The sequence below is a fragment of the Lepidochelys kempii genome, chromosome 3 (genome assembly GCF_965140265.1).
Source record: "Lepidochelys kempii isolate rLepKem1 chromosome 3, rLepKem1.hap2, whole genome shotgun sequence".
NCBI lineage: Eukaryota > Metazoa > Chordata > Testudines > Cheloniidae > Lepidochelys > Lepidochelys kempii.
The window spans coordinates 76,024,429-77,177,861 of record NC_133258.1 but is presented as its reverse complement, the minus strand read 5'-3'; the positions used below and the strand labels follow the sequence as shown (position 1 = coordinate 77,177,861).

The following is a 1,153,433-nucleotide window of genomic DNA, read 5'->3' as shown; positions in this document are numbered from 1 at the left end:
TGAGTAAAGGTTTCAGAGTGGTAGCTCTGTTAATCTGTATCAGCAAAAAAAACTCAAAACAAACGAGGAGTACTTGTGGTACCTTAGAGATTAACAAATTTATTTGGGCATAAGCCTTTGTGGGCTAAAAGCCACTTCATCGGATGCATGCAGTGGAAAATACAGTAAAAAGTTTTTTTTTTCCCTCCTGCTGATAATAGCCCACCTTAATTAATTGGTCTCATTACAGTTGGTATGGCAACACCAATTTTTTTCATGGTCTCTGTGTATATATATCTTCCTACTGTATTTTCCACTACATGCATCTGATGAAGTGGCTTTTAGCCCATGAAAACTTGTGCCCAAATAAATTTGTTAGTCTCTAAAGTGCCACAAGTACTCCTCGTTTTTTTTAATTGAGTAAAGATTGCTGGATTTTGCCTGTAGTAACCTATCTTCTGGGTCAGATATAGATTCTCATGGTAACATTTTTTTTAAATGGCCAATAAATGCATATCCAATATTTTGTCATGGCTTGCTGTGGTAGTTTCTTCTTCTTTCTTGTTTTAGTAACGCCTACTGGCTGAATTCTAGCATGTTAGATGAAGAATTCAACTATAACCTTCAGCAGGCCTAGGAGGCATGAGCCAGGCCTTAATGGAGTATTAGTAGGGACCTATCAAAATCATGGTACATTTTGGTCATAGGATTTTAAAAATCGTAAATTTCATGATTTCAGATATTTAAATCTGAAATTTCATAGTGTTGTAATTGTAGGGGTCCTGACCCAAAAAGGAGTTGGGGGGGTTGCAAGGTTATTGTGGAGGGGGGTTTGTGGAACTGCTACTCCTACTTCTGTGCTGCTGCTGGCAGCAGCACTGCCTTCAGAGCTAAGCAGCTGGAGAGTGGTGGCTACTGGCCAGGAGCCCAGTCCTGAAGGCAAAGCCACCACCAGCAGCATTGTAGAAGTAATGATAGCATGGTATGGTATTGCCACCCTTACTTCTGCGCTGCTGCCTTCAGAACAGAGCCCTTGGTCAGCAGCCACCACTGTCCAGCTTGACAGCTCTAAAGGCAGCAGGCACAGAAATAACAATGGTGTGGTGTGGTACTGCTAACCTTTCTTCTGCACTGCTGCTGGCAGGGTACTGCCTTCAGAGCTGGGTACCCGGCCAACAGCCACCACTCTCTGGCTGCTCAGCTCTGAAGTCAACACAGAAGTAAGGGTGGCAACACTATGACCCCCCCTAAAATAACCTTGTAACCCCTCTGCAACTCCTTTTGGGTCAGGAACCCCAATTTGAGAAACCTTGGCTTCCCCCGTGAAATCTCTATTGTATAGGGTAAAAGCACACAAAAGACCAGATTTCACGGTCTATGATGTGTTTTTCATGGCTGTGAATTTGGTAGGGCCCTAAGTATTAGCTCTAACTGAAAGATCAAAACACTATGATCTAATGAGACCACACTGAAGTGGCATAAAAAGTATTTATAATACATTTAAATGAATTATTACTATTTCTGTAAGGTACAAACACAGCTATATATTTTCTACTGACAGTGCAGACAGACATTTGACTGCTACCTGGAAAAAAATAAATAAATAAATAAGGACTGTCTAGGTCTTTTGAAATTCATTCATAATTCATCAGTCACTTTACAGCCAAGACAGACCATTTTATTTCTTACAAAAGTGAAATTAAAAATACACAAAAGTCCATAATTAATTCATTTTTTCTAGGGCTTTCAAGCAAGTAAAAAATTAATCACAATTAATTGCACAATTTAAAAAATTAATCATGATTAATCACATGATTAATCATGTTAAACAATAGAATACCATTTATTTAAATATTTAGGATATTTTCTACATTTTCAAATATATTGACTTTAATTACAACACAAAATACAAAGTGTAATGTGCTCACTTTATATTTATTTTTTATTACAAACATTTGCAATGTAAAAAACAAAAGAAATACTATTTTTCAATTCACCTAATACAAGTACTGTAGTGCAATATCTTTATCATGAAAGTTGAAGTTACAAATGTAGAATTATGTACAAAAAATAACTGCATTCAAAAATAAAACTATGTAAAACTGTAGAGCCTACAAGTCCACGCAGCCCTACTTCTTGTTCAGCCACTCTCTCAGACAAACAAGTCTGGTTACAATTTGCAGGAGATAACGCTGCCCGCTTCTTGTTTACAATGTCACCTGAAAGTGAGAACAGGTGTTCACATGGCACTGTTGTAGCTGGTGTCGCAAGATATTTAGGTTTCAGACATGCTGAAGATTCGTGTCCCTTCATGCTTCAACCACCATTCCAGAGGACAGGTGTCCATGCTGATGACAGATTCTGCTCGATAACAATCCAAAGCAGAGTGAACTGACGCATGTTCATTTTCATCATCTGAGTCAGATGCCACTAGCAGAAGGTTGATTTTCTTTTTTGGTGCTTCTGTAATTTCCGCATCGGAGTGCTGCTCTTTTAAGACTTCTGGAAGCATGCTCCACCCCTCACCCCTCTCAGATTTTGGATGGCACTTCAGATGCTTAAACCTTGGGTCCAGTGCTGTAGCTATCTTTAGAAATCTCACATTGGTACCTTCTTTGCATTTGGTCAAATCTGCTGTGAAAGCGTTCTTAAATCAAACATGTACTGGGTCATCATCCAAGACAGCTATAAAATGAAATGCAGATAAAACAGAACAGGAGACATACAATTCTCCCCCAAAGAGTTCAGTCATAAATTTAATGAATACTATTTTTTAAATGAGGATCAGCAGCATGGAAGCATGTTCTCTGGAATAGTGGCCGAAGCAGGAAGGGGCATACGAATCTTTGGCATATCTGGCACATATATACCTTGCAATGCCAGCTACAAAAGTACCATGTGAACGCCTGTTCTCACTTTCCGGTGACATTGTAAATGAGAAGATGGCTGCATTATCTCCTGTAAAATGTAAACAAACCTGTTTCTCTTAGTGATTGGTTGAACAAGAAGTAGGACTGAGTGGACTTGTAGGCTCTAAAGTTTTATATTGTTTTGTTTTTGAGCGCAGTTATGTAATAAAAAAATCTACATTTGTAAGTTACTCTTTCACAATAAAGAGATTGCAGTACAGTATTGGTATCAGATTAACTGAAAAATACTATTTCTTTTGTTTATCATTTTTATAGTGCAAATATTTGTAATAAAAATATAAAGTTAGTACTGTACACTTCATATTCTGTGTTGTAATAGAAATCAATATATTTGAAAATGCAGAAAAACATCCAAAAATATTTAATACATTTTACTTGGTAGTCTATTGTTTAACAGTGCGATTAATCGTGATTAATATTTTAATCACAATTAATTTTTAGTTAATCGCATGAGTTAACTGCGATTAATCGACAGCCCTATTTTTTTCCAAAACAGTTCAATTTCAGTTTTGCTGAAGTCTAATTTGCTTCAACATTCATTGAAAGTTGTAAATAGACTTGCAGTTTCTATATAGTGGTATCCTTGAAAATTTACCCACTTGTCCCCTTCTGCCATTAAAGTTTTCCTTTTATGGCAAGACAAATTGGTCCACTGAACAGATAGCACTACAAAAACAAAATAATAAAAAAAAGTGTCATCATTTGAGTCCAGTAAGGAACAAATGTCTTAACTGATCGTACAAACTGAACATTGAGTCACTTTGAAAAATTAGGGCCTATTTCTGCTCCCACTGAGGCTGTTGGCAAAACTCCCATTGATTTCAATGGGATCAGAACTGAGCCTTTACCTAATAAATCACCTTCAGCTATTCTGGCACTCAGATACTATGGTGAAAAAGACTTGTATAAGTTCCCATGTAGATAGACAATGTTTTCCTTTGGAAAGACAAAATAGTATCAATTTTTGGCAAAACATTCTTCAAGGTCTTGGTTATGTCACCTGTGTAACAGCATCCTCTGGACTCCATAGATACTGATCCCTGTAATCAGATGGGAAATGATCATTTATAAACCTGTCATGTGTCTGGGTCCAATAAATAAAGTTTAGTCTCTTACCTGCACTTCATGCCTTCATTACACCAACTCACCTATTCCTGCAATCACTTAGGCATATGAGAATTACTCACATGAATATTTGCATTGTCTTTAATTATGTAAATTAAGAGAAACACCATTGAAACCAATGGAGTCATATCAGTTTAAGAGAGATCATAACACGACTGTTAAAATGTGAGATCGCTGATAAAATATGGTTTTATTTTCCCTAGTGTAATATATTGATGTTTTTGAATTGAACTTCTAAAGGTCAGAAACATAAATAAGGCTCCTGGGATTGAAGATGTTTTCAATGATAAAAATGAATTGGAAAAATAAATGATGAGCCATCCAAACACCCTTATAGAAACATCTGAATTTAGGACCAGCTATCTTCTCTTGCTTTGGTCTGGCAGGTACAGAGAAGGATGCGGAGGAAGCATGACCAGCCCCTGGGGAAAGAGCCATCCAAATTTTTATAAATTGGCAACTTCTTACTGACACATGGAATGGCTTTGATGCCTTCACAAGGGAGCAGCATCCCCCCAAAGGGAAGGCCACTGCAGTGTTGGTCTTTGTAGGACAAGCTGATGGGAGGTCATGAGGAATCCCAGAGGATTCCTCCTTGAAATAAAAGAAGAAAAGTAAATGGAATTTTTATAAATGAATGAAGAAGGGAATACATGAAGTCTCATAGAAACTAATATGCTGCTAAATTCATGACTGTATAAGCCATTAGTGAACTGTGCACTGTACTTATAAATGAGCAAGTGCACTGTAATTCTTTGTCTTTCTTACTGAAACTAAACAGGTTGCAAAGAGCCATGTCCTTTTTATTAGCAAAACAAGTACAGCAAAACCGGCTTTAAACAACAACCCAAGGGACTGGCAAATGTCAGTTGGCTAGCAGAGATGATATTTAACTGAAAATCAAACAAAACTGTACTAAAAACCTTAGGGATTCTTTCAAATGGATTATTACAATAAGGGCTTGTCTACTACAGGTAGTCTTTAGTGGTGGTTTGATTGCAATATGGTATTTGTGTACTTTACATTTATGGTAATATGCAGGCAGCTTTGTAATAGTAATTGCAAATATTCATTGCCCTTTCTCCTCTCCCACCTTTTAAGAACAGAACTCTCCTAAGCATTAAGAGGCACTTTAGACAATGTATCAAGGGAAGAATAAAATCACTGCTTCATAACATTTCTTTTATTGTAATCTGAAAATTCAGGTTTTATTTGGTGATCTACAAATACACCACACTTAACTGCCACTATTTGATTTCTCTAATCTTTTGCCTATCACCAATTATTATTCTTATTAGTATAACGTTATTTAGCATTTAACAAACAGCACAGCACATTTACCCACAGAATATTTTTACTGGATAAATATTAACTAATTAACCGCTCAAACACCCTCTGAGATAAGTACCAGTACCCCAACTTTAGAGAAGAACAATGTATGGCAGAAAAGAATAGTGACTTGTCCAGGGTCACTGAAAGCATCCTTGTCAGACCCAGAATCAGAAATGATGTGGCCCTAGCTCTCTGTCCTGTGCTTAGACCATTAGACCATGCCACTCACTAATGAAAACCTCTAAAAAGTCATTTAAAATTCAAAGCATATGATGTATTATAAAAGCTGTCTGTAGCTGTTTCTGAAGGAGATTTGGAGGGACAGTTGTACGGAGGGAAAAAAAGACAATGGTAGAAAACCAAAGCAATAAATTATCCTCAATGTTATCATACATATATACATACATATATATCATTCATGTATATAATGTCTTTCAGTGTGAATGATGCTAAAGCCTTTCACAAACAAAGGATACACCACAAGGCAAAGGGCTAAGAAAAGTAAAAAAATGCAGGGTCATGAAGGGAAAAACTTGCAGGGTCACTGCATGTGTGGGAAAAGTATTTACATAGGATATTCCCTCTCTTTATAACTGCCTTTAACCCCTTTGCAAAAAGTCCTTCCTTGAATCTGGCTATTGTGACAGGGTCAGGCGAGATGGCTACAGAAGAGTGATAGAAGGCAGATATATTAGCCCCAAGTTAAGCAGGTCCCTTTTCCATGGGTAAGTTAACAGGGGCAGTTCCAGAACAATCAGGAACTTTCTGGAACCAATTAAGACAGGCTAATTAAGACACCTGGAGCCAATTAAGAAGCTGCTAGACTCAATTAAGACAGGCAGGCTAATCAGGGCACCTGGATTAAAAAGGACCTCACTTCAGTCAGTGGGGGGTGTTCAAGGAGCTGAGACTGAGAGGGTGTGCTGCTGCAGGACTGAGGAGTACAAATGCTATATGGCATCAGGAGGAAGGTCCTGTGGTAAGGATAAAGGTAGTGGGAGGAGGCCATCAGCAAGTAGCCCAGGGAGTTGTAGCTGTCACACAGCTGTTACAAGAAACAGTAGACAGCTGTGATCCACAGGACCCTGGGATGGAACCTGGAGTAGAGGGCAGGCCCGGGTTACCCCTCCCCCACATTGGATATAAGAGGAGTTGACTGGAATGTGGGTCTCACCAGAGGGGAAGGCCCCTGGCCTGTCCCCTGACCCACTCGGTGGATCAGCAGAGACAGCGGGGTGTGTTCTCCTTCCTTTTCCCCATGCTGGCCAGTTATGAGGTTAGCTGAGTGAATGGCATGTTTGAGCCACTAGCAAAAATGACCAAACTGAGGGCTGCCATGAATCTCTAAGGCAAGCAAATCCACGAATGAGTGCAGGACCCACCATGGCAGAGGAGGAACTTTCTCACACCATGGTTCTGTGCAAGATTTCCTTAGTATTATTCTATTCTGTTTAGACCCTAACAATCTTTAAGGAGCTGGTGAGGAGGGATTGGGGATCGAGATTGTGGCCCTGGGTCCACACAGTCATACCTGCATGAAGTTTTACTGACTTGGTTTTCCTTCCAATTGTTCTCTATACTTATCTGTATAGATTTCTATGCACGTATAAATAATTTTTCCTACTTTTAAAATACTCTGGGGATGAATCTGGTAGCTCTAATAAATCGCTGTATCACTCCATGCCATTTCAAAACATGAAGTGAAGAATACTGTATTCACATTAAGTCTAAAGCTTACTGCAAAGAGTTACAAAGGGATCTCACCAGACTGGGTGACTGGGCAACAAAATAGCAGATGAAATACAATATCCATAAATACTAAGTAATGCACATTGGAAAACATAATCCCAACTATACATTGGGGCAGCGTAACCCCAGCATTCCAGGGCTGGGGTCACGCTGCCTGATGCTCCAGCACTATGGGTGCTCAGGCAGGCTGAGGTGGGGGGACAGTGTCCGCAGTGGGGGGTTCGGGGCAGTGCTGGAGGCTAACCTCCCCGAATGGGAAGATCACAAGTCGCCCATGCCTGCAGGACCCCACTCGATATGCTTTTCCAGCTCAATTGTGAGCCAATGATAACTATTCTGAGTATGATTCACAGGAGACAGTATCAAATGCTTTACTAAAGTCAAGGAATATGACACCTACTGCTTCTCCCCATACACAAGTTTTGTTACCCCGTCCAAGAAGGATATTAGGTTGGTTTGATATGATTTGTTCTTGACAAATCCATGTTGAGTGTTAATTAAATTATTTTTGCCTAGGTGCTTACAAATTGATTGTTTGATTATTTGCTCCATTATCTTTCCAAGTACCAAAGTTAAGATGGGTGGTCTATAATTTCCTGGGTTGTCCTTATTCCACTTTTTATAGATAGGTACTATTTTTACCCTTTTCCCAGTCCTCAGGTATCTCCCCCATCCTCCAAGAGTTCTCATAGAATCTCACAGATAATCGCTAATGGCTCTGAAATCTCTTCAGGCAGTTCCTTAAGTATTGTAGGGTGTATTTCATCAGGACCTGCCAACTTGAAGACATGTAACTTGTCCAAGTAATTCTTAACTTGTTCTTTTCCCATATTAGCCTCAGATCCTACCCCATTTATACTGTTGTGCTCTATATGAGTTATCAGATCACTGTAAACATTTTTGGTGAAAAATGAAACAAAAAAGGGCATTTAACACTTCAGCCATTGCTTCATTTTCTGTTGTTTTCTTTCCCTCTTTCTTTAGTAATGGGCTTACCCCATCCCTGGTCTTCCTCTCACTTCCCATGTATTTGTAAAATGCTTTCTTGTTACCCTTTATAGTCCTAGCTAGTTGAATCTCCTTTTGTGCTTTGGCCTTTCTAATTTTGTCCCTACCTGCTTCTATTATTTATATATTCATCCTCTGTAATCTGATCTAGTTTCCACTTGTATGAATCTTTTTTGTTTCAGGTCACTGAAGATCTCTTGCTAAACCAGTGTGGCCGCTTGCCCATACCATCTTTCCTATGCTTTGGGAGAGTTTGCTCTTGTATTCCCAATAATGTCTCTTTAAAAAACTGCAAACTCTTCTAAACAGTTTTTTCTCTTAGACTTGCTTGCATGGGATCTTACCTACCAATTCTCTGAGTTTGCTAAAGTCTGCCTTCTTGAAGTCTTTATTTAGCTGTTTTCCCTCCTATCATTCCTTATAATCATGAACTCTGTCATTTCACAATCACTTTCATCCCAGCTGCCTTCCACCTTCAGATGGCCAGCTAGTTCCTCCCTGTTTGTCAGATCAACTCAATAATAGCCTCTCCCTAGTCACTTCCTTTACCTTCTGTAATAAAAAGTTGTCTCCAATGCATTCCAAGAACTTGTGGATAATCTGTACCCTGCTGTATTATTTTCCCAACAGATGTCTGGGTAGTAGAAGTTCCCCATCACCACCCAGTCTTGTGTTTTGGATGATTTTGTTAGTTGTTTAAAAAAAAAAAACACACCTCATCCACCTCTTCTTCCTGGTTAGGTGGTCTATAATAGAGGCCTACCATGACATCACCTTGTTCTTTTAACCCTTTTATCCTTACCCAGAGTCTTTCAACAGCTCTGCCTCCCACTTCTATCTCAGCCTCAGTGCAAGTATATACCTCTTTGATACACAAGGCCACCAGACCTCTTCCCTTTTTTCTCAGCGTGTTCTTCCAGAAAAAGCTGTACCTTTCTATACGAATATTCCAGTCATGGATTATCCCACCAAGTTTCTGTGATGCCACCATTATTGTATTTGTGATTATTCATTATTATTTCTAGTTCTTCCTGTTTATTTCTTGTATGAGTGTATAGACATCTGAGTTGTTTATTAGATTTCCCTTCTATATTCCCTCTTGTCTTTCCTTTGACCATGCTGCGATTTCCCATGTTCCCCTCAGATTCCAATCCTTCACCCAGGTCTTAAAGTTTTGGACTTACCAGTGGCTTTTGTCTCCTGTCCGCATCAAACATAGTTTAAAGCCTCCCTCACTAAGTGATGTGGCTATGTGAGAATCATCAGAGCACGATGGGTAGAAGCTGTAGGGAGACCATGGGTGGTAAGGAGAAGAGGGATCCATGTGGGATATGTGCTAGAGTAGACAGCAGACGTTACTTTGCACAGGGCCTCATACCCAATATAGTACAGTATATCCTATTATTTTTCTTGTAAATCTGCAACATTAGCTGCTGGAGCCATAGAGGTGTTGCAGAATTCCACCAGGAACACACAGTACCATAGAAATTTAAAGGTACATATTAGACTATCCAAAATATTTAATACTGGAATAGGAATTATGAAGAATTCTTGTTTTCTCATTTTCTAAAGCCTGCTTCTCCTAAACTGCTTTTCATAAGGTCAAGCACACCATCAAGGCAATTGTTCCAAGATACAATTAAATTGTGTCTAGAAATCTGTTGATGGTTGCCATGGTGTTTAGTTTATGCAGAGACATTATCCTTCCTTGATAACTCACAATAGGTCTTTTCCCTAGATATCACACAAATTTGACATACATTTATAACTCAGTATTGTAATATTCAAATAGGCTACCACCCTATTCAGTATCTAAACTATTTTTGGTAAACAAATGATTATTAAGAGGCATGCAATTGTGTCAGATATGCAAGTTTCCTTAATACAAATACCAGCCCTAAAAGACTAGCAATATATTGAAAGGTTTGTTCTTTTAAAGAGCAGTGGAAGAATTTTTTTGTAAGTTTTATCATGACCAAAAAAGGTGTAATTCTTCAAGGTATTTTAAGTCAATAGGTGCCACACGAGAGCAATTACGAGAAGAGCAGAGCAAAATTTTTCAGCAAAACTCTTTCCTGGCAAAAAAAAAATTAAGATTCAGCACACCAAAACATGTCATAAATTCATGTTAGTTTTGCCAAATTCTTCATGTTGGGCCCCACCTTTCTCTCCCTCCTCCCCCAAAAATCAAAACATTTTGTTTTGTCATTTTCAAAATGAAACATTTTGATTTTCGGGTTTTGTTTCAAAATTTCTTTCAAGTAACTTTTTAATTTTTTAAATTAAATGTAAAAACCAATCAAACTCTAAGTAATTTTGTTCCAGGTCAAATTAAACATTTTGTTTGACCCGAATTTTTTTTTTCAATTTTTATGGGTTGCCAAAAAAATATTCAAAATTAATTTTAGGTTCAACCCCAAACAATTTTTTTCCTGGGAAGGCCAATGAACCAACTAATCCATTATTTAACCAGCTATACTCCTGGGTCTGCCAGAACAATTGCCATAGATTTGCGGGAAAGGGACAACTATGGGTAAAGGATTTGCTACCACAGAGCCATTGTGTCTATCCTTCTACCTCCTTTGGGTACTTTCCACCAGCGAGTTTGTACAGTGCCTAGCACAACATGGTTCTGTTCCTGATTGTGTCCTGTACTAATGTAATGTAAGGTACTAATATAATAAAAATACCATGGGATAGATTCGTCTTGATAATCAGATGGCGTTAGTGGTGCATTAATCAAAACTCAGATATTTAGAGCTTGCTAAATTCTACTTAGCACCTCCTCGGATTTTCAGGTGTTCAATCACACTGATGGCAACATTTATTGAGTATTGTGCTGCTCCACTTTTTTTTTTTTTTTTACACCAGTGCTTTTATATTTGGTTTCTTGATTACACAGCTCTCCAATAATACGATCAGTAAGGTATTTCCCATTTTGTACTGGATTGTAGAACAGCACACTTCAGTGACATCCTTAGCAACAAATACACTTTACTGAGTAAGTAGGGCACATTACAAACTACTTTTCCAAGTATGAACAAATTTAGCTTCAGTAGGTAACTCTGAAAAGCTCTGGATGACAAGATTTACTCTATAGCTCAGCTTCTAATATGTGATGCCCCAGTGTGTCGTCATCCTTTTACTTTTGTTTTTTATTATTCCATGTAATCCTGGCCGTTAGACCAGGCTTCCTTCCAAACAGCTTATATATTGGCTATTCATTTTAATGCCTTTGTGATTACTGACCTGCTACTTTGCTTTGAATCTTTGTTGCTATGACAATAAAATACTCAATGAACAGTAAGAATATATATGTTTCTAAGACTTGGCACAAAGAAAAATCCTGTATTTAAAAAGTATATGCGGTCTTTGTAATATAATGCTTTCTACAGTAAGTAATCCAGCACAGTAAAAAGTGCATTAAAATTGAAGAGCCACAGAGAGCGAATACACCCAATTCCATCTTTGGTAAAGTGTGTGAACCAAATTCATCCATTGACACTATCCCTTCACAACCAGCAATGAATTTGGTTTGTCCCATGGCATCAATACATTTTATATAGTCATGGTCTTATGTATTTCTCTCTGAACACTACATGCTTCCATCAGAAACACAAATCCAGCCTATAATCCTGACATCTATACTATACTAAATGACTACGAGGAATCTGTATGACAGAATACTTCATCAAAGAGCATCTCTTGACAACATGTAATTCCAAACCACCCTAGAGTTTCTGAACAGAGAGAAGTAACAATCTACGAAGCATTCTATTTTACTCAGGCACAAATTGTTCAGTCTTTCACTATAGGTCCTCCACCACACCTCCAGTGCTGCTGTCTTCCATTAATGTCAATGGAATGGCAAGGGACATACCTACTCGTACACAAAACAGGAAAGCAAGTGTTCGTGGATCATTCAGCAACAATTGAGTGGTTAAACTAATGAAATTTTATTTAATTCTTGGTTATGTTTGCAATTTTTGTACACAAATTTATAAATTAGAGCTGAAAAATAGCTGTATTTTTTCCCAATAAGAGGACAAAGGATTTCTCAACTCAAAAGACCATTTCGACAATAAAATCAAAGAATTATGCCTGGATACAAGTTTACTATTTCCACTGAAGTAAAATAGGAATTACAGGAGCGTACCAAAGGACAGAGTTTGGCAGAGTTTGACAGAGGTCCACAGTGCATTATTTTAGACCCAGCTACTTTCATAGTCGCTTTATCTTTCATTGTTCTCTCACCCATAATATGGTTTCTCTCTCTTAAAGACAGTTTTCGAGGTGCAAGCCTCTGCTCTAAGTCTGAATTTATTACTGCATTTAATGCTGACACTTGACCTGTTATGTACAAAAATAGACCATATTCTTCCCCATGTTACAACACTTTGAATACTGAATTAATTTTCTGACAGCTTACAAGTTAGTCTGTTGACTAGCTTATGAATTAAATTTTAAATTTAAAATAGATCCTTCAACAAAATTTAGCACATTGTGCCAGGCATATTATTTGCCTGACACAGCGGCCATTGTGAAAGAGGACATCTTAACTGACGTCAGCCTCTGGCCATGGTCCTACAGAGAATGGGAAATAGTGGCTATTTTGCAGAAGGAAAGTCTTCATAGATCTCTCTGAAGGAGAAAGTTTTTGTTGCCAGTCTCTGTTCACAAATAACTTTCAGTTATAGTATGACAGCATAAAATGATCATTAATACTAATTTCTTGTCAAACTATTTATTGTATCAGATTTACACAAAAGGGAGAGATGGAAGGAAGGAGAAGCTAGGGTTGAGTGTGTGCATGTGTGAGAGAGGGAGAGATGTGAAAGGCCAGAAAGTGGGGGCAGGAAGAAGGGCAAATCTGGGGGGAATGCGGAAGGGAGGGCAAAACCGGGTACGTGTGCAGTAAATTGGTGAATGAGGGAGGGGGCATTTGAGTTGTGTGTGTGCAGGGTAATGTGCAGGATAGCAGGGAAACTAGGGTATATCCTATGCTTTGTCCTGTTCTGGCAGTGTAAAGAAACTGTAAACCAAGCTTAACTAACTACTGTGATCTGGCTGCTTTGTGCTGCTCTAGCATGGTATAAAGCAGCCAGAACATACTAGGGAATCTAACCGTACAAATTAAAATGAAGACTTTTTAAAAATGTTTCTATTTCATATTTTCAGATCATTAGAAATATCAAATACTAACATTCATTTTGAGCTTACTGTTTAGTTTTCATGTATGAAGTTTTTAACAATTAACAAACAAACAAAACAACAATGAAAGAAATTCCCAGACTATATTGAGAATTTAAGGTGGATAGTATAAATGAGATAAACAACTTTACTATAGTATTGTTTTAATTACCCCAAAATTACACAAACTCAGGAAATTCAAAGTTAAGGATAAACTTAAAAGAAAATCCAAATATATTAAGATACGGAAATGCACAGTTAGGGCACCGACACAACCTTAATTCTGCTATTTTACTCTAAAGTACTCCCAACTGTAATTTCATTTTAATGTAGTATTTGTCTGGGAATAATATTTGCCTCAGCAATTTTTGCTTATTGTATGTTACTATCCTTTAAATTACAATATTTTGTTTTTGTCTTAAATTCCCCATTTACTTGAAATTTCCCAAGTTATCACTTGGTCCTTCTGATTTCTAAGGGTCTTCCCAAAGTGAACAATTAGTCCTTGCACTACATTAATATTATAGTATTTCACTTCGGTCACTTCCAAATCTTCTGCTCTCTGAAGTGACTAAAAGCTCATTCTTCAGCCTTTCAGTTATTGTGCGTATTTCTAAAACCTATAGTTGAAATTCTGGTTCCCCTATATTGGGGAGGCATACCGCTGTGCAAAAATATCCTTTATGAAAAGGTTACCAAAATGAAACACTGTTCTTGATGGTATTCTATCTATGACTTGAAGAGTGCAGTTTTACTTATTTTTGCTTTGTATTCTATGCTTTTGGAATATTTCAGTATCCTGATTCACCTCTTTTACTGAAAACACATGCTGGGCTGGTGGGTTGGGTTACAAACTCTTTCTACAATAACCCCTAAATATCTTTTCTGGGGAGTAATACTCTGCTCAACTCTTGCATGGTTTCTCATTATATTGGTTTTAGTGCCTTCCTCCCTACACTTATATGGCCTAACTAGAGTTGTGCTGCTTCCAGCTGAATTGAATTTGGTCCATTCACTTACACTGATCTACGTTTAAAATGTACTTTCATTTCTGGACCAAGACTCCTAAGACGACAAAATTTCTTCATTATTTCATATCCATGGAATTTATATTAACAGATTTTGAGATTTTATATTTGATAGTCTTACCAAAAACATATATACCTACCTCTCACACTCCAGTAAAATTCCCAAACCAGACCTTGGTTGCTAACATTCACATAACCCTATGTGATGGAGCAAAGGGAGGATCCTATTCAGCTTCTGGTTGGGAGGCAATGCTAAAAGTGCTGGGCGGGACGGGTAGGGCAGGGGGTGGAAGCTAACAAGGAGTTGCACAGAACCAAAAAAAAAAAAAAATAAAAGCAAGCTTTGGGTTGCTGAGGGGGATACTTTAAGCATTGTTTAACAAAAGTTCCCGTTCCCAGATTATGATAGATCCTTAACTTTTTTCAGACCACTTAAGCACTGTTGGAAAGGAGCTAAAACGGTTATCCGAACAAAAATGTTGGTAAGAGGGAGGAGTGGGTCTGCAGCAGCTCTGCACAGGAATTCTGATAATCCGCATTGGTAGCAGGTTTCCTCTGTGGCTATGAAACCAGCAGCTATGAAGGGAAAGAGGTTGAAACTACAGGAAGATTTGGGTACAGTCTCAGCCTGCATGACAGCTGAAGCAAGCCTTTTTATTCTGTTACTTCAGGGACTGTGGATGAAACAAGCCCTCTGTCTTATGTCTGAGCCTTGAAATGGCATCTCTGTTTTGCAATAACTTCAGTTCCAATCACCCACACTTCAAACACTTATGAATCTAACCAGACATGCAGAGTCCATTGATAGACCTACCTCTGCTCCAAACAGCCTGTCACACCACTTTAAAGCTAGAAAAAATAACATTTATAACAGACCCTTAGTTTCCTGGTTTGATGATCCAGTTTTCTCTTTAGCAAGCTCTTTTATCTCCATACCATGACTCCACACTTTGATCAAAAGTTTTTAATGCAAAATCCCATTAAAACCTAAGCAAAAACACCCACAGCATTTCTGTCACCTGTTATGGCATCAGGTATTCAGTGAGCCACTAGTCCACATTAATTTGACTGTTGAAAGAACAGTCTACTGAACTTGCTATAAGGACAAAATTGACATCACAAATGGAAAATCAGAGCTTTGTCTTGCACATTTAAAATACATGCTGGGTAGAATATAGTCTGCATAAACATTGTGAACTAAAACCTCACCTGTATTTTTATCAGCATAGCTCCATTGACTTCAATGTAGCTGTGCTAATTTACACTAGGTGAAGGATTTGACTCTATGTTTAGTTGTGAAGAGTACTGTTTGCTTATTACATGTAAAATAACTAGCTTATCAACAGCACACATCTGAAAGATGAGCCGCCTTTGAATCCAAGATCTCTGACAAAATTGTACTGTGATTGTTAGACTGTTATAAACAATCATTTCTTACTTTTCTAAAACAAATCACCACATCTAAAAACTTAAACACACATACCCTGAATGCTAAAATGAGTTCAACTAATCGTGTTCAAATTTAATTCCATAGATTTGTTATTACCATATACTGGTAATGAACACAAACTTTTTCTTTCATTCCATGGAGAAGAAAACTTCTAGCACAAGAAATGAATTAAAGCAGAACTTAGCTTTTGGTGTTTATCCTAAAAGGGAATGTCTTGTATCCACTTACTGTCCTTTGAAAATGTAATGAATTGTACATTACTCATAAATCTTTTCTCAAAGCTGGTATTTATTTTACTCTTAGGTCTATTTAAATACAGAGAAATAGCCTTAAAGAAATAGCCTTAAATGGACTCACAATACCCATACCTATCCCCTTGGTCAGGTCAGTAAACCCAAGAAAGTCTGTTTTGATGCCTCAAGCTGCCACCACCACAAAAAACCTAAGACAATAAAAATGCTCCATTCTTTCATTTTTCCTTCATGAAATCTGTCTGATTAGTGCCTCAACATTGCCAGATCAGCTATGTTCCATATTAGCAGATGAAAACTGAAAAAAACGTTTAACACACGTCTCACTATTATTAATGAAACTGAATGAAAAATCCCAGAGTAGTAAGTATTCTGTGTAATCCAATTAGCAATATGCTGCAATGGACTGATATTTTGAAACATAATACCAAAACCTCCCCCTTAAGAGCATCCCTACAGACTTGTTTTCTGAAATGCACAATTAATTGATTAACATGTTCTAAAGTAGAGCAAATCCAGACTAGTCAGTCTTAAGGGAATACTGTACTTAACTCTGGATTCAGGTTACATTCAATTACAAAAATATACTAAAATAAAACAAGTACATTAGCCCTTTTGGATGTAAATAACTATAGATATTTATAAAGATTTTAACATCTGCTATTAAATATTGTGGTGAATAATGTATTCAATGTCAAACTAGCATGATATGGACTTGGCAGTAAAGTCCATATTCCTAAAATTAACTGTTATTTTGGTGCTCTTCCTCTTTCTGATTCCAACCACTATATCCAAGGAATATCTGAAACAAATTAAGGCTATGTTAGCTTCAACCAAAAAGTTATAAAACTCTATTAAAACAAAGGTTACAAGCCAACACTGGTAATTTCCCTGGTGTAAAACATTACAAAATACTGTAGGTGGACCTCAAATCCACATCACAGGTAATTGAAAGTGATTAATTTTTACGTCAACACAGCATTTTTCACAGGTTAGCTGGGCTTTGTTGGGCCTTTATCATCTTATTACACTTCTAGAGCCTATTTTTCATTCATACTAAGGCCTCTTTTCACCACTCTGGCAGTGTGTAAAGGGACCTTAAAGTGGGTAAAAATTTCACCCGTTTTAAGGTCCCTTTATGCAGCCATAGAAGTGTAAAGGGACTTTAATATCAATAACAATCAGATCCTGAGAGTCTTGGCTGGGCTGCTGAAATGAAAAGATTAGGAACTATAGCTCACCTTTGATTTCTAGATACCAAACTCTGTAGCCCTTACTCAAGTACAGTTCCCATTTGGGGCAAAAAGCTATTTGATAATATGCACATATATTCAGTATGATCCTACCTTTGATCTTATTTGTTTCTAGTGATTATTTAATTGTCCTTTTTAATATTGAGAAATCAATTTTATTAAACCAATTACAATACATTATCATCACTAATTGTTTGTATCACATAGGGACCCCGCTGTGTTCCAGAAAAGCACTTTAGCACATACTTCAGTGCAATGTTCCCTCTAATTTTTGACAGGCGATGTGCACAAAAAATTTCTTCTGTGCAAATTGTTGTGCGTGCGGTGTTTCGCCATGTGCGCAGGGTTTAGGGTGTGTGTGTGCAGGCACACACACACACACACACACAACTTAGAGGGAAGTGTGCTTCAGTGGTCTTCTAAACCAAGGCCATATCTAAAGAGCGAGAGTGCGAGCGAGAATGTCCTTGCCCTAAATAAGTTAGGGTCTGAATAGTTTTTTAATCATTTTTCTTTAAATCTTCTTCAGACGTTCTATGGTTGTTTGTGTTGTCTTGTTTTTTCCGGTGTTTGTGGGGCAGATCCTTGCTTACTTCCCACATCACTTGCAGAAAAATGCAGAGAACTCACCACATATGGGACTTATCATTTTCTTTAGTATCCATCACCATAGTATCTAACCTCACATAGTTTTTGTAATGCATACTATGGTATTAACATGTAACAATTAAACCTTTAAGGAAGAGTTATGTGTTGGTATATTTGTAATGGAAATACCTCCTTAATAGCTGACTCCACTCCTTAATGAGATTCAGATCTGAATGTTTAAAAGAAGCATATAGATTTGAATCTTACCTGCAGGTTTCAAAGATCCTTCCTCAAGTCATAGCACCAATAGCTTACAACTTGTATTATATTTTCCCTAAAGGTGTATTGATGGTAAAAATATTTGCAGAAAGAAAAAGAGTACTTGTGGCACCTTAGAGACTAACCAATTTATTTGAGCATAAGCTTTTGTGAGCTACAGCTCACTTCATCGGATGCATACTGTAGCTCACAAAAGCTTATGCTCAAATAAATTGGTTAGTCTCTAAGGTGCCACAAGTACTCCTTTTCTTTTTTTGCAAATACAGACTAACATGGCTGTTACTCTGAAACCGGTAAAAATATTATCACTGTATGCACAGACTTCAGTAAACCACTCTATGCTTTGGGAAGAACAGAGAATGATGTGAACTTCAGGAGCAAAGAGATTTCATCCCATCTTCTTGCTAAAGAAAAAGGTTTCTAATTAAAAAGAGAATTAAAGATGCGCTCCCTTTACATTTAATGGCTATAATATCCAGATTTCTAGCACTATAAATATAGCTTGCAACTAAGACTCAAAATCCATCTGTTTAAACAAGTACTGTTTTCTAGTTTCCTGTCAGAAATTCACTAGCATGGCTCATACAGGTATGTCAAAATCCAAGGTTCATGTCAAACAATGTAGTAAAATTACATTAATATACTATTGAACATTTTCTCAGGAAATAAAAGTCTACACTGATGGACAGTGATTTGTACAAGATAGTGTATTCCATGCGACATTAAATGCAATCCCAGGGGCTTTGCTTGAACAGGGCTGGCTGAAACATCTGAGCCTTCTGCACTCATTCCAGATACTGGGTGGGGAAGGGTCAGGAAGCGGAGAGGAACATACCATAGGTGTAAACCTCAGGAGAAGCTCTTGCCTCTTAATATTCTACTGACCGTTTAATATGACTGAAGGGACTTGAATGATTGTTTCAGATGACCTTTGAAGAAAAAAAATGCACAAAGATATGGAAGGATATTGTCAAAAGAAATTTTAAAAGGCTATAAAACAAGAAGAATCTGGAACCAGGCTACAGCATAATTGTAATTGGAAGCATGCAAGTACAGTGATGATAATTTTCTGTCCTCTGATCTTGCTCATGCATTTTCTCTGCTGTATACTGTTGCCCATTTATTTATTTTATTCTTCAACAACAGTTTATTCTTTTGAAGAAAACTGAATACAGCAGGTTTTATTTTTAACTCAGAGGCTATGTCTGAGCAATATATTTGATTTTCTGAAGCCTGCAGTAAAAAGATGTAGCACTATCTGATTGTGTTGATTTATACTCTGGAAAGTAACTCTGTACTTTTTATTCAGTAGTCCCTCTTCTGTATTCAGAGTCATCTGCTCACTTGAGCAACAAAACTTTTCTTACTTCTGTTAGCCCTTGTAGTGGGGTGGTCACCCGCTCCTGCCCGTCAGGACTTAAAGCCAGCCCTTGGGGAGGGCTGTGGGCTAGAAGCTGGGCTGACTGGGGAAGTAGCTGCAGCTGGGCCATGGCCCTTATAAAGGCTGGGAGCCAGAAGCTTAGGCAGAGTCTTTCCACACCCTGCCCCAACCAACCAGAGTAAGGCAGGGCTGGGGAAAGGCCTCAGGAGCTGGGAAGCCCTAGGCCAGCAACTCCTGAGGCCCATATAGCTATTGGGGTTGCAGATGGGCAGCCTGAGGGTGGGTAAAGGCAGCTAATCCAAACCCCTTGTTGCCTGTCATGATTGGCTTTTACACTGCAGTCCGCCCTAGGGCACGGGGGCTAGACGGTGACTGGCAGTAGCCACGATTGAGGTGATGTGGGGATAGTGGGTGAGGGTTCCCCGGAGTGGGGAGACCCAGGGAGTGGGGGTACTGCCAGGAGGCAGCACCCAAGCCAAGGGCACCGAGTCCAGGAGGGACACGGGGGCCAGTGGTAAGGCAGATCACTGGCCTGCAGAGGGTGCTCTGGGCTGGAAATCAAGCTACTTCCCAAGAACGACCAGTAGGAGGTGCCGCAGGGGTGAGTCAAAACCTTTACAACCCTATAGATACAAGAGAGTTAAGAGTGAGCTGCTACTCCTTCTTGGGTATCAACTAAATTGCTTATTCTGTTCCCATCAGTTACATTTGTATAAATCAACTGCTGACATTAGGACTGGATAGGTGTCATTGAGGACAATGGAGATGGAACTCAAAGTATAAATGTAGCCTGCAGTAGCTTTTCCACTTGTGATAATACAAGAGTAAAACACAGCTTCTCAACTGCCAACCGAGCCTGAGAGCTAATAAAAACTTTTTTAATTTATAAACTAAGTATATTTGACATGGAACTCATTACAGTACAATAAACACAGAACCACACCATTTTGAAAGAGTCACTTTTCATAGCAGAACCACATCATGCTCTGTACAAATTTTACATCTCTCGAGACAGAAATCCTTGGCTTGACTAGTACTGAGTGGGAGCAGAGCCTAAACTGTGTGTGCTGTCTGTTACAGGAATGCTGCTAGAGCAGGATTTCACTGTAATGCAGGCTTTGTTACTCCTGTGAGCAGCAGCTCAGTGCACCCCAGGTTAGTGCTTGTTGATGACTGTAGTGTACATGCTGGCCAGATGTGGGATTAGCTTATCATGCTTTCCTAGGGTCACAGTGCTCGGGCCTCTCTGTTAGCCAACCTTCCCTTCCAACTCTTTCTTGAGAGCTATGCCTACTCAAGGGGGATGGATTGCCTAAGCCCTTTTCACACTTATATCCTACCCATTGTGCACCAGCTCAGGACAGGAAAATATTTAGCCTTTAGCATATACTGTAGGTTTATAAACCTGAACTCTTTTGCAGCTCCACAAACAAGAATTTGAATAATGTAACTGTGACATTGAGAGTCACCAGATGGTGCTATTGCAGATAGTCTCGTTAGTTCTGTTCAACTACATATGAAAGTAACTAGCTTGAGAGAAATCCTGATGGTTAGCAATGATGCACTTCTTTTCAAAGTACATTCTTCCTGAATCATTCTAAGAATGACTCTTAGGTGCATGAAATCAAACAAAAAACATTATATGGTGCCAAAACATGAAACCATTTTAGCATTAAAGAGTTATAGGAGGGACTGCCCACTTTTGGAGAAAGCCTGGACCCTGCCACTGACTCCAGTGATACTACAGTTAATCACTTTGCTGGATCAGGGACTGGGCACAATACCTTTAAAACTTTGGCTTCCCTGGGCTACTGCCTCTGGAGAAGAGAGGCAAAGACACGCTCCGTGAGTGACAACTGGCATCCTGTTCACAAAAGCCTGTTTCCCCCTAAACTCCCAGCACTGCTACCAACGGTGCAACTCAGGGATTGTGATAATGTATATGTTTATGCAATGGTGGCTCCAGCTTTTTAACCATCGTGTCTTCTAGACCTGCTCACTTCATTATTTGCTGAATTAATTTGTTATGACATAACTGTGTTTTTAATTTTAGTTTTTTAAACTTGTATTCCAGGGCAAAGTTTTGCAGTAGTAGTCACAAAACCAATGAGCTATTAAATGTCTATTTTGGTTGAGCCATTTGTGTACAGTTGAGAAGGTTTACACAAATATTTTAGGTGTAATTACTATGCCTTTTTCTATTTAGTGTCTTGTGATGGGGGTCATATACCCCATATTAGCGATGAGGAAAGGAATTAAAAGGACTCTGTGCACACAAAAGGATTTAAACCAGAATTAATTATAGCAGTTATAAAAGCATGCCCCTTAGAAGAAGAGAGAGGTTCTTCTGGAGAAGGCTGAAGGGGAGAGATTCTCTGGAGATCAAGGAGGAAGAGACCCTGTCTGGAACAGCTAGCTAGGATTGTAACTGTTACAATGCAAGCCTTGGAAAGAGGCTATATGATTAGAGCCTGAGCAGGCCACAGAGACCGGCTAAAGCCCACTGGCTCAGGCACTGATGACCGCTTTAAATAAAGCGGGGCTGGAGTAAAGCTCTTTGTTAGAGGCTTCCTTACTTTGGGCTCATATCAAAACAGCCAGCTTTTTCCTCTTAAAGGAAAAGTACCAATCAGGTAAATGGTCAGGTAATTTGGAACTTCCACTGAATGTAAATCTGTAGTAAATGAAGTTAGAATTCCAACTTCTGCAGGACTTTGGCCATCAAACTGGACAAAAAACAAGAAAACCCAGCTACTGACATTTGAGATAAAGAGCACCTGATAAGTCACAAACGCCCATTCTGACAAATCAAATCAAACATCAAGACAAAGAGTTAAACAAATTCAAGGTCTTCAACCCATCCAGCAGGTATGGTAATTCTTTTAGGAAAACTGAAAGGGGTTAGTCCTGATAGAGACAAGGAAGTAAGACATTGGGTATGTCTACAGTGTAAATGAAGGTATGATTGTAGCATGGGGAGGCACAGCAGTACTAGCTTTAATGTTGCTATCACAAGTAACAACAATAGTGAAGAAGTGGTGACAGGGCTTGTATTCAAGTTAGCCACCCGCTAGGGATCCTCGCTGAAGTTCATGCGGCCATGTCTCCATACTACTGTACCCATGCTAACTAGATTAAAGCTAGCGTGGATTTCCTTATCTAGGCTACAATCACACCTTCATTTGCAATGCAGACACATCCTTTGTTGAAATATAAATTTAGTGAGATGTTACGAGAGCCTAAAAGAGCTGCAATTGCAGGAATGGTGATGCCATTTTAAATATTCCCCTTGATCGTAAGATTAGAAGATGGCCAAAAAGTTGAATCCATGTTAGGACACTGAATATCAGTAAACATGGATTTAGAGTTTTGCAGCTATTGGGATGAAATGAATCTACCTCAACTTTTGGATCCACAAGTATCTGTATCAGTATTACAAGAAATTCTTGTTTCTTCTGCTACCAAACCATCAGCACAACAGAGTCTGTATTTTTATTTATTTTGTACTTTGTAACAATAGGAAGCAATTAATGGTATTGTTACTCATCCTACTGAGTGTCTTGAATGCCTTCACCTACCCACACTTCGATTGTCCCATTCTATCTACAGCTGATACATGACATCTCCCTGTACTGCTTAAGTCTGATGAATACATGATAAGTTTTATTAAAACTTAGAATTCCATAACTAATAACTGCAGAACAAATGCTTAAATATGATTTTATCATGACCAGAATGTCTGTAGATGAATAAAGAAGATTTTTAAAAGATATCCAACCATAAGATTCAGGTCTTATTTTGAAAGGCTACGCAACCTTGAATATAATTTTGAAAAAGCAGATGTTACTGTGTGTGTGTGTGTGTGTGTGTGTGTGTGTGTGTGTGTGTGTGTGTGTGTGTGTGTGTGTGTGTGTGAGAGAGAGAGAGAGAGCGCGCGCGCGCATGCACGGTCTTCAATTCCTCAGCTGCAACTGCATCTTTTAATCTCCTTCATTAGCGCGCAAACATTCTGGTAATGAATAGGTCATACTCAATCATTCATTCTGCAGTTATTAATTATGTATTGCATATAGTACATGCACTCTGAATAAATAAGCATAAGTGTTCTTTATAACCCACAGGACATGTGTACATTTCTTTGTACTATATTCTGGGGGGGGTAGGTGGGGAGCGAAGGGGAGATCACGATATACCATATCGTACTTTGCCACTTGAGAGATACAATTAAACTGTTATGAGAAAGATTGCAAATTTTAAACGATATTTTTGTTCAAACATTTCAGATCATATTTGTATAGATTAGTTTAAAATAATGGACCAAATCAAACCTGGTATAAGTGCAGCGCCAGTGAACTAAGATATTGAGTTGGCCATTAATTTTGCAAAAATTTTAGGAAGTACTCCTGAATGCTTGTGTATATGGGCATACTATATATAAGCAGATGTTACTAACTGTAAATAAAGGAAGGAAAGAGCACACTGTATTCCTTGCAAACTCATGAAGGCAGTATAAACAAACTGCTGCTTAAATATAGCTATAATTACAGAACAGCAAATCTGTTATGTAATTGAATTCCTGTGATCTGATAGGTGCTGAAATCAATTAGGGGCTTGCCTATTTGAAGTTCTTTCTGAAAGTGCCTGAGAATGAAAGACACTCTTCCTACTGTTGCTTATTTAAAATTGGCATTTCTATGTGGCAGACATGACCTTATCCTTGCAGTTTAGCTAAAATGATTTTTATTAAGCCTAAACAAGTGTGAACAGTACTAATTTCCTGCAGCAACAGAATCTGAATGAGTGTATATAAGTCCTGCCTCATCATATGAAACAGTGTAAATTGTGCCAAGATACTAGACTTCTGGACACAATAGACAGCTTCTAAGGATTTTATCTGAATTTGCATTTAATCATTAGTCACAAAGCTCGAGGACCAATTCATTTTAAGAAATCCTTCTAAGGGTTGCTGAGGGTCATTTGTGGTTAGTTCTGGTTCTGAACACTAAACAGGTTATCAAAAAAGAGACAGAGGAAAGCATACATGGGTTCTGGTGACTTGCTGATATAAGATGTCCAGTGTGGTGCAAACAGCTAGTTTTCACCAAGAAACAAATCTGTTCTCACTGCTATAATGAATGATTAGACACAATTACTCCTTGGACCAACCACTCCTCCTCAGCTAGTTTGGCAGTACTGTCATTCTGCTCTGACAATATAAAAGCACACACACGATATCCACACAAAGTTACTAGAAGTGATAGTGTACATGCTGACAGGCATCACTTGCATCTTCCGGGCATTCGCTGCAAGGGTGAAAGCATCATATGCTCTCCATCAGAGAAATGACTCACTGTAGGGCTCCTGACTCAATCTAATTGATCCTCCAACCAACTACTTCAAAGAAAGAATGGAATTTGGGGACAACTGCTTATGTTTTGAAAATCCTCCCTGCTCTGAAGCAGGTAAATGATTCTTCCCTGTTGAGACATTTATAGAACCTATTCCAAGTCTTACAATATTTATGTGAAGGAAACTTAAATGAAGCATGGTTACTATAGGTTAGATGCATGGCATTTTTCAATGACCCTAAAAGTAATGAAGTGATGACTGTAATATGAGCCCTTTTCCTGAAAAGAAGAATGATCTGAGTTTTATTACTGATACCAAGTGTAATTAAATGTGGTACAAAGATATTTGTTGGAAAGATAATGCTGAAGATTAATTATGCATAATGTTTTCAATTCCTTGGCTTTCAGAACAGCTTAAATCCTCAGCAGGAAGGAGAAGATGGTGCTCAATCTCCTCAAGTCAGAAGCACCTGGGTCACAAACAAAACAAAAAAACAAAACATCTCTATGCTAAAAGAAGCCAGATGCTCCTTGGCTCTCATCTCAATTCAGTATGCTGCCTGAGCTGCTTCCATCCATTTAGCAATCTGGTGAGTAGCTAAAGTAAAAAAATGTACTGATGTCAATTGTGCCGTAAATTCTGTCCGGTTGTGACCTCTTGTATGTGACTGTGGCATGTATTTTTTGATGAGGAAGTCAAGGACACTGAAAGAAGTTGTGGATTGAGCATAGGGCTAAAAGTCACCGTCAGACTGAGACAACATCAGTGTGGATGGAATGAAAGTTTCTTCAGGGAAGAGAAAGAAAGAGGCAGTGGTAGAAGGGAGGTGAGAGAAGAGTGGCTGGCCACATTACCCGAGAGACCACTTCACCTTGAGTAGTCATTATTATTATTTTGACTTCCCAAGACATCTACAGTACACTGGAACAGTGGAACTCTCAACCTCAGGAGTGAAAGTCCCATGTGCCAGAGACAGAGATCTCTTGTTGACTGACCCACACATCTGAAACTCAGTCCTGGAAGACATCAGCAAGACCATGTGCATCAGCATTTTCAGAGCAAACTATAAAACCTATATCTTCAGTCGCATCAGATTAAAAACAGAGAAACTAAACACCCTCGGTAAACAGTGTCCAATCCGTGCTGACTGGAGGGGGAGGACGAGAGAGAGAAAAAGGTGCCTTATGTGTACACTTTATAATTTTGGGAGGCATTCAGTTACTATGTGGGGGGGAAGAGGCCACATAAGAACCTAGCTTGATAGACGAAAGAAAGAAGGAGAGAGAGAGAGGTGGGCAAGTGGACCGGAGAAGGAAGCCAAGTATGTCTTGATGAATGAGTTTGAGCTCTCCTGTAGGGTTTGAGTTTGAGTCCTCATGTAGTTTGCCAAGGTAACCAAAGGGAAGCACTTTAATACAGGTACATTACTGTAATCAATTTTATAACCAGAAACTTGCCACTACTATATCAAGTTGCAACATTGCTGGAGTAACTCTTTTTGAGCAGCAGGTTGAGTACAGCAGCAATCTCTTCCTATAGCTTAGACATGCATAGATGTGCATTTCCTTCAATTAGTGTTATTATCAGAGTAAACATATTATAACAATATGGACAGCTAGCAGCACATATGGGGTTGTACAAACATTCTCAGCTTATTCTAAAAGGATATCAAAGGACATACTTCATAAACAGTACGCAGCCATATCTGGGTCAGAGGATGGTAGCTAAGCTGTGTACTTCACTTGGGGAAAGGGAATATACTCACTGGCAGTAAGTCAAACCCCACTTGTAAAAAATAGCAATGGGATGCTTAGTGTTCCAAGAATAACTCTTGGCTGTCTTGCTCTCTCACCATTGGGAAGAGAGAAGGGGTAGAAAGTCTCCACAGGTTTTCTTTGCAGCAATTTGTCCCTCAACTAACTGCACAGATCTTAGGAGAGAGGCATGTGAAGTCTCCCGCTGTATGTGCTGGCTCTATGTCCCTTCTTCCCACTCCCCCCACCTCCATAGCACTGCAGCTCTCATGGAACCACATTGCTTAGGCTTCTTCAGACACCAAATGCCTTGAGGACCACCACCATGCAGATTAGCCAACAGAAAGTTAATACAGCTGGGGCTGTTTTAACTTTCAGTGGGAGCTGTATTAACTTCCAGTGGGGAACTCCACCGGGGTCAGAGAGTGGGAAGGAAGAATGGTATGCATCTTCTTTGGTCACAGACTCAGGCCAACAACTCTCCACTTGCTCTTTACCATGCTTCTCCTGATCATGCCTAATAGGCTACCAACAAAACCAGTAGCTTTTTTAAAAAAAAGAAAACAGAACAAGTGCCACTAATCCAATGGAAAATTCAGTCTTCTAGTTTAAGACCCAAAGAATTCCTAAAACATAATGAGCGAGATCCTAAACTGATATAAATCAGCATAGCTCTGTTGACATCAATGGAGTTTCATTGATTTATACCAGATGAGAATCTAATTCCAAGCCATATCTAATATAATTACACACACAAAAACTATATAAAAAGAAAGTTAAGGTTGTAAAGTCAAGCATTCAAAAGTTATGAAATGCCAGAATTATGGTTGTCTGTGCAACCCTCAGCAGATCTATAGACCAGTTGTTAATAGTTAAGTGACCACTGTCCTCAGCCTGGAAAGGACACACATTCAGGCTTGGAGGACATGGGGATACACATATAGGGGAGTATTCATGATACAGCAGCTTTCATAAGAGCAACTCCATAATATTAACTAGAATTCATAAGTTGTAAAGTCAGATTCCCTCAAAATCACCACTCAGGATTGAATCCAGTTCTCCAGAATGGCATTCAGCTGACTTAACCGTGAGACCATCTCTTCTCCTCAGCCTGCAATCCCTTTCCTCATTCACGACACTCCTTCAAACTTCAGCAACAAATGAGGCAGAGTCCTACAGGCAACAGCCTCTTTTACTACATGTCCCTTATTCATGCCCAGAACAGGTCTGTGCACTGAATGAGGCAACCGCCCTGTGAAACTATTATAATACATATAGTCTGATCAGCATGAAAAGTTATGAGAGGCTCAAGCATGCTCAACAAAGATGGACTCTTCAGAGATTTTAGCTACTGAAATTGAAGTCTCTACTGAGTATGTGAGATCTGTGATTTTTCAAAGGCTTATGAGTCGGCCAAATTTGTGTGGATTTTCATAAGGACAGCAAAAGATACATGACCAACACAAAGGCAACCCCCTGTCACATTTCAAGTTGCTGGTCCAAAGCATGTGAGGCGCTAAAGCGCTTAAAAGTAAAGGTCACAAGAATTTTTCAACATTGGCAAAACAATCTATTTTTCCCCTACTCTCATTTGTGGAAACGGCTGAACAATTTTGGCTAAACTTTTCCAGCCTGACACAGACACCCAGCATGTAAACTTTCAGCCCAAACAACTAAAGTTTGGCAAAGTTATTAGTTAACTGAAAACAGGGTCTTGTAATAGGACATGTTGTACAACCTTAATAATAGGCAGCAATACCAGCCTGCCTATTATACAATTTCCCTTTTATCTGTATGCCAACCTTGCCCAAGGCCAAGTAGTGTGTGTCAGGGGAGAAGTGCATGATAAAGAGAATGAGAAGAGTGCACAATGAGCAAGAAAATACTCCAAAAGGTACTTTTAAGCACTTTTTAACAAAAGTAAATGAATAAATAAAAGAAACAGAAGCAATCAGAGCGAGAGGAGAGTATAAGAAGAACGGACCTTGAAACAGGACTTCTAATTGCTATTTAAGTAAAGGGGGGAAGAGTAAAGTGAGAGACAGAGGAAAATAGTACTGAGCAATAAACAATTCATTTAAAAAAAACTCTGCAGCAAAAACATGAATATTTTATATTTAACTGCTGGAGTTTTGTACAGCCCAAAAAGAACTCTTAAAGCCTTTTCATCCCTACACTGACTTTACTTAAGTGCTACTTATGCTCCAATTCCAAGCAAATTCAGAATTCCTTTAAAAAAAAACTAAAATGTGACTTACTCACTGAAGGGAGTCCCCCAAGCTTGCCTAGGTATGGAGGTTACAATATTCTAGTCCTTTAAAAATGGCATTGCATCTCCCGAGTATAATACTGCTATCCTAAACATGAGTCACCTTTGAGGTGCTTTATCATCAGTCATCAGGAGTAGCCAAGGAAGGCTGATAAAGGTTTCTTTCAGGCGGACTTTTTTTTAGAATGCCACAAAGAAAACTTGCTACTATAGATCAAGGCCAGGGTCACTCCTTTTGGTTATCTGGAAAGGACAAATGGCCCATATAATAAGGCACTCTGCAATCTGTAGTATAGGAGGTAACATTGATTTATCAAGATACCAGGCTAGATGTTCAATCTGGTGACAACCCAATGTCTTGAACATAAATAGTAACGACAATGCTGGTATAAGCAACGGGACTACACGTTGCCTTAAGAATCTTTAAAGAGAAGTGTGATTATTGGCATTTCAATTTTTAAATAAGAAATATAGTGCCCGTTTACAGATTGTTCTCATAGAATATTACTTTTTAAACAGATCTTGGAGTGTTAATCCTCAAAAAGGAGCTGTTTGCAAGAACAAAAACTACTTGTTCACTCTGCTGGAAAATTTGCCTTCCTTTTTTCTTCAAAGTGGATATTTTAAGTGTTATGACTATTTACCATAGAATTCTATAAGCCAGTCTCATATTAGCTGTTCGTATGGGACATTGTCTGTGCTAAATTTTCATTATTAACAACGGCTATTGATATAGAAGATTACAAAAGAGGAAGATTAAACAAAATTACATTATAACTTCATCAAGATTTTCACACCAGTAACGGAACTAATTCTTCTGTTTTACAAAAGCAGAGTTGGGCTAACAGTTTGGTGCTCATTCAAAAGATATAGAGCCCAATGCTTCAACACAGGTCTAGAGAAGTAAAATAATCTATCACACAGCTGGAGGGGCAGAAAGGGTTGTGGGAAAGAAAGCCTTTGCTGCATGCTTCCTATGGTTTACATGTAGCTTGTATGATATTTGATTTGTATACTCCACCTTTAAATATACAGAAATCCCTGGAGCTCAGAGACAGCTGCCATTTTGTGTTCAGATGGAGCCTGCTACAGAAGAAAGAACAAAAGTGAAGTGTGTCTTTCTTTTGCTCTTTTTCTCATAACCTATAAAATAATGGTCATCCTAATAGAAAGGTAAATGTTTGTTCTCTGTATATGAAAAAAAAACAAATAAGCCAAATACCCCTGGATCTAGCAAAGTAGCCCTTCTGTACTTGTACCTTGTTGTCAAGGTTCGGTGAGAATTATTAGATGGAACTGGGGTGCAGCCGCTCTTCATTTGAAAGAGCATTCATACATCCTCAATGCCTGCTAGCTGCTGAGAAGGAACAGTAAGGAAAAAGGGGAATGTGTCATGAAGACTGAGTGACAGCTCAGTAATGTCTTTGATTTCCCTGAAACTAAAATATGCAAACCCTCTTACATTTTTAAAAAGTGGCCATTAGACAGAGGAAATGCCAGCTTAGGAAGTCTGTCTGTCCTATCTCTTTCCTTAGCATAACTTTTACCTGGTTCCATCGAACTGAAGACTGCTGAAAGTAAACAAAAGTGATGTAACTACTCTAAAATTTAGAGAGATGGATGTTAAAATAAAAATAAGGCAAGCCAACATTGCACCCAAGCAATTTTTGTTCATTTTTGTTTTGTTTTTTAAGAGTATGAAGACTAAACAATTGATTTTCTTTATAGCTGAAGGACTAGAATATAAGATCTTAATTTAACTTTTGGAAAATAAAGCAAAATGGAAGATTTGGTAGCTATTACACCAGGTTTTTGTTTTCAATTTGGTGACTGATCACCAAACTTCCTTTCCTGAAGTCAAAGAACTAAGTGCTTTTCTTTAGAGCAGAGCTGATAAATATTGTATCTAACATATCCAAGGGCACAAAAGGTTTGTGAACATATCACTAGAACAAAGTGTATACCTGTAACTAATAATAGAATAATAGAGTTTGAGCTGCTTATTTGAGTGCTGCAAGGGCACTGAAAACAATCCAGAAAACCAATCCAAGTTACTTCATGTGTAGGTGACAAGTTATGGCTGAAGTATTACAAAATTAGTCATGGGTATGCTTTAAACGTTTCACTTTTTCTTCTCCTATAGCTCTTGAGAGCGGGGGGGTGGACTGACATTTTCTGAAATGCATGGGTGCAGCAACTGCATTATGCTAAAACTGGACTCAGAACTTGAGCAGTACTTTGAACCAAGTTGTCTGCCACTGTAAATGGACAATGTTCTACTGAAGTCAATGGAGTTGCACCCATTTATATCAGCAGATAATTTGGCCCCTAAAATGTGTATGACTTTTTATTTAGCAATAGAGTAACAGTCGATTAATACACAGTTCTGTACAAAATTAAAAGCAGAAAAACACTTTCCCAAAACGGTCTTCTTCCTCACAAAAGAATGTCAGTTATAAAAAGAAAGAAAGCTCGATCAAGGGGGACAGGGGGATTTGGCGGATTTTTCAGATCCAAAATGCTGATCGCAAAAAGAACAAGAAAACTAAAGTAGTGATTGGTTTAGTGAAGAAACAGGTTTGTCGTCAATTGCACAACCCGAAGCCTGCAGTCAGGCCATGTCTACGCTTACAGCTGTGACACTCTAAGAGTGCTCTTGTAGCTGTATTATGCTGACAAGAGAGCTCTCCCAAAGACATAATAAAACTAGTTCAACCAGCGGTGATGGCTATGTTGGCGGGAAAGTGTCTCTCACCGACATAGCACTGTGAACATGAGCGCTTATGCCGGCAAAACTTATGTCGCTCAGGAGTGTGAAAAAACACACATCCCGAGTGACAAAAGTTTTCCCAATATAAGTGCTAGTGTAGACATGGCCTAAATTATACAATCCTCACTTCGAAAGCAGGATTTCCAGGCTTTTGTTTCAATTAAATAAAACTGTACTTTTACATGTCAGATAATATCTCCTTTCTGCTCTCAGCTTTGTAACAGGGAGTCATCCAAATATTGTTCATACACAGAAATGAGGTTCAACAGACTGCAAAAATGTGTTCTTTGTAGAAGAAAATCCATTTCTCAGTACACATGGAAACTGCCTGGAATAGGCTGAATAAATGTGCCCAAATAGGACCATTAATAGATATATTCACAACCTCAGGTGTCAGGCTATTCAGCCTACTCAAAGAACACCATTAAGCTGAAAAACTGGAAAACAATATGGATGGTAACTATCCAACTCCCTAAAGTACAACATTTCTACAGATGAACCACATATTATTTAAAATTAGCAATCATGGAACTTTGGAAAGGAACAGTAGAACAAATTGTATAATGCTTTAAAAATGACCACGATGAAGGGCTGCCAATCAGCTAATTGTATTTACATACTGAGACTCTTAAAAAGAAACCCAAAATAGAAATCTCTCTTCATTCACACATTTTTTCTTCCCTCAACAACTTCATGAATTTTGAATGGATCTGTATGTACCTTTCTATGGTTCTCTCTACAAACAGTCCTTGGCTTTCTATCCTCTAAATACATATATTCAACTTAGGGAAGATAAGATACGTCTCCTAGGATTGTACATTGAATATTAAAGTGAACCCAAATAGCTTTGAATGAGTTGAAAAATGACAACAAAAACCTATCCTTGCTATTTTTGTTTTAAAGCAATGGTTTCTCTTCACAGGCAAAAACGTTTCAAACAGGAATGTGACACAAGAAGAAGACACCTTTGAGAGGACAAATTCTCAACAGTATTAAAATCTCCAAAGGAAAAAATTCTCAACATGAAGAGTTTTAGGAAAAAAAAGTAACCACTTTTATCGTCGAGCTTAACCTGCTGCAAGTGATCAGAGATAATTCATAGTCTCCTCCTTAGCAAGGGATCTCTCCAGGATAAACTTTCCTGATGAAGAGACGATCTCCAAGGAAATCCAGTTCCACATAGATGTTCTCAAGTAGTAAAAAACACATGCAAAATCTGGCAGAAGATAACCCAAAACACTAATGAAGTTTCAGAGGTGCTGAGCATGTTTAAATACCACAACGTAAATGGAAGAGGGTTATTTCTTCTGAAACATGAATTCTCAGAGGTTATTAAGACAAGGCAGAAGGAACAACTAAATTTTAGAATAAATTGTAAAAGGATGCCACTGAACTCCTGCTGGGTATCCCAAGGGAAAAAAAATTCCAATGAAGCAGGTCCTTGCTGCTCATCCGCTCAAAATTGGTATCCTCTGCCAAATAATGAACCAATTAGCAATTGCGGTGCTGCTGCTTTTAATTGTCAAAATATTATTGGGCCATTTCTGACATCCTTGTTTCCACAGAGTCATGCCTTCCTCTGGAAGTTGTCTCATAAAAGAGGTATTAGAATCTATCCCGGATGAATTTTCAAAAAGATCCCAAAGGTGTGAAATCAGAGAAACTAGAACTGTACAACTAATGAAAATAAATTAGTGACAGAAGAACAGCCACCTTTTAACACTGTCTATTAGTAGTCTATCATGTAGACTAAAGTTCTTCATAAAACAGGGGTTCTCAAATAAGTGAGGACCATGTTTTAAGAGAAAGATTGTTTCCTGGTTTACTTCCCATCTTATCGGCAATTGCATGGCCCAGCAGCTCTCCCAAGTATTTTGATCTTTTTGAATGAAAAATTAATCACACTGTTGACTTTTGCTTTCATTTCTTATCCTCCTCCTGGTCTGCTCTGTTTCTCTCAGCTGGAAACCAGGAAAAGAACCAGTGTCATGTTACCAATTAGCTCTGAATGGGCTACCAGCAAGTGTCCACAGCCCACAATTTAGGAACCTCTGCTCTAGAGGTTCTTCAAACATAATTTAGAAAACACATTAAACACGTAATGTCTTTCTGTATTGTCCAGCTTTTGTTTCAGAGAGTAATTTTAAGGAATACAAGAAGCATTGTATTCTCTTCGCTCCAAACCTTCCCCATTCCCCAAATCATAAAATCAAATCACAAGTGTTTATTCAGCTAGTTAGGTAATGAAATCTGGAGAAGTTCAAAAAGGAGAATCTTCAATATATAGGGACAAATGGGAAGAAATGCCCTCCTGCTGCACAATTCTGGTATGAAAGGGAGAGCAGGAATGGATTGTGTAAGCCCAAGGAATGGGTGTATATGTAACACATCTACTCAACTAGGTACTCTCCATTATCGCACCTCTAGTGGTGGCTGGGCCACAAGTGGGTTGATAAACCTGCTACAGGCTTGACTAACTCTGTACTAAGGAGGCCAGCTTGAACCACAGATGCGTGCAGTGACTCTTTGGAGGTAGGTGGAAAATAGGCTGGATACGTGCTGGCGAATCCACTACTATGTGCAGTCTCTGGTCTTTTCCCCAAGTAGGTGGAGGGGGAGGCAAAAGGGCAACAGAGACTGCTCAAGCTAAGAGGCTGCAATAATGGCTACAGCGCAACTCTGCTGCCACTCCACTGCATGGGGACAGGGAGAAAGGAACCCATTGGAAGAATTCCCCAGTGCCCATCTGTCATCACCTCTTGGTGTGGTCTTTCTGGGGTCTCAGCTTTCCTAATTTGCCCTCTTCAGTTTTTTTTGTTTTTTTTTTTTTTGGTAATCGGAGCAGCTCATGGATCCCCACTTTAAATGGAAGCTAAACAGCCCTTCAATTCTAGGGCTTGCAGTCTTTTTCTGTCTCCTGGTTGCTTTCTCAGAGGCAACCTGGTGTGGGACTGTAGCCCCTTTGCTATCTCAGGCCCTTCTATCTTCATCTGTTTCCTCCCTTCTACAGAAGGTCTTATTTTTGCTATTGGTCACAGCTGTGGGTGCCTGTCTCCATGACTGGCTGTTCTGGCAGCTGCATGGGAGTCTGTTCAAGATGCTTCCCTGTAAACAGGAGAGGCTCTCCTTTCCCTTCTGTCTATCGTCAGTAAAGGGTTTGTAAACCCCATTGCACCATCCTGGTTGTTTGTGATGGACAGAAGATTTGGACTAATATGCATAGCACAGAGCCCATGGAGTTCTCTCTGCTGCAAAATTCTTACTTTACCACCACCATTTTGTAACATTTTAAATTGACTGGTTCAAAAACTAGATTTGTTTTTATGCTGCGGACATTAGTATAACGTGCGGATCAAGGAAGTACAAACAAACATCTTAATTATTGATTTAACTGCATGTGCTAGTCTAATCTTTACATGTGAATTTTTGAGATGGAAGAAGAGAGCACTACCCCAGTGGACAAGTTTAGAGTCAAACTTCACAGCCAGTTATTTTGGTCCCCTGCCAGCACTTCTTCTAAAGGCTTGACAAGGAGAGTTACTCTGGAACGTGCACATTCAGCACAATGAGAGACAAGAGACTAGGGACATGCATAGATCCTGACATTTAGATTCACGTGTGTGCGTGACACTGGGATTTATTCTATCCATTACTTGCATTTGGAAATTAAGGGATGAGGAGCACTATTCAAAAGAATACTTATGAATAAGAAGTTAATTAATATTAAATTCATCCTAGAATATGCAAAGCCCAATTTCTATTAGCTGCATCAAGGGCAAGTGCAGGTTTTAACCAGCAGGTTTATTCAGTCAGTGATTGTAGGCAGGGGAAACGCTAGCATAGACATGCATAAGGAGTTCACTTCAGTGCATTCAGCGCTTCAAGGGGGATCTCGTCTCCTCTCTCCTAACGTGCGTGGGTCAGTCATCTTTTCTGTTATTTTTCCTTCCCATTTCTCAACCTCTATTTGGAAACAATGGCCATGCAGGGAATAGAAGTAGGTTATCCAGATTTGCAGGTCTCCCAAGTCCAGAGAGGTCTTTTGATACACATCCACTACCCTCTTTTCCCCTCACTGTTCTGCTTCTCTTATATCCTAACAATGGAAAAAGTGACAACTCAAAATAAGATCAGGTCTTTTTTAACTCCTTACCCTCAGCTGTCCATTATCACCCTGTCCTAGTCTTGGCCACTACTAGCGATCAGGGGCTTTTGCCATCATATACACACAATTTATTTCTGCATTTGTAGCAGTAACAATATGTTTTACCCAAACAATGATATTTTGGTTGTAAACAGGTCTGAACAGCAAGATGTCCATGCAATTTGGTAGTCATTAGTCATATTTATGTGCATCCTGACAGACCTGTGAAGAAGTGGTAAATTTACTATATTTGTACCATGTCGACAGCTAGTGAACCAGAAATTTGTCTCAGGCTTCATCCAGAAACTTCAAATGAATTTAGACAGGCTCAGAGTTCACACTCACACTGTCTTCATAAGGAAGGTGTTGATTTCAGAAGTGCATGTGGGGGCACTTGAGCCACATCAGACATGTGAAAAATAAACCGATATTTCTCCTAGTAATGTTCATATTACTGACATTAAACAGACCCAAAGGCATTGATTCGCCATACAAAGTACACCCACTTTGCGCTAATGGAATGGATGATGTGAGCTGCACAACAATGGAGCAGGCCCTTTCTAAGTAATGATAACAAAATATATCGGATTAAACCATCTGTTGCTTTAAGATGTGAACAAATCTGGCTCACTTGAAAAGAATTATACATTGTAATCTGATTCCCATGTTCACTAAATCTAGTGTTTAACCTTGTATGTATGTATTATTTAGCTCTTTTTTATTGTATTTATAAAATTACCACTACAATCCAAAACCTCCCTTTCAGAATGTTTTTGCTGACAGACATTAATACAGTTCTAAGATTTTTTGGTCTTTTATTCATATCAAAGATTGGAAGTGTTCCTGAATTTACATACTTAGCCTACTGAATAAAGACCCCCACAGATTATTTTGCATGATTCATTACAAGATGTCACCAGTTTTTCATGCAGAAAAAAGGCTAAAAATTGTCATTTTGTAAAACAAAATGCTCTTAAGAGAATAAACTAAAATTCCTGCAACTGGTTTGACATGTAAAGGTAATGAAAGACTCAACAATGATTTTAGAGAGAATGTTATCAGGAAATATTGATTCTCCTGTCATTAGTGACACACAAGATTTCTACTGGATATTTTAAACATAAGTATACAAGTATACTATCAGAGTATAAAGTTTGTGAGGCTTGCTGTCCCTATTCTCTTGCTTGAAGGTGTTTTATGGTTCCCTATTTGATACAGAACTTAAGCATTCCAGTCATTAACTTTTCATATAATAATGACTAACAGGTGCACTCACAGAAAAGCAGATGCTTCTATAACACAGGATAAAATAAGCAAAGCCAGTATCTTAAGCTGCTTGCTCAGTTGGTTTCCATTTCTCTGTTTGACAATGGGCTCTTCCATCTAGCAGAGAAAGGTATAACAAGATCCAATGGCTGGAAGTTGAAGCTAGACAAATTCAGACTGGAAATAAGGATAAATTTTGAACAGTGCGGGTAATAACCATTGAAACAACTTACCAAGGTGGATTCTCCATTACTGAACATTTTAAAGTCAATATTAGATGTTTTTCTAAAAGATAATGCTGTAGTTAAAACAGGAATTATTTCAGGGGAGTTCTATGGCCTGTGTTATACATGAGTTCAGACCAGATGATCGCAATCATCTGGCCTTAGAATCTATGAATCTCTTTAAAGTTTTAAGGTGGTTGAATCAACAATGCTGCTCAAAATATTCTTCTCCATGTTTTGAGGACACTGCTCGTAAAAAAAAAAAAAAAAAGATAGGCACTGATGCACATCTTTTGTTCCATAGCTGAAGTCAATGGCAGTTTGAGTGTTCAAGAAATAAAGCACTGGGCCCTAAATTATGCCAAGTTACTTATGTTCAAGGGCCTAACTCCAAACTGGGATTCTGCAGGGCAGAACATGCAAAATAAGGTTCTGATCCTGCAACCATTACAGCTATTACTAGCTCCACTCAATTCAATGAGTGTACTTATGAATATATGTGTTTACAGGATCAGGGTCTAAGGCTGGTATAGATCAAAGGTATAATGGGCAGATAATCTGAAAACCACATGGATACAAGCAGCCAAAGAGTACTACACCACTGCTTACATAGGTCAGTTTAGGGGCTGCAGTGAACAGGTTTTCATGTGCAAGGTGCTGAGCATCACCTCAGAGTAAGAGGTCGGTCGGCACCTAACTGGATCAGGCTCTCAGTTAGTAGCTTTGAGTCTACAGTAGGATATTGATACTCTTAGCCTCTCCATCACATTACTGTAGCTCAATCACTTAATATGTCTGGGATTTACACCTGTCTTATTTAATACTATAATGGTGAAATATCTTAATGCACTTACATCAATATTTTAATCCATAGATCTCAAGGTATTTTACAAATGAAAGCAAGTATCTTTATAGCTATTTGACAGATAGGATCACTGGGCTAGAGACCTTAAATGCTTCTGAACTTCAGAATCCCAACTTGGATTTATCCCATTGAAAACAAATTACACTCATGGGGTTCATTTAGGGCAGGGTCTCAAACTTCAATGACCACAAGGGCCACATGAGGACTAGTACATTGGCCGAGGGCCGGACCACTGACCACCACCCCCTGCTGCCCCAGCCCCACTCCACCCCTTCTGTGAGGCTCCGCCCCTGCCCCACCTCTTCCCACCCCTTCCCTGCCCCCATTCCAACCCCCTCCCTGAAATCCCCACCCCAACTCCGCCCCCAGGGGATGCAGGGTGTGGCAGGGGGCTCAGGGCATGGGGTTGGGGTGCAGGAAGGGTGCATGAGGGGGCTCAGGGTGCGGCAGGCAGCTCAGGGCAGGGGGTTCAGCTGCAGGAGGGGTTTGGGAGTAGGTCCGGCGCAGCATGCACAGGGGGCAGGGCACACTGCCCTGCCCGCCCCTGGTGAGCGCCAGGCCGGAGCCGCTCTAGGTAAATGTGGGAGTGCCATGGGGAGCTGGAAGGCCACAGAAAATAACCCTGAAGGCCTTGTGTTTGAGAACTCAAATATAATGTTCCTGTTGGTATATCCTTAGCTTGTCCTCCTTTTAATTAGCCATACCCCCATTTTTTACAGTGAGCACTCTTCTGATTCATGGTCGTAAGTAGAGTTACACTTCTTTTGACAACTACAGAATTCCAAATTGATGAAACCAGTTGTTCCAAATTGGTGTTTTACTTATCAAATTCTCACTAATTCGCATTCGTGTATAGTAATTTATGCCACCATTTTTATTGCCACAAAACTGAGCACAGTAATCTTCACTGAATCAGACTCTGATTGTAGATTTGAATCCTAATGCCAAAATCTGGATCAGGATTTTTTGGAACAGTGCAAAATTCAAGTACCTCACACTGCAGGGTGAGGGGGAAAGGAGAAGATATTTAAGTCCTGTCCAGGCTTCCCATCCAGCCTGCAATATAACTTGAAAGTAAAGCCTGATAAGGAAGGCAGCCAGCTTAGCAGGTATACTAGAGTATTTTGGAACAACTGCACAATGATAGCAATCAGTAAAAAAGTAACAGGAGGCCTCAAGAGGAAAAAATAGTATATAAAAGGTATTTTAAGTACCAGGAATCAGATAAAATAAAAAACTGAATAAATTTATTGAAATGTCAGGGAAAAAAGGAAAAAGCAAGTCAGTGATCTATACCCTTTAGGTTTAAACCATAGAAGTCAAACATTTCAAAAACTGTCAGTTAAGATTTATTGTCATAACTAATAGAACAGACAATCAAGGTCCTCAAAGAATCAATCCTGATGCACTTGCATGAGAGGAAAGTGATCAGGAACAGTCAGAATGGATTCACCAAGGGAAGGTCATGCCTGACTAATCTAATCGCCTTTTATGATGAGATTACTGGTTCTGTGGATGAAGGGAAAGCAGTGGATGTATTGTTTCTTGACTTTAGCAAAGCTTTTGACACGGTCTCCCACACTATTCTTGTCAGCAAGTTAAGGAAGTATGGGCTGGATAAATGCACTATAAGGTGGGTAGAAAGCTGGCTAGATTGTCGGGCTCAACGGGTAGTGATCAATGGCTCCATGTCTAGTTGGCAGCCGGTGTCAAGTGGAGTGCCCCAGGGGTCGGTCCTGGGGCCAGTTTTGTTCAATATCTTCATAAATGATCTGGAGGATGGTGTGGATTGCACCCTCAGCAAGTTTGCAGATGACACTAAACTGGGAGGAGAGGTAGATACGCTGGAGGGGAGGGATAGGATACAGAAGGACCTAGACAAATTGGAGGATTGGGCCAAAAGAAATTTGATGAGGTTCAATAAGGATAAGTGCAGGGTCCTGCACTTAGGATGGAAGAACCCAATGCACCGCTACAGACTAGGGACCGAATGGCTAGGCAGCAGTTCTGCGGAAAAGGACCTTGGACGAGAAGCTGGATATGAGTCAGCAGTGTGCCCTTGTTGCCAAGAAGGCCAATGGCATTTTGGGATGTATAAGTAGGGGCATAGCGAGCAGATCGAGGGACGTGATCGTTCCCCTCTATTCAACATTGGTGAGGCCTCATCTGGAGTACTGTGTCCAGTTTTGGGCCCCACACACTACAAGAAGGATGTGGATAAATTGGAGAGAGTCCAGCGAAGGGCAACAAAAATGATTCGGGGTCTGGAACACATGAGTTATGAGGAGAGGCTGAGGGAGCTGGGATTGTTTAGCCTGCAGAAGAGAAGAATGAGGGGGGATTTGATAGCTGCTTTCAACTACCTGAAAGGGGGTTCCAAAGAGGATGGCTCTAGACTGTTCTCAATGGTAGCAGATGACAGAACGAGGAGTAATGGTCTCAAGTTGCAGTGGGGGAGGTTTAGATTGGATATTAGGAAAACCTTTTTCACTAAGAGGGTGGTGAAACACTGGAATGCGTTACCTAGGGAGGTGGTAGAATCTCCTTCCTTAGGAGTTTTTAAGGTCAGGCTTGACAAAGCCCTGGCTGGGATGATTTAACTGGGAATTGGTCCTGCTTCGAGCAGGGGGTTGGACTAGATGACCTTCAGGGGTCCCTTCCAACCCTGATATTCTATGATTCTTTGATTCCTGGTAACAGAATGAATATTCCTAGGGAGGTACAGAGTATAATTACTATTACAAAGGCTAGTACCATAATTTTATCCCATAACCTCTTGTACAGTGTGTATTAAGATCTGTCTAAGGGCTACATTATGTATTGCTCTGAACTCCATGTGACCCACTGAATGCGCATATTTAAGGAGTTTAGTTTGCAGCTCACAGGCATTAGAAAGAACATTTTTGAAATAAATTATGCATTATTTTTAAATCTGCCAAGTGAGGTTGGTGATGGTATCCAATGCCATATTATATAAATCTAAGCATACAATAATGCTGCATAACATAATTTATTGCAATTTAAATTGGGTAGGAAAATACATACATATTAGAAATTCAGTTTCATTTCAGTAAGCGTTCAGTCTACATTGTGCACGAGAAACACAAGCTTACACGTGAATCTGTTTTCTCCACACCTGAATTAGTTTGGGCCTGATCTTGCGGTCATTAACTGTGAAGGTAAACTTGCTTTGACTTCAATGTAGAAGAATAGCGACCTCAATTACTTATGGTCTGATTCTGTTCCTATGGAGGTCAATGACAAAATTCTCCCTTATTTCAATTGAAGAACTGGTCCCTTTACTAGTTAAGTATATCTTCAGGTTTTTTAGAACCCATATATTTGATTTCATTGTGGCTATGTAAGTGCCAAGACCAGCGCTTTCAACTAGTTTATGTGAAGGAGTTTAAACCTATAACACAACCACATTTTAGTGATTACAACATCAATCATACAGATTGGGTTTAACAATGCACTAAAACATTAATACAGGCAATTTAAAAGTTGTGAGGATTTAGGCCTCTACGGTGATCCTGATGAAAGTATGACAGACTAGACACGTATGTGACCTGAGGCTACAAAGATCAGCATTTCACATAGAAAGCAGCAGTGAAAAGAACTTCAGCACAAAAAAGAACCTGAATGTGTCTTAACAACAGTGACTAAAATTCTGCCCTCCATTACATCACTGCAATACCACTGAGTGTCAAGGGGGTTACACTGAACGTAATTGATGGCTGAATATGGCACCATGAATTTTCATCTAGTGTCAAGTTGCATAGTGAATGTTCTGTGAAATGGGAGTAAGTCACTCTGAATCCACAAAAAAACCTTTTTAAAAAATAATTTGCTGTATTGTTATGATGTTCTATTGGATGACTTAGAAGACCACAATGTAAATTAATATGCTTTAGAAGGGACATTTGGGAATGAACTGTTCCTCCTGGAAAATTAAAGGGATTAAAACCTAGCCTAAAAGATCGAATAAGGTATTACATGAAACAGAGTATTACCAGAGAGATGAGCTAAAGACGCTGTTTTGATCTGAATGTGAACTAGGTTTAGGTTAGGGTTCAGGATTCAGACTCGAAATCAACTCCTGCAAGTTGTTGTCATGAAATTTCAGCCCCGACTATTTGTTTGTATTGTGGTATAGCACTCAAAGGCCTTGGAAGGCACAAATCTTGTGAGAGCAGTTAATCACATGAGATTCCCATTATCTTAAAATTAAATCTTGCAATTTTTGAATGATCATGTGAGATTTTCGCATCACCCAAACCAGAACTGGAGCATAGGTACTTTTCAGTCATGGATCTGATGTGGAAACAAAGTTGTAGTTGTATTCTGAATGAAACAATTCTCATCTAAATCTGAGGACATTTGGATTCATTCAGGTAGGTTGGGACAGTAGACTAAGAAGTACAAAAGGGAGGATAGTACTTGCAAGCTGTAGTGTAGAGAAAATATTAATAGCTCATAGTTGGCAAGCAACACAGAAAAGATGGAATTTGACCTGTGTTTCAAAAAAGAATGAGGAATTGTTGAAATGAACGGAAGGATACAGACTGTCCTATATAGCACAACAGAATTAGGACACTGAGAACAAACAAAGCAGAGGAAGCACAAAGGACCATAGAGAGAGATGCAAGTACAGAAGGTATAGCTACAAAAAACCTTGAGTATGAGGATTTTACATAAATGAAGAGCACAGTGAGTGATAATCAACCAACTGAGCAATCAGCTTCTCAGATCTCTGTTATAGAGAATTTAAATATGCATGTTTTCTAACAAGAAAACAACGGAAAAGAAACTATTAACTTTAAAAGTGCAGCTACTTAATTTACAATATTTATAGAATTCACTCAGCTGTCTAAATAGACCCTATAAACATCCCAAAAGCCATTATGTATACCTACTGCTACATCCTAGTTTCAAGACTTATATGTATAGTAGCTAGGCCAGGATGACTGAACCTTGTAACAGATTTCACTTGATTACTGAATAATTTAAGGGAAAGTATTGTAGCTGTCTTAATGAATCAAGAAAGATCCCTCTTGAAGTGTCTAGTACAATGCAAGAGAAAATTCTTTATCCCAACAGCTCACTACCACTAAGTTAAATATAAAGAGGGTTCTTTTTTAGCCACATCAAAATTTGTCTGCAGGAGGATTTGCTTGTTTGTTTTTAAAGATACAAGCACTATAGATGAACAGAATGAATGATGAATCACTTCTATTTTTCAAATTATTATCCTATACAGACCCAAATGTGTAGAGCTGTGTAAGAGTGACCGACCCACCAGGCATATACCCAGTTGGCAGACAGGTGATCACCTGCAGACGCAGGGCAGCTGAGAATATTCAATAAGCAGTTGTGGACCAACAAGCAACATCTTTCAGCTGAGAGACTAACCAATTTATTTGAGCATGAGCTTTCGTGAGCTACAGCTCACTTCATCGGATGCATGCCGTGGAAACTGCAGCAGACTTTATATACACAGAGAATATGAAAAAATACCTCCTCCTACCTCCTGGGGTGGGAGGAGGTAGTTTTTCATATTCTCTGTGTATATAAAGTCTGCTGCAGTTTCCACGGCATGCATCCGATGACGTGAGTTGTAGCTCACGAAAGCTCATGCTCAAATAAATTGGTTAGTCTCTAAGGTGCCACAAGTCCTCCTTTTCTTTTTGCGAATACAGACTAACACGGCTGTTCCTCTGAAATCTTTCAGCTGGGTGTGGTGGGATAGGTGGTGGCACGGTTACCTCTGTTAAAAGCCATGGAGGCCCTATGACAAGGATGCAGGGTGAATAAAGACCACCTAAAACAAGTTGTGCTGGGGCAGACGGGGTTTGGAAGCCTTGGCAGGTAGTTCACCTAGGAGAAGGAAAACTCTGACTTCAAACCAAATGTGTCAGGCGTGGACAGCTAACCTGTATAGTTTGTTCAGAAGATATGCTCATGTGAACTTATGTCCACGTCAAAGCTAGGGTGTTCCCCGTCATGATGTACAACAGCCCTGCCTAACTGTGGTAACTGGGAAATGGCTGTTAACATTAAGCAAAGTTAAACATGGGAGAAAACTACCGAAAAAGAATCTTAAAAAGAATCTTACATTTGGAAGGGTCAGTATGGATTCATGCCAGGAAGGAACACAATTGATGCCATATTTGTGCTATGAATCTTCATGGCAAAGTTCAAAGAAAAGAGAAGGTAACTGGATATGATCTTGGTGGACCTGGAGAAGGCATAGGATCATATAAGCAAGAAAACTAGTTTGGTGGAATTTGCAATGGACAGGTATGCCAGAAGAATATGTCCATCTTATCCAGGATCTGGATGATGGAGTGACTACTCAGAACTAAAAGGGGCTAGAGAAGACAATTTCCAGTAAATACTGGCCCACATCAGGGGTCAGGGTTGAGCTTCCTTTTGTTGGCATTGGTCATGAATGTGATACATGAGAATATACGAAGGGAGCAGCCTTGATATAGTCTGTTTGCTGATGACTTGGTGATGTATGCAGAGGATTGAGAGACCCTGCAAGCAAACTTTGAACAGTAGCAACATAGTTTGAGCAATCTGGGCTTAGAGTGAATGTCGGTAACACACAGGCAATGATAACTGAAGGAGGAACACTCACCATAAAGGATATGTGATTGTGCCATTCACCTCCTGAGCAACTCCTATCATCTGGGTTTTGTGCAGCAATCTTTTCTTCCCTGCTCTTGGTGCCCCCTGTATGTTGCCAACCTCATTAGGTGGATCTTTAGTCACTCAGCTCACTGGCCAGGTCACACTGTCCAAAAAAATTTACCTCTTCCAGGGTAGCTAACAGTTCAACAAACTGTCTGCCCTCACCATGGTCTTCATCCCCGTCTCTGGGCCATTTGAATCCAGCCATTCACTCAGGCATACAAAAGAGCCTTGTCCCCATCTCAGATCTTTGACCACTTTGCCAGCGAGCAGTGAGGGAACCTGGGCCGATCCCAGGGACCCTATAAAGAGCGGCCATATATTGCTCCCTTCAACTAGCTGTTGCTGCATTCCCTGGGCCTCTTGCTGCCTGGTCCCTTTACTTTCACCTCTTACCTCAGGGTTACAGTTCTCAGGTCCTCTCGCTCCCAGGGCCAGTAAATGTAGCCCATCAAGCTTCTCTGGCCAGAGTAGAGCACCCTTCCTTGCCCCTCTGGTCCCACCCAGGAACATTTATCTGAGATTGCTGGGCTGTGATTGACTGCCTTCATGAGGCCTCTCTAGATAGGCCTGGCGGACCCCACTCCAGTACTCCTTCCTGGGGTAGGACATAGTAGGGCTACAGGGCTTCCAGCAGGAAGCCACAAAGAGCTAGGTACAACCTATCACAGGATATCACAAGCAAAGAGTTTTGAAGATTGAAAGAAGAGATGTGAAAGGTAACAAGAAGAGTTTCTACAGGTATGTTAGCAACAAGAAAAAGGTCAGGGAAAGTGTGGGATGCTTCATGAATGCAGGAGGCAACCTACTGACAGGTGATGTGGAAAAACCTGAAGTACTCAATTTTTGCCTCAGTTTTCACAGACAAGGTCAGCTTCCACACTGCTGTCCTGGGGGCAACACAACATGGGGAGGAGGTGAGCAGCCCTCAGTGGTGAAAGAACAGGTTAAGGACTATTTAGAAAAGCTGGATGTGCACAAGTCAGTAAGTCCAGATCTAATGCATCCAAGGGTGCAGAGGGAATTGGCTGATGTGATTGCAGAGCCATTGGCCATTATCTTTGAAAACGCTTGGCGATCGGGGGAGGTCCTGGACAATTGGAAAAAGGCAAATACAGTGTCCATTTTTTAAAAAGGGAAGAAGGAGAACCCAGGGAACTACAGACTGGTCAGCCTCACTTCAGTCCCTAGAAAAATCATGAAGCAAGTCCTCAAGGAAACCATTTTGAAGCACTTGGAGGAGAGGAAGGTAATTAGGAACAGTCAACATGGATTCATCAAGGGCAAGTCATGCCTAACCAACCTGATTGCCTTCTATGATGAGATAAGTTTTGGGATTGGTGAGTATCCAGTGCGTGTTTGCTGAGTGAGTATCCGAGTGCGTGTTTGCTGGGAGAGCAGTGTGAGAGCCTGAGCGAGTGCCTGATTGGCTGGTAGCCTGCAGGGGGCGGGCACTGGGGCTGTCTGTTTCAGGGAAGCCTGGCTGTTCAAAAATAGCCAGAGCTTCGCGAACCAGCTGAGCAGCCAGGAACAGCAGAGCAGCACACAGCAGGAGTTTGCCTGGGAGTTCGCCTGCAGTGAGCCCAGTGAGGCTTACATCTTGCCAACTTCTCTGAGGAAGCTCATAGTAGGAAGGTGATATGGAAGGAGGGGCGGGGGGTTCAGCTGTTGTGACCTGCACTGGATGTGCCATGTTTGTCTTTCTTCCACAGGACAGAAGCGACTTTGTCTGTACAAAGTGCAAGCTGGTCTTCATACTGGAAGAGACGATTGAAGGTCTGGAGCAACAGATAACGACCCTGCATTGCATACGAGAAACGGAGGATTTTCTGGACAAAAGTCAGGATATGCTTCTACGGGCACAAAGCTCTAAAGATTTAGAGCAGGTTTCACAGCGGAGCCAAGAGGCCAGTGAAGAAGCTTGGCAACATGTGACCTCCAGAAGAAGAAGGGGGAATGTCCGGGTTCCAGCAACGCAGACACAGGTAACTAACCGCTTTCATGTTCTCTCCACAGGTACCATTGCGGAGAGTGGACCAGATGATATGTCTGGGGGGAGAAAGCACAAGGAGACTCCGCTGGTTGGAAGGCATGAGATGCACTGTCCTGAGATGGGGGGTTCCACGACAACCACCCTCAAGAGAAGGAGGCGGGTGGTGGTGGTCGGGGACTCTTTCCTCCGGGGGACTGAGTCATTTATCTGCCGCCCTGACCGGGAAAACCGAGATGTCTGCTGCTTGCCAGGGGCTAAGAATCGCAATGTGATGGAGAGACTGCTGAGACTCATCAAGCCCTCGGACCGCTACCCCTCCCTGCTTCTCCACGTGGGCACCAATGACACTGACAAGAATCATAGAATATCATGGTTGGAAGGGACCTCAGGAGATCATCTAGTCCAACCCCCATAAGGTCAAGAATGACCTTGAGCGGATCACTGCGGACTACGTGGATCTGGGAAGAAGGATAAAGGAGTTTGAGGCGCAAGTGGTGTTCTCGTCCATCCTCCCCGTAGAAGGAAAAGGTCTGGGTAGGGACCGTCGAATCGTGAAAGTCAACGAATGGCTACGCAGGTGGTGTCGGAGAGAAGGCTTTGGATTCTTTGACTATGGGATGGTGTTCCATGAAGGAGGAGTGCTGGGCAGAGACGGGCTCCACCTTACGAAGAGAGGGAAGAGCATCTTTGCGAGCAGGCTGGCTAACCTAGTGAGGAGGGCTTTAAACTAGGTTCACCGGGGGAAGAAGACCAAACCCCTGAGGTAAGTGGGAAAGCGGGATACCGGGAGGAAGCACAGGCAGGAATGTCTGTGAGGGGAGGGCTCCTGCCTCATACTGAGAATGAGGGGCGATCAGCAGGTTCTCTCCAGTGCTTATATACGAATGCACAAAGCCTTGGAAACAAGCAGGGAGAACTGGAGGTCCTGGTGATGTCAAGGAATTATGACCTGATTGGAATAACAGAGACTTGGTGGGATAACTCACATGACTGGAGTACTGTCATGGATGGTTATAAACTGTTCAGGAAGGACAAGCAGGGCAGAAAAGGTGGGGGAGTAGCACTGCATGTAAGGGAGCAGTATGACTGCTCAGAGCTCCAGTACGAAACTGCAGAAAAACCTGAGTGTCTCTGGATTAAGTTTAGAAGTGTGAGCAACAAGAGTGATGTAGTGGTGGGAGTCTGCTATAGGCCACCGGACCAGGGGGATGAGGCTTTCTTCTGGAAGCTCGCAAAAGCTACTAGGTCGCACGCCCTGGTTCTCATGGGTGACTTTAATTTTCTTGATATCTGCTGGGAGAGCAATACAGCGGTGCATAGACAATCCAGGAAGTTTTTGGAAAGCGTAGGGGACAATTTCCTGGCGCAAGTGCTAGAGGAGCCAACTGGGGGGAGCTTTTCTTGACCTGCTGCTCACAAACCGGGAAGAATTAGTGGGGGAAGCAAAAGTGGATGGGAACCTGGGAGGCAGTGACCATGAGTTGGTTGAGTTCAGGATCCTGACACAGGGAAGGAAGGTAAGCAGCAGGATACGGACCCTGGACTTCAGGAAAGCAGACTTCGACTCCCTCAGGGAACAGATGGGTAGGATCCCCTGGGGGACTAACATGAAGGGGAAAAGGAGTCCAGGAGAGCTGGATGTATTTCAAGGAATCCCTGTTGAGGTTACAGGGACAAACCATCCTGATGTGTCAAAGAATAGTAAATATGGCAGGCAACCAGCTTGGCTTAATGGTGAAATCCTAGCGGATCTTAAACATAAAAAAGAAGCTTACAAGAAGTGGAAGGTTGGACATATGACCAGGGAAGAGTATAAAAATATTGCTCAGGCATGTAGGAATGAAATCAGGAGGGCCAAATCGCACCTGGAGCTGCAGCTAGCGAGAGATGTCAAGAGTAACAAGAAGGGTTTCTTCAGGTATGTTGGCAACAAGAAGAAAGCCAAGGAAAGTGTGGATTAATGAATGAGGGAGCCAACCTAGTGACAGAGGATGTGGAAAAAGCTAATGTACTCAATGCTGTTTTCGCCTATGTCTTCACAAACAAGGTCAGCTCCCAGACTACTGCACTGGGCAGCACAACATAGGGAATAGATGGCCAGCCCTCTGTGGAGAAAGAGGTGGTTAGGGACTATTTAGAAAAGCTGGACGTGCACAAGTCCATGGGGCCGGACGAGTTGCATCCGAGAGTGCTAAAGGAATTGGCAGCTGCGATTGCAGAGCCAATGGCCATTATCTTTGAAAACTTGTGGCAAACGGGGGAAGTCCCGGATGACTGGAAAAAGGCTAATGTAGTGCCCATCTTTAAAAAAGGGAAGAAGGAGGATCCTGGGAACTACAGGCCAGTCAGCCTCACCTCAGTCCCTGGAAAAATCATGGAGCAGGTCCTCAAAGAATCAATCCTGAAGCACTTGCATGAGAGGAAAGTGATCAGGAACAGTCAGCATGGATTCACCAAGGTAAGGTCATGCCTGACTAATCTAATTGCCTTTTATTATGAGTTTAATGGTTCTGTGGATGAAGGGAAAGCAGTGGATATATTGTTTCTTGACTTTAGCAAAGTTTTTGACACGGTCTCCCACAGTATTCTTGTCAGCAAGTTAAAGAAGTATGGGCTGGATGAATGCACTATAAGGTGGGTAGAAAGTTGGCTAGATTGTCGGGCTCAACGGGTAGTGATCAATGGCTCCATGTCTAGTTGGCAGCCGGTGTCAAGTGGAGTGCCCCAGGGGTCGGTCCTGGGGCTGGTTTTGTTCAATATCTTCATAAATGATCTGGAGGATGGTATGGATTGCACTCTCAGCAAATTTGCAGATGATACTAAACTGGGAGGAGTGGTAGATACGCGGGAGGGCAGGGATAGGATACAGAGGGACCTAGACAAATTGGAGGATTGGGCCAAAAGAAATCTGATGAGGTTCAATAAGGATAAGTGCAGGGTCCTGCACTTAGGATGGAAGAACCCAATGCACAGCTACAGACTAGGGACCGAATGGCTCGGCAGCAGTTCTGCGGAAAAGGACCTAGGGGTGACAGTGGACAAGAAGCTGGATATGAGTCAGCAGTGTGCCCTTGTTGCCAAGAAGGCCAACGGCATTTTGGGATGTGTAAGTATGGGCATAGCGAGCAGATCGAGGGACGTGATCGTTCCCCTCTATTCGACATTGGTGAGGCCTCATCTGGAGTACTGTGTCCAGTTTTGGGCCCCACACTACAAGAAGGATGTGGATAAATTGGAGAGAGTCCAGCGAAGGGCAACAAAAATGATTAGGGGTCTGGAACACATGAGTTATGAGGAGAGGCTGAGGGAACTGGGATTGTTTAGCCTGCAGAAGAGAAGAATGAGGGGGGATTGGATAGCTCCTTTCAACTACCTGAGAGGTGGTTCCAGAGAGGATGGTTCTAGACTATTCTCAGTGGTAGAAGAGGACAGGACAAGGAGTAATGGTCTCAAGTTGCAGTGGGGGAGGTTTAGGTTGGATATTAGGAAAAACTTTTTCACTAGGAGGGTGGTGAAAAACTGGAATGCGTTACCTAGGGATGTGGTAGAATCTCCTTCCTTAGAAGTTTTTAAGGTCAGGCTTGACAAAGCCCTGGCTGGGATGATTTAATTGGGGATTGGTCCCGCTTTGAGTAGGGGGTTGGACTAGATGACCTCCTGAGGTCCCTTCCAACCCTGATATTCTATGATTCTTTTCTCCTTTGTCTACTCAGACCAATGAGTTATTAGGGTAGCACAAGGAGCAGCTTAGATTTGGCAGGTTTTCCCTCTAGCTTGGAAAGCCTCAGGCAAGAATGGGCAGTCCCAGTTTGCTCAACTCTGCTGCAGTTCATTATGCATTTAACCAGGTTATATCATTGAAAACATTTTCCTCTCTGATCCAGTTCCTAAAATCTGTGTTTCTTACAGCAAGATGTCTACTTATGTTTGGGACATGCACTTCATTATTGGCCTATCTAGTTTACTTCAGCTTCTGGCAGGTTTACAGACATGACTAAAATATATTCTTAAAGCCTTTCATAAATAAAAAATTAAGTTCGGCTGTACTAAAAAAAGCAAGTGTTTTCGTAGCTTTTCCTCTTGTACAGACTTCAATTATTTATTCTCTTTTTTGCTGGTTCAGTAACATATGTAATTTACATAAAATTTAAAATGGATGATGCTTCCAAAACTACATTACTAAGGATCAGTTGCTGTTATTAGAAAAAGGACCAGTGTAAAGTATCTGGTTTGATGTGAGCTGTTTAGACATCTAACAGTAAACTTTTACGTCACAACTCAAGGGATGGAGGCTTTCAGTAAAATTATCAGCATGTGATTCTAAAAGGAGTGAGTAGGTTTAACAAAGGTTATCTTCAAAAAGAAAAGGAGTACTTGTGGCACCTTAGAGACTAACCAATTTATTTGAGCATAAGCTTTCATGAGCTACAGCTTACTTCATCAGATGCATGTTACTTGTATTCTGAAGCAATAAGCTGAAGTGTTAGTGGTACTTAAGTAAAATATGTGTGTGATGAAAGAACCTCATTTCCATGAGTGTTTTGAAGGTGACAAGTGAATTACAACTTCATTTAAAATTACTTTCACCCACATACTGCAACCTTAATGAATATAAAACAGGAAAATATATTGCAATACAAAGACTTTCTCTTCCTTCATACACACTCAATTTACACGTTTGAGATTTCTCTTTTATGGTGCTTTACTACCCAAACTTGATTAAGTTCTAAATTGCAAAAATACAGCATGTTCACATATGTAAAAAATGTAACTGGTGAACAATAACCATTCCCAGTTCCTCAGACTTCATGTGTGGTCCCCCAATTTTTGAGTCAAAAACAATTGGACAGAAAAACAATACTGTTCCAAAAAGAGATAGTAATGTCTATAGCTGTTCCAAGGGGTAGAGAGAACCTTAGAATTTTTTTTCATTTTCGCAACCTGCAATTACTGGCATTCAAATTCTCCTGCTAAGGGCAGGAATGTGGATTATAGTATTCTCCTAACTCCTGCTGAACTGGAATAAGAGGATTTTCCCTGCACCTTCATCCTCTGCCCTGTTATTTATTTTTCATAAACTAAGTGGTTCCAATAGGTCTGAGTCATTGTTTACGCAACTAAAACCTAACTGGTATCAGAATCAACAATGACTTTGCCAACCAAAGCTATCTTTTCAAGTATTCTCAGTTGAGATGGTATTCTTCTACAGCATCATATTATATCATTGCAGTTGGTGATATAAGTAATTATGGTAATATAAAAAGCAAAACATTGCATCTGAACATAGTAACATTTCACAGTCAACTAACTAACAATCCTACTCATCTATTCACGAAATCAGAGGAGATCATCACAAGGCCCTTCGGGCCTTGCAATCTATGAATTCTATTAGGCAAGGGAAAGGTGTAATTTTTTGTAATCAGTGCCTCTCAGTGTATTTCCTGCACTTTTATTAAAGGTGATTATATAGAATTAAGCCCAGATCCTGAAAACACTTCTGCTCTTGCTTAATTCTCTGCACGAGAGTGGTCCCATTGAATTAAAAGGGACTACTCAAACACGACCAGGGCCCTATTCACTCATTACCTTTATTTGCTGTTTTGTAATAGCTATGATTGGGCCCTATCCTACCCTCACTATTCAGGAAAATGGAAGTTTTGCTTGAGTAAAGAGTGGAGGACCGAATCCTTTAAGCTGTGAAATGTATATTTCTCTTATCTCAAGATATGTCCACTATATATGCCAACAGGAAATTTCATTGCAGGTGATATACATGAGGCACTTAAATCAGTCACCTTTCTTACCTTACTACATGTGACAGACTATACCTGTGTCCACTATTGTAATAATTGTAACTCATAATAATAACTCAATTTGCTCGTCATTATTATCCTGGTACTATATGTGTGGCCACATTCTGTAAAGTTATAAGATTCCACTGTATGGTGTTACTAATACAAGTTACAAGCTGGAGAGTGGTCAAACCAGTTCCTCAGTAACAAAGGGGAAGCTGATGACTCAGCCAGATATAAACTAGGCCAATGGGCCATTACCTGCTAAGTGGCCATTCTTTGGCAAGAAAAAAATCTTAACAAAATAACAGCATGAGTTGCCTGTTGCACAGAGTCTGCCTGTCACCATGCTCTCAGCTGGAAATGCTTCTCAGAGGGGGTTAGAAGACTATAAAAGGGAAGGGGAGACCCCCAGAGATCTCCTCCTCCTCCTCCTCTCTGTTCATCAATTCACTGCACCAGAAGAAGCAAAGGAAGCAGCCATTAACTAGAAGAAGGGGCTCTGGCCTAAGAAGTTTGGTCAGTATGACTGTTGAGAGCAAGTGGTGAGAAAAAACTGCTTTGAATTGAGTTTGTTAAATTAGACATTAGTTGTGTTTTATCTTTATTTTTCTTGTAACCATTTCTGACTTATGCCTCATTACTTGTCTTCACTTAAAATCTATTTCTTTGTAGTTAACAAAGATGTTTTATTGTTTTATCTAACTCTTTGTGTTTAAATTGAAGTGATTAGGAAACCCCATTTGGGATAACAAAATGTGTGCATATTATTTCCATTGATGAAATACCAGACCTATATACATTTGTATTGTCCAGGAGAGGGCTGGGCAGTACAGGACATACATTTCTGAGGAGAAAATCTGGGAGTGTTTTGGGCTCACCCTGCAGTATAACTCAGGCTGTTAAGAGCCAAGGTGCAGCACACACAGAGACATAGCTGGGAGTGACTTACATGCTGGGGCTCTTTGTGGGCAGTCCAGACTGGAGGTTACAGCAACAAACCATTGTAAAGGGCACCCCAGCTTAGAGGGTAGGGGTGACACAGCTATTCATTAGTGTGGATTGTACCCTGGGTATGTCACACTATAGCAGATGTGAAGCAGATTTCAGTACGACATTATTTTTAATATGTTCTTGTTCCTATATTAAGAAATTCAATACATTATTTTCCTTCACATAGATTTACTGTTGTCCAGTGGATGATGAAAACTGAACTGAAGAATCTGGATACATTTATAGATCAAAGCCTTTTCCAACAAATAAAGGAGGTCCAATAGGCAATTCTAAGGACTATTATTTGGAGGAATCTGGGCAATAGTTGTCTATAATGCTTGTCACATTTCAGATGAAAAAAAGGAAATACTGTCTATCATTTCACAATGTCTCATCCCCTCTCCACCAACACAGGATTTTTCCTCAACACAAGCTATCTTAATGTTCAACAAGATGAAAGTTAATCACTGACACAAATTAAATTACAAATTAAAAGAAAAAAAATGAAGTAGGAATCTACAGAGAATGCCATAAAGAATTCAACTTTCTCTATCCTTGATACTTGCAATAACCATTGTGTCTTCCTGTCCTTAAGACAGGAGATACTATCTTACCACACACACAGTTGTTGAGCTCTTTAAGGTATGTACTGAATATAACTTTCTTCAACAGAGTCATGGAACACTGTATAATTTGGATGTCATCTTTCTTGCCCTGAGATTTCAATAAGACAAATGTATTTCTTGTTGGAGAGTCCATTATTAGTTCCTACAGATGATTTCTTTAAGGAAATTAAGCCATGAACAGTGAAAATTGAAGATTCACTACAGGCGGATAATACCTGCTGTTCATAGACTGCATGCAAATTCAGACAGTAGGAGGTTGCCTTATCTCTCAATATGATATTATCACAAAACAGGATATGTTCATCCAGTAGTAGGGACAGAAGGTCAAATCAAAAGTTCATTCTCTTTATTTGCAACACTACCCACAAGTGTTAAAGTTACGTATTGTTATGTGTAATATGTCACACACACAAAAAAAAAAATCATCTATCTAGTATCAACATGGTATACAACAGACTCAGTATGGAGTTTATTTGCCCATCAATAAGCTGTATAACTGTCTTTGACACTAATGGGAATTGTGCATGTATATCAAAAGAAGAATAGACCAACTTAAGTGAGTAGCAGCACCTGTTCTTTACACAGCTAAGAGTTCTCTGGTGCCAAAGCATCATCAAAGCCTAAACTTATGCTCATGATCTGAGCCGAATAGATACAGCGGTTTTTTTGGTCGTTAAAAAAAAAAAAAAAACCACACCTTTGCTATCATCCATATTTTGGAGTATCTTACATGTTAATGTGATACCATAAGTATTTCTACAGTACAATAGTTTGATAGTTTGACGTCAAACTGAAACGAAGTTCATGTACACCAATACATACAAAATAAATTAATTGAACTGTTAGTATAATAAAATTATTTTCAAGTTCAAAACCTGACATTCCCTGATATTGTAAAGATCATAGATTGACAGATCTCTCTGCAAATGTTTTGGTCTACCATTTTGAAGTACTAATGACATGGCACAAAATCAAAGCAACTGATTCAACATATACACACACTCACAAGACAGGTGATTTCACATTTGCATGCTAAATCAGGTGTATATCTTTATGCTGCTGAACTGGAAAGTATTTCCATATTATTTTCAAAGTGCCAGGTCAGGGTTGAGGAACATTCAGTGAACAGAAACTTGTATGTCGACTGCCTCCGGTAGGCCTGATATATGGAATAACTGAGGCCTTCAGTCTTCAGGGCTGTCACTAAGGTAACTTTCCCTAAGAGTACATTCAATTCACAAAAAAAATAAAAAAAAATAAAAAAAAAATAAAAAATAAAGTGTAATTGGATTCCTTTTTAGTTAATTCTTATTTTTATTTTTAACTAATTAGGTGCCATATAAATGTGTATATTATTAATCCATAACAAACAAAATCCAAGTTTAATCTAGCCACAGGCTTTTTGACAAGTCCATATATTACTAAATACAGAAGCTTTACTTCAGGCAGTATACGCTCAGCAAGAGATTCGAAATCCTGGGATTCACAACACCCTGCATCCAAACCAGAGTAAGCTCAAAGTGGAAAATATGTCCTACCAATGAAGGTGTAAAAACATCTCCCACCAAGTTCCCTCCCAGAACTTGTTTTAATGCTGGAAATGTTGATATATACACTCTAGTACATTCCCAATTATATTTTCTTGGGATTGTACATTATCTGCACTGAGTTTTATTAAATAGGAAAATGGAATCATACCCAGAATATATATACAAAAGTTGGAACAGTGACTTCGAAAAGATCAAAATAATTCCCCCGCCCCCTGCAAGGTCACTGGCAAATGTATTTAACTCTTAATAATGAAACAAATGACTTTTACCACATCAAAAACCATAGAAATGTATGCCTTGTACTTTACTTCTTCTATGGAATGAATCATCGGGAGTCAAAATGAGATACCCCTAAAACCTTTGAATAGTCCCATTGGATTTCATTACTTGTGAAATAATCAAACAATAAATGTAAGTAGACTATCACAATATGGCCTAGAGTTTTAGCCAAGTAGTCCAGTGATGGGAAAAATTCAAAAGGGAAAGATTTTGCATTATGTCTTTCTTTCAGGTGAGCAGAAAATGGAACAGCCTTCCTCACAATCAAGCAACACTTTCACTGTTCATCCCCATCCATAATTTAGAAGCACAGAGGAGTATGAAAATGTAGAGTAATCACACAAAAGTTAATTGGACATTAAATGTTTAGTTAGGAACAAAGATGTAATGAAGGCTTGGATGAAATAAGAGGGTCTTATTTTATCCACTTAACCATGGAGTGTACAATATCTTTTATAGTGATCATCATTCATCTAAAGTAATAGTGAAACATCTGCTACTAACATGCACTTTGTTTTTAGCTTACTTCTGCTACTGTTTGATTGATAGCACACCTTCCCACATTAATGCTTTTGTGATAAAAAGGGAGGAGGAAGACATTTATTTTATAGCTGTGTAAAAATATCACATATGTATTAATTGGGCAATTGCCAAATTAGCTAGAAGGTCTGTGTCTACATTTCATATTCCAAACCCAAGAAATATTTAGCACATATACTAGAAAGTGGCAATTAAACCGCAGGGCTGTCTTTTCTCACTTTAGCAGCGATATATCAAGCTAGCCTAAATCAGCAAGACTGATGTGATTTTGTGTGCCTTTAAAGAGGCCTGATTTTCAGAAGGCAAAAACTCACTTTCTCGTAAACAGTCCCCCTTTAAGGTGTCCCAAGTTGGAGACTCAATCACTAGTCACCTTAAAAATGTAGGTCACACATATTTATCTCTTTATACCCATATAAAACAAGCCAAGGACATGAGAAATGAGCAAAACAAAAAGTCAAACCTAATGGTAAAGTCATGTCTAATACTTCATTTCTCCCCTCTGAGCCTGAAATTATATATTTACTTACAGATAGCACATCAAATATACGAAAACAATGCTCTACAATTAATGGATAATAAATCTTGACTTTCTGTAACTAATGACAGCTGAATCCTGAAAACTTCTTAAGTTCTCTTTGGTTTGGATCCTTCACTAAATTCCCTAAATCTTTAAAGTCAGCAAAATTGGGATATAAATCTCGGCCTCCCTCAAGGTATTCAGATCAAAACACAAACATACCAAAGTACACAGTAAGAAATAGCACTTATAACTGCACACTGCACCATGCCAGGGCACTGCCTGAAAAGCGAGTAACAAAGAGCATCAGCTACTCAATCACTAGCCTCACTTCTACCCTATGTTTTCTTGGAAGTGTCCCCTTGTGGCTAGATGTGAGCATAGCAGGCATCCCCTGCTGACAGCCACTCTGGACCCACGATGGTCTGCTCGTGACTCAGCCCCTCAGCTAGGTCATGTTTTTATGTCCATCCCTTTCGAGAGATATAAAATTGACTGGCAAAGGATAGGCCTAAAGTCATGTGAAAGGCTCCAAGCCTCTCCTGAGCCAAGGTCTCAGGGTCTTGACCCTTCTGGCTGCAGGATCTTCTCTTGCCTAGATTCTCTATGTCAGTGGTAGGCTTTCCATCTTCTGTCTCACCTAGGCATTGGTAGGAGAATCTGGGCTCACACTCCCCACCAGTTTCCAATCCAAAATGCCCTGTGGTAGGCAGAGAAGGTCTAAAGCCAAAGCTGCAGTACCACTGCTTCCCTGAATTGCTTACCAGACTCCTTCTACCAAAGGAGAGTAAAAAGGCATTAAACTAAAAGAAATCAAAGATAAATCTCAGACGACCTTTTCTCCTCAGCAGATCTGGTTGAGTCCTACTTACCAGAGGTCCAACCACCTGGACCTCACACAATGCTCCCTCCAGTGAGCTAAGAATTCACCTCTATTGACTGGCTCCTCCTGCGTGCTTTGAGGGTGCAGCGGGAAGGGAGCTGCCTGGACACAAAGTAGCTCTTTAACCCCTTCCTTTCCAGTCCAGGGTTTGTACACCCCATCACTGTCTCTCATTTAAGTGCTGAGTAGTCCTGACCCCGCTTTGTTCATAAGATTTGAGAAGAACGCAGTACTTTGGAGCAATACAATGCAAATAGAAACTAAAACATCATGCAAACTATCTTCTCCGTACTTTAGGTAGGTTTTATAGTACTTTTGGGTATCAGAGTAGCCATAGAATATCAGGGTTGGAAGGGACCCCAGAAGGTCATCTAGTCCAAGCAGGACCAATTCCCAGTTAAATCATCCCAGCCAGGGCTTTGTCAAGCCTGACCTTAAAAACCTCTAAGGAAGGAGATTCTACCACCTCCCTAGGTAACGCATTCCAGTGTTTCACCACCCTCTTTGTGAAAAAGGTTTTCCTAATATCCAATCTAAACCTCCCCCACTGCAACTTGAGACCATTACTCCTCGTTCTGTCATCTGCTACCATTGAGAACAGTCTAGAGCCATCCTCTTTGGAACCCCCTTTCAGGTAGTTGAAAGCAGCTATCAAATCCCCCCTCATTCTTCTCTTCTGCAGGCTAAACAATCCCAGCTCCCTCAGCCTCTCCTCATAAGTCATGTGTTCCAGACCCCTAATCATTTTTGTTGCCCTTCACTGGACTCTCTCCAATTTATCCACATCCTTCTTGTAGTGTGGGGCCCAAAACTGGACACAGTACTCCAGATGAGGCCTCACCAATGTCGAATAGAGGGGAACAATCACATCCCTCGATCTGCTCGCTATGCCCCTACTTATACATCCCAAAATGCCATTGGCCTTCTTGGCAACAAGGGCACACTGCTGACTCATATCCAGCTTCTCGTCCACTGTCACCCCTAGGTCCTTTTCCGCAGAACTGCTGCCGAGCCATTCGGTCCCTAGTCTGTAGCTGTGCATTGGATTCTTCCATCCTAAGTGCAGGACCCTGCACTTATCCTTATTGAACCTCATCAGATTTCTTTTGGCCCAATCCTCCAATTTGTCTAGATCCTTCTGTATCCTATCCCTCCCCTCCCGCGTATCTACCACTCCTCCCAGTTTAGTATCATCCGCAAATTTGCTGAGGGTGCAATCCACACCATCCTCCAGATCATTTATGAAGATATTGAACAAAACCGGCCCCAGGACCGACCCTTGGGGCACTCCACTTGATACCGGCTGCCAACTAGACATGGAGCCATTGATCACTACCCGTTGAGCCCGACAATCTAGCCAGCTTTCTACCCACCTTATAGTGCATTCATCCAGCCCATACTTCCTTAACTTGCTGACAAGAATACTGTGGGAGACCGTGTCATCTTGTTCACTGACAACAAAAATATGAGTGGTGGTGGGGAGGATTGGATTTTTTTTTTTTAGTCAGGATTGTTCTTCACGTTTATGAAAAACAGTGTGTCTTTGTTTCCCACTAGTGATTGGTCCACCAAAAAGGATAAGAGATTACTTCAGTGGCCAGCTAGAGGAATTATTATTTTAGTACCAGTGGTATAGCTCATCCTTGAATGTCCTGAATACAAATCCTATTGATAACCCAAGCTGAGCAGTTATTACAGAAAGTGGTACCTGAACAGGTATTTGAATGCTGGCAGAGGTTCAGGATGAGCATCCTCCAAGAGAGTTTAGTGTATAAACCACAGGCAAAGTGTGCATCACTTCCTCTTATAAAGCCTGCTCCACTGAGGATAACAGACTTCTACTACTAACAGATAATACAATTACTCCTTTGATTTAAGTGGTAGATATGTGTGTTGTGGCATCTGGCTTCAAACCATGCTGATAAAACTCAGGTCAGGGGCCATTAAACAGAAAAGTCAAATTGCCTCTTACCTCATTTGCATATAAAAACCTTTTTGACAAACACACACCACAAAAAGGTCTCAAAATTTAGAAATGGCTAAAGAAGGAAAAGCTACTCACAAAAGACCAGTCTGCATTTAAATCTTATTACTTCTACATTTTATCACTCTCAAGTTTGCACAAAGAAAGTGAGATTTTCCCTTTGCTGTAAGATCAGCATTTGGTATTTTCAAGTCTTGTTTCCAATGACATTTTCTTTTAAAAATTGTATTTATGTTTTTTAAACAAACAACCGGATAGGCATAATTTTCCTTTAACATTGATGTAACTCCATTGATTTCAACAAAGTCATTCCTGGTTCACATCTGTGTAAATGAAAAAATCCAACCATATTATAAGCAGAAACGCTATAATATACAACTTCTAATTTTGGTTAGTTTAGAAGATCACTTCTCAGATCCCTTCCAAAAGAAAAAAAAAAAAAAAAAAAAAACCACATCTCTTCTCTCTGAACAACTTGTCATGGATGTTGGGTAAGTAGTTAAGGTGGGCAGGAAATTAGGGTGGAGAAATGCTAATATTACTAAGCAGCCCAAAATGTCCAGTACAAACATTTCAGTGGTAAAGCTTTAGAAATAAATCACTCAAAATAAAATATCGAGAAAGTAATGTTGCAAAATATATTTAAATATTTAATCCCACCTACATATAAAATGTTTATTATTTCACAGTCACTCTGACGACTGATCTAAGATCTTTGAAAAAAGATGTTAATTCCTAACTGGTACTGAGAAATTTAAAAACTATCATGCAATCAGTTTAATATTTGTTTCAGAAGATTAATTGCAGAGGACATGTTCAAGTCCTCTAAGAAACTAAAATTGGAATCTGAACTTGATAATTTTTTTTTCTAGTATTTGCAGATCAGGAATTTCATTTCTGTTTCAAAGATCACATAGACCTTTATGTCATTCTGGATTATTGTCAGCCTTAAATGTGTACATTGCAAACACTATAGCTATTCATTTGTATAGAACATTATAGAATGACCTTGTTGAGAGCAGTAAAAACTTCATGGATACTGGGAGGAAGCTTTTATTGTTAAAGAAATGCATATAATCTGGTCTGGACATCAGAAGGATGCTGGAAATTTTATTTCTTTTATAATTACAGGATGTGCAACACAGAACCTTATTGTCCGTAGGTTCCATTTTATATGGAAGTACATATCTAGAATGAAGTGCAAGATTTCCCAAAACGGCTTTCAAAATGGCAAAAGCAAAGGGAATGTGATACTTTTATCTAAGAATACAATACAGTGCATCTGAGGAGCTGATGTATATTTTACTATTTATTTAGTGCGTGCATAGTCATCTAGCCAAGCGATGGCATCTTGAGTGGCGTGAACCTAGTCAGCGGGCATTCATCGACAATGTGCGTCATTGTCTGTGTTGCACCACAGCTGCACAAAGGGCTGTCACGAAGGCCTCAGCGATACTGGTTGGCTGCACAGAGACCTTTCCCAGACCAGAACCTGTTCAACAGGGACCATTGGCGATGGGGCAGGTCAAAACCAGGCGAGCAAATTGTGGGGTTGGTAACAAGGGGCTGGTTGGGGATTATAACAGATATCCATTCCTCTTGCCAGAGTGTTTTCAACCTAACATCCTGGTGTGGCAGATTTTACTCATCCCTATAATCTAAAATTGGAATTTCTGTCTCCAAACATGGCATGAAATTGATTAGTATATTGTCAATGTTTAGTGTAACAAATCCCTTAAATAATAGTGTCAGAGATTTATGCTAAGTGGAAATCTTTAAGATTTTTCTGAACCCAAATATGAGCAACAACATAATTTTTCCTTAACTCCTTCATACATTTAGGTGCTGACCTGAGGAAGAGCTCTGTGTAAGCTTGTGTCTCTCACCAATAGAAGTTGTCCCAATAAAAGTATTACTTCTCCCACCTTCTTGCTCATGTGTTTATAAGTAAGTTTCACACTAGACGTGATTATACTTATTGCTTCCCGTTTTGGTTCCTCAACTTCTTTTCTTTGGATTTTGTGTTGTGCATAATTTTATAAGGTGTTTTTTATGTAGGTCAGATTCAGCTCAGTTGCTGAAATGGAAACCAGACATTCCTCGCACCAGTCACCCAAAGAATGGGCAATCTGGGCTAGGCCAGCTCAGTGCATCTCTGATTCTGTGCATCTCAGATGGAGTCTCTCCCGTAGACTTATGAAATATGCTTCCCCTAATGGAACCCCCAGTATAGTGGGGTGGCAGCACCACTGACTATTCTCCTCTGGGAATGAATTACATCTCCAATGCAGCTGGCCCATAGTAAAAGAAAGAATTCAACTTGTACATTCCCACCCTCACTGGCGCGAATCTTGCCCACTATACTAGTAATTTTAGCTACAGGCATTTGATCAAAATTCTGCTGTTGAATATTGAAAGAAACAAAGAATTTGCAATGACAGTCTAATATGTGGGTTTTGTCAAGGATTTCATCATTTTTAAAGACAGCATGATTCTGATTAATCTCTTTTTTACTTTGTGTGCCTATTGTACAGGGTGAAAAGTAGAGGAAAATGTGACTGCAGCTGCAAACATTCATCTTCAAGAAACAAGCTAATAAGACGAAAAGGAGACAAACAAATCATACCACACATACCTAACCCAACAGGAATTTCTTAAAAAAAAAAAAAAAAAAAAGCAGTAAAAACGGTGACTGTGCCATACTTGTGAACCGACACCAGTCATATTCAATTGCTGCCAACATTCTGGCATTCCTTACAGGAACACCACAAGTATAACTCTTCATGCCTGACAGTGACCCAACCATTGCTCAGCAATGCAACAAGAACAGAACCTTGAACTTGGCAATCAGATGAAATTTCAGAGACAGCCTGCATGGAACACAAACCTGCATGAACAGTTCAAAACATCTAACAGAAATAAAGATATGACACTAACAGCATGCATGTAATGTTCAATCAACTAACACATCCTGGATCTAATAAATGTAATTTTTTATTTCCTCTCGGTGACCTGTTAAGTTTCAATTTTTAGCACCAACCTATGAGATATGTTCCATGGGAGGCTAGAGAAGTATTTTACAAATACAATCCAACTTTAAATACTAAAAATTTTATACCTCCTCCACTAACTTCAATCTGCATGTTAATTTTGTAAAGTAGCTTGAAGAAATTGCCAAAACAGTGCCTTTCAATAAAGAAATTAAGGAAGAGCATGCTTATTTACATTCGATTTATGCTTTAACTTTTTTTTTTTACTTGTTCTTTCAGTTTAAAAGAAAAACCATGCCCTGGATTTTATTTGTTCAGCTTCCAAACACATTCTGTGAAGAATGTCTAGGTACCTAACATAACGGATGTATTCCCAAAGTAGAACCCCTCATTTCCCACCATTACCCTCATGCATCAAAAGTGGCACAGATACAAAATATATGCTTATAAAGTATTTTTAATACAAGATGAGGAATGTATCTTCTAGGAGGCTAGAAAGCTATTACAGAGCTATTCAGGAATGAGGAAGGCTTGAAGCAGGTATTTAAGAATTTAGAAGTACCATTTCCATTTTAAAGCAAACTTTCCCTTTAAAGACATAGATACAGCCTAAGTTCTCAGGTGGCTTAAATTTCTGTTGCAAAGCATCTGCCCATAAGTTGGTTCTGAGGCTCAGCATGGGGAATCCTGTCAATTGGCTCAGCCTGCATCCTGAAATCATGTGAATTTTGATGTTTTTGAGGAGGAGTCATAATCACAGAGTTTGAGATGCAAGCTGAACACTTGGGGACTGATCATCAGAACCCAAGAAGCCCAAGGGCATATGCAAACATGCGAGTGCAGCTACAAGTTTTATTTGAGCATGCAGTTATTGTGAGTAGATGTAAATCAGGAATTTTCATATACAAATGGTCAGTTACGTACAAATTTGACCATCTGTGCCCATTCATATCTTGCATATCTGATGTTCTGAAAGTCAAGTCCATAGGGACACATCCTGATGTTGACATCAGGAGGGTAGGGATGTTCTGATTAAGTAAGGATGGCAGGATTAAACACTAACAGAAGGGGGGGGGAGGTTGAGTTTGTAAAGGTAGCTTTCTGATCTGTGCTGGGAGCAAGGATCTCCCAAAATAGATCAGAGACTTGCAGCCAGGGAACTTCCACTGACATCACTGGAAGTGATTCATTCACCTGTCAAGGCAGAAATGGGAGCCTTGCTGGGAGCTGTGTTGGCTGCTAAAAACATTATTTGTCTTATTTCAAAATCAATATAGCTGCATAAATGTTTTAATTGTAAAGAAAAGTAGTTTAAGTCCATTTCTTTTTCATGGATCTGCTGCAAAACTCACTTTCTCTGACCCGCTCTGACTGGCAGGTACAGAGGGCTCTGTGAACTGCAATAGACCCACCACGGCTGTGCGCCACAAAGGGAGACAGAATGTGGATGCGCAGGGGGATGTGTTCCATGGAGCCCTGCTCTGGAGGGCTCAACAAGCGCTGTAGGCATAGTGGAGGGAAAAGGGATTACCAGTGACACACACCACTGCACGGATTCACAGACCTAACAGATTCCTCACACATTAGGGATGCTTTAGTCTATTAAAGTAGTAGTGGCTGCAGAGCTAGCTGCTCATCTGATCCACTCCAAACCATGAGAGTGAGGGAGCGTTGATTTTTTTTCCACATTAGTCCTCCTTAGATCTTCAGTATTTATTTGGGCTTAGCATAGCAAGAAAAAGAAGGCAGAATTTAGCATAAAAGAAATAGCCCCTACTCTAGGTCCCAGTGCAACCAGCCATTCAGTGCTGAGACAGTAATAGTGCACACTACTTCAACCAGGCTTGATAGCATAAAACACCTAATATGTAGTCGCAGAAAAAGGAAATAAGTGATTTGTCTCCAAAGAGTAGTTAAAGGGAAACATAATATGTATAGCTCAAAGTTTCCATTAAAAGATGCAGGGGCCAATTCTGCCCTCATTTCCAGGGGTGCTATTGCCATGTCTTCAATGAGATGGCATCAGCATAAATGAAGACAGAAATTTGACCGACTGAACATATGCATTCATTTCTGACTATAGAAAAGATTAATACTTTTCCTTATTTACTGGTAAATTGTAATTTTCTAATCAGGTGTTACAATTTACTTAGACATAGTGTGGAAAAGATCCATCCTCCCCACTTTGGTGGCTTGGAATGGGTCAAAAAAAATTGCGGTTAGCTCATCTGCAGCCAGTACTACTTTTAATGGAGACCCTCTGTACTGTGAACGTGTAGGGTATGTATGAGGTGTGTGCTTCCAGTCAGCAGTATGTGTCACTGGTAATCTGCTTTCCCTCCACCACAGAATGCACACAAATATTCGTTTAATTGATAATGAAACAAACCATGTTGATTTTAGAACTCTATAACAAAAATTACCTTAGCTCTCAGTCTATGTTCTTTGGTTCTACCTCGTTTCATTATATAATCATTTCAAAGAGGTAATTATAACTAAGTCATTTCCAGGCCTGTTTTCCTAAAAGATATTCATCAATGGTGTAAAGTATTCTTCATTTCTTTTCTCAATGTAGTAACAATGTTTAGAATATTGATTCAGAATATGTGTTTATGTTCCAAAGCTTTTATGCATTAAATTCAATATTTGACTTAATGATTCTAACTAAAACTCATTGGATCATATTATCTCATTTACAGCCATGCAGTACCATTGACAGGGACTTTCTCTATTAGCGTAAATGAAGACAGAATTTGGCCCACTGACCTTAGAAGACAGAGTCTTTTTTAAAAGGGAAACATTGATGTCTAGTTCTAAATGCTGAATACATTAAGGTTAGTGTACTATTTATAAGATTTCAAATCTTATGCTAGACTTCCTTGTGCATTATAAGTAGTGAAATGGTGTCCAACAACTATCAGAATTGGGATATTTTTAAAGATATGCATACTATCAATGTTGTAAGATCAAGAACGTATAAAGTAATTAATGTCATAGGTTAGGAATTACAAGGGACACACACCTTTTATAATAAACACTTCCGATCACTTTTTATTGCAATTAACAGCCACTTTGATAAACTTATTTTGCTGTTTTGATTGTATACAATAAAATTCCTGATTTTATTTTATAAAATCAAATATATGTTTGCAATAATGCATCTCATTTTAACATGCTGTAGACTTCCTATTCTAAACTCTAATTTGCACAGGTGCATTCTTAGCACTCAAATTAAATTTTACTCTCTCAGGATGCATTTATTTTAGTCCAGTATTTGTCATATCTGTAGGACGTAGGGCTTGATCCAAAGCTCACTGAAGTCAATATGAGTCTTTCCATTGACTTCAGTGAGCATTAGATCAGGATCATAATATGTAGTTATGTATGCCTCTGAATCTATAGACAGACTGAAATTTAGATACAAAATAATGGAAATGTATATACAAAATCTAAAATGAAAGGATATTAAGATTCTAGAATAAACAAAAAGTCAAAGACATTTGCATATTATGTTCCTTTTTACACCAGTACAAATCCAGACTAATAACTTCAGTGGAATACTGCATATATAAACCAGTGTAATTGTCAATAGAATGTGCCCCATAGTTATTTCTGCTGTTAACTAGTAACATGCACAATATATTTTGTCCATTACACAGGCATAACAATTATGTATTGCCTCCCCTCAAGGCATGTAATAAAAATTTTTAAGGCAGAGTTTGTATTTTTAAAATACTACAGATCAACTCCAGCCATAGAATTTGGACCCATATTTGGACCCAAGTACCTGGTATTTGGATTACAGTTTGACCCACTATGAACATTTGGCTTGAGGTCCAGAATTCAAACCCCTCCAAATTTGGGTCCATCTTTAATTAATCTGATTTGATTACACAAAGATGGATTATCCCGCAATAGAGGAAAGGAGAGTGAGCTGTAACTCAGTCACACTACCATACATTTTATCATCTTTTGAATCCATATAAACTTTGGTTACCAGTGTTAAGAGGCCTTCTCTTGTTCTTTTGTTTTGTTGTTTAATTCACAGTACATAAATTGGTGTTATTTTATACTGTAACATGATATGACGTCTCAGAAATTTAAGTAAAACCTTGTTCTCCCAAGTGAATACTCACTCTAAGTCAAATTCTGGAGCCTTTATTTAGTTTTTACTATGGTCATAGATGCATAAATTCAGAGGCCATTGTGATCATCTAGTCTGATCTCCTGTATAATACCAGCCTAGAACTTCCCCAAAATAATTCCTAGAATGTATATTTTAGAAAAACATCCAATCTTGATTTTGAAATTGCCCATGATGTAGAATCCATCATGTTAAATTGTTCCAGTGGTTAATTACTCTCACTATTAAAAATGTATATCTTATTTCCAGGCTGAATTTGTCTAGCTTCAACTTCCAGCTATTAGATAGTGTTATACCTTTCTCTTCTAGATTGAAGAGCCCATTATCAAGTACTCATTCCATATGTAGATACTTACAGACTATAATCAAGTCACCCATTGACTTTATCTTCTTTAATCTAAATACCTTGAGCTCCGGAATCTGCCACTATAAGGCCAGTTTTCTTATCCTTTAATCACCATTGTTATGGCTCTTCTCTGATCTCTCTCCAATTTAACACCATCTTTCTTAAATTGTACATACTAAAAGTGGACAAAGTATTCCAGCAGCAGTCACACCAGTGACAAATACCAAAGTAAAATAACCTCTGTACTCCTACTTGAGATTTTCCTGTTTAAGCATCCAAGGATCACATTCGCCCTTTTGGCTACGGTGGTGCACTAGAAACTCACATTCTGTTGATTATGCACCCCAGCCCCCAATTTTTTTCAGAATCACTCCTTCCTAGGATAGAGTCCCTCATCCTATAAGTACAGCCTACATTTGTTGTTCCTAGATTCACATGTAGGCATATGAAAACACATTATTTGCTTGAACCCAGCTTACCAAGCAATCCAGATCACTCTGTCACTGACCTCTTCTCTTAATTATTTACCACTCCCCCCAGTTTTTGGGCCATCTGGAAACTTTATCAGTAATGATTTTTTGTTTTCTTCCAGGTCATTGATAAAAATGGTAAACAACATATGACCAAGAAGTGATCCGTGCGGAAACTCATTAGAAACATACTCACTCAATGACGATTCTGCATTTACGATTACATTTTGCAACTCATCTGTGAGTCATCTTGTAATCCATTTAAAATGTGCCATGTTAATTTTATATTGTTCTAGATTTTTAATCAAAATGCTGTGTGGTACCAAGTCAAATGCCTTACAGAAGTCCAAATATATTATATCAACACTATTACCTTTATCAACCAAACTTGTAATCTCATCTATTTTTCATAAACCCATGCTAATTGTCTTTAATGATATTAACCTCCTTTAATTCTTTATTAATTGAGTCCCATATCAGTCATTCCATTATCTTGCCCACGATTGATGTCAGACTAACAGGCCTATAATTATCTGGGTCATCCTGTTTATCCTTACTAATATTGGCACAACATTATCTGTCTTCCAGTCTTCTGGAACTTCCCTTGTGTATCAATTATTAAAAAACAACATTAATGATCCAATGAGCACCTCAGTCAGTTCTTTTTAACTCTTGGATGCTGACTTTAAAATGTCTAACTTTTAGTAGCTGCTGTTTAACATCCTCCTGAGATACTACTGGAATTGAAATAGTATTATAGTCAGCATGTGATATTGCTACACCATCTGCTTTCTCCCCGTCCTCTCCCCAATACAGAATACAAATATTTATTGAACACTTCTGCCTTTTCTGCATTATTATCAACAATTCTGCCATTTCTATCTAGTAATGGACCAATACTATTCTTAGGATTCTTTTTGTTCTGAATATATTTTAAAAACTCTTTAGTATTGTCCTTAACTCCACTGGTCATAGATTTCTCCTTATGTCCCCTTGCTTCCCTTACAACTTTCTACATTTCATAGTTTTTTTATTTATATTCATTACTAATTCTACTCTTATCTAGGCAAATTCCTATTGCTTTCAATAGGAGATTATCTATACAAGGACTGGGTAAAAACTGAGGCTCTGATCTTAGCAATAGTTACATATACACTGGTTAATCTTCTGCCAAGTCAAATTGACTTTAATTGTAGCACTTACCCATTGGGGAACAGTTACTCATATACATGAGAGGGGCTGGAATAAGAATCTAACTTTCTACAGGTCCATCATAGCCATTTTGTAGGCAATACATATCCTTTTATTGCTGACAAAAAACATAGTGGCCTTAAACATTTTGTTTTAGAGATAAATGTTTTAAGGCATATGCTTCAGGGTTTCCTCACAAGAGTCTTGAAATGCCTGTTTTTTGGTTTTCATTATAGTAAGTGACCCATCTCCAAATCCCCTAAATATTTAGCTATGGCTACTTGAGAAATTTGTAAATATATTGATTTTTTTGCTAAACATATTGCTGACTATGAAATTCAAAGCTCCATGCAACAATTGTAATGCATAAAACAGATGTATTTCCCCTTTATCCATGATTATATCTATTCAAAATATACCTTTTCCCTGCACCATTTTCAATCAAAATGTTTAACTGTACCAATGTAAATAATGTGTTGTGGCAAATTGCTGGTACGATTATGATGGGTCCCATGCTTCCTCTTCTTGGGGGGATGGTGTTCAGGGCACAGTTTCCTGCCCCTGAACTAGGGTATCTACTATCCCACTAGTAACCCAGAAAAGGGTAGTGGAGAGGAAGGGACCCGGGCCCACCCTCTACTCTGGGTCCCAGCCCAGGGGCCCTAGGGATAGTGGTAAACCACTTGAACTAGTGCTTCCTTCCCCTGGGCTACTTCCCTCTCCTGTTCTTCAGCTTGTGGAGCTTCCTGCCACCCCCATCCCCCACTCTCTCTGCACAAGCCAGTTGTCTTTTTACCTAGGGTCTTGGTCTTCTAGCCAGCCACAGCACTTCTCCAAACTCTCCTCTACTTCAACTCCTCCAAACCACCCCTCCTGCTCCAACTCCAAACAACTCTGCTCTGACACCTTCCCCTGGCTGATTGAAGCAGGTGTTTTTTATCAGGTGACTAGCTTCAGGTGCTCTAATTGGCTTCAGGTGCTTTTAATCAATCTTTAGAAACCTTTCTTCCCTCTACAGAGAATAAGGCTTCTCCTCATCCTGGGACTTACATATCTCTTCTATATCACTCTCCTGCTGTCTTCTGGCCATGCTGTATCACAGTGTTTATAGCAGGCCACTGTGTAGCAAATTTCAAATGAATTAGACATTTGAAATGTATCATTGCTAATAAGACAATGAAACCATTTGCTATTAGACAAAGTTAATAGTGACTATCAATTTAGGCTATATGCCTGACAGTTCAAATATATTTTTTGGCCACATAACAGGTTTGCAAGTCATAAATGGTTTCACATTTCTCTAAACCATACTAAGAGCATCACATGAATATTTTAAGCAGCTTAACTTTGATTTAAATATATTTGCTCAGGATATGCTGGCAGAAACCCAAAATGCAGTGTAATACCCTCAAAGCTGGCAATCCCTGACTCAATTTAAGAAAGCAGATAATATGGACTGGCAGCATTAAAGCAAATAAAGTCAATTAACTTATTTTTTTTTCTTAATTTGTTTTCTCTAGCTTGAAATTGCAAAGGCTGGATAAAGCTGGGGGATTAATGAAGAAAGAAATTAATGGAAAGGGAATAAAAACAAGAACAACAATAAAAAGGAATAAGGAATTCTAACAGCTATTATTTATTACTCAGCTGTTACTAATGAGTTGCATAGTAATACTCATCTATTTAAGGTCACCCCAAGACAGAAAGGAAACAACTCTCATGGAAACTTGTAGATATGTCAGTACCATATTCTAAGAAGCAATATGCTAAACTGAAAATCTTCACTTTCTCTTTAAAAAAAAGAAAAGAAATACAGTAAACATGTAATGATTCAGAGTGTTATATTTACTGTAAATACCCAGTCTGCCAAATTATTTCTTCCCCACCTTCCCCTCATACAAAGCAGTTTAATCCAATTCATTGTTAAATCAATTATGCAGGCTGCTGTATTTTATGTACATTGAGATGTTGGCACTTAGGTGTTCCAAGATGGGATAACAGTGAAACAGCCAAAATGGGTTGCAGAATACTAACACACTTTGCAATGAAAACAAGTGGTTTGCATTATTCAGTTATTGCTGGAAGGTATTTCAATTTTTGATGCCTAGAATTCACTCAGCATAAGAGTTGAAAAAACAAGTACCTTTTATGTTACACTCACTACACTTCCACTGGAGATGTTCATGAAAAAGTACTATTGAGTGGATTTTTTTATTCTATTGGGATCTGGGAAGTGGGCGGGTGAAGTCCACTGCTAGAGGATCCCTCCTCCACCCCAGCCTAAGAGAGGGATCCACAGGACCTGGAAGCCAAATGAGTATGGGGGCCAACTAATGAAATAACAGGGACAGGAGTGTGGTTAGAGGGTCAAATGAAGGGAACCAGACGGGGTAGTAACTTAACAGTGTTTATTGATCTCATGTTTTGAAAGTAACCTTTTATTTTTAAATAACAGTAAGTATTACTGAATTCGATAACCTTTAATTTTTCTACCAGAGCATGTTATACTTCACTGTCAGTTACACACTGGGTTTTTTTTTTTCATTCTGAAGTATTTTAACATAAGGAGAACCATATATTTTGCTTCAACATCTATATGCTTTGATTTGATGTATATGCTTCAAAATAACATTTATTTTTAGCATAAATATTCATTTTGTAGGAAACAAAAGTCTACACATTATCTATTTTAGTTAACAGGGATTAATTTATATCTTTTTTTTTATATAAAATAAATTGTTTCAAACTTGTAATGAAAATTGTAAACTCTTTTCCCTTTCTGAAAGTGGTGAAATACTGTTAATCCATTATTATAGAATTCAAATTTAAAGCAAAATTGTCAAAAACTACAAAGACATTTTGTTAACTGAAGCCATCTCTCATGTGCTGTAGGCCAGGGATCGGCAACCTTTGGCATGCGGCCCGTCAGGGAAATCTGCTAGCGGGCCGAGACAGTTTGTTTACTAGTAACATGCACAGGTTCAGCCAATCGCAGCTCCCACTGGCTGTGGTTCGCTGTTCTAGGCCAATGCGGGCTGCGGGAAACGGCGGCCAGCACATCCCTCGACCCACGTCGCTTCCAGTAGCCCCCCATTGGCCTGGACCAGCAAACCGCAGCCAGTGAGAGCTGCGATCAGCCAAACCTGCAGACACTGCAGATAAACGAACCATCCTGGCCCGCCAGCAGATTTCCCTGACGGGCTGCATGCCAAAGGTTGCCGATCCCTGCTCTAGGCTCTCAGACACTATGGTGATAAGAGCCATATAAGTACTTACATAGCTTGCTAGCTGTCTGGATTGAAGCAGGGATATATAAGTCTTGCATCACAGTTTGATTTACAAGTGGAGTAAGTTCAGGTGACCAGCATAATATTGCAGTGCCAAGAATCTGTTTAAGCCTCAGTATCTGTATTCCTTTTTGCATTGTGTGGCTGAGCATCGGGAATGTAGTGCTTGCAGTTCTCACAATGGCATGCTTTGCAACAGGAACACTTTCTGTCCATTTAATGGTGTGAGATGATGTACCCTAAGGAAGGCTCATGTCTGGTCTCATGATTGTGGGAATGAACCAGGGGATGCTTATGTTAGAGGATCCGAATATTCTCCTGTTAGGCAACACAACTTCTTGAGAGAGGTTTGGAATAAGAAGCATCAGGTTTATGGTTATCATCCCAGCTGCCACAATTCCAGGACAGCAAACATAGACTAGTTCCGTCATATCAAGTCTATCCAGATATTAAAGAGAGACTCCAAAATTAAGGCTAATCCTCAGGGGAAACAGCTACCATTGGGGCTGGAAAAGCACAGAATTAGATAGTTATAGTCACTAAAAGCCAATGAAAATATTAATTACAGTGTATTTAAATGCTGTCAGACCTATGCATTTAGGATTAGATTGTCTCTCTGTGCAACAAAAAGCTAAGTAAGGGAGAGGGTACTGCAACTCCCACTGACTTCCTTTGTAGGGGTGTAAGTTTGACAACCAGCAGAATGCCTAACATCTTTATGCCACTACCAGTAACTGGAATGTCAGTTAATTTGCTCATTACTAAAAGCAGTTAAGCTAGCCAGTAGGCCGTTGCAGGAACTTTAGCATAATTAAGCAAAAGCCAGAGAGGATGGTGGGGGGGTCACAGAGCAATTGTGAGAAGTGAACATGACCCTGCGTCTTTCCTGATAAGCTCGCTTTTGAAATTTCCAGGATATGTGTCTTTGAAAAACAGAACGTCTGGCTATATCTTTAGGATTGTTGTTATGGGGAAATGCAGCTGCAAGACTAATGGCTCAGAATTGCTTGCCTAACATTTTTTTTAAGTGACATGAGGTTTTTTGTAACACCTGCTTCTTGCTCAATGGTTGGTTTTCTTTGCTCAGCTATGTAACACTTGTAAGGATAAAAGGGAAAAGGGGTGCTGGGTCAAGTGAACTCTGCTGTGAACCCACCTTAAGGTCCCCACCAGCAGCCGGAAGGCTCACCACTGAAAATATGTCATTGGCCACTTGAGACCACTCCAGACCTTTGGGGTAACTATTGATTGGGGGAGATCAATAACTACTGCATTTGTATCTGCTCAAGATGAAATGAAGTAGAAGCTTTAAGTAAAAGCACTCCTGTGGGGGTGCTAGAGACTAATAAAGTAGAGGCTTTAAGTGAAAGCACTTTTGTTTGTGTCGCCCATCTATCAGACGGACATGCTGTGTCTCCATTGATTTATTTCCTGACACTGCTTCGCAAAGAGTAAAGTTACCAAAAGCTTTGGGTTCAGAAAACCTCAGGTAACAACTTGGGCACTGCAGAGACTTAGCAGCCTTGACAATCAGGCCAAAGGCACACAATTCAGCAAAACACTTAATCACCTACTTAAGTCCTATTACTTCCTGTGACATCTTGCTCAGGTCTCTCAGCACTGTGAGACATTGTGTGACCACTCTGCCTCAGCAAGAGCGAACATTGCTGCTGCTCAGCTCTGTGTCATCTCCCTGTCTTACCAGTGTGTTGCCTGGCCAGCAAACTCTTCAGGACTCTGCCTTCAAGGTAACAATGAGTAAATCCCAATTCCCAAGTTCCCCAGAGTCATTTCCCTTTCACTGGACATTCACAGAAATTATTATGTTTGCTGCCTCCAAAGAGACAGAGCACACACCAACCTATGTTAACTGAAGACTCACATTTCATTTTAATATAACAGCACTGAGATGTTTTTGTAACAAAATAAGAATAAGTTTATCAGCAAAGAACAGACATTTAAGTGATTTTGAATAAGAGTAAAAGAGAAATGAAAGGTTACAAATAAAAAAAACCCACACTTTCTAGTGACTAAAACTTAAGTTCAGCAAGTTATAATCTTTGTCTAAGCAGGTTTCTCACCTACAGTCAGTGCCCAGAGATCTCAACCCCCTTTTCTGAAGGATCCACCTTTCTCAAATTTCAAGAGCTCTGACCTTCTGTGTCCCTCAGGTGATAGATGCCAAAATGGCTTTTTGCTTCCACTTATATTTCCCAAAACTCACTGTTTTGTTCCCAGAATCAGGATGGCTACCTGCTATTCTTTGCTTCCTGATGACTTCCTATCCCCCGAGGATAAATAAATGCTTAATTTATTTTGGAAATTACCTTCTTTCCTATCTGAGAGAAAACCTGCATCCCCCTTTGGTCACAGACTTTAAAAGCATAATATCACTGCGTATCCATAATTCCCAATGATATTAATCACCAATGTGTAACCAGCTTTCATAAAAGACATTACTCAATACATTTTATAATACATTAATACTGTATACAATCAGTTGATTCAACTGTATACAATTTATTATTTGGGGTTCAGACCCCCTGTTCTCCCCTAGGCATATCTGGACCCTGATTCTCACACCTCTTGTCTCCTGTAACACAATTCTCTCTCTTGTTGGGTGAGATTCAAACCTTATGCACCCCATTGACTTCACTTGAGCTGTACAAAGGATTGATTTGGCCCACTGTGTCTAGTGACTTTAAAGTGAGAGGAATAAGTCTAATTTATGCTCCAGTTTTCATAAAACAGTCATGTTGAGGGAGAACAGAATAAATATAACTGACTCAGAAGGAATAATTATGCCTATGGGCAAAATTCATTTCTATGGTAAAAGGGAGTAACTATAATTAAATTAATAGAAATAAACACATATACATCAGATCTGAATTTGTCCAGTTCTGATTTTATCCTGGCACCTTTTGGCTGATGTGCATTCCTCTCCCTGTGTACATATAATGCAGCTCATCATACAGACAAGCATTCCAGTGGCAGAATTCTGCACTTGTATTTTTAGGATTAGATATTTAGTGTGCTAATGTAGATAATCTTAGATATTAGTGTGCTAATGTAGATAATCTCAGCTACTTTAACATATTGATTTGCCAAAAGATTATTCATGACACAAACATAGGCTGATTGCTTATTCCTGTTTAAAACTAATTTTTGTTAAATTCCCTTAAAATGTTTAGAACTAATATTTACAGATCAAAAAGAATCACAAGAACAAATACTGGAAGGGATTTCAAATTACCCAGTTAAGTAAATCCATGACATCCAAGTAATGCATGTCATTACTTTTCCTGACTCCATAATACAAGGTGAAGAATTAATCCCTAAGCACTTCGGTACATTACTTAAAAGATATAATTGTTGCACAATTAAATCAAAATTCTACTGGCATTGACTCTCGGAGAAGATGTGTGCTGTGTGTTGACCTTTCTGTTTACTGCTACTTACTCAGTTATAAAATCCCCTGAGAGAAGACTGCCTGCCTTTGAGGTAATTCCAGCAAAAATATACTCAGAAGTGTGATAGAAACCTGGTCTACTGCCATTCAAAGATATAATATAATATCATATAAAAAAAGAAAGCATCACAGTAATAGCTTTGTTTCTGGTATGTTGGTGGAATGAGGGGTGCCAGTAAGTCAAAAATTCCAGTTAACTAAGAGAGAGGGAGTTTGGGTGCGGGAGGGGGCTCAGGGCTGTGGGTTGGGGCATGGAAGGGAGTGTGGGGCGTGGGCTCTGGGAGGGAGTTTGGGTGCAGGAGGGGATTCGAGGTGCCGGATCCAAGTGGTGCTCACCTTGGGCAGCTCCCTGAAAGCGGCAACATGTTCCTGCTGCTCCTACATGGAGGAGCGGCCACAGGGCTTTGTGCACTGCCTCCTCCTGCAGGCACCGCCCCCGCAGTCCCATTGGCTCTAGTTCCCAGCCAATGGGATCTGTGAAGCCAATGCTCAGGGTAGGGTGGGGGCAGCGCATGGAGCCTCCATGGCCAGTCTTCCATCTAGGAGCAGCAGTGACATATTGCTACTTCCGGAGAGCCACGCTCTGCCAGGTACGTAGCCTACCGGCCCCGGGCCAACTGGACTTTTAATGGATATCAGAAATGCTGGTTTCTAGAGCTTTCTGGTTGGTAAAGTGCCAGATAACACAGCTTTTACTCTATTTGTAACAGTCACTCCAATAACTTTTTCAGACTACTCTAAGACAACAGCAAGTTGGTCTAAATTGTGGCTGTGCCTGGGCAGGAATACTAGAGGCCAGGAAGATGCCTCAAAGAGCCTCCAAGCACATGCTCACAGGAGAGAGACACACAATAGACTCAGTGTTCCCTTCAGGGCTTAGGATATTTGGCCAGCCAATGGTCATGGAGAAGTATGGCCATTGAGGCAGGAGCCACTGCCCCATCCTACCCACCATGTTCCAACTGAAATAGAGCATCATGGGCTGAGGCAGCATTCATTGCTCCTCTTAAAAGCAGAAGTAGTAGAAGACAGGAATGAGGCTGCCTGTGACATTCTACCTGGATTTGTTCTGCTAAGGCAGATTCTGCCAGGTGCCAGCACTCAGTCATAATGGTGATAATTCTGATCTCAGCATAAACCAATGAAAATCAGGTAGCTCATTTTAAATCAGTGGCGTAACACTGGTGTAAAGCCACTGAGTTTACTCAGAATCAGGCCCCATCTCTGCACTTTCCTTGGCACACATGGCTGCAAAAGAGAGAAATTAACACATTGCATTTAGTTTCTCTAGACCAAAACAGACAGATATATCAATATTACCACCTTTACTACAATGCAGTAGTTAACACCTAGCTCTTATATAGCACTTGTTATCCATAGAGCCCAAAGCACTTTACGAAGAGGTCAGTATCACCATTTTACAGACATGAAATGGAGGCACAGTGATACAAGTGACTTACCCAGGGTCACGCAGCAAAGCAGCAACAGAGCCAGGAATAGAATGCAGGTTTTCTAGGTCCTGATGCATTGCGCTATACAGAGCCCTCGGTATCATTTTATTGTTTAGGCTCCAAAGCCTCAATCTTGCAAGGTGCTGAGCACCCTCAATTCCTATTGACTTCAAAAGGAAATGAAGGTGCTCAGTACTCCATAGGGTTGAGCCCCAGTTGGTCCAGGTACTTAAGCCTGTGCCTAACCAAGCATGTGCATAGTCCTATTGAAGTCTATATGAGCACTGGAATGGAGTGTGGAGACCTGGGCGCTATTCCTGGTTTTGCCATTGGCCTTCTGGATAACCTTGGCTAAGTCACTTCACCTCCCTATGCCACAGTTTCCCTATCTGTACAATGGAGATAATGATCTCTTTTGTTAAAGTGCTTTGAGATCTACTGGTGAAATATGCTATATAACATTAATACCTATTTTATATAGTGCTTTTCATCAGTGAGAGTTAGATATTATTATTAATGTGACTATTCATGCTCAGAGTTAGGCATGTGATTAATTACTCTGCAGAATCAAAGTCGGTGCATTACACACAAAATGCTCATGCTACATGCTCTTATCTGATTTATGGAAAATATATATTTCTTTCAGCCATGAAGTTTGGAGGGGAAAAAATCTTTAAAGTCAAAATATAACAGCACCACTTCCCTCCTGAAATGGTAAAGTATTATTTTAACTTTCCATCTTGGTTAAAGGTTAGAAGATTTATACAAGGCACCCAGTTATTACAAGGTAAATAGAATAGAATTAACTTATAAGGTGAAAAGAATAAAAACACAAATTCAATGTGTCAGCTTCTGAAACAAATGACTATTGTTGAATAATGAAAATAAGGAATGGTAGCCATTTCCTTTAAAATGGATGTATGAAGGCAGTAAACATGTTTTCATAATGGATACAGTGAAGCAGCAATTGCACGTGTGATTCAGAAATAAAATTTCAAGATCTCAAAAGATGCCTTGGTCATTTGAGCAGGAAGTAGGCAAATGTTCCTTGAATTTGCAAAGCAAATGTAGACTTCACTTGTTATCCAGATGGCTTGATTGTGTGGTAAAAGGCTAAAATGTATTGTGATTCATCAATAATAAATTATAAATACTTTCCATTTTGCTACATTCAGAGAATCTCAGTAAAATGGCTGTCCCTCTTTTCTCTAATGTAATCTTTCATTGTGTTATAAATTGTTAATTGGGAAGAGGAAGCAAAGCAAAGGGGGAGAAATACTTCATGACCTTCTTCAAAAGAAAAAATAGTTGAACCTTAAAACCTAGAAGCAATATGCCAGTTTATGAGTAGCTATAGTTTCCTCTTCAAATATTAATATAACTGCATGCAAAAGATAACCCATATTGTCCTATTATGAAGTACAAAGAAATCTGTTTAAACTATTCAAACAAAAAAAAGAACAATTCTGCTAAGAACTATTGCCTTCTTACTATGTTTTTAGCTAATCATATTATTTTGAAATTCTGAACAACAAATGATTAGACTAGATATATATATTCCCATCCTGTTATGCAATCTTAATAGCAGGATAGGTTATTTAAAATAGTCACTCTAATCACTGGGCTGATAGACATCTCTCTATTCTCTGACTCTTATGCAGTTAATGGCACACCTTTAACTGATACATAATATCACAAAATATAACTGTTTTTATTACAATTTTACACAATTAGCCTTAGGTCAGGAAGTTTCTTTCCTTCTTGATTTTTACTTTTAAAAATTGTGACAAACATGTTTAAATAAACAATCAAATCTACCTAGCCCTTAGTGTCGAACTCAGACCCTTAGATACTTAGAGATGTAGAAAAGTAATGGTGGAACATGATAATCACAAATTCAGGGTCCCCCAAATGAAGGTTGCTAGCTGGATTTCTACAGTCTGATTAAATACCATTTAACTCTGGTGTGCTTCATGGTTTGATTAAAACACAGAATTATCAGGGAAGAAGTAGGAATGGAATAATTTATTACATTCTTGCAGGTACTGAAGAAAAAGAGACTGGATTTTATTGAAAAGTGGCTTGATGTCACAGAAACCCACCCAAAGCCAATTCCTGGGAACCGCATCCAACAATGAAAGTATTATGGCTTTATAATGGCTGCAAGATGAAGAGAAGATTTTGAACACATCTAAAATAAAAAGAGACAATAAACATCAAGGATAAAAAGATACTGATCTTTCCAGACGCAAATCTTAAGACGCAAAATATAATAGAGGAATCAGTCGAACCTACAAAGTGATCTTGTATCAGCACTATACCCACAAAAGGTGTGAGTGCTTCATGAGAATAAAACATTCTTTGATTTGCTCTCTTGGCGAGATCTAGCAGGGTGTATCTACACAAAAATTAGAATACTGTTCCAGCATTAATCTGGGTTTGGGTATATATAAAAGAGCTACCAATCTTCCCCTCCCGCACTACAAATGATTGACAGACAACAATAGATGATAGTGGAGCACACTGCTAAGATTTTCTCTTTTCTAAATAAACTTCTTGCTCTCTTAGCTCATTACATGTGATATCATTAGACTGTCAAGGGTTAAAATGTGACAATAATCTTCAGCAAAGTGCATTCCTGAACATAAAAAATGACTAATAATTTCTGAAAATTAAACATTGTTTGTTACCTTATGGGTCAGCGCCAAGGCAGGCCTCAGACTGGTTACTAAAATAATCCAAAGCAGTGACTTCTGGTTCTGATGCAGAAATCTTTCCAGTTGTGATCCAACAATGGACTGTGTTGTAAAGGTGCACAAACTTCCTGTTGTTGCCCTTCCTTTACATACCTTTCGCATTTCTTGTACCATTTCTCAACACGTTTTTGACATCCTCAACAAGAGAAATACTCATATCATTTGTAGATTCCTAGGGGTCAATATTCTTATGATTGTGATGCAGATAAAGAACTTGCTTAAATATGTTGGCCCTCTAAACCTGATATTTTAGGATCACATTAGCTTCAATTTCTCTATCAACCATTTTAACAATTCTTGTTACATTTCTAGAGGCTTCCATCATGTCAGGTAGGTTTTAATTGTGGTTCCATGATCCAAGAAGTTCCATCTCCAAGAAATTTCAATCTGACAATAGCTAATGCCACAGGATATTTTTACTACACTTCTTGAAATTCACCTGTAATTAATCTTTGTAGAGTTGCATCATTCAGTTCACAAGCAGCTATACAGTCGTCATAAAGTTAATTGTACTTTTCCAGTTTATTAGGTCTGGAGAGAAATATTTCCAGAATTGGCACATGAAGAATTTTGGTATTCTGATAAAAATTATTTATCTTTCTTGCTAATGCAGTGTTTACAATCAGTGACTAAACACACTGTGCGTAATAAGGCACCGGCATCCCCATGAATTCCCCTGTGAAGATGCTAAATGATGAAATCATACTGTTTTACTTTGTGCAACCAGCGAGCCAATTGTCCTTCAGGGCTTTGGGGTTTCAATAGCTGCTGTAGAGCTGTGTGATCATTTTGAGTAATAAACTTTCTCCGATAGAGGTAATGATGAAAGTGATCTATTGATCTTACAATGGCCAGTAGTTCTTTTCTTGTGACACAATAATGTTTCTCAGCAGCAGAGAGAGTTTAATTATAATATAAAACTACTCTTTCTAGCTTCTGTGCTCCTAAAATAGTACTCTTCCCATTCCTAAATCACTAGCATTAGTGTCCAGAAGGAAAGCTGTCTTTTTAGGATGGGTAAGCTAAGATTAGTCCTATTAGTAGTGTCACTTCCAGCTGCTGGAAGCCCTTTTCACATTCTTCAATATAGTTAAATAGATGCCTCTTTTCAGGAAACTGGTGGAAGAAATAGACACTATTTGTGAAATTATGGAACAATTTGTAATGTTAGAAATATTTTGCCCCAATCCATGCAAATCCTTTAGACTGGTAAATGCACCATCGTGGGCTTTAATCTCAGATGATTTATCAAGTGAAATTGATCAGGCCTATTAAGTATTTTAATTGGAAACCTCCATCAAAACACCCAGATTTATTAGGCAACACTCTCCCTTTTGCAAAAACATTGAAATAATGTGCTAGCAAGACATTATGGGTTCACCGTGTTCCTAGGGGCTCACGGATGACATTTAAAACAGAGCTGTTGTGTTGACCATTGTGGTCACTGAAGATCTCATGTCAATCTTTTCAAAATTAGGCAGATTAACTCTGGTATCTTGTCCCTGTTCCAGATCTAAGTATCTGGTGCAAGGGAATTTCTTCCTATCCTATTCTTAGCTTGTTATTTTCTACATCTTCCATTGTATAATCAAGATCCCAAGTGCATTCACCTGTGATGTTGGCAACCAAAACCTCTGAGTGCTTTCTGCCATGCCAGCATTTATTTTTGCTTATAGTGGAGCCTATTCACCATTCATTTGTTTCTTGCATTATCTAATAGCATGCACTGTCTCTGGCATTTGACTTTTAAATTCTCTTTTTATATAGCATCTTTCATCCCAAAGGATCCCCAAATACATCACAGACTATACACAAGGATAATATTACATCTACTTCGCCTGCTTTCATAAGTCCCTAGTAAAAGCATAGTAGTTTCCTGACCCATTGGCACCGGGTATCATAGGCTGGAGGAGGCTGAGCCTCCCCAAACAGCCCCACCCATGCTCCAGCCCCAGGCGTGCCTGTGAGTTCCTGCTCTTTCTGGCCCAGGCTGGGGTTGGACATCCTGCCGCCAGGACCTGGGGAGGCCAGTGCTGGTGCCCGCCTGGCACGCCGCTCAGGGATGCTACAGCATCGCCGCCCACCCCGCACTCTGGGGCTGGGGAATGCTGCAGCGACGCCATCCACCTGGTTGGGGTTGAGGGCACTGTGGCCGCGCCAACTGCCCTGTGTTGGGAATGGGGTCAGGGAGGGAGGCTGGGGATGGGGGCTCTGGCCTGAGGCAGAGGGGCCAGTGGCTGCAGTGGGGCTCTGCTACTCTGGGCTCCTGCAGGGGAGGGGGCAGAAGGCGAGAAAGAATGGGGCCTCAGCGGGGAGGAGAAGGGCCTCGAATGGGAGGGGAGGGGCCTGCGGCAGAAGGGGAGGGGGCTAGACTCCCGCAACTGCCAGTTCACTCGCTGCCCATGCCCTGACCCATGTTTCTGCATTCACTGGTATTTTCTTCTACATACTTTGCTGAATAAAGGTGATGTTTGAACCTGTGCCCAGAACAGTCTCACACAGCATAACTTCTATTTTATAATCCTTTTGATATTTCACCCCTCATATTGTATTTACCATTTCTTATTATGCAAGCTGGGGCTACGTCTAAAGTTGAAACTGTTCAGAACAAGTTTCAGAGTAACCGCCGTGTTAGTCTGTATTCGCAAAAAGAAAAGGAGTACTTGTGGCACCTTAGAGACTAACCAATTTATTTGAGCATGAGCTTTCATGAGCTACAGCTCACTTCATTGGATGCATACCGTGGAAACTGCAGCAGACTTTATATACACACAGAGAATATGAAACAATACCTCCTCCCACCCCACTGTCCTGCTGGTAATAGCTTATCTAAAGTGATCATCAGGTTGGGCCATTTCCAGCACAAAACTGGCTTACTTGATTTCAGCACTTCGGGACAGATCCATGAAGTGATTTAGATCAGTGCTTCTCAAGCTATCTGATGAGGGGGACCGGATTTTTTTTTCTCCAATGTTCACGCAGACCGGCAGCCAATGGCTCGCGGACCAGCACCGGTCCACGGACCACCACTTTGAGTAGCACTGATTTAGATGCCTAAAACACAGGTTTAGGTGCCTATATCCCAGTTTTAGGCACTACTGTGATCCACAAAAACCCTACTCTGCTGCCACCTAACCTGTAGGCACCTAAATTCATTAGGCACCTACATTTTCTGTGTAAAAGTTAAGTTCCCAAGTGACTATGTTTCTGCCTCTGAGCACGTGCACCTCACTCTAGGTGCACAGACAACTAAGCCCCAGTGCAAACCAGAGGAAGATAGGTGGAGAAGCACCTATCTGGCCTGGGGGCCCAATCGGGACGCATGCACAGAGGCCACCTAACTCTATATGAAGTGACCAGAGAATGAAGGGCCTTCTCTTATTTAGGCCAGTGGGTAGATACCCACTTGGGATGTGAGGGACCCCAGTTTAATTCACCTCTCTACCTAATAAGGTGAAAGGATATCCCAGTTCTTGCGTGTGTGTATATATAGACTATAGAGTGAGTCTCTCATTTTCTCTGGCCTGAGTATTTAATTAAGAGGAATGTCTTCAACAAAAGAGACCCACATTGGAATATCCCATAGTCCAGTGGCTAAAGCACACCTGAGCTGTAGGAGAACCCCTGTTCAAATTCCTTCTCATCAAGCAAAAGGGGGAATTGTTCTGGGGTCTATTACTTGCCATGTGAGTAGCCTAACCACGAGGCTAGCATGTTGGCTTACCTAGAACCCATTCTTAGACATCTGACTCTCTCCATTCATTGCACCTAACCCAGGATTTGTGGATCCCACTGATTCTCCAGGCACCTAAAATTGCAAAATGTAAGTACCTTTGTGGGTCCATGACTTAGGACCCTAAGTCCTATTTTGTCTATGCGCAAGATCCAGATTTTAAAAGGCATTTCTTCTGCTCAGCATTGCAATGCCTAAGTCTCATTTTCAAAAGTGGCTTAAACACTTAGGAGACTACTGGCCTGATTTGCAAATGTATTTGGGCACCTAACTCCTATTGATTTCAGTAGTAATGCAGTGCCCAGCAGCTTTTGAAAATCCCACTCAATGCTTAAGTGCCTAAATTGCTTTTGAAAATGAGATGTAGGTACTTTCGACAATTTTACCCTCTAGCTCACTCACATCTACCTGTAGTCACTATAGTGCTAGCAAGAATAAGGAGCAGTAAAACCTTCTTTTTATTACTAAAGTGATCAGATACTATTCTGAATACAAACAAGGAACAGCTCAGTGGATTAAGGTGGTACCACTTGTGCCATTTTTAGAGTAGACTCACACTTTAAAAGAAATGGAAGCTTGGTTACTGTGAGTTTTCTGCCTTAATCCAATTTTAGTCATCTTTCCCTGGCTGTGAAATACTCTCTGATTTCAGATACTCTTCTTACCTGTTGTGGTAGTGACACCAAATTAACTTTCAAATATCTCAAAAGGTGACAGGCATCTAATTTTCAAGGAATGCAGATTTTTTGGAGGTGAAGGGAGGAGTTCAACTAACTCTTGCAGGAACATCATAATTTGCCTTAAATGTAACTGTCATTAATGATGGCTGCTTATTTATTCCACTTTGAATTTTCTGTCCATCTTATATCATGGAATATTTTCTCTTTTGGAGGGTTTGTTGGACAGGCATTTTTTAATTTCAAAGTTTATGCCAGAGCTACTAAATGATAAAGGTTTATTTACTTTTCTCTTCAGTTTCTAGTTCACAGCAAGTATGTATATGATATTGATATTGAGATAAGACATCTTAGAGCTCTTCTGAGACATCTGGAAATGCATGTAGTAATCTGTCACTGTCTTCAGACAGTTCTGGTAGAGAATCCACATGTTCACTAGCACAATACAGGAACTGCACTTCTAGTGAATTTCCTTTGATGCTCAACTCCAACAGAATTAGTTAATGCAGTGACTAGGCTTAACAGCTTTTTCTATTTTTCTAACAAGTTACTTAGGAAAAAAAGTTCAGCTTCCTTTAGACTGGCACCAAGACTGTTGTTGAAGGGTTTAATTTGGCTTCTTTCAAAAGCTTCTCAGGATGGATTTTTCTTCAAAACTGAATGGTCTCTAATGCATCGCCTAAACAACTAAATTGTGTAGGCACATTCCTCAGTTCTTATGCTTGAAAACTATTGCACTGATTCTGCAAATGCTTAAAACGTGTGATTACCTAAATTGAATGGTCACAGTGGTCCCGTATGGCCTTGAACCTATGAATCATGTCTATAAAGTTACTTGAGAGTAAGAAGTTGTAGAGTTTTGGCCTAACCCAGTAAGGATATAATGAGACTCCTCTACTTTGTCAGGACCTACCTTCATTTCTCAGTAAAGAATTGTGGGCTTGATTCTCCAGTGAACAAAGTGCAGTGGAGGGAGAAGCGGAGTTCTGGGAGTCAGTTGCAATTCCCTGATTCTGAGCTGCCCAGCGCCAGGACAAGTTAAAGTGGCAGAGGCTTTATGCCTATGGAAGGCGTAGGCCTCAATAGTGATATCTGTCTGCTTTGGATTCACCTTGTGCCACACATGTAAAGTAAAATTGGCAGACTTGAGAATTTGATCTTGTATATTGTAGCTCAGTCTCAAATGTGTCTCCTAGCTCTTCCCCAACACTGTTGATCCTCAAGATTTGAACGATTTTTTTTTTATGTGGGCTTTGGCCCTTGATTCATCTCTCCTCTAATCCTGGTGTGTTTTTGACAAGCTCCATCTCCCAAACATTTCTTAATAGTTTTTATGTGTGTTTGTGTGCTTCTTATTAACAGGACAACTATAATTAGCTTTTCTTTCTGTCAGCATTTGATTTAGAACTGTTCTCCTTTCTTTGTAATTTGCATTTATTCCCTCACTTGATTTCTGCTGACTTTCATATGACCCTGAATGGTTCTTTATTTCCACCAAGTCTGTGAAAATACTAATGAAGTCCTCACCATGCTGGAGCAGAACAGTTTCTGCTACCTTCACATCTTTTTTGTTATCCCATTTTCACACCAGTTGTCATGAAACAGATATATAGCCCATGAGTCCTTTCATGAAGACTAAAAGGTTTAGCCTTGGGCAGTTCTTCCTTTTCTTCCAACTTATATTTTAAAGACTACTCAGACAAAGGGGAGTTCTTTTTTTCCTGCATAAAGGTTGCAGGATCACGCACAGATATGTTCCTATGCATGCACATAGGTATGAGCATACATGACTATTGCCAACTAGTGCCTATCCTCAGGTAATAGAGATGCTATATCAGGGGTGGGTAAACTTTTTGGCCCGAGGGCCACATCTAGGTATGGAGGGGGTGAAGGCTCCCTCTGGGGGTGTGGGCTCTGGAATGGAGCCAGAAATGAGGAGTTCAGGGTGCTGGAGTGGGGGTGCAGGCTCCAGCTGGGTGATGCGGGCTCTGGGGTGCAGGAGGGTGCTTCGGGCTGGGACTGAGGGGTTCAGAGGGCAGGACAGGGATCAGGGCTGGGGCAGGCTCCAGGGGGTCCTTACCTCAAGCAGCTCCTGGAATTAGCAGCATGTCCCCCCTCTGGCTCCTACACAAAAGGCATGAGCAGGCAGCTCTGCAAGCTTTCCTGTCCGCAGGCGCTGCCCCTGCGCTCCCATTGGCTGTGTTGCCAGCCAATGGGAGCTGCGGGGGTGGCGCTTGGGGCAGGGGCAGCATGTGGAGCCCCTGGCTGCCCCTCCACATAAACCCCGGAGGGGGGGACATGCTGCTGCTTCCAGGAGCTGCACGGAGCCACAGCACGTGCAAAGCGGGGCAAGCTCCCGACCCTGCTTCTCAGCTGAAGCGCCGGAGCGGGGCAAGACCCAGACCCTGCTACCCGGCAGGGGCTCAAGCACTGGATTAAAACATCTGAAGGGCCAGATGCCGCCCCCGGGCTGTAGTTTACCCATCCCTGTGCTATGTTGCTCTGTCGTGGTTGCCTGCAGGCAACATTTAAAATAAAAAGCCCAACTAAAGCAAACACAAACTGTTAACGGAGTGTCTCCTTTATCTCAAGTGGTAGATACCTGTAGTTTTTGAAATAAATAGATCCAGCATTCTATTCATGTTTATAAGTGTACATTTTGTTGTTTAGGTCTATGGTATTTTTACACCAGGCTGAGTAGATGGTCAGAACTGGCAATATCTATGATTCAGATGGTCAACGTAGCTTTTAATTCTTTGTTGTTATAGCTGGTTCTTGCTGGCTATAGTAAAGCAATGAAGCGTATACAGAATGAAGGAGACACAGTGAAGTGATCTACAGTACTTAGCATGAAAACACAGTATATTTTTACCTTAACCTCCAATAAAAACATTTAACTAACAGTAAGGGTCTGCCTGAAGGTCACAAAAACCTAGACATTCATAACTAAGCATCAGATCTCCAGCATCTAGACACAAGAGGTCACAACTGGATGATGCTGGAGATGATATCCTGTTGTGACTAGATAATGTTGGTTTGATCCTTAAATGAAATTTTCCTTGCTTTGGTAGGTTTAAGACAGACCTTTTAATGTCTTTTTAATGCAGTTCTGTTGTATTATTTTTTATTATTATCCATAGCACAGACCTGATACTAAATTTGAATGGGCAGACTGAAGTTTACTGCCATGAATGATAGACACTGCCAGGATCTGAAAACAAACTTTATTAAGAGTAATATTTTACATTTTTGTAGTGCTTTTTAACCTCAAGGATCCCAAAGTAATATATAAACTATATGTATATCATTGAATATCATTGAAATCCAGCCACATGCATCTCCCAGAGTTCCCCAGCACACAGGGGTAGCACGTACAGTGCTGCATCCCTTTGTAAAGTGCAGTATACTCTCCTGTACACCAGTCCTGGCTCCTTCCATTCAGAAAATGCAATAATGCCTGTCCCTTACATGGACAAGGGTTAGAAAGACTATATATGGCCCTAATTATCAGTACTATGTACAATTATGTTCAAACTTTCAAAAGGCAGTTATGGAAAAATCTGACCAGTCGGAAAGATTCCTCCTAACTCCCAAAGGTTGTCCTAGGCTGAATAGCACAATCATTTATATCATCTCCAAAGCTCTCCATGTTTTAATTTTTAAAAGAACAACTCTGGATAGAAATAGAAATATTAAATCAATTTTGAATCCTGGTAAACCCCTGGTCTCAATGATATCTTGTGCCAATGAGTTCCACACTCTAGTGTGCATTAATTGTGTATTAAAAGCATTTCCTTTTTATCTCTTTTAAATTTGCCAGTCTTCAGTTTCACTGAATGTTCCCCATTTACCTTCTCTATACCATTCACTATTGTGTACTTTTATCATGTCTCCTCTTATTAATTTTCGTTCTGAGATAAAGCATTCCCTATCTTTATAATCTCTCTTCATAAAAGATTTTTTTATCACTAATCATTGTCAACCTTTTTATAAGTGATCATCATCATTAAGCTCTAAAAGCTGATCTATATTCTGTTATACCAGCAATGCTCTCAGATCATCATCAAATTGATTCCAGAATTTTTTGAAAACTTTGACCAGAGTGGGGTGACAAGTGGCCATTTTCAGGCACATTTAAGGATCTCAGTGGAAAATCAGGCACCAAAAAGTGTCTCAAATTATGTACCATATAACTGAGGTGTCCAAAATCAGGTCACTTTTTTAAATAGTTACTATTTTTTATTTGTACCAAAGAGAGGTTCCCCACATAATCTATCAGCCAAATTCTAATCTCAGTTACACCAGTGTAAATCAAGCATAATTTTATTGAAGTAGCTGGAATTACTTTGCTTACGTGGTGATATAAACGAAGAACAGAATTTGGCTGTACATGTCAGCTTAATTCAACTTGTAATATACAGTGATTTTTCAGGTGCCAATTTCAGGAGATGTGATACAAAGTATTTGAAGTTTAGTTTGATTTGTTTGAGTGACAGTGACAAGGTGACAGTAACTGACTAGCTTTTGTATTAAACAGGAATGCTTACATTATGTACTTCTTGACAGAAAGACAAATAAAAAGTGTTTATGGGTCCTCCTTGGCATGCCACCAAAAGTGATATGTATGGAGGGGAAGGGTTTTTTTCAGGCATCACAGAGAAAGGGGGACTTTTGTGAAGATACTAGGTTATGAAAACTCTAAACAACGTAGAACAGATAAAAATGAGAGCAGTAATAATGCTACAAATTAGCTTCCCTAAGGTGCTGAGTCCTGATATTGGTCCTCGTTAAGTGCTGTAACGTGCAGCAAAAAGAATGAATTATTTATATAACACTTAACTTATTCTATGAATTTCTTAAAGACTCCAGGAGAAGAATATGATTATCTTTCTATTGCTGAGATGAGCAGAATGTATCTGATAGCCAGTTGAATATGTGTGTTGCCGTTAAGAAATGCAAAGCCTAAATGTAACAGATATAAAAATGTTAATTACTTTTAAAGAACAAATAATCTTGCTGATTTTAGGTAAATAGATGCTTATATTCTAAAAAAAACATATTTCTTAACATTCTCACATATAGTTTTTGCTTTTCTCCTTGAGTTACAGACAATGTGGAATTCTGGAGCTGTAAAATTTTATGTAGAGATTTCCTGCCCTGTAGAATAAAGGTCATTGAACAACACAGAGTTCTTGCTTAAAAGACACTCTCTTGCTCCAGACAATGTGGAATCTTAAGGCTCCATGACTATATTAGTCACTTTTATTTTACATACTACAGGAAGTGTCTGATTGCATATGAGTTATTGTCAGTAAAACCAGTGGCATTTACTACTACTGAGAGACCAATTCTAAAGCAGCAGGCATAACCTTTCTAGTTAATGTAATAAAGATTCGATCACTAAGAACCAAACCATTACCAACCATTCTCTGAAGCTTTCCCACCCAATATTTTAAGGTCTCGCTGCATGACTTTAATGTTCTTTTTTATGGTATATTAGTTAACAATACCAATGGCTGGAAATTAAAGCCAGACAAATTCAAATTAGAAATCAGGTACTTTTTTTTTTAAAAAAAGGGAGGAGGATTAACCAATGAGATAAACTACCAAGGGAAGTGATGGATTCCACATCCCCCAAAATCTTTAGATCCAGACTGGATGCTTTTTTGGAAGAGATGCTTTAGTCAAACAGAAGCTATTGGGCTCAATACAGGGGTAACTGTATGAAATTTTATGGCTTGTGTTATACAGGTCACGCTAGATGATCTAATGGTCCCTCTGGCCTTAAAAAAAAAAATCTATAAAACTATTAATAAATTGTCATTTATTACAACAGAAACACTTAGCCAAAAAAAATTAAGTATCTGTTTTGGTTAATGCTCACTGAATGCCATTTACTTTTGTTTCACAAACTTTAGTGCACAAATGAACTACATACTGCTTAGACAGCTTTACAGAAAACATGAAAGCACAATCCAATCTTTTTCATTTTTGTTTCTTCATATATAAATAGGACCCACATTCAGATCTCATGATATTACAAACAAAAAGCCACATCCCTTTAGCCTCACAAATATATAAAATTAAATTCTACCAGTATAAGGTCTCACACTACTTTAAAATTCCATCTGATCCAAAGGGAAACCCCTGATCTGGGCTGGTGTGAGACCAGAATCAGGTCCGTAGTCATCTTCTTTGGCTGTATGGACTAACAAAGATAACTGGCAGAGTTAATTAGCAAATTTTGATCTCAGCTACACTGGCATAAATCCCATGACGCCTAAGGGTTCCCAAATCTGCACAAATATTTTGTTAAATCAGTAAGACAGAGATAAGATGAGAAAGAGACTAATTAAAAGGGATCAAAATTCATGTCCATACCTCCTACAATCTTCAGTGAAATAGTCCCTGTTGTAATACTGTTTCCTGAAAGGAAAGAATGTACCTTAAAGATAGCTGGCAAAGGAAAATGACCAGAGGAAATTGCCAGACTGATGACAGAGGAAATTGACCACATTTGGGGGTATTATTATTTGAAGTGGGAGCTGAGGGAAAGCCCACACATGCCAAAGAACAATCAGGTTGGACAAAGACATCTTTCTGCTTGGGTCGTTGAGAATAGCAAAGTTTCAATCTCTGTATCCAGTAAAAGGTAGGGCAGAAAATACAGTTGAACTGGAGGGACAGACGGATATCACACAGACTTTAATTCTGGAACAGGAATAGGGTATCACAATATGTAATTCAATTAAAAAAATGCCAAAAATAAAAAGTACAATTAAACTAGGATACAGCAAACCTTTTTTTCCAGGAGCTATAGACTTTTTGCACAAGGCCCAGTCTAACTCTTTTTTCACTCAGGCAAAACACTCAGTGAAATTAATGTGAGTTATTCCTTTGCAAAAAAAATGCACAAATCACAAACCAAACTGTTGATTAATTAGATCAGTAATAATAAGTTTGTATAATTCTTTCAAGATAAAAAGTGCTACATATTATTACATTACAGATGTTGGAAATTCTGAACACAGACACAGAGTTGCAAAGGGAAGCACACAGAAGTACACAGAAGTACACGCATACTGTTAAACATGTCTAATTATGTATATAAGTAACTGATGAGTAGTTACAAATGAAGTGCTTCTGTGCACACATGACCATTTATATGCCTAACTGGTCATGGAGCGGAGGGAGGCGCACACATATTATGTACATGCAAGCCAGATATTTGTGTTCAAAACTTTGGCCATGCAACTGTATAAATTTGGTTGTACATGCCTACCTTTAAAATTTGGATGTCTGTGCATGTGCACACACGTGCGTATACTATACATGTATTAAAAAGATATAAATGTACAGGAACAAATTCAGTAAACACAGCTGCTCAGTGGATGCTAAGTCCATGGAAGTCTGTGGACCAAATTCAGCAGTAATTTAGTCAGTGTTATAAATCACGTATCAGGAATAAATTGGTCATAAAACAGTTATAGTGGGGGTAGTGGCAAAGAAGTATAAACTTACACTGACTTAGCATTTAGTGACTGTGTAAAACATGCACAAAGGAGGCAGAAGGAGTATGCAGCAAGATAAACAACTGACAGGAGAATATAAAATAGAGCAACATACTCCCTGCTCCAAACACATAGTCCGATCCTCAGCTGGTGTAAACAAGCATAGCTCCATTGACTTCAAGGGAACTACATCAATCAGTTTACACTTATGCCTACACACTATCCCTAATATTTCTAGGCAAAGTTGAGACCTGGAGTGAACAGATGCAATTTTCATCGACTTTGGTCTCACGGTATAATGTGGTTTCTCACAATCATGAAGTGCCATAGCAGTGAATTTACACTCATTTTAAAACTCTCTTATAATTTGCAGGTCTGATTCCGATTTCATTTACTCTGATGTAAATCAGGAGTAACCCCACAAAACTAAATGCAGTTACACTTGTGTAAAAACAGTGAAAGTAAAATCAAAATCAGAGCCTACCTGTAATTTACACTGCAAATTAAGTTATTGCTAAATTTGGTACATAAAATGTAATTGTGAATAATGGCTAAATTAAAAGGTGCATGCAACTGATAGTTACACCTATGGCTATGGCATAAAAAATAAGACACACTAAAGTGACCCCAGCAGCACTGCGCTATTTCTATAATAATCTAGACAAGGTGCTTGTTGCTGATGGATGATGCAAAGTTAATTATGAATATAAATCAGTACTGTATCCCCCACCAATTAAAATAACCAGTTTTTTAGTCAATCTGAATAGTTCAGGTAGAAGTTAGAATTATCTTAACAATACGGTTGATTAGTTGCAAAAAAAAAAAAAAAAAAAAAAGATGAAGGCCTTAATAAATATGAACACAGTGGGCTGTGGACCTCACACATTTCTTGTTAAAATAATGTGGATACTTGATTATTTTTATTATGTTATGTTCTATAGCCATACCATAATTGTGTTACTTTAAACTAGCGGTATAAATATAGACATATCAGTTATAAACTATAGCAGAACCATAAAAGCCCAAATGGATGGCAACTTCAATTATAAGTATATCCTTAATAAATTTACTTGATTTTTTCCCTATTAGAGTGTATATACACATGAATGAATATTTTAACAACAGTATTTTGAATTCACCAGCAGTCAGTTTATTATAAAGACAGCTTTAAAGAAAGCATTGTTTTTGTATAAACACAGGATAATATTTTCTTTGAAAATCAAGATTACATGCTGTCCAAACATCATTTTCTCAGTATGAACTTAATCATTGACTTCAGTTGGAGCTTTGCCATAGAGTTAGGCCCCAGTTCATCAAGGCACTTAAATATATGCTAAATACTATTCTTATTCAGCACTTATGTATGTTTAAAGTTAGGCATATACTTAAGTGCTTTGCTGATTAGAGACAGCTTGCTGAACTGGGGCCTTAACCAAAACAGGACTGCATTTTATAGGGTGAGTTTGACAGCCCTTACTCAGCTGCATAGTCCTACTGACTTCAGGGGGACTCTCTTTCTCTGGGCTTCAGAATCAGGTCCTCACCCAGTAATCTCAATTAGTCCAGTAAATGGCAGGTTCTAATTTGCATGTCACATTCAAACGTGTTATGTTGAAAGTAATAAACATTTATTATATCACTGGGGAGTAGGGAAGAACAAGTTTATAAATCCAGGGCCTGATCCTGCAATCACTTACTACCAGGTGTAGTGCTTACTGCCATTAGTAGTCCTATTGGTATTTTTGCTACTTAAAGGTCTCAGCTCCAATTTTTTCAAGCCTTTAATTTAAAGACAAGGCTGTTGAATGTTTAAAAAAAAATCTTTTTCTTTAAAATATTTTCCCCCCCTTAGGGAGCTTGAGGTAAGTAGGTGTAACAAAAACAAATAGCTTTAAATAGTCTGATAAAAAAAAAAGTCACATTCTCTCATTCCGATTTCACTTTCTCCATATATCTGAGGTCATAAACTGATTAGTTTTCCAGTCATCCATGGAGTTTCCCCATCAAAGTTAGGAAGTCCAAGACCTTGCAAAAAAGAAGTAAAAAATATTTTTATTTTTTTGTAAACAAAGGATAGGGAAAAAAGGCAATCCCATTTTTCTTTCCTTTGCAGTTCATCTTTAAGATTATTTTGTGGCCAAGTAAGACATACTGCTGCTTACTGCTATAATCTGTGTAAAAGTATAAATCAGTCATCTGATCCTGTTAATCTTTATTCATATACGTTGAAGTCAGTTGCATTATTTGTGTAATAAATGATTGCAGAATGGGCCTAATAAATTGTTTCCATAACAGCAAAAAGGTGGGGGAGGGGGAACATGGCATATTTAATATTTATATTATATAATAAATGACAAACACATATATTTGGAAAATGTGTTATGCCCCCGATGTAAAGTGCATGTGTCCCTAAGTTGTTTTAGTAACCATAATAAGTAATAAAATCTTCCTTTAAGCAGGGGTTTTCATCCCAAAAAAATTAAAAACAAGTATGTAGGATTTGCTTCACCTACCTTTTAAATGCAATCATCTCTGTGGTGAAATGTAACAAGTTTAACAGAGTTCTGGAATGAACACGAAGAATATCAAATGTAGCAAACTGGAGGCAAATTGTCATGGGCAGAATGTGGATAACCAAAACTAGACAGCTGCTGCTTATAAAAATTTGCAATGTTGTTGACCCAATAAATGAAATGAGCTTCTGTTGTGTGGATGCTGACATGGTGTTTTCTACAAAGATCACAGTATAGTTACATGCTGAACTACCCCTCAACTTACTACAGACATCCAGTTATGGGTCTGACATTATGCAGTGGGAAATGCAGCTACTGTGTATTCATTTAAACAAAACTAACCAGGAAGAAAAAGCTCTGCACCTTTTGAAGAATCTGGAAATTTCTCTCCTAAGCCTATGAGATTCTCTTAGAACGGTCAGAATGGATTCCCAAAAATTACTATAGAAGAGTGAAGGCTCACCCAAGAAGAATTCTTAGGTAATACTTGGATGCAAAACTACCTTGCTATTTACTTGCAGATTTTGATCCAAGTGTGACTTTTGGATGAGATGTAAAAGTGCCTTTTGGCAACTTTAAGATCCATGAAACACATTGCATGGCAGGCCTGATGTCTTTGTCACGTTCAAATACGTGTATTCCAATTCCCGACTAAATAAAATCTCCCCATTAATTCAAGTGAATAAGATAGTCTTCATTTACTGCCCTGAACTGCTTTAGTGTTATTGTATGCTGTTAAAATATCAACTCAGTCAACGCAGGCTGCACTCCAGTGACATACAAAGTGATCACTACATACAATGTAATTTTTAAATACGATTGCAAAATGCTTTGAATCTTTTGAAATTAAAATTTGTTTTACAAACATAACACTATTATTAACATTATTATTACTATACATCATATCACAAAGGATCTAAAACAACAAAATAGTCAAAAAATAATAAAGTACAAAATAATGGGAATTTGCAAGCACTTTAACATCACGCTGACCTCCGATTCCTCAAGTTTCAGTTCAAATGTGACCTAATGTTATGTTGTGCATTGTTTAATCTAGTCTTCTAACATGCATTACAGCACATGTATAATAAGAATATTCAGCCAACATTAATTTGCCTTGCAGATTGGAGAGTATGAAAATAAGGTACTTACTAACTGAACATATATTAATAGCTTCAGTAGAAGATATTAAGGGAAGGAAAGATTAAAACTATGAAAAACAAGGTATGTAAATCTAAATATGAGACATAAGACTTGCAGTTGTTTGCATTGACTGCAAAACATGTTAGTTTCTGATGGGAGTGGGTTTTCTCCTTGTTAAAAGGAAAATCCTTAGTATTCACGTTTAGAAAAGACAAATAAATCTCTCTCTGGTTTCTTATCTCCAGTAACAGAAACCATTTCACTCATCAAGCACATTTACATTGAAAGCATTACTTGAACTTTCCATGACTTCCAAAGATCAGTAACAGTCAATAAAAAAGTAAGTTATACTTCTGATCACTTGATTCATAGCACAGTTGTGTGCAAATTCTTGTACCAGTGTGCTTGGTTCTAAACAGTGGGGTAAAGGGATCCAGGGATATTTCAAAAGCTCAACATCGAAGACAGCTTACTTCACCTGCATTCAATCTTGATAATGTAATAATGAGTCCTTTAAAAGGATCATTTTAATTCCCCTATCTACAGCAATAAAGACTGTGTACAGCTAATCTTGTTTGCCCTTTCAATTAAACTCGTTCAGGACATTCTATTTAGTCAGCACCCTGAATGGGTCATTAAAATTCTTGTTCTGTAAGAGTTGTGTGCAGTGCACTGTTGTTTTTAAATTCCATTAAATCCAAATGGTCTTTATCGCCCTGTGACCACTGTGACTTCAGCCAGCCAGTTTAATTACCTTACAAAATTGTCAGCAGAAGCAGCAAAGACAAACAGGAAGGGCTGTGACGTTATCAAATTGAAATCTTCCTCTGTGCTGTTTAATCTGGACCAGTCAATAACAATGCTTCTCACCTCCTTCCTTTCTTCCTGGGGCTCTTAACCTTACTCTTCCTCCAAAGATTGCTGCTGCTGCTGTTGTGTTTCAGACAGATTTTGAATACCTTGCTCTGAGGACTTTAATACACATTGAAGGCTCCTTGCCCTTGGCAAGTAAAATTTTCACTAGCTCCCAATAAGCAAAGAAATACAGCAGTCCTGAATCTTTAAGGGCTGCTGAACCCGACAGCTCTTTTCCAGATTTCACGGTTTCCCTGATCTGAAGGCAGATATCCCCTCTCTTCTCCCTCCCCCTCGCCCCCCACATGTGCACACGCATAGATTAAGTACATGTAGAAAGATGGGTAAATAGACTAGATCCTTCCACTTAAACTCAGTCTGACTTTACCTTCCCAGTTTGGGGATTGCAATGGCAATGTACAGTCATGTCGGTGGAAGAGGAACCAAATGGAAAGAAACTCCACACTTGAGATGCCTAACACAGAGTACAAAGTAATAAAACACTATTGCCCAAGAGGTATAAATGTATGTCTGGGGAGCCTGCAAACTATATGATCTCAGTGTCCAGAAAGCCAGCTTTCCCTGTATGCTACGTAGAGTCTTTGCTAGTTTTAATGATGGTCTGGCAAAATGGTCAGTAATACATAACTGGCCATCCGTGATGGCATTAGGAGTGAATTCCAGCTGCTGGCCATGTAGTGTCTTACTTATTCAGGCACATGCTAAAAGTTTCTATGAAAAGACTCATTTGGCTCAGTGGGAATGAACACAACAGAGCAACAACAGCGATGAAGCCCAAATGCCAAATCTTTATTGAAGAAGCCCCTGCTGTGCAGTCATTCCTGTCACTGGGAGCCATTAGAAGAGAGACCAAAAATAAGGTGAGTTTTCTTTTTTTTTTTTAAGACAATAAAACCACTTTCAGTTGTTTTCTGAACATATTTTCTCCAATTTGATGAAGGGCAAACAGGCATATGTAATACTTGAAGGAGCTGATAAGGGAACGGATCAATATTTCCTATGCTTTCCTTGAGATGGTCTCAGTTTAGTTGCTTTTCAGAGTTCAACCTGAAGTTCTTGCAGTTCTGACAGTTCCACCGCATTCCCCTAGAGAGTTGGACCTTCCTTTGCTATTGCACCCTCAGGGGAAAGAATCTGTGCAAGTAAGTTTAGAAGAGTAACTAACTCACAATATTCAGCTACCCCATAGGCTTGAAATCTTTTTTTATTGGAGACATCCACAACATCTGAGCAACAAAAGGTCACTTTCTATAGGGAGTTGTAGTCCCGATTCTCAGCCTTCCTTTCTTTTGTGTATGTTGAAGTGGCATTTTGTGATTTCATTTCCTTGTAGGATTGTTTTTACAGTGACATTGAAAATAAAGAGAAGAGAGGGAGTGACATAAGGTCAAGGGACCACTCACGGTTCAGAGCTTTGTGTCTTCAATATACATTCAAGGACAACACTTGTAATTACAGGAAACGTAAATTAATTCCTAGTGACCAAATTCTGTTCTCCTGATTCCAGCCAGTTGTCACGCTGATGATGTCCATGCACTACCAGGACAAAGAGAAAACGGGATCTGTCTGGCCTCAGATTCCTGCTGTTAAATATAGCAAGGGCCTAGCATGAATTAGAAATCCTGAAAGGTGCAATTTAAATAAGATGAGGCATTTTAAAATGCCCAAAACATCTAAAATAGGTTACTTGAAGTAGCCAAATGTTTTTAAATGCTCTATTGTCCCATACCACACTGGAGAGTGATGAATTGTCACTGTTATAAACTGTATGTAGTTGTCATCATTAACCTCTTAGTACTAACAGTACTTACTGGGTGCTGCTTTTACACCAGGATTCCTGCTACCTCCCAGCGCCTTTGTCCAGTTTTGTTTTGTTAGAACCAGAGGACTCCAGTTCTTAAACACTGCTTGCTTCTGATCAGCTTGTGGTGCTTTGAAGAGGAGACTGGAGAGGTGATTATGCACTAGGAAAATATCGTGGACATTTAAAAAAAAAATCCAAGAATCAGTAGTAGTGCATCTAAACTCAGCATTAGCCAAAGTTGCTTACCTTGGTCCTGAAATGCTTTGGTCTGGAGCTCTCACTAACACAGTAACCCCACTTTTGCGTGTCATTAGGCTGCTGTGGGCAAACAAAAATATAGTGATGGAAAGACCATCATGAGTGGTGGTGAGGGTGGACTGATTTATGGAGTGGCTTAATGATGTCTACAGAGATGTATTTGTTTCAGGTTATAGGGCCTGCTTTTCTTATAAGTCAACAGTAAATTTAAAAAGTGATCCATGGACCGACTTACCTAGGCATTTCTGCTTTTGTATAACTCCAAGAGCAAAAGTATGGATTTCTGCCAGAGTCTGACTTAACACAGCAGAGACAACAGTGATGCAAATGATAAGACACCATCCTGACCTTTCCTTTTATTCTAAATTTAGACCCTCCTGTTATAATCAGAATACTATTTTCAGTGCCTTGCCTTAATTCTCTTTCAAATTCATGACTATCATGGGTGCATGCCTCGTGCCTATTGTTTTCTGGGCTTGTGTATAGGAAAGTATTCAGGAACTGCAACGAGAGATTTGGCTGTATGCCATTTATAAGGGATCGCTTTATTGCGGTGCCAAAATATTAGCTGGTCCTGCTCCAGCAACAGGAGTCAGAAATCCACGCAGACATTTTTCCTGCAACTGGACTGGACGGGTGAAGGGTAGGTTGACTTAAGGCTACTAGAGAGTTAGTTATCAGCCATTCCTGGGTTCGATCCAAAGCGCGTGGATAAAAATAAGTCTGCCTATGACAAATAACCCGGGCATTCGGCTTTCCTGTGCTGTTGCTGAAAAGTAGCTTGAAGAGAGAGAGAGAGAGAGAGAGAGGCTGTCAGGACACGCCGGCTAGTCCCAACAGTGGCACAGCCGTGGGAAGGACAACGTGGGAAGGACAACCCCTATCGTGGGTTCATTTGCACAGGAAGAATGAGGGGGCTGGAGCTCTGGCAAGCTACGAGATCTCCCCTGTTGCCATAGCGCTGCCAGCGAAGAAGGAAACGCGGGGGCTGGCAGGCTGCCTTTTAAAGGGAATCTTCTGCGCTCCCGGCTAGACCCATGGAAAACTCCGATGGGCAACAAGAGACAACCCATCAGTTCAGTAGCAAGGGCATTTCGGAGTGGCATGTAGCACGGTGGGAACGGGGGGCGCGATAGGATTACCACTTACAATAATTCAAGGTTTTCATTACACAGTTGTTATTTCCAGCTTCCCCCAGCCAAATGATCTGACCCTCCTGGGAGCGCACAGCCCTTCTCTTACACATTGGGCATAAGGGCAGTTTTACTCCTGGACGAAATTAAAAGCTAAACTCGATCACAACGACAGACATGCAACAGGCCGCGCTGACAAGCAAAAAGAAGCCCTTTCCCTCACTCCCAGGACTCCACATGAGAAAAAAAAATAATAACTTTGCCGCCCCGCCCCCAACCCGCAGAGACCGAGAGAAAAGGTGACTTTTTAAGCACAGAAAGGCACCAAATGCTTCCAAAGTGTCTTTCTAGTTTGTTGCAGCAAACCAGTTTGAACACCAGCCATCGGAGTCTAACCCCAAAACCGAGATGTATGTCCGGGAGACAGATTGGGAAAGGAAGTTAGTCTAGAAAAAACACACTATATGCTGCCAAGAGGCAGCCCTTTGGAAAAGGCACCCTATAAAATCCCGCTGTGACCTTAAGATTGTTATTTTTCTAACATAAAAACACAGGTTGGTTGATCAATGATATTCTAATAAGTGTTCCAGCCTCACAATTCAACAAGGATGCGGCTACTGACGAGGACAGCTTCAATTACCCCTCAAATCAGCGTTTGCGATGGTGGGAGTGGAAGGGTGCTTGTTTTCATAGCTACCTCTGCAAGTAATTCAAACGCACAGATACCAACGCTCAGCAACAATTGTGAACCTGTTTCGGGTACAGACGGATAACTGGGCAGCGCCAGGCGACATTCAGCCCTTGCATGATTGCACTGCAATGCCAACGGAGCCGATTCAATGCAAAATAAACCCCGCGATGATATATGGACCTGTTTAGCCGTGTCCAAAGAAACAAGCATTCCTGAAGATGGTTGCTAAGAGCAACGTGCCTTAAGCACCACCTTTAGACCAGATGAAGGCAAAAGAAAGTACACTAGGAATTCAGCGCACGAGATCAATAGCAACCAGTCGCCTTCTTAATCATTACCAGCCTTCCATTCAACACGAAAATGATTTTTTTAAGAAGAACTGCAAGACATTCTACCTTTCCCAAGCAAACGAGAGCTATTTATGGCTCCTGCAGTTGCTACAGTGTAAAAATGAAGCTACAGAAAAGAAAAAGCAGTATTTTCTTTTGTATACATAACAAGCTGGCACACAGGATGGGCTTGTTTGGCACGGCAACTTTTCCAACGTGTGTACAATCTGAGAGAGTAAGTCACACACAAACACTAAGCTAGTACCACTTAGGCTGGCGATTGTTGAATGGATCAGTGCTCTTCGCAATTCTCACCACCTTAACTCTTACTTAACAGAACTTTTCATGCCCAGGTCTGCCCCAATGGCAAGAAACAACATGAGCTTCGAGCTGTTGTTGAACATTCCTCTTGCTTCTGCTCCCCTGAAGCAACCCTATATGTGGGAGGCTACCAGAAATGTCACTCCCGGTTTCTAATACTAGTTTCCACGAGACGCTGAGTATTTCTTTGATCTGGGACACCGCTACGCTTGCTTTCACTGATCTGCCTGTGACATCTCCCAGTCTCTTTGTCTTACAGGGGAAATAATGACCAAGTCATTTTCCCTGATGAGAGGAGCTTTTCTGAAATGTGTCATAGCCCTGCATCAATGCCCCTTTGGTATCCCACTAATTGTTGATAAAGAATCTGTTCTACTACAGCGGAACCCCCACTAAAGTAAACTAAAAGAACAACAGAACTGAAGGTCTCTTCCAGTGTCACATTAATATTGAATCTGCCCTGACGCTCCAACTCAGAGAGGGCCATGGAAAAGCTGGAGGTCGAAACTCACCAACTCGTTGTCAGATTGTTAACTAATCAACAGCTATTTTAGCCGCGTTTCCTACTGCTATGGAAACAAAAAAGGCACAGCACGAGGAAACCACACAAGCTCTGATCACCCCGCAGAGCTTCCGGAAAGCACGTTTGACAGTCATTTTTTTTCCTATGATTATTTATTACTATAATCGGCGACACAAAAACCAAACATTAATTTAGCCATGCGGACACAAAATAAAGAGGGTCTTCGGTAACTGACTCCAAAAGCATCCCCCGGAGCCTCGTATCTCTCCCTGCTCCCCACCTATTGACATAATCATGCATATAACTATTCAGCTTGAAATACACAATGTAAAGTGCAGGGGAAATCTTACCAAATCTTAACACATGTGTAGTTCCTTGCGAATATCCAATCCACAAAAAGCAAAGAAGGAGTCTAATGGTGCATCTGAAGACTGGATTAGTTAGAATCGGGGAAATAATCTTCATGGTGTTTCTATGCACACACGCGCTGCCTTACTTCCCCCTTCTAAGCGTCAGGTTCCCCGGTAGGGTAAGAATGAGGATACGTAGACTGTTAGCCCTCAGACACGATCACGGCATGGTCACAGAGAGAGGAGAGAGTCTACGCTTCCCAAACCCATTAGCAATCCCTGCATGTTCTTCATTCACTGCGCCAAGGAGCAACCTTCAACTGCAAGGAATGGTGGGACATCCATGTTAGTCAAGGGAGAATCCTCGCGAAATCCAAACACACACAATGTCCAGCCGGGTAAACCTGGGAAGCAAGAAAGGAGGGAAATCAATAAGTAATCCAGCTCGAGAAATCGCTGAGCTATCGCCACATACCGAGAGTCAACGAGCTCCAGGCGTTTTAGTAGCGAAGCTTTTGCTGTGCTCCCATTCTACTGCACTGCTGCACAGCTTCTGACGTGAAGCCAAGATTAAGTGAGAAAATTTGAGATAGCTCTTCGCTTCTTACGGCTGCCTGCCAGACAGCCTTCCCAATTTCTGCCATGCAACCGACCTGATCGCCTCGCTTTGTTGAAAAATCAGCTCCGTTTTACTGACGTGCGTACAATTATTATTTTTTGTTTATTTTCAACAATAGCTATTTTCCTGCAAAGGGGCAGCTATGGTGTACGTGCGCGCGCGGTTCTATAAAAATCAGTTCATGAATTTTAACAGCCGACTAGCTGGGTGGAAATCACTTAGCCTCAGAGTTCTGCAAGAGGAGGTATTACAAGGGGTGACCGTATGTCATGAAGGGTATCCGGCTAAGGCTTAGGCTAAAAAGGTCCCTATAGTTTAATTCACTTTCTAATACTTATGCACATTTAATGCTATTAATGTAAACGCCATGACTTGTATGCTGACTGTCTTTCGGCAACTTGTAGGGGACTCTGATCATTGAACATCCAAGCTTTAGCAAAGTACAGAACAATTTTGCAGTGTTAAAAAAATAAATAAATCTAATTCTGAATTGAAAGTCCTACATATTCATTTCGCTCAGTTTGCTTAAAACGACAATGTTATTTGAAAGAGGGGGTGTGTGGATTGACAGGTTTCATATGCTACAGTCCAAAATGCCTATCTTTGGTACTAAACTCTCTTTCACTGTGATTTTATTAAGGTTCTACTGTTTATACTTGCATAGCGAGACCTATGGTTAAAATGGGAGTGTAGTCTAAATACACATAATATTCCACTATCCTCAGTAAGTATAACAGTGCTTGCTAGTTTGCTTCTGGGACATTTAGTTTGCATCTTAAAACAGCTCTGGACTTTTTTTTCTTATTGTATTCCATATAAAGGTGCACTCATTTTCAGCAACATTCAGATTTTCCTTGGAAAAACAATTAAGATACTTTGAATTGTATATTCGCTCCTATGTGCATTCATTAAAAACACATTGGTCGAGAATGGACAGCAATTTAAAAAAAAATCTGAAAGTGAAGCTTTCACTGAAGCTATTTTAGGTTTTTATTATAGATATTAAGAGACCATTCCTAGTATCCCACAAGGAAAATGAAGGCAGATTAAACTGTAGTCTGCCTGGGCTCTGCCCTCTCTTTAGTGCTGAAGAAAATCTCAATGAGAGAGATTTTTATCACAGATAAAGACAGCATAGATTTGGCTTTACAGAACGTCAGACTGAAGAAACACATTCTTGGACCTATCAGGAGTGTAACAACACAGACATGAGTTATGATTAATTCTTAATAATTCTATGCATACTTTAGACATGCAGAATAAGTGATACTAAAATGAAATTACCTATGTTCTAGAAACCATGTGTCCCTAAAAGTGTTAACAATTCACAATAACTTTCTACCCTGATTTTATCTGCCCATATCTTCTTATATTGTAAAAATACTGATAAAATATTCTGCGAGGGGATTATTAAACATTACTGATTTCTTGTCTTTAAAATGGAGGCATAACTGCAGTGTCAAAAATAAGTATCATGAATGGCTAGTTCTGCAGTCTAGCAGGGAATTCAGTCAAATGATTTGACTATTGGAGTACTCTAAAAAGAACACCTAGTGCTAAAAGCAAGGATATCTAGCGACTCCTTCAGTTCCCATTTAGAATAACTCTCAGGAAAATGTACAGTTTGAGGTATTCTTTCATGTATTTGCTGTTTCATTTACTCTGATCTATCTGTTCATATCTTATCTTGGTCCAAGGAGGAATAAAACTGACCTGGGTGGTAACTGAGCATTCTTAATTTTGCTACAGTGATGAATTAGCGGAGGTTAGGTATCTTCAAATGCTCATTGTGTTGCGAATTATCAGAATGTAGCACTATTTATAGAATGAACTTTAAAAAAGCATGGGAAATTATAAGATTCATTGTCTTCTTTTGTAAATGCAGCGCATTAATCAAGAAATGAAAAACAAACAATTTTAACCATCTGTTATCCAAACTTATTTTCTAAACTACCTGGACAAATAGGCAGCTACCTGATATAAAAAAATCCTAACAAAATTCCCAACTTGCCAAGGATCTTATACAATCACTGAAACTTCAAAACCATCCATTATAAATGGCTTTTAAAATTAGATATTCAGTATTCTACATTCCAAAACCTGTGCACACGCATGACACTCAAATTAACTTTTCACTCTCAATAACCGTCCAACACTAACCTGACAGCACTCACCACCATGGACAGTGACTGGACCTGTCCTGCTGAAATACGGTGTCGATAGGAGGGCTGCATTCCCTTTTCAGCACCACGGAGAGCACCACTACTTAAGCCTTATTGCTGTTGAGCTATATTACCTAAGCCGTGTGTGATTTTAGGTGTCAAAATACATTTTCCCCCTCCAATAGTTTCCCAATACAGAAAGGGAATTAATGTATTTTATCTACACTTTTAAAGATACACTCTATTCTGTACTATGTTGGCTGGACTGTGTTTTTATTGGTATTTCACAGGGTTGCCTTGAATATCTCCTATGTCCTACCATACATTTCTCTAGTATCTTATGAAAATATCTTTTTCTCAAGGAAGATTGTGGTTAACTCAGAATTCTTACATGGCGTCCTTACTTTCTGGTAAGGAATGTCTTGCAAGCCACCGAATATTTAAAACTCAGTAAAAAAAAACAAAAAAAATTTGCCTACATTTGGTGGCTAAAACCCATTTATAAAATATATAATTAGCTAAAGCCTCAAACTCCACCACCTCCAGATTCCCATCTGTTAAGAGGATTTCAGTTTCATTTCCCCATTATTAAACACCTTTAAAAAACTCTCTCTTCTAAACTATTTTTAGTATGGAAACTGAAAAGCGCCATAGCACCCCTCATTGCATTTTCGTTCCCAGTACTGTACACATCTAAAGGATTAACACGGCTAATTATACAGTATTTTACTGAGGGAGCTGGTCTTTTCAATGCTTGTCAACCCCGCTATTCAATCCTTTTCTGATATAGGGCTAGCTGAAGCTGGTGTCCACTGGGATCCTATCCTCCACATACCAATAATCCGCCACAATAGGGTTGAAATATTCAGTTTCTTGTTATAAGTCTTGTTTTGTTCTTCAACTTCACCATACGGAGCCTGGTAGCTACATGTTTTTAGTATCCAGGGCCAGCGCACAGGGAAGCAGATATGAAAATACATGTTTCAGCTACAAAAAAAAAACTTAAGTAGACATTGCATAAGTTAATTAAAAACTATGCTGGGTATTAAAAGCCTACTAATTGTGTGTGTGTGTGTGTGTGCGCGCGCCCGCCCTGTGTATACAATGATCTTATGTAAATAATGTTTCCTTAGGAAAAGGGGGATTCGTTTAAATTGTGTATTTAAAGAATTACCTTAAGCGATTACATTTAAATGATTAACCTTTTACCTGATTACCAAGGTCTTTCTTCTTCAGAGCATATATTTATGTCCTTTTCTTATACTAAAAGTTAATCTAGTTCCATTTAGCTGCCACCTGCTGGGATATACATTTTTACCACAACAATTTAAGACAATTCTTTCCATTATCAGCTACAGAACTAAGAACTGACTACAGAGCTTGTATATCATGGGCCTTACGTCGCTTAACTTCCTGATCGCTTCCCTCACAAGGATAACAGAGAGAAATGTAGAATCGGCATGTGACATATGGTCCCTGACACTTTATTCCTTGGACATTTTTCGGTGAATCGTTGCTAACGCCTCAGACTTGTCGGCCACCAGAGTCGTCCTGCTGTTGCAATCTGGTGAGAGGAAAGCAGTAGCCTCCTGCAACACCTGACCAACCCCACCAGATCGGTACACAGAAGTATTGCAGATTTGCTGACAAATCAGTAACCCGGTCCACCCCTTTAAACGTTTGCCAAAGTACTAAAATTAATGTTGATGTTATCAGTTAAAGAAAACACAACGCGGCCCACTTGCACTCCACTCCCACAAGCTATAAAAACGGTAGGTCCCCCTTGTCTGTTATTAGCTTAGTCCAGATTTATAACCAAGTTTCTGCTGCGCCGATGATTAATGACATTTTAAGATGGTAATTAATTTTTTAGCTGCTGGAGAGACGTGCATCCTAATTAACGAACTGAGGATGTAATAGATTTACTTGTTCAGGCACTTTTGGACTTCACAGCAATGCACTCTTAGCATATTTTTAAGCAGCAAACGCAAACATGCATGGCTTTCCCCATACATCAGCTCCCCCCCCCCACACACACACACCCCCCCCCCAGTATCTGGGAAAGGTGGGGGAAAGATTTTTTTTATTCCACCACCAAGTTTTTAAGAAAAAATGAAGGGAGCGTTTTCATTTGAACGCATTCCTTCATTTTCACTGCACACGCTGTATTAGCAGTCACGACTACATGGAACAGAAAGGAAGGTTTCCCCTTGAATACAGAGAGCCACAGACACGAGCCAGGTTAACAATGGATGGCTTCTCAAAGAATGTGGAATTTCATCTTTGATCAATAACGACAGGACTGGCTATCATAGAGTAGACGGCTGGTTGTATAATGTAGTAAATGACTGGACGGAGGAAGGGAGGAGAGAAGGGGGGGGGGGGGACATCAGATGAAGTACAGACTATTGTCCACCAAGTTAGAGCACGTCTCATCCTTTCTCCTCACGTGGCTAATCTTCTAAGGAAGGCGACTTGATGCATTTTTAAGACAAAATCGTGACCCCGGAGAAGGAAGTAAGCAGGGTCCCAAGGGGGGATTACACCCCTCAAGCTTTTGAAGCTAACTCGGATTCTGCCCTGGCACATCGTGGCGATATAGCGCCGGAGAGCCAAAGCAACAGATATCTCCGGGATACTTTGGGGGAAGCTGGTGTTGCTTTTGTTGTTCTAACCTGGGGGACTGGGTTTGCCAGCTGGATGACTGATATCTAGACAGTCCCTAGGAATCTGGTAGGCAGCGGTGCCCAGCTCAGACAGCTGCAAGCCGGTCTGGATTTGTTCAAAGAAACCCCGACAATGCCACTTACAACAAACCACGCCCGGGGCAATCACCAGCCCGGCAGCTCCCGGGTGCCAGCTCTCCCGCCCGCCCCCTTCTTGCCCCCTTCCAAAGAGGGCAGGGCAAATAACCACGCACGGCTCTCAAAGAGGCAGCGAGCCCCTCGAGCGGCCGGGGTCCTGCCCCGGAGGGCAGTTCTTACCTTGCGCGGCGGACAGGTGCTCGGCGGGGCTGGCCGCGTGCGCGGGGCAGGCAGAGCCCGGGACGGATGCTGCCCTCAAAGTAGCGCAGCAGTTGGCGGGGGCTGGGGGGGCGAGGTGCGGCCGGCGCGCGGAGCGCGAGTGAAAGCAGCAGCAGCGGCGGCGGCGGCAGCTGCAGCCCGGCAAAGAGACACGCCTCCTGCCCGGAGCTCTGCACAGCGCCCTTTAAAGGCACAGAGCTCCTTTTCCCGCTCCACCACCGCCGGGCCCCCAAAGCGCCCCACACACCGCTCACACCCCCCAGCCCAGCCTGCCTCAAGCACAAGCCAGGCGGGTGGCTGCTTGTGACCCTGCTCTTTCGGCCCAGTCCCTCCCCCGCAGGCGTGGGCAAGCTCTGCTGCAGACACCTCCTGGCACAGAGCTCGGCTCTCGCAGCTGGGGCCAAAGGCGGCCGCGAGCCGGACGCCACATTTTGGCTTGGGGGCACCGCAGAACCATAAAGCCGACCCCGAGGGAGTCTATGACACACGTCGGGTTTGGAACCTCCCGCTGCCAATTGTATAGCAACCCTGAGTATTATTTTTTTAAAAAAGGGAGGGAGAAGGAGGGCAGAATCAGGGGTTGAAGAGCTAAGGAACTCAAGCTGTCCTTATGTGCAAAATACCATCAAGGAAGCTGAGTTCCCTATAGCCTGCTGTGGGAACAGGGTCTGCATTTATTCTTCAAGAGCAGCTGTCTTGGGGTTTAGGAAGGTATTAACATGTACAAATCTAGTTCCCTTTGGCTACATCCCCCTATTGCTTCCACATGAGGGATTCCTCTTGCCCTCCCTGCTTGAATACACAGTTCTAAAAGTGGGAAGGAGCTGAGTTCTGGCACTCTCCCCCCCCCCCTCCCGCCCCCACTAGGCAGGAGTGGAGTCCCAGCACCGTGAGAATGTAAGGGGTGGAGGCGAATTGCTCAGGTGGTGGGGGGGGGACAAAGATGCAGAGGTTAGAAGAGTGAACTGAGATGTTAAAGACCATAGTACTGAAAAGGAAGAAAGAAAAAGAACAGCTAATGGTAGATGTTTGATCAGACCTTCCCATCTCCCTCTCTGACTTGCTCCCTAACGCGACCTGATCCGCAACATTACTGGAGCTCGCTTCTGATAGGTCTAAAGCTCAGAAATTAACTGTAGAAGCAAAGGAGCCTGTCCCACTTGCCCAGCCAGCAAGCCCGAGCCCTGCCCTGCTTTAAAGCAGCGTTGCAGGAATTCCATGCATTCTGCTCTCCCCTGTTCAGGTCTCTATGCAGCATGACAGGAGTTTCCCATTCTCCCTCTGTTTTCTGCCTCCCACTTGAGACCTACGTGGAAGCATGACAGGAATTCTCCTGCTTTCCTAACTGTAGCTTCCCCCTGCGTTCTTGATTTCCAGCTCAGCTATGCCTGGAAGCTTTAGAGGAATTCCCCGGCTCTCCTATCTTCCCCAGGGTTCTGCTTCCTACCTGGGGTGCGACCTACAGTATTACAGATGTTGCCTCTCATGAAGTGCTGTTTACACTCCCCCCCCTCCCCAAAGGAGCTGCTTAAAAGTTACAGAAACAATCTCCAGCTGCAATCAATGAGCTGGTTTCCAGGGGGCGGTGGGGCGGAGGGACCTCAAAGAGTTAGTTTTTTTGGGAGCTGAAAAGCTCCTGTAATTAAGTAAACAGCAGACTTCTTGTGCAGAGTAAATAAATAGTCAATGATTCCATTGTGCAGCAAAAAGCCGGCAGTACAGACGCGCGACTGACTCGCTGCGATTGGGCTCGGGTTGCTGTGACTTGCAGCTTAATCGGCCCCACAGTACACAGCTTAATTACTTCCGTGGCCGACAGAAAATTCATTAGCCGCTTAATTTGCCCGAGGCTGTAATGGCGATCGCTTGTGCACAGACCAAATACACTCGCATAGGGAAACACTCGTATTAACCATACGAGGTTAAAAGTGGTTGGGGATGGGGGTTGAACAGAAGCGGGGAGATCAGGTTTGGCAGAGCTCCCTTGTGGGGTGGGTTAGCGGAGAAGCTGAACCCATTGGCACCCTGAGGTTAAAGAGAAAGGAATCCCGGGGACATTGACTAAGTCTATTAAAAGATCTCCACGACAATGCAAACTGCAGCAGAAGTGCCTGAGGGTCAAATCAACTTCAAATCAACTGGGGGAGGGGATGTCATGTTAAATCAATTAAAAAATTAATATTTTGATCTCAAATGACTTGATGGTTCAACCTACTTTGGTTTATTATTTATGATTAATTATAATTATGATCCAGACTCTTATCTCAAAATATTGGCATATATAGATGAGGCTCTGGTATATGTTTTTAGGAGGAGAAAAGGGGAGAGGGATAAAACTAGTGTGGCACTTCAGTCCTTAAAAGGACATAGCTATTCCAAGTTGACAATGGGTGGCGTATGGGTCAGTTTCACCTCTATTGTTTCTTTGGGGAGAGATCGGTTACTTCACATCTCCCTTTACTGCGCAGGATGAATTAATATGCCCAAGAGATCTATCTCCCGCTCTTTTCACAGCCCAGCAATACCTTTCCCTAAATCTGTCCCCTCATGAGACATGAAATATCAGATTCCCAAAAGCCTAGGTAATATTTTTAGCATTTATCATCCAGAGATCTTAAAGTACTTTACAAAGATTTCATTATCAGCATTTTCCAAATGGAGAAAGTTAAGTGACCTGCACAAAGTCACACATCAAGTCAGCGGCAGACTGGGCAGAGAACCGGGGTCTCCTTAGTTTCAAGTCTTCGCATACTCCGAAGTGGCATACCTTTCCATCTAGTTAAAACTCCAGTAGTTGTATTAGGAAAACAATGGGCACTGACAATATGGAAAGACTCGGAAGGGTCATCAGGAAACTGTAGCTCAAAGTTATCAAAGAAACCTAGATAATGGCATAAATCAGAGCATATAGAATCATGGGCAACAATTCATTAAGCAGAGCTCATTGAAACTTTTCAGAATTTGACTTCAGAATTTCAAATTCTGACACCGGACCCCCGTCCTCCCAAAAAAACAGGATGACTTTTTCAAACACTAAAATCTGATTTTTTTTTTTTTACTTGCTACAAAGTAGTCAAAATTGAGTTTTTGAAGTTTTGACTAAAATTACAGATTTAAACAAAATGGATGATTATTTGGCAAATATTTTCATAAAAATGTTTTCTATTGTTTGTTCAGTTCTGCTGTTAAGAAGTTTGAATGGAATTACATGGACTCCCACATAGCTATGTCCTATTGCATTAATGATAAAATAGTACTGCTCTCCTCACATAGAAAAGTACTCTTTGGTCACTCAATTACTGACCTAAAAGTGGCAATTCTTCAACAAAAAAACTGCAAAAATAGACTCCAATGAGAGACTGCTGAATTGGAATTAATTTGCAAACTGGACACAATTAACTTAGGCTTGAATAAAGACTGGGAGTGGATGGGTCACTACACAAAGTAAGGTTTCAGAGTAACAGCCGTGTTAGTCTGTATTCGCAAAAAGAAAAGGAGTACTTGTGGCACCTTAGAGACTAACCAATTTATTTGAGCATGAGCTTTCGTGAGCTACAGCTCACTTCATCGGATGCATATCGTGGAAACTGCAGCAGACTTTATATATACACAGAGAATATGAAACAATACCTCCTCCCACCCCACTGTCCTGCTGGTAATAGCTTATCTAAAGTGATCATCAGGTGGGCCATTTCCAGCACAAATCCAGGTTTTCTCACCCTCCACCCCCACACACAAATTCACTCTCCTGCTGGTGATAGCCCATCCAAAGTGACAACTCTTTACACAATGTGCATGATAATCAAGTCTGGCTATTTCCTGCACAAATCCAGGTTTTCTCACATCCCCCCCACCCCCATACACACACAAACTCACTCTCCTGCTGGTAATAGCTCATCCAAACTGACCACTCTCCAAGTTTAAATCCAAGTTAAACCAGAACATCTGGGGGGGGGGGGGGGGTTAGGAAAAAAACAAGAGGAAACAGGCTACCTTGCATAATGACTTAGCCACTCCCAGTCTCTATTTAAGCCTAAATTAATAGTATCCAATTTGCAAATGAATTCCAATTCAGCAGTTTCTCGCTGGAGTCTGGATTTGAAGTTTTTTTGTTTTAAGATAGTGACCTTCATGTCTGTGATTGCGTGACCAGAGAGATTGAAGTGTTCTCCGACTGGTTTATGAATGTTATAATTCTTGACATCTGATTTGTGTCCATTTATTCTTTTACGTAGAGACTGTCCAGTTTGACCAATGTACATGGCAGAGGGGCATTGCTGGCACATGATGGCATATATCACATTGGTGGATGTGCAGGTGAACGAGCCTCTGATAGTGTGGCTGATGTTATTAGGCCCTGTGATGGTGTCCCCTGAATAGATATGTGGGCACAATTGGCAACGGGCTTTGTTGCAAGGATAAGTTCCTGGGTTAGTGGTTCTGTTGTGTGGTATGTGGTTGTTGGTGAGTATTTGCTTCAGGTTGCGGGGCTGCCTGTAGGCAAGGACTGGCCTGTCTCCCAAGATTTGTGAGAGTGTTGGGTCATCCTTTAGGATAGGTTGTAGATCCTTAATAATGTGTTGGAGGGGTTTTAGTTGGGGGCTGAAGGTGACAGCTAGTGGCGTTCTGTTATTTTCTTTGTTAGGCCTGTCCTGTAGTAGGTAACTTCTGGGAACTCTTCTGGCTCTATCAATCTGTTTCTTTACTTCTGCAGGTGGGTACTGTAGTTGTAAGAAAGCTTGACAGAGATCTTGTAGGTGTTTGTCTCTGTCTGAGGGGTTGGAGCAAATGCGGTTGTATCGCAGAGCTTGGCTGTAGACGATGGATCGTGTGGTGTGGTCAGGGTGAAAGCTGGAGGCATGCAGGTAGGAATAGCGGTCAGTAGGTTTCCGGTATAGGGTGGTGTTTATGTGACCATTGTTTATTAGCACTGTAGTGTCCAGGAAGTGGATCTCTTGTGTGGACTGGACCAGGCTGAGGTTGGTGGTGGGATGGAAATTGTTGAAATCATGGTGGAATTCCTCAAGGGCTTCTTTTCCATGGGTCCAGATGATGAAGATGTCATCAATATAGCGCAAGTAGAGTAGGGGCTTTAGGGGACAAGAGCTGAGGAAGCGTTGTTCTAAATCAGCCATAAAAATGTTGGCATACTGTGGGGCCATGCGGGTACCCATAGCAGTGCCGCTGATCTGAAGGTATACATTGTCCCCAAATGTGAAATAGTTATGGGTAAGGACAAAGTCACAAAGTTCAGCCACCAGGTTAGCTGTGACATTATCGGGGATAGTGTTCTTGACGGCTTGTAGTCCATCAAGGTGCCACAAGTACTCCTTTTCTTTTTACACAAAGTAAGACTATTTCCCCATGTTTATTCCCGCTGTTTCTCAGACGTTCTTGTCAACTGCTGGAAATGGCCCACCTTGATTATCACTACAAAAGACCCCTTCCCCCCCGCCCCCCCCCGCTCTCCTGCTGGTAATAGCTCACCTTACCTGATCACTCTCCTTACAGTGTGTATGGTAACACCCATTGTTTCATGTTCTCTGAGTATATAAATCTCCCCACTGTATTTTCCACTGAAAATCCGATTAAGTGAGCTGTAGCTCACGAAAGCTTATGCTCAAATAAATTTGTTAGTCTCTAAGGGGCCACAAGTCCTCCTTTTCTTTTTGTGGACACAGACTAACACGGCTGCTAGTCTGAAACCTATAGAAAAGTACAGTAGTTACTCATCATACAGGACACAATGTATTGTATACCTTTTTATCTGCGATATACATTTTTAAAATATTACAATTCCCACCAACTTCATTTAGAGTTTGAAGGGTGCATTGGAAGCCAATGTGAAGAGTCTTGCTTGGTTGAATATTCAACACACTAATATCATTTTCCTTCTTTCTCCTTTAATGCCACTGTAAACCTTGAAAGGTTCATGATCCCTCAAATCGGTTTTCTTGGAAGTTTGTGGGCAGAGTTTAACCTAGTCAGGGAAAAGTCACAAGAGACTGACAAGAACAGCCATTTTGGTGGATTTCTGACTGTTCTCAGAGGGCTGACGGGGTGGTGAGGATTATAGATCCAGTGTAATGATTGCTGCATCAAATGCAGGGATTACATTCAGGACTTCTGAATGTAACAGTATAGGCCTCTACTTGAGCTAACGGACCAAGTCCATTAGCTCAGGACCAGTAGCAGACTCAAATCTCCATACTTGGTCTAGCTACTAGAGAGAACAAAGAGACACGCTGTGTTAGTGTCGCTACACACTCCATCTCAACACAGAAATTCCTCCCAAGCTTCAGAGACCTACAATTGTTCGAGTCACTGTATGAGCCACCACTTGTAATACATGAAATGGCACTCCTGGTCAGGTGGTATACAAGGACTAATCTCTGGGCCTTGGTACAAAATGTGTCTATACAGCTTCAGCTAACAAAGCAGGTCATTTAGCTTAGATTCAGTAGCAGTCTCATAAGTGTCCATACATGAGCTAGCCACTAGAAGGGGACAATAAGCCACATTGTGTTAGCATGGGTTACACCAGGAGGGTAGTAATGCAGAATTTAATTTGTCATTGATTTTGTTTATGTCCATGTGTTACAGGGTACTGTTAATTTAAAAAAAAAAAATCTGCCTGACCATCTGATATCTTGCTTCATTTATTGCTATAAATTAATTGTGAGAGATGGCATCAAAAGAGTTTTAGTAAAGCAGTAATATATTTACCATGTCCACAAGAGATTCATATGTTTGGGTCATGATATGATTTAGCTACTGGCTGTCTGGGAACATGCTTCTCATCCTTTGTACTGTCAAGGCAGATAAGTTCATCAGATAAGTTTACACTAAAGTTCCTATGTCTGAATGTCTGGGGCAGGACCTTTTCAGCAGAGGGCCCGTAACTCTAGAAAAAGAAACGCTTATTTACCATAACTGTGGTTCTTCTAGATGTGATGCAGATATGTATTCCAAATAGGTGTGGGCACACCCCGCATGCCAAAGTTGGAGACTCTTGCCTAGCAGTACCCACAGAGGGGCGGCACTCACTCCTCATTCCTGTAGCCCCTCCCCTGGCTATAGAAGGCAGTGTCGCCCCGTTCTCTTCAGTTCCTTCGCACTGAATGGCCAGGGGAAGACTCCAATGCAGAGGGGACAAAGGATGGGCTGTGGAATACACATCTGCATCACATTTAGAAGAACCACAGTTACAATAAGTAACCATTTCTTCTTCTTCAAGTAGATGCAGATGTGTATTCCAAATAGGTGACTCACAAGCAATACCCCCACCAGAAGCAGAGCTCAGAGTCTACATGAATAAGGATTGCAGGACCAATCTTTCGAGATTAGCATCTGCTCTGAAAGAAGCAGCAATTGCATAATGGCCCATAAATGTATGTATAAACAACCATGTGGCCAGCATACAAATGTCCAATATGGGAATATTGAGGAAGTCTACTGACATTGCCTGTGCTTTCATCAAATGAGACCGTATCTGCTGAGGAGGCATAACTGACACTATCTCATATGTAGTCTTGATACAAGATGTTATCCATCTAGAGATGGTCTGTGCAGAAACTGCTTGTCCCTTCATGGGGTCCACATATGATATGAACAGGTGAGGTGAAGCATAAAACCATTTACCCCTGTTCAGATAAAAGGCTAGACAGTATCTAACAGATGGAGGTGTTGCTCCTCTGGGGAAGAATGTGGCTTGGGGGAAAATAGAGGCTAATACATCGCCTGGTTCAGAGCCTACTTTGGAAATGAACTTCAGGTGTGTCCAGAATGCAATTTTATGAGACAGGAAGGGTAGCAGACAGGAAGCAAGGTGTTGAATGGAGGCCCCATAACAGCTGCTAAAACCGTGTTCAGTTTCCACAGAAGGATCAGCTCTCAGACCAGAGAATGCAGGCAGAGAAGTCCTTTCAGAGATTTCAGCAGCATGGCACTGGAAAAAAACAGTTTCCCTTGGATACAGGGATGAAATGTCAATATTGCTGCCAAGTGCACTTTCAGCAAACTAAGCACCAAGCTCAGTTCCTGAAGTTGTAGCAGGTACTTCAAGGTGTCCTGGATGGAAGTCCAGGGGCCAGCCCCAGGGGCCAATGACCGCACCAAAAACCTCTTCCACTTTGCCAAGAAGATTTCCTGCTCTTGAATAGGACCTGTTGGACAGCCTCCAAGCAACGCTCTTCCTCCTTATTTAGCCATGGAGCAGCCACCCCACAAGGTGTGTGCTTTCAACCCAAAGCTCTTGGTAACTCTTGGTGCAAGGTGGTGTCAGAAAATAAATTAGGGGAGACCGATAGATGGCTGGCACAAACAGGACAACACAAGAGTGCTTTCACTTAAAGCTAAACTTTACTTAGTCTCAAGCACTTACACACATCCACAACAGGTTAGTAAACCACCCCCAATCCTCGATAATTACCGAAGCTGAGTGTGGCTCTCGAGTGGCACAGTGGCAGCCCGTTTGCCGCTGGGGACTGCAAGATGTATCCAAAGGGAGAGTCCAGAAGAGTCCAACTACCTCAAACTTTCCCCCCTTATTTATACATTAGTAATAGAATGACATGTCCCTTAAAGAAAACTTGTTAAGCAAGCAGTTCCAATGGTCAAGCAAGAGGCTTCCTTCTGATTATTGATTAACCAGGTGTGGGTTTTTCCCAGAGTTTGCAGTCTTGAGACCCTGTCAGACACATTCCTGAGGGCACATCCTGCTCTTCTAAGATGCATGTATCAGCAACTTCAACACAATTCTTGTCACGAAGGATGTGGGGTCAAGCTGCCATTTCTGTGGCACCCAAAACCGCTTCCCCCCTGCCTTGGTGACACTGAGGCTGCTACATGGTCACTTTATGGCCTGCTGACTTGGCTGCTTTTAGCAATAAGCCATAGTGGTTTCAAGCACTTTACTGGTTTGCCAGAATCTCCCCGTACAGGTACAGGGAGCTGATCACCAGATGCAGGGTGTGGTTGCAGTCCTGTGTGAGGAGGCTGAGAAGGAGAACTGGCACGGAAGGCTGAACCAACAGAACAAGGAGGTCCCAGAAACAGCACTGTCTCGGCCATGCTGGGGTGATCAGGATGAGCCTGGCTCAATCCATCTTGAGTTTGGTGATGATCTGGGGAACGACTGGGATAGGAGGGAAGGCATACAGACAAATCAACTGCCAGCTGCAGTGGAAGGGGACAATGAGGAAGAAGAACAACTGGAAAAGTGCTCTGGACCAACAAATCAAAATGGATACTTAGCAGGTGCCAAAGGAGGGCAAACAGATGGTCTGGGCCTCGAGCTCAAATGCTTCCTCTTGTGAGACCTGTCCCTCTTCCAGGGGAAGTGTTATTGTCTCAAGGGAAAGGGTTGCACAAAAGGATGCTGTGGCCTGTACAGCTGTTGTTGCTGCACCCCGTAGTGGTACATCCACGTGGGCAGAGTATATGTCCACCAAGACCTTAAGTTAGCCCTCAAATCCTTAAAGGAATGCAAGGTTTTATCAGTCTTGTCTGAAAATAACATTCAGCCATCAAAAGGCAAGTCCTCAATCACTTGCTGGACAACCAGCACGATCCCTGAGTTTTGGAGCCAGGAAGCCCCCTTCATAGTAATTGTCAAGGCCACCACACTGGCCAAGGTGTCCTCAACATCAAAGGCATATAGCAAAGTCGTCTTGGCCACCAAGCAGCCCTTGGTGACAAATACCTGAAACTCATCTTGATAGGCCTAGGGCAACTGCTCCTCAAATTTGGCCATAGCCAACCAATTGAGAAAGTCCTATTTGGACAGCAAAGTTTGCTGGGTCACAATCCTCATCTGTAGTGATTAAGAGGTGTATATTTTTCTGCCCAAAAGGTCCAAATGTTTAGATTCTCTGTTGCTGGGGGTGGACTTGAACCTGATCTGCTGGGTTCTGTCATTCACTTCTGTGACCACCAGCGGGTTCAGGACCAGATGGGAATAGAACCCCTTGTATACCTATACAAGCACAAAATAGTGCTTCCCCAAGTGTTTGGCCACTGGCATTACTGAGGCCAGCATACTCCAAAAAGCTCTTGCAGGTTCAAGGTTCATTAATTGGGAGGGCCATTCTCCCTGGGACAGAGATCTGGAAAACGTTCACAAGTTTATGGGTATTCTCCTGGAGAAACTCTGCTTGAAAACTGAGGGATGTGTCCACCCAACATAAAGGATCCTGGTACACATTGAAGTCCTCTGGGATGGAAAGGGAGGATGACTCAGACAGCACTGCATCATCCGGGGACTAGGACAAGGCTGTTGGCTAAGGCTGTTGGCTGAAACATAGATGAGTCCTGTTCCTGCAGTAGCATCTCCAGACAAGGAAACTCCCGCAACTTCACAGGAAGGAGAACCGTGAGTGCCAGGGCTTGCAGCCAATCCACAGCTGCCAGTGCTCCATGAGCAGATGATCTTGCCTTTGACTTGGATGATGAGTAAGGGAGCGAGGAGTTTCCCATTGAGCCCAAGGGGGCCACTGGTATGAGTAAGGCATTAGTGGCAAGAAGGTGCCAGGCCAGGGGCCTCTGTCTCGGCCTCAGGGAACGTGCTTACCTTGGTAGCCATAGTGGTTTGCCAGTGGTCTTTGGACCTCCTCTGGAGAAGTGGAGCAGGAGAAGAAGGATCCCAACTCTGAAAAAGAGGAGGCCGTGACCTCGGAGACATGCGGGGGGAGAGGGCAACCCTAGATGGGGCCAGCAGACGATCCAACTCCCCTGTGGCCCACAACAAGGTTGGAATCAGCATTCCACATGTAGTCAGAGCCACTGGTGCTCAATATGTTGGTGCCACAGGCAGGATCAGTCCCGGTGCAGAAAGTGGCACCAGAGCACCTGAATGCCTTTACATTGAGGGTGGTGACAACTGCCATGAAAGCATCTGCAGCATCAATTGTGCCAATGCCAAGGAAGGGCCTGGTACCAAAGATCCCCTGTACTCGCTCCAGTGCTGTGTCCATGTCAACTACCAGGAAGGGTGCTTCCTGTTGTGGTGTGGAAGGGCCTGAAATTTTGGTGGTGTGCTCCAACTGGGGGCCACTGCAGATGCCAGCCATGCAAAGTCTTGGATCAGCGGTCAAGATGTAACCAAAAGGCAGATTAGGTCCACTGCAGCCTGATATACTGATGTCACAGACCTTATCAGTACCGGCATTGCTCCAGTTGATACTAGACTCAACAGATGCCCAAACTGGAGTCAACGGTATGGGATTTCTGCCCTCTCTACCCTGTACCAAGGGAGCGTCAGAGGTACCCTCACCATCCCACATGCCCAAACCAGTCCCATGCCAGTCAGCATTCTTCTTAGGGGAGGCAGAACAGCCACGCGGGGACCTGGAGCACTCACAATTTGGCTTGTGAGACCTCTTCTTTGGTGCCAACAATGGAGACTGGCTCCTGTGCCTCTCTGAAGAGGCCCCTGCTCCAGAATGAGAGGCAGCAGCACTTTCTGAGCCTGAGCACGATCTGTGGCTTGGGGAAGGCCTTGGTAACAGGTCAGGTCACGGTACCAGGTCAGGCCACGTGGCCTATTCAAGCAGGTGCTGCTTGTGGCAATGGTCCCCTGCCACCTGAGTCCTCTTCTTGAACAATCTACAAATCAAACAGTGCTTTTAAGAATGGCTTCATCAAGATAGAGTAAGCACCACATGTGGGGGGCACTGTTGGGAATTGCTACTCCACACAAAGGGCAATGCTGGAACCCCAGTGAAGGCATCACCGGAGAGCACTATATAACTTTTTTTAAAACTAACACTAGCTAACTAAAGTAGCTATTATCTATGTACAAGGAGCTAGGCTAAGAGAATGAATGCGAGGTTGTGAAACAACCATCACACAGAGCTCCTGCTCCAGTCGATGGGTGATGACAAGAAACTGAGGGGGGGTCAGGGCAGGATCTTGTTCAGACCCACACTTAAGTACCCTATAATCTATTTTTCAAGGAGCCTACATTTTAGTTATTGAATCATGACTATGTTTAATACCCTGGCTCCAATGAGGCTCCCTTCCCAGAAATTATTCTTTTTGAAAGACAGTGAAGAAAATCAGATACTTGGGAACATGGCTCTCTACAGATTTAAAGGATGTGTATTAACATAACTTGGCAACTGGCAAAGGTTAAGGAAGGCAACAACTTCCTGTCATCGTCTGTAATGCCCCAATCCTACAACCAGTCCTTTATGGATGGCCACATGAAGGCCCACAGAAGTGAATGGAGCAGTGAATCAGTGCCAGGATCAGGGCCTAAATTTATACCTGGCCCCAGAGACAACCATGATGGGCACATGTTTAATTTTTTTTTTTTAAATGAAATAAATAAGTCTTAAAAACACAACACTTGCAATCAATAATATAATGACTAGTGGGAACAGAGATTCTGGACATCAGACAAAAAACAGGAAAACTACCCTTTTACAGGACACTTGACAAAATTTAACAATACGTAGTAAAACATAAAACTGCAACTGGTGAGAAAATTATTTATCAAGTCTAAGGTTTTTCTTGGAATTTAATTTAATAAATTGGCAGTATGTAGATTAAAAATTATCTCCAAAGTAAGATGACGACAAACAGAGGAGGAAATCTGGATCCAAAATATTAGAATGCATTTTTAATAATGAACTGTCCCAAATACAGAATTTTGGCTTTAATTTGCCATTGGCATAGTGTTCCAAAAAATTCAAACTATAATAATAATTAATGTACAATTGTAACAGGTTTCTTGGATCACTGCTCAACTTTTGCCCATCTCACTCAGAATACCAGTACTAAAAGATTAATAAAGCATCAGTGAACTGCATCAATTGTTTATATAGTTGATCAGATTAAATTAGTTGTATATTTAACATAATCTCTCCAGATTTTGGGACTGTAGGTTTGTTGACCACATTTACAATGTGTAAAGGGTTTTTTTTAAGTAGATGGAAGTAATTTATGCTCTGAGAATTTATAGACATTATTTTCAGGGGGAAAAGACACTAGAGAGACAATTTATGTTATATATTGTTCCAGATGTCTAAACTTGAAGTAATAATATGAGCATGATTGATAGTTGATATGTTTGTGTTTAATGTAGTGGTAAGAATGGCAGTCTATGCCCACATTGTGACATCTTCAATATCCAGCCTTCTCAAGTAAGCCATTTGTTATATTTTCAGATCAATTACCATTCATCCCTCCTCTCTCCCTTGGATTTAGAAATCACCAAGGTGCAGTTGTCAGGATCCAGATATATGGTATCACACATTATATAGTAGTTACAGTGTTCAAAGTCAAGCACTAGATATTAGCTACTCACAAAGCACAACTGTCAAGAACAGGACCTTTCAACTTGACTTTTAGTTCTCAAAGTCAAAAGGTGAAATTCACCCTGTGCAGAGAGCTGGCACAAGTTCTATGTACCATTTAAGTCTCATTAAAGATTTTTAATCTAGACTGAAGTGAAATTCAAGTGGTGCACAGACCTTGTGTTGAATCTTTGCACAGGAATGAATTCCACCCAAGTGAGCATAAATTTCTAATCTACTTTGATAATTATTTTACTGAGGCTATATGAAGTAAAATTGGTTCATTTCAGTAGGGCAAGGAAATTGCAGAACTAATTGAACTTAAGCAGTTTATCAGTTATGTAAAGTTATTCCTAGTATGAGAAAATATTTATAAATCATGTTCCTCCTCAAAATGTTTTTTATTTATACAGAAAATCATATAACCTGACATTGCATTTTAAAAAAATAATTACTCTTTTTCTTAGTAAGTGATGCACAAGTAATACGGAAAAATAAAACATTTTAATTAGGTCATGCAAGCTTCTATTTATCCAATATGTTTTCACATTTTCTTAAGCATTTTTAAGTGCTCCTTGTCTTCCTTCATCTCTCTAATGTCTCACTTATTTGCTGGTTGAAGGCACAGAGAATTCTATTTTATTTGGATTTTTTGGTGCTCCAATAGAAAAGAAAACCCCAAATGTCTGAGCTTCAGGGGAAATATCTACACCACTGAAGTTAGACAACTATATGCTTAAAGTTAAGCGTGTATTTACATGCATTTCAGCTTAAGGCAATGTACGGACATTTTTATATGAAGAGTATTTCAATGCTCTAACAGAGGCTGGATGTGTGGACCACATTTCAAAGACAATGGTTGTCTGCTTATGTACCAGTTTTGGCAAGGCTTGAAAATGACCTAGTTATCTTGATTATTTATGTCCTCATATTGTGAAAGGTTTCATTTTTCAGGATAACTTTCTAAAGCAGCAGCATGGGCGAAGGGCCAAGGAAGACATTTTTTAATGGGTCAGTAGTAATGTAAATACTGCTGAACTTGAAGTTTTATCTTTGACAAAAACTGTTTCATTGTTTTAAACACACACACACACACTTAATACTGAGTGGCTTTTCGGCAGCTTGCCGGCAGGAGTTCCCTTCTCCAGCCTGTTTCCTTCTCTAACATCTGCCCACCCCTCTGCTTCCCAGCTCTTTTACCCTCCCTGCTGCTGTGAGACCGCCAATCAGCATTGACTGGCAGTACTTACATTTACCCATTAGTTGCTGGGTGAGCATGGGATATATACACCCCATGACAGACCTCCCAGCCTTTGGACAGAAGTGGGAACATTCTCTGCAGAAGCAGTAATCCCCCTTTTCTGTATAAGAAATCTGCATTTTTGGGGGGGCTGGGACAGTGTTCTACTGAGAAGGAGTACAGTTGTAGACTGATGTACCACTTCATTGTCCATGCATTTCTTCAGCTATTTTAGTGGAGCACAGTCGGTCACCAACAATAATGTGGTTGCCTAGTAGATAATAGCTTATTGTCCTGGTAGAGCAGTTCACCACAAGGCACTCCTTTTCAATTATTACATATGTTTTCTGAAGGGGGAGTCATTTACAGCTTAAGTATAATACCACATGTTCTTCACTGTCATGTTCTTGGGATTGTACTGTGTCTATGGTGACTTCACAGGCATCTGTCTGGAGTGTGAAGGGCCTCTCAAAGTGAGGGGTTCATAGTACTGGTTGGCCACACAGATACTCTTTAATCCTTTGGAAGGCGTCCTGGCTTTTGGAAGTCCATTTAACTTTCCAGGGTGCCACCAGCATTACGAACATAGCCTCAAATTTTCTGTAATAGTAGACTAGACCCAAAAAGGACCAGACTTATTTTTTGGTGTCAGGGGTCAGACTGTCCCTCAAACCTTGTACTTTGTCAACTAGGGGTTTGATTATTCAGCCCCTGTCATAAATATAAAGGGAAGCCCTCCTGGCCAGAGGAAAAACCCTTTCACCTGTAAAGGGTTAAGAAGCTAGGATAACCTCGCTGGCACCTGACCAAAATGACCAATGAGGAGACAAGATACATTCAAAACTGGAGGGGGGAGAAACAAAGGTTCTCTGACTGTCTGTGTGCTGTTTTTGCCAGGACCGGAGCAGGAATGCAGGACAGAACCCCTGTAAAGGGCTAATAAACAATCTAGTTAGATATGTGTTAGATTCTGTTTTGTTTAAATGGCTGATAAAATGAGTTGTGCTGAATGGAATGTATATTCCTGTTTTTGTGTCTTTTTGTAACTTAAGGTTTTGCCTAGAGGGATTCTCTATGTTTTGAATCTGATTACCCTGTAAGGTATTTACCATCCTGATTTTACAGAGGGGATTCTTTTACTTTTTCCTTCAATTAAAATTCTTCTTTTAAGAACCTGATTGCTTTTTCATTGTTCTTAAGATCCAAGGGTTTGGGTCTGTGTTCACCTATGCAAATTGGTGAGGATTTTTATCAAGCCTTCTCCAGGAAAGGGGGTGTAGGGTTTGGGGAGGATTTTGGGGGGAAAGACATTTCCAAGTGGGCTCTTTCCCTGTTATATATTTGTTAGCTGCTTGGTGGTGGCAGCAATAAAGTCCAGGGGCAAAAGGTAAAATAGTTTGTACCTTGGGGAAGTTTTAACCTAAGCTAGTAAAAATAAGCTGAGGGGGTTTTTCATGCAGGTTCCCACATCTGTACCCTAGAGTTCAGAGTGGGGAAGGAACCTTGACAGCCCCGCAGCAGGTCCCCTCGGTATCATGTCTCCTTTCTCTCTGATCGCAAACTTGGCAGGGCTTGCTGTTAACCCAGCAGCCTTTAAGGAATGTAGAACAACAATCACCTTCTGTACATGCATCTCCCAGTCCTGACTGAAAATCACCATGTCATCTAAATAAGCAGCCACAGGATCTTTCCCATTAGGTATTGAAAGGTGGCCATTGCACCCTGTAAACCGAAGCGCATGGCTCCGAACTCAAAGAGTCCCCACCGTGCAGAGAAAGCGACCTTTTCCCAAGATGCTCTTGTTAGGGGGGCATCTGCCAGTACCCATTGGTCAGATCTAAGGTTGTTATATACTGCACTTGTCCCAGACACTCAAGGAGGTCATCTACTCAAAGCACTGGGTAGGCATCAAACCTTGAGATTTCGTTGACCTTGCACAAACCTATGTAAAACCTGACTGAGCTATCGGACTTGGGAACCAGGACTATTGGTCTACGCCTTGCACTTTGAGACTCTAGAATGACCACTAGCTTCCACATCTTCTAACTCCTCTTTGACTATCGCTTTCATCTTCTTCAATATGGGCCATATGGCCTCTCTCACTACCTTCCCTGGCTCAGTTTTGATGTGGTGGAATATCAGTTTGATGTGGTGGCAATTTGGCCTGGCACTTCCAAGAGGACATCCTTGAACTTATGGATCAGGAAGTTGGCCCATCTCTTTTGCCTGGCGGGTCGAGTGTTCCCTCAGTTGTACTTTTGAATCAACAACTCACAATCCTATCTGTGATCCTAAGTCTGGTTCATAGGGGTATGGTGCTATTAGGAGTCCTTCTTTTGCTGTCCAAGGTTTTAACATGTTGACATAATAGTTCTGTTTTTCCTTTTTTCTGGTCTGACTGATGGACTTCATAATTCACTGGACTGACCCAGTGGATAAACTTGTATGGGCCCTGCCATTTGACCCTGTAGTGGGTAATAATATTAAAATGCAGTCGCCCGGTCCAAACTCTTTTAGTCTGGTCCCCTTATTGTAGTTCCACTCCTGGGCTGCTTGGAACCTTTGTAGGTTTTGTTTTGTGAATTCTCACAGAGACTCCAGGCAGTCCCCTAGCTGTAGAACACACTGCACCATGCTGGGCATTGTATTGGCTTGCTCTTCCCAGTCCTCCTCAATTGGGTTGAGTATTCCCCTTGGTTGCCATTCATACAGGAGTTTGAAACTTGAGAAGCCTGCCAAGGTTTGTGTGGCTTCTCATATTGCGAATAGAATCAGGGAAGGAGTGCCTCCCAGTGCCAGAGGTCAGTCTTCATGAATCATTTCAGCAATCTCTTCAGGGAACCAAGCTGTCTGTCTGTGGATGATATAAGGAGGTATGCAAGTTCTTGATTTGTAGTAAACTCCACAACTCCTTCATCAGCCTGGAGGTGAATTTTGCACTGTGGTCCATCAGGATCTCCTCGTGTAGTGCTACCCTTGCAAATATTTTTAACAATTCCGGTGCTATCACTGGGGCCATAGTGGTTTATAGGGGAACCACTCCAGGGTAGTGGATTGCATAGTCAATGACAACCAGTATGTACAGGTAGCTGGCAGAGCTCTTATCTGTGGATCCTATAAGGGCTACTCCTATCTGCTCAAATATAACTTCCACTAGTGGAAGGGGAACCAGTGGGGCTTTTTGAACTCCTTTTGGGGCTACCCACTGGCAATCAGGGTAGGAAGCACAATAATCTTTCACTTCTTTGTGAATTCCTGGCCAAAAGAAGAAGGGTATCAGACAGCCAAGGGTTTTCTTCCAACCCAGGTGGCCTGCCATCGGTACCTCATGGCCTAGCTTGAGTATTTGCTGTCTGAATATGTGGGGTACAAGGAGATGTGTATATTGTTCCCCCCTCAAGGGTACCTCGCACCTGGCGATAGAGCAGGTCTCCTCATAGCTCAAAATAAGCCTCACCACTTCCTCATCTCTGAGAGATGTGCCTTCTTCATAAACGCTCCAGAAAAAATCCTCCCTTTGCTGTTCAACCCGCAAGTTGGATGATCCCAACAGTGTCCCCACATCTACTGGGTCTTGTTCAGGGTTCAAATCACTAGGTGTGCCTATTCCAGTGGAGTTCTCTGATTCACCTAGGCAACAACTTCAGTTTCATTTATGTAAATCCCACCCCTCATGTCCAGTGGCACATGTCTTGTCTAATGTGCCTTTGTCTGGGATAGAAAGTGGTCTTCATCCTTGAAGGGAATGTTCAGCTGCTTTAGTCATCTGTGTTCAGCTCCTCAACATGGTTTGTAGCAGTGTCTGAAAGTGGGGCCAGTCTCATCCCAACAGAACTGGGTATGCCAGTTTAAGTGGTAGACCTACCATGGGATGGCTTGTTTGTCCACCTGCCATTAGACATACTAATACAGGGGTAATCCCTTATGTCCTTCTGGAGGCATGTCAGTGACACTGTGCCTTCTGAATAGACCTCAGCCTCCCCAGCAGTTCTTCTCTCACTAGGGTCTGCTCATAAGCTGAATCTACCAAGCTTGTGCCTCTAGGTTGTTGATGTGCACCTATAATGGTTAATTTCAGGCTGCCTGGTGTTTGGTCAAGGCCAGGGAAGGCCTAGCTGGCTCCATAATTACACTCCATGGTTGGGCAATCTTTTTTTGATATACCCTTCTTGGCCCCATTTAAAACAAATCACCCTCCCTAGTGAACCTTCAAATGGTGGGATACTCAGGGCTTCAGCATGGCATGGCCCCCAAGTTCTGGCCTTCAGAGAATGGGGTGGGGAGTAAGCTAAGACCAGCCTTCAGCATTAGGACTTATCTGTCAGAGGTGAGGCTGGTCTCCATCCTGTGGCCTCAAAACAGCCATTCTCCCTTTGGTTAGCCCTCATTGACTTAGAAGAAGCAAGCTCTGTCCTCCCAGGCTGGGTTGGTGGAACATCAGCCTCAAAATAGTTTTCGACTAACCTCACTGCTTCTTCCAGAGCCTCTGTTTGGTGTCTATACCCATTCACACAAAGGAGTGGGGAGAGGCCAGAGGAACTGCTCAAAGACATTCTACCTGCTCATCCTGGCCTCAGGCCTCATCCACTTCCAGCCAACATCCTTGAGACTCTGAGCCAGAGCTTGAGGCCAAATAGTTGCCCTTTGAAACAGCGATGCTAAATCTCTTCACTTAATTGCAGCTGATCAGATATCACCACCTTCACCATTGGATAGTCAAAGGCAGCCTCTGGGCCCTGTTAGCAGCTTGTGGTTCTCCGGCCAAAAGAGGTGCTAAGCAGATGGTCCACGTCTTGGGGTCCCAGCAGGCATAGGTGGCAAGACATTTGAAGGTCTCCAGAAAAGCTGCTGGGTTATCATCTGGTCCCGTCATGGACAACACAGGGCTTCTGGGCCAACTTGTCTGGTCCACCCTAGCTCCAGGTGGGGATATAGGGGGTGGAGTCATCTAGGTGGGTGACCAAATCAGTATGTCTAGCTGCTGTTGCTGGGTGGCTGTTATGTCCAACATCCGCTGGCTGTATTGTTGAGCCATGGCCTAGGCTTCCTGCTGTTGCCACTTGCAGCTTGTTTTGCCATTGCCGTGTCTGTAACAACTGTAGTGTCAAAGTCTCATCTGTGGTTGCTGCTCCTGTGCCACTGCTTGCTAGTCTAAGGCATCAGCCTGCTTTTGAGCTAGCAACTGGAGTGCTTCCTGCATCTTAAACCTTGCATATCTGTGCTATGGTTCTGTGGGAGCAAGGGCACAGCAAGATTCCCACTTCTGGTACCACATGTGACCTTCACTAACAAGGTCAGCTCCCAGACTGCTGCGCTGGGCATCACAACATGGGGAGTAGATGGCCAGCCCTCTGTGGAGAAAGAGGTGGTTAGGGACTACTTAGAAAAGCTGGACGTGCACAAGTCCATGGGGCTGGACGAGTTGCATCCGAGAGTGCTAAAGGAATTGGCGGCTGCGATTGCAGAGCCATTGGCCATTATCTTTGAAAACTTGTGGCGAATGGGGGAAGTCCCAGATGACTGGAAAAAGGCTAATGTAGTGCCAATCTTTAAAAAAGGGAAGAAGGAGGATCCTGGGAACTACAGACCAGTCAGCCTCACCTCAGTCCCCGGAAAAATCATGGAGCAGGTCCTCAAAGAATCAATCCTGAAGCACTTACATGAAAGGAAAGTGATCGGGAACAGTCAGCATGGATTCACCAAGGGAAGGTCAAGCCTGACTAATCTAATCGCCTTCTATACTGAGATTACTGGTTCTGTGGATGAAGGGAAAGCAGTGGATGTATTGTTTCTTGACTTTAGCAAAGCTTTTGACACGGTCTCCCACAGTATTCTTGTCAGCAAGTTAAAGAAGTATGGGCTGGATGAATGCACTATAAGGTGGGTAGAAAGTTGGCTAGATTGTCGGGCTCCACGGGTAGTGATCAATGGCTCCATGTCTAGTTGGCAGCCGGTGTCAAGTGGAGTGCCCCAGGGGTCAGTCCTGGGGCCGGTTTTGTTCAATATCCTCATAAATGATCTGGAGGATGGTGTGGATTGCACTCTCAGCAAATTTGTGGATGATACTAAACTGGGAGGAGTGGTAGATACGCTGGAGGGCAGGGATAGGATACAGAGGGACCTAGACAAATTGGAGGATTGGGCCAAAAGAAATATGATGAGGTTCAATAAGGATAAGTGCAGGGTCCTGCACTTAGGATGGAAGAACCCAATGCACAGCTACAGACTAGGGACCGAATGGCTAGGCAGCAGTTCTGCAGAAAAGGACCTAGGGGTGACAGTGGATGAGAAGCTGGATATGAGTCAGCAGTGTGCCCTTGTTGCCAAGAAGGCCAATGGCATTTTGGGATGTATAAGTAGGGGCATAGCGAGCAGATCGAGGGACGTGATCGTTCCCCTCTATTCGACATTGGTGAGGCCTCATCTGGAGTACTGTGTCCAGTTTTGGGCCCCACACTTCAAGAAGGATGTGGATAAATTGGAGAGAGTCCAGCGAAGGGCAACAAAAATGATTAGGGGACTGGAACACATGAGTTATGAGGAGAGGCTGAGGGAGCTGGGATTGTTTAGCCTGCAGAAGAGAAGAATGAGGGGGGATTTGATAGCTGCTTTCAACTACCTGAAAGGGGGTTCCAAAGAGGATGGCTCTAGACTGTTCTCAATGGTAGCAGATGACAGAACGAGGAGTAATGGTCTCAAGTTGCAGTGGGGGAGGTTTAGATTGGATATTAGGAAAACCTTTTTCACTAAGAGGGTGGTGAAACACTGGAATGCGTTACCTAGGGAGGTGGTAGAATCTCCTTCCTTAGAGGTTTTTAAGGTCAGGCTTGACAAAGCCCTGGCTGGGATGATTTAACTGGGAATTGGTCCTGCTTTGAGCAGGGGGTTGGACTAGATGACCTTCTCGGGTCCCTTCCAACCCTGATATTCTATGATTCTATGTATAAATAGGGGCATAGCGAGCAGATCGAGGGACGTGATCGTTCCCCTCTATTCGACATTGGTGAGGCCTCATCTGGAGTACTGTGTCCAGTTTTGGGCCCCACACTACAAGAAGGATGTGGATAAATTGGAGAGAGTCCAGCGAAGGGTAACAAAAATGATTAAGGGTCTGGAACACATGACTTATTAGGAGAGGCTGAGGGAACTGGGATTGTTTAGTCTGCAGAAGAGAAGAATGAGGGGGGATTTGATAGCTGCTTTCAACTACCTGAAAGGGGATTCCAAAGAGGATGGTTCTAGACTATTGTCAGTGGTAGAACAGGACAGGACAAGGAGTAATGGTCTCAAGTTGCAGTAGGGGAGCTTTAGGTTGGATATTAGGAAAAACTTTTTCACTAGGAGTGTGGTGAAACACTGGAATGCGTTACCTAGGGAGGTGGTAGAATCTCCTTCCTTAGAAGTTTTTAAGGTCAGGCTTGACAAAGCCCTGCCTGGGATGATTTAATTGGGGATTGGTCCTGCTTTGAGCAGGGGGTTGGACTAGATGACCTCCTGAGGTCCCTTCCAACCCTGATATTCTATGATTCTATGGTGTGTTGGTGCAACAGTGCCCCTTCTGGACATATAGAGTGTTGCACCTGAGTTCACTCAACCTGGCAGGTCTGTCAGTCAGTTCCTGGAACCCAGGGGGTCTAAAAAAAACCCTCTGTTCTTAAGTCTCTCAGGGGTTGGTAGCACAACCCAGGCCTGTCCACTCTACTGGCTTCCAGCTCACAGCCCTTAAGCTAACCAGGTAAAATCAGGATTCAATGACTCCGGCTATGCTCTGAACTCCTTCCTACCTCCCCTGGTTTCTGTAGGGTCTTCAGCCTCTTGATCCAGTCATCCCTTCTTAGGTGCTGTCTCTGAGTAGTTTTTCAGCAGCTTGCTGACAGGAGTTCCCTTCTCCAGCCTGCTCACTCCTCTAGCAGCTGCCCCACCTGTCTGGTTCCTAGCTCTTTTATCCTCCCAGCTGCTGTGAAGCTGCCAATCAGCAATGGCCATCCGGACTTGCATTAACCCCTTGGTTAGTGGGCCATCGTGGGGTATATACACTTCATGACAAGCATTCTATAAGTACAAACTGTTATATTGTTAATTACTATTAATTATTTCTGGTGTCCCACAGGCCACATCACATACATACTCCTTGCTACAAAGTTACCCACCTATCATCTGGGGTGAAGATAAGCAAAGGACATTAATCAGCCCTTTGCACAATCTTAATTTTCCCAAAGTATTTTACATATCCCTTTCCTTTGTATTTGCTCTGCAGTAAACAGAGAGCAATTCTGCAGGCTTCACATATGTCATAAATATAAAGGGAAGGGTAAACACCTTTAAAATCCCTCCTGGCCAGAGGAAAAACCCTTTCACCTGTAAAGGGTTAAGAAGCTAGGATAACCTCGCTGGCACCTGACCAAAATGACCAATGAGGAGACAAGATACTTTCAAAGCTGGAGGGGGGAGAAACAAAGGCTCTCTCTGTCTGTGTGTGATGCTTTTGCCAGGAACAGAACAGGAATGGAGTCTTAGAATTTAGTAAGTAATCTAGCTAGATATGCGTTAGATTCTGTTTGTTTAAATGGCTGAGAAAATAAGCTGTGCTGAATGGAATGTATATTCCTGTTTTGTTTTGTTTTGTTTTGTTTTTTGTCTTTTTGTAACTTAAGGTTTTGCCTAGAGGGAGTCTCTATGTTTTGAATCTGATTACCCTGTAAGGTATTTACCATCCTGATTTTACAGAGGGGATTGTTTTTACTTTTTCTTCTATTAAAATTCTTCTTTTAAGAACCTGATTGTTTTTTTCATTGTTCTTGAGATCCAAGGGTTTGGGTCTGTGTTCACGTATGCAAATTGGTGAGGATTTTTATCAAGCCTTCCCCAGAAAAGGGGGTGTAGGGTTTGGGGAGGATTTTGGGGGGAAAGACGTTTCCAAGCGGGCTCTTTCCCGGTTATATATCTGTTAGACACTTGGTGGTGGCAGCGATAAAGTACAAGGGCAAAAGGTAAAATAGTGTGTATCTTGGGGAAGTTTTAACCTAAGCTAGTAAAAATAAGCTTAGGGGGTTTTCATGCAGGTCCCCACATCTGTACCCTAGAATTCAGAGTGGGGAAGGAACCTTGACAACATATATGTTAAAACAGAAATTAACTAGCAACATGAAATGTATACTTGGAAAAAAACAGTGTAACTTAAAAAAGGTTAACTGAATGTTTCTTTGCTTTTCAAGCACCACTGTTTGCATCAAACTGGGTTTTATAGTTTTGGTTTGGTTTGGTTTGGTTAGGGCTGGGCGGGGGTTGAGGGGGAGACTGATAGGGCTTACTCTTAAATAGAAAAAGAATTTAACAAGATGACCCTGGAATGCCTATGTCCTGATTCACCATTGCACTACACGGTACGTATAGTAATTTATACCAATACAAAGTGCGAGGATAAAATGCTGTTTTGATTTACTAGCATTTTGTACCCACTTTGCACAGCTCTAAATAACTACGCGAAGTGCAAGACAAAGGAGAACCAACCCCCTGGAATCTGAGGACAACCCTCAGAAACAAAGTAATTCTTTATGAGAAACAACATCCAATCTAGACACATGCTGAAAAGCATGACGGCTTCCCAGATTTACCAGAAGCAACAGAGCATGGCCTCTCTCACATCCATTCTTTCTTCCAATATCCACTTGCTTTGTCTTAGTACCAAATGGCTGCATCTCGTGCTCAGGACTCAACATTCTCTTAAGTCCTTTGATAAGAGCACGCAATTCAGACATATGTAGAAACAAACCTGACAGCATGTATTTATAATAGGGATAGGGGAGGAGCCAGCATATCATATCCAGACTACTACTTAAAAGTTGGACACTTTCATTTCTGTCCATTCTTTCTTCCTGATCAAGCACACATCCAAGTAGGAAGAAGAGGAAATTATGATGTTCCACTCTTCAGATCTCTTATAATTAAATCTTTTGATTTATTGATTTGATTTATTCTTATGATTAAGATCAAAATGGAAAAAAAAGAGGAAAGAGGATGTACTGAGATGTTATTTGAGAGAGAATCAAGCCAATGCAGAAACAAAGTGGCATGAAAAAATGGCTTATATCTGCAATAATTTCTCAGTGATCACCATACATAAGCATGGCAATCAGTTAAAAAGTAGCAGGGGATCTTTTGAATGTTTACCCTAACTTTTTAGTCGCTTATTTATTTTCATTTGGAAATCTGCAAATTTCCATAAATAATCACAAACTTTCATGTAACTCCCTGCATTTTACAATAGATAACACTTTGAGTCAGATGGTTAGAGAAGGTTCAGGTTTTTAAGAATTCGGTTGTCCCCCAGGTCTTGCATATATAACAATGGAGATAATAGCTTCATGTAGATTTGCCTATGGCAGGGGAAAGCCAGAGAAGCCATTGCCTTATACTGTCTTAAAATGGCTGATCCATAATAAACAGAAGACTGGAACAGGTGGGGAATATATCACCTATATGGTACGGATATGAAACCGTGAGAAGCATCTGCTGAGGTTAATCACATCAAGTTTTTTTCAGTAGAAAAACCTGGTATGCAAAAATGAGATCAATTGCTACTCCCGCACCCTTCTATACAGCCCTTGCAAAGCAGGTAAACTGCAGTGAATATTTGCAAAGACAAAGTATTTATAATCTTTTACTTCAGGCAACTATCAGTTGAAATTTTCCAATTGTGTGTGTCTACAAATATGGAAGCCTCTTATTACATGTAAGTCGCTGGAAGTTTCAAAAGTACCTGATTGACCTGGGAGCATAAGTCCCATGGATCCAACCTATGATCATAAAATCATAGAAATGTAGATCTGGAAGAGATCTCAAGAAGTCATCAGGTCCAGCCACCTACACTGAGGCAGGATCAAGTAACCAAGACCATCCCTAACAGGTGTTTATCCAACCTATTCTTTAAAAAAGTCAATGACAGGGATTCCACAATCTCCTTTGGAAACCTGTTTCAGAGCTTAACCACCATTATAGTTAGAAAGTTTTTCTTAATATTCAACCTAAATCTCCCTTGCTTCAGATTAAGTCCATTACTTCTTGTTCTACCTTTAGTGGACATGGAGCACAACTGATCACTGTCCTTTTTATAACAGCTCTTAACCTATTTGAAGACTTTTATCAGGTCCCCCTCAGTAATCTTTTCTCAAGTCTAAATATGCCCAGGTGTTTAACATAATCTCGTAGGTCATTGTCATTTTTGTTTCTCTCCCCTGGACTCTCTCTAATTTGTCCACATCTTTCCTAAAGTCTGGTGCCCACAATTGGAAACACTACTCCAGGTGAGGCATTATCAGTGCCAAGTAGAGCAGGGCAATTATCGTCCAGGTCTTGTATACAACACTCCTGTTAATATACCCCAGAATGATATTACCCTTTTTGGAAATGCATCATATTGTGGACTCGTATTCAATTTGTGATCCATTATAACCCCCAGATTCTTTTCAGTCGTACTACCACCTAGCCAGTGAGAACCCATTTTGTAGTTGGGCATTTGATTTTTCCTTCCTCAGTGAAGTACTTTACACTTATCTTTATTGAATTTCACCTTGGTGAATTCAGACCAATTCTCCAATTTCCAAGGTCATTTTGAATTCTAATCTTGACTTCCAAAGTGTTAGGAACTCCTCCTATCTATATTGGTGCACATTTTATAAGTATACTCTCCACTCCATTATCCAAGTAGTTTAATGAAAATATTGAATAGTACCTGACCCAGGACTGACTCCTGTGGGTCCCCACTAGATATGCCCTCTCAGTTTGACAGCTGCCATAAGTGCAAAGAGAGTTTGACAGAAGACCATTGATCACTACTCTTTGAATGCAGTCTTTCAATAGTTGTTCACCCACCTTATAGTAATTTCATTAAGACTGCATTTCCCTACTTTGCTTATGAGATTATCATGTGGAACTGCATCAAAAGCCTTACTAAAATCAGGATCTATCAGGTCTACTGCTTCTCCCCATCCACTAAGTCAGCACCCCTTCAAAGACAGAAATTTGGTTGGTTTGGCAATATTTGTTCTTAACAAATTCATGCTGATTATTCCTTATCACACCATTATCCTATAAAAGTGTGTATGTGACTATTTAAATGAACAAATAAGGATATGTGACAAAGTGTGATATGGCTAAGAAAGTGTGAAAAATTCAGTGTGTGTATCTATGTCATTTCATCTGCTGCTATGCAAAGTTGCTTCTTGATCTCACTTTCACCTCCTAGATTTTGTATGCTTCTTGAAGGATGAATACTTTTGTAACTTCATGTGTTCAGTTATTTTTAGAGCTGTTTGGAACCTTTCTGGCTAAATTAAATTTTGCTGAAGTGTACTTTTTCATGTTTTGCAGAGATGTGTTGGTTTCGACTGAGTTTTGGTCAGGAAGATGTTTTGGGTCCAGTATTCTCTGGAACATTTCTGAGCAGAGAGAATATAAGATACCTGAATCAAAAAGCTCAGCTTTTCAATCTTGAAGTGGACATTTTGACACATTCCATTTTGTGAAAACATCCGAAAGGTTTTGATTTTTATTCCAATGCAGAATGAAAACAATTTTCAAAACATCAAAAGTTTCCACATAAAAAGATTGTCATCCTCTGGGCAGCTCTTTGTATTTCTCAGATACTCTTTTATTGGCCACCAAGATTCTACATTCAAGTTATTTCTTTATCTGTGAAAATTTAATCATTGTAAATGCTTTCTTAGGCTGCTTTCTGTTAGCATGTTTAGCATAACAGGTTGAGGTAATTTTCTACTTTTAAAGTTCTGATAAATGAAGGTGGGGTAGCTCCTTTTTATAGACACTCAGCCAGCCAGTTAGCTGTAAAATCCCTCTTGGTGTCTGTTCTCTTCTTGCTTTACCTGTAAAGGGTTAGCAAGCCCACAGGTAAAAGAAAAGGAGTGGGCACCTGACCAAAAGAGCTAATGGGAAGGCTAGAACTTTTTAAAATGGGGAAAAAAAACTTCCCCTTTGTCTGTTGTTCTCCAGAGAAGGAGACAAGGAGAAGCAATGCTATAAGTAGGAATGCTGTGTAAGGCTTGAACCAGGTATGAAAATTCTTCTTCCATACCTAGAAGAAATTATTGGACAGGGAATTTTTAAACAGATGCGATCAGGTTAATTTCTTTATTTTGGCTTGTGGAACTCCTCTGTGGTAACCCCAGATGCTTTTGTTTGTTTGTAACTTTTAAGCTGAACCCCAAGAAAGCTATTCTTGGTACTTGATTTTTGGAATTGCTCTTTTAAAAATCTAGCAAAAGCCTAAGTTCCAGATGTATTTTCTTCCTTTTTGTTTCTAATAAAATTTGCCTTTCTTAAGAATTTAAGGATTGGATTTTTGGTGTCCTAAGAGGTTTGTGAATGTTGTTTGATTATCTGGTAGCAACAGCTAATTTCCTTTGTTTCCTTTCTCAGCTCTTTCCCAGAGGGGGATGAAAGGGCTTAAGGGTACCCCACAGGGAGGAATTCCCGAGTGCTCCTTCTTGGATTGAAAGGGTTTCTTGCACATTTGGGTGGTGGCAGCATTTACCAAGCCAAGGTCAGAGAAAAGCTATAACCTTGGGAGTGTAATACAAGCCTGGAGTGGCAAGTATTAGTTTTTAAAATCCTTGCGGGCCTCCACCTTCTGCACTCGAAGTGCCAGAGTGGGGATTCAGCCTTGACAAAAGTGAAGTCAGGGATTTAACTACATAGGCCACATTTGTCAAATTTGGGTGCCTAAAGTTAGATTCCTGAATCCACACTTAGATACCTAAATAAAAGTGGTCTGATTTTCAGTGGTGATGAGCATTTAGAACTCTCAATGACTTCAGTAGGATTAGGAATCCCCAGCACTTCTGAAAATCAGGGCATCTATCTAATCTAATCTATCTATCTAAGGATCTTATATAGCCCCCATTATAGTAGTATCTGAGAACCTCACAATCTTTAATGTATTTACTCTCTCAAAATTCCAGTGAGATAGGAAACTATTATTATTATTATTCCTATTTCCAGATGGGGAACTGAAGCACAGAGAGACTAAGTGACTTTCCTATGGTCACATTGGAAGTCAGTGAGAGAGCAGGGAACTGAAACGGGTTTCCTGAATCCCAGGCTTCCACAGAAACCACTAGACTGTCCTTCCTCATATTTGGATGATAAATACAGATTTGTGAACTTATTCGTGTATCTGAAGAACAAGAAAGTTGCTATATTTTTGTCATGATTCTGGTTCATGTAAAACATGAAATATATTTGGAAACTGCAATTACCTAAACATACCAGAAAGTTACATAATGTCAGTTGTTTACACACAATTCAAAACTCTGTGTCATGTTATGGGTGTGATCATTACCCGGATGGGTGGAAGAATAAAGATCATAACTTCTTCATCTTTCATCCTGCAGGAGGAATTGATGGTTGGGAGAGAAAGAGAAAATCATAATTTTAATAATATAATTGAGGCCTGAGCCTCATCAATCGTAAACCAACATAGCTGCCTTGATTTCAGTGATTAGACTCTTGGAATATAGTGAAGCTTTATATTGTAATGTCATCTGTGTGTTCTTGAAAATATAATCCTTTACTAAACTTGTTATTTTAAAGAGATTCAGCTGCTTGTATCAATTAATGCTCTTATTTATTCACTCTAGCCATAGCTGAAGTGGAAAACATAAAATATCCTTATTGTTACAACCGTTTTAAAGAGACATCTATCCCCAACTTCTTTTCTGGAGAAGTCCTGGCACTCAATATATTCTCAGAACATTTTGTAGGTTTTTTGGAGAAATGTATACCAGAAAGTTGAACTAAGAATAAGGTCCCATATTGATGATTTTGATATGAACATGATACTCAATATTTTATATAACATGGATATTGGTAATCCATCTCCTCTACCATAAATGGTCTTGGGACTTAAAATATCTGGACTGCACAGCTGAAAAAATTGCCACATCATCAGTGAAAGCAATCCATCTCCCTCCGGTTTTCTCATAAAAATGTTGTTGATCTGCTGAGATGAATACATTGGTCAGCTTGATCTGTAGCTCTATCGAATTATGATTGTTAAACGGACAGAACATTTTAAATAAAGTGGTAAAGATATTATCATTTGCTTTAACACCAAGACTAAAATTCTGCACTTCAGCAAAATCTTTCCAAAAAAGTGGTGGTGGTTGGGTGATGAGGGATTTTTTTTAGTTGACATTCAGATGGCTTCAGACAGCTGTAGGCAGCCCATAAAGCAGAAAATGGCATTTTCCCTAATTCTATCATCAAAAGAAAAATGTCTGAACATATTCTCATTACTCTCTCTGCCTCCAATCTAAATTGCTCCAGATGTCAGATAAACATGACTAGAAAAGAAGGAGCAATGGGCTATGAGCATTTTGAAGCCTCTTGTGGTATACAGGTCTTGCGGCTGAGGCTGCACAAGGGCTGAGAGGCAGAACTGGAAGTCTCTCCTCCAGATGTTCTGGATTATGGTCCCTGATTCCACAGCACTTAGACTCACCCACACAAATCCTCCAAGGTAGGGAAGCCTCTTTCTATCTCACCGTTCTGCTCCTTAGTTAGAGATGAGTTAATCAAAATGGCTGTGAAACTGAAACCAATTTTAGCTCAAAGAAGCAAATCTCTGGCTTTGACTACATCTGCACTTTCAGAGGCCTGTCCCGTACAGGCACTGCACATGTAGCTACACAGCACAGTGAAAGGCTCTGACAGTGGGGATGCAGCAGGGAACATGGGCAATTTAGAAAAATTAATCCAAATTAACTAAAGGTGTGAATTTAAAGTGAATTAAACAAAACCAAATTAAGGGCACTTTAATTCTGAATAAGTGTGTCTACACAGGAATTTAATGCAGTTTAACTGATACACTTTAAATTCAAACCTTTAGTTAATTTTGATTAATTTTTCTGAATTCCCTGTGTAGCCAAGGCCTAAGAGAAGACTATAATCATCATAAAAATGTGTAGTTTTTGGACAGGTAATCTTGGGGGGGGAACATTATATATTACACACTAAAAACTATGTTAAAAGAACATTTTTAAAGTTACAAAGTCAAGCACTCAAAAGTTAGGAAATGCAACACATCTTTGATGCTTATGAATTATGATAGTCTTTAATTACATGATCACATTTTTTTCCCTTCCAGGATGCCTCCCTCATTCAGAGCACAGGATGGACCTGCTTTAGGGACGAATTACGGCTGTGTAGTAAAAGAGGCTGTGGTCTGTAGGACTGTACCTCATTTGCTGCTGAAGTTGGAAGCATGAGTGAAAGTGTGTCACAAATGAGGCAGGGGTTTGCCAGGAGAGAAGGGATGGTCTCATTGTTGAATGCGACCCTGGAGAACTGGATTCTACCCCTGCCCCAGAGTTCTTGTGTGATGCTGGGCAAGTCATTTAAACCAGACTTTTCACAGATGGCTTCTCTGTCCTCCTCATTTTCTGGGTGCCCAACTTGATACCCTGGGGCAGGGCCGACTTTATGATTTATGGGGCCCACCACCCTATGCAGTATTATTAAACTGGTGCCCCGATAGCATCCCGAGCTTGCATGTTTATTTTAGATAAGGGTGGTCTTTTGAAGGATTTATTTAAAAAACTATATGTCTGAAGATCCAAGCATTTAAGGCTAAAGATGAATATTCAGCTCGTGTACCTAAAAATCTATGCAAGGATTCTTTAGAGATGTGATTTTATAATCTTCAGCAACATACCAATGACATATTTTTAAAGCAAATTTTAAACTAAGGTCCTGTAGACTAACATGTTCTGAGTAAATATTACAGTAATGCCCAACTGTTTTTGTCAGTAAATTCAGAAACTGACAGTATATAGCTGGGGGTTGGCAAATGCCTGTTAAATGGCTTCATTACCACTTGAATGGCTCCTTAACAGTTTCAGTGTTGAGCTAATAGGTCTGGCAGGCTACTTTCACTTTTAAGTACTAGGTCTCCTCCAGAGGAAGACTCACCAGTCTCTAAGGTGCCACAAGTACTCCTTTTCTTTTTGCGAATACAGACTAACACGGCTGCTACTCTGAAACCAGGCTGCAGCAGCCAGCCATAGTGGGAGCCTGCAGGAAGGGTCAGAACAGGGATAGGCGCTAGACCAGAGTGCCCTACTCACTAGGAGTCTTTAAATGATGGAATGGAAGAAGTTTTCTCTCTGGTTTTGTGGTTGGTCATTGCATGGTATACACAGCCTATATAGCAAGAAAACCTACTGTTCTGAGATCCTTGCAATGCCTTCACCTAAGTAAGTAAATCAAGGCATCCTGCACTAGGAACCTCTTTGCTTGTATTATTTATAGTCTTTATTTTAAAAGTACAGTGTAATATCTTGTTACAGGGTTATGTCAAATTGTACATTAAAACAGAATGTTGGTGATGTCAGTTTTTATATGAACGTTGCAGTATAGTTAATTCTGTACCACATTTAATCTGTTTATATTCCATGTTTCCATTATCAACATGTCTGCTTGGCGTGTTTTTGTTGTACTGTATTTGTTTTCAGTGTAGTTAAATTGCTAATGACATTTTATTGCCTTGAAATTTATCAGGGTACCAGTGCTGTGACAGCTTTTGAGATAAATTCTGCAAGACTCAATTTATTCAAAAATATCACTAAAAAGTGGTTTATAATTAGAGAAGTGCTTTAAAAATCATAATAATGTAAAAACCCCTGTAAATTAAAAGTATCCTCATGCCTTTACTTGCAATAATTTTGCAATTTGAGGCACCATCACAAAGTATAGTAACTCCAAAACAAAAAAATCTTAAGCGCCCAGTGCTGCCGTCCTATATTAATACAATTGAATGGAAAACAAAATGACCCAAATAAGACTGCTGAAAGTTTTAGAAAATTGATGCTTTGTGTCCATTTAAACCTCTGCCTTATAATAGTGAACTATTGAAAATGTAGTACTGTGATACTCATAATGTGCATTCTTTCTGCAATGGCAGCTATTATGACTACCTATAATCCATGTGATGGGGTAGTAATTAGAACAATACAAAAAAAATAATGGATGTGCTCCAATGCTAGGTCAGAATAAGATATAGATGAATTAGTTTGACCACCAGGCAGTTTGGATCATTACTACTTATTTGACTTTTACCAGATGAGTTGTTTGCAGACTGCAACATCAGATATGGCAAGTCACTGTATCTTCACACTGAAGTGCTCTACACATTTTCAGAAAATAACACTCAAGAAAATAATCACAACATTTTATAACTTAAGCACAGTGTGTTCTATTTTCAGTTTATGTAGACCTGCCTCTGGGAGGGCTTGCAGGATTAGGTTTTATATTAGCAAACCCATCAGTCATGTTAACTATAGCTTCTATGGGGTATTTAGTTTTTAAAGGGTTGCTTGTAAAATCTTCCACGAGTTCTTGTGCTTTTCATAGGGAAAATCAAGATAAAATGTATTGCAGAGCAGCAGGCTTATGTATAATAAATTGGAGTTTCAGTACTGTTTCTATGGGAGATGTGTCCACATCACAAGAGCACAGTGGGAGAGTTGTGCCTTAGACACCTTTTAGTCGATCTTTAGTGCACCCCTCAGGTGACAGGCCTGGCTTCCTGAACCTCACCTCTGGGTGGAACCACATGGTCTAACAAGTCTTAGACTGTTTCTCTGGACTTCAGCCTCCTGGTTCCCAACCATGGTAACCCAAGAGGCCCACTGGTGTATGGCTCCTGTAAGCTCTTTACCTCTGGAAGCCTGTGACAGTGGCTGACTAGTGACTCAAAAACAGTTTCTTCAAAACAAAGCATTATTTATTCTTTAACCCAAAGGTACATAGCATGCAGAGCAAAGGGCTAACACAACAAAGTCCCATAGACATGTTTCTCCTTACATAGCTCTAAATCTTTCCTTGAAAGCATCTGTAAATTCCTCAGGGGGCAGGGGAATTGGGTTGTCAGACAGAGGTTGACACTCAGATTGACTGAAACACAGAGCCAGAGAGAGCATGCCATGAGCAAGGAAGGCTGCCTACGATGGTGGTTAGCTGGACTGAGAGGAATTTACAAATGCTTTCAAGGAAAGATTAAGATGTAGGTAAGGGGAAATATGTGTACAAGACTCCTATCATAGTGCCTTATCTTTGTCACTGTTTAGTTTCCTGTTGGTTTCTCCCTTATAGCCTCCTTTGATTTAACTCTGTATTCAGGTAGCATAATGTCACACAGGTAACCTGAGTAAAAATACTACACAGCTCTCTCCTGCTCCACATACAATGCATTTGTTAGCAGTCTCCACAGAGAGGCCAAATATTGCTGAGGCAATGGTGCTGGCCTATCTTTTACCCCCAGAAGCAGTTCCTCCACATCAGGAGTAAGACACACTGAAAGAGCGGTTTGAGGAGTCTTGGACTGCACCTGCCTCCGTTCTACTCTTATGTGCATAAATAGCAGAGAAGGCTCCAAACCAAAATACCAGGTTGAGGTTACATAGGCTTTATTCTTGTCTCATTTATACTAGTGTAATCAGGAGTAACTCCAAGGCAACCAGTGAAGTTTTACACTGATGTAAATTCAATGTGAGAGGAGAACAGGCCTCATCTCTCTGTAATTTACTAAATCCCTTAGATTTATTTTAATAGAGCTTCTTCTCCAAAGCTCTAAGCGCTTGAAAAACAACAAATTATATAACACTAAAATCAATAGCATAGTACACAAATTTACCCATCTTTTCCCAAACCATCCCCATTTTTCCAATAAAGCATCCATGAAATCCAATCATCATAAAATAACCGCCCCAAACCCAATACCACACCTCAACAGAAAACGTCTGAGAAAATAGACTAGCTTTCTAGCATGTCCCAAATGTCACCAAATCCAGGGTCTGTCAGACCAAGGAAAGAAAGTGAGTTGCAGAAGTAAGGACACCAGAGAGAGGATACATTGCCATCATCCCCCTCTTTCTTAAACTTCTGGAGTGAGTTTGAGCACCTCCACTGAAGATAATTGCATGATACCACATAGGCAGTGAAATGTGGTAGGTCCCAAGCCACTTAGGCTTTTTAAAAGGTCAAAACCAACACCTTAAATTCTTCTAAAAACTAATGGAATCAGGGGTAAGCTATGGCACACTTGTGAAACATGCTCATTGTGTGACTTTTCACAAACAGGCAGCCACATTTTGTATGAGCTTAAATTTTCTAAAACTCCCCAATGGTTTGCCTTCACTGCCAGTTAACTCAGGCTATAATTCAAGTGTTGCCCCTAATTCAAGTCTCATCCACACATAAAAACCCTTAACTTAAGGTGCTTTTAACTAGAGTTGGTTGGCCCTTTGGGAAACAGGCTACCCTCAAGTTAGTGCAACTTATCAGCTGGTCCCATGATCACTCTGTGCAGTTCCAGCGTTATTTTGCAGTGTGGCCGTTGTCACTTGAGCTAGACTAACTCTTCAAACAGGGCTACATTAATTCAAACTAAGAACTTTTTAGTTCATGCCCACAGCATCCGCACATGGAAGTTACAGTGCAGCACTTTGCTATAAACTGATATTCACATACCCTGGATTCCAAACTGTGGAGAAGTGCAGACAAGCCCATAGTCTATGTAGTGTAGACAAAACCATAGCCTAAAGTATTGCTTTGTGTAGTCTGATCTCAAGAGGTATATCTACACTGCATGGTTGATGCAGGAGCTTACATGGATTTTAGCTTTAACCCCTCTATTGTCCACACAAAAACCACCTGTCACCCAGCTTTGCAGATTGGCTTAGCTTTGTAGGTGTATGGGTTACAGCCTACATTCCACTTTAACTTGCAATGGAACCCACCACTTTGTAGTGAGGATGCAGGCTAAATCATTCAAGTGCTAATAGTCCTCCAAGACCATCCCACAATTCCCACCAAAATACAGACAAGTTCTCTCACATTTGATAGGGAAAGAATCCTAGATGGCTGAGCACAAAAAAGACATGGGATATGCCTCCAGACACACATTGGCAAGTGCAGAAAAAGTAGGACACAATAGCACGGATAGGGTTTTGAAGTGGGAGTACCTGGTAATCGCTGTAACTTTCCTTAATTCCAGAGGTAGCTGGTCTCTCCATTATACACCCTCATTTCTTGTTTCAGTCTATGAACCCCAGAAGCCACATCCATCTAGTTTCTCCCTAAGTTAAAAACTCCCGTACACATGATGTAAATAAACTCATCGTATCTTGTATTCAGATGCTGGTATTTTCTTATTTTATTAGTGTTAAAATCATGGGACCAGATCCTTAGATGGTGCAACTACACTAATCAAACTGCTGGAACTACACTGAACTAACATCAGCTAAAGGACTGACGGATGGCCCTCAAAGTGATCCTTATTTTCTTTAGTTATGTTTTTATCTGAGCTTAATGCAATTTCCTTTTTGCTGTAGTATTATCATGATCTGTGATCCCATTTTTGTCCAAACATATCAGATGACACCTTATATTTCTGTAATAATCCAGAAGGAGCATCAAAAACAGATTTCAAGATGATATCTTTCAGTCCTAACAGTATTATGTTAAATATAGTATGGTACAATGTCACACATAGAAATCAGCATACATGCTGAATATTTTAATTCTAGTAATATATGTATTAATCAATTACCAAAACAACCAAAAAAAAAAAACTCCCCCCAAGCCCTCCCCCACCATATTTAAAATGTCTGACTTAAACCCACAAAAGGAAGAACATCCAGCATTCAGAGCATTCCAATATTAGCTCATCACACTATGAACTGGAATTGAAGAACACATGGTACCATATGGGAAAGTATAGACTGTTCTGAGACTTCTGCAATACAATGAGTTTTGTTAAGTTTACAACAGCAAACTTAACCAAAAATGTACTTTCAGTCATCAGTTCACAAAATCAAATAATAGAGATGGAAGGGACCAAACATCATCATCTAGAGTAGACCATCTCTCTGTAAATGCAGAATTGGTCTCTATTGTACTTTTTTTTATAAATGCACATCTGATATGTTATGGAAAGAATAGCTGCAATAACTCATTGCATTTAAATAGCTCTAAAATCTTTGGCTGGAATTTTACTACCTAATTTCCATTAGCTGCAAAACCTGGCTTGAAACCATTAATATATAAAAGATACTATGCAAAGAACTGTGCTGGAACCACTCTGCTGAGCAGTAGAAAATGTCAAGGACCTGCAGGTTGGTTTCCCATTCGAGGAGAAATCAGTGACATAGACAGTAGTATATTCTTAGTGCAAATTTTTCATTTTACATTGTATTTGCTAGTTTTTGAACTGAGGTGGTCACAAATAACATGCAGGTAATCCTCTCTTTCAGGGGTCTCAGCCAAAATATCAATGCCCAGTACCCAAGGAGAAACTGCCTCAAGAATTGACTCTAGTTCGAGAGATTAAGCAGAAAGTAAACTCCCTTGCTGCTTGCCACAGCACGCCCCAAAATAAATTATATTACACAGTGAACAAGACGACAAGCATTTCTTTGAAGAATGAACAATGCTGACATGCTAACAAAAAGAACTTGTAAGACTATATGTCACAGCTCTATCTGGTGATAACTGCAAAACAGTATCAATGTGAAAGGTATTGAAGATAATATGGAAGAGTAATTTGGAGTAAAAGTAATGGAAATCATCAAAATTAACTAGTTCAGATTAAGAATTTAGGAACTAGTCCTGGCCTCAACGCTCCTTCAGACGCACAGCAGATTAAGAGTGAATGTAAAGAGCTACACACTGAAAGACATTTGCAATGCACAATAACTTTTATCGGTCTGACAAAAACTATGAATAATGCTGCATATTATTGAATGCCATCTACTGGAGCATTATCTACTAATTAACTAAAAATATATAGACAGAACACTCTTATTACATAGTTTCTATGTAATAATATGATGGGAAGAAAGAATCCAGATAGGCAAATTGAGGTCCATTTTCGGTAATAAGTCTCTGGAATTCAATACAGGGCAAACAGAGCATTTTGCAACAATCAATAACAGAGGTTCTGTTGATGTAGGTAAGAGAACTTTTTCCCAATAACCTGAATTATCATCAACCATAAGAAGATATACTTGATTTCTCACTATGTATAAATTCTTGCCCACCCTTCTTCCACAGTTGATCAGATATTTTGTGCCTCATGAGTTGATTTGTTAGGAATTCATTGCAAGTACTGCAGTGCCTTATAAAATCTTTGACCTCTCTGTTCATGTTTGGCCAGCATCAGACACTTCTGGCCTTGCATAGTCATGTTTCAGTACCAATGACTCTAGCCTATGCAGGCTAGCATGTCTTTGGGTAACATGAACCCATTGTCTTTATAAAGACCACCATTTTGTACTGTCAGTTGTTTCTCTTTATGTCCAGTACTCCTGAATACTAAGTGGCACCTTTTCCTTCCTCTCTGGCCATCCAGTCATAACAACTGTTTTGAGTGCTAGCAGCACAATGTCTGTTTGGGTAGGTCTCTGTATCTGCAAAAGCCACCTATGTGTCACAAAAAGTAATTCTGCTTGGTTGATGTGTTCAACATCTTGATGAAGCTTCTTCCCCTTTGGCATATGTTGAGGATTTCATAATCCAGGACCTCAGCAGTCATTTTTATTTATTTGGGCACTACTGCTCTGGACACACTATCTGCAATAAACGTCAGAGACTCTTTTGTACAATACATCCAAGCAATATTTTTGATTTTTGATTACGATTATTTGGAAATGTTTTGGAGCTGATAAAGACTTTTTGAAGATGGATTCCAGAAGTTTGTGGTCTGTGTCCACATGGATATGTTCCTATCCCAGGAGACGCTGTTCAAACTTGTTGCATGCAAAATCAATGACTAAATATTCTTCCTCTGTTTGAGCATAATTTTGCACTGTTGTACTGTTCTAGAGGCAAAATTCTACAGGCTGATTATGCCGCAATAAAGCTACTCCTAATCCAAATATGCTGACATTACATTGAATTATCACAGATCCCTTTCCACTGCAAGGGAATAGAGGTAAGGGGACAAGAGCTACAAGTACTAAGTGCCTGATCCAAATCCCCTCGTAGTCAACAGAAATAGTCTTTTGACTTCAATGGGCTTTGGAGCAGGCACCAGGTGAGGCTGCAATACAAGGCATATCTGCTGGGAGGCTGACCTGGGGGAGGATTCTTTCCCTGAAACCCTTTGAGTAGCACTTTGTGCATGGCCCATATTCTTGGCAGTGTGATGGTTCCAGGATTTACTCCCAAAGGAATTGTCAACATTCATTTAGTTAGTGCTTATGGGGTTTCTGTGCACTTGGTACATTTCTAAACTGAAAACAACACAGAATAAAATTAATCTAAAACAAAAAAAAGTTCAGTTGACAGATTTCATGCTGATAAGATTCAAACAGCTGATTAAACTTCTCAGACGCAGGATTTATGTTGAGTGACACAATCATTTCATACAGAAATGGAATGTACATTCAGTGCAATTTTCCTAACATGACCCAGGAGTGATTCTACCCAAGCTGAGAAGGGAGGCAGTTGGTTTAAGAACAACAGCATGAGTAGGCCAGTATTGGTTTGCTGCTCAGCGTCCTCCGCTAATAAATGTACAAAAGATCCACAGTAGAAAACCTGACTGTCTGGGCCCCCATATACAATATTCAAGTTATGGTTTTAAAAGAAGGTATCAGGAGAATTGAATGAAATTTTTTCAGCTAAATTTATTTGTCAAAAAATGCATTTTTTGGTCAGACAAAACTATTTGCAAACTCAGATTGAATTCAGCTAGTCGGTTCAGCTGAATAAAAATGGAGGAAAATAGATTTCTGAAATGCTGCAACTTTTTCAGTTCAATATTTTCAAAATGAAACATACTGACTTTTGGTTGTGAAATGATATTTCATTTTGAAATTTAAGTGATGCTTAAAAAAACTCACCAAAAAAAAGACCATCCCTCCAATCTGAAAATAGTTCATTCTGGGTCAAATGTAACATTTTATTTAACCTATTTCATTTCCTTAAAAAAAATGACTTTTCATTTTGCCAAGAAAAAAAGAATAGTTGTTCTTTTGGGTCAACCCAAATTTCAATTATTCACCCAGCTCTTAGTTGAACACATCAACCAAGCAGAATTCTTTTGCGTGACACACAGGCAGCTTTTGCAGATACAGAGACCTTCTCAAAGAGACACTGTGCTTATAGCACTCAAAATAGATATGTCTGGATGGCCAGAGAGGAAGGAAAATGTGCCACTCAGTATTAAGAAGGAGTGATAATTATGTCAATCAAATGGTCAAAGAATTAAAATAAAAGAAAGAAGAGGAAGTTATTTATCCTGTGGACTAACTAAGATATGAACAGCTTTTAAGAATCATGCTGAGTTTATCAAACCAAAGAAAATAAGAGTGTGGTAGAGCCATATATACAGTGGCAGGGTATTAATTCAGATCTTATAATTAAATTCAAAGAACAGCAGATCAAAGAACTGTGTAAACAAATCTGGTAGAGTTCTTCTCCTTCTACTATGTTTGTCTGGATTAGTTATTGGCAAACCTCAAAGGATTGGAAGTTCAGCTCCAATGTGCCTCCTGAATTTGTCCAAACACTTTGAGAACCCATAGTAAAAACAACGTGATATAGAGGTAATGGTAAGTGATTGCTCTTTATTTCCCAGCCCCACTCAAAGCGGACAGGCCTGAGTTACAAAAGGATTTCTCTCACGTAGAAGGAGCTACTGATTCAAATGACTACTGTTTCAGGAAACCTGTCCTTCCATCTCTTATAGTCTTCAGAGGGACCCAACTTCCTCCCTCTGTTGCCCTCATCAACATAGGTTTCATTTCCACCTTCCTAACTATCACTATCTCTCCTCTACTTTTCACAAGCTGAGACAAGTAAAAGTCAGCTTCAGTTCTATGATCCATATAGCATCTCTCTGTTCCAGTATCATGAGTCTGTAGAGAGATCAGCTCTCCTATTGCTGTAAGTAGGAATTTCATGCAAATATATAGTGGGATATTGCCGTCAGTATCTAGAATGTGGAGCTTAGAACAAAGTTTTGTTCTAGGAATTCACATTTTGGGCCATATCCTCAGTGGTGTCAATCAGTTTAATTTAAATCAGTTTAATGGTACTATGCCAGTTTACACTAGCTTATGGTCTGGCCTGTCATTTTCAGGACAGCATGCACCTAATGTACATTTGCCAGTAGTTATCACATTTATAACAGTAGTTATTTTAGCATACAAAAGAGGGAGCAATCCTGTAGCACTGTGTACTAACTTCTGGCAAATACTGACTTCTCCATGGCGACCTCAGCAAATAGCAGCAGGATTTAAATCCCTGACTAGAATAAAACATTCTGAACTTTGAGAAATAATTACATTCCTAGCCAGAAAAAAAAAAGCAAAGCAGGTTTGTTTAATCCAGTGATAAATCTATGGTTGAAAAAAATGGAAAGTTTCAAAGTGTGGCTAACACAGTATGTAGGCAGCCAAATGTGTGATGCTTAAGGCCAATTACAAATATATTCAGTACACTGTCTGTTTGGACTGACAAAAAATTAGATGAAGTAGAAAATGAACTGTTGGAACTGGGTATTTCATTTCTCAAAATTAACACTCTTGGAGGCATATGCATATCTCACTTTCACACTGATGGAATGCACCAGTAGCTTCCAGCAGCAAATGACAGAGTACATATCAAACAAAGGAACTGTACACTTCAGCTATTTCTGTAAAAGAAGAACCCTTTATAAATATTACACTATTGTAAATTTAACTGTTATTGAGACAGCACCAGATGTAGATTTATCCTAGAGGATTTTATGTGTTTTGCAGCAGCATGTCTCATAAAAACTGCAGTAAATATGCTAATTTTTAATGTCTTTATAGTTTAGTTTCATATTTTATCAATGTATAAAACAAAGATTAAATATATATGGTTATTATATTCTTGGCTATTGTTTTCCAAAGTGATATAATAAGGAGAATATCCAAATTAATATTTCAGTAAGGGGTGCGCAATTATTTATCATTTGTTATTTAGAATGCCCAAGTCTTTGGCCACTAGATGCTATTATCAAGGGACATTAGTGGAATTGATCTGATATGAGGTTTTCACCTTCACTTTAATCTTTTGGCACCAGTTGTTCTGGCTAATCTGTGAATAGCTTTGCATGAAGGCATTTAGCATTCGTGCTTAGTGCTGGGAAATCCTGAATCAATGTCAGAGGGTTAAGAAGTGACAGAATATTTAACAGAGGTGGAAGGGTGATGTACAGAAGTATTCTGTTTATCTTTCTAATTATCGGCCATCTGAGGAGGCAAATGCAACTTTGACCTTTCCAGTGAACCAAAATACAAAGTATTACCTGGATGTAATTAACACCCACCATGCAATTTCACAAACAGGTGGCAGGAAATGTCATGCACAGTGTGTTTGTAAACCTTACCTACCAAGGCCAGACTTCACCTTTGTGATGCACAAACTTTGTGATGCACAAACTTTGTGACAAAGTTCCTAATATGCATAGATATTTACCCATTACGCTAAAAAAGTAAACCTATACAACCATAATATTTGCTTGTCCCTTTATTTGCCTTGATCGTTGAATAGAAATCACTTGTTGGATGAGCTCATCAGTAATAAAATCAAAAGTCGAAGACATTCACATTGCTATTTTACAGAAGTAACAGTCATGAAGCCAAATTCAGGAATCATTATATATGGCAGCATAAATTATTCCTCTCAGTTTTGTTTCACCCCCGCTGGCAAAGGGACATGCATCTCCACACACCAGCAAAGGCTGCTGTGCCCCGCCCTCCTCAGGTGGTTCATAGCCAAGTTGGGAGGAAATTACTTGCACTGCCTTCTTCTCTGGTGATTCAGTCAGCTGAGGGCAGCTTTTAACTGCAGTCAGAGCTGCCTGAAATATTGGGGCCGAATTGACCAGTGCAGGGCAGCCTTAACTTGCTGCCAAGGCTTCACACAGCCTTGCCTACAGAGGCTGTCCTAAGTGGACACTAATCAACACATACCCCAGCCAGCCTAGCTATCTCCCATTCAAAAAACCATCACCCACTTTGGGGCACAGCTGATTAGTTGTAGGCCTTCCCCCACCTCTTTAGAGAAACACAGGTTGTGGGTTCCTTGTATCACCACAAACCCATCCAGGTGAACTTTCTGCTGTCAGGAGCATTAGGCCCTGGGATAACAACTGAACCCTGTCCTGCAGGATAGGCTTAATCCCACCACATATCTAAGGATCACGTACAATTCAGTACTGTGGATAAACCAAGATATGAATAGTCTAGCAAAGCAAAGAGTGTAACCCAGTTGCTGAAATGGGGAAGAAGGGTGTTCACAGGCAAGATTTTGATCAATGGGCATTCTGACCTGCACGTCAGTGTTTTCAGGGCTGGACCAATTTCCGGGATGTATTTTTCTGAGTACTCACATTTGTGTTTGTGATTACAATACACCTGGTTTAGAGGCATAACCCTTCAGCCAGGGGTCATTAGCAGTACTAAGGGCCAGGTTCAAAAAATGCAATTTATTTTAAATGCTAAATTTATTAATTTAAAATAAATAAAATGGTTGGCTCAAGTCCCCATCTAAAACCTTCTCTCGTCTCAGGTTTTAGGATCTTTAAATTTTAACTTCCTATCACCTTTAGTGGTAGTTATCTTCCCATTTCACGGGCACCCTTGGAGTCTCATTAACTTGAGAGAACAATCAGATGTTATTTAGAGTACACAAGTAAGCCCATCAACAAACTACTTGGCCAACTGGTTAGTGCCTAACTCCCTTAAAACAGCAGCTCCTGATTAAAACCTACCTAGGTCTCACCTTTCAGTCCAGTCCAAACCCTCTTCTGAAGGGTGGGAAAAGGGGTTCAACGTACCAATAACTTGTGTTTATCTAAAGCATAATTTGTGTTTGGCTAAAGCATAAAGGCACCCAGTCTTGATTTGAAGACATCAACAGATGAAGAATCCACCACTTCCCTTGGTAGTTTGTTCCAATGGATAATCATCCTCATTGGGTTTGTTAAAAATTTGTGTCTAACTTCTAATTTGAATTTGTCTGGCTTCAGCTTCCAGCCACTGGTTCTTGTTTATGCCTTCCTCCACTAGATTAAAGAGCTCTTTAGAACCCAGTATTTTCCCTCCATCAAAGTTTGGTGGGCATCTGCCAAAGTGTAATTCCCTGAGAAATCTGTTGTGGGGGTCATAGACCGAGGAGGGAGTGTACACATAACTCTAACCCTGACTTTCTGATCTCTACTATCCAGCTGTTATTGCTTTGTTGAGACCAGCCATCAGAAGTCTCAACCTAACATGTATGTGTTAGAAATTCATTTCTCAGCTGTTTGCAAAACTGCTGGACAGAGGCTACTGGATGTGCTGTGACTGCCTGACTCTGCTGCACCAGCCAACCACTGCCTCAAGGTGACAACAAGGCTAAAAAAATCCATATTTTGAAGACCATTTCTGCACATTTTACCTCTCTGAGGTTTATCACTCTTGGACACTCTGTGTCTGATGGAGTGGATATGGGCATACAGGAGCTTTGCAGCATTTGGCATATAATCTCTGCCTGATTTATGGCAACAGGAGCAGCCGGGTGGCAAACACTGTGTCAATTTATAGAAGCACTGAATCATTGTTATTTAGACCCTCCCCCTGACATGAAACCTTTGTTTAAGCCACATCCTTTCACCTCCCTCCCTCCTATTTCTGCATTCCACCCTCACTCACCATCCTCATCTAACTCCAGTTACACCTGCTTACACTGGCTCAGAATTCCATGTGGACAGATTTTTTCCCCTTAACCCCAAATACTTCACTTTACCCCGACACAATATTTCAATAAGAAATACATTCAAGATTGTGACCCACTTTGATACTATAGTAATGGGAGTCATGTATATACAAGGCCTGATCTACATACAAATTTTGTATTGGCAAAAAAAATCACACCCTCAACTGAAATAGTTATACTGATGCAACTCATAGTATGGATAAATTATAAAAGTACCTTATAGCAGTATAGCTTACTCCCCTTCCCATATGGGAATAAGCTACTCTGGTATAAGCACTTTTACACCCGTATAACTGCATCCACACTGAGAGGGGTGTACTGCTTAAACTACACCAATAGACTTAAAGTAGTTCAACTTTTGTTAGGTAAATAGTTAAAAGACGCTTAACACAAAATTGTGCCCTCTTCTGTGCTGAACCCTGAGTGTCAGTGGAGGTTCCCAATAACAACATGCTCAATGGGGAGTGGAGAAGATTGCTGCAGCACAAAAGGTGCATATGATGGAAGAAGCTAGGACAGACTCACTATAAATCTGAGCTCATTTTAGCCCTCCAATACCCAGCCACAACTGCCATTGATTGCATTCAATCCCCATGAACCAAAGTTAGAGAGAAAGAGTGTATGTACAACACACACACACACACACACAAACCTTGATTCATGGGGATTTAATGCTATGACTACGAAGTTTGGTTGCCAGACAGTAAAAGCTTCTATGTAGGAAGCATCTGTTAACATTTGCTACAAATAAAGCATTTTAAATTCAGGTACCTCTACCAATCATGGAACTCCACTTGGAAAAAATAAAAAAAAACATGGAACCCTACAATGAGATTATTTTTAATCAGTCTCCTTTCAGAGTACAAACACATTTTAAAGGGACAGACATTGTGAGGTAGAATCTTAAAGAAAAAACTAAAAAAAAATCTGAAAGAGAGACATATGAAAAGGGATTTGGGGATTTATATTTTTTAACTGACAGCTGATCACTAACTAAAAAAGTTTTAATGACTCCAGTGTAAGCAGCCTTTTCTTCCCCACCCTCTTCTTGTTGCCATGACATACCCATTACATTAGGATTTAAATGACACTTAAAATTGGTTTATTTTAACAATTCATTAGTTTATTGTGGTAATCGAAGGAATTAATTTTAACTGTTAATTGCTCCCCGGAGATTCCCATCTTAATTTAAATCTGGACCCATGATTAAGTTCTTATTAAGAATAAATATTCATTTAATGGATGTATATGTATGGGAAATAGTTTGAGGAAGAACAGGGGAAAGTTAGGAAAGTTAGGAAAAACCCTTCAACCTCATTTTTAAATTGTTTGGACTTTAAAGAAGCAACTGGTGGAGTTAAGGTGCTAGGCAGTGTTCCCTCTAAGATGCATGCCTGTGAGGCCACACAACAATCCGTCAAGTGCCGCACACTTGATTATTACAGTCGTGCATATCCTCAGCGATGGTGACTTGTGTTCATGTGCCCCTCCTCCTGATGCTCTGCTAATGCACTGCTCCTGTCCTCTGCCTTGGAGCCCCTGGCCAGCTGGTCCTGGGAGCCTCCTGCTTGCTGTGCAGAGCGGGGAAGACGGGGGGCGCTGATGTCAGGGTGTCCCCCTCTCCCCACGTACCTATGTATCTCTCTCTGCAGAGTGGTGGGGGGGCGGGGAAGAGGGGACAGAGCTCGGGAGTGAGATGGAGCTGCTGGTGGCTGCTGCTATGTCTGAACAAGCTTTCAGACTGGTGAGCGCTGCTCTGCTTAAAGTAACAATGCGCATTCTCTCATACACTTCCCCAGCACAAACACACTCTCTCTCTCTCTCTCTCTCACTCTCACACACACACACACACACACACTCTGTCTCTTTCACATTCACTTCCCAGCACATACTTCTATTATTGTTGTTCTTGTTACTTCTTGGTACTTCCTGCTATGCACATATATTTTCTGTAATTTTATTCTTTCAACATGCTGTTATTGGAGTTTTTTAACTGGTCTATACATTTCATAATTTTATTTCTCTCTTATGCTTAAATTTATTTTTTTGAGTAGTGAGTTCTAAAATGCCTAACCTGTCCTGGCTGGAGTAATTATCCCTATGGCAACTTTTAAAAAATATATATCAGGGATCAGCAACCTTTGGCACATGGCCCTCCAGGATAAGCTCCCTGGTGGGCCAGGCTGGTTTGTTTACCTGCCACGTCTGCAAGTTCGGCCGATCGCAGCTCCCACTGGCCGCAGTTCGCCGCTCCAGGCCAATGGGGGCGGTGGGAAGCGGCGGCCAGCACATCCCTCCGCCCACACCACTTCCCACAGCCCCCATTGGCCTGGAGCAGTGAACCGTGGCCAGTGGGAGCTGCGATCGGCCGAAACTGCGGACGCGGCAGGTAAACAAACCGGCCCGGCCTGCCAGGGACTTTACCCTGGCGGGCGGTGGCCCAAAGGTTGCTCATCCCTGATATATATTATATCTATGTTTTTTGTTTCTGCTGGTGGTGCACATCCACAAATTACCTCAATATTGGTATACATAACAAAATTCATTCCGCACATGAATCAGAAGGAAAATAAAATCAATACAAAATGTTTTTTAATCTCATGATTTTTATGTAAATACCATGATTCTTGGGGGCCCAACTACATATGAAGCACACTCGGGTGACCTCTCATTCTCCCTACTGCATACCCAAATACACCTTTTGTGCCTAACTGTGAACTGTGCTCTTTTGCAAATCAGGCCATGGAGAACAGATAATAAAGACAATATTTCATATGGACCAGAGAGAACCATCCAGCTTGATGTAATGGTTAGCTTAGCTTTAGAAAACATGCTGTAATTTCTCTTAGTTGCCTATTACCAAGCATTTTCTCCAAGAATATGTTTTGTTCCTACAAGCGGGAGTATTTCCAACACTAAATTCTCATGCTGATTCTTTTTTAGCTCCCAAAAATCTCCACAATGTTTCAAGTATGAAACTGGCAGGTAAGCCACAACAAGACACCACAAACTGAGAAAAGAACAAACAAATATTTGCGTACAGCATTGTCATTTACCAAATGTTTTAGACCCAGTTACAATGGACTAAATCATCCATTCCTGCAAAACACACACATACAAAACACAGCAAGAAATCTGGCCCTGTGCCCCTTTCCAATCCATAGATAATGGCTGTTTATGGGATAAGGAGTTCCTATATAATACTTCATTGTGCACATATCTATAAGATTATTGTTCTTATTTTCATTTTCTTTTTAAAATCACAAAACCATTGATGTAATTGTGTTTCTATTAAATGAAACCTCTGAAAAATAATCTTGTTATCAAATTCACTTTTGGGACACAATCTGCTTCAAGCCAAAGGAACAAAACACCAAGGAGAAGTGTATATTTTAACATGGAGTAATAATTGAATCCCCATGGACTAAAGAATATCACTTAGCAGCCTGCACAATATGAGAGGCTAAAAGCTTTTCATTAGACTCTTACTCAACAGTGGTGAAAATATAATTTAAAAGACCACAGCTAAAGCTAAATGGTTAGTTTTAACTTCTAACACAATGAAGTTACAATTAGACTAAATTAGTTTAACTGTTCATTAGCCTTCAATAGAAATGTGGATGCAAAATGACTCCAGGTTACTGTATTTTCAGCCACATCTTTAATTAGTGATTGGCAAGATGTTTATCTAGTTCAAAATACAGGCATATACAACAGTTTACATGACCACAGTGTATAAACTTTTGTATAATCTCAATTGGTTCTGCTAAGTTTTCATGTGATCAGAATACCCAAGCTGTATTAATAGAATTAGCTCTCTTCTATCTTGATCTTCAAAGTTTAACACAACAGTATTGCCACATTTTTATTTAGATAGATTAGTAATAGCTAACACGTAGTAGAGCTGTATGGACCACCCACTCTCATGAATGTTAGCTATTACAATATTAAGCAAACAACACTGTAATTGTGTGTTTCCACGCATCAAGAGAAATTATGTACTAGTCTAAATTTTCTGTTAGACTAAGACAAACTTCAATAATAAAAGGACAAAAATAAAGTCCCTATGAGAGATGAGTGTGTGGGCCACCACATTACAAGGCTACACTCATAATGAACAAAATCCACCTGCTGTTTTTGCAAGCAGAAAGGGTTCTCCAGAATGTAAAGGTACAGTATACAGAAAAAAAAAAACACATCACAGTCCCATGACTGTACCTATCACAGAGTCAGATACTTTGGCCTCATTGAATTCAATGGCAAAACTCCCATTAACTTCAAGGGATCCAAGATTTCACTCTGGGTATGCACAAAAGCCTAGTGAGTTCTTCAGTGCTGCTTCCTCCACTGGTTCCACCTACTTAACAGATTTCCTCAAAAATGTGGAAGAGGAGTCTGATCCAGCAAACAGCTGCAGTTTAGACATAGGTGCAGAACTCAAACTATGGAAAACCACTGGAGGCCTTACCCTGCATTCTTTCAACACCAAAGATCCCCAGTGGGGGCCTGCTCCTGTGATCATTGAATTCAATGGTGTTTGAGGCATGCAAGGAATGCAGATTTGGGCCACTGATGTTTCTAACTAGTAAGGAAATAAAAGAAAGCAAAAGTAGAAATAAAATCAGAAGCCAAATAGTGCCAAGATATTTTGGAAAAGTTCAGAAGTAAACCTAACCCATCAGGATTGGTTCTTTATGTTGGTGATTATTCAGAGCCAAATCCTGAGGGTTTTACTCAGGCTAAACTCACATTGGTCATCTTACCCGAGTAAGAATTACAGGATTTGGTCCATAGGTAGGTGTTGACTTTTAGCTTCTCTTTGCATATGCAGCCTCTCTCTTCATTTTGAATTGCTTAAGCCCCATCTTTTATTTCAATAGTATGAAGTTAATAAAGCAATAAGCATTTCAGAAATTATGATACACTTTAAAAATACACAAATGGATTTAAATAATGCATCCTGGGGATAGTGAGTCATACCAAACTACACCGTGATTTACACTAAAATGCTGGCTTGTAGAAAAGAACATACATTGTGTTTTAAAATATGACAAGTTGATTTCTCTTTCACTCATTCTGAAAGTGTTTTTAAGTGCTGGATAGGAGCAATCTCTCAGAGAAGAGCCCACAGAGTAATACTGAATGTATCAAAGAAGAAATCAGAATCCAACAGCATTTATTAGCTTCCCTTCCAGCATAGTGAATTAGAACCACCTACCTTGAAGTGTCCATGCAGTCCACAACCATCTCCAATACAACTCTATACCACTGTGCAAACTGCAGGCTTGAGGCCTGATCCAAGGCCTGTTGAGGTCAATGAGAGTTTTCCCACTGACTTTAAAGGGCTCTGTTTCAGGCATTTGATGCACGGTCAGTAGAGAAATTCAGTGACGTATAGCAAATGACGACTGCCAAAATGTATTAAATTATCAGAAAGCTTTAGGTTAAGCAGAAATATGCCCATGGCTCCTGTAATACCAGCTTATTATGGTAGCCTCCAAGGCTATGCTGTAGCAGAAACTGTTCCTTAAATAAAGTATACTTTATTCTTGTTTGATGGTAACCTTAATCTCAGTTATTACCACCACCATATCTGAGCGACTGCCACAGCATTTATTTCTTTGTGCACTAGTTCAGATTCAAAGCTTAACTCACTGCTGCCAAACTTGCCCCCCATTTATGTTCATTCTGTGCAAATATTCAAACAATTGGATTTCACTTGCATAAATACTTACAGGGCATGATGCAGTTGCCATTGAAGTCAGTTGGAATCTTTTACTTGACTTTATAGGAGTTGGATCAGTCCCATAGAGAGCTAATGCAAAGCTTGCTCACTCAAATATTTGCACCAAAAGTGATTTGTGATATGTGGTATAGGACAACGCTTAACACAGCAAGATTCCCCAAAGCGCCAATGAGAGCTATGCTGCAGAGGAAATTAAACAGATGAGGATCTAATACCTTTAGCTGTAGGACTGTGTATGCACATGCAACATTTTTGTGCCCCTGACTTTCATGAAGACAGAAAATTACTAACAGCACATTCAATCCACTTGGCATGTTATTCTATATAGGGTGTTTGAGATAGTGTTTAACAAAGCTGGAGGACATTGTTCCCAATACACTCCACCCCAAGACAGAGTCTGAGAAGGATCTGATTGGATACTTCACAACTCAGATTCAACATAAATTAAGTTAAACTGAATTTTAACTTTGCATCCAAGCAATAAATCTTACACTGGTCTAGTTTTCCTAGGAATAATGCCTCAGACAATGCCTGACTAAACCAGCAAGGAAAAAATGTTCTAAAATTCACTAACACTGATTATCAGCTACATCTCCCTAAGCAGCTGCCTCTCCCCAAGAAATTCAAAGCTCCAGTATTTTCATCAAGGCCTTCTCCTGATTGTAAGTTACTCTCATCCAATCAAGGTGTGATAGACAAATTTGCCTCTGGAAGATTAATCCTGGGAAAGCCACCATTGAAAGGTTAGCCCAGTAGAATGCACAACCTATAACAATTGCCTTCCCAGTTGTCTTATATGAAGCCCCATACAACAGCTAGAGAAGAAATCACTGCGGGAAGTGAACTGTTCACTTTAGAACTAGAATCACATTTCAATTTAGAACGAGTTTTTTCTATTCTGCGTCCATTGAAGTTACTGTCAAAATGTGGGCATCTTTACCTTAGGAGAGTACAAACTGGGCCTTCTCTTGATCCAGGAGTCCAGAATAAGTCACCAAACATTGCTGAAAGACGCCATCTTGGAATCACCTGTGGGCCTAGGAATGTTGCTGGTTTATAGACTCCTACAGCCCACAAGGTGGCAGAAATGCAGTATTGCAGCTTCCTATGCAGTTGAGTGGGGAAAACGCAAAACATTGACTCATGTCTGTTATTATTTTTCTATCTTTGAATTGCTGGTATTAACTCATGTTGGATAGTGGAGATTAGCTTAATTTGGCTAAAACCAACAATCACATGCACACAAATATGAAAAAACAGGTACTATTAGGGAAGTGAGGCATGGGAAATTGAATGGAAAAGGTAGAGAGGGTAGGCTGGCAAAAACCAAAAGGAGGTGGAGATCTAGTAAGAACTACTATCCATCGGCTATGTAAAGGCATTTGGGCCAGAACTCTCAACCAAACTTGGTCCTTGGAACCTGAACTGATGTGCAGTAGTAAAACTATATCATTTTTCAGATATAAAGGAGTCTCTGTCCTCTTTTCCCTTGCTGCACAAGTGATTCCAAAATCCACAGCTCTGACTTCTTGTGTGATCAATCACAACTAACCAGCACAACTCAAATTGAACATTAATACTAGATATTCAGAGTGAACTGATCACAATGCACAGTAAAAAAAATATTTTAAAGAAAATTTGAATCCACTGGGAGATGAGATTGCTCAGTACACATCAGAAGATACTCAATATTATGCAGGAGCTAGCTCATACAATCCAAGTAAACCTGAAGCTGAATAGATAGAGGTCAACAAAACACACACACACACAGAGGAAAATCTGAAAAGGGAGAGAGAATTTAAGTTAAGGGATGGAAGATGATATTACCTCATTGGATACCTGATGACTGGTCGCTCACTTCTCCCAGCCACAAAATGAATTCTGTGTTCATGCGGATCTTCTCAAGATGAAGAACAGGGTATTACTGAGGGAGAAAAAAAGAACAAAAAACAAAACAAACAGGCTAGAATGAAGCCTCTGGCCCCTACTTAGTTTCTGTTTTTGGATGATATGCACCCTTGTCTTACACCTAGATCAGAATTATAGGGCTTGTCTACACTTACTGTGGGATCAACAAGCGGCGATCGATGCATCAGTGGTCAATTTAGCAGGTCTAGTGAAGACCTTCTAAATCAACGGCAGATCACTCTCCCATCGACTCCTGTACTCCACCGGATCAAGAAGAGTAGGGGGAGTCAACAGCAGAGCATGTCCCGTCAATATCGCATAGTGTGGACCCCAAGGTAAGTAGGTCTAAGCTACGTTGATTTGAGATACGCTAGTCAGGTAACTCAAATTGTGTAGCTTAGATCGAATTTCCCCTGTAGTGTAGACAACATCACAGAAAGTGAAAAGATCTGATACCCTGATACAGTGAGCTGCGAACTGCAGAAATAATTGTTGTGAAAGTTGTTGTCTTGTAAATCAGAGGATTATGGAACTTCATTCATAGGTAACCCAATGTATCTTTCATTTACAACAGATGCATAGGCTAGACAGTCAAATATTTAACATTTTGAGGTCCTGATCTTTTCAAATCTCCTTAGTCCCACTGTTTCTTGAGATATTTTTAATGATTCTGGCAATCGATGAAGAAAAAGAATGTTCTTCCAGAAAATACTTCCTGTTACAAGCAAGAGGCCCAAAGGAAATGAAGTACCTTCCATTTGAAAATAAAATAAAATAATAAAAAATAATAAATAAATATTAATAATACAGTGTTGTGAAATTCCTAGTTTAGGTGAAACTTTTCCAGAAATTATCAAATGTGCTACTCCTGTTATTTACTTCAATATGAATGGTTTAAAAAAATAAAGATGGAAGCAGGAAAAGCAGCAGAAACTCTGACTTAAAATAAATTTTAAGAGTATCAAAATGTATATCTATTCTACTGTTGAAGCCTCCTGTGATGCTGACAGAGCAAGTGCCAGCTCATGCCAAGGCCACTGGGCTTCATTCAACACTTCCAAATGCATGGCTGGAAACCCATCTGGCTGTTAATCTGTTAATATTGTTAAAATAGATGTCAGAGTTATAAGAATGTGTTTAGTATTTAGACTTTATGGAATGCTTGTAGGATGCTGCATGTATTAATCTCACTTTTAATCTTTGCAGTCCATGTTATAAGGTAAAGTTTAAGTGTTTTTTCTGTAACTATAAAAATGTTTGCTAACACTTTAAACCCCCACAGTCAGGGAAGAAGCATTACCAAGTGTGAAATACTAGTTTACCACAATAAATGTTATCTCCTCCTAAACAATTGAAGGCCTAGAGACACCAGACAAGCCACTGTGGAACATCAGTAGACAAAAGACTTTGCCCTGGTCTATACTATGCATTTAGGTCGAATTTAGCAGCATTACATCCATTTAACCCTGCACCTGTCCACACGACGAAGCCATTTTTGTCTACTTAAAGGGCTCTTAAAATCAGTGTCTGTACTCCTCCCCAACAAGGGGATTAGCACTGAAATCGACATTGCCAGGTCAAATTTGGGGTAGTATGGACACAATTTGATGGTATTGGCCTCTGGAAGCTATCTCAGAGTGTTCCATTGTGACGCTCTGGACAGCACTTTCAGCTCAGATGCACTAGCCAGGAAAACAGGTAAAGCATCGGGAACTTTTGAATTTCATTTCCTGTTTGGCCAGCATGGCGAGCTCATCAGCAGAGGTGACCATGCAGAGCTCATCAGTACAGGTGACCATGCAGTACCAGAATTGCAAAAGAGCTCCAGCATGGTCCGAATGGGAGGTACTGGATCTGAACGCTGTATGGGGAGACAAATCCGTGCTATCAGAACTCTGTACTAAAAGATGAAATGCCAATATGTTTGAAAAAATCTCCAAGGGCATGATGGACAGAGGCTATAACAGTGACCCACAGCAGTGCCATGTGAAAATTAAGGAGCTCAGGCAAGCCTACCAAAAAACCAAAGAGGCAAACGGCCACTCTGGGTCAGAGCCTCAGACATGCCACTTCTATGATGAGCTGCATACAGTTCTAGGGGGTACCTCTACCACTACCCCACCCTGTCCATGGACACCTGCAAGAGGGGAGTCTCACGCAACAGGAATAAGGATTTTGGGGATGAGGAAGATGAGGAGGAGGAGGATAGCGCACAACAGGCAAGCGGAGAAACCATTCTCCCCGACAGCCAGGAACTGTTTATCACCCTGGAGCCAATACCCTCCTAACCCTCCCAAGGCAGGCTCCTGGACCATGCAGCTGAAGAAGGCACCTCTGGTGAGTACCTTTGTAAATATAATACATGGTTTAAAAGCAAGCGTGTTTAATGATTAATTTGCCCTGAAGACTTGGGATGCATTCACGGCCAGTACAGCTACTGGAAAAGTCTGTTAATGTATCTGGGGAGGAGCAGAAATCCTAAAGGGACATTATTAAGGGGACATTCAGAGGTGGCTGTTCCTGCTGGGCTGTTTGCCTGTGGCTGAAAAGAAATCATCCCCGCTTTTAGCCACGCAGTGGCAGGGAGAGGAGGCCTGTTCACGCTGAGCTGTTCGTGTTTGGCTGGCAGGGATCTTCCCTGATACTAGTCACACAGTGAGGAGGGGTGAAGCGATCATCCCAGAGAATGGGGATTAGTTGAGGGGGGTGTTAGTTGGGTTTGTGCTGTACGTTAACCCAAAAAACCGCAGCCCCTTCTTTTAAATGGCCAACCCAACAGATGCTTGGTATGGGAAAGGAGGGCGCTCCTGTTTGAAACCATTCCCACATGTTATGAAGGTTGAAGAAGCTGAAAGACTGTGGCTTACCATGGCTGCCTGCAAGCCGAATTCTGTTGCCTGGCCCTGCGAGTGTGATCTCTCACACCAAACCAGAAGGCCCTCAATATAAGAGGCAAAATGCGACCTTGTACTGAAAGCACATGTGCTATGTTAACAGCTTGGTTCACCGTGAAAGAGTCTACCCATTGTTCTCGAAAATGTGTCTTTTTAAATACTACTTTCCCTTTTTTCCTCCCACAGCTGCATCCTAGAGGCTAGTGCAGATAAGAAGGCGAAAAAAACACACTTATGATGAAATGCCCTCTGAGTTCATGCAGTCCTCCCGCACTGAAAGAGCTCAGCAGAATGTGTGGAGGCAAACAATGGCAGAGTCTAGGAAAGCAGAAAATGAACGTGAGGCCAGGAGGGACAAGCAAGATGAGAGGTTGCAGGAGCAAGAGGAGAGGTGGCAGCAGTGTGATGAAATGAGGCAGGATGCAATGCTGAGGCTACTGGAGGATCAAAATGATATGCTCCGGCGTCTGGTGGAGCTGCAGAAAAGGCAGCAGGAGCACAGACCACTGCTGCAGCCCCTCTGTAACCACCCCCCCTCCTCCCCAAGTTCCATAGCCTCCTCATCCAGAGGCCGGGAGTGGGGAGAGGCTCCAGGCACCCAACCACTCCACCCCAGAGGACTGCCCAAGCAACAGAAGGCTGGCATTCAATAAGTTTTGAAGTGCAGTGGGGCCTTGTCCTTCCCTCCTCCCCTCATCCACCACCCCACCTGGTGCTTCCATCCTCCCCCACCCCTCCTGGGTTACCTTGGCAGTTATCCCCCTATTTGTGTGATGAATTAATAAAGAATGCATGATTTTGAAACAACAATGACTTTATTGCCTCTCCAAGCAGTGATCGAAGGGGGGAGGGTGGTTGGCTTACACGGAAGTAGAGTGCACCAAGGGGGCAGGTTTTCATCAAGGAGAAACAAATAGAACTGTCACACCATAGCCTGGCCAGTCATGAAACTGGTTTTCAAAGCTTCTTTGATGCACAGCCCATCCTGCTGTGCTCTTCTAACTGCCATGGTGTCTGGCTGCGTGTAATCAGCAGCCAGGCCATTTGCCTTAACCTCCCACCCCACCATAAACATCTCCCCCTTACTCTCACAAATATTGTGGAGCACACAGCAAGCAGCAATAACAATGGGAATATTGCAAAAAGAAAAGGAGTACTAGTGGCACCTTAGAGACTAACCAATTTATTTGAGCGGTTTCGCTGAGGTCTAACTGAGTCAGTAAACTGCGCCAGTGTGCTTTTAAACATCCAAATGCACATTCTACCACCATTCTGCACTTGCTCAGCCTATACTTGAACAGCTCCTGACTACTGTCCAGGGTGCCTGTGTATGGCTTCATGAGCCATGGCATTAAGGGGTAGGCTGAGTCCCCAAGGATAACTATAGGCATTTCAACATTCCCAATGGTTATTTTCTGGTCTGGGAAGTAAGTCCCTTCCTGCAGCTGTTCAAACAGACCAGAGTTCCTGAAGATGCGAGCGTCATGTATCTTTCCCGGCCATCCCACGTTGATGTCAGTGAAACGTCCCTTGTGATCCACCAGTGCTTGCAGCACCATTGAAAAGTACCCCTTGCAGTTTACGTACTGGCTGCCAAGGTGATCCGGTCCCAAGATAGGGATATGTGTTCCGTCTATCACCCCACCACAGTTAGGGAATCCCATTACAGCAAAGCCATCCACTATGACCTGCACATTTCCCAGAGTCACTACCCTTGACAGCAGCAGCTCAGTGATTGCACTGGATACTTGGATTACAGCAGCCCCCACACTAGATTTGCCCACTCCAAATTGATTCCCAACTGACCGGTAGCTGTCTGGCGTTGCAAGCTTCCAGAGGGCTTTCGCCACTCACTTGTGAACTGTGAGGGCTGCTCTCATCTTGGTATTCCTGCGCTTCGGGGCAGGGAAAAGCAAGTCACAACGTTCCATGAAAGTGCCCTTACACATGCAAAAGTTTTGCAGCCACTGGGAATCATCCCAGACCTGCAACACTACATGGTCCCACCAGTCTGTGCTTGTTTCCTGAGCCCAGAATCGGTGTTCCACAGCATGAGCCTGCCCCATTGCCACCAGAATGTCCAAATTGCCAGGGCTCGTACTTTGAGAGAAGACTGTGTCCATGTCCTCATCACTCTTGTCACCGCACTGCCATTGCCTCCTCGCCTGCTTTTGCAGGTTCTGGTTCTGCACATACTGCAGGATAAAGCACAAGGTATTTACAATGCTCATAACTTACATGGTGATCTGAGCAGGCTCCATGCTTGCTGTGGTATGGCGCCTGCAGGAGAGCAGGTTTGCAGATGAAGCAGTGGCTGACGACAGATGCCACGAGAATAGATATTTATAGAGAACCACGAGAGGACCTGCGAGGTGGATTCATGAGAGCAGGAAAGCAAAGTTGCAGCGGAAGCAGTGGAGGACGCCAGTTAGCACCACACACATTTCCCAAGGAAGAACACACATACCCGGGAGCCCAAGACAGACAATATGGAGAAATTCGCTATTGAGACAATAGCAGCAGAGTAGAGTTGCAGCGGAAGCAGTGGATGACGATGGTTAGCAGTCTTACTGCACCGTCTGCTGAAAGCAGTATGGCGTCCGCACAGAAAAAAGGGGCAAAACGATTGTTTGCCATTGCTTTCACGGAGGGAGGGGCGACTGACAAGATGTACCCAAAACCACCCGTGACAATGTTTTTGCCCCATCAGGCATTGGGAGCTTAACCCAGAATTCCAATGGGCAGCGGAGACTGTGGGAACTGTGGGTTAGCTACCCACAGTGCGCCGCTCTATAAGTCAATGCTAGCCATCGTAGTGAGGATGCACTCGGCTGACTTAATGCGCTTAGTGTGGACATACGCAATCGACTGTATAAAATCGATTTCTAAAAATTGACTTGTATAATATCGACCTAATTTGATAGTGTAGACATACTGATTGCTTCCCCCACACTCGTGAAGAGGGTACCTGCACAAGTCGTTATCCCATCACAGCTTGAATGCTGGGAGATAGGTGTTAGGATATAGATATTCAGGCCTGTCTGTAAAGGCCTATACTCTAAGAATTTAGGTGTATTCTTATCACTTGGCTAGTTATAGAGGTACAAAAGAAAGAATCAAAATCACTGTCTGCCGGTGTAAGGGCCTTCTCTTACTGTGACAGTTTGTGGCCCTGTGCTTAGGCTAAGGCCTTTGGCTAAGCAGCAGAGGCAGCCATAAGCTGGGAAGCAAATGGTCACATCCTCACATTCCAAACTAGTCACACTGAAATAAGGTGCTATTCGGCTGTTAGGAATACAATCCTGGTCCTGATAGTGCCTATCACCTCCAGAGAAAGGGAAGTGCCTAGAAAATGTAAAAGAAAACTTAGTTTGATAGCATCCTGTCTGGCAAGAACTCACTTATCAATAGCTGGGATGTGAAATCCTCACTTCTGTATTGTTTTGTCATTATAGTTCCCACTTTGCTGTTGTTTGTCTGTATAATCTCTGTCTGGTTCTGTGATTGTTTCTGTCTGCTGTATAATTAATTTTGCTGGGTGTAAACTAATTAAGGTGGTGGGATATAATTGGGTACATAATCATGTTACAATATGTTAGGATTGGTTAGTTAAATTTCAGGAACATGATTGGTTAAGGTATAGCAAAGCAGAACTCAAGTTTTACTATATAGTCTGCAGTCAATCAGGAAGTAGGGGAGTGGGGGTGGGCATGTGGGTGAGGGAAATGGGAACAGGGAATGGGGGGGTGTGGAAATTGGAATCATGTTTTGCTAAAAGGGGAAATGGGAACAGGGAATGGGGCTGGGGAAATTGGAATCATGTTTGGCTAAGAGCAGGAATGGGAACAGGGACACAGGTGTAAGGCTCTGTGGTGTCAGAGCTGGGAAGGAGGATACTAAGGAAGGAAACTGGAATCATGCTTGCTGGAAGTTCACCCCAATAAACATCAAATTGTTTGCACCTTTGGACTTTGGGTATTGTTGCTCTCTGTTCATGTGAGAAGGACCAGGGAAGTAAGTGGGTGAAGGAATAAGCCCCCTAACAATAGGAATAAAAATGCCCGTTAAGGAGAAATTGTTATCCCTATGTTGCTTGAGGATTTCTAAGCATAAGGAAAGGGTCTCCCCTGCTGTTGAGCTTGGGTTAGCCCTGAATGACATATAGAACTTGCATATTATAGCAGCTACTATCATCTTTAGGAACCTAAGACGGTATCTATTTTTTGTGTGTATATTTACCTGCTTTAACCTTATGAATAACTCTTATTGCTTTTTTTTAGTTAATAAATCTTTAGTTAGTACTGTAGGTTTTGTTACAGGCATTGTGTTTAGTTTGAGATGTGAGGTACACTTGACTGGGGGTAAGTGACTGGTCCTTTGGGGCTCAGAGTAACCTGAATATTGTTGTGATGTTTGGTGTAAGGGACCATCTGTCGCAAAGATAGGTTTGCCTGAGTAGCAAGATAGACCAGAGTTCCCAAAGGGACTGTCTGTGACTCCCTGTTAAGCCTATTATAATGCTTTAGGAGGTCACAATTGTTACTTGATTGGTAAAATCAAATTATAGAACATACAAGAAGTCTGGGGTTTGTGCCCTGTTCCTTGACAATCTACCCTGAGGTTGGCACTCACACCTGTGAGCCACTCAAGACAACTTCACACTCCCCATGAGAAAAAATAAAATAAAGAGGAAAAGCTCAGTCAGTTGGATTCTCCTCTAACACTATCTTTATTCCACTATATGGGTATTGACTTCAGTGAGATTACTACTAATTCACAGCGATGTAATTGAGAGTTGGGAGCAGACTCAAGGCAAGGCTATATAAAAAGTAAGGCAGAGCGGGGGCTGGTGGTTATGAAAGATAATGCCTAGAAACAGGTACTGGTCTCTGCTTTACATAAAGCAACCTTTAAGTTGCCATAACTACAAATTGAGCTTCCCCAAGAGAAAAGGGCCAATGGCATGCTGACTGCTGATAATCCTTGTCTGCCAAAATGGTCCTTGGGGTCTGATGTACACCAGAGAAAGTTAGAGCAACCTTGAGACTGCTCTAAATTATACTAGGGGACATTTGGCCCTGGTAGCCCTAGGAATCAGGAGATCACAAAGCTGATGTACAGCTGAGTAAAACTGGGCCAGGCCCCAGGACAGAGACCATTGTCTTCATCCAGAATATCACTGTGATATGAGTTACATCAACTTTATTTAAAATAATCAGTAAATTGTCTGGAAAGCAAACAGACAACAAAAGTTATTTAGATTACCATGGGTAAACAAAGAAGTAAACAACCTAATTAGAGCAAGATATAATGCATTTAAAGTACTATTTTTCCATAGTTTTTATAAGTGAAAAACCTAGAATACTGCTACATGATACCTTTTAGTCATTACTTTGAAGCATTAAAATACAGCATGATTTAAAATATTTTCTGTGTTGTTAACTATAGTTTTACCACAGCCATAAAAATTAAAAGTTAATTGTTTATATAAATGTAGCACAATTTGCATTTTTCTGAAATGAAATTGCCAGCTACTCACAGCACAGGAACACTGTGAAACTACTGAATGATAACTATACACTGATTTCTTAGTCACACAATCCCCTACACTAACGAGCTAAGGGATCTGATTTGTACAATGACTGCATGATTATTAACCAATAACCAAAGAGAATGCAAAGGTATCTAATCAGAAAATTTGTGGGGGCTATTCTTAACCAATAACCCACTATCATTGTACAAATCCTCCTTCTTGATTGGCTACTGCCCTCAGCACTCCCCATCTACCTGCCCACAATAAAAATGGTCACCTCAGCTCTGCCACCCCTACTCTATCGCAGCAGCTGACCCTATGAAATGCACTTTAATTATAAAAAATGATAATTACTTTCTTATGGGGAGGGAGAAGAGCAGAAAGCCTTGTTCTAGAAACAAGGAAGAGTAGAGATTGAAATATTGAGAAGGATGGAAGGTGGGGAAAGAGGGTCAGAAGTTGAAGCATTCGTGTTTGCAGTAGGCATTTGCATGGGTCACTGTAAAAATAGTAGTCAGTCAGAACAGAGGGAATGATAGCAGACAATCAACGCTCAGGGAGATGGGGACAGAAATTAAGAATTTAAATATTATAATTATGACAAGTTGAAGAGGCTCTGTTAAGTGTAGCTCAGTTTATAGCCCAAGAACTTGTCTAGCTTAATGTAGCTTGTAAATTGGAAATAATCATAAGATACTTATATATTGATATGATTTACCAAGAGGGTATTATCTGAAATGATGGCACATAAGAAACCACTGTTCTCCTTAGTTTCAGTAGTGTGAGAGTAAGAAACTATGTAATTAAAATAAAATTGTAGTTTTTAATCAGTGAAACACAATGATATTGGAAAGTGTACTACAGTTAAAGGGAAGAGATAGAATGAGGAGGGGAGTAAAAGGAGAATCGTAAAAGGCAGTGGAGAAAGTAGCTTTTCCTTTATTACACTGTGGACTTTCTCCTACGGCATCCCAATGAAAAGCAAGTGGTATATGGCCTGATAGCATGTTGGAATCCTTAGGCAACACATGACATCTGGCATCTATGTGTTTGATTTTGTATTTGCCAGCTAGCCAGCAGACACATTTTTCTGAAGTGGATTCACAAACTAATTCTTCATCACAAGCTTGTTGCTTTATCTGCTTGGTTCATCATCGCACTTCTACTGTGAGTCATAAACAGATACTATACCCTGCCTTGCAGCTACATATAAGGTTGCTTTTGTTGAAGTTAGCTGACTACTCATCGCTGTGTTTCTCCAAATATAATTCCCTACAGTTTATTTAAGTTTTGCTCATAGAATGATTTATTGAGCAGAGGAGGGCTTTTTGGACTTTTGCACAATAAAGGTTCAAACCTATAGTCAGAGAGATCTTACTCAAGTCCCTATTTTATAACAAATCTCTAAACACTCATAGGATTGCTAGCTTTTACTAAATTCTTGCATACTACAAATATAGGAGGAAAAGGTGGTGATGCTGGTAGTTCAGGTTGCATAAGACTTCGCAACCTGGGGTGAGCCCACTGAGGCTTACACCCTAACGACTTCTCTGAGTAATTACTGCATCTCCTGAGGAAGCTCGTAGTAGGAAGGTAATATGGATGGGGAGTGTTCAGCTGTTGTGACCTGCACTGGATGTGCCATGTTTGTCTTTCTTCCACAGGACAGAAGCGACTCTGTGTCTCCATATTGGAAGAGAAGGTTCAAGGTCTGGAGCAACAGGTATCGTCCCTGTGTTGCATAAGAGAAACTGAAGATTTCCTGCACAGACGTCAGGATATGCTTCTACAGGCAAAAGGTTCTGAAGATCAGAGCAGGCTGCGCAGCGGGGACAGGAGGACAGTGAAGAAATTTGGCAACATGTGACCTCCAGAAGAAGAAGGGGGAACGTCCATGTACCAGCAACGCAGATACAGGTAAGTAACCATTTTCATGTTCTCTCCACAGGTACCATTGCGGGGAGTGGCCCAGATGATATGTCTGGGGGAAGGGAGCAGAAGGAGACTCCACCAGTTGAAAGACATGAGATGCACTGTCCTAAGGTTGGGGGTTCCACGACCACCACTCCCAAGAGAAGGAGGCGGGTGGTGGTGGTCGGGGACTCTCTCCTCAGGGGGACTGAGTCATCTATCTGCTGTCCTGACCGGGAAAACAGAGAAGTCTGCTGCTTGCCAGGGGCTAAGATTCGCGATGTGACGGAGAGTCTGCCAAGACTCATCAAGCCCTCGGACCACTACCCCTTCCTGCTTTTCCACGTGGGCACCAATGATACTGCCAAGAATGACCTTGAGCGGATCACTGCAGACTACGTGGCTCTGGGAAGGAGGATAAAGGAGTATGAGGTGCAAGTGGTGTTCCCGTGAAAGGAAAAGGCCGGGGTAGGGATCGTCGAATCGTGGAAGTCAATGAATGGCTACGCAGATGGTGTCGGAGAGAAGGCTTTGGATTCTTTGAGCATGGGATGGTGTTCCAAGAAGGAGAAGTGCTAGGCAGAAACGGGCTCCACTTAACGAAGAGAGGGAAGAGCATCTTCGCGAGCAGGCTGGCTAACCTACTGAGGAGGGCTTTAAACTAGGTTCACCGGGGGAAGGAGACCAAAAGAGACCCTGAGGTAAGTGGGAAAGCGGGATACCAGGAGGAAGCACAGGCAAGAATGTCTGTGAGGGGAGGGCTCCTGCCTCATACTGAGAATAAGGGGAGATCAGCAGGTTATCTCAAGTGCTTATATACGAATGCACAAAGCCTTGGAAATAAGATGGGAGAACTGGAGGTCCTGGTGATGTCAAGGAATTATGACGTGATTGGAATAACAGAGACTTGGTGGGATAACTCACATGACTGGAGTACTGTCATGGATGGGTATAAACTGTTCACGAAGGACAGGCAGGGCAGAAAAGGTGGGGGAGTTGCACTGTATGTAAGGGAGCAGTATGAGTGCTCAGAGCTCAAGTATGAAACTGCAGAAAAACCTGAGAGTCTCTGGATTAAGTTTAGAAGCGTGAGCAACAAGGGTGATGTCGTAGTGGGAGTCTGCTATAGACCACCGGACCAGGGGTATGAGGTGGACGAGGCTTTCTTCTGGCAAGTTGAAGAAGCTACTAGATCACACGCCCTGGTTCTCATGGGCGACTTCAATCATCCTGATATCTGCTAGGAGAGCAATACAGCGGTGCACAGACAATCCAGGACGTTTTTGGAAACTATAGGGGTCAATTTCCTGGTGCAAGTGCTGGAGGAACCAACTAGGGGCAGAGCTCTTCTTGACCTGCTGCTCACAAACCGGGAAGAATTAGTAGGGGAAGCAAAAGTGGATGGGAACCTGGAAGGCAGTGACCATGAGATGGTGAAGTTCAGGATCCTAACACAAGGAAGAAAGGAAAACAGCAGAATACGGACCCTGGACTTCAGAAAAGCAGACTCTGACACCCTCAGGGAACTGATGGGCAAGATCCCCTGACAGAATAACATGAGGGGGAAAGGAGTCCAGGAGAGCTGGCTGTATTTTAAAGAATCCTTATTGAGGTTACAGGGACAAACCATCCCGATGTGTAGAAAGAATAGTAAATATGGCAGGCGAGCAGCTTGCTTAACAGTGAAATCCTTGCTGATCTTAAACACAAAAAAGAGGCTTACAAGAAGTGGAAGACTGGACAAATGACCAGGGATGAGTATATAAATATTGCTCGGGCATGTAGGAATGAAATCAGGAAGGCTAAATCACACCTGGAGTTGCAGCTAGCGAGGGATGTTAAGAGTAACAAGAAGGGTTTCTTCAGGTATGTTGGCAATAAGAAGAAAGCCAAGGAAAGTGTGGGCCCCTTACTGAATGAGGGAGGCAACCTAGTGACAGAGGATGTGGAAAAAGCTAATGTACTCAATGCTTTTCTTGCCTCTGTCTTCACGAACAAGGTCAGCTCCCAGACTACTGCACTGGGCAGCACAGCATGGGGAGGAGGTGGCCAGCCCTCTGTGAAGGAAGAAGTGGTTCAGGACTATTTAGAAAAACTGGATGTGCACAAGTCCATGGGGCCGGATGCGTTGCATCCGAGAGTGCTAAAGGAATTGGCGGATGTGATTGCAGAGCCATTGGCCATTATCTTTGAAAACTCATGGCGATCAGGGGAAGTCCCGGACTACTGGAAAAAGGCTAATGTAGTGCCAATATTTAAAACAGGGAAGAAGGAGGATCCTAGGAACTACAGGCCAGTCAGCCTCACCTCAGTCCCCAGAAAAATCATGGAGCATGTCCTCAAGGAATCAATTCTGAAGCACTTAGAAATGAGGAAAGTGATCAGGAACGGTCAGCATGGATTCACCAAGGGCAAGTCATGCCTGACTAATCTAATTGCCTTCTATGATGAGATAACTGGCTCTGTGGATGAAGGGAAAGCAGTGGACGTGTTATTCCTCGACTTTAGCAAAGCTTTTGACATGGTCTCCCACAGTATTCTTGTCAGCAAGTTAAAGAAGTATGGGCTGGATGGATGCACTACAAGGTGGGTAGAAAGTTGGCTAGATTGTCAGGCTCAACGGGTAGTGATCAATGGCTCCATGTCTAGTTGGCAGCCGGTATCTAGCAGAGTGCCCCAAGGGTCGGTCCTGGGGCCAGTTTTGTTCAATATCTTCATTAATGATCTGGAGGATGGTGTGGATTGCACCCTCGGCAAGTTTGCGGATGACACTAAACTGGGAGGAGTGGTTGATAATGCTGGAGGGTAGGGATAGGATACAGGGGGATCTAGACAAATTGGAGGATTGGGCCAAAAGAAATCTGATGAGGTTCAACAAGGACAAGTGCAGAGTCCTGCACTTAGGACGGAAGAATCCAATGCACCGCTACAGACTAGGAACCAAATGGCTAGGCAGCAGTTCTGCAGAGAAGGACCTGGGGTGACAGTGGACGAGAAGCTGGATAGGAGTCAACAGTGTGCCCTTGTTGCCAAGAAGGCCAATGGCATTTTGGGATGTATAAGTAGGGACATTGCCAGCAGATCGAGGGACGTGATCGTTCCCCTCTATTCTACACTGGTGAGGCCTTATCTGGAGTACTGGGTCCAGTTTTGGGCCCCACACTACAAGAAGGATGTGGATAAATTGGAGAGAGTCCAGCGAAGGGCAACAAAAATGATTAGGGGTCTGGAACACATGACTTATTAGGAGAGGCTGAGGGAACTGGGATTGTTTAGTCTACGGAAGAGAAGAATGAGGGGGGATTTGATAGCTGCTTTTAACTACCTGAAAGGTGGAGCCAAAGAGGATGGATCTAGACTATTCTCAGTGATAGCAGATGACAGGACAAGGAGTAATGGTCTCAAATTGCAGTGGGGGAGATTTAGGTTGGATATTAGGTAAAACTTTTTCTCTAGGAGGGTGGTGAAGCACTGGAATGCGTTACCTAGGGAGGTGGTGGAATCCCCTTCCTTGGAAGTTTTTAAGGTCAGGCTTGACAAAGCCCTGGCTAGGATGATGTAGTTGGGATTGGTCCTGCTCTGGGCAGGAGTTTGGACTAGATGGCCTCCAGAGGTCCCTTCCAACTCTGTTATTCTATGATTCTATGATTCTATGATTCGCATTATAAGACCCTGCCAGAGTTCAATTGTTTGATGGCTTTCATGACCTCTTCAACTGATGGAGGAATGTCAAGATCCCTCTTTGATGGGTTCCTTGGGTAATTGATCAAGTACACACTAATGGACTGTAGATGGTCTATTAAGTAGACTACTGATGTGTTCAGCCCATCTCTAGATGATTCCCTCCTTGTATTTGATGAAAGTTATGCCATCTGTTGCTTATAAACTTAGCCAAACTCTAACTGTTTGGGCTGAAATTTTCCCTGGTGAGTGTCTGCTTTAGGATCATTATTATTATAAGTTTCAGCATAAGCAGTTCAGCCATTTTCATAGCAAGAGTAGGGGAAAATATTGTACTGCCATGTTAAAAAATGTCTTACCACAATCCATTCTGTGCACTGAATGTAGCAGGGGACTTGCAGAAAAAATAGTATGTGATCATGGAAATAAAGACTGTATCATAATGCATCTATATGTACAAAGGGAACAAATTAAGGCTGCACAGGCAATCTTAATATTGGCATTTCTTAACTTTTGAGTGCTTGAATTTACACGTTTAATGTTCTTTTAACATAGTCCTTTTATATTTTGTTTGCAATGTATTTATAAATCTAAAATTGCAGACCTTAAGTCTGCAGATTCAGTCCCATTAGCATATGGGTGATTTTTTAAAAATGTATGCATATGTTCTGTGAATCTTATTCAGTTTACTCATCTGATAGTGTAGGTGTTAATGTGTTGGCTTCTCCAGTGGAGCCAAGTTAAGTAACTAAGTGTATATCTATACTGCAAATAGATACCTACAGCTGGCCTATGCCAGCTGACTCGGGCTCACAGGGCTTGGACTAAGGGGCTGTTTAATTGCTGTATAGATGTTCAGGCTTTGGCTGGAGCCCGGGCTCTAAGACCCTACAAGATAATAAGGTGATAAGTAATAGCATGGATTTGTCAACAACAAATCATGTCAAACCAACCTAATAGCTTTCTTTGACAGGGTAAGAAGCCCTGTGAATAGGGGAGGAGTGATAGATTTAATTTACCTCGACTTTAGTAAAGCTTTTGATACTGTCTCACATGACCTTCTCGTAAACAAACTAGGGAAATACTACGTAGATGGAGTTACTATAATGTAGGTGCAAAACTGGTTGGAAAACCATTCCCAGAGAGTAGTTATCAGTGGTTCACAGTCAAGCTGGAAGGACATATCAAGTGGGGTCCCACAGGGATCAGTTCTGGGTCTGGTTCCATTCAATATCTTCATTAATGATTTAGATAATGTCAGAGAGAGTACACTTATAAAGTTTGCGCATAATGGATAAACTGGAGAAATGGTCTGAAGAAAATATGATCACATTCAATGAAGACAAATGCAAAGTACTCCAGTTAAGAAGGAACAATCAGTTGCACACATACAAAATGGGAAATGACTGCCTAGAAAGGAGTACTGCAGAAAAGGATCTGGGGGCCATAATGGATCACAAGCTAAATTTGAGTCAACAATGTAATGATGTTGCAAAAAAAGCAAACATCATTCTGGGATGTATTAGCAGGAGTGTTGTAAACAAGACACGAGAAGTAATTCTTCCTCTCTACTCCACGCTGATGAGGCTTCAACTAGAGTATTGTGTCCAGTTCCTGGCACCACGTTTTAGGAAAGATGTTGACATATTGGAGAAAGTCCAGAGAAGAGCAACAAAAATGATTAAAGGTCTAGAAACCATGACCTATGAGGGAAGATTGAAAAATATGGGTTTGTTTAGTCTGGAGAAGACTGAGAGGGGACATGATAACAGTTTCAAATACATAAAAGGTTGTTCAAAGGAGGAGGGAGAAAAATTGTTCTCCTTAACCTCTGAGGTTAGGACAAGAAGCAATGGGCTTAAATTACAGCTAGGGAGGTTTAGGTTGGACATTAGGAAAAACTTTCTAATTGTCAGGATGATTAAGCATTGGAATAAATTGCCTAGGAATGTTGTGGAATCTCAATTTTTTGAGATTTTTAAGAGCAGGTTAGACAAACACCTGTCAAGGATGGTTTAGATAATACTTAGTCCTGCCGTGAGTGTAAGCGACTGGACTAGATGACTTCTCAAGGTCCCTTCCAATCCTATGATTCTATGATTCTATAAGGTCCGGGGGTCCCAGAGCTTGGGATGCAGCCTGAGGCTGAAAGTCTACACAGCAATTAAAGAGCCTCGTGAGTCTGAGTCATCTGGCATGGGCTAGCCAGGGGTGTCTAATCACAGTGTAAACATAGGCTAATACAATGTCCACAAAGGAATAAAAGGAGTGCCTTCTGAAGCTAGAGGCTGCTTTAAGATCTTTAGAGACCCTCCCCTGTAGCTGATTCAGATGAATGAGAATAATTAACATGAATCTCCAGTGTCAGAGCAGGAGGCAAGTGGATGGTTAAACAGTTAAAAACTCTGACTTTATGTTACCAAGATTCCCTGTTTGGTTGAATTTGTTTCTATCTTTTTCCCTTGCATTGGGGCACTCTAAAATAGTATAAAGAATCTTACTCACAAAATCAGAACAAGCCAGTGAGCACCATGTTAGCTCTGTCATTACTTCAGTGACTCTATGAATAGTAAGTAAGCTTCAGCCAATCAAATAAAACGCAAAGGGTCAATACATTGACTTTAATTGAGTTGCTCCTGATTTACAGCAATTTAGGTGAGAGAAAAATCAGGCCTAGAGTGTGCTAGGTAGCACAACTGTTGGAGAACCTAAGAACCAGATTTACCAGTGTGATCCAGGTGCTTTCCACTTCTCCAGTGACACACAGAATGTGTAAACTCCACTTACTAGGAGAGTTGAACCATATATGGCTGCTTTGTGTTTCTGGAATGGTGCAGAGCAGCTGTAGCAGGCTCGTGAACCTGGTCCTACTTCTGTAAACAGCTATTATACTTAAATATGACAACCAATATTGTAGCTAGAGATGTTCACAGTGTGTCAGAAACAAAGTTATTAGCTCTGTAAACCTGAAATGTCACTTCTGCTCTGTAAGGAAAGGGTTATAGCTTTCTCATACTACAGCAATTGGATTTCACAATCTCTCTCATTCGTCAAGCTCTTCTCCTCTCTCTGTATCACCCTCCCACCTTGGATCATCTCTCCTGCTCATCATCTGCCTGACCTAAATCTTCTCCTCCTCTATTGATCTGCCTCTCCTGTCTCATAGGCAGTCTATGATCCTTGAACAGTCTTTGCTTTTCACTGAGCATTTATCAAGCTTCCTTAATAAGCAAATGTAAGGTGCTTCATCAAAAGCCTTTAACAAAAGCTTCAATAATTAGTTAATGTTAATGGAGCTCTCTGAAGATGAAAAGCATTGTTTGAATTGTAAGTAGTGTTAATATAAAATCTCCTTTATCTGCTACTTTTTGTTACCTCTTTCATTTTGTAAAATATTTATTTTTGTTTTATATTTTTGGATAAAATATCAACAGTCAATATTTCAGTATTATATTCCTTCTCTATAAGACAGAAATCAAACCAAGAAATCAATGATAGACTACAACTAAAACAATGTTTTAAAATGCAGAGAATTTCTTCTTTAGTCCTTTCTGGGGTGGAGGCCCCTGTGCACCTCATTTTCTTCCTCTTTTCCCCAGTTTTTGGTCCTAAACAAAAAATATTGGTCTATGCAAATAGGTAAGAATAATGATCAATCAAAAAGATTCAAGTATGGTCTGTATTTTAGATCATTTAGTTTATTTTCCAAACCTATAATTATCTTTTATTGTGTGAATATTACTCTCATGGGTTTGAAGTTGAATCTTCTTTCAGTGTTAGGTCTAAAACATTTTTCTATTGCTTGAATATATTTTTTTGCCATCTGTGAACAGGTGTCTCCCTTTCTTTAACATAGCACACAGACCTTGAGTTCATATCCAAACCCATCCCCTTCCTGAGGTTTTGCTTTCTCAGCGACTCAAAAGCAATAACACATCATGAACCTCAGTCTAAGCTTTCTCCCTAAACCTGGTTGTTCCTAGGTCTTCTTCGCAGGAGTTTTTTTGACTAATTGGAGAAATTCCAATCCCTTTATTTTTTGTTTGGAGCGATCCACCTTTCAGCATGCTTCTTCAGTAATTACCCTGAATCTTAATGCAGGATTTAAGCACCTTGGATAAGCCAACAGATACATAGAGTCTTACAATCTCCCATCCTATTGTGCTACCTTTAATTTAACACCAACTGGTGCTTATAAGATTGGTTTTTTTTAATGTTTTGAGTAATCATTTAACTTAGTGCATGAATAATGTAAAAACATCTTTAATAATATTCAATCACGTCATGACCATAAATGATTAGTGTTTGCATAATTGTCCTATGGCATAATATATTTTATTATTCAAATTACCATAGGATAAATTGTTGTCATTTAAATCTAATTTGTATAACTGCATAGGGGATGTCATTTAAACAGAGGTGAGGCAAAACAGAAGCTTTCGACTTGAGATACATGAAGGCAAAAGGTCTGCTGTAGCCAGAGTCTAGTAAATAAATTTAAATGGGCTTCTCACAGCAACCATCTCCCCTTATCCCAAAGTGAGTCTAGGACTCAACTCAAAACATACAGCGAGAGCAAGAGATGCCTAAGAGGTCCATTCAAAGACTTGGGCACATGTTTAACTTTATGCATGTGATGATTCATGTGTACAAAGTCAAGCACTTCTTTAGTCTTTGCAAGATTGGGGCCTTAGGCTATGACTACATTAGGTGGGTTTTTTTAGTAAAAAATTTCTACTGATGCAATTTCATGGGGGCACAGTCATACAAGTGAGTTGATGAAAAGCTCTTTACCAGTTTTCCCACACTTTCACCTTACTTGTGGAATATAAACCTTTTAGTGTTTTTAACAAGTTAGTTTCTGGGTAATTTGGCATTAGCCACAAGATTGTTAAATTCATGGGTAGAACTGGGTTTTCATATGGCTAACATAATAACTTTGTTTGTTTTTTACTGAAGTCTGTTTGGTAGAGTTTCAACGTAGGTGGGTATAAGCCACCATTACTCATAGAACCATCTCATTCTATAAAAAGGGAAATAAGGACAACCCAGGAAATTAACAGACCAGGCAGCTTAACTTCTGTACCTGGAAAGACAATGGAGCAAACAATTAAGAAATCAATTTGCAAACATCTAGAAGATAATAAGGTGATAAGTAACAGTCAGCATAAATTTGTCAAAAACAAATTGTGTCAAACCAACTTGATAGCTTTCTTTGATAGGGTAACAAGGCTTATGGATGGGGGCGGAGCAGTAGATGGGTATATCTTGATTTTAGTAAAGCTTTTGATACTGTCTTGCATGACCTTCTCATAAACAAACTAGGGAAATGCAACCCAGATGGCGCTACTATAAGGTGGGTGAAAAACTGGCTGGAAAACAGTTCCCAGAGAGTAGTTATCAGTGGTTCACAGTGAGGCTGGAAGGGCATAATGAGTGGGGTCCTGCAGGAATCAGTTCTGGGACTGGTTCTGTTCAATATCTTCATCAATGATTTAGATAATGGCATACAGAGTACACTTATAAAGTTTGCAGATGATACCAAGCTAGGAGGGGTTGCAAGTGCTTTGGAGGACAGGATTAAGATTCAAAATGATCTGGACAAACTGGAGAAATGGTCTGAAGAAATAGGATGAAATTCAATAAGGACAAATGCAAAGTACTCCACTTAGGAAGGAACAATCCGTTGCACACATACAAAATGGGAAATGACTGCCTAGGAAGGAGTACTACGTAAAGGAATCTGGGGGTCATAGTAGACCACAAGCTAAACAGGAGTCAACAGCGTAACGCTGTTGCAAAGAAAGCGAACATCCTTGTGGGATGTATTAGCAGGAGTGTTGTAAACAAGACATGAGAAGTAATTTTTCTGCTCTACTCCTCTCTGATTAGGCCTCAACTGGAGTATTGTGTCCAGTTCTGGGCGCCACATTTCAGGAAGGATGTGGACAAACTGGAGACAGTCCAGAAAAAGCATCAAAAATGATTAAAGGTCTAGAAAAGATGACCTATGAAAAAATGGGTTTGTCTAGTCTGGAAAAGAGAAGACTGAGAGGGGACATGATAACAGTTTTCAAGTATGTAAAAGGTTGTTACAAGAAGGAGGAAGAAAAATTGTTCTTCTTAACCTCTGAGGATAGGACAAGAAGCAATGGGCTTAAATTGCAGCAAGGGAGGTTTAGGTTGGACATTAGGAAAAACTTCCTGTCAGGGTGGTTAAGCACTGGAATAAATTGCCTAGGGAGGCTGTGGAATCTCCATCATTGGAGATTTTTAAGAGCAGGTTAGACAAACACCTGTCAGGAATGGTCTAGATAAGTGGTTCCCAAACTTGTTCTGCCACTTGTGCAGGGAAAGCCCCTGGCGGGCCAGGCCAGTTTGTTTAATTGGAGCGTCTGGAGGTTCGGCCTATCGCGGCTCCTTGTGGCCGGGGTTCGCTGCTCCAGGTCAATGGGAGCCGCAATTGGCCAAACCTGCAGACGCGGCCGGTAAACAAACCAGCCTGCCCCGCCAAGGGCTTTCCCTGCACAAGTGACGGAACAAGTTTGGGAACCACTGGTCTAGATAATTAGTCCTGCCATGAGTGCTGGGGACTGGACTAGATGACCTCCTGAGGTCCCTTCCAGTTCTATGATTCTATCATTTTCTTCATTGAATTTTAAGCCCCAGATCCATAAAGGGATTTAGGCGTTATGATGCTGACTATTGCAGCTTTCAAGTGACTTGAAAATCACTGGACTCCACAAAGCCTAGGCTCCTTGTAGAATACACGAGAGGTATCTGGATGCCTGCTTGAGACAGCAGTTCTCATGCTCAGAAGCAGAAACATGGGGAGCTGGCATCATCATGCTATCTTGGGAGGATGGTGGCAAGATGGTTTCTATGGTTTAGCTGGGTTGTTGACCCAAGATTCTAACTTTATAAAAGAAAACATTGTTGGGGAGATTATTATTTGAATATTTATTTTATGACTGTTTGGGGACTTTCCAAAGTCTTTTTTGTAAGCATTTCTTCAGTTCATCTACTCTGTTTAGAATAAAAGATAAATCATTTATCCACTTCTGTCAGTAAAAGCAATAGCTGGTCTTGTAAATTTAGCATGCTTGTACTTGACATAAAAATGCTCTAGGGCTGAGATATCTACTTCTGTAAAGTGTTTGGCCTTGATCCTGCTCTCATTAATCAATAACACAGGTGCCACTGACTCAGTGGTTAAAGAGCTAGGAGGAAGATATTGCTTATTTTGGACAGCTCTCAGTGTTAAGTGGTGATGATATGTAATTGCATCTTCATCTTGTGCTGGGCTACAGCAAGGGGAAGAGACTGAGGGACTACAGAAAAAACTATGTGGCCAAAAGGAGTTCATGTCCCCAAGCAGACTTCTAGTCAACCAAGCAAAAGTGTCTATATACGTACAGTGTGGACTTGCAGTGTGCAGTTCTGAGCAAGGGCCCAGCCCTACTATCTGCAACCATAATTTTGACTAGGATAGAGAATTTCTTTTAGGATAGAAGAAATCCGACGAAGTGAGTATTCACCCACGAAAGCTTATGCTCTGATACGTCTGTTAGTCTATAAGGTACCACAGGACTCTTTGCCGCTTTTACAGATCCAGACTAACATGGCTACCCCATGTTAAAGTCAGTGTAGGTAGTCTCATGTAAAACTAATGCAATCAAAAATAATCAAACCCAAAACCCATCAAAATCACATTTTAATCACTCTCTAGGGAGTAGTAAAATAATATGTATTATAATGGTCTAAGGACTATATATTAGTTTATGGAGATAATAGATTGTTTAAGTTTGGTTATCATATCTGAAGTTAGCTACTATCTATTTTCTCCCCTTTTCTAAGTTTCTGAGTTGTCAAACAGAAATGTCTATTGCTGAGCTTCATTCTTTACTCAGTCGGATGTTTGGTGAGGAAGGGTTGTTTCTGTCATCTCTGGGCCAGACACTCTGAACAGACTTTTCTAAATAGCCAGACTTAGCCTCCCAGTGCTATCGGCATGTGTGTGACATGTAAACTGCTTCCTTTTGTCTTGGCAATGAGTACACACCACACAAAGTTTGAGAGCTGAGAGGGTGTTTTTCTACTTTTCATCAAGCAGTTTCAATATAGAGAGATCCATTATGCAGCATGATGGAGACTGGACTGTGGGGAACTAGAGAAGTAATTTATCTGACTTTTGTAAGACCACATAAATAATGGTTCATTAAATCCTCAGCATGGGCTTAGTGTAGAAGGTCAGAGACACCACCCATACATCCTTCCCCTACTGGGATTTAAATACCATTTTAGCATGTATTTTTATAAGACAAAAGTTTCTGGGTGGTCGCATAATAAAGACAAGGATAAATGGCAAATTCTGCATGCACACACACCAAGGGGCAACATACTAAAGAGAAACAGACTTCTGGTGACTGTTGCTGTGAATTCTGACAGCACAATATTACGGTGCTTGTCTTAAGACTACAAGAATATTTAAATATCTTGTGGAAAAGGGTGGAGCAAGGTGGGTTTGTGGGTGAAAAGCTTTTGCTTCCTTAGCCTTCAGCTCCTAAAAACACCTTTTTGGAAATTGCAATTTTTGATCAAAACTGCAACTAACAATGTCTAAAAATAAAAAGTCCATCAATGCAAAACTTCTCTAGAAATCAGCAGCCTGGAGGGAAGGGACTACTTTTCATAATTGATGCAGAGGCCTGCATACCCCAGCACTCCTCAGACAGTGTCTGGTGATAACGTCCAATATTTGCTAGCAGAATTTAGTATTGGCAGAAAGTCATCATAACCTATTCAGGTGGCCAAAAACTCCCAAAGACGACTCTTAGACTTATTTCCTCAAATGTATTCAGGCACCTAACAGCCATTCAAATCAATTAGGCACCTAAATACCTTTGAGTATCTAAGCCCACATGTCACTACTCTAGAAAATTCCATGGACACATCAAAGCAGACATTAGCACAAGCTGCAAGTGATCTTAAGGAGCAAAGAGGACAAATAATTCAACTCAATATACTATATCAAAGCATTTGCTTTAGCGCTATGTTAGATCAGGGCTCTGGTGAGGGACTTCAGCTTTATGCATGGCTTATGAGATTTGTATCATTCTGTTTCTCTGAGAGCTACTCACTAGAAACTTTGAAAAATGCACGTTTACTGTGTATCATTTGAAGAGAACACAGTAGAAATAATAATTTTTCAGCAAACAAAACAAATGCTTATTACAGTATTGCTGCACAACTTGGAAAAGTAAAATTAAAAAGTATTAAAGATTTTCATTTCAAGTTCTGCTTATTATGTCAAAAGCTACTTTACTCACAATAGCCTCTTTTTGAATTAAATTTATTTTCATTCAGTATTTTTAGTTATGGAAAATCTATTTTACAATATAGTGTTATTATGGTGCAATTTAATAAAATGCTAATGTGATTAAACCAATTACATATATAATTTGTAATTTTAGAGGACAAAATAATTATGATTATTGTTCTTGGTAATTACAAATGTTAATTATATTTGAAGTTACCATAAAAACTTGAAGCTCATAAATCAACAACAAATAACTATGCAATTCTTCTGCTAGCATGCCAACAAAGTAGTTTCCTTATAGTAGCAGCCAATTTCAAAGCCGTTATTAAGTTCAGTATAGACAATATACTATATTTTACAAAGACATAAATGAGATTACATAGCACTCTTTATAAACCAGAAAAAAATAACTTGCTCAGGTTTGATTTATAAGTCAATTTTACTGTACAATTTCCCGGTTTTCTATGCTTTATATATGCAAAGGAACTAAAGCTTAGTAAATAGTCTCTAACATTGGTAATGTGAACTGAATATAGCATACAGGCAAAAGAAAATATTTTTATTCATTTTATTATAGAATATCACAGGATAAAAATATTTGAATTATGCAGATGATGGTAGAACATCAATTTTTCAGATATCTCACATATATATGATATCTTATTGAACATTTGCTTATGAATGGTGACTGTTGTTCTCAGGAGTATTACATCTGCAGTATGTATACTTCAAGAGTTGTCTTGGTAGGAATAACATGTCCTCAAGATGTAGATAATAATAAGATGTCCTCATGTTTGTTGGTAAAATACCAGCTGAAACAGAAAATGTAAATGTTCTTGAAAAAAAATGCATACACAACAGCACGAGAGAAGATTAAGTATTTAACAGATGGCTAGCTCTGTAGAGATGTTTTAACAGATGGTTGGCATGAAGGTCTGAAAAAATAAAGGGCATTAGCTAGAGTTTGGTAGTTAGATTCTTTCTGAGCAAGAGTTTTCTATGTTCCCGTGAAACCAGTAGATTGCATGGCTGCTGTACTGTTAGAATTTGAAAGTATGTCATTTGAATGACATAATTCTGGCACTGTGAATCCCAGTGAAAGAGTAAAAATTATCGGCAAAAAGAACAGGAGTACTTGTGGCACCTTACAGACTAGCAAATTTATTTGAGCATAAGCTTTCGTGGGCTACAGCCCACTTCATCAGATGCATCAGATGTAACCCATGAAAGCTTATGCTCAAATAAATTTGTTAGTCTCTAAGGTGCACAAGTACTCCTGTTCTTTTTGTGGATACAGGCTAACACGGCTGCTACTCTGAAACCAGTAAAAATTATGGTATCCTTTCTGTCTTCTGCTTTTGTGGCCAAAATGGAACCCATATCTGCATCTGCTTGCTGAGGGTGCCACCTCAAGAATATGTTCCTTTCTTCCTCAAGTCTCATAGAAGCTCTCTGTGGGCAAGAAGGAAACAAAATGCTGGAAGCCAAACACAATCCACCCAAACAGACAAACTCCACACTCTTTTGCGATATGTTCCCGGGGTACCATGACTGGGGTTGTTCATAGCAACTATGCTGTCCAAAGCCACATATGGATAGACTTCAGCATGAAAGCCTCTTGCCTCCGTAAGATCCTCTATGATCTGAAGGTTTGAGTGGGCCAAATCTTCTGCCACTGCCACACCCCCATCCAAAACACAGAAATGGGAAGAATTAGAGGGAAGCACTGAACAGTTAAAACACAATGAGTTTGTATTCTTCTATTCCTTCTGCAGAGCCTCAGGGAGGTTATTGCTGTGTACAACATAGAGCCCAATCCTTCACTCTTTACTTTGGCAAAATTCCCTTTGAAGTTGATGGAAGTTTTGTCTAAATAAAGTGGCATATTGTGCCTTTAACAACTGTCGGGTGACATAAGTAGAGTGGTGAGACTATTTCAGCATGGATAAATTTGATGACCAATGTAGCAGAAATGGAAAATTTCTCCAAAATGTAAAAACACCTATCAGTTAGCACTGAATCCTGCTATGTTGAAGGCAACAAGGGTTTTGCCATTAACTTCAATCAGAGAAGGACCAAGCCTTATTTACAGCTGTAGTTAAGAAGTTCAGTTACTAAACACTTGATCCACACAATTTTGATTACTTGCTGGTCTTGTTAACCAGTTATCCAAGGATATAGTAACAGTAACTTCAGGTAGTAGGTATTTCCAATCTGACCTTGCTCTCTCTAAGAAAAATCTGCATACTGACTTTGCTTCCCGGGGTTTTGAAAGTTATTGCTTTTTCATTTGTGTCTGAGACACAGGAAGTTTTCAGTAATCACTGCTTCATTCTTAAGGAAAATAGAAGCTTTACAGTTGTGGGAGGTTTAAGTAATTTTGACAGACAACTTAACCAAAGGAAAGGTAAAGAAACATTGTGTGGCAGGTGAAAGATTGATGAAGGTGATTAAGGAAAGCTTTTGTATACCTAATGTAATGGGCAAGATAACAAGGGCTCATTTCATTATATGATTTGAGTATGGAGATCCAGGTGGATCCACATGGACAATCCAATTCCAAATGATATTTCTTCATGAATGCTAATGTGTTCTCTCCAATGATTTATTGTTTACAATAGAGTCAGACAGTGAGGATGACATAATTGATGAGATCTTTGATTTTTATTTAGCCTACAATAAATTACCATTCAAATGGCAGAATGTGGTGACCTAGTAACACATCTTATACTTACACAATGAAATGTAATTATGGACCGTGATAATTAATGAGAGATAGGATCTTGCTATATGAAATGTACCAGAAATAGAATTACTGAGTGTTTGCACATACAATAAAATATTTGGTTTTGTTTGTAACATGATTTAAAATTACAGTAATGTATGGAATGTGAAATAAAAAATTATCCAATAATACATGTATTGTTTTTTAAATACATATGAAGAAGGAAGGGCACATTTTCACAACATATAACTTGAAAATGTTGCTTTCTGTTACTCAGGAAAGGACATCCTTTGCATACTTTTTAGTTAGCCATATGTCAAACTATGACAATCAATTTAAAAAACAGTAAAACAACAGACATGCAGTATATGGACAGCACAGAGTGAAAGTATAATGGCACTACAGTGGTTTTACAAATACTAAAGAAGCAGAGATTTGAAAAAGACCTGCAACCATGAGTCTTACACTCCCAGATATTGGTACTGTGGGTATGCAGGCTACAGAGAGAGAGAGAGAGATTACCCACAAAAGACTCAAACAAGAAATCAGAGAATGCTACAATAATATTGCATGTAAGAGATAAGGTTTAAGATGAAGCTCAAAACTACAAGCATGTGAAGAAAGATAAATACAATATTTTCCAAAGAAACTTCTGAGGAGGGTGTTACTCATCAAATTTTAAAAGTTTAAATCAAGATATTACCATTATTTCAGAACCATTATAATCCAAAATACATAGGACTAGATTCTGCTACCCTTACTCCCATTGATTCCAAGGCCAGAAGGAGAATTGTAATCATTTAGTCTGTATAATACAAGACATAGAACTTCATGAGTACTCCCACTGAAATGAACTCACTCTATGCCCATGCTTATGATTATGCATGTGAGTCGTTCCTTTGACTTTGATGGTTGAACATGTGCATAAGCATTTCCAGAATCATAGTCTAAAACAGTAGTTACTATGAGTAAGGGTACCAGGATGTGACCCATAGTGATATTTTTTAATACGTTAAATAGTCAAAGGGCTTGTGATCTTTGAGCACATTTTTACAATCAAAATTTAATAGTACCAATGTTAATTATAAAGCACTCCTTGCTGAGGCGCTGAGTACTCTGCTACCAAATAAAAACATTTTGGATGATGATCTCTAAGTGCTTTAGAAATAAGGAATGACGGAAGCCTAAAAAAACCCATGTAAGGAACAGAGGCCACTATCAAAGACTCCGCAAGTTACATACTCAGGTCCTTTTTTACTCACACCCTTCTAGTAAGGGGTATGCACAACATGCAGAGTACAGAGAAAAAGATATCTTCTGTTTTAGATTCACTACCTTTCCAAGCAAATACACAAAATGGTGTCATGAAAGTTGCAAGCAATGAGTTCTTCAACTCTCCTGAGCTTCTGGCACCATCAATGGATGAATAGCAAGGCATTAATCCCTTCCTCTCCCGCTTCTCTCTCCTGCTAGCTATGGCGCAGAGGCTCCACCTGATGACCCAGCACATGCATTGTGTGTCACTGTTGGTTCCCTCGCATGAATCTTTCCAAAGTAGCCCTAATACTTCAGCTTTGTAGTCAATGTGTTTTCTTGGGGTGGGAGGTTGGCATACATGATTTTAGATTTAGAGCCATGGAGAATTTTGACTCTTCAGTGGAAATTCAAATACCAATATATATTTTTTTTGGCCTAAAACCGAAATATTTTTATTTGAAAGTGATGTTGCAGTGCCTCATGGCAGTTGTAATTCAAGTGCCTCACATTTTCCTCCACAGGCCTGGCTCCCTGATTGGACTATGTATCCCATGCTGCAGTATAATCTCCCTTTTGGAGAGAAGTGGTGCATCATGGGAGTCCCGGCTATGGTACATCATGGAAAATATAGTTCATTTGTCATTTTGTCAATTAACCCAACTTTCTGTTGGTAAGCAGTTTTGGACAGCCCTATTTTATATCTGAGTGTAAATAGTTAACTAATAAGGTACCAGAAAATGTCACTCAAGAATAGGTAGCATGATTCCTGGACTTTGTAGGACCCATGAAACTTGTTGTACACTACAAATGGTTTCCTTTGTGTAGCTCTTTACATTAAGTTCTTTACCATTTTGTAATTTTGTAACTGGAACTTAAGTAGCCCTTGAAAACTACACGTCCAAAATGGAAAAAACAATGTTTTCCCAACACATTTCATTGTGTCTATTTCCCTGTCTTAGGAGAAGCTGGATTTGGGGTAGGCAATGTGTCTTAGTGTTTCATAAAAATAATCTTACTGTTACTTCATTCCACTGAAAATAAAAACAAGTTTATGTAACAATATTAATAATATATAATACTTCAACATTTTAAAGCACCTTGAATCTAAGAACCTTAGAGTGCTTTACAAATATTTACTACAAAGAGGGGGCTGAGGTAACAACTTGCCACTGTGATGACAGTGATTGTAAGTGAAGCACACTGAAGCAGGGATTTGTGTTCTTACTTCTTTAGCTAAAGGAAAGATTGCTCAAACAAAACTTTCCCTCTCTCTCTACCTAGGTTTCAAGACCATTAGAGATACTTTGTAATAATATTGAAGCTGAAAAAAATCTCACACACACACAAAATCAAAGGAATCAATTAAAAAGAATAGAATCATAGAAATGTATGTCTTGAAGGAACCTTGAGAGGTCATCTAGTCCATGCTCCCCCACTCAAAGTGGGACATTGTCATTGTCCTTGGAGATTTTAATGCTCATGTAGGAGCTAACTCTGAAACGTGGAAGAGGGTACTAAGCTATCACAGCATTGGAAGGTCAAACTCAAATGGCCAGCTGCTTGTCTCCAAGTATGCTGAGTTCAATCTCACTATTACTAACAAAGTCTTCCAAGCCAGTAAATATATAAAATATTTTCTAAGTACAGTCCTGAAAAATACTAAAGTGAAGAAGATAATTGTTGAAATGTAATATTGAATTTATTGTGCCTCTATGTAAAAAGAATGTCTGGTAGAATACATTTCCGGTGCTTGTCCACTGAACCATTCAATCTAGCTCCAAAAACTGTGTTAAACTACATGTTTGAACAATCATTTAAGTTACACAGCCTACAGATCTGAAATATTAAGGCACAAATTATCTGTGGAAATTTGCCCTATCTTATGTTCTTATCAAAGAGTGGACAGTTAATATGGTCAAGCAAGCTTCATTTAGTTATTTCAGAAAAAGAATCAAAGAACAATTTTGGTGATAGGGCACAAACTTTAAAGCAATAGTAGGAGGAGTTTTTTGTTACAAATTACAAAGCAAGCTAGTATCCAGCACATAAAATAAAATAAATAATTTATTAAAGCAGATTCCACTAGTGAGAAGACTTGTTCCAATGGCACTTCAGGACCAAGCTGCTTAGGTGGCACTTCAAAGAGCAGCTGCTGACACAGTGCTTTGGAACTAGCAATAATTTAAAGAGAGTAATGCAACAGGGGCATGGTTTATGATTTCAGAATCCCTTGCCAAAATCAAAATAACAAGCTAGTTTTGAACTATGCTATTATGTCATCTATATATTTGGGAGAAAAAAACATTTCAGATAAGGACATCATCATCCAATATATTATATGTAGTACACATCCACACACATGTAAAAATCAGAAACATGCACAAAATAGAAGGTGAACGTTTGTTACACTGTTTAGTGATCCATATCATTTTCAAAAAGGTAAGAAATTATGTGAGGCAGAAGAGATGCTTAAAAGAGACTGATATAAAAGTGTCAGGGATTTTCCTAATATACCTAAAGATATAAATGTAGATGGCTACCATTTGAATTATTATTCAACTCTGACTAGCAAAATCATGATGAATTACAATGGACCAACTAAAATACTTTTCATACTTTATATGAACCTCTGAATTTATGTGCTATGCATGTGGCTCTCCTCTGTAGTCTCCTCTGTAGCCTGTAAGCTAGCAGGGTTATCACTGTTATAAAAATTCAGAACACTTTAATTACTCTAAAGATTTACAATTAAAGTTCAAGGTTATGAATCTGCTTTGATGTTCCTAGCTGCGAGTTCTCTCTAAATGGCTGCATTATGCTAAAAGGAAAAATCCTACTTCCAGCATTATCAATTTATTTTCTGAAATTTTGGTTAATTTGGATTTCGTCTAGCTACAATTCAACAAATTCTTTGCATAATTAGTAATCTGCCCAGTAGAATTTCTGGAATTACACACTTATACCTCTGCCATAACCATTGTACAGAATAGACGCAATCCTCCTCCCATTGAAACTTTGCCATGAAAGTCAACTGAAACAGGAGTACGTCCTGTTGAAATATATATCCTAAAGCAACAATATGTTTGGCAAATGGCAAATACAATAGCAAAATTGAAAATGTTATTGACCAAAAAACCTGAACATCACTTAAAGGCTAAAGCAAGCATGACTAATTCGTGCTCTAAGTAGCAACAAGTGAACCAGCCTGATATAATAAGAACCTATAAACATAACCAGAGGAGTTTCTGAAACCTGAAGTTCAGTCCAGTTTATTTTGGAATGGAAGTGGATATACCGAAAGACTGCTCTTCAGGTATTTCTGGCTTGGGCCATATCAAAACCTTTGAAGATTGAAAAGTCTTGTGAGAACACCTGATCTTGAGAGATTTAAAGGCTAAATTTCCTGATCAAACTGGCTTGCATGCTTTTACTTCTCATCCTACAAATTTTCTATACAGAGTGATAAGGGAAATTTTTTTTTAATTCTTTAAACATAATTTCACTGATAAAAAAATAGGATATTTAATAGGATATTAAACTTGCTAGTAAGATAATTAGCCCCTTTTTACATCTTCAGTGTATATTCTCTAATCAGTACTCTGTAATTCACTTTAAAATACAAAGCCAGTTTCTGCTGGCCTTACTTACTAATTGCCACAAATTTTAGTCATATGATGTACTGTCCTCAGAGAAATCTTCAGTCCTGTGGAGGGTTAGCCACTTGGCCCCAATGGCAATATTCACATGAGTAAGTCCAGCAGAATTTGACATAGAATACAAATATTTTCTGTCCACCAAACAAACCAATCAGCTGTAGAATGACGGAAATCTTTAATCTAAAGCATAGTTATTTTAAATTAAGAAGTGAGTAGGATATGACAGTCTGGAAAATCTGTCCATATACAGCTTAGTAATTCTAAATGATTTTATGAATCTGTGTATAACTAACCCTCAGTGTGCACTGAATAAGCCATTTGCTGACAAGCACCAAGTTACATCTCACACATTCCATCAAAAAAGTCATTAACACAGAATGATTTTGCCTGGTAGAAAAATGAATATGTTAAATAGATTGGCCAAGATGAAGGAAACTAGTTATTCTAGGTCAGGGGTTCCCAAACTTTGTTCGTGGCTTGTTCAGGGTAAGCCCCTGGCGGGCCACGAGATGCTTTGTTTACCCGAGAGTCCCCAGGTATGGCCACTTGCAGCTCCCAGTGTCCACAGTTTGCCGATCCCAGCCAATGGGAGCTGTGAGAAGCAGCGTGGGCTGGGCCACTCCCTTCCTTCCATCACAGCCATCAGATTCAAGAGGTAGCAGATTCAAGAACTTCTTCTGTTGAGTCATTCTGAAGTCATGTGCTTGAAACCTGTATAGAGAAAGAGACATTTTTCATGTTCATGTTAGCAGATACAAGTTATCTTCAGCCATGAAGTGAGAAGGGCTGGAGACTCTTTGGGGCAGAGGGAAGTAGGAAGTTGGACATAGGGGTCCTACAACAAAAACTCTATGAATAGCTAAGACTGAGGGAAAATGTTTTGTTATTATTTGAATTACACCGAAGCCAAACCCCAGGAATGGGCTACATTTGGAGCACGATCAGGTTACCTATCCTTTGTGTGGGTGGGAGTACCCGGCTTACACCCACTTTTTGCTGATATGGAGAGAGTGATATGGTCGATTTATACTTTAAAAAAATAAATCAGTTAACACACACACTCAACAATCATTGCCCAAAAAGAATCTTGAAAATCCATCGAAGCCTGAGTGAACAGAAAGGCCTTCAAGCATGCCCTAACATTTAACAAATCCTGTTAGGCCAACAGGGGAATTAAGTTCTAGCAATGAGAGCCCCTCATCAAGAATGCTTTTACTTCTGTACCCAAACATATACATTTGGGAACCATTAGCTTTGAGCACCACAGATCATTTCAGGTGTCAGTTTAGAACACTAGGCTGTCATGGATGCCTCATCACCACCCCAGGGGTCTCCAGCCCCACCAATCATCTCTTGGGAGGATAGCCAGACTCAAAAAGTGCTGCTGCAAGTGTGAGAACACCCTCACTGTACAGGGGACAACTAGGAATGTAGGGTCTGCCAGCCCCTCACCCATTTGACCAAGCAGAAGTCTAAGAGCACCCTCAGGAGAGATGAGTGCTCACCCAACATGGCCTCTAGGTTCCCCCAATGCAAAACAAATGGAAATTACTCAATCTCTGTCAGGGTTTGGATCCATATCAACAAAAATGAGTGGTCAATAGTACCAAAGGAATTTGACAGACCTAAAAAACCAGCCTGGATAACCTGGAGCCAAATTCATCCTTAATGTATCTCATTTGACTGTAGTGGTTTTGCATCAGTAATAGAGTTGGCCCTTGTCTTGTCTTTTTCCTTTCCAGGAGAAATCATCAACCAATGAAACGTGTGTTGTGGCTGTATCATATACAGCTCTCTGTACTCCATCCAAGTCTAAAACTATTGCTTATTTTTATACATGTACATAGCACTACATCTTGAGTGAGATGTGTCTAACATAAAAGAGCTCCTGAATGAAAAGCCTACATTAACTCAACTTCTCCAGGTTGTTGAAATCAGAGTATACTTTCCATTCTTAACCAACACAAAGACATGTTGTATACATGCACTTAAGAAAACAAGCATCTTCCAAGAGGGTTTTACACAAAACCTCTTCACATGGATGAGAGAAGAAAAATACATACATATTCTCCTTCCAAGGCTGAGATTGAGATGAATTTATTTTTTACACTAAAGCTGTATCGAACTGCCAGCAACACAACAGTAATTCTTTCTAAATCTCATTCCATTCCAGACTCAGATTCAACACAAAGGGATTGCAGTTTGTACAGCAGTAGCAGGTGAGATATCCACAGAAACATAAGTTTGTCACAATACACAGTAAAAGGGCATGCTGACTTAAGATGCTTTGTCACTCAGAATTTTCCAGGCTGTGGCATGAGAGATGCTAAGGCAACCAAATGGATGATTCAGGCTTAGTTGATCTTGCAGAAAGTGTAGTTCTCAGATGAAAGTAAACAGTGAAGTAATACAGTACAACTATTAAGCTGCTGTACACAGCCCTTTATGAAGATTCTAGTGGTCTACTGGATGCGTCACATGTGGTGTTGACCTATACTAATTCTCCAGACTGGTGTTGGACTCTCTAATGGCTGATTCAATCTTTACTGTAGAATGTCAGCTACCCCATCTGCTATATTTCTTCAGTTTCACTTACCCTCTTTTGGTATATAAACAAATTAGTTTTTATAACCACAAAACGGCATATTCTGAGATTCTGACATTAATACTGTCCCAGGCATGTTGATTCTGCTTCCAGGTAAAATATATGTGTCAAATGCTTTTTGGTCTTTGTTATAATCTTGTTTTGCATTAGTGCTATACAAGATAATACATTAGCTTTTTGCTCTCAACAATCACAAAGTGATTTAAAAATACTAAATAAATCCAAAGCAAAACTCTAAGATAGAGCAAAGTTTGCATGTTTCTTAAACCAGAATAATCACATTAGAAAAGCTTTGTTAGCAAACAAACAGGTATTTGAAAGCCAGGAAATTTGGAGTTAAGATTCCATAAAGCTGTGATTCTATAAGCGGTAAAATATTTGAGACTTAGAACTGAGGCTGGGGAGAGCAGCTTTCTCAGCTCTTTTCTAGGTGGCATGTTTCCCAAAGTCATCTCTCAGGTTCTGTCTTCCTGAGGGTTTGAAAGGAGTAGAAGCAAGATGAAATGTCTCAGACCCTTTCTACATTGGGGTTTGACAACCAGCTATTTGGTGTAATCTGTTTTAAAATACACTAGTGCAGCATGTGTACACTGGGGTGAACTCTGATCCTCTTGAAATCAGTGATTCCATTGACTTCACTGGAGGCATGATTTCACCCTAGGGCTTTGCACTAATGCAGCCAAATTGGTGGATCAGAGGCTACAGTGCTAGTATAGACAAGGCTTTAGTTACTGCTGTGATTCTAACAATTTTCCCTGGTGTATCTAAACGAAAGTGCACAGAAGGTGAAGGTTTCTCCACCTGTCTCCTTGGTGCACGACTGGACGGGGGAGGAGCATTAGTCACAGACTAGAGTGAAGTTTCTGGTCTGAAGGCTGAAGACAAAGGGTTGTAACTCAAATTAACAAGATTGTGACTAACGCAATTGTAAATGCTAGTGTAGTGAGTCCATAAACGTGAGTGCTAGGACACAAATATTTGTTCCTGGCCATGGTGAAGAACCACAAATATGGCATATCTAGAGCCTTATGGTGAGCCATAACCAAGAACAAACATTTGTGTTGTGGAACAAATATTTGCAGAGCATCTACATTAACACTTACAATTATGTTAATTGATTCAAGTTAATTTTTTTAATCAATTAACTTGAATTACAAAACAACTGAAAATTCTCGACGAGACAGGACCCACGATTCTCATCAAAAGAAGCGAGAATTCAGGTTAGTAGGTCTGGTTACCAATGACTGGGACAAAAACAGCGGTCGGAGCTATTTTGCTGACACTCTTGGAAGGAATACAATCCTGGTATTCAGTTTACATTGTGTACAGCACCTTTGCAAAAAAACAGGTTTTTTTTTCTTTTTCTTTTTTCAGATGAAGGTTTAGTCCTCAGACCTTTGAAAGCATTTATAAACTCTGTTGGGACCTGATGGAGCAGCTGAGCATAGAAAAAACAGTAGTAAGTACAAAATTTTGCACCAAAATTTAGCAAACATAGTTCTCTGCACTAGATCTTATTTGAGACTAATATGGGAATAAACCAATTTGAAGTTTCTAGCCTAAACAGTTTCTTATTTTTCCCCCTTTGAAAATTGACAAACACCTCATTTTTCAAAGTCTGATATTTCAAAAAAGCATTATTCAATTACACTGAAACTTTGCTTGAAAAGTCTCTTATCACAGGAAATATTCCATATAAATTTTAGTGAGAATGGATTTTTTGCTTTTAAGGAAATCAAAATCATGTTTTTAATGGAAAATAGCTGAAACAATGGAATCACCACTGATTCTATAAATAAGTTTCACAATATACTGGTAAAGTAATTTAGCATTATTAAACCCAGGCTATGTCTACACTACAGCCAGGATCAACCCTAGGAGATCGATCGACCGGTGGTCGATTTAGCAAGTCTAGTGAAGACCCGGCAAATCAACAGCAGATCGTTCTCCAGTTGACCCCTGTACTCTACCCCCAATCAGAACAGTAAGGTAAGTCAACTGGAGATTTTCTCCAGTCAACCCTCCCCCCCCCCATGGTGTAGGCCCCGTGGTAACTCGACCTAAGGTACATTGACTCCAGCTACCTTATTCACGTAGCTGGAGTTGTGTATATACTGTGTATACCGGAGTAGTGTAGACATAGTCCCATTTTACAGATGGATAAATGCAGACACACAAGGAATAGATCTTTAGCTGGTGTAAATGGTATGACTTCATCTGACTCATTTCAATAGAACTATACTGATTTACACCAGCTGAGTATCTGGCCCTAAGGGCCAGTTTTAAGGTAGCTATACACCTAAATATACATATAGATACCTCATGAGACTTGAAACCAATCAAATTTAGAGACACAAGTGTTTGCTCTGTAACTATAAAAATGTCTACACAACCACCTGTGAATATTCTATCCCCCGAGGAACATAGTTACAGTGCACAGCACTATTTCTGCAGGAGAGCTTCTCCTGCCAACATAGCTTATGCCACTCACAGGGGTTGGTGTTTTTATGCTGACGGGAGAGCTCTCTCCTGTCGCCATAGAGTGTCTTCACCAGACACGCTGCAGTGGCACAGTTGTATCAGTACAGCTGCACCATTGAAGCACTGTATGTGTAGACATGGCCTATGACTGTAACCCCCTACCGTCAGGGGAGAAGCATTACCAAGTGTGAAATACTAGTTTGCCACAAGAGATGTTATCTTGTCACCCACAAAAGAAGGCCCATAGACACCAGCAAGCCATTGTGGGACATCTGTGGAGAAAAGACTTTGTTGATTTCCCCATGCCCCTGCACATGTCTTTGTCCCATCAAAGCTTGAATGCTAGGGAAAAGGAATAAAAGTGCCTGTTTAGGAGAAATTGTTATCCCTATGCTGTTTGAACTCTGAGGGGAGATTTCTAAGTATAATCAAGGAGTCCACAGCTGCTTAGCTTGGATAAGCCTTAAAGGACATTTAAAGCTTGATAACAGCCACTGTCATCTTTAGGAACCTAAAACTGTATCTCATGTGTATGTGTATGTTTATTTACTGTAACCTTGAGAAATGACTCCTTTCTTTTTCCTATTTAATAATCCTTTAGTTAGTTTATTATAGGATTGGCTACTAGCATTGTCTTTGGTGTGAGATCTAAAGTGCAATTGACCTCCGGTAAGTGATTGGTCCTTTGGGACTGGAAGTAACTTGAAAATTGATGTGATTGTTGGTGTAAGGGACCATCTATCACAAAGGCAAGCTTCCCTGGATGGCAAAATATCCCAGAGTGCCCAAGGGGACTGTCTGTGACTCCATGTTAAGACTGGTATAGTGCTTAAGGAGTTTACACACGATACTTGGTTGGTGAAATCCAGTGATGAGCTGCCAAAATCTTAACAACCGGTTCCCTCCTCACCCCACAAGGGGGTTGTGGCCCACCCCCGCCCCCCGGGGACTCCTGCACCATCCAACCCGCTGCATTCCTTGATGCAGCCCCGCCCGGACCCGTGCCCCATCCACCCCCCTCCCCGTCCCTTGACTTCCCCCAGAACTGGGCAGAAGTGTCTCATGGGCCACCGTAGTGGGTGCCCACCCCACCCCTAAGAGCCAGAGGGACCTGCCAGGGGGCGAGGTGGGGAGTCCCAGCAGTGCTTACTTGGGGCAGCTCCCAAGAAGCATCTGGCAGGTCCCTCTGGCTCCTAGGGATGGGGGAGAGTAGCTAGGGGGGAGCAGGGGGAGCAGCCACTCCCCCCACTGATCACATCAAAAGTGGCGCCTTAGACACCTACTCCGTGGGTGCTCCGGGGCTGGAGCACACACAGGGAAAATTTGTTGGGTGCAGAGCACCCACCGGCAGCTCCCCACCCCGCGCCCGGCCCCAGCTCACCTCACCTCCGTTCCACCTCCTCCGCTGAACGCACCACCCTGCTCTGCTTCTCAACTCCCCCGCCCTCCCCTGGCTTCCCGCAAATCAGCTGTTCACGTGGGAATCCTGGGAGCCTGAGAAGCAGGTGGCGGCTTCTCGCTCAGGCCCAGGGAGGCGGAGGCCAGCTGGGGCGGGGAGCAGTTCCCCGCGCCCCCCTGTTAGGATATAGATATTCAGGCCTGTCTGTAAAGGCCTATACTCTAATTTAGGTGTATTCTTATCACTGAGCTAGTTATAGAGGTATAAAAGAGAGAATCAAAATCACTGTCTGACTGTATAAGGCCTTTTCTCACTGTGACAGTCTGAGGCCCTGTTCTTAGGCTAAGGCCTCCGGCTAAGCAGCAGAGGCAGCCATAAGCTGGGAAGTGAATGGTCACCTGCTGTGGCACAGGCAGCCCCCGTCACGCCCCCCCGCCCCAGCTCACCTCCGCTCCTCCTCCGCCTCCCTGGGCCTGAGCGCGAAGCTGCTGCTTGCTTCTCAGCCCTCCCAGGCTTCCCGCGCGAAGTGTGGGGGGGAAGTGGGGTGGAGAAGCAGAGCGGGGTGGCGCATTCAGGGGAGGAGGCAGAGGCAGAGCAGAGGTGAGCTGGGGCCGGGTGCGGGGCAGGGCGGGAAGCTGCCGGTGTGTGCTCTGCACCCATCAAATTTTCCCCTTGGGTGCTCCAGCCCCAGAGCACCAACAGAGTCAGTGCCTAAGGCGCCACTTTTGGCCGGTTGTTAAATTTAGAAGCCCTTTTAGAACCAGTTGTCCCTCATGGGTTCTAAAAGGGCTTCTAAATTTAAGAACCGGTTCTAGCGAACCTGTGCGAACCAACTCCAACTCACCACTGGTAAAATCTAAGTATAGAACACACAACCAATTTGGGGGTTCTGCCCTGGTTTGTGGTAGTCTACCCTAAGGTTAGTACCCATGTTCATGAGTCGCTCCAGACAGCATGACACTAGTTTTCCTTCAGTAAGAGTGTTATGGCCAGATATGATGGGTCTGTCTGGGTTCCCTCATTTGTGTATTTTGGGAAGCATGTAGAAGGTCCCTGGGGTGGGTTTGTGAGGGACAAAGTTGTTGAGTTTCCCTTGGGGTTGTTTGGAGAAGGATTTGATGATATCCTTAAATTCCTGGGTGAACTGTGGTGTGGGATCATCTTTGAGCTCTTTATAGTAGGTGGTGTTGGAGAATTGTTGGTTGGCCTCACTGATGTTGTTATCGCAGTTGAGGACTACAATGGTTCCCCCTTTGTCTGCTGGTTTGATCACTACCTGGTGGTTGGATTTCAGGGACTGTACAGCTGTCTTCTCAGCAGTGGAGGGATTGTGGTGGATGTGATGTTTGTTAAGGATTTCACAAACAAGACATGAGTGGGCCACTACAAAAATAAAAACTTAAAGCATGAAAAAATACCAATTCATTGCATTGGAGTGAATATTGTCATTTGAAGAGAAGCAAAGTTCTATTGTGTTGTAAATATGATTAAACACTGCCAGCTCAAGCAAATCACTTGTTAATGGGGCTATTGTCCATTTTGTAAAGTAATGTGGGCAGTTACCACGTGCATCATCAAAGCTATTTACTAACTATTCATCAGCATTAACTGTCATTGTGGTTTTAGAAGCTATATATATATATAAGTGAAAGGCAGGAATTTCAAGCTCTGATCAGTTCACTTCAGATATTTATTGACTACACAGTTGCAACCACTGTATTGTTGCTTTGGAACTCAATTGAAATAATGGCCTGAAAGATGAACAGGACTATAATGATCCTACCACAGAAATTGAAGATCTTTAAAAGCTTGAATAATTATGCCACAAAGAAATATTATGTAGCTGCTACTTGAAACATCTGTACAATTGCGAAGGCCAAGGCCAAAATTCTACTTGAGTCTCAGTAAGGATGCTGTTATGAGAGTGTGTCAGGAGGGAGGGAGGAAGAGAAGAGGTTGAATAGAAGTGTGAGGGGAAAAAGAAGCCCTTCTGCTTGTATTTCATTGTGAAACAGAAAAAGGAGAATGTTCAGTATTAGTGAACAAGCTAAAATATTTGCTAAGATGTGCCTTGAAATTTACCTTTTTAAAAATTAAGCTTGAATTGTGAGTAGCAGTACTTGCTGGCCATGCTGAACAGGAATTCCTAGCAAGGACCTTTATTTTGGCTCCCTGTCGGGAGAGACCCCATAGTTTCCATCTGTGGGCTCAGATAATTTGGCAGTTTTCCACATATAGCTGCTTCATGGACCTCTGAAAGATACAGTGAGATCTAATATACACTCCTCACTCTGAAAAGAATTTATTGTGATTTACTAAGCAAATACCATCCTACATTATGCACTTAGTTTTTGTCAGTACAAATAATACAGAATTATAAGTGTAATCAGGAGCATTTCCAGTAGGCAGCCATAAGTATTTAATAAGGTTTTAACAATAAGAAAGACAATCATAATAGCTCCTCATGGTGAAAAGTAGTAAATAGTGACATATTTCATGTAGAGGTGGTCAACAAAGAAAAAAGCATTTTGACAAAAATATCAACAATTTTGAAATAGCTTTAATTCCATAGGTTTTTGAGAAGGCACACTATTCTTTTTCTCCTCATTTATCTTACTTTTCACCATTTCCCCCCCATTTTGTCTGTGAAAAAAATGAGAAAGAAAAAAACAAAGGGGTAAAAGGAAAAACTGAAAATTTTGAGTTTCATCAAAAGTGCAAAATATCTTAAAAATTATGATTTCTGATTTTTTTTCTATTTTCAAAAAGACGCCATTTCTGACCAAAATAATGTCATTAACATCTTTCAATTAGCTTTAGTCTCATCACTTATAAAAATGCTACATTCATAGTTGGAAACATTGTTACCATGACCCCCATGTACTCTCTGGCAAGATAGACATAAATTCACAGCAAGGTCCCAGGATTCTGCATTGCTCTAGCAAAAATTCTGCCTCAGTTGCAAATAGATTTTCAAAACTGAGGTTTCTTTTAATTAAACATGAAAACAGAAACTACAGTCAATAAAGTAGCTCCTGTGTTATTTATTTTAATATTAAATTCAATTTATTGTCAGCTGTGGCACATTCTCAGTTTTCAATATGCCACAGATTTTTGTACTGATGATATCTAAATTGATATCAAGTTTCAGAGTTAGCACAGTACTGAGATGAATGGGTAAGTTCATACCTCCTAGAGCGATTGAAGCTGTCTGCAGACTTGTGCAAATATCATTGTCAGCTGTCAACATTCTCAAGGTTATCTTTGCAAACATAAGGACTAGAAACATTTTATTTTAAATAAAAGGTTAAATTATGGAGCACGATTTTACAGAAAGAGGTGAATTCTACTGTTGCAGAATCCTGATTATTGCTTACTAGAGTGTTACTATAGTGTTTAGGAACATGACTAAACAATAGTGTGTATTATATGAAGAATGGTAATCAACGGGACCTCTGTTATTTATTAATGTCTAAAAGAAGGAAGTGGATAGGAAGATGCCAAAATTTGCAGGTGACAAACTTATTTTAGTGAACATATGAAGAAAGTTTGAGAAAATCCTGATGACTTTCAACACCATGAGGATTGAGCAGCAAGAGGACAAATTACATTTAACTTTGGTAATGGATAAATGTTTATATGGATGGGCTGTAAAGATAAGCAAAAATGAAGATGATGTGGGATTTGGTTTTGCAAAGCTGCGTTGATCCATGTAGACTGACGTTTCAAATAATTAGTTCTTGGTTTATCCCTTGTAGTCAAAACATTTTGGAAAAAATTGTTAGTTGAGATTTTGTTTTTCAAAACCAAGCATAATGGCAGCCCCAATCAAGATTATAGTTTCCAGGTACTACTACAATGCAAATACATAAAATTATTATTTATCTCCATAATACAGTTCTCATGAGTCTGTAAACAGACAACCTTAAACACTGGGATATTATCTATGATCTAACCAGATAGTTTATAAACTATTTTACCATATTTGATAATGCCCTTTTATTTCATTTGAAAATCTCAATAGGTACCCATCTGCATTTTTAAGCACCTTGTTGCCGGCACCCAGTGCCGAGAGGCTGAACAACAGCTGGAGTGGTTCGTTACCCGGTGTGCTACACCCAATAATCACAACGGGGTGGAGAAGCAGAAAAGTTTATTTGCAGCTGCAAAAAGGTACAGGGAGAATAAAATCTCAAATCCTGCACAACAGAGCAGGAAGTTACACAGGCTTTTATACATCCTTTTTCCCAGCATACTTATCCAATAGCAAGCTGCTCCAAGTATCCATATAGCCAGCCAATCCAGTTCCCAGCTAGTTCCCTGATTCTCTGTATCATTTGTTAAACTATACATAAAGCTGCTTTATTCAGCATTGTTCTTCCATATCTCCCCTGTTTGGCCTTGCTTAGTTTCAGGCAGTCTGACTCTGCAACATACTGTTGCAGATTCTCAGCATAACTGCTGTGTGTGCCTCCAGGCGGGGGGGCCAAGGACACTTGGGCCTAGCACACAGAGCTGCTGCGAGTGCCTCCAGGCAGGAGGGGGGGCAAGGACACAGGGGCCTAGTGCGAGGGGGCTTCATCGACACTCGTGGTCTTCCATCCCCTCGAGTTACCTAGTGGCCATGCCCCAGTGTTCCCAACAACCTGAATACCTTTAAAAGTCTGGTCCTGTGTCACTGAAAGTCAACATAATTTAGGCTCCTAAATCACTTAGGTCCAGGTTGTCAAAGGTATTTAGCTGCCTAAATATGCAGGTAAGGACCTACTAGGATTTTCAAGTATGGTTAATCAGGTTAGGTGCCTGCACAAAGCTCCTATCTCCATCTTTAAGTTCCTGAATACCTTTGAAAATCTGGCCTTTAGGTGCTTTTGAAAATGTCCAAGTTAAAACCTCAGGGTTAAAACCTCAGGGTAGTGTACAAAAGCACTCTGAAAATCAACACTATATTAGGCAGTAGAAGCAACTGAAAATTCTAAAAACATTATGCTAGTGTTATTCTTACTTTACTGCCACATTGTATCTGAAGTGTGTAAATAGCAAACCAGAGCTCCCACAATCAAATGGACTCAATTATCAATGGCACAGCCTTATGTGGAATATTATATACATTTCATTACCCTATGGACAACTTTTCGATTATTATCCACTTCAGGTTTCCTTGCACCTACCTCTGAAGCATCTGTCATTGGACACTGTCAGAGATGGAACATTGGACTAGATAAGTTCCTGGTGTGATCCCAAATGATAATTTCTATGTTCTTCAGTATTATAAATTTTGTATAATATAAATATTCTTATTACGCCTGTACTAGGAACTTGCTTCATTTCTCTTCCTAAACTTCTATTTCTCTTATTATTACAAATATATTTAATTTATATTTTTAAACTAATAAATATTTAGCAAGAGCTATACATTTGAGAGACCTATACTGACCAAATATGCTTTAACAGCCCCAGAGAAGCCATTGCTGTTTATCAAGTCACTATATGAACTTAAAGTTTCTAAGTAGGTCATGACACAAGAGACTGTGCTGGCTAAAGAGAGCTGTTATGATTTAATCAGATCTTGACTCCTCTGGAGTTGTTATAACCTATGAGAAGAATCTGAGGTTTTTTTCTAACACATATGTAACACATTTTTTAAAAAACCCTGAAATTGCAGTTGTTACCCATGAAGGTAATCGTGTATTCAGTTGGTAATTTGGAGGAATCAGTATGTGAAGTAAATATAACAAGGCATAGTTTTCAAAAATAAAGTCATATAAAATATTCTTTTTTGAATATTATTCTAGCTCAAATATTGTTGTATGCAATGTTGTTAAAGCAGAGATGGTCTCAGAATATTAGAGAGACAAGGGGGGTGAGGTAATATATTTTATGGGACCAACTTCTGTTGGTGAGAGAGACAAGTTTTTGAAAAAGCTCACCAACAGAAGTTGGTTCCAAAAATTATATTACCTCACCCATCTTGTCTCTCTAGCTCAAATAGACAGTCAGGTACATATAAATAATGCTAGTGGTTTGGTGGAAACTTGTAGGAAGTAAGGAAATTTGGAGCTAAGACAGCAAGAGTCAAGGGTGATACTGACCTTAATGCACCTCATTCTCCCCAGATACTGAATCATGCACTCATCTCAGGCAATAAGGCAAGAAAGCCTGATCTTGCATTTCTTACTTAGGCAAAACTCCCATTGACTGTAGGATTGTGGAATCAAGCCTAGAGAATTGGCCTGCATTTTTAGCCTTGCCTATGTTTCTTTGTTTTGTGATTTGCATTAGGACAGATCCTTTCTGTTTCCTCACTGCATTTTTTTCAGATTGCTGTACAGCTACTGTTTTCTGACAATCACTATGCCTAGAAGATTCTGTACACAGCTGGGATTAGATGAAGGTATTCTTTAAAACTAACTCTTAATAATAGTTTGGTTCCTTAAAGTGATGGAAGGAAAATCTAATGAACAAATCTGTATGCTGGACTGTATGACAGGTAGAGATAAAGCAAAGCTTTTGGTTATCAAAAAGTGAAGTAAAAAGCCCTAGTGCTTAAGAGAAATGAGCTGAAATTTGCTGTCTGTAGGCGCTACAGCAAATGCTACGGTATGGATAACAGGTTCCATTTTCACTTTCTGCTTGCAAAAGATTGATGACAAGTGCTACATGAAAGAAAGAAAAATTGCACCAATCCTAGATATATGCACAGTGTATCTGGATGGCTCCCTGAAAAAAGGTTTAACTTATTCTCCTGATACCTAACGATGCATTATGACTCTACCAGGTGATCAAAGAGCACAACTCCAATCAGCATTACAAAGGGTAAGAGATATTGAGGACCCAGTGTGACATGGACATCAGAAACAAACACAAGATGGTCAGAAACGACCACGGAATTCAACCATATATGTTTGGATGTAGGGTGAAAAACTGAAATCACTTCTATTCTACAGCATTTCCAAATTAGAAGGTGACCATATTTTCCATGTACTTTTACGAGTGTAATTGTAATATAATCCATGCAAGTATTCAGCTTTATGAATTCCATATATTTAAAAATCCTAATAAGGCACAGATCCCACCTCCATGTGAGCTCCTGGTGTGGCAGTATGAAGGACTCTGACAGGGGACGGGCCACAGGACCCACCACTCCCTAGAGGAGGCACACTAAGAATGCAGAACAGCTGATCTCAGGTGTTGGAAGGAGGAGTCATACTCCTTAGACACAAATACATGCCCTCCCCTGCCATTGATCCCTAGTGTCCAGCCCAGCTACTTTTATACAACTTAAATAATATAGTTTTCCTATCCCCATACAATTGCTAGTAACTTTAGCTTCAGGAAAATATTCTAATCCCACAATCTTTTCCAACTCCCTTTTGGATTGACTTGACTTTCACATCCAAAGGATTAAAGGTATCACTGGGCCACTTATGAGACCCTTGCACTTTAGAGGAAAAATAAGGAAAGAGCAAAGCTGTTAAACCTAAACTTTACAGTTGGCTGCCCTGTTCTGTAATGGGGCGAACTAAACTCCAGGATCTGAAAGCCCTGGATTTTGGATCCAGATTTTATATATATATTTGCATATATAATTACAGATTTTAATTATTAAACTTCTGGGTGCAACCCTCTGTTCCAGAGAACTATTACTTTACCTGCTTTGCACTCTTGATACTAGGAAGTATTTGAAAATGGCTGAGGCTCAATTTTTGGTCTGACTAATAATTTTAACCCCAAGAAGCCATTTTCTATAGAATCATTTTTTCTTCACTGGAACTACTCTAAAAATATTTTGATGGCATGCGTCACCAATGGCTCATTTTATCTCAGTTAAATGTTCTTCTCATTTTAGAGGAATGTAAGAGTATTTTCTCCTGTATAGCTGGTTTACATATATAGCTCATCACAACCTGGCCCAGTCCCCTTCTCTGAACAGACATCAGTGTGCTGTGCTTTGATACATTCACCAAATCCCATGTTCCTCTAAGCCCCCTGAGTCCGGTCACTCTTCCTAACTTTGGATCTCTCCCAAGGTGTCGACATTATGTCTGACGCCATCCTCTGTCAGTGGAATCCTGTAGTCCAGCTACCAGTGCCATATCTGCTCCCACCTCCCAACCCTGAGTTACTTGGACATGTTCTCCCCCAAAGTCCATTTGGCTGAAGGAGGTCTGGTTTCCTAGTTACTGCTTTGAGGGACAATGTGGCAGCAAAACAAGGAAAACACAGGCCTAGCAAAGAAATGTCTTAAGCACAAACAATTTTACTCTTAAACAAACGGTGGAGTTACAGGTCTATGGAAAACAAAAAATTCCTGTACTCAGCGCAATCTCCTTCAGTGTGTCCTCACCATCCCTGGGAGTCCTGGGTTTGGTTCAAGTACTCAGACCAGGCAGCTCTTCCTGTCTGCTTGACCTGGTCTTCTGCAAATGTTGTTGGACTAGCCTCCTGCTTAGAGAAGCAGCCACCTTTTAAGCCCATCTCTGTCCCTTTTCTGCCTATGTGCTGTTGCTGAGGAACTGCAGACCCTTTCCCCAGCCAGCCTTCTGTACAGAAAGACATTCAAAATCTAGAGCTCTGCTGGTGGAACATTGAATCACTCTTCCATACTGGAACAATGTTGATGGCCCTTAACTGCTTTGTCACAGCATCTCAGACATAGTCTGTTCACAAGGTGTCAAGCCACTACTATAAAAATGGATGCTCTATCCACAATGAAGGTTACAATTATAAATGGCATTCACAAGACAAAATGGAATTCATAATTTGACACAGATATATGCTCCAAACTATCACTGCCCTTTTCTGATCATTTTACCCAAAGTATCATCTGGACATGGCATTTAAAGAGAGTATCCAATCCCTAAAGCCTCATCGAAATATGGGTTGAACATTTTTCTTGAATATTTGCCATAACTTTGTCATAGGATTCAAAGGTTAGATTTTCAGAGCAATATTTTCACTACATCAGGGCCTTGTGTCATAAATACAAAGGGAAGTGTAAATCTTTAAATCCCTTTAAATCCCTCCTGGCCAGAGGCAAAACCCTTTCACCTGTAAAGGGTTAAGAAGCTAAGATAACCTCACTGGCACCTGACCAAAATGACCAATGAGGAGACAAGATACTTCCAGAGCTGGAGTGGGGGGAACAAAGAGTCTGTCTGTCTGTGTGATGCTTTTGCCGGGAACAGATCAGGAATGCATCTCAGAAATCCTATAAAAAGTTAGTAAGTAATCTAGCTAGAAATGTGTTAGATTTCCTTTTGTTTAATGGCTGGTAAAATAGGCTGTGCTGGATGGAATGTATATTCCTGTTTGTGTGTCTTTTTGTAACTTAAGGTTTTGCCTAAAGGGATTCTCTATGTTTTTAATCTGATTACCCTGTAAGGTATTTACCATCCTGATTTTACAGAGGTGATTCTTTCACCTTTTCTTTAATTAAAATTCTTCTTTTAAGAACCGGATTGCTTTTTCATTGTTCTTAAGATCCAAGGGTTTGGGTCTCTGTTCACCTATGCAAAATGGTGAGGATTTTTATCAAGCCTTCCCCAGGAAAGGGGGTGTAGGGCTTGGGGGGATTTTGGGGGGAAAGACATTTCCAAGTGGGCTCTTTCCCGGTTATATTTGTTAGACGCTTGGTGGTGGCAGCAATAAAATCCAGGGACAAAAGGTAAAATAGTTTGTACCTTGGGGAAGTTTTAACCTAAGCTGGTAAAAATAAGCGTAGGGGGGTTTTCATGCAGGTCCCCTCATCTGTACCCTAGAGTTCAGACTGGGGAAGGAACCTTGACATGGTGGCAGAGCGGTGAGATTAACTTGAAATCATTTTGAGATCAATTTGAGATTTTTTGAACCAGAAGCACAGATTTTAAAAAAGGAATTTTTTTTCCTTTGGGCTGCTGGAAAGCAGGTTTTAAACTGAAAGCAGTTAGAGTTTTTTTGTCTCTGCTTGAGGGCCAGAGCAGAGACAAAAGGGAATTGTCTTTTGTGAGCTTGAGTTTTCTCTAAAGTTCATCTGTGCGTGGCTACAGACCATTTCTCTAAAGGCAGGGTAGTTAACCTCCTGCAGGGAAATTCACAAGTCTTCACAGACCTGAAGAGGTATTTTTTAGCTAAGAGCAACTAGAGGCTTTTTCTGTCTATTTGCCTGGAGACAAAGGTGTTAGTTTTTGTTTTTGTTTTTTACGGATTTTTCTGTAGGCTGACAATCACTATCAGAGAACATAGGTATCCAGTTACAGCACAACCTATTTTTTTTGACATGCCAAGCTTTTTTGTTTCTTTGTTTGTTTTCTTTTGTTTTGTTGTTTTCTTTCTAACTCTCGGGCTAGTTAAAAACAGAGAGGCTAATATGACAGAAACCAAGGCACAACACAAATTGGAGTTAACCAGACTGGAGGCAGCGAAAGAGGCAGAAAAAGTCCAAGAGGCTGCCCACAGAAGAGCTATGGAGGCAAGGGAAAAAGAAATGAAGGCAAAGGAAAAAGAGTAGAAGCATGCACTGGAGATGGAGAAAGCAAAGGCTCAGCAGAATATACTGGATAACCCTAACAATCCTTCCCCAACAATCCACAAATGGGAGCAACTATGTCCACAGTATGATGAATCCAGTGATATTGCTGAATATTTTCTCACCTTTGAGAGACTGTGCACACTCCATAAAATTCCTGAAGCTCACAAGATGACCACATTGGTCGCAAAATTGACTGGAAGAGCTCTGGACATATTCAATATGTTGCCTATTGGTGAGGCTTCTGACTGTAATAAATTCAGGGATTTGGTTTTAAAGCAATTTCAAGTTACACCTGAAATTTACAGAGTAAAATTTAGAGCCCTTAAGAGAAAACTTGGACTAAGTAATGTGGCTTATGTAAACCAGATGAAGGATCTGTTAGATAAATGGGTCAAAGGAAGGGGTGTAACTAGCTTTGAGGGAATGTGTGATTTGATGGCTCAGGAGCAATTCCTGAATATGTCCAAGGAGGAAATAAAACAGTGTTTATGGGATAAGAAAATGGACTCAGCAGAAAGTGTTGATTCTTATGCTGATCAATACGAGCAGTCACAGACCTCCAAAGAGGTGGGGCAAACTGGAACAAAACGGGTGGAGGGAGGAGAGAGAAACAACCCTGGTTGCAGTTGGAGCGGATATCAGAAGGGACACCCTCAGACCACACCCTACTCTGAGGGCAGCCCAAGGCCCCAACTACACACCAAGGAACACTCCAGACACCTTATCATCCCGCCACACCATTCTCCAGCAACCCACCTCGCCCCAGTGACCCGTCAGATGGACGATGTTTTAAATGTAAAGAGCTGGGGCATATAAAGGCCAACTGCCCCAGAAACCCCAACACATTACAGTTCATTGCACCAGAATCACACCAGAGGTCCTCAGGCCCAGATACCTCCCAGATACCATCAGAGTAGAGGGAAACTGTGAGTGTGGGCGGGAAGAAGGTCACCGCGTGGAGGGACACCGGAGCACAAGTGTCAGCTATCCATGCTTCCTTAGTGGACCCCAATTTAATTGACCTGGAGATCCAAGTGATGATTCAACCCTTCAAATCAAACTCTTTTGACTTGCCTACAGCCAAGTTGCCTGTCCAGTACAAGGGCTGGTCAGGAACCTGGACCTTTGCAGTCTGTGATGATTATCCTATCCCCATGCTGTTGGGGGAAGATTTGGTCAATCATGTGAAGCTAGCCAAGAGGGTGAGAATGGTCACCTGCAACCAGGCTAAGCAAGCTGTCACACCTTGCTCTGTTCCGGAATCTTCTACCAGGCCCGGTCAGAGGTGATGGAATCGGACCCCATGCCAATGTCTGCAACAGCAGTAGTGGATCCAGTCTGAGAGACCCAGACAGAGCCAGTCCCAGAACCGGAACCGGCGGAACAACCAGCACCAGAACCATTGCCAGCACTGAATCCAGTACTTGCAACCCCAACACCAGAGGGCCCCACCGAACCTGCACCAGCAGCAACAGATAACCCTACACAAGAGGCTCAGCCGGAGCCTGAACCCCAACATAGTGCACCAGCAGAGAGCAGTTCACAGTCAATGGAAACAGCCCCATCACCTGCATCGCTTCCAGAGGGACCAAGCCTAGGTCCACAATCCAATGAGGAACTGATGTCTCCAGCATCAAGGGAACAGTTCCAGACCAAACAGGAAGCAGATGAAGACTGGCATCCTCAGAGACAGTTGGTAGTTCCAACTAACTACCAGGTAAAGCTATTAAACTTAGCCCACGATCATCCTAGTGGCCATGCTGAGGTGAACAGAACTAAAGACCATTTGGAATAGTCATTCCACTGGGAGGGAATGGGCAAGGATATTTCTATCTATGTCTGGTCTTGTGAAGTGTGCCAAAGAGTGGGAAAACCCCAAGACCAGGTCAAAGCCCCTCTACAGCCACTTCCCATCATTGTGGTTCTATTTCAGCGAGTAGCTGTGGATATTCTGGGTCCTTTTCCGAAAAAGACACCCAGAGGAAAGCAGTACATACTGACTTTCATGGATTTTGCCACCCGATGGCCGGAAGCAGTAGCTCTAAGCAACACCAGAGCTAAAAGTGTGTGTCAGGCACTAACGGACATTTTTCCAGGGTAGGTTGGCCCTCCGACATCCTCACAGATGCAGGACCTAATTTCCTGGCAGGAACTATGGAAAGCCTTTGGGAAGCTCATGGGGTGAATCACTTGGTTGCCACCCCTTACCATCATCAAACAAATGGCCTGGAGGAGAAGTTTAATGGAATTTTGGGGGCCATGATATGTAAATGCGTAAATGAGCACTCCAATGATTAGGACCTAGTGTTGCAGCAGTTGCTCTTTGCCTACAGAGCTGTACCACATCCCAGTTTAGGGTTTTCACCATTTGATCTTGTATATGGCCGTGAGGTTAAGGGGCCATTACAGTTGGTGAAGCAGCAGTGGGAAGGGTTTACACCTTCTCCAGGAACTAACATTCTGGACTTTGTAACCAACCTACAAAACACCCTCCAAACCTCTTTAGCCCTTGCTAAAGAAAACCTACAGGATGCTCAAAAAGAGCAAAAAGCCTGGTTTGATAAACATGCAAAACCCAATCCCATGAATACATGAATCTCTTTTCAGATGACTTTCCTCTCATTCTTTTCAGATGACTTTTCCCATGAATCTCTTTTCAGATGACTTTCCTTTCCAGAAGAAGGTATAGCCACCTCCATCTTCTCTCAGTTGGCCTTCATCTGCCTGATGGATCTCATTTAGGGCAGCAATATCAATGTCATATCTTGCAAGTTCTCTAGCTATTACTGCACTTCTTCTTTCAGGACAGATTAATGAAGTCTGCCACTTGGAATGTTCACATTTTGCTTCATATGTTCTGACCATGGGTAAAGTGATCCTGCTGGCCATGGCCATCCATCCATCTTCTCTTGTTGAAGACCTCCTTCTGGAATCCCTATGTGGTTTCAGACCATCTCGAGGCACCACTGGCATGATTTTTCTTGCATAACAGATCCAAGAGAAGTATTGAAAAGAACACCAGTCATTGTTTATGGCATATATTGACCTAACTGAGGCCTTTGGTTCTATCAATTCTGAAGCAGTATGAAATGTTCTGTCTAGGTTTGGTTGTCCATTGAAGTTCGTTCGCTTTCTCAGGCTACTTCATGATGGGATGGCCACAACTGTCCTCTGTAATGGGTTGAAGATGGACCTGTTCACCATCCGTACTGGTGTTAAGCAGGGCTGTGTTACTGCCCAACCCTTTTTGCCATCTATCTTGCTGTGATCCTGATTATTATTCGTGACAGCCTCTCTTTTGGAATTGAGATTGAGTATCATGCGGATGGCTAGCTCTTCAACCTACGGTGTCTTCATTCTAAAACTAAGATCACCAGGACTGCTATTACCAACCTTGAGTGTGCTGATGACTGTGCCACCCTCATGCACACCGAGGCTGACTTGCAATCCACCCTAGATCTTTTCTCAGTTGCCTATCATAGCCTGGGATTTTCCCTCAACGTTGGGAAAACTGCCCTGGGCTGCTTGGGGAAGGATTTGTGCTTCCTAAGGCATTCTGTACACAGCTCAGCTATCTGGACATGCTTTGCCTAGAAGAGCTGGTAAGATTCCTGATCTGTTGTATAAACAACATAGACTTGATACGTGATTATCCTCTGCTTGGGTGGTGGGGGGTTGACTCTAATACCCAGGCATAGGAAGACAAAGATCACAACTTTTGAGGTACTATACCCACCCCACAAATAAGGCAAAGTACCCACAGTGGAAGAGACACACACACAAAAAGATTATTTTTATGTGTTTTGTTGCATCCTCATGTATACAGAAGATAAAATGATCCCAAACACAAAATTATGCCTGCCATTAGAAATATGCCATACATACATAGATTGCAAGGCTAAAAGGGACCATTGATATCCAACTTAAATTTAAAAATAGCCAGTGATGGACAATCCACCACAAACTTTGGTAAATTGTTGCAATAGTTAATTACCCTCACTGCTAAACATTTACATTTTATTTCCAGTCTGAATTTATCTAGTTTCAGCTTCCAGCCATTGCACTGTTATACCTTTCTCTGCTAGATTAAATAGCCCATTATTAAATATTTGTTCCCCAAATATAGACTGTAATCAAGTCACCCTTTAACTTTCCCTTTGTAAAGCTAAATAGATAGGCTCAAGGAGTTCAATCACCATAAGTCATGTTTTCTTGTCCTCATTTCTCTTCTCTGACCCCTCTCCAATTATCAATAACCTTCCTCAATTGTCAACACCAAAACTGGACACCTATTCCAGTAGCAGTCACACCAGCGGCAAATACCAAGGGACCCTCACCCTCACCTCAGTCCCGGGAAAAATCATGGAGCAGGTCCTCAAGGAATCAATTCTGAAGCACTTAGAGGAGAGGAAAGTGATCAGGAACAGTCAGCATGGATTCACCAAGGGCAAGTCATGCCTGACTAATCTAATTGCCTTCTATGATGAGATAACTGGCTCTGTGGATGAAGGGAAAGCAGTGGACGTGTTGTTCCTTGACTTTAGCAAAGCTTTTGACACAGTCTCCCACAGTATTCTTGCCAGCAAGTTAAAGAAGTATGGGCTGGATAAATGGACTATAAGGTGGATAGAAAGCTGGTTAGATTGTCGGGCTCAATGGGTAGTGATCAATGGCTCCATGTCAAAGTTGGCAGCCAGTATCAAGTGGAGTGCCCCAAGGGTCGGTCCTGGGGCCGTTTTTGTTCAATATCTTCATAAATGATCTGGAGGATGGTGTGGATTGCACCCTCAGCAAGTTTGCAGATGACACTAAACTGGGAGGAGAGGTAGATATGCTGGAGGGTAGGGATAGGATACAGAGGGACCTAGACAAATTGGAGGATTGGGCCAAAAGAAATCTGATGAAGTTCAACAAGGACAAGTGCATAGTCCTGCACTTAGGACGGAAGAATCCAATGCACCGCTACAGACTAGGGACCGAATGGCTCGGCAGCAGTTCTGCAGAAAAGGACCTAGGGGTTACAGTGGACGAGAAGCTGGATATGAGTCAACAGTGTGCCCTTGTTGCCAAGAAGGCCAATGGCATTTTGGGATGTATAAGTAGCGGCATTGCCAGCAAATTGAGGGACGTGATCATTCCCCTCTATTCGACACTGGTGAGGCCTCATCTGGAGTACTGTGTCCAGTTTTGGGCCCCACACTACAAGAAGGATGTGAAAAAACTGGAAAGAGTCCAGCGGACGGCAACAAAAATTATTAGGGGACTGGAACACATGAGTTATGAGGAGAGGCTGAGGGAACTGGGGATGTTTAGTCTATGGAAGAGAAGAATGAGGGGGGATTTGATAGCTGCTTTCAACTACCTGAAAGGGGGTTCCAAAGAGGATGGCTCTAGACTGTTCTCAGTGGTAACAGATGACAGAACAAGGAGTAATGGTCTCAAGTTGCAGTGGGGGAGATTTAGGTTGGATATTAGGAAAAACTTTTTCACTAGGCGGCTGGTGAAACACTGGAATGCGTTACCTAGGGAGGTGGTGGAATGTCCTTCCTTAGAAGTTTTTAAGGTCAGGCTTGACAAAGCCCTGGCTGGGATGATTTAATTGGGGATCGGTCCTGCTTTGAGCAGGGGGTTGGACTAGATGACCTCCTGAAGTCCCTTCCAACCCGATATTCTATGATTCTATGAAAGCAATTGCTCCATTCTTACTTGAGATTTCCCTCTTTATGCATCCAAGGCTTGCATTAGCCCTTTTAGTTACAGCCTAACACTGAAAACTAAGGTTCAGCTGTTTATCCTCTGTGACCCCATATCTTATTCAGAATCAATACTTCTAGAATCTTGCATCTTATAAATATGTCTTATGGGAACTGCATGTGCATAAGTGTCTACAATAATTATTTAAGAAAGGGGGTGGGAAGAGAGGAGGCCCAGGGGGCAGGAAATGAATTCTCCATGATTGACTGGGACAGACTCATAGAATGTATTGATCATCTTGTCTAAGGCATGTGTGGAAATAAGGGGATAACATGTTGCATAAAGCAGAACTGGGGTTTGCATAAAGCAGAACTGGGGCCCTTTGAACTCTGCATCTTCTGCAAAAGTGTGAGAAGATAAAGAAGAATTAGCCAACATTTTAATTATAAATGTTTCCCAAAAAAGAGCACCTATTAAATTGATTTTTGTATGTGATTTTTGCATAAAAAAAGCTGTACTAAAAAGAACCAAGTTTTAATGCCTGGTAATTCCAGAACTTCCTATCAAGTTTGGTCAAACATAGATAACAAACAACAGATTTACTTTGCATATTTGGCTTAAGTCACTACCACAACTCTCAGTACAGGGTCTGCTTAGGCAACACACACCAGACTGTAATAACCTGCTCCAAAGAATGATAAAAATGTGAGTGGGGGCTGGGGGCGGGGGGAGAAATCAGTGAAATTCTGACATTTTAAAACATTTCTTTTAGTGAAAAGAAATTCTCAAACTAGAAACTTTCAGAAATATATTTATGTGATCAGAAGTAACTAAAACAGGAAACTCTAGATATTAATTTAACATGAGAAAAATCTTCAAAACTATTTCATAAGGAACTTTGCAGGACAACACCTGGAGAAGTACAGATTATGGATTGCAAAAATGGATTCTGCACGTGATTGTCATGCTTATCTAGCCTTTTGGAGCTATTTGACGATGTTACTGCTAAGAGATAAAGGGAATTTAGTGGACATAATATATGCAGATTTACAAAAGTATTTGACAAGGTTGCACACTAGGGATTAATGGGTAAGGTAAAGAGCCATGGAATAAGGGGTAAAATAGGATACTGGATAAAAAACTGGTTTGAGACTAAAGTTTAAAGTAGAGCTATAGATGGAAACTTTTTTAAGTTGGAAAGGGGTCTGCGATGAGTCAATTTTAGGACTGTGTGCGTAAATTTAGAACTACACAATTTTCATGTGATTTACAGTACCCTAACTGCCAAGGTTCTAGAGGATACTAAAGGCAGAAACAAAACAAATAATAAGAAAAAAATCACTAAGCTTTGAAAGAGTTGGACCAGAGTAGCAGATAAGCAAATGAAGTTCAATTGCGAAAAAAGCTCAATAATTTAAAAAGGAATCAGAAAGCAACATGAGAATATTCTAAATCATGCAGCACACTCATTGGGAAAATTTAACAAGGCAAAAGTAATTGAAAATATAAATAGATGCGGGTGGGGGGAGAAAAACAAACAAGATAATGCTACCACCACTGTAGATTTTATTACCAGTGGAATAGAATACAACATTACAGTGCTTATGTTGTTGCTGTATAAGGTACTTGCCAGTGTCCTTCTGGAGTTCTGTACATTGTCATTATAGTAGAAGAAGGATATCAGTACCTTGTAGGAGTTCATGTTTAAGACAACAACAATTACAGCAGGTCAGGAAAAATATGCAGGAAGGGAATTGGTTTTGTTCTTAGTGAAGAAATAAGGACTTTGAGGCTAATACTTGTTTTCAAATTTCAAGAAAGGATTGACAGAGATGGGGAGGTGAGAAGTACATTTTTACACCACCAAAGAGGTTAATAAACTAGGGCTTTTGAGCTTCCAGGATCCCTCACAGTTATGTCAGGGAGCCAAGCAGTATATTTGGCTTTGAGCATATTAAACTTATGTAGGAGGTGCCCTAAAAGAAATAGAAATATGTCTAGGGCATGACCTATAAAAATATAAAAAATAGCTGCTTAAGGTTTTTTTGTGCTTGTTATTTCACTCATTGGAGCCAATTACAAATGAAGAGAACTAAAACGACAAGAAATGAATATGTTTTGCAGATGCATAGGCTATTCTGACTGCAAAGAGCAAAACAAAATCATTGGTTTAAAAACAAAAAAAAGCATTACACAGCTAACCATCATATTGTCTTTATTGTTTAGCAGGCCAAAATGTTATGAGTTCTTGTAAGTATGTTAAGTTGGAAGCTTGAATCCTATGTTGTCCAGATCATGAAACATAAGGGTAACATTTGATGGTGATTGGATGGTGCCAATTATGAAATAACCGCAAGCTGTAGAAAGAGGTAGACAAGCAGTCTATAAAAACTGTATACTTGTAAACCACTCCAGACCAGTATGAGCTGACGGGCCTGGACCCTAGATTGGTGACTACCAACCTTCTGCATCCTGCAGTTCTATTTTTAGTTAGAGCAATCTGATTTAATAAACCCAATAGAGCTCGGGTAGCTGACATCTCATTGATTATTAATAATCCTACCTGAACCAATTATTACAGAACAATCTAAAAACTAGGAACCTGAAAGCACACAGGAAAAAGTAGACAGAACAAGTTGATGTTAAAAGGTACTACATGTAAAAAATTAGTCCCAGGGGAAAGTCATTGAAGAAAAAAAAAAGCGAGACTTTAAGAAACACCTAGTTTCTGGAGAAGAAAGGGATTGAAGGGGTATAATGATAGAGGAGAATGGTGATACTAAGGCCTTATGTACACTGGGGATTTTTGCCACTATATGTGTTACCTGGGGTTCTTTCAACCCAAAGCTCTTTGAGTCTCCTTTCATAAGACAGGTTTTCCATTCCTCGGATCATCCTAGTAGCCCTTCTCTGTACCTGTTCCAGTTTGAATTCATCCTTCTTAAACATGGGAGACCAGAACTGCACACAATATTCCAGATGAGGTCTCACCAGTGCCTTGTGTAATGGTACTAACACCTCCTTATCTCTACTGGAAATACCTCGCCTGATTGATCCCAAGACCGTGTTGCAGGCAAAACGGAGGAATTACCCCCATACTTTCCTGTGTTTTTGTTCTATAGGCAGGCTAGGTTTCAATGGCTCCTATCTTTTAAGGGTTTAGGGGAAATTATCCCACTGTTCAGTTATTAAATTCATGAGGTGATGTACCTCAGTTTTTCTTCTTATATAGCAGACCAAGTTTGCAATATTCTTTAAGTGTTAAAGAAGCTGTGCTAAGCTTTAAGTGTATTCACAGGTAATAACTGAGAAGTATCATTACCATATGACCTTTTAGGTTTTTTCAAAAATCATACACACTATCCATTGTTACAGGGGTATTTATTAACATTAAATTTATCCTAATGTTTAATATTAACATCAAATCTATTGAAAACTTCAGATTTCAGCACTGCATACACACACAAAAAGAATATTTTTCCTACTTAGGGTTAACCTGTCCCTCTCTTATTTTTAGATTTGACTTCTTTTCCCACCATGCTCTATCAGTAAGGTATTTTGAATTTCCACAGATGCTTTCTGGCTTGCTTTTGGATCCAAAGCCATCAGCAGGTCAGAGACCCTTTCTGAAAAGGGGACACAATCAACTTCCACCTGAGTTTTGATTTCTTTTCACTTTCAACTTCTACTTCCAAAACACACAGTGATCTGAAAAACAAAATACAACCTACTCTAGCTCCCTTTAGAGCCCTAATAGGATTTTAGTTAAGTAGCATGTTTTGTTTGCATTTCTTTTACCCCTTCTACAATATACACTGCACCTGTCCTGGGAAAAATGCACATTCCTTTCATAGTTTAACTTCTATAACATTATATTAGCCATATCAATTTTTACATAAGGTGTAACAGGTTTTTTTGTGCTCACACAGAGTTTTCATGTACCTTTATCAAAGTGACAGTTTGATTACTCAGAGCCACCTTAAGGCTCAGTGTTTCTAACCTTGCTTCTTTTTTTTTGTGCACCTCACCCCTGCTGTTGCTCCAGAGGGGCAGTGTCTTCTTTTTAACTTCTTATACTACAGCTCTTATCTGCTATTTTGTTACCAAAAAAAAAGGATCCAGAATTTCTCCCCATTCTCCTGGGTTTGACTGCCCTGCTGCAGCCAGGACTTTGGTCTTTAAAAGAAATATTGAACTGTATAAAGCATTGAGGCATCTTAAGGGTTAAATGCTAAATACCAAAGCCAAACAACACTAGTCACCTTTGTCTGGCAAACAAGTGTTTCTCAGTTTTGCAACTTTGAATGAAAGATTCAGATGGCTTTTTAGTGGTGTTATTTAAAACCAAACCAAACCAAAAAAACAATTTATCTTAAACCCACAAAACAGAGTTTCACGAGCCAGGAGTGCCAGCCTTGGTCCCAAACACTCCACACACTTACACAGTATATCTATACACACACACACAGAGATACAAGCATGCTCTTCTGCTTCACATCCCTTACACTGCTTTAATTTTTACACAGCTGTACATAGATTACATTGGTATATATTTGGGGTCAGGTAAATTCCAGTAGAAACCCCTTTATGTTCTTTTGGCAAATTTGACTAAATTGTTCAGTCAAATGATTCAAAGCAGATTGTCTTTTTGCCTGGCTTATTTACAAACATTCCTTTGGAAAAGGGCCCATTTTTCCTTCAGAATGGCTGCAAAGAAACCAAGAATTCTTTTTCTATAACTCTTTTTCTGTTAACATTTGTACAAGGTTCAACTGCTTAATTCCCTCCAGCCTCTGCAGAGTTAATTTCTCACTCTCTTTATCTGTTGCCTGCCTGCTTGTCTGGGCCTGATCCTGCTTTCCTCCCTGAACCGCCCCTTCCCTTGGGCACAGGCTTTGTCCCACTAACCATTTAGCAAGGAGGGTGGGTTCCTCAACTAGCCCCCACCCCTCCTGGTCCCTTTTCTTTGTTCCCTTTCTCTCTTGTTGCTCTGGGGTGGCTATTCTGCCAGATAGGTAGCGACCCTTTCTGACAGAAGGCACAGGTACTTTGCTATTGTTTACGGTGTTAGACTCTTATCAGTTCAGTCCAAAAGCCCTTAGGCTGCCTGCATTCTCTCCACCAAATTCGTTAGCCGCACAAAATTCTCTGTTACTCACACATTCAAGGGCACCCACCTTTTCCCCAGTTCCTAGGGCTCCAGGCAAAAAGCACCTAACCTTACCCCTCCATGGGCTCTGGGCTCTACTCCTCCATGGGCTAAGGGCAAGTACCCATTCCCTGTGGACTCTGAGCAAACTCCCTTTCCCTGTGGACTCAGGGCTTAATCTTTTGTGGGTTTATGGGGTCTTTTACCAGTGAAAGAGCCTTACACAGTAATATACTATATAACCTCTATTTCTTAACAATCCCTGTCATAAATTAAAGGGAAGGGTAAACCCCTTTAAAATCCCTCCTGGCCAGAGGAAAAATCCTCTCACCTGTAAAGGGTTAAGAAGCTAAAGGTAACCTTGCTGGCATCTGACCAAAATGACCAATGAGGAGACAAGATACTTTCAAAAGCTGGGAGGAGGGAGAGAAACAAAGGGTCTGTGGGTCTGTCTTTATGCTGCCTTTGCCGGGGATAGACCAGGAATGGAGTCTTAGAACTTTTAGTAAGTAATCTAGCTAGGTACGTGTTAGATCATGATTTCTTTAAATGGATGAGAAAAGAATTGTGCTGAATAGAATGACTATTCCTATCTGTGTGTCTTTTTCGTAACTTAAGGTTTTGCCTAGAGGGATTCTCTATGTTTTGAATCTAATTACCCTGTAAGGTATCTACCATCCTGATTTTACAGAGGGGATTTCTTTACTTCTATTAAAAGTCTTCTTGTAAGAAAATTGAATGCTTTTTCATTGTTCTCAGATCCAAGGGTTTAGGTCTGTGGTCACCTATGCAAATTGGTGGGGATTTTTACCAAACCTTTCCTAGGAAGTGGGGTGCAAGGGTTGGGAGGATTTGGGGGGGAAAGACGTGTCCAAACTACGTTTCCCAGTAAACCCAGTTAGAGTTTGGTGGTGGCAGTGGAGATCCAGGGACAAAGGATAAAATGTATTTGTACCTTGGGGAAGTTTTAACCTAAGCTGGTAAAAGTAAGCTGAGGAGGTTTTCATGCAGGTCACCACATCTGTACCCTAGAGTTCAGAGTGGGGGAGGAACCTTGACAATCCCAAAACAGAATTCACACACATACAGTGCTCACCACTCCCAATAAGACAGATGGACTTTTCCTGATGGCCAGTCAGAATCAGGTCCATCTGGGGGACTCCAGTTTCTGCACGGTGTCATTGGCAGAGTGTTAAGGTCTGGCAGCTCTGATCTTTGGGGCTGTGTCCTGGAGTTGGTTCCCTGTCTCTGGACATAATTTCTCCACTTGAGTAGGCAATCAGCCTGAGTTCTGAGTCCCAGTAATGGAATGTATCCATAAATGAACTCACGAACTGTGACACAGGAACTTATAGGGAGCAACCCCACCCTGCCATCTTTTACCTCCTATTACAATGGACAAACTACAAACTGTTTGTACCATCTGTCTCCTTCCTCTCTACCAATCCTCGCTGGGGCTTCCAAATTCTGTTACCCAGAGTTCTTTCAACCCAAAGCTCTTGGTAACTTTTACTCTGTGCAATGTGGTGTCAGGAAATAAATCAGGGGAAACACGGCAGTCTGACCGATAGATGGCTGGCACAAACAGGACAACACAAGCGTGCTTTCACTTAAAGCTAAACTTTACTTGGTCTCAAGCACTTATACACATATCTGCAACAGGTTAGCAAAACACCCCTTGATAATTACCAAAGCTGAGTGTGGCTCTCGAGTGGCACAGCGGCAGCCCGTTTGCCGGTGGGGAACACAAGATGCATCCAGAGGGAGAGTCCAGTCCTGAAGAGTCCCACCTCCTCAAACTTTTCCCCCTTATTTATACATTAGTAATAGAATGACATGTCCCTTAAAGAAAACTTGTTAAGCAAGCAGTTCCCCTGGGCAAGTAAGAGGCTCCTTCTGATTATCGATTAACCAGGTGTGGGTTTTTCCAGAGTTTACAGCCTTGAGGCCCCAATAGACATTCCTGAGGGCACATCCTCCTCTTCTAAGATGCATGTATCAGCAACTTCAACACAATTCTTATCAGGAAGGACGCAGGGTGGCACCCAAAAAACCTGCTCCCCTCCTGCCTTGGTTAAACTGAAACCGCTGAATGGCCAATTTACAGCTGACTTGGCTGCTTTTAGCAATAAGCCACAGTGGTTTCAGGCACTTTACTGGTTTGCCAAAGTCTCCCCGTACATATGCATAGTGTGCATGCAGTGTACCAGAGTAAACTATGACTTACGGGTGAAGCTTCCTCCAAAGTGTCTGAAAACCCAATTGTAGACAAGATAAACACACACACACACCACAAGCTGGGTCAGTTGGCTTGTAGCTGTTCTTAAATTTCTTGTGTTCCACTGCTTCTGCTTCTTTTTTTCCCTTCTGCATTTGCCAACCATTTCCCTGTTTCAGCTACAAGCTCTGTAAAGAAGCATTGATTGAGTTCTTTGATTCCAGGAGGCACAAGTTCCTGGCACAAATAACTTTACTTGTAATGGGACATGCTGATGCCAAAGTGCTAACTGCTGCAGAAAACCTGAAATAATTTTGCAAAAGTTAGGTTATAAATGGAAGGGAATGCTGGCAAATCTCTTCAAATTTTCCTTTGTACACAAAACTTGCATTGTAATTGTAAAATCAAGAATCATTTTGGCTTCCACCTATTGTACTTTTTCAGTTTCTCCTGTATCCTTTCAATGATCAGAATGGTCCAGAAGTATTGCAAATATGGTCGTAGTAGCATTTTATTAGCCAAGAAGTGTAAGCGAAAATAGAATTTATTCACACAACACATACAAAATCATCATTTGCTATTTTTACTTATGTCATAAATTCATTGTATGTTTCTGACTTAGTAGGTTTGAAATTCATTCAGCTCATACTTTGCTTCTATAACTAATATAAATATTGGTTTACACCCCAAATTGTAGAAATAAATGTTATGGCATTCTACACAGTGCATTCGGCTGCTATTTGTATAGAAATCGTTTATAGTCCAAAACACAAATTTTGAGTCAAAGTAAACTCTATGTCATAAAGTGCTTAGAAAAGTGACTCCATGTAAATAACATTTTAGGACTACTTATTTATTTCTCACAATGATTTCTATATCAAAATTTGTTTAGTTAACATGTGAAAGGTTTTTGTCTTTTAAATTGACGGTATAGAAACAACCTAGCATCTGAAAAAAGTCATCCTGTTCTTTCTGTCAGTTACAACGTCATTTCCAGAAATAATGATGTTCCAATTAGCATTTAGCTGATGATATATATGTGAGGCACAATAGAATCCAGGTCATTCATCTATAGGTCTGTTGACTAATGTGAACAAACATGCCTTTTCAGGCCACTGTGGCCAAATTGCTGAGTAAAGGGGAGTCATCTTTATACATGGTCACTTTTATAATCATAACTATAGTTCGGTATTATATCTCCAGTAGAAATTGATGAAATACACATTTTATTTTAACATTAACAGAGAATTTAGCATACTAGATTAGATAATTGTGCTGTCAAAAGTCTGGAATCCTGCAAACAATAGTGATTAATATACAATGCTTCAGAAGAAGAAAACAAATGGGGTGGGCTGTGCTCTGTAAAAGACAGATCTCAATGTCTGCCCATGGTTTGTCACTTGAGCAGGTGCCTGTAGAGTTGGCTGAAAGACAAGATTTGTGGTTGATGGGATATGTTGCCTTTTTTGAAGTTTGGGGTTCTTATGGATCAGAAAAAAATCCACTTTTTTCCCAAAATTTCCCATAAATTGGAAATCCTAAAGAAAAAGTGTTTCAGAAACACTAACTGTAATGGGGTTAGCACCCACCTCTCACAAGTGCCCCCTTTGGTTGGGCGTGTCTATAGTCTTCAAAACAGTCCGACCCTGGTATGGGGTTGTATCCCCAGGACTTCCTCCCTGGAGAGACTATCTTCCTATGGCCCTCCCAGGGCTCAGACCCTACTCAGTCCCTGCAGCCAACCAGGTGTCTCTTCATTGCTCCCCCAGTCCCTGCAAGCCAACTGTCTTTGGCTCATTCCTAGAAGGCAGCCAGGAACCTCTCACTCCCCCAGTCCCTGCCAGCAGTCTTAGCTGTCCGTAGTCCTGCTGCTTTTCCACCCAGGCACACAGTCCTTTCTTCTCCAGCTAAACTAATCTATGTGTTTCTGAAACCTATGCACCTGAAACCGGAACACACCATTTCCACTAATCCAGCTTCCCATCCCCTTGTGAAGGGCACACTCACAGTTGGTGGAATAGGGGTTGGAGAGTACTGGGGTGACTGCCTGACCGTATTTGAATAATTGGGAAAGTACTGACTGGAGTTCCTGCTCTTATATCTTCAAAACTACACTGGGCAAAACACTAGAAAATATAATAGAAACAATCCTGCATTGATCCCTGGGACAATAGCCTGGATGGGACCTAAAAAGTCTTTTTATATCATTGGCTTTTTTCATGAATACACTTTTTTCTTTTCTTCTTCCATTTGATGGTTGCATATTTTAAATAATGACATTTTGACTAAATTTGGATCTGTAAGGAATCCCATGTCCAACCTAAACCACCCTTGCTGCACTTTAAGCCCATTGCTTCTTGTCCTATCCTTAGAGGTTAAGAAGAACAATATTTCTCCCTCCTCCTTGTAAAAACCTTTCATGTACTTGAAAATTGTTATCATGTCCTCTCTAAGTCTTCTCCAGACTAAACAAACCCAGTTTTTTCAATCTTCCCTCATGGTTTCTAGAACTTTAATCATTTTTGTTGCTCTTCTCTGGACTCTCCAATTTGTCCACATCCTTCCTGAAATGTGGCTCCCAGAATAGGACACAATAATCCAGTTGAGGCCTAATCAGCGAGGAGTAGAGCGGAAGAATTACTTTTCGTGTCTTTCTTACAACACTCCTGCTAATACATCCCAGAAGGATGTTTGGGTTTTTTGCAGCAGCGTTATACTGTTAACTCATATTTATCTTGTGGTCCGCTATGACCCCCAGATCCCTTTCCGCAGTACTCCTGCCTTGGCAGTCATTTCCCATTTTGTGTATGTGCAACTGATTGTTCCTTCCTAAGTGGAGAACTTTTGCATTTGTCCTTATTGAATTTCATCCAATTTACTTTAGACCGTTTCTCCAGATTGTCCAGAGCATTTTGAATTTTAATCCTACCCTCCAAAGCACTTGCAACCCCTCCCAGCTTGGTATTGTCTGCAAACTTTATAAGTGTACTCTTTAGGGTGTGCAAGAACACGCAGCACTTTTCATTGGCTTTATAGAAACAGAAATATTCTTGTTTTTCACTGTAACTGGCTTCTTGTTGCAACTCTTTATATGCAACTGTCATAAATATAAAGGGAAGGGTAACCACCTTTCTGTATACAGAACTATAAAATCCCTCCTGGCCAGAGGCAAAACCCCTTCACCTGTAAAAGGTTAAGAAGCTAAGATAACCTCGCTGGCACCTGACCAAAATGACCAATGAGGAGACAAGATACTTTCAAAGCTGGAGGGGAGGGGAACAAAAGGGTGTGTCTGTCTGTGTGATGCTTTTGCCAGGAACAGAACAGGAATGGAGTATTAGAACTTGTGTAAGTAATCTAGCTAGAAATCCGTTAGATTTCCTTTTGTTTAAATGGCTGGTAAATAAGCTGTGCTGAATGGAATGTATATTCCTGTTTTTGTGTCTTTTTGTAACTTAATGTTTTGCCTAGAGGGATTCTCTATGTTTTGAATCTGATTACCCTGTAAGGTATTTAACATCCTGATTTTACAGCGGTGATTCTTTTACTTTTTCTTTAATTAAAATTCTTCTTTTAAGATCCTGATTGCTTTTTCATTGTTCTTAAGATCCAAGGGTTTGGGTCTGTGTTCACCTATGCAAATTGGTGAGGATTTTTATCAAGCCTTCCCCAGGAAAGGGGGTGTAGGCCTTGGAGGGGATATTTTGGGGGGAAGACATCTCCAAGTGGGCTCTTTCCCTGTTCTTTGTTTAACATGCTTGGTGGTGGCAGCATAGGGTTCAAGGACAAGGCAAAGTTTGTATCTTGAGGAAGTTTTTCACCTAAGGTGGTAAGAATAAGCTTAGGGGGTCTTTCATGCAGGTCCCCACATCTGTACCCTAGAGTTCAGAGTGGGGAAGGAACCTTGACAGCAGCTCTGAACAAAGAAAAGAGTCTTATTTTCACAACCAGTACATGGGTGTTCTGACCTTGGGATCAGAGTAGGAGTTGGCCTGGGTCAGGTTACCAGGAGATCAGACTCAGGCAGAAGGAGCAAATCATGCAGGGGAGGCAGTCCACCTATCAGATCCCAGGCTAGACTCCTCTATCAGAGTTTATTTTCTATCCACTGGGTGACAGGTTGGAACTGCTTAGCTCCTAAGAGCCCTGTGGACCAGCATTCAAGACCCACCATCCCTGACACTTATTCTCCAGGTTGCTGAGTGCTTTCAATCCCTAAGGGATGTGAATGGGTCCACTCTTGCAGGAGCAGAAGGTAGAGGCACCAGACTGTGTAACAGTGAGAAGAGAGCTACATGTGGAGACAGAGAGAGGGGCTACATGTGTGGACAGCCTGTCCCCATGCAGCTGGCATCCCCTATAGGGAACAGTTCTTAAACATTCCTTTAAAAAACCTAAGAAAATTCCCCAGGAAAATAACCGTTATGGCAGAGATGAAATTGAACAAAGATAATACTAATCTTTTAATAAAATGCCTTAAAAGAATATTATAGGTTTTTTTAAAAGTTACTTTAAAAATCCTGGAAATCCAAAGCTCAGTCTCCACTTAAAAATGTGAAAGCAGAAGACATTGGAATGTCTATACCAGAAACCTACTGACTGCTATGCCTACCTACATGCCTCCAGCTTTCATCCAGACCACACCACATGATCCATTGTCTACAGCCAAGCTCCACGGTACAACCGCATTTGCTCCAACCCCTCAGACAGAGACAAACATCTACAAGATCTCTATCAAGCGTTCTTACAACTACAATACCCACCTGCTGAAGTGAAGAAACAGATGGACAAAGCCAAAAGAGTACCCAGAACTTTCCTACTACAGGACAGGCCCAACAAGGAAAATAACAGAACGCCACTAGCCATCACCTTCAGCCCCCAACTAAAACCTCTCCAACGCATCATCAAGGATCTACAACCTATCCTGAAGGATGACCCATCACTCTCACAGATCTTGGGAGACAGGCCAGTCCTTGCTTACAGACAGCCCCCCAACCTGAAGCAAATCCTCACCAGCAACCACACACCACACAACAGAACCACTAACCCAGGAACCTATCCTTGCAACAAAGCCCCTTGCCAACTGTGTCCACATATCTATTCAGGGGACACCATCATAGGGCCTAATCACATCAGCCACACTATCAGAGGCTCATTCACCTGCACATCTACCATTATGATATATGCCATCATGTCCCTCTGCCATGTACATTGGCCAAACTGGACAGTCTCTACGTAAAAGAATAAATGGACACAAATCAGATGTCAAGAATTATAACATTCAAAACCCAGTCGGAGAACACTTCAATCTCTCTGGTCACGCGATTACAGACCAAAAAGTGGCAATTCTTCAACAAAAAAACGTCAAAAACAGACTCCAACGAGAGACTGCTGAATTGGAATTAATTTGCAAACTGGATACAATTAACTTAGGCTTGAATAAAGACTGGGAGTGGATGGGTCATTACACAAAGTAAAACTATTTCCCTATGTTTATTCTTCCCTCCCCCCGTTGTTCAGACGTTCTTGTCAACTGCCGGAAATGGCCCACCTTGATTATCACTACAAAAGGTTCTCCCCCATCCCCTCCGCAGTCCTGCTGGTAATAGCTCACCTTACCCTATCACTGTCATTACAGTGTGTATGGTAACACCCATTATTTCATGTTCTCTGTGGATATAAATCTCCCCACTGTATTTTCCACTGAATGCATCCGATGAAGAGAGCTGTAGCTCACAAAAGCTTATGCTCAAATAAATTTGTTAGTCTCTAAGGTGCCACAAGTCCTCCTCTTCTTTTTGCGGATACAGACTAACATGGCTGCTACTCTGAAACCTGTCATTGGAATGCATAGTTATCAGCAAAAATCTGTAATTTGGCCCCCATCTCACGTGAGAGCAACCAAAAAATTAGACAATCTGGTCCAGGTGGGACACACAGGTTCACTTAATCCAGACTCCAAAACAAACAAACATTTTACTGAACTCCCTTATCTTACCTTTACAAGGCCACAGTTCATAGAAGTGCTCAGAAAGGAGACTTCTGTCTCTCTTTTTCAGCTGGTTTTGTATTGCAGCTTCTCACCTTGCCACCCTGATCTCACTGCTCTCTGCCTAGGTCCTGGACAGTCTGTCAGAGGTCAATTCTACATCTAATTTAAACTTCCTAAAACTTGAGCCCTAAATAATGACATTTGCATGGTAAGAGTAAAGAGAGTGCGGTGGGCCAGGACCACATTTAGGCCCCAGCCTGAAAAGACTTGTGTCACACATAATTTTGACTTTAATTTGGACTACTCACATACTTTAAGTCTCAAGATGATAAAGGCCGGAGTATCAAAGGCAGACATATATAAACTCAGTATACTGCAGAACACATTTACTATACTCCATATGAAAACAGTACAAATACAATGGCTCTTTCAGATGTAAGAGACCCACAAGTTATTGCTGCAGAATTCTTGGAGCCTTTATGAAAAAAGAAAACATCTTTAATAAAAATGGTCAGACAAAATCCTTCAACAAAAAATATTATATCTGAAAAAGTGCTAGGTATGTTTTCAGGTCAGTGGTGGTACTGGAGAAATGTTAAGGGTTTGGGGGTAAGCTTAAATGTGCATCTCCAAACTCTCCAGTGTTTGGTGGGTATTTTGGTTTTAAGTGGAAACCTCACATTTTGGATTTCCCAGCTTTCCAGCTTTGTGTTCATTTTGCTGTTTAATCTGCTTTGTTTTTTAAACAGCAAAATTATTTTCTGGCATTTTTCAGAGAGGCTAGGGCTATGTCTTAATTTCATTTTAATGGCCTTTCTCTCCCCCCCCCCCCTCACCCCTTTTGGCCTGTTATATGTACTATTCTGCTCCCAGCCCTTTTCAGAAAAGATTTCAGAAAAAAGTTTTCACTTTGAGCACACAGTTATGCTTCCTGCATTTACCAACAGAGACATTATCATTAGTGCTCAAACAGTGAAGCTTTAAAAGCTATTAAGCCCCTACATGGGGAAAAAAACAACATTTATGAAACTTGCCTGCTGCATTTCAATTCTGCCTGCGCCCACTCAAGGAATGATTCATCTTGGCAGAACGGTTTTTGAGGAACATCAAATAACTGGCTGCAGGTGGTCCCCCAGATAACCTCTTCTTTAAGGGATGTGGATAAGACTGATCATTTTTGTTAATGAAAAAGAAAAATCATTTTTCTTTTGGGAAGATAGAGATCCACACACACCATTCCCTTCAATCATGGGCAACTTCCCTCCTGATTGAAGAAACTTGCTTAGATTTCACTTTAACTGATGGAGAGGTGTTTTGTTGCAAAGTCCTTTAGCTGCTCAGAAACTATTCAACATTTGTTTTGATCTCCCAGAAAAACAATCCTAACAAGTAAATTCTATGGAGCTTTCTCTTCCTGCTCAAAAATGGCTAGTTTTATTCAGTACCAATAGGGAGAACATTTAGGAACTGATTTTCTCTCGAAATTGGTCAGTTTTCAGTAACAGTCTTTTTGAAATAATGTTAAAAGTGTATCGGTTCAGGTGCAATAAAAATAATATTGCAGGCAGTGGCTACGGAAGTAGCTGTTTAAGGACACCACCCTGGTTGTCTTTTTTCGGTACAGAATCTATCTAAATTTCTTTTCTTTTTAATTTCAGCAAAATGATATTCACTTTTTTTTAAATGGAAAGTTCCGTTCCTTATTTTCCAATCTCCCGCATCAGTCCTGGTGGCAAAGGCAGAATATTAGCCAACCACTTCATAGTGTTCTGACATCTCTTATGCAGCAGGTGGGGTCAGTTTCAAGTTCAGAGAAAAAAGTACTATGATCATTTTGTACAAAAATGAAAGCCAACAATACTGGAGTTGGTATTTAATTCATTTTCAAGGAATGTCACAGGCTGCATGATGGAAAGAGATCTTCAAAAAGGTAGCTCAGAACAAAATGGGGTGAGATGCATAAATCAGAACAATAATTAGCAAAAATTAAAGAGTAATAAAAGTGGTAAAAATACCAAATGAAACACAGATTTATTGCTATCACTTGTGTTTTAGATAAAACCATAGCCCATAAATGGAGTTAATAGGCACTATAGATGAATCTAGCTTGGCATGGAGTTGGAATAATTGGAAAGGACAAAAGAAATTTTTAAAGGTGATGGGCTGATAACAAGAGACACTGAAGCCTTTGATCCTCTTCCTCAACCAAAGACTTGAAAGGGCTTCTTTAAAAAGTGTGCACGCACGCGCATCCTTCTTATTGTTCCCTATTCTTATACCTATTTGTCTCCTAGTTTCTGATCCCTGAACTCAGTGTTCCAGGTCCACAAATGGCATTCGGAGTATGCAGTTACTCAGGGCCTGCTGCAACATATCTGCCATTTGGATTGCTATTATGTTTTGTTGCTGACTTTACTGGTTCATGATTATTACATGTTTTGTTTGAGCACATACCTGCATGTCTTGCTTCAATTTTTTTGTGTTTTGGGATTGCTGTTTTGGGGAACATCAGAATGTAACATACCCCATATCCCCTGACACAGTACTTAAGGATTTAAGTATTGAAATAAGGAAATTCACCCCAGGCCTGAAGTTGGCCACAGGGATAACTCTTCAGTTCTATTCTTTGGTTGTTTGTGAGATTTTGGTGGTTCATTATATATTAATGTCTGTAAAGAGCTTGGAGAGATTCTTAGCTTGCCATTAAGTCTTCATCTACACTACAAGTATATCCATATTTCTCCAGTCAGATTATGATACTCTTTTCTGACCCAGTTACAACAAACATAGATGACTTGTGTGCATATGCCAGCTTTTTCACAACACAGTCATGTTGGTGTGTGAATACTACCATGCTGCCTAACCATGGCTGGGGAAGTCTGGATAGCTATTCCATGATGCCTTAGAGTGCTCAGAGAACTTGAATACAGAACAGCACCAGCAGCTAATGAAGCGATGCACTGTGCGATCTGAGACTCTCAGCAGAAGTTTCCATTGAGTTTCTCCACCTTCTGAAAAAATAAAAAATTGTCTCCAATACATTCCGAGAACTTTTTGGATAATCTGTGCACTTCTGTATTATTTTCCCAATAGATGTCTGGGTAGTTGAAGTCCCCCATCACCACCAAGTCCTGTGCTTTGGATGATTTTGTTAGTTGTTTAAAAAAAAGCCTCATCAACCTCTTCTTCCTGGCTAGGTAGTTTGTAGTAGATCCCTACCATGCCATTGCCCTTGTTTTTTACCCCTTTTATCCTTACCCAGAGATTTTCAACAAGTCTGTCTCCTATTTCCATCTTAACCTTGGTCCAAATGCATATATTTTTAATATACAAGGCAACACCACCGCCCTTTTTTCCCCTGCCTGTCCTTCCTGAGTAAGCTGTACCCTTCTGTACCAATATGCCACTCATGCATATTATCCCACCAAGTCTGTGATGCCAACAATGTCATAGTTGTGTTTATTAACTAGCATTTCAAGTTCTTCTTGCTTATTCCCCATACTTCTCGCATTAGTTTACAGACCCTTCTCCCAGGTCTCCATGTTTTGGACTTATCTGTAGGCTTTTGTCATCTGCCCTGTAGAACCTAGTTTAAAACCCTCGTCACTAGGTTAGCCAATCTGTATCCAAATATGCTCTTCCCTTTCCTCAATAGGTGAACCCCATCTCTGCTTAGCTGTCCTTCTTCCCAGAACAGCACCCCGTGATCAAGGAAACTGAAGCTGTCCTGGCAACACCATCCTTGCAGCCAGACATTCATCTCCAGGATGCATCTGTCTCTACCTGGGCCCCTACCCTTGACTGGAAGGATCCAAGAGAACACCACTTTCACCCACAATTCCTTCACCCTTACTCCCAGAGCCCTGTAGTCACTTCTGAACTGCTCAGGGTCACACCATTGGTGCCCACATGGATGAGTAGTATGGGGTAGTAGTCAGAGGGCCAGATGATCCTCGACGATCCCTATGTAAGGTCTCAAATACGGGCCCCTGGCAGGCAGCATACCTCCCAGGATACCATACAATACAAATATTAGTGTAAATTTTAATAAACTCATGAAAACTTACAGTCACAGATCCTTGTAGATAAATCATGTATCCATGATGTCCCAGGATATGTCTGCACTGCAGCTGGGACCGTGCATCCCTGCGCAAGTAAACAGACTTGTGCTAGGTTGAGCTAGCATGCTAAAAATAGCAGTGTGGACGTTAAAGCTCTGGTGAAGGCGCAGGCTACTCACCCAAGCTCAGATCTGAAAGATTGGGTGGAGTTGAAACCAATGCTGCCACCTGACCTACAATGTTCACAGTGCTATTTTTATATATATTTATATTTTTTATTAATTTTTCAAAATACAACATATATAGCAAAATACCAGATTCATCATAATACACAAAGTAAAGAAAAGTGAATTAGGATAAAGGGAAGGGAGAGGAAGCAACATATTTATTTTCAGGATCTACATTAATCATAGGTGTCTAAAAAGTCAGCCCAAATCGCTCTAAAGTTTTTGGATGTTCCCCTTCTGTGGAATGCCAGTCATTTGTTAGCTGCAAGTTCAGCCATATCCCTGAGCCAGGCATCAAGGACTGGTGGGGCTCAACACACTGCTATTTTTAGCATGCTAGCTCCAGTCTGTTTACCCAGACTCGAAGGCTCATTCCCAGCTCCAGTGTACACATACCCACAAGTTTTTCAGAGCTGTTTATCTTTTACTAAATTATTTGTATAACCAGCACATATTTCCAATATCTGGGTTGGACTGTGGGTAGAACTTGAAGAACTACAACCTTCTGCACATTGGCAGAATGGAACCAATATCTACCCCAATATATGTGGCTAAAATTAAGGATATTTTGTCATAGAATGGGTTGCATAGTTATTTCATTATTGTGCATGGCTTCTCAATGAAAGGGTATTCTCAAAATGAAAGATTCAGTCTACATTTTTAAATTTATGTACCTACATCCACATTTAAATGCCTAAATCCAAGTGGCCTGATTTTCAGAAGTGCTGAGCCCCCAGAACTCCCACTGAAGTCAGAGGGAAAAAAATCAATCCCCTTTTATCCAAGTACCTAAGAGTGAATTTAGATGCCAGAGTTTGAAAAAGTTGGCCACACACATTCATATTTAATGCAGAGTTGGGATTGTTTTTTTTCAAATTACAAGAACGTTTTGATACAGTTATAAACTTGTCCTGCTCTGTCATGTATATCACTATGTTGGACTAATAGAAAAGGAGCAACATTTTATTATTTAATTAAATTTACAACAAAGGGGGGAAAGCACCTATGCTGGATGCTAGGTGCCTTTGAGCTCATTTTGAAAAAAATGCAAGATCATAAAAAATAAATACAGAACACCAGCTGCTTCCTTAAAACCAGACATATACCAAACAGATTTCAAATCAAGCAATATTCCAACAACACCCTACCCAGTTATTATGCCTCTTCTTCCCCAAAAGCTTGCAAGACAAAAAAAAGGCCTTATGGTGTATCCTGAAGCTCAACAGATCTTAGTTATCTTGGAACAAGAAAGGGGACTGAATTTGAGAAGTTGAAGGTCCAAGCAGATCACACTATCTTATATCAAGGAGGGTCCAATTCAAATGACTCCACGGCCCTCGACTTTATAAATATGGCCTAGGGAGACAGATAAACTCTCAAATAGGTGGGCCCCGATCGACTTACAATTTTGTAGGTCAATGCTACCACCTTAAACTCCACCAAGATCAGAGCACTGGTGACATGTACTCCTGGAGAGATATACTGCTTACCAAGTAGGCTATCCCATTCTGCACCAGCTTTTTGAACAAACCAGCCTCATATTGGGAGTCGCCCATCCATCCTTTTGGAGCACTGCCAGCTGTAGCACCCCAGACACATGATGTTGTCCTTAAGCACATTTAGAGTTTCTGTAAATTCCTGATTAGTATCACTCAAGTGCTTCAGCCCATTTCCCCAAAGTTAAATGCAAATGGCTGTGGCTGTAAACTTTCACACTGTTTTTTGTTGCTAAGTTGAATATTTTATTTAAAACTTGATTATGAGCTACTGCTGAGATGCCAATCAGAAAGGCAATATACAAGGAGGACACACACAACAACCATGAAAACAAAAATGAATACCTACATTCTTTAATACCATTAGTTGGCTGTAAAACCATTTCTTAGATTTTTCCACTTCATTCCGGAGTGCTCATATCACCAGTATTCAGATATGCTATTTTATGACACCAATCCACAATTTTCTTTTTAAGCTTGCTGCTTTTACAGGTACAGTCTACAAACACATTCATAGAATCATAGAATATCAGGGTTGGAAGGGACCTCATGAGGTCATCTTGTCTAACTCCCTGCTCAAAGCAGGACCGATCCCCAATTAAATCATCCCAACCAGGGCTTTCTCAAGCCTGACCTTAAAAACTTCTAAGGAAGGAGATTCCACCACCTCCCGAGGTAACGCATTCCAGTGTTTCACCACCCTCCTAGTGAAAAAGTTTTTCCTAATATCCAACCTAAATCTCCCCCACTGCAACTTGAGACCATTACTCCTTGTTCTGTCATCTGCTACCACTGGGAACAGTCTAGAGCCATCCTCTTTGGAACCCCCTTTCAGGTAATTGAAAGCAGCTATCAAATCCCCTCTCATTCTTCTCTTCCGTAGACTAAACATCCCCAGTTCCCTCAGCCTCTCCTCATAACTCATGTGTTCCAGTCCCCTAATAATTTTTGTTGCCCTCCCCTAGACTCCTCCCAAATTTTCCACATCCTTCTTGTAGTGTGGGGCCCAAAACTGGACACAGTACTCCAGATGAGGCCTCACCAGTGTCGAATAGAGGGGAATGATCACGTCCCTCGATCTGCTGGCAATGCCCCTACTTATACATCCCAAAATGCCATTGGCCTTCTTCTCAACAAGGGCACACTGTTGACTCCTATCCAGCTTCTCGTCCACTGTAACCCCTACTTCCTTTTCTGCAGTACTGTTGCCGAGCCATTCGGTCCCTAGTCTGTAGCGGTGCATTGGATTCTTCCGTCCTAAGTGCAGGACTCTGCACTTGTCCTTGTTGAACCTCATCAGATTTCTTTTGGCCCAATCCTCCAATTTGTCTAGGTCCCTCTGTATCCTATCCCTACCCTCCAGCATATCTACCTCTCCTCCCAGTTTAGTGTCATTTGCAAACTTGCTGAGGGTGCAATCCACACCATCCTCCAGATCATTTATGAAGATATTGAACAAAACCGGCCCCAGGACCGACCCTTGGGGCACTCCACTTGATACCAGCTGCCAACTAGACATGGAGCCATTGATCACTACCCGTTGAGCCCGACAATCTAACCAGCTTTCTATCCACCTTATAGTCCATTCATCCAGCCCATACTTCTTTAACTTGCTGGCAAGAATACTGTGGGAGGCCGTGTCAAAAGCTTTGCTAAAGTCAAGGAACAACACGTCCACTACTTTCCCTTCATCCACAGAGCCAGTTATCTCATCATAGAAGGCAATTAGATTAGTCAGGCATGACTTGCCTTTGGTGAATCCATGCTGACTGTTCCTGATCACTTTCCTCTCCTCTAAGTGCTTCAGAATTGATTCCTTGAGGACCTGCTCCATGATTTTTCCAGGGACTGAGGTGAGGCTGACTGGCCTGTAGTTCTCAGGATCCCAGAAAAAAGGATTCATCCCTTTTTTAAAGATGGACACTACATTAGCCTTTTTCCAGTCATCTGGGACTTCCCCCGATCGCTATGAGTTTTCAAAGATAATGGCCAATGGCTCTGCAATCACATCCGCCAACTCCTTTAGCATTCTCAGATACAATGCATCCAGCCCCATGGACTTCATAGAATCATAGAATCATAGAATATCAGGGTTGGAAGGGACCCCAGAAGGTCATCTAGTCCAACCCCCTGCTCAAAGCAGGACCAATTCCCAGTTAAATCATCCCAGCCAGGGCTTTGTCAAGCCTGACCTTAAAAACCTCTAAGGAAGGAGATTCTACCACCTCCCTAGGTAACGCATTCCAGTGTTTCACCACCCTCTTAGTGAAAAAGTTTTTCCTAATATCCAATCTAAACCTCCCCCACTGCAACTTGAGACCATTACTCCTCGTTCTGTCATCTGCTACCATTGAGAACAGTCTAGAGCCATCCTCTTTGGAACCCCCTTTCAGGTAGTTGAAAGCAGCTATCAAATCCCCCCTCATTCTTCTCTTCTGCAGGCTAAACAATCCCAGCTCCCTCAGCCTCTCCTCATAAGTCATGTGTTCCAGTCCCCTAATCATTTTTGTTGCCCTTCGCTGGACTCTCTCCAATTTATCCACATCCTTCTTGAAGTGTGGGGCCCAAAACTGGACACAGTACTCCAGATGAGGCCTCACCAATGTTGAATAGAGGGGAACGATCACGTCCCTCGATCTGCTCGCTATGCCCCTACTTATACATCCCAAAATGCCATTGGCCTTCTTGGCAACAAGGGCACACTGCTGACTCATATCTTCTCGTCCACTGTCACCCCTAGGTCCTTTTCCGCAGAACTGCTGCCTAGCCATTCGGTCCCTAGTCTGTAGCTGTGCATTGGGTTCTTCCGTCCTAAGTGCATGACCCTGCACTTATCCTTATTGAACCTCATCAGATTCCTTTTGGCCCAATCTTCCAATAGGTCTAGGTCCTTCTGTATCCTATCCCTCCCCTCCAGCGTATCTACCACTCCTCCCAGTTTAGTATCATCCGCAAATTTGCTGAGAGTGCAATCCACACCATCCTCCAGATCATTTATGAAGATATTGAATAAAACCGGCCCCAGGACCGACCCTTGGGGCACTCCACTTGATACCGGCTGCCAACTAGACATGGAGCCATTGATCACTACCCGTTGAGCCCGACAATCTAGCCAACTTTCTACCCACCTTATAGTGCATTCATCCAGCCCGTACTTCCTTAACTTGCTGACAAGAATACTATGGGAGACCGTGTCAAAAGCTTTGCTAAAGTCAAGAAACAATACATCCACTGCTTTCCCTTCATCCACAGAACCAGTAATCTCATCATAAAAGGCGATTAGATTAGTCAGGCATGACCTTCCCTGGGTGAATATCTGCTGGGAGAGCAATACAGCGGTGCATAGACAATCCAGGAAGTTTTTGGAAAGCGTAGGGGACAATTTCCTGGCGCAAGTGCTAGAGGAGCCAACTAGGGGGGGCGCTTTTCTTGACCTGCTGCTCAGAAACCGGGTAGAATTAGTGGGGGAAGCAAATGTGGATGGGAATCTGGGAGGCAGTGACCATGAGTTGGTTGAGTTCAGGATCCTGACGCAGGGAAGAAAGGTAAGCAGCAGGATACGGACCCTGGACTTCAGGAAAGCAGACTTCGACTCCTTCAGGGAACGGATGGCCAGGATCCCCTGGGGGACTAACTTGAAGGGGAAAGGAGTCCAGGAGAGCTGGCTGTATTTCAAGGAATCCCTGTTGAGGTTACAGGGACAAACCATCCCGATGAGTCGAAAGAATAGTAAATATGGCAGGCGACCAGCTTGGCTTAATGGTGAAATCCTAGCGGATCTTAAACATAAAAAAGAAGCTTACAAGAAGTGGAAGGTTGGACATATGACCAGGGAAGAGTATAAAAATATTGCTCGGGCATGTAGGAATGTTATCAGGAGGGCCAAATCGCACCTGGAGCTGCAGCTAGCCAGAGATGTCAAGAGTAACAAGAAGGGTTTCTTCAGGTATGTTGGCAACAAGAAGAAAGCCAAGGAATGTGTGGGCCCCTTACTGAATGAGGGAGGCAACCTAGTGACAGAGGATGTGGAAAAAGCTAATGTACTCAATGCTTTTTTTGCCTCTGTTTTCACTAACAAGGTCAGCTCCCAGACTGCTGCGCTGGGCATCACAAAATGCGGAAGAGATGGCCAGCCCTCTGTGGAGATAGAGGCGGTTAGGGACTATTTAGAAAAGCTGGACGTGCACAAGTCCATGGGGCCGGACGAGTTTCATCCGAGAGTGCTGAAGGAATTGGCGGCTGTGATTGCAGAGCCACTGGCCATTATCTTTGAAAACTCGTGGCGAACCGGGGAAGTCCCGGATGACTGGAAAAAGGCTAATGTAGTGCCAATCTTTAAAAAAGGGAAGAAGGAAGATCCTGGGAACTACAGGCCAGTCAGCCTCACCTCAGTCCCTGGAAAAATCATGGAGCAGGTCCTCAAAGAATCAATCCTGAAGCACTTGCATGAGAGGAAAGTGATCAGGAACAGCCAGCATGGATTCACCAAGGGAAGGTCATGCCTGACTGAAGGTCATGCCTGAGGTCATGCCTGACTGAAGGTCATGCCTGAACTGAAGGTCATGCATGGACTTGTGCACGTCCAGCCTTTCTAAATAGTCCCGAACCACTTCTTTCTCTACAGAGGGCTGGTCACCTCCCGCCCGTGCTGTGCTGCCCAGTGCAGCAGTCTGGGAGCTGACCTTGTTCATGAAGACAGAGGCAAAAAAAGCATTGAGTACAAAAAAAGCATTGAGTACATTAGCTTTTTCCACATCCTCTGTCACTAGGTTGCCTCCCTCATTCAGTAAGGGGCCCACACTTTCCTTGACTTTCTTCTTGTTGCTAACATACCTGAAGAAACCCTTCTTGTTACTCTTAACATCACTTGCTAGCTGCAATTCCAGGTGTGATTTGGCCTTCCTGATTTCACTCCTGCTTGCCCAAGCAGTATTTTTATACTCATCCCTGGTCATTTGTCCAATCTTCCACTTCTTGTAAGCTTCTTTTTTGTATTTAAGATCAGCAAGGATTTCACTATTAAGCCAAGCTGGTCGCCTGCCATATTTACTATTCTTTCTACACATCGGGATGGTTTGTCCCTGTAACCTCAATAAGGATTCTTTAAAATACAGCAAGCTCTCCTGGACTCCTTTCCCCCCCCATGTTATTCTGCCAGGGGATCTTGCCCATCAGTTCCCTGAGGGAGTCAAAGTCTGCTTTTCTGAAGTACAGGGTTCGCATTCTCCTGCTTTCCTTTTTTCCTTGTGTCAGGATCCTGAACTCGACCATCTCATGGTCACTGCCTCCCAGGTTCCCATCTACTTTTGCTTCCCCTACTAATTCTTCCCGGTTTGTGAGCAGCAGGTCAAGAAGAGCTCTGCCCCTAGTTGGTTCCTCCAGCACTTGCACCAGGAAATTGTCCCCTACATTTTCTAAAAACTTCCTGGATTGTCTGTGCACCGCTGTATTGCTCTCCCAGCAGATATCAGGGTGATTGAAGTCTCCCATGAGAACCAGGGCATGCAATCTAGTAACTTCCGCGACTTGCCGGAAGAAAGCCTCGTCCACCTCTTCCGCCTGGTCCGGTGGTCTATAGTAGACTCCCACCATGACATCACCCTTGTTGCTCACACTTCTAAACTTAATCCAGAGACTCTCAGGTTTTTCTGCAGTTTCATACTTGAGCTCTGAGCAGTCATACTGCTCCCTTACATACAGTGCAACTCCCCCACCTTTTCTGCCCTGCCTGTCCTGCCTGAACAGCTTATATCCATCCATGACAGTACTCCAGTCATGTGAGTTATCCCACCAAATCTGTTATTCCAATCACATCATAATTCCTTGACTTTGCCAGGACTTCCAGTTCTCCCTGCTTGTTTCCAAGGCTTTGTGCATTTGTGCGTAGGCACTTGAGATAACCCGCTGATCGCCCCGCTTTCTCAGTATGAGGCAGGAGCCCTCCCCTCTCACGCGCTCCTGCTCGTGCTTCCTCCCGGTATCCCACTTCCCCACTTTGGTCTCAGGGCTTTGGTTTCCTTTCCCCCAGTGAACCTAGTTGAAAGCCCTCCTCACTAGGTTAGCCAGCCTGCTTGCGAAGATGCTCTTCCCTCTCTTCGTTAGGTGGAGCCCGTCTCTGCCTACCACTCCTCCTTCTTGGAACACCATCCCATGGTCAAAGAATCCAAAGCCTTCTCTCCGACACCACCTGCGTAGCCATTCGTTGACTTCCACGATTCGACGCTCCCTACCTAGGCCTTTTCCTTCCACAGGGAGGATGGACGAGAACACCACTGTGCTATGGTGGAATAGAATATGTATTAACAAATATTCTTCAATGAATGCTTAAGGAAAAGTACTGTTGTATATATACAGTTATAGGACTCTGATTTCCCCTTCTTTCTTGAAAATAACATTAATTGCTTTGAGGGAATGGGATCTCTAACTATAGTATTCAGGTTCTATGCAGCCGTCACCACTGATACATCTCAGCACTGTTCCAGAAGTGAATTAAAGCAAGATGCCTAGTACCTATCATGTGTTTGTGTGTGGGAGGGGGGTGAGTGTCTCTATTTCCCTCTCCAGGGGACATTTTTTTGGGGGGGGTTAATTATTAAAATATTTAATATATGTACATTATGTGATATCCACACACATTATTATACATGTAAATTACACTGAAACAGGGAAACAGACTAGAGCTCAGGTAGTGGAAATTTTGGGGTGAAGCTGATCAACTATACTCTAAAATAAGTGTGTAATTCTTATGATATACCCATGTGGGAGACACAAAAAATACCAATCTTTGATTCCATTGTAGCATCAATAAAATCTTGAACAAAAGATTTATTTTGAGTCATGGCTAGTTTTGGTCATACTGTGAGCAGTGTTGTTCAGTTGATAAAGCACTGGATCAGGACTCAGGATAGGAGATCTGTACTTGGCCCTGACACTGGTCTGCTATGAGATCTTGGGCAAGTCACTTCTCCTTTCAGGCCTCCATTTCCCCTTGTGCACTTCATATGCCTTGTCTATCATGATTATAAGCTCTTTGGGGCAGGAACCATCTCTTACTAAAATTTTGTACAATAGATAGCATAATGAAGCCAGATATCCCATTGGGAACTGTTGGTGCTACAATAATACAAATACTAAATAATAATTACTGGCTGTATCCATTCTGTGGCTGACTAGCTCCTCTTATTGTGAGGAAATTGATCATTTGCAGAGGGGAAAAATCACATGGATTTGACTCAAACTGTCTGCTACCATGGAAGCAAAACAATGATGTATGAGGACAAATGCTAGGTTGTCTCTATTTTTATTTCAGTCAACTGTGCTCTCTGAAATACCGAAGGTGCTGGAAAAGTTTCATACCATAAACTGAAAGGTATTCTGTGCCTCCTGTGAGGTGCTGAGTGTTCTCAAGTGCATTTGACTAAAAATCATTTACTGCAATGGGAGCTAAAAGAATTCAGCACCTTACAGGAAGCCATTCAACATCTTGTAGAACTGGACTATAAGATTGTGAAGTGTTTATGGCCAAGGAACATGCATGACACTTTGTAAAGCACCATATACAGTAAGTTTATAGCACTTCCATTAATATTAATCATACTGCATAATGAAATTACTTTAATCTGAAAACTTCATTTTCTTGGTCCAGGAACAGAAGAGAATTACTTTGGAAAGTTTGAAGAAAATTGGCTCAGCCATTTGTGAGGCATAAGGTAATGGAAATGTAACATTTCTGTCTTTCTGCAAAAAGTTAACCTTTTCTGATCACTCATAACTCAAAAAGGGCTGGTTTTGATTTCAGGCTAGACAAATCTAGTTTGTCTACAACAGCTAGGATGACCTTTTTTGCTCCCTCTCATTTAAAGAAAATATTGATTTGTTCAGCAGTGAAAATAGAACAGACATCTACTGCATATTATGCAAAGAATAAAGGACACAGCATGATGATGTCTGCATACAAAACACAGGAATCAAGTAAAAAAGTGCAAGTTCAAAAGAGTAGCAAAGACAACATAATGGTGACATATATCAGTTTCATTAGGGAGTGATCATAAAGTGGAAGAGAAACTTTCAAGTGTTCTCAATTAGCAACTGTAATGGCTGGGGTGTAGGCAGCCAGGCCAATAGTGTCCACTGGGCTGGGGTTGAAAGCAGGAGTGAAGACTAGTTACGAAGGTGAGTCAGGAGACAGGTACCAAGGTCAAACCAGGCTGGGGTCGAAGGCAGGAATCAGATGCAAGATAGGGCAAAAGATGAGGTCTGCAGTAGTAGCAAGCCAGAGTCTACGTTGTTGCTCAGATAGCTCTGTGGGGTAACTCCCTGGTTTAAATATTTGGTGTGGAGGGTTCTGTCGCTCTGGTCTGTTCAGACAGTACTTCCTACAGCGCCTAACCCTCCAGCAATAGTTGGATGCTGCTTTGCCAGGTCCATTGGTGTTATGAAGGCATCAATCACCCAAGCTGCCCCAACCCTGCATTCTAGACCTGCAGATCCTTACAGTGGCATGCTGTTATCCCATTAACATTTAAGTCAATAGACAGGATGGTTCCCAGCAAAATGTTTCTAAGTTGTTATAATCAGGATTGCTATTAAGCAGAATCTATTGTATTGTTATGGTTTCTTATACAGATAAAGAGTCATGAAGAAATCTTGTGCCAGGCCTTCTCCTTAATGATATTCTTTTTCTAATGAGACTACACTGAGAACATGAAATAATCCAAGTTTTGAAAGCTGGCCGGTTTGAAAAACTTCCAGTATTTTGTAACATTTCTTTTGGCTGACAATAAAACCAGATGTATAAAGCATGTGTTGTGTAGCAAGCTCATTTATACCTTGAAACAGGCACATAACACAGGGAGGAATGATGGTAGAACTCAGAATCTCATTGACCAAACGGGCAACAATTTTCAATAGGGGTCCAGTTCTGCTCCCATTAAAGTTATTGAGAATTTGGCTGTTGACTTTAATAAGCACAGGAATGGAGCCTAGATGAAGCCATACCACAGCTCATGAGAAAAGGGCCATTTTAAATTTTGAACATTTGGATGACAACTTATAGTGAAATGAGGTTGTTTTCACTGAATTAAAATATGTGCAGATAATAGTTTATCACATTGTGCCCCACACAGATAGACACATCATTCAATAGCTGAAACAAGTCGTCTCATTTCCTGCCTAAAGTGTTTACTGTATATAAGCGCCTCACAATATAGGTCAGGTCCCGTTCAATTACGCAAGTCTCTTTTTTCCTAGGCACTATTTTGATCTGGCAGCTAAACTTAACCCCCATCCTCTTCTCCACCTACACCCACTTTTGCTACATATGAAGCTACAGAAAAGACTTTTCAAACATTGACCTATTAGAATTATGTCCAGAGTTACAGCTAGTGTTTTGTCAAAGGTGGTGACCAAAATGTGTCACAATTGGTCATAAAGGGGTAGACACTTTGCAGAAAGACTAATCTTTACTTCCCTGTAAATTATTTGATCTTTGCTCCTTGTTTCATATATTTGCTGTTAAGATGCCAGGATGAACCTTGAGGGCCACCCAGTCTTCTTTCTTTTGTTTGTTTTTATTACAAGATTCGCCCATCACCCTGTCCCATATTTATACCCTCTCCCGCACAGCCCTTTGTCACCATGATCTAAATCCACCAAGGCAATCTCGGCATTTAGTTCTGAGTTATTCCCCTACTTCCAAGCCAATCACCTGAAGTTGAAGTGGCCTTGGATTTAGGACCCTCTCTCAGCTCCCCACTACTCCTCTCCCCTCTCCAGCCTGCTGATACCTCTGCACAATAAAACTTCATAATTTCACTCTCCCCTTGTGCTGTAGCTCTGGAGAAGAGAAAAGATTAGCTGGTTTTCCCTGAACTCTGGCTCCAAGGGATAGTGAGACATTAGTGATTAGTTTCATTTTGGAAAATGTGTTGTGTGAAGAGTACAGCAGTGAGGGACACAGACAGATTCAAAGTGGGAAAGAAGTCAAAAAGAAGAGGCAATGGAGGGGCTAGTTACCTTCAGTCTTCTCTCATCTTTCCAGCACTTCAGAAATGCCCTAGTTCTTCACGATAAAACCATGACTGGTGTAATAAAATCATGATTGTAAACTGCTGAAATGGCCCACCTTGATTATCACTACAAAAGGTTTTTTTTCTCTCTTGCTGGTAATAACTCACCTTACCTGATCACTCTCGTTACAGTGTATATGGTAACACCCATTGTTTCATGTTCTCTGTGTATATAAAATCTCCCCACTGTATTTTCCACTGCATGCATCTGATAAAGTGAGCTGTAGCTCATGAAAGCTTATGTTCAAATAAATTTGTTAGTCTCTAAGGCGCCACAAGTACTCCTTTTCTTTTTAAATAAGGAAGTGTTATTTACTCCTTCTCATAACACAAGAACTAAGAGTCACCAAATGAAATTAATAGGCAGCAGGTTTAAAACAAACAAAAGGAAGTATTTTTTCACACAACGCACAGTGAACCTGTGGAACTGCTTGCCAGAGGATGTTGTGAAGGCCAAGACTATAACGGAGCTCAAAAAAGAACTAGATCAGTTCATGAAGGCTAAATCCATCAGTGGCTATTAGCCAGGATGGGCAGAGATGGTGTCCCTAGCCTGTTTGCCAGAAGCTGGGAATGGACGACAGGGGATGGATCACTTGATGATTCTTTGTTCTGTTCATTCCCTCCGGGGCACCTGGCATTGGCCACTGTTGGAAGACAGGGTACTGAGCTAGATGGACCTTTGGTCTGACCCAGCATAACCATGCTTATGTTCTTATGTTCATTCACTTCTACCCTCAGTACTCTGCTTTGCCTGAAACATATGGCCAAAGCAAGGAGCCAAGCCCTCAGCAAGGGAGAGCTCTGCCTAACACACACACACACACAGAGCTATTTAGCTCTCAATTCTGACCATCTGTTCCAGATGGAGTGGTAAATGCTTATGAGGAGAGGGACTGGGAAAGAAAAGGGAAGGCAGTAAATGGCTCTCCCATAGCATTGTCAGGGTGAGGTGGGTGAGGAAAGGGAGATCTGGGCAGGACTGGAAGTGGGAGGCAAAGTAGAAAGCCAAATCCAAACTCTCCAGTATAGAGAAAGTCTCCTTCAGTTCTATGGCTGAAATTTAGGCCCTTTGAATTCCCTCCTGCAAAGGGCTCAGCACATTTTTTTTAAGCAGTGCTACCCTGGACCAAGCCCAGATCCAAATAGCTAAACCCAGATCTGATAAGATGGATCTTCTTTGAGTGTCAAACTTAGGGGCCAGACCTGAACCACTCCCGTCAATGAGAGATTTACTACTGACTTCACTGTGAGCAGGATCTCACATTTACTTTGTATTGAACCCCTCCTTCTGCACTCACTCCATCACATGTAATCTGTCCACTCATCCTCAATTATCTTCTCCACACAATCTTTCCATCCTGCTTTTTCCTCCCTGGCTCCCATCCTCCCACACTGGTTATCACTTCCATCTCTGCCTCCTCACTCCCACTTGTACATGGATGCTGCCCACCTCCAAGGATACCAATCTATCCCTACTAGCTAAGATTCCTATAGAGCACCTATCAGAGCACATAATCTTTTAGAGTATTTTTCCTCACAGCATCCCTCCTAGAATCATCTCCCGGGTGAGTGCCCTAATCTCTGGGCTACAGTATATTCTGAAAGGGGCCTCCCTCAATCTCTCCTGTTGAAGTCATTCTACTTTGTATTAAATAATTAAATATTAATTGGGCCAGAGACAGAGTGAGAATGACTCTTCAACCCACAGGTTAGAGAACTCTCCTGAGAGTTGGGAGATCTCTGTTCAAATCCCATCTCCTCATCAGACAGAGGGAGGAATTGAGCTGGGGTCTCCCACATCCTAGGTAAGTACCCTAACCCCTGAACTAAAAGTTATAAGAGGGAGGTTGCCGCCACCCCCTCCCTTGGCTGTTTTGTGTGGCTCGGTATGCTCTGACCACACCTACTGGATCAGACCTGTAGGCTAGATAGGTATGGCAACACCTATTTCCAGCTGGTTTGAGGATCACGCTGGGGCTTAGGTGTGAGGTAGGCGTCTGGATGTCTGTCTGAGACAGCAATGCACAGGCCCAGAGGCAGAAATTTAGGTGCCAAGGGACCTTCTTCAGTAAAAGGTTGGGCACCAGCTGAGTGTGTGGGGGGGTTCATGGGGGGGCATTGTGGATTTCAGTAACTCCGACCAGGGTTTAGGCATCTAAGTGACTTGCAAGAGGTCACCCAGGAAGTCTGTGGCAGAACAGACAGCTGAATCCCAGACTAATGTTCTAATCCCAGGACCATTCTCTCTCTCCTCTTTCTCTTTATTACTTAAGCCGGGCTGGACCAACCACCCCCTTTTTCTCCACACAAACCTGGTAGTTAGCATACTCGTGGCAGAGACAGCACAGCATGCATCCATGCATGCCTAAAATGTGTCACTCCTGCTGTAGGAGAGTTATTAAGCAAGGGAAGGAGTTCCTTTGGTTTGAAAGGTGGCGTTATTTTATATTTGCTTGCTATTGTACTTGAGGTTTTGATTGTTGGTTGCTGAGGTTCTGTAATTTGCATAAATAAAGTTCCTTTAACGTTTGCACAGCAGTTGTTTGATGTAAAATAGTAATAGTCAAAGGGCACGGATTTCCTGAAAGCTATATGTGCTTTCAGAGAATATTGCAGCAAAATTGTTATATTGCTACCTTAGCAGCTGCTGACCTTGAAAAATATTTTTAAGATCTGCATTTTAAATAGAGTTATATGTTGTTACCACAATTACTATTTTCCTTTCTTTACATTTATTGTCTTCCACAAATAAACATTCCCGTCTGATTTTTAGGTGCCATCTCATCAATCTATGTGCAGGAAGAATACCATACATTCATTATAGACTAGAAGGATCTCTCTACCTACTGCTTCCCAAATCCTGCTCTGTCAGCATGATGCACTGGAATAATCATGCCAAGATGTCACCGTGAAGCAAGGTAAAATCATGGTATGGACATGCACAGCCATCACATGGCTGATAGGATTGAAACGGATAGCAGTGACAACAGAAATTTTCCTGCAATAAGATATAATATTCAGGACACAACTGGAATCTGGGTTATATTTTGTTAACTATGTTCAATTTACTGGTCTTGATGATATGTCCCTTTTACAAATTCCATTTGTATTTTTAAGGATCCTGTGCCACTGTACTTGTTACCGTTGTGTATAACATAGTGTGTATGATTTATGGGACAGAATATTTATACAATCTCATTGTTGGTATGCAGAGCAGAGTACCAAAAGAAAAGAGGACTGAAGAATGTATGGCATATAAGAGAGACAAACAAAGAAAGGGAAAACACTAGTGACTGCCTAAAAAGAGAAGGTGGATGCTCCTGCACAGTTACTTTGTATTTTCTGATAGTACCAGTACAGACTTGCATATTTAGCTGTGTTCCTAAAGCAAATCGATCGAACTCCAGCTCTATAAAACTTACCTTGTCTATATAACGATAGTATATTAGTGCCCTATAATCATTACTTACACAGTGTCAGAAAGGTATATGCCCCTTTACTGTCAAATATAAGACACAGTCTCCATCCTGAATAGTTTACAACCGATGGCCCCAGTCCCATAACCTAATGAATGTAAATGAACCCTGCCTCTATGTGGAAACCCATTAACTTCAGTACAAATCCACGTGGAAATAAGGTTCCACACACTAGATTGCAGGTTCGAGGAAGAGAGTATGAGGGATACAGCAATAGGATCATGAGGCTGCTTCTATTAGTAATGCAGGCATCTTGAGAATTCCATAAGGGGTTAATGCTTTTTTACTGAGGTAAGACTAGGATTTACAGGTTTCACGGAAAACATGTGTTTTAATGAGAGATTAAAGCAGGAAGAAATTGAAGACAGGGAGGGACTGGGTCAGGCAGAGGGTTTTAAGCACAGCAGGTCAGCTAGAAGAAGGCACAGGGCTGGGCATGGGAGAAGGAAACAAAGAGATGGTTGGCTTGAGTGAAACAAAGCAAGTGAGAGGAAGTAGAAATATGTCAGAACACAGAAGCTGGTAAGAGCTATGTTGTAAAGACAAGAATGAAGAATATAAATAAGCATTTATTGAGTGCTGTATCTCTCTAACTTGCTAAATGTATGTTAAATGCACAGCTCTTGCAACTGGTCCAAAGAAGACATGGGGATTCATCTTGACAGTGCTTAAAGGTGACCGCTTCTGCTACAGTCAGAACAACCAGCAACCATTTGCTTCCAGAAAGAGGGGTATACTATAAGACTGAAGATATTGAAACCATAGGAAAGAAATAAATATCTACAGGATAATACCTCACAGAAAATATTCCAGAAGAGCTTGTTTCCCTTTTAACTATATGCTGTGTGGGACTGTATCCGAAAATTCACCTGATGACATCTCCCATATTCACTATCTGCACGTTACCAGGGACATATATTTGATTCTAAGAAAGAGTTTTACAATTTTTCATTTCATTAGTATTTTCATATATGAATTATATTACATATCCAAATGTTGAATATATTGAAAATGTTGCCAACTGCAGCCCAAGACATGAGGCCAGGGGTCAGAAGAAGATACCCCCTGCCACAACTGTTCCATCTGTCCCCTTATTTGCAATGAAGATTAAAGCTGAAATATTTTTGCGAATCCTCAGGCACACAACGCACAAGTTCTGTTGCATAAGTAGTTTACTTGTGACTAAGCTCTCAGGCTCTAATGTTTGATCACTTTCCAAGGATCCTGGGCCTGTTATGATACCCTAGGTTTATACTGCATGAGTACAGCATATCCTCTGGGAAGTCCCAGACCCCATGACTTCAGCACGGCCACAGATGTATTTCATGATTATTGGTTAGATGCTATCTGAAATGTCTGTCTAATGGACACACCAATATTTGTTGTACAGCTAGATTAGAGAATATTTATTTCAAGTTTACAAATGCTTGTTTAATCAGAACCCAAAATCATCATCATCTGAAATTTGGCTCAACTCTATTCTCTTTGATGACTGTAGGCCAGCTGGGGATCAGTGTCAATAAAGCATTTTGCCATATTAAAATCTCTTTAATAAGGAGGAGGAAGTGATTATTACACCATTCCAAGTGATGTGCCATTTTGCATCTGTTTCTTCTTGTTCAGATCATTCACCCCACAGTACTTAGTGTCAGTGGTTAAAAGAACAGATAGTTACAAATAGTTCAGTTTTTCTCATGATCTACCAAATGCAGTCTCCCATCATAAATTTTTCTGTTTATTTTAATCTCATACAGTTCTTCTTTAGTCTCTGATTATTCAAGATGACACAAGCTCCCCCAGTGGTCTCACATACATGCTGACTAGGAAAGGTGACATGGGTTTAGCCTTAGTGATGAGAACGAGTAGCTGCTTATCTTAACACTTAAAGCTTCACTGTATAACGGATGTCATTTGCTAGGGGGCAGTTCACCATGGCCAATTTTTCATAGGTCCATATGCTCCATTATGTCTTCCACTTTTTGTTCCTTACCCCCAGACTTAGCAGGATATAATTGTTGGAATCTCCCATTGTGGTCGATGTATGAGAGTCAATTTGTTTCAATGCATCTTCTTGTGTGAATGTAAATAGATGAGGGATCTGCAGATGCATCCACACGTCAGCAGATGTGGCTGCATGTTTTTGCCACAGCCTGGTTTCTTCACTCACGCTTCTTGTTGGCTATTTCTCTTCTGCTATTCTTGGTGATTTTAACTGCAGACAAACAGGTCTGCAAAAACCTGATCTGTCAGCAGCAGCAGCTTCCCTTGTGTTCAGGTCAACTTGGCAAGCATTTAGGTGAACTTTAAGAGTGTTTATATCATATTCATTGGCCTCCCTGCATATGTGCTCCCGTTTTCAACTGTCCATAAAATATGGCTTTGGGAGTCACATATCCATACATACAAGGTGACCTGCCCAGCAAAGTTGCACCTGTATGATTAGGGATTCAATGCTAGTCATACAGCACTGGTTCAGGACTTCAGTGTGGGATATCCTGTCTGACCATTTGATGTTTCATATGAGATGCAGACAGTGAATGTGAAAATGCTCCAGTTGCTTTAAGTGCCTGCTATAGAGAGTGTCCATGTTTCACAGCTGTAATGAAGAGTGCTTAACACAACTGAACAATAGACACTAATTTTGGTGGGAAGCAAAATGACTCTCACATTCCACAAGCAGTGACGGAGTAGACAATGGGCAGATCTAGCTTTAGAAATGTACTGCATGATTTCATCATCAAACACAGTATTATTAGATAAAGTGCTCTCAAGATAGCAAAATTTTTCTACTGCATTAAGCAGTATGTCATCAACTGTGATTTCAGGGGCAGAATTCACTTTTCCTGGGGAAGGTGGTAAACCATCTTGGTCTTCTTGAGGCTGATAGTTCAAATTACTTTGCAAATCTAGACAAGCAGTCAATTAGATGCTGCATGTCTTAGACAGTATGTGCCTCAAGTGCACATCAAAAAAGAAGAATTGCCTGATGAGCAAGTTGATCACTTGAGTGCAAGTATGAAGATGCTGGAGACTGAAGATGCTGCCATCTGTGCAGAACTGCATGTAAATACCCCAGTTGCAGTCTTTGAAGGAATCTAACACCATAGCTCCAAAAAGAATGGTAAATAGTGTCAGTGCAAGCACACTGCCCTGCTTAACACTATTTGTGAAAGAGAATTATGAAGCACAATTTTCTCTAGCCAGCATGACATCATGGAATGGGCACATGATGATGAATTCGTGTGGTCACCCAACTTTGTGCACGATCTGCCAGAGACCCTCATAACTAGTATCGTTGAAGGCCTTTCTCAGGTCTGCAAACACTATGTAGAGGTCCTGGTTTTGTTCCCAACACTTTTCCTATTTTTGGCGAGCAGCAACAGTCATATCCACTGTTCTGTGTTGCACATGAAAGGCACACTGACTCTCTGAGATGTTGCTATCAGTGATGGTAGAGAATCTATTGAGCAAGACATGCCAAAATCTTCTCGGTAATGGAAAGAAGCGAGATACCACAATGATTGCTGGAGACTATTCGGTCACCTTTGCATTTGTATATATGGATAACTGATGGCATCCATCTCCTGCTCCCAGATGATGTTGAACACCCGCATGAGCATTCAAGACATGCAATATCCGCCATATTTACAGACTTCTGGGGTATTCCATGTAAGCCAGATTGTGCGAGCATTTTAAACATTATATGTGCTTATATTATAGCAGGATATAATATAATCACATATAATATTTGATATGCTCAGACAATTTTCCCTCTCCTCCCCACAATTTTTTCTGAAATTATGCCCCTGCTGGATAAGAATAAGTGGACCCATCTAATAAAACCCTGGTGTAATAGGGTCCCTGGTGGACTGGATATCCTTGGGGTTAACACCCATCCAGTTGTGGGGGAAGTGGTAGGGGAACCCAGGCCCACCCACTCCACCAGGCTCCAAACCAGGGCCCTAGGAAGGTCAGCAGTGTTTGGTCTCCAAGGGGGCCCTCTGACCTACCCTCCTGGGGACACCTCCTTCCACTGCCTTCCTCCCTCAGCATCCAGTCCCCGATAAGTAAAAAATGAAAATGAAAAAGAAACCAAAGTGTCGGCCCCAGTCAGAATCAGCAGACAGTCCTGTTCCCTCAGGGAGGTTTCTCCAGCCCATTTTGTCAGCGGCCTTCAGAGTAGGTCTGTCCTCCTCCCTAGCCTCTGCCTTCTGAGCTAGGTTTTTCCCCTTTCAACCCTGTCTCCAGTTAGCACATGCTCTGCAGCATTGGAGAGGTGGGGCTACCTGGGCCCAGTACTCTTCTTTAATCCTTTCCACTGCAGTGTGGGGCTTGTATACAGCATCACACCTGGACACTCATGCTAAATCATACAGGCAGGCTAGCAGTACCTCACACTGAATGGTTTCAAAGACTGTTGGTACATCCAACAATGCTAGCATGGGCATTTGACCTCCTTCTATACCAATGAGAAGATCGTCCATCAGAATGACAGCCATACTTTCCATGCCAATTCCAGGCCTAAAGTCAGACTGGAAGTGATCCAAGATGTTGTAGGGTGTAAGGTGCTGCTGAAGTTGGCCCAAAGGAATTAGGGTGGAAGACAGTGGAAGATTCTAGGACCCTATATGTGGAGTCTGATATTGAACCCTGCTGCATCTGTCCCAGTTGGTTAGAAACAGGAACAGGTTGAATGAGCAGGAACAGTAAAGAGAAGCTCACATTCCCATGAGAAGAATCATTCTATTCAGGTTCTGACACCACACCCATCACCATGGCATCTGAGTGTCAAACTATTATTCATTAGCAGATGTCTGACAGGGTTGAAAGAACAAGACCAAGCCCCATATCTTCATCATGGTTGGGGCTACTATAAGGCAATTTAAAGTAAAAAAAAAATGATACTGAGCAAACACAGTCATGTTCGCTATTTGTTCTGTTCACTTCTACTGTCCATACACATCCATTTGATTTTCCACTACACTTCCCCTTTTGTCAAATGATTTGATATATATCAGCTGCTCCAATCACATCACAGTCACTTAATTTCACAATGCAACACAGCATGATGTAATGGAGCTTAAACAATTCTACTCTGTGTGGCCATACAAAGAAGTTCTATAGTAATTTTGAAAGTGGGGCTGAATGACTTCCAAAGTATCCATCTATCCTTTTTGTTTGTTTCTCTAAAGCCATCCATCAGAGAGATATCCTCCCCATCCCCAGAAGGAGAGGACAAGACACTCTTCTCCCGCCCCAAGCAGCTGTAATAGAGTGAAATAGTAGTGGTTTTCCACTGGACTGAATTATATAGTCATCTGAATCTAAACAAAGAGGTTCTAAAGAGTTTCAAAAATGTGTCTTGAATGACATACAAAGTGTTATTTAGCAAATGTATTTTTAAAATTGTTTTTCCAGACTCATTCCATCAATTGCTGGAGTTAGAGGGAGGGAAAGAGGAAAACAGCTATATTCACAGTACAGGCAGCTGTACAAGGCATGTGAACTAAGACTGTGTAACTGGGCTCAATTCTTTAATTGTTTGCTAGACACTGGACCAAATTCAGACCTGGTGTAAATAGGCAAACTGAAATGGATGGCAGTTTGGATCCTTTTACACACAGGTTGAATTTGACCCATTGTATGCGTTAGGTCTTTGGAGCTGTTCAATTCAAGAATGCTGTCATTGTGTTGAATGTAAATTTGTGGGTGTGTTTTGGATGAAATATTCCATGAGTCAATAGCATTATTCAGACAAAATAGTAATCAATCATGCCTGGGTGAAGGAATTTGAATGGCCAACATGGTCACCCCTTGAGAAATCTGTCAAAGACAACATTAATATGCAATTGTATTTTCAGTAACATATTCTTTCCTTTCTCTTACCACTGCAAAGCTTTTTTATTACAGATCCAAAGCTTAGCATCCCCCATAACATTAACCTAATTTTCTTTAAATGTACTTTTAATGTAATAGTTGCATAATAATTCCCTTCTTTCAGCAAAGCCAGCTTTGTTTTTAGCTAACACCACCCCTTCTACACATATCACTCTTCAAAACCACAGAAATGAGATTGAAACAGTTGCACATAAAGAGTGAAGGGCTCCTTAGGGAATGTAAGTGTATTCAAATATCACATACAATGGGTGGATTTTGAGTGTAAATGGTGTCTAAATGGTTTGTGAATCAACTCTTACTATATGAAGTCACCATGCTAGCTCTACTAAGGCAAAATTAATGGTTGACTGGTCTAAGCAGGTGTGTGTGTGAATATCTGTGTAGTTTCTGTACTGCTTTGTGCTGTTGTGGTTTCTGTACCATATTCCACTATTAATTTTATTTGCTTGCATTTTGAATGATACCTTTTTACTCTCCTTTAAAAGCCCAGTTTTTGCTTTCACCTCCTCATTAGCTGGAATAATATAAAAATGTATTTAAGGAAAATAAAACTTTGCAAAAAAGTCACTTTTTGAATTCTTTCCAATCTATTCACTTTTCAAGAGAAATGAAACCCATACATTTAAAGCATTTCCATTAAAATTCTACCCCACAAATTTTATATCACTTTTACAGGACTAAGAATATTTGTGCAGGATATTTCACAATGGTAGGGTTACTTGAACATAAATACATACAAATATATTTATATACAGTCTTGACCCACTGCTAAAACAGCACAGTAAAATGCAAAAAAATAAAAAAATAAAAAATAAAAATCTAACATTCCAGAGTGAAACCATGTTGGTTTTTGAATGGGTTCAATAAAGAAAAACATGGAAACTGATTACACTGAGCCCATGAAAAATTAAAGCATTGCAGGTGGGAATGCATAAAAGTTTTATGATGGTTCAGATTAAGGAAATATATGACAACTGCTCTCAGTAAGCTGATCAGAGATAAATGAAATAAAAGGTAAAAATAGGCAAACGTAGTTCTGTCAATGGAAAAAGCTATTTGCTAGCAGGGTACTGGATATGAGGTATTGTAGAAGTAAATGGAACGGTTGGTAGAACATTTGCATCCTCATATGCAGCAGGCTCTCTCACTGATCCATAGTGGTACTTAGAGCCAAATGCCTGGGGGGGAAAATTACAAAAAAATGGCTATGATTATTTGTGCATTGAAGCAAGAATTGTGGAAGGCTGTCTTTGTTTATAGGGGTAAATTTTGAGGATACATAGGGACTTATGCACAAAATTCCTATTTTCATACACAATACTAAATTGATATGCATCATGCGAATGAATTAAAAACTAGCTGGGTGAGGTAATAACTTTTATTGGACTAATTTCTGTTCATGAAAGAGACAAGCTTTTGAGCTCCTCCTCCTAGATTCCTTATCCAGGTCCTGAAGATGAACTCTGTGGATCTTGAAAGCTTGTCTCTTTCACCAGTAAATGTTGGTCCAATACAAGATTATCTCATTCACCTTGTCTCTCTCATATCCTGGGACCAAAAGGACTACAACACTTCATACAACAATAAATAAATAAAGTTGGGCAGCTGCTCCTCCCATTTAAAAAAAATGACAATTAGTATTACCTGTCTTCTGACAACCAAATTTGATCCTATCTTCTAAGTCTTTGAAGAGTCCAATTTAGAACAAAGTCAGCAGAAGCAGAGGTGTTGAGCTAGCATCTTCAGCCGAAAGATCACCAAAATAGACAGTAGACCAATCAGACCCACTGGCATAAGGATATGTCACCAAGCTGAAGAAATGCTGATTGAGGATTATGCGAATCAAACAAACAGGTGGAGAACCATCTGACCAGGAGGAGAGACCAAAGAATGTTGGGGAAAAGAAGTTTGTCAGTCAGAGAAAGAGAGAGAGAGAGAGACAAGAAACAAGCGTGTGAGAAGATGAAAGAAAACTAATAGAACAGGAAGGAGGAAAAAAACAAATGGGAAAGTGAAACAAAAAACAGAAGGGTGAAAATGAGGAGAAGGAAACAAATGGGGGCAAATATAAGGAAGATAAAACCCGGAGAAGCCCAGGGGGAAAACAAATGGACTAACCAAGGAAACAACAGTCATAAGAAAAGGGATAGATTACAGTAAAGTGGGAGACAGTAAAATGAGAAAAATACAATAGATCAGGGGGAAGCAATGGAAAAGAAAACAGAGTAGGGAGAGTGTACTGGAGAGACAGCAGATTCAAATGAGGATTTATTAAAAACAGAACCCAACATTTTAATTATATAAACCATGGTAATCATTTCCCAAAATTCTAAACTAATCTAGGCCTTTGTACTGTTTAAGGGTTCCCCCCCCTTTTTTTATGACTGAGACACTGGATACTTATGCTGTTATTAGTGTCCACTGTATTAAAACTTAGATAGTAAAACTATTGCCCAAACAACTACAAAAATCAAAGTCCATGAAACTAGTGCTCAGTTCCTCACAGAATCAGATCCTTAATCTCCTTGAAGGAAGTCTTATGTAGTTAGGTATGTGTAAACCAATCTGCTTTTTTAATTTGATTCACTGACAAGAGTTCAAGCTCGCTAGATTCCCTCACAAAATTATGTTTGATAGTGGAGATTGTTGTCATTGACAACCATCACAATCATAGAATATAACGGTTGGAAGGGACCTCAGGAGGTCATCTAGTCCAAACCCCTGCTCAAAGCAGGACCAATCCCCAACTAAATCATCCAATAATGCAGCAGCAGTAATCTCAAGATTTTATAGCATCCTGTAAATAGTACCTGAAATAGCAGGCCCAAAGTGCTCCATAGCCAGTTGAATAAAAATCTTCTGGTATATTACATACATGACTAAAACCAATTGGTTTTATATATTCCCTGAAATGTCACTTTAAGTCATGCAGTAATCATTCAGGATGTATCATTTAGACATGAACCATATCAATAGAAACCTAGATTCTTAATATAGGGTAACTTAGATGATGAGGGTCTATCAGACTTCTGTCCATCATGATAAGTACAAAATTCAATACAGAATGGTTGGACTTTTACCTAATTATTTACAGAAGTCCAATAGCACTGTCAATTGTATTTTAAAATAGAACGGTTCTGTGGGTGCTTGTCTGGGATAAAAATCAATTCTATAACCACATTGATATAATTTAGCTTGGTATGTCTGTCCCTCTGGTTAAAAGCAATGAGTCACCTCTTACAGCGTTGTGGATACTTGTTCTTGCTAATGAAGACACCATGCCTTACCAAGGTTTGAATCAACCAGTGTCCAAAGGTGTTCAATCCATGGTTAACAGTTTGTTTTCTCCTCATTCATCACCTTGAAGAATAACCAAAAATGAGGTTAGGACTGTTTCATCTAACCTTGACGTGACAAGGGCAGCACTAACAATTTATCTCCTTAAGAAGCGGAACCACTAATCATTTAGAATTTCCCATATATCAAGCTATCTCAAAGACAAAAAAAATCTCAGAGTTTTTATATTTATTGCCAAGTAACACTTTTAAAAAGAGAACTTTACCTGGTTGAATTAGCCATCCCGTTGGTGGAAAAGCTGGTTAGTCTAAATAAGAGAGTTTAAATTCCTCATAGTAGCTTTTCCTTATTAAAGAGGCATATTCTCCTCAGTTTCTCTATAAAAGAAGCTAATCTCAGACCCACTGAAATCTTTCACAGCTTTTAAGATACAGTAAATTGCAACTGGAATTAATATGTAACAAATCTTTAAGATAGGAAACACAAAGTCAACAGAATGTATAGCTTGGATTTTTCTCCACATTTAAAGGTTCCTTTGTATGAAAATACCAGGTATTCTTTTCATGATCATCTATTACTGGGTATTTGATGGAAATTTTCCTTAAATTATTATGGTCATGATGTATTTATGAGAGTGAAAAAACAGAACATAACAGATCTGTCATCAATCTGACCAACATTTTACGCCAGCCTCAACCCCCAACTCTTCCCACAGATATGCTAACACTTTTTTCCAAACCAGACAGGAATGCCATTCCTGAAACATTCTGAAGGCTACTTCCCACTTCTGCCTCTGAAATCTTTCACAAGATCCATTTCTACCATATGACAGAAGAAATTGGCCAACATTTAACAGCAGCAATGAATCTGGGACAGGTGGCTGAAGGGTCACTAGAGAAACAATATTTGTTTGTTTATGTAATTAATGAAAAACAAAAGTTAAAAATAGTAACTATATACTATGTATACAGGAATTGTATTAGAAGTGGGGCTGATAGCACCACTTAATACAGGTGTCAGCAACCTTCGGCACACAGCCCATCAGGGTAATCCGCAGGCGGGCTGCAAGACATTTTGTTTACATTGACCGTCCTCAGGCATGCCTCTCCCCCGCAGCTCCCAGTGACTGTGGTTCACTGTTCCAGCCATTGGGAGCTGCAGTAAGCAGTAGCCAGCACACCCCTGTGGCCCATGCCGCTTCCCACAGCTCCCATTGGCCAGGAACAGCGAACCACAGCCACTGGGAGCTGCGGGGGCCATGTTGCGGATGGTCCACGTAAACAAAACGTCTCACGGCCCACCAGTGGATTAACCTGATGGGCCGTGTGCTGAAGGTTGCCGACCCCGACCTAATATGAAAGTTGGCCAATGCTTCCCATTATAAGACCTGTTTCCATATGCTTATAACTTTACCAAACTTTTATTGTTTGAACTCAAATTTTCTAAGCCAGGTGTCTCCCTCAGGCTCATTTTTAATTTTTCTTTTGCAGGGTGGGAGGGATGGGGATAGGAGAGAATTTCAGCCAAAACAATTCAGCCATTTCCAAAAACAAGGCTAAGGAAAATAACATTTTTCAGAGTTAAAAAAAACTTGTAACCTTTTCTTTAGAAAACTCTAGTGCTCCTGTGCTTTGGAACAGGGACTTGAAATTTAGCAGGAGGGTGGCCTATGTGTCAGGAATGTGCACTTTGCTGTCCCCAAAAATCCAACCATATTTGGCCAAGTTATAAGCTGATGAAAAATTGCAATTCAGACATGCTTGATAGAGACTTGCGAGAGTTTAATAGCTAAATTCGCTGAAGATTCTATCCTCACTTAGCATGCTCAAGCCTCTCACAGCTCTAGTGCAGGCCCAACACCATCCCCACAGAGTGAATACTGGGGAGTTGGGGAGACTGGGACTGGTTTGAGACTAGTACTTACTAGGCAGAGAAACTGGGACTGAGGTGAGGAGCCAGTGGTGCAATAGAGACAGGGACAAGTTGGAAGGGCTGGGCTGGTGCAGCTTTGCTACCACCACTACCTCTTGCTGTCAGTGCATTGCTGTGTCCTTGGTCTGGTCAGATCCTGTCCAGTTTCACGGCACCACAACCACCTAACACAGCTATTAGTAATCACTCCGTTAGAACTTCCTGCATATGGGATCACCTTTGCTTCTCTCTCTCTCTCACCACACTGCCTTTAGCCACAACACCATGCTCTGAGGTTTCACCACCTAGTGATTTCATTAGGGGGTGGGGAATCTCACTGCAGCTGCTCTCTCTGTGCGGTCTTTCACCACAACACTGTCTCCACATCAGATCTAAGGCTCAGTGCATAGACCAGCTTTATCAGCGAGTCACTTCCAGTAGAAACTGAGAAGAGACTAGGACCCTCAACTGAATCATGTTAGCTGTGTCTTTAAACTCTGGAGGTGACATGTCACAACTGTCTCTCTCTTCTGCCCCGCTCCCCCATTTCACTTGCATTTGGATCACTACCCCATACTTAATTAATGAGGTTTATGTTATGGTGACTCCTCCATTAGGGTACATGAAGTACAGTTCTGTTGAGCTTTAGTCATAATAAGGATAACAACATTTCATTATCCCTGCATCCATGACTTAAGTCAATTTTAATCCAAAACAGCCAAAATTGACCACCTGGACAAAGTAGGTGTGTATCTATCCAAATAAGGTCTGCTCATGAGTGCTCAAAAGATGGAAGGCAAGAATCCATTCAAACTACTGGCTTACAAACATACCAAAAAACCCTAGGACGTTACATACAAAAAGAGCATTATTAAGGTTGTGAAGTCAAGAACTCAAAAGTTAGGAAATGCCCAAAAAAAAGGTTCCCTGTGAAACCTTAATTCATCCCTCTTGTGTGTATGTATTATGATGCAGTCTTTAATTACATCATCACATCCTATGTTTTCCACAGGACCCCTGCCTCATTCACTGCATATTAGGATGAGGATTAATGATCAGCCTTTCAATATTTTGTTTTCTCCTCATCTTTCAGTGTTACTGTTCACAATTTAAACCCTGCTCTGAAGACAGAATTCATAATTTCCCCATAGCCTTTTTTATGGAATCCATCATACAACTGTGGCTCCAGGAGGAAGCCACAGTTTGCTCTCAACTGGTGCATGTGTGTAGGATTTCCATCTTTTCCTCAATGCCAGGAGGGCTTTCTTAGGGGAAGGTAAATGGGTTGCACTCTAAGACAGTGGTTTTCAACCAGGTGTACATGTACCCCTGTGGGTACGCCGACGTCTTCCAGGGGGTACATCAATTCATCTAGATATTTGCCTAGCTTTACAACAGGCTACATAAAAAGCACTAGCAAACTAAAATTTCATACAATGACTTGTTGATACTGCTCTATATATTATACACTGAAATGTAAGTACAATCTTTATGTTCCAATTGATTTATTTTATAATTTTATTGTAACAATGAGAAATTAAGCCATATTTCAATAATAGTGTGCTGACACTTTTGTATTTTTATGTCTAATTTTGTAAGCAAGTAGTTTTTAAGTGAGGTGAAATTTGGGGTACACAAGACAAATCAGACTCCTGAAAGGGATATAGTAAGCTGGAAAAGTTGAGAGCCACTGCTCTAAGAAGTATCAGTATACCTGTAGCTTGGTTGAGGGAGCATGGGTTACTGTGTAGTCATGCTGGTGTGGGAGATCCCCCAACTACCAGGACCTTTATGAAGTGGCATGCCCTGATTCTAGTAGAGAGGAGGCTAAAGAGCTCTTCTGGGCTCAGCCAGCACTAACCAGGCACACCTGTAAGGCTTGCTCTGCCTGGAAGTGGGGGAGCTTAAAAAGGGAAAGCCTGTCTCAGGAAGGGGTGGTGAACAGGAAGAAGACCACTGTACCTCAGCTGATCACAGACTGATCACCAAAGAGGGAGACAGACACAGGCCTCCCACCCATTTCGGCTTCCATGGAACTGCTGCAACTTTCCAGCAGCTTATGAATAGGATACTTAGCCCACACCATCAGTATGCTGCATCCTACATAGATGACATTGTCATCTGCAGTCCTACTTGGGAAGATCACCTGCAGCACTTAAAGGCAGTGTTAAAGGCCCTCAAAGATGGAGGGCTTATGGCCAATCCGGCAAAATGTAGACTAGCTGTGACTGAAGTCACCTATTTTGGGTACTGCATAGGCAGTGGCCTCAGGAAACCAGTGGTCCACAAGTTACAGGCCCTAACATCATGCCCAATTCCCCAGATGAAGAGTCAAATGAGGCATTTTCTCAGCATAGCAGAGTATTACAGAAGGTTTATCCCCAGTTTTGCCTCAATTGCAGCCCCTCCCCTTCAAAGGCCTCATACAAGGTAACAACTTCAAAAAAGATCTGATGAGATGAGAAATGTGGGAAACCTTTAGTGAGCTGAAAGCATGACTGTGCCTGATGCCCATGCTCTTCAGCCCCTATTTTGCCTGTGAGTTCATACTTCACGCGGATGCCTTAGAAGTCTGATTCTGTGCCATGTTCTCACAAAAATTCATAGGAGAAAAACTCTGTACCTGAGTAGGAAGCTATTCCCGAGAGAAAAGGCCTACTCAATTATTGAAATGGAGGGACTAGTGAGCAAGTGGGCCATCAATTCCCTTGATCACAGATCATGCTCCCCTACACTGGATCCATACCCTGAAAGACATGAACCTATGTATAATGTGATGGTGCCTTGCACGAACAGCCCTATTGTTTCAGAGTGCAACACCGTGTGGGTAGGACCATACTACTGCCAATTTCTTTTCATGGGAAATCAGAGATGGAGACAACCTGCCCCAGGACTGTCTTGCCAACTTGAGGGTTGGGGTTTGTGAAGGGGCACACCCTGATTCTTGTAGAGAGCAGGCAAATGAGCTCTTCTGGGCTCAGCCAGCATTAACCAAGCCTACTTGTAAGGTTTGCTCTGCCCGGAGGGGAAAAGCTTAAAAAGCTTAAAAAGGAACAGCTTAGAATAGGAAGAAGACTGCTGACCACAGAGAGAGATCAGCCAAGAGAGAGACAGTTGCAGGCCTCACCACCCCTGAGACTGCATAGATGAGGTATAAAGGTGACCCAGGAGGAGAGGGCTAGAGGCAGACCCTAATTAAAGACACTATGCCAGCTCATAAGACAAGTCCCAAAGGGGTAACCCTAAAAAGACTGCCTACAAGACAGACCACCTTTGCCTTTCTTTTCTTCTACTCTGATTCCCCCCGCCCTCCCCTCAATGGAAAGAGAGAGAAAAGGACTTTTTTTTCCTTTGGCTTGGAGAACCCCTTGTATGTGACAAACAGAGGAAGGACACTGTAAACAACTTGAATCATGGTCTGGTGGGGACTCAGGAGTCCCCCAAGACTCCCACAATCCTAAGCCTCCCAATGAAGCCTCCCGCCATTTTAATTCTTAACATCAAGGGCTATAAAATGAACCTCCACAGGTGGCAGGTACACTACTACCTTTGGGCAGGATAACACTCCATAATCTTCCTGCAGGAGACTAACTCTGATCTGGCTACAGAAGCCAGGTGGTGGCTGGAGTAGGGAGGCCAAGGTGTAGTTCAGCCACATCATGATCATCACCCCATCCAATAACTCAGAGTTCCCCCTAAACCTATGGGCCAAGGTGCTGGAGGTTGCCAAGGTCATGACAAATTGCCAGCTGAACTTTTTGGTCCAGGTGGAGGGGCTGATCATCAACTTCATTAACATCTATGGCCCGATACCAGGCCCCCAGTCAGTGGCAGTGTTCATCCTGTGCAGGCCCCCCACCCACCCAAAGCTCAATTCCAAAGACCTTACCAGTGTTGCCAGTGTATTTGAAACACTTCTGAGTGGCAAATCCCAGGGAAGAAGGGGATTGCTCACCAAAGAACCCATCCTGTCCCCTGGCTGTGCCCAGCTCCTGCTCCCAGCCAAGGGCTCCACCATACAGATGACCCCACTACTCAACTCCAGCTCCATCTCTGGGTATATCCCACCCTGGGCTCCAAGCAGCTCCAAACCAGTCCAAGGCTGCAGGGTCCCTGAGATGACCTGCCTCTGAGCACCTTCCCACCCACCCCCCAACCCAGGTCCAGCACCTGTCAGCTTAGAGTTTGCTCTGCAGGAGAGAAAATGGGCCCACTGGGCAGGAGAGCACATGGGCCAGAGGCTATGAAGTTACTGCAAGGACCTTCCATTTTGCCCTCTGGGGCTTCAGCTGTTCCTTCCTGCTCCCTGCTGAGGGGTCCTGTGACAGGGTGTGCTGGCCCCGCACTGAAACAGAAGGGTTAAGGCAGTGCTCTTAGTGGCAGAAGCTATGCCTTCCCTCAACCCTGTTGGGCATGGAGCAGCCTAGCTCAGTCTGGGCTGACTGCCCAGGAGGGAAGGATGCAACCTGCTAGCTGAGGAGCAGCCAGGTACCTGAACCGAGGGAGTAGAAGATGCTGGGGCCCAGACAGGCACCCACAGATGCCCTAGAGAGACTACAATTGCCATCTGAGGCACCCCCAAAGCACAGTAGGAAGCAACCCAGGGAGGGACTAGCCAGTGTCCCGGCAGCCGGCAGCAAGTTGCGGGTGGATTCCACGCTGGCTTCGTGGTGAACTCCACTGCCACTACCAGGGCCCTGGGCTAGGACCCGGTGGAGCAGGGAGGGCCCAGATCTCCCTAACTAGTGCCCCCCCCTTTTTTTGGGGGGTGACCCACCAAACCCCCCTTCTATTGACTCTGGCCATTGGACTGTGCTTCCCTGCAGACAAGGGGAGTTCTATTGGCTCTGGCCATTGGACTACACAGCCCTGTGGCTAAGTGCAACCATATTGATTTAACCACAGTGCTACCTCACCCCTCCCCCAGGGTGATGGGGGAGGGGTTACTGGCCCCACAACAGGTCTGCTGTAAATGCAGCCCCACTACCCAACTCCAGCTGGCACCTGGCAGCTCAGGTCTTTGAGCTCCCTGGTTGCCAGGCATCCCCTTTCCCTCCCAGCCACAGAGGATCATCTGAGCCAGCGAGGGCGGAGAGGGGCACTCAGAGGCAGGTCAGGCTGGAAACACTGCAGCTGGGTCTGGGCAGAGAAGTTGCCAGAGCTGCCAAGATCCCAGGGTGGAGCTGGGTAACACAGTCGTCCTTACAGTGGAGCTCCCAGCAGGGAGCAGGCCAAACAGAAGACCAAGCAGAAGTCCTTCACAGGTCAAATCTGCATTTCAGGGGTCCCCCTCACTGCCCCTTGGGATTGCTTGTGTTGCAAGTGCCTAACATTTCCACTGTGTCACAATCAGGATGTTGGTGGTCTGACCTAGCAGTCGGAACAGGTGTTGGGAGTCAGGCAAGGTCAGATGCCCTGGAGGTCAGAGTCCGAGGCAGGCCAGAGGGCAAACCAAGAGTTAGGCATCAGGAGGCAGGCAAGGTAATGTTTCTCAGACAGATATTCCTAAATATATATTTGTTGCTTTTGTCTGAATCCCTCAAGTTTGTATGTGTCATATAGGGATGGTTTAGTCAGTCTGAAATAGTTAGACTTCCTGAAACCACAATATGACAAGTATATAAAGCTCATTGAAACTGATGCAGTTTAGGCCTTGCCTACACTTATGGACTGATTCTCCTTCACACTAAGGCCTCATCACACTGTTGCCGGCACGCAGTGCCGAGAGGCTGAACAACAGCTTGAGTTGGTTCGTTATCCGGTGTGCTACACCCAATAATCACAATGGGGTGGAGAAGCAGAAGAGTTTATTTGCAGCTGCAAAAAGGTACAAGGAGAATAAAATCTCAAATCCTGCACCCAGAGCAGGAAGTTACACAGGCTTTTATACATCCTTTTTCCCAGCATACTTATCCAATAGCAAGCTGCCCCAAGTATCCATATAGCCAGCCAATCCAGTTCCCAGCTAGTTCCCTGATTCTCTGTAACATTTGCTAAACTATACATAAAGCTGCTTTATTCAGCATTGTTCTTCCATATCTGCCCTGTTTGGCCTTGCTTAGTTTCAGGCAGTCTGACTCTGCAACATATTGTTGCAGATCCTCAGCATAACTGCTGTGTGTGCCTCCAGGCGGGGGGGCCAAGGACGCTTGGGCCTAGTACGCAGAGCTGCTGCGAGTGCCTCCAGGCGGGAGGGGGGGCCAAGGACACCTGGGCCTAGTGCAAGGGGGCTTCATCGACACTCGTGGTTTTCCATCCCCTCGAGTTACCTAGTGGCCATGCCCCAGTGTCCCCAACAACACCATCTGGCAACATAAAGGGATATTGAAGTGGATATAAAGTACATGCCCGTGTGATGTAAAGAGGCCTTGGTGTCAGTGAGAGTCAAGATCTGGATTTTTTTAAACTACTAGTTTAGTTGTTCTGGTGCAACCCCCTAGCATAGATGCAGTTTACACCAGTGCAATGCAGTTTGTACTGGTGCAGCTTAGAGCTTGTGCAGACAAGGCCTTGGAATAGTTCAGCAATATTATTTAATATGAAATATACAGCAAGAGGGAAAACTGCTACTAATCGATTACTTATTTGTAAAAATAATGAGGAAACTATAACATACTTTCTTGTTTTAATGAACAGTCATGTCATTCATTCCTTACTACTTATCTTGTTCAGTAATAAACTGATAATAGTTTACTAAAAAATTAAAACAGAAAACTTAATTAAGGAATTCAGATGAAAAATTGAAAATATCAAAGAGACTGGAGAATGAAAGAGGAGTAGTGAGTACTGATCAATCAGTTGTTTGTGCAGCACTTTGAAGATGTGATACTGTAAAAGTGCTAATTATTATAGAGAATATAATTAGTTATGTAGTAGTTGCACAGCCAACCATTTTGTACCAACCAGTAGATGTCACACCATTTTGTTAATAGCAGAAGTAGCATGTTGGGGTAATATGTTGCCAACGACCTGCACTTACTGCTGTTAGGATATAGATATTCACGCCTGTCTGTAAAGGCCTATACTCTAAGAATTTAGGTGTATTCTTATCACTTGGCTAGTTATAGAGGTACAAAAGAAAGAATCAAAATCACTGTCTGCCGGTGTAAGGGCCTTCTCTTACTGTGACAGTCTGAGGCCCTGTTCTTAGGCTAAGGCCTTTGGCTAAGCACCAGAGGCAGCCATAAGCTAGGAAGTCAACAGTCACATCCTCACATTCCAAACTAGTCACATTGAAATCAGGTGCTATTGGGCTGTTAGGAATACAATCCTGTCCTGATAGTGCCTATCCCATCCAGAGAAAGGGAAGTGCCTAGAAAATGTAAAAGGAAACTTAGTTTGATAGCATCATCCTGTCTGGCAAGAACTCACTTATCAATATCTGGGATGTGAAATCCTCACTTCTGTATTGTCTTGTCATTATAGTTCCCACTTTGCTATTGTTTGTCTGTATAATCTCTGTCTGGTTCTGTGATTGTTCCTGTCTGCTGTATAATTAATTTTACTGGGTGTAAACTAATTAAGGTGGTGGGATATAATTGGTTACATAATCATGTTACAATATGTTAGGATTGGTTAGTTAAATTTCAGGAAAATGATTGGTTAAGGTATAACAAAGCAGAACTCAAGTTTTACTATATAGTCTGCAGTCAATCAGGAAGTGAGGGGGTGGGGGTGGGAGATGGGAACAGGGAATGGGGGGTGTGGAAATTGGAATCATGTTTTGCTAAAGAGGGGAAATGAGAACAGGGAATGGGGGTAAGGAAATTGGAATAATGTTTTGCTAAGGGCAGGAATGGGAACAGGGACACAGGTGTAAGGCTCTGTGGTATCAGAGCTGGGAAGGAGGATACTAAGGAAGGAAACTGGAATCATGCTTGCTGGAAGTTCACCCCAATAAACATCGAATTGTTTGCACCTTCAGACTTCGGGTATTGTTGCTCTCTGTTCATGCGAGAAGGACCAGGGAAGTGAGTGGATGAAGGAATAAGCCCCCTAACAACTGCCACCATTCATTTACTGTGAAATATTCTCCAGGGTACAGGAGCTTTTCCTGAACACAAGGTAAAGTTTTGGAAGATGAATTAGCATGTATTGAGTTCCAGTATGTGTTGATATCAGTACTGGAAATCAAACATAACAGTCAACATACAACACAGCTCAGAATTTGTATTATTCAATGTAGCAAGGTGAATACAAGTAGTATTACATATAAAAAGTAATTATTTTAAGTTGTTAGGACTTCATTTTTCCTAGCTATTCACTAAATACATTTATACTGACAAATATAAATGTAGTCATCTTGGATGGAAAACGTATCGACTTCAATTTAACTACATTCTGTCATACCCCACTATCACTATGTAGTTTAAAACCATTTTTCATGGAACTCATTCATTCATAGTGTGTTTGCAGCGTATTATAATATTCACATTGCTCAGCCTTCTTTTAAACCGGCCTTCAACAAGAATTACACTGCTTTAAAATGTTATTTTTGGAATGTTCTAATCATTAGCTATATCTGTTGCAAAAATATACGACAGTATATGGCACCTTCTACTCACAATGCTCAGCTGAGATGATCATGTAAACATTTATGCATTCATATTTAAATTATAAAGTAAATTTAATTACAGTATGTCAGGTGGTATTTTTAAAGTAATAGATTATCTATTATTACAAAGTAATAAATGTCTATATACAAAATTTACAAAATTGCCTGAATTATTAAAAGTCTAATCTAGAAAATGAAACAGTAAATTTTAATAAGGGATTGCTGATATTATAACCACATGAAGTATATGAAAAGATCTAGCATAGCTTCAGTATATACTCAGTACCCATTCACAACCCTGTGCAAACACAATATAAAATAGAGGCTATCTTAGGTTACAATGTTATGAAATATTGCTATATCCTGGAATATCATTGGGCCAAGTTCAGAGGTAATGTAAGATACACATCAGTTAATCAGCGTGAATAAATTTTCAAATTGATGTAATATGTATACGGAGGATGGCAGGGAGTTAATTTGTTGTTCTGTCCTGCCCTATCCCCACCTCCTTGCATAATGTAATCTTACAGCAAAAAGCAAGTAGAGCCAGAACCACGGGCCTTGCCAACTCTTTGTGGACAATGAGTAAGGCTAAGATTTTGTCATGGATATTTTTTAATAAAAGTCACAGACAGGTTATGGCCAATAATGAAAAAATCATGGAAGCCCATGACTATCCCTGACTTTTATTAAAAATATCATCACAAAGTGGGGAGCCTGGGCATCTGCCAGTGGGCTGGGAGTTCCAAGCCCCCCCCCCAATCACCCGTGGGGGCTAGAAGCTCCATGGTCTCCCTCCACTGGCGACTCCACACAGCGGGGGTCCCCCAGCCACCTGTGGTGGCCAGGAGCTGTGGGCAGTCCACCTGCTGCCCACAGCTGGCCTGGAGCTGCAGGCAGCAGAGGACCCTGTAGCTCCCAGCCAGCTCTGGCTGAAGTCATGGATTCAGTGACCTCCGTGACTAAATTACAGCCTTAATCTTCAGCACATGCTCCATAGGCCACAGATTAGAACCCAATAAATAAAAAAAAAATCCTCCCAATGACAATTTACTTTATTCTACATACAGTACTAATTTCTTACATCTTTTGACTGCAAAAGAATGGATAGATGTCCCTGTACTCATCTTGGCAAATGATCATATTATCCCACTCAAGCCCCAAGAAAAGGTTTTCCTCAGTTTGACTCATTCTCAAGTTGCCATAACCGAACAGTCCACATAGTACAGTAAAAGTATTACAATAGGGTTGAGTGTAGTGGGGAGTTACAGTAGAGATGTTTTCCATAGGGCAGGCTTGCAAAGGAAGTAGATTTTTTTTAAGAGACTTTTCACTTGCAGTTTATGCCTCTTCTTCCCATGGCTGGTTTTGTGCAGTGACCTCAACTAGCAAACCACTGGATGGGCGAGAAAAATCTATTCAGCAATCTTGTCGATTTATTATGAACTCTGGTGTGGGGACTTTCTTTTATTGTGTGTATGTACAGTATCTAATACAATGGGGTTCTGATTTCAGGCAGGACTTCTGGGCAGTAATGTAATACAAATAACTGAAGTAAGCATATGGTCTGAATGAACTCTCTGCTGCCATCTGTTGAGGAACTGAAAGAAAAGACCTCATGAACAGAACGTGTTTGTCTTGACATATATGCTCTGCCAAGGTGACCAATTCTGGCTGTTTTGGGTTAAAATTCACTTAAGTCTTGGATACAGGCGTCATGAAATAGTTATCCTTACTGTATGACTAAAGGGCAACAGAACTGTACTTAATAGGTCCTAATTGAGTGGCCACCATAACATTAGTCTAACTTGCTAAGCATGGGGCAGTGATCCAAATCCAAGTGAAAGCCAAAGGAGATGGGAGACAAGAGTTTATATCTGGTGGGTAGGGTTGGATGGTAGCGGCTGGCAAAGCAGCAGTGGTAATAGTCTCACTTCCCTGAGAAGATGAAGATGAACCCATCTGATGTTCCCCTGGACTCTGGGACTTGTCTGACCTCCAACAACAAACCATTAGTGATATTCAGCAGAGAGAAAGGGGGCAAGATGTACTGAAGAGACATTTGTCTGTTGGACTTTCATACTGCCAGATGGAAAACCAAGGCAAAGGACACTGCCTAACATACGGTGGGGGAGAGTACGGGGTGGGGCTACTTATTGTTTGCATACTTTTGCATTATTGTTTCTGTTTTCCCAAATTAATGTTGTGCTCCCTTTCCCCTTAATAAAAGTTTTCTTTTTGTTATGCACAGACTCAGTGCTTACTAGCAGGGACATACTGCCTATTAGAGGTGCTCAGGGGAGGTATTCAGGTTTTGCAGGTTTCTGGGTTGAGGCTAGAGCAGGGTCTCTTTTGTAATTTTAAGAGAAACCCCTCGATATTGAATGCAGCCCTTACTGCTGCCAACACCATCTGGCAGAAAGGTTACATTAACAATAACTAGTGTGGATATATTTCTTGGTTCCTCCATTGTAAAATGGAAAACAGTGTTGCTACATAACTCGGGTGCTATCAGTCTATTGGTGAGACAATGAGTTGGCCCCTCATCTCACCTTTCCAATAAGGTGGGACTAGTATTCAGCAAGAAAGCCAGTTGTTCTCTCCTAGCTGGCTACATCCATTCTCAATGTAAAATGTTTAATTAATAGTTTATCTGGATTAATAGTTGTCACTAACTAAGGAAAGAGGGACTGTGAGATGTTAGTGAGTGAGCAAACAAAACGAATTAACATATTTCAGCAGGCGGGACTAGCTCCAGGCATCTGGTTACCATATAACCAGAAAAACACTGATCACCACCTCTCTAATTTCAGGATAACCCAAGCCCAGAATCGTGAATACATTTTGGACATGAGGCCCAAACCCCAGACTGATCAGATGGTAGCTATAGAAAAAACAATTCTTTCCAGAAAACAAACTGCTACTGAATGAGTGGACATATCATTGATGTGCCAAAGCATCCCTTTTCCTGGCACTTGGTCAACCAGTTAAGTAGCCCCTGAGTGTTCAGACCAGGCAGATCAGTGATTTTACTGCTTTTCCCTGGGGTTAGTTTTAAAGCATATAAAGTTGTTCTCCACACACACAAAAATCCAATGTGTTTCTTAAATCTGCCCAAACTCTTACATAGAATCATAGAATCATAGAATATCAGGGTTGGAAGGGACCCCAGAAGGTCATCTAGTCCAACCCCCTGCTCAAAGCAGGACCAATTCCCAGTTAAATCATCCCAGCCGGGGCTTTGTCAAGCCTGACCTTAAAAACCTCTAAGGAAGGAGATTCTACCACCTCCCTAGGTAACGCATTCCAGTGTTTCACCACCCTCTTAGTGAAAAAGTTTTTCCTAATATCCAATCTAAACCTCCCCCACTGCAACTTGAGACCATTACTCCTCGTTCTGTCATCTGCTACCATTGAGAACAGTCTAGAGCCATCCTCTTTGGAACCCCCTTTCAGGTAGTTGAAAGCAGCTATCAAATCCCCCCTCATTCTTCTCTTCTGCAGGCTAAACAATCCCAGCTCCCTCAGCCTCTCCTCATAACTCATGTGTTCCAGTCCCCTAATCATTTTTGTTGCCCTTCGCTGGACTCTCTCCAATTTATCCACATCCTTCTTGAAGTGTGGGGCCCAAAACTGGACACAGTACTCCAGATGAGGCCTCACCAATGTCGAATAGAGGGGAATGATCACGTCCCTCGATCTGCTCGCTATGCCCCTACTTATACATGAAATGGTCATGTTCTGCTCTCCACCCCGTACTCCCCAACAAAACAAGAGAAAATCACGCTAAAAGGTAAAATGGAACAGAACTCACTTGAAGCTCAGTGTAGATTCTGATCAACGTCCACATTAGCAAACGAAACAGGAGTTCATGGCTTACCTGTAATCCAGACATCTACTCCTCATGCCTGCCTTCTTCCATTCTGTGAGTAACAAAGCTTCTCACTGGATAAGAGTGAACAGTAACTGTTATATATTTATGAATTAGGCTGACATGGTGTTTTACAGAGTAAGACATGTTCCCTGCCTTGAAGCATTTATAAAAGACAGAGTGAAATGCCACCACATAAACTGTAATGGAAAAAGGAAACAAATTGTGTCACCAAAGCCACCACAAAGCTCTGGTTTTGGTCCTCCAGTATCAGCCAAATACACATGCCAATCTTCTCCTGGAAGAAGAGAAATGTATTATTTATTGCATCAGCCACATTCCATTTTCTCTGACCGATGGAATAACCTATCATATATCAGATCATTCATTTACCAAGGTCTCTGTGAAGCCAACAACATCTGCCTCAACCTTATCCTGAAGGTACTAGCAATATACCAATTAATAACAGATCCATGAACTCTGAAACAAATGTACTGTAATAAGCACTGCAGAACAAACATGCATAACAGATGCACAGCCTCTGGGGACTTAGACATGTGATGATAGTCAATATGTACAACATAAGGCTTATCTTTCCTCCCCCTCCCCCGCATTTCTCCCACCAAAAAAATCACTATTTTGTTCTTGAGATTAATGGTCTACACTGTATCATAACCAGAATGGGAAATAATTAAACAAGTATTTCCCATGTTGCTCATAGGATCGCACATGTAGTGATTTCCATTTGTAGCATACTCAGGAAAGACTGACTAGATTGCAGGTCACAGAGGGATAAATTCACTCACCACTAGATAACTCCTCTGATGTCACAGGAGCTACAGCAGGGATGGATTTTGTCCAGAATGTTTAAAATACGTGTTTTTGAAATTATGTGTCCTTTAAAAAAATAAAACAAATACATTAAGAGTGGTGTGATCAAAATTACTTGATAGCTGATTATATCTCAGGAATTTACATTATCATTAACAGAAATAATCACAGACAACTAACAACATTTAGGTGATTAACTATATTGCAAAGAAAAATAAAACATTCCACTAATTGCATGCACAATACAGCATGTATTGGATTTCAGTAATTTGGGGTTGTTTTTCTTATTTGTAATTCTTGTGATAAGATACACACATTTTTCATTAGTTGTAAGGTCCTTAAAATGCAACATTTGATGAAATACCCTTGCACAACTTTAGCAGGTTTTCTATTAGGAGAATCAAAGATATCAGTGAACTCATCAGGCTCGGAAAAATGAAGATTAAATGCTTATTTTTTGTGGATGAGTTAGACTCATGGATGATGAACCAAGAGTAGTAAAACCTTATGACAAAGAAAATCAAACAAGTCTCAAACCCTTCCTGAATTGTGTAGAATTATGGAAGTATGCATTATAAAAATTAAGATATCAGCATGCCCCTCAGCCTATTTCTGTAAAGCTCAGCATTTAATCATTTATTTTGATAGTGCTTTACCAGCAGAAAACAGTATAGACTCTCTTCTGTTCAGATTCTTATACCAGTGTCATCACTGTAGTATCTGAGCACCTCCCAGGAGCGTACTGAACAACGACTAACATCTGACAAGTGTGGTTCATCCTTTCTTACCTTCTATACCTGTCCCTACCCCAGGAAAAATTGTATGAGGTGTTTGTTTTTTTAATTTCCATTTTTTAAAATAGCTCCATATATTATATTTACACTATGCTCTGTGTACCTGCACCCTCACTTTACAGATACAAACACCCAGATATCACCTGGGTATGTATCACCTCATCAAGAATTTTAAATAGTTAATATCTTCGTGGTCCAGGGATGTCCTAACATCTGCATAGGTTGTGAATGGGCTGAGTCCCTACCCTACCCCCAGTACCACACATGCTGTATTAATGTCCAAAGCACACACACAAGCCTGGTCTCCACCTGGGTTTTTCCTCTACTCTTACTTGAACAACTAACACATTTTAGCCTGAGCTTCCTCATAAGCTGGATACTTCTCGGGTTATTCTTTACAAACCCTGCTCTCACACCTCTTACCCTCTCTCTTGTCTTGTACTGTCCACCTTTTATCATCCTGAGTTAGAGCTAATGAGACCCACCTGATCTGGCTGCCAAACAAACAGAAAAGACCTGCACCTCTGTGGAGGGTGCTAGAACCTGACATCCTGTCACAGACCACAATGGGCTTTGGGTGGCAATTCTAATACTCATGAGCACACAGGTACCTAGGTCCCCACTGCATGAGATGGGGCAGAGGAAATGGGAGCCAGATGGGCTAGATCTCCTCCCTCTGGAACAGGATCTGGACCCCTTCTTTCTCAGCATTAAAAGGGAGACAAAATTAAACCCATGGAGTCTACAAAACCACCATAAAAATGACAGGCGAACTCAAGAAAGAAAAACAGGAACCCAATCAAATATTAAATTTTAAAGAAAATAGAGTAATAGTAACAAACCCTCTATCTCCTTACCTCTTCAGGCACTGCCACCCAAAGATAGCGTTCCTCATTGCAACAGACTCTGGGCTTCCAGGCACAGATTCCATGTGGCACAAGCTTGGGGTGAAGTGGGTGACGCTGCACCATAGCACTTGCAATTTTAATGTGAAGTTACCTCTCTGTTCCTTGTGTAGGACAGAGACATTCACAGCATCCATCAGAATAAAGCAGAAGTGTGAACTAATGCAAACAAGAATTAGTTCTTATGCAATCTTTTCATCCTTGGATCTCAAAGCCCTATACAAAGGGAGGGAGGTGTCACTATTCCTTTCCTACCAATGGAAAAAACTGTAGGAACAGAGAGGTAAAGAAACATGCTCAAGATCATAGAGAGGCTAGTATCAGAGCCAAGAACAGAATCCAGTTCTATTAATTCCCAGTCCAGTGTCCTAGCCTAGACTAAGGTGGTCTGCCTATATAACAAATATTGTATATTGCAGATGTCATATACTGCTGCAGGAAACTCTACTGAAAATTTTGGGATAGATGCAACAACCTACAGAGCCTGCAAAGCTTTCAGGAAAGACAGTGTGTGAATACAGTGCATTGGATGCACCCAACACAAGATGGATAGCTTGGGCCATTACATTGGAATCTTGGCTGTGTCCATTATAGCAGCGCCAGCTGAAATATAGCAATTCTTTGGTGTAGCCAGGGCTTATCTGTCCAGGGACTTTTGAAAGTCACCCAAGTCCTTGCTCAGTTCCTTAGATATTAATACATTCCAATCAGATACCATACCACATCACCTACAGGTGTCAGCAAAGTTCTATTATTCTCAGCAAAGTCCCATTATCTCCATGACTATAATAAAGAAAGGCAGAACGGAGCTAGACTTTTTAAATTAGATTAAAGGAAGGAGACTAGGGGAAATGAACTTCATTTCTATTCTTATTGCCTTGTTTTCTGATGTACACATCTTCCAAGTTTGATACACAAATGCAATCCCATTAACAAAGTAACTTAATTAGCTTCAACTATAGCAAAGAAACAATTAAATATGTGTGCAGTGAAACATCTTGTTATATACATTTCAGTTTCAAATTTAACACAAAGGAGTTCCTCCCTTGAGTGTCAACTACGTCAAAGATTCTGGACCCGTGTTTTTTATTGAAAGAAATGTGACTTAGGTTTTCTTGGGGTTTTTTGTAAGTATTTTAATAAAATTGATACTATCTCCTATCTTAGCTACTATTAATAAACTAAACTAAGAACAAAGCTGTCAAGGTTCCTCCCCCACTCTGAACTCTAGGGTACAGATGTGGGGACCTGCATGAAAAACCTCCTAAGCTTATCTTTACCAGCTTAGGTCAAAACTTCCCCAAGGTACAAAATATTACTCCCGTTATCCTTGGACTGGCCGCTACCACCACCAAACTAATACTGGTTACTGGGGAAGAGCTGTTTGGACGCGTCCTTCCCCCCAAAATACTTCCCAAAACCTTGCACCCCACTTCCTGGACAAGGTTTGGTAAAAAGCCTCACCAATTTGCCTGGGTGACTACAGACCCAGACCCTTGGATCTTAAGAACAATGAACAATCCTCCCAACACTTGCACTCCCCCTTTCCTGGGAAATGTTGGATAAAAAGCCTCACCAATTTGCATAGGTGACCACAGACCCAAACCCTTGGATCTGAAAATAATGAAAAAGCATTCAGTGTTTTACAAGAAGACTTTTAATAAAAAATAGAAGTAAATAGAAATAAAGAAATCCCCCCTGTAAAATCAGGATGGTAGATATCTTACAGGGTAATTAGATTCAAAAACATAGAGAACTCCTCTAGGCAAAACCTTAAGTTACAAAAAAGATACACAGACAGAAATAGTTATTCTATTCAGCACAATTCTTTTCTCAGCCATTTAAAGAAATCATAATCTAACACATACCTAGCTAGATTACTTACTAAAAGTTCTAAGACTCCATTCCTGTTCTGTCCCTGGCAAGCGCAGCATACAGACAGACCGAGACCCTTTGTTTCTCTCCCTCCTCCCAGCTTTTGAAAGTATCTTGTCTCCTCATTGGTCATTTTGGTCAGGTGCCAGCGAGGTTACCTTTAGCTTCTTAACCCTTTACAGGTGAGAGGAGCTTTCCCCTGGCCAGGAGGGATTTCAAAGGGGTTTACCCTTCCCTTTATATTTATGACAAAAGCAATAGAACATTCAAATAGCCAAATCAAAATAAAAACAAATTAGTCTCAATATTGAATTGGAATTAAATCAAATTAGTTAAATCACCAAATTTATACCCACAAATAATGAATCCTTATGCATTCTAAAAATGGCAGACTGATCTTTAAATCCCAAAATTTTACCAGTCAGTCAATCAGATCTATAGTTTGAATGGTTAAATATTGAAACCAAATTATTATCTAATGTCTGGACCATAACCTCAGAGCCAATTATAAAACTTCCCTGTTAGATTCTGGTATGGTAGCTAATCCTTCCCTCCCACTCCACATCCAACCCTGCACAAAGATACTATAATACGGAGTTTTTCAGAAATCTCCTGATAAGTTTAACAGCTCTTATTTACCAGAAATTGCAGATGATAATTGCAAGCTTCTTAGGACTTTTTGACATAGAACACATTCTAATGAGTATCTTTATGAGACAATATTTAGAGCTGTTCAAAGCTGGGGAACTTCTTCAGGTGCCTTCCTAACGTGGAGTTGGAGTGTGCTCACATATAGATGCATGCACAAAGCTGCACTTTCACATCCGAAAAGTATCTGGGATATCTCCCACTTAATAAAAAACAAATGACAAAAAATAAACTCGGAGGAAATAAGATACTTACAATACCCAAAGTGTGGCAAACTCCTCACCTCTTGTAGTTTTCTGAACTCTCAGAGTCAGAGCTGGAACTTCAGTCAAAGAGCCTCTTAGTGATGTTCTGCTGCCACACAGCTTCTTGCTAGGGGGCCTCCCTCAGGTGCTGCTGGAAAAGACTGGTCAAAGACTGGAGTGGCCTGGATCCAGATCCTCAAACGTATTTAAGACTCCTAACTTTCATTGAAATCAATGGGTGTTAGGTGCCTAAATACTTTTGAGGCGCTCGACCCTGGTGGTTGATGTCATGACTTTCTCTCCCTATGGTGATCAGTCTTGTATATTCTGGAACATGAGTCTTCCCTCAGATGGCTTGTTGACCTGAAAGCCGAGACTTCTCAGCCTTATCCTTGATCCTCATGGTTTAGGAATTTTACTTGCTCCGCCTTACAGCACCTCCCTCCAAGGTCTTTGAACAAATCAGGTGTGAAGTCTGTCTTGGAATTATGCAACTTAGTCCAGTCAGGTTTGAACAATCATCATTAGCAGGTCAATTTGGAAAAGTCCCATTTAACCCAGAAATGTGAAAAATATCCAGTGTTGTGCATACCACAAAGATTGTTAAGTCTGTGACACCTCTCTACCTCCCCCCAAAATTATCAAAAATCTAGGTACATGAGACCACTTTTGAGGAAGCTGGCATGGTCTTATCTGGGTGAAATGTTTTAAAATGACACTAGGTCAGCAATTTATGGAAAATTCAGCATAAAAATCTTTCTAAAAATAGCTATTAGGAAAAACCTAGCACAACAAAAGCACTCACTCAACATTCATCCATCAGCAAAATTAAAATAAATTCATATTTAAGATACATTTAGTCATCTCCAGTCAACATTCTTATTCTTGTTGCAAACAAGAATTACAGTAATCTTTCTATTTTGGAACTGGACTATAGGTCAGACAGCTTTTCTTCTGCAATCTAAATTGTGATAGAGAAAAATGATTTTACAGCTCAAGATTAAACCCATTTGAAATATAAAATGTAATTGTTATATAAGGTCTGTATTTCCATATATGCTGTTCTCCTCACAAGAAACTCAATGGCTTGTGGGGATTTTCCACAAACCCATCAAATTCTCCAGTCATGAATGCACAAAGAAATTGCATGAGGAGAATTATGGAAAGGTCCCATTCCCTATATCTACAGTAAGAGATGGGAGAGTTAAGTGAAACACTGAGCAGGCGGCAAATAGCCATAAGGCCAGTCATATGTTCCTGAAGATGTGGACAACATAAGGTCTGTACTGCAAGGCAGACATGGAACTCCTGGTCTTTTTGAAGTCTATAGCAAAATTCCCATTGATTTAATGGCATCAGAATTTTACCCCTATTCCCTTGCATTAGCACATAATCAGCTCTGGTTATTATCCAGGGGCTAATGATGGAACTGGACCAGCTTCAATCCCAAAAGAGTCCCCCAGTGGCTTCAAATTGTACTGCACCCCATAGTTTAGCACCCCCACTACACACTATGTGATGTCTTCTACAGTGTGGTTGACAGCTGGGGCATTATTGGTGGGGTTTAGTTCCACCAGCCCATAGTGACCTGGCACTTCCAATAGTATGGATATCATCTTCACCAGAATAGTGCTGCACTGATTTGTGCATTTCAGCAATGCAGTGCCACTTTGCTCTGATGCTACCTGTCTCAACCTCAGAAGCAGTCAATCTACTCTCAACCACACCTTTAACTGCATCAAGACTATAACATGAAAACTGAAGCTCAGAAGTGCTCGGGCTTCATAGTGTGGCTTTGCACTGAAACTACTTACCTTAAACTCCAAGAGCTGAGGTGAAGGGCTGCCTTTGTGACAGGCTTTAGAGAGCAGTTTTGAAGGGCAGTTCTATGCCACTAGTCCATATCATTAGGCCTTCCACCATCAAATCTTCTCTACTGTAGAGAGATGAAAGGCTGGCATTTGGATACTGGGTCCACAACCTGCTCTGAGGCAGACACCTTCCAAGCACTCCAGACCCAGAATGGCTCAGAATTATTAGTCTCTCTTTTGGAGACCTCAGGGCATGGACCTCTCTGCCCAGGGAGCTTGAAGTGATGCCTCCACGACAGAGTGATACCCCAAAGTAATCCCTAAGGGCTCTTCACCTCACCCAATACATCTAGCAGACAAGAGATAAAAGCCATACAAAAATAATCTCCAGACAGTGAGAAAATGAGTCAAAAGTAATTACTTAGCTAGGGAATTCAGCATGTCAAGGGATGTGGCCAGACCACTGATCATCAGCAGAGCACTGAGGCTCCTGAAATGCTGTGCAAAGAAGGAATATCAACAACGAAGGAAAAAAAGGCCAGTGACCCATAATGTGCCAAGCACATCGAAGCATATGATCCATAGCAGCTGAAAAGTCCTCCCTTTCTTAGGATTCAGAGTAGCAGCCGTGTTAGTCTGTATCCGCAAAAAGAAAAGGAGGACTTGTGGCACCTTAGAGACTAACAAATTTATTTGAGCATAAGCTTTCATGAGCTCTCCTTTCTTAGGAGAGGCACTGACAACACAACTTCAGTTACTCAGTTAAAAGTTATATATATATAAGTTTTATATATATATAAAAGACAATCAGAACTGTGAAGAGCCACTCAAGAGCCCCAGGAAAATAAAGAACAGGAAAAATCAAGAGGATTTAGAAATGGCATCTAAACCTACATAAAAATCCAAGGAGGCAGCAATGACTGGAAGCAGATGTGACAGCCACAACTCTATGTTGTTATCCTCAGAGAGCTCAGTCAGAATGGGGGAAGATCTGATACACTAGCAGTTGATCTCAGGATAGTGCTGAACGAACGATGCCTCATTTGGCCAAAAATCTGAGAACTAGACAAATTCCATCTCGCAACTACACAGCTGATAAAAAAACAGTGGAAATCCAGTCAATATGATTTCTTTAGAGGACACTTAGCAATAATAGCATTTTCTTTTAACTGGACCAAGGCATTTCTGCTGGTCCTTTTTTAAAAAAATAAGAGAATATCTGACTAAAATTACAAAGAAAAATTATACAATGCAGTGAAATATGGTCTGAAACTCTATTGGCCAATGAATACCCAAGAAATTCACTTTTTGCATGTTAACATCTCTATCTGGCATTAGTTCAGTCACTGTGTCTTCCACTTATTCCCCCAAGATAAATAAAATAGTGTGTGTTTAAAAAGAATAGGAAATACTTGGCTTAGCACTAATATCTGTAACTTAAGGATGAGTCAATCTGCATTAGTGCTAAACAGAATGATGCCTGCTAGCAACTTCTCTGATTGTCTTTCATATTTTTGGCTTTTGCATGAAGCTGCACATAACAGGCGCACAACTTCCAATATCCTCTGCCACATCATATTCATTCACATTTTGAGTAATTTCACACATATCAGTGCCTATAATTGTGACAGGCAGTCCAATAGCACATGCTTCACTGATGTGTGCTAATCCAAGAGGATTGTTTTTAGTCAACACATCCACCACAAAGAATGTCTATCAGCTTTAGTAGTTAATTTTCACTGCTCTCTCTCTCTCTCTGTTGACAGTTTTTTTTAAGTGTCTTGGCATGTCAAGCTAAGCAGGATAGCTAGTGAGCCCACATCATTGTTTTCTGTAGAGTGTAATTCTCTCTAGTATACTGTGTTGCCATGGCTGTTGATACCCAAATTTCCCTGACCTGGTTTCTATCTTCAAGCATAACTGGGTGGTCTGCTCCTTTAAGGGTCAAGAGGTGATAAGCCAGTCAGCCCTGTTCAATTAAGCCCTGTCCTGTTACAACTGTGCAGGGTTGGACTTAAGAGGAAGGAAGCCCAGCAGTGAAGGATGGCTGGAGAGGAGAACAGAAGGTTCTGAGAAACCAGAGGAAAGCACAAGGTAGGTGGGTCTGTGGAAGACACCAGGCAGAAAAGCCTGGCATTAGCTGCCTGGGAAGGAGCCCAGAAGGGTCTGAAGGGAGAGACAAAGAGGAGCCTGGGAAGGGTGAAAGCCGAGGCTGGAGGGTGGTCAGAAGAGTGCTTGAATCAGAGGAAAGATGACAGACCTCCTTGGGAAGGAGGGGCTCGGCCCAGTTTGAGTCAGGGACAAAGACTTGGTGTTTTGTTTGTTTTGAATGTGGATACATCAGAAGGGGTTGGCTTTTGTTAATGGCTTGGCTGGAGGGCCAAGTCACTGAGGATAATCTGAGGCAGAGCTGCTGTAATGCCCCACTATGTCATGAAGGGGCATTCTGGGACAGTGAGATTTGTGACAGGAACCCTGCTGCGTTGTTTCCATTAGAAGGAGAAATTGATTATACAAGTTAGGTATATTTGGTACAATCTTGTTTCATTAAGAAGAATGTAACTGTCCTGTTTCCCTGAGCACATTAGAAACAAATGGGAGGAAGTTTCTTTGCTCACTGTTTCCAAGTCTGCACCTCCGACCCCCCGGTCAGTTTTGTGTCCCAAGAAGCTCTGTCTTGCTGTTCTGTCTCAGGGACACATTTGTAGCTACCTATCTTGCTGTCTGCTCACTTTCTCCACCTAACACACACATTGAGATTGCCAAACAATTCCCTAGCCCACTCAGAACCCCACAGCTTAGGTTCTGATCAGGCCTTGCCATGCAGCCCAGAGCTTTGGACAGTGGCTTCTACTGTTCCAGCTATCTCACTTAATAAAGAAGCTTAATTTTGCCTTCCATTTAGCCTGAAAGAGTGACGCTTAGCACACCCACCAGATTTACCAGGTCTTTAATAGCCTATAGATCAAGAACCTGCAGGATGGCAGCCATTCATTAACTTTTTCCAGTGGAACATTAACTTTAGTCAGTTCTGCCGTGGGGGAGGGGCATTAATATTATTTTCCCCAGAAACACTGCATTCTTGTCAGAGGTGACAATAACATAACAATCCTGTAGCTTAGTACCTCCTTATGTGTCTTGTGAGGCATCTCTTGCTAATCATCTAAAGGACTGTGAGTTCTTTTGTCAAAGCAAGTATGTTCAAACACTGATGAAATTTTGAATTTACTACAAAATATTTTTAAGATTTAATAATAAAAGGATAAAACCTGCAAGAGTTCAAGTCTAGAACATATGTGATTTTTTTTTTTGGCTTTCTTTAAAACCCCCGGTTTAGTCTTATCTTTTCACCTTAGTAACGTGGAATTTCACAGCCATCCATAGCAAGGGTAGGTTTCAGAGCAGCAGCCGTGTTAGTCTGTATCCGCAAAAAGAAAAGGAGTACTTGTGGCACCTTTAGAGACTAACGAAAGGGTAGTACCTTCAAATGCAGTTCATTCTATCCTGTGGAACAAAGGACATTTCATTAGTTCCTGGCAACCTCCTCTTCATCCCTTTCACTTTTCATTATTGGTCAGATTACAAAGAATTGTACAACTCCTACTACCACCATGCTACCAGCTGTGCATCCCTTTGAAGTCTTAATCCATCATCCCTACATTTCAAAGTTTCAGCAGGACTTTAGCAGCAGACACTTGGTCAGTTTATCTTGGTCACAGCACAGACATTAGTGGATCTGCATATATAGGGACAACTTCTGGGGTCTTACATTTAATGCAGTCTTGCCAATCTCAAACATTCAAAAAATCATGAGTCTGATTACCCTCCTCATAACATTTACTTAAAACATCTTTGGGGTTCTTTTTATTTATATATGGTGTCAGAGTCTTTACAGTTCATATTTTCAAGCTTTTTTTCCATAACCATCAGGGCTAGGGCCTCATGTAGTTACACGAATCCAGGAACTGGAGATCTAAGAAAAGCACCAAATATTAAGAGACTTGCACAAATAATGAGAGTTGGCAACACTATTAATAAAGGGGATGTAATAAAGGCACAGGGAGCCTTCTCATCTCTCTCTTTCTCCCCCCTGTTGGTTGTGAGACTGTGTATCTATGGTGCAATCAGAAATGAGATTGCAGCTCACGTAGGCATATATATGCTAGCTTTAACTTAGCCTACACAGCTAAAAATAGTGTAGTAGTGACAGCATAGTGGGTTCTGGGTAGGCTCGTGCAGCCAGAGCTGAAGCCCGCACTGTCACGTCTTCACTGCTGTTTTTAGCTGCACTAACGAGATTAAAGCTAGCAAAGGTATGCCTACACACGTGCTGCATTCACACCTCTGACTGCTGTGTAAATACACCCTTTGTGTTTGGTTCTCCTCGGGGCCTGTTCAAAGCTTGCTGCCAAAGCATGTGTTCAGAGCATGCTGCAGACATATGGGGATCCCCACCAATTCAAAGACACTGAAATGTTGGTGTGCCAAGAAGTAGGGTACAAGCTGAGTCAGATCTCCGTGCTGATAATTTGAGCCCCCTGGAGAGTCAGAGGGTCTCCATCTTTAATGAGACTGGTTTGAGGTCAAGGGGAACCCTACGCAGCATTTTGGAGCGAGTCTCCCAACCGGGGTGGACAGACTTGGGCTAGTGGTGCTCACACTACCACTGTGTAGACAGCACTGTGAAATTGCAGCTGGGGTTCTGCAGAGCTCCAGCTCCAGCCTGAACTGAAATTTCAAAGTGCTGTCTACACAGCTAGGTTTAGAGCCCTGGCATGAATCCCACTAACCCAAGTCTGTCCACCCAGGCTGGGAGGCTCACTACAAAATGCTGCGTAGACATAGCCAAGAGGTTGGACAATTAGCAAGGGGCCCTTTGTGTCCTAATGTAAACAAAATGTTTGTCCCATTGCAACACTTTCAAAAGCAGAAGCAGCTAGGGAACAGCTCACCAGCTCTGCGTATCCTTCTCTCGCCTTGAACAAGTAGTTCCTATTCCATCCACAAAGAGGCTAGGTAGCAGAGCAGCAGATGAGCAGCTGCAGACCATTGCCTTCATAGTTCTCTTTCTGCTGGTGCTCTAAAACTTTACTCCTCAATCTAGCACTCTCATCCCCTGGGAACAAAACAGGAGGCTGGTACCACAATCCCCAACTTTTTCCACTCTGCTGATACACATGGCACAAAAGAGGCCAGAAGTGACCTGGAAGATTTCTTCTACCCTGCTACCCCACTTATTCTGCCCCTTCTTGAATAAGCAGCTTAGCAGGACAGTACGAAGGAAGCAAAGTCATCTGCAGAGGCTTTGGAGAGAGGGAGAGGTTCTCCAACAGGAGAGAGATGTAACTGAGAGGAGCAATGGGAAGGAGGCACAGGCATGGGTGAGCAGGTATTCCCGAAGGCAGGGAGATGCATTTGAGAATCCTGAAGGCACTGGAAGTAAGAGGTAGAGTCTGCAGCGGGAGTTCCAGGGTCTATCAGATGGAGTGCAAACAGAAGGATTGCTTGCATTGCCCTCAACATTCTCAGAACACTTACAGCTCTGCAGTAAGATATTGATTATAATAAAATCTCATGCTTCATGGCTTCAACCAGTCATCTACAGAGGTCAGAGACTTTTTTTCCTCCAGTGTACAAGTGGCTAGAAGTAGTGAGGTGCGGAGAAAAGGATGGGGAGGTTCACGTTCCTCTGAAGCATCAGATTGACCACAGTGGGGACAAGACACTGGACAGGGTAGACAGGTGTTCTGAGATGGTACAGAGAAACTTCTTTCTAGATACCTGCCTGAGATGTCTTGTTCACATACACTGGGTCAAACTGATTGTCAGAGTTGGCATCAAGAAAGAATTTTCCCCAAGGTTAGATTGGCTGGGACCTTGGGGGAGCAAGTGTGGGGCAAGTGGGGTTGGCTTCCTCCACAGGATGGGGCATGCTTTGCCTGCTGTGATCAACTGGGTATATCTCACCTAAATCAATTCCCTGCCACGGTGAGGACCTCAGGCTTTGGTGGTGCCTTGGTTTCTCCTATTCTCTCCCTGTGGCACAGTTTACTTTCCTGATTATGGAAATGTTTTAGTCTCACTAAAGTATTTGTCTAAAAATGAATGGCCAGTGTTATACAGGAGGTCAGACTGGATGATCTCATGGTCCCTTCTAGCCTAAAGTTCTATGACACTTTAAGAGAAGGCATCAGCTTTTACCAGCATGAGCTCCTTTGCCTCTCCAGCTCCCTTTTCCTAAACTCCACATTGGTCCTTACCATTAGAACCCTCCAGTTCATTTACCCACTATGGAGTGATTATATAGTTCCAGGTCCTCTCCATTTTCCAGAGAGGACCTGGATGTGTTGCCAGGAGAGCTTAATAAACAGAGGGACTTCACACTCAGGGGGGTTTCTAAGACATAGCTCTTTGTGTGTCCTGCTTAAGACATAGCTCTTTTTGTGTGTCCTCACACTACATTGGGTGGTAAGTGAGTGACTCCACTCTTTAAAGAAGGAGTACAGGAAAGAAGGGAGACTCACAGACTGCTAGTGTGGAGAAAGTGGGAAATCGGGGAAGAGACCTATGAAAGCTGTAGAAGGACGGATGCAGTGTCCTGTGCCCGTACAGCAACAGAATCCATAGTGCAAATGGTTGAGCTAGAGAAATTTGATTGTGGAAACTTAAGCAGCTGGTCTTTCTGAATCTGGAGTTTGGGGTGAGTCCAGAAGGCTTCTGGTTAATAGAGAAACACAAGAACACCAACCAGGTAAATGGTCTGATATTTGCCATGGGTGATGATGATGATGACGATATCCTCTGTCCTTATCCTGATGAGAAAAAGAAAAAATACAGAGTGAAAGAGGCTTTTATGCCCATTTCACAGAAAGAATATCTTGTACAAGAGGGTCAAATTTAATAGGAGATGCCAGGAACAAGGGGAAACAGCTGAGGCTTTCATCGCTGCAGTTTATAGTCTTGTTGAACATTGCAAATATGGAATGCTAAAAGAAGAATTAATAAGAGACAGGATATTTGGTGGCATGGGCAGTGGCTGGAGCCCCACTTCAGGGAGGCTAGCCCCCGGCTCCACCCCTTCTGTCCTGTCCTCCCTCCCCCCGCAGCCTGAGCTGCCTTGCCCCCCCAATCCCTGTGGCCCAATCCCTAAGCCACCCTGCCTCCCCATGGCCCAAACCCCAAGACCCCAGGCCCACTATGCAGCCAGAGCCCTGAGACCCCCTCTGCGGCCAGAGCCCTAAGACCCTCTTTCCCCCCCATAGCCTGAGCCCCACTCCCACCTCTGCGGCTGGAGCCCCGAGACCCCTGTCCCCCGAGGCCAGTGGAGCCCCGGGCCAGCCGGAGCCCTGAGCCCCATCTCAACCTGCTCAGAAGAGCCCCGGGGCTGGCAGAAGGCCCTGCAGCTGCGCTTTTCCTCTCCAGACCCCAAGCCGCCCCACAAAAATTGAAAAGCTCTTCTCTTGTTCTGTCTTCCAGAAGAAGAACCTGAGCTTTTCCTATGCCCCATTCCGGGGCGGCTGAGGAGGTGGTATGTGTTACTCAGCATCCTGGGTTCATCAGAAATCTCCCTGGAGTCCAGGGCCATCACTGATGAACCCAGGAAGCTGAATAGCACATTCTGCCTCCTCAGCCGCCCCAGAAGCTGCATGGGGCATAATAAAAAGCAAACATTTCTCCCGCCAAATCCGCAACTGGGGGGCCTGCAGCAACAGCTGAGCTAGGGGAGGCAGAGCCTCCCCTGGCCTATTATACCCGCCACTGATGTTTGGTGGCATACAAGACACCAACTTATCACAGCTTCAGTTACACCCAGATCTCACATTAGCAAAAGCTATAGCAAAAGTGAGAATGGAAGAAACAAGGAACAGCAATGAGACCAAATCACCTTAATAGGGGGAAAGATTGGAAAAGCTGTATGCCAGGTCTACGCTTAAATGTTAGGTTGTCATAGCTACGGGCGCTCAGTGGTGTATGAAATTCACTAGGTTGATGAAAGTATGTTTCCATCAAACTAACTACCATCACTTGTGGATGTGGGTTACATGCAGTAACAGAAAATTCTCATCTATCGCTGTAGGAAACGTTTATACTACAGTGCTGTACGACATAGTAGCTTTACCACTGAAGTGCCTGTAGTGCAGACAAGGCTGTAGAAGATGTGGCAAGACACCAAGCCACAGCTGGCAACAATGTCCAGTAAAAGTAGGAGGTACCACAAATTCAGACCTTAGTAGAGGGCTGTGAGGTATGTAACAAGGGAAAAAAAATCAATCACCAGAGCCATTACTCTCTGCAAAGCTGCTTGGCAGACCTTGGAAGTGGGTAGCAACAGATTTGCTGTTTCTGGAAAGGATCCACATATTATTGTAGTTGTTTATTTCTCCTGTTCTACTGACTTGGCTATACTTACACAGACCTCATTGGCACTGGTCATCCAGAAACTAAAGTCAATATTTCCAAGGCATGGAATTACTGAAGACTTCATATTAGATAATAGGCCTCAATTTACCTCCAAAACATTCCTAGCATTTGCACAGGATGTACTAGTAGTCCACATTACCCACAGAACAATAGAGAGATGGAGAAGGTACTGCAGACTTTAAAAGTATGTCCGCAAAAATCAGAGGACCTGTATAAAGCACTCTGTCATATCGGTCAACACAGCTTCCATCTGGACTGTCGCCAGAAGAACTTCTGATGGGAAGACGAGTAAGGATGCCTCTACCTGTTATGCCTGCAGATACTGCTTAAACCGAAGTGGCCCATCTTGAAGGAATTTCAAAAATGGGATGCTGAAATAAAAAATTTGCAGCAACAAAACTTCAATATTCAGCACAGAAAAAAAGTGTTACCTGAACTGTGACCGGAGACCTATCTTTGGCTCAAAACATTTGGCTCACAGATATTGGGAATTTAGCAGAAACTCCCAGATCCTACCTAGTAGAGTGTCTGAAAGGACTTCTCTAGAAGAATTGGGTTCACTTTCAATATTCCCTAACACAACATTAGAAAGTGTATTTTTACTTTTGTTTGTTTGTAACCCTTTCTTTTACTTGGCATCCCTTAACCTATATCCTTTTGTTAATAAACTTGTTTTACTTTTAGACTAAACCAACCGTGTCCTGTGTTTGAATGGAAGTGATTGTTAACTCCAGTTACTGTGGCAAGCTGCTGGGTATTATCTCTTTAAAGGAGCAAACAAACCTTATTCCTCTGAAGGGACCATGAAAAGACTGGACATTGCAGAGCACACTATTTTGGAAAATTTGTGACTGGAGGTTGTTGGTGTCATCTTGCCAGGTGCATCCAAAGCTAGTGGAAACCAGACTGGGGCTGTGGTGCTGTAGGCAGGCTGCTCAGGTCAGAGCATTGAACCAGGGTTGCAGAGCACATAGACACTCAGGATACTGAATGCTTGTCTGCTGGCATCTGAGCTGTGAGCCTCAGCAGCAGAGCAGTTAAGGAACCCAGAGTTACAGGGCAAGTGGTGACACAACCCCGCACTGGTCTGGATTGCACCCCAGAATGTTATAGACTGACACCCAGAGTCACACACCCCCAGGAATCTCTGTAATGGGAAGTTAGGAAAAGATCTTCAGGAAGCTCTCCAGGAAACTCACCTTCTGAACATCAGCTGCCATCTCTAGTGAAATCACAGCCAGCAGGGATGGTAGTGTCATCAGCTGTCCCTTTTGAAGAGACATGCTATTTTGTGATTTAGTTTTGGGTCAGCTGATATTTAGAGGTACATTTTTAGTCACTTAAAGGAAACCAGGTTATTTATATGCTGATTATTCAAGGGCAGGATATGCTGTAAAGACCCAGGGCCCACACCTGTTTCTAAATGGCCGCTTTTCATGGGGACCCAGAGCTATGATCTAGGGGAGCCCAAATGCAGCGATGGAAGGGGTTTGGTAGTCTTACTTTCCCCTAATTTCTTTGGTGGCTCTACTAAGGCTTGTGAAAATCCATAAGTGCAAGTTTTAAGGGCATCCACTGTATAGATACACATTTAAAATCTTCTGTAAGAAATGCTGATTTACAAGAATGTTGAAATCTAATAGATTACTATCTCATGTGGTAAGGATCAAATACAGGGGCCATTTTTCTATTATGTGTTTGTTCAGTACCCAGCACAATGTCACTGATCCTTGACTGGGGTGACCCCTGTGCTATTTCTGGCTTAACTGAAATGATTCAATTTGTCAGTTGTATGGAGTTTTTATATGTTGTACATGGTCCCAAAATGGATGAGTGTGTTTTAAAATAATTAATAAACAAGTTCATCTCAAAGTGCTTTCCAAAGGTCAGCATTCACTTTTTACAGATGGGAAAACTGAGGCACGAGGAGTTGACGTGACTTACCCAAAACCGTAGCAGAGCCACGCATACAATCCAGATCTCCTGCCTCCCAGTATCTTGTCCTTGGGCCACACTGCCTCCTGGTCTGAGAAGATCATTGGTGATTGCATCAAAAGTGTCTCTGGATACCCAAGATTTAACATTTAAAATACTGGAAGGAGTAAACTAGCTGGTTCCTCTGTAAATATTTCAGTTTCAGTAAGTTGTAAAATAAATCATGGTTTGTCAGGTAAAGCACTGAGTAACTTATTGTTATTAGTTTCAGCTCACTGCTTGTAGCCTGCAGAAATAAAGGTACTACACTGTGTGTACACTTTAAAAGCAATTTCATAACCTTAAAATGCCACTGGTTTACCATCCATGTTGCTATAATTATTTCAAATCATTTTATAATTTTCGAGGAAAAACTGACTAAAAAGTAATTATGTTAGGTCCAAGTTCATTTTGCAGGAAACAATTGCCTGACCCTGAAGCTGTTTCTTTTTTATTCAGGCACCTATCTTACACCTCATATTTATTTTTAAAGTAACAGTCTTCCGGCCATTCAGCACAGATTTAGAAATTAAATGTTACCAAAAAAAATTGCTAATGCAATGAGGGTTACAAATTTCAAAGCAAGCAGGGAATGAGAAGTGAATGTTCTCAGAGTAACCTTAAGCTGTCCATACTGCCCTAAGTAATAGCCATGAATATGAGTTGGACTGTTGAATGTATGTATATAATAGACATGCATGTACCTCCCTCAACAAATTGACTAGATATAAATCTTATTTCTCATTCTGAGTGATTGGTGGTACACTATGGTACATCCCACTGTGACAGATTTTCATTACCAATCTGCCTGGGGCGTCAATTGGTCAGGCTGATGCCGCAGGATCTTTTGCGGGGAGATGATGTAACACACCAAGTGTCTAAGTATTAAAGCTTTATTGATAAAATAACAGCAGAGTGTGCTGGGAACACTCCCACATCACTCAGGGGAAGAAAGAAAGTGTTAACGCCCCAAACCCTAACCCACTTTCATACTCACACATGCACTACCCAAGACTGGCCAGGCCTCGTTGTAACATCAGAAGAAGAGGTGGGGGGGAGTGGTGTCCTGGGCCCAGGTCGTCCAAGGATCTGTTGATCTCCCAGTTGCTCCAGCTCTCAGGAGGGTTTTAAGTCCTGAGCTTCTCGTGGGGGATTCCACTCAGGACCTCTGCTTCTGGTGCTCTTTGTGCCAGTCCAAACTGGCTTGCTGTGGCCTCCTAAGTTTCCCAAAACATCCCGGCTCCGGAGACTTTGTTTTCCCTTCTATTGGCCTTTGCTGTTGCCGTCTCATTTGTTCTCACTGTTCTCTGCAGCTCCGCTCAACTTCGTTTACATGGCTGGGCAACTGCTGGTTTCTCGTCTAACCCATAACCTTGGGCCGGGGCCAGCGTCTTATCTTCACACGGAGCTAGCTGAAGTGTTGAGTTAACCTGTTCTCTGCTCTTCTTCTTTCTCTCTGCCGCCCCCCTGCGCAGCCTCTCGTATTCTGCAAAGGAACCTTCCATTCTCCACTCACACACCTTTGACCCTTCCCAAAATGCTTTGCAATGTTGCAACCGTGTTAGCCACATACAATGCTGATCTGCCTTCCCCGGAGACTCCCTGAGGGAGGGAGCCATTGGGATGGGACACCACCCATGGAGTGACCAGCTCATTATTTACTCAGAACCAGAGATCCACTGGAGGCCAGTTCTCTATAAAAAATATCCTGCTGTCTCTGCCAGCTCTGTGGTCTTCTGTAGCTTTTACAACAGAACCAATGTTTTCAGGCCTTCCCCACTAGTGGATGCCCCTAGAAAAACTGCCTCAAGGTTTAGGGCTTCCCCAGAGTGGAGGGATCTCCATGATATATTGCTGGTGTCCATGAGCTGACTGTGTCTTCCTGGACCCTCTCAAATACAAATTGCTAGATCCACAGTGGTTGGTGGAGATGGTAGTGTGGAAGATGCTGAGCCCCCTCTACATGCAAGAGTGGATATCAATTCACACTAACCTCAGGAGGAGCTAAAGTTTTTTAAATGGTGTCTGCAAAAAAAAAAAAATACAAGCTGCATTCATGTTGATGAGATTTTATGAGGACACTGTATTGACTAGACTTACAGTTGCAATTAGAGGTTACAAATTGCTATTGTCAGAGAGCCTCTGCCAGAAAAATGACAGACCTTTCAGTTATTGCATTAACATTACACTTTTTCATCAATGACTTTTTAAGAGTAGACCTGCAAATGAAATCAGTAAACCGTACAAACTTCATGAGAGTCCAAAAGTTGCAGAAGTTAAGTAATTCTTTTGGGGCTCTCCAGTCATGTACCGCTGATACTATAATAATTTTATTCTGCTAAATGAGTTAAATTACTATGCCCAATTCTATTCCATTATTAGGGGCTGATAAAGACCCAGACTGTTTTCCCAAGAAGTTGTGTTTATAATTTGATACATCCAGCTACCAGACAACACTAGAAAGAAATGTTGGCCCTTTATGAACAGACATGCTGCAACAAAATAAAAAGTTTCTTTTAAAAAGCCATAGATGTTTCTTTTTCCAAACAATATGGATTACCCTGTAGAACTGTGCACATAACTGATTTTTTTGGTTCACTGGCAGTGCTGGAAAATAAAAATTTTAAAAAGGGTTGACCCAAACAAATTTTTTCAGAACTTTAGGTGAATCACAAAGTCAGAAAAAAATTGTTTCATGTTGCTTTATTCTTGTGTCTGGCTCCAAGTGACTGTGCATAACAAGTGCAGAGTGCCCTGCCCAGACTGTCTGGGAAATTCAGCTTTTAAAGGCAAATATCCTCCTCTACAAAATGATGCAGTTTATCAGTGGTAAATGGCAGACACCAACAAACACTCTCATCAGGAACAAAGACACCTACTAACAACCGAAAAAGAACAAGAAATGCGCTGGACAGAGCATTTCAAAGAATTGCTGAACAGGGAGCCACCTATAGAGGAAGCAAACATCGAGGAGGCAGAAGATCTTGATATCAACCCAGACACCCCAATGAAGGAAGAGATCATTCAAGCCATCAAATCCTTAAAAAATGGGAACGCTCCTGGCAAGGATAATTTGAATGTAGAATTGTTCAAGTTAAATCCTAAATTTAGCAGCATCTATCCTGGCCCTCTATTTACATCAGTCTGGGAAAGGGAAAACGTGCCAGATGAGTGGACCTATGGGGTTATAGTGAAGATATCAAAGAAAGGAACTCTCCGTGATTGTAATAACTGGTGTGGTATAATACTTTTATCTGTGCCAAGCGAAGTATTGTGTAAGATCATAGTCCAGCATATATCAGAGGCAGTTGATAGTATTCTCAGAAAAGAGCAAGTTGAGTTTTGGAAAGGGCATGGATGCACAGACCAGATCTTCACTCTACGAAACATAATAGAACAGTGCTTATGGCAATGGCAACTCTACATAAATTTCATAGATTTTGAATCTTTTGATAGCATTCACAGGACCAGCCCATGAAGCATTCTGTGGGCATATGGAATTCCTTTCCGTATAATCAACGTCATCAAAAGATTCTATTTCAACTTTACATGCAGTGCTGATCGCAGTGAGCTCAGTTTTCAAGTCAAAACAGGAGTACTTCGGGGTGTGTCATGTCAGCAATCCTCTTCAACATTGCCATCAATTGGGTAATACGGCGTACAACAGAAAACATGCCAAGAGGCATTAAATGGACACTCTTCTCGTCCCTTGAAGACCTGGACTTTGCAGATGATGGCACTTTCCTATCACATACCCAACACCATATACAAGAAAAAATAACTCAATGCATTCAGCCAGCAAATTGGACTGAAAAATCAATTGCAATAAGATGGATATAGTGACCTTTAATATTGCCTCACCATCACCAATAGGGTTAGAGGATTATGTTCTCACCAATGTAGAAACATTCACTTACTTGGGAGCACCATCAGCCAGGACGGTGGAACAAGCCAGGACCTCCAGAACAAAATCTATAAAGCCAGGAACACTTTCAGGAGCTTAAATACAGTCTGGAAATCATCAAAATACAACACCAAAATGAAACTCAAGATTTATGAGAGCTGTGTACTTTCAACATTACTTTATAGTGCAGAATGCTGGGGAATGAGAAAGTATGACATGTCCAAACCATCTCCATACAACCCGCCCCAGAAAAATCCTCTGTATCTTTTGGCCCAGAACAATCTCAAAACAAAAATCTATTGACAAAGTGCAGCCAAGAGGAGCTGAGCACCATCATTGCCAGGAGGAGATGGATTGGCCATGTGCTTCAGATGGAAACTGATTCCATCACCAGATTCTATCACGCTGTACCTTCTCCTTGAATTCCCAGGAGTTCTGGAGGGACTGTGCCTCCCTAACACACCATCCCTCCCAACACTCCCTCAGAGCATTGACGCACCACAGCATTGAAGCACCATGCTGTTCCCAATGCAAGGCAGTATGTAAATTGCACACTCTAGCCCAGAGTGTTATTCTGTGCCACAGCAACAGAACCAGTGCCAGTTAGTGATCCCAGCCTCAAATTCTTCACTTCAGCTTTATGCTGGTGTAAATGCATTGATTTCAAGTGGACTTGAAGTGGATGTGAAGCTGGTGTTATGGAGTGGAGAAACAAGCCCAGAATCAGAACGGAATGCATTTGGCCCAGTGGTTACCTATTGTCCAAATCCAAATAAATAAATAAATATTTACTTCATCTAGATATGACATTGTCTTTCACCTCCTCTCCTGGTTTTTCTTTTATGTTTTTCTTTCTCCTTCGCTGACACTCTGCTCACACACCAGAGCAATGCAAACTGGGAGAACCTGCTCCTGTTGGTATGCTCCTCCAGGAGCAGGAAAGAGGCATTCCAGGCAGTCTCCCAACTTGTCTGACCAAACACCACCATGGGATCATGAAGAAAAGCCGGAACTATTATCTGCTCTCTTCCCAGCTTCATCCCCACCTAGAAAACACTATCCATAGATTCACAGTTTTTAAGCCAGAAGGAAACATTACAGTCATCTTGTCTGACATCCTGTGCATGACCTAGAACTTCACCCAGTAATTCCAGCATTGAACCCAATAACTTGTGGTTGAACTGGAGTATGCATTCTTGATTTAAGATCTTTATGTCATAGAGGATCCCTACATCCCTTACTATTCTGTTCCAACAGTTAATAACAGTAGAGGCAAGAGTGTAGAAGTTTCTTCATTCCCCACTGCTCCCTTTGTCATCTCTGTTGACATTTCCTACCACTTTGCCCACCTGCTCTTCCTCTTGTGGGCTACAGAGAGATGGGGGTGGACAAATGGGCCAAAACTTGGAGATCCTTTCATTTAACTTTCTCTACTGGTGTTGCAGTCTGAGTGGCACTGATGGTCATGTAGAGATGGACCTGCCACATCACTGAAGTATTCTTATGCCCCATCCCATTCCCCCAGAACCTCTAAAGTTCCCTGAGTCATACTCCTATAACATAGTCCTCCATGAGCTGACCTGTCACCTTGTTCCATTCTCTCCAGCAAAGATCCTGTGCATTGTTCCACTTCTCATTTTAGATATTCCCTACAAGAATGCCCTTGTGCCAAGTAAATTTCTGACTGTCTCATTAAGGCACAGAATTCCCCTAAGATACTCTACTCCATTTTACTGAGACTCCCTTTACACTGCCCCTACCTGAACTCCCAACACGATCTCCAGAAAGAGCACAAGTTCATTTCTCTTGGTTCTTTCCATTGCATGATGGATCTTTCCCCTCTATCAAGAGTGAGCTTCATTTTCCTATGAAGTAATGAAAAAACATTAATTGTATTTGTTGTAAATAGTAGTACAGTCTTAATTCTGTTGTCTGCTTCCCATTTTCAGGATATGACTAGCTTATGAAAATACTCTTATTGCTTTCTTTAAAAATTCTCCCCAAAGTAAAACACAAAGATAGAAAGGAATGCTCAGATTTACATGGTACAAATAGCTCTAACTGGAAGAATAATCAAAGCACTTTTTTTCCTATACACAAATGATAATTACCTCTAATAAGCTTACTAGATACAGTAAGTTCATAACACAAAATATCATACGACAGACTATTAAAAGATAAAGCTGACATTTCTTGTATTCTCACATAAGCAGTCCAGAATAAAAATCTGCCAGCCATAAATGCAAGGGGATTAGATTGTCAGGTTATATCACAAACTTGATTTTTTTGGTGCATTTCTTTTTGTAGCTTATTTAAAAAACACATTTCTTGCGGAAGGCTGTAAAATGCTCCCCAGTCACTTACCCAATACACTAGAATGGCTCCTCTGGTACCTGTAAATATATACTTCAGCAATTTTTAAAAGCAGCTGCTACTCAAATGAAAGAGATCACTCAAAGCTATTTTTTGGTCCACAGAGGGAAGCTGTCCCTATGTACATACACACTTTTATATACGTGTGTGTATGGATTATATAAAATCATAGATATTTTCTTAAATCATATATGATATTTAGCAATGAAATAGCATTAAGATATTTTAACGTACAAGGTAAGTATTCAATTAATTAGTATTTCTTTTAAACGTAATGTATATTACATATAGTACTGATAGGCTAAAGTCCAATGCCAATTCACTCCTGGGTTCGCACTAGTGGTTCAGAGGGCTAGAGTGGAGCATGGTAATCACAAACTCCCCTGTGCTGGGGGACCCACAACCAGCCAGTACAGAACCCAGTCTGAATGGTGCTACCTGGTGTGGAGTAAGCAATCATGAAATGTTATGATTAAGTACCTCAATGAGAGAAACAGCAAGGGAGAGACAGCAGGGATACTGGAGGAATCCTTCCTGGGGTTGAATTTGCATCTTGCTATAACAGCTGTGGGTTCTCACAACAAAATTTTTGGTGGCCTCAGAGTGCGGCCACCAACTCTTGCCGGTGGCTGCTCTGACAATTTTTCCTAAAATACTTAATTAACTTTAGGAAGAAGAAATAAATATGCACATAGACATGTGCAAAATATTGTAATTTATTTATGTAGGGTTTTGTTTTGTTTTTGCAGACTCAATAAAAATAATGTACAGTTGTTTCTATTCTTTACAGGACCCAAACAGAACCGAAACACAAATAAGGTGCTTTGTATGTTTTGCTTTTTCGGTTGCTTTTTCCGGGGGTGGGGGAAGGGGGTTAGACTTGATAACTAGTAAGTCTACTATTGTGAAAACTGATATTTGCATATTTGTTAATATCACTTTTCACAGCAAACTTACTAACTATCTGGAGGATGTGAAAAGTGATATTAACAAACATACAAATATCACAGCAGACTTACTCAGCCCTGGCAAGCTGGGGGACAAATTAAGGATGGGCGGGGAGGGGGGTAAGGTGGTCGGGGGGATCAGGGGTGATGAATAGGGGGCTGAAGGAGGTAGCGAGGCTCGGAGTGACGGGGAGTCGGGGGTGAGCCCAGGGCCAGAGCCTGAAGCCCTGTGGCTGGGGGACAGAGCCTGCCATCTCATAGCCAGAGCCTACTGCCCACCCCCCAGGACTGAAGCCCGAAGCCAAGCCCCACTGCCCCTGGGAACGTGGGGAACTCACACTGGCCACCTGCTCCTACAGCGTTTGTGGCTCCAGAATGGGGGAGGGACCACCCTGTGCTGGCAGCCGCCAGAGACGGACCGCTTCTTTGACTCCCCACCCCAATCACCTCCAGGAGGCTGTGGCCGCAAAAAAAAGCCCCTGGTTGCCACATGCAGCCACAGTGGCCACATTTGAAAAACGATGAGCACCTGTCATGAAGTATACATGCACCCAATTACATAGCTAATGGATTTACTCATGAGTAAGGTAAGCAGGACTTAGCCCAATATGAGTGATAAATCATAACCTAAATCCAAATTTTTACATATACTATATAGATGGTAAAATTTTGCTGCTCCTGAATTAGTTTTCCTCAATAGTAAGAGTAGAAGATAATATAGTGGTACAGGCAAACAGCATTCTGTAAGGTTATACAGAAGAATGAAGAACTTATTCTAAAGGTGCAGAGCACAGTATTTTTATGATACTAGAATTCATTTTTATTCTAGCCTATGTAAATTCTTTCATAAGATGGAAAAACAAACCACATGAACAGAACTTTAAAGGTGCAAAGGGAAAAAAAGGTCAAAGTTAAGGTTGCCTGTGAACTCATAATTATGTCTTTTGTGTATTTGCATTACGGTGCAATCTTTAAATGCATGACCCTATAAGTTTTGTCCCATGGATCCTTTGCCTCAAAGGCAGCATAAGTTGGGCAGCATGCAGAGAATGAAGCAATATTCAATATTTTTATCCTCATTATTCCATGAATCTTTGGCTCAATCGCTATACACCATCCATCCAGTCCAGTCAGGACATAAATATGCAATCAAAAACACTGATGTAAATCAGTATTTTCTGTACATTTACACTATGGTATTGCAAACAGAATTTCATCCCAATTCTGCAGGATCACTGTGTCATTCACTCTGTAAGCCTGCCTCATTCAACCTATGTAATGAATGAGACAGGAGTCTTGAGGAGAAAAAAACTGCATAAAATCATGTTATGAAACACTGCTGTCAGGCATATGCACAAGAAGGCAGAGCTAACTTTGGGGTGTTTTCTAACTTTGAAGTCCCTCATTTTGCATCTGTATTAGGGCTGTTGATTAATCGCAGTTTACTCACACACTTCACTCAAAAAATTAATCTTGATTAAAAAACTAATCATGATTCATCGCAGTTTTAATCACACTGTTAAACAATAGAATATCAATATAAATTAATTACATATGTTTTATGTTTTGCTATAGTTTCAAATATTTTATTTCAATTTACAACTCAGAATATAGAGTGTACAGTGCTCACTTTATATTTTTATTACAAAAATGACAAACAAAAGAAATCATATTTTTCAGTTCACTACATACAAGTACTGTAGCGCAATCTCTTTATCACGAAAGTGCAATTTACAAATGTAGATTTTTTTGTTACATAACTGCACTCAAAAACGAAATAATGTAAACCTTTACAGCCTACAAGTTCACTCAGTTCAGACAATTGCTAAGACAAACAAGTTTGTTTACATTTGCAGGAGATAATGCTCCCAATTCTTATTTACAATGTCACTTGAAAATGAGAACAGGTGTTCACATGGCACTGTTGTAGCTGACATTGCTAGGTATTTACATGCCAGGTATGCTAAATATTTGTATGCCCCTTCATGCTTCAGCCACCATTCCAGAGGACACGCTTCCATGCTGATACTCTCATTAAAAAAATAATGCATTAATTAAATTTGTGACTGAACTCCTTGGGGGAGAATTGTATGTCTCCTGCTCTGTTTTACCTGCATTTTGCCATATATTTCATGTTATAGCAGTCTCAGATGATGACCCAGCGCATGTTGTTCATTTTAAGAACACTTTCACTGCAGATTTGACAAAACACAAAGAAGGTACCAATGTGAGATTTCTAAAGATAGCTACAGCACTGGACCCAAGCTTTAAGAATCTGAAGTGCCTTCCAAAATCTGAGAGGTTCAAGGTGTGCAGCATGTTTTCAGAAGTCTTAAAAGAGGAACACACCAATGCAGAAACTACAGAACCTGAACCACCAAAAAAAAAAATCAACCTTTTGTTGGTGGCATCTGACTCAGATGATGAAAATGAACATGCGTCGGCCTGCACTGCTTTGGATAGTTATCTAGCAGAACCCGTCATCAGCACAGACATGTCCTCTGGAATGGCAGGCGAAGCATGAAGGAACATATGAATCTTTAGCACATCTGGCACATAAATATCTTGTGACGCCAGCTACAACAAACGTCTCTTCTCACAAATGCAAATGTCTCTTCTCACTTTCAGGTGACATGGTAAATAAGAAGTGGGTAGCTTTATCTTTGCAATTGTAAATAAACTTGTTTGTCTGAGTGATTGGCTGAACAAGAAGTAGGACTGAGTGGACTTGTAGGCTCTAAAGTTTTAGATTATTTTATTTTTGAATACAGGGGGTTTTTTGTATATAATTTTACCTTTGTAAGTTCAACTTTTATGATAAAGAGATCACACTACAGTACTTGTATTAGGTACTGAAAAATACTATTTCTTTTGTTTCTTTTTTACAGTGCTAATATTTGTAATAAAAATATAAAGTGAGCACTGTATACTTTATATTCTGAGATATAATTGCAATCAATATATTTGAAAATGTAGAAAACATCCAAAAATATTTAAATAAATGGTATTCTATTAGCAGAGTGATGTTATCGCAATTAATTTTTTAATTGTGCAATTAATCATGATTAATTTTTTTAATCACTTGACAGCCCTAATCTGTATGTTTATTGATAATTGTTTATATGGCATTTCCTTTTAAAAGAAAAATGATAAACCCAAGAATTTCTATCACATGAAGTGCTGTGCCCTGCAGAAGATGATCACTCAGGGAGGCAACTGGACCTTCAAGCATCAGATGGAATGAGATCTTTGGAATGATCCCCCATTCTGTATACACCTATGAATGCACCATTAAACGCTATAGAGACAAAATGCCATATTCACCTCAATGACTGAAAATCCCATTCCAGTTACACATGCACCCATGCGCAGTATTATCAGAATACTGGGAGATCATTAATGAAAAAACTCATGTGGTTAGTAAAACATGAATGCACTTGCACAAAGTCTGTTCTTTAAACCTTCTGACCTAGTCAAATCAAAGCAGATTTTCACTGGAATACAAAAAGGCACATACTTTTTGAGGCATTAGAACTGTTCAGAAATAGTGAAATACATAATTTTAAAATGACAAAAGTATATTTATTTATAGTCTTTTTTTTTGCTCAGACTTTTCCTAAAAAAATGTTACCTTGGGCAGAGACCTGGCCTGCAAAATTTCTGACCAAAAGATTAAACTTAGCAAGAAATAAGCAAACAAAAAAGCACTTTATAATGAAAATTAATGAAACCTTCACTACAGGGGTCAGACATTCTGCCTGTAGATACATACATGTGTGTGTATGTAAGAAATAGAAACTGAGCTTTTTTCTTGTTCACGGAAACAAATGGCATCAGTGTTTATCCTGGTTTTAGACTGTATTCCAAACACACAGCTCTCATTTTGAGTTTGCTATGCATTCCTTTGACTCAAATTTATTGGACCCAAGAGAGAACAGAAGCTCAGACACAATTGAGCTTTTCCACACACTAGATTGGGAATTCCTCATAACTTGTGTGTGAAGACAGTCAGAGTTGATTAGACAGATCACTATTCAGAGCAGTTCTATAGATCAAGACACAAAAGCTATAGCAGAAAAGGCTCTCATAGACTCTCTCACAACCATTGAACTGGATTGCATTAATTAGTTTAGCTGTACCCGATTGGTTTCAGAACACATTAAATACCTCTAATCCCCTGCATTTGTACATTATCTAATGTTCATCAACAGTAACCCAAGGAAATCTGTAGGGTCCATGCAGAAGGTGGGGGTACTTCAAGGCTACCATACCAGCAGTTTTATATTACAAGTGATTATAGTACCTAACAGGTATATGAATATACTGATCCCATGGTGAGACAGCTTTGTGCTGTAGACTCACTGAATCCATGAATCTTCATGGATAGACCAACACATTCTGTTTCACTACCCATAAATACTACACATATAAAATGATGGGGTCTAAATTAGCTGTTACCACTCACGAAAGATCTTGGAGTCATTGTGGATAGTTCTCTGAAAACATCCACACAATGTGCAGCAGCAGTCAAAAAAGCTAGCAGAATGTTGGGCATCATTAGGAAAGGGATAGATAACAAGCCAAAAAATATCATATTGTCTCTATATAAATCCATGGTACACCCACATCTTGAATACTATGTGCACATGTGGTCATCCCATCACAAAAAAGATATATTGGAATTGGAAAAGATTCAGAAAAGGGCAACAAAAATAATTAGGGGTATGAAACAGCTTCCATATGAGGAGTGATTAATCAGACTGGGCCTTTTCAGCTTGGAAAAGAGACGACTAAGGGGGGGATATGATAGAGGTCTATAAAATCATGACTGGTATGGAGAAAGTAAATAAGGAAGTGTTATTTACTCCTCATAACTCAAGAACTAGGGGGTCACCAAATGAAATTAATAGGCAGCAGTTTAAAACAAACAGAAGGAAGTATTTTTTCCACACAATGCACAGCCAACCTGTGGAACTCCTTGCCAGAGGATGTTGAGAAGACCAAGAGTATAACAGGATTCAAAAAAGAATTAGATGAATTCATGGAAGTTAGGTCCATCAATGGCTATTAGCCAGGATAGGCAGGGATGGTGTCCCTAGCCTCTGTTTGCCAGAAGCTGGGAAAGGGAGACAGGGGATGGATCACTTGATGATTACCTGTTCTGTTCATTTCTTCTGGGGCACCTGGATTGGCCCCTGTTGGAAGACAGGGTACTGGGCTAGGTGGACCTTTGGTCTGACCCCGTTTGGCCGGTCTTATGTTATGTAGCCATCAGGGAAAGGGGTTAGTTGGTTCAGGGCAAAGGCTTACTCCATTCTGCCATACCATACAGAGACACACATTGAGGCCAAAGATTAGATGCAGTGGGTGAGCATTGTGTGCAAGTCTAGAGACAACTTGGAAGAATCACAAGCTAGGCAAGACCACCCTGAGTCCATAAGCCACATGGGTATTGAAGTCTTTCAGGAAATTAATTGAGGAGGCTCCATTACCAAGGTGGAGAGCATCTTTGCTAGTGAAATAGTGCTAAGATTTCCCCAATGATAGACATTCACACACATCACAATTAAAGCTGGTCTGAAATTTTTCAAAGTATTTTTAATAGAAAATGCTGATTTATCAAAACCAAAACTTTCACATGAAAGGGTAGTTTTCTATGATCATTGGTGTCACAGGGTGACACTGGCCCTTTAAGAGGGAGCAGACCCAGTGCACCTGTGACTAGGCAGCTGATTCCAATTGAGCTTTAATAGAGGACACCTTGATTTAGAAAGAGAGAGAATGAATGACCTGCTGAGGGGAAGTCAGGCTATGTGCCAGTCAGGAAAGGGATGGAGAGAGTGGGCATGGGGCTGTCACAGTTTGCTCTCTGATAATAGGGTGCTTGGAGAGCTAGGCATTGCTTAATTTGTGCCAAGGCTGATCCCTGGAACTTCTAGGCTTAGCAGTTCATAGCCCTGGCACCTCTGGGCTTGTCACCTCAGTTTTGAAAGTATAAAAATTACTTGAGTCCCAGAACCTCTTTCATTACAAATTAAGCTCTAGAGCTAAACCAAGTTCTCTGGAAAAGGAGGCAGGAAAGCAGGACTGCTAGTGTCCCCTCAGAGGGGAGGTGGAAAGAATCTAAAGTGGGGAATTTTTGGGAGCTGTAGTCCAGGGCAAGCTGAGGAACTGTGTTTTTGTTGATTTGACCTAACTTTGGATAATAAAATTGCATAAAGGCAACTGTGGGTATGGCAGTGAGCCCTTAGCAAGCTGGGGAGAAGCTCTGCCTTGTTACAGTTAGGCAGGAAGATTTCTGTGGTCCAGGATGAAATTTCTGTTCAATACCAGAGAGAGACCGATACCCACCCTAGAATAACAGATAACCTGGTGTTTGGTACATGCCCCTGTGATATGTAAGGCCAAGAGTCAAATTCCTGCTCTGAATCTCCCACATCCTAGGGGAGTGCCCAAACCATGGCACTATATAGTCACTGTCTCTCATGGCTTCAAGCAATATTTAATTATATGAAGTGAAACTGCAACAACAAGAGAGACAGACTATATAGCCTAGCCTGCCTAATTTGGAGGAGGGACATGAACATGAGTCTTCCATATCCCCGGTGAGTTTCTAAAACACCAGGGGTAGTGCTTGTCTCTGGTTTAGACCAATTCAGAACAGGACATGTTTCAAACACTTGAAAGTTATCCTGGTACAGCAAAACCCTTTCCTAGCCAGCTCTAATCACCACCACCAAAAAAAAAAAAAAAAAAAAAAAGAGAGAGTTGTGGGAGGAATTTAAACATCACTTAAATGACCAGAAGGAAGAAGCCAAGGCTTTCTCTGTGTATAAGTACAGGTTCAAGTGACCCAATCATATTCAGATAAATAGTGTTTGTGTCTTTGTATCTCTGTATGTGTTTAGTTAAAATATGTTTGGTAGCTATGAGGGGGGCAGGGGCTCCCTCAAGTCCCCTCTAGACTCTGCTTCCACTCCTATAGAATATCTTCCTCCCCTCCACCACCACCACCACACACAGCAGACACCCCACAGCAGGGGAGGAGTTCTTCAAGCGAATAATGATTTTCTTCCTTCCCAGAGGGAAGTCCACAAGAAAACAAGGAGAGGCAAGGGTGACCTGAATCTCAGGCAGTCTTCATGGATCAGCCCTTTGGGCTTAATCTGAAATGGGGTCTACCTCCAACCCCTCCTCTTGGGGCATACTGCTCTGAGGCTGGGTCTTACAGCTTGGGGAGCTGTGAGGACCTGCTGCTGTCTCCCTCTCAGTGGGCCGGTCTCTGCTGTCTGAGGCAAGACAGCCTTCTTCTTGTGGCAGGTTTTCCCTTTTAAGCTCCCCCATCCTCCAGATAAGACAAACCTTGCAGGTGCGCCTCTTTGGTGTTCAACAGGCCCAGAAGAGCTCATTAGTCTCCTCTCTGGCAGAGTAAGGGTGTGTCCCATCACAGTTGGAAAACTTAAAGTAGCCATAAAGCAAATAGTCTTGAGATCCTTTGATCTAAAATAAAATTATTAAAAAGTATAATATATATACAACAAATGTAAAATGACCAAATGTTATTTAAAATCATTGAAGTATTCAAATGGATCAAAATAACATTGACTGATTCCAAAGGTGACTTGGGGTGTGACTTTTATTCCTGCTATGTCTACTCCTCACTCTTGAACATAAGAAATACAAACTCAGAATAATTCCCACTGATTAGCTGGTGAGAGACTGAAGTTTGCATTTGCAAGATTTCTCTGGTTTGAAGTCCAATGTTATCAGCACCTCCAGCCTCTGCATTTATCTTATACTAGAATTGCCTCAGGACTGTATTACAACTGTAGGCATCTGCCACACAGGAATAAAGTTAGTAGAGCCCACGTTTGCTTTCAAATCAGAGCCTCCTACTGTGCAAGCCTTGCAAATCTTAATGCTTTAGCTTAGTATCAGCTCACTGCAGAAAGAGCAGGAGGAACAAAGTTGTATATTTCATTCCATCTTAGAGAAAAATCAATCAAGTCACCTATAGGCATTAGAGATCCCGATGTAGAATTTGAGTAATAATTTTGACCCAGGCTCTTGGGAAACTAGTGCATATCTCCAATTCCCAGCAACCAAGCCTGTAGTGACTCCGGTATACAAAGCTGTTAATGAATTGTACGCTGTGAATAATCATTGCCAATATGCAACATGAAACACTCCACCGAAAAGGGTTCAATATAAAGGGTCTAGTCCAAAGGACATAGTGAAAGCTGGCTAAAGCAACTATATCGGAGGAATTGCATGGGTTAAGCATTCTCTTGTATCTAGACGGACATTAGCAAGTGAACTAGTTTCCATTGACATTTAGCCTTACCCAAGAGCCAATGGCAATAACAAGGGCTAGGTTCAATTTGTCAAGGGGGCTATTTTCTGAAATAAATAAAACTATGATCTACGTAGAGCTGAACTCTTATTTCTGGTTGTGAGAAATTAAAACCTCCCTCACTATTTTTGCAGGAGATTCTTCCCCACTCACAAGCACTCAGCTTGGGGAATATGGAATCACAAGTATCTTTTTATTTGGGGAAATGGAAAAACAATCAAAAGACATGAAAACCTAGTATATATTTACATACAGGAAAATGAGCAACCCAAATCAGTGTATTCAGGCATTTGGTCAACTCCATAGTTTCAGATACTTGTCTGGCTGATTGAGATCCAGAATTCTTAGCCCCACCACAGACCTCATATAAGACCCCACTCACAGAACCAGATCAACTCAATGGTAATTAAGTGGCATCAGTCTCCTCCAGTTCAGAATGAACTGCTCTGCCAGATCCTGCTCCAGTGTTCAGTTACCTGGTCCTTTGGCCACGTGTGCCAGGCAACAGTGAAGGTTGAACTCTGATCTGGCTCTGATCCAGTTGGGCCTCATTACAAAGTAAGCTCGGCCCAGCTACTGCTGGACTAGCCTTACAGATTCATTCCACAAAGAGGCACAGAAACTCCAGGTAGGGAACCCAAAGTAAAACAGAAGCCTTAGACAAGAGGAACAGACAGTGTGCTAAAAACTTCAATAGATTCAAGGAAGGGTGGCTACAATGCTACCAAATTATATTCACTCACATAGCTAAATTATGAGGTATGTTATGCTCCTGACATTGTGTGTGTGTGCGCATGAGTGTGTGTTTGTTTTTAGTATATAAAAATGAAAATTACGTAGAGACATGGAAAAGTGACTTATTACAGGTGGCCTAACTAACTCTTCAGCTGAGAATATAACAGTGTCACTTTTTCCTCCAAAAATTATTGTTCCTGATGCTGAATGCACTTTCAGAAGTCAGATACTGTCTCACTGCATGGATCCAAAGACCCAAACACTTGAAAAACAGCCACAGAGTGGGCCACAGTTGTTGCTACAATCCCATAATTGCAATAGCAAATACTTAGGGGCTGCACAAGTGTTCCATACCCTATCCCTCAACGAAAGAGAGAGATTTCCCTTCCACCCCCACCCCATATAGGCCATATATTTACCAGAATTTGTTTATATGTAAACTTTGGTTTTAAAGAAGGTACATACATTTGTGCAAAAAGTTCAGTCCCAGGAGTTAATCATTAATGCACAGAGTTTGGGTAGGTTGAATAGTTACTCAAGCACATTCTCCCACCAGTTTAAAAAAAAAACATAAAATCGTTTTCCTCCAGACTTCACTTTGAAGCAAGGCCAAGCTCCTAGCATGTTGGTGAGGGGGGGAGAGGTGGAATCCGTGAGGTGTGATACGTTTCTGCAATTTGTTTGTATGCTCCTATTAGGCTTCTCAGTGCATGTGAGATAAAAGGAAACACATTCATCCTCTGCACCTCCACTACTAACAGTATCTGAAAATTAAGGTAATAGGGGTCAGATCCTATAAGGTGCTGAGCACCCTTATTTCCCACTGCATAAATACCTCCCACAAGAGACATTCAGCACCTCAAGGTCAGACTCAGGTATATGTCATTTCTGTGGTAATTTGACAGAAGTTTAATACATTTTTCCAATGTAGTGGAATGTGCTTTTAAGGCTATGTCTACACTTGCATACATATTCAGCTAATTGACAATATACATATTTGCGCATGTTCCCCATACAGTGTCGGCATGTGCTGTGTACACTTGAATGCTCATGTCCACACTGCTGCATTTGTTACACATTGTCAGCACTACCATTTCAGGAGTGGTACCACAGGAGATGCTCTTAGGAACTGCTTTGCTGGGAGGTGTTGGTATTGTCCACATTTGCTGAAGCTAGTTCCTGCTAACATCTCCCTCCTGTCAAACTGTGTGGAAGACATGGAGCAAGTGAATGATGATGTGATTCTGCTCATGCTCCTTATTGAGGGACAAATGTTGATGGGGTGCAGTAGGTGATTGGCAAGACACTGGATGGAATTGAGGCAGAGCTTACTAACATGGAAGATGACTGACCATGAGAGTGATGACAAGCCATTTTGGTCCCATGGAACAGATACAGTGACTGCCAGTATTGCTATGGTATGTCCATGGATGGACCATCACTTCTGCTGTAGCAGATGGTGTTGTAGGATCATATCATTTTGGAAACAAGCAGTGGCTTCAGAACTTCTGAATGAGGAAATAGACCTTCATGGAGTTGTGAGAGCAGCTCACACCAACCATCCTGCATCATAACACTCAATTCATATCAGTGCAGAAGCAGGTAGCTATTACCCTGTGAAAACTGGCAACACTGGAGCTGTTTACCAGTTGCAAGCCTTTTTGGGGTTCGGAAGTCCACTGCTGGGCTCAGGTTTGCAAGGCAATTAATACGGTGATCTACCCATGGGTGGTTATCATAAGCAAAGGTCCAGAAATAATAGCTGGATGTGAAAGGACGGGGTTTCTGAACTTTGCAGAGGCCACTGATGGCACCCACATCCCAATACTTTGCTCACCAAAAGGGGAAAGTGGGTATGTGAACTGAAAAGATTACTTCCTTGTTCTGTGACACTTAGCCCTGGTCTACACTAGGAGTTTAGGTTGAATTTAGCAGAATTAAATCGATGTAAACCTGCACCCATCCACACGATGAAGCCCTTTTTTTCGACTTAAAGGGCTCTTAAAATCGATTTCCTTACTCCACCCCTGACAAGTGGATTAGCGCTTAAATCGGCCTTGCCGGGTCGAATTTGGGGTACTGTGGACACAATTCGACAGTATTGGCCTCTGGGAGCTATCCCAGAGTGCTCCATTGTGACCGCTCTGGACAGCACTCTCAACTCAGATGCACTGGCCAGGTAGACAGGAAAAGAACTGCGAATTTTTGAATCTCATTTCCGGAGACTGCGGGAACTGTGGGATAGATACCCACAGTGCAACACTCAAGAAGTTGACGCTTGCCTCGGTACTGTGGAAGCACTCCACCGAGTTAATGCACTTAATGCACTTAGAGCATTTTCTGTGGGGACACACACACTCGAATATATAAAAAACGATTTCTAAAAAAACGACTTCTATAAATTCGACCTAATTTCATAGTGTAGACATACCCTTAATGAACCACAGAATCAGGTTCATAAATACCAATGTTGGAAACACTAGAAAGGTTCATGACTGAGTGCTGAGGAGTTCGGGTTCATATATTCTTTCTCTTCACCACTCACTATCGGGGTCATAAGTGGACTTTGCAGAAGTTAAGCATCATGACACCCAAGGCTGAAAATGGTCAAGGTTGGCTGGAGGTGGGGGAGGAGGGACCATTTCATCATTGTTCAGTGGCGGATGTTTTTGATGTTACTTTAATTGTATTTCCTTGTTCCATACATGAACCAAGCCATAAAGATGTTTATGTACCCATTTTCTGTACTGAGACTTCCACTGCTTTTAAAGCTACCAGTTCTTTCTAAGCACATAACGATATACTTTCCCCATCCCTCTGGTGTATTTTTTGGAATTTGGATATTTATGGACCTAAGGGAGGCAGGGGGAGAAATGGATGTAGGAGGGACAGAAAAATATTTGCAATACGCTGGCACCAGAGTGTTATACTATTCAAAGACATGTGCTTTGAATCATTGGGCCCAATCCCAAACTGGAAAATATTTCATGTTCATCATACTCAAGAAGAATCCACACACAAGTCAAGGAATGAATAACATTTATTAAAAGTGGTACATGGACCATAAAATTGAAACTTTTTTTATAAGGAACTGTAAATGAAAGACAACAGGTCTATGTCCACAAAGAACACCCAAATGCTAACATCTCTGAACTCATCACCTTGCCCTTCCATTCTGCCTGGGGCAGGAAAGACTGCAGAAAATTGTTTGGGGACAACCCAAGACTTGTCCTGAATGGGGTTTAGAGACCACACACTGGTTGGGCTTCAGAGACTGCCCCAGGCTCATTGTTCCCCTCCTATATGCTCAGGGGGTCCCACTGGAGAGTATTATCCCGGGAGTCCTGCCAGCTCCTCCCAGTCACTCAGTGGAGCAGCCTCAGCAACACCCCAGCCTCAGTGGTCCTCGGCCTCAGCAACATCTTGGGTGGCAGCCAGAGGAGGAGGTGGTGCCACTTTGGAAGAGGAGCAGTGGCCACAGCAGCAGGCAGGCCCTGAACTCATTCAGCCCACCAATTGTGTCACTCTATTCGGTCACGCTCCCATGTCCTTTGGGCAAGCTCCCATTCCTTGTGGCATGTACCCTGCTCTAGAAACTGATTCATCAGTGCTTCTTCCTGTTGAAAAGCCCAATCCTCCCATGCCTGAGGAACTGCAATCGTTCCTGGTTCCTCCTGTCCATGCCAATGAGCAGGTCTTCCAGAGTCTCTCTCCATCTACCTCTGCTGTGGTGATGCTCCTGCCCTCCCAGCAGAATCGCTCACCTCTCAGGAGCTGAAGGTCCTGCCAATTCAAAGACAAGGGTAGCATTATATATTTTTTTTCCTTTGGAAGATGCTAAGAAATCTCCACACATAACATAATTTGCTGTAGAAGGCAACAATATTGATACTTTTTAGAGAAGAAGGAGGATCTGGGGAACTACAGGCCAGTCAGCCTCATCTCAGTCCCTGGAAAAATCATGGAGCAGGTTCTCAAGGAATCAATTCTGAAGCACTTAGAGGAGATGAAAGTGATCAGGAACAGTCAGCATGGATTCACCAAGGGCAAGTCATGCCTGACTAACCTAATTGCCTTCTATGACAAGATAACTGACTCTGTGGATGCAGGGAAAGCAGTGGACATGTTATTCCTTGCCTTAGCAAATCTTTTGATATGGTCTCCCACAGTATTCTTGCCAGCAAGTTAAAGAAGTATGAGCTGGATGAATGGACTATAAGGTGGATAAAAAGCTGGCTAAATCGTCGGGCTCAACACATAGGGATCAATGGATCTATGTCTAGTTGGCAAACGGTATCAAGCAGAGTGCCCCAAGGGTCGGTCCTGGGGCCGGTTTTGTTCAATATCTTCATAAATGATCTGGAGGATGGCATGTTTGCAGATGACACTAAACTGGGAGGAGTGGTAGTTACGCTGGAGGGTAGGGATAGGATACAGAGGGCCCTAGACAAATTGGAGGATTGGGCCAAAAGAAATGTGATGAGGTTCAACAAGGACAAGTGCAGAGTCCTGCACTTAGGACAGAAGAATCCCATGCACCGCTACAGACTAGGGACCGAGTGGCTCGGCAGCAGTTCTGCAGAAAAGGACCTAGGGGTTACAGTGGATGAGAAGCTAGATATGAGTCAACAGTGTGCCCTTGTTGCCAAGAAGGCCAATGGCATTTTGGGCTGTATAAGCAGGAGCATTATCAGAAGATCAAGGGACGTGATCATTCCCCTCTACTCAACATTGGTGAGGCCTCATCTGGAGTACTGTGTCCAGTTTTGGGCCCCACACTACAAGAAGGATTTGGAAAAATTGGAAAACGTCCAGAGGAGGGCAACAAATATAATTAGGGGTCTGGAGCACATGATTTATGAAGCGAGGCTGAGGGAACTGGGATTGTTTAGTCTGCGGAAGAGAAGAATAAGGGGGGATTTGATAGCTGCTTTCAACTACCTGAAAGGGAATTCCAAAGAGGATGGCTCTAGACTGTTCTCAGTGGTACCAGATGACAGAATAAGGAGTAATGGTCTCAAGTTGCAGTGGGGGAGGTTTAGGTTGGATATTAGGAAAAACGTTTTCACTCGGACGGTGGTGAAACACTGGAATGGGTTACCTAGGGAGGTCGTGGAATCTCCTTCCTTGGAGGTTTTTAAGGTCAGGCTTGACAAAGCCCTGGCTGGGATGATTTAGTTGGGGATTGGTCCTGCTTTGAGCAGGGGGTTGGACTAGATGACCTCCTGAGATCTCTTCCAATCCTGATATTTTATGATTCTATGATTTCAGGAATGTGACTGTTAGATTATCCTTGCTTCTTAGATAGCTTTTGCAGCCCCCAGAGAAGGAGTCCAGGCTAATAATGGTAATGTAGTGGTCCCTCAGTCTCAAGTGAGGAGGGAGGTCACTCTGCCTCACTGCCACAGTAGTTGGGCTTGGACATCACTGTCCGGGGCCAAGCAACAAGCAGTCTATAGCTTGCAGCTTCCTGAATGGAGCAGACCTCAATCAACAGTTTAAAGCCCACAGCCTCCTGGCTGGCACAACCAACAATCAAGGCACAGGCCTTCAGGCCAAGGGTGAGTGTGCCACCAATCCCCAGGTGCAGGGTGGCAGCAAAGAGGGTAGAGGGACCCAGGCCCACCCTACTCCACTGGGTCCCAGCCGAGGGCCCTATTACACACTGCCTCGCTTCCCATCACCACAGCCAGTCCAAAGTCTGCTTCCCCCAGGCTATTTCCTACCCCACTTAGTTGGTGTTGCCATCAAGCTGGGGCTCTGTCTCTCTGCCTCGCAGTCAGGCATTGGCCACTTCAGCCACTACTCAGAGCCTTCTTTCTCTTCGTTCTGTAGGGAGCTGGTCTGCTCGGTTGGTGGTCCACAGTCCTTCAACAGGCTTGACTCCTTGGTGCAGGTTCAAATGAGCTGTAGGGCCCTCCCTTTATACTTCCTACCCCACCCCAGTACTTCCAATGAGGGGGGTGGAGCGGGTTTGGTAGAAAGGTAGTAGTCCCTTGCTCTCAAGTCTGGGTGGAGGCCACTCCCCCTCACTACAGTAAGATACATGTAGTAATGTTTTTTAAAAAGTTGTGTTCATAGTGTCTTGGGGGGTTAGTTCTTTCTGGGGGCTATGTTACCAGTTTTCAATTTCTTCTTTAAAGGCTAGCCATCATTTGAGATCATAATGGTTTTCAAGGTACCAGAGAGGGAAAAGAGAGATGGCTTTCTAGTCCCGAGGAGGAGATCTGACAATGTATGCCAGAGAGATGTTTCTGCTAATGGTCACTGTAGAAAGAAGCAAGAAATTGAAGCATGGGGCATGGAATAAGGCCAAAGGATGGAGATGTTTTGTTGAAGATGTTTTGTTCAAGTAAACAGGTACAAGGTGTAGGATTGGTTACTATCCATGCGAAGATGTAATCTGTAACTTATTTGTATCACTGTATAAAAGAGATGGTATAGGATATAGGGGTCTCTGTCCAGCCTAAGGGGCAACAGAATGTCCTGCTGCTGACTGAAATGAGTGCTTGCCACTGGACACTCATGTGTTAGTGTACCTGTAGAACATTGATCTGGAAAGCTAGACTATGTCTTGAAGACTATAAACCTGGTCGAGCGCCTTCCCCACCAAACTGAGTCTGTAGTCTTTCTAAGTAATAATATCGAGGTCTGATGAGCCAGCTATCTGCACAGAGCTGGGATGGCACATGGAGAGGTCCCACATGCACACCAACTGAGAACACTGGTGATCCCAACCACTGATTTGGGAAGTGATGAACTATCCACTGTAGGAATCATGATCTAACATGGCACAAAACTACAAGATAGGGAACCCCCTTATCCCCTCCCTTCAAATCCCCAGATTTTAATAAAGTTTGGACACACTGAGTAATGAAAAAAAGCAGTCTATATGAGTTTTAAAAACAAAGTGGGGAAGAAATATGGAATGGAATTTGTACGGCTAGAGACGAGACTGTAGCCTTGAAAAATAATAAGGGTAATAAATATACAATATTACAAACTATGGCCATGACTGTTAAATGGTTAAGACATGTCACAAAATTGGTGGGGCAAGTAACAGAAACAAAGAAAATGTCAGAAGAAGCAACGGAAGCAACAAAGTACTAGAAAGCACAGGAACAGAATAGAAAATTGGAAACAGCGGTAGAGAATCTCAAACAAGAGAAGTGCTGTCCTCCATTATAAATCTTGTTGGGCAACAACAGACTTCAAGTACTTATATAGTGCCTGAAGAATGGGGACAGAAATGGAAAAAAGTGGCCCTAACAAAATTAAAAAATGGAACATTGGATGATTGGAATGGGTGTTGCAATGGGGACACGTGGAATGACTCAGACCAGCTACCTAACAGCCAAGGGCAAGGGCGACTGTATTGCAACCATCAGTGTACGATAAGAATCAGGTTCTGGTAAAACCTAAACCGAGACCTGGATTGTCAGTACAGGAGAAATCAGTGCAAAGGATGGAGAAGTAGCAAACAATACTTTCACTGGATTGGTAAATCAGATGAAGATAAAAATGGAACAGTTCGCAGACTACGTTAAGAAAGAGGAGCTGTGACTTGATTGCAGGGGAGTGGATAAAAAGAATTTCAAAGTTAAAAATTTAGAGTGAGTGGGTTAACACCTGGAATCGATGCAATAACATATGGAGTTGCCCAGAATCAGTTAACTGCAGCAGGCAAGGGCACTCCTGCAACCCATTTGGCATGCAGAGAAAAACAACAGACACTGGGGGAACAAATTCAGGTTTAGCAAGAGCAGGTAACAACCCCCACTCTCCTCTCAGAGCGAGGATAAAAACCAGGAGTATGGGTTCCCAACCATTTTAACCCACGGAGCCCCACTCCTTGATCTGACCTAATAATATAACCGTTCTCAAATATTTTTATGTACTAGTTAAGTTTTCCTTTACATCCTCTCTCAGTTTGCTAACCTTGCTGCTGCTGCCTGTACTTTAAGATTAATTAACTCTATAGAGCAGGGATCAGCAACTTTAGCATGCAATCCGCCAGGGTAAGGCCCCTGGCGGGCCAAGCCAGTTTGTTTATCTGCTGCGTCCACAGGTTCAGCTGATCGCAGCTCCCACTGGCTGCGGTTTGCCACTCCAGGCCAATGGGGGCTGTGGGAAGAAGCACGGGCTGAGGGATGTGCTGGCTGCTGCTTCCCACAGACCTATTTGGAATGAGAGTACTATGAAAAATTATATATATAAACAAAACATTAACTATTTTGACCACCAGGCAGCCGAAACTATCTCTGAACTTGTAATTTATGGTGTTAAGGGCCAGCTACTGAAGAAACAGTACACCATTTATAATGTGCATGACATTGCTAAACTGTTTAACCAAACACAAGTAAAAATTAACCAACTAATTGCAGCAAACAGTAAGAAGGCAAGGAAACAACAAATTGGTAAAGAAATTATTTGTACTGCTTATGGAAGTTACATATTTCAGAGTAACAGCCGTGTTAGTCTGTATTCGCAAAAAGAAAAGGAGGACTTGTGGCACCTTAGAGACTAACCAATTTATTAGAACATAAGCTTTCGTGAGCTACAGCTCACTTCTTCAGTTACATAGTAACTACAAATTGTGTAGACAAATTCCTTGTTAGTACCAGTCATAATTTGGGGTCAGTAACCATTACCAATCAAGCTGTATAATATTACCATGATACAAATCAGCTTCCCAGCAAAACACTGGCATATGACATTCAGAAAAAGGCTGAGGGTATTCTGCACCAAAAAAAAAAATTCTGTACACAATATTTTAAGATTCTGCAAATTTTATTTGTCAAATCAATGTGGAGTCTCCAGCACAGCAATGGGGAGCAAAAGCCACTGGCTGCACAGAAGTGGGAGATCACTGTGCTGTTCCTCCACCCCAGGACACAAACATGGACTCAGCAGTGAAGCTGCACCCAACCCTGACACAGCAGACCGGGCCTGCCCCAGAAACACCCCAGGGCTCTGCTCCTCTGTGCCTGGTGCACAGGCTGTGAGCAGGCAAGCTCAGCAAGGCAGGATCCAAGTGTGGAGGGGCTTTGTGTGGGGGGATCCAGGTGTGGGTTGAGAGGGTTCTGTGTGGGGCGATCTGAGTGCCGGCAGCACAGTGGAGGATCTAGGTGCCAGGGGATCTGTATTTACAGGGGCTTGTTGGGCGGGGGTGGGAGCGTAGTGTTCTGGTTGCAACAATAATGGGACTCTGCAGGGAGGTCCAGGTGAAGGTGATTGGGACTCAGCAGGAAGGGGTCTGGGTGTGCAGTGGCCCAGTGGGGGGTCCAGATGCTGGAGGAGTGGTGTGTAGTTGGGTGGGGATCCAGGTGCAGCTAGTTGGGGCTCACTGGGGTGGAGAACCGGGTGCAGGTGGCTTGTCAGGGTGGTTCAGGTGCAGGGGAAGTGAGGCTTATCGGGGTGGGGGGTTCTAAGTGCAGGGAGGTGAGGCTTGGTGGGAGAGTCTGGATATGAGGGAGTCTGAATGCATGAGGGTTGGGGGAGCAGCTCTCTGTACAGGGATCCCTCCGGCTGCAGCTGAGGAGCGATGGGTGCAGGAAGCACGGGTGGGGGCGTTTGCAGAGCTTCCTGTAGCTGGGGGAGAAATCTAGGGGTGGATCTGATCTAGCCCTGGATGCCGTGCAGGAGAAGAGGAAATCCCATCCTCCCCAGCCGGAACTAGCAACTGAGCCTGGCGCAGGGTAGGAGCCACCAGCCAGGTCTTCGTCTTTCCCGACCCTGCCCTACAGTGATTTACCTCTCTGCTGGCTGCTCTGAGTACCTGAAACATACTGCTGGGGAGGGTCACATGACTGCTTTTGTGGCTTCCCTTTGCTCCCCCATCAGAAAGTCATTTTTCTGGGGGGATGCAAAGAAATCTGCGGGGGGCATAAATTCTGCCCATGCACAGTGCTGCAGAATTCCCCCAGGAGTAACAAGGGTACAGCTAAGCTTTAAGCAATAGAGGGGTTGTACTAAAGGAAAAACAGCAAAACTGCACCCTCACTGGACACTTTAATGGTAACGTTATCAATATATTTTCACTATGTTATTACCACCAGTTATGGGGATTAATTATTTGTATCCCTTTCTAAAAATGTCAAAAATATGGCTAGGTATTTTCTATATCTAAAACCAATAAAGACTGCAAATGTGAACAGAACTGAGGGAAAATATATGCACTTTTAAATTATGAATGGTCACATCACTGATAAATCTCACTCATAGATTAAAAGATCCAAATTAATAGTGCATCCCACATCTAGAGTGGCCACATGAACCAGCAGGAACAACAAGCTGAGCACACGATGAGAAACGGTGCCTTCCTTCCCATAATTCAGCCCATTCACATTAAGAGTCATGAAAACACAAAAGAATCCTTCTTACTGTTGTGTCTCTGATTATCCCTGCACTTCCAGAATGAGAACAGAGAACATCTAAGACTCCTACTAACTGAATTATCAATACCTCCTGTAGCGGGGTGGTCACCTGCTCCTGCCCTTAAGGGCTTGAAATCAGCCCTGGGAGAGGGCTGCTGCTAGGGAAAGCAACAAGCCTCAGCTGATTAGAGAAACAGCCACAGTTGCAGCCACACCCCAATCAGGGCCCAGCTGGCCTTTATAAGAGGACAGTGGGCCAGGAGGACACAGTCTCTCTCTTGATGTTGAGAGAGAGGGGCTTGACTGCTGGGAGCTGAATAGGGTATCTATCAGTGGAGCAGGGCTGGGGCAAGGCCAGATGAGCTGGGGAGCTCCAGCCTGAGAAACCCCCAGGCTGCAGGCCTTGTAGAAGGCCTAGGAAAAGGGTACTGGGGTTGCAGAGGGCAGCTCAAGGGTAGGCAGAAGCAGCAGGTCCAGATGCTCCTTGCTGATGATGAGTGGCAATTATACTGCAGTCCACCCCAGGGAGCGGAGGCTAGATGGTGAATGGCAGTAGCCAAAGACTGAGGCGAGGTAGGGATAGCGGGTGGGGATTTCCGGCGGGGGAGACCCAGATCTGTGACGGTACTGCCAGGGAGCAGCACCCCGGCATGAAAGGGACACCGGGGTCCGGGAGGGACTTGGGACCCACAGCAAGTGGGACACCGGCCTGCAGAGGGAGCTCCGAAGGCTGGAAACACTAATTCCCTGGAGGACCAGCAGGAGGTGCCACAGGGATGAGTCCCGCCCTGCCACACCTCCTTTGACTAACAAAATTGATCATATATCCTAAAACATGCAATTGTCTGATTAGTACAAAATACATTTTCTCTTGATACTAGAGATTTCATGAGCCACTGCCAGTGTCTCATCTTTTGTAAGCAAGCGAATCAAGAAACTAGTAGAAAGCAGTGCCACTTGTCAACTGCCAGTATTCTGGATCACTGTCAGCCAGACTTCAGACCAGGTCACCGTACAGAAGCAGCACTTTTTGCTCTGGTAGATGCCCTCCTTTTGTCCAGAAACAAGGGGAAAAAATGGTTACTCGCCTTCTTGTAACTATCGTTCTTTGGGAGGTATTGTTCATAACTATTCAATTAGAATGGATAATTAGTTTGGAATGGATATGAGCAAAACTTCTCAAAGAACAACACTTACGAGAAGGTGAGTAACCGTTTTTTCTTCTTCAAGTGATTGCTAATATTGATTCCAATTAGGTGACTCTCAAGGCTTACCTAGGCAGTGGAGTCAGAGTTATGGAATTGCTGATTGGAGCACTGCTCTGCCAAAAGCTGCATCATCTCTGGCATGCTGGATGATGGTGTAATTAGAGGTGAACGTATGTACCGAGGACCAAGTTGCTGCCCTGCAGATTTCTTGTATCGGGATCTGGGCCAGGAAAGCCGCCGATGAAGCCTGAGCCCTCATGGAGTGTGCTGTAAGAGCCAGGGCCGGTATTTTGGCCAGCTCATAGCATGTGCGGATGCATGACGTGATCCAGCAAGATAGTCTTTGAGATGAGACTGGGAGTCCTTTTCATCCAGTCTGCCACCGCTATGCCACCAGTCTGGTTCGACTTCCAGAATGGCTTAGTGCACTCTAAGTAAAAGGCTAGTGCTTGCTGAACATCCAGGGAGCGCAGCCTCTGCTCATGGCTACTGGCATGAGGCTTAGGATAAAAAACAGGCAGGAAAATGTCCTAACTAGTGTGGAAGTGTGACATGACTTTAGGAAGAAAGGCCAGGGGAGGTATGAGTTGCACCTTATCCCTGTGGAAAACCATGTAAGGTGGGTCAGAGGTAAGGGCCTTTAACTCAGACACCCTCCTTGCTGATGTAATGGCGACCAGAAAGGCTACCTTCCACAACAGATAGAGAAGGGAGCAAGTCGCCAGCAGTTCAAATGTGGGCCCCATTAGCCTGGAGAGGACCCGTTAAGGTTCCACGCAGAGACAGGCTGTCTGATCTGGGGATGTAGGCATTCCAGACCCTTGAGGAACCGACCAACCATAGGGTTGATGAAGACAGAGCATCCAGATGCTCCTGGGTGGAAAGCCAAGATAGCAGCGAGGTCTACCTTTATGGAGGATGCTGCCAGGCCTTCCTGTTTCAGGTGCAGAAGGTACTCTAAGATGAGAGGTACAGGTGCCTGGAGAGGGGGTGTATGACACTGGTCATACCAACAAGTAAATCTTTGCCATATATATGGCTCTAGTAGAGGGCTTCGTGCTGCCAAGTAGGACCTCCCTTACTTGTTCTGAGCACAGAAGCTCCATAGGGTTCAGCCATGAAGTTTCCAAGATGTGATGGGGAGGGATTGCAGGTCAGGGTGATGAAGATGACCATGGTCCTGAGTGATCAGGTCAGGGAGAAGAGGCAACATGACCAGGACATCCACTGACAGTTCCAGGAGTGTGGTGTACCAATGTTGTCAAGGCCATGCTGGTGCTACCAGAATTGTCTCTGCCCCATCCCTGCGGACCTTGAGTAGGACCTGGTACATGGGAGGGAACGGGGAAAAGGCATAGAGCAGGTGGCCTCCCCAGGGAAGCAGGAATGCATCTGTGGTCGAGCCTGGACTGTATCTCTGGAAGGAGCAGAACATTGGGCACTTTCTGTTGCTCCGGGTGGTGAAGAGATCGACCAGGGGAAACCCCCACCTCTGGAAGATGGAATGTATGACATCCGGCCAGATGGACAACTTGTGATTGCGGAAGGACCTGCTGAGGTGGTCCACTAGTGTGTTCTGAACTCCTGGTAGATCAGATGCTTCCAGGTGAATGGAGTGGGCTATGCAGAACTCCCACAGCCGGACGGCTTCCCGACACAGGGGAAGCAGGCTCCACCCTGCTTGTTGATGTAAAACATGGCAGTGGTGGTGTCCATCAGAACTGCTACGCACTGACCTTATAGTCAGGCCTGAAAGGTCTGGCATGCTAGTCACACTGCCCTCTGCTCCTTGATATTGATATGGAGGTAGAGCTCATCCTGCGACCAGAGGCCCTGCATTTGGAGGTCTCCCAAATGCGCACTTCACCCCAGAGCTGACGTGTCCCATTACAAGGGACAAGGAGGGCTGGGGGTTGTTGAAGGGGACTCCTTCGCACACTGTGCGAGAGTTGAGCCACCATTGAAGGGACTCGGGCACCTGCCCTTGCACCATGACCACTGAATTTAGGCTGTTGCACCCCAGGTAATAGGCTGAAGCAAGCCACACCTCTAGAGGCCTGAGCCTCAGTTTGGCATGCTGGGTCGCATAAGTGCAGGCTGCCATGTGGCTGAGGAGACTCAGGCATCCCCTTGCTGTAGTAGTCAGGTATTGAGGAGGAGACCCAGTCTCTTGAATGTGGATCTAACCAATCGTACTTCAGACTCCACCTGCCCCCTGGTGCAGCCCCTGAGCAGCCAGTCATCGAGGTTGGGGTATACCTGCACCTGCCTCCAACAGAGAAAAGCCGCCATGACCGACATGTACTTGGTGACATTCAGGGGGCTGGTGAGAGGCTGAATGGAAGGACCATGAATTGATACTGTTTGTAATCAACCATGAAGCTTAGGAATCGCCTGTGTGCAGGCCAAATAGCTATATGGAAGTACACATCTTTCATGGCACGGCACACCAGTCTCCCAGATCCAGAGAGAGAATAATGGTTCCCAGGGAGACCATGCATAAGCTCAACTTTACCATGAATTTGTTGAGTGCTTACAGATCCAGAATAGGTCTAAGACACCCCTTGGCTTTGGGGATTAGGAAGTATTGGGAATAGAATCCCTTGCCCCTGAGCTCCCGAGGAACCTCCTCCACTGCTCCCATGGCGAGAAGCACCCACACCTCCTGGATGAGGAGTTGCTCATGAGAAGGTTCCCTGAAGAGGGATGGGGAAGGGGGGTGGGAGGGAGGGTACGAGCAGACTTGAAGAGAATATCCCACTTCCACCATATGGAGAACCCAGCGGTAGAAGTGGGACAGACGATTCAAGAAAGATGGGAAAAGAGCTGGAATTGAGGCTGGTGTGCCATCCTCGGGTGCATCTTCAAAAGGTCTGCTTTGAACCCAACGATGATTTTGGGCGGGGGGGTTGAAGGCTTTTGACTGCCATTCCTGCCCCTTCTCCTATAAAAGTCCTGCCCTGGCTAGGGAGGATAGGAACACTGCTGCTGCTGCTAGGGCTTGAATGTTTACATTGGGTTGCCGGGGTGGGCATACCCAAGGATTTCATGGTAGCCCTGGAGTCCTTTAGGCTATGCAGCCTAGAGTTAGTCTGCTCCGCAAACAGACCTGCCCCATCAAAAGGCAAGTGCTGCTGGGTCTGTTGAACCTTGGGCAGGAGTCCTGAGACCTGCAGCCATGAGCTAGGCCTCATGGTAATACCGGAGGACAAGGTGCACACCGCTGAGTCCGCAGCATCCAGTGAGGCCTGTAAAGAGGTCCATGCCACTGCCTTGTCCTCCTCCACTATCGTTCCAAACTCCTCCCTGAACTCTGTTGGCACCAGCTCATGGGCCTGCTGGTAGACCCATGGAGTCCAAAATGGCCGCTGCGCCAGTCCCTGCCACTGAAGACAGGGACCGTGATGGCCAGGGTGGAACTAAATGCAGCTGAACTGGGGAGCGGCACTGCGAGGAATGGTGTCACGATGCTGGGGAGTGGCGCTGTAAGGCTGGGAGAGGTGCCACGATCTGGAGCAGTACCGAGATCGGGATTTGTGCGGGGACGCTGACCAGTGCCGGGATGACTGGTGCTGAGAGCGGGACTTGCTGCACGACTGGGATTGGCATGAGGATCAGCATCGCAATCAGGAGCACTGGCGCAAGTCCAACTGGTGCTGCGATTGCGAGCAGCACCTGGACTCCGAGTGGCACCAGGACTATGAGCGGCGCCGTGATTCCACAGGCAGCATGAGGGACGGCACATAGCCAGTTTGCCTTGAGATTGTGCCACACGTTGTGGTACTGGAGGCTTGGCTCGAAGGACTGGGGACCGTGGTGCCATCATGGCGATGAGGTCCCTTGCAGTCTCAAAGGTGTCTGGGGCGGATGGCAATTCCACCTCCTCAGTGACCTGGCTCAGGGAGTCCAACAGCACCAGACTCAACAGTCCCCCTTGCAGGGCCGAAGTCAATGGTACTAGCTCCAAAGTCTTAGGCCCTGGGTGCTCCTCTCTGGGATGTGCCCCATTGGCCGGCTCCAAAAGGGTGGGTCTCTGAGTCAGAGATCCACTCCTCCCTTGCTTCTGTTGCCGCTTCTGTGCAGGGAATGGGACTGGTGCCGGGTTGAGCCCGCTGGTTTCGGCGCCAGGGAGCCGCAGTGTCACGGGTCTCTCCCAGAGTTCTTTCTCAGTGCCGCTTCTACCACTGCCGCTGGGATGCTGCCCACTGATGAGCTCCGTGTCATGTCTTGCCTTGCCGATGTAGGTTGTGGTCTAAGTCCCGCCTCCATAAGGAGCTGCTTGAGATGAAAGTCTTGCTCCTTTTTTTTTTCTGGGGCAAAACCCTTTACAAATCCTGCACTTGTCCACTTGGCGTGCTTCCCCCAGACACTTTAAACAAGTGTCGTGGGGGTCGCCTGTTGGCATGGGCTTGTTGCAGGGCTTGAACCCCTGGGACAAAGGCACGTAAGTCCACCAAGTAGAACGCAGTCGGGGTGGAGGGTAAACCCCCCCAACCCAACAGCTAATTAACTACTAACTAGAATAGGGGTGGCCAACCTGAGCCTGAGAAGGAGCCAGAATTTACCAATGTACATTGCCAAGGAGCCACAGTAATACGTCAGCAACCGCCATCAGTTCCCCGCCCCCACCGTTCCCAGCGCCTCCCACCCACCGGCAGCCCCTCCAATCAGTGCCTTCCTCTCCTTCCCCCACCTCCCCATCAGCTGTTTCATGGCATGCAGGAGGCTCGGGGAGGAGGGGAAGCAAGGGCACAGCAAACTCAGGGGAGGGGATGGGAAGGGATGGAGTGGTAGCAGGGCCTGTGGCAGAGCCAGGGGTTGAGCAGTGAGCACCCCCCTGCACACTGGAAAGTTGGCACCTGTAGCTCCAGCCCCAGAGTCGGTGCCTATAAAAGGAGCCGCATATTAACTTCTGAAGAGCCGCATGTGGCTCCGGAGCCACAGGTTGGCCACCCCTGAACTAGAACTACAATAACTAAGAACTAACCAGTTTGTACAAACAGTCTGAATAGAAGCTAGGGAAACGTGGAGAGCTTGCAGAGCAAGACACCACAGTTCCAATAACCATCACTGTTAGTAAGAAGGAACTGAGGAGGCGACAGGTTGGCAGGGTCATATATTGAGTGCCATGAAGGTGCCACTCCAGGGGGCTCCACAGCTGACCCGACAGGTGCTGCTAGGGGGAAAACTTTCCAATGACTGTGCACATGGTGCATGCACACCTTCTTGGACTGGATATGAGCAATCACTTGAAGAAGAATTATTCATATTTATTCTGCTGGGACTCTCCACATCATCCAATGCCATTGATCTTGAAGTAATGCTGATCCCACCTCCAAGAAGCTGCAAGGCAGAATGCAGATTCCCTGAAATGGTGTGGATCCTTCCTCTCAGACCTAACTTTATTTACCTATTTACTTAAAAGATAAACATTGCAAATATTTTAAACACCTCTCTCTTTTTACATTTTATCATTTCTTGTGGTCCTTTTTAGTTTCTAAGGGTGGTACTAATTATCCGCCATTGATTTAGGGTTTCCTGACCATACACCAAATGCAACAGGTTTTCCTCCTAGGTAGGAAGAGCCTTTCAGCTGGTCATGGGCGTGTAAGCAGAGGCCAGACATGGTATGGCAAGGCCCAAGAGGGGAGGAAGTTAGGGCTTGGACTGGTATTAAAAGTTATGGTGATTTGGGAGGAGCCAAAGGTGGCATAACTGTTCATGGGTCAAAAGAGGTGGGCTCAAGTGTGGTGATTGAAATCCAGGGACAGAATGGCAATGCCAAAGGTAGGCCAGGTTTCAGAAGGGAATAGATTTATGGGACTGACATCATGAGAACAAGCATAGCTCATCTGATCTGTCAATCTTGATTTGACACTTACTAAAATCAACATACTACTTTAGTTTTTTTCCAGTTAAACTTTAAAATGTTTCATGGGATGGGTCTTCCACCATGAAACTGTTATGAGGGAACATAAGAAAAGACATTCTTTTCAGTTTATAGGTTGTGAGAGACAACTTGGTTATATGTCTGAGAAGAGGACCAACAAACAGAAACTTCCTACTCAGAAGTTTGCAAACAAAAGAATTCAACAGAAACTTAATTATAAATACTTAGTACTTATGCAGTGAAAATAGATACTGTAAGAAACATCAGGACCATCTACTGAATGAATTGCAAATAGAAATTCGAATCAGGATTAAATAAGAGAAAATTCTTGAAAAGAGTAGATAACTCTATGAGGAAAGAGAGTACATTCTGCACTTTTTCCTGATTGTGACATTGGACTATGGCACATGTGGTATGCATCAGCAGTGTGGAAAGAATTTCTGAGCATCATAATCCAAAGTGAACACTGATTATCAAATTTTGCAGGAAAATGGATATTTACTAATGCAGGCAAGTGCTAAATATTTAAACCACAGATGTGTTGGTGACCCCCATAAGATAAATTGCATATATCAAGCTATATGAATTCCTTATTTGCACTCTACCCACCAATTCATCTATAGCCAAACTACTTCTAACATTACAAGCTTATAAGGCACTATGGTAATACAAATAATAAATCATATTATTAAGCACCTTCAAACCACCATATTTTAAACGCCATAGACGTATATCCTGCCTTTTTCCTACATGTAAAATTCTTCTCCCTAAATTACAATGTCCCACGGCCAAAGTTGGGCAATATTTAACTGTATACTAATGACAGGCTTGAAGCCTTACAAGCTTATATCTCATAGGGCGTACAAGTTTTATCCCATTGGAAAAGTATGATCTCCCACATTCTATTGACACACTAACCACTTCCCTCTAGTCTTTGAGGATTCCATAAGATTAGACCTTAAAATTGTGATATTATTAGGTAGCTGTTTTAGAATCTTTTTAAATATATTTTCTATCATTTTAAAACATATTGCCAATAATTCTTCACTCCCTCACGAGACTGCCTGGTTAGATGCACAGCAACAAAGAGATACTGGTGGAGGGATAAGAAATCCAGTGCCATTTACAGAACTGGCCTTTAAATTCAAGAAGCCTGTGACCACAGTCCCCCAACTCCTGTTTTAGGGAAGTTATAAATGTAAAGAGAATCATAGCTGTCTAACACATATCTAGTCCTGATCCTGGCAAAGAAAATCTGTAAAATGATATAAACCCAAGTAAACAAATTGCTAGTATTAAAAATGCAAGCAGTTGGACGCCAGCAGCAGGCTGGAAGGTACCTGAGGTAAACTCAATTTATTATGAAATTAAATAGTCGAAAGCATAATTTAATGACTTATATTTATATTTAATTCAATAAAAACCTTCATTTTAATTTTTTTTCCTGAAGTTGCCACAGCATCAGAAGTGTCATGGAATGCCATGTTCTTGCCGAAGAATGTAGGTCATAATTGCCATGGAATGCAAGGAGCTTTCTTTGTGTCTACAATCTGTTATTGATTGTGAAAAAGATATCACTCTACATTTCTAGGCCTTATCCCTCCCTTCACACGCAGCAAAAACTCCTGTCTAAAACAGAGGGCAATTTACTTTATCAAGGACTGCAGAAACAGGCTGTGACACTTTGGGGATTTACCCAGACTGGTAAAATGTTCTCTTACCACCTGCCTTGTAATCCTGGGAATCTCTGTGCTCCCAGATACCAGCAGCATGCTCACAGCACAGTGATTTCACCCAGGCTTCAGCCCAGTTATTCCTTTCAGGGTGACACCAACAACCCTTCTGGTTCCAAGTCTCCCCAAAACCATCTCCCCTGCAGAGTCCAGTCCTTCTTACTGGGCACACACAGAGGTAACACTAAGTTTCTTGCCTCCAAAGAGCCAGTCCATACAACAGCTTGTTAGTTCAGATGGGGTTATACACTCCACTTTAGCACACAAAGGGGGCAACTGAACCTGGTTCCCTACACAATGAATAGGGAGTGGCTTAAGCTCCTAAAATGCTTGTTATGGGCCTGTTTGGCACTTGCTTTACTCCACATGGAGGAGCAGTGGTGATGGCACTGTATACCCTATAATTTGTAGCCCTGTGATTTGAGCACTTGTTCAGGATGTGGGAGACCCAGATTCAATCCCCCTCTCCGCTGTAGAGGAAAAAAGAATTTGTAGAGGGTTTTTTTTCCCTCTCAGGAGCATGCTCAAACCACTAAACTATATAGAATATTCTGATATCAGGTCTCCCATTGAAGCATCTCCACTGTGGATAAATAAAGACTAATAGGAGCAGGGGGATTGGACACAGGGTCTTCCAGATGGATGCTATAACCAGTGCAGTTCTAAGTCACTCTCTAAAGACTGTTCCACTGAGTATAAATACTTAAATGGTTTTGTAGTCCAGAGAGGTTCTCCCTCAATGTCTGTCCTCTTTATAATGCTGTGGTAGCCTAAGGGGCTATGAAAGCCCTGTATCCACCCAGGGAACAATTTATCTGGCAGAAGAATTGAGTAAGATAGCCACAGAAGGCCTATGAGGCCTCTTCTGCAAGGCCTGGCACAGGGGTGTGCTGAGGGCAGGGTTATAGTGAAAACTGCTATGGTGATTTTGGGTGGTACTGTAACACAGAAGCAAATGAATTTGGGCTGCAGTAACTTAAGCAGCTGGGTGACATTTCAGTTTTCTCCAAGAGACACAGCACAAAGCCTCACCCATATTGCAAACTCTGCTACTTTAGTACAGTTACATAATCTAGCCACAGAATGCATTATAGGATTAAAATGATGACTCACACAGCACTTATAATGAATAAAGAAAAGGAGTACTTGTGGTACCTTAGAGACATGAATAGTGACTTTATATGATGAATACAATTTGAAGGCAACACATAGGCTGAATTTTGTTTCCATTAAACACTCAAACATTTACAAAAGGCAAACAAATTAGTAACAATCGAATTCTTTTTTGTAAGCAGGAAATATGGTCATTTTAAAAGAATGAATTGTTCACTAGAAATAGTCTGCCCAGCTCTATTCAGTTATATGAATCATATTAACCATTTGAGCAAGAAAACTTCAGAAAGACTTGTAGAGACTTGATTTTGTTGATAATGATGAAACACCTTGAAAAGGCACAGGTAGTAGAAGCAATGGCTTTCCTCAGGTTTATTTAGGCATTCAGATCACAAAAATCACTACACTTATTAAACCGGAAAGAATGTTGCCTGCAGTGTTTATTGTAGTTGTGTTAGTCCCAGGATATTACAGAGATAAGGTGGGTGAGGTAATATCTTTTATTGGACCAACTTCTGCTGGTGAAAGAGACAAGCGTTCAAGCTTACACAGAGCTCTTCTTCAGGACTGGGAAAGGTACTCAGAATGTCACAGATAACTACAAGATGGAACATAGCATAAGGAGTTAACATGAAAGAGACCATTCAGGGCAGTAGGCAATTAACACCTCAGCAGTCATAGGCCAAAGAAGGGTTAGTGGGTTATAGATTGTTGAAATGGGCCATGAATTCAGTGTCTTTATTAAGTCCATGATTGGGGATGTCTAGCAGAGTTATGAATTTAAGCACCCAGGCCCATCTTTTGAAAGTGTTATGCAGGTTTCCTTTGAGGACAAGAACTGAGAGGTCAGGTATGGAGTGATCATTTTGTGAAAAGTGTTCACCCCTGGGTTATATGGTGTTTCTGTCTTTTATCATTTTTCTGTGAGAGTTCATTCAAGAGCATAGTGATTGTTTGGTTTCACCCATATAGGTGGTACTGGGACATTTAGTGCACTGGATGAGGCACACCACATGTTGTGATAGGCATGTGTAGAACCCAGGGATCTTGAAGGGTGTGTGGTGGGGGCTATTTATCATCGTAGCAGTGTAGATATGTGTGCAGGTTTTGCATCTGTTGTTATGGCAAGGTCTGGTGCCACTTTAAGTTTGTGGGTCCTGGTCTGTGGGGACCAGCTTCTAACAGGCAAGGTCGGAGGGTGATTGCTGGCCAGAAGAGGGGGTTTGGGAAAGATTTATTTCAGGATGAGTACGGGTTGTAATTGTGTAATGATACCCCATAGGGATTCCAGAGTGGAGTGGTAGGAGACAACAAGGGGCGTGAGGTCATAGGGTTTTTGTTTTTCTATATTGAAGCAGGATATTTGGGTGGCCTGCTCCATGATGTGATCTGTTCCTCTGGTTGAGTGTCTTTAGCTGGTGAAGGCAGTTTTAATGTGTTGAGATGTGTATGCCAGATTTTCTCCTCAGAGCATATTCTGTGGTATCTGAGTGTCTGGCTGTAGATACCAGATTTCTTGTTAATGTTGCCTGCATTCTCTCAAAATTGGTGTTAAGTCAGAAGGGATGCTCAGCTTTCTTGTATACATATTGTATCATTTAATTACCTCGTAGTAGCTGGCATGGATGGGTTCAAGCAGTACTTACCTAACACCTAGAGCTTGTTGAAGTATTACTGCTTTGAAAGATAAGAAGTGTTCAGTAACCTCAATACATTTAGTTGTGTTTTGTTTGTTTGAAGCATCTGATAAAAATTTATTCACAATAGAGTTTAATGACTTAAATAGGGTAAATAGTGTGCTGGATAGCTAACCAGCAGAAAACATGCCAATTCCAAATGTGTGTCACCTGGGATATTTGAGTTAAGAGGCAGCCTTATGTCTGGGAAGAGAAACAGATTCCGGCTTCTGGGAGGATGGACCAGGTAGTGCACCCACACTACCTTCTCTACCAGTAAAGCCTTCCTCACCAAACCAGTTTTCTCAGTGTGACCTGCTTCCCCCTGCTCCCAGGTCATGATATATCTCAGAGATTGGAAAACAGCAAGCTGGTAGGCAGGTCATGTCAGGAGATCAGATTGCAATAAAGAGTGGACATCTTAGGCCTAAATCCACAAAGGCACTTAGGTGCCTAAACCCCAGATTTGGGCACATAAGTCCCAGTTTTAGGCACCACTGAGATCCACAAAATCCCTGCTTGGCTGCTGCATGGCCCTGTAGGTACCTAAAGTTACTCGGCACCAAAATTTTCACTGTACAAGTTCCCTGAGTGCCTAAGTTTCTGTCTCTGGGCATGCGCACTGTTGCTTCACTCTACACATCTGGATGCCTAAGCCCCAACATAATCCTCAAACCAAGGGACAGTCTCCCTTGCCTACGGTACTAGGGCCCATTCAAAATCCAGCTAGAGGAAGTGGTGGTAGTAGTGATATACTTTTCCTTGTAACTTTTAGTCCAGTGGTTAGATCACTCCCTCAGGGTGTGAAAGGCCTGGGTTCAATTCCTTCCTCTGCCTGATAAAGCAAAATGATCTGAAGAGATCTCCAACTGCCTCAGCAAGTGTTCTAACCATTGATCTCTGGGATACTGTAATGTAGGGACTCCCTCAAACTCTCTTGTTAAACCTGTTCCACTGACACTTAATAGCTATGTTTGTGAATCTTAGACTGCAAATTGCATAAGGTGTATCTTAGGGTAGATATTTACTCATTATGATTTCCAGACAGTGGGAGTTGCAATTGGCCAAACCTTCGGAAGCGGCTGGTAAACAAACCAGCCCAGCCCGCCAGGGGCTTTCCCTGAACAAGCAGCGTCCCAAGTTTGGGAAACACTGCTGTAGAGAAAGCATCCATGACAGTGTTTTGGAAAATGGATGTGTTGGAAAGAAGCATTCCATCCTGTGAAGGATGGTAGGTTCCATTTCTTCATTTTGGGGATCTTGAAAAACTTGCAATAGAACTTTTGATAAGTTGATTAAATCACCAAAGTTCATTACAAATACCATCCAGAGCCATAGTGGAGCACATGAAGTTATGCACTTTGTATTCAGAACACTGGGAAAATGAGGTCAAATGCATTGCTGGCACAAATAGGAATAATTTCATCCAAGTTAAATTAATGGAGTTGCGCCTGCTTATGTCAATAGTGAATATGCCTGCTGTTTCTAGGTTCATGGCCAAACTTGGCAGCTTGGCTAAACATTGTAGTTATTTTATTTCACTAAATGAATTGCTGAGAGCTTTTCTGGTACAGTATGAGGTACTGATGAGAACAACAATCAAAGCAAGCTGGTTTCAGAGTCTACACAGGATTCTACAAAAGCATTTGAGGTTGTTTGGTCTGTGGAGTCAGCAACAAGTGATGCATGTGAGGTAAAGGAAATGGCACCATCTCCAGTGCCTGTGAGGGAAATGCAGTAGCCCACAGGAGCGAAGTATATTGATTGGATGCTACCATTGCAGAGGGAGTCACTGAGTTGTAGCATTTTAAAGATTTCAGTGGCTTTCGTTCTTTTACCAAAAAAAATAAAAACTGCTTGTAGGAATGAAGAGAGAGAGAGAAAACAACAACAACAGCTGCAATGGTAGAAGTAGCCAAAGCTTAACCCTCCTCCCCAAAAATCAAGATGTGCTAACTTAGGTCTGGGAATCTGATGATGCCTATGCCACATGAATGACCTTAAAAACAAAAGCGCACAGAGGCAATTAATCATGTCTTGGATGATTACTGCAAGAGGTACAGATGACTGGATACTGGTGTCTCTCAGACACTGTTAATGAGGCAATTATGAGTAAACAAGAGCATCTCACAAGTAAAAATAAAGCAGCTACAACACTGCTTAACACAGACACTGGGGAAAACATTTCTGATTCAGGGAAAACAGTGTCCAATTTATCAAATTAAAGGGGATTTGTTTAAATTCACTAGCCAGGGCCAGCTTAGTGGAAAAATATTCAGACTTTTAAAGAATGGTAGTTCTCAGCATTTCTCCTGAACTTAAGTATTTTTCTGAGCAGTAAATGAGTCTGAATAAGCCAAGTAAGGGAAACATGCATTTGAGCCAGATCAGTTCTCATTGGCCATACCTATCACATCTATGGTGAAAAAGGAAGGAACTACTTACAGCAGTAGCAATAAAAACTCACAGTGAATAGAATCTGGATACATACCTAATAACAAGGAGAGGCAAGCTTCATTTCTTCATTACCAAATAGCTATATTAGTGAACTTGACAAAAATGATGTATATCAATGATGTTTCCTGACTAGAACTCCTGATAATATTTATTTACCACAGTCATAGTCACATTTGAGAAAATATGACTATCTCATGCTTTAGATACATGAACAAATTAGGTTTTTTGAAAAAAAAATACATAGAGATTCAAATTAAACTGATTTTAATTACAATCCTCCCCACCCTTTAAAACTGAGACCTTCTACTCACCCACTAAAAGCTCAGGAAGGTGGACAGACTTTGCAATTGGAGAGCTGTATAGAACCTTTCCTCCACAGAAAAACTCTGATTGGTTAAAGATGAGGTAGGCATTCATCTCCAAGTTTCCTGGTGCTGGCCCACCTCTCATTGTGAAGGTAGAGTAGCAGCAGGAGATTGGCTACAAACTGCCTAATTCTCATGAGAGAGGAGGAATGTCACTTCAGGACAAGGACAGGGAATTGGCAGTAGGCCACCTGGTTGGCTCTGGGCCAATCAGCAGACACAGAGGTGGAGCTGGCAAGAATGCTTCTGCGACTTGCTGTAGTTTTGGTTTGTACTAGACTCTGGTTCCCAAACTTTCACAACCTACGAACCCCTTTCACCAAAATGTCAAGTCTCGCAAACCCCTTCCTAAAAATGAATATTTCCAGGGATTTTCTCCTTTACCTGAGTATAAATTACAAAAGCAGTGATCTTGGAAATATAAATTATGTTTCATGACATGCTTATTACACACTATTTATTATTAATTATTATTTATATTACAGTATTTTTATTACATTATGAAAATGACAACACTCTTCCAAGATCTCACTTTCATAGCTTGTATCACTTTGAATAAGCTTGTTATAAGACAAGGCTCCTGTTATAAATATAAAGGGAAGGGTAAACCCCTTTGAAATCCCTCCTGGCCAGGGGAAAGCTCCTCTCACCTGTAAAGGGTTAAGAAGCTAAAGGTAACCTCGCTGGCACCTGACCAAAATGACCAATGAGGAGACAAGATACTTTCAAAAGCTGGGGGGAGGGAGAGAAACAAAGGGTCTGTGGCTGTCTATATCCTGGGTCTTTGCTGGGGATAGACCAGGAATGGAGTCTTAGAACTTTTAGTAAGTAATCTAGCTAGGTATGTGTTAGATTATGATTTCTTTAAATGGCTGAGAAAAGAATTGTGCTGAATAGAATAACTATTTCTGTCTGTGTATCTTTTTTGTAACTTAAGGTTTTGCCTAGAGGGGTTCTCTATGTTTTTGAATCTAATTACCCTGTAAGATATCTACCATCCTGATTTTACAGGGGGGATTTCTTTATTTCTATTTACTTCTATTTTTTATTAAAAGTCTTCTTGTAAAACACTGAATGCTTTTTCATTGTTCTCAGATCCAAGGGTTTGGGTCTGTGGTCACCTATGCAAATTGGTGAGGCTTTTTATCCAACATTTCCCAGGAAAGGGCGGGTGCAAGTGTTGGGAGGATTGTTCATTGTTCTTAAGATCCAAGGGTCTGGGTCTGTAGTTACCTAGGCAAATTGGTGAGGCTTTTTACCAAACCTTGTCCAGGAAGTGGGGTGCAAGGTTTTGGGAAGTATTTTGGGGGGAAGGACGCGTCCAAACAGCTCTTCCCCAGTAACCAGTATTAGTTTGGTGGTGGTAGCGGCCAGTCCAAGGACAACGGGTGGAATATTTTGTACCTTGGGGAAGTTTTGACCTAAGCTGGTAAAGATAAGCTTAGGAGGTTTTTCATGCAGGTCCCCACATCTGTACCCTAGAGTTCAGAGTGGGGGAGGAACCTTGACAGCTCCTATGTTTCATCAAGGAGTATCAGATGTGAAACAGCATGAAGGTATTTAAGAAGCCAACTCAAATCTTTCCTCCTACATGAGCGTTCAGGTCTTGAGCAGTCCAGGCAAACAATGCACATTACAACAAAGCTTAAACTTGTTCTTCATAATAATGTTAAAAACAATACTAACTGCCTATTTAATTTTAAAAACAGCAAAAAATATCCACCTCCCTTTCTATTTCTTATAAGGAGTCTTATAAGTTTAAATCTCCTCAGTGTGATAGATATGCTTGCTTTGATCTGCTTAGCTCTTGGAAGTCCAGGGGCTCCCAACTGCTGGCCCCATGCTGCCCGGGGTCCCTAGGGACAGCTCTGTCTGCATTAGGGAATATTTCTCCAAGAACCCTCGTAATATTTTGTGAACCCCCATGGGTTCACGAACCCCAGTTCGGGAACCACTGTACTAGAGGAGAGAATGAAAACATAATATGTGGCAGAGTGGTCTGACCCAGGGAGCAGCTAGAGCTACCTGGGAAGTCCAGCCCAGCAATGATGGAGACAGTCCTGGCAGCAGAAATCAGAACTTGGGACTCTGAGTTCTTATTGCACTCTAGCATACAGTGACAACAGCAAAGGGTTGGTTTGTACTATGTATGGGACAAAACAGGCTGGGCAGTGGATGTTGCAGCTCAATCAGTTGAGAGAGCATCAATTTGTATATTTAGGCTCTGAGGACTGGGCATGTTGTATTATTGCAGTCACTCCTGATACTCACTGAGAGCTTACTGTTCAGATAAATATTGCTTTATTGGGGAGAGTAGAGTCCATTCCTGGGGCCAACTTCTGCTTTTCCATGGGGAGAGGGGAGGCTGGTTCTTAGTCAAGGACAAGGGGGATTTGTCCTAGGCATACAGTCTAGGATTTGAGAGCCACCAAACCCAACCCAGCATACCCCCACTTGACAAAGACATATCTTAATATTCAACAAATTCAGGGTCGCTCAGACAAACAGGGGAAATTATTCCAGAGTCAAGGATCCTTCACTACAGATGTTCTGCCATCAGTCTCTCTTGTTTAAATCTGGGGTGCTGTTTCCTACACTAGAGCAACACTACTGCACAAAAGAAAGGAGGTGATTGCTGAGGTTAAGGACCCAAACAGATTGGAGCTTTAAAAGGTCAAAAACGCCTCAAGTTACAATTAAAATCAAACTCAGTGATCACAGAGACATATTTTGTTACAATCAGTTGATGTCTGGGTCTGTTACTTCCGGAATATCCAAATAATTGTAGCCCGCTGACTCAAAGACAGTTCACAGAAAAAGTCTGTTTAGGTGATTAAAAGTCCTGATGATAATTTGAGACAAGTTATTAGAATACAGCACTATTGTTTCTACCACTACAAATCATAAGAACATAAGAATGGCCATAATGGGTCAGACGAATGGTCCAGCTAGCCCAGTATCCTGTCTTCATATAGTAGCCAATGACAGGTGCTTCAGAGGGAACGAACAGAAAAGGTCATCATCAAGTGATCCATCCCCTGTCATCCATTCCTAGCTTCTGGCAAACAGAGGCAAAAGACACCATCCCTTTCCATCCTGGCTAACAGCCATTGGTGGACCTATCCTCCATGAAATTATCTAGCTCTGTTTTTAACCCTGTTATAGTCTTGGCCTTCACAACATCCTCTGGCAAAGAGTTCCACAGGGCGACTGTGTGTTGTGTGAAGAAATACTTCCTTTTGTTTGTTTTAAACATGCTGCATATTAATTTCATTTGGTGACCCCTAGTTCTTGTGTTATGAGAGGGAGTATTTATTTTCTCCTTATTTACTTTCTCCGCACCAGTCATGATTTTATAGACCTCTATCATATCCTCCCTTAGTAGTCTCTTTTCCAAGCTGAAAAGTCCCAATAAAGTCTAATTCTGATGGGGAATTTGTGGTGTGGCTTTGGCAATACCAGCCACTGAATTCCAGTCATTTTATGGGGTTTTGTTGTTTTTTGTTTTTTTGTTTTGTTTTGATGGTTAATTATTTATTTGCATACTTACTTATTTACAAAACCAATCAGTCCAATACAATGGATACAAAAAATAAATTTTCCTGGCTTATGTGAAGTGACTAGTTTATGAAAGTACCTGTATATTCATTGAATTGTTACTTAATTCACTGGAATAATATATAATTAGACTTATTCACATAGATCTGGATAGAACTTAAGGAAATTGTTTGAACATCAGCCCTAATATTGAATTGTAATTAACTTGCCTCCTTGAAATTTCAAATACTGTATTTTTCTGTTGTAAAATAAATTCCCCCAATTTTAATGAAAAAGACTGTATAACCTAGTGAATAAAGTTACTACCACATTTTGAAAAGACCATATATAGAAAACTGTGGCTATGCTGTTTTTATGAGAAAAAAAATATCAGATTGCTCATTTTTAAATAGATTGCTACAGTTTCAAAACTTAATTATCTTTACATTCCCCAAATTCTCTGCATTTAATAAAAAAAATAAATATTTCTCTCAGATGAAGAAAACTCTATTAAAATATAGTTTCAGGATTATTTAAGGCTAGAAAGAACAATCTGATCATCTTGCCAGATCTTCTGAATCTCACAGGCCATTAAATTTCACCCAGCTATACCTGTATTGACCCCAATGAAGAAAACATTACTTCCAGAAAGGCACCCAGTCTTGATCTGAATTCTCCTTCTCTTCATATTTTCATCATTTCTTTTGGTAGTTTGCTTCAATAGATAATCACCTTCACTGTTAAAAAATTGTGCACAATTTCTCATTTGAATTTGTCTGGCTTCAGTTTCCAGCCATTGGTTTTTGTTATGCCTTTTAAAGATATTTTTGGTATCCAGTCTCCCCATGAAGCTGCTTATACACTAATCAAGTAATTTCTCAATCTCATTTTTGATTAACTAAAATGATGGTACTCTTTATGGCACTGCAAGGCATTTTCTCCAGCCCTCAAATCCTTTTTATAGATCTTTCCTGCCCCTTCTCCAATTTTTCAACATCCTTTTAAAGTGTTGACATTAGAACTGGACTTAGAATGGTATTGTCAGTCTCACCAATGCTGTATACAGAGGTAAAACTTAGCTCCCTACTTTTTCATGCTACTCCCCTCTATATATATCTAAGCATTGCATTAGCTCTCTATATATCTAAAGATAGCACTGTAAATATATCTAAAGATTGCATTTGCTACAGTATTGCACTGGGAATTCATGCTGGGTTGCTTGTCTACTATGGCCCCTAAATCCTTTTTAGATTCACTGCTTTAGAATCATACAATATCGGGGTTGGAAGGGACCTCAGGAGGTCATCTAGTCCAACCTCCTGCTCAAAGCAGAACCAATCCCCAATTTTTGCCCCATCCCTAAATGGCCCCCTCAAGGATTGAACTCACAACCCTGGGTTTAGCAAGCCAGTGCTCAAACCACTGAGCTATCCCTCCCTCCACACTGAGCTATCCCTCCCCCAGTATAGAGTCCACATTCTGTTGGTATGGTCTGAGTTCCTTGATCCTATATGTATAACTTTGCATTTGACTGTATCAAAATGCATTTTGTTTGAATGAGCCCAGCTTACCAAGTGACCTAGATCATGCTGCCCTGTCTCCATCATTATTCACAATTTTGCCAGTCTGTGTCATCCACAGATTTTATTAGCAATATGTTTATGTCAAGATCATTGATGAAAATGTTGAATAGCGTCAGGCCTAGTGCCCATCCTTGCAGAACCCACTAGAAACACCCCCTTTCATTGATTACTACTTTTTGACATTGCTTTGATATTTCATAGTGCTAATTTTTAAATTAGAATATTGTATGGTATTAAGCCTTGTTGATTGGCATTAATTATATTCCTATCCTTTCATTCTTTATCGGTTGAATCCCCAAACAGCTTTTTCATTATTTTACCATCCTACAGTTACCCAGGTCTTTCTGCTTGCCCTTTCTAAATATTGGAACAACATTAGCATGCTTCTAGTCTTCTGGAACTTCTCTGGTATACCAATATTTATTACAAATTAAAAATCAGCAGACCAGAAAACTCCTCAGACAGCTCTTTTAGGACTCTTGAGTGGAAGCTATCTTGAACTACTGATATAAAAATGTTTACACCTAGTAGATGTTGATTTATCTCTTCCTTCATTATTAATGGAATGAAAAGTACTTCAGCATCCTCATAGAATCATAGAATATCAGGGTTGGAAGGGACCTCAGGAGGTCATCTAGTCCAACCCCCTGCTCAAAGCAGGACCAATCCCCAACTAAATCATCCTAGCCAGGGCTTTGTCAAGCCTGACCTTAAAAATACCTAAGGAAGGAGATTCCTCCCTAGGTAAAGTTTTTCCTAATATCCAACCTAAATCTCCCCCACTGCAACTTGAGACCATTGCTCCTTGTTCTGTCATCAGCTACCACTGAGAACAGTCTAGGTCCATCCTCTTTGGAACCCCCTTTCAGGTAATTGAAAGCAGCTATCAAATCCCCCCTCATTCTTCTTTTCCACAGACTAAACAATCCCAGTTCCCTCAGCCTCTCCTCATAACTCATGTGTACCAGTCCCCTAATCATTTTTGTTGCCCTCCGCTGGACTCTCTCCAATTTTTCCACATCCTTCTTGTAGTGTGGGGCCCAAAACTGGACACAGTACTCCAAATGAGGCCAAACCAATGTCGAATAGAGGGGAATGATCATGTCCCTCGATCTGCTGGCAATGCCACTACAAATACATCCCAAAATGCCATTGGCCTTCTTGGCAACAAGGGCACACTGCTGACTCATATCCAGCTTCTCATCCACTGTAACCCCTCGGTCTTTTTCTGCAGAACTGCTGCTGAGCCATTCAGTCCCTAGTCTGTAGCGTTGCATGGGATTCTTCCATCCTAAGTGCAGGACTCTGCACTTGTCCTTGTTGAATCTCATCAGATTTCTTTTGGCCCAATCCTCCAATTTGTCTAGGTCCCTCTGTATCCTATCCCTACCCTCCAGCGTATCTACCTCTCCTCCCAGTTTAGTGTCATCTGCAAACTTGCTGAGGGTGCAATCCACGCCATCTTCCAGATTATTAATGAGATATTGAACAAAACCGGTCCGAGGACCGACCCTTGGGGCACTCCACTTGATACCAGCTGCCAACTAGACATGGAGCCATTGATCACTACCCGTTGAGCCCGACAATCTAGCCAACTTTCTATCTGCCTTATAGTCCATCCATCCAGCCCATACTTCTTTAACTTGCTGGCAAGAATACTGTGGGAGACCATGTCAAAAGCTTTGCTAAAGTCAAGGAACAACACGTCCACTGCTTTCCCCTCATCCACAGAGCCAGTTATCTCATCATAGAAGGCAGTTAGATTAGTCAGGCATGACTTGCCCTTGGTGAATCCATGCTGACTGTTCCTGATCACTTTCCTCTAAGTGCTTCAGAATTTATTCTTTGAGGACCTGCTGCATGATTTTTCCAGGGACTGAGGTGAGGCTGACCGGCCTGTAGTTTCCAGGATCCTCCTTCTTCTCTCTTTTAAAGATGGGCACTACATTAGCCTTTTTCCAGTCGTCTGGGACTTCCCCCAACCGCCATGAATTTTCAAAGATAATGGCCAATGGCTCTGCAATCACATCCGCCAACTCCTTTAGCACTCTTGGATGCAACTCATCCAGCCCCATGGACTTGTGGTCGTCCAGCTTTCCTAAATATCCTCATGTGATACCAAACACCATCTTGCTTTTTCCAAATACCAAAAAGGAATATTTATTGAATACTTATATTTTCTGTATCATTATAAACAATTTTTCCATGTCCATCTAGTAATAAGCTTCTTTCATTGCTAGGTTCTCTTTTGTTCCTAAATATGCTTAGTCCTGTCAGCCATGGCTTTTCCCCGATGTCTATAGCTTCTCTTCTCAATTTTCTGCCTTTCATAACTTCTAGTTTATCTTGATGGCTATTTATTTGCCCCATTTTTCCATTTGTTATATACTGCTGCCTTCACTATACTAGCAAACCAGGATAGGCTGTTAGCCAAAGTTTTCCTCATTCTTGATTGTGGAATTGTGGCTTTTTGTATACCTAATAAAAATCTTCTTAAAGACCTCCCAATTTTCATTCATATTTTTCTGTCTAAATCTGTCTTCCCAGTTTTGCTCATAATTTTCCTCTGCTTTGGGAAATGAGCCATTCTGGAGCACCAAATGTATATTACTGCTTGAGACTGTTCTCTGTTTGCCTGTAATCAGGTTATGGTTAGGGAACCACCAACTTCCAGTCCAGTGATCATAATAGATCAAGATGAATTAATGAGGTCCAAAATAGAGTTACCTCATCCAGGTACAATACCTTTTATATTAAAATTATAGATCATTTTTAGAAACTCTGATGATATTTTACTACTGGCTGCATGACACCTCCAGCATGTGTCTCTCAAACTGAAGTCCCTTATAACACCACAATTCTTCTTTCTACACATAAGTCAGGCACTTAAGGAGGAACTCATCATGATTCTGGTTTAATTAAGTGGTTTATAATAGAACCCCCACCAGTACCCTCTCCTAGACTTTGTTAGTTAGCATATTGGTCCACATGCATCCAGTGGTTAGGACTTATTCATAATTCTAAGACAGGTAATGGTGTGCTGTGAACCAGGATGTGGACAACCCAGCCTAGTAATCAGAGCAGAGCAGTATGTTCACACCAGGCGGACAGCACCCCCGTCCTGAATCCTTTGCTGAATTCTCTGTCCATTCTCCTTAATATGGAGTTGCTGATGATGACTGCTTGCCTTCTTAAGATGGTTGAAGAACCTCTCTTGCTAACTCCTTGCTGAACACCACAAGAACCACCACCAGATATGTCCACTGTTGCTTTGTGTTCCATTCCTCCAGAGACATATTCTTTGTAGTTAACTTGCTGAGTATCTGATAAAGATTTCAAAAAAAGAAAAGGAGTACTTGTGGCACCTTAGAGACTAACAAATTTATTTGAGCATAAGCTTTCGTGAGCTACAGCTCACTTCATCAGATCTGAAAACAATTGATATTATTACGTTCATTGCTATTTTCAAGAGAAACATAGCAAGAAACATAAGAAAACCACATGGTACAAGAGTATACTTTAATTTTATGTTCACCAGTCAAATAAAAATAAGGTCGTAATACGCACATTCTTAAAAAGGAGCATTTTACCAAAGCATCTCTGTTATTCAGTTCACATGGTTATAGTCCTTTTCTTTAGGCTACTAACTGGTTCACTACACAGGCTTCAAATGATGAAAGAATCATGATGATCATACTAAAATTATAAACATGCTTATTTTGTATAGTAAGAAACATCTGAACAATTGTTGAGTACTTTATGGGACACCAAGAAACAGTCTTAGAAATGGACATGATTTATATTTTTGCACTAAAATATTCTTATAAAAATGTTTGGCTGGTGTTAGTTTCTAAAACTACACAATTATTGTTTCAAGCTGATATCTGCAACAGTGTTTGAGGAAGGGCACTCATATTTGGGACCCACGTTCAGGCCGTTTCCACTACTAACATATATCGGTATAACTGAAATTCTGTGGCCTGCGTTGTGCAGGAAGTCAGACTAGATGATCATAATGGTCCCTTCTGACCTAAATATCTATGAATCTATAAAACTGCATTGCTTAGGGATGTGAAAAATCCACACCCCTGAGTAAGGAAGTTATACTGACCTAACCCCCTGTGTAGATAGTACTACGTTGAAGGGAGAGCTTCCCCCATCAACAGCTACTGGGAGGTGGATTAACTATGCCGATGAGAGAAACTCTCCTGTCAGCGTAGCAGCGTTTTCACTAAAGCACTCCAGTGACACAGCTGCACTGATGCAGCTGCACCACTGTACTGCTGTGCGTGAGGACAAGCCCTCAAAATCTTGGAGGATTTTTTTTAGCTCAGTCAAGAGCTGCTTTAGAAAGACCCAACAGCAGCTGTAGCCAAAAAGAAATTTTGCCGTCTGCGTCTGACTAGAAGAGTCTGACCTTTTCTTTCTGGTACATACCTTGCTACTATACCATACATACCTTGCTACTGTTTTTGCCACTATAGGACTAAGGTAGGCTAACCTAATGTGCTCTAAAATAAAGACCACTTAAGTGAATACAGAATGCAGCCACCCAGGAAGGCATCACACAGGGAACATATAACACCAATACACTGAGATGGGCAGTGCTAAGGACTATGGCCCTGTTTCTCCAGTGAGCTCCCAATGGTGGACACCTGTGCTTGTTTTCAGCCCCCTGAAGTTACTGGAGATATGAGAGAGGGTCACCCACCTATAGCTCACTGCAGCACTGAACTTTGTATAGTACTGTACTATGGGTAACTTCATTGACACTGACCTAATATGGCAGACCACCTTGCTTTTCAAAAAAAAGTTATGACGTGTAAGTCAAAATCTGAATTTTTTTTTTGGCAACATCATGACCAGTCTCTGAAGATGAGATAGTGATACCTGTTTGTGATGAAGCAGAGAAATTGCCAGCCAGCAACAAAGGGATTAAAGAGCCTTGGGGACCAGCTAGCCCCGGCCCGCTATACCTGCACCCAGTGCCAGGCCTGGAAGGGGGAGAAAAGAAGGGAGCCTGGCTTAGTTTGTGGTTAACTGCAAAGAGGCAGGAGCTAGCTGTCTCCATGACTGAGCGGAAGGAGCATTAGCCTGCCAGCCAAGGCAGCCAACAGGAAGCAAGCACTGGCTCCCCAACCAAGGGAGACTGTGAAGGGGATCTAGGAGCTTCCAGCACTGGAGGTAACAGAGTGTGAATCCCAGAGACATTGTGGGGCTTACCCTCACCAACTTGTGGCTGCCTTGCCCGAAGGAGCCGGGGACTGTGGCAAGGTGCCATCCAAGGGAGGACCCTACGGGAAGCAAGCAACCCAGCAAATTGGACTAGAGGGGCCATGCCAGACTGAACAGAGTAGCAGGAAGTAGTCCAGGGCAGTGGATTTTTACTCCCTGCTAGAAGGGCTTCCCCCGTTAAGGGATTGATGTACACAGAGCCCTCGGCTGGGACCCAGTGAGAGGGAGAGCCTGGGTCCCCCGAGCCCACCTGACCTTAAAGACTGAGGCTCCTCAACCAAGCTGTGGGCTGAGAGCTAGGAGCTCTAGTCACTAGGTGGCCTGGCCATCCAAGCTGCCTGTCACACTGTTTCTGTACAGTTTGCATTACTTTGATAAACTTAAGGAAAAATTGCTAACAGTACTGTATGAATTTTGGCAATAACAGACCAGAGATAAAAAAGTAATTCTTGAAGACATACAAAAAGAGAGGAAAGAAACAAAAAGAACATGACAGTGATAGGTGAGGTCTACCCTGCAGGTTGAAAATCTGGTAGAACAACATCAGCAGTCTATATTGTTCACTCCACAAGGATACGAACTTCACCATAGTGACAACAATGAATCAAATGGCTAGATTTCTGGCTCCAAGATTTTTTTATGTATCTCAACTCAATCCTCCTCAAACACAGTGTTGAATATAAGTAAGGCCAGATTGTTATTCATGGAGCAGTCCTGCCAATTGTTTCAAAATTAGAGAGAGTGATAGAAAAAATGAGATGTCTGCAGAAAAGTGTATATTGGTAATGATCGCTACTTTCCAATTTATGTTTGTGAGCTGATGCCATTCTCAACCTATTCTTAAACACAGTCCACGCACTATGCATAGTTCAACCTCAGAAATTAACAGCACAACACTCCAGTTCAAATCTTCTCCCCTGGCTCAGTTCCTACTCAAGAACTCTTCAGCCTATATCTTAGATCCTCTTGCCACAGAGTGCTCCTTGTACAGCACCTGTATATTCAGATAGGGTAAAGAGACACCTACCTCAGTGGATCACCAGACCCCTCTTAACATTCCCCAGAAGGATTCACTTCTGCTAACAAGGGGCGGCATTTCAGGCAAATACTGATAGCTTATTACAAAGTTGTTTACTATCCATTATTAAGCATAGGAGTTGCAAATAGTGATTTTCTTAAAAGAAAATTATTTTTTGTTTTCAAAATGAGATGATGCTCCCATTTGTTTTGCTTTCCTTTTTCATTCCCCTCCGATACAGAAACTGGCAAAACATGTCATTGCAAAGTCAAGAAACATGACAGTGCACTCATCTTGAAAATATGCAAGCATAGTTCAAGCAAGAAACATGACTGAGATAAATAAGCACTACGGATCAAGGAAAGCTGTTAAGAATTCAGAGTGGAAGCCAACATTGGAGAAATGCCTTAAAACATTTTCTGGTGTTCACTTAGCCTGGTTTCCTGTTGGATATAACATCTAAGTTCCCATCAGAGGGTGTTGGGTGGGTTGTTTTTAGGGGACCAGTTAAAATGTCATGGTTCTGTGACAGAGGAGAGGAAAGAGAATAGAGTAACTATTGATGTGATCATTACATAAGGAAAAATACTCAAATGACATGATATTTTTCCCCATAAAAATAACAGTATAGCAAATAATCGCAGAAAACTTCAGTATTAGTCCTGAATTAAAGAAAATGACAAAGATTTGTCTAACATTGTTTATACTATTTCTGTCGTAGGTACCTAGCACACCGGCACTTTTGAAAAAATGTAAGGAAAGTCAAGGATATTGCACAATCATAAATGGACAATAAAATAATCAGATATATTATTTGTTGTGAGTTATTCACTCTACTCTAGTAACAATGATATTCACCCACTTCACAGGAGTACTGTGATGATTAATTTTTAGATCCTTTGACAAGATATATAATTGCTATGAAGGTGTATTCAAAGAGTTAAAGAGAGTGAGTGAAGAACAGTTAAAGGTAAATCTAAATATAGTTATACTCAGTGGAAGACAATATTAATAGATTGAAACTAGAGATCAATCTAGAGAATTAATAATTGAGATGATATATTATGTTTATTCTATCCAGTATAAGGATGAAAAAGAATCAAGTCCCTAATAACAAATTAGAATTGTGACTTGTTATGCAGTGGTGGATACAGCAATATACTATATCTCACAAGAAGATATTAAGTTTCAAGGCCTGCCAGCCACTTACAATCTCTCTGTGACTTTTCAACAAAATATTAAAATCCATGGGAACAAGAACACTAAAGAATTACAGCTGATTTGAATGACAGCAACTCAGTTAGACACAGGAGCTTTTGCAAGCATTGCAGTTGTTGCCATGATCAGCATGATTGCTTCATAATCATGGGCAATAGATGTTGGATGTTTTCTGAGGAAGTCGTATTATCTCTACATAATAACATTGATTTGGGATTCTTCTCACAATTTCTGTAACAGTGGCATCTGCAGAGAGGAGTTTTGTTTCCGTCACTTGATACTCTCAACAGAGATCAACAATGAGTCAAGTACGTCTGTCATGTTTAGCCTATAACTGCAGCTGAGGATGAAATTGAGTCTTCTTGACTACAGTGATTTAATAAATAAGTTTGCTGTGATTTAATAAGTTTGCTGCTATCAAAATAAAGAGAAATATTCTAATTAGTAGTCTTTCACTTTTCTGGATCTGAAGTACACTTTAGTTAACTGTAAAATGTATGGTACGTGTGTTAAACTTACTTTTTTTGTTTATAGTTTTGAAAAAGAAACCAAAGAGTCCATTTAGTACCTTGTTCTACTGTCATGGTACAACTGTCACCAGCTAGCTGTGGTCACAGTGGCTGAAACTAGACAGCAGCACTATTAGGGACCTATTGTTCCCTAACTTTCATGATGCTTTTCACATGAGAACTGTAAAAATCAACTGACTTGTATACGTTTCCTGAATGTGATATTACTTGGATAAATCTACATGGTGTATTGCAAACATGTTGATTGCCCCAATGAGTTTCCAATCTAAGGACCTGTTTTTGTTTTCTCTTACTCATATGCATAAGTGAGGACTTCTCACCTGACTAAGTGTTTGTAGACAAGAGGCCATTGGGGACCGTAAGCAGGACTATTTGAGGGGGTGGTCTCCCCACACACAACACGTACTAAAAAAGCAAAAAAGGGGGTTCCTTGAGTTGCTCTGGGCCTTAAGCAATTGCTTAGTCTGGTTATGCCTGGCACCAGTAGTCTTGTAGGCTCAGGCTGTAAGAGCATCCAGAGATAAGATGAGAATTTACAATTCCTTTCGACTTTGTCCTCAGCACCTCTCCGGAACAGGCTCTAAATAAAACACAACAAACACACACAGGACAAGACATGATGGTCAGTAGTTTTAGATAAGGAAGATTATTGATATACAGCTAATGAGGTCACACAAAAGGCAATAAAGGGGGAATGGGATTAAAGATCAACATCATCAGAAAAAACTGAAGGAAATGTTCCTGAGGAACAAGATCCTCATAGGCTTATCTCGGAATGTACATTATTTGGCTGTTTTAGCTTATCACTGCAGTTTCCCTTAATACAGAGTCCCCTTTCTCCTGCTGCTACTTGTCCATAACTACTTTATCCAAACACATTCAAACTTTAAAAAATAAAAACGGAAAAGGTTATATAAATAAATTAACCACTTCTTAAATGACCCAGTGTTCATTTAGAAATCTTTAGTTTTCAATTTGCAGGTTTCTGTACTTAATTTAACAATCATGCTGTTTGAAGCAACAGATTCAATATAACATGGCTCTCATCTGCTTATTCTAGAACATATGAAGAAAATTATTGCTGTTTCTGAAATACAGATCATAAAATTTACCTATAATACAGAGTCACTGAGAAGCAGCTTCAGCAAAAGTATTTTTGTGATTACTTTCAGGGTACACGACAATTTTTTTTTTTTGGAAAGCAAGAAGGTAATTGATCAAACCATTCCTAAATTAGGGATACATAAAAATGACTTTCTTGAAATTTTACTCAGTGTCTAGTGTTTTTGGTTCTACCTGGAGTCTAGCTGAAAAACAGCTTTATTGTAAAACTTGAAATTATACATATATATGAGTGATAATAATATATTTTAGGGTGTGGGCTAATTAATAAAAAATCAGTTACAAAAATGGACTTACAATTTGATAGAGTCAATGCTTCATAAAGTATGTGTGACCTACTGTTCACTTTAGATCTTTGAGTGACAGGGAGAAATGAGAGATCAGTAGCATGCTTCTAAGTTCTGCTGAGCAGTGCAAGGCAGGGGAAACTGAAGACAGAGCTTCAAAGCACAGCAAGATAAGAAGCAGGATGAAATAGAGTCTCTGTGAACTCATGACATCCAGAAAGCAGTGTGAGCTCAAGGGGAACAAGGGACGTTGCACAGCTCCTAAATCTTTTACATATATACACATGTAATGAGTAATTTATTATTGAATATTCCAAAAATAACCTTAACTCTGTCCCTGTATAGCTGTTTACTATCCCTCTAACAAGAAGAGCATTATATGATAACATAACCACAACTTTAGAACATTTTTGTATTATTGACTACAAAAGTAGAATACATTCTGCAGACATATGTACTTCATTCTTTCCTCTATGATAAATAAGCCTCATTTATGGCAATACTGGCCATAATAAGGTTTGATGAGTGACTTACTGAGGCCAGTGACTTGTATGCGCAGAATAGATTGGATGAAAGTAGACATATGGTATCTGTAGGGAGGTCTCTGATTCATAAGGAAAGGATGACATGAGAATGTGTAATGGAATTTCCAATCTAGTTAAGTAGGATAGATGAGGTGGTTTGGTTTTTCTGACTTATAAGCTGTTCATGACAGGAACCATGTTTCTTGTGTGTTTGTGCAAAAGCCTACCATAAGGCCCAGTCCTGATTAGGTCCTTGGATGCTATCACAACATAAACGAAAAAAAAAATTAACCATAGTGGATGCAGGGGTTATAAGAGCTTGCCTCTGGGCTTTGCATGGAGAATACAATGTAGTCAAGTCTATGATATATATAAAGACAGAAATAAGCAAGATGTTGGTGTTTCTAAAAATGAGTGGGTAAATTTAGGAGGGACTGTGGTTGGGTGTATGGATTGTGTATAATAGTTTGTAGCCCATATTGAAAATATGATTTAGGATGAATGAGGGGTAAGAATTTCAGGTCTATAGGATGAGGCTGGGTGGGAAATACAGGGACGGAGTTAAAATTGGTTTTGGAATAAGCAATATAATTGTCTTCATAACTACATTTTTAAGAGATTGTATAAACTATGATTGTATTTTAATATTTACCTACCTATCCCTAGATGATCATTCTTTTTCTTGTACAGTTTTATTATTTTTAAAACTGTATAATTTCTTTGCCTTTTTTAGGGCTAGTGCAATCCCCAGTAAAACATGCATCGGAAGTCACAATGAAAGGAAAATCTGTTATTTGACAGATTAAACTCATTTTACATTCAGTCAAAATCATATCTTGTTGTATAAATTAAAAAGTGATCATGTCAATATTTACAGCATACACTGTGCTGTAGAAACAGAATAGCTCATAGGAGGATAGTGAATATGCCTTATTTTCCAAGTGTTAGGGATGACATTTTATTTGTGGTTTATTCACACCATACTGTTGATATATAAATTATTCCATTTTTAGAACATACTTTTCTGTCTTGATCATTTGCTTGTTATGAAGTTACATGATAAAAAGTGAAGAGCCAGCTGTGTCCATCAAATGGTTATGGATCACTGATTTTGAGGCTCATTCTGTGCATACTTGGCATACTTTAAACCTACAAATTTTACAGTATGATGGTTGGATATAGGCTCCAAGGGATCATACACAAATTGCGGATTTCTAGTGATTGGTAGCCAGGGCTACAGGATGCGTAGACCAGAGTCAGTATAGCAAGCTCTATGATTATATTTGGCCCTACCAAATTCACGGCCATGAAAAACGTGTCGTGGACCTGGAATTTGGTCTCCCCCAATGAAATCTGGTCTTTTGTATGCTTTTACCCTACACTTTACAGATTTCATGGGAGAGACTAATGTTTCTCAAACTGGGGGTTCTGACCCAAAAGGGAGTTGCAGGGGGCGGGTGTCGCAAGGTTATTTTAGTGGGATCATGGTATTGCCACCCTTGCCCAGCTCTGAAGGCAGCGCCCCATTTGCAGCAGTGCAGAAGTCAGGACGATAATATCATACCATGCCACCCTTACTGGGCATCCAGAGAGTGGCAGCTGCTGACTGAGGGCCTAGCTCTGCAAGCAACAGTGCAGAAGTAAGGGTGGCAATACCGTACCATGCCATCCTTACGCTGCACTGCTGCTGGCGGTGGCTCTGCCTTCAGAGCTGGGCTCCTGGCCAGCAGCCACCATTCTCCAGCTGCTCAGTTCTGAAGGCAGCGCTGTCACTAGGAGCAGCTCAGAAGTAAGGGTAGCAGTACTGCAACCCCCCCTACGATAATCTTGTGACCCCACAGCAAATCCTTTTTGGGTCAACACCCCTGCAATTACAATACTGCAAAATTTCAGATTTAAATAGCTGACATCATTAAATTTAAGATTTTTTAAATCCTATGACTGTAAAATTAACCAAAATGGACCCTGAATTTGGTAGGGCCCTATCTATGATATTAGGGAATCTCCAGATAGAGATTTGGATGCTTTGGCACTTTGACTAGGTGTGGTTGTAAAGCTGAATGAAATATGGGAGACACTTTATGATATTGTTAATACCGATATTATAAAATTGCAAGGAATCTGACCAGTTATGCCATGTAAAGTATCTGTGAAAATGTTATGATTTTGCCAAGTATGATAATCTTGTTTATATGTTTCTATCACCTTTGTATTGTGAGTTATAAATATGTATGATGTATTTGTATTTCAAAACTTGTACTGTGCATCTGCCTGACACCCCCAGACAGATTGGCATCAGCACTACCTAGCTTGATCGATGGCCCATCAAGAGTCCTCAGCTGTACAAAGAACCCATTGAAGGAAGCCAGGGGCTATACCTTATGAGTCAGCAGGGCTTGTAGGGGCATCCCTATGGACAGGGAACTCCAAGACTTTTCCATGCCATGTGCTGTGACGCTTGTGTTTGGGACACAGGAAGTACAAGCCACACGGCAAAAGGAACGTAAAGGGCAGCTGCATCATCTCCATTTTGTCTTCATTCCTGCTTCTTACCTCTGGAGTAACTTTTCTACAAACGAAGTTCTGAACAAAGGACTGAATGACCCATCCAAGCTTTGGAGATGTTCCAGAGGGACTTTCAAGCCAGCAACTCACCAACCCTGCTAAGAACCTGATATATGGACTTCTGTATGTATCTGATTGCTTTACCATTTAACCACTCCACTCGCTTCTTGTTCTTTTTTCTTTATAATAAACCTTTAGTTTTAGTCACTAAAGGATTGTTTGGCAGCTTTGTATTTTGGGTAAGCTCCAAACTAATATTGACCTGTAACGTGGCTGACACTTTGGGGTCAGAAGAGCATTGTGTATAGTGAGCAGAGTTTCTGAATAACTTCTCACTATGCTGGATTTAGGTGTTGACTGGGAGCCAGAGAACTGGAATGCAATAAAGGGAGCTGTGTGATTTCTTTTTTTAGCTTCTTGATAACCAGTGTGGGGGATCAGAAGCACAGTTTGTGACTGGTTGGTGAGTTTAACTTCAGTGGTAACCACCAGTTTTGGGAATAGCTGCTCCCCCTTTAGCAGCCTGCCCTGACCTTGGCATTTTCAGTTTTTTCTCTCTGTATTCTGGTCATCTAGGTCCACTGGTGGCCAAGTCACCTTGTGACTCCGCCCTCCAGCCAGTCACATTTAGTCTCACTCCTTTTGGGGTAAACCAGGGTTTTAACTCAATAGTCCTAGGCCCTTACATCAGGTCAGCAGCCTAGGCCCACACCCAGTAGGCCTCCCAACGATTTTTGTCTGGGGTGTTCAAGCTGGTCTGCATACTGGGGCTGTAGAAGAACCTAGTCCATCACTCCCTCTGCCCTGGGTTCCAGCCCAGGGACTCTCATACCAAGCAGTTAAGGCCTATCTTCCCAGACCTCTTGATTCTTTCCCGGGGGCTCATCTCCTCAGAAGAGGTCTGCTCTGAGGTTAAGGCCCTGGTCTCAGTTCCCACATAGCAATGGAAAACAAAATTAATAGAAATAAACAGCAGCACCTGCCCTTCTGTCCTATCAGGATACTTCAGTTAGCTGTCCTACTGCTCTGTGCTCACAAACACCTAGGCTGCCTGCTGTGCTCCTCTCTGGGAACTGAGAATGATAAGTCTGTCCACCTCTCTAGGGCCCTCTGAGTTGGGGCTCCCTTTCAGGCTCCTCCTCCAACCCCAAGTACAAAGTAGCCACCTGACCCCAGAGCTGTTCTTTAACCTTTTTGTTGCTGGCACTGCTTTTTAGACTTCAAGACTGTCGATCAGTGTTCACTGACCATGTTGATGGCACTGGTCTTGCTCAAGCACTTACCAGGGAGAACCACATGAAGATTGCCATCTTCCTTCCCCAAAATAAAAAGAAGAGGAACAATATAATCCACAAAATTAGCTAGGGCCAGTTAGGGAGCCAATGCTCACAACTTGAAGACACCCACCTTGGCCCTTGTCTTCTCAGCAGCTGAATACTGTGTGTTAGTATGGGCAGGTAGCATACATATAAAACTTGTTTTCATGCAATTGAACACTGCTATGAGATTTGTCACATGAGTGCTGAAGTCAACTCTGACAGTCTGTCTGCCTGTCCTCACACATATTTTATCACCATTCCTTCAAAGAGAGGCAGCAATAATACAAGAATATAACTGCATGATAATGAACCCAAACTTGCCCATCTATGAAGATCTCCAACCCAAGCCTCCCAGCCCCACCAATCCCAAAGATGCCTCCTTAAATCCAGGAACCCCTTCTGCTTAGTGGCAAAAGCTCTCAAAACCTCAGGCCTGTCACCAAAAGACAAAAGTGGTGGAGGCTGTGAGAACATAGCGGGATCAAGAATCAACACTGGATCACAGATCCTGAGGACCAGGCCTCACCATGCCACTTAAGATATGGATGATGGTGAACTGCATAAAAACCTCACACAGGCATTACAATTATCTGGCTATACAAATGGAAAATGAAGGACAGCCCAATATGTGAATGTGGAGAAAGCATCCAGTTCATGGAACGTCTAGTGAACCACTGCCTTCTAAGTTCTTTCTTTGGAAGGATGGTCTTGGTTCATTTCATGTCAGTGGAAGCCACAGAGTCGATGACAAACTTGGACATAGTCCTTTAATGCTGTTTTTCAAGAAGAATCCCTCTTGTCTACTTTGTATAGCCCGTCACAAGCCCCTTGTGCTGATGGTTTGTAGAAGAGTCTAGTCCTTTAGATGTGTGCTTGGACTGTCTTTCTATATCTCTCATGTCTATACAAGCATATACATATAATACATCTGCATTTCAAGAACACAGTAACTGTCATAACAAAACAGACAGAAGATGCATCTTGTCCACTATCCTCTATCTGACAAGGGCAATGCTAAATGCTTCAGAGGATGATAAAACTGAAAACAGAAGTAACTAGTCTAACTCTGAGTGTTAATATTTATACAGGTTTCAGAGTAACAGCCGTGTTAGTCTGTATTCGCAAAAAGAAAAGGAGTACTTGTGGCACCTTAGAGACTAACCAATTTATTAGAGCATAAGCTTTCGTGAGCTACAGCTCACTTCCTCAGATGCATATCGTGGAAACTGCAGCAGGCTTTATATATACACAGAGAATATGAAACAATACCTACTCCCACCCCACTGTCCTGCTGGTAATAGCTTATCTAAAGTGATCATCAGGTGGGCCATTTCCAGCACAAATCCAGGTTTTCTCACCCTCCACCCCCCCACACAAATTCACTCTCCTGCTGGTGATAGCCCATCCAAAGTGACAACTCTTTACACAATGTGCATGACAATCAAGTTGGGCTATTTCCTGCACAAATCCAGGTTTTCTCACATCCCCCCCACCCCCATACACACACAAACTCACTCTCCTGCTGGTAATAGCTCATCCAAACTGACCACTCTTCAAGTTTAAATCCAAGTTAAACCAGAACATCTGGGGGGGGGTAGGAAAAAACAAGAGGAAACAGGCTACCTTGCATAATGACTTAGCCACTCCCAGTCTCTATTTAAGCCTAAATTAATAGTATCCAATTTGCAAATGAATTCCAATTCAGCAGTTTCTCGCTGGAGTCTGGATTTGAAGTTTTTTTGTTTTTAAGATAGCGACCTTCATGTCTGTGATTGCGTGGCCAGAGAGATTGAAGTGTTCTCCGACTGGTTTATGAATGTTATAATTCTTGACATCTGATTTGTGTCCATTTATTCTTTTACGTAGAGACTGTCCAGTTTGACCAATGTATATGGCAGAGGGGCATTGCTGGCACATGATGGCATATATCACATTGGTGGATGTGCAGGTGAACGAGCCTCTGATAGTGTGGCTGATGTTATTAGGCCCTGTGATGGTGTCCCCTGAATAGATATGTGGGCACAATTGGCAACGGGCTTTGTTGCAAGGATAAGTTCCTGGGTTAGTGGTTCTGTTGTGTGGTATGTGGTTGTTGGTGAGTATTTGCTTCAGGTTGCAGGGCTGTCTGTAGGCAAGGACTGGCCTGTCTCCCAAGATTTGTGAGAGTGTTGGGTCATCCTTTAGGATAGGTTGTAGATCCTTAATAATGCGTTGGAGGGGTTTTAGTTGGGGGCTGAAGGTGACGGCTAGCGGCGTTCTGTTATTTTCTTTGTTAGGCCTGTCCTGTAGTAGGTAACTTCTGGGAACTCTTCTGGCTCTATCAATCTGTTTCTTTACTTCTGCAGGTGGGTATTGTAGTTGTAAGAAAGCTTGACAGAGATCTTGTAGGTGTTTGTCTCTGTCTGAGGGGTTGGAGCAAATGCGGTTGTATCGCAGAGCTTGGCTGTAGACAATGGATCGTGTGGTGTGGTCAGGGTGAAAGCTGGAGGCATGCAGGTAGGAATAGCGGTCAGTAGGTTTCCGGTATAGGGTGGTGTTTATGTGACCATTGTTTATTAGCACTGTAGTGTCCAGGAAGTGGATCTCTTGTGTGGACTGGACCAGGCTGAGGTTGGTGGTGGGATGGAAATTGTTGAAATCATGGTGGAATTCCTCAAGGGCTTCTTTTCCATGGGTCCAGATGATGAAGATGTCATCAATATAGCGCAAGTAGAGTAGGGGCTTTAGGGGACGAGCTTCAGTTCATTTGTAAATTTGACACCATCAGCTCAGGATTAAACAAAAAGACTGTGAATGGCTCGTCAACTACAAAAGCAGTTTCTCCTCCCTTGGTGTTCACACCTCAACTGCTAGAAGAGGGCCTCATCCTCCCTGATTGAACTAACCTCGTTATCACTAGCCTGATTCTTGCTTGTATATTTATACCTGCCTCTGGAAATTTCCACTACATTCATTTGACGAAGTGAATATTCACCCACGAAAGCTTATGCTCCAATACGTCTGTCAGTCAATAAGGTGCCACAGGACTCTTTGCTGCTTCTAAATCAGGAGTCTCCTGTGCTCAACATCCTTATATCTTTTCTTCTCTACAGTTCCCCACGTCCTCCTAACAATTCCATAGATGACTTGAAATAGTGCCTGAATCCACCCACATTCCAATTTTCACTAGCATGTGAAGGGGTATAAAAAGGGGCAGGGAAGTTGTACTGGGTGTATGAGTGAATAACTGAGGCCTGAGGTTGGCTCAGATGTATGTAGATTTAAGTGGAGTAAGGGGAGGAGTGAGTAGGGGAAGTCAGAGTAGGGAGCAGTATATGGAAGAGAGGGACAATATGGGTGGGGCTAGGAAAAACAGTGTGTAGTGGGGACTAGGGGTAGGAATAAGAGGCAATAAATGCTATGTAAAATATGTGGATGAGAACTGTATATGAGTGGGAATGGAGCTGGGGATGGAGCAGCATGAGGGGTGGGACGTATGTGGGTGGAAACAGAGAATGGTATATCAGAGCAGTATGTGGGGTAGTATACATGTGGGTGGGGTGCAGAGAGCAGTCCATAGGATCAATATGCACGCTGATTTCTGTCTATGCGGGGTAGGGGAATAGCATCGGGTGAGATACAAGTGTGTGGCAGTAGGGGATAGCATGAGGGAAAGGGTACATGTGTGGCAGTAGAGGTAGGGCATAGCAGGAGGTAGGGTACTGGTACAGAGGGTCTAGATTAGCACAAGAGTGGCAGTGGGGGTAGCGGATGCCTGGGGTAGGGTACACACATGGCAGTAGGGGTGGGGACAGCAGGGTAGGGGACAGGTGTGGCAGTGGGGATGGGCTAGCGGGGGAAGGGGACAGGTGTGGCAGTGGGAACACAGGATAGCGAGGGGCAGGGGACAGGTGTGGCAGTAGGGATGGGCTAGTGGGGGAAGGGGACAGGTGTGGCAGTGGGGACAGGGGCTAGCAGGGGTTAGGGGACAGGTGTGGCAGTGGGGACAGGGGCTAGAGGGGGGCAAGGGACAGGTGTGGCAGTGGGGACAGGGGATAGCAGGGGCAAGGGACAGGTGGGGCCGTGGGGACGGGGGATAGCGGGGGGCAGGGGACAGGTGTGGCAGTGGGGAAAGGGGCTAGAGGGGGGCAAGGGACAGGTGTGGCAGTGGGGACAGGGGCTAGCTGGGGGCAGGGGACAGTGTTGCAGTGGGGACAGGGCCTAGCGGGGGGGCAGAGGACAGGTGTGGCCATGGAGAAAGGGGCTAGAAGGGGCAAGGGACAGGTGTGGCCGTGGGGACAGGGGCTAGTGGGGGGCAGGGGACAGGTGTGGCAGTGGGGACAGAGGCTAGCGGGGGGCAAGGGACAGGTGTTGCAGTGGGGACAGAGGCTAGCGGGGGGCAAGGGACAGGTGTGGCAGTGGGGACAGGGGATAGCAGGGGCAAGGGACAGGTGTGGCCGTGGGGACAGGGGCTATCGGGGGGCAGGGAACAGGTGTGGCAGTGGGGACGGGGCTAGCAGGGGGCAGGGGACAGGTGTGGCAGTGGGGAAAGGGGCTAGAGGGGGGCAAGGGACAGGTGTGGCAGTGGGGAAAGGGGATAGCAGGGGCAAGGGACAGGTGTGGCCATGGGGACAGGGGCTAGCGGGGGGTAGGGGATAGGTGTGGCAGTGGGACAGGGGCTAGCGGGGGGGCAGGGGATAGGTGTGGCAGTGGGACAGGGGCTAGCGGGGGGTAGGGGACAGGTGTGGCCGTGGGGACAGGGGCTAGCGGGGGGTAGGGGACAGGCGTGGCGGCGGGGCAGGGGCTAGCGGGGGGTAGGGGATAGGTGTGGCCGTGGGGACGGGGCTAGCGGGGGGCAGGGGACAGGTGTGGCAGTGGGGAAAGGGGCTAGAGGGGGGCAAGGGACAGGTGTGGCAGTGGGGACAGGGGATAGCAGGGACAAGGGACAGGTGTGGCCATGGGGACAGGGGCTAGCGGGGGGTAGGGGACAGGTGTGGCTGTGGGGACAGGGGCTAGCGGGGGGTAGGGGACAGGTGTGGCCGTGGGGACAGGGGCTAGCGGGGGGTAGGGGACAGGCGTGGCGGCGGGGCAGGAGCTAGCGGGGGGTAGGGGACAGGCGTGGCCGTGGGGACGGGGCTAGCGGGGGGTAGGGGACAGGCGTGGCCGTGGGGACAGGGGCTAGCGGGGGGTAGGGGACAGGCGTGGCCGTGGGGACAGGGGCTAGCGGGGGGTAGGGGATAGGCGTGGCCGTGGGGACGGGGCTAGCGGGGGGTAGGGGACAGGCGTGGCCGTGGGGACAGGGGCTAGCGGGGGGTAGGGGACAGGCGTGGCGGCGGGGCAGGGGCTAGCGGGGGGTAGGGGATAGGCGTGGCCGTGGGGACGGGGCTAGCGGGGGGCAGGGGACAGGTGTGGCAGTGGGGAAAGGGGCTAGAGGGGGGCAAGGGACAGGTGTGGCAGTGGGGACAGGGGATAGCAGGGACAAGGGACAGGTGTGGCCATGGGGACAGGGGATAGCGGGGGGTAGGGGACAGGTGTGGCCGTGGGGACAGGGGCTAGCGGGGGGTAGGGGACAGGCGTGGCCGTGGGGACGGGGCTAGCGGGGGGTAGGGGACAGGCGTGGCCGTGGGGACAGGGGCTAGCGGGGGGTAGGGGACAGGCGTGGCCGTGGGGACAGGGGCTAGCGGGGGGTAGGGGACAGGCGTGGCCGTGGGGACAGGGGCTAGCGGGGGGTAGGGGACAGGCGTGGCGGCGGGGCAGGGGCTAGCGGGGGGTAGGGGATAGGCGTGGCCGTGGGGACGGGGCTAGCGGGGGGCAGGGGACAGGTGTGGCAGTGGGGAAAGGGGCTAGAGGGGGGCAAGGGACAGGTGTGGCAGTGGGGACAGGGGATAGCAGGGACAAGGGACAGGTGTGGCCGTGGGGACAGGGGCTAGCGGGGGGTAGGGGACAGGCGTGGCGGCGGGGCAGGAGCTAGCGGGGGGTAGGGGACAGGCGTGGCCGTGGGGACGGGGCTAGCGGGGGGTAGGGGACAGGCGTGGCCGTGGGGACAGGGGCTAGCGGGGGGTAGGGGACAGGCGTGGCCGTGGGGACAGGGGCTAGCGGGGGGTAGGGGACAGGCGTGGCCGTGGGGACAGGGGCTAGCGGGGGGTAGGGGACAGGCGTGGCCGTGGGGACGGGGCTAGCGGGGGGCAGGGGACAGGCGTGGCCGTGGGGACGGGGCTAGCGGGGGGCAGGGGAGAGGCGTGGCCGTGGGGACGGGGCTAGCGGGGGGCAGGGGAGAGGCGTGGCCGTGGGGACGGGGCTAGCGGGGGGCAGGGGACAGGCGTGGCCGTGGGGACGGGGCTAGCGGGGGGCAGGGGAGAGGCGTGGCCGTGGGGACGGGGCTAGCGGGGGGTAGGGGACAGGTGTGGCCGTGGGGACGGGGCTAGCGGGGGGCAGGGGACAGGCGTGGCGGCGGGGCAGGGGCCAGCGGGGGGCAGGGACAGCGCGGTAGGGGACCGCGGGGCAGTGGGCTTTGGAGAACGCGGCACGCGGCAGGGAGTCCGTGCCTGCGAGTCGGGATCAGCAAGCGGGGCGCTGCGCGTGGGGCGGGGTCAATACGGGGTTAACGTCAGTGCGAAGGGATGAGCCACACCGGGGGGTGGGGGCGTGGCGTCCATCGGGATCTACCCACCGCTCTCCCGCAACTGGCCCCGCCCGCTCTCCCTCGCTTTACGGCCGTGTCACGCCCGGCGCTGTGCTCTTCGCGGCAGCCGGAAGGCAGGTGAGCGGTTGGGATCTCGTCGGCGGGCAGTGCCTACGTGGCCTTGGCTGCTGGGCCCCGCCATGGGTCTCCTCAGCTCGGAGCGGAGACGCGCTGGGGCCGGGTGCCCTGTTCTCCCGCGGGGGGGCGGGCTTTATTCTCCTGCCCAAGGGGGGGGCGCGGGGGCGCAGCTTTTCCCGGAGCTCGCCCTGCCCTGGGGCCGCCTGGCCGGTGGGGCGCGCTCCCTCCGCAGGGCTGAGTATAACCGGCGTCACCGCCCCTCCCCGTGCCTCAGTTTCCCTAACGGCGCTGTCTCCTCCCCACCCCCCACCGCGGGGGCAGCGGGGATGAGCTTGCCCGGCGTGCGCAGGGTCCGGGGCGCTCTTCGGTGACGCTCCCCGGAGCTTGGGGGCATCGGCATCGGCTCTGTAGCTCCGCAGAGCCGGCAGCGGAGCCCGGCCGCAGCTGTCCCACTGCGTCCGTGTGCCGGGCCCTTCCCGGCTGCTCCATGCCCAGCCGCCGGCACCGGGCTGTCAGTTTCATGTAGCCTGTGCTGGGGCCTTTGCTCTGGGTGTAGCCACGGGTGTCTCGACTGGCTGTTTTCTGTGTGCTTCCAGTGCACCTGGCTTCCAGATTGCTTGCTTGCTTCCCCAGCCGGCACATTTGTGGGGGGTAGGATGTATTGTAGGGACAGTGTCAACGGACAATCATTTGATAACAGTGTCCTTATTAAAATTGTTAACAAGTATGGATTATTGGCCATTAAACATTTTACAAATCCAGCTTACGCTACAGCTCTTACTGTTCTTGTTTCCTTTCTCTTGGCCATGATAAATCAATTAAGTCAGTTTCACTTTCGAAACTGTTGTAACACTTTGGAGTTCTTTGTGTTCTCCTGCTTGGATTTCAAACACTGCTGGGGAATATGCAGGTGGAATTTAAAACAAAATAAAGATAAAAAAAAACTTGGTCAGGTTTTACAAAAGTTCATGAATAAAATTTGTGTGTAATGGTGCTGAAGTCCTGTTGGTCCCAGGATATGAAAAAGAGAAAGTGAGTTTGATGTTCATGGAAGGGACAAATTTACTCAGAGCTCTTCTTCAGGTGTGGGAAAGGTATTTGGCTGTGACACTGAGCACAAGGTGGAACAGATTTTTAAGCATAAAGAGTTAACACATGTTGTTGGAGACTGTTCAAGACCAAGTTGTAATGAGACCTAAAACCAGTGTCTGTTGAGTCTGTGATGTTTAGTGTCCAGCAAAGTTTTTTGAAGGTGCTGGGCACATTTCTTTTGAGGCTGAGGACTGAGAGGTCAAATATGGAGTGATCATTCTATTAAAAGTGTTCATCTACAGGTGATACGGTGTATTTTGCCTTGTCATTGTTCTATATGAATTAATTTAAGAATGTATTGTTGTTGTTGGGGCACTTGCTGCATTGGATGAGGTATACCACGTGTTGTGATAGGCATGGGTAGGACCCTTGAAAGATGTGTAGGGGAAGGTGTTGGTTATTGCACCAGTGGAGATATGTGTGCAGCTTTCTTATCTATTATGGCAGGATTTTGTGCTGCTTTGAATTGGTGTATCCTATAATCTTTAAAGACTCATTGATCCTACATGTGACTATCACAACATGTGGTGGAAGTTAACACTTCTGGAGTTGGGCCATTTAAGTTAAGCTATTAACGTATACATGTTTATTACCTTTTGAATATGAGGGACCCTATGCTTGTTACTATTGCTTAAGAAGGTAAAACAAAACACATTAATTTTAATATTTAGGGCTTTTAGCACGTGTTCCTAATTGCTTTGTATGGAATAGAGGTGAGTTTGTAGTTCCTAGCAGATTAAATTGTAGTGGAAATATCACTTCTCTTAAAGCAATATTAGATGCTCTCTTCCTATCTATCTACTTTGATTAAAAAAGCAGTGGTGACATTCTGGAGGAACCTCATCCAGTTCTCAATCAATAGCAGGAGTGAGTCTGTAACATGGGACTTTAACTGTAGAGAATATAAGACAACTAAAAATGTTAGGAGACCAAGCCAAAGTTTTCAGGAGGAGATGGAGGGACCTCTTGGAGACATTAAAGCAGGGTACAGGAGACCCTCAAAGATATGAACACCAGAGTTATGGACTTACCGGTCAACTGGACACCCTGTGGAACCGGAAGTAATCAAGCAGCTGGGGAGACCGAAAAAAGCAAAACAAAACAGCAAATACTGTACTGCATTGGGGCTTTAGTCCTGGGGTTCAGGGCTGCAGCCATGGGGTTGGAGGGAGGGATTGGGGCTTCTGACCCTTAGTAGCAGTGGGGGATCAGGGCTTTAGACCGGGGCAAGCATCAGGACTCGGGGCTTCAGCCCCCCGGCTCTGTTCCCTGCTTGATCCCTGGTGCGCCCTCCACTGGCTGAAACCGGGAGCGAAGCCCTGAGTCCCAGCCCACGCTGTGGGGCAGAAGCCCTGAGCCCCAGTGCTCCCCGCGAGGCTGAAACCGGGAGTGGAGCCATGGGGCTGAAGCCTCAAGCTCCAGTGTTCCCCCAGCTCTAAACTCCAGAGCCCTGGTGTTCCCCCGGGGAAGACACCCTGAGGCCCCCACCTGGAGCCATGGCACCCTGGGGGTCAGAAACTCCACCCACCCACTCAGAGCCTTGACACCCACACACTTTGTGGCTGCAGCCCCAACTCCCTACGTGGCTGAAGTCCGTAACATCTTGTTCCAAGTTAAAGAACATTTCAGAGTTACGAACAATCTCCATTCCTGAAGTGTCCGTAACTCTGAGGTTCTACTGTACTTGCATGTTTTGGAAAGAATATATGGGTTACTGCCTTCTGTCTGAATCAGTTGAATATTGTCAACTGAACATCATGTTCTAATAATAATATTAAATATCATGGAATTTTCTTTCAAGGCAAACAACAAATGATGGTGCCTATTTGTGTTTTAAAATATCTCTGACTTAAGTGCAGAAAAGGGGAATGGACTTTTTCACAACCAACATTGTAGAGGTAATGGGAAACTACATGCAGGGCAATTCTGAAGATCTCGTCAGTGGTTTCAGAACAATCACCATTTATGTCAGCCTCTTATAAATTTTAAGGAGTTGTTCTTGGAATATAGATACCAGATTCCATTGTGCATTGAACCCCTTTCTAATTTGCTTTAAGTGCTCTAACTCTTTAAGGTTCATTGTTACATCATAAATTGCTGCCAGAGAAGTGCTTTTTGCGAGTAGGTGAACATTTGAAATAGTACATTTATTGATATTTAATTAAATTCCATGTAATTAGTAAAACGTCTGAATTAGCTAAAAGGAATGACAAAGAATGAAGAACACTTATAAACAGCTAAAAAAAATCCACTTGCACAGAACAAATAGAAGATTTTCCCTGGATGAGTGCCAACAACTGCAGATTTTAAGTTTTCATTTAAAAAAAAATTTTTTTAACCTTCTGAGGTTAAACTTGTCAACTGTTTTTCCTACACATTTGTACTCTTGAAATGTTAAAATAAGAGCCACCACTTTTGTTCTTCATACGGTATTGTCTGCTGAATAGTTGCAGTGTAAACTCGCATAAGGTAATCAATATTATTTCAGAGAAATATTGACTTCATTGTTGATGCTAATGCACTGTGCAGAGAGAAGGGCCGAGTAGTATTACGTTTTGACTTCAGTACATGTGTTTTTATTTAAAGAATACATTGGTTGATTAACATATCAAATTGCTGAGAACAACTTATTTTATTTCACCAATTGGGACTACATTTACCAAGCAATGTGCCCCAAATGTATGGATGTTTAGAAAGTTTCTGAAGTAGTAGTGACGTATTGTTAGAGAAGTACTGAACACAATTTAATGTAAAAACAATGAGGAGTCCTTGTGGCACCTTAGAGACTAACAAATTCCTGTGTAGCTGTACAATATGAAAAAAACGGCTTGGACTAACACATCATGGAAAATCCTAAAAATATTATAACCACTTCTTGTTTGGCAGATTGCCAGAAATAATACCGGAAAGAATGTTGTAACTGGAAATTGGAATTAATATCACTGAATACCAAAGTATTAACTGATAAATGCACTTCTTAATAAGCTTTTTTGGCTAGTAAGCTCCATAGAACTAAAGTTTACATGACATGCATCAAAATGCATTTTAGATTTCGGAATGCATACAATCTATTTCATGTAACACAACAAAAATACACAGTACTCAAATTTAATAAAATCTTAAATTGCATTTGTAATATTGAGGGACTACTGTCCTTTTGAGTACAGTTAATTCGTTGATTAATTGTACTTCCTAATATAATTTGAGTAGAAATGGAAATACTTTTTTAAAATTGCTGGAAAACTACATTACACCAAATAATAACATAGACATTCTCCTGGTAAATTGCTTTTGGTAAGTGTTCTGTTAAACACTTTTTAACCAGCATGTTTTCATTGAACATCAAAATGGCCTTTTAAGTCAGGCAAAGAAAAAAACCCCACTCCATTCCAGAGATATGTATCCTATTACAAAGCAATTTGAGATAACACCTACTAACGTACAGTGCAAGCTGGTTTGAAATGAGCTATTTGTGTAGTCTGATCAGTCCTCTTTGAACTGGTATCTGTCAGTTTGATTCAGCCATTTATTACAGTCTTGCAGGCCAAACCTCCCCATAGCAACTGCCATTGGAGCCACCCAGTCTGGTTGCCTTTCTGCTAGCCCCTGGCGTAGTCTTTCATGTTCTGTGGTGCAGTGTGTGAAACCTGCAATTCTGTCTTTTAGAGTAAATATTCCCTCTTGGTTTTCAGAGGTATAATGCCCTCTTAGGTGTACAGAGTAGAGGAAGGATGGGGTGGTGGTTGGGTGTTAGTTGGAGATGTGGAAGGTTCAATTTCCTGCTCTTCCACAGACTTCCGGTGTGACCTTGGGCAAGTGACTTGGGCCTGGTCTAAGCTATGAAGTTTAGCTGGCATACTCTGGCTAGGAGTGTGGAGAAAATTGCACCCTTAGATGAGGTAGCTCAGCTGGCAGAACCCCTATTGTAGATACACACATGCCAACAAAGAGGTTTCTATTGGCATTGTTAATGTTGTTAAGGGAGATGATGTAGCTATGCAGGTGGAGGAACTTCTGCTGGCTTATGTTGTGTCAACACTAGGGGGCTCTGCCAGCATAGTTATGTTGGCCAAGGCTCTATAGTGTAGACTAGTGGTTCTCATCCTTTCCAGACTACTGTACCTCTTTCAGGAGTCTGCTTTGTCTTGAGTACCCCAAGTTTCACCTCACAAAATCAGACATAAAAATACAAAATTGTCACAGCACACTATATAGCTGAAAAATTGATTACTTTCTCATTTTTACCATATAATTATATACGTATTATACTTGCATTTCAATGTGATACTTGAGTCTCTCTTTTATTGTGAGCTTTGTCTGAAGCCTGAGTACCAGACCGCTGGGCTGAAACGTGTAACTTAGCTTTTGTGGGGCACCCTGAGCAGTTGTCCTGCTTGCCACTCTTAATGTCAGCCCTGCACTTGCGACTCCCCTAAACCTGTCCTATGCTCCCCCTTGGAGCTGCAACCCCGAAGTTGAGAAACACTGATCTTGAATACCCCCGGAAGACCTCTGAGTACCCCAAGGGGCACATGTACCCCTGGTTGAGAATTACTGGTGTAGACAAGCCTTTAGTCTTTCTGTGCGTCAGTTCTGCAACTGTAACATGGGGATACAGGATTCCCTGCCTCACTGGGGTGTTGTGAAGATAAAGACACAAAAGACTTTGTGGTGGTCTCATACTACAGTAATGGGGGCTGAATAAGTACAGAAGATATTTCCTTGTACTGTGGTGCACTCATAAAAATATACCCCTACCTTTCTGAAAATTATTATATCTCGTATGGAGAGTAGTATTAAATTCTTGCTGGAATTTTTCTAATTGTGAAATAGGTAAGTGTTAAGGAAGGAGCATACATCAGTCAATGCAAAATACACTTTGACACACAGAAATAGCCTTTGGGCTTGAAAGTTGAAAGTACATGCATTCCAAGGGGGCATCAATAAATGTCTAACATGCACTTCAAACATTTACAACTGAAAATTATTGATCTGACTGAGATCCCAAGGGGCCATTTCTCCCTTAGTGTCTCAGCCATTCATAGTAAATCTAGACATTACCCTTTTCCTGGAATGACTTTATTTCCTACATTTAGCAACTGTGATCAAAATATAGTGAAACCTTTTTATATGAGAAATTATACAGGTATCTTTAAAATGTTCTCATGAGCATATTGCCAGTGACACAGGCAAACTGCCCAGGAGGAGAGTGCAACAGCTGGTGGATTTGTTTCCAGTTAGCACCCATTGGAATGTTTAAAAGAAAGCTGCACTTCCTTTCAGTACAAAGAACAGTAAATCAGTGCTAATTTTAAGTAGTCTTAAATATAATACAAAATAATGAAATAGGAAGTTGCCATTTTGCCAGTCAGCTGGCATGTTATGTGTTGAAGGTGCTGCTCAGCCTGTCAGTGCCATAAAACAAGAGGAGACAAGGGGACTTTAACTTAGTCTGTTTATAATTTTGGAAATCAGCATATATACAGCATGCTTGCAAATATTGTTTAAACCTATTTCCGATTAACAAGTGCTTCTGGTAAATAATTGCTTCTGGTCTTCAGCCTGTTGCGTGTCCATCTGTTAAGCAGCATTGCTAGTGGTTCCTTTGTCACAAACTGTCAGAATGGATTACTTGGTAGTATGTAACAGTAAAATAACAGTGTTGAGAGATATTAGAATCTCTGGGTCTTAGGGCACATGCACATGTTACAGCCCTTGGGCTTTTTAACACTGGGAGATGTCGTTTATGCAGGCAGTTGCATATAAGTAGGGCCCCACCAAATTCAGGGTCCATTCTGATCAATTTCATGGCCATAAAATTTGAAAATTTCACGTTTCAGATGTTTAAACCTGAAATTTCAGTGTGTTGTAACCGTGGTGGCCCTGACCCAAAAGGGGGCACAGAGGGGGTTGCAAACCTATTGTCGGGGGGTCATGGGATTGCCTTCTGTGCTGTCTTCAGAGCTTCCTGTAGCTGCAGGAGCTTCCCGGAGGTGGAGATGAGTCTGATCTCCCCTTTGCTGCTGGGAGTGCCCCAGTCAGGGAATCCTAGCTGCTGGGCCAGCAAGAGACCGGACTTGTCTTTCCCCTGCATGGCTGCTCTCGGGTGGGAGATCAGACCCACCTCCATGTACCTATTTGTGCTGCAGGAAGCTCAGAGGCTGTTCTCCTCCCCGAGAGCAGCCATGCAGGAGAAGAACAAGTCCTGTCGCTCCCCAGCCCAGCTGGGACTAGCAGCTAGGAGCCCCTGTTTGGGGCACTCCCAGCAGCAAGGGAGAGATTGGAGCACAAGCCTCCTCTGGCTGCAGGAACTTCTGGGGTTTCTGCCGAGCACCGGATATTCCTGCAGCAGGGGGAGGTACCCGGAGGTGGGTATGATCCTCCTACCCCTTCCGCCACTCAGAGTGGCCGTGCAGGGGAAGGACAAGTAACTCCTAGGAGCTTGGGGGAGATAAGATTTCAAGAGCTTATTTCACGTTCCGTGACACATTTTTCATGGCTGTGAAATTGGTAGGGCCCTAGATATAAGGCTTCCTGTTTCCTGAACAGTGGGTGATACAGGAGAGACACAGGTCAGTGAATGGATCTCTTTAACGTTCTCAGGCCTTCTGCCTGATAGGTATACCTTCCTGGAGCAGCCTGGGGAAGGCTATGAAGCTCTGGAATAAGGGCTGTAGGGATGATGCAGTCCTGGATATAAGGGTGAAAACGAGTCCCTGTGGGTTGGCAAGACTGTGTTCAGTTGCATTTGTTTTGAATCTGTTAGAGCCCTGAAACGGAAACTGGAGAAATGTACTACTGTGTGGACTGTGATTTCACCTCCCCCACCAGATGAAATGGTATTTCTTAACATCTTGAAGATTGTATGTAGGTTTGTTACAGTGTGCTAATTCTGAATGGCTTAACAACTTCAGCTAAAGCGAGCTGAAAATCATGCTATATTTAACTGGGAAGGTAAATTTCCCTAGATTTGCAACAAATTCTCTTGAATACCATGTGACCTTGATGACTTAATGTGTTCTTTGAGGGTTTGATCTAACTTTCAGTGAAATCAATGGAAGGAGTTACACCAGCATTTGTCTTGATATTTAGGGTATTGGAATCGTCTCTATCTAGCATTGCAAATACAGTTAGTAAGAAAGCTAAAATGAGATTAGTCCTTTCTGAGAAAAGCAACTCCATGCAAAGTCACAGAAAAAAGCGTCTGATCAGCTTTGTTTTCAAACATGCACCTGTGCTATTATACTGCTTTTAATGTTGGATGATTACTTCCCATTTCCATTTTCTCCCTTTTAAGCATTACAAGACACAAATGTTTTTTTTTGCTAATTTAAGACGACTAGTTGAAATACTCAGAAGAATAGTAATTTTGTTTATAATCTATTAAATAAATCATTAAGAGGAGGGATGTATGTTTTTCATTGTTGACATTTTGTCTTCTCACTGGTCATGGGTCAATGCTCAAAAACGTTTCCTAGTCCTGAAAGCATTTGTAATATGCTGTTGAGGTATTTCTGGTAATAGCAGTTTTTATAAAACATCACATCTTTTAAAAATAACACACCTTTCCTAACATACTTTGCTGCTTTCCCTATTTCAATTCTGACATTATTGTAGCAGCTGGCATATCATGAACTGAGATTACTGTCATATGCCATTCGAAACTGGTGTTTGAAGCGCTTAACAAATTACAGTGACATCATTGTTGTTTTAGCTCTAGCTGCTCTTGTTATGAGAGCCTTTGAAAAATCATTTTGGAATTGCTGGGTCTGGGTCAGGAGAAAGTAAGAGAGCAATCAGGATGTGCCTTTAAGGCCAGGCAACTTGCTGGGTACAGAAACAATTTCTATAAATTACTGTACTGAGAAGCAGAGATTTTATACGCAGTGGACCGAGAGGGCTGCAGTGAATAGAGCTCCAGATCTGGCGTTTTACTTTAGTCATCACCTTAGTTCGGTGGGGATATACTTGTGAATCTGGTGATTGATTTTAAGATGCCAGAATAAGATCTGGCTAGCTAAAGACTTTTGTTTCCTGTCTTTCAAAAGGTTTGGGGTGGGGCAGTAGACCCCCCGCCCCCAACCACTCAGTTTCCTTTTGGAGAGGTTTCAGAGGGGTAGCCATGTTAGTCTGTATCAGTAAAAACAATGAGGAGTCCCTGGGGCACCTTAGAGACTAACAGATTTATTTGAGCATATTAGACTAAATTTGTTAGTCTCTTAAGGTGCCACAAGGACTCCTTGTTGCTTTTCGAGAGGATTACAGATCTGATTGCAAAGACCAACCACAGCACTGGAGGAAAAAGTGCCCTTGAAGACACAAATGCCTAGAGAGGAAGGATGGCCAGTGGATATGGTATTAGCCTAAGACTTTGGAGATCTCTGCTCTACCTCAAACTCCTTGTGTGATTTTGAGCAAAACACTTGGGCTGTGTCTACACTAAGCACTACAGTGGCACTGCTGCAGCGATACCACTGCAGTGTAGACACTTGCTGCAGTGAAAGAAGGGGTTTTTTCATTGCTGTAGTAAATCCATCTCTGTGACAGTGGTAGCTAAGTCAACGGACAGATTCTTTTGTCGATCTGGCAGTGTCCTCTGGGGCTTACGTTAGCTTAACTACGTCTTTCAGGGGTTTGCATTTTTCATACTCCTGAGTGAAGTAGCTAGGTCGACCTAAGTTTTAGGCGTAGACCAGGCCTTATCCTTTTTGCGTGCCCATTTCCTCATCTGTAAGAATCGGGTTAATAGTACTTCTGTACTGCACAGGGTGTAGTGAGAATATATAATGTGAGGTGCTTAGATATGACAATGCCAAAGGCTATAAAAGTACCCAAGATAGGTAGAATGTGAATATAGTCGTTAAAATTAAAGGAGCGGATAAAAATTCAGTTGATGAATAATAAAACTTAAAAGAAGTGCAGCTTTGGAAGCTAAATAAAGTTTATTTAGCTGAACTACCCAACCTCAAGCGTAGGGTGTTGAGTGGGCTTGAGCTCAGGTGGTAAGCCTGAATCTCTGCTGGAGCCACAGCATCCACACAAGCTGTTTTTTGTATGCTAGCGTGAGTCTGTCTACCCAGGCTTGGGAGCTGTGCTCCCAGCTGCAGTGTAGACATACTCTAAGTGCTTTTGACACTGCTCCAGAATTGACTAGAGCAAGTCCTGGAACTCAGATCAGTGTAGCTATTTCTCATTCACCCACTTTCATGTTGCAGCACTAGAATTCCATGAAAAGATGAAAAGAGGAGGTAATTTATTCTTCCTTTAAAAAAAAAAAAAAAAAAAAAAAAGCTGGACTATTTCACTTGAAAATAAACTGGGTTGTGTGTGTTTGTCATGTGAGTTTACTGTTTTTAGATGGGATTGTTTTGGGAATATTGGTTTATGAAAGCAAAGATCCTGTATATATTTGTCAGATCTTTCTCTTTTTAGTCCTGAAGGCTTATGGCTATCAGTGTGGAGCATCAATTTGTCTTCCATGTGTGAAGAGAATCCTAAGAGAAGGCTATCACTCCTTTATCTTGAATTCAGTCATGGGTTTTCCCCATTCCACTCATCCCCATGCCAAATGGCAAGGCTTAGTGAGAGATGTCTTAGAAATATAGTTCTGTTCTGGGACCTCACAATTTTATCAGTTCTTTCCTGGAATCCTATCACAGTGCTCAAAGGACACATATTTGAGCCACTTTAAGTTATTCAGCGCTACTTAAAAATTCATATTCTGGAAAAAAGCTTTCTTTTAAACTTAAGTGATTATCTCTTGTGGCTTACAGGCCTACATGAGGATGAGACTGTTTTAAAAAATGAAAAAAAATTGAAAGGAGTAGTGAGTTTTGTGTTCGTGTTGTGTGTGTTTTAAAAAGGAGCACACACATAGTGGGAGTATTGTCAGTCATAGGATAGATACAGCCTGGGTAACGAGCACATACTTCCCCTCCCTCCTTTTTAGTGCAGAGCTGGAAATATTGCTGTAGCTTATTATAGTAATATGTTTGTGATATTCAGTGCTGTGATGGCGTTTTTAAAATCTGTGATGCTCTCCAAAAGTTTTAATTAATTCTTGGCTATTCCCATGGTACTGTCACAAAGATGTGTGTTTTGGTGGTGATTTTTTATTATCTGAACAACTGTTTACTATGAAGTAGACTGAGAAAACCAGTATTCTCTTTAAAAAGTGCTTGAGACTTTACAATAACCTGTTTTGATATATATACACACATAAAATTGTGCCTATTCCATGCCTTGGGCACACCTGAAGATCATCACTCAGAAGAAGTGGCCCCAAGACTGAACTCAAGTGGCAAACTGTGGGCACACACCACCTTGTTATTTTTGCCATCTCATCTGGTTGCTTTGTTCAGCCTATCAGTTATTTCAGGTTGTTTTCTGAACTGCCTTCGTTCCATGTATAGTAGTCCAATAGTAGTCACTGGCTGTAATACATAGTTTTGGACAGTGTGTCAAGTTCTGTTTCAGAATATACATATTTGCATAACCTCTTAATAGTGTGAGAAGTGAAATATCAAGGGCAGCAAGAGGACTGAATAGCTCAGGGTATGGGGGAGGGGAATACAAAGTAATTTTTCACTTCAAGGTTACAGGTTTCAGTCTGATTTATGGGAAATGACCAGATATTGCCCCATAAAGCAGGTGTTTGCTAGTTTATGTGAAATGTTTTGAGTGCCTATCATTTAAACAAGCTTATGATTGGCCTAATCTAAAAAACCCCATCGTAGTTAGGATATGTTTCCCACTCTCAGAAAGCCAGGCTGCGGGGGACCATCCAGTGTGGAAGATGCCTGCTGGTGGAATCTCTCAGAAAGCAGGTGGGAAAGCTACAGGAGGAGGTGGCTAGGCTGAGGAGCATCTGTGCCCATAAGGAATTCCTCGAGAGCAGTCACATGGAAACATCCAAGGCCGAGGAAGCTATCCAGCTACAGAGGACTGTTGTCACACCACCAGGGGAGAAGGATATGGCTCTGTCTCAAAGGGGACACTGGCTTCTGGTTACTTCTGGCAGCAGGCAGTGCTCCACCCCTACTCCCAACCCACCCACCATGGTGATGGAAAACAGATGTGCTGCCCTGGCAGTGAGTGATGAGGAATCACCCAGAAAAGTGGAGGAGGAGAAGCCATGTACCCCCACAGCTGGGAGGATCGCAGCCACCACACCCAGGAGGAAATATAGGGTAGTGGTGTTTGGTGACTCTCTTCTGAGTGGGACGGAGGCACCCATCTGTTGCCCTAATATGGCATCCTGGGAGGTATGTTTCCTGCCAGGGGCCTGTATCTGAGACATTACGGAGAGGTTGTCGAGGATCGTCTGGCCCTCTGAGTACTACCCAGTGATACTCATCCATTTGAGCACTAATGATACTGCAAGGTCTGATCCTCAGCAGATCAGAACTGACTACAGGGCTCTGGGAGTAAGGGTGAAGGAGATGGGAGTGCAGGTGGTGGTCTCTTCAATCCTTCCAGTAAAGGGTAGGGGCCCAGGCAGAGACAGATGTATCCTGGAGGTGAATGCCTGGCTGCGTGGATGGTGTTGCCAGGAGAGGTTTGGCTTTCTTGACCACAGGATGCTGTTCCAAGAAGGACTGCTAAGCAGAGATGGGGTTCACCTATCATGGAAGGGGAAGAATGTATTTGGATACAGACTGGCTAATCTAGTGAGGAGGGCTTTAAAACTAGGTTCGAAGGGGGCAGGTGACCAAAGCCCACAGATAAGCCAAAACATGGAGACCTGGGAGAAGGGTCAGAATTTGGGGGAACATGGGCTGTTATAGCAGGGATAAGGAAGACAGAACTAATGGGGGGAATCAAATCAGTATCTTAGATGTCTCTATAGTAATGCAAGATGTATGGGGAATAAGCAGGAAGAATTTGAAATGCCAGTAAACAAACACAACTATGACATAGTTGTCGTCACAGAACTTGATGGGATAATATGCATGATTGGAATATTGGTGTAGAAGGGTACAGCTTTCTCAGGAAGGACAGGCAGGGAAAAAAGGGAGGAGGTGTTGCTTTATATATTAAAGATGTATACACTTGAACTGACGTTGAGATGGAAATAGGAGACCGACTTGTTGAAAGTCTCTGGGTAAGGATAAAAGGGGTGAAAAACAAGGGTGATGTCATGATAGGGGTCTACTACAGATCACCTAACCAGGAAGAAGAGGTGGCTGAGACTTTTTAAAAACAACTAACAAAAGCATCCAGAGCACAGGACTCGATGGTGATGAGGGACTTCAACTACTCAGACATTGGTTGGGAAAATAACATAGCAGGGCACAGGATATCCAACAAGTTCTTGAAATGTATTGGAGACAGTTTGTTTTTATTTCAGAAGGTGGAGAAAGCTACTGGGGAGGGGCTGTACTAGATTTGATTTTGACTAATATGGAGGAACTGGTTGAGAATGTGAAAGTGGAAGGCAGCTTGGGTGAAAGTGATCATGAAATCTACATGATTTCAGGACAGGACTACAGGACAGGCCTAACAAAGAAAATAACAGAACGCCACTAGCCGTCACCTTCAGCCCCCAACTAAAACCCCTCCAACGCATTATTAAGGATCTACAACCTATCCTAAAGGATGACCCAACACTCTCACAAGTCTTGGGAGACAGGCCAGTCCTTGCCTACAGACAGCCCCGCAACCTGAAGCAAATACTCACCAACAACCACATACCACACAACAGAACCACTAACCCAGGAACTTATCCTTGCAACAAAGCCCGTTGCCAATTGTGCCCACATATCTATTCAGGGGACACCATCACAGGGCCTAATAACATCAGCCACACTATCAGAGGCTCGTTCACCTGCACATCCACCAATGTGATCTATGCCATCATGTGCCAGCAATGCCCCTCTGCCATGTACATTGGTCAAACTGGACAGTCTCTACGTAAAAGAATAAATGGACACAAATCAGATGTCAAGAATTATAACATTCATAAACCAGTCGGAGAACACTTCAATCTCTCTGGTCACGCAATCACAGACATGAAGGTCGCTATCTTAAAACAAAAAAACTTCAAATCCAGACTCCAGCGAGAAACTGCTGAATTGGAATTCATTTGCAAATTGGATACTATTAATTTAGGCTTAAATAGAGACTGGGAGTGGCTAAGTCATTATGCAAGGTAGCCTGTTTCCTCTTGTTTTTTCCTACCCCCCCCCCCCCCCCAGATGTTCTGGTTTAACTTGGATTTAAACCTGGAGAATGGTCAGTTTAGATGAGCTATTACCAGCAGGAGAGTGAGTTTGTGTGTGTATGGGGGTGGGGGGGATGTGAGAAAACCTTGATCTATGCAGGAAATAGCCCGACTTGATTATGTAAAGAGTTGTCACTTTGGATGGGTTAGCACCAGCAGGAGAGTGAATTTGTGTGGGGGGGTGGAGGGTGAGAAAACCTGGATTTGTGCTGGAAATGGCCCACCTGTTGATCACTTTAGATAAGCTATTACCAGCAGGACAGTGGGGTGGGAGGAGGTATTGTTTCATGATTTCTGTGTGTATATAAAGTCTGCTGCAGTTTCCACGGTAAACATCTGATGAAGTGAGCTGTAGCTCACGAAAGCTCATGCTCAAATAAATTGGTTAGTCTCTAAGGTGCCACAAGTACTCCTTTTCTTTTTGCGAATACAGACTAACACGGCTGTTCCTCTGAAACATGAAATGATCATGATTCTAAGGAATGGTAGGAGGGAGAACAGCAAAATAAAGACAGTGGATTTCAAAAAAGCAGACTTGAGCAAACTCAGGGAGTTGGTAGGTAAGATCCCATGGGAAGCAAGTCTAAGGGAAAAAACAATTGAAGACAGCTGGCAGTTTTTCAAAGAGACATTATTAAGGGCAGAAGAGCAAACTATCCCACTGTGTAGGAAAGATAGGAAGTATGGCAAGAGATCACCCTGGCTTACTAAGAGATCTTCTATGATCTAAAAATCAAGAGTCCTACAAAAAGTGCAAACTAGGTCAAATTACAAAGGATGAATATAAACAAATAACACAAGTATGTAGGGACAAAATTAGAAAGGCCAAGGCACAAAATTAGATTAGCTAGAGACATAAAGGGTAACAAGAAAATATTCTACAAATACATTAGAAGCAAGAGGAAGAGCAAGGACAGGGTAGGCTCATTACTCAATGAGAGGGGGAAGACAACAACAGAAAACGTGGAAATAGCAGAAGTGCTTATTTAGGGTTAAATCCTGGCCCCATTGAAATCAGTTTTAAAGCCTCTCTTCCTTAACTTCACTGGAGCCAGGCTTTCACCATTAGGCTAGGTCTACACTACAGACCTACACAGTAAAATTGGAAATTAAATATGTTTAGAATTATCACAAATAAGATAAACAAAAAGCTTGACTTGTAGCATAATCCTTGATTTTCTGTTCTTAACTCAAAATCACTTTAGGGTGCGTCATGTCATGTTTTGCAATAGCTAGGACAGTGGGACTGAGTTGACGTAGTCTAAACTCTACCTGTGAATTGCCTTGCTTTACACTTAATTTCATCTATTTGTGTTGTAATCTTAATATTTAGGAGAGGCTCATCATTTTCAAGTAAAGAAAGACTTGAATTTACCATAACTTACCTGCAAGTTTTTCACGCACTGAAATATAAATATGCATTTTTAATGTTTAAGAAATTGTTTCAATTTACACTGTATTAATTGTCTATACTGGTCAAATAGTTTGCCTTCTGTGGTTCAGAAATACACAAGAGTCAAAAATACAGTTTTCCATAGACTGAGACACACGAGTAGGGGCAAAGGAGGAAAGTGCTATTTGAGGAAAAGGCAGAAGTGGGAGGGAAATAAAGATGAAAATTTGATCCACTATAATGAAATCTACCTGAATTTCATTTTTCTTTAAGGATAATAGCCTGATAAAATTATGGTCCAGGCTTACCTTTAAATCAGCAAAGCCTGACAGGTTTCCTGCCTGGTGCTGATCGTAGTTAAGATTGTAATCTTCTGTTGTGGCTTCCCCCCTTCTTAAAAATTTTCAAAGGAAAAATCACATGTATTTTAAAAATAAGTATAGTAAAATTTAAAGTACTCAGACTTCATCTGTACATTTCACAGAGCTTTACAAAGCTCCCTGAATCCCTTGTTTTACAGATATAGAAAATCAAGTGTCGAGTAGGTAAGTGACTTTTTTGTGGTAACATAACAAATTAAGGAACAAGTTTCAGTTCCTTGTCATAAAGCATGCTGCCTCCAGTAACATTAAGATTTAAAATGTGTAACAGAATATGTAGTCAACTTCATGTCAAATGGTGACTTTTAAACAAAGTAATTGAAACCAGTTGTTTCTTCACTTAATATTATTATTTGTTACAGTAGCACCCAGAAGCCTCATTCAGCATGGGGTTCTCCGTGCTTGTCACTGTACAAACATAAAATAAAACAGTAACTGTCTGAAAGAGCTTAAAATTTAAAATGTGAATTTTACTCTTGCATCTTTATAAGTGAGTCCTCCAGAATAAGGTTAAATTACTGATACCTGCACAACACCTGACCAGTGACTAACTTGTCAATAAGCTTTGACTTGTTTTGGAGGCTGTCTGGAGGGAAACTTAACTATCCTTATAAGTCTATATGTTAGATGGTGTCAGAGAGACCGTAGAATTAAGACTGTTTCCCAAAGTCCTTGGGAGGGGAAGGACTGCATGATGAAGAGAGAGAGAATACATTCATCTATCAGTTGTTCTGCAGAATCTCAGCATTTATTTATTTTTTTAAGAAAGCTTTGTGCAGGAAATGGCCCAACTTTATTATCATGCACATTGTGTAAAGAGTTGTCACTTTGGATGGGCTATCACCAGCAGGAGAGTGAATCTGTGTGGGGGGGTGGAGGGTGAGAAAACCTGGATTTGTGCTGAAAATGGCCCACCTGATGATCACTTTAGATAAGCTATTACCAGCTGGACAGTGGGGTGGGAGGAGGTATTTTTTCATATTCTCTGTGTATATATAAAGTCTGCTACAGTTTCCACGGCATGCATCCGATGAAGTGAGCTGTAGCTCACGAAAGCTCATGCTCAAATAAATTGGTTAGTCTCTAAGGTGCCACAAGTACTCCTGACCTTTAACTGTTCATTATAGCATGTAAGAATAAGAAAGGAGAGAGAGCATCATATTGCAAAGATGGACAACTCCATTTTCCAAAGTGCGGAAGTAGTGTGAAGGACTAGTTAGGGATTTGTGTGTGGAAGGTGAAAATGTTAAGATGGCATCACCCAACTGTCAAGCTGTCCTGCAGTGGCTCAAGAGCAGGAGTACCATCCAAAGGGCAGACTGTCAAGAACCTTGGCACAAACCCCAAATTGGCTGAGCGCTCTATACTTAGATTTCATTAACCAATTATCAAGTGTAAACTCCTCAGGCACTAACAGCCTAAATAAGGAGTACCCTTGGGTAATCTGTCTTGCCACCCAGGTAAGCTTATGTTTGTGGTAGGTGGTCCCTTATACCAAGTATCACAGTAATATTCAGGTTACTCCCAGTCCCAAAGGACCAGTCACTTCCACAGGTTACAGAGTAGCAGCCGTGTTAGTCTGTATTTGCAAAAAGAAAAGGAATACTTGTGGCACCTTAGAGACTAACAAATTTATTTGAGCATAATTACAACTACAATACCCACCTACTGAAGCGAAGAAACAGATTGACAGAGCCAGAAGAGTACCCAGAAGTCACCTACTACAGGACAGGCCCAACAAAGAAAATAACAGAACGCCACTAGCCATCACCTTCAGCTCCCAACTAAAACCTTTCCAACTCATCATCAAGGATCTACAACCTATCCTGAAGGACGACCCATCATTCTCACAAATCTTGGGAGACAGGCCAGTCCTTGCTTACAGACGCCCCCCTCCCCCAACCTGAAGCAAATACTCACCAGCAGCCCCACACCACACAACAGAACCACTAACCCAGGAACCTATCCTTGCAACAAAGCCCGTTGCCAACTGTGTCCACATGTCTATTCTGCAGACACCATCATAGGGCCTAATCACATCAGCCACACTATCAGAGGCTCATTCACCTGCACATTTACCAATGTGATATATGCCATCATGTGCCAGCAATGCCCCCCTGCCATGTACATTGGTGAAACTGGACAGTCTCTACGTAAAAGAATAAATGGACACAAATCAGTCGTCAAGAATTACAACGTCCAAAAACCAGTTGGAGAACTCTTCAATCTCTCTGGTCACTCGATTAGAGACCTAAAAGTTGCAATTCTTCAAAAACTTTGAAAACAGACTCCAAGGAGAGACTGCTGAATTAGAATTAATTTGCAAACTGGATACAATTAACTTAGGCTTGAATAGAGACTGGGAGTGGATGGGTCATTGCACAAAGTAAAACTATTTCCCCATGTTTATTCTCTCCCCGCCCCCCCCGTTCTTCAGACGTTCTTGTCAACTGCCAGAAATGGCCCACCTTGATTATCACTACATTATTTCTCCCCCCCGCCCCCACTCTCCTGCTGGTAATAGCTCACCTTAAGTGATCACTCTGGTTACAGTGTGTATGGTAACATCCATTGTTTCATGTTCTCTATGTATATAAATCTCCTCACTGTATTTTCCACTGAATGCATCCGATGAAGTGAGCTGTAGCTCACAAAAGCTTATGCTCAAATAAATTTGTTAGTCTCTAAGGTGCCATAAGTACTCCTTTTCTTTTTTCCACAGGTAAGTAGCACTTTAGATCTACAGCAAAGCCAAATCCTATAGCCAATCCTTTAATAAACTATCTAGAGAGTGATTATATAGGAAAAGGAAATGAGTTATTTACAAAGTTCGCAGAGGTACACATACACAAATGAGTTCTAGTCTTAAATTTCAAAAGTAATAGAAACTTCTATAATAAGCAAGCTCTTTGTGTCCTTTAGGGCTAACCCGGGCTAAGCACTGGACATCTTTTGCTTATGCCTAGTGATCCTTGTCCCATAAAGTCCACACAGCATAAAGATCCAGTTCCTCCTGTTATTTCTTTTTCCCTTTCCACTTCAAATTGCAAACTCTGTTGATGGGTAAGTCTCATCACATCTCCATGGAGGTGAGGAGAGTAAACAACAAAGTATTTTGTCCCTTTTAATGTTTCACTCTATTCCTTCTGGTATGGTTGGGCCTTCCTTGTCAGACAGTAGCGTAACAACTTCTGTTGGAGACTAATATTTCACACTAATCATTCTCTCCTGTCTGGTGACTTACACAGTTATAAAGGCTTACAATACAAATGGTTAAATATTACAGTACAGTATGGGATACAGATGTTATATGTGAGATTAATGTATGCAAGAACTTAAAGCATTCAATAAAGTCTAAACACTAAGCACATTTTTATTCCTCTAATACCTATTTTAATAATACTAATACACAGGTGAGTCAGACTGGCTGACCAGCTAGGTATTTGTAAGTGTTCAGTGGAGACATGGGGATCTTGGCATGAGTTGGCACCTGGTCTGCCAGTGTCACACTAACACATGGTGAGGATGGGATGGGAGGCTGAGGGGTACAATGGGTTAATAGAATAATAGAATATCAGGATTGGAAGGGACCTCAGGAGGTCATCTAGTCCAACCCCTGCTCAAAGCAGGACCAATCCCCAATTAAATCATCCCAGCCAGGGCTTTGTCAAGCCTGACCTTAAAAATATCTAAGGAAGGACATTCCATCACCTCCCTAGGTAACGCATTCCAGTGTTTCACCCCCCTCCTAGTGAAAAAGTTTTTCCTAATATCCAACCTAAATCTCCCCCACTGCAACTTGAGACCATTACTCCTTATTCTGTCATCTGGTACCACTGAGAACAGTCTAGATCCATCCTCTTTGGAACCCCCTTTCAGGTAGTTGAAAGCAGCTATCAAATCCCCCCTCATTCTTCTCTTCCGTAGACTAAACATCCCCAGTTCCCTCAGCCTCTCCTCATGACTCATGTGTTCCAGACCCCTAATCATTTTTGTTGCCCTCCGCTGGACTCTTTCCAATTTTTCCAAATCCTTCTTGTAGTGTGGGGCCCAAAACTGGACACAGTACTCCAGATGAGGCCTCACCAGTGTCGAATAGAGGGGAATGATCACGTCCCTCAATTTGCTGGCAATGCCCCTACTTATGCATCCCAAAATGCCATTGGCCTTCTTGGCAACAAGGGCACATTGCTGACTCCTATCCAGCTTCTCGTCCACTGTAACCCCTAGGTCCTTTTCTGCAGAACTGCTGCCGAGCCATTCGGTCCCTAATCTGTAGTGGTGTATGGGATTCTTCCATCCTAAGTGCAGGACTCTGCACTTGTCCTTGTTGAACTTCATCAGAATTCTTTTGGCCCAATCCTCCAATTTGTCTAGGGCCCTCTGTATCCTATTCCTACCCTCCAGCGTATCTACCTCTCCTACCAGTTTAGTGTCATCTGCAAACTTGCTGAGGGTGCAATCCACACCATCCTCCAGATCATTTATGAAGATATTGAACAAGACCGGCCCCAGGACCGACCCTTGGGGCACTCCACTTGATACCGGCTGCCAACTAGACATGGAGCCATTGATCGCTATGTGTTGAACCCGACGATCTAGCCAGCTTTCTATCCACCTTATAGTCCATTCATCCAGCCCATACTTCTTTAACTTGCTGGCAAGAATACTGTGGGAGACCATGTCAAAAGCTTTGCTAAAGTCAAGGAACAACATGTCCACTGCTTTCCCTTCATCCACAGAGCTAGTTATCTTGTCATAGAAGGCAATTAGATTAATCAGGCATGACTTGCCCTTGGTGAATCCATGCTGACTGTTCCTGATCACTTCACTTTCCTCTTGTGTAAGTGCTTCAGAATTGATTCCTTGAGGACCTGCTGCCTGATTTTTCCAGGGACTGAGGTGAGGCTGACTGGCCTGTAGTTCCCACGATCCTCCTCCTTCCCTCTTTTAAAGATGGGCACTACATTAGCCTTTTTCCAGTCGTCTGGGACTTCCCCTGATCGCCATGAGTTTTCAAAGATAATGGCCAATGGCTCTGCAATCACATCCGCTAGCTCCTTTAGCACTTTCGGATGCAACAGGTTTATTTTTCTGAAGTGGGCACTCAGTTTTTTTTCAAAAGTTTGGGGAAACACTGGTTGTTAGCTAATGTATGGTATTTGTAATGATGGTTTTAGTGATGAGAATACCTTTTCACTAGGAGCTATGTTGAGATGACTAATTTATGTAAGTCACTAAACATCTAACAGATTATATCTTTTGGTGGCCTCGGCCAGGGTTTGAATTAGAGGTGAAAGGCTCTTCCTCATTTCCAGTGTCTTATGCTTTCATTGCTCTTAACTAATTTCATACTTGGAATTTGTGCAAGGTTGATGAGTTAGGGCACATCCCAAAATAGTGTTTTTCATCGAACTTGTTTGTTGCCTGAAATACTAGTTGGCCGAGGGAGGAGAGACCTTATAGTGAATTTGATGGCATTTCTCCTTTTGTCTGTAATGTGATAATTTTTGAACATTACACTTGGATTTACTTTCAGACTGAACTGTAAGACTGATGACAAAAATGTAGATGAAGCTGTAAAACATTGATGAATGTTAAGGAGACTTGGAAAACTACCAGTACCAAAAGAAAAGTACTATTTATTATTGCAAGATAATGCACGACTAATAAAAATAATGCAAATTCACTTTATCACTCTTGCTGCTCTGTTTCTAGACTATTTTTTAAATAAAGTTTTTTAAAAAAATCTGAATGGCTCTTTAAACATGTTTGGAAGGATTGTTGTGTGCAGACTATTAGATCAGTGGTAGCATTAATAGAATTTTAAAAGCAAATCTAAAACAATATCCATCTCTTATGACTAGTAATTGTGGTTGCAGGCATTGGATTGAAGGAGCTTGAAGATGGGATTATAAAATGGGGAATTTAAATATATAGATATGAATCCACACATCACATTGTAAATGCTCCTTCAATCCAATGCCTGCAACCACAATTACTAGTCATAAGAGATGGATATTGTTTTAGATTTGCTTTTAAAATTCTATTAATGCTACCACTGATCTAATATAAAAAATGGTGTTCCTGAGACACTGTGGAGACGGTGCTACAGAAAAACAGAGGTGTGTTTTCATGTGTGTAAGTGAATGTAGCTTGAGGCATTCTTTCTAGTTGTGCAGTAACATTTTGTTTTTCCTTTTTCTTAAGAGTTTGGAAGGGTGAATATTGTGAACCTCAGTTTGAGTAAAAATGACACTTTTTAAAATTACTTTGTGTGATCCCTTGATTGTCTGTTTAAAAATTGTGGAGTCATTTCCAAGGAAGAAGATACAAGAGAGCAACAGTTCAATGGTGAAGCTCTCTTTTACATTGCTGGAAACAGCTGAATGAACTGAAATCTGCCAGAACTTCCTGATTGAAAATGAATTCCTAAATAGATAGTAATTCTTTGTTTGTCACTATGTTAGTCACATAGATTTACTGTAATACCTTTTGTGGTGTTAGTGATAAAGAAATAATTTATGCTCTTATCCATTACTGGTAACTTTAGTTCATGTAGGTGCGGTGGGGGGGTCAGCCATCCAGAGTAACCCCATCATCTTATTTTATTATGGTCCTTGTAGTTCCCATCCCTTTATCTATTTTCCTGTTTCCTTCTCCATACTTCTTACTTTTGCCTGTTTGTGTATGTCAAGGAAAGGACCCTATTTTTGCTTGCTTGCATGAAGTCCCTAGCATAGTTTTCAGTGCTCAAAAATAGCGGTTCTCAAACTGTGGGTCAGGACCCTGTTTTAAATGGGTCGCCAGAGGTGGCGTTAAACTTGCTGGGGCCCGGGGTCAAAGTCAGAGCCCCACTGCCTGGTGCCTAAGCCCAAGGGCTTCAACCTTGGGTGGCAGGGCTCAGGTTACAGGCCCCTCACTGGGACTGAAGCCCTTGGGCTTTGGCTCCCCTGCCCGGGGTGGCGGGGCTCGGGCTGTGTCTTCAGTCCCCTCTTGTGGGGTTGTGTAGTAATTTTTGTTGTCAGAACGGGGGTCATGGTACAAAGAAGTTTGAGAACCCCTGCTCAAAAATAATGAATGTCTGTTTCTACCTGTTTGAAAGTAGGCTTATGTTAATTTGTTTTTAAAGTGTCAGCAAAGTTTCATTTGTTCTTTTTGTTCTCTTTTAGGTTTCTACAAGTTGGAGTGTGACTTAATTTCTCATCGTATGGATCACTGAATGAGTAACAGATGGCCTTACCTCGTCTTACGGGAGCTTTACGCTCCTTTTCAAATGTCACTAAACAAGATGATTATAGTGAAGAATTGGGTGACTTAATGGTAAAGATACTAAGTTTTATCTTTTTAGGTTTTTTTGTTTTAAATTCTAGTGGATGTTGTAAGAGTCTATTTATTCTGTTTCCTTAAGGTAAACTGCTATTTTTTTAATGGGAAGATCAGGAAGACTATTTAAGTATAGATTCCGTGTGCATTTCCTGCTTATCCCATTATGTTCATACAAGACTGAATTTACTTTGGCTAGAATGAGGGATGGTTTTGGTGGTGGGGGGTCTTCCCTTTCAGGAAAGCTTAAAAATACTGATATTCATGTATTTAGTTGGGAAAAGAGAAGATAGATAGGAAATAGAATTCATAAATAGGTGATGCAGGTAACAACACCTCTAGTGAGGGTTGCCCAATGCTTCCCGTTATAAAGATCCTGTTTTCAGTAGCTTATGAGTGGTACCAAACTTAAATCATTCAGGTTGAAATTTTTCATGATGGTTGTCTGCTGGTCACCCTAGCAGCATCCCAAAACAGCAAGAGGCTCACTAATACCTGGTGGTAAGTTTCAGTTGGCCTCACCAGTTTAGTGTGCCCCAACTCACTGATGTATCTAGAAGGTGTCATGTAAGATACCAATAGAAAGCTAATACCATGCTGAAAATTAATATTATTGTGCGGCATATGTACAGAGGACAAATTAAAACATTGAAAATTGTTATCAAATTATGACTGGCAGGCAGGACTAAAGCTATCCCACTCTAGACAAGAATGCCACCTTAAAGGTACTTCCAAAGTACATTAAGAGACAATGGAAATCTAATTTACATAGATGATAAACAGGATCATCAAGCCAACAAGCAGAGGAAATGACCTTTCAGCATCGTTGCGGGGGAAGGAGATTGAAGGAAACAGTCTGTATTTTAGCAAACTCCATCAGGGGAAGAAACCAGTCTGGAACTTCCTTTGCCACCAGACTCCATGTTGCTTTCCTCACAGCTTGAATGAACTTTACCTCCTCCCCCAAGTAGTCTTCAGAAGAATCCATTTCAGAGGTGCACTGGAGTATAAAAGAGAGACAAAGAACCCCAAGTGATCTTTTACCTAAGACAAAGGAACCCAGCACTCTTGACAGGGAAATCCTGACCGGAGGGGTGGTCAGCCATTTTGCTGGAAAGTAGATTGCTAAAGAAACTATGTTGAACAAAGGCTGTAGCTTGTTTTTTTAAGTCTTAGCCTCTAGAAAAGTTGTTTAATTATGTCTAGCGCTATCCGTTATACTTAAAACTCTCTTAAAATCTTACCTCTTTTTGAGACTAAACTTGTTTTACTTTCAGTATAAACCAGCCCAGTGCTGTGGTTGAAGAAAAGTGAGTGTTGGGTATTGTATCTTTAAAGGAACAAACAAACCTTAATATCTCTGAATGGTCAAGGAGAGGGTTGGACATTGCAGAGCACATGCTTTTGAGAAAATTTGGGACTAGGGGATTTTGGGTAATCAGGCAGTAGTGTAACAAGCAGGCTGCTGAAATTGGAGCGCTGAACCAGGACTGCTTATCAGACAGATACGCAGTGCATTCTTTTATGATGGCTGGAAGTGTCCAGTAAAGAGAGTAGCAGCAAAGCATTTTGAGGCACTTGGGGTTACAGGACAGGCAGTGACACACCCCCTCACTGATCTGCATTGCACCCCACAGTGTGACACTGCCTCATGCTGAATTTTTTTTTTTGCAAAGTTTTAGCAAAAATGGTTCAGTCCATTTGAAAATTGGGACTAAAGAAAAAGACATTGATTTGCTCATAATAATGATCTGGTTCGAAGAAGTTATTTTGAGAAGCTCTAACACCTCCAGGCTTTGGAGCAGGCACTTGACATTTGGAAGGGGGTTCGTTATGGTGTCAGGGATTTGCCTTCTACTGTTCTTGTGAAATTTGTCCAAGTTGTGGGCCTTCAAAAAAAAATCTTGATTTGCACATGCTTTTTAGAGACTTATTAGAGTTCAGCAACTATATTCTCCAAAGATTACATCTGCACTGAGCATGTTCTAGAGTGGGGCTGTGGGAGCTGAGCAAGGCTTTCCTTGGAATTGCTTCTCTGGGCTGCTGTGGGGCTGATCACAGGGGCTAGAGGGTAGAGACGAGACAGATTGGATGAGAAGCTGGGTGTGTGAGAGAAGTAGGGGACTGGGACAAGGAGCCAGGGTGGAGAAGGAATGAGGTCAGTTGAGGAGCCTGGGGTTGGGGGACTGGGACTGGATAGGGGTAAGGAGAAGACAGATTGGGAGAGGAACCAGCTTTGTGGAGTGGACTTGACGGACCGGATGTGGAGGTTGTGACAATGAACTTAGTGCAGGAGAATGGGGCTGGGAGGAGAGCTTGTGGTGTGTGTATGTATGTGTGGGGACAGGCAGAGGCTGATGTCTGGAAGGTGAATGAGGGTGCAGTGGGAAGATGTATCAGACAAAAAGCCTTATTTTGGTCCTGTAACAGGGTGGCCTGCCCCTTTAATGAACAGGGCTGGCTGGCTCCAAGCCTCTGGCCCTTAATTGAATGCTATTAAGAAGTGAATAGGTGTTCCTTTATAAAGAACCTGTTCTCATTAAGGAGAGGTGAACAGGAAGCAGGGTCAGTGGAATGGTTTTTGGGAGAGTGTCAAGGTTCCTCCCCCACTCTGAACTCTAGGGTACAGATGTGGGGACCTGCATGAAAACCTCCTCCTAAGCTTACTTTTACCAGCTTAGGTTAAAACTTCCCCAAGGTACAAATTAATTTTATCCTTTGTCCTTGGAATATCCACTGCCACCACCAAACTCTAACTGGGTTTACTGGGAAACGTAGTTTGGACACGTCTTTCCCCCCAAAATCTTCCCAACCCTTGCACCCCACTTCCTGGGAAAGGTTTGGTAAAAATCCTCACCAATTTGCATAGGTGACCACAGACCCAAACCCTTGGATCTGAGAACAATGAAAAAGCATTCAGTTTTCTTACAAGAAGACTTTTAATAGAAATAGAAGTAAATAGAGGTAAAGGAATCCCCCCTGTAAAATCAGGGTGGTAGATACCTTACAGGGTAATTAGATTCAAAACCATAGAGAATCCCTCTAGGCAAAACCTTAAGTCACAAAAAAGACACACAGACAGAAATAGTCATTCTATTCAGCACAGTTCTTTTTTCAGCCATTTAAAGAAATCATAATCTAACGCATACCTAGCTAGATTACTTACTAAAAGTTCTAAGACTCCATTCCTGTTTTATCCCCGGCAAAAGCAGCATACCGACAGACACAGACCCTTTGTTTCTCTCCCTCCTCCCAGCTTTTGAAAGTATCGTGTCTCCTCATTGGTCATTTTGGTCAGGTGCCAGCGAGGTTACCTTTAGCTTCTTAACCCTTTACAGGTGAGAGGATTTTTCCTCTGGCCAGGAGGGATTTTAAAGGGGTTTACACTTCCCTTTATATTTATGACAGAGAGGCTGCCAGAGTCCCCTGGGAGGGGAGGCAATGGGAACCTGCTGGCCAAAAGAGGCTCTAAGGAGAAAGCCCTGGAAGGTGGTGCTTGGTTAAAACATCAAGTAAGGACTCTGCAGAGCCTGGGAGTATTGGCAAAGAATGTGCAGAAGAGGTGCCCAGAAAGGGGGGCAAATCTATATTTTCTTGTGTTTAGTAAGAACTTACTCTGAACATTATTGAAGGTCAGCATGGGAGAGGAGCCTTGGTGTTGGCAGAGAGCCTACATTTCTGAGTCTGTTGGACATTGTCATCTTGGACTCTGAGGAGTTTATCTTTGGATTTGGAATATTTTGTGTTTTAATAAATGAGCTCAAACAAAGGTGTTACTGAAACAGAGACTTTGAAGTCCCTATTCAAGATTCAGAAGAGGGGGAAAACTGAGGCAGAGCAATGCAACGCCAGGTCTCGCTGCGAGAGGGTGTTCCAGGCAGTGCGTTTTGTAACAGGCCCATTTGTGTATTATGATACAGTCTTTAATTATGTGGTCACATAATCTCTCCCCTGACCCCCCAAGACCCTTGCTTCATTTAATGTACAGGATGGGTCTGCTCTGGGGGTGAATAAGGGTTGTAATGAAAGAGGCAGTTGTAGGATCCCACCTCATTGGTTGCAGAAGTTGGAAGATGTGTAGCAAATGAGGCAGGGAACTGCAGGAAGAGAAGGGATGGTCTCATGGTTAAGACAATTGAATGCTTCCCCTGAATTCCTATATGAAGCTAGGCAAGTCACTTAAGCCAAACTTTTCACAAGCGGTCACTGTGTTTTCTTCACGTTCTGGTTGGCAAATGTGAGATTCCAAGGATCTGATTTGTGGACGTGTGGAGCACTTACAGGTGCAACTGAAGTCAAAAGCAGCTGTGATTTGATTATATAAAATGCTTTATTATGCTAAGTACTCAGAAAAATCAGGTTCCAGGCATCTCAAATTGGAGACACAAAACTAATAGAAACTTTAGACCTTAATCTCACTGTGCCTCAGTCACCCATCTGTAAAATGGGGATATTAATAGCCCTTCTCATCACAAGAATACTGAGAAACTAAATTCAATAATACTGTGAAGAACTCTCATACTATAGTGATGAGTACTATAGAAGAGCTTATCTGTCTTCCGAGCAGAGTTTGAATAATGTGCATTAAAAAGGTCTTAGCACCACATATTGAACAAAGAGAATTAAAAAAAAAAAGGGGGGGGGCAGCTCATTAGGTGAGCACCATCCATCCTGGGCACTGAATAAGGAAAGTTCCTTTGGGAAATTATAAATAGTCTTTAATTACATGATCACATACTATCACCATATATGCGCACAAGGAGGCCAAATTAGTTTGGGACTTCCAAACTTTTTGAATGCTTGACTTTGCAACCGTAATGTTCTCTTAACATAGCTTTTTAATCGAAAAATATTAGTGAATGATGTAGAGAGGCTAATCTGGTGTTGCTCTTCATTTTCTCATTTTGTGTGTATGTGAGGGAGTGGGGTTCAGACCCAGTGTTGGTGGCTGGGTAGTAGGAACAACACAGCCAGTTTCTGACATGAGGCTGTTTGGGTTTAGAACAGGTAAGTATCACTCAAATAGGAAGGGAAAGGACTGAATATTTACACTTTGGGCCATTTCAATGGGAATACGTACCATGGGGAAAGTGGATACGTTAGGTTGCTTCATGTATGCAGTAAAGAACTGCATCCGCACTAACTGGAAAAATAGTTATAAGAATACAGGAAGAACGGCTAGTATTTACATTCAGAATCCCATCTTGTATCTTAAAATGTCAGATAAAACCTTTATCTACAACATATAATTAACCTTTGGAATTTACTGAACTTAGACATTTGAGGCAAATAATGTTAGTAAGATTTTAAAGCTTAGAACACTCTACTGGTATGAAGAAGTCTAAAAACTGCTGTAACAATATGGTCATTGATCCTTCTGCTTCAAGGTATAAACTGACCAGCTGGGGTCAGTAAGGAATTTCCTTTTACGGTATGAAATTGCATGATCAGGGGAATTATTTCATGCCCTCCTGAAGCGTTCGGCTTTGGTTATTGTTAGAAATTCAATAGATGAACCATGGTCTGTTTAGGTGTGTGTGTTCTTATGCCTATCATCCTCTTAAACAGCTTGGGGCTTTTTGGTAACATCTTACTATTCCCCCTTTGTCTGTTCTTTTTAAAAATATGTGGTGTATCAATGTGACTGCTTAATATGTGATGCATCCCATACTCCAGTAAGTACATCTTCAAGGATAAAAGCATAATTCTTGTAGGGAAGCTGTTTAAAACAAGGACAGGTTCCGCAGCTCCAATTAGCTTTTGTTTTTACGAACTGCATGTTAATTCCAAACAAAATGCACATTTCTAACATTTATTTTCTCTGATTAATCTATTCTTTTTCAGAATAAAAGATCAAAATTACATAAACAGTTAATGAGCTCCGAGCTTACATGGAAGAAGATAGTAAAATTTGTTGAAGACAGTTTGGACAAGAAAGAACAACAGTCTGTATCTGGAGATTTAAGAACTATATTACAGGCTGCAAAACAAATAGGTAAGTCTTAATTTGTTAGTAATCTAATACCATCAGCCTGAAAACCAAATTTTAAGTTGATATGTTTTGTACTCTTCAGTTCTTCCCTCAGATATACCCTGGAAACTAAAGCTAGTCTCAGTTACACATGCATATCTAACGTTGGAATTGGGGCCTCAGGATGTCTTTTAACTTTGATTTAATTTTCCATTTTCTGGAATTGTTGCTTCTCATATTGTTAGTGCTGTCTCTTACTTCTCTTTAATCAACCTCCAATAATTAAAAGTTGCTACAGTTACTTTTGGCACATCAACAAGGAGAAGAGAACAAGTCTGGTGGTATCTACTTCAGTGCAGAAATAGTTGTAATATTAGAGAATGGATTTTTTAACAACTTTGTCATTCTGAAACTAGGTACTTAGGAAACAAGAGACCGAGAAGAAGCCTCTAGCCTCTCCACCCCTTTTACCAGTATAGGGGACGGAGTGGAGTTACTGTTTTTAGTTTTTGTTGTGTTTTTTTTTTTTTTTTTTTTAAAAGCGGTGGGGTGGGGGAGAGGAATTTCCCAGTCTGTCAAAATGAAAATATTTCAAAAATTTTGAATATTTTTCAATAAACAAAACTTTGTGAGAAAAAATATGTGGGAAAAATTTGTTTTCAACAAAACCCTATTTTTTAAAAAAAAACTTTTTGTTGAAAAAATTTCAGTTAGCATTATTAGTGGAGTTGAGCCCCATTAGCTCCTAGTCACCCCTTATCAGCACGAGGGTCAAGGAGATGTTTTTGTAGGTTTGTTTCATTCATAGTTGATGCTTGGCTAAGGATTATCTCCCTGAGTTTGATGGGGGTAAGCTTAAATTTTCCTGTATTCTTCCCTCGTTACTGTTTCAGAAATCTCAAACAGCAGCCACAGGGTAAATATGACTGGTGGGGCTTAAGCTACGTAAATCTGTTATGTGTAAATATGGCAGCCTATCACCTTGGTAGTCCTATGGGATCCGAGTCGTACATCCTTGCACGTGACTGCCTGAATGACATCTGCAGAAAGAAACTGCTTTTCTGTGGTTTGAGACATTTTGCTCCAAAGAAGAAAACCCTTGGCCAGGCTGACATACAAAGTGACTTTCTGTCTGGGAAGCAATGTCAGTTTTTGCCAGTAACCTCTGAGTCCAGCTATACTGGGCTATTTACTTTATCAGAAATTGATGTCAGGTATCAGTGGCGTAGCGAGGATGGGAACACGGGTCGGCCCCGACTTGGAGTGGGCAGGCAATGGTGGGGGTAGGAGTGATCAGGGCCACTTTCCCCTCCTCCAGCCAGCCCTGTGAGGGGAGGAATGACACGCTGGCCAGGGCCCCCAGAAAATTGGGGGGGACCTGTAAAAATGTGCTCCCTGTGCCCCCACCTACTCCGCCCCCCTACCTGGTGCTTAAGGCTTGCTCCGCTTCACCTGCCTGGTGCTCCCGCTGGGGAATGGGGCTTGCCCTGCTCTGCCTGCCTGGTGCACCAGAGAGAGAGTGGGGGGTGGGGCCTTGCAAGCCTCCGCGCCCCGCTCTCTGACAGGAGCGCTTGGCGGGCAGTGGGAGCTGGGCAAGCCCCCGTGCCCCGCTCCGTGGCTGGAGCACTGGAGCTGGGCAAGCCCCCCTGCCACAACCCCACTCCCCAGCTGGAGCGCCGGGTCAGAGGAGTGGGGCGGGAGCAGAGCTGGGGCTGTGGGGTGGGTCTGGATGCTAAGTGGTGGGCTGCAGATATACCTTTATTAAACTAAGGGACAGAGCTCGTAGCTATTCCACGGTTCCCGCAGTCTCTGATGCCCATTGGAATTCGGGGTTCAGCTCCCAATTCCTGATGGGGCAAAAACATTGTCGCGGGTGGTTTTGGGTACATGTAATCAGACCCCTCCCTGCTCCGTGAAAGCAATGGCGGACAATCATTTTGCGCCTTTTTTCATGGGTTACGCATGCAGATGCCATACCACGATAAGCATGGAGCCCGCTCAGCTCACCATACATCTCCTGGCTGCTGCTGGCGGACGTGGTACTGCATTGCTACGCAGCAGCAGCTCCTTGCCTTCACGGCAGTCGGTGCAGTAGGACTGATAGCCGTCGTATGTCTCCGGGTGCTCCTGGCAGACCTCAGTGAGGTAGATTGGGGCTCCTGGACAGACATGGCTATCCTCATCTTCGAGCACCGAATGGGAGCCAGAGGTCATTCTTTTCTTTAAGTTTTGTCTCATGGAGATTCAGTCCTTCCTGGAATATCATGCGAGCTGGAGGCTTCTGCCTCAGGCTGCTCTCCCAGCTGGCAGCACCGTGCAGTCACACCTACCACAGCCTACCCCTTGCTCCCATGGCTCATGAAGCCTGGACAGTAGTAAGGAGCAGTTCAACTATAGGCTGAGCAAGTTCAGAATGGTGGTAGAATGTGCCTTTGGATGTTCAAAAGTTTGCTGGCGCTGTTTGCTGGCTAGGTCAGACCTCAGCGCAACCAACATTCCCATTGTTATTGCTACTTGCTGTGTGCTCCATAATATCTGTGAGAGTAAGGGGGAGACATTTATGGCAGGGTGGGAGGTTGAGGCAAATCCCCTGGTGTCCAATTTTGAGCAGCCAGACACCAGGGCAGTTAGGAGAGCACAGCAAGGTGCGCTGAATATCAGAGAAGCTTTGAAAACCAGTTTCATGACTGGCCAGGCTTCGGTGTGACAGTTGTGTGTGTTTCTCCTTGATGCAAACCCACCCTCTTTGTTGATTTTAATTCCCTGTAAGCCAACCACCCTCCCCCCTTCGAAATAAAGTAACTATTGTTTTGAAACCTTGCATTCTTTCTGTATTAATTTAAAAAAAAAAGAGAGAGATAAAGGACAAGTTAGCCTGGGTGGGGTGGGGGAGGAGGGAAGGACAAAACCACATTGCTTATTGTAGCCATGCTAAAAATCAAACTTTTTGAATGACAGCCTTCTGTTGCTTGGGCCATCCTCTGGAGTGGAGTGGCTGGGTGCCTGGAGCCTCCTCGACACCCCCCCATACGTTCTTGTGGATGCAGCGGGGGTCTGTGCTCTTGTTGGCTTTCCTGCAGCTCCAACAGATGCTTCATCATGTCCGTTTGCTCCCCCATTAGCCTCAGCGTCGTGTCCTGCCTCTGCTCTTCACGCTCACTTAATTCTTTCCTGGCCTCTGTCACTTAATGTCTCCATGTATTAAGCTGTGCCCTGTCAGTGCTGGAGGACTGCATGAGCTCGGAAAATGTCATCGCAAGTGTGGTTTTTTTTGCCTTCTAATCTGCGATAACCTCAGGGACGGAGATGATAGGGGGAGCATAGAAACATTCTATGCTCTACGATGCTGGGGGGACTGCATGGTCACCTGTGCTGCTGAGTTCGCCACGCTGACCAAACAGGATATTAAATTCAAAAGTTCCTGGGGCTTTTCCTGTGTACCTGGCTAGTGCATCAGAGTTCTAAGTGCTACCCAGAGTGGTCACAATGGAGCACTCTGGGATAGCTTCTGGAGGCCAATACTGTCGATTTGTGTCCACACTACCCCAAATTTGACCCAGCAAGGTCAATTTTAGCGCTACTCCCCTTGTTGGGGAGTAGTACAGAAGTCAATTTTAAGAGCCCTTTTGGTTGACGGAACAGGGTTGGTTTGTGGACGCTGTCATTTTTAAATCGACCTAACTCAGCTAAATTTGACCTAACCCCGTAGTGTAGACCAGGCCTTAGATAAAATAAATCAGAAACATGTTCCCCAATTTTTGCAACATAAATGAGTAGTGGAACTTGTTAAATCTAGCCATCTTATTGAATTAAATTTACCTTATCAAACAACAAGAATGATTTAAATAACTTTTTAAATTACTTTGAACATTAGTAATCTTGCTTGTTTTGAATATTCATTACTCAGTTGTGGCCTGATGTTTCCAAAGGCGCCGAGTACCATTGACTTCAAGGTTTCTTAGCATCTTCTAAAACTACTCCGTTAAATCCTTGTGCAGAAAATCAATTTATTTGTAATTACTTTCTTCTTATATATGATGAAGAATATTTTAAATCCTGGCTATTCAGCTCTATATACACTATAACAATTTCTTTGTGTGAACAGATGGTGACATCACAGAACTAGTTATTGAGTCGTCTTCATCATCCCAATTCTTGAGGTTTTTTGTCTTCATGTCCAGTGCTTTTCTGAGGAGGAAGTGAAGTTAAAAGTTGATATACTCAGATCTCAGAATTAATATGATTGAAACCTGTTGGAATTCCTAAGGATATTTTCTCAATATTTTGGTGCTGACTAGATTAACTCAAGTTTCATTGCTTAGAGAGCAAAGAGAGATCTAGTTTATTCTATCCTAGGTATAGAAACAAGTTCAGGCTGGCCTGCTACTGTGCTTTAAACTCAACACCAATGTCTTCAGTCAGGCACAGGTGCTATCACTTACAGTTAGCCAATCATCAGCATTCAGAGTTGTCTTAGAAATATTTAATCAGAACTAACTCGCACTGTGACTGACAGCATTATTTGTTCTACTGGGGTACAAAGAAGTAATTGCTCTCTAGCCTATGAACGAAAAAGCTGCTCTACATCTTTGAAAAGTTTCAGGATCATATTCTTGGTGACTTTAAGGAATATGATTTGTACTTAAGCATGAATATTTGAGGAGGTGTTTGTGGATGGATATTTTTTTGTCATTGGATTCCTGGGATATCTGTGTCTGGTAATGAAACACTTTAAAAAGGATTAAAAGTAACCAGGGAGCAGCTACATTAGAAACTATGTAATTAAATTCATTGTTTGCCCTTTTGCTTCCCAAAGCGCCTGATATATTAAAGCTAATTTAGTACAAAAGATTTTTTGGGTTTCTTTGTTTTTTGTTTTTATCCCAGAACAGCAGTAAGCAAATAAACAAAACTTAGGGGTATACAGTGTCTGTCAAAATTACATATTTCATAATTTCTCTATAAATGAGTATATTTACGTATTACTTGTAAAAAGAGACAAATCAAGAACAAGGCAAATGAAATAATCATCATCAGAACCAGCAACAACTAAGTTAAAGGTTCTCTTGGCATTTGGTTCCCAAGAAGCTCTTCTTGACTCTGATTTATAAATATAGATGGTAAAATTAATATTCTTTATGCTTTTGTTGATTTGAGCACACTGTAAATTTCTGTTTCTGTCCATAGAAAAATATCTGTATCCAGCATTAACTGATACAGATAAACATGATGTTGCATTAGTTCTAAAACTAGAATGTATGTATTGTACAGTATGCAGTAAATTCCTAATGGCTGAATCAAGCTAGGGTAGCAGAGAAGAGCTTTGTCTTTGTCTTGTGTTCTAAAGTAAATTAGAACATTCAGTCAGGTTACTTGATTTACATTCTCAACACTTCTCCAATTTTTAAAAAATGTTGGTTTGTACAAAGAATATTGATGGTGTGAAAATAGGTTTATTTTTTTTAAGTTCATATAGGACAGTGGTTCTCAAACTAGGGCCGCCGCTTGTTCAGGGAAAGCCCCTGATGGGCCGGGCCGGTTAGTTTACCTGCCGCGTCCTCAGGTTCGGCCGATAGCAGCTCCCACTGGCCACTGTTCGCCGTTGCAGGCCAATGAGGGCTTTCCCTGAACAAGCAGCGGCCCTAGTTCGAGAACCACTGATACAGGGTATCAAAATGATAGACCTAGAAATCCTTAATAAATAAAAGTACAACTAAAAAGAGTAAAATCTAGATGCTTTATTATTACAACACCTTTTCTAACTGTAAAACCCTGCAACAACTTACTCTTATTGTTTTATTCTTAGATTAAAGATTCATGTCACTCTAATTGCTCATATGGCACTATTTGGAGCAACAAATTGAATACATTTATGTGATAGGCAGTAAAAGAGAATTATTTTAGTTGTTAGAATTTAGGTAGTGAAGTTTCTTTTGTTTTTGTGCACAGTAGGAACTGAAAATGGACAAGAGGCAATTGAAAGTGGAGCTGTTTTTCTCTTTAAGACGTTTCACATGAAGGAGTGCGTTGGTCATGAAGAAACAAAGGCAATCAGGCAGACGTTTGGGCCCTTTCCATCATCGTCTGCTACTGCCGCCTGTAGTGCCACGTGCCGGATTGCTTCTTACTTCACTGAAGAACAGCTTACTGCACTTATACAGATTGCTGAAGAGCAAAATGGTGGTAACAGAGTATTCTTTGGTAAAAATATAGTATTTTCATTTGACATGCATGACCTGGATCACTCTGAAGAACTGCCAATAAATGGTGAGGCTGCTGAACAGAAAACTATAAGCTTAGATTACAACAAATTTCTGAATAACCATTTGGAACACTTCCAGAATTGCTATGGCGATAACTCTGATCACAAGTCCTTGGAAAAAGTGGATGATTCTTTTCTGTGGTATGAGGTTGGGAAGTTTCTAAATGAATCACTAAAAGGAACCCCTGGAGAACCAACAACAGATGATCTCTGCTGCACTTTATATGCGATGCTTGCGTCTAGTAAAAGTGGTGACGAACTTCAGAATGAGGTACAGTAGTTATATTCGTAATACTGTAGTAGAATTTATTTAAAGTGACACAGATATCAAACTTTCCTTTTTTACTCATTATTTCAAGTTTTCCACATACAAAAAAAAGATGTCCACTTGGCATTAACAGGCTAGAGACAAGTTTCTTCTTGAAGGTAAAAGGCAGTGACTATTCTGGTAGCTTTCGAGACTTGGCATATTGCTAAAGCTATAGTCACAGCTGTCAAGGGGCAATAGCTGAGTTGAGTGATATCAATGTTTTTGTCTTTGTGTTAATAAAAATGAAATCACAATATCTTAAATCACTATACATGAGTCTGTATAATGGTTTAAGATATTGCAGTGCACTGGAGCAGAAAAATCATTGTATAAATGTTTTTTCTGTTTATATAGGGAGACAGTTTTCTTTTGGTCACTGTTGTATTGACTTCGATGGAATATATGGGCAGATGGCATTAACATAACACAATGTCCAATGTTAAACCGTATTCAGGTCTGTGATTTGGTGTACAGAGACCTCAGACTGCTTAGTACCATGGCAAACACATCACTGAACATCCTTTTTAACTTTTATTAAAGATGGAAAAAAAGGAAAAAACTTAACACTTTTATTTTAAACATTTGAAATGTTTTATTTAATTCTTATAACATCTCTTGTTCCTTTCCCTTTAGCTGGAGAAAATGTTTAGAAGGAAAACCCCCTTGTCCAGTCTCTTAAATGGTACCAAATATGGCAATAACTGTCATTTTTTGGGGAAAATAGAACCTAGTTAAGAATGGGCTGGAGCTGTTCTTGTAGCTGTTGTTAAAGTCAGATCCCATGTGGTGGCTGAGATTTTAGCTGGAGCTGGTAGCAATGTTACCTGGGCCCCCCTTTTTGGCCCAGTCTGGTCAGGACATCTCAGGATTAGGATGATGTAGGCCTGGGGTCCCAAGAGACAGTGGGGGTGTAATGGTGAAGCTTTCTTCACTAGCCTATGTCTGTTTGTTTTTTATTTTTCCCCAACAGTCTTTTTCTTTAAGGACCTAAAAGAGGAGTGATGGGTGGAATAGCCCATTTTGTCATGTCCAGCAATTGGACCTAATATTCAACAAACCAATTTTGGTTCATTAATTTTTGGACCCACATTTTTTGTTTACAAAACATGATTTTAACTTTGGGTTATATTAACAGGCTTTTTTTTGTTTGGATTAATGTAGAGTTTTTGTCTGGCTTTTTTGCACCTATTCCCTTTACATTTGTTATAGGTTATTGTAACATTTTGTGCACTTGCACTTTTTACAGTTGAACTTACGATTAGGGTAAATCTGTAGGCCCTGATGTATCACCCTGTTTTTTTTATGGCGGATGCCGTACTGTTCCCCATGGCTGACGTGTCTACTTACACAGTCTTGTTAGGAAGCAACTGTTTGAGATGAGAGGTCGAATTTTTATTATCTTTAAAGATCTTGTTTAACTTCCAAATGTTCATTAATTTTAAAGTGCAGTTATACTTTCTAGCTACACTTTAAAAAAATCATTTGGTACTTTTAAATGTGGAAAAAATTACCTTTTAATTATTTTTCTGCATTAGTGGTCACACTTCCTGTTGCAGACCCTCTTTTTGCTGCTGATGCAGGAGAGAGATCTGCTTTGAGGTGGAAGTAGGGGCAGGTAGCTCTGCGGAAAGACCCATTATAAATCTGCTACCTATTTCCGCCTTTAGAAAGTGGTCCAGGAACTGGTGGAAGCTAGTAGGATGAAGGAGTGACTCTTTCAGAAGAAGGACAGGGGACCAGGGGCTGCCCTAGACTAGCTACCAGCAACTGGCGCCCTAGGCAAACCTTGCAATTGGCGGCCCCACCCCCAAACCTCAAGGGCAGATCTAGGCTGACACGAAATTTTCAGAATAGATTTGTACACGAGAGCTAGATGATGTATCAGTCAGATTTCAAATAAAAATGCATTAAAAATGTTTATAATCTTTTTATTACAAATCCCAAATCATCCATTACGCTAGTCTGCTTTAACTGCCATTACCGCCACATCCAATATAGAAAGAAATAAGAAAACTCTTCAGTGAACTTTAACCTGTATTTACAAAACATTCAGAATAAAAAAACATTTTGTGCTCTTAAAACATGACTTTTCTTGCTTTAAGTTTTGAAAATTCAGTCACTAGTTCTTTTAGATCCAGTTTTCCAGCTATTTCATGGTCTGTTGACATTGTGGCAAGTCCAACAAGTCTCTCTTGCACCGTTGTTGAACGCAGATATTTTTTATCAATTTTAACTTTAAGAGGCTACGTTTCCCACTAGCTATGGAAACTGGCAAAGTTAAAAGAATGTGTAGAGCTATAAAAATATTTGGAAAACTGTCAGTTCATTTTCACGAACAAACTTGAGTACTTCTTCAGGAGTGGAATGTTTCTTAAGTCGTCTTGAAAAAACCTGAAGCTTGCTACACAAATCTGTAGCATCAATGTCTTTTGAATTTTCATGAGTCAATGCCGACTCCAGTTTTATACAAAATTCTCTTATCTGTTTTGCTGTTTTCTTTTGCAAGCTGTGGATATTATATAGAAAGCCAAATACTGACTCTAGCTGCTGCGTTCGTTGAATTTTTTCGTCAACCGAGTGAATAGCAGTATCAACGACTGCAAAGTAGAAATTCACTTTGAACCTTTGTTTTGGGTTCTGAATGGGTGTGAAAAGTCATATGAAAAGTGATGATTCTTTTGCTGAATGTGAACTGGCCCTGGTTCAAATTCTGTTGGAAAGCCTATTTCTTCAGCAAGCCTGAGAAAATCTACCAGTGTTCTTTCGAACCCTTCATCACTTCTGAATTCCTCCAGAATATTTTTAGTTTGCTGTGTTTTTTGAATAGCAGAATATATGTTCAAGTTCTTTTCCTGAAGCTGCTTACTGGTGAGGTTAACCTTGAAAGGGATATTCTACCACAAAATGAGTGAAGTCACAAATTTAAACTTGGAAAGGCCATTTGCAGGAGCTTCTGCATCTGAGCGTGCCATATTGCCAGATGATCCAGTAAAGGTAGTATCAGAAATTTCAATTCAGGCATCATAAATATTTCCAAATTCATAGCGAAGAGGCTTCAAAGCATCAGTGCGATTCTCCCATCTTGTCTAAGTGGTTTCACAGAGAATTCACGTGGCAAGTCAGAATCTCCCAATGGCGTGTTGAGCCTGAGAAAAACACGTTGCACCAGGTCAAAGAAACTACTTGCCTCCAAACAGCATCTAGCAGCATCATTGACAACCAAATTCAGAGAATGCGCACTACAAGGAACGAAAAAGGCCCTAGGGTTGATTTCCATTATTCTCCTTTGCACACCATTGTCTTTGCTCTTCGTATTACTCTCATTATCATAGCCTTGACCACTTAAGTTTTCAACAGATAATGATGTTGTTTCAAGCTCTTGTAGAATAGTTTGTCATAAATGCTCCAGTCTCCTTCAGCAGTATGAAACCCCAAAAATGTTCCTTTATGAGCACTTCAACATTATCTTCATACTGCAGACTTTTCCATATCCACAAAATGAATGATCGTCATTTGTTCAACATGACTCACGTCTGGTGTACGGTCCAGTATTACTGAGCAGAGAATTTTCTTTTCTTTCCATCCTTAGGGAAGGGAAATCCATGAACTTATTCGGGTCCATGTTCCACGAGAATTTGCCGCACACTGTCATCACATCTGGACCATAAAGCTGGGTCCCCATACTGTAACTTGTTTGTAACTTCCTCATCCTTTCTTCCTTCTACTTCATTTACTTCAGTTTCTTCACGTGTCTCTGAAGGTGAATAAATTTTCTCCACTTCCATATCAGTCTGATTCTGTGAGCTGCCTTCATCTAGAAGGAAGATTCCATCATCTTGAGTTTCCAAACTGCTTTTCTGTGGATGTGAGCTACCCTCGTCTCCAAGTAATATACCTTCATCTTGATGTTCCAAACTGCTTCCATGTGGATGTAAGCTAACCTCCTCTCCAAGTAAAATTCCTTCATCTGAATGCTGTGAACTGCTTCCATCTTTATTTGGATTAAAGAGGAGATATTTCAGGATGGATCCCTGCTGTTTTGCTTGGTCCTTTTCCTTTTCAGCCTTTCATTTACGATACTCAGCTGCTGATCAACAGCAGACTTCTTTCATAGAATCATAGAATATCAGGGTTGGAAGGGACCTCAGGAGGTCATCTGCTCAAAGCAGGACCAATCCCCCAGTTTTTGCCCTAGATCCCTAAATGGCCCCCTCAAGGATTGAAATCACAACACTTGCTTTAGCAGGCCAATGCTCAAACCGCTGAGCTATCCCTCCCCCCCCAATTAATACTCTTTGAATGTGAGTAGTGGCTACTAACCTGGAAGAGGAAGGAGTGGGACGGGGACTAATAATGTGTCAGAAGAAAGATGAGTAGAGATGGAGAGTGGAAATGTGTCCTGTAATAGGACAGCGTTGGGTTGAGGAGACCTGGACCTGAGAAGGAGTCTGCTGAGCAAGAGAGAGCAGACACTTCAACTGGTGAAGGTGGCTTACCCATCAGAGAACACTGGTGTGGAGTACGGAGTGAATTTTGAAAGGAAAACTACCACCTCTTTTTTCCCTTTTCCAGCATAATTCTTCAGTACTTCGTTCAACTGAACCTTTTAACTTTCTTCTAGAAAATCGACATTTCAAACTACTTAAAGATCCCTCTGAAGCTTTTCTGAAAGGGAGTAGAAACACTGAAGTGGTGCCACAGAGTGTTACCTAATTTATCCATGTTTAATGCTTAAGATATTTAAGTAACGGGTTTAAAAATTCCCTTAAAACTAGCTACAGTGAAAGGGGATTGAGAAGAATAACCACCTTCCATAATAAGTCTTAATGATAATAAAGAAGTCTTGTAAATCAAGTATACAAACCAAAAGCATGCTGCTTATCTGTATGAAAATGCCATCCTCTAACTTGTTTTGCAGGGGAAAATGTTAAATTTCTTTTTCAGGAAATGTTCTTTGTCATTGTGGTTAAACTTGAATTTTGATTAGATAAGAAAAAAGACTGCTCCCTCCTTCCACGCCTCCCCGCTTCCTTCATGAAGGTTGTTGAGCAGGGAAGAGTGTCTTTCTTTAGAGTAGCATTTTGGGACTGTCATCAGGGGGAAAAAATGTGGCATTTCCTTTCATGGATTGCAAGCAATAACCTCAAGGAAGCTTTTAAAATGTTTAATCACCTGTCTTAATATATTTCTTAACTATTTTTAACTTCTCTCCTTGTTCTGTTCATTTCCTCCCCATTCACTCTCAAAAAACCCTTCCCTGCTTAATACAAATACTGGGTAGTTGGCATGTCACCTTTCATCACAACAGTCCCATTAATTCATTGCCCATTTTGTTGTGTTTATGTGGGGCCATTGAGACCGTTTGTAATTCAGCAGATTTTGCGAAAAGCTGGCTTACTTTGTTATATCCTCCATTAGGGCAATAATGCTTTGAAATTTATTGCTAGTTTTGGGTTGTGCTTTCATGCAGTTTTTTCATTGTAGTTGGTTGTGTTTTGATGTTTGTTTGCTACTGGCATAATCTAGTGTCTTCATGCAAATGAATCACTGTAACTTAAAATAGTCCTTTTCTAGAACAGAGTGTGCAATAGACTTGTAACTAGCATTATTGAGATGGTGTGACAAGTGGCTGTTTCCATGTGCATGCTCTGAGGATCTTGCATTGAGGTGGGTTGATACTTGTCTGCTGAAGTTGCTGTGCTTTGTAAAATTCTCTCATCATTTATACACTGGGAAATAAGGAGTATTTGTATGAATAGTCTGGAATCCCCCACCTAAGAACAGGTTAGACAAACATCTGTCAGGGATGGTCTAAGTATACTTAATCCTGCCTCAGAGCACGGGGCTGGACAAGGTGGCCTTCTGAGGTCCCTTCCAGCCCTACGTTTCTATAATTCTGTGAAATAAAATTGTGCTATTTTTTGGCTAGATTCTAATATGTCCTGTTTTCGGTGTAGTCCCTTAACAGTCGCTTACAAATATATCAAATGAAAGGCATGTTTACATATCAGTTTCAACCCATAACAAGGTTTCTCTCAGCTCATAACTGTAAGAAATCTGCTCTCATTAGGTATTGCCTCACTCTTACTCTTCGAATACATGCAGCAGTTATTTTCCACTATGAACAAATGTAGTCAAATTAGATTATATACATTACATTGCAGATAAATGATTTTAACATATTTCAGATTGTTGATAAGTTTGATAATGACATAACTGGTAGTGACATGTAAGAAGCCAATTACCTGTATATGCGAATAGAGAGCCATTGTTATTGACATGGTACATTTGGAGTTTAGCCATGATAGCTGTGTAAATGATTTTTCTCAAGATTTAGTGTATGGTATTTTATTCTTAAATCCCATTCACACACACAGCAGCCACCATAATGGCTCTTTCAAAACAATTAATTAAGTAATAGTGTTTTAACAAACCTAACTTTCTTAGGATAACTAGAGAATGCTTTGCTCCAGTTAGATTTTAAAACAGAAATCTTGCAAAATTACTGCATCCGCACGTGACTTACTGAATGTTATTCCCTCAGAGATTCTTTCTCCAATTAATACTTAGAAGTTATAAGTAAAATACTGATGCTTTTGAGATTTTTTTTTTTTTGTAAATAGTCACTTCTGTTGTAACACCATTAACTCGGGGACCATTACAAAATAATCTTAAAATAAAAAGACAACCATTATACTTCCTGCAATTAGTTACATGTTACAGGTACAGAGAGAAATTAAAGTGGACCCTGAAATTCAGGAGAAAAATGTGAAGAAGCAGCTTATATGAAAGTTCATTGTAAACGTTTATTGAATTCTGTTTTCCATGTTATAGCATGAAAAGAAACGCCTGAACAACTAAAACTAAGAAGCTGGAGTGTCATTCAGTATGACAGTAGACTATTCAGCATGTCACATGTATATCTAGACAAAATGTTAAACGTTATATAAAATATGAGTAGAAGGGAATTCAATGATTATGTGAAAATATCTATAATACAAAAGTATATTATCGCCACTTATTCACAATGTGTGATGTTCGTTTGTATCTAGATGAACACATGAAATTCTTACACTTTTGCCAGTCTACTAATTTTTGATTGTATGTGTATGTATAAAAATAGGTAGATACATATTTACAAGCACATAGACTTAGAATCCAAAAACTATATATATCTAATTTGCAACAGGCATATCTGTCATGAATAGACTGATTGGGCAAGTTTTTCAGTGTTATATAATGGAAAAGATAAATACGAAAAAAATGAAATGTCAGAAGAATGAAAGACTTATAAGAGAAACTTATCCTGATGTTACATATCATTAATCAGTAGATAAACAATCCCAAGGTACCTTGGTGTATTGCCTTTGAAGTTTATGGTTTTCTAACAAGATCAAAAGAAGGTTAGAGGATATACACAAGACGTGTTTTTGTTCTGTTTTTTAAAAATAACTTTTCAAGATTGCACTACTTTGCCACAGAAGACTGAGGACTGATTTATGAGCTATTTGCTGTTAGCAAATGCTTTTTAAAGTAACTTGTGTTTTTTTTCCTTTCCCTTTAACACTAATATTAAGTGTATTTTCTCAGAGTCCAGAAAACTTCCATGGAGCAAGTTTACCTGGGTCTGGTGTAGGGGGAAATGTGAGCTCCTCTTTGTTTTACTACTTCCCCCCCACCTGAGCTCCACCCCAGCCTACATTTCCTTTACATTACATTTGCAAATGATACTAAACTGGGAGGAGTGGTAGATACGCTGGAGGGCAGGGATAGGATACAGAGGGACCTAGACAAATTGGAGGATTGGGCCAAAAGAAATCTGATGAGGTTCAATAAGGATAAGTGCGGGGTCCTGCACTTAGGACGGAAGAACCCAATGCACAGCTACAGACTAGGGACCGAATGGCTAGGCAGCAGTTCTGTGGAAAAGGACCTAGAGGTGACAGTGGACGAGAAGCTGGATATGAGTCAGCAGTGTGCCCTTGTTGCCAAGAAAGCCAATGGCATTTTGGGATGTATAAGTAGGGGCATAGCGAGCAGATCGAGGGACGTGATCATGCCCCTCTATTCAACATTGGTGAGGCCTCATCTGGAGTACTGTGTCCAGTTTTGGGCCCCACACTACAAGAAGGATGTGGATAAATTGGAGAGAGTCCAGCGAAGGGCAACAAAAATGATTAGGGGTCTGGAACACATGAGTTATGAGGAGAGGCTGAGGGAACTGGGATTGTTTAGTCTGCAGAAGAGAAGAATGAGAGGGGATTTGATAGCTGCTTTCAACTACCTGAGAGGTGGTTCCAGAGAGGATGGTTCTAGACTATTCTCAGTGGTAGAAGAGGACAGGACAAGGAGTAATAGTCTCAAGTTGCAGTGGGGGAGGTTTAGGTTGGATATTAGGAAAAACTTTTTCACTAGGAGGGTGGTGAAACACTGGAATGCGTTACCTAGGGAGGTGGTAGAATCTCCTTCCTTAGAAGTTTTTAAGGTCAGGCTTGCAAAGCCCTGGCTGGGATGATTTAATTGGGGATTGGCCCTGCTTTGAGCAGGGGGTTGGACTGGATGACCTCCTGAGGTCCCTTCCAACCCTGATATTCTATGATTCTACCCTTGTTCACCATTCTTCCACATATAGTGTGTTTTTTTTTGGTCCCTACCTGTCAACAAGTCTCTGGACAGTGTTTATTTAGAAAAACACAAACAAACAAAACTCAGTACTCTGATAAACAGACCCAGCAGTTACCCCAGTTCAAATGAAATGAACCACTGACAAAACATTTATAGCCAAAATTAATCAATATTCCCCATTCAATCCCCAATAAACTTCCACAAAACCTCTCCCCATCCCTAGAGAAGCCTTGTAGTATGTTCAAACTTGGACAACTGTGGCCCTGAGGAGGAACTGAATTTCAAAAGCCCATGGTCCTGATGAAGAATGGCCGCCTCCCTTTCTATCTTCCCCCCCCCCAATCTTACACTGACTGGAGCTTCAGGTAAGATGCTTCTTCTGACAGTTTACACTGAGGTATGTCACAGGGAGAGGCAGGTAGGTCCCAAGTCAGTTAGGGCTTTTGAGGTCAAAACTACTGTCTCAAAATCAAAATGGAAACCACCAGGCAGCCAGTGTCTGTTGTAGAGCTGGTTTAGAATGGACCTATCTTCATTAACTTCAACGTGAAGGTTAAGTATGCTCACAAAAAGAAACACAGCTTAAGAAGCAGGCTGCAGAATTCAGCACCAGCTGCATTTTCTGAATAGCTTTAAGTATTAATTATAGGAGCTACTGGTTGCAGCTTGGTAGTTAAAGTTGTATTCTCAAATAAGCATAAAAAGGGGTCTAAATTACCATTTTTCTCTTCCTGTAGTTGGTCTTCGTGTATGAAATTTCAAATAGTATTAGTTTTAACGTCCTTTGAATTTTCTGTGTAGCAACTGGCTTCCTGACCGCCCTCTTTCCACATAGCTTTCAGACACAACTCACATGTGGTTGAAAATCTGAAGTCTGATTTTTTTTTTTTAATTCCTAAAAAAAGCTTTCGATTTTTAAGTCAGTTTGATTTTTGAATGCTTCAGTTTGGCAGTAGTGCTTCTGTTGGCTTCCTGTATTTCTCGTACCACAATCCCGATTTCTTTCTTTTCTTTGTATCCTAGCCCCTAAACTCTACAGAGGTAGGAGCAGAGGGAAACTGATGAGCAGAAACTCTAGACAAGTGGAATTCCAGGCTCCATTATTGAGCTGGGTCTGACAAACATCCTACGGTTAATCACAGGGGAAGCTCTGAGTCTGCTGTCAGCCATTCTGAGAATGGGGGAACAGAACGATGAAGTGAAGCAGAGATTGTGCGGCTTTGCATGTTGGTGCAATATCTCATGCTTTTAAATATTAAAAAAAAAAAATTAAATCACCCTAGGAAACTAATATACAAAAGAATAACAAAACTTTGGGGTGAAGCACACAAGCCTGTTAAGAACCCAGTATACCTGACACACAAGCAAGAAAACAAAAAGTTAAGCTAACTAGCAGTACATCTCTCTCTCATTCGGCCCATGCCCCTCACCACTGGTTGGAGGACGCAAGAGATGACTGCGGAAGCATGATATTAGTGTTATAATCTAATGTATTGGTCCAAAGGTTCATCCAATGTCTGCTGATATAAGGAGGCTGGGGAAGAGGGAGCACATGGGGAGTGGGTCCCTGGCCCTGGGAGAGTGGAGGAGGAGACCAGGTGAGGATTGCAGGGGCCAGATGGGGAATGGCCCCTGATCAAAATTAATCCCTTTTTGCTCTGTTAGAGTATGTTTCTCATAACTAGGCTAGTTTCAGTGGGGCAGTGTAGCTCCTATTTAACATTTTGACAATGGAAAGCCATTATAAAGCTGGTCTAATCAGGCAGTTAAATTGGGTGTATGGAGTGCCCCAAAATAGCTGGAGCGTACCAGAGACTCCTGCCCCATGTGCGGTAGGATCTAATCCTATCTGAATAGTGTGTAGCTTAAAGGTAATTAAATATTACAGATCTTGGTGCAGGATGGCATTTTACCTAGTCAGGTAACATTTCTATTATATGGAAGCAGACATACCATAAGTGCCTGACTTAAATAGTAATGTAAAATGGACTAAGTATCATGATCTTTGAAAACTGCTGAGGATGTAATTGTTTTAATAGTCTAATTGCATGGCAGTATGTATCCTTGTATTTGGTTTCTGTGATATATTTGTGACTGTCAATACTTGTTTGCATTTGGTATTCAGCCACATGATTGGTGAATCCAAAGCAAATACTGTTTATGATCAATTGCAAGCTTTTCCATGAGCAGAATTGTGGGTTGAGATATAAAGATTTATGGTTTGATTTCCCAGTTACAGCACTCCCCTTTTATGGCACTAGCTCATTTAATTCGGTTATAGTAGAGCAGTGATTTTCAACCTTTTCTCATTTGCAGACCCCTAAAAAACTTCAAATGTATGTGCAGACCCCTTTGGAAATCTTAGACACAGTCTGCAGAGGGGTTCCCAGGGGTCCGTGGACCACAGGTTGAAAACCATTGTTCTGTGGTAATGACAACCTTTCGCGGACCTCTTAAATGTAGTCTGCGGACCCCAGGTTGAAACTGGTGACTCCATCCATTGGGCTTTTTGACTTATTATATGGGTGCTTTGGATGTGCGTTGCTATTTAGTTTAAAGTTTGGAATATAAATGCTGAGTTATTTGTTTAAAAATATCAAAACAATTGAATGGACCTGCTAAGCACAAGAAACAAAAGGAGACTAGTGAGCAAATTGTGAAGTTTCCAAAAAATAATTTTTTTCTTAAGACTCTCACTACATCAGATACACCCACAATCTCTTCAGCAACCACTGACAAAATCTCAGAAAATTGGCAGTGTATGTTGAAAATGTTTCAATCTTGGTAGCCCGAAAATATTCAAGCAAGATAATGTTCAAAGAGCAGACTCTGTTCAGAATGGAAATATGAATACCTCTGCAAGAACCAGTAATACCTTACTGACTGATTCCAGTGACGTTCAAACTGAGTTGGTTAGAGACGATCCCAGTGAAAAGTAAAAATTTAATGTTGAAATTTTAAGTTCAGAACAGAAATATTTTATTGTAAAACACGGCCCTGGTCAAAGTGAGGGACTAGTCCCACAGTACTTGAAGACAAATCAATGCTCTTTGGCATCTTATTATGAAACAGTGTTGAAAGTCGGACTCAAATTTAAACTAACCTGATTGTGCTGTGGAGAAAAGTTACTGCCAACCCTTTTGGCTTTTTGGGGATTGGAAAAAAAATTCAGATGACATGGCATGTATAAGTGGAAAGAGAGACGGGCAGTATTTTTCTCAAAATATAGCAATACTCAAAACAGCTGATTCATTTTGGAGCTTGATTAATATGTGATCAGTGGCATTTGCATAGTATCATTAAAAATCTCAAATTGAAAATAAGGAAAAGAGTACAGTGACTACAGGCAGGTCCTCAATTGTGGTGTTAACAGCATATTCACTTGGGCTATATCTGATCTTGCATTTTGAGGTCATAGAGATTATTGGTGAAGGAAACAGTGGTAATTTTTTTTTTCTATTGAACTATTGGCCAAATATAATCCTATTCTTGAACTCATAGGGAAGCCAAAAGACTCGACAACCCGGTCCAGTAATTGAAAATGATGTCATACAGCTGCTTTCAGGACACATTACAGAAAGTATTGTTAATGACCTTAAGAACACACTTTGCTTTGTCATAATGGACATGATCCAGAACTTATCCAAAGTTGACCAGCTAAGTTTTTTTGGTAGGTTACCATAGAAAAAGATGAAAAGGCATCCTTCCAAAAATAAATATTAATTAGTTTTTTAGGATTTCATGAAGTAAGTGATCAATCAGGTGCTAATCTTGAAAGCTATAAAAAGCATATTGAAGACAAAGATCTAGAACCATTGAAAGGATGAGGATAGTTGAAAGTAAATTTCCAGTTTATTGATTCTCCCTCCGACCCCCCTAATTTTAAGTTATATACAAAATCAATCTAGGGAAGTGAGACAAGTATGAGGAAGTTTAGATTAAAAAAATAACTTGAGAAAAGGTTCAGTAATCTTCACTTTCCTTCACTTAGTACAAGAAATTCTGCATAAAAACAAGTTTTGTTTTGTAGATACATCTGCTGCATTAAAATGACTACAAATTAAAGGATATTACCTCACCTGCCTTGTCTCTTAATATCTTGAGACCAACATCTCTACAAAAACACTGCATACAAATTAAATGTCCCTCTGATTCACACAAAATCAAAATCAGCATATGTTCTTTAAGATCAGGAAACTTTTCAGGTTAGTAAGGTCACACAGTAAAGAAAATGTAGAGTTGGGTTTTAAATACACTAAAGTACCTAGATTTAACCTTACTTACAACACATCTAATTAATTATAGTATGCAGAAAATAAATAGTCCTCACATTTCAAGTCATCTTAATTAAGTTGTAAAGTGATCTTGGCTTCAGTTTTGTAAATTGGTCCACTAAAGTAAGTATGTGTAAATAATGGGCATTCGTTATTCAGAGAAGTCATTCATTTAGTTTGCTGCAATAAACAGGAATCTGGCGTGGACATATTTTTTAAGAGAAAATAAGTGCAGTCTTAATTTACATGGCCAAATTGTTAATGCTATTTAAGAATTTAATTTTATAAGTGTGAATATCGAAATTATTCTGTCTGCAAAATTAAGGCTAATGTGAGAAGTACAGTCTGAGTGACACTGTAGTTTATGAAATTACAATAAAATACTATTCCATGAGAGATGGTTTTAGAATTTCTATTTGCAAGTAATGGTTAAAACCAATTTTAATATTTCGAACACTCTGTACACTTTATGCGCATCTTGTCTGTTTCAAATAAAGCAGCACAAATGCAAATTTATTGCATAAAGCAGCATTTTTCCTTCAAAATATAATGGGAGAAAGTATATGTAGATTTTTACTAATTTCTTGTCATTACTGTAATCTGCAGACTCTCTTCTCACCCTAACATGTAGCTTTTCTGCCAATTAAACTATTTGATTCATGTAGTAGCCACAATATTACTGTGTGGTAGAGTGACCGCTCTTGAATGGTCTGTAATGACGTGGCACCATCTCCCATGAGCACCCGCTTCTGGCCAAGTGTGTCTACAGTCTTTTTAAACATACCTGGCCATGGTATCGAGCTGTACCTCCAGAGCTTTCTCCCTGGTGGCAGTGGTTTTTTCCCCTCTGCCCTTCTGGCCCGAGCTCTCCAGCTGCACCACTGAGTCGTTCAGATCCCCTTCTGGAGGGTTTATTGCTGTCCAATTGTAAGCCACTTCTCCAGTGGCCTATACGGGGGGTTGGGGAACCTGGGCCTGCCCACTACTCTGGGTCCCAACCCAGAGACCCTAAGAATAGCAGCCATGTGCTGCTGTATCCCTTTAATGAAACTGTCTTCAATTCCCTTTGCTACTTCTCCATGGCCTTCACCGATGCTTCACCTTTAGCTCAGGGCTCTTCTATGGTTAGGCCCAGCAGCCAGTCAGGAGCTCTTTTTCACTCCCCATGTCCCTGCCCGCACTGAGCTGTCCGTGGTGCTGCAGGTTCCTTTGGCCAGCCAGGAGAACCACCTGCACTCCTTAGGTAGTTTCTTCCTGAAGCCAGTCTTTGACTATGCGGTTTCATTTTATATGGCTCTCCTAGGCTCTGATTGGCTAGACCTTTGAAGCCTTTCTAGGCTTCTTGGAGGACTTAGCGTCACAGCTCCTTTCTTGGGACAGGTGTGGGCCTCTGGGCCTAGTCCATCCCATCACATGGTCCCTTACGATATAAGCTATATATTCCATCTTGCATTTTTCTGTGAATCTGCAAGTGCTTTTCCCAGACTTGAAGAAGAGCTCTGTGTGGTCAAAAGCTTATCTCTCTCACCAAAAGAAGTTGGTCCAATAAAAGATATTACCTCACCCACCTTGTCTCTCTTGTGCCCTGGGACGGACATGGCTATAACTACACTGCATGCAACTGTGTGGATTGATGGGTAATATATTTAATTATCATGCCCTTGCATTTAGGGTCTGATTTTTAGAAGTTTATGAGCACTTCCTGAGAAGTTTTAAGTGTTCTTAATTCTCACTGATTTAAGTGTTCAGTTTAGCACTTAGTTGGCCTTAACTAAGGATTATCATGGACAGTCTGAATGTTCCATTTGTGTTAAGTCTCTCCTGTGCCATTGCATTATAATATATAAAGCCCTCCTGGGCCATAGTATTACAGTGTTTGTCACCAAAGAATAGCTATAGCTATTAATATTTTCAACACTAGTACATTCATGGAACGTTCTTTTTCAAATGACATCTGTCATGCTTTCTCTATCCAAGGGTGGATTTTTTTGTAAGAGCTTGAGCAAAATCCTTCTAGCTGCTTTTGAATTAGTCAAAGACAGGGGTAAAAACATTTTCCCTATGTTTTAATATATATTTTTTAAAAATCTAGCCATACTTTTTCTGATAGGGTTACTTTAGGAAGTCTGATGCCTTAAATTCAGTACAGTTTGAGCCACTTCTTTAATAGTAATTTTGACAAAAAACTATTTAAAATGTACTATAATTATTATTCTGTTTGTAATTTCACTTAGGTCTTTCTTGTTTTTTGGAGGTTTGATTTAGGTTACCAGTTTTCTTTAAAAATTCATTCTTAGTGCACTTTTTTCTTTTTGCTGGCATGGAAGCCTAATATGTTTTTAATTTTCCATATGAATGATATTGAACATCCTTAGTTCTCAAGTTCCCTGTAAGTTTATATCTGAATCAGACACTCTCTCCCTCCAGATAGGTTGAGACACATTTCTGTTCGATAACTCTCAGGGCCATGAAGTTCTTCTTTTAAAGAGGCAGAGTTGAATTCCTGAGAATCATCTATTGTATTAATATTTTACAGATCCAAGTAATGGGAAGAAACCACATTTAAACTGTGTGTGTGTTATCTAAGTGGTCAGGTTGTGTATCTCTGAAGTATGTAATGTTCAGGGTCTGTCATGTCACAAAGGGATCCAGGTCTGTTCCATGAAGGGAACACATTCTGAACAGAATAGATCTTCAAAGCTACTTTGTTTTTCCCTGTTTGCTGTTCTGCTGGGCTTTATGAAGCAGACTTTTATACTTGCGATGCTTCTTGCTACTTCTAGTCTGTCTTCTTGAATGTCATCTCCCATAATTTATAGAGAGATCTCATCTAACTGAAGATGGAATTTGTGCATACTGACAAAATAATTCTTTTCTGTTAAATAGTATTTACATACAGGACAAAGTCAGTGTAATACTTTGCCCTTACTGTTGTGTTTTTAACAATAGTTAAAAGATGAAAACTCTGTTTCTGATATCCTGATTCTGAATTTTGTATCTATTTAGGGAAGTCTTTGCTAGATGACCTATCTATGGTACTTGATGGATAAGATACACTTTGAAGTTATGTGAGATTCCTTTAGTTTTCTAACTAGGTGTGTCTCAGCTTCTAGCTTGTAAATCTGTTTGGGTACTCCAAATGCTATTTGTCTCTTTGAGACTTTTTCATAATATGGACCTTAGAGAGAGTTTGTCTTGCAGATTATCTCTCCTTCCATTGATGAATGTGAGGAAAAGTGTACTGTGCATTTGTGACAGAGTGACATCTGTGTGGCAACAGTAGCAACTGCTAATGTGGCAAATTTAATGTTTGGAAAATATTTAATGTCTTTTCTGATGTCTTCGCATGTGATTTAGCAGAACGAAACAAGAAAGAATATAGAACCATATGATCAACTAGCTTTCCGCAGATCACAAGTAATTACAGACCATGCTTTGGAGCTACTGTGCTATAAGATTAGTACAGGGGGAGCTAACCTGAACTTTGAGAAGAACGTGGGTGGTGCTAAGAATAAATAAAAATCTGCAATATAATTGGTGTGTCATGCTGACTGCAGTGTGAGTTAAGCAAAGGCTCACCTAAGTTATAGGCTGGCCTTTTCCATAGGAGAAATGCCATGTGCAGACATGAGTGGGGGTGTTTGTTTTCTTTTATTCTAGATAAAACATCATATAAGACACCAGCACTTCACTGCTCTCTGGGATATTTAGTTTGAATTTTGAAGATATTGAGGATTTAAGAATATGGTATTTTGTAATGTTTTGTTTTTGATAGCTTTTATTAGTGCAATCTGTTCCACTAGTACTGGATGCTGGCAGTAATATAATGGACAAAATAAGTTTCCCAAACCAGAGTTGTGGAAAATAGCATGTGCTGTCATTTACATTAGCTAGAAAATCAGTTTTACTCATCACTAACCAGATGCGTCAGAGTCCCTCACACCTTCATCCTCTCCTGGCATGCTGCTCTCTAGCTGAATCCAGGGCTTAGTTTCTCAATATAAGCTGCTGCTCTTTCCATAGTGGAATCCACAGCCAAGATGCTTTCCAGCTGCTGCTTTTTTCCCGTTTGAAACAGAACCAAAGGTGCTCTCAGAGGTCCGTGTTCACAGCTGCTTTCCTCCCTGTCCTGCATAAAGCTGCTCATCCATTCTAATCAATCAAGCCATTAAGTGAAAGAAATGTCAGGTTAAAATTGGCCCCAAAATTAGGCTTTGTAAGTCCTAGATTTTTATCATAGTATTATAGAAATGTAGAACTGGAAGGGACCTTGATAGGTCATCTTGTCCAGTCCCCTGCACTCAACGGAGGACTAAGTAATAACTAGATCATTCCTGACAAGTGTTTGTCTAACCTTCACTTAAAACATCAAATGACAGAGATTCCATAACCTCCCTAGGCAACTTATTCCAGGGCTTAACTACCCTGACAGAAAGTTTTTCCTAATGTCCAACCTAAACCTCCCCTGCTGTAGTTTAAGCCCACTGCTTTTTATCCTATCCTCAGAGGTTAATGAGAACAATTTATTTCCCTCCTTCTTGTAGCAACTTTTTATGTACTTGACTTTAATAATTTTTGTTGCTCTCCTCTGCACTTTCTCCAATTTGTCCACATCTTTCCTGAAATGTGGCACCCAGAACTGGACACAATACTGCAGTTGAGGCCTTACCAGGAGAGTAGAGCGGAAGATTTACTTCTCGTGTCTTGTGTACAGCATTCCAGCGAGTACATCCCAGAATGATGTTTGCTTTTTTTTCAACAGTATTACACTGTTCATTCATATTTAGCTTGTGATCCCCTATGATCCACAGATTCCTTTTTGCAGTACTCCTTCCTAGGCAGTCCTTTCCCATTTTGTGTGTGCGCAACTGATTGTTCCTTCCTGAGTGGAGTGCTTTATATTTATGCTTAATGAATTTCATCCTATTTACTTCAGACCATTTCTCCAGTTTGTCCAGATCATTTTGAATTTTAATTCTATCCTCCAAAGCACTTGCAACCCCTCCCTGCTTGATATTGTTTGCAAACTTTGTAAGTGTATTCTCTATGCCATTATCCAAGTAATTCTTGAAGATATTGATCAGAACAAGACTCAGAACCGATTCCTGAAGAACCCCACTCAATGTGCCCTTCCAGCTTGACTGTGAACCACTGATGATTACGCTCTGGGAATGGTTTTCCAACCACTTATGCACCTGCCTTATGGTAACTCCATCTAGTTTGTATTTCCCTAATTTGTTTGAGAAGGTCATAAGAGACATTATCAAAAGCCTTAGTAAAGTCAAGATATACCACATCTACTGCTTCCTCCTTCCACAAGGCTTGTTATCCTGTCAAAGAAAGCAGTTCGGTTGGTTTGACACTATTTGTTCTTGACAAATCCATGCTGACTGTTACTTATCACCTTATTGTCTTCTAGGTCTTTGCAAATGGATTATTTGCTCCATTAGGTTTCTGGGTACTGAAATTAAGCTGACTGGTCTGTAAATCTCCAGGTTGTTGTTATCCCCTGTGTTATAGATTGGTACTGTATTTGCCCTTTTCCAGTGCTCTGGAATCTCTTCAGTCTTCTAGGGGTTTTCGAAGATAATTGCTAATGGCTCAGATATCTCCCCAGTTAGCTTCCTGAGTATTCAAGGATATATTTCATCAGGCCCTGGCAACTTGAAGACATATAACTTGTCTAAGTAATTTTTAACTTGCTCTTTCCCTATTTTAGCTTCAGATACTACTTCATTTTCACTGATGGTCGCTATGTTAGACATCCAATCATTACTAACCTTTCTGGTGTCAACTGAAACAAAGTCATTTAGCACATCTTCCATTTCCACATTTTCTGTTGTCTTTTCCTCCCTCATTGAGTAATGGGCCTACCCTGTCCTTGGTCTTCCTCTTGCTTCTAATATATTTGTAGAATGTATTCTTGTTACTCCTTATAACTCTAGCTAGTTTAATCTCACTTTGTGCCTTGACTTTTCTAATTTTGTACCTATATTCTTGTGGTGTTTTATATTCATCCCTTGTCATTCAATTTAGTTTCCATTTTTGTTGTAGGACTCTTTTTTTGCGTTTCAGATCACTGAAGGTCTCCTGGTTAAACCAGTTTGTCTAACCTGTTCTTAAAAACTTTCAGTGAGAGAGATTCCACAGCCTCCCTAGGTAATTTGTAACATAGTTTAATTACCTTTGAAATCTTTACCTTTAATTAAATTAGGTAAAGGTTTAATTACCTTTGAAACCTTAGAAATCTTTTCCTAATGTCTAAGCTAAATCTCCCTTGCTGCGTTTTAAGCTCACTACTTCTTGTCCTGTCTTCAGTGGTTAAGTACAACAATTCGTTACGTACTTGATGACCGATACCACGTTTTGCAGAATTTGAGGCCAATAAACAGTTTCCATAATCTTTTGAAAAAGTTTGTAGACTAGTTTAAGAAATAAAACCACCTGAAACTTTAAAGCATAATGTTAATGCATGAGAATTAGCAAATTGACTAGAAAACATAAACCGTAGTAAAACTGACTAGTCTTATTGTCCAGAGAAAGACAAATTCAAAAAAGTAATCTGAATACAAAGCAAAAACTAAGTACAATAAGTAAAGACGACTTGGGTGAAATCCTGGCCCCATTGATATCAATGGGAGTTTTGCCAGTGATTTCAATAGGGCCCTTTTTTTCATTCCTTTATGTATAAAATAAAATGAGTAAATTGACAGTGGCCATGTCACTTGTTCAGCAAATAAGGATTAGCTATCCAGTTGGATGAACTCAAACTCTGAAGATCCAGCCAAATAACTAACACAAGATCAATGTGCAAGGTGATTCTTATTATAAAATAGTTTTTAAAGAAAGTTGCACTATTCTTACATTTTTATGAAATCTCACCCATGGGAATACCTATATACCCACCTGGATCAGAAGTCTCACTAGCTAATCAGCCTTTATTTAATCCAGCCAAATTTACAGTGTTAATAAGGTAGTCTTTAAATAGCTGATGTAAACAGCTCTAGTAACTGATGCACTAAATATTTAACAGACAAATTAAATGATAGTGTTCACTAGTGCAGGGGAATCATGTTTTGGCTATTTTCCTCACTTTGTTTTTAAGGTGGAAAACTGAGTTAGGTTGCGTTCTGGTTGTTCCTTGGTAAAAACTATGAATACCTAAAAAGCTTACTCCAGGTGGGAAAGTTGTGTTCCTGCCTCAAATTGATAACAGGTACTAATATTCAGTACCACAATTATTGATCTAATGAGAGTGAGGGGATTATGAAGCAACTTTCTGATTTGCATGAAGCTAAACTCAGTGCAAAAAAGAAAATGCTTCTTATTTGATTAAAAATTTACTGGCAGGTATTCTGCATATGTATATATAGGCCTCTAAACTTATTTTTAATATTATCTTAATATAGTGCCATAGGTGTGCATACTGTTTTACAGAACAAATAAAGACCAATCTGTATCTCAACAATTTTACTTTATTATCTGGATATAATACTATGACAGACTGTACCCCTGTATTCACCCTTTGCACACTATTGTAATAATCTTTATACAAAGTATGCCTTGTGAGGTATCATTTGAAAATTCATAATTTGCTCATCATTATTGTCCTGATACAATGTGTGTGGCACCATTGTAATAGAAGTTATAAGATTCCACTGTATGGTGTTGTTTAACACATATTCCAAACTAAGGCTGACAAACAGATCTTTCTCAAACAAAGGAATGTGTGTTCTGCTCAATTTGCATTTAAACAGTAAACGGAGTCATTAAGCAAGAAGGGAAACAAAGGAAGCTCAAATAGATCACGGAAAAAGCAGCAAGAAACATCTTTCCCCATAGACTTTTTGTCTCCTGGTACCCAGCTGGGAATGTTTTTCAGGAGGAGGACTGACTCTATAAAAAGGAGGGACCAACACACAAAGGAAGCCCTCTTTCAAAGTTGTCCCCATCAGACGGCCTATCACATTCATGGTCTTTGAAATGACAAAGGGAGCATTTCTTGGATTCTGGAGGAAGAGGTCCTGACCTAAGAAGTTTAGTCAGTGAGACAGCTAAAAGCATGTGGTGAGAGAACTTTGCCTTGATTTTAACAGAATTTAAATTCGGCTATGTCTACACTTGCCAGTTTTTGCGTAAAAACCATGCTAGCGTCTTCACTGGGAATCCCCATTTTGCGCTGAAACTGCTAAGTTTCAGCGCAAAAATAAAACCACCGCAACAAGAGTCTTTTTGCTTTTTGCGCTGATGCTTTTGCATGGATGTGCCAGTGAAGACTCTTGATTGCTTTTGTCCTCCGGAGCCATCCCACAATGCAGAGCAGGAGTGGCCACTCTTTGAAACTCAGCAGTCCTGCCTGCAGGTGTGCACCCTTCCCCTTTAGCTCTATTCTGACAGCTGGCGATGTCACTGCCCCGGGACACACAACAAATCATTATTGTGGAATGCTCCTGCTGCCTCCATCAATGCAATAGAATGTGCTGAGCAGAGTCAGGGAGGGAGGCGGGGGCTGAGGTGGGGTCTCCCCCTTCCCCACCTCAGGACTGGTTGCTTCTGGTGGCTGTCACACACACACATCCACCCCTGCCACAATAATGATTTGCTTTGTGTCCTGGAGCAGTGCGTAGTGGGATAGTTATCACAGTGTGCTCCTCTCATCTGTGATGCAAGTGCTGCATATGTAAACACACTCTGATGTGTGTGGAAAACAATGTGAACACAAACCAGCGCTTTTAGTGCTTTTCTATCACTGACAAAACTGTCAATGTAGACATAGCCTTGGGTACCCGTTGTGTTTTATCTGTAATTTTCTTGTAACCATTTCTGACCCTGCTTTCAGTCACTTAGTCTCTCTTTATAGTTCATAAACTTGTTTTATTGTTTATTTAAATACACTGATTAGATAAAAGTGTTTGGGAAATGCCATTCAGGGTGGCAAGTTGTGGGCTTATTTCCATTAAAGAAATAACGGACTTTATGTAAACTTGTATTGTCAAGGAGAGGGCTAGGCAGTGCAGGACATACATTTCTGGGGGGAAGTTTAAGACTGGAGTGTGTTGGAATATAACCAAGGCTGGTGAGATCCAGAGTGTAATGAAGGTGTGGCTGGCATGTTGCACAAACATTAAGGGTGTGGCTTACATGCTGGAAGGCTGCTTTTGACAGCACAGGTGGGAACTCCTTCAGCAAGGCATTGTAAAACACCAAGATTGCAGGGCAAGGGGAGCACAGCTGCTCATTAGTCTAGATTGTATCTGGGAATGTCAGATACATATTTAATGAGAGAAGCCCTCAGCTGGTTATTGGGATTAGCTATGTGGAACCTCAAAGTAAGAATGGTAAAAAGAATATGAGATACACTTGTGTTACATAAATGTCCTATTTATTTTTTTTTCTTCTTAATATTAAGAGACTTTTTTAAAGATAAGAATTGAAGGTACCTGAGTCAAGTGGTATTCCCCTAGGAATTTAAAAGTTGAGTTTGAGATAGCAGGAAAGTCAGTGAGCTTCCTTTTATCTTCTAAGGGTGAATCTTAAGAAGCTGCAGCATATAAACATGCTATATGATGTGCTAACACGTAACCATTTTCAAAACAAAAACATAATATTCCGGGATGCTAGACAAACTGTTGTACTTTAAAGGTTGACGAAATGTTGCTGAAAGCACTTAAAAATGGACATGTACACAGTCATGCAGATACTTTTTTCTTAAATACAGCAACTTCATCTAGGCTGGAAGCAATCCAAAGTTAAATCAACTCTATTTATATCAACATATCCATCTATAAATAGTGGCATAAAGTGGTGACAAGTAATTAGATTATTAAAACCATATGCCAATGAATACTTTTAGCAATGATTATGCTTACAAAATTACATTGGTGTTCCATCAGATGTGAAGAACCTTTTGACACAGGCTGTCTAGTACAGGCAAGCCATTAACAAAAGGAATATTTTAACTCCGCCTTAACCATTCATAATGGTAGAGTGAGCTTTAAAAATTGCTAAAAGGTTTGCTAGGCCTTTGCTGTATAGGGAATAGAATGTAATGAGGATAGAATGTGAAATGAAGGGCAGAAAAACTGAAATAATGCATCAAAGTGCTAGTCTGTCCAGATGTAGATCTGTAATACAAAATAATAAGCAGTATGTGGCATACGTAGTGTGGGAGTGACACACCAACAGAATACAACTTTGGAAAAAAAGGTACACTAATAGAGGGGAAAATAGCAATAGAGTGTAATACAAATGTTTTGTAAATATTGGCAATTTTTGTTAGCCAAGAAAACATTGTTAACATCTTTCAGATTCTAGGCAATGGTTTTCTAGTTATATCATAGCCTTGCAATAACTGAGTTATTAATTACTAAAGTTAATGGTAATATGTGAAACTTCACTTCCCAGAACCCTAATGCATAGTTCAATTGGTCTGAAAGATCTTCACTATGTGGAAATGTGCTTGTTAGGACCTAAACAAGCGGTCTTCAGCCTTGAGGAGCTGGAAAGCTTATTGCATTAGTGTTAACATTGATTGTAAACATGCCTGAGAAGCATTATAGTCATACAACATCACTATGAACATATTGCAAAATAATTTCAGAATGATGTTCTACTTGTCCAGTGGCTATTCTCAGACATGTGGACTCACAGAGCTCAAAAGAGACATTGGGAATCACAGGTGGAGTACCACTGCTGGAGCCAGTCAAGTCAAACTACTTTTATACAATGCATGATTGAAAAGGTTCCCAGTGTTCTCCAGAAGTGGAAATTGGCACATTTTGTATTAGTATGGCTTCTGCATCTCTGTGCAATATATATTCATATACTGACAAGGATTTTCTTTTGAGATGTTCTGGTTCTGGCTGCAGGGAACGAGATTTGCCATTGAGTCGTTTAATTTAACATCTTTCTTTTAGTAGTGTCTAATGCCTGATGAATCAGGAAAAAAAAATATTAAAAACTGCACAGTGCACTTACAGAGTTGTATATGGTTTAATTCTGATGATGGGGGAGAGGAAAGGACAATACATTTCTGACCCCCTGAAGATGACAAACTCTTTTGCTGCAGCAGAACATTTGATCATGCTTTTAATTTCAGCTTTCATAGCTACAAATTTTAGTGGATGTAAAATTATCCAGCCCTTTATGAAATCTACATTCAGTATTTGTCTCAATGACCAACTATGTCAGTGAATTCCACACTTCAGCTCTACACCGTGTAAGTGTTTCTTTTTAAAAAAACAAACAAACATGAAAATGTATTTTTAAGAGTTCTTGTTCTTGTAGCTGAGACATGGTAAGGAGGAGGGATTGCTCATATTCATCATTTTAAAACACCTTAAATTCCTTCCAATGCCTTCTTTTCAGGATAAACTGTCTGTCTTTGCAATCTCTTATCTTCCAAAAATCCCATCATTACTACTAATTATCTTCAGAGACCTTTCTAGTGAATAAAATTGGCAAAGAACTCCAGAGACAGTTACATCATTATTCAACATAGTGTCCTAATGTTTTCTGTTTTTTCTATTGTTTTTTTTAGTGCTTATTATTTACTTTTTAAAAATTACTTCTGGGCACTGAGTTGACATTCGTATTCACATAATGCACAAATCTTTTCTCTTAGAGGATCTTGATAAATGGAGACACTTTAGGGCTTGAGAAATTTAGATAATTTTGCATGTCTCTTACTGTGTTTATTCAAGTTAAATTTTGTCTGCAACCCTATATATTTTAATTTCATTTGTGTTTCTCAAATTCTTGTCTTTCACAATTTTGTCAGCCCACTTCCTGTGTTAACTCATTAATCTTCTCACAACAAATGTTTTCAAGCGCTGATTCCCAGTGGAATATTAGTATTTCAAAGTTACCTATTTGCTATACCATATATGACAGTACTTGGAACATTTCTCTACATAACTGGTACATTTGTGAAGCAGTCTAATGACTAGTTAATATTTTAAATATTGTGTCCAGGATTGACATTCCTTGTACTTTTCCTTTCATTTTGAGACTATTTCCTGTTGCTTACCCTATTTTTAATTCATGCCAGACCTTTGCACCTCGTCATGGCTATTTTCTTCAATACTCTTAATACACTGAATGCATCCGATGAAGTGAGCTATAGCTCATGAAAGCTTATGCTCAGATAAATTTGTTAGTCTCTAGGGTGCCACAAGTACTCCTTTTCTTTTTGCGAATACAGACTAACACGGTTACTACACTGAAACCTATAAACATCAACTGGCAGGACTGTGTGCATGGGGTGTGAGAGTGTGTGAGAGAGAGAGAGATTGAAAAGCATATGAGAACTGTTGTATTCTCAATAAATACGGCATGCTGCCTCTCCCCTATAAAGAGCCTGTGTGCTTCTTATAAGTATAACATATGTATCTGTTATTTGTTTTGTCCCCAGTCAGGTTTGGAAACAATTGTTCATGCTCAGAAAAGGAGTCCAGGGAAAAAGGAGTCCAGCGAAATATCAATTATCTATCAACTATCTAGCGTGTCTCAACTCATTCTGGGGAAAAAGCGATAGAGTAAATACAAACTAGTATAAAATTTTGTTAAGTATATCCTGAAGGGGTCAAACTGTTACAACAGTTGTAACTGAAAATAAGCTCTCTCCTTTCTGATATACAATATTAAAATGATGCTGTCATTTGGGAAGAAGAGAAAGCTACCGGAAATAAAAGGAACCTGCTCTCACCACCAGCCCAAGATCTGTTTAGGTGAACACACTTTCTCTGCTCTCACTGTGGCTTCCTCACTCCTCGAGTTCTACCCTCAATACTTAGCACTCAAACGCCACTTAATTTGGTTTCTTAGGAGAGATGGAAGGACACTCTTGATGCTTGCAAAGCAAACTATCTGCTTAATAGCATGACTCTGCCAGTCAGTTGCCTAGCATGAGCCCTTCCTCGTACATCTTCAAAACAACACACGCAGCCCATGCCTTCAAATATGAAGAGAGAAGCAGGAAAAGAGAAAAGAATATATAAAATTAAACAAGTTAAAGTTTTGTTTTCTTTAAAAATTCAGGTTTACTATTTACAGATGTCTGATCATATAAATAGGCATTCTAGAGCCAAAATTAGTGAGACCCATACTTCAAAATGGTAGTAAAGCTTGTCGGTATTGCTTACTTAGACTTTCAAAAAGCTTTTTATAAAATGCCTCTAATAAGAGTTTCAGAGTAGCAGCCGTGTTAGTCTGTATTCGCAAAAAGAAAAGGAATACTTGTGGCACCTTAGAGAATAACCAATTTATTTGAGCATAAGCTTTCGTGAGCTGCATCTCACTTCATTGGATGCATTCAGTTAGTTACCATCCCAGAGTCTGAATCAATCTACTTGCCAGCCAGATTGGTCGCAGAGGGGAGCAGGGCTCTGTCGGTCACTATCTGATGTTTCTGGAGTGTGGCAGGACGAACCCAAAGTCCCATGGCCAAGCACCCTGTTCTTATAGTCCTTTTTTTTCCCCTCTGTTGATTTGTGACTGGTTACTTCTTAATTGGTGTATCTTTTTGATGTAAACATTCTAATACACCTCCAAGAGGGTCATCCTGTCCTAGTTCCCATTTAATCAATTGTCCTGTCTTTAGGGGTGCCAGCCTTCACCTCAGGGTCCTCAATCTGCCCTTCCTTCATTATGGATGCGTGTTGATGGTTCTCTGATGTCCTTAAGTCTCTTCACTCCTTCTTAACCATCTGGCTATAACAATGGCCTTCACACCTTATCTTTTCCTGATTCGTGCATTTCTCATTCACACAGTGTTCTACAGAGACCTTCAAAGGTATACAACACTTTTTATGTTGTGCAAGAAAGCCATTGTAAATTAAACCTTCCTCTAATCTCCTTAACAGTCTCTAAGGTGCCACAAGTACTCCTTTTCTTTTTGACAATACAAGACCTTGTCACTTACTAAACCTTAAAACAAAGAAATGTATATTTAACTAGAGTGCCTAATTTGTAATACATATGGGAAGTATTGTAATACATAGTAGACATAACTTATCCTAAAACAAAAGGGTGACCATAATCAGTCATAAGGATTGTTCTGGTCTGTCCCTGCCTTAACATCAGTACAGACACTGTCAGTCTGTCAGTTGCATTTCTACCAATGTCCCAGAGGGTTATTCCTTTCTGTTTTCCAATGGGGTGGCTGATAAAATGAAATCAAGACATACATTAATTCTTATAGTACAAATATAAAATCCTGCTCCTACACATACTTCAATCTTGTGATACCTTCTGGCAGCAAGATTCAAGTAAATATGCTGTAAAAAAACAAATAAAATTGGACTAAAAAAATCTCTACTTCATCTTATTCCATGATTTAAAAATTCAGTCTATCCATAACTAAAGTCCCATTTTAACCCTGATTTGTCCCCTTTTGCTAAAATCCACAAAGTTACATAAAATCAGTCTCAAAATTGTCAGGCTGCAGGTGGAATTGTAGAATATGTCTACAAAATTTAAAGTGATTTGGGCAAGAGGTTGTTGAATTAGAAACTTCCCAAATTATATTGGGTGACTACAATTTGATGATAATTAATCCTTATTTAGCACTTTGTATTTATTGAATTTAGCCTGAAAGAGAGGTATATAATGGAAGTTTTTCCATTGACTTCAATAGGTGCCAAGATTTCACCTTACTGCCTTGGATCCTAGTGAGCTGTAGCTCATGAAAGCTTATGCTCAAATAAATTTGTTAGTCTCTAAGGTGCCACAAGTACTCCTTTTCGAGTACTTATTTGCGAATATAGATTAACACGGCTGCTACTCTAAGACCTAATCTATGAAAAGTTATTACATTTGCTTTTTGAGAAAGAGCAAGGGAATATCTTCTCTGTCCATTTTAGGTGTGCTTATTAGGGAACTCCTTGAGTGCAGAGTTTCCAGGTAAACAAAACAAATAAAACCCTCAAATAAAAAAAAAAAATACAAAATGGAAATTTGTAGTCCTTTTCTCTGCAGATAGATATCAAAGTGTAACCTAATATCAAGAAGCTACGATAATGGCAAAAAGAGTGACTAGAACTGAATAGAACAAATTTGAGGCAATGTAATTTTCATTTCTTAGTAGTGTTCAGAGTGGTACAAATTGGGCTCTTTTCAAGGTGCCACATAGTTTATTGTAAGGCAGGAACACTTATTCTTGGTTACCTAGTAACATATTACTGTAAAATACAGGGACTCTTTCTTTTTTCTTCATTTTAGAATAACATTCCATTGGTACTTGTAATGTTCAAAATAGCAAATGCTACTGTCAAAGTTTGACTCAGACTCACAATTTATCAGACCACTCTGTTTTATTAGCAAAGCTGCTCTGCTAATACATTTAGAAGTGAGCCCCCCGAGTGGGGCTTGTGTCTTTTAATTTATATAGTTTTTTGGAGAACAAGTTACAGAGAAGTTACAGACAAAAGAAGAAAAAGATTTTAGTCACCACCCTTCGAGATCCCTGAGACCAGTCACGTATCTTCAATTACCTGCCACCCTTAACAATCTCCTTTAACAGCTTCCAGTTAACTTAACTAATTGCCCTTCGCACCTTCCATTCTGATGCCTGCTTCTTAGATGTGCTGGCTCTATCTTAATTGCTTCTCCATTCAAAAGCTAACTGTCCCTAGGTGTGCTCCCTCAGATACTTTGTAACATGTTTTGGCATGCCCTCTCATATACAATGTATCCAGCATGTCCCCTTATACAACGTTATACTTATACAATGTTATACTTCCACACTACATAGTGAATAATTTTGTAGCATTTAAAGCAAAAAGGAACAATTAGATCATAGTCTGACTGTATATTGCAGGCCATTATATTTCACCCAGTTTCCCTTCTGTTGAGCCCAATAGCTTGTTTGACCAAAGTGTAATTTGTGTTTTGACAAAAGCATATCTCCCAGAAATGCATCCAGTCTTGATCTGAAGACATGAGGAGATGGAGAAACCACCACTTCTCTTAGTAGTTTGTTCCAATGGGCTATCACCCTCACTCAGACATGAAAGTAATATAAAATTCTTACTGGTACGGGGTCGCAGAGCGGGCTCCTGGAAGGGGCAGGGCCTCAGGTGGAAGGGGCGGGGTTTGGGGGGTCAGCCTCCCCAAGCCAGTCCAGTCACGCTGGCCTCCTGGGGTTACGGCGGCGATTTTAAAAGGGCCCGGGGCTCTAGGCTGAAGGTACCATGGCAGCCACTGGAGCCCCAGGCCCTTTTAAATTGCTGGCCCCGAGGCAGCTGCCCCTTTTGCCCACCTGCTCCCAGTTGGAGGCCCGGGGGGCAAAAGGGGCAATGATGTTAAAGCGCTGCGTCAGCTACCGGCCCACTTTCACCCCTGCCCTCACTGTTAATATGTGCCTAACTTCTGATTTGAATTTGTCTAGTTTCAGTTTCCAGCCATTGATTCTTGTTGTGCCTTTTTCTGCTAGATTAAAAAGCCCTTTAGTACCTGTTATTTTCTCCCTGTGAAGGTATTTGTACGCTGTTATCAAGTCATCTCTGTTTTCAGTAAGGAAGGGTTTTCCATTCAAAACCTTTAAAAATAGTTTGTAGCCTTCTGAGAAATTAAGCTTTTTGGCTGAAATCATAACAATATAGATATTCTTATGCCAGCGGTGATTTTTATATGTATAAATGTTTTATTTTTCTCAGTTTTTGAGTTGAGTGGAGAAAATGGTTTTTTTAAAGAAAATTAACTTTGTGCCTAAGTCACTGAAAGAGAAGTGAAAACTTCAGATGTGGAATATGACCAAGCCTCTGTGAATACTGTTGCCCATGCTAAACTTAAGTAAAACAAATATTTGAGTATGCACAATCCATAACTCCTTGTTTTTTGTAGAGAGGAAATGGAACATTGTTCAATCGAAAAACCTGGAAAAAACAAAAGCAATTAAATGAGGGGGGAGGGGAAGCCTCCAAACTTTGCTAAAGTAACTGTAAGGTTGAACATTTAAATACACAACTCAGGAAGTTCCAAAAGTAGAATTAGGGCCATGTAAATGTGGTCTTTTTAGAGATTTCTTTGCAGAATCAGGATTTGAACTTGTTTTAATTGCAGCTTATAACTTGTCTGACATTCCAAATGTTTGTAATGTAACTAACAGAGCTATCAGTGTTAAAAATTAAGACCACAATCCTACAACTTACTCCATGCAATGGATCCTTGTGCCAGATTCACAGTTCAAAATTAATGCCAAAGGAATATATGTGCGATGTTGTGAGGCCTAGTTCAGCAAAGGCCTAATCACTGAACTGACAAATAAAATTCTTCAGAGGAGCCATGCCTCAGTTTGCTGTTACTGATGTCTTCTTTAAAATGTTACTTACAGAATATTTTTCTAATGATAGGTGTCTTTTATGAAGTGTCTTATGTCCTGTTTTTTTTGGTCCTAACCGTGTGTTTATTTGCTATGGCAAATAAAGCAATTTAAAAATAACTTTTAAGCTGTTAAATAAACTCTCCTGTTTTAGAGAGACCACTGATTTTTTTTTTTTACTATACACCTCTACCCCAATATAACACGGTCCGCGGGAGCCAAAAATTTTTTACCGTGTTATATGTGAAACAGCGTTATATAGAACTTGCTTTGGCCCCCCTGCTCCTTGTCCCCTGACCGCCCTCTCCAGAGACCCCAACCCCCTGTTCCCTGACTGCCCCGACCCCTATCCACTCCCCTGACAGGCACTCACCGGAAGCAGAGCAGCCCAGCTCCAGCCTGCTCCACTCCGCCAGCTCCCAGCCGTGGTGCTCCACTTCCTACTGCTGGTGAGTGCAGGGAGGTTGGGGAAAGGACACCCCGCACACTCACCGGTGGCAGGAAGCAGAGCGCCGTGGCTGGGAGCTGGTGGAGTGGAGTGAGCTGGGGCTGGGCTGCTCCGCTTCTGCCACTGCTGGTGAGTGCGGGGTGGGGGGGGAAATTCCTTTTCCCCCAAGCCCCCTCCCCTGAGCAACATGGCTGGGGTGAGGGAAGCGGAGCGGGCTGCTCACGGCCCCCCACCAATCACCCAGCCACTCTGGGCCTGTGGGGCCCCCAAAAGTGGCCCCCCATAGCTCCTGCCTCCCAGACCCAGGAGAGAAAGGGCCTGCTTTACCGTGTTGTATGCGAACCCATGTTATGTTGGGTCACATTATATCGGGGTAGAGCTGTATAAACTTCATTGCTTTAGCTAGACTCATAGACTTCAAGGTCAGAAGGGACCATCTTGATCATCTAGTCCAGTGGTTCTCAAACTGGGAGTCAGGACTCATTGGGGGTCGCAAGGTTATTACATGGGGGGTTGCGAGCTGTCAGCCTCCACCCCAAACCCCGCTTTGCATCCAGTATTTATAATGGTGTTAAATATATGAAAAAGTGTTTTTAAGTAAAAAGGGGACTCACTCAGAGGCTTGCTCTGTGAAATGGGTCACCAGTACAAAAGTTTGAGAGCCACTGATCTAGTCTGACCTCCTGCACGTTACAGGCCACAGAACCTCACCCGCTCCTGTAATAGACCCTAACCTCTGGCTGAGTTACTGAAGTCTTCAAATCATGGTTAAAGACTAAGTTAAGAGAATTCACCATTTACACTTGTTTAAACCTGCAAGTGCACTGTGCTGCAGAGGAAGGTGAAACTAGTTAGTTTTAAAACTGAAAGTTGTGTAAGATTGGGAGGAAGGGGAGAGATGGAGAGGATCTGATTAAAGGAAATTTGATTATGCAGAGACAATTTAACTATATCAGAATTTGATTTGCCAGCTAGTTTAATGTTCACAAGAGAGCTGATTTGAAAAAGGCTAACAAAATGTTTTAATTGTAATGTGCTGATTTGGCAAAATCAAGATGTTTTGCAGAGACAGTTTGATTTTACCAAAGCTCCAGTGGAATCCAGGCAGGTTTCCAGTGGAACTCTGCTTGATTTCCTGCCAGCTCATCTTTCCTAGGTCTGTGGACTACCCTGAGGCCAAGGGACTCCAGGGCTTCTAGAGTCTGCATCTCTGGAGCAGCCTTGGAGTCAGGGAACCCAGGGCTTCCAGGGGTTGTAGCTCTGGAACAACCCACCATGCAGATTGCCCCATTGATGAGATTCAATTCCCTTGAAGAGAATTTTGAAATTTGTGTTCCTAATCAGAACAAAACCAAACGTCAAAATATTGCAGCAAAATGCGATTACCTTTCCTCAGCCAGCTCTAATAAGCCGTGTGAATCAGATGCTTGACCTATTTAAATAGTTTTTCTAGGCACTTTCATTTCACCATGGAACAACTAAAATAAGTGTTCCACTCTAGTCAGCTAAATCTGTCTGTTAAAGTTGTATTTAGTACATAAGAACTGTCATGCTGGGTCAGACCAAAGGTCCATCAAGCCCAGTATCCTGTCCTCTGACAGTGGCCAATGGCAGATGCCCCAACGGGAATGAAGAGATGGTTATCAAGTGATCCATGCCCTGTCACTCAATCCCAGCTTCTGGCAAACAGAAGCTAGGGACACCATTCCTGCCCTTCCTGGCTAATAGCCATTGATGGACCTATCTTCCATGAATCTATCTAGCTCCCTTTTGAACCCCGTTATAGTATGGCCTTCACAACACCGTCTGGCAAGGAGTTCCACAAGTGGACAGTGCGTTGCTTGAAAAAATACTTTCTTGTGTTTGTTTTAAACCTGCTGCTAATTTCATTTGGTGGCTGTAAGGGACGGCGGAAGACTTTGTTATGGCCTAGCTAGGGAACTTCCGCTTTCTCGGAGCAGACCCGTCACTGTAGGACATGGATAACCAGCTATAACTGGCTTTAGGCCGGTTCTGTCTGCCCTGTATGGCCCTTTGCCAGTTTGCGGAAAGCCCCTTTAGGAAAGTACCTAATTTTATATTCATGAGCTGTTTGTGTGTACTGCTTATTATGGCTTGCTAGTCACTCCTTCTTTGGACTCCGTCCAAGGCAGCGCTCCGGTGCGCTGGGTTCCCCGCCTCCATGACAGCAACGCTTGGAGTCCCCATTGTGGGTGTGTCACTTACCTTCAATAAAGCCAATAACTTGTTGCTTTGCTGCGTGTGGGCCTCGTTCTTTCGGAGCACTCCTGATAGGCCTGCGGCCTAGCACAGAACAGTGGCCCTTTGTTCTTGTATTATAAGGAGTAAATAACACTTCCTTATTTACTTTCTCTATACCATTCATGATTTTATAGACCTCTATCATATCCCCCCTTAGTCATCTCTTTTCCAAGCAGAAAAGTCCCAATCTTATTAATTTCTCCTCATATGGAAACTGTTCTATACCCCTAATAATTTTTGTTGCCCTCTTCTGAACCTTTTCCAATTCCAGTATATATTTTTTGAGATGGGGTGACCACATCTGCATGCAGTATTCAAGCTGAGGGCGTACCATGGATTTATATAGAGGCAACAAGATATTTTCTATCTTATTATCTATCCCTTTCTTGATGATTCCCAACATTCTGTTTGCTTTTTTGACTGCCGCTGCACATTGAGTGGGTGATTTCAGAGAACTATCCACAATGATTCCAAGATCTTTTTCTTGAGTGGTAACAGCTAATTTAGACCCTATCATGTATGTATAGTTAGGATTATGTTTTTCCATGTGCATTACTTTGCATTTATCAACATTAAATTTCATCTGCCATTTTGTTGCCCAGTCACCCAGTTTTGTGAGATTCTTTTGGAGGTCTTCGCAGTCTGCCTGGGACTTAACTATCTTGGTAGTTTTGTATCATTCCATATTGTATTATTCCATAGTTGCCAGTGCTGTTAGTTTTGTAATGCTCTTGTCAAGGTGAACATCTGCATTTGTGACTTTCTGGAAAAATTGTTGCTATGCCTACTGTAGCTGTTTATAAATTTACTTATCCCAGGATACTAACAGTTATTATGGATGATTGGATTCTGACCACAGTCAAAAAATTACTTTCACCTTTTAATGGATGTTTTGCAAGAACTGTCACTTGCTTTCTTTCATTTCTAACTAAATATTTGTCCCTGCCACAAGATGAAATTGGTATTTGTCTCCTAGTAACAAAGTTTTTTGGTATCTCCATTTTTTTTTTCTTTGTGGGGATCTGGGATTTGTATTGCATAGTACTGATTCAGGCATCTGTGCAGTACCTTTATAGATAATCACTCAGTAGTGCCAAAATAGCTGGCAGCTTACGTTGGAACTGCACCTACTCTCAATGCTGGGAAAAATGGCAAGTGTGATGGCACACTAACTTTAGAGGTTTTTCAATGTTTATAATCCGCTGATCCCTAGGATAGTGCTGGGGATACTTCATGGTAGAACGAGTCACATTACTGATAACAGAACAACTTTTCCTCTAGTTTAAGTAGGTCTTTAGGGCTTTCTTTTTAAAAGGTCATTTGCACTTTGGCACTCTGCTTTTTCAGCTGAGTTTGAGAGATTTCTAATTCTGATGGTCTATAGGCTCAACATGCTGCTGGGTTAATCTTGTGCCTATATTATTTCTCGTACACATATATTCAGTACTCCTGGGGGAATTCTGTATCAAAAATTAAATTCTGCTCACAATGTTTTAAAATTCTGCATGTTTTATTTGTCAAAATAACACAATATAATCACTCTGGTTTCAATTATTTCGGTAATTTATTTAAACTACAATACAATGGATGGAGAATGAGTGGGGAGCATTGCAGGAAATCCCCAACCCCCCTTGCCTAATAGTAATGTGGCTAGGTTTGACCCTTTATTCTAGTTATTAATCAACAAATACATGCAGCCATATGCTCAGTGTTACATCACAGGCAACTGAAGAGCAAGTGAGGGCTGGGGAATCAAACTCACAATTTATATTGGCTACTGACCATCTCCAGAAAGGTCAGTAGCAAACTGTTCAATAGAGCACATTTTGATGGGAAATTTTCCAGTCAAAAAATTTAGACCAGATCTAATCACGAAAGCACCATAAGCATTTATAGGGCCATACTGTCCATTACACCCCTCTGGCAATGTGAAGGAGCTTTAAAACTTTAACACCTGTTTTATACTCCTGGAGGAATTAACAAAAGCAATGGGAACAATTCACTAAGCACGCAGGCTGCTACATTCTGCTCTGCCTGAGGGGATAGAGCCTATTCCATGCCTACCGCCTCAGAAACACCCTGAAGCCCTGCCCCTCCATGCTGAGCATGCTGCAATAGCAAGCAAGAAGGACAGTGTCTGTCTATCTGTGTCTCTCGCACGACTGCCCAGCGCCCTCCTGTCCCTCTCCCCTCCCCCCCGCCCTGTGGTGACTTACCTCTCTACTAGCTGCTCCAGGCGCCCAAGCCACCCTGCCTGTGCTTCCGGTGAGGGTCACATGATCACTCTTGCAGCTTCCCTTTGCTTTCCTTTCAGAAATAATTTTTCTGCAGGAAAGCAAAGAAATCTGCGGACAACATGAACTCTGCATACGCGCAGTGATGCAGAATTTCCCCAGGAGTGATTCAGATTTCTAATTTGTTTTATTGGTTAGTAGTTAATGTTAGAAGAATGTCTCCCTTTGCTTATCTTCAACAAGAATTCTAAGTATTAGAACTTTCTGTAGACTTTGATGGATCTGTTAGCATCTTATTGTCAAATACAGCAAGATATTTTCTTGTGGATTTGTTGAAGAAGCTGGAGACACCTTTGAAACAAATCTTTTAAAATTGTTCTGAGACACATTATTCCATTGGATGACTGTCAGAAGGACACTGAAAAAGGGTATTTATTGAGAGCAAAAGGTATTAGGAAATAAAATGTGTTACTTCTTTCTACTTATATTGGATAGTATCTCATATAAGTCTTGTACTGTAAGTCAAAACAGTCTGTCCAGTTTTTCTGTAACTGATTAATTTATGGTGGTTTCAGTTAAACTTACATCAATTTAGGGAAAGTTTCATATGCAAGGAAGTCTACAGAATGCAGCTTTGTCTAAATCATCTAAGAAACGTTATCACTGTATTTTTACCCAGGTTGTCATCCATTAAATTGCAAAGTGTTCCTTAAGTTCTTTTTTTATTTAAATTCTGTATTTGAGATAGTGTTAAGTGTGATGAGAGTAAAAGTTATTTGTTACAGGAGTATACCCTTCCCTTCACTTCAAATAACTCCAAAAAGAAAAGGAGTACTTGTGGCACCTTAGAGACTAACATTTATTTGAGCATAAGCTTTCGTGAGTGAGCTGTAGCTCATGAAAGCTTATGCTCAAATTAGTTAGTCTCTCTAAGGTGCCACAAGTACTCCTTTTCTTTTTGCGGATACAAACTAACACGGCTGCTACTCTGAAACCTTTAAATAATTTGTATTTTTTTGGGGGAAGGCATTATGTGCTTTATAAATTACATAATTACCTATGGATATGGAAATACAGACCAACCAAGGGGCAAAAGCTCCTGTGTTGAAGGGGCAATATTAAAAAAGAGAAAGGGGTTCTTAATAGGTTGGGTAAAAGATACTGCAGTCAGTTGATAAAATTTTCATAATCAAGCTCTGGTAGAGATACCAACATATATTTTTTTGTTCATTTCTTTATTCTGATATTTGTTTTTTAACAAAGTAGTGTTCTTCTACACCTCATCAACCCCAAATTTAGATTAGTTCCAGGTTACAGTCACTTTCCAGACTTAGGGCTTTCGATTAATGGCAGTTAACTCATGCGATTAACTCAAAAAATTAACTATGATTTAAAAAATTAATTGTGATTAATTGCACTTTTAAACAATAGAATACCAATTGAAATTTATTAAATTTTTTGGATGTTTTTCTACGTTTTCAAATATATTGATTTCTACTACAACACAGAATAAAAAGTGTACAGTGCTCACTTTATATTATTTTTATCACAAATATTTGCACTGTAAAAATAATAAACAAAAGGAATAGTATTTTTCAATTCACCTCATACAAGTACTGTAGTGCAATCTCTTTATCATGAAAGTGTAACTTAGAATTATAGAATCCTAGAGTATCAGGGTTGGAAGGGACCTCAGGAGGTCATCTAGTCCAACCCCCAGCTCAAAGCAGGACCAATGCCCAACTAAATTATCCCAGCCAGGGCTTTGTCAAGCCTCACATTAAAAACTTCCAAGGAAGAAGATTCCACCACCTCCTTAGGTAATGCATTCCAGTGCTTCACCATCCTCCTAGTGAAATTTTTTTTCCTAATATCCAACCTAAACCTCCCCCACTGTAACTTCAGACCATTACTCCTTGTTCTGTCATCTGCTACCGGGGAGAACTGTCTAGATCCATCCTCTTTGGAACCCCCTTTCAGGTAGTTGAAAGCAGCTATCAAATCCCCCCTCATTCTTCTCTTCCGCAGACTAAACAATCCCAGTTCCCTCAGGCTCTCCTCATAAGTCATGTTTTCCAGTCCCCTAATTATTTTTGTTGCCCTCCACTGGACGTTTTTCAATTTTTCCACATCCTTCTTGTAGTGTGGGGCCCAAAACTGGACACAGTACTCCAAATGAGGCCTCACAATGTCGAATAGAGGGGAGTGATCGCGTCCCTCGATCTGCTGGCAATGCCTCTACTTATACATCCCAAAATGCCATTGGCCTTCTTGGCAACAAGGGCACACTGTTGACTCCTATCCAGCTTCTCATCCACTGTAACCCCTAGGTCCTTTTCTGCAGAACTGCTGCCGAGCCATTCGGTCCCTAGTCTGTAGCGGTGCATGGGATTCTTCCGTACTAAGTGCAGGACTCTGCACTTGTCCTTGCTGAACCTCTTCAGATTTCTTTTGGCCCAATCCTCTAATTTGTCTAGGGCCCTCTGTTCCCTACCCTCCAGCGTATCTACCTCTCCTCCCAGTTTAGTGTTATTTGCAAACTTGCTGAGGGTGCAATTCACGCCATCCTCCAGATCCTTAATGAAGATATTGAACAAAACCGGCCTCAGGACCGATCCTTGGGGCACTCCCCTTGATACCAGCTGCCAACTAGACATGGAGCCATTGATCACTACCCGTTGAGCCTGACTATCTAGCCAGCTTTCTATCCACCTTATAGTCCATTCATCCAGCCCATACTTCTTTAACTTGCTGGCAAGAATACTGTGGGAGACCGTGTCAAAAGCTTTGCTAAAGTCAAGGAGCAACACGTCCACTGCTTTCCCCTCATCCACAGAGCCAGTTATCTTGTCACAGAAGGCAATTAGATTAGTCAGGCATGACTTGCCCTTGGTGAATCCATGCTGACTGTTCCTGATCATTTTCCTCTCCTCTAAGTGCTTCAGAATTGATTCCTTGAGGACCTGCTGCCTGATTTTTCCAGGGACTGAGGTGAGGCTGACTGGCCTGTAGTTCCCCGGATCCTCCTTCTTCCCTTTTTTAAAGATGGGCACTACATTAGCCTTTTTCCAGTCGTCCGGGACCTTCCCTGATCGCCATGAGCTTTCAAAGATAATGGTCAATGGCTCTGCAATCACATCCGCCAACTCCTTTAGCACTCTCGGATGCAGTGCATCCGGCCCCATGGACTTTTGCTTGTCCAGCTTTTCTAAATATTCCCAAACCACTTCTTTCTCCACAGAGGGCTGGTCACCTCCCCCCCATGCTGTGCTGCTCAGTGCAGCAGTCTGGGAGCTGATCTTGTTCATGAAGACAGAGGCAAAAAAAGCATTGAGTACATTAGCTTTTTCCACATCCTCTGTCGCTAGGTTGCCTCCCTCGTTCAGTAAGGGGCCCACACTTCCCTTGACTTTCTTCTTGTTGCTAACATACCTGAAGAAACCCTTCTTGTTACTTTTAACCTCTCTTGCTAGCTGCAACTCCAAGTGTGATTCGGCCTTCCTGATTTCACTCCTGCATGCCCGAGCAATATTTTTATACTCCTTCGTGGTCGTTTGTCCAATTTTCCACTTCTTGTAAGCTTCTTTTTTGTGTTTAAGATCAGCAAGGATTTCACTGTGGAGCCAAGCTGGTCACCTGCCATATTTACTATTCTTTCTACACATCAGGATGATTTGTCCCTGTAACCTCAATAAGGATTCTTTAAAATACAGCCAGCACTCCTGGCCTCCTTTTTCCCCTCATGTTGTTCTCCCAGGGGATTCTGCCCATCAGTTCCTGAGGGAATCAAAGTCCTGCTTTTCTGAAGTCCAGGGTCCGTATTCTGCTGCTCTTTCTTCCTTGTGTCAGGATCCTGAACTCGACCATCTCATGGTCACTGCCTCTCAGGTTCCCTTACAAATGCAGATTTTTTTTTTGTTACATAACTACACTCAAAAACAAAACAATGTAAAATTTAGTTCCTGCAATTCCATTCAGTCCTACTTCTTGTTCAACCAATTGCTAAGACAAACAAGTTTGTTTACATTTACGGGAGTGTCGTAAATATAAAGGGAAGGGTAAACCCCTTTGAAATCCCTCCTGGCCAGGGGAAAGCTCCTCTCACCTGTAAAGGGTTAAATAGCTAAAGGTAACCTCGCTGGCACCTAACCAAAATGACCAATGAGGAGACAAGATACTTTCAAAAGCTGGGAGGAGGGAGAGAAACAAAGGGTCTGTGTGTCTGTCTGTAGTCTGTCTATATTCTGTCTTGGCTAGGGATAGACCAGGAATGGAGTCTTAGAACTTTTAGTAAGTAATCTAGTTAGGTACATGTTAGCCATTTAAAAAAATCATAATCTGAGAAAAGAACTGTGCTGAATAGAATAACTATTTCTGTCTGTGTGTCTTTTTTGTAACTTAAGGTTTTGCCTCGAGGGGTTCTCTATGTTTTGAATCTAATTACCCTGTAAGGTATCTACCATCCTGATTTTACAGGGGGGATTTCTTTATTTCTATTTACTTCTATTTTTATTAAAAGTCTTCTTGTAAGAAAACTGAATGCTTTTTCATTGTTCTCAGATCCATGCTAATGGGCATGTTGATCTCCGTGATATCTTTTAATGCAATATGGAAAAACGTGGATACTTTCCTTGGGCCTGATAGAAAGCCCACTGAAGTAAGATTCTTTTCATTTACTTCAATGACATTTGGATCAGACCCAGAAGGCAACATGGCAGACAGCAAAAAAATCTGAGGCATTGCATATAAGACCCAATGACCAAAACAGAGAGATTGAGGAGAAACATAGGGCTTTTGTTACATTAGAAAAGTCAACACCAAGTAGAACTTGCTGTGCAGAAAAGAGAATACATAATTCATGACTTACTATTAGGGCCAGATCTGCCACCGTATCTCACATAGAGTAATACAGTACTCCACATTGTCCCATTGAAGAAAATTGGACAAACTGTGGTGTAAGATACTTCTTAGTGCAAGTGTGGCAGGGTCTAGTGTTCCTTTGATCAGGTGTCCTCTTTCCCCTGTGAATTTAAGTTGGCTCTATTTATCCCTGGCGAGGTAGGGGAATTTTGTGGCCAGAACAATTCCTAATCCTCTCTCCCTCTCTTTGGATTTATATTGCCACTCATCATAAAATGTGAGTGCTTTCTGTTCTAAAATTGACAGAAGTAGTGAAAGCACAGGATGAATACGAGGTGTGACCTATTTTGGACAATTACTTTTGTTTAAATCTCAAACAAATACAGTGTTACCCAGGGCAAAATTATTATAGACTCTTAGTTTATAAACTCTTGTTCTAATTTGTGGAAAAATGTTTTAGGAGCATGATCTTTTTGTTTTCTATTTTTCCTTAGTTATTTGAGCTGTTAGGCCCTGAGGGCTTTGAACTCATAGAGAAACTCCTACAGAATAGGACTATGATTGTGGAGAGATCTCTGTCCTGGCCAAATGATTACAAGCTGCAGTCTCTACAAGGTAAGAAACTGTTGAAATCTTTTCAAAATCAATAGAAGTCAGAGTTTTTGTTTTAAACTGTCTGATTAGATAAATCAAACAAGTTTTCTTTATCCCATTAAAAAGTTTTCACTATATGAATATATTGAAGAAGGGAGCATGCTTTGCTTGCCTCTAATTTTGAATTAAAAAAATAGTCTCTTTCGTTTTACTCTCTAGTGCTCATTTTTTACCATAGACATTGTGTTGGTCCTTCTTCACCAGATTGTCATTCAGCTGAGTCGATGTTTGGTTATTCTTCTTGTTGCTTTCACCGCATGCTCCTATTGCTCAAATACAAGTCACAGGAGAGTAGTACCTTTGCATTATAGCCACCATTCAAAAGAATGATGTGTGAAGAAAGGTCAAGGTGGCATACAGGGATTTGTTTTTATAAAGTACATTGCCTTGCATTATAAATAATTAATTTTAAATCAGTGTTATAAAGTAAAGAAAAAATGTCTGAGCACTCAGGAAAGGCAATAATCCAGGCTATGATACTGACTCCACCCAAACTTTCATGGGACAATTATGGTAGAAATGGCAGAAAAGCAAGAGACTGAGCCAGCCGGCTCCTGTAGAAGTTGCCCAACTGTACGGAGGTTCCAAGCCGCCACCTTACTTATCTTCCTTCAGCTCCTTCCTCACCTTTCACCTCTATTGCAAGGAGTACAGAAAATTGCTATCTGGTAAAGGCTAAGCAGCTGACATGCTTTGATTGCGGCTACTAATTGGCTAAGAACTGTGCACAGTGCTATGCTGTCCTAAAACATCTGATTGTTTTTGTTACCCTGTTTTCCCCCATCTTCCCACTTGTTTCTCACCCTCATGTCATATCTTTTTTTTAAATTGGAAACTATATAGAATGGAAACATTCATTTTGTATATGCCCACACGGTATACAGTAGAATGGGGGCCTAACCTGCTTGAGGCCTTCAGGTCCCCCGGCAATATAAAGTTAATGACTGTGCTGCTCAGTTGAGAACCCACCTAGTGATCTGCTGGTTAAAGACTTGGGAGCAGGAAAAGATATCTCAGCTGAAAAAAAGTAGAGCAATCTGCCAAGACATCAATGGTTTTTCCAATTCCCTGAAGGCATTATCAACAGCACAGACAGTGGAGACACTACTAACTGTCCTGCAGAACCTACATGTAGCAGCTCTCTCAGGCCACCAGGAGAAGCTGATGGTTAGATTGGTGAGAGAGAAGCTGCTTATGCCTGGGCTTCTTGCACACTACCTATATCAGTTCACTTGTTACCGAGTCAGTTACAACAGTCGGAAGCAGTACTTGTTTGACTGTACTGCAGATTATATTAATAAATGTGTGCCCAAAGTGTCCATCCAGAGATCCCAGTATGCCAGGAGTTGCCAAGAAATTTAAACTGAAGGATTTGGCAAGATGACCAGTTGGAGAAGGTGTTTTCACTCCTCTTTTTAGAATGGGAAACCCATGAATAGGATCATTACAATTAACTTAACCAGCGGTAAATTGCTTGTGGTTTCAGTTTTACAAATCCTAAATAGAAAGTTTTGCTAGCCTGTAAAACTTATGGCTGACAGTAGTAGACTGCAGAGCGGTGGTAGTTAGAGAAGAGTGGATTTATGTCACAATGTATGACAGCCTTGTGGAGTTGGTAACCCATGTGGACTCTCAAATGGTCAGGGGATACTGTGTTTTTCCTCAGTGTTCAATCTTTAGGTTGCGTGTTAGATTAAAGCCTGAGTGTGTAGAAAATATTTTTGTGCCAGTTAATTTAATTGTCTCCCAATACACTAATCGCAAATATGAAGGAATTTTTTGGCAATAGGGTGGGCGGCACATAGGGAATGTGTGCACAGCCTGTGGCAGCAAGCCTCTCAGTCTGGGTTGAGTGACTCGGGCTTGCGGGACTTGCCCTATTGCACTAAAAATAGCTGTGTAGATTTTGCAGCTCAGGCTGGAGATCAGGCTCTGAAGTTTAGGGAGGTGAGTGGGTTCTGAGCCCAAGATCCAGCCTGACCCTTAACTTCAATATGCTGTCTACACAGCTATTTTTAGCATGGTAGCGCAAGTCCTGGGAGCCTGAGTCGTCAACCTGAGCTGGGAGAAGGCATCTGCAGACTGGACCTTCTAGATCTTCCCAGAAAAAAGAATGGCAATAGGTGGAACATGTGAGAAGGGCCCATAAGGGTGGTCTACAGTTTTTCAATGTTAATATTAAATAACAGAATTTTAAACATTGTTTGGTGCAGAGAGCCACTCTGGATAAATATGGCATCACAGTCATGTTTGGAAACAAATTTTTTTTCCGTCTGCAGTATCCATTAGAATTCCTTTCTCTGCTTCTGAAACACAGCTATGCGTAGTATGAATACAGTTTATGGCAATGGAACGTGACAGTGAAGAGTGGGCTGTTCTGGGTTTTGCAAATGCATCGTGGGAATTTGTCTCAGATGAATTCCTAGTCCCGCCCCCAGTTTACCAAAATGCGTTTTTCAAAGGTTGGCCTTAGTTTTATATTTGCAGAATTTAAAATTTGAGGAGTCAGTTGTAAGTTGGAAAAATTGTTGAAAGCAAATATGAGATATGAGGAATTGTAATTGTATTTAATAATTTCAGACCTAATTTACCTAAAATCATTTTCCTTTTGAAAGTTACATTTTAAATGAAAACAACTCTAGCAGAACATTGATTAAAAAATGTATACCACTGTATTAAAAAAGCAACCATCAAAGAAACTAAATCCAATCTGTAGATCACTAAACACCTAACATGGATAGATTTTTTCCAGTCCAGGCATACCTAATATTTCCTGTTGATTAAATCTGTTGATGCCAAAATATTTCTTTACAGAAGAATAACCGTGTTAAATCAAGATGAGTCTATATTTTAACTGTACGTGTCTGATGTTTCTGTCAGAGTGGCATAGTCAATATTGCACTGGACTGTGACCTAGAACAGTGGTTTCCAACCTTTTCTCTGCCATGGCACGCCTTGAGACCTTGAATTATTTTGAGGCACAACACCATATTGTCTCTAAATGAACTCATGAATATTCACGAGCCAATCCAGAACAAGGCTGGCAGATTTAAAATCAAAACAACCATAACAGCTAACGTTAGATCACAATCTGTCTTTTTTGTGCCAGAATTAACATTTTCAACGGTGGAAACTAACTAACAAACATTAAAACTCAGCCTGTTTTCTTCCAGAGTTCTTATACTCACTGGAGAAAGTGACATCCAGCCCCCACCTTCCCAGTTCAACCCCACCCCTGACCTCTACTTCTCCTCCTGGGGTTCTTCCCTTCTCCCAACCCTGGGGGACTGCAGCGGAATACCCACTTCCCTTCCAGGCTGTGTGGGAGTGGTGGCTCCAGAGGCTCATGCATAATATTTGAAAGAGGCCTTGTCCCGGAGAGCAAAAGTACAGAATGCAATCTGGCGCCGACACTAATTCAAATACAAGGCAAAGGTTTTTTTGTTCTCATTCTCACATGTAGTTTTTCAAAATATTCTACAGCACGCCTGTTCAGGCCTGATGGCACACAGGTTGGGAAGTACTGAACTAGGAGACCTGGGTTCTATTCCTGACTCTGCCATTAACCAGCTGCTTGACTTTGGCCACGTCACATTACCTTTCTTGGATCAGTTTCCCTATTTGTTAAATGGGGATAATAATACTGACCTAATTTATATAAAAAAAAAATCTATAAAAATAAATAATAAATAAAAAATTTATGGTTTTATAGATTGTGGCCAACATTTCCAAACCTGGGTGTCTAAAGTTAAGCTCTTAAACTGATATTTACGCATCTAAATAAAACGGTCTGAATGTTTTTCAGAAGTGGTGAGCACTTGCAAATTTTACTGAAGTCCATGTAAACTGCAGGTGTTTTGGCAGCTTTCATTTACAGCAGGGCCAACGTTTTCAAAAGTGAGGGCCTACAGTTAGGAACCCAAGGCTATATTTAAGAGTTTAAATAGGTAGGTTGATTTTTCAAAAGTAATGACTGCTTAACAGCCTCTGTTCTCTTGAAAGAGAGCTATTAATCTATCTATTCTACAGTCTTTGAAATCAGGTAATTTTTTTAGGTGCTTAAATGTAGACTTAGGAACCTGAATTGTAGGCTCTCACTTTGAAAATAATAGCCCTCATGCCTAAATATTTATTCAGAAGTCTAACTGTAGGCACCTAGATTTGAAAACTCTGGCCTGCTTGTATCATAAAATAAGTTCCAGACTTCTATGCTAGGAACATCACCAGTTTTCTACCTACCGCTGGTCTGTATAACCTAATAGCTATGTTGGAAGAATCACCATTTTCCTTAGTGTATATATGTGAACTATGTAAGACTACTTTAAGTATCCCTCCCTTTGACTATACACAGCTAGCTGCCTCCTTTCTAATGTGATGTAAGTGGAGTATTTGAGCATGTTTTAGAGTAAAATGTCTGATATGATGTATTTGCACAGCACCAACATGTGCATGGTGCTTTATAGATAAGTCAAGTAACAGGCTCTGCCCTGAGGATTTCAGTCTGAATTAAACTTAATACAGTGAGAGATGGCAATAGATACAGGAAGGATGAGGATTACAACAGTAAGAGTTTGAGAAGTGATTAATATAATGTGTGTATCTTGACAGTTTCTGTTTAATGAATCATAACATCAGACTTATCTAATACAGATATTGAGAGAAGTTGGGGCTTAGTCTTTTGGATATCAGTGTAGGTGGAAGGTATATGCTGCAAAACTTTTACCCCATCAGAATTTAACTCCTGGGTTTAGTTGTTGAAGCTGAATAATCTTCTGCAGAGCCAGAATAACCCAACCCCCATGCTCGGAGACACAGACTGCTTAGGGAAATAATACATTGTGTTGGGTCTGTAACCAGTAGAACATCTATTATGCAGTGCAGCTACATTGGCTGGTACATTGGGAAGAGGCAGACAAAGGCGCCAACCAGTTTCCACTCCGATCTGCCCACTTCAGGCATTGGGTTGTGGGGGAGGAGTTGTTAGAAATTTTGAGGATCTTGCTTACTCTGATGGCATGGATATATGTCTTAGGGTAACAAGGGAGTAATTTTCAACCCTGTACACCCATTCACCATCATGCTAGGTGTTTCACAATTTGGCCCCAAGTGCTGTTGAATGAAGAATTATGTAGTTGAAGACATGAAGTGAAGCATAATATTTTCCTAATGATAATGTTTAAATTGTTTTCTCTCTGGGGCATGGGCTGTCTTTTTCATTGTGTTTTGAAAGAACCTAGCACATTTGCAAACTAAATAATGCTAAACAATTTTAAGCATTAGTAATCTGTCACAACTTGTGTTATATTTTCAAAAAAATTAACGCCTTTTTAAAATCATTTAGAAAAATAAGTCAGTCTCTAATGTTCACAGAGAGCCATATCTGTTTCCGTGTTGCAGAACAGTGTAAAAAACTCGTAGGGGACAACACTAAACCCAATTATGGTTGTCAAGTCACAATTCAGTCTGAACAAGAAAAGCTGTTAATGAAACAATATCGTCGGGAGGAAAAACGAATTGCCAGACGAGAAAAACGAGCTGGGGAAGATGGAGAAAGTTTTGGAGAAGGACTAATGTCCTTTGATCCCAAGGAGCTGCGGATGCAAAGGTAATAAATGCCAAAAGTTGAAAAATGCTTGTGCTGTAATTGCAACTTTAATGTATCATAATCACTTATTTTCTTTTAGTTCACCTTTGGCGATTAGATGATTCTCACTTCAAGTCACGCCTTATTACAAGTCTAGAATTTTTTTTATATGAAAACCTTATTTTCTGGGATAAGAAAGCAGTCATCTGCTTAATTAGAATCTTCTTGGTCTCACCCACATGGGTTAGAGATGTAGATTAGGGAGATAAGCCATCTTCCTTGAGTGCTGTGTACACACCACTAGCTTAAGATTTATGAAGTCTGTACCAAATGTTTCAAAACTCCTTCTCCCCCATCCCCCAGATTAATGGGTATTGTTTCCCATGTTGTCATGTAAAAGTGGAGTCGGGGGGAGGGAAGGCAAGCAAAAAAAGGCATTGCCTTTGGTATTGAGAAAAACAGCAGTTGGTGTTTTAAATATGGAGAATCCTAAATTTTGGTGCACATTATGTACCTGGGAGTGAGAAGAACAAAAACATCAATAAGAACATTCTGTTACTATGATATTAACATACTGTGTTTGTTTGTTTGGTTTTTTTTGGGCAAGGTAGGCCTATGATTGGCAGAATTACTTCAGTTATTTTTCTCCTTACAGAGAACAATCACTTCTGAATGCTCGAAGTGTGCCGGTCCTAAGCAGGCAGAGAGAGATGAACTTTGAAAAAATTCATTATCCACATGTTTATGATTCCCAGGCTGAAGCTATGAGAACATCAGCATTCATTGGGGGTGCAAAGGTATACCTTTGCTATATGACCTTTTCTCAACAATGCATTTATCCTAGTAAATAATATGCAGCTGGGTTTCTTTTGTTACGTCAGATGTTTTACTGCTAATTGAAGCACTGTACCAAATTTTGCTTCTGCAAATGGTTGAGTATTTTCAAATACTTTATTTTTACTTAGATAATAATCTTCCTCCTGATGGGTTCGTTTTCACTTCCATGGAGACTTACGTCTTTACGTATTTTTTTTTTCTTCCTTAGTTGAATTGATTCTTAAAAAACGTACACTTCCTGAAAATCCAGGCTTTTAATAATTTCCTCTCCTTAAATTTAATTAGACCTATCATTTTTAACAGGAAACAAGTATTGTCTAATTCATCTCAGTTTTATGAACCAACCTCTGGATAGTAAAATGCTTGTGGTTTTTTCCCCCCATTTTTGATTCTGTTGCCACCTGTACAAGTAATAAACATATAGAGATTTTTCTAACTTCAAGTTCAGTCACGTTAGTTGTTAACTATGTATATGGGAGGACAAGAGATAAATCATTGGTCACTCAATTCATTATTTCTAGCATATTTTAATGCCATTTTTTCTTTCTCCCAGTAACTTTTTTTTTTTCAAATTGTTACAGATGCTTCTACCGGAGGCGATCCAGAGAGAAAACAACAAAATGTATGAAGAAGTAAAGATCCCCCATAGTGAACCAATGCCTGTTGGCACTGAGGAAAAAATAGTTTATATCAAAGACTTAGATGAGGTGAGTAAACCACTTGAAAAGGTAATTAAATGATAGTTTTCTTATTTTTTATAATTACTTGTTTGAAGATATGTTAATACTGAATTTTGCAATGATCTGTGATCCTTTTAAAGTTTTATTTAATAGGTTGTATTTAAATGTTAATATTACAAGGAAGTACTACTCGTGAAAGCACAGGACTGAGTCAGTAATTTAGAGCTGTCATTCCATGCTAAAAAAAGCAACAAAACTACTGAATCAGGAGTACAATATAGTTGGTTACTGATTCAATTAAAATGTGGCTGTCACTTGTAGTGTCAATGGTAACATTAACAATGCTCCTGATTGGATTAAAGTCCTATTGAAATGTCCACTCACAGTTCTATGTGACTGTGAGTAAATCACTTAGCTTCTCTTTGCATCAGTATCCATGTTAGTTTAAAAAAATATTTAATTGAATCACAAGGATGTTGTGAGATGTTCCTCATAAACAGTGGAAGACTGTTCTGGAATCTCAGTGACAATACCTTCAGAATTCAAACTAACTATGAAAACAACAAGGATTCCGCTGGCACCTTAAAGACCAACAGATTTATTTGGGCATAAGCTTTCGTGGGTAAAAAAAACACTTCTTCAGATGCAGACATTATATACCGACACAGGAAGAGAAGGGAGTTATCTCATAAGTGGAGAACCAGTGTCCACAGGGCCAATTTGATCAGGATGGATGTAGTCCACTCCCAATAACTGAGGAGGTGGTGTCAATTCCAGGAGAGGCAAAACTGCTTTTGTAGTGAGTCAGCCACTCCCAGTCCCTATTCAAGCCCAAATTAATGGTGTTAAATTTGCAAATGAATTTTAGTTCTGCAGTTTCTCTTTGAAATCTGTTTCTGCAGTTTTTTTTGTTCAAGTATAGCTACTTTTAAATCTGTTATAGAATGTCCAGGAAGATTGAAGGGTTCTTGTCATAAATATAAAGGGAAGGGTAAACCCCTTTGAAATCCCTCCTGGCCAGGGGAAAGCTCCTCTCACCTGTAAAGGGTTAAGAAGCTAAAGGTAACCTCGCTGGCACCTGACCAAAATGACCAATGAGGAGACAAGATACTTTCAAAAGCTGGGAGGAGGGAGAGAAACAAAGGATCTGTGTCTGTATGTATGCTGGTTTCTGCCAGGGATAGACCAGGAATGGAGCCTTAGAACTTTTAGTAAGTAATCTAGCTAGGTATGTGTTAGATTATGATTTCTTTAAATGGCTGAGAAAAGAATTGTGCTGAATAGAATAACTATTTCTGTCTGTGTATCTTTTTTGTAACTTAAGGTTTTGCCTAGAGGGGTTCTCTATGTTTTTGAATCTAATTACCCTGTAAGATATCTACTATCCTGATTTTACAGGGGGGATTTCTTTATTTCTATTTACTTCTATTTTTTATAAAAAGTCTTCTTGTAAAAAACTGAATGCTTTTTCATTGTTCTCAGATCCAAGGGTTTGGGTCTGTGGTCACCTATGCAAATTGGTGAGGCTTTTTATCCAAACCTTGTCCAGGAAGTGGGGTGCAAGGTTTTGGGAAGTATTTTGGGGGGAAGGACGCGTCCAAACAGCTCTTCCCCAGTAACCAGTATTAGTTTGGTGGTGGTAGCGGCCAGTCCAAGGATAACGGGTGTAATATTTTGTACCTTGGGGAAGTTTTGACCTAAGCTGGTAAAGATAAGCTTAGGAGGTTTTTCATGCAGGTCCCCACATCTGTACCCTAGAGTTCAGAGTGGCGGAGGAACCTTGACAGTTCTCCTACTGGCTTTTGTATGTTACTATTCCTGATGTCCAATTTCTGTCCATTTATTCTTTTACGTAGGGACTGTCCGGTTTGGCCAATGTACATGGCAGAGGGGCATTGCTGGTACATGGTGGCATATATAACATTAGTAGACATGCTGGTGAATGAGCCCCTGATGGTGTGGCTGATGTGGCTGGGTCCTCTGGTGGTGTCGCTAGAGTAGATATGGGGACAGAGTAGGCAATAAGGTTTGCTACAGGGATTGGTTCCTGGGTTAGTGTTTCTGTGGTGTGATGTGTAGTTGCTGGTGAGTATTTGCTTCAGGTTGGGGGGCTGTCTGTAAGCGAAGACTGGCCTGCCTCCCAAGGTCTGTGAGAGTGAGGGATCATCTTCCAGGTTAGGTTGTAGTTCATTGATAATGTGAAAATATAACTGAAAAGATCTTCTTTGTTAATAGGATGCCAAAAAGTTGACCTTTCTGTATTATCAATTGGTAGAGTATATACAGTATTGGAAAAGTTACTGAAGTGGCATATTGTATATATCCTTTGGAAATAAAGTACTACAGTTTTTGAAAAGGATAACAAAATTGAGCTAATGGAACATGCAGCTTTATGCCCACTGCTAGCTGAGGGAATGGTGAATTATGTTAAACATAGTGTGAGGACCAAAAAAATGCCACCATGGCGAAACAACGAAGTAAAAGAAGTGGTTAGAGGCAAAAAGGCATCCTTAAATCCTATCGAGGAAAATAGAAAGAATCATAAACTCTGGAAAGTCAAGTGTAAAAGTATGATTAGGCAGACCAAAAAAGAATTTGAAGAGAAACTAGCTGAAGACTCAAACTAATCACAATTTTTTTTTAAGTACATCAGAAGCAGAAAGCCTGCCAAACAATCAGTGAGGCCACTGAAGATAAGGCCATTGCAGAGAAGCTAAATTAATTCTCTGCATCAGTCTTAACTGTAGAGGCTGTGAGGGAGATTCGCACACTTGAGACATTCTTTTTAGGTGACAAATCTGAAGAACTGTCCCAGAGTGAGATACTGATAGAGGAGGTTTTGGAACAAATTTATAAATGAAACAGTAATAGGTCACCAGGACCAGATGGTATTCATCTAAGAGTTCGGAAGGAACTCAGCTATGGAATTGCAGAACTACTGAGTGTGATATGTAAATTGTCACTTAAATCAGCTTTTGTACCAGATGATTGGATGATAGTTAATGTGTCCCCAACTTTTAAGAAGGCTCCAGAAGTGATGATGGCAGTTACAGGTTGGTAAGCATAACTTCAGTACCAGGCCAATTAGTTGAAACTATAGTAAAGAACAGAATTATCAGAGACCGAGATGAACATGATTTATTGGAGAAGAGTCACATGGCTTTTGTAAAGGAAAATCTTGCCTCACCAGTCTATTAGAATTCTTTGAGTGGGTCAACAAGTATGTGGACAAGAGTGATCCAGTGGCTATAGTGTACTTTCAGAAAGCTTTTGACAAGATCCCTTACCAAAGGCTCCTAAGCAATGTAAGCAGTCATGCAATAAGAGGGAAGGTCCTCTGATGGATCAGGAACAAGTTAAAAGACAGAAAACAAAGGGGTCGGAATTAAATGGTCAGTTTTCAGAATGGAGAGAGGTAAATAGTGGTGTTCCCCAAGAGTCTGTACTGGGACCAGTGCTGTTCAACATATTCAAAAATAATCTGGAAAAAGGGGTGAACAGTGAGGTGGCAAAATTTGCAGATGATACAAAACTACTTAAGATAGTTAAGTCCAAAGCGGATTGTGAAGAGTCACCATGAGATCTCTCAAAACTGGGTGACTCGGCAACAAAATGGCAGATGAAATTCACTGTTGATAAGTGCAAAGTAATGCACATTGTAAAATGTAATTCCCAACTATACATAAAAATTGATAGATTCTAAATTCGCTGTTACCATTCAAGAAAAATATCTTGAAGTCATTGTGGGTAATTTCTGGCTGTAAAAAGAAAGGTAACAAGGAGAAACACCTAAGTAAACCAAGTATATCTACTTCTCTGAATCCTAGTGCTGATAAATCTCATAAACCTGAGGCAAAGGGAGAGAAAATGATCTTGAGTGCGAATTTAGAAACGGTCCGATTTGTCTCTTGGCAGGAAAGAAATTGTTTTAGGGCACACCCCAGTGTAACAGATGTGGGACCCCCCCTACCCCCCCCCCCCAAAAAAAAAGTGCATCATCCCTCTCAATGGACAAACACGTCAAAGTATGTATTGGAAAAGTGGGATATTGTGGCCTTTTGGCTTTTCCTGTTTTTTAAATTGTTCTAGGTTGTACTTTTAATGTTTTGTAAATACATTTACCTATTCCATGATCTATCTTAAAGTATATTTCAAATCAAATTCATTAAATATGTAGCATTTAAATCTGCCACAATGCATACAGAACACTGCCATCTGATAATGGATGGAGAGGTTGTGAGTGATTAGTTTGCTGTTTATGTATTGTGCATGCAGCTATCTCTGCTAAAACATCCAGTTAATGTTAACTCCATCCTCCCTCCTCTCACTCAACTGTTTTATGTTGTCTCTTTAGACTGTCGCTTAATATATATGTGTACAATGGCTAGATCCCTGTCCTAGTAAGCCTGCTAGGTATTACAATAATAGATGATAACCTAGACAAGAGGAATTCTTGAGTGTTATTTTTGAGGCACAAGTACTTTAGCTTGAGAAAAAATTCTTTAACCAATCTTATTCTAGGACTAAAAGTGTATGTCCGAAATGGTATAAAGGGGCAAATACTCACACCCTTACTCAGTAGAATATGGGGCTTCTCACAGAGTGAGGTGCTGTTTAACTAGATGAAGGGTCATGAAAAATCTGCTAAAAGTTGGCAAGCAATGCAATGAAAACTTGATAAAGGGGGATGACTGTTCACAAATTACTCGAATGCTTTTGAAGTTGGACCCTAGAGGATTTTTTTTTTAAAACCTATTATAAAACTGGTTGTAGTTAAAAAGCTTTGTTTGATACGTTTTGGAATAAATGAGAGAGCATGTATGTGGAAACTTAAATTAGTTTCTTTCTTTATATATAAGGTAGAACTTTAATGTATACTTGAAAATACAAGTTCCCTAAAGATACGCACCTATTAAAAGGAAAAATTAAATGCTCTGAAATATTTGCATAATTGAATAATTTCAGGGCTCATTTATTTTAAATGTGTTATATGTTTTGAAATCCGGAAACAGTTTTCATTAGATAGTTAATTCTAGTTGAGCTCATTTATCTGAAATATTATGAACGTCTCTCAGAATTTTAGAACTTCTATTGGAGAATTACAAATTTGCAGAAAGGGTTTAGCTTTGTGCTTTGGATAAGATTTTTCACTGGAGAAAGTTTTATGCTGAATACTGATATTAAAAATGTCACATTTTATGGCTGCAGTAGCTCAATTTTTCTCTCCATTTATGCTGTCAGCCACTTGAAAAATATGGCAGTAGGTAGTATCAGCCAAGATTACAAAATAATATGGTGAGATTCTAATTTTAGCTGGCTTCTCTTGTAAAGAGGTTGTGTGTGTGTATGCATGCAAGAGTTTAAGATATTCCTGAAATGTTCTGAGTAAGAACACTAGATTAATTCTCTTCTCCTCTTAACCCTCAGAACAGAGGTGGGCAAACTGCAGCCCACAGGCCACATTCGGCCCGCAGGACCATCCTGTCCCTGAGCTCCTGGCCAGGGAGGCTAGTCCCCAGCCCCTCCCCAGCTCTTCTCTTCCCCCCCATGCCCCGCTGCAGCAACGCTGCCAGCGCTCTGGGTGGCGGGGCTCTGTGCTCATGCAGGGCAGCGTGGCAGCATGTCTGGCTCCGGCCGGGCGGCACAGCTGCCAGACATGCCGCTCTGAGTGGCATGGTAAGGGGGCAGGGGCCGAGGAGTTGGATATGGGGCAGGAGGTTCTGGGGAAGGGGAAGCCGTCAGGGGACAGGGAGCAGGGGGTGGTTGGATGGGGGTGAGGTTCGAGGTGGGGGTGGTCAGGGGATGGGGAACAGGGGGTCGTTGGATAGGGCAGAGTTTCTGGTGGGGGGACATAGGGGATGGGGTCCCAGGGGGCGGTTGGGGGGGGTCCTGGGAGGGGGCAGTCGGGGCAAGGAGTGGGGGGGGTTGTATGGGTGGCGGGTTCTGAGGGGGGCAGGCAGGGGCTGGGAAGTGGGAGGGGTCAGATAGGGGGCAGGGGCCAGGCTGTTTGGGGAGGCACAACCTTCCCTACCCGGCCCTCCGTACAGTTTTGCACCCCAGTGTGGCCCTTGGGCCAAAATATTTGCCCACCCCTGCTTTAGAAGATAACTGTACAATCTTTCCATGGTATACATTGGAGGAAAACCAAAAAAAATTCAAGACTTGCTATCTTCAAGTGTACGTGTGGTTTTCACTCATTATGGTGAATGAGTACTGCTCCTATTGAAGCGAATAGCAAAACTCCATTTATCTCAATTGTGCAGGATCAGTCTTTCTCTGTGTGTGTGTGTGTGTGTATTTGATTTTTATTTATTTAAGGAAAAACTCTCTTTTAAGATCACTATCATTTGTTACAGTAGTAATATACAAAATTCAGGACTTTCTATTTTCAAGCACATATACATGAATACCACTCATTTTTTTAATATATAAAATAGAAAGTCCTGGATTTAGTTTATTACTACTGTGATAAACTGTAGTGATCTTAATAAAGTTTTTCCTTAAATAAATAAAAATCAAATTTTAAATAACAAAACCAAACTAAAACACCTTTCTGTAGGGAAAAAAATGTTTTCACTTTTCCATATTCTCCTAGCAACCATTCAGAATATTCAAATTTACTTTTATTATTTTTTAACCTCTGAATTAGCTATAGTTTTAAGGGGAGATTATCTCTGGTTAAAGGGATAAGAAAGGAAGAAGTTGGCTAGAAGAACACACAGACATAGGCAGTCTATCATACTGTAAATACTAGAAATGTTATGCCCAAATCCCAAAGAGATCATTCAGTTAAGTATGGTTTTTACAGCCTTTATATTTCTCAATTTTCCCTGAAATATAGCATGTAAGAAAACTGAGCTTTGGCAGTTGCGTGGCCAGTCAGGAAAGGTCTGACAAGATCTCTGTTTTTGGATAAGGGAAGGGGAAGTTAGATCTTTTACATATATTTCTGGGACAGTTCACTCTGGGACCATGTCTCTGTGTCTAACTACCTTTTAAATATACTAGCTTGGGCCTTAGGTCTGTGGAAATAAAGTTAATTTTTCCTGACTTAATTACCAGTGATCTACAAAGATCTACAAAACCCAGAATGTTATCCATATCTTGGCTGGGAGACGCCAATTCCAATCCAGTCAATGAGCAAACTTTTGTTTGCCCCAAGTTCCATGATCTTTGAGTTATTGATTTGGTGTGCTTGCCTGGTGTGAAAAGACTGAAATTTATGTGCTGATGTGGGAAATTTGCAGTTGAATTTACTACTGAGCTTCCGTTATAATCTTCTGTAAGCGACTCCTTTCTACAATGGTAGCGACAGAGGAGTTGGAACTTGATGATCAGCACTGCTGCAACCAGACATGGTGGATTACTGGATGAAGTTTAAGATGTTGGAGTTAACCTATAAAGTCTAAATGGGCTGGGACTGGCCTGCCAGAGGCATCACCACGCTCCCTATGCTGCACTACTACAGCTGAGCTGGATCTCCTTGTAAAATAATGCCTGCCTGCCTGCCAGCCACCCAGAGTGTTCTCTGTGAGCTCTCTAGGACTCTGGAATGTGCTTTCTGTAGCCTTAGACTGGAATTGCCTGAATTTGGTGACCTGGGTGGCACGCTACAGAAGAAATCTGTTTGATAGGATTTTTGGTTAGGGCCCCAAAGAGGTTACAAAGAGGCTGTGTCTGTCTTACAAATAGATAAGACAGACACAGCAGAATGTACAGTGTGCTGGCAGCAAACATTATGTTAGTTCCACAGTTTTATTTGATCATTTTGACTATAGGATAAACTAAACAGAAAAAAGGGAGGAGTGGAGTGAAACTGGAATGAGGAGACTGAGGAAAAGGGAGGGAGAGGGTTGTAGCAATGGCCAATCGGCACAGAGCAGAGAAAGTCCAGCCAAAACTGTAGAAAGTTCTCTGAATGATTGAAGGTCCTTGCTCTTGTTGCTGGCACCCAGTGCCAGAGGCGAACAACGGGGGTGGGGGTTCGTTACCCGGTGTGCTTCACTCAATAATCACAACGGGGTGGAGAAAAGTTTATTTGCAGCTGCAAACAAGGTACAGGGAGAATAGAATCTCAAATCCTGCACATCAGAGCAGGTCATTACACACACTTTTATATTCCTTAATGCTACTGCACTACACATCAGCCAATTAAAACTTTGCACAAGTACTCTGCCTTCCTTATATGGGTTACAACAATATTTATTTCCTGCAACCTCTAACAAGCATTCCTAGCAACTTAAACAACCAGCACGTTCTGTCTGGCCTTGTAGCTGTCTCTCCTGTTATCTTTACCTTGGCGTCAGCAAACCTTACACTGTAAGGCATTATCTACAACTGCAACATTGTTTTAAGAGCAAAAGAGCTTACTCAAACCAGCCAGGCCTGAATTCTATTAAGGGGGGTTGAGAAGAAGCCCTTAGGCCTCAGCAGGGAGACCTCCTCGACCCTTATGGCCTTCCATCCCCTCAACTTAACTAATGGCCATGCCCTGGGGTCTCCAACACTCTGGCTGCTTCTGCCCTACAGATTGAATTTTCTGTCTGGCTCCTCTTTGATTCAAGACCACATAGCAGGAGGTTCAGCTTCATTGCATTGAAATTTACATTGCTCCCTGTCATATTTTTGGGGGTTGCTCAGGTTCTGTAGTGTAGTTACATCACTGTTTCATATGCATTCTTTTGATATGAAATGTAACCAGATGTCATCAATATGTCACCTGCCTCATCTGTCTATTAGGCTCCCCATTATTCTGTTCTCTGAACACCTTACAATCTTCAATGTATTTATCTTCCCTACCTCACAGAGGTGTTGTGAAGTGCTGTCATTTCCATTTTACAGGTAAGGATTTGAGGCACAAAGACAATGGGGGACTAAGGTCATACAGGAAGGCCATCTCCCATGGTACACACACGTTTATGTAATACTCATTCTTTCTGACTATATTTGATGCAACCTTGTGAACAGGTTTAACCCAATCTGCAAGGCTAGTGAATGCTCTGCACCTGGGAGGTGAGTAGCTAATTGGCTCCTGGGCAGAGGGGCAGATCTAAGCAATAATATGTAGACTGGAGGTGCTAAGTTGTTGGAGAGACTCCAGAGGAGACAGATCTCTTTGGCTGAGAAGCCCAGAGTTAAAGTAACAGACAGATATAACAGATTCCTGCCAGGGAAACCCCAAGACAAGGTTTTACAAGGAGAAGACTTCAGGAGCCCAAGGAAACAGGAAAATTATGCAGATTCATTTGGACTGGTTCATGATACCCCAGAAGAGGTTCAACTTTGTGACTTGACTGGAGGGCTGAGCCATAGGAGATTGCCAGCAGTAGGCACTGGAGCCAAGGGTCCTGTCGACATTATGCCTGGACACTAGGTGCTGCTCCAAAGATGACTGTACTCCTTACCCGCCGCCCCTCCCCCCAAAAATAGGAAGCTGCTTGAAGTAGCCTATCCATTTTGGCTCTGCTGATTTATGAAAAGATAAAGCTTCTAGCAGGGAACACAGGAAATATTAAGTCAATTTTTATTGAAAAATTACTTTTTTTAAAAAAATTGTATTCCTGTTGTCTGTACACTTAAGGCAGCTTGTACTTTTTTCATCTCGCGGCTCTGGTTGTGTTGGCCCCTTCTTCCGTTTCTGTTGCCCTGGGATCTCAGCTTAATTGGTACATCAGCTTTGGTTCTGGTTTTGAGCCCAGTTCTTCAGCTGTCTCTTAATGGGGTTTACTTTTCTCCATCCTGCCTGCGTGTCACTGAACTGTGGCTTTTCTTTGGCTCCACTGACCTTCTTAGACCCATACCTCTTTCTTCTCCCAGTTTTGTGTTGGCAGTGTGCAGCCTGTTTGGGTTGAGGACAGACCCTTCTCTCTTTATACAGGCACATTGCTTACATTACTCTTCCTGCTCCCTCTCTTTTCTCTTCCTTTTGGAAGTAGGATCCAGCTAGTTTTGGCACCATTTTGTGTTGTGTTGTGCTTTAAGTAGGTCTAATACCGACCATGGAAACCCCCCACTTTTTTTTTCCTTCCCCCTTTTGGTCTAACCTTTGCATATTCAGCCAGTCTTTCCCTGGGAAGCATAACCCTATTGTTATGCTTTAGGGAGATTTTCCACAGTGTCGCTTAACCTGCGCCCTGGTTAGGGCGATACTAACTGAGAAAGCCCAAGAAGCACAAACTCTGTCCTTTACTGGCTGCCAATAGCGTCCCTAACTTGTCTCATTGTAAACTGCATTCCTTAGTCTGAGGTTAGATAATGTTACTTTCCATATATCAGAGACACAAGGTAGGTCAGGTAGTATCTTTCATTAGACCAACTTCTGTTGGTGAAAGAGAACATTTTTTTTTTCTCTTTCACTAACAGAATTTGCTGCAGTAAAGGGTATTGCATCACCCACCTTGTCTCTCTAATAACCTGGGACCAATACGGCTACAGCAACACTGCAAACTTATCATATATGGCACATTAGCTAGGTGTGAAACACTGTTTCTAAGAGGACAGGTTAAAATGAGGCATGAGTTTGGATTTTTTTGCTTGATATACATCCTGAACATTACTTAAATATAGTTGTGTATTTATAGTAAAAGTGTTGCTTCCCCTTCCCCCGTTTTTTGGCAACTCTTTAACAAATGTATCTTTAAGGTAATGAAAATTATGTAAGAAGATGGAGAAAAAGTGGTTCTGTCTAACAAATCACTGTTGCTGATAAATGGCTCTAGCTTTTCACCTAAAGTGGATGCTCGGGATAGGATTTATTTATTCGTTTCATGCTATTTCCATTTCCTTTTACTTACAGTACTTACTGGTCCAAATAAAAAATAGTTTTTTTGTTGTTGTTGCTTAATGCTTAGGAATTATTACAAAATCAATACTCCCCTTTTCTTGCTGTAATGCTCTATTGTTTTTATAATTTTACCAAGTAAGCAAGGTGGGTGAAGGTAGAGGCATTAGTGTATAATTTATACTTTTCACATTATCCTTAAGAACGTTTAGCTATTTATTCCACTGTTGATATGGTGGTATATTTCATTTGTACTTTTTCAACTAATATTTGACAGTAGGGCTGCATTGATTAGTTTTTGAATTATTTTTGTTTGGTGGTCTTACCATCATCTAGTCAGTAAAAAATATAGTACAAACTTCTTTAAAAAGTTTACCAAGTACAAAATTGTTAATACAGTCTAAAATTGGAAAAATATGTTGGACTTGAGGTGCATTACCAGCAGCTTAGACTCTTTTACCAGTAATTGCAATTCACTCTTACATTTTATGTGCCAACCATGGAGGATAGGTCCATCAATGGCTATTAGCCAGGATGGTGAGGAACGCAACCCCATGCTTCGGGTGTCCTTAAACATGTTTCTGACTGTCAGAAACTGGGACTGGGGGACAGGTGATTTATTACTCGATAATTTCCCTGTTCTGTTCACTCTCTCTGAAGCATCTGATACCAGCCTATTGGAAGACCGGATACTAGGCTAGATGGACCACTGGTCTATTACACCAATGCAATGCCAAATTACAAAACAAACAAAAATTAAGTTGGTAAATGGATATCCAAGTTAAAAGAGCATTATGGAATATTGTAGTTATAACAAAAGCAATTTGAAAGTCAAGAAATTCAAAATGGAAATACCTTTGAAAGTTAGGAAACTTGAAAATTGAAGCTCAAAAAACCAAAACATCAACAAATGTGGAAATACTCTGGTTTCCAACTCAAAAGTACATTCTACTCCCTACGATTACTTCTAACTAAACACACACGCGCATAACTTCAGTAACTACTTGTGTAGTCCTACACATGTACTGACAAGTTTGCAGGATCATAGCCTAAATTTCATATGTAACAGAACCTCTGCTATTCCAGGCACACACCTACATGGTGTCATGCAAACTATAGAGCTACTCACTAATTAGAGGCTCATGTTCAAACCCTCCACCTTTCCAATGAGAGAGGTTTGTTATTCATACCATAGTGCTCCCCCCGCCCTCTTTTTTTTCCCCCCATTCAAACACACATTATCCTGTACCACATCGCTATGGGCTGGATATCCAGATCTCGCTATCCATTTCCCCTCCTGATACCTTCTGGAGACTCCATATGCAAGTTAGTTATGAACTTTTCCTGTGTAGATCCTGACCATGTAGGTCACAGATATCCCCCGTTTTGCAATATGGAATGTGCTTTCTTCCTGTACTTCACATAGATTATATTAGCATACAGTATAATACCATACTGAGTTCATTATAGTTGATAAATATTATTTATTTCATGTTTCTGGTAGCACCTAGCATGTACTAGAAATTGTACAAACACAAAAGCACATGGCTGTTTCCTGATGAGTTAGACTCTACATAACCATACTTTCTACTATAATTCAATAAGCAATATTAAAATTCCTATGAAGAGGCTGGTAGTTGCATTCTACGAAGACCTGGAGGACAATCAGGGTGAGATAGCAAAATTTAAAATGGAGTGAGAACCCTAACTGTGTGTTTTCTAGCATTTGTGTTTTTGACCTATAATGCATCCTTCTAATTTCTGGACTTTGAAAAATGTGTGATAGCAACAACATTCTAATATTTTTTTCTTTCTGAAAATAGAATGCATTTATGCATATGTATTTTTCATGTTTATTGATGTTCACTGTGGGAATATTAAAACTGTGATTTATATAGAATGTTTTTTGTAACTATGTTTTATGAAATGTAGATTTAATACTCTTTTCACTGATGTATTCTGATGAAATATTGTAATAGGTCTTTTTGTTTTAAAATAGCAATGTAATTGTGTGACTAGACACACTTAGGCCATATAGCTGAAACATTAATTTTTTTTATGTACCTTTGCAATCATGTTCGTTTTAGTATGCATATCTGCTAATCCAACCTCTGTGGTCATCCCATTAGTTGTTAGTAACCACTAAATTTAGGGTTGAGTAATTGCTTGTTTGTATTATTAACTACTGCTTTCATATACCCAGGCTATTTCTGTTTACTTCAATTTCTTTGTAATATATGTGATCGGAAGAGTATTTTGTTTTTACTCATTCAATACTAATGCAATATTTAAAACTTCTTTTTTCTGAAAGATCAAATCCTATGCAAATATTGTCTCGTTCAATTTTGTGCATTTGGATTTTGCACACAGGATAAGAGTCTGAACTGATGAGGATTTGCATGCAAGAATGTACTGTAGATATAAAGTGATATATTTTATCTCAAAACAGGACTTTTAGTGTAAAATTGTTAGTGTTTTCTGCATTAGCTACAAAATTTTCATGAAAGTGCCTCTACAAATGTCATACCAAATAGATCTGTTGCTGTTCTATAAAACCTGTGAATGCAGGTCATTAAACTATCTATACTTCAAAGTGGGAGAAATGGAAATGTGTATTACTGGATCATGAATGCTGAATTCATACAGTCAGCAATATTACAGAAGGCACCAGCTGCCAATACATAATTGGAGTAGGCTTATTGCTCTTTAATTTTTAGAGAACAGAAAGAATTTTCTCTTGTAGAGGCTGGAAGTATGCTAGAGATTTCTGAGTTTTCCTGTCAAGTTTTGTTTTTTAAATTGTCTGAGGACAATTTTGATGATCTTACTACCTTCAGCCTATTTTACTTACTATTTTCATGAACTATAATTCTTCATGAAAACTATAACTTTTTGCCAGCTGCTAAACTAATTGTTAAAATCCTGGGTTTGTTGTGATATATGCAAAAAAGACTCCTTCAGCGCTCTGGTCATGGTAAAGTTATGATCTTCACACAGCATTAGAGAAGGTAAATTCAAATACAGGTTGTGTCTTATTGTCAAACAAAGATAATAAAGACCGTATGGTACAATATAATCTCAGCTAATTATTATTTTAGGGGGTGGCTGGTAATTTTCTGTTCACTGTCATGTTAGAAGACTGGTCATCCCAAGGCCCTTAACCCTGGGCACATGGTCCATAACTGTTTCCTTAGGAAATACTACATCAGAGTCTCCGGGGTTTACATGACTTCATTAGCAGTGCATAATACAACACACGTTACAGTTATCCTCTCATCGTGTTTGCAGTTGTTTCCTTTTGAAGATAAGATACTATAGGTACCCGTTCATTGAGCAGTGACCTAATTTTATAAACATTCACCTCACCTATCTGTGTCTCTTCTGAATTCTCAGCACACCACTAATAATGGTATCCTCAATATGAATAAATGTTCTTCTCAAACAGTCAAGTAAAAAATACTTCTTATTGAGTAGCAATAATTTTGTGCTACTTTCACTTATGAATCAAACCACTAAAAAACACCCCTTAATTTTTTCTCACAAACTGAAAGTATTTTTTCATCATCGAAAGAAACAATGGAGCCTATAATTTAAATATCATACAGTATATTTACAATTCACAACAACCTTTTTCTAGATGAACTGCCAGTGTGCTTTTTTGCATATAAGAATTTTTCCTATAAATGTTCTTCATTTTGGGAAAGTTAGAGGCCTTTTGTGCAACACCGCTCTATGGCTATTCATTTTGTAGTTTCCCAAAACTGAGAAACAAATATTAATTCAAGTTCTCTGTAGTGTTTTTAATAGAAACTATATTTAAATAGTTTAGAACAAGGAAAAGAGGTAGATACAAGAACTCATAAAAAATACAGCAGAAGCAGTACAGGGTAGACTGGAGCAGAAAGCTTGTAATTCAAAAACAAAATACATTAAAGAGAGAAGGAAAGATTTTGTGAATGGGGTAAGGAAAGTATTTGTGGGAATTAATCAAGAGATGAAGCAATGAAGATTTTCATGTGAGATTCAAAAGGGGTAGTTGAGCGGCTCCTAGGGAAGGAAAGTGTGAAGGAAAGCTAGAGCTGGTGTTATAGGCAAAGAAATGAAGAGGAAAAGGTAAAATTGGCAATGGAGATTATTCCAAACTTTCTAGCTTTTCTGGCTTGGAACAGCCTTTGTATATTTAAGGAGTCTGACAAAAAATGTGAGGAAAAAATGGGATTGAACAGATTGTACACAGTGGAGGTAGGGTTTTCAGTGCTGAACAAGTATCAGACATTTATTTAAGTTGAGGAGATGTGGCTTGTAGCTGCTGCTTTCTCGTTGAAAAATGTGATTTTTTTTTATTAGTGTTTTGAGAAATCTGTTCTCCTTTGACCTCTTACCCAATATACCAAATTTACTGGTACACACATTTTGTTTTAGATTTTTACTATCTCTTTTTTTTTCTGCGTTCAGATTCCATGTATGTGCAGGATCATAGAAACTGGATATGACAGTGCCTTTTTCATACTGTTCATCCCTTTGCCAATGCACGATTATTTCGTCCAGTGTGAGTGCTTTGTTCAGTCCATTTTTAAATAGCTTTGTAATGCTGGGGCAGCCAGTAGTAAGGACTGTGGCACAAACATGGACTTTGAAGACTACTGTCTTTGTCATGGAGTGAAGAGGATGGGGCTAACACTAATTTAATTACAGGAAACATAAGAATGGCCATACTGGGTCAGACCAATGCTCCATCTAGCCCAGTATCCTGTCCTCTGACAGCAGCCAATCCCAGGAGCTTTAGAGGAAATGAATGGAACAGGCAATTGTTGAATGCTTCAGTCCCTTCTACTTCCAGCTTCTGGCAGTCAGAGACTAGGGACACCCAAAACATGGGGTTGCATCCTTATCCATCCTGGCTAACAGACATTGATGGACCTATCCTAAAGGAAGTTATCTAATGCCTTTTTGAGCCAAGTTATAGTTTTGGCCTTCACAACATCCCTGGCAAGTCCACAGGTTGACTATACATTTGTGTGAAGAAGTATTTCCTTTTGTTTTAAACCTACTGCCTGTTAATTTTATTTGGTGATGCCTAGTTCTTGTGTTATGAGAAGGAGTCAATAATACTTCCTTATTCATTTTCTCCTCACCATTCATGATTTCATGGAACTTTGATATCTGCCCCTTGATCCTCTTTTCCAAGCTGAAAAGTCCCAGTCGTCTTAAACTTTACTCAGATGGAAGCTGTCCCATACCCCTAATATGTTTTGTTACCTTTCTCTGTACCTTTTCCAATTCTAATATATCTTTTTTTGAGCTAGGGCAACCAGAACTGCATGTAGTATTCAAGGTGTGAGCATACCATGGACTTGTATAGTGGCATTATGGTATTTTCTGGCTTATTATCTATCCCTTTCGTAATGGTTCCTAACATTCATGAGACCTCTATATCTCATTGTAGGGAGCCAGGGTGGCTCCCCTCCGAACCAGAGGGTAAAGAGCCACCCTTTCTGCCTGGGTGGGTGGGGCCAGGCCAAGCTTCCGCCAATCCCTGGAAGGGGAAGGGTGGGACAGGAAGTACAAAGGGAAGGGCCCTCTGCCCAGTGAAGAGAGCACCAGGATGGGAGACAGACACAGGCTGCTGGCTGCTCCCTCGCGATCCTGCTGCTGACCCAGGCAAAGCCCTGGGCAAGGAGGAGCCTGACTGGGAGGAAGGCCTGTGGCAACCAGGGCTGCCAGCCGCCGAATACCCAGAGGACCTGGAGGGGCCCGACTGCAGCCCGGGCCAGCGTGAGTCCGATACCGAGGGGGAGCGGGAGTGGCCCGCAGCGGAATATGCGGACGAGATGGAGGGACTGGAGCTGCCTGCAGCGGAATACCTGGAGGAGATGGAGGGACCAGAGCGACCCGCCTGAGGGACTGAGTAGGAAGTAGCCCAGGGGCCGAACTACACCGTGGGGTGGGTGTGTTTGGTCAGCGGGTGTGGATTGCCCTGCTGACCCAGCGGCGGGACCTTCGCCTCCCGCCACTGTCAGGGCCCTGGGCTGGAACGTAGTGGAGTTGGGTGGGCCTGCGTTCTCCTACCCCGGCGCTCCCCTGCCTGAGGGGGGCGCGCCACTGACTCTGGCCGGCGCTCCCCTGCCTGAGGGGGGCGTGCCACTGACTCTGGCCGGCACACCTTCCCCGCTAATTTCCTAACTCCCGGAAGGTGTGGCTGAGGCCTGCCGCGGAGACCCTAGCTCTCCATCGCCCCTAGGGGCTCGGAGGACCGACCGACACCTGTCACACTCATTTAAAAGGGTCACTATCAATTTGAAACAAAGTCCATTTTAAAATAAAAAGGAATTTAAAAGTAGATTCAGGTATTCCTTGTCCTTGAAGTCCCTGTCCTTCTTTGAGGTTTTAGAGTTGCATGTTCCCAACTTCTGAAATAGGTTTTTTCTCCAGTGTTGCTGTATAAAAGATCTACCCAAACAGCAGAAATTTGGTTCTTATTAGATTTACAACTAAAATGGTAAGCTAAGCCATATCACTCAGAGTATGATTTCTAAGTTAAAGGTCCCTGTAACATATATTCTCCTAGCAATGACAGGTTTCAGAGTAGCAGCCATGTTAGTCTGTATTCGCAAAAAGAAAAGGAGTACTTGTGGCTCCTTAGAGACTAACCAATTTATTTGAGCATAAGCTTTCGTGAGGTACAGCTCACTTCATCGCTGTAGCTCACGAAAGCTTATGCTCAAATAAATTGGTTAGTCTCTAAGGTGCCACAAGTACTCCTTTTTTCCTAGCAATGGTGAGGGAGAATTGTTTCAAACCATTATTAAAGTAAATTAATTTCTGTTGGAGAAATTTTTGTAGTTAAAGTGGAAATAGATGACAAGGATTGTTAAATGCTCCTAATAGTAAAGTTTTTCACCAGTTGGCTGTTCAAGCAGCAAGGTGAGTCCAACTGCAAGAGTAGAACAATCAGTGATAGATATGGATCTGGAAGAGGTTTAGTGGAAATTATAAACAGGTTGCAGAATTTGTACTAGTTACTCCATCCCTTTAAAGATGTATACAAGTTGATTATATCCTGGCAGCCTGATTCCAAAGATTTTAACAGCTTAGATGTTGGCAGTTGTTTGATCAAACATACCTTCTTGTGTGTGTGTATACAGCAAAGATACAGCCTTTATTATCAGAATGATTTTGAAGACTGAGTTACGATACAGACTTGCTTGAAAACAAACTGCTCCTACAGGAAGCCAAATACTGGTAAATCTCAAACTCCTACTTGAGAAGGCTGGCTGAAGAACATATCCTTTTTTGGGTGAAGGGTAGGGTATAACACAAAATTGCCATTTTGGAGTTAACTTAGGGTTACAGGGAATACTGATGAAGCGTGTAAGCAGCCCAGTAGTATCCATATTCTCAGGTCACAAATGGACATGTCATACTCCCTGTCAAAGGACTTTCTAAATGACTTAAACAATCACTGACTCTTATTCCCCTTGCTATTTAGGATTCTGTCAGAACCACCATCATAGATCCATTTTTAAGGGGTTTAACAACAGGATTGTATGTTTGCTTTGAAACTAGACATAGAGGGAATTGCTCTGTTTCGTTTGTTTCTCTTAGAAACAGCTGGAGGGTACATTGTTTTGGTAAAGATCCATTTGTTGTGGATATTCTGAGAGAATTGTGCCACAGTTCTTTGCTAGCTCTTCTTATGGAAATACTACAGATTTCATCTGTTTTGTTTGGTGGTTTGAAATCACTTTTCCTTCTTTTAAACCCAACTCCTACTCAAATCTTACCTGTTTGTGTAAGTGTAGAATTTGAGCCTGTTTGTTTCTGAGATGTTTTGCTTTGTGGTTCCTTGGATTTTCTGTGGTTCTCCTTGGCTGTGCTTTTGAGTTTCAAAGTGTTCTGTATTGTATGGCATTGAAGTGCTCCATAAATGGGTTAATTAAAATGCTAACAAGAATTCTATGGACCCATGAACACATCCAAGCCCTTTGACTTTTTTACAGGCACCAGCCTTTGAACATTCTGAGAAGAGCATATTTGGTTGTATAGGGTAACCATGTGGGTTTCCAGCATAGGCTAATATTTTTGCATACTCTCTGAGCTCCCTATACAGCTGTCTGAGGGATATAATGTATGCATGAGCTGGATTTAAGACTCTGGAGATCTTGGGAGGTGGAGTGTCTCTGCAAAATTAATAGCTATGTTCTTTGTTGTATCAGCACTATATGTTTCCTCAAGTATATTAAAACAAGTGTTCATATTAATCAAAACAAGTGTTGATGTGTAGTGCTGAGCAGTGTAGTTATAGTAATAGAAAAAAACCCAAATTCAAAGAAAAGGACGTATTATACGTAAATATATTTTTAAAGAACATTTGCTACAGCTTTGCTATTAATTGAAAGTTACTGAACATGATTATTATTTCAGGTTTGTGGGACTGTTTTTATCCCTTACTTATGGCACAGATAGTGAACATGTAGAGAAAAGAATAATTATTGTAGTACCGGGGAAATATTTTAATACGTTGCCAACATTTCGTCATGCCGTTAAACTATATGCTATAGAGGGATGACCATTGAATAATTACGTAAAACCGTATTTGTTACTGTATCTTGCATTCTATATGTATTTTTAGACTCATTGAAAGCATGTTTATTGTGTGGCTGAGAATTACATGTTTCACAGATTTCTAGAAAACCTTTTTCAGTGCAAGTCGCAATATGAGATTCACATGTTTTTACTGTTTGGGAGCTTGCTGGTGACTACTGGCCTTGTAATGCAAAATTAATTATGAAAATGAAAGAACAAAACTTTTACCTCGCTTTAACATTAAAATTACATATATCTCACTTGATGCAAAATATTAGCTGTGCTTCTCTTTCTGAACAGCTACTAAGTGTGTCTGTCTGCTGTGTTGTCCTGTGCTTGTGAAATGGTTGACAGTCTGATGGGAACACTTACAAACAGCAAACCAGCAAAGGGCACCAGCTGCTGAAATAGACCTGCTGAGCCACTGTGGGAGGAGATGCATCTTCCTGTAGCTAGAAATAATTTAACCAAGTACCTATTTTACCTGCCAAAAGGATTTCAGTTCCTTGATGGCTCACATGCTTGTAAAACAGAATAAGGGGTATTAAATACTGAAGAAAAAAATATTTTGTGCAAAATGGCAATATATTCAAGTGATAAGATTCAAAATAGCTCAGCATACCTTTGGAGTATTTTTATAAACCTTAAGAAGGTGCGATGGCAAAAGTCTTGGTGACCACAACAAACTGAATATTAATCCTGTAATAAAAACAACAATGTGTAGGACTAGATAAATCTAGAGAGGGCACTCAAAAGCCTCAAGTGCATTATGGGTAGTGACGTATACCGAGAAACTGCAAGACACAGCAAGTATACAATAGATCCTGCTGTTCTAATGGCAGGACATCACATAACTGATTGGTTCCATTTGTTGAGAGATGTTTCTTAGGGTATGTCTACACTACGAAATTAGGTTGAATTTATAGAAGTCGGTTTTTTAGAAATCTGTTTTATATATTCGAGTGTGTGTGTCCCCACAGAAAATGCTCTAAGTGCATTAAGTGCATTAACTCGGTGGAGTGCTTTCACAGTACCGAGGCAAGCGTCAACTTCCGGAGTGTTGCACTGTGGGTAGCTATCCCACAGTTCCCACAGTCTCCGCTGCCCATTGGAATTCTGGGTTGAGATCCCAATGCCTGATGAGGCTAAAACATTGTCGCGGGTGGTTCTGGGTACATATCGTCAGGCCCCCGTTCCCTCCCTCCCTCCATGAAAGCAAGGGCAGACAATCGTTTCGTGCCTTTTTTCTTGAGTTACCTGTGCAGATGCCATACCACGGTCAGTTGGAAATCAATTTGGAGTGGGCAAATCTACTGTGGGGGCTGCTGTGATGCAAGTAGCCCACGCAATCAAAGATCTGCTGATATCAAGGGTAGTGACCCTGGGAAATGTGCAGGTCATAGTGGATGGCTTTGCTGCAATGGGATTTCCTAACTGTGGTGGGGCCATAGACGGAACCCATATCCCTGTCTTGGCACCGGAGCACCAAGCCGGTGAGTACATAAACCACAAGGGGTACTTTTCAATAGTGCTGCAAGCTCTGGTGTATCACAAGGGACATTTCACCAACATCAACGTGGGATGGCCGGGAAAGGTACATGAGGCTTGCGTCTTCAGGAACTCTGGTCTGTTTCAAAAGCTGCAGGGAGGGACTTTCTTCCCAGACCAGAAAATTACTGTTGGGGATGTTGAAATGCCTATGGTTATCCTTGGGGACCCAGCCTACCCCTTAATGCCATGGCTCATGAAGCCGTACAAAGGCAGCCTGGACAGTAGTCAGGAGCTGTTCAACTACAGGCTGAGCAAGTGCAGAATGGTGGTAGAATGTGCATTTGGATGTTTAAAGGCGTGCTGGCGCAGTTTACTGACTCGCTTAGACCTCAGCGAAACCAATATTCTCACTGTTATTACTGCTTGCTGTGCGCTCTACAATATCTGTGAGAGTAAGGGGGAGACATTTATGGAGGGGTGGGAAGTTGAGGCAAATCGCCTGGCTGCTGGTTACGTTCAGCCAGACACCAGGATGGTTAGAAGAGCACAGGAGGGCGCGGTACGCATCTCCCCTCAGCCTTCATTTGTTTAGGATAAACAAACCAAGCTCATTGAATCTCTTATAAGGTACGTTTTCCATTCCTCCGATCATCCTAGTAGCCCTTCTCTGCACCTGTTGCAGTTTTGAATTAATCTTTGTTAAACACGGGAGACCAGAATTGCACACAATATTCAGTATTCTTCATGAGGTCTCACCAGTGCCTTGTATAATGGTATTAACACTTCTCTGCCTCTACTGGAAATGCCTCGCCGGATGCATCCTATGGCTGCATTAGCCTTTTTCATGGATACATCAGGATGTTGGTTCATCCTGTGATCAACCAATAGACTCAGGTCTTTCTCCCTGTCACTTCCAACTGATAAGTCCCCAGCTTATAACAAAAATTCTTGTTGCTAGTTCCTAAATGCACGACCTCGCACTTTTCACTATTAAATTCCATCCCCTTTCTGACAGGTTTCAGAGTAGCAGCCGTGTTAGTCTGTATTCACAAAAAGAAAAGGAGTACTTGTGGCAACTTAGAGACTAACAAATTTATTTGAGCATTTCTATTATTCCAGTTTACAAGGTCATTCAGATAATCTTGTGTGATAGTCCAGGCCTCCTCCGTATTGGCCATACCTCCCAACTTTGTGTCATCTGCAAATTTTATTAATACACTCTCATTTTTTTGTGCCAAGGTCAGTACTAAAAATATTAAATAAAATTGGTCCCAAGACCGATCCCTGAGGAACTCCACTAGTAACCTGCATCCAGTGTGACAATTCGCCTTTCGGTATGACCCGTTATAGTCACCCCTTTAATCAGTTCCTTATCTACCTTTTAATTCTCATATTAATCCCCATTTTCTCCAATTCAGTTAATATTTTTCTATGTGGAACTATATCAAATGCTTTACTGAAATCCAGGTAGATTAGATCTTCTGCATTCCTTTGTGTAAAAAAATCAGTTATCTTCTCAAAGAGGTCAGGTTGGTCTGGCACAATCTACCTTTTGTGAAATCATGTTGTGTATTCTCCCAATTACCATTCACCTCTGTCCTTCACTACTTGCTCTTTCAAAATTTGATCCAATGCCTTGCATACAACTGAGGTCAAACTAACAGACTTGTTGTTCCTGGTTCACTTTTTTTCCCTTTCTGAAAAATAGGAACTATATTAGCAATTCTCCAGTCATAGGGTACAATCCCTGAGTTTACAGATTCATTAAAAATCATTGCTTCTGGGCGTGCAATTTCATGTGCCAGTTCCTTTAATATTCTTGGACGGAGATTATCCACCCCACCCCCCCACCCCCCGATTTAGTCTCATTTGTTTGAGTTTGACTTCCACCTTGGATGTGGAAATTTCTACCTCCATATCCTCATTGCCATTAGTCACCTTTCCACTACCCCTTAGCTCTTCATTAGACTCAATAAAAACTGAGGCAAAGTATTGGTTTTGGTGTTGGGCTATGCTTAGATAATCTTTAATCTCCATCCTCAGTGCTTAATGGTTCCCACTTCTTTCCTTTTTTTTCTTATTTATATGGCTATAGAACCTTTTACTCTTGGTTTTAGTTCCCTTTGGAAGGTCCAACTCTGCTTGGCTTTTGGCAGGTCTCAATTTATCCCTACGCTTTCTGACCTCTAAGAGGTAGCTTTCCTTGTTGATCCCTACCATCTTGAATTCATGGACTTTGTTTTCTCTTAATCACCTGTTTGAGATGCTTGCTCATCCAGCTTAGTCTGCAACCCTTCCCTATGAATTTTTTCCCCTTGCTTGGGATGTAGGCTTTAGATAGCTTCTGGAACTTTGACTTAATCATTCCAAGCCTCCTCCACATTCAGATCCTTGAGCTCTTCAGTCCAGTCCACTTCCATGACCTGGGATCTTATTGGTTCGGGGGAGAGGGGTGGTGGCATGCAGCTCAGGACTCTGCTGGCTCTTGGGTGCGGGGGTGTGTTGGTGGGGCTGGCAGGCTCCCTCGCGGCTCTGACTGGCATGTCCCTGCAGCTCCTAGGGGGAGAGGCAGCTAGGGGGGCTCCACGTGCTGCTCCTGCCACAAGCGCCAGGAACCATAGCCAATGGGCGCTGCAGGGCCGGTGCCTCCGGGTATGGCAATGCACAGAGCCCCCTGGCACCTCTGCCTAGGAGCTGCAGGGACATGTCAGTGTCAGGAGCAGGGAGCCCCTCTCCGGGGTAAGTGCCGGCTCCCACTCCAACCCCCTGCCTCCATAGCCAGCCACTGCAGAAGTCACGGAGCTCCTGGGGGAATCTTGTGCCAAAAATTAAAAATTCAGCTCACAATATTTTAGAATTCTGCATATTTTATTTGGTTAAAATAACACTGCATAATAATGCCAGTTTCAATTATTTTGGTAATTTATTTCAAAATACCTGTGAACAAGTATGTCTGTAACAATAGACACAACAAAAAAGATTCAGGAAATCTTTTTTGACAAATAGATTCCGTCTTAGGCATATTAATGCATAAATTTGACTAATTCATTTAAACTACAATACAGAAACATTTCTTGCACTACTCAAAAGCAATGCAAAGGCTTGGGGGAATCGGGGTAACGGAGGAGCTGAGGGAGAGAGACATATTTGCTGGGAAGGAGCTTGGGAGTGAACTTGTAGGGTTGTTGGGTGGGACAAGTATGGAACTTTTTTTCGGGGGGTGGGCGGGGGAGGGATTACTAGGGAGTTGAGGAGCCTCCCCCATGCAGACGCAGGCTGACCCCTAGCCTCTCCCATTTAGTCAGGCACATCTGCCCCAACCCGATGTGTCCCTGCATCCCCATTTAGCCACTCCCTGTCTCATCCCCATGTCTCTTCAACTCCCTGTCCCCATGTGTCCCTGTACCTCCACTCAGCCACCTCTGTCCCCATGTCTCTCTGTGCCTCTACTCCAGTCTGACCCCCACTAGCCCTTTTGAACTCTAGTCTTTGACTGCCCCCCGCATCCTGTGCCGCCTCACCTGGCCGCACAGGCAGGGTGCTGTGAAGAACGCAGTGTCTGCTGACTGCTACGGCTGGTGAGCCAGTTGCCTCTGTTCTGGCACCACAGCTGCTCCTAGTGAGAAAAAGGCATAACTGCAGAGCCTCTCCAGCAGAATATTTTCTGTGGAGGAAAAAAAACCTGTTAGACACATGTACATGAATTCTGCATGTGCGCAGTGGCGCAGAATTCCCCCAGGAGTAATCTGCTAGTTTTAATGCCTTACTGTGCACTGTGACAGGTATTTTGTGGATAATCCTAAAGCACACACTGCTTCTACAGCAGTCTTGTAGCTGTTAACACCCCATTTTGCTCTTTCCACACTTACACAGGCATAGATAAGATTGAACAGTGTCTTGTGGCTTTTTTTTTTAAATACTTGTGGATTTTGTGGTCTATATTTTGTACTGGTACGCTGGAGACAGCCAGTTAAAAGCTTCATTTACCAGTATGTAACAGTTCCAACATCATTGCACACTTGACCTTGAAAGCACTCCATACCTCATGTATAAATGTAACTAAGGAATGTGCTTAGGAGGGAAAGAATACTATTTAAAGTCTTGAGGAAAAATACTTGTGAATAGTAGAAGATATTTTAGAAGTTAGTGTCCATACTGTAAGGCTGATTAAAAGAAGAAGCAATGTAGTTGTGTAATAGCATGTGGTCTGGGGATTTAGGTTCATCTAGTTGAACATAAAATTATGCATTTTCTCTTAGAAATATGGATGATCATGCTTGCTCTCTTTTTTTTAAGTAAAATATGGTTAAATGCATTTTACATCTACCTTCAAAAATCACTTTACTTCTCTTTTATTTCATTTCATTTCATGTTGCTGCTAACCAGAAAGAAAATGAGTCAAAAAATTTCAGAAGATCATGACATCAGTGTTTATTCCTTCAGGAATTTTCTTTCCATTTGCAGATGTCTCATTTTTACTTGATGGGTTAACGTTATTACTACTGTCAGTTATTATTAACTTTAAAGTAGTCTGTTTGTTCTTCCCCCTTTTTGTTAAATAGACATTGTAACACCAAGCTTGAAGAGGTGGTTTATATTTTATATCATGGGATAAAATTTAAATACATACATTAAAAATTACTATTCTTTAGAGATTGAGAGATTTTCAGAGATAAGATTGTTGAAGATGTCTTTAACCATGACTCATACATGAGCAGTTAGAATTCATGCCATTAGCTGGTGTCCATAAGACAGGATTGGATTCACAAAGTTTTTCAAAACAAATAGAAGTTAAAAGGTTGTGGGTATTTAAATATAGCATTAAAACAACACAGAGAATTAACCTAAAGTTTAGCCCTATTGCAGCTTAAAAAAAGAGAGCACCAGTTTAATTCAAAGTTGTCTTTTAAAGAAAAAAAAATGCACATGTTTCAGGCCCACAGTACTGAGAGTCACTGTAGTGATTCAATGTAAATTTGGAAAAAGAGCACTGCTGCTATTGTCGCACAAATCAGGGGAAATCTATGTTGGCTTGATAGTAACAGTTAGTAACAGTTTGTTACACATTTATGTGAAATACAATTTTCAACAAGAAAGATCCCAAAGAGCTTCAGATATACGTATTCTACCACTGAAGTGTACACATTTCTGGCCTAGGGGGCTCCAGTCTCCAGTTTACAGCACTCTGTGATTTTTTTTTACACAGCCTTATTCATTCTGATATTTTAACAGGTGTCCGAAATGAATCTAGTAATAACTAGGTGACTTTGTTTGAAGCTGTTGTTTATTGGTATTGATAAAAAGAAAATTGTAAGTAAAATATTTTTGAAGATGAGATGCTCTCCTGGAATCCTTATTTTGTATGCTTTTAGAAAAAGTTTGTTTCATGTTACCTAAACGCAGAGTTGCTCTTCTAGCATATACCACATATCGGGGTCTGTAATGCCTTGTGTGTGTGTGGGGGAAACAGCTACCATGGAAACTAGTAAGCTTCATGATGCTTTAATCAGGACATCATTGTAAAACTTAAAGCCGTGTCCCCGTTGTTTTAATCATTAATATGGCAGTGATAGGAATAGTGTGAAGAGAACCTGTGCATACTCTCCACACACCCTGATTCCTAAAAATCAATGAAGTAAAACTAGTGGTATTGGAGACCAAGATCGATTTGTAACATAAGTCTTAGCTGCTGTGAGCCAGAATAACAGAAACTGACATCTTAGCTTTGGGCAACAGAATAGCTGGAGAGTTGCTAATTTGCTTCTGTTTCGTCCTGTCATGATCCAGAAGTGCAGCCAGTCAAGGTTTCACAGTGAAAATGTGAGGTTCTGTAGCTGCTAGTACCAATTGTGGAATGAAGAAAACCTCCCAATTCTGCAGGGCATGCCAGGTTGACTTTAATGACAACCCTGCACAATCATTTGAAAGGAGAATTTCGTCCATCGGAGTGTTTGGTCTTCAATTTAACTTGAAATGTAGATTGATGTTTTAAATTCTAATTAAAATTCTACTCAAGGATATAAAATAGTTTGGCCAAGTACCGTTTTTATTTTTGTTGGGTTTAATGTTCATGCAGGTGAGAGATTTTAGATGACTCAATGGGTAGTGATCAATGGCTCCATGTCTAGTTGGCAGCCGGTATCAAGTGGAGTGCCCCAAGGGTCGGTCCTGGGGCCGGTTTTGTTCAATATCTTCATAAGTGATCTGGAGGATGGTGTGGATTGCACCCTCAGCAAATTTGCGGATGATACTAAACTGGGAGGAGTGGTAGATACGCTGGAGGGGAGGGATAGGATACAGAAGGACCTAGACAAATTGGAGGATTGGGCCAAAAGAAATCTGATGAGGTTCAATAAGGATAAGTGCAGGGTCCTGCACTTAGGACGGAAGAACCCAATGCACCGCTGCAGACTAGGGACCGAATGGCTAGGCAGCAGTTCTGCGAAAAAGGACCTAGGGGTGACAGTGGACGAGAAGCTGGATATGAGTCAGCAGTGTGCCCTTGTTGCCAAGAAGGCCAATGGCATTTTGGGATGTATAAGTAGGGGCATAGCGAGCAGATCGAGGGACGTGATCGTTCCCCTCTATTCGACATTGGTGAGGCCTCATCTGGAGTACTGTGTTCAGTTTTGGGCCCCACACTACAAGAAGGATGTGGATACATTGGAGAGAGTCCAGCGAAGGGCAACAAAAATGATGAGGGGTCTAGAACACATGACTTATGAGGAGAGGCTGAGGGAGCTGGGATTGTTTAGCCTGCAGAAGAGAAGAATGAGGGGGGATTTGATAGCTGCTTTCAACTACCTGAAAGGGGGTTCCAAAGAATCATAGAATCATAGAATATCAGGGTTGGAAGGGACCCCAGAAGGTCATCTAGTCCAACCCCCTGCTCGAAGCAGGACCAATTCCCAGTTAAATCATCCCAGCCAGGGCTTTGTCAAGCCTGACCTTAAAAACCTCTCAGGAAGGAGATTCTACCACCTCCCTAGGTAACGCATTCCAGTGTTTCACCACCCTCTTAGTGAAAAAGTTTTTCCTAATATCCAATCTAAACCTCCCCCACTGCAACTTGAGACCATTACTCCTCGTTCTGTCATCTGCTACCATTGAGAACAGTCTAGAGCCATCCTTCTGTATCCTAGGCACTAGGATCTAGGATCCTTCTGTATCCTAGAAACACTGGAATGCGTTACCTAGGGAGGTGGTAGAATCTCCTTCCTTAGAGGTTTTTTAGGTCAGGCTTGACAAAGCCCTGGATGGGATGATTTAACTGGGAATTGGTCCTGCTTCGAGCAGGGGGTTGGACTAGATGACCTTCTGGGGTCCCTTCCAACCCTGATATTCTATGATTCTATGAGGGCAGAGCATACACTAAGTCTTGCACACTACTGCCTTTAAAAGCCTCAATCTTATTCGCAAATCTTATTTAACATTAACTTAAAGGGATTGTCCTTAACTAATACAGTTTAAGTGCATTATTTTGGAAACTGAACTTTGCTTTTGGGGCGCTGAGATTTCTTGTTCATTCCAGTGATAGAAATGGGGCTTGTTTTGGTTGCCATAGCCAAGAGATTAATTTAGAAGTCATCAGGCAGTTTTAATTTTTTTAAAAATTATGTGAGATAAAGAAAGTAAAGAGATGTGACTGGCAAAAAGGAATTGCTATCCACATGAGATTTATGGTCTTCATTCACCCCCAAATTACATAACTGCGAACAGTAGAAATTCTAAATTCTAGAAGATGAATAGTTATAGATTTTACCAAATCACAGAGAAGCATGTAGTACGTAGGCTGAAAGAGAATGGCATGTTGTTGATATCAGTAATTTTGCTTTCTTCTATATTCTGAAACCTTGTTAAACTAATAATCAAAAATGATCTGTCTATATTCATCTGATGATTAAAATGATTGATCAGTGAGTTTCATGAGTATTACAGGATTTACCTACCCTTTCATCCAAAACATATTTGGAATTAAACTAGAATGGGAAATCCTATAAACCTTTCCCCAACCCATCAAAGCAAAAATAAAGCAACTTTTGTTTATCGTCTATGCTATAAAATAGATACCACAGAACATAAAGTACTTGACATTTCTATACACTATCTTTCAAGTTACATTTTCAAATTCCACCACCACAGATTTTTGTTCATGTCCTCTGCCGTTATTTTTCAGTGGATCAAGTAGTGTGATATTTCTCCACTTCTTAGCAAACAAGTAATTACATAAGGGCCAGCATTTTCCCTTCCTACCTAGTCTTTTGTTGTTGCTGCCTTGCCTGGGAAGTGCAAAACCTGTATCTCAGCCTTCTGGTTTATTTTTCCTTCCCAGAAGCAGCCGCTCTCCTAGCTGTGCATGGCATAAAATTGTTTACAAATAGGAATTCACAAATTCTGTACTTTCTCCTCCCAGTGGTCTGACTTGAATTAAGTGTAAACTTCTTTATTTAAGCCCTATGCATCTTGATTGAATTCTGACTTTTGAAGTTAACTGTTAGGAGCTGCTTCAACTGCCATGCTGTTCCTCCTCACAAACTTGGTAGGTGTGTAATTCAGTGTAATTTTCTTGCATAAATTAGTGGGCTATGCCATAGAGTACAAGGAGCCATAATAACAGGCAATATGCTGATCTCAATTGCACTGATGTGCATCTGAAGTAATTCCACTGACATCAGTGGAGTTATTCTAGATCCACATTGATGCCACTGAGATCCGAACCTTGCCTAGTATGTCAAATTATATGCCTAAGCCTATGTGATGCAGTGGCACATAGTAGAAACAACTAATTTATTTTAAAATACTCGTTTTGAAATGCTTTGTTATCCTATTGCTACAAATCCAGTTACTGGGAGACAGTGACAAACTCACCATTTCACTCTGTCTGAAATCTGCTGTCTCAGTGTAGCTAGTATCAGGAGTGCTGAGCCCACTGTCCTTGACTTAACAATATGCCCTTTTATTCATTTAGGGGATGAGACTCTCTAAGCTCCTATTACATATTTCTCATCAAAATTATGGCCATGCATCACTTTTTGGATATTATAGATTAAACTAGAGAATATTGTTTAATAATACTTTAATATTATAAAAAGCAGATAAGAGGTAGAACAGTTCAGAAAGAGAATTATAGAAGTTAACAGTAGTAGACGTGTTATTGTGTTAGAATGTCTAAATCGTAACAAAAGCAAGAAACTGAAATATATAAATATATTTAGCTTTAAATAAACATTTAAATATGAGGGATGAAATCTTGGCCTCACTGAAGTCAATATTAAAACTTTCACTGACTTCAATAGGGCCAAGTTTTTGTCCAATATCATTTGTAGATGATGTGCCAATATGCATCTCATTGGATGACAGAACTCTTCTGTTGAAGTGAGCTGTAGCTCACGAAAGCTTACACTCAAATAAATTGGTTAGTCTCTAAGGTGTCACAAGTCCTCCTTTTCTTTTTGCGGATACAGACTAACACGGTTGCTACTCTGAGAACTCTCCTGAATATTTGCTAACAGCCCTTGCTGCTCATTGAACTTTCTTCCTACCCCTTTTTGGGGAGAAAGCATCAGCCCTAACATTCTTTTGTCTCTTATATTGATTTATTACTTTTGATCCTCTTCCTCTGTTTGTGGGGACTATTAGAAACAAAGTGCTATACTCTATACAAACCCAAAAGAAGGCCTGGTCCCTGTCTGGAAAAGCTTGTGTGAAAAAAAAAAAAACAGACAAAGGGTAGGGAAAAGAGGTGCGATATGCAAGTACACTTTGTTGTAATTTATTCTTTAATTAGGCTTCTTTGCATTCCCTCAGGGTGGAGAATGGCTCTATTGTAGTACAAAGTTCCTCTTTCTGGAAGAACACACATTATATGAGCCACTCAGTATTTTTCACTGCTCTGAGAACTGCTTAATTGCTTAGCAAATTGAGTACTTCAGAATTTTGACAATCATGAGTAGTGAGAAACTGGTGAGGACATTATGAATCGGTATGTAAAAGCAGTGGTCCAAAATTAAGTAAAACCTTGGCTCCTTCTTGAGGGGCAGATTGATTATAGTGATTTCTGATAACTTTTTTTTTTCTGATGGAAGCATAGACTATTCTTCAATATGCCGATCTACTGTAAGGACGCTCATCTTTTCATCTGTAAAGGCCACAATTTCTGGTAAAATGCTCTTTGTAGACTTTTTTCTTGTAACTATCCCATCAAACTCTAAATGAAGTATACAGTGCATGTTTTGATGTTAATGGCTGTAAAATATTACCTGGAAGTAAGGAATATTCCTGAGTTTGTAGTGGATACACTAATTAGTATCCTATTCTAGGACCAGCTTAAATGGTTCTCATTTGCAAGATCAACTATTCTGGCTTCAGCCCAGACAGCTAATTTTGCTCTGAACGCAAGTCTTTGGACTTTTGTTCCCTCCTGTTGTTGTTACTTAGCTGCCTTTTTATTCCGTAGTCACTTTGCAGCCAGTAGTTCTTCCAGATGCGCCCCTCCGACCCCGCCAACCAGGGTGGGGCATAATTTGTGGAGCAACTGCAATGCTGACTCTTAAATTTTAATCAACATCCATCCTTATAATTTCTGTATCTATACGTATCCTGCCAGTCCTCACAAAACAGTTGTCATTCTGTCTGGAGTGGCTCACAACTGTGATTGCCTACCTCAGGCAGACTGTCAGAAAACAGGGCAGACACCCCAAACTGGTGATGTGTTCTATAATTAGATTTCACCAAGCCGGTAACAAATGGGAACTCCTGAGTCACTATGCCAGTCTAACCATAGAGTCACAGACAGTCCCCTCAGGCTATGTCTACACTACAAAATTAGGTCAAATTTATAGAAGTCGATTTTTTAGAAATTGATTTTTATACAGTCGATAGTGTCCCCCCACTTAAGACCATTAAGTCAGCGGAGTGCATCCACGGTACCGATGCTAGCGTCTACTTCCGGAGCGTTGCACTGTGGATAGCTATCCCACAGTTCCTGCATTGAGATCCCAGTGCCTGATGGGGCAAAAAACATTGTCGCGGGTGGCTCTGGGTACATGTCGTCAGGCCCTCCTTCCCTCCCTCCCTCTGTGAAAGCAACAGCAGACAATCGTTCCGCGTCTTTTTTCTGTGCGGACGCCTTAGCACGGCAAGCATGGAGCCTGCTCAGCTCACTTTGGCAATTAGGAGCACATTAAACACCACACGCATTATCCAGCAGTATATGCAGCACCAGAACCTGGCAGAGCGATACCAAGCGAGTAGGCGATGTCAGTGTGGTGATGTGAGTGATGAGGACATGGACACAGACTTCTCTCAAAGCATGGGCCCTGCCAATGTGGGCATCATTGTGCTAATGGGGCAGGTTCATGCCGTGGAACGCCAATTCTGGGCCCGGGAAACAAGCACAGACTGGTGGGACCGCATAGTGTTGCAGGTCTGGGACGATTCCCAGTGGCTGCGAAACTTTTGCATGCGTAAGGGCACTTCCATGGAACTATGTGACTTGCTTGCCCCTGCCCTGAAGCGCATGAATACCAAGATGAATCATAGAATCATAGAATATCAGGGTTGGAAGGGACCTCAGGAGGTCTTCTAGTCCAACCCCCTGCTCAAAGCAGGACCAATCCCCAATTAAATCATCGGATCATGAGAGCTGCCCTGACAGTTGAGAAGTGAGTGGCAATAGCCCTGTGGAAGCTTGCAACGCCCGAGAGCTACCGGTCAGTCGGGAATCAATTTGGAGTGGGCAAATCTACGGTGGGGGCTGCTGTGAAAACAATGGCAGACAATTGTTTCGTGCCTTTTTCCTGGGTTACCCGTGCAGACGCCATACTGTGTCAAGCATGGAGCCCGCTCAGCTCACATCTCCTGGGTGCTCTTGGCTGGCCTTAGTGAGGTTGGTTGGGACGCCTGGGCAGACATGGGTGCTCCGGGCAGACCTCAGTGAAGTCTGTTAGGGGTGCCTGGACATAAATGGGAGTGACTCAGGTCATTCTCTTTAAGTTTTGTCGAATGGAGATTTAGTCCTGCCTGGAATATTGGTAGTGGTTTGAGCATTGGCCTGCGAAACCCAGGGTTGTGAGTTCAATCCTTGAGGAGGCCATTCTGCCTCAGGCTGCTCTCCCAGCCAGGAGCACTGCGAGCACCCAGGAGATGACTGTCATACTGTGCAGTCATACTGCACTGTCTGCTGCCAGCCTACCCCTTGATCCCCCCTCCCTCCCTCTGTGAAAGCAACGGCCAACAATCATTTTGCTCCTTTTTCCGTCCGGGCACCATATTGTTGTCAGCATCGTCATGCACCTGCTGCTTCCACTGCCGCTCTGCTCTCCTGCAGACGCCATACCACTGCAAGCGTGGAGCCCACTCAGATCACCGCAGCAGTTTATGACCATTCTAAACTGAATAGGCTGAGCAAATGCAGAATGGTGGTAGAATGTGCATTTGGACATTTAAAAGCATGCTGGCGCAGTTTACTGACTCGGGTACAGCTCAGTGAAACCAGTATTCACATTGTTATTGCTGCTTGCTGTGTGCTCCACAATATCTTTGAGAGTAGGGGGGAGACTTTTATGGAGGGGTGGGAGTTTGAGGCAAATCGCCTGGCCACTGATTACATGCAGCCAGACACCAGGGCAGTTAGAAGAGTGTAGGAGGGCGTGGTGCGCATCAGAGAAGCTTTGAAAACCAGTTTCATGACTGGCCAGGCTATGGTGTGAAAGTTCTGTTTGTTTTTCCTTGATGAAAACCCCTGCACCTTGGTTCACTCCTCTTCCCTGTAAGCTACTACCCTCCCCTCCCCACTTCGATCACCGCTTGCAGAGGCAATAAAGTCACTGTTGCTTCAAATTCATGGATTCTTTATTAATTCATCAAACAAATAGGGGGATAACTATTAAGGTAGCCCGGGAGGGGTGGGGGAGGAGGGAAGGACAAGGCCACACTGCACTTCAAAACTTCCTGAATGCCAGCTTTCTGGCAGTTGCTTGGGCAGTTCTCTGGGGTGGAGTGGTTGAGTGCCCGGAGACCGCCGCACTGCGTTCTGGGTGTCTGGGTGAGGAGGCTAAGGAACTTGGAGAGGAGGGTGATTGGTTACACAGGGGCTGTAGCAGGGGTCTGTGCTCCTGCTGCCTTTCCTGCTCCTCAACCATATGCCGGAGCATATCCGTTTGATCCTCCAGTAGCCTCAGCATTGACTCCTGCCTTCTGTTAGCAAGGTAATGGCACCTATCATCTTCAACCCGCCACCTGTCCTCATGTTCATATTGTGCTTTCCTGGACTCTAACATTGTCTGCCTCCATGCATTCTGCTGGGCTCTTTCAGTTTGGGAGGACTGCGTGAGCTCAGAGAACATTTAATTGCAAGTGCATTTTTTTCATCTTCTAATCTTCGCTAGCCTCTGGGAAGGAGATGATAGTGTGAGCGTTGAAACATTTGTGGCTGTAGGAGGGGAAAAAAAAAAAAGGGAGAGTAGTAGTTAAAAAGACACATTTTAGAGACCAATGGGTAGACTCTTTCAGGGTGAACCTTCCTATTAACGTTACATAGCACATGTGCATTCGGTACAAGGTCTCATTTTGCCTCTTATACTGAGGGTCTGCCGGTTTGGTGTGAGAGATCACAAATGCAGGGCTGGAAGGCAACAGAATTCATGGTAAGCCACAGTCTTTTGGCTTCTTTAACCTTCATCACATGTGGGAATGGTTTCAGACAGCAGCACCCTAATTTCACATACCAAGCACCCGTTGGGCTGGCCATTTAAAATGGGTTGGCAATTTAAAAGGGGCTGCGGTTTCCGGGTTAACATGCAACACAAATCCAACTAACCCCCCCGCCCCCAACACACACACACACACACACAATTCTCTGGGATGATCACTTCACCCCTCCCCACCACCGTGTGGCTAACAGCAGGGAAGATTTCTGTTCAGCCACAGGCAAACAGCCCAGCAGGAACGGCCACTCTAAATGTCCCCTTAATAAAATTCCCCTACTTCAACAGGTGACCATGAATGATATCACTCTCCTGAGGATAACACAAAGAGATAAAGAACGGATGTTGCTTTAATGCCAGCAAACACCGGGACCATACGCTGCCATGCTTTGTTATGCCATGACTCCAGCCTACATGCTGCTAGCTTGGCATGGTAAAGTGTCCTACCATGGAGGATGGAATAAGGCTGCCCTCCCCAAAAACCTTTTGCAAAGGCTTTGGGAGTACATCCAGGAGAGCTTTATGGAGATGGCCCTGGAGATGTTAACAGACTTTTCAAGTAGCTGTACTGGCCGCAAATTAATCATTAAATACACTTGCTTTTAAACCATGTATTCTATTTAGAAAGGTACACTCACCAGAGGTCCCTTCTCCACTGGGCGGGTCCAGGAGCCCACCTTGGGTGGGTTTGGGGGGTACTGGCTTCAGGACCAGGGTGAGAAACAGTTCCTGGCTCTCGGGGAAAACCATTTCTCCGCTTGCTTGATGTGCACTATCTTCAACCTCCTCCTCCTCATCTTCCTTGTCCCCAAAATGCGCATCCCTGTTGCATGATAATCCATTGACGGAATCAAAGCACAGGGGTGGGGTAGTGGTGGCTGCACCCCTTTCCCCCATCTCCCAATTTGAAAGTATCTTGTCTCCTCATTGGTCATTTTGGTCAGGTGCCAGCGAGGTTATCCCAGCTTCTTAACCCTTTACAGGTGAAAGGGTTTTGCCTCTGGCCAGGAGGGATTTTATAGCACTGTATACAGACAGGTGGTTATTACCCTTCCCTTTATTTTTATGACACTAGCACATTTTGGATACTACCATACTAAGTCAAATTATTAGGATACAATTTTAAAGCTAACAGTATAAAACAAAGAGACAGAATATTGTATATGTGATATTCAAATGAAGCTGTTATAGAAGTAACAGTAGGAAACAATGGCATATTTATAAAGAAATCCTTAGAAAGGTACAGTGTATATTCCATGTGTTTCCCCAACCTGCTCTGAAGCTTACAAATGGTGGGTCTTACAGAGAAAGAAGAAAAGAAGGTACTAGTAGTAGAAAATAATATACTGAGGAGAATGGCAGACAGAGCATGCATGGAAGAAAGTAAAGGGAAAATGAACTTAGGACTCAGCGGTAGACAGGCTGGAGAGTCCACATTTGTCGTGAACTGGACAGGTGATAAGAATGGAAGAACAGCTGGCAAAGAAAATGTGCAAGGAAGAGGCTAGCAAGAAGTGATGTGGAAGACTAAAGATACAATGGAAAAAGGCTGTCAGAAGTTTGCAAAGGACTGAAACTCCAAGACCTATGAGCTGGAAGGAGTGACAAAAAAATGTGGCCACCTCCAACCCAGTGTAAACAGGAAAAGGAGTTGAGAAGTAAAGTGAAATCATTAGAAAGGAGGTGTGTATGTATGAGAGAGAGAGAGAGCCATCTGTCAGAACTTGCATGAGAGACAGAAGTTTTGCAACTGCAATGAGATCTTAAAAAAATTTGTTCATTATTAAATATTATTTCCATAACAAATCTGGCATTAAAATTTCAATTTTCAAAGAAGCAGGGGATCGTGAGGCAAACAGTCCCCTGTACCATTTTAAAAAGTTTCTTCATATTATCCAAGCTAAATATATCCTTTATAATCTTTAGCCATTCTGAAATCCATTACTCCATCTTATATTTTTCTATAATCATGCAAATCTAATGCCTTCAGAGTCCCACAACAGATCATTTTTTCAAGAATTGTATCATTTCAATTGATCCTCTGAACAGGAGTAACCCAACATGAATCCTAAAATTACAACTAAAATATGGAAAAGAATAAAGCACTTAAATGAGAATTACTTACCTGATTATACTGTTTTAAGGAAAACCACCAGCATAGTGGGGACAAAAATTACAACTGTACAAACAAATGTATTGTGCAGTAATTTTATCTTTATCATCTTGTTTTGGTTGAGTGAATGTATTATTTGAATTGCATTTTCTACAGATGTATATGCCGCAAACTTCACCTTAAAAAAATTAGATTTTAAAACTTTTATAGGCATTTTAAGCAATAGATTACAACATGCAAAAGAACTGAACTGAAGGATGGCTGGATCTGTTATTTCTGGTATTACAATCCCATCAGTGAGTTTCTGATAGACTTTAAGGGACCAGGTTTGTGAGGACTGTCAGGATACATGCCAATATAGAAATTATAACAGTGGATGTCAATTAAAATTTAAGAATAACATGACACTGGCAGACGAGGTCATGCTACAGTGTATTCAGGTCAATTCACTTGTGTGTATTGGTATAGATCAAAGCGATTATTAAATGTTTAAGTGTAGCGGATGTTTAAACTTCATAAAACTAATGGGATGTTACGTGCACTGTTTTCTCTTATGTATAGCCTGTTATGATGCAGTAGCAAACAGTAACACTGTAAATACCCCTGTAACTAAATAACTCAACAGACATCAAAGAAGCCTTGTGAAATGCTAATGAAGGACTTTATCAAAAAAAGTGTTAATTCCAAAGAACATGGCCATGTGTGTGATGAACAGAGGTCAAAGACTCAAAGTGCTTCCTCACTCATAGTCATCAAAGCAAAAGCGCACATTGGTAGAGACTGTCAGCTTGTTTTCTGTGAGAAGAAGCTATAAAAAAGGATTCAAAGAAAGATCCTTCATATCTGGACTGTTTGGATTCTTACAGGGAAGGGTACCAGATGAAAAGCAGAAATCCCCAAACAGACAGACAATTTGGGCACCCTGAAAATACTTTTGGGAAACTGGCAGTTTACTACATCACTGCCACCATTTGAAGTTACAAACTGTGATTCACCTGTACATATATTTTACCTGCTTTAATCTCTCAATAACTCTCATTTCCTTTTCTTGGTAAACCTTTAGTTAGTTTACAGTAGAATCGGCTGCCAGCGTTGTCTTTGGTATAAGGTCTGGAGTAACAGTTGATCTGGAGCAAGTGACCAGTCTTTTGGGACTGGGAGTAACCTGATGTGGTGTGATTTTTGGTTTAAATGACTATAAGCACAAAATCCAGTATGTATGGGTGGCAAGATAGACTTGAGAGTCTGAGCCCTGATCTACACTACGAGTTTAGGTTAAATTTAGCAGCGTTAGATTGATTTAACCCTGCACCCATCCACACGATGAAGCCATTTACTTCGACTTAAAGGGCTCTTAAACATTGATTTCTGTACTCCTCCCCCGAGAGAGAATTAGTACTGAAATCGACCTCGCCGGGTTGAATTTGGGGTAGTGTGGTCGCAATTAGACGGTATTGGCCTCCGGCAGCTATCTCAGAGTGCTCCATTGTGACCGATTTGGACAGCACTCTCAACTCAGATGCACTGGCCAGGTAGACAGGAAAAGGCCCGCGAACTTTTGAATTTCATTTCCTGTTTGGCCAGCATGAGATCTGCGTTCACCTGCAGCTTGTCATCAGCAGAGGTGACCATGATGGAGTCCCAGAATCGCAAAAGAGCTCCAGCATGGACCGAACGGGAGGTACCGAACGGGATCTGATCACTGTATGGAGAGACGAATCTGTGCTATCAGAACTCCGTTCCAAAAGACGAAATGCCCAAACATTTGAAAAAAATCTCCGACGACATGAAGGACAGAGGCTATAACAGGGATCCGCAGAAGTGCCATGTGAAACTTAAGGAGCTCAGGCAAGCCTACCAAAAACCCAGAGAAGTAAACAGCCGCTCGGGGTCAGAGCCCCAGACATGCTGCTTCCAGGTTAGGTTATCCTGAGTGCATACCGAGCTGGTCCAGAGCTTGGTTCAATCAAGACTCTAGCAGGTTGAGAAACTTTGGAGATGGCTAGGACATCAGATAGGAAGATAGAGAGGCAGGAATAACCAGCAACCCGATTTGATTGGCAGTTTTTATTGAGAAATGATTGACTTTAGTGAATCTTCTGTGCAGTCTGGCTTTTTTCTTAAACACTTTTTATTTGAGCTCTTGCCAGTATGCTAACATTGCTAACGATTCATAATGGTAAAAAATCAAATAACAAAAATAAATTGTGTACAGCATATATTGCATAACCTAATGCTTAAGTGTTCAGAACTAATTAGTGTATAATTGCTGTTTGGACTAGGAACTGACACAAGTGGCTTTAAAAATATCCCAATTCTGAAGGGGTGTGGGTATTTCCCCAGGAAATCATTCTGATCTGGGATTTTCACACACACACTAGTGTTGCCAACTGTCTAATCACACAAACCCAAAAGCCCTTGCCCTATCCTGCCCCTTCCCCAAGTCCCTGCCCCTGCCGTGCCCCTTCTCTGAGGCCCCATCCTGCTCACTCCATCCTTCCTACCTCTGTTGCTCGCTCTTCCCCACCCTCACTCACTTTCACCGGGCTGGGACAGAGGGAGGGGGTGTGGGCTCTGGGCTGGGGCTGAGGGGTTCACAATGTTGGAGGGGGCTTTGGGCTGAGCCTGGGGCAGAGGGTTGGTGTGCAGCAGTGGGTGCATGGTGCAAGCTCTGGGAGGAAGTTTGGGTGCTGACGGAGGATCCGGGCTGGGGTACGGGGTTGGGGTGCAGGAGGGGGTGTGGAGTGCAGGCTCTGGGAAGGAGTATGAGTGCGGGAGGACGTTCAGGGCTGGGGCATGTGTTGGGGGTGAGAGGTGCAGGCTCCGGCCAGGAGATGCTTACCTTGGGTGGCTGGCATGTCCATGCGGTCCCTGGAGGGAGGGGGTAGGGGATTCTGCGCTCTGCCTGTGCCTGCAGGAACTGCCCCTGCAGCTCCCTTTGGCTGTAGTTCCTGGCCAATGGGAGCTGCAGAATTGGAGCTGGGGTGAGGGCAAAGCGTGGAGACGCCCTGCCCCTCCCCAGGGGGGTGCAGGGACATGTCGGCCTCTTCTGGGAGCAGTGCAGAACCAGGGCAGATAGGGAGCCTCCCTGTTTGGCCTCAGTAGTCTCCAGGAGATGGAGCCTGATTCCGGAAGGGCTGGCAACGCTAACACATGCACACACAATGCTTTATCAGAAATATATCTATGTATTACCATTTCTGATAAAACATCAGAGGATAGACTTTTTTCCAACACTCATGTCTACTTGTGTATGCTGAATAATGCATGAAGCCCTTACCTGCCTGTGCCCTAGGTAGGTGTAACACCTCTGTGTTAATGCTTGTCTGCACCCTTTGAGTAATCTAAAACCTGTGACTGTTCAAGTATTAGATTTTTTTTTTAAGAAGGCGCACGAGCACGTGCGCAGAGCATGTGAGAGTCTCAGCTATGTGCCAATTTTGTATGTGCAAAAGTGGAGTCCAGGTAGAGCACTGACTGAAAATTCCTATTAACCTAGTTTACTTTCGTGGATAAACCAACATGGGGGAGGAGGACACCATAGCGTAGAGATTACTTAATTACATGGCTGAGGAATATCCAGATCTTGCTGAGGTTCATAGACTTGCTGTAAGACTACATAGGTAAGTCATGCTATATTAGTGAGATTAATTATCTCCTACCTCAAAGTGCAGTAAGACAAGTGAATACAGCATGGGGCTTGTAATATGTAAAAGGTCCATTGAGTATGGCATTTATTCAAATCAAACCAATTAGCAAAAGCTGCATGTTTAAATTTGTGATCTGAGCTAAATGTATCACATTTATGATGTAGGGTGGCTAGGCGCCTGTTTTTTGACAGGAAAGTCTGCTCAAAAAGGGGACCTGACAATGTCCAGTCAGATCTACTGAGTGGACGCCTAAAGTCCAGTTACTGCAAGCGGGGGAGGCGCCGGGTCATCACATGTGCCATCCCCTACTTCCTTCATCAGGCAGCTGCAGCTCCCAGCCCTGGCTCCGCAGGCCAGTCCCTCTGGACCCGGGCGGGAGGGCAGGCAGAAGCAGTGAGCAAAGGGTGGGAGAGGGGCAGAGGAGTGGATGGAGGTGGGCCTCAGGGGAAGAGGTGGGGCATAGTTGGGGCTTTCGGGTAGAGGCAAGGCAGGGGAGGTTCCGGCACTCCTGCTGAAGTGTCCAGTTTTTAAATATTACCAGGGTGGCAACTCTATTATGATGAATGAGTAATAAACTCTTTAATTTGTTATATTAAAATAACAGATGTTAGCACTGTAGGACATTTATCTTAATTAAATTATTGTATGCTGTACAATTAAGACACAAGGACTAAATTTTTCATTTAAAATAGGAAATAATCTGAGTCTAGTATTGGTATTCCAGAGAAATGAAATTGATGAATGTCAAATACCTATTTTTAAATTAGAGCTGTTGAGTGTGTGCTATGAATAAATCAAAGTACTCACACATTTCAGAAAAATAGTACTCAAATCATTGGCTCTGGGAGATTAGTAAAGCAAGGGAGAAAGTGAAGAAATTTGGTCTGCCATTGTTGCTTCAGATGGCTGTGTGAAGACATGCTATCTTAACTCTGTGTCTGGAAGCATTAAAACTGTGAGCTGCTGCTAAAGTCCTAGCATAATAGCTTTAAGCAGACTTAGAAGCATACTGAGCCATCTAGTGAAATTTTGTGATATTGGAGTTGACTCTCTGTGACAAATGGTTTCTGCTAACTATGGTATTTATGCACTACATGTGGAATTTAGCAAACATGGAGAATGCACACAAGGCTCTCTGCTGCTAATGATTGTAGCAGTGGTGTTCTGCTCTGGGCAGGAAGGGGTCTATGCACAGACCTAAGAGGCCCGCATGAAAGAAGCTGTGCAGGCCTATTGGAACTATGCTTATGTGGATCCAGTAGCCCTGCGAGAAGGGAGGCTCAGGAAGCTTATGGATCCAGTGCCCTAAAACCACCTGTGTGGCAGGTACTGAGGAGCTTTGGCTTTTATTGCAATCTGTAGGCAGTAAATACTGACTGGTGGTATAGATGTTTTTCCACCCTGTAACTTGACCATTCACTGGAGGGTGGATTTCTCCAAATCACTGTAGACTTTTCCCATATGCAGCCCAGTTGTTCAGGTAGTTGTGAATGCCTGTGAATTTCACCTTAGATTATTGACTTGAAGATTTTCACACTTAGCAATTTCTGGTTTGTTGTTTATAATTAGCATAAAAGCACCAAAGTGAACATCTTTTGTAGTGAATTGACTATCCTGACTATCTTTACCTAATCTGTAACCTGGAAAGCAGTGATTCGTAAAAGGATGTAGGGGTCATAGTGGGCAAGCAACTCAATTTAAACTTCCAATACGACATTGTGGCAAAAATGTGTTCCTTGGATGTATAAACAGGAAGGTGTTTTTACCTTTTATATGGCATTAATGAGAATGATCTTGGAATACTTCATCAAGTTCTGGTGCCCACATTTTAAAACAGATATTGAAAAATTCAAGAGGATGCAGAAAAAAGCCACAAAAATGATTTCGAGTCTGGAGAAAATGCCTTACAGTAATAGACTTAAGGATCTCTGTCTGTTTAGCTTACCAGAAAGAAGATTGAGAGGTGATTTTTATTACAGTGTATGAGTGCCTTCGTGGGGAGAGAGTACTGTGTATTAAAGGGCTCTGTAATGTAACAAAGAAAAAGGCATAATAAAGACCAATGGTTGGAAGTGGAAGCCAGACAAACTCAAATTAGAAATTAGGAACCATTTTTTTTTATTTTTTTTTTTTAAACAGTGAAGACGATACTGTCAAGGGAAGTGATGTATTTCCCATTTCTTGGCATCTTCAAGTCAAGACCAGATACCTTTCTGAAGGTTATGCTTTAGCCAGACAGTTGTGCTTTAGTTAAACACAAATTATTGGGCTGAATACAGGGATAACTGGGTGAAAGTTCAGGGCCTTGAATATACAGGAGGTTAGACTAGATGATCTAATGAACCCTTCTGGCCTTAAACTCTATGAATACTGGAACCTCAGACCTCATGTTATGAGGAGCTCTTGCTTTATGCCTAAAGTAGAGTGTGCCTGACAGTGTCTGGTCAGATATACTGACTGGACATACAAAAGTCCTAAATGTCCTACAGCATTTGGGGAACACTGGATTCAAAATTGAAGTGGGAGATAGCTAGAGAGTCCCACTCTCAAACTGATTTCAAGCCCGTCTTGAAGATGGCTGTCTCTTGGCTGTGGAGAAAGTAGAAGTCACAGTGGTCTTTTATATTATGGATAATGACTATGTAAAAATTGTCTCTTCTTACAGCAAAGATCTGCTCCCTGTGTGCATTGAGAGTAAATTTTGTCGGATTCAGTGGCCACAATACTTTTTTTTTTTTACCACCCTGTATCTATTGCAGAGACAACACAATTGGACCCAGTTACTTCTCATGCACCTTCAGTCAAGAGCCAAATTTTGTCCGCATATGTCTTTGCAATCCCATTGAGCACAAATGGGTTGCCGAGGTGTAGCTGAGAACAGAATTTTTGGCTTGGAGAATTTTTTGCTGCAGATGATTTGCCGTAAGATAAGCACCCTGTTTGACTTTTAAACCAGTTTAGGTTTGCAGGGCTGGTGTCAGGGTTCGTTCCCCACTCTGAACTCTAGGGTACAGATGTGGGGACCTGCATGAAAAACCCTCTAAGCTTATTTTTACCAGCTTAGGTTAAAACTTCCCTAAGGTACAAACTATTTATTTTACCTTTTGTCCCTGGACTTTATTGCTGCCATCACCAAGCATCTAACAAATATAACAGGGAAAGAGCCCACTTGGAAATGTCTTTCCCCCCAAAAATCCCCCCAAGCCCTACACCCTCTTTCCTGGGAAAGGCTTGATAAAAAATCCTCACCAATTTACGTAGGTGAACACAGACCTTCATCAGCTACTCTACTCCCTGAGTTTCCCCCTCCACTCCTTCCTACTGTACTCTTCCAGTTCTCTCTCACAACACAAATAGTGTTTCAAACTAAAGTTGCAGTTGTTCAAGTTGTAGTGGGGGAGGTTTAGATTGGATATTAGGAAAAGCTTTTTCACTAAGAGGGTGGTGAAACACTGGAATGCGTTACCTAGGGAGGTGGTAGAATCTCCTTCCTTAGAGGTTTTTAAGGTCAGGCTTGACAAAGCCCTGGCTGGGATGATTTAACTGGGAATTGGTCCTGCTTTGAGCAGAGGGTTGGACTAGCTGACCTTCTGGGGTCCCTTCCAACCCTGATATTCTGTGATTCTATGATTCTATGAAAGTCTAGTATCTGGTTTATTAATATCATTAAATAAAAAGTATGCCTCCTTTTGCCTCTATATCTGGCTCCTATTTGATCTTCCCCTGTCATCCTTGTGTGAGACTTTGACTGCTCTGTTTAGCAAGGACTTCTGCTAATCTTGCTTCTGGGCTTGTGCCCCACCTCCCTCTGCGCTTGCTCCACTGGTTGCGTTCTGAACCCTTAGCTTTTGTTCTTTCACAGAGAGTCATCCTTCTACAGTTATCTGTGGAGAGATGCGCAAAAGCTCGCTCCTAGTCCACGATCTTTGTTTCTGCTGGTCCCAGCATCCAAAACAGGAAGCTTTGCATCTTGTTTCCTGTCAGTCACATGCCTGCTTCCAGTCACATGCCCTGGGTCTACAGCTGCCAGTCTTACAAGGTGCCGGGGTTCCCTCCCCACTCTGAACTCTAGGGTACAGATGTGGGGACCCGCATGAAAGACCCCCTAAGCATATTTCTACCAGCTTAGGATAAAACTTCCCCAAGGCACAAACTTTTTGCCCTTGGAGTATACGCTGCCAGCATGAAGTGATTTAACAAAGAATTAGGGAAAGGACCACTTGGAGTTCCTATTCCTCCAAAATATCCCCCCAAGACCTTACACCACCTTTCCTGGGGAGGCTTGAGAATAATATCCTAACCAATTGGTTACAAAGTGATCACAGACCCAAACGCCTGGGTCTTAGGACAATAGAGAAATCAGCCAGGCTCTTAAAAGAAACAGAACTTTATTAGAAACAAAGAAGGTAAAAGAAGCACCTCTGTAAAATTAGAAGGGAAGTTAATCTCACAGGGCAATCAGATTTAAAACACAGAGGATTTCCCTCTGGGCCAAAATTTAAAGTTACAAAAAGAAAACCAGGAATGCACCTTCCTCTCAGCACAGAGAAAATCACAAGCCAAAACAAAAATAAGCTAATGCATTTCCTTGCTAGTACTTACTAATTCTAATGGAGTTGGATTGCTTGCTGTCTTGATCTCTCTCTGGCAAGCACACAGAACAGACAGAGAAAAGCCTTCCCTTCTCCCCGCTAGATTTTAAAGTATCTTGTCCCCTTATTGGTCCTTTTGGTCAGGTGCCAGCCACGTTACCTGAACTTCTTAACCCTTTACAGGTAAAAGGATATTGTGTCTCTGGCCAGGAGGGATTTTATAGTACTGTATGCAGGAAGTTTGGTACCCTTCCCTTTATATTTATGACACAAGGCCAAAACCCCTAATAGATATGCTGGGTCACACATGCGCCCAAATGACTAACATTCTGTTAGACTCATTTGCCAATAGTTTATCTTCTAAACATCCTATTTAAAACCAGTCTATTTTTTCCCATATACCTCTCAAGGTTGCTAAATATAAACCTAATTTTTCATATAGGTGTCTAAAGTTACTTTCATTTGTGTGTGCTAGCAAATTCCTATTAAAGGTGTTTTTGTATTTCCATACAGCAGTGACGGTGATCATATACCTATTTAAATGAACCACGCATCGTGTATTAATATATATTATTTTTGTTTATTTGGATTTATAAACACATAAATAAGCACCAACTGCATACTATTGGGGAACCCTTATATATTTCACAATAAAATACATGAATATAAAGAACTGGCCTGCTTACCCTGTTAAGTAAAGGCAACTGAGTATACACCTTCCACAGAAAATATAAAAATCCCTCCCTGATTGCCAGGGGGAAAAAGGATAAACCTTTTGTTGTGTCCTGAATGGTTAACAGACTCAGACTTAATATAGTCTTACAGGCCCCGATTCAGCAAAATAGTAAGCACATACTTAATGTAAGCATGTGAATAGTCCTACTGATAACAGGTGTACTAATACACTTAAATACGTATTTAATTTATTTGCTTAATCGAGGCCATATTCCTTTTTTCACCATACTAAAGGCTATCTCCAGCTGAACTGTTACATTACTTATACCTTTTTAAAAAGACATTCTGGTAAAATCCCATAAGTTACTTGAATATTTTATTCAGCTTTATTATTTATTCATTACCTATGTATATGTTGTTCTCCAGTAATTCCTTCAGTATGACCTCCAAACAGTTTGCACAGAATTAAAAACCTAATTAAATGGAACTTTAAGAAACAAAGAAAAAAATACAACCATTTTCAAAGGTGTTTTAAGAATTCCTAAAATTAAACAGTGCACAAACGGGAAACTCAAGACAAATAAAAAGACTATAAAATACATTGATCGAACCCTGATATGGCTGTGCAATCATTGCCTCTGTAGGGAGCTCATTAACACTTTATTATAGCCCCATTGATGAAAATGAAGAGACACCGAGTAAATGTACATACGGTAGTAGATGGGAAACAAATGGCTTTCCATCTGCAGTTTCGCAAATAGAATAACCTATAAAAGGATATTACTAGTGAAGATTGCTTCAGTGTTGAAACACAACTTAAAGATATAAGGAGACCTCCTGAAAAGTTCTGGAAATACTTTAAAATAGATCAAGGCAGAAATAAACATTTTTCTGAATCACAAGATTCAGTGAACTATAGCAGACATTCAGATACACTTGGGATATGTATAGAAGCATGAATTCAAATGCTGTAAACAAAAGTACAGACTGAGTTTGAGTAGCACTGCTACTATTGTGCATAAGGGAAAACTAAGAATTTTCATACACAAATTCTTTGCTAATTAATTTGTGTTCTTGTCCCATATCACTACATTTATAAAAGCATATTTTATATTAAGCTTTTGTGGCATGTGATTTTCATTTACGATAGTATTATTGCTTAAATATTTATGGCTTATTGTGATGAAAAGGCCTTTTTGCCCTTTTGATTAATCAGGCACTCCGATACCAAAGAATATATTCTGAGGAGAAAGTCTGGGGTATACATCTTAAAACATTTAAACTGCCTTCACCAAACAAGGACACTCCACCAAAGAAGTAGATTGCATCATGGAATGGGCCACCCAAATACCCTGAGAGAACCAGCTTTCAGTATGGGGGCGGGGGGAATCCACTGACCTCACACCCCTACGAGTCATTTACCACCCCACACAGGAACCCAGTGGGGTATTATCAAACAATTATAACCTATATTTCACATCCTGAAAGAAATCTTTCCCAAACCCCCTTGTCTACCTTTCAAACTCCTGCCTCTGCCCCCAGCCTCTCCAAGCTCATCATCAGAAGCAAGCTGCCCACAGACCAGGACACACCAACTCAAAATAGCGCTGTACCCTGCGAGAACAGATGGAAAACCTGCAGATATATCCACACAACTACAATGACCTACACCCGCCACAACATGCCTTTCAAGATTCCTGGGTCCTACATATGCAGCATTGGTGTACCTTGTCCAGTTCATCAAATGCCACAATAACTATGTAGGTGAAACCAGATAATCACTACCTTCTCAAATGAACACTCACAGAAAAAATAAGACAAATTCCTGTTGACAAACACTTTTTTTACAAAAGGGCTGGGGGAGAGCCGACAGGTGTGGAGGAGCACATGGTTTGGACAGAGAGGATCTATTAATGGAGATTCTCTATGTCCTAATAAGGAGGAGAGGCTGGAAGATGATAAAATATGGGAAGGATCTGATGAGAAACAGTCAAATGAAAGAGTCCCATTCAATTACATCACGTAATGGAATATAGCTAAAAAGTGACAATTTCTTAAAGTGCTCATGTACAAATGTTAGAAGTCTAAATAATGGGTGAACTTGAGTGCCTCGTATTAAATGAGGATATTGATATAATAAGCATTACAGAAATTTGGTGGATTGATGATATTCCATGGGATACAGTAATACCTGGGTACAAAATATGTTGGAAGGACAGAATAGATGGAGTGGCACTATATGTGAAAGGAAGCGTAGAGTCAAATGAAGTAAAAATCTTAAATGAACCAAACTGTATCACAGAATCTCTATGGATAGTAATTCCATGCTTGATTGATAAGAATATAGGAGTAGGGATATATTACCAACCAACTGACCAGGAAGATGATAGTGACTCTGAAATGCTCAGGGAGATTAGAGAGGCTACAAAAATAAAAAACTCAGTAATAATGGGGGATTTCAATTATCTCTATATTGACTGGGTACATTTTACCTCAGGATGGGATGCAGAGATAAAGGGCATGGCTACACTTGCAAGTTAGAGCGCATTAAAGCAGCCCCGGGCTCCCTAACTCATGACCCGTCCACACTGGCAAGGCACTTAGAGTACCTGGACTCTGCAGCTGGAGTGGTCCTGGTAATCCACCTCCACGAGAAGCATAATGCTTGGTGCACCTCAGCTGAAACGCCCCAGGGTCAGTGTGAATAAGGTGTTGCATTACTGTGCTCTGATCAGCCTCCGGAAACATCCCATAATCCCCTTAAGTCAAGTGGCCAATCTTGTCATTGTTTGGAATCGCCTACAGGAATGCGGATATGCCCTTTGAAAGCTCCATTTCTGACATCTGACATGCTTATCTGCTCTGGGATGAAGCAACCATTAGTGTTGAATGTCGCTTGAGAGGCGGGGGAGGGAGGGGTCTGCTGTTGTCTGAACTTACAAGACAGCATGCTGACATGCTCTCAGCTCCTCCCCAAACCCTCTCTCTATCCCCACATACACACAACACGCTCCCTGTCACATTCCACCCCACTGAACCCCACTCCATTTGAAAAGCATGTTGCAGCCACTTGCATGCTGGGATAGCTACCACAATGCAGTGCTCTCTGTGGCCGTTGCAAGAGCTGCTAATGTGGCCACGCCAATGTGCTTGAATTTGACAATCTGGACACAGTGCAGCGCTTTCCCTACTGTGCTCTCCGAGGGCTGGTTTAACTTACAGCGCTCTACATCTGCAAGTGTAGCCATGCCCAAAGTTTCTTGACACCTTAAATGACTGCTTCTTCGAGCAGCTAGTCCCAGAACCCACCAGAGGAGAGGCAATTCTTGATTTAGTCCTAAGTGGAGCACAGGATCTGGTCCAAGAGGTGAATATAGCTGAACCGCTTGGTAATAGGGACCATAATATAATTGAATTTAACATCCCTGGGATGGGGAGGGGAGACACCATGGTAGCATTTAATTTCAGAAAGGGGTACTACACACAAAAAAGGAAATTAGTTAAATAGAAATTAAAAGGTACAATCCCAAAAGTGAAATCCCTGCAAGCTGCATGGAAACTTTTTAAAAAACACCGTAATAGAGGCTGAACTTAAATGTATACCCCAAATTAAAAAAAACATAAAGAACCAAAAAAGTGCCACTGTGGCTAAACAACAAAATAGAAGAAGCAGTGAGAGACAAAAAGGCATCCTTTTAAAAAGTGGAAGTTAAATCCTAGTGAGGAAAATAGAAAGGAGCATGAACTCTGGCAAATAAAGTGTAAACATATAATTAGGAAGGCCAAAAAAGAATTTGCAGAACAACTGGCTGAAGACTCAAAAAGTAATAACAATTTTTTTTTAAGTATATCAGAAGCAGGAAGTTTGCTAAACAATCAGTGTGGCCAGCTGCTGGATGATTGAGATGCCAGAGGAACACTCATGAAAGTAAATGAATTCTTTGCATCCGTGTTTATGGCTGAGGCTCTGAGGAAGATTTCCAAACTTGAGCCTTTTGAGGTGACAATCTGGTGGTTTTGGAACAAATTGATAATCTAAACAGTAATAAGTCACCAGAACAAGATGGTATTCACCCAAGAATTTTGAAGGAACTCAAGGACTGCACTTAGATTTTCAGAAAGCCTTTGACGAAGTCTCTCACCAAAGGCTCTTAAGCAAAGTAAGCTGTCATGGGATAAGAGGGAAAGTACTCTCATAGATTGATAACTGGTTAAAAGATAGGAAACAAAGGGTAAGAATAAATGGTCAGTTTTTAGAATGGAGAGATGTAAATAATGGTGTTGCCAAGGGCTCTGTACCAATGTTCCCTCTAATTTTTTACATCCATGTGTGGAATGAATTTTGCTATGTGCACCAATATGGAGGTGATGTGTGGCTGGGGCGGGGGGGAGTGAGGGGTTCAGAGTGTGGGAGGGAGCTTAGGGCTGGGGCAGAGGGTTGCACTGTGGGGGGGTTGGGGGTGAGGCCAGGGATGAGGGGTTTAGAGGGCAGGACGGGGCTCAGGGCTGGGTCAGAGGGTTGGGGTATGTGGAGGTGAGAGCTCTGGCTGGGGATGAGGAGTTTGGGGTGCAGGCTGCCCCTGGGCAGACTACCCCACCCCCCGCTCTCTCTCGCTGTGACAGCTCCAAGGCTGGAACCAGGGGAGAGGTGCCTCTCCTTGCCTGCGTGGCCCTTGATAGTCTGCTGCACGGCCGTGCAGCTTAGAGGGAACTTAGGTCTGTACGAGGACCAGTACTGTTCAACATATTCATAATTGATTTGGAAAAAGGGGTAAACAGTGAGGTGGCAAAATTTCCAGATGACACACAACTACTCAAGATAGTTAAATCCAAAGCAGACTGCGAAGAGTTACAAAGGGATGTCACAAAACTGGATGCCTTGGACAACAAAATGTCAGATGAAATTCAATTTCGATAAAAGCAAATTAATCCACATTGGAAAACATAATCCCAGCTATACATATAAAATGATGGTATATAACTATACATATACAATTAGGTGTTGCCGCTCAAGAAAGAGATCTTTGAGTTATTGTAGATAGTTCTCTGAAAACATCCACTTAATATGCAGTGGCAGTCAAAGTTAACAGAATGTTCGGTATGGATAGATAATAAGAGGGAAAATATCATATTGCCTCTATGTAAATCCAGGATGCCCATATCTTGAATACTGTGTTCAGATCTGGTTGTCCCATCTCAAAAAAGATGTATTGCAATTGGAAAAGGTACTGAAAAGGACAACAAAAATCATTAAGGGTATGGAACAGTTTTGATATGAGGAGAGATTAATAAGGTTGGGACTTTTCAGCTTGGAAAAGAGACAGCTAAAAGGGGACAAGTTAGAAGTCTAAAAAATCATGACTGGTGTGGAGAAAGTAAATAAGGAAGTGTTGTTTGCTCCTTCTCATAACACAAGAACTAGCGGTCACCATATGAAATTAATAGGCAGCAGGTTTAAAACAAACGGAAGTATTTCTTCACACAGTGCAGTCAACCTGTGGAACTCTTGCCAGAGGATGTTGTGAAGTCCAAGACTATTAACAGGGTTCAAAAAAGAACTAGATAAATTCGTGGAGGATAGGTCCCTTAATGGCTGTTAGCCAGGATGGACAGAGATGCAAAACCATTCTCTGAAGTGTCCCTAGCCTCTGTTTGCCAGAAGCTGGGAATGGGCAACGGGGGATGGATCAGTTGATGATTACTTGTTCTGTTCATTTCCTCTTAAGCACCTGGCATTGCCCAGTGTTGGAAGACAGGATACTGGGCGAGATGGATCATTGGTTTGACCCAGTATGACCATTCTTAGGAGATCATCCTTTCTCTTCCTGCACTCCTCTGCCTCATTGACTAGGCACCCTCCAACTTCTGCCATATACGAAGCAGGGGTCCTACAGAGTATATCTATATTGCACTTTAAACCTGCATCTGTAGGGATCTGGGCTTGTGGACTTGGTATTTCCAAATCAGTGCTTAAACATCCACACTGCATCATAAACCTGGGCTTGCAGTTGCTGGACCTGTGTCTCATAGCCGTGCTTACATGTCCATAGTGCACTACACAGACTTTTTAACTCCAATCTGCAGCTTGAGCTGCATCCACGCTGCAAAATGACAGGGCTTGGACCAGAGTCACAGCAGGGTCCTAGGACCTGAGCTTGCTCACTCAAGTCAAACTGATTTGTATGTCAACAGAAAGGGGTCTTGGGCTCGAACCTGAGTCAGAGTCTGGGTTTAGTGTGCAGTGTATATATACCCACAAACAACCATCTCCACTGCATAACCCTGACTGCTGTGCACTGAATAACACAAAGGTCCTGTGGGAAAAGTAGTAGTACTGTCTGTTTTTTTTTTAAAAAAAACCCCAAAGACCCAGGTTTTACAAAAAGTTTTGTTTGTTTTTTTTTCTAATTTTCACCCTACTTCTGTATCATTCAAATACATAAAAATAATTTGTTTTATTCGGAAAGTAGGAGATATTTCATGAGATATGTTCTGTGATAATACATTAGTGTGGGCGTATACGCAAAGCTGTCTGTTGAAGTAAGGCTATGTATTAGTCTAGAACAGTGATACTAAAAGTAGTGGTCTGCGGACTGCTGCTGGTCCGCGAGCCATCGGCTGTTGGTCTGCATGCACATTGGAAAAAAAAATTGCCGGTCCCCCACATCAGATAGCTTGAGAAGCACTGGTCTAGAAGATACACACAATAAACAGGTTCATGCTCAAGCTCTGAAGTCCATGCGCATCTTAATGTACTGATGAATCTCACTCCCACCATGTACATATTTCAAGCTGTTAACAGAGAATGGTTTAAATATCTGACACAATGGAAAAAACAAACATCTATCAGAATACTTTTCAGAACGCAAGGATGTATTGGAAAGTTTTTAAAAAACAAAACAGGCAAAAAGGATGAAGTTGAGTGTATGCGCTGCGAATGGTGTGGCCCAGTTATTAAATGTAAACATTTATAGGCTAATAGTTCTAAGTCAAAACAGTAAACTGTTTTTATTCAAATGAAAAGTTTTATTTGGGGACTAGAGATATATTGTTTTCTTAAACTCAGAGTGGCATTTTGTTTTTAGTTCTGCAGCAAACCACATAGAATTCCATTCATCAAAGCATTAATCTACTGAATACTTTTTTCCTTTGTCCTTCCGTCCAACAAAATAAACCCTGATTATTTACCTAGAAAAAGTAATAGTTTTTTCCACCAATTTTCACCTGCTTTTGTTGTTGTTGTAATAAACACTGATAAATTCCTGGGAAAAATTAAATACAATAAAAACAGAAAATGAAGGGCCCTAATCATATTGCATATGCTAAAGGGGGTCAGCATAAGGCAGAAAAGCAACCTTAGTTCTGGCATTTCCTAATTTTTGTGTGATTGACTTTGTAACTTTAATGTTCTCTTAATATTGTTTTTTAATGTAATAGGTTAGTTTATATTTTTGACTTTTCGTTTAGCTATGCAGTCTATATAGGTAGTGGCCTGACAATGCTCTGAAGGCCTCCCTTCCAATCAGAGAGGAGGAGGAGATTGTTTCCTCGTTATGCCTTAAAATAGCTTTAGGATGTCAACTTAGTACATCTTTCCTAATTTATAAAGTGCTATAAAGGTCTACATTTTTTCACTAATAATTATGTAATTATGTTTAAAATACAAAACAATCATATAATCTATTAATACTGTTTTTATGCTAATATTCATTAACTCTTAATGAAGTTTGGTCAGTGTGTTTTTGGTAAAAGTGAAAAACGTAACAGTGGTGTAGTTAAGATTAACTGATTATGTTAATGTTTTAAAAGTTATCCTACTTGGAATACATAAGAAAAGAAATTTGAAGTTTCCAGCATAGTAGATTTAGCCTTTGGGATTAAAGATTTGTGACTAATTTCTAAGAGGATCCAAAAATTACTCCTTTAATTTTGCTGTCCTTGTATTTTCATTGCAATACTTTGTTTTCTTTCAGATTGGGCAACTTGTTTTTAAAGGCATGAAAAGACTAAACCGAATCCAATCAATAGTTTTTGAGACTGCCTATAGTACAAATGAGAACATGCTGATCTGTGCACCCACCGGAGCTGGGAAAACTAACATTGCCATGCTAACTGTCCTGCATGAAATTCGCCAGCATGTTCAGCAAGGAGTTATCAAAAAGGATGAGTTTAAGGTAGGAATTCAATGAACCAAAACCAACTTTTTTAACTCATAAGATAAAACCCATTATACAGTTCTACCCATTATATGAAATCAAGAAATTTTCAAGGGTATTATACATCTCCAAGTCTCATAGAAAATGCTGGTGATTTACTTCATTACTATTAAACCAATTCCTATTTGTGCTCTGAAAATCTTATTACGTATGTGAAAAGCTATGAAAATACATTTTGCTTTGATGCAGATCCAATTCTCAAAGTAATGAGGCTGTATAAACAAAATCCATTGTCCTCTAAACAGTGGCACACTTATCTAACAAAGATAACTACTTTTCATATATCGCTATTAAGATTTTTCACTGTAAGTGGCTACAATCATATTTCACAATAAATTGTGATTTGTGTTGGTTGCCATGAAACAAATGACATTGTGCAGTTTGCTCATTTATCAAGCTCGTGTCCTTTTGGTGCAGATTGTGTATGTTGCTCCTATGAAGGCTTTGGCAGCTGAAATGACAAATTACTTCAGCAAGCGTCTGGAGCCACTAGGCATCACTGTGAAAGAGTTGACGGGTGATATGCAGTTGTCAAAAGGTGAAATTCTGCGAACACAGGTATGTTTTGTTTCAGATGAAGAGTGCCTGTGTGCACGCATGTGTGCACACTTTCATTTGTTAAAAAACTTCGTTGTCAAATGTTGTAGTAGTTGGGATGTAACGTGCTATTAATTATACTGCATATGTTTAAAATGGGACCAAAGTTTGGAACACATTCACAATGGAGAAAACTTTCAGATAGATCTGAAACACAAACCTAAAATGATCTATTTTTTCACTGAAATTTGAGGTTCAATCTACAATCCTATAATACACCCACAACTTTCCCGGTTTTATTAGGTCCCTGGATAGACCCATGGTCTCTTCATTGCTTATAACCATTAGTAGAACCAGGTCCCTTACTTCTGGATTACAGCTTTTTAATGGATTATTCCTACCTTTGAATGATTATGTCAGGGATTGTGGTACTAGGTATTCCATTTAAAAAAACAACAAGAAAAAACAACCCCATACCCCACATACACCCAAAAGTCAAGGAGCATCAGGTCCTTAAATGGAAAATGCAAAACAAGTTTGAAATATTACGACAATATTGTTGTGTAAATGAATATTTTGTCAGACGTCTTTTTAAAGTATACAGTGGTGTTGTAGCTGTGTTGGCCCCAGGCTATTAGAAAGACAAGTTGGGGAGGTCATGTCTCGTATTTGAAGTTGGTTCAATAAAAGATATTACCTCACCCACCTTGTTAATCATCTTTTTAAAGGGTTAATAACCTTGAAGATTCTGCTGATGACTAATCTCAGTATATTTCCTTGGATAAAGAGCGTTTAAGTGATGAAAAATATCAGGCATCATTAATGAAGTTCTTTTTGCCTTTTGAGAAATTCTAGACATTTTAATAACTGAATTTGCATACATGACTTCATCTGCAGGGTTGTGCAGCATGCACATTTTTCGTTAGCAGATACGACTATTTCCATATTGCCTTTTTTGTTTAGAAAAGAGGCTTTTATCAGGTGTATGTTTTGGGCAAGCAGTCTTTCAGCCAGTGATGTAATGCTTGTTTGTATTGTGGAAAAAAGTATTTGTGTTTTTATGCTTAAACTCCTTGTTGTTACCCTTTTGACTCCTAATTTCATGAATCCGAATAAGCTTTGGCTGTATTGATTATGTATTATGAACACTTATGTGTCATTAATCCTGTAGTAATTAACATTGATTCAATTGAGAGATACTCTTTTCTTTTTAGTTTTGATATGCTTTACATCTCCGTTATTAGACTGGAGAGTTCTTTTCCTATGTTAAAAAGAAAATATAGATGTATGGATTGTAAATCCAGAGGCGATGATTGTGATAATCTAGCCTGACCTCCTGTACAGTACAGACCATGGGATTTCCCTGAATTAATTCCTGTTTGAACGAGATTTTTTTAAAAAACATCCAGTCTTGATTTGAAAATTCCTCATGATGGAGGTTTCACCACAGCCCAGGTATGTTGTTCAATGATTAATTACTGTCACTGTTAAAAATATACACCTTACTTTTAGTTTGTCAAGCTTCAAGCTCCAGCAATAAGCTCTTGTTATACCTTTGCTGGACTGAAGAGCCTTCTCATCAAACTTTTATTCCTCATTTTCAGTGCAGACTGTGATTAAGTCACCCGTTAATCTTTTCTTTGTTATACTAAACAGATTGAGCTCCTAGAGTCTTTCACTATATGTAGGGCTCAGTGTCTGTTACGTAGGTCACGGAAAGTCACGGATTCCATGACTTTCCACAACCTCTGTGACTTCTGCAGCAGCCAGTGTGGCTGAATCCAGGCTGCCCAAGCAGCTGGCTCTAGGGCCAGTTGCTCAGGTGGCCCTGGGGACAGCCACACCGGCTGCTGCTGGAGCGGTCCTGCATCTGGCTTCTTGGGCAGACCCATAGCCAGCTGTGCTGGCCACTGCTGAAGCGGCCCTGGGACCAGCTACACCAGCTGCTGCTCAGGCGGCCCCGGGCAGCGGTCCTGGGGTAGCAAGAGCAGCTGCTGGCCCCGTCACGCCCCCCTGCAGTGGACCCTGGGCTTTCTCCTCCAGCAGCGGCCCTGCGTGGCGCACCCCCCTTACCCCCCCGCAAGATTTATTCAGGGGTATTTATAGTATAAAACATGGACAGGTCATGGGCCATGAATTTTTGTTTATTGCCCATGACCTGTCCATGACTTTTACTAAAAAAAATACCCATGGCTAAATCGTAGCCCTAACTATATGGCATGTTTTCCAATCCTTTGTTTATTCTTGTGGCTCTTTTTTGAACCCTCTTCAAATTTTCAGCATCCTTCTTGAATTGTGGACACCAGAACTTGACACAATATTCCAGTAGCAGTCACACTATTGCCAGGTACAGAGGTAATATAACTTATCTGGTCCCCCTAGGTATTCCCTCTTTATACATCCACAGATTGCATTAACCCTTTTGGCCATAACATCACATTGGGAGCTCATGTACAGCTGGTTATCATCAATGGTCAGAAAGTCTTTTCAGAATCATTGCTTCTCAGCTTAGAGCCTCACCATGCTGTACGTATGGACCACATATGTGATTCTTAGATATATGACCTTACATTGACCATATTGAAATATGTTTGCTTGCGTCCAGCTTACTAAGCGATCCAGCTAGCTCTATATCAATGTACTGTCCTATTAATTATTTACTAGAGCCCAATCTTTGTCATCTGCAAGCTTGATAAGTCATTTTTGTTTTCTTCCAAGTCATTGACAAAAATGTTAAATAGCATAGGCCGTTCCCCACCAGATCCCTTTACAAACACACCAGCTTGATGATGATTCCTTATTTACAATTACATTTTGAGAGCTATCGGTTAGCCAGCATTTAATCCATTTAATGTGGACCATGTTGATTTTATATCATTCTAGTTTCTTAATCAAAATATTTAGTGGTACCAAATGAAGTGTTGTATAGAAGCGTCTAAGTATATTACATCAACGCTATTACCTATATCAACCAAACTTGTCTTGTTAAAAAAAAATCAAGTTCGTACGACAAGATCTGTTTTCCATAAACTGATGTTGGATGGCATTAATTATATTACCTCATGGTTTTGCCCAAGGCGATAGAGTGCAGCGGGCTGCTGGTGTCTCCAGTTGATTCTCACTGCTGCATATTCCCGCCCAGTATCCAGATTTAGATACTGGATTATGCTGAAGTTGAAAATCTGTGCTTCCTGCCCCCTGCTTGTTTTCCATCAGTGACGAGCACCAGCACTGTTTAAACTCCTTGGGGGAATCCCATATTGTGATAAGGTGCAGTATCTGCCTCTCCTTCCATGCCCATGCGTTAGAAAACCAGGTTCTCTGCCTCAAGAAGCACCTCATGGAGGTTGCCATGGGACCAGTGTCAGATCCTGGCCAGGGAACCTCCCCTTATATCAGCCTGAGTAGGCGAAGAGCGCTCCCCCTACTGCAGAGCCTCCATTGGGTTCTGCTGGTACCAGCACTAAGGGCCCTGCTGCGGGGCCTAGCCATGAGGCAAGGGAGCATGCACATAAGCATGGCAATAAATTTTTCTCCATGCCTAAGAAGGATTTGGCACCATCCACAAGATCCGGCCATGGAGGAACCACACTTTCCAAGACTCACAAGAGCAAGAAAGCCTGCACCGATCACTGGATCCATAGGTACCGACCATGGATCCTGTGACTTCGCCAGCCCCTGGGAACCATTGGTCTCCAGACAAATGTAGTTACCAGTACTGGTCCCTCCAGTAGAACGACTACCATTGACCGCTAGGAGACTCTGAAGTGCTCTGGGTCTCCATGAGTTGTTTGCATTTGAAGGGCTGCTGTCATCATGAGCCCCGACCTGGTGACCTGCTCACAGGGATCCTTCCTCCTGCTATGTTCCTACCACCTCCCATTCTGGTGGTTCCAGCAGCACCACCATTTGGGGAGGTCTCTGATTCGGATGATACAGATGTGTACATTGGCCAAACCGGACAGTCTCTACGTAAAAGAATAAATGGACACAAATCAGACGTCAGGAATTATAACATTCAAAAACCAGTCGGAGAACACTTCAATCTCTCTGGTCGCTCGATTACAGACCTAAAAGTTGCAATTCTTCAAAAAAAAAATTCAAAAACAGACTCCAACGAGAGACTGCTGAATTGGAATTAATTTGCAAACTGGACACCATTACATTAGGTTTGAATAAAGACTGGGAGTGGATGTGTCATTACACAAAGTAAAACTATTTCCCCATGTTTAACCCCCCCCCCCCGCCACTGTTCCTCACACATTGTTGTCAACTGCTGGAAATGGCCCACCTTGATTATCACTAAAAAAGGTTTTTTTCCTCCCGCTCTCCTGCTGGTAATAGTTCACCTTACCTGATCACTCTCCTTACAGTGTGTATGGGAACATGCATTGTTTCATGTTCTCTGTGTATATAAAATCTCCCCACTGTATTTTCCACTGAATGCATCCGATGAAGTGAGCTGTAGCTCATGAAAGCTTATGCTCAAATAAATTTGTTAGTCTCTAAGGTGCCACAAGTACTCCTTTTCTTTTTGCGTTTACAGACTAACACTGCAGCTACTCTGAAACCTGAAAAACTAAAGTCACTGTGGCAAAATAAAACACGTGCATGCCCAAAGTATAGGGACAGTTCTGAAGAACTTGAATTTTAAAAAGTGGTGTTCTGCCGCTGTTGGCTGTACAGCAGCAATTTACAAACTCATCTTATTTCTAGAGCAGTGTGAATATCAAGCAAGGAAGTAAACAAAAAGTCTTATTAATTTTAAGCTTCATTAGAAATGGAGGGAGGGGGAGAAATCAATGCTTACCAGATGGAAAAGGGAAAAAATGGTCAGTGAAAGACATCTAATTCAGCTCCTTTTAAGGGGTTTACAGAACTGAAAGTCAAGTGTCTTTTTAATAGTAGTGAACAACTGAGAAGTAATGTTTAAAGTGCTCATTTAGAACAATTTAGTAACATAAAATATATGCAATAAAACTTTGATTCTTCTTGGTACCCTTGTTGCTCCAGTAACATCCTTTCTCCTACAAAGTTTGCTATCCAGTTTCTGTGGAAGAGATCAAGAGATAACAAAAATCTGCTAGTGATGTATATAAATGGGCAAAGAGGAACAAACTTCACTTGAGACATACTTGTTCTTTTTGTGCAGAGATTGGATTAGGATCCATTTCATCTCTTCATTGAAAGAACAATGAAAATGCAGACTGGTTAGATAGGCAGATAATGGTCCAATTGAACTATTGTCTAAGGCATCCAATTTCCAAGTAATATAAACATTTAGAATTCAACACGAGGCTTGGTTGCCCAACCGTCACCATACAAAAGCATTCAGCTATTTTTTTGAAGAGAGAAAGTGGTGAGAAAGGATGCCTTTTCTCACCACTAGCCACAATCCTCCCTGTATACATTCCATCTGAATGTTCAGTCTCCAAAGTACTCTGAAGGATGAAATCAGAAAGCACAAAGTAATCCTAAATATCCTAAATTTACTAATAAAACCATGTTATTCAGACCAATTAGAGATTCTGTAGTCCAAACCTGCCTCTACTTCACAGGCTAGATGCCCTGTTTCATGGTCTAGTTCTATATGCAAAATCAGCATACTGTGACGTTGCACTCCATATGCTTTATGAAAGTATGCTTATGAATGTGAATATGATGTAACTGGAATATGCTTTATGCAAAAGGTCTCTTGTAAGGTATCATTATAAAGCTTATAATCTACTGAGTGTGTTCATCCAATTTGTATGCATGTATCATCCTTGTATCTGAAGCTAGAAATACGAGGTATATCTCTGAGGTCCTATTGTAACTATGCAAAGTGTGGGCCATTAATGGTGGTTTAGAATCTTGATAGCTCCCATTGACTCGGACAGTTGGTTGTAAATGGTTTGTTTACCTGCAAGCCTTCCTGTGTATGTGTGGGCCAGCCCATGGGTAATGAAGAATGAGGTGTCACAGGGACATGTAACCATGTCACCTGATAATGAAATCCATCTTAAATCTGGTACTTTTCCATTCAGAAGGAGGGGTGGTGACCCAGAGAGACAAAAGATTCCAGCCTTGTGCCAAAGCTATAAAAGGGACTTGAGTAGGACAAAGGGGTTCTAGTCATAAGAAAACCCCTGCTTATCACCTAAGATGTCTGCTGGAACTAACAAGGACTGAACCAGGGAAAGGATTGGACCCAGACTAGGAAGGAGTCTAGTCTTTGAAAGAAGCTTATTGGAACATCTCTGAGGGTGAGATTACCTGTAAATCAGTTTCTTAATGTATTAGGTTTCGACTTGCGTGTTTTTCCTTATTTTGCTTGTGACTTACTTTGATCTGTCTGTTATTACTTGAAACCACTTAAATCCTACTTTTTATACGTAATAAAATCACTTCTGTTTATTAATGAACCCAGAGTAAGTGATTAATGCGTGAGGGAGCAAACAGCTGTGCATATCTGTCAGTGTTAGAGGGTGGACAATTTGAGTTTACCCTGTATAAGCTTTATACCGAGTAAAACAGATTTATTTGGGGTTTGGATCTCATTGGGAATTGGGTGTCTGGGTGCTGGAGCCAGGCAACCTGTTGAGCTGTTTTCAGTTAAGTCTGCAGCTTTGGGGGCTGTGTTGCAGCAGGCTAGCATATCTGGCTCAACAAGACAGGGTTCTGGAGTCCCAAGTTGGCAGCGAAAACAGGCTCGGAGGTAATTTAAGCACATCAGGTGACAGTCCCAAGCTGGTCTCTGTGACCAAACCAGTAACACGTATCTGAATCTGACTGCTTGGATCTAAGGGCTTGTCTACACTGGCACTTTACAGTGCTGCAACTTTCTTGCTCAGTGGTGTGAAACCCTCCCCCTTCCCCCCCACCCCCCTCAACCGAGTGCTGTAAGTTTCAGTGCTGTAAAATGCCAGTATAGACAGTGCACCAGAGCTGGGAGCCGCACCCCTTGTGGAGGTGGTTTTTTTAGAGCTCTGGAAGAGCTCTCTCCCAGCGCTGTGCCGTGGCTACACAAGCCACGTTAAACTGCTGAGGTGGCAGCGCTTTAATGTTGCCAGTGAAGACATGCCCTTAGACAGACAAGGTGGGTGAGGTAATATCTCTTTAGATGAACTTCTGTTGGTGGAAGAGAGAAGCTTTCAAGCCACACAGAGCTCTTTTTCAGGTCTGGGAAAGGAACTGCCAGTGTCGCAGCAAAATGCAAAGTGGAACAGATTGTTTAGCTTAAGTAGTTAGCATGTATTCTAAGGGACCATTCAAGGTAGAATGGCTCGCTTACACCTTTGCAGTCATAGGACAAAAAGAGGGGGTTAGTGAGTTAGTCTGTTGTGATAAGCCATAAATTCTGGTTTCACTACCCACATAGTTGTTGGGGCAGTTCACACACAGCTGATAGGGTGTTTTTGTCTTTTATCATTTCCCTGTGTGAACTCATTTGAGAACAGAGTGATTGTCTGACCCAATAAATATGTGGGTGAAACCAGGATTTATAGTTTTACTACAAACTATAACCCACTAATTCTCCTTTTTTGTCCTATGACTGAAGAGGTGTTAACAGGCCACTCTTCCTTGAATAGAATGAATATTCCTGTCTGTGTGTCTTTTTTGTAACTTAAGGTTTTGCCTAGAGGGATTCTCTGTGTTTTGAATCTAATTACCCTGTAAGGTATTTACCATCCTGATTTTACAGAGGTGATTCTTTTTTACTTCTATTAAAAGTCTTCTTGTAAGGAAACTGAATGCTTTTTCATTGTTCTAAGATCCAAGGGTTTGGGTCTGTGGTCACCTATGCAAATTGGTGAGGATTTTTACCAAACCTTCCCCAGGAAGTGGGGTGCAAGGGTTGGGAGGATTTTGGGGGGAAAGACGTTTCCAAACAACGTTTTCTCAGGAACCCAGATAAAGTTTGGTGGTGGCAGTGGAAGTCCAAGGGCAAAGGGTAAAATAGTTTGTACCTTGGTGAAGTTTTAACCTAAGCTGGTAAAAGTAAGCTTAGGAGGTTTTCATGCAGGTCCCCACATCTGTACCCTAGAGTTCAGAGTGGGGATGCATCCGATGAAGTGAGCTGTAGCTCACAAAAGCTTATGCTCAAATAAATTGGTTAGTCTCTAAGGTGCCACAAGTACTCCTTTTCTTCTTCCTTGAATAGTCCTTTATAATATGTGCTAAGTACTTCTGCTAAACCATCTGTTCCACCTTGCATTTTGCTGTGACACTGGGAGTTTCTTTCCCTGACCTGAAGAAGAGCTCTGTGTGGCTTGAAAGCTTGTCTCTCTCAGGAACAGAAGTTGGTTCAATAAAGGATATTACCTCCCCCACCTTCTCTCTCTCAGATCTTTGACTAACACGGCTACAACTTTGCTGCTTGGATCTTGTAAGAGAGTTAATAATAATTGAAGCAGTCTATTTTCAGGAGATGTTCCAAATTCTGTTTGCTTCTAGCAAAAGATCCTCCTCACTAGTGTCCTCCAAACAATGAAAAAGGTTACAAAGAAAGTATCAAGTTCAAGAACTCTGGGAGCCTGAACATCCTAAAGTTTCTACAGATGCCCTTTCCTTACACTTAATGTAAAGATTCCTAAAGGAACTTGGTACAAAGTCTTTGCATTCAGGGACTTTATCCTTATTCCCCCAAAACTTCACCTGGCTCCAATCCACCTGCAAAACTTCTGGTCTCCCTTCTCCCCAGTATAACTTCTGCAATGCAGTTGTATACTGTCAATGCAGAAATCTTTGCCACATTGGAAACTGACTGTGATGACTGTGAAAAATAAATAACAAACTACTGTGCTGTTTCTATTCCTCGTTTTTGTAATTATTTCAATTTTAAAAATCAGGGGTTTTAGTTGAAATAGAGCTTTGCAGTTTTTCCATTTTGCTTCTCCAGAGTACAGAATTTAGGGACCTTGCTGCAGAATTTAAATCCAGATTGCTATGGAGTACAAGTTCCTTTCTTGTGTACAGTTGACTGCTTTGAGTCTATTCTATTCTTTACAGGTTCCTTTATCACCATAGTATCTGAGTGGCTACCAGTAGTGCATTAAGTGACATAACTAACATCTGCTACATGTGATTTATTTCCTCATCCTCTCTCCAAGGGGAAATGGCAGTGTAGTAGGATTTTTTAACGTGTACATGCTGCTTAATATTTATATTACAGAATATATATGTAATGATGGTTTTGGGATATCAGCTATCATGGGGTGTTGTTCATTTGGGCTTTACAGTAGCCTCAAAATGCTTTTGTTTTATGTAATTGACAAGAATGTATGCTACAGCTTGAACAGGGTTTATCAAAACCCCCCGAAGAGAACTATCCTTTTATAGTTCTGCCCAGTGTCTTACAGTAAACAATTACAAATATCTTTGAAACCCCCTGTACCATGGAGAACACAAATGGGTTTGAACTAGTACAGATTTGTTTGTAAATCACTAGGCTAGGAGATATAACATGTTTTTGTGACGCTGGCGTATGCTGGCATTTTGTATTATAAACAGATGGCTCTGTTAGCATGATGTCTTAGCCTGTGGTAGACAGCTGTAACCTTTAGAGAATCACAGAAATAGCTTCCTGGCCCCCAAGCATATTAATGCCTAGAGGGAGATAGTATTAAATAATATGATTTGATACATGTGTGGGTTCCACTTTAATTGCATTTATGCTGAATTGTGCTTTTATTAAGGATTTATTGCTGTATATGCAAAGGAACTGGCTGTTTAAAGATAAGTAGGGAGATCTATGACATGGTAATAACAGGAAAACACATTTAAGATGGCTTCATGTTCACACAGTAGAAACATGGAATTTCTTTACTTTTCAAGAACCATCAAGTCATTTTGCTATTTTGAGTGTGAAGGCCACATTTGCCAAGGGAGGTGCAACTAGTGTATTCACAAAAATACACATGCCTCTGCTGGCTTTCCCTTGTATTTATGTATGCTGACAGATTTGGTGATGCATATCGGTGGTGGTGGTGGTTGTTGCAGAAAAAGGCTTGTTAGAGAATGGTTTATCAGTCTCTGAGTTGTTGGTGTCATCTTTTTATGGCTGCTGAATTAAAGTGTTAATTGTAGTTTGAGAGTTGTGAGGAAAGGAACTTTTGCTTGGTTATCACAGCCATACTTATAGAATTTATTTTAAACACAACAAAAAACAGAAAAGTAAAACATTTGGGGCTCAAAAGTGGAATGCAATAATTAATTTTGAGAAATTTCCCCTTTTTGTTTAGAATGTCTTTTACTAGTAGCAAAAGTTTCCCTTGGAAGAAGTCATTTTGCTGTTGGATTTCAACTTCAGTTCTTGTTAAGACATTTCTTGCCCCTTAGACACACATGACAAATGTATACAAGAGGGAGAATGAAATAATAAAAGGAAAGGAAAACTTCTGCCTGGCTCATTCTTGTTTCATTCAAGTGCTGTAGACACGATATGGGACACACAGTTCAGACTAGCACAGTTTCAGTTCAGCTGCTTGAACCCATGGTGCTTGCGCTTTCTGGGTTGAACTCTGGTGGGCAATGTCTAGTGTCCTTCCAGCACAGGGACTGCTTCATGCTGGGAGAAGGCTGCCTGTGCTTGTTATGTTGGTAAGATCATGCAGTTCAACTAATACAGAATCTGGCCAAGCTTGAAATCGTTTAGACAGAAGACAATAAGGATAGGAAGGAGAGAAAGCGGGGACAAAGAGACAGCAGAAAGCTTAAACCTTGCATCCTAGTTTAGGATTTAACCAATTTGATGGTGATTGACCAGTGTCCGTCTGTGGCCTGGATATATAGGAGAATTTCCCCAAAATATTGTCTTAGATGAGATAAGATAGCAAGGTTCCTCAAAACTGTTTGGTTACTTAGCCTCTTGTATGCTATTACTTTTCAGTCACATTTAATCTGAGAAATTAGAACACTCTTAAATTTCATTAAGACCTGTAAAAAGTGTGTGTTAGCTCTGCATATGGACTTCTGTGCTTTAAATCATAGAGTTCTCATACCCATATGTTTCCCAGTTTCATTTTAATCCCAAGAAATGGGGTTTCACCTCTTCAAAAGGATAAGACACTGGTGCAGTTGGATTTGTGCTGTTGCTACTGGTGGGAAATCATGGCTCTTGGAATGAGACTTCATATTTTCCAAGGACCTAAATCACCAATGTTTCTCTATGTATTGGTTTTTTTTTGTTTTTTTTTTTTTAAATTCTATGGCGGGGATCATCAACCTCTGGCAAGCAGCCAGTCAGGGAAAGCTGCTGGTGGGCCGAGACGGTTTGTTTACCTGCAGTGTCCACAGGTTGGGCTGATCGCAGCTCCCACTGGCTGTGGTTCGCTGTCCCTGGCCAATGAAGGATGCAGGAAGCGGCGCGGGCCGAGGAATGTGCTGGCCACCGCTTCCCACAGCCCCCATTGGCCTGGAGCGGCGAACCATGGCCAGTGGGAGCTGCGATCAGCTGAACCTGCGGACGCTGCAGGTAAACAAACCGTCCTGGCCCGCCAGCTGCTTTCCCTGACAGGCCGTGTGCCAAAGCTTGCCGATCCCCTGTTCTGTGGTGTGGGAATTTGCCGTGATATTTGCCTTGAACTTCCACTTCATCCTTCCACATCTATAAATGTCAGTAATCTTTCCTTAAAAGTGTGCAAGTGATGTGAAAATGGTCAGAAAAGAGGGAATTTAAATACCTTGATGTCACTGAGCAAGCAGTATTTCAGTTGCTTATAAGTTTACCAAACGTTAACAGGTTTCAGAGTAGCAGCCGTGTTAGTCTGTATCCGCAAAAAGAAAAGGAGGACTTGTGGCACCTTAGAGACTAACCAATTTATTTGAGCATAAGCTTTCGTGAGCTACAGCTCACTTCATTGGATGCATTCAGTGGAAAATACAGTGGAGACATTTATATACACAGAGAACACGAAACAGTGGGTGTTACCATACACACTGTAAGGAGAGTGATCAGGTAAGGTGAGCTATTACCAGCAGGGGGGTGGGGTGGGGGGGAACCTTTTGTAATGATAATCAAGGTGGGCTATTTCCAGCAGTCACCTTACCTGATCACTCTCCTTACAGTATGTATGGTAACACCCATTGTTTCATGTTCTCTGTGTATATAAATCTCCCCACTGTATTTTTCACTGAATGCATCCGATGAAGTGAGCTGTAGCTCATGAAAGCTTATGCTCAAATAAATTGGTTAGTCTCTAAGGTGCCACAAGTACTCCTTTTCTTTTTGCAAACATTAACAGTTAGGGGTAACATTTTCTATGCAATACATTAGGCTTGGCTTAATTTAGTTTAGTTTTAGTTTAGTTTCAGCAAAAGTAGTTCAGCCATTTTCTAGGACTAATTATGGAAAAAATACATTTTTGTTCCTGTTTTAAAAAAAAAAAAAGTTACCTCTGTTTCATTCAGCATGCTTTGAAGCAGGGACTCAAAGTTTGTCAGAGTGGGTTGCCCTTTTGTCAGGAATGAGCCTTTTGCTGTACTTTGTAAAATATCAGTTTGCACATGCTGCGTTCCTGTGGCGGGGGGGAGGGAGTCTTTAATTCCATGATCACATATTATTATGAAGGTGTTAAACTAATAACAGAAAGGGAGGGTAAAAAGAGGGAAGATATGAGCACTTAGCACAAAATCAAGATGCTGAGACAAAATTAATCAAGGAACCAAAGGACATGAGCACAAGAAATTCTTTAATTGCCTGTACACCAATGCTAGGAGCGTGGGTAACAAATAAGAGGAATTGGAATTGCTCACTTATGAACATAAATTCAATTTAGTTGGTATTATTGAAACCTGGTGGGTTGATTATCATATTTGGAATATTAAAATCAATGGTTATAACCTCTTTAGGAAGGGGAAGTGGCACTCTGTCAAAAGAAAAAGGTATTGCCTATTTCCAAGTCAATTATAATTCAGAAGAAAATGATTTTGAATATTTATGGATCAGCATCCTAGCAGATAAAGCACAATGTGGGGTACGAGTTGGTGGCCTGTATTATATATAGGAGATCTGACTAAATGATCACAAGGGTCACTTCTGGCCTTGGAATTTATGAATCTATCAAAATGCATATACACAAGGGGGACAAATTTATGTTGCGTAATTCTTCCATTTTCTAAGTTTGAGTGCTTGACTTCGCAACCTTAATTTTTTTTAATGTAGTTTTTTAATGTATGGTGTTTTCATTGTCTTTTGATCAATAAACAAAGCTTATAAGATGCAAGCTTTTTTATTTAAAATGATCTGTTTTACAGTTCTCTTCAGTGTCCAACACTTTAACTTCTCAGTACTTAAAAACTAACAGCTTTATGTGTTTCATTGTAGGACTAATTGCTTAAGGAGAGTATTGTCACATACCTGATGGGGGAAAAAAACTGCAGATCACAGCCTCCATAGTGACTGATAGGCTCTTCTTTCATGGGTAGACAGGGAAGTGACAGAGTGGTGAGTGGGTAAACCTCCCAATGTGCCAACCAGCAGAGCCTTGCTGGCATAGAGGTGGCAATAATTCACTATTGGCATGGATCCAGTAGCAGATTAATTCTTTCCTGGGAGTCAGTTCTTTCCTTGTGCTGTCCCATCCCAGGAGTAGAACAGGACTGACATAATTCCCTTTCTTCCTTCCCCCCCAATATAAAAATGCCATTTTTATGGAGTGTATTGGCAAATTTAACAGGGCAACATTGAATGTCATAAATACTTTCATGCTTGATATACAAATAATTTTAAGGATCCCTTACTCTGAAAAATTCCAAGAAATTTCAATACAATCAACTTAAATGTTTTTTTGTTTTGCAGCAGTCTGTGTTATAGGGAAATTCTTTGGTTTTATGCTCCTGCATATTTTGTTTCAGTGCAGCCTGCTGAAAAAAAAGTCATTTTAATCACTTTTATTGTTGACTAGCACACATAGACAACTGACTATCATGTTTGTTCTCTGCTTGCTTGCCAAAACTAAATGATGATGATACTTCGAGCTGATTTCTTAAATTTCCTAGGGTTATATTGTAAATTTTCCTTTGTGAAGATATTATCCTCAGTGGTTTTATTGCTGGAACAGAGCTGATCATCAGGAAATGCAAGGATAGGACACATTAAAGGATTTTAAAACTTCTTGTGCTTTGCAACTATCTGTTATAAAATAAAACAAACAAACCAACTCCCCAAGCATTCTACAATATAAAAATCATGTAGTTTCTGAGCATACTCTGCCAAAGCATTTTTTGTAACCCTGTGTTTAAGAAGCTTTCCTTGTGACTAACACCTTAAGGTAAAGTGTCAAGGACTTACATTACATCATTCAAGAATCTTTTTTTATGTGCTGTTCTCCAGAGGAATTATAATATGGATGCTGTAACAGCACTGGTTAGTTAAAGTCATCATTTTCACTGAAACTTTGACTTTGGTAGTTTGAAACTGCAGCATACAGTTTGCAATCTTGTCTATATGAATTTAAACTGCTCAAAGTTAAACAAAATGTGTTTAACTTTGAGCAGTGTGGAGCTTGAAAATCGCAGTACATATTTTAAAGAAAAGCATTTTCTTTAATTTTTTTTTTTTGACTGGGATAAACTGAAATCTATCCTCAGAACAGATGCAGCTGTGTCATTGCAATGCTTACATACAGTGTATACCGCTTCTTTATTTTTCTCAAAATAGTAGAAAAGATGAGTAGGTAAATATTAGGTTTATGTTGAAGTTAGTTTTAAAAGGATTAAGACATTTTTGGTCTAGCACTTTGCTTTTAAAGTTTTTATAGAAAGAGAAATATTTTTGTTGTGCAACTGTAAAATAGCCAAAACACACACAAATGACTTGGATAATTGCCATATTAAAACTATATATGAAAACGATTATGACTGTCAATGTATGCCACAAAGGTCAGTATTGTGTAGTTTGAAATAGAAGGGAGATTCTTCCTGAAAATTAGAAAAGAGAAGAACATTAATCGCCTCCTCGGAAGAGCATAGGTAATACAATACTGATATAAACAATTTGTTTTTCAAAAAGCCACTTTTGAAAAATAAAAACAGAATTTATGCAAGTGTGGTTTTTAGGGGCAAAGGTAATTGTCTGGTTATTGGTGCAGAGATGATTTTTCTTGAGCAGAGAAAATAGCTTAGAGGACTGAATAGAGTGACGTCTTAAAGATTAGTTGATTAATTGTACTTGTGATGACAAAGCAGAAGTGAGAAGTGAAGCAGAGACTATGACTGTCAGAGCTGATAGGGTGAGTGGTACTGAGGATGGCAAATGGCATCAGGATCTTTGAGAAATATGGATGATTACCCTGATGGGTTTTGTCAGCTGATGGACTCTAATATTGAGTCATGAAGGCTTTATTTCTCTTTGAAATCTGATTCTAATACAATGGAATAATGCCTTTTTCTTTTTAAATTCTCACCTGCTAAATAAAACTAATCAGCTCCAAAACTACTTGAAGTAACAGAGAGAGCTATAAGTCTGCAGTGTCAGTCTCTTTTGTCTGAGATCTGCAGTGTTTTACATATTATGTACAATTCTCATGATCTTAATAAAACAGATTTAGTAAGAATTTGAAACCTACTGTATTTTTCTCTGTGTAGGAGATGGAAAATGGAGACGGTACATTTGTTTCTGCAATGAGTTATGATGGCAGTGTACTGTGTTGAACACCCATGCTACTAACTACATGAATGGACTTACTATTAAAAGGGGTGTGTGTGTGTGGTATATTGATGCGATAGTGACACTCTAGTAGTTGAAATGGAAATTGCACTTTCTGATTATTTTTTGTCATATAAATTTCTCAAAACATTAACCATTGCATTCAGATTCTTCATGCTTCGTTTCAACCCACAAATAATGGGTTTCTTTAAAAAAAAATAAAATAAAAAACAATTAAAAAAATCCAGACTTCAGGAATTTGAATTTGAAATATAGCTTTTAAAAAAATATTTTATTAAACTTCAGAGGTGGCAAAAATTAATGACAGAATTGTTACTAAGCCATTCAACAGAAGGATACCCATTATTGATCTACTTCTGGACCTACTCAACTGTGTAACTACTCAAGCAGTCTCGATTGAGGACTAGTGTCTCTGCTTGATTGACTAATTTGTTTTTAAGTAACTTCTAGAGGTTTGAAAACAATAGTGTGCATTAGTAATACATTATTTTCCTTAACGTCAGAAAGATGTACTAAGCTACGGTACTCAAAATGTATGATTATTCTAGAAAAATTATGCAAGTGATGTGGATTATTTGGGGGTAGGGTGGAGGGTTTATATAGTGCAGTGCTTCCAATATATACTAATTTAGATACAGTACAAAAATAATAGTTTGGAGAATGATACTTTTATTCTGAGAAGGTTTGCTTGCCTTTTGTAGATCAGCTCCATCCTTTTGTAGATCATCTCAGAGCTTTGGTCATATCATGAAGCATGCAGAGGTTTCCTTTGCAGGAATCAAGCAGCAATAATGAGGAGGAGTGCACAGGTTTTCAGAGTTGCTGTATTACCACAGTATTAAGTAGCCCCATATAGTTGGTGTCCTAGGTGAGGTCAGTGAGTGTGAAATTCCACTTCCTGTTGGCCAGTAGGGAAACATCCATATTATAGAACTCAGATTTTTAAAAAGACATTAGATCAGTCATTTCTTTGCTAATGAATTTCCATCTCTGATATGATTCTATGTTTGAGAATACTTGATACACAATTCTTTTCTCAGGGTTTCTTTGTTAGGAATAAAAAGGGGAGAATCAAAATCATGTATTTATCAAATTGTATTCGGGATCTGTCTTGTCCAGGTTCCCTCACTGACTATCATGGTTGGTGGAAGCTTTGTACCCTATATCCTTTTGGCAACTACAGCACTTGTATACATTGAAAATATATTAGGTAAGATGTCATTTGTTGTTCTGTTGGCTCTTTAATACATTGGGTTGTACACTTCCGTTCTCTGTATGCTCCATTGCTGACTAGTCCATTTCTTCCCTACTTTTGCTGCCTAATTGTTAGGTATTTATTTAGCCCTCATCTCTGTGGGGTCGGAGTTTGCTGTTCCCCTTCTCCAATGGACATTCATTTCCTGATGGTGACTCCTTTATCTTCCAGCTGGTAAGTCTCAGGGTTTGTTGAAAGCACTAGTCTTGCTGCTGACACCAGGCTCTAAGGGTATGTCTACCCTTCAATTCAACAGCTGCTTCTGGCCTGTGTGAATTGACTCAAGCTTGGGCAACGGGGCTGTAAAATTCCAGTGTAGAAGTCCCATCCCCACTCCCTTACAAGGTCCCAGACCCTGGGCTTCAGCCCAAGCGTCTGACACATTTTTACAGTGCCACAGCCCAAACCCCATGAGCTTGAGTCAGCTGACACGGGTCAGCCATGGGCATTTAATTACAGTGTAGACATACCCTCAGAGTGACTCCCTTTTCCCCTTGTTTCCTCCTTATGTTACAGCATCCCCTAAAGGAGACATTTAGACAGGCTCCTCTTCCTTATTTCCCATGCTTTACATTTACTGGGCTCTCTACAGTGAAAACTTTAGACATCTGTAGAAGCAGCTGAAGCTAGGAAGACAATCCATTAGCTGATCCACCAGCTCTCTACAGACTACCAGAAATGGTTCTTGGGGCACAGGTGAGAACCACACAGTGGCTACCCTTCCACAGCTTTGCATTTGAAAAGAAGAGTTAAAGCCAGGTAACACTTCTAATATTTCTTCCATCGTGTCTAACGTGAATGCAACTGCACAGCCACAGAGCTCCAGAAGCAGAATCTCCTCTTTTGATCAACATTTGGACTGGGAGATGTAACTTTACCAAAGGGCATCACAGTCTAATGCTAATAAAAGTAGTAAGAATTTTTTCTTCTCCCACAACATTTCTCTGTGGCATAATTCTGCTGAAAGAAAACTTCCTTTATTCTGAATGTTAAAAGATACGATCTTTTTAAAACCAGATTTTTTTCCTCCCTTTAAATGAAGTACTAAAAACTTTTATCTTTCATATGAGACACAGTGTTCCAAAATGACAGGTTTCAGAGTAACAGCCGTGTTAGTCTGTATTCGCAAAAAGAAAAGGAGGACTTGTGGCACCTTAGAGACTAACCAATTTATTAGAGCATAAGCTTTCGTGAGCTACAGCTCACTTCCTCAGATGCATATCGTGGAAACTGCAGCAGGCTTTATATATACACAGAGAATATGAAACAATACCTATTCCCACCCCACTGTCCTGCTGGTAAAGATTGATGTGGTGGTCAGAGCTGTGAGCTACTTTTTAAAATGTATAGCTGTCCTTAAGGAGATCAAAATCTCTTTATACCATATCGTTTCTGTTATCCAAAGTCTTCCCCATCTCATGCTGTGTCATTTTCTTATGGATTTTGCTTTGTATCAGGTGGATTTACACTCCACAGAACAAAAACTTACTTCCCTGTTATTTCTTCATTCTGCCTTTAGGGCAGAACTATGCATTAGAAAAGCACACCATCTAGAATATCTTTTGAGACAGGTAAGACTTAAAAAATCTACAGATTCTGTATCAAATTCCTTTGCCTCCTTACTTATTAAAGCATCTTTTCTATAAAAAGATAAGGCAACTGCTTGGTCACTCTTGAGATCAGATATTAGGAGCCTGCTGCGCCTCCACCTAGGAGCAGCTGGGACAGGTAGCCGCTTGCAGGGAGCCATGTGAGGTGAGCACCCCCCGGATCCGGCACCCCACACCCCCTCCCATGCCCCAGCCTGCTGCCCTGAGTCTCCTCCCGCACCCAAACTCCCTCCCTGAGCTTGAGCCCTAGCCCCGCATCCCCTTCCACGCCCCAACCCCCTGCTGGCTCTGCGCCCACCAGACTATAAACCAGAATTTCAATGAAGATCAGAAATGCCAGTTTATAGAGCTTTCCGGTTGATGAAGTGCTGGATAAAGCAGCTTTTACTGTACCGATGCAAGATCAAAAGGCAATAATTTGAATCAGAAGCATTAGTCTCCACATTAGGAATTGGGGATACTTTCTGTGGCCTGTATTAATCTCTAACTTTATAAAAGCATGAATCAAATCCAGTACAAGTAGCTCCCTTGTTTGCTAACTGCTACTAAACATACATTTGAATTTTATATGTGAATTGATTTCTCTTTCAAACAGTGAGGTCATGGTTTATTAATATTACAGTGTGTGCTGTTTTGCCTAAGACTTCATGGAACATTCATATACAGTACACAAGTTATCTCCTTTGCCTTTAATAATAGATGTCCATAGTCTGAGAAAATACACTATTAAAATTGGTATTTAACATTCTGTGTTTGAGCTACTCAGATCTTTCTATCTGGATTTTCTCAATTTGCTCAGGAAGGGGAGGACAGAGTTAATTTATTGCTTCGTTTCTGAAGAAAAATTCAGTTGAAATGATGCCAAGTAAAATTATAGTAATTTTGTACAGCAACAAACTTCTTCCACTCAATTTCTATAGTTAAATTGTATAGGATTATCTTTAATTGCATACTTTGTTGTGCATTCTTGTTTATTGGAAGTAAATTTGTTCACACCTGACTATTCTTGTTTCCTGAAAGTTTTTCTAAACCTGTCTGAAAATGAAGTCTGAATCTAATTTTTATTAATAAATGTCTATAATCTCTGTCATGTATTTTATTTCAACACTAAAATCAAACTATGCATAAGTTCAGTTTGGGTGAATAACCACTGCTCTGAATATATATATATATTTTCTGAAATAAATATATATGTATTTTTCTACAGTGTGCACCTTTTTTCATTTATTTTAAACTTTATCTGAATAAATTCAGTTTTTAATATATCTAAACTTGAAGCCTTTATATTAGTCACTGTCTCTGCAGAGGCTGGATATTACCGTGGAACTTTAAAGAACTAATGTACAAATATAAAGAAAATAATTGTGTTTGGGATACATGATCGATCCAGACTGCAGTTGAATATATTGAGAGGAAATATTTACTGCTTGTGGCTTTTTGGTTGTGTGGATAAGCCCAACAGTGTCACCTGCAGGTGAAACAAAGAGCTTTCTTAATCCTTCAAATGGGAAATCTAAGATATACAAGATAAGGTATTTATTGAAAATCAGTGAATAATTTTATAATACATATTTTAATGATTCTTGCCTTTTATTCTTAGGGTCAACTGTGAACAGATGGTAATTTTCTCAAATTACTTTGCTATAAAAAACTGCAAAATAATTTCTTGAAACAATTTGTTATATTTAACTTGCTTGCAAAGAGTTCATTTTGAATATTCAACGAGCTTAACTGTTAGAGTCCAGGGTCTGATGAGAATATTGGCATTTTTCTATTCATATTCTGCAATATTTCTTTAAAATTCATTTTTAGTGAACACTCCTGTTAATAAATTAATGCTAGGATATTTGCAGAAAGGAAATAAAAATGGAATGCACACCACGAAAGTGTGTTGAATTTGTGTTGAAATTCAAATTAATATTCACACAACTTTTTTTTTAATATTCTCCCAACTGTAGAAATATCTTGGAGAATCAACTTTACTTAAGGAAAAAAAAATATTTAGAACAGATTTCTTTCAATAAGAACTGGGACAGCTTGCATTTGAATGAAAACTAATATTCATTGTGAGATTTTAGGAAGAAACCTAGTTTGAGCAAACTACAATGGGGTGTATTTCATTTGAGAAGTTATAGTATGTAATGAAGGCCCTTTTTCATTCTAAGAATGTAAAAATATATTGGTATTAGCTTAGTAAATCTGCAGTTTGAATATGACATGGTGTACCATGATTGCATAATGGCTTATACTTTAAATCCTTAATGCTAGGGTTAGAATTATGTTTTTGGTTATCTTTGGAGATTCTCTCAATCCTGAAAGGACTTTCCTTCCCTATTTTCAGATTTTACCTATGTCACAAAAACACTTGTTTAAATGTGTTGTGGGATTTTTTTTTTTTATTTTTCTTTTTTCGTTCCAAAGGTACTCAGTGTAGCTAGGAAATATATGTAGGCAAGCGTAAAGCTAAACAACAATAGACTATTCAAAGGCATGTTTAAGACAGGAATACTTGATCAAGGAAGTAGCAAGAACAGCAAAGCAGTGATGCATTTATCATCAATATGGCTTCAGTATAAAGAAATAAAGTTTAATTTTTTGGGGGGGTGTAATCATCTAAAATTCTTCTCTTCTTGAATAGCAGGTATGTAGTAAAAGGCAGCACTTAAGTTAGTTCGACCCAGCTACGTCGCTCAGGGGTGTTTTATGACTGTCTATTTGACCAAGTGTGGCCACACATGGTTCAATCCTGAACTCAAAATTTACATCCATTTATTGTTTTTTATTCGCATTGTGGTAGAAACTAGAGACTGCAGCTGCACTGTGCAGACATATAATGCAGAGACTGTCCCTGCCCTGAAGAGCTTACAATCTAACTGTAAGATGAGATAATAGGTGGACACAACAAACAGCGAATAGCACAAAGGTGACCAGTGAGATAAATAACATTCATAACACTTCACCTGCCTAATGAGCAGCGATCCATTATACTGAATACGGGTCTGGTCTATGTTTTATATAATGTTTCTAAAAGGAGATTATATGTTCTTTAAAAAGTTTAATGCTTTATTGAGAGGACTTGAAGACTGAATAGCCCCCATGAAATAGTGACAGACTAACCAGCTTCCTCACATTGCCCTCCCAATATGTCCCCACATTTATCTAGAGGGATCATTAAGCTGAGGTAGAAAGAGGGATAGTTAAATGCCTATGACCAACATTATCATCTTTGTCCTCTCATCTAAAACTGCAGGACACAGTGATTCCTAGCATGGTGGTGGTTTTCAGGAGGAAAATATTTGTCCATAGTGAGTCAGACTGAGGCGATCAATTCATTTCATATAGCTAATGAATAAGTTTTAAATCACTTTAGATCATTACTGACCTGGATTGTACTTTAGCGTCTTACCAATGGGTACAAAGCTAAATCGTCCATTCAGCCTATTCTTTGAACCTTCCCAAAGTCTGCTAACTTAGGCGACGTCTTCGTTAGAAACACTGTAGCAGTACAGCGACAGCACTTCAGTGTATACATTCACTACAGCAAAGGGAGAGGTTCTCCCATCAATGTATTTAATCCACCTTCCCAAGAGGTGGTAGCTAGGTTCCATCAATCTAGTGCTGTCCACACCAGGGGTTAGGTTGGCTTAACCACATCATTTGGGTGGGGTGGATTTTTCACACCCTTGAGTGAAGTAGTGGGGTTGACATAACTTCTTAAGGGGAGACCTGGACTTATTTAGTGCTGCTGTTTACTGCATATCTGCTATTCAAGAAGAGAAGAATTTTAGATGATTAACCCCCCCGCCCCAGAATTGAACTTTGTCAGGGGTAGCCAACCTGTGGCTCTTAAGAAGTTAATATGCAGCTCCTCGTATAGGCACCGACTCTGGGGCTGGAGCTACAGGCGCCAACTTTCCAATGTGCGGGGGGGTGCTCACTGTTCAACCCTGGCTCTGCCACAGGCTTTCCACCGCTCCATCCCTTCCCATCCCCTCCCCTGAGTTTTCCATGTCCTCGCTCTCCTCTCCCACCCCCGCCCCGAGCCTCCTGCGAAACAGCTGACCGGGAGATGGGGGAGGGAGAGGGAGGCGCTGATCGGTGCGACTGCCGGTGGGTGGGAAGAGCGGGGTGGGGGATTGATGAGGGGCTGATGACTTATTACTGTAGCTCTTTGGCAATGTACATTGGTAAATTCTGGTTCCTTCTGGAGGCTGGCCACCTCTGCTTTATATTGAAGCTGTACTGATGATAAACGCGTCACTGCTTTTCTGCTCTTGCTATTTTCTTGATCAAGTATTCCTATGTGAAACATGCCCTTGGCAATCTATTGTTGTTTGGCTTTACGCTTGTTTACATATATTTCCTAGCTGTGTTGCCCAAGGTGAATATAATTGGGAAATGCAAAAAAACCAAACATACATACATAAAAAAAACACCCACACCAAAAAAAATGGGTTGAACCCTCTCAAGGGAAGAACATTTAAAAAAGAAACCTTTATCATGGTATGGTTTCTAATATAATATTAAAAATTCTTATAACCTTATTGCTTTGTAGTATTTTCAGTAAATGGCTGTTGAGTTTTTAGCATTAGGTCTGTCTCAGTGACTTTCATTACTTTGTTTACTAGAAAATAATAGAAAATTACCCCTTAACCATGTACCTAAACATAAATATCATCGTCCCAATATTACACCTGTAATACTACAGTGTATATTTAAAAGTTTCTGCTGGTAGCTTCCTTAATATATTCCTTTTATGTATATAGAGTGGTTGTTAAAAGAATAGCCCATACCACACTATTTTGTTCAGACATTGGGAATGCCTTACTTGCCGCTTGCTTTGCTTCAGGAAATGACATTTATAAAGCATAAATGTATGTCTATAGCTTCCATGTGAAATAATCTGCAATTTAGTGGCCAGTAGTTCTCTGAGTCATTGGAAATTTAAACAAGTTACACATTATTTTAAACCAATTGTATTCTAAAGAATGACACAAGAAATATATCCGTATGGAAGGATGTATTTTACATTTCTGCATTTTGTGAAAATCTGCGTGGTCAGATTTGTGATTCAGGCATGCATTACTTAGGGCAACGAGAATAAAATACAGTTATACACCTCACTCTAGTGCTGTCCATATTGCTTCATAAATCAGTGAAGGATGATGTAATGCTAATCAATTCAATTACAGTTTAATACGTCACTTCAGTATTGTATTTATTTTAAATCTAGATGGAAAACACCAAAGCTTTTGGGTTTCAAGAAAACTCAACAATTCTGTCAACTATTATTGTTAATCATGTTGTTCAACATTGGTATTTATACCTGTCTTTCCAGTTTTAGATTTTTGCCTTCTCTAGTTAAATTGCATATGGTGTTGACTACTGTGTAGCAATAAATGATGAACAATACAAATTAATTTAGACACTGTCCTGCATGTGGAGAAGTTCCTTAATTTTGGGTCTGTTTTGTGTTTGCAGAAGACACTTTATGAAATACATTAAAAATTCTAGCCAAAACCAGTGATAGTGGAGAGGGTGTGGGGGAAAATACAGCTGTAATTTTATATTTTCTTATTTAAGATCAAGGCTGGAAATCCTAATGTTAAGCTTTTTTAAACGTTAATACAAAGCTACAGTAAGAGAAGTGAATAAGTAGTTCCTGAGTTTCTCAAAAGAAGACGATCTAAAAAGATTTAGAATTCTTATATAAAATGGTAATAGATCGAGGCTTGAATAAGTAGTCTTATGAAATGATGTTGCTCATAGGCATATAGTTAATGAGATCAAGCAACTTATTTAAAGTACCAAATATAACACAGATATTTTGATGCCAAAGAAAGCTGTTTGTCTGCATAGAAGGCATATTATTAAGAAAACTAATAAGAGAGTCCCCTTTTGAAGAATGTCTCATTACTTTTATTGATCGCTTAGTTAAAAAATAGTTGTAGCACTGTAGATCCCCTGGTGTTGGTTACTGATTATTTTTTTACTTTTGCAAGATTTAATGGTCTCTTATAAAATAACTTAAAATGTTCTGGGCAAAGAAGTCCACATATGTCTATAAAACTACTGTATAACTGTTTTGTGCTTCCTCACATACAAAAAAAGCACTATAAATTTTAAAGGATAAAAAAGCAGTCTTTATAGTTAATGCAAATGATGCATTAAGCTAGACCCTTTTCTCAGAGTACAATTTAAAGGTACTCACAAGTCCAATTATCCTTGATTTAGCTGTAAAAATTGCAGAATAACATCTGTGCCTGCTGAGTTAGAATATTCCTCTGAAGAAAGGAATTACTTGAATGGGGTGGAGAGGAAACATGTTCTGTTAGTATTTGCTTTTTCTGGCTCTTCACCAGATTTATTTAACATTTTATGACCTGTTATGTGTGTGGCCATCTTTCACAGACTTAAATTAAGAAATAATATTAAAGCAGTTTATAGGTTACATTCCCTAAGTTAGTTTGCTCTTTTCCACGATTAGTGTATTTTTTATTTAGCATTTAATATGATTATTTATGGAAAAGGAATAACTTTACCTAAATAAGACTACAGATAAATGTTTGTACATAATTCCAATTTATTTTGTAGATTATAGATATAAAGTGTATTCTGATTCCACAGCTGCATCACAGTGAAAGTCCTTAAGAATCATTTATAGAAATCACAATATTTACAGGCTAGTTCAGTAATTATATCTATGTAAAAATATAATCATGCATTAATGTTAATTTATTTCATGTTTGACTGAAATAAGCGTGCTTAGAATTTACATTTGAGAGGTTATTAGAAATAGTACCTTATTTTCAGAGAGATTTTAACCCAACCAAACAATAATTTGTGAGCAGTCATCGATTAAATGTTTAATTAATTGGTGGTCTTAATTGTGAATACTGCAATTAAATTGCAATTTAAGGTTGCAAAATAAATGTTTGCTATGGTCAGGTAGCAAATCCTGCAGGAATGCAAATTAATAATTCTCTGGTATGCAGTGGTGGTGTAGCCGTGTTGGTCTCCGGATACTTTCTAGTAACATTTAGGCTTATAGTCTCCGAGTTATGAGTTGTACTGTACTGTAGGTTCACTATTTCCCATTAGCAAGATGACTTGAATATATAACTTTCTCTAGAGTGCAGATTAATATATAGCTTGTATTGTGGTTTTGTGAATAAGTAGAATGATTAGGTCTCTTAATGTAATATCTGTTCTTCCCCTTCACTCCACACCTGTTCAACCTATGGGATAACAGCAGCCCTCCTTAGTTATAATTACAATGTGGCATTCCAAAGTAATTGTATTGTGAAACTAACTTAGAAAAAACGATGTTGTAGGACCCTATCCCAGGAGTATGGTTTGAAGGGCAGGACACAAGAGGAACAGCTAGCCAAAAACAGCCCTGTGTTCTAAGAGCAATTCCTGGATAACTGAGGAAAAAGTTGGATACTCCCATTCTAGAGAATGGGATCCCACTATATTTTGGGGTGGCATTGCAGTGTAGTGATGTCCTGAAGCAATTTGAGAGAGATTTTAAGCTTGTTTTAGTACCAACTTGCTCTGACTGAACCCACATTTCTTTCTGTCATAAATTTTAAAAAAATGGCAACTAATTAAGGATGCTTGGACTTAACATTAATGGCTAATTATAGATACTCAGGAACACAGGGTATCTCTATACTTTAGCTGGAAATGAGTCTCCCAGCCTAAGTAGACAGACTCAGACTAGCTGGACTCGAGCTAACATACTAAAAAGAGCAGTGTGGACGTAGAAACGCAAACTCTCAAGCCAACTCAACCTGCTGGGTTTGAGATCAGGTGGCTAGCCCCAGTCTCTGCAGCATCCACACTGGTACTTTAATGCACTAGCTCAAGCCCTGCTAGCCTGACTCTGTCTACCTGGGATGAGAGGATTGCTCCCAGACGCAGTGTAGACATACTCCCAGATGCTATTGTGATGAGTCCTGGAGAGATGCCCGTAAACAAATATTTAAAATTATGTAGCAAACTACATAATCTTCTAGTGGGACTTTTGTTTGTTTATTAAATTACACAGTTGAATAACTATTAGAAGTCATTGTTGGCCATTTTGTACCTTTTGAGACAGTCCCTATTGTCTCAAAAGGTACAAAAATTGCCATTCCACTTATATTCAATGAAGGAAAAAAGGCATTTTCAGAGTGCTTTTTCTCTTTTGCATTATTGCTAATTAAACAGCCCCTTATTATTGAATGTATAGGAAAGATAATTATAGGAAGGGAAAAATTACTCATATGACAGGATTGGGCCAGATGGCTACAGGAGAGTGATAGAAGGCAGATATATTAGCCCCAGGTTAAGTAGGTCCCTTTTCCCAGGTAAGATAACAGGGAAGGTTCCAGAACAATCAGGAACCTTCTGGAAACAATTAGGACAGACTGGCTGCAGGTGTTCTCATCAGCCTATCAAGCAGCTGCTAGAATCAATTAAGGCAGGCTAATCAGGGCTTTAAAAAGGGTTTAAAAAGGAGCTCACTTCAGTTTGTGGTGCACGTGTGAGGAGCTGGGAGCAAGAGGCACTAGGAGCTGAGTGAGAACGCGTACTGTTGGAGGACTGAGGAGTAGAAGCATTATCAGACACCAGGAGGAAGGTCCTATGGTGAGGATAAAGAAGTTGTTGGGAGGAGGCCATGGGGAAGTAGCCCAGGGAGTTGTAGCAGTCGCACAGCTGTTCCAGGAGGCATTCTAGACAGCTGCATTCCACAGGGTCCTGGGCTGGAACCCGGAGTAGAGGGCGGGCCCAGGTCCCCCCCAAACCTCCCAACTCCTGGTTAGACACAGGAGAAGTTGACCTGGACTGTGGGTTCACGAAAACAGCCAAACTGAGGGCTGCTGTGAATCTTCGAGGCGAGCAAATCCGCCAATAAGCGCAAGACCCACCAAGGTAGAGGAGGAACTTTGTCACATCTGAAACAACTTCTTTTTAACATGGTCCGAGATAAAGGGCAAATGATCATATTAGAAGTTTCGCACAAATGCCAGTAGATTTCCCAGCAAATAGCCTTGTACTTGAAATCTTTACTGTTAATAGTAAATGCTTATCCAGTAAATGGAAGTTGTCATTCTTGACCCAAATACAATCATGAACATGCTTCAAAGTGCATAATTACGTACATTAACATTTATTTATATATTTGAATGTTACTGCTATTGCAATATACATTTATTCTGTAGAAGAGGGGGCAGCAAAAGGGAGAAAAAAGGAGCATAGGGAAGACATTAAAGTGAACAGGTTGGTTGGTTGTACCCCAAGAGACAGACACTAGCTGAAAGTTGTCAGATCTGATTAAAGGGGTATTGGCATCAATCAGAGCTGACAGTGGTATATCTGAGCTTAGTATAACCATAATTATGAAGCAATTGACAGCAAAAAGAAAAAAAAAAGTAAGGTAGCATTTGGAATTCAAGCTCCTGTTTAAAACTTTTAAATCTTTATTTAAACTTACAGGTTGTGTAACTAATTATATATTTTACAATCTAAGAGCTGAACTTAATGAATCATGCAAGCTGTTCTCTTTCATCTGTAGCCCTGGCTGTTAACATGTGATTTGTACCGACTCCAAACAGACTGTTTTTACCCCAGAAAAATATATTGAGCAGGTGTGCTTATGATATTACTTTTCACAACAGTAAATATGACTCTAGTGCCTATTGCTCTGCATAGTTTCTCCTTAGAGTTCATGTAACTAGGTTGTATATACACCATTATGTTCTTCTATTAAGAAGCACAACTTTAATGCTTTCACTGCACGTGAGAAAAGGAATTATCCACCTGATTGCCTGCATTTGATTTAATTCCAGTTTATTATGATTGTCACAGTCCACTATATCAAGTTTTAAATGGAATACCTAGAATTTCTAGGGGAATTTTGTAATCCATTTTATCTGTCTCTTATCAGTATGAAATTGTGAATCCTCCTGTGTAGGATTGTGCTGTACTTTGTAAGTCATACCTTGGTTGTTTTTAATGTATGACTATCTGAAATGTTAAACATACAATTGACATAAAACATAAATTATCTAAATTAAAAAAATCTGTTGATTCAGAGTTTTGAATTGATCGTGTTATATATCTGTCATCTAGACATGATGGAATTCTTTACACATGGCCTGTACAGAACTGCAATTTATTTCAGTCAAATAGAGAAAATAATTTTATAGCCAGGACTATGGTGTTTTTCTGGTATCAAACAACTTCTCTATACATTCATGTTAATAGGAAATTCTACCCCCTGTGCCAAACTGTGCTAGCAAGGTTTAGTGTAGAGGGGTGGTTCTTCCACTCCCAACTATGAAGTGGTAGTGGAACTGCTCTACAGCTGCTATTACATCTTCATGTGTTCAGTACCTGTGTTTTCCCCTACACAGAGTGGACTGATTGGTGCATCTTCATGTTAATAGATCTACAGTCACATCTCTAATCCATCTGGAACTGGGTACATGAGATCCCTACGTAGCTATTGGGCTTTAGATCAACAGTCCAGGATTCCCAAGTTATGTCTCCTTGTGTAATGGAGCAACACCATTTTTATTATTTGGCAACTTTTCAACTGTAATGGAGGAGGCAGCATAGCCAATGAGAGCACCAGGTTTTCAAGAACAAGAAAACTTCACTCGTTTTTTTATTTTCGTTCATTACTTAGAAGAGAGAGGCTATCTTCCTTGTTTTGTCTCTATTACCGGTTGGTTTCTCTGAATAAATGGTCTAGACCGAATAAATATAAAGCTGAAGCCAATTAAGCCAAACATTTGTTTACCAACTCAAGGAAATGCTGCTTCTAAGTGTCTGGTGACTGTCACTAGTTTGCTGGACTAACTTCCTGGATAATGCAGTTCATCATTAGCTCTGCTACTGATTATGGTTGGCAGATTTAATGGGTTATTAGTAGATTCCCATGGTATAGTAATCTCCATCTCTGTTTGTTAAGGTTCCCTCCCCACTCTGAACTTTAGAGTACAGATGTGGGGACCCGCATGAAAGATCCCTTAAGCTTATTTCTACCATCTTAGGTTAAAACTTCCCCAAGGCACAAATTCTCCCTTGTACCTTGGATTAGGTAAATGCTGCCACCACATAATTTGACAAAGAATCAAGGAAAAGATAACTTGGAGTCCTATTCCCCCCAAATATCCCCCCAAGCCCTACACCCCCCCTTTCCTGGGGAGGCTTGAGAATAAACAAGATGAGCACAGACCAGCCTTGGATTTTTTAGGACACTAAAAAAACCCAGTCAGATTCTAAAAATACCCAGAACTTTATTAGAAAGGAAAAAGGTAAAAGAAGCATGTCTGTGAAATTTGAATGGGAGATAATCTCACAGGGCAATTAGACTCAAAACACAGAGAATTTCCCTCTAGGCAAAACCTTAAAGTTACAAAAAGAAAAACCAGGAACATATTTTCCTCTCAACACAGAGAAAATCACAAGCCAAAACAAAAGATAATTTAACACATTTCCTTGCTAAATACTTACTAAGGAGTTGGAGTGCTTGCTTTCTTGTTCTGTTTCTGGCAAAAGCCACACGGAACAGACAAAGCCTCCCGCCTCCCCTCTGCCCCCCGATTTGAAAGTGTCTTGTCCCCTTTTTGGTCCTTTTGGTCAGGTGCCTGCCAGGTGACTTGAGCTTCTTAACCCTTTACAGGTAAGAGGTTTTTGTGCCTCTGGCCAGGAGGGATTTTATAGTACTATATACAGACCGGTGGTTACCCTTCCCTTTATTTTTATGACACTGTTACATCAGGAATCTTCACAGTGGGTTGTTTACCCATCACTGAAAGTTAACTACTAACTCTGAGTCCTCAATCTTCCATCTAACTCCTCAGGTTAAGTGTAATATTCTGGTGAGGTGATAACTTGACAGCCTCAAAAGCATATGCCATTAAATCCTCTGTCATTACCATAACCTTGATCTTTACTTTGGCCTCAGTGTCATAAACTGCGGGTTAGCTGTTGATCCAAAATGTACGATTTCATTTCATGTCTCCCTGGTCTGTTTTTCTATATATTGTGAGATTTGCCCATCGATCTCCGTAATGATAGGATTTCACCCCATATATCTTAAAATATAGGACTCAGACCACTCTCTCTTGATTCTGGAAAGCAACACTATATGATTTCAACATCTGTTATGTTAATGCTTTCCTACCTATCACAAGTTCCTATTCAAAATTGCTGCTGTTTTTAGTCTTCATGTAGTTAATCTGCTCTCCCTCTTTGACTCCTGATCACGCAGAATTCAAAGGCAAACCTTCCATTGGTTTCCGTGGAAGGAAGATCAGGCCATAAATGTATGGCCATCAGTTTTCTCATTAGCCTATTGGCTCTTTCTGTGAATTTTTACCTAGCTGCATGGTTGTAGCTTGCACTTGACTTCTGTTAGGCCTTCCTGTTCATTCTGGCCTTTCAGTTGGCCTCATTAGTGCAATGAGCCTGCAAAATATATTTTTTGGTTAGTTAATTTTTTACATTTCTCCCTTTTCATTTATAGCCTTTGTATATGTCATAAATATAAAGGGAAGGGTAACCTCTTTTCTGTATACAGTGCTATAAAATCCCTCCTGGCCAGAGGCAACATCCTGTAACCTGTAAAGGGTTAAGAAGCTCAGCCAACCTGGCTGGTACCTGACCCAAAGGACCAATAAAGGGACAAGATACATTCAAATCTTGGAATGGGGAAAGGTTTTTGTTTGTGCTCTTTGTTTATGGGGTTGTTCTCTCTTGTGACTGAGAGAGCCCAGACAGAAATCCATCTCCTTCAACCCATCCTAATCCAAGTCTCCAATATTGCAACCAGTATAGGTAAGCCAGGCAAGGCGGATTAGTCTATCTTTTGTTTTTTGTGAATTTTCCCTGTGTTAAGAGGGAGATTTATTCCTGTTTTCTGTAACTTTAAGGTTTTGACCAGAGGGGGGGACTCTTCTGTGGTTTGAATCTGAATACCCTGTAAAGTATTTTCCATCCTGATTTTACAGAGATGATTTTTACCTTTCTTTAAAAAAAAAAAAAAAGAAGAAGAAAAGAAAAAAGAAAAAATCCTTCTTTTAAGATCCTGACTGATTTTTCCATTGTTCCAAGATCCAGGGGTTTGGGTCTTTTGATTTTGGAACCAATTGGTTAGGATATTATTCTCAAGCCTCCCTAGGAAAGGGGCTGTGTAGGGCTTGGGGGGATATTTTGGGGGAAGACGTCTCCAAGTGGTCTCTTTCCCTGTTCTTTGTTTAACACGCTTGGTGGTAGCAGCATACTGTTCAAGGACAAGGCAAAGTTTGTACCTTGGAAAGTTTTTAACCTAAGCTGGTAAGAATAAGCTTAGTGGGGGTCTTTCATGCAGGTCCCCACATCTGTCCCCTAGAGTTCAGAGTGGGGAAGGAACCCTGACAGTATATCATACTGTCCTTTCTGACTGTGATTTTTTTTTATTGAACTCAGCTCTGTACAGACTTTTTTGTCGCTATCTTTCCAGGGTATTCAGAGAAGGCATCCCAAAGTTGACAAGTGACCCCCCCCCCAGGTCTTTATTCAAGCCTAATTTGCAAACTGGCCCACCTTGATTATCACTACAAAAGATTTTTTGTTGCCCCCCCCCCCCCCCAACGGCATGCATCCGATGAAGTGAGCTGTAGCTCACAAAAACTTATGCTCTAATACATTTGTTAGTCTCTAAGGTGCCACAAGTACTCCTTTTCTTTTTGCGGATACAGACTATGGCTGCTACTCTGAAACTTCTCATGTCTTGCTTACAATACTCCTGCTCATGCATCCCAGAATGATGTTTGCTTTTTTTGTAACAATGACTCATATTTAGCTTGTGATCCACTATGACCACCGGATCCCTTTCCGCAGTACTCCTTTCTAGGCAATGATTTCCCATTTTGTATGTGTGCAAATGATTAATCCTTCCTAAGTGGAGTTCTTTGCATTTGTCCTTATTGAATTTCCTCCTGTTTCCTTTAGACCATTTCTCCAGATAATTTTGAATTTTAATCCTATCCTCCAAACCACTTGCACCCTCTCCCAGCTTGGTATCATCCGCAAACTTTATACGTGTACTCTCTATGCTATTATCTAAATCACTGATGAAGATGCTGAACAGAACAGGACCCAGAACCAATCCCTGCGGGACCCCACTCATTATGCCCTTCCAGCATGACTGTGAACCACTGATGATTACTCTCTGAGAATGATTTCACAACCAGTTATGCACCCACCTTGCAGTAGCTCCATCTAGGTTGTATTTCCCTAGTTTGATTATGAGAAGGTCACGCGAGACAGTATCAAAAGCCTCACTAAAGTCAAGATATTCATGTGCCAACTTTAAAGTGCAAAGAAAAGCAGATAGATACTATACCTCTTATGCTTGCACCGCTGCCTCTTCTAATACAAGTAAATGAATGAGAAGTCAAAAGATCGTGTCCTGCTACTTTGTAGGAGAGGGCATCTCTGTAATTGAAAATTTATCTATATTTATCTACATTTATGCTTCCCGTGCATCCGTGCTCAACTAACTGGACTGTGGTGGAGTCAAAGACAGGTCCCGACTCTCTGCGTAGCTGGATCCCTCTGTCACCTGTCCCCTGTACTTCTCCTTCTCCTTCCTCATCCACCATCCTTGCTGTTCATTGTAGACGCTTGTTACTTGGGCTCCTCGGTGATATCCAGGGTGCTCTTGGGGGTGGTGGTGGGGTCTCTGCTGAGGATGGCATGCAGCTCTTTGTAAAAACAACAGGTCTGCTGCTTTGCACAGGATCACTTGTGGGCTTCTCTGTCCTTCTGGTATACCTGCCGCTGCTTGTTCGCTTTCATGTGGTTCTGCTGCTGGTCCCTGTAATACCATTTCCCCTGAGCAATCAGCTCATATGTCGATGTTTTTATGGCTGGTTCGGAGCTGTGCCTGCACAGCTTCTTCTCACCACCAGCCCAGGAGATCCAGTATCTGATGTCCATTCCGGGCAGGTGTGCCTCTGGAGCGTGTCATGGGCATGGTCAGCATGGGCAGGTGCACTCAACAATGGAGAGCAACTTGGTGTGCTCGTCAAGCTGGGTAATCAGGAAAAGAGATTTTAAAAATTTGTGGGGCTTTAAAGGGCCATGGTGGCTTCCAGTCTCCGTGACCATTGGGCAGTGGAGTTCACGACAGCGATCAGTATGGGGCATTATGGGACAACTGCTGGAGGACAGGTAAGGTCAACATAACTAAGATTAAGATTCCGTCATGGTTTTTTTTAATAAAAGCCGTGGACAGGTCACGGACAATAAACAAAAACTCATGGGAGCCCATGACCTGTCTGTGAGTAAAAAAATAATTGGAGGGAGGGCTGAGTGGGGTGTGTGTGTGGGGGAGACTGACAGCTGGAACGCCACAGTCACAAGGGGATTGGGCAGGAGACGGTCCCGGCCGCAGCTGCTGACAGCTGAAGCCGAAGAAGTCACGTTAAAGTCACAGATTCTGTGACTTCTATGGTCTCGTTGACTAAATCCTGTCTTTAAGGATAACTGATGCAGTATCTACACTTGCACTGTGTTAACCTAAGTATATTGACTGTTTCTCTGTGCCACTCGGGGAGTTGGTGGTTACTTTTGTGTTGGCGTAGGGGGGTGCTTAGAAAGGTGGGAGACCAGTTGAGACGTAAACATGTGTAAAATTAGGTTGACGTTAGCTGCCTTGCATTGACCTAACTGTGTCATGTACACCAGTCCTAAGTCTTGCTGAAAGTCAAAGGGAGATAAGCTCCTAAATCCCTTTGGCACTCTTAAACATTTTGCTCTGTAATTTTGATATCTGTAAGTTATTTTACAGTATTCCAGATAGTTTCATTAAAGTAAAACTTATTTAATAATCATTTTCAGCAAGTGATGAAATAGTTTCCAATTATCTTATCTGACCAAGATTTTGTTTGTTAAATGTCTACTTTCTAAAGTATCTAATGTATATTTTGCACTAGGGCAACTGGATTTTATTTGTTTCTGACCTATGTTTCAGCTGTTGGCATTATCCCCACAACAAACACATATTTAGTTCCAGCTTCAGTATGTTCAGTCACAACTTTTTCCTTCATCAGCAATATGAACAGCCCCGACATCATCAATCATTGCACAGGAGGAGCACACTGGGTTAGCATTTAAAAGGCAGAAGCAGCAGGAGAGCACATGAGCACATATACAGTATTAAACATGAGGTGCCTCTAAAATTGTTTAAAACACAAATTCTCTGCAGTCTCAAGAAAGACGAGACAGTGAAGGCGGTTAAATAATGGAAAAGAGAAAGGAACACACAAGTAGTGATACAGAATGGAAAAAAACAATAGCAATTAATCAAGATAGTTGAAGGAAACAAAGGGAAAGAAAAGGAATAACATGCTGTGGAAAATATCTGTTGATTTAGTACATGTGGTTTTGCAAAATTATTAGTAATAATGTGAGCTTTATGTATAAAAAATATAAACGGAATACTTTTGTTTTGTTATCAGGTATTCAAATTATTCCATAATGAGTAGGATACAAGATTTTTCATATACCTATGTATAGATATGTTATATATGGGATCCCAACCCACATTGTAGATAAGACTTATGACCAGGAGGGTGTTCATGGAGGTCAGTCATGGATCAGAACCTCTAGTTCTGGAGAGAAATCCCACAAGGACGATACCTTTTTAACAGTGCCTGGTGGGGCATGTAATGGTCAGAGTCATGGCCAGCCTGTTTACCTCTTGCTTATTAGTAGACTTCATTAGATTGCTTGGTCCATTTGATGGAGGGCTACTGTTGAAGTGCAGTGTGAAGCTAGTTGCCTAAATAAAAGACATGGTCCTGTTTTCCTGACATTTTATTTATTCTGGTTCTGTCTGCTTAAATAGGTTCCGTTTGCCTTATCATTGTAAAAGCAGCATAAAGTAGTGGAGCTACAAGATGCATATTTTTATGTTGTAATCACTAAAGTAGTGCTGGACTACTGTGGTAGGATTTTCATAAATGCTCATTGTTGGCCTAATTCTGCCCCTGTTGAAGTTAATCCACCCTTATTCTAGTTTCCCCACTAGCTCTACCGCAAATAACTGAAGTCTTTTGGTGGTGTAAATACAATAATTAGGCCTTAATGTTCAAAAGTTCATATGTGCTCTTGCATGCACCCCAAATTTAAGATATTTTTGTACATGCATATTTGGGTGCGTTTACACAACTGATGTGCAAGTCAGGTGCACACACTCTTTAAGAGCTTGGAGATGGAACAATATGTTCTACAGTTAGTTAAGGTTAACAGAGACATTTGGGCTGCTCTTAGAGAAATTTAACAATCCCTACCACTCACAAAATGCCAGCTGCCCTCAGCGGGTGGTAGTTGGGCTTGATACTCAGGGGGAAAAAAACACCTTCCATTCCAAGTTCAAGGCACATTTCTTCAACCTTGCGTTTTCGAATATAAACATATGGAAAAGTATGTATTAGTATTATTTTATAACCAAAAACCCCCAAAACATTCTACTGCACACATACCTACCCTTGGGAAAAGAATGAGAAAACAAAGACATGACCAATGTTAGTTATGTTGCTTAATGCACTGTTGGAAGGTGCTCAGACACTATAATGATGAGTGTGATGTAAAACCTATATACAGTGCAGGACAATAAAACAGGATGTTAACAGTCTTTCAGGTTACTGATTTGTTTTAAACTTACCCATTTTAGGGGAGTTTGTCAGGAAAGGTGTGGTAAGGTTGTTCTATCAAAACTTGGAGGCTATATATTTCTAGAGTCCTCCTTCATCTGGTTTCAGACCGGGGTATGGACTAAGTCAGTTACTATTAATAGTGATTTCCTCCAGGTAATGGAGCAGGATAAGATGTTGATGTTGATTTTATTAATTATTAATTATTTTATTTTTTATACCTTTTGATTTATAAAAGATTACCAACCCATCGGTAGAGACTGATACAGTGATCCTTCTGTTTGGGTTTTTTCTTCCTTTGTGAGAGATCCCAGACAGCAGTGTTTTGGCTTACCCTTCATGAGGGATTGTACATAGTCACACAAGCGTCCATCTGTCACAAATTCTATTCAACATCTATATGAAGCTACTAGGAAAGATGTTTGGGGCTGACATACCACCAATGTGTTCCTGACACTCTGAGGAGTAAGTCAGCAATGACATTGTTTTAGTAGCAAAATGCGGCCCAAATTTACCAATATCCTTAGAAGAATAATGCATTGGCAGGGAAAAAATCTATATTTGCCTGAATAGATAGAACTTCAGAATCTTGATTTATACTGAAGAGCACAAGTTGATAATTAAAATCAAGCAAAAATGTCTTAGGGAATATTAGTTCATATTCCTTTATTAAGTTAATATATAGCTCTCAAGGCTCTTATAATTCACTTTAGAATATCTGAAGTCTAACCCTCTTAGCAAATTTAATAAATAAGCATTTACTTTTCAGTCATGCCAGTTTTAATTGAATTCTATTACATTTAAATAAAACATTTGGAATATCTCTAACAAGGAATGGAGTGCATTTTATTCCATTTTATGCATCATCAACAACACTGTTACTAAGTTCCAGTCAGTGATGCTGGTGCAATCCCAATAGGTTACATAGCTGTCACTAAGAGCATAATTTGGCCTGCAGAACTTCTCAACTGAGGATGATGGAAAGAACCCAGCTCAACTCCCAGAACCCAGGCTGTTTTCAGGGCTGTCATCAAAAAGGGGGAAAACATTCTTTTTTGCTTGTAAACTGAGTACATCCTTGTTGTGCTTTGTCCCCCAAGTCATGTGAATTAGGTATATGTTTTGGCTAACTAGCTTACATACCCATTGTTCCAGAAAGGCCTGAGCTGAATGTGAGTGAATATCATTTGCGGATGATACTAAACTGGGAGGAGTGGTAGATACGCTGGAGGGGAGGGATAGGATACAGAAGGACCTAGACAAATTGGAGGATTGGGCCAAAAGAAATCTGATGAGGTTAAATAAGGATAAGTGCAGGGTCCTGCACTTAGGACGGAAGAATCCAATGCACCGCTACAGACTAGGGACCGAATGGCTAGGCAGCAGTTCTGCGGAAAAGGACCTAGGGGTGACAGTGGATGAGAAGCTGGATAGGAGTCAGCAGTGTGCCCTTGTTGCCAAGAAGGCCAATGGCATTTTGGGATGTATAAGTAGGGGCATAGCGAGCAGATCGAGGGATGTGATCGTTCCCCTCTATTCGACATTGGTGAGGCCTCATCTGGAGTACTGTGTCCAGTTTTGGGCCCCACACTACAAGAAGGATGTGGATAAATTGGAGAGAGTCCAGCGAAGGGCAACAAAAATGATTAGGGGTCTAGAACACATGACTTATGAGGAGAGGCTGAGGGAGCTGGGATTGTTTAGTCTGCAGAAGAGAAGAATGAGGGGGGATTTGATAGCTGCTTTCAACTACATGAAAGGGGGTTCCAAAGAGGATGGCTCTAGACTGTTCTCAATGGTAGCAGATGACAGAACGAGGAGTAATGGTCTCAAGTTGCAGTGGGGGAGGTTTAGATTGGATATTAGGAAAAACTTTTTCACTAAGAGGGTGCTGAAACACTGGAATGCGTTACCTAGGGAGGTGGTAGAATCTCCTTCCTTAGAGGTTTTTAAGGTCAGGCTTGACAAAGCCCTGGCTGGGATGATTTAACTGGGAATTGGTCCTGCTTCGAGCAGGGGGTTGGACTAGATGACCTTCAGGGGTCCCTTCCAACCCTGATATTCTATGATTCTATGAGGTGAGTGATTAGTCCACTTTCTAAATCCAAGTAGATTATAGATTGAAATTTCATTTTTCAGGATGATCATTGTTTTCCTACTGTCCTAATGATTCACAACCTAAAAAAAAGAATATTTCTTTCTTTGTTGTTGTTGTTGCTGGAATGACAGTATTTATTATCAGTACTTTCAAGAGCCAGGCTTTGTATTATACTTTGGGATGGTAGTTACCTGAGCAGGTATCCGTTTCCTGCAGTATTGAGGAACATTTCAGCCTGCCTGGGGTGCAGTCCAGCAAGTGGTGTTACACAGTATCATAGAATCATAGAATATTAGGGTTGGAAGAGACCTCAGGAAGTCATTTAGTCCAATCCCCTGCTTAAAGCAGGGCCAACACCAACTAAATCAATTCAGGTGTGTTGGTGTGGTTACATTGCAGCTTTGGAGACATTTGATTCTCAGAGGGGTTCAAGCTTCGGGGCTCTGGCTATAGGAATGCCTTATGCCTACCCTATAATGTGGACGAGCAGGGCAGGGGGAGAATATGAGTTAAATCTTTTGTGCTTACAGTTTTCCAGAAATCTCAAAAACAATGTGGATATCTGGGTTTATAGGCATTAGAGTCTACCAATCCCTCAAAAGGGTAGGAGAACAGCAAGTAGGTCGCCACTCTGCTTCAGGTCTGAAGTTGTCCATCCTCAGGGGTTTGGGAGGAGAGCATCTTGTGGGACCAGTTCAGGCTGGTTCTGTGCCACCTGATGGGTGAATCGCATACCTGTATGTAAAAAGAAAAGGAGTACTTGTGGCACCTTAGAGACTAACAAATTTATTTGAGCATAAGCTTTCGTGCGAAAGCTTATGCTCAAATAAATTTGTTAGTCTCTAAGGTGCCACAAGTACTCTTTTTTTTTTCTTTTTGCGGATACAGATTAACACAGCTACTACTCTGATACCTGTATGTTATTCTTTTAGGGGAGAGCAATCTTAGAATTTGTGCTGGAGTGAATTTGAGAGTCAGAATTTAGCAGGAATGTATGTTGGATTACAGTTATGCCTGGGTACCAAATGTGCTTTGGTCTCAAATGATTATAAGGTCTTGATTGTGTGGATCAGGCCTGGAAGGTTGTGAACTAAAATGTCACCAGAGTCATCTTAGACACTGGCAGTGTGGTGATCGCATACTGGCAAATCTGGGATGATGATCCTGAGATTTACATGAAAGATGGGCTCATTTGTCAGACATGGGAACTGATATGTGGTTGGGAGATCTTAGAGATGGGATTAATGGGAGGCAGAAATTAGCTACTGAGGTGGAGGTTGTGACCAAGCTGTTTACTGACACCCTGTGTGACTGGTGTCAAAGGGGCCAGCTCCCACAGGTAGACATGAAACTCAGAAGGATAACTGGTTGACCCTAGTAGCCTGGAGGAGGAAGGAGAGTCCCTACATTTTTGCAAAATGAAGTACATTTCATATTTCTCATTCTCTGTCATAAGGGAAGGGTGAGAGGATTCAGAGGTGGGCAGAATGTTAGGGATTAGTCTGAAGAGGGTCAGACTATTTGGTATGGAGGCCATCTAACGCTAGACTGAACCAAAATAAAAATAAATGCCTGATTTTTTGGCAGGGAGATGGGGGGGAAGTGGGGTGTTAGTCCTTCACCCCCATTAAATTTAAAAGATCATTAAGTTGTGGTCTTCCACTTAGATATCTATCCGCTTGTCTGTGTTTCATTGTTTTGCATGTCCTGATCAAGTTTCAAACCCAGGTGTCTGAAACAGATAGGGAGCCATGGCACAAAAGATGATTTTGTCCAAAATGACAGTTGTCTGTGTGGTGCTTTTTCTTCTAATCTCTGGCACAACTAGAATCTAGGACCACTGGGATCCTAAGTATTTTCACACCTTCAGGTCTGTGACCATTTTTTCCTCCATGAATTTTATTAGCCCAAGTCTGCCAAAATTCTGAGGTGGTTCCTCTGGTTAGGACAGCAGATGAAAGACAGATGCCTGCCAAGAGGCTACAGTTTGTGGATTGACTATCAGGATATGACTGTTCTGAGTAGTTGTTGCTGTCTTGGAGCATGAGCATGTTAGATCTATGAACGCTGAGCTCCATCATCTTGTTTATCCAGAGACAAAAGGCTGATTTGGGTTCTGAGTATTTCATATTTCAGCTTTGCTTCTGAACTAAGTTTAACTGAAAGTTTTAAAACATTTCCATTTTATGATCATTGGTATAAATATCAAATTGCCACACACTCCTCTAAATTTGATAAGCAAGACCTTTTGTATAATTCTGATATCCATGTGTATCTGCTTTGTATGTTTCCCAGTGGGCAAGGTAAATCTGGAATGGTTCCTAATAATAATTGGAATACTGCTGGGAAAAAAAAAATTACATGGGCAGAGAGAAATGTAAGTTGACAGTAAAAATATTGACAGTTAACCCATTTCTATTCAGCCATGCCCTAATACGAAAGCCAGATTGAAATGTCTTGCATGAGTTCCAATTCATTAAGCAAATGTGACACTTTATTTTCTCGCCATTTCAGTGCTGAGAGAAATGAAGTGGTGAAATAGTGATATAAATGAATGCATTTCTCACTGTGCTGATAACTGAAGTCAAAGGATATCAGAGAATGCACAAGAAAGACATTTTAAGATTCAGTTGTAATTTTTGCAAAGGATAAGTAGCGCAGCTTTCTGATGACTCAAAATTTAGAGTTTATAATTTAATGGATGAAACATGTCATTGTCCCTGAAAGCTAATTATGAGAGAAATGCCGGTGCAGCATTTAAAACTAATTATGAGGTGAATAGTAAGAGTGCTTGTTTATTATTTTAATTGAAAAGAGTAATCTGTAGTTTTAACATTTGCTAGTTGACATTTTTATTTCCGCTTGTATTTTTAATTAGTGTTTAATATTTTTGAATTTAATTTAAAGTTTAGTAGACTTACTGTTTCAGAAACAGGCCACAGAAAGTTTGTTTTTCCGGAGGAATTTTTTTCATAACTCTGCTTGCTACTTTCAAAATAAATCTAAGAAATTATCACAATTGCTGGCAAGATATTTGCCAGAGGTCTCCAGCTTCCTTAAGTATGACTATATCTTATGTAGTTTTTTATTTGGGTCATTATTTAGAGCATCTTGAGCCATTATTTTAAAATAAGATTCAAAGACATAAAAGAGCATTCATTGTAGTGCATGGTGAATGTTTAGACATATTTCTAAAACAGGAAAAGAAAGAATATACATCTGTTTATAATTAAAATTTCTGATAGCAAGACTATGGCTTAAAAAATTAGTGTGATCTCAACAGTACTAATTTAGCTTTAGCAAATTAGTTAAGTAGCTTGCATTTGTAGTATTTCACACTTTAAATTCTTAATATGCATTGTTAAATATATTTCATCACAGTTTGCTAATTAATGTTCTATGTAAATACAGCTGCTAATTTTTGTGGTTGACATGGCTCATTTCAAAGTGATAACAGCTGCATCTGTAGTAGTGTCACAATTTAGTTAATAAATTACAGTGGTACGTTTCTCCACCTTGAATTACCGTGGAGGTCCTTAAAGTCCACATTTACCAACTGCTAGCACAAAGTAGTATCTGAATAATAAATAAATAATTCTAACATAATATCTATGCTTAGATATTATTGCATGGTAAATGTTGGGATAGCACAGACTTTCTTGTGATATGAGTCTTCTGAAGCAGTTTTAGAATTACTGGCAATTGATAAAACCTAGTGTATTCCAAAGGCAAATAACACTGCACTGGAACAATATCTGGAGGTGCTCTAGGGATAACTGTCTCTGGGAAACATGACTAAGTAGTATCAGGAGAGAGGGAGGGGAGGAGTGAAGATTTTCAAAAGCGGCTAGTGATTTTGGGTGCCTCAATTTTGGGGTGTCTTACTTGAGAAATCTTAAAGGGGCCTGATTTTCAGAGATGCTGAGTCCTTGCCCTGTTGAAACCCAGGCAACTTTAAAATGGCTCAAGTTAAGCAGTTATGGCAGAGGTGCTTAATGACTTCTTTGTTTCGGTTTTCACCAAGAAGGTTGGTGGCGATTGGATGTCTAACATAGTGAATGCCAGTGAAAATGAGGTAGGAGCAGAGTCTAAAATAGGGAAAGAACAAGTCAAAAATTACTTAGAAAAGTTAAAAGAAAAGGAGTACTTGTGGCACCTTAGAGATTAACAAATTTATTTGAGCATAAGCTTTCGTGAGCTACAGCTCACTTCATCGGATGCATTCAGTGGAAAAGTTAGATGTCTTCAAATCACCAGGGCCTGATGAAATGCATCCTAGAATACTTAAGGAGCTGACTGAGAAGATATCTGAGCCATTAGCAATTATCTTTGAAAAGTCATGGAAGATGGGAGACATTCCAGAAGACTGGAAACGGGCAAATACAGTGCCCATCTATAAAAGGGGAAATAAAGACAACCCGGGGAATTACAGACCAGTCAGCTTAACTTCTGTATCTGGAAAGATAATGGAACAAATAATTAAGCAATCAATTTGCAAAAACTAATGATTTTTGGTGCCTCGGTTTATCGTAGAATCATAGAACTGGAAGGGACCTTGAAAGGTCATCTAGTCCAGTCCCCTGCACTGAAGGCAGGACTAAGTATTATCTAGACCATCCCTGACAAGTGTTTGTCCAACCTGCTCTTAAAAATCCCTAATGATTGAGATTTGACAACCTCCCTAGGCAACTTATTCCAGTGCTTAACCACTCCGACGGTTAGGAAGTTTTTCCTAAAGTCCAACCTAAACCGCCCTTGCTGCAATTTAAGCCCATTGCTTCTTGTCCTATCCTCAGAGGTTAAGAACAATAATTTTTCTCCCTCCTCCTTGTAACAACCTTTTATGTATTTGAAAACTGTTGTCATGTCCCTCTCAGTCTTCTCTTCTCCAGATTAAACAAACCCAATTTGTTTCAATCTCCCATCATAGGTCATGTTTTCTAGGTCCATCTAGGTCATGTTTTTCTAATAATTTTTGTTGCTCTTCTCTGGACTCTCTCCAATTTGTCCACATCCTTCCTGAAATGTGGCTCCCAGAATAGGACACAATAATCCAGTTGAGGCCTCATCAGTGTGGAGTAGAGCGGAAGAATTACTTCTCGTGTCTTTCTTACAACACTCCTGCTAATACATCCCAGAAGGATGTTTGGTTTTTTTTCAGCAGCGTTATACTGTTAACTCATATTTAGTTGTGGTCTGCTATGAGCCCCAGATCCCTTTCCGCAGTACTCCTGCCTTGGCAATCATTTCCCATTTTGTGTGCGTGCAACTGATTTTTCCTTCCAAAGTGGAGAACTTTTGCATTTGTCCTTATTGAATTTCATCCTATTTACTTTAGACCATTTCTCCAGCTTGTCCAGAGCATTACGAATTTTAATCCTATCCTCCAAAGCACTTGCAATCCCTCCCTGCTTGGTATCATCTGCAAACTTTATAACTGTACTCTCTATGCCATTATCTAAATCATTGATGAAGATATTGAACAGAACCAGACCCACAACTGATCCTTGTGGGACCCCACTCGTTATACACTTCCAGTATGATTGTGAACCACTGATAACTACTCTCTGGGAACGGTTTTCCAGCCAGTTATGCACCCACCTTGAAGTAGCTCCATCTAGGTTATATTTCCCTAGTTTGTTTATGAGAAGGTCATGCGAGACAGTATTAAAAGCTTTATTAAAGTCAAGATATACCACGTCCACCGCTTCCTCCCATCCACAAGGCTTGTTACTCTGTTAAAGAAAGCTGTAAAGTTGGTTTGCCATGATTTGTTTTTGACAAACCCATGCTGACTATTACTTACCACGTTATTATCTTCTAGATGTTTTGTTGATTCAAATTAAATTTAATGGAAGGATAATCAAAAACAGGTCAGTAACCAAGGTTTTCAAAAGAGCAGACTTCGAAAATTTTAGGGAACTGGGCAGTGAGATCAGTTGGATTGACTTAAATGTAGAGGAGGCTTGGAATTTCTTTTACGTTAGCGCTGCAAGGACTATCCATATTTTGCATCCCAAGGAAGTGGGGGAAAAACATTTAGGGAAGGGCTCCTTCAAACTAGAAGAATAACTACTTCAAAAAGGATATTAGGAGTAAGCAGAGGGCCTACAAAAAATAGAAGAAGGTATTTATCTGCAAAGAAAGCTATATCTTGGAGACCAGAAATTGTTGGGATAAAGTGAGAATTGCCAAAAGTCAAGCTGAGTTGCATGTTACAAAGGATATTAAAAAAAAAAAAAGAAGAAGAAAAGAAGTGAGGATACTAAGCAGCAAGGATGGGGTAGAGATTTAGGATAATCTGAGTATGGTTGAGAAAGTAAATAAAGATTTCCCTCAGTTTTCAGTAGGGATGCTAATGTCGAACATGGGGGTAAAAATAGGAGAGCGTATGAGAATGAGTATATAAAAATGGAAATGGAGTGGAAATAAAATTCAGAGTTTAATGTGCTCAAATTGGGGGTACCAGATAATCTCCATCCCAAAATATTGAAAGAACTGGTACATGAAATTGCAAATATGGTAGAAAGGATTTTTAATATATTTATCAAATTGTGGATGGTACTGTATGATTGGGGAATAGCAAACATAATACTTATATTTAATAAAGGTGAAGGGAAAGGATCCAGGCAACTACAGACCCATAAGTATGACCTCAATAGTATGCAAAACTTAAGAACAATTCTGAAGGAAAGAATAATTAAGGGCATGGAGGTAATTGGAAAATGGGATAAAATGCAACATGGGTTTCCCAAAAACAGATTGTGCAAAACTAACCTGATGTCTGTCTTTGAGGGTTTTTTTTATATCCAAAGGACATGGAGTAGATCTATTCTATCTGAACTTCAGTAAAGCATTTGATATAGTACTATGTAGGAAATTATTAGGTAAACGGGAGAAGATGGGGATTAGTACAGGAATTGTAAAGTGGATAAGGAACTGAATAATGTGAAGACCATGGGTTGTGCTGAAAGGAGAACTGTTGGGTTGGAGGGAGGTTACTAATGGACTTCCTCAATGATCAGCCTTGAGACTGATATTATTTAATATTTTCATTAACAATCTTGGCAAAAAAAAGGTGTGTGCTAATAAAATATGCTAATGGCTTAAAGAGGCATCATCAATACAAAGAAGAATTGGAGTATAACCAGGAAGAACTGGATGACCTCGTGGACTGGAAAAATAGAAGTGGGATGAAATTTAATAATATAAATGCATTCCTAGCACACCATGGGCTCTTGGTTGTTGACGCAGTTTATGGATCTCCCATAGTCCTACACAATAACCCATGCTTTGAAGTTAACCTTCTCATCTGAAGTTCTAAGGCTTCAGTCCTGATGGGCCATCCAATTAGAGATATACATAATACATTTAGTTACAGGCATCAAGACAATTAGTTTTCATGAACAATGTGACAGCCAGGAACAATACTTCATTAGCTAATATGCAGTTTATACATCAAATAAATTCATATCTAAACTTTAAATATCCTTTGATCTAGGGTCAATAAAATAAAGATAGTAATCACAGGAAACAGGTGAAGACAATAACCTTATGTCACTAGCTTTCATGCATTTAAAGCAAATGTAATTACCTGGCACAAATGAATTGGTACACTTAACCCTTCCTTGAGGTGGTGATCTGAGCTGGCTAGCTGTCAGCGTCGCAAGTAGGATGTGCAACAGTTGAGAATGGCCTGTGATTATACTGGAGGTCAGGCTAGATGATTATAATGGTTCCTTCTAGTCTTAAAAGCTATGAATCTGTCATCTCTGTTACACCAATTCAGACAGAATATGACAAGGGAACTGAAGCTACATATACTTTTAGGTTATCACTGAGAGCTCTCTACTTCAGGGAGAAGCTCCACATCCTTTGCAAGGTACATTTTCCCAGCATTGTGGCTCACATTCGCGGAGAAGTAAACTTTCAGGTTGACTGGCTCTGCAGAAATAGAGTCCCAGATACTGTGATTTGATACTGTGGATAAACGTTGAGTTTTTTATGGTGTTATTGTAAAGGAAAATGCAATGCACACCAAATAAGAATACTGTATATGCTTTAGAATTCAGGGGATGATCACTTAAACCTCAGACTAGCAAATGAGAGGAATGACTTTTCAAGAGGAATGGTTTTTCACATTCTAAATTTAGGGAAATAGCTCAGTATCCCAGTTACCATTGTCTGTTAACTGTTGGAAGCTGAAATTTATTTTATTATCCGGCAGCTCGCAGAAGCTACTAGATCGCATACCCTGGTTCTCATGGGTGACTTTAATTTTCCTGATTTTCCTGGGAGAGCAATACAGTGGTGCATAGACAATCCAGGAAGTTTTTGGAAAGCGTAGGGGACAATTTCCTGGTGCAAGTGCTAGAGGAGCCAACTAGGGGGGGAGCTTTTCTTGACCTGCTGCTCACAAACTGGGAAGAATTAGTAGGGGAAGCAAAAGTGGATGGGAATCTGGGAGGCAGTGACCATGAGTTGGTTGAGTTCAGGATCCTGACACAGGGAAGAAAGGTAAGCAGCAGGATATGGACAGTGGACTTAGACTTCGACTCCCTCAGGGAACGGATGGGTAGGATCCCCTGGGGGACTAACATGAAGGGGAAAGGAGTCCAGAAGAGCTGGCTGTATTTCAAGGAATCCCTGTTGAGGACAAACCATCCCGATGTGTCAAAAGAATAGTAAATATGGCAGGCGACCAGCTTGGCTTAACGGTGAAATCCTAGCGGATCTTAAACATAAAAAAGAAGCTTACAAGAAGAGGAAGGCTGGACATCTGACCAGGGAAGAGTATAAAAATATTGCTCGGGCATGTAGGAATGAAATCAGGAGGGCCAAATCGCACCTGGAGCTGCAGCTAGTGAGAGATGTCAAGAGTAACAAGAAGGGTTTATTCAGGTATGTTGGCAACAAGAAGAAAGCCAAGGAAAGTGTGGGCCCCTTAATGAATGAGGGAGGCAACCTAGTGACAGAGGATGTGGAAAAAGCTAATGTACTCAATGCTTTTTTTGCCTCTGTCTTCACGAACAAGGTCAGGTCCCAGACTGCTGCGCTGGGCATCACAACATGGGGAATAGATGGCCAGCCCTCTGTGGAGAAAGAGGTGGTTAGGGACTATTTAGAAAAGCTGGACGTGCACAAGTCCAGGGGGCCGGACAAGTTGCATCCGAGGGTGTTAAAGGAATTGGCGGCTGTGATTGCAGAGCCATTGGCCATTATCTTTGAAAACTCGTGGCGAACAGGGGAAGTCCCGGATGACTGGAAAAAGGCTAATGTAGTGCCCATCTTTAAAAAAGGGAAGGAGGAGGATCCTGGGAACTACAGGCCAGTCAGCCTCACCTCAGTCCCCGGAAAAATCATGGAGCAGATCCTCAAAGAATCAATCCTGAAGCACTTTCATGAGAGGAAAGTGATTAGGAACAGTCAGCATGGATTCACCAAGGGAAGGTCATGCCTGACTAATCTAATTGCCTTTTATGATGAGATTACTGGTTCTGTGGATGAAGGGAAAGCAGTGGATGTATTGTTTCTGGACTTTAGCAAAGCTTTTGACACGGTCTCCCACAGTATTCTTGTCAGCAAGTTAAAGAAGTATGGGCTGGATGAATGCACTATAAGGTGGGTAGAAAGTTGGCTAGATTGTCGGGCTCAACGGGTAGTGATCAATGGCTCCATGTCTAGTTGGCAGCCGGTGTCAAGTGGAGTGCCCCAGGGGTTGGTCCTGGGGCCGGTTTTGTTCAGTATCTTCATAAATTATCTGGAGGATGGTGTGGATCGCACTCTCAGGAAATTTGCGGATGATACTAAACTGGGAGGAGTGGTAGATACTCTGGAAGGCAGGGATAGGATAGAGAGGGATCTAGACAAATTGGAGGAATGGGCCAAAAGAAATCTGATGAGGTTCAATAAGGGTAAGTGCAGGGTCCTGCACTTAGGATGGAAGAACCCAATGCACAGCTACAGACTAGGGACCGAATGGCTAGGCAGCAGCTCTGCGGAAAAGGACCTAGGGGTGACCGTGGACGAGAAGCTGGATATGAGTCAGCAGTGTGCCCTTGTTGCCAAGAAGGCCAATGGCATTTTGGGATGTATAAGTAGGGGCATAGCGAGCAGATCGAGGGACGTGATCGTCTCCCTCTATTCGACATTGGTGAGGCCTCATCTGGAGTACTGTGTCCAGTTTTGGGCCCCACACTGCAAGAAGGATGTGGATAAATTGGAGAGAATCCAGCGAAGGGCAACAAAAATGATTAGGGGTCTGGAACACATGATTTATGAGGAGAGGCTGAGGGAACTGGGATTGTTTAGTCTGCAGAAGAGAAGAATGAGGGGGGATTTGATAGCTGCTTTCAACTACCTGAGAGGTGGTTCCAGAGAGGATGGTTCTAGACTATTCTCAGAGGTAGAAGAGGACAGGACAAGGAGTAATGGTCTCAAGTTGCAGTGGGGGAGGTTTAGGTTGGATATTAGGAAAAACGTTTTCACTAGGAGGGTGGTGAAACACTGGAATGCGTTACCTAGGGAGGTGGTAGAATCTCCTTCCTTAGAAGTTTTTAAGGTCAGGCTTGACAAAGCCCTGGCTGGGATGATTTAATTGGGGATTGGTCCTGCTTTGAGCAGGGGGTTGGACTAGATGACCTCCTGAGGTCCCTTCCAACCCTGATATTCTATGATTCTATTAGAACTCACTTAAACAAAGACCAGTCTCTTTAACAAAGCTAACTCCACTTCCTGTAATTGCATGTTCTTCCAGCAATATTATTGATCTAGCTAAGGTTCCTGTGCCAATTATTCTGAAGATGTTTTGTGGTTTGTGAAGATGTTTTAAGGCAGGATCTTTGGAATCTGAGTCTAGTGATCTGAGAAGGCCTAGAAGAGTGAATTGGTGAAAAATCTATAATTTTTGTAGCTTTCCTAGCTGAGTTGAGCAGCTGAAAGGAAGAAGTTTTTATGGGAGCTGGGGAAAGATATTCAAGAAGCTATGGAAGAAAGAGGTTGAGGGGAAATTGAGAGGGAATTTCTCAATTTCTGAAGCAGACCCCAACATTTTGGGAAGAGGGAGCAAAATTATTGTGGATCCCAGCCCAATTTAATCTTAATCTACCCTTACAGGTCTTGCTGAAAAAACATTAGCGAGTAATGAGAATATTTGGTATATCTTCCTTGTTTGTATCTAGGAAGTGGAGTACTAATTTTTAATCATAGCAAGCAGGCTATTTCTTCTGTTACTGTAGGGTATTTCAATTATTATAAAAATGTGGCTAAGACTGAACCTGGCATTCTGTCACAGAATTTAGGAAATATCTTGCAGAAATGGATTGCTTGGAGTCTTACTGTAAAAACTTTTCTTAGATTACAGCAAAATTGTACAGAATGCAAGTAGCTGCTGTGTGAGCTTTTCTAGAGACTTGCTATTCGTACATTCAATCTGCAGACACTGGCATCTGCAGAGATGATTGTCAGTTTACTCTTCATGATGTTTTAGTTCTGAGCTTCTGAAAAGCTGAGATTCAAAAATGCATCCAGTTTTGAAAAGTAGGTTTTTGTTTTGTTTTGTTTTTTTTTAAGTTTACAAGAACCTGTAAGGAAATTGCAGAATGTTTTTTCTTGCAAGGCCTTAGGGTTAATTCTAATTTTTGGTGTGAAGCACTGATTGTTTAAACACGAAACATTAAAGTGAATGTGGCTTTTTTTCCCCAGTGCAAAGTTGAGAAGGATTGTTTAGCTATATGTACTGAAAAAAAAATCATATTTTTTTCATTTAGATGTAAATAAATGAAAGTGTCCTGAAAAGTTCATCTTCTGTTTTTAATATAGCTACATTTTATATCAACACTCAAACTAGAATGACTTGGTATCCACTCTCCAAACATACCTTTGAGAAAACCATGTATTCAAAGAGGATTCAGCTTTGAATCATAGATTGATTTTCATAACTTGCAGATAAATGTTTCACAAATATATGATGTATTCATAATATAGGTTACCCGTTTTTATGGCAAACTATTTTGCAAATTCTGGGTAGTTTGAGAATAGCGAAGGGGTATGGATTTTACCTTCTAGATCACTGGCTGAAATCTGGACCACATCAGTAGTAAGCAAAAGCAATCCCCAACTACTCAATGGCATATATAAAATGAATTAGTGGCGTCAGTCCAATTCTTAGATGACAAGTGTATACATTACTAAAAACTCATCAGAAATTGACAATCTTATAAACAGTCATAGCAAAGGGAGCAAATTTTCAAATTCACTGCAGAATGAATTATCCTCTGTTTGAGAGAATCCTTCCTGGTCAAGGGCAATATGGAAAAATGGTCACTTCTATCCATTTTCTATTATTAAATAGAAATACATTCACTAATAAAAAAAAAAAATCCTTAGCCTGTGTTAACACTATCAAGTTAATCAAAGAATCCTTATGCCCCATTGTTCATTAAAACAAGAAGAACAGTATTAATTTTGCTCTATAAATCATAAGAATATTCTGGTTTCTTAACTCTTGTAATACAGTCTCAATGAACTATCCAGGCCTGAACTGTAATTATTCTCTTTAGTTTACAAGTTGCTTTTCAGATATAATGGTATTATTGTAAGCTTTATTTCAATAGTTAAAAGTTGCTTTTCTACTGAGCCTAAAGAAAAAGAGGCAGGTAAGGTTTCTACATGTCCTTGAAGTCTGAGATTTATGACTATCAGGGCAGTGATTTATCACATTATTTATAAGGATGTAAATAAACAACAAATGACTGTCCTTAACTCTCAGTGGGGTGACGAGGTGTCTGGTTTTCGTCCGGAACACCTGGTTGAAAAGGGACCCTGGTGGCTCCAGTCAGCACAACTGACCGGGCCGTTAAAAGTCTGGTCAGCGGTGCTGCTCAGCTAAGACAGGCTAGTGCCTACCTATCTTGAGGCACCGTGCTGTGCCCCAGAAGTGACCAGCAGATCCGGGTACTAGGTGTGGGGGCCAGGAAGCTCCACGTGCTGCCCCTGCCCCGTGAACCAGCTCCGCACTCCCATTGGCAGGGAACCGGCCAATGGGAGCTAGGGGGGCAGTGCTTGCGGGTGAGAACACTCCACGGCACTTCCTGGCCCCCCCGCCTAGGACTCGGACCTGCTGGCTGCTTTTGGGGCACAGCGCGGTGCCCCAGGACAAGCAGGGAGCCTGCCTTAGCCCCCCTGCTGCGCCGCTGAGCATGAGCCCCCCAAGGTAAACCCATGCCCCAACCCTGAGCCCCAACCCCCTGTCCTGACCCCCCTCCAAACCTGGAGCCTCCTCCTGCACCCCCAACCCCTCATCCCTGTCCCCACTCCAGAGCCTGCACCCCCAGCCCAGAGCCCCCTCCCACATCTTGAACCCCTCATCCCCAGTCCCACCCCACAGTCCTTACCCCTTTGTGCACCCCAACCCCCTTCCTCAGCCCCACAGCCCCCTCCCATGTTCCGAATCTGACAGCTCCAGCCTGGAGCCCCCTCTTGCACCCTAAACCCCTTATCTCCAGCCCCACCCCAGAGGCCTCACCCCTTCCACAGCCCAGTGAAAGTGAGTGAGGGTGGGGGAGAGTGAGCCACTGAGGGAGGGGAAATGTACTGAGCAGGGACGGGGACTCAAACAAGGGTCAGGGCTAGGGTGTTGAATTTTGTGTGGTAGAAAGCGGTAATCCTAACTCTCAGCCATAAATGCCTGGCAGTAAACACCCAAAAAGTTACCATTTTTTGCCAGTGTTCAGTGTTGAGGGGTATATGAGACATCCATTTGCAGAGTATAGCTATAATATTGTTGGAAAATATCTTTAATCGTGGCCACTGTATCGGCAATTTGCAAATTAAAGATGTTGCTTCTTATAGCATAAAGCTGTAACCCGTAGTGTTTGACAGGGTTATCAGACGGTGTACAGTGCGGGGGAGATACCTGTACTGCTTTTTATGCATGTTATATATACATCCGCTTACCTGCTTGATATTATTCTGTCTGGCTACACAGAGTGAATTTAAAGGGGCAGTTAGGAAGAGCAAGCAGTAAAGGAATCAATGGTAGACATAAGACACCTGGGTTAAACAACTTCAAGGCAGTGAAGATAACAATAGCTGGGCCATTAATTGGGAAGATGCTGTTTCCAGACACCAGCGAAGTTACTCAGCTTTGGCCAGAGCTTAGAGATCAGAAGAGCCATAAACAATTAAAAGTATACCCTGGGCGAAAGATAGGGTTGGTGAGTCAGCAGCACCTCAGGAGGTGGGGATGGAGAGAGAAACAGGACATTGGCAGACACGCAGTAAGAGGCTGAGAATGCTGCAGGGCTGTCTTTCTCCCATCCCAAAGATTGAGGTATCTAGGCTAAGTAGAAATCACCAAAACTTGTAAGGAAAGGATAAGGTTTAGGTAAGATGGAGGAGAGGGGGGAGGATATGTGTGGAGAGGGAGAGAGAGAGAGAGACACGTACTACACTTCCATAATTTTAACTCGGGTTTTTTTTTGCTTATTATGTACCTTTGTATGAATAAACAATAAGCTGGTTTTGGAAAAACTGTCGTTAGCCACTGGTCACAGCTCCTGAAGGAAAATCTCCTGCAGGGGCCAAGATCAACTGGATCTGCTAGAGGAGCCACAGTTGGTGAATAGGGGAGCTGCAACCCAGAGATCAACCACTCAGACTGGAACAGTGGGGTTCTACTTTGGAGAGAAGTAAAGGAAGAAAATCTTGTCACCTGAGGAGTACCCTCAAGAGGGGCTGCAAGGGGGTCTGAAGTGCCCTGTAACTGACAGGTGGTGAAAATTGGAAACATGCTATTATTTTATTTATCACTGGTATCATTCAGTGAGACTTAGTGTATGTTTACAGTGCAGTTAGATGCCTGTGCTAGCTGACTTGGGCTTGTGCGGCTCAGGCGAAAGGGCTGGTTAATTGCAGTATAGATATTTGGGCTGGGACTGGAGCCTGGGCTCTGGGACCCTGTGAAAGGGGAGGGTCTTAGAGCTCGGGCTTCAGCCTGAGCCTGAGCATTTGCACCCCAATTAAACAGCCCATTAGCCCAAGCCCCGCAAACCTGAGTCAGCTGGCACAGGCCAGCCCCGGGTTCTTAATTGCAGTGTATGTCTACTCTTCGTCTCCTAAGTCACTTAAATGCTTTTGAAAATTTCACCTGTAGTGTTAGATTGAAAGAATTGTTGTTTTTTGATGTAGCTGGCATGAATTTTCCTTTGTGGATGCTTAGGATTCTTTTTCCTGTTTGACAGATGCTCGTGACCACTCCAGAGAAATGGGATGTAGTGACAAGAAAGAGTGTTGGGGATGTAGCACTCTCTCAACTTGTCAAGCTCCTGATTCTTGATGAAGTGCATCTGTTGCATGAAGACAGAGGACCAGTGCTAGAGAGTTTAGTGGCACGCACCTTACGTCAGGTAAGAGTAAAAATCTTGACATTGACTTTCAGAAATAATTCAAGAATAAATAGAATTTAGAGGTAAAAAATCAAGTATTTTAAAATATTACCTCATGGTACTTTGGCAGCATGTAATTCTTTTAGTTGTAATAAGTGCTACAATACAAAGGAAGGAGGTGTATATTTCATTTTTGTCTAGCAATCGGACTTCCCTTATCGTATCATATTAAATGACTGGGAAGGGATGTCAAAAATTATATAATGTAAATTTTATTTGTGCTACTTTTGGCTACCAGTCTAAGGGGAAAATCAAAGTGTTTTTCATCGTTAAATGAATATTATATGTGAATAAATTTTTTAGGATTAATGCTTCATTAATGAGTTATTAGTGTCTTAGGCAAAACTATGAATGGGAACTTACATTTTACTAGGATTTTTCAATACAAAGTGAAATCTGCTGATATGATACTGTTTGACAAAGCATGAATGCAGAGTAGTAGATTGAAACTAAGGAAGATTTATAGTGCTGCTGGAAAAGTATTATGTAAAGGAGTAGTAGAAGCATAATCTTGTTATGTGATACTCTGACTGGTATTTTCTAAATACCAGAGGGGTGTGTAGCAGAGGGGGGAAAGAGGGAATGGAGAGCATAGAAGAATACCAGATTCTCGTGATCCAGTACAAATAGAAGAAGTTCAGAGATCGACAATTAATATGATTAGAGCCATGGTGCAGGCTTCCATATGAAGAGAGATTTTAAGTGCAGGACTGTTCAAGTTAGAGAGGAAGTGAATAAGAAGGGACATGATAAAGTAATGAATGATATAAAGAAGATAAATGGAGTTCCTATTTATCCTTTTCATAATACAAGAACAAGGGTACCTACAATGAAATAAACAAAACAACATCTATTATAGAAATAGATAAAAGGAAATATTGTTGTGATCAACACATTGATCTGTGGGGTCAAAAAAGGGTTAGACATTTCTTTGAACAATTAGCGCACCCACAAGTACACTGTATAGGACAACTGTTTTAGAAGGACTTATAAACTCTCACGCTTTGTGGCTGAAGCCAACCATTAACAAGCAAGGGCTAAAAATAAACTTCCTTATAGGCAGGCTATTCCATAAGAGCCAACTGAAGGTTGCTTGCATGACAGGATACTGAACAAAATGGACCACTGGTTAGATCTACTATGATAATACTGATGTCCCCGTGTAAGTGCAATATAGGTGATAATTATTACCATTGCTACTGTTGCTTCAAAATGTTGGAAAACTCTACTTTGTGCTAAGATCCCTTGTCTTAGAATAAAGCTTTAAACCTTCCAGATCAGTGGATTTTTGGTAAGTTCTGTGCAATTTTGTGTACAGTGTTTTTTTTTTCTTTTGTGGGAGGTATTGTTTATCATCTCAGATGTCTTATAAAAAAGACCTGGTATTCTAGTGTTGATTTCTCTATTTCTAATATAGAAGAGCAGCATCTACATACTCTTTTGTTCCTATGAGACTTGCAGCATCATTTTTTCATAGCACAAAGATATTTTGTTTCAAATTGATATCACTGGAATTTTAAGACAATAAAAACTGAACTCTTGAATCACTGTTGGACTTCAGCTAATTTTGTGTCCAGTAAATATGTAATTAAATAACCCCTCCCTCACCCAAAAAACAAACAGGAAAAATCTTAAACCAAAAACAAACAGAAAAACACACTACCACCAACCATAGTTGAGCAGAAATTGTAGCATCAGAAACTGAGCCCTCATGAATTGCCACTTGCTTTCATAATGGCAAGAAGAAGAAGAAGTGGAGAGTACTGCATATCTTCATAACAGAATTTGCAAAATTGTGGGGAAGGGAAGAGAAATGAATATAAAAATACTGAGATAGAAGAAAACCTCACTATGATAGACACACATTCTAGAAGAGAAGGCTAATCAACAGAGAAAACAAAACTGTGTAAACAGAACTTTTTGTAAAAGATTAGAAGGTAAGCGGTAGAAACGAAAAAAGATCAAAATGTTTTAGAATAATGAGCCCTCCAGAGGTGAAGGACAAACAAGATGCATCTATTTTGAACAACAGCTGCCTAATATTCTTAAAATGGAAGCAAAAAATTTGTGAGTCTGCAATCTGCTTTTTATAAAATTAGAGTTCATTGCTGCATGAGGCGCTACAAAGGAAGAAATGCCTATTGTTTCCATTTATATTTTGCTTTAGACAGATTAAAGCAGGTTACTGCCATTGATTTCCTTTTGGACAGGATTTCACCCTAAAAAATGTAGAATAGTTCTCTCAATACAATCATATATCTTATGCCAAAACTCTGTTTTATTTCAAACAAACATTAAAAGTCTAGCCTTTTAAGACAGAGAGACTGATATGGACTTGAAAACAATGAGACAAGAATGCCAATATGGAACGTGCAACTTTATTAACTAACAGGGACTTTTCTCCTCCCCACAACACATGCACAAACACACACACTCTGTCGCTGTCTCTCTCAAATTACCAGCAGGGCCATTCCAGTGCAGGGCTCTACAAACTTGAGGATGATATGAGGGCACTGCCTTCTCTACACCTCCAGACCTGGGACCCAGAGTACCAATCCTACTTTCCTTCACTCAGGAAGTAAGAGAGATGAGATGACAGGAGCCGTGTGCTGTGTGACAGATGGATGCATGCCTCCTCACCATGTGATGTCATGCTCTGGACCCGTACCCACACAGCATATTGGAGAAATATAGTCTAGACAAACTGTAAACAGGGTTCTCGAGACAGCAGGGAGCGGAGATGGCAGGAGACCAAGAAAATTTTCATTTCGTCAAACAAAGGTGAGAAGAATGAACATGGAGCCTCCTTCTCTACCAGACTCCATTTCACCTTCTTTACTGTTGGAATAAACTTTGCTTTGAGCTGTAATTCTCTGAAGAATCCACTTCCAAATTAACTGGACTGTTAAAAAAAATAAAAAGGGGGGGGGGGCAGAAAATCCCAAATTCATGCTCTCTCTCTTTGACGTTAGAAGAAAAGGGAACCAGCCCTTTGACTTCAGCGGGAGATCCTGACCTGAGAATTTGGTCAACCATGTTGCTGGGTACATGTGGTAAGGATTTTACCTTGAACCAAATCTATCTTGTTAAGTTTTAGCTACTAGAAAACCATTTTATCTTCTTTTCTCATGTAATCATTTCTGACTTTAATTCTGATACTTGAATTCTCTTAAAATCCTATCTTCTTTTGTTATTAAAGTTGTGGCTCACAATTGAGTGGGAAGGGCACATCAAGTGGGGTCCTTCCGAGATCTGTCTTGGGTCCAGTTCTATTTGATATCCTCATGGATTATGAGATAGAGAATATGCTTATGAAGTTTGCAGATGATACCAAGGTGAGAGGGATTTCAAGTGTTTACAGGATTAAAATTTAATATGATCTTGACAAAACAGACAAATGGTCTGACAAATCCGAAGCACTACACTTAGGAAGAAATAATCAGTTGCACAAATACAAAATGGGAAATGACTGCCTAGGAAGGAGTACTGCAGAAAAGGACCTCGGGGTTATGATGGATTACAAACTAAATATGGGTCAACAGTATAATACTGTTTGGGGGAAGAACGCAAACATCATTCTGGGATGTATTAGCAATACACAAGAAGTAATTTCTTCACTCTACTCACCACTGGAGTATTGTGTCCAGTTCTGGGTAGTACACTTCAGGAAAGATATGGACAAATTGGAGAAAGCTCAGAAGAGAGTAATAAAAGAAATGATTAAAGATCTAGCAAACATGACCTAAGAGGAAAGATTGAAAAAAACTGGGTTTGTTTAGTCTGGAGAAGAGAAGACTAAGGTGGGACATAACAGTCTTCAAGTACATAAAAGTTTGTTATAAAGAAAAGGGTGATAAATTGTTCTCTTTAACCAATGGGGACAGGACAAGAAGTAATGGAATTAAATTGCAGCAAGGGAGATTTAGAATCCTAAATGTAAGGGTAATTAAGCACAGGAACAAATTACCAAATTAAAAAAATTAATTACCAAATTAAAAAAACAGGTTAGACAAACACCAGTCAGGATCTCCTAGATAATATTTAGTCCCACCTCAGAGCAGGGGACTGGGCTAGATAACCTACTGAGGTTCCTTCCAGTCCTACATTTGAATGGTTACAGGGCCCTCCAATTGGTTCCTTGCAACTGCACTGAAACCTGCCATAGAGGAGACAGTAATCAGCTTACACATCTACCTGAATCCTGCCAGGCAGCTAGAAAGGCATCCACCTGCTGCCTGAGGTCCTTCTTTTTTTAAAAAAAAAACAAAACCTCTCACCCCATGTTGGATAGCTGTACTCCATCCTGTCAAAACAGTTCATCTTCCTCATTCAAGGTTTGCAAGCATGGCAAACCATTCTGTGCTAATCTCTGTGAGTGAATTGTCCTTTTGATCCACCCAGGGTACCACATCATCCATCCATGATCTTCTTTTTCTGCCTCACGTTCTTCCATCAGTTTTCCCTTCTAGTGCTTGTGTTTAGGGGTTGCCTGCTGAACCTCTTAAATTGTATCCTATAAATAGTGTCTTGCATGTAATAAAATCTTTGACTAGTGTTTGAAGAGTTCCAGTCATTTCCAATACTTTTTCATTGAGAATATGACCTATCCATGATACTTTCGGAACTCCTCTCTATCACCATAATTTGAAGGGTTGTAATTTATTGATTGTTTGAATGTCCTTGTTTCACAGCCATCATTTAACACAGACCAAATGTAGGTTTTTTAAGAGCTGGACATTATTCTTCAGATTTACATGTCTTCTCATCAGATGTTTATTTTTTCAGACGGTCTCTTCAGCTCTTTCTGTTCTGGTGCAGACTTCAGTATCTGATCTTCCATCTTCTGTAATGATGCTTCCTGAGTAGCAGTAGTTTGTCACTTGATGTATGGCTGTGTCACTCACTGGAATCTTGCATGCCATCATAATTTGTCTTTTCCGCATTCAACTCTAGACCATATTCTTTGCCATATTCATGTATAATTTTCCACTAACTTCATTAGATTATCTTCTGAATCAGCCAACCACACTGTCATCTGCATAGTGAATGTTAATCTGTTTTCCATTTATCTTAATATCTTCTTCTGTTTCTTCAATTAATTTAATCAAACTATAAATGTTGAATAAAGTCGGTGGCAATATACAACCTTGTCTCACTCCTCTCTTGATCTCTTAGATTTTCGCTTCCATCTTTCATTTATAATTGCTTTCTGATTCCAGTATAACTGTGTTATTATTGGGAGTTTATAATAGCGTTTATCTTGACTTTCCACATTTGAAACCATATTGTTCTTCGCATATTTCCTTATCAAACTTTCCTTGTATTTGGTCTTGAACAACTCGCAAAACTACCTTAGAGGCCTGTGACACTAGGCTGAGTGTTCTGTAGTTGTTACAATCCATGACATTGTCTTTTGGAAAAATGTAGATACCCAATTAAGTTGTAAAGTTGTCTGGTGATTTGCTTGTCTCAAACATAATCTTTGTTACCTCTGATGGGCCTTTCAAGCCTTCATCCCCTATGGTTTTTAACAGTTCAGCTGGTATTCCAATGCAGCCTAGTACTTTTTCATTCAGAAGTCTTTTTTTTATTGTTGCCATGACTTCATCCATTATTGGAAGGCTTACTTTATTAATCTTTGGTTGAGAATTTTTCAGGGCTATCACCATAGTTCTTCGATGTTGTCTCACCATCTCTCATTCTTACCTTTCAGGGTCTTTAAAATACTGTCAGTTTTTGTCCTAATGTGTCATATGGTCACCTTTCTTCTGTAATTGAAAGCTCTTATCTTTTGATTCATCTCACTTGATTTGTTCTTTGTCCAGCTGTTCAACTTCTTTGCATTTCTAATTCAACCATTCAGACTTCACAAATCTCCAGTTATTCTTAATCATTTTATTAATCTTTAGTATTCCTCTTTTTCTGTTCTCAATCTGTGCTTTTACTTTGTGTTATATCCATAAGAGCAATGATTTCATTTGTCATCCATAGGCTTTTCTTAGTTATTTATTTCTTCCTTACATATTTATCTGAGGTTTCTTTGGTAGCATCTTTCAGACGTTTCAAAGTCAATTTATCTTTATTGTCATTAATGATCCACAACACTTCTTGTGAGTGAGTTTGTATCTCATGATTTCTCAGAGCTTTAGTGTTCCATCTGAGTAGCATTTGGCTTTCTGTAACTTTGTCAGTTTGATATTCAGTCTTATTAATACCAGTCTATTTTCTGATCCACAATGTGCACTTGGCATAACTTCAAGTTTCCTAACACCTTTTCTGTACCCATGGTAGATTGATTTACAAAAAAATTTTTGCTTTTTACATCCATCTTGCTGATTTTCATGTATGCCTGTTGCTTTTTTGTTGAAAATAAATATTGCAAATAATGCAGTTGTATTTCTTACGAAATTATATGAATATTTCTCCTCTGTCATTTCTTTCACCAAGGCCAAATGGGCCAATTGCCACAGTTAGTTTTTACCTTTCTACTTTTGTGTTCCAGTCTCCCATAAGGTTTACCACTCTCTTTCTTTTCACCACTGATTTCCATTACTACTTCAGTGTTTTCATAGAATTTGTCAGCAGTTCTGGGGAGATAAGTTTACTCTCTGTATGGGAAACCACTGTATCCCCTTTTGTTGTAATATACTTAGCAGTTTCCCAGTTCACTTCCAATCTTGCCTGGTTGATCTTGGCAGGTCTGGCAATTCCTCACCAAACCTATCTTGGAAACATCTCTAAACAAAGACAGATCCAGGGAAAAGAGCTGAAATGAGGCTGACATCTCTCTTTATTCTGATGATCAAATTAACCCCTTTCCTGTGTCTAAATCATTCTCCCCCAGGTGAATAACAATAGTTTGTGAGGAGTGGGTGAGTTCCTGATGGGCAGGATCCCCTGGGAGAATAGCATGAGGGGGAAAGGAGTCCAGGAGAGCTGGGTGTATTTTAAAGAATCCTTATTGAGGTTACAGGAAGAAACCATCCCGATGTGTAGAAAGAATAGTAAATATGGCAGGCGACCAGCTTGGCTTCACAGTGAAATCCTTGCTGATCTTAAACACAAAAAAGAAGCTTATAAGAAGTGGAAGATTGGACAAATGACAAGGGAGGAATATAAAAATATTGCTCAGGTATGCAGGAGTGAAATCAGGAAGGCCAAATCACACTTGGAGTTGCAGCTAGCAAGAGATGTTAAGAGTAACAAGAAAGGTTTCTTCAGATATGCTAGCAACAAGAAGAAAGTCAAGGAAAGTGTGGGCCCCTTACTGAATGAGGAAAGCAACCTAGTGACAGAGGATGTGGAAAAAGCAAATGTACTCAATGCTTTTTTTGCCTCTGTCTTCACGAACAAGGTCAGCTCCCAGACTACTGCACTGGGCAGCCCAGCATGGGAAGGAGATGACCAGCCCTCTCTGGAGAAAGAAGTGGTTCGGGACTATGTAGAAAAGCTGGACGAGCACAAGACCATGGGGCCGGATGCGTTGCATCCGAGAGCGCTAAAGGAGTTGGCGGCTGTGATTGCAGAGCCATTGGCCATTATCATTGAAAACTCTTGGCGATTGGGGGAGGTCCCGGATGACTAGAAAAAGGCTAATATAGCCCATCTTTAGAAAAGGGAAGGAGGAGGATCCGGGAAACTACAGGCTAGTCAGTCTCAGCTCAGTCCCTGGAAAAATCATGGAGCAGGTCCTCAAGGAATCAATTCTGAAGCACTTAGAGGAGAGGAAAGTGATTAGGAACAGTCAGTATGGATTCACCAAAGGCAAGTAATGCCTGACTAATCTGATTGCCTTCTATGATGAGATAACTTGCTCTGTGGTTGAGGGGAAAGCAGTGAATTCGTTATTCCTTGACTTTAGCAAAGCTTTTGATACGGTCTCCCACAGTATTCTTGCCAGCAAGTTAAAGAAGTATGGGCTGGATGAATGGACTATACGGTGGATAGAAAGCTGGCTAGATCGTCGGGCTCAGTGGGTAGTGATCAATGCCTTCATGTCTAGGTGGCAGCTGGTATCAAGTGGAGTGCCCCAAGGGTCGGTCCTGGGGCCAGTTTTGTTCAATATCTTCATTAATGATCTGGAGAATGGCGCTGACTGCACCCTCAGCAAATTTGGAGATGACACTAAACTGGGAGGAGTGGTAGATATGCTGGAGGGTAGGGTTAGGAAACAGAGGGACCTAGACAAATTAGAGGATTGGCCAAAAGAAATCTGATGAAGTTCAACAAGGACAAGAGCACTTAGGATGGAAGAATCCCATGCACCGCTACAGACTAAAGGCCGAATGACTAGGCAGCAGTTCTGCAGAAAAGGACCTAGGGGTTACAGTGGACGAGAAGCTGGATATGAGTCAACAGTGTGCCCTTGTTCCCAATAAGGCCAACAGCATTTTGGGCAGTGTATGTAGGGGCATTGCAAGCATATCGAGGGACGTGATCGTTCCCATCTATTTGACACTGGTGAGGCCTCATCTGGAGTACTGTGTCCAGTTTTGGGCCCTACACAACAAGAAGAATGTGGAAAAATTGGAAAGAGTCCAGCGGAAGGCAACAAAAATGATTAGGGGCCTGGAACACGTGACTTATGAGGAGTGGCTGAGGGACTGGGTTTGTTTAGTCTGCAGAAGAGAAGAATGAGGGGGGATTTGATAGCTGCTTTCAACTACCTGAAAGGGGGTTCCAAAGAGGATGGATCTAGACTGTTCTCTCTGGTAGCAGATGACGGCACAAGGAGTAATGGTCTCAAGTTGCAGTGGGGGAGGTTTAGGTTGGATATTAGGAAAAACGTTTTCACTAGGAGGGTGGTGAAGCACTGGAATGAATTACCTGGGGAGGTGGTAGAATCTCCTTCCTTAGAGGTTTTTAAGGTCAGGCTTGACAAAGCCCTGGCTGGGATGATTTAATTGGGGATTGGTCCTGCTTTGAGCAGGGGGTTGGACTAGATGACCTCCTGAGGTCCCTTCCAGCCCTGATATTCTGTGCGTGAGAACAGCCTGCCATAGAGTTAATGAAGGTTCACTCACTTTTTCCATAGTGTCCCTCCTTCTCTGTCCTCTCAGGCAGCCAAATTGGGGAAGCCTAGCTGGAGGTGAAATGCCCTTTTGTGAACCCAGTGAATAATAATAAGCCCACATATACAGATAGCTATAGGTCAGGCTTTGCTGCTGGATCCTGAAGAAGAACAAACAATAGCGTGTTCAGCCGTGAAAGTTCCAGTTCAAATATTATTACCTTGAGGAGGCTGAATCTGAGACCTAAAGACTTGTGATTGCAAGTGTCCAATATTATGTATCTCATCTGCTGCCTTTCATAACATTTCAGAGAATGTAGCTGACCTGGTTCTAAATGAATAGGAGTCAAAGTCTTTTGAAGGCAAACTGAGAAACTTGACTTTTCTTCATCACTGCTGTGAACTGAAACATGTTTTTAAATTAAAAAAAAAAAATCTCATCTTTGTGGATGAACAAAGGTCCTGGACCCAAAGGCTGAATTGTGATGAATGCTTTTAATGTCTGCACAGGGCAAACTTCTACTTTGCTCCTCTCATTCAGCACAATCTTGATATCTCAACCAAGCTGACCTGTTTTTGGGTGATGTGAAGTTGAGCTGACTTCTTCCTTGCTTCAGTTGAAAATCAATCCTTGCTAGTACCCTGTCTGACTCGTTGTTCTTTAATTAAGAACTAGAGTCCCTACACTAAAATCTTCCCAGAAGACAACTGGGAATAATGCCTTAAAGAAGAGAGCCTTGCTGTCACTCCTATAAATCTAAATACTGACTGGTTCTTCTTTAAGTGCTGGTCCCCATGTGTGTTCCACATGTGAGTATGCATGGGCACCATGCACCTAAGATTGGATATTTCTATAAAGTAGTGTCTGTTCCATGCCTATGCAGATACTTTCCTTTTGCTCCAAACTGAAGCTATAAGGGGCAGTAGACCACCTGCAATTCTGCCTTAAGCAGAACTGCTTTGCTGCCACTACTACGAATTTGAATAGTGACTGGTATTCTGGAATCTACTGTAAGGCCTTTTGAACATGACCAGCCTTACAGTAACACATGAACTAAAACCCTAAAGCCTGAATCAAGGAATGCCACCACCCTTGCACAAAAATAAATGTTTGCTTGTCTACCTGTAGTTTCTGATGTCAAACTTAATTAAGCCTATCATAAATTGGACTACTTGAAATTCTAGGATAGACCATATGTGGGAAGGACCAACATTTCTTCTACAAAAATTACCGACAAAAACCTCTTTTTGGGACTTAAGGTTGTTCACTTGATATATCGAAGGATTTTTTTTTAAAGATTATGCTTCGTTAAAAAAAAGATATTTTAGCAATCATCTCATTTATCTTTATAAACAAGCTACATTATAAAATAACTGGATGGAATGTGTTTGTCCATTATCATATACTAATTTAAAGGTGGCAGAATCTGGCCCTTTATGTCATGTTGTCTCATTGAGTAAGATGCTGCTCAACATGAGTAAAGATGGTAGACTGAAATGAATATATAGGATACATACATTTTTAGACTGCATACATGATAAAACATATTGGTTAGATGGCTTGTGATAAAATAAAAACTAGGGTTTATTACTTAATAATAGCTAACATTTATGCCCTTAATGTGTATCAAAAGCACTATGAAGCATAGCAATATGATGGCAGCTGGTGAGTTTAATTATTAACTAAGTGGGCGGACAGACCATCTCTTCCTCAGCTAACTCCAAGGAATTGAAAGATACCTTAAAATGTTTTAATTGGAGTAATGTATTTAGGGATCCCCCAACATATAAAGATCGAGTTTCATTCCAGCCCTTCTCAAACTAATTCTGAAATGGATATTTCTTTTCATCTTAGACTGTTCAAACAATGTAATCTCTACAAACATAGCATTCATAATCATATCTAATCATGCACCAGTGTTTTGAGGGATTAATAGCAATGCTACTCATACAAGATAAGAATGGAAAGTTCAACACTGTTATTAAAATATATTCATTTTACACATGAAGTTAAAAAATCTGCAATCCATACTGTTGAACAATAACTACCCATGGAACAAATCACATATTGCTTCCTAGAAAATAAGGAAACTCTTGCAGATAAATAGCCCAGAATATTGCTTACCATTTACCAATTCCTGTTTTAAATATTTAATAATATTGTTATATATATTATTATATATATTATATATATATATTATATATATTATAAATATATATTGTTATATATATTTTCCTTGTTAGTGATTTTATATTGAGGTCTGAAGGGAGAAAATATGTATTCTAGAATTTCCTGCCTATCATACTGCGATATGTATTACCTATTTTACATACTACTTTTGTAGCTATAACCAAGTTTCAAAAATAGGTGGGGGTTTTGCAGGGGGAGGAGACATTCTCGGTGCATAGGCATCAAGGAAGAAGTTGTCAAAAGTGTTCACTGATTTTGTTGCCAAACAAGGCAACTTGGACCTAAGGTTCAGAGACAGCTTCCATTGACTTAACTTGGAAATGTAAGTGATTAAGTACTTACTGTCTGAAGTTGGATACCCAGGAATTGAGGATTTAGGTGTGCACAAAATTAGAGGGCACTTGAAACTTTGGACCTTAATGTGAGTAGAGGGAGAAAGAGGAGGGGAAGGATGTTAATTGTAATTTAGATATAGATAATGGATTTTTCTTTTGAAGTTGTACACATTTGGCCAAATCCCTTTCTCTGCTACAGCTACTTTGTGCCAGTCCACCAGCGTAAAACATCTGCAAAGCTGACTTGCCAAGCTACCCAAAGATGGTGTTGGTGTGGGGGAATCCCCAGGTGGGCTACACTGGAGAGTAGGAGCTGTGCCCTAAGTTGCACCTAAGGCTAGAGAGGGTGTAGAAAAGGCTTGTGGCCATGTTTGGGGGCCCCTCCTTACCAGGTGTGCTGGGTACCAAACCTGTGACATTGAAACACCTGAAAAAAGATATGTATAATAGAATTGCTGACATAATCTTAGCTCTAGTAGAATGAACAGCTCATTAATGCATTTTTCATTTGCACGTTTCAATTTTTGAAGAATGTTTTTGCAAGTGATTTAAATTGACTTTACTAAACTCTTTTTAGTGGAAAAAATTGCTTTGAGCTCTGTTGATATACTGTGGATATAACATCAAAAGAGTTCTTTGAAACTATTTTGTAACTTTGATGTTTAAAGTTTTATGTAGTCTTGAGCATAACACAGATGTAAAATCAAAATGTTTAAACCTTTTTAATCAAAATTTCTACAGCTCTGTAATATCTATTTAGCATATTGGTTTAAAAGATCAGTTGAACTGTTTTCTGAATTGGTGATGCATATTCTGAAGAATCTGGTCATCATTATCCAGAGATGTTGATGGCTTCTTGACACTTTTGCTACTTAGGGAGGTAGCTCCTTCACAAAAGACATACTGGATATTACACTAATTCTTAGCTGAACAGTGGGAATAGAATTTGAGTTTTTGTGATTCTCCCTCTTTCCCAAATGAATCACAGATTAAACAACTAAAATGAAAATAAATTATAAAATCCTGTCAATAATTGAATAAAACTGAACACAGAGTACCTAGAATTGGTCAAAACATTTTGGTGAAACAAACTTGTCCTCATTTTTGACAAAAAAAAAAAAAAAAAAAATTAGAAATTTTTCAGCCAGCTTCAATACAACTGAAGACAGATACAAATCTCTTTAGGCAGTTTACTCTATCACATTGAAATTGTAGAATTAATAATAATCCTAGTCAATATAATACACAATATTGTAAGGCTTGCAAAAAATAATCCTAATATGTACCTTGTATGTAAAAATCCTACTATGTACATCCTCATCTTAATACAGGTCTTTTGGCCAAAGGAGCAAAATCAATAAAATGAGCTTTGAGGTAATTTTAAAAATGAGGGAGAACACAGTTGTTGGTGTTCTCATTCACCTTTCTTGCTGTAAGTTATTTTTTATCAAAAACACTTGAGACCTGTAATATGATTCAGGATGTTTAGGTAGTCATTCAGAATATCAGTTGCTCAGAATAATTTTCTGCTTAGTGCCTCTCAAATCCTTTGAGTAGGAGTTTTAAAAAACTGGTTTGTACTAAAAATCTCCAATGTATATCTCTTTAATAATAATAATAAATCTGTCTGTGTTCCTGCAACATTAAGCACTTCTTTTGATATTTCTTTCATCCAAACATATGCTCAGCATAAATATGCTAGATCAACTTCTTGTTATCTACACTTGGAACAACTAAATTAGGTCATAATCATTGGTTGAGACAACTGGAATAGACAGTGTTTATGATTTTAGTTGTAGTAAAGGAAAATGTCAAAGATGATGCTTTTGGGTGAACATTCTTCTACCCTGATATCACGTCTGTATTGTATTCAAAACATTTAGAAAATTTATTTTCTAACGTTTGTTAGGAGTGTACTTATAACAGGCAGGCAGGCTCCCTGTTTGTCTCCCTTGACTCTCAGGAGCACCTGTGATTTTTAGATGTTAGGCTGTATTTGCTATGCTTTTCCCCCCACAGAAAAAAGGGAAATAAGCATTCTCAAATCCTCCAGAGTGAGCATATCCTTAAAATATAAATTTCCTAGGTTTCTAATAAAGCCAACTGAACCCTCCCACTAAAATTCCATTATGTGGCATCATATTTACACCCACATAGGCTATCATAAGGCTGGAACCTTGAGATTCACCACTCAGAACACTGCTATTTGAGTTAATGAAGTAACTGATAGCAGTGTTCAGAGTAGGAGCAGTGTTAGTCTGTATCCGCAAAAAGAACAGCTCACAAAAGCTTATGCTCAAATAAATGTGTTAGTCTCTAAGGTGCCACAAGTACTCCTTTTCTGATAGCAGTAGTAAGTTATGTTTGTGTAGACCATCGTTAAAGTGGGATGAAATACATTGCCTATGGGTTTCATAAATATTTGCTGAGAGTAGAAGAACAGTGGTACACAGCAATCTCTGGTTCTGGAGGGGAGTGTGTTGTAGTGGTCACAGACCTTTCTGCCTGTATCCCATAAGTTTGACCCATTCTGCCCCATCTTCTCCAACCTGTCCTTGCCCCAGTCTCTCTCCTCCACCACTATCTCACCTTATCTTATTATCACCTTATCTCAGTTACCCCTTCTCCCCATGGCATTTTTTATCCCAAACAGGGTCTCTTTGCCTACAATTAAAAAAAGGCCGCCAAGCCTGGGTAATCCTCCTTTCCCTTTCTGAATATTGGCCCATTAGCAATCTTCCAGTCTTCTGGAATATTCCTGCTATTCTAAGGAAAGAAGGAACACAAACTAGAATGGGAAAGAATAGATTAAAAAATGTTTAGATAAATTAGAGGTATTCAAGTCAGCAGGGTGTAATGACATTTACCATAGGGTATTTAAGGAGCTAGCTGAAGCAATCATGAAACAGTTAGCAATTATCTTTGGGAACTCATGGAGGACAAGTGAAGCTGTTGAGGAATGAATAAGGACAAGCATGACACCTGCCTTTAAAAAGGGGAGCAAAGAGGACTCGGAATTATGGACCGGTCAGTCCAACTTTGATACCAGGAAAAATACTGGAACAAAAGATTAAACAGTCAGTTTGTAAGCACCTAGAGGATAATAGGGTATTATGGAATAGCTAACATGGATTTGTCAAGAGACAAATCATGCAAAACCAACCTAATGTCTTTCTTTCACAGGGTACAAACTTAGTGGAAGGGGGCAATCTATAGATATAATATATATTTATTTTAGTAAGGCTGTTGACAAAGTCCCATGTGACATTCTCATAAGCAAATGAGGGAAATGTGGCCTAGATGAAATTACTGTAATGTGGGTGCACTACTGGATGAAAAACGATACTCAGAATAATTATAACTGGTTCACTGTCAAACTGGAAAGATGTATCTAATGGGGTCCTGTGGGAGTCTGTCCTGGGTCTGTTAGTAGTCAATATTTTCATTAATGACTTGAATAATGGTGTAGGAAAGCATGCTTATAAAATATGTGGATGACACGAAGGTGGGTGGGGTTGCTGGCTGTTTGAAGGACAGGATTAGAATTCAAAACGACCTTGAGAAACTGGAGAATTGGTCTGAAATCAGCAAGATGAAGACAAAGTCAATAAAGACAAGTGAGAAGTACTATACTTAGTGGATCACAAATTGAATATTTGCCAACAGTATGATGCACTTGCAAAAAAAAGGCTAATATAACTCTTAGGTAAGTAAGTCACTTACTCTTAGTAAGTCACTGGAAGTAATTGTCCCACTCTAGTTGGTATTGGGGGGGCTTCAGCTGGAGTACTGTGTCCAGTTCTGGATGCCACATTTTAAGAAAGATGTAGTTAAAAAAAAAACCCAACATGTGTATTCTTGAGAAAAGAAGACTGAGTGCGGACCTGTTTATAGTCTTCAGATATGTTAAAGGATCTTATAAAGTGATCAACTGTTCTCCAAGTCCACTGACGGGGGGACAAGAAGTAATGGGCTTAATCTGCAGCAAGGCAGGTGACAGGAAAATCTTTCCAACTGTAAGGAAAGTTAAAACACTGGAACAGGCTTCCAGGGAGGTTGTGGAATCCCTGTCCTTGGAAGCTTTTAAGAACAGGTTAGAAAAACACCTGTCAGAGATTGTCTAGGTGTACTCAGTTCTGCTCAGTGCAGGGGGCTGGACTTTGACCTCTCAAGGTCTCTTTCAGCCCTACATTCCTCTGAATCTAAGATGAATTAAAAATTAAAATCCAGATCCTGATTAGGTTATGTGCTTTTTGAGAAGACCAATACATTAGACAGTATTTTGCTACTTATAAAAATGAGTCTGAGACCTACTGCGGTTGCATTGCATCACAGAGTCCATCTTTCCTTTTTGTTCACAAGTTAAGGAACATACTCCTTCTGGTAGGGGAAGAAGCAGCTGAAACAGGAACTGCTATAGTGGGCAGGATCCAGCCAGGCCGCGCCCCTCGCCACTTTCCAGCACCACTCAGATCCAGAATTTTGCAGAAGAGATACCCTCAACGCTCGGGGTACTAGGATCAGTTGGTAGCCAGAAAGCAACCAGACAGAGCTTTTACTTACATGGTTGTCTAATGCTCTCTTCGGGGGTACAATTTCTAAGAGCATTAATATGCTGCACATTAATTGGTCTGAGCTATGTTAAAGCATGCTAGGGAACGCTTTAATGTGCACCAGCAAGGTCTACACAGATTAATTCATGTACAGCCTGTAAGTGCACTTCAGAAATCACACCCCTGAGAGCATATTACCTCACTGTGAAGACAAGCCCAGAAACTGCAGCCAGTAGGGGCAGAAGTAGCAAAGGAAATTATTTTTGGAAAATTAGAGAATTTTCCAGTTTGACTAGACGTTCTCTCTCCTCTGCTGCTGGTGAGGGGTCCAAACCTCCTGCTCCCTCTTCCTGACTGGGCTTATTTACATGAACATTTAGTTTGTGGCAAGCTGGGGTGTAAATCTACCCTTCACTAGCCTGCTGCACATTGAGTGTCTGTGTGTATCCTGCTGATGCGCGCCCCAACAGTTCGTAATGTGCTTTGATCTACCCCACTTTGAAAACAGGAGTTAATCTAAATGCAGTAGGGCGGTAGTTCTCAAATGAATTTAAGCCCCGCCCCCCTGTTCTTTGTGCCTGTAGTCATTTAATCCCGCCTTCCCAAGTGCATATACCGCCACCCAGCTCTGAAGGCAACGCTGCACCAGCAGCAGTACAGAAGTAAGGGCGGGAGTGTGAAAAGTGAGATTTAGCACCTCATTGCCACCCTTCCTTCTCGTCTTTTGCTGCCACTCTATCGCTAACTGCTGGAGCCCTGCCGCCTCCAGGTGCAGGATGGGGGTTGGGGGAAGGAGAGCCTTCTGGTGAGGGATTGGATGTGGGAGAAGAGTCTGAGTCTGGGCTGCCTTCTGGTGAGGGATTGGGGTAGGAGGAGGAGAACCCAGATGGCGGTGCTCCAGCTGTCACTTCCAGTTCGGTGGGGCTCCAGTTGTCTCCTTTTCCCCTGCCTCCTGGATGTGCATGGCCCTTCTGCATGAGTCCCAGCCACCTGAGCTTTTAAAAAAAAAAACACACAGCTCACATCTTCCTTGACACTTTCCCGTGCCTCCCTTGGGAGGCTCGTCCCACAGTTTGAGAACCGCTGCATTAGAGAACTGTTAGTGTTGTCAGCATGGTCCAAGTGCATGGTAGATTAGTGCTGGGTAGATTTACACCCTAGCTTGCCAGGAACTAAGTGTTTGTGTAGACAAGCTCACAGTCTCTTCACCTTAACTTCACTCCACACCTGACTCTCTTTTCTACTCCCTCCCCCAATACCCTTCCCTTTTCTTTCCAATAACTGATCCCTCCTAAGTAAACCCATCCAAAAACCAAAACAATGTGGAACTAACGTGACATTTGCTGCCATAGTGTTGTTCACTGTGTATGTGTGTTTTGTACCTCTTCCCCATCTTGTGTTCGTCATGTCTATTTAGATTATAATATCTTCGGGATAGGTATCTGAACAATGCCTAGCATAATGGGGCCCTCACGTCTGGTCGGCCCATAGGCATGTCCACAATAAACACGTTAAATATTAAGGAACAACAATAGGCTTACCATGTGTTTTGCAACTTTGTCATTCATGAGTATTAACATGGGGTTGCACAGGACTGTGATACTTCTCTAATTAACTTTCAAGATTTAAGCCTTTGAGAGGCAACATAACACATACTTAGCATGCTGGCTGAGGGAAAATGATCATGGCTCCTAAACCATGGCAAGATAGTATGAAAACATTGTTCTTCATTTTTTTTTTTCAGCATACTTCTTGATTTTTGTAAAAGTGCTGTAAGTGGAGAATGGTGAGATCAGAGTATTTTAAGCCCTTGGAGTCAGTGGCAGAATTAATCTCATTTATAAAATTACACAACCAGGTGGTTGCCTAGTAACAAATGCATTCTGTTCCAAATACTTAAGGGGCATAGATTTTTAAACTGAATCCTATATGACTGATTTTTTAAAAAAAACTTTTTATAGTAATATGCTTTTTGATTTTGCAGTTGTAACATTTTCTTTTTGCTCTCCCATTTACCATTTTTGTTTATTAAAGACAAGAAATTATATTCATTCATTGTAATGTTACTAACCTTTAATGGAACCATAGTATTTCCTATTGTTCAGTAATGGTGAAAAGGAAACTGTTGCTAACAAAATGGAAGCTTTGTACTGAAACTCTTAACTCCTTTAATGTATGGCTTGGGGTGTTTTGTTAAAAATCATTCCTAAAAGATTTTCATGACTCAACAGTTAAGGTTTTTTTAAAAAGTTTCCATTATAAACCTACTGTTGATCTCCTCCCCACCCATCTTTAAAAACAAACAAAACCAAAGCAGCAACAACGAAAATTAATGACTATTCTTAGCTAGGTTTCAAGGGAATTGTTTTTTATACGAAATTGATGTTAATTAGATGATATGCTTTGAGACAAGAATTAGGGGGAAAAGTTAAATTATTTTTTGAAAAATTTCCACCCTTTTCTGTAATATCATGGGGGAGGAGGGCAGGGAGTAGCTTAGTCTTAAAAACTCCAAAACTGTTTTTCTCAGTGAGAAATAATTAAAAATATTTTTTGCAAGTTATGGTGATTAATTTGTGAGTTTTGAATTTCATAGTGAATAACTATTGATAGGTCTTTGAGGAGTAGATATACATTAAGGTAGGTCTTGCAGAATTACAAACTTGATCTGTGAAGTTTCTAAACTCCTTTGAAATTTTCCTTTTTACTGGAGGGAATTTAAAAAAAAAAAGTGTGAGTGTTCATGAATTGGGATTGATGCTTTTACCTGGTGATCAAGGTAAAATAAGGACTGACCAAGAGAGAGCACTAATGTTGTTACTCTCTTTTCTGTTCATGTCTATTACCATGTGAACAGTATAAACCAATGTAAATAGCCAATAAGCAGTAAGGCGTGGAAAAGGAGAAACATGTTTAGTACAGTCACTGTATAAGGAAGTACAGAAACACTGCCCATCACAGTGACCAACTCAGCGGAGCTGGTGTTTCATGACCTGTGCTTCTACATTGCTGCTGATGGCTGCAGAGAGAAAGCTGATGTTAGTACTTCACTGCCTGGTTTGGTTCCTGTGTTTCTTTGCATTCAATTAGGGTTTCATTGGGCCTGTGTCAGTGTTTCTGGTATTCTCAACACCAGCTGGATTATTCCCCCCCCCCCCTTTTTTTTTTTTTTTTGGCATCTGGGACCCCTGCTTGAATCTTGAGGTCTGTGTCTGCAGCAGTTCTGATGATTCACCTCAGCACTTTGTGTTTATAGGATGCCAAACTGATCAACACCTAAGAAGGATGGAGAACTGTTTTGTAGCTTACAAACCATGTCCTTGTGGCTGGTTTATGTTGGTGGCAGACAACCATCTCTGTTGCATCATTTGCCTTGGAGTTGGCTGAAAACTCAAGGGAGGCTAAAGTTACTTGCAGATGTCACTCACGAGTCTAAGAAAACATTGGGAATGGCTCTCAAGTCATCCTTCAGGCATGCTAGCTTATCTGATGAAACAGAATCTCTGCAGAAGGTGTTGAGCCATTGAAAGAGAGCTAGCAACTCATTGTCACAATTCCCAGCCAGTATAGTTACAAAAGTCCCAGATTTATCCCTTCTGCGTTCATGTTTTTGTGGCAGAGATAAAGACAGTGATTTGAGTATATACTGGGTGACCTGCTCATCACAGTGTCCTCTCTGAGGCTTCCATTAAGCCGGAGTGGGAAAACTTTTTGGCCCGAGGGCCATATATGGGTATGGAAATTGTGTGGCGGGTCATGAATGCTCACAAAATTCGGGGTTGGGGTGCGGGAGGGGGTGAGGGTTCTGCCTGGGGGTGCAGGCTCTGGGCTAGGGCTGGGGATAAGGGGTTGGGGGTGCAGGAGAGCTCTCTGGGATGGTACCGAGGGGTTCGGAGGGCAGGAGGGGGATCAGGCCTGGGGCAGGGGGTTCGGGTACGGGAGGGGGTCAGGGGTGGAGGCTCCAGGCGGCGCTTACCTCAAGCAGCTCCCAGAACCAGCAGCATGTTCCCCCTCCGGCTCCTACGCGGAGGCACGGCCAGACAGTGTGTGCTGCCCCATTGCTTGGGGTGGGAGCAGTGTGCAGAGCCCCCTGGCTGCCCCTACATGTCGGAGCCGGAGCAGGGACATGCTGCTGCTTCCAGGAATTGCACGGAACTCAAGGGTAGGATTAAAACGTCTGGAGGGCCGGATGCAGCTCCCGTGCTGTAGTTTGCCCACCCCTGTATTAAGTCATCAGTGCTAAATTTGAAGCATTCATCTAACTCTGAATGAGGAGTGGCTGGAGGGTTTTTTTGCACAGAAACTAGCACTCACATCTAGATAGTGGTGATAGAGGCAACAATGGCTCAAAGGAACAGTTGCTGCTCACATGGTAATGATCTGTAGTGTTGGGTTTCTTTTGTGCATTGTGTTACCAATCTGCAAGTGCCACCTTTAATAATAGGTTTCAGAGTAACAGCCGTGTTAGTCTGTATTCGCAAAAAGAAAAGGAGTACTTGTGGCACCTTAGAGACTAACCAATTTATTAGAGCATGAGCTTTCGTGAGCTACAGCTCACTTCATCAGATGCATATCGTGGAAACTGCAGCAGACTTTATATATACACAGAGAATATGAACCAATACCTCCTCCCACCCCACTGTCCTGCTGGTAATAGCTTATCTAAAGTGATCATCAGGTGGGCCATTTCCAGCACAAATCCAGGTTTTCTCACCCTCCACCCCCCCACACAAATTCACTCTCCTGCTGGTGATAGCCCATCCAAAGTGACAACTCTTTACACAATGTGCATGACAATCAAGTTGGGCTATTTCCTGCACAAATCCAGGTTTTCTCACATCCCCCCCCACCCCCATACACACACAAACTCACTCTCCTGCTGGTAATAGCTCATCCAAACTGACCACTCTTCAAGTTAAAATCCAAGTTAAACCAGAACATCGGGGGGGGGGAGGAAAAAACAAGAGGAAACAGGCTACCTTGCATAATGACTTAGCCACTCCAAGTCTCTATTTAAGCCTAAATTAATAGTATCCAATTTGCAAATGAATTCCAATTCAGCAGTTTCTCGCTGGAGTCTGGATTTGAAGTTTTTTTGTTTTAAGATAGCGACCTTCATGTCTGTGATTGCGTGACCATAGAGATTGAAGTGTTCTCCGACTGGTTTATGAATGTTATAATTCTTGACATCTGATTTGTGTCCATTTATTCTTTTACGTAGAGACTGTCCAGTTTGACCAATGTACATGGCAGAGGGGCATTGCTGGCACATGATGGCATATATCACATTGGTGGATGTGCAGGTGAACGAGCCTCTGATAGTGTGGCTGATGTTATTAGGCCCTGTGATGGTGTCCCCTGAATAGATATGTGGGCACAATTGGCAACGGGCTTTGTTGCAAGGATACGTTCCTGGGTTAGTGGTTCTGTTGTGTGGTATGTGGTTGTTGGTGAGTATTTGCTTCAGGTTGCGGGGCTGTCTGTAGGCAAGGACTGGCCTGTCTCTCAAGATTTGTGAGAGTGTTGGGTCATCCTTTAGGATAGGTTGTAGATCCTTAATAATGCGTTGGAGGGGTTTTAGTTGGGGGCTGAAAGTGATGGCTAGTGGCGTTCTGTTATTTTCTTTGTTAGGCCTGTCCTGTAGTAGGTAACTTCTGGGAACTCTTCTGGCTCTATCAATCTGTTTCTTTACTTCTGCAGGTGGGTATTGTAGTTGTAAGAAAGCTTGACAGAGATCTTGTAGGTGTTTGTCTCTGTCTGAGGGGTTGGAGCAAATGCGGTTGTATCACAGAGCTTGGCTGTAGACGATGGATCGTGTGGTGTGGTCAGGGTGAAAGCTGGAGGCATGCAGGTAGGAATAGCGGTCAGTAGGTTTCCAGTATAGGGTGGTGTTTATGTGACCATTGTTTATTAGCACTGTAGTGTCCAGGAAGTGGATCTCTTGTGTGGACTGGACCAGGCTGAGGTTGGTGGTGGGATGGAAATTGTTGAAATCATGGTGGAATTCCTCAAGGGCTTCTTTTCCATGGGTCCAGATGATGAAGATGTCATCAATATAGCGCAAGTAGAGTAGGGGCTTTAGGGGACGAGAGCTGAGGAAGCGTTGTTCTAAATTACCAGCAGGACAGTGGGGTGGGAGGAGGTATTGGTTCATATTCTCTGTGTATATATAAAGTCTGCTGCAGTTTCCACGATATGCATCTGATGAAGTGAGCTGTAGCTCACGAAAGCTTATGCTCTAATAAATTGGTTAGTCTCTAAGGTGCCACAAGTACTCCTTACCTTTAATAATAGATTATTAGGCTTTCATGGCCAAACGGATTACATTATTTTAAAGAAGAAGACCTAACTTGGTCAAATCTCTATCCAACAAAAAATACCAGGAACTTAGAAACTTGGTGGACAAAGGTGTAGGTCTGGTCTGGTATCAGATGTAGATAGGTTTTGGTGCAGATGATACAGCAGCAAAAGCTAGTGCCTTGGGATTAGGCTCCCATAGGTCTGCTTGGTTTCAGCTTTCCTTATTCTGCTGTCTGACCCAGAGAGAGCTTAGAGCTTCCTTACACAAGAAACATCTTGTTTGGGAAGCAGGTGAAGGCTCCATTGTGAAAGGCTAAGTCCATGCTGAGTTCTCCTGGGCCAGTTTGTCATCACTTGGACCCTTTCCACAAAGGGAGGCTTTCACATCAGCCACTGGCTTTAAGGTGACAGTGCACATGACTGAATGGTCTGAAATTCTGTTGCTCTTAAGAACTTAAGACACTCATCCACACCTCCTTTCAGTGTCTGGATGTTACTTTTTGTGATGTTTGATTTTTGGCACATGAATTTTTTTGGCATATGTTAAATACTTTCTATTTAAATTATTTTCTATTTAAATTACTTACTACTTTTGGAATCATTGCCTTTTGTGCAATCCATATTTAATTGGAAGTCCAGCAATTAATTTGAGCAGGTAGCATATGATTGGTAATGGGGGAGGGTCAGGCTTGTGTTCCATTCTGCTGCTGCCACCTTTTGGGGTATACATTTTCAAAAGCACGTGGTGTTCTCAATGTTTTCATGTGAGGGAGCTGACATCTGGGACTGAGAGTCCCATCAGAATGATAACATGTCAGTCATTTCTCCATACCTCTGCTACATTTGCAATTTACTGATATGCCAACATGCCTCTCACGAGATGGGGATTCATTTATTCAGACATTGATAAAGATGATCGTTGCTCAGTACATTGTTGTGTAGTAGGTCAAGCTAACTGGTGTCACATGTATTAAACCTTTCATTTTCTGTCTTTTTTTTTAACCTGTAGAATCAAAAATTGAACTCTGCAAAATTTTAGTCTTAAATTTGCTTCTAATAAAAATTTGCATCTGGCCTATAATGGTTAAAAGTACTGTTGCAGTTTGCACTGTGGTAAAACTGTCAGAATATCTATAACTTAAAACATGTCTGGAGAAAACAACTCATGAGTAAAATCATGTCTGCAAAGCTAATTTTTAAACTTTAAATCAAAATCCCGCCCAAAAGAATTTAAATCAGAAAGATAGTCAAGGAATCATTAAACCAGTGATGACTAGATGGGCTAGATTCACAAAAGGACTTAGCTGTCTACATCCCATTGGGATTCAGAAAACTGCTGTTCATTGACCCCCAAACCCTGAGGTGCCTAAACCTGCCCAATGCCTAAATTTTTGCAGCAAAAGTTCCCTAAGTGCCTGTTTCTACCTCTAAGCCGGTGCACTGCAGCCCCTTGTCAGGCAGCTAGACTCCTAAGCCTCAGTTCAATGCACAAACAAGAGGAAGATAGGCAATCCTTTGCCTAACTTGCCTGTGAGGCCTCATCCAGTAAGGGTGTTCAGACCTCACTTGCTGGATCGAGCCCATATATAGAAGCTTACGTGAAATGCTAGAAATATAGTGGGGGGTGCCAGAACTTCCTCCATAACTTTTAGCCAAGTAGTTAAGGTACTCACCTGGGATCTACCTGAGGGGGGGAAGGGATTTGAACTGGGATCTGCCACCCCTCAGGTGAGTGCCCTAACCACTTGGCAATAGGATATTCTGATGTAGGGCTCCTTTAGTCTCTCCTGTTGAAGCTGTTCCGTGGTGATTAAATTATTTTTAAAAGTAACTGGAATAGCGGGACTTGATTCTGGGCCTTCTACCTTCCTGTTGAGTGCTCTAACCATCAGGCTACAGAGTCATTCTAATGTTTGCCCTCTGGCCTAATGATTCTTTTATTATTTATCCAGGGTGCAACAGTTTAACACTGGGCCAGAGTGAGCAAGCAAGCCCCATCCTCCACCTTTGCCTGCACTTCTTTCTAACATGGTTTAGGGTAAGCTTAGGATCTACCCCTCAATTTGGCACCTCCTCTTGGCTTTCTGTAGTCCAGCATCTCCTACGGTTCTGGACATCTGGGCTGCTCTCCTCTCTGCAGCTCATGGATGCGGAATAGTGTTTTGGCATCCATGGTCCCTTCTGCTCCTGTTTCTTTGTCTCCACAGCAGCAAATAGTAACAGTTTTCTTTTTCTTTTTTCTTTTTGTGCTGCTTGGGAAGAGGTTTAAGCTACACCAGAAAAAGACACATTTATACTTGAATAAGATAAGTATAAGTATATAACCGGTAAAACTGTCCCATGTAGACAAGCCCTATATCTAATCTAGGCATTTCTATGGACCATATTACTGCATTGTCAGAGTGCCATAAACATGAGCTGGAACGAACAAGTGTGTGTTTTGGTTACAGCATTAATACCTATAGGACTCCTTTCAGGTAGCAGTCAAACTAAAGATTTTCCACCTGTGCGCTTTGTATCTTGGGTGTTCATTAATATCTTCAATTTGCGCGGTAAGATAATGCTTTATAGATGCATAACTGAGCTGCCCAGGACAGAAACCTGTATGAGGAATGACAATCGGAGGCATTTAAATCCAGATTAGGTGTGTCTAGCAAGGCTCAATTACTGTAGTGTCTGAGCAGTTCATAAGTTTTAATGTATTTATTCTCACAACTCCCCTGGTAGGAAAGTACCATTCCCATTTTACAGACAGGGAACTGAGGCACAGAGAAACTAAGTAAGTGGTAGCAGGGAGATGAACCCAGCTCTCCTAAGTCCCAGGCTAGCATCCTAACCATACATCAAAGATTAATTTGTATAAAGTGTAGTGATGTCTGCCTTGTTTAATTCAATGACAAAATTAAATGATGCATGAGAGATGCATTCTGTTTTTATCAATCTTAATTCTAGGAATACAGTGTCTTAATAGGTGAAAACGGGAAACTTGCTAAGAATATGAAATTTAGTGAGAAGTATGGAAGGCAGATAAAATGAGTCTTCCCGTAGACTTTCCATAGTCTCACAGGATGTTGTCTGTCTACTTAAATTGTAAGCTTCTTGGGGCAATCTTAAATTGTAAGCTTCTTAAGGGTTCAAAAAAGAACTAGATAAGTTCATGGAGGATAGGTTCATCAATGGCTATTAGCCACGATGGGCAGGAATGGTGTCCCCAGTCTCTGTTTGCCAGAAGCTGGGAATGGGTGAGGGGATGAATCACTTGATGATTACCTGTTCTTCTTCATTCCCTCTGGGGCACCTGGCATTGGCCACTTTCAGAAGACAGGGTACTGGGCTAGATGGACCTTTTGTCAGACCCAGTCTGGCCGTTCTTATGTTCAGGGACCTTCTTTTTATTCTGTGTTTGCACAGTGTCTAGCACAGTGGAGTTCTGGTCCATGAATAGAACTCTTAGGCACTATAGGAATACAAATAATAATATAATGTGATGTTGATTTAACGACACAATAAGAAAGAAAGACCTATCTACTCTGAGCAATCTACACTATAAAGTACATATCAGTTATAAAGGATCAAGTGTGAGCATAAGAGCAGATAGTGCTGGAGAAGGGTGTTCAGCAACGGGTGGCTAATATTTACATCTCTTTTTATATAAGTATAGTGTGTCATACACTTATAAAAAGATATGGTGTCGGAATCTGGGGAGAGCATTGGCCATTATAGCAGGGATAAAGGAAAGACGAGAGACTAGAAAGTGGGGGGTGGGGAATCAAATCAGCATCTTAGATGTCTGTATATCAATGCAAGAAATGTAGGGAATAAACAGGAGGAACTTGAAATACCAATAAATAAACATAACTATGACACAGATGGCAAACAGAACTTGGTGGGACAATAAGCATGGAATTGGAATATGTGTATAGATGGGTACAGCTTGGTCAGGAAGGACAGGTAGGGAAAAAAGGGAGGAGGTGTTGCCTTATATTAAAAATGTATGTACTTGTACCAAGATTAAGATGGAAATAAGAGACACACTTGTTTAAAGTGTCTGGGTAAGGATAAAAGGGGTAAAAAAAAAACCCAAAAACAAACCCAAGGGTGATGTCATGGTAGGGGTCTACTACAGATCATCAACCAGGAAGAATAGGTGGATGAGGCTTTTTTTAAACAACTAACAATATCATCCAAAGCACACGACTTGGTGGTGTTGCGGGGGGACTCCAGCTACTCAGACATCTGTTGGGAAAATAATACAGCAGGGCACAGATTATCTAAAAAGTTCTTGAAATGTATTGGAGACATTTTTTTAGTTCAGTAGATGGAGAAAGATACTAGGGGAGATGCTCTTCTAGATTTGATTTTGACAAATAGGAAGGAACTGGTTGAGAATTTGAAAGTGGAGGGCAATTTGGGTGAAAGTGATCATGAAATGGTAGAGTTCATGATTCTAAGGAATGGTAGAAGGGAAAATAACACAATAAAAATCATAGGTTTCAGAGTAACAGCCGTGTTAGTCTGTATTCGCAAAAAGAAAAGGAGTACTTGTGGCACCTTAGAGACTAATCAATTTATTTGAGCATAAGCTTTCGTGAGCTACAGCTCACTTCATCGGATGCATCCGATGAAGTGAGCTGTAGCTCACGAAAGCTTATGCTCAAATAAATTGGTTAGTCTCTAAGGTGCCACAAGTACTCCTTTTCTTTTTAATAAAAATCATGGATTTCAAGAAGGCAGACTTTAGCAAACTCAAGGAGTTGGTAGATAAGATCCAATAGGAAGCAAGTCTAAGGGGAATAAAACAGTTTGAGAGAGTTGGCAGTTTTTCAGAGAGACATAATTAAGGGCATAAGAGCAAGATATCCCACTGCATAAGAAATATAGGAAGTATGGCAAGAGACCACTCTGGCTTAACCAGGAGATCTTCAATGATCTGAAAAAAGAGTCTCACAGGAAGTGGAAACTCGGTCAGATTACAAAGGATGAATATAAAAAGACCCCCACAAATATATAAGGACAAAATTAAAAAAGGCCAAGGCACGAAATGAGATTAAACTAGCTAGAGATATAAAGGGTAACAAGAAAAGATTCTGTAAATATATTAGAAGCAAGGGTAAGACAAAAGACAGAGTAGGCCATTACTCTGCGAGGTGGGGGAAACAATAATAGAAAATGTGGAAATGGAAAAAGTGTTAAATGGCTTTTTTTTTTTTTTCCAAAAAGGTTAGTAGCAATTGGATATCTAACTCAGAGAATGCCAGTAAAAATGAAAATAGGGATGGAACAAGATAAAAATTATTTAGGCAAGTTAGATGTTTTCACGTCACCAGGGCCTGATGAAATACATCCTAGTATACTCAAGGAGCTGACTGAGGAGGTATCTGAGCTATTATTGATTATCTTCGAAAGCTCATGGAAGACAGAAGAGATTTCAGAGGACTGGAATAAGGAAAATATAGTGCCAATCTATGAAAAGGGGAATAAGGATAACCCAGGGAATTACAGACCAGTCAGCTTAACTTCAGTACCAGGAAAGATAATGGAACAAATAAGCAATCAGTTTGCAAATACCTAGAAGATAATAAGGTGATAAATAACAGCATGACTTTGTCAAGAACAAATCATGTCAAACCAACATAATAGCTTTCTTTGACAGGATAACAAACTTTGTGGATAGTGGGGAAGCAGTACTTTTGGTATATTTTGGCTTTTGATTGAATGACCTTCTTATAAACAAGGGAAATATAACCTAGATGGAGTTACTATAAAGTGTGTGCATAACTGGTTGGAAAACCATGCCCAGAGAGTAGTTATCAGTGGTTAACAGTCAAGCTGGAAGTGCACCTAGAATGGGGTCCCACGGGGATCAGTTCTGGGTCCAGTTTTGTTTAACATCTTCTTCAATGATTTAGATTATGGCATACAGCATACACTTATAAACTTTGTGGACAATACCAAGATGGGAGAGGTTGCAAGTGCTTTGGAGGTTAGGATTAAAATTCAAAATTATCTGGAAAAACGGGAGAAATGGTCTGAAGAAAATAAGATGAAATTCAATAAAGACAAATGCAAAGTACTCCACTTAAGAAGGAGCAATCAGTTGCACACATACAAAATGGGAAATAGAAAGGAGTACTGCAGAAGGGGATCTGGGGGTTACAGTGAGTAAACAGTGTAACACTTGCAACAAAAGCAAACATTCTGAGATATATTAGCAGGAGTGTTTTAAACAAGAAACAAGAAGTAATTGTTCTGTTCTACTCTGCACTGATCGGGCCTCAACTGGAGTACTGTGTCCTGTTTTGGGAGCCACATTTCAGGAAAGATGTGGACAAATTGGAGAAAGTCCAGAGAAGAGCAACAAAAAAATTAAGTCTATAAAACATTACCTGTGAGGGAAAATTGAAAAAAAAAATCGATTTGTTTAGTCTGGAGAAGAGAAGACTGAGAGAGGACCTGATAACAGTTTTCAAGTACATAAATGGTTTTTACAAGGAGGAGGGAGAAAAATTGTTCACCTTAATCTCTGAGGATAGGACAAGAAGCAGTTGTCTTAAATTGCAGCAAAGGGTGTGTAATGTTCCCCTGGTGTTATCTGGACTGGTGATCTGCTAGGTCACTGCAATCCTTGACTCTGGGAGCCAGTCTTGTCCTGCTCTGCTGTGAGAACCCCCACTCCTGGGCTATTCACACACATCCCCTAGCATGTAAGTTGCTCCCAGCTACATGAGTGAGCACTTTCGTCTGGCTGCTGCTTGGATTGCTGAATGACACTAGCCAATATCTCTGGTCCCAGACACAACCATAGGAATCTCCATCTTGCAGTGTACAGTTATGCCCACTGGACACTGCAAGCTTATATTAGTTCGTCAGTTTAACAAAGACATTTATATGCACCGGGCTTGTAATCCCAAGGGGAGTCTCTGACATACTTCAAACCAAACACACTGCTTCAGGTAGAATAAACAAACAAGTTTATTAACTAGAAAGCTAGATTTTAAGTGATTATAAGTCAAAGCACAAGAAGTCAGATTTGGTCAAATGAAATAAAAGCAAAACACAGTCTAAGCTGATCTTAACACTTTCAGTGCCCTTACAAACTTAGATGCTTCTCACCATAGGCTGGCTGGTTGCCCTTCAGCCAGGCTCTCCCCTTTGATCAGCTCTTCAGTTGCTTGGTGGTGGTGTCTGTAGTTGGAGGTGGAAGAGTGAGAGCATGGCAAATGTCTTTCCTTTTTATCATGTTCTTTCTTCCATCTTGGCTTTGCCCCTCCCTTCAGAGTAAGGTGAGCATTACCTCATCGTAGTCATAAACTAACCAAGGGAACGGGGTGGGGGGGTAACTCATTCAAGAGTCCAACAGATCCTTTGTTGCTGTCTAGGACAGTGTCCTTTGTTCCTGTGAGGTTGGGCTAGGTTTGTCCCATACAAGCCCTGATGCGGTGTGAACTGCCCCTCTGCTCCTAGGGTGTTTTGCCTGGGCTTATTTTAAGCCATGAGGACACATTTTCAGCCTCATAACTACTTATGTGAAATTGCAACCTATAACATTACTATAACAATGCTTCGTGCATCATGAGCCTTCCAAAGACAACCAATATGACAAACTTTGCATTGGATACCACACAATCATATTATAAGGATGAGTGTTCCCTCGAGGTACAGTGTGTCACAGGATGCTTTAGGTTGGACATTAGGAAAAAATTCTTAAGTGTCAGGTTAGTTAAGCACTGGAATAAATTGCCTAGGGAGGTTGTGGAATCTCCATCATTGGAGATTTTTAAGAGCAGGTTAAACAAACACCTGTCAAGGATGGTCTAGATAAAGTGCAGGGGACTGGACTAGATGACCTCTTGAGGTACCTTCCATTTCTGTGGTTCTATGATTCTATGACAGTATTGACTAAACGAAGAGAAGATGTGCTGTCACTTTCCCCAACAGAATTGTAGTTTCCTTTGAATTAGATACATATATAAAACAGCTTTATTCCTTGACCTAATCCTGTTTCTGAAGTGTTATAACAGCCTGTTTATCAAACTGATAAGGCACAGTGAATCCTTTAAAGAACTGGACACACAAACAAGATTGCTGTTTATTCCTCAAAAGGAAATCTTGTAACTGTTGAGGTTTTATTGCAGATTTTTCTTATGTGAGATCTTTAGCTCAAGATCATTGAAGACATCCTCCATCTAAACCCTAAGAATAAATTCTTCAAGGACATGTTTCGGTAAAATGAAGAACACATTTAAAGTGAATACCAAGGTCAACTGGTTTAGATTCTAAATTACATTTCTAAAAATAACTTTCATTATTTTAGAAATGTTTAGATTTGGGACACTCAAGCAATTTTAGTAGTAAAGGTGTGCCCAGTGCTTAGTACGATGGGGTCAGAGACTTTCTAGGCACAACTGTAATAAAAACGATGAATGACACAGGAACACCAAAATATGAATTTTTATGCAGTGTATGTATATAAAATATGCAAATGGGCGTTAAGGCAGACTTTTAAAAACATACACGGGCAAACATAAACACAAATTAACACTTCAGAGATTACAAATGAAGACACAGTACACAAAATATACAATCAGTTTTGATTCCCACATTCTAAAAAAAATCTGTAAATCATTAGAAAAAAATAAAGTTCACATCTGGATATAAATCACTGAAAGGATAAAGCTATAATTACAGCAGAAAGAGGAGGAGGAGAAAAGGATATACAGTTAACTTTTTTCCTCTGGCCTTTTACAATTACCACAACAGCATTAGGTTGGCCACGCTGCATCTCCTGGGTAGTAGTAGTGTATTGTATTTATAAAGAACTATAAGCATGCATGATACTTTACAGATAGCTTATGACCCAAATAGCCTTCAATTCAGATTACATATACAAGCACAAAGTAGTTGAGCAAGGAGAGTGATGACTGTCAAGGAATTTGGCTTGTTTAGGTTGAGCACACTTCTTGTTGCTCCCTGGTTCTTTACTTATTTAAAAAAAAGTTTGTAGTATTTTCTATGAATAGAAGGGCAGAGTGGTGGAAAGCTAGTGGTGGAAGGCAAGTGGATCAAAGTGAGTTTTTAGGAAAGAGTTAGATGTGAGCAAAGCATCTTGGTACATGATCAAAGAGGGATTCCAAGGCACAGGGAAAGGGCACGATGAAAGGAAACAATGAGTCATATTTTATTGTATTGCTGATTTTATATGAAAGTTTTGGTACAGTGGCTGTTACTAAAAAGTCAAAATTTTCCATCAGTTGCCACACATTTTCTGAGTTTCCTATGGCTGACAAATATTGACTTTTCTAATTACTTTTATTATACTGTAGAGCAACTGGTTCCATAATTAAGGTATTTTTAATTAATAAGCCTTATGTTAAACTCTACATTTATTTCAGTAGAGGAAGGATTAGTTTCTGTTGAAGAGCTCACATGCAGACCTCTTTGCACATGGGACTGTTTTGTGTAAATTTGATGTTAATCTGCCAAGATGTTTTTTTGAGATATTTTGTACTCCAACCTCCACCCCAACCTCCTGCTTCCCTTTTATTTTTAAAAGCAGTTCTAGTTCTGGTCCTAACCTTGAGTGCTGAGAACACTTTTGGGGGAGGAATCTGGTGTGGTGTGGTTTTGTTTTTGTTTTTTTTGACCCAGTGCTTAAATGGTTCTCTCTTACCTGTTTTCCTTCTTTTAGATCAGGATTTAGGTTGCTTGCTCTTGGGGATGCCCAATAGTGATTAACTTTAATGTAACAGTCCATACAATGTACCACATCATTGACAATAACAAAGATGTGAACTGACCCACCCCAACCCTGAAAAATAATCTTGATAACCTAACAAACTTCATGAAGCCAATGAAATTCCTAGTCGAGGCTCCTACTCTGTCTACTTTAAATACTGTTGACAATACAGAAAAATCAGAGAAATCTGATTGAACATACTGTGATGTGTGTATTGGAGAACACTGACATACTGAGGGATGATTTTAAAAAGCATCCAATTTAATGTTGAATATTCTGTCACTTGTGGCTTTAAACTAGATTATTAACAGTATTTCAATGAGTATTTTGTTTATATCTTCATATTTAAGCAAAATAAACCCCCAGAATTTACCTGTGGATTTATTTCAGAACTTTCCAATATTTTTATGGGTTAATGTACATGAAACAGAAGAAAATCATCACGCTAAAAACTTTAACTTTCAGATATTTTAAGCATTCTTTTATGTAGAAAAGGAAATTCCATTAATTATGTTTGATGCTTTGAATTATGCTTGCATCAATGTTAACCCTCCCATTTGAGTTTCATATGGAGTTAGAATGCAGGACAGATTTTTTCCTATCTTCTAATTAGAGATCAAACTAACATATTTGCCGGATGAATAAATTTTAACTGAAATGTTAAATTTACAATGGTGTCACCAGTGAAGCCTTGCAGATTACAACTGGTATTTTCAAGCTAAAATGGTATAGTTTGAAGACATGGGTTTATTGGTTTGCTCAGAAACCATGGTCTATATATAGCACAGAACTATATTTGATGTGCAAGACAGTACGTTGTTCCAGAGTTAACATGAAGTGTTTTTGTTAAATGCTTGATGTAGTTTTACTGTGTGTTGAATTAAAGGAACCCACAAGTGCATTTTGAAGCTAATATTTTCTTACTTTAAGGGCCTTAGGAAAATTAATATATAGTATTAACTTGTCTAGATCTCAGTTTCTTTATGGATTAGAAGAAAAGAATGCAAGTAGACTTCCAGATTAACATGATGTCATCTTGCTGGTGCCTGTGAACAAGCAGCAGAACTAGTATATCAGCAAATGCCTACTGGTCTTATTTCAAGACCAAAAGAGTTGTTTAAATAGAGAAAAATGGAATTGATTTGAAATCAGTTCACACTTTATGCTTCTGAAGAGTTATTAGCATCAGGCATATCCAGCACAGGTTTTTAAACTATAATTTGTTCCCTGTGATGGGTCACTCACCTCTCATGAGCTCCTTCTGTCAGCTAGGTACAATGCTGCAATCTTTCTTGGGTCTGGCACCTCCTGTCGGCTGCTGTTCTCACTAGGCAGGTTTTCAGTGGCTCAGCTGTCCAGCCAAGTTACGCACAGTTAATATGCATGAATGAACCCCTTCCTGGGTAAAAAAAGATCCAACGAGGACTATCATTGTGCCCTTGTTAGTGTCTTCATTCCTGTCTCTGGGCTCAGTTCTCAGCCTCTTCCGGGCTAACTTTAGGTCCTTCAGCTGCCCTGCTATAGAGCACTGCCCCTAGGGCTTTCTCCCTGGAGACTCTTATCTTCACTGGTTCTCACTGCCCCAGCCGTCCAGCTAGGTCCTTTCTCAAGGTCAGTCCCCTTCCAGGGGAGAGGGGTAACCAAGGGTTCACCAGACTGTCTAGCTGCTGTTACCAGGGTCTTCAGCCCCTCCCCGAGTCCTTTAAATTCCAGCCCTTTCTTGTCCTCTTCTCAGGGCTGAGGCCACTTCCCAGTTGCCAGTGGGTGAAACTGGGCCTGTTCACTACTCCAGGTCCCTACCCAGAGACCCCATGAACAGTGGTTATATACAGCTTCCTTTAACTCCCTCCATTAGCTGATATTATTTTTCCTGGTCTTCTTCCCACCAGATCTCTGCCCTGTCACCCATTCCCTTGGAGTTACAGTTCTCAGATCCACTCTATCCTTGCAGAAAGCAAAATGTAACCAGAACTCAATTTCTGGTTCTCTTGAGCTTCTGTGGCCAGAGTGGAGCACCCTTCCTTACTGCACCAGTCCCAGCCAGGAACTGAACTACTTATGCCCCTGCAGTGCTTTTAATTAAGACTGCTGGGCTTTTATTGTCTACTTCATATGAAACCTCTCCAGAAAGGCATGGAAGACCCACATGTGCTGCAGTAGAGTCATGGGGCCTCCAGCAGGGGGCCTTAAAGGGCCTGGTACACGCTTTCATATACCTCTTCCTGCAGAAAGGATGGGACGGGGGCTCTATTGAGGATAACATCTCCTCCTATGCAGTCTTTACCCTGCTTGCTCAGGGTCTCTTCTCCGAGGCCTCTCTTGGTGCAAGACTTTTGAATGTAAAATCTCCCTTTTCACAAGGCGACTAGCCCTTGAGGAGGAAATGGGTCCAGCCTCAGGTGTGACACAATTAGCTCTACTCCCCAGGTGCAGAAAATAAGCAGTGTCACATGACAGGCAGGTGTGTGTCTAAATGAGGCATGGAGTATAGATAAGAGAGACACCTGTACAGTCAAAGGAGAGAGAGGGAATCTCTGGCTAGAAAGTCCTGGAAGTTGAGAGATTCCAGGGAGCAGGAGGACTGAATGAGATATTCTACAGAGTGATTCTTCCTGGCTCTTAGACAGAGGGCTGGGGATGCAAGTCTGCACGGAGCAGGAGCCAGCTAGAAGACTGTAGTGTGAAGAGTAAATCTGCTAGAGGAAAGCAGCAGGGATGGGACTAAGAACGCTGCATAAAGGGTTGTGAATCGGCTTGGAAGGCTGGGTGGGAGTTCTTGCGTTGCCTTTTAAACTTTAATAAACCTAGACCCCCCCCCCAAGGAGAGGTGTTACTCAACACATGAAAGTCTGTCAAAGTTATTGAGGTTCCTAAGAACGGGGACCCGAGGCAGTGGGTGGGCGATGCTGCTATAGGTCTGAACCGCTGCTTATTCTGGAGATTTTTTGTGTGACCTCAAATAAAGGACTAAGTGTGAGTTCTCCCTGTGCACATCTGTTCTTCGTGCTTTATTGTGTTCTATGAGAACCAATCAGTTAGCTAATGTTACTGTATTCCTATGCTATTGAGTGGATCACATCCACTGCCTAATCATCCAAGTTGTGATCATTGCACTCACATTACCACACCACTTTATAAGTACACTTTGACCACTTGACAGCTATTTCTCCTTATGCATGTTTGTATTTTTGATGATCAATTACTGTGCTTGTTGTAACGGTCTCTGTACACAGGTTTTCAAGTTTGGGCTCTCTCTGCATCAGGAATCTTTCCTCTTCATGTCCCCTGAGAAGCGTGTCTTCTCTTTTTTCTCAAGAATATTTAATCCTTCCACATTAATCAAGACATCATCACACTTTCTTTGCTTTGTCTTTATGTAAAACACCCTACGATTGAGTCCTTTGCTGCCCTGATATTCAAGACATACTTGATGCTTCTTTGAATAGGACATAATCAGGCAGAAAATCAGGCGCTTTGTTCATCCTTCATGCATTTCAGAGAGACTAATTAGGTATCTAGTGTGAAACTTCCACTCTACCGCACCAATATCCTTAGATTAAATCTATGTCCGTTATTTGGAATTAAAGCCACACTAGCAAAGCAGTTATGGTTCAGACCACAATAATGGTGGTCTAAACCATTATCCGTGGTTTACAACTTTTTAAATTGGGATGAAATCTCTCAGCTGTTGGGATGAAATCTCCTTCATATTTCCAGGTCCCAAGTACTGCGTTGTGGGTGTGTGTTTTGGAAATTTGAAGGAAACCTAATGAGCTATTATGCAGTAGGGAGTGTTTTTCAGTTGGTGGGCAGGTAGGACCAAAACAAAACCTCTTCTGCAGTTGAACATTTATAAGGTGGTCAGATAACTTTAAAAATACAATTTGTTTAAGATATCACATTTGGCATAGTACAAAGACTTCAGGAAACAAATTTGTTTGAGAAATAAAAATGACTGAGTGAAAACAATATGCTGCGTGAGTAATGTTTTTTCTTTGACTTAAATGCACACAAAATGAACTATCCAAATATACTGTATACATTCTGTAAAATAAGCCGCTTAAACTGGACCATATGGGCAATAGAGGCTGTTTTGGAGAAATAAATTAAAGTGCAATGAAAGCATCTTACTGTACACAAATAATTGTTTTTAATATGTTCTTTGTTCTTGTGATTTTATCATACTTTTCATAATATTTTTAACAAATTGTGCTTCCATACATTTGCACGGTGACTGTGTTAATAAAAAAGGACTCATTTCCTGGGAAGCTGAAAAAAATGTCTTGCTTAAAGGCAGTCTGGCCTGTATATTATTTCTTGTTTAGTACTCTTGTTTTTTTTTACTAGAAACCAGACTGTGGTTTTTGTCATTTCATATGTTTCTACTAATTAATCCCTGCCTGGATGTACAATCCTGTTTTCTGACACTGTCATCATCTCTATACCAATGCATTTGATTTAATGAACAGGTATGATCCCATTTAAGGCATAAGCAACAGGACCAAATTAGCTCATTAGAGACAAAAGTCTAATTTTCATATAAGGTGCCCCAAGTAGTTTGGAACATGGGAATTTGAGAGAAGCCCCAGGGGTCCATCACTTACGGTGTGATGTCCTTGACAGTGGCTAATGTCCAGGAGCTTCGGGGAGGATGGGGGTGAAGGAAATCCTATTAAGGACAATGAAAGGACAACCTGAATATAAGAAATTTTCTTCTTAACCCCATTTTAGTGATTGGATTATGCCCTGAAGTATAAGGGATTTAGATTACTTAGGGGACAGGTCCTGTGTGTGTGGAATTTTCCATCAACAATCATTTTATGTATGTGTGTGTATGTATGTATGTATGTACATATACATGCATATTGTGTGTATAGATACACACGTGTATATACACATGTCTAATATTTATGGGACATTTGTGTGTGCGCATGTGCACATATATATTCGCAATCTGTGTCTGTACACACACATATACACACACACATGCATAAAGTATTTGTGTGTATAGTTTTCCATAAACAGCTTTATTCAAAAGGATTTAAGGTTGTGTGTGTGACATCTCACCCATGCAAACTCTAAAAAACAAGGAAATACCAACTTATGGGACATCTCTTCATTGACTCTTAATGCTCACACAGTATATTTTCACTGTCAGTGACAGACTCCATGCATTTTCACAAAGTACTTTCTTTTTCGTCCAACAAATAGAGAAACATGCTTCATCCAACAAATTAATCTCCTTCATATTATAATGCAAAACTCTGAGTGCAGCCTGAGCTACGTTGTAGGTAGTAAAAATGGTAAAGGACAAAATGAAAACTTGGCAAAGCACTAGATAGAGCATCGGCCAGTTTAACCGTTTGTGGTCCTGAGACTCGGAGCAGAGTTTAAGTTAAAACCTGGGATGGGTGCAGATGAAGACAGTCACCTGGCACACATTGAAAGCTTGTGATGATGAGACCACTGATTAAAAGTACTGAACTTTTCAATAAAGTATGGGACCAAGAAAAGTCTCCAGAAAAATGGCACTGTGATCAAAATACCAAAAGAAAGGTGATCTAAGTAATTATATTAAATTGAAAGGTGTTACATTCCTTTCACTGATAGACAAAGTCTTCTACCGTATCATCTTTTGTAGAATAAAGGAAGCAGTTGTAGCAAAGCTAAGGGAAGAGCAGGCTGAGTTTAGAATGAAAATAACGGTACAAGAAACCAAATAACTATGGCAGCAAGTCTCAGAGGCCAGGTTAAGTGATTTGGGCTAAAAGTAGCCCTTTATATGCTCGGGCTGGAGCCTGGGCTAAAAGTAGCCAGGGCTAAAAGTAGCCCTTTATATGCTCGGGCTGGAGCCTGGGCTCTGAGACCCTCCCTCCTCACCAGGTTTCAGAGCCTGGCGTCCAGCCCAAGCCTGAACATCTACACAATTATTTTTAACCCTGCGTAGACTTATCTAATATCTGTCATGGCAAGTGTGCCATTGGGCAGCTGGAAGAAGACCTAAAAGATACCGACTGAAAGAATCCCTCCATGAAGTGATACTTAGGGTATGTGTACGCTACAGTGGCTATAGCAGCACAGCTATGGTGCTGCTGCTGTGCCCCTGTAGTGCCATAATGTCGATGCGTCCTATATCGACCAAAGGGTTTTTTCCATCAATGTATTTAGTCTACCTCTCCAAGAAGCAGTAGCTAGGTAATGGAAGAATTATTCTGTTGACCTGGGTCTATAGTGGTGTTAGGTCAACCTAACTAGGTTGCACAGGGTGTGAAATTTTTCCCCACCCTGACCCATGTAGCTAGGTCAATCTAATTTTTAGGTGTAGACCAGGCCAAAGAGGGGGAAAGGTTTTGAGACTTACAGCACTGAGGACATGCAAAGAGTGTCCCAAGATAGACAAGTATGACAGAGCCTTTTTCGTGCCCTAAGTGACATCTGACAGTGCGGAAAGGATCAGATTCTGTCAGAACGAATAGCAGAGTTGACAAAAGAGATAGAAAAGGAAAGGTGTGAAGTTCACTTTTGAAGAGTGAGTGTTTCAAATGGAGACTGGACACCCAAAAATAGATGACGGGAGAGTACGTTCAGATGAAAGATTCGATGTGGAGAGGTATTATTTATTTATTTATTTAACTCCCCAGAAGTGTGCTATGTGCTTTAGAGACATGCAAATGACAAGTGGCATGTTTTGAAGAGTTTGTGTTATGTTTAATTACAACATGATTGATAGCAAACAAGTTGGAATGGGAAGATGCCAATAATATTAGCATTACGTTTGCCAAGTTCATATCTATATTTAGGAACACAGGAATTACCATACTTAATCAATGTCCATTTGTACCAATATATTCTGTTTCTGATAGTTCCAGAACCAGATACTTCAGAGGAAGATGTAAGAACCTAGCAGAAGGGAGACATGGGATAACCTGCCCCCTGCATAGGTCTCATTATAGACTTTAGTAGTTAGAGATTGACCTATGCTCCAAAACACAGAATTTTTGTCATGAATTATAACTCCTGGATATTCTTGATATCCATATAAATATCCAATTCCTATTTGAATACTGTTAAGTTCTCGTCTTCAATGACTTCCTATAGCAGCAAGGTCTGCATTTTAATCACGTGTTGTGTGAAAAAATATTTCCTTTATTGGTTTTGAATTTCCCACCTTTTAATTTCAGAGTAATGTTCCTTTATTCTTGTGTTAAAAAACTGGGAACTTCCATTCTGCCTGTCAGCCTTTTCTGTCTCATTCTTTATTTTATACACTTTTATCATGTTCCAGTCTTAGATGTCGTCTTTCTATTTATTAGTATACTTTTTTTAAAAAAATCAGGTTAATTTCTTAAATATCTTTTTTTATTATGGAGAAACTGGAGTGTAAATGAGAATAGCTGGAATGTGACAGCATGAATGTGAACAGATGAAGGGGAAAGGTGAGGAGGTAGGAGGGATGAGGAGAGGAAGATGACGGAGAATGCTGAACATTTTCTCCCACTCTGGTTTCTCAGAGGCTCTGTTTTCTTGAATGCACTCTCTCATGAGAGGAACTTTAACATGCCTTGTCTTTGAAAAATGGAAGTCGTCATGTGTCTGCTGCATTGAATCTCTGGCAAATTTGTCTCAATTTGCCATGGAAGGTAGAATCAGAGATTTCTCCTTAGCTTGGATTTCCTCAACAGAATAATGCATGTAATTGTATTTTTCTGCATCAGTTTTACTCTTCTTACAAAAATCATAAAATCTGCACTGTTTATAGGGAAGAAAATAAATTTATGTATCAAAAAGCAATCATAATGCAAAGGAGATGATACAAATTGCACAATTAAAAAGTGATTATTTTATGATGGTTTGTTACTTTAAAGATTGTTTGAGGTTTATGCAGACTAAACTAGAATAGTAAAAAATATATATATATATTTGAAAATGGTTTCTCTCTACAAGTACAGGTAACATATAAACTCTTATGTGAAAAGAAATATCTCATGCAACAAACGCTTATGTGAGTGTATCTGATCAAGACATTTCAAACATAATGTCGTTACATTAAAAAAGTTGTTATATAGTTATAAGTAGACATTTTTTTCCAATAGAGACTGTATATCAATTCAGAGGGCAGACAGCAATGTTAGAATGAATTAACCTAATTATACCATTTAAACAGCTATCTTGGTATTGTCTTCCGGTTCATAAACCTCACATTTGTGGTCTGAATTGGAGTGAGGGAGCCTAATTATCTTTTCCTTAACTAAACCCTGTATTGACCTTTTAAATGTTGCAGTTATTACAGATACAACTTTTTTATGGCAGTACAAAACTATTAACTTTATTGGGTGAAGTAAAATGTTTTAATGAGAAGAGGTATTAGAATGTTTTAATGGAGATGTGGTGTATAGAATAGACAGGAACCACCAGCTTGTGTTCTGTTCTCCTCCTTTATGATTAAACTATTAGCTGTTTGCAAGAAAAAATAGTGTGACTCACTTATTTTATAAGGTATGTTTTAATCCTTTTCTGTATCTGATTTATAAAACTCAGATTATTTACTCATATCTAAGTCATTTGTTTAATTTTTTGATAGGTTGAATCTACACAGAGCATGATCAGGATTTTGGGCCTTTCGGCTACATTACCTAATTACCTCGATGTTGCCACATTTCTACATGTTAATCCCTACATCGGACTATTCTATTTCGATGGCCGTTTTCGACCTGTACCACTTGGGCAGACATTTATAGGAATTAAGACAACAAATAAGGTAAATGACTATGGAAAATCTGGAAGATGTTTTTTGGACATTTATACAGAATTATGGAGTCCAGCATGTGTGCTTATAAATGCCTTCCTACCTATCTGGGTAGTGGTTGAATACTCCAGATTATATTATTCTTTTAGTGCAGGAGCCTCATGCATTGTAAGTAGATCTCTTCACAAACACCCGGGCTCAGAAGTTACTTCCAAATTTTCAGAATAGTACCATCTTGCATAACTTAGACTGGAACTTAGAATTTTCACTGTGGTTAAGCACCATTTATCTCCTTTGTACTCTCCCCATTAAGCAGAGTGTTTGATAACAAAGCTCTATCCTGATTAAACAGCAGTTATTATGATCAGTTGGTGAGTTTCCTTACCAAAATCTTGTTGTGAAGTGTGTTTTCAAAGCAGATTGTTCTGTCTAGTTCTCCCATTTCAGTCCCTATCTTTGGTGGAAATTATGGAATTTGGTTTGTTTTGCTGTTAGGATACATAAGAAGTGACAGCACTCAACTCAGTGGAAAGTACTCAAGTAGTTTGGACATAAACATTAAAAATATGATTTGATGTACTAAATGCCATATGAGTAATTTATGATCAAAACCTGTCATAGGAAAAGCTCAGCTTTGATACATGCAGTTTTGATAGCGAGACATGAAAGTAGTCTTTAACCCAGTCTTTTATATTCTTTTCCAAAATGAGAAAAAGAGAGAAAATATAACCAAGGTATACAGATCATGTAAAGGTAACTATATTTGTATTAGAATTCATTACTGCATATTAAATCAGTCTGAGATAAATGTACTTGACGCTTAAAACAAAAATACTAATTCTGCAGTTAAATACAAGTTAAATATACATCTTTTCGTGATTTGGCTTGGAAATAATTCCCCTATTTTTACTCTCTGATTGCTAAAGCAAAGTAAGATAAGAAATCATGTTATTTTGTAGCCCAACTTGTCACACTACCTTAGAATATCCTGCTAGACTGTAGGTTGCCTATTTTTTTAAAATTACGTTTTCAACCAAAAGTTAGTGTCAGAGCTCCATCGATAATATGGTAGGTTTTTAAAAGCGTGAAAAATGACTTTCTCATTAGGTTCTTTAAATAATTCACTCCATCCACAATGCAGACAAGCAAGGTGCCTTAAAACCATAAGGGAGCCATTTCATGTATGTCCACACAAGGATAAGTTTACCATATGGTACTTATTATGATGTGCATATTTTAACCTTCATTAATTGTTTCAAGTACCTTCAATAATATTTGCTGTTGCCTTTCTTTAATCACTTCTTAATACTTCATTTGAATGTTTTGTTTATTCGTACTGTATCATTAGAAAAAGGCAAAGATGTAGTATCCTAATAGCAACTTTGGAATAAGCTTTATAGCTTTAAAATGAAAGGAGACGACTGTGTCAAGTACTTCACAAAGTATTGTTGAAATGTCCGTGAAATAACTAGTTCCCCTTTCCCTGCCAAAAAAAAGGTAACAAGGAAGTGAAATTATCAATGAATGACCCCTCCTCATGTGGACAAAAAAAGGTAGACAGATATGATGTTTCCGTTAATATCACAAGCCAAGAAAAAGTCCTTGTATTGCTCAGAAGAATGTCATCAGACATTTGAGGTAGAAAAAACATTGTGGAGTCAATTGAATGTGCCTTACAGCAGCTGGCATCCTCAATGAGGAATGCAGAGTATTGAATCTCCATGTCAGAATATTTCTCCCAGGACAATATAGGAACTGAACCTACCCAAACAGAGTGTGAGACCTTGCAGAACCAGGTCTCTGTCTGCACTCTCCCAACCCTCCCATGACCAAGGAGACAGCACAAACGTGTTTGTGGGGCCAACAAGCAACTCTTGACACAATCCACTAAAGCAGCTGTTAGGTCTAATAATATTAGTATGGACTTTTAATCCTTATCCCTTGTTAGGAGGAGATCATCAGCCAACACAATAGATGCAGTGTTTGTAACTAGTCTGGCAAATATCAAGGAGCTATGAGGCTGGCAAATATCAAGGAGCTATGAGGCAGCTAGATATTATGAGAGTTGCCTTGCCACAACCTTCCCAGTAACCTTATCCGAAAAAGTGAAGATTGGCCAATTAGCAATCTGTTTCCAGATTGTGTGTATAGACTGCTCACAAGGCCCCTTCAAAACAGACAGCATCCTCCTCACTTTAGTAGAAGCAGCTATAATATGAACCCTGTCATTTCCCCGCATACTTTCAGCAGCTAGGAGGCAATGGGTCTAAGGCAGTGGGGGCCAACCGGGGCCTGAGAAGGAGCCAGAATCTACCAATGTACATTGCCAAAGAGCCACAGTAATACATCAGCAGCCTCACATCAGCTCCCTGCCCCGCCGATCAGCGCCTCCCCTTCCTGGCCCGCACCTCCTGACCAGCTGTGTTGTGGCTTGCAGGAGGCTCGGGGGCGGGGGGAAGGGGGGAGCGAGGGCATGGCAGGCTCAGGGGAGGGAGTGTAGTCGGGGCAGGGCCTGTGGCAGAGCCAGGGGTTGAGCAGTGAGCACCCCCTGGCACATTGGAAAGTTGGCGCCTGTAGCTCCAGCCCAGGAGCCAGTGCCTATACAAGGAGCCACATATTAACTTCTGAAGAGCCGCATGTGGCTCCGGAGCCACAGGTTGGCCACCCCCGGTCTAAGGCATTAGTCTGATGTTTTTCAAACACCTTTCCTACCTCAGTGAGTAACAAATGCCAAAACTTAAACAGAAAAAACCTTTGCATTTGTCCCTCTCTGGTTATTGTTCTGGTCAAAAGGGCAGATACATCTCAGCCCAGATTGGAAAAAATACCTAATAGTTGGATTGGAAAACAAATTGGTTTTGGGTCCCTAGTGTAGAAGGTGGATAAAACTCTTAGGTACATGAGTTAATGCGTATTTGCTTCTTTGTTGTTAAGTCCAGACACTAGACAATGACAGTGCTTTTTTCCCTCTGTTTTATTTGATATGGTTAGAAAACAATTAGCTACAGTGTACAACCTGGCCTTCACAAAATTAAAACTGGCCAAAGAAAGTACAAAATAATTCTCTTTCCAAATGATGCTCTTCTGTTTAAGTGAAAACAGAACACATGGTTTCAAAACTTACTGTTGTTTGTACAAAAGTTTGGTTCCATACCAGTGTTAAACATCAATTAGGAAAAAATTCCAGTCAGAGATTCTTTCGATCTCCTAACATGTCCTGAAGCACAATTTTGCTTGATAGGACTTTAAATGTAGTGTATGGTTAAAAGAAAGATTGAGACCCCATAATAAAATCAATTTATGTGAACAAATGACTTTTCAACAAATTTCTGAGGTAAAAATAATAAGATTGATTGAATGCTGTGAATTTACCGTATGGTTTGAGCTCACTAGCTAAAGAGTCCTGTTCAGTTACATCACATGATGGCAGACAGCTAAAAAGTGACAAACTTTATGAATGCTTGTATGCAAAAGATAGAAATCTAAATACTAAGATGGGTGAACTTGAATGCTTGGTATTAAATGAGGATATTGATATAATAGGCTCCACTGAAACTTGGTGGAAAAAATAATAATTAATGGGACACAGTAATACTAGAGTACAAAATACAGTAGAACCTCAGAGTTAAGAACACCTCAGGAATGGCAGCTGTTTGTAACTGAATAAAATATTATTTTTTCAAAAGTTTACAGCTGAACCTTGACTTAATGCATCTTTGAAACTTTACTGTGCAAATGAAAAATGCTGCTATTTTCCATCTTAATTTAAATGAAACAAGCACAGAAACAGTTTCCTTACCATGTCAAATCTTTTTTAAACTCCCCCCCCCTTTTTTTTTGTAGTTTATGTTTAACACAGTACTCTACTGTATTTGCTTTTTTTCCCCTGCTGCTCCCTGATTGCATACTTCTGGTTCTAAATGTGGTGTGTGCTGACCAGTCAGTTCGTAACTCTTGTGTTCATAACTGTGAGGTTCTACTGTATATAGGAATGACAGAGTAGGCTGTGCTAGGGGGAGAGTGGCACTATATGTGAAAGAAAGCATAGAGTCAAAGAGAGGAAAAATCATAAATGAATCAAACAATACCATAGAATCTCTATCATAGAATCATAGAATATCAGGGTTAGAAGGGACCCCAGAAGGTCATCTAGTCCAACCCCCTGCTCGAAGCAGGACCAATTCCCAGTTAAATCATCCAAGCCAGGGCTTTGTCAAGCCTGACCTTAAAAACCTCTAAGGAAGGAGATTCTACCACCTCCCTAGGTAACGCATTCCAGTGTTTCATCACCCTCCTAGTGAAAAAGTTTTTCCTAATATCCAATCTAAACCTCCCCCACTGCAACTTGAGACCATTACTCCTCGTTCTGTCATCTGCTACCATTGAGAACAGTCTAGAGTCATCCTCTTTGGAACCCCCTTTCAGGTAGTTGAAAGCAGCTATCAAATCCCCCCTCATTCTTCTCTTCTGCAGACTAAACAATCCCAGCTCCCTCAGCCTCTCCTCATAAGTCATGTGTTCTAGACCCCTAATCATTTTTGTTGCCCTTCGCTGGACTCTCTCCAATTTATCCACATCCTTCTTGTAGTGTGGGGCCCAAAACTGGACACAGTACTCCAGATGAGGCCTCACCAATGTCGAATAGAGGGGAACAATCACGTCCCTCGATCTGCTCGCTATGCCCCTACTTATACATCCCAAAATGCCATTGGCCTTCTTGGCAACAAGGGCATACTGTTGACTCCTATCCAGCTTCTCATCCACTGTAACCCCTAGGTCCTTTTCCGCAGAACTGCTGCCTAGCCATTCGGCCCCTAGTCTGTAGCGGTGCATTGGATTCTTCCGTCCTAAGTGCAGGACCCTGCACTTATCCTTATTGAACCTCATCAGATTTCTTTTGGCCCAATCCTCCAATTTGTGTAGGTCCTTCTGTATCCTATCCCTCCCCTCCAACGTATCTACCACTCCTCCCAGTTTAGTATCTATCTATAAATAGATATTTCTATCTATAGATAGAAATTCCATACTTGAATAATAAGAATATAGCAGTAGGAATATACTATCAACCACCTGAGCAGGATGGTGATTGTGAAATGTTCTGGGAGATTAGGAAGGCTATAAAAATAGAAAACTCAACAATAATGGGAGATTTCATCTGTCCCCATATTGACTGGGAACATGTCACCTCAGGACAGGATGCAGAGAGAGTTTCTTGTCACCATAAATGACTGCTTCTTGGAGCAGCTAGTCCTGGAACCCACAACGAGAGAGGCAATTCCCTTAAGAGATCTGAGGAAGGGGGTTGGGGGCTCCTATTTCTGGAACAGTGGGGAGCTGATCCCCCCACACACAGTTTTATGACCCCCCCTTTCACCTCATATGAGGGGAGTGTGGCAGGATCCCAGGTCAGGGATGGCTGGGATCAGTCTGGGGATTATGTGGACATCAATAATGAAATGATGCTGACTCTGTACTGTATAATTTGTTGCTGGGTACTTCCAGATATTTTAAGTGAATAAAGTTGTGGCCTAATTAAAGCACATCCATGGCCTCCTGCCTTTCTTCCAGCACTGCCAGACAAAAATTTATTTTCCTTTTATTTGTATTTCTGTTCTTGTTTTTCTGATGGTAAGCACATCCCTTTCTAAGTAGTGATGCTAAGCAGCAACAGTGTGCTCAAAACATGAACTAAAGGGCAGTCCCTATTCCAAGAAGTGTATAACTTAAACAGAGTCTGTTCTGTCGATGCTGAGAATGGAACCTTTTACATGCACCATCTTTCAGCTCGGACAGACAAATGGGGCTCTTTCTTTTCGTTTCACCAAAATTCAGATACTACCTACCAGAGTGACCATATTTTCATGTGTGTTTTATAAAGCGCCCATGTATGTTTATGAAACTATAAGAAAAGTAAATAATTTAATTTCTTCTAATCCTAAATAGGTCATCATTATCTCAGCTCAGCATTGCTATTAGCATTCACTTATCCTTTATTTTATCTTTTTGATCTACTTCTCACAATTTGTTCATTTCGCTTTTCTTTCCTTTCCTTTCTTATGCTTTTAACTCATTTTATCTTTTAGAAAGTTTTCATTCAGACAGGAAAGACCTAACACTATATCATGAAATTAGTCTATAGAATATGAAATGTAATCTATAAAATGTTGCTCTTAGTAATAATGCCATGTTTGAAAGACACATGTTGCATTCTTATTCTCATGGCATTCATGTGACACCATATATGGATATATTTATTTCACCCATGTAAAGTTATTTTTTTCCATTAAATCCATGTTTAACAATTATTTCAACCATTCTGAACATACCAGAGAGAGGTTACATTTCCATTTTCTGAATATTGCATGTTTTTCTACTGGAAGATTCAACTCATTTATCAAATGTCTTTTTTTCCCCCCTTAAATGAACAAAATGAGCTAGAGACTGAGTGTCAGCTCTGACTTTGAATTCCCTTGTTTCATTTTGTCACAACCTTAATGTTGTATAAACTTTGTTTGAATGTAAGCAGTGATATTGAGAGAGTCACACAAATATGTGCATGTTTATCTAAATTGCATAGATCTTAAGTTTGCAGTGGTTATATTCAAATGAACTACTCATCCTCATTAGATTGTGATACCTTCCTAAGAGAGCTTAATAAGATATGGACAAAGTTATTGGCATAATACCTTAAATGTTTTTAACTAAAGCCACGTTTAGTGATTGATTTTGAGTCACTGGATAATCTTATTTTAATGTTACTCTTGACATCCTTGTACAGCACTATCTTCTCTCACTTGCATCATGTCAGAAATTTTGATAGTAAGTTCTTGGTACAGAATTACTGATAAATAATAATGTGATGGATTCATAGAACTCTGTGTAAAAAGGATCTGCTACTCTGCAAAATTCTTTCCACTTCACATGACACTACGTACACCTATAGAGAATCCTTTTAATACTAGCTGGAATTATCTGAATTATGTGGAAGAAATGAACAATGACTTGGAGAGCTGATCTTATATCTGTGAATGTTACTATATGGATAGCAAATACATTTTGCTTTATTAATCAATTCTTAGATGTGGTTGATATTCAAACACTTGTGTTTGATTTTGATAGACCTACTGTGCTATGTGCATATGCTAGTAGGACTTCAGTATGACAGGAAAAAAGCTAAGTGTTTTTATATTGTATTTTTTATTAGACGTTAATATTGGTTTCTAATAAGTATTTGGGTGAATTCTTTTTAATTGATTTAATATAAAGTATGTTTCAACTAGAATGAAACATTGCCTTTTACTTTCAGTTGGTAATGTGTCACTTATTACTATCCAGGTGCAGCAGATGAATAATATGGACGAAGTATGTTATGAAAATGTTTTGAAGCAAATAACAGCTGGACACCAGGTATATATATATATATATATATATATATATATTTTTTTTTACTCAGAATCTGTTTCTTGAAAAAAATCTGAACAAGAATTTTCATGCACAAAAACTTAGACTAAATGTTAACTTTTAACTAAGAAGCATAAGGCTGAAAATGTCTAGTATTTTGGTATAGCGCTTTAAAACAACTGATATTACTATATCAAGTGATTATAATTAATTTTGAATCATAATGCATGGTAGGTCTGGATTTTAGACTTATTACATTTTATAATAAAAATAAACTATATGTTATAGAACTACATCACAGAATCCCAGGGTTGGAGGGGACCTCAGGAGGTCATCTAGTCCAACCCCCTGCTCAAAGAGGGACCAATCCCCAATTTTTGCCCCAGATCCCAAACGGCCCCCTCAAGGATTGAACTCACAACCCTGGGTTTAGCAGGCCAATGCTCAAAACACTGAGCTATCCCTCCCCTCCCTCAAAAGTGCTTCTGAAGAGATTCCCCATACCAGCTGAACAACCTGCTTTTATTAGGGTTTGATGTATCAATAAATCAGCCATTGACAATTGGGGGATGTGTAAATATATTTCCTCTTATAATGACGGTAATAAGGTTCATTACTGAGAAGTCCATCTCTTTAACAGATATCATTTCTTCCTTTCCACTTACATAAGAGGTCATTAAACCATTCATCTCTCATTTGATTCTGTTCAAAGTTTGCTGTAAATAGTTTCTCTCTTTCCTGAGTGACAATTCTAAAGTATAGTTTTAAATGTAGCTAAATGTAACTTTAGTGATCAGAATTTCTTTCAGCCTCTGGCCTACTTCCTAATCCCACCTATGTTTTAAGAGGTGTACTATCCAAGATTAATATGTACATCACAGGCAAAGAATTCCATTGTTTTTTAAATGTTTAGCAGAGAATCTCCTATCTCTTGCTCTTTGAAATGTCCCATATAAAAATCACAATTAGTCCTCCACTTCAGTCTGCAATGGAGGTTTCTAAAGTGCGTTTTTAGGTTTCAGACTTATGTCCAATCAAGAAGCAATTTGGCGGGGGGGGGGGTGGTTATTATCCACATGTCTGAATAGCTTATCACTCTTTTATTTCCTGCTTCTGGATCACCAGCTTGGTGCATCTAAGACAAATGGCCATGGTCCTTATGGTGCATGGCCAGTGCAGCAACAGATGCTAACACGTGCTCAATCCCTGCATAGTAACTCCAGTAAAAGATCTAGAGGTAAAAGAGATTTCAGTTCCCTTCCCAAAAACATCTAAGAATAAACACTTTTTGGGAGGGATTTCAAAATATGTTCTCTTTCTCAGAAGAAATATTTGGTCAGGACTAGAGGAAGTGGATGTTGAAATTGAGAGAAATTACTTCAAAGGTCCTCAATCTTCAAGGTCCCCAAATTAGTCAGTGTCAACCTCTTATTCTCCTCCTTCTGATGATGTGTTGTCAAGAAATGTCACCACGGTCCATCTGGCCTAAGCACTAGAGAAATGACTTTGTCACAAATAATGCACACAGAATCTCATCGAAGTTAAAGTAAAGGAGAGGAGCCCATTTTGTTGTTACAAGCAAGATGGATTTAGCTGATTCTTCTTACAGTACCATTTGTAAATAAAAAAACAAGCATGCTCACTAAGTGCCCAAACAATTAGGTGAGTTTTATTTATCATCTTTCGGTTCTCTCCTGGTTTGCTAGTATTGTCTCTGGCTATGCATAGACCTAATGGTAGCAATCTCTTTAAATCCGTAAGATTTAAATATGTACAATTTCTGGTATTGCCACAGAAAAATATATATTTTTACAACATAATATTAAAAAATCTCTATTTTGTGATTATAGTAGACTATAATAGATGGCAATAATCCATCTCCAAAGACAATGGTGTAAGCGCCAAAGCAGTTCAGTTCAGTAATACAGCATCACAAGTGGTTAAGAAGTCCACTTCTCAAGTGGCAGTCCTTGTCACAGATAGTGCAAGTGTAAGGCACAGGGCCGGAAGATGAAATGGCACGCTATTGGCACTTGACGCCTGCTGTGTTTTCCTCTTTGCTCTCTTTTTCTCCACAACCTCTCTTAGGCTTCTTTGACTCCTTGGTGCTGCACAGCCCTCCAACGTAGCCTATCACTAGCTGCCTTTTCCCAGCTTTCAGTGTTGAAAGTTTTCAAATCCTGCTTGCGATCATTCTTGAACCTGAGCCCAGGTCAGCCCAGTGGCCATGGAGAATCCACAAGTTCTCCATAAAGAGGTCATTTGGGCTGTGTCCATCATCCAGCTGGTGTAGATGACTGAGCCAACAAAGACATTTGTGTTTAAGAATAGTGATTGTTTAGCAATTTTCTGTTTTCAAGTATTTCAGTATCAGGAACTTTGGTTTCTGACTTGATATTTAAGTCAGTGGGTGTGGAAGGTGTTTAGCTTTCTCTCATGTCTGAATACTCAGAACACGTAACTTTGCCAGCTTCCTATTACCCCACATGCACTCAGTCAGTTGGCTGAATGTGATGGCTACCTTTCTGATGTGAGAATTAAGTCTGTAATCCAAAAATAGATTATCCAAGGTAATTGATCCAGACATGGCTTGTGCATAACTTCTATCGTAATGTCAGCTATTCTTGTGCTATCAATACATCTTGTGCCATAATCATTATCTTCTTTAGACTGATGATTAGTCCAAATTAATCACAAGCTAACACAAAGCTATTGTAAAATTTCTGGAGTTCCTATTCACTGTCTGTGATGAGCACTGCGTCATTAGTGAAAAGAAGTTCTTTCATCAACACATCTTTAACTTTGTTTTGTTCTCATATGAGCAATGCTGAAGAATTTTCCAACTGATATTGTATAAAGTTGTATACCCTTGGTGGTAGATGAGAGAGCATGATGAACCACTAAAGAGAAAAATATATTGATGAATGTTGCTGCCAGATCACATCTTTGTTTCAGACCACTGCTAATTTCAAAGCTGTCATACTGATCATGTCATATGGGACTATAACTTGCAGGCTGATCTACTGGCACAGAAGCCAGATTTATGCTCTTGATGGTCAGCAAGAACTTGCAATCTGTTGAAAGTGACCCAGGAAAATGCTCTTCCAGCAACACCTGTAACTATTTCACATTTGGGGACAATGTATACCTTCAAATCAACGGCACTGCTATGGGTACCCGTATGGCCCCACAGTATGCCAAAATTTTTGTCTGACTTAGAACAATGCTTCCTCAGCTCTCGTCCGCTAATGCCCCTACTCTACTTGCGCTACATTGATGACATCTTCATCATCTGGACCCATAGAAAAGAAGCCCTTGAGGAATTCCACCATGATTTCAACAATTTCCATCCCACCATCAACCTCAGCCTGGACCAGTCCAAATAAGAGAGAGACTTCCTGGACACTATGGTGCTAATAAGCGATGGTCACATAAACACCACCCTATACCGGAAACCTACGGACCACTATTCCTACCTACATGCCTCCAGCTTTCACCCAGACCACACCACACGATCCATCGTCTACAGCCAAGCTCTACGATACAACCACATTTGCTCCGACCTTTCAGACAGAGACAAACACCTACAAGATCTCTATCAAGCATTCTTACAACTACAGTACCCACCTACTAAAGTGAAGAAACAGATTAACAGAACCAGGAGAGTACCCAGAAGTCACCTACTACAGGACAGGCCCAACAAAGAAAATAACAGAATGCCACTAGCCATCACCTTCAGCCCCCAACTAAAACCTCTCCAAGGCATCATCAAGGATCTACAACCTATCCTGAAGGATGACCCGTCACTCTCAGATCTTGGGAGACAGGCCAGTCCTTGCTTACAGACAGCCCCCCAACCTGAAACAAATACTCACCAGCAACCATACAACAGAACCACTAACCCAGGAACCAATCCTTGCAACAAAGCCCGTTGCCAACTGAGTCCACATATCTATTCAGGGGACACCATCATAGGGCCTAATAACATCTGCCACACTATCAGAGGTTCATTCACTTGCTCATCTACCAATGTGATATATGCCATCATGTGCCAGCAATGCTCCTCTGCCATTTACATTGATCAAACTGGACAGTCTCTACGTAAAAGAATTAAATGCACCCAAATCAGACGTCAAGATTTAGAACATTCAAAAACCAGTTGGAGATCACTTCAATCTCTTTGGTCACTCGATTACAGACCTAAAAGTTGCCATTCTTCGACAAAAAACTTCAAAAACAGACTCCAACAAGAGACTGCTGAATTGGAATTAATTTGCAAACTGGATACAATTAACTTAGGGTTGAATAGAGACTGGGAGTGGATGGGTCATTACACAAAGTAAAACTATTTCCCCCTGTTTATTTCTCACCCTCACCCCCCCCCCCCCCACTGTTTCTCAGACGTTCTTGTCAACTGCTGGAAATGGCCCACCTTGATTATCACTACAAAAGGTGTCTTCCCCCCCCCACACTCTCCTGCTGGTAATAGCTCATCTTAAGTGATCACTCTGGTTACAGTGTGTATGGTAACACCCATTGTTTCATGTTCTCTATGTATATAAATCTCCTCACTGTATTTTCCACTGAATGCATCTGATGAAGTGAGCTGTAGCTCACAAAAGCTTATGCTCAATAAATTGGTTAGTCTCTAAGGTGCCACAGGTCCTCCTTTTCTTTTTGCGAATACAGACTAACATGGCTGCTACTCTGAAACCTGTCACTATAGAGAGTGATTCCCTTGTAGTTGTTGTAATCACTCTGATATCCTTTATTTTTATTCAACATTATGTTGTTGTCATCCTTTATGTCTTGTGCTATCACTCCTTCCCCCCAACAAGCAAGGATATTGTACAGATATTTAAGCACAATCTGTCCTCCTCCTTTCAGTACTTTAGCTGGAATTCCGTCTTTTCCTTTGGGCTTTCCAATGCTAGGGAGGTGATCACCTTTTCAAGATCACTTATAGATGGTTCTAAATTAAGCTCTTTGATAATCTGGAGCCTGGGGATCCCATTTAGTGCCGCTTCAGAAACAGTGGTTTCACATGAGTAAAATTTGTGATAGTGTCCGCCCAGCATTGCATCTGTCAGTGATGCCTCCATTAGGAGATTTGAGTGGAACAGTCTTCTTGGCTAAAGGACAAATTGCTCTCTTGATTTCATTGTGCTACAAACTACAATAACCTTTATATTATTATAGAGGAAATTCAAATAAAATTTTGTAAGCAGTGTAATCTCCTTGGGAGAAATTTTTTTGTTTGTATAACTTTACTTGAAAATCATTTTGAGGTTCAATACAAATAAAAATATGACTGTGGGTTTGCATTTTACTTTGAGGTCTATACTATGGCTGAGAGGTCAAATGAAGTTTGTCGTCTTAATGTAACAATTTCAATAGCTGACACAATCACTGAACTCAATTTTTGAATATTATATTTCAAACTAACAGCTCAATAAACAGTACATTTTCACTCTCAGCAGAATTATTGTTTTCTTTGCTATCTAAATCTCAATTTGGTTCCACGTTGAGATCCAGATTGCTGTTGATAGTAACTTTTTAAAAACACTATAAGTTTGAGCACTTTCTTGTTTAAAAGTTTAATGTATTGATGTTATATAATGGTTTTAACTATTGAGTGACAAAAATGCTGTTTAGTGCACAGAGTTGTTTAGCTTACTGACCTTAAAATTTCAGGATAAATATGGTTGCTTGACATTTTCTACTTCAAACCATTTGCAGATGTGTTTTCTTGTCAGTACGTTGAATATCCGGAAGAGAAAATTAAATACTGCATGCATGTAAAATTACAACAAATCAGTTTATTGTATTTTAATTCAGTGATGCCCACAGTGTATCAGATGTAAGTAGCTTGAGGGATATCTTAAAAAAAACAATCTTACAGAAAATGGTAAAATGCATATTGAAATTACCAACATTTTTCTTTTTAATTTGAAGTTTTAAAATATGTGTGTTTCTATGTTAAGTACTAAAGAAACATAGGATTTACCATCCTGGAATGGGCTGATTGTCTGTGTAGTCTGGCATCCTGCCCCTGACAATGTAGAATGCTTCAAAAGAAGCATAAACCTACCCATAATCCACATGACGTTGCAATAGAGTATTATAGTTTGAAGATGAAGGAATATTTTAGTGACTCTAGCTGGTGATTGGTGTTTCTTTCTTTTTATCCTAGCTATTGTAACTGCAGAGTCTATTCTCTGAATATGTGGTCTTTTTTTTTTTAATTCCCACTAATCCATTTGCCGTCATACTACTCTGCAGCAGAGAGTGTTGTAGATTAATATGAACCATGTAGGGCAAATTGGTTGCTTTTTTTTCCTACTACCAAAATAGCTTCTATAGTCACTCTTGCTATCTAACATTATATCAAAATTTGTAGTAAAAATGTAGACATGAATGTGTCTCTGGATCCTCTCTCCTCTCCCCAGGTGGGAGGACAGATAGCACCCCCGGAAGGAATTTTTGAATCCTTTGAGAGTAGCATTTGTTTTTCTAGGATTGTCATTGTGTGACACTTACTCCTTGTTTTACAAATAAACTTTTTTGCATCCAGTTTGGGCATGAGTGTGTTTCTTTAATATTGCCTATTATGTTTTGCCATTCTATATTTTTATATATGCCTCAAGCTACTTACTTCCTGAGAGTATGAATTGTGTGTACATGGTATCTACAAATCATTTCCTCTCCTTTACATGTAAATCTCCTTCTTTGTAAGATATTTTAGAGGATTATTTCACCCAGCTAAGGTTAATGCTCTTTGGAATCTTTCTTTGCATCCTTTAGGCTGTCTGTGTGCAGTTTAGTAACTAGCTGGAAGGTTCTAGGTGCTGAGGAGGTAGTGTATAACTGTCAGAAGAGGGATATCTCATGTTAGTCTCTACTATCACTACCTCAGAGGACCAAAAAGCTGTATGCTCTGTCTCACACTGAAACAGAAGATGCAATAGTGAGAATCCTGTGTGACAGAAACAGAATTAGAGGGAAATAACTATCCTTTTTTTAAATCCAGGACTGGAATTAGTACTTCCCTTCTGTGGTTATCAAGTTTCCTCTGTATGCTCTTGTGAGAGTCTTTACCAAAAACAAAAGAAGGACTTGTGGCACCTTAGAGACTAACAAATGTATTAGAGCATAAGTTTTTGTGAGTTACAACTCACTTCATCGGGTGCATTCAGTGGGGAGATTTTATATACACAGAGAACATGAAACAATGGGTGTTACCATACACACTGTAATAAGAGTGATCAGGGAAGGTGAGCTATTACCAGCGGGGGTGGAGGGGGGAACCTTTTGTAGTGATAATCAAGGTGGGCATTTCTAGCACTTTACAAGAACAGTAGGAGGGGAAATAAACAAGGGGAAATAGTTTTACTTTGTGCAATGACCCATCCACTCCCAGTCTTTATTCAAGCCTAAGTTAATTGTATGCAGTTTGCAAATTAATTCCAATTTAGCAGTCTCTCATTGGAGTCTGTTTTTGAAGTTTATTTGTTGAAGAATTGCCACTTTTAGGTCTGTAATCGAGTGACCAAAGAGATTGAAGTGTTCTCCAACTGGTTTTTGAATGTTCTAATTCTTGACGTCTGATTTGTGTGCATTTATTCTTTTACATAGAGACTGTTCAGTTTGGCAGAAGGGCGTTGCTGGCACATGATGGCATATATCTCACTGGTAGATGCGCAGGTGAATGAGCCTCTGATAGTGTGGCTGATGTGATTAGGCCCTATGATGGTGTCCCCTGAAAAGAAATGTGGACACAGTTGGCAACGGGCTTTGCTGCAAGGATAGGTTCCTGGGTTAGTGTTTTTGTTCTTACCAAAAATGTTGCTAGTTGGAAAGTCTTGGGGCTGGTATATGCTACCGCGGTAAATAGGTCTAACTTATGCAACTTCAGCTACGTGAATAACGTAACTGAAGTCGAAGTAGTTAGATCCACTTATTGTGGTGTCTACACTGGGCTGTGTTGACAGGAGACCTAATTTACTCAGACTAAAGTCATGTTGGTTTGTTCGTATCACATTATTATACTACAGATTGCAGTGAGATATTCAGCTGAAGTTGTATGTTCCTGTGTTTAATGGATGTAATGTGCATTTTCATTTTTAAAGAGTAAGGACAGTAGGAGGTAGTTGTATTCTACATAGGCATGTGTTATGACAGATGGAGAAAATCTTTTCATGTTGATTTTTTAACAGTCATACTCTGCAAGACTCAAACTCTTCCTGGCTACTGGGAAATTAAAAGTTGGTGATTCAGCCTTTAATTTTGATCCATCTGCTCAAACTAATGAGACGTCTCATTTGTGGGCTTCACTTTGAATTACCAAATGCAAGTGGAGCTATATAATTTCTCTGAGTGAACCCCCTCCCCCCATGGATAATAATGGATGACTTAGCCCAACTGAATTTTGTTTCTGTTTTATAAACTTTCTTACAGCTACAATACTAAGAAAACAGAGATTAGAAAATGGCTCAAAGGTTTCCATGTGCTTTTTAATTTAAACAGCTCTTTCTGTAGTGTCGACTAAAGATGTAGATTTCCATCACAAGATTTTTTTTATCAAAATACCGCCTTAAGACTTCAAGTGACAACTCTTGAAGCCATTAAAATTGAAAGATAATAAAGTTTTTCTGAAAACTTTGATATGTGCTTAGCATCAGCTGTTGTATCTTTGTTCCCCATTCACACACCAAACTTACTGTGTTCTCGTTTTTGTATTGTTTTTCTCATACCCACCTGTTGGTTAGATCTTCCTGACTGATTTTCTTTGTTTTTAATAAATGATTTTTTTCTTTTAAGAAAAACATTTGATAATTACACAGTGATAGAGAAGAGGCTGTAGCAGCAGAGAGGGAAACGGCAGTCCTACTAACAGGACTACCTTCTCAGACAGTATTGGTGGCATTTCATAGAATGGCATGCAGTTGCTTTGTTCCCAAAATGTAAACCAGGCACAAATGATCCTAAAATTGGATGAAATAATTGAATAGAAGTACAGGGGTGTTACGGTCTTAATATGTGTTATAACTGAAGTGAGAAACCACGTACATTTGTTTTTTCTAGTTTACTTCTCAACACAAACTCTGCTTTTCTTATCTTTGCAACTTAGCAAATCTTTCTTTTTCAAAACAAGTTTTATGTTTCTCAGTGTTTCATCGGGAAGCTTCTAGTTACTTTACACATGCCATTACTTATGTCTGTTGTACACACTATCAGTCCCACACACTATCAATCATCTGCCTTTGCAGAAATCTCTCAGCTGCTCGAGCAATCAAACTGGTGTTTTACCATACCTTCCCTCCTTCCCTTTGCCCTTCCTGTGCCAAAGTGCTGATCGTTTCTGAAGTCCCTGCATGACGGCATAGAAAGCCATTTCAGTGCTGCTGTTATAGACTTTTTAATGACAGGTTTCAGAGTAGCAGCCGTGTTAGTCTGTATTCGCAAAAAGAAAAGGAGTACTTGTGGCACCTTAGAGACTAACCAATTTATTTGAGCGTTTAATGTATTACCAGTTGAATGGACAAGAAGGTTGCTTTCACATTTCTTTTTTCTTTGTTCTCTTTGTAGTCACAATTTTTCACCATTAATTACATTTTCTGTTTCATAACTCCACAAGCAGTGCATGGTTGCATACTAAACAGAACCAAATAAATAACTAGGAGGACTTGTTGCACCATATCCTTAAATTTTGTACATATTTTGGACAGATGTCAGTCTCTGTCATTATTGCATGGATTTTGTTGTAATGAAGGTATTCTGCTACATCTCCGTTCTCCTGCAAATGATCTTTCTGAATCAATTTCTTCATGTGCATATGTCAGTGAAAAGGTTTGCGGGGTGGCTGGGGATGAGGGATAGTCTGTTTTTTTGGAAATACTGGCATTTTTAAGAAATCTTTGAATTGCGGTTTTCAAAAAGTTTAACAGTTTTATGCAGTGACAACTCAACATTTGGGTCGAAGACAAATTTGAAGTTTGTTTCCGCCATGATATATTTACAAGTTGCAATGAACAGGACAGTTTTTGTGAAGTTACACAGGAGATATTAAAACAGGCTGAGTGTTATATCGGGCTGCATGACATCCTTAAGACTGTGACAGATGTTGCAACTCCCTGCAGTATCTTTGGGAGAACATACTGTATTAAATTTTTAAATGGTTTTTATGGGCCAGGGAGTATATACAACTCCCGGGGGGGGCGGGGGTTGCCACAGCTCCTCTAGAAACTAAAAACAATGAGGCTAGGGGGTGATTAAGGTGATCACTCAGGTTGTAGATACCTCCAGAGAGAGAGCACCTCTTGGAAGGCTTGAATATACTGGTTCAAAGTGAGTTGTCAGAGACAATTGAAAAAGAAAGGCTTTTCACATAAAAAGGCTGGACTTAAACAGAGTGAGGGCCTTCTTTCTGATGCAGCCAATGGACAGGATTGTATGTCCGAGGGGGGCACCAACCCTTCCAAATGGGTCAGACAGACTTTAGTCTACTAGGGCCCCATAAGATTGATGGGAGACCTCTGGTAAGCTTTTAACATGTATGTAGGAATGCTTATTTTTTTTATGTTTTCTATAATGCTTTTACCTTAAGAATAAAAGTGCTTGCTTAGAAAGAGCTGAATGGTAACTTGTAATTGGTGGCAATGCAATATACTGTTCATAGCTCTTGGAGAGAAAGCAAACTGCAGGTGCTGGCCTTCAGGCAGACTGGCTTGCTGGGGGTATCTCCGTGTAAGGCAGGGAGTTGTGAAACCTTAAAACCCCTGGTCAGAAGGGAATGGGACAAGGGTCACTGTCCAGAGACAGATACTGTTGAAGACCTGACTGGGCACTCTGGGAGTGGACCACAGAGGGGAGATACAGGTGCAGTTACCCTGAAACTGTGACAAACACATCTGTAGAAAGAGATGCTCAGTCTAACGCGCTTCATTAGATTGTTTAGTAAGGATTTTATTTTCTCTCTCTCTCCTTTCACATAAAGAATCCTCACAGAGCAGAGGTAGCGAAACCTACTGACCCTCGAAACCACATACAACAATGTTCAGAAGTTCGGGAACCGGGAGGCACCTTCTAGGGTTTGGGGCTCACGTGCCTCTGCCCCAGATTTTTGCCAGGGTTTGCTGGCTCTGCTCAGTTACATGGTGCTGCAGGTCCCCCTCCCTGAATGGCAGCTGCTGGAGCCAGCGCATGGGGAGAGGCAGTGGCAAACATCTGGGAGCTGCAGGGACAGCTGCTGCTTTTGCTGCTGCCTCTCCCTGGGGAGCTAACACCTGGGAGCTGCGGGGTAAAGGGGGCATGCCAAGGGTGTGTGACTCAAGTTGTTGGGGGACAGCAAACCTTTAAATTGTGCTCCCTGTCTCAGCAGGTACCAGTTATCTCTGGCAAAAGGCCCTAGCCCCACCACCCCGCCACATGGTAGAAGCCCCGAGCTTCCCCTCTATCCCCAATCTGATAGGCGGAGAATGGGGGCAGAGGCAGGGAAAGCCTCTGCGAGCCACACTTTAATTGTAAAAGAGCTATGTGCCACTCATGAGCCACTGTCATAGAGGATGGACAATGCACAGGTTTACAATGCAACACAGTTGCAGAGTTAAAGTTGTTTGGGGCACCTTAACTCTTCAATTCTTTGCTTATCTAATTTCTGTCAATTTGAATCTTACACACACATTTTACTATAGGTATAAGTGTTCTCTCTCTCACATACTGACATGCGTACAAAAAAATATGTAACACACACACAAATACGTATTATAGAGAGTTTGTAGTCAATCTATAGATAAGGCTATAACCAGTTCTCCTTTATAGTCCTGATATTTTCCTCCCTCTAAATACTCAGAAAAGGTAATTTCTGCTTCAAATGTTATATATGCCGATCAGAGGAGACTTCTTGGTCAAATTCGAATTAAACAAGGTAAACCATTTGTAAAAGATCGGAAAAAGAAAAATGAGCTTTAAATCAACTTTTGGAACAACTCAGTTTTGTCATGAGTTGAAGGAATGGTATTAGAAATGTTTATAGGTGTGCATATGTGCATCTATAAAGTTACTGGAAGCTCCCAGTGAATTCAGCTGCAGAATGACAATACAAGGCCATAATATATTGTTGCTGTCAGCGATGGTTCTCAAAATCTGTAACATATTGTCTAGAGGTGAATGTTATTCCAGTCTTTATCTGCCAACAAAGTGCTAAATTAAAATAATGCATGGTCTGCACTGTGTTTTAAAGACCTAGAAGGAGCACTGCAAGGGAAATTTTTGTCACTTCATGAGGTTGTGGAAGCTATATTTGCCTATTGGCTTGCTACTTTAAATAGGAATGCTGTCCTGATTAGTAAGGAAAAGAAGAGGCAGAGCTGAATGAGATGAGGGGTTATAAATCCCTCATCTGACATTGTTGAGTTTATTGGGAAGGGCAGTATCTTATGAAGTGAGAGCCTTTTAAGAATTGGAGGGATGGATTATTTTGTATTTGCTAATGTCTTAAAACCTGTAACATTTTGGATGCAAACATTGTTTCTGACCCCAAACTAAGGAGAGAAAGTAAATTAACAACAGCGGAGCGAGTGCTGCTAGTTACTGACCCGTCTTAAAGATCTTTCAGAATATTTCAAATACTGTTGTTTGTATTAAATATAAATATTTTCATACTAAGCAATTGTGTGATTTTTTTTCCCCTCTGAATATGACTGAGAGGTTTTAAGAGCTAAATTCAGGGTTTTAAATACTGTAGCCTTTGGTTTGATTCTGTATAATGCTTGCTTTCTTGTCTCTGTTTCAGTAAAGATTTAAACTAAGTTGCAGAAAAGGCAATGTACAAGTAGTTGTATATAATTTGTCTGCAATAATCCCAGTTACATATGCTCCCCATCTGTGGCCTGATTCTCCTGCTTCAAGGGTAACTTGGTCTTCTGCCAGATGCTTTACTTTCTGGTTTTTGCTGTCCTCTTTCCTGTAGGTGTTACAACAAAGTGCAGTTCCCTTAAGCCTATCTATTAAAGTTGGTCAAAATTTTTCCATCTGTCTTTCAGACAGAAGATCGGGTATTCAGCTAAACAAAACCTTTTGTGAAAAGTGTTTGCTTTCCTAAAGAATCTTTGATATATTTTTTTTCCTGTTGTCAGTTTTCAGTTGTCAAAACTGGGTTGAGGGGTAACAATGAAAAGTTGAAAGTTTCTGCCAAAAAAAATAACACTTTCTGACCAGCTGTCTCTGTGTTGCACTGGACGATGATGTGAGAATGTGTGGCATAACTGGGCATGGAATATGTGGAAACTTACAGTCTCTGGAGAGCTGGCTGGTCTTACTGTATTGGCCAAATTACATTTAAAGATAAAGTAAAGCCCACTAAATACTTATCTATTATTATTTTTCTTTGTAAGCAGCTGTAAGCAGGGGGAGGGAAGTGAATAACGAATGGGAGGGCAGGTGGGACATGGAACAATCTCTGGATTAAATTGTGGACCACACTGTGAAAACATTTGCCCATGCATTAGGAGTTGTCGATTTCCAGGGTAGTGTGAAGATACCATGGCAGAAATGATGCTGATTAACTTTACATTTCTGTATTTTTATTTATTTTTGTAGACGTAATGAATTGCTTAGCTTGCAGGGTTTTATTGATTTGGTTTTTAAAGATAACATGGTTTATTAAAGACTCTTTCCTGTAGGCAATTAGTACATATTTGCAACCATAACACCAATTTAAGTTCTTTTGCCTGGAAAAATGTGTTCTTGCACTCTGATCAGGTTCGGATGTCTGAGTAACTTGGTCCCAAACTCCTTTCCACTCAGATCCCATTTATTTTTTGTGTGGTTATCTTTTCTGTCTCATGCCATTGTTGGCCTCTTCCTATTTTATCTCCTTGTCTCTGTACTGAGCAAGATCTGATCTCATTCAGGTCTTGAGCTGCTCTCAGATTATCCCCATCAGCTCTGAAAAGGCTTGCTGCTGAGAATTTGAGTCTTATTGTCACTTAAATACATAGGTGTTTTATGGCTGACAGGACTTCCTTTGCAAAGATAGTATACAAAAAACTAACAGAAAATTTACGTTTCCTTCACCAAAACATTACCTATAAATAGTTTGTAAAATATGAAATAATGGCATCATTGATGGTTTTTATCAAGGCCTTTTGAGAAAATAATGCTTTCCTCAAGCTGCTCTTGTGACCCTTTCTGGCTTTTTTCTGAAGTTCCCTTGACAGCTTGAAGGCCCCCTCTGTTTCTGCAGCCTTTTTTGTTGCCCAGATGACTTTTTCTTACGTTACTTAAGCCTTCAAAACAAGTCCTTTGTTCCCCAGGCCTCCTATGCTGTTTCAACAGGCCTCTGATATCTACTTCTCTGCATTGTATTTTTATACCCCTCTATTATTTTCTGACTCTTACTGAACTTTTTAATGTTTTTTATTGCTTCCCAACCATAGGGATTCTGTTGCTGGCTTCTCTGTTCCTTAGCCACCACTGTTTAATCCTTTGCCAATTGGACTGTTTCTTAGCTCCTAACCTGGGCAATTCTGCCTTAGGTGCTCTTTTCTCAAGTTCTTCCCCTCTTTTGATAAACTTTTAAGAAACATCCTGTCCCAGTTCCTGCCCACAACCTTGTGAATGTTTTTCATGCAGCTCTGAAGCTGCTGAGTCTGCTGCTCTTTTGTATTACAGCTTTTCTCCCCCAAGCTCTGCTACCCATGGGCACCATTGGCCTTTCCTACAGTATAGAGTTGCACTTACAATTCTACTGAAGTGCTATAATTTCTGATAGTGCAGTTTCTCCTCGCTAACTTTGGCTAGTATAAAATTACACAGGATATCTACACATAGCACCCACTGTCGGGTTACAATACTGGTATATTATGGGTACACATCCCACAGTTCACAGGATAGGCCCGCAAAAAGGAGTTTCAATTCCTAGGTGGAGAGGTGCTGTACCAACATTTGTTTTAAGTGTGAACTGTATAAATTATGAGGAGTCCGGTGGCACCTTAAAGACTAACAGATTTATTTTGGCATAGCTTTCATGGGTAAAAAACCCCACTTCTTCAGATGCATGGAGTGAAAATTACAGATAAAGGCATAAATATACTGGCACATGAAGATAAGAGAACCTTACAACACTGGAGAACCAGTGTTGACAAGGCCAATTCAGTCAGGGTGGATGTGGTCCTCTCCCAATAGCTGATGAGGAGGTGTCAATACCAAGAGAGGGAAAATTGCTTTTGTAGTTCGCCAGCCACTCCCAGTCCCTATTCAAGCCCAAATTAATGGTGTTAAATTTGCAAATGAATTGTAGCTCTGCAGTTTCTCTTTGAAGTTTGTTTTTAAAGGTTTTTTTTTTTGTTGAAGGATGTCCATTTATTCTTTTACATAGAGACTGTCCAGTTTGGCCAATGTACATGGCAGAGGGGCATTGCTGGCACATGATGGCATATATCACATGTGCAGATGAATGAGCCCCTGATGGTGTGGCTGATGTGGTTGGCTCCTTTGATGGTGTCGCTAGAGTAGATATGGGGACAGAGTAGGCAACGGGGTTTGTTACAAAGATTGGTCCTGGGTTAGTGTTTCTGCGGAGTGCAGTTGCTGGTGAGTATTTACTTCAGGTTGGGGGGCTGTCTGTAAGGGAGGACTGGCCTGCCTTCCAAGGTCTGTGAGAGTGAGGGGATCGTTTTCCAGGGTAGGTTGTATATCCTACAGGGCTTGCATTAGTGCTCAAGCAATTGTACATGTTCAGGAGAAAGTTCACCATTGCCACATCCAGCAAGGGATCACTCTGCACACTGAGTGCTACTGCAGACAAAAATAGATGGCATTGCAGTTCTGTGCAATGTCTCCTCTACTACTGATAACTTTTGCTGCTACAGTTTAGGTAATTTCATACATGTGCATTTCTAAGATCCAGTGCGTGCAATCTTCAGGCTTTAGATTTTTCCTAAAAAAAACCCAAAAGAATATTTTTATGCACCACTTTAATACACCACTAAACAGCCACCTGATGCTAGCACTGCATATTCAGTTAAAATCAGCAAGAGCGTGGACTTTCAAACCCCCTCCTCTTTCACCTTCACTCAGTGGTCCTATTGCTTTTATGACTCACCTGTGCAGGCTGAAAAACTTGTGATGATATGAGAAGGAGCCTCAAAGCATTTTCTGCTCAGCACATTTGAAGGCTTCAGTATGCTTTTCAACTAACATAAAGCAGATTACTTGTTCGCATGTTTTTAACAGCCTTCTGTGTGTTAGCAAGTGCCCACATCAACATGTGTGTCTACTGGGAAATATGCTGTCTGTAGTGCCCTCTGGTGCTTCATAAATTCTCTCATCCTGGCACTTGCAATCATATCTTCTGTACTGTTATTTGAGCCTTCCATTTTGCTTTTTAAGGCCGTTCATAGGCTGTTTCTCTAATTGTTATCAGCTGTTGATTTAGTAATCTTCACTTCTTTTTCCTGTCTCCACTGTACTTTTTCAGCATTTTCTTCCCCTCCCACTGGTTCTATTCAGAGTCTTTCAAATATTTCCAGTAAATTATTAAAATAATTCCTTACCTTCAGTACCAGAATACACCCTCTTCACCCAAGAAATCTGAGATCATGATCCTGCCTTAACCTATCCTGTGATGGAGTTCCACACTTATCCCACTTTTTGACTGGATCCTGGTCTATAGCTCCTTGAGTATCTACAGGGCTTACTCAGCAGATCCAGCTGGATTTGGCACCTGTATTTCTTTCCTTCCTTATGGGAACTATGGTGAATATAGTGACTTGAACATGGGTTGATGGTTGAAAAAGATTTTGGCAAAGATTTTTATTTATTTGTGACTGATAATACTGGGCAGGGTCAAGTGTAATTGAATAACTGGAAGGGAATAGAGGGAACAGGTTTTGAAATGACTGAAGACTCATTGGCAAGCATAGCCTTTTAAAATTATTTATTTGGAATTTTAAGTGCAGAAGATCAGGATGAATAGTTGGGTTCTGGCATATGGAATTGAAGGAGAGATTGGTTATCTGTTCATGTTGTTCACATTTTTGTTTGGATGCAGGTATCATGAGAACACTAATATTAGAAAAGAAGTATATTTCTGGGTTGGGCGTGAAACTGAGTGCAATTAACTATCTAACAAAGCTTTCCATTTACTGTTTAGCATTAGACTTCTTTTTCACTGCTATGCATGTGGTCTCCTGCTTGTTAAACATTACGTTGACATTAATTTTGAAGGGTACAGAAATAATGACACTTACCAAAAAATGATAACTTCCGTCACTGTCTTTCGTCTTTATTGGTAACAATTTATGGGGTAATATTTCTACCTTCTATTTCATATTGCTGACTAGTCATCATTCAGGGAAATGAGAATGATCTAAAAGTGAGATAGGGCACAAGAGAGGGGATCAGAAAATGGGGTAAGAATCTCCTTTTGCAGTAGATTGTTTTAGGCACCTTCTTGTATCCCATTTTTACTGTGAGTGTCTGCAGAATAAGGAAAACTCTCATCAACAGTAAACAGCTGCAACCACTGAAGAGTTCATCAGAAATAAATTACTTCATTTTTCATGATTTTTCCCTTCTAGTGATAAAAATGTGTGTATAGCTCACCCTGCATTTCACAATACTAGGAGATGCTTGCAAACTTATTTTTATTTAATATGTAGGCATTGCACTTTGAATCTGACATTGTTTCTACATTATTGCTTTTATAAAAGTAATCCATATTTGGGTTACTTAATAAAAAATGTTGAGATTTTTATAGCAGAGCTGGAGGCTAGAGCACTGAAACCTAACTTTACAGATTTCACAGAGGTTAGATCTCTTGGGAAAGTAGATGTCAATGGGACTTTGGTTCTTATGTAAATCCCACTGCACACTTATCTATGTTTTAATGTGCCTAAATACCTTTTAAAATCTTTCCCTACATATCTAACAGCAATGGAATATCATCTTTTCTGCCATTGGTAGCTAGTTAATAATGTTTTGTGTCAGTCTTTCACATACAATATGAAACTCAACATTCTTAGGTCTAAATATCTTGAGAATCCATGCGGGACAGACCTTTCCCTATCAGAGTGAGTGCAGCATTATGAATACACTTAACTGCAGAGCCAATTATTCCAATGACTATATTGGCTCATGGTGTTGTGACCTGATAGGTCACTGTGGTATCTGCAGTCATCACTGAACTCAAGCAAAACTGTGCAAGATCTTGAAATGAGATTAACTGGAAGAAATGAGGCATTATTTTAAATCATTTAAAACAAATTGACACCAGTGACCCCCTAACGTAACAGCAGAGATGCTGCTAAAAATACATATATTGCTGCACGAACACAACTCTAATAAACAAAAAATATGTGAGCAGAGTTAACATAAAAGGAAACCGTGAATAAATGCATGAAGGTGCACTTTGAAAGTTTCAAATGTACAAACAAGAGTTAAGTGTAGAGTTAAGATTTGTTCTAAAGTCTGATGTAGAAGAGCTTTAAAATGATGCTCAGAAAAAAAGGCACCTTCCTGTATACAGTATTTATCTAATCGTTTTTAATTTGTGTATTTTAGCGTGCCTGGTGCAAATGGCAGCAAATACAACCTTAAGTTTCATCATTACAGTATCAAGACCATATTTTCTACCCCTTAGTGCACTTCTGTGCTGTAGGGCTCTTTTCTTTCAGGAGTGATCTCCATTGAGAAGAGGACTCACCAATCAATATTGCTAGTTTGTGGGGTATTTGACCGGTCCAAAAATAATTGGTCAGTTGACCAGTCAAATATTGTCAAATAATAATAAAAATTGTCAAATATTTTAAAGTACTAATTTATTTGAACAGGAACAAAAGAAAAGTAATACTCTGTGGTCTCCAATGGGCTTAGCCTTTGGCAACATCTACACTGCGCATGACTGAGGGTAGTGTGTAGGGTATGGATAGCTACACGCTGCAGTGAAAAGAAAGCTGTGTCCACACTGGTGTGTGTAGCTACACGTGTCAATGAAAGGCTGTGGGACAGGAGGGGAGGGGAGGGGAGAGACAACAGGAAAAGGCTCTGGAGGATGGGAACTGCCGAAGACTTTCCCTGCTGCCTCCCCCCGCCAGAACCTTTCTCTGCTGCTGGAGTCTTTCACTGAAGCAGGGAAAGGCTCCAGCAGTGGGGAGCTATTGATTCCCATGCTTGGTCCTTCTCAGTGTTAATACCGCTCTAAAGGTTAAACTGTCCAGTACAGTTGGAGCTCCTGAAAACATTGTGTCTCAGGGCTTATCTAGACAGCATGGAAATGCGTGCCAGTGGCGTGTGAATTTTAAAGCACACCAACATGTTGCACACTGACCTGTATAGACCCTGCTGGCATACACCGAAAGTTCCCTAGTGTGCATGTTGGTGCACTTTATAATTCAATACCCTCCCCAAGTGAATTACTGCACTGTATAGACAAGCCCTCAGTAAAGCACAAGGCCTCCAAAAGCAGAGTACGATAATCACCACTATGCTGCCCTTTGACTTGGCGCAGCGTGCATGCCTGCCCCCAGGGTAACTTCTGAAGTTCTGATTTTTTAAAATGCATTTATATGTACTACCTTTTTCAGTTATTTTCTACATTGAGTCAACAGTATGCAATTTGCTTGCTGGATTATTTCATCAGAATTTACCTTCTTAATTACAATTTGCTACATTCCTATGCTGTTCTGCATGCAGACTTTATATTGAAATGCTACAAATTAGTTTAATAATGCATTAGAAGAGGCTGAGGATTTATTAAAATTATCACCTGGCACTGATTTTAGTCCTTTATTCTGTCCTCAATCCTCAGGTTATCAGTGTCATGGACCAGGCCTACTTATCATAAGAGGTTATATTTTTAATTCAAATATACAGAGCTGCTGTTTGTGTTACATATATTGTACATCTTGGATTAATTTAGTATCTATAATAGTTTCCTGTTTACGATAATTAACTTGAATTTGGCAGTACTTAGAAATTACGTCTTGTTTTTCTTACAACAGCTACCTTAGACCAGAAAAAGAAATCTAAGCAGCTATTTTAAACCCATTATATTAAATTGTCAGAAGTGAATTTGACAGATATTAATTTCATCTATAAGAATGATGGATTGAATTTCTTTATTATCTGGTTTCCAGCTGTTGTTTGGGCATAGAAGCCATGGGATGATAGAAGTTTAATAAGCTTAGTTACCACAAGCAACTGTTGACAACATTTATGTAGCTGTGTCATTAGATAAGATTTAATAAACAATATTTTCCTTGGAGGTCTCTCTAGAATTTGGTGCCTTGAGGATTAAACTTATTTAAGGCTTCTTTCAGGGAAGACTACTCTACTTTATACTCACACTTGTGACTACTTAATACTGAAAGATTACCTGATTAGTCAAATTTATATTTTCTGTTCAGGAGTTTTTATCAAGTCTCTAATTCCATAACCATGGCTAGAGGGCTCGTATCAATCTGTCCCTCTTCTTGCTTTCTTGTCCTCTTAATTACTTCTACATTGCTTCAGCTTCAGCTTATTTTACAAATAATTTGTGACATTCTGCTGGGGTTACCAGAATTGGGTTACTGTGTTATCCCTTTCAGCATCAACAGGTGAGAAGTGCTGCTAAGCTATGTGTTAGCTCCCTGACACACCAGCTTATCTGCCTTGCCAGCCATCTTTTCAGGACTCTGCTAGTCCCACCTTGCCTAGCAGGTACAATCAGTTGAAACCCATTTGCTCCTAGAGACAGCACACGGCAGCTTATTACCTTAACTGGGGTTAACAAACAGTCTACTTTCAGCTAATGGTGGCTGAGTACACAAATGGCTGAGGTTATGTCAAGTACAGTTTTCTTGTAACAACCTGAGGATCTGTACTGAGACCTATGCTGTTCAACATATTCAGAAAGAGTTTGAAAAAGGGGTGGTAAAGTTTGAAGACAAGACTAAATTACTCAGGATAGTTAAGTCCAAAGCTGACTGTGAAGAGTTACAAGGGGATTTCACAAAACTGGATGGCTGGGCAACAAAATGACAGATGAAATTCATTGTTAAGTGCAAAGCAATTCATGTTGGAAAAAATAACCCCAACTATATATACAAAATGAAGGGGTCTAAATTAGCTGTTATCACTCAAGACAGAGATCTTTAAGTCATTCTGGATAGTTCTCTGAAAACATCTGTTCAATGTGCGGTGGCAGTCAAAAAGGTTAACAATGTTAGGAACCATTAGGAAAAGGGTAGATTAAAAAGACAGAAAATATCAGAATGCCATGACATAAATCCATGGTACTCCAGCACATTGTATACTCGGTGCAGTTCTGGTCTCCCCATCTCAAAAAATATATATTTGAATTGGAAAAGGTACCAAGAAGGGTAACCAAAATGATTAAGGGTATGGAACAGTTTCCGTACAAGGAGAGGTTAAAAAGACTGGGACTGTTCAGCTTAGAAAAGAGACGACTATGGGAGGGATGCTGGTGGGCCGCGGGCCAAAGGTTGCCAATCCCTGACTTAGGGGTTTGCTCTCCCTCTCTTTATAGTCCAGTGATCCTTTGAAAGTGTATCCCCAGATAAAGTTCCTTTCCCCTGCTGGGTGGGACACCATGCTGTCTGGTGTAGACTCCATGCTGGTTCCTCCCAGCTGGTGATTCTTTTCAATGTAAATGATCTCTTCCTGTAACCTCTGATACAAATGAATAGCCCATTGAATTTCACCCCACCTGGTTTGAGGTGTTGGCTTCTTTTCTTTGTCTGGAGAAAACCGGTGGATCAACTCCCCCTCCCATGCCTGCTTTAAACACATTTGTCAAATATTTCCAGCACGTGTAAAATTCTTTGTGGGTTAACTGTACATATATTGCACAAGAATATTAATAATCAGTGAGTTACTGTTTTCCAGTGGTAGTTTACATGCCACCTTTTGGGTAAATACAATGACAACAGTGGTCCATCTGGCCTTGGGATGCTCTTAGGATCATAGTATTATTGCAGTTTAGAAGTAAATACAAAACTGAGTAAAAGCAGCTTGTAGCCAGCACTAGGTTATAGTGGAGGGCAGGCCACATCCCCAGAATGGCATTGCAGTGCCTGCTGGCTAATTACAGCTGCTCTTACTATGAACTGCTATTGGTAAGTTTGGCTATTTTCAATAATTTGTAGAGAAATTAAGAAAAGGAGTACTTGTGGCACCTTAGAGACTAACCAATTTATTTGAGCATGAGCTTTCGTGAGCTATTAAGTAGTCAGTTTCAGACACACATATTTTTATTTCAATTTTTAAACATGGTATTCTCACCAAACTCTAGATAATATTATCTAATTATGATATAGGGCTCCTAATTATCCCTAATAGATCCTTGATACAATTTTAAATATAGTTATGGTAGGTAACAGAATTTTCTGTCTAAAATAACCCAAGGTTTATATCTGCCTTAAAAATTACAATAAATATTTCTTCTAAAAAATTCCATACCAATATATCAACTCTGTAGTCAATATCATTCAGAAACTATATTTAATACATATTAATAATTCAAAGAAGCTACAGGGTAGGGGTAATGCTATACAAATACTATTTTTCACTAGCTCTCCTGTTCAAATCTAGTATACGTTCGTGCTGACTGAGTCAGGGATGATTCCTGCCTGCTGAGAGTGGGCAGGCGGAATGAGGGCAGCCTGCTTCAGCAGTATTATTGAGTATGCTCAGTACAAGCCAAGCAGCAAATCTGGGGTCGTGGGGGCATGTGACCCAGCATATTACCTCTGCTGAGAGTTATTATGATCTGAGAGGTGGTTTCGTTTTCTTAATACAGAATTGTAGCATGTTGGTGGAAAAGTTCATTCTGAACTTAAAAATACCAGGACTATAAATTTTAAACATTAAAATAATTTATTGTGGTGGTGTTCCTATGGTCTTATTTAGGTATGCAATAATTTCTTTATTCTTCGTGGGAAATGTTAGTGCTTGAAAGAGTAGTTTCACACAGTAGGAACTGTTCTGCTGTTATGCATGCCACACAGAAATCTTTTTAAATCCTCATCATTAATTTAATTAGGTTCAGAATTACTGTCATCTTCCTCTATGTGCACATTTGTGAAATATCAGAAATATTTGCTCTGTGGTTGGCTAATAGGCTACCTCTAGACATATTTAAATTTTCAAATGTAGAAAAACTGGCTCTAGACCAGTGGTTCTCAACCTTTTCCATAAGGGGGTACCCCCCAAAACAGCCCTCCCACTTTTCCAGGACTTCCTCACATTTAGCCATAGGGTAGGGGAAGGATAGCATGGCCCCAGTCTTCCTTCCTGACCTTTGAGATTTTGCAACCTCCAGATTAAGAACCTATGCTCTAGACCATGTTCCAAAGCTCCTGTAGCCATGGACAAAATTGAAATTGTTCATTTAGATATTGGTGAATGTGCATCAGCAGATAAGTGTGTAGGACCATTATCAAACCTCATGCAAACTTTTAAAAGTAGTCAATCTTCCATTTTGAAGGAACAGATGGTGGTGTCTTCCAAAACCCTATCCTCAAATAAGTATAATCAAGTGATCCAGATACGATGATGGTTTTGAACTGAAAACTATACAACTTGACAGACTTTTGTGAAAACAGCAGAGTCTGTCTGGAGAAACCAGTGAGGCTGAGGAAGAACGGATCCCTTTTGGGATGCAAGAATGTATCAAGAGTGCCTTAGCACATTTTTTTGCATGGCTAGAGAACACTGAACTGAATAATGTCTATGTATCTGCAGGCAGTCTAAGCATCTATTTGTGTAGAAGCAGACCACACTCTGTGTCCGTTAGAGGCAGGTCCAGCTTCATATGTGTATAGGATATGTGCATTTTACCATGAACGTGCATGTAGGATAGGAAGACAGCCTCTTTTCTGGAGTGGGTACTGTAGGAGGCAGTCATCCCCTATTTATCCCCTTTTCTGTGATTATAGGGTGAGTTGTTCGCTTCTCAGATGGGATATGGGGCATGCTTTCATCCTATAAAATTCAGACTTCCTCCACTTCTAGTTGAGGAAACCTCCCTCCCACAAATTTCTCACAATTTCTAGCAGTCCTCTCAGTTACTAGAACAAGCTATTGATCGCTGATTATCAGCTGCTGAAATCTTCCTAATGTTCATCACTTTCAGTGGCCAAGTGCCTCACTATATAATCATTTTATATAGTCCAGTGTGTTGTTATGACTTCCATAGAATGCATACATGTTTGCAACTTTCCAGCTTGGGAAGATAGTCCGGAGTTAAAGGAACAGTCTCTTGTATACCTGGTGGAGTCTCAGGTTTGTCAGGGTTTTTTTAATGGAAAATGTAGTAAAGATGAGCCAAGAAATACACCAAAAACTGATCTTTTACTAATTAGCTGTATAGTAACTTAAAAGACTGACTCCCTGTGCTCAGTGAAGAGGGGCTGGCCCCACAACTGTGATGCCTTTTTCTGCTTATTGGAAGGTAAAGGGCAGAGGAGGGAAGTGGTATCAGGATGGCTCGCAGTTCCACCTCTTTCCTTTCCAATGAGGTAAAGGTGGTAGTGTATTTGAGGCCAGCCTCTCTCCCTATATGGCATAGCAAACCAGTACCTATGTTTACAGGTTCCCTAGAGCTGAGCAAGGGAACTTTGGGGGCCACAGCATGGGGCTGCAGATCCCGTTTTTTGAATTCTCACTCTAGAATGAAGACTGTCAAATACAACATGGTGATTTTACTGTAGTTAGTCAGAACGGCTAATGTCAGAAGAAAAGAAACACTTGAAACAAATTCTTGCATGTTCTTGTTTTTCAGAAATTAGATTCAGTCCACAGCTTCTTATAATGTTGAATAATAACTGTCCTTCAAGTCCATTGGCATCTGCAGAGATGCAATTGTTAGTTGTCTAATGACTTATACTTGCATAATAATAGAGTAGCTGCTCTTGCATAATTTTCTGTACAAGAACAGACACCATTATTTCTGTGCTGTCAGTAACAATTCAGAGTAATTTCTACTACCCCTAGGAGTCAGTCAAGTATTAAGTATTTGTGTTCATTCTAGTAAGGAAGCTCTCTTCCTTGTTCACCTTCATTCTGTTTATACTACCTTTCAGTTCAATAAGGACAGTGCCTCATATTATTTTAGATTAGTACCTTGTAAAACAACCTTTGGTGGGTTCTTTTGAGTTTTTATTTTTCCTCGTGCAGTTTTCTTAATCTACAATGAATGCTCTGACCTTTCCCTCTTAACGAGTTTCATCAGGAATATATATAATATCTCATGTACTGCTTATGTCTTTTTTGGGGATAAAATCAATCATAGAATCATAGACTATCAGGGTTGGAAGGGACCTCAGGAGGTCATGATCATGTACATCTAATAAAGTTACAACAAGATGTCAAAAACTATAACTCAGCATGGAAATAGTATTTGAATTTTATATTAATTTGTTTACAATTTAAATGTGGCTTACTGATGCATCAAATTGAAAATAGCTAGCGCATATCTGCTTACCCTTTACTTAAGAAATAACTCCATTACAGTTACAGGTGCACAAGGGACTTGGGGGGCAGGCAGTCTCGCCTACCAGTCACAGCTGGGCTGGGGTCTGTACGTCAGGGGTGGTAGTCACTAAAATGGGAGTTGGAGGAATCGCAAAGAGCCAGGTTCAGTAAACAAGAGTCGAAGTCAGTCAGGCCGGGGTCGGAGATTGGAGAATAGTACCAGGGCGGAGTCTGGAAGCAAGAGTCAGGGTCAGAGTCAGGCTGGGATTGGAGACTGGTGATCAGGAGACAAGGCAAAGTCTTGAGTGGCAGCAGGCCAAAGTCTGTGTGATTGCCCAGACTACCTCCCCAGGGCAACCTCCAGGGTAAAATAGGGTGTTTGGCCAATCAGAGGGCTGCAGGGTCCTGTCACTCTGGCCCCCTGGGGTGGTACTTCCTGCAGCACCTAATCTCCACAGTGTTCCCTGGTTGTGGCTCTCATGGCCGCCTGGTGGCACTGTGGGAACATAAGGCTCTGCAGACCCAGGTTCTAGGCCGTAGATACTTACAATAACTGTAGCCCACCCTCATGCATTAGTTTATTTTACAGTTCATCCAGTTTCCCTGTTGGGGTTATTTAAATTATAATAAAACAAGAAAATAGGCATCAATGATTGTAAACATGAATTATTTTAATACCAATTAGAACTAGATGGCATAAATGTTATCACGTAAGCCAGTCAACAAATGAATAGTAAAAAGTATGTTAAGTATTTCTATTAGACAGTAAAAAGGAGAAGTCATGGGGCTAATCATTCAAAATTTTAAATAAATAATAATTAGTCATTTGAGATCTCCTATTGATTTTATTGCAACTACCTGTGTGGGTATGGGCTACACTCCTGAGTAAGGGTTTGTAGGCTAAGTTGTATAATAGTAGTTCTGCATTCTTACAGGCAAAAATTTCACTTTTAGTAAAATTGTTTTATCTGTAGAAATTTAGAGTACATCTACACTGTAATTAGACACCCACAGCTGGCCTGTGTCAGCTCACTGGGGCTAAGGGGCTGTTTAATTGTGGTGTAGATGCTTGGGCTAGAGCCTTAACTCTGGGACTCTATGAGGGCTCCAGCCCAAGCCCAAATGTCTATACCACAATTAAACAGCTCCTTAGCCTGAGCCCTTTAGCCTGACACAGGCCAGCTGTGGGTATCTAAGTACAGTGTAGATACATCCTGAAATGCTATCTTGGGCCCCAGTCCTGAGAGGGACTGAGCACTTTCTGGAAGCTGTGGTACACCTTCACAGTTAAAGGTGTTCAGCACTTCAGAGCGATTGTGGGAGAAATCTTGGCTCCACTGAACTCAAAGGGACTTTTATTATTGACTTTAATGGGCCAGGATTTAACCACAAGCTCCCTGGGTTCTAAACATTTATTTTCCTTTATTCCATGTACTTATGTAATTTTTCACATATAGTGAATGCAATATGCCTGTAATACTGTTTTATTTATTTATGAAGACAGTAGCTGCAAAAGTAATATTTCTGTAGTACTTAAAACATGCTTTTTTTTTCTTTTCTTTTTCTTTTTTTGAGAATGGACATTAAGATAAATAAGACACTGACAAAAGTGACAGAGAGTAAAAGCCTGTTCTGCTCACATTTAAAGTTTACCAGAATATGGCTCACTTCCTCTGCAGGAAGTACTGTAAGAAAAGAGAAGTAAGAAAATTAAACTTACAGCAAAGCTATGCTCTTTGCACCTCATTTCAAGTGTAAGATACTTCTTGATCCCAAACAAAATCTGTGTTTGTGCATCTTGTATGTGGGAGGTGGAGGGGTTAAAACAAGATTAGTTTTGGTGTACAGGTTGACCTGATGTATAGTGGAGACATAGTCATGGGTGTGAATCAGCTAGCTGAGGCTCAATACATATAAGTAAAGCCCTACCAATTTCACGGTCCATGAAAAATATCTTTCCCCCGTGAAATCTGATCTCTCCCAGGCTCTGGGCTTCAGCCCCCCACTTTGTGGCTCCTGCCACAGCTCCAGGCATCAAGCTCGAGGCATCCTCCCATGGTGGCTCTTGCTGGGGCTCGGGGCTTCCGCCCCTCCCTCCACTCCAGCCGGGGCTCGGGGCTTCAGCCCCCGCTGCTCCAGCTGGGTTCAGGGCAGTCCTGGTTCGGGGCTTCTGCCTCCCCAGCCGGGACAGCCTGGGCTTAGGGCTTGCCCCCAAGCTGGGGCTTGGAAGTCCAGGCTCGAGGCTGCCCGGGCTCGAGACTTCTTCCCCCAGGGCTCCTGCCGGGGCTCGGGTGACCCAGTCAGGGCTTCCACCCTTGGGTGGCTTCTGGGGCTGGGGCCCCAAGTTTGGCTGAGGGGCCTTTATCTGTCACTGGCCTGGAGTAGCAGCTAGAAGCCCCCAGCAGCAGCATGGAGATCTTTGCCACCCTCACTCCGAGCTTCCTGCAGTTAAAGGAGGTTGGTGGAGGTGGATATCTTGGAATCCCCCCTGCAACACGTTTGCAACCCCCCCACCCCTCCCCTGATCCCATTTTGGTTCAAGACCCCAACAGTTACAACATCCTGAAATGACCAATTTTAAAACCCTCTGTGAAATTGACCAGAATGGACCGTGATTTTGGTAGGGCCCTACAGATAGGTCTGAGGTGGTGCTGTTAGGTTAGCGGAAAGAGCATGAAGATATGGCACAAATTATATCCACTACTTGAGTCCGGGAATGTGACTTTCATTTTTCACTGAAGTCCATAAACTATGTTTTATTAGATGCACAACTGCTTATAGACGATTAGTTAACAGTGGTGACCAGGACATTTTCCCTGTGTGTCTGGTTGGAAGGCTGAGTGAGGCTTTTTCTTTCACATATTGACCATAAAAAGAAAAGGAGAACTTGTGGCACCTTAGAGACTAACACATTTATATAAATTTAAATACATTTTAGTCTCTACGGTGCCACAAGTACTCCTTTTCTTTTTGCAGATACAGACTAACACGGCTGCTACTCTGAAACATGAATATTGACCATGTTATCTATGTCAAGAGAATATTATACCAGAGCTAAATAGTCTGCATTAGCTTCCTTTTGGTTTTCTCATGGAATTTGTGGTGTTGGTTTTAACCTGTAACATGTTAGTCTCTAAGGTGCCACAAGTATTCCTTTTCTTTTTTCAAATACAGACTAACATGGCTGTTACTCTGAAACATGATAAATTATGTGAGACCTGTCTTTGTGAATATCACCTCTTAATATGCCATACTTCTGCACTTGTAATCAGTGAAGGAATCTGAATTGGAACCACTTTGATTTGGGAGAAGGCTGATGAGCGTATTTTCAGGGAAGGAATTCCCTGAATTCCTTTGAAATTCATTTCTTCTCTGTTTTTCCCATCACCAGTTTAGTCTGAAATAATCCAAATTTGTTGATCTACAGGGTCCATTCACTTTCTTTGTAACAATTCATAATAAATAACACAAAAAATATTTTTAAAAATCTTGATGGTATCTTCTAGTAATTCATATACCAAACCAAATTGTGTATTCTTATTTGTTGTTCTTTACTTCATCTCCTCTTTAGTGTTTTACCCCTGCTCAGCATGTAATGTCTAAAACAAGACAAGATTTTTAGGGCAAGGGGTTTGGCAAATATTTTCGAAAGTGACTACTGTTTTTTTCAATGCTTCAGTTGTATTGGTGTTTAACTTGACACAATTTAATGGGGCCTAGTTTTCAGAGGGTGCATGCTCAGCACTGTCTGGAAATCAGACATCTTTAAGTTGACTCAGGTTGAGCACTCAGAAATTGAGGCACTCAAAATTACTAGCCGCTTTTGAAAATCTTGCCCAAGGCTTGTCTTTCTGTTTGTTCTGTCAAGGGCCGTGGCTTGTTTTGTTGCTGTATAATAATAATAGTTATTTTAATTGCTTTTGACGCAGAAGGCAGGATTCAGTTTGGCTTTCACCAGCGAAGCACAGACTGTGAGTGCCTTGTGGTAGATGATCTGACTGGAATAGGGCACAAGTTGACCACTAACCTCGCTCTAGGTAGCGACCATGCGTCAGCCAGCCCAGACTGCAAAGAGGAAAGGGACAGGGACTGGGCTGTCCGTTAATGTACTGATTTACAACCCAACCTGGGCAGCCGGCAGATCTGAGTTGAAAGCTGCCCTCTTCTGTCAGAAGATGGTGGTAAAACTGCCATCTATTCAGTCTGCTATGGGTGAGTCCTCACTAGGAATCGGGAATGCAACTGCTTCCATGAGACCGAATCAAGCCCAGTATGTTTAAATATGCATTATTACTGTTAAATATTTGATTTTCTCTTGACAGATAATATGAGAATTTAAATGAGCAGAAATTAGGTTAGTTGCTTGGTGCAATAGAACTGTTGCTTTGACGAGCTTTGCTTGCAAAATGTGTAAGAGCAGTTTGTCTCTAAAAGAAGTAAAATGTTAGATGAAATCACATGACATGAGCAAAGAAGAAAGAGGAATTTAAAACTTGTCAAAAAAGAAAAGCTTTATGTTTGTGGAGAGATTATTGTCCAAAGCATGAAACTGTGGTAAATAAAACATACTTTTCAGCTATTGTACTTTTATATAAGAACCTAATTATCAGAAGTGCTGAAATGCCTTATTTATTGTACACTATTCAGCTCTGAAGACAGACTTACTAATTTTCTCAGGGCTTTTCTGTGGTACTCATCACTATAGTATCTGAGTGACTTTGCAGATATTATTGAATTTACCTTCACAACACCCCTGTGATGTGAGGAGGTATTACCCTGTTTCACAGATGGGGAACTGAGGCACAGAGGAATTAAATTTGAAAGTTTCCACCATGTTTGGGTGGAGTAATTTCCCCACACACATTACTAAAGCTTGTTTTCTCTTTTTGTTTTTGCTTCCCCTCACCCCTCTTCCTGCTGTTTATCAGGTATTGGACCAAACGCTTTGCTATGCTAACATCTGTCCTCTGTGCCTCTTATACCCCTAGAGTGTCCTTGGAGGATGTGCTAGGGAAAGCCAAACCTCATTTTCCAAAGAAGGAAGCTCAGGAGGTGAAAGGGGATCCCGTAGCACAGGGGCTCTCAAACTGGGGGTCAGGACCCCTCAGGGGGTCATGAGGCTATTACATAGGGGGTCGCGAGCTGTCAGCCTCCACCCCAAACCCCACTTTGCCTCCAGCATTTATAATGGCATTAAATATATTAAAACATGTATTTAATTTATAAGGGGGGTCACACTCAGAGGCTTGCTATGTGAGAGGGGTCACCAGTAAAAAAGTTTGAGAACCACTGCCTTAGCAGACTGGGAGAGCAGGCTCTGAAAGAGGAAGCCTGCTATCTGGCCAGGTTACCCTGAGGATGTGGCAGCCAAAGGGGAAAGAGCCAAAAATAGCTGTATTCAGGTGAGATACCCAGGCCTGTGACTGCTAGCCTGGAAATGTCAGACCCACCACTTCAGGAATCTCTTAAGTCACTTGAATCCCCAGGGCAAGGAATGGACATCAGCTCTGACCAAGAGACCGTCTGGCCTTGAGAAGAAAAGGGATCACATTACTTTCTACCCCTAAGAAGGGGCTGGTGGAAGCAGGAGCTCCGTGATACAGCTGTTCAACCCAGGGGTCTCCCCATGGGTAGCCCAAGTCACAAAGTTCTGCTTGGCTTGTTCCTGGACTTGGAACTGCTGCTGCCGAGAGTTTCCCCCAGAGTGTAGGACTCTGAGAATAACTGGTAATAATAAGTAAGTGATCATAGTAAACCAGCTCTTGGAGAGCCCAGACCTGAAGAAGAGCTCTGTATAGCTTAAAAGCTTATCTCTTTCACCAACAGAAGTTGGTCTAATGAAAGAAATTACCTCAACCACCTTGTCTCTCTAAGAACCCATTGGCTAATTTTTCCCAATAAATTATTTGTATTACAGTTGCACCTAGGAGCCATGATAAAGGCTCCAGTAGTGTGCAAAGCACTGTACAGATGCTTAACAGAAAGACAGTCCCTGTTCCAAAGAATTTACAATCTGTGTATAAAGTGAAACACAACAGCTGGATACAAGAAACAGATGGGGGGAACACAAGGTAACAATGAGACAATCAAGGAGAGCTTGATAAGCAACAGTTGCAGCACCTCAGTTGCCAAGCCAAATAAGACCTTTTTGCAAAGATGTATTTGCATTATTGAAGTGGGGACAGTCTGATATCTCCCATCTGCACCTCTGGGAGAGGAAAGTGAAGTGTTCTAGATAAGTGGCACTCAACCTTTCCAGACTACTCTACCCCTTTCAGGAGTCTGATTTGTCTTGCATACCCCCAAGTTTACACCTCACTTAAAAATTACTTACTTACAAAATCAAACATTAAAAAAGTGTCATAGCACACTGTTACTGAATTGCTTACTTCATCATTTTTACCATATAACCACAAAAAAAAATTGGAATATAAATATTGTACTTACATATCGGTGTATAGTATATAGAGCAGTATAAACAAGTGATTGTATGTATGAAATTTTACTGTGTACTGACTTCGTAAGTGCTTTTTATGTAGCCTGTTGTAAAACTGGGCAAATATCTAAATGAGTTGATGTACCCCCCTGGAAAACCCCTGTGTACTCCCTGGGGTACTCTAACCCCTGATTGAGAACCACTGTTATAGATGTTTTTAAAATATTCGTTATAGCATATAGTTGTGAATTGGGGCAAGCTTCTATATGACATGTAAATTGTATGTTACAGGCAATTTCAGCCATATTTTCTAACTAACAGCCATTTCAAAATGTATGGCAGGAGGAGGTGTCAAGGATATAAATCATGTAATATTGAGATGCTTGTCATTGACAGGGAGTCTGCTAGCTTACTTCTTGTCAATAGCATCAGTTAGCCTTTGGTACATGTGGCATGATCAAAGAATATACATAATACAAACCCCACTGTTCTCATACTCCTCTAATCAGTACTGGACCATCATATTCTGGTCCTATTACATTGCAGAAGAGTCCAGCACACCTTATGAAATATTTAAACTGTATTATATTTTTATCTCATTTGACTAAAAGCATTTGGGCAATTTTAAATCTTGACCAATGTTATAGATTCAGTTTGTACTCCGAGTGTTTTTCCTCTTAAGCTTTTGAATTGCTTCCAAAGAGTAATTTACTTTTTGGTAGATCTGTGTATAGTTTTGAAACTAGATTTGATTGTTTCAGAATTCATTATGAAATTTACCATCTTGAAGCTTTGAGTTGGTAAATGGAGCATCAGGGTAAGAGAGTTAGGTATCTGTTTACATTTAGGTTCCTAAGCACAGGGTAAGTTACATATTTCTTCTAAGTTTTTGAAAGACCATGATTCAGCATCACTGTACAATATGGGTCCTCTCTAATAAGGTCTTCTAAGTCTGCATTTATATTAACAGTTCTCCAGATAAAAAATGAACTAGACAATTGGCATGTTTTGCGGTGCAACTCAGACCAGTGAGAGATTGTCACCGCTTGTTCTGTCACCCTGTATGCCTTAAAATGCTCTGTGGTGTAGATCCCTGACTGGATTCTCCCAGCCAGCATACAAGCATGCACTGAGTGTCTGTATGGATAAACAGACCTAACTCAGCAACTTTTACTCCAGCATGCTGTTCGTTACACCATGGCCACTTTGGTTTCCATCATCCTTGGTTACTACTAGCCAAGTGTCCACAACACACCTCCAGTCCTAAATTTCCCCAAATCCATCTGTCCTGAAATGTCCAGCCGTATCCTGGAACATAAGGTCGGATGCTCTTTTAAAGGGATAAAAACACAGCAGTTTTGTTGCTTTAACTGGAGTTAACAATGACTTCAAATAGAGCACTGGATTGGTTTAGATTAAAGGTGAAACAAGTTCATTAACAAAAAGGGAGAGGATTTTAAATGAATTCAAGTGTAAGGTGTAAAGTCAGAAATGGTTACAAGCAAAGAAAAGTGAACAGCGCTTTCTAGTGACCAACACTTAACAAAACTACAGTCTTGGTTCAAGGTAAGTTTCTTACCATATCTCCTTCCAGAAAGGTGACTGACCTCCCGCAAAATCCAGAGTGCTTGGTTCCTCTGTCATCGTAAGTGAAAGATAACTTGGGGTTCTTTGCCCCCTCTCTTTTATAGTCCAATGAACATTGAAATGTATTCTTTTGAAGGGTACTCCCAGATAAAGCTAATTAGTTCATGATGAGTAAAAGGAGCCATGAAGTCTGGAAGATAAGGGTCCCTTGTTGTTCCCTCCTTACTGGTGGTTTCTACTGTGCAAATTCTCTCTCCCAGCTGTAATCTCCTATACAAATTAATAGTCCATTGAATTTGGGCCATGCCTGGTTTGAGGTGTCAGCCTCTCTTTTTTGTCTGGAGAAACCCTGTTTATCAACTCCTCCTGAGACGTCTGGTTTAAATGTCTTTAGTCACAGATTTTAAAGCATGAAATTAGTGAGTATCCATAATTTGGCGTGCAGCATGGATACATGTATTTTAAATTATTGATCAGTGTGTTACTAGTCTTCAAATAATACCTCATGAGGCATATTTTGTATAAAAATTATTGCAGTAGTGTGTAGGGTGTGAATACAGGGCTGCCTAGGGTGGTAGCAATTCTAGTATGTTTTTTGGATATTGGATTTGAGTCCACATTATTTTATTGTATTTAAGAAATGAATTATCCAGTCTGTTCACTGGGGCAAAGCTAACCTGTGTATTAGGCAAATAGCAAGTCATAGCTAATTTATTAATACATGCTTTTTCTACTGTTTCCTCATCCTTCCTCGGTTTTTTTGTTCAGGTGTTGTGTTCTGTAGTTAAATGGATCATAAGTTCTTTGGGGGCAGAGGCAGGCTTTTCATAAGTGCTTTTTGTACAGTGCTTAACACAATGAAATTCTACTCCTGAAAGAGGTCTTTATGAATTACAGTAATACAAATAGTTAATCATAATGCATGCTGTTTTCAAACTCAAGGGTGTACAAATATAAATTACATCAGGACAATATAAAAGCTCTCTTTGGATTAGTAACTATGAAAATAAATGAATTCCACTACTTACTGTATTTCAGACTTTTTTGTTAATACTTCAGTTGTTGATGTTAACAGATTTTTTTAATTTATTTTTCCTTTGGATGATTAAAATTCTATATGCTGTACATGCACAATAACTTTACCCCTTCCCTAATGTACGTATATATTAACTAGAAATTTCCTACCCAATGGATATGTTGCTACTCTTTCTAGAGGCTGTTTTAACTGATGAGGAATTATAAATGAAAGAGAAATTTAAAATGTATCAAATATCAACAGAAATAGGATTAAATAAATATGCATTATGCTCACGATGAAGTGTGTTCAGTAGGTTCCCCTGTGGATGGGCACACACTCAGAAATCTCAGTTCATTTTGTTTAAGCAGGAATGATCAGCAGTGGATTTTTTTTTTTTAAACTATTGAGTCAACATTTGCAGGAGACACCAGTGAATGGTGATATATCAGAATTAAAAATGGATTATAACATATCTGATGGGGCATTGTGGATTACTTCACTATTATCGATGGGTAATCTTTCCTTTTAAAATAGGACTGCTGTTGTGTACCTCTGTTCTATTTCAGCAAATCTTGGAGACAGTTTTTCTTTAATTTACTTATGTATGTAAAGAGAGCTGTTGAGTGATCAGCAAACTAAAAAACATAAGTCAGTAAGACCGTTTGAAGGAAGATTTCCATCTTTTAATTGGACACGAAGAGTAAGTGTAGCCTGCTTTCTAACTTGCCAAGATTTTATGCTCTAAAGACCAAAAAAGTTGTATGGAATATATGCCATTACCTCTAGCTTGTATGCTCGTTTGTCAATTCATCAATTTTCTAGATGCCTTTTAAAAATAGGAGCTTAATTCAAATTTAGTTTACAAGAAATATTCCCTGAAATCTGAGGTAGTTTAATTGTTAATAAAATGGCTGGAAAATATATTTGTATTTTGGAATTTTCTTGTTGCTTAGATAAGATATAGAGCCTACTTCGCTTCCCCCCCACCTCCATATTCTTCTGTGTTTAAAGGGTTAAGACTTGACAGTGAGTTCTATAAGTAAAAGACTGAGAGTCAAATAGAAAATGAGGATTAAGAAATAAATTCAAAAAGAGAAAGCTGCAGCACACATTACAGATGGAATGAGAGTGTGATTTGTTTCTATTCCTTTAATAAATCTTTCCGTTCTCATCAGACCTTCATAAGTTACTAAATTTTAGTAAGGGTAAGAGAGGAAAGAGGAAGCCCCATTTTCTTTCCACTTTCGCACCAACTTCCCTTATCCTTCATCAAAACCTTCCCTGTTACAGCCCCACCCACATTTCCCAGTTTTTCACTTTGAAAACATGATCAGCTTGTGGGCTAGGGAAGTGGGAATGTATACTGTACTTGCAGCTCCGCACCACCTTTTTCAGCTCACCTAGTTATGCCCAACAATAGAAGGCTGAAAATAAAGTTTCTTATTGGATAAAGTATGTGAATATATATAATATAGGATTTTAGCATTTCATGGAAACTTCCTCCAATCATCTTTGTTTCTGTCATTACTATCAACAGGTATCAGTTACACTATATAGTTTGAGATATTTATAAAATGCATTTATTATGCTTATAATTTTTAGTTTAATGACTGAAATATAGTAACCAGTCCTGCAAACTTGCTTGTGTGAGTAGTCCCATGCTTAGTGTTAATGATGTTCACTGTGTTATTTCTCACATACCGTGAATAATACTGTCATAAATATAAAGGGAAGGGTAACAACCTTCCTGTATACAGTACTATAAAATCCCTCCTGGCCAGAGGAACAAAATCCTTTTACCTATAAAGGGTTAAGAAGCTCAGGTATCCTGACTGGCACCTGAGCAAAAGGACCAATAAGGGGACAAGATACTTTCAAATCTGGGGTGGGTGGGTGAGAAGGTTTTGATCTGTCTGTTCTGTGTGCTTGCCGGACACAGATCAAGAAAGCAAGCAATCCAACTCCATTAGAATTAGTAAGTACTATCAAAGGAATGCATTCGCTTATTTTTGTTTTGGCTTGTGATTTTCTCTGTGCTGAGAGGAAGGGTGTATTCCTGGTTTTTCTTTTTGTAACTTTAAATTTTGGCGCAGAGGGAAATCCTCTGTGTTTTTGAATCAGATTGCCCTATAAGATTATCTTCCATTCTAATTTTACAGAGATGCTTCTTTTACCCTTTTTCTTTCTAGTAATCAAAAATCCTGTGTGTGTCCTAAAAAAACCCAAGGTTGGTCTGTGCTCATCTTGTTTATTCTCAAGCCTCCCCAGGAAAGAGGGTGCAGGATCTTAGGGGATATTAGGGGGGAGTAGGAACTCCAAGTGGTTCTTTCCCTGAGTTTGTCTAAATCACTTGGTGGTGGCAGCGTTACCTAATCCAAGGTATAAGGGAAAATTTGTGTCTTGGGGAGTTTTTAACCTAAGCTGGTAGAAATAAGCTTAGGGGGTCTCTCATGCAGTCCCCACACCTGTACCCTAGAGTTCAGAGTGGGGAGGGAACCCTGAAAAATACACTCTTCAGTACTTTGGTAAAGTAGTGCTACTTGTTATAGGAAAACTACAACATGTACAATATAAGGTTTTTGAGGCTTAAGCATACATACATAATTGTGAAGCTTAAGCAATCTTCAGTAAAAGTGTTTTTTTTTTCACATACTCGGTACAAAATTTTGCAGTATTAACCTAGGGACATTATCTTTGTGCTTACTTGGCGTATTTTGTCATTGAAAGCCTAGGTTTCATGAGAAGAGCTACACGGACTCTCAGCACTAGACGCCAGAGCTAGCTTTGTACTGCAGAGTACAGATCTAATTACACAGCTTGTAGCTGTGGAACCACTTCTCTATTCTAAATTACTTTCCCTAACTTATTTGCATAATTTAATGCACAGAGGTTAGCCAATGAAATATAACATTCTCTGACATAGCTAGGACTATGTTGCTATTTCCACAAAATAGCTGGCAAATGCTTACCCTGTTTGTTGAAGAAATACACATATTTTGTGAGGACTTTGTATAGTGACAGTTAATCAAAGCTGATTTTTACAATCACATTTGATAATGTACAAGGATTAAAAGTAATCAGTTGTCAGCTCTAGCATTAATCATAGTACTGTGAGCCTGTAGTTAGCTAATAAAGCTGTCCTATTTTTATTGCTCAAATTTGATGCCCATTCTACAGAAAAAGAATGTGGAGATCTTATGTTCACTTTCAGCAATTGCACCAGCATTTTAAATTGCTTAAGAGTCTGGTCGTAGAATAGGCCATCATAAAATTCAAATGTGAATTATTTGGTGAGCATGCATGGGATTGAATTTCATACAGAAAAGGTGATTCTTAAAAGTTAAATACATAAGTATTGTAGAAAGATTTCCAAACAAAGGGTAATTCTGCACATACTTGCTTTCCTTTTATTATAGTTTGACTGAACAAGGTCTCTTGAGTTGAACGTTTGCTGTAATATGATATCTCATATGATGATGCTTCTAATAGAAACTGTACAACAGCTATATAAAAATAGTTTCAAATATGTTTCCAAGATAATGAATGTGGTATGTTTTCCACAGGGCCACTGCCTCATTCAGTGCATAAGATGGACAGTGCTCACATAATGAAACAAATAAAAGGAAGTATTTCTTCACACACCACACAGACAACCTGTGGCACTCCTTGCTGGAGGATGTTGTGAAGGCCAAGACCATAACAGGATTCAGAAAAGAACTAGATAAATTCATGGAGGATAGGTCCATCAATGGCTAGTAGCCAGGATGGGCAGGAATGGTGTCCCTAGCCTCTGTTTGCCAGAAGCTGGGAATGAGCAACAGGGGATGGATCACTTGATGATTACCTTTTCTGTTCATTCCCTCAGGGGCACCTGGCACTGGCCACTGTCGAAAGACGGGATACTGGGTTAGATGGACCTTTGGTCTGACCCAGTAGAGCCATTCTTATGTTAGCTATTGAACCTTTTGTTTTTGCCTCGTTCAATGTATGGCCCAGTGCATTATTTACTCCACACTATTCAAACCTTGATCTAAGGCAGAATTACTAATTTCCTCATGGGCTTTTCTAGGATGCTCATCAGAAGAGTAACTCAGTGCTTCACAAATATACATTAATTTATTTTTGCAATATCCTGTGAAATGATAGAGGATTACTGGCAGCATTTTATAGATGGGGAACCTGAAACACAGAGAGATTAGGGTCAAAAGTTTCCACAAATTTTGGATACCCTAGTTGGAGAATTCCTAACATTATACAGCTGCTCAGAGTACAGCTCCTATTGACTTCAGTTGCAGCTTTGAATACTCAGTACTTCTGCAAATCAGACACCAGAGTCTCAAGTCAGGCACAAAATGAGGAACTCACAATTAGTGACTACTTGTGAAAAGTTTGGTTTAATCCAGTGGGAATCCAGTTCTCCAGGGCTCCATTTAACTGCCTTAACTTTCTCTCTTTGAAATCCCCTGCCTTGTTCCTCAACAAATGAGGCGGAATTCCTATGGAAAATACTTAACTCTGATTCATCTGGTCTTTCATTCCAGGTTCTGGAGAGGCGTGTGCTCTAGTTGTCAGACCCCAACCTTAACCCCTACTGCCCCATCCCCTTTAACCTGTTTTTGTCCCAGTCCTGTCTCTTTTCCAACCTTGGTTCCTCATCCCAGTCTCCTTCCCAGTAAATCCTACTATCGTCTCCCTAGTTCCTCCATCCTAGCCTATCCCCACTTACTCATGGTCCCAGTCCTGCATACATCCGGTTTCTTCTCCTCAGCCTCCTTATTCTCTCTGCCTCCCAGCTCTTTGTCCCATCTCAGGAGGTATGCCTTCCGCTTCTTGTCTCAGCCAGTCCTAATTCTCCCTCCACAACTTGGCTTCTCATCAGATGTCTCCCCTTCCCTCCTACCACCTTCTTGTCATCCCTTGTCTGCCCCTCTAATTGCTCAGACAGTCTCAGTCATGCACTTAAGCTCCCAACCCCAGTTTCCCTTTCTCTACCCTGTCAGCCTCAAGTTCCAGTCTCCCCCCCACAAGTTCCTTTTCCCAATCTTACTCCATGCCTTTTCCCCTCCATCTCATCCCAGTCCATCTTTTCTCCCCTCTGTGTTCAAAGCAAGCAGCCTCTTCTTCCATGCTGCCTGGGCCTAGCGAATGGGTAACATCCGAGAGTCGAGGAAAGATGGGATTGCTGCAGTCAGTTCCAGTGCCCATCCCGTAGCATCCTCGAGATCCTGCTAAGCTCCAGACTGGATCATGCCCAGTACAGATGGAATCTTCTGGTGGTTAGCTGTGAAGCTCTAGCTCAGTGGTGTTCAGTCTGTGGTCTCTGGACCCTGGGGGATCCGCAGACTATGTCTAAGATTTCCAAAGGGGTCCACATCTCCATTTGAAATTGATTAGAGGTCCACAAATGAAGAAAGTAGAAAACCACTGGTCTAGAAAGTCTCTACTGAGACTGTGTACACCACATTTTTTCTGGTTTTATTACTTGGCCAAATCTGGATAGATTTTCATGGCGATGGCGAAAGCCCACACCCCTGCCAAATTTCAGTTCCCTGCTCCAAAGAATGATAGCACTAGAGCTTCACAAAGAAAATGCCACCAGAAATGTGTTTTTTTTTTAACATAGGCAAAGCAACAGATTTTTCCCTAGCTTCATTTTTGGAAATGGCTAAACAGTTTTGGCTGAAGTTCTGAAAAAAATTAAGCCTGTGGCAGACATCCAGCATGGAAAATTTCAGCCCAAGTGGTTAAAGTTTGTTGAGGTTATAAGCGACTGAAAACAGGATCATATAGTGGAAGTAGCAGGTACCCTTAAAAATATACAGTACTATCAATTCCACCTGTAATAAGGGTTAAACTCCAAAGTGTAAATTAGATTAATTTTACTAACCATAGCTATATATATATGAATGTATTTTAGTGTAAAGATAAAAACATTTGCAACTTTAATAATCAGAACTGGTATACGCAAAAAGTAGAAAAAAAAAAGAAAAGAAAAGAAAATTGATTCAAGGCCATGAGAATATTGTATGTTACTATAAGAGTAAGGAACACATGGATCCTGGCTTCTGCATCTTCCCAATATGAGCATGGGGTGTACATTTGTAATATTTCCTTGTTAATAGTCAGTACTTTCCAATTTACATACTGTTAAACTATTTATCATTTGAGTTAACCTTAAAATGAAAACATAAGCAAGAAATGTTCAGAGTCATTTCTTGATCGCAAGCTGCTTAGAATTTGTTTGAGATGTGGAAGAGGAATTAATATCAGGGAAAAGTGAATAACAAAAGCCAATGTCACAATATGTAAGTTTTCTATTTTTATGGGATTGTTTTGCCAAATTGTGAATTTCCATAATAACCCAGCTGAGATTCTGGGTAACGTACACATGAGCCCATGAAGCATAGGTATTAAAGTACTGTATTGTCCATAAAGAGCCAGAAATAACTAGAGCAGTACAGGAAATAAGACCGCTAAAGAAGTTAAATTGAAATTTCCTAGTTAGACATAAACTTTGATAGGGTTGCCAGAGGTCCTTGCAAAAGAGTCTAATTGGTAAAATAAAGATGTATAGTCTGATGTGTTGGCCAGTCTGGTGGGTGCCCTGATGCCAGAAGTGCTGGAGATTGAATATCATTGGCAGGAATTGGAAGACTTTAAACCTGATGGGAATCCAGGATTGGCTTCTGTATTAGTGCACAGAAAATTAAGGTAGTAATCACTGGGAGAGGATTAGGGTCTAGATTTGATCATAAATCTTTTGAAGTCCATGGAGACATGCTGCTTTAAAATTAGAATCATACAGTGGGGAATCAGGGCCTTGGTTTAAAAGGTCTTTGAGTCAGAACTTTTTTTTAATCTGTCACTTCTAATTTTGTGTACTCTATTTGATTTATTTATGGTATTTTTAAAGTTCCTCTTACCTTGGTACCGAACAAACTCTATAACAGTCAGTGGTTCTAGTGTCCATAACAAAAATGGTGGTTTTACTTTGCATGTATTCTATGAATTGAAGTGTGTATATTTAAGTGCCTGTTAAGTGCCATCTGCATTTATTATTCTATATAAATAACAGTGTCATAAATATAAAGGGAAGGGTAAACACCTTTAAATCCCTCCTGGCCAGAGGAAAAACCCTTTCACCTGTAAAGGGTTAAGAAGCTAGGATAACCTCGCTGGCACCTGACCAAAATGACCAATGAGGAGACAAGATACTTTCAAAGCTGGAGGGGGGGGAAACAAAGGGTTCTCTCGGTCTGTGGTGTTGTTTTTGCCAGGACCAGAGCAGGAATGCAGGTCAGAACTCCTGTAAAAAGTCAGTAAGCGATCTAGTTAGATATGCGTTAGATTCTGTTTTGTTTAAATGGCCGATAAAATAAGTTGTGCTGAATGGAATGTATATTCCTGTTTTTGTGTCTTTTTGTAACTTAAGGTTTTGCCTAGAGGGATTCTCTATGTTTTGAATCTGATTAAGGTATTTACCATCCTGTTTTACAGAGGTGATTCTTTTACTTTTTCTTTAATTAAAATTCTTCTTTTAAGAACCTGATTGCTTTTTCGTTGTTCTTAAGATCCAAGGGTTTGGGTCTGTGTTCTCCGATGCAAATTGGTGAGGATTTTTATCAAGCCTTCCCCAGGAAAGGGGGTGTAGGGCTTGGGGGGATTTTAGGTGGAACGACGTTTCCAAGTGGGCTCTTTCCTGGTTATATTTGCTTGGTGGTGGCAGCAATAAAGTCCAGGGACAAAAGGTAAAATAGTTTGTACCTTGGGGAAGTTTTAACCTAAGCTGGTAAAAATAAGCTTAGGGGGTTTTTCATGCAGGTCCCCACATCTGTACCCTAGAGTTCAGAGTGGGGAAGGAACCTTAACAAACAGTAAGTAGGAATCCTCACTTAACAGCCCATTTTCCTTTACCCTCTTGCCTTTATCAAAGTAATTGAGGTGGGGTCCACATTTGGGCAAGAGGTTCTCTGCTCTTCATCCTCAAGTCTCAAAGCTACCCAGGTATAAACCAGGTCAAGATATGTTCAGTGTTTTGGACTGATGGTCCCAGTTTTCACACAAAGGAATAAGCCAATCGTAATGTTTGTGGATATAAGAGAGTTTTCTCCTTGTGGCGTATACTGCTGTGTTTTTTCCAGCTTCCTCTCATACCTTATGCATAGATTAGTAATAGACAACTGTTTGCACAGTCATGGTGCAATGGGTTTTTTTATGTGATTGCTGTCAGCTGCTATGTTTTATTACAAATGTTCTCGCACATGTTGGGGATGCTGATGAGTGGTAATTTGACATTTGCTAATTTACAATTTTCGATCAATTAGGCTGTATGATCAGCTTTTGTCTACTCTTACTTTACCATCTATAGTCTTACACTACACCCACCGCTTACGTTTAAGGGTGGATGGGACTTCCACTTCAGTACAATTAGAGTAGATGAAGCTAAAACACATACTGAGGTCATGTGTCTTTCATTCTTATTTTAACTCTTTTCAGCGTCAGGTTAATTTTTATACTTAGGTTTCCTCATACAACTAAGCCTGCTAATAACTGGGCAATCTACTCTGACCTAATCAATAATTGTACTTTCACTTGAGGCTAGAGAGTATAATTTTTCAAAGTATTTTCTTTAGTTTAAACAGATGTGCTACAGGAAAGATTATACCAGTCTTCAAAGTCTTACCTATTTTATTTTATTTAATCATGAATATAAATTGACTAATAAAATAATGGAAAGAGGGTAAAACATTTTCCCAAATTAAACAAACATGTCAATTCTTTAAAAAACACCAAAGAATGAATATATACATATAATATTTAATTTTTAATGTCCTATTTCTAAATAATTAACTACCAAAAGAACTTGTAAACAACAGCGGGCATGGTGTACCAGGTCCCCTAGTTCTGCACCATCCCTCACTTATTTGTTACTGGCTTATGGCTACATCCAACTTGATTTCCTGCTGCTGCTTTGATGTGTGAAGGTTACCACAGTATTATACCCAAATCATATTTGGGAAAGTGTGGTTTGTGTAGTTTGGTTTTGCTTCCTAAGATCCCTCTCTCTTCTTATTTTATTAAAACTAGCACAAATGGCAGGTCCTGGTTAATTACAGGGTCTATTGGATTTAAATATATACTTGCTTACAGACTTGAGCTTTTTTTTATATTCTTATCCAGGTGATGTCCCTTCCAAACTTTAAAGATTTCTTTCTTGAGCTTTCTCTTTGTCCTTTTCCTCAACAAAATCATTTTTGTCCTAAACTTTTGTGTCACAGAGCTTGTAGCAATTTTAGGGAGGAGGGGAAAACAAAGTCACAACACACTTTGCTTGTTATTGGATAATGAGTTTACTAAAAATGAGAAGAACAAACTCCGTGTTTATCAATATGATGCCAAAATATGCAGAAATATTTATTTTAATACACTTCAACTAAATAAATTCTAATGCTATATAAATGTCATGTGGGACACTACCTTTTTGGAGCTAGAAATAGGCCATTCCAAAATTGCTGCAAGAATGAACATGAAAATTGAATCTGAAACAGATTAAATTGTATGTAAAACTAGTGAACAAACCCATTTGGTGGTTAAATCATAAAACAAAAATATAGCTAAAGCATCGGTGACACTTTTTAAGCAACCAACGTTAAAATGTCAAATACGACTATATTTTCTTTTAATTTTAAAGCTCCCCCCCTCTCTCCGACACACACCTTTTCCAACAAAAAAATTACTTGGCTTGAAGCTACAGTTCCTGTCCTGAATTAAGTCCTTATACCTACTTCACTTGAACTACTTGTCAGCTTTCAATGCTATCTTATCGAGATTATTTGCAGGTATTTTTGTCAGATCAAATTGGGTTGTTTCATTGTATAGATTCAAATGTTCATATTGCTTCTTTTAAATAAGGAGACAAATCAACAAATGATAAAATCAAGTACATTTTTAGATGCTCAAAACCTTGCAGGTCTTAAGTGAAGCCTGTCAACACACAAGCCTGTGATATGAGAACTTAGTGTTTGTGGTGGGAGTGATGGGGAGTTGTAGGAAATGGATCCTTTTATAAAAGGAAATTGTTGTTGTCTAGCTATGCTGGAAGGACAGGAGACACTGGATGGTGTTTAATTAGGTCACAACTTAATTCTTAAATGGTTGGGAATACCTGGCAGATAAAAGTGTACAGTGAAAGGTAATTCATAATAATTTCAAAATGTACCTGGGAGGCTTCCATGAGTCTTCCCATCAACCGTCCTGGTCCCCAGACAACCCGCTGCTGGGACCTCACCACCCCTGCCCTCAAATGCAGGTGAGGGATTGGCCCCTGCCTTACCAGTCATAAGAACCCTGTTTCTGCTCCTCAACTAAGCCTCCCCCCCCCCCCAACTGTGGAGAAGATGGGGGGGAAAACACTTCCCCTTGGCCAATCTGGCAGTGAGGGAAAAATTCCTTTCCAGCCCCCTGAGAAAGGTGCAATTAGCACAATGCCCACAGTGGAGCCTGAGAGCACCTGCAGTTTCACCACTTCAGTGGGTAGGAGGATGGGTGCTGCTCTACCTAGTCCAGGTAAAAGATTGTTTTTTCTGCCCTGGCATAGACCTACCTAGTCCTCCCTCTCTTCCAGTCACCTGGAAGTGGGGATGGGTCAGCTGCAGCAGAAAATCACTCCCTGTCTCTCCAGTCTTTAAAAAGACACACACCTTTTCCAACAAACCAGACAAGGGCCCCCACCACTTAGTGTGCAGTGATATCACTTTAAGTTCTAACTTAGGTTTATCCAAGCTGTTCTAGAAAATAAGTCACAAAATGATAAATTGACAAGTCAAACTGAAATGGTTAATGAATATTTAGGGTCATAATCTACTCTTCCTTACAGCTCTGCATGACTCTGATTTTGGAGAAATTTAAACAAGATTATGCCATTATGTGGCATGTGAACAACAGGAAATTGGTATGCAGGCATCAGTGGTATTTACCCCATCCAAGAGTGTTTGAAGTTAAATGAAGGGGTCTAATTGCAAGAGCCATAATGCTATGAAGGATTATTATCGAATCATAAAATAATTAACTAATGAAGCATGCATGACCAACCAAAGAAACCACAATGTTATGCATGCCATCCCATCCCCTTATTGACTCTATGGTCTGACTTCACTTGTCCAGTCTTAAATTGTAAACTCTTGGAGACAGGGACTGTGAATTTCAATATGTATAGTGTTGAATGAATCTTTAATAATAATACTTCCTTCAAGAGAAATTAATAATGTTTTGAAGTTTGGTCTTAAAGAATTAGTATGAAAGTTGTTCTCAAAGAATAAAGTTAAACTTAATCTCCTTATTTTCAAGTACAATTGAAACATTCTTCCTCCAAGTAAAGGAGGTAGTACAGTGGGGCAAAAGAAAAGCAGTATTGTTAGCTTTAAAGGAGAATGGTCTGAAAGTACATAGGTAAAATACTGTTTTTCTAGTATTTGACCTACTGAGTATAACACAAAATAAACCTCAAACTGTAAGAAGGAATTGTGTACTGTGTTGAGTAGTATAACAATATTTTTGCTTTGGATGTTGTCCTCTAGCTATCAGTTTGCAAGTATTTTGAGAGGAAAGATGTGATTTTTTAGTTATTTAGCTATTTGAGGGAAGTGTTTGGATTTTTTGCAGAACGATCTGTTTGAGACTCAGAAGGAGTTAGTCTCTTACCCATATAACTTTTTTCGACATGTTTGAATCACATCAGTAGAATATTTTCACAAATCGGCTCACTTTGTACATTTGGAGCCCATGAGTTTGCCATATAGATGGGTACATTATTGAGTATTCCCTATACTATTAGGTACCATCTTGAAAAGCAGGGACTTGGTGATCATCATAAATAATCATTCACATGAGCTTTCTGTGCAATGCCATGGTTAAAAATGGTTTATGCAATCCTTGAATATATAAAAAGTGGACTATCTAGAAGAAGTAGGGACTTGATCTTGCCTCTGTATGCAGCTATGGTAAGAGAGCTACTAAAATACTGCATCCAGATCTAGTGTCCACAGTTCAAGAAGGACATGGAAGTATTAGGGTTCAGAGAACGGCTACAAAACAGATTCAGGGGCTGGAAAACAAGCCTTACAATGTGGGTTGGCTTTACAATGTACAGAGCTCAATTTATTCAGCTTATTGAACAGAAGATTGAGAGTTGACTTGATCACTGTGTATAGGTCCTTACACAGCAGAAGATAACTGACAGTGGAGAGTTATACCTTGCTGACAAAGGTATAACTCAATCCCATGGCTGGAAATTGAACTTAGACAAGTTCAACCTTGAAATAAGATTCATTTTTGCAGCTGTGAGGGTAACTAAACACTGGAACATACGGATGGTGGACTCCCCATCACTTGGAGTTGAAAATGAGATTAAATCACTAAAACATATGCTTAAATCTAGGCTCTGGGCAAACTTCTGCAGCCTGTGTGTGTGTGTCCTGGATGAGGAGGTTCCGCTGGCCTGTCAGGGTAGTCGCGTCTGGCCTTGGAATCTGTGACTCTATTAATTCTCCTGTCCATTCCCTACCTTCATGGGGATAACATATAACAGTTGAGGGGGAGGATTTCAAAGATATAAACTCAGTATAGAGTGTAATGGTCTCTGATATACAGGAGATCAGACTAGATGAACGAATGGTCCCTTCTGGCCTTAAAGTCTGTGAAACTATGAAACATACATCTTTCTAGTTGTTGTTGCAAGTTTGGAATTTGCATACTGATAGGTAAAGTTACTCAACTGTATTGTAGTATTATATATTCTCACACTAATTTTGCTTCATTTTAAAATGCCCCCTTTCTACCTAATGTCTCTTTTGTATATATTACCTGAGTTGTTTTTGTAAAGATATATATGTTGTTGTCTTCACCCCTTTAGCAATGTAATCTTTCAGTACATGAACACACAACGTATATATGGTAGTACAAAATCCTACATGACTATATTTAAGGTTATAGAAGATAATGAAGTTCTTTTGTAATAAAGCTGTATATGTTCTTCCCTGCCTATTGAGGTCATTTTCCTTAGTGCATGATGGTGAAATGTGTACACCAATTATGTTTCCATACTCTTCTTAATTTAGAATTTCCTGATAGCATGATTAAAATTTCAGATTTGCTATTATGTGAATGTAGATGTTTGTGTATCTGTCTCTTGAAATTATGGTAAAGAAATTGCCATTAATTTACCAGTTTATTTAGTAATTTAATACAAAATATGCAGACAGTGCATTTCACAGATCTAGGGTCTGAAAGATATTCTAAATTGTGATGGCACTGCAGCAACATCTTCTAAAGGACTGTTTTGGCAACAGTTGACCCAGAGTGCAAGCAGCATTTTGGCTACCCAGTTTCCTCACAAGAGGTCTTCCTATGTTGAGGGATGTTTAAAGCTTCTCTTCTCACTTGGGATTCCTCTACTCCAAAGCTATTCTCAGTTAGCGAGTTAAGGCTACATGTAAGGCTGTTTTGTGCAATGCAAAGTAGCCTTTAGTAGAGGTCAGGATTTGCTCCAGAAATGAGGATTTTTTTTTTTTTTTTTTTTTTGCTACATGTAACAGTTGAGGAGGAGGTTTTCAAAGGTATAAAGGACTATTAAGCACCCAGTTTACACCGGAAGTCAATGGGAGTTGGGCATCTAAACTCTCATCTCCTTCTTAAACTTTTAGAGAAACACTTCCTCTCTGTTTTTTAGGTATGCTGCTTAAAATAGGTAAACATTGCACTTTGTTGCTGTTTGAAATTGTTTTTGTATTTTTGAAGGCTAATAAAGAAGGGTTAGTATAAATTTAAATGGTTTTGCAGAAGTATATGAGGTGAAGCATTTCTAATCTTTTTGTATTACTCAATAAAAGAGAGGTGCAGTTATTTCAGCAGAGATAACTCCATTACCACATGGGGAGTTTAGTTATTTTATTAAGCGTTTTGTTATTTATCAACAACTCTTTCCTTGTATTTTCAGGTGATGGTGTTTGTTCATGCTAGAAATGCCACTGTACGAACTGCCATGGCTCTTCGAGAGAAAGCAAAAAACAATGGTCATATTTGCTACTTTTTGCCAACCCAAGGACCTGATTATGGACAAGCTGAAAAACAAGTAAGTGATACATTAATTTATGGTTGATAATCTTTAAAGCCCTGATTGTCTTGGGCCTGGTCTACACTGGGGGGGGGAGGAGAGTGGGGGGTGGATCGATCTAAGTTACACAACTTCAGCTATGTGAATAATTTAGCTAAAGTCGATGTACTTAGATCTACTTACTGCTGTGTTTTCACTGTGGTAAGTCGACAGCTGACGCTCCCCCATCAACTCTGCCTATGCTTCTTGCTCTGGTGGAGTACCAGAGTCAACGGAAGAGCGCTTGGCAGTCAATTTATCACGTCTAAACAAGACGCGATAAATTGACACACACACCCCCACTGGATCGATCGCTGCCCGTCAATCCAGAGCATAATCTAGACATGCCTTGGGACTCAGCAACCTGACAGATTGTTTCTCTAACCCAACAGTTCAGACAGACTTGGATTTTTCTAGCTATAGACTTAGATAGATTTAGTTTCAGTAGTCTAGCACAGCAGGCTTTCAGTATCAAGGGATATTGCTCCATTTGCAGTTCACCAGAGCCCAAATATGTCTGCTATCAGAGTGAAATGTAAGGTGTAATAATTTATTGTAGCATGCTATTTTGATGATTCCTGACTTAATGGCTTACAGAGTTAGCTGTGACTTCAGTGCTCTCTATTTTGGGTACTGTTGTATTTGCATCCTTTTTATATTTTGTTTGTTTGGATGCCAGGTCTATTGAGGTCTGTGTGTTCATATACCATATATGTGGAATATATTTTCTCATGATAGTATGTGATTTTAATGTAAGAATGTACATAATTATAAAATTTTCATTTTCAAGTTTGAGACAGCTTGAGCTAACAGATGCTTGTTTTCTGTAGCATAGGTGAGATTTTCAAGAGAGCTCATTTTACAGATTTATGTTGTCATTATTTGACATGTTTTTCTTAAGTAAATTTGCATTTGAAGAGTTCAACAGTGGCATATGTGTTATAATATCCTACGGTTATTTATTCTGTGTTGATTGCACTTCTCTAAATATGGCAAATGCATCATCACTTTTGTCAGTGCTGGCATAATCTCAGTTTAATCCAGGTTGTTGTTAAAACAGTATTTCAGATTGTTTTTAAAGAGATAGTTTTTACATTTCCTGAATGCTTATCTTTTTGAATATGTGAGGTTGAAATGATTAGCTCATTAATATTTTTTGGCTTCAGATAGGCTGCCGTTTAAGGTTTACTTTTAATAAAAACTAGGACAACAATGCTAGGTAATACTTCCACAATAAACATTTATTTAGTATAGATGTCCCATACAATCTGGCATCAGTAGATATTGAAACCCTTGTGGCCTATTTTTATATTGAATTGTTTCCTAATGAAGGCATATTCTTTTGGAATTTGATGTATATTACAAACACCAGTTAACTTCAAACTTCACCAACACCACTATTGTTGACCAATGCAGTTAAAGGGAGACCAGTGAATGGATTAAAGAACCAAGGAGCAGGCAAGGCCAGGGAAAGGTATATGCAATATTCTTCACCCATTAATTAAAAACATTACATAGATCTGGCACTCTTTAAACCTAGAATATGGCTATTCTCTAAGTACTTGTAGGGCATTGTCCAAACCATAATACACTCAAAAGGTATTGGCCCAGTCTACTCTAAACATTTAGATAGACATAGCTATGTCACTCAGGGGTGTGAAAAATTCACACCTCTGAGAACATTAGCTATGCCAACCCAACCCCTGGCTTGGTTGATGAAAAAATGCTTCTGCTTTCTTAGGTCTGGTCTACACTTAAAAATTAGATCAACCTGTGTCACACAGAGCTGAGGAAAAAATTGTGCTCTGAGCGCCTTAGTTAATTACCTACCCTCCAGTTTAGATGCAGCTAGGTCAATGAAAGAATTTTTCCATCCATCTAGCTACCACCTCTGAGAGAAGTGGATAAACTATGTTGACAGAAAAACTCTTTCCAGCAACATAGCGTCTACACTACACTTCTACATTGTGCCGCGATGGCCTTGGTAGTGTAGACATAGGTGTAGCGACTGCTGCTCAGGGAGGTGGGGTTCCTATATTAATGGAAAAATTTATTCCAGCACATGTGACGCATCTACACTAAGGTTGTTACAGCTATGCCCCTGTAGCCCCCTTAGTGTAGACAAGCCCATTGTGTTTGTATGAGTAGGAACTTGTCCATCATACTTTCTTTGTGACCATTACATTCGTAGATAATAGGCAGTGGACACGACTATTACAGCAAAACTTTTGGAGGAGAAATGAGTTCATAGTAATGATTAATACATTTAAAATGGCTGGGAGTTTGGTTCATCTTGTCTAGACATCAAAGATTTAGATGTGTGTCTTATTCATTCATCTTAACTTCCAAAACTGTGGACGTTCCTCACAGCCACTCAAAATGTAAAACTTCTCCAGCCTATACATCTGCACCCATTCATACTGCATGACTTTCCCTTTAGGTCCCTGTTGGTGACCCGCCAAACAGTGGCTGACTTGAGAGTCTGTGATGGGAAAACAATTTGAATCCTACAAGAGCAGTCTGTCTCCCAACCCAGCTTGATGTTAGCTGTACCATAAAACTATAGATGAGCACTGGTCAGGTTTCAGAAGTATGCATATGGCTCACAGGACAATAGTACTTTCAACAGTAGGTGAATATTGACTAACTGTATACAGTATGTTAAAAACTGACAGTCACTCAATACTCTGTAGTAATGATTGGTGCTTGTGTCTCAATCCCAAAGAAATCTTTGAAAAAAAGCAAAACATTTCCTAAAATATAAGAAATAAAACTTAGGCAAAAGACTTAAAAGTTTTTGTAAACTTTCTCATGCATTTAAATAATGACCTTGTATCTATGTCAAGACAGTGTTATCCTAAATGACTGTTAATTTATTGTATTATATATATGACACTTACATTTTTGGTGATAAATTCTTAATCTAGTTGTTAGAATAATATTTAAGTTGTGTGAGTTTTTTCTTAGGAATAACTTCCCTCTGCTACCCAAAGTTAAATATCTGAAAATGAGGGACGTGTTCATTAATTATCGTTGTACATGTTTGATATACATATAAGTTAACTTCTGCCACTGAGGATATTCATAGCCCACCTGTGGAGTAGGAATTTTGTGTTTTAGGCTCTATGCCATAGCTCCATTTAAATAACTATGTTGTCTTTGAAGTGTCCTTTGACAATTACTTTATATTGTGTTGAAGGATATATGGAGAGTTTTATTCCAACCCAGTAATTTTTAATGGTACTAAGGTTTTGTGGGTGTTCAGTTCATATTTCTGAACTGCCAAGAATGTCTTTACAAAGAATATGTACTGGATTTTTTTTAGTATGTTGTTTACAGCCAGATTTGTAAGCGAGAACTATTCTATCCATAAAAGTTGACAGCATTATAAACAGACATGCTGAACATATTTCAGTTTGTAACACACTGCAAAATTTAAATTCTATTCCTAATGGTTTGCTAATGTGCACAGAAGTTTAGAAATTAGTCCCAAATTTGAACAGATAATTTGTTTCCTGAACTATTTAAACTGGAAAATTGTTCACTTGAAATTCCTTAAGCCAAAAATATATTTATAATGTATATATTGTAGAAATTTATATTAGTAGGCAGATTTATACTTTCATAATTTCCTGTCTGTGACAGGTTTTCTCTGTAACATCCAAAACTAATCTTGTGCTTTCTGTGGTTAGATTTGTACAGCAAAAGTCTTTTAGGAAATATGAGGGGATAACTAGAATGGGGTTTTTTATGATATTTTTTTAAAATACATTTAATAGATTATTTGCTCATAAAAGGTGACAGATTGACAGCATTTGAAAATGGAGTTTATCAAACTAGACAGGCAACAGATTAAAATTATAATGTATAGTGTTTAATCTACAAATTTTATATATATATAGCAAAAAAATACATTAAAAGAACATTATTAAGGTTGCAAAGTCAAGCAAGCACATAGAAGTTAAGAAATTCCAAAATTAAGGAATAAGCTTGCCTGTGCAACCTTGCTTTTCCCCCTTGTGCATCTGTATTTTGATACAGTCTTTAATTGCATAATCACATTCTATTGTTTCCACAGGACTCCCTGCTTTTCCTCATCACGTCTCATCTCCTTGTCAGATCTCTCTTCCCTCTCCACAGACTAATCCCTAGTCCCATTTTCCTTGCCCAAACAGTTCCAGCCTCCCCTTCCCACTTTAGGTCTCAGTTCCAGTCTCTTCAACCCACTGTTCTCCTGTTTCTCTCCCCCTCCAGGCTCCCCACAGCCCTTGGTCACCACTAGTAGGATTGCCAGGGGTCCGGTTTTCAACTGGAATGCCTGGTTGAAAAGGGACCCTGGTGGCTCTGGTCAGCACAGCTGACTGGGTCCCTAAAACTCTGGTTGGCCTCAGCAGGGCAGGCAGGCTCCATGACCGGCTCCGCAGGGCTCCCAAAAGTGGCGGCATGTTCATCTGGCTCCTAGGCAGAAGCGTGGCCGGGGGGTCTTTGCGTGCTGTCCCTGCCAACCTGAGCACCAGCTCTGCATCTCCCATTGGCCGGGAACTGCAGCCAATGGGAGCTGTGGGGGTGGCTCCTGCAGGCAGGGGCAGCGCGCAGAGCCACCTGGTCGCCCCTCCACCTAGGAGCCAGAGAGACATGGCAATCACTTTCTGGGAGCTGCCTGAGGTCAGCAGCACCACCAAGAGCCCATACCCCAAACCCGCTCCTGAGCCCCAACCCCCTGCCCCAGTTCAGAACCCCCTCCCACACTCAAACTCCTTCCCAGAGCCCGCACCCCCCCACACACACCCCAACCTCATGTCCCAGCCCAGAGTCCCCTCCCACACCCTGAACCCCTCATTTCTTGCCCCACCCCAGAGCTCGCACAACCAGCCAGAGCCCTCACCTCTCTCTCACCCCAACCGCCTGTCCCAGCCTGGTTAAAATGAGCGAGTGAGTGACAGAGGAAGGGGAGAAGGAGTGAGCGGGGGGTGAGGGACTCGCAGAAGCGGGGGCCTCAGGAAAGGGGTGGGGCAAGGGTGTTCAGTTTTCTGCAATTAGAAAGGTTGGGAACTCTACTCACCAGATTCCTTATCCCAATTTACTTCTCCCACCCCCATACAGTCTGGCTTTTGCCCCCTCTGCATTCGGATCAGATGGCTTCCTCCTCCTCCTCCACATTGCCTGGGGCACGAGCAAGAGGGTCACTGAAAGCACAGGAGAGACAGGTCCCTTCTCTCCGTTCCAGTCCCAGCCCAGTTTGGAGCAGCCATTACAGGAAAAGTCCAGCTTTTCTCCCCTCTAGGCCTATGCCAGAGGGATCACGTTCAGTTGCTCTGTTAGGATGGCACGTATGCAGTCTGGTCTGCACTAGGGACTTAGAGGAGCTGAAGTCTGTGTGATTCCGGTCCTCTTGGCCAACACACTAAGGTTTGAACGAGGGACCTCCAGAGCCAAACGGATGAGCTGCTACAACTTGAGCTAATGAGACAAGATTCTGTAGCTTGGGGCTGTAACAACTCGTATTTGATGTGGATCAGCACATGCACACCAGTGATTACACACTCATTTGGTCTCTGGGGATGGTATATGCACAGTCTGATCAGCACTAGGTACAAGAGTGTACTACAAGAGGTACGAGCATGCTCAGTGAGGACAGAATCATCAGAAATCTTAGCTAATATTGAAGTCTCTACTGAGAATATGCGAACTGTGATTTTTTCAAAGGCTTATAACTGGGCCAAATTTTGGCAGGTTTTCACAGGGACAACAACAGGCACATGCCTTACACAAAAGCCACGCACTCTGCCAAATTTCTGGTCCCTGCTCCAAAGCATGGAGGTACTAAAGTTGTTCAGACAAAAGATTTTTTTTTAATATATACAAAACATATTTTCCCCTTGTACAACAGAGTGTAGCTTGTATAGTTCAAGACATGCAACTTTATTGCGAGTGGAAGTTGGAAGATAATTTGCCAGGTTGAGGCATGCTCTATGTGATTCATTTGGCTGAGAATGCTCACTTGTGCACCCAATTCTGTCGCAATTTTTTCAGTGAAAATAATTGTGCTGTATTAGACCTCCCTCTAACTCTTCATTGTATAACCTGCTTCTTTTTTCAGTGATAGTATAGGAAAGTTAGAGACTATACAGATTTTTTTTATTATTATTATTATTATTTGGAATGTATAGTAATGCCGAGGGAGTCAGCTGAGCTTGTACAGACTGTTAAGGTGACCCCTATGATATAAATTAACAGTGGTACATTTAGATCAAAACATTTGTGAATGCTGATTAGGGTTAGGTGGTTGGTGTAGTGTCTGAAACAGCTCCTTCTGTTCTCTTAGTGTATTTATCCATCATATTTAAATACAGAAGACACTGAAATAATTTGTGATAGCGAGTCCTCCTGCTGTTTCACTGTTTAGGTGTTAAATATCCATTTGTTTGGACTGAATCCAAACATCTATTTTAAATCAAAATTTGAATTGTTTGAGGATTGCAGGCCCAAATGTTTATCTGTGCAAAAAGATTGTAAATAAGCTGATTTTGTTTTAAAAGATTTATATGAAAGTCCTTGTACATACCTTCTTTAATTTTTGTAATAAAGCAAAAAAAAAATGTTCTTCATAGTGATTAAAAATCTGGGAAGTCCTTCTGTGATGTTTCATATAACCCTCTTATTTAATTGACTCTAAGGTAGCATTATTGTAGTAGGGAAAATATTTCTTACTCTTCTCTTTTCTCTGAAGGCTTATAGAAACTGTACAATATGAAAAGTAATTGGTAAAATATATGAGTCATATGAAGATTAATTTTACATACTGTAGTTTAACAAGACACTATGGGTTTCATTTTACTACCTCAGCTTTTTGAGAAGGGAAATTAATAAAACAAATACCAAAATAAGAAAGGAACTTTATCAGAATTCAACTATTTTATTCTGGTGCTCAAAAAATTTCAATGGACAGGGCTGGGAATTCTTGGAAGTCTGTAAAACCTGTCACACAGCGACTATCATATTAAAAATATTATTAATCATTCTTGGAAATGTGTTTGAATATTTGCATACAATATTTCATTTTAAAGCTGTGTGATGAATACAGATTGAGACAGGAAGTGTCTAAACATGTAGAATAATGTAAATGGTCTAACAATATCAGGTGATTATTTTAGATAGTATTACGTACTATAAAAGATGAGTAGCATATTTGAAATATCTAGGTTTTACTATTAAGTTTATTATTGTATGATAAACAGCACTGTTAAATTTAAAATACATGAAGGAATTAATTTGTGAATTCATGCAAATATACAGTTGCTCTTCAACTGTATGAATATATCAAGGGCCATTCTGCAACCATTACTCATGTAAGTAATCCTTTCTCACATAAGTGTTTCCATTGAATTCATGTGAATAAGACCAGGGACTTAATGTGGATGTGGGCTGGAGTTGGTATGTTTCCAGATTAAGAATATAGTAAACAATATCTGAAAAATGCAATGCATTACTTCTGCCATGTTTTTGTGTTTGGCATTTACTGTAAAATATAAAGCAAAACTTATTTATTTATTTATTTATTTATTTCAGAAAACATACTGTAATTAGATAAATAGTTTAATAAAATATTCACAAACTTTATGTCTGTAGCTAATAATGAAATTAGTGAACACATTTTATGCTGTCCTAGATTCAAGTGCATTTCCATAATACCTCTTCTCTCTACTTATGCATATTAGTTTTTATTAGTAGACGAACAAGAATAGTATATATTTTTAATCTACTTTTAGAAACTAAAATGTAAATCTTATGCATATTTTTAGGTATAGGTGTATTCAGCTCATTGCCTTCATCTCCTTGGAATGGTCATTTCTATTGTTTTTAAATTTGATGTACAACTTGTGAAAGATTTGGGGAATATATGTTAGTGAAACCATGTATATATTCCTTTCTCCAGTTGCTAAAAGAGGTGTTTTCAGAACCCCAACAACAGGTTTTACTTCCCTGTCGTATTTGTTTTTCAGTAAATATAACTTGGATGTAGACGTAGCCATAGAATACAGTATAAACCACTGGTGTCAGCATGTAGGGTATGTGTAGCAACACACCACAGTGAAAAGCAAGCTCTGTCCATACTGTGGTGTGTAGCTACATGACAGTGAAAGGCTTCAGCAGCTCCCCACTGTCAAGTTTTCCCTGACGCAAGGAAAGTCTCCAGCAACAGGGAGTTGGTGGAGACTTTTCTCATTGCTGAAGTCTTTCCCTGCAGCAGGAAGGGCTCTAGCTACAAGGAGTCAGCGGGATACTACACTGCTAAAAATAGCAGTATAGACAGGGACTCACTGCATGGGTGAGTTAAGAGCCATGTAGGGCATGTACTCTGGTACATAACCACATACTTCAGGCATGTCTTTGCCATCCTAAGCGTGGATGTATGCTGCTATTTAAACCCATGCTAGGAGGGCTACCTCTGTTTATATCTACATGCTGCTGGAAGAGGCATGCAGTGTAAAAAAAAAACCATAAGAACAGCCATACTAAGTCAGACCAATGGTCCATCTAGCTTAGTATCCTGTCTTCCGACAGTGGCAAATGCCAGGTGCCCCAGAGGGAATGAACAGAACAGGTAATCATCAAGTGATCCATACCCTGTCACCCATTCCCAGTGTCTTGTTTTTTATTTTTTTTTAAAAAGCGTCATATTAGCTATCCTCCAGTCATTTGGTACAGAAGCTGATTTAAATGATAGGCTACAAACCACACAGTTACTAGTTCTGCAATTTCACATTTGAGTTCTTTCAGAACTCTTGGGTGAATACCATCTTGTTTTGGTAAGTTATTACTGTTTAATTTATCAATTTGTTCCAAAACCTCCTCGAATGACACCTCAATCTGGGACAGTTTCTCAGATTTGTCACCTAAAAAAAAAGATTCAGGTTTGGGAATCTCCCTCACATCCTCAACAGAGAAGACCGATGCAAAGAATTCATTTAGTTTTTCTGCAATGGCCTTATCATCTTTGAGTGCTCCTTTAACATCTCAATCGTCCTGTGGCCCCACTGGTTGTTTAGCAGGCTTCCCGCTTCTGATGTACTTTTTAAAAAAAAAATGTGATTACTTTTTGAGTCTTTAGACTCAAATTCTTCAAATTTGTTCTTCAAATGTTCTTCAAATTCATTTTTGGCCTTCCTGATTATATTTTACACTTTGTTTGCCAGTGTTTATGCTCCTTTCTATAAACTTCAACTTTTTAAAGGATGCCTTTTTGCTTCTCACTGCTACTTTTACTGTGTTGCTTAGCCATGGTGGTTCTTTTTTGGTTCTCTTACTATGGTTTCTTTGGGGGGGAATTACTGCATACATTTTACCCACAGCAATGAATAACTAATAAAGCAGATTCCTCCAGACATATCAAGTCTTCAAATGTCTCTGTGCATTTGACTCTAGATGGTGCTGTGTGTTTTGACAGATTTCTGTTAATCTTGAATAGCATTATACAAATCCATTGCTAGCTGTACGTTAATCCGTTTGTTACGCCATGGTGTGCACATTTAATTGTTAGCATTGACAACAATTGCAGTTTTGCTTTTGCTCTTATTACAATGGATTGTTGGCCCTGTTTGAATCAATGCCTTACTGTTTTTAATATTTAGTGAAAGTTGCATGTTGATTATTTTGTATCTGTATGTGTGCTCGTGTGGCAGAAGTGGGGCGTAAACCACCACAGAGACGGGGAGCGTCTGTGATTAAGTAAGTTTGAAAACCACTGATTCATAGGATTCAGCTTGTTAGAGAAATGGGAACGAAGAAGATGGAGAGGAAAATAATAGATTTTCTTCTTAAACTCATTTGAATTTAAAGAGCTCTCAGAGAGAAAAAATTTCAAGAAATCCTAAACACTCAGTTTTCAGTGTAACTTAAAACAGAAGTAATACCTGCATCATTCATCTTCCAGCCTGGACCAAATAGGCATAGGTGAACTTTACTAAAGGATACCACCGAGCTGAAATAAGTACAGTCCATAGCATTTTGTAGCCTTTGCCCTCCCCCCGCCCTTTAAAACTCAAAAGCAGTCCCACTAATTCACTTAATTGTCTCTCAAATGTTTTAAAATGATTAGGAAATGAATTTTTAGAGACCATCAAATATTTGCTATATGCCCATTTGTTTGACATGTAATTATTTCCATGCAAATTCTCATTTTATTTTTATTTTATTAACAACATCCAGTATTTGATGTGTTGTTAAAAACAATAAAATGGATTTGTATCCAAATACATTAGGCTGCATTAAATTTCAAATGCACAATGAATATTGAAATTCCATATTTGTTTTATAATTATTACAATTTTCTTTTTAGTTTAGAAATTAAGGTATTTTAAAGTTCTTGCAGTCAATATGGAAGTTAAGAGTATTTAACTTAAACATAACCCAGTAAAGACCGATGTTATGTAATTAAGAAGGGCAAACACTTTGAGGAACTTTTCAATACTCTGACTTCATCAGTGAGCTGAAGCACGAAGCCACAGATCATCAAGTTGGAGGGAAGTTCTGGAGTCACGGTGAAATCTTTTCTAGTTTTAAGTATACAGTACCACAATGGCAAGGAATTCTTCTTTGAGTGCTGGTCCCAATGGATATTCACTGTGGGTGTACATGCACTCCGGGTGCCCAACTTTGGAAATTCTTCAGTATCCTTAAGTAGATTAGTGAAGATCAGTATACTATCCCAAAAGAAAGGAGATTTCTGTCAATAAAGCTGTCAGATGAATAAAAGAATATCCTTTTTAGAGACTTTCTGATGAGAGTATACTATGAGAGCAAATCCCATTTGAAAACTTAGCATTAGCCATTCTGTTTTATGAAAGGAAATTACTACTCTTACCACACGATCCAAATATTTCCATCTTCTTTTCTGGGTAATTTTAGAGATAAGGGGCTGTTGAACTTTGTTGAATCTTGGCATTTGTTATAAATATACTCCATTTAATACCTAGTATTTTTCTAAGGCATTTGTTTTTGTATGTATTTAGACACCTGTGTGTACCTTCGGTGGGTTTCCAGCTTTCTCATCCATACGTTAAAAATAAAATAACATTCAGTTGAAGATTCATAGTTTAGTCTTTAAATTGTAGATTTTCAATGACCAAATCTTATTTAAGCTGGTAAATACAGCTGCTGCCATGCCAGTTCGTGACATTGTGCTCACCACAACTGAATGTGGTTGGTCTTTCTAGATGGCAGAAAAAAAGGAGTTGGGACTCTTTTAGGGGGTCTCTACTGCATTTGGGTTATGAGGGAAGGGAATGGGGTACTTACCAGAGTGGAGTCGAGGGGGGAACAGGAAGTGGCTGGACCAGGTGGGTGGGGCACTGACCCAGAATGTACACCGGGGGAGAGGGGAGCAGGTATTTATAACCATTCCAAAGCTATGCTCTTCTCTCATTTGTCATGGCTCAGCAGCAACCACCCTTCCAGCAATGCAGCCAGAGTAGGACCTGGCTTTTATAATCTGTGGTGAGCCCAGTACTAGTTGCCTGTTTTCTTGTCGATCTGGGAAGGAATTTTTCCCGACTGTCAGATTGTCAGAGGTGGGGTGGTTTTTTCGCCTTCTCCATCACAGTGTAAGGACCAAGTGGGTTAACCTGGAGGATAGGTCAGAAATACCAGGTGTCCTTTCTGGGTACTCATTACTGATATGGTTCCCTGATAAACAGGAGTTGGAGGTGGATTTAGGGGGAGGCAGCCCATAAGGAAGTCAGAAAAAGGGAGATGGGTTTGGCCTCCTAACATCTGGGATAGGATGGAGGGAAAAAACCTTTTATTCCAGCCTGTTAACCCTCATACAAAAGAAGAGCGGCGGAGTCCCAGGTTAGGAAGGGGGATGGCTGATGGCAGCCCTCCCAAATAGGTGAAAACTATTTAGGAGAGAATGATGACCTGATCCCTAAAACTTATTGCTGGGCATTTCCAGGTATGTTAATAAAATTGTGGCCTAATTAAACCACATCCCCTGCATCTTGTGTTTCCTTCTGCATGGCCAGGACACTATTTCCTTCTGGATAGCCTCATTGGTTTACCTGTTACCCTCAAGGTGGGTAAATTGGCAGATACCAGATTAGATACTGGAAATAGTTTGGGACCAAAATCTCTTCTGAGGGAAATTGGCAGACCTCATTTGCCTTCCATAGAGCTGTGCAAATTTATACTGTTAGAGAAGTTGGCTTTATATGGTCACATTGCTTAACAAGGTCTGCAGTTGGTTAATGCTAAATTAGGAGATGTTGTGGTAAGGCTCTCACCCTTGGAGTGTTCGCTTGCGTTGGTGCTGGATGTTGCTGCTATCTCCATCTTCAGTGCTTCCTGCTAGCTGCCTGCCTGCCTCTGACTCTAGGTCTTCTGAAGCTCAGTTCTCCAGCCAAGCCACCAAGTTCAAACCTCTTCTGGGGTATCACAAACAAGACAAGATGAATCTGGATACTTCTCCTGACCCCTGGGCTACTGAAGTCCTCTCTGCATACTTACACCGGCCCTATCTTGGGGCTTCCCCTGCGGGAGCCTACAATCCCCCTGTAGTGTGCTGCCCACATTAACCCCAGCTGTTATGCTAACACTAGGCTTCTCTGAGCCAGTGAGACCTGTCTCTTCTGGAGAATCTCCCTCAACTGAGCTTCTTAAGGCTTAGTTCCGCCGCCTCTGGTAGGGAGCCAGTTAGCTCCTCACCCTCCCAGGTGCAAAGTATGATTAACAGGGTGCATTGGCTATCTTTCCAGGTAGTAGGGAATCACAGATGTTTATATTCCAACAAATTCCAATTTAGTACGTTAAAGACGTTCATCTAATTACTACCTGATAGCAGCAGTGTGCTGTATAAGTTAGAACCAAGCTGTTAACAAACAGCAAGTCTTTACTAAGAGGAAATAATGTTTTCCTCTGAAGGTACCCAGTTGTTCCTTCATTAGTGAAAATGTAATGACATTTTCAATGCCATGGGAGACAAAAGAGGAGGAAAAGAAGCTCTGGTGTGCTGGAGTATAGGGAAAAGTTTTATTTTTGCTCTTGTATTCAAAGTTTTAACTATCACTTAAGAAAATAATAAAAATATATATGCAATACAATGTGTCAAAGACTTCACTCAAATGTAACCTTGTTCTGAAGTGCAAGAGTTTAATGCTTCTATTAGCTTTAGTACATTTTCCCCTCTGCACTTTGGTATTTAAATGCCAAGTTTTAGCTGGATATGAAGTTGTAATGAATTCTGCCATTTCATAGTGTTGTTTTTTTTTAAAAAGTGTTCTCTCTCATGATGAGTGAAAATGGAAAATAAGGATTTTCTTTATAACCTTTTCACTTTGCTGAGTGAGAAAGTGTTAGCAACATACTTTTGGAAGCTTAGAATTGTTTAATTTGAGGCTGAGTGAACAGATCAGCAAAGAAAAGCTCCAGCTAAACATATTGATGATAATATATTTGTTTGTTTTAAGAAGGATTGCTTTTATTTTGCTTCATAGCTACTTACCTAATTTTGTTACTATATATTCTATAATGTTGTGCTATTGAAAAAAACATTTCAAAGCTGAATAAAAATCAAATACTTGCTGTGACAGAATATACCTGTGGTCCTCTATTATAGTTATCTTTGTATAAAGTTTGACTGGTGAGGTATACTTTGAAAACTCATAATTTGGTACTCATTATTGTCCTAGTAAAATAAATGTGGCAACTTTGTAAGTAAAGTTATAAGATTCCACTGTATGGTATTACTAAAATATGTTCTAAGTCTGGGGAGTGATCAAACCGCTTCCTCAGAGACAAAGGGCAAGCTGATGCCTCAGCCAGTTGTAAACAAGGCTAAAGCGCCATTACCTGTTAAATGGCCATTTTGAGGGGCAGGAAAGGGAGTGTGCATGAAAAATCTACATTTTAGAGACTGCCTATTGCCATGCTCCAAGCTGGGGATGCTTCTTAAAGTTGAGAAAGGACTATAAAAGGAAGGGGCAGACACCCCAAGGGCCCCCCTCCTCCTCGCTCTCTGTCCATTGTTTCACTGCACCAAAAGGAACAAAGGAAGCAGCCATTAAACAGAAGAAGAGGTCCTGGCCTAAGAAGTGTGGCCAGTAAGCCTGTTTGAGAGACTGTGGTGAGAAAAACTTTACTTTGAACTTGACATAGTTTAAGTTAGTCATTAGTTGCATTTTATCTTTATTTTTCTTGTAATCATTTCTGATATTTATGCCTCATGACTTCTATTCACTTAAAATCTATTCTTCTCTAATCTAGTATAAACTGGTTTTATCTGATCCAGCGTGTTTGAAATGAAGTGTTTGAGATGCTCCATATGGGGTGGCAAGTTATGTGCATATCATTTCTATTAATTAAATGATGGACTTTATATAAGCTTGTATTGTACAGAAGAGGGCAAAGGCAGCACAGGACACACATTTCTCGGAGGAAATCTGGGACAGGGGATGTGTTGGTGTCACCCTGCGGTATAACCAAGTCTGGTGAGAGTCAGACTGTAACCCAAGTGTGGCTGGAAGGCTGCATTTACACACAGGCACTCAGGGTGTGGCTTGCATGCTGGAAGGCTATTTGAGTGACCCAGGTGGGAGCTTCTTCAGCAGGCATTGTAAGGCACCTAAGGTTGCAGCGCAAAGGTGACACAAATATTCATTAGTCTGTTTTGTATCCTGGGTATGTCAAAGTTGCTCATTGGTCCAATGCAATTTTATCCCTGTAGACTTTTTTTATAGTAGTGCCTCTTTAGAATTAGTATTTTCTCTGCTTGTCCAGGGTCCTTAGTGTCTAGGAATAATTAGGGTGCACATTTGCACTTTTTAGGGGATATAATGTGTGCTTATTAAAGTCCTTTGTGCATAAAACCATGTATGTTTAAAATAAACAAAGGATATGCTTAGCTTTTTAATAAAGGAATAATCACATATTTATGAGAAACGTTTGTCATCTTAAATGCAGTCTGTTACATATAGGAATTAAATAATTCTGTATAGACAAAACATTACAGCTACCATTCATTTGTTTTTTAGTTGAAACCAAGGACATGTTTTTCACACCATTGTTTTCCTTTTCCAAAGAGAGAGGTACACAAAAGCTCCTTATCCTTTACATCTGCATGGGTGATCTTATAAGGTGTCCTATCCTGCTAAGCAATGTGTTTCTTCATCACATTAAAATAACAAAGCGTGTCTGTTTTAAAAATCTAATTCAAAACTCAAGTATGCCAATTTCAAAGTGGCTTTTTGGGGAACTGCTTTTCCAGCTACATTCGAATCAATTTATAAAGCGATAATACAGTATTTTAAATGTAAATTGCCCTGAGTTTTAATGTCCTAAATTTATATTTTGTGTAAGATTTTAGTATATAAAATACTATATAAATTTTCAGGGAGATCATCCAAAACATGTATGTTCTAAGAATCACATACAAACAGTTTGGGATATTCAGAACAAAGCCATTGTTCTTTTTAACATATTATATTATTGCTCTATAAATTAAGACACCGCAAGGAGCTGCCCAAATAAGTAGCTTGGTTTTTAGAGTTTCCGAGCATCCCCAACACTCATTGATTACCGTGAGAATTATGATGCTCAATATCTCTGCTAATCAAGCTCCCCATTTAGTTGTGTGCATGATGATTTAGGTGCCCAATTTAAGCACCAAAGTTAGACCTTAGTAGTCTTAGCTCACAACATATGGCACATACTTTTTTTCCCCCTGAGTCTTTTTTCCTATGCTCAGGATTTTTGCAATTAGGGAAAGAAATATTTCTTAAATATATACAATTGACTAATTGGGTGATTAAAAATGTAGATAAAATAATAGATGTATATCTTATACTAGTCGTCTTGTTTTCTTCATTCATTAATATTAAGATGTTATTGTATCCAGTTTTAATAGTCTACAGAAGTCAAACAAATATGGATTCTGTTATGATCATCTACTCTGACCGCCTACGTACTACTGAGTATAGAATTTCATTCAGTAATTCTGTATCAAGCACAAAAATTACTGGTTGAACTAGACCACATTTGTTAGGAAGACATCCTGACTTGATTTAAAGACTTCAAGTAATGGAGAATCCACCACTTCCCTTGGTGTTTTTCAATTGAGTTCAATGAGTAATTAACATCACTGTTAAAAAAAAAAAAAAAAAATTACCTAACATCCAGTTTGAATTTAACTGCTTTAATTTTCAGCTATTGGCTCTTGTTATGCCTTTTTCTGATACTTTAAAGAGAATTCTGTTTTCAGAAATCTTGTCCCCAGATATATGATCTCTTTTTTAACCTTATCTTTGCTATATTAATTGAGATGCTTAAGTCTCTCATGTAAGGCACATTTTCCAGAACTCAAATCATTCTTGTGGCTCTTGGCTGAACCGTTCCTAATTATTCACCATCCTTTTAAAATGGACAGAGTATATGTTACTGCAACTGCTAGTCAATAATCTACTCCTAGGAGGGATGTTTAATTAGTTAAGTTGCTTCTTAATTCTTGTAGAAATCATATTTCAAAATTAGAATTCTTGAATATGGAGATTTAAAAAAAAAACAGATTCAGAGACAAAAGGGGCAGATTGTATACCAGTACCTAAAAATTTTCTGTCTACTCAAGTGTATCAAAATGATACTATATATGTAGTAAAGAGGGTGATTCCAAATAGTTCCTACTGTCAGCATCCTTTTAACTGACATGAATACATAAATAATTTTTTTAAATATGTTGTTTCTTTATAAAAATCTCTCCCCAACCTCAGTGTTTTGGTAATGAGTTGACAAGGATAAGAGCGGATAGCATACGTACTGAACTCTGTTGTCAACTGCAGGTGCTTAGCATCTCTGAAAATCAGACCATTTATTTAATTCTTAATTAAATAAAAATTAAAAATTGTGGCCCAAGTGTGTCTGGGCCACAGGGATGTCTGGGAGCTCTGACTTCCACAGCACTATGGCAAGTGAATATCTTTTCTACAATATGATTTGAAAGTTAGAAGGGAGGAATTGTTTTGTCATAGTCAGGTATCCTAGAAATCTATTTGCCATGGAAAAACACAAAATTTGCATTTTTACAGAGAATCTTTAGTTTTTACATTTTGTGAAAAAATAAAAACATTAGTTAATAGTTAATATAAATGTACTGAGAGCACCAGTGTCACTTACTCAGTGTGTGCAACCTCCCCCTCTTGTGGTTGATTTTTGAATGTTCTTTAAATGTACGTAGCTAAACATACTCCAATAAACTACTTCTGGCGTATAGAGGTTCATGTTTTAATGCATCTCAAATTTCACTTCAGCCTCTAGACATGAGTAATTAAAGTTATGAAAAGATGCCGAAAACTGTAAAAATCACCCCCTAAAGACTGTCACTGAGTTTGGTGAGGACAAATTTCATGTTGATGGTAATGTACTGTACTGTACGCAGCAAGGCTATAGATTACAAATTGAAATTCTATTCATTTTATTTTATTATAATAATTGATAAGCTTGGTAAGCTTAATTGTAAATCTATCCATAAAACATTGTGTTCAACTGATACCTATATATATTGTGGCTAGGGAAACTAAAGTTCAGCATTTCATTTTAATCCTGTTTTTTTTTTAATCTGATAATTTCTTTTTAATTATGGAAAACTAGGATCCCTGTTTATAATCTATGGGCCTGATCATATATTCAATTTTACCTATCATAAGCTACTATAGATTGCCATGCACACATTCATTGCTGGGAACCTGTCCCATGAATATCTGTTCTAATTCTAAAAACTGCGGGATTGCAAATCTGTTTCTAGAATGCTTTTCCAGACTACAACTACGTCTGTTTGATAGCAGTACTGATGTTTGAGTTCAGGGAACAAACCAGAAAACTGGTTTATGCTTTTGTGTGCAGTTTTTCAGCAAGATGCTGTTCAGGCTAAAATCAGTATCAATTCTCTACACTACGATTGGACATTAGGATGATTTTACAGTCTTTTCTTATAAATCCTCAACAGAAATATTCTGTTCAAGTATACGATAATTTGTGGCTTATAGCATCCCGTTTCGTTGTTCACAAAAATTCTCATTAAATCCTAAATACAGAATAGGCTATGGAGCTTTGTAAAACTGTTAGAATCAGTTGTCATCTTTATGATATGATTAAGTTTCTTCCCTTAAATTGCACCTACCACAACCCCCTCAGGATATCTAAAGGATATTGTGTTTACCAGTCTTTCTGTGATTGCCCATTTTGTAGTAAACATGTTACTAAAATATGCACTTTATTTAGTGTGATTGGAAGTATAGATGTTGAAATCCAACGATATGTTTTTAATAGAATGTGATTAGCCTCCACATTTATAAACAGTAAATCTCTTTTAAAACTATACTAAACTTCACTTTCTCCCTCCCTCACATTCATGCAATTTCTCTCTGGTCTGGACTGGTCAATGGCTGATGTATTACCATGCCTGTACCATGCCAGTCAGTTCCAAAAAAAGAGGGGTTTTCTGTGATGAGGAGACACATTTGTGTTAAAATCAAATTACTTATTACTGTAAAATCTACAAAATATTGCAATTCTAATCAAGAGGAATTAAGTGTTGGTGAGATTTTTATTAGTTACTGAAACTACTTTCAGGAGTTCCTAGATGCATCATTTCTAGGATGCAAAGGCTTGCATATACAGATGCAGATGGCTGTCTCTGTGTACTGGCAATTTTAATTTACAATTTCAGAGTAACAGCCGTGTTAGTCTGTATTCGCAAAAAGAAAATGAGTACTTGTGGCACCTTAGAGACTAACCAATTTATTTGAGCATAAGCTTTCGTGAGCTACAGCTCACTTCATCGGGTGCATACTGTGGAAAGTTTAGAAGATCTTATTATATACACACAAAGCATGAAAAAAATACCTCCCCCCACCCCACTCTCCTGCTGGTAATAGCTTATCTAAAGTGATCACTTGAGGTGACGGGGGTTCAAAATCTGGTGATACCTGGCAGTTGAGAATCCACCCAGGGTGGTGGAGTTCTTGGCTGATATAAAGGCAGTGTAGCCGTTTCCTGCACTTGCCCCATCCTAGCCCCAGCAAAGAGGTTGTTTTGGGAGCAGGCTCAAGATCAGCTGTACTCTGGCTTTTATCAACTGGTGCAGACTGTACCTTTGGAGCTGTTGACAGCTGTTGTAGGTTTACAGCAGCCCTGAGGGACCTCTAACCAGAGTCAGATCTGGGGCTGAGCCAGACAGGTTCAGAGAATCATAATTGGCTCATTTATGGCCTTCGGGTCTTATAAACACATATATGCTCCATGCTGTGCCAAGCAGATCTTGGCTGCAGCAGAGATCGTGGTGCTATATGTTTCACAGTCAGATTGTATACAGTAGCCAAATACTCAGACCTTTCTTTTTGTGACACACCAGACCACAGTGGCAAATGCCTCTTGTTGTCTGCCAACTGAGTTTAAAGTTGAAATACATATTTTAAAGAGACACCATCTAGTTGAAATTCACATTTGTCGGAAAATGTAGCTACCATAATTTAAAGTAATAAAGATTATAACTGAAAACTTATCAGGAACAGTGGTTTGTTTGTTTTTTTCTGTTTTTCCTGTTTGCTTACTTTGTGCATATGACAGCCCTTAGTGTATAGTTGACCAGAAGCAGGTAATACTCTTTTGGGACCTGCTGAGTCACGCTAGATTTGAGTTTTATTCAGCTTACTGTTTGATTGATGAGGAAGCAGTGCAGAAGTGTCAAGTCTGGTAAGATTACTGAAATGGGCTGTATAATTAAGTAGATTATACATTTTAAGGTTGATTGGGGGGTGCAGGCCATCAATTCAGTGATGCAAGTTACCACAGAATAATACTTGCTTCAGCTGGGGATTGGAGTGTGGGGGATTCCCATGCCCCACCCGCCTGGCCCTTCTGCCAGGGCTTCTGCTGCCCAGATTGGATTTCTGCTGGGGGTGGGGTGCCCATTTTTCCGGGGGTTCCCAGTTGGTCATGGCACGGGCACCATCAGCCCATTGGATAATCCACTACTCATCATTTCAGTTCTTTTTATCTTTTATTTTCATTGTCTGTTTTTAAATGGTACTGGTGAGAACTAGAGTGCTAGAAACATCCTAGGGAAGAATCTGAAAGCTGAAATTTTACTAAACACTGACACTTTGTAGTTGCTTTCATTTGATTCTATTTTTAGTCATCTTATTTTCCCAGCACATTTCACCAAGCCTCATTGCGTATTCCTTAAGCAGGTGCCATGATATGCAATGCAATTTCTTCATAATAATTTTGTTCCACAGATGAAATTTACTGTATATTGGTAATTTCAAATTACCTGGACATCAGAATCGCAAGACAGTCTTCAATTATGTTAAAACTTAAATTCATAATGAAACCTGTACCACACTGTTTAGGCACCCTTGTACACCCAAATATAGTGAGTACAGTTCTGTTTAATCTTTATCTCAGGACATCACCTACATTCAGTGACTATTTTTCCTCAGTCCCTTGGGTCACTTGAGACAGTTTTCATTGTGTGTGCTTAAGTAAAAGAAATAGACATATTCTTATAGGCTGTTAGCTCCTGTGGAAGTGAAGTATTCTACCACTGATTATTTCAAATGGTGCATTTTCATAGATATCCAACTTGATGGTTATCTTCCTTTGTTGTATTTAATGTTATTTTCTATTTAAAGGCATAATTAAAGTAAATACAATAAACAAATGTATACTGTGACATGAAATATATATTAGGCCGATAACAGAACAAAGTATTTTATCCCTCTGTTTAGCACAGACTGTGTAATACATTTGATTTTTTTTTCCAAAATACTTTTAGATTCATTTTTGGTGTAGAATACATAGTTTCCATAACAGTTGAAATAAAAACACTAAATTTCAGGTACCTTTTGTTCTTAAGATCAGAAATCTTCTCAAAATATAATGTAATTGGATAATCATAGAATCACAGAATCATAGGACTGGAAGGGACCTCGAGAGGTCATCTAGTCTAGTCCCCTGCATTCATGGCAGGACTAAGTATTATCTAGACCAGTGCTTCTCAAGCTATCTGATGCAGGGGACAGGCAATTTTTTCTTCCAGTGTGCGCGCAGACTGGCACTGGTCCGCAGACCAGCACTTTGAGTAGCACTGATCTAGACCATCCCTGATAGGTACTTGTCTAACCTGCTCTTAATGGTTTGACAGAATTGTTTAACTGTTTGTATTCAGTGACTTTGATTTTAATTGTCTTTCCATCTCCTCCTTACCTCCCAGAAAAGCAGTAATTTAAGCAAAGCTGAGTGGTTTTTTAATTTATTTTTTTTATTGTTACTTTCTTTAGTTTATCTACACAATATTCAGAGTAAATCATACCATCCATCAATGCTTATTGGTACAGATCTTGGCATCTGGTTAAAATGAATATACTGCAAATATGGGTAAAATGAATGCTTTACATAAAGAACTGAGTCCTGCTCAGCTTGCTTATGAAAGTGGGTGAGCTGGATTTGCCCCATATTCTATAAATAGTGTGTGCTATGTGACAATATTGTCTTTTTTGGGGAAAAAAATGAGGCTAACCCCAACAAAAAAAGAGTGGGAGGGAAGAGAGATGTTGTGCTCTTACTATTTCATCCCTTTAAAAAACAATTTACTGATTTTTACCAATTAATTACCAATAACTTCCTGGATTTTTAAACTGAATTTAGCAATTTGGGGGGTGAAGGGTAGGTAGGAGTGTAATTTTGGTATTTAACAGGGATTTTATATTTTTGCCATAAGCAAGATGGGAAAAGAAAACTTCCCTATGGTGGTGAAGCATAAGCTTTGGAAGGTGTTTTGGTGTTTGCGTCTTTCGGTGTTCTTTTCTGTTTGTGCTAAATTCATCTTACTGTCCATGGGCCTAACTATTATGGGCCAAACTGCACAAAAATAGAAGAGAAGCTCATCTTGAGTAGAATCTCTGCTTCTTGGGCATCAAAGTGCTCTGAAAAAAAAGTTTCTTCTTGTAGCTTAAGCACAAGCAAATGTTATTTTTATTCCTTTTTATTTACCTGCTCAAACTTTTGGCACTTCAGAACTTTTCAAACAATAATATTAAATACATTTTAGAAAGCCAGACCAAATGTATTGACTTACCAATACATAAAACAGATCTGAACTACAGGTTTTACATGGACCATTTTATTTAATAAAAGTGAATCTATGAAACAGTATCACAATATCTTTTGTAGTTGATAGAGATTTTAACAAAATTGTATATATCATATTGTTTAGTCTTAATGGGATAAAAGAAGTGGATCAGAAAGTTCAGTGGACTGTTGAGACTGTTCCACTGGACTACCTAGTGACATCTGTGATCAAGTAAGTGCATTGAGTGCTTCAACATTTCATTTTAACAGTTTGAATATTTCAGAAGTCACATATTGGTCACAAACATAAGCCAATGAACAATTATGTTCAAAGAAAGTCAGATTTGTTGTTTAAAAAAAAAATCTCAAATTGATAGTATGGCAGGTGACTCCCCCCTTCTGAAATGCCACGTGATGTCCTGGGATTTCACTGAGGCAGCCTGCTCCACTAGCCTGGGCTCCCTCTCCCTGTTTTGTTGAATCAGTTTTTCCGGCCTGTGGCAGCACACACATACAGGTAGGGAACACCAGCTGTAGAATCACACAGAGGCTGTAAATAGTTCTCTATGGGAAGGTTCAGCTAGGAAGTTGCCCAACACTCAAGTGCAGCTTCCCTCTGGAAAGTACACCCAAGATGATAATGTCTTGTGCTGTATAGAAAGAACTGCACAGCGCAAGCTCATAAAAATTTGCCCTCTCCCACAATGTGAAGAGAGAGATGCACAACTTCTTGCCCCTTCCCTAGTTATAAATTGCACAAACTGGGTTATGTTATAAACAAGAAATAAGCTTATTAGCTATAAAACTTAAATTTTAAGTGATTATAAGAGATAGCAAGCAGAACAAACCAGATTACTAACCAAATAAAACAAAACACACAAATTAAGCTTGATTCACTAAAGAAATAGGTTACAAATTGTAATTTTTTACCCTAAATGTTGAATTAGGCAGGATGCAGAGTTTCTGTAGCTCAGAGCTCCAGTTATTTCTCTTTTACTAGACTAGACTCCTCTGTCTGTCTGGACTCAGCTCTTACCTTTCCCCCGGCTCTGTTCCTTTTTCTTTAGGGGAATTTCAGCAGTCTTTCTTCTTGAGCAAGAAGGCAATGGAGAAGAGTCCTGTTTGCCTTACTCCCCAGCCTTAAATAAGATTTACATAAGGTGGGAATCTTTTGTTTCCCAGTCTTGATCTCCCCCTCCTTTTAGTAGAAAATTACTAGAAGTCCAAGGTAGTATTTAGTACTAGGTGATAGAACCACCTGACTTAGTAGTGTCATTGATATGTCCTAGTACGCCTCTCAGGAAGAAAAGAGATTCGTATCTTTAAAGTCTTATTGTTTCTTCCTAATGGCCTATCAAAGCTGATGGCTTCTTGTCTGGTTGGGTGTCTCCCAAATACACACACAGTTATAATAGTTACATAATCAATATTTGTAACTTTAGATATGGAAATGATACATGCATACAAATTGGATAATCACATTCAGTAAATCATAACCTTTCCAATGATACCTTACAAGACCCATCTTGCATAAAATATATCTTATGCCATATTCATGTCATAACCATATTTTTATGAAAAATATGGGGTGAAACATGACAGATAATGGTAAAAGCAATGAGAAAATGGAAGATTAAGAAGTTTTGCAGTTTTGGATTCAAGGACACATACAAAAGAAAGATGATGAGCATCTGAAATGTAGCCCCAACATGAGATATATGACCTTGCGGAGAGCCCTAAAATTATATAATTCAGTTCATACATACATTGTTTTTTGCAGGGCATTTACTTTCTTTGTGGATGACTGCAGGGAACAAAGGTAAAAAAAAATCCAGTTAATCATCCAGGAAGTTATCAAAGAGAGGGTAATCAGCAAAATAATTTAAAATATTTATTTAACACTTTACTTTTCAAAAGTGCTATACATACATTAATTTTCACAATTCTTCTGTGAAGTAAGTATTATACCCGTTTTGCAAAGATGTAGAAGTCAGTGAGAGCCAAGGTTAGAAATCAGCAATTCCTGGCTTCTGGTCCTGTACTTCGACCATTAGATGATGCTATCCCTCAGAATATGTAAATGTAAATGATATAAGCATTTGGAAACAAGATTACGGAGTGCTGGTGAATTATCCAGCTTAGTTTCTGATGAATCAGCACATGCTCAATATCACTCAGGATGTGCATTTGTTGTTCATTTTTGGTTTTCCTTGTCCTGAAGTCAGGTTTGATTTCTGTAATCATGTATGTAATACCTGCATTAACTGAGACCATGTATGCTTGTACAGAAATAATGATGTCTGTGTATTGTCTTTCCTGGGATGCTGTTATCTCATCAAGCCTAATTATGGCAAAATATGTCAAATCAAGTTGAATTAGGAAACTAGATGTGCTAAAAGAAAAGGAGAACTTGTGGCACCTTAGAGACTAACAAATTTATTTGAGCATAAGCTTTCGTGAGCTACAGCTCACTTCATTGGATGCATTCAGTGGAAAATAAATGTCTCTAAGGTGCCACAAGTACTCCTTTTCTTTTTGCTAATACAGACTAACACGGCTGCTACTCTGAAACCTGTCATAGATGTGCTAAAATTGACTTGTCTTGTCCATTTCATATATGTCTGTCATTACACCAACCCTTGTAAGAAACTATTTGTTAGTCTTCCAAGCTGTATTGATACATGTCAGCAGGAACACTACATAGTTCCAGGAAATGAAAGAGAGAGCCTAAGTTCTTTAACACAGTTCCTACGACTCTGCCATGTACTATAGATAGACGTGGAAGCATTAGCTTTTTATTGGTAAATGTAAGTAAACATCAATTTCACTTACACATAGACTCAGGAAAAAATATTTCCATCGATAACTGAACTTTGCAGATGGGCAAAGCATGGAAAGTGCTGTTTGAGAACTTATTATAGTTTTATTTAAGGATATTTGTTTTGTATGTTTTGACTTGTGAATTTTACAATTTGTGTTTTAAGGTTTATAAAACTTTAACTTTTTGACTCTCAACATCTACTGTCGTCAAATAATTGTCTGACCGCCCCACCACATAATTTCCTGCAATTGTGAAAATGTAAATAGATAATTATTTTAAAAAATGCTTTAAAACCATAATGTTGCACAAAATTGAAATAGATAATCTACAAAAAAAATTAAACAAAACATTGATATTATCTGTCAAAATTATATTTTAAAAAATCCAGTTCTACCAAGCCTAATTGTTGATGGGAAAACCATTCAGGTTGGATGTAAAGGAGAGTTCTAATGCACTCAGAACATGAGGTAGATGCTAAGAACAAAGATGATAAGCCTAGAAGAACATTTGGAGACAAAGGAAGCAATTGGAATCCTCAAGTCCCAACAGAGGTTTTCAAATACAGAAGTTTTCAGTCTTTTGTCAGCTAACATCTCTGTCAACCTGTAAGCTAAATTAGAAAAACAATATTATGAAAGTAAAAATTATTTATTTTTGACATAGTAATAGAAGATGATCTGCATATGGCTTGGAAGTTTTTACAAGAATTTTATACAACACTTAATGTGAAAGTACTTTAATCTCAAAATGCACATCATGCTATGATTCATTTTAGAATACCATTCTAACAGAAGACTGTGCCTATAAGATGACTTTTTTGGCTTCATACTAATAGTATCAAAAAGTACTTAAGTCCTTTGCTACTTTACAAGAGTTAGAAAACCCCAGTGAAGAATTTTTTGCATATAAATCTCCCATGTTTGAAAGTGACATTTTTAATCTGATTGTAGAATGTTCAATTTTAAAATACTCCTTTGTCTTAAGCACATTGCCCTCAGAACTCAGTGGGTTTTAAAAAAATATATTATAGCCATTCTTTTTTTTTTGCATAAAAGGTTCTATTTATAAATGGTTTATAGATGTGAAATCATAGACATGAGTACCATCTATTATAGATGGTTATAAGCATTGAAGGTGTTATAGGTGTTTATAAACCACTGCTATAAACAATCCATTGGTCTGTTGATTAATCATTTAATAAAACATATGTTACTGATTTTGCACTCAAGAAGTATGTATTGAAGAACAGTAGAGTAGAGATTCAGGTTAGAACTGTGACATTTACTCCATGCCACCAATCTGGCACAAGCATCAGAAAACATAGTTTCCCATGTTAGTCTTGTACTACCCACTGCAACAGACATCAAAGGACCCATGTTGTCCTAAACATTCCAACTATGCAGGTGATGTCTAACCCTCTAAATCCCCTGAAGGGCCTCATGAAAGAGCCACAGCTGGTTGACCAAGTAAGGGCCTCCAGAGTTAGAAAAGGCTATCTATCTGTAATGTATCTGTTACCCGCATACTGCACCCTTATCCTCCCTCGTGGGTACTCAGGGTGTAATATAGGGCTCTCACCCCTACCTGTCCTTGTGGATACTCAGGGTGTAAGGAACCCAGTTGTACCCCTCTGTGGGCTCAGTCCTCTACCCCTCCATGGGCTCAGGGCAAACACCCATTCCCGGTGGACTCAGGGATTTACGGGTCTGTGAGGCCTTTTCCCAGTGAAAGAGCCTTCACACAGTGAATATCCTTAAACATGTGTGCGTATTTATTAGCAAATAACAATCAATCAATAGAATACACACATCAAGCATCTAATGCTTACCACTCCCAGTAAAGCAGACAGACCTCTGCCGATGGCCAGTCAGGATCTTATCTCGTCCAGGGCACCGGCTTCTACACAGTCTAGTCATGCAGGGGTTAAAAATCCTAGCAGCTTTGGTTTTAATCTGTACCCCAGAGTTAAGTTCCAGCGAGCTTATTTTCTGACCCTCATTATATAGTCAAAATGAGGATTTCTCTTATCTGTGCCTTAGCCAATTATTTTACTTAAAATGGTTAGTGTTTTTTGCATAGCTACAATCATTTTTACTATATAGGGGTTCACATGCCTACGGCTGCCTACTCATTAGCTTTTGCATTTTTCAAAGTTAGTAAAACTTCTCAAGGTCTACTTATCTTTGTGCTTTGTTAGGGGGATATACTTGCAACAGCAAAATCTCATACTATTTATTGTCATGAAGAAGCTGCAGAAACTCAAGATTAGCTTGTCCATTTGCTCCCCATTCTCGTGACTTTGTGAATATATATCTATCCCTGTTAGTAATGCTGCCGCTGATACTTTTCTGTCTGTATGCCTACTTCAAGGCCTAATTCTCCTGACTCTTTAGTTTTGTTTCCAACTTGTGGTTGTGCATACAAGATGGCTGAGGTTATGCTAAGTCCGTACAGAAGATGGCTGTGAGTCATGTCAAGTCCAGGTCTCTCGTTACATATCCTCCTGTAAATCTTAGGAAAAAGTGAGAGATGAACCAAATCAACACAGAATATGAAAGTCTTGCAAAATGTTCAAAGTGGTCAAATGGCATTCTGTGATTATGGAATTTGTTGAGGCCAATATATCTAATAGGATCAAGACAGTGAACTGAAATTTACTCCGTGCAGGAGTAAATCATTACAAACTCTGATAAAAGCTGTGTGTGTATTATGGTTTGGCCTAAAACTGAACTGATAATTTCTGGAGTAGCTGACTATCTGATGAGGTTCAACAAGGACAAGTGCAGAGTACTGCACTTAAGACGGAAGAATCCCATGCACCACTACAGACTAGGGACCGAATGGCTAGGCAGCAGTTCTGCAGAAAAGGACCTAGGGGTTACAGTGGACGAGAAGCTGGATATGAGTCAACAGTGTGCCCTTGTTGCCAAGAAGGCTAATGCTTTTGGGATGTATAAGTAGGGGCATTGCCAGCAGATCGAGGGACTTGATTGTTCCCCTCTATTCGACATTGGTGAGGCCTCATCTGGAGTACTGTGTCCAGTTTTGGGCCCCACACTACAAGAAGGATGTGGAAAAATTGGAAAGAGTCCAGCAGAGGGCAACAAAAATGATTATGGGTCTGGAACACATGAGTTATGAGGAGAGGCTGAGGGAACTGGATATGTTTAGGCTACAGAAGAGAAGAATGAGGGGGGATTTGATAGCTGCTTTCAACTACCTGAAAGGGGGTTCCAAAGAGGATGGCTCTAGACTGTTTTCAGTGGTAGCGGATGACAGAACAAGGAGTAATGGTCTCAAGTTGCAGTGGGGGAGATTTAGGTTGGATATTAGGAAAAACTTTTTCACTAGGAGGGTGGTGAAACACTGGAATGCGTTACCTCGGGAGGTGGTGGAATCTCCTTCTTTAGAAGTTTTTAAGGTCAGGCCTGACAAAGCCCTGGCTGGGATGATTTAATTGGGGATCGGCCCTGCTTTGCAGGGGGTTGTACTAGATGACCTCCTGAGGTCCCTTCCATCCCTGATATTCTATGATTCTATGATCAGTAAGATGATACAGAAGTTATAGTACAGCAGTCTTCTCTAGTATCTTTGTCGATAAATGGAAAATCTCTAAATTTTTACACTAACTGTTGTCTACATATTTTTATAGAGTGATAGAACACTTCTGTCTAAAGATGGATTTTTTAATAGATTTTTCCAAAAAAAAAAAGAAATATTCGCGATCTTAGAAGTTATTTGAATGGTGACCTAAAGGAGGCACATTGGACAAGGTCCTAAAGAACATGTTGCTGGATGTATTCTACTAACCACAAGGACAGCTAGGTCCATTACCCTTCTGAAGGTGTTAAAGTGTGATCAGAGAAAGATGCAATATAGAGAAAAAAAAATGTAGGAAGACAGCTTGGCTATAGATGATTAATTTGGGATTTCTGAAATATTAGAGAACTGCTGACATAATTCTAAAAACCTATTAGTGGATGGGAAACCCATAAGACCCGACGTTTTAGAATGTCAATAGTTTGAAAAAAAGGCTTGCCTTTCTTTGCCCTTTATAATCGTACTTGAAAAGTAATTATCTCTGGAATCTGCAGGGGATTTCCAATAGCATTACATGTGTGATTACTAAATTTATTAATGTATATTGAACCCCAAATTCCTCCATAGATGGTAAAACTTCCAACTTTTTAACTTTGGTGCATTTATTATTTTACACAGTTTTACCATGGGGAGTGATCAGAAACTGAAGTCTGACTGGGGTGGAGCCATTATTATTACTGATACGGTTCCATATATGTACATGGCTTTGTTTGAAGTGTAAAGATTTTGTATAAATGAGTGCACCTCGGCCAGAGCTTACAGCTGAAGGATCTAGTTGAAAAACGCATTGAAATCCATGGGAAAGGTTCCCATTGACTTTGGTAGGCTTTGGCCCTGGCCCTAACATTACAGCTTGGTGCAATACAAATTAGTGTATATATCTATCCCTGTTAGTAATGCTGCCGCTGATACTTTTCACACAGTGTGGAGTTTGAATGGTTCCCAGAACAGGTGGGTTTTCAAGGGATTTTTGTAGAAGGTGAAGGAAGGGCAATTGGAAAATGTTGATTTGGAGGCTGTTCCAACCTTCGGGAGTCAAGAATTCCTGTATAAATGGAATAATATTTTCCATAATATCTTTAATCACTTTTAAAAATTTGGGGATGAGATCATCACCATGTAAAAGTGCACGGATTAGGATTTTCTTCATGGTTTAAACCTTGTTAAACTCTTTGAAATTTTAAATTTCAGAGATGCAAGCACCCTAGTGAGTACGCGGAGTGCCAACGCAAGCAGCCAAGTATGCACTGGGCTGTACAACAACATAACTTGCGTCGACCAACGTCTGTAGAGTAGGTGTGGCCTGGGTCAGAGTAATCAGGGAAAGAGACAGTTGAGGGAAAAAAGGTTATGGTGCAAAATACACATTATATTTCTGCAGTGAAACCTAAAACTGTGAGGATTTCTGGTTCCATCGGGTGCAGTTTCTAAGGAGTCACACACAGTTATTGGAGTTGGTCCTCAGATTGGTTGAGTTCTTTAAAAAGTGGCCACAGGATTACTCATCTGAGGAACAAATACAAGATGATGTTGTGGTAGGTTTCTTTGGTCCCACAGAGTCCTACAGAGGTTTCTAGAACTTTTCATTGATGCTGTTTACTGTCTCTCTCTCTCTCTCTCTCAATATGGATTTTTGTTATTTTCAGTGATCAGGTTAATGGCATAATGCCAAAGTGGTGGCTAGTGTGTGTAGTCTTCATTGTTTGTGTGAGATGGGTCTTACTGTCACTAGTAGGGAAAACTCATCTTCTCCCTGTTGAACACATTGTTTTGATTTATATTTAGTATAATAACAGAGTAACTTTACACCTGTTAGGGATTCTTCCTTTTTTTTAATTAGGTGGAAGTTGAAGATCTCACTAAGGACCATTTGCTATATCGCATAGTTAACAAAGAGAATGTTCTTTTTATTGCTTGAAATATTCTATGACTAATGAGTTAAACAGGTGCTATTTGTATTTCTATTTAGAAGTTATAACTAACAAAATTCAGTAGTTTGTCACTCATGAAATAGATCCCTCAGTAGACCCAGACTCTTCCTTACTTTTAATTGTCTGTCCTCCTGTCTATATCATTAGGATATATTCAAGGGACATACTGCTAGTTTCCTCCACCCTCCTGTTTTAGAGGACTCAGCCAGACTTACTCCCATTTCTGCCCACCACCATGTTTTCTTTCCCCAAGATCAGAATCTACTTGAAAGGCGGCACTGGAGTGAGCCAAACAACATTCCCAACCCCAACCATTCAAAAGTCATGAGTCATGCTCAGAAACTCGTGAGATTGGCTTAAAAATCATTAGATTTTAAAAATAAGTTTACTTTTTTTTTATATTTGCTATCTAGTTTTTGAGCCTTTAAGATTGATGTTTTCGAGCTTATATGAGCATTAGATACTTTAAATAAAAGCAGAGATCCTCACATAAATGACTCTAGAAAGCTGGGGTGTGAAGGAAACCATCAAATACCACAAGACTCGTGAAAAAAACCCACGATATTTGGTAACACTACGGAAAACTCTTGAAATTAGACACATTTAGCTTCAGAAGTGTCACACAGGAAAATTTGGGAGGACACTAGTGGCAGACACTTACTTTTATACCCGTCTAATAAGGAAGATAAGAAGCTGGCTAGCCAGTGCCTCATAAAAATTTGGGGCATTAGAAAGGGGCCTTCTAGTGACCCATCAAAAGACACACAAAAAAGACCAGATGACAAAGGTAAGGAATATAGTTTGAGCATATTGGAAAAAGGCAGGATGTGTGAGTTAGGAAGAGTTCCAAGCTGCCCCTTCTTCTCTTCAAAGTATATGGTTTGATGTGAATGTTTCACCATGTTGAATTATGATATAGAACTATCTCTCGTAAATAGTTGTAAATTCAACAGAATAATTGACTTTGCTCTTATTTTGTACATATAAAATCCAACTAACAGTAAGAGTGTTAGCATTCTTTTGTGCAGTTTTCTTTTATGAAGATGGTGATACAGCTAAGATGCAATCTGCAAAGGCTCCATCTACATCTTTTACAAAAAGGTTTGATAATATTTTTAATTTATTTTGTTACATGATTTTCTAAAACATTTTTCTATCATGGGAATGAGAGGGGAAGCTTTCAAAAATAATTGAGAAATGCTTTTACTGTGTTTCAACTTATTACAACATTTTTTAAAGTTCAGTTGTTAATAGAAATTTTAAATACTGAAAATAAAATTCAGATTAGAATATTATTTTTTATTCAGCTTCAAACTGATCAACTGTATTTTTCAATGTTGAGCATTGAGAGCCACCTTGTGGATCTCTCATTATTGCACAGATACTGTGATCACTGTGTTTGTAGCTTAAATGTTCACAAAAGTGTGGGTAACCTCAAGGCGGTCTTGAGATGTTTTGCAATTAGAGCATAAGTACTTGTGTTTTCAGAAGTTGTTTTCACTGTTCAGCAAGTTACAGTACTGTTTTTGGTGTACTCATATGGTACTATATTGAAATATAATGAAGAGAGACAGGAAAAATGGAAATCCTTGCAAGATTTTAGCAATATCTGCAGGGATTTTATTCCTGAAGTCTATGAAAATCTGCTGGGAATTGGGGACAGGATTCTCTGAAATAGAAGAGAGAAAGAAGGCTCATAACAGAAATGTCACAATATTTGTCACCTGTTCTTACGTGTGAATAGCAAATGGAACTGTAAAATACAAGGATTATATATATGTTTTGTATTTTAAAATGGGCGACTGAAACAAGTTATATGCAACTTCTCAGTGTCTAACAAAGTACAGCACAAGAGCCTATCAGTTTTTAGCTAACAGTTTAAATAATCGATATTTAACATAATTCTAGGAGAAAATGTTCTGATTATCTGAATAAAAGAGAATTTTCATTAGAATAGTTGACTATTTTCGTATTTCAAACTCAGGTGTTTTTTTTCTCTGAATTAAATGAGCTTCAGCCATCTGACCAGAGGAAGTTGGAGGGATGGGAATACTATCTGTCCCTGTGTAGTAGCTACTTGTCTGGGAAAATTACCTATCAAGGTTTAAATGTGACCCAAAAACAGACCTTGGGTAAGAAACATAAGCCAGTGGTAAGGCCAATAGCCTATAACTTGAGACTTGGGTTAAATGCCCTGCTTTGCAGAGGTGATGTGGCGGGAGCACATCATGTCACATGCCTGTCCCCAGATTTCTGGAAGCGCTAAGCTGCCCTTGCAGGGCTCAGAGCAAACTGATTCCAGGGCCCCACAATGGCCAGGCACTGTGTGACATTGCATGGGCCCAATGTGCCCAGTGCTGTTCCCTTGCCAGCTCCTGTCCCTTCAGCACAACTCAGCGGCTGCTTCTGGGCTTGCTCCAGTTGGCCTGCCCGGGGGGGGCGCTATCCTCATGCTGCTTTCCTCCCTGTCACATTTCTGATTTGCTTAGCTCCTCTTCCCAGCAGCTGGGCCCGGGCGGAGCTGATTCTCCTACCAGCTGAGGTGAGCTACTTCAAGTCGCTGTCTCTGTGCAGCATGGTAGCTGCCTGCTAGAACCCAGCTGGCGGTGGTAGCCCAAGCGGCAGGTAACCCTGGCAGGACAGGCAGAGCACGGTGGCCCTGGGCCAGGTACAGGGTAGGAGGTCACCGGGGAAGGCACCAGGAGCAGGTTCCATGTGCTCAACCTGAGTTAGGGGCATTGCCCGCACACCTCCCCCGCTAAAGTGTCCATGAGGGTGTAGGAACTCTGAGGGAAAACTTTTTTGCTGTGAGTTCCCCACACGGGGCCAGGGCTGACCCAGCAGCATGTATTCCACATTCCTATGGCCCCAGATCCCCAGGAGCTAGTGGGATTGGTTGCCCTAGGCCCAGGGAGGTGGCGTTCCTGCACCCAGAGGCGATGCGGAGGGCAGTCACGTCCCCTGCCCCCCACCCGAACCTTTAATTTGTGCTCCCCTACTATAAACAATTATGTGTCATGTCTGCTGCTCTATGACAGACTTCCTGTGTGGTCTTGGGTCTACACAGGAAGCAGGATCCCATGGCAGCAAGTCTCCGAGCCAGGGTCTACAAAATCAGGCTTGCTCTACAGCACTTAAAATAGCTTTGTAGATGTTTGGTCTTGGGCCAGAGCTCAGTCCCCTCTCTAGGCTTCAGAGTCTGAGCTTCACCTCAGGCCTGACAGCTGTTTTTAGTGCCATAGTGCGAGCCCCTCAAGCCTGAGTCTGAAAACTGGGGCTCTTACACACACTGTCCATGATCCTATTTGTTGTGTACACATACACTCAGTCTCTCAGTGCTTCAGCTATCCATCTGTAAAATGGTGGTGATAGTATTTCCCTACTTCACAGTAGGTGTTGGGGAATAAATATATTAATGATTGTGAGGTGCTCAGATGCTACAGTAACAGGATCATGTAAGTACTTACAACACACAGGGTGTGTCTGCACTGCAATTCGATACCTGTCGCTGGCCCTTTGCCAGCTGACTCAGGCTAAGCAGCTGTTTAATGGCAGTGTAGACATTCAGGGTTCGTCCAGAGCTCTGGGATCCTCCCATTTTCAGGGTCCTAGACCCCAAGCTCCAGCTCAAGCCGGAACGTCTACATTGCAGTTAAACAGCCCCTTAGCTCGAGCCCCATGAGCCTGAGTCAGCTGGCACGGATCAGCCACGGGTTTCTAATTGAAGTGTAGACATACCCCTAGATAGCATTTAGGATTAAACATTCAGTTCCTTGAAGGTTATGTTTGGACTTCAACCACTGGAAATAACTAAGGGTTTCACACATTAGAGTTTGTCAGCTAGCTGGCAGAAGCTACTTACTGGTGGCAAGATACAGTTCATGTGAGAAGACTTCATATTCTTTTAGCCTGAGAACCTGTTGCATATGAATGAGGTTTGAAGGTGTCAGAAGTGAAAATTGCAGGTATTAAAGTTCTGAATATTATGTGGATTAAACCACTTTGCTAATTAATCAAGGTAAGGACTTCTGCCACTGTTCTCTAATTCATGGGTGTTGTTTTCATTTGACTCTGTCTTCATGGAGCTCTTTCATAGAAGATAGATCCATCAGTGTCTATTAGCCAAGATGGTCAGGGATGAAACCCCATGCTCTGAGTGACCCATGCCTCTGTCTGCCAGAAGCTGGGAGTGGACATCAGGGGATGGATCACTCCATGGTTGCCTGTTCTGTCCATTCCTTCTAAAACACCTGTCATTGGCCACTGTCGGGAAGACAGGATACTAGCCTAGATGGACCACTGCACTGAGCAAATATAGTTCTTATGTTCTGTGGTGTTTGAATCAACAGGTATGTCCTTCCTCATTAGAGGAATACCTCAGCTAGATATTTATAGTAAAAGCATCATTAGTAAAATTGTTAGTGCTGGCATTTAAAATTCATAATTAGGCTTCAAAATTAACATTCTACTCAAGTAAATGGGAAACTGTTCACATCTCTTTGCTGTTGGTACAGTCTGTTTTTTCTGAATTTTTTGAGCAGCTTTTACTACTGTAGCTCCACAGGCACTAGCATTGTAGGCTGTCTGCCAGAGTTTCTAGCCCTGCACAAAGCAGATCTAGATAACTAAATAAAATAAAAATAAAGATGGAGAATTTACACTTTTCCCTTGGAACTATTCTGGAGGTAAAGCAATGGTGGGAGAATTCAGAAAATCCTCAATATTCAATAAATAAAATCACTGGCTCTTCACTGCCTCTCTGCAGTTGGCTCAAGATGAGAGAGTATCTCAGTGTTGGATTTCACTATAAAAAGCCCTTCCAGATTTTTTAAAATGTATTCGGAGTAAAACGTACAGTATATTTAGGTTTTCATTTGTTTGTTCAGTTTCTGCATGAGGGAAGGTATTAAATGCTCAAGAAGCATCAAAATAAGCAGGGATCAGTATGAGGGCTAATCTTAAGAACGTAAGAATGGCATACTGGCATACCAATGGTCCATCTAGCCCAGCATCCTGTTATCTGACAATGGCTAGTGCCAGATGTTTCAGAGGGAATGAACAGAACAGGGCAATTATCAAATGATCCATCCCCTGTTGTCCACTCCCAACTTCTGGCAGTCAGAGTTTTATGGATACTCAGAATATGCGGTTGCATCCCTGACCATCTTGGCTAATAGTCATTGATGAACCTATCCTCCATGAACTTATCTAATTCTTTTTTGAACCTAGTTTATTTTTGGCCATCACAACGTCCCCTGGCAACGAGTTCCACAGATTGACTGTGAATTTTGTGAAGTGCTTCCTTATGTTAGTTTTAAACCTGCATTCCAGTGCAAAATATCAGTGTTATTATCCAGCTGCTCTTCTCATCCCCAATCTGCACATTGTTTTGGAAGTGCTGTTTATATCACTGAGGTTGTATTTATATCTTCAAAGGAACAACCATCAAACCCTCCTCAGAGAGAGATTGCTCACGCAGGGCCATGGGGGGGATGAATTTTTTCACTGGGGATCTTTATTATCTCGTACTTGAATGAACTGAACCTACCCGCAGTTGTTTTTTATGACTGATAAGAGAACCAAGCTACCAAATGATGTTGTTAATAAACTATGAAAGCAGGGCTCTTGTCATCTTTGTGGTTAAGAAATTGGAAGACTTACTGTCAAGATTAATAATTGCAGAGAGAAAGTTTAAGATATGGAAATAACTGTTGATGAACATAGAGCTATTTTAACAAAGAATAGTATACTGTAAATCCATATGCGTTCAAACTGATGACCTGAAAAATGAGTGATGATAAAGTAATAGTAGGTTGGCTGTACTGAAACCAAGCCATCTGAGTGAGCCACAATGGAAACTTGTAGAGCACTAGCAATTTCTGGAGTCAAAACTAACTTTTTTTAAAATACTTCATGCAGGTCAGTATTACTACTAAGGTAATGGAACCTTTCACCTCTAGGTCACTGGTCTGAATCAGGAGCATGTTAGCCCTGACCAGCTTATTGCTATCTGATAGCTGTTTGACCTATCTGAAATTGTGAGTTGATTATCTTAGATCCAAGTTGACATGTGTTGACATCACAGAAAGCACTCCAGCAGGGTTGTTTTTTTTAAAAACTATATTAGGGGGGAAAAGGATTCTGACAATGGTATTTGTCCACCATTAGATAGAAATGGTAGAATTATCAATAATACAGAAAAGGCAGCAGTGTTCAATAAATACTTCTGCTCTATATTTGGGAGGGGGCAAAAACAGATGATATAGTTTCCTCATATTGTTATGACACTCTTTCGATTTCTCTAGTATCTCTGGAGGATGTTAAAAAGAAGCTGCTAAATTAGACATTTTTAAATTAGCCAGTCCAGATAGCTTGCATCCAAGAATTTTAAGAGCTGGCTGAGGAGCTCCTTGGAGTGTTAATGTTGATTTTTAATAAGTCTTAGACTACTAGGATGTTCCAGAAGACAGGAAGAAAGTTAATATTCATGTCTATTCCACAATAGGTGTGCATGCTCGCCACGTGCACCGGTGCCGGAGGTTTTTCCCCTAGCAGTGCCCGTAGCGGGGGAGCGCCCCCTGTGTCCCATGGAGTGGCGCCTGCCTAGCGCGGTATAAGGGGAGCTGCGCGCTCCCCTCCACCCCCAGTTCCTTATTGCCGCCAGCAAAGGTGTGTCAGAACTACTCTGCTCCAGCTTTGCTGTAGCTCGTCCCCAGAACTGTTCGTTCAGTGTTAGTAACTGTAGTTAGTTAGCTGTTTAGTTAATTTAGTTAGTCAGTGAGCCCAGGCCGGGGCATGCCCCGCGCCCCACGGTTTAAGTCGTGCGGCTCTTGTAGGCGTTCTATATCAAGAAGTGACCCGCACGCAGACTGTTTGCGCAGTTTGGGAGAAACCCATATCAGCTAAAGGTGCAAGATTTGCATGTTGTTTAAGCCTCAGACCAAAAGAGAAAGGGACATTAGTCTCCAAGCCATCCTGATGGAGTCAGCGCTGACCTCAACTCCGGCACGCCGTTCCGAACCGGTACCTAGCACCACGTTGTCGGTACACGGCCACCCTCTGGTGCCATCGACCAGTTGGCACCGCTCCCCATCCACGGGCCATGCCAAGAGGGCCAGAAAGATTCCTTCTTCTTAGCGGCACCAAGGGAAGTCTGGGACAGAGGTTAGGCCCATGTCGGGCAGCCCTCGATCTCCACTGGGCCCCAGGCCTCCGACTCACGTTGAGCGGAGTAGCCCGGCCCCTTCAGAAAAAGTCTGTCCGGATGCCGTCCACACCTGAAGCTCTCCAGGTGGCCCGGGACATTATGTCCATGCTGGTGCCCAGGGAACTGCCAATGTTGGTCCTACGCTCCAGAGGCAAGCTGCCACTGAGATCTCCGCAGTCGCCACCAGCCCGGTACTGGTCTCGGTCGAGGGAACGTTCCTGACACCATTCACTGCCCAGCGACCGTTCGGGTCGGAATCCATGTGGATCGCCCTCAAAGCTGACCAGACTGTCTGGCTGGGACTCTCGGCACTGCTCGACCTCAAGGAGCGAATATTGACAGGACCATAGCAGGCGTCGCCAACAGTCCTCATCTCGGAGGGGGTACCGCAGTCGGTCGATGCCGTTCCAGCTCCAAGTCTCCGCCAAGACATCGAGGCTGTTTGCGGAGCAGCTGTTACCGTCAGTACCAGTCCTCCATGTTGAGATCGCAGTTCCATGGCCGACGTAGATCCTGGTACCGCCACGCCTCCTGGTCCAGAGACAGCAGCAGATCTTACTCCAGCCCGGCCTCCATTTGTAGCCATCGTTCAATGAGCCAGGCCAGGACAGCAACCCGAACAGCCGGCCCTGCCCTGGTGGGAGCTCACTCGGTGGCCGGAGCTTCGGAAGCACCGTCGGCCTCCCTCTCCAGACCCCCAAGAAAGGCGTCGATGGGACATACGTCCTCGGCACTGTGCCCAGAGTCCGACCAGGTGGTGGACCCCCCTGGTGCAGGCTGATATCCAGCCCACTGGCCTCCTTGCCCTGCCCGGAGGAGGCGATTGCAGCCCCGCCTGCCTCCACCCTGCAGAAGGACTTCAGGGCCCATCAAGAACTCTTAAAAAGAGTGGCAGCAAACCTCCACCTCCAGGCAGAAGAGATGGAGGAGCCCTCAGACTCCCTGTTTAAAGTGCTATCCCCGTCGGCACTGGGTAGGGTGGCCTTGTCTCTCCATGAAGCGGTGGCTAAGGTTTCAAATGCCCTGTGGCAAACACCGGCCTCGTTGGCCCCCATCTCTAAGAAGGTGGAACGCAAGTACTTTGTACCCACTAAGGGGCATGAGTACTTGTATACCCACCCTGCGCCCAACTCCCTGGTAGTCGAGTCGGTCAACCATAGGGAACGGCAAGATCAGCCAGCCCCAACCCCAAAGAACAAAGACTCTCGGAGACTGGACTATTTCAGAAGGAAAACGTATTCATCTTTGAGCTTCCAGTTACGTGTGGCAAGCAATCAGGCTCTCCTGCGCTGGTACAAATTCAGTCTGTGGGGCTCCCTGCCCAAGTTTGAGGACTCCCTCCAGGAGCACGATAGGTAGGAGTTCAAGGTGCTAGGGAAGGACAGGGCAGCGGCCACTAGGGCATCCCTGCAGGCAGCCTCGGATGCTGCAGACACGGCCGCATGATCCACGGCCTCCGCGGTATACATGAGACGGCGTCATGGCTCCTGCTCTCTGGGCTGTCCAGGGAGGCGCAGTCTTCCAAGCAGGATCTCCCATTTGATGGGAAAGCTCTGTTTGCGGCGGAAACAGATACAAGGCTGCATGGCATGAAAGATTCCCGCACGACCTTACAGACTCTGGGCCTCTATGTTCCAGGTCTGACAAAACCTAAGTTCAAGCCCCAGCAGACTCCCTCCCAAGCCGCCCTCCCGAAGTATGAGGCCACCAATAAGAAGCAGTGGGACTATAAGAGACGCCTTCAGAGGCAGTCTCGGCCTGCCCCCCAGCCTGGATCCTCCAAGGGCAAGGAGGCGGGGGAAAGGCACTTTTGACAGAACGCTCGGGGGCACCCTGCCAGTCCTCATTAGGGATCCATCCCAATAAAGCTCCCTTTCTCCAACCAGTTGTGTGCTTTCCTCCCGGAATGGTTGCGGCTAACCTCGGACCGATGGGTCCTCAACACTATCTCCCGGGGTTACATCCTCCAATTTACCTCCTCCCCTCCCAACCACCCCCCTCTCTGTCCCTCTTGGGGGACCCTTCGCATGAAGCTGTGCTCAAGCAGGAGGTGGGGCGACTCCTAGGACTAGGAGCGATAGAGGCGGTGCCTGAGGAGTTCATGGGGAAGGGGTATTATGCCCATTATTTCCTTATCCCGAAGGCCAAAGGGGAGCTCAGGCCCATCCTGGAGCTGCGAGGTCTGAACCAGTACATGGTGAAACTCAAGTTCCACATTGTTTCCCTGGCCTCCATCATCCCCTCCCTGGATCCCGGGGACTGGTACGCTGCCCTCAATCTACAGGATGCATATGTCCACATCCACATATTCAAGGGGCACAGGTGCTTCCTCCATTTCGTGGTGGGACAGTTCACTACCAATTCACGGTCCTCCCATTTGGTCTGTCCACTGCCCCCAGGGTGTTTACAAAATGCATGTGGTAGTAGCAGCCTACCTCAGATGGTGGGGAGTCCAGATATTTTCCTATCTGGACGATTGGCTTGTCAAGGGCACCTCCTGGTTGCAGGTGAGGGATCACGTGGCACTCCTCCTGTCCACGTGCACTGCCTTGGGCCTTTTGGTAAACAACACAAAGTCCATGTTAGTCCCAGTCTAATGCATAGAGTTTATCAGGGCACTCCTGGACGCAGTGTCATCAAGGGCCTCTCTCCCGCCAGACAGCTTCGAGACCTGAAAGGTCTCATCAACTCAGTCACAAGATTCCCGGTGACAACAGCCAGGATTTGCCTGCAGCTCTTGGGTCACATGTCAGCGTGCACATATGTGGTCTGTCATGCCAGACTCAGCATGAGGCCCCTCTAGTTCTGGTTGGCCTTGAAGTTCTCTCAGGCCACGGACAGGGTGGACAAGGTCCTCACCGTGCCAGACTCTGTGATCACCTCCCTACAGTGGTGGTCCACCCCAAACAACATGCTCTAAGGGGTCCTGTTCAGGGACAGGGCCCTGTCATTGAAGCTGGTGTCTGATGCGTCGGACCTGGGTTGGGGGGTCCATGTGGGGAACTTTCAGCCACAGAGCCTGTGGTTGGCTCAAGACCTGACCCTACATATAAACGTCAAGGAGCTCAGGGCTGTGCGGCTGGCATGTATGGCCTTCCGCTCACACCTGGAGGGCAAGGTAATCAAAATTTCCCTTAAAATGACGAAAACAGTATAATAGAATTTTGATTACTTTAAGTGTTTAGTTTTTGCCACCCTGTGCCCCCAACAATCCTTTGAACAGACACGATATTATAGAAGCCCAGATTTTGGTTTTAGACGGGAGTGCAAGTGGGGGGTACACACTAGTACACAGCACCAACAAGAGATTTTTAGCAAGTGTAGGGTACCTGAAAGACTTGGGACTAGCCCCGCCCCCTTCCAGAGGGGGGTGGGGTGGGACGGGGCTGCGCTCTGCTCCTTAAAGGAACAGAACGTGGCTACGGAGGGCATTCATTCTTTATATGGCTTTAACAGCATAATACATACGCTAACAAAGGTTTCGTTTAAGTTCTGTTTGTGCTGTATTGTATTGTATTGTGCTGTTACCTTGGTCGGGAGTCCTCAGGAGGGGAGGATTTGGGGGGGATGGAAGATGTTTAAACAGTGTTTTTGATTCTGTTTCTCCCCATTGGTCTGAATTATCCATAACATTCATACTGCATCACATCAAGTCCAAATCACTAGAGGAATGTCTCTGCTTGCACTGACCAGAGGATGTTTGGATTCTGATGTCAGCCCAGTTCCTCAGCCTGACAGGAATCAGGTGTTGTCCCCAGTGTACATAGAATTCTTCTTTGCAGCCAAATTAGTTTAACATGCATTTTGTTAACTGGAACTGGAGCAGCAAAACTAAGAAAACAAATGCCTCATTTTCCAGCGTCGTGGGTGAGAGAACTATAAGTGAAGATTATAATGCCAGACACTGATGGCCTTAAACCTGCTGCCTCAGGAATCTGCCAAGAACTTTGCTGAAAATATGTTCTTCATCTTAGTAACGGAGCTAAGACTTATCACATATCTGCCCACCTTTATTTGAATAAAGCTCCTTCTGATCTGACAGCTCAGGCATTGTCAGTTTCATCCAGAACAATTTAGAAAGTAGGAATCTAATCCTGTAAACCCTTAATCATTTGATCAATCCCACAGAAGACAATGGGACTATTTGTGGGACTATGGACCACTTTTGTGGACTGGTAAGAGTTTCAGGAGTCTGCATCCGATGAAGTGAGCTGTAGCTCACGAAAGCTTATGCTCAAATAAATTGGTTAGTCTCTAAGGTGCCACAAGTACTCGTTTTCTTTTTGCGAATACAGACTAACACGGCTGTTACTCTGAAACCTTGTTCCTATAAAGGAAGTTGAATTTCCCCATTGAAAAGCAGTGTTTGGGTACAATACCATAAAGCAGTTTAGGATACAGTTCTACTTAAAATTTGTCTTTTAATAAGTCATACATATGCTGAAATGGCTCCTCACCCAACTCCCATATTCCATATAAACAGACTAAATACTACATATGTGGGGGGAATGTGAGTAGTTAAGCATGTTGATGTTTGTATATACAAAGTGGGGTGTCAGAGGGGACTGGGAGATCTTGGGGGCTCTGGGTTGGGGGCAGGGCAGGGAGGAGTCACATGGAGGGTCACTGGGGGGGCGGGTCATGTGCCCCCCTTTGTGTCCCTCCCATGAATGCAGCACCGGCAAGAACTGATTTCTACTTGCACCACTGGTTTTAGTTGACAGAATTGTGCAGAGCCTGTTGGGGAAAATGTGCTGCACCCAAAAAGTATATTATTTGGGAGTGAGAGATTGAAGATGAAAATATTCCTTGAGCAAAGATACCAGATAAAAGTTGTATGCGCAACACTTTCAAAAGACTAACCTGGGAGCTTAAATTCATTACTCTGTAAGAAACTAAAAATCATGGACTGAACAGAGACATTGATTTTTTGGCTTATTACAACAATCTGTAACCCACTAACCGGCTTTTTGTCCTGTGTCTACAGAGGTGTTAACAGGCCACTCTACCTAGAATTGTTCCTTATATGTGCTAACTACTTATGCTAAACAATCTGTTCCATCTTGCAGTTAACTGTGATGCTGGGTGTACCTTTCCCACACCTGAAGAAGAGCTCTGTGTGGCTCGCAATTTTGTGTCTCTCACCAACAGAAGTTGGTTGAATAAAAGATATTATCATCCACCATGTCTCTCTTGAAAAAGTTAGCCTATTCATCATTAAGGGGCAAAGTTGTTAATATAATTGCAAGATTTAAATAATTTAAATTCATGGTGTCATAACCATACAGCTAAGGGTAGCCTAGAATTCATCCTTATCTGTAAGGGGTTAAGAAGCTCAAATAAGCTGGTTGGCACCTGACCAAAAGGACCAATGGGGAAAGAGGATACTTTCAAATCTTGGCAGCTGGGGGGGGGGCGCTTTGTTGTGTGTGTTCTCTTGGGAAGCAGAGAAGCATCAGGTCAGAAAACTCCTTCTCCTATAAACCATCCTAAAAGTCTCTCATATTACAAAAATTGTAAGTAAAAGCCAGGCCAGGCGTGTTAGATTATCTTTTGTTCTGCTTGTGAATTTTTCCTTTGCTGGAGGGAGGTTTATTCCTGTTTTTTGTAACTTTGAAACTAAGCCTAGAGGAAGTTCTGCTGTGTTTTTGAATCTTTTGTTACCCTGTAAAGTTATTTTCCATCCTGATTTTACAGAGGTGATTTTTACCTTTAAAAAAAAATCTTTCTTTTAAGAACCTGACTGATTTCTCTATTGTCCTAAGACCCAGGGTTTTGGGTCTGTGATCACTTTGTAACCAATTGGTTAGGATATTATTCTCAAACCTCCCCAGGAAAGGGGGTATAAGGGCTTGGGGGGATATTTTGGGGGAATAAGAACTCCAAGTGGTCCTTTCCCTGATTCTTTGTTAAATCACTTGGTGGTGGCAGCGTACCCTCCAAGGGCAAAGAATTTGTGCCTTGGGGAAGTTTAACCTAAACTGGTAGAAATACGCATAGGGGGTCTTTCATGTGGGTCCTCACATCTGTATCCTGGAGTTCAGAGTGGGGAGGGAACCCTGACACAAGGTATGGCATCTTGTGCTTTCCTTTAACCATCATCACATAATGTGTGTGCTGGTAAATAAAGATAATATTCAGAGACTAACATGTACTTGAGCCAGATGTGACACTTCCTTAGTTTTCCATAATTTCTATGTGCTATTTGGAAAGCAAATCTGAAATTAATTCATTTGATTACTAAAGTATCTGTTTAACCTCCTTTTACAATCATAATGTATGGATTATGATGTGTTGACAACAGTGAGCTCCGTAGTTTTGATAGGGAATTTTGGCAAAAAAAGGACCAAGCTTACAAACTTCAGACAAGCAGATTATATATCGGTTATGAATTAAACATTGAGACAGTGTTTTTTTACCAAACACTGTTTAAATATATAATACAAAAATTAATTTGCACAAGAAAAGAAAATGCCCTGTGCCAAAAAATCAGTCTTAAAAGAGAGCATCATGTATATTCACAAGAAAAGTGCTTACACAATTACAGATGTAGAAAAGCATCCTTCAAAGGCAAGGGTAATTATGCACAATTGTTTTAGTCATTGTGCCATCTCTTGAATTTTCTAACCAGATATTTTATTGGCTATATTAAATATAAACCAAATAACACTAGTACTGTACTCTCCAGTTAAAATACTGGAGACTTGAGATTTTCTTTTTAAATACAATAATTAAGGAAAGTGGGTTTAATAGGTAAGAAACCTGTCTTTCTCTTCCCTTCCAGGATATAAAACTGGTGGGCATATCTTATTTCAGGCCAGATCAGTGGTGAGGAAATTCCTGAAATCTGAATTGAGTCCAGCTGCAAGGAGTGTTCAATCAGCTCTCAAGAGGTGCCACTGAAGAGTTCCTCTTCCCCTTCTTGAATCAGCTGAATTCCTCTTCATTCTGGCAGTGGGTCTAGCACAGCTGCCTCATGCTAAGTGACATCCTGACCCCAGCCTCCCATCCAAACAGTGTGAACTAGAGTCATAGATGCCCAGGTCAGAAGGAATCATTATGATCATCTGGTCTGAGCTTCTGTCCAACTTTCCCCAAAATAATTCCTAAAATATATCTTTTACATGAGGGGAGGAGCGGTACTGTAAATATCCTTGACTCCATGTTTCATTCACTACTGGGCATGGATGCATGTGGAGAGATAATGCTCCCTTATGTGCCCACAGGGATCATGTCACCATTTAGACTGACTTTGTGCCCAGTACTTGACAATCCACAAATATCACTGGTCTACGCTTGGGCTCCCGCGCCCATGAGAGGGGTCTGCCAGTAATGTACTATTTTATAGTGTGAGGGCCACGGCACTTTATTTCCAGTCCATACACATCCACTTCTCTGTGAACTATAGCCTGCTCTTTCTAGTGGGGGGGAAAAGGTGCAAAAGTAAACACAGTATTAAAGGTATTTCTGGTGGTTGAAATGCAATGCTAGTGATCAAAATGAATCCAACAGGTGTCAAGTCCAATAAATATTTCTATCCAGCTCAGAAACTAAATGCCTAGGATATCTTTTATGATTCTTTTTTTATCATACCAAATCGTATGTATTTACATTTTATATCATAGGCTGTACTTTAATGCATCATACATATTTGGATTTTGACATACAACTCAGCATTAACAATTACAATTGTAACACTAAATTTCCTTTTAATAGAACATGTATTTTTTTCTGACGTAACCAATTTTTGTTACAAGTAGAGTTGTACCACCATAAAAAATGTTAGAATCGGTTTATACCTGCACACACAAAGTACAACTGATAATTAATTCACTTTATCAGATGAGACTATACACAGTATGTCACATAGAAACACAGTGACACATCTAGTAATGTTTGCCCTAAGGACTAGACATTCTGTGACATCTTGTGAACTGCAAAAATAAGAATTGTTGAGGAACTTCTTTTAAATACTGCCATAGAGTAGCAGTAACATAGTATTTTTTTTGTATAATTGTGTTCATTTTTTGCTTAAAATAAAGAGTTTGAGTTATTTTTTGGCATTTCCAAAGAAATATACAAATTTTATAACTTAACTGAGTTGTCATTCATGTGTAGATCATTGGAATAGAACTGGCTCACCTGCAAAATAAAATAAGGACCTCTGGGTTGTGCTTATTTAGTACACGTCCTAAACAGCCTCCACTCCCGGAGCTCCTGTGGAGTCCAAGCATCTCTATTCTCTTCTGTCCTTTATAGGACCATGTACATCACTCATTGCCTTATTATCTATGCACCTTCCAGTAGTGCATGAAGCAATGTGCCTAGCATCTGTCATATGTTGTTCTTTCTTTTCCCCTCCTAGGGAGAGGATGAATGTTCAGTGGAGTGTTTTGTTTTGGATTTTTTATTTTGTTTTTAGATATATATTTGTGCATATTTATACACGTTTTAGAGAAGGCAGAGACAAATAAATACACCTTTCACTTAGAGCAGAAGATGGTGAGGCCTGTGATATCCTTATTATCTGGGGGAGTTCATTCCGTAGGCTTGGGCTGGCCTCCAAGAAAGTATTGTCTCTTGTACAGAGCTTTACCATTATTGTAGAAAGTGACATTGTGCTAGAGGAGCAAAGTTGGGAAATAAAACTCCCATCATCCAGGAACAAAACTTGAGAGAAAGTAGTAGCATCATCTTCTTGTCCTTCCTCAGGGTAAATCTTCCCTGAGGGTCAGGAGAAGTAGCTTGTGCAAGGAGGTATAAATTATACCCCCACAGAGCACCATCCTCTGTAAATATGGGCAACTAATTTAATTTTTGCAAAAAGAAAAGGAGTACTTGTGGCACCTTAGAGACTAACCAATTTATTTGAGCATAAGCTTTCGTGAGCTACAGCTCGAAGTTTGTGTTTGTGTGTCAGTTAGTACTCCTGGGGGAATTCTGTGCCAAAAAAATTAAAATTATGCACCAAAAAAAATAAAAATTCCTATGACAACCCAGTTCCTGTTTCTCTGCCCCCTCCAGAGCCCAGCCTTTAGGGCCTGTCACCCACAGAGCCTAGCCACAGTCCCCCCCACACACACACCCCCAAACCAATACACCCAAACCCCCTCCTCCTCCAGAGTACAGCCATGCTTCCTCCCCACCGCCAGCCCAGATACCTGCACCCCTCTTCCCCAGCCCCATCCATGGGCCAGCTCTAGCTCAGACACCCATCCCCTTCCCCCTCAGAGCCCAGCTGCAGGGTTCCCCGCAGCCCAGACAACTACCCTTCTGCCCCTCAGAGCCCAGGAATCCAGAGGGAGAAACAGCCTGAGGCTCAAAGTCCCAGGCTTGCATGGAGTTTCCTGCGTGCACACTGCCCTCTCCTTCCCTCAGGGGATGTGGGGAACTGCAGTTGCTGGGAACCCTCTAGGCCTCCTCCCCCCATCAGTGTCGTCTATGTGCAAGCTGGGCTCTGTTGGGTCTAGCGGCCCCTACTGGTGGCCAGGAGCACTGCAGCCCAATTCTGTGGGGGAAAAGAAATTCTGCATGCACAACATTAATTTCTGCAAAATTCTGTGTTGCACAGTGGTGTAGAATTCCCCATGGAGTAGAACATATCTGCTTTGCCTTTGCACTAAAAAAACACTATGGCACACTCAGAGCCAGCTTTAACATTATTGGGCAGAACTGCAAAACAATTTTTGCCTTCCTCACACCAAACTTAAATCACACCTGTCAACCATATTCACACAACTAAGTAAAGTGATAGTTTTAGGATATTTTGGAAGTGAAGGAAATGATTCTCACATATAATTGACATATTTATTCAAATGAAAAAAGGGTATATTCATGCAAACACCAGCCTTCAGTTGCAACAGAAGTGGTTTCCTAGCTCTAGTGCTAAAGTCTGTGCATAGTTGCCAACAATTAGAAAAGGTTCTGAATCCCAAAAGTATTTTGGTGAATTTAAATGTACACTTCTTTATTGTCACAAACAACCGGCAGAACTGAGATCAGAACACAGCTGTCCCTTGCTCTTAGTCCAGTGCTTCTTCTATTGGGTCATACTGCCCTCACGTATCATCTATGTGGCTGTTTCTTCCTTTTCATGGAGTAGTTTCCCTACTGTCACATTCATACTTAAAACATCACTAGTAGCCACAGTGAGCAGGGTGAATGAGAGAGGATTCTTGACTTCCCCTCGAAAGCAGAGACTCCATATGTTGTAAATTGTTTTAACAAAACTAATGGCCAGATTTCTTTTCACGGAGGGGGATGAACATGGTTAATTAGCCTTCTATATATCTTCATAATGTAGGAATCTTTTCATTCCAACTTGAGAAGAGAGAATATGTAGGCTCTGTGTGATTTTTACATATAAACTTATTCAAATCCTTTATAAAAACACAATATTATGATGGTAATTCCTTGGTCTTGAGTAATGTACATTTTCATGGCTTAACTAAAATGAATATATTGACTGTTTTCGTCAAGGCTTGAGGCATTTAATAAGGCTTGATACATGCTTTTCTGTTTGGTGTGCATGTCTGGGTTTCCATCTTACTGAAACAATGCAAAACAATATTTATTTAAAATATATTACTGTTAGATCTTCTATAAAACACTGGAAAGACCCATTTCATTGTTTATACAATGTGTGGGAAATATCTTCTTAAATTGAGGAACACTTATAATTCAAAATAATCACATTTGCTTTCCTCCTTTAGAGAATTTTTTGGACCACTTTGTGAAATTTACTGACATGATTTCAGTAAATTGATAGGGATGATGGGTCATCAGTTTCAAGACATTCTAACTCTACTGGAGAACCCTATACCAGCTGTGAGAGACATTGGGATTATTGATGCTCTTGTAGAAGAAATTCAAACTGACTCATATCTGTGTGCTAGAAATACTACAAATACATCCTTTAATTATAACCAAGTAAAAGAACTTGTGTTGGATAAAGACATTACTGCAATTAAAAAGTTAATATAGAATGGCTACCGACACTACAGAAGTAGTGGTGAAGATTTAGATAATGACCATGCAGACTCTTTCAAAAAGAGCACATTGGCAAGCCTGCCTCCATTAAAAATGACCTGCTAGGTCATCTCTGTTCAAAATAGTTCTCCATCTTTTAACTTGCCACAGGGTCCAGCCACAATATAAATAGAGAGCAGAGTCCCCACTCCATGCTAGCAACACTGCTAGCCTCCCCCACAAGGACTAGGTGAGTCAAGGTGAAAGGCCCTCACCTCACGCATGCGCACAGGCACCCCAAAGATTGTAGATGATAATTACGTTAAATCATTACATATTACGAAGACACTAGCAATACTATGGAAGGGTATTAATCCAAGCTATAAAATGTGACTTAGTTTCTTTTTCCTGCGAGGTATTCCACATTTTCATTGTGGTTTTCCATCATTATATTTCTATATTTATCTGTTATTCCAAATTAGTCAAAGATCAGAATTTTCTATGTCTAGTTGAATGAACGCTCTCTCCAATTTTACACTCTTTAAAGCAACTCCTGAGAAAGCAGTATCCTTAGAGTGATCTTCATTTATCGTTTTCTGCTTCAAGTCATAGCTTACCATGCAATCATACTGCACAAGCTGTCTGAAAGGGAATTAAGAAATTTAAATCAGGCTGTAAATTGAGTATAGTACTTCATCTTAGGGTTTGGCTTGTACTGAGGTCACTAACAGAGGAACCTCTCTTCTGAGTCTTTGAAATCTATGGACTTAATATCTATTTTGGAAAATAACCTTCCTACTGGTTATAACCTCAGTAAAGTGGGAGAGCTGTAATTTCTAATGATAAATGGGGCCTTTATAAGTTTCACTAAACAAGCATCCTGAAAGAGAGAAACTGCATCATCTGGTAGATGGCACTGCTTTGTTTTTGGCTAGAATGCACTCTTACACATTTGTTTGTCTCTCCAGCATATTAGATGTAATAGTATCCATTACAAAACATACCTTACTGAAATAAACAGTCTCACATATTAGAGGTTTACAAAGTTAAAAGTAAGTACTTTTCTTCACTTCTTCATGCTATTCCACAAAAGGGTTAGTAGTGGTTTGGTGTCTTAAAGTAAACTTTAGGACCGCTTCCAGGAAATCTAGTAAAACCTTTTCCTCCCATCCTAAATGTTCCTTTTCCTAGTTCACTGTTCTCTTCATTTTGCTTCCATCATATGACACTCCCAGTTCATCCTTGTCCTAGGAACAATTGCTTGGCAAATTTACTCATTGTGCAAGTAAGGAGGAATACAGGGAATAGCATTAATCCGTGTAAGAAGGGTTCTCACTTATAGTCAGCTCAGAAACGTTGCTTTCTTGGTTTCATCCCTTTATCTCTTAATATTACCCTATTTTTCTGTGTTTTCACTAGCATTCATATGTTGATGTATAGTGTCATAGCTGAGGACACTATTAGACAACTTTCTCTTGACATGTAGTTTCTTAAATTTTTGTTAGATAAAAATTACTATGCATGTTGAGTAAATATTTTTTACATGAAACATCATAATACATTGAGTTGAAACTGCACCTATCAATTGCTGTGATTTTAGTGTGTTTGTTCTACTTGTTCTCCAATACTTCAGTGGAACAGAGGTTTCAATTAACTCAGTGCTCTCTAGCTGCCCCTTTGAAACAGCAACTGTAAATTGAATATAAATAGTCTTGGTAGAAATTGATTTGTGTTTTATAATTTTGACAGGTAATACCGATGTTTGTTTTTTTCTATTTTTATCAATTTAAATTTTCACAGTTGCACAAAATCATGGGTATAAGATTCAGTTTTTACAGTTGTGGGAAATTAAGGGGGTCAGACAATAATTATTTAGGGACAGTAGACATTGAGATTTAAAAAGTTAAAGCTTTATAACCATTAAAACAAAATTATCAATATCATATATCAAAATATACAATGTAAATAGCCTTAAATCAAACAGTAATAAGTTTTCAAGCAACATTAAATCCAATTCAAGGAATTTTTTTTCTTTCTTTGCCTATATGTAAATTGTTTATTGTCAATGGAAATATTTGTCATCAGTTTGTGTGTTTATTATGAAATTGACATTTATCAATATTTACTCATACAAATCTAACCCGTCCAAGCCTAAATAGAAAATAAATGGGTAGAAATATTATGTCAAAGGTGTCATAAGCTAATAGAGACAATATTACATTGATTAATGTACTTCTCTCAACCTCTCAGTATTACACTGTGAAAAACAGAAGCCTGTAGAGAAAAAAATAAAATGTTGAATCTTCATATGTGGGTCAGGTTTTTCCTCACTTTGGGTCCAGTCTCATTTGCTTTAGTGAGAGCAGGAATGAGACCATTGGCTGTCTTCTTCCCTGTCCTTTTTCCACATCTCTTCCCCTTCAGTCTTTCTGTGTTGCTCTCTCCTTCCTGAATGGCTCTCTGTCCCTTTCCTCTGATGTATAGTGTCATCACTATATATCTAAAAGTAGCAATCTCAGCAGGCCACTTAAGAGTTACTATTCACACATGTTTAGAAAAGTTATTACATAATTATTTTAAAAATACTGAATTTGCCAGCACTTCAATTTCAAGGGATATGTTAAGAAAGATATAGATGATGGAAGCATTCACACTTATTAAATCTATTACTAATAGCATATTAAACTTCCTTTATTGGAGTCTGCAGCAGGATTAGTTTGTTTTGGTGGTTGGTTCGTTTGGGACTTTTTAATTATATTTTGTAATTGGTTCAAAAAGGCCTGTGGTATATGAACACACATACTCATCAGGATGGAGCTTAAGTAGACCTCAAAAAACAGTGGCCAAAACTGTTGAGGTCTTTCAGCTAATGAAGAGTGAATTAGAGAATGAGAAGGATGGACTTAAATTGCTCACAGTTGCTCAAACCAATGAAGAAATATGATGCTGCTCTCTACAAAAGCTAAAACTGATGCCCTGTTGTGAACCTACAAGGAGGAAATTACAATAATTCAGCCTTGTGGTCTCAAGGAAAAAGTTTTGCTGTAGCACGGTAACTATAAGATAAGTAGGGGAGCAGCCAATTCCATTTATGTAGCTGGAAGAAAATACTTACATGTCAATCAGAAACATGGCTTTCTGTAGGAAAGACAACAAAATTTTTGACCTGACTTAGTAGCTGCAAACAAATCCAAACAACTAACCTTGTCCTCGCCAAAAAAATCAATCATCGCAGAGTTAAGACAAGGCAATGATGATGTACCCAGCCTGTCCTGAACCAGTCTAGAGAAGGAAGATTGTAGAAATCATTGTTCTATGTCATTTCACTTTTAATTCTTGATAGGTTGGCCTATGCTTCTTTTTATCAATCTCTATCTGAACATCCAAGTGAAAAAGGTGCTAAAGTAAGACAAATATAACCATAAGCCTGTTTTGTTCAAACAAAAAGCAGGTAGTTTGTATTCTTCCATGAATGTACTATCAGATGAAAGGGGAAGGTAGGAAAGAGTGTCATGTTATGTTTTTTTATCTCTGTAGTTGAAAGACACCAATGCATGATTAAATCTTTTTTTCATTTTATACGCCTCACTTCTCATTAAAATTAAGTGGCACATTTTTCTCTGAGTCACTGTAGACAACTCACTGTACTGTTTGTAACACTGCCATTTTTAATGCGCCCTCATAGAAAGCATCGTGAAATTCAAGACTCTGAAAGGAGAAATATAGACATTGCCATGGCTATCTTTGCTGTGAAGTTTATTAAATATGTTCTATCAAGTATTTATTTAATACATACTCTTATTGATGCAGACACACGTGAAGCAAAAGGTCATAAATTTCCAGCTAGTTGAGCAATGGAGGTGAAAAATCAATTGTAATTAGGACACTGGAAACAGACTTCGTAATAAGGTACTTCCCCATCCACCTTGAAGCATTTACCATTTCAGATAAATTGTAACATAAACTCTTTAAAACAGTGATAAAAAACAAAATGAAGGTAACATATCATTTCATGTTTTACAGCTTCACTTTTCATATATATTAATCACTGGTTTTGTTGCTTCTGGAATAATGTAAATCAGGGTTTAATAGAACAGTGCTGTAATTAATGGAGATGGTGCTTAGGTTTGTCTGCAAAGGTGCTGTCTTTAAAGACTACATACTGGCTAAGAACATAAGAACAGCCATACCAGGTCAGACCAAAGGTCCATCTAGCACACCTCTTCCGACAGTGGCCCATGCCAGGTACCCTAGAGGGAATGAACAGAATAGGTAATCATCAAGTGATCCATTCCCTGTCACCTATTCCCAACTTCTGGCAAAATAACCTTCCTTAGGATGATTTAGGAATTTACCCACTTCATTTCTCTTTGAAAATGAGGACAACTTGAGAAATGCATGATATTTCTTATTCTAAAGTGTGTAATTCATAGGGATTAAATGTAGAATTCAGTTTATCACTTAATCTGTAGCATTTTATCATAAGAATGGCCATACTGGATCAGACCAAAGGTCCATCCAGCCCAGTATCCTGTCTACCGACAGTGGCCAATGCCAGGTGTCCCAGAGGGAGTGAACCTAACAGGTAATGATCAAGTGATCTCTCTCCTGACATCCATCTCCACCCTCTGACAAACGGAGGCTAGGGGCACCATTCCTTGCCCATCCTGGCTAATAGCCATTAATGGACTTAACCTCCATAAATTTATCCACTTCTCTTTTAAACCCTGTTATAGTCCTGGCCTTCACAACCTCCTCAGGCAAGCAGTTCCACAAGTTGACTGTGCACTCTGTGAAGAACTACTTCCTTTTATTTGTTTTAAACCTGCTGCCCATTAATTTCATTTGGTGGCCCCTAGTTCTTTTATTATGGGAATAAGTAAATAACTTTTCCTTATTCACTTGCTCCACACCACTCATGATTTTATATACCTCTATCATATCCCCCCTTAGTCTCCTCTTTTCCAAACTGAAAAGTCCTAGCCTCTTTAATCTCTCCTCATATGGGACCCGTTCCAAACCCCTAATCATTTTAGTTGCCCTTCTCTGAACCTTTTCTAATGCCAGTATATCTTTTGTGGCCAGGAGACCACAAATGTACGCAGTATTCAAGATGTGGGCATACCATGGATTTATATAAGGGCAATAAGATATTCTCTGTCTTATTCCCTATCCCTTTTTTAATGATTCCTAACATCCTGTTTGCTTTTTTAACTGCCGCTGCACACTGTGTGGATGTCTTCAGAGAATTGTCCATGATGACTCCAAGATCTTTCTCCTGATTAGTTGTAGATAAATTAGCCCCCATCATATTGTATGTATAGTTGGTTATTTTTTCCAATGTGCATTACTTTACATTTATCCGTATTAAATTCCATTTTCCATTTTGTTGCCCAATGACTTCGTTTTGTGAGACCTTTTTGAAGTTCTTCACAGTCTGCTTTGGTCTTAACTATCTTGAGCAGTTTGGTATCATCTGCAAACTTTGCCACCTCACTGATTACCCCTTTTTCCAGATCATTTATGAATAAGTTGAATAGGATTGGTCCTAGGACTGACCCTTGGGGAACACCACTAGTTACCCCTCTCCATTCTGAAAATTTACCATTTATTCCTACACTTTGTTCCCTGTTTTTTAACTAGTTCTCAATTCATGAAAGGATCTTCCCTCTTATCCCATGACAACTTAATTTATGTAAGAGCCTTTGGTGAGGGACTTGTCAAAGGCTTTCTGGAAATCTAAGTACACTATGTCCACTGGATCCCCCTTGTCCTTATGTTTGCTGACCCCTTCAAAGAACTCTAATAGATTAGTAAAACATGATTTCTCTTTACAGAAACCATTATTTTTTATATTAAAAGTGATCATGATCTTATAATGGGGAAATATTGAACTTCTATGTGTAATAGTTCAATAGTAATCAAAAACCAGAAGCTAAAGTGACTAGAGCGGTTATCTTTAAATGAAGTTTGAATATTATGGAAAAGTGAAATTCAGATTGCAAACTAAAATCAAAAGAAGGCACCCGTGAACTGGAGCGTGATTTCATTTACAGTGTATGTATTAGTAATATGTTCCGATTGATACCGGAATCTAAATCATGTTTGAACCTTTCTGTAGAACTCTGCAAAGCCTAATATTAATCCTCTAAGCTTCTGAGTGAGTCTTAGGATGTGCTGAGCACGTACAACTTCAACCATACTTGCCAACATTTAAAAAAAATTCTGTGCATATTTTTTTTTATAAAACTGGCTATCGCTAAGGGTCAGAAAATTTGTCTTTATTCTGGTGAATTTCATATTTTTACTATGACCGTGTTAATTATCAGGACCTCAACAAGTTGGAAGTTCAGATCAGTCAGTGTCCCCAGCGTGTTTTCTTGTTTGGTTGGTTTTATTTTCTTTGTTTGTTTGTATGGTGGTTTTATTTTGTAAAAGCTAATAGCAATCATTCAAGTCCCAGAAACAAAAGTGATAATTCAGTTGTATCACTCATTTAATGACTGGCACATTTTCTTTCTGTTTGGCTCTGCTTTTTTCTTTTAGCTGTTTATGTTTAAGAATCTCTTTGGCCTTGATAGAACAATGTGCAATCCTTCAAACAGAGATTTTGCATATGTTACAGCCACTGAATATTTTTGCATATTACATGTGTTTTTTCTCTTTGATGCCTATTTGCAGTTGTTGTTTTTAACACCACTTGTTTGATTTGTTTCTTTTATGTACAACAGAACTCTTTGCACTGGTAGTTCCAAACCACCAGTGCTTTACATATCATTTAATTTTTTCAGTGCCGTAGACTGTCTGAGTCTAGCCATCATTATTGTTTTTCACAATATCAAATGTGTATTGTGAACTCTGTAGCATACTATTGATAATCTTGCAGTAAAATACATTTAATCTCTTAAGTACCTGTTAAAAAAATATTGTTTAATGTTGCACTAAGATAGCCAGCATTGTAAATCTGATAAACAAAACTGAGAACTAAATTCTTCAAGAACTTTATTTTAAGGCATTTGGTATATTTTGGATGCAAATAAATATTTAAATATATTATAAAATACTCAAGAATGCTCAGCTATTTGGAATACTGGAATGATTAAACCTTTTCTCTTAATTTTTGTTTTTCCTCATAAACACACTTCCCATGCTCCTCCTTTGGTCTCCATAAAGAGCCTCTCTCTTCTCTTAATCTAATCTAAAAGAACTGCATATCAGCACCTGGTCTTTCTTATTAATAGATTGTTTTCCCAATATTAATTTGACTGCATCTCACCTGGAGTGGGGGAGATGTTATCCAGGCTTTCCAGAGGAAGGGTAGCCGTGCATCACGGGTGAGGGGAGGCAGGAGGTCAGAAGCTGCTGCAGGAGGTCAGAAGCTGCTGCTGCTTTACGGGTGAGGTGAGCCTGGGGGTCAGCGTGGGCAACACTGACTCATCCACTGGGAACATAAGTGCAAAAGACTTTAAAAGGGGCAGGTTTGGGCATTAAAAGCCCTTTCTCCATGCAGTTAGCAAGGCAGCACCCATCCTTCCTCCCCTCAAGATGGTGAATATCAGATTGGATAGGACCTGCTGTGGGCTTTGCACTAGTCACTCCTTTTTAGAGCGGTTAGGAAGGTATTTTCCCTCACCACTATGTTCATTTAGGTGGAGTGAAGGGGTTTTCACCTTCCCTACAGCTGGTTTTAGGGAGGGCTTACTATGGTGAGGAGGAAAAGGGGTTAGTTATTATGTCGCAATCATTTGTAAGTGTTGAGTGGATATTCAGTGCAGGTACTGCATAGAGAAGGCATCCAATGACTGGATAAATGGCCTGGTAAAGGACTTAAAAAGGAGGTGCTGGTTAAAGGAATGGAATGGAGGAGTCCTATGATTGGTATGGTAAGGAGCCACCCCGCCCCCCGTTACTTATAGCCCATCTTACCCCTCCTATGGGGAAGAAGGGGGTGGATGGTAAGGTCCCAGTCATGGGCTGGCTGTGGGAGCTGGATGGAAAATGAAGGGCGGGAGAGGAAGGGCGCGGGTGGAAGTCCCAAATAGTTATTTGAATAAACATGAATTTACCTGCATTATACATTTTTATCTGCTGGGTAGTCCCAAATATCTAATAATAAAGTTCCGGACTGATTAAATCCATATCAAGAGTCTCCTGTCCTCCTTTCGGTATAGCTGGACAATGATTTTTCTGAAACTTGTTGGGCAACTGTTTTAATATCAACAGCTGCTCTTGTTCACTATACCTTGTATGGTTGCAAAAGTGTCTCAAGTTTTGACTAGAGATTGGAAGTTCCTTGGTTCTAGTATTCTCAACTTTGACAGAGAAGCAAATTCACATTTTGCCTACATTAAGACAACAGGCAGATGAAGAGATTTTCTTTTGGGGAGGTTGATTTGCTACATACAATGGCCTTTTGCGCATTTGTGTATTTTATAAAATATTTTGTTTTCCTTTTCTAACTTTCAAAGAATAGTTCCCATGAAATGCATTGCTTCATATTTATTCATTCTCAGTTTCATATTTATACATTCTTAAGCAATGCAGCAGTCAAGTTAAATAACATAATGTGATTTTTCTACTGACTTACATAAAAATCCTCGTGAACACTTCACCAATTTGAAGCTTAGTTTGGTTCCCTTCAAATGAATAAATAAAAACTATTGAGACAGTATAGCTCAGGTATTGAGAAGCTTTGTCACCCTTTCAGTCTCTCATTAGCCCTAATATATTTTTCCCGACAAGTTCTCAGAACCCAGAATTATTAACTCTGAAAAAAGTAGATGTGCTGAATTGCTTTTATTAAGTATTCGTTTTCCTCTCCTCCCATCATAATTGCACTCCTTCCCATCTCCCTATTTATTTCTGTGCATGCGGAGACTTATTGTGTGTGTTTGGCAACATGCCAATGTAATGATCCAAATTCTGCTCTGCTTTACCTACTGTGCAACTCTATGGGCTCTTGGTAGATATATGATGCGTGCGAGACAGCAGAATTGGGACTAATATATCTAATGATAAAGCAGAAATTGACATTTGCCACAACTGAACATAAAATAAATTAGTTATACAGTATGTAGTGCTGAAAAAACTGTAGTGTCAGGTGCTCTAGAAATCCACAGATAAACATAAAGAGTCTCAGTTGGTAATGAAGTGTAATAAGATGCTTATAATAGCAGGAAAGTAACAATCATTCTTGCCAATAGAAAGAGTTTATGTTAAAAAGGAAAGAGAAATTCAGGATTTCAAATATTTTTTTATATTGTGAATCGGTAAATCTGAGCCATCTGAGCTTAAATGAAGCCAGTGTAGTATAATGCTCATCTGTCTTCTCTGGGTCCCCAGTAAGTAAATTCTTTTGCAAGTAATTATGGGAAACAATTTGATTCACTTACAGTATATAAACAGGTGTGTGTATGTACTTAAATTTCCCCATTAGTGGAAAGGGTTCGTTTTTATATGGTTCATAATAGTACTGACTAATCTTTTTTTTTTCTTCTTCTTGAAATAGTGATAATTCGAATCCTTTTTTAAGTATGGTGCTTCCTGTACTGTAGTTCTCATTGAATTAATGTGTTTCCTTTGCCCATTGTAGGTACAAAGGTCCAGAAACAAGCAGTTACGTGAATTGTTTCCAGATGGATTTAGTATTCATCATGCAGGAATGCTGCGGCAAGACAGAAGTTTGGTTGAGAACTTGTTTTCTCATGGACATATCAAAGTCCTCGTTTGTACAGCCACATTAGCCTGGGGTGTCAATCTTCCTGCTCATGCTGTTATTATTAAGGTAAGAGCTTATCCTGCTCTGCAAGTGAATGTGTATTAAAACAAACCTGTAAAAATGCATGCAAGATCTTTGTTGTGGGGGGTCTGATTGACTTGAAATGTTATTTATATCTCGTTAAACTGATTCTCTCCAGTCAGAATCCAGTTTGTATAGTACAGATTTAAATATATCGCAGATTATGAAAGGATTAGTTAAGGTACACTTTTGAGATCATGCTATATTTGCGTAATTTCAGTATTCAGCTCATCAGGATTATATTCGTGTGTGTTTATGGTAATTTTTATTAACTTTTCCTCAACCAGGGAACACAAATATATGCTGCAAAAAGAGGCTCGTTTGTTGACCTTGGAATTTTAGATGTCATGCAGATATTTGGTCGAGCTGGACGGCCTCAGTTTGACAAATTTGGAGAAGGCATCATTATTACAACACATGATAAACTCAGCCATTACCTGACTCTGCTTACTCAGCAGAACCCAATTGAGAGCCAGTTTCTTGAAAGCCTTGCTGACAACTTAAATGCAGAGGTAATATTTGATAAGTTGTTAAGAGAAACTATCTTAAGATGACAAATTTTAATCACAAAAAATGCAATATTCATATATTCAAAATATCTATAAAGTAATAGAAACTCCACCCAATAAAGGGATTTTACAGGTGTATATTTTGATTTAAGAGAAATTAACAATAAGTAACACTTTGCACAGGCGTGGTAAGTATCACAAGGCACTACAAGCACAGAAGAAAGTAATTAAAGATATTACAAGTCAAAATATGGAGAGTCAACATAGCAGATATAAGCCCCGGCTACAGAAGAATCTATAATCTTTTTTTATATTTTTACACAGAATTATTTTAGGAGAATCTGAATTTAATTAACATAACTGGATTGTTCCAATGCTCTGTATAAAGTGTATTAATTAAGGGAAAGTATAAAAGTAAAATGAAATAAATATATATATATATATATACATATATACACACACACACACACAGAAAACAAACTAACAAGAAATTTTCTAAAAAATAATAGATTTTTGTAAAAGTTATCCTTTATTTGTGAAAACTCTAATATTTAATTTATTGAACCGGAGCTAGGAAGTGTAACACACATTCTGGTTTGACCTGTTCTTTCTCTTTGATATTAGTTTTACAGTAGTAATTGAAACAGATTTGATACAAATGGCAAGTCATCAGTTTGCTTAAATTAAAATCTCAAATGAAAATATATTTTCTTTTGAAAATATCATAGTTATTTGCAGACTGCATTTTGCTTTAATCATACTAAAATATAATTTTTCAAAGGCTAGTCATAGTAACCAATTAAAAAATATTTTTTTCTGGGACATTCAGAAATCTATTCCAAATCAAGAAGGGTAAATCAGTTTTCAAAAGCACTTATTAGACTTTTTTCTCCCCAATAAAAGTAAAGAAATTCACAGTTATATTTAACTTAAATGCCCTTCAGTAACTTATTGAAACTCTGAAAGCCTTAATGACTTTGTTAGTGGATCACATTATGTCTTGATGTTTGGGTATTTAAGATATGTTTCACTCTTTTATCTATGTATTTTTTTGCTTTATTATTTGTCATTATGTTAGTCTTTTTTTTTTTTTTGGTAATTGTTGTTTTGTGATTGGAGGGCCAAGTTATATAAAAAAGAAAAAAATATGAGTAATACTTAAAAACCAAACATAAAGCTAAAACAGATGTAATGGTTTCTGAAAAGTGCAGGTCTAGTCCTTGGTACCACTTTTCATAGAAGTGTGACGGTCAGGGTGAAGAAATGGCCAGATTTGGTGTCTCTTAGTTTTTGATGGGTTTGGATTTCTTGTTTGAGACTCTTTTCAATCCCTGTTTGCAGGAAGAATCCCTGCCCAAGTAGATTTATACATCAGTACAGTCCAGGATATATAGTTAGGGCTTCAGCACCTGCCTGAAAAGGTTTCAGCTACTTCAAAGAGCATTAGCCATAAAATACTATGGAAGGGTGGAAATGTTCACATGTACTTCCCATCCCTCTCCCACACCACCATACAGTTAAAAAAATATCTGGAGGTTTTGGAGTGTAGAAAGGGTTCTGGACAGGAGCACCTCTTAGTGATGCCCCTCAAGGAACCTGGTACAGGCTGGGGAGCAAAAGGAGAGAGAACCCCCTCCTGCCACACACCCCAGAATAGGAGAGAGAGACATGAGCGTTAGAAAAAGAAGCACCTGTGACCAATTGTTATCCCTCTTTCCCCCAAAGTGAGGTAGCGCAAAGGGAGAACAGCACTGGAGGGAGCTTGGTGGATCAACTACTGTTCTGAGCACTGAGTTCCGTGCATTTGCTGCTACAGAGCTGACAGCAGTCCTGCTGTACTCCTCTACTAATACACCTTTGATCTGCTTGTGGGAAGAAGAGGAGATGGGGCCTGTGAATCTCCCACCATTTTCCCCCGACCAAGATTTCATACAAACATAGAAGATTTGGGTAAGAAGAGACCTCAGGAGGTCATCTAGTCCAACCCCCTGCTCAAGGCAGGACCAATCCCAACTAAATCATCCCAGCCAGGGCTTTGTCAAGTCGGGCCTTTAAAACCTCTAAGGATGGAGATTCCACCACCTCCCTAGGTAATCCATTCCAGTGCTTTCTCTTGCTCGCTCGCTCGCTCGCTCTCTCTCTCAATTGAAAGACCAAGGTTAGTCATTAATATACTTTAATAAAAATTGAGGGTCAAGGAAAGAAAAGGGGGAAGTGAAGCTATAAATCTAATAGCTGTGGTAAAATAGAAATGAAACTCTGAAAAGAACATACTGTAGAATCCATCAAGTCTTTCTGTTGCGTAGGTAGATCAAGCATTTTTATTGATACTTTCTAACCCAGGCTTAAAGAGTAAGTCAATACTCTGTCCATGCAAAAGAATGTAAACAATATGTCTAACAGAGTAATTTGTGCCTCAGCTAACTTACGTTCCAATAAATTGGGCAGGTAACACAGTATCCAAAATAAAAAATTCAAGCAATACTGAATAGCAGACTTGAAGTAAACTGAGCCATTTTGTCAAGCACTTTGAACCAGAAATAGCCCCTTGATTGATTTCTAACATATGTCACATTGTGTTATTACCACATTTGTATATATTTGGCATAACTAGGTTTGTTGTCTTGAACACATCCTGTATGCATGTCTGGAGGACCTGTGCACAGTGAAGCAAAAATTCCAAAACTTAATGTGAATGGAGATCTTGTCTATTCAGGATCTACTGGAAATCTGTCACCTCAGCACAAGTTGCAGTGGAGTTTTTTCTTGACACCAGTTCATGAGTTGAGGAAACAGTACCTAACAATTTGAGTTCTGAGTGAATAGATTTTCTCTATTTCTTTTGTATTCTGGGGTAAAAATTTCAAATAAGTGAAGCTACTAGGCTCCACTTTAAAACCGCAGTTTCTAGAGTGATAGGGTGTATACCATAAAGTGATTTAGCTAATGTTGAAATTTTCAAAGCCAACTAGGCCATAACAAAGTTATTAAGATAGTCAAGTCCAGAAAATACTATGAGGAACTTCAGAAGGACTTAATCAAGGTAGCAGAATGGTCTACATGATAGCAGATGAAATCCAATGTTGATAAATACAACGTATTGCAAAGTGGAGGGGAAATTTTGTAGTAATCATAAACCTTACAGGGTTCTAAATTAACTGTACTAAAATACAGGAAAGAGATCTGGGCATCACTGTGATCCACTCCGTTAATACCTAAGCTCAATGTGCAGGTTTGGTTAAAAAGAGTATCCAGGATGCAATACAGAAAAAAATGGAGAACAATATAGAAAAAAAGTATAGTGTAGTACAGTATTATAAAAATATATCAAAGATGCAGACTCATATGGAACATTGTGCACAATACTGATCATCCCATCTCAAAAAGGATATTGCAGAAATAAAGTGGGATTCAGAGGAGGGAAGGAATATGATTAAGTGGGGAAAAACTCTCATGTGATGGCTGGAAAGATTGGGATTGTTTACCTTAGAAAGGAGATGAGTAAGAGGAAACATGATAAAAATATATATCAGATGTTCTCCCTGTTTCATAATGCAAGAAAAGAATAATGGAAGGATGATAAAATCTCATGTTTCAGGGTTTAAACCAATCTCTAACAATTGGATCAGAATGAGATCTTCATCAATGGCAGGTTACCACATATCTGCTTCTTCTACAGTTTCTTGTGCCTTCCTGTGAAGCATCTGGTACTATCCAGTGTCAGAGACATGATAGTGAACTAAATGGACTATACGTCTTACCCACTATGGTAATTCTTATATCTCTGTGCATTTTGATACACAATTTCCATTAAAATATACCCTCACTTGGCTTTGAAAACCACAGTCTAAACCTATACCTTACTCTTTGATTTAATTTAGACGATATGGAGATATGGAATGCTTCATATCCATAAGTTAAGGGGTTTTGAGTGTTCCACAGCACACTAAGGTTTCAGTGATCAAGCTAATTGGTTGTTGTGCAGAAAAGGCAAAAAATCCATGAAAGGAGACAACCCTGTTTTGTGTCTCTGTCAGAAAGAAAACAGTGCAAAATTAAATAGCTGTAATATGTAACAGAAGATTGATCCAACTAATAAAGGGCTTGAAAGTTTCCAGCTCTCATACCCAGCTGTTGTCTGACTACTGTCCTTTGAACAAAAGGGGGAGGTAACTCCTTTTTGAGTTGAAGAAATCCTATCAAGCAGCTGTCTTGCCTTATAATATCTGAATACTACATGCCAATAAAAAGTTCAATTGAGTAGGTATGGATAATCCTATGACTGAAAAACTAGGATTTTAGCCAAGATTTTTATATCTGTTAAGCATTTATTCATCTATTTAACTATAAAAAGTATTTTTAATAATTAATTAGGCTACCTACGATCTTTTCTGGGGTAGAGATAATATTAAAATAACAAAACATAAATTATATATGATTGAGCGGTTGGAAAGAGAACTTGGAGAAATTTCTGACAAAACTTTTTGGCCAAGAGTCTTCTGATTTCTAGAGGAGTGATGGGTTCCCCCTAAGTGCTCTGTTTTCCTAGAAATTGTGGTAAATTACAAAATCAGAGTTACTGCAATTTTTAATCATGAATGGCCTAAGAGCGGAGAAGTGTCCGTCTTTATAGAGCTGTTTTAACACCAACATTGGGGCATAATGGTTATTGCCACAAGTTATTGCCAAAACCACTTCAAGTTTTCTAATGTAAGTAATAGTAATTTTCTATCTTTGTGATTTTAAAGAAACAGACAATTGTATTGCCTGTTTTTAAGCAAGTTTTCTGGTATGAACTTACCATAAAAGTGTAGCTGGTTGTGCATTTGTCTTTCTAGAATCTACCTTTTTAATGTATGGGGAGCTATGTTAATGTATTTTTCCTGTCTTGAAGCATTATGCAAAGACTTTATTAATGAAGCTTTGCCTTTTTTCCACAACCAGCAATGGATGTAGTTTAATTAGGCCTCAACTCTCCTCATTTAACTTATTTGTGAATACTCGAGAAGAAATTGTACAGGCTTTTCTCAATCATTTCCACTTATTTGTGAGGGCTGCTGTCAACTCTTCCCTTTTCTAACCTGCTCCAAGCCTGTTGCTGGGACCCCTCCACCTTCCTTTCATGGGAGGATTAAGAGAAACGGGAAAAAAGGAGGGTGGGTTGTCTCCCTGTTGTCTGACTTTAGGAGCTCCAACCCTCCTTTTACCAGCTTCTGACAGAACGACAGAACGAGGAGTAATGGTCTCAAGTTGCAGTGGGGGAGGTTTAGATTGGATATTAGGAAAAACTTTTTCACTAAGAGGTTGGTGAAACACTGGAATGCGTTACCTAGGGAGGTGGTAGAATCTCCTTCCTTAGAGGTTTTTAAGGTCAGGCTTGACAAAGCCCTGGCTGGGATGATTTAACTGGGAATTGGTCCTGCTTCGAGCAGGGGGTTGGACTAGATGACCTTCTGGGGTCCCTTCCAACCCTGATATTCTATGATTCTTCAGTGGATGACTTCTCCTAAATCTCCATCCAACTGCTGTTTGTTAGGGAACTGTATCATCTCTGTTAACAAGTACTGCACTGGACACCTGGTACCTGCTAAATTGTGGCATCTTGGCTTAACCTCCTTACCTACCCCACTGGATCCCTGACCTGTGGGCAAAGTGAAAAGCTCACCCCATTTCAGCCAATTTGGCAGTGAGGGAAAAATTCTTTCCCAGCCCTGAAAGAAAAATGATGACTAGTGCAATGCCCACAACAGATCATAAAAACGCAGTCTTACTCTGATTCCATGGTTGGAGGGTGGGTGTTGCTGATCTATGATTAATGAGAGAGAGGGTTCCTTCCAGAGTGCATGGGTATAAATTCTCTCCTCTTGACCAGTGCACGTGGTGGCTCACTGCCTCCACCTGATCCAGCCACTTCCTGTTCCACCTTTGGTTCCACTCAGGTAAGTCCCATGTAACCCTAATTTAGAAGAGATGCTTAAAGGAGCCCCAAACTTTTTTCTTCCTCCTTGCCAGACAAGACTTTCAGTTTCAATGAACAACTCTGGAAAACTTAGGTGTGGAATTGGTGTTTTCAAAAGCCTATATGAGAAGTGATTTGTGAGTCCTTTTGCCCCTGGAGAAGTTCACAAAACTGTTACTTGGAGTAGCACAACATATAGGATATGCCAGTTTAGCTGCTAATGCCAGTGTTAATGTGGCTGATGTCATGACTCATATATTCTAGTAGAGATAGTAATTACTGGTGGAGGTGAGGAAGAAGGTAGAAGATTGTAAATCACATTGACAGATGCACAGTTCTTCCAGGACAATCACTAATTAATGTATTGTACAGCTATGATATAAATCTTTAACTGTGATGGATGTAGGAGGACCCTTTTGATGGAATCGAATGAAGGTAATTGATAACACCATTTAAGTCTCTCCCCATCTTATTTTCTAGAGATACTATTTTTAGTTGATATAATTTTATAAGATTATATAGGAATTTTTATTTAAATACATAACACACTATTGCTAATTAGCATTTATGGAACAGAGCAATGTTAATTATAGTTAGTTTTTTTCCCTATTAAATCAAATGATGATGATGATTATTTTTTAAAATATAAAGCAGGCAGAACTTGTCCAGCTGAACTTTAAAATCTTAGATACGTGCTGGCAATTGGGACTGTTGCAAAATGAATGAGTGCCCTCCTACCCAGACTCCACACACACACGTTATATATTTATTTATCAAAACATACAAATTAGGGCTCTGGATGATGATAAAGATTTTTGAATGCATGCAACCACCTCCAAAAAACATATCCAGACATGGTAACTGAAATAATTCTTAGGCCGGTCAATGGTTCTGATCCAGCGGTTCTCAAACTGTGGGTCAGGACCCCAAAGTGGGTCGTGACCCCATTTTAATGGGGTTGCCAGGGCTGGCGTTAGACTTGCTGGGGCCAAGGCCAAAGCCAAAGCCCGACCCCCACTGCCAAGGGCTGAAGTTGAAGGGCTTCAGCCTGGGGCGGCAGGGCTTGGGCTTAGCCCCCCACCTGGGGTTGTGTCGTATTTTTTGCTGTAAGAAAGGGGCACGGTGCAATGAAGTTTGAGAACCCCAGTTCTGATCCAATGAAAATCCATAATATCCTGAAAACATGTGATGAAGTTATGTAAAACTATATAAAGATCTTGATTCAAAGGAAGGTGAGCTAATAAATCAGAACAATAACATATCAACTGGTGCCTGCTAGAGCCTACAACAGCAGAAGTTGCAAAATGATCTCTTATAATGCTGTTTTCACATTCATAACTTCCTAACTATTGGCTTTTTTAGATGAAATTGTACATGTTTAGTTTGTGCTGCAATTGATTTTCCTTTTTAATTCATCCATGGATGAGTTAAATAATACATGTTTAATTCAAAAAAATCTAGCTGTACTCTAGTAAATAGAGCTAATGAAGAAACAGTGGGGGCCAGATCATCAACTGGTATAAAGAGAGCTTTAGTGCCACCAATTGTCCCTTTAAGTTTGAAACTTTGCTTCAACATAGTGTTCACTGGGGATTAGTGATTTTGCTTGGCATGGGAAAACTTTTTTTAACTATAATCTTTTTAATTGGAAAAACAATCACTTCTGAGCATCGCTGTTTGCCATCTGTTAAGATTTTTAGAAGAGCCCTAGCCCTGTTGTGACTTCTCCATGTTCTTGGGCTGCTCAGAGGGCTTGGATTAACATAGGAGATAATGCTCACAACTCTGCTAGGACAATTTGTGTTAGGGATAGTGTACGTATTTTCATTGGAAAAACATACAGCAAAATCCTGAAAGATTTCATCGGAAAATATTGGGTTTATGCCTTTTATTTGTTTCTTACGATTTATGAAGAAGGCCTGAAAGGGTGATATTATTTTTTTACTATTTTTTCCCCTTCCCAAAAAGTATTTATTTTTCCACTTTATTTTTACATTATAAATTCAGGTTTTCTCTGTCCCAGGACGAGTGGTGAACGAGTCAAATGATAGCATCACAAGCATTTAGAATAATTCAGGAAGAACGGGACCTTCAGTTAGAATGTCTAAAATTCTGGGTTTTATTTCTTTTTCTTAATGTCTATTTAATTCCAGTGACTGACTAATATTTTGGAGAAAGAGGAGTTTTATTAGAGAATCAACACCTTACCTCTTCAATTAAGGTATAATATCACAAGGATACTTTTGCTTTTTCAGCAAAACGAAAAACCATACCTGATGTTGTCAGAGCAAGCAGAAATCATATCTCTTTTTGAGGGAGAGGAGGATTAATTTTTGCAGGCCTTCTTTATAGGGTAAAGAAAAGAAGGGCAAAAGTCCATTTTTTTTTTAATTAATTTGCACTTTTAAAATCAGACCTAGGTAAACATCTATCTTCATATCAAGGATAGGTAAACATCATTTTAGGGACATTCTCATTTTTGTTTGCTGTTTTGCTGTATTCTAGAATATTCTGAAAATTCAGTTTACATTTTAAATGTTTGTTTTGTTCATTGCAAAGACGAAGCTAGTACCTACCATTTATTATGATTTATTATATTCTAGTGTAACATCCAAAGGCTCTAGTTAAATCAGGACTTCATTGTGCTAGGCATTATACAAACACATAACAAATCAATGTACCAAGCTTCTGCTAACCCAGACTTGCTGCAGCTGTCTGTTATCAAACAAATGTGCCGTTAGCATTGTTTTGGAACCCTAACTTTTGCATTTTCTGGCTTTGTGATTTTAACTGTGATGCTTTAATGTAGCATTATTATTTGTTTTTCTTCCATTTAATAATAAATTATCTACATTTCATTAGCTTAGACACCATCAAACAAAACTAATTACAGAAGACTTGGAAAGGTAAATATCATTCCATAGTACCAGCGGAGCTGGTATGTATCCAAATGGGCACTTAATCCTCATGCAGAAGAGTCCTAAGGAAAAGGAGTATTTAAAAGCAAGACAGATGAGGGAGAAAGTGCTCTGTAATGTTGGAATAGTACTCTTTTGGAGTAACTGCTAGGCATCAACATACTTAAATTTTAAAAAATGGAGTGCAAGTATTTCATTTTATTAGTAAGACTAACATCCATAACAAAGTTAGCCTGTTTATGAAGAATTGTAAGTAATCTATAATATTGTGGCTGCAGATATATAACATAGAGGAATATGATAATATTTTTTCTAAATAGGCATGTATTTCACAAGTGTTCAGTAGCATAATTTAATGTCCTCAAACATGAATGAAATGCATCCTTGGCCCAAAGGTGGACGCAATGGAAATTGAAATGATCCTTAACAGTAACTGAATACTTAAATGGTATTCTGTAAAAACGCTACGGCTTTTTTATCCATAGCAAAGACAATATCATAGATCACACAGTTACCTTCAGTATGAAATGTAAAGCAATGCATTATAAAGTCAGAGATGTTAACAACACGAGCAGGATCACGTAATACATCTGAATCACATAATACATATACTTTAGTAGTCAGTCAGGCTGACCAGATCATAAAAAAATTTAGAGAATACGCAATATGCTGAAATATAGTAATTTTTATTGCACTAAGTTAAAAACTGAGAGTGAGAGGGGAGAAAGAAAACTGGCAAACTAGTGGAGAAAGGAATATTTTGTATGCAAAATTCCCAAAATAATAAACACGCATGACTACCTTTTTGTTCTGTGTTTGTACAGCACCTAGCACAATGGGATCCTGGTCCAAGGTGGAGGCTCTTGGGTGCTACAATAATAAAAATAATAATGAATAATAAATATGATGTGACTTAAACAGTTAAAAAACCTAAGAAGTTGTGATATGCTGCAACACTAAATTAGAGAATCTCTTAATTATTGGTCCACCACATAAATAAGCAAAGGAGTAGAATGATTTTTTTAAAGTCTGATTATTTTTTTAAAAGACCAAATGTATTGTAATGTAATTGTAAATTGTACTTTAAAGGCCAGATCCCCAGCTGGTGCATGTTAATGAAATTCCACTGGCTTCAGTGCAGCTAAACCAGCTAGGAATCTATTGAGAAGTATGCTAATGATTGTTTATGAACATTTTAGTGCAAGTAGCAATTCTGTAGGTTAACTGAAAATGCTGAAAAGCCAAAGTAGGGCATTGACAAGACCATGAAACAACCATTTTTTTATGGCCTCTGATATGCAAGACATGATTTATCCTACTATAATGACAAGACAGGAAAGGTTGGTGTTCACGTGATTACAGAAAATCAATAGTAAGTCAAACCAGTTACACTAGTCTATTGTTTTTCTAGATGGCAACCTGATCGTTTATCTCTTTGAGTTCAGCAATAGCCTTATACTGATTAGCTCTTTGCATATATACTGATTAGATATAAGCTTGCAGAGTTGTAGGAATCACCATAAGTAGCAGAAGATGTCTCCAATAGGCCAAAAACACTTCAGAGGAAAAAATAAAATAAAATGCAAATGGGAGACCATTACACTGAACAGTGACACACCATCATCTGAGGTAGTGTGTTCAGTTTTGATCACCTCAAATAGGCTGTATCTACTCTGGGTTTTTTCCCCCAGAATCTCCCAGCTATTGACTGTGGCAGAAACAATGGGAGTGGTTTTATAGAGCGGTCACCAGCATGGTACCACAAGTTGTCTAATTCCTTTTAGAGCGAGTCTAGAAGATATGGTGGCTTGAAGAGTTGATGGCCACCGGCACCTTCTCTATACAAGAGTCTCTCCCTCCCTCTGCCCCATTGCTAACTCTGTAAAGTTGCACCAGTGCTAGCAAGATTCACAGGTTTTTTTAGGGACAATGAGATGAGTATAGACAAGCTATTTAGGAAGAATCTAACTGAGATAGAATAGGTCCAGAAAAGTTCAGCAGTAGTGGATCTTACATTTCAGAGGAAATGACCAAGCCTGAGATTATTTAGCATGGAAAAGTGAAGAATTAAAGAGAATTTGATTCTGATAGGATTTATTGAGCTTTTGTTTTTTAGCTCTAGCAAAGAGACTATGTTTAAAAGATAGCAAATTGATAGGTTGACTTTATTTGATCTTTGTATAGGGGATTCAAAGAAATGATAAGAAAAATAGTTCTTACCGTATTTACAAAATAAAAATCTACTATATTCCTGAACTTAAATATAATGCTTCTATAGTTCAGATTTATTCAGTCAAATTAGCCCTCTTCTGTGTGTCTTTACCTTTTACTCAAGTTCTTTACCTTTACTGAAGAATGATACAGCTTCCTTCTCTTTACTGGGGTAGGACAGTTTCTCCTTTCAAATCTCAATGTATTTCTGATTGTGCCATATTTATAAAGAGAAATCAGCCTCAGGGCCAATCTGCTGAGTCCTGTGAAAGATCACTTCTGTAAAAATGTTTTTACATAATTAAATGAAAATATACATAATTATGTAAAAACATTTTTACAGATGATGTACTGTTATTAATATTGACTTGTTTAAACTAAAACTGGAAAATTAAACTGTATTCTGAATTGCTGCTCACCTCGCTAAGCTCTTTGCATAGGGCTTTTTAAAATTAAAACTATTTATTATTGCTGTTATAATTTTTTTTCAAAGTCACAGTTGTACTGGCATAAGCCCTTGACTGATTAGTTGAAAAATTCTTACACTGACTACTTAAATAACCTCCATTTTCACTCTAATACACATTGTGAGCTGAATTTTTAAAACTCAGCCTTTCATTTTTCAGGCACAGTTTGCAGTCACAATTATTTATGTGAGCAATGTAATTATTAGTTGTCTATCCATCAGATATAAAGGTGCAATCAGGCAGTTCAGTTTCAACATGATATGTATTTTGTAAGGCCCAGTGTTTTTTCTTATAACAGCCAAGTAACTGTTTAAAGAGTTAAAAAATTAAAACTGCTGTACTAAGACTATGTTAAATACAACAATTTAGAATTTTGTTTCTGACGTTGTTAAATATGAAAACACCTTTATTAGTCTTTTCACTCCACTTACCAGTCCTAAATTTCCAAACCTATCAGAAGCTGCCTTCTCATTGTATAGACCATTTGTTTCATAATTACTCTTAAGTTTGCAGTAGAAAGTTCTTTGTTGTTAGCCTTTATTGACCTTATCCAACAATCCACAAGAACTTTAGGTGGTCACTAGATGGCAGCAAATATTCAGAAGTAGCTTTCACTGTTTTCTCCATATGGCATTTAGAGTACAGTCCTTAAAAGAATGATGAGCATTAATAGGTTTTGAAGCCTTACAAACATTTATAGATTTCATCTGCAACCCATCTACACTACACATTCTTACTATCTTCCTCCTTAGCTTTGCGTTTAACTATGGAAATATTTAATTTTGAACAAATCTAAATGCAAAATGAGTAATTAAAATGAATGAGGTAGAAACAGTGGTTTGTTTTTGACTCGTGTAAGACTTTGCTATCTTCCAGGATAGGAGCTTTATGCCTTGATGTTTCAAAATTAGATATTTTCAGGAGGGGTTTTGTATTATTGAAAGATGTCAGTATGCTACTTCAGGGTATGTACCAGAAAGGGGTTTATTGAGTTATGGGGAGAAATCAAATGAACAAATAAGTTTGGGCAGCAAATTGAGAATAAGCTTATGCACGAGATAAGATGTCTTCCCTCCCTTTCAACTGAGTTAAAGTAGCTTAGGATAAGTGTGCATTCTTAACCCGTTCAGTGTCCCATGAGTATATGCACTTATCAAAATATTACTTATTTGGTGTCCATTTCTATCCTATTGGGAAACAATCCAATCTTATGAAGCATAGCCCTAGCTGAGATTTAAGTATGAAGATTCGTTATTGAAATCAAAAGGGGTTACTCCAGATTTAAACTGGTTTAACTAACAGTAGTTTTGGGATTTCAGTAATATTTTTAGTGTAAGGTTGGGGTTTTTGTTTGTTTCATATTTCATAATAATGAATTTCCCTATTAACATATAGATCTGTAGATCTGAGAATTTGAAATTGCTTACCATTGTGTGTGCTTTTTTTCAAGTAAATTTAAAGGATTTATGTGAGAGACAGACTGTAAAAGCAAATTGATGTTTTAACATTAGTCATTGTTAAGGAGTTTGCCAAACAATATGGAGAGAAACAAAGCAAAAGTGTATATTTTGTTTGAGTAGTATAATGGAAATCTTGAATTCTCACAGCAAAGTTAGAATAAAAACAAAAATAATTGTTGCCTTTTGTGACTAGAACTGATAGAGAATATAACTGAAGTCGCCTTTTTAAAAAAGTAAATACGTAATGTGTCAATCAATTTGATGATGAAATACCACTAACTTACAAAAAGATTCCTGAGTGAAATATTGTTTCAATATGGTTGCATTAATAGTCTACAGAAATAAATCACCCACTCAAATTTCAGTTACATTCTGATACCACAGCTGTGTGCTAAAGTCAGGGGCAGCCCTAGCCATTTTGCTGGCTGGGATGAAAAACGTTTTTGCAATCCCTCTTCACTCCACACTGGTGACCGGGCCAAATAAATAAATAAATAAGCTGGCCAATCAGCAGAGCAAAAAATAACAATATTTTTTTTAAAAAAAAGGCTGTCCAGTCATAGCAAAGCAAAACAAAACACCCAGCGGTATGGCACCCCCGGAAGTTGCCACCCAGGGTGAGTGCCTTGCTCTGGCTAGTGACCATGTGTATGTGAATCTTCAAAGATAAAAGTCAGGTGAAACCTATTTTTAAAGTGATGACAATATATGAAGACATGGTAAAAAGCCTGGTGTGCCAATGTTGTTTGATTTGAAAAATATTTATATTAATCTTATTTCCACAATTTCAGGACATTTTCCCTTATAATATGGCTTCTTAAACACATATGAGGATATAATTGAAAAATTATCAATTTTAATCAGGTTGCAAACATCTCACTTAAACTCAGACAGGAAAGTAGGTTTACATGGCTTAAAAAGTTTAAAATATGAATTTCACATGAGTCTTGTTCATAGAAGAATTACAGATTCCTTGTAGTAGAAGCCTGTATTGCGTGATCTTTTCTACTGTTTATAATTTTTACATTAAAAGATCATTTAGGTGCTCAGATATCTGAAACCTACTGTGAAAAAAGGTACCATGATGATTCATGCTTTAGAAATGCAGATATATAGGTGGTTCAGAAGAGATTGTTATATGATTATTATTTTTAGTATATTTTAAATGGAAAGCTACAGACACTTTCTCTAATCTACTGCTAATGGTCTGAATTCAGTATATTATGAACTTAATGCTTGTGTTTTCCTCTAATATGTAAGTTCAATTTTTGTCTCTCTTCCTACTTACAGGTTGCTCTTGGAACAGTAACTAATGTGGAGGAAGCAGTAAAGTGGATAAGTTACACTTATCTTTATGTACGGATGAGAGCAAATCCATTAGTATATGGCATCAGTCACAAGGCTTATCAGGTAGAAAATGCATTTAAAAAAAAATCTAAACTGCTTTCTGGTTCTGTAAACCTTTCCTGATGTGAGGATAAATATTTGCTATTTCTGCTTTACCTGATATCAGCAATTCTTTAAGTGTATGAAAGGGAGAAGATATTTTCTATAGCAGAGAGTTATTTTTCAGAAAAATAGTAAGTTAAAAGGTCCCTTCTGAGTTGTCCTGTCGAACACTTTTACCCACTATCATACAAAATACGTTTTCAATGGCCAAATTAGCCATCAACACGTAGCACTCATTCTTATGAAAACAACTATCATGCTTTAGTCACTATCAGCATTTCAGTAGTGAAAGTCAGATATGAATTATACAGTCAAGACTTCTTGAAGCCATAGCTCTGCTCTACACATAGTATTTCCTCTGTCAAGTATTTGTTTTAGAAGATCTCACCACTGGCAGTATCATAAATTATTAGACAGAATATTTGTTAATTTAATAGATTAATAAAATTAATCATTCAATCATATTTGAAGTCTCTTTCTTCTCGGGATCCAGTCATTTAAAGAGTTTTACTCCTTTGTTTTTATGTTGTTTTTAGATATTATTTTGTGTATTGGAATAAATCAGAACACAGATATATTTTTTTCATAGTGGAATTCCTTATTTTTACTTTTTGGTGTGTTTCATAGTTTGCAGGAAATGTAAACACCTATCTTTCTTTAACACAGCTGTATATGCTCTACTAGAGCCTTCAACAATAGTAGTTCGATAGGTAGGAGAAGAACATAAACTGGTAGGAGGAAAAAACCAAGGAATTATTTCTCTGGAAGATCTATTTATTTATTATTTATTAATAGCAACTGTTTGAAGCTGCTTAGAGGTTTTGCAGGTAGGAGTAGTCCTGTTGGATGTAGTTTAGTGGTCAGAGTGCAGATGAGATGGTCAGAGGTTCATGATAAATGTAATTTATTTCACATCTCCACAATTTGTTGCATGGCTGCATAGTTTTTAAAATGATTATCAACACCCCAGTTTTGAGTATGTATAACGTTCACAGCAGTATGCCAGTGTCATGTTTCAGGTCCAAAATCTTTGTCCTTGTGGCTGGACGTGGGATTTAAACGATAGGGAAAGTGGGTAAGAATTCCATAGTTCTCAATACATTATAGTGAGGTGTAATTTAAATATTTTATGGGCTCTCATTTAGAATGGCTTTCTGAGTGCAGTCATCCCAAATGCATATTAATAAAACTCTTATACTACATTATAGTGTATTTGTATATGGTTAGCCAAACTCACATAGCCAGGGAAATGAAATGTATAATATAACATGTTATCAAATACTATATCTAACTATATCTATGTCTCCTTCACTGCCACATCCTGTACTGAAGTGGCCTTTGCTTTTTTGTGTTAAGATAGAAACAGGCTATGCCTATTAGAGGTGGTGTTGATTTGAATAGCAGAGAGCAAGTAGGCCTTCAGACCTAGATATTCTCTTCTTTCTTGGAAGCATATGATTTATGGTTTTACATTGCCGTGTTATGTAATACAGAGTGCAGGGCAGTTGTGCAGTTTCAGGTGCAGCATAACTATAGTTTTACCAGTTATGCAATTCCTTTTCCTCCCTATCCAGTTGTGGGTGTTTAATTTTCATAATCGGTATACAGTTATTTCTTAATAATCTTGATAATCTTGTGATTTGCAATTTATATATCCATATTGGCCCGCCATTATTAGCCAGTCTAACCATTCAAAGTGCATTGATTTGCATAATCACTTCTGGTCAGATTGTCCCCAGATGTATAGTGGGGGTGGGAGTGTGCAACGAACCTTCTCTCTTCCCCCCTGCCCTTTATGTCCTGTGTAAGAGCTACACAGTATTTCAGTCCTTGCTCCCATGAGGTCTCTCAGTACCACAAAAGGTGCAGTAAGGGGGCAAGGCAAGGCAAGGCTGCACACCGCCCCACCACTCCAAGGAGCATGCTTTGCTCCCCAAAGGGCTGTAGCAGCTCTAGGACCTCGGAGTATTGGTTGATCACAGGATGACTATGAGCCGCCAACGTGGTATGGCCGAGAAAAAAGCTAATGCGGTCTTGGGATGCATCAGGCGAGATATTTCCAGTAGAGATAAGGAGGTGTTAGTACTGTTATACAAGGCACTGGTGAGCCCTCATCTGCAATATTGTGTGCAGTTCTGGTCTCCCATGTTTAAGAAGGATGAATTCAAACTCAAACAGGTACAAAGAAAGGCTACTAGGATGATCCCAGGAATGGAAAACCTGTCTTATGAAAGGAGACTCAAAGAGCTTGGCTTGTTTAGCCTAACCAAAAGAAGACTGAGGGGAGATATGATTGCTCTCTCTATATATATTGGAGGGATAAATACAAGGGAGGGAGAGGAATTATTTAAGCTCAGTACCAATGTGGACACAAGAACAAATGGATATAAACTGGCCATCAAGAGGTTTAGATTTGAAATTAGACAACGGTTTCTAACCATCAGAAGAGTGAAGTTCTGGAGTAGCCTTCCAAAGGGAGCAGTGGGGGCAAAAGACATATCTGGCTTCAAGACTAAGCTTGATAAGTTTATGGAGGGGATGGTATGATAGCCTAATTTTGGCAATGAATTGATCTTTGACTATTAGCGGTAAATATGCCCAGTGGCCTGTGATGGAATGCTAGATGGGGTGGGATCTGAGTTACTACAGAGAATTCTTTCCTGGGTGTGTGGCTGGTGAGTCTTGCCCACATGCTTAGGGGTTTATGATCGCCATATTTGGGGTTGGGAAGGAATTTTCCTCCAGGGCACATTGGCAGAGGCCCTGGGGGTTTTTCACATTCCTCTGCAGCGTGGGGCACGGGTCACTTGCTGTAGGATTCTCTGCGTCTTGAAGTCTGTAAACCACGATTTGAGGACTTCAGTAGGTCAGGGGGTTGTTACAGCAATGGGTGGGTGAGATTCCGTGGCCTGTATTGTGCAGGTCATCAGGCTAGATGATCATAATGGTCCCTTCTGACCTTAAAGTCCATGATTCTTCTAACTGTTGGAGAATCCCTGTCTCTTTCCTTTTGAGTCAGCTTAGGAAAACTGTAAATAAAAATGTATATCAGTTATTCTGAAGGAAAGGCCTTGCTACTTAGGAATATGGGGAAATAAAGAAGAGGATGAATTATATAACGGATTAAAGAGTTTCTAAAATAACGTCCTTTTCAACAGTTTGTCGACAGCCCATATTTGGACTTTGTGATTTTTTTCTCTTCCATTTCAGTTTTGAATATTTCATTAAAAATATCAACATAAGAAAAAACTGAGCTTTCTTCTGATTAGGGCATTGATCCTGCAGACGCATGCTTAACTTTATGCACATGAGTAGTCCAGACCTGTTCAGTCTCTTGTAGTGGCCAGGAGGCTACTGTTTTTAGCGGCAACTGAGCTGCTGTTGAAGTTGCAGGTGCTTGGGAGCTGAAATTGTCTTATTTGGTAAGAGCCATTCTAGGCGGGATCTCTATTGTCGAAGTCCTTCAGCATTCCTAACTATAGAGATGCAGCCATGAGGAGTCTAACTACAGAGACACAGCAGGCAGGGGCAACCAGTGCTGGACACCCAGCTATGGGCTAGCAAGTCAGCCAGAACTATATTTTAGTAATAAATACAGCAACACCACCATTAGTCTTTCAGTGCTATAACTATCCAGGGTCAAGTAACTTCCCTGTTGTTGTTTTTTTTTGTTGTTGTTGAAATATAGTATAATTTTGATGATGGACCAGTATATCGGCTGCATTTTCTCATTTGTATTCATGTTTGGTATGTGTAGCAGCTTTTTGTGAACTTATCGTCAGTATAACTGGTATTAATAAGGACTGAACTAACTCTTGGTGTGATAGTCATGGCCTTATTTTATTTGTTTTGCAACTGTATTTTGTTTCTGTCTTTTAGAAAAGCTGAATTATCTCGGTGAAATGCCTCATTTGTCCCTTTTGTATTTTGTTCATGGTTTCTAGATGGATCCAGGGCTAGAGAAGCACAGAGAACAACTGGTGATTGAAGTTGGCAGAAAGCTAGACAAAGCCCGCATGATTCGTTTTGAAGAGAGAACTGGATTTTTTTCTTCAACAGATTTAGGCAGAATTGCCAGCCACTATTATATTAAGTATAATACTATTGAGGTACAACAACTTGTTCTACTTCTGGTATACTTCTCTCTTTTTAACCCTTTATATAAAATGGTCATGAGAAGATTTTATAGGTCATGTAGCCAATTTAACACTGATATCTTTTTCAAATCGTGGTTACAAAAGAAACTGTCTGAGCATATGGCAATAGGGAAAGCTCAGCAGCATTGATTTGGTCAGATTTGGTTTTGGGTGATGATTTCTACATTCTCTGCCCCTTCCTAAGACTTAGATATCTTATCACCTGTATGTCCATTTGCAGGAAGTAGGATTTGCATGCACAGAGCCCACTAACAGAAATGTTTCTGTGGGGTGAAAATGCTATCACCTTGTCATTCATGTGCCATACAGGCAAGTGTTAGTGCACTGAAGCTTGTGTAAACTGTTCCTGCTCCATTGGAGCCTGGGAGTGGAAAATGTGTTGTATCGTTCTTTAGTTAGGCGTTTATCATACACATTCGAACATAGTGTGGACAAGATTTTCAAAAGTGACTATGGATTTTGGTTGCCTCCATTTTTGGGTCTCCAACTCGAGACAACTTAAAAGCAGCTGTTTTTTTAGGTAAGTGCAGAGAAGGCCCTCTGAACATTTGGTCCTCTTTAAGTAGTCTGAAGCTGGGTATCCAATAACCAAGACACCTACTTACTTTTAAAAATCTTAGAGACTCTCTTCTTTGAGTTGTTACTGAAAGCAGAATTGTCTTTAATTTTAAGTTGGTAGGTCAAAATCATTGTTTTTGCATTTTTATTTTTAACAGTAAATGAAATCATTTTATTTTTGATAGACTTTCAATGAACATTTTGATGCTCACAAAACAGAAGGTGATATTCTTGCTATAGTATCTAAGGCAGAAGAATTTGAACAGATCAAGGTAAGATTGCATCACTTCATCCAGAAGGACACTTCTAATGGAAGTAGACCCTAATCCACAGTATCAGGTCCATAAAATGCATAACCAGTGGTTGGAGAATGAGTGCGGCTTTTAACCCCACTCTCTGAGTCCTCTGGATGTCAGGTAGTCAGGGCCTGATGGAAATGGCCCCCAACTGGTTCCCTGTAGGGGCCAAACATTTACTGTCTTTAAATAAATTTTAGACTGAGACTGTCAGTCTCAGTAGATTTATGGTGTGTTTTGCATTCTCATCAGTGAGAATGTAAAATGCTATGCATTATTCAAACTGTAGATATGAATATTTCTTTACTTGTATTAAGACTTAATCTTATTAACAGAGAAAACTGTAATATCATGAATCATAGTACTTTACAGTTTTGAGCTAAGAACATATTATGCTACATACACATTATATGACTATAATGAATGCATTTAATGTTAATTCAAATTTTCCCTAATCCAGATGGACAGAGGTTTTACTCTGGTCAAATAAAAAATGAAATCTCATCAGATGGAGGATGGTAGGGTCAGAAGATTCAATTTTTGTGGCATATCAAATTTCTGTGTGTCAATGGCAACCTTAATTGATGGTGATGAATAATAAAATGTAATTGTGTCACTATTAAGATAGTTTCAATTAAGTTCTATTAGCTACAGTCTGGAAGACTTGGGTTTTTTTTTTGGGGGGGGGTTGTGTGTAAAACTAGACTCTGTTTAAAATAATGTTTCTAAGAGATAATGGAAATTTAATTTAGTGTGAAAGTTTTTACCAAGTTACTCCAACCTCTTCAAACTTCTTTACTGTGTTTTAGGTAAGAGAAGAAGAAATAGAGGAACTGGATGCCTTACTGAACAATTTCTGTGAACTTTCTGCTCCCGGAGGTGTAGAGAACAGTTATGGAAAGATAAATATCCTCCTTCAAACATATATTAGCCGAGGAGAGATTGATAGTTTCTCCCTTATTTCAGACTCTGCATATGTTGCACAGGTAAAATAAATAAATAAATAAAATCTCTTCATTTGTCTTTCTTCACATCTTTCATTTACCCAGCTATATGGATAGCTATGTGGGCCCAGATTTTCAAACATATATGCACATATGATTTGAAAATCTGAGCACTAGCTTTTGAGATTTCAACACAGAATATGTTTGATTTAGTGGAAAATAATTGCTAAGTGCTAATTTAGGAGGCCAAGTTGTACTTTTTTAGTTGAGTTTGAATTAGTTTTCCAGTATAGTAGCCATTAACTATTGTTTGTTATCTTTCATAGTTTAAATTGCAGTTGCATACAAGATGTTAGCCTTAAACCTCAGTGTTTCCTAAATTTACCAAAAAGTGTAAATCCATTTAACTTTCTTGCATTCTAATTTTATATGTTTGTTTTGCATAAAATTGGTTTACACCAGAATATGTTCTATTAATATTGGTTTTACAAATCTTAAGTAGGTTGCATACACACTTGTCAGAATTGGCTTTAAGTTCACACCACATACCATTAAACGGCTAGATTGACCCTAGAAGTTCACCAGTCATATACAGATTGGCATTTGCTTAATTTGAACATACACTTATTTGAAAGGGACTAGCCTGAGTGATCTTGCAGAGTGGCAAAACATAACTTCAAGCTGATTGTGCATTGTGTCTGGTAGTGTTTAGACTTGAAATTTAAAAAACCTGAAAGGGGATACCAAACATTATGGAAGACCTCTCCACAGTTGAGGGAACTACACTATGTTGACACCCACACAATAATAGCAGACTAGTCCATGCTCTTGCTTGATAGCTCAGTTTAACACCCGAAGTGGTCATCAACTTGATGGGTTGTTTGGTCATCACATGGATACAACAGCACTGGAAATCTATGGAATATTGCTATTTCTTCACAAGTCCAGGATCCATCCCAGGAAGTCAGTGGGCCACTTGAAATTTGTCTTAAAAGGGCATCTGTTAACTGGCTTGAGGACCCTAAAAGAGGCAAATGACACCGCTCATAAACAATTCCATATGTCAACCAATAGTAAATGTATATAGTGGTTATAAGGTTGTGGCTTTTGGGACAATTAGGAGTATTTCTGTCTCTTCATTAAGCAGCAGCAGCATAGTATGTTCTGACATTGTGCTGTCAGATCTTGCCAAACCATTTTAAGAAGAAATAATAAAAATTGTATTTAAATTATATTAAGGATGAGAGTTAAACACTTAAAAGCATAAATATTCTGAGTTTAGGTCGTCATGCCATCTTCGCTTGTTTCCTTGTGTTCAGGTTTTACAGCACACATGGGCTTGCTGAGATCATTATACATATCATAAAGATTGTGATACATGCACAACAAGATCATTTTAAGAGAGGTCTCTCAATTTCAGTTTATAGCTTTTATTTGTCTCTTTCAACTGTAGCATTTTAAAGCAGGTGGTGTGGTCCCATACGCAGGTGCCCAATTTATGAATTGTGTAATAATTTACGTGAGGACATGAGTGGTAGTGCTTAGAATCACAATTTTTAAATTGCAGTTCTACTCCAAACAGTGACTACAGTAACGCCTCACTTAACATTGTAGTTATGTTCCTGAAAAATGCGACTTTAAGCGAAACGATGTTAAGCAAATCCAATTTCCCCATAAGAATTAATGTAAATAGTGGGGTGTTAGTTTCCAGGGAAATTTTTTTTGCCAGACAAAAGACATTATATACATTTTAAACAATTTTAAACAAGCAATTGAATACAGGTATACGTTTTAAGCAATTGTAAAGAAACAATTTAATACTACAATCCCCATTGCTGAGTATGAAGCAATGGGATGTGCAGGCACAGGCACTGCCCACTGGCACTGCAGACAATGAGGCAGGCAAGGAGTCTGAAGGTGCCGTAGGCTAGGAGAAGCATGTTGTGCAGCAGCAGCTTCCCCTATTGTGCAAGCACCAGGGGCGGGGTACTCAACCCTCAGCCCGCCCACTCCACCCCTTCCCCCAAGCCCCCAGCCTTAGCCCGCCTCTTCTCCGTCCCCCCCACCTCCTCCCCCTTTACTCTGCACGCCATGTCCTCGCTCCTCCCCGCTCCCTCCCCTGCCTCCTGCCCGTGGCAATCAGCTGGTTTGCGGCATTCAGGAGGGATGGGAGAGGAGCAAGGACTCGGCACGCAGGCTCCCCCTCCCTCTCCTGCCCACGGCAGTCCGCTGGTTTGTAGCATTCAGGAGGTGGGGAGGGAGGGGGAGCCTGTGCGCCTAGTCTTCGCTCCTGCCTCCTGAATGCCGCAAACCAGCTGATTGCCATGGGCAGGAGGCGTGGGGAGCAGGGGGCAAGGTGCTGATCTGCGGGGTCTGCTGGTGGGACAAAGCAGGCAGCCAAACGACACTATAGCGGAGCATTGCACAACTTTAAACAAGCATGTTCTGTAATGGATCAGGGACATAAGATCGAAACAATGTTAAGCAAGAGGACATTAAGTAGGGAGTTACTGTATTTTAAAAAAATTGTTCCTTCTACCTCAGTAGAAGAGTAGTAACTGCGTGCTTTAGTGACAAAATATTTTAGTACCTGGTTTTTTTTAAACTCCTGTTAGCACTGCAGAGCCAGCACAAAGTGAATGCTATTCTGCTCAGTGAGTCATCAACAGAACTACGAGCTCATTTCTCACTGTAAAGTCAGATTCTTCCCTCAGTTACACCTAGGCAATCCCACTGAAAACAATGGGCTTGCATGGGTGTGTAATTGGGCAGAAATGGGCGGCAAAATATTTGTCATTGCCATGTTAGATGAGTATGGATGGATAGATTATTTTTTATATACAGTCTATGAAGAATTAATCTTGATGTTGAGATTCTAAGTTAAGTTTTCAGGGAATGCAAATAAAAGAAGAAAGCAAACATTTTTATAAACTAAGTAAAAGTGATTGAGAAGTCATTGAGACACAGTGAGCAAAACCCCTGAGTGCTGGTGTAACTATGATCAAAACCAAGGACAGGAATCCTGCGGTAGACCTAGCAATTGAACCTACTTCTTCTGACTACCAGACTTGGGCTTTAACCACAAGACCATGTTCCCCCTCAGCATGAATATCCAATTTTAAATTTTGAGCACGGTCAGGGTTATTGTAACAAAAAAAAAGTATTACTATCAACAATTGTTTCTGTTTACTATAACACTATAACTTTAATAATTGTTTAATTGTATGTATTTACTGTCATCATCCCATTAAGTAATGATGAAGCACTTTTAAGAGATGCAATTAATCATTAGGTAGAAACTGAAAAATAAATTTTTCAAGAATATTTTAGCTAAAACTTAACAATAAAAATATGTTGTTTTGGGAGTCTGATAGGAAAAAAACATAGATGCTGTATCCAATGAAAAATGTTTGATCTGAATCTAATATTTTTCTTTGTCTCTATGTTTCACTCTGTAGAATGCAGCTCGGATTGTTCGAGCCCTTTTTGAGGTTGCTCTTAGGAAACGATGGCCTGCAATGACGTACCGGCTACTGAACCTCAGCAAAGTCATTGACAAGCGGCTGTGGGGCTGGGCCAACCCTTTGCGACAGTTCTCAGTGTTGCCACCATCAGTCCTCGCAAAGCTGGAGGAAAAGAATCTCTCTGTAGATAAGATGAAGGACATGAGGAAAGATGAAATAGGTAAAAAACATAATAAGTAATGTTCTGTTTAAAAATTGGACTCTATGTTCTCCTCTTTACATTGAGTAGGAACTTACTATTAATCCCATTGATTTCTGACAGTTGATAAACCAGGTCCTTCGTTACTTACAACTTGTTTATGTGAAAAAGAGTGAAAGTGGGGAATTATAACAAAGGACACTACCAATAAGTGGTTCGTGCCTGCTTCTGAATGATCGCATTCATTTTCATTTAACCTGAGGAGTTCATTGCCACAAGATTATCATTCCAGCCAAGAGTTTAGTGGAGTTTAGTAAAGGATTTGATATATATCAGTAATGAGGACATCCACAATTACATTTATAGGAATAAAAACAATATTAGAAGGTGTATATAAACGCTTATGCATTAGCTAGGCACCAACTGATGGGGTCGGAGGGAGACAGTTAAGAAGAATTTTTCTTTATTTTAAATACTTTTTAACTTGTTAACCTTGCTTTGGAGGGATATTTTAGATCCTGGCCTTCAGTCTGCATTTCCAGGCCTCTGGTCCAAGGTGATACTTTTAACAGCATTTTTGTTATAGAATAATCAGGGTTGGGGCACTTTCAACTCTGTCTGTTACAAAAAAGTAGACTGGAATTTTCAAATAGTTCCCAAATGTACAGTGAAAATAGACATTTGGCATCTTTTCAGTCTTGGACTGGCTTGACTCAGCAACCACAGATGACCTTTGTTTGCAGTCTGCAAGTGTTCAGATCACTTCCAAGATAAGGCCCCAATCCCACAAACACTTATGGTATTTGATTCATATGAGTAGTCCCAAAGTTAAGCACCATGCATAAGTGTGTGCAGGATATGGGCCTATGTTTTTATTTTCAAAGTTAAATCGGGTGCTTAAAAGAAATCTCCAAAGGTTTTATATCATCACTAAATATAGTATCTATGTATGTGTGTGTATTCTGTGGCTTTTCAGATCAGCTTCTGTACCTTATGTATTATAATAAATCAATTTGTACTTTCACAGTATTATTTCAATGCTTAATACTAGTATAATATGGCAGTGAATATGGCCCTGCTCTTTTTTTTAAAGAAAACTGCCCTATGATTTTTCTGGAACACAAGATGCTTGATTAAAAGACATGGAAAGAGTTTCACTCTCCTAAATTTCAGTGTGAATGGCACTTAGCATTGAACTATGAGTTTAGGTATGTTTCTACATGTATATAGAATATACATAGTTATATTTTAAATGGACTACTTTTCGTGTGTAAGCAGATGGAGTCTAGTATTTTAACATGGGAATAGATTATTAGTGATTAGATACTGTGGTAATAGGTGTCCTATAGTCCTATAAATGCCTAGGAAAAATACAAAGTGCATCCCTGAGAGCTGTTACTTATTTAATGTCCTCCTCCCTATCTGCTTTCTATCTCCCTCCCTCCCTCCAAGACATTGGAGAGAGAGGGAAAGCATTTGCTGGCCTGCCAGCCATCCTTTTTCTTAATTTAGAATTCAGTGCCACATTGAAATATGGAAAGAGAGCATTTTCAGGCTATTAGCTTGTTTTCAGCACCTCTCCGTATTAGTTTCAATATGAGCCCCCACACCGCTTTTAAGTAGCAGGGTGACTTGAAGTAAAAAGAGAGGAGTTGGCTGTCAGGGAAACCCTTCCAGCATCCCTATGTAACGATGCTGGTTCTAGCTGGACCCAACTGAGAGTGCCAATTCAGGACAAATTGCTTCAAGCAGGGCAGTTACAGCCCAAGGCTGGGGTTTCTGTGCACACCAAGGCAAACCAAATCAGCCAAATAAAGAAGACTTTGGTTTTACCCCACTGGCTAACCACAAGTCACACAAGCAAATCCCTTAGGCACTCCAGTTTCCCAGTATCACCATTTCCAGCACAAATCCAGGTTTTCTCCCCCCCCCCCCCGCCCCAAAACAAACCCACTCTCCTGTTGTTGTTGGGTTTTTTTTGGAGGGGGGGGGAAACCTGGATTTGTGCTGGAAATGGCCCACCTTGATTATCATACACATTGTAAGGAGAGTGATCACTTTAGATAAGCTATTACCAGGAGGAGAGTAGGGTGGGGGGAGAGAAAACCTTTTGCAGTGATAAACACCCATTTTTTCATGGTTTGTGTGTATAAAAACATCTTCTGTATTTTTCACAGTATGCATCCAATGAAGTGAGATGTAGCTCACGAAAGCTTATGCTCAAATAAATGGGTTAGTGTCTAAGGTGCCACAAGTACTCCTTTTCTTTTTGCGAATACAGACTAACACGGCTGTTAACTCTGAAATCTGGAGTACTGTGTCCAGTTTTGGGCCCCACACTACAAGAAAGATGTGGAAAAATTGGAAAGGGTCCAGCGGAGGGCAACAAAAATGATTAAGGGACTGGAACATATGACTTATGAGGAGAGGCTGAGGGAACTGGGATTGTTTAGTCTGCGGAAGAGAAGAATGAGGGGGGATTTGATAGCTGCTTTCAACTACCTGAAAGGGGGTTCCAAAGAGGATGGCTCTAGACTATTCTCAGTGGTAGCAGATGACAGAACAAGGAGTAATGGTCTCAAGTTGCAGTGGGGGAGGTTTAGGTTGTATATTAGGAAAAACTTTTTCACTAGAAGGGTGGTGAAACACTGGAATGCGTTACCTAGGGAGGTAGTGGAATCTCCTTCCTTAGAAGTTTTTAAGGTCAGGCTGGGATGATTTAGTTGGGGATTGGTCCTGCTTTGAGCAGGAGGTTGGACTAGATGACCTCCTGAGCTCCGTTCCAACCCTGATATTCTATGATTCTCTGTTTGGCCCTGGTAAAGCCTCAGCTGGAGTACTATGCCCAGGTCTGGGTGCCACATTTCAGGAAAGCTGTGGTAAATTTGGAGAGAATCCAGAGAAGAGCAACAAAAATGATTTAAAAAAAAAATTAGAAAACCTAATCTGTGAGGAAAGGTTAAAAAAAACTGCCCATATTTAGTCTTGAGAAAAGAAAATTAATTGGGGACCTGATAAGTCTTGAAATATGTTAAGATCTGCTACAAAGAGGACAGTGATCAATTGTTCTTTGTCTCCTGAAGGTAGGAAAGGTAGAAAGTAATAGGGTCAAGGGAGATTTTGGTTAGATAATAGGAAAAACTTTCCAACTATAAGGATTTTCCATAATTGGACATTTTTAAGAATAGGATAGATAAACTCCTGTCAATATGGTCTAGATGTACTTGATCCTGCTTCATTGCAGGGGCCTGGACTTAATGAACTTTTGAGGTCCTTTCTAGCCTTACATTTCTATGATTCAGTGGGAATAAATGCTGCACTTTATGTGCAGATCCTGGATCCAGTCTGCCTAAAAATTAAACAAAAACAAGTTCATTTAAAAAAATAAAAAGCCTTCACATTGAAACAAAAGAGGTAATGAAAATCAAGCGTCTTCCCCTGGAAATTGACGGGAAGGTTTTTTTTACAGTTTAATTGATTGTCGTATTCTCTGAAAAAGTATTTAAAGTCTTTGTCGAATCAAGTAAGTTTTATACTTCTTTTAGTTAAAAATGCCTATTTTTAAGCAGCCAATTCCTTGGGTTAGCAGATTGTATGATTCTGAAATTTTGAGAAGTCACAGATTTTTCTTTTAACATTCTCTTGCTGTAACTCTAAAATAACACCACCACCATCACAGCAGATGGGCCCTAATTCTGCAATGACGTGTGCAGGCAGATCACTGTATAGACCCGCATGGGGTCTTCACACAGACTCAAGGGTTCACCGACATGCATCACATTGTAGAACTGATCTGCCTGTATAGTCTTATTGAGCTAACTGAACTGTAGGAACATCAATATTTTATATGCCTTCGGAAGTTTTGCTTTTGCCTGTAAAAAAAAAAATTGACATAAGTAGAATAAGGGCAGTTCGGGACTGGAAAAGTTGCACCCGTTTAAAGAAATTGATTTAAAATCAATCTAGTTAAAATGGTGCACACTCTTAATGTAGATGCGCTTAATTTACAGATGTGAGCTAACTGATTTAAGCAAGGGTTAAACCTGCTTGTGTCTACATGAGGAGTTTGCCTTGCTTTAACTAGATCAATTTTAATTTGAGTGAGGCCTAGTCTACGTGATAACGTTATACAGTTTTAACTAAATCCATTTACATATCAATTTAGTTAAATTCGTGCAACCCCCAGGCATAGCTATCAGTTTAAGTGCCTCATATTGATGCAACTTAAGTAGTCAAGAATCAACTTAAACAAAATCATATCACCTCCTGGGTTAGTATTTATGTGTATAGAAGAGACTATATGTTTTTCTAACTAGCAGGTCAAAAAGTCATAGAAGAAAAAGGAAACTATCTTGAAATAGCAAATTATGCAGCATGAATTCTTAATAGTTATTTTGACCCATTGGTAAAAGCCAGCAGGGGAGTTGTTAATGTCTTTTTCTGAGCTGTAAATTGCTAATTCAAATTAAGTATTACAAAATATTCCAACATACCAGATCAAGAGAGTCATTTACACACAAAACAAGCAAGCAATAACATTCCTCTCTAAAACCCTATTTAAAAGTCTAATTTGTATTATTTTTCCTGTAAATCTACATTTGTTTCACCTGGTGTTTTCTTTGCAGGTCACATGCTGCGTCATGTGCATATTGGGTTAAAGGTCAAACAATGTGTCCATCAAATTCCCTCCATTACAATGGAAGCAGCTATTCAGCCAATTACACGTACTGTACTCCGTGTTAGGCTGAACATCACTCCTGACTTCAAGTGGAATGATCAGGTAAAAATTAAGAAGGGAGTGGGGAAAAGCGCTCTTCCAGCTTTCAGTAATTAAGGTGAAGATTATAGTGAGAATTTAGCTATTTGGATAATGTAAAAAGGTCATTTTAACTATTTATAAAGACAATGTGATCTACAGAGACGAATTAATTTTGAGATGCTTATGGAAGAATATATCTAAAGAAAGTATCCTTTTCTCATTCAAGTTAACTTAAATAAGACTACACTCTTTTGTAACTTCATAAAAGATTGTTTAAGGAACAGATGTTAATAGTGGGAAAATTTGTACATTTACATTTGTAAACTGCTCCAATGTGTAAGGACTTGTCTACATAGGAAAATTACATGGATATAAGCTGGAACTTATATTCACAGGCAATATAACAAGGTGAGAATTTAAACTAATATTGTTATACCTGTATGATACCACCATCGCCCCCCAAGTGGACACTTTTATTCTGTTTAGCTTATGTCACTTGGGAAGGAGTTTAAGCTAAACTAGAAAAGACAGTCTTATAATGGAATAATAGTGCCCACATGGAGCTGTTATATGGGCATAAGGTAAAACTCTTCCATGAAGATAAGGCCTTGGGCACAAACAGGCTTTTCTTCTCTGTTAGGCACATATATCTCATTCTCTTCCACCTTTATGAAATTGGAGAGGTTGTACTTCTGAAAACTAGCAACTAAACACCTGTTCTTGGATTAAGGTTCAGGTTCTAGAACTCCATTTTCAAAGCCTACCCCTTTTATTAAGCAAAAAAGTGCACGTATCAAATTGATCTTGACCACAAAGTGAATATAGCAGACTTTTGTTCTAAAAATAGATTTACACCCTTTTTTAAAAATTGTTTTCCCTGGTCATAAGGGCTTTTACTTTTTCTTTTGGAAAACTTTTCTGTCTTAGATTGTGAATAGAAGGAGTGGTGATCAAAATAACAGGCAGTTTCTTTCTATTCACTTCCTTGACTGATTACAAAAATATCTTTGAATGAATTCCTAACCTAATCTTGCACCAACTAATTTTGGTGACTTAATTTTGTACATGTACTGTTTTATATTACAAAAGGAGATAATTTGAAACATTTAGCTGAGTCTCTATCTTGCATCAGTATTACCAATACAAAGTTCAGTACTGATGAGCCAATATATCATTAAGGACAAAACAGTTTAACGCTTGTTCTTTAACTTGAATCCATTTACAGCAGTTCCTTCCCAAAGCAAACCATAAAGTATACCAAAGAGGTCTATACTTGGAAAGAGGAAGCATTAGGGAAAATAGATTTTTGCCCAAGCTTATTGCTGTGACCTTTGACACAATATCTCTTAATGGTTGCTTTGGAAACATTACAAACATTGTGTCAGTTTGTACTATGGAGCTCTTAAAATGTAAATACATATATTTGTATTAATCAAATCCTGAAAATGTTACTGCCTTTTTTGCTTTGCTGTGACTCTGTTTGTATCCAGTGAGCTTATCATTAATTACGAAAGAAACTTTATTATAGTAAATAACTACAATGATTTAAATTAATTATCATTAAAAATTAATCATTATAATTTTAAATTTAACAGTTGACAAAGTATTAAAGAATTGCTTTCCCATCAGCATACTACTACTATGCTGGTAAGCTGCCCAGAAGACGACAGTGGCAGCTGTCATCAGCACAAAAACTGACTGCAACGGAAGCCTACCCGTAATAAAACTAAAAATGCACCAGCAAAATCAGAATTGTAAATATCCAAGTACTTAATTGAAATGCAGTCACTGATGGCTTATGAACCCATCAACTGTACGTTTTCTGCCCTGGATGAGTGTGTGTAAGACAACACACCATCTAATGCAAGGCCCAAAGAGGATGGTAGTCATAGTGTTCTTGCCTGAAAGATTAGAGGGGTCCAATAAAAACAATTTCCACTGTAGCAGCCTGTAGGGAACTTGGAGGGAGGATCACAAGTTGCTGGAGGAAAGAGTTTTTGGAAAAGTCTGTCTGTGTGCACATGGCTTGAATGCTAGCTGCAGTAGCAGCACCTGAAAATAGTTCTCTTAATAAAAAGACAAGTTAGTTTTAGAAACATGGAGTTTTCTTATGTTATTACCCAGTATTTGAAAAACCCACAGAGACAGAACATTCACTCCTGCTTATATTTATAAAACCCACAGAGACAGAACATTCACTCCTGCTTATATATATGCTTATATTATATATAATGTATCAAACCGGTACAATTATAGATGACTAATTTCAAATGGAAGGGTTTCATCAAAAGTTTTACATGGCTCCCCTGATTTTGTCATATTTTCTATGTAAAAAGTAAACCCACGCCTTACTGAAATATATCCCCAAATATCCAGTGTATTCTGAGAGGTCTATGGAGTACTTGTAACCAGGGAGCCTTTTCTCTTCTTTTAGGTGCATGGCACAGTTGGAGAGCCCTGGTGGATCTGGGTGGAAGACCCCACTAATGATCACATATATCATTCAGAGTATTTTGTCATTCAAAAAAAGCAGGTAACTGTGTCCTTATGCAGAATTTCAAAGCATGTAAGAAAAAAAATCTGGCAGGTAGTTTGGGAATAATTATTATAAATCTCTGTGTTGTCCCAAACCTGAAATTTATACAATAACATTGCCAAATTTTCAAAATCTGTTGTCTGCCTTTCAGTTCTTGATGCATCTGCTAAAATTGGTCTTTGACATGGGTGTTCACTAGTATTGTTACAAAAATAAAATCCATTAAAGGATTTGCCTCTTTCTCTGGCTTCTCTGATGGACAGTTATTTGCAGATGAAAAATCAAATCTGTAATGCTTTTTTTTATTAGGATTGTAAATACACATTACTCATTGCTGTTCCATCCCAACAGATACATAAAATAACTTAATGGCCAAGAGCCTGCCCCTTTTGAAGCCAATGGAAGTAGAATCTTCTCCTAAAGTTGAAAAGGGAGGGATCATCTACCTGTTATCTATGCTTTCTACACACATGCATGAACATACTGTACTTCATGTTGTGCATGTACTTTATTTCCTTGTGGTGCCTGTGCTTGTGAAAGTATGGCAAACTGTTTTAGCTGTTGTGACAGGGTCGGGCCAGATGGCTACAGGAGAGTAATAGAAAGCAGATATATTAGCCCCAGGCTAAGCATGTCCCTTTTCCCTGGGTAAGGTAACAGAGAAGGTTCCAGAACAATCAGGAACCTTCTAGAGACAATTAAGACAGACAGGCTGATTAGAACATCTGCAGCTAATCAAGATATGATTGCTCTCTATAAATATATCAGAGGGATAAATACCGGAGAGGGAGAGGAATTATTTAAGCTCAGTACCAATGTGGACACAAGAACAAATGGATATAAACTGGCCTCCGGGAAGTTTAGACTTGAAATTAGATGAAGGTTTCTAAACATCAGAGGAGTGAAGTTTTGGAATAGCCTTCCAAGGGAAGCAGTGGGGGCAAAAGATCTATCTGGCTTTAAGACTGAACTCGATAAGTTTATGGAGGAGATGGTATGATGGGATAACATGGTTTTGGTAATTAAATATTCATAGTAAATAGGCCTAATGGCCTGTGATGGGATGTTAGATGGGGTGGGATCTGAGTTACCCAGGAAAGAATTTTCTGTGGTATCTGGCTGGTGAATCTTGCCCATATGCTCAGGGTTTAGCTGATCGCCATATTTGGGGTCGGGAAGGAATTTTCCTCCAGGGCAGATTGGTAGAGGCCCTGGAGGTTTTTCGCCTTCCTCTGTAGTATGGGGCACAGGTCACTTGCTGGAGGATTCTCTTCTCCTTGAAGTCTTTAAACCACAATTTGAGTACTTCAATAGCTCAGACATAGGTGAGAGGTTTTTCGCAGGAGTGGGTGGGTGAAATTCTGTGGCCTGCGTTGTGCAGGAGGTCAGACTAGATGATCATAATGTTCCCTTCTGACCTTAGTAACTATGAATCTATAAGAAGCTGCTAGAATCAATTAAGGCTGGCTAATCAGGGCACCTGGGTTTTAAAAAGGAGCTCACTTCAGTTTGTGGTGTGCATGTGAGGAGGTGGGAGCAAGAGGCACTAGGAGCTGAGAGTGAGAACATGGACTGTTGGAGGACTGAGGTGTAAAAGCATTATCAGACACCAGGAGGAAGGTCCTATGGTGAGGATAAAGAAGGTGTTGGGAGGAGGCCATGGGGAAGTAGCCCAGGGAGTTGTAGCTGTCTCACAGCTGTTCCAGGAGGCACTCTAGACAGCTGCATTGCACAGGGCCCTGGGCTGGAACCCGGAGTAGGGGGCGGGCCCGGGTTCCCCCCAAATCCTCCCAACTCCTGGTCAGACACAGGAGGAGTCGACCTGGACTGTGAGTTCAGAAAAACGGCCAAGCTGAGGGCTGCCGTGAAGCTCCAAGGTGAGCAAATCCGCCAATAAGCGCAAGACCCACCAAGGTAGAGGAGGAACTTTGTCACACTTTTAAAAAATGATTATCTATTCTTTGTTTACATCAGGTCATTCCTAAAGAAGTTCAGCAGCTGGTGTTCACAATCCCTATTTTTGAACCTTTGCCTTCCCAATATTACATTCGAGCTGTATCTGATAGATGGTTAGGAGCAGAGGCTGTTTGTATCATAAATTTTCAGCATCTGATTCTACCAGAGAGACATCCACCTCACACAGGTAAAGTTATAACTATAAACCTTATTGTTTTGTTTCCTTAAAGATTTGTTTGAACTAGTCTTGCTAATATAAATTTTCATTATTTCCATGCAATAGTGGAAATCCAACTCTCTTAGTTTTAGTGAAAAAAGTGTGTGTAGGGAGGGGTTCATTTTTTGTCATGGATTTGTTTGTATTTTTGAGGCTAACAACAACCCTATTACTAACTTTAAATATGTTTGTCTTCACTTCCAAAAAGCTTAATTCTTCTTAACATATTCCTGCTTTTTAGCAACTCCATGCTCAACATCAAGAGCAGGAGAAGTATTATTGTATCATAAAAAATAAGCCAAATTGTGCTCTCATTTTTCTTAAATTGAAGTTATATTTTTCGTATGTGACTGCAAATTCATAATCTTATGTCTTAATGTTTCTCTAAAATTATGGATCCCCCATTCCTCTAACATTTGGCAGAGGAGAGCAGTTTATGCTGAACTTCTTTATAAATTAATTTCATTACGCATACTATGCATGTCTCAAGGTTTATTTATAGGCCCACCTGTTCACTCAGCCAACAGTTCCTTTTCTCCTTGACTGTCTGTGGAGCTGAACTATCTGTTGCTTTAGATATTAGCTTGTCAGCTCTTCCATTTTATTTCACATCAGAGATAATGGTTTTAAATGGTAGCTTACACTTTCTTACAAGGCTTAACAAACATTTTGTAAAGTATTGGATTATTTATTTTTCAATTTTTCTTGTGCTCATTTAGTACAGTAGATCTCTGAAATATTTTAGCATTGTCACAAGATTATCATTATTATATTGATGCATATTTTCAGGTAGCATGGTTTCATCAGACATATTATATAGTCACACCTCATATATTCTGTGTTCATTCCATGGCTACGTCTACATTTACGGCGACACATAGAAGTACAGACACTGCACACCCTAGCATGGGTATAAATAGTAGTGTACATAGTGAGGCACTGCTTAGTGAGTAAAGAAAATACACACCTGAACCTTAGGGTATATATCCTACACGGCTGTCTACATGCCCAAGCAGTACTTTTCACATCTACTGTATTATTTTTAGCAGTGTAGTGTCCCACTGCCTTCCTGCTGCCAGAGTCTTTCCCACCGCAGGGAAAGTCTCCAGCAGTGGGGAAAGGCTCTAGCAGGAGGAAGGTCCTCACTGCCTGTCTTTCCTTGCCGCAGGGAGTTGCCGCAGCTTTTCCCCATTGCCTCACCACTGCCAGAGCCTTTCACGCCACACATAGCTATACACCGCAGTGTAGATGCCACCCTACTTTTCATTTCGCAGCGAGTATCTACACATACCCTACACACCGCCACAAGCATAGAAAAGGCGTATAACCAATTATCTGGAAGAGGGAGTACACAGTGCCTTAGTGAATGATTCATACTAAAGTGGATGTAATTACAAACTCCAGAGAGGACAGGAACCTGAATATAAGCATAAGTACTATATACGATATGATTTATTCTGGAAAAATGAAAGGTTAATATCTCCAAGGGAAATTAATTTAAAACACAATGGGGAAGAGTAAGCTGAAAAACAATATTAGTGAAAGAAACTTAGGGTATGTCTATACAGCAGTGTAAACTTCGGGTTAGTGCAACTCGAGTCAGCTGATCCATGTCAGGAAATTTTGGGCTTCAGCATCTACACTGCATTTTAACCCTAGGTTAAGGATTTTCTGACCCATAATTGAACCTAGGGCTCTGGCATCCACAATGCAGTGCCACAGACCTGAGAGTCTATCTCAGAGTGCATAGCGCCCCACTCCCATGTTGACACTGTAGCCCTCTGAATGTGTTGAACTGTGGGAAAACTCTACTGCCCACCTTGTTTCCTAACTGTGACAGTGCAATTGGTGGGACTTGGGTGCCCATAAGGAGCACATGATACATAAACTGCATAATTAGCTTCTTTGATGGTTGTCTCAGTAGAATGACAGCAATTTGAGAAGTCTTTAAACTGAACTACCATCTCATCTGTGAATCAGGCTCTCCACCTCTCGGATGAGTCACCCTTGCAGGAAAATGCCCAGGTGGACCTGTTCTGAGCTAATTAGGACATCAGTCTCTAGGGCTGTTAAACCAGTAAAATGAATCTGCAATTCTTAATTTTTGAAATGGGCTATTTAATAAAGGTGGTTTGGGTTTTTTGTTTATTTTTGTCTGTCTAATTTGAAGTTTGACATAAAATGTAGGTTTCAGCAGAAAAACACACATACCCCAACCTGGCTGCTGCCATCTGTGAAGTGCATCCCCAGGTTCTAGCACCTCCCGGGAATCCCCAGGAGGCTCTGGGGAAGTTTTGGGGCTGGTGCCCACTCACTGCCTGCATAGTGTGTGTTGCGCGGGCGCTTCTACACAGCAGCCCCAAGGGGGGGGTGGCAGCCGGGAGCAAGGGACAGAGAGCAGAGTGGTATCAAGCGGCTGCCCGGCAGGGAGGGGGAGCGGCTGGGGTATTGAGGGTTATCCTCTCCCAGCCATGTTGAGCCAGGAGCTCTGCCGCTCCCCCTTCTTGCAGGGTAGCTGCTTAGTCCATACTCCGCTCTCTAGCCATCGCTCCTGACCCCTCCACCCCGCACTCCCTGGGGCTGCGTGTGCCACCACAGTCAGCTCTCTTTGCTAAAAGCTTCTTCTGTTTGGTCTCTGTTGAGAACCCTCCAGGCTCTCTGATAATGTGCTTGCCAGACCAGTGTGCAGCAGGCAAGGGGTTAATGTTGACCACAGCTGCTGCTGTCTGCAAAGGGAGGTGTGGCTTCCGTTTGGAATAGAGTGCAATTGACTGCCCCACAGATTGTCAGTATAGAGAGAACTAAGAAAGTTACCCCCAAGGAATTCTGGGATACATCCAGAAGACTTCTGGGACTCGAGTCACGTTGGGACCATGTGTGCACAGGAAAATAATAGGGTTCAGGCCCTAGGTCCTGTTTTAACACAGAGTTGGACCCTCCAGCCCTGCAGGGACCTGAGATTCGAGCCTTGCGTTAACACAGTTGGTATGTAGACACAAGGGGGGGGTTAGGCTTGAGCTCAGGCTTACATTGCTGTGTAGAAATACCCTGAATAGCAAGAGTGGGCAGTAAATTAGACATGAACTTATACTGTGATATTGCAACAAAGGAGGACACTGCAATTTTAGGCTGCATAACCAAAGACATCACATCTGTGTGTCTCTGTTGTGGTCATTTTTTAATGTTCAGTTCTAGCCTCCTCAATTTGGAGTGAGGAGAGAGAAAAATAACAAAAAAGATCAGGAGGCTTGAAGAATTTGAAGAAGCAGATTCTGCCAACCTTACTCAAGCTCAGTGTGGGGTAGAAAGGAATAATTATAAATTATTGGGTGCCAAGTAATTTTATGTTAAAAATTACTTCAAATATTTTATTTAGAGAAGCAAATGGCAGGCCAACTGTTATTAATCATTTCTCTTACTTCCAACAAAGGAGTGTGACTCCTACTGTTTTAGCTAGAGGGGTTCTAGAGGGGTTGATAGGAGTAAGAATCTATCTCTTAATCTTGCCTCATCTATTCCAATATTGCACTGACATCTTGAATAGTACCTTCCTGTGTGAGTTGTCCAACTGAAAGATATGGAAGTATTCACAAATTAAAGTGCTACTGGGTGTGAATAAGAGTCAGAATGTGGCTCTAAGAAAGTTCAATGTGGCAAGGAAGTGATTACAGAGGCAAGATAATATTTTACCTTCTGATGAGAAGTTTAGAAACCAAAGAAGTAAAGGATTATTTAGAGAGATGCTATACAAAAAGATTTAGCTGTGAATAATTAAATGAAATTAAGAAACAGACAATTGAAGATGACAAACAGGAAAAATGTACTCACAAGAGTTGTCAGGTGGTGAAATGGTAACCTTAGGGAAGCAGTGGAAGTCCCATTGCTTGGGACATGAAAACTAGATTTGACAAAATATCGCTAAATGAGCAACAATCCTGTGTTGCCATAAAAAGGGCAACCTTTTATGTCTTTTTTCTAACCCTGACTTATGAGATTCTTTATTTCTGAGGAGACCTTTAGGGGGACATTTACGTATGAATGAAATGATTTATTTGCTTGTTACCTTGATCAAAGAAGTTCAGTTGTTTACAACAGAAATCCAGTCCGTTTCGAGGCATTTATTCCTGAGCATAGAAAGCATGGCAATATGCCTTGGAAACTAGGTTTTCGGTCCTCAGCTTCATCAAAACCTAATTCCTATAAGCAAAGTATAGGTGTAAACAAATTGAGGGCATGTAGGCTTGATCACGTTTTTCAGAGAATACCTTTGGGACTTAAAATATTTTTAGTCTTTCACAGCTGGAAATTTAACCTGGCTGTAAAACTTTTTTTTTTTTTCAAAAAAAACCTCCAAAAACCAAATAAATAAATGTAATTGATTTTTTTTTCTTGAAAAATATCTCGTTGAAAATTGGAAACGTTTTGACCAGCTCTACTAAAAGTATATATATTATAGCAGAGAGATCTCATACAGCATCATGCATCCAATTTCAACCTCAGCATTGATTATCATGCACATTGTAGGGAGAGTGGTCACTTTGGATGAGCTATTACCAGCAGGAGAGTGAGTTTGTGTGTGTATGGGGGTGGGGGGGTGAGAAAACCTGAATTTGTGCTGGAAATGGCCCACCTTGATTATCATGCACATTGTAGGGAAAGTGGTCACTTTGGATGAGCTATTACCAGCAGGATAGTGAGTTTGTGCATGTGTTTTTTGGAGGGGGGTGAGGGGGTGAGAGAACCTGGATTTGTGCAGGAAATGGCCCAACTTGATGATCATGCACATTGTGTAGAGAGTTGTCACTTTGGATGGGCTATCACCAGCAGGAGAGTGAATTTGTGTGTGGTGGGGTGGAGGGTGAGAAAACCTGGATTTGTGCTGGAAATGGCCCAATTTGATGATCACTTTAGATAAGCTATTACCAGCAGGACAGTGGGGTGGGAGGAGGTATTGTTTCATATTCTCTGTGTGTATATAAAGTCTGCTGCAGTTTCCACGATATGCATCCGATGAAGTGAGCTGTAGCTCACGAAAGCTCATGCTCAAATAAATTGGTTAGTCTCTAAGGTGCCACAAGTACTCCTTTTCTTTTTGCAAACCTCAGCATTAGTGATTGAGTCATGTTTTTTGGCACAGAAGCATATGTTTGTTCGTTTTTTTCTGGATACTTAAAATGCCGTATACATTCAATGTGCCTGATGTCATTGTAAAGCCCTTCCACTGTAATCACATTTGGCTCATTTAGAAGTCTGTTAAATGGGAGCATTCAGAAATATTCACTTCCAGTATAGTGTTTTCTTTCGGCATACATAAACTCACATGTGTTTGTGAAGTGTTCAGCTATTGTTATGCGGTACCTGTGCTGTCTGGAAAGGCATGTGTAACCTTTTTACCTAATTGACCATTGACTGCTATTCAGAAAAAATAGTAAGATATTTACACATCACCGGTTATGGAGCCCTTAGGATTTATGGTAATTGATTTCAATTCTCATCTGGTTCCCACTCAGCAGTGAAGTACTTAGAGGCCCTGTTGAGGGGGGGAACCTTCTCTCCTCTCAACAGACCCCAAGAAATCACAGATTTAGTGGGAATGATAAAACAGACATAAGGTATCAGTGAAAAGCATGTGAAGAATATTAGGCATCACAACCTCAGCAGATTTTATTACTCCTATGGCTTACCTTAATGTGGGGCACCCTGAAAAGACAATGAGATCTCCAGCCACAAAAAAAAAACTTCAAAGAAAGCATCTGCATAACAGAATCATTGCAAGTCTCTTTAATTTGATAGGAATCTAAATCTAATCTGGTTATATGTATCAGCTTCCAAATTCCACAGTCTCTAATTGTTTGGGTAGCGGATATCTCCAAGATATGTCAAGAGTCATATAATGAAGGGATGTTTGGGTTTTGTATGTGTATTTGTATCTCTTTATTTATCTATCATATCGTATAAGAAATTGCCTATAAAGAGTTCAAAAATAAGTTGTTTCCCATCAAAGCACAAGTTCATACCTAACCAACATCTGATTACTTTAGTCTTACAATATTTTACAAGGCTGCATATTTTGACATGTACTAATGATTGCTTCATAATTTTAGAACTACTGGATCTTCAGCCTTTGCCTATCAGAGCTTTGGGATGTCGAGAGTATGAAACCCTTTACAAATTCACCCATTTCAACCCTATCCAGACGCAGATATTTCATACGCTCTATCATACAGACTGTAATGTTCTTCTTGGAGCCCCCACAGGTTCTGGAAAGACTGTTGCAGCTGAGTTAGCTATCTTCAGAATTTTCAACAAGTATCCCACATCTAAGGTTTGTGAAATGTTTACTAGAAATATGCAATGTCTGTATACTTTTTTCAGCAATCCCAAACTTCACAAAAATTAGGAGTATTACTATGCTATATAAAAAGTATATTCTACCATGCTTTAAATGCATATTGAGATTCTTTTTCCGGGGAGTTCTCTGCATCCATGATGAATTTCTTTGTACGGTTTTGTTCAATATCTGCATCAGTGATTTAGATAATTGCATAGAGAGTACACTTATAAAGTTTGTGGACAATACCAAGAAGGGAGGGGTTGCAAGTGTTTTGGAGGATAAGTTTAATATTCAAAATGATCTGTACAAACTGGAGAAATGATCTGAAGTAAATAGGATGAAATTCAATAAGAGGAAATGTAAAGTACTCCACTTAAACAGGAACATCAGTTGTACACATACAAAATGCATAGTAAGGCATACTGCAGAAAAGGGATTTGGGGGTGTCATAAAAATAAAGGGAAGGGTAAACCCCTTTAAAATCCCTCCTGGCCAGAGGAAAAATCCTCTCACCTGTAAAGGGTTAAGAAGCTAAAGGTAACCTCGCTGACACCTGACCAAAATGACCAATGAGGAGACAAGATACTTTCAAAAGCTGGGAGGAGGGAGAGAAACAAAGGGTCTGTGTCTGTCGGTATGCTGCTTTGCCGGCGATAGAACAGGAATGGAGTTTTAGAACTTTTAGTAAGTAATCTAGCTAGGTATGCGTTAGATTATGATTTCTTTAAATGGCTGAGAAAAGAATTGTGCTGAATAGAATGACTATTTCTGTCTGTGTGTCTTTTTTGTAACTTAAGGTTTTGCCTAGAGGGATTCTCTATGTTTTGAATCTAATTACCCTGTAAGGTATCTACCACCCTGATTTTACAGGGGTGATTCCTTTACTCCTGTTTACTTCTATTTCTATTAAAAGTCTTCTTGTAAGAAAACTGAACGCTTTTTCACTGTTCTCAGATCCGAGGGTTTGGGTCTGTGGTCACCTATGCAAATTGGTGAGGATTTTTACCAAACCTTTCCCAGGAAGTGGGGTGCAAGGATTGGGAGGATTCTGTGGGGAAAGACATGTCCAAACTACGTTTCCCAGTAAACCCAGTTAAAGTTTGGTGGTGGCAGTGGTTATTCCAAGGACAAAAGATAAAATTAATTTGTACCTTGGGGAAGTTTTAACCTAAGCTGGTAAAACTAAGCTTAGGAGGTTTTCATGCAGGTCCCCACATCTGTACCCTAGAGTTCAGAGTGGGGGAGGAACCTTGACAGGGGGCCATAGTTGATCACAAGCTAAATATGAGTGAACAGCGTAACACTGTCGCAAAAAAAGCGAACATCTTTCTGGGATATTTTAGCAGGAGTATTGTAAGTAAGACAGGAGAAGTAATTCTTCCACTCTACTCCGCACTGATTGGGCCTCATCTGGAATATTGCATCCAGTTCTTGATGCCACATTCAGGAAAGAGGTGGATAAATTGGAGAAAGTCCAGAGAAGAGCAACAAAAATGATTAAAGGTCTAGAAAACATGACCTATGAGGAAAGATTGAAAAAAAAAAATTGGTTTGTTTTAGTTTAGATAAGAGATAACCGAGGGGGGATATAACAGTTTTCAAGTACAAAGTCGTCACAAGGAGGAGGGAGAAAAAAAATTTTTGTTAACCTCGGAGCAATGGGCTTAAATTGCAGCAAGGGCAATTTAGGTTGGATATTAGGAAAAACTTCCTGTCAGAGTGGTTAAACACTGCAATAAATTGCTAGGGAAGTTGTGGAATCTCCATCATTGGAGGTTTGTAAGAGCAGGTTAGACAAACACCTGTCAGGGATGGCCTACTAGATAATACTTAGTCCTCCCTTGAGTTCAGGGGACTGGACTAGAAGACCTCTTGAGGTCCCTTCTAGTCCTCTGATTCTATGAAAGTCAATTAGATGATTTAGCCACAAAACTCCCACTGAAATTTGCTTTGGAAATCTCAATCTGTATGTGTAAACTTGTTAGTAATAGCTGAGGTGGACCAAGAGAGAATTGTAAAATACTGATAAAATATAAGTTTTGAGTGAATCCATAGTTTTTCATATTGGACCTTCATACCACAATAAACAGCTATTAAAGGAATATTAAGAAATCTTGCTTAATAAATCAGTTTTCAAAATGTATAGGCCAGATTATCGAAAGTGCATCTGAACTTTTCACACACTCAGTACATGTGTATCAGTTTTCGCATGTTCAAACGTACACTCATGCTTTAAAAAACCTGACCCTAAATTTTTAAATGAATAGGTAAGCGGGTTTTTCGCAGGAGTGGGTGGGTGAGATTCTGTGGCCTGCGTTGTGCAGGAGTCGGACTAGATGATCATAATGGTCCCTTCTGACCTTAGTATCTATGAATCTTGTAAAAACTATGCCAGTGTACTTCAGCACACAGAAAATACTTCTCTGGGGAAGTCTTGTGAGGTTTCTTTAAAAGTAGAAAATTTTAAAATGAATTTTAAATGATTTTAGTGATAAAACTAAAGAGATAGAAATCATGTAAGATGATGATATACTAGGAATTCTAGTTATTTTTGTTTGGATTTGGTGCATTAATTTCAGAATCTCAGTTTTCAGGTTTTATGTTCTCAGCAATAAATGGCAATACTTTATGTAGGTCATTTTATAATGACACATTTGTTTGCTTTTTAAAGGTGTAATGATAGTATCACAGTTTTATAAATTACTCTTTTTATTTATTAATATATATGAATGTTATTGGCTCAAGGAGCAAAAGAATTTTTGAAAGTATTAAGTCTATCTTCATTAGAATCCTGTTGTAAATTACTAAATGTAATTTTAAGAATTATGCCTTAATCATTTATACTTAATAAGTTAAGTCCTTAGAGGCATAAAAGAAAATAATGCTTTGTAAATTAAAATTTTACACAGCTTTTTCTTGTTTAATTCTGCTTTTGTGTGTGTGTGTGTGTTCGCAGGCAGTATACATTGCTCCCTTAAAAGCACTGGTACGAGAGAGAATTGAAGATTGGAAAGTCAGGATTGAAGAAAAACTTGGTAAAAAGTATGTTTCTCCCAGAACAGTCCTGCAAGAGTGGAGAAACTCTGTTGAATATTTTTTAGTATCTTTCTGTTTAGTCAAATATATTTTATCTTTCAAACTGTACCAATGCTCCCTATAAAAAGTCTGAATGTATCATAGCAAACACACACTACATAGAAAAAAAAATAAGTGACACAAAAATGGATGTATGTATGTATTCAGTGTAGTTGAATACATTGCCAGTTTTCCTTGTTTTCTCTAGATGGGCAAGCTAACAAGTTCAATTTCCCTTTCTATTATCTTTGTCTTTTTTCAAGTTGCAGTTCAGAATTACCCTTCCTTCAAAGATTTATTTACAAGATCTCTTGTAAGTTGTGTAACCTGTCTACAGCAATGTTCATGTATGATCGTCCATTCTTGCATTCCTCCATTCTTGCATTTTTTGTGCACCTATAATTACCATTGGCTTCATCAGGAGTTTGGTATACTCAAGAAGTGCAGGATTGCCCTTTGACACAAAGGGTATATGAATAGTTTTAGCCCTTTCTAAAATTGTCCATAATTATCAACAATTTCCAAGTGTGGATTATTTATGGCCAGATTTTGCAATCCTTACTCATGCTGATTAATAATTTACTCCTCAAGTAGTTTAATGGATTTAAATAGAACTGCTCCTTGGAGAAGGTACCGCTCTGAGTGTAAATATGTCAGAATCTGGCCTTTACTAAAAGGCAGTTATTTCATTATATTTTCTGTGATTTGTTTTAATGGGGTATGTGAATAAATTAATTGTCCTGATGATTTTGAAAGCTTTTTTTTTTTTTTGAATGATTTTCTTTGTGAAATTAGCCCCATAGCTGGTGATGTAAACATTGATTTGGGGAGATAAATTTTACTACATGGAATTTTTAGGAAGTGTGAAATTAGGCAGTAGAACTGGCAAAGAAGTTGCCATAAAAAATGTCAAATAAAAGGATAACATTCAGTCTAAAAGAACCAAGTATCTCAAGGTTAGCCTGACCTAAGTCAGTAAATTGGCATAGAAGAAATGGGATAGGTGTCAAACCAATGAAAAGACAAGCTAGCCCCCAACAGCAAGAATTAACTCTAAGCTAGTGCCAAACATGCAGAAAAAGAAAACGAGTGGCAGATTTCAGAAAAAAGAGGAGGGGACCAAAACTTGGTTAGGAATAGAGAAATAAATAAATGGCATTTTCAATGGTAGCCATCAAAAAAGGGTGAGTTTAAGAGCCAAGGACTGTCAGGACTACCTTGACTGTCCCTGCTGCAGAGTTCTAATAGAACCTAGAGAGCAGAGGTGCTGCTACCTAACCTCTCACAGATAGTCATCACTGCTAGGCAGGTTGTACAGGGCAATATACAGCCACTAGAAGATATATAGGAAGGGCTTAACATACAGCTTCTGAAAGGCTCTTTTGACTTGCAATTAATATCCATAGTAATATTCATTTATCTTTTTTGCATCAGTCTCTACCTTACAAAGTTATGAATAGTTTTGACATCCAAGTAAACTTTTCTTTCTCTATGATATTGCTAAGAAAAGTAAAATAATTTGAAAGTGAAGAAGTTTAAAGACATATTTTCTTAGAATTTTTTTAATTTGTTTTTGTTTGCCAGGGCCATTCAGCCAAGAACACCAGTTTTATTTTTTATTTTGTTTAAGAGTTAATATTTGGACACACCTAACCCAAGAGGTTAGAAAGCTTCATTGGTTTAAAAATAGAGTTTTATCCAGTCACAATGACCATTTCACTCATTACAGGATAGTAGAATTGACAGGGGATGTGACGCCTGATATGAGAGCTATTGCCCAAGCTGACCTTATTGTGACTACACCAGAGAAGTGGGATGGGGTCAGTAGAAGTTGGCAAAACAGGAGCTATGTTCAGAAAGTTGCCATTCTCATCATAGATGAGATCCATCTGCTAGGTAAGCATCGTTTCTTATCACAATTGTTGCTGAATTTGAAAGTGTGTTCTTACAATAGACTTGCATGGAGTTCTAAACATTTGGATTTATTAAATTTTAATACACATTTCTCTTCTTGCCCAGGGGATGAGAGAGGCCCAGTATTGGAAGTTATTGTGTCTCGGACTAACTTCATCTCATCTCACACAGAAAAGCCTGTAAGAGTAGTTGGTTTATCCACAGCATTAGCGAATGCCAGAGACCTTGCTGACTGGCTAAATATTAATCAGGTATGTGGAAAATTTCTGAAGAAGACATTTGTACATATCTGTGCTGTGCATAGTAATATTTCCAAAATAATTTAAGCTTCAACTGAAAGTGTTTATATTTCCAATTTAGATGGGTCTGTTCAACTTCCGACCATCTGTACGTCCAGTTCCATTGGAAGTACACATTCAGGGCTTCCCTGGCCAGCATTATTGTCCTCGCATGGCTAGTATGAATAAACCTGCATTTCAGGGTAAGCTGCCAAAACCAGGACATTTCATACATTCAGTTAAAAAAAGGAGGGGAGGCGGGGGAGGGATTTTAGCCATTTTGCATAGGCCATTGAGACACATTTACAACACGTTTGTATGTTTTCTTGGGGTGTTTAGGGAGATCTGTTTCTCTTGATGACCCAAAAACTATTTATCTCAAACATCAGGTATGGTGTTAATTCAGCATACATCAGAGGAATTGAAACACATTTGGACCAGAATCAGTAAACTTTGTGTTTATGAAGAGAGATGTTCTAAAATGAAAATGTATTTTCTTAGGGTTCAGCACTGTAAAAACACATTTTTGTAAAAGTATTTGAGATTTAGAAAGTAATAAAACCATTCACAGTATTTATCTGATTAGGTATTTTCTTACAGATCACTGTAAATAAGATTTACTGTACGTGGCATTTAATTTCAGAAAGGGGAACTATGCAAAAATGAGGAGGTTAGTTAAACAGAAATTAAAAGGTACAGTGACTAGAGTGAAATCCCTGAAAGCTGCATGGACACTTTTCAAAGACACCATAATAGAGGCTCAACTTAAATGTATACCCCAAATTAAAAAACACAGTAAAAGAACTAAAAAAGAGCCACTGTGGCTTAACAACCATGTAAAAGAAGCAGTGAGAGATAAAAAGTGGAAGTCAAATCCTAGTGAGATAAATAGAAAGGAGCATAAACACTGCCAAATTAAATGTAAAAATATAATAAGAAAAGCCAAAAAGGAGTTTGAAGAACAGCTAGCCAAAAACTCAAAAGGTAATAACAAAATGTTTTTGAAGTACGTCAGAAGCAGAAAGCCTGCTAAACAACCAGTGGGGCCCCTGGACGATCGAGATACAAAAGGAGCACTTGAAGAATATAAAGTCATCACAGAGAAACTAAATGAAATCTTTGCTTCAGTGTTCACAGCTGAGGATGTTAGGGAGATTCCCAAACCTGAGCCATCTTTTTCTAGGTTACAAATCTGACGAATTGTCACAGATTGAAGTGTCACTAGAGGAGGTTTTGGAATTAATTGAGAAACATAACCGTAACAAGTCACTGGGACCAGATGGCATTCACCCAAGAGTTCTGAAAGAACTCAAGTGTGAAATTGCAGAACTATTAACTATGGTTTGTAAACTGTCCTTTAATCAGCTACTGTACCCAATGACTGGAAGATAGCTAATGTAACTCCAATATTTAAGAAGGGCTCTAAAGGTGATCCTGGCAATTACAGACCAGTAAGTCTAACATCAGTACCAGGCAAATTCATTGAAACAATAGTAAAGAATAACATTGTCAGACCCATATAAGAACATAAATTGTCGTGCAAAAGTCAACAAGGTTTCTGTAAAGGGAGATCATGTCTTCCTAATCTATTAGAGTTCTTTGAGGGGGTCAACAAATGTGGAAAAGGGGGATCCAGTGGACATAGGGTACTTAGATTTCCAGAAAGCCTTTGACAAGGACCCTTACCAAAGGCTCTTATGTAAATTAAGTTGTCATGGAATAAGAGGGAAGATCCTTTCATGGGTTGAGAACTAGTTAAAATACAGGGAACAAAGGGTAGGAATAAATGGTAAATTTTCAGAATGGAGAGGGGTAACTAGTGTGTTCCCCAAGGGTCAGTCCTAAGACCAATCCTATTCAACATATTCATAAATGATCTGGAGAAAGGGGTAAACAGTGAGGTAGCAAAGTTTGCAGATGTTACTAAACTGATCAAGATAGTTAAGATCAAAGCAGACTGTGAAGAACTTCAAAAAGATCTCGCCAAACTAAGTGATTGGGCAATAAAATGGCAAATGAAATTTAATGTGGATAAATGTAAAGTAATGCACATTGGAAAAAATACCCCCAACTATACATACAATATGATAGGGGCTAATTTATCTACAACTAATCAGGAGAAAGATCTTGGAGTCATCGTGGATAGCTCTCTGAAGACATCCATGCAGTGTGCAGCCGCAGTCAAAAAAGCAAACAGGATGTTAGGAATCATTTAAAAAGGGGTAGCGAATAAGACAGAGAATATCTTATTGCCCTTATATAAATCCATGATACTCCCACATCTTGAATACTGCATACAGATGTGGTCTCCTCATCTCAAAAAAGATATACTGGCATTAGAAAAGGTTCAGAGAAGGGCAACTAAAATTATTAGAGGTTTGGAACGGGTCCAATATGAGAAGAGATTAAAGAGGCTAGGACTTTTCAGCTTGAAAAAGAGGAGACTAAGGGGGGATATGATAGAGGTATATAAGATCATGAGTGCTGTGGAGCAAGTGAATAAGGAAAGCCTCTGTTTGTCAGAGGGTGGAGATGGTTGGTAGGAGAGAGATATCTTGATCATTACCTGTTAGGTTCACTCCCTCTGGGGCACCTGGCATTGGCCACTGTCGGTAGACTGGATACTGGGCTGGATGGACCTTTGGTCTGACCCAGTATGGCCATTCTTATGTTCTTACGTTTTTATTTAAAAAAAATTATGAACAGAAGTTACAAGTCAAGCTAACCTCACATAATTGTAATTTCAAGGTTATAACCATAAAATTCAGCACTTTCCATTCGTCTAGATTTGCTTCTGTTTTCAATTTTTTATTCTTAACAAAGGTGGCAGGCAGGACAGATTTAAGAAAAACTCTCATATTTTATTGAAACGTTTTGTTTTGGTTACATAAAGAATATTTATTATATCAATTAAAAATAACCTCCAAAATAAATTTTGTAATGTGAACTGCTGTTGATTGTGCGGTGACAGTTGTGAGGTGACTTTTTAACTGCTCTAATTAGACTTATGACAGAAGCAAAGTATTGATTGTGGACCAGAGACCAATTTTGGCAGTTCGTATTATTTACACCTCCACGGGAGTATTGTACAAAAACACTAATGAACAATAAATCTGTCTTGGGCTTTTCAGCCACACCTGTTCCTGAAGCAACAAAAATCCATTAGATGTCAAGCTTTAAAAAAAAAAAATAGATATATCGGCATCTATAATTGTAAGACATACAAGTTATACTATGTATTTATATAATTTTACAAGGATATACATAGATTTCTGTAAGATTCATACACACACACACACAGAGTATTACCAGCAAATTGAGAGACAATACCTCCTCCCACCCCACTCTCCTGCTGGTAATAGCTTATCTAAAGTGTTCATCAAGTTGGGCCATTTCCAGCACAAATCCAGGTTTTCTCACCCTCCGCCCCCCCCCACACAAACTCACTCTCCTGCTGGTAATAGCCCATCCAAAGTGACCACTCTCTTTAAAATGTGTATGATAATCAAGGTGGGCCATTTCCAGCACAAATCCAGGTTTTCTCACCCTCCACCCCCCCACACACAAACTCACTCTCCTGCTGGTAATAGCCCATCCAAAGTGACCACTCTCTTTAAAATGTGTATGATAATCAAGGTGGGCCATTTCCAGCACAAATCCAGGTTTTCTCACCCCCTCACCCCCCTCCAAAAACCACACACACAAACTCACGCTCCTGCTGGTAATAGCTCATCCAAAGTGACCACCCTCTTCAAAATGTGTATGATAATCAAGGTGGGCCATTTCCAGCACAAATCCAGGTTTTCTCACCCCCCCCCCCCACACACACACACACTCCTGCTGGCAATAGCTCATCCAAACTGACCACTCTCCTTACAATGTGCATGATAATCAAGGTGGGCCATTTCCAGCATAAATCCAAGTTTAACCAGAACGTCGGGGGGAGGGAGGGGGTAGAAAAAAAGAAGGGGAAATAGGCTACCTTGCATAATGACTTAGCCACTCCCAGTCTCTATTTAAGCCTAAATTAATAGTATCCAATTTGCAAATGAATTCCAATTCAGCAGTTTCTCGCTGGAGTCTGGATTTGAAGTTTTTTTGTTGTAAGATAGCGACCTTCATGTCTGTGATTGCGTGACCAGAGAGATTGAAGTGTTCTCCGACTGGTTTATGAATGTTATAATTCTTAACATCTGATTTGTGTCCATTTATTCTTTTACGTAGAGATTGTCCAGTTTGACCAATGTACATGGCAGAGGGGCATTGCTGGCACATGATGGCATATATCACATTGGTGGATGTGCAGGTGAACGAGCCTCTGATAGTGTGGCTGATGTTATTAGGCCCTTTGGTGTCCCCCGAATAGATATGTGGGCACAGTTGGCAGCGGGCTTTGTTGCAAGGATAGGTCCCTGGGTTAGTGGTTCTGTTGTGGGGTATGTGGTTGTTGGTGAGTATTTGCTTCAGGTTGGAGGGCTGTCTGTAGGCAAGGACTGGCCTGTCTCCCAATATTTGTGAGAGTGTTGGGTCATCCTTCAGGATAGGTTGTAGATCCTTAATAATGCGTTGGAGGGGTTTTAGTTGGGGGCTGAAGGTGACGGCTAGTGGCGTTCTGTTATTTTCTTTGTTAGGCCTGTCCTGTAGTAGGTGACTTCTGGGAACTCTTCTGGCTCTATCAATCTGTTTCTTCACTTCCGCAGGTGGGTATTGTAGTTGTAAGAATGCTTGATAGAGATCTTGTAGGTGTTTGTCTCTGTCTGAGGGGTTGGAGCAAATGCGGTTGTATCGCATGGGATGGAAATTGTTGAAATCATGGTGGAATTCCTCAAGGGCTTCTTTTCCATGGGTCCAGATGATGAAAATGTCATCAATATAGCAAGAAGCCCTTGAGGAATTCCACCATGATTTCAACAATTTCCATCCCACCATCAACCTCAGCCTGGTCCAGTCTACACAAGAGATCCACTTCCTGGACACTACAGTGCTAATAAACAATGGTCACATAAACACCACCCTATACCGGAAACCTACTGACCGCTATTCCTACCTACATGCCTCCAGCTTTCACCCTGACCACACCACACGATCCATCGTCTACAGCCAAGCTCTGCGATACAACCGCATTTGCTCCAACCCCTCAGACAGAGACAAACACCTACAAGATCTCTATCAAGCATTCTTACAACTACAATACCCACCTGCGGAAGTGAAGAAACAGATTGATAGAGCCAGAAGAGTTCCCAGAAGTCATCTACTACAGGACAGGCCTAACAAAGAAAATAACAGAACGCCACTAGCCGTCACCTTCAGCCCCCAACTAAAACCCCTCCAACGCATTATTAAGGATCTACAACCTATCCTGAAGGATGACCCAACACTCTCACAAATCTTGGGAGACAGGCCAGTCCTTGCCTACAGACAGCCCTCCAACCTGAAGTAAATACTCACCAACAACCACATACCACACAACAGAACCACTAACCCAGGAACCTATCCTTGCAACAAAGCCCGTTGCCAACTGTGCCCACATATCTATTCAGGGGACACCATCAAAGGGCCTAATAACATCAGCCACACTATCAGAGGCTCGTTCACCTGCACATCCACCAACGTGATATATGACATCATGTGCCAGCAATGCCCCTCTGCCATGTACATTGGTCAAACTGGACAATCTCTACGTAAAAGAATAAATGGACACAAATCAGATGTTAAGAATTATAACATTCATAAACCAGTCGGAGAACACTTCAATCTCTCTGGTCACACAATCACAGACATGAAGGTCGCTATCTTACAACAAAAAAACTTCAAATCCAGACTCCAGCGAGAAACTGCTGAATTGGAATTCATTTGCAAATTGGATACTATTAATTTAGGCTTAAATAGAGACTGGGAGTGGCTAAGTCATTATGCAAGGTAGCCTATTTCCCCTTCTTTTTTTCTACCCCCTCCCTCCCCCCGACGTTCTGGTTAAACTTGGATTTATGCTGGAAATGGCCCACCTTGATTATCATGCACATTGTAAGGAGAGTGGTCAGTTTGGATGAGCTATTGCCAGCAGGAGAGTGAGTTTGTGTGTGTGGTTTTTGGAGGGGGGTGAGGGGGTGAGAAAACCTGGATTTGTGCTGGAAATGGCCCACCTTGATTATCATACACATTTTAAAGAGAGTGGTCACTTTGGATGGGCTATTACCAGCAGGAGAGTGAGTTTGTGTTGGGGGGGGGGGGCGGAGGGTGAGAAAACCTGGATTTGTGCTGGAAATGGCCCAACTTGATGAACACTTTAGATAAGCTATTACCAGCAGGAGAGTGTGGTGGGAGGAGGTATTGTTTCATGGTCTCTGTGTATATAATGTCTTCTGCAGTTTCCACAGTATGCATCCGATGAAGTGAGCTATAGCTCACGAAAGCTCATGCTCAAATAAATTGGTTAGTCTCTAAGGTGCCACAAGTACTCCTTTTCTTTTTGTCAGTGCATAGGCACAAAATGTAAGTGAAGGATGGATTTAAATCCTCAACACATTTAGTTGCAATGCATCCATTGCTAGCAATATATGCTGAATTGGGAAATTCTGGTATCCGGCAGGGATGGATTCGCTCTGAATTTTTTCTTTTCTGACAGCTATTAGGAGCCATTCTCCAGCCAAGCCTGTTCTTGTGTTTGTTTCATCCAGACGTCAGACTAGACTCACTGCCCTAGAGTTGATTGCTTTCCTGGCTACTGAGGATGATCCAAAGCAATGGCTGAAAATGGATGAAAGAGAGGTACATAAATATAATGTGTTTTAGTTGTGTGTTTTTATTTCATTTTTCAATATCAATTTGAAAAGAAAGTAAACCTAGAACACAGTAGTTTTCCTTGACTTTTTTTTTTTGGGGGGGGGGGCAGGTAGGGCCAAATCTTGAAAACAGTTCCACATATGCTTAATTTTAAGCATGTGAGCATCCCACTGACTTCAGCGTTAAGCACATGCATAAATCTTTGCAGGGTCAGGGGCTTATGTAAGCTCTTTTATTTTTATTTATTTTATGTTAGTAGTAGCAGTAGTACAGTTGAGATCAGGACCACATCGCACTAGGCATTGTACATACAAATGAATTTAATTCCATCCTTGAAATTGAGTTTGCTCGTGAAATTCATTCAAAGCAAACTCTGTGAAATTCAATACTTTGCCATTTACGCTGTTGTGAATTTTCTATAAATAAATAAATAAATAAATAAAATAGTGATTTACATAATGCCTTAATTATTATCTTTAATTTTAATTATTATCCTTAGTTACATGTTCCACTGGACCCCTACCTCATTCAGTGCACAGGATGGACGATGATCAGTTAATGAGTAGCCATTCAATATTTTGTTTTATTCTCATTGTTCAGTAAATGGCCCCACACCTTAATTACTACACACTATTCAAATCCAGTTCTGAAAGCAGAATTATTAATTTCCTCGTGGGCTTTTCTATGGCACTTCTCACTATAGTATCCAAGTGCTTCACAAGCAAACATTAATTTAATTTATCTTCACAACACACGTGTGAAACAAGGGAGTGGTATTATCTCCATTTTACAAATGGGAACTGAGGCAGAGAGAAATTAATTTTGAGTGCCCAATTTGAGAGCCTAGGACCTGATTTTTCAGGGTACTTAGCATTTATATAGTATTTTTTATATTCAGAGCACAGTGCCCATTGGCTTAAGTTGTATCTGTGAGTGCTCAGCATTTCTGCAAATCAGACCCGGGGTCTCAGTGTGGGCACCCAGAAAATGAGGAACATACAATTAGTTGTGCCACTTGTGAAAAATTTTATTTAAGTCACTTACCTAGTATCACATAGGAACTCTTTGACAGAGACAGGGATAGAATCCCATTCTCCAGGGCAGCATTCAACAGCCTTAGCCCTGAGACAGTTCTCTCTCTTCCTGAATCCCCTCCCTACTTCATTCATTACACATCTGCCAACTTTTACAACAAATGAGGCAGGGTCCTACAGACAACTGCCTCCTTCAGTACATAGACATGATTCATTACCCTGAGGAATAGTATGTGATCATGTAATGAAAAACTATCATCATGCAGATGCACAGTCAGGGAGAAGGTCAACTTAAGGCGCTTCACCGAGCAACCTGAATGTTCTTTAAATATTTTTGTGTGTGTAGTTTCTCTGGTTTTTAAAAAACAGAAATTTCATCACATGACATCATATGGACACCTGCATCATCCGCAGGATTGGAACCTTTCGGTACACCACTCAGACCTCTGCCAGTTGAGCTAACAGAGTAAATGATAGCACTAATAGGCTGACACCTTCTTTGTGCACCTGCACTAGTAGGGATCAGACATACACTGGTCCAGTGGGTTTCACAGATATTTGCTGACAGCAGAGGAATGATGAGATTCAGGTATCTGATTTCCATTCCAGACTATGGAGAAGAGTGTGCTCTAGTTGGCCCAGACCCCTGTGCTTGTTCCATTCAAGCTTGACCCTCTTCTGTCTTATCCCACCAACCTGTCGCAGTCTCAGTGCTCCTCCTCCCAACTCCTTGTCCCAGTGTCACTCTCCTGGCCTATCCTGTCTCCATTCCTAAGGCTTCTCATCCCAGTCCTGGTTTCTTTGCCTCACCAGTCCTAGTGTTCCCCAGTCCCAATCTCCATGCCCAGCCAATCCTGATTCCCTCCTCCTGTCTCCTTGTCCAATCTGCCTGTCCCCTCCTCTCCCAGCCACCAGTTGTCCCCCACACATACCATTTTCCTTCCCCAGTGACTCCCAGACCCAGGCCCCTCACACAGTCTGTCTCCCCTCCCTCTTTGGCTTCTTGTTTGAATTTCCTTATCCAGCCAGTTCCCTGTCCTTATCCAGCCAGTTCCCACCACCAACTCTTCATCTGATCTCCCCACCACCAACTCTTCATCTGAATGTTCCTTCCCCTGCCAGCTGGTCCCTGTCACTCTCCCTCCCCACCATTCCCTCAGTATGGCTCCCAGTGCCTGTCTCTCACCTCAGCTCTCAGTCCCAGTTTTTTGCCCAACTGGTTCAAGTCTCCCCCACTCTCCAAATTCCAAGTCACAGTTTCTGTCTTCTACCACTCCCCTCCACCGAGGCTTCTTGTCCCATGCTACTTCTTTACCTTTCCCCAGTCTGCCTCTAGTCCTCTTTGTATCAGACTCAGGTGGCTTCTTCCGCCATGCTGCTTGGGTGCCACCACGGAGGTCACTAATAGCACAGGACGGACTCCCTTCTCTCAGTTCCAGTGCCAGGAGTCCGCCCTGGCCTGGTGTAGCTGGGAACATGGTTAGTTTCTCTGTGGTGATGACAGATGCACAGTCTGTTTAGCACGAGGAGCTGTGAAGGGGTGGAGGATGCTCAGTGAGGACAAAATCTTTGAAGATTATACCTGCTGAACTCAAAGCATGTGTCTATTCAGCAAAAGCTCTGCATGGGCTAGACTACCCAAGCTAGTCTGAATCTAGCTAGTGTAGATAACAGCATCAGTGAAGACAGTGCAGCACAGACTTCAGTGTGGACTAGCAAGCCAAGTAGTTCCTAGGGTCTATGCCAGTCTTGTACTGCGTGCACTTCTCTGTCTTCACTGCTGTTGCCCTAGCTGGATTCAAGCTAGCTGGAGTAGCCCATGTGCAGTTTTTGCAGTGCAGACTTACTCACAGTCTACTGAGCATGTGCAAACTGAGATTTTTTTCAAAGGTTTATAACATCCAAATCTGGGCAGATTTTCACTGGAATAGCGAAAGGCATCACCCTGACACAAAGGCCCCTCCCTCCCTTTCAAATTGCAGGTCACTGCCCAAACTGCAGGAATGCTAGAGCGTCTCGAGGAAAATGGCTCCAGAATTTTTTAACATGGGAAAAACAGTATATTTTAATAACATTATTCTTTGAGGTGGCTGAACTTTGTTGGCTGAAACATTCCAAAAATTTTCAGCCTTGGGCAAACACCTGACATGGAAAATTTTAGTCCATATTTTTAATGTTTGGCAAAGTTATAAGCAACTGAACACAGGGTCTTATAGTGGTAAGTGTTGGACAACCTTTATAGAATGTTATGTCAGCCTCACCCATCATAATTTAATACTGATTTAACAGTTGAGAAATTGACTACCGTAAGGGATTGGTAACAAAACATGAAGCATTACACTTCTATGTCACCAACTCAAATTCAGCCCATGTTAATGGTGACAAAGAGTTATTAGTATCTGGTAGCAGCTCTGTACAAAATTGTCTCCATGTCAGAAAAGCTACCACAACTGGCATTTTCATCCGTGTAAAACAGTCTTTGCAGTGAGGCCAAGGATTGTGAATACAGGTGATCTCTCTGTATTCACTTTGAAACCCATTTAATTCAGCCATTTGCTGGGGAACCTTGTGGACTGGCACTTCCCACACAGTACTTGTTGTCCAGGAGGAATAAAGAGCTATCATTCTGGCTCATTTCAGTGGTACTATATCCGTGTTGTTGAAGCTCTGCACAGCTGAAGAGGTTAGAGCAGGCGAGTGACCATTCTCCATTATACCATCCCTGCTGACCCCATAAATATCCAATCAGGCATTCAAATGGGTATTCATTCTGTTTAAAACAGTATTTAATTTACCCCAAGACCTCCATGGTTACCACTGATCAGCCACAGCAGAACTCTGCCTGTGGCAGCACAGGGATAGGGGGAATAAATGAGGCAGACATTCTTGTGGAATGGCTTCTGCCACCACAAACCAATAGGGTACTCCTCTCATGGTTCTTGGAGATTCATGGGGTTAGGAGATCACACCATCCAGAAGCTCTGTACAACCTCAAACTCCTAGCCCTTAAAGGAGCACTAAGCAGGAGACTCAACAATGAGAGTCATAAGAAGATTTCCTAGTTCTCTGGCTGCTCTTATTGTATTTTTTTTTCCTTTGGAAAGGAGCAATGTGGCCATTGTAACTACCTGAATTACCATTTGTCCTGGATGCTGGGAAATTTCCATTCAAACAGTTATCTACAAATCCCTATTGTATCTGCTTCTATTCTTTGCAACAAACTAGACATAAATCACAGGCAAATACTAATAACTTAGACAATATCTATTTCTTATTATTTTGTGTTTAGGCTAAAACAACTTCAAAAATTACCAGAAGGTCAGGTTTGCTAATCCAGTAAATTTAAATGACTAATGAGAGAGCCCCATCAGATAAGAGTTCACGCCATAATCCCTGGAATCAAGTTCTGCCAATCTTGACCAGTTGCTCAAAATGTAATTTGGACAGAAAAGTGTCATTTCCTGCATGTGGGAATAATTTGGTTCTGCCTGTACTGGGCAGAAATTATGAGATAGCGGGTGCCATCTACATTTCACTCCTTGGTTATAATGCGAAATAGGAATCTTAACTGCCTCCTAATAAAGTAATATCTAAAACACATCTACATTTGATCCTGCTTTTCTGCACCTGATGATTAACTCACTGAACTGCAACTTTTGTATGGTTTGTGTTACAACCTTAACTTTAGTTTAGACCAGCATAACAATTCCATTTCACTAGAAGACAGTAAGCAAGACAGCAACACAAAAGGCTTAGCTCAGTGCTCCTGCACTATTTGTGCCAGCTTCCTGCTCTTTGAGGAAGCAGTGAGATTACCTGAAGTTTACACAAGAGAAAGAAGAACAAAGAAGAAATTCACTCACAAGTAGAACATGTTATTGGCCCTAAATGGTTTGTATCTGATTACCTTGATATACTCCCTCTGAGTGCAGTTGGAGTCACTGAAGACACTTGAATTAAAACATCATCTTTCATAAACAAGAGGGACCTAGTTGAAGAATTATCTAAGTATCTTTGACTTTGAAACTTGCTCCTGACCCGTTGGCCTATCAGGGCCAAAATTTCTCTGCATGCTCTGAACCCATCTCCTTGGCTTTTAAATAAGGGGTGGACGGGAGATTGGCAGAGTTTGGGTCTAGCGTATTATCCTCCTATTCACTGTTGGACATTTATTTGCATTTTAGTTTATGCAGTGGGTGCTTGGAGCACAGAATAGTCATTTATCTATATTTTGTTTTTAATTTAAGTATATAAATATTGTCAGTGACTGTGGGCTTGCCCTATATTTTTACATCTAACCACCAGAACACAGAAGGCAAACGTTGTGTGTTATATGTTACAAAGAAAGTTTCGCAAAGTGACTTGAGATTGGTGGTGATCTTAAATGAGAGCAAAAATGCAAACAAGCTCTATTGTGATTTATTTTTTATAAATTTGGATCAACAAATTTTTTTGAAATTGAGCAAGATTAATCTGTAGTTTTGGTCTGGTATAAAGACATGCTGGGTTAGTCTAAAACTAATGCTTAGAGCAAAACAAATCCATCTTGTAACATTTTTGTGGATTTAGGTTTTTTTACTTGAGAATTCTAACAACTTCAAATTTAGACTGAAAGCAAACCCAGATTAGTGGAATTAGGCAAAATACTATCCAAACTGCCATAACTTTTTTCTGAGTATTAAACAAAGCTAGAACTGGCAGATGAGCTGGCAAACACTAAGCCTTACTCAGCTGTTTTTCATAATTCCATCTATAAGAACAGACTACATAAAAAAATAAATTGTTGTCCACTGGCTGAAAGACTGTCAGTTTTTTGTGTTTATACATAGGCTTGGAAGGATTAGGGGTTTTTTTGGTAATGGTTGGTAAATATAAATTTCGCTTCACGCCCACAAACTGCCCAAAAAAAGTTTTCATCAGTAATAATCAAAATTTATAGATAGGCAAAGTAAGAAAAATGCTGCATGAAAACTTATTACAGTTTGATTCAAGAATATTTACTTTGTATATTTTGACGTGATATTGACAGTTTGTCTTTTCATGATTGTAAAGCTTTAACTTTTTGAATCTCAAAGTCTATTGTCATTAAGTAATTATTGTATAACCTGCCCTAATTTCCAACTACTGTGAAAACTTAAATTGATAAAATAAATAATGCTTTAGATACATCATTTTGCACAACTGTGAAAATTTAAATTGATCGAAATAGAGAAAATGCTTTAAAATAAACCTTGATATTCTCTGCCAATTTTTTTTTTTAAATTGAATTCCACCAAGCCTATTTATGCATTGCCAAACTGTTGTTTCTGTAGTAGCTGCTTGCCATCTAATAGCTTTATTTTCAATGAATTTGCAGTTGGTGCAAGTGAAGTATCTTGTGAGATTTAACAGGAGAGTATTAAGTGGGGGAAATATAAACTACCCATTTATGTAAACAATTGACATCTTCAAGCTTTACCCTAGACTTTAGTGGTTTTCTTTTGTCTTCAGCTGGATAGAAAATCTTATTTGTATAATATTTACTTTAAAAAATACAAGAGCACTCTCAGAAAACTCCTGGATTAGTTTTGTTTACTGATGTCATTGGTGCTGCTACATCAGAGCTAAATACTGGGTTCCATTTGCCAGTCAATAAACCCCATAAGACTGCTTAAACTGGCTCCACACCAGTCTGATCAGTTGCAGGGCTCTCTTGCCTGGAATACAAGGGAGACTGAGACTCTGTGCCTGTTCCATAGACAGGAAGCAGTGAGAGCCTCACCTCCATTACCAGCTGGTGCCCCTCTGTGTACTTAACAATGGGTCCACAGGAAGTGGCTGCACTCACTCGGGCATAGCTTCTTTTGAATGGAGAAGGTGCGGGGGTGGGGGTTCTTCATCTTTGTGAGGCTGAGAAAAATACAGATTTGTTTTCTGGATCTATGGCTGCAATACGCTGTGTAAGAGCTAGGTATTTTAATTCCTGGTGATGAGGGGGCGTCCAGAATGGGCCACTGGGAGATCAAAGCCTCCTTCTCACTCTGCCCTCCTTGGATAGCCATGAGGTGATACACTGCCTCGCTAACAGCTCTGCTTTGTACCTGTCAGCCAGGAGTGAATTGTTCAAGCTGATGGCCCATTCACTCCTTTTAACTACATAGGAAGTAACCCCACCTTTGAGATTTTAAAAGAGATGCTGCCACCTCAAGGTCCCAGTTTACCATATACAGCACTAGGACTGGGTGGCACCATGGATTGTGACCCAAGGAGGAAGTGGGATTAGGTAACTGCTTGGGGGATGGAGGGAAGGCATGGGGAAGGAACCAACCCTTTCCCCCTCCTCCAAATTGTGCTCACTTCTGTGGATGTGTGGCTGTGGAGTGGAGCAGTGCTGCTGTTTCCATACTGCAGAAATTATTAGAACCAATTTGTATCCCTTAATTTTGTTAGCTCTTCTTTTCTTTTCCTTTTCTGTCATGTTTGTATTGCTTTTTGTCTTAAGGACAAAATAGAAAATTAAAACTAATTAAGAAAGTGCTACATATTATTATTGAGCTACAATATAATTAGATAGTGCTTACCTAGCAAAAGAGAGTGAATTTAATACTTTCTAGGATTTAATCCGGCCCTCCCTTGCCAGACTTTTGAATTTCTTCTCATATTTAAACGTAATGGGGAAACAAATCAACTACCAATGTACACCATTTGAACTACAACCACAATAATTTTCGCATAATATATTCATCATTTTAGTGTCTTGCATTTTGTTAAGATTATTCATTATGAAACCTTTGGATACTACTAAGTTACCAAACACAAACATACCTTCTGTAAATTATGATCTTTAATAATATTCATACAGGGCCACATCCAACTCCCACTTAGGTCAGTAGAAAGACTCCTCCTATTGATTTCAATGGGAATTCGATCAGGCCCACAACGACCTCTGAATTCAGAAAGAGAGAAACTGTGTGTGAGAGAGATAATTGTATGGTTATGTATATGGCATCTGTGTGAGAAAATTATGTGTATGTATACTGGGGGGGGGGGCAATATGTATACATATATATGAAAAAAAATAGGAGACCTAAAAGGACATTTGGCTTTTCTACCTCTCACCCTTAAATCAAAAAACCCATTGCCTCCTCATAGACTCATAGATTTTAAGGTCAGAAGGGACCATCATAATCATCTAGTCTGACCTCCTGCACATTGCAGGCCCCAGAACTTCATCCACCCACTCCTGTGACAGACCCCTAAACTCTGGCTGAGTTATTGAAGCCCTCAAATCACGGTTGTGGGGGGAACAGCATATTTTTGTTTTGGAATACTATCACATATGAATACCTGGTCCTAAATAATAATAAGGGAACTTGATTGTATGTCTTTAGCAATTATCAAGAATGATCTCCAAATGTTTTTCGTTATTGAAGTTTAACTTACTTCTACAAGATGTTGTTTTTATGACACAAAAGTGTGTCATAAAAAATTAACATTTAGGTATAACAAGGAGATGTTTTTTATTTCATTTAACATCTGTAGCAGATGTGAAATATGTAATTATTTTTGTAAAAGACTTCATAACTTTCATGATTCTTTTGTTTGGCACATCTTTCTTTTATTGGGCATTTTAGACAATTGATAAGCATTATTCAGTGGCATATGGTCTGAGTCTGACGTGCTTTGAAAAGTGTACAGAGTACTAATAATGAGGATTCTGTGAAAATGGGAAAACCAGCACAACAGATATGCTTTGAGAAAGTATGGGGTTTTAGCATCTTGAAACAATATATCACACTCAAAGGGACAGAATTGGGCTGCACAATCTGTTAGCTCATTCTTGTCCAATCTGGTCTCCTCCTTTCTTTTGGAGCCAGCATTGTCATCAACTTGCTGAATTATACTCTGACTGGAATGTATTTCAGGCACAGAGTAATGTATCTACTTAAATGGAATCCTATCTTTCTACAAAAGCTTTTTAAGTATAATAAATTTTAAAATATAAAAAACAGTTCTATTAACTTAAAGTAAATGGTTCAACAGTTTACATATGTGCAGGAACAGAAAATGACTACTTACTTGTTTCAAAAAAATCTAGCATGTCTCGAGAAAAGTTTATTTCTGCCATTTATAATCTTCCTTTTTTTTTCTTTTTTTTTTTTTGGTAATTAATATTTTGCAATGATTACAGACTCCACTTCAGATTTCAGAGGTGTTTATTAACAGCTAGCTTCTTAATCAAGCGATATTATGGGGAAGAATGGGAGGGGTTTTGTTCATATTTCAAAAATCTATGCAAGTTAGCCCAGGTTACCCAGCATGAGCCCAATTCTGTTCTCATTGGAATCCAGAGAAAAATTCCCCTTGACTTCAATTGGGGCAGGTTTGAGCCCTAAATTAGTTTAATATTAACATATGTTAATATGTGTACATATACACATACCCCAATTTCAATGAAATTTAGATTTCCTTATAGCCATGTTTCTGTATTTAGAATGTTCTTTTTTCTATATCAAGAGTTTAAAAAGATATGTATTACTTTTTTAAACTTTAAGAAGGATGATTACATTTATATTCAAATATATTAAAATATATAGTAAAATGTAGAATGATGTGGAAACTTTGATGCGTCTTACAGTATGTCATGTTGGTGTTAGTATATTTTTTCTGATTGAGTAAAAACTATTAAATGTAATATTTACCTTATTATGTAGAGATATTTAATACTTATGCAATAAATAGGCATAGGGAAAGTATGCTTTAAAATAAATTGTCATCAGAATTTTAAGCCCTGAATTGTGCTATGGGTAGAAATAGTTTTGTTTATTATATTGATTTATGTAAAAGTAAGGGGGTGAGCTAGCAGTGACTAGGATTCTCTGCTGCTAGAATGACAGGATAGTAATGCATGTGCCAGCTCTCCTATAAGGGTTCTTTAGTTTTTCTGCGGTAAATTACACTGCTTTGCATGTATGAGTAACATCACCACAGGACGCTGCTGTAATACAAGTCAGGAGAAGAAAAAGGTAACCACCGCAGATTGCAAAAAGCAAGAACAACAACTCTGAATAAATTCCCGGCAGTGTGAATTTGGGATATTTTATGCTGGGAAGTACATGACCAAAAGGAATAGTACAGGTTCTCAGCTGAAAATAACTACATTGTAAAACTGTTATTGCTGAAGAAATATTCTGATTGGGTGTAGACCAGGGGTCTCAAACTCAAATGACCCTGAGGGCTGCATCACTGACACCCCACCCTTGCTGCCCCGTCCCCGCCCCCACCCCTTCCATGAGGCCCTGCCCCGCCTCTTCCCTCCCCTTCCCCAAAGTCCCCACCCCAATACCGCCCCTTCCCTGCCCCCAGGAGGAGCAGGAGGGGTGTGGGGTGTGACGGGGGCTCAGGGCAAGGACTTGAGGTGCAGGAGGGGTGCAGGGTGCGGCAGAGGGCTCAGGGCAGGGAATTGGGGTGTGGGGTGCAGGAAGGGTGAGGCATGCAGGGTGTGGTGGGGGCTCTGGGCAGGGAGTTGGGGTGCAGGAGGGGTGTGGGGTGTGGCAGGGGGTGGACAGGGAGTTGGGGTGCGGGGTGCAGGAGGGGTTCAGGGGCGGGCTCTGGCCCAGCACCACTTACCTAGAGCGTCTCCGGGGTGGCAGCGGCGCGCGCCAGGGCAGACTCATTCCCTGGCCCTTCACTGCTCTACTCTGCTCCAGGAAGCAGCCGGAACCACGTCCCTGGGGGTTGAGGGGAACACACTGCTCCGTGTGCAGCTCTTGCTGCTCCTACAGATACCTCCCCCGAAGCTCCCATTGGCCATGGTTCCCCATTCCCAGCCAATGGGAGCTGCTGGGGGCAGTGCCTGGAAGCAAGAGTAACGCACAGAGCCCTCTTCCACCGCCACTGGGGACACAAGGGTATGGTTCCAGCCGCCACGGGGTAGGCAGAGGGGCGTGCGGGGGCCGGGGGGGGGCATGGGGAGCTTGGTGGGCCGCGTGTTTGAGACCTCTGGTATAGACATTATAATCAGCCAATTTAATCCCTGTTCTTCATGGAAGAAAAAGATGCCCAGATTATGTGTTAACCTGGTATCATAATATAATGTTCATATTAACTAAGAAATAAATGTCATTCGATTAATAAAAGAAAATAAATCAGTCCAAAGCACATAGTTATCATGAGATAATTGTACTAGGAGCCAAAACTTTAATGATATTTTAGGAAATTGGAATCTCTATTACTTCCATCATTGCTAAAGTAACTAACACTTCAACTAAAACTCCTTTTAAAATTATTTGAAATGCATTGCTGTGCTGGCCAAACTAGATTGTCTAAGTAGGTCAAATATATCAATATTCTATAAAGTATATTTTTATTCTCAGACCTTTGTAGAACTTATTTTTTAAAAGTGATGTGTTTTCTATCACGTTAGGAGGAGTCTGTGGAACTACATTATATGTGTTTGCTAGATATCCAAATCATTTTATTTGCCTTAAGAATATAATAAAGATTAAATCCCAGAAAACAGTTTTCAAAAAAATTAATGTTCTGAGCATCAGAAACAGAACATTTGAAAGGCTTTGAAGCAGTGATTATTAATATAACTAATGGACGGCTGCAATTGTCAGAATTTCACCACAATATTTTAAATGATGTAGATTTTTTTTATTAATTGTCTCAATATGATGTATATATTCACCAGATGTTGTATTGTATTGTTTCACTTGTCCTTTGTTTTGTTTTATTTGTTTGTAGAGAAAGACACTAAGTGACTATGTCATCTAGTGTTTACAATTAACAATGTTACAATAATCTGTGGTATAATATTGTTGATGGTACTCATGGTGGCATCAAGAAACCATTGACTAGTGACTAGGTTTAAAAGCCACTGGCTATAATTGTATTAAAACAACACGAAACAATAAATAGCATTAGCAATAAAATAATGGAACAAATATTTAGGGACAAATCAATAAGCATTTTGGACCAGAATGTGAAGCCTTTGCTTATATTGATGAGCTGTTACTCATAAGAGTAATCCCAGTGAAGTAAGTAGGCTCATTCATGTATTTAATTAATCATCTAGGCAAGTAAGGGGTTCACAATCTAGCCCTAGAGGTTAATGGAATCGTGAGCAGTAAGCAGCGTGAATTTGTATACAATAAATCTGTCCAGAGAAACCTGATCTTTTTTTTTTTTTTGACTAAAATTGCAAAATCGTTGAATAAAAGAAAAGTAGTAGCTGCAGTGTGCTTGGATTTACTGTAGGATTTGGTACCATAAATTACAAAATCTCATTTGAAACATTAGTTGAATTGGACTGGATAGGAACATACGAATTGGAAACTGACCATTGAAAATGGCTAATATAGCGAAATAAATGGTGTAAATGACAATTTATTGAGTTGAGGGAGCATGTCTAAATGGATTACTTAGGATCTGAGTTAGACCCAGTTTTATTTTCATCATAATTAATAATTATGTTCTGAATTCATTCTGAATAATAATAATAATTCGTTCTGAATAATTCGTTCTGAAATAATTAGTTCTGAAAGACGAAGTAAGCAGCACCCCGAGTACAGGGCTTGAAAGGGTTGTCTTTCTGATACTGGCACTTATAATTGAAAACTGTGCCAGGCAGACATGGGCACATACCAGACAGACCAGGATTCTTTCAGCATTCTCTCTGGGAATATAGACAATGCATAGCAAATTGTGGTTGCTGATAGAAAACAGGTAATTTATCAATAACAAGAAAGCTAAAATGTTAAAAACTTCTCAGAAGAATATTTAGTACTGTTCTAAATCACATAACCATCCTCTATGTTTCAGATGAATGATGTTATAGTGACAGTAAGAGATTCTAATCTGAAGCTGACTCTTGCATTTGGAATAGGCATGCACCATGCTGGCCTACATGAAAGAGACAGAAAAACTGTGGAAGAACTATTTGTGAATTGCAAAATTCAGGTAAATTTGTGTTTTTAATAATACCAAAATGAGATTTATATGCAGTTTTAAAAGTTGTGTCTTTGTTACATTAATCTTTCTTTCTGTTTTAGGTTCTTATTGCCACAAGCACATTAGCCTGGGGTGTAAATTTTCCAGCTCATTTAGTAATTGTTAAGGGAACAGAATTTTATGATGGAAAAACAAGGCGTTATGTGGATTATCCCATTACAGGTATTCACGTTAATCATACAGATTCTTAATTGCTGAAATGCATTTCAAGCATATGCAAATATGAACTTGAATAATTTATAGTTTTAGGAACTGAACCTATAAAAATCTATAATGGACACATGTTGGGATAGATTATTCGTTGTGTTTTTGTTGTATAACTGTGATTCATGAGAGAACTTGTTAAAGGTTTTTCATATATTCGTTTTTCCTTTTGTGGAAACCTTTCTCTTGCAAAACTACTGAGTTGGTATCCTCCTAAGAGGCCATTTAAAAAAAAAAAAACTAAAAGCAAAGGACAGTTTTAACATGTACAGTACACTTTAAAGGAACACTGTAAAATCAAATTTGGCCTGCAAATAAATTATATAAAATAAGTTTTTTAAAAAAGTGTGAAAAGTAAATTGCTTCCATGAGTTTATTTTGTTAATATCCACTCGAAAAAGGTTTTTAAACAACTATGCATTCCTCTGCAGTGTTTGCGGTCGAAACATTGCAGCACTCTTAATGCATGAGAATCTGAAATTCCAATTGACTAATCTTGACTATAAACAAACTAATATAATTTTATTGGCCAAACTCAGTGAAGCTAAAAAGTAAACAAAAGCATAAATAGTGAAAGCTAAATAAACTGTATTGCAACCATTTTAGAAAGCTCCAGAGAAGTAAGACAGGAACAACTTTGAAAAGTTCAGACAAGGGAGAACATTAATTTGAATGGTGCTAAGCTTGGAGAGCCAGGACTAGCTAAAATTATTACAGGTTTCCTAGTCCATTTTATCTGTTATACTAAAGAAAGATAGTTTGATTTTAAACTATCTGAAGCTTGGCCAGAAAAATGCATTCCTGGGAATAATCTAAATGTTATTTGTAACATAGGTGGAGATTGGTTTCTTTTAACCAAGCAGTGTCACTTTGATAGAAGACAGTTGGAACTCAATACATTATAGAGGATGCCCATCCAACTAGTCCATCGTAGAGCTTAATTTAGTGTTAATGCTCTACACTCTTATGCAGGAAACTTTGGATCAATTTCCAGGCAAAGTCTCTTGCTTCTGAGTTCTGGCATGACCTGGGAGTACAGCTATAGCAGCATGCTTAACACTTTTGAGAGTCCTTTGTATCATTCTTTGGCTGCTCTAACAAAAGTACTAACAGTCTCCGGATAAGAACATATCTAGCCCTCCTCAGCTGTAAGAATAGTGATACCTCTCTTTAATACTAGTTGTGAAGAATGAGCAAGAAAGAACCCAATTTGTCTTTCAGCTCCCTAGCTGAGTCTGAAGGACTGGAAGTTAGAAAACCCTTTTTTTTAAGTAAATAAATAAATTAAACAAAATCAATATGGAATCAGTGAGGCACAATAAACACAGAGCCCCATTATGCTTTTTTTATAGACTTGCCTTTCAGAGTATAGCTGCACACTTAAGTTTATTGTGAGTGGATTCTCGAATAGGCTTTGGGTATTGTGGGTCTGTTGATTCTTGAATGAGCTTTCAAGGGAAATGCCACATTCTGTACCAGTAGCATTTTCCCCCTTTTTTGATAGATTTAATTTTCCTGTCTGTAATTTCACAGAAAATTATGGTATGGAAAAGGCTAGTTTTAAAAAGATCTAATAATGCTTTCATGTGGTCTGGTTTGAAAAGGTATTTTTTGTTGCTGTTTTAACTTTCTATAAAATAGTGTTCAGGGTATTTGTGAGTTGTGGGGAAAGGGATTGATGAGCAGTTTGATGAGCAGTGTGTTCTTTGCACTTAACACAAATTATCATATGTCCCTGGTCTTGTCTGCGATACAGGGTTTGTCTACACTACAAAGAAGAATCTGCATGACCAAGTCTCAGAGCCCAGGTTAATTGACTCGGGCTCACGGGACTTAGGCTGCAGGGCTAAAAATAACAGTGTAGATGTTTGGGATCGGATTGGAGCCTGGAGTCTATGAACCTCCTCCCTTGCTGGGTTTCAGAGCATGGGCTCCCACCCAAGCCTGAACGTCTGCACTACTATTTTTAGCCCCGTGAGCCCAAGTTGGTTGATCTTTGCTTTGAGACTTGGTGCAGTGCGTTTTTTCTTTTCATTGTAGACATATCCACAGAGCCTTTGCTGGCATAGCTTTGCCAGCAGAGCCCCCTAAGGAGATTGAACATATTCTATCAGAAGGAGGTTTTTTCTACCAGCATAGCAATACCACGTCCATCAATGACATTAGTTATGCTGACAAAAGCACTCTTATGTCTGCATAGTTGCATCTACACCAGCAGCTCTGTCCGCTGAGTCCACGCTCCTAGCCAGCCGCTATAGTTACGCCAGGAAAACTTTGTAATGTAGACCAACCCCCTGTCTCGCTTTCAGTTCTGCCCTTAGGATTGCCTGTTTGACTTTTGTTTAACATCTCATAGGAGCATGGCACAAATTCAGATGTGGTATAAACTGATTCATCTCCATTCAAGTTACCTGCCTATTCTAGGACTTAATTTGGTGCCTAGTGTACAATTCAGGGCAGAATGAGGTCCTTCAATTTTACTTACTCATAGGCCCATAGTTTGAAAATAATAGCAGTGCCTAAGTTCACATCTGAATTTAAGCATGGCTGGAAAGAGTACAAATCAGAGGTTATGAGGTGGGCCAATCTCTGATACAAGACGTTCACTCAGCCAGTTAGATTGCTTTTGACATTTCAATAGTTTAATCCAGTAGTTAAGAACAGTCCAGGCAGTGTATAGTCAGTAAAGAAAATGTTGGGTTTGGCTAGCTCTCCAGTGGATATTGGCAAAAATCATTTCCTGACGCCTTTTGGTAAATTTCATATGCACTATCGTACACTATTTTAATGCACTATCAAATAGCAGGAAATATTTCATCATTCTCCCTTGTAGGCATCTATTCATAAATACCATTTGGGAATCTATTTCTTTTTATAGTTGAACATCAGTCTTTAACAATGAACAAACTGCGTAAAGATTATTGTTGTCGTTTATATAGCTCATAGAGACTACAGAACAGAAAATATAGAAAAGGTAAACAGTAATTCATGCTTGAAAATTATTTTCTGGTTTCATTTATATTATTCATATCGAGATAAAAGCTAGAGGCCCCAAACAAAGCTCATGGCTCTATTGGATGTGATGTAATACAACTCAATAAAATAAAATCAGTGTTTGCTCTTGAGAACTCGCAATCTTAGCTAGTACGGAGACCCAAACAAATGGATAAACAAACATAGAGAGTGGGGTGGGGTAGGGGACAAGGTAACAACAAAGACAGGTGTGTTTGTATAATTTGGTAACCTTAGTGCTCATAGCAGTCACAACTGGGCACCAGCCCAACCTGTATCCATCAGTGTGTTTTATAGACATCACAACAGAAGTGGATTTTAAGGACGTATTTGAGTCTTTTCATTTGAATGTTACTGTACCTGCTTGAATTCTTATCATAGGGGGAGCTAGTTGTGACCCCTGTATTTAGATTGTCTAATACTTTCCAGTATGAAGGATTCTTGTGATCTTTTCTTTAAGAAACAGCAACATCTCTATTGTTTGCAGTTCTTTGATAGTCCACAGGGAGAAATGCCTCAGATGATAGAAGATGCCTTTTCTTTTCCTGTGAAATTCCATTCAGATCTAGCTGAGTTGTAAAGTGTTAAAAATCACAATGTCCCTTCTCTCACTTGCATTCCTCACCACGTTTTTGGCAGCCTGACAAAACTACTGAATGTTCTAAAAACCCCACTGCTTGCCAGCACCAACTCACCAGCGGTAGAAGACGACAGGAGGAGCTACCAAGCAGCTGTAGTCGGAGCATGGGGAGGGGGAAAGCCAGAAAGCCCCCCCCCCCCCGCCCCAACCTAGCATATGCCCCCAGTGTTCTATTTCCCGGCATGAGGTCAGATATTCCTCCAACTTCCAGGATGAAGACACAGAGAGAATGAGCATTGAACTGGGCTCCCCTGTAAGACCCAGGGATCCACCGTCACAGCGCCCTTCTCACCTTTGGGCGTGGAGCAAGAGCACCCTCCACTCCTAGGGAGATGGGGGAAGCAACAGAGAGAACAAAATCAGGCTGTCTTCCATAATGTCCCCCACCATGCCTAGTATTTCACCCCAGCACCCCATCTATTCTGTGGGGACCCCACAAGAGGCAGGAGCTATCACCTCCTGGCAGGGGAAGAGACAGCTCTACCCAGGTACTTATCTGGCCCTATACATTATCATAATATTATAGGGCTTCGCAATCTTTAATGTGTTTATCCAAACAACACTGTCACACCCCCACGGCCCCCACTCAGGGGGTTCCCTGGGAAGGTAAATCAGCACTGTATGTTGCTAACGCTGTTGTAGGCATTGCAACGTATTCTGGGAAAGGTTAAAGGTGTGAGTGTGGGTGAAAAGTTCCTTTGCAGGTTGCAGAAAGGCCGAAGAGGGAGGGAAAGAAAGCAAAGAACAGGTTAACTCGACACCTCAGCTAGTGCCATCTGAAGATAAGACGCTGGCCCCGGTCCAAGGTCATGGCCTCGACAAGAAAATGGCAGTTACATTCACATCTAACCCAACCCCCCGCCAGCCATAAAAAGAGTAGAACTAAGCGGAGCAGAGCTGTAAAAATTACAGTAAAAATAAATAAAACGATAAAGGCCAACAGGAGGGAAAACAAAGTCTCTGGAGCCGGTGTGTTTTGAGAAAGCCGAGGAGGCCGCAGCGAGCCGGTTTTGGACTAGTACAAAGAGCACCAAAAACGGAAGACACCAAACAAGTACACCCCTGAGAGAACCCAAGACTTAAAAACCCTCCCGAGAACCACAACAAGTTATAAATCAACAGTGGACCCTAAACATCCTGTGCTCACAGGACAAAAAATCCTGTTCACCCCTCCCCCTCTTCTTATGTTACGCCCAGGCTTGACCAGCCTTGAACAGTGCGGGTGTGAGTATGAAAGTGGGTTAGGGCTTGGGCCACTAATGCTTTCTTCCTTCCTCTGAGTGACACTCCCCGCACCTGCCTAGCACTCTCCCCCTGGCCAGCACTCTGTTATTTTATTATTTTATCAATAAAGCTTTAAAACTCAGTTATGTGGTGTGCTCCATCATCTCCTCCCTAAAAATCCTGCGGCCTCAACCGAATCACCTGACGCCCCGGGCAGATTGGTAACATAAATCTGTCACAACACCCCTGTGAGGTCGGGAAGTGCTTTTATCTCTGTCTTACAGATGGGTAACTGAGGCACAGAGAAGCTAAGTGACGTGGCCCGGGTGTCACAGAGAGACTGCAGCAGAGCAGGGAATTAAACCCAGATGTCCCAAGGCCCAGGCTAGTACCCTAGCCACTGACCATCCTTTTTCACTATGTGTGGGAGGCTCCTCTGAGCACCCTTTAGATCAGTATGTGGTAACATTCCCCTATTCTGGCATGCTAATGTAGCTAGTCCTGAAGCTCAAATGATAGAAGTCTGTAGTTGTTCCCACAACTCTGGGAAATTACGTTAAAAAATGTTAACATAGATTTCATAGAATATCAGGGTTGGAAGGGACCTCAGGAGGTCATCTAGTCCAACCCCCGGCTCAAAGCAAGGTCAAGCCCCTAACTAAATCATCCCAGCCAGGGATTTGTCAAGCCTGACCTTAAAAACCTCTAAGGAAGGATAAAGAAAAGGAGTACTAGTGGCACCTTAGAGACTAACCAATTTATTTGAGCATAAGCTTTCGTGAGCTACAGCTCACTTCATCGGATGCATCCAATGAAGTGAGCTGTAGCTCACGAAAGCTTATGCCCAAATAAATTGGTTACGCATCTGATGAAGTGAGCTGTAGCTCATGAAAGCTTATGCTCTTATAAATTGGTTAGTCTCTAAGGTGCCACTAGTACTCCTTTTTTTTTTTGTGAATACAGGCTAACATGGCTGCTACTCTGAAACCTGTCATTAAGGAAGGAGAATCCACCACCTCCCTAGGTAACCCATTCCAGTGCTTCACCATCCTCCTAGTGAAAACGTTTTTCCTAATAGCCAACGTAAACCTCCTCCACTGCAACTTGAGACCATTACTCCTTGTTCTGTCATCTGGTACCACTGAGAACAGTCTAGCGCCATCCTCTTTGGACCCTCTTTCAGGTAGTTGAAAGCAGCAATCAAATCCCCCCCTCATTCTTCTCTTCCACAGACTAAACAGTCCCAATTCCCTCAGCCTCTCTTCATAAGTCATGTGCTCCAGCCCCCTAAGCATTTTTATTGCCCTCTGCTGGACTCTTTCCAATTTTTCCACATCCTTCTTGTGTGGGGCCCAAAACTGGACACAGTACTCCAGATGAGCCCTCACCATTGTCGAATAGAGGGGAACGATCACGTCCCTTGATATGCTGGCAATGCCCCTACTTTACAGCCCAAAATGCCGTGAGCCGTCTTGGCAACAACGGCACACTGTTAACCCATATCCAGCTTCTCCTCCACTGAAACCGCTAGGTCCTTTTCTACAGAACTGCTGCCTAGCCGCTTGGTCCCTCGTCTGCAGCAGTGCATGGGATTCTTCCATCCTAAATGCAGGACTCTGCACTTGTCCTTGTTGAACCGCCTCGGATTTCTTTTAGCCCAATCCTCTAATTTGTCTAGGTCCCTCTGTATCCTACTCCTTCCAGTTTAGTGTCATCTGCAAACTTGCAGAGGTTGCAATCCATGCCATCCTCCAGATCATTAATGAAGATATTGAACAAAACCAGCCCCAGGACCGACCCTTGGGGCACTCCGCTTGATACCAGCTGCCAGCTAGACATGGAGCCAGTGATCACTACGCTTTGAGCCTGACAATGTAGCCAGCTTTTTGTCCATCTTATAGTCCATTCATCCAGCTCATACTTCTTTAACTTGCTGGCAAGAATACTGTGGGAGCATTTGCAAAGTCATTTGCAATGTCAAATGCTGGAAAATTAGGAGCTGCTAAATCTATGGATGCCTGTGAGTCCTTAAATGAGCCCTCTTGTGCAAATTCATTATGGTCTTTAATTACATAAACACACAACTGTTTTTTCCCCCAGGACCTCTACCTCAGTCAGTGCACAGGTTGGATACACAAGCAGGCCAAATTACTATTGCACAGGCACCGTAAATCTAGCATTTTGTAACTTTGAAGTGCTTGTCTTTGCAACCCAAATAACATTCGTTACCATAGTTTTTCATGTGTAATTATTATTTGTATTTGAGGCCTCAGTAAGATTTCCATTGTGGTTGGTCCCTGCCACAAAGAATTTTCAATATGATTTTAGTCAAGATTTAGCCAGTGGGAGTAACAAACAAGGATGGGTAAATGGGTTATAGAGAAACAACATATCCTATACTGTAAATTATATTGAAATAAATGTATTTATTATCTGTTTTGTAGATGTACTTCAGATGATGGGACGTGCTGGTAGACCACAGTTTGATGACCAAGGCAAAGCTGTGATTTTAGTCCATGATATTAAGAAAGACTTCTACAAAAAGTTTCTTTATGAACCTTTTCCAGTTGAATCAAGGTGAAGTTTGACAGGGGAAAAAAACCAGATAAAAGTGCATACAGCAGTTGTGAAGTAGATGAAATGGGACATAGATGCATCAAAATATTGGGACCTCTAAAGACAGTAGTCCTTCCAAGTGTTTAGTGCATCCCTAGATCAATGTTACTCTGCTTCTGGGTGCTTTCTCAGATGAGGGAGAGGCTGTTTTGAAAGAGAATGTAGAATAATAATTTATGCTCTCGACAACTCCAACAGAAAATATGATCACAAAAGTGTTTAGTAGGAAGAAAAATCAGATAAAGCTTAATACTTTTCACATGGCATTTTCATACCATTCTAGACCTGTTAAAAGATACAGAGACATCAAGCTCAAAGGGAAATGTATCTTGTAAACAGTTGCTAATACTTCTTTCAAAGTGGGAGCTGCAAGATTTTTGAAAAATAGGAAAACAAAGCAATATTTTGGATTCTCTCCAAACCTCACTAGTTAATCCATGAGCTATCATTTGTTAGTCAATTCAATGTAAGTAAATATAATGGTAGCTAGTATAATCCCCTCTATCACAGAAAATCATGTACCCTTTTTTTCTTAAGAAACAGCTAGGGTTTATAAACCTTTAATCAATCAAACATTACCCTCAGATGTGCTTTGTTTCAAATACTTATATGCTCAGTGTTTGGCACACTAGGAAAAATGCATAGAAAAGTATTAAAAGGGTATTAAAATGCAAATTTTTTACCCAGACCATATGATTTTGGCAATAAATGAGGAAGCCTTTCTACGTGATTCCCAAGTAGTATCTCTAAAAATAGAAACATTCTCTTAATCAAATACACAAATGATGATCCTAATTTTTTCATTGAAATATTATAAATGTTCTTTGTGGTGCTATTTAATATAAACAGATAATATGCTGATAAATTTCCAGACAGACACTTAGATGTTGACCTTAATCTTATAAATCTCTGATTAGTTGAGACACATAGAATCATAGAATATCAGGGTTGGAAGGGACCCCAGAAGGTCATCTAGTCCAACCCCCTGCTCAAAGCAGGACCAATTCCCAGTTAAATCATCCCAGCCAGGGCTTTGTCAAGCCTGACCTTAAAAACCTCTAAGGAAGGAGATTCTACCACCTCCCTAGGTAACGCATTCCAGTGTTTCACCACCCTCTTAGTGAAAAAGTTTTTCCTAATATCCAATCTAAACCTCCCCCACTGCAACTTGAGACCATTACTCCTCGTTCTGTCATCTGCTACCATTGAGAACAGTCTAGAGCCATCCTCTTTGGAACCCCCTTTCAGGTAGTTGAAAGCAGCTATCAAATCCCCCCTCATTCTTCTCTTCTGCAGGCTAAACAATCCCAGCTCCCTCAGCCTCTCCTCATAACTCATGTGTTCCAGTCCCCTAATCATTTTTGTTGCCCTTCGCTGGACTCTCTCCAATTTATCCACATCCTTCTTGAAGTGTGGGGCCCAAAACTGGACACAGTACTCCAGATGAGGCCTCACCAATGTCGAATAGAGGGGAACGATCACGTCCCTCGATCTGCTCACTATGCCCCTACTTATACATCATTACATTATATATCATTACATCTTGGTCTCTGGTAATGATCATCAAAGGCTTTTGAGTAAGAGGCCCTCTGGTTTAAAAGAGAGGTTGCCATTGGCGTGTTTTTGTTTTTTTTCCTGAAGCTTCCTTAGCTTTGGAACTCCTTCCCTCCTTCTCTATACCAAAAACAAGATTTATTAACCTTATATTTTATTCCCTTTTGGTTGCATTTACCATTACATTTTCAGTAAACATTTTAAAAATAAATTGATATTTCCATGTCACGATTACAGGAATAGCTGCACTTTTGTCCCCTGCCTGGTCTCTCAGAGCACTCCTCCTCAGGTGTCAGGCCTCATGTCTTTACCTCTCCCAAGGTGGAATTGCAAGCCAGCTTTCCCTATCTTAGATCGGGCCTTTTCCTACAATACTCCATAGGAGTGTCTACGCTGCATTGTAAACCTGGGCCTGTTGAATTCCGGCATGTGGATTTGGTGTTCCCAAACCCATGATTGAGCATCCATACTGCACTGTACACTTGGATTTACAGTTGCTGGACCTGGGTTTCACAGTTTTGCTAACATGTCCATACAGCACTATGCAGACCTTCTGACTCGGGGCTGCAGCTTGACCTGCATCCACATGCAAAATAACAGGGCTTAAGCCCAAGTGACAGCAGGACTCTGGCTCTTATCCATCTCCTTAGCAGGGTCCTAGGATCTGGGCCTGAGTTCTTGCTGACCTAATTCAGACTGATCTTTATGTGTGTACAGAACGGGGACTTGGGCTCAACCGGAGTGAGAGCTTGGGCTTAGTGTGCAGTGTAGACATACACTGGGTATCAACCATGTTTATCCAGCAGGTCCAACTGAGTTCAGACATCTGTGGTTCTTCCCTTTGGGAGTCTATAGTCAGTGATGTACAGTTACAAAACAGCCTTTATAAAACCAAAGTATTGTTTATTTTAATAGTAGGAACAAAATATTTAGAGGAAAAGAATTTTAAAGCAATAAACAGATTACAAACATCTGTCACCTAAAGGTTTATTATCCCCCGATGGTAATCTAGGCAGGCCTAACTTCTTCAGACCCCGGAACCAGGTGCCTGTGTTTCTGGCTGGCTACCCCAAACAACTCCTCCTTCACTTAAGAGAGAGAGAGATCCTTTTTAAACTGTGAACACTCTTTTCTTCTGCTACATTCCTGGGCTTTACCCCTTCCAGCCAAAACTAGTTTTGCAGTTTGGCTCCAGAGAAAGTAAAATCTTCAAACCTTAACATTTGGGCATTGTCTCTTAACAATCCTCAAGTGTTTGCTTCAGGGATTGCTTATCTTGAGCCATTATTTCCATGCCCGCTTGGGTTTCCTTACTGCCTGCTATTAAACTAAACCAATATATTCATACAGTAAACATCCCAACAACAAGGTAAACATGCAGTATCCATAAATTATTCCAGACGGCTACAATTCCATCCCATTCCAAACATGTCCGAAGAGTACTGCGTTTTGGATTTAATTGTCAACTAATTGAGTTACAGCCCTTTGGGATGCACAAGTTGCATCCCATTCGCATGAGATGGTTGCTCTAACATATAATGATGATTGTGACATTACAAGAGCATTTCCCACCCCACCCCTATGGGAAAAAAATATTTTTAGATTAAAAATGTTAAACTCTTTTTAAAAAGGTATTTTTGTTTTTTATAGACAAGGGCTGTGTGTGTTGGTTATGTACAACTCCACAAAATACAATTTTTATAAAGTTAACTGATGCCTTTTTCCATCATGTCCTTTAGTTTGTTGGAAGTGCTCTCTGATCACTTGAATGCTGAAATTGCTGCTGGAACTATTACTTCCAAGCAGGATGCGATGGATTACATCACCTGGACTTACTTCTTCCGTCGTCTTATCATGAACCCTAGGTGAGTGTAAAATGAAAAAGTAATGTAACTGAGTTCCCATTGTTTATAATTAGAGTCCAGAATACTCAGCATGTCTGACAATCAGGCTAATACAGACTCAGTCCTAGGAAAGAAAGGCACATGCAAATGGTTCACAACATTTCTCTAAATATGAAAACATCTGCTGGTAGATAACTTAGACTTTAAGTTTCAGAAACAATTAAAAAGTCATATTATTAAGATGGCCTAATCAAAATTGCTAACTCAGTATCCCTAAATTAAAAGATCAGATGGTCAAATTGCTTTATATATTTCTCTTTAGTGTTTTAATAATGTTTTTTAGTGATCACAGTGTCATGTTATGTACGGCTTCCTATAGGCAATCTATCACCAGCTGATTTTCTTAGTCATTGTTGGAATAGCTATCAGCTGTTTCTATGTGATGTTTACCTTCTTTAGAGGAGATTGGGAAAGATGTATTTGACCATTATTGTCATCTTTCCTTGCTCTAGCTGTTATGCCATCCATTGTGAGTTGTTCTAACCATGTATCTCCACCTTTGCTTCAACATTGTTTTGAGTATAATATGTTCACCAACCAAAATATTGTAGAGAACAAAGGATTAGTTCTTATACTATTGCCATTTCATAAATACCATCTGACATACGCAGGATCATAATACTTGTGGAACCACATAACAAACGCCATAGTACGTGGCAGCATTTTTAATTTGAGTTCCTTATAAGCAGTGGGGACTGCTATGTTCGAAGTGGAAATAGTCAAATAACAAGTTGCCTTAACTCCAAGTTTAGTTCTTTATTAGTTCTATATTCTCCATCTAGGCCTTCAGCCTGAATCTTTCTTAAGTAACCTTTGCAAGTGCATTTTGAAAATGGAAAATACAGAAAGTCTTTTCTCGTATGAGTTTGTTTTTGTGCTTATTAAGGCTACTGAGAGAAACCAGGTTGTGGATTTGCACGCACGAATGCTAATTTGGTGTAGTGAGTAAACATAGGAGAACTTTATAAAGAAATTAATTCTAATACTGGATTTTGATGTTTAAATGATTTAATTAGTGGATCTAATTTGGCAAGTTTTCTATCCAGCAGTATCAAGCTCCAACATAAGTCTCCTTTATAGAGAGGTTTCTTGGATACAAAATAGATTACATAGGTTGATATAGATATAATACAGTTATTATTTGACTAATGTGCAAGATGTCTAGATTATACAAAACATTCCTTACCTGAGGTCAACAGTTACTGATACGCCTTACTTCTGAAGCAGTTCTCTAATGATGGGACATAATATGAAAACTTACATTTCAAGTTATAACTCAACATTAATTTTTAAGGACAGATTGCTGCTTTGAGCCAGAATCCCTGAATAATCTTGGCCAGGAGAGCAGCGCATGTGATAAATGGAATGCAGTGTTTTCTCAACAGGTGCTGAAGGAGAAGGGCCAAATCTGACCTGGAGTTCTCTGTGCATAGTGGTGGTGTGGGTGGGGAATAGTCAAGTGGATGCAGAAGTGGAAGGGATAGGGATACTTACAGAATGGTTTTGTGGGGGAGATTAGGATCTAATTGTATGGGGAACACAGAATAATGTGGAGATGTGAGTCAGATAGTCCAGAGTCTTAACAGGGTAGATTCGCTGAGCTGGTGGGGGCCACTTCAGAGTGGAGTCTGGTAGGCATTGCTAATGTGGTTGAGGGAACAGCAGACCAGACTGAAAGGCAATTATGAAACAGGAGTCCTGCATCAGTTTGTGAGTGCCACACATGGAACACTACAGATGCAAGTTGAAGCTATCAACAGCCTGCTCTTATTTCCTCCCTCCTCCACCTGCATTTATGCACACAGTGTTCTTTCTAGATTCAGAGAGGCCTCAGAGAAGTGGCAGGACTGGGCTAGGGTGTTTGATTTTGTGCAATTAGAAAGTTAGCAACCCTAGTCATGCCTGGTCAGTATTTCATTGAGAAGCACCTAAGGAAAACCCAGGTGCTTCAGGAGGAGGACTCCAGATTCATGCAAAACCATGCTTTTCCTTCTAAGCTAATTCCCAGTATAGTAATGGAGAGTACTGTGCCATAGAGGAGCTTCATTTTTTGAATGACATAAAATCAAGGTCCTAACCACTTGTGGTCCTTAAGGATCTCATGTCACTTTTCACACTAGGAGAAATGTTCTGGATATACTCCAGTTTTGATGCTTACAGTTTGTCCACAGTGTCTGAATTCCCCCTGCAGTTGCAGTTGGCGATATTCTTCTTCTTCACTTCTGGTCCTGAGCTGTTTTGTAGCCTTCCTCTCCACTGTGAAACAGCTAATGCTTTTCATCCAACAGGTGTTTGCAGGATGATGAGTGAAGTAATTCCTGCATGCGTGATTTGTAGAGTGCTTTGGGATTCTTTGGGATGAAAGGCATTATATAAATGCACACTGATGTCATGTTTCCAAATGAACAGGCTTCGATAGTATGTAATAGACTTAAATTCTCATTTATTTTATTGCCTATTATGTGCTACTGCTGTGTAAACAAATTTAGAATCCGTCAAACTACACCTGCGAAGTCCAATAATAAAAAGTCATTAGTCTTATTGAAAACTCATGACTATTTAAACCATATTAATTTGATTTTTACCTTTTCTGAGAGAGAAATTAAGATCAAAACACATTTTCATTTTAAGTATCCAGGTATCTGATATAGTTTAACCTCTCTCTTTCCATTGCTGAATAGCAATAAAAAGTTTGCCACAATATTCAAAATGTTTAAATAAATCCCCAAAAATGAACTAAGAACTTTTCATTCTTCTAATTTTGTGGGGCACCATATCAGACTTTAACATCTCAATACTTTAGCATGCATAAAATAGATATTAAGAAAATGTTTCTGCAACAAATTTTAAATAATCTGTCATACCTGATATAGTAATATGTTTGGTATAGCATTGGAAATATGTAAATATTACATTATTTATTTTAGTTTCCCTGGTCTGTTGAATTGTTGAATCCATCTCTCCTGTTATCTGTAAGATGGGTTCCTAATTTTATTGATAAAAAGCATAATTGAGCCCATGATTAGAAGGGTGGGGATGTTGGCAGCTGGTATTGTTCAGGGAATGCTGAATAGTAGCCACTTTGTTAAATAGCTCATGAATAGGCCTGGATATACAAATGAGAGGGGCAGTCCAAATGAATATATCACAACATGCCAAGTTTCCAGTCCATTGTTTATTTTACTAAGAGCCAGTCATTTCTAAATATTCTGGGGATTTGAAATTTGTGTTTTGAGTTAGTTTTTGTGTTGATTGCAAGCAGGTACTGTACCATGCCACAAGGTGCTTCCACGTCAATCTTTATTTATAGGGCTGTGGCCAGAGAGATTGGCCAAGAGTTCTGTTCTGTGAAAAAAATAATAATGTGAGATTAACTTATCACAGTTGGCAGGTAGGAGACCAAGATAAAGACCACATCTCATCAGCAAGGAAAGGAGATCCTTGGCTTTGGGTGAAATTAATGGACTCTGTCCATTCTATTAACCTTGTGAAAGGATTAGACTTCATTAGTCCAATTTTTTCTTCACCCATTTGAAACATTTTTGAAAATCAAACTCCAATATTTTATGCTATACGCTTAATCAGAAAAAGAGGGATAGAAACCTAGTACATATGTGGACCTAAACAGAATCAACTTTGCAGTTGGAACATTAATATGATGATAAACTTTCTCTCCATACAGCTACAAATTGAAGTGAGGAATTTAAATCACTTCTCTTTATGTAAATTGAATGTTCAGTAATGACAGATTTTATTGTTGATTCATTCAAAGATTGTCCTTAAAAGATTTTCCATTTTGTGACAACCTTGGAGAATTTACCACAGTGAAAGTACAGAATAGCATAAATTATAGTAAAATGGAATTGTCTCAGTCAATTAGATGTTCTTATTAGCACACAATTTTACATTATATCTCACATATGCAGTTTCTTGCACATTGATTGGCTAAGTGTGTCTAATTTGCATATTATGGTTATTTCTCCTTCAAAGTGCAGATTCTATTACTAGACTAGACTAGAGGGCTATTATTAACCATTCAAAGTAGCATAATTTGCATAATCAATCCATAGTTATTTCTCAATGACCAAATAGCAATTATGCAAAACCCTCAGCTTTCAATGACTAACGCCTTCATGCTACCCATCTATTTGCCCACAAGTTGCAAGGGCACGTAAATTTCTGACACGCCTATCAATCCTGTCGCTGCAGGTAACTCTAGAAATTAAATACAATGAGAATATAATACTCACATTTATGATACATATAGTCCAGTGATTTATGACATTGGCCAAAAACAGATTCTTTGGAGAAAGGTGTAAGAAATCTAATAATGGACAATTATTAAATGACCCATACATAGAAATTTTCTTCACCACCATTTAGTTATTGGCATGTATTCTTTAAATAGGAAGGTTTGTTTTCTTTACAAATGTAGTGTAACAGTGAATTTTCTTACTATTCACATAACTTTCTGATATTTTTAAAATCCCGCTAAACTCTTTCCCTCAATAATATCTTGTGGTCATGAGTTCCACTGGATAATATTTATTTAATATTTATTTAAACATTTCCTTCCATCAGTTTTTAAATATGTTGCCTTTTAATTTCATTGGATGTTACTTTGTATTAAGAGAAAAGGTAACTAGGAGGACCAGAACAGCCTTCTCTATACCATTCATTGCTTTATGCAGCTCTTTCATGGCTCCTCTTATTCATCTCTTCTCTAAACCATGTAATATTAGGGCTTGTCTACACTTGGGATTTTTCCACTGATGTAGCTGCACTAGTGTAACTCCCTAATATTGGTATATTTCAAAAAGATAGGTGACTTTCACCAGGATGATTTATGCAGGTGTCAATCTGGGGTTAAGCTGTGCTGGCAAAAGTCATTTTTTTACACCCATATAGTGAACCTATATCTATAGAGGGTTGCAATAGTACAAAAATTCCCAGAGTAGACAAGCCCCTAGATTTTTCCACCTTTCTCTCTCATTTTACTTTAAAAAGAAATTGTTCTTAATAGTTGAAGAGGAGCTAAGCCTTCTTCAAAGGAAAAAGGTATCAGAAGGTTAGGTGAAATGAGAAGAACAGAAGGGAAGAAGACTCAAAAGTTTATGAATGGGGAAGTATAGAGGCTGTAGCCAATCAGAATAGAGGGATTTATATTAATCAAAGTCCAGAGGTAAAAGGATGGGACTACATTGCAGCATGATAACTTATTAATACCCCTAACCAGGACTAATAGACCATGCTGATAAACACCTATTTATCTCCTTGGGACTTTTGGCCTCTGAGTTTTAGTTCAGGATATTGTTTTTTACGTCATAAATATGAAACACACTTATGTTACTATTTACGTAGTATAACAAGACTTTTTTCTTCCCAATTACCTTGGGAAGCACAGAAATATGATGCGACTCATACTTATCTGGGACTGTATATGGAAATGTAGTACTTTTTATTGACAGATTAACAGCATGTTTTGAGATTGTGAAGTTGGTTCATTTCATTACCAAGCAAAAATTGTACTGTATGTCAGTTTCACAAAACATTAGTTTCAGTTCAGTGAGTAGAGAAGGGTCATGAAGTTGATAGGGTTAGTCAGAAACCTAGATGATGAGGAATTTCTGCAGTACAGCCTTGTCTGTTGCTCATAAATCTTGGCGTGCTGGGCGTTTGCACAAGCATGACCTTACTTCTCCTCCTTAATCTATTGTGAATGGTGAGTTCTTCAGACCCCGGAACCAGGTGCCTGTGTTTCTGGCTGGCTACCCCAAACAACTCCTCCCTCACTTGAAAGAGATCCTTTTTAAACCGTCAACATTCTTTTCTTCTGCTGCATTCCTGGGCTTTACCCCTTCCAGCCAAAACTAGTTTTGCAGTTTGGCTCCAGAGAAAGTAAAATCTTCAAACCTTAACATTTGGGCATTGTCTCTTAACAATCCTCAAGTGTTTGCTTCAGGGATTGCTTATTGTGAGCCATTATTTCCATGCCCGCTTGGGTTTCCTTACTGCCCGCTATTAAACTAAACCAATATATTCATACAGTAAACATCCCAACAACAAGGTAAACATGCAGTATCCATAAATTATTCCAGACAGCTACAATTCCATTCCATTCCAAACATGTCCGAAGAGTACTGCGTTTTGGATTTAATTGTCAACTAATTGAGTTACAACCCTTTAGCATGCACAAGTTGCATCCCATTCACATGAGATGGTTGCTCTAACCTGTAATGATGATTGTGACATTACAAGAACATTTCCCACCCCACCCCATGGGAAAAAAATATTCCTCTGAGAATGTTGTTAGACCCCAGAACTTGCACACTGAGAAGCCAAATTACGTGATCCAGCTGCTCTTCTGGATCATGCTTTGTCCAAATAGACTATGAATCTGGGCATACAACAGGAAAAGTATCTAAGCAACATGCAAGCCATGCCTCAAATTTACAGGTGCCCGGTATTTCTGAATTTGTGGTTAAAAACTCCCTTGTGTAGAAAAACTACTTGTGAAGGTCTAAATTAAGGCAGTAAACCCACTGGCAAATTCCTTTCTGACCACCGAGAAAGTGGGATCTGATGTCTTGGAGTCCTCTGATAAACATAATCCAAATCAAGAAAGTGAGACGTAGCAGAGTTCTTGCTACCATGGTGCTATTTAAAGGAATACAATAAAATAAGTATATAACCTGCCAAAAGTTATTTTTATTAGTTTTCAGTCATAGAACAAGTAAGCAAATACGAGACAGTAATAAGTAGACAAATGTACTCATAAAGATTATAACCTACACATACAATGGTAACACATCAGCTCTGTAGTAACAGGCTCAAATGAGGCCGGGCAGTTCCCTTCCCAATCAAACATTGAATCTCAGCCACTTCAAGAGGATGTCCCCAACACAATAAACACCCACAGACACTGCTGGGACTTGCATACTGTGCTTCCCCTAACAGTGATGTGCTCAATAACATAGATTCACCACAGACATCTCACTGCCAGGGATGTGATCAGAAGGTGCCGCTTCCAATGAATTCCTCTGGCTGCCTAGGGCCACAAGCCAAGGGAAAGAACATATGAAGATGACTTTGAATGTGTATCCCATATTAAAGCTTGTACTTAAAGGATATTGTGTTTTCAGAGTTGTAAGTCTCAAGAAGCGTACATTGAGGTTGGTATTGAATTTAGTAGATTTTGCTTTAAAAAAAAAAAGAAAAGAAAACCTTCACAGTAGCAAGATTATTTGTGTAACATTTTCAGCTGTCTTTGCAACCCACTTACATTATGTGTGTCATTATTACTACCGTATAACCTGAACACAAAAAACATGGGTCTGTAACAAATGACTTCACAGCATTGACAGTTATAGCAGGACCATTTCAAGCCTGATGAAAAATTTCCCAGAGAGATCTCAGGTCAGGTTTATATAAGCTAAACAGGAAACGATTGCCACTGTCCACATTAAATCCAAAATGTTTTGTGTAACTTCATCTACATTTTATGTTGCTACACATGTCTCTATCATTCTCAACTGATGAAATTCCACACTTGCTTAGATTAGATAAATAAGTTCATGTTTCATGGTTTATTATTCTTGCTAAACTCTACTAGGTTTGCAGGGAGGGGGTTAAATATATTATTTTAAAGGACAATAAAAAGTTAGTTCCTTCAGTTTTTCATTGTTTAAATTTTATGTACTTTGTACATTTTTATGTTACTTAGGGGTTTGTTATTGCTGTTTCCCAGTGGACTACTAATGGAAGTTAGCCTGTCTAGTCCATGTGCTAGATGGTGTTAGTATAAAACTGCCTTTGACTTTCACACCTCTCAGGGGACGAGTAATTGTTGTGTTCAAACAGCCTGTAATTGTGATCCCGCTGGCTTTCTCAGTACGCTTCTGGCTATTAGAATCATTAAACAACTCAGCACCTGTTAACAGCATTGTAAATATTCAACCCTGCTTGTGTGCAGGTTGAGCCCAATATAGGAAAAGGCTTACAGAGCCCAGCCTCATAAATTAGAGCTTCTGACAAGTCAATTATTGTGAAACTGGGTTTCACAGTGAAATAAATGAAATGGTGTGCTGATAAAAAGGTAGGCTGACTGTTTATAGCAAAGGGAAAATAATGACTAGATGGTTCAATGCAGTGAGCATGAAACGGCATTGTTTTTATTCTTTATCTGTAATTAAATAGTTAGGTAATATAGCTTCATAGCAGAACTGATGTAAAGTACAGTTTATATACTTTGAACATACTAGCATGCAAACAGATCTGCATTTATCAAAATTCTATATAATCTCATTCATAAAATCATTATTGAAAACAAAGTAATATAGTCTTTACAATTGAATGGCTACACTATTTATTGGGACAAAGGTACACTGAATGACTGAGAAGCTCCCTTGGGTGTGGTTAATATTATATTTACCCTATTACAGATACTAGTTAATATACGCTGACAGTACTTCACTCAAGATCACAAATAACTGTAAAATTCTTCTTTTCATAGTCAGCTTTGCATTGGGAACTTGGAAAATTTTTCCCTACAAAATTGCCAAAAGTGTAGGTATCAGCAATTTTAGAAAACATCTGAAAATGTCTGCAAAAATATTACGTTTTGTAGGGTTCTAAGAAGAAATTTGCCTATCATGATTTCTTGTTAAGCTGTAAAGAACAGCAAATTAGGCAAAGAACATGTAATACAACAATAGTGACAAAGCTATTTTCAAGAATTTGATAAGATTAAATTACTAATACAGGTCCTGATCCTGAAAAATTCATTACTTAGTGCTGTACGTATCTCATTTTTAAAATAACAGCATTACTAAATTGTCACTTCAAGAGGACTGCACACAGCAGTACTAAAAATATTCTAGTTTTTGGTCTGAGCTTTCGAACACTACGTACTACTCTGCACCCAGAAATGAGCATTAGCAGGATGAGGCCCTAAACTGAGATCATTTTAGTATTGCTGTGTGCAATCCGAAAGAGAAATTTTTAAAAAGTCATGACAATGAAAATAAAAGATAAAGAGAAGTAAACTGCTTTCCATTTTTATCAATATAACATTGTTTGAAAAATTCTGAAGATTAACTGAGATAAGTTAATGATGTGTTGCTGAAAGGAATACAGGAATAACTTTCTTACAAATTAGCTTTTCTTTGGACAGGTCAGTGGCTCTGAATGCATTATCATCTATGATACACAAGTTTTTATCTAAACACATTAAAGGTGGTTTGTTTGTTTTTTAGTTGGACAGCACTCTTGCTTTAAATCTATATGATGAATACTTGCTTTGAACACAGTGTAAAATGAGTATACCGAAAACATTAGGGTCTTGTAGTCATTTACACTTGTGCAAAATTAGTTGTAATATGCTACCAGATCAGAATTTTTCACTCACTGACACTGGGTTTTATACCCACTTTGCCCAGGAGTAATTAAATATGCAAGGCAGCAGAGAATCATGTCCCTATTTTGTGTCTGTGTATGATTACTAGAAAAGAAATCAGAAGAAGCTTGTGTAGCTATTTAACACGCTGTTTCTCTCAGGTAAGCTGCTTGAAGTAAAAACATGTGATCAGATAAAGAGGCTGCTAAAAATTCAGTGTTACAGAAAATATTTTAAAAAATCAGTTGAACTTCTAGTCTCTGTTGCTAATGCTAGATTAAAGGAAACCTATAGCAACTAACTAAAGAGTGTGTGGAATGAGACTTATTTTTCCTTATAAATTTTCCCACCTATGCTAACACCAGTGCATCAGCAATAGTCAGAGCAGTAGTGGAGACGGGGCTCTAGTCTGCTGGTGCCATCGGAAGAGATGTTCAAAACGCTGGCAGCAGCGGCCGCTGGACTACTCTAGAACTTTCCCTTGTTACCGGTGGCGGAGCTGAAGGGGTGGCAGCAATGCTGGGATATTTTCGGAAGAGCTCTAAAGTAACTGAAGCAAAAGTGTGAATGAAGGAGCATCTCATATAAGCATTTTGTATTTAACTGTAGGATCCATTTCAATGTGCTATTTTTGAATGACGTAAAAAAAAATCAACTATTTACAGATTTAAGAGGCATAAGTTCACAGCAGCTCAGTGTCCTCTTTTTTTTAATTGTGCTTTTGAATTGTTGACCTTTTCTATATTAAAAATGTTTGAATTATACTTTAAAATAGTGTTTTAATTGCACTGCTTGATTTCATAATTTATTTTTAAAGGTTTGAAACTAAAATTTAAGACTATACTCATTTCCTTTTACCAATTGTAGAGCCAATTCCTCACTTTCTTTCTTGAGTGGTCATATGGGGCCAAATTCATGTGTCATTACTCCAGTTTTATTCAGGCAAAATTCCCATTGAAATGATATTAATTTTGTCTGAATAAGAACCTGAGGTTTTGGCCCACAGGCTTCACTTCTGCTAATAAGGAGTGCAGGAGTTCGTCCAAAACGTCAATGAGTCTTCTATTATTATGCATAGCTATAGTCAAATGTTCTGGCTCATTTAGAAATATCTTTCTTTAGTTCAGATAGCTAAGAAATATTATTACTGTACAGTGTGATAAATGTACATAAATAGAAGAACCAGGAGACTATACACTACAGTGTATACTAAATACTCCTAATGTAAAATGCCTTTTTTGATTAATTTCAGTTTTGTGAAAAGTTAGGCTGAAAAATATTAGTGTTTAATAAATCAAAACTTGGGTGTTCTGTGTGTTTTCAAAATATATCAATACAGCTAGCTTTATTATTGTCATTCCAAAATACAAAAACATTTCTTTCTCCATCACTTCGCTGGTTAAAGGAAATATAGCCTTACCTGAGAACTATTGCTTATTTAAGCTTGGAGCCAAACAAGCTGGAAAACACTCCAGTTTACAGAATAAACTGTTTCATATTGTTTGATTTATCCTCAGCTATTTAATACTTAAAATGTTATCTTTTCATGTATAGATCCTAGTATTGTTTTGGCTACTCCCAGAGTCCATTTAAGAGTCAGCAAAAAGAAGCATGGATTTCTCTTTAGACTCGAAAGGGGAAAAATTCTATGTTTACTTGCATGACCGGTGTGGATTCTTGATTCATCCACGCTGCTTGTGCATGTTTGTAGAATGGCAGTCTAGTTACATTCATAGTCTTTTGAGAAGATGTCTTTATTGTTAAATATTGACAATGTGCTTATGTAATTTATCTAGTTACTATAATTTAGATGATGTGAGCCATGACACCATGAACAAGTTCCTTTCAAACCTTGTTGAGAAATCCCTCATTGACCTGGAATGTTCCTACTGTATTGAAATCGGGGAGGTAAGACTAATTTATACTTCCTTAAGAATCCGTGAGTAAAAATAGACCAATTGGAAGATTGGGCCAAAAGGAATCTGATGAGGTTCAATAAGGATAAGTGCAGGGTCCTGCACTTAGGACGGAAGAACCCAATGCACAGCTACAGACTAGGGACCGAATGGCTAGGCAGCAGTTCTGCGGAAAAGGACCTAGGGGTGACAGTGGACGAGAAGCTGGATATGAGTCAGCAGTGTGCCCTTGTTGCCAAGAAGGCCAATGGCATTTTGGGATGTATAAGTAGGGGCATAGCGAGCAGATCGAGGGACGTGATCGTTCCCCTCTATTCGACATTGGTGAGGCCTCATCTGGAGTACTGTGTCCAGTTTTGGGCCCCACACTTCAAGAAGGATGTGGATAAATTGGAGAGAGTCCAGCGAAGGGCAACAAAAATGATTAGGGGACTGGAACACATGACTTATGAGGAGAGGCTGAGGGAGCTGGGATTGTTTAGCCTGCAGAAGAGAAGAATGAGGGGGGATTTGATAGCTGCTTTCAACTACCTGAAAGGGGGTTCCAAAGAGGATGGCTCTAGACTGTTCTCAATGGTAGCAGATGACAGAACGAGGAGTAATGGTCTCAAGTTGCAGTGGGGGAGGTTTAGATTGGATATTAGGAAAAACTTTTTCACTAAGAGGGTGGTGAAACACTGGAATGCGTTACCTAGGGAGGTGGTAGAATCTCCTTCCTTAGAGGTTTTTAAGGTCAGGCTTGACAAAGCCCTGGCTGGGATGATTTAACTGGGAATTGGTCCTGCTTTGAGCAGGGGGTTGGACTAGATGACCTTCTGGGGTCCCTTCCAACCCTGATATTCTATGATTCTATGATTCTATGAATACAGTAGAGGTAATCTTTAATGTCAATTTGTTATTTTTTTCAGCAAAGTTTTGTTTGTTCTTGTGTTGCTCTAATTATCTAATTATTACACAATTCAATAGATTTGCCCTGCATTAATCCAAAACTCCTGCAATAAGGAGACAATGGGAATCCCCAATTCCTGCTCTTAGATCTTGAAATTTCATGTCTGACTTCAGAAATAGAGCCTCTCACAAGTTTGTCAATGCTGAAAACTGGGTTTTTCCAATCAGTTTGGCAACTGGACTAGTGTGAGGCTGTTGAACCATTTTGCAATCTCATTTTCATCGCTGTCTATTTTAAAATACAATCTTTTCACGTGGTTTTTATACATTTCATGGTATATTTTCTTCCCTTCTAACAGGATAATCGTTGCATTGAACCTCTAACATACGGCCGCATTGCTTCTTACTACTATTTGAAGCATCAAACTGTTAGGATGTTCAAGGATCGGTTGAAACCTGAATGCAGTGTTGAAGAATTGCTCTCAGTTCTGTCAGTAAGTGATAACTTTTTCTTCATCTTAATATATATAGCTCTTAATTTTAAAAGGCACAAATAACTTAGTGAATCTGTACACGTGCTTGCACATACACAAACATGATTAAATAGCATTTCTACCCTGTCCTTGAAGTAGTTAATGACCTACATTGTCTCCAAAGTTTGGTAGTTTTCCATTGCCTCATGTTGAACTCTGTCACCTACCTTGTTAGCTGAATGTCAGACAGAAATATGCAAGGCACCATAGCTGGATGTCTATCTTATCGATGATAAAGACAGGTCCCAGACTAGGAGTATATTGGAGACATCTGAATTGTCTTCTTGTTTCTCTAAGATTTTACTGGTGTAGATTGTGAACAGCAACATCTAGTCATCCAAGAGTTGAACTGTCTGAGGATTTCTGGGCTCCTCCAAGTGAGCCATGAGCTTTATTAATAGAGATGCTCCCTCCTCCTTACTCAGAAAGGGGAAAATATCCATGAATGACTCCTCCGTACAGAAACATAGACATTGTCACATTAGATATGATCAGTTGTCTGTATTTTAGAAGAAGATGTGAAATCCTCATAATGAACAATAATCCAAGGGAGAATTTTTTCCCATAATGTGAGAAAGTTAGTGAATCTCTTTTTTAACGAAAAATGTGGTTTGATAGTCGTTATATAAATATGTATATAAGTATTATTTTGGCTATTGTAACCGAGGATGTTATAGCCCATATATTGTAAACATCTAATCCTTTACTGGATGCTGTGCTCTTTGCCACTTGGGTGGGGGGAAAGTATTTTTATCAGTTTTATGTTTATTATCTTTTAATTTTATTGGAATGTTCCCTTGTTCTTGTGCAATGAGGGGGAGATTAAAAAAAAAAAAAAAAGCCTGACTGACCACCTCTTTAGTATTTACTGTACCTCTACCGTATACCCACAGCAGCTATGTTTACACTGCACACCACTGGCAGCAGCATGTAGGATATGTGTAGCTACACTCTGCTGAGAAAAGCAGGCTATGTCCACACTGCAGCATATAATTACACACACCAGTGAAAGGCTCTGGCAGGGGGAAGGCAGCAGGGAGCTGCTGGAGCTTTTCTCTTCTGCCTTTCCTTGCCAGACCCTATCCCTCCAGCCAGAGAAGGAGAAATTTCTCCTTCTCCTTTCCCTGCAGTAAGGAAGAGCTCCGGCGGCAAGGAGGCAGCAGGACATTATACTGCTATTTTTAGCAGTATAGACGGGGAAGACGTTGCTTGAGCCTGTCGAGAACCGTGTAGGGTTCAGGCATGTCTTTACTCACCTAAGCAATGCCTCACTGTCTACAGTGCTATTTATACTTGTGCTAGCAAGGTGTGTAGTATATGTGCCTTTAGTTAGCTTCTCTCTCAATGAGGTAAACTTTTAAAGTCTCTCTTCATGTGGAAGACTTTTCGTGTCTCTAATCATTGTCATTGTCCTTCTGTAGGCCTTTTATTTCTGAGAGATGGACTGTATTTACTAGGGAACCCAAGAGAACAGTGTTCCAGATGAGGGCATACCATAGATTTACCTAACAGCATTACAATATTTATTATTATTAGTCTCTATCCCTTTATTAATGCAGGCTGACCTTTTGTTTGTTTTTTTCCACTGTTGGGCACAGAGCTGTCTATAATGTTGCCCATGTGTTTTTTCCTAGTGATTACAATTAATGTAGAGCAGTGGTTTCCAAATTAGGGGTGCCCCTTGTTCAGAGAGAGCCCCTGGCAGGCCAGGCCAGTTTGTTTACTTGCTGTGTCCACAGATTCGGCCAATCACAGCTCCCAGTGGCCATGGTTCGCCGTTCTCAGCCAATGGGGGCTGCGGGAAGCAGCGCGGACCACAGGACATGGTGGCCACCGCTTCCCGCAGCCCCCATTGGCCTGGAGCGGCGAACCGCAGCCAGTGGGAGCCGCGATCGGCCGAACCTGCGAACACAGCAGGTAAACAAACCAGCCTGGCCCACCAGGGGCTCTCCCTGAACAAGCAGTGCCCCTAGTTTGGGAACCACTGATGTACAGATCCATCAGTATTTAAATTTTTCCTTCTCTGTGCATCACCTAGTACTTATCTATATTGAATTTCATTTAATATGTTAAATAATGCTGGTCCCACTACATATCCTTATTTGCCAAGGTGCTGGTAAAAAGGGAAGTTTCTTCCTAACCCCAGGTAGTTAGTGATCGATCCAATTACAAACACCTTCAAACTCTGGGGAATTTCAGAACCAAACTTTATGACTGAGGCCCATTCCTACATAAAAGTTTTGCTAAAAATCTAAGAGACTGCTGCAACTTATAAAATGTTTGTTTACATTCTTAAAACTAATTAGACAAAATAAAATCAATTAAGGTCCAAATTCTTTGATATGTAAACTTGAAAAGGTAAAACAGAGCAAGGGAAGTATGGAATCCTTATTATGTTGATGGTGAATAACTTTTATAGCCTACAGTTTTACTTATTTTTATGCAGATGTTGGTTTTCATAATTGCTAGTTAAATTATTATTCCATCTTTCTTTATTAAAGGTGTAAAATGAGTTTTTCACAATCGGATGCTGTCTTGAAAAGATTAGGCATTTTAACAGAATTATCGCCAAGTTTTTTCTCAACACTGAATTAATGAGCTCTATAATTAAGGCAGTTGCTTCACACCACTATTATTAACCAATAACATTACATCTGTCTTGCTCCATTGATGCCCTTTTCCTACTTATTGAAACATTTAGCAGTTTTGGCAACAGGGAATTGCATGGCATGGGGTAAGTAGTCTAATTAGATGTAAGTGAAAATCCTAGGAGAAAAGGATATTTAAAAAGTAATTTGAAAAATCTCTTAATGATGCTGGCACTGAAAGCTGTAGCCTATAGTAGAAAAGGCATGTCAACATTGCAAAACATGATTATAATTTTAATCATTTTGCTGATGTGACTTACTTTTAAAGTTTTGACTTCCTTTGAATACATTAATTAAAAATAACTTCCTTAAACTCTTCTAAAATGTGTCTGCAAAAGTCTGTACCATTGAATTATAGGTGTCTTTTTTTATTCATTGTCTTTCAGAACTACAGACTTTACAAAAATTAATTCTATTGTGCGAAATTCAGCAGTGACATATGTGGTGGTGTAATGTAGACATCAAGGAGCATTGTTGTAATTTGCAGGCTGTGAAAGCAGAAGTGTGAGATTGTAAGAGGGAAAGTAATCAACATGAGGGTTTAGGATGGAAGTTACACTGATTCATGACAAATTACCAACATGTAATTTACACAGCCTCTTGTCACCTGAATGCAGAAATTACTGGGTGAGGTGCTTTGGTCTGTTTTATTCAGGAGGTCAAACTCGGTGACCACATTGGTCCCTTCTCGCCTTAAAATCTGTGAATTCCACCAATTCTATTTAAGAGCTCCAGGGGCATATTTTCCCTTAATCCAGTATTGCATACAAATGATAATTCCAAATTATGCACCAGACAGCTACCACTGGGAACCTGCAGTTTATCTCATGGTAAACTGGTTCGTATTCACTCAATCCATAGCACTGACAGTGTCCCCTCTCTCAAAACGAAAAGTCATTGGAAAAAGCAAGATTTCCTTCAACTTTCTTCCCAGTGACCAAGACAGTTGCTTTCCTGCGAGCCCTGCATCCCACTCTCATAATCTGTTTTTTGGGTTTCATAAGAATGGCCATATTGGGTCAAATCAATGATCCATCTCTCCCAGTATCCTGTCATCCAACAGTGGCTAGTGGGCATGCTTCAGAGGGAATGAACAGAACGGCAATTATCTAGCGATCCATTCCCTGTCATCCAGGCCCAGCTTCTGGTTGCCAGAGATATAGGGACATCCAGAGCATGGGGTTGTGGCACTGACCATCTTGGCTAATAGCCGTTGATGGACCTATTCTCCATGAACTGTTCTATTTCTTTTTTTGAAGCCAGTTATACTTTTGGCCTTCACAACATCCCAAGACAGGTGAGTTCCACTGATTAACTGTGCATTGTGTGACGAGATAATTTATGTTGAGATAACTGGCTCTGTGAATGAAGGGAAAGCAGTGGATGTGTTGTTCCTTGACTTTAGCAAAGCTTTTGATATGGTCTCCCACAGTATTCTTGCCAGCAAGTTAAAGAAGTATGGGCTGGATGAATGGACTAGAAGGTGGACAAAAAGCTGGCTAGATCGTTGGACTCACTGGGTAGTGATCAATGGCTCCATGTCTAGTTGGCAGCCGGTATCATGCAGAGTGCCTCAAGGGTTGGTCCTGGGGCCTGTTTTGTTCAATGTCTTCATTAATGATCTGGAGGATGGCATGGACTGCACCCTCAGCAAGTTTGCAGATGACACTAAACTGAGAGGAGTGGTAGATACGCTGGAGGGTAGGGATAGGATTCAGAGGGACCTAGACAAATTAGAGGATTGGCCAAAAGAAATCTGATGAAGTTCAACAAGGACAAGAGCACTTAGGATGGAAGAATCCCATGCACCGCTACAGACTAAGGGCCGAATGACTAGGCAGCAGTTCTGCAGAAAAGGACCTAGGGGTTACAGTGGACGAGAAGCTGGATATGAGTCAACAGTGTGCCCTTGTTCCCAAGAAGGCTAACAGCATTTTGGGCTGTATAAGTAGGGGCATTACCAGCAGATTGAGGGACGTGATCGTTCCCCTCTATTTGACATTGGTGAGGCCTCATCTGGAGTACCGTGTCCAGTTTTGGGCCCCACACAACAAGAAGGATGTGGAAAAATTGGAAAGAGTCCAGCAGAGGGCAACAAAAATGATTAGGGGACTGGAACACATGAGTTATGAGGAGAGGCTGAGGGAATTGGGATTGTTTAGTCTGCGGAAGAGAAGAATGAGGGGGGATTTGATAGCTGCTTTCAACTACCTGAAAGGGGGTCCAAAGAGGGTGGATCTAGACTGTTCTCAGTGGTAGCAGATGACAGAACAAGGAGCAATGGTCTCAAGTTGCAATGTGGGAGGTCTAGGTTGGCTATTAGAAAAAACATTTTCACTAGGAGGATGGTGGAGCACTGGAATGGGTTACCTAGGGAGGTAGTGGAATCTCCTTCCTTAGAAATTTTCAAGGTCAGGCTTGACAAAGCCCTAGCTGGGATGATTTAGTTGGGGATTGGTCCTGCTTTGAGCAGGGGGTTGGACTAGATGACCTCCTGAGCCTTAAACACCCCTAAGGATGGAGATTCCACCACCTCCCTAGGTAACCCATTCCAGTTCTTCACCACCCTTTTAGTGAAATAGTGTTTCCTAATATCCAACATAGATCCCCCACTGCAACTTGAGATCATTGTTCCTTGTTCTGTCATCTGCCACCACCTTGAACAGCCTAGCTCCATCCTCTTTGGAACCCCCCTTCATGTAGTTGAAGGCTGCTATCAAATCCCCCCTCATTCTTCTCTTCTGCAGACTAAATAAGCCCAGTTCCCTCAGCCTCTCCTCATAAGCCATGTGCCCCAGCCGCCTAATCATTTTTGTTGCCCTCCGCTGGACTCTCTCCAATTTGTCCACATCCTTTCTGTAGTGGAGGGCCCAAAACTGGGCGCAATACTCCAGGTGTGGCCTCACCAATGCTGAATAGAGGGGAATAATCACTTTCCTCGATCTGCAGGCAATGCTCCTACCAGGGGCGGCAGGTTTGTATAATTTTTGGTGGTGCCCAGAACGGGTCCAAGTCCTGTCTCCCAACCCCGTCTAAGGCTCTGGGAGGGAGTTTGGGTGTGAGCTCTCAGCTGGGGTAGGCGGTTAAGGTGTGGGAGATGGGCTCTGGGAGGGAGTTTGGGTGCGGGGTCTGGGCTGGGGCAGGTGGTTGGGGTGCGGGATAGGGTGAGGGGTGTAGCACTTACCTTGGGTGGCTCCCAAAAGTGACCCGCACCCCCCTCTGGCAACAGCTCCTCGGTGGGGGGCCAGAGGGATCTCCATGCACTGCTGCCCACAGGCACTGTCCCCGCAGCTCCCATTGGCTGCAGCTCAAGGCAGGGACAGCATGCGGACATGTGCCCCACCCCCAGGGGCTGCAGGAACATGCTGGCTGCTTCTGGAAGCAGAGCAAGCAAGCAAGTGGGCAGGCAGCCACCTTAGCCCTGTTTCACTGCCGGTGGTGGCGGCGGGGACCCCGGTCCTTTTAAATTGCACAGGGGCAGCGGGCGGGGCCAGGGGTGACACTCTGGGGGAGGTGCACAGGGGCAGTTGACGAAGCCAGGGAAGAGACCCGGCTCCGAACTTTGATGCAGCTGGGACCCTGTGCTCTCATATTGGTGGAGCACAAGCACCACGAACCCATAAAACTCGCCACCCCTGGCTCCTACTAATGCAGCCCAATATGCCGTTAGCCTTCTTGGCAACAAGGGCACACTGTTGACTCATATCTAGCTTCTTGTCCACTGCAATCCCCAGGTCCTTTTCTGCAGAACTGCCACTTAGCCAGTCGTCCCCAGCCTGTAGCGGTGCATGGGATTCTTCCGTCCTACATGCAGGACTCTGCGCTTGTCCTTGTTGAACCTCAACCAGATTTCTTTAAGCCCAATCCTCCAATTTGTCTAAATCACTCTGGATCCTATCCCTATCCTCCAGTGTATCTACCTCTCCCCACCCAGCTTAGTGTCATCCGCAAACTTGCTGAGGGTGCAATACATCCCATCATCCAAATGAAGATGTTGAACAAAACTGGCCCCAGGACCGACCCCTGGGGCACTCCGCTTGATACCGGCTGCCAACTAGGCATCAAGCCATTGATAACTACCTGTTGAGCCTGACGATCTAGCCAGCTTTCTAACCACCTTATAATCTTCTTGGAGAGTAGGGATCTGGGCGTAGTGGAGATGGGGGCTGTGCTGGGATGAAACAGGCCAGCCCTGGGGAGCTGCCACAGGGCAGCAGAGCCTGCGGCAGGTGTGGGGAGGTGGTAGTTCTCTCAGGGAGAGATGGAGGCCAAAGGGGAGGCAAGGAAGTTGTGCAGCTGCTAAGAGGATCCAGACTGGACGTTGTGCCAGGGGAGGGGGCAAGGCAGGGGGTGGTCCCTGTGGTTTGATCTGGCTGCCCACTGAAGGGCCCAGATGCTGGATTTGCCTCGTCCAGTCACCCTGGACTTCCACAGATCTGTGAGGCTGAGGAGCTGCCCCTGCCCTAAGGACCCCTTGCCCAGAGCCGAACCTATGGGATCCATGCACATGTCGCCACAGGCCCCTCTGCTCTAGCAGCTCCCCTCCTCCGCGGGGAGGAGCCCTGAAGCTCTCTTGTCACATGGGGATTTATCTCTTCTTTCCCACCCCCATCCCACTCCCTAGCATGGACTTCAAACTCAGCACCTTGAAGGGTTCCCCTCTTTCCCCTGTGCTGAGTGAGGTGCTCAAGGGACATGAATCTCCAAAAGAGGGCACAGCAAAAATAAAAAGGTTGGGAATCTCTGACTTACATGAATAGTTCCAACAGCTGCAGGATGGTGCTTAGTTATCTGACTTAATGTGATTATGTGGCTGGGCAAATGGACACAGGTTTTACCTTTTTGTAAAGACCTCAGATCAGTTTACACTACTTTTTCTTTTTTCTTGCCATCTTCTAGCTCCTTTGCTTAGCTGCCTGTCATTTTGCTCTTTCATTTCTGTTTTTCTGTGTTTTCCCCACAAGAGGGAGCTCATCTGTGCTTATTCCTATACCTTAAATGTAGGCATGGAAGGATTAGATTTTTATTGGTAAATGTTAGTGAATGTCAATTTCAGGATGCACACACAAACCGAAAAAAAAAAAATTCCATTGGTGGTAATCAAAATTTATAGATAGGCAAAGTAAGAAAAATGCCAATTGATAACTTATTAGAGTTTGATTTAAGGATATTTACTTCATATATTTTGGCATCTGATGTTGACAATTTTTGTTTTAACAGTTTACAACATTTTAACTTTTTGAATCTTGGCATCAACTATCATTAAATAATTGTCTAGCCTCCCCCAACTGTCTGACTCCCCCATAATTTCCTGCAACAGTGAAAATTTAAATAGATAAAGCTTAAAAATAAATATCGATATTTGTCAAAAGTATAAAAAATATAAAAATTAAAATCTACCAAACAAATGCAAATTTTGTGCAGGGCAGGCTTTTTTTTCTTCTACTTTAAATCCTGGAGGTTTATAATCCTAAAAGACCACAGCAATGAGTAGGAACTCTGCTGTAAATGTGGGGTTATAGCCCTTCTTTCTGTGATTTAAGCATCAGTTCATCCTCCAAGTGCCCACATATCCAACAACTATCTCTCTGCCTGAAGTTGGCAATATGCTGTTGCAGTAGCTTGTACTGGGTTATACCTCTTGGCATTAGGCAGAAAACTTGGCACTGGCTGTGGTACTAGATTGGGTGGGCTAATGAGACAGCTATTGTACTTCCTGGTATGTAAGTACCAATAATAGATGGGAAGTCAGTTAAAACAGAAAAGGTCTATGATCACCTCCCCCTGTTTCAACAACTGCTATGACTTTCTGTTTTTAGGGTTTATTTCTCTGGTTTTTTACCGCCATTCTTTATATTCTGTATGTCACTATTAGTGCATGTCCTTGGCAATCTTATTCTAGTCATAATTAAGCATTTGTGAGTGTTTGCAGGACTGTATTAGAACAGAGTAAGTTTTCATTGTAGAACTGGAACCCTACTCTGTATCAATATGTAAGTCATTACTGCCCATGTCCAGTTTTTAGCAAGAACCTTTTGAGGCTGGTTTCACTTAGTTGGGAGGAAAGAAATTAATGATTTGTGAAATAATTTTCTACAAAAAAGTGGACAATTTTGCATTTTACTTTCTCCACAAGATGCCATAAAAACATTATTGGTCCCGCCCTGTTGTTAACAAGTAAAAATGTATAAGGCATTAAGGATTTAAGGCAATAAGCCATAATTTTATTAAATTATTTTTGCTTCTGTTCTCTGAATCTATTCATGAAAAATCAGATCACTTCTACAAAACAAGTCAGGTTCTAAGAGATGCTTATTGATGTATTGATCAGTTTCAAAAGAGGTAAAGGTACTATTGTGAATTTCTTATGGATATACATCTAAAACTGACTGTTTCCAGCATGTTGTTGTTTTTAGGAATGGATTTCGGTGTAGGGAACTGTTGGTTACATATATTTTACCACTCAAACTTCATTTCACGTGAAAGAGCAATCAGTCCCTAGTCCTGTAAAGGTTTATGCATATGCTTGATTTCATATACTGGGAGTTAATTCTAATGACTTCAATGAACTACTCACAGCACATAAAGTTAAGCACATGCATAAGCTTTTGCAGGATCAGGGCCTTAGTTTGTATACCTCATGTTCTCTCCATATCCTTTCATTAGGTGTTCACATACGCAGATCCATTTGTAGGCTCAGAGCTTTAATTTGTAATCATAATTTTTTCCAAAGAGCATGACAATAAACAATTAATAATTAAGGCTGCAGTTTTGTCGTGGACGTCTGTGGTGGTGTATGCACACCCTGTCCTCCTTCAGGGTGGATTGTGGATGTGCTGACACCGTGGTTGCAGTCTGCCAGACTGTCTTGGGCCTCCCAACATTGCAACCCAAAGGCCAGAGTCAAAGCAGCAGCCCTTGGGTTCTGGCATGGCCTGAGACAATATGGCCACCAATGAGCACAGGGCAGTGTGGCCTAATGGCCGGAATCAGTACAGCGGTCCTTGAGTGCAGGATAGCACAGGCCTAATAGCCACATCCGAGGGCCATCACCAAAGTGGATGGCACCCAGGGTAGGTGAACCCAGGCCCACCCAGCTCCACCGGGTCCTAACCCAGGGCCCTAACAGTGGCAAAGTGGTCTGCCATTGGGTCAGGTGGGAATCCAATCGCAACATGCTGACCTTACATGGGTGGGAGATACTCCACTTCCCTGGGTCACTTCAGGAAACCCAATAGGAAGTTGCAGTCCATATGACGCCTGGCTCTCCAGGCTCCTCGGTGCAGGTAATTCCCTTAGACTCTGACTCTAGCCAGTCAACTGTAGGCAAGAGGTCTCTGGCGCACATGGTTGTAATGGCTCCTGGGCTGGAGCCTCCACTGAGCATCCTTCCTCCTTGGTGGTCAGCCCAGACTGAGCTGGGCTGTTCTCTTTTATACTAGCACAGCAGTTGGAGCATGCCCAGTGCGGTCTGAGGGGCAGGACTTCCTCCACCCATAGTGTGGAATTTACTCTTTCCTGCCTAGAGCAAGGTATGCATACCTCGTCACAGAAGCCATGAATTTGAATAAATTCCATGAAATGGCCCCAAACCGAATGGTGTTGTAAGCTAGTGCATGGGGTTGCAATGCCACTCAAATCTGGCCCTCTGGCCTTCCATCTCCACCTACAGGGGGGAGGACATGCCAAACCTAAGTGACACTGCAAACCCCTTTCCTAGGTCACAATGCCTGGATTGGGAAACTGGGCCCAGCTCCACAGGACAGAAACCCCCATTGTAAGGTGAGCATGGTGTGGGCTTACTCTCCAAAATCCTCTCCTGGCTCTCTGCTCCCCCTTTCCATTACAAGTTTGTTGTTTTCCCACACCTCTGCTGTAAAATTTATTTAAAATTTCTGTGACAAAATCAAAGGCCCAATAATAATATGTAGCAAATGGGGGAGGTAATCCAAATAAGGGATTTATGGGAAGGGATAGCTCAAAATAGACATGGAATTGTTTATATGTAAGAATATGTTATATGTAAGAATCTTTGCAACAATATTGACTTGTTTTATGCCAAACTTTATGCACTTCTTTCATTTCCTGTGCTATAATAATAAAACATAATAGAATTCAGATGACTAAAAGTTAAAAATGTTAAACATGGGAACTAGCAAATAACAAATTTTCAATATTAGTAATAGACAATGATATGCAGACAAGCTGTATATTTTCACAAAATTTCACAAAAATCTTTACAATTTTGTTGGAGGCCATTTGAATAAGCAAAAAAATTGTCTTGTGCAATATTGAAAAGAAATGACTGCTTTTTGCATTGAATCATATAGTATGTTATATTGCATGTTCCCATGTGAAATGTGATGTTCTTCAAAATGAAATTTTGCAGTACAAAATTGTTTTAAAAATCCAGGTGTTTATTCATAAATAGGACCATTTTTAGTGTAGTTTGGCCATCTGTGACTATTTTGACCATTTGAACTGCTTACTTATGCAAAAGTACCTATCTTCACTATTATCTTGTCCATTGTTTGCCTGCCCTTCCATCTGTTGCATATCGTCATCGTCCTAGACAGTGAACTCTCTGAGGCTGGTCTTGTTTTACTCAGTTGTGCAGTGCCTAGTGTAGTGGAGACCTGATCCCTGGTTGGAGTCTATAGGTCACTATCCCAATTATATCTATATTAATTACTTAATGAGTCCATTTTCACTAAAAAAAAAAAAATGTCCTATTCTCAAGTAGAAATAAATTTAATCACTCTCATGAAAGGAAAACAAAATACTACAATTTCTGTATTTCATGATTTTCATATCTCAATGGCGATCTCTAGCTCAGCCCTAGTAACATATACTTTTTAACAGAAAACAGGGAGTTAATTCATAAATGAGAATTACCTTGTTTTTCTCTAGTCCCAGTAGATGGTGCAGCTTGGAACACAGCTCATTCTGTAGTACTTGAACGTAGTCATTTTTCCAAACAAGATGGCATAGTGAATTTTTCACTGCAGGCATTCTAGTCTGATGACCTCAATTTTGAGTGTCTCCCAGACATAAGTAATACCATCATTGTTTGATTTTTAGTTCTGGAGCTAACTTTAAACTAAAAACACCTGGTGCTGCTTGCCTTCCCAGCAAAGCACAATCAGTAGGTAAATCAAAATGACAATGCCCACCACTCATGGCTGGCTGACTGTGGCATATTATATTTTTTCTTAGCTCTTCCCTCCTTGTGCTATAAGTTAAAAAGCAGAAGAAGAAATCTGGCATTTGTGAAATAAAATGTGAGCCCCATTAGTCCTATAGTCATTCACTCTTTCACCTATGATAAACAAACTTTTTTTCTTCTGTTAAAATTATGTAATTCCATATCTGTTTCTCCTTGTCAGTTTAAAAAAACTAGAAAGAATGCTCAAGCAAAGTTAAAATTAAACGTACAGAATCAATTAAATTATTTGTTTATAGTGAAAGGTTTGTACTATTTGCTTCCTAGTGCCCAGACAGAAGGCTGTAAAATGAATAAATGCTCCCCATTACTATAGCATAATTTAATTTAATTTAATTTTTTGTTTTTATTGTATTTAAGGGAAAAAATCTTATGAAGGAGAATATCACATCACTTCGTTAAATTGCTATACAGTCTTATTGTTGATATGTGAAAATCACTGTTAAATTTCAGTTTGTTCATTAATTGTATACATACAATCTCAGTGGACATAACATACAGTATGTTTTATTATATGGCTCTGAGGGTTAATCTTCCAGGTTATCCAGGTCAATCATTTTACTTCAGTAGCTTGTGATAATGAAGTATTTTCTTTCTGTCTTTCTTCCTTCCAAATCAAGTATTTTAATGTCGTGCACCTTGTGCACAAATCAGGCAGTGGTCAGACTTGATGGGGCAGCCATTGCTGTTTTCCTGGCTCTCTTTCTGAAAGTGATCCCATAATCCTGAGCGTGCTACACTTGTCTTGCAGGTATCTATTCGGTTTCAGGGAAGGTATTTCTTCCCATTTCAGTGGTTAGGCCTGTAGCAATGCTCTTAAATGGAGGGAGAATTAAGCTGAGATGAGAGTTGGTCCTTTGTGAGTGGCAGCTGTCAGTCTGGAAGCCAACCGGGAGGCTAGTTTAAATGGCCAGGGATGTCCCTTGCAGAACTACTGAAAGGGGCCTTACTAGATTAAACAAACTTCTTTCCTGCTCTCGTCACCTGGGAATTTTTCCTATACTTGTTCTCACATCTGTTGTGTTTTCCTTCATGGTCGTGTGTGCTCACCAGTGGGTAATTTTGGTGGTTTTAAAAAAAGGAGCTTTGCTTTCCCTCCCTGGCTCATTTTCTTTGTGTTGTGTTTCCCTCAAACACACCTGGTATTAGATTCCAGCCATCTCTGAGGTCAGGAAGGAATTTCTCACTGTCTGCTATCCTCATTTGGCAGATTTTGGATCGTTTGCCTCATGAACAAGTTTTCACTTTCCTGAGGGAGTTCCAGAGACACACTGCACCTTTATACCTGCGTCACTGTTTTCATGCTGTTGTGTATGAGCTTTTTTATGCCCAGACAGATTGTCCTTGTTGAGGAAACATGATCTAGAAGAGCAGCTGAATCAAATGGCTCACCATCGCAAGTAGCATATGCTCAGTGGATTTGTATGTACCAGCATTTGCAGGGGGCCACACCATTTGCAACAGATTGGAGGAGTCTATCTGTACAAATACTCATGAAGGCTCAGCTTACCAAACTGTGCCATTGCCTGGCCACAGATACCCAGTGTATTACTTTAGACATCAACCTTCTTTCATTTATTTACTTCACCTTAGACTTTACCAGTAGCTGCCAGCCATGACAGATCATTGCAGGGAAAGGTCATCAACTCAAATGTTCTTGAGGCAAGCTCAGCAAGGACTGGTTTGGTTTTGGTTGATTTGGTTCAACTGTCTTCTTAAAATTGCAGACAATTTGACCCTGTGCAGGTTTGTGTTTGTATTGCGTATGTCTTCAGTTACAGTCTGGCACTTGGCATGGCAGTTAGTCATAATTAAGGTATCAGTGTAGGTACAACGGTCTCTTGTCAAAGCATTTTGATCTAATTATTAAAAATGGAATCCAGGTCACTTAGAGTTAGTTGTGTGAACTCTGCATTTCTGACAGGAGTGAAAAGAAAAATATATTTTTTGCTTTGTGAAGTAAGCCGCTATTAGTCTGAATAGATACGAGAAAGAAGGTGCCATTTTTACAGTCACTTTTCAGAGCAGAACCTCAGTTTTGGTGACAAAGAAGCTAAACTAATTTTGCTCAAATAATTACAACTAACATTTATACAAAACTGATATCCTGTATGTGATGATGTAAATCAGTAGTTTAAAAGGTATTCAGCAAAGAAGGATTTTATAAGAAATGTTGATTGGCCCTTAATTAAAATGACCCTAATATTGTCTTTATTTAACATTCATACTTCTCACTCTCATTCATTCGTTATCTTTTCTTATTCAGCCTTTCTGGCTGCTGGGTTGTTTAGTATCAGAGACAAAATTTTGAGAAAGCAATCTTTGATTCACATCGGGCCTGGTACTGGGAGGTGTCCTCAGTTTCCCAGAATTCCTAATTATTACAACACTTCTCACCATTCATAATGTTAAAATAAAATGTAGACCATTTCCTGCAACCAAAACGCAAAAATTGTGCTTACGGTTGTTAAAATATATATATATATAGTTTGTGTATGTACCTGTGAGAAGCACATTATAGTAAAAGTGCTTTTAGTGAACAAACAGATCCAGATTTTGCTTCATCTCAGCAGCCTTTCCACCCACCTGAAATGTTTGTTCTTTTATGTCTGTCAAAGTAATTTTTTTAAAAGAAGTGCATTATTATTTCATAATTTGATGTATCTTTAAGGCCATAACAGACATTGGTACTGTGGATAAATCTGGCACTCCCTGCTAGAAGAATTGGTTTGGATGAATAGATATGGGTACCCAAATTTCCTGTGCAGTCATTTCATCTTACTGATCAAACAGATTATGATAATAAATTAGAAAAATCTTTACTAGACAGGTGCCATCATCTGTTAACAGACAGGCAAATATGTCTGTGCATTCTCATATTAGGGACCCTGGTTTGGGTTGTAAGCACCTCACTTCTTGGAGCAGTGGTGACTTGAACAAATACAGAGAAGAAAGACTGGTTAGCCAATAGACTGTGTATTCTGTGAGTACAGTAAACACAAAGAAGGAGGAATTACTATTTGGAAAAAATCGTGCCTTAGAAGAAAGGAGTATGGAAAAAAAAAACAAGGTCATTGCTCAGATTGACCCAATTTATGTACAAGTCCATTTGCTGAGGAATTCAGAACCAGTTGGCATGTACCCAGCAAAGTTAAGCAGGCTTGGAAGAGACAAGTCTTTGATGCCTTAGGCCCCTTCCAAAAAAATAACAAACTGTGGGCCTGATTTTCAGTTCTTAGTGTCTAAATATTTCTTTGATATGAAACGAGGTAACTTGTGCATACAGCTAGATAATTTTGCCTGCAAATGGGTATTTGTGAGCATATTTCTTGGAGTGGGAGCAGATTACCACCCACTCCACCTGGCAGAGACACACCAACTGTCAAAGGAGCAGATCCAACAGGCCCTACTGGATATGGATTCATTGTGGCTGCCCTTCTCTTGCTTCCCCTCAGGGGAGCAGGACTGGAAACAAGGCAAGAATCAGGAAGGATTCTCTACCTCCCACCACTGTGGATACCTCTGCCTGCGCCAGCATGAATCTTGCAACCATCTGAGGCCAGTCACTTCTCAAAAGGCCTCCTGCAAGACGCCACTAGACTGAGCCAGCGCCCTACCAGGTTGGCCAACATGGGATGTGCCAGGGAATTGCCTGAACCAGTTGCTATGGCTCTGGCCAACTCCATCCTATATTTGCTGCTTGCAACATCACAAAGGGTTATAAACAAGAGCTTAGGAGTAAAATACCTTCTTGCCCAAGTGGGAAAAGGTGGGGAGCCAATGGAGAGACACAATCTTCAAATTTGCCAACCTTCAGGGGGAAAAAAATATCCCATCAAGCCTCTCTCTCTCCCTCTTCCCCCAGAAGGGTGGAGGAATAGCTAAATTCCCTCCCACAGTAGGTCTTACCCAGCCCTTTTCCTGTTGAGGTGAGGCATTTGTACTTGCATGTATTTATTTAATGTGTGTGTATGTGAGTACACTCAGTGGGAGCGCACATACATTTGCAGGTATAACTGAAATACAAAGTCTTGAGACATTTCCTTTTATGTCTTAAATCCCTTAATTTATGATACACTATAGGTTACTAACATGACATTCAAGCTATGTTTGTCATTGTTAAAAGTACTAAAGAAAATGTAAACAAATTTAGGTGTAGGTAGTGGATTAATTTATTCTCTTGTATATGATTATCTTAATATTTACTATTCATGGTGCTATAAGATGTTAATGGTGAAAGCTACTTTAGCTATAAGAATGCATGTTTGCTTTCTCTTGATTCACACAGAGCAGATGGATGCTTGACTGTCTACTAATCCACAGCTGGAATGGTATCAGCAGTTTCCACGTTGCTGGGTTAGAGTGGCTTTTCTAGTGGACTGAGAGGGCAGCAAGAGAGGGATATCATTATTCATCAGTATCCCAGTGGGATTGCTGCCAGCAGAGATTAATTTTTTCTGTTATGCTTGTAAAACAAGCTCAGGTGGAGTCTCTAATCCTCAGGGCACGGGTGGCAGATCAAGGAAGATGCTACAAAGCTAGTTAATTTTCAGATTCTAGGGGAAACAGAAGCTCTGTTAGATGTATAAATACATGATTGCAAATTTAAGTAGCTCAAATCCAAATGGGATCTTCCCAGACATCTGGTATGGAAAAATCTCTCTTTTCTTTCTCTTTTTAATAGAAGTTCTTGAAACTTTACACCAGTGCCAACATATTTGTAACTCTTTTAATTCTTAGTTATCTTTCCTTGTCAGTTTTGGCAGATGATACCCTTACAATTTAACTCTGTTTCTTCATATATTTACAGGCTGAGAGAAAGACAAGATAGAACAGTCTTCCCCTGACAGTTACCCTTCAGTCTCTCCTGCCTCAGCATTAGTTTGCATCTCATGAGTTCTTCAGAACATTGGGCCAGATCCTCAGCTGGTGCAAATTTACAAAGTTCCATCGAAGTTAGTAGAGATATGCCAGTTTTAATCAGCTAAGGTTCTGGCCTAATAAATTTAGTTGCAGCACTTCCTCTTACAGCTTTTGGTGTGTTTCTTCTTACTGTGTTTTTTTTTTTTTAACTATTTTTGGGTAAATTTTGTGTGCCTGCAAATGAGAGCAGTAGCACTGACTTGCTAATCAGACACTATGTAAGTAAGTACTTTCCAAGTTTTCCATATATTTCTCCCAATTTACATTGTTCTTCTGTTATTCCAGGCATGAGCCTCTCTTGAACAGAGGCTGCTAGTCATTTTACCACATGATGACAGGTATTCATGCTTTTGTTCCCTTTCTTCTCTGATCACGTAGTTGTCTTGATCCAGAGAGTTTAATCTTGTGGAAAAATGCACCAATGTGAATCTATGGTTTCCTAATCTGGAAGCTGCCACAGGTCAGCAACTCTGAAATCTATTTTTCAACACATAGAGCTTTTACTGATTAACATTAGTGTATAGAGGGTGTAAGGCCCCAATCCTGCATCAAGATATCTAATGAAGATCCCTTCCTCTGAGCAGAGTCCCACTGGCTCAGGAATCTGCACTGAAGGATCCCAGTGCAGAATCAAAGCCTAAAACAGAAAATGATTGATCTCTTTTTTGGAGACAGCTGCTAGGAACAGTCTCTTCTGCAGTTCTGCTATTATGACTTATTACTAGCATCATCTCAGTCAGCAGCTTAGCTAAACCTGAGCCAACACAGTCAATTCAGCCAAATTCATCTTCAAAATGTGGACAAATCTCAGTGGAACTAGGGAAATTTACTTGTCTCATGACAATCATATTTCAATGTATACTCACAGAGATTTTCTTAATTGTGTATTATCACATTGTCAATGTCATGCACTGAAATACTTTTGAATATTAAGGCTGATATTTCAAAGCTACTTGAACTTCTCAGCCTTTTTCATGTTGCAAGACCTCATGTTACAAGAGGAGAGTTTCAGGTCCCCATCCTAGCTGACCATAAAAAGGGAAGGGTGGGTGCGACATCCCTGGTTTTATTTACCACGCCAAAGTTGAGAAACCATGGAAAAGGTTTTGATGTTCATTTTCCATGGAAGTAATGGGAATTAGTGGCTAGATCCCTTAAGCAACTTTGAAATTTTCATCCTAAATTTGAAATGACAAATGTAATGCCTTGCAATAGAAAGTTCTCTTCTTACATCAGCATTTTTAAAGTGCCACAAATATACATTCACAATTATATAAATGCTTCCTGGCTGATTTTGGAGAGGTGTCACTTTATCAAAGTTGGCTGTCAATTTATACCATGTTGTATTGTCCTCAGTAACTGTGATCGTATTTATTTTCCACGATTTGAATAAGTGTAACTAATTAAGGGCATACATACATGCTGTATCATTCTGATGTTTGCTTTCATGGTTTTGTCTTAATTTTTTTAATTTAAATCATTACAGATACTTGCTCATAAACTTACTGACACACAATAATGCAACTTCAAGTTTTTAAGTTGAATTACAGCTTATCTTTAACAAAGGCATACCATCTCAGTCCTGTGACTGGCATTGCTGAAAGGGGCAATGTATGGGGAACAGAAAGGGAATTTTAAGGTCACACCACCACCATAATATTCTAGTTCTTCTTTGAATGATGGTCCCTATATGTATTCCAAATGTGGGGGTGCCCATGCATACTGTGTGCCAGAGCTGGAAATTTTCAGCAGCACTGTCCAGTGACCCGCACGGGCATCTTATGTTGCCATGTGCTCCAGGCAAAGTTATAAGAGTCCGTGTGGGGTGATGCATACCCAGTTGCCTCTTACCACCACATGGTCAGAGTCAGAATCTTCTCTCCTCACGCTTGTAGCTTCTAGAAGAGACCCATCCATTATATACAGTTAGTTGTCTTCATCGTACACTGTAGTTAGTGTAGAGAGTTGCCCCTTTTGGGGCTCACCCCAATTTTGTCAGGGGCTATGTCCCATGTCCCGGGATTTAAGAACTGTGCTTCATGCCCTCACTTATTCTCAGCAACAAGCACAGCCACTGCCTCTACTTCCTGGGGGAAGCACATCCAGCAGACTGTTGTGACACCTGCAGGTCTTTTCCGCTATGGACCGGTGAGGCTCATCTCTTGTGCCTCTGCAAATTCCTCGTGGAGGAAGTGCTCTGATCCCCTGCTGCATCAAATCCTGGACTGGCGGAACCAGCAGTGAGCACCCCACTCTCTACCTGCCACCCTGATCCGGCGGCACCGCCAAAACACAGTGAAGGCAAGAAGGAGAGCCGCAAGCATCCAGGTCCCCGTCAAGGACTGCTGCGACGTACAGCATTTCCTCCCTGAGCTGTACCCGGTTGAGTGAGATGTCATGTGCAGAACCCACCTCACCACTCCCCTGAACACCACACATGGGCAAGGCCAAGCAGAAGAAGGAGGCTCCAGCACCATTGACCCCCACACCGGCCATGCAATGTGGCAGCCCTCTGAGGCATGCTTCTCCATCTCAGTGGGAGTCCCCATACTCTGCTCCGTACACCCTCCCTCCTGCTTTCCCTCCTCCACCCTGGACATCCAGATGGGCTTGAACCATTGATGGCACACCTCGATCTGCTCTACCCATCTTCCCCACTTCTCTTGGCTCCATGACCACCTACACCAGCAGATGCACCACTTCTCTTAGGCCAAGATCTTCACCCAGCCATCGCTGGACTGCCTGCACCAATGTCCCCGCCACTGCTGAAGTCCTCTTTGGACTCAGAAGATTTTTCGGTGGAGCAGCTCAGACTCCCAGGTGCATCCACTGTACCAGATGGGCTACCCCACAGTCCTGCCTCAGTGGTACCCTTGTTCCTGTGGTCTGCAGTGGTACCCTTGTTCCTGTGGTCTGCAGTATCCACAGGACCCTACCCCATGGCCATGTGGGATACATACCACTGCCTGTACCCATCTCCGCCAACCTCGCACCATTCCATCCATGCCCCTCCACCAGAACAGTTAAGAGGAGGACCTGGAGCATGCCCTGGTCCCAACAGCAGCATCCTCCTCTCCAGGCAAAACTCAGATTTCCCCTCCCATCCCCAAACCTTCTCGCCTCCTGATGGTCATCACCAGTACCAGGATCTGCTGCAGGGGGTGGCCCTTGATCTTGGTATTCCCTTGGAGGAATATCCAGGACCAACCGCATCAGCTACTGGACATTCTCCAGCCTTGTGGGGCCAGGACACATGTCTCTGCCCATTAATGAGGCCATGCTCCACCTCTATGGGAGGTCTGGCACACGCTGGCATCCTGTGCCCCAACCCCTAACAGGGCAGAACGCCATTATTTTGTGCAATCGAAGGGAGCTGACTTTCTTTTCTCCCACCCTGCCCCAGCCTCACTGGTGGTGCATGTGGCAACAGAAAGAGCAAGACAGCACTCCTCCAACTCCACCCTGCCGGATAAGGTGGTGAAATGCCTGGACCTGCTTGGCCATAAACTCTACTCCTCCGCAGCCCTGCCATTCCACATCTCAAACTACCAGGCTCTGCTGGCAAAAGTACGATTTTAATAATTATGCCAAGCTGGCAGTGTTCTTGGAGGACCTCCCGCAGGACAAGCAGCACGGGTTCCAGGCCCCGGTGGGGGAAGGCTGCCTGATGGCCAAAGTGTGCCCACAAGCAGCAGTGGATGCGGTTGACACACCCTCCCGCTCCCTGGCCAGGGCATGGTTATTGTTATATGCTGAGAGGCCTGGCTACAATCCTCAAACTTTCCTAGGGTGGTCCAGTCCACCATCCAGGATCTCCCATTCGAAGAGGACAAACTGTTCTCTTCCAGGACACTGAAGGACTCAAGGGTGACCCTCCAGTCTCAGCGGATCTACAGTCTGGCCCTCCATCATCAGCAACCTAATCTGCCATTCTGCCCAAGCCTCTACCCCCCCCCCCATACCTGCCCACCTACACCCAGGTCCCAACGGCGCCCAGATTCCAGCACATGCGCCCATTGGCCACCGCTACCTCCTCCACCATGCCCCAGCACCACATGAAGGCCTAATTTTGACACGTCAGTCAAGAGCTACAAACTCCCTGCATCATCACCTCAGCCTCCCCTTACCACCTTCGGGGGCCATCTTACCCTGTTCGCCCGCCACTGAGGCAAGATCATCATGGACCGTCGGGTCCTGCAGATCGTATGACACCGCTACTCTGAATTTCTCACCTTCTCCTCCCACCAGAGGCCCCCCCTCCCTCCAATGCCTCCAGGGAGTCTCACCCATTACACCCTCCTCCAACACAAGGCGGACACCCTCCTAACGAAGGGTGCAATCAACCCTCACTGAGACAGCGGCTTCCGTCGCTGCTCTCTGCTCACTCCTCACCTCACTGGGTGTCTGTGTCAATGAGGAGAAATTCATTCTTCTCCTGATGCAGACGGTCCATTTCATTGGAGCATGGCTGGATTCTGAAGCAGTGCGAGCCTTTCCCCCAGCAGACCGCTTTGCCACTCTCATGGCTCTTGTGGTAGCCCTGCGCTGCAATCTGTGCACAACAGTATACTGCTGTCTCTGCCTCCTAGAACTCAGGGCAGCCTGTACCCATGTGATGCTGCATGCTCACCTCCACATGCGCTGTCTACAGCTGTGGCTCCTTTCAGTCTGCAGGCCCCTGGACTCGCCCTTGAGTGTTCCAAGTTGGGTCCATGCCTCCCTCACCGGGTGGATCAATCCCACCAAAGTGCGCCACTGCATCCCATTCACCACTCCTGTCCCTATGGCCACCCTTGCCATGGACACCTCCCTAGCAAGAAGGGGCACACACCTAGATGGCCATGCCACGCAAGGGACGTGGACACCCCAAGAAGCTCATGCACATCAACATCTTGGAGTTGCACACAGTCTGTCTGACTTGCCACATGTTCCTGCCTCTTGTCCGCTTCCACGCCGCACCACCCAGCAGGATCATGGCCCACTCCGCAAAAGCGCATGCAACCATCTCTGCTTCCCTGGTGGATGTCCCCTGGTATAAGATCTGCCACGTGGCGACCTGGTGCTCCATCCACACCTTCACAGTGCACTACGCCATTGACCAGTGGGTGGCTGCAGACTTGACTGTGGGACATGTCATCCTGCAGCAGGCATTTTCTATTGTACCCAAGCTGATCACTGCTTCATACTCACCCATGCTTCGAATTTGTATAGTGACCATCACTCAAGAAGAATAGAAGGTTATTTACCTGTAACTGGAAGTTCTTTGAGGTGTGTGGTCCCTATTTGTATTCCAGTACCCATCCTCCATCCCTTCTGCTGCAGACTCTGAGGGTGACCGTGTTGCTCCTCACAGCCTCTTGAAACCTCACCTGGAGCATATGGCAACATAAGATACACATGCAGCTCAATGGACACTGCTGCTGAAACACTGCAGCGCATAGCGCACATTCGCACCCCCTGCATTTGGAAGACATATATGAACCCCACATTTTGAATAACCTCCAGTTGCAGCTAAGTAACCTCCTCTTATGCACCCAATGGCCTCTTCTGGGTTCTATTTTATTTAAAGATTCAGTTTACTTATGTGAGAAATTTATTTTACTTATTTTTAGCTGATATTAGAGAATACATTTAGGAAAAATATTTCCTAAAAACTTACCGGGATCTCCTAAAGAAGCAGCATTGAACTGTCTTTTTCCCCTCACTTTTCATGGTGATCATTCCCAAATTTCTGTGAGAAACATTGTAGACTGTGAGAACCAAAAGTCAGTAAGCTATCAATAGTTCATTCTTCATTTTTAATATATTTTATCAGTGTATGCATTTTACACTAAGAAAATCTTTTTAAAATGCAAGTAATTATTTTTAATCAGTATTCTATTTACCCAGCTGTAAAACAAGTACAATAATTACAATACTTACTGTATTTCACTGGTGCTGTGAAACTTAGTGTTTGTAATGTGCTTTGAGGGCTTTAAAATAAATTCAATTTCTTATTGCAGATGTCACTAATATGTGCTAAACACATCTTTTTTCAGATATCAGATCATTGTTTTGGACGCCAATTTCTTTCCACTGTGTTAATACTTTTTCTCCTAGCATCTCCCATGCTGAAGCAAATGTCTGTAATTTAACTTTACACTTTAGATGTATTCCAAGCTGTTGAGTCATTCCCCAGTACTGGTAGCTAAGATAGCTGACCTTCTATTGCTCTGTGCACAGTGGCAAAGGTCTTTTAGACTCCTGACCTCTGGTCATCAGAAATGCCATTAGTAGTTTGTAGCTTGAACATTTAGGTAAGAGGTGAACTTGTGAAATCTAAACCCTTCATGCAGTTTTAAGCAATCACTGAACTGTTTCACTGCTCCAGCTTGTGCTTCACATGAGATTTCCCTTATTATTTTTATGGCGTTTGTAATTGTACAATGAATGGTGTTTATCAGATGCAGCCATTTAAAAAAAAATCAAACTGTGCTGTGTGCTCTTCTTTCTTCACTGTAATTCATTTAAGTAAGAAGCCTTGGAATTCAAATATAGACTATTTCTCCTGGCCATTGATATATGTGGTGTTCTCAACAAACTGCTGAAATTTGTGATGCTTTAGATCCCAACACTTAGTTACAAATTAAACTTTAAATATTTCTTTTCAGAAAAAAAATTAAGGCAAAGATTTGCATGACTTACAAAAGATAGATGTGTTCCATAGCTTCAGGTGTTCCTTAGAGGTCTCCCATCCTATCCCTGTTCAGTTTTTAAAATCAGGTCAGATGAAAAATATTCAGACCAGCACTGCCTCACTCAGGGACATGCACAAGGGGGAGCAAGCCGGGGCACAGCCCCACTGACAATCGGTGGGGACACAGAACTGCCCTGGCGCTGCGGCAGGGAGAGTGAGCTCCTCCGGCCCCGGGGCCATGGCAGTGGTAGCTGACAGCTCCTCCACTGCCACAGCAGGGACAGCGCGCTCCTCCTGGACCGCGGCAGGGGGCACAGAACATGCCCCTCCAAAAGCTGGCCCCTGGTCCCCTTGTTCAGCCACTCTGCTACTGCCTTTTAAATTGTGATGTATTTTGACTCCCACAAGATATGTTTCTATCATTTTTTTTTTAGCTATAAAAATGTATAAACCACTACTCAGATGGCAAATAGAAAAGATACAGGAGAACATTTGTTTCACAGGAAGGGCATTGAGCTGTGCTTGTTCCTCTATTAAAGGTCCAAACACATGAGAAGATTAATACAACAAGCTGTGTTGCCAGTAGCATATCTGAAGGACTCTCTTCACCCCTCATCACTATCCCTGGGGACACCAGAACACCTGAAGAAAATTAGACACCCATTGTGCTGTGCTTACCCTGAGGGCATTAAACTTAGATGCATATTTAAAACTGTGAAGAACCTTTACAGTACTGTATATGCAGGGCCATCCTTACCCATATGCATCCTACGCAGCTGCGTAGGGCACCAGGAAATTTGGGACACCAAATTGCACCAAATTTCCTGGTGCCCTCCGCAGCTGCATGCTGCTCCAGCAGCCAGCCCGATCTGCCAGCTGGCTGAGCCGGCCGGGAAAGCTGCATCTGCCTCTTCCCCAAAGCCCCTTCCCCTGCTCCGCCGTACCTCTGCTCCACCCCCGCCCCTCCCCCACTCCGCCCGTTCCCCTGAGCTACATCCTGGGGGACTGCAGCAGAAGTTAGGCACGTCCTGCACTCACTGGGCAGCGGGAAGTGGAGCAACCCAGCCCCAACCCGCTCCGCCAGCTCGTGCTGGGGGGCGGTTTTCCCCTTGCCCCCCAAGCCTGTTCCTGCACCCCCATGGAGGCTTGGGACCAGTCGTCCCCACCATGTGGGGGCTGCTAAGGGCATGAAAATGTCTAGGGACGGCCCTGTGTGTATGCACATCGCTGTAAGACACAGCGATCAGTTAACTTTATTTCAAACCAAATATTTTCAATTATAGCAAAGCAACTCTTCACTCTTTCCCCTTTAAAACACCACTAAAATATATCCCTTCCTCTGCATCTCTAACACTAAAGCTGTTGTCCATTCTTTTCTCATCTCTCAGCTTGATTCCTTCAACTGCTTCCTTTGCAGCCTCCCTGCTTCCATCCCTCATCTCCATTCAAATGCTGCAACTAAAACCATCTTCCTGACCTACTGGTCAGACCATGTCAGTCCTCTGCTGGAATCCCTTCTCTAACTTCTCCTCACTTTTCAGATCTCGTTCACGCTTTTTATGCTCACAGTCAGTGAGTCTGCACTCATTTCCTTCTCTGTCTCGCTCCATCCAATCCTTCCTCCTTGATCACTCCCTTTGTATGTATTATCTAAGGCAGGGATCTCAAACTCAAATCACCATGAGGGCCGCAGAAGGACTAGTACATTGGCCCAAGAGCAGCATTACTGATACCTTTTCATACAAAGTTACAAAAGCCCCTCCCTCTGCCCCTGGCCCCGCCCCCACTTCACCCCTTCCATGAGGCCCTGCCCCTGTCCTGCCTCTTCCCATCCCCTCCCTGCCCCCATTCCAACCCCTTCCCCAAAGTCCCTGCCCCAACTCCGCCCCCTCCCTTTCCCTATTCCAACCCCTTCCCCAAATCCCCGCCCCAGCCACACCTCTTCTCTGCCTCCTCCCCTGAGCGTGCCGCGTCCCTGCTCCCCCTGGAAAGTCCTAAGCGCTGTTTGGCGGCAGGAAGCGCTGGGAGGTAGGCAGAGGAGTGGGGATAGAGGTGGGGGGGCAGGGGGTGAGGGGAGCTATGGCGGGCCGCATGAAATGTGGCCTGCAGGCCGCGTGTTTGAGACCCCTGATCTAAGGTATGTATATGATACCATGACTGTAGCACCTGAATGTCTCTCAAATGTATTTATCTTCACAACACACCAGTGAGGAAGGAAGGAAGTACTTTTTACAGATTTTACAGATTGTGATTTGCCCAAGGTCACCCAGGAAGTCTGTTGCAGAGCAGGGAATTTGAACCTAGGCCTCCAGAGCCCCAGGCTAGCACCATAACTATGTTTACTTTCCTGTTTTCATTCCTTCTTCACTGTTCTCTATTCTTGGAATAGAGTCCACCTTCTTGTGCACCAAGGGATCATACTGTGTTCATTTAAATTCATCCTCAGGACTAGCTTTTTCTGCACAGCCTTTCCACAAAAGGAAATTCTGCAGTGATTTCAAGGATGACCTTCCTGACTCTAGCGATCCTGTGGCCTTAGTAGCACAAAGCTATAATAGGCGAATAAAGCATGTATGCTGTGCATGTGAACAATCATATATTGTACATATACGGAGGTGATATCCATGTGATAAATGTATCTTGCACCTTTCCTAAACTTGCCTACCTACCAGTCTATTTCCTGTGGTAGTTAATCTTACATTCCAAGCCTGCACCAAGCTGCTATTTAATAACTTCCCCACAAATGTAGAGCTTTGCCCCTCAAAAATTACCCTTTGAAGTCAATGCAGTTATACTGAGATTGAATAACTATAACAGAGTGAAGACGGTCTCTATTCCAAAGGTTTAGTCTAATTAAGAGTTTCCATTCTAAATACAAATGTGTAATGCAGGGACTTCAGCAGTCTGACAGAAATCTCTTTTCTTTTGACTAGAATGGGAAGCTGGAAAACGTGCACGATATTTCTCCCTAAAACAGCTCAGAATTAATAATGCCCATTTATTACTCTTTTTAATTGGGATACTGTCCTAGACCTTTATATCTGTAAGAATGAAGAAACATCTAAATGGATTTTTTAAAACTTTAAAAACATAAATTACATCTTGTGAAACTGAAACCAAAGAGCAAACTTTTATGGGCCAGCAATAAACTCCTTAAAAATGGAATTTATAATGGAGTCACTAATGCTGATATAATTTTAGCCACAGTGATGCTAGCGGGTACTTCTCTAATCTAATTTTTCGATATAATCTAATTTTAAGGATACTCCTGAAATCCAGCTGTTAACCATGTGGTCAGTTTTGGCATGGGTGTAAAGAGGTGTTTCTTCATGCATATATTAGATTTCTGCACATAAATCTGCTACACTGAATTCCAGCTGCTTGCACATCTGTGTAAGTTTGATGTTTTCCCTTATAAATCTGTTTTACACTTGTAACAAAACAAAGATATGAAGATAAAATATACTAGTATTGGTCATATGGATATATTTTTCATAAATTAGTCCCGAGGTGTGAGATGTTTTAACTGTCTGCATGTAACAATGGCCTGGACTTTGGGAAAAGCCTGGACAGTGAAAGAAAGTGTGGCCAAGGAACTTGTGGTGTTTGTGTTACTTTGTATTATTTTGTATTGTTTTAATTATAATTTAGGCAACAGTAGAGGATTAAAAAACATATGCTTGAGATTTTTAAAGCAAAATAATGGGAAATATGTGTCTAAACTCCCCTAGACTGCTTTGAAAATCAACTTATGTATATATCTATTGGTAAGCTAAACAGAGGTATAAACAAACAGGAAATGTGCAGAGAAATAATACATTCTAAACATTGGAAATTAGCAGAAGAATAAATAAAACAGAAAAAAGCAGAGGTTTAAAAACAAACAAAAACATGCTGTAAACTAGCATAATTTATTAAAACTAATTGTTGGAAATAGAGGTTTAACAATAATAATAATCTCTTGTAACTGATTAGGAAATCAAGGTGTGTGCTCCAGCTTCCTATGTAATTTCATATTATCACTATTACTCTTGTTCTTTCTCTCCCCGCCCCCCCCAATTGCTGGGTAAACCTTCTTGTTCCATCTTGTTTTAAATTGGGCCCCTGATCCTGCGCTGAATCTGTGTGAGTGGAGCTCTGTGCCTTTGTGGAGCCCTAGGGGCTACTCACATGAGATAAGTTGCACACAAATGCTTAAGGCCTTGTCTACACTGGCAGTGGCATGTAGGATGCGTGTAACTACATGCCTCAAGGAAAAGCAGGCTTGGTCTTCGCTGCCGAGTGAGCTTCTGGAGTCTTTCCCCACTGCTGGAGCCTTTCTCTGCAGCGGCCAAAAATAGCAGCATAGACCAGGGAGGCATTGCCTGGGCATGTAGAGTATATACCCTAAGGTTCAGGCATGTCTTGATTTGCCTAAGCAATGCCTCACCATCTATACTGCTATTTATACCCATGCTGGGTGGGGAGGGGTATATGTTCTCTATATGCTGCTGTAAGAACAGACATAGCCTGTGTGTTTGAAGACCACAATCCTCAATTTACTTACACAGGCAGACTGCAGCATCCACATGGAGCCCCACTGGTAGGACAGGGCCTTATACTGAAGGTCTTTGTGGTAGGAGCAGTCTTTGCACAATCGAACCCCAGTCTTGACTGGGGCCTCCAGGTGTTGTTACATATAATAATATATAATATATATATATATATATATATATATATATATATATATATATTATAATATATGTAATAATATAAATAATATATATATATATTTATAATTTATATAAAAATATAAATAATAATAGTACCACAGTGAATGTTAATTTCTTACCCCCATTTCTAAAATGTACAGGAATTGATTTGAGGATAAAAATTGAAACTAAAACACTTAGGTATTTTCACCTGGAAAAATCTTCCTGAAATTCAATATTGGCTTACCTTTGAACCTTAAGTTACATGGAAACAAATGTATAATGTAGTGTATATAAGTGATGATTGCAGAATACTGTACAATATATGACAATCCCTATGAAAAAATTAGTTAAAGTTGTAGCAAGTTTTATTTTTCTGATTCCATGCAGATTTGTATAATTTGTGCAATTAATTAGAAATTAATACCTTTATTGGGCTAACTAATGGATTATGTAAAATAATGTAAAAACTCCTCTATCTTTTTCATTTTACATAATAGCGAACATAATGTACTTAAATGTAACGTCCCTCTAGGCGGGGAAATACCAAAGAAATCCATCACAGTATCCTTTAACTTCAAAAAGGGAAACTACACAAAAATAAGGAAGTTAGTTAAATGGAAATTAAAAGGAATAGTCATAAGAATGAAATGCCTGCAAGCTGCCTGGGAACTATTTAAAAATAGTAATAGAGGCTCATACTAAAAATTCAGAATCTATTCAAGCCATATCCTCTCCATACTGCTGTACGGCTGCAAAACATGTACGCTATGCTGCTCAGACTGGACAAAGGTGGAGGTTTTCTACACAAAATGTGAACGTCCTATATGGGGCATAAAGTGTAACAACTTCATTCGTAATGCAGACTTGAACAGTCGCTCCAGTCTACAGACTGCTGGGGCCATTGTCCACAGATAGCATCTTACGCTTTTTGGACATGTCACCAGAACGCCACAAGATGTTCCGGCAAACACCATTCTGTGGGTGGCTTGTAACGTCTGGGATAAAATTCCACCAACTGAAGGGTGTAGGTAGCCCAACGGCAGACCCCGTATTACATGGGTGCATCAAGTCTGTTCCGACATTGTACTCTTGGCTTGTCAAGCCCTTGCAGCCCCACAGGAATGGACCAAATGTCAAATTATCTCTGTGGCCGACTGTTGGCTAAGCATTGAAGAAGAAGAAGAATTAAATGTATACCCCCAATCAAAAAGGAAATTAAGAGAATCAAAAAAATGCTATCATGACTAAACAGAATAAAAGAGGCAGTTAGAGGCAAAGAGACATCCTTTAAAAATTGGAAATCTAATTCTATCAATGAAAATAGAAAGGAGCATAAACTCTGGCAAGTTGAGTGCAAAAGTTTAATTAGTCAGGCCAAAGAAGAATTTGAAGAGCAACTAGCAAAAGACCAAAAAAACTATCAGCAAAAAAAAAAATTCTAAGTACATCAGAAGCAGAAAGCCTGCCAAGCAATCAGCAGAGCCATTGGACAATCAAGGTGCTAGAAGAGCACTCAAGGAAGACAAAGCAGTTGTGGAGAAACTAAATTAATCCTTTGCATCAGTCTTCATTGCAAATGATCTGAGGGAGTTTGCCACATCTGAACCACTCTTTTTAGGGGACCAGTCTGAGGAATGGTCCAAAATTGAGGTGTCTCAATAAAGGAGGTTTTACAACAAATTGATATGTTGAACAGTAATAAGTCACCAGGACCAGATGCTATCCACCCGAGAGTTCTGCTGGAGCTCCAATGTGAAACTACAGAACTACTAACTAGGGTATGTAACCCACCGCTTAAATCAGCCTTGGTGCCAGATAACTGGAGGATAGCGAATGTAACTCTGATTTTTTTTTTAAAAGGCTCCAGAGGAGATCCTGGCAATTACAGGCTGGTAAACCTAGCTTCAGTACCAGCCAAATTGGTTGAAACTGTAGTAAAGTACAGAATTATCAGACAGACAGATGAATACAATATGTTGTTTTTTGTAAAGGGAAATCATGCCTCACCAATCTATGAGAATTCTTTGAGGGTGTGAAAAAGCATGTGGACAAGGGTAATGTAGCGTACTTGGACTTTCAGAAAGTCTTTGATAAGGTCCCTCACCAAAGGCTCTTAAACAAAGCTAACAGTCCTGAGATAAGAGAGAAGGTCCTCTCATAGCTCGGTAACTGGTTAAAAGATAGGAAACAAAGGGTGTTCAACATATTCATAAATGATCCGGAAAAGGGATTGAGCAGTGAGGTATCAAAGTTTGAGGACGATACTAAATTATTCAAGATAGTTAAGTTCACAGCTAGAGTTGCAAAGGGATGTCACAAAATTGGGTCACTGGGCAACAAAATGGTAGATGAAATTCATTGTTGATAAATTCAAAGTACTGCACATAATCCCAACTATACATACAAAGTGATGGGGTCTAAATTGGCTGTTCCCATTCAAGAAAGAGATCTTGGAGTCATTGTGGATAGTTGGTGAAAAACGCCTGCTCATTGTGCAGCAGCAGCCAGAAAAGCTAACAACATTAGGAACCATTAGGAAAGGGTAGATAATAAGACAGGAAATATCACAATGCCATTATATAAATGCATGATGCTCCCACACTTTGAATACTGCATGCAGTTCTGGTCACACCATCTCAAAAAAGATATATTAGAATTGGAAAAGTACAGATGAGGACAACAAAAATGATTACGAGTATAGAACAGCTTGCATATGAGGAGAGACTAAGAAGACTGGGACTAAGAGGTGATATTATAAGAGGTCTATAAAATCATGAATGGTGTGGAGAAAGTGGATAAGGAAGTATTATTCACCCCTTTACATAACACAAGAACAAGGGGTCACCCAATGAAATTAATAGGTAGCAAGATTAAAACAAGCAAAAGGAAGTACTCTGTCACACAATGTTCCGTCAACTTGTGGAACTCATTGCCAGGGGAAGCTGTGAAGGCCAAAACTACAATTGGGTTCAAAAAGGAATTAGATAAGTTCATGGAGGATAGGTCCATCAATGGCTATTAGCCAAAATGGTCAGGGTTGCAACCCTGTGCTCAGGATGTCCATAAACTTCTGACTGCCAGAAGCTGGGACTGGATGACAGAGAATGAATCACTCGAAAATTACCTTCTTCTGTTCGTTCCCTCTGAAGCATCTGGCACCAGCCGCTGTCAGAAGACAGAATACTGAGCTACATGGACCATTTGTCTGGCCCAGTATTAATTAACACTTAATTAGTTAATTAAGATAGCTTGATTGACATATGACATTAAAAACTTTCCCCATCTTTTTTCTCATCATAACAGTTACTCCTTTATTAGTTTGCTTTAAAATTTTAATATTGGATAATTCATGGCAATTAATAAATAGTTATAGGTAGCAGATTTTTTTTTCTTTAACATTGGCTTGCTTAGACACAACAAATGTGTGTCAGGATATTTTTAAAAAATATTAAAGATATGTAATATTTGTGTTCACTTGATCAACCCAAAGAAAATAAACACAAATTCAGTTAGTCAATTCCATGGTGTTTACCAATATACTATTGCTTAAAAATAAATAAATAAAGACTACAACTTCAGTCCTGGAATGTGAGAAACTAATTTTGGGTTTTTTTAGAGCCTCATTGTTACAAATTAATCAACTGCTACTTAAAGTCTAGAACTCATTAACTTTTTAAGTTTTACTGTTCCATGACTGAATTTAAATTAAAACATAAAGCTTCTTTTTTGTTCCTATTGATCCTGTAATTGTCTACACTGCACAAGCATCCTCTTGTGTCTTAGTTAAATGTAGATAGCAGTGTGTGCTAGCTGCTTAAAAATAAAAAACTTCAATTTTACGGAAGATGTACGAGCAGTGTAAATCCACATTTCATCATTCATTTTATATGATGAGATTGAAATAACAGAGACTTGGTGGGATAACTCACATGCGTGGAGTACTGTCATGGATGGATATAAACTGTTCAGGAAGGACAGGCAGGGAAGAAAAGGTGGGGGAGTTGCATTGTATGTAAGAAAGCAGTATGACTGTTCAGAGCTCCAGTATGAAACTGCAGAAAAACCTGAGAGTCTCTGGATTAAGTTTAGAAGCGTGAGCAGCAAGGGTGATGTTGTGGTGGGAGTCTGCTGTAGACCACGGACCATGGGGATGAGGTGAATGAGGCTTTCTTCAGGCAACTAACGGAAGTTACTAGGTTGCAGGCCCTGGTTCTCATGGGAGACTTCAGTCACTCTGATATCTGCTGGGAGAGCAATACAGCAGTGCACAGACAATCCAAGAAGTTTTTGGAAAGTGTAGGGGACAATTTCCTGGTGCAAGTGCTGGAGGAACCAACTGGGGCAGAGCTCTTCTTGACCTGCTGCTCACAAACCGGGAAGAATTAGTAGGGGAAGCAAAAGTGGATGGAAACCTGGGAGGCAGTGACCATGAGATGGTCGAGTTCAGGATCCTGACACAAGGAAGAAAGGAGAGCAGCAGAATACGGACCCTGGACTTCAGAAAAGCAGACTTTGACTCCCTCAGGAACTGATGGGCAGGATCCCATGGGAGAATAACAGGAGGGGGAAAGGAGTCCAGGAGAGCTGGTTGTATTTTGAAGAATCCTTATTGAGGTTACAGGAACAAACCATCCCGATGTGTAGAAAGAATAGTAAATATGGCAGGTGACCAGCTTGGCCTCACAGTGAAATCCTTGCTGATCTTAAATACAAAAAAGAATCTTATAAGAAGTGGAAGATTGGACAAATGACCAGGGAGGAGTATAAAAATATTGCTCAGGCATGCAGGAGTGAAATCAGGAAGGCCGAATCACACTTGGAGTTGCAGCTAGCAAGAGAAGTTAAGAGTAACAAGAAAGGTTTCTTCAGGTATGTTAGCAACAAGAAGAAAAGTCAGGGAAAGTGTGGGCCCCTTACCGAATGAGGAAGGCAACCTAGTGACAAAGGATGTGGAAAAAGCTAATGTATTCAATGCTTTTTTTGCCTCTGTCTTCACGAAGAAGGTCAGCTCCCAGACTCCTGCACTGGGCAGCCCAGCATGGGGAGGAGGTGACCAGCCCTTTGTGGAGAAAGAAGTGGTTCGGGACTATGTAGAAAAGCTGGACAAGCACAAGTCTATGGCGCCGGATGCACTGCATCCAAGAGTGCTAAAGGAATTGGCAGATGTGATTGCAGAGCCATTGGCCATTATCTTTGAAACCTCATGGCAATCGGGGGAGGAACTGGATGACTGGAAAAAGGCTAATGTAGTCCCCATCTTTAAAAATGGGTAGGAGGAGGATCCGGAGAACTACAGGCTAGTCAGTCTCAGCTCAGTCCCTGGAAAAATCATGGAACAGGTCCTCAAGGAATCAATTCTGAAGCACTTAGAAATGAGGAAAGTGATCAGGACATGTCAGCATGGATTCACCAAGGGCAAGTCATGCCTGACTAATCTAATTGCCTTCTGTGACAAAATAACTGGCTCTGTGGATGAGGGGAAAGCAGTGGATGTGTTTTTTACTTTAGCAAAGCTTTTGATACGGTCTCCCACAGTATTCTTGCCAGCAAGTTAAAGAAGTATGGGCTGGATGAATGGACTATAAGGCGGATAGAAAGCTGGATAGACCGTCGGGCTCAACAGGTAGCGATCAGTGACTTCCTGTCTAGTTGGCAGCCGGTATCAAGCAGAGTGCCTCAAGGGTCAGTCCTGGGGCCGGCTTTGTTCAATATCTTCATTAAGGATCTGGAGAATGGCGTGGACTGCACCCTTAGCAAGTTTGCAGACGACGCTAAACTGGGAGGAGTGGTAGATATGCTGTAGGATAGGGATAGGATACAAAGGGACCTAGACAAATTAGAGGATTGGACCAAAAGAAATCTGAGGAGGTTCAACAAGGACAAGTGCAGAGTCCTGCACTTAGGACGGAAGAATCTCATGCATTGCTACAGACTAGGGACCAAATGGCTAGGCAGCAGTTCTGCAGAAAAGGACCTAGGGGTTACAGTGGACAAGAAGCTGGATATGAGTCAACAGTGTGCCCTTGTTGCCAAGACGTATAAGTAGGGGCATTGTCAGCGTATCGAGGGACGTGATCGTTCCCATCTATTCGACATTGGTGAGGCCTCATCTGGAGTACTGTGTCCAGTTTTGGGCCCCACACAACAAGAAGGATGTGGAAAAATTGGAAAGAGTCCAGCGGAGGGCAACAAAAATGATTAGGGGTCTGGAACACATGACTTATGAGGAGAGGCTGAGGGAACTGGGATTGTTTAGTCTGCAGAAGAGAAGAATGAGGGGGGATTTGATAGCTGCTTTCAACTACCTGAAAGGGGGTCCAAAGAGGATGGATCTAGACTGTTCTCAGTGGTAGCAGATAACAGAACAAGGAATAATAGTCTCAAGTTGCAGTGGGGGAGGTTTAGGTTGGATATTAGGAAAAATGTTTTCACTAGGAGGATAGTGAAGCACTGGAATCTCCTTCCTTAGAGGTTTTCAAGGTCAGGCTTGACAAAGCCCTGGCTGGGATGATTTAGTTGGGGATTGGTCCTGCTTTGAGCAGGAGGTTCGACTAGATGACCTCCTAAGGTCCCTTCCAACCCTGATATTCTATGATTTAAGCAAAATATGTTAGTAATTCTTGTGGGTTGAAGAAGAATCTGAAAAAATAAATAAGGGCCCAGTCCTATAAACACTACTAAGCTTGGTACTTCTTATCTTGAGTATCTACCATAAAGCTTAACGGGGCCACTCAAGACCCTATAGGTGATGATGTGTGTTTGTAGGATCAGGGTCTAACTCAGTAGCAAATGCTTGCAGGATCAGGCCCTAATTTGGGAATTGGCTGAGACTTTGATTTAAATGGGCCTTAGGTCTGGCCTTTAATAATTACACAACTATCAAAAGGATAAACTGGCTGAGAAACTCTCTGGCCCATTAATGTTGATTTTCAATACTTCTTGGAACGCTGGGGAAGTTTCAGAGGACTGAAAGAAAGCTGCTGATGTTCTAATATTTAAAAAGGGTACACAGCATGATCGCGGTAATTATAGATCTGTCAGCCTGATATTGATCTTGGGCAAAATAATAGAATGGTTGATAGGGGACTTGATCAATAAAGAATTAAAGGAGGGTGCTATAACTAACACCAATCAACATGGGTTTATGGAAAACAGAGTTGATCAAACTAACTTAATATCTTTTTTTGATGAGATTACAAGTTTCATTGATGAAGATAATTGTGTTGACATAATATACTTAGAGTTTTGTAAGGCATTCGCTTGGTACCACATGAAATTTTGATTAAGAAACTAGCTTGAAACAAAATCAACATGGCACACATCAAGTGGATTAAAATCTGGCTAACAGGTCTCAAAAGGTCGTTGAAAATTGGGAATCGTCATTGAGTGGATGTGTTTCTAATGGGGTTCCCCAGTGCTTAGTTCTTGGCAATATGCTATTTAACGTGTTTATCAATGACTTGGAATAAAACATAAAATCATTACCAATCAAGTTTGCACATGGTACAAAGATTGGGGGAGTGATGATTAATGAAGAGGACGGATCACTAGTACAGAGTGATACGGATCACGAGGTAAATTGGGCGAAAGCAAGCAATATGCTTTCAGTATGGCCAAATGTAAGATCATACAACTAGGGGAACAAAATGTAGACAATACTTACAGGATTAGTGACTCTATCCTGGGAAGCAGTGACTGTGAAAAGGAATGGGCAATCTTGGTTGATAATCAGCTGATCATGAACTCCCAATGTAATACTGTGGCCAAAAAGGCTAATGGGATGTTTGGATGTATAAACAGGAGAATCTGAAGTAAGGAGGTTATATTATCTCTGTATTTTGGTACTGGTTAAACTATTACTGGAATACTAGCATTCAATTCTGGTGTTGAGTTTTTCAACATTCTTCCTGAGCTGTGGAGAGGATTCAGAGAAGAGCCACAAGAAAGATTAAAGGTTTGGAAAACATGCCTTAGAGTGGGAAATTCAAGGAGCTCAGTCTTGAATCAGAGAGAAGGTTAAGGAGTGATTTGATTGTAGTCTGTAATCCTCTACGTGGGGAAGAGAAATTTGTTAAAAGAGGGCTCTTACGTATAGCAGAAAAAGGTATAACAAGTGAATGGCTGGAAGTTAAAGCTAGACATATTTAGACTGGAAATAAGGGGCACATTTTTAACAGTAAGGGTAATTAACCATTGGAACAATTTACTAAGGGCTTTGGTGGATTTTCAATCACTGGAAATTTTTTTATAAAGATTAGATGTTTTTTCTAAAGGATATGCTCTGGCTCAAAGAGGAATTAATTCAAGGAAGTCCTATAGGCCATGTTATGTAGGAGGTCAAATTAGATTATCACAATGGTGCCTTTTGGCTTTATAGTCTATGGGTATAACATGTCTGTGAAGTTTTGTGCAGTTTCAGATGTGACATTTCCCACTAGTGAGAACAAGCCACTATTTGTAATCCCTCAGAAGCAAGCATGGAGTTGCAGGAACCAGGACCATTGGTCCATAGAGGTGATGTGGGGGAGGGGTTTAGGAGAGTCCCAGGCAGGTATTGGGAAGCTAGAGGAAGTGTTGAAGTAGCCTGAAGTTGGTAATGATGTTGGGGGTGTTTCTGATGTGAGCCTGGGGTTTATGGGTTCAGGGAGCAGTTAGGCAATCTTGGGCCATCCTCGGTAAGGGATCTTGGAGCAGCCTTCCCTCTTTTCTGCCCCTTTCAAATTGTTCCATGCCTTCTGTGTTGCCTTTTCGGGCCCTGATCTAAACTGTCCTCCCCATGCTGTCCCTTCAGCCCCTCCCACGCCTCCTGCCCCTTGCTGTCTAACCCATCTGTTCCTGCCACCTTCCCATCTCCCCAGTATCCCCTCCTTTTGATTGTGGGCTGCAGCTGCCGCCTTAACCTCCTGGCTGATACCTTGTGTGGGTCCCACAAGGGGACCAGTAAGAGCAGAGGAAGAGAGGGAGGCAGCTTGGCTGCTTGAAATTCTTTGCCATCTCCAGGGCCAGAGGAAGATATTGTGGGTGAATCCCATAACATTCCAACAGGGCTGTGGGAGGTGCAACAGGGCTACAAATGTATGATTATAATGTACACAATTAAAATCTGTAGTCAACTGCTGGTTATCATCCAAGAAGGTTATGCTTTGCAACAGGTGTTCATATAGATAGAGATTATATGGCATGTGAGCTGTAGCTACAATAGTACTGATTTAACGCAACGTCAGAGAAAAACAAGGAAAGGAAAAAAATGTATAGCAATGCTTTTTGGTCTAATTGTAAAGTTTGAACTAAGAAGTGTCATAACATTAAATTGTTATGCAACTTAATCCATTTAATCAGACCTTGAATTACGTACAGTATTCAAATAAAAGTAGTAAAATATATATATTTTGTACATTGCTTGGAATAGTTGAGTCTATAGCATTTGCAGAACAGATTGAGGTTTGTAATGAAAAGGGAAACAAAAATGGAAAATACTGAGTGAATAGCAGGACACATTTGAGGTGATTATGAAGGATGTTTCTTTATTCTGTTCTTTCTTGTGCTATCTGAAAACAGTAGCAGAGGGTTACAAGCAGAGTTCATCATAGGGTTGTCAATCACTGTCGTTTAACATTTGCAATGGAAGATGTCTTTATTCAAGGACAGCTGGGCAAATCAGAGAAACAGATTTGCAGTTAGTAGTCTGTCCAGCCTACACTAAACAAACAAGGACAGGGCAGACATACCGGCCTCTCACATAAAAATATAATGGACTCTGCTGACCTTGGTGCCCTCCATTCAGCTTTATTCCCAGTTGCATAAAAGCTTCGCTACCCATTCTCAATTTCCTTTAATTACCTACATGATGCAGATAAGAAAATGAACCTCACTTACTTACAGTCAGCAATCACACACAGGAAATTAAGTGGGCAAGTTGTTTGAAATAAGATGACTGTTTTGGAAGTAAATAAAACACATCGTACTGGGGAAAAACCAGTGAGAACGTATTTTTAGGAATACCAGTCAGTCTGGAATCGCCCAGCTGATCCTGCTCCTGTCTCCTGCTGCTGCTTGAAACTGCAAGGCAAAACTAAGTAAAGAATCTCCTTGGTAAATATTCTTTAAAATATCTTTGAAGGGGATGTGAGCTAAATAAAAGAGCCGAGCAAACATGCAACGTTCTATAGGGCTTTAAAAGATTGTGACCTTAGGTTTAGAGAATAAATGACCGCAGTTTTCACAAGAGATCTGGCAGAGACATCAAGGATTAAGCAGCAGTTGTCTTTGGTCAGTCTTCACTTTTAATCTGTTCTCAAAGTATGAAATAAATTAATGACACTGCTTTTATTTCTGATTATTCTTAAACTTTCTAGACTCGGTCAGTCTTTCACATTTACGTTACAGTATGTAAGTGTAATTTCAGTGTGCCATAAATGTAACTTGAAAATAATGTTAGTGGTGTTTATTATTAAACAGGCTAACAGTAGAACGTTTATCAAAGAAGTTCCAAAGGTGTCCTGTAAACTGGGACATAAATCAGGTGTTAAGCTACTATGAATTATGGTAGTCCACCAAGGTATACTAAAAAGAGCATTTTTTTTCCCCTATATCTCACTCTGAATTATTTACCGTTGTGAACATGTAATTAGTATGGATTTGCAGGAAGTCTGATTGGAGACTAAAGCCCATAGTATCAAATCTGTAGTGCAAGATAGATACAAAACCCTGAATATTTTATCTTCAGTTTCAGTCTCTTTGCTGAATCCACAGTTATGAAGGCATTCTCCTTTTATTACAGCATTGTCTTTCAGACTACCAAAATGTTCCTTGACCCAGTTGCTAAAAGGAATCTGTTTGCTTTAATTACAGGCACAAAAGACATCACATATTTATTTGATTTGCAAAATTTCATACTTTTAGGAAATTATGAAATCCTTCCCATACCAAACAGAGTAGATGCGCTTGGTGCATGTGAACAGTGAAGAAAAGGAATCCTCCCCAATTCTAAGTCCTAGAACTACAGTAGAGCCACGCAGTGGCCAAAGCTACAATTTGGAGGATGCAGTATTCCTGCTGCTGGATTCCCAGTCCACTTGGGACAGTTGATTAGTACACTACAAGATTCACCAGCCCTGCCCTTGCTACTAGCCCCGCCTGTCCCTAGCTCATCCCCAAAAGCTTGCATGCAGACACACAGGGAACTCCTGTTGTTACTCAGGGCCCCTGTGCAGGTTCCAGAAAGCCCTTGCACACACATCAGTTGCAAAGCATAGCCAGCATGTGTGCCCCTCTACAAGGCACAGAAGAGAGGTAGTGTTTAACCCCTAGTAATTAGTTTGCAGTTTTAAGAATCTTTTAGACATTGATCATCTATTGCTTGGACGTTAAATATTTGTAATATTTAAAATAAACAGACTAGAGTTGTTAGACTGATTTCAAACCCACTGTGTGTCTTGAATGTGTAAAGAAAAGCAGAAACATTTGGATATTCTTTGAAAAATGAAAATGTGCATTACTGACTGTTTGCTTTAAGTCTAAGATGGGCTTCATTACATCACTTTATGGGCCATTTAGGGTGATAGATGACCTCTATTAGGTTATGTAGTAGATCTCAAATACTGTATTTGACTAATGGGCATATTTCAGTACTTACTATGAAATCTGCCCTATTCTGCTGTAATATAAAGATCAGATATATAAAGAGTATTTCAAACACTTGAATGGTTCCTGAATATTTTAACAAACTTTTTTTCTTACTAGCATCTTTTTTTTATTTTATAAAGGAATAAGCAAAAGGATGTTTAAACATCACTAGCCAAAATGGTGGTTTTTAGCAAAATCTCAGCTATATACTCTGTCAAGGCTGAATCCCCACTCTGGTACTTGGAGTGCAGAAGGTGGGGGCCCGCAAGGATTCTAAAAATTAATACTTGCTGTTCCAGGCTTGTATTAAACTCCCAAGGTTACAGCTTCTCTCTGACCTTGGCTTGGTAAATGCTGCCACCACCCAGGAAGGAGCACTTGGGAATTTTTCTCTGTCAGGTACCCTCAAGCCCTTTCACCCCACCCACTACCCCCACCTGAGAAAGAAAACAAAGGAAATTAGCTGTGGCTACCAGCTAATCAAACAACATATGCACAAACCTCTTAGGGACACACAAATCCAATCCTGTTCTTTAAAAAGGTAAAATTTATTAAAAACAAAAAGAAAGGAAATACATTTTGAATTTAGGCTTTTTGCTCGATCTTAAAAGAAACAATTACAAAAATTAAGTATCAAGATATCTCTCTTGAGGTTCAGCTTAAAGGTTACAAGCAAAACAAAAGCATCTGGGATTAGCACAGAGGAGATCCACAAGCCAAAATAAGAAATAAACCTGATAGCATCTAACTAAACATTCCCTATCCAAATTATTTCTTCTAGGTATGGAAGATACTTTTTCATACCTGGTTCAAACCTTACAAAGCATTTTTGCTTATAGCATTGCTGCTACATTTTCCTGCAGCCCAGAGAACAACAGACAAAGGAAAAGTTTCTTTCCCAATTTTAAAAAGTTCTACCTTCCCATTGGCTCTTTTGGTCAGGTGCCTTCCTTTTCTTTTCCTAGGGGACTTCTTTAACCCTTTACAGGTAAAGCAAGCAGAGAAAAGCTACCAAGAAGGATTTTGTAGCTAACTGGCTGGCTGGGTGTCCATCAAAGGGAGCTACCCCACCACTTTATTTATTACATACTTTGATTTCCATGTAGTTTATTATAAATGTCCTAAAAGAAGCACAGTGCAAAATAGTTCTACTGAATTGCAATTGCTTTCTTGCATTTTATGTACTAAAAAACCTATTTTGCCTCCTTTTTAATTTTTTTTTGTTAAGGATGCTGAAGAGTATGCAGATCTTCCAGTGAGACACAATGAAGATCAGATGAACAATGAGTTGGCAAAACATCTTCCCATTGAAGTCAATCCTCATTCATTTGACAGTTCCCACACAAAAACACATCTGCTGCTGCAAGCCCATTTTAGTCGTGCCATGCTGCCTTGCCCAGACTATGCTACTGATACCAAGACAGTGTTGGACCAATCTATAAGAATATGTCAGGTACAGTAATCCATTTCGTACTTTATCTGATGCTTTATTCTTTGGCATTAATGTGTTAGAATATTTTTTTGGTCCAGGAAAAATCCACTTTGTTTTCTGGAGATGTATTGCAATATGATTTTGTTGAGGACTGGAACCACCTCAGACACAAATTTATTTAGAAAGTGACCAAATGCCCACAACATTACAGAACTGAACGTAAATAAAGATCAAACTGAATGGCAATAGATATTGGTACTGGTTTGAAAGAGACAGTTGTTGCCACTGGTTTCACTACTTCCACCAACACTAACTTTCAGTATTGTTAATGCCGAGTACATAGGTGCTGACTCTGTGGGTGTTAACAATCTAATTTTAGATGAGATTTTCAGTTGCTATATTCTCCGGTTGTCAACTACGACAGGGCTGGAAGAGCAGGTTGCCACTATCCAAACTGATTTTAAACCACTCTCCAGGTTTGTGACTTTTGCAGTTCCACAAAAAGCCCATACCCCCAGGCATTCTAATTTGACCATAAAGAAAACCCATAACACACAACCACATGCACAACTGTCCCCATCAAGGACATTTTAGAGCATCAGTATAAATCTGGAATAGAGTAAAAGGAATATTTACACAGTTCTGTGGGGCAGGTAAAGTGCAGCTGTAGTTTGAAGCAGAAATAGGCCAGCTTCTACCTGCTATTTCTAAAGAGGAAGAAAAGTATTGTGGTTAAAATACAGGACTCAGACTCAGGAGATTGGCATTCAGTTCTTGTGTGACCTTGGACAAACCTCTTAATCTGTCTCTGGCTCAGTTCCCCATCTGCGAAACATAGGGATAGCAATATTTCTCTTGTCTTGTCTACTTAGATTATAAGATCCTGAGGGTGGTCTTACTATTTGTATGTACAGCATATAGCACAGGTAATCTGATTGCAGGCCGCGAGACATTTTGCTAACGTTGACCGTCCGCAAGCATGGCCTCCCGCTGCTCCCATTGGCCAGGAATGGCAAACCGCAGCCACTGGGAGCTACGGGGAGGCCATGCCTGCGGATGGTCAATGTCAGCAAAATGTCTCGCAGCCCATAATCCGATTACCCTAATGGGCCGCAGGTTGCCCGCCACTGATCTAGCATAAGTAGGTCCAGATCTTCATTGTGCCTTTAGGCACTGTTCTAATACAAATAAGTAATAAGAGTCATTTTATTGGCTGTGCCAAGCTGCCAAAATGTAAAACCAGTTCATGAGAGAGGTCCCATGGCAACACTCCTCCCAAAGAAGGTGTGCCATTGTCTGATAAGGGTAATAAGCAAATCATATCACAGATATTTTTATTTCTGTAGCCAGAAACTTGGCAAACAGGTTTTGAAAGGAACCCCACTCCCTATATTTCTAATTACTAAAACAAAGGTGATGAAGATTTATTTTAAAGAGAAATTCTTTTTCTTTAAACTTTGATTATGAACGGAGTCCACAGGATAGACATCATTAGTTAGGTCAGAAATTTCACTTCAATTTCATATAAAGCACGTAATTCATTTAAATAATATTTTGTCATATCCATGAGTTTTTACTACATAGAAAGTTAGGAAAAAAAATGAACTAAAGATCTTTTTAGTTATTTTTAGTACAAATATTTGTACTAATGTGCTAATCCCTATCACAGGATAGGGATTTTTTAAAACTGTTGTCACTTTTTAAAAATGAAGTATTCAGGAGTTACATTCAGCAGAAAAAAAAGTTCCTGAACAATATCTTACTATAACAGAACCTGTTTGTGCCTTTGTCCTCTACCCATAGATATTGATATATACACAGCCATATGAGGCAGGAAAGAAAGAGCGAGAAAAAAGGGAGAAAAACATTTTTGTGTTTTGAAACTGTCACGTGGTTTACCTCTCTTGGGAGAATATTTGCTTCATCTTATTAGTCATGGTTTCCAAACGAAGGTTAAAGTTCCTAAAGCTTAAACAATAGACAGAGTTACACTTTCCGTACTGGTTGTTACCTTTTTCCCTAGCATTGACCTGTTGATGAACTCTGGGTCAACGGGGGTGGAGAAAAAAGATCTTAGTTGTGAGAAAGGAACTGATCGGAGAAGGATCAGTTGATAATTTGTGTGTGTGTGTATAGTTCTTTCTTTCTCTCTTTCTTTCTTTCTCTCTCTCTCTCTCTCTATGTGTGTGTGTGTGTGTGTAAACCACTGTGGGGAGGGGCAGAGGCGACATCAGGAGTCAAACTGGTCAGATTGTGACAGCTCAGTGAGCCATTATTTTTTCCTAGAGGCTTTCTTCTTGTGTTCAAGATGCTAAGCTTTTATTTATTTACTTATTTTTAAAAAGACTCCAGCTGTCAAGTTTGTGCAGATAACCTTCAAGATGTGAACAAAATGTAAACTGATGGAGTGAAGCCTGCCATTGGGCACATCATAGAATATCACGGTTGGAGGGGAGCTCAGGAGGTCATCTAGTCCAACCCCCTGCTCAAAGCAGGACCAATCCCCAATTTTTGCCCCAGATCCCTAAATGGCCCCCTCAAGGATTGAACTCACAACCCTGGGTTTAGCAGGCCAGTGCTCAAACTGCTGAGCTATGGTGGGCTCCCCACAGCAGTGCTGCATTGGTGCTCCAGGGAGCGAATGAAGCGCCATTGGAGGAGAATTTCAAATGCTTATGTCTCAGCAGAGAGGCCCTGAACTCCCACCCCATCTCATGCCCACTGCAGAATGGAAGATCCCTACTTTCCACCCCCACATACAAGCCTCTTTAAACTCAAGTCTCCCACATGTTTCTCACCCACTCCATCATTCCTTCTGTCTCTGAGCCTGCCCTTTAGTTCTTAGGCCTTGTCTACACTACCGCTTAAGTCGATGTAAGTTACGTTGCTCAGGGGTGTGAAAAAACCACCCCCCCGAGTGACGTAATTTACATCGACTTAACACAGTGTCTGCACCACGCTATGGAAGTGGGAGACACACTCTCGCCAACATAGCTTCCATCTCTCATTGAGGTGGATTAATTACGTCAACTGGAGAGCATGCTTTCATCAACGTAGCGTGTCTTCACCAAACGCACTAAATCGATTTAGCTCGGCAGTGAAGACAAGTGATCTATCGGGGATCGATTTATCGCATCTAATCTAGACGTGATAAATCGATCCCGGAACGCGCTCCCCGTCGACGCCGGAACTCCAGCTCGGAAGAGGCAGAAGCAGAGTCGATGGGGGAGTGGCAACAGTCAATTCACTGCCATCCTCACGGCCAGGTAAGTCAACCTAAAATACGCCGACTTCAGCTATGCTGTTTGCATAGCTGAAGTTGCGTATCTGAGGTTTACCCCCTCTTCCCCCGCTAGTGTAGACCAGGGCTAAGTTTTCCTTCTCCTCTTTCAAGACAGGTGTCTTTAAACAAAGGTATCGTATTTAGTGGTCATTATATAGACCCATAGATTCTAAAACCAGAAGGAACCACTGTGATCATCTAGTCTGACCTTCTGTATACCAAAGGCAATGGAACTTCCCCCAAAAATATATATTGCAATTCCCATGAGTCTGCTGTTTTCCTGGATCCTTCAGGGACCAACAAATGTTCACTTCCATCTTGGGATAATTTCTTTTAAGACTGAATGTCCCCTGATCTCTTTTAAAGTTTAATTTCTGTTACAAAAGCCTCTTTCAGAGTAAGCAACGGTAAATATGTTCAAACAAGCTTATTTTCATTTAGGTACAGGTCTAAAACCCTTCACTTTCCCAATCCAAAGTGCTTGCAGCCTTTATCATAAAATTGCTTTTCTTGAAACAGAGATTTCTTCTGCCCCTTTAAACGTTTTGTTTTTTTATATTACAGCTCTATGTTGAAATATGCTCAAGATGGAAAACAAATTCATAAGCTCAAATGTCAGTTAAAGAGCTTATTCCCCCACCAAAAATAATCTGGTTCCAGCAGTCTTACTGCTGTCCCAGTAAAGAAATACAATTGTTGCTGTAGAAAGGGGGACAAACATGTTTCACTATAGCCTTGCTATGATTGATATCATTTAGACATTGGGTTTAGTTCATTGTAACAAGGTGTTTGTTACAGTGAAATTTGTCATATACTTACCTGGGACTGGGCGAGGGGCATGTGGTGTCCATTCCTATTTGCTGCACAAATCCCGGGAATGTTGTTGTGTGGTCTTCCTGGCAGCTGAATGACAGCTTTGGCAGTTAATGGCTTTGGGGTCATTGATGGGGCTTCAGGAATTTTCTGTATGAAAGGCTGTGCCCCACATTTAAAAGTAAGAGACGAGGACTAATGAAGGCACTTCCAGTGAGAGGAAGGATGGATTTAGGCTTGAGGCATAGGACTGAGGCCTGGGAGATCTGGGTTCAGTTTCCAGCACTGCTACAGACGTCTTGTTTGATCTTGAGTAAATCACCTCATCTCTCTCTGTCTGTGTCCCAGCTGTAAAAAGGGGATATTACTCCATTTTTCCTACTCTTTGTCTGCCTTTTCTATTTAAATTGTTCCTGACCCAAAGAACTCAGTCTTTTGCTATGTGTAATGTACAGCATCTAGTACAATAGTAATTAATTTCAGCTAAGTCTCTGGACATTACCATAACACAAATAATTGTTTTTAAAATTATCTCTGCATGGTCTTCATATGTCCCATTCTCCACTCCCATCCTGCTTCACTAAAAGAGGACATATGGCTCTGTGGAATAGTGCTGAACATGCCAACAGTTGCATGACAACTTGATATTTCTTCAGAAAGACAATGGTGAGGGTAATATCAACTATTGGTGAGAGAGACAAGCTTTTGAGCTTACACCGAGCTCTTTTTCAGGTTCTGTGCCTGCCAGGTCCTGAAGAAGAGCTCTGTATAAGCTCATAAGCTTGTCTTTCTCACCACAGAAGTTGGTCCACTATATTACCGCACCCACCTTGTCACTAATATCCTGGGACACCGACATGACTACAACTACACTGCCTACAACAAAGGATTGTGATGAAGACCATTATAGTAGAAGACAAAATTTGTGTTTATTCTAACTAAATGATTCATCTAATATTTTGATAGTGTAGTAGTATTGCTTATTATTTTAAAAGCAATGCCCCATCTTTGTTCCTGTTCCTGATTTAATAATATGTGAAATAGAATAAATCTAATCTCCTTTTTGCTTCTCTTATCAAGCCCTATACTTTCTGGCTGTGTATTCGGTGATCAGCTCTTACTCTCCTGTTCTGAAACTACCTACTATATTTGTATTAATTGAAATGGATAATTGAGATAGTAATACAATCCATCTCATATTCAGCAGGGCAGTCACTTTCACTGAGAAATAATATGACAGCAGCTGGCTTTACATTTGGATTGGCTACGAGCCTCCACTTGTAATGTAATCGTTGATAAAACATTTTAGTATTTCCAGGGAGTAGGACTGCCATGGAGCTCAGCCTTAACCTTTGAAGAGTGTTTGCCTATGGATGTGTTAAGCACATCTCAGTAGGATACCTGTACATTGAGAGAAGACAGAAGAGAAGTCAGATTTGGAATTGTAGACAGAAGTACAGTTTGCAGTGAGAAATATGCACATCCCTTAACTGAGTAACCATGGGATTGTAGTACCGTAACCCGAACTGTTTATCGCTGTTTTGTTATCCCTTTGCTATCTCGTGTCCAAACTTAGAGTATAAGACCTTCAGGGCAGGGACCTTAGTTCCTTGTTTGAACTGTGAGGCCTAGCACACTTTGGGGTACTGTAAAATAATGAATAATAATAACCTTATGGTAATTGCCTTGGATCTTTTGCATTAGCTGTCTCAGAAAGCACCTTAAAAATATGACAGAAACAAGTATTCTGCCCCATTTAACTAAATTTAACATATACACTACCTTTGTACACACAAGTATCTTGACAGGTTTCAGAGTAACAGCTGTGTTAGTCTGTATTCGCAAAAAGAAAAGGAGTACTTGTGGCACCTTAGAGACTAACCAATTTATTTGGGCATAAGCTTTCGTGAGCTACATCCGATGAAGTGAGCTGTAGCTCACGAAAGCTTATGCTCAAATAAATTGGTTAGTCTCTAAGGTGCCACAAGTACTCCTTTTCTTTTCACAAGTATCTTGTGACTCACCGGATTCAGTGACGTGCTTTAGAGGGACCTATGTCTAGCACTCCTCAGCTGGAAGATAGGTTGCTGTCATATCAGCACATTTGTGATCAGCAGAGGTGCCTGAATCATAGTCCTGCACATATAAGACAGAGACTGTGCCCCTCCACTTTAGAGCTTGCTTTCCCCATTACCTTCATCATTAAGAGCCCTAGTTTTAGAGCATGTTCCAAAGTCCATTTGTTTTCCTTAGTTGTGGAGAAGTGGGAAGGCTCTGATGGGAGATCTTAAAGATCTTAAGTATGTTTATAGCTGCTGTGTTATTGCTGGTTGCTGTAGATAATGTGATTAGTGGATGAAGAGAGGCAGCTACAGGAGCGGTCTATTTTATGGTTGTATATTTAAGAATTGTTGAGAAGTGCCTGGAGCAAGGGATAGTCACTCCATTTTAATGGATGTGTGTATTACTAAAAATAAATAGGGCCTTTGAAGGAGGGAAAGGAGGAGAAAAATTAAATAAACTTTAAAATATAGACAAAATTTCTGAAACACATTCATTTAGCCAGTACATATACTGTGTATGAATGTGTGTAGCACACCGATGGTGGTAGCTGAATTCAGTCATCATTGTAATACTAGCTGCTTCCACATTTGGACTGATATTATCCTAGCTCAGAAGGGCAGAAGCAACAGAGTAATGAAAACCCTTCACCTAGGATGTGTGCTGCACTGATCGTGTTCATTTACAGATAATAAACACACATGTGTAGTGCTGTAGAGGGAGTACCTCTGCATACAAGATGTTCAGGGGAACTTACATGCCAGCTCTCTTTAGAGAGGTAATTTATTTTGTATGCCTATGATATTTTTTTTAACCTGTTTTTTTGTTTTTGGTTTGGGGGGAAGGGGAGCACACCATAGATAAACTTGTAAACTGTTGTATGGCAGCACTTGGTGACAGTTTAATGATGATATGGTGCTGCTTATGTACAATCCCTCCCCCACCCATAACAAACCTTTTCCCAGTTGGGGCTGGAGGAAATGACTAATGCTTAACCCATTTGTGTGATCAATTCACTTAAGCAGCTACTGTGAAATGTTAATCACAACTTTAATTTGTACTGCATTAGCATTTTGATTAACTTGTAGGCTTGCTAGCACACTTGAAGCACTTTTACTCATACTTACTGCTCGGAAATGACTTTTTGATTAATTAAGTTTGTTAGACAGCAGCTGAGCTTCCTGAATGCTAACCTTAGGGGCCAAAAGTTCAGGAGAAAGTAACTGTGAACAACTGCTGCTGTTGAAAAAAAATTCTTATAAATGCACTTAAAATATTTTAATTATTGACAAAATATTGTACTATTGCTTGGAAATTGACCTTAACCTTTAAAAAGGGCATATTTATCTTGAGAAAATGACTGTAGCTTTTTGCTGCACTCAGTATGCTGGTGTAAGCTCTGAAATTGGATATAATGGTATCTTTAAGAACTTGGAGCTTGTTTATATTGGTGAGAGTGGGTTTTCATTGCCATGGGAATTTTTCAAAAGTACTTTATTGTGCTGTTGGGTTGATCAGCATAGTACAGTATATCAATTTATAAATTAATAACAATTTAAGAATAAATTGGATTTCTGGAACTTAACAAATTTTTGACCAATTGGATAAAATACTGTAATGTTCATGTTCCCAGTATCGCAATCCATGGCTGGATCTATCTCTGTTAAACTGTTTAAAGCAAAACCAGTAAGAAACTTAGAATGTTGTGCTCAACCAAATATATACAATAGATCAGTGGTTCCCAAACTTGTTCCGCTGCTTGTGCAGGGGAAGCCCCTGGCGGGCCAGGCCAGTTTGTTTACCTGCTGCATCCACAGGTTCAGCCGATCGCGGCTCCCAGTGGCCGTGGTTCGCTGGTCCAGGCCAATGGGAGCTGCTGGAAGCAGTGCAGGCCGAGGGACTTTCCCTGCACAAGCGGCGGAACAAGTTTGGGAACCACTGCAATAGATGATCAATGCCTTCCATAGTTCAGATCACATTGATAATATTACTTTAGAGACTGAAGTAGCAAGATAGAGGGTCTTATAAAGCATCTGGGAAGGTCTTAGTTGGCATGCATCAGAGAGACTTTCAAGGAGGTGGGGGATGGAAAAGAGCATGTGTAGTAATGGGTGGCAAAGCAGGTGGAGGAGGGAGGCGAAAATGTGTGAAAGAGATGGGTTACAGAGAATAATGTAAGAGGAGTGCCATCTGCCCTACTGGCTGCATTCCTATTAACTGCAAATAAGGTAAGCCATCTTTTCCTCTGAGACTATAGCTATACAGGTATACAATTCCAAAACTGCATTTGAAAAAAAAAAGTATTTAACTTTTGCAGAGCAAAAGTTATTACATTTTTTTTCTCAAAAGTTATCTTCTTAGGCCCAGTACTCTGAAGTAGAGCTGGCCGAAAAAAGAGAATCCCTTTCCGTGAAAATTTTCGTACTTGAGAAAGTTTTGTCCTGAAACAGGGCAAAACATCAAAAACTATGAAAATTTTCACAGGAAAAATTCTATTTCAGGAAAACTGAAACAGAATTTTTCAGTTTCCAGGGAAGGCTCTTGCCAATTGCACAAAGCCTTCCAGCCCACCTGCTGGAGAGAAAGAGAGCCCACCACTCTGCCTCCCTGCCAGCTCCAAAAGCCAGGGAAACATTGCCCATCTCCCAGACTGGGGATGGTGAATGCAGGAAAGTAGCGCATCTCAGTGCTCTCTCCATCTCCCAGAGTTGGCAGATGAGGCGCTGGCTGTGTGCCTTAGTGCTGCTTCAATAAAAGTTTAGTCAAATGTGCAAATGTGGTCACCCCACCTCAAAAAAGATAGATTGGAAAAGGGTCACAAAAATTAGGGGCATGCAACAGTTTCCAAATGAGGAAAGAGTAATAAGACTAGGAATTTTCAGCTTGGAAAATGCAGAGATAAAGGAAGAAGGAGGCATGCCTCGGGGCCCTAATTTACCCTGGGGTGTTAGCTACTTCCCACCACCCAACACAGATGTAATGAAGTTCATATAAAATAAGTAAGAACTACTAATTATTTTTTAAGATAGGCTTTTAATGATTTTTGACTGTAATAACAGCATAGACAAAACAAAAAAAGGAAGACCAAAGACCAGCACTGAATAAGAATTAATACAAAGGCAGATTATATTGAGAACAAGCGCAAGTACATGTAATATTGTGGACCATTTTGCGAATTTCTGAACAGTGACTTTACATATGCTGGTTCTGGCAGGTCATAATAAAAGCCCAGAAGACAAGCATAAGTAAAGCTTTTATTTACCAGTTTTATATTTCTGGTGACAAAATACTGTAAGGCAAACACAACTATACGTATAAGGAGCTAATGAACAACAGCATTATATGCATTCTCTCAGCCTACTTGAAAGACCAACATAAATACATGCAAAGCTATTATGCATCAGCCACCTACTATTGATTTTATGCTACAGTATTGATACAACTATGATCAATTTGGCTTGAGCAACCAGACTTTTTTACTTTGTAGACTTACCCTGCATTCATCCGAAAATACATTACCCTTTAGTTGGCCGCTTTTCTCACTGTCCAGGTACAGACAGTTGAGAAGTGCACATTCCTTCGGTTTAGGGGGTGTGGGTTAGGTTTTTTTATGACCGAAACACACACACACACAGTCCTCTGCCTTCGTCCTTTTTGTCTGATTTGACGGCCGTGTTTTAGAACAGACCAACCAATTAGGGTGGGCCACATTGTTTATGTGGTTGCCCTAGTTGTATAATTGATGCGTATTTAATTTTTATGTCCAGTTGTTAGTTGTTTGTATAACTTAGGCCTATTTATTTTTTTTGTAGACAATTGGATCTTGAATGTGGGTAATTTGGTGTTGATAAGTACATAGGTGTCAGCATAAAATGTTATTTGGTTGCAGCGCGTCCTCACCACAAGCTTAAGCGTTATTTTTGCAAGGCTTGCATTTTGAAGTATACGAAAGTTTAAGGCCTAACATTTGCAATACCTTGATTCCGTTCAAGCTTAACAAAATATTTGTTCAATTTATTCACAGAAAAGAGACTATTAAGGGGGCATATGATCAAGGTCTATGAAATCATGACTGGTGCTGAGAAAGTAAATAAGGAAGTGTTATTTACTCCTTCTCATAACACAAGGGGTCACCAAATGAAATTAATAGGCAGCAGGTTTAAAACAAAGAAAAGAAAGTATTTCTTTACACAACCCACAGTCAACCCATGGAACTCTTTGCCAGAGGATGTTGTGAAGGCCAAGATTATAACAGGGTTCAAAAAAGAACTAGATAAATTCTTGGAGGATAGGTCCATCAATGGCTATTAGCCAGGATTGGTACGGATAGTGTCCCTAGCCTCTGTTTGCCAGAAGCTGGGAATGGGCAACAGGGCATACCCGTTCTATTCATTCCCTCTGGGGCACCTGGCATTGGCCACTGTTGGAAGACAGGATACTGGGCTAGATGGACCTTTGGTCTGACACAGTATGGCTGTTCTTATGTTCCAACACTGATGTAGTAATAAATAATCATTATTAAAAATAATCAAATGCTTATTAATGTTTTAAAAGCAAATGTTTGTACTTATACAGTTTGTAAGGGCTGTTAAACATCTGTATTCTTAAATACTTGGTGAGGTGTGTTAAACCAAATGTGTCCTATAAAAAAATGTTTAAGGTACAAACATATATACATATGCATATTATTACATATGCATTTACATATATTTATGCATACCAATATTACCCATATATTATCATTTATCACAAGTTCTATAAAAATATAGCTGGTATTTAATTATTCAAACAAATCATGTAATCCCTCATATATATTAGTACATATACCCATAATATTCTGTAAGGTAAAAGCACAATACACTTATAATCCTAACCAAAGCCCATCTCATTGACCACCAACTAAGCATAAAGGTCTGTTTATGTCACCCACATGTTATCAAAGCACAACTCTACACCTCACACCTCAGTCATGGTCCCAGGCTTAACATTCCCAGGTTCACTATAAAAAACTAAAAACAATTAAAAAATAAAATCTGTCCATCAGTCATATGAGGGAATGTGTAAAATAAGGAACAAATGGGGCATAAATGTGTAAATAAAAAACTAAGGTGGCTACATAACAGTGTTTAGCCCACTGGGCCATCTTCAGTCTATGCATTATGCTTTTCCGGGACAATGGGTAAACATCCTCCCCATAAAAAGACAAAAATGGGGGGAATAAGTAGGAAGAGAGCCTGAAACATAAGCCATTGTATCAGAGGCCTGGTTTGAGGCCTGGGCTAAAGTGGTAGTCAGAGCTTTTCTAATACAAAGCAAAGACTAGCTGTGAGCAAAAGGCAGGACCTGCTCACAAAATCTGGCAAAAACAGAGCTAATATTGCAAAAAAACACATTTCTAAGAAGTGCTAGGCACAGAGTACTCACACAGACACATCCCAATATCAAGTAGTACCAAAACATCCCAATATCAAAAATGGTACAAAAACATTCCCCAAGAATAACAGAAACCTACTAACCCCTCCTAAAAGATAAGATCAGAATAACAGTACATAATAAAATGTTTTACTCAAACCAACATGTACAAGGTGATAGGTGATAACTAGCAATGTCAGGGGGTAGTAACTAACTATGTCAGTGGGGCAGTACATAACTTGTTTGTATCAGGATATAAAAATGTATCTCAAGAGAATTGTCTTTGTCTAGCCTAAAAAGGAACAGAAAGTCCCACCATTCACTGAGCTGGTCCATTGTTAAGGGCAAACATGTATTAGTGGTCTGGAAAAGTCTGTGGGATACTAATACCGTGCTTCGCTGACAATAAACCTGGCCTGGTGCCTTCGTACCTTGATGAATCTTTTGCCATTTGCAGTTCACTCATAAAGTAATTAACTGATTTACTTGTTTGTAAGTGCTGTACTTTTTCAGCGGATACGCTGTATTCTTCCTACTAAGCTAAGAGGTTGAATCTCTGCTTTAAGTGCAACAGAACTCAACCTTAATTATGGAGTCACAACCAGTACCTCACAGTCACAGTATTATAAAGTTTAACCATGGCGAAAATAAGAGATTCCCAAAATTCATTTGAGAAGTAGACCTTGCCCTCTAAGGTCCAAGATATTGGACCCTAACACTTCAATGGCACATGTAAAAACATTTAAGTCATTTTAGAGCTCCTAAACTTGTATTAATTATGCAGTTTGTCTTCCACCTAAGCCTGTACAGTTGGACTTGAATTACAAGTGGCAAGATATGAAAACTAGTACCACAAAAAAATTTAAAACTCTCCAGAACATTTCTAAAATGACAGATTTCAAAGTAATTGTAATAGCTCCTATGACTGGATCAGTTTTACAAGGGTGCGTATGTTTTCAGTATGTAAATGACATTCTTTATTTGAACATATGTTCTAAAACTGTCTCGAAAGCGCATGGGTAGAAGCTTCTGCCACTGCTATTTCTTCCCATGTCACATTACTTCCTCTTTTGAATATATGTATTAAAATAGTGTCAGGAGGAGTTCTATATCTCTCTATATATAAAAACTGCTAAGGAAAGAAGACTATATATATTTTAGACCAAATTCCCAGGGGTAGACGATAACATCCACTTTGACCACTGAAAGGTGCCAGACCCTGTGGAACAGTTCCTGTTTCCTATTTGAGCAGGAAGCCATCAATCCATTTGAGGAAACCACTATTCATGGCACATACGAAGAGAAGCTGACACTTTCAGTTCCCATCCCCCAGATTAGAACTGACTGTGAATCAGCCAGTTGGTGCTAGAGTTCAGAATCCTTAGTATGAGCGGCTGAGAGAAACAAATGTATCCATTCACATCAGGACCCAGCAGACTTTGAAGGCACAATAGGGCAGCTTTTTGTGTCCTCTTGATGATTGACCTAAACCTCTGTGATGGAAGATTCTATTTAGATTCTCACTGCCTTTCCCTTCAGATCTTGCTGGAAGTGACAGCTAGCTTGTCAAATTCCTCTGATGTTTGAGACTGATAATTAGCTTAACTTTCAATGTGAGAGTCAAGAGTCCCTGTCACCTGCATAGACTCCATTCTACAAGAGATTTCTATCTATCTTTACTACCATTAAGCATAGAGGAGCCAGGGGAGCCCTGTGGGAAACATAGGACATCACTGGTCTCTGATGTAGCATAGTGAGGAGGAGCAGCTGAAAGAGTTGGCAGAGAGCCAGGAAGAGAAGAGACAACTCCCTGTTGCCTTGCACCATCTGCCTTCAACATCAGTAGACCAAGCTGGAGAAGGGGGCATCTGGGACATAGGAGGCACCACAAAATAAAGATACGTATGAGAGAAAGGGAGGAAGCCGCACTTGGTCAGAGAGAAAAAGAGGAACTTAAGGAGGGAAGGAAAATGAAGACCCCCAGTGATGACAACAGAGTGGACCCTATCAAAAACAAAATCGGGATTAGAAGACAGAATCTATATATGGCTCCCCCCCCCACCAACTACTGACTGAGAAGCAGCCACCCACTGCCCCTTGAAAATTCCTTAACGGGAGCAGAGTCACCTGAAGTGGGCACTGAGGCTCTCATACAGGAGGCGTTCCTGGGGAAAAGTGAAATAGTCAAAATCAATATCAGAATCAAAATATCACTCAAATATTTGGACTCTGAAATCTGAATATCAACCTAATACAAATATTTGCTCATCCCTAATGACTGATACTATCTTACTCTGCACCTGCTTCATTACAGAATGAGCCAGAATTCCCATTTATCCAACGCCTACAGTTGATCTTTATAGCAAATGAACTTTCAGTCCCTTTGATGTTTTCTAGTCAAGCTGTGTGACATGAAGGCCAAAATAGTGCTTTAGTACACCTCCTTAACTGTTACTGTGATTATTTATATAGCATCATTGGAGCACATGGCACTTTAAGACAAGAAGCACTTAAAAGGCTTACAAGCTAAGGCCTTAATCCTGCATTAAGAGCCATGTGAGTGCCCATATCAGTGTCAGATTGGGGCCAAAATAGTGTAGGATTGGGGCCAATATATGATTATGCACATTTTCTACTTTCTTCCTTTATTTCTCTGTCATTCTTTATAACAAAATCAAGAATAATACATATTCTCTGTGCTCCCAGGTCCCTCCATTCAGCTCATCTTCTCTTCCATATTAAAAAAAACAAAAGATGCTTTCATGTACTTATTAGTTTACTTTAAACCTTTTGTTTTACTCTACTACAAGAAAATTTCTTGCATGATCTGTGTCACTTTCATCTCATGCTAATCTTTTTTTAAAATCTCATAAATTTAATTAACATATCCAGCTTCATCATGAAATCTTTGTGACGTTCAAATGAGATGCTATAGCAAACAGATTTATCCATGTGCAATTTTTCACTCTGGAACAACATTCTTAAAGTAGCCTAACCTGTTATCAGCTGTAAGATATTTATAAAATTACTTACTTAAAGGTTTGGCTTACAAGAATTAAAATTATAACGTACCATGTATTTTGGCAGGCTGTTACAATATTTTAAATGACTTATGGGACAAAAGACCAGGTCAATGAGAAGAATTGTTTTCTGGAGCACATAAACAACCATTTATCTCTGCAAAATATTAATAACTCATAATGAGTTGATGTTGAGTGAGGTGAAAAGAAAAGAGAAAATGATGGGAAACAAGAGAAGGAATAAACCTTATTCATACGATACAGGCGATCTGATTACACAAATAATAAGTAGTAGTAATAATTATTATACTTGGAAATAAATCTGTTAAATTTTTTTCTAATGTTTAGCTACTAGGTTTTATATATGGCCAATTTGGAGGAAACTGAATGACTCAATTTGTTATCTTGAGTATTTACAGGAATTACAATTTCCATTGAGTATCAAGCATGTGTATGTTTTACACTAGCTAAAAATGAAAATGTGTGTAGGTTTCCAAAATAGCAAATAAAACAAGCAAACTTTACCATTGTCCCTACTCCTTCACAATGTCACTGTCTTGTATTTCACTTCAAGACCGAGATGCTGTGAATAAATTATATAGGTGAAGGAGAAAAATATTAAAGAGGAAAAGAGGACTTGCTATGTGGGTTCCTAGTAATAATCTGGAACATACAGTCCCCCACACACAGGTTTTTGGTACCCCATAGGGGATATCTGTAAGTTGGCCTCTGTCCATTTCTATGAGATATTCTATAAAAAGGATCCTTCCATTCATTCTGTGAACTCTTTCTCCCTTTACCCATCTTCCCCTCCCCCCAACCCTCAACAAAAATCTAGTTTATTTTAGGTAAAAACAAATGTTTACAATTGTCAACAAAAGTAGATTACAAAAAGAAAACCAACTCAACATACTGGAAGCATAAAGAAAGTCATGGTCATATAAGCAAAAGAATAACTTCTATTCACACAGTTGGTGGCTATCCTTCGATACAAGCATGATGTCTGCCATGGGGAAAAGTTATTGTTGAGACTTAAGATGGCTGAGGAGTCCAATCTTTGCTCGACAGGATTTTCCACATGTGTGATAGATGGTTGCTTAGAGAGAGCACAACTGCTGGCCAGGATGCTGTATTCTTTCCTTTTCCCTCTGCCATTTCTCAGTATCTTGAGCAAGGCGATTCTTTTCAAAATGTGCTAAGGCTTAATGTATGATGCAACGCCACTGCAGTCTATTGCCAGCCAGCTCCTCCCAGTTCGTGAGGTCAATGCCTCCATTCTTAAAATATATTCTCAGTGTGTCCTTTTAGTGTTTTCTCTGTCTCCCACAGGTCCTCTTACAATGACTAAGAAAAGATAACTTGCTTCAAAAAATGAGTATCAGCCATCTGCACACAATGGCTAGCCCAGCGAAGCTGATATTTCATAATCTTTGCCTCAACAGTGGTGGTGTTAGCTACAAAGAGAACGCTGGCATTGATGTGACAATCTTCCCATCTGATATGGAGAATCTTCATAAGGCAGCGCTGTTAGTATCACTCCAGACGATTAAGATGGCTTTGCTATGTCACCCATGTCTCGCACCCATAAAGAAGAGTGGGGATGATTACTGCATTGAATACTAGCATCTTCGTTTCCATCAGCGGATCTCTGTCAATAAAGTCATGACAAAGCAATTTTCCAAAGGATGCACTGGCACAACGGATCCTATGTTCGATCTCCACAGCAGGATTGGCTGTCTGGGAGAGGTGGTTACCAAGTTAAGGGAAATACTCAACATTTTTCAGGGGTTCACCACCAATGACAATTTGGGGGTAAAGGGATGCAGCTTATGCTGGGGCAGGCTGGTAAAGCACCTTAGTCTTCCCAATGTTAAGGAAATGATAAGCATCTGAGAAAAGATCTACGGTGAATTGCAAGTCAGCCTCAATGTGCGTGAGGGTGGCACAGTCATCAGCATACTCAAGGTTGGTAATAACAGTCCTGATTATCTTAGTTTTAGAATGAAGACGCCGTGTGCTAAAGAGCTGCCAAATTATGCATCTGTCTCACAAGTACAAGTACAAGACGACCAACACACAGCCTCCACTTCCATGCAGATTTGTGACTAGGGACTCCCAGAGATTACTACTCCTGTCCCCATCACCACAGGACTTGTAGTGTGAGATGTTAACACCCTTGGCAGAGGCCTGCATATGAAATCTTTTAACGTGAGTGAGCTGGTGCGCCCGCGGCAGCTTTATGAAACTTAGCAGGAATGAGGTCTGGACCCAGTAGAAAGGAAGTCTGTGAAACCAGAGGTCTCCGTCCTGCTGCAGCCCTCATTCATCTTCACAGCCGCAGAGAATTGACAGGTCCTCGAATACACCTGTTCCGCCGTTGGGGTCTGTTGACACAATAGACAAGGTAATTAGGTATCACATTGTTGCCCATGTATGTTAGTTATTGCAAATTGGGGGATGAGGCAAGTGCATAGGTAAAGATTAAGTAAGAGTAGCAACAAGAAGAAAGGAGAGAAGGGAAGGAAGGAAGAAGAGTGGGAAAAGAGGAGTGGCCATTAGAGGTATGGCTGTCTGGGGAGAGCGTTTGAGGTAGCTACTCTTTGGTAAGTGAGATTTACGGGCTAAGACATACCTTGTACAATCTACAAGCAGAAAAATAATTAATTTACCAGTAAGTTGATTTTTGAAATGGCAGTCTTCTCCTTGATAAATACTGAGGGTATCTCCTCCTTCCATATGTCTAGAAATCTGTGTGTGAACAAACACACAAGCTCGTAGGCTGTCTGGTTGCGCCTTTCAAATTTGGTTTCCAGCATCATCAGACTTTCTATAGCAAAAAAATGCAAAGCAGCTTGGAGGTTCTTATGAGAAGATCATAACAGTGTCAACATTGATAGTTTTGCCTTTACAGGTTAATTTATAGGGCAAATGGAAACATTTCAGATTTACTCCCCAAAAAGATTCCTTGCATGCAGAATATTATTAACTGCAGGACACTTTCCCACTTTCTTTCATGAGAAATGGGGCAAAACCTATGCAATTCAGGACAACATTTTAAATATTTTTCTATATGTCGGTGATTCTATCACGCTGGTCTGGAACAAAACCTGTTGAAATTGCAGTGTAATCTACTAATGTAAGATGTGTGTCTGACCATGACTGAAACCAACTTGTGTGTTTTTAAAGTCAGCATTTCTCCGGAATCAGAGTAATTTAATTGAAATAGCTCAGCATGTGTAAACAACTCCTTTGTTTAAAGAAGATTTCACTGTTTAGTTTGCCTTAAGTAAATGCTGCCTTTTGTTTGTCTGTAAAACATTTGATTAAATGTACAGGCTAATATACACAGCTCCTCATTATTCCACTAGTGGGCTGTAAAATGAGCTAGAAGTATTGTAAGTTTGTACATTCTTGAGGAAGCATCAAACAATGTCATTTGTCTTGAAAAAAACACAAATACGTCTTAAGCATGTTCTTTAAAAGGAGACTACAGGATTCTAGTACCAAAACTAAGAACCTAAATTAAAAAAATGTATGGAGACTGTCCAGTACTCCCAAACATTCCAGACTGAAATGATACTGAACATTCCTACTCTTGCTTCTTTTTTTAACAATTTTCCAAAATTTTAATGAAATTTCAAATTTCTTACCTAATTATTGCTTTTGAAAATACATCTTTACATGAAATTAGTACAAAGAATCTGATTTTATTGTTGTTTTAAGTGTTTCTGCAGTTTGCAAACCAATAAATGTATTTTAGCAGAATCCCTTACCAACTGAAATGTCCCAGTAAATTCTAATAATTGTTGTAATGTACTGTGCACAGTGTGAAACCTGTATTATATATTTAAATATTTGTATTCACTATAAAAGTGTTATATTGAAACTAAACATGTCCTTTTGAAAAGTTCTCAGATTCTCTTTTGGTTCAACAAGAAAAAACTTAGGCACACTGTTACAAAGACTTACACATACACTTAATTTACGTGTTGTGAGCAGTTTCATTGAAGTGAGTGGGGCTCCTCACTGTGCATAAAGTTAAGCACAAGTACCCATCTTTGCCAAATTGGTCCTCAGTCATGCTACTTAGCATACATTTTGATTTCCAGTTTCTATTAAAAAAAAATCAACTGAATAAAAATTAGAAATGGGCCTGGAAAGTGTAATGGCCCATTTATAGTGTTGAGAGTCAATGTTGTCTGAATGAATAGGAGGTTAGGAGTCAGGAAACTTCTAAGCTTAAATCCCAGTTCTGATACTGACTTGCTCTGTTTGCCTTAGCAAGTCATTTTACCTCTGGTCTTCAGTTTCGTCATCCATAAAATGGAACTAGTATTAGTAGCTAATGCGATGAACTATCATTAAATATTCATTTTGGGGACAAACTTTTAATATTCATTTAATTTATTTGAATTGGATGTGTTTTCAATAATTCTGAAAGTATGCAAACTCTTTCTTATACAGAAACCTTCAAAAACAATTTTGAATTTAGCTGTAACTTTTCATCCCTTTAAAGCAAATCTTTAGATGTGCACCTTACAGGCAGTGCTTGGACTGTACTCTAAGTCACATTTTATGGTGCTGTAGTGCCCCAAACCAGTGATTTGTTTTTAAAGGCAAACTCTGAAATGGACCACTGCTGTTACATTTTGGGATACATTTTAGTGATGATTTAGGACCTAATCCAACTCTCATTAAGGTCAGTAGAAAGACTTCAATTGACTTCAATAGGAGCTGAGTTAGACCCACAGTCAAACTCCCATTTTATGTGCAGTAAGTCCCTGTACATTTAACATTAAAGAAATGTTGTTAGTTTGTATCTGGAACACAAAAGGAGAGGTAGTTACAACTGTATTCCTGTATTTAATGTCTTGTTTGTTTAGGCAATGCTGGATGTTGCAGCAAACCAGGGTTGGTTAGTGACTGCTCTGAGTATAACCAGTCTGGTGCAGATGGTTATCCAAGGCCGGTGGAAACACGACTCTTCCCTGCTTACTTTGCCCAATGTAGAACAACACCATCTTCACCTTTTTAGGTATGTAATTATTCAAAATGTTTATAGTTCTTTCCAACTCTTCATTTTCTCATATTGATTGTCATTGTGTCCTGGAATGTGTTAATATAGCAGAAGCTAAGCCCATCCCACTTTTGCTATTTCTCTCCCAACAATTTGTTTGTTTTAATTATTTCTAAGTTCACCCACCTCTGCAGAGTTCATTAAATATTTCAGGCAACCCGGGATGGTATTTTAAAGGAGTGTGATTTAAGACAGTGGAATAAGGGATGAATTTCTGGAAGGATTCCCAATTCCACCAAATCTAACTCTGTCTCTGAAATCTGTTTATATATTGCATCTTTACTTTGGTCCACTGTAAAATTATACCCATACATTGGCCTATCTCAACTTGGCCATGCAGCACTGTATATCAAACTGATGTAATGCACAGGTAATGTAGTAATTAACACAATGCAAAAAGAAATTACTGGTATTCAGTATCAGAGGTCAGTGTTGAGTCTTAATATCAAAATACGGAAAACAAATATTCAGTATCTCCAAAGAATATTCTTTGTAGAAAAAAAATTTCTAAATACCTATAAGAATGAGAATTTGAGTCTTCTGTATCAGTTGAGACTGCTTATCATACTGATAAGACTGCTGCTACTGTTTTACTCAGATTGGGGATTTCCTATATGTAAAGTGTAAACTGAAATTATTAACATTAAAGATTTTATTGAATGGGGAATATCTCTTTTCTGATTATTAAACTGGTTTTAAAGAAGAATGGCAACTGTTTAGTGATCTTTGACCCTAAACTACTACACAATTAGTGTCACAGTTGATGCCATTTTTAAATATTGTGTCCAGCAGCAGCTCCAACAGTCTTAATCAGACTTTCAGATTCTAGTATTTATAACTAATCAAGAAGAAAGATGCTTCATTCTCATCATGGAAACTTTCAAGACAATAATCTGAGCAAAGGGGGTCAAGCACTTTTATGTAATTTCTACCTTCTCTTTCTTTCTTTCCTTCTTACTACCCTTTACAAATCTCTCTCTGTATAATAATTTTTTAACTCCTCACTGGAAATACGTTTTGTTGTCTTTATCAGGAAGTGGAACCAAGGAAAAAGGAAGCGCTTGTGTGGAGGTTACCAAGGACCTATTGAGTGTCTTCCTGAATTGATTGCTGTCTCTGAAGGAAAAGAAAACATTTTTGCTTCCATTGTAGACCGTGACTTGCAAGCTGTACACATTACACAGGTAATGCTTCCTGTAGTGATTTCAGAGTTCATTGTAAATGTGATTGGGAAGGAAAAGTAGAAGGGAGAAAGAGTCTTTTTATATCCTTTCAGCAAATATCACATTATTTTCTGCAGAAAGTATGTAAAAACTGCAACACATTGTTACTCTAATTCAAAGAAAGACCTACTTTTACAAGGGTTTCTCCCCCCCCCTTTCTTTTCTAGTTATTTTCCCCCCTTCCCTATTATCCAGCAACACCAATAAGGTTCATAGCTGATGTTAATGCTGCTCCTTAGCCTGTTTGAGGTATTTGCCTAGAACATTCAATCTGAGAGTTATCCACCTTTTTTGTAGTCAGCTATGCACTAAGATTACATGCATTACAAATATCATTGTAGCTGGTTCCTAAAATATTCTTTCAAACAGAATATTTTTGGGGAATATAGTTGGTAGAAGATCCAATGTTCAGTTTCTGTTTGGAAGAGAAAAAGCATATCAGTTTTCCCCTCTTCTCAGAGGAAAAAAAACTATAGTCTCAAAGTATTTAAGATATTATTACCTTTTATTTGACTGTAGTCTTTTTAAGCTGTTTCCAGTCTAAAGCATAGCAGTATACCATAGTATTCATCACATGAGTGTATGATTGCAAATACACATAGAAAGGAAGAAAACATCAAAAATTAGGTTTGTGGATTTTTTAAAAAATTCTTCATAATTGAAAGTGAAATACTGAACTTGACTGTTCAGATTTTGTTAAATCTAACACTGGCATGCAAACAAAAAGGAAAGTATTTAAATATCCATAACAGACATCTGCATTTCTAACTAAATTACCATCAAAATTTTGAATAAAGGAAAGTTATTTAAATCAAAACAAGGCCTCTTTTAACAACAACAGATTTCTAACATAATACACATTGATTTCAGTCCAAGTTTTAGATGTGATGAAAAATTAGAACATTGTCATAATTAGTTCAGGGAGAACTCAGAAGTAAACTTACTTAATTTATTTGCATAAATTGCCATTCTGTTATCTTTAAAAGCAAATGCAAATTGGCTCTGTCTGATATGATGATGGTTATTTGGCTCAAAAGTGCTTCAATTTGCGTAGCAATCTGGTGTCGTCTCTGCAGTGAGGCGATCCCAGGTAACATACAAATCCTGAATTATTCCAGAAATTAGTATGTTTAAAGCATCAATTTAAGTGCTAATTGCAGTAGTAATGAGAAAAAGCAGTACTACTGTGAGATTTGCATCTACTGCCCCATCAGTATGCCTGGAACGGCTGCTGACTGGCAGAGGATTTGGCTGCTAATTAAATAATTGTATGCATGGCAGTGTTCTCATCTGATTCAATAGATGAAGATTAATCCTCAGATAAATATGTTTGGCTGGTATTGAAATGTCTTAGCAGTTTCTTCAAAAATAGCGTGTGTGTATGTGATGTATACACACCAAGTGTGTGGGGAAGGCGATGTAAATGTAGATACATGTAGAGAGGGGATATATATGATGTATTACAGTGCAAAGGAAAAGTTTCAATCACCTGAGTTTGGTGATCATTATGTATTCTGTACATGCTACACATCTTTCACAAAGCAACTATTTCAGAAATGGTTTAGAGATTTTGGGGGTTTCTTAATTCTATTGGGATTATTTTTGGCACTCCATCTGTAAAGTCAAGTGTCCTAGTTATGCATGGGGCCAAAGAAAAGAAAAAATATTAAATATACAACACTTCTTAAAAAGACCAAAAAATTGTTTTCTGTACATAAAAATATGACAAATGTAAAGGCTGATATCTTGGAACCATCCAGGGTTCAAAGCAAGTGATAAGTGTCCCATGGGGAAGCCTAGAATATTCCCTTTCCAATGGTACAAAGCTCTTGCTTCTAGCCATGACAGATTGTGAGTTCAGAATAGCACTTGAACCTGCCATTAATGCAGAACCAAATAGTGACCAGCCTGAGCTTAGATGAGTGAAATTTTGGGGGGAGGGAAGAGGAAGAAAACCCTACATCTGGGGAAAAGATTGATAATTTTTAAATGGCAGCTCTTGAAGCTGGATTTGAAATGCTAGAATAAATCCTGGAGATAAGGATTATTAGTAAAAGTGCCAGTGATGACATCAAAGATTCATGAAAAAATGCTGTACAATTTTTTATGTGGTTATCACTATCCTATATGGGGTAAGTCCATGTGTTAGTGGGTGCAGGTACTGTACATGTATATATACCCACACAAATATACACGTTCTTCATATGTATATATAATATATGTGTAAAAGTGTGTGTAATTTTGTACAGCAAAAGACAGAGTACAATTTTCAAAAGCATATGAGTAATTTAGGAGCCTAAGTTCCATTTTGAAAAGTGATTTACACCCTTAAGATCCTGAGTTTCACTGAAAGTCCTAAGTGCCTAAATCTCTTTTGAAAATGGGACTTACATTTCAGTTAGACGCTTTTGAAAATGGGACCTATTAGCTGTACAGAATAAGTCTGAATGTTAGCTAATGCCCAAAATATTTTTTCTAATGAAAAATGAAAGTCCACCAGACAAAAGAGTTGCCATATTAACACCATATGAGAGAGATAGAAAAGCAAGTGATTTCTCAATTCATATCAAAAGTATCTGCTCCACAACCTAGTATTAGCTACCTTCACTCTGGAATTTATTTTATTATGGCCCTGTCCCCACTTTTTAGCAACCACCACTTGATATTTTTCTTGAGCATTATTTAATGAAGAGCATTATTTGAATCTCTCCACATCACATGACTGAAACAGATGGCATGCCACAGTTGTTATCTCAAGATCTAGTTGCTAATCTTGACTAGAAGATAGAATTTTCAAAACCATACCACAGGTCAAAACTTCAGAAAGCAAAATCGGTCTTTAGGCCTGGAGATGGATTGTACTAAATCTACATTGTAGTTAGTTCAGTTTTTCACTCAGTGCTGCTTTGTTACACTCTGCTCCTGTCTGCACAGTAAAAACTGTGGAACTAGATTACCATACAGTAGCCTCTGACACAATCAAAAACATGGTCGGGTCACACATCAATCTATGTTCTTGAACCATAATACAGCTCTGCAAAGTTTCAGGCAGTAACACAGTTAAAACAAGGTTTCTACAGAATCATTTGGATTGAGCTGGAAACCTTTTTTTAACCATATTGTAATGAGGTCCTTGGACACAGTTGTTTTAACATGTAAATGAGACTTCATGTGTAATTAAATGGTCAGATGCTCAGTTAGTATGTGTCAGCATATCTTCACTGAAGACAATGGAGCTATGCTGATTTACCCCAGCTGAGGATCTAGCTCAGTAGGTATAAAATGTTTCTACAAATAAAAAAAAAAAGCAGAAAGCCATCACATGTGGGGCTGAAGGAGCACTTTGTTCACGCACACAATTTGCATGTCCCTAGTACCAGTTCAAAGTAGTGGGATGCTGGGGGAGAGAAAACTGAGAGACAGTTGCAGATTCATAAAGTGATAAGAGGAAGACTTGAGTGTCTTTAGGATGATTGAAAGGACAAGGAAGCTTCATGGGGATGGATGCAAGAAAACCTTAAGTATGGCTAAGTTTGGATAAGCATTTGAACTTTTGAATAATTATCTGAACTGATCCTCTGAACTCTCTGAGGTTTGCCCGTCACTAATTAGCACTGCACTGACTCACTCGTTATGGATTATGTTGAGGAAGTTTAATTCAGACCTTAATTATACTAGTTTTTAGTAGCTTATAGAAAAAAATAATCAGCAGTAGCAAGGATTTTTCCTTTTGTTCAGGAATACCATAATCTTGGTGAAGCATGTATAGTACACTTGAGGGAGAAAGCATTTTCTAGGAATGATCTTGAGTTATATCATGTAAATACATCAGACTTGTTAAGAACATAATAATAATAAGCTCAAAATGTACATGAATGTGTAGAATACATCATGACATTTTGACGGTTATGACAGCAGAATGCATTTTAGAGGTTTGTGTTGTAGCTGAAACTGAACTTTGTCATTTTGTGCATGATCTCTTCTGCCACAGGCTTGGAATTTCTTGTCCCATTTGCCAGTTATAGATGTTAGTTTGAGCATTAAAGGATCATGGGATGACTCATCTCAGGAGCAGAATGAACTTCCTATCCCTACTTTGGCAACAGATATGTGGGATGACAAAAAGTGGATCAAGTTACATGCTGATCACGAATATGTCCTCCAGATAAATTTGCAGAGAGTCCAGATGAGGCATCACAAGGTAGGGTATTCATAATTTTCATTCTGTAATACACCAGATTCTGATACTCAGTTACTGAAGTGTAGTGTGCCATATAGTAAGTTTCTGTTGGACTATTAATGCTTTCATATAAATCATTAGTTCTGTGGTAGTTTCTTTGGCAGACTGGCTCAAAGACAGGAAATGCTAGTAGTGAGGCTGGTAATTTTTCCAGTACTGTAGGATAATGGCTTGAATATTTCATTTATTTGTTTTTGCCTTGCTAATTGGTTGAAAATCCTAAATGAATCAATATTTTCTACTTTTTTCTGACATTTGGATTAGTAACTTGATTTCCTAGGGTCATAATAACAGTATTTAGTTGCGTTTTTAAAGCATTATGATCCTCTGCTAAGTACTTCACTGTTTTTCTGTAACATGCTCAATAAAAATTTTAACTTTCTTTCCATTTTAGTCCCTACCTTGTATTCTCCTTGTGATCTTCCTCTGTCCATAACAAACATACAATGATGTCATTAGGCTTTGCCCCTTCCTTTTTACTCTCTTACTCATACATTCTGCATTTACTAAAGCGTTCCGCATTCTTTGAAAATCAGGTCCTTTTAACTACTCTGAAGTTTAACACACAGCAATTGAGGTATCAAAATCATTCATCACTTTTGAAAATACAAGCCATTTTCTTTTGGCTTTAGATCTCATACCCAAAAGCACAGCAGAAGATTAAGTGGTGCTGTAGCCCTTTCATCATGATTCATAGAATCATAGAATCATAGAATATCAGGGTTGGAAGGGACCCCAGAAGGTCATCTAGTCCAACCCCCTGCTCAAAGCAGGACCAATTCCCAGTTAAATCATCCCAGCCAGGGCTTTGTCAAGCCTGACCTTAAAAACCTCTAAGGAAGGAGATTCTACCACCTCCCTAGGTAACGCATTCCAGTGTTTCACCACCCTCTTAGTGAAAAAGTTTTTCCTAATATCCAATCTAAACCTCCCCCACTGCAACTTGAGACCATTACTCCTCGTTCTGTCATCTGCTACCATTGAGAACAGTCTAGAGCCATCCTCTTTGGAACCCCCTTTCAGGTAGTTGAAAGCAGCTATCAAATCCCCCCTCATTCTTCTCTTCTGCAGGCTAAACAATCCCAGCTCCCTCAGCCTCTCCTCATAACTCATGTGTTCCAGTCCCCTAATCATTTTTGTTGCCCTTCGCTGGACTCTCTCCAATTTATCCACATCCTTCTTGAAGTGTGGGGCCCAAAACTGGACACAGTACTCCAGATGAGGCCTCACCAATGTCGAATAGAGGGGAACGATCACGTCCCTCGATCTGCTCGCTATGCCCCTACTTATACATCCCAAAATGCCATTGGCCTTCTTGGCAACAAGGGCACACTGCTGACTCATATCCAGCATATTCACTTCTCAGTTGTAGAATATCTGCATTCATCCATGTACGATCAGTGAGTTCAACATCTAGGAGAGCCTGAACCTTCAGACTATCAAGGAATTTCTTAAGTAAATGCCAAATAGTTGGACACCAGGGACGAAATCCTAGCGCCACTGAAGTTGATGGCAAAACTCCCGTTGACTTAAATGGGGCCAGGATTTCACTCTAGTTTTCTTTTGCTAATTATTTTTTTGGGGAAATAATGCCATTGTAAGTTAAAATTATCAGCAAAATTATTGTTCACAGTGTATGAGCAAAATAGTCCTTAATTCCTCCTTTAGGAAAATTTGAGACAACTTTGTTCTTATAACCTTAAGTGTAAAACAAGAATAACAGAGGCATATATTTTAACAGGGCTGGACTTATAATAGTATTAGAAGTTAACTTTCATTCATGCAAGAACGACATCCAAAAAATACCTTTCTTTTCCAAACAATAACCCTGACTGCAATGGCAACACGATCAGACTCTGCATGAAGCTTCATTGCTCTGTTAGTGCTTTTTTTTTTTTTTTCCTGTGGATCTTTAGTAAAACCTTTCTATCTACAGTACACTAAATGAATTCTGATTGAGTGTGCCTCATTATTAGTACCTGCAACTTTCAGCAATAAAGTCACTGTTTTAAAGAATCACTGAAGTATTCTTCCATTTTGCTACATCAACGTAAAATAAAGACTTCAAGTACTGTCATTGTCTTTATATTAATCTGGAACAATGTTGATTAATATTATTTAAAGATACTAGGAATACAATTAGCCATTCTTGAGAAAATAGCGTTCACTGTGTTTTAGATTAAATTATCAAAAGGAACAGATTTTTCATTCATAATTTGATTTGCTTAGAAAACAGAGAGCTACCTATGCAACAATATTTGGAATAATATATTGTTTTCTGTTCTGGCTCACATTTTTTTCAAAAGGCTTTCTCTAGAAAAATGATAAAAATGTTCTAGTTCTAATTCAGTTCTAGTTTTCTGTAAAAATGTATCATCTTGTCCTTTATGGTGTGGTTACCCTACAAAGACAAATGATGGTTTGACTGGGAGATTCCCAGTTGTGTTAACTTGTATTTTCTGCCTAACAGGGAAGGCAAGACAGTAAAGCAGTTGCTCCTCGATTCCCCAAAGCCAAAGATGAAGGGTGGTTTTTGATATTGGGGGAAGTGGATAAAAAAGAACTCATTGCCCTGAAAAGAGTTGGATATGTCAGATATCGAAATGCTGTCTCAGTTGCTTTTTATACTCCGGAAACTCCTGGAAAGTAAGATGAGCTTTGACTTAAAATTATCCAGGTGTTTAAAATTAAATGTTGACGTCTTTGAAAAAGAAACTGATGCTGCTGCTATTATGTTTTAGGTATATCTACACATTGTATCTCATGAGTGACAGTTATCTTGGCATGGACCAACAGTATGACATTTATCTGAATATCAAACCACCCAGCATCTCAGCACAGATCAGCACTGAGGTCTCTGAAGCTGTGAGTCACTTGACTCTGAAGTAACGTTACCTGAACAATCCATTTGAAGGAAGTGGTCTTGAAACCTGGATGTTCAGTCATTCTGGACAAGAGAGAAATTATGTTTGCCTTAGTCGAATCAACTTCTAACCTCAAGACACCTAGGAAATTGAAAGTGACTGCTGTATTGACTCTAGTAACACGGAGTTAGCCACAGTGGCCTTAGTCTTTTACAAAGTGCTACCTTTTATTGTTTCAGCTTTGTACGATTCTTGAAATGTAAAACGGATCTGTAAATGCCATAATTCTATGTTGGCAGATCAAAATAAGAGAATAGTAGCTATTTTAATTTGTATACATTTAGTGCTATAGTCTTCATTTGAAAATGATTAATCTGTGGCCACTCTGTTGGTATTGTTTAAATGGTCTTTTTTTCTTAATTTATGAAGAGAATTCAAAACATGAGCTGAGAAAACATTGCTGATATATAATAGTGTATAATAAGACATATCTGTACGAAATTTGCTACACTAGACTTTTCAATGTAAAATGTATAAGATATATCAGGGGGGTCAGCAATCTTTGGTACACGGCACATCAGGGTAATCCACCGGTGGGCCTCAGGACATTTTGTTTACGTTGATCATCCACAGGCATGGCTCCCCACAGCTCCCAGTGGCCGTGGTTTGCTGTTCCTGGCCAATGGGAGCAGCAGGAAGCGGTGACCAGCACATCCCTGCATCCCACGCCGCTTCCCTCAGCACCCATTGGCCAGGAACAGTGAACCCCAGCCACCGGGAGCTCTGGGGGGGCCAGGCCTGTGGATTGTTAACATAAAAAAAATGTCTTGCAGCCCGTCAGCGGATTACCCTGATGGGCCTTGTGCCAAAGGCTGTCGACCCCTGGGATATGTAGTGATAAAACTCAACTCTTAAGCATACCCTGTGTTTTGCGGCGATGAACATTTTCAAAAACTTATGTTCATTGTACATTTAATAAATCTGGTTGTAAAATCATGCCAAATAATCAAGCTGTTGATTTCAAAATGAACAAATATACAAATACAGTGCTTATAGATACAAATTTTTCTTTTCACATTAGTATACCAATTTCCTAAATGTTAATGTTTTTCTGAATGAAGAATGAGTCGCTGAGCTGCTCATTAGTTACTTTATTTTGCCAATCTAGTGTAAAGCAGTCAATGCAGCTCACAAAAATAAATTAAGGACACAATAGCCCCAAAAGTGAATAGAATCTTATATAGGTTTGTAAACAAAATACTTTGTTAAAAAGCGTTAAGATTGAGAGTGGCTCAAGAAAGCCTAGCTAACACACAAAAGCCAATATTAGACTTTTGTTACAAAAATTCTATACCTTTAAAAACACGTGCACGTGAATGTCTGAACACTCACACAATATACCTACCTTTGATGTTTTGCTTAGACATTGTCTGAATGGTACTTTGTCTTGTATTTAGATTGTAAGCTCTTTGGACCAGAGACTGTCCTGTGTGTTTGTATTACACCTTGCATATTGGAGGGTGCTGCAATACAACTGATATGTAATCCTTCCTTGTTTCTCTTTTGGTTTGCTTGTCACCTTGAATGAAGAGTTTTGCTGTTTCACTCTTCATTAGGAACTTTGCTGCACTGGTTTTATAAATATTTGAGAGCTGTAATGCCTCTTCTTTTTCTAATGTTTTGTATGTGTTATAGCACAATCCATTTAACTAAACCTCGTGGCCAAAATTTTCAATCCTGTGTCCCTGAAGTTAGGGTTCTAAATCCCATATTTATTAGAAGTAGCCTGATTTTCAAAGATATTGAGCTACCCCCACTTGGAGTCAACACCTTTAAAACATCACACCACTTCTATTTAGGCGCCTGAATATAGATGGGGGAGCCTAACGTTAGGCACTCAAGTTTGAAAATGTCAGCCCTCCCTTTTAGCGAAAAGTAAGTGGTATCCCCTGTGGATTTGCTGTCACCTTCATTGTATTTCACGTGCCCAAAATGCAGTGAATGCAATGCAGTGGAAAGCTGCTGCCTGCCAGCTTCCTGCAGAAAATGATGCAGGCCGTGCTTTAGGCATGAGGCCGTGCTTTAGGCACGAGGCTGTGCCTGCAGTGCACTAAAGAGAAGGCCAGCTGTTCTTGCAAAGCCAAATGGCATCCTCCAAAATTTAACGGAGTGGGGGTGGAAAAAAGATTCATATCCAGTGGTTCAAAGACCTTCAGATAAATGGGCCTCTTCTATATTCAGGTTACAACTAAACATTAAATTTAAATTGTTCAAGAAAGCATGACTATTTCCGTTTATATTTGAGTATTTTTAGGTATGATGTTAAATGAAATGTAACTATATGTTTCACTCATCCAATGCAACTTTATTGCATAAGACCTCAATCAGAGCGATGGCGACATCATTATGACAGGAAATCCATTAATGCAATGAGGAGTTTGTCAGCATCTGTTCTAGCCTGCTTCACCTTTAAGGTAAGACTACATCCTGTATAATTTTGGGAAAATAAAATACTTAGGCAAAGCTTCACTCATTCACCAAATACTTTAGAAAAATGTATTTCCATGAAAACCACATTACTCTGCATGTGACTTTCAGAGGAACTGAGACACAGTTCTTAAAGGAAATCCTTGGATTACAGCAAACAACATTTTCTGTCAACAGTTCTAGTTAATTAGAAGAAGTACAGCTCTGCCATAATCACATAATATACCATGGTGATGATCTTGGTTCTTGCCAACTTTGTAAACTGCATGTCACAAAAGTGTGTTCTGCACCTGTGTTATATGTCTTTTTCATAAGATCTTCAATCTTCTGTCTGAACTGATTGGAGTTTTTCATGCTGGAATTCAGTTGTACAATTTGGATTTCAGTTTCATCCTTTAGTTGTTATTGCCTACTCTGTTTGTTTATGGATAGTTCAGTCTGTCTCTAAATACTATATTTGAAACACTCTTGAGAATTCATTGGAAAAATATTGGATTTGTAAGGACAAGAGTCTGAAGTAATGCAATATGAACTGAAGCAAATTGATTGGAATCAGCTTTTATATAAAAAATCTACTAGAGGAAATTATGCAGTATTTAAAACAGGTGCTCAGAAGGAACAATCAATATAGTCAAGCCAATGATATCTAAGAGTGAAAAGTGAGAGCAGCAGTGACTTGTTTTAACAAGAATGTGAAAATCAGACAAAAAGGAACAGAAAACAAATACAAATTACCTATACTGTTCTGTGATGTGGCTGCCACTACTGTGAGTTGTCCTAGGCAGGCAGGCAGGCAGGTGATCACCATTCCAGATGCAAGATTTTAATGCCCAGTTTCTTGTTCCAATTTGTAGGCAGGCTTCCCAATTGTTGTTCTTTTCTGAAAATAGCTGCAGTTGGTGCCTCTCTGCTGAAGTTCTGTCTTTCTTCCAGGCCGCAGAATGACATAGGACAGAAAAGGACAAAGAGAATTTCCTCCCAGAAAAAGCCAGGGAACAACCACCAAAAATTACCACCAATTGGGTCAGTCCTTCCCATCTTGCTCTGCTGTAGCCTTGTGTGGCACCATTGTAACCAGGCCTGCGTAGGGATAGGAGAGGGTCTGAACCAACTCTGCTTCAGCAGCCTCAGAGGGTATGTCTCCACAGCAAAGAAAAGCCAACAGCTGGCCTGTGACAACCAACTCGGGCTTGTAGGGCTCAGGCTGCATGGTTGTGTCATTGCTGTGTAGACTTCCAGGTTTGGGCTGGAACCCGGTCTCTAGGACCCAGTGGAGTGGGAGGGTCCCAGAGCTCAGGCTCCAGCCTGAGCCCAGAAGTCAACACAACAATGAAATAGTTCAGGCCCTGTGAGCTTAAGTTAGCTGGCACGGACCAGCCGTGGGTTTTTCTTTGCTGTGTAGACATACCCTGAGTGCCTTCAGAGGCCCCACAGGAGTTCCCATCTCTTCTTAACCAGTTTCCTTAAGGCAGTCTCATATCTTAGGTTCTTTAGTAAATCTCTTGTTCCAACTTGGAACCTGTGCCTGCTGATAAATGCAGTCTACTTTGAGATGATCTTTGCTGTTCCAGTCTTTTCCTGCATTGAATGTAGTCTTTTCAGACCCACCACCTCTGCCAAGAGAACTGAGGCACTTGCACTCCTGATTTGCAATCCCCTGTACCTCATTTTCCATAAAATAGTTCTGAATGTACCTTAGTTTTCTCACAGAGATGGTCTCTGCCCTTCCATCTTAATCAGGAGATCTTGTTCCATAAGTTCTGTCCCAATCCCAAGGCCAGACTTGAGGTCCCTGGACGTGCATCAAATGCCATGAGTCTTCCTTCCCTGAGATGAATCTTTCTACAATTCCAGGTTTCTGTACTGTCTGAAGGGCCTGTTTGATGGAGTACACAAACCCCACACTGAGATGGAAGAGGTTAAAGGACAGTACTCAGCCCAGCTAGCCATGCCCCTCCAACTCTGCAGAGCATGCTCCAACTGGAGACAGGATTTAAAAGGGAGCAACCCAGCTCAAAAGGCTGGAGGCTGGGGAAGAGTAGAGACCTACCCTGAAGGCTCCTGCCAAAAGGGGCTAGAGAGACTTTCTTGAAGTACCAGGACTGTATGCTAAGCCCAATTGGGGCTGATGATTTGGGTTTCCTTTTCCTTTTTCCTTATCTGGGACTGGAAGCAATGGGAGAAAGTGACCCAAGGACGGTAACTCAGAGGATCCTCCCCAGAGGTCAAGTGTTGCCGACCACTCTAGGGCCCTGGGTCCGAGCTGGTGGAGTCAGTAGGCCCGGTCTCCCCTACAACTGCTCCACGACTGAGTGGAGCTAGGCCTCGCAGCCCATTGAGGATCCTATTACAGCCTCACAAAAAGGAGAATGTATCCAGGTACATCTCTTCCTGCTGCATCTGTGGCTAAATCCTGCACTCTCATACCCTTACAGGCCTCCCCATGCCCAGAGAAATTTCAAAGACACTTTACCGAACCAGTGACCACAATACCCAAGTGTGGGAAAGTCTTAGTGGACAAGCTGTGCTACACTGCTAATTGGTGCTCAGTTCCTACCATGGCAAAACTGCTGGCTGAATTCACTTGTGGGAAGCTACTGCTTTGGGAAGAGGTCCACTTGCTGCAACAGGCTCAGACATCGCCTTTCCCTAGTTTCTTCCCTACTGTCACTTTAGCTGAACTCCCACTTAGGTTCCCCACAGTTACTCTGTCCCTGCCTGGGTATGGTCACTGCTAGTTAGACAAATTCATCATACTGGTGACAGCCACATCACAGAAAAATAAAACAAATCTTTACCTCACTAATTGTTTTCCATGATATGGCAAAACCAGTGCAGCCACTGTTCAAGGATGCACAGTGGGTCACTGGACTCAGACAAAGTATCCAGGGTAGTGTAAGCAAACACAATTTGTTTCCAGCTTTGGAAAGTCTTGATGGAGGGAAACCTGAAAGCAGGCTGCAAGGAGGAAGAACTTGGCATGACAATCCTGCATCCAACCTGGCTGCCTAACTGACCTGAAGAGAATTTACCCATTCATACATATTGATATTGCACCTCACCTATGGCACTTAATGAGGTTGTGTAAGAAAATTGGACAGGTAGTTTAAAACTACATCATTTTAATAAAATAATTGACAAGCTAAAAAGGAAAGGGGGACTCTGAGAACACCCCAAAGAGCTGCAGTAATAGTAGTAATCCACAAGCTGGGCAGCCAGAGCAGATAAGGGATAAAAGGATTATTCCCACTAAGAAGAAAAGTGAGGGACATAGAGACAAAGGGAAGAAAATGTCAGTTATAATTGCATCCATTTTTATAAAATGATGGGGAAAGGGAGTTTGTCTAAACAAAGCTTGGATGTCTTGGGATAGAAGATGAGGATTAGGAGCATGTGCAAATGACACCAAGGATGGTAATTAGGTTGGAAGGTCAGAAGTTCCTAAAAATGACAACCTATCCATTGCGGATGACATAGAGCCAAGACTCCACAAGGATAGACGCAAAGAGAGAAATTATAAATTCTTTATTAAACAGGAAATCCCAGGGTACTGCCAAGTGTCATTATTTTAAAGTACTGTCGTTTAAATGCAGTGTAGAAAGAAGGCAAATTAATTTCCATCCATTCTTTAGAAATTCCTAGGAATGACTACTTATATAAAAAGCTTACCTAAAACTTCAAACTTGGTTTCATTGGGGGATCATCATTTTATACCTAACTGGCATTCTACTGCCAGATTAAGCCAAAATTGAAGAGGACATATAAAGCTTTCCAAACAGTTATCAGCACTCTGCAGTGGAGAGGAAGCCTTCAAAATATGAACTCTGATTGAAAGAAACTCACTCTGAGGTGGAAGGGTGGTATATGGCCCACTACATCACTTAAACCCTGCATTGGGGCTGTACAGAAAGATCACAAGTGCTTCAGCACCTCCTCTGTGCTGTAGAAGGGAATCCTGTGCCAGCTCTGAATATACCAGTGAGCAGGGGCGATTTGGAGATGGAGCCAGGGAATATGCACCTACATGAATCAAGTGGGCCAAAACTCCCATATGGAGTGATGAGAAACTGCACCTCTACCACTAGACCCTTCGCTTGCCTTCACTTGTGTAGTTCCAGAAGGATCAATTCTCTTTCCAGTCCTTTTCAACATCTACATACAACCATGAGGTGAACTGGTCAGATGACATGGACTCTGGTGCCAGCAATATGCAGCTTATACACAGCTCTACCTATCCTTCTCCATGTACAACCACACCACTACCACCAAGATAGTCCAGTGCTTGAATGAGATCAGTTCTTGGATGAACCCAAACAAGACAGAGGTTATGCTGATGGGCAGAAGAAAGTATGCTGAAGAGCCTGCAGCCACCGTGCAGTCTCCATTGGTTGAAGGTACACTCCCACAATTGGTCAGTTCAGTGCATAGTCGAGTGTGCTTGGATTTCTTGCTGATGCTGAGTTCTCACATAGCAGCATCTGCTAGTAACAGTTTATACCATCTCTGTTTGGCTAGGAGTCTCCATCCTAGCCTATCAGACACAGATCGTATGCATGCTTTTGTCATCTCTCAACTGGATTACAGCAATGCAATATATCTGGGCATGAAGCCTTCAGCAACACAGGCTACCACAATCACAACACATCTGTCCTCTTCTCTCTGCACTGGTTTCCCATAGAATTTCGAAACAAAGTCAAGGCCTTAGTCCTTATGTTCAAATCCTTCATGGCAGGGGCCCAGGGTGTGTCAGTTCAGGATAATACACCTATATTTCCCCTTTACGGTCCAGCAAGGGCACCCACTCTACGCTCCTCAGCTGTCACTTCTCTTGAATGGAGATACATATCTCCCTCCGGACAGGGTTTTTTCCAGGCTTTACAGTTCCCCGACTATACTGATATTCCCAGCCAGCCAGACTAGCCAGCGTCTGCACTTTGCTTTTTCTCCAGCTGTAGTTGCCAGCAGTCACAGTTACAACACAGCTCTTTCTATGCAAGCCCATTTATATCTAGGGTGAAAGCATTATGGAGTATACATATTAAAAACAATAAAAGTACCTACGCATATATTAATAAGTGTACCAGAAATCACCCCCTAACTCCTAATGCTCTGTTGGGTGATTAGTCCTTCATACCCCACACAAAGGTTTTTCTTGGTGTCACCAGTTCAGAACATCTGTTGTTCAGAACTAGCCCTCAGTGGGGCCAGGGAATATGAGGAACTATGGGGCCTCAGTGGGCCAAAAACCTTCCAACCCTTCCCTAAGTATTGGGGCCTCCTTTGGACTGGAGGCCCTGTCTGTTTGCTGGATCAGAAAGAAGGCCCTGAATCAGTTTCAATGCAAGCTATTTAGCCAAAAATCTTTTCTTTGTCTGTTGGTGCCTGGAAAATCTAGTTTGAACCAGTATATATTTAACCTGTCTCCAAATGGTGGTAGCTCTCTAAAGGTGTTACAACCTGAGTGAATTTGTCTAAATACACCCTACTGTTCTTAGTTCCTGGAAGGCTGCGTTCCCCCTCCACCATGGAAATATAAACAATCCCTCAATTGTACATAAGCATTTGCATTTTTATTACAATGAAAACTCCTAAAATAGGTAAACTTAATTCAACAAGGTTTATCTAGGATATTGTCATAGCTGTCACACGGGGTATCTGAAAGACCATCCAAAGCTCCAAGACAAAGACCATGATTGACAACTATGCTCCTTTGGCACAATAAAACTCTCAATAATAGTAGTACAGCTTGTCTGTGTGGGAGACAGAACCTTCTCCAGGGCAGTCCAAGAGGATGGAATGAACTCCCCCAAGAAGTAAGGATGTCCATAAACCTCTCCACTTTCTGCTCCAAGTGCAAAGCACATTTCTTTGATCTTGCCTTCGCGAACGTAAACACAGAGCAACAGGTATATTTATATAACAGCAAAACTACTAACAAAACAAGACACCGGACATGCTTCTCCCTCGGGTGAGAGGAGGAGAGAACAAGCAACATGTGACAGCTCAGTAGTCATATTGCGTTATGTATTACTGGAAGGTCATTCAGATATTACAGTGATGAGTGTGGTATAATAACCTAGATAGAATAGAGTCCCAGCGAGAGGCAGCAGCTGACTATTCCAGCCAATAGATACTAAGTAAGAATTTACAAGGGTATGGGGGGAGGAAAGAAAGCTTATGACTAGGTAAGTGATTGGATAATTTGTGGTATATTGGGCAAAATATCTCTCCTGTTGAATGGTGGATGACAAAGCAAGATGATAAACTAATGTAATGGAGGGGAAAGATAAATTGGCTTGAATGCCGATAGGTTGCACAGAAAGGCTTTTTGTGCTGCAGTAGTAGGCTAAGCAGCACCTTTACTGAGAATAGCCCTCATGACATTCATCTTCCAGTCCTGCACACTAATGTCCAGTCTGTCAGCTACCTATGACTCTGCTCCTGTCTGTCTAATATTCAGGTTTAATAAGTTAATGTATCTTTTTTAAAGATCTGATCTTACTCATAGTCCTTAGCCCAGAGACTATTGGATTGCATGGGTGCTGCACAGATATAGCACCAAATTCTCTACTGCTGTAATAATGCCTTTGACATCAGTAAAGTTACACAAACAGAGACTTTGGCCCCACAGTTTGGTGAAGTACTTTGGGACATTTGGGGATGAAAGATGCATTATTATTATTAATGTCACATACGGGTGGCAGTGTGAAGTTAAACATCTGTGTCTTTGAACTTTTATTCCAAGAACAACTTTTGGAAGAAACTATAGTGTTTTCTACCAGTTAAATCTCTGTGTAAATATTTCCTATAGAGGATTCAATCTAGAGAGAAGTAACAATCTCTATAGAGGAAGGATTCTCCATCGTGATTATATCTCACAGCAATTAAATATGTTTACAAGAGTCTTGCCCTCAAATCTCATAATGAGTTCCATAGTTCCTCAATGTAATTTGAATCCAGTACTCTCAAAGTTAATGAGTCCGCCTAATAAACCCTTTCTTCTGATTTTATAGAGCTGGAAAACCACAATCTTCCCTGCTCTGGCTGTTTTAAAACTGAGATCAACCCTTTTCCTACAATCTTATATTGTCTAATCATTTTTCTATTTAAGAAATCAAATTATCTCCTACCCACAAACTAAATATAGACCAGAAGTATGAATAAATTATTTTGTCAAGATTCTACTCTGTTATGCACTCAGAAAGAAGAGCTAAATAAAATTTCTCTTAATAAACCTAGAATACACTGATGGCGTTTAAACCCTAATTGAGAGTATGCAGCAGACTTCGCTACTCTGATATTTTTATACCCTCACAATTTCTTGTCTCTCCTTATCTCAAAGCTTGTTCTATGGAAAGATTTGGAATATAAAATACTTAATAAAATGTAAGGCCCACTTCTTCCCTCGGTTAGGGCCACGTCCATCCCTGCTTTCAGTGTGGTGGAAGCTCCCTAGGCAGCAGAACTGGTGAGGTTCCACTGCACAGTGGGAGCGCTGGATGGGGAGGAGTGCAGAATGTGCGCAAGTGAAAGTTTTGGATACAGGAGGCTGGGCTTTGGTGGGGAATGGAAATCATCGCTGTCTCAACTGGGCCATCACTGTGTGGATTCTCTTATTGCTCCCCAACACCTGATAGGCCACTTCAGCCAAAGGGTGGCCACATTTAGTTGAAAAACCTGTGCAGGTATTCTTTTGCTGAGTCACTACCAGAGCTTCATTAAAATATTCAAGCTGTCTGACTCTGGAAGGCGTATAAGGCCAGGAAGGGGAGAAGCCTAACTCTTCATTGTAGTTGATTACAAGGTACAGCTTCCATTTTCACACTCAGGTTGATTTCTTTCCAGCTCAGACTTGTTCTTGCTGTTCATTAGTTATATTACTGAAATGCTGAATCATGAAAGTGAGACAATGGAATGTGTTAAAGAAATGAAACTTGCTTGAGTTCCGGTATGTGCTTTCCATGTGTGTTAGTCTTTGGGGCCATCTTCAGACATTTTGTGCTTGGCAGGTTAGGAGTTATGAGAGAAAGCAGATGGGTATGGATTGAAGAGTCAAGGCCACTCTACAACAGCATATTTAAGCATGTGCATAAGTTTAAGCATGTGAACTTCTATGGGCATGTCTACACTACTGTGCTACATTGGAGCTGCTGTACCAACGCAGCTGCACTGCTGTAGCATGTCTGGTCAAGACGCACTACGCTGATGGGAGAGCATCTCTCGCTGACATAGCACCGTGTGGACAGTGCTTTAAGTCGATGTCACTTACGGTCCTCAGGGGGTTGTTGTTTTCACAGCCCTGAGCGATGTAAGTTATGTTGACTTAAGCAGTACTGTAGACCAGCCCTACCAGACTTCTTTCAAGTATAAGTGCCCAGATCAGGGCCCAGATTCTATGAGATGAAGCCAGTGAAAGGAGGAAAGTGCTCAGCCCCACACAGGATCAGTCCCTCTAAGACAAACTGAGAGAAAGGAGAACAGAAAAGAAGAGCAAGTCGTGACTGGGTCTGTGTGTCCTGCACTGGAGAGGAAGGGGTTAAGCCAGCACTCTTGGCAGCGGAAGCATGTCCCTTCGCCCCTGCTGGGCATGCTCTAACTACTGCAGTATAAAAGGGAGTGTCACAGCTCAGTCTGGGCTGACCGCTGAGGAGGAAGGACACATCTGTCCAGCGCTAGCCGAGAAGCAGCCAGAATCCCAGGCGATGGGACTGGAGTGGAAGATGCTGAGACCCAGGTACCTGCAGACCCACCCCCCCACCCCGGGAGATTGTAATTGCCAGAAGCAGGGCTGCCCAAGGGGCCTGGAGACTCGGAGGATGCCCAGACTTCAACTGCAGGAGTCACAGTAGGAAGTAGCCCAGGGAGGGACTAGTCCATGCAGCAGTCAGCATGTTTCGGGCAAATTCCCTGCTGACTTAGTGGTGAACCCATTCACCACTACCAGAGCCTCGGACTGAGACCTGGTAGAGCAGGGAGAACCTAGGTGCCCCTACACAGCTGCCCCGCTTTGGGCGGGTGACCCACCAAGCCCCCTCCTATTGACTCTGGTCATTGGGCTGCACTCCCCTGCAGGCAAGGGGAGTCCTCTTGACTCTGGCCATTGGGCCGCACTTCCCTGCCACCAAGAGGAGCCCTATTGACTTTGGTTCACACCGCACTGCAGCTGAGGGTAGTCCTATTGACTCCAGCCATGAGGCCTCACTGCCCTGCAGCTTGGGGTAGTCCTATATTGATTCTGGTCATAAGACCACGCAGCTCTGAGGCTAAGGGCAGCCATATTGACTTAACCACGGGGCTACCATGCCCTTGCCCCAGCCCAAGACACAAGAGAATAAGAGACTACAAAAAAAGGAGGATGCCTAGAAAGGGGAGATGAAAGCAGGCTTGGATAATGGGGAGAATTTTCTCGTACCCTTAACAGGAAGGATTGCAAACGTTTTTAAAAGTAAAAATAACAAAGGAGGTCAGCTTGAGAGATGCAGAACAGCTACCATTAGATTCAATAGGAGCTGGGGGGCATAGTGCCCCAGCATTTCACCAGCAGTGCAGTTCATTTGCGAAGTGTCAATAACAGCAATCCTTTTAAACTCAGTGGCAGTCTGATGCTTTCTGCCAGTCGCTGGCTAAAACCTGAAATGAGAACTGGACAGAGCTGTCTGAACCTGTAAGATTCTTTTTGAAGACTCTGAGTGATGCACAGGTATACTGGCCACTGTATGCACAATGTTGTCAAAGGGAGCAGTCCCCACAAGTGACATTTTTTTGCTATTGAAGCCACTTTTCCAAATAGCCACTTTCCAAAGCCGCCGGATTCTTCGATAAACCCCAAGTGCTGGGCAACCCCCAGTTTTTGTGTCAATGTAACTCTACTGGTTTATATATTAGAAACGGACATAGCCAGCTGTGTGGACATAGTTATACCAATATAAAGCGCTTATATCAGTGTCGTTTTTTCAGAAACTCCATATTGGTAGAAAAACTGTGCAGATCAGCCCAAAGCCAGTGAGGCTGCATACAGAAAACCTGGTTGATATTAACTCTATAAATCAGCAGTGTACGTACCTACCCTTTGTTTTTAATGGTGCTCATGATATACTCGGCACTGTGAAACTACTAAAGAAAATCCAGCCCCTGCCCTGAAGGGTTTATGTTCTGCAAAAAGAGAGCTGAAGGGCAGGAGGGAGGGGAACAGCAAATAAGTGCATTGGTCAGGGAGGGACTTATCTCTGTTTTCTCAGAATGTGGTCAAAGTTTTGGGTTTGTTGTTTGTACATTTTATGGTGGGATTTTCAAAAGCACTCAGCAATGTTGTAGCTGCTTCCACAGAAGTAATGGCAAAACTCCCATTGACTGTAATAGCAACACAGTTAGGCCGATACGGAGCTCTTTTGAGAATCCCATGGTCTGCCCCTCTCTCTCTCTATCTATATATATATGTATGGAGAGAAAGAGATGGAGACTATGATCCTAAGTTATCTTACAGCCATGCCATTATAGTTACTTGTAGGTGGCACAGTAGAGAGGTGGGTCTTCAACAGGGTAACATGAAGCACTGAATTTTTTTTTTCCTAACCACATTTTAAGCCATAGTTTTAAACAGCATTCTTCACCCACTAGCAATTTAGGACCTTGGAATTGAAATAACTCATTAGCTGGCATATCTTGCTAAGGTGGGGAGAATTATGTGCTTTCTCATTTAGTTCCCAGAGATGCTTTCCCCCAGTTCACGGGTTCAACTTGTTTCTGATGCCAATAACACATGGCAAGTTCCCTTCACACAACTCAGTTTATCTGACAGCAAATCCAGCTCATTAGGGCCTAATTATATGTAATATTGCAGCAATATCAGACTCTGATAAATTTTCATCTTTGTCATTGTGAGGATTCTACAATTAAGCCTTATTTTATTTCCGAAAATGATTTTGAAGTAGGAACTTGGAGAACAGTGAGAGGACCCTGACGTCTAGAGAAAGAAAAGACCTTCGTATTCATCAAGCCGAAGGCAGGATATTTTCCTAATGTACCTTTTGTAATGCTTTGTCCTATCAATTGTAAAGTGCCCTTTACCATAGGTTTCCACCCCAACCATTGGAGACTTTGACAGTCTAAAAGAGCTTACCATCACGCAGTTTTTCCAAACAGTCATTGTAATTTGATCCCATTGCATCTAGATATACCCCTTTCACCTGAAATACTGCTTTTCACCCTGATATTTACCCTCTTCAAGTGTTTGTAGAGGCTTATCATTCCCCCAAACATGCACACTGTACAGGCCCTGTTCCAAAGCGCACTGAACTCAATGGAAAAACCCCCATTACTTCAATGGACTTTGGATCACACCTTGATTCGTTGCTTAGCCGAGCTACACTGTACATCCTCATTAATTAATCAGTCCCTCCAGCCCCCAAATCACTGTGTGTCACTCTTCCCTGAATTCCTTCTCTGGTACTAAAGTGCCCAGAATTGAACAATGTATTAAAACTGCAGCCAGTGGTGGATTAACACTAAAGGTATCTCTACACTACAAAATTAGGTCGATTTTATAGAAGTCAATTTTTAGAAATCGATTTTATACAGTCGATTGTGTATGTCCCCACTAAGCACATTAAGTTGGCGGAGTGTGTCCTCAAGACCGTGGCTAGCATCGACTTACGGGGCGGTGTACTCTGGGTAGCTATCCCACAGTTCCCGCAGTCTCCGCTGCCCATTGGAATTCTGGGTTAAGCTCCCAATGCCTGATGGGGCAAAAACATTGTCGAGGGTGGTTTTGGGTACATGTCGTCAGTCGCCCCTCCCTCCGTGAAAGCAATGTTTCACTCCATTTTTCCTGGGTTACCCGTGCAGACGCCAAACCACGGCAAGCATGGAGCCTGCTCAGCTTGCTGCTGCTGTTGTGAGCATTGTAAACACCTTGTGCATTATCCTGGAGTATGTGCAGAACCGGGCTTAGAGACACCAGCATGAGGATGATTGTGATGAGGACATGGACACAGACATTCCTGAAAGCACAGACTGTGGCAGTGGGGCTGGTTGATACAGTGGAACACTGATTCTGGGCCCGGAAAACAAGCACAAACTGGTGGGACCACATAGTGTACCAGGTATGGGATGATTCATAGTGGCTGCGAAACTTTCGCATGTGTAAGGCCACTTTCCTGGAACTCTGTGAGTTGCTTTCCCCTGCCCTGAAGCTCAGGAATACCAAGATGAGAGCTGCCCTGACAGTTGAGAAGTGAGTGGCAATAGCCCTGTGGAAGCTTGCAACGCCAGACAGCTACCGGTCAGTCGGGAATCAATTTGAAGTGGGCAAGTCTACTGTGGGGACTGCTGTGATCCAAGTAGCCAATGCAATCACTGACATTCTGCTATCAAGGGTAGTGACTCTGGGAAATGTACAGATCATAGTGGATGGCTTTGCTGCAGTGGGGTTCCCTAACTGTGGTGGGGCAATAGACGGAATGCATATCCCTATCTTCGCACCGGACCACCTTGGCAGCCAGTACATAAACCGCAAGGGGTACTTCTCAATGGTTCTGCAAGTACTGGTGGATCACAAGGGACGGTTCACCGACATCAACGTGGAATGGCCGGGAAAGGTGCATGACGCTCGCATCTTTAGGAACTCCAGGCTGTTCAAGCAGTTGCAAGAAGGGACTTACTTCCGAGACCAGAAAATTACCATTGGGGATGTTGAAATGCTGACAGTTATCCTTGGGGACCCAGCCTACCCCTTGCTCCCATGACTCATGAAGTTGTACACAGGCAGCCTTCAAGTAAGGAGCAGTTCAACTATAGGCTGAGCAAGTGCAGAATGGTGGTAGAATGTGCCTTTGGACATTTAAAAGCTCGCCAGTGCTGTTTGCTGACTAGGTTAGACCTCAGTGCAACCAACATTCCCATTGTTATTGCTGCTTGCTGTGTGCTCCATAATATCTGTGAGTAAGGGGGAGACGTTTATGGCGGGGTGGGAGGTTGAGACAAATTGCCTGGCATCCGATTTTGAGCAGCCAGACACCAGGGCATTTAGAAGAGCACAGCTAGGCATGCTGCGCATCAGAGAGGCTTTGAAAACCAGTTTCATGACTGGCCAGGCTATGGTGCGACAGTTGTGTGTGTTTCTCCTTGATGCAAACCCGCCCCCTTTGTTGATTTTAATTCCCTGTAAGCCAACCACCCTCCCCGCTTCTATCACAGCTGGCAAAGGAAATAAAGTGACTATTGTTTTGAAACCATGCATTCTTTCTGTATTAATTAAAAATAAAAGTGAGATAACTGACAAGGTAGCCCGGGTGGGGTGGCGTGTGGGAGGAGGGAAGGACAAGGCCACATTGCTTATTGTTGCCACACTACAAATCAGAACTGTTTGAATGACAGCCTTCTGTTGCTTGGGCCATCCTCTGGAGTGGAGTGGCTGGGTGCCCAGAGCCTTGCCTTGCCTCCCCCCACCCCCGCATTCTTGGGTGTCTGGGTGAGGTGGATATGGAACTTGGGGAGGAGGGCAGGCGGGCATACAAATGATGCAGCGGGGGTCTGTGCTCTTGTTGGCTTTCCTGAAGCTCCATCAGACGCCTCATCATGTCCATTTGCTCCCCCCATTAGCCTCAGCATCGTGTCCTGCCTCCGCTCTTTGTGCTCACTTCATGCTTTCCTAGCCTCTAACACTGAATGCCTCCATGCATTCAGCTGTGCCCTGTCAGTGCAGGAGGACTGCATGAGCTCGGAAAACATGTCATCACAAGTGCCTTTTTCGCCTTCTAATCTGCGATAACTGCTGTGGGGAGCCCACCATAGCTCAGCAGTTTGAGCACTGGCCTGCTAAACCCAGGGTTGTGAGTTCAATCCTTGAGGGGGCCATTTAGGGATCTGGGGCAAAAATTGGGGATTGGTCCTGCTTTGAGCAGGGGGTTGGACTAGATGACCTCCTGAGCTCCCCTCCAACCGTGATATGGGGGGGAGGGATAGCTCAGTGGTTTGAGCATTGGCCTGCTAAACCCAGGGTTGTGAGTTCAATCCTTGAGGGGGCCATTTAGGGATCTGGGGCAAAAATTGGGGATTGGTCCTGCTTTGAGCAGGGAGTTGGACTAGATGACCTCCTGAGGTTCCTTCCAACCCTGATAGTCTATGAACCTCAGGGATGGAGATGATAGGGGGAGCCTAGAAACACTTTCACCTGGGGGGGGATAAAAAGGGAGAGTAAAATTTAAGATGATACATTTCTGAGAACAAAAGGGAGACTCTTTCACAGTGAAGCAAGCGATTCACAGCGGACAGCACATGTGCTTTAGGTACAAGGTCGCATTTTGTCTTTTATACTGAGTGCCTGCCAGTATGGTGACACATCACACATGGCTGGGCAACAGAATTTGGTTTCCAGGCAGCCATGGTAAGCCTTTTGGTACACGGGGTTGGCTTCTTCCACCTTCATAACATATGGGAATAGTTTCAAACTGCAGCGCCATCCCTTCCCATAGCAAGCAATGCCTGTTGGGTTTCACATTTAAAAGGAGGGGCTGCGGTTTTCGGGTGGACGTGCAGCACACACCTCCCCCACACCACTGCATGGCTATTCTCTGGGATGACCCCTTTGCCCCTCCCCACACCACACAGCTACTCTCCAGAATGATCCCTTCTAGCCAAGCGCAAACAACCCAACATGAACGGGGTCCTTTTACTGTTCCCTTACAAAAATTCCCCTATTTCAACCAGGTGACCATGAATGATATCACTCTCCTGAGGCTAACACAGAAAGATAAAGGCTGAATGTTGCATGAATGTGACCGAAACCCAGGACCATTCACTGCCATGCTTTGTGCTACAATGATTCCAGACCACTTGCTACTGGCTTGGCATGGTAAAGTGTCCTACCATGGAGGATGAAATAAGGCAGCCCTCCCCAGAAACCTTCTGCAAAGGCTTTCAGAGTACCTCCAGGAGAGCTTCATGGCAATGTCCCTGCAGGATTCCCGCTCCATCCCCAGACACGTTAACAGACTTTTCCAGTAGCTGTACTGGCTGCGAATGCATCCCAATTCTTCAGGGCAAATCAAACATTAAACACGATTGCTTTTAAACCCTGTACTGTAGTAACAAATGTGCACTCACCAGACCTGCCTTCTCCAGCTTCAGGTAGGGGATTCCGCCTTGGGAGGGAATTGGCTCCAGGGGAGAACAGATTCGCTGCTTGCCTGCTGCGCACTCTGCTCCTCTTCCTCTTCCTCATCCACAAAATCCTCCTCCCTGTTGCGTGAGACTCCCCCCTTGCAGGTGTCAACAGACGGTGGTGGGGTAGTGGTAGGGTCGTCCCCCCTAGAACGCCATGCAGCTGAACATAGAAGCGGCATGTATGAGGCTCTGACCCGGAGCAACCGTTTGCCTTCTTTGTCTTTTGGTAGACTTGCCTCAGCTCCTTAACGTTCACCCGGCACTGTTGTGTGTCCCTGTTGTAGCCTCTCTTCCAATGCCCTGTGCGATTTTGGCATATATATTAGCATTTCTTCTTTTGAATCGGAGTTTGGCCTGCACAGATTCTTCTCCCCATGCAGCAATCCAATCCAGTGTCTCTCGTATGCGATTCTGGGGGGACTGCATGGTCACCTGTGCTGCTGAGCTCGCCACGCTGACCAAACAGGAAATGAAATTCAAAATTTCCCGGGGCTTTTCCTGTGTACCTGGCTCGTGCATCGGAGTTCAAAGTGCTGTCCAGAGCGGTCACAATGGAGCACTCTGGGATAGCTCCCGGAAGCCAATACCGTCGAATTGCGTCTGCACTACCCCAAATTCGACCCAGCAAGGTCGATTTTAGCACTACTCCCCTTGCAGGGGCGCAGTAGAGAAGTTGATTTTAAGAGCCCTTTAGGTCGACAGAACGGGGTTGGCTGTGTAGAGGCATTCATTTTAAAATCGACCTAACTCGGCTAAATTCGACCTAACCCTGTAGTGTAGACCAGCGTTAAATGGGGCACCACAGATTCAGTCTCACCAAAGCCCCACCCACAGTAATTGTGGTTCATGCATTTCTAGCTGATTCATGTACAAACCTCCTCTTTCAGAACACAGCTCTCATCCCTGCAGAAATGGAGACAACACAGCCGCCTACGCAAAGCAGAACCTCATTAATCTGCACACTATCCAATTTGTACCAAAAAAGTCAATCTCTCCCCACTTCTCAAAAGTTTATTAGCAGCGGGTTTGTAGTGCCCTCATGTATTATTTTTGCAAGGCACATTACAGTCTATAGAGGGCTATATTCTGAAATGTTATCCAATAATTAAAAATAAATTACACTTGGGTGAGGGTGTACAGAATGGTTTGCTTACTGTGTTAGCCTTCTATTAAGGATTATTTTTCAGAGCGGAATGATACGTTGCTTATCTCTACGCCACTGCACACCCTCCCACTCGCTCATGAATCACTCAGCTTTCATAGCGTTTTTTTTCTTTAAATTGAGCCGCACTCTAATAGCAATAACTTACACCTGAGGGTGCATTAGCACATGATTGTTGCACGTCTGAGGTGGTTGTAGGCACTCTGGCTTTGGCATCATACTGCCTGATGTACCTGATACATGCAGTAATAGCTTTCTAACGTGCACCCCATTGAGGCTTATTGCTACACTGGTCATGAACTTAAAACTTGAAGGAAAAATGAGAGAGCTTGCTCAACAGGTGGGTTTTTCTAGGCTCTCTCAGCTGTATTCATTAGCTGATTACTGCATTCTCATACTATAATCCAAGGACCTCTGAGAATTGGTGAGAGTTTGCTTTTACAACGCATTTTCTGGTCCTGTCACACTGTCTCTGTGAGGGGGAAGCAGGAGGTAAAAGAAGAAATATCAGAGGAACCTTGAAGACTTGACTTAGAGATCCAATTTGCAGAGCACTTAATTTTCCAGTGGGTATCATTTTACAGCAGCTACCCACAGAGGAAGCGAAAGAGGTAATGACGCTGGCAGTTTAAAGTTGGAGAAAAGGAGGAAAAATATATTCTAGGTTGTACGCTGAGACAACTGTTTAAATTGAACAAAGGCTTGTGTAGGATGAACATTGCATGTCCTTTGGGGAAAGTTGACTGGGTTAGAGTGGCATCATCCAGCCATCTGGATGAAATTCCTTGACTTTCCTGTTCAAAGCATCTCTAGAATTAACCAATCTGCACTATAAACCATCCATCTCATGGTATGCCAAATGAATATATGAATTTATTATCCTTATTTAAAACCCATGGTTCAGGTAAGAGAAAGCTCTAATGAGTCATTTTAAAAAAGTAAATGATTGAAAGAATTTTTGTTTGAGAAAGGACCTGAAATATTAGTGAACTACAATAAATCAATAATTCCCTTAATCCAGCCCCAAAGAGGCAAGAAATGTTACAGATTTCTTGGGATTAGGTTTGTCCATTCAATAAAGAAATGAGATATAAAACAATGATATTCAAAAGTGCTTACAGTAGTAAGAGAAAATATTTGTGGTTATGCAAGCTGAATGCAATGTGACTGTAACATCACTTTAGAAAATCATTAGCAAACTCAAATTAATTCTTATGTGGAGAAAATTGTCTTTACATATATTCAGTTTGTGATGGAAATGGCAGACTTCCATGATATCCTTGGCATTAAGACAGAGCTGGTTGAAAAATGGGAGAATTGTCACAAAAACTTTCCAAGAATAGCTCATCCTTTTATTAATTATTAGCGTTGAAAAATGTAAATGGCTCTTTTACACAACGATTCCACTCCTAGGGCCTGCTCCAAAGCCCAGGGAAGCCAACGGAAAAGCAAAATTTCCCAAGGATTGATACTTAAGCCCTGATCCTGGGAACACTCGTGCACATGCTTAACTTTGCTGTTGTGAGCAGTCCCAGTGATTTCAGTGGGACCACACAAGTTAGTAAAGTTAAGTGTGTGCATAAATGTATGCAGGAGCAGGACCTTAGTCATTAGTCTTCTATTTCTGAAGTTTTACTTTAAAGGGTGTGGGGAAGGTATTTGTATTCAGGAGCATCCTGTTCTTGTTGTAAGTACATTGCCTATTGGTTTCCTTCATGACAAGCTGCTGTTGCCACCAGACAACTTTTGCTTGTTGTCTGAAAAAAGCTACAAGACCAGTTTAATGAGGAACTATGCCTGTGACTCACAAATAGGATAGATGGATGTTGAAAGCCTTGACCATTCTGGCCGTGTATTGCTGGGTTTGAGATGACAGACTGCAGGCAGTGGGATAGCAAAGTGGCTGTACAATATTAGAAAATCTGGGCAATCTACATAAAACCCTGAACAGTTTAATTCTAAAAATAGGGCAGGGGTTTCACCTTGTATAAAATGTTTTCTTTTTTGCACTTCATTCCAAAATAACTAACTAACTAAATAAGAAACCAGACCAACTGCCCCCCACTCTGCCTGTGACTAATCTTTTTTAACATGTTTGTTAAGTTCTTTAGCAGGAGGTCTACTCTCCAATGGTCTGAGCCAAAGCCTATTGGTATCAATGGAAAGATTCACCCATTAGCGTCACTGGGCTTTGGATCAGGCCCTATGCACCAAATCCTGGGAGATGTAAAAAGCCGCAGCGGCTCAGAGGAGACCCTCAGAATCCCAGGATGGGATAGAGCTGCTCCAAATATTTCATATTGAAGTGTTTCCACACCAACAAAAGGGATGAGTTACTTTGAAAAGTCTTGTGGCAATTCTTCCATTTTCCTGCCACGTTAAACTTTAAAGAAAAAGGAGTTTGTTTTAGTCTTCCCGAGAAATAATGGAAGGGTCCAAATGGGGTACTTCAGAAATCAGTTCAGTACAGCTGAACAAATGAAAAGAAAGCTCACTTGCCAAGCAGACACTAAGGGGCAATCCAAATACTTTGTTTTTTAATTAAAAAAACAACAGTACAGTACCAAGCCATGTATGGGAAAGTCTTAAGGGACAGCTGCAGTAATTTAGTGAGTGAGTCAATGGGGCTCCATCTAGAAGTATGGGTCCATGTATACAAAGCAGTTTGCAGGATCTGGCTCTAAAATTTTCTCTCCATCACCACCTACCGAAAAGTAATTTAAAGAATATGGCAAAGCTCATTTTGATGCATTACCCTTTGCTAAAACTTGAGGGGCCAGAAGATGAAATGCATTCTCAACACATGTTGTTGGTGGATCAAATTCAGTTTCTAATATCACTTTCAAAGGATTTGGCTAATAGACAACAGCATTAATCTAAACATCGCATTCCTCGCTCAGACCAACCACTCAGATTAAAAGCTGCAGATTTATTTTCTAATATGTCTTATTTATGATCAATAAGATTTTCTTAAATTAGACAGCTTGCTAATGTTTTAAAATTATTTCATACCTGACAATCATTGCCGTTAAAGGAAAATTGCCACCAGGAAAGTCAGGCCAAGAAAAAACTGCTTTACAAAAATAAGTTTATAAACCAAGTGGATGCAAAAACCCCCTCTGTTAACAATAGAACAAGCACCAAAAGGGCGGAAGTTTGGATTCACCCCAAGAATGCTGTAGGGCAATGGCCCCTTTAAAAGGAGTCCTGGCTGCTTTCATTGCAGCAGGGATGATGTTCTTAACAGTTGTTTGGGGGTTGGACCCATTGTAATCATCACAAGTGGCTGCTCCTGATTCTTAGGAATCCTGAATATTATTATTTATTGTATTGTTTTATTATTGATTTGTAAATGGAGATGCCTAGAGACCGTCAATTAACTTAGGGCCCTATTATACAAAGCAGGGGACAGTTCTTTGCTCCCAAACAGCTTACCAATGAATAGACGAAACAGGCTGAGAGTAGAAGAAAGGAAGTATTATCACGTCCTTTTTACACATGAGGTGCTAACGTACAGGGAGAACAAGTGACTTGCCCAAGGTCACACAGGAAGCCACTGGCGGAGACAAGCATTGAATCTGGTCTCCTGAGTGCCAGTCCACTGCCTTAACCATCAGACCATCCTTCCTTTCTTACAACCCTGGGGGGAGTGATGACTTCAGGAAAATATTGTGCTTGGACCAGCATAACAGAAATTGGATGCAGCCAACTTTGGTGGTGGTTGTTTTTTAGGGTAATGTTAATCTGGGGGGCAGTCATAGTACTCCAGTCTGGAAGATGAGAAAAACAAAATTCTGGCCTCTGGTGAGAAAGAAGTCTGGGCACAGAAGATGGACTGAGAGGTTCTTTACCTGGAGCACTGGATTCAGTGTATAGAGCAAAAAGTCCCAAGAGATGCTGACACTTTGCTAGCTGGGTCAGTGAAACACACAGGGGATCATTCTGAGTGACTGAAGGTGACTAAGATTTAGTCAAAAGAGGGCAGCCAGCTGGAAGGCTTTGAAAAGCCTGGGTCCCCACTCCATCTGCACCAGGAGGAGCTAGCCACTGTTGTGATATTAACAAATTTACCCTAACTGGGAGTTCAGCTATAAAAAGTGAATGAATGTTTATAAAGTGTCTCAATAATCTATAACAACAAAAGTTGATGGGAAAAGGTGCAAACACGAGGCAGTCTGAATCTGTCCAAACAAAAAGTCTGACTGATAGAATTCAAGGACTCTATTAAGATCAAGCTTGATAAGTGTGGAACTGGAAATCAGAGAACCAAAATCGGTGTGTCAGAAACTAGGTCTAATTGGTGGGCAAAATGATGAGGATTGGCCACTCCGCCCATCACACCCCTCTTGGGATCCTCTGAAAGAGACACTGAGGGGGAAGCTGGTTTCCGAGATGCTCATTGACTGAAAGGAGAAGGAGTGAGCTGCGCCAATGGTTGCCCCATCCACCATTTCCTGGCACCCTGAGCTTCCTTGTCCTCATCCTAAGAGGTGCCCTGGCCAGACCAGGCCAAAGAGAGGGACCTAGATGACACCACTGGCTCCAGCTGAATCCTGAATACCACTGGGGATGTGAGACATTGTGTCTCTGTACTCCTCATGAGTCCTTTTCCTTCCCAACTTATTTCTTCTCTTTCCTCTCTCTCTCACCTGTTTCCTTCTGTCTGATCATGTGACCTTTAGCTTGTAAATTCCATCTGTCCATGCTTCTGTTTTCCCTACCAAAGGTTGTAGCTCTTGTGTGTTGCATCATGCCTTCTGGTAGCATATGAACTATCCAAGCCAAGGACAGTGTCTTCCTATATGGTTGGGAATAATGTGGTATACCTATATTGTGGTACAGCAATATAAACACTGTCAATATTTCTCAGGGGAGGAAGAAGCAATGGGATAATGTCAAACAGCTTCAGAGGGGAAATAGCAAGGATGCAATGATGTGACTGCAGGAAGTCTTTTCATGGAACCTCTGCTGTTGTATAGGCTTAATTTCAACTATATCTTTTTGTCCAAAGTTAAAACAGTACTGCAGAAATTATTGAGTACAAAGATTGCTCAGCTCATACCTATGTAAGGTAGGGTGATACAATTGCCTTTTCACTTGTTTATAAACAAGAGCACGTATTCCCCCCTTGAAATACAGTAGTGGCTAGCTCAGGTTGATCTGTATGGAATCACAAAGGGATTAGACAATCAGATGGCTAAGGAGGAAGTCCACAGTCACACTAGGTAGGATAAAAATATATAAGAATATACCCTCATGCTTCAGGTCATGCCTGATGGGGATTAGGATATAACTCCCCGATGGGCAAATTGGTTTATTATTGATCATTCCAAGGCATCTCTGATGTATTTGCTACTGTTGGAGTCATGACACTGGTCTGATTTGATATGGTTATTCCTGTATTGTAACTGTGTAAACCAGTCGGTACCTGTGCCTCTTTTCTGTCTTCTACCATGCCTATATACAATACCAGGGTTTTGATCCAATGCAGTACTTCTCCAGACAAGTCAGTACATTTCTCAGTAAATATTTCATCTTTGAGATGGATCCAAAAATATGAACCAGACCCACCTGAAAATAGCTTGCCTGAGCACATGTTTAAAGTAGACACACACACACCTTCATTTGTGCATAATCATGAATTTATACTATAGATAAAAGCTCAATTTCTGTGATTTAAAATGAGGAAAACCCCATATAAAGAACTGAAGATAACACAGACAATCTCTAACATAAATGCTAGTTATTAGGTGTCATGAAGAGTCAGGAGTTGCCATGGAATCCATTTGTTTCTAAACCAGCTCCTCCTGCTGGAATACTTTCTCATTATTATTTCTTTCTGTAGCACAAAAGGAGCTGTCTGCACAAGACATGTTACTTTAGGGGGAAACTTGCTATGCTCAGACAGTTTCCTCAGACAGGAAATTAAAATCTAAATATAAAACTATGTTTCAGCTCTGGTTTAGAGTGATCAGAAGAATGAAAGGTTTCAGAGTAACAGCCGTGTTAGTCTGTATGCTGCAGTTTCCACGATATGCATCTGAAGAAGTGAGCTGTAGCTCACGAAAGCTTATGCTCTAATAAATTAGTTAGTCTCTAAGGTGCCACAAGTCCTCCTTTTCTTTTTGCAGAAGAATGAACTTGTGGTCAAGGAGTCTTTTCAGAAACACCTGCTAATACAGAAAGAATAAATGATGACTCAGGTCTGATACAACATTTATCTTCACAAATGAGTTTTCAGATATCTTTTCGTCAGTGACAATAAATGTCATATCAGATGCCTGCCTATTAGGTACATTTCTCCTCTACATTGTCCTGTACATTTTTATTTTGCTTAACTTAGTATTAAATACTTAAATATTTTAATACTAATTATGTGCAACACTAGCCTAATTACCATATGTCCTCTTTTCTTGATCTCATGGTGAATGGGATGTTTATGTTCATGCCAAACTATGATTGGTTAGACTAAGGACCTCATGTTGTTAGTTGAGATTCAATGTTTTGACTAGTGGATTTTAGAAATAGGTGTGGTCACCTCTGTAAACTCCCAATATGATAATCACTAGGTTTCAGTTTACTTGGAGAAAATAACGTCAATGAAATTAATCATGATGAGACGAAAGAAAATATCGGAAAGTAATTGATTTTACTGTAGTGTTGTCTGGGGTGCTAACATTATTTGTTTACATTATTGCTTATTATTTAACATGTTTACTATGATAGTGCCAAGAAGCCCTAATCAGGACCAGAGTCCCATTATGCCAAGTACTGTATAGAGGTAGACAGAGTCCCTGACTCAATGAGATTCTATTCTGTGTCGTTTTCTGTACTGCACTGATCACTGTAGTATCTGAGCACCTTCTAGCAGTGTATTACACAATGTGACTACACATCTGTCACAGCACTCCAAGGCACCATTCCTGCAAATGGATCTGTGTAGGTAGACATCTGTACTTGAGCAGAGTTCCATTGTCTACCCACATGAACCCAGTTTCCTATGAAATCCCCAGATTCAAGGAGAAGGGACCACAAAGTTCCTATGAAAGCTGCAGCCGTCTGGGGTAGATATTTCCTTTCTTCGTTGCTCTGGTACTCTTCAGCCCCCGGCAGCAGGTCTCCTACAATAACTTTCCCACAAGTGACTGGCCCTCGTGCAGCTGCTCAGCAGCAGTCCCTCCACTAAATAAGGCATAAAGCCACACACTGAATGATGCGGATGAACAGAAGTATTGAACAGCTGCCTCATTGCCTGAGCACCAGCCATCCTGGGTACTGAATGGGGCAGGGGTCCTGTGGGGGGCAAAAAAGGTAGTATGTTATCATGTAGTTACACACTGTAGCCTACTGCATAATTGCATGAGCAAGCTTAATACTGGATATTTCCTTATTTGGCTGTGCAACCCAAATAACATTGTTTTAATGTGTGTGTGCATTGGGGTGGGGGGGCAGTTAAATGTAATTTCCATGGCGGGGTTTAAAGGAAAGATCAATTATATTCTGTGCAATTGTAACATACCCCTCTACCCTAATAATGTATCCTCAACAGGGTCAGAATCCTGAACCCTCAGCACCACACACTATCACTTGAGCTACTGGATTAACTACATTAGCTGGCTGTAGAGTAAGCTGTTGCTCCTGTGAACCAGACTTTAGCAGCGAATGCATAACACATTGAAACAGTGGGCTACCTATAAAATGGGGCTACTCAGTCACAAACAGCACAGCCAAAGACAAAGTGGCTGCTCTCTATAGTACTTAGCACATGGGGACTCTGATCCTAATTAGGTCTTAGAACTGTGCCTCAGTGGGTCAAAACTGAGAATGCCAAACTCGGGACAAACTGCTGAGAAAGGGGGCAAACAAAACCCAAAACTGGTGGTTATTCTTCCTTAAGAGATACCAAACCAGCAACAAAAGTAAATGTCTGTTTTACCACACTGCCTAACAAGAAGAAGTCATAAAAGCAGTTTCCTTGGGCATTCCAGTCCTCGTATTACCACTGAAAACACTGGATTTAAAAGTGAGTGGTTTTTTACAACCAGACTCATCAAACAAAAGTTCTTCTGATCCCAAAGGACCATCCACACACCCAAGTCAATATATAACTTAGATCTTACCCAAAAATCACTCTGATGCCAATCCTTTAGTATCTAAAATCTAAAGGTTTGTTCATAGAGAGAAAGAGAAAGGTGAGAGAGAAAATACATACAGTAATTGCAAAGTTCTTGGTTCAGGCTTGTAGCAGCGATGGAATAAACTGCTGGCTTGATAAGTCTCTGGTTGCTTCTAAATCATTAGAAGGTCCTCAATAGGAAACACTATTTCACTGGGAGGGTGAAGAAGCACTAGAATGGGTTATCTAGGGAGGTAGTGGAATCTCCATCCTTCTAGGTTTTTAAGGCTCACCTTGACAAAGCCCCCTGGCTGGGATGATTTAGTTGGTGTTGGTCCTACTTTGAGCAGGAGATTGGACTAGGTGACCTCCTAAGGTCTCTTCCAACCCTAATCTTCTATGATTCTATTACTTCCTTGGTTAGAATGCTCCCATTAGTATAAGTTCATAGTCCAGAGGCTTGGGCAAAAAAAAGGCTGGAACAGGATAGAGGCAAAATGGAGGGGTTTCCAGGGCCTTTTATATCCTCTGCCATGTGGAGGGAAACCCATTGTTTCAAACAAAAACCTCAATAGTGGAGAATCACAGGTGACCAGATGGTGTTTGGAGTCACATAGGCAAGTCACATGTTCATGGTCAATTTCACTCAGTCACAGCAGGAAATTCCATTAAGTGAACATGGGCATCTCCCATGGTCCATTGTGAATTAAATGTTCTTTTGATGGGCCACTCAGTTTGAATAGTCCCTCCAAGATGTGCTGACTAATTACTTCATGGGCGTTACCCCAGGAGCAAACATTTGAAATCCAGGTATAGAGCCAATATTCATAACTTCGAATACAAAAATGATACATGCATACAGATAGCATAATCATAACCAGCAAATCATAACCTTTTCATAGACACCTCACTTGACAACCTTTTGTACAAGATTTGTTTTTCTGAGGTGATGATTTTGGAAGAAGGGATTTTCTGGGGCAGGGTGGGGGAGAAGGTGTACTTGGTGTTACTGAATTAATCTAAAATGGCATGTGTTTATACTTGCCCCCATTCCATGTAGACTGCTCTTATTTGTTGGAATACGGAAATACTCTAGCATAATGTAACTATTGGTGAACTCTAATTATCAGCTGTATCACAAGAACAGCCCCTGGAGCTGTGTCTGCTTTTACACATTACTCTTTGGGGTGCTGAAATTTACACAGACTTCTGCTGACTGATTCCCTCCCTCCAGAGTCCCCAGCTAATGTAATCATTTATTTGCTAATGAGAGTCAGACCCTGGGAAAGGAGATTTCAGTGATAGGGAAAGTTCAGGCCCAGGAGCAAAGCTGATGTATGGCTGCAGTTGTACTGATACATATGAATGAAAGGAGCTTGCTCTAGAGGGCAATTGGATCTGGATCAGAGCTTGGTAAGGAGCCAAGGCCTGGAGGGAAACACTTTCCCCAGCAAAGTGACTTGTTCCTTCTCCCTGTAATGTTCATGGGCAATAAGTGAGACGAGTCAGGTCTCTGAAGCTAGCAGCTGTATTCCTTCAGTTTGGGCATGCGCCAAACTGCAAGGCCCAGCCCCAAAGTGGTCATGTGATCTGGGTTGTCTCCTCTTCTTGAGAGGACAGCTACAAACAGCTGTGCTGCCCTGCCTAAAGGCCAGTGCCCTCTGTTCTACCAGCATGGCCCCATGGCTACCTTGAGGGCAGCCAAATGAGGCCTCCAGTAGAATTTGGCTTGGGATGAAAGTAGGGGCCTTCCCAAGAGAACTGAGATGAGAAGGCAGCTACAAGGAAAGATTGGCAGCAGGGATTGTATATGGAAATGGAGCCTCTAGCCTAGGGGTGGCCAACCTGAGCCTGAGAAGGAGCCAGAATTTACCAATACACATTGCCAAAGAGCCACAGTAATACGTCAGCTGCCCCCCCCCCCCAGCCCTCAGCACCTTCCCCCTCCCCCCTATGCCTCTGGCCTGCTATGATCAGCTGTTTTGCATGAGCAGAAGGCTCTGGGGGCTAGGGGGAGGAGGGAGGGCACAGGACCTTTAGGGAAGGGGCAGGGGCTTTGGGGGAAGGCGTGGAGTGGGGGCAGGGCCTGTGGCAGAGCTGGGGGTGAGCAGTGAGCACCCCCTGGCACATTGGAAAGTTGGTGTCTACAGCTCCAGCCCCAGAGTCAGCACCTATGCAAGGAGCTGCATATTAACCTCTGAAGACACACAGGTTGGCCACTTCTGCTCTAGACAGAGTCCAGTGGCAAGAAAGGGAAAAGGGTCCTGTTACTCGCAGGGGTATCCCTTTTCTGGCTATATATCCCCCACCCCCCCAACACCCCAAAAACCCAGTCCCGCCCTCCTTGCCAGTAGTATCATTGTAAGCACTGTAACAGTATCTGTCCCCAATCACAAATTGATTCTAATATCTGCTCCCCAAGAAAACAGCAGCCACAGCTGGGTTTTGGGGGGCACTTGTCCCTCCGCAGCTCCCTTGCAGCTTTGACCCTGTCGCATGTGATTAAAATATTTTGCTTCCAAGTGGCTCAAAATTACACGCTATTAACATCAATCAGGCGTCGCCAGAGGAGTAATTATCGTATTTACTCCGCGTTCATTTTGTTCCCCTTTCTCCATTTAATTGACTCTCTCTCTCTTCGTGGAAATGTGGAGTCCAGTCTTCCGGCAAGCGCTGCTCCCCCCACCAGATCTGATTTCTCCTGGTCCTCCCTTGGCTGCCGGCTAATTAGCACCAAAATCCCATTTTACCAAAAGTGAAAGCAGCGCAGGCCACTCTTCCCACCTCATTAGCGTCCTCCCAGCCGCTCTCCAGGTGAGAGGAGCGCTAGCTGGGACCGCAACCCGGAGTTTATGAAAGTGACGCGTTTGTGTGTGTGCAGGGAGCGGTCGCTGTCACTGTTGGAGAGAAGCTCGCGGCACAAAAGGCACCTGTGTGTCCTTTATCTGCTCTGCGCTTCAGTCGTTCAAACCTTGGAGGGAACACAGTGCAGGGAAATCATATACATCGTATCTATGTGTTTACAATGTAAAAATAAGGGTATGCGCGTGGCTCGGCCGGTACTAACTTTGGGGAATTTTGCATGCTCAGAAAAAGTATACAGCCCCTGGATTTCTGCACGTGCCTTTAAATGTCGCTTCTCCCAACCACTCCCTCTAAATACTTCAGGGGATCCGTCAACTGTTCTCTATAGCAGCTTTGGGGAATCGTGTTTTCTTTACATGTAGAGTACGCTGTGCAGACAGCACATGGTATAGGAATTCGGCATCATGCTCATTGGAAGGCTCTGGAACAGGATCTCGAAATGTTCATGAAGAATAATCGCAAGGCAGTTTTTGTTTGTTTGTTTTAATTTTAAAGGAGAGAGAGCGAACTGGTCATCAGACCCGTTGCTCAGCATCCCGGGCTAGTTCATTTTTAGGAAGAGGGACATAAATCGCAAAGAAGGACACAAGCCATTGGCCATCCGGAAATAAACACCTCTACAAGGAGAGCTAAATAGCGCCAGGAAGGGCTAAAGGGGAGAGGTCATTGGTAATCTAAATAAAGGGAATGTACACTGAAGAGAGGTGGATTTCTCACGTGTGTGTATCTATACATATAACTTGGTTTAATTCCTAAAATCCACCCACGCAAGAATTATCTAGTATTTAACTGAAGAATCTCACTCTATGTAAGGAAGACAAGAACTCTCGGGACCAAACAATCACCTCCGGCTACAGACTTTCTCTGAGTGTACACACAAGAATCTGACTGCAGTATTAGGCAGTGAAACATTACTTTAAATGTCCTCACCTTCTAGTTTGGGCATCTGTTCAACAGAGAGAGAGAGAATGTCCACAAATTGGTACAAAACGCAGAAGTGTATGTAATGCAACAAAATGTCTGGAGTGTGAGATAGAGAGGGGAAGGGGATACTGTCTAGAAGGTTTGTAGCAGTAACTTTATTCAAGTACTCTCTCCTAGGAGTGTTTCAGCTTCTGCCTTGGTCTTAGAGTCAAACAGACAGAGATGTAAGTGTAAACACGGAGAGATGAAAGTGCGTGTAATTTGTACTAACATAAAATAGATTTTCTGTTACCGCCCTTACCCAGTACAACAATCAAATGTATAGAATTTGATTACCAATAGTGGATTAAACAGATTAGCGCTAAGAATAATTGACTCGGGGGAAACATGAATGTAAACAATCTTGTTACGTTGATGCTAAAGAAGAAACAAAAGCCAGGGGCTTAACGCGGTTAAGAGAAATACCCCATAAAGGCGTAGCGGGATTTTTTGTTTGGTTGATTGTTTTTTCGAAGGGCATATATAGCCTAAATGTTATTTAATAAGGTGACAAAAATGCCGGACCATGTTTATTGCAGTTAATCTAATTTCACAATAGCCCTGTAATTATTTTAAGTGATCCTTGCAGAATCACCTAGCGCTACAGGCTAGCTTTCTAGTGTCTATCAACTGTTACCTGTGTTGTGAAAGAGAATCCGCTTTCTCGCTTTCCTACTTGGCTGGACAAGCTACCAGCAGCTGAAAAGGAGGGATAAGTACCTAGACCAGAAGGGGAAAAAAGCCCAGATCGGTTAAACACGTTAATTGCTACTGAGCGGATCAAAGTGCATTCACTAGGTATATTTATTTCAGTACAGTCTTGAATGAGACATGTATGAAAACACACATAATATAAGGCGTTCCTAAGGGTATCTGTTACTTCTGGTGCATGCATCGTGTGTAAATTATGGGTCTCATAAAACTGGACTTTCCATTGCCATATGTGCCGAGGTTTTCAGACAAGCGCACTTATGCAAGGGTCCCTGAGGTGATGCCGCTCAGAGAAAGGAAACGTGGCCTTATCTCATTAAAAACAGCGTCGATTCAGGGCAATGCCTTCAATGCTCTAGGACCAGACAAGGGCGGGTTCCGCATTCCTTGACCAGCGTTTTGGGAGCTCAAAATTCGGCCACAGGTACCCGAGGCTATTTCTTTAAGCAACCCTGGGACGGGCCAGAGCGGTTCCCTCAAAATCCCTATGCCTGTGAGTCGCCAGAAACCAACAAAACACACCAGCCATTTCAGAACGTTTACAAGACTTTTTCTTTGCATTCTTCTTGGTCCTTTTGGCGCCGCGACACGCTTCCCTCATTCCCAAACCAACCCAAGCACTAGAGAAGCGGCTGGTTATGGAACAGTCCTGCCCTACAGGCTCACGTCCAGCCCTGATTTCTGTGGCATTGTATCTACGGTGATGCAGGGTTACACTGCGCGTTACCATGCCTGGGTGCACACGTTTTTGCCTGCATAGGCGTAAAAGCCTGATTGGGAAACGAGCCTGTTCGTTTCCCGCAAGCCCCTCTTAAAATGTTCCCTTTCACAGCGACCGCCGCATTGACCCGCAAACTAGGACCCACACCCTGCTCGGTCAACTTTCCCCTCGCTGGCTAATTTCCCAGGGTAGGCTCCGCTGTGGAGTTTGCCCAGCAATCATTTTACCCCCTGGTGTCTGCGCAGGAACTGACGGCAAGAGCAGGCTGTACCGGAGCCCCGCTTTTACAACTGACCATGACCACGCTTGCTGCCAATGTACAGCGCGCCTGCCCTCCCAGGGCAGTACACAGGGATGGGTGGCGAGGCTTCCGGTGAACCGGAAAGACCGCTGCATGTGTTTCATAACCTGTCTCTTTCCCTTTTCTCGGGCTTCGAAACTTAGGCTCACAGGTGTGTCTTCAAGTGTTCACGCCCTCTCCCTTTTGCAAACTGTGTCCCAAGGAGTTGCATGCTGAGGATTTACTATGGTACAGCGATGCATTCACTCTGTTTATGAAACAAAATAACCCGCTCCCTTCTTGGACAAATCAGCTTCACTGGGGCACTTGCTTAGCCTTGCTTAGCCCACCATGATGACATCGGGCTTTCGAATGATTTGCAGACCTACATGCTAATTTTGTAATTGTAGACGAAGTATTGGATTTCTCTGTCTACCACCCCTACAGGCACTGGTGTCAACAGAAAAAAGTCACTTAGGGCACAGCTTATTTTTAATCAAAATATTTATGTAAAAATAGCCCAAATTTTTTCAAACAATTAGGTGACTGACTGAAACCTGTTAGAAAAAAATTATTAGAAATGTTGTTCTTGTCTACTGCGGGTCCTGTTACTGTACTCTGACAGCTGAATAAATATCCTTTATATGCTGCTCCTTTTTCTAACTTATACTTTATCTACCATAGCATTTATTTTTTAAAAGATTTTTAAAAAAGAAACAAGAATGAGCAGGTTTGGGACTCATCTACTCTCAGTACTTGGGCTTTTATCAAATTCCCCCCCCCCCCCCCCCACACACACACCCACATCGACAGCCATTGTAAATAAGAGACTGGGTCCTGTGTACTTTGGTAAACTAATGTATGTGTACGTTACTGTAAACGCTGATGCTATCTGCAATTGTCTAGGATGGGTGCCCGTGATTTCCCCGTTTAAATCTGAAAAACTGTGACCAACAGAATCTTTTTCAGAACCAGAGGTGGCATGAAAGGAGCTTTATGCTGTTCAAGCTGACATAACTCACGGGATACCTGGCAATGCTAATCCAGTTGTTGCCCAGATGTCTAAATAGCCTCCAAGAAATGTCAGTGTCATTCTGCAAGTTTATTGCCCTCAAATGGAAACCTGGAGGCAGATGTCAGTATTTTTTAACAAACATTTGAACGCTCGGTCATAGCAACAGGGGAGGTAAATGTTTAAAATCTGGCATTTTCTCCCTCCTCCCACCCCCCAGCAGCGAGCCCTTTAAAACGTGCGTCTGTTTGTCAGATCTCTACCTGCACTGGGCGTATTGAGTTTGTGTTCGTTTAGCAATGTGTTGCTGTAATAGACCCCCCCTCCAAAAAAATTTTTTTTTCAAAAGAAAAATGGAAACTAAGAGGGTACATTTCTTTGATGGAAGAAAACGTCTAGCTACTCAAATGAGAGTCTGTTCTTTTTCTTTCTACTATTATGTCCACTTTATGTACCAAAATGGATAGAGGGAAAGCTTTTCCTCAAAGGGAGGTTTAATGCGTTCAGCAGCGAGCAGTAGTCAGCACCTAGAAGACGAAAAGGCACTGTGCAGACTTGAAGTGGTTTATGTATTCTGGGGGGTATTTTGCAAACACTTTCGTTCGTTCGAAAACATAATCGTTTCTTTTTGGAAATGGTTTGCGTAAACAGCAAATTGTTCGCTGTAATTTAATTTAAAAGAAATAATTGTCTTCATTAAATTCCTTGACTGATCTTTAGCGTGTTTTTTTTTTTAAAAAAAAGAGTTTTCACATGCGTGTGGTTTGAACGAACGATATCCAAATCCCCAATGACTCTCCCCTCCCCCAGGAATGAACAGCGAGAGCTGCCCGGCTTTTTCAAAGAAGTTACCAAGTTCTCCCAGTTTTCACTCACTGGAGGGGACGCCCCCATGATGTGAATTCACTTTCAGGTAGTTTTAAAGTGTCTCATCCTCGTGATGAGGGATTCTGCAGGGGGTGTATCGAGGAGCCCTCCCTCAGCGGTGCTTCTCCCCCAGCCTCCGTGCATGGTGCCACCGAGCCTGACAGCCCTGGGCTCTGCTGGGTCTCAGTTTGGGCGGTGAAAAGATAACATGCCCGCTGCACTTATTTCCCTCTCCCACCAAACACGGCTGCTCGCGAGAAGCAAAGTGGTTTGAAACACTGATCCGCATCATACACAATAGGAACCAAGCCGCTGGAGCCGGGGTGCTCCTTTCCTACGGGCTGCTGCTGAGAGAGCTCAACAGGGAGACCTCGCAGCTTGCCGTGGAGGTGGCCAGCGGTGACTGCTCCAGCCCTAGGACTGGAGCATCGCCTCGCCCCGGGCTGGACAGCACAGGCTGGGAGCCGCAGCGAAACATCCTGCCCCGAGCACGCCGTCCCCGCCGCCGGCCGGCGTCTCAGCCTTTCCCAGCACCCGCTCCTTAGGGGCGCCAGGAGCCGGGAGGTCAGAGGGCGGACGCTGCAGACCCAGCCCGGCACAAGGGGAAAGGGGGGTGTGTCCGGAACGCGGTGGCGTCACCCTGCCTCTCAGCCAGTGGGAGACCGACCTTTGGGAGACTGGGACCAATAGGAGGCGAGGTGGGCCGATGAGTGGCACTCGGGGTGGGCTCGGCCGAGGCAAGGAGAGAAATGAAGTTGTGCGAAAAGCCTTTTAGCCATAAAGAAGTTATTAGGCATTTCCCAGCCTCAAATTAGGGCTTCTTCATTAATATCAGCTTCCGAGCCATGACTGGAAAGGGAGAGTCTGAAACCACATAAAGGGGACGGGAAGGAAGCAGTATCTGTCTACCCATCGGCGTGAGAAGCCGCGAGAGAAGCCAACTTTCCCTCTGCTGCTATTAATGATTTCAATTAAAGAGTTGGGCTCCTCACCGTGAGAGAGCTTTCCGCAGACTGCCGGGTGCAGGGACTGAAGGTAGGTAAAAGAAGATCAGCCTCACAGACCAGTGGCAATGTTACCTGTGCAAGGGAGAAATCATTCGGGTCTGTCTAATTTTGCTTTGCTTCCCCCTTGTGCGATTGTTTTTTGGCTAGTTCTGACTGTGCTCCGGGTCTTGTTGGACGCTGTGTCGCTCTTTGTTTAATATGCTGTTGTTACCTCAATTCCTAGGCAGGACGGGGGGATAGCAGGCGTCCAGAAAATCTAAAAATGTAACTTTAATTCACGGGTTATAGGGTTGATTTAGAAATTAGACTCCGGCTCACACAAAGATGAATTGAGAGAACACATGGAAAAAGTACAAATGCGTTGGGATTTGAACTGTTTACTACACTCATTGAAACGTTGAATGTATTAAGGGCTTCTGTTCTGCAGTCCGGGCACTAACATTTAAAGAGGAAGAAGGAAACAATCTAGTTTAGTTTGCCATGAAAAGTGGGCAGAATTTCCCTATTCTTTAAATAAAAACCTGTAACTTCATTTTGGTCATAAAATGTTTGTCCGTGCAGCCGAAATGTGGGTGGAGAATAGACGAACATTTATTTTTTCTACTCATTCTCAGCCGCCACTCACCCGGAGATGCAAAAATACACTTTCCATTGTGGGCCCAGTTGAGAAAATGGTGCAACTCGTAAGAGGCTGGTTCTTGATGATTTATTTAAGGTGTAATAACATGGTTACGTGTGGCATTGTGTAACAGATCTCTCATCCCAGAAATGCTGTTGTCTTCACAGTGGCACGAGGGAAGTAACCGGTACCTGTTACCCACTGAAGGAGCCGCAGGCCAATCATTTCGGGCATCGGATTGACAGCAGGGAAAAAAAGAGAGGATTATGTCTCTTTTTCGAGAAGCTATGTTTGCAGCATTGAGTAGAAGAAAAGGACAGAATACCTTGATTTGCTTGTTGTGTGGTGCAGGCATTTAGTTCTCTCCGCAGTTACTGGGATTCTCTGAGCTGCATTGGACCTTTTTCTATCCATTTGCATTGTTAATGTTATTTTTAAGTGAATATTTTTTTAAAATTATCACTCCTGGTCTTGAATCTTTTTTGATAACATTTAAAGATTTAGAAGAATAACCCGCTGCATTCAAAAACAATGTTTGATGCTTCTGGAAGATGAATTGTAATTGAAAGCTTTCCCCCTCTTTGGATGAATCTGGGGAGCTTAAATTGTAAGAAAGAAGGGGGGAAAAAACACAATGAAAGAGAAGTCCAAAAATGCTGCCCGGACTAGACGGGAGAAAGAAAACAGTGAATTTTATGAACTGGCTAAATTACTGCCCTTGCCCTCCGCTATCACCTCTCAGCTGGATAAAGCCTCAATAATCAGACTCACCACCAGCTATTTAAAAATGAGGGTGGTTTTTCCTGAAGGTAGGTGACTTTACTGAAAATGAATATTTGCCTCCATTCTAATACCAGTCCAGATGACCGTTTACTCTTATGTTAATTTCATCTGGCAGTGTATAATTCCTGAAGGAAGGTGTCCTGTGTTGTCCCTTTTCTCTGCCGTAAATACTTTCACTTCACTTCAGTACATATGGGACATGTTTGGTTGGGACCAACAGTGCTTTTGTCAACACTTCAAGATACTGAGCTCAGCTGCGTATTCTACTAAAACAAACATGACTTTTTCTTTTCTGCTATGTAAGATCTGCATCCCTTGCGAAGCACGTGTATAACAAAAAAGGGCAATCCACCCATATTTTATAGCTATATGAAGGGGAGTTAATATATGGGTAAATATTTACATAAGTCTATGCTAAATCCTAAAGCCTTAGTTCAAGAACTGAACCACAGTTTACAGGTACAACGCTATACAAATAAATAACAAATCCAAACAAACCTTGATTGCATTATGAATGTGGTGTCTCCTGGTCTGAAAGTCATTAGGACGGTTTGGTGAGGTTAAATGGTCTCCGAAATATTTAATAGAAGTTCTACCCTCAGTAGAATTGAAAATCCCTGTAACACTATCAAAATAGGATCCAAGTTTGGGCCTGATCCTATTCCCATTTGAAGTCAATGGCAAACTTTACGTTGATATCAATGGAAGAAGGATCTGTCTAGTAAAAACAGGGTTCGGAATTCTTATATACTTTTAAAAGTCTTGCCGTTAACCAAATCTAGGATTTAAAGTTAACGTTTAAAATGTCAAGATCCGCTGCCAAGCAAAACAAACACCAGGGAAAGTTAAGAGGGACTATTCATCGGTAAAGAGGGACTATACAAAGTTCCCTTGTATCTTGAATCTATTTCTTTTAATGTGAGAGAAAAATAAGTGCAAAAGCCTGTAAGAATATTTTATGTGGAGTCGCCTGAATGGAGTATCCTGTATGTGGAAGAGAAAACTATGAAACGGGAAATTCTTCCAATCGAATAAATAACAGGAATCCCATATACAGCTTGAACAGCTCCCAGGATATTGTGTTTTACAAAGGAAGACTAGCTATTTGATCGAGTCTATGTTTCTATCAGATGATGGGAAAAGTAGGGCAATAGATTAGTCTTTGCATTTTTAAAAGTCTGATTGAAGTAGTGCGTTATTAAATCTATACTTTTAGTATAAATACGCGAGGGGTGATATCTATATTTGGATACGGGAAGATTTTAAAAGTTTTTTCTTTCTGTCAGATTGTTTATAACTGCTTTTTTGAAGGGGGCGGGGAGGGGGGGAACAGCCTTGACAGTAACTTCTAATCTATTGCATCTTGAAGTAATTTCCTTAAACAATAAAATCCATCTCCTAATAACTTGAAAGCAAGCGAGGAGATGAATCAAAGCTGTAGCACCTGAAAGGTAACAAAATAAATGAAACTGCACATTCCTATTGTGGCTGTGATTTGCCGGCTTGCATATCATTAGACGAGGCTGCCTTCTGTTTAAAAAGTGATCGAGTTGTCCTTTATACTGTCAACGCGTACTTTATAAAAACAAAGCTATTGCAAACTCTGATGGCCGTGATGTTCCTAAAAGGATTATTAGCAATGATTTGTCAACTCCTGCAGTCTCAGTAGGCTACCTTTCTGCGTGATTTCGAGCAGGTCTCGTCAATTATTGGTGCCTCTGTAGCTGGTTGTTTGATCAGAAGAAGCATATGGTGTTTCTTGTAGGCTGTGAGTAATCATGGGAAGAGAAGAATAGCTGATCCCAGTCCCTCAGTGCCAAAGCCGAATGTTTGAATGCACTAGGGAATTGTGTGGCAAAGTGCACCAGAGCCAGAGCTGCTGCTGCTGTCCAACACATATGCCAATTTGTGCAGAGAGACCAGGGAGGAGGCTAAATGAGGCTTTTAAGGTAGCAACCCCCTCGGAGCCTAATTAAAGGCAAACTGCAAGTTAAAATTACAATAAGGAAGCAGGGACCGAAGTTCTTTCCAGCGCAGTTCTCGAAGAGCGCGGATATTGTGTGGGGGGGAGAGAGAGACAGAAACGAGCACACGCCCGTTGCGAGGGCTTGACTGTTGTAGACAGAGCCACAAGGCATATGTCCCCCCCCCCCCCCGCCCCTCTCTATTTGCCCCTCTGTCCGCGTGGGGCAGACACAAAGCCACCGAAACAGCAGCACAAACGCGCGCGTCGCAGCAGCGGTGCCTGTTTCTGCAGCCAGAGCCACGCAGGCTATATCGCCCTGCCTGCGTATTTCCTCCTGGCTCCGGGCGAGGGAGCGAGAAGGGCAGGCACGCAGTCACACCCAGGCACTGTGGCACTGAACGCTGCAGGTTTCTGGCGAGAGGAATACGGAATCGAGTCTGCTCCTACCTCCAACTCCACGCGTCTCTACGTGTGTGTATGCAGGCGTAGAAGCGGGGCCCTGACTCCGGGTACATCGTTCATGTCCCAGTTTATTGATGACCTCGAAACTCACCGGCCCTTGGGCAGAGCGAAGCCACTGGTGAGTTCTGCCAGGCCATCAGTGAGGAGTGGTGGGTCCACCCTTCCCAGCCTGAAAGGGTCCGTCTAAATTCGGAGCGGAGCGGAGGGACTATTTTAGGACATTTTCTATGTTTAGGGGGAAATCTAGGGGTCGCCAGCAAAGACAAGAGTGTGAAATTAACGATGGGATGTGGGTAGAGGGAGGCAAATAAAGTATGTATCAGAAGCAAAGGAGTTCCTGAAGGAGGTGGAAAGGTACAGAGAGGGGGTATATTTAAAGGTGGGAACCTTCTCGTCATATTTTCCCCGGAAAGGGAAAGCATACAAACCTTTGGGAGCGAGACAGGTTACTGACTAAAGTCTACGGATAAGAGGCGCAGGAAGATTGCGAAATAACGTGTCCTCTCAAGGCTTTCTACGTCACAAACCTATTATTTAAGCGTCTGGTTGGAATAACTTTACCTGTATCTAACTAACAGCTCTTGTGCAACTACTAAAACAATTTCCCTCTTAAAACAAGGAATTCAAATCTGTCTGGGCCGTGATAATATGTGAACGGAGTAAAGTGGTTATATGAAGAACGATATAGACGGACGAATAGTGTGTGAACGCCTTTCTGGGTATAATTCCTTTTAAACAGCTCTTATATAATCAGTATGCAGAGACATTTTGGATTCATTATTTTAAGAAGGAAATTGTGTTTTACGACTAAAATAAAGGGGGTGGGTGGGTGGATAAGGATAGAGTGATCCTGGTGCAGTCTGAAAAATATTTGAAAAACAGGAATAATTGTCTATTGAATACAACTCAACATCCCTAATGTAAGAAAGAAAGCGAACGTTCCATTTCAGGAAGCAAAGGTTTTTAAATGAATTGTATAATTATCCTCCTTGGTTCATGTTTAAAATCCAAGTGAATTCTTCAATACCAGTGGAAAAAAAGCTCGGTTAAAATACTTAACATTTCCCATTTTCCCCTTCACAAGTCTGCTGTAAATTAAACCTCTCAAGGGGGAACTCTGTTATAGTTGAAAACAGCGGCTTGGTCAACTTGCATCCTTTTGGTCCAGGGAGTTAAACCTCCATGGAGAAGACAAACAGGAGCTTTCAGTGGCCAGCTAACTTTTGGAAGGCCCGCACTTCTGGTAAATCACTAAGGGGCCGTACCGTGCCATCAATTTTTGAGCATAACTCCATGTTGAATTCAGTAGGGAGTTCTGCTTTTAAAAACAAACCGACGACAAGATATGGCCCTGAAACCGCGATTTACCATTAAAGAGTTGAAACGCCGAGTCTAATACAGCTTCAGAAAATTGTAAGGAGCAAACACCCGCCGTGTGGCAAATAACTCAAAAAAATTCCTTGATTTTTTCCCCCGGGTTATGTAGCTACATATATATTGCGTAGAAAGAGAACTAGTAGCTTAATATATTTTGATAAGCCCATGCTAATGTCTCGTTGCGAAAATAGTTTAGGAAAACGATCACGAAAATGGCTATACATTTGTAGGTAGCCTATACGGAAAGGCGCTTAAATTCCCAGACTCAAGCAAAAGGCACTGTTTAAATCAAGCTTTGCAGAATAATAATGGCTAGCATTTCAATACTGAAATCCTTACTCTTGTTTTATTTTAGGGACTAAAAGACTAACCGAAAAAGAATCCGTTTCCCACGTGGATAGGTGATTTAATGCTGTTTTTCTTGCTGCTAGGGGAAATGATTGAGCATTAGGTTTCAGTGTTTATTTTCTTACAGAAGTTTTTCTCATTTAAAAGCCTTTAAGCTGCAATTTACTCTCCACGCTGCCTGTCTGTGTTTAATTCTAGTTTTGATGTGGACTTAAAATGTGAGGTGCAGAACTAAACTTCTTGCATAACAGTTGCAAAAGCAGATTTATGTGCCAGAAAGCGCATATCAGATCAATGGTGAAATCATATTTTCTTCAGCAACAGCCCCGCTCTTTTGCTAATAAAAATTGGTTTGAAATAAAACTTGGCGGATGCTTTTCAGTATTCATATGTGAAATAGTGACTTGGTACAATAGTGGTCAGGATAGTTACCTGTGGGGGGAGAGGAGGAAACTTTGATTTGGATTATTTTATAATGCCGATCTTCATGAAATTCGAAAATTGTGGCCGACGTTTTAGTTTGGCATTGCAGAGTCTGGATTACATTGCCTTGTGTGTGTTAGAAGCAAAATGCTGGTATTTTGTTGTGTAGTGAAGCAGCGCCGGCAGCATTTCTCTGTCGTTCCCCTAGCAGTGATGCGTATGTAGGCAATATTTCTTTAGGGAATAAACATGGATATTAACTACATCTTTCAGAGTAGCAGCCGTGTTAGTCTGTATCCGCAAAAAGAACAGGAGGACTTGTGGCACCTTAGAGACTAACACATTCATTTGAGCATAAGGTTTTGTGAGCTGCAGCTCACTCCATCCAATGCATCTGATGAAGTGGGTTTTAGCCCACGAAAGCTTATGCTCAAATAAATGTGTTTAGTCTCTAAGGTGCCACAAGTCCTCCTTTTTCTTTTAACTAAATCTTTGTTTCAAATGAATGCATTTGGTTTACCGGGCTAATAAATTTTTAGAAATCTTTGGTAATGGCATCCGCAGACACGCTGAAATGAGCAGCAATTTAAAAAAAACAAAACAAAAACAAAAAACTTTATTTCATTTCATCTGGACCCTCCAAGGAGGAATTGATGCTTCCTCGCAGTCTCAAAGGTCTGGGATTTTATTTACCGTTGATTAGTGCTTGTAGGATTAACTAAGAAATCATCCATGGCAGGGCTATGTGCTAGGAGGTAGCAAAACAGGCCACGGATAGTAAACCAATTAAACGGTTAATAGACTCGGGTTGATTCCCGCATGCAACACCCTGTGCCTTTTTTGTTTCGCAGTGACAAGGGCGGGTGGGGTTTGATCTTTGAGAGTGGAAGAAATGACCCTCTGGTTAGCTGGTCTTCCCCCAAAGAAACTGCAGTAAGAGAGAGAAGAAAGTAACCACCTGCGCGTGGGGCGATCAGGAAGGAGGAAAGGTGCTGCTTTAGGAGCGGAGTACGGACGATGGGGTGAGATGCCTGTGCACTCATACAGCTTTGTGAGGGGCTTCACCTGGCCGGCTGCACGGAGGCAACATATGGGGAAAGGCAGGTGCTGCTGCTGCTTACAGGGGTGGGCCACGCACTTTGCTCAGTCCCAGGGCTTCCGGGCCCCCTAGCGCAGCCTTCGTCCTCCTCCCTGGTGCCTCTTCGCACACAGGCTTTCGCAGCCATTTGTAGGGTCCCACTGCAAAGACGCTGAGACTCCGTCTGCCAAGCAGCAGACAACTGGGAATACCCTCGAGCTAGAGCTTCACTTATAATGGCTGCCTGTGTCATTTCATTCCTCTGGGTACGTGAGTGCGTGTGCCCGTCAGGTTTGCAGAGGGAAACAAATCCGAAGCAAGAACATTAGGTGTCCAAAGAGAACAGCACAAATCGAATTCAGGTGTGCTGTGCTCTCCTCCCTATTAAAATGGTCATTTAATTACATCATATCGCTTTGTGGGGCCTGCTTTGCAGTCCTTCCCCAGGCAAAAATGACCTATTCAGGTCCCTTCCAGTCCTACACTTCTATGAAAAAAGCAATCCTTTTGAGGTCGGGGCAAGTCCATTGATTTTATATATTTTACCGGAGTAAGGACCACAGGATAGATGGGTCCTATTCTGTAGCCTTTACTTAGGCAAAACTCCCTATTTAACTCCATGAGACGTTTGTTGGGTAGGCGGTGCAAGATCTGGTCCAGGGTTGGAGGGGTAGATGGATATGTTTTATTCAGTAGGCAGTACAGAGCACCAGAATCAAGACCCGACTGAGGCAAAAGCGCCTGCTGATTTCAAGAAAAGTTTTACCTGACTAAAGATAGCAGAATCGGGGCCCAATGCTATAAAATAATCTGATGTTATTTCTATTCGAATTGTAATTTTGGTCGTATTTTAAATAGGTTTAACATATCGCTGCTTTATTTATCTGGCTGTAGGCCCCCCACACCTCACTAAACATATATTTAGTGCACTTTTTTTTTTCATGAGGACTGTTGTGCTGGCATTGCTTAATTTTGTATTCAACGTTATAGACTTCTAGAGGGTAGCCTGGAAATGCATTCCCCACCAAAGGCCAAACACTCTTACAAAGTTTAGTGTAAACGAGGATAAAGTGCATAGCAAAAAGGCGTCTAATTTTTCCGGTAGCGACCAGCACCACTCCTCTGAAAACAAAACTCCTTTCAGGTGTCTGAGAATGGGAACCTTCAAAACTGAAACATTCACAACCCCTAGTCACATCTTAACCATTGTATTTACTGCACTTCTGAGAGTGATTTCCGAACTGGAGCGCGAAGTTTGTTGTTGTTTTGTTTTCTCTCCGCTGAATACGGATTGTCTGACCCAGAGTTTATTGGGGAAATGATTATTTCCAAAGCCAGCAAGTGAAAACAAAGCAGATAAGGACTTGCATCTCCAGCCAGCCCCTCGTCACTACTCCCAAACAAAGGAAGGGGAAGAGGGTAGTGGGTGCTTCAGAGCTGCAGATGCTCAGAGCTTCCCGGCCTAGCAGATCTTCCAGTGCAAAAGAGATGGATGTGCCTTTTGGAATCTCATTCTTCCTACCCTCTCCCGGTTTAATTAGTTGATTTTATTTTTTCCTAGATCAAATTAGAAACAATTGGAAGGGATATCTTCTTCCATTCCTTTGCCACCGTTGCCTGGGGGCTTCGCCCTTGGATGGCAAATAAGCTCTCGGGTATGGCAGCCAAAATGCCATTAGGCAGAAACTATCTATCAGCCCAGTTTTGCCCCTGGTTGCCAGCAGTAAGGACTGAATCAATCGAATGGCGGGCGTGAATATAGTTAGATCAAAGCTGTTGTTTCTTAAAGCGTTGAGGAAGGAGGTGGTGTCCGTGTGAACTCCAGAGGTCTGGGGGATGGGAATGAAACCTCTTAAAGCCCAGAAAGGTCCCTTATGATTCATCTGATGTGGCTAATACACTGACACCAGGAAAGGCAGAGAAACGTTTTCTGTGGCCTTTAATGTGTGAAAGTTAAATGCATTTCCACAGAGAAGTTATTAAAATAAAGAATGAATCAGCGTCCTCAGTCCCAAATATGGTAGCGTCCTATGATATATGCCTGCAAAGCGCTGAAACTGGTTTAATAGCCGAAGCAACATTCCCGGCTGGCTAGAATGCCTTCTGCTCTCTCCTAAAGATGGACACTTCCTTGTAGCCTAAATTGTTTATATTCTTACAAGAAATAACCTCGAGTGGAGGAGGCTGTTATGTAGGGGCTATAATCTATATTTTGTCAAGAGTAGAAAATTCATTCCGAAGGAAAAGCTCGATCAATTTATTTTTGCTGCTTGCAATAACACAGCTGGATGATGCCTTGAGCCCACGCTAGACTGTGGCTCATCATTCATTCGCCAAGAACTGGCTTAAATGGTGCCTGTGGGATTAGGTCAATTTTAGTGGATCTACTTCGCCTCATTTGGTTACTAATTGGTTTCTTGTTTTATAAATCGAAATCTCATTTTCAGGAAATTACAAAGCCCATGCAGCCAGTCCATTGAGGTAATCCACGGGTCAGGGGGTATTTTAATACAATGCATCAGGTATAAAGCAACAGTAAAACTTCGCCTAGCTTTTTCAAATGAAATGTGAGCCAGCTAGCGCCTTAGATCCATAATAGATACATCCCTTCTAAGGCTACTTATGCAAATATGATAAACCAGACTTTGACAAAGGTGGGGGGCTCGGGGAGGAAAGCAAATTTTATCTACTAAGGTTAATGTGGCATATCTTGGAAATCGTCCAAAATAGATTGTTTTGCTTTGTTTTCGGCCACTTTAGCTGGGAAAATCCTTTGCCTAAAAACGCTTTAGTTATCCCTCCCCTCACAAAGCTGCTTGTTTCTATTCCAAACCTATTATTCTGTTCGCCTCTCCAGATTACAAGAGAATCTTTAGATCTTGTTTCCAGTGTAATCCTGAAGCAAAAGGGAAACTGATTTCCTTGTTTTGTTTTAAATAGACAATCAAAGGATTTGTAGAATTTTCTGCGGTAGGTCAAGTGCAAGAAATCACAGTTTACCCCCCTCGCTAAAAGGAAATTGGGTGTTAAAACGAATAGAGAGTCAGATTATTTATTTTTTTTAAAAGGTACATCAATGAAGATTTTTTTCTGCGCAACCCTTTTAGAAACAGAATTTTAAAGGGCATCAGGATAGCGATGGGGGGGGGGGGGCTGACGGGAAGGATTTGTCCGTGAATAAAAAAAGTCTCTAACTTGAAAGCACTGAAACATCTGGAAAATACAAAGAGCTGTCTCATGTGGTAGGGTTTCGAAAAGCCGATTCAGGTAGACGACTGAAAACATTTAATTATAAAACATTAACTTAGACACAGCTGAACAGCGAAAGGTTTCCACCTGACACATAAAAAAAGGAGTGCAATGCTCCGTGGAAAAAAAAAAAAAAGTGTCCTGAAAAAAAGTTAACCTGTAATGTAGATGGGCTATTCATTAACCCGCAAGGATAGGGATATTTTCCCTTTTAGGACCAGAATAATTAGATCCGTTAACTCGGCTTAATAAACAACTTAGAACTTTAGGCAAGGAGTTCAGCCGCTGTATTAAATACAGAAATTCGTCTTCCTGGTTCTCCGGGTAGGACATTTTATGCGGAGTGGTGCTTTTTGTCTCACTTTAATGGGCTTTATTGTTAAGCACAACCACACCAAACCTCCTGAACATGTACTGAATCAGAATTTCATAGAGGAATTTTCGGTCTTTCTCTGGAAACGTTGCAGCCTTTGCAGGGTTTGATGTTAGTGCTTGCTAATTTCAAGAGGGAATGTGGTGCCTGTTAATTTGATCACACGCTTTCCGCAGTTTGTATGCTCTCAAACAGTATCTTCCCCGCCACCGTCTCATGAATGAAATCGTGTACTACGGCATTTGGGGAGTCACAAGGGTTAGAAGTTAAGTTGTGTCTGTGGCTCGCTTGCTGTCTAACGGGGAGAGGGGATGATTGCATTCGGGGGCAGCACAATTGTCAGTTATTACAGAAGCGCCCAAGGTGCGGACTTCTCCCATAACCCTTTACCCCGGGGCTGTGGAAAGTCACTGGGTACCTGCTGTTGAGCAGGAGGAACTAATCCCAGGGACTTTGCTGCCGGCCGGCATTTGGCGAGATGAAGGATCAAGGGATAGAGACAGAGATGTACGTATTGGGGGGCGGGGGGAAGGCAGTCTATTGAGGCCCCTGGCCTAGGGAGAATTGAGGAGAGGAGAGGAGAGGTAGTACCCCGTTTGCAGAGGAGGAGAGAATAGCGTAGAGGCAGAAAGGAGAAGAGAGATGCTGGCATGCTGAAGAGGGGAGGGATGTAAACAGAAGAGGAAGAAGCAGGAATTTAAGGAGAGAGACCCTTGTGGAGAACTGAGAAGGGGGTAGGAGAGAGATGGTGAGCGAGGAGGGGCTGGGGCTGCTAATAGCTCTGGCCCGTTGAAGCAGGGATGGAGAGGAGAAATGGAGGAAGGGATGGCTGGAGAGAGAGAGAGAGAGACCGAGAATGCACGGCCTTAGAGTGGGCGCTTCAGTGTTTGAATAGCGGCGGTGAAATCGTTAGCTTTATTTAGACGTGTAAACACCCAAGTGAGCCCGGTCAATACCGAGGGGGAGTTATCTGCTCCACATCGCCTCCGTTCCCATCCCTTGTTTGTTTGCATATGAATAAACGAAAAACAAGCCACGAGGAGTTTGTGAAGGGCTAATTTTGCGGGAGGCTGTCCCTGCTTGGACCCCGTGTTCGCCTCGTGGCGATTTGCTCTGCGTTGCCATCAATCACTTTTTTGGGGGGGTCACGCTAAGCCTTGTTTAATGGTGTAAGCATAAAGGGCTTTAATCACCAAGTTGAAATTATTTCAGCAACAGCATTGTTAAACTGTTTATGGGTAATGCCTTTTAACTCTGGCACAGTCCGTTCCATCCGGCCCTTTGTATATAGGAAAACCAGCACAAATTGAAACATTAGCCACGTCCGGGGAGATTCCTTGTCGAATCCAACTAGAGTATTTGGAAACAGATCATTCACGGTGAAGAGAGGTCATTCCTTCAGTGGGAGAGAGAGGGCCTTGTATGTTGTGGGGAAGAGGGTTTGATTGGGAAGAGAGAGCTGGTACCTTGGTTAGTGAGTAACTCCGACCGCTTCGGAAGTACATTTATGCACTGCCTGGCGTGTCTTAATGCTGTCGTGACACTGCAGCTGCGGAAAGACGTCGGGAAAGGTAGATTACTTTTCGTGGGCTTGGCATATGCTAAGGTGGAAATACTTGTTAATAAAATGCACTGCAGGGGTCCGATCTTGCATTCTCGGCGCACCCAAAAGCTCCTATTGAAGTCGATAGATAGGTGAGGAATGAAGGATCGGGACCTTCTTCGGGATTTACACCGGATCGCTGATCAAATCAGAAAGTGATCTTGATGACCAGGGTTACATTTTAAAGCCCTCTCAATATATAGCCTGGTTTACATATTCAGTTTGTTAATTTCTTGGGAGGTTGTGCGCAAACGATACAAAGCATTCGTTTCTGGGAGAGTCGGCAAACACACTAAATAAAATACTCACAGACCTGAGTTATCCTTTTGTCTAATCGAATAATACTGAATAACATCAATGTTGTATTTCATTGGCTTTATAACATTTATATCATTCTGAAGTGTATTCACGTCCGGTTAATCGCATCATTCTGTTGAAATTAAATATTTCTGTTTTGGTCTCATTTTGGTACCTGGCAGTGTTGTTCTGTCATTTTTCAGTGAGGTCAGAAGCAAAGATATTGTACTACCTTTTCTTCCAGGAAGCAACTTTCTAGAAGCCATTGCCCAGGTCGAATAATGTTTTTATCTGGAGCGGTTCCAGGCTTAGTTGAATTCACTCAGTTCTTATTAATGAACTTTACTGGTAATTCCAGCATAGATATCCCCCCAAATAGGAAATAACATTTTAAAACAATCAACAAGGGAATTAGCTTATTCAGCTATTAGAAAACGCTTTAAAGTGTTTGAAACTAAAACAAAGAAAACCAAATCAACCAGCCCTGACAGGCCAATGAGAATTTGTATCTTGTCGTCTCACCTTAATTTTTGTGTGTCTTAAATAAACAGGACTTGGCGAAGCCTGGGGCCACACTAGTCGAACCAGCCCTTTGGATAATGTTGGACGGGAACTGGGATCCCATCTTTTGCAGGTACTGGCCTGGAAACGCGAGCCATTTGGTATTAATGATTAAAGAGATCGTACCATATTCTGAGCTTTTAATTATTCCCTTGTCTAATCTTTAACTGTTCACGTGCTTCACAAAAGGAGAGTCCAGAACTGTGGCGGAATTGATCTGTCACGATCCTTAGCTTCTCACACGGTACAGTGGGTTACGCAGCCCGGCTCAACTTGCTGGTGGCCATTCTACGTGTCCGAAGTAGAAAGTGGTAGGTTGATTTGGTCCCTAATCTCAACAGCCTTGTCAGTCAGCAGGTTGACAAGATTTGTGAATGTAGTTTTCTTGTTCTGAGCAATCTGGTGAGCGCAAAGACGCGTCTTTAAAGTGGTGCAAGGTGAAAAGAAAAGTGGGAGAAACCGTAGAGGGGATCCAGGGGGCTATTTTGAGGAGCACATATAAAAGTTTAGAAAGCCTTGATCCCATGGTAGTTAGAATAAACATTGATTAATTGAAGACACCGAAAACCTTAATTCAGCTAGGACACAATTGAAAACTCGCTGTGGCCTAAAGGATTAACAAAGGAATATTAGTGTTTATAATCTTAGCTATTCAGGCATGTGGTACTGTGGGGTCTTGTAGCATTTTATACCCGCCTCTAATGAACAGAGGCCTGTTCTTCTCACAGTGCATACAAATAACACTTATTAACATCTATCTATCTAATCTTAACAGACCTTTTAAATAGTTCTGTCCGTTTCAAACTTTATTTACATTGTGGAGAGTTTTAGATCGCCCCTTGCTCGCTGAAGTCTCTTAATCAAATATATAAGAGTTAAAATCTCTACTGAAATCGTAGGTGGGGGGTGCAAGTGTTCAGTATTTCTCCAGGGGGAACGGTCAGCAAAGCCGAGGCTGGGAGCCCTAGAGGCTGGGAGCTTCTATTCTTGCTGCTTTGGAGTCTTAGGTTGATTCATTGTCACATTTCGTTGCAAAGCCATTTCAAACAGGTCCCCTGTTTTGAGGTGCGTTATGTTCATATCCTGCCCCTTTTAAGCGGATCTACTGAAAGGATGTTCCAGCTTCCTCCCATCCTCCAACTCTTTTAGTAATGAAAGCCAGGCTGGAATCCCCGATCTGCTAAATCAGTCCCAGGTACAGGTAGTTCATAGATATCTGGTGTCTTCTTTCCCTTGTAGACCTTGGATGGTTTCATATTTGTTGTGGCTCCAGACGGCAAGATCATGTACATTTCAGAGACGGCCTCCGTTCATCTGGGTTTATCACAGGTAAGTGGACAGGTTACCCACTAGCGGCTTATGCCTGCGTGTGATAGGGCATAATGCCCCTGTCTATATCCCTGTATTTTCCATAGGAGATGTACAGCTGCCTCTAAGCTATTTGCCTCAACCGGAGGTGGTGTGAACCCAGACAAAGCCAGGACACTGTAATTGTCTGTGTGTTTATAGAGCTGTACCACGGCAGCAGATGGCCCCACATCCAACGCCGGCTACACACGCACGCTATGTCGATGGCGAGAAAGTTGAAACCCTCCTCTTCCCTCACAGGTAGAGCTGACTGGAAATAGCATTTACGAATACATCCACCCTGCTGATCACGATGAGATGACCGCGGTGCTCACAGCTCACCAGCCCTACCACTCTCACTTCGTGCAGGGTAAAGTACATTCCCCCTCTCGGCTTGGCCTCCGCGCTTGTGCGGGTGTGGGCTCTGCAGGGGAAGCGAAGCCATCAGGTGCCACCAGACCCCCCTGCCCTTTTCTCACCGGTGCCTCTGCCTTTTCCCTTAGAATACGAGATCGAGCGCTCCTTTTTCCTAAGGATGAAGTGCGTCTTGGCTAAAAGGAACGCGGGGCTGACCTGCGGGGGCTACAAGGTGCGTGGACATGGACAGGAGTCACCAGCGGCTCCTGCTCAGAAGGATGGGAAGTGCATGCTAGAGAATCCCTGACTATGTGGATGTGTCTGTGCTTGGCTAGGCTGCTGGGTCTTTGCGGTGTGAAAGCAGGGGACCAGCAGTCAGAATGAGACCTCAGCCCATTTGAGCGGTTTCAGCTGGCAGGACGTTTTTTGAAGTGTGGGTTTCCTGTTCAGGCCCAGAAGTTTCTCTTCGGGTTGCAAATAAATGAACACAGGCCACAAAGCCAAACTCAGCCCAATCCCCCCCAAGTTTTGCCAGAGTTTGTAGTAGAAACCAAGCAAAAACCACGGAAGTTCCCGTGTTGCTGTGGAAACGGTAAGCTGACCCATTGCAAACCTTGGGGCGAACTTGACTGGACTTTTAGAAAAGTTTGTAAAGACTCTTCAAATTCGGTGAAGTTCTCCTAGACTAAGGCCCTGTTACATAGCTCCTCCTAGTCTTAGTTTTATATACTCTGCTCAGGACTCCTGGGTTCTGTGTCTCACAGACATCTTATGTGACGTTTGCCTCCCAGCATCTCTCATTGCCTCAGCCTTCTTGTCCGCAAAATGGGGAAGAATAATGATTGTGAGACTAAATTCATTAATGCACATACACCGCTTTGAGTTCCTGCAGAAAAAAGGCGTTATAATAAAGCATGATTATAACATCAAAATATAGGTAACAGTACATACATATCCATAACACATATGCTGTCTAATACACATCTATGTAATGAACGCCGTACACATATTTATATACCTATATACACGCCCCTAATCTGCACTCACATACATCTTGTGTGTATAAAATTACCAGTATCAGTTGTGAACAACCTGACACTTCTCCCTCCTTCTGACTGTTGCAATGTTTAGAGGGATGATAAAAGCATAGCTAGGCCTTGATCCCAATCCCCATTTAAATCCCTGGAACACCCCCCCTCGTCCCCCCGACGTGGATGGGCTTTGAACCAGGTGCTGAAGGCTGAATTGTTCTGTAGAGAAAAGAACGTCTCTCTGTCCAGTTCCTCCACCAGGGCCAGGGTAACAGGCAAATTCCCGTGACCCAGCGCTACTCTCCAGCAGGCGGTAGCTATTCCGGCTGCCTTTAAGGTGCCCACCCGCTCCCGTGTGTCCTAGGTGTGTTTTCAAAGGCGAGCTAGTGCCCTGGTGCACGCAGGGCGTGACGTGTCCCTGTCTTGTGCCTGGCAGGTCATTCATTGCAGCGGCTACCTGAAGATCCGCCAGTACAGCCTGGACATGTCCCCCTTCGACGGCTGCTACCAGAACGTCGGCTTGGTCGCTGTTGGCCACTCGCTGCCGCCCAGCGCGGTGACGGAAATCAAGCTGCACAGCAATATGTTCATGTTCCGGGCCAGCCTGGACATGAAGCTCATCTTCTTAGACTCCAGGTAGCCGGTCTGCTTTTGAAACTCCGCCTCCAGCCCCGCGCTTTCCGGTCAGGCTTCGCCCTCCGCCCGGGCACTTACTGGCGCCTGCCTCTGGCTCTCTCTCCCACAGGGTGGCCGAGCTGACGGGTTACGAGCCGCAGGACCTGATAGAGAAGACCCTTTACCACCACGTCCATGGCTGTGACACCTTCCACTTGCGCTGCGCTCACCATTTGCGTAAGGAGTCCCGTCCCCTAAAGCACCTGGGAGTAACCCTCCTCCCCCCGCCCCGGCAGCCCCTCTGAGGCCCGATGTTCGCCTCCTCCCTCCAGACCGGGACTTACTAGATTTACACCTAGGAGGAAATCGGGGCTGGGAGGGGGCCGGGAGTGTAATACACAAGGAGTCCTTGCAGCGGGTCTCTAACTCACCGCTGCTTTCCCCCAGCAAGCCGTTATGAGGAAAGAACTAAAACGATCAAATCTTTTCTTTTGGCGGATACAGACTAACACGGCTGCTACTCTGAAACCGATCAAATCTCAGATATTTCAGTCGGGAATCTTTTTTCAGCTCCAAACTGGCGTGCCAGTAAAAGCCAGACTCCCTTTCTCCGGCCCCACACTGTCACACGACTCCTATGTACACATTTCTTTGGAACTGTGGTATTCCGATTCGTAGATCCGACTTTTATTTCAATATCACGCTGACATGAATACCCAGGGGGAAATGAACGAAAAAGATATTAGTTTCCTGTAAGATTTCTTCCAATTTACAGAAAATGTAACGGGCACAGGTAGAGGCAAAACCCATTTTAAATAATCTTTTAAAAATCTTAATGACAGAGAGATCAGAAAAAATATTCCTCCCCCCTCCCCCCCCGTAGTGGACCGTGCATTATTATTCATTATTGTGAAACAGTTAGTGGCATGTAGCTTCCTTTAGACTCCGTGAACGTTGTGTTTTTGTAACTGTGCTGACATGAATTGATTAGGCCGGAGACACATAAGTGATGGGATCCGTTATCCGGAAATTTCCGGATGTGAATTTATCTGCACTAAGCCTGCACCTTTGATGTCAGTGGGAGCTGCCTCATTAGCTTCAGTGGGCGCAGGATCTCTCTCTCTCTTCGGATCTGTATTTTTGCCTTTACTAAAGCACCCGTTTGCCCTGAGCCAGCCTCTTTGAGAAGGAGCTGTAGCCCTTTATCTGAGCTCTGGCTAACAAAAGCAACGGGGGCTTTTTCAGTGAGTGGGTAACCCTTCTCGGGGGGAGGATTGCAAGGGGCAGCAGTACTCCACTGAGGTCCTTTCCCTCCCTTCCCTTCTTTTGTATCTTCCGCAGTGCTGGTGAAAGGGCAGGTGACCACCAAATACTACCGCTTCCTGGCCAAGCACGGCGGCTGGGTGTGGGTGCAGAGCTACGCCACCATCGTGCACAACAGCAGGTCCTCGCGGCCGCACTGCATAGTCAGCGTCAACTACGTCCTCACGTAAGTGAGCCCAGGGGCTGCTCTAAACTGTGCAGAGCTAGGCGCGAGGGAGGGGAAAGGCCTTGTGGAAACGCATGGATAAAAAGGGGCCCTGCCCCACCACGGGGAAGCTCGTTGCTTGGAACAGACCTAGCTCCATAGTCTCTCCCTGCCTCTTGGTCTAGGTCTGCTAAATCCGCTCAGTGCTGCAACTGACCAGGGCGCGCACACCGGGCTGGCGAGGAAACCCAGGGAGCACTTTCATCTCGATGAAAGGTTCCTGTCTGATTTTTCTCCCCCCTCCTCTTTCGCTAGGGAAAAGATTTAGTGGTTTGTCACCCACATATTCGGCTCCCTCTCGCTCTCTTTTTACAGTTTAAATGTACCCATCTTTAAATAAAATTTAATGCAGCGTCAGAAAAAAAAAGAGGGGGGGGTGGTTGAATGTACGGAGTTATTTATACTTAACAAACAGGACATCTGTTTTTCTTTTCAAAAATCTGGGGTTTGAAGTTCTTAATATCATCCAGAGTCTCTATCAAAGCTCAGAGATTTCGTTTTTGTTCTGAGAGAGTGAGCCTTATATTGAACCACAAAGTGACCAGAAGGTTCTCAGTTTAACCTACCCCCATTACCCCTCCCCCAAGGCAAAAAGGTTCAGAGTTAATGCTGAAAATCTTGGCTGTACTTCTTAATTCATCCCATCGTACTTGGGTATTGCAGGAGTATCAGACTTGTATGGTACCTGCTGCATAAACTGCAATACCTAGGTCCAATGAATGAGTTCTAATTCCCTCCGGCAGGTTGGCTGGACTTATTTATTATGATGATATTAAGACTATTTTCATTGAAATAGTGATTGCTGCTGGCAGAAGTGATATGTCATTCGAATCCGTGGCCTGTTGTGTTTGTTTTGGTAGTGAAGAAAACGGTCGTGGTTACTGAAAGTGCAGTGTACCTGCACGTGTACATACTTGTAGTCCAACGCGGATTTTTTCATTCTTCTATCAAATGTAACTATTGAAAATGGATAAGCTAAATCTTCCTCCCCCCCCACCCCCAATGGATGAACATTCTGCCGAGATTTTCAGCCTTAAAGCAGAATTATCTTACTTTTAGGGGGGCTTAATGTACACACAGTAACTGTATCGTTTTGGCAGTTAGTGTTTTAAGGCAAACATAAAAAGGAAGTTGTTTATTTGGAAACAGTGACTATGGTCTTGCAAATGGTACTTTTCTAAGGAGCGTGCACTTAATTGGATGGGGGAGGCTCCTTTATAAATAAGAGTGCCAATATTGCAGAGTTAAATCTCTGGTCATTAGCAATTGTACTCGACAATAAAAGTATGTATTCTGTGCTTGATTCGGTTTGGAGAGTTCCGTGTTCATGGAGGAATAATTACGAATTCGGTTTAGGTGAGCTTTCCTGTGCATTGGGAAAACCCTTGTTTTCCTTCGTAGATGGACTCCTACACTCACAGCTGGTAGTTAGGAAAATCCTCTTGATTCGCCTTAAAAACAACAACAAAGCAAAGTAGGGGTAAACACTCTTACCCAGCAGTGGCAAGACTGGAGAAGGAGGAGATTGACCCAGCACACGCATTACAGCCTTTCCATACATTTCCATCTCTACACTCCCAAAGCCGAAGTCCCATCAATGCCTGTATTTCGCAAATGTTAGACTTTTCAGCTAAACACAAGGTGAGAGGCCCAAATGTATGTCGCAGATTAAAACACTCGTAAAACCTGAAGGTTGAGCAGCGAAGAAATGTGTCTGCCTATTGTAACCATTTTTCAAAGAAAAAGAAAATAACATACTAAGGTGCTTTGTATGTCAGAGGCTTCACAAGTACTAGGCTTGTTTTCCTGTGGGGGGCCAGTGGTTGGCAGTCATATTTTATCCAAAACCAGAGCCCCGCCCTACCTTAAATGACCTGCATGGAAATGAAACCTCCCACTGGATAATTAATTTCTGCTTTTGGTCATTTTGAAAAGGCTGTTTTGTTTGCTTGGGAATAACTGGATAGCCTTTTCCTATTGATTGTCACTTGTTCGCTCTGCCTAACAACTATTCCAGTGTGCAGGGTAAACAGGACAGCGATTGTGAAGGAAAGCATTTAATCACCAGAATAGTTACTTGCTTTACCGGGGAAGAGAGGAAAAAAAGAGGCTTCAAAAATGGTGTAAATCACATTGGGACCGATCTTGCCGTCCTTTCTCAGGCAAAATTCCCAGTGATTTAATGGGCATAATTGCCTGCTGCGTAAGAACAGCAAGATTGGACCTACTGTTAAATCCATATGCAATTCCAGTATCTTTAGCCTTATACAAATACTTCGATCACTAACAATGTGCCTAAGGCGGTGGGTAATATACCATAGAGTGGTTCAGGGTCTGTTTTTCACAGTCAAAGGTTGCAGTTTGTTTGCTGTGGACATCCTACATCTGGTTGCAAAGAGCTGATTTACATTGCTTTAGCTAATTAAGTAGATTTGTATTGATTCTTCATGGTAGCAGCGAATCTGAGCATAGATGTATTCTGTATGCCCCTTCTTTCTAAGGTGATAGAGTGATAAGTGAGTTCTGTTCAAATACACACCTTTAAATACAGCGGCACAAAGGGAGAACACCCAACCGTGGTTTAAGCAGACCTCGAAGCAGAGGCTTAAAATATTCCAAAACTGTCAGACTGTTGGAGAACACTAGGGGGCCGATCTTGCTCCTTTTGAACTCAATGGAAAAACTTCAGTTGTCTTCAGTAGAAATAGATCGGGCCCCCTGAGTACGGGGTGTATGTGTGTTATGAAAATAGCGATAGCATTTCTTTAGCTTCAATTAATGTTTCGGTATTTTTTATGAGGCGGTGTCTTCCTTTTCACTCAATATACAATATATATTTTAAGTACATTTCTATTTTGATATATTTTTAGCCAGGCTGCCATTTATTGGAAAATTATTTATTAAAAATCCCTCAGATGTTTCCCCTAAAACAATGGATTATGTAACAACTTTACGATGTATCGAGCTATTTAAGACTCTCCCCTGCTCTTTAATTAATTGTCTCAAGTGCAGAAATAGAAAGAAAAACCAGCTTATGTCAAAGGCAGATGGTAAATGCTGTGATGTCTGTTACTGGCTACTACAACTGCCATGTGCTGTAGAAGGCTGAAATTCACAATGCAAAGATACTATGACTACATTAAAACCTTGTTTTGGTATGTCTAGGTCCCCGAGTTTCAGTCAAGTCTGACCACCTCTTCATTAGTGCTCTGTCGAACAAGAAATCATGTAATATTTTTCTGCAGTAAAGTTACCACAATAATAATAACCACAACAGATTCCCAAGACACGCGCATCCTTTATTGCCCTTTTTAGTCTACTGATAGCCAGCAGTTTGGAAGCTAAGTGATAAGAACAGACAATATTCTGTTTCATAGTACTTTGCAGGTAGATAAGTGGATGGCTTTTTAGAAATGAGATACAGCCAGCCTCAGAAACAGTAGATAACACTGTGACTATCAGACAGAAGTGGATGAAAGCTATTGTAGAAGAAAGTTCACATTTAGAAGAGTCAGGGGGGTTTGCTGAACTCACCTTATGTAGCCTTCAGTTAATTGTCTCTATTAGCTATTCATAGTTACTCCTGCCTGTCAGGGTTTTATCACTCTAATGTGGAACACAGGACTGAAAAGAGAGGGGGAAAGAGAACCAGACTTCTATTGACTTCAATGGACTTTGGATCTGATCCATATTATAGATCTTGTTTTCAGGAAATCAGAATAAAGGTTCTTCCGTTGCTCTCAAAGTATGGATTTTTTCATATTATTTATTCTAATATAAATTCTGTAGCTACTAAATTTCCTTAAGGATGACACTGGATTATTCCACTAAACCAAGAACAGCTGTGAGCTATGTGTGTTTGGTGTGGGTTCTTTTCATGCTTTTGTTATATAGCATTTGATATATGGAAAATCACTTGTACAGATGCAGTTCTTGGCAGAGACATACCGCACACAAGATACAGTTGAATAATGGTGTAAAATCAGTTAGGAGAGATCTGCTTAGAGGCGAAATGGGAACGTTTCTTGACTTGTTCTTTGCAAATAAATTGGTGTACATTTAACTCAAAAATATAATGAGAAATGCAAACCAATTGATTTTTTTGGCTCAAAATAATAACGCACCATGGTTAGGACTACAGAGTGATATGTTAATTTCAAGCGTAGAGGTTACTTTGGAAATACTCTAGCTGCTCTTTCTCACTGCATTTTGATAAAAAGTAATCAAAGAGGGATCGCAGCTTTACAGAAAGGTAATTCACACTATTTTGTCCTTACACTTTGAATAATACTTTATGCCTGCAATGGACCAAGTGGTTTCAATGGGAATGTTGAGTGAGTAAGGTACTACTATTGAGCACGAATAAAAGTATCACAGTCTGGCCCTACTGTTTTTAGACTAAGGGTCATTGACCTGCACAAGTGTTATCCTTGTGAAAACCAAAGCAGTGTCAAAATCAAGCAGTGTAATAAAAGGTAGAACAAATATAGACAATTTGTTTCACTAATCAGTACTTGCTGTGGCTGAATACCTACGGTGGTGTAAAAATGAGAGAAGAAGAAAGCTAGAGGTAGGGATCATGGAGATCGGAGTTCTCAAACTTCACTGCACCGCAACCCCCTTTTGACAACAAAAATTACTTCACGATCCCAGGACGAGGGATCGAAGTCTGAATCTGCCCAAGCCCCACTGCCCCAGGTGGGGGTGGGGGCAAAGCCTGAACCCCACCACTCTGGGTGTGTGTGTGGGGGGGCAAAGCTGAACTCCAAGGGCTTCAGCCCTGGGCAGGGAACTTGCCACCTTAGCCCTGCCACCCAGAGCTGAAGCCCTCGGGCTTTGGCTTCATCCCTGGGCAGTGGGGCTCAAGCTTCAGCCCTGGGCCCCAGCAAGTCTAAGCCAGCCCTGGTGACCCCATTTAAAGTGGGTTGCGACCCACTTTGGGGTACCGACCCACAGTTTGAGAACCACTGATGGAGATGATAAAGAACAGTTTGCTCCATTTAAAAAAAAAAATCCAAAATTGCTATGGTCCATAAATGTCTAGCTTTGAAAGAGTGCATTCTAGGATTAAGAACAACTATTTTTAATAAGTGTAAATACAGAACTATTTACAAAGGATACTACAATCAGGACCATTTAAACAAGATTTTTTTTTAATGACTATATCAAAAATAAATAGGGCACTTGAGATTTATTTTAAAATATACAGATTTACTGGTCTTTTGTATTTCAGTTGACATAGTAAGATCTAATCTAGACATATTTGTTTCTTTTCTTATTTGTTCTGTGTATGTAGTTTTCATATTCTTATCAGTTGTGCGTGTTTAGCTTAAAGACAATTCAAGTATGTTTCAATTAGTATAGACTGCAACTGCTGAAGTTTTAGTTTATATTTAAATTGAAACAATCCCTTTTTAAACAAATGGGTAATTTAAAGTGCAGATCTTTTAGCTTTTTGAGCAGCAAATATAATAATTTATCCCTAGAGAATGTTGGAGAGCTTTTGCTGTATATGTTTAATTTTTTCTTTATCATTTAAAATAGCAGCTGTAACACTAACATATACAGATAAATTGGATTAGACGCTTAATTGCACATAATCTCTGTTATGATAATACAGTGCATAAAAGTCCCACTTGCCACCTTCAAATTATCTTGTATTATGTAACAGACTGATTAGAAGCACAAATTGAAGTATGCAATTTGTATAAAAGATAATTTCAAAAATAACATATAAACAAAAAAAATTAGTTCATGATAGATTAAATGAAGTTTAGGATAAATTAACTGTTAATTGCATCTATAAAATATGCCTTTTAACTTTAGTGCATAGTACATTTTATAGTTGTGTGTCTTATCAGATTTTTAAAAAATAATTACATAATCAAATAAGTTATCACTTTGCATGATCGGTGAAATTAATGAAATCCATAAAAAGCCAGAATAAGTGGGCTTTAAGTGTTAGTGGGTGACAAATCCATTTCTACAACTCTGGGGGCAGACAGCTCCCCATGACCTTTACTTTAGCCTCTTCCTATTTGGGATTTCCCATCAGTTGGATTTACATTACCACAGGCCCAGTGGTTGCTCACCATCCTGCTTCAGTGTTCCCATCTCTACTAAAGTATTAGAAGCTGGTGCAATGTCCATCTCCCCACCATACATGTATATTCCCCATAACACGGTGTACTCCCTATAGCGATCAAGTGTCCATGTGAAAGAGTATATGGCATAGGGAATATATAAAGACTTTTAAAATACAGTTTAAAATTTTCTGGGAATTTCAGTGTTTATTACAAAACCAGAAAACAGTGAAAATCTGTGCAAAAATTAATTTCACGGTTTAGGTAAATATAGGGGTTAACACTGGAGAATGGGAGAACAGGAAAAAAAACAGATAATGAAAAGTAAGAGATTGAAAGTAAAAGCAATTTAATTCTGTAGTTTATTTCATTAATTGTGTATTAACTGTTTGTACACACGCACACACACATACATATGTGTGTATATCTTCAGTATTTTCAGGTAAAAAAATAAGTAAAAACTGAAAATGGAGGGCCTTAGGAACACAATAGTAATGTTAATTACTTGCAGATAACAGGCTTAACTCCTTCACTTACACATATGAACTACTTTATTTATGAATAATACCACTGAGTTATGGAATTACTGATGTGAGTAAGTGTTTGCAGTGTAGGCTCACAGTTACATAGATTTAACTGTGGCCACTGTATTTGCCCCCCAAATATGTACAAACGGTAAGCTGAGCATAAAAACTGTTGCTTTACCTTACTATTCCTTAGTAGGAATGGCCCAAAACTGTTCTCCAGTAAAGTCATTGGAAGTTTTGCTATTCTCACATTCCCTGCCCATTTTATTTACTCTTATTATTCAATAGATGTAAAAAGACCCCATTATCATTCAACGGATGATTTGATTAGAAGTATAAAGAAATCACGTAACTGGATACTGGTCTTTACTCAACCACAGCAGTTTACAGGTACATACTGCAGAGAAAAAAATAAAAATATTAAATCTAATAAGGGTATTGTTGAGCTTCTCTCTTCAGTATTTTGTTTGTCCACCATTAGCTTCCCAATGTCCACAACATGCTACTTCAGTTCTTTGTGCATGCAGGTTTTCTTAGCTACTGTTTTCTTTAATTCACTCCAAATTACTTCTTGGGCTTTAAACCAGAGGACATTAATGGCCAAGACACTAAAAACTATGGGCTAAGTCCTGAAACTCTTACTCATACAAAACTCCCATTTACTTCTGAGGATTTTTTCTCTTTCTTTCGTTTTTTGTGAGCTTTTGACCATTGTCATATGCAAAATAAATCCACTCCCAGGCTTTCTTCCCAAGGGAATCTTTTTTTGATGCTAATAATAATATCCCCTAAGCACTTCTGTCAATTCGACCATCACGGAAACACAGATTGCCAAGAGGTTCAGAAAAGATTCAGTCATGCTTCATGATAGTACTTCCACCAGCTGTATGATAAGGGACCAGAGTGGTGGTCTTTTGGAATTTCTCCTTCATGCTTCCGTGTACAGTATAAGCCTTGTCCTCAGTGCAGTTTGTTAGCTTGTATTTCATCAAATGATAAAACTTGAACCTTCCATCCAAGTTGTCTGGAGAAGACTGCAACTGCTTTGCATTGTGCTGCCATGTCAGGCAAGGTTTCTTACTTGTTACTCTTCCATTCAGAGCCTTACTCCTTGTCACTCCTCTTTCTGGGCCAAATGGTATAATCCCCCCACGTCTCTGCAGGCAGGTAGGAATAGAAAACCCTAAGGGGCATGTCAGTGGTCCTGCTGCCTGGGTGGGACATAATGTACAAACTCTGAATGTCTCAGAGCTATGTGTAATGGAGCCTCTCTCTGTGGCAATGCAGCAAGGGCTTGATGGTGGCAGCAGGCCAGGTGGAGGAGCAGCCAGCGGATTTGCCACTATCCATATACTATCCATATATCTTCCCCACCACATGCTGGGCTCCAACTGCTGCTACATTCTATGGCTTGCATTAGTGGCTGTGCAGCATCTTTATGCCAATCGATGGAGTTGAGTGCTGGAAGACTCCTTCCAGACCAACCTCTTCTTGATCTCTTGTGCAAGGTTTGTTGGGGTTTGTGCAGAAGTGGCAGGAGGAAGGCAATTGGTCCATAGCTCCTTCATGGATACCTGCAACCCTGTATTCCTGAAGCAATTTTACTAGTTTGGGTTCTCCCGTTTCCTTAGTCTCCTTCATGCTTCACTCTGCTGTGTATCTTGGTTCAGTAGGTTTCCCACTTCTTTGTTTTGTATGTAGTTTCACTGTAATTTCCATGGGTCACTTTTGGGTATTCAAAACTAGTGGCTTATTTTTTTTCAAAGACAAACTATTATTCTGCTTCTGATTTCAGGCCTCAGCTCTTCTGTCTCCCTCAGGGCACGCACTGTCTCTCTGTGGAATATATATATATATGTATATAAATAAACATTGTCAGTGACTGAGATATGGGCGGTTGTGCCTCGTGGTTGGAGCAGGAGTCAGAATCAGAGGCCAGGCCCAGAGCCAAGGGTCAGAAGTCAAGTATTGAAACCAACGGTCAGGATTGGATTACCTGGAGAAAGGCAAGGCAGGCGCTCACACAGCCCTGGGTAAATCGTCGTATAAGCAGCCATCGAACTGCTGCTGCTGGGCTTAAGAGCCAGTTTACTAACTCTTCCCAAAAATCAGGCAGTGTAGCAGCCATCAGGCAGCTTATTAGGCTATGTCTACAAAGCAAAGAAAACTCTGCTGCTGGCCAGTGCCAGCCAGCTCAGGCTTGCAGGGCTGTTTCACTGCCAGGTAGAATTCCACTTCACAGGGTTAGAACCCAGGCTCCAGCCAAGCCCAGAAGTCTACACAGCAATGAAACCGCCCCACAGCTCGAGCCCCACGAGCCTGAGCTGGCTGGCATGGGTCAGCCATGGGGTTTTTCTTTGCTGCGCAGATGTACCCTTACAGGCCAGCTGCACACATTAAATTGCCTGGAGATTGGCTCTGCTGCAGGCCCTGCTTCCTGACAAACATGCCCTAAATTAAGTGCTAAGTAACTAGTCTCTTTTCTCCTTTCACCCATGGCAAGTACGTGCTTCAAATGCGATCTGTTTTAACTTTTCAGCACGAACCAGATTCTGGCACCAGTACTCACACTGAATAAACTACTCCAGAAGTAGCTTCATTCACTTCAGGGTACTAAACTGCTTAAGATAGTTAAGAACAAAGCAGACTGTGAAGAACTTCAAAAAGATCTCACAAAACTAAGTGACTGGGCAACAAAATGCCAAATGAAATTTAATGTGGATAAATGTAAAGTAATGCACATTGGAAAAAATAACCCCAACTATACATACAATATGATGGGGGCTAATTTAGCTACAACTAATCAGGAGAAAGATCTTGAAGTCATCGTGGATAGTTCTCTGAAGACATCCACGCCGTGTGCAGCGGCAGTCAAAAAAGCAAACGGGATGTTCAGAACCATTAAAAAAGGGATAGAGAATAAGACAGAGAATATCTTGTTGCCCTTATATAAATCCATGGTACACCCACATCTTGAATACTGTGTACAGATGTGGTCCCCTCATCTCAAAAAAGATATATTGGCATTAGAAAAGGTTCAGAAAAGGGCAACTAAAATTAACAGGGATTTGGAATGGGTTCCATAGGAGGAGAGATTAAAGAGGCTAGGACTTTTCAGCTTGGAAAAGAGGAGACTAAGGGGGGATGTGATAGAGGTATATAAAATCATGAGTGCTGTGGAGAAAGTGAATAAGGAAAGGTTATTTACTTGTTCCCATAATATGAGAACTAGGGGCCACCAAATGAAATTAATGGGTAGCAGGTTTAAAAGAAATAAAAGGAAGTTCTTCTTCACTCAGCACCCAGTCAACCTGTGGAACTCCTTGTCTGAGGAGGTTGTGAAGGCTAGGACTATAATAGGGTTTAAAAAAGAACTGGATAAATTCATGGAGGTTAAGTCCATTAATGGCTATTAGCCAGGATGAGTAAGGAATGGTGTCCCTAGCCTCTGTATGTCAGAGGTTGGAGATGGGTGGCAGGAGAGAGATCACTAGATCATTACCTGTTAGGTTCACTTCCTCTGGGGCAGCTGGCATTGGCCACTGTCGGTAGACAGGATACTGTGCTGGACGGACCTTTGGTCTGACCCAGTATGGCCATTCTTATGTGGAAGCTGTGTGAACAAGGATACAGCGTCTGGCTTTTCTGAAAACTTTTGTGGTGACTATAGTCAGATGTCAATCACATGATTTTAAAATTGGTTAAATGCCTAATTAATTGCTCTTGGTATCCTTTTGATATCCGCCATTTAGCACAATTAAGTAACATGAGTAAAATAACACAGTATATAGTGTTCAGGCCTCAATTTGGCAAAGCACTTGAGCATATAATCAGCTCTTAACATATTTAAGCTTAACTTTAATTTAAGCATGTGCTTAAATTCCAATGATGTCAATTTTGCAATCAATGAAACTTAAGCACATGCTTAAAGATAAGCACATTCTTAGGAGTGTTGCTGAATAGGGGTAAATTTAAGAATGGTCTTGCTTTGTTGAAGCCTAACAAAGAACAGCCATAGTTTTTATCTTCAGCCCACTGTGTGTAAATCTTTGGGGCAACTTTACCAGCAATATTGAAATTGTATTGCTGAAGTTTCAGTACAGCTCTGGTAATTGAAGTGTCTAATTAATCAATGTTCAGCTATATCCCTTAGCCTTATGTGGACACTTTGAGTTAACCCAGAGTGAAGTTCTTTAAAGCCACCCATCATTTTTGTATCTGTGCTGTGCCCAGAGTTGCAGCCCTTTCACAACTAGCCTCTGGTAGGGGACTTTCTATCCTCTCTTTACTGTGCTCTGGGGTTGGGGCCTGCAGTGCTTCTATTTCAAAACTCTCAGGCTGGTTCTCTCCTCCATCTAGAGCAGTGGTTCTCAAACTTTTGTACTGGTGACCCCTTTTTCACAGCAAGCCTCTGAGTGCGATCCTCTCCTATAAATTAAAAACACTTTTTTTTTTATAGTTAGCACTATTGTAAATGCTGGAGGTGAAGTGGCGTTTGGGTTGGAGGCTGACAGCTTGAGATGCCCCATGTAATAACCTCGTGACCCCCTGAGGGGTCACATCCCCAGTTTGAGAACCCCTGATCTAGAGCCCTATTTATCCAAAATCCAGCCACAAGCTTTGCACAGACAATGTTGTACTCTATTTCCAATTACTGTTGTATATACAGAACAAAATAATATAGTCCTTATTCAGTCCTTCCTTGGGTAGTTCTCAGATGTTTTGAGCGAGTAAGGACTAATAAGTTGATCCAGCTCTCCTTATTCAGGGAAAAGTGCCATTAAAATCAGGGAGATCTTTTGCCTGAGTAAAGCATGCAGGATCAGGAGCTGGGTAAGGCTTCAGGACAGAGTCTCTGCATTTGAAATAATACCAGCTACTAATAAAGTTTGAAATAATGCTCGTAGAGGGCTAGATCATAGAGTTGCAGTAATAGAACATTCCACCATGCAGGCTGACATATACACTTCTGAATCCTAGAGCTACAATTTGTATTGTATGTGTCAGTCAGACTCTTCAAAGACTGTTCATCCAACTTGGGTTATAATATTCCCAGTATTATTCTGTTGATATTAAATCAGGTTAGAGGAGTTAAAGAAAAAGATGCAAACTATGAAGTGGTGTTCGAGAAGGACTTGATCCTGCCAGGTGCTTAGCACTCTCGACTCCCTTGTAAGATTGGGCCTTTAGCATTCTAACTAGAAAACTGGAACTGAATTGAAAAGGACAGAATGTAGCTTGACATTATCATGATTTTTAAAATTGTATTTATTTGCTTGGAAAAGTGCACTGGATAGCCCCTATACCTATTATCTTGTAAACGTTTTATTACCCAGTATCTGTACCTTTTCACCTGTTTAGCTTCCAGAAGACTTACTTTTGGTGTCTCAACATAAGTTTTAAGTGCTGTGTATGTTGGCGAAGCTATATAAATTCTTGTTATTATTTTTAATACTAATTTTATTAGGTGAATTGTAAAATAACCATTGCTGGCAAAAAAATTGTGTTTTTCTGTGTTTGGCTGTAGGCATAAAGAGCCCGCTTTAGTGGTGATATATTCAGTGGTGAAAGTTACACTGTGGGTCATAAAAGTGAGTGGGTGCAAATAATAAAGCCAAGTATCTTGCACCAATTTTGACATTCAGTGGGTGTGCAAAAATAATGTAACTTATAGTCCGAGTATGGCTGGTTTAAAAACAAGAATTCCATTTAGCAAAAATTGTTGGGGTTTAAACATTTATTTCTGTTCCAATGCAGAACAAAACCAAAACCTTGAACGAGATAGACTGAATCAGAGAGAGTGGGGACTTGACATTGGTTTTCCACATCCTGCATGAGTGCCCTAACTACTGAGCTGTTGACTATTCTGGGATCAGGGTACCTCTTTCAGGGGTTGACCAGAAATTGCATTCTGGCCCAGAGAAACTTTTCAGATGAAAAAATATTTAGTTAGAAAATTCCCAACCAGCTCTAAGTCTGAGGAGACAGAAAAGGTGTATAACAGGAACAGCAATTAGTAGGAGGATGTAAATAAAACAGGAGACCCTGCTTTATTTCACAGGCTACATTACATTTTTTGCCACATCTCTCTTCTGTTCCCTTAGCATGTATGTTACACTCATTTTGCACGCCCATTGAAGGTCCAATCAAAATCAGCGCAAGTTACATGATTTTACCACTTACGCCTGATCAATCTGCATATGCTGTGTAACCTACAACACTGTTTATGCCACATCTGAATTTGGTTCGTAGACTTCTGTGGGAGCTGTATCCGCTTATACCAGGCCCAGAATTTATTATCAGTGACCTCAATGCCATGTGGTGGCTCTTAATTTCTGGAGACTGCTCTGTGGTGAACGCAGAAACTATAAACGATAGCATTTCTCTCTTGGATAGGGGCCAAAGGTCAAGAGTTTCAAAAATAGGAGCCTGAAGTTAGACTCTTCAGTCCGTATTTAGGTGCATAGGATGAGAGTCTGTACTGTCCTCTAAGAAATGCAGCACAAAACTCACAGCCCAATGGTGGGGGGCTAGCATGGCTTTAAGCCATTCTGGTGCCCTCCCAATCTTTGGCTGCTTCTGGTGCTGAAGAAGCCCCTGGAGTAACTTAGATAGCTCTGGGGGACTGTTAAAGTTACAGCAACCTCCCCAGGCTGCAATGTGGGCTACAGTGCTTTGAGGGTCTTCTGCAGCGATGTGGCCCTGCCCCTGGCATGCCCCTCCCATCCCCAGCCTCACCTTTATCCAGGGCTTTCAAAGAGGTCCTGGGAAGGCACTACCTGTGGTAGGTGAATCCTCCTGCAGCCAGAACTGGGGCTTTTAGCACTTTTTACGCTGCTTCTGCCCAGGGGTAAAGGAGCCAGAGTTGGGGGGTGAGTATCTCCCCTCTAAATAATTGAGTTGATTTTAAAATAGAAAGCACTGAGCATGCAGCATCTCCTATTGAAGCCAACGGAAGCTTCTGGTTGCTCAGCACTTTTGAAAATCAGACCAATTTATTTAAGTTCCTAGCTGTGGACTTAAGAGCATAAATTTAGCCTCCTATTTCTGGGAATCTTTACCAAAAAGTGTAAAGCAACCACTCTGAAGCCTTTTTTTTTTTTTGCATAAGCATCACAAGTGCTTATCTATTGAGTTATTTTTAATAATTTCTGCTCAGGTAGGTACATAATAACAGTGGTAATACATGTGTTCAATCAAGTACTTTTATTCATAGAATACATCTCAAATTTATTTTAGCAGTTTAAATAGGAGAGTTTAATGTATATTTAGTCAAGCATTACAGTAGTGAGGGCTTAAGCAGATTAGAAATAAATGAATCCAATTAAAGAACATGTCTCTGAAATTTGATATGTCATGGGTGTGAATGAACTGTTTGCACAGCAACTGTAAATAAATCATTAATGATTAACTATCTAGAAAAGGTTTAATCAAGGATAAACGGTATAGGACAGAGTCAAAAACATTTAGGTTAAATATATGGAGATGCTCAAATAATAAGGAACACTTGGCATCAATAGTGGCTTTGGTACTGTTTTCTGTAAATACACTTAATAATAATAATACAGTAATTTGCATTACTATAGCACCAAGGAGCCCTGGGTTCTGGACCAGGACCCCATTGTGCTAAAGACTGTACAAAGACAGAACAAAAAGATAGTCCCTGCCCCATAAGACTTATTATTTGTGCTACAGCAGCAAATAGAGGCCACAAATGAGATCAGGGCTCTGTTTTGCTATATGTTATTCATACTGATAGTAAGAGACAACCTCTGCCCTGCAGAGCTCATATTTTAAATAGACAAGAGAGACAGAGGATGAGAGAAAGGAAATATTATCCCCATTTTCACAGATGGGGAGCTGAGACAGAAAGATTACAGGTGGGATGTTCCAGAGCTCCCAAGGCTCTTAACTTTGTTTCCATTGAACTAATCGGTAAAACTCCCATTGACTTCAGTGGGGGCAGAGTTAGGCCCATGCTGGGTGCTTTTGAAAAATTTCCCACTTTGAGACTTGGTAAAGGTCACACAGGGAGTCTATGGGAGAGCTGGGGCTTGAACCCAGATTTCAAGGGTCCCAGTCCAGTGTCTTAAAAGTGTCAGTGGTACTAAAACAAAATAATTTCAGCATATAAAAATGTCATTGATAACGATTGAGGTGAGAGGTGTAGCCTGTGCAACAGTAAAATGCCTGTAGTAATGGGAATATTCTCATATTGAGAATTTATATCTGTGTGCCAGTGTGCCATTAATACTAATAGGAATTACTGCGCATGCATAAATCATGACACACTGAAGTGAGAATGTAGCCAAAGATCAATTTCCAAAGGAAGCATTTTTTAAAGAGAAGAAAATTCCATTTTACCCCTCATTTAGCAGGGTTTCAGTTTGTTCTAGAATGTGCTTTAAAAAAAATTACAAATTTAAAGTAATGGAAAACAATGCTAAAAAAGTCAGTCAATCCAACAACATATCCAGTGCTGACTTTGTAGGGGTGTGCTGTGAGGTTCTTCACTGTTAGAGTTGCTGTCAAATGAAATGTGGAACTAAGCTCCTTTCTTTATGTATTTGGTGACTGTCCAAGTAGACGTTAGAGTTCTCATGGCACTTTTCAAAAAGTATAGTAGACAGCCTTTCCCTTAGCCAACTTTATCATTATCAAGCAGGTTCTAACATCCAAAAGCCTTTGAGAGCTCTACACAAATACATATTGCTCCATTTACTTACACAATCACTGGATATATACCAGATGTGATTTTGGCCCATTGTGTTCTGAGACACCTTACATTTGAAAGATATACTTTTTATAGACTCACATCACAGAATGAAATTAGTGTCATATTTTGTTACATTTATTTTATGAATTCTACATTTTTTCCAAGTTACATGTGAGTACAGACGTAAATGATCTTTGTATCCTAAGCTATCATAAGCATTTTATTTATAAAACAATTACAGATCTTTGACACACATTTTCACTTGGGCAAAACCTTGTGAATTCAAGCATACAAAGTGTTGCGGTTTGGCTGACAATCATACTACTTCTGTGTATACATGTAGCTGGGAATGACAAGCTGCATCTCCTAATTGTTGGAAATGCAGCTGTACTATGATGATCTAGAGGCCAGAATTCTCTTTTATTTAACTGTCAGACCAATCTGACAGCAGGAGTGACTAACAATCTGGGAGAAGACACCACGCAGGAAAAATACAAAACTTGCCCAGCAGTAGCTTTTTGAAAACATCTGCAGGCATCTAAATGTTTCTTTATATGAAACATCATGCCTGAGTTTTCCTGAAAATACCATTTATTTGATACAGCCCCTTTGGGCTTGTTAACGGGGTGTGGTAGTATGCATCTGTGTGTGTGTGTGTGTGGAAGAATTCTAATGCACACCAATGTGTTGCACAGTAACTGGCCCAGGTAGATCCTGCTGACCTGTTTCAAACAGCACTACATCAACGCACAGTAAAGAGTTTTTAGTGTGCAAAGCAGGGTCCACATGGGCCAGCTAGTGTATGATACATTGGTGTGCACTAGAATTTACACTCTTCTAATGCACACTACCGCACCGTGTAGATAAGCCCTTAGTTTGCAGATTGTTCAGTGTTTGAAGGTTTGATGTGATTTGCAGTGTGGGACTCTTATGATGGGAGAAGATATGTCTGTGACTCCACAAGCTGTATGCTACCAATGCAAATGTTTGAATGCCACTTGTGAAGAAAGAAATGCCTGGAACTCAGAACTATAGCTGCCCAAACTAGTCTTATTATTAACAATAATAGTAAGTAATCTCTTGAAGGGCCTAATGATCCAAAGCCCACTGAGTCAGCGGGAGCCTTTTCATTGACTTCAATGGACTTTGGATCAGGCCTGTGTGGTGCTTTTCATCCAAAAATGTTTTAAAAAGGAGGGTGAGTATCATTATCCCAATTTACAGATGAGGAAACTGAGGCACAGAGAGGTGAGGTGATTAGCCCAAGGTCAACAGAACACCAATGAAGTCTGGTAACAGGTGATGAGGGAACTGCAAAAGGTTCAGAGGTTCTTTTCAGTTCAGGTAAGCACTGTAAAGTTTGGATACTTATTCAAATTAAACAAACTCCTTGAGTATCCAAAACGAAAGTCTGCTCTTGATCTCACTGATTTTTGCCATTGGCATAAATGGGTTCAGGACTGGGCCCTTAGCTTGGAAATCTGACAAGAGCTGAGCTCTTGCAAGATGTTTGATACTTCCTGCTTCTGGTTAGGTGAGAAATGCCAGAGAGCAGCCTTTCTCATTGTATATTGGCACTTCTGCTTCTGGTCCTGGCTTGAACTTGGAAGTTCAGAGGTGTATTAAACTGAAAACTAAAGGGAAGGTGGATAGGAAACATCACAAAATGTTTTTGAATTTCAAAAAGAGTTTGCTTTACATTTCAAATGAAGGGAGTAGAGAGTGGAAAAGTGTTTATTTTATCTCCAGTGGTTCACCAATCACTACTAACAGCATTAAGGAAGGTAACATGAATCCCCCTCCTGACATATCTCCTAAGCAGACTGTGGCTTTTTTCAGCACATATACTGCCGATATGCTCTGTACCAGGCGTAACAGATGAGAAAATTGTCCAGTCTGTTGTGACACCTGCTGCTTCAGAAAGTAATGGAGACAACAAAGAGCAAGAATCTGGTTTTCTTTTATTCATCAGCTGAATGAGGCTTTGTCAACACTGAGAGGGGGGTAGAAAGCAGCAATGATACAAGTGGGCATTTTTTCAGAAGTAGAAAAATGATTTATTATAGAACTGTGCTCGGACACAAAGAAAAGTTAGACTTTTATTCTCGATCCTGGCGTAATTAAACTAAATGGCAGGAACTCAGTGAAACAGACTGAGTATGGATTACAGTGAACTTCCAGCAGTATGGGTTTCCTTTCTTATTTCACTTTAACATTCCCATTTCTATTCCATTTTCTGTCAGATTGGCAGAAATAGCTCTTTATTATCACTAACCAACATAAATGCCAATTGCAGAAATATGTTATTTTTAAAACAACAATACAATACCTGTGTATACGCCCAGGGAATGATGACTATATGTAATTAGTGGATCCAACCCATAGCTCAATAGCTTGAACAATTAAAACTACAACACGCTTTCTGCTGTGGGGACAGATGCTTGCTATGTCTCTTCGGTAACATTACATAATCACATTTACAATGCATAACCCTATTGTATAAATAGCCCCTTACACTCACATTTATGTTCAGATAATACCAAAGTCACATTGTACTGAGTCAACGTGTGTTAGTGGATTAACGCTAATTCAAGGCATTGCTCTTAGAATATGATTGTGTAAAAGGGAATACTGGCCCTTTAACATAAACTACAGGCTCTTTTCTTGCTTCGTCTTAGGATAGAGAAATTCTGGGAGTTGTAGTTCCCAGGACTAATGGGAATTAGAAGCTGTTACAGCAAGGAGTGCTGGGAGGAAGTGCTAGATGATATAAACATCTCCCTTTCCTGAAGAACAAGAAGAGGCTGTAGAAGGAGAAAAATTCTGGGCCTTTCTAGTAAGGGGCCTGGAAGTAGTAAAGAGGTGTAGAGGGCATAGAATTTGGGCCTGGTCACTCTGGTGACCACCTTCAGGGACTCAATGCCAGAACTTCTAGCAGAAGGTGAAGAAAGTTCTTCCTCCAGTTCTCTGTGGCAAAGGTGAGAAGACTTGCTGTTGTATTACAGAATGGGTGGAGTATGGGTTGAGCAGGATGGATAAATTACCCAGTGAAGGAAACTGAGCCAGCAGCCACAGTACCACAATAGAGAGGTAAGCCACTGCCACAGATTGGCAAGTACTGATATGACAATTTGCTCCTATCACCGGTGTGGTGTTACTGCTGTTAAGTTAGACTCCCATGCTCTATGGTATAGAGTTATGATGCATCAATACAGATGTGTATCTGGTGGTAAGAGTTGATGAGTTAGAACCTTTTTAACTTTTGTGAGCAAGAGTTTGTTCCAATACTTTTATATGTCTTCTGCATAAATTATTAGGCTATATTCTGTTTTTGACAGAGCACTCATGGACCCCAGAGATGCTTTCATCACCATGGTGAAACACATTCAAATGAGGCAAAAGGAGGGCCAATCATGAAAGAGTCCAGCAAAAGGCTGGGTTTTGAGGATCCACTGAACTCTTTTATTTCATAGGCAATAATTTTTCTGCATGAATCTCCCTTTTCTTATGTCACTGCAGGTTGCAGCACACTGCCTATCTACCATGCCATGGTCTCTTACTTCCCAGTGGTGTGTGTAATCCCCAGCTCCAGCCTTTTTCCTTGCACAGGCTCAGTAATTCAGAGCCTCAGCTGGGGAGTAAGGAGGCTTCCTGTCTCATTCTCAGAGTCCAGTTGCTCCCTCTGGTCAGGGAGAAGGGGAAAAAGGAGCAGGGTCAAAACCCAGCCTAGTCTTACTCGCTATTACCAGCCAGGAGGGGAATGGATCTTTTTCACAGGAGCGTGGAGCATTTTCATCTGTAGCTCTGGTATTTTTCAGAGCTTCCTGAGCTTTGGCATGTGTGATGGGACCAAAATTAGTTGGGGTAATGGGATGGATAATACAACCTGGTTGGGGTGGAGTTTTTCCCCAGTTAGCTCAATATGTGTTTGGTTGATCTTATCAGTGGAGACAGCTCTTCACAACAGTCAATGCTTGGTCTGGTGTCGGGGCTATGCAGTCTGGGCTGACTAGCCAGCTCACTATGCAAAATAACTTGTCTGGCCATGATTCTACAGTGCTAACTGGGGAGGGGTAGAAGGCTGGTTGTGCCTCCGTTATAGTAGTGGAGTTGTCCTGTGGGTGTTTGTGCTGCAGGTGGAGGGAGTCAGAATGTATTTTTGCACTACTGCCATTCTAACTTTGTGCCCGTGTGCTTAATCTGCTGTCGTTCATCTGTGAACCACTGTGATCTTCTTGATCACTGTGGGTGAGTGGCTAGCTTGGGGCCAAGGCATCAATAGTAGTGGAGAAAAGTGACTGTGTATTGTACTAACTCATTGGTGCATTGGCCTTGTATTTGGGTGGCTTGTTCAAATAGGGTGAGTTGGAAATTGAGGAAGCTCTGGAGTTTTTCAGGAGCAGATCCGCTTTGGTTGCTCACTACCCTAGTGGGAGGGAGGGAAAGCTCTGACCTCTGCCTGGATAGATGGTGACCAGACCGGGACAGTGGTATGTTGTTGATATCTTCAGCCTAGCACTGGATACTGGATCTAACATAATGTCTGGCTGCATGTGTAGGTTGGAGACTGACTGGGAGAATCCTATGGTTTTCATATGGGCCATGAGATCAAGTGCTACTGTATCACTGAGACAGTCTATCTGAAGGTTGAGGTAATTGAAGACAAGGCATCTGGGGGATTCCAATGCCATGGAGGGCAGCAGCTCTGTACGTTCGTCCATGAAGATGACAGAGTTTTCAGCTGCAGTTACGTACCTTACTATCAGTCTGATGTTCCTTTTATCGTTTGCCTCACAGATCATATGGATTCAATCAGATGTTGTTGTGTCTTAGATGAACTGTCTTTTGCATCTGAGATTGGAGGGGAGCAGAACTGCTACTCAATGTCTTGTCTTTTTTCTGTTGCATTCTGAAATCTGTCTTGAGTTGTGATGTAGAGTATCCTGTGGGGATTAGTGGGGTAGGGTTGCAGGTGGCATTGAACCATGTCTTAATGATGTAAGCAGGGCCATGTGCTCCATCCAAAATGAGATGATAGATGGTGACCACTGACTTTGCATTCAGCTGCAGGAGCTTCAGGCTCTTATTTTCTTCTTCGCCTCTGTTTACTGAGGTTACTGACTGAGCAGTTAGCTTTAGGATTTATCCTAGTGTATGGTGTTCTTGTGGGACATCTTCTCAACCCAGTGATAGTGGAGATTAGGGAAGGGATGGGGTATTGCAATTCAAGGTCATTTTAAGGTGCTGGTGTTACAGTTCCCCAGATCCTGAGGGCCTGGCAGTGTTGTCCTGCATTGTAGCTTGGAAGATTTAAATGTTGGTCCTTAAACAGGCGCAGCTGTCAGAGGATGGTATTGGAGTAGTGGATTGTGATGCAAGTAGTGATGGGGGGCCATTTCATCCCATCTCCTTTTATCTTCTTCTTTGTTATAATGAAGGGGTACTTTGCATTCCTGTGAAGGCTTCTGTTCCAGGGTGGACATGGAGCTAAGAGGGCTAGGTTGTAGTAGGAGGAGTGGATAGCCAACAAAGTTGTATTAGCCATTTAAATCATATAGATACTGGGGGAGCAGAAGACAGAGACACTAAGAAAACAACCCTGGTACTTACTAGTAAAGTTGTGAACATCTTGTCTCCTTAGTTTTGTCCTAATATTAATTTTCCCTGCTGTCTTGTTGCCACTGGAAAGGTGTTCGGTCATAGTTGGAAGTTATGAACATTTTTTGAAGACCACTGATAATACATTGGGATGTTTTAATAATTAAATGTAAAGACTAGCTACAGAATGTTAGCATCCTTCATTTTAATATTGCATTTGACCTTTCATGCAATTGAAGAGAAAATTGGTAGTACTCAACTGTGCAGAAACAGATGCCTTGTGCGTAGAGATAAGCTTGTACCACAACCCTGAATCCAAACACTCCCAAAATTAATGAGGATAAAAACAGAGCTCCAAATTTTGTTTCTGGGCTTTACTTCTCTAATAAGACAAATCAAAATCCTGGATCCAAACACTCTCAATATTTGGGGTATTTGAAACACAGATCCAAATATGGCACAGTTTGGAGACATGAATTCCTCAAAGAAGTAGCTAAGCATTACAAAAAGTTAATTATACACTGTGGAAACATCTGTCTGTTGTAAACGGGAGATACTGTACCCAGCTACTGCTCTAATTACAGTGGCTTATTTATACTGTACGGTATGTTTCTTGTCAGAGAGACAAGGCCTTCAATAGGAAATCTGTTCTACTAACAGGTTTGTTGATTACCTGGTACAAACAAGTTTTAGTCTGGAAACAGATGTATTGACCATAAATTAATTTGTCTGTTCAGCAGGTTTATTTGTGTAGCTATTCAGAGATTCATTATATTTAATCATTTGAATATATGGAAGCTTTCAGTCATTTATCAGGTTTGTCCCTGCAGCCATGGTATTTATTTGAAGGAGTTTCATTGTACTAAGCAGAGAGATGCAGAGGCTGGGGCACAGTTCGTGTATATTTTTAACTGGCATGGCTTACATCAATATATGTATGATTATGGTTCAGGATACGGTAGGTAGAGATTGTTGAATGATTTGTTGTTAATAGTTTTCATTAAGGGCTAGACTGAACCTTTAGATTCAGTTCTGAGTATGAGGCAATGTGCAATTGCATTGCCCCAGAAAAGAATTGTGAGTCACAATTCCTCCCCTGTCCTCCTCTTGCTCTGTTGACTGGCACAAAGGAGAGGCTGAGCCATGGCTCCTCCCACTTCCCTGCTGGTTTGTGGGAGGCAGGATGAGGAATGCAGCTTCTTACTTTCTTCCTTCTCCACAAGACATGATCAGAGTAGGTTCTACGTGATCATGCAGAAAGATGGGGGCTGCTCACTTCCTATTCTCCTCACAGAGTCACACAGATCAAGGGCATAATTCTATCCTAAGAATTTATCCCCGTTTTGGTGAGCAAATCCGATGAAGTGAGCTGTAGCTCACGAAAGCTTATGCTCAAATAAATTGGTTAGTCTCTAAGGTGCCACAAGTACTCCTTTTTCTTTTTTCAGTATGAACTATTGCTGATTTTCTTAGAATGTATTTGTATACACTATTCACTAAAAAGTTGGAGTAAATAACCTTCTGACTTTGTGAACTGGTATTTTTGGCTACTCAGTGATTCGTCATTTAAGTTTTATGGTATTTTTTTTTAATTCTCCCTGATTGTATTATTGAAGATCTTTAAACGGGGGAATAATGAATAGTAAATTTTTGGATGGATATTTTGTGGAAGTTTCACGATTTGCAAACATATTCACAAATATTCATCAATATTCATGATCTCACAAATCACAGCAGTCTGAATTCAGAGATTGCCAAAATAATATTCACAAATCCCTTGATTTACTGTTCTGTCACTGGTAGTTGTATATGTGTCAGTTTTAAAAAAAAAAACAAAATCCACCATCCACACCCCTTTAACTGCATAGCTACAAACTCACTGCCTTGTGATATTTTCAAAAGTCCCCATCATCACTGCTTTGTATTACTGAAGAAAGTGGAGCTCCAAGATGGGGAGAATGCAGTGTATAAGGTAACCATATTTTCAAAATAAAAAAACTGGGACACTTTTTTTTTGTGTAGACATTTTTTAGAGTCATGAAATAGTCATAGGAAAGTCATTTTTTAAATGTGTGCCACCATAGCTACTGCCAGCTTCTACCTAGACCGTGAAATACGCATATTTTTTGGAGTGGAGGATTCCTCTCCCCTCCCTCCCAGTAACATAGTGTTCTGAATGATTTTATCATGAAACATTAAACAAGTGTATTTTAACATTCACTTTGAGCAAAGAAACAGCTTTGACAGTGTGTATGTGCGATCATCCAACTTTGGAGAATCTGTCCCTTTCTTTTATTCTCTGATAACTGCATAGCACAGCGTTTGTTACTTGTCTGCACATCTTTTGAGTAATGCTGTGCGAAAGACAGGAGTTCCGTTTTGTGAAGATTTTTTTGGCTCTGAATCTGAGTGAAACCTGAAATTTTTGAAATGCTCTGTGAAGGAAAATTCCAGAAAAAAAATTCATTTTGGGGTGATTGAAATATTTTGTTTCAAAAATGTCATAACAGTCTGTTTTGACACTGGCAAAACTTTTATCCTGTTTTCCTTCCAAAATGAAATTCTGGGACCAACCAACCAATCTTATGAAGCATTTTGATTTCAAAGGAACCATATATTCCAATGGAATATGGTTATGTCAAAGTTTCTCTGACCAGCTCTACTTCTGAGTCCACTATTTCTCTGTATAATAGAATGAGACATTAGTTTCATTTTTAGGCTTTTCTAATTATACATATTGTAGAGAAAAACTAAAGCTATACAGTTGTCCTGGATGTCCCCACCCCAGATACTAATTGTTTCCATCCCCCATCAAACAGGAAAACGGGTCTGACTAAGATATTGAGTGAGTTTATGTCTTCTACTTCTGCCTTTAATAGGGATACCGAATATAAAGGACTACAACTCTCCCTGGATCAAGTGACAGCAACCAAGCCATCATTCTCATACTCAAATTCAACTCCAACCATAACGGACAATAGAAAGGGAAGCAAATCACGGCTCTCAAGCACAAAGTCAAAATCAAGGACATCACCGTATCCACAGGTAGCTGTCTTTGAACAACATATTTATATTACAAAGCTTTCTTTACTGCATAACTTGATTTTGGCTGACTTTCAAGCAGGAAATTAGAAAGGGCTGAGGAAAGTACTCCTCAATATGAGTAGAGGGTGGCAGAATTGGGTCCTTAGACTATAAGATCTTGAGGGTAGGGATGTGTTGTTAATTGTCTGTAAAATACCATGTACAGTATGGTGCAGCATCAATAAATCATCATCATCAATAATATATGGTGGGGATTTCATAGGTGAGTGACAACTGGAGAGTTGAAAAAGCTCTTGGTGTAGCATTTTTGTTGTTTGGTATCTGGGGACTTTGAGTTGTGCCCATTTGAATGATCCAGTTATGGTATGATCCTATTTTTTCATAAGCTATTTTTCTAGCCCTATAATTATCAGGAGAAGGAAAGGCAGTAGGAAGCACGTGAGTGGAGACTAGTGGTGAAATGTTTGCTAAAAGAAGTGAGTTTCTGGGAAGGGTCAGGATGATGATGCTTGGTGCACTGGAGGAAGAAGGTTCCTCCAGGCACAAAGTTGTGAATGGAAAAAGGAAACACAGGCAGATGGTGTTAGGTTTCAATAGACATTAATTCCCTTTTTTTCATATTCAGGCTTACATTTAAAAAAAATCTCCTGACTATTGTGTGGGGTCAATTTTCCAATGGCTCTCCAAAGACACGTTTGCAAAAATCTGTTCATACAACTCTTTGGCTGCACAGAACCCCATATTTGATCAGGAAGGTATGGTTTGTTGAGCATAGAAACTGTTGTGGCTACCAAATATTGAGCCCAGTCCTGTGGGCCTTACTCAAGTGCCCCAAGTGGAGATACTTGCATGAATACGCGGTGCACAGTCAGATAACTGTGGATGCCTGTAAGGAATCCAGTTGAATATTTGGCTCATAGTGTTACCTCTTATATGATTCCCCTGCAAGACAAATATTTGCAAAACTGGGTTCTTAAAGTGAGGATCTCGAGTTCATATTGTGGTGCTTAAATAAGTGGCCTGTTTTTCAAAAGTTCAAAAGGACCCAGCAGTTTTAACTTACTGCAGTGAGAGCTGCTGGATATCAAGCACTTTTGATAATGGGGATACTTATTTGGGCACCTCAGGGTGAACTCAGATTCCTAACTTTGTGAAGCCAGTTTTGAAAATGGCCATTATAGTTACTGTTACTTCATATTTTGATCACATTACACTTGTGTGTGTTACTCAGGACTTGGTCCAGAAGAGCCTTTCCTCTTGAATGCTCCACAATGAACAGTTCTAATAAAATGTGTTTACAATTTCTCAAAATTGTATCTACAAAATATTCCCAATGAGATATTCAACTGTTTTATCTTTTGGACATCTGAACTCATCCATTGTTTTGCACTGTCCCTTGATAGTGTTCACTACTCTTAGTTTCATCCAAAGGCGCCCCCCTACCCCCCAACTCTCTCTCTCTCTCTCTCTCTTACGTGAGATTAGTATCCATACAGATTCCTCTTCCTTGCCACCAACATTTTTCGTTTGCTAGCACCTTTAGCAACCCTCATGCATTTGGGCCTTAATTTAGTAGTGGTTATTGCCTGAATGGCTAGTCTCCAATTCAATTTACATCCTTATCACCAGTTAAACTGGTAGTAAAACCAGAGGTTTTGTCATATATAAAGCGGCAACAGTGCTGGTTGTCAATTTATTGAAAAACAGTCATACTGTATATTATAGCACCCCGCCACAAGCAATGCTGGCAGCTTGTCTGTACCTCATCCCTTCCAGTCACTGAATAAACTGTTGAAAGACCAACCAAAGCTGTTGTAAAGAACTTGCAGCAGGTGGTATTGCCTGTGCCCATCAGTTTCCAGCCCACATAATCTGTCACTCAGTTGTGGAGAATTGGAGAGTGACTCAAAAGCATGGTTATAAAATGACGGTAAGGGTTTTGGCTCACATACAGAGCCTGTTTTTTTTTTTTTTGGGGGGGGGGAGATTCTTACTAAAATTAGTGCCATTGGACATGGAGATCCCTTGGGGTTACCCAGCTGTCAGTGGGTTTCTTGATGGTTTTTAAATGTGTGTACTTTTCTTTTTTTTGCCTTGCTTCCTTACTCTTAGAAGAAAAATGGGGAAAAATATGCTTTACTGAGTGATGCCTGAGAATCTACTCCTTTGCCAGCTGTGTACCACTAGGGCAGCTACGTGAGATGGGGACTGTAAGAAAAACAGATTTTAATAAGTCTCAGTTGCATGGTCATTACTTGGGCAGGAGGAGAGGAGCTCGGCTCACTTAACACACTGTTAAAATTTTTCTCAAACCTCACGTTATCGCTGAATAAGGTGGACTAGGGTATTTGCAGAGCAGAATCCTTCTACTAGACTCTCTTTCACTAAAAGTGACTTTGTCGAATTTCAATTCTTGTCAGAATTTGTTTAATTCAAATTGACTATAGCAGAACAGGGACCTGCAAAGCCTGCCTCAGGATGGGAGAAGGGCAGACCAATATTCATTATGTGATTGTGGGGTTTGCTGCTGTCTGAATGCATTGATCAGTACTCTGCTTGTGAAGCCTGATTCAATATAGGAGAAGGGATAAGAGACCGATGGGGTTATTAGAGAAAAGAATGACTGAGTTGGCTAAAGGATGTCCCTTTCCTCCTCCTCTGCCCTATTACTATAAATCTATTTGGGTTCTCCCAAAATCTAGCTCTGGACCTCCATTTATTCTATATCCCAAAGAGCTAACCCTAGGCCTCATTTATTCTGTACACAGGAAATAGCAACAAGATTGGCAAAACATTTTAATTGTGATCGTCTGAACCATTGCTTTGGAGTTTAATCTTCCATTAGTAATGATCATTTAAAGGAAAAGTTGAAAGTTCTCAGCCTCTGATGGAAACATTTTATGGTCAGATTTTGATCAGCCTTTATTGTTTCATCTAAACCTCTTCCTTAGTTCTCTTTGGCGAAGACTATATTCAATAGCTGTTGGGTTTTTAGTAATTATTAGACCATATACTTTTTTTACTGTAGCAATAACACTACCCTATAAGTGCACATTAATTATTGCTAAGTTGCCATGCAATTGATGTTGATGCCAATTTTGCTCTACTTCCACTAAAAAGGAATGGTCGGGATTCATTCTGCAGCCCTTACTCATTCTCACTCAGCCAAATCACCCACTGTTTTAAAGGGCTATGTAAGGACATTTGGATTGGGCCCCTGCTGGACAGCCTCTTATTTGTTTACTGTTTCTTGCTGTAGCCTAAAGCTTTGGCAACTATCAATGTATTCCAAACAGCAAAGCAAAACCCTTTTTTATAGTAAACATAACTCCTGATCTGGTGAAGACTTACCAGCAGTGGGGGTTATTTTAATGGACATGCTGTATTACTTTAATCTAAGCCTTTCACCATCTGTTCTGCCTATAATAGTGAATACAAAAAGAACATATTTTACATTTCAGGGTTACATTAGTAAAAAGTAAGATAAAAGTGATTTAAAAGCATGCATATGTTCTTAGTACAATGCAGCCCGCATCTGTGATGTTTTTTCTCATGGCTAAGACACAAATCAAGAGGAAAAGCTGCTAATGCCGCATCTAGTGAAAGTTTTTCATGGAAAAGAGGACTCCACTCTGAGAGGATTTCACTATATATTTAACAGTTTATAATGATAAAAACCTGAGCAGGCTGCCAGGAAATTAGGTAACTGTAACATCCATCGCATGAACATCTGGCATTGTGTGTGAAGCTGGCTGCTGTTGCTATCTATGGAAAGATGGGGGCTGAGGCCAGAGAGACACTTGTATTCAGTATTATGGCATGAGAGATCAGGTGTGTGTCTGATGGGGGAAAGTGACAAAAATATTGTAGCCTACTACATTTTTATGGCCTCTCTTAAACTAAGCTTTAGATAGCCATGGGAGGATTGATTTCTTCCTCTTTCTATCCCCCAAAATAAAACCCTCCCGAAACTTCTCCTGGGATAAAAGGAGCATCAGTGAGTCCAAAAGATCCCTTGCTGGGTCGATGCAAATCCTCTGATCACTTCTCATCAGGCTGGCACACTGAACTAGTGCTTTGGAAGACAGCTCCAGTGTCTGGAAGTGCCAGGTCAGTCTATCAGGAGCTGGCAGCCCAGCAGGAAGCCGTTGGAGGACTGGAAGTGGTCTGAAATAGATCATTTGAATTCGTAGTTGTTCCTTTTCTGCCAACTATATTTTTAGCTTTGGAAGGTGTGATTGATTTCAGGTGTTGCCTCAGGCCAAAGAAGTCCTTCATCTTGTCCCAACCTTTATCTCCTAATTTGATTAGACAAGCCACATGTCTAAAAAGTACTGCTTGAGAGCAGACACGGAGAAAAATGAGCAAAGCAGCACACTTTCAATTATGCAGGAGCAGTTTCTTTACAGAAAACAATGTTTTCAGTGCTTCTGATTGGCCAGATTGCTATTGAAACCAAATTCAGTTTTCTGTGCCCTTTCATCACTTGGGCTAATTGAGCCTAATTCTAATTTGAGAGGTGCCATTTTCATTTCTGTTTCAGCAGAGCTTGGAGCTGCTGCTTTACAACCCTACTCCAACTACCACTGAGGAAAGTCACCCTTACCCACCTAAGTGATCCCCACCTGTGAACATTATGTTCCCAGAAGACATAAGGGTGGGAAAGCAGCAGTAGAGACAGCCTGACAATGCCAAGTGGAGAAGCTTTAAAAGAAAATGTTTTAGGTTATGTCTGCCTGTGCTGTGGACTGAGGATATGCTGTCATATACAGGCAGGCTTTCTAGACCATGTGGGCCACAAAAACTCATTGTGTTAATTTAATTTGGCCCAGGGCCTAGCAGCTGCACCAGATCAGATCTCAGATAACAACCCTTTACATCAAGTACAAAGTCTTGCTGTTTTTGGTTACATGGCTATATCGCCCATTACCTGGTGCATTTCTCACACATTGGATATGTGCCCTTTGGAATAGTTCCCTGCTCTGTGAGATAAGTGTGTAAGACCTGTTGAATTCACTCTTATTTTTACCTATGTGAAGAAGATCCCCACAGAAGTCAAACAAATTGTCACTGAAACCTAAATATATATATTAGTGACAAAAACTCTTTCCATGTTGGTAGCAATATAGCTGCATAATAGAGCCAGGAGAAAAAAGTACCCATGAAAGCTGAGCAAAATTTGGAATTTTCCTGTGAGAAATTCTAACATTTCAACATTTTGTTGTTATCCCAAATTGGAATGAAAAGTTGAAATTTCAAAAACTTTTTTAGAACTGAAATTCTGAAAAATTGCTATTCGGAAATATTGAAATGTAACATTTTGACATTTTTGATTGAAATTAAACATTCTGATCTGGGAATGTCAAAACACTTCATTTCTAGTCAGTACATCATTAAACTGCATTTTCCCCATTGTGGAGCATTGCCTCATGGGAGTAGTGGTTTGGAAACCTGGTGCCCCTACTGCCCCTTCCTATAGAAAATTTCAGTTTTCCATTGGAAATTCATTTTGACAAAAAATTCCCAACCAGTTTAATGCCAGTTATTTTTCATGTGAAATCTTACTTTTTTTGGGAAAAAAAAACATCTTTTTTTAAAATAAAACACTGAAACCATTCTATTTTTGGTAAAAAATTTCAGTTTTTGAAAACTGCAATCTAAAAACTGAACCAAAAAGCATTTTTTATTTTTAGTGAAAACTTTTACTGGAGCATTTTCATTTTTTTGGTTTCCATTTTTGTGTGGAAAATTTTTTTAAAAAAGTGACCAAAATAAATTTTTGTGTTTTAAAACTTTTGTTTTAGTTGAAAAGCCGTATTTTTGCCAATTAATTTTTTTATGAAAAAATTTCAAAACAAACTCTATGTCCTTGTCACAGAAAAGTTTGAGGATGTTTGTGCTAGGAAGAGCAGAGAAGAGTTTATTTACTAGTTTGGCACACAATGCTACACCAATTAACAAAAATTAACAGCTAACTGAAGTCCATTTATGTGAGCTAAGCTAGAGTAAGATATAATATCATGATATTATATCCCAGCTAAGGGCAGCCAACAAAGGCCGAGAAGCCTATATCCCAGGCTCAGAATGTTGGATGGTTTTCCAGACTGGTTTTAAAGAGACTAATTTGTTGCCTCTTATTCCCTCACCTTCATCTAAAACCCTATATATCTGAAAGGGTCTGGTGTCTCCTAAGACTGAGAGATAAATAGGGTTGTACTGGACTGTTAGTCTTTACTCTACCCCGCATATCTTCTGCCCGTAAGTCTGTATGTAGGTCTTTTTGCATTGAATTTTCTTTTGTGAACAAATAACAAAACATGATTGGCCTATGCAAAGCTGCTATCATTTCTCGGTTAGACTCATATTAGCCTTTTTTGTCAGCAAACAAAGTTCATAACTCAAAATGCTGCAGAAATAAGCAATTAAAAACACACACACAACCCTGCCCCCCTTCCTACCCAAATAGTTCCACTGCTGGAGTTGCACAGATGGTTTAACTTTCCTGAAGTTAAACATATGGTCAGTAGTTTTGATTGGTAAGTGCATTGACCTTGATTCTGTTTGATAATGAAGAGTTTCATAGCAACTCAGTTTAATGAAAGAGATGGTAGCTTATGTTTTTAGGAAAGAGATTTGATTTGTACCAAAAGAAAAGGTTACTGGGTATTTACCGGGAGAGTGAGAGGAGTTGAGAATTACAGGTTCTTTTAAGCATATTGAATAAGAACTAACCCAAACTTTTATCCAGAACCAAACCTAAATTTAATATGTTTTGTAGTTTGAAAAAAATTGGAGATCTTTTTTTCCCTCTTTTTTTTTTCTTTTTAAACTTACAATTTGTGGCATTGATATGCAGTACTAGAGAGATGAGAGTTGCATGTTTGGTCCCATCCCACTCCATGATCTTGGGTATAGCTGATGTAAGAAAATGATCCATATATTTTGATGGCACAAATTAATAGAAATATACATAAGCTATAATAAGCATTACTTTTTCAGAAAAGCATCCAGAAATTCATATGCTTATCCTAAATGTAGCATTACCTTTAATTCTCGCTAAGCACAAGCCTTGCTCCAACTGGCCCCATATATCTTGCTCCTCCTTGACAGGTCCTGATTCTGTCTGCCTTTTGTGCTCTCCTCCCCCACGATTCAGTACTATTCTCAAGTGGGGGTGACCAGATAACCCTCTTCCCCTGTTCTGGTAAATAGTCTCCGCTTCTGGTAAATAGTCTCCAGTAGTTTGTTTCCTTGCTTTCATGCAGGAGGGCAGTGTAACCCTTTGGGGTCCTGCTGATCCACTGCTTTAAAATTTAGGAGCACTCTGGAGCTTTTCTCCACAGTATTTTGAAATCCCTGAGTGCCCCGGAACCTTCCTTTCCATCAGCAGTGGGTGAGAAAGGAAACTCTGAGAAGACCTGCCACCACAGGTGAGAAAGCGAGATATGTGGAAGGGATAGGGATCATGAAATAGGAATTTCAAAACAGGTTCAATTTTGGTTTGGAGATGAGCGCGTGTCCAGGGCGAGAGGTTATTTCAATCCATTTTAAAATTGCTTTTGAATGGAAGAAGGGAGCTGAAGTATTGAACTATTGAACATCAGTGTTGAATTTGGTGAGCTAGACTTTACAAGTCATAAGAGGGCTTTTTAAAGGGGAGAGGGGAATGTTTTCAGACTTTTCTAATGTCTGCCTTGTTGGGTATGGGCTCATCACAGAATGCTGTACAGGAAAAGACTGTGAGATGTGTCCCCATCAGAAGAAGAGCAACCTTTTCCCCCAGTCTAGTTGCTTATGGTGTCTTGTTCTGGTTTAGTTATGCTTCTGCCTTTCCTTTTGTGTTACAGTATTCTGGATTTCACACAGAAAGATCTGAATCTGACCATGAGAGCCAATGGGGTGGAAGTCCACTAACTGATACTGCCTCTCCACAATTAATGGAACCTGCTGAAAGGCCGAGCTCTCAACACCATGACGTCTCCTGTGCCTATAGACAGTACTCAGACCGCAGCTCTCTCTGCTATGGTTTTGCACTTGACCATTCCAGGTTGACCGATGATAGACATTTCCATACTCAGGCCTGTGAAGGAGGCAGGTGTGAGGCTGGTAGATATTTCCTGGGCACACCACAGCCTGGAAGGGATACTTGGTGGGGTTCTCGTTCAGCATTGCCCCTGACAAAAACTTCCCCTGAAAGCAGAGAAGCATATGAAAACAGCATGCCCCACATCACTTCAGTTCACAGAATACATGGTAAGAGATAATTGCTGAAATGATGGTATTGCAGTATAGAGGCAGAATTTCAAAGGACTGACTTGAACATGCCTGACTTGTATACATGTGATTCCTGATGTGTGTGCTCAAGTCAGGGTTCATGTGTATGAACTGGGAGTTGTAAAGGTGCAAGTCTGGGTTTTGATGATCTCGCCTAAATAATAAAATATTCTATTTGTTCCATATTTTTTTAAATGTGAAATTTAGTTAGGAACACATAATAAGTGAAATCATAGCAAACATGTGAAGAAGTGCTCTTAGCATACGTATTTTATTACCTTGAGTGAAGGCTGTGCAAGTTTGGATAGAATAAGAACTAACCCAAACTTTTATCCAGAACCAAACCTAAATTTAATATGTTTTGAAGTTTGAAAAAAATTGGAGATATTTTTTCCCCCTCTTTTTTTTACTTTTTAAAGTTTTGATCCCTTCCACTGGTCCTGTCTTGGACTAGAAGTAAATATGCTGGATAAAAAACCCAAGGAAGAGTTTCTTCCAAGTAATTCCAGCCAGAGTAAAGGCAAGGAGTATTGGAAACTTCAAAAGAAACCCTGATCTTGATTTGATAGAGTCAAGAGGTTTAGATAAAATTCACATAAACACTCAGAATACCAGGTGCTTATCCAAACCAAATTGTACTTCCAAACTTTTTGAGGGTTATCCATCACAACCTACCTTGTGCTGCAGATGTTTCATATACAAATTAGCGAAAAAAAAAAAAAGCCATGAGAAGCATAGAGATAATTATAGACTATTTGTGGCAGTCCATTGTTGCAGTAATTGTGCATATTGAAAAAAGAACTGGATTGCACCACTAGGTATTACCTAAAGAACCCATGATAGCACTTTATATAGGGCCAAATCTTCAGCTTTTGTAAATTGGCATAGCTCCATTGACTTTTAGCATCTGGCATTATAAGTTCAGAAAGAAAAGGTACTGTTTCATTCCAATAAGAAAAAAATTATGCGGAGAGAGAAAATGAAATAGCAGATTCAAGGAAATACAGTCTGAAAGAAAGAGAAGGAAGAATAGAGGCCTCTAATTTGCTTTGGTTAGTACTGTTCTGCGGCTTTCTCTTTGTGATAAGCTATGGCACTTCCTTGTATTCTGCTCCCTAATGCTGACATTCATGAGTTCAGCTAGCTTTTTCTTTCTAATATGAGAACAGAGATGTGTGAGTTGATTTCACAGTAGCTACAGACATATATATATAAAAAATCAATTTCTCATGTTATAATTGTTGGTGATCATGCTCATGGTGAAATGTAAAATATTATTTATGGATATAGTGTAGTTCTTACAGATATGATAAAAATATATTTATCACTTTTTTACCACAGACAATCAAAAAAAGCTGAAAATAGAGCTTGGTTTTGATTTGTTTGTTAGTTTAACTTTTATTCCAGATGCTTCAGATAATTCATAGAATCATAGAATATCAGGGTTGGAAGGGACCTCAGGAGGTCATCTAGTCCAACCCCCTGCTCAAAAGCAGGACCCATCCCCAATTAAATCATCCCAGTCAGGGCTTTGTCAAGCCTGACCTTAAAAACTTCTAAGGAAGGAGATTCCACCACCTCCCTAGGCAACGCATTCCAGTGTTTCACCACCCTCCTAGTGAAAAAGTTTTTCCTAATATCCAACCTAAACCTCCCCCACTGCAACTTGAGACCATTACTCCTTGTCCTGTCCTCTTCCATCACCGAGAATAGTCTAGAACCATCCTCTCTGGAATCACCTCTCAGGTAGTTGAAAGCAGCTATCAAATCCCCCCTCATTCTTCTCTTCCGCAGACTAAACAATCCCAGTTCCCTCAGCCTCTCCTCATAAGTCATGTGTTCCAGACCCCTAATCATTTTTGTTGCCCTTCGCTGGACTCTTTCCAATTTATCCACATCCTTCTTGTAGTGTGGGGCCCAAAACTGGACACAGTACTCCAGATGAGGCCTCACCAATGTCGAATAAGGGGGACGATCACGTCCCTCGATCTGCTCGCTATGCCCCTACTTATACATCCCAAAATGTCATTGGCCTTCTTGGCAACAAGGGCACACTGCTGACTCATATCCAGCTTCTCGTCCACGGTCACCCCTAGGTCCTTTTCCGCAGAACTGCTGCCTAGCCATTTGGTCCCTAGTCTGTAGCTGTGCATTGGGTTCTTCCGTCCTAAGTGCAGGACCCTGCACTTACCCTTATTGAACCTCATCAGATTTCTTTTGGCCCAATCCTCCAATTTGTCTAGGTCCCTCTGTATCCTATCCCTGCCCTCCAGCGTATCTACCACTCCTCCCAGTTTAGTATCATCTGCAAATTTGCTGAGAGTGCAACCCACACCATCCTCCAGATCATTTATGAAGATATTGAGCAAAACCGGCCCCAGGACCGACCCCTGGGGCACTCCACTTGACACCGGCTGCCAACTAGACATGGAGCCAATTCCTCATTGTATGAAGCTCCACAGATCTATTACAGTGGATCTTCAGCCTGCATGTAGCTTTGGGGGCAGAACCAGACCTCTCCGTCACTATCAGGAAGGGAATGCCCCATGTTCTGAAGAACCTACCAGTTTAATTCTGCCTCCACAGTTGCAGACAGGCAGTTCCAAACCACACTACTACAGAGCATCAGTCTTTCCCCAAACAACCCCCCTTTGAACTGACTGGACTTAAAACATTTGAACTTTGCTTCCAGAGCTGCTTCTTTGGGTAAGAATGTGATTTTTCTCTTCTCTCTTTCTGAGGTGTACTTGAGTGGTGACAGTGCATTGTCACCCATAACAAGCTAATAATGGTGGTCAAAGCAAGAAGGGGAAAGCAAAATTAATGTGCCTTCTACACTTCTCCCCTCTTTTTGTGGGCAGGCTCCTCAGTAATGGTTCATTCCAGGCAGGAGTCACCTAGGCCTCTTGTGCCAGGGCAGGCCATGCTGGAGAAATAGCAAGTGGCAACTCCACATCTACTCCACAAAGATCAGCATCAGAAGATCAGAGCACGGAAGGAGTCAAGGAAAGATACTTCCAAACTACTGGAATCAACCTCTTGTATCTCCTCAGAAAAGACTACACAATATTTCTCATCTGGATCTAAACTGGAACCATACATCCCTCTTCATGAAGCCCTGGAGGATGTCACTAAGGAGAAATGGGTGTCTCCTCCAAAGCCAAGAAAGGTTAAAACAAACAAGACAAAAGGTTCTAAAAAGTACCTTTGTCTACATAAAACGTGGTGTTTCTCCCCCAAATGAACTCAGCTCTTTTCTTTCTTGTAAAGGACACAGCGATCCCCACAAAGGGGGATTTTCTTCCAAGGGTTCTGTGGACTGGACAGTTGATTCATGCCTTAGAAGAAATTATGAGGCCAGTTTGGCCAACCTTGAGGGCTTCAACTGCCTCCAAATATTTTGCCTGCGATGTTTTAGCATCTCATTCTCCTCAAGACCAACGAAACTTGTGGTCTAGGGCCCTTTGTCTGAAAAATCTTCTTGGTGACAGAATTGGTTTTAGATGCATCACTTGATGCACTACATTTCTCAGCAAGAACAATAGGTTACAATACAATGTTCTGCTTCTGGTTTCCCTTGTAGAAAGCACAAGTGCAAGAGAACATCTCTCATGTGTTTCAAAATACTCTCTCAGAATGCATTTTGGAGAACTGACAAACTCCCGGGGTGGGGTGGGGTGGGCGAGTAGAGTATTTGGAGAAGACAAAAGAACATTAGCCTTTGGCAGGCAGTAAAGAAGAGAGAAAAAGCCACATTTCAAATATTAAAAAGCCTTTCTTTGTACAACTAGAGGGAAAACCAGTACAGTAGAGAGAGAAAGAACAGATTGGAGGAAGTTGTAGTTTATCAGACAATATCCAGCCTCCTTAATATCATATCCTTTCCAGTGTGCAGAACAATGGCCACTGTTCATATTGGATAAACATGTCCTGGACCTCTCCAGAAGAGATACTCAGAATTTCATAAGAGACCTAGACACCGATTCATTTTCTACTCTAACTCAACCTTTCCAGGAAAGAAATGGGAGAGGAAAAAGCTATTTACACCTTCTCCGTATAGATAAGGGGCTATAGAATCAGTCTCCTCTTACGAGGAGGGCAAAGACCTATGCTCCATCCTGTTCAAAAAGAGTTATAAAGAGATTGGGCAGAAGCAGCGAAGTGCTGGATTTTAAACATTTGAACACATTTAAAAATAATGGAAATTCAAGATGGAGACTCTGAAATTCATCCTAGCAATAATCAGCAATAATTTTCTGTTGCTTGTAGCCGAAAGGTACATAAGTCCATATTCTACCATTACCATCCCACAGAAAGTTATCATGCTATGTCAAAGGATAACATCACTTCCAACACAAGTCCTTACCTTTTGGATAGTGTGCAAAGACACTAATGGTCCTAATAATAGCTCTCAAACAAGAAGGGAACCATATTTATCCCTTCCTCAGGGTCCCATCCAGAGCTAAAGTGATCCTAGATGCTCAGTGTAAGATCTGGATTCCAAATAAGCATAGGGTGATATTCTTGGAGGAGTGGCAAGACAAACTGTAAACACTCATACAGGAAGTCAGTTGTACTACAGTGCCTCTAGTACAGTCATTCATGTTCCTCCTGGGCATGATAGCATTGTGCATAGATACACTACAGTGGACCACAGAGAAACTGAGAACTCTCCAGAATTTTCTTCAGTCCCTTCCATATTCCAAATTATCCCACCCATCAGTGAAAGTGGGAAAAGTGCTTCATAAATCAGACACAGTTATGACAATGCTGCCAGCCTGGAAGAATAGGGCACTTCTTTGAGGGGTCACAGACAATCCAGGGAACATGGCCCTGACAGAAGATGTACAGCATGAGAACTCAGAACTATTTGTTATGGACATAGGCAACTGATTCTCTCCATGAACAATGTGCGTATATTGGCCATGACAGATAGTATATCCACCAAGTCTTTTCTAAACAAGTAAGAACCAGAAAAGGCAAAGGTACTGTCGTCTTGGGCAGAGAAAAACTCTCAGACGTCTTGTGTGACTTCGGGCAAGTTACTTAGGGCTAGATTTTGAGCCACTTACCCTTGAGGATGAACACTTACACAAATAATCCGTTTGGGACAAATTCTGATACCTTCACTCACATTGAAGGCTTTCTCCATAAGCATCCACGTGAAGCCAATGGGCCCATTTGGGAGATAAGGGGCTGCTCAGAATCTGGTCGGTAATTTTGCTAAATTTCAGTTCCCCATCTATAAAATGGGGATATTAATGTTAAGAACTTTGAGATAGGACTATCTTCTCTTTATTCTTTGTACAGTGACCAGCATAATGGAGTCCTAATCCTGACTGGGTCCTCTGGGTGCTGCTGCAGTACAGATAAATAATAATTCCCTATTTCGGAAGTGTATATTAAGGATAAATTAATATTTGTGAGGTGCTTGGATACTATGGTGATGGGCATACAGCTAACTGATGTTGCCTTCAGCAGTGCTCCACAGCACAGTATCCCAGCTATGTGCTGAGAGTGGAGTGTATATAATATTTGCCCACAGTTATTAACTTTATCACCCACGCTAGAGGCACACTGGTGATGACATCCCATTCTTACAGATATGTGGACCTTAATACAAAGAAGAATAGAAAAATTTATCTGTGTTTACCTGAAAATTTTCTTTCTTTGAGTAATAAAGGTCCACAGATCCTGCCCTCCCAACCAGACAATATTGTTTATATAAGCTGAGGCAAAACATAGCATTCAGTAATTTGCAGAAGTCCTCCTTGGGCTCTGCAATGGACATGCATATTAGCAGGTGTTTTACCAGTTCCATTATTATATTGTCTCTGTAGTTGGGTATTATCCTCCGTGGCTATGGAAATTCTTTCAGTTGTTAGGTTCTTCAGGGGTAGGGCTACTCCCCTCCTGCCAGTGATGGATGGGTCTGGTTCCACCCACTCCATTGCATGCTGACTTGAATGCTCCCTGTAGCAGATCTGTGGGCCTTATTACTTGAAGAAAGGGAAACTTCAGGTAAGCACGGTTAAATTTCCTATTCTAAAGGTTTGAGACAACAAATATTCTTGCATTACAAAACTAAGTTCAGCGCTAACTGCTATATCTATGAACACAAAGGCAACTGTTTTGTTGTTTCTCTTTTTTATTGCCAGGCAGCATGTATAATGTGGTATGTAAGACCACACAAAAACCCAGTGTCTGGATTCATAATATACTTTACCGACATCTTAAAGCACAGAAGGGGTTAAAAGGGCAAAGTCTAATAATAATAAGAAGAAGAATAAAAATGTATATAGCCTTTTGTGGGCCTGATTTTCAGATGAGCCTCAATCCACTTTCTGATTTTCTCGATGCAAAGAGGTACTTAGACAGCCAAGTGCTGCCAGCTGTACTTGTCATTCACTGGAGGTGCTAATTACACCCCAAAATTACAGACCATCATTGAAAATCAGGACTTTAGGTTCAAAATCTGATCAAGCAGACTTTCTCCTCAGATCACCCCTCTGAAGAAGTAGCATTACCTGCATATTACAGGTGAGGGTGGTAAATGTACATTGGTCAAATCAAGGCTAGTGGCGTTAGACCCAGGACTAGAACTCAGAAAGTCTGAATTGCAGTTTTGTGCCCAACTGATGTTTTATATCCTTTGCAGAAGAAATATTGCATTAAGAGCTCAAGCACATATATTTGGGTCAATTAGCTCAGTTGGCCTATTTTGAGAACAACACTTATGTGGTAGGAAGAATGGTCTTGAGGTTAAAGCACTTGACTGGGTTTCAGGGACCTGTTTTGAATTCCTGGCTCTTCTCTGGGCTTCTTTTGTGACCTCGGGGAAGCCACTTAACCTTTGCTTCTGTTCCCCATCTGAAAAATGGAGATAATAGTACTTACATTGACTCTTGTCTACTTTTTGTGTCAGGGACTGACTGTCTTTTATACACAATGGGGCACTTATCTCAGTTTGGGTCTCCAGGTGATACTGTAAAGCAAACAATAACCAGAAAGACCAACACAATCCATCATTGCATTAAAAAGAGGACTTTAGATTGTTTACCTTCTTTCTGAGATCCACATACAAAACAAAACTGATGACTTGTTCCCTTTCTTTATCTGTTCTGCAGGGAGAGGACACTGGGATGAGGACAGTGTTGTTAGCTCCCCAGATCCTGGTTCTGCTAGTGAATCAGGAGACCGATACCGTACTGAGCAGTATCAAAGTAGTCCACATGAGCCCAGCAAAATTGAAACGCTAATAAGAGCTACCCAACAAATGATTAAAGAGGAAGAAAACAGGCTTCAGTTACAGAAAACAACCCCTGATCAGCTGGTCTCCATTAATGGAGCAGGGAAAAAGCACTCTATTTGTTTTGCAAACTACCAGCCACAACAGTTGACAGGGGATGTCTGCCGTGTTCCTACAGTTGCCAACACCTCTCCTTGTGAACACGTCCAGCAACGAGATGGAAAGCTTATGAGCCCACATGAAAATGACTATGACAACAGCCCCACAACATTGTCTAGGATAAGCAGCCCAAATTCCGACCGCATTTCTAAATCTAGTTTGATACTAGCTAAAGACTACCTGCATTCAGACATGTCCCCTCATCAAGCCACAGGGGACCATCCAGCAGCTTCTCCAAATTATTACACCTCACACAGGCAGTACTTTGACAAGCATGCTTACACGTTAACTGGATATGCTCTGGAGCATCTATATGACAGTGAAACCATTAGAAACTATTCCTTGGGCTGTAATGGATCACACTTTGATGTGACTTCTCACTTAAGGATGCAGCAAGATCCAGCACAAGGACACAAGGGGACATCTGTTATAATAACCAATGGAAGCTGATGTTTTTTCTAAAATATTTTGTGCTCTAAAAAAATCTTTGAAATATAATTGGAAGATATATAAGTTTTAATGCCCTTGTTGTTACCAGCATTTGATATACCACACTGCACTAGAGAGAATAACCTAAAGTACTGGGGATGAGTGAGTTACTGTAAAAAAAAAAAAAAAAAAAAAAAAAAAAGGAATTGGCATTCAGGGTTATAGTGAATGGAGCTAAAGTCAAAGTTGCTGCCACATTATATAGAAAAGAAGATAGAGGAGGTCTGTGTTGGGAGCACATTGTGGCAGGCCAGCTGAGCAATTCATGCATATTGTGTTGGAGTCAGTTGATGAAAATACTGCCAAGGGCCGACTCTCTGAATTGCATGTGCCCCACAGGTCTTAGTCACCAAAACAGCTATGCATTCTTTACATGCAAAAATGTGGATCATATATCTTTTCAAAATACACATAAAATGGGTACATTAACTGATTTGTTTATTCGTTAAACTCTAGCCATGTTATGTTGCTTAGTGGTGTAAAGTGTCCAGGACTAGCCAAAAGGAAAAGAGAGAGAGAGATCTTCAGAATTATTACTTTCTTGAATAGCCACACGCATACTTACACACTTGCTGGACTTGAACGACATAAATTGAGCAACATAGTTATGACTGGCTACTGGACTGCTTGCTCATGCAATATTTAAAAGAAGGAATCAGAAAGGGAGGATTTCTCAGCCTGGTTTTGAGAATATATGATTGTAATGGGAAGATACTTTGAACTGTGATCACATTCTGAATGAGTGCATGAGATGTCTGGTAAAGTGAAAGGGAAGCAAATTAGTGAAGGGAAAGGGGGGAAAGGAGCTGAAATAGAGAGTGGTCCAAGATGAATTAGTTTAATCTCATATAGTGATGTATACCATGTAACAATAAATATGCTGTGAGTTCCAAGTGGCTGAGCTAATCAGGCGTGAGTTAGAACCATAGGAGGAATTGCATAAAATTACTGGAAATTTGGCTGTAAGGACTATAAAACACAACTATATTAATGGAATCATATAAGAGACAAAGACAGATAAAGTGAAGACTGCAGGGTGACTGTGATAAATTCAGAGAAAATCTTTGGGCTCATTGAGAAAGTGAAGGAGATTGTAAGGACTCAAAGTTGGAAGAGGTAACCTGTTGACTGAAGTGATGGGTGTGATTTTGAAAAAAAGCATACATTCTTGTCTTGTTCACAAAGGAAAATAGGGAAGAGATGTCAGAAACAGTCATATAGTAACCAGGGGAAGAGAGAAAAGATACTACAGGAAAAATCAGGGTCTTGAGAGAATATGGGGAATAAGAAACCCCAGTGTCTGATGACTGACTACAGCATCTGGGCCTGCATGGACCTGCCCTAGATTAAGAGATGTGTCAAATGAGGTAAGTAAATATATTTTAAAAACTTCATGATCAGGGAGATACTGTTGGGCTGGAGATGAGCTAATATAACACCTGCACTTAAAAGGGCAGCTAGGGAAGATCATAGTAACAGTCATTGGCACAATCCTTCTTCAAATGATTTCAGTGGGAGCTGGACCAGGCCCCTCCTGATTATACCAACCTAGAGTATGGCCAGGGGGAGGGGGGATGTTATAAAAATGAGATGAGCACTGCAGAATGGCTTAATTTGTAATGTAAAGGAGATAGATGTACGGAAGTTTACTTTCAATGGTCATAAAACACAGTCCACCAAGTAGAAAGTTGCTCGGAGAGTTTGGATAGATTACAAAAGTATCAATCTCCAAAGCAGGGCTAATCAGTAGCAAAATAATAATAATCTGGGTCACCAAGTAGAGATTTACTTGAAAACTAAAAAAAATCACATAGCCAATTTGGAATACTGATGTATACAGTTCTGATCACTTTGAGGCAGATTGTGATACTCTTACATCACAAGCAATCCCATTTGACTTCAGTGTGATCATTCATAGTGAAAGATACTGTGCTCTTCCAGAAGAGAAAGATGTTACAATTTGGCCTTTATTATCTAAAGCTCATAATAGAAAAGGTAGAGCAGAACACAAAGCGGAAAGATAAAGAGAATGAAAGAGATCTAATAAGTATTTAAATAAACTGGGTTATCTTTGGAAAAGGAAAGATTTAGAGGGAATGTCACTGATGTGCGCAAAGTTCTGCATAGAAGAGAGGTGAGATAACAGTATAAGGTTATTTGAATTAGTAGCAGATATAAGAGCCAAAGGGCATTAAATGTTAGCCAAGGAAAAATGAGAACAAAACAAATTTGGAGAGAATTATATTAAATGAAACCTAATAAGTTGAATGAACTATAAAGGTCATAAACAGAAGCAGCTAGTATAAATAATTTTTAAAAAAGATAAAAAACAAGGCAAATATTTAATGCTGTTGGGGAAAATGCTAACAACTGCTAACTGAAAGGGGTGGATGGACCAAAATGGATTTCGTTCAGCCCAACGATTTTATATATTCCTAAAAAGTTAGGAATGAGAGGGTATTTTTGATAAGTCTAGTTCTGGGTACATCTTTATTTAGTTTACACCTATGAATAGTCTTAACTTTTTATTTGGAGACTCATTGTACAGTATTAAAGTGTGACTTGCTGAGTAAAACAGAATAGAAATACATGCTATCATATGTCCCTTGGCATACTGCAGTACATTACAAAGGTGACTCTAAGTAAATATGAATATTATACTAGATTACAGTATGAAAGGCACCTTCATAAATGACTGTACTTCTAACAGTTTGTTTATATATATTCTTCATTTTAAAAAAAGCAAGTAAGCTATGCAATAAAGATTCTCTGTTACTATTTACTGTGATCCCATATAGAATAAAAGTTTCCAAACAACTATTGTTAAACTAAATTTCTCCTATGCTGAGATTTTCCATAGTTTCATTTCACTAAAATGGCAAATGCAGGAAGGTGCAATGTAATAAATATAATATTTAAAATATCAATACAGTGATCTGGTGCCCTTCACCTGCAGCCATGTTGTAAGACAAGTAAGACGAACACTTGCTCATTCCCCATGCAAGATGGAAGCAACTATTGCTCCTCCTTAGTGTATCATTGTCATTGACTGGAGGCACTTGCCTGTTACGGGCTATCTGGTTGGCCATTCTGCTCCCTTAAAGGGCCAGCTTGGAGGGAACAATTTTCTCTTTACTTCAAAGCTGGCAAGGAGCTTTTAATGTGATTTTGAAAAAGTATTACAAATTAATTGTAAGTATAATTATTATGTAAGCATAGGGACCTGCAGCACACTATATCCTGCTTGATACTAAATGAAAGTCAGTTTGCAACCTTAACTGTAGCATTCATTACTGCAAGTGGTATAACATGTACTTTCCTGTAGGGCACAAAGCTTACACTTGTTCATGACATCAGTGCTTATTGTATGACATACTTTAATGAACTTCATATTTAGTTCAACTCCCCCTTCACCTCAGTGATAAAATGTAAAAATCCTCAACATCCTTCAAGGAATGTATGTTTAAAAAAAATAGATGAGCAATTTTGGAAAATTTGAAAATACAAGATACAGTACTTGCTTTGATATTTTTCAAATGTATCATATTAGGTCATTGGTATCACTTTATATCTGAGACATTTTAGGGTATATTTCAGTTCCACAAGTGCATCTAATGCTATACTGATTGCACTGTAGTATGCTAGCATTTTATATCATAATAGCATTATGTCAACAAACATAACACCAAGTGAATATGCTAATAAAACTGCAAACTGCTTATGACCCTTATCAAAAGCTTGTTGAATCCAATGGGAGTCTTTTCATTGAATTCAGTGGGCTGTGGATTAGGCCTTCTCTGTCTTTATTTGATGTTAAGAAAAGAATGGAACTGTCTCTCATTTATATACAGTTGCACTCAGTGGGCATAGTGTACAAGTTTAAGGCCACAAGCTTATACAAATTCTTAACTTAGAGTAAGAAACCTTACTCCTCAAGCAGTCCTATTGATTTCAATGGATATATTTGTGGAGTAAGGTGCTAGTCTAGCAGAATCTGGCTCCTTGTGATTTGGCTCTAGTTTTTTTGTGCACCTGGAAGATGTAACTATGAAAACTGCAAAGGGAAATGCCCCCCAAATGGCATGTACTACTAATGCAAATTGTTTTTTCTATACATGCTTTGAATACGTTTAGAAAAATGTGGGCAGCGGTGAACATTGGCGGGTGCCAAAGCCCAAGGACATTTTGCGGTTGGCTACTTCTGGGGAGTAGCTAACTTATTTTTTTGATGATGTTCCCACAAGTATTACCACTCAGTGTAGTACATTTAAAATCCTATTTATCCAACACTATTTACTCCACAAAGCCCTCCTCTTATCTGAAGTTCAGTTGTATCTCTCCTGGCATGAAGCACTTATTCAATAATTTTCAGGATTACCTGAACCACCATTTATCCGAAAGGTATTGAGAAGCCCCCAAAATGTTCAGGAAATGGCCTTGTGTGGTATTTCTGCCAAAGGCATGGATGCACTGGAAAAGCTGACTGTCTGCTGCAGAAACACCAACTTTTAATTGTAGCGCCAAAGTCCAACTAACTCCTGGCTCTCAGAATGTGGCTTCAGACCTTCCACGTGAAAGTTCCCTTTGGCTTCAATTGGGGTTCCTGTTCACCAAACAATTCTAGGATCAGACCCAGTTGTGGGTATTTTGGAGGCAGTTATGGTTATTGTCTGGTAGCAAAAGTATTTCAATTCAGGTTTATCCATGGAATTCTCTTAAATGTACACATAGCAGCATAGGGTTGTGTCCTGTTCCTATTGAAGGAAATGGAAGTTTTGCTATTGACTTCGGTAAGAACAGGGTTGAGGAATTTATTTCCACACATATCCGCAAGCTGGTTAGCCCCAAAGTAATCCAGACTGTGCTATTCAGGTAACTAGAACATCTATTTTATATATTGTTTTATTAAAAATGGCTATTAAGTAATCTGAGTGTCTGCACTTAAAAATAACCCCAACAGTGCTGTACTATTACTCTGGTACCATATACATCATTCAGTTTGTTGTGAATAAGGCACCCGGAGCTCATGGGTTAGCAAAATATTTTTACTGCTCAATGCTCCAAAGGGAATTATTATTTTGAACAAGGAAAATTAAGTAGAATTTTCTGCAGAATGATGAGTGACAGTGCAGCTCCCTTTCCCCAAAAGCATCCTTGGAGTGTCTGACAGTGAAAAATTACATGCGAGGAAATTTAACTATGGTGTTCAGTGCATTCACACAATGGTTGTGTGGATAAATCTTGGCTCCAACTGGTAAGAATGCACCCCTTTCTGAAAGAAGGTTAATTTATGGCTCCTGCCATGAGACTATACTTGAAAGGAAAGATCAAACATATAGGCATTATAGGAAGAAACAAAGGTTTTTTGGCTGGTTGTATCCACTACTTAACCTCTCCTTTCAAATGGTAAACATAGGATTCTAGGGTTTAAAATTCAATTTTTTAACATTTTTATTTATTGAAATTTTGACTGCATGTGATTTTGCTCTTAGACTCTAAAAAAGTAGGAAGTTTGGAAACACACAAAATAATCTCATTAACACATAAAACAGTACAGCAGTCCCATTTCTAAATAAACAAAGTCAATGGGGAAAAGTTCTTTTAAAGCACTGTAATTTTTTCCCCTATGGTAAGTATTTCAGCACATAAAACTAGAAAAAGGCACTTCAGAAATAATGACATGTTCATATTTGTTTTGACCAGCATATTTAAAAAAACCAAACAAACCCCAGCTCTCCAAACCCAATGGATTATATTTATGAAAAAAGACAAAGATTGCCAACATTTCAAATGCCATGCCTTGCAATGTATAGGTTCTAGTGACATTGTAGCATAACATCTGTAATTTGAAGTTTTCCTTTGGAATGTAATGTAGGAAACACAATTTAGCTATGTTAACAATATCTTGCAAAGTGTTCCCATTTATAATTATTTATATTGTAAATAGCTTTCTGAAGTAAATTTGAAGTTAATGTGCATAAGATGTATTTATTATGTGAAGATTTTTTTGGTTTAAAATATAGTTACCAATATGCAGTTTTTGTCTGGTTTCATGAGTTTTTAAGCAAAGGACAATCCTTTACATGGAAACATTTTCAAGAACGAATTTTAATCAGCTTATGAATACCTAAGAATTTAAAGGATGTACAGGAGAAATTACTTAATTGGATTCCATTGGCTTTATATTTGAACAAAGTTTATTGAAATGGTACATAGCACTGTTGGCACGTGCCTTTGAAATTCATTGAATCTAAATGAAGCATAGTTACATTTATTCTTCATTTATAATTTGCAGTTTATAATCCACTTAAAATACCAAAACCAAGGACCACTGGATGCTAGGATATGGTGAGGCTGAGACATATCAGTAACTCGCCAGTTATTAGCAATATTATACACACTGTTTAGCATTTGTATTATGGCTGCTGTACTGAAGTTCCATCCACTGCCAATGCCCAATTCGTGGTATGATTGGGTCTTCCCCTCTCCCTGGAAGCTTTGGTGGCTGCAGTCCACCTGTCTCACCTTACCTGGAGTCCCTACAGTGCGTTGACTGCAGGCTGCAAAGGGAAAGCACTATTGCAAACCTTTGTGGGGGTAATTAAGATTAGTTGCACAGTATCTAGGGACACATGCTTCCTGCAGCTACAATCTCCACATGCTACCTCTGCTTCTTCAAGCCCAGCAATGGTTGTTCTGGAGAACGGCGGTTCTGCAGAAAAGGACCTGGGGATTACAGTGAATGAGAAGCTGGATATGAGTCAGCAGTGTCCCCTTGTCGCCAGGAAGGCTAACAGCATACTGGACTGCATTAATAGGAGCATTGCCAGAAGATTGAGGGAAGTGATTATTCCCCTCTATTTGGCACTGGTGAGGCCACATCTGGAGTATAGTGTCCAGTTTGGGACCCCCACTACAGAAAGGATGTGGACAAATTGGAGAGAGTCCAGCGGAAGGCAATGAAAATGATTGGGGGCTGGGGAACATGACTTACAAGGAGATGCTGAGGGAACTGGGTTTATTCAGTCTACAGAAGAGAAGAATGAGGGGGGATTTGATGTCAGCCTTCAACTACCTGAAGGGGGGTTCCAAAGAGGATGGAGCTAGGCTGTTCAAGGTGGTGGCAGATGACAGAACAAGGAGCAATGATCTTCAAGTTGCACTGGGGGAGGTCTAGGTTGGATATTAGGAAAAACTATTTCTCCTAGGAGGGTGGTGAAGCACTGGAATTGGTTACCTAGGGAGGTGGTGCAATCTCCATCTGTAGAGGTTTTTAAGGCCCAGCTTGACAAAGCCCTGGATGGGATGATTTAGTTGGGGTTGATCCTGCTTTGAGCAGGGGGTTGGACTAGATGACCTCCTGAGGTCTCTTCCAACCCTAATCTTCTATGATTCAATGATTCTATAATGGTTTATTTGCTGGGTATCAAGTAGGAGGAAGAAGGATTCTGAGCCAGAAGGTTGGAGTGGAAGGATAAAGAACCTGAGGGTGGGGAAGAGGGGTTTCTGAGCATGAGATGGGAGGAGTTGTGAGTTTGGGGAGGGTGGGAAGAGGAAGGTGTCCTGAAGTATGGTGCTGTGGGGGGACTTAAGAGCTGGGGAGAAGGGTTCTGAACTATGATAAAGTTGGGAAGGAAAGGTGGATATTCTAAGGTAAGGTATGAGGGAGGAGCTAAATGTTGGGTGTGGTTGGCTGAGGTGTTTTGAGCAGTGAGTGTTGTGTTGGAGGTAGTCTAGAAGATTTAAGGGACTGTGTAGCTGGGAGGAGGTGATGGGTTGAGTGTGGGTGAATGGTGGTATGTGTGGCTGAAGGGATGTGGGTGAGTGGAAGCTGGTAGGATAGGAGCTACCTTGGAGTGGGTGAGAGAGAAGTTAGATGCTGGAATTGGAAGAAAACTGACAGTCATAGAGAGTGGACACTGTTTCATCCACTCCTGTTCTTACTGTAAAATGTCACAACTTTTCAGTGTGGAAAGAGGGGTGGGGAGTTAAGGAGCTGGGGAAAGAAGGAGGGCTCTTTTCCTCCATTGTCCCCATTAGCTTCTCTCATCCCTCACCAAAATCCTTTTCCAGGACACCTCTCCCTGGTCCCCCAATTTTTTAATGTTGAAAATCTGCTTGCATTAGAAAAGTAGGAGACATGAGAATGAGGGCTGCTGGTAAGGAGGAAGTGGGGCTTTTAGTTCCTGTAGCCCCATTAGTTATTTTGGGCACTTTTTTTTTAGGTTACTACATTATGAGACAGTCAAATAACAAAAGTTGTGAGAACTCTGTGACCTTTTACTGCCATATTCTTACCTCTGGCTGTGAATTGAGGGGGTACTTTAAAGCTGCAAAATCATCTCAGCAAAGTGGCTCGAGCAGTTACAACTGTCCTGTTAAAACCTAAATATTGATTTATTTTAATAGGAGAGCAACTAATTTTCTGTGGTTTGTCCCTTTAATGTGGCTTTTCCAATCACTGGCAGCACCCTCAAGCCTGCAAATGCCCCTACCTTTTTGTGTGGCCCATGCAAAGATCTGTCACAACTGCAGTCCCTATGGTTTGTGGAGCACAAGGACTACTTTGTTAGCATGGTATGGGGGTCAAAGAGCACCCCAAAGGGAGCAGAGGCAGGTGGAGAAGTGGGGCTCTGCACAACAGCCAATGGAATAGACCAACTACAGTGGCACCATCCTAAAGACTATACCAGACCTTATACAACTCACCATTTGGTATTGAGACTCAGTACCACCTGCTACTTGGACCAGCTGGTATTTGCCACAGTTTGGCTCTCTGAAATCTAAAAAAATGTAGCTGGTTCTACATGCAAAGAGAGGAAACAACCTTAAGTGTAAACTTTCCACAAACAACCCTTAGTTCTCTTTGTAGATGTTCATTTTTTTTAAACAGTAAGTGTTGGGTTTTCTGATGTGCTCATCATTGCCCAAACTCTGCTCCCATTGAAGTCCATGGTAAAACTCCCAAAGTATGTCTATATGGAACACTAAGCCCTGGCTGTGACTCGACTCCCAAGCTCCCACTTCCCTCCACACAGAAATCAGTCTGACTTGGGCCTGGAACTCCTCTGGACTTGGTCCACTGGATCCTGTTAGGGGAGTGGGTTGGAGTATGAGTCCCACAGTGATGTGGGTCAAAGTCCAGACATTTTTGCAGTGTGGATGCAGCACAAGTCTGGGTCACCAGAATCCGGTCTGGAGTGTCTGTCAACGCTTGCATTGAACTGGCATCAGGGCAAGCACTGGAACCAGAGTCAGAGCTGAAGCTTGATCAGTTTCTGCCACCCTGTTTGTTGTTAATATGTGGATGGGAGAGATTTCCAGCTTGTGGCCCTATTAAGTTATGAACACAAGCCATAGGGTTTGGTGTGCTTCTATTCAGGCTGGAGCCCACACCATTTCCCTCACGTTCCACCCGACACCATGGGATTTAAAATGGACACTGTGAAATGAGGAAAACAGTTAAACAAGCAGTTCTGAATTTTTTTACTAGTTAATGGCTGTTTGTTATAAGTAGGTGGTGTAACTCCTCAATAAGTATAACTCCTCAATTAACAGCCTCGCATTCCCCTCCTATCTAATACAGCACACTTTATAAATCACCAATGCCTGCACTGTCCCAGGCAGCCAATAAACCAGTCCCCAAGATCTGCAGGTTATGAGTCCAAACAAAAATGAAGTGTGTATTTGGTCCCTAGGTGGCTTAAATATATGAGTCCAAATTACAGTGGAAGTTGGCTGTCTGGCTGTGTTAGCAGTCACTAGATTGTCAGTTGGGTCTATGCCTGAACACAGGGTGCTAGTAAGGAGGCTGTACTGTGTCTCCATGCTAAATCAGTATCTTTTTGATTTTACCATAAATTTTCACCCTTGCTGCCTGGTGATGAAAGAAACTTCTCACAAAGTAGGAACTCCAAGAGCAGGGAATACTTATTAGGGCCAGTTCTGTAACTCATGAGCCTCCTCCGTTCTGCGATATGCTGGTCGTCAGTCACTAGTTACCTAAATATCTCCTTAGCATAGACCAATAGTGGTTCTCTGATGATTCCACTTGGGGACATCCAGAAGGTCAATGTTCTCCAGAGCTTGCCCAGCCTGAAAGGATTAAAAAGCCATAGTCAGTGATTAAATCCTTTGTAAGTCCATCCCCCCGCTCCCCTTCCACTCCACTCCAGAAAAAAAATAAATAAAGGGGAAGGAGAAATCATTTCAATTGAATTTTGTATGTATATCTTACCACAGTGTGTGATGGCTTTCAGTGCTGCTCCAAAAGACATCTGAAGTGGTTGATGTTTTTTTGTGTGAATAAAATAAAGCCCTTGGATAAAAAATATCATATTTTGACTGTGAATTAAACCAGCCCCTTTGATAGAGTGGAAAATGTAGTTTTGTCTCAAGGTGAGACAATAATGGGCTCCTTCATTTTCCTTTCAAGGCCTTTCCACCTCCACAGGGCAAACACACAGCACCAGGAGTCTGGGGGAGCAGACTCACTTAGTGCAGACAAGGAGAGAAAGAGTCCAAGATGAGTTGATGGGAGAGATTGTAGATAAAACAAATCAGCAGATTGAGTTGCAGAAGGAGCAGATTGAGTATCAGAAGGCAAAAGATGCAAGAAGGGTGGAAAGAGAGAGAGAGATGCTGCCTAGCGCAAGCAGAGATTGGCGGAGAGATTCATGGAGCATGACTACAGATTGAGGGAGGACAACATTGTACAGCAGAAGGAGCTATTTGAGCAATTACTTGAGCTTATGGCTACCAGACTGCAGGCTCCACAGCCAACTTCAGCTCCTGCCCCATGCCCTGAGTCCCTTCCACACTCTTGTGTCCTGCAGACTATGCAGTCTTTGGACAATTCAGGGATTGTCTGGATTGTGTCAGAGGCAATGAATAGTAGCACATAGAATGGAGAAATGTACCCTAAACATTCATCCACTCTAGTTCAGTCATGGCCCACACTTGTAAAATGTACCAGAAACTCCAAGGAGAACAGAAAGACTGAGGACACTGAGAAATAGTTGTCCATGTCATTTGGCAACATGCACCTTTCATTGTTTTGGCACTGAGTTTGGTTATTGTGTTGTACATTTTGATTGCAGCTGGTCAGCCTTTCTGATTCTCAGACTGGTATGTAAATACAAATGTAAAATAAAGCATTGAATTTGCTAACAAAACTCCAATAGCTAGTTTTATTAATAATAAATGTTAAAGTAATGTTAAATGTTAATAAATGTTAAAGGTGGCACAAACTTTAATGCCATCCCCTACCTATGCTCAATAAATTTCATAATAAAAATGTAATAATTGTCATCACAGTAAATCATAAAGTGTGAGTTGAAGTACATGGCCAGTATTTACAAAATTAATAATATGTAGCACCAACATATTTTAAAAAATCCCACAGCCACCTCCAACGCATAAACAGCACAACTTCAAATACCATTTTATTCCCCCTCATCCATAGGAGCATGCAAACCCCCTATGTGGGAGCACAAAGCATCCCTGATTTCCATAGTGTTTGTGAGTCCGGCATCAGTCATGACAGGCACACTGTTTGGTTGCACTGTTGAGTATAGTCCCCTATTTATGACAACGCCATTTGCTGGGAATGTTCCAGCTACTCCACAAAGGTAAAGTCCCAATCTCCAGAATATCCTGGCATCATGAATCCTGCTAGTGCATCCAGTGTCCATGAATCTGCCCCTGTGGATGACCAGGGTCTGCGTAATGATGGAGTAGTACCCTTTGAGGTATATGTACTCATGTACTTCTGGTGGTGGGCAAAAAATAGGCACATGAATCCCATCATTGTCCCCAGCAGTTTGGAAAGCCCATTTTCTCAAAACCAGCAAATTCTTTCAGGAACATTTGTAATGCCCACCAGCTTTGGGTATAGGGTGGCCAGGTGTCTGGTTTTCAATCAGAATGCCCAGTCAAAAAGGGACCCTGATGGCTCTGGTCAACACTGCTGACTGGGCTGTTAAAAGTCCGGTCAGCTGTGCAGCGGGGGCTCAGGACTAAGGCAGACTCCCTACCTGTCCTGGCTCTGCACTGCCCCCGGAAGCGGCTGCCAGGTCCTTGCGGCTCCTAGGCCCTGGGGTGGCCAAGGACTGGGAGGCTCCACACCCTGCCCCCATCCGTAGAGCCAGCTCTGCAGCTCCCATTGGCTGGGAACCATGACCAATGGGAGCTGTGGGGGGTGGAGCCTGCAGGTGCGAAGGCAGCCCATACCGTGCAGAGCTGGCTGCCTATGTGCCTAGAGGCCGCAGGGCCCAGGTGGCCACTTCCTCAGAGCCTCAGTAAGCACCACTGGGACCCCACACCCCCTCCTGCACCCCAGCCCAAAGTCCCTTCCTGCACCCCAAACCTCTCATCCTACCCTCCCCATCCTAGAGCCCACAGCCCCAGCCAGAGCCCTCACCCCCGCCTCAAAACCTCCTGCCCCAGCTAGCAGCCCCCTCCTGTGCCCCAAACCTCTCATCCCCAGCCCCACCCCCAGCTGGAGCCCTCACCTCCCTGCACCTCAACTCCCTGGCCCAACCCGGAGCCCCCTCCTGCACCCCAAACCCCTCATCCCCGGCCCCACCCTCAGCCTGAGTCCTCACCCTCCCTCATCGCAACCTCCTGCCTCAGGCCACAGTTCCCTCCCGTACACAAAGCCCTCATCCCCAGCCCCACCCCAGAGCCTGTACCCCCATCCCCAGCCTGGTGAAAGTGAGTGAGAGTGGGGGGGGCATGGAGTGAATGGGGGCGGGGCCTCAGTGATGGAGCGGGGCATGGTGAAGGGGTGGGGGCAGGGCAAGAGTGTTCAGTTTCTTTGTGATTAGAAAGTTGGCAACCCTATTTGGGTACATCACAGTCCTGAGTGCCTCATAAACCTCTGCACAACCCCCCACAGTTGATTTGCCAACTCCAAACTGGTTAGTTACAGACCTGTAGCAGTTTAAGGTAGTCAGCTGCCAGATAGCTATATTGACTTGCTTCTGGCCCAGCATGGCCTCCCTCATGTGGATTTCATGGCATTAGAGGCATGTGGGTTAGGGCAAGTTGACCACAAACCTCTAGGAATGTCTGCTTCTTTATGCGAAAGTTCTGGACCAACTGCTGGTCAGTACAGTTCCTCATGATTACATGAGCCCACCAGTCTTTATTTGTGGCCCTGCTCCAGAAGCACAGATCTAGTAGGGAGAATATGCAGCTAAGATAACAATCATGAGCAGTTGGATCGCAGTTGGCAAGGCAGCATTCCACGCTGAAAGTTTCCTGTGGCAGGTCAAAACCAGCCACTGAAATGTCCACCAGTGTCTTGCAGATGCTTTGACTGATTCCAGAACTAGGACTGACAACATGAGATGGAGAAGTTTTTCCACCCGGTAGGGATTCGTGTTGATGGCTCTAGCTGCTGGGAGTGTGTGGACACAAAATGGCTTGGCTGGATGTGTCGGTGAGTTAAAAACCACTTGAAACACTTCCGGTTGACTCCTGAGGAATAGACAGACAAGGTCTCACACAACCCACCATGAACCAAGCCCTAAATCAGCTAGAGGCGGCAAGGGCTCTAGGAATTCTGAGATATGATGGTATATGCCTACAGAAGCTGAAGTTCTGCCTTGGGGCTGCATAGTGCAGTATGGACACACCCACATGGTTGTTAAACCTTGGTTTCCAGTGCAGCTCACGCCTGGGCTTGGAAACACAGATTCTGCAGGGGCGGGAGGGGGGTCACACAGATACAGGCTTACTATGCTGTGTAGACAAAACCCAGTGGCTTCAATGAGAGCAGAGTTAGGTCAACATTGAGTGCTTCTGAAAAAAAATCCCACTATAGGTATTTTAGAAATATTACAACACGCAGGGGCAACTCTGCAGCATCCAGCCTGCTTGCTGGTGCATCTGTGGTAAGAGCCACATTTTACTTTCTTAATCATTTTTAGATGGTCTGAAAGGTGGTATAGAACTTCTGTAAGTTACATGATACCTACCATTAGACAGTGGTGCTATTCTATGGTAACCAGGGCTTGTAACTCAGGGAATGAGTATATCATAGCACTATTATCCAGTGTTCTCATGTAATTCCCAGAAGCACCATGTCACCTGTTTCTAGGAATCTGGCAGCAATAAAAGGTGGCTCCTATTAGCAGATATACCTGCTGATTGGTTGGATCCCAAATGAGGGAATGCTGTAGGCAGCTGAGTGCTTGAAGGATGTCAGCACTTGCTGCTCAGTATTTCTAGGGCCTTATTTTTTAGAAAAGTCTTCCCATTTTGTACTCATCATTTTGCTGATACAAATAATAAGTACGAAAGAGGAAGTGAAAAAAATATGGATGCAACAGGAACAATTTTCAGATCCAAACAGGTAGACAACACTTGCATCCACATTTATTTGTGACCATAGTGAAATTGTAGGTGCAAAAGGGAAAGCTAGGTTAAGGCTCCTTTTAAAATCAGGTATATAAGTTCAAATGGCCCCTCAAAATTTAGGGCTAGAGGCTCAGGTCACTACATGCACTTGCAAGTGGGGCAGGCAGAGGTAGCCTTCTGCCACCTCTCCCTCTCTCTGATCCTGGCAGCAGCAAAGGACCAGTTTGTCCCTGGCACAAATTAGAGCAACCTTGAGGCTGCTCTAATTTTACTAGCTATAATGGCCCCTCAGGTGTCCTTCAGCTGTAGGGTTACCAGATAGTAAGTGTAAAAAATTGGGATGGTGGAGGGTGGGGGGGTAATAGGTGCCAATATAAGGAAAAGCCCCCAAAATTGGGACTGTCCCTATAAAATAAGGACATCTGGTCACCCTATTCAGCTGGTTCTGTGTCAGTGAAATGCCATGTGTTCCAGGCATGCCTTTTCTTGCCCTAGTATGTCCCCTCTGACTGCAGGGAGGCCAAGAATGGGAGGCTTAAAGTAGTGCAAAGGGGATGAAATAAAGGTCAGGATCCAGCCCTTATTTTTTAAAAATAATAATGTGACTTTTTAATTTAAATATTGTCTGTTTGTAAGGACAGAACAATTTACATTGCATTCATGCATCTTTAAACCTATTAGCCTCACTACCCAAAAAAGGGTGGGCAGGAGCAGGAAGAGTATGAATCCATGCTCCCTTCACCTCCAACATTGGCCAGCAGAACAGACTGATTGAAGCAGGTAGTGCACACTGCACCCTCTTGACGGGTGTAGTAAAGGGTGCATGCTCCCTGTGGGGCAGTGCTTTGAAGCCACAATCAATCCCTAACTAGATTTAATTAATTAATATAAATATAACAAGTATTGCACCCATACCAAAGGAAAATATCCTAATCCCATTTCCAGATACTAGATATGTTGTCAATTATTTTACAAAAATAATCTAGCACCTTGACACTATGGTGATGAGTCTAGCTGGGATAACTGCAATTGTTTTTAGTAGCAGATGTTTAACACAAATTTTTAAAGTGTTCTTTCTCCATGGAGCTTTTACCTTCAATGTCATCAGATGTGGGTGAAAAAGAGTATTAATGCATACAACTACCTGAGTTAAGGGCATAATCATGTATTTAGCTGTCTGATTTCTGTCATTTTTACCCACAAAATCAGAGGTATTTTTCAGTGTACCCCTTTCTGTCTAATCTGCCAATACAATTGAAAAGTATTAGAGTGATTACTGTATCCTCCCCAATATGAAAATGTCCTTCACTCAAGAGAAAATGCCCGCAGTTTAGTCAAGTTGGTTATCAGACAAACTGCTCATAGAAAACAGCTGATTCTTATTTTTCTAGCTGAACTGAAGCTTTGGCTTCCTGTGATCAATCTTCCTGGTCGCAGCAGTAAATATGCTAAACTGCAGGTGCCAGCAAGTTTTGAGACTGCCTGAGCGCAAATATGGCACGACGGTTTTGCTTTGTTTTGTGTGTCATCAAAATAGCCAACCTTGGCCTTGGCCTTTTTATAACTGTGCTTTAGAACTTAATATGTGTGGTATTTACTGATAGAATTAGATCTCATGTGGGAGAGATGCAAAACAGCCAATGGTTTAGGAGCATAGTAAATAATCTGAGCTTTGTTCAGTTTTTGCTGTAGGTCAGACTTTCTACATGGAGTAATTCCATCTGGCAACCTGATTTGATCTTATTGAAAGGAAACCTTAAAATGATTCTTAGCAAAATCCATCCAGGCATCAGGAAACCATTCTGTTTCCAGTGAGGATTCTCTGGTAACTTTCTTTAATTTAGTTATTAAAGCAACCTGCAAACAAAACACCACTTAAAACTTTTTTATAGGGTTCACTTAGGAATGTAAAAAGAAAGCTCTAACTCATGTCAAGGGCTGTAGACCCCAAGAAGTGTGCAGGTGGTTTAAGCTACCTTTGCTGCCAAGCTGCACTTTCTGTGCTGTAATTTCTGAAGGGTGTAGCAGAAAGTCTAGCCCAGTGTGTTTTAGAGACATGAATGTGTTTGGTGGGTGTGGCTTCTTAATCCCGATCTTTACCCTTCTCTTGAGCACCCACACAGAGCTGGGCACAGTATGGCCTCTAATGTGCTCATTAAGGGAATGCTGCCAAAGGAGTGCTATAGCTTCACTAATGTTTAGTTAATTGGACCAGTTAAAGAGTTTACAGAATTTTGCTTGGTTTGAAAGTCCACTTTAGTGTACCCCTCTGCCTTTAAAGGTCGGGGTGAAATCCTGGCCTTACTAAAGTCAATGGCAAAACTTACCTTGGCTTCAGTGGAGCCAGGCTTTCACACACGACGAGTAAAGTTTTGGGAAGTAGTCTCCTGAGACAGTGTACTCCAAAATAGAACAGAACAAACCAAAGTCTGAATAAATGGCGAGAGATCTACTCAGGCTCCAAACAAACAGAATTAAAAAAAATGTGTGGAAGAAGAAATAAACACATACCCAACCCTACTCCCCCCCCATGTCATTTAGCTGAATGGTTTCAAATATGAATAAAAAGCCCGTGATAAAACTTTGGATAGACAGTAGCTATCCAAATTCTGACAGGGCTATTTTTGAAATGAGGCTCTAAGGAAAAAGCTGCTGATTAAAATCAATACAGCAAGACCTGGAATTTGAAAAGACCATTTCTAAGACCTGAAAGGGTCACTGAACAGAAGTGTCAGTTGATGGTATTCAGACCATGCAATTGCCTTCACCAAGGTGCTTCACTGTTTGCTTAAGTGACTTGTTGTATTTGATGGCTGAGCATACATTTAACAATTCTACCTGAGATTATACAGAGGGGGATGGGTAGGCTTAAAAAGCCTTCTGTAGTTTAAGGGTATATAATGCTGTGAACTGCAGAGCCCCTCAGCACCTCACAGGCTTTAGCCCTTATTAATGAATAAAGTTTAATTAATATACTGCACAAAATGAACTGAAGAGATTATTTTTCTGGAGAACACTATAAAGGGCTTGGATCCTGCTACATATTCCAGCTGCTTTTCTTAGAACATATTCCTTCACTTGGGAGTGTCTGTTTTAAGAAGTTGTAATTTATCTTTTGGACAGACCTCAGTTAATGTTTCCAATTTACTTCCAGGCACAAGGAATGATTTCTTTTTGTATAATGTAGCATTGCGTTTGGTAACAGCTTCCTGGGGAGTGGTAAAATACAGTTGCTCTCACATAATTTGAAATTTCTTTAAATAGCAGTTGATAGTTAATTTAATTATCATGATAAAGATTGAGCAGTGTATAGAAAAAATAAATAACATGAGCTTTAATTTTTAAAGAATGCCATCAGTGTTTCTGTACTGACATCCAGCAACTCGATGTTTTAAAACTATTTCAGAAGTCAAGGGCGGGCAGGTGGGAAGGAGATAATTAGTTTCCTGTTTAGTCCAAAATGAATTCATGGTACTTTGAGACCCTTAACACCAACTATTTTCACAGTGATTACATTTTTGGCACTATTCATGACATTCATTTTAAATTTACTTGCTTTATGAAGGGTTTCAGAGTAGCAGCTGTATTAGTCTGTATTCGCAAAAAGAAAAGGAGTACTAGTGGCACCTTAGAGACAAACACATTTATTTGAGCATAAGCTTTCGTGAGCTACAGCTCACTTCATCAGATGCATTCAGTAGAAAACTGAATTTTGCCAGGAACAGAACAGGAATGGAGTCTTAGAACTGATGAAGTGAGCTGTAGCTCACGAAAGCTTATGCTCTAATAAATTGGTTAGTCTCTAAGGTGCCACAAGTACTCCTTTTCTTTTTAGAACTTAGTAAGTAACCTAGCTAGATATGCGTTAGATTCTGTTTTGTTTAAATGGCTGATAAAATAAGTTGTGCTGAATGGAATGTAGATTCCTGTTTTTGTGTCTTTTTGTAACTTAAGGTTTTGCCTAGAGGGATTCTCTATGTTTTAAATCTGATTACCCTGTAAGGTATTCACCATCCTGATTTTACAGAGGTGATTCTTTTATTTTTTTTCTTCAATTAAAATTCTTCTTTTAAGAATCTGATTGCTTTTTTCATTGTTCTTAAGATCCAAGGGTTTAGGTCTGTGTTCACCTGTGCAAATTGGTGAGGATTTTTATCAAGCCTTCCCCAGGAAATGGGGTGTAGGGTTTGGGGAGGATTTTGGGGGGAAAGACGTTTCCATGCAGGCTCTTTCCCGGTTATATATCTGTTAGACGCTTGGTGGTGGCAGCAATAAAGTCCAAAGGAAAAAGGAAAATAGTTTGTACCTTGGGGAAGTTTTAACCTAAGCCTGTAAAAATAAGCTTAGGGGGTTTTCATGCAGGTCCCCACATCTGTACCCTAGAGTTCAGAGTGGGGAAGGAACCGTGACATGACAAAATTTCCACTGAATGCATCCAATGAAGTGAGCTGTAGCTCACGAAAGCTTATGCTCAAATAAATTTGTTAGTCTCTCAGGTGCCACAAGTACTCCTTCCTTTTTACTTTATGAAGGTATCAGGAACTCATTCAAATTCAGTAATAGCTTATTAGTCTGACAAGGAAGTGTAAAAAGAGAAAGAACCCTTGGTACAATTTGACCAGTCTAGGGCTTCACAGTGTGTTGTGGGGTTTCCTGTGTCTGTTTTTAATTATTGTTAGTTGGCATAATTCCATTGATATAAATGAAGATATGCCAGCTGACATCATCTGAAGATCTGGTCCTAAATATCTGAAGCTATCTTGGTGATACCTGTTTTATCGAAGCCTAAAGCAGGATGGCAGATCATTTTATGTGGCTGAGCCTTGCTGAGGCTGTTAGTCTTCCATGCTGGGGGGGATTCTCAGCTAATTGGTCAAACTGACTTCGTGAACCATTTGAAGTACCAGAATCTGCAAAATAGCAGGAGCAAAACTGAGAATCTGACACAATGTACATTTTACATCACTATTTACATCAGTATTGAATGTGAAACCAATTTCAGAGGAGTTATGCTGGATGTATACCAGTGAAATTAAGATCAGAATCTAGCCCAACTCCATTGGGTCTCAGACTGCTAAGTATTGGTAGCCACTGATCCTAAGCTTCCCTTTATTGGATTTGTGATTTTGTTTGAGGCTAGGTTTAAGACACATTTGTTTGTGGATTATTGCATTTCAGTTCAATTGATTTTTTAAAAATTTATTGTTACATGACTTAGGATGTGTTGCTTGATACGAGCTAAATAGGAGAAGATTTTATGTGTGTTTTGTTGCAATGGCCTTATTTTACTGTAATCCTTTAGTTGATTTTCACTAATTGTAAGGAAGCTGTATATTTAAGGATTTATTTAGGGGTATAATCAAGAATGCCATAATACTGTCTCCAGAAGCAGACCAATTTAAAATCCAATTGTAATTAGCAAGAAGATATTCATTGTATATACCAGACATTATTACAATGGCAATATAAATTCCATGAGATGAAACAGAATCAGGAAAAGAGGCTGCAAATTCATCATGGTATAATGCATTTGCAATATGGATTGCACTTATCTTTTTATTTGTTACAGACAATGTAAATTATGTGCAACAGAATGGAGATTCAAATAATTTAGCATCTGCATGACACTATAAATTATGGTGTATTGCATACACTAGAGGAAACAGGAATTTACTGATATCTGACTCAAGTGAAATGATATAAAAGGCAGTCTCCAAAACTGGTTATGAACTGACCCCAACAGATTCATTTTGGTTGAGATAAATTTTAGGGGTGGGATTTTCAAAAGTGCTCAATGATACTCCTGCTCCCACTGAAGTCAATGGGAGTTTTATTGTTGAATTCAATGGGAGCAGAATTAGACAAATGTTGAGCACATCTGAAAATCCCACCCTCCATTTTGGGGGAGATTGCATGAATATATCTGAGTTCTTTAAGATCTTCAACCTTCTCCATCCTTTGCTGTCTCTCATCTTTTCCTTATGCTTCTTCTCTGCTCCCAACATTATCCCCTCTCTGTCCTTCCACTCCAGTTCAATTCTTCACTTATTCTTTCTTCCCCAACCTAATCCCAAACACTTTCTCACATTCAGCTCTTTCTCATAGCGCAACTGTATTTGACAACTTTTGTAATTCTTTCCTAACGTGTTTTTTTTTTTCTTCTGCTTGCCTGGTCCCTAGATCCTGATTGTTTCTTCTCAGTTTCCAAGAGGTTTACTTTCCTTGCTGATATTCCTGTCATGAATTATCAGGTTCTCAGCAGATCTGGCAGTATTTTGCTTATCTGACTTTGCTCCTATATTCTAACCTTGCAATCTTTAGGGCTTCCTCAAATCAAGAGACCCCTAGGATGAATTTCTCAGCTCTGACACGAAGAAGCCACAAACTGCACAAATTTGCATACAAGTTGGCGTTGGTCCAGTAGATACTTCTAGAATATAGAGTGCTTAATAGGGAGATAAAAGTATATTGACTAAGCCAGTAGTCATTTGGATGTTGGAAAGGAATATATAGAGGTAAGGGGAAGCAGAGAATAATTGTATTTATTGGAGATTGACTGATACAACTTTGAGACAAGTGGAGGGAGGGACAAAAAAGGAAGCTGGGAAGGAAGTTAGGCATTTAAACTTTTTCAGATTTTAAAAAGAAATGTTCAAGGGCAGGACCAAGACAGGATTTTTTGTTTGTTTGATTTTGGTTGAATCATTATACTCCAAGCTACTGATTCATTTACGATATTATAATAAACCTGCACAGTTCCACAATCCTTACTCATAAAACCTCCATTAACTCCAGCAGGAGTTTTGCCTGAGTAAGGAGTACTGGATCAAGCCCTTAATGAAGAGAAAAGAAAATGTGCCACATGGAACGAAATGGCCTTTCTCTCAACATAAAGGCACTATACAGCCAAGTCTGACGGGCTAAGAAAATATTAAATAATTCCTGTTTCAGTCATAATGTATCTCACAGGTTCTGTCAGAGGTGGTTAAGCATTTCATTTAGGTTTCAGTAAGACAGGTTTACTCCCAAATGATCTAGAAAGAAGGGTGCCCTTCAAATTCTTTATATTTTTGTAACCTTTCTCATGTGATAGATGATGACATTATTGTCAAATATTTTTTAAATGATGGCCTTATGATTACCATAGAGCAAAGTGAGCAGTCAAGGCAGAAATGGCAAATGCTGCTAAACTTGTCTGTGTGCCCAGTGCATGGTTAAAGCCCAGTTTCACTGTCTTCAGTGCTCAGTTCATCATCATCATCATCATCATCAAGGAAAAGGGACATAGCCAGCTTGTAGACTGAGCGCCACCTGGATTGATCTCTAGGTAGGTTCTTAAGACGGTCTGGCTGGGTAGTCAGTCTATGTCCATCATTGGTGATCTTCTCACATGACTGAAGCTTTTGGTGACCATATGATCACCGCCCATGTAGCAGCATCCCTTGGTAAACAAGCTTTGTCATTCATTGGTCTTCCATCCTAATAACATGTCAGCATCAAGAAAGCTGCAAGAAGTAAACCAGTGCTGATGGAGGTAGTTGCTGAGTTTAACCATGAATATCCTCATTGCTGATCTTGTCCTGCCACTTAACAGGACAAGCTGACGAGCAGCTGATGATAACAAGCATCACAGTTGATATAACTGTGGTTCTATAGCACTATAGCTTTTCAGAAAGCTTGATGTCCCAGCATCTCCACAGAAGCCACTGAAGGGCCCAGAACATGGAGCAACTGCTGCTCTGTGAACATCACATCTTTAGAACATCCTCCAGTGCTGTCTGTGACACTTCCCAAGTCTTTGACAGTTGTCACCTTTTCAAAATCCCATGTAGACAGGTTATTTCTGAGCTGTTTGTTATCTAGTGTTGGAGGCTGCTTGATGGTAATGGCCAAGAACTTAGTTTTAACCAGATTGGTAATGAAACCAATGTGCGCTCCTTCTTGCCCAACCAGATCAACCAGCCCTTCTTGCCCAACCATCAGCTGGAGCGATTCACCAAACTGAGCCAACAAAGCAGTGTCATTGGCATATTTGAGATCTCAAAGCAAAATGGTGTTCGACTGAATGCCATCGATGGCTGCCTCCTCAAGTTTATCCATCAACCAATCAATGCCAATATTGAACAATGATGGTGGCAGCATGCAACCTTGTTGAACTCCTGTGGAAATAGGAAATCCTGCAATGTATCTGCCATTGACTCATACACAACTTTTTGTTTCATTACAGAACTCTTCTATCAGTGACATTATCTTTCCAGGATTGCCAAGTTGCCTCATCAGGTCACATCAGCTTGTTAGATGCAAAGGCCTGAAGGAAGTCTATAAAAGTGTTGCACACAGCTTTTTACATTTTCAGTCACCTTCTCAAAAAGCTGTCCCAAGGTAAAGATCTGGTCAGTAGTAGAACAACCAGGACTACATTGCATATCCCAGCCTTTTGCTATGAAGTGCATCCCTGATTCAAGACATTAACGCAGAAGCAAAGATTTTCTCTAGGACCAGCAACAGCGTGATACTTCTAAAGTTGCTACATTCAGCTTTTACAGTCTAAATGTATGTATATGGGGAAAATATTTAATAGTGGGCTCTCAAATTTAACAGAGAAAAGTATAATATGATCGAATGGATGGAAGTTGAAGTTAAACAAATAAAGCATACATTTTTAGCAGTTAGAGTAAAAAAAAAAACAATGGGACACTTTACTAAGGTTAGTGGTATATTCTCCATCAATGACCATTTTAAAATCAAGATTCGATGTTTTTCTAAAAGATTTGCTCTAGTAATCATTTTGGCTGGTGTTGTACAGGAGATCAGACCAGATGATCACAATGGTCCCTTCTGGCCGTAGAATCTATGAATCTGTTAATAACCTTTTTTGAACAGAGGCAAAATAACACCCTTTCCCAGTCACTGGGGAGGGTATTAGTGTACCAGATGGTATGGATGAACCTATGTAGGCATGGTACAAAAATACTCTTACCTGTCTTCAGCAACTCAGGGATGATGTTATATATCCCACGTGCTGCCGGAGACTTCAGTTTATGTACTGTAATCTGGATCGCTTTGTGGCTGAGGGAAGGTGGCCCTACTGGAACTTCCCACCCGACTTCAAGAAGAAGAGGGGACCATCAATACAACTGATCTTGCAGATTCTGTCTAATACTGCCACCCCAATTCTAAACTGGACAAACTGGTGCTACACTCTACTACAGACTCCACAAAATTGAACAAAGGCTGTAGAAATAGTGCCTGGCTGCAATATGTTCTAAACTGGCTGTCTGAGTCAACCACCAGAATGCCTTATTTTTCTTACACAATAACTTGATGACATTTCTGAGTTGAACCAATTGTGTCTTTGCTTTTGCTCTCCACAAATGTGTCTTTGAAGACTCAAATTATAGCCTCACTTTTTTTCTTAGCTCCAGCTGCTGTTAGCATCTCCTCACTGATCCATGTTAATATTTGGAGGGCTAAGGGACATAGCACTGAGCTGACAGCAATCAGCAGAGATGATTTAAAACAATGCCATTCCTTATCAGATGACAGAGGAAATGAGACTTCATTTGATCTCAGTTACACTAATGTAAATCTGGACTAGCTCCACTGATTTCAGAATTCATCCTCCTAGGTACACTTATGAACTGATTCACCTCTGAGACTGGTTTTATTCCAGTGTAACTCCATTGACTTTAATTGAATTACTCCTGATTTAAGCTCGTAAGAAAAAAGTAACTCAGATCCAATGTGTGTAATGCTTGCACAAGGACTGTAAAACCAGCCTTTGACAACAACACCCACTGTGCACACTAATTTTGAGATGTTGTGCAGTCATTGTAAATCAAACCACAGCTGGTTTTAATTGATCAAATTATCCTTACTAATTTTTAAGCTGTCACGGGTAGATCTGAGGCAAGTATTGTGGCCAAGTTAGACTGATGGCTTTTCTTAGAAATGTACAAAGCATTCTGTCTTCAGTTCTGAAAGTGGAAACATGACTTCTTCCTGCCTTGCCTGGCTATGCAGAGCTTTCTGGCTCAAAGGTGAAACAAACAAACAAAAAAACTCCAAAAAGGTCAGTTCACATATTCTCCATAAGATGTGTAGTGCTCCTTTATAATAATAGAAAGGAATAATTCTCTCAGTTCTTATACCAATCTCTAAAAGGGAAACACAGATGTATATTAATAATATCTTCCAAACATTTTCTCTTACAACTGGTTATTTAATTACTTATATTCCACAAGAGAGCACGTGAGAAAGACAGACAGTGAACCAGGGATTGCATTAATAATGTAGCAGACAGAGAATCTATAAATAAGGTTGTCATGAGGAGGGGGAGCTGGCCCTTTAAAGGGGGTTGAGGCTCAGCTGCACCTGTGTCAGGCTTAGCCCAGGTGAAAGCAGTAAGTCTACATGATGGGAGCATGTGATTCAGAACCAGGTCTTCTGGGAGATATAAAGGGCAGCTTGAGAGCTATGAGAGAGAGTTCAGGTAGAGACTTGAGTCAGGGCTATGTGAGTTGTTTTATACAAAGGGATGTGACTGCTGGAGGAAAGCTTGAGTAGGGACAGGACTAGGGGTTGTGAGCCAGCTAGAAAGGTTGGGCTGAAGTTTTTGGTGGGGTTTTGAACTTGATATGAATGAACCAGATTTCAGAAAAGGGGAGAGATATTGAGAAAATGCCAACAATATGAAGTTCCTTTCCTTGAGGAAGAACAGCAACAAGGTCTGAAGCCAGACTGGATAAGACCTTCTACAAAGCTATTATAAGAAAGGGGGCGAGAGAGCTTTTTAACTTATGGGCCAGACTCTGATCCTCTTACTCATTTTGGATAGCACTTTACTCTATAAGTAATCCCACTACTCTTGCAGTAAGGTACTATTCAGTAAGAATAGAGGTTTCAGAAACAGGCCTTGGGTGTTAAATCCTTAGTGAGCATGGACATCCTTGTCTAAATCAAAATAAACTACTTCCTAGGTCAGTCTTTTTGGCCAGTTTGTTGAGGGCCTTGATCAATGGTCTGCTACAGGCATTTAAACACATAAGTATGCCCAATACACTTAAGCCCCAATAAAGTCAATGTTAAGCACATGTCTAAGTACTTTGTGGACTCAGAGCCTTAATTAAAGCAGATACATTTGAACTAGGACTAGGAAAATCCATTTGGGTAAAATAAGAACAAAACCTAACTTTTTCCAAAACTTGAAGTGAGTCTTTTTGAGGTTCAAAATAGTTATTTCTTTTTCTCTTTGTATAGGTGCCTTTCTTCTTCCTGCTTCCTACTTCTATTGGCCAGAAGAAATATCAAAATACCACAAGAAGGGCTGTTTTTTCAGTATTAACCACACAGAATCAGGAAATACCAGCAACTGGAAAACATTCTCCAACTTCTAAATAATTTTTGCATTAATTTCATAGCATAACTTTGATGGTTACCTGGACCAAACTGAACCTCCAAGAGTTGCTTAACATTTAGATGAGGCACTGAAGAATCATTATGAAGTGCATACATCTCCATAATATGCATTTCTTCATTCGGGTTTATCAAGAAATAATAAACACTGTAAAAATAGTACAAGTAATATTTGAAAAACACATGCAAATAGAATCATAGGGCTCCAGTTACTTATGCTTGTTTTTCTTTTGTTTCTTTGGGATGGTTACACAAGACATGAAGAAGGCAAATTGAGAACCAAGAATGGTTGACCCTAAAAAGTAAGGCCCTGATTCTGCTCTTGATTACTGTGGGTGAATTATGGCACTACAGCAATGTAACAACAGTGTGAGTAACAGCAGAAGCAGACCCTAAGAGGCAGATCCTCTTATTGGTAAATTGTCAGAGCTCCACTGACTTCCATGTTGTTTAGGTTCTGTCCCCAAATTTCTATTGTAACATGAGACTGATCTTATGATAAACTGCAATATTTTATGAGAGGGCTACAAGAAATCTCATGGTGAAGTGTAACAACGCATGAGCCAACATTTGGGTCACTTAAACACCAATTAATTCCCCACAGAGTGAACCTGATGGGGCCGAAAGAGTGGATAAGAATGGACTGGGGGGATATTCATGAACCAACTGGTCCATTGACAGAGGAGGTATGAGAAGGCACAGGAAGGAAGTGTAAGAGAGAGAGATGCTAGCAGAGCCAGAAACAGGAAGACTCTCTGGGTAGAGAGATCCCTTCCCTCTCTTCGTCTTAGTGGAGGACTTAGGAGAAACTGTAAATAATATGGTATATGAATCAGTAAGGTGGTGGGAAAAGCAAATGTAAATTAAACTGCACTGGGGTGTTTAACATGTGAAGGTCCCCGAGTCTGTGTTGGCAGAGCAGAAGACAGGAGCTGGACATTGCCCTGTCACATCAAGTATACTTATATGCTAATGTTTTATACTAATATATATATCTACAGAAATCTAGAAAATTAGCTGAATCCCATACTTTAACATGGGTGGGTCATGTGAAACAAATTTGCATCATGGGGATAATATACTTTAATGTATTTGCCATTTACATTTTAATCTTGTTTTGCTATGTTATATTTTAGTGGGAAAACACTCTTTGGCCCAGTGTAGTAACAATTTAATAAGTGAGTTTTCTGTATGTTATGCACAGTTCGGTGGAGCTCTGTAGAACAACAACCCACTAGTGGACCACAACTCATTTTGGCAAGCCATTTTGTGTGCATTATTGACCTTTTCTTGCTGTCCATAACTCCTTGACAATGCTGACACAAATACACACCAAATGACCTTTCAGAAATGTTGGAAGTAATCTGTTCCAGCTGAAGATGGAAGACAATGACCATATTCAAAAATAAATCTCTTCATCTGTACCATAGACTTTTGGCAACAACAGCATTCATACTCCCCACTCTGATTCTCCCCACCCAGAAGTCCAATGTCACTAAAAAGTGGGGATTTCATTGGTTGTCAACTGAAAAAGAATCAAAAGCTGATTAGTTAGTTTCACCTCTCCCAACAAGGTTCAAGTAACCACCACAGAAAGTATTGTGTCTTCTGATTGCCCCTTGAGAGAGACAAGGGACCCATTGGCACAAAAACATTGTTTCCCAGGGGAGGAATCTGAGGCCTAGTCTACAATCAAAACTTAGACTGATCTAGCGCACACCCCTGAAAGACATAGTTACGCTGACCTAAGCTCCAGTGCAGATAGCGCTAGGTTGATGGACAGATGCTTCTGTCCACCTAGCTACTGCTTCTTGGGCAGGTGGATTTACTACAGCGATGAAGAGCCCCTTCTCTCACTGTAGTGAATGTCTGTGCTAGAGCAGTGGAGCTGCAGTGTTGCACCTGTTCTGTTATAGTGTTTCTAGTATGAATGTGCCCTGAAACACATGGTCTTTGTTTGGGGACTCTCCAGGGCAATATGGGACTGATGAGAGGACACTAGCGAGTTAGGTCTGTCACAGTAACTAGCTGGGAGACCACATAAGGTCATCAGGCTGTTGTCTATTCTGGGGAAGCACTTCTAGGTTAGGGAAAGCAGAGTGACTGATCAAAGAACAGATATGAAGACGTGGATGTTAGGATATAGATATTCAGGCCTGTCTGTAAAGGCCTGTACTTTAAGAATTTAGGTGTATTCTTATCACTTGGCTAGTTCTAGAGGTATAAAAGAAAGAATCAAAATAACTGTCTGCCGGTGTAAGAGCCTTCTCTTACTGTGACAGTTTGAGGCCCTGTTCTTAGATTAAGGCCTTTGGCTAAGCAACAGAGGCAGCCAGCCATAAGCTAGGAAGCGAACAGTCACATCCTCACATTCCACACTAGTCACATTGAAATAAGGTGCTATTGGGCTGTTAGGCACTATCAGGACAGGATTGTATTCCTATCACCTCCAGAGAAAGAGAAGTGCCCAGAAAATGTAAAAGGAAACTTAGTTTGATAGCATCCTGTCTGGCAAGAACTCACTTATCAATAGCTGGGATGTGAAATCCTCACTTCTGTATTGTCTTGTCATTATAGTTCCCACTTTGCTATTGTTTGTCTGTGTAATCTCTGTCTGGTTCTGTGATTGTTCCTGTCTGCTGTATAATTAATTTTGCTGGGTGTAAACTAATTAAGGTGGTGGGATATAATTGGTTACATAATCACGTTACAATATGTTAGGATTGGTTAGTTAAATTTCAGGAAAATGATTGGTTAAGGTATAGCTAAGCAGAACTCAAGTTTTACTATATAATCTGTAGTCAATGAGGAAGTGAGTGGGTGTGGGTGGGAGGGGGTGGGTGTGTGGGTGGGGGAGATGGAACAGGGAATGGGGGTAAGGAAATTGGAATAATGTTTGGCTAAGGGCAGGAATGGGAACAGGGACACAGGTGTAAGGCTCTGTAGTGTCAGAGCTGGGAAGGAGGATACTAAGGAAGGAAACTGGAATCATGCTTGCTGGAAGTTTACCCCAATAAACATCGAATTGTTTGCACCTTTGGACTTTGGGTATTGTTGCTCTCTGTTCATGCGAGAAGGACCAGGGAAGTAAGTGAGTGAAGGAATAAGCCCCCTAACAGTGGAAGATGGTGGTTAACTGTAAGCATAGGAAGCAGCATAAATTCAAAAGGCAACTAGATTAAAAACAATATCCAAGTAAAACAAAAGGACTTGTGTAGCTCAGGCTTGCCATGCTCCAGGATGCTTTTTACACAGATCATTGGGCCTCAGAATGGCGGGAACTTAGTCCCTTTACTAGGAGCTACTTTATCTCTGAATAGTTTCCCACCACTAGGCTTAAGAGTTCACTCTCTAATAGGAGCCTTTCTCATCGTGTTTTCTGTCGACAAGCAGTAGTAGTGTATCTGCCATCTGAGTGCTTTAGGGTGCATCTCTTTCTCTTCCAGCTAGTTAGAATTTTTCTCTTACTCCTGAAGATATGGTATATTTTCACAGGGATCATCGGTATGAGAAGCAGAGCATGGGTGAGTTTTGGAAGCAAGCATTAAACATTGCCATGTGTGAATGGGACTAGTGAGACAGCAAGATAGAAAATAAAAGAATTCAGTTTGGATAAGGATCTAAATGTTTTCCATAGAATATTAAGGCCAGAAGGGATTATTATAATAATCTAACCTGATCTCCTCCATAAACAGGCCATAGAACTTCACTTACTAATTTCTCCACTGGGCTCAGTAACTTGTGGTTGAAGTAAAGTATATTTTCTGAAAAATATCCAGTACTGATTTAAAGACTCCAAGGGATAGGGAATCTACTACATTCCTTGGGTAAGATGTTCCAGTGGCTAATTACCCTAACTGTATTTGTGGGTTTATTTAATTTTTTTTAAATTTTAGATGATTTTCAGGTTCTCCCAGCCCTAGTTACAGACTCAGTCAGATCTAGTCTCACTGCCCTTATACTAAATCCAAGCAAATGGACTAAATTTTTCTGTTGTCCAGAAAGGCACATGTAGCGTTAGGTCTGCTTCAAAGGACTTCATCTGAAGACATAAGGTAGCTTCTGTGCAGATCTGTGAAACAAATGCAAAGGTAACTTTAAAGAAACATTTTTCCTCTTTGTAGATAAACTAATGAAAATTACTAGTTCCCTTCCTGCAGCAGATCTATTAAAAGTCTGTTAGATAGTAAAAAGGAATAGCTCTTTTTTCAATATATAACTTTTCATGGTGTATATACTGGTCAACCTTACATAAACAATGCAAGCAATCTAATAGAAGCTGGCTGCAATTTAAAGTGGGGTTTCATGTTTATTGTGCCTCAGTGATTCTATATCAAATTCACTATGTTTAAAATTCACCCAAGTTCTGAAAACCAAGTTGTGTTGTTTCTGTATCTCATATCATCACCAGTAATAAAGATTCTACAATTAGTTAAGAATTATTTTGAAGACATTCAAACAAGAATAGAATCCAGCTCCCTTTCTTTTGGCTTTATTGGCATTGTAGAGGTAACTTAAGTGTTTTATCAAAAAGTAAGCAAATTGGTTTCAGAACAAATACATACAGGGCATTTATCTGTTAAGTATAATGATATTTTTGCACAGTCACTTTTCTGGCCGTATAAGCAATTTTAAATGGAAAAATCTAGAAATCAATAACAGACAAGTTTATTAAAGTATGGTTCCTTAACAAACTCATTAAGTCTTAGTAATGAAAATAACTCCTTCCATTGACTGCTAAAGAGATGAGGACAATTTATGTAATAACATCTATTAGTAGGGTACCCCTCCCAGTAGCATCATGGGATGACAGTATGCACCCCAAAATTCAGAGGTACACAAATATTGGAGGAACTCATAGGGTATGTTATGCACTTGATTCTAACTGAACAATTGATTTATGAAGAACCCATCCCTATGATGATGGGCACCAAATACATCTGTAAATGAATAAATAGATGGCTTGTCTGTTTTATTATGGCCTGTTTGCTTGAACGGGGTACTACGAGCACTGAATGTATTCTGAATGCTCAGTTGCTTCAAGACTGTTCCTTTATTCAGTGATGTTAAAGGGGAAACTGTTTGGCTGGATCAGGCTGAATACTAGAAAAAATATTTAGCTCATTTATTTGATGAATAATAACATTTTCCAAAAATGTGCTCACAGATTAATAATATTTGGCCAGGCCCACTGTTCATGCTAATGGATTGCACAAAATCACAGCATGGTGTGGAACAATCCCATCACTGAGTCCTCAATGTACACAGCACTCAAATATTTGCCTCACTCTTTGCCAACCAATCTGACTGTTGCAGATGAATGATATTTAACCCAATTTCCCCAATGAATAATGAGAAAAGCCCTTAAAATGAAAGTGCTTAACATGCTGTTTAATCATTTGCACTGCACCAGTTCACCTTTTTTCCTTAATGTCTTCCGTAACACGGCATAATTATTAAGCAGGATATTAATGTCTATTGATTACATTGCATCTGTTGTGGGAATGGTACTATAAACAAAAGGATGTCATATTTGTTTTGCAAAAGACGGATGTTCAATGACTACTGCTGAAGTTTCTATTTCGCTCTTTAGCTGAGACATCAAATCAAAAATGCTGTCCATTTCTTGTGGTTCTCCAAGAGAAGTTAGGAATTCCATGGCATGCTTTGCCAACTTCCCTCTTTGAGTTACACCCCCAAAAATTCAAGTTTCTGTTTGAAAGCTCTGGATTCTGAATGTTGAATACTTATTCCTGTTTCCAGGATTGTATTGTTTGAGACATTACTAATGAAAAAATGAGTGCTTTCTAGTTTATGAATGAAGCTTAACTCAAAATTCTTTTTGTATTGGTAGTGTTTGTATTGGTTAGGAACAGACATTAGCAGCCTTAACTCCATATTAATGCAACTTTTTGTGTTGTAATTACTTCAGAAAGAAGAGTGAGGCAATTTGAGTACAAAAAGTGTAATATTAAACATTATTGTACAATATGTATTTACAAATTATTATATTTGATTCAATCATTTTGCCCAGAGATCATTGATGATTTATCACCAAAACATAAGACGATCCCAGAAAAAAATATCTCTTTCTTACAATGATAGTACTAACCTAGATTTTCCAATGTGACACACCATATCAAAACAGGAAGTGTTAAATGGGATTGATGAATTTACTGGACCTGATTCTTATTTATATTAAGGCTACTTCATACTGCTTTGGCAGCATAATAAGTTCTTGAAGTGTAAATGAGAATCAGACCCATGAGGTCAAAAGATTTATGCAAAATAAAATTGATAACATCATAATATTATTCTTTTTAATGACAGATGGCAAACATACCAAAAAAAACTGCCTGAGGAAGATCATGTTTTTCAATGGTAACTAGAGAATAACAACAGATTAAATTTGATATTTGGAGCCAATCCCCCAAAGCATAGGGGGAAATGGTAATAGTTAGTTGCAAAAAAATGGTAACTCTTCTAATCCTAGGAAGAAGATAACAACCATCAGATAATATAAAAGCTGAGTAAGCTTATGGTTTGGGTCTTGGTTTGGTGTTCCTATATATCATTGGCATGTCTGCTTCTTGTTGATACATATTGTCAAGCGGGGAAGCATGAAGGACCATACATCGTTCCCTCTAATTTTTGGCACAGAAGAGAAGAAATGAGAATGCACCCCAGTAAAATGGCCTTTCAGAGGGAGGGAAGTGGCGCTGAAATGTGATCATGCCCCAAAGAGGAGATTTTAAAGGTGGGGCTGAACTGCAAGATGGTGAAGCTGGGAGAAAGCTGCTGTATGCAAGCATCTCCCTCAGCAAATCATTAAGAACTGCATTGCTAATTAGCATTCAAAGTAGTAACGGCTTCAGTAGCTTCCGCAGGTCTCTGCACTTTCATGTTTCTGCTTTACTAGCTTCAGCAACTGATGTGGTCTCTGCTGCCTGTCCTTATGCTATCTGTACAGCTAGGTATCTCAGTGTCTGAGTATTCAATCTGCTGGTGTATGGCCCACAACTGCTAACGCAGGGCGGTGTTTCCATAGGTTCCATGTAGTTCTCATGTTCCTGTGGCAATGCTTGGTCACGCAGTTTGTCCCTTACATTGCTAGAATGATTTGTTGCAAACACTGTGAGTGGAAATTTGCAGATTTTACTGCTTAGCTATGAACAAAATCTGGCCTGTAACAAATTCTGGCATCACTTACAACTTTGTAAAAATCAGAGTAGACCTTGGACAAGTGAATAAACTGATGTTCACTGGATAAAGACCAGGTGACTATATTACATCTGATTCTATTCCCTCATTTGTAACAAGGATTCATGTCACCACTTTTACCCATTGGAAATATATTTCACAGGGTGCAATGCTGAATTCTAATGCAAATTAACTGGTTCCATTTGCATGGTTAGAAGGTTAAAAATGGAAAATGAAAAATACTATTTCAATATCTGTGGCACAGTTCATGATCTGCTAAGATGATAGCAACTCTGTCCCTTTATTGCCACTCTTCAACATATATACTTAACTTTCAGTTAATTGAAATTAACATTCTAGGGGTTTCTTTCCAGATGGAGTAATTTCCTCCAGAACATTGTACCTCACAAGTGCTGCCCTGCCCCAAATCAATCCAATGCTGTTACTCAGGACCTAGACAAATCTTTTAAAAAATGTATTAGGTGCAGGACTCCTTTCCACTAATTTAACATTCTGGGATTCTCAGCAACAGTAAATTGATGCATCTCCATAGACAATGGGGGGCCTACTCCAATTTATACCAGCTGAGATTATGACTCAGAATGTAAAATTGATGACAAGCGGTCATGTGCCTTACAGCTATAAAAGCAATTGAAGCTCAGAGCAGCTTAGACAATCTAGAAAGGCATACTCTGCCCTCAGTCCATATCCCGATGCCTCTGTTGACATTGTATGGTTTCCTTACATAGATCAGCGTGTATAGCTAGGGTCCTACCAAATTCATGGTCCATTTTGGTCAATTTCACGGTTATAAGATTTTAAAAATTGTAAATGTCATGATTTCAGATATTTAAATCTGAATTTCCATGGTGTTGTAATTGTAGTCATCATGACCCCAAAAGGAATTGTATGTGTGTGTGGGGGGGATCGCAAAGTTATTTTAGGAGGGGTGCGGTACGGCTATCCTTACTTCTGCACTGCTGGGTGTCTGGAGAGGAGCGGCTGCTGGCTGGGAGCCCAGCTCTGAAGGCAGAGCCGCTGCCAGCAACCGCACAGAAATAAGGATGACATGGTATGGTATTGCCACCCTGACTTCTGCGCTGCTGCCTGCAGACCTGGGCCCTCAGTCAGCAGCCGCCACTCTCTGGCTGCCCAGCTCTGAAGGCAGCCGTGCAGAAGGAAGGATGACATGGGATGGTGTTGCCACCCTGACTTTTGCACTGCTTCTAGCGGGGCGTCGCCTTCAGAGCTGGGCGCCCAGCCAACAGCCACCACTCTCCAGCTGCCCAGCTCTGAAGGCAGCAACGCAGAAGTAAGGGTGGCAATACCGCAACCCCCCTAAAAAAACCTCACAGCCCCCCCTGCAACCCTTTTGGGTCAGGACGCCCAGTTTGAGAAACGCTGGTCTCCCCTGTGAAATCTGTATAGTATAGGGTAAAAGCAGCCAAAAGACCAGATTTCACAGGGGGAGACCAGATTTCATGCTCCGTGACATGTTTTTCATGGCCATGAATTTGGTAGGGCCCTATGTGTAGCACGCCTATTAAGACTGAAGGTTCAGAAATCTGGATTTTTATGCAAATAGCTTAATGTTCTAATTTGCATATTTGATGAACATGCATCATCTTATGTATGTAAATGACAGCAAATATCCTGATTAATCGAATGTAAAACTGATAAGGCTGCTGCAAGGGTTACGAACACAGGGATTTGTATGCTACTAGTGGCATTCTCCTAGGTGGCTGTCCAGGTAATTCTGGTGGCTCCTTGAAGCTATCCCCTGGTGTAGGGTTGTGGCTGCGTGTCTAGCCTCTGGCACTGCCTGCTGCATGCTTTGGGACGGGATGGGCATCTGGCTGCTTTTTGCCATCAGCTGGCAGATGATCTGGCTGAGCTGCTAGCCCAGAGCTGGGTGCTCCTGCCTGTTACCCTCGTGCTGGGGGTTGCTCTGGATGCTGTCTGGTATTGCTCTAGCCATAGGTCCAAGTTTATGGGCAAGTGGGTTGGAGGACTTTGCTCTATGGACTTTCTGTCTGTCTGACTAGAATGCTCCTAGCTGGGTCTCGCTGCATGGACTCTAACCATAGAGATCCCAATGAGAGCACCCCAGCCACAGACAGACATCCAAGAGTGTCTTCTGAGCACTTCAGATTAGGAGATTTCAGCTCTTTAGTTTCTGCAGCAGCAGGAGCTCAGACACAGCTAAAGGCAGGCTCCTCCCAGCCAGAACAGGTAGAGGAAAGGCTCTGGGAGAGGCAGGGCTTTTGGGATGTGTCTAGACTATAAAGCCTGATCCTGTACTCTAGGCATTGCCGTGGCAGTGATGCAGGGTAGAAATGCCTACATCTAAGGTTCCTGGATACTTTGCATTATAAGACTCTGTTTTTATTTTCCATCTGCCTCAGACTGAATATTTTTTAAAGTCCAGCAAAAATAGTTCAGCCGTTTTAGAGAATGAGATTAAGGAAAAATATATTGTTTTACCCATGTTAGAAATAATTCTTACAGCTGTTTTGTTGGCGCCTTAGTGCCCCTATGTTCTGGAGAAAAGACGTGGAAGTTGGCAGGGGTGTTGCCCTGATGTCAAAGATTTGCTTTTTGCTGTCCTGGTGAAAATACTTGCAACTTTGACTAAGCAAAAAAGCCTCTGAAAAATCCCCTTTCACACATACTTAGTAGGTGGTGGTAGAGGCTGACAGTAAAATCTCCTGCTATTCTCTCTGCACCGGGCATGCTCTAACTCAGGCCGCTGGGACTGAGCAGGACTTTCTGTGCAATTGCTTCACTCCTCCACCACTGTTGTGGGGCTGGGCACTGAAACTGAGAGCGGGGAGATTGTCCCTCCTCGTCTCTCAATTGTCCCCTTGCTGGGACCCAAGCAGTGTGGAGGTGAAGGGATAGCAGTGGAATGCAGAAGGTGAGGAGCAAAGAGGGATAAAGAAGACTGAGGGTTGTACACTGGGGGTGACACAGCAGAGGTGAAATAGGAGCATGGGGATCAGGGACAAAAAGAGTAAAGTGGAAGGGGCATGCTAAGAGACAGGGACAGAAGGGGGCATGCTAGGGGGCCAGAGACAGAAAGAGAGACCACTAGGACACATTCCCCTCCAGAACCTGGAACAGAATCCAAGATTCCTGAGTCCCAGTATTCCTCTTCTGAATAGCAAATACTTGTGAAACCTACTGACCAAGTGTGTGGGTCATCTCCCTCTAGTGCTGGTAAATAGAGAGGATGACAATCTACTGGTGCTATTAGTTACTTCATTAGCTCAAGTGGCAGAGGTCTGTGTGGCACATCTAAATGTTCCAGCCCTACTGATGACCTCGCTGGATGTCAATATTGTTCCATAGAATGGAATTTCTGTTTCGTTTTTTTAGTTTGCTTTTTAAAAAAATCAGAAGAAATTACGTACAAAAAATACATGAAAGGAACAATAGGTTGCAAAGTTAACTATTCAAAAATTAGGAAATGCCATAAGGTTGCCTGTGCAGCATTAATTCAGCCACCTTGTGCATACACATAATGAAATCATCTTTAATTACATGATCACATGCTACATTTGCTAGAGGACCCTCACCTCATTCAGTTCAGTGGACAGACAGTACACAGGGAATGAATCGAGATTGTGTCGTGAATGATGCTGTTGTCTGTTATATCCCCTGCCTTATGTGTGGCAGAAATTTGGAAGGTGGGGAGTGAAGGAGGCAGAGGACTGCTGGAAGAGAAAAGATGGTCTGGTGGTTATGATAATTGCATGTCAAATTGGAGAACTGGATTCTATCCCTGTCTCTGCTACCGAATTCCTGTAGTCAGGTAAATTAAATTAATGTTTCTTCAGGTGGTCACCAATTGTGTGTTCCTCATTTTCTGCTAAACTTGAGACACTGAAAGCTTGCCTTGGCGAAGTGCAGAGCAGTCAAAACTGTAACTGAAGTCAATTGGAGCTGTGCTTTCAACATATAAAATCCTATAAAAATACCAAGTACTCTGAAAAATCAGGACATAGGCATCTCAAATTCGGCACCCAAAACTAGTGAATACTTTGGACAATTTTGGCCATGTTCTTTCTATATCTCGGTTTCCCATCTGTAAAATGGCAATAATACCACCCCCTCCCACACTTCCCAGGGATGTTGTAAAGATAAATTACATGTTTGGAAAGCACTCATAACTAATGTGATGAACACCATACAAAAGCACAGAAGTTAATGAATAAATAAGTTCTGAGCAGAATTTTGCTTGTGTGCAGTTGTTAGGGCATAGGGGCTGCACATTGAATGATGGGGATAAAAATAAATATTGTATGGCTACACATTCAGTGAACATTGTCCCGCCTGTACACTCAATGGGAGGGATTTTATGGAAATAATAGTACGAAATCATATAATTAAAGACGGTATTATAATGCAGATATATAAGGGGGCTGAATTAAGGTTGCACAGGCAGCCATAATTCTGGCATATCCTAACATTTCAGTGCTTGACTTTGCAACTTTAATGTATGTTCTTTATATGTGTGTATCTATATATCTATATAAATACACACAGAGAGAGAGAGACTAGCTGCACTTTTTCTTAAATAATGGATACAAGGGCCCAATGTAATATTGGTAGAAAGAAATATGCTACACTTGATCTGACTGAAGTATATATTATGTGCAGAATTTCCCCTTTATTCCAAATAAAACAGTACCAGAGTAGATTCTCCAAAATCCTTTAATTGACCCTCACTTCAAAAACCTGGCAGTACCTAAAAAGAATGTGGTACATGAAAATTCTATTTTATTTTTAACCCCTGATTCAGAAACTCTGATTTTCCTCCCTGTGGAGCCTTATTGAGTTAATCAGAGCTGGCACCAAGTCAATATCTCACAGCTGAAACACTTTATTTTTCATTATTATGATTTTATATCCCTTCCAGACTTTAAAGCTTTTTCCATCTTGCAGACAGTTTTTGTTTTTTTCTTGTTGGTGGATCAACCACTAAGACTTTATTGAACATAGCTTAATGTTCTTTAACTCCTAGTGAACAAAAATTGGAGGAAGAAACATCCTTTTTCAGCAAAATAAATACTTGTGACTCTCCTAATTCCCACCAACAAAAACCTATGTGAAGCTCTCAGGAAATGTTGGTTCAAAAGCACTTGATACATATTTCTGAAGATGAGTGGCTGTCCTTTGGGAAAACATTTTCTGCATCTTATGTTGCGTTGGATTGTATGGTGTACATTAGTGTTTAATAATACTTTTTGCATATAAAACATAACTCCTTTCAGCTGGAAATCTCAAAGTAAAGTCTAAATATTATGACACACACAGCATCTCGGAGAAGTAGGTAAATATTAAAGTACAACCCTGATCTAGTGACCATGAGTTAACGAAAAGTATGCATACTATAAGGAATAACTGATGTATCTGAGATACCACTGTGTGCTATTTGCGCGTTAATGTTGACTTTTAATGGTTGTCTGTGTATGACACAGTGGGTGATGGTACAAACTCAAAGTGGTGAAGAAATCTTGCTGGGTTCATTCTTCAAAGACATTGCTGGAGGAGTACGTTTTAATGCATACCTAGCATGGGACTGATCCTACTGTGGTTGTCTGCACGCATGATTGACTTTCACAGGCGTTATGCACACATAAGGCTGGGATCCTAAATAAGTTCTGCATTTCCTTTATGTAAGCAGGGTGTGAATTAATGCTTCGCTGACAGCTAGCTGGGATGGGGAGAGACTTTGGGTGTGTTTATGTAAATACAGTTTGCTCCTGCTCTGCTTACATATTCAGCAGATACAGCAGTGTCAAAGTGATCAACTTTGGCTGGTGTTGGGGAAAATAACCTTAGTACTGAATGCAGGGATAGTGACATATGGTTACCAATGTTGTAATTATTGTTAGAATACAGGAAAGCAGGATTGTGCTTAACCTGTCCCAAATGAGGGGGGCCACCCTCAGTGGAAAGAACCTCATTAAGCCAGGGGCTCGAATGTAAGAGCCCTGTGAAAGTAAGAGGTGTAGGGACAGATATCCTAGCCAGGAGGCTGCACAGCTCAGTAAAGGTCTTTTCTAGACTGGTTTAACCTGTTCCTCCCCATATTAAAAGAATAGAGCTAAATAGGCTTCATTATGAGCCTCTTTGTTATTTTAATTGCTCAATCAGCACTGAAACTGGTTGTGGTAGGATTGTGTTTCTGCCTTGTCTGCCCAGAGCTTGAAATCACTTGTCGCAGGACTGTGTTTCTTCCCAGCCTGCACAGAGCTAAAACACGAAGAGACTGATGTGCAAAGGTCACACCAGAGAGGCAGGTGGTAACAGAAGGTGACTGACAGCTGGTGAATGAGCGGCTGGTGAGGTTGAGAGGCGCAATGAGTGGCCAGCAGGGTGGCTGGTGGAGAGGCATGGTGAGGCAGCCAGTGAGTGAGTGCCCGAGCAGCGGAGTGAGTAAGGTGCCTCTTTACCCCACCTGGGGGGTGCGGGGGAGGGGGAGGAGGTGAACTCTGCAGATGCACTTCTGAACTCTGGGTCTGCATTGACCAAGGACAGCAACTGTGAGCGGGCTGCAGAGAAGGGTCAGGCACGTGAAAGGGCCTTTTGGGTTGCTGAATTTAAGAACCTGAGGGGAAAAGGACGCTGCCCAACCTACTTGAGGGTGGGTCTTTTTCTCATGGTTTATATTTATGAACCCTGTTTGTGGTATTTTCCCAAATTAATGCCAAATTACTTCCCTCCTTTTATTAAAAGTTTCTTTTCTACACTCAGACTTTGTGCTTGCGAGTGGGGAAGGTGCCTTTGAGAGGTACCTTGGGGTGGCGTGTAAATTTACCAGGTTACTGGGTCAGGGCTCGAGCCGGTTCTGTGTTGTATCGATGAAAAGGAACCCCTAGATATTGAACCCAGCCCTGGTGGTTGCTGACTCCACCTGGCAGAGGGTTACATTTACAAGTTTCTAATGTTTCCTTTCCAAGAATCAGTGATAACCAAATACATAGATTTACATATAACATGAGTGTTACCATTTTTTCAGGAATAAATATTGTATAACTAAACTGTCCTGCAGAATGGCTATTTTAAGACATATTAGGGAAGTAATCTTTAAAAAACCCTCAAATATTAAAATGGTAAGTTCCTTGGGGCATGGAGTGTCTTTAATTATAGGAATTATTAAAATAATATTGCATCAATGTCTTGGGATAAATTAAGTTGCCAGTAATCCATTTTTCTTATTTTATAGCTGTTTTATTTTCCTTGCTCTTCCTTCATTTATAAAACAAATTACATAAGCTCCCACTGCAGGCAGTATAAGTAAATTCTGGAATATATGACTGTCCATGAGGAACAGTTTAAACAGATACAGTGGACATGGTATAGATTTTTTGGAAGAGAAACTGTCCTGGCCAGAATGCAAACCTAGCTTATGTACACATAAAAGACTATTTAAAAATATGTATTATATCTGTATTATATCAGTCACAGTATTAAAAGAGGGTTCAAAGGGACTCATAATAAAATCATATGGGGCTGTAGACCCGCCCAGCAGCATTCTGCAGAATTTTACTAAGAGCTACTCATTATACTGTAGAGGTCAGGTAAAGGCAAAATGGTGTAGTGCCAGACCGTGCGACAGAAAGGTGTTAATTTGCAGAAAATGTGTGGAGGGAAGTTTCTGTGCATCTCTCATGGTCTGGTGCCATGCTGCTTTTGCTAAGGAGTAGCATTTTCTGTCTGTTTGAATGGAAGGACAAGTTGGGAAGGGAGCAAGGTGAGAACTATATACGCCAAGGAGTATGTAGTAGTTGCAGCAGCTGCTGCTATGAGTAACATATGGCAAAATACTACAGGAACCATTCATGGAAGGGAGGAAAACTACATAGGCCAAATTAGGGTAAGCACCTTTCGATGGCAGTGAGAGTTTTGCTTGGCTCTGAGTCTGGGCTGCACGATTTGATACCTTATAACTGGAGAGGAGAAGGTCGCCTATCAATTCACGCCATCTAGAGCGCTGCTTTTGTTGAGGAACAGTATAGAGTGCATTCTGGTTCACTTTGTGTGTGTGTGTATGTGAGAGAGAGAGAGAGAGCAAGCGAGAGAGAGCAGGGGGCTAGGAGGAGAGGGGACTTGTTGACTACTATGTGACCTTACAGTAGATGCTGCTGTGCTACAACTGTAAGTCTCAGTAGCCCTAACACAGGATAACATATGGCTTGCCCTCTTACCCACGCCCTCCCACAGCATTAGAAGGGCCAGTTCCATTGCATCTATTCACAGTACCGTATTCCTGTGCCCCATCACCCTATCAGTGTATAGCATGGCTTCCTGTCTTTGCATTCAGCATCAACATCCTCGCCTTCCCTCCCCAGGACTTGGTAATTCAGCATACTCCTCTTTGCCCAATCAACCTATGCTTTCCCCATTATCTACAGTCAGCTGAACTCTCACTACCTCTTTGGAGGTTCACGATGCATGCTGGTCCTCCATAAGCCCTCCTCAAGGATGTGTGGGTGTAGTCTTTGTGACACATTAGTCCTTGGCAAGGGGCTCATGTTCTTTGCAAACATCTCTCACCTTGGACCGGACAAGCTCACCAAACCCATGTCTTACAGGATATTTATCCATAAAGAGTAACATGTAAGGTATTTACAGAAAGACGCATAATCATTATGAGATGTATATAGAAGTAATATTTATGGAATAGCATATTTATAGTGCAAGTATGCTTTATGGACTTGGAGTAAAAATTAGGCACCAGAGGTAGTGTGTCACAATGATGGCCCATTTGGATGGGAGGGTGTATTTGTTACCCTGCCTTGTTTAGCCAGTGAGATACTGCGAGGTTCGATTATCTAGCCTTGCTCCCTCCCAAGACTATCAATGGAAAACCATCTGAGGCAATTACAAACAATAGAAACCACTTGGAGCTGAAAAAGGAACATTACAACAGACAAAGGTTCAAACTGTCTGTAAACAGAAACAAAAGCTTGAAGCGGGAGAAACACTTTATATCCATTCACTGAGGGAAACCCCTTTAGCAGCAGGGGGCTTCTTTCAGGAATGTTTGGATCCTGGTTCTTGTGACCAGCCAGCTCTGAAACCAACTAGACTTTGGCGGCAAAGCCCATTTATTATATAGGAAAGATCACTATTGGTAAGTATAGACCCAGGTTTGCATTTTATGATTTTGTTCTGAACTGTAACCAGTTGTTCCCAAAAAGAAAAGGAGTACTTGTGGCACCTTGAGACTAACCAATTTATTTGAGCATAAGCTTTTGTGAGCTATAGCTCACTTCATCAGATGCATAACGGCTGCTACTCTGAAACCAGTTGTTCCCATCACTTTCTCTCACTTCTAGTTAAATTTTTATTCTTTTTTAAATGTATCTACTTTTGTTTTATTATAAGTGCTGTGTGGTGTACAGGAGTGGTGGTTTAAGGTTAGTTGAGGTATTTGGGTGCAGAGGAGCTGGAATACTTGTGAGTAGCCAGTTTAGTGGACCGGATATCAGAGGGGGACTATTCAAAGGGGCTCAGGGATTGTGGTGCACCTACTGTTACCCTGCAAGGCTAAATTAGGGCTGGCGTAGCCCAGAGGAAAGTGCTTGAAAGGCTGGTGGTGTTAGGGAGTTAACACGCAATTACCACAGGAAAGATTCCCTCTTTCTGGAGGCATGGGTAATAGGTGACTCTCAGTCCTGGATGCCCCGAGAACTGTTGCAATGATCTCAGGCTCTGCTCATAACTCCTATTCAAATGTAAGGTTTCAGAGTAGCAGCCATGTTAGTCTGTATTCGCAAAAAGAAAAGGAGGACTTGTGGCACCTTAGAGACTAACCAATTTATTTGAGCATAAGCTTTCATGAGCTACAGCTCACTTCATCCAATGAAGCGAGCTGTAGCTCACGAAAGCTTATGCTCAAATAAATTGGTTAGTCTCTAAGGTGCCACAAGTACTCCTTTTATTCAAATGTAAGTTACATGTCTGAGGTGGACCACAGCTTTGTGGTGCAAAGAAACACATACTGAAAAATCAGGTATGACAGATATAACTTATGCATTGGGCCAAATTCTGCCCTCAATTACACCTTGCAAACCCACTGAAGTCAGGTATACCAGGGCTGGGTGCAGCATGTGGCCCACTATTTGTATTATAAAGCTTTCATTCATAGTTCTAAGGTGGCACTTGATGATTAAAGAAAAGCTTTTTTGAAGATACCTCCCATTGCCATTTCTGTTCTTTCTGTCAGCTTTCCTGTCATTCTTCTCCAATGAATACTTTTTCTTTTAGTTTCCTGATACAGGTGGTTACCATTTGTAGTTCTATCAATTTCTCTGCCTGCTCTAAGGCAGCTATTATTTATGCCAGTCCCTGCTTATCCTCCTTTTTATTCATTTAGACAAGAACAGCTACAAAACATTTTAAACAGCTTGAGGTAAGGGTTAAGCATAAAGATCACATGTTATCAAGCACAGCTTCAGGATAAATGGGTTATGTCTGTTCCAACCCAATGTTTAGAAATTGTGTTTTTAATGTGCATTTAATTTGTGCCACTCTTTCAGATGTAAGAAATGTGAAAACACGAGCCAAGTTATAAAGCTATGGCCCATAAAGGGAATCATCTGCAGTAGCTTAAAAGGTACACTGTGCATTTTTTCCCCTTAGTCCTCTTTTGCAGTATCACGTAGAATTTTTAAAAACCTTTTTAAAACAGTGTTTATAACTGTGTATTTTACTGATAGGGTATGTGTCTTTGGTATATGTCTCACCATAGAAGTGTGATTTCAGGGAGTCCTGTATTTATCCTTCAAATAATATTTTTAGAAGTTTTCACATTAAATTAATGGCTGGTTCACAGCCCTTGTTACAAACAATAAATTATCACTACATGTCTTTCTATTGAAATATATTACTTAGCCATTCACGATTTGCCATGGGATGCTCTCCAGATGTGTGGCGTATGAAGTTCTCTGAATTTTTCACTTGAGTGCTATCAAGTTAATCTGTTGTTTAGCTCACCAAAAGAATTGCTGAATATCTACTAACCATCATATGGGTCTGCAGTGATCTGTTGTGAAGCTTTTTCTTTTTTTGGTGCTCTTTCTTCTCTCCATTTCAATGATGATCTTTAACAATACCCCACTGTTGCATTGCTGTACTTTTCCTCCTTCAAAGTATAATTTTATGCTAATCCTTGAGCTGCTGAGGAGGGCATTAGCTTTCAATTGGTTTGCTAGCACAACAACTAAGAAAAAACTTAGTTACTTACAACTTGGATATCGTATAGACATTACCTATTGCTTGCATGGTTTAAACACTTCTTTGAATTTGATAAACATTACAGAATAAGGATGTATGGTTCTTCTGTCCACGATCTCACGATCCAATTGTTGAGAGAACTGAACTTTCATCTCTATGTTGGAATATGGCCCAGATTCTGGATTTCAAAGCAGCTAAAAGGAAGACAATGTTCCCTCAAATCCCAGTTCAAATAATCTCAAAGTCTATGCAAAACACAAATGTCGACCCGGCAGAACATCCCAACCTCCAGAATAACCCACAACGCTTTGAAAACACTCCCAACATATTTCTAAAACTTTTTTTTTATTGTTGGCAAAATATCCTTTTGGTTGCCATTAGTTTTGTTTAAATCCTTTGGAAATATTCAGCGCTCCATGGTGTATTCAACAGTTCAGAAAAATGGCTCATCATCTCAGCTTAGCTCAGCCTGCATGATTGCTTGTGTACTTAGTTCCCACTTATTTTTTTCAGGTTCACTATCAGACTAGACAGCTCTGTCAACTCGAAAAGACATTCTTTTTTCAAACTATTGATCTCTGGTGCTCTTCCAAATCCTTTAGTATTGGCTCTTAGGATTACTATAATGCTATAATCATTCTGTTAAGGATTCAGATTCGTGGTGGACTAAAAGATGGTAACATCAAAAGGATTGAAATGCCCTTGAAGCAATCAATTTTTGTTCATCAAATACAAATGCTGAGAGGCTGCTTTCAGCTAATAATTTATAACTGAATTAATGACACATGGCTTCCGTCAGTAATGGTCTCTCTCTCTCTCCCTCTCTCTGGGATCTTTTTTTTTTTCCTTCTATGATCTGATTTCATATTCTGGGAAAGGAAATCAGAGTGCTAAAGAATTCAATCAGAAATGAGGACTCTCTGAAGTTAAAAGCTTAGTTTCCTTGCTTCAAACTCACAGTGCTGCTGAAATCTTTCTTTCTGTTTTAGCAAACTTGAATTCTTAAACTAATCCCACCCCTTCACTTTTAGTAATATTCCCACTTCTTTCTTGGTTATATGCAAAGCTAGTAGAGTTGTGGGAAATATATTTCAAAAATATAAACACACTTCAAATATGTCCCTGTTGAGTTTGCAGATCTTCCATCAAAAAGCTGTGATTCATGCCAAATTTTTCATGTTACCTAAAATGTCAAAAGATGGATGCAACGTTTTCCCCTTCCTTTCTGAAAACTGCACCACCACCATTTCTGGATGTCAGCAAAATTTTCAGAGAAGCTTTGTGCAGTGTGTTTCAAACTTGGATGGTTGGGTTTCATCTCACGGTCAAAGTCATATTTCTTCCAGTTTCCTGATTACTTGAGCCCACTCCATGTGTTCAGAAGGGCCAGCAAAAACCATTTATAGTCTTGTTATTTCAAGCCTATGTGGAAAGGGGAATATGCCCTCAAAAGATGACAGAGTGCCACATATTCTGGACAGGGATAGGATCAAGAAGACAACACCAGGTAGGGGAGAACTGAGGGATGTTGGGGGGGCAAAATCTTTCACAATGGCTTTTGTGGAGGGGGGAATGTTTGGAGATGGAGGGCCATGAGCTTGATAGGCATCAACATTTTTGGATGCTTTAGATAAACCAAACTCTGAATCTTTTGTTTCCTCATCCCTGGATTTATTACTGTATTTTTCCAACATTGAGGCTATTCTGCTGTAAACCCTGGAATGTAGCTTTGCTATGGTGAGGTGCTGGTTTCAGAGTGTTTTTATGTATGTAATCTTGGTCAGTTAAAGATGTGGGTTTTTTTAAATTCCCTATATTACTAAAAGCAGACTAAATATTATTTGTGGGACAGGGAAAGAGGAATATGTTTGTGCAGCGGTGGAAGTGTGAAATTCCCTATCTTCTTATGCCCTTGAATCTAAAACAAAACCAATTTATCCTCCCACTTTATTTTTTCATGAAACAGAACAATTGTAGAATTATGCAAGTAGTTTTCATTCAGTTTTGCTTCTTTTTCCACTTGGGAATTGTCCACAGGAAGTTTATAATTTTCTTGAATGTACTATCTGGTGCATAATTGGTATAAATAATCCTTGGGCGGTAGATCATTTACAAAATGTTCAGTGTGAGTATCTGCCATTCAGCATTTAGAATTTGAGATGGGCTGATTGGTTTTGGTTGGACACCTAGGACAAGTGGCATATTTCAGTTCCCTGAGCATAATTCTTATAAATTAATGTGACAATCCTCATTCATCCTGCCAGGTAAATTATCCCCAAATATGGACACTCTGTCCCCACTTCTTCCATCCTCAGCTGCATCCTCAGCCACCTCTTCCACTCTGTTCCTTTTATCCACTTCCCTACTCCTATCTTCCTTCCCACTTCTCCAACACTCATGTTTGTGTATATATACAGAAACTCATGTTTCTTTCTTTCTTTCTTTCTTTCTTTCTTTCTTTCTTTCTTTCTTTCTTTCTTTCTTTCTTTCTTTCTTTCTTTCTTTCTTTCTTTCTTTCTTTCTTTCTTTCTTTCTTTCTTTCAACAGGATCAAGTTTTTTTTAATTTAATAATGAAAAGTACAGAAATCCATTCACATTATAAAACCCAACCATCCAAGTTTGAAATACACTGCATAAAGCTTCTCTGAAATTTGTTGAATTTGTTGAATCTCAGACAGAAATCAACTGATCAAATCCTGCAGGTGCTGAATGCCCTCAATTCCCACTGAAGTCAATTACTACTCAACATTTTGCAAGATCAGGTCCTATCTGAATAATGAATGTAGATGAATTTTTATAATACCAAATTATAAACAGATTTTCCAAACTTAAACTATATACATCAAACCAATTCCATACACTATTTATATTACTTGAAAAAAAACTGTGTGTAGAGTATTTTTTCAAAACCCTTTAAATAAAACTAGACTTATTCCAAATAAAAGTTACAAAATAACTAAATTATAATAAAAATGAACAATAAAAAAAGCTTTTAAACTAATTGAAAACATCATAACATTAAGCTTTATGACAACCATGGGTTTTTTAAAAGCAGCCAAACATGCAGTCTTTGGCAAGAAACATTTTGTTTTAAAATTCCCTCCCACTGAACATTTAATGCAGTCCAAATGTCTTTGCTGTTGTCTTTTCCCCATCTCAACCGTATTTTTAATTCTTGGTGGGATGAAGGGGCTGCTGGTGGCCCAGTAGCTCATACATGACTCTCTATAATTTTTTCCACCAAATAGTCAGTGACTTTCATCTTCATTTCTCTCTCCTGCTGTCCCCTTCACGCCTATCCTCTTTTCAGTGTTTTTAAGGGGATGAGGATAGGTTGCAGGTTAGTCCTCAACAGTGGCATAGCTACGAGTGGGCCCCAACTTTCGGGTGGACAGACTGTGCTAGCTGAGCTTCTCCCCCCGACGCCACGCCCGCTTTCCAGCCCTGGTGCCTCCAGACACAGGGCTTCACCTGCTGAGCTGGGCATGTGCCTGGGGCGGCTCAGAAAATGGCAAGGCAGAGCAGCCGGAGCGTAGCTTTCTGAAGGGTGGGCGCATAGCTCTGTCCTGGATTTTAGGTGCCCAAGTGACACTCTGGGCTGCTGTGGTAGCACTGCACCCCTCCTCAGATTTGGGTGGACCTGGATGCTAAGTGAGTGGGCCACGGCCCACCCAGCCCCACCTGTGGACGCCCCTGGTCCTCATCTAAAGAACTGTGAAAGAGACCCTGGAGAAATCCCTAGAGGGCCAGAAGACGTACAACAATCCTTGGGTCCAGGGCAACAGAGAACAATGGCTCTTTCTTCAGCGTGTGGTGTTTAATGATAAGGCCCAATGTCTCTGGGCTGTTTTCACTGGTGGTGAGGGGAGGAATCAGATTGTGTATGGTGCACCTGACTGTAGTGTCTCTGTGCCTCACAAACATTAATAAATGCATCCTTACAGCAGTGCTTTAACAGAAAGGCACAGCTGGGCACAGATACTGAGCCCCTGATCCTGCAAACACTTGGAAATGCACTTAATTTTATGCATAGGAGTAGTATTCACTTCAGTGGTGCAACTTGCATGCATAAAGTTAAGCTTGTGTTTGCAGGACTGGGGACTAAATGTCTTGCCCAGGATTTCACAGGAAGTTTGCATCAGATCCAGGAGTAGAACCTAGCTCCCATCAATCCTACAATATCTTAAACTGTTCCAAAGGTGGAATCATACATCAAACATTAGGGGAATAAGATGTGTGAATGCATATGACTTGGAGGCATGTTATGAGGGGCATCAACAGGATAAAAAAAGTTGAATGACATACCCCACCCCCAAATGCTGAGTGATCGCTCCTCTGACATCTTTCTCACTATGACAGTGTTACTAACTAGAGTATTTCAGTGATGACTGAGTCACTTTTAATGTAGCTTACATCAACAAATAACTTACAGAGTAAACAGAATACTAACATGGCTATTTATGATTGTTTTTGCATATAAAAGTTTTCAACCCTGTCTTGGCTAGCAAAAAGGTTGTTTTTCATTTGTGCTGGGTCAATCAGATTAGCATAACATGACTGAAAGGCATCATCAATAGTTGGCTATGTTTTAGTCTAAATTCCCCCCCAAGCAACAACATTTTTGTTGTCCTGTTGCTGCCCCATCAACCCTGCTGCAAGACTAATCATTCTCACACATAACTCCACCCTAGGTTTTGTATGTGATTGCACTTTTGGAAGACCTCAAATTACCACACATGTTTAAAGTCTGAATTTTTTCAGAAGGTCCGTATTTGCATACACATATGCATGCCTAATTTTTTTAAGGCCATTCGCATGCCCATAAACGAGAATTTATGGTTGTAGTGATTGAGCACAAATTAGTCACAAAATGCCCAGGCATTTTTGCACATGTAGTTGCAGTCCTCACTTTTTGAAAAATCAGAACTCTGACATTATTAATATTTGCAAAGAAACATTAATATTGATGGAGTTCATGTTGAAAAGCAAAAATCTCCTGAGGTTGACTGAAAAGCACATTGCTCTTGAAGAAATTGGAGAAGAGTCTTTCAGGTCTATCAGACTGCCATCCATGTTCATACTTATGTTCTTTGCAAGCCATGCAAAGAACTAGCTTGAACTATTGCTAGGAAGCATGAGATCATGTGATACAGAATCATAGTTGCTAGCCAATGGAAAAAGGCTTGCAATGAATAAATCTTCTTACGAAGTGGAGTTTTCCCATCCCTATCCTAAACAATATAAGGTCAAGTTGTATTGTGGTCTGAAGAATGGCTTATCCCTGGATCTTCTTCATCCAGTAATGGTATTGTAAGATGTGATCACTTATTTGGAATTATTTTGGTTATAAATATTGTGACAAAGTTCCTCCTCTACTTTGGTGGGTCTTGCGCTTATTGGCGGATTTGCTCACCTTGGAGCTTCACGGCAGCCCTCAGTCTGGCCGTTTTCGTGAACCCACAGTCCAGATCAGCTCCTCCTGTGTCTGACCAGGAGTTGGGAGGTTTGGGGGGAACCCGGGCCTGCCCTCTACTCCGGGTTCCAGCCCAGGGCCCTGTGGAATGCAGCTGTCTAGAATGCCTCCTGGAACAGCTGTGCGACAGCTACAACTCCCTGGGCTGCTTCCCCATGGCCTCCTCCCAACACCTTCTTTATCCTCACCATAGGACCTTCCTCCTGTTGTCTGATAATGCTTGTACTACTCAGACCTCCAACAGTAAGCATTCTCACTCTCAGCTCCTCACACACATGCCACAAACTGAAGTGAGGTCCTTTTTAAATTCAGGTGCCCTGATTAGCCAGCCTTAATTGATTCTAGCAGCTTCTTGATTGGCAGCAGGTGTTCTAATCAGCCTGTCTGTCTTAATTCTTTCCAGAAATTTCCTGATTGTTCTGGAACCTTCCCTGTAGCCTTACCCAGGGAAAAGGGACCTACTCAACCTGGGGCTAATATATCTGCCTTCTATCACTCTCCTGTAGCCATCTGGCCCGACCCTCTGTCATATATCCCCCCGCCCTCTGCTCAACACCATGGGGTTGGGCAACTTGGGATGTCAGGCAGTATACTCGTGACAAGCCATCTGCATTGCCATGGTGGCTTCCAGCCCGGTGTTGTATGGTGAATTATAAAGGTTGTAGGGACAGGAACCATCTGGTCACCCTTGTGTTCTTCTCTTTATTTCGCTGCATCCACTGGAGGGGTGCATGGTCTGTCACAAGGGTAAACCATCATCCCAGAAGGTAATAACTTAGTGTTTCCATGGCCCATTTCACAGCTAGGCACTCTTTCAACCATGGCATACTTCTACTCTCTTGGGAGGAGTTTCCTGCTGAGGTAGAGGATTGGGTGTTCTTCATCTCCAACCATCTGCGATAGGACAGCTCCCAATCCTACTTCAGATGCATCTGTTTGTAAAATGAATTCTTTGTTGAAGTCTGTGGCTATAAGCCTGGGGTTACTGCAGAGGGCTGTCCATAGATCCATGAATGCTTTCTCTGTGGCATCTGTCCACTTCACCATGTCTGGACCCCAGGCTTTTATCAGGCCTGTCAGGGGACTCGCTCTGGTAACAAAATGGGGAATAGATCGTCGGTAGTACCCCACCACACCCAGGAATGCCCGGACTTGCTTTTTCCAATTTGGCCGGGGCCAATTTTGGATAGCCTCTAGTTTGTTTAGCTGGGGCTTGACCATGCCCCTTCCTACAATGTAGCCAAGGTATTTAGCCTCGGCTAGCCCTATAGCACACTTGGCTGGGTTGGCTGTGAGGCCAGCCCGACTTAGAAAAGGTGGAAGTGGTTCTAGACATGCTAAGTGGATTTCCCAGTCGGGGGTGTGAATAATCACATCATCCAGATATGCCACTGCATAACTGGTATGGGGCCATAGGAGCTTGTCCATAAGATGCTGGAAGGTGGCAGGTGCCCCATGCAGTCCAAAAGGAAGAACTGTATATTGAAACAGACCCTCCACCAGCTGTTCCCTTCACCAGCTCTGCGGGGGCCCCTCCCCTGACCCCCAGGGCATACGCCCAGGTGGCGGCAGCCCCCCCCGCCTGCCACTACATCATCTCTCCCTCCCACCACCTCTGCTACCATCTGTAGCAGCCGGGACCCCTTCCCCACCTTGACCAGGAAGCACGGTGTCCGTTGCATCCTGGTGCCCACCTCGCCCCACGTGGAGACCTACATGCAGGCATTGGCGAGGGTGGTGGGGACCATGGCCATTGTGGCAGCCTCCAAAATGTATGGAAAGGTTGTCTTCTTTTTAGCATCGGAGGCCACCACCCAGGAGGCGGTGGAGAAGGGCCTGGTGGTGGTGGGGGGTGTTCATCCTAAAGCTGCTAGAGGACCTGGGCGTCCGACTAGTCCTGACCTCTGTCCCTCCCTTTCTTCCCAATTTTGCCCTGTTACCCATCCTCTCTACCCTGGGGAAACCCATTTCTGTTGTTAGCCCTCTCCCACTGGGCAGCAAAGACCCTGCCCTCCATCACGTCCTCTCATTCCCCCGACAGGTGCAGCTTCAACTGCCGCCGGCAGCGCGCGATGGAGAGGTGCTCAAGGGGTCATTCCTGGTCCCTTACCAGGGGGCCCATTACCAGGTGCATTATTCTATGGGGGAGGCTGGTGCTACCTCTGCCGTGCGATGGCGCACATCCAGAGGGTCTGCCTCTTGGCCTGGCAAGGAGGGGCATCCGGGACCCCCAAGCCCTGGCAGGGTACCGACCCTGTCATCGCCGGTGCCCCTGGCTGCCTGCCGCCTGAAGCCACCCCTCCTCCTTCCCAGTCCACCGCTGCTCCTGCTCAGGCCCAAAGGGCACCTCCCCCACTAAGCCCAGACAAGCGGGAGAGCCCTGCCTCCGCTGCATGCAATCTGGAGGAGCCTGTGGAGGAGGGTGCGGCAGGGATACTGTTGGGCATAGGAGAGGGCCCACCCCAGGGGGAATCTTCCCTCCCTTGCATTGGCCCACCATTACCTCCCCGTGTCCCTGAGCCATTGCCCCTGCCCACCGACCTGACCTCTGCTAACGAGCCCCCAGATGATGCCATGGAGGGCTGGGCCCTAGTACAGGGGAAGTGGGAAGGCTCAAGCTCTGCTCTTTCCATCCAATGTAGAGGCCCCCCAGAAGACCAAGAAGGGGGGCACTTCTGCCTTGCTCACAGGTGCGTTCCATCCACCAGCACCAGCTGGAGAAGACATGGCAGCACCTGAGTGTAGTATTGCCCCTCCATGGGAGTCCCTTCCCTTCGAGGCCCCTGATAGAGCCCCTCCTTCCCCGTTACCATGTGAAGCCCCTGTGAGCCCTGAGGTGACCGTCGCTTTGGGTGCCTGTTGGGAGAACCCCGGGCTGATAGAAGGCAATCTCCCCTCCATTTACTAGGAGATCGAGGCCCTGGGTCTGACCCCGGTCACCCAAGTGGAGGACAATGCTCTGCCAGCAGGCCTCAACCTAAGCGACCTCATCCCGGTCCCCCTTTCCTCATGCTCCCTCCCCTTGACCGCTGCTTCTGCTCCCGCCTCCGAGGGTCCCCTGGGCTCCTCCATCTGCCCGGCCACAGGTGGCACACTGCTGAAGGCTGCTGAGCCTATTGAGGTGATGGCCGGTGCCATGTGGCTGGGACCCGAGTCCCATGGGGTATCCCTCGTAGGTGTGGGGCAACCGACCTTCTTCGCAGGCGGGGACCCCACTGCAGACCGTCCACCTTCCGATGCTGTGGCTCCACACCATCCATGGAGCCAGAGCCTGGCAACATTGGGGGTCTCCTTCCCCCTCTTCCAAGATCCCTGAGCGTGACCAAGAGGGGCAGCCTCCCAGTGGCCCAGCTACTGGGACCCAGGATCCTGCCTTTGTCCCTCTCCCTACCCCTACTCCTGACCCCTGCCCTGCCTCTACTCTTGATCCCTGCCCTGCCCCTGATGCCAACTTCGTCCTTATCCTGTCCACCTCCCGTGATGCCATTGACGCCCCTTAGGGCCGTCACCTCCTCGTTCCCAGAGGATAACCCCCAGGGAGCGGCCTCTGTATTTCTCTGTACCGACCCACCACTGCTATCTTCCCTCCACTGCCCCCAACTGAGCTGGGGTTTGAGGCGTGCCACGTGGCGCTGGCCCATCGGGGGCCACGTTGGGGGTCCGCCCCTTGTCTGCCCGTCTCAGTGGGCCACGGGGCTGTGTCAGAGGCCCCTCCAGAGGATAGCCGGGGGCCAGTAACCATGGCTCCCCATACACTGTGAGAAGAGCTGCGGGAATTCCTTGAAGGTGTCTGCGGCTCCCATCATAAGGTGCAGCTCGCTCTCCAGTGATGGGGGAATTTTCATCAAATCCTCTGGGCCACGAGGACCCTCATGGGGGAGGGTAAAAGGACCGGGAAGCAGGGCGCCACAGCCTACCAGCGGGTCCGCCTCTTCCGTGATTCCTTACTCGCCTATGGGGTAGGTCACGGTTTGTTGCATGGCCTGAAGGGGACCGTGAGCAACCCTGCCAGTGAGGCTTCCCCCCCAGCCCTTCTCGTGGCACCTATCTTCATCACAACATTGAACACCCGGAGCTGTAGGATGGGTCTCCGCAGGTCCCAGGTGCTCTCCTTCCTTCAGGAGGGGGGTACTCTGTGGTTTTCCTGCAGGAGACCCATACGGATCCGGCCGCCGAAGACACCTGGCAGCTGGAATGGGGGGACAGGGTCCACTTTAGTCATCTCACAGTTCGTACGGCTGGAGTGGCGAACCTGTTCTCCTCCAACCTACGGCCCGAGGTGCTGAGGGTCGCCGAGGCTGTGCTGGGCTGCCTGCTGCACCTCCGGATCCGTATGGAGGGGCTTGTGGTCAACCTTGTTAATGTCTATGCCCCAACATCGGGCCCGGAGCAGCTGCATCTCTATCAACAGGCATCCACGTTCCTCGGCACCTTGGATCTTCACGAGTGCCTGGTCCTGGGCAGGGACTTTAACACCACCCTCGAGGAGTGGGACCGCTCGGGGACCGAGCAGTGCCCGGCCGCCGCTGACGTCCTCTGAGAGATAGTCGAACATCACTCCCTAGTGGACGTCTGGTGCGACCACCACCCAGACGACATCTCGACGTTCACCTTTGTCCAGGTGGAGGCCCATTGGTCACACCACTCCCGGTTGGATCGCATCTATTTATCATGCTTCCACCTTTCATGGGCCCACTCCTCCAGCATCCGGCTGGCCCCGTTCTCTGATCATCATCTAGCCACTGTGACGGCCTCTCTCTGTGCGGAGAGGCTGGGGCCGGCCTATTGGCATTTCAACAACAGCTTGTTGGAGGATGTGAACTTCGTGGCATCCTTCTGGGAGTACTGGCTGGCCTGGCGAGGGCAGCGGCCTGCCTTTCCCTCAGCACAGCGTTGGTGGGACCTGGGGAAGGCACGCACCCGGTTCTTCTGCTGTGAGTACACCCGGGGCGCCAGCTGCTGGAGGGATGTGGCGATAAAGCAGTTGGTATGGGAGGTCTTAGAGCTGGAGAGGCATCTGGCCGCCAGCCCCGAGGATCCACCCCTCTGCAGAGCGTGCTGGGAGAAGCAGGAGGAGCTCCGGGCCCTTGAAGACCATCGGGCCCAGGGCACCTTTGTTTGATCCCGCATCTGTCTCCTTTGGGAGATGGATCGTATCTCCCGCTTCTTCTATGCCCTGGAGAAAAGAAGGGGGGCCAAGAAGCACATCACCTGCCTTCTGGCAGAGGACGGCATCCCCCTCACGGATCCGGTGGAGATATGCGGGAGGACCAGGACTTTCTAAGCAAACCTTTTCTCCCTGGATCCGACCGATCCTAACACCTGCTGAGTGCTCTGGGACGAACTCCCAACGGTCAGCACAGGCGACTGAGACCAGCTAGAGCTGCCTCTCACTCTGGTCAAGTTCTCGGAAGCCCTCCGCAGCATGCCCACCAATAAATCTCTGGGCATGGATGGGCTGACCGTGGAGTTCTACCGCGTGTTCTGGGACATCCTTGGCCCAGATCTAGTCACCATCTGGGCTGAGTCTTTTCAGGGTGGGGTCCTCCCTCTTTTGTGCAGGCGAGCTATGCTCGCCTTATTGCCGAAGAAGGGAGACCTCCGCGATTTATGAAATTGGTGTCCCGTCTCGCTCCTCAGCACGGACTACAAAGTCATAGCAAAAGCCATCTTGCTTCAGCTAGGGTCCATGCTGGTGGACGTGATCCACCCAGACCAGACCTACACCATCCCAGGCTGCAGCATCCTTGACAACCTTTTATCTGGTCCGGGACCTCTTGGAACTTTGGTGTAGCGATGGTCTGTCTCTCGCCCTCCTGTCTTTGGATCAGGAGAAGGTGTTTGACAGGGTGGACCATAGGTATCTCCTGAACACTCTGCAAGCATTTGGCTTCGGACCCCAGTTTGTGGGTTTTCTCCGGGCACTGTATGACTCTGCAGAGTGTCTGGTCAGGCTCAACTGGACCCTGACCGAACCGGTCAGCTTCGGGTGAGGAGTACGGCGGGGGTACTCCCTCTCGGGCCAGCTGTATGCTCTGGCGATCGAGCCTTTCCTCTGTCTCCTCCATAGGAGGTTGACGGGGTTGGTGCTGCGGGAGCCGGAGCTGCAGCTGGTCCTGTCAGCGTATGCCAACGACATGCTCCTTGTGGTCCAGGACCCGGGCGACTTGGCATGGGTGGAGGCTTGCCAGGCCATCTATTTGGCAGCCTCCTCTGCCCGGGTCAACTGTGTCAAGAGTTCTGGCCTGGTGGTCGGGGACGAGTGGCAGACGAGCTCCCTCCCACCTGCGCTTCAGGCCATCCAGTGGAGCACGGGTCCGCTGCTCTATCTCAGCATTTACCTTTCTGCCATGCATCCATCTCCGCCAGAGAACTGGCACGATTTAGAGGGCAGGGTGATAGAGCAGCTCCGGAAATGGACAGGACTACTCCGGTGTCTCTCCCTTCAAGGGAGAGCGCTGGTGCTTAATCAACTAGTCCTGTCCATGCTCTGGTACCAGCTCAACACCCTGGTCCCAGCCCTGGGTTTCCTGGCCAACCTCCGGACATCGATTCTGGAGTTCTTCTGATCAGGACTGCACTGGGTCTCTGCGGGGGTTCTCCATCTACCCCTGGAGGATGGAGGGCAGGGTTTGAAGTGTCTACACACTCAGGTCCATGTCTTCCGCCTCCAGGCCCTGCAGAGGCTCCTTTATGGTGCAGGTAGTCCGGCGTGAAGCATACTGATGAACGCCTTCCTGCGCTGCTTCTGAGGGCTCCTATATGACGGGAAGCTCCTTTATCTCCATCCAAGAGGTCTTCCGCAAGACCTCTCAGGCTGCCGGTCTTCTACCAGGACCTCCTACGGACCTGGAAACTGTTCTCAGCGACCAGGTCTGTGGCGGCCACTGTGGGGGCAGATCTCCTCGCAGAGCCCCTGCTACACAACCCCCAGCTCTGTGTGCAGGTGGTGGAGTCCCCCTTGGTGTGGCAGAGGTTGGTCCTGGCAGAAGTCACAAGAGTTGGAGACCTCCTGGACTATGACCAGGGAGACTAGCTGGATCCCCTGACACTCACTCAGCACATGGGGCTCTCCAGGCCTCGTACTCCCCGGCACTTACTTCAGAAGGTGAGGGGCGCTTTGCCGCCCGCTGCTCAGGTTTACCTCAACCAGGTCCTGCACAAGGGCATGCCCCACCCACTCTCCACCCCAGGCCCTCTGGACCTTTTCATCAGGCCTCTGCCCCGTGGACCCACCTGACCCCCCCGCACCTTCACTGTGAGCCGGCTGCCACCTCTAGAGGGTGAGGAGCCCTGGTGGGCCAGCCTATACTCTACCCTGGTCCCGAGGCCTGCTGGGGATACCAGTTGGTGGCTCCTCCAGGGGGCAGTGAGCACAGGTGTGTATTTGGCATGGTTCACCCTATCCTGGACACCTGCCCCTTTTGCGGTGTGAGGGAAACCCTGGCACACATTTACTTAGAGTGTGCCAGGCCGCAGCCCCTATTCCGTCTCCTCTTAGACATTTTGTTAACGTTTTGGTTGCACTTTTCCCCTCACCTTCTTATTCATGCACTCCCTATCTGTGGCCCCACAAAGTCGCGGGACCTCCTGATCAACATCCTCCTGGCCCTGGCTAAAATGGCCATTTATAAAACCAGGGTGGGGAGGTTGGCCGATGGAGTCTCCTGTGAGACCGCCTATTTCCAATCCTCCGTCCATTCACGTATCCGGGCAGAGTTCCTCTGGGCGGCGTCCACTGACTCCCTTGACGCCTTTGAGGAGCAGTGGGCGCTGTCCGGGGTTCTCTGCTCGGTGTCCCTCTCTGGTTCCCTTCGTTTGACCCTTTGACCACACTCTTGTCCCTGTTATTTCATTAGTTGTTCCCTGTACTCATTTGGTTTCCAGGTCCTGTGGATCCCCCTCTTAGACCCCGGGGGGGTGGGGGTGGGGGGGTATCCTTTAGCAATGGGTTTGCCCGCCCACTTCCCGGATCCCAATAGGATCACTCTCCTGTAGCCATCTGGCCTGACCCTGTCACACTATTCTTAAAAAATACACTCAGAAGGATAGGCTATGAGTCAAATCCTGAAGTGTTTACTCAGGCAAAATTTCTTTGACATGAATGAGGATTTAAAGTGAATAAAGTTTGAAGAATTTGTAAGCAGTGTCAGGATGAGCTCCACCCTGACATCTGGTGGTGAGGTGTGGCAAGTTGTGGAAAAGAACTTCAGGGGCCGATCTCATTTGCATAGGCCCACACACCACGCCTAGAATGAGACCATAGCTGCCCAAATGGTCACTTTGGCTGCTGTGGGATCCCCAGTGTCTCTGTTATTGGGGCAGAAAGAATAAATTGTTATTACCCTGATTATGGGAACTGTGCTTGGAACTGTATGTGGCCTTTTGTTATGATGGAGGGATTCACCATCAACTAAGTAGCACTCGCTAGGCAAGGGTCATGGGTTCCAAAACTGTGTGAATAGAGAGAGGCTGGGGACAAGTATTAATACTTGGTAGCATGGGCCCCTTGGTGAGGGCCTTACATGCTAATTGCACTTCCTCCTCTCTCCACTGTGGAATATCAGAGCTAATTTTGATTTCATTAGAAGTCTAGTTATAGGCTGCTGAGCTCATTTTGGGCTGACAGTGCACCAGCACTGGGGCTCCCCTACTATGAGCTGAATTCACCTAAGAGCTGAAATCACTGAGTGTTGTGTTAAGTAGTGGGGGAGCCTGAAGATATATTGTGGAGCAGTTTGTGGGACGGCTGGAGTGCCTTGCGGACTGGCTGGTGAAGCAGTTCGACGCGGAGCAGTTTGTGGATGGCAGGAGCTGCTTGTGGGCTGTGGAGCTGAGTGAAGGAGTTCGTGGGGCGGCTGGCAGAGCGGAGAGCAGCTGAGCGAAGGAGTTCGTGGGGCGGCTGGCAGAGCGGAGAGCAGCTGAGCGAAGGAGTTCGTGGGGCGGCTGGCAGAGCGGAGAGCAGCTGAGCGAAGGAGTTCGTGGGGCGGCTGGCAGAGCGGAGAGCAGCTGAGCGAAGGAGTTTGTGGGGCGGCTGGCAGAGCGGAGCACAGCTGAGCGAAGGAGCTCGTGGGGCGGCTGGCGGAGTGGAGCGCTGCTATGGAGCGGTCAGCTTCAGATCATGTAAGGTGCCTCTTACCCCCGTCCCATTTCCACCCAGGTTGGGAGGTAAAGCTCCGCAGATAAACTTTCGAACTCTGGGGCTGCCCTGACCAGGGACAGAGACTTTTGGGGCATTGGACTTTTGGGACTTTGGGTGATTTGGGGTTGCTGGACTCAAGAACCAAAGGGAAAAGGGCATGCCCCAATTTGCTTGGGGTGGGTTTTTTTTTTGCTCATGGGTTGTGTTATGAATCCTGTTGGTGGTGTTTCCCCAACATAATGCCACATTGTTTCTCTCTGTTATTAAAAGGCTTTTGTTACACTCGGACTATGTGCTTGCGAGAGGGGAAGTATTGCCTCTTGGAGGCGCCCAGCGGGGGTGGTATATATTTGTCCCAGGTCACTGGGTGGGGGCTCGAGCCGGTTTGCATTGTGTTATTCGAATGGATCCCCTAGATATTGAACCCGGCCCTTGTTGCTGCCAACTCTGACGGGCAGAAGGGTTACAAATTTATTTATCAGTAATATTATTTATTACTAATATTGCAGTAGTGTTAGGAGGCCAACTAGCTCAGGGGCCCCCAATGTGCTAGGCACTGTACAAATATGTAGTGAATGTGGTCCCTGGCTCAAAGATCTTACAATCATTTGAATTACTATTAACAAAACTGTGCTAGTCGTATTCATCACAAGTGAGCATATTTCAGTGAGATTTGCCCAATATGTATGAGCGCAATATTATCAAAATATTTAAAAACATAGCAGATGAGGTAATTAATAGAAAAATATAATGGTCCTTTATGGGTTTGCACTGTTTCTGATTTGGGTAGAAGCCAAGGTATAGTATTAATCCCAACTCAAGGGGAGACTCCTGGTGAGACTCCTAAACACCTAAAACAGAAAGATTCAACAAAAGCATCAGTATTTTTATTTTTTCCATTTATACTGAAATGAGGTCCAGGAGGTGATGTCATTTTCTGTCATGTGAGATATGATCACTTGGGTTAACCTGAGCAATTCATGTGTGCCTTGCATTTTCTCACCAGTTAATAGAAACGGACATGTTCTATTCCAGCCCGCAGTCTAGAGAATGCCTCTGAAAGTCAGCTGAGCTCAGGACTTAAATCCACTGCTGGTAGCATTTTAATGACAACCAACAACATGGGGCTGATTTTCAAACTTGCTTGCATTTGCTCCAGGTTATTTTTTTAAGGATTTCTTCACAAAGAACTCATTCATTTGTAGCTTTCTATTGATTTTTCCACAACTGATGTGAAGTAGAATAATCTTTTAGGCTCTTTCTTTAGCTGCATTTCCCAGTGTTTTCTTCCATTAATCTTTGTAAACTCAGATCTTTCTGAGACTAAGGTAGTGTGTTTGCTATCCCTCTTTGCCATCTGATATTTATCTAGCTGTGATTGTGGCACTGTTGGTGTTTTTGAAACAATCTTAGCTTCCCCAGCTACCTTTTTGCAGGTGCATTTTCCTTTCTTAAAGAAGTTTTGATGTCTTCATTTAGAATAGTTGTAATATTTTCAGTATTTGGCTACTGATGGCTCTTAAAACTAGCATGCTGGAGTGCTACTGATATTGTGTATGTCACCTTTGTGCCATTAAGTTGTTCTATTGTGTACATAGTTCTCAGTCCTCTTCCAGAATTAAAATAGAAAAGCTGGAAAAAAAGAGCTTTTGCTGCCCAGTTGACTATTTCAAACAAACATTTAAAGCTACAAAATGCAAAAAGAATCTGCAATTACAACACTATGGGGTCTGATCTTGCTGTCAGTGAAGTCAGAGGGAGTTTTGCCGTTGACCATAATTGGAACAGTCTATTTCCTAAATCTTAGCCAAAGTTCAAACCATCAGACTATAGCACTTTAAATGTGGTTTAATTTCTCAGTATGAAAAAGACACTAGATGAAGCTTAGGCATTTACAAGCCTCTAATTTTTCATTAGAGGTAGGAAAACCCTGCAATTGTGCTTGTTTTTCTAATGTATATATTGAAACTTGTCTTAGGCTACCACCCAAAGGTCCATTAAAAATGGGTTGCTTAGAAGAGCTGGCTTTCAACTGAAGGTTGAACAAAATTGTAACCTTTGGGATACTTTAAGGAGGTTTCAGAGTAGCAGCCATGTTAGTCTGTAAACGCAAAAAGAACAGGAGGATTTGTGGCACCTTAGAGACTAACCAATTTATTTGAGCATAAGCTTTTGTGAGCTACAGCTCACTTCATCGGATGCATGCAGTGGAAAATACAGTGCGGAGATTTATATACATAGAGAACATGAAACAATGGGTGTTACCATACACACTGTAATGAGAGTGATCACTTAAGGTGAGCTATTACCAGCAGGGGGGCGGGGCGGGGGGAAACTTTCTGTAGAGATAATCAAGGTGGGCCATTTCCAGCAGTTGACAAGAACGTCTGAGGAACAGCGGGGGAGGGAGGGGGAATAAACATGGGAAAATAGTTTTACTTTGTGTAATGACCCATCCACTCCCAGTCTTTATTCAAGCCTAAATTAAGGAGGTTGTTTAAATGTGGGAGTAGCCTATTGGATGTGGTCCTTAGTGGAGGTTTTATGTAGCACATAGAAATCTATTCTCTCAACACAGATCGCTGGCACTTTCTCCTGTTCTTTTTTGACTACAGAAGGTACGTTCTGGCACAAAAGTTCACCTGCAAGCTTAATTAAAATAAAAGGGGGAAAAACAAACCTTTGAAAAGTGGTATTTTGGGAATGACTGACCTTAAATAATTGAAAATATCAAAGGTTCAGGTAATCTGGCTCACAGTTAGATTTGTGGATATTTTATAGCTTGACCCATTTCCCTGTGCTATCTATTTTCAGTCTTTGGGGAGCCTTTTGAAAACAAAAATAACATTTATAATATGATTTTGATGCTTAAGGCTTTCTTTCTGTCTTAGAGATGCCAAACACAATCAGACTCAGAACAAATTTCACGCTAGATAGTACCTGTTAGTCAGTCATGCCACAGGTCCCCCCTTCCAAGCATGCAAAAGTTCGTATATTCTGCTGGCCTAAGAGCAGTCCGACTTCAAACACATTTCCTACTGATCAAAATGCTTATTTCTACACAACATGCTGATTAACACCCAGCTGGCTCCTCAAACTGGAGAGAGAAATAATGTTGCTATGTGAGTGGAGAAGAACATAAAGCTGCTCGTATTGTAAATTTTGGAAGCACATACACACCTTTTGTTTTGTTCTGGGGGAATGCTCAAGTGGTGTTCTGGGTTTGAGAGCCAACTTGTGTGGATGCAGTTTTATAGAAGTAGACGTATAGCTGACAGATTCTGTATAATCATATTAGTAAAACTACTGTTGTCACTTACTTTAAGGTCTGTACCTTTATCCTTTCTGTTGGGTTTAAGCCCAAAGGGTCCTATTTGTGGGCAGACTGTTCCTATATAAACTTGAATCTCAAGGCTGGGGATGAGGGGTTTGGGGTGTAGGAGGGGGCTCAGGGCTAGGGCAGAGGGTTGGGGTGTGGAGTGAGGGATGTGGGGTGGGGCCTGGGATGAGGGGCTCACAATGCAGGAGGGGGCTCAGGGCTGGGGTAGAGGGTTAGGGTGCAGGGGGATGAGGGCTCTGGGTGGGGCTGAAGGGATTGAGGTGTGGGAGGAGCTCAGGGCTTGGGCAGAGGGTTGGGGTTCAGGGAGGTGAGGGCTCTGGCTGGGGGTGTGGGCTCTGGGTGGGGTGGGGCTGAGGATGAGGAGTTTGGGGTGCAGGCAGGCTGCCCCAGGGGTGGGGCCAGAGAGGAGGACTCCCCCCAGCCCTCTTCCTGCTAGCAGCAGTGAGCTCCCAGGAAGGGGTCCCCCTCTCCCCCCCGGCAGCACACTCACCTTGCACCACTGTCACTGCACATGCTCCTAGGGCCCCTCTCAGGTCCAGGAAGCCCCCTTGCCTCCCCTGCAGTGGGTGTCGGGGGCGAGGGGCTGCCATCACATGTGCGCCTCCTCCCCTGCTACTGCCCCTCACTGTAGCCTCATTGGGGGTGGGGGGTGGGGCTGCGCCTTGCCCAGCGTGGGGCAGGAGTGGTGACTGTGGACAGGAGGGGGCCTTGTGCTGGTGGAGAGTCCCGCTTGAAAAGGGAAGGGTCTGAGGCGGAAGGGCAAGGGCAGGGTCAAACTGCCCTGGCACTAGTGGATGAGGGGCAGTAGGACCCTGCGACCAGTTGATTCTGGGAGCCAGCAGAGTGGTGGCAGCCCAGAGCTTCAGGGGAGAGGCAAGGACACCGGGACCCAGGGAGGCGTGCGGGGGCAGCAAGTGGGAGCCGGGGGACACTCGGGGGAGGTGCGGGGGGTAGCAGGCAGGACCGGGGGAGAGACCTGGCCCCAAACGTTGATGGTGCTGGGCCCCCGGGCCCTGAATATTGCTGGAGCCCGGGCACCATGGGCCCATACAACTCGCGGCCCCTGCCCACTGATTTTAATATGGCAATATCAGGCTCTTAATAAATATAGTATAAAATGTAGCATTTGAAGTCAATTCTGCTCTGACTTACATCTTCTGTGAGCCCAATTAGAATAAGTCAGTCCAGAATTTGGTCCTTTGTATTAAGTGGCAGAGATGTCATCAAGTTATGCAAGCACATGATTTGGAGACAGGAACTTGAGTTCTTGGGGGCAGATGTACCAGCTGAGAATGTGCCCTTTTATTCCTGCTCTGACACTACCTTATTTGTTGGCCTTGGATAAGTCACTTTTTCTCTCTGTCTTTTCCTCCCTCTGTAAAAATAGGGGTGATAATGCCTACCTACACCACCAAGGTGTTGTAAGCTAAGTTTAACATTTGCGCATAATTAACATTGTAAAGTATTTTGAAGATGCTAAATGTTATTATGACTTACTCTACACCCTCTGTACCCAGGAACAGGCAAATGCTATTTGCCTTTTTTGAAATATAACCTCAAATGTGCAGTCAGTCTTAGCTGCCTGTATGAAGCAGTGTCATTTTGAATCTTTACGGGGATGAGTACTATACATCAGAGGTACCAGTCTGGCAATCACATGCAACATATTTTTTCTGAGTCAGTAAAATATTGATGAGTTAAGTGCTAACGATCTAGGTGTGTGCAATGAAGCATAAATGACTCACACATTAACCAAAAATCTCTACACGCGCCTGCTTACCTTTGTGAGAAGTATGACACATAGCAATTGGCAGAATTTTATCAGGGGGAAATGTGCTGCAAAATAAGTAATTTTTAAAAGGTCAGTTTTGCAAGCTGAACAAAAGATAAACTAGCAAATGGCAACTGGCCATCTGGCAAAGCTTTAAAAAAAAGTCCAACAGAGAGATTCCCACTCTTGGGAAGTAGTGCACACATTTATATGTTACTCTCTTTAATGTGCAAGTCAGAAATGTGCTGTTCCTCACAGAAGCAAAAATTCCCAAGATACTATTTAAATATCATGTGCAATTAAGAATCTCTGAGGAGCAGCTTAGGGGATAATGAAACAAACTGATTTGAAAAGATAGTCATGACAAGCACTGAGGGAGTCCTTGCTGTGATACTCTGGATTATTTATGGACTATGAGGCCAAATTTACAGGTGATTTGAATGCCCTTGTAAGTAACACATGTGTAGGTGAGAACAAATGGGTGTAGCTACAGCAAAGCGGCAAAGTGGTAAGGCTGCATTAGGGAAAGCAGCAGAAGGCTGTGAGATGGTATAACATAAGTAGCCCTGTCTCTCATGACATTGTATCGTACACTGTTTTGTTAATTGCTTTTCCTTCTGCAGCCCCCTACTTGATTCTTCAGTAGAGCACTGATGCTTTATTTGTGATGTCACATCAATTTCTGCAACAACAGGCTCCTGTCACTGACTGAAGAGAGCAGGCATGGTCCTGGAAGTCCCCACACAAGACACTCTTTTTAAAGTCATTGGCAGAGCTGTGATCTGAATGCTCACCGGTCCAAACTGTATAACTTTATTGCAGGATCCAGCAAAAAGAGTAGATGGGTTGTCAAAACCCTTATTCAATTTTAAAAAAGAAAGAAAAAAAAAGAATAATAACCAGAAAGGGAATAAGGATGATGTTTAGCCAATGGCCATATAAATGGCTTCTTGAATAATAGTTGTCTTTTTTTCAAATTTGCACCAGTGTCAGAACCCCACTAGTCTGGAGAAGAGAAGACTGAGAGGGGACATGACAACAGTCTTCAAGTACATAAAAGATTGTTAAAAGGAAGACAGAGACAATTTGTTCTCTATAACCTCTGAGAATTGGACAAGAAGCAATGGGTTTAAATTGCAGCAAGGGCGGTTTAGGCTGGACATTAGGAAAAACTTCATAACTGACAGCATGGAATAAATTGCTTAGGAAGGTTGTGGAAGCTCCATCATTGGAGGTTTTTAAGAACGGGTTAGACAGTCACATGTCAAGGATGGTCTAGATCAGTGGTTCTCAAACTAGGGCCACCACTTGTTCAAGGAAAGCCCCTGGTGGGCTGGGCCAGTTTGTTTACCTGACAAATCTGCAGGTTCAGCTGATCGCAACTCCCACTGGCCGCGGTTCGCTGTGCAAGGCCAGTGGGGGCTGCGGGAAGCGGCACAGGCCGAGGGATGTGCTGGCCGCCCTTCCTGCAGCCCCCATTGGCCTGGAGCGGTGAACTGCGGCCAGTGGGAGCCGCGATTGGCTGAACCTGCGGACGTGGCAGGTAAACAAACTGTCCCGGGCTTCCAGGGGCTTTCCCTGAACAAGCGACGGAACCACTGGTCTAGATAATACTTAGTCCTGCCTTGATTTCAGGGGACTGGACTAGATGACCTCTCAAAGTCCCTTCCAGTCCTACAATTCTATGATTCTGCAAGGGTTTTTTGACAGTAATGAGGGCCAGGTTCAAATGTCTAGGAGTTCCTTCTGAACAAATAACATCAGCTTGAGCCCCTAGTCAGAAACCTGAGAAAAACTAAATATCTTTTCTGGGTGGCCTGGATAAGCAATACTTCTCCTCTCAAAAGTGATTCTGTTGTACAAAATAAAGCCAAACAAAAAAACTTTATTGGGGAGAAAAGGGAACACAGAATAAACTTGGGAAAGCCAAGTTTAATTAATTAATGAAGTATGGCAATAAGGCACCCAGCCCCTTGGCAATGGTCTTAAACTTAGTCCTCCACTGGTGGTCTGAATGTCCATTAAGATAAGGTGTTCCTGCAATAATCACTTCCCACCTCCGCAGCACCCTCATTCACTGTTTGTCTGGGGTAGGCAGATTCCAGAGTTGGGCAGGTCTGTCTTAAGCTCCTAAGACAAGGGCAAGTGCTGCTGGGTCTGCCCTAGGAGCTGTGCCATCTAACCCAGCTGTAGTAACAGCTCACTACAGTTTTATTGATTGTTTGTTAGAGGGACCCTTACTGGAGTTCCTCAGTGATGCTTCTGCCTACGTGCTGCCACACTCTATGAAGTCCTCCAAGAGGGATCTGTGGTGTACAGGACCCTAAGCAGAGTCCTTACCACCTGGGATGCACTCCGAGCAGAAGCCCAGCCCCTTTCCCCCCAGCTCCACAATCCAGCAGTAGAAACTGAGGCTTTGGGCAGGATAATCCTTCACCCCAGATATATGTGGTACAGTTCTCTTGCCCTTTCGTTATCCAACAGAGAGAACAACATTCTATTACTCCCAAACAAAAATGCAAATGAGCATTGGGCCATTCAGTCATCTCCCTTTGCTCATCAACAGATGCTGGCAGAGAGCTCCCGCCCCTGTGGAGCCTTTGTCCATGTGGAGTTCTGAAACAATTCTGGGTGCTCTTCTCCCTGTTCACCAACGGTATCAAAATCAAGCTCCTTCCTTTCTAGGGCTTCAGGTCTCAGGGCTTACATAGAAAAACTCAAATAGATATTGGATTAACGTTACCCATCACAGAATTTGCAAATACCCCTGAAAACTCATCAGTTATTTAATTGTTTCTTGCAATCTTGTACATCAGTTGAGGACAGGAAGTAAAGCATACCATATTCCACTTCAATTGTAAAGAAAATTTTATGTAGGCAGAATATAACTACCAGATTTCCTGACCTAGGGCAGGTTGCTTGGGCAATTGCTAGCATAACTGACTATGAACATGAACTTAAAATGGGAAGTGTTCAAGGAAATCCTACTGGATGCCAAAAAGTCATGATTGCACACAAATAGAAAAAGCTACTCTGGCCAAGACACCATCTTGGTTAAAAGGCAATGATAAAACAAGCAAACAAAGAAAGGGTGGAATAAATGGGAAATAAATGGTAATAAGTTACAAGTTAAAAATGTAGGACACTGATAAGGGAAGATAAAGCAATCAATGAACTATCAATGGCCAATAGGGTTAAAGAGAACAAGAAGGCATTTTAAAAATATACTAGGAACAACAAAACAAATAACCTAGGTCAGATATAGGTTCATTGCTTAATACAGATGGTAAAGTTGGACATATTGATGTAGAAAAGGCAGAGATGTTCAATAGACATTTCTGTTCTGCATTGGGAACTGTATTATATCCCATATAATTATGCGGTTGAAACTTCACCATCTGAAACAAAGGAGGATATGAGGCAGAATCTGCTAAAATTAAATATTTTCATATCAACAGGTACAGATATCTTACCTCCAAAAGTAAAAAAGGGACTAGCAGGGGAACTCTTTGAACCACTTACATTAATTTTTAACAAATGTTGGAAATCTGGGAAAATTCCAAATGATTAGAGGGCCGCCAATGTTGTTCCAATATTTTAAAAGCATAAAAAGGATAACCCAGAGACCTTTTAGCAGGTAAGCCTGATGCTGATTCTGGGTAAAATAATGGAATGGTTAATTCAGGACTCTATCAACAAAAGAATTAGAAGCTAAAATTATAATTAATGACATTCAGCATGGTGTCATGAAAGGTAAAACTTGTCAAACAAACCTGGTGGGGGAGGGAGAGGGGCTGTTGGACCGGATTACAGATCTAGTTGATACAGACAACTGTGCTGATATAGCATACTTGGGTTTCTCCAAGGCAGTTGGCTTGTACCACATGACATTTTGATTAAAAAACTTGCATTCTATGGGATTAACAAGGCATACATTAGATGGCTTGCTGATAGATGTCAAAATGACCTACAGGATGGGAGATGCTATCTTGGAAAGCAATAACTCAGAGAAAGACTTAGGGGTCATTGTAGATAATTGTCAACATGCGCTCTCAGTGCAATGTTGTGGCAAAAAGGGCTAGTGCCATCTTTGGATGTCTAAGAAGGGCATATCGTGTAGAAGTAGGGAAGTGATCTTGCCTTTGTACGTAGCATTGGTTAAGACTACTACTAGAATGCTATGTCCATTTCTGTTGTCCACACTTCAAGAAGGTTGTGGGAATACCAGAATGAGTTCAAAAGAGGGGCACAAAATGATCCATCGGCTGGAAAACATACCTTAATAAAATGTGAGAATTAAGGAGCTCATCTTATTCAGTTTATTGAACCAAATATTGTGAGGTGACTTGATTGTGGTGTATAGGAATTTACACATGTAAAAGATATCCAAAAGTGAGGGGCTTTTCAGTCGTGCTGACACAGGGATAACAAGATCCAATGGCTGAAAGTTGAAGTTAGATAAATTCAGCCTTGAAATAAGATGGAGTTTCCTAGCAGAGAGGGTAATTAAATATTGGAACAATTTTTACCAGGGCTGGTGGTGGATTCACTATTGCTTGGAGTCTTTAAAATGAGATTAGATATATAAAGAGATGCTTCAATCCAGCTTCTGGGAGAAGTTCTATGGCCTGTGTACATGGGCAGTTGGGCTGGATGGTTGTAATGGTTTCTTCTGGTCTTGGGATCTATGAATTTATGAATCTCCCTGCTCATTCCCTTCTTTTGTAGACCATAGGGAACACAAGATTGCCTGCATTGCCCCCAACATGTTCATAACACTTACAGCTCTGAATTAAGACAATGATTATAATGTAATCTCATGCTTCAGGGCTGTCACGGTTCCTCCCCCACTCTGAACTCTAGGGTACAGATGTGGGGACCTGCATGAAAAACCTCCTAAGCTTATCTTTACCAGCTTAGGTCAAAACTTCCCCAAGGTACAAAATATTACCCCCGTTATCCTTGGACTGGCCGCTACCACCACCAAACTAATACTGGTTACTGGGGAAGAGCTGTTTGGACGCGTCCTTCCCCCCAAAATACTTCCCAAAACCTTGCACCCCACTTCCTGGACAAGGTTTGGTAAAAAGCCTCACCAATTTGCATAGGTGACCACAGACCCAAACCCTTGGATCTGAAAACAATGAAAAAGCATTCAGTGTTTTACAAGAAGACTTTTAATAAAAAATAGAAGTAAATAGAAGTAAAGAAATCCCCCCTGTAAAATCAGGATGGTAGATATCTTACAGGGTAATTAGATTCAAAAACATAGAGAACCCCTCTAGGCAAAACCTTAAGTCACAAAAAAGATACACAGACAGAAATAGTTATTCTATTCAGCACAATTCTTTTCTCAGCCATTTAAAGAAATCATAATCTAACACATACCTAGCTAGATTACTTACTAAAAGTTCTAAGACTCCATTCCTGTTCTGTCCCCGGCCAAGACGACTACAGACAGACACAGACCCTTTGTTTCTCTCCCTCCTCCCAGCTTTTGAAAGTATCTTGTCTCCTCATTGGTCATTTTGGTCAGGTGCCAGCAAGGTTACCTTTAGCTTCTTAACCCTTTACAGGTGAGAGGAGCTTTCCCCTGGCCAGGAGGGATTTCAAAGGGGTTTACCCTTCCCTTTATATTTATGACACGCCCCCCAAATCTCAGCTAGGGTGAAACACTGGCTGGGATTTCTTCCTGGAGCTCTAGGAAAACAGAGTTAATAAGACACATGCATCTCTAAATATACTACCAAGTACATAAAGACTAACAATATTTTCCACATCTCAAGGACGATTTTTACCAGTTGATTCTGGGAAACTTTCACGGGAGAGTGCATCAGCCACTTTGTTAGAAGCTCCTGAGATGTGTTGGATGTCGAAATCAAAATCTTGGAGAGCTAAACTCCACCGAAGAAGTTTTTTGTTAGTTTCTTTGACGGTGTGAAGCCACTTTAGTGCAGCATGGTCGGTTTGCAGGTGGAAACGCCGTCCCCAAACATATGGGCGTAGCTTTTCCAGAGCGTAGACAATGGCATAACATTCTTTTTCAGTGACTGACCAGTTGCTTTCCCTCTCAGACAGTTTTTTGCTGAGAAACACTACAGGGTGAAATTCTTGATCAGGTCCTTTCTGCATTAAAACTGCTCCCACACCACGCTCGGATGCATCTGTGGTTACTAGGAACGGTTTGTCAAAGTCTGGGGCCCTTAGTACAGGGTCAGACATGAGTGTCGCTTTAAGCTTGTTAAAGGCCTTCTGACACTTTCCGGTCCACTGAACAGCATTTGGCTGTTTCTTTTTGGTTAGGTCTGTCAGTGGGGCAGCGATTTGGCTGTAGTGCGGTACAAATCGTCTGTAATAACCGGCCAAGCCTAAGAAGGATTGAACCTGTTTCTTTGACTTTGGGACAGGCCACTTTTGGATAGCATCCACTTTGGCCTGTAGGGGGCTGATAGTTCCTTGACCCACCTGGTGTCCAAGGTAAGTCACTCTGTTTAGGCCTATTTGACACTTCTTAGCCTTAACAGTTAGTCCTGCCTCCCTTATGCGCTCAAGGACTTTTTGTAGATGTTCCAGGTGGTCTGCCCAGGAATCCGAAAATATGGCCACATCGTCAAGGTAGGCGACTGCATATTCTCCTAATCCCGCTAGGAGACCATCTACAAGTCTTTGGAAAGTGGCGGGTGCATTTCGCAGCCCGAAAGGGAGTACATTAAATTCATACAGCCCGAGATGTGTGATGAAGGCTGACCTTTCCTTGGCAGATTCATCTAGCGGTACCTGCCAGTACCCCTTGGTTAAGTCCAAGGTAGAGATGAACTGGGCCCGTCCCAGTTTCTCTAATAGTTCATCTGTGCGTGGCATGGGATAGTTGTCTGGGCGAGTTACAGCATTTAGCTTACGGTAGTCCATGCAAAAACGTATTTCCCCATCTGGTTTGGGAACTAGAACCACTGGAGATGCCCATGCACTTTCAGAGGGGTGGATTACACCCATCTGTAACATATCCTGGATCTCCCATTCTATAGCAGTTTTAGCTTGAGGAGACACCCGGTAAGGTTGGACCCTAATTGGGTGAGCATTACCTGTGTCAATGGAGTGGTATGCCCGTTCAGTCAGTCCTGGGGTGGCTGAGAACATTGGCGCGTAGCTAGTGCACAGCTCCTGGATCTGCTGTCGCTGCATACGCCCAAGGGTCATGGAGAGGTTCACCTCTTCCACACCACCAGCACATTTCCCTTCGTAGTAAACACCTTCAGGCCACTCAGCGTCGTCTCCTCCCTGGGCTGTAAACTGACAAACCTTTAATTCTCTGGAATAAAAGGGCTTTAGAGAATTAATATGATACACCTTAGGCTTTCGGTTGGAGGTGGGGAATGCTATGAGATAATTAACAGCTCCCAGGCGCTCCTGGACCACGAATGGCCCTTCCCACGATGCTTCCATTTTATGGGCCTGGAGCGCCTTTAAGACCATGACCTGGTCTCCTACTTTGAAGGAACGCTCTCTGGCATGTTTATCATACCAGGCTTTTTGCTCTTTTTGAGCATCCTGTAAGTTTTCTCTAGCAAGGGCTAAAGAGGTTCGGAGGGTGTTTTGTAGGTTGGTTACAAAGTCCAGAATGTTAGTTCCTGGAGAAGGTGTAAATCCCTCCCATTGCTGCTTCACCAACTGCAATGGCCCCTTAACCTCACGGCCATATACAAGTTCAAATGGGGAAAACTCTAAACTGGGATGTGGTACAGCTCTGTAGGCAAAGAGCAACTGCTGCAATACTAGGTCCCAAGCATTGGAGTGCTCATTTACGAATTTACGTATCATGGCCCCCAAAGTTCCATTAAACTTCTCCACCATGCCATTTGTTTGATGATGGTAAGGAGTGGCAACCAAGTGATTTACCCCATGAGCTTCCCAAAGGTTTTTCATAGTTCCTGCCAGGAAATTAGTCCCTGCATCTGTGAGGATGTCGGAGGGCCAACCTACCCTGGCAAAAATGTCTGCTAGTGCCTGGCACACACTTTTAGCCCTGGTGTTGCTTAGAGCTACTGCTTCCGGCCATCGGGTGGCAAAATCCATGAAAGTCAGTATGTACTGCTTTCCTCTGGGTGTCTTTTTCGGAAAAGGACCCAGAATATCCACAGCTACTCGCTGAAATGGAACTTCAATGATGGGGAGTGGCTGTAGAGGGGCTTTGACCTGGTCTTGGGGTTTTCCCACTCTTTGGCACACCTCACAAGACTGGACATAGGTAGAAACATCCTTGCCCATTCCCTCCCAGTGGAATGACCCCCCCAAACGGTCTTTGGTCCTGTTCACCCCAGCATGGCCACTAGGGTGATCATGGGCTAAGCTCAAGAGCTTGGCCCGGTATTTAGTTGGAACTACCAACTGTCTCTGAGGATGCCAGTCTTCCTGGTGTCCACCAGAAAGAGTTTCCTTGTATAAAAGTCCTCTTTCTACAACAAACCTGGATCGATTAGAAGAGCTGAGAGGCGGTGGGTTGCTCCGTGCCGCCGTCCAAGCTCTCTGGAGGCTTTCATCTGCTTCCTGTTCGGTCTGGAACTGTTCCCTTGATGCTGGAGACATCAGTTCCTCATGGGATTGTGGACCTAGGCTTGGTCCCTCCGGAAGCGATATAGGGGATGGAGCTGTTTCTGTTGACTGTGAACCGCTCTCCGCTGGTGCACTATGTTGGGATTCAGGCTCCGGCTGAGCCTCTTGTGTAGGGTTATCGGCTGCTGCCAGTTCAGGTTCGGTGGGGCCCTCTGGTGTTGAGGTTGCAAGTACTGGATTCAGTGCTGGCACGGGGTCTGGTGTTGGTTGTTTGGCTGGTTCCGGTTCTGGGACTGGTTCCGTCTGGGTCTCTGGGACTGGATCCACTACTGCTGTTGCAGACATTGGCCTGGGGTCCGGGTCCATCACCTCTGACCGGGCCCTGATAGAAGTTTCCGGAACAGAGCTAGGCCTCCCGGCTTGTTTAGCCTGGCTGCGGGTGACCGTTCCCACCCTCTTGGCCTGCTTCACGTGATTGGCCAAGTCTTCCCCCAACAGCATGGGGATGGGATAATCATCATAGACTGCAAAAGTCCACATTCCTGACCAGCCCTTGTACTGGACAGGCAACTTGGCTGTAGGCAAATTGAAAGAGTTGGACTTGAAGGGTTGAATCGTCACTTGGATCTCTGGGTTGATTAAATTGGGGTCCACTAAGGAAGCATGGATAGCTGACACTTGTGCTCCGGTGTCCCTCCACGCGGTGACCTTCTTCCCGCCCACACTCACAGTTTCCCTCTGCTCCAAGGGTATCTGGGAGGTATCTGGGCCTGTGGACCTCTGGTGTGATTCCGGTGCAATGAACTGTAATCTGTTGGGGTTCTTGGGGCAGTTGGCCTTTACATGCCCCAGCTCGTTACATTGAAAACATCGTCCAGCTAACGGGTCACCGGAGCGAGGTGGGTTGCTGGAGAACGGGGTGGTGGGACGATAAGGGGTCTGGAGGGTTCTTTGGGAGGTAGGTGGGGCTTTGGGCGGCCCCCGGTAATAGGGTGTGGTCTGGGGTGGTCCCTTCTGGTCTCCGCTCCAACTGCGACCAGTTTTCTTCTTCTCTGCCACCTCCACCCATCTGGCTCCAATCTCTCCTGCCTCGATTACAGTTTTGGGTTTCCCATCTAGGATGTATCTTTCTATTTCCTCAGGAACACCCTCTAAGAATTGTTCCATTTGCATTAGGAAGGGCAAATTTACTGGAGATTCAACACTTGCTCCTGATATCCAGGCATCCCAATGTTTCACAATGTGGTAGGCATGTCGGGTAAATGACATGTCTGGTTTCCACCTTAGGGCTCGGAACCTCCGACGAGACTGCTCGGGTGTTATCCCCATTCGGACTCTCGCCTTGGATTTAAACAGTTCATACTTGTTCATATGTTCTTTAGGCATTTCAGCTGCCACCTCAGCTAAGGGTCCACTGAGCTGCGGCCTTAGCTCTACCATGTATTGGTCAGTAGAGATGTTGTACCCAAGGCAGGCCCTTTCGAAGTTTTCTAAGAAGGCCTCAGTATCATCACCTGCCTTGTAGGTGGGGAACTTTCTGGGATGGGAAGTGGTACTTGGAGAAGGATTGCTAGGGTTTGTTGGTATATTCTGCTGGGCCTTTATCCTCTCCATCTCCTCCACATGCTTCCTTGCCTCCATTTCCCTCTTGTGGGCAGCCTCCTGTACCTCCTTCTCCAGCCGCATGAGTTCTATCTGTCTTTCATGTTCCCTTTGTTTTTCCTCAGCCTGAAATTTGGCTAATTCCAGCTGTAGTCGAGCCGAGGATTTAGCCATTCTAACCTCTCTGTTTTTAACTAACTTTACACCCGAGGTTTAGAAATAAACAAACAAAACTTGGCTGTAAAATTTTGCTGTGCTGGAATAGAATACCTATTCTCTGATAGTGATTGTCAGCCTACAGAAAAAGACAATTCCCTTGTCTCTGCTCTGGGCCCAAATTAAAGCAAAAAACCTCCAACTACTTGGAAACCTGCTTACCCAGCCCAAAGAAAAAAAAATTTCTTTTCAAACCTGTGCTCCTTGTAAAACAAAAAAAAATCAAAATCCAAAAAAAAACCCTGCCACTTTTGTCCCCAGGCAAAAGGGTAGAGCACACACCCCCTATTTACTTTTAGGAAGAAAAGAAAAAAAAAACCTCTGGGTTGGAAGACTGTGAATTTCCCTGCAGGAGTTAAGTACCCTGCCTCCAGGCAAAGAAAACCTGCAATTCACAAGATAATCCCCTTTTGTCTCTGCTTGGCCACAAAGCAGAGAGAAACCAAGCTGCTTTCAGTTTCAAAGCTGCTTTCTGGACTTCCTAAAAATTCCTTTTTAAAATCTGTATTTCTAGTTCAAAAAATCTCAACTGGATCTCAAAATGATTTCAGGTTAATCCCACCACTGTGCCACCATGTCATGGTTCCTCCCCCACTCTGAACTCTAGGGTACAGATGTGGGGACCTGCATGAAAAACCTCCTAAGCTTATCTTTACCAGCTTAGGTCAAAACTTCCCCAAGGTACAAAATATTACCCCCGTTATCCTTGGACTGGCCGCTACCACCACCAAACTAATACTGGTTACTGGGGAAGAGCTGTTTGGACGCGTCCTTCCCCCCAAAATACTTCCCAAAACCTTGCACCCCACTTCCTGGACAAGGTTTGGTAAAAAGCCTCACCAATTTGCATAGGTGACCACAGACCCAAACCCTTGGATCTGAAAACAATGAAAAAGCATTCAGTGTTTTACAAGAAGACTTTTAATAAAAAATAGAAGTAAATAGAAATAAAGAAATCCCCCCTGTAAAATCAGGATGGTAGATATCTTACAGGGTAATTAGATTCAAAAACATAGAGAACCCCTCTAGGCAAAACCTTAAGTTACAAAAAAGATACACAGACAGAAATAGTTATTCTATTCAGCACAATTCTTTTCTCAGCCATTTAAAGAAATCATAATCTAACACATACCTAGCTAGATTACTTACTAAAAGTTCTAAGACTCCATTCCTGTTCTGTCCCCAGCCAAGACGACTACAGACAGACACAGACCCTTTGTTTCTCTCCCTCCTCCCAGCTTTTGAAAGTATCTTGTCTCCTCATTGGTCATTTTGGTCAGGTGCCAGCAAGGTTACCTTTAGCTTCTTAACCCTTTACAGGTGAGAGGAGCTTTCCCCTGGCCAGGAGGGATTTCAAAGGGGTTTACCCTTCCCTTTATATTTATGACAAGGGCCTTAGTTGGTCACCTGGAGAGGTCAGGAAGGAAATCTCCCCACCACCACCACCCCAGTACACAATTGGTTAGACATATTTTTGTTGTTGTTGTTTTGTTTTATTGTTGTTTTGCTTTCATCTGAACCATGAGAGATTGGCCACAACTGGAGATGAGATAAGGTGGACCATTGCTCTCAGGAGGTATAGAGAATCCCCTTTCTAGATGCCTATTGATGGACCATGCTCAGGGTCAAACTGATAGTCAGATCTGGGGTCAGGAAGGAATTTCCCCCCAGGTCAGATTGGCAGGGACCTTGAAGTTTTTGCCCTCCTCGGTAGCATGGGGTGTGGATTGCCTGCTATAATCACCTGGGCATATCTCAGCTAATCAGTTCCCTGCCATTACAGGGATCTCAGGCATTGGTGGTACCCCAATCCCTCCTCTTCTCTCCCTGTGACACACTGTTTAGTCTCCTGAGGACTGAAAAACTTTAGTCTAACTAAAGTCATTGGGCTCAATATAAGGACATCTGGGTGAAAAGTAATGGCCAGTGCTATACAGGACGTCAGATGAGATGATCTAATGGTCCCTTCTAGCCTTCAATTATATGCAATTATGAAACTTAATCTATCCTATGCCTCAGTTTTCCATCTGTAAAAACTGGGGATAACACAAAAAAGATGTTGTAAGGGATAAGATACATTAACAATTGTGAGCAGGTACTCATATAAGCACCTGATTAGATTCTAATTACCACCCCTACTTTTGTGATATCATAGAATTTTTAATAACTGTTAAGTGGTCAGGACTTTGGTTTTGTATCTCATCTATATGGTGCCAAATCTCCACTACTTTAGTGTATATTTCTATTACTTGGGAAATCATTCCCCCCGCTACCTCTCCTCCCAAATAAGACCTACTCAAATAACATTTATAATTGCAAACTCAAAATAAAAGCATAAGCCATCTGGAAATGATCAAAATACTATGTAATAATAATGATGCCATGTACTATATACAATCAATGTAGAACACCTATATATATATATATATATATAGTCGGAGGTTTGTTTGTATATATAGGAAAAAATCGTGTGCTTGTCTATATATCTATATAAATATATAATGTATATAGAGAGAGAGGAGAGAAGAACACTATTCTTTTCCATAAAACTTTTCATTTAAATTCTGCAGCCATTGTTCTGGAGTAAATTTTCTTGTCACAGTGATATGGGCTTTTTATTTGATTCAATCTTATTGCATCATTAAAATATTGGCATTTTTTATGTTTTGCAAACATTTGTGGACACACCATTAACCAACATGAAACAATGCTATAACAAATGCCTGTTTTATGACTGCTGTCAGACTATATATTGTCTAATGCTTTAACATTATCAGCAATCTAAACCTAAATTATCACAACCAAAAGTCTATGAAACACAATACACATATATAATCTCTGGGAGCCCATGTATTGAAACATTAGAATTAAATGCTTGGGCTATCAATTCAGTCAAAAATGCAATTTTGCAAAGGAATTTTTCACTCAGGCAGCAAAAGAAAAAGGAAAGAAGCGGTATGCTGTTACTGAAAGGAACACCCAACCCAAAGAAGATATAGTTCCCCTGGACATTTATGGACTGTGAGAAGGAGAAAAATATGCTGACAGAGGAAGGAAAGAATAATTTAGAAAAGGTGCAGTGTGTGGTTTCTTATTACTTTTAATTGCAAATATATTCTTGTTTAATGAAATTGTTCCATTACCAGTTTGCAAGACTGATTTGTGTTGTTCCCTGACAGGTTTTACTTAGCTTGACAGTTCCACTATGTCTGCATAGGAGCAGAAGAATTGGAGGCTTTAAACTAGGAAGACAAATTACTAACAACTTCATTGCAAACTGTGTGCAAATACTCTCCCTATTGCTGAAGAATGTTACTGACCAATGTGTGTTAGGAGCTCTAGATTTAGACTGTGATAAAGTGCAAGGTGTTTTGTTATGTAATTAGGCATAGTTGGCAGAGGTCTGTAGTAAACACATACCAAGAATGAATTTACTTTTTGCCTGACATCCACGTTTGACCCATTGTTAAATGTCTACATCTCCTTTGTAAACCCTAGAATTGAACTATTTTTTTTTCTGGTTGTCTTCCTTTTTCAGTGGTGATGACAGGATCAATTTCATTGACTTAAAATGACAATATTAATCATAAGGAGCTGTCAGGAGCTATAATGGTTATGTATATAGGGAAAGAGACTCGGTAGAATACTCTGCCTATTATAGTTCTGCCTTTTATTGTAGTCCTTGACAGCAGCAGTTTAAGGAGTAAAAAGAGTGCTCCAAAATCTGGGCACCAGAGACAGACAATGTGGAGAGGAGGGACAAAAAGCAAACATATTTGAAAGAAAGTGTTCAGACTTTCAAATGCATTCCTAATCAAACAACAAAAGAATTTTGATTTAGTGAGGCTCTAAAGTATGCCATTTACTTTCCATTAAAAGGGTGTTGGGTTGTTTTTTTTTAGTTTTTCTTTCTGAATTAGAAAGGTAAAATGCGCACAAAGTCTGCTGCCTAAAATGATTTTGAACACAAAGGTTCAGTATTTAGTTTGCTTTTTTGATCTGATGTGTCAGTTCCAAGAACCCCAACTAACCTATGCTCTTTTTGTCCTGGTTTTATCTCCTCCTCCTCCTCCTTGCAGAGATTAGATCTCAGCCATTAGAATCTCTTTTTTTATTTTTGTTCTCACTGCTTCCCCAATTTCCCTCCAAAAAGGCTATTCCACTCTGGGAGATCCATGACTTTGTCATTTGTTATCACAAATGTATTCACGTATTACTGAAAGCCATTTGTAATAGGGTTGTTTTTAGAAGTTTCATAAAATAAAGCAAAACAAAACGAACATGAAAGAAAATATTTTTGTTCTTCTGCAAAGAAAAAACCAGAAGTTTTTTTTATTTACATTATATTTTGCAGCTCTTTTGTTTAATATATTAAGTATCTTGTCTCATTTTTCTTTCTGTCTATATTTGTATTTTGTAATACAATACAAATAATTTCATCTTAAAGAAAACTTTACTCTAGACTAGCTTGTGCAAGTCCTAATTGTTCTCACTTTGTAGGTGTTCACAATCTATAATATCATGCTTTGGTATTATATGCAACCTATCGTTGAGCTTTTTGGATCTCTGCAATAATGTACAAAACTGTTTGTTTAATGCTTCCTTGTGTTTCCATAATTGATATTTAATACAGTTTTACTCAGAAATAAAATGAAGTTCTTATCATAAAATCAGATCCTCAACTGTGGCAAATCAGCATAGCTTTTCTGAATGGAGATACACTGATTTGATCTGACCCTAAAGGGATGGTTCATAATAATCTGGTTTTGGCTAATCCTTTTTTTCAACAGTGCAGTATAACACAGATGATGCACATTTCCCTAGGAGAACTGGAAGGATGGTGTTTCTTAATATATCCCATAGCCTCAATTCTGCAGACTTTATTTATGCAAGTATTACTGTTGAGTTCAGTGGTACTATTCTTTGACTAATGTCTGACCATTTGAGCAAGGGTTTTTAGGATGAAGCCCCATTTCAGTATTCTTTATTTTATCTGGATAAATATCTTACACTCCTAAGCAGATTACCTACACTGTCAAAGCTAAAAGCTAGGTGCAAAGGGAAAAATATGGGTAATGTATAAATAATATATCATGCTGCTAGAATTCTTAAGGGCATTTAGAAATCAGATATTAATACAACATTCTTGTGACAAAGAATACAATAGAAATATTAACTGGTTCAACCTTTTCATTATAAATGTTTTTAATTAAAATGGGGAAGAAATAGAGATACTCTGCAGGCTACACAATAAAAAATAAGTTTTCAGTTTGAAACAATGCAAAAGTACCAAGTACAGTTGGTTAAAAAAAGCCTGTCACAAAATAATTAAATAAAAAATTCAGCAGAAGGGTAGAATTTCCTTAGAATCATTAATCTTTCCTCTTTGTTATGTTTTCCAGGTTTTGCATTTTACATAATGCTAAAATTTTGTTCTTTCATGACTCTGCAATGCCTGTTGAGTTTAATCAAAGTTGCATATCTGAGGGGAGAATGTTGCCCTTTCTTTATTGTACCATTCCATAATATTCAGATTATATGCCAGTTTATGCAATTTTTGAGTTCCCTCTTTTCAAATGCATATGCTTTCAGTAAGAACTACTCTTGAGGATTGCTTAACCCTTTATCAAGTTTCCTCTCCTGCACTAAAAATGTCTTTGGATCTGCCAGGTATAGTACATAAACTATTTAGAACTGTATTTGTCTTTCTAATTTCTTCCAAATACTTCTGAGCAAAGCCATGTTAAATGTATAGGATTCTCCTTTCACCTGTTAGAATTTCAAATGGATACACAGCTTGATTCTCCACTCTCTTACACCTCAATTATACCAGTGTTAGAGACAGAGAAGAATCAGGGTCCTCTTCATACATTTTTAATTCTACTTGGTGTCCAGCAAGTTCCAAAGATGACCTTCTGTTTTAATGGAATGTTGTTGTATTTTTTGAACTCATTGAATTATTTTCGTGAACAGTTTATTTGATTATTTTAGGCCATTTTTCTGTTTGCAAATTGTCCCCAAACACTTCAAAAATGTTACAAATAATTTAAAAAAATATTTTGTGGATGAATAGTTTATTTGAACAAATGGATGGTTTGAAAGTTTTTCTTTTTCTGCAAAAAGTTTTTCTTTTTCTGCTATGGGTGGTTTGAAAGTTCTCCTTTCTGAATGTTCATTATTTGGTATTTGGACTTCATCATTTGACTTGTGTGACTGGTCACAGAAATCACATGACATTGTTTCTGTTCCCTATTTTGATGACCCAACATTCTAAACTCCTTCTACTTCCCTCTTAATCAAATTCTGTGTTGTCATGAATTAAATTTTGTTTCTTTATTAAGCAATTTTCATCTTCCAGCCTGAAATTCTCATTTCCAGAACATTCCTACAAACAAAATTTTCCTTGCCTGGAGGTTGATGGAAAAGTGAATATAAAAAAGGTGTGAATGTGTTGAATCAAAATGTTTGAGAGAGCTTTTCCTCACTAGTCACTCAGCACTATGTTTTTCAGTATTGCCAGAAATGAATCCTGTTCTCACTTTCCCCTCCAATTGTCATTGCTCCACACCAAAGAAATTAAGAGGGAAATGCTGCTTTTACAATAATGGGTAAGAAAGGTCCAATAGGCAGCTAAACTGAAATGAGTTTGACATTGGGGAGGGTAGAGGTGTTGGTGTGTGGGTAGCCTACACAGTGGCTTTGCTACAAAGATGTTATTTTGTGCAAGCTTCTCATATCCTGGGACACAGGGGTTTCGAGAGACACTGTGTTATGACCACTATATGCTCATCTACAATAGAATGGTTTCACTGCTGCTCTGTGGCCTAATTTAGCTATCTAATATTCATTTTATATCATTTTCAGGCTGAGTTCTTGAAAGATTTGCTTTTGATATTTTTATATTACTGTATAGAACAGAATGGTGATGGCATGTATGCCTCATTGTGGTTCTCCGCTCACTATGGAGCCACCATCCCGCATGATTTTTTTTGTTTTTTTTTTTAAATCATATATGGAAAATCTCAAAGTGACAACTACGAGTGATGGGAGTAGGAAAGTCACCAATATTGTGAAATAACTACGAAGTGTCTATTAGTCATCCCCAGCACAAAGAGATCTGTGACTTTTGCTCTAATGGTCAAATTAAAGCTGAGCGACTCCAGTATAGTCTAACAAAATGGTAACAAAGGGGATATTTTGGATTTCAGTATAGATGATATAATAGGTAATTTTGTTACTTAAAAAACCCCAACACCCTTGGCTAGTTAATCACTGAAAGAGACTGAATTTTGTACAGGGGGTTGAGAAACTGGGTTTTTTTTAGGTGGAATAAGCAGTGAGGGTCTCCCAGTGAGCTGAATATAAGCTTTTGCAGATAGACATGACTTTGTTTGCTTATCTTTAAAGGGTTGTTTAGGATCCACTATATGGAAAAAAAGAATTAAAAATAATTCTCTTTAACTGTCCATAGTAACTTTTCACACCTCAGTGAGTATTTCTTAAAGCATTCAGGGTCAATTTTTTTCTCTGAGTTTTTTTTTTTTTAAATAATAACGGCATTAATGTAAATGGTGGCATCCATCTCTTTGAACTGGTGGTGTATATTGCTGTGTCTTTAGTTTCATTTCTGTTCATTTGATTTTAATATATATATATATATATATATATATATCCACTGTGCTTTAGTGCATTTCTGTTATGGTATATTTTGTTTGTTACAGCTTTTGTTTTTATAATGTAGGCAATTCTGGTTACTTTTAAAAGTTGTATTTTGTGCCACGCAAATGGGAAAATCTGGACAGAAAGAGCCTGGCTATTCATTTTTAACTTAAACTCATCATGGACAGCAGTGCAATTTCTTTCAAGGATACAATTGTTGCTATATATGTGTGGCTCTCCAAGGATTTCACATTTTCTTTGGTTTGGCATTTTGTATATACTCCAGAGTCAGTATGCAGTGTGATATCTCTGCGATGGATATCAATTGTTCCTCTATCCTAAGTGTCCACTAAAATTCAGTCTGGGAAATAGCAGAAGTAGCAAATATCATTTAGCTGTTCCTTAGAGTTGTCATTTGTCCAGTATGGAATCAGGAAAAAGGCAATGACCAATGTGGTGTATTTTCTTTTTAATTTTTTTAAAATAGCCATGATTGTATTTCCTTATATCTTGAAGAAAGTAATTCCTTTTAAACAGATGACGCTCTGGTTAATTCCTAATCTGTTTGCTTTGCAAGACTCTTGGCTCTTAGGGGAAAGAAATCCAAACCATCCCTTTGTGAAGCTTCTGTAGAACTATTTAACTTAAAGAAAGAAAAATGTTTTAAAGTTATTTTCATGATGCTGATTACTATTATACAATACAAAAAAGCAGCTTTATACATACTTTAAGAGAGTGTTTGAAAGAATGTTATTTTAGCTTTTTTTCCCACTTCCAAATTCACCCACATACTCTCACCACAAAAAGGAAAATTGAGAACGAGGTTGGCTGGGGAACCCTCCTAAAAAATCTTGATACTCAAATGGAAAAACAAAAATCCTGAAGTGTTCTCTTAAAATGACAGGCAGCTCTATCACAATAATGCTTTATGAAAGTAGATTGTATTTTAGATTAATTTAGGATTAATTAAGGTTTGTATAATTTTTGGAAATACAAAGTACAATGAATGCTGAATATTTTTTTCAATCAGAATTCTACTGCAAAGAGAATGATTGCAGTCTTACTGCATGTCGAGTTGTGACGCAGAAGGGTGAAATAATTTTTGTGATAAAGAAGGATGTTAATCAGACTTCAATCAGCTTTTTTTGCAACTGTCTATTTAGAAAGTATAAGGACTTTTACAAATCATCATCATACAAGTACCAGAAATGCAATATTAACAATTACAAACTAAAACATCACTTTCTGCTTGAGACACATTTTGCAATGATATAGTTAAGTTCTGTTAGGCATTGTTAGAGAGGTTGAACACACTAGATGGTGCAGCTGGTCAGAGTATTATGCTGCAATCTCAGTCTTTAATAAATATTTCAAAGCAACTTTTTGTTATTTTACAAAGACTCCAATTTAACTGGTTGTCTTCTTCTCATTTTCTTCCTCCACAATCATAGTTTTTTCCAGTATTTGGCACATGATATAGCCTGGGCTATAGCCCTGATGAGATCTTCCATGGTGCACAGTTCCTCCAGGAGCCAGCAGATCAACGTGTGTTCCATGGTTTGTGTTCCACCAAAGTCACATGTATCTGGGTTGTTGGAATAGCCTCACTTCCACATGTTGACTTTTGACTTGCCATCTGTTGTTTGGAGGTGATTTAAACATCTCCAGGTTGACCAATCCTTCTATGTGCCTACAGGAAGGCGTTCAGCAAAGTCGATGTGTATTTTGATGTCCTCGTCAAGTATTTTGAGCTGTGTGCACCATAATTCCAATCATGTAGCCACTGGTGATTTTTAAGCAGTTCAGTTGCAGCTAAGAAACTTGTTTGTGGTTTCAGAGAGCTAACTGCTATGACTATAGGTGTGACTATGTAGCAGATGTCTGAAATCTCCGACCTATTGCAATTGTCCCTTTTTGCTTGTGAATGCTCTCCTAGTATCTGGTGGAGTGATTCTGGCAGGAATATAAAGACTGTTCACGTTTGTTGGTTTTAGACATCCTGTGATGTAGCAGCAGCTGTCACTCAGCACAGAATCCATCTTCTTCATGTGAGCTGACCTTTCCTCCACCAGACATGCGTATTCAGCTGTTGAATAGCAAAGTGCAAGTGTGGTGGCTTTTAGAGTTGCTGGATTGATTCCCCATTTTGAATTTGCAAGGTTACTGGATATGTTGTTCTGGGCACTAACTTTGCCTTTTGTCTTGTGTGCCCTGAAGGAGAGAGTGTGGTCTAGGAGGACTTCAAGGTAGACAGGATTCCGGTGTGGGCAAATGATAACCCATTCTAGATGATGTTGAGTTGTGTATTGGCCTCACAATTCTGAAGATGACAGAGACTCACTTGAGTTTTGTCTGGGCTGGCATGCAGTTGGTTCTTGGTGTAGTAGACTGAGAGCCCAGACAATGCCAATGTTAACATAGCTTTGATCTGGGTGAGATCCTTGGCTTGGGCACTGTTGCAGAAGCTGTCAGCATAAATAAAACGTCTTGTGCTGAGATGGACTGGTTGATCATTTGTGTAGCTATTGAAGAGTATTGGCAAGAGTATGCTCCCTTGTGATAGGCCATGTTTCTGTTGCCGCCATTGGCTCTGCTTCACATATAGCTTGACATAAAAAAGTCAATATTCTAATAGAGATTGTATCAGTCATATGAGGTGGCAATCTTTCATCATGTGGTACATTTTAATGAGGCGCCTTTGGTGATTCACTGTGTCATGTGCTGCTGATAGGTTGACAAACACTGCACCTGTTACCATACCCTTTTCAAGCCATCTTCAATATATTGAGCAATGTTCAGTGCTTGACCAGTGCAAGACTTGTCTGGGCAGAATCCAACTTACCCAAAGACTAGGTGTTTTTTTCAATAAGTGGTGATAGGCTGATTAAGATGCCATGCTCTACAGCTTGTAGAGGTGACCTAGTTGTGATATAGGCCTGAAGTTCTTTGGCTTCATTGAATCCTTCCCTGGCTTCAGCAGTGCCACAACGTGTGCTCATTGCCAGGTCTTGGATACTCTGTATGTGCCTGAGTATGTGTTAAACAACTTGAGTCACCAACTCTTTGTTGCTCGTCCAAAGTGCTCGATTTGTTTGGTGCAATTGTCCTCTAGATCAGTGACTTTGCCATTGCTCAGGGTATTTAATTCTGGAGGTTAATTTGGTCATATGTATTGTGCCCCAAACTTATAAGTCTCCTGGTCTTCTTGTCACTTAAGCCATGTCTGGGATTGTTTGTTCAGTGCGCTGCCATTTTCTAGAAGTTGGTGTGTGACCTGGTCTACAGTAACATTGTAATGTTGCTCTGCCTTCCTTGGGTCATTGTTAAGTTTCCAGATGGTTATCCATGCTTTGCTTGGTGCTGAGGGTCATGTCCATGCTCTCAGTGAGATTCTGCCATGACTTCAGTTTTTCCTCCTTCAGTGCAGAGACCAGTTTCTTGCTGGCTGAAATCAGCACTGTAATCAGGGAGGGACGAGCGAAGCAGCTGCCCAGAGTGCAAAGCCATGGGGCCAAAAAATGGGGTTGCATTGGTGTGAAGCACATGGACCACATTCCCCCCCAGATTTCCGCCTTCCATTTTGCGCTGAGATTTTCAAACTGGGCACTGTCATCTCCTGCTAGGAGCCAGTGGATCGGAAGCTGGTGGGAGCTGGGGTGCTGATTGGCAGCTGCTCAGCAGCCCTCCCTGCCCTGCTTCCCGAGCCAGGCCGCCTCTGCACAGCTGGGCGCTCCCCAGGCAGGCAGGAGGCACAGCTCTGAGTTGCGCCCCAATGCACTCTTGCCTCTCTCCAGAAGGAGTCCAGCGCCAGCTGGTGACACCACCCAGAGTTGGCCCCTGCCCAAGGAGTCTGGCTGCCATGAGATGCTCCCCGAGGTGCCTACTCACCACTGCCCTTGTGCGCCTGGCTCTGGAGGCTGGCTGTTTGCGCACCCCATAGTTTGAAAATCCCTGTGCTAAATGGAAGGCTGAAATCTGAGGGGATACATGACCCCTGTGCCCTCCCCCATGTATTGCCTGCAGGGGGCACAAATATGCTTGCTCGCCCCGAGCACTAAAATGCCTAGTTACAGCACTGGCTGCAATGCTGTCCTCAGTGAATGGGTCTGCGCCAAACCTCTGCTTGTATGTTGTGTACAGATCCATTTACTCGGATGTTAGTCCTGGCACATGATTTGTTCTGCAGCCTGATGGAATATGCTTCTTTGAGGTGGGGTGCACAGCATTGACAAACTGGTCATAATTTATGGTACTGATTCAGTCTTTCTTACAATGGCATCCAGGTCTTTGCTGAAGTCCTTCCATTCTGCTTTCTTAAAATTAAAGCAGTACCAGAATGGTACTGAGTTTGGCCTTATGGCTGCATTGATCTGAATGGTGATGGGCTGTTGCTGCTAATGTGAAATTGGACTCAAACTAAGGTTGTTACATTAGTTATGTTATTGCAGACAAAAAGCCAGATTAAGGTTGTAGCCCTATTTCCATCTGCTGCTGTTGAAAGCACTAGGGAGCTTGGGGTCATGAATAAATCTTACGAGGTGTGCATCTGCCCATGATTCAACTTGTTCCTCATTTTAATCAAATACGCTATAGCCCCGTTTGACGCAGTGTCTGTTAAAGTCACCGTTGATCAGTCACATTTTGTCATGTTCCAGTTATGTGGGCTAGCGAACACGAATTGTTTGCAGGAGGTTTGTAGACTGACAAAATGGCAATGCCACCAATGTCTACAATTAGGACTTCAATGTAATTATTATCAGTCATAGATGTTGTGTTGATGGCAAGATCAGGTTTGACGAAAATGGCACTACTGTATTGCTCATGTGGTCTTCTAATGGCCAAGTTCATCCCGAGTATCTGAGGGCAGATGTTGTTAATCCTTCTGTGCATCTCCTGGAGATATTGTTGTCATCAGCACACATTTTGGCTAGAAGGTCCTATTTTGCATCCATGAGCCCTTTGATATTTGCTGATCTTATTGTCTGTGCCGGCCCCGATCAAGATTCTTTTGAATGACACTGACAACCGCATCGACCTTTAGGACCAAGCGCTTGGTTATTCTGATGACTGAGTTGGTTTGCAGACATAGATGTATTCTTTGGCTCTATTATAATAGTAGGAGTTTAGCAGGATTCGCAGATTCAGAGAATTTGCCGGGTCGCAACATGAAAGCTTCTGAAATGCTGTCCTGGTGATTCATTGGGACAGTTCTATTATTTGTACAGGTTTGTACCATCTTTTTGTGTTTTGCTGTTCTGTGTATTTCTGGATGTGGTACAGTACATGTGAGAGCAGCATGCTCATCTCTGAACAGATATTTTCTACAAAGATGATAAAAATAATCTTTAAATTAAATGTGAATGTGAAATCTAGTTGCAGGTACAATGATTAAATGAATACAGTTGCTGGCAAATATTACTCAAACCATACTTTCATGTCTAAATTAAGGTTCAGTCTCATCCACACTGGTATAATATATGTGTACAAATACTTACTCTGCTCTACTGCTTTAGTCATGTCAAGGCTCACTGGGACTGAAGGCTGAGAACAAAAGAAAATATGAAAATCTCAGGGGTCCTGGGGGGCAGTCAGGAAGGAGGGGGGGTTGGATGAGGCAGTGGGGGCAGGGGTTCCGGGGGCGGTCAATAGGGCTGCATATGCATTTTTGGGGTGTGCAATGCCATATTTCATTGAAGGATTGAAGTCATCAGTTGTAAATTTTTACCTCTCACATTCTGAGATTCTTTTGCCACTTTAGTTTCACAGTTAATATAATACTTTGGATGTTCTTTCTCTTTTCCATGTCAGCAGTTATAAAAGTTTTTTTCTTTAAGTTTTACTTTACCTACAGATTTGCAAGTACTGTATGTATAATGTCAAATTAGTGAGGCAGGAGCGGCATAACTCTGATATTTAGAGGTTATACTCAGGCCAAAATGTTCACATTTGGATCCTACGGTGGGGTACCTAAATCCTTATTTAGAAAGAGAGTGAGCACCTTTGGTGCTGCTGAGTGGCTACTAGTACATAGGTCAGATACTGGGTGATCAAGGAGAGCTAACAATAGGTATTGGAGAAATTTCGGTTACTAGCCGCATTTGTCTTGGATAAATTCTTAATGAAGGCCCCAATCTTGTTCCCATTGAATTCAATGGAAGTTTTGCCATGTGATTTGATGGGAGTGAAGGACTAGGCTTAAAATTAAAAGGCAAGTTAATGACCATTGTCCATTCAGGAAGGGTATATTATGTGCTGGAATTCCTTAGCAGCATTAACCCTATTTTTTTCACAAAGGATTCATTTTCACAAAATCAGTATCCTGAGTTATTCGAAAACACACAGACAAGTTTTTTTTTTTTTAAAACCGGTTTGCCACAAAACTCAAATAATTTGTTATGTTGGGGGTTGGGAGAAACCTCATTGAAGCTGGCCGTCATAACGGACACTTTCCATTCAAGCTAACTGAGGGAACATTTCTTTGTTCAGAGATCACTGAAACATTAGGAGCCACCATCCAAAACACAGTCCACATGGGAGGCCATTCAGGATTCTGGAAGGTGGAAGGGTTTTACTGGGGGCTGAATGTGAGTGCTGGGATGGGGGATTGATTTGATTGCAGCTATGTCTGTGTGTGTGTGTGTGTGTGTGTGTGTGTGCAAGAAGGGCAGAAATATGACAAAAGCACACAGAGAGGGAACAAAGAAACCTTGATAGCATGACCCTGAGAGAAAGTTAAGAGAGAGAGATTTTAGGTAAAGGGCTGGCTGGGAGAAGCTTGGATCTGTGACCAAAGAAACTATCTCCTGTTGTCTGATTCCTAGTGTGTTCAGGGAAACAGGACTTAATACATGTTCTGTACATACGCAGGATTGCATCAAAGAAATACCTGACTCCATCATCAGTTTCTCCTGACTCCATCATCAGTTTCTCCTCCTAATGGAAAACAACCTGATAGATCCCAAATATTAGCCAATCACTTCAGTCAAACAGGGGGTAGCAATATAATTGGAACGAGAGACGGATCTGAGGCCCAACATCCAGATTTTGAAGCTCTCCCACCTCTCCCATAGTTTTAGAGTGCTCAGATATGGGGTTTTGGTTCAAACTAATCTCCAGTATTAAACTTCTTTATTATTGCAGTGGAATGGCATGAGGTTTATCTGAACAAGTCATTTCATGGTTATCCATGGAAGTCATCTAAACATATGTGAATATATAGAGAGTTTAATTAAAGTGATATGAAAAAACACAGCCCTTCCTTCCTTCTGCTTGGGCTGATGTATATAAAGATAGCTCAAGCCCATGATGCAATGATTTTATTCTGAACATCCGCTTAATAGCTTCAGCTGTTCCAACCAGCTTGGTGGAATTGTAATTTTTTCAGGCAGCTTGGTGGCCTGATTTTACCCTTAATGTGACTCAACAGGCAAAATGGCAATGGAGTCATGATCTTGGAAAAATACATGTTCATCAAAGTCAACTTCTGGTAAACAAATTGCTGAATCTCTCTTAATCATGTCAGATTTATGTTCTGGTCTTACTCCCTTCCCCCAGTCCAATTTAGTCGGTGTCACATGCTGATCTGCCTTCTGTTAGCACATGACATCTGTGTGAAGAGAGACAGCCCAATCCAGAACTGCTACATTATTGGAATGATTTTCCTCTATGGCTCATTGTCAGTGAGCCAAATAGTTACATGTCAGTGAAGGAGTATTAGACTATCTTTTTCCATTCATATGCTTTCTTCTCAATTGTGTTCATATTTTATGACCAAAGTTTCAAAAGCAGCTTCTCAAACTGCAGACTCAGTCTCTCGCACTCAAATGTATATGTGTGATTTTCCATGACTAGGGCATTTATATGCAAAAATGGGTAGGCTTTTTTTGAGGCTTTTTTTGACATCCTTATTAGATGACCACATCTTATTTTGCACATGTAAATACAATTCACACAAATCAGAGTGTTTGCATGCACACAAGCACTTGTGGAAAATGGCATGTGCATTTTACAGTCTGTGCTCCTTTTTAGAATTTGGTTCTGTGATGTTAAAATTGATTCCAGATCTGCAAGTTTTCATTTTATGAAAATATTTTGGCCAAAAACAGAGAATAAATCTGGGGCTTTTTCCATGCGCTTTCACATTTTCCATTTTAAATGAAAACCAAACCAAAACAAAAATGCCTTAAGTAAAAATTTTGGGTTAAAGCCCAAATGGATAGCCATCCATTTTCTCACAAACTTTATTTTTTCCAACAGCTCTGGGGGCTTCTCTGGTTTTCACTATTTGCCAGACCCAGATCTTCCATCCTACGGAGCCCCACACCTTTCAAACACACACACACACACACACACACCCTGTTTACAAGTGGCAGCCTTGTATGACTTTTTAACTTTGCCCCATTAGGGCTAGAGTAGGAGCTATTGGGACTGCACACTAAAGAGTAATTTCACCAGACAGTGCTCTTGTGAACTGTGGCAATGAACCTCTGCTGGAAACAGTGTCCCAAGCATTAATATTGTAATGGCTGTAGAACTGCAAACAGCAAAGTTCATTTCACCTCGCTCAGCCACTGGGTGAAGACCAGGGCAGGTGTCTGTGTGTATGTGGGAAATCTCACAATAAAGTTGAACATTGTGCAAATGCCATGTGACCCCAAGATTTCCTGGCACTTTGAGTTGTTCTAATGCGTATTAAGGCTGGTGGCAGGCATCCTTATCTCTGGGAGATGAACTGGCACTTTCCCCTCCTACTGACTTGTTTATTTCACAGTGCTAAATAGGAGGTAAGGTTAGTACAACAGCAGCCTTAAGCACTTAATGGGAAAAAGTCTCTCACTTACAAGGGGTGCCCACTTCAAAGTTCCAGCATGGTATCTTTTTAAATGGAGAGGATCCACAGTGGTTTATATGTATTGTATACATTTAAATTTCTCCACTTCCTTTCATGCTGACTTCTGAGAATGGTTGCCTATGATATTAGTGGGAGTAGAGATGGGAAACCTTAGGAGTCAGCCATGAAAAAAAAGAGCAATGTTAGATATTCCCACTGCACTGTAGATTTCTGATTCAAAAGAGAAAATTGCTAAGCAGTACAGCATAGCTATCATGAGAGCACTGTGAGAAACAATGGAAACACCATGTTGGTAACATAGAAATATGAAGATCAATATAACTCTTACCATCTAATATTGTACTATAGACTGTTTATTCCCAGAGTTCCTTCACAGTGGCAATGTAAGATTTGTGTATGTTACCCATTCCTGTATTTGTATCTTAAACAGATTATATAAGTTATAACTGATGAAATATGAAAAGATATATTTCCATATAAAAGAAGTTTACTGTAGCTTATTTTAGCTAGAACTGTAGTTAAACAACTGCTTTCAGTTAGTAACTTTTATATCATACATACCAGAAATATGACAGCTTTTGTATTAAAAAATACTCTCCAAAAATGGTCACTTGATTTTTTAAAAAAACCTATTTTAAGGAAAATATAGTTTCATGTCTGTAACTACAGAAATACTTATGGGCCTGATTCTCATTTGCACTCAGGCCACGTTATACTGTCAGAGCAGTGAAGAGCAGCCTGAGTGCAAATGAGAATGTGTCCTTTTAGAGATAAATCAGTTGAAGTGAAAAAAGGTCATGATCCAGTTTAAAATATATGGAACTGTATAATTATTATCCTAACACCAGTTTTGGTTAAAGAGGGTCAAATTGTGGTATCCAGATTTAAACATGTCTAGCAATTTGTTGTTTGGGTTTATTGCTGGTTAAAAGCACTGTCTGTTGTTTTTTGCCAGCAGTGATACAGAACATAAGTAACTCCACAGTTAAAAAATTATTTAGATGTAAAATAGAGTATCCCTTTTTGAATCTGTATTTTACATAGAATTGGTGATCTGATCACCAACCATGCACTTTTTCGAAGGAAGCCTCCTTGCCAAAGCAACCATGGAAGCCGTGGTTGGGGTTGTAGCACTGGGATGTCTGATGCTCCATTGGTCATTTTCATGCTATTAGTATTCTGTATAATCAGAATGTTGCCAGCTTTGAGTAACACGGGCCTGTGGGGTCTGAAGAGCTGCCCCAGGGCTCTTCAAGAAAGTAGAATCTACGAACAGCCCACTACATCAACCCATACAAACCCCTTAGAATCTCTGTTTGGGGAGGAGGCCTGTCTGCTACCACCAGTTCCCATTCTCCCCTCACTGGTAGCGCAAAAGAGGCTCTTGGTACACAGGCCAGGAGTAACTGCTTTTGCATCTGTGTAGAGAAAAAATGGGACGGAGGTTGTTCAAAGCTATGATGGAGAGGAGCTCATGCAAATAAACTCTTCTGGGCCTTCATGTGCCAGAACTGTGGAGGAACTTAGTTGCCATTTCAAGCTCTCCTCTAAGCTGTTATTCACCTTGCTGAGGATTGCTCTGGTGTTCTAATCTTCTCCTGGAAAGTAGAGGAGATGGCCTGTATAGGTCTCAGGATTTAGCCCTGTGTGCGCACCTTCAGACTTAAAGAAAGTCTCTATTACATATGCTCAGTATGAAGTTTTAAATGCTCATATATTGGCTAAATCAAAACCATTAATTTTTCAAACCAAGCACAGGTACTTGTCTTCAATGAGGACATTGTCCAAGACAAGTTTAAGGTTTCAGACTTCAGCCATTTGGGTTGTAGTCCTGCCTGAAAAATGTTTTTTAAACAGGAAAAATGTGTTTTCTTATCCTGACTGAATCCAAAACAGCTGAAAGGATTTTGTTCTCTTTCCAAAAATATTCACCTTCATGCAAAGATCAAGTATGGAATTTTTTCAGCATGAATGTTTGTGAAAGTAGTGAGCATATGAAAACAGGACATTATAATAGAAGACATTTTATAACCAGACCTATCAAGGGCCTGGTGTAGCAACCATAGATTGCTAGTTCAATTCTTAAAGACGTAGGCTTAGTGTGAACTCAGAAAGAGCATTTAATGCCCAGAAATCACATTACAATTGGTTACATTACATTACTAGTTTCTTATACCATTGTACAGAAATGTGTCTCCCTGCTTTTACCTTTATTATGATTTCCCACATTTAGAGGTCTTTAAGGAATTAGATGTTTAACTAAAAACTTTACACTGAGGAGAGGGACATTACAGAGAAGCTAAATTATTTCTGCGCATCAATCTTTTACCCAGTGGATGTTTGGAATGTCAGATGCCTTTTTTTTGGTAATAAAGATGAGGAGCTGTCACAGACTGATATAGCAATAGATGTGGGACTAGATCCTCAATGGGAGTTAGGTGCCTAAATACTTCTGATGATCTGGACTGTGGTGGCAGAACAGACTGATACTTTAAGAAGAAACAAGTTACCAGGACCAGATGGTATCCTTCCAAGAGATATGAAAGAAGCTAAAAATGAAATGGCTAGTCTGCTAGGGAAAACAAATACAATCATTACAATCATCTGCTCTATTGAATGGATTGGGGTGACCTGAGAATACCAGTAAGCTTTACATGAGCAACAGGAAGATTGGTTGATATCATAATTTAAAATAGTATTTTAAAACACTTGGGCAAACAAGATATGATGGAGTAGACCAACATAGCTTCTTCAATGGAACATTAATCTATTAGAATTCTATAAGCATATCAAAAATAATAGATAAAGGAGAATTGGCTGACAGTTTATTTGATTTCCGAAATGCCTTTGATAAAATCCCTCACAAGCAGTGTTCCCTCTAATTTTTCCCACCCATGTGCAGAATGAATTTTGTTATGTGCACCAATATGGAGGTGATGATGTGTGACAGGGATATGAGGGCTCTGTCTGGGGTTGTGGGCTCAGGGCTGGGGCAGAGGGTTGGGTGCTGGGGTGAGGGCTCTGGCTGGGGGTACAGGCTCTGGGGTGGGGCCGGGGATGAGGGATTTGGGGTACAGGAGGGTGCTCCGGGGCTATGGAGGCTACGGAGGTGCCTCTCCCCACCATGGCAGCTCTGGGGCTGCAGGAGAGGTGCCCCTTCCCCAGCCCCAGCAGGTCCGGGCTGGGGCTGGGTTCGGGCCAGGGAAGGGGTGTCCCAGCTGCGCCTGGGTCCGGGACACTCCGGCTGCACCTGAGTCTGCGCCGCCCCAGCCGTGGAAGGTTGGGGTCCGGGCTAGGTTGGGGATGAGGGAGGGATGCCCCTCCCCTGGATGGTCCCCGGCTGTGGCAGGTCCCCAGGCGGGTTCCCTGAACCCCTGTATGACACTAAATAGGCTGTTGTGCAGCTGCGCAGCTTACAGGGAATTTAGCTCACGAGGCTATTGGGGAAGTAAATAGTCTCTGAGTGAGAGGCAAAGTGCTCATATAAATTAGAAACTGTCTGAAAGTCTGATCCTTCTCTCACTGGCGTCAAAGACAAAACTCGCAGGAGAATATCCTCATCTGGTGTAAACTGACTTTAATGGAGCTAGGACAGAGGTGGGCAAACTACGGCCCATGGGCCACATCCGGCCCACAGGACCCTCCTGCCCGGCTCCTGAGCTCCTGGCCCAGGAGGCTAGCCCCCGGCTCCTCCCCTGCTGTTCCCCCTCCCCCGCAGCCTCAGCTCACTGGGCCACTGGTGCAATACTCTGGGCGGCGGGGCTGCGAGCTCTTGCCAGACAGCGCAGCTGCAGAGCCATGGCCTGACCCGGTGCTCTGTGCTGCACGGTGGCGTGGCTGGCTCCAGCTGGGTGGCGCAGCTGCCTGTCCTGGTGCTCTGGGTGGTGCGGCTGTCGCGCCACCGCCACTGGTGCTCCAGGCAGCGGGATAAGGGGGATTGGATAGAGGGCAGGGGAGTTCGGGGAGGTGGTCAGGGGGTGGGAGTGTGGATAGGGGTCAGGGTGGTCAGAGGGCAGGGAACAGGGGGGGCAGTCAGGAAGGAGGGGGGGTTGGATGGAGGGATGGGGGGCAGTCAGGGGTGGGGGGTCCGGGGCAAGAAGCGGGGGGGGGGGTTGGATAGGGGGCGGCGGGGCCAGGCCACGCCTGGCTGTTTGGGGAGGCACAGGCTCCCCTAACTGGCCCTCCATACAATTTCGGAAACCTGATGTGGCCCTCAAGCCAAAAACTTTGCCTGCCCTGAGCTAGGGCAATTTACAGCAGCTGAGACTCTGCCCCTCCATTGCCTTCAGTTGTGTAGGATTAGGATCTAAGAGACAAAGAGTAGGGATAAATGGTCAACTTTCAATATGGTAAAATGTTAACAGTGGGATATCCCAAGCTTCCTTCCTTGACTGGTGTTTAATTTACTTATTAATGACCTAGAAAAGGATGGGAATAGTCATGATGCAAATTTACAGATGACAAAAAATAATTAGGCTAATCAAGACTAGGTATGACGGAGATACATCAAAGGAAGCTAACAACGCTTTGCAAAAGTGTAGCGTGATGGCAGGTGACATTCAGTGTTGACAAATGATTTGAAAGGAATAGTTTGCACTACTCATGCAGTTTACTAACTTCTAAATTTCCGATAGCCACTTGGGAAAGAAGGGCTGGGTGTCACAGTTGGCACCTCAATAAAAATCTCTTCTCAGTTTGCTGTGGCAGTCAACAAATGTACACAAAATGCTGGAATAAATAAGGAATGGGTTAGATCATAATACTGGAAATATTACAGTGCCATTATGTCAATCAATACTGTGCCCTCATGTGGAATATTGTGTTCTGTTCTGGGTGTCCTAACCTGTATCTAAAATAATATAGAAGAAATGGATGGGGTTCAGAGAAGGGTGAGGAAAATGATTAAAGAAATGGAAAGACTTCCACATGGAGAGTGTGAAAATACTGGACTGCTTAGAGAGGTGATGATGACAATGATATACATAATAATGAATGGTAAAGAGAAGGCAAATTGTGTGCTCCTAATTACAAGGACAAGGAGACATTTAATACAATTTAGGGGCAGCAAATTTAAGTGATAAAAGGAAATTTCTTTGTACAACATGTAATTAACTTGTAGAACTCACTGTCAGGATTACCTGTGATACCAGGCAGCAGGACTCAATGACCCCAGGAGGCCCCTTCCAGTCCTATTTTCCCCTGTCACAAAACACCATTGAGTCGGAGAGCTTAGTACATTCAAAAAGTATTTGATTCTAATGATCTGAATTAAATATAATTCATAGGTACATTTTAAAAAATTAAACAAAAGAGATTGGGAGGGAATATAAAGTCTCATGTTTCTGAGCGAAAATCAACCAATACCTGAAAAAATTAGGAAGAAAATTCCCAAATTGATAGGTTGTTCCATAATTGTCCGCTTCAGAGTTTCTTGCATCTTCCTCTGAAGCATCTAGTATTGGCCATTGTTGGAGACAGGATACTGGACTAGATGGACCACTGGTCTAATCCAATGGCAGTTCCTATGTTCCTAAAATAATGATCTTGCCCAAATAGGCCACTGAAAAATTTCTACACCCTTCCAAGACCATGTCCACAAACCTCTGGATTGTGGCTGTTGCCTCATGCAGAATAAAAGGCATTACAGTGAACTGAAATAAATGCACAGGCATACAGAAGGGTTTGAATTCCCTGGAATTAGGTGCCAACTATTCCTGCTAATATCTTTTCCAGAGCTCAAGGGACATGTGAGAAGCTCAGCTTGGTTGTTGTGGTGGTGGTATGCAAAATGAAAGAATGGCAGCCATCTGTCCCAACCTTCCCCTGTCTTATCCATGGATTTCTGTAATGTCATGTTAAGTACCTGGCAAATCTCTCAACCAGCCATCTTTTTGATGATGGCAAGGTGACAACTGAATACTTTGAATGGCCACTTCTTTATATAGGAGGCACCTCTGTGCAATGGGGAAGTACAATCCTGTTTTATAAATGGTAAACTTGGAAGTAATTTGGCCAACCCTAAACAGGAATTCAGCAGTTGAGCTCAGGTCTCCTGAGTCCCAGTCCACTGCCCTAGCTGCTAAATCGTCTAGCTTTAGTTTGGTTCTTACACAATTTCCCTAATTCACCAAAGTCATTCTCCTCTAGTTACGGATATATTGGGGGGCCTACCCTGTTTTACCTGTGACCTCATTGCTACAATACTGGAGATTGAAGTCAAGACAGACATTCTTGTAGTTGGGGATATTTGTAATGTGATATATGATTCTATATAGCATATATTTGCTTGTCCCAATAGGATTATTAACTATTCTCCTTCTTTTCCAAGAGGATTATTAAGTAATCTGTCTGATTTTGGCTTTTGGTAAAAATAAAATAAAATAAAATAAAATAAATAATAAAGGTCTCCTTCTCTATCCCCAGTGGCTTTATTATTATTTTCAGTTGTGCAGAGTATACCAAATAAGAACATTCAAACTCTTCTTTGACTGAATGAGTCTACATTCCCTTCCGAATTTAGTACAGTTTCAACAGGACATTCTTCTGTTTCCAATCTAAATTCATTGTTTAGTGTTTTTTTGGCAGAATAGCCAGCACATGAACCAGAGCAAAAATATATCATTTAAAAAAATCAAACTTCCTGTTATAGATACTTTCTCTTTGTAGCCAACTTGATGTCAGGAAAATATGAAAAACAATTTATACTCAAGTGCTTAATCAATGTTACAATCAAATGCCTGAAAACCGAGTAACACAGTAGCTCACATGTCAAGTTACTGTAATTATTGCTGTAATATAAGAGTTTGTCTTATATTAAAAGAGGGATGTTTGGTTTTTGGCCCCTGGAAAATCTTCTGAGAAGAAGCTGCTTTTCATAAAATTAAGTAAAATAGGCATAGCAGAAAGATACTTATCTGATAGATAAGAATTCATTGGATCCTGATTTATCTTCTGTTATTCCAGTTTTACGATGGTGTAAATATATTAATTTTAGTGATTGGAGTAACATAGTGGTAATTCAGGTCCAGAGTATTTTAGTCAAAGAAATAAAACAAGTTAACTCTGACATTTCTATTCACTCCTGTGTAAAAATGAAAAGAAATGGATAAATTCAATTCAGAATACTGGAGGCTAAAATCTTGAAGAGTCAGTATGCTTTAATGAATGCCTCTGGGCTTTCTTTCAGTTCTTTAGCTTTATATCAGGTCTGTAATTTGGATCTGTGGCCAGACAGTCTGCACTTTGAATAGTAGAAAAGTGCTAGCAAGGTTCAGGTCTGCAAATTTTGAGCTCACCTCTGAGCGCTAGCCTGGATTATAGGATCACAAGTCATTAAAATGGAATGGTCTGTTTGCTGTTACATGAATGGAAACTGTGTTTACTGTGCAGAACATTCGGTGGCTGGATTTCACTCTGGGAGTCACAGAGTGACATTCTGAACTGGTTTGGAAGTATTTGAGTATCTCTGGGTGTACGTCATTAGGTACCCACCTATCCATAGGTGAGTTGGGTAATTTACTAATCATTGGCCTGCAGTTGCAGACTGAAGACAGGTCAAACAGGTTGGATTAGAGAGATGTAAATACCTTCTCTTTGCATTTTATGTGTGTGTGTGTTTATACATTTTGCTTCACTTTACCTAAATTTTAGCAATACTATTTTTTCCTTTTGTATCTGTCTTCAAATGCTGTATCCATCAGTAGTATCTGAGAGCAGATGAATTGAGGGGTGGGGCAGATTTTGAAAAGCACTGGCCAAGCTCTGCTCCTCTTGAAGTAAATGACAAAACTCCTTTTGATTTCAATTTCAGCAGAGGTAGGCCAATGTTGAAACTTTTGAAACTTTTATCCTAAGAGTTCAATACTTAGGTATTCCATTTTGCTAAGTAGGGCAGTTGGCAGTAGGAAGCAAGGTCTCTTAATCTGTGAATTAAGCCACACTAGCAACAAACGTGTTGATATAAAGTTAACTACTTAGCCAGTATTATCTCAATGCAGAATGAAACCAAATGTTGAAACCTCAATTTTTTATTTATTTATTTTTTTTGCAAAATGGAATTCTTGTTTTCAGTCAGCCCTATGGAATACAAAACATTTCATTTGGAACATACTGAAGAGATGTTTTGACAATTCTGTTACATTTTTTTCAAAGCTTTTTTAAATTAGGAGATTTGTCAAAACCAACCCTTTCCTGAGAACAGTTTAAACAAATCTGCATTTTCCAACAAAAAACATTTTTTTGGGATAATTACTTACCAGCTCTCCTCAAAAGCAATAATGTGTGGACTAGAGTGTCTAGCAGTGAAAAAGGACCCTGAGTTAATAGGTAGCTCTGAAAAATGACAAAATGGTAAAAATCAGTAGGATACTGTGTCTGGGTAGGTTTCAGAGTAGCTGTTGTGTTAGTCTGTATTCGCAAAAAGAAAAGGAGTACTAGTGGCACCTTAGAGACTAACCAATTTATTTGAGCATAAGCTTTCGTGAGCTATAGCTCACTTCATCGGATGCAGCCATAGCTCACGAAAGCTTATGCTCAAATAAATTTGTTAGTCTCTAAGGTGCCACAAGTACTCCTTTTCTTTTTGTATCTGGGTAGAAGCTATATAGGAAGGATAGATTAGGTCTGGTAGGTGTTAGAATAGCACTGTCCCTAAAAGATTACATAGACTCTAATTTGGTAAAATCTCTGAGTGAAGAGGACAGGACAGTAGAATTTGCATGGATACAAATATGCTCTCAGGATGATACTATTGGCTTCCAGACCAGGAAAAGGATAGTAAAGCAAAGTACAGTAAAGCATTTTTTTTGACACCTTAAACAATATCTTCTTTGAATAACTAGCTTTGAAGCACACTAGATTTTAGAGCTTTAGTTAGAAAGGGGCCATAATCTGGCCACGGTTGCCCAGTGGTGAATTTATTCCACTATAATGTTATAGAGTGGTAGTAGCCGTGTTAGTCTGTATCAGAAAAAAAAATGAGGAGTACTTGTGGCACCTTAGAGACTAACAAATTTATTTGGGCATAAGCTTTCGTGGGCTAAAACCCACTTCAACGGATGCATGCAGTGGAAAATACAGATATATATACACAGAGAACATGAAAAAATGGTATAGCAACCATTTGTCTCTAAGGTGCCACAAGTACTCCTCGTTTTTTTCTCCCCACTATAATGTTTTTTTCCCCCCCACTATAATGTTGTATCCTGGTTCTAATACCACTCACATCACTATAGTAGCTGAGTGCATTCCAGCAGAGAATTTTGCGACAAAACTACATCTGTCATATGTATTTCATTCTCTTTGATATCTTCCGCTCAGGGAGAATTGTGTCTGCAGTGTAGTGTTTTGTTTTGGTAGTTTTTTGTTTTTTTTTAATGTACATGCTGGTATCACAGAAGAATTCTGAATAATCATTACTTTTATATTCACATTTCACTCCAATGAAAGCTTTTGAGTTCATTAATACAGTTGTGTGAAAGTGAAAATTTTGGTTGTTTTGCATGATTTTATACCCCTTAAATGCATCTTTTATGCAAAAATCAACAACTGAACATTTTTTGCATCACAAATGTGAAAATTCCCATTTTATTTTTGTATTGGAACTTCAAAGCTGCCTTTTGTTTGGGATAGACTCATTGGTGTATTGTTTGGTGAAATAGGCCCATTTTTGAATTCATAAGACAATAAGAAATCAATTGGATTGCTCATGTGCATAAAATTACACACATGGGTAAGTGTTTGCAGGATCAGGGCTCGCCCTGAAGAAGTGAGCTGTAGCTCACGAAAGCTTATGCTCTAATAAATTGGTTAGTCTCTAAGGTGCCACAAGTCCTCCTTTTCTTTTTGCGAATACAGACTAACACGGCTGTTACTCTGAAACCTTAATAATCTATTTAATCAAGTTAGGAAATGGCTAAATATATACAAGGAAAACACAAGCAAAAGAGTGAAATAGAAATTTTCCATTGTTAATGGATCCATTCTTTTGCCATAGAAAAGCCAGTGTTTTCCCTTCTTGCTTGTTTCAGGAACAATGCCCAGAAAAATATTTCTCAGGCCTTTCCTATACCCTACAGATCATGGGCCAGATCCTTAGATGGTATATGAATGGTTTCAATGGAATGATGCTGATTTATTCCAGATGAGGATTTGACCCTGTGCTTTTATTAACGAGTAGGTTCATCCTCTTGTACACTTCCTGGAGTCCTCCCTGAATAAGGACTGCAGGATTTGGCCCAGTCAGTCTTTCAAAACTCTGAACTCCTACTGACTTCATTTGGGAGTTGAATACACAGAGGGACTGAAGGATTGGGCTCATTTAATTACTATGTATGCTAAAAATTCCAAGAGGTATCCTCATTGCTGACAAGTATTTCTGGCACACATCTATCTTTTAATGTGATTAATAATTTCTCTCTTTGTAATGAAGGTTTATTTTATGGCGGTCTGGTGACGTTTGAAAACATTGTTTCTCAGCCATCATTCAAATCGTACCTTTGTCAAAAGAAAATAGACTGATCTAACTAGCTTTTCCTTACTTCCCATTCCTTTGTATACTTACTGCACACCTTCTAAAGACCTTTTATTCTTCCTCAGGTTTTCAGAACTGATATGCTTGGATTCTGATGCTCCTGCTGGCTTAAGGAAGAAATGCAACACTAATAAATTATAATAAATGGTCAGTCTCCGCAGGTCTTTGACCCTCAGTCGGTAGGGGGTTATATGCAACACTTCATTTCCCCCTCTTTTAGCTCTAGCTGTTTCCCTTGCTGTTAGCCAGTGCCCTTGATTTATGGGTGGGCCACCAGCAGGACATCTCACCTGCAAAAATATTTCACACTGTTTTGTTTATTGTACTAAGTAGGCTTCATGCTGGCTGAGGGTTTTTACAAGGCAAAGGAGCTGCTGTCAGACCTTCCATCATCTGAACAAAACTGGCACCAAGTTCTCTCAAGTTTCTATATGAAATTGAGGAACAAGAAGCCAAAGTAAGTTACAGGCTTGTCTTCACTGCTTCAGCCTCTGTTGATTTGTCTGATTTCGAATTCACTAGAAAAATAGAACAAACAAAAGAAAAATCAGGACATAAAAATAAACAGCCCACTACTGCCTATAAGGAGAAAATGTAAAAGAATAATAGTTTGCCATTTAAAAAAGCTAATTTTCTAGTGTTTTAAATTAGTATTCACCTTATGGCACATTGTCTTTTCTAAAGTTTTCAAACAAAGTATTTGGGTCCCAGGAAAAAAGAAAAAGCCAGTATGAGGCTATGCAATTACAGTAAAAATATAGCTATCACATGTAGCTACCAATGGAAGGAACTTTAAAAATAAAACAAAAGTAATAAACAAATCAGTAGAAGCTAGTTGTGTGGTGTTGTTTTTATCAGTGTTTCATACTGATGAGCTTTTCATGATAAGAATATTCCACATGTTACTAGCACAGCATCCCAGTATAAAAACGGTGGAGCTATACCACTGGATGTTTACTTTACATTTCTACCCTCTTGAAGGCATCTTTATGCTGCCAGAGTAGGCACAGGCCCACTGGATATGGTAGCAATCAGTAAAAAGTGCAAAACTTTAGTTGGTGGGTACACTTGAACAACACAAAATAAAGCAATAGGGAATACTAGTTTGGAATGGAAATGCTTCATTGCAGTCCCTAAAAATCTGGTTGCAAATTCTCTGCCTCTCTGTGATTGCTCTGATGGTACATTTTTCAGAGTAACAGCCGTGTTAGTCTGTATTCGCAAAAAGAAAAGGAGTACTTGTGGCACCTTAGAGACTAACCAATTTATTTGAGCATAAGCTTTCGTGAGCTACAGCTCACTTCATCGGATGCATACTGTGGAAAGTATAGAAGATCTTTTATACACACAAAGCATGAAAAAATGGGTGTTTACCACTACAAAAGGTTTTCTCTCCCCCAACCCCACATAAGCTATTACCAGCAGGAGAGTGGGGTGGGGGGAGAGAAAACCTTTTGTAGTGGTAAACACTTCTATACTATATATATATATATATATATATATATATATATCTTCTGTATATAAGATCTTCTATACTTTCCACAGTATGCATCCGATGAAGTGAGCTATAGCTCACGAAAGCTTATGCTCAAATAAATTAGTTAGTCTTTAAGGTGCCACAAGTACTCCTTTTCTTTTTCTGATGGTACAATGCAGCCACAGAATCAGTTCATCGGAATCTGGGGGGGGGGAAAGAGGGGGGGGGAAATCACTGGGTGATAAAAAGCTGTCAATAGCCATTTCACATCTGATGCAAATGGCATGCATAAGATAAGAGGAATAGTCTTAGATGGGTTTTCCCTATGTACTAGCAATCCCCAGCTCCTGGAACAGCCCTTTAACTGCTCTAAACTGTAAATTAATAAACCCCTTTGATAAAATTTAAAAGTTTCTGATTTTGCTGGGTTTCGTGTAGGTGTTAGCAAGGAGATCTCCCTATCCATCCAGAATGAGGTGCACACTAAAGCTGGAACAGCAGGGACTTCCCTTCTGTGCAGTGAAAAGATCATCTTTTCTTTGCTCATCATGAAAGTTAGATTGGGGCATGAAGAGTCCTGGAAAGAAATCTTAGTGTAGTTCATTTTATTTATCTAACTGCAGATGAATTAATGTTGATCTGCCTCTCTATCTATACCCCTGTCCCAATGCAGTCAGGCAGCATTACAGCAGAAGATGGGGATGGGCTAAAAACCAGCATATGATCCTTGCAATTATCCCTAGAAACTGAAGATATCATGGATGCTAGTTTACTCTGTAGGCAGTTTGAGGTAGGTGACTTACAATAGAATAGAGTGCCAGCAAAACATTTTGCTAGTTAATGATCGTAATATTATTAATGTATGTTTTGAACTTTACCCACCTTTCATTAAAGCACCTAAACTTTCAAGATCCGGACCCTTTGTTGTGCTTTGGGAGAACTGGCCTCATAAAATCTGTTAGCACACTGTGTCATATTCTCCATCTCCTGTAAAAATCCTCACTGTCAATAAATAAGAGGTTTTTTTTGTTTGTTAGTATATTTTTGAAAGAAGGCACTTTTAAAAATTTGTTCTGGATTATAACAGAAAAAGGAAAGTAAAAATTACCACCTTCCACTTCTGTAATTAAAGATTTGCTTTCACTAAAAACTCCTCTGACATAGGGGTATGACATAATGTGATTTCCAGAAGGCTCATTACGACAACAGAGTGCTTCCAAAAAGTTCATTTCCAGCTGATCAACACTTCCAAGGCAGTGAGGTTAAATCTGGAAGGTCTTATCATTACTCCTGGGGAGGATACGTCCGGGAAGGTGATCTTAGCATATCACAGAAAGAGTTAGTGGTAATGGTAGAAAATTGCCCTACCTGACCAGTTGTGAATAGGTGGTCTCCCCAATTATCAAAGATGCCTGAATACTTTGTCGCATGATGAGCATCATTCCTGTTCTGCTATGTCTGGCCCTGCCAATGGTGCTCAGGTGGGTGCAGCACTTGCCCCTAATGTGTTTTTTTAAATGTTAGACAAAACATAGTAGAAAGAAATGCACCTTTAAAACTATACTGGCTGTGGGACTAAGTGATGTATTGCATTAGTGAACTAGACTTTAATCTCTGGAGACCTGATTTTAAATCCTGGCTCACAGTACGTCAACAAGTGACAATACACTTTTTGACCTAATTCTAGATGCCACATCAAAAATATGTGGGGCTTTTCCACAACAAAAATATCTGCACAATTTAGCATGATTGGCAGGCTGTGCTCAAGAGAGGCCAAGGAATGAGAGACATTGGCAGAGCTGTGTAGGAAGTTGACACAGCACCTACATGCATTATGTCTGGCTCCATTATGTAATGGCTATAGCCATGTTATTACTCCCTCACTTTCATGAATTGCAAATGTAATTTTAAACACGCACAATAACCAGCCAACCCCAAGAATGTGCTATACTTTAGTAAGATTGGTGAAGTTTGCTCACCAACTTCAAATATGATTCATCAGCATTTTAGACAGAACACATTAAAGTTTATTAAGACTTTCTCTCTTTCTTGACCACTTTCATTTTGTTGATTTTAGGAACAAAATACCTGCCCTGCACTCTTGGAGTATCTGATTGTTTGATGGGTATTCTGTAGCTCCATGTGAAATGTTTGCATCAAACTGTCTATACTTGCTCAAACTAAGCCTTAGTTTCAAAATCTGATGTATCTGCACACCTCAGCTCATGTTTGCAAAAGCTTGGCAAATATGGGTTGACACAGACATGCAGGAAAGTGGCAAAACTCTTCACCTAGTGGATGAAATGGTTGAGTTGGTATCATGGCATATCTTGACTGTTGTTATTGTCTCCTTTGTGAGCTGCCCAATATCTGCATCACCCTCACATCTCATCCATACAAAACCAAGCTACTAAGATTATCTTCTTTGTTTTTACTTTGACAGTGTCACTCTTCTCTTTGAAACTGTCCATTGCATCTCTGTTGTTCACAGTATCACATTTAAACTTTTCTTCCTCGCCTTCAAAGCCTTTCCATTTATCTGCCTCCTTGTACTTATTTGCTTATCTATTTATACACTTCTTCCTCAATCACCTCCATGATATCTTTCTTGGCGCCCCTTACTCATGGAATGCCCTCCATAAATGAATGTGTAAAGCCACTAACCTGCCCTCCTCCCAATCCCTCCTGATTGGCTTCTGCTGTGATGCTATGCAAAAAACAACCAAAAATGATGGCTAGGTTGAATGGCATCTGCAGATTGCAGACATATTTTTGTTTATTTTCTTTTCCCCCACACTATTTTCAATTATTCAGAACCATCCAGGTGTGCACATAGCTAATATATGTAACTGCATGATCTCACTGGGCGACCCTTAACTGGTCCACATGGGCAAATATGCATTAATTCCAGCTGAGGATTTGGTCCCTTATTTTTGCCCTCATCTTCCTTCCTCATCGTTTCCTCTTATTCGTTCTATTCACTTGTGTCTTGCCTTACATTATATTATAAATTCTTTGTGTCCGTAACCATGTCATCTTTGGGTTTGTAACCATGGGACCATCTCGCTATATATTTGCACAGTGCCTGTCACAAGAGGAATCTGACACTGATTGCGAATTTCCCTTTTTTCATCTGAAAATTCAAAATTCAATTTTTTCAACCAGCTCTGAAAATACTGAAAAATATTAAGAATAAAAGTTGAGTTTCTGCTGCCATCTTAGCTCAGTTCTTATATTTGCAGATCATTGCAAGATATAAGATATCCCAGGAGTGCACATCTGTTCATGTGGATAAGAAAATAACAGCACAGCATAGCCTAAGTTGCGACAACTGTAAGGGGACTGTTGCCCCCTTACTAACATTCAGTGGGGGTGTTTTGGTTGGCTAGCTTCCAGTACTGAAATGGAAATCAGGACCCTGAGACTGGCAGTCCCCAGGAACAATGGGGAGAGGCCAATGCTCCAGGTCAGCCTGAATGACAGGGCGGGCAGGCTAATCAGGGAGGTCTCGTCCTCTGTGTGAGCTAGATTTGCCTGGGTCAGACAGACTGGGGCCGAGCTAAGGAGAAAGCAGGGGCCCAAGATAGGCTGGCGAGCAGAGCTGGGCCAGATCCAGAGAGAGTCAGAGAGAGTAGAGAGAGTGCAGTGCAGAGAGAGAGAGTGCAGTGCAGAGAGAGTACCCCGGAGCGGGGACACCCTAGCCCCTGTCCTAGGTGACCACAGCAGGGTTGGGGGTTGAGCCCCCCAGGAATTCTGGGCCCGGCCTTGTTGAGGTTACGAGGACTCTGCCAGACACGAGAGTGGAAGGGGAGTCCTCAAGGGCAGGGAGGCCACTGGGTAAAGGAAGTGGGAGCGAGGACTCAGATCCTTTCGCTAGCCCACTTCACTGGGTTAGTGCAGAAGCCAGGAAAGTTCCCCACAATAGCGGGACTATTCCCCCGCTTACACAACTACACCAGCAATCAGAACTGTATAGACAGTCCCTTGCATCATTGGTGGAGCCCCAGTGAGCACAAATGTCTACAAATGCAATTCTAACTGGAGGATCTGGGCCTTATTTTGAAGCTTTCTAAACTGAAGACTAAAAGTGGTTATGATTATTGAAAAGATTATTTACTAGGTAGGTATTTTTCATAATTTTGATCTTTTTCCCTTCTGTACTGTTTTTAGCCCCTTGCAAGTTTGAGGCTGAAATTGGCTTCCTTCCTTCCATTGTGTATCATATTGGTTTATTACTGTGTAGGAGTGCTAAGCTGCTGAGAATGATTTTTTTTAAAGGAAAACAATAATACTTAGCTCATATGTAGCATTTTTCAGCTGTAGATCCCAAAGTTCTTTACAAAGGAAGGCAAGTATCATTACACCCATTTTAAAAGCATTTTGTTTTGACTGCCATCCTCCTCCCTCATTGGAATAGTGCCAGTTTACAGCAGCTGAAGTTTTTTCTCCTAATGTATAATATTTTTATAATATTTTGCTTTTTCTCCTCTAGATTTGGCTGTCAAGCAACAGAGTCAACCGGAAATCTAGAGTACATGCCACCCTTTTTCTTATTTTGTCTGGGTTCAGCAGGTTGAGAAAGATGAAAGGGACTATGGCTTGAATGTTTCCTTTCTGTTTTTTCTTGAACCATGAAAATGATTCCATTTTTTCACTCACTCATTTTCTACTAGCGTTGTGAATAGATATGATTAGAAAATGGGAACTTTTTTAATACAAAATGTTTTTCTCCCCTTTCTTTTGTTATAAAATTTCTAAATTTGAAAAATTTCACCCAAATCTGTAGTTCAAAAAAAGTGATGAATTTTTCATGAAAAATTTCTCAAAAAAGTGTCTGTTTTTATATTTTTAATTTAAAATTCAATATTTTTTGATCAGTGCAAATTGTGAGCAGCTTTACGTATGTGACTTTATATGACCTCATGGTGTCTTATGGAGTCATGCAATACTGCAGTGTGTTTCTGCTTATATTTTATTATCTGTACAACACTCAGTTTTTACATTTATTATGCCCAATTAAATAAATAATCTCAAGGTACACATGCGGTATACATATATTAATGCATGGTCACAGTGTCTGCTTGTAACTGCGTAGAAACTAATGACATTGTCTGTGAAGTATTTTCTATGTCTTGTTTTGTTATTTAAGTTTGACACTGCACATTTGTGGCTATACAGTAAGTACCAAATTGTGATCAGACAGCTGTGCACATAAATCAACTGACTGACTGAATTTGCAGAGACATCATTAAATATATGAAATGTATCATAAATTAGATGTGTGTAAGTGGTTGGGAAATTACTTATTTTTCCCCAGCAAAAATGCTTGCTTGACAAACGTAAAAAATGCTGCAACTGAAACATATTAAACACACACAAACTTCAGCACAACACTGAAGACTTAAGAAGGAAACTAAATCCCTAAACTTCAGGAAACACTGCATATTAATTACATTGTCCATTTTCATTTTGCAAAGCGTATGACATACAATTTTCTCATTTATCTTCATTTCCTTTCGGTTTTATCTATGTAATAAATGAAATAGGAAAAGACAATTGTAAAAGTTTTAATGCTATCTCCCTTTCCCCACCCCCAGCTCTAGTGTAGACTATCATTTCCTATAATTGCACAAAAATAATAGCAGCATGGAGTTCTGGAGCCTGACTGGCAGGTAGCCATCTCTAGCTCAGCATTGTGCAAAGGATTGTGTTCGTACTTGTCAGTCATTGCTTGGCAATTTATAGCTAAGATGAATATTTTTTTTCCTTTTCCCACTACTGTAGGAATTTGTGATCTACAGGATGGAAAATCCACAGCATGTGTATTAGTTAACAGAAGGCTGTGACTACAGCTTAAATCTGGACGCAAAGCATGAGGCCTCAGAGGACAAAATGGGTTTTAATTTATTTAAACTGACTAGCCTTGGCTTAACTATTCTACAGTTGTGGGCCTTTATCATCTAGAATATCTATTACGCACTATCAGGCTCAAGCTAAAAAGAGAAAACATACTTCCAAATATTTTTTCTTTGTTAAGATATACAGCCAAAAATTTAGTTTTATTATATGCTTACTAGTTTGACACATTTTGTTACAATATTTGGCCGAAAACTACCCAATCCAACAAAAAAATTAAATACAGAATGTAACTCTGGAGAAGTAGTGGAATTTCAAATCGTATAATATGTTGATACATATCTAAGAAAAAATTCACAGTAAAATGAGAAGTGGGGCACATAATATAACAATAGGATTGAATGAAGTGAGCAAGCAACCTTGCATAGGGCCCTTCCTCTTAGATCAATGAATTGTTTAATAGAAGGTCATAAGATTACATTAGAATAGTGAGAAAGACAATGTCAAGGTTGGTAAACCTAAGTTTTCACATACTTTTCTTATATCACACAAAATCAAATCAAGGACCAGTTAGGGTATATAGATAAAATTCAAAATACACCATGGCTTGAGGTTCAATAGGCTTTCTATCCATTAAACCCATGATTTGAAGCAGAAAATAAAATATAGGAAAGGAAAGAACAGACCCAAGCCAAACATACCAGCTCATCTTTCCAGGTTACTCTGGGTTTTATGCTGCTCAATCTAAGGAAAATTACCAATGCTTCCAGAATTCTCCAGTAGTAGTTCTAATCCAAACATCTTAACTCAAAACCAAAACAGCCAGGAGTAGTCTCAAAGCATATCAAGAAGAATCAAAACAAGGTGCTAGCATACATTGGGTCCCTTGCAAGATTGTGGTTAAATGATATTTAGGCTTTTCCCAGAGTTTAGTGAAATAGTGCATATTCTGATGGCCTGTTCTTAGACTGTGGCAAGGCTGTTGCAGGTCTCCTCTGTAGAAAGACCTGGTCACTTACTCCACGATCACAACAGTCGTGCCTTTAAGTTAATTGGGACTACTCGTGCAAGTAAAGTTGCTCATGTGCAAACAAGCCATTTTGGAGAAACAAGCCCATTTGTAAACACCCACCAGACAATCCAACTTTTCAGGTTTCTTAGCTTCTGCTTCACTGATGGATCCATTTGGATTGCTGGTATTCACAAGGGTATTTTTTCTGCAGGACTAGCTTCATGGTACTATTTTAGCTCTTATATATTACTAAAAGCTGCAGGCCATTTTAAATGCCTTGCAGCTTGCAGCAAGCCAAATAAATATCTTGAACTGGAAGCTGACCAAGTTCCTTGATTATCCCAGAGTGCAAAAGGAGCTAACCTTAGCTAGATAGATTAGACAGATAGAATTTCTAAGGCGCCTGTCACATTTAGGTATTTCTCTTGAATTGGAAGTTGACCAAGTTCCCTGAATGTCCCAGAGTGCCAAAGATACAACTTATCTTTATTATGTCCAACGCACCTAAATATTAATATTATTCACCAACTAATGAAAAAGTAAAAGCTATATTAATGGTTCCAGTGCAAGAACAGCTGCTAGTTATACAATATTAATGCAGTCATGTCATTTCAGAGGACTCCACCACATTCACATTTCATCATTGTGCAGAGTGTGACAAGGCTGTACACGCGAACTCAGTTAATGTAATAATGTAAGTCCACAAAAATGTGGGAAGTCTCTTTTGTGCATTGGGAGCAAAGAAGTCTGCTAGGACAGCCTTTGGTAGTAATTCCTTCTTTACCTTCATCACGCATCCTTTATCTTATGCTAAGCAATACAATGACTCTTGAGACATTGTTACCAACTATGAGTACAGAACTCGACCAGGTTCAGTCAGTGTTGAATGCTTACTCGGGAAACATATTACACATATTGCACATCCATATTACACCCCTGCCCTTGAAATTTATACCTTATAAGGTCAGACATAGAAACAAGCTGAAGAGGATTACTCAGCTACTGTATTCTCTTTGTCTCTCTCCATCACAGGATGCTTGGATGAAAACTGGCAAATCAATTAAAATAAACCCAAAAGCCTGTGGTGAAATGGTATCTACCTTGCCACTACAGATCTAGCTACAATCTATTTTCTGTTTCTAAGGAGCAGCAGGAAGAGGGATAAATTAGAAAAAGATCACAGTTTAGAGATTTGTTTTCTTCCTTTTATCACTTCCCTTGATCATGTTTTATGTTGTGTCTCTTGCATGGAATATTTCATTCTGAATATCAGACATTTGAGGCAGTTTGCATTGGGTTATTAGCTAAAATGTTAATCTGCTCTGCATTATTTAAGGTATACTGTGCATAGTTTAATCAATGACCTATCACTATACTGAGCAAAGCGTATATTCTGTTCTATTCAACTATATATTCCTGAACTCATCCAAAGAGTAGAGGTACTAAAACAAGGGACCAGATTCTTATCTGTTACATCACTGTAAATCTAAAGTCCATCGATCAATGGACTTGTTCTGGAGTTTTACTGACATAAATGAGATCAAGGTACTATATGGCCTCAGACTCCAAGATGAATAACAAATTTGAAAAATGTAATTAAACATTTTATAGGAAAAGTGAGCTTACATATTGCTTACAGAAGTGTCACCTATTCAAGAAAATATTGTTAGAGCTGAGTGAATATTGCAAACTATTTTTCCAGACTCATTTGATGTGTTAAATAAATTTGCTTTGACTGTGTTCACCAGTTTGCTGGCAGGAGTGTTTCTCCAAACAGTAAACAAACCAAATCTTATTTTTCTGAAATTCCAATAATGAATCCATTGAGAAAGCTGTAATCTGCTTGTCAATATTTTGTACCAGAAAGGGAGAGACTATTAATCAAATAAATGATTTACATCAAATTCCAGTTATTTGAACATTACAAACTCCAGGGTAATTTGTTATGTTGTTTTCCACAAAAAAGATTGAAACAGTTACAGCATTATGGTACTTCTGAAAGTAATAATCACTCTTGGCTGGAGAGAAATTTCATTAAATCTATGGCAAAAACCTTCTGAATAAAAAACATACATTTTTATTTGAATCAGTGGGAACATTATTAAGAGGCGTAAGTTAGTATTACTTTAACTTAATAGCATATTAGATCAGAGCATTATACAATTATTATGTATGTATTTTTGTATGCTTGCATGCACATTTAGTAAAATTAAATACTGCCTCTTCCCTTACATTATGTTCTATGCATTATAAAAAAAATAATTTATATTATATATATTTATATTCATAGTTTACCTTCATTATTCTGTTTTTCACCTCCTTCCGCAAAAAGCAAAAATAAGAAAATCATAGAGAATGTTGTCCTATTCGAAAACCAAACACTACTAATAGGGCTGGTGAAAATTTTCCCATCAAAACTGGGAACAAGACTGAGACACAGGATCCCAAAGGGGGTGTCTGAGGGCCTGAGGCCTGCCTAAGGCCAGGTCTACACTACAGACATATATTGGTATAACTACGTTGCTCAGGGGTGTGAAAAATCCATACTCCTGCGCAACATGGTTGTACCCACCTAACCCGCTCTGTAGACAGTGCTATTGTGACAGGAGAGCTTCTCCTGTCACCATAGCTACTGCTTCTTAGGGAGGTTGATTAACTAGGCCGACGGGAGCAGCTATCCAGTCGGTTGTTGTGAAGACAAGCCCTAAATTACCATTTGGGGATGGTGAGACTTTAGGTAAGATAAATATGGGTGTAGACTATTTGTTGTTTTAAAATCCTTTTTCTCTTTGTTCCTACTGTTAAAATAAACACTACATTGGTTTTGAGAAGCCTGTCTGGTTGCTGTACACCCGTGGTCACAGACTTCTGAAGGGAAGAACCTCAGGTGCCCAAACTCAGTCCTTACCCTTCAGGGAAAGAAGGGTGGATACACAAAGTTCTGTTGCTGAGGGCCTGGTCTAAGAGTCAGAGAATTATAAAACTCCACCCTACGCCGAGATGAGTAAAGGCAAGAGGACTGACTCTTGAGGACGGACACTCAGAGAGACCAGAAAAGGAACAGAGGTATAGCCATCCCTCTAACCATGACACTGCCCTCCATGACTCATTGGGAGTTGTAACCTGGTTGCCTCATATCCCCATTCTCCTTTGTAGGCCAGGTTCCTAGCTGCACTATATCTCTCATGAGGCACCACATCCAGGGACTCCCAGGACGCACTGCCTCCCATCTCCAAGAGGGGAGAGCATGGTGCATTATGGGAGATTTAGTCTGACCAGGGATCCTGGTATATAGAGGAGAATGAAAGCATGAGACACCTAAACTACAACTTCCCATAACAGTATTTCCAAATTGAACTAGTTTGGTTTTCGACCAAAATTTTTCAGTACACAAAGTTTTGCCCCCCAAAATTAACATTTTCCATGGAAGCTTCCCTCATTTTCTGACTAGTTCTAATAAGTAATTGTGACGCAGAGGAGGAGGAGTAACATGAAAATGAAAAAAGACAAACAAACAAAAATCAGGACACAATGGGAAGCTCAAAGGACAGAATAATGAGAGCTAACTTATTTTTTTGTGCATCACAGAACAAGAGAGATGTTAACAGTGAATTGAAGGAGAGGGTAGTGGTTTGATAGACAGTAACTGGAGCGGGTGAGGGGACATTGTAGGAAAGGGAATGGCCCAGAAAAAAGACATAATGTTGATTGTGGGGAAAGCTGACAAATGGGACATTGAAGCTGGCTTTGTTGACTGACTTCCATTAACTTCAGTTTTGCTGCACAAAAAATGCAGGAACAGGTCTTTAGTTTATTGTATGCATAAAAATTAAAATCATACAGAAAAACAAATTTAAAAAAAAGTTGAACCAAAAAAATAAATTTTTCCTGAAGTTAAGACTCTGGTTCTGAAAGGCCAGCAAATGAAGCAAATCCCAGAATTTGGGGTCCACAAGAAAAAATACCTTACTGCACACCCTGGCCAGAGAGTTCAATGCAGGGCACCAAGAAGAAGAGCCACGCAGCTGAACATAACTGCAATGTCAATCCATAGGATGAGGGGAGGTCTCTCAAGTAACCGATCCTGTGTCATGTTCAGGGTATCACTGTGAATTGTATCTGGCAGCAAACCATAGCAGAGCCTTGAGCAGTAATGTGATGTGCTCTCAGCAGCTCACCCCATTCAGGAGGCAGGCAGCTGCATTCTTCATTAGATGCCTGATCCAAAGCTCTCAGAGCTCAGTGGAGCCTTTCCATTGACTTCAGTGAGCTTTGGATCAGGGCCTCACTGGAGCTTGTGCACAGAAGTGTTCAGTTTGAAAATGCCAGTTTCATCATTTAAAGGAAGTTATTCCATATTTTATCTCATCTCCACTCCTTGCCCCTCTACTCTGCCAACAAAGGCAGCCTTGTCCCCCAATTCTCCCTTTCCTCTCTATATGCACTGTTCTGTGTTGCCTTCTATGCCTGGAACATTCTCAGTTTGCTAAGCCACCACCTCTTCCTCATTCAGAGCCTTCTTAGAGCTCCACTTCTTCTGTGGTACACACAAAAAGTGAATTTATGAAGGAAAAGGAAGCATTAAGTTAGCCTTGCCTCAGGGTTTCCCAATGTAACCTGTCTTCTGTGTGTCTAGGTTTTAGATTAGGGGCAGGGCATAGCTTTACATGTGTGCATTGTTCTGGACTGAGGAACTGTGACTACTAAACAAATACTAGATATAATGTTTACTACACCCTAGCAGCTACACCGCATAGTATGGACACCTGCTCCACCCTCCCAAAAATTGTGTTTCAACAAGTTTCAAGTTTACTCATGTTTCAACAAGTACTTACCCTAAAAATAGTTATCTGTTTTATGCTTCAGTTGCTTAAAGCCTAGTGCTAAGGTTTAGCATATTTTCTTTAAATAAAATAAAATATATATGCTGCATTTTTCAGCACAGTTAAAAATTAGCTCCCAAGAGAAAAATACCATTAGAATGAATTAATTGCTAGTGCTAGCTGACTGCCAGATAGAATCTGTTTTTCATTGTGTCCCTCTAGTGAAAATGCTGTGTTATAAAAATGACAGCTCAGAGTCAGCATGCATCTATATATATATATACACATATATGCTGCATTATAACTTCTATGTCATGTTTGCATAGTTTACTGTTTCTATGAAATGTATGGCTGAGCTCAGCTCTATTGCAGTGGAATTAAATTATGAAGTTCAAGCTGGCAAAGAAATAATGGACTAAGAATGCATACACTACAATCTGAGAATCTTCCCACCCCTCCCAATACCAAATAAATAGAAATATCTTCTTGCTATTTTTCTTTTTATTTTCCTTTTTTTTTTTTTTTTATTTGCAGGTACTACAAGGCAATGTAAAATTCCTGGCTATTTTTTCCTGACAGGAGGCATGCACAGGAAAAAAAGACCCACTTTTGCTTTGTAAAATAATACTTATGCTCTTTTTGTTATGATTTTATTTTTAAAACATTTTAACACTACAGTATTGTCAACACAGATGTAATAATACAGTATAATATGCATGGTTGGAAATATACGCCCTCCTCAGAACTAAAGCCTTGACCACCTGTGATAAGTAAACTCCATGGCGCTCTTCATAACAGCAATGCCCTGGCCATTTTGAAAGTGGGTAGCATTCTGCCTGCCTACATGCCCCCATTCTCTGTGGGACAGCGTATTATTCAATTTCTGTCCTAAACTATTGTGTAGTGCAGTGGTTCCCATAATCTAGACCCATGTTATAAAGTGAAAAATATTCATGACCTACCCAAAGTAGTTTTGGGACCTCCTGCCCATTAAATCAAAAGAAAGGGCCGCTGCTGAAACTCATAGTATAGTGCATTATGTGCTGTTAAACAGCTACCTTGTTCCACTATATTTCAGTGGTGGAGGAAATGATTCACTATATATCATTTATCTGCCTCACTGGGCTTTTGGAGACTCAGTTAACCAACATGTGGAAGGTGTTTTAGAGGTCCAAGTATTAATTAATATAGTCTGTTAAGCAAATTCATCGTGAAGCAAGTAGTTGCAGTTCCCTTGTAGTTTCTGACTATATTCACTGGTGACATCAGAGGCAGGGAAAGTTGCGTGTTGGATTGGAGGTGATCAGAAAAATGGCTGTAAGTGGTAAAGCAACATAACTTGTCATGATCTGGCATTCTGTGGGTATGTAAAATGAATTTTAAATGATGTGTAGTAGTGAAATGAATTAATTGGTGGTTATCAGATAAACCAGGCCTCCCTTTCAAGGTAATGTCCCCTGCTTACTCCAAACTAAATACAGCACATCTAAGAGTATGTCTGCATGGCAGCTGGGAGTAAACCTCCCTGCCCAGGTTAACAAACTTGTGCTAGTAGGGCTCCCGCTAGTTCACTAAAAATAGCTGAGTGGATGTTGCAGCTCTGGCAGAGAATGTGGCTAGTCATCCAAGTTCAAGTCCACCCGGCCCAATAGGCTTGGAGCTTGGGTGGCTAGTCGAAATCTCCACTAGAGCCACAAAGTCCACACTGCTATTTTTAGTGTTTTAGCTAAAGCTTGTTAGTGTGAGTCTGCAGTACAGACATATCCTAATTGACTGGATTGCTCCTTTCTGTGGAAAAAAACATGGAAGAGGCCTCACGAGGAGAAAATTTCCATGAGGTTCTTTCACAGAGTTACCCCCACATTGTCCCATCAAGGGGTAGAGTTTGGCCCATGGGGAATAGGCCATGGAGATTGGACAGAAACCACATAGGTCCTCAGGGCTCCATGAGAGGCCAGGGCCATCCACATGGAGGCCGCATGTCTCAAGTGCAGGTCTGTGCCTCTGGGTCCCAGTCTAGTCCATGGATATCTCTCGGATCCCTATGGCAAAGGGGGTTCTGTGGAAAAGAAAATACAGCCCCAGGCTGTTTCCATAGCTTGCAATATTAGCATGAAAATTTTGAAGCATCAATATTAATTATTTTTATAGCTGTGACATTGTTTAAGGACAATAATCCCTGGATGTATTTTCATACATTTAACCAAGCAAAATACATTTTAAAAAGGGAGTGTTTGTGCATTGATAGATTTTTCCTTATTTACTCCAGATTACAGAAGATGCATCTGTTGATATCAGGGCATGGAACTCAAGGGGTGTCTTTTCAAAGCTTTGTATGAGATTTTAGTGGCATAACTTCTGTTAAAGCATATTGGAATTGGATGGCTAAAACTCACATAATTTTCTTAGGAAAAAGTATCCAGTAAGTAGCCAACAACTTTGTATAAAGGCAGTTAAATTAAAACAAAAATGTATTGAAGAGTTTGGACCCGGTTCTACCCCCATTGGATCAGTGGGAATTTTGTCACTGCCTTAAATGAGAGCGAGTTCTGTCCTGCTGACCTTTTGGATGTTGAAAATAGATATAGATTGCAGTTATTTAAATGTTTTAAGCTTTGTGCCAACTGGACCACAGACTTTGCAGTGAGATTTTGAGTCAAATTTAGCAAAACTATAAAAGTGGAAGTATAACAATTATATTTTATTTGTCTTGTTTAGAAGAAAAAGTGTGATCTTGTTAATTCTATCTTTTTCCTTACTGTGGATTCTAACATATGTTTTATATAACATTTTCTTAATAATTAATTATATTTAAAATTCACAATATTTTTCTAACATTCAAAAGGGAAGGCTTTTATTTATGTTGTTACTCTGGTTTTGTTAGATGTCCCCTCCAACTTATACCTTAAAATCGTTTGATTTTACTATATATTATGTAATACTTGCTTACAGAACCACAGGGATTTATTAGGACACTGCAAATACCAATTCCAGTTCACACAGGCAGAAGTGAACTTCCCACTAATCTCCCACATCACATCAACAACCTAATAATAAAGAAGACTACAACTTCACACTAAGAAAGATATAGCACCATCTTCTGCTTGTGGTGCTGTCTGTACTGATCATTACAATAGTTTAAATTTGGTGCCACATTCCAAATTCAACTTTCCCCTCTCTAGTTAAAAAAGAATTTAAACAGAACTCCTAGGAATCCAGGTAGTCTGCTACCCATTCAGGTTTTGATGTTCATCTGCTAACTTGACTCCATATTCAGTCGTGGACACATCACTTGTACTTGGATCTAGATTATCAGTGAATGCTGGGTTCATGTCCTTTAGGTCAGGCCTATCTATTGTGGACAGACTGTTGAAGACCACAGTGTGTAGAGATCCTGAGAACACCCCAGAAATTCCTCCTCCCCAACCAGTCTTGCATTATGACCACAGGAACCTTCTGGGGTACATCCAAATTGCACAAATAGTTTAGCATTAGAGGATACTTCACTTTGATTGGTCCCTTAGAATATGTGCTAACTACATATGCTGAACTCTCTGTTTGGTCTTGCATTTGGCTGTGATACTCTTAATACTTTTCCCAGACCTGAAGAAGAGCTCTGTGTAGCTTGAAAGCTTGTCTCTCTCACCAATAGACGCTGGTCTTATAAAAGATATTACCTGACCCACTTTGTCTCTCTAATGTATATTCAAACAATTTGTACATCCCTCTCCACAGGTGTCTTTCTGAGTTGTGCTTCATAATGAGCTACTGTGGTCTGTGTATATTGTAAATTCCATACCTAATAAATAGGGATGATAGATCAAGGGCCTTCACAATAGCCGGGCACTCTAGTTCCATAGATGAATACTTGGGTTTCGTCTCATTTGACTTGCAATCTCCAAAAAGCCACCAATCTGTGCCTACCAAGCTCTTCCAATTTGTTCAAGTGCAAATCTGACAGCAACCTTTGAGTCATCATAGGTTACTAAGAATGGACAAGATGGATCTGGGAACTCACACACTTTTTGGTGTTCTCTGTCCTGGAAAAGTTGCTTTTAGTTAGCAGTACAATGGTGCTTCCTACTTTTGTGAAATTTTTTACAAATCTCCTGTAGAATCCAGAGAGGCCTACAAACCACTTTATCGCCTCCAGGTTTGTAAGAACCTTCCAGTGCATTATAACATTCAGTTTCTGGGATTAGGGTTCCAACACATTTTCACTGACTATGTGTCAGGTAATGCAACTCCTTGCAAAGTGACATGTGTTTGCCTCAGAGGAACACTCCCTGAATTAAGCACAATCTGATGTTGCATCCAATCACATCTCCCAAGCTCTTCATTATTCCTGAAGAACACAAAAGCATATAATAAAAATAGCTGTTCTAATCACTTTCTTTCATTGTCTTCTATGGCTACTTCAGTTAAGTCAGTCCCCACCTCTTTTACTGACTCAGCTGTTTCACACCTCTTGATCTCTGCCCTATGGGAGGCTTTGAGACACCAACACTGAATACTGTTTCCAGGGTCTAATTGTTCACTGGCTGCACTTCCTGGTCAGTCACATTAATTGCTCTTATCCAGAACTCCCCCTCTGGTCCAGCCTGAAACAGAGTTCTGCTAAACAACAATCCCGCCTGGATATTGGGAGCTTCAAACACTCCTAGAGGTTCACTACAACAGTATTTTATCTTTAGGGTATTACTGCATGCGGACCTGGCTTTACCACAACTTTATTCCAAGGCACCATACAGAGCAGTGCCTCTCTGTCTCCATGTAGGCATGGTAGAGGCACCTCCAAGGCCCCAAGAGTTGCTCCCCACATTTCTTCCTACTCATATCCAGCTGTGTTGTTTAAATATTGTCCAGGGACAAGTCTTTTCTATTAATACACCAGGAATTCTTGTGATGTCATCAGATGAAATCCATTTCTAATACACCAACTATTAGAAATATTGGTCACCACAAATGCCCATTTAACATGCAGAGACCCCAAGTTCAATGGGAGCTGAAGTTCTCCTGTTATCTACAATTACTGATGATTAATAATCACTTATTTAATTCCTGAAGAACAAATTTTCTTCCTTTTCAGTGCTGCTTGCTCACCCTGGTTCAGACTTATTTCAGATTCTGAGTCCAATAGCATTATGGTTTTCTGCGGTTGATGTTTCCAGAAACATAGTAACAGGTATCTGGACAGCTCTTCACATGGGCCATTCTAATATCATCAGCAACTTCTTGATGTAGCTTCCCTCCATTGGGGCAAATTCCATTTCCAATGGCCTTTGCCTCCATAGCCCAGGCTCACAAATGGCAACTGGCAGAACTGACTCAGGAAACAGTCTCTCCCTTCTGACCCATGGGATACTTGTGAGTAGATTGCACTTGGGCTTCCTCCAATGTTTTAACCAGTTCACTAGCAATCATTTCTTGAAGTGCTGCATCTGGTATCATGGAATCATCCTGAGGCTGGAAATTAACAGCTGGTACCTTTAAGGATACACCAATTTCTTTCACATTTTGAACTTTGTATATAATCTGGTCCACAGGTTTATCCAGTATGTTATCCTCCTTCACCTGCAAATGATGAAGGTCCTCTGCTAAACAAATTATAAACTGGCTTTTCACCTAGGATTCTCTCATGGCTTGATACTGGGCATATGTGTCCCTGCATTGCCAGTTCCAGATTTGGAGCAGCAGGTTCTGTTTCACTCAAGCCATCTCCTGGATAGGGAATGCCCTATCAAACAGTATCCTCAATGCAAACAAATATCTATGCAGGGCTTCCCCTTCCTGCATCCTCCTGGCTTGCCATTCCTGCCAGTACTTCAAAAGGGCCAATCCCCACTCATAGAAGTTGTGTAAGTGTTTGCGTAACTGTCTATAAGACTCATGATCCGCACTGGAAAGCTGCTGATAAAATGCTCTGGTATCATCATCAAAAAACTTTGCTAGGTACCGTGCTGCTTTCTCATCAGTCCACTCATTCACAGAGAGCAACAGCTCAAAGTCTGTCAGGTACTCAGAGTCCAGTCTCCTCTGCATGACCATCAAAATTATTCTCAGGCAAGAGTGCATTTGCCATCTTGAAGCCACTACCACCAATGATAATACTCACTTATAGAATCACGAAGATTTATTAGGACATGGAAAGCACCAACTCCAGTACACACAGACAGAACTGAACTTCTTGCTAACCACTAAGGGTCAGATTTTCAATATCATAATAGACAAGATAACAACTTAACACAAAGATAAAGATACAGCACCATTTACTGCTGGGGGTGCTATCTGCACTGATCATTACAATAGTTTGAATTTGGTGCCATGTTCCAAATTCAATGCCCTGCTGTGCACATGTGTGAGAGGACCACGTCCAACAAAATGACAATCAAATTCTAATCGTCTCAAATTAAAAACATCTCAGACAGGTGAGTGGAGGAAGGGAAGAAGATGAGGCTTCAACAAGCCAAGCCAAGACACATTATTAGGACAGATGATCCTGATCCCCGTGGAGTGGTAATGTGCTATGTCCACTATCTTTCAGATCTTGTATGCTGGGAATAAAGTGCAGGAAGGAAGATAGTGGGAGGGATTTGCTCCTTTATGAATAAATAAGAAAGAGGCAATGAGATTTAGGACAGAAAAGCTTCACTAAGAAACAATTCCTCCAGATTAGTTGTGAGGCCATACTTTCAGATAACTAGGGAAGAGAATGTAAAGCAAATATATAGATATTACATATAGAAGGGAAAAAAATCAACTAACACCACACAGCTTTATTGATCTGGAGGAGTATTAGTTGGTTGGACATGCATTAGTATGAGCAAACACATATCCATTTATCTTCAATCACATATCTATTGATTAGTTATTTTATTAGGGTAGGGTATTATATCAGTTTAGGTGCTCACTTTTATTGGCATATACTGGTGAAAAAAATACTGGTTCTAGCAAAGATATTGTGGGATGATCAAATAAAAGTGATGAATACTTTGAATAAGAACTCGTTTACTTAAAATTAGATTTTTTTATAACATTTTCTGAAGGTCTTGATTATGATTAGATAGACAGATAAGATGGTAATTCATTGACTTATAAAGTTCCCATTACCAGAGTACCTGAAGCTCCAAGCAGGTGGTGGGAACAGGTTTGGCACCAGGTTAAGAAAAACTGTGTAGAAATAACTGAATAAAATTTCATTTTGTCCCGGACATTAGAATTGCTAGGACCTGAGCAGAATTCATTACAAATAGGAACAAGAGCTGTTTTGTGGTCTCCACTACTTGGGGCTCACATTATAATTGATGTAGAATGGTACAACCTGAATTGTCTCATCTTACCAGTGTTTACAGAAGGAAAAAAATTACTCATTTTATTACTCAAAAATCATGATGGAAAAAAATTACTCATTTTATGAGTAACATTTCTAATACTTAAACATTTGATCATAGTTCATTATATATTCTGAAAAAATAACTGTGACCCAGGCAGAAAGATTCCAGTGTTAACTGAGACCAGTCCTGCCATGTGTACTCATGTGAATAACCCATAATTACTGCTCACCCAGGTAGAGATTATTCAGGTAAATAAGGAGTGCACGCTTTGGCCTCTATTCTCTGCCATTGGTTCTATGGCTAATCTCATGTACTAGTCAGTCCTAATTATGCTATTGTCACTGTAATACTCTACACATGATTCGTTTAACTAGATAGTAGGCCTGATCCTGTACTTCTCACTCAGGCGTGAGGAGTTGCTTCACTGCATGTTTTGACAGAGTGAAGTCTCTGAGACTAAGCTCAGTGTTAAATGCCTATTAAATGAACAGCATTATGTACATGATTGTTATCATTGCTGATTTTTGTACACGCTGAGAACTGCCATGAGATTTTTTAAAAAAATCCATGATTAGAAAAATAAATCTTTGAATATTCATGTCATTTTATTGATTTCTCTAAATAAAGGTGGCCGAATAAAGTAAAAGAAAATGTTCATAGTAGAAAAGATAATGTAATTGACTGAACAAATGTATTGGTTCAGAAGCATTGTCAGTGAACCCCTTGGCCATTCTCTCCAAAAGGATGGTGTTTTCACTAGTTTTATTTAAAAAAACAAACAAACACCAAGATAAAAAACCTTCCTCCCTCCAAAAAAAGTGAAAGATATTAATTCGCTTGTTAATTTGCTAGAACTGAATTCAGTTTTCATGTCATTTTTATCCATGAATTATCATCAGACTATGGACACACTATCTACTACGGCACTATGACAAACAATTTTACCCAAACCCATATGCGGCAGTTCAAGCTGATTATGTATATTCTTTGAGCATTAAAAGCTGCTTTTGTTGAAATAAACACATTTCGTTCGTACCAATATATATATACAACGTTGTGTATATTGATACATGTTCAACTGAACTAATGCATATTTTACCAAATCAAGAAAGCTGTGTGACATCGAATGATTATTTCCTCCTCTGTAGATTCACAGCCCCAACAAAGTGTCAGGTACTGTAAGCCCATTACTGCTTCATTTTTCAGCACCAGAGCCAGGTATTGTGGCTCCTCCCACTCCTTGTGAGGAGGGCTGTCTATCTGATTTTGGAGCTCTGGCAAAAAGCCTGAGCTCATTGATTACAGATCACTGTTAATAAAGAGCATTTGAAATGCAGCAGTGGTGATACAATCTCCACACGCCAGTTCATGATGGCCCTTCAGTCTCCACAATTAAGTCGTCCAGCAGGCATGCCCCCTGTTGCAGCTGCTCTGTCAATCTCATTTTGTAGTACAAATGATCTTAGACCCAGTGTTTGACATGGGGTTTTAACACCAAAGAAGGCAATTCTGCAACTTCAAATGAGCCTAATTGGTTGTGCGCTCAGGCGTTCACTCAAGCTGCTTCAGTCCATCAGAGAGAGATTTCCAACTAATTGAACAGCTCAGAAGAAAAAGAACCACAGAAATCACAATGCTCTGAGCCATTGGAGAGGGTTTTTTTTTCATGATAAAAACCTTCAGAATAAGATTTTATTTTTTTTTAATCAGCCACCTGTCAATCTAGAAAGAAGCTTTATTGGTACAGAAGCTCTCAATGAGCTCTGGCCTAAAAATCAGTGGTTATTAATAGCAGGGTCCACAGGCACACATGCATTTTGTTCTATAAAAAAACCCTAAATTTCTAACATGTTGGATTGCAAAAGTATTTTACTTAGATTGGAAAGCTTTTGAATGATATATAGCAAGTACAAGCCTCAGGCCTGATCCCGAACACTCTGATGACTTCACTTATTCAAGCAGTGCCCCTGAACACAATGAGACACTCTGCTGAGCAAAGTTATTGACAGGTGTAAGCGTTTGCAGGCTTAGGCTCTATGAAAGCAAATATTTGCAAATATTTTCTTTATCTTATTTTTCTTATTTTTAATACAGCTGAGTTTAAATTAATATGTTTACTGTTAAATCACAGGGCCTGTTTCTCCACTGTATTATACCAGTTTTACGCTCATATAACTCCATTGACACTAAATAACTCCCATTCAAAAGGCAGCTCACAAAGGCTTTTAGTCTGCTACTGCTTACAAACAGCATGTATGATAATGTAATGCATTTTTCATGAGTGATTTGCAAACATAATTTATGCCAAAATGTATTGTCTGCCCTCAAGAGGGTGGTTTCTCCTTTAAAATATGGAAAAACTAAGGATACATTTCTGCTCCCACCAGTCAGTAGGAGTTTTGAATTTCATTTCAATAGGCTTGTTCCTGGGAGGAGCTCAGTACTTTAGCCCCAATCCAGGAAAGCACTCATGTGCATGCTTAATTTTAAATATGAGAATAATCCCATTGACTCCAAACATAAAGTTACCATGACAATGATTGCAATAGCACCTACAGGCCTCAGGAATCTGGGCCGCATTGAGCTATGCACTTACACCCATTTCATCAAAAAGAGTCCTGGTCCCCACGCGTTCACAATCTAAACCAATTAAATTGCAAATCTGCCAACATTTTGCAACTGGACACACTAGCAAGTTCCTAGGAATGCCTTTTTGTAGAACTGAGGCCAAATAATGTAGAAGGATGGTCTGGTTGTTAGGGTACTAGTCTAGACATGGGAGACCTGGGATCAAATCTCTACTTCAACACAGGCTTCCTTTATGGTCTCAGGAAAGTCATTTAAGCCCAGATCCTCAAAGGTACTTAGGCATCACCCTGCTCACATTGCAGTGCTAACCCCGAGGTGGCCTGCTACCTAGTGGAATCCTCAGCCCCAGGCTAGTTGCCCAGACTCCCCATACTATGCATGGAGAGAGTAAGGCAGCCAAGAAACGGATCCGCAAGAGTGAAAGGCCAAAAAGAGGGGGGTTGGCACCTAAGTAGATGACCTGCTGCATCTCACTGACAGACTGAGATAGGCACCTCTCTCCATTTGGGAACTTCAGCCACAAACCCTTTCCTGGAGTTAGGCACCTAAGCCAGGTCAGCTGCTTAGGTATCCCATAATTTAGCAGCTGAAACAGTCTGTCTCCTGCTCATGCTCAATACCGGTCTTACTCCTAGATGACTGTTTTGTGAGTGCTGTGCTATGCTGCCCCCCATCCCCATATTGATGGCCTGTTTGCAGCCCTCCTGCTGTGGAGTCTGACAGGTATTAGGTCTTAAGCATGCTCAGAACATCCCTACAGGATCAGGCCCTGCTGATGAGTTAGGCATTCCCCTGCCTAGTTTGAGGATCTTATTGTGGGTCTTTGACTTGAGCCAGGGCCCTTAGGCGTTCATTAGCTGTGGAACAGCATCAGCGCTCAGGCAGATTTGCAATGCCAACTAGTGGCTATGTAGGTGCCTAGGGGACTTAGATGCCCATGGGGTTAGGCAGCTGCTGAGCAGTGATTTTGAAAATGTCAGTGGTACCTAAATGGTGGAATTAGGCTCCTAACAGGAAGATAATCACCTAAATACTTTTGAGGATCTCGGCATTGGCCTCTCTGTGCGTCAGTTCCTCAGCTGTAAAATGCAGATAGCACTTTCCTACCTCATAGGGGAGTTATGAGGGAGAATACTTTAAAGATTGTAAGGTGCTCCAATATTACGGTAATAGGAGCTATCTGAGTGCCTAACATAGATAAAAGAGGTGACTGGACTTGTAAGGAATATGGATAAAACATTTCTGATCTGCCAAAATATTTGAATTATGAACAGAAGAAAATAAAAATAAAAACAAGAAAACACGTTTTTCAGTGATCAGGCTTCCATTTTATTTCATGCCCCTAAAAATTGTAGATTTCCTAAAATAAACTAACTGGTCCACCCTGCAGGCTTGCTGCCCTGATTAGTCCTATTGATTTAAAAGCTTGTCAGTGTTTGCAGGATTAGGTCCTAAAATGGCAATTTACCCCCAGTGGGCCAGGGCTCTATTAGCTCACTGCAGGAAACATGTAACTCACTGAAGTTGATGAGAATTACTTATATCCTATGGTTGGGTAATAAGAAATATTTAGCATTTTTATAAAGCTTTTCATGTTCAGTGCATTGGACAGATATTAAATGAAGCCCATGGTTCTGAACTTTTTGGCTGAAGTCTCACAATTCTGATACATCCTGCCATTTTATGTGGCTGCTCCGGCTCCCCCTGAAATCAATAGCAAAACTCCCATAGCTGTCAATGGCAGCAGGATTACACTGTATATCTTCAGAAAGACTGGATTCTTTGGGTTACAGTGAAAGGCTGGAAAGAATATTGGTATGTTCAGATCTCATTTATTATTCTGGTGTTGAAACATGACACAGAACCTTAAAATTCACTAAATTTCATTAAACCATCAATGATGGTTATTTCACAGGGGATGCATTTCCATGTAAATTACACTTCAAGAATATCTTTGCATAGAATCTGTGGAATGTTACTATAGTTAGGGTGCTTAATGCACCAGTAATCCTATAGTAAAGATTGTAATTGCTGGGTCCCCTAACAGTAGGGAGGAACTGTAACTACAGGCTTCTTTGCTGCTGAACTCAGCAAACAAACTGCCCATGTGATTCCAGATGTTTCTGCTTTATTTAGGGCAATAGACCTCCCAGCAACACATGAGATATTGAAGCCACCCCTTGATACTAGGAACAAAGCATTACTAACCCTATAGCTTTGCAGAAAATTGATCTTGGGTCCTCCGGGACAGGTAAGCGAAACAGACCTATGTCATCAACTTTCTTGGCCAATTGTATTGCCAAAAATCTAAGGTTAATTTGGACACATTATAAGTATATTTCTAGAACAGCTTTTACAGAAAAACAGCTGTACCCATCTGAGGCTGTGAACAGGCTGAGCCAGTCCTTAAACTAAGCACTAATTGGTTCGGTGCACATGGTGTTTCCCAGAAGAGACAGCAACAGACAGGAGAATGGACAAGGTTAGGGTGCAGGGAATGGTCTCAGGCTAAGAGGGTGGGTGATGCCTGGAGTGGAAGACTGATGACAACCAATTGAGTAAAGAGGACTAAAATAATAGGCAGTCTGCCAGAGACAGAGAAGGAAAGGGCTGGTGGAGATAGTCATCAGGTGTTTAGCATGATGAAGTTCATTGTCTACCCTATTTACTTTGGTATTCAGCCTTAATGTCCATTTGGAGCCCACACAGCCAAGAGCTTTGTTGAAAAAATAAAGCCTTCATGTGAAATGTATTGATGGAATCAGGACTTCACCCAAATGTTCCTTTCACAGTGGATACAAAATCTTAACGGCATGTGGGTTTCAAGACCTGTGCCATGGAAAAAATTGAATAGCCTGACGTTCTCTCGCTGCAGTTCCAAAGACACTCTACATCTGTGCTTAATGCAGCATCCTGCAGTGACAACTGTTTAAGTGGTTGATGTCTGAAATGCTTTTCTTTCACTGAAACACTAGGTCATTCTGACAGTACCTTAATTTTCTATCTAGGATCCAATGGAAATGTGGTCTTAGGAAACCAGTTAGTACAGTAAATTAGGAACCATACGTGTACAACTTCTTCCTTTATTCTGGGTATCTATTGCATCTGTGCTGTGAAAGAAAAAAAAAGTAGTAAATAATGTATCGTATTTCTCTGGTTGCATTTATAAAATATTCTGAATGACTAGTAAAGATAAACATTTATTGTTTGATAAAGGTGTGGTGGGTGGGTACTTTAAATGTGCACTTCTAGTGAGGGTTTTGATATTAAATAAAGAGAAAGAGAAAGAAGAAATAAAACAAAAACATTCTGCAGTGTTAGCAGGCACTCTTGAATTCAATGAAGGCTGTGGGTTACCAGCACCTCTGAAAATCAGGCCCCAGATGTCTCAATCTGGGCATGGAAAACCTATAGATTGCAAAATCAGAGACCACTTTTGAAAATTTTGTCTAAAATAAACAAGGGGTAATATTGCTTCTGCCCAACCGTTCTGGAAGCTCCTCTGGCAATGGTGCAATTCTGACATACATGGAGGGTACAGTTCTGAGGGTGCATGTAGGGAATATACCACCCCATACACATCCTGTGCAGCATGGAGTTCATTTCTGCATTGCTCCACCCAGGGTTTGTACTGAGGGCTGCAACTACTACTTCTGTCCATAGGCAAGTTAGTGGCCACTACCTTATCACATGAGTATCCCACACCCTGCTTTCAGTGTTGAGGAGACAATTCCATTCTCCCACTCTCCATTATTGGGGCCTTGCACCCAAATTAGACCAAAAATCTCCAAAGGAAATGTGTCATATCTTGACTTTTCAAAGTCCCAGCTCCTTACATTCCTCAATCCTCCAGTCCATTCAAGACGTTTTTAACATGCGTTGATTATAATTTGCTGGTCATTTTGTTGAGCATGGCTCAGTTTTGCAGTCCTTTCACACGTATGCAGAGGCATTCGGTGATTGGGTATACCAGCCCTTTAAAACTGAAGAGAGAAGATTCAGGGGTCACACTACCCCTCTTGAGGAGTTGTATCTGAAAGATTAACCTGTGGGATGAAGGAAAGAAATAAAGTGGTCTTCTGGTGCCTGTTTGTGGTTTGGGGAAGCCCAGGATACTGACACAGTCTAGGGCCCTGTCTATGTTAGAGAAATTTATCCTGTTAGAATAGAGAGGGAACTGGCACTCTACATCAAAGACACCTGCTTTAGAGTTATTGACTATATCTAGAACTCTAAATGTATATATCTATATATATGTGTGTGACAGGGGCTGGGCAAGAACTGCTGACTCAGCCCTCTGTCACGCCAGCTCCCATTAAAGGATAGCTAAGTCCCAAGCAGACTACGAAGAGCTACAAAAGGATCTCACAAAACTGGGTGACTGGGCAACAAAATGGCAGATGAAATTTAATGTTGGTAAATGCAAAGTAATGCACGTTGGAAAACATAATCCTAACTATACATATACAATGATGGGTCTAAATTAGCTGTTACCACTCAAGAAAGAGATCTTGGAGTCATTGTGGATAGTTCTCTGAAATCATCCACTCAAGGTGTAGAGGCAGTCAAAAAAGCAAACAGAATGCTGGGAATCATCAAGAAAGGGATAGATAATAAGACAGAAAATATCATATTGACTCTATATAAAGCCATGGTATGCCCACATCTTGAATACTCTGTGCAGATGTGGTCTCCCCATCTCAAATAAGATCTATTGGAAGTGGAAAAGGTTCAGAAAAGGGCAACAAAAATTATTAGGGGTATAGAACAGCTTCCGTATGAGGAGAGATTAATAAGACTGGGACTTTTCAGGTTGGAAAAGAGGCAATTCAGGGGAGATATGATAGAGGTCTATAAAATCATGAGTGGTATAGAGAAAGTAAATAAGGAAGTGTTATTTACTCCTCATAATACAAGAACAAGGGGCCACCAAATGAAATTAATAGGTAGTAGGTTTAAAACAAACACAAGAAAGTATTTTTTCATGCAACACACTGTCAACCTCTGGAACTCCTTGCCAGAGGGTGTTGTGAAGACCAATACTATAACAGGGTTCAAAAGGGAGCTAGCTAGATTCATGGAGGATAGGTCCATCAATGGCTATTAGCCAGGATGGCAGGAATGGTGTCCCTAGCCTCTGTTTGCCAGAAGCTGGGATTGGGTGACAGGGCATGGATCACTTGATGTTAGCCCGTTTATTCCCTTTGGGGCACCTGCCATTTGCCACTGTCAGAAGACAGGATAATGTGCTTGATGGACCTTTGGTCTGACCCAGTATGGCCGTTCTTATGTTCTTAACTTGGAGATGGCTAGAGAAAACCTGCGCCTAATTGGGGAATGAGAGACAGCTGCCCATCCAGTTAGGCTGGGACTATAGAAAAGGCTGAGAGGAAGGAAGCCGGGGGGAGGAGGAGTGAGGGAGCAGCTAGCTCTTCCCTCCTGGGGACAGACACTAGAACCCGAGCTGTGTATGGTAAAAAGATAGTGGGAGCACAACCTGTAAATAAATGGCACTAGTGATTACTGAACCGCAGGGTCTCCAAGTGACTTTGTCAGCACAGCAGGGGCAGGAGCTGAGATGAACCTGCTATACCCTGCTACAATATGAAATGTAAAAATGAAGAACTTGATAGCTATGAGTACAAATCAGCAATTAGAAATGCAGACAATTGATAAGAGAAGCTAAAGGAATCAATGAAAACTCTAATGCCAATATCATTAAAGATGATAAGAAGGAATTCTTTAAATACACCAGAAGCTAACAAAATCCTAACAGTATTATAGGTCACAAGGATAGCAAAATTGTTACTCATGATGCACAAAAAGCAGAAGTATCGCATAAGTATTTTTGTTTTATGTGTGAAAAGAAATAGGATGACTATTCATATCTTACAGCAATAAGAAAATACCTTCTATGCCATCACTGAGGGTGTTAAACTATTATAGTTCATCTTTTTTTATGGAACAGGACTGGATTATTTGTACCCAAATTATTGAGTTGTCCAAGGATCTCTCTGAACAAATAATGTTGATTTTAAATGAACCTTGGAACACTAGGGAAATTCCAGAGGATTGGAAAAAGCTAATATTGTGCCAATATTTAAAAAGGATAAATGGGACAAGCCAAGTTTCCTTTAGGCTAGATCAGGTTAGCCTGACACCATTCCTGGGCAAAATCATGGAAAGCCTGATATGGGACTTAATCAGTAAAGAATGAAAAGATGATAGTACAATTAATGTCATAACAACATAGTTTATGGAAAGTAGTTCTTGTCAAACAAATGATAATGTTTTTTTAATTAAATTAAAAGTAACTGTGCTGGACTCTGTAAGGCATTGGACTTAGTCCTGCATGACATTTTGATAAAAAATTGGCGCTAGACAAAATCAGTGTAGTCCATATAAAGATGGATTAAAAAATGGTTAAGTAATAGATCTGAAAAAGTAAGTGTAAATGAGAAATCTTCAGTCTGTGGGGTGTTTCTAGTAGAGTCCTTCAGAGATCTGCTCTGGGCCAAATACTTTTCATTATTTTAATCCATGATCTGGAAGAAAATATTAAATCATTGCTGGTAACATTTACAGATGATACAAAAATTGATGGGAAGAGGTCAGTTATACAGACTTATTGGATATCTTGGTAAGGTGGGCTCATTTGAACAATATGTGTTTTGTTTAGACCTGTGCAGAAGACAGAAGTTCTGTTTCACAATGGATTTTGAAATTTAGCTTAATTCTAAATAGGAACAAACCCTCCAAATTTTGAAATCTGCCACAAAGAAAAAGTCCAATTTTTTTTTCATTTCTGGTTAATCAAAAGGTTTTGTTTCATTTCAATTTTGATTTTTAAATTTTGAATTATAGAATATAATATATAATCAACAATTGAAAATGGAAACAAAAAGTAATTTCAAAATGAAAAATTGGAATGGGAAAATGAAATTCTGGCAAAATTGACATGCTTTCATGAAGTGCTTTGATTTAAATGGAATTGCGTATTCCAATGGAACATGTTTCCTTCTGACTAGCTCTAGTTGTATTACAACCAAATGCAAGGCCATCCATCTAGGAACAAAGAATGTTGGTCACACTTATAAGAAGGGAGATAATATTTTGGAATGCAGTGATACTGAGAAGGATTTGAGAGTCCTGGTGAATAACCAACAACTGAACATGAGCTTCCAGTGAGATTCTGTAGTTAAAGGACAAAACCCCATGGATTCCCCTGTGTAAGCTGGGAAATATCAAGTAGGAGTATGACACAGAGATATGGCATTAGGGGACCATTACTGGAATACTTACCGGTTCTGGTGTCCAGACTTCAAAAAGGATATTGAAAAATTGGAACAGATTCAGAAAAGAGCTGTAAGAATTATTCAAGGTCTGCAAAACATGCCTTATAGTGAGAACATAAAGAAGCTCAATGTTTAGTGTATCAAAAAACAGGTTAAGAGGACTTGATCACAGACTACAAACCACTACTTGGGGAAGAGATTTCTGAGAGTGGACAGCTCTTCATTCTAGCAGAAAAAAGCATAACAAGATCCAATGTTTGGAAGCTGAAGCTAGACAAATTTGACTAGAAATAAGATACAAATTCTTAACAGTGAGGGAAATTAACCACTAGGGACATGGTGGCTTCCCTGTCACTGGAAGTTTTTAACTCAAGGCTGGATATCTTTCTAAAATATATGCTATATCTTAAACAGAAGTTATGGGCTTGATGCAAAAATTAGGAGGTCAGACTTGGTGACCATAATTACCCCTTGTGGCCTTAAAATCTATTAATCTAGTGACTGGCCTGTAGGGTGTTGCAGATGTAAACAGAGTCACATTAAATTAGCCCTGCTCTTTTAGATCCCGATCATACAATAGAATCCAAGTTGGGCAGACCAGTATGCCTACGCAGAGCCCCACTGCAGTAAAGACAATTTTTTGCAGTCAGTAAGGTTCTCTGTGGATAAGGGGTCTGCCCATATGGATCTCATGGCAGGAGTAGGCCCTTAGATATTCCCAAGAGTGATTCTAGGAAGTTACTCATGGGAGTTGGCAGATTTACTGGAGATTTTTTTCCTTATAATCATTTTCTACCTAATAAGCCGCAGCAGTGGCACCAAACCACCAAAGAACTGGGAGTCGGGTCTCTGTGGTTCTATTCCCAGCTGCAACATTGACTTGCTGTATGACCCTGGATAAATAACTTAACCTCTTTGTGCCTTAAAGTGCCTGCTACTTCCTTACCTCGCTGAGGTGTCGAGAATATTACTTAATGGTAGCAGAGCACTTTGAGAGCCTCCCAGGAGCAAGTGTTATACAGTGTTAGCAAGTGTTATAATATGATGTCTCATATTTTTCCCCATCTCCTAAGTGGTAGCATATTCTGGAGGTTTGCAGTAGGTCAGCTTCCCGTTGGTAAAGAATTCAGTGACACAAAAAGAAACAGGATATTTTCTAATGTCATTTATTTATTAATAAACTGTATACTCGTCCAGCTTTTATATCGACTGCATACAGCGAGTTCCCTTCTGTAGTAGCTTCACCCAAAATACCACTGTCCTGCTACCAAGAAACAGCTGCATTGGCCACTGTTCCTCTTCATCTCCAATTGCCTTAGTATACTCTGCCCCTTTTTAATCACCAGTTAGTGTAGAGCACTCTATTCTCTCTCCTGCCCCAGGCTCTGGGCATTGTATGTGGGAGAACCCAAGTCCAAAGCTTAAGCATTATAATAACACCTGTGCTGTAACAGTATTACTATAACATTAAATATTTTTCTCCTAGGAAAGATTGGGTCCTCTTTTTTTTTATAGCAAATGATTGAGTCCTCCAGCTGGTCTTACTCATCAGTTTTAATCCCTTTAGGTATAGTGAGCAAGGTAGCCTTGGCAGGCACTTTTGCTGTGCTGCCAGTTTAATGCAGCATCCCGCAGCTTGCACAGCTCTGACAATAAGATTGTCTTTTTCGGTAGCTGTAATGGATGGGGACTGAGGGGAGCTGGTTGACCATTTCATAGCAGTGAACCAGTGATATCCAAAGCCCTCACAAAATGAAGACTTATGCTTCACTTTCTGTCTCTTCTAATATCCTTTCAAATTGTGTGACAGGGTTGGGAGACACGGCAAGAGAAAAGGGCGTTAAGAGGTTTACAATAGTTTTTCTCTTTTCCAGGAGCAGCATTAACACAAAAAGACCACGTTCCTGGCACAGTCCCATAGTGGACATTAATCTCAGACCTCCAGAATGGTAAGAAAAGGGAGTGAGGATCACTAAAAACTCAGTGATAAAATGGGCCAGATTTCTGAATTATTTTTTAATCTTTCAGCTAGAGTGACCAAACTGAACTCACTGTGGACCAATGTAAGAAATAAATGTCCTATTAGAAATTACTAGCTATGGCTACTGTACTTTATTTTTACAGTAGAAAACACATTTCCAATTTTTTTCTTACCATGTAATAATTTGTATAAGTTTTTGCATAAAGTATAAGTGATCATTTGTATACCATTTGAGGGCCAGGTTTCTATTGCATAGTACTGGCAAAGGTTTATTGCCCTTTCTTGGGAGACTGAGGTAAAGGAACTCAGTACTTTCAATGACAACACTAGTGATAATTTCTAAATGCTGAGAAGATTTTCATTCTTGGTAGATCTGGAAGACAATATGACAATGGAAAGGTTATTGGTTACATAGCATTGCCATGCTGAGTAAATCAAAGTTGACAAGAGGGTGACTATTATATGGTTTGACTGTGCCTCCCTCTCTCTCTCTCTTCATTTCTCTGTCTGATACCACTAATGTTGATGTTGTTCTTGGTAACTGGCATAGTTCCTTTCCCCTCAAATCTCTAGCTATTTGCTTTCCTGGTTTTGCTCCTACCTAACTGTTCCTTGTTGGTGACTAGCAACGGAAACTTATCTATCACTAAATCTTCCTACTGTGCTGCCCTTCAGATGCTGAACCTTTGCCACCTAACTTTTGCCATAATGCAAAGCTATTACTTCTGTCACCCAACCCAGATCATATGACTAGGGCAGGGAATTAAAAGCATTATAGGTTCCATCATTGGTCCTCTTCTGTATCTATTAATCTTTCTCCTTATTGAAGTCAAAGCCAAAATTCATATTGTCTTGTTACTGTCAGGATGCATGAGAGAATTCAGTGCAGAGGGAAAAGGTGTATATAAAAATAACAGTAACAACAAAATTCAGTTTACAGTATGTAGAAAATGCATTCCATACATACACAAAGTGAAATACAAACTACCTCTATGGTTTATAGTCTCCCTTTTACAGCAAGAAGATTTCTAAATCTGTTCTTTAATCCTATTCCAGTTTTTAAATCTCCAGTTTGGTTGCTAGTGAGGTGTTGCATTGATTTCAAAATGTTGTTGCTTACTTACAAAGTCCTTAATAATATTAGGCCCAAACATTATTCCAACCCACTTTCTATGCATTTACTTGATTGCCCAAAATTAAATTGAAAGAGGTTTGTAGGCTTCACTATTTAGGGTCAAATGTTCAAATCAACATACAACAAGTAAAATGTTCAAATGAATCCAAAGGTAATCTGTTTTTACATACACAAATCAGGTAACTGTGTGTTCAAGTACCTATTTGCATATGCAAAAGATAGTTTACATATTCAAATACTATTGTTTCTTAAGTTAGGGCAGACCCTATGAAAGGAACATTAAAAATTGGCCCTTAGTGTTTATGTACAGGTAATATTTTTTTATGATACTACATATTAGCTTTACACAGAGAACTTAATGTGTTTAGTTTTTTAAATCAAAATTGAAAAGGTTTTGGTTTGATGCTGATTTTAATTGTAATCTATTTGTAAAGCACAAAGGGACTTTTGTAAAGATTGTGATGAATGGATGATGTTATTAACCTCAATCATCCATTACCCATGCAATATTAAAAGGAAAACCAAGGAAGAGTAATCCATTGTTGGTCAGTGGTTATGAGAGACATACTTTTCACTTTCTCATTTTTTTAGTTTTATCAGTATTTATCATATTCCTTTTCCTTACATGGGTTGCTAACAATATAGTTTCTATAGCAACATTCATTGGCTGTTGAAATAATGAAAGCCACAGCAAGCTCTCCTGCAGTGATGCTCATGCTGACAGCTCAACTCCTTATTTTCTTTGTCCAGTGTTTACCATTACTTCCAAGAATGACCCATTCATCAGGATACACAAGATTGCCGCTAATTAGTTCTGAAACAGACTAATATATGCTATAAGACAGTTAAACCTTTTTGTATCGGCAGGCTAACAGTCTAGTATTATTTTGCAATATGAATCAATTCCCTATACTGTAAATATAATTTATTACCATTAGAAACATTTAAACTATGTATTTACAATATTTGAAATAAAGGAGAGTTTAGGTTTTTTAAAACAAATTAAGTCAAGTGTAGTCTATTTACTTAAAAATTCTTTCTAACTAATAATCAATCATTATGTCCTGCTGCATCTATGCCACTTGCGTCTGATCCTGTCAGATTTCTCAAATTAAGCACCACCACCAGACAGACTCAATGCCTGGAAGAGAGACCTCTGAGAAATATGTAAGTGCAGCAGGAAGTGGTTCTGGTCATTCAGTAGGTGGCACTCTTGTCTATGAAGCACTACTGAAACAGTGCCCTCAGCACATCAGTGAGCACATTCCAGTGTAAGTAATTACATTCTGCCTAGTTGCATTCCCTGCATGTATGCAGTATATAAAGTCAAGTCCCAACTGGATATGATATCCTTCTTCACTTCTCCTCCTCCGTGTACTGTTACTGTGAGCTGCTATACAGTTGCTGCATTCCATGTCAGACCCTGGGTGAAGTGATCCCACTATTGTCGTTTACCTACTTAACGAGAATTTTGTGTGGATTAATTACTGATGGCTTGATTTTAAAGATGCTGAGCAGTTGTGGTGTTCAGCCTGAAAACCAGGCTGAAAAAATCAGGCATTAAAGCTGTGGAGCTGCTTGAAATCTTTTAAAATAATTTTTTTAAAATTCAAAAATAAACTTTTGAAACTGGAAATATTACTTTCTCAATACTTTATGGATTAAACTGGAAAATGAAAAAATACTGTTTTGATTTTTTATATCATTTCCATCTTTTCCATCCCTTTTTCTTTTTTCCTTTCCCCAAGTAGAAAAAGTAGGAAAAAAAGAGGGGGAAGGTGAAAAAGTGGGGGGCGGGGGAGAGAAGAAGAGTTGCAGGAGGGGAGAGAACTGAATACCAAAAAGGTGTAAAATATTTTCATGAAAACTTGTGAATAAACAAAGACATCATTCTTTTCTTAAATCTCCAGAACCTAAACTTTAAGTCACTGTTGACCATAGCAAACTTGGTTCGTACAAAGAAGTCCTGAGAGCAGGGTGAATGACTTATGAGAACATAGCACTGAGTTCACAAGATTGGAGGATACTGTGTTCTCCACAGAGTTAATCTCTCTTATCAGTAAACTGATTTCTCCTCTATTTGATAGCCTTTAATTTTTCTGTTCATCTGACTCATTCCAACACAGGGAGCAAAGCATATTGGTGGTGTGTGAAAACACAACCTTGAATTCAACCTTAAAATACTCTCAAAATCAGCCTTGGTTCAACTTGCAACAATGTTCATGAACCAGAATTGGTTATCTCAATTTTTGGTCATTTCCAAGAGCTTTTAATTGAACTGGATATGAACTTCTTTGTTTTATCTGGATATCCGTGCATTTTCTAAGGCTTCTGATTACCAGTGGGATTTGATATGGAACTGTGTTCTCTGGAGAAATACATGTGGCAATTTTCCAATATGTCCATTTCTGGTTCCAGCAAACTAACAAACCAACAATCTCAGCTGAATTGGTGTAAACTTGTCAAACTTGAAACTTGCTTATACATTTGAGTGCCATATGCCTCCCAGGTGATAGATCAAGGCCAAAGAACCTCATTCAACAGTTTCTGTATCAAGTTCAAAACTTCTATTTGAGCTATAGCACATCTTTTAGAAAGACCTCCATTCTTGACTTAAAGACTTCCAGTTGTGGTGGAGAATCCACCAAATCCGTAGGACTTTTGAATGTATTTGGGGTAGGGGTAAGGCATGCAAAGATATAAAAAAGAAAAGGAGTACTTAGAGACTAGATAGTCTCTACGGTGCCACAAGTACTCCTTTTCTTTTTGCGAATACAGACTAACATGGCTGCTACTCTGAAAGATATCAAAGTGACAGAGGAAAGGCCAAATTTTGTTCTCAGTTACTCTGATTAGACTCAAGAATAAGTGACTATATTGACTGCAGTGGAGTTGCTCTGGATTTATGCCTATCTACAAGAAAAAACAACAAAATGTCTGTCTCTTTCCGCTTTAAGATTTCAATCGCTCCTTTGAAGCAGTTTGCATTATGTGTTTTAGGTAACATAGAAGTTAGTGGTAATATTTGGTAATTTCATTCAAACCAAAGAAAAAGCTAATGTGTCCCATTGTCTACTGGGTTACATATCTGAGGGATCTAAAATTATTCTGCTGGATTTGTGAGCAAATGGTTTGCTCTTTAGTATTTGGCATAGCATGCAAAACAAAAAAGTCTTCAGATGAGCATCTTGCATGGGGAAGAACAGGGCTTAAATATACTCCATAGTAATGCTCTGAAGGCAACTAGTCATAGTACTGGAGATACTAAGCATACTAAGCTTTTCAGAATTTAAGGAACCACATCTCAGTGGGTTTAACTCTTTGAAGAGCATAGGGTCCAGCTCTGCATTGGGTTGGGTGAAAACCTATGGAAGTAAGTAGGATTGCATGGGTGTAACTCATCATAGAATTTGACCTAGGTGACTCACATCTTCCGTCACATCCCATTCAACGCATGCTGGTCTCGATTCAGTAGTGAAATCTGGAGTAAAGTCATTCATATAAATGGATCTACTCCAGATTTTTACCATTGTAACTGAAATTAAAATATGATCCCTTCAATTGATTAGGGTTGCATTTGGACAGAGCTTGACTTTGGGTTGTTGCACGAAAAATGAAAGTTTTCTGTACTTTCTAAGCGTCCAAATGTTGATGGCTTGAAATGGAACATCAAAAATACATAAGTTTTCTGAAGTCATTCACTGTGTTGTTTAATAAGTGTTTAATAATTTGTTTAATAAGTGTTACAGATCTGTTGCCCTCAGTTAATGGATATAATCCTCATGGCTGCATGGACACATTCCTGTACCAGAGAATTCATACCACTATAGTGAACTGTTGGAGCAATTGTCTCCCAAGACTAGGCTGATAACGATTATATATTTATATTCATTCATAACTAAGAGACAACTTACTAGTGCATGAAAATCCAGACTTCCCTTTTAACTTTTTCAAGTGAGGTTGTCAAATCTGTATATTTCACTGTGGAAATTTATGGGCTCAGATGCCTTGGTTTGTAAATTATCTCCATGTTTGAACTTGCTTGAAGCCAAGTAAAATACATTCTATGCTTTGAATATTAAACATTGCTAGTATAGTTCTGTGAGTCTTTTATTGAACAGAGAGGTCTATGGAGATAGAGGTGGTGACACATTAATGTTAAATCATTTTTGCCTTTATTTTTCTTTCTCTTTAAAATGTAGAACATTTATTAGACATCTCATACAATAAAAATTAAGCTGAATATTGGTTTAAAGATACCATACCATGGATTGGTTTAAAGACAGTGGCTTTGTTTTAGATAGACTATAGTGACCATTGTGACCATTATAGTATAATATTTCCAATCTATATTATTTTGAACTTTATTTACATTACAAACAGGGCTTAATTTGACCTACTGTAATTTTGACATGTACCAAAAGCTTTTTAAAAGCTACACTATGTTCAACTGATCTAGCAAAGCTATTTGAACTTTGTTCAAAATCTTTTCTTATGTGAAGTTTGTATATATCACAATACAAACAATATATGATGGGTACATGCAATGGTAACTTTTATTATATAAAACAAACAATAGTACATATGTCTGCTGTACTTTCTCCACTTGGGGGGTGAATATAGTTTTGATTTCTTCCTTTAAATCAGGTGAATATTTTCATAAAGCCTGATGGTCAGGTTGCTAGGGTAAAAATAGGAAAAGACTGAACTTGTGGCTAATGTGCATGATTAAAAAGCAGGGCACCTGAGTTCTGCTGCTTCTTCTGCCTTTGACTCCCTGTGTGACCTTGGGAAAATCACTTCACCACTGCCTCAGTTTTGTTTTCTGTAAAATAGGGATAGTAATGGCACCTTACATTAATGCACAGGCGCCGGCTTCCTACAGGCCCCAGAGGTGCTTAACCCCCCAACTCTGCCCCAGGCCCTGCCCTACCCACCCCTTCTCCCAAGCCCCCACCCCCACCCCAACTCTCCTGCCCCTGCTCCACCCCTGCCCCACCTCTTCCCACCCAGTTCCCCCCTCTTCTGAGTGTACCCCATTCCTGCTCCTCCCCCTCCGCTCTTCGCCTCCTGCTTGCCGCAGAACAGCTGATAGTGGTGGGAGGGAGAGGTAGGAGTTAATCAGCAGGGCTGCCAGCAGACGGGAGGTGCTGAGGGTAGGGGGGGAGCTCAATGCCGGTGAATGCTAAGCACCCACTAATTTTTTTCCATGCCCTATGTTCACGGGCCCTGAAAGAGCCTTAAGATTCTTGGGTGACAGGTCTCACACGAATGCCAGATATTCCGTAATGTGCTAGGGACCCTAGTGCATGTGAGGTTCATCTGAAGTTAAGGGAAAGCGGAAAGATTTAAGTGCAGCAAATAGTCAAAGATGGATGAAGCAAATGCTGAGGAAAGTTATCAGTTGTCCATCGTGAGAACTTTTTTAATTGAAGAGAATAACATTTAAATATGGATGCTTTTCTACAATATAATAAGATTTTCTGTACTTCTGTAGGACAGGCTGGGTCAGAGCCAGTCAGTGCCCTGTGATTCAAGCCACAAAGTGTAATGGTTCTAAACTGGCATTAAGGGCAAATCCAGCTTTTTAAGTCAAGTAGTCTAACAACACTGGTAGAAGATAAGGAGACTTTTGAGAGATCCAAGAGATCTGTGTGCCAATATTGTCTGGCCCAAGCCTGATTATGGCCTAGGCTCTATCTCATCATATGTTTTCTGTCCACCAGTGGAATTGGAGGTGATTGCTAGAAAGTCATAAAGGAACCCTTTGTTCGGGGACATAGCACATCAGGAATTATTTAGGAGTTTCTGTCCATCACTGCTCCAGAAGAAATTTGAGAATACGTAGCATTTTTTATTTTCCTGTTCTGAAGAACTCTATTGATGTATGGCCTCACTTCATGACTAATAGATCTACTAATGCCTGTTTCAAAGACTGGTCATACTGGTCTCCTAGTCTGTGAATAAGTCTGTCTCCTAACATGTTTTCATATTCTTCCATACAGACAGATTGCCCACATTTTGTCACTCAGATTCACACTCAAAAGGTCTTGTTGGATCCTTGACTTCTTCTGGATATTCAGGTACAAGAATTTTTAAAATCTGTTCTTGGCAAGGCAATTTCAACCTTTCTTTTTGGGTATAATCTTTGCCACAGTGACACATGCCCAATAGGACTACTCTCAAATAACTTTAACTTTTGCTGGTGCAAAATGCAGCTGCCAGTTTGCTAGCAGAATGTCTTTCAGAAAGCACATTAGAGCTGTACTCTATAGTCTTTTCCAGCTATGTCTATTTCTGGCCGCAATGGAAAATGTTAATTTTGCTTCCTATTTTCTTAGGTCCTGGCAAGCTCTTTCCTCTTCTGGTGCCGCAAGAGTTGAAATCAGCGGAAGACCTTGATCAGATAGCCTCATGGTTTAAATGAGAAGGGGTTAATGGTAGGGTAAACAGATAGCAAGTGTAAAAAATCGGGACGGGGTGGGGGGCAATAGGTGCATATGTAAGAAAAAGCCCCCAAAATCAAGACTGTCCCTATAAAATTGGGACATCTGGTCACCCTAGTTAATGGCAGACTTGCACACACATGTAATATCTGTTCTTTTAGCCCAGATCCTAGAAACTGGGTCCTGGTATGGCCAAACTTGGTAAAGATTTATAATCCTCCAACTAGTTTTTTGGAGTAAATCAGATAGATGACTTTCTACATCTCTTGATGACTTCATATCAATACTGGATGCCTTGAATAGCTTCACTATGACCTGTTTCAGAGACCACATGCTGGTCTCATAGTCTGTGAATAAGCCTGGAAGATGTACTTTAATCAAACACAAATTATTGGGCTCAATACAGGTGTAGCTGGGTGAAATTTAATGGCCTGTGATATACAGGAGGTCAGATTACGTGATCTATTGGTACCTTCTGGCCTTACACAATATGGATCTATGAATAAAAGTGGTAGAAAAAGCATTTTACCAGAAAATGTACCACTACATTAAGAGTTAATATTGGCTTTTTATTTAAAAATAGAAATTCACACTAAAACTTACATAAGGGACAAATCCTTAGGTTTTTGTTAGTTTTTACATAAACTCCCCTTGATTTTAGTGGGAGTTTGCCTGACAAAGGAATGAATAAAAGCTGCGGGACAGATTCTGCCACTCTGATTAATAGTGAGTAGGAGAGGTAGCCCCATTAAAGGAAAAAGAACTAGCCATGGAGTAAGGTACTGTTCAGTTAATAAGGGTGGCAGAATCTGGCCCAGAATAAGGACTTTAGGATTTGGCTGTAAATATATTGAAAGTGTAATAAAATTCTACCATATTTGATTGATTTAATCTCTGAATAACATCAAATTTATTCTCTTCTGTCTGTTAACTCTGGCCTTCTGACAGTTCCTAGGGTTAATTTGAATTCTCAAATATCATTATGAATATTGTAGATTACAGCCCAGGATTCTTTTAGAATTACAGAAGAATGATTTGTAATTATTTTACTATCAAAGCATGCTCTTTTAATTTTGTCAATGGGTAAAATGTACTTCAAGGGTTAATCTTATGCCTTTTCTTTATACTATCTTCTTTCATAGTTTTATCGAGATTTTCATGGCCATTTAAATGGTTGACTTTATCTCTTAAAGAATTGATTTATTTTGGGAAGTTCTTTCTTATAGATACTGTTTTAACATATTTATATTAAAAGCAGCTCACCATAAAACAACAGTACAATGTTTTACGTTATAATTTCCCTATAAATTTCCTTTTTCCTCAATCAGATCACATGAAAGAAAGTCTCTGTGTTTGGTATTATCATTTTTCCTGAACCTGCTTGACATTCCAGAGATGTCAGGCTTCCAAGGAATACATCTTTGATAGTCTGCCTAATGCCCATGTTTCACAAGAGAGCTAAGCTGAGTAAGGATTTGTGGTTTTTAGTTCTAGAAATTGTATAAAGAAATAGATAATCATCCCACACAGCATTCTATATTAAACTGTTGTGTCTATTCAGATCAAAGGGGAGTGTTTCTTTCTTTCTTTTTGGATCCACAGTTTAAGGAAACACTTCTCTAAATGATTTTGGAAAAAGAACATTTTCATAGCCCCTTGCTGCTCAAATAAGTATTGCTGCATCTAATCAACTAAACATTCCTATCTATCATAAGTGAATGTGACAAATATACATTTCCATTGATTCTTACAACTTTAAAAATAATATTGGGACCATCTTATTTTATTTCTCATTTTTTAGTCATGAAATTTGATGCGTGAAAATAATTCTCTCTGAGCTGAGCTCTGTTACAATGTTGTTCCATCATACATTTTTGTTTTGGTTTGGTTTGGTTTTTTTGTTCTTTTTTTGTCTTATGTAGCCAATTTGTCTTTGTTTTCATGGAGATAAGCTACTTTTTATCTCTTCTTTAAAAATTCAAAATTTCGTGAACAAAGATATTGGGAATAACCAGAGATAATGCAAATTCAAATCATGATAAAATACATGGTTAAAAATAACATGCTAAAATTATTTACCATATTCCAACTTTTTCAGACATGAAATTACCCTTTGCTATGAACCCAAATTAACCCCACAACCTTCACAGGGATCATATTAAAGGGAGAATAGCAGTGTATGAGTAGCTACAAAAATATCTTCTTTGAATGCCAGTTCTTTATTCCCATTAGTCACAATCTTCCTTCCTGGAAATTTTTTAGTTTCAGTATAAACAGAAAAGCCAAATTTCCAGTACTTTTGCTTCACCTTTCCAAAGTGAAAATAGTTGCACATCAGACATGCCAAACCCGCAAAAAAAAAAAAAAAAAAAAAAATGCAGAAATCGGGCTTGTTTTTGGCTTACTTGGCTTGTGAGTTGCTTGTTGGCTAGTTTTTGGCTTGTTCCTTGTTTGGCTTGTAGCTTGTTACTTGTTGTAGTTTGTTGCTTCTTTTTTCTGACTGGATCCTGGCAAGCAGGAGCAAGGGGGAGAGAGAGTCAGGGGTGCACAGTGAGCCCACCAGAGTCCCAGACTGCACACCAGGGGGATCTAGTCACATAGAGTGTTGGAGTTCTTAGGGATTGGTTTGTTTTGGCCTTGTTTTGAAATGGAATTAGCTTGATTTTTGGCTTATTGTGAAAGTTGGGGTGCTTATTTACTGCGTGAAAGTTGGCAACTGTGTTGCACAGACAGTATAGTGTCAGATGCAGGATGGTGTGCAACTGAAAGAACAAAGCTGGAGATGAAAGAAGCAACCTACAACACTCCACAAGATGAAAGAAACAAAATTAATTATGTCTTTTTCCCAACTACCTAAAAAACTAGCTAAAGTAGAGTTTAATTACCAGAAAGGGATACAATCTGAAATGTAAAAAGAAAAGGAGTACTTGTGGCACTTTAGAGACTACCAAATTTATTTGAGCATAAGCTTTTGTGAGCTACCGTTCACTTCATCAAAAGCTTATGCTCAAATAAATTTGTTAGTCTCTAAGGTGCCACAAGTACTTTTCTTTTTGCGGATACAGACTAACACGGCTGCTGCTCTGAAATCTGAAATGTTACATTCTTAATGCATTCCCCACCACCAAGAGGTGCAGAGGTGATAAAATGAGTATAAATACTGGCCAAATCTGGTGGGAAGCGTGGAGTATACTCCATGAAGGGGCATCAGAGATTTCTTCCCCAAGATGACCAAAGCAACTCCGCATGACTAATCTCACTTGCTTTTGTAGGGAGAAGTCGACTGGTCAAGGGGGAAAAGACAGAGAGTTACTCCTCTAGGAGGCATTATCCTATGTCAAATCCATAACATTTCCAATAGATTCCAGTAAGAGTTAATGCTACAATGAGCAGCATTAACTCCCACTCCACACCTTCTAGTCCTTGTGGAGACTGACATGAACAGTCCATAAACATTTCCAGTAAAAAATTGTCCACATACTCCTGAGTGAGATATGATGCTGGTTCGTGGTGAAAGAACTTGGGGAGAAGGATAGAAGGGAGTGTTTCTGAATAGATGTCGGGAAATACGTGAAATTAGGACCTAGAATCTCCACCCACTCCATAGAGTAGGAAATCTCTCCCTCCATGGAGAAGGTGTTTTGTGTTTTACACAGCTTCAGAGCCACACAAATATTTTATCAATTTCCCCTTCCATTAAGTTATGCAGATGGACCTGATTATAACCTCAAATTTTAACTAAAGAATAAACAGTTTTTCAGAACTTAAATAATTATAAGCCTGACTGTATATGTCCCTCACAGTGGCAAAGACATATTGTGCTACAGAATTTATATGCATTAATCCTTCTATCTGACATATTGCATTGAAATGATGGACTCAGTAAAGACAAAGGTTACATTTTCTTACCAATCTGCTAAAAAAATTAATCTAAACAGTGGTGTAGGAACAATTTGCAGAGTGGGGGTGCTGAGAGCCATTGAACCAAATTATAAATTCTGTATATGATGGAAACAACTTCAAGCCAGGGGGTGCTTCCACACACCCCCAGCATCCCTAGTTACAGCAGCTATGAATCTAGACCACACACACCAAACTATAAATACACATTTGACTAAACTTAATAGACACTTCCCATGCTGAGGGCAAAATTGCTTCTAAAATTGTAGGCACAATATTGTGTTCTCATGTTTTTGCATGTACAACATTCTGCAACTAAGTTTTAGCACTCGAAAAATCTGAGTTGTATACATAAACTGCATTTTGTGTGTAGTCAGATGTCTATTAGATGACCTGGTTGGTGCAGCCAAATACTAGGCCCAGCCATGCAGTCCTTACTCAGGCAAAACTTCCTTTGACATTAAGACTGTAGGACTGGGCTCCTCATTTGTAGGAACAAATTTGGTACATGCAAAAACATAGTCATGAAAAATTGCACTCTGAATTTCATAGGTGAAAGGCCTGATTCTGCAGACTTTCATGAAAGCAGTCATTCACATGAATAAACCCTAACTCTGATCTCACACTGACTTTATGCTGGTATAGCCGCTTTGACTTTAGTGTAATTACTCCTGATTTACACTTGTATAAATGAGATCCAAATCATGCCCAATGAGACTGACTATTCTCTACCATAGGGCCTATTTACATAAGTAAGGACAACTCCCATGATTAAAGATTTGTACAACTGACTTTAAATTGGGCTCCTTTGAAAATTAGCATATGAACATTTGAATGCTTTAAAATGCTCTCTTACCTGTTGTATTAATTTAGATGGAATACATGGGCTAAAGGTGTTAACATAACTCAGTCACTATCCAACATTAAACAGTTTTAAACGAGGTTCAGGGTTTGGTATACAGAGACCTAGGCCTGCTTAGTACCATGGCCAAAACACTGTAAAATTCACAACAAAGGTTAGAAATTTATTTATTGAAACACACTAAAGGAAATGAATCAAAATGAGGTAAAGCGTATTGAAAATGAGATGGATTTATGCAGAACAAACTTAACCAAAACCCATCAAAGTCCCTTTTTGGAGACAGTGAATATTGGTTAAAGTCTGTTTTTCAGTCAAACAGTACTTTCTGATGGGGAAGAAAGAGGTTAGTTCTGTTGTTTTGAGTTGGGAATGATAGTCACTTTCTTGCTTTAGACAGACCCAGACGGGAGAGAAGAGGTAGGATAATAAAAATGGGGGAAATACAGCGTTAGTTGATGTTCTTAGGCTGCAGGGCAACTGGTCAATCATGGCTGGATGCTTTGGGCTGACAAGCCAGCCATAATAGCTCTTGCTCTGGATCCTTTGTCACCTCCCTGACCAGGGACATTATCTGGTTGGTCAGGTCAGGACCATCTCCTTCACTGGTCCTTCTTAGGATGAGCAGAGCTGGATGGGCAGTTTCATCCAGTCATCCTAGTATTGTACAAAACAGTGGATTTCAGGGACAGATGAAAAAGTCAAGAGAGAGTGAGAGAGAGAGAGATAGGACAGATGAAAGATGAGAGGCGGAGGACAGAAAGGAGCACACAAGGGAGGGAAAGAGAAAGCAGGCTCTCACATGTATCAGGTGGGAGTCCTTGCTGGTGTAGCGATGATGGTCAAACATCCCAACTGAAGTATCAAGGTCTGGTGTTATGGTAATAATCTGTCCCATAGTGATGGTAAAAGTTGTTATTGTTTTTTTCTTCCCCAAAGTTTTTTTTTAAGGGATCCCAAAAGGGCGATGGGTGGAATGATCCATTTCCTCATTATTTTGCCCACCAATAAGCCCTAATTTCTAAAGCATCAGCTTTGGTCTATTAATTTCTGGTCCTCTACCCTCTTGTTTACCAGTCATAATTTTAACACAGTGGTATCAGTAAATTCTTTCTGTTTAAATTAATTTGGTCTTTCTGCCTCCTTCTTACAACTTTTTATAAAGAATTGTATATAATAGATTATTGTGACAATTCACACCTTATACACTTTTCACCAGGTAACCTAACAATTAAAGTAGGCTGCATAGGTCTCAGTTATTATAACACACCACTATCCCTTGTTTTCCCTTTCACACATGCACAGAAAGATATAGTTGGAATTTGTTAGTTTGTGGCAAAATATGGAATCACAAAACACATTTATTTTTACTTCAATTGTTACAGAGTTTAGCATATAATTCCTTTCCATAAATTATAATACAGACCAAGAGATGAGATAACAAAAATTCTGAAAGGATATCATCTATGTTTCCAACTGAACATACTTGTTTTTCAAAGCAAATAATCAAATTATTTTAGTAATGGTTTTACATTGCATGCTTAAATGTTACAAATACATTTAAAGATTCTAAAGCTGAACCTGGTTTATATTCAGATTATGAGTCTAAGTAAATTAAAGCTGGTACAGTAGTAAGGAAAATGGAAATCATAATAATCAAAACAAGATCAGGGAATAAAACTGATTAAAGCGAAAATGTAACTTAGCTATATAAAATAGTGCTAATGGTAATAACTGAAGCAAGGATATTTAAGATCTAAGGAACTTGCATTCTTTTTTTATGATCTAATAGAAGCTACTATTACAGCACTATTGTTTTGTTGCTAAAAGGCCTCTGACTAAATGGAAAAAATATTCTTTCCAAAAGGATTTTTCTAAAAGACTTAATAAGCTGCTTTAACTGAAAGGGCATCTGAAAAAAAAAGTCCTTAGATTCCCATGATAAGCTGAAGTTGCCTCTTTAAAAACTTTCTTTTCATGAATAACATTGAATCCGTTATGCTAACATTCACATACTACAGCATAAGCAACTGGGTATCACAGCACTGTTGCGAGTTAAAGCACTAATATTTGGCACTTATGTGTGTAACTGAAATAATGTTTCAGCCTCCATAACAAGGGTGTGCTTTTCATCAGAGAGACTCAGTGTCTCTGGTATAAGATTCCATCTGACGATGCTTGGACAGCCTAAGTGTGATGGCAGCAATAGGAGAGGCTTACTGTGAATGTGCGACTTATCTTCTTTAGCTATAAATAATAATAATAAATAAATAAGTGATACCTCCTGTTAAAGAGCATTTTGGAGGAAAGCCCTATCTGACAAGGTTCTCTTGAATGAAATATAGTACAAGTTCAATTTTGTAGACTTCAGGTACCTCTGACCTCTTGATCTTTTATGTCTCTATTTTTTTGGCTTGACAGACCACATGCCAACGTGCAGCCTCAAATTCCTCACCCTCATGATTTATTGTTTACAGCTGTTCTAGCATTTCAGACATGGCAGCTGCTTTTCAGATGTCTTCAAATTAGAATGAAAGTCTTAGAAAGAGGTTTTAAGGCAATAACCTGAGTGCCTGCAGAAAGAAAGGAAAAAGTTGATGAAAAAATCATCTGAATTCTGCTCTAAAAGCTCTCCATTGATCCTAGCCTTCAGGGCAAAGGAAAATGTTTGGTTTATTTCACAAGCTAATTAGGTGTGTACGAACCTATTTGGCATTCACTATTGACTGGCCCTGAGTAAAAGTGATCACTGGCAGGGTGCTCAATAATGGATCAATAACAAGCATGTGATTGGATTAGCTACTTGATCAATGCTTTGTGCTAATATATTAACAAGCAAATTACCAAGCAGCCCATAAGAGCAGAGTGCTGACTATAATTGCATTACAAACTATCGTGATCTAATGACCCTTGAAGTGCAAAAGGTTATTTATACAGTCAAAAGACCTGAAAATACTTTGTGCTGCACTGCATTCATATTTCAGAAAGCAAATCCTTTTCTAAATTAGCTTCCTATTCAGTCATATGATAACAATGCGATATGTTTTGTGCTTGATTCCAAAATCTCCAGGCAAACTATAGCCACTTGGATAAGAAAAGGGGAAATAAGACACAGTGGCCCAGAGAACTGTTAAGATTGGGAATAAGAAAAGGAGTACTTGTGGCACCTTAGAGACTAACCAATTTATTTGAGCATAAGCTTTCGTGAGCTACAGCTCACTTCATCGGAAGCTTATGCTCAAATAAATTGGTTAGTCTCTAAGGTGCCACAAGTACTCCTTTTCTTTTTGCGAATACAGACTAACAGGCTGTTAGTCTAAAACCTGTCAAGGTTGGGAATGTTTCACTGAGAACTGTGGAAGAAGTGGAGCTGACAGAGAGCAGTGAGGAAGGTTGTGCGGGATCCTAAGTGAATGATAAACTAGCTCTGAAGAATGTAAAGGGAACATTGTCAAGAGGCAGAGGGAATTTTAGAGGGGACCAGTGGGACATCAGATGGGTGGTAAACTGATACTGAAGAGAAGAGAAATTTAAATATGAATCTGAAGATTCTGGGCCAAATTTAGAAGTAAGGTACCTTGTACTCATTACATTCTCAAAGGGAGTCTAAACAGGTATAATTTATACGCCAAGGGGCCACAAGAAGGTGTAAATGTAACTGCTTTTACTTACATCTTCCTCTGGCTCCTCAGCACATAAATTGTATTCCTTAGATTCACACAAAGAGCGGTAGAGTGGGTCTTATCAGTATAAAGTGGGTCTGATTTACACCACCAAATGTATCTCTTTTGAATTTGGCCCTTGCAATTTAAAACTAATTTGAAAGACAAAGATGGTCATTCACTGGCTTATTCTTCTGAGTATATTTTACAGTACAGATATACTGGGCCTGCTTCTGCTCTCACAGACGATGCATGGCGGTTGACTTAAAGGCATTCCCCCTGATTTATGCTGGTGAAAGTGAGAGCAGAAGCAGATCAGCAATCCATATAACAAAAGCAGTAGTTTTAAAAATAACCACTTCTGAATCCTTTTTCATCATTGCGCAGCTGATGCTGCTACTCCAGGTCTCCAAGGCACAGCCTGCTTTTTGCCCCCTTTGCTTTTCCTCTGTTCTTGGGGGAAGTTGAAATGATCGCAGTGAATTGTCAAATGATATTTGCAGACAGCTGAGGTCTCATGGGGCCTGAATGCTTGTTGCTCTACTGAGACGCAGAGGCTGAGCTGCGTATCAGCTCAGGCAGTCTGTGAGGTTAAAGGCCTCAGCTGGGAACCCTGCAGAGTGCAGCATCCCTGCTCAGACTGTCAAGCAGCAGCCCAGCAGCCTGGCTGTAGTGAAAACTGCAGCTGACAAAACAACCTGCATGGCTGCTACCCTTGGAGTTCAGCTCAACGGAAGAGGGAACACTGTCAATCAATAGTCAGACTTGTACAGTGGGAAACATAATAGCTAATTTAGCAGCTAAGTTTCTGGTGGGTGCTTGTCAGTTATTTCTGACTTTAAGGTGAATGATGATATTTAGCCTAGAGGAACCAAGCTTAGGCTCATTATCTGAAACATCAGAGCAGACTGAATGAGTATGTATGCCCCTGACGAAAGGAGAATTTCTGACCACTTTACATCTCTGGATGTCTTTTTTATTTTACGTGAGGCGGTTCTACTAGATGTGAAATGCTGAAATATGGCTCCTTGGTGATAATGATTTTAAGCCAGGTGCAACTCATTTGACTTATTTCCCTTTTATTTATAAAATTGCAAAGTGACCCTCTTTTCTCAGCAACCAAAATCTTTACAAATGACCTCACAGCAATCCATTTCTTTTACATGCCACAGGGCCTGTGTAAAAATTGCTGCAATTATCCATTCAAAAACATAATTGGATTTAATTCTTTTTTCCCTTCAGTCTTAGGTCCTATGTGTCTATATTTAAAAAAATGAAAATGTTTTGGTCCCAGCTCGTATAATAAAACTAACAGACGGTGACAGAACAGTGTAGACAATGGGTCTGCCAGTAGTCAGATCACTACATGAAATCTTCTCAGCACACACATGGTACATTATGCCACCATGAGGAAATTGCTCAAAGAAGGATTTCCCCTCCCCCCTCCCTAGCACATCAAAATCCAGCTTTGCAATTTTAAATCCCAGTTTGAAATCGAGGATAGTAAAGAAACTGAAGAAAGGGCATAATTTCAGTATACTGTTGAGCCATTGTACCATCCATAATTTCTTTATACTTTAATTGGTTGTCGTTTCACAGGGTGAAAGATATACACACTTGTATCCACCTGCAGAGAGAGAGAAAGGAAGCAGCTACATTTTAGCTTGTCAGTTTGCCTAGGGTATATCCACCTTAAGCTTATAAATCCTTAGGAGATTTTTTGTTAAGAAATAGTTACTGCTTTCCTGAAATGGCTGGATTTTTGCTTTTGTTTTCCAGTATTGCCAACCTTAAGAGACCAAAAATCATGACTAAGAACCCCAAAAATCCTGAGGTTGGCCTAAAAAATCATAAGATTTTTCAAAAAGTCAAATCACATTTTTTTTTCAGTCTGTCTTTTGATTTTTTTAACTTCCCTCTATTCCTCTGCCAGTGTGTGTGTGTGTGTGTGTGTGTGTGTGTGATAATTTCAGATTGAAAAGGCATGGTTTAATGCACAGAAACATGCAAGAGTCTCACTAGATGCTCAGATAGGGACTTTACTTACTATTCTCATGCCTAAGATCCATTTCCTATTACTATCTTGACCAAGCAGCTACACTTCTCTGCCTCCTGCTGCCCTGGCACTTCTCTCTCTAGGACCCAGGAGTACCACTCCCTCAACTCCTCCCTCCCCTGCCCTGGGACTTCTCTTCTGCCCAACCCCGACCAGCACCACTGACCTGCTTCCCTCCTCCTCTGTGTCCTGCTGCCCCAAGACCCACTCTCTGCACTAGGACCATACATGAAGGGAGGGTTCAGTGGCAGGGTAGTCTATGTCCTCAGCCCTGAGGCTCTCACACACAGCTCTGCCCAGCCCTGTGGGGTTCGAGGAGATTTTCACATCATGGCGACCTCTTCTCCTGCAGGTGCCAAAATCCCATGACTTATGATCACTTTGTGATGAACAGAAACACTGCCTTCTCGACGCTGCTTGGAGGGCACCCACCTTAGCCATGACTACCCCCAGGCTGGGGGAGCTGCTATTCTATCCTCTCTCCCCATCAGTGTCCTCGACACACCTGTCAGCCTCACTCTTGCCCCCACAACTCTCTGGCCCCCTCAATGTACTTCCTACTCTGCTCAATGCCCCTTTCCCCCTCACTCTCCACATCCACCTTTCCACAGAGTGTCTGATGCTCCTCAGAGACCCTGTGTCCTGAAGCCCTCTAAACCAAAGAATGGCAGCCATTTTGCCTGTACACATGGCTCCAACCTAATTGAAAATGATGGGAGGTGGTAGCCAATTTTACTAAAGGCAGCCTTTCCTGCATATGTAGATCGACTGTAGGGAAATGGCCCTCTTACTGGCTTCAGCCCCATTCTCAGTAATAAGAGATGCTGGTCATTTTGACTGAGGAAAAATTCACAGGTTGTCAGCCTTTCATGAGACAGGTAACCCCCAACCCACACCCCCAAAATTGCTAAAGCCATGATAGAATGGCGAGAATTGGCGATACTGGTTTTCCCACAATCATTCGGGTACTAGATTTAATAATGTCAATTAGTTGCCAAATTTTAGCTTTTATATCCAAGACATTTGCAAATTTATTCGAGATACAAAGAGCACCTGATATTGGTAAATGTCCTTTACATGTATATAACTTCAGAATGGCTAAGCAATATAAAATAAATACTAACCCCTGTCCCAGGTATCAACACCCCCTCCTCCAACTGTACAGAAAACAAATTTCCCTTCAACAATATTAATAATAAAAACTTAGGAAGACTGAATCCAGAGCAAAGTTTTAATGACAACTTATAAATCTTTGGAAACTTTAGCCCATAGTGTAGTGGCACAAACGATAATGTATAATGCAGCAGCAAAATGCAATTAATTCTTTCATTCATAAATCATTATTTCTGTTGTGAGGAATAATACACATTTAATAAATGGTAAAAACACCATTTAATTCCAAAGTTTCCATAACTCACCCACAGGTTTATTGAATGCTTAAAAAGAGTGCTTAAAATACTCTATTTCTGATCAAATAAACCAATTGTTCCTGTATAGCTATTAACTCTTCTTGTGATGTTGCAAATAAACACTGATAGCTCTGTTTCACATTGTTTTCAGTGTTGCTAGTTAAGGTTCTGAGTAATACTATCATAAACATTTCTTCCGAGGGGATCCAGCTGTGTGGATCCAACTTTGCCTTCTTCAAATGAAAGCTGGTTGACCGAAGTCTTTAGAGAGCACATCGGTTGTTTTGTGGATATAACAGGCTGGCTGGTGAGTCTGAATTCGGAATATGAGGAGTTAGCAACTATATGTGAGAAAGAAAAAAAATAGCAGACAGTGTCAGTTCCTGAATGTAGTGAAGGAATAGTGGATGACAAACTGGGAAGATTACTAATTGGCTGCTGAGCTATGCAGGCAATATCAGTATGCAGAAACTTTGCAGTTTTGCAAAAAACATTTGCAAGAGAAATTGAATTTTTTTAAAAAGGTAAAACACAAAATAAGCTTTTCTAAATGTAAGTGGGTTCGTTTAATGTCCGTGTCTTGTTACTGGTTAACGTATTTGTTTTACACAGTCATTGCCTTTAGAACATAGTCTATTATGTACCCAAGCAGCAGTGGCAGATTAAGACAATCCAGGATCCTAGGCAATCACGGCATGGGACACCCTATGGTCCTGCCCACCTGGGCCCCCCAATGTCATGGCCCTGCTTCCCATTTGAGGAGGTAATAGCAGAGCGACTCCTTTTCCTGAAAGGCAGGGACAGCAGCATGAGTCCTCCTTCTTCCCTCCAGGAGCAGCAGGGCCCCCAGGTCCTTGAGAGTAGGAGTGACATCAAGTATGTTATTTTCTCCCTGGCATCCTGGGTGTTTGCGCAGGGCCTGCTATCCCCTTCCCCTCCCCATCACACAAAGTCCTCAGCTGGGATGGCATTGGCATCCCCCCATCCCTAGATTAGTGGGGCTGTCATCTGTTGAGATGCATGTTCTTCCCACTCAGAGCAGTTGCTTTAAAATTCAAACAGGCATAGTTATATGGGTTACACATGGATGATGCATCAAGATCTTCAAAAATATAAGTGTTAGAAGCTAATTTTTCTTTTAAAATGAAATCTGAGAGTCTGACATAATCACATCAGGTTCCTTTCTAAAGTGGACTTACAACTTTATATTGGCAGTAATTGGATTTTCATATGTGTTGTTTTAAAACTGAAGCTTCAGTAGCTTTTGAGCACTTCCTGTCCTGCAGAAGGAAAAAAAAAAGAATTGTTACTTACCCTACTGTAACTGTGGTTCTTTGAGATGTGCTGTCCATGTGGATTCCACTCTTGGTGATCATGCACCTCTTGCACACAAGACCATATTTTTGGGGGCTAGAATTGTCCATTGGGCAGCACCTGTGCCCTAAATGTTCTCCCACCCGTGGGCATAAAGGGTAGAGCAGACCCTACTGTCTCTTAGTTCCTTTGCCAGAACAGACTCCGAGGAATAGGACTCGGTAGAAGCATGGAAGGAAGGGGGTCAATGAATCCATATGGACAACACATATTGAAGAATCATAGTTACCATTGGGTACATAACCATTCTTTCTTTTTTGAACAATTTAGTCGACATTGTTGATATCTGTTTGCTTGGAGGTATCCTATTTAACCAATGACTGCAGAATAGCCTTCCCAAAGCGAACATCCAATCTGGAAGCCTCTGCCAAATAATAGTATCCTGTAAATGTGTGGATCAAGCTCTACATAGCTGCCCTTCAAATTTCAGAAAGAAACAATCTTCAAACAGGAAACAGTGCTGTCTGAGCTCTAGTGCAAGAAGCTGTAATGTGGTTAGGTGGATCTAACCTGGTTAACTCATAGCATCTTTGTATGCAATTGGAGACACACTTAGATAGTCTCTGTGAGGCTAATTTAACCCTCTCATTCTAGAGCAGTTTGTGAATGATTTTGTCCTGTTTTAAGGTAATATGGAAATGCCCTTCCTACATCAAGTGTGTAAAGTTTAGCTTCTTCTTGAGTTGAATAAGACGTGGGGAAGAAAACAGTGAGGTGAATAAATTAGTTCATATGGAATTCTGAAAGAATATTGTGAAGAAACTTGGGCTGATGCTTGAGAGTGACCCTGTCCTTATAGAAAACTGTATTAGGGGATCCACCATGAAAAGCTGAATCTTATCTACCCTGTGAGCTCATGTAATGGCGACTAAAAAAGCGGTCTTTATTGATAAGCGGTAAAGGGAACAAGTTGCTAAGGCCTCAAAGGGAGGACCCATCAACTTTGTTAATATTATATTGAGGGTCTAAGAGGGAGGGGGCTCCCAAACTGGGGGTGGGGGGAACGTGAATAAGGCCATTAAAGAATTAGCTACTGTAGGGTGAGAAAATACAGTAGCGGCCAGGATAGGAGGGTGATATGCAGTCTTTATGGAGCTAATAGAAAGTCCAGATTATTTCGGGGGCTAGTAAATAGGTCAATATTGCTGAAATGGGTGTTGTCAGAAGAGACAGCTGGTGCTGAGATGCTTCTTGGATTTTTAAGTAAGATTTTTAAGTAAGTCTAGTTTTCTCCTTTTTAGGGTTTTTAGAAAGGAAGTTTGAAAAAAACATCTGAAGCCAACTTATCTTCTCATCCCAGCACCCTTGCTTCATCTCTTCTCACCTCTCACAACATCTCATCTCATTTTTCCCAACTCCAAAGCAGAGGAAGCAGACCAGACCAAAGGATTTTCTTCCAAAGAAGGATGCTATCAGACCTGCTCTTGTTTAAGGAATGTTTTTTTCATCTGTGAATCTTAAATATTCATCATATCATCATGATGTCCAGTCCTCAGTCTATTGGTAAAGGTAGCTAATATCCACTACTGCAGAGGTCATAAGGTCCTGTTCTGTCTTCTATCCCTGTTGTGTAACTTTCTGCTGCCTTCTTCCTCTTGTCCTATCTTTCACTCTTTGGCATTTATTTGAATCCTGCACTCAACTGCACAGCAATGCAAGCGGGACACAATCCCTGACTGGAATGTAAACCAGGATCCAAGCAAGAGGTGATGTGGTTGACCTACCAGTCAATTCGTAATTGACCAGCCATCCGGTGGTCCATAGAAACCCACCAAATGCTGTATTTCCCCCCACCTTTTCTATCCTGTCTGTCCTCCACCTTGTGTCTGTTTATTTGTTAGAACCCGGATAAATGAATACACTTCACACATCAAAACTGAGAGAAAAAATAACCCTTTCCCTTTTATCAAAGAAAGGTTGTTGTTTAAACAAAAGAGTCTCTGATATTTTGCCTCCAAAAGAAAAGAGTCTTTAATAGGTTTTAATGAAGTTTGTTTTGCATAATCAGTCAATTCCAGTGTCAAATATAAATGCTTGCTTTAATTTCTTGTTCTTTCTTGTGTTTAATCAATAATCTTTCAATTTTAAAATAAATGCTTGTGGATGTTTGCCAAGAAATTGTGTAAACCAAGCCTCTGTAAAATAAAACCTGGAACCTAAGTGTCACTGTTTTAATATTGGACAGTGAAAAAGTTTATATAAACATTTCTAACTCTGTTGGCCCTTGAGATCAACACAATAGTATTAAGGAGTTGGTACTGGAGGAAGTGTGGGCCTGGTTTCATGCAGGCAGGGACCAGCTGATGCTGAGGCGTCAGAGGGATCTGACTGGGGCTGTCATCTGCCTTTCAGCTGAGGGTCGGGAGCTGAGACAGAGAGATGTTGGATCTTGTGGCTCATTTTACTAAGTACTGGTGAGGGTGACCTGTGTCTATGCTCACTCTGGGAATGATGCTTCTTCCTACCTCTTTCAGATGATGACTGAGTGGAGGTGTTCTTGACTGCTTTGCCAGACTCAGTAGCTGAAGGGTTCAGTCTTGTCAATGAAGAAAGAGCCAGGAAGCTCAAGGTAGATCTCTGGCTTGTAGAATTAGTTGGAAGTGATTGAGCAGGAATGTTGGTGGGATGTTTCGCTTCAGGGTCTGAAAAGGCCCCCATCGAGCACTGCTCTAGAAGGAGCTTTAGGTGGGCCTCCCTTGCTTTCTGTGTCTTCCTGGAGAAGGAACAACAAATTGAGCATCTGCCAGGGATGTGTCCCTCAGTGAGGCAAAAGAGGCAGCTAAAGTGCCCATCGTTAAGTAGTATAGCAGCCTCACAAGATGGACAAATTTTAAATCTGGGGGATGTTGCTTTAGCAATAACAGCTAAGATCTTGGTACAGGTGGTATTTCCATTTATTATAAAAGTCTCCTGCTCCCCTATTTTCCCAGTAGGCATAATACAAAAACTAGTAACTATACTGATGACAATTAACCGTAACACTGCAGGGATTCCTTCTCAGTGACACAGGCGGAGAGAATAAACTGAAGGATGGTTGGATTCATATTGTCCTTTATGCCTTCAAGTAGGGTGTGTGTGATGACATCTAGGGCAGCAGCTCAGCCGCAATGGACACTACTGACCAAAAGGATTTTGGTCTCACACGCATGGAGCACATGTACCTCAAGAATGGAATCCAGGTGGACAATCACTCAGGGAAGAAGCAGTATTCTCCAAGGTTCTTTCTTTACATTTATTCTCTGGATCCAACAACAACTGGCTTTCAGGTGGGAGGGGAGTGTCAATGGGTATCTCTGTGTTTCAGATGTTGGTTCAATGTCTTTGGGAGCCTACCACCAAATCCATAATAGGTATTTTCTCTGCTGTAGCTAGGTTTTGATAGTTGAAAGGAATGAGAGGACACTAGTACCTTCCCTCCTACCAGCACCCACCAGCTAACTAGCAGCCTGATCTAAAGTGTTTTAGAGATTTTCTACTTGAACTCACTGTCCTTTCTGTCCTTCATTCATCTTCTCCTTTTGCTCTGCCCTGGGAATTCCCACACTAACAATAGCATTAGCTGTGCAGTAACTTGGGTTTGAGACTGTTTTTGTGTAGGGTAACCAGACATCCCATTTTTAAAGAGACAGTCCTGTATTTAAGCCTTCTTGCAGGTGTCCTGACTTTTTCTTAAAAACTGGCAAATTTTCTCCCCTCCCCCCTCATCAGTTTGGCGGGTCCTGCTGCTGGCTGGATCCTTGCTTGCCAGCTGCTCTCTCATCAGCAGTGAGTGGCAGGCGGGGGGGTCCAGTGGCCGATGATGGGGGTGGGTGTGCAAAGATGCAGCATGCGGGGTTGGCTGCTCCCCTGGCTGGTCCGTCAGCGCAGCCCCAGCTGTGTGCTGGCTTTCAGCCAGCAGGGCCCTGCCCCTCATCCCATTTCCAGCTGGCACTGACTGCAAACTGCAGTGACTGGTGAGTGCAGGCAGGCGCCAGGCAGAGGCCAATTATGTGTCGCCTCTGTTGCCCACCTGTGATGGGTTGGGTCACAGAGATGCCCTTGCGACTGTCACCTGATGTGCTGGAATTACCTCTGAGCCCGTTTTCCACTGCCAGCTTGGGACTCCAGAACCCTGCCTTGTTGAGCCAGACACACCAGTGTGCTGCAACACAGACCCAGGGTCTGAACCATGCCCCCAAAGCTGCAGACTTAACTGAAAACAGCTTAGCAGGTTTCCTTTCTCCAGCACCCAGACACCCAACTCCCAATGAGGTCCAAACCCCAAATAAATCTGTTTTACTCTTTATAAAGCTTATACAGTGTAAACTCATAAATTGTCCACCCTCTGTAATACTGATAGAAAGATATGCACAGCTGTTTGCTCCCCCAGGTATTAATTACTGCCTCTCTATCCCAAAGAGATGCCTGAAAGAAACTGGAACAAAGGACTGTAGCTATGGGGATGTGAGTGATTGCTGGATCCAGGCCATAAACCACAATGTTGGTCTGAAAAGGATTGGGCCCAGACTAGGAAGGAGTCTAGTCTGTGAAAGAAGTTTATTGGAACATCTCTGAGGGTGAGATTTATCTGTATTCAGTTTCCGACTGTGTTAGGCTTAGACTTGCGTGTTTTGTTTTATTGTGCTTGGTAACTTACCTTGTTCTGTCTGTTATTACTTGGAACCACTTAAATCCTACTTTTTATATTTAATAAAATCACTTTTCCTTATTATTAAACCCAGAGTTAGTGACTAATACATGCGGGAGAAAACAGCTGTGCTTATCTCTCTATCAGTGTTATAGAGGGCGGACAATTTATGAGTTTACCCTGGATAAGCTTTATACAGAGTAAAACAAATTCATTTGGGGTTTGGATCCCATTGGGAATTGGGCATCTGGATGCTGGAGACAGGAGTACCTGCTGAGTGATTTTCAGTTAAAGCCTGCAGCTCTGAGGATGTGGTTCAGATCCTGGGTTTGTGTTACAGCAGGCTTGGCTGTCTGGCTTAACAAGACAGGGTTCTGGGTCCCAAGATGACAGGAAAAATGGGCTCAGAGGTAGTTTCAGCACATCAGGTGACAGTCCCAAGGGGGTCTCTGTGACCGAACTCGTCACACCACCCATCAGCCCTTCACATGCTCCCCCTCTCACTGTCATCTCCCTGCTTTGCCCCTGTGCCTCTCCTCCCCTGGCCCTGCTGCTCCTCCATATCCCCACCAGTGGGGCTCATTCCGCTCCCAGCACTGTGTGAAGAACCAGCCCCTGGGCAGAGCACTCAGCCCTCCACAGTGCTGGCACAGGGAAGCCTCTCCACCCCTCAGCTAAGCTCTGAAGTGGTGGTGGTGGGGAAGCAATTTCCAGCCTGTTCATGCCCCGAACCTGTAGGTGCCACATCAGCCTCACAGGCAGGGGCTTAGCACCCTCTTCATCTCCCACCTCCCTACCCTGGGTCCTGCCCCCAGGGAGCACAGGGCTGCTCCATCCCCTAGGCACCCTCCCCTGCTGAGCCACCACTCTGGCCAGTTCAGTTCACTGAAGCCCCTGCAGTCAGGTTCCCTGGGCCCTGGTGCACAATGCATCCTTTGGGCTTAACCCCTTCTTGCCCACACTGTACCTGGGGGTGGGGGGTGGGGCAGGATGCAGCCAGGTTATGTCAGTGGCCAGCAGCAGCCTGGAGGTGTTAGATGCTTTCCAGCCACAGGGATTGTGGGGAGAAGAAGAGATGAGCTCTGCATAGGATGACCATATTTCCCTATGCTGAATACGGGACACCTGGTAAAATTACTCATATTCCAGCGAGTTCCGCGGCAATCAGTCAGAACTACGCAGTACAAACGTTCAAATTAACATCAAGTTGACTGAGGGTTTGTCTACACTGGCAATTTACAGCGCTGCAACTTTCTCATTCCGGGGTGTGAAAAAACACCCCCCCTGAGCACTGCAAGTTTCAGTGCTGTAAAGTGCCAGTGTAAACAGTGCACCAGACCTGGAAGCTGCGCCCCCTCGTGAAGGTGGGTTTTTTAGAGTGCTGGATGAGCCTTCTCCCAGCTCTGTGCTGCGACTACACAAGGCACGTTAAAGCACTGCCATGGCAGTGTTGCCATGGCAGCGCTTTAGCATTGCCAGTCTAGACTATCCCTGAACCCCCGTTAAAAAGAAATACTGTGTAGTTGGATTCTTTTTATTTACCTTATCTTTAAGGCTTTAGGATTCACAAAGGGAGGGGTGACATACACACACACACCCTACCCCTCCGCCCCCAGAGGTCTCTCTCTCTCACACACACACCTGTACACCTCTCTCACAGGGGTTTGACCAATCAACTGCCCCTCCCCTCCCTGCCCGGCACTCTCTGCCGTCCATGCCTGGTCAGGTCAGGTCAGGCAGGACTCTGAGTAAAGTGAGTGGAAGTGAGGACTCAGATCCTTTCACTAGCCAATTTCCCCTGGGTAGAGTACAAGCCAGGAAAGTTCCCAACAATAGCGGGACCAATCCCCTGCTTATGCTTACTTTCTCCACACCAGTCATGATTTTATCAAACTATATCATATCTCTCCTTAGTCATCTCTTTTCCAAGCTGAAAAGTCCTAGTCTTATTAATCTTTCCTCATACGGAAGCTATTCCATACTCCTAATAATTTTTGTTGCCCTTTTCTGAACCTTTTTCAATTCCAATATACCATTTTTGAGATGGGATGACCAGATCTGCATGCAGTACCATGGATATATAGAGAGGCAAATGATATTTTCTGTCTTATTATCTATCCCTTTCCTAATGATTCTGTAAGCTTTTTGACCGCTGCTGCACATTGAGTGGATGTTTTCAGAGAAATATCCAAAATGACTCCAAGATCTCTTTCTTGAGTGGTAACAACTAATTTAGATCCCATCATTTTATATGTATAGTTGAGACTATGTTTTCCTGTGTGGATTACTTTGCATTTATCAACATTGAATGTTACCTGCCATTTTGTTGCCCAGTCACTCAGTTTTGTGAAATCCCTTTGTAACTCTTCGCGATCTACTTTGGACTTTACTATCTTGATTAGTTTTGTATCATCTGCAAATTTTGGCACCTCACTGTTAATCCCTTTTTTCAGACCATATATGAATATGTTGAATAGGACTGGTCCCAGTACAGACCCCTGGGGGACATCACTATTTACCTCTCTCCATTCTGAAAACTGACTGTTTATGACTTCCCTTTGTTTCCTATCTTTTAACCAGTTATTGATCCATGAGGGGACCTCCCCTCTTATCCCATGACAACTTACTTTGCTTAAGAACCTGTGGTGAGGGACCTTGTCAAAAGCTTTCTGAAAATCTAAGTACACTCTATCCACTGGATCCCCCTTGTCCGCATGCTTGTTGACCCCCTCAGAGAATTCTAGTAGATTGGTGAGGCATGATTTCCCTTTACAAAAACCATGTTGACTCCTCTCCAACAAGGCAACTCACTGTTGGGGGGGCAGTTGGGGCACGGACACCCTAGCAGCTGGCCCGGGCAGGGAGTGGAATGGCAGGGCCAGTGCTGGAAGAGAAGGGGTGGGGCCAGAACTTCTTCCAGCCACGCTGCCTGGGACACTGCCTGGGGCGCAGCGCAGCACCAGGGTTAACGGGGAGAGCATTTGGGGGCGGCAGCAGCAGGCTGCCCCAGCCCAGGTTCAGCTTCTGCGGACAGCAGCTGAGTGAGCCGGAGGCCCCTCCCACGACTCCCTCCCCCGGAAGCTGAGCCTGGGCAGGGAGCGGGCTGCCACTGCACCCTCCCCCCCCCACCTCCCAGCCAGACTCTCTCCCAGTTAGCTGCTGCTGAACACAGAGAACGCCGTGGGGAAGCAGGAGGATGCGGCTCCAGCTCGCTCAGTTGCTGTCCGGGAAGCCGAACCAGGGTGGGAGGCAGCCAGCTGCTGCCACAGCCAGGCACTCTGCCAGGCAGCTGCTGAGCTGCACCAGGCAGTCTCTGGGAACAGTTCCATCCCAATCCCTGCCCGGGTCTGGCTGCTGCTAGAAAGAGCAGCCGAATGTGCCAGAGGTGGGGGGAGATGGTGCAGAGGGAGGACAGAGTGCCCCCTCCAGATAATGTGGGATGAGGAGGGGGCGGGAAGAGCACGGGGACCCCAAGCTGTGGGCAGGGTGGGGAAGAGTCACGTGGGGAGGTCACGTGTCCTCCCCTTTAGCTGGGCCCCCCCGGTATGGGAGGGGCACCAGTCATTTAGACATGATGTGTCTGGTAATTCTGTTCTTTACTAGAGTATCAACCAGTTTGCCTCGTACTGAAGTCAGGCTTACTGGCATGTAATTGCTGGAATCACCTCTGGAGCCTTTTTAAAAATGGGCATCACATTAGCTATCCTCCAGTCATCTGGTACAGAAGCTGATTTAAATGATAGGTTACATACTACAGTTAGATGATTTTATTGTTGTTGTATTTTCCAATAAACAGCATAGAAATTGGTAAAATGAAACATTAGAAGTCCATAATTGGAAGACCCCTCTTTTATGAATACTTTTTGGTAGCATAAAATCCCTAAATTTAATGGCCTCATTGTCAATAATGTATATTATTCTCATTCTCCACTGCCTCACATCTTTTTGGGTAGTCATTTGCACCTGTGCAAAGTGGGCATAAAATATGATCATTACATTTGGTAGTGCTGTATTCCCACTTTGCATAGATGTAGATGACTACATGCAAGGTGTTAGGCAGTTAGATTTTATTTTGGTGAAAGACATTTCTTATACTTATTTGTACTTCATAAAAAATAAACGTGATAAAAATTGGCAACCCAGAGTTCCCTACACTATATCTGAACATACCAAGCAACATTTCAGTATTGTTAACGCTATGAAAATCATTGCTGGATCATTTACAAACACCACACGTAAAATGACCATCATAAAAACCCACATTCTTTTGATCAAATACCTTGGGAATATACCTTAATTCACTAACAGTAAGGCATAATACTGCCTCAGTCATTAATGCACAGTTAACTTTCAAAATCTCATGCAGATTTTTTTCAGATAAAATAGAGTTTCTTCTTTTTTTTTATTTTGGCGCTGATTTGCACCAAGATAAAAGTTCAGCTGCTTCACAAATTGGTGTGACACTTTTACAACCTGGCTTAAAAGTTGCTTTTCTGAAAACACTGTAAGGCACCATTTGTATCACTTTAGCTAAGGTTGTATCAGTATTTTCACAGTAATTTTTTTCAGGGCTTTAAACATGGCCATAAAAATATGCACCAGGCTGAACCACGCCTGTAGACAATGTTTCAGCCGAGATGTCAGTTCCTTATTTTACACATTTAAGAGGGTACCGCAATAACCAGTTACAATACTTTAGATAGCTATAGTAAAGAAATATGTAGTGATGGAGGCCCAATCCCACAGTTCATCCATACCCAAAACTCCCTTTACATTCACATGGACTGAGGATCCAGCCCACCATTTTCCATCAACATGGTTTACAAGCACTAATTAGTTAGGTCTCACAACATCTTTGTAAGGTCAGTATTATGATCTCCTTTTCACAGATGGGGAAACAGACACACAAAATATTAAGGGATGAAGAAAACCCAGGTCTGCCGTTAGCCACAAGATTTTCCTTCATTACATAAAATATAATGACTTTTACTCAGTTGCTTTTCTGAGCATAATAAAACTCTAAACAATAAACATTAATGCACAGGACACTTCCTGGAGATTAATAATGGGTGATGTTGAACCAGTAATATTACTATTACTGTTTAAGGTAGTGTTGAAAAACCTGGCTATATGGATTTTTCTATAAGTGATGCAGTTTCAATTTGTAAGTACAGGACATTTCTAAAGAATTAATACCATGTACATTAAGCAGCAAGGTTGCTTGAGTCATCTTTCAACATTGACTTATTTTAAAATTCTTTTAGCTGATACTAAAGTGTGTTGGCTTCTTATAAATGGTAAATTGTTGGTACCATTCCTGCTATTCACAGCAATAGAATTGACTAAATCATCATCTTGAACATATTAGTCATGGTGCAAATTTTCCAGAAGTCCTCCTCCCAGTGTCCATTTGTGTGTGCACAACTTTGTACAGGCAAATCATTTGCACATGCTACTTTTGTACAAAAAATGATATAATGTGCATGCATAAAATCTGTTTGTGGTTGATTTCCATGTGTAAATAATGTGTGAATAAGTTGTGCACTCAGTAAGCTTACGAGCGTTTGAGTTCACAAATTGTTCTGGACAGAACATTCTACTGATTTTGAGCAAATAGCTTTACTTGATGGAGTTACTTTTATTTTCTCATTTTTATATTTGGAAACCTAGAAAATTCAATTAAAATGATATTAAAAGAATGTTAAGGTTGCAAAGTGAAGCAATTAAAATGCTGGAAGACCAAAGTTTAAATTCCTTACACAACCTTAACTCTGCCCCTTTGTGAATATGCATTACAATAGCGCCTTTAAATATATGGTCACATATTCTTTCTTCAGGACCCTTAGCTCATTCTAAGTACAGATTGGAGGGTTAATGAGGTAGGGTCTTGTTGTGAATGAAGTGAGAGCACAGATATTCCCACCCTCTGTCTTGTTGACAGGGTAAGTTGGTGTGCAGTGGCTAAAACAGGAAATTGCTCAGATTGCATAGAGTGGATCAAAAATTAAATATTGCACTGTTGCCTCATTTCTGAGCTTTCAGCCTGTACACTGACTGAGGCAGGGACTATGTGCACAATATATAACTGCAGTATTGTTCAACTGAGGACTGTGTCCCTCCATTGGAGTTACAGCAGTGTAAAATTGGAGTAACATATCCTGAATCAGGGCTTGGATCATAATGCATACACACAAAGGGGCAAAGCTAAGGATGTGAGGGTGACTTCCACTTTGGCATTTTCCTCTGAGTGCTTCATTTTGTAACCTTAATGTTCTTTTCCTGTAGTTTTCTATGGAATTTTCCGTGGATAGGCAGATAGATAGGCAGAAATAAATGTATTTGTGCATTTTGTATTGTAAGGACAATTTCTTCATTTTATCTGAGGGGATGGGACATTGGGGATGAGTAGACGGCAGGCAAAGAGTTCTATTTTGTTGTGTGGGTTTGCTATAGACTTAAATGTTGACATTAATTCAATTTCTGTTGTATTTTAAATGGTATTGTGTAAGCACAACTTTGGGGCAAGTGCTTTTCCTAAGCTGAAATATCCACACTTGTGTATCTCCAAATCCTGAAGTCATAACTCAGCTTTTGCTCAGTTTTTATGTAGGAATAACTCCCTTTTGAGGGAATCCTGAAGACCTCACCTGATCCTTACTCAGTTTTTACCCTGGGAAAGCGGGGAGTTTCCCCTGAATAAATACTGTGAAAAGGCTTCAGGATGTGTGCTGTAAAATAGTTTATAAAGCACTATGTACTGAGGCCAGATCCACAAAGGAATTTAGGCACCCAATGCCATGGGAGTTAGGCACTTCAAGGATCTGGGCCTGGGATCCTTTGGAATAGTTCCAGCATAGGTAAACAAGTAGTTCAGGAATGTCCCTCAAAATGTATTGGTATGTTCCAGGCTTTACCCAACTCCCCCTTTCTTTCACATTTTTTGTGCTTTTTAAAAATCTGGCAGGTGGGAGGAATGGGGGTGTACCATAACCACTGATACCCCCAATTAAATTATTGCTTCAGGATGATCGGCACTAAATGAAAGTAAGATGTTTATGATTAAGTATTATTTTTATAATTGTTTTATAACCAATTAATTTAGCATGGCTTAAGGAAACCTGATAAAATGAGAGAAAAATTATTTCATTGAATCATATGGCCAGTCAGTAATATTGTTAACTGGTTTACTACAACTGGTTGACAGCGCCTGGTAGTGACTTCAGATCTTATCCAATATTCCTCTCTAAACTGTGAAGGAAAACACAATTCATCTGATGCAAATACATGTTCAACCTTTTTATTTAATTGAGTTCATGAGTCACTCTCCTTTTATATTTTTATTTACTTATTTGGTTATTTTAGGCAATTTCTCCATTGCATTAACTACTTTAAAATCCTTCTTCAGAATAAGATCAACATCTGAGGCTAGAATTTAAACCTCAGAAAAGGTAGGAGAATCTTTAATTTCTGAAACTGAACAAGTAGACTTATCCAAACATCTCCAGGGCTTTAATGGAGGATATCTCTAATTCTCTGAATTGTATTCCTTTCACAGTGATATTTTGTAATTCCATTCTATTACCCTTGCTTAACATTAATGAGATAAAAAGATCACATTATGGCGATTGATGTTCTTCAAATTAAATGCACGTTTCCATGTACAAAGCTGTCTGCTAATTTAAAAAACATAGCATGTAACATAGAATCATGACCATGGTCATCACTCAGCTGGGATCAGATAGCATTTTTTATCTATTCATTGGATTTAACAAGGCATGAGATGGAAGCAGAATACAAAGTGTGGATAGATTATCCCATATCCCCGCTTTTGGCCACTTCTTGGCAATCTCAGCAAGGAAACTGAGGCTTCATGTTGCCATGGCAATAAACCTCAAGGTCAAAGGGGCATATGGAAGGTCAGGCAATGACAAAGGAACATCTGAGAGGCCATCTGGATGAGTGACCTGACATAATTAGTCATTAATCCCACTCTTGGGAACAATAGAGTTAGGCGAGAATGTGTTTGGACTTTGATCGTGGTCAGGGTGATCTCATGGGGAAAGGGAAAGAAAGCTCCACTTGGTAACTAAGCAGATTACCCTGGCATGCTGTTAACTAAAGAAGAGTAGGCAGAAGAGGCCAGTGGGATATGCATTTTACATATGCTACGTTTTCCCTTTAGTTACTAGAGGCCTCCCTAGAGCCATGTGGCTCTCGGATTAGCTTTTGGGTAGTGGGGTTTTATTTTTACAGTTTTCAGTGAAAAGAGAGCAAGAGTCCCAAAATACATTGCTTAAAATTCTCAGGCAACAGATGGGAAGAGAGCTGAAGAGCCAAAGGCATCAGCCAGCTTGGTTTACAGGTGTCAATATTTACTAAGCAGAGTCTGGGTGCCTTTTGGGAAAAGGGGAGAGAATGGTTAATCAGTAAAACAATGGCAATCAGTCCCGTTGTCTGTTTTAAACAGAATGGTTAGAATTATAAGATGACCGAGTGGATGGCAAGAGCTACCCATCAGCATCTGTCTTTCCTTTTCCCTTCCTTCCCCCCCTTAACTCCCCCCTTTATGTCATGTTTTATTATGCAGACCAAGGCTTTGATCACAAGATATCCCTCACATGTAGTCGGGATTCTTCTACTTGAAGAGTTGGTGATGTTTTGTGATTGATCACCTACATTTCTGTAGGATGTGAACATGATAATGGACTATGCTAAATGCATGCATTCTAAGACCTGCTGAAATCATTTTTTCCCCCTTGAAACAAATGATTATTTTCAGTGTGTCAACAAGGCTATTCAAAGGAGGCAATACATGTAATAGTTTAAGGAAATGATATGGCAATAACAGGAGGAGTTTACAAATAGTTTTTTTCAAATAAAAACACGCTTTGAACATCAATTTTATCTTATATATTTTGTTGCTGTGATGGATGCCTTCATGGAATATGTTTGTGTATGACAGAGCTGGCACTACATGTTCAAAGACTTTGGGAGCAAAGGCTAAGCCACAGACATCCAGCTACAGCCACATTTATCTAAGTCCTGTACATATATGCAAACCAAGCGCAGCAGACAGCAGTTGGAGTCTGATCCCTTCTCTTCCCTGTATGATGGAAATCAATTTTGCCAGCACATTTCCTCCTCTGATAGGTTTCCGTACATATCAGCCTTTATCAGTAATGCTATCCTCTAGAAATTGGCCAGAAGCAGTACTTCTATGCTGTACTTTGTATAATGAATTTAAATACTGGTATCAGCACTAATGTACATATCAATAATACCTTCTCTCTGACAAGGGTAAATTCATAGCTTCTTTGCCATGACTGACACACCAAGGACTACTGTCTTTTCCTTGATCTATTTCTTTTAGCTTGTTCGGCAATAAACTATATTTGGGGAAAAACAGTAAAATACATGGTTAATCTGTGAGTATACATTCAATCCTTAGAATGTATGGATTTTCCAGGATCCCTTTTTTCTTCCTAATTACTATCTGGAAAACTGTGTTGCTTTGTACTTTCATGTAGTTATAGAGTGGTTGTGCTAAAAAAAAACTTGTCAAATAGCTTACATATCTAAAGAGTAATTTTACACTAGTATTTACAGTATTCTCTAAGGATTATCGACACTAAATACAGGGAACTATTTGTAAGATTGCAAATGCTGAGGTAATATTATCTAAGGCAAAACTGGAAAGTTTGTAAGCATGACCACTGTAGTATCTACATTAGGGTTGAGGGTGCTTTTGAACTAGGCACTCAACAAAAAATCAACAAAAAAACAAATCACATGTGTGCAGAAGGGAGGACAGAAGTCAATGGTCAAAATTCTGCATGCCGCAACTTGTCCTGGTGATGTTAAATCCTGGCCATATGATTAGCAGTGTTCAAATTCACAGTGGGGAAAAGGTAAAATGGGCAGGAAGTAATTCTGAAGTGAAATATAAGAAGTGTGCTTCAAAAAGAAAAAAAACAAGTTAAATCATCTTTTCATTTTAGATAGCGAAAAGAGTTTAGAAATGGAATGGTAAAGAAGGTGTGTAATGTACTGAGCAGTGTATATGGCTCCAATGGCATTGCTCTTTTTGGGTGGAATCAGACCTTTTCAAGTGACTGTGACGATGTCACTCTCTATTGGCTGGCCAACAGCTCACAGAAATGTGCTCATGGCTGACATCTGTTTTTTGGAACAGAAGGTTCAGAGTAAAGCTGGTCAAAAATGGGGACAATTTTTCATGAGTGAATTTTGTGGAATTTTTTTAAAATTCAAAGTTCTCCAGCTCTGATCCTGAGCTCTGTTCCCCATCCTGTGTTTGTGGTTTAGTTGCTGATCACAGTGTTAATATACACATGCTCATGGTACAGAAGGTTTGTGGTAGAGCAGAAGACTGTGATGCTGAGTCCTTGTTGTTCTTGTTTTGAAGAGATTCTCTCGCAGCATAATAAAACACAAGAAAAATGGCAAAGGAGAAAGACTTGGGTGGCGGCTGAGTAAGGGGTGTGAGTTATACTCCCCCATCAACAACACGTCCAATTATTGGCACTTCATCTTCAATAACAAAGTATTTGAGCCTCACCTGCAGACCAAGCCCCATGAGCCCAAGTCAGCTGTCCTGGACCAGCCACAGCCATGCCACAGGTCTTTTATTGCAGTGTAGACATACAGGCCACAATAGGAGGCTAGAGATAATGGGGAAAAGTCATTGTAATGACAGAATTGATACTGAGAGTCTGTAGGCATCTTTTTTGTGAGAATTTGACATATTCATAAGCCATATCCAGATCATATGTACTATGTTACTTGCCAATTAGGAAAAGGGGGATATGTGACTAGGTAAATATATAAGCCATTGCCAAATGACATTGCTGGTTTGCATAGGATTCAGCTTGAATTGTTAAAAATATTCGTGTTTCAAAAGGATTCAGCCAATGCCAGTGGTAAAATTCAGCGATTGAATTTACATTTGGCTTAGTTTATTGGTACTAATAAATAAAATGTCTGTTTGTTGTGTTCCTGTAGCTGCCTAAATAATACAAAAAGGAGAGTTTTTACTGTTTATTAAATCTATATCATGCCTGAATATGTTGTTTTCATCCTTTCCATTTTATTATTTTTGTTTGGGACAGTTTTGCAGGCTGACATTGTCTTCTTCAACATTATCATCATGGGAGGTTTCAGAGCATGCATTCCTTGGTCTTTACTCCTTGTTCTCGAGGGAGGGTCACATTCTTTTCTCTTTTATACTGATGGCCAACTTCTCCTGTTGGTGTAATAAATAAGAACAAGACAGATGACTATTCCAAGGTGCTATGATTCATTTTGCTCATCCTTCTAAAACTTGTTTGGGGTTTTGCTCATGTCCCTTCTCAACATCGTTTAACACTCAGGTTGAGACATTCAGGTTCTGATCCTGCAATTTATTGTAGACAGGTGCACCACTGAGCCCATGGGACATCTCCCCTGACTTCTCACGTGTGTTGAATTGCAAGATCAGGCCCTTGGTCTCAAACACCTCTTCTGGTATACTTCCAAAGCCTCATACTCTTCCATACTTTCTGAGTTACTCTACATATTTTCACAATTATTACTGATAAAAAAATGTTGACATTTCAGTGAAATTTGCAAAATGGCTATGACATACTAGGAGTATGCTGCTGATAATCAGAAAACCAGATGAATACTGGTATTAGGTTATCCTGAGGAATTCACAGCATTGGGTGAAGACTTCCAGGCTTGCTATGTGTTTCTGCAAAATAGAAGCCAGAGATTATTATTGGATTTTCTATTACCTCTATAAAAGGCGGTCCCACAGATTCTAGTCACAGACAAGGACGTGGTAATAAGATTATGGTACGCTTGTCTGAATTTACTTCTCCTTAACATGGGAAAAAATATTTCATCTTTTTGTTACTGGTTTCTTAAACTTGATAAACTTAAATATTAATTTTTAAAAAGGTGTGGTAGAAGAGCAAACAAGTTCTTAAAGAGTAAACTTCAATTTTTTTTCAATTATTCCTTCATAAGAACTAGCAAGAGGCCATGGCTTGGTAAAAATTTTAGTGTGGCATTGTTTTTGAAAAAAATTCTAATGATACCATGCATAGTATCGGTTTACACATATCTGTCTATCTATTTTAGTGCTGTGTAGACCATCCAACACTACAATAAGACTCATAAAAGACTCAGGTACCATGTTGATGAGTGACCTCATAAACACCTTGGATAAATAGATAGTGTGTCATGTATCAAAGGTATATAACAGTGCTTGTAGTTCCATAATATGGTCCTTTAAGTCAGAGTGGGAGTGGAAGTGACAGCTATAGTTAAGGTTGAAATGCAACTGTCATTAAACTCCCATTGTATAGTTGTTCATATCTCCAGGAAATAAATTCCCTTAAGGCTGAATGAGTGAATGATGGAGCAATAGAACTCATACTTCAGCCTTACAGTTGACATTTCAATGTATAGACCAATTTTCAACAGGATTTACTGTGTGATTTCTTTTTCCTTAACAGTTTACCAAACTTGGTAACAATCAGAAGGAAAAAAATCAAACAAAGCAAAATTTCAACAAATCTTAATGTGCTTAGATATTCAGGTAAATCCTAGCAAGCCTTAACAGATTAGATAATTAAATGTCTGTGGACCATAGAATTTATCCTCATATTTCTGAAACCTAATTGCAAACTATTGATAAATGAACTTAGAATCCTGGCTGTCGACTGGGTAAACCAGTTAGTTACCACTACTGCACAGCCTTCATTTAACCTGCCTGTAAATCACTCATGCTGATGGCGCTATACAAATAAATAAATAATAATTTGATTGTACTAATTTTAAAATGACTTTCATGGTACAACTACACTTTAAGTAAATGGTCCACAGTTGATGAACAGTTCTAAAATCAAGTAAATGCCAAAGGATGCAAACCATTATGATCTATGGCATACCTTATATACTGTTTATAAAACATTAGTAAGTAAATATTTATGTAATAAAATTGAAAGCTGCTGAATCTACTGTTCCAATTACGTAAATAGTGTACACTGTACTATATTGTAATACATATGAATGTCTAAATAGGCATAATAAATTAAAAATATTCCTAAATACATATTTATCCAAAAGACAAGTATTGTCCCTGAGAAATGTTGATGAATTCTCATTAATAGTCACACAGAGCATGTTGAAGGGCTCAGGATCAGCAAAAATCAAATATATTGGGGTGAAAAGAAAAAGTTATTTTAAAAGCTCTATCACTATCAGAACTGCTGCTAGTCATTTAAATAAATAACTATTGGGTAAATTTTTTGAAAGATTACATTTCTTAGGAGCTTAAATTCTGCTGCAAGTTAATGGGAGTTAGGCACCTCCGTCACTTGGGTGTTTCTGAAAATTTTACTCATTATAAATTATTTTATATGTATTTATACAGCACTTATCACCATACTGTCTGGATGCCCCACTAAATGAAAAAAATATAAAAAATACTTCTAGCAGGAAGAATGAACCTCTCCCCTTCTTTCAAACAGATTTTGGGCAGTGACCACATGCTGTAACTGATTTCCATAGGGACTGTGTCCATTGCCTTATGAGATGGTACTTTGAGGATACACATACCTAAACATATGCACCTTTCAACATGCTCTGCTGGTGGCGAGAGTGAGGCTTGGACTGATTTCCAATGGAAGTGAGTTTCATAATCCTCCTTTGAGAATACCCTGATGTTGGCCAGCAGGAGGTTAAACCTGGACTCCGTAAAGCATCCCCTTGAGAGTAGCTGATGTGCGGGGCAGCAGAGAAAGAAACAACCACTGAATTATTTGGGTTCTGTCCTATTCACTATGTTGTTGATAAGGATGAAGACCTTGAACTGGACCCACAATTTGACCAACAGTGGCAATGCAAGAGCAGAGTGATGTTTTCTCATCAGTCTACTTTGCTTATCAGGTAGGATGCTCCATGCTGTACCAACTGCAGATTCTGGGTGAACTTTAGGGTCAGGTCCACATCCAACAAATTTCAATAATCCAAGATAGAGGTGAAAAAAGCATGACTATTTGATAAACATGTATCTTAGAGAAATGGCATAGCTGTCTGGCAACTGAAAAGTCAAGCAACATTTTTGACCATTGCTTCTATCTGGGGACCTGATTTTCCATTGCCTTGTACGTTGGTAGAACTTACACTCACTTTGCACTGGTGTAAAGATTACACAAAGTGCAAGGCATCAGAGAATCAGGGTTATGAGTCCAGCAGGACCACAAGGTTGTGTCCACATTGACCACTGATCAAGAGGGAGTGGTACCTTTTCTAAGAGGTGAGGTCTCTCTTTCAAGCAATCATTAGCATTTGGTGGCTGTTCAGCTGCATGAGTAAAATGTGTTTGGCAGTCTAACTCCATTTCCTACTGCGTAAGTGTCCACATCACAAAAAACACTCCAGCAATTGGCACCTTTGTTGGTAGTCTTAGCATGGAAACCAAAGACTGAGTGGTAATGGAATTTGAAATATCTGCTCACCCTTTTCCCTTTTGGTCCCTTGCAATAGTTTTCCAAGTCTTGCATTCACCTGCTGAGACCAAAAGTTTGACCCTTTATGTTGCAAAAATTCCACTGTGCTGTATGTTAGCATAATATAAATGAAGAAATCAATGAATGATACATACAATATTCAGTGCTGAAAATGAACGTAACAGTCAAACAGTGTGGAGCCTTAGTCTATGCCTACACCACATTTTAAACCCCATTGTAGTGAGTCTCTGAGCCTGTGTCTCGGGACTTGGGCTCATGGGGCTTTTGGCTACAGCACTAAAACAGCAGTGTAGACATTTTGTTGCTCAGGCTGTGTAGACATATGATTGAAGTCCCAACGTTGTATTGATAAGATGTCAAAAAATCTAATTGATGGAATTCTTAAATTCTCATATCAAGGAAAAGGACTTGCATATTTTCTTGACACGGTTTACTTGAATGGGCTCTAGTCCTAAAGGGAAAGAAAAATAACTGAAAGCAGCTTGCAACACTGCTGTAATTGTCACAAGCTAATTAAATGCTTTCAGCTGTGTCTATATTGTGCCACTGTTTACTTGGCTTGTTTACACTCAGCTGTAGGTAGCTCTACCAAACATTCTTGTGTTTATTACTTTTCTCCTCCTTCTGTGTGGTTTTCCAAGAGGCGCAATATTGACAAACAGGCCAAACTTTACTTTCACACCTTGTCTTGTAAATAAATGGCTTGAAGACACGCTGATTAACACTGTAAGAGAATTTGCAGAATGCAGCGGGTAGTCTCTTCTTTGTCTGAATGGAACAGAATGACCCTGCAACTACTCCAGCTCCAAAACCACGGACTGCTTTCAGCACCAAGTGTGTTATTAAAGCTACATAGCTTCTTCTGGGACCATGATATAATCCTGAATACCAAATTCATCTGTTTCTTTTCAGAACATCAATATTGTGTATATTACAGCTTTATGGTAGCAACACTGTAATTATGGAGCCGTCATATACATCATAAATCCCTATCTTCAGGTGCTTATATCCTTCAAAAATATATGCATACCTTGTGGACTGAAATTTCTCATGCTTATTCTCACTTCAGACATGAAAAGTTTTGGAAAGTCTAATAAAAATCTGACTGTTTCTGAGTTATCCAAAATTGATAAAAAAACTGATTTTAAGACAGTTCATGGATGCTTTTTGGCACTCCAATAACTCAAACGTGATTATAAAAGAATTAACATAAGAGCACAGTATATATGATATGTAGTCCTCAATGAGAAATAGTGGATTTGCAGCCTTGATTCTTCATTGGGCATTTTGCCTAGAACTGTGCTTCAGAATTGGACCTACCCCAGTGTGAAAATAGTCTTGTTTTAAGCCTTTGAAAATTAACATATGTAATTAATGTATTACATGTTACTTTCCTTAACTTCTTAAATGGCACTTCTCAGTCATATAGGAGAGGAAGTATGGAAAGCCACAGACTGAGTACTCAGCACTCAAGTGCTGATTGTCCATTGTCTTGCATCTTGTGTGTTCACTGATATCTGGACTATAAAGCAAGTATAATGTGGATGTAGAAGCTACCAAATCAGAATAGTACTGTAGTTTTTTACACTCACTTTGTTTTTGTATGTGCTAAATAGCAACCTAGGGCAGTGTTTCTCAAATGCAGACATTGTGACCACATGTGGCCACCAAGGGGTTTTCCTGAGGCCATGGCAGCCTCCTGGGCAGAGATGAGGGAGGGGGCAAAGCTGTGATCCTTCCCTGCAACCCTCTGCCCCCAGCTTCAGCTGCGGGACTCTGGTGGTGGGCTTCAGCCCATGGCGGTGGAGCTTCAGCAGGGCTGGCCGTACTGGGTGCTGTGGTCAAGCAACATAATAGATCTTCTTAACTCATAACCATTCATTGCCTTTGCAGAAACTTTGGGCCTGCTTCTTCACTCACTTACACTGGTTTTACACAAGTGTAGTGTTACTGATCTCAGGGGAAATATTCCCGACTACACTGTGTGAGAGAGAAGAGAATCAGGCCCAATAAGTGAGTTTCAGGCCTTGTTCCATATGCCATTATTTTACATCCCAGGATACAGTGAAAATATAAGTGGCCAAGGAACCATCCCGAACATGATGCCAATCGTCCAATTTTAACTTCTTCACAACTTCAAAAAGAAGACAACAAAACAAAAAGAGCATTGGAGAAATTTTAACATCTAACATTCAGCTGTATTGATAAACCCTACATCTACCTAGTTAAAACAACGATATTCATTATCATTATAGGTAGCAACACGGCCACTGACGTAGCATTATGGGCCAGATCCCCAGCTGGTATAAATCAGCATTGCTCTATTGACTAGCTTAATCATACCAATAGACTATCTCACCCTGCATGTGAAGAACAGTTTAGTGACAAGAATATGTAGAACATAAAAAGTATTAGCATTACATTATTTTTTTTAACATCTATTGAATTGGCCATAAAACATCCCACAAATAGAAGCAAAGGGCTCATGTTTTTAAAATGCTATGCATTAAGAAACAAAGTCAGAGGTTAGTATTATATGCAATTATGTAACCTGTGAAGAAAACGGATATATATTAAATGTGTAGTTAGGCTGTAAATTCACTTAAGCTCTTAAAATTTACAGAGGAATACAAAAAATGCAAATTCAAAAAGAAAATCTTATTTATTTCCCTGTTTGTATGGTAATTGGCTGCTCATAATGAAATAATCTGATGCACAGACTCCTGCTAAATTAGACAACCTATAATGTACTGTCTTCAAGTAACTTCACATTCTCATTATGGCCTCCCTAATTTCCAAAGCAAAATTAATGTAATTAAGGATTAGATCAATACGTATTGATCCTGAGGTGCTTCAATGGAATACAAGAATAACAGATTAAAATGAAATGATTTTTGTTAGCATTGATTTATGCAGAAACAACAGCTCTGAAGAATTAGATTTAAAAATATTTTCTCTCCTGAATGATATCCTGTAGTCATCTTTATGCACTCTGAGGTGCAAGATTATTGTTGTGTCCTTTGTTTTAAAGAAATGCAAAAGACTGCATTTTCTTTATATTTGCTTGCCTGTTTTGGATTTTTCTCCTGGTATAAATCTAAATAGTAAATTTTCTTTTCATGGAGAAGAATTTTAGATCATGAATTATTGGAGAATAAGTTTCTTTTCCACATGTAAATTAAAACTGGATGCATGGTGGAAAACACCATCTGAATATACACCTGGTGGTATACTGGTTAAGTAGATGCAGAAAGGAACTTGCAGCTCCAGAATAAGAAATAAAAAAAACATTCATAGAAATCAAAGCAGCATTGCTTTTCTACATACTAATCAGCTGATTTCAGGCTAAAGAAAAATGACATTTCCTAGTGAAAGAAGGAAATTAGTTCTTTGCATGCCATCCAGTAGATGGACATATTGCCATTCAATTGTTTTGGGTTGACATTTATTACTAAGGTGTGAAGGGAAAATAATAATATGTTGTCTTGACAGCTGAAGTTCATGTTCTAAAAGTTGCAGCTGGACTTAAGCTTCACATGGAAATTTCTCAGATGGATCTAGACAAAGGATCACATTGCTCTATGTCTCCTCTTCAGCTACCGTAGAGCAACAGGCTGCTATTGGATGTAGACCTTGTCCCAAACTCATAAGACTATGTTGATTCAAGTTGTGGGCAGTTAATTTGCGTTCCACACCGTAAGATCCCTTGTAGAGCGTAAACCCTTTTCCCTAACTCATATTTCATCACCGTATTTCACGGAAGCTTTATGATATGTGAATAAATTCCCTTGCGGCTGCTGATAAATCTAAATTTGCTTTGTTTAAAAGGGTAATTAATTTAGAGTTTTTCTTTCAATTTTCACACCATATGAACACAAATAAAACTTTTCATGGCATATAAATTTATATACAGCGATTACCTAAATGATTGGCAGAAACAGGTGCACATTTAATTGTGTATAATGAATATTCCTTCTTAGTCAAAGTTGAAGTTGCACCTTTTGGTTACATTTCAGCCATTCATGTATGTTAACCATTTGGGGAAACAAATTTTGTACTTATTAAAGGTGCTAACAATATTTCTGAAAAAAAAAGAGGAAGAAGAGCTTTTATTCATTTTAGTTGCAAATATAAAGCTGCTGATCCACAGGTCAGGCCTATTAGTGTTTTTATGCTGCATAATTTTTATTACTGAAACGTGGTCTATGTTGGAAGAACGGCTGCTCCAGCACGTAATAGTGCTCTCTGTTAAAAAGTACATTGGTGTATTTCTGATGCAATGAGTTGCATAGCAGTTGTACAATATGTGCCTCAACAGCATCTCTAAGCCTTGCTTGTGAGGGGAGAGAATTGATCCCCCACAGGCTTTGTCTTCAATGACAAAAGAGGCGTGTTTTTTTACATCAAGATGGCTCTCTTAATGTAAAATCCTAGTGGAGACAAGGCACTGTAATTTTTACCTCAATGCAGCTAGTCATGGGGACAGGTATGGATTTGATGTCGACTAGCTACATCGAAGTAAAAACTAGAGTGCCTTGTCTCCACTAGGATTTTACATCAAGATAGTGATCTCAAGTACACCCTTCTTTTTTGCAATGAAGACACAGCATCCGTCATTAATTTTCAACTTCCCTTTTTCTTTTGACCCATTTACTTGAGAAAAAAGAACAACCTCTTCACTTCAAAAGCAGCATAATGTCATCGTAATCACAAAACTGGGCCAATCTGTTTGCTAGTTTAAGCTGGTACTACCCAACTGAAAACAGTGAGGTTTTACTAAATTATATGGGTTGAGAATTTGTTTCCCCCAAGATATATGATTACACATCCTGTTTGATAGTATAATGTTCTAGTGATCAAATGCCATATATGAAGCTACATGCTTTTAGAGAAAGAGGCCTGAAGAGTACCAAGTATTTAAAATGCAATTGTCTAATACTACTATTGAAACCATGAATGAAATCCTGGCCACAATGGAATCATTAGGAGCTTTGCCACTTATTTCAATGGGGCCAGGATTTTGTCCCTTAACTTTTATATTTCCTGATTTTTTAATGATTTTTGACTGTGCAACCTTAACATGATATTTTGCATTTAATATTCTAGGCTGGTTTAAAGAAAGAAGTGGCCAAACAGGAGGACAGGACAGGTAAATCCAGGGCTATTTGACTTGTGCAACTTCATCCTTCACTGGCTTTGCTAGCTGGACTTATATTTCCTTTTGGATTCCCAAGGTTTTTTAGCTCACTTTTATTGTCTCTCACAGTATCCAATACAGATTTTCACAATCGTTGTTGGCCTCTGTTACGCGGTTGGACAAATCTTTCCAAAACTCCTTGTTCTGAAGCTATTTGTCTTGTGATCTATACAAGCACTACCAATTTAGCTTGCTCCAGAGCTATCTTGTAGAGTTTACAATCTCCACTTGCTTTATTAAACTGGCATGTAAGTTTGTCGAACCAAAATGTCTGCACTTGGGCCCTGCTTCAGCAAAGCACTTAAGCATATGTTTATCTGCTTTGCTGAATTGAGGCCTTGGGCTCAGTGCTTCAGATTTGCCATTGAGGGCTGTGAGAGGTCAGCCAAATGGGAGCAAGGGGCCTCCCCAAAAGACTCCCACAACAGCAGCCAAATTGCAGAATCTGTATCTGCAGATCAATGCCCAAAAGTTAACTGAAGCTCTAACTTCTGTTCTAACTCGCTGCATCAGCTAGACTCCCATGTCCTCATAGCATGTAAACAATATCTGCGGTGGGACCTGCTTATTTCCTAAGGCACTAGTATAATGGGTTCATGGTGCATCCAGGAATCAGGCCCCAAAAGTCAGATTGTCCACCTCAGTGGCGTTACTCCTGATTTATACTTGCAGGAATGAATTCAAAATAAACACAATGGTCCCTTCTATCATAAATTAGGCAGAAGACACAACCTGTGTTTTGCTATAAGCAATAACTGAGTGCATTGAACTCACAAGGCAAATATAAGTGTGGTCGTGCCAGTCACAGAATGGAACTGGAGAAGTTGGCTGAAATATGAGAAGGCAGCTGAAAGATTGTCCCACAGTACAAGGATCCAGCCAGTCACAGAGAGAGAAGTGACCCACAGTACAACAATCAACTTGCTACAGCTGACAAAAAGGCTGGATCCGGTGCCATCAGTATGTGTATGTGCCAGTGAATGAGATTCTGGCTTGTGGACGGAACAAGGGATAAGCTCATCCGGTAACCTCACCTCAGTCCCTGGAAAAATCATGGAGCAGGTCCTCAAAGAATCAATCCTGAAGCACTTGCATGAGAGGAAAGTGATCAGGATCAGCCAGCATGGATTCACCAAGGGAAGGTCATGCCTGACTAATCTAATCGCCTTTTATGATGAGATTACTGGTTCTGTGGATGAAGGGAAAGCAGTGGATGTATTGTTTCTTGACTTTAGCAAAGCTTTTGACACGGTCTCCCATAGTATTCTTGTCAGCAAGTTAAGGAAGTATGGGCTGGATGAATGCACTATAAGGTGGGTAGAAAGCTGGCTAGATTGTCGGGCTCAACGAGTAGTGATCAATGGCTCCATGTCTAGTTGGCAGCCGGTATCAAGTGGAGTGCCCCAAGGGTCGGTCCTGGGGCCGGTTTTATTCAATATCTTCATAAATGATCTGGAGGATGGTGTGGATTGCACTCTCAGCAAATTTGCGGATGATACTAAACTGGGAGGAGTGGTAGATACGCTGGAGGGGAGGGATAGGATACAGAAGGACCTAGACCAATTGGAAGATTGGGCCAAAAGGAATCTGATGAGGTTCAATAAGGATAAGTGCAGGGTCCTGCACTTAGGACGGAAGAACCCAATGCACAGCTACAGACTAGGGACCGAATGGCTAGGCAGCAGTTCTGCGGAAAAGGACCTAGGGGTGACAGTGGACGAGAAGCTGGATATGAGTCAGCAGTGTGCCCTTGTTGCCAAGAAGGCCAATGGTATTTTGGGATGTATAAGTAGGGGCATAGCGAGCAGATCGAGGGACGTGATCATTCCCCTCTATTCGACATTGGTGAGGCCTCATCTGGAGTACTGTGTCCAGTTTTGGGCCCCACACTTCAAGAAGGATGTGGATAAATTGGAGAGAGTCCAGCGAAGGGCAACAAAAATGATTAGGGGACTGGAACACATGACTTATGAGGAGAGGCTGAGGGAGCTGGGATTGTTTAGCCTGCAGAAGAGAAGAATGAGGGGGGATTTGATAGCTGCTTTCAACTACCTGAAAGGGGGTTCCAAAGAGGATGGCTCTAGACTGTTCTCAATGGTAGCAGATGACAGAACGAGGAGTAATGGTCTCAAGTTGCAGTGGGGGAGGTTTAGATTGGATATTAGGAAAAACTTTTTCACTAAGAGGGTGGTGAAACACTGGAATGCGTTACCTAGGGAGGTGGTAGAATCTCCTTCCTTAGAGGTTTTTAAGGTCAGGCTTGACAAAGCCCTGGCTGGGATGATTTAACTGGGAATTGGTCCTGCTTTGAGCAGGGGGTTGGACTAGATGACCTTCTGGGGTCCCTTCCAACCCTGATATTCTATGATTCTATGATTCTATTGAAATGTTCCTCAGAAGGACTGATTTCAAAAGCAGAGGAGATTGTGGGCATGGGAGGGCAAAAATATCTGCCAGGGAGGTAAAAGTCTTTCCCTGAGGGCGATGGGTCTTGGTAGTTGGTATTGTCAGATCTGGTGCATCTACAGGCCTCATGGCTGCTTGTCCTTATGCATCTAAGCCAGTACCATTGCAGGAGAAGGGTCCCATATGAAGCTCTTGGTCAGTACTGGTGGATGTTCGTTCTTCAGCTTACTAGCTGTATCTTTTCTCCTGCCATCTAACTCTTGTGGTCAGGTGGCTTAAGTGGGTGTAAGTCTTTAGGACCTGAGTATGAGGACTGACCTGATTTGGAAGGAGACAGGGAGGATCCCTTATCTTGGGAGCACATCTGGAGGGGGATCTTGTGTCTGTGAGAGTTCCCTTACTCCCGTGAGGAGCCTAACACAATGGATCCTTGGGTTTATCAGCTCTGGCCTCCGCTACAGACCTCATGCATGGAGGGGCACTGCTCAAGGACTGAGCTTGATGTACAAGAGAGTCTCCCCAGCCTGATCCAAATGGGGTCTCATGGCTATCTCCAGGAGGTACTTCCTCATTTGATGTTCTGATCCATCTCAGATCTGGGAAAGGAAGGAGAGACAGCGCTGCACTTGGTGGAAATATGTGCTCCCGAAAAGCAGTAAATATAACACCAGTGGTTCATGCGGGGTGAGAAGTAGTGAGGAGAGGAGACAGCCCACATTTCTGGGCATAGTCCTTCTCTATGGGTGTCTGTGTGTGTGAAGAAGGCAGGTTTGGGTCTTGGGCGCATGGTATGCATGCATATCCACATGTGGAATACACATAGGGACCAGAATTCAAAAAGAACAGCTTTGCCCATCCAGTTTATTTTCTCCTTAAAGTCTTTAAAAAGTAAAATGTGATTAAATTAAATGCAAAAATTATTAATCAACATTAAATCTGCATAGCCAAAGTCAAAAAAGGTCAAGAAAGGCAAAAGTTTTCAACAATCACTAGGTCATATTCTACAAGTACTCTGTTTTGTAACCCTATTATTCTTGTTAAATGTAAATCCTAACAGATGATTGATTATGTTGTAAAATGTATGCCATAAACTATACAAGATGTGTGCACTGTGTCTGAGGTAATGTTGCAACAGCAATGTTAATTTTTATGTTTCCTGACTATCTGTGATTTTTAATTGTAACTTTAAAGAGTACATTTTTGTAATTAGTGCTATTATGTTCATGTAGCTCTCACTTAAATAAACTGCACATACCCTTGTGTCTACTGATAGACAGATTTTCCTTTAGGAACATATGACAACTGTCTTTTCATTGATAAATTTGTAGTGACAGTCATGACAAACATATGGATAGTAACAGTCTTGCCAGCAGAATGCTTATCTGTTTTACTAGTTCAGAAGGGTCTGATTGATGAGAAAGACCAAGGTCTCTCTAAAGATAATTTAGCCATTTCCATACAGTTTACGCTTGTGTTAGTTGTATCCTGCAGGGGAACTCCCAAGAGGTTTTCTCTGACCTTTCCTCTAAAAGGTAACACATAGGAGATTCCTAAAGGAACCATCATCTAACAAGAGTAATGATAGTTTCCATGCCTATTATCGTTCAGAGAGAGAGAAAAAAGACTTTAAAAATGCAGTACCACATTCCTCCCTTGATGTTTCTCATGATCTATTAAGGTATTAGAAGCCAGATAAATTAATCATTAAAAACTTACAGTTAAGTCTTTACAAATAATTACCATGTGTATTTTCATTATTTTTGATCTCAAAATATATATTTTCTGTCACTAAACATGGATGATACATGACAGCTTGCTTTATTAATGGCTAATGGACAGCTAAAGTTCATGAACGGGGTTATTTTCTTGAGCATTTTGACATATTAAAAAGTCAGAAGGACTAGAACATACCATCAGTTCTTCATTTCTGCAATAGCTCATGATTTGTCAATCCACTTTCCTTTCATGTTCTTTCTGGGGGTGTGAACTATTGTGATGACTATTTATTACTGCATGTAACCCTCCGTCTGATTTAGTTTTCCTGATCATTACTACTTTCTGTTTACAAAATTCTATCAGATGAGATACTAGAGAGCATTTGCTAAGGAACTAATTTTATTGAAGCAGTTTTCCATCCTTAACCAGACAGATTTTATAATAGTATAAACAAGAACCAAAATCCATATTAAAAAAAACTTTTCACTGAAATATTATTTATTTACGAATATACTAAAAATATTTTTTTTAAAAAATATCTGGAAATAAAAAAATGTTAAACGACGTTTTAAAGATCTAATTCAGAATAGTGATGACACGTCTGAATCTCACTTCAGTCGTGAGGTCCTATATATTTTCTTCAGGAGCTGTATTGATTCCGTCCTATGAGTACACCAGAATGACTCTGATGTCCCCGACTGCTTTCTACAGATTTTAAGCTTTCATTAAAAAAAAGAAGAAAAAGAAAATTTCTATTCCTCATGGTTGCACACTTAAGTTTCCGGATGTGAACTAGTCCAGTGCTGTATGTCTAAATGTATAAGCAGATAGATACATAGGGTATAGCTACATCTGAATTGGGAAGTGTGATTCCCAGCTAGTATCTAAAAATAGCAGTGTGTCCATGGCTGCATGGGTGGCTGCTCAGGCTAGCCATTCTGAGTACAATGCAGCCCAACCCTTGGGTACACACTTGGGTGGCAAGCTCAAGCTGCTGCCCATGCCACTGGGGATACACTCCTGTTTTTAGTCACTAGCTTGAGGAGAGCTAGCGCAGTTACCTCTACACAAGCTGGGAATTGCACCTTCCAACTCAAATGTAGATGTACCCATAGATTCATAAATTCAAAGGCCACAAGGGACCATTGTGACTGTCTAGTGATTGACCTCCAATATAATGCAGATCATAGAAACATGTCCCAAAACATGCGGTGAGTCAAGTTCATTCTTGGTTTACCTCCAACTCAAGGTAATTTAGAAGAATTAGGCATTGCAGCTGTAAGAACAATATTAATTGTCCTTCATTTCAGTGAGTGTTAACTCAGATGACCAAAAGTGTCAGTTAAATGTCTAAACTGTTAACTGTTTCAGTGCTGATCATTCTAGCACAGACATCTAGCTTTTCTGGGATAGTGGGAAGAGTTACAGAGTAGATTTTGTTGCTTTCTTCCCTGTTAGTTGTGGAAATTTTGTAGAACCTACACTAGAACCTATAATGTCTCTTGGACCAAAGGAACAGAATGGTTCAGGTGTTTGGTAGTAGAGTATGGAACTTTGCACTTCTATGTTACCAGAACCAGATTAGTAAATTAAAGTTGTTACATCTGATGGCTGTTTGATGGCCTATGTGAAGTGAGCTGATGATCTTGCTTCTGTTCCTGGTAGACATGTTTTTACATCAAAGAAAATATCACATTCAACATCATTTTTGGCTATCTTAGCAATAAGATCAAGGGCTGAACAAACATAGGCATAAAAGTACTGGCCCACTTAAAGAGGTGCTTCATCAAGAAAAGAGTTGAAGCATATGGATGGGTCACTGTGGGAAAAGCCTTTAAATAAATAGAAGACTACAGTCTTCAGGGCTATGAAACTGGCACCTTTCACAAGCAGTTTGTATTCAATTGTAGGCTGAGATGTCACTACGGGGAAAAGCACTGCATGATTTTCTTTTGCTTTCCATGGGATCTTATGTGGGCTTTAACCCTCCTAATGCATCTACTGTGTTTAGTGAATGAGGGGATGAACATAAGAACAGCCACACTGGGTCAGACCAAAGGTCCATCTAGCCCAGTATCCTGTCTTCCAGCATTGGCCAATGCCAGGTGTCCCAGAGGGAATGAACAGAACAGGTTAATCATCAAGTGATCCATCCTCTATTTCCCATTCACAGCTTCTGGCAAACAGAGGCTAGGGACACCATCCCTGCCCATCCTGGCTAATAGCCATTCATCCTCTACGAACTTATCTGGTTCTTTTTTTGAACACTGTTATAGTCTTGGCCTTCACAACATCCTCTGGCAAGGAGTTCCAGAGGTTGACTGTGCGGTGTGTAAAAAAATACTTCCTTTTGTTTGTTTTAAACCTGCTGTCTATTAATTTCATTGGTGACCCCTAGTTTTTGTGTTATGAAAAGAAATAAATAACACTTCCTTATTTACTTTCTCCACACCAGTCATGATTTTATAAACCTCTATCATATTCCCCCCAGTTATCTCTCTTTCAAGCTGAAAAGTCCCAATCTTGTTAATCTCTCCTTATACGGAAGCTGTTCCATACCCCTAATAATTTTTGTTGGCCTTTTCTGAACCTTTTCCAATTCCAATATATCTTTTTGGAGATTGGGCAACCACATCTGCATGCAGTTTTCAAAATGTGGGCATACAATGGATTTCTATAGAGGCAATATGATATTCTCTGTCATATTATCTATCCCTTTCTTAATGATTCCCAACATTCTGTTAGTTTTTTTGATTGCTGCTGCACATTGAGTAGATGTTGTCAGAAAACTATCCACAATGACTCCAAGATCTCTTTCTTGAGATGGATTGTTACCAGCCGTTATGCAGATGTGCAAAGAGTGGGGGACGAAAGGAACTTCCCACCTGCACATCCACACAAGGCCTATCAGACATGTACTATGGCTCCTCTGTAACAGTCAACAGAGGTGCCCTCACACAGTATGTCTATACCGTGTTTTAAAACCCACAGCAGTGAGTCTCAGAGCCTGAGGGCTTGTCTTCACTTACGGGGGAGATCAAAGCTGCTGCAATCGATGCAGCGGGTGTTGATTTAGCGGGTCTAGTGAAGACCCACTAAAGCAATGGCAGAGCGCTCTCCAGTCTACCCCAGTACTCCACCTCTACAAGAAGAGTAAGGTAAGTCAACCGGAGAGCATGTCCCGTCGACACAGCACAGTGAAGACACCAGGGTAAGTTGACCCAAGCTACGTTGACTCCAGCTATGTTATTCACGTAACTGGAATAGTGTCACTTAGGTCAGCTTACCCCAGTAGTGAGGACAAGCCCTGAGTCTTCAGACTCACGCATGCACTATGGCACTATAAACAGCTGTGGTTCGGGCTTGGGCTCTGATGCCTTGGAAGAAGGGTGAGCTTCAGAGCCCAAGCTCCAGCCCAAGCTGCAACATCTACACTGCTGTTTTTAGCACCGTAGCGGGATACTCAAAAGCCCGAGTCTGTAGACCCAGGCTCTGAGACTCGCTACTGTGGGTTTTAAAACATATGTAGACATACACACACAGGCTGCACCTAGTTCTGGGGACTGTCAACAGCTGTGCTCCCCTTCTGCTCCTGAAGGCACAGGGTAAAATTCTGGCCCCGCTGAAGTCAATGGCAAAACTTCCATTGCCTTCAGTGAGGCCAGGCCTTCATCTGCTATGCCTAGATGAGGCACAATTTATCTAGGAACTCCCACTGGGACAGTGCACATCCACACTGCCCTCTATACTACCACAATTGAGTGCATCCTGAATATATACTGATGACATACAGAGTATATATATATTCTGTGATATATACTCTGGTCTTGTGGCACCTTAGAGACTAACCAATTTATTAGAGCATAAGCTTTCGTGAGCTACAGCTCACTTCCTCAGATGCATATCGTGGAAACTGCAGCAGGCTTTATATATACACAGAGAATATGAAACAATATCTATTCCCACCCCACTGTCCTGCTGGTAATAGCTTATCTAAAGTGATTTCCAGAAATCACTTTAGATAATCACTAGAAATCACTGGAAATCACTTTAGATAAGCTATTACCAGCAGGACAGTGGGGTGGGAATAGGTATTGTTTCATATTCTCTGTGTATATATAAAGCCTGCTGCAGTTTCCACGATATGCATCTGAGGAAGTGAGCTGTAGCTCACGAAAGCTTATGCTCTAATAAATTGGTTAGTCTCTAAGGTGCCACAAGTCCTCCTTTTCTTTTTGCGAATACAGACTAACACAGCTGTTACTCTGATACTCTGGTCTGTGATTTGACATTTGCCAATAGTTTCCCATCATGAGAAACTTGAACAAAATATCCTATATACCAAATTTAAAATCTAAGGGATTGATAGAGAATAGCAAGCAAATCTTGCATAGTGAATAATTTCTTCAACAAACTTTGCTTCTCTTTCTATTTCCAAATTATCTGAACAGATTTTAATTTTCCTGTATTCGTCATCAAAACTATTCACCCAGTAATTCCTAGAGATAATTCAAAAAGGTCCTTGTGAGTATCTGATATTTGAAATCTGAACATTTTGATAGTGTGTATTCCTGTTCCCTAAGTGGATGAGCATGGTTCTTGGTTTCTGATGTAAATACTCATGATTACAATTTCAAGATTCTTTTTCTATGATTACTCTGCAATATTTCACTACCTGTTTGCACAAAGCCTAGCAAAATGGGCTCCAAATCCTGGTTGCAGAGTGTTTAATTTCTGTATTGCAACAGATACTCTAAGGGTATTTGACTTGTGTTGTGAAGACAACTATATACAAGAAACCCATGCATCACCACACCTACCTTAATAGATCCACTAACCACTCCAAACACACCAATAAATCTATTATCTACAGCCAGGTATACTCCATATACCACAGAATATGCTCTGAGGAGAAAGTCCAGGCTACACACCTTAATGCACTCAAAACTGCATTCACCATAAAAGGACACTCCACCAGAGAAGCAGCTTGCATCATGGAACAGGCCACCGAACTATCCTGCGAGAACCTGTTTCAATCCAGATATAAAACTGCTCTTGCCACAGACCCCTAGTTGTCATCTACCACCCATATTGGAACCCATACAGGAGTATCAGCAAACAATTACAACGCATGCTTGATGGGGACCCCATCCTGAAAGAAATCCTTCCTGAACCCCTTCTTCTGGCCTTCAATCAACCCCCCTAACCTCTCCAAGATCATCATCAGAAGCAAGCTCCCCACAAACCAGGGCACACCAACTCAAAGCGGCACCAGACCCGGCCAGAACAGCAGATGCTACACCTGCTGCCATGTCTCCACTGCTACAATGATCAACACACCTTTCAAGATCCATGGGTCCTACCCGTGCCTATCACAAGATGTGGTGTACCTCATCCAGTGCACTAAATGCTACAATAACAACTATGTGGGTGAAACCAGACAATCACTATGCGCTTGAATGAACTCACAGAGGAAAATGATAAAAGACAAAAACACCCTATCACCTGCAGGTGAACACTTTTCACAAAGTGATCACTCTATATATGACCTTTCAGTCCTTATCCTCAAAGGAAACCTGCACAACACATTCAAAAGACAAGCCTGGGAGCTTACATTCATATCTTTGCTATACACTAAAGATCATGGTCTGAATAAAGACACCGGATTTCTGGCTAATTACAACAATCCATAACCCACTAACCCACCTTTTTGTCCTATGACCCCAGGACTGTTAATGGACTATTGCACCTTGAACGGTCCCTTAAAATATGTGCTAACTACTTATACTAAACTATCTGTTCAATCTTGTATTTAGCTGTGCCACTCTTAGTACTTTCCCAGACCTGAGGAAGAGCTCTGTGTAGCTTGAAAGCTTGACTATCTCACCAACAGAAATTGGTCCAATAAAAGATAACCCACCTTGTTGCTCTGTATTAGTTAACATGCTTTCTAACAGGATTCATTTATCCATGGAAGACAAGTCTAACATGAATTTATTTATTTTTTTGAAATTGTAGGAATTATTTTGCAATATTTCCCCATCTCTAGGATGAAGGTAGCATTGTTACTTTAACCGAGAAATTGAGAAGTTAATTCCTATCATATAGGAGCTATCTCACCGGACAGTGATCTTACCACAAGACCTATCAGTTCCATTTTTCTGGTAATGCTATTTCTCTTTTGTGCCTGTGAACTTCATTTATTATTGGGTGATATAAGAAAAAAAGGGATGAGAAAACTGAAGACTAAACTTCCTGAAAACAATGAAAATCAATTATGTTCAGGCTTGGATAAGCACCACAAACATCACTGACATTGGAGGGTATATGGAAGTTTAGAATTTGGGGGAGACAGAAGGAGAGTCCAGAGACCAAGAAGCTGACTGATGCTTCTCTTGCTTTCCTCCTCAAGAACAGGATACTAGGCAGAACTAGAGGATCAATAATCAGCTACTTGCAAGATCTGGCAACCAGGACCTGTCTGTCTTCTCCCAACATTGCATGAGCAGGAGACTGAAGAAAACCCCTGACATACCCTTCTCCATCCCAGCAAAAAAGGGACTGTAAAGACTTTAGACCTGGCTGCAGTTTTCCAACCAACCTGGATTCACCAACAAGATGTACTGTAGAGGGTCCTACAGGCAACTCCCGGCTGAGACTCGGATTGAAAGAGAGAAGAAGTAACAGAGCAATGAGTAAATAGAGATGTGGGAAGCTCATGGGGTATTCAGCAAAACTGAACACTGGGTGAAGTACCTAAACAGACAGTGCATGACATTCAGCTAAAACAGAATACCTAATCCTTTCACCAGCTTTTGGTTACTAGCATTTTGTGTGTTGATTCAAACATTTTATTTGCTTTCTGTGTCATCATTTGTAACATTTCTCATTTGATTTCTGTTTTTTTGTCCACTGTTTGAGACTTTGGGTTTCAATGCTTTAAATGTAGAAATGAATTACTGTCCATAGTATTTTCACCATTAAAATGTGCAATGCAACTTACTGATTTAAAACATTTTTATTACAGGAATTTAAAAAAGTGTGGGACGAAGGCAACATAAAACCACCATGGGCTCTCTAGTGTGGAAATGATAGAGATGCAGGACTGCCAGGGGAAAAGAATGTTATGTGAACAAAAGGGAGTGGGGAGACTGATCCTCTTGCTCTGCAGACTGGGTGTTTCTTGGGATAATAAAAACTAGAGATATGAGGGTAATAAAACCTATGCTAGACACATCTTAAAAGGAGGAACTAGCCAACGAACAAAAGAAGCACTTTCTTCCCCAGATGTTCTAAATTTCTAAGTGCATTCACCTACAGTAACAATGTACAAAGGTACTGATTACATACATAGGCAGCTTGGATGGGGGCTGGGGGGGGGGAAATATAGACATACAGCAAAAATATTACAGTTTGCCTTTTTTTTCTCTTTAAAATATCTGTATTAATGTCAAATATTTGAAGATGGTATGGGAGGCTTCCAGTTTCCAATTTAGATGTGTGTACTGCTGGTAGGAGTCAGGACTCCTGGGCTTTATTCCCACCTCTGACAATAGTATTGGTTTAATTGTGCCAATCCCTCAGACAGAGACAAATACCTACAGGATGTCTATCAAGCGTTCTTAAAACTACAATATGCACCTGGTGAAGTGAAGAAACAGACTGACAGAGCCAGAAGGGTACCCAGAAGTAACCTACTACAAGACAGGCCCAACGAAGAAAGTAACAGAACTCCACTGTCCATCACCTACAGCCCCCAACTAAAACCTCTCTGGCACATCATCAAAGATCTACAACCTACCCTGAAGGATGATCCCTCACTCTCACAGACCTTGGGAGGCAGGCCAGTCCTCACTTACACACGGCCCCCCAACCTGAAGCAAATACTCACCAGCAACTACACACCACTCAACAAAAACACTAACCCTGGAACCTATTCCTGCAACAAACCCCGGTGCCAACTCTGTCCGCATATCTATTCAAGGGACACCATCATAGGACCTAACCACATCAGCCACACTATCAGGGGCTTGTTCACCTGCACATGTTACAATGTGATATATGCCATCATGTGCCAGCAATGCCCCTCTGCCATGTACATTCGCCAAACTGGACAGTCTCTACGCAAAATAATAAATGGACACAAATCTGACATCAGGAATTACAACATTCAAAAACCAGTAGGAGAACACTTCAACCTCCCTGGTCACTTAATAACAGCCTTAAAAGTGGCAATTCTTCAACAAAAAAACTTCAGAAACAGACTCCAACGTGAAACTGCAGAACTGGAATTAATTTGCAAACTGCACACCATCAAATTAGGCCTGAATAAAGACTGGGAGTGGATGAGTCATTACAAAACCCAATTTTACCATACTAATTTCCCCCTACTGTTATTCACACCTTCTTGTCAACTGTTTGAAATGAGCCACTCTCATTACCACTACAAAAGTGATTTTTCCTCCCTTGGTATTCTACTGTTAATTGAATTGTCTCGTTAGTTTGACCCCTCACCTGGTAAGGCAACTCCGATCTTTTCATGTACTATGTACAAATATACCTGCTACTGTATTTTCCAATCCATGCATCTGATGAAGTGGGTTCTAGCCCTTGAAAGCTTATGCCCAAATAAATGTGTTATGTACTCTAAGGTGCCACAAGGACTCCTCGTTGTTAGTCTCTAAGGTGCCACAAGGACTCTTCATTGTTTTTGCTGATACAAACTATCATGGCTACCACTCTGAATCCATTTATAATGTTTAACATACCTATCTCACATGACTGTTGTGAGGCATAATGAATATTTAAGCTCTGACATTAGAAATAAAAGATATGACGTAAGTGTAAAGTATTTTATTATTATTATAAACTAGGGTTTTCCCTCATAATCTATATATGGTTTCTCTGTGCTACATCAAGACCATCTAAAAACCTATTTTCAGCATGTAAATTCAAATATAACATTTCCTTCTTGGGGGCTTCATTCATATGTATCTGGACAAGGGCATTCTTCCAGGCAGCAGTCCGCAGGCTTTAAGAAGAAGACATGAGCCTAATAAACCCTATAGGGTCCATCCCAGAGAAATGAAATTCCAGGTTCAGGCGTACCCAGTGCCTCGCCCTTGGGAAATTGAACTTTTAGTTCCCCCAAGGAAAATTTCATGGGGACACCCAGAGTAACTCACTTACACTAATAGAAGAAATGCTGATAATCTAAGGAATGTACAAAGCACATTCAAAGTGATGATAAAAGCTAAGGAGATGGGCCGTTCACCCTGAATGGCTTTATTTAAACTAACAAAGGTTCAGAAACAAAATATAGGACTGTTAGAAAAGTTGGTTATGCAATTCTGTTGTAAATAACATAAATCTTTATAATCCAACCTTCCCCAGAACACCCTCATTGAATGGATACCCTTATGCAAAGATTAAAAACATTATGCATTAACTAGAAACAGAATATTCATTTACTAAATATGCAGTCTTAAGTGCACAAATGTTGGCTAGCCAGTAGGTGATGGGGCCCTACTTGTTACAGAATGTTGGAAATAAAAATGGATATCTTGTAATAGCAATCCCATATCTGGCTTCTCCAGTGAAGGAGAGCAGCATCTGTCCAGGATGTGCGAAGCTTGGATCCATAAGAGGTTTCTCAGGTACTCAAGGGAAAGTGGTTGGTCAGCAGTACCTAACTTTCAAAAAGGAGCACACAAAGAAGGTGGTCTCCAGAATCAGTTAGAAATATTTCCCTTCTTCCCCCAAGGAAAATTTAGACTTTTCAGAATAACAGCGAAACCAGACAATTTTAGGACAAAACCTGAAAATTGGATACAGAACTGCAGCTTCAGTGCCTTGTGTGAATTGTAGTTTGAATTCCTCATGCCCCAGTTCTTCTCCATGACCAAGTGTGATGATTTGGGGAATCTGTTTATGATATTTATTAATCCTGTGTGAGATTATGAACTGTCTGTATGTATCTTTACCAAGCTGTAAACGTCATTTTGAATGCACGGTGCCTTTGCCTTCGCCATTGTCTGTTTACCTCCATATTGGACTGAAATTCACTGACTTAAAGTGAAGAGGTAAATCAGAAGGCTTACACCTTTGGGTGGAGTTCTGGGAGAGGGTGTGTTAAAGCTACAGGAGAGTCTGAAGAGTCAGCACCAAACCCAGGGACAACAGTTTGACAGAAAGTTCCAGAGTTTCAGGAGGGGTTGCCAAACAGAAGGTCCGTGCTCTGAGAATGTGCCTCGGGACTCCAAGACTGTGACTGGCTGGACTCCGTTCAGGCTCCAGAGCCTTAAAACATCCAGGGAGCCAGAGTCTGGGTTCCTTCATAGCAGTCTAGGGAGTAGCAGAGAAATGGCACTTGATTGGGACCTGTGACTGCCAGACTACCTGGCCAGAATACCTCTCCCTGGTACACCATAATCTTTCCTTTTGGTGAGCTACTACATGCATCATGGGATTCCCGATCCCTGGTGCATCATGTGAGATGTGGTCTGTCAGGGGAGCCAAGCCCATACAGGAGAACGGGAGCATGAAGCACCCAAACTACAACTTCCATGAGGCACTGCAGGAGCATTTCTGGGTTGAAACTTCAATTTTCAGATGTTTGTCTTTTTGTTGAAAAGTTCATATTTTCAGCAGAAAGCAGACATTTTTTGCAAAAAAAGTGTATAATCAAAAACCCAATTTTCTGCCAAAGTACAGTTTGTGCTGAATTTTGATTGCTCAAAAGATGTCTGGTGTCCTTTCCAAGCCTCCACTAGGCATTTTCTGAATAGGTGGGGTCTAGTTGTCACGATGATGTACACCAGAACTAGTGCTGCAGTTAGAAGACTGTGGGGCAGTTGTTTTCCTTAAGCCACTAATGCAAGTGGGATTGTATTTACAGTATTTCAATGGAAGTTAGGCCCCTAAATACCTTTGAGGCTCTGGGCCCAAGTGCCTTCAACCACTTCCAGCAATGTCTTACTGTTATTAAACTGATAGAAAGGAAAGGAATCCTAAAAAAGGAGCTTTAAAAATAATTTTAAAATCTTCATTCTGAGACCTAAATATAAACACTTCAAAACCATCCTTTACCATATGTGCAAGTATAGCTAAGAGTAGGCCACAACCATTTCATATTAATCTACACACACACAGTGACAGACCCAGAATTAGGAGCCTGGACCTAGACCTCCAAACACAAGAATCTGCTACTTGAACTAAAGAATAGCCTCTGGTAGACATCAGCAACAGAAGGACATTCATGTTATTTATAAACTTCAAGTGACTGATAAAAGGCAACGCACACAGAGAGCCTAATCTTGTTCATGCTGAAACCAATGAAAACACTCCCATTTATATCAGTGGAATCAGAAGTGGATCCCAAACTAGCCATAATAAAAATAATTACTAACTTTACTAAATTACAAACTATTTTCCTCAAATCAACCTCTGAAATAAATTTTCAAGGGGATTTAACTATATGGAAAGTTTGAAGGCTGTTTTTTAAACCAGACAAAAACATTAGACAAAAGTTAAAATTTCATAGAAGATGATTTGCTTTGACCTTTAACTCAAAACCAGTTTCTCCTTTGTCTTCTGTGAAAATCCAGCAATTTGAAAGCTAATGAACCAAGATTTTCAGAACTAACATAAATGACCTCTGCGACTTCTTACACCTGTCTTACATAAGGAGTAGCACTTACAGCCAATCCATAACAACAGGTTGAAAACCAGCTTGCTTTCCAGTGTTCTATTTTAGCCCTCCTGTCACTTTGGCTTCCAAAAGTCTTTTGAGCCAAGATTTTTTAAAAGAACTAGTGATTTGGGGTGTTTCAACTATTGTGTGCCCAATGTGCCACACCAGAAGGGGGACTGATTTTCAGTTTGTGGCATTCAGAAACTGAGCCCTCTCATCAGATTTCAGAACCCAGGCTCTTTGTTGAGCCCAAACAATTGTACCACCATTTTTAGCCCCACAGCATGAGCCTGAGTCAGTTGACCTGGGCTCTGAGACTTGCTACTGTGGGACTTTTATTATATTATATTAATTATTATTATTATTTTTGCTGTGTAAACATATCTATAGATTCATGGATTCCCAGGCCAGAAGGGACCATTATGATCATCTAGTTTTACCCCCTGTATAACACAGGCTATAGAACTTATCCACTCTTCCTTTAGACTATATACTTTAGAATGACATCCACTCTTGATTTAAAAAGTGCTAGTGATGGAGAATTCACCACAGTCCTTGATAAATTGTTCCCATGATTAACTATCCTTGCTGTCAAAAATTTATGCATTATTTCCAGCCTGAATTTGTCTAGCTTTAACTTCTAGCCATTGGATTGTGTTATTCCTTTCTCTCCTAGTTTGAAGAGACTATTATTATTTGTTTCCCATATAGGTATTTAGAGACTGTAATCAAGTCACCCCTTAACCTTCTTTTTGTTAAATTAAATAGATTGAGATCTTGAGTCTATCAATATAAGGTAAGTTTTTTAATCTTTTAATCATCCTCATGGCTCTTCTCTGAACCCCTCCAGTTTATCAACCTCCTTCTTGAATTGTGGGCACAAGAACTGGACACAGTAGTCCAGCAGTGGTCTTACCAATGCCAAATACAGAGGTAAATAAACTCTCTACTCCTACTTGAGATTCCCCTGTTTATGTATCCAAGGATCGCATTAGCTCTTTTGACCACAGCATCACATTGGGAGTTCATGTTCAACTGATTATCCACCACCACCCTGAAATCTTTTTCAGAGTCTTCCATTGTGTAAGTATGGCCTACATTCTTTGTTCCTAGATGTGTACATTTACATTTAGCTGTATTAAAATGCATACTCTTTGCCTACATCCACTTTACAAAGTGATCGAGATTGCTTTGTATCAGTAATCCCTCCTCTTTATTATTTACCACACCCACAATTTTTGTGTCATCTGAAAACTTTATCGTTGATGATATTATGTTTTCTTCTAGACTGATAAAAATGTTAAATAGTTTAGAGTCAAGAACCAGTCCCTGCAGGATCCCACTGGAAACACACCTGCTGGATGATGATTCCCCATTTACAGTTACATTTTTAGACCTATCAGTTAGCCAGTTTTTAATCCATTAAATAAGTGCCATGTTAAATTTATATAATTCTAGTTTTTTAATAAAATGTGGTGAGGTATCAAGTCAAAATGCCTTACAGAAGTCTAAGTATATTATATCAACACTATTAACTTTATCAGCCAAGCTTGTAGCCTCAACAACAAAAAAATATCAAGAATTTGACATGATCTATTTTCCAGAAACCCATATTAATTTACATTAATTGCATTACCCTCCTTTAATCTGTAATTAATTGAGTCTGATATCAGTGCACCATTATCTTGGCCAGGATCAATGTCAGGCTGACAGGCCTATAATTACCTGGTTCATCCCATTTACCTTTTTTAAAAAATTTACACAGTATTAGCTTTCTTCTGGAACTTTCCCAGTGCTCCAAAACTTATTTAAAATCATCATTAATGGCTCAGTGAGCTCCTCAGCCAGCTCTTTTAAAACTCTTGGATGCAAGTTATCTGGACCTGCTGATTTTAAAATGTCTAACTTTAGTAGTTTCTGTTTAGCATCCTCCTGAGGTACTAATGGAATGAGAAGAGTGTTATCATCACCATATGATGAGACTATATCATGTTTTTCTCTCAAATACAGAACATAAATATTTATTCAACACTTCTGCATTTTCTGAATTATTATTGATAAGTCTACACTTTAGTAATGGAATAATAGTAATCCAGTAATCTAGTAAGAGATTTCACTTTGTGTCCCTTTGCATCAATTTTCTACAGTTTCTAATTTTTCATTTATATACATTACTATCAACTTCCCCTCTCTTCCATTTCTCATATATTATTATTTTTATGTTTTATTTTTTACAGCTGTCTTCACTTTCCCTCTCAACCAAGTTATTTTTTTTTAACCAGCAAAGCCTTCCTCTTCAATTGTGGGATTGTGTCTTTTTGGGCATCTAGTAAGGTGTTCTTAAATGATTGCCAATTATCATTCACATTTTTCTGATTAAATACTTCCTCACAGCAGACTTGACTCTACATTTTGGCTGTTTGCCCCTACTGAATCCTTCCGTCACTTTTGTTAAGTGCTACTAATCACAAATATGATTGTTATACTTCTGTCTAGGGGGGTTGTGAATAGAAAGTCAGTATTTGTTAAGTTTACACAATGGTATCCAAAACACCACAGTTTCCTCCTATGTAGAACAGGAAATAAAGTAACAGCAGTGTCTTAGATCCTAATGACAGGTTTCAGAGTAGCAACCGTGTTAGTCTGTATTCGCAAAAAGAAAAGGAGGACTTGTGGCACCTTAGAGACTAACAAATTATTTGAGCATAAGCTTTCTTGAGCTACATCTGATGAAGTGAGCTGTAGCTCACGAAAGCTTATGCTCAAATACATTTGTTAGTCTATAAGGTGCCACAAGTCCTCCTTTTCTTTTTTAGATCCTAATGTGTGGTAACTTTTGTTTTAATGACAACCACTGTATCCCTGTAAAAGTTTCAGTATTTTTGAACACTATTAACTTGGCTAATCTGAATATTTTGCTGTCAATGACAGTCCTTACCCTTTCTTCCAGTTTCATGTTCATATCCAGCATCCTGATAACTGCAGGTTTCAGAAGTACCAAATGCTTCCCCATCTGGGAAAGCCATTTTAGTGCGGAAAATTTGGCTGTGCTGACATTAAAACATTTCTGGAAGCAAGGCCAGCTCTGGGCCAGAACTTTTGAAAATGGCACTTCAGATATGGGCATGGGAAACAGACATTTTATCGCCCACATGTCTAACTGATAGAAATAAAATAGCTTGTGAAAACACATTTCTCACATAGCTTGTGTATTTATTAGTGTTGTTTTTCTTCCTTCCTTCTTGCTGACACCCAACAATTCTCTGCTAGCCAGGAGGATCAGTAAGTAGTTGCCTGACACGGCAGCTGCTGATCTTGAGTTACGTACTGAGGCCTCTTCCGATGGGAGTGATATATAGGCTCATACCTGACAACTACAAAAAATAAAAACAGGGCTGCATAACCACACAGAGCAGGAGGTTGCCTAGGGTAGCAAAACATAATGGGCTGCAAAATGTTAAGAGACTGTTTGCACACTGGCAGCCTATTGTTGCTGCCCCAGTCCAAACTATTTTATAGAGATAGAAAGTGAGTTGGTTCGCTTTGTTTTTTTGTTTTTTGTTTTGGTAGGGGGAAGTGAGTTCCCCCTTCTACTTCATATTCTGTGTTTGCTTCCTGTGACGTGCTGTGTGTGTAACTTTAGCCAAGAAAGGCAAACACTTTCCGGTTTGCCTTGGATAGACATGCCCTAAGTTTTTGAAATTGAGGGCTGTACTGGCTACTTGCCAGGAGCAGTAGGGCCACATATAATGTGTGTAAAATGGAGTAAATTACAGCTAGGCCCTTTGTAACATGAAATTTTGGCTCATGAGAACCCAATACTTTATCTAGATCCAAAAAAGGGGCTGTAGTAAGGACGAAGATGCAATTTAAGATGCTGGTATCTGTAGTCTTTAGGGGCCAAACTGATGTGTTTTAAAGGGGGTTGGATTATCAGTGGCAGCCCAAGGTGTTATGGAAGAGTTGATGGTTGCCTTGCCTCATGCAGTAGCCTGAACAAGGCTGCAGCTGTCACTTGGCCTTGGAACAATATTTACTTGTTAGGGCTGTGGGTATAAATGAGCTGGGTTTAACCTGGGATATGTTAGAATGCTCTGAAGTTAAACATCTTAAGGGGCAGGGAAGTAGCAGTGACAGTTTGGGGTGGCTCTTACCTCCCTCCCACTTCTGTCAGAACAGAAATTACCTTCAAGGTTTAATAAAGCTTTGTTGTGTTGCTGTAGGTTTGCATGAATACCATCAGTGACATGCTTCTCACCCTTCTTGAGGTGTTGCAGAGTAATGCAATTAGCACCCTATTTTGCATTCCTTAACATATAAACTACAAAGAAAAACAGTGAAAAACAAAACTTTTCATGTAGATTTCCAGATAATTGTTTATAGCTAGCATTGGTTGCCTCACACTTTATTCATTTAGAGGTAAAACAACACATAGAAACCTATTACCTTCTGATTAATTGTCCTAGGGTAAGATTGTAACCTTCTATTTTTTCATGCTCTCCATACTAAAGGGTCCTTTATCTGAAATTAGTTCAGCCTTTCTCTTCAGATATGCTCTACCTTTAAAGGTTAAAGGGTGAAAGGTTCAGTTCATTTTTAAAGGACTGTGATCAGATATGTTGTCATGATTTTAATTTTTTGGTGCACAGAAATCATGCCAATCCCTGAGTAATATGAAAAGACATTTACCACAAGAACAAGAACACAAAAAGAGGTTGGTGAATAATGCAAACCTTTTCCATCCATATTTTGTTCATATTTTTAAAGGAATTTGTTCAGCAATGATCGTGTCTCTTGTGCTGGCTTTCTGCAAACAGTTGGAGCAATAGAGTTTGTATGATGCAAATATAAGCACATTTGAAAGCCTGTTCTGTTCCTCCTGTGTCTTTCCGGTACCGAGTACCAGCTATAAATATCTTACTGGTATGGCTGACCAGACCGGACTGCCATACTTGCACCAATGGAAAAGAGGAATGTTGAGCTAAATCACAGATACAATATGTCCTTTCTTCTCACATCACAACTAACAGCTTGCTATGGTGATTAGCCATAGGCACCCTTCTTTTTAGGCCCAAAGGCTCTTGCCAGTCATTTAGGTCCAAAGGCAATCATCGCTCGCATATTGGGTTCACTGATGCTGTTCTTTTTGGTGATCTCTATTTTCTAGACTGCCTGACCCCCCTCTAGCTCATTAGGTTGAAAACCCAAATGCACTCCCTTCCATCTTGCCAATGTGCTGCTTATTGGATTCACTGGGTCCACAAACCATGGAGTTTGGGGATGATCAAGCTCTCTGACTTGGCTCCCTGGGAGCACAGAAAGGAGGACAGAGGATTGAAGAAGAAAAATGGAGAGTGTGAAATGAAAAGCCACATCGGGCCC

The 1,153,433-nt window shown here is 40.9% G+C and overlaps 3 protein-coding genes across 21 annotated transcripts in view; 2 read left to right on the top strand and 1 right to left on the bottom strand.

Moving 5' to 3' along the window:
- GRIK2 (glutamate ionotropic receptor kainate type subunit 2) overlaps window positions 1-107,897 on the bottom strand; it is a 611,480-nt gene extending 503,583 nt beyond the window's left edge. For 5 of the 6 annotated variants that reach the window (XM_073336875.1, XM_073336874.1, XM_073336872.1 and 2 more), the window contains exons 1-2: window positions 107,772-107,897; window positions 102,007-102,410 (exon numbers count right to left, since the gene is read on the bottom strand). In XM_073336875.1, coding sequence (XP_073192976.1) covers window positions 102,007-102,121 — 115 coding nt within the window. In that variant the 5' untranslated portion in view covers window positions 102,122-102,410; window positions 107,772-107,897. Of the gene's footprint in view, window positions 1-102,006; window positions 102,579-107,771 lie in introns of those variants that run through there. The other variant, XM_073336873.1, reaches the window with a different exon arrangement.
- Window positions 107,898-353,912: 246,015 nt separating this feature from the next.
- ASCC3 (activating signal cointegrator 1 complex subunit 3) lies at window positions 353,913-862,509 on the top strand. Of its 9 annotated transcripts, none has more exons than XM_073336864.1 (42): window positions 353,913-354,006; window positions 377,266-377,416; window positions 383,264-383,414; window positions 389,343-389,923; window positions 430,480-430,600; window positions 436,037-436,244; window positions 436,879-437,020; window positions 437,642-437,767; window positions 491,307-491,507; window positions 491,967-492,107; window positions 545,640-545,804; window positions 586,550-586,726; window positions 594,050-594,121; window positions 642,629-642,763; window positions 701,020-701,211; window positions 701,514-701,738; window positions 716,041-716,160; window positions 720,144-720,308; window positions 721,100-721,186; window positions 722,020-722,196; window positions 725,613-725,838; window positions 730,443-730,597; window positions 733,011-733,109; window positions 735,087-735,255; window positions 741,390-741,610; window positions 744,576-744,661; window positions 746,424-746,590; window positions 746,714-746,859; window positions 746,969-747,089; window positions 753,512-753,654; window positions 766,509-766,646; window positions 766,739-766,859; window positions 774,222-774,354; window positions 777,687-777,812; window positions 789,042-789,153; window positions 790,409-790,543; window positions 831,600-831,824; window positions 851,276-851,427; window positions 852,503-852,653; window positions 856,684-856,893; window positions 859,403-859,578; window positions 859,674-862,501. In XM_073336864.1, the coding sequence occupies exons 2-42, from the start codon at window positions 377,327-377,329 to the stop codon at window positions 859,819-859,821; spliced, it is 6,636 nt and encodes a 2,211-aa protein (XP_073192965.1). In that variant the 5' UTR covers window positions 353,913-354,006; window positions 377,266-377,326; the 3' UTR covers window positions 859,822-862,501. The 9 variants fall into 9 exon arrangements, with proteins under 9 accessions (XP_073192965.1, XP_073192964.1, XP_073192967.1 ...); XM_073336863.1 differs by having other exon boundaries at window positions 389,340-389,923; window positions 859,674-862,500; XM_073336867.1 differs by lacking the exons at window positions 353,913-354,006; window positions 377,266-377,416; window positions 389,343-389,923 and having other exon boundaries at window positions 383,337-383,414; window positions 859,674-862,509.
- Window positions 862,510-894,866: 32,357 nt separating this feature from the next.
- On the top strand, window positions 894,867-981,886 carry SIM1 (SIM bHLH transcription factor 1). 6 transcript variants are annotated; one of them, XM_073336862.1, is made up of 12 exons: window positions 894,867-895,177; window positions 895,936-896,577; window positions 908,279-908,361; window positions 909,528-909,617; window positions 909,897-910,005; window positions 910,139-910,224; window positions 911,460-911,659; window positions 911,769-911,875; window positions 912,980-913,127; window positions 936,970-937,135; window positions 944,983-945,388; window positions 978,930-981,886. In XM_073336862.1, the coding sequence occupies exons 2-12, from the start codon at window positions 896,403-896,405 to the stop codon at window positions 979,064-979,066; spliced, it is 1,707 nt and encodes a 568-aa protein (XP_073192963.1). In that variant the 5' UTR covers window positions 894,867-895,177; window positions 895,936-896,402; the 3' UTR covers window positions 979,067-981,886. The 6 variants fall into 6 exon arrangements, with proteins under 6 accessions (XP_073192963.1, XP_073192957.1, XP_073192959.1 ...); XM_073336856.1 differs by lacking the exon at window positions 978,930-981,886 and adding an exon at window positions 952,537-959,229; XM_073336858.1 differs by lacking the exons at window positions 894,867-895,177; window positions 895,936-896,577; window positions 978,930-981,886 and adding exons at window positions 898,769-899,097; window positions 952,537-959,229.
- Window positions 981,887-1,153,433: the final 171,547 nt, after the last annotated feature.

Excerpts from the sequence above, each read along its gene's own strand:
- ASCC3 (XM_073336863.1), top strand. The coding sequence starts at position 377,327 with ATGGCCTTACCTCGTCTTACGGGAGCTTTACGCTCCTTTTCAAATGTC. Across the intron at positions 730,598-733,010 it reads ACTTCAAGTGGAATGATCAG|GTGCATGGCACAGTTGGAGA; the intron begins GTAAAAATTAAG and ends CTCTTCTTTTAG. Across the intron at positions 831,825-851,275 it reads AATCTATAAGAATATGTCAG|GCAATGCTGGATGTTGCAGC; the intron begins GTACAGTAATCC and ends TTGTTTGTTTAG.
- SIM1 (XM_073336856.1), top strand. The coding sequence starts at position 896,403 with ATGAAAGAGAAGTCCAAAAATGCTGCCCGGACTAGACGGGAGAAAGAA. Across the intron at positions 908,362-909,527 it reads TGGGATCCCATCTTTTGCAG|ACCTTGGATGGTTTCATATT; the intron begins GTACTGGCCTGG and ends TTTCCCTTGTAG. Across the intron at positions 913,128-936,969 it reads AGCGTCAACTACGTCCTCAC|GGATACCGAATATAAAGGAC; the intron begins GTAAGTGAGCCC and ends TGCCTTTAATAG.